The sequence below is a fragment of the Nyctibius grandis genome, chromosome 5 (genome assembly GCF_013368605.1).
Source record: "Nyctibius grandis isolate bNycGra1 chromosome 5, bNycGra1.pri, whole genome shotgun sequence".
Classification (NCBI taxonomy): Eukaryota; Metazoa; Chordata; class Aves; order Nyctibiiformes; family Nyctibiidae; genus Nyctibius; species Nyctibius grandis.
In genome coordinates this window covers 85477811-86607704 of record NC_090662.1, presented here as the reverse complement: position 1 = coordinate 86607704, position 1129894 = coordinate 85477811, and the positions used below count along the sequence as shown (strand labels likewise).

The following is a 1129894-nucleotide window of genomic DNA, read 5'->3' as shown; positions in this document are numbered from 1 at the left end:
ATATGAAGAACTTGTTTTCAGTGAGTACCACATCAACCCTTTTCCCATTCCTGTTCTTGCACTTACACAGGCCAGATGGTAGAAAAAAAGGTGAGAAGATCATTTAATATGGAGAGTCTCTCCCTTTAGCCCTCTGATCTGCTGCTTTCTCAGATAAGTGGTAGATTTTCTTTGTGTTAGTGCAATGCTCTCTTCCATGTCCCCAGGAAGTTCAAGATTAGAAAAGAAAGTTTGTTTCCTAGTTTTAAGCTTGTACACAGGACTTCAGGGGGCAGAGGATACCCTTCAGAAAAGAACACAAAATGGCTGTGATGATGGAGACAAAACCTACAGTGAAATATTACACATCAAGTATTTTTAGAGACTTTTTTTCCCAGTAATGACTGATGGAAGCATCCTTTATTAAAGATTCTCCCTGGACTAAGCTGTCTGTGGGAAGCTGTGAATTTGCAAGCTTTCAGCACTGTATTTCAAGGCTTACTGGAGGTTCCTTAAACAAGAAAGGAAATCTATATACATGTGGTATAAATGTAGTTGTCGTTAGGATAAAAATGCTCCCCCCCAAAAAAACCCCCGAAGAAACTTAAACACCTATCACTTTATTGCATCAGTTGAGAGTAATTTTACTCAAACCCAATACTGAGATGTGCTGCAAAATTAATATGCCACCTTCTTTTGTTTGCAAACCATTTTGATTGTTTAATGTGTTCAAGCAAAACCCCAGAGTCATCATGCAGTTCTTGTTCAGAGGGTGCTCACTGGCAGCCCTGGGGCTCTCACCTGAGCATGGGCCATGGGACCCAGTCTGGAACAAAGTGCTCTGGTCATGAACCACACAGCAAAGGCTGTCAGAGCAACTGGGTGAGTGTAACATGATTGGCCATTTAGAACTGTAAGACTAAATGCAGACCAAGAGGACTTGAAATAAAGTCGGTGAAAAATTGCAAAGCAGCTTATTGTGGATTTCTTCTTTTTAATTTTAATTAAATTTAAATTTAATCTAATTTTTCAATCATAACCAAATTGAACCCCCAAAATATAAACTAGCTGTTGAAGTCAGTAATTAGACTCTTGTTGTGCTTAGAAAAACTGAAGTATAGGCAGTTACGACAAGACCTTGTTTCTTTTTTTACATACAAGTTTCCTCACTCTCCTCTGAGGTTCTTGCACCAGGAAGAATTTCTTTTTTGTTGGCAGTAGCTGGTTCTTTACTGGTAGATCTTTCTGTATTTTTAATATCTGTCATCTCTTTGCCATCTGGTTTGAAGTGTTTCATTATTAAAATAGAGAGCACTATGTATAAGAGACAGCATCCTGCCCGTAGTCCTGCAATGAGGCCAAGATAGACATTTCTAGAAAAAAAAGGTGACAAAATACGTTTATATTAATAAAGAGTGCCATTTCTGAGCGGAACCAAGTAAGATATCAAATACACTCTGGCAAAACCATCTTCTCAGCCAGGTATTGCTCCACATTTTGAGAAATAGACAGAAAGCAAACAATCTCGTGATGTTTGGCCCCAGGCAGGTTCTAATCAGGTCCTATACTCCTAGCAGAGATGCCTCCTGTTTGAAGAGTGCTCCCATTCAGCAAATTATACTTTAGGTCTGGGACAGGAGGAGCTGCGCCAGCCAGGGCTCTGCCTGTTGTCCCAGCCTTCCCCCAGACTCTCACTGGCAGCACTCAGTGCTCCTGGTCATAGCTCTCCATGCACCACCAGTCATTTGGGTCCCATCTCCAAGTGGATTTTGTGAGGTGTCTTATACATTAAGAAGCACAGAAATGAGGGATGAGGAAGAGTGTCTTCAGTACTACACTTACTCCACTGTTGTTCAGTCTCCCACAAAGCCAAAGCATCGCAGAGTTATTCAGTGCACTAAGGGTTCAATAAAGGAACTAACCTTGGTGATGCAAGGGAGTGTACTGCAATGTCATATGTCAGACTGAATCAAAATTATTTGGCTTATTTGATCTATTAAGGCCTAGTCAAAATAAGGAGTTGTGGTGCTTTTAGTATCCTAATCAGTCTATTGACAGTTGTCATGGGCAAAGCATACCTTGGTCCTTGGTGCACAAAGCTGCCTCAGAAGCGAAATTCCCAACCCTGTACCGAAGATTTCAGCTTACCTGAATGCTTTCGTGTCATATACCCGGCAAGATCCAGATCCCCCGCAGTTTTTTGTCCCCCATTTCAAGCAGGTCTCATCTATCAAGGCACCAAAATAAATAGGGGCTGGGAGTCCTCCTGCAAAGAAAATTCGTATTACAAGATCTCAGACATGAAGATCTCCGAGTTTAACATCATAGTAAAGAAATGAGGAAATGAATCCCAGCATTTCTGAATGATGGTTGCATAAAATGGGACTAAATATCCAGCTCCAGCTTTGAGATTCCAAAATTTGTGAAAATATTTAAGTAACTAAAGGGAGTTGAAAGGATGGAAGGTTATAGCATTATTATATTCAATGAGGGAAATGTTAGTAATTCTACTTTAATGGCATTTTTGTTAGAATTATAACTTCTGTTGTTCAAAGAATTAATATAACCAACATGTCTTTTTCAGTCCCTGGTGTGGAATTACTTGCCATGACAAATTAATATTTATGTATACTGATGTATCTATTCAGGTATTACACAACAGTTTGCCATTAAAAATGGTTTGCTGAGTGCACAGGGCTGAAATTAAGCACTTGCTCAAAACCAACCAGGTAATAAGTGTATTACTTATGTAGTACTGAAATAATTCCTTTTAGACATAGTCATAATGCTTTAATAGAATCACTAAACTCTTTCAGGGATAATGTGCAGTTTTGTGAAGAAAACTATTTCATAAAAGCACAAGGCTGATTCTCTGCACCATCCAGCTAAAATATGGAGATTAGGAGAGAAATCCAAATCACTAGTTGGGTTCTCTGCATGGGGAAGATCTCAAAAATCAGCAAGCAAGTCAAGATAAGGTAAGCTTTGTTAGAGGCTGGGCAGACTACATGCCTGAAGACTGTAATGATTATTTATTGCAGATAAGAAAGAAAATAACAGGCAGAGTACATGGTAGCTCTAAATCAAAAATGTTCAGCAAAAGGGAGCATAGGTGTTCAGGACATCCAGACTGACCAAGCTCAATGTTCACAAATCAATAAAAACCCCAAAAGTACAATGCAATTTCCTTCCTTCGCCTGATTTCTTTTCTGCATAGAAAAAATTCTGAAGAGATAATCATAATATGTAATTACATACCAGGAAACATGTAGCAAGCTCCTCCAAACATTGTGAAATGCATAGTCTGCTTACAAAGAAATCTCTTGGAAAATTTCTTTTGTTCTTATCTGGAGCAAGGACATTGCACTGGCTAGCCTTGGTCCATCTCTTTGACTATCTATCTACTTGAATCCCACAAAGAAATGAAGTTTTACCTAGTACTCTACCAACTAAAGTTTCAATCCCAACAGCAAAGGATTTCAGGTCTGGTGAAACAGATCTAAAAAGGAAACAAAAGAAGTATATTGTTTTGGGAACAATAGAATAATGTAGTTATAGCTATTCTGTGAATACCTGCATGTGCCCCATTGCAAGAGTATTGTGGCTTAGCTAGCATAGCTCACTCAAATCCTAATTGAAAACATTCACCAAAGTTAAAGTTCAGATGTAGAGCCTCCTTCCATTGAGTTCAGTGGATGAACTCCCATTGAAAAAGGACAATCTACAGAAACTGATCTTGAAGCTGAGGAGAACAGATTGTAAAGACTCTTGGGGGAAGATGCATGGGAAAATAAAGTGAACCAACTAAACGTAGGCACTTTATATCTACAAGTTAAGCTCCAAGAAGCTGCTTTGTTTTATAAGAGGCTGTACTGTGCAGTGGTGAACAGAGGGAACAAGGGTGTGCAGTCCTTGCTAGCTATAGCTACATGCAGCTAAAACCCACCTCTGCCTCTAGCATTTTAGAGAGAGGCAGCAAATGTGAGTTACCTGGCTACAAAAGTACCTCAGTCCTACCAGTGGAGAAACAGCCCGTGTCCATCAGACGAACTGGAAGAATTCACAAAAAGCAGAGGGGAGTACTGGGCTGGCACAGGGGCAGGAGGGAGACTTGCTATGGCCAGCCTGTTTCCTGAACTGCGGTTTATAAACAGCATATTGTCTTTTCAGCATTAACATGAAAGGTTTCTCATTATATACATCAGTATTCTGAAAACTTTGCCCAGCAAAGTTAGCCTTCTCCATAATCCAGGCATGTGGTAAGAACAGCTGCACTTAGAAATAGTGCAGAAGAACCAGCAGCTTAACAAAGAGAGTTATCTAGTCATGCACACTGACTAGCGAGGATTGCAATTCACCCACGAGCATGAGTGGAAAGAAACTTCCACATGAAAGGCACAGAACATTGTCTTTTCTTCCAAGTATAAAACAGCAGTGCTGCTTTACAACTAAAGGAATAAAAATTAAAATATTATTGCCGCTGACATAGTTCTGTTTATACCAGCTTGACAAAAAATGGGAATATCAGATGTCTCACAACACATAAAACATTCCGAGGCAATAAGACTTACCAAAGGTGAATATTTTTCTCCTGAATAATGTGAATAGCATAATCACCTTGGATATGGCTTAGCACTGCATCTTATTTCAAGTTCACTGCTTTGTCAATAACATCCCTGTCATTGGAAGTGAAAACTAATGCTCAGGAACAGCATAAGGCCCAACCATTTCATCACCAAAGTATCTGCTCAGCCTTAAACTGGAATTAAATTGGTGGACAGGCATTTTGCTGTGCCTCTCAACAGAGATGGTTTTCAGAGTACAGGCAAAGACTCAGGGCCCCAATTTCATCAGCATGTCATTCCTCACAATAGGAATGAAATAGTAGATACGATATTCTGTTTCTCTTTCCCCAAGCTTTATAGTCAAGATAAGGTAAAGTATTTCACCTAAACATAATCATGTATGTAGGAGTGCCTCCTAAGGCTAAAATAAATGCACATGCAGTCTGTAATGCTAAAAAATAGGGAAATGCTTTGGTACAGCTTTCTCTTTGGCATTGTCCCAAAACTGCAGAGGAATTGCCAAGTCCATGCCCTTGTCCTTCCACACAGCTGCAATTGTGAAACACCTGAAAGAAGATGAGAAGAATTTATTTAATCAGAATTCAATATCACGAAACTATTTTAGTAGCTAGATTTTTCACTCCCCATAACAGGCAGGCTATTGTTTACCCTGAAAGAACCTCCCTAATCATCCTTGCAAACTCATGGCCAAGTTCATTGGTATGCTCCAGCCACTCTGAGCTGCTCCAGACACACAAAGTAACTGTGACTCTAGTTTCAGCCACACTGTCACTAGGACAGAAGGTGCTCTGTGTATACTTAAAATGGGTCAAAGCTATAAAATTCAGATGTGAACTGTTGTCCGGCCATTCTGCTCAGGAATCCTATGAAGTAGATGAGTAACAATAAAACATAGAAGTGGACCCAACAGTGCAATCGTGTGCATCTATCATTATGTATCTAAAACAGCATTTGGTGCTGGAATGAGAGTGGGCTGTCTCATAGCCTTTGAAGTTAGCAGGAGACATGCGTTTGAAAGCCAATTCCCCTGAAGTGAAGCAAGAGAATATTGCTGGGATGTATGGATGTAAGTCTGAAAAAGTTGCTTGTCTTTTTCAGTATTGTTACATGAAGACAATTCTGCTTCTGCCAGAAGACATGACCATTTGCACACACTTCTGCAAACCTACTATTTTTAATGGTCTTGCCCAGGCAGGATTGTTTGAAGTCCTGGAAATGGCTTTGCTGCTGATACACTGACAAAACGGCCAGATGTATATTTATGGGATCTCTTGGGTATACAATGTATATTTATGGGATCTCTTGGGTATACAATGTAGAGTTATGACTTGCTTTCCTGAGCTATGGCAGCTCAGGAAAGCCAGCAATTCCAGTATGATCTGTAACAGTTTGTGAAATCAGCACTCACAATTTTATACAGGTCTGCTGCACATGAGTTGACATCATGGGATTTTGCTAGTATAACAACCAGACTAGTAAAGGTCTTCTAAAGCAAACCCCTCTTAGCTGTGTTGTACCTATGCAGTAAGAGATCTAATGAGAAACTTAAAGCCAAGTTTATGGTCACCTTGTTGAGAAGAAAATAAATTACAAAAAAAAAAATCAAAATAAAAGCATGCAATAAATGTAAGTCAAGACTCTGAGGTTTTCATCTTTCCTGAATAGCTTGCTTACCTCACCACATCTGTTTCAAAAACCCTCCCTGCAACATTTCACTCGTTCAGTTTCTGCTACAAGGTTAAACCATACAGAACGGACATTTGTGTCTATAGGATTTCTTCATCAAAATGCCAGAAAATTAATAGATGGAGAATATAGATATATCTATAATCATCTATCCACCTATATATTTACCATATTCTTTCCCATCCCAGTTGATGATTTACATCCAGCAAAGCAGGCTGTCATGTAAGTGATCCCATTATCCCCACATACAGGGTCCCACTGATCCAGCTTGCAGCCACAGTCAGCATTGCAACTGGCCATGAAATTGTTTTTGGGGGAGGAGAGATGTTTTAATCTGGAGGAAAACAGAAAGAAATAAACGAAATTTATTTTAAAATTAAAATTAATTTTAAAATAGTCTAACAAAGTATCAGGGACTAGGCAGGAAAAATGTTGAGAAAGTGAAGCAATCAACATGGACAGGTATCTGCTACCATCCAACAGACTGTGAAGTTGTCATATGGAGACGAAGCTAATTTCAGCTAAACCAAAGCTCTCTTGAGATTTTTCATCAAGCATTAACTTTTTTATGGATTATTGCTGAAAAGACAGGGAACTCGCAAACTAGATATTCTTGGCTGGGAGACAATATTTGCTATTACTTTTTAATTTGAAAGCTCAACCCCAGAAAAAGAAAAACATGCCTAAAATCTCATTACCCGTAGAGTGGCCATGCTTTTCCTTAGCAGCTGATATCATACTATATGTGGGTGCTAGAAATGGTGATATAAAACTACATACAACTACAGCAGCAAGATGTCCTTGACATTTTTTTCACTGGATCAGAGCCAGTTAGTGGCAATGAAAGTTGCATAGGCCTGAGCAGGAAGTGCTGCTTCTGTCTTAACTCTGACAGTATTCAGCCCCATTTCTTATCAAATCTCATTTCTTATTGTATATTATCATGGACTTCCATAGCTTCCACCTTTACCAACATTCCTGTAAGAAACATCAAAGTCAGGCCCCAACGAGCTAAACTAAGCAGATGACAACTAGCATCGAGAATTTAAAGCGGCCAGCAGCTCTGAGGGCATGGTAGCAGGGCTCAATTTTCAGAAACTGGTAGGAGTCCACTGTCTACAAATCAGTCCTGCTTTGAAGTCACTCACAATATAAAGGAAAAAGTGTTCAAAATTTACTTTTTCTTCCTCCCTTCCCGTCAATCCAAAACACACCTCAAGGGGGCTACATTTCTCCTAAGTCCTTTAGAAGGGAAAATAACTGGGGCGTTTAGCCCTCACTAGGCTGTTGCTCATCTTCAAACTACATGTTGTTAAATGGGTAAAATAGTACATGACTCACTTAACCAGAACAATCCTAGCACAGGCTAAATTCTCCAGTCTCATTTCTCCTGGAGAAACTGTAACTGCTCTTTCAGTATTTGCTGTCTTGATGTTTCTGCTTATTTTTAATTCACTCTGCAGTATCAGAGATCGTGCTCAACGAGTTATCTCCACTGCACAAACCTCTGACATCCTTTATGTAACTAACCTCAAAGCTGAACTGGGTGTCAGGTTTGCCAAGACAACTTAGATATTTCCCTGAACATAGGCTCAGTTTCAGAAAACACAGGACTGAGTTTCTGTCTGAATTGAAAATCTGACAAACCCTGCTGGATTCAGTTTAATCCTTTAAAATCCCTTGAAATTTGTTGGACCAGACTGAGCTAAATTTAAACAGTAGGCAATTGTGGCATTCTGCTGGGGTCAGCAAAATGTTCTCAAGAAAGCATGACCATAGTCCTGGCAAGGGAAGGGGAATGTCTGTTTGGGCAGCACACACTCCTGACATGACCACTTTCTACCTCAGAGCTGAGAAAACGGACCCGGGCAGGTCAGCAGCTCCAGAAACCAAGGCAGGCTGGTAACTCCCCATGCAGGTTGATAACTACTGATCTAGAAGATTCTCCCTTCTAGAGGCAAAGCCATTGAGGGACTATGCAGAAGCCACTTCCAACACTCTTCTTACTTCCCATTCCCTACATCGTAGCAGGAGAACAGCTTTAAATTAAAGCTTTGAAATAGAGTATAAAAATATCAATTGCCTGTGATAAATTTTGTATTAATTATTGATTTTCCAGAATATAGAGGTATATTCTCAATATCCAGCAAGAAACAATTTAGAAAAAGAAATGTCCAGTTTAAACAAAATTTGAAAAATAAAATCGGAGTATTCTGCCCATCCCCAACACTAGGTATCATTTCAGCCTGACAGTCTATCCCAAAATCTAGGGTTTTCTTTTGTGTATCATCCCCAAGGGAGTGGTAAAATTAAATAATCACAGTAGCTCTGCTGTAGCTGAAACCACACTGATTGACACTAGCAGGTGACCTAATACAGATTCAACAAAAAATTATCATCTTTAAACAGACACATATAGACTTTTTTTTATGCGAAAGGATATAGCAATTTGCTACAGTAAATCAACAGAGAAGCCACACTTCAGAACTCATCCAAATTAAAATCAAAATGTTTCCTAGAGTAGAAGGTTTGTAGTCCAGAAGAGATAAAATCCAGATTAGATTCTGAGTAGAGGAATACAGGCACGTGCGCAATGTTCTGCATGGGGCAGGAAGCAACCATGACAAATGACACAAGCAACACAAACCCAAGGGATACAAACCCAGAGTAGGGTGCTGTCAAACCAGCCACCTGGAGCACCTCACAACTGCACGTAAAGTACAAGAGGTTTAACAAATACGCTACTATAAAGGTGATGCATGCGAACTTTGCCATTTCAGTTATGTGAAGTTTGAATTTCTTGATCAGAAAGCCTCCTAGAAACATTCCCAGGATTGTGATGGGTAAAAGTATCACACCTGCAAATAGAAGGTAACAAAAATGTTAACTGCTGTCACTTGCATTGATCTGTTTAGAATAAATATCTGGTGCAAGTAATTTCCAAAATGTCAGATACTGACTTTTTTTCAGACTGATCCTTTGAGGTTCTAAGAATTTTTATTACCTTTAAGTAATTTTGCTTACTTCCTCATTTTCTTTCAAGTCATGTTATGACTTTAAAAACTTAGTTCCTCGATATTCCCTACCTTTTTATTATACTGGTTTTTGCATGCATACTGGTGTAATAAAACCTATACAGGTTAGAAACTGGAGTAAATGAGATTAAATGTCTCGGCTCACGGATACTTCTTCATCTAAAGTAAAACACTAAACTTTCTGAAAGTTACAAAAAAAAATTCTCCAAGACAGAACGTGAAAGGAAGCAGCACCTGGTTTTGAATTGGATTCCATTTTGCTCTGAGAGTGAACCATGGAAAGATTTGCATTTAGATTTAATCCGTTCAGCATTTCACAAACTCCAATCCTAATAATCATGCTAGAGAGTTTTTACAAGGTTTTATTGTGAGGGGTTTGCCTTTCTCTGCGTGTGTGTTTGTTTGTGTGGGGTTTTTGGTCATGTTGTTTTTGTAAAACTTTCTCTGCATCCAAAAAAAAAGATAGGAAAAAGAAAGTTCTTTCCACATTTGTATCTAACCCACAGCAAAGCAGGCTGCCTTCAGATTAAAGTCATGGAATATCAGTTCTGCAATGTCTTCAAATACCCTGGTTTTCTTGCCAGGTTATGAGACCATATTCATCACTGTAAGATTAATACAATTTCAGCATTCTTTTTTTGTAAAACACTACAAAGAATTTATTTTTGAGGAAACTGGCAAATAGAAAAAAGAGCTTTGAGCTGAATGAAATTACTCAAGATTTTACATTTTGGTTTGTTATTGCTTATAAAATTTGTATTTGTTATCAAAACCAAAGAACATTTATACCTAGATGTTATTCTGAAAAGGAAAATCACACGTTATTAGAATTTTTCTAAATTAAATGTTTTTTTCTTTTAGTTGTTATTTAGTTGCAGTTTATGTGTGTTTTTTGTTCACCAAAACAGACATATTCATAACCCAAACCTCACTCTCTGAAAAAAACTTCAGCCAGAAAATATCCGCCCAGTTCTAATAATCCTCTGGCTCACTAAATTAGGAACACCAGGAAAATTAACACTAAAATTAACATCCATTTTCAAAATACAGTAGGAAAATTAATAAACCCCTACACACTTTTTTTTAACCAAATAAGTTCATAGAAGGTCCTCCTAAAAAGGAAGACAAAATAACAATGAAAATCTTCCTTTTTGACATTGGAATTTGAAACAAGGACAGGTACCTACCAATTAGAAAGATGGCTCTTGCCACTGATACATTAAATTGCTGCTCCATAAACTTTGTCTCATAGGTTATCATCCCAACAAGAGAATTGTACTGCAGAATAGTGAGGAAGATGTACACCAGGAAAACTGGATTTCCAAACAGCTTCTTCAGAGCTGGGAGGAAATCTGCAATGGAGAAGTATATGCTGTACCCCCTGGTAAACATAGAGAAAAGTTGTTTTGACATCCTTTAGATAATAAAACTAACTTTGATTTAATTGCTGGCTCTACTGCAGGCTACAACTCTTTGCCTATCAAAATATATGTTTGTCCAAGTGAGAGTTTTCCTCATTGCCAACACATGACTTACAGAAGCAGGAAGATTGAATGGAACAGTGGATGTTGGATTGGAAATCAGAAATCCTTTTATTATTTCTATGCGACACAGGACTATTCATCAAAGGCACTAAGGCTTGCAACACTGATCCTCAATGTCTGTACAGGAGAGAGCCCCTAGGGGAGCATTAAGACTCTCTATAATGTACCAAGTGGAAAGTTTGGTGCCTAAAACAGGAGGCTTCACAAACCACACAAGAGTACTGCATGAAGGTGATATTCAGAGAAAGGAAGCATCTGACCTAGCAAAAGGTTGGAACCTTTCCTGAGATGCTTGATTAGGGTATCTAAGTCCATTAAATTAAAGCGAAGAAAAAAACCCTGCATTTAGCCTCTAGTCTGGCTGTTAGCACACGTGCCTGAAAGATGAGAGTTCAAAACACTTCTCTGGGAAGTGCCCTAATCACTAAGGATAGCACATGCATACACACATATGAATAAAACCGTTGGGGGACTGAGTCCAGCAATGGGTAGTTGGGTCTGATATTGCCCATACAAGGTTAATTTAGCATTACTGAGCGCATACACAGGAGCCATGAATTCAGTGAAACCCCTGCAACAGCTCTTGTAGTACTTAGCCCCATGTTTCCCTCTCATATGTTGGTCTCAGTGAAACAGTAACCTGACAGCTGTGGAATGGTCATTAATGAGGGATGGGTTGTTTCCCCCCTTTTCCTTCATAATCATAAGATTATAGCTGTAACACATCATATGACAACTACCATGTTGAACTGAGAATTTCTGGTGCTCAAAGCAACAGTATGAGCTTTTTCCAGCTGTCTGACATAAAGAGAGGATTGAAACACACCCTTAGCATGTAATTATAATAATACAAATTAGAGCATTTTTGCCTATAATTTGCACTGCAGAAATGAGCATTTTGCTGAGAGTTATGCAAATCCATCCTCAGATCAGAGTGAACCCACGAGAGAGAATTCACAGGCAAACATTTGGGCAATAATCTTTCACCTTTTACTGCCTCTGAGAACTTCAACTGTGGCTGAACTGTGGGGTCTATTTTACAGTGATCTCCTTGAATATGGAAATTATTAATCTTCAGGTTTTTATTCTCTCCTTCTTTTGGTAAGGAGTAAGGCAGAAACCAGAAAGGCAATGAAGCAATGAAGTTGACTGCTCCACAGATGAGCAATCCAAGCCACCAGGCACCAACCCAACGGGTATCCTTAGGATTTATGCTGATGGCATCTATAAAATACAGAAAGACAGGGAAATAGATTAAGTATCATGCAGAACAATTAAACTATTTATTTTTAATTTAACTAAGGATATTATAGGTATCCTTATATATATTATTTAAACACCAGAACAGAGGTGATTTATGTTTCACATGAAGAACTGAAATGCAGCTTGTATCAGACCTGTCCCATGCAGCCAAAAATAGATGTCTCCATTTAGACCCATGGTGGCATTTCCTTGCCACAATCTTCCAACACTTTCTGTGGGAATGAGTGACAGCAAGAGAGCCCTTCACCACCAAAATAAAACTTCTCTTTCTCAATTTCCTGCTGCCCCCTCATTCTTCCATCCTCAAACTCAATAGTTTTTCCTTGAAGTTTGTCAAATACTGCCTGAGATTAGAGACCTGAAAGTGTTTTTAACAATGAAATGAGTTTTCACATGAATCTCTGCTGCATGCTTTTTAAGAGAATGTAATTTTTGCCAAGTGCTGAAAGTGTCCTTGAGCAAAGGCCTTTCACTGTTCCCTCAATGTGGGGATGGCCTTTCATTTACTCATTTCTTCTCAACTGCACAACAAGAGTGTAACAAGTGCAGGTAGAAGCATAAAAGGAGGTACAAAATGTTTCTGCAGCAGGGGTAGGGGTCTTGCATCAATGGCTACTCCAGTCACACTACAGTACTGCAGATAGTAAAATGTAAATAACATCAGCTTTTCAGTAGGAAAAACTCTCTAGAGAGCTCTTCTTTTTGGAATAGTAAGCTGGGAAGGTGCTTCTTAGCATGCAGGTTCCTGCTGACCTCTCGGTTAACGCACCACGCCACAGTCTCTTACCGATATCCACAACGCCGATATCAACCCAGAGGCTGGCACAGAAAGATCCAAGCAGGAAGCCCAGGGTGGGCCCAAACATTCCCGAGGATCTCACCAGGCCTGTAAGAGAAGGGAGGCAGCAGAGAAGAGTGAGGAAAACGCTGCGTGGATAAGCATGCCTGCTCCTCTGAGGGCAAAGAAAGGAGAGAGGAAGGAGGAGACAGAAGAGGGTCACAGGCTGTTGGGGGATATCTAGTGGGAAGCTTCTGAGCCACAAGAAAATAAGCCGTAAGCTGTCAAAGCCAATAGCTGCCATGTGGAAGCAGGGTCCTTCACATGTGCAGGGCTTTGCTGAAGTGAGCGCGGTCTCACATGGACCCTGTGTGCGTTTCATTGGCACGACTGGTGTCTTGGAGGGAATAGGAAGAAAGAGAATAACATTGCAATGATCTTTATCACTCCTCCTCCCTACTTCTTTCCTCAGATTTTTGTAGTTACATCGTTGAGCTTGCAGCGGTTAACTGATGAACATATAACCCTAGGCCCGTTGGAGGTATCATAAATTTACCTGCAACTTTATTTACCATTTGCATGATGTTCTGTGATTGTAGAAGTCAGGACTTTTCCCTGTACTATGTGTTCAGGTCCCTGGTTTAATTTTAAGTAGCAGTAGTTCATCTGATGATATGCATATAAGAAGGCACATCTTTGCAGTTTGGAGTCACATTAGGATGACAGGGACAATAAAAGTGCATGGACATGGAATTAGGTACAGGACCCTGAAAATATTTTCAGTAGGCAACAAGGAGATATAAGTGTGCCTGTGTGTGATCAAAGTTCATTAGACAGAATCTTTGTTGATTCATTCAGCACCAGAATGAGAAAATCAGCTAACTGTTGTGTTAATACGTACTTATGCAGCTGTAAAAAAAACCCTCAAGAAATCTAGTGATGAAGTAATGACCACTATAAAATCAGCTTCAGTTTTGCTACTGGCCTCACTGAGGCTTCCATTTCCTACTCTGTCTCTGCTTACACAGGAGATGAGATAACAAGGGATCAGAAGGTGGGATGCCCCTAGGAGCAAATTAATAAGTTGTGAATGCTAGCAGAAATCTAGGAAGGTAGGACTGCATTTTGCTGGCTGGGTATGTAAATACAGAGCAATATGATTTTGGTGATCACTGTTGGCAACCAACATAAAATAAATATATCCTCAAAATTATTCAAGCATAGGTCCTCCCTTTCCGTTGTCACTTGGGTTGATCTGTTGAAGTTTAGTTATACAGGGTAAAGGTTTCAAAAAAAGTTCTAAATTCTAGCACAGAACAGCCACTTGAGAGTTACTTGAAGTTGCAGAAGGTTTTATTAGAAAAAAAGTAATTTTTGATCAAGTGCCTGTCGGTTCTTGCCCGTGTTCAGCCCTTTGCTCTGTAAATCCTACTGTGTTGTTCTACTGCAGACATTTTTCTTCTGGTAGGCTTGTAAATTCTTTTCTGAATACAGCTCAGCTTATGATCAAGGACTTCTACAAAAAATTCTTAGAGCATAATTTAACCATATGATTTTTTGGTTTTGCTTCATTGCTCTGATTGCATATTGCTTTCATTTAGTTCTCTCATTTTTCTTCACAGGAAGATCTGGCCTTTTAGATCAAATTCTGATGCTTCCAAAGTGACTGACTTCTGCAGAGTCAGGATTTTGACACTAGAAGTCAGGAATTAGCTCTTTATGTTTATCAGTGAGTCTAAAGCAGAACTTACTACTCAGAACTATGCAAGATCATCTGCAAACTTCAAGTACTCAGTGGTAAATTTCTAAAATAGATAAAAACCAGCACACCCATACCAATGGCCTTGTGTATTGTATGCAGTATATCTCTTTAAGATACCACAGACTATTAGACAAACTAAGAAGCATATGTGCAATAATTTTGCATATGTGTAGTTTTTAAACTAAATTTCACACTTGCATACTCTTTAAATTCAAGAATAACTTCACTAAGATAATATGCTTGTATTGTGATAAAACAAAACCAAATAAGTTCACTGTGATATTTTCTTATCATATTTTCCTTTGTAATATATATTGTTTGTAATTAATAGACTAAACCGCAAACATTTAACTTATCAGTTAATCAGCTGCTGCATATCGACACAGCTCAGCCAACCCTTGTACTGACAGGTAATTTAGCATGTAACAGGTATTAAAATTTACAACATACATTGGCCTCAGATACATTTCTATTGAAGTCATGGTTTCAATAGTTGCAAGATTATATGCTAGGGCTCAACTCAGTGATGAAATTTCATTCATTCAAAGCCTTTAATAAAATTAGCTACTACAGCAAAGCTACCATCCTCTACTAAATTCTGTAAAATGGCTTAAAAAATCGGCTAATTTTTCCTTTCCTGTTCCTTCCTATGGCAACTCCGGTTTTATTGCTGTCAAAGGGATTTTAATGCTGTATTCCATTGACAACAAAAAGGTGTCTCTGCCTCAAACTAAGTTATGTTTTTACTCAAAAAATCATCTAAGAGCAGGAGAAAAAGGAGAGACAGGAAAGTGAAACTTCTTGCTCAGGGTCAAATAATGAGATCAGTGGTAAAAATTCAACAGCAAGGCTTGACGGAAGTTTTTTCATTACAGGACAATTTTTTTTGTATTTTACAAAAACACTGATCATAAATTGATACAGTCAATTGATAAAAAAATCAGATATAGAAAAGAATTAAAGTTGGTCAAGAAAAGGAATTTCAGCTCTATGGAGAAGACTGTATTTCATCATTCACTTTTTTTGCTAATTGGGTCAGTCCATCAAAGTATCAAAATATTTTGATGGAATAAGAGACTGAAAATTGCTATTCAGAATGTTAAAATGAAACATTTTAATATTCTGTAAACAAAATACTTTATTTCAGTTGCATGACCCAAAACGATTTTCATTTTGGTTGAATCCATACTATTCTCTCTGCCAGCTTTATATTTTTAATCTCACTTCCCCAGTAGCTCCCAACCTGTCACAATCTCTCCCAGATCAGATTCTGACAAGAAAAAAAATCAGCTGAACTTTTTAAAATACCTTTAATCAGAAGCTCAGAGGCGATTACAAATATTTTGGATAACTGCTAAGTGGAACTTTTGGTTTTGTCACCTCCCTTCACAACACTTCCATTTTCTTCAACCTGCAGATTTCCTCATCCCCAAATGAAGATATTTGCAATGGCCTTACCCGCTGAAACCGTGTCTTACTATCTCTACGACCAGGTCAACTTCATCAAGTTTACTTCAGGCAGCAGTTTTGAGCTCCCTCAACCACACAAACACTCCATGCTATTAAATCAGTTTGGCAATAGATGAATTAGCTTGGGTGTAAGTCTTTCTGTCTTGGGCAATAGGCTGTCTTCTACCAAAACAACAACAACAAAATTCTGATTAGAGGGGATTTGTTACAACACCCTGGCGAGGGTTTGGTTTTTCCTTTGGTAACTAGTGACTTTAAAAAGCTTTCATCAGGAAATGTGCTGCATGTAAAATTCCAAAAGTCAGGTAAAAGCTTCTGTAACATGTTTACACTACTGTGATTTAGGATAATTCTCTTATCTGTGGAACAGTGATTAGGAAGAATTTATTCTCTGAAGCTGTGGTACTGAAGATGATATGCCAGATAAGACAGATATGACTTCTCACTTTGGAGAAACAAATATTTGATTATGTTTCTCCTCACAGAGAAAACTGACCCATGTAGCAGAAGCCTCTTGGGGAAAGCAAAAGGATCATCCGGGAAATATCCTTTGAAAATAAATGTGAGATCTCCTTTGCATTGCTTTTTTGTTTCTGTACAGCTCAAAATTTTCCAGAGTAGAGTAGATAGATATTTTTGGTATTTGCTTGGCTACAGAAATGTTAAAGAAAAGAATGTTTAGCATAAAAATCACTCATTTGCATATTACCTATGTAAAATGCTGAGTTTTCTTCTTTAGAAAAATCATCAATATAGGAAACCCCCAGTGGCATAACTGGTGCTTCCCCAATTCCACGTAAAAGGTTCCCCATCAACACAAAGAGCCATAGATAGGAATCTGTTGTTTTCTCACATCCTGCAGGCCATAAACATTTACATTTCAGTGAACATAATTCTGACAATACTTTATTGCAACAGAAAAATAACATAAAATATGGGGGTTTTTAAATCATCACAGGGTGGTTTTGTATATATCATGGTTTCTAACAAGGGTTTTGCTGCTTTCCAGTAAAAGAGGATGTTTAAAATGGAGACAAGCAGAAGAAGGGAACCCAGCATCAGAGCTTTTGCTTACCAAAATTTTTCATTGCACTGGGTGTTTCTGTAGCATCCGTGAATGGACGGCCCACAGATGATGCTGGGGAGCAAGCTGATACACTTGTAGAGGAGTTGTCCACAGTAACAGTTATCCTTTCATAATTATAACTGGAAAACAACTATGTAAAATACAACTGACACGTGAAAGACTCTGCTTTGCAGGAAGTGTGTATGAGCCTTGTGTTCATACATGTTCATTTCTCTTACATGAAGGCAGAGCGGAGGGAAAACCCATTCGCAGTGCTTTCACTTAAAAAAAAGATAGGTATCTTCATACCTTTTTCAAAACGCTCTGACCATTCTAACCCCAATATTTTCTTGAGCTAAAGAGCAAAAAAAGCTGCTTCTAGGGCTTAAGAGATCATTCTTTAGACTGAAGGACAGAACCAAAGAATCATAGAATCATTTTGGTTGGAAAGGACCATTAAGATCATCGAGTCCAACCATTAACCTAACACTGCCAAGTCCACTGCTAAACCATATCCCTAAGCAGAGTCCATCCAGATCTGTCTACATACAACAATGCTGATGTTTTTCCATACTGGCAACAATTTCTTACCTATGTGACAGATGTGTAACACAGATATTTCTGTGTTAGTTTAAAATTAGCTAGCTGAGGATCTAGTAGTAACCTATCTGTGTCTATAAAGAGATTAATGCAGACTGCAAAACGTGCCAGTTTGTCTGTATTTAGGCAGCCAGCTACTACAGCAAATCTGCTAAGTAAATTGAAGCCAGCTTGAGTACATTTACGCTACATTGGGATAAACAGAGAGCAGATATTCCCTCTGAGTGTGCAATCAAGTGGTAACCTTCAATATTGCGATGGATGACAGTGAGGTACCCATGGCCACTGGGTTTTGATCAGTGTTGTGGAGAATGGGTAATCTTCAGAACTTGGCTGTGAGTTTGGGTTAAATCAGAAATTTCCATAGATCTGCTTCTGGCTTGTCCTGTCCCCTGCAGTGCAGGTTCCCTGCTATTTCACAAGCAGAGTAACGGCTGTGGCCACTTTCCATACTATGTTCCCCAGATATAATTCTTTCCATGCCCTTCTTATCACAAGTATTGGTCTTGGAAATAAAGAAGATGCACAAATAAATTTTAATTTTTGGGGGACAGGGGGTTTATTTTCAACTGCTGTTCAGTAAGGATGCTGAAGGATTGGAGAAGTATGAACTGCTTCTGACAGCCGTGTAAGCACTAAGGCTTAGATGTGAAGCGTTATTTAGATATTTAACTCTCCCTGAGTTCACTGGAGATAGATACACATGTTGATAATTTTAAAGAGCTTAGCATGAATAGCCACCATGGAGAAACAAACCTCTTCCATCAGGATCTCATTACAGTTCATTTAAGTCTAAAAAAAGGAGAACATCTTAAAAAATACGTATTTATATATTTCCACCCCAGGCGAAAAATTCAACCCACTTTATCCCTAATTATATATAAGTTCTGTAGATATCTTAGGTTTCTCTTTTACTTACCTGTAGAAAGAGGTAAGCTTTCAGAGAGGAAATCAGAAAGTCAGTACTAAAAATCCACCTATTGAAACCTTCCTGTTATCTGGAAGAAACTACTATTTTCAAGTTTTTGACCCAGATGTATGATTAAAAAACACTTCATATGGTCAAGTTCAATTAGTGCACAATGTGAAAACTCTCCATATTTACCGTCCCATTAGAAACTGAGGCATCACTGACAAAAATGCTCCCAAGGACATGATGAGACACCCAACAGCAATTACTTTTGGTCGATGAACTCTTGGTCCAAGGTAGCTCACCAACACCATTACCATTAAGTTACCTGCGTCAACAGGAGAGAGAACCAGTAAGATTACAAAAGATTTTTTTTAGCAGAAAAATGTATTAAGCAGCAGTATTTCTCCACTTTCAAAGAAAGTACACATACCTATCTCAAAGCTGCCATCAATAATGCCAACAATTGATGATGAGATTTCAAATCTCCTTTCAATTTGACTGGACATGCTCTTCATGTAGCTTCCAGAAAATCCTTTGGCAAAAAAGGAAAAAGCTAGAGCTCCAAGAAATATCTGAAGAGAGAAAATAATTGAGTTTGCAAAGAAACAATTTTTTCTTCATGGCTGGATGCCTGAACAATCTACTCAAGAAACACAAAAATCAAATGCTTTGCTTTCTAATTCTCTGTGAAGAGATGCTTCCTATTGTTTTCATTAAAAGAGAAGATTTTACTTTCTCTTTCAGGATGGCCTCCAAAGCCTCTTCTACTGCAAAGAGAAAGAAAGTTGACATTGGCTGTGTGTACCTTCTACCTTTCTACCACATACTGTTTTAGCTGTTTCCTTCCTTAGAGGAAGCTTGCAGCATAAATTTGTTCATTACTAGTACTATTATTACGGCTTGTCCTATTACTCTCACTTCTCCTGTAAAAAACACGGATAAAAAGATATAGCTGCAACTACCACCATGGCTATAGTACACCTCTAGATGATTTGTTAGTAAAATATGGCCTCACCTTTTAACTGCTGAACACATTTATTGACTTCTATGTGCTTGGAATCACAACCCAGAGCATTTTTTCCAACACATGTAGTGTCAAACTGTGTCATACAGAACTAACTGAATTTTGATACAACTTCAAATTGTCATTTTCAGTATTCCAGAGAAAATATGTGGTGAGGGCTCCTCTCCATACCTTTAGCTTTGAACAATTATGGCACACTGTCTTGGCAGGAACTGTGCTGCCATTGCTGTCCTGGAAGAATGGCTTGTCTTTAAATTGGCCAGCAGTGATTGAGCTGTCCATGGTTTTCCTCCTCCAAATCTGATATGCAGGCCTTCCTGTTTGGAAAATATCACTATGATTAACTGTTATTTGCATAAGAATAAAGGTTCCAATGTTTTTCAGACACACTAGATGGTGAGACACTACTTGAGATGTGTACACATTGACACCTTTTTCAGGAAGAATGTTAAAGAGTGTTCGAAGTGTCATTGTAATGAGTTAAGCACCCGCTTTGTGAAACCTGCGGTCTAAAAGACTTTGGGACCTTCTTGAATAGATGGAAAATTTAGAGACAACTTGCTGACAGTTTTCAGAAATCTTTGTAAAGATGGAAAGTCCCTAGAGAGCTGGAGGCTAGGAGAATATGTCAGAGAAACATATTCACCATGCTTGAACCAATTCTTATATTCTCTTGCAGATATCTGCTTTTGATCACTGTTCCAGGCTAAATGGACTTTTGGTACGATCCAGTAGGGTGCTGATATTATATTTATGAGGATCTTCTCTAACTGTGTAACCTATGAATTCGCAGTAATACTGAACACAACTCTGTACCATTCTTTCAACATTCCTATGAGTAACGTTATTTCGTAGATAAATGTTTGTACAATCAGACCACAAAAGATGACTGAGGAGAAAATAGGGTAAGAGGGATAGTAGGTAAAGATGTATCAGGGAAAAAGAGGGCACTGATTAAAAGAAACAAATAAAGATTATTTATAAGTCCACAAGTCTCCACAAGTTCCGGCACAGCAGATGATAAATGTAGTTATTTTAATGAGACTGCCAAAGTTTTCCATTTAAAAATCAGCTCTGATATAAGAAGTCACCTTAGTTACGTTGGTTGATGTAGGTTAAGCTGATCAGGAGAAACCAGAAAATACAGAGAAATCTGGAACGATAACAAGTCAAAAAGAGCTATTGCCAAGTTCCTCTGTTGGAAAACTGATGCAATAGTACAGAAATCAATTACTTAGCTCCAATAGACATTGACACATGTATTACAGAATCACAGAATGTTAGGGATGGGAAGGGACCTCGAAAGATCATCTAGTCCAATCCCCCTGCCGGTGCGGGATTACCTAGATCATACCACACAGGAACGCGTCCAGGCGGGTTTTGAATGTCTCCAGAGAAGGAGATTCCACAACCTCTCTGGGCAGCCTGTTCCAGTGTTCAGTCACCCTCACCGTAAAGAAGTTTTTCCTCATATTTATGTGGAACCTCCTGTGTTCCAGCTTGCACCCATTGCCCCTTGTCCTGTCAAGGGATGTCACTGAGAAGAGCCTGGCTCCATCCTCATGACACTTGCCCTTTACATATTTATAAACATTAATGAGGTCACCCCTCAGTCTCCTCTTCTCCAAGCTAAAGAGACCCAGCTCCCTCAGCCTCTCCTCATAAGGGAAATGTTCCACTCCCTTAATCATCTTCGTGGCTCTGCGCTGGACTCTCTCTGGCAGTTCTCTGTCCTTCTTGAACTGAGGGGTCCAGAACTGGACACAATACTCCAGATGCGGCCTCACCAGGACAGAGTAGAGGGGGAGGAGAATCTCTCTTGACCTGCTAACCACACCCCTTCTAATACACCCCAGGATGCCATTGGCCTTCTTGGCCACAAGGGCACACTGCTGGCTCATGGTCATCCTGCTGTCCACTAGGACCCCCAGGTCCCTTTCCCCTACACTGCTCTCCAACAGGTCTGTCCCCAACTTGTACTGGCACATGGGGTTGTTCTTGCCCAGATGCAGGACTCTACACTTGCCCTTGTTATATTTCATTACATTTCTCCCCGCCCAACTCTCCAGCCTGTCCAGGTCTCTCTGAATGGCTGCGCAGCCTTCCGGTGTGTCAGCCACTCCTCCCAGTTTTGTGTCATCAGCGAACTTGCTGACAGTGCACTCTATTCCCTCCTCCAAGTCATTAATGAATATATTGAATAGAACTGGTCCCAGTACCGACCCTTGAGGGACTCCGCTAGACACAGGCCTCCAACTGGACTCTGTCCCATTGACCACCACTCTCTGGCTTCTTTCCTTCAGCCAGTTCACAATCCACCTCACTATCCGATCATCCAGACCACACTTCCCCAGTTTAGCTGCGAGGATGCTGTGGGAGACCGTGTCAAACGCTTTACTGAAATCGAGATAGACCACATCCACAGCTTTACCATCATCTATCCACCGGGTTACGTCCTCATAAAAGGCTATCAAGTTGGTTAAGCATGACTTCCTCTTGGTGAAGCCATGCTGAGTGCCCCTAATGATCCCCCTATCCTTGATGTGCCTAGAGACAGCACCAAGGACAAGTTGTTCCATTACCTTTCCGGGGATGGAGGTGAGGCTGACCGGTCTATAGTTACCTGGGTCCTCCTTCTTGCCCTTTTTGAAGACTGGAGTGACATTCGCTTTCCTCCAGTCCTCAGGCACCTCCCCGTTGCCCACGACTTAGCAAAGATGATGGAGAGTGGCCTAGCAATGACTTCCGCCAGCTCCCTCAGCACCTGCGGGTGCATCCCATCAGGGCCCATGGATTTATGGATGTCCAGATTGCTTAATTGGTCCCTGACCCAGCCCTCATCAACCAAGACAGACTCCTCCTCTATCCTGACTTCTTCTGGGGCCTTAGGGGTCCAGGGCTCCTCAGGACAGCCTCCAGCAGTATAGACAGAGGCAAAGAAGGCATTCAGTAACTCTGGCTTCTTTTTATCCTCTGTCTCCAGGGCACCCACCTCATTCATCAGTGGGCCTACATTGCCTCTAGTGTTGGTTTTATCTGCAATGTATTTGAAGAAGCCCTTTCTGTTGACCTTGACCTCTCTTGCAAGGTTTAATTCCAAGGAGGCCTTAGCTTTCCTAGTTGCCTTCCTACATCCTAATACATGTATTAGAGAAATACAGAGGAACATAGGCCAAAAAATTGGCCTGTACATTTCCTCCCCAAGACACTGGGATCTTAGATATCCCACTCTGTTTAATTCCTCTGGGAACTTCTCAAAGTTCCCCTCCTGCAGGCCCCAGAGACCATCTGACCCATGACCGGAGGTCATTTAAGTGTCATGAGGAATTTTTGACACCAGGGGCAGTAGAGCTGTGGCAGTGTCCCAGGCTAACCCTCAAAGGTCGCTCTGTTCCTCTGGAGAGCTCAGTTCTCCCAAGCAAGATGCCCAGGAGCAACCCGGACTCCCTGAGAAATTTCCACCCATGTCCAGAAAGGACAACACTCTCTTAGGAACCCAACAACCCCCACAAAAGTTATTCCCAATGAATGCAAATAGGGACTAATGTCTAATAAAGGGATGTAAAGCCTCATAAGCACTCTAAATTAAATTTTGTAGTTTTTAGTTCCAAATCCTACTCCAGTAGGATCCACCAAAAATGACTATGAAAAGCAAATGTATATTTCAGAGTGATCCACATATGAAATTTCTAAAGGAACCTATTCTTCCTTAGACCATCTTTAGCAGCTCACAAATCAAAACACATTGAAAAAAAGTTATAGATAATTAAAGCATGGTGAATTAAGATTTACCCCAATCTTTACAGGATGGGAGTTGAAAGACAGAGTTCTCTAAAGCAAATACATTCTTTATTGATTTGTATTTTGCTGATGATTAACTTTGTGAAACATCTGACTCTGTTAAATAAATATTATTTAAAACACTGATGTGGTTTTCTTTTCACAATATTTAATGTTATGCTGACAGCCTAATATTCTACCTTAAACTTACAGAAAATGTTAAACTGCATAAACACTTCTCTTATGCCTAATGAAACAATAACAATAATCTGAACTTTGGCAAACCAGTGAATCATTGACACCAGTGGTATTTAAAATTAAATGAAGCAAGAAAAATAATACGAGAGTTAATTTATGACAATTTTTTAAAATGAATTACTGGTAATGAATATTTTTTGTACAGAAGGATAAAACATTCCACTGTCCACAGTGCTTATCCTTTTTAAAAAAAAAAAATCTAATTTGCAGAATTCTACCTTTGCACTTCACATAATCTCTTTCAAGTTCAGTGACAGAAATGTACAAAAAGCTTAGTCTGCCCTGCACTAGCACCTAACAATTAAACAAAAAAACAAACAAACAAATGGAAAGAAGCAGGAAGGGAGGGTGGGGAGAGGCAGCAAGAGGCAGAGAGAGAGAACTTACTCTGTGTCACTGCGATGTCAGGCTGTTTCTTTCCCGTGCCCTAGGACTTTCAGGCTTGAAGCCAACACAACGTCACAGCAAAAGCGCTGCCTACTCCAAGAAGTGGAGCACTCCACCACATTTTTTTAAACCTTGAATTTCCTTCTCGTGGTGATTGCAAAACTTTCCCGCAAACCCCGATACAAAAGCTTTGCAAAAGAAGTCAGGTTTCTTGTGTTGTCATTACTTTGGCAGCCTACCTGCCCAGCATGCTAGTGGTGCCAGCCTCTCCCAGGAAGAACAACTTGTTTTCTTCACTCTTTTTTTTTTTTTTTTTCTCCTAAAGTCTAAATGCTAAAGCTGCTTTAAGCACCTCTCCAAAGGGGACTCTCTACCATCCACACAACAGCCATGGAGTGGCTCATCTCAAGTACAAGAGCCCTGAGACAGCAGCCTCAGTATCTTGCTCTTCTTGGTGCCTTTGTTGAGGGTCAGCAAAGATAGTAAGGGATGACTTAGCTCCTCAAAGGGCATGAACTGCATATTGACATCTGCCAGTTTTTGGTATGGGCCCTCTGTGTCACGACCCCATTGCAGAGGTGCAAGAGGGCTACCCTCGTGGAGACCTAAAGAGAAGCGGATGCCCTCAGGAAATCACAGCCTCCATGAGACACCCTGCCTATTATAAGTTAGGATTATTTAACACAATCACAAGCAGTTCCCGCAGGTGCCAACAGGAAATATGGGATGACCCAGCTATCCCTCCAAGCTGACTACAGACTGTGTAAACAAAAAGAGAGAGTGTATAACCCACAGCTAGCCCAGCTCTCCCGTTCTAACCAACCACAAGTAGAAAATCACCTCTCATATCTAACAGGGCACATACAGAGTGCAAACCCACCTAATCTGTGTCTCATCTAGAGCAGAACTCTCCAGCACAATGAAAGATTCTGACCCAGAAGTCATTACAGGCATTATCAACAGAGTTTCAAGAAATGGTTTTTGGTCATCTGGTTGCATGTAACAGCACAGTGCTTGCTCTTGCAGAAACTTCAATTACAAAAGCGGATTCACATCTAATTAAAGGACTATTGTAGTGATTTCTAATTATAGAAAAAAGTGTTTTGTGACTCCAGTAACTTCAGGAACCCTGGAACGAAAAAGCATTCTCCTACCATCCCCTTTCTTTCCAGCAAAAGGTAAACTCCTGAAATACAAACTTTGACAAAGTTTATATGAAAAGCCTCGATTAGCTTTTTCTGTATAAAAATACATTAAGAGATTTGCTAAAGATTAAATTAACTCAATGAAATACAGGGAAATGTATTATTTAGTCGTGAAAGATGAAAGAAATAATAAACTTGCTAAGTCCACAAATATGCAAGTTCTCCCTTGCCCCTGAAGTTTGGTAGTCAACTGCAGACAATTATTTTATATGCCATATTCACACTTGCTATTGGATTTTGCTTGATAGAATTTTACAGATTTTACTGTGATGATTATATATTTATTGATTAATTGTGGGTCTTTATTTGAAGTTCCAATTTTTCTGTTTTGCCGGTGGGACTCTATGCTGTCACCAGATGATACTCAGTGAGCAAAACAAAACACAGCCAATTTCTACCATTTAGTAAGAATATATGCAAAACAGAAAAATGTTATTTTCTATAATGGTTTTAATTACAATGTTCTTGCATGTGTCTTTAAATGATAACTTCTTGTTTAATTAATTTAGTTTTAACACAAGGGAATAATGTACATATTGGACTTTCTGTCTCTTAAAAGAACTCAGAATACAGGAAATGCAATCAAACTTATTCTTCAGATAAACTGATCCGTTCTCATACTTTCATTTAGGTGAAGAAGAGTTATCTTTGCCTAGTTCTTAGTTATTATTAAGATTATTGTTTTTTAAAAAATCTTTCAAATGCTTAGATCCATTCACCAGAATATCACTAGAATAAATCAGAATTTGCTTCATCTGATAATTTCAAAATTACATATATTACAACCTGCATTTGGACTGCTTTTAACTATGATGGTATTGCAAAGTTTGAGGAAAAACATATATGAACATTAGCAATGGGTCCTCTATTTAGCATTGCTGTCAGCCTGCAACCAGTTGGAAGAACAGAATTCTGCTGGAAAGGTAACTGCAAGCCCATTGTCTATCAGGAGAGGAGGCACAGTTCTAAAAATGAGACACCCAGAAAAAATCCCATCAGCACTTCAATAAATGTATTTTAAAGTTGAATACAAAGAGGATTGTACTATCCCTCATCTATAGAGTGCATGACACTTCTTGTGATTGTCGCACACAGATGGTAGGATCCACTTACAAGGCAGCACTGCATAGATTCAGTGCAGACAATTCCAGATGAGCCACTCAATTAGTTTCTCTTTATAGTCAGAGGAAGAAAAAGAAATATTTCCAAAGGTGTGAGTTGTCTGGTCGATTTTGTATACTTACTATACATATGTGATGAAATGAACTCCAGATATGTCTGTGAACAAAGGCTAGGCAGCAAGATCAGCTTTTGACAACGGAAAGTCAGGAGAGATGAATCCCGCCATAAAAGACTTCAGCGCTCCCATAAAAATAGTCTTCCATAGCTTTTGCAAGCTGAGCTCTGGTGTCCGTGACAGCATTTGCCATTATACCTGTCCATGCAACTCCATTGTGATACGGCAGCTGCTAACAGATGAGGAAAAGGGCCCTTGTTATGGAAGGGCAGTCCTGGGGAGGCAAACCGAAGCTGCCAGATACCTCAGCCAGCCCACTAGCACGTGCTGGCAGAGAGCAGCATCAGCAGCACACATCAGTGCCTCTCCATGGTGTGGGCTGTTGTGTCAGCCACCAGTCTGACAACTGGCTGTAGGCTGGCCTTGCCCACTAGGAACCTGTTCTGCAAGGCCCATGGCAACATGGAAACTCAAAACCAGGAGAGCAGGTCACGGACAAGGAAATGTTTATTGCTGCTGCTGAAGTGTTGCTGCTTCCTGTGTGACCCATTGCTGTCCATCTGTGGCAGGCTGGTAGTGGCAGGAGCTCATAGGGGGTTGTAAGAGCCCCCTGCAAACAGTCCCGGGAATGACTCTAGCAGGGGGAGCTGCCTCCTGAACCTGGCTGGGTGCTCTGCTTTGTAGCACCACCAGTCATGTTCCAAAGCAGGACACAGTGTCCCTGATGTGATGCACCTGGCTGGCTGCACATCAACACCCTCAGTGTGTTATGAACCACATCAAATGGGTGCAAGATATTCCGCGGCTGAGGACAAGTAAGGACATTCAGAGGAAGCAGGTGTATGTTCCCGTGCTCAGCTGGCTATTTTCTCCAGGAGGTTATTTTGTGTGGTAGTCACTTAAGAAACTGCAGAAGTTTTAGGCTTGGTCTCCTGCCATGCAGAGGTAAAACAGATGGCAGCTCCTGCTCAGGAGGCTGCCCGTTTGGAGCTACATCTTGTTCAGCAGCAGAGGAAGCGTTGTGCAAGGGGAACCCATTTGTCATCATTTTAGTTGTTCTTGGTTGCACTGATTGAGCTTTACTGCTGGAGTCCCAGCCTGAAGCGGCACAATCCCAAGTGCCAAGTCAGCAGCGAAGAGATCACTTGGCAATGCCATGTCAAGGCTGACGTGGCTGCAAGACCAAAGCTCAGGGAGCTTGGTCTGCAAGTCACGTCATGGGTTTCCTCAGGAGTAAGTAGTAGCGGAAGGAGAAAGAACGTGAATCCTGATAGATTGTTCCCTACTACTGCTGAAACATGGAAGGACAAGATGTGAAAAAAGAGGAGAAAAAAAAAGTTAATCCTCTCCTTCAAAAAGAAAAAAGCTTTTAGAAGCACAATTTGTACATAAGGTGTTCAGTCTTTTTCTTGACACCATTTTTTCACCTCCAGAAAGGTGCAGAGAGGATTTGGGGTTGCTATGCTAAGCTATCATGTGAACTTATTTTAGTAAGTCCAGCTTCTTTAAGCCCCAAAGATAATTAATAAAACACAAAGATACAAGTGGTAAAATCATTTCAGAGTGCTCTTCTGTAAGAATTTTCTCCTTAAAACTTAATCTGGTAACTGTTCACAGGCCTCCTGCAAAATTGTTGCAATCCAACTCCGCAGTAAGTGAATTTTCTCCCCAGGTATGGTGTCCCACTGAGTACTTATATGTAAAACCTCAAATAATAATAGTAGTAGAGGCGGAGTGTTACTGACCTCTTCGAACTATAAGATATTGCATGTGTGCTCATATGAGAAACTACTATTAACCTTGGAGGAAGAGACATAAAAATTATTTCAAGTCATATCATTTCTTGGTAAGATGGGCTGCATGTGCCTTTGAATTTGGATATAATTTGTGCTTGAATTAATTAGTCTTCTGAAAAAGAAAAGTATCTCCAAAAAAATCAAGTTTTAGTCAGTGTTAATGCATGACTTCCAGCCTGAATCTCCAGCACATGCTGAATCAATGCTTTAACCTGAATAAAGGAATTGTTGTTTAGATGCACTCTACCCTTCCAAATAAAACATCAGAAGATTTGGATAGCCCGGACAAACGTACTGGGAACGCTTTCAAAGCTGCAAAGGAGAAGTCTACCACTGACAACCTTCGGAAGATGGGTGCCCATCTTCAATGTATGCCACTGGAAATCGTTTTTTACAGGTATCTTGCATGCAGGTTGTATTAAACATGAACATAATAAACTGATGGGGAAATTTACCTTCTAAAACTCACAGCCCTTTTTTTCTGCAGAAAGTTTGTATTAAAAGAAAGTAAACAAGCAACTCTACAGTGGAATGCAACGCAAAAGAAGTCATCTTCAAATATATTAGTACTGATGTATTTCTCAGGCCAAGATCTCTGCTGACCTCTCTAAGCTCCAGCTCAGAGTGGGAGCTACCCACTGCCTGTGCCAGCTCTGTGGGAGTGCAAAATGCACCCGAGCCAGAGGGCAAGGAGGACCGAGCCTCCACGCACCAGGGAGCAGGATCATGAAGTGCGGTTGTGCTTTCATAAACAGAGCCCAAGTGGACAGAAACCCTCCACTTGTAAATAGTTAACTCTGGGCACTTCCAGAAACACGCCTGCACAAGGAGTGCATTTTCAATCTCATCTCCCTGTGCACGATAACCTAAAAGCACAGGAGAAATTCTCTGCTGGCAAAACCAGTGCAAATTCCCCAGATTCCCGTAAATTTGATCAAAGTCATAGGGAGAACTCTTGTGAGCATTATGAGGGACCTGCACCTCTTTTACCTATCCAAGTGGCTGGTGTGTAAGTGCTAGCTAGCTCTTGCATTCAGAAGGACAATATTAACTTATGGTATTGCTAAGGATTTCTCAAATAGTTTTCACTCTGTCCTTGGTGGGAAACATATGAGGAACATCTCAATACCAATTTGTTTGTTCATTAGAATTTTATAAACTCACCTTCACTTTTTTAAAAATTGAAGAAACCTTAAAATACTTTTATATGCAAGACTGTTACCACTTATGCAACTTAGGGGTTTTTTTTAGTACCAAATGATGTTTTAAAAGTCATTAAAGAAAACTTACAAACTTTGTGCTTTCACTTAAAAAGTATTAGATGTGTGAAGCTTCAAGGAAAACGTTGCCTAATTTCTCCCCAGATCAGTATTTCTCCTTGCAGTTCCAAGGAAGGCTGCTTTTCTCACAGCTACTTTTTGAAACAATATTTTATGTAGAGTTTTGGTTTTTAATGAAATGATGCATTAAGGATTTTTTAAGCACTAGTTGCAGTAAGTGTTTTTGAGGGAGTTGGGGTTTTGCATGAGGAGTATCTAAAGCAAACTTATTGTGAACTATTGCTAAAACTATTGTGCAGCTTAATCTCAGGCAAACACCCAATGGGAATTTCTTTCTTCTGCTAAGGAATGTAACATATCTTCCTCTACAATCTGTAAGAAAAGTCATAGGCAGCATCGATGATATAATTGTAAACATTAAAAAGGCAATATACTCACTATTTTGGTGTTTCACTCCAGGCAGCAGCATGTTCACCCATGTTTCTTTTTTTTTGTTGTTGTTTTTGTTGGCTTTGAAAGTTCCCAAAAGCAAAAATAGGAGTCCCTGAAAGAAGTTTCTGACACTCAGTTACACAGGGCCAATGACAACACAGTTTACAAAAAATGGTTCTTTGCTTTTCATTTTGTAAATCACACAAATCATAGAAAAATCTCAAAGATAAAAAATTCACACGGTGTAAAAATGTAGGAAGACTTTGGTTAAAGCAATATTGGAAGACCTTTTTCAAGGAAATTCAGCAATATGCCAGTCAAGAACCAGTTTTCAGAACAAAAGGATGTTCATTAGATGAGCATCACACAAATTTTGATTTCATGCATACTTGGGACAAATCATAAGGTGCTCAGCACATAGGGAAGGTACAGGCTTACTTCAGGGAACTTGACACAAGTAAATATCTGAAGAATGTAAAAACATCAAAGAGAAAAAACGAATATTAAATTGAATGAGAAACACTTGTTAAAAGAAAAAAATGAACACAACAGGGTGTCTGTGACATACTGGGAAAAGTTCCAAGACAGTAAAATTAACAGAATATAAAACAATCTCCAGAGAAGTAATGGAAGCCATGCCATTTATATTTTAAAATTAGACTTGACAAACATTAATAAATATGTGCCAAGCAATAGTCTTTTATTGGTGGTAGAGAATGTAATTTATTTACTGTACTCAATTTATAAACTCGTAAGTGCTAAACCAACGTGATTAAGGCTAGAATTAGAGGCCTAAATTGTTCCCACGTGTTCATTACCATCATTGCCTACGTTCTCCAGCATGAGCACTTTATAAACAGGCAGTAGTTTAAATCCCCTTTGATAGCCCAGGGGTTCCCATTTGCAACTTGTGCAATTGTTACACCTGAACCAGATGCTCTTCCCCCGTCGCGGTGGCGATGCCAAGGACATCAGCTGCAGCACCCTCTACTTATTGCCCTCCCTTTGTAGTTACCACAAGCAACACTCTCTTATCTGCCAGCCCAAAATTCCGGGGAAGTAGTTTTTCTTCTCAAGCAAAGCCCAGGTCACACTGGAGCTGTGGAGGATCCCACTTGCGCTGCAAATCCAAGGGGACCGAGGCCAACTCATCTCGCTACAGGACACGCTGACATCTGGCAAAGCCTCTAGGGAGGGACAGAGGTACGTACTTGATTACAAAATCAAAAGCAAAAAGAAAAAGGTTGCCAAGCACATTATTGTAATTTACGTGATAGTCTAGGCTGATGCACCATTTCTTTCCGTAGAGTTGTCTGGATTACAAGATTATTCCAGCACACATTGCACTTGCTAAATGTCATGCGCAGGTATTAATCCTTGGCTGTGGCCTGGCCGCCTAAGGTCTGACTCCCACAGCAACTCCTATCTTCTGCCTGCCATCGTATAGTACAAAAACATTGAGTAAGGATCACTGTGCATCCTAGAGTCATCGGGATCCCTTTCCATGCAAACACAGGCTAAACAGACCCTCTTGGTACCTCTTCTCCTTCCTGTTTCATTCTTTAAACTAAAGGCACATGCAAACTCATCTTGGTGCTCTCTCTTCCTGTCACTTTATTTAAAAAAGATGTTTTTCAGTGAGTTTGTGATAACAAACATGCAAATGAGCGTTGATGGCTCAGCTGTCATTTTGGGGCATTTAGGCCTTTGAATTTTGCCGAGTAATTCCCTATTAGTCATCTCCGCATCAGGAAGACTGACTGCACTGCAGCCCGCTATAGGCTCCTCTTTACTTGGTATTACATACACTGTGAAAAGACACATATCAGAAAAGGGGCAGGGGGGAGGTACCAATCATACCGGCTACTCTGAACAATTGCAATAGCTCACCCTTAGTATTAAAGCCACCCAAATATATGACAGGAGGGTTTTCTGTGTGATACAGATTTCTTCAGGATTTATCAGCCCATAGTACTGAAGCAAAACAGCTCTCCCACACCTACCACACTCTGCGTATCTCCAGACATTTACTGAAGTCATAATTCTTTTTTAACAGTATCACTGTCATCTGCCATGGAAGAGTATAGCAGTGAGTTCACAATGTTCATACAGAAATAAGATTTGGGGAAATCTAAGCTCTTCTCTACAGACCACTGCCTTTGCTAATTAACACAGAAAAAAACTGAACTGGACCTAAAAGTTCTCTGATTGTGAGGAAAGTTCATAACTATATCCAGCCTCTATTGCTTGGGCCTTGTCTGACCTGAAAACATAGCAAAATAAATTAACAGAGAAAGTTGGAAACAATGAATGGGTTTGTGTTTAGTATATTTGAATCTAGAAATAACTTCTGTAGCACCCAGTACAGGATTTCAGAAGCCAGACTCCTATATAAAAAGAATTAAAATTAAAAGAGAAGTCCCTTAGTAGACTCTGTCTGTTAAATTGCAATGCCTGAAAAATAAATGAGTGCATAAACAATACAAGTTGTCTGTTTATGTGTCTGTGTGTGTGCATATATATACTTTTGATAGGAATATTCCTGCAAGCTCCTGGTCACAAGTGGAAATAAGTCATGAAGTAGCAGCAGCTGCTGCTGATTGCGAATCCTGGTATCCTGCTATTCCGATTCACTAGAAGGAACATTCGGAGTTAAAGTGCAGTATGAGGTCGAAAACTACGGGGAGGGGGGAAAGAAAAATAAAGCAGGGCTCATGCCCTCTTGGAAATTTTTTGAAATTCTGGAAATTTCTGTAGAAACTTAAGCTTGTTTTATATATGATTCTGTCTTTATACCAGAAAGATTTCTTGAGATTTGTTTACTACCTACAGAAGAAAGAAAAACCACTGTGTGCCAGACAGCGTGCAGTTGCCTGCACTCTGGCCTTCCAGAGTTCTGCCTTGAAACAATAGTAACAGCAAAGGTACAGCATGAACTGGACCGCTTTGTGTTCATTAACCTCAAATGAGGTTTGTTTTTTCAAAGCCTGTTTTGGAACCATTTAAATGATAACATTATAAAGCTAGGCAGCCTTTACACAAACACAAGGGCCCAAGGCTTTTTAAAAAGTAAAGCCTTTGTAATTAACTTTCTCTTTTACCCAAGCATTTCCTACCTGTAATGGTAGGTAAAGGTTCCTACCCTTTTTGGAGGGCTTTCTGCCCTCCAAAAGTGAGGAACTTCCTCAAGCACTGCCCAGTCTATAAGGATCCTCTGGCAAGGTGCCACCTATGGTCAAATGCATGTCTGCCCTGAAAAAACAGCGTTTGTATCCCCTAAGCACCTCTGTTGGAAATTAACAGGCATATATCACACTTCTGGCATGGAGCTACTGAATGGTCTCTTCTTGAAGGCACATCAGGCATTGTGATGCCCAAGATTTCACTTTCTAAAGGGATCTACTACTTTTTGTCCTGTGATTTAAGTCTCCTGTGATTTAAGACATCTATGCCCTTGACTCCCCAAACAAAGCAAGAGAGGGGCAATTACCTAGTAATTTTCCACATCCTCGGAGAAAGTCCTAAACAATGAAAGTTCAAAATCCCAACCAGCATAACTGGGAACACTTTATGCCTTATTAAGAATGGAAAAGACTAACAACAATTCTGTAAAAAAAGCAGCAGTAGCCAAGAACTTGTTGCTGGATATATCCAGTTTTTATCGCATGACCAAACTTGCATAAACTAAAAAGTGATTTGGCTTTTTTGCATGACAAATCCCATTCCAGGTATGCTCAGGGTGTTCTTCTCTCCACATCCACAGGTTGAACTAGCTCCTGGTACTATGAGGCTTGCTTGGATGAGAAGAGTCTGTAAGGAGGAGTTATCTGCCAAAACTCAACTTGAAATAGAAACAATATAGAACCAGCCTACTGTTTACTGTAACTGAAATGACTGAAAAAGAAAGTGAACTTGAACTGCCAATAACACTTGTCTAAGACTCTAATGCTTGTGTATCCAGAAGCTATACACATTAACACAGTATGTTTGTATCACAAACACAAAGTCAGCATTCATATCATAAATCAGACAGTCATGCCCTCAGCCAAATTATTATGTAATGATGCAGCTTTGGTCACCACACCTCCCTTATGACCACTAATTAAAATCAACTTGCCAAGTAACATTTTTTCATCCCAAATGAGTAATTTCCTCAAAAAAAAAATTATAGCTTGAACCATATGGATAATCAGAAATTTTTAATTGTGCATCAAGAATAGGTTTCAATCCTTAAAAGTTAGAAGCAGCAGGGAGACAATGAAGCTAATACAAGACACAATTTTTTAGGATATATATAAAACTGTTAATAATGACTTGTAAAATACTGAGAAACCTGGCAATAAAGTAGCTGATGAAATTAAAAGTTGATACAGAGAAAATAATGTGAATAGAAAAAAAAACATAGCCTGCACGTGCACAGAGATGTGCTTCTTACAAAGCATTGTCATTTTTCAGTAAGATACTGAAGACACTGTTGTTATTTCTTTGAAAATGGTAGCTCAGCACCTGATCATGGTAAAAAAAACCCCAATGGAACATCAAGGATCATTACAAAAGGTATTGAGGACAAAATCCTGTATAAATACATGTGTGCACAGTTTGTGTACCATGGCCTTTAAAATAACTCCAAGATGGTTGCACTGATCACATTGCCAGAAAAACATCAAGTGTGTGTTTCTCAGTGTCTGGCAGCATCTGTATCCAGGCACCAGTACTTAGCCTTCCAGCTGGTAGGTTTAAGGATCAAGATTCAAGTCATGGGCACCCTTTACTGAGTTGAAGCTTCAGTGACAAAGAAAAGTGGTTTATTGTACTGTGAAAGCCATCTGCTCAGCTCTCAGGCACTCAGAAAATAAACTTACCACCCATTGATTTGATATGGGACTTAACCAACTCAGATATTCATATGCTACTGCTTTATAAAAAACTTTACACCTACTGTTACTTCTGTTGGCATTATTCCCATTTGTGGCTTTGTGCTACCCACAGTGCTGATGCAAGTCTCGGTGCTTGAAACACCAGACCAAGACTTTCAAGCCCAGTGAATATCATCTGAGTACCTACTGTAACCCACAGCAAGTAGCCTCTGTTCAAATGAGTGTCACAACAGTGTCGGTTTGGGGCTCAGTCTTGAAATGTCCAACATCCCTACTTAAACAATAAACATCAATAAGGCCACTCATTTTGAAGTTAAGCACATGCTTAAATGCTTTGCGGAATCAAGGTCAGCATGCTCAAAACTTGGAAGGATCAAGTCTAAAGTTTGGCTTTACATTTGAAGGAATAGCTCCAAGAGAATTTTTCTAACCTCACAACCTAATCCTAGGCATGTCTGTTGTAACAGATATGGCATATCATACAGGTTTTATTACTTTGCAGTGACCTGCACTCTCCGTTTCCTGGTTTTGCTCTAGGGAATTAATGTTCCCACCATATGCTTGTGCCAAGAAGCCTCTCTACCATGCCATCACCCAGCCAGCTCCATCGAAGTTGATAAACAGTCTGAGTAGCAGGCTAATGACTTCAAAGCGTCTGGTGAAGGTGGCCTGTTCCACTGATACCTTCTCAAGCAGATGACTGGAACAATTAAAAAGAAAGTTAATGTATCTACTAAAATGCTAAATTTAAAACTTGGAAACTTTCCTATCTGCTTCCTTCCATCTCAAAACACAGTGAGTTAACTAGGCCTGACTCTCTGGCAGTGGTCCATTTAAATAGCACAGATTTGCCTATCTAACAAAGCCCTTTTGTTTCCTACAGCTGTGAAACTTGAGTGCACTGTAACTTTTCATGCTTCCCAGGTTACCTTGGCACCAAACTGTGCCTAAATGCCTGCAAAAGATTTTTAACTCTAACTTTGGAGGAATATAATATCCACAAGGAAGAATGATGGCTTTCAGTAAGTGCCTCATGGTAGCAAGAACAGTGCTGAAAATCCGCTGTGCTTCAAATGATCACAAAGCTTCTGGAAGACAGGTGGCTTAATAGAGAACTGCACTCTCTGCTCTGCTACAGGCTACTTCACATTTGTCTTTTCTTCTGTTCCCCTTCCTCATGTTATACCTGTTCAGCTCTATCATCCAATGCAAAGGGAGAAAGGGGCGGTGACACATCTTTTTGAAAGAATTAATTGTAAGGACTGCCTGTATTTGAAGGAACTTGAAATTCTGGAGCTGATTTCCTGCTCTGTGGGAAGAAATGGATCTTTTGTCATTGATTCCACAAGGGCAAGAAGCAATTCCAAGCACATATACATATGCTGTTAATAAGACACCTTAAAGTAGAACAAAATATAACTTTAATATAACTACTTTGGGGAAATATCCTTCCCATTTATCAGCAGCTGCAGGTCCCAGGTGGATAAAATGGGAGTAAGTCTGTGTCATATAGATTAAATGGGTAGGAAACACTTACAAGTGCTGGTCTATGATAGAGTTCCAGAAGCTTCCTCCACACCTTATGCAGTAGGGAATAATAATCAGGAAGATTTTTTTATTTCTAACAGCTGTAATAAAAGGGCTTCAGAAGTTATTGCATGGCCACCTGCAGACAGACTTAGGGGTCTTGTGCACTGGAGCCAAATATGAGACAGTTCCAATCTAGAACCTAAAAATGGACACATTATACTCAACCAAAGATATACCTCATGAGACATATACGCTGTCAGCAGGCTTTTCTGTATATTTTTTTCCCCGAGACATTCAGGGTCTTTTTCTGAGATATTTACAACACCCCAGGGCAACAGCTCACTGTCAGCAAACCCCAAATAGATACTACATTCATTGCAGCATCACATCTGAGAGAAATAAAAATTGGACAGAGACCAGGAAGAGCACATGGACAACTATGTTTATGTACCATTCAAAGAATAATTTGACAAGACATGAGAAGGTATAGGATTTAGCAGACAGCAATATGATGGGCAAAATACGCACAAGTATCATTCTATCATGTTTAATGTGTGAGTTTATTCCCTTCTAGAGTGAATGCAACTGAAGCAACAAATCCTGAGAATTTTTCTTTGTCCTTGCTCTATGCAAACCTTAAAACATCACAATAATACTGCATTTTTTCTTTTTTTTTTATTTGTTATTATTATCAAAGCACCCAGACCATGTCATAAACCAGGCTCCCAGTATACTGACCACCTACATTATGCAGAATAACAAACAGTCCCTGCCTGAAAGGACTAATAGTATAATTAAATAAATTTGTGGAAAACTCATGCGCAAAGAAGCTACAAATCCTGTCTGCAGTCATGAGAAAGGCAGTGGCAGAAGCCGTTGGAGAATTGCAGGACAAAATTTGGCATAACTGGAGTCAGTTGCAAAACTCTCACTATCTTCAGTGAAACCAGGACTGAAAACAGGTTCCTGCTTCATAGCCCTTTGCTCAGACAACTCAAACCTGACAATTCATAAGTTTTCTTATTTCTACTCCTTGTTCTTTTGCACCACATTCTTCCTGCAACTTCTCTTTATGAACTGGTATTTTTATAATATAATTAGGATACAACTATGTGTAATTCTATTAATGTCTGTCCAGGTGTTCACTAGTTAAAGTATGAAATCTTTCACAAGGATATATCTACAATTTACACTGCGAGGTTTTTTTCACAATATGTCCTGCTTTGAAATGCTATTTCAATGCTTCTTGTTCTTCATGCTGCATTTCTACTGGTGCATTTAATAAGACTAGGCTTTCAGATTTAATTTTCTTCTTTAAAATAAGGAGAATTAGTGCACTTGGGATATAGGACACTCCGCGTAATATTGCTGGCAGGCCAAGATAGAGCCACCTGAAATAAAAAGAATGAGTTTCGTTAAATATATGCATTAATGAAAAAATAGCAAAACTATCCAGCATACATTGTTTTGCAATCCTTTTGGATCTCACAGATTAATCAATATGAAAACAGAGAAGATGTCATTGTCAACAAAATGGCTATTTACATCACCCAACCTCAAGCAACTAATATAGCCAACAATGTTAGTCACCTGGTACCCTTATGGCTTTCTCTGTAGGGAAAAGAGAGAGCCCTGAAAAGGGCAGTTCAGACCACCTGAGTAAAATTTCTGGGTATTCATGAGCTAGCATTCTTCTTCCAAATCAACCTCAACACAGTATTAAAAGGCATCAGCCTGAGGCCATTAGTTCAACAAGACTTTTCTTCAAAATTCCCATAGTGCTCCTTGAAGGACTACAAAAGCATGAAGCGTAGTGTCCTGGGCCAATTTCCAACTTGGGTAACTATACCCTCTCTACAGATTTCTCCTCTATTTTAATTCAAGTACTATTTCAATCTTTTTCTGTTCAAAGAGATTGCATAGTCAGCCATTAAACATTTTTCCCAGAAGGGCTTACTGCTTTCAATTTTTTTTTAATCAAAATTCAGTGTTTTAAGGTCTGTTCTCATGAAAGGCTATTAGTGAATGTAATTATGGCACCAGAAGATTTCTGTTCAAAGGGTGTTCCAACGTCTGTGGCAAAGGTTGCACTTGACAAATAAAGCCAATGCCGAAGAAAAGTGTTGTGTCAAATCTCTAAAAGAGGAGCAGTTTGTCTACTAAGAAAATATAAAGAGTGTAAAATTATATCTCTATGCATGTAAAAATACAGTAAGAAGGAGAAATGAAAATAAAGTAGAAAATATACCTGTATGTGACAATGTCGTACATCCTACATGCTCCTTCTCCACCACAAGTCATAGTACCCCACTTCAAGCAAGTGGTATCTATCAAAGCTCCAAAATAAATGGGAGATGGAATTCCAGCTAAAAAGAATATTCACAATGTTTTTGTGAATAGTATATTTCTTCTGATTAGCAGATACACTATAGAACCTATGCTGTTTCTCACCTACTCCATCTGTCCTGTCCTCTTGCAGCATGAACCATGTTCTCTGTATTTATGTTCTCTCTTCTTCCTTATCCACCTACCCTCAACCAAAGATCTTCTTTCCTGTTGCCTGTTTAACAATATATACATGCTACAATATGTACTGTGATTCCTATTCAAAACTCAACATTTTCTCTCATCAGTGAGAGCGAGTGTTGTGTTCAATAAACATATAACAAGAGTGAAGGAATGTAAAATGGATTTCAGATGAGCAGCAGATGTAGTCAGCCTATTACCCAGTATAAATAAACTCAAACTGAAAGCTGTTCTAATTTGCCATGGTGCCTAGATCTGTAAAAAACCCCAAATTCTTCCTGATCAAGGGCACTCCACAGAAGTAGATTCTTTCGCCATGCCCATAGGCCTGATGTGATCCTTATCTAACTCTAGATCAAACCTAATTGTGCTTCTGAAGTGTGTTTGAGTTTTTCTTACCAAGTACTCTCGAAGCTAGTCCATGGATACCCACTCCAAATGACTTTTCTTCAGGCTTTAGAGACCTGTATGGTAATTACATTGTACACCAATTAGTAGAGGTGACATTAAAAAAAACAGAGGTTAACATTTCTTATTAATCAAACTCTTCATCACATTAGACCCAAACCATTCTAATTAGAGCACTGGTTGAAAGAGTTCATTATTCTTATTAGGTGACATTTACTGAAGTTCCTTAACTAGGACTGTCAAATCACAAAAGGAAAAACTATTGTCCTGGTATCATCCACTTGGACTGAGGCCAGAGCAAAGTGAAAGATAGTTGTGCCTTAATCAACATCATGTTGATGTGATCAATAAACATATGGGTATCACACACTTCTCAATATCTCAGTGCACTGACTCGGTGGTCCTACACTAATTCAGGATACAGCTGATAACCAGAAGCAACAAGAGGTTATAAAGCTGACCTGTCACTAAACCCTAACACAGCACAGAAATGACATAAGATCTTTCTATTCTTCCTTCCTCCATACAAAACTAACACACTTTCAATTCCTGGGGGTGTTTGACCTCAGAATAAAAAGTCCAGTAGGTTTCTTAAGATAAGGACATTTTACTGTACCTTATTAAGACCATGTACCCAGGCATGGCAGCTAAGGAAAAAATGAAGCTGCAGACTAATGACAATATTAAAAAATAATGAAGCATCTCGTCACAGTTTTCTTCTCCATCACACTGGCCCAGAATTGCAGACACATTTTGAGATGAAATCCCTGAGGCTGCAAGACAGGTGCAGTTTTCAAATACCTGTCAAAAGAGTATTTTAATCACACAGACCTGTAAAACTCACACACTGAGTGTGAAACTCACACAGTTGGCACCTAGCTCACTCTCTCCTGCATTTGAGTATGATACACATATGCAGAACTGCACTGCAACCTCTCTCCCAGTTTGCCAGGCACAGGTCCAGCCATCATGTGTCTATAGTGCATGGGGTTAGAGAGTGGGAAGGAGCTATGATCCTCTTATGCATCTGGGACTATGCTTCCTCAAGGAGGCCATGATCAAGACAGCCTTCTCATTTCCCAGCACAGCCTGGTTATGTGGTCCTTCAAGTTCCAATAGATCTGACCCTCTTCTTCATAACCTAGTGTGTGGTCTTTCATATGCTAGAGGAGAAGAAACCAGAGATGTTTGACTGAGGCTGGGTTGCAATATTCTCACTCAAACACTTGCTTCTACTGAAATCATTGAGACCATTGCCAGAATAAGTGTTCTCAAACGTCAGCTAAGGTGAGCAAGGGCATCAATGTCTGGCCCTTACTATAATCTAATACTTCTCTAAAATATTTGCAAAGTACAGAAGTTTTCTAAAATCTGTATGATTTGGGCTTTTACCGAACTCATTATTTTGTTTGTTTTCAGTCTAATTAGAATGTATCTTTTTTATGGAAAATGTATTATTAATTGTTCAAATCTACAGAGTAAAAGACATTATTAAGTCCTTGCTGTAGAATTTCATTTTGGCTGAAATGTTCTTGTACGCTCAGGTTTCCACTGGCAATACCTTGAGACTAATTTCTCACTCCATTTTGAGCATTTAAGATTCCTTCAATTACTAGAAGAAAAGGAGGTTTCTTCATTATATTCTTTTAAATTAAACTTAAACTAATTTTCATACTTAGTTTGGAATTTCTGTTGCCACTCAATGAATTTGTCCAACTCTATTTATCACCTTATATATCCAATTAAATGTACGTGTATGGGTATGTCTCACCTACTATATTTCATAGTTACAGCACAATAAAAGGTATGCTTTACCACACTTTTTCCAGCTCCTCTTGAGGCTTTACACCCAGCAAGACAAGGTGACACATATGTGATTCCATTGTTCCCACAAACAGGGTCCCATATTTTAAGTGGGCAATCACAATCCCTGTTGCAGCCAGCAAGTAGAGTATTTTCTGCATATGAAACTTGTTCTATTCTGAAACACATTTAGAAGATGAATAAATATTTCTGTATTGAAATACCTACAGTAACCCTTTGTAATGGTTAAGATTCTCTTCTAGCTCAAGTGTTGATCCAGGACACAATCCTACATGCTCATATCCTGAAGTCATGTTTTTCTATCTTTCTATAGGCTATTATATTATATTAGACTATATTATATTACATTACATTATATTAATATTATCAATTCATAGATAGGTATGCATACCCTTCAGCTTTTTTCTCATCTATGGCATGTCTGTTCTTGATTGTCTATAAGCGTTACTTATATCTACAGTGCATTTTACAGACACACAATCCCTCCCAATGATTAATGGCAGGCTTCAAATCAAGAAACTGCAGATAAAATATCTTCTGATAACTCAATAGCAATCAAATTCCAGTAAACCAGTGTAAGATAAAGAAAGGGTTTTGTCCCTTTGTAATTGTGAAATTGCATTCATGTATGCATAATTTGCTCAACAACAACTTATTTTTACCTGCAATTACATGACTTGAATGTATAATTGTATTAGTAAAAGAATTAATATAGACATGCAATTGCGTAAGTCTTGATGTGGGTATCTTTTAATACACTTTATTGCTTAAAATAGAGGTAACAGAAGATAGACCTATTGTCTTACGCAAGTAAAAAACCTTGAGAACTTAGATCATGAAACTAAAATCTTGCAAAACTATGGAGTCCATGGCTGATTCTTGACAAGAAAAATCATTCCAGTTTCTTAAGATTTAAGTCCTCTTGTGTCTGAAAGCACATACCCTTCATAGGAAACTGTTAGGCCAGCAACTGGTGAAGTATCACAGACAGTCCAATAGGCAGCGAAGTAGAGAAGGTATTCCAGTAAAGATACCCAAAACGCTACATTCGCAGCCTGATAGATATTAATCTTGAATTTCTTCATGAGTAAGCCTCCAAAAAAATACCCAACGCATATAACTGGTAAGTTGTAAACACCTATTTAAACAAGCAAAACGTCCATGTTAAAATAAAAAAGGAGACCATCAAAGCTACTCATAAGGGAAGACTATGTTTGGCAAAGACTCATATAGTGCCTGTGACCGAATAATTTAACTACAGTCAGAAATAGGTGTCTACTAGTTCCCTTGCACACCCAAAACATCTGCCAGAGTCAATAAGCAGTCAATGGCAGCTGGGAACTACTTGGAGAGCGAGCTAGAAGGTAAGACTGAAATGATTCATTGGAAAATTGCAACCTAGAGTTGCAATCTAGTTCCAACACACACAGACACAAAAAAAAAAAAAAAAGCAGGGTTTCAATACAGTCTCCCAAGCTGAGAGAGAAACTCAAGAGGAAGATAAGCTAGTGGAGCACATCTCAGTGCACACTGAGCATCCCAGAAAGGAGGAACAGACTTTCAGGTTTCATATGAGATTATTGAACGTACTCTTACACTTCTTTGTTGTTTGATATTTTAATGAAGCAAAGACCGACTGAAAGACATCTAGGAAGCAGCTGTCTGAAAAACAACTTAGCAGTGCAATGTCAACGCAACACAGACAAGATGTATGATAGTTACATGCCTTTGGACGCACTGCTTCAAAACACTGGTAACACAGGGCAACAGTAATACAAATAAGGCCTGGGACACTCTGTGTGGCAAGTTTTAAAGAAAATGGTGCAGCTACTGTGAAAGATAAGCACTGAGTTAAGGAATAGAAGTATGGCTAGATGTTTTTTATGATGTTTCTTGTATAATGATTAGATAAATTCTAATCTAATTAAGTCACTGCAGTTAAACAAGGGAACTGAGAATTTAAGATACAAAGTGGAACCACAGAAAGGCTCCTACAGTTTCAGAATATTTGCTCTGTGCTACAACTACTTGCCATGACTATTTCCCAATGCATGACACTTTCCTGTCCTCACTCATAAAAAAAGACAAGCTGATAAAGAAGAGACAAAACAAGACAGCTATTTGGTCAGTGCTTTCCTTCCATGGAGTTCTGCATATGAAAGATGATCTGAGGCTTTCAGAAGGCCCAAGATCAATGCCTGAGGAGTGGAGGTGACGGAAAGTGTTGAAGATCACTGGCAATTATATCTGTGCATAGGTTCAGCCTATTTATGTCTTAAGAGTTCTAGCGATGTCATTTTCATGAACATGAAATCTACCCTCTACTTTATAGCATACTTTTTAATCAAGATAATATAATCAAGAAAATTGGGCCCATGCCCTCTTGATGCAAATGAGCGTATCATCTTTAAGATCAGTGGTGCAAGTTTTACATCAGCTGAACTTTCTGGGCCAATTCAAAAGATGGGAAGTAGATTATTAAATTCTGCACAGAAAAATCAGGAAATGCTTAGCAGAAAATGCATGATTATTTAGAAGTGCTTTGTAGAGTGGAATCTCTCAGTTGACCATAGTATGTGTACGTATACATGTACACATGAATATATATATAAAAATAGAGAGAATTTGCATAGAGACATCACTACTTGGTAGAACACAGAAAAGCAAAATGCAAACGTACCAATTAAAAAGATGGCATCCGATGCAGATTTTCCAAACTGCTGTTCCAAATATTTGGGCATAAAGGATATCATGCCATTGAAAGCACTGAACTGTAACACAGTTATGCATATAAATAACATATAAACTGGGTTGCGAAACAGAGCCTTGAGGAATGGGATGAAATCTGGAATGAAATAATGTAACAAGTTAGTGTGATGCTTCATGAAATGCTCAGTGTGGCTGAGGGGGGAAGAGGGAAACAGAAATGGTCCTTAACTGGATCAGGCTAATTCTTGCCCTTCACCAGACACCACAGGCCAAAGACTTACTTGCTTAGCCCAGGCTATCCCAACATGTCTCTTCTACACAAAAATAACTGCACACACATACATGCACACTAATGCATGCTGCTGCTTATAAAAAAAATACAGTAATAATCTTATCATAAAAGTTTCCTGAAATTTTTTAGCTGTATAGTATAGTGACTGAACTTCTCACCTACAGATTTGCAGCAGCAGCTTCTCCCCCACCATTCCCACTCCTTTTTCCCTCATCCCATGCCCTCAGAGCATTCACTAAAATCCCCTTCCTGCACCTGGCATGCAAAGGGAGTACAAGGGAGAAGAGGGTGCAAACCCACTAGATAGATAGCTGTGACAACGTGCCTCCAGAGACCTGATCACTGATTTTGGTTATTGCTACTGTCAGTGATGGGACAGAAGAGGCCTGAAGAGGGAGGTGACCACAGTTATTCCCACTGTACTCTCAAAAGTCTGGATCCACCAGTCTTCAGCAAAGTAAGCATCTGAAAAAATAATTTATACAGGTCTTTTCTCTGTGTAATGCCTATTAAATCAGGATCTGAACCATTAAAAAAACCCAACAATTCCTCTTTGTCTAACATTCTTTATTAATTAATGTGCTGAGCTATTATCAAGAAACTCTGCAGAAAAACATAAGCATCTGTAAAACAATGACCATGCTTCATTAAAAGTGGGCACTACTTAGGAAAGATATATATCTGTCAGAGGTAGGCAAGTATCTTACTACAAGTCTTGCAAAAATGAGTCAAATATCCAAAACACTATAAATAGGCTGTATTATTTATATATACCATGAAGTCTATAATCAGAGCTTTCTGAGGAAGAAATTAATTTTAACTATAAATACTTTCATTTTCAACTTGAAATCCTTGGGGATATTAAAAAGCTGTCTGAACGCATCCTGGTCAGCTGGCTCTAAGTGGCCCTACTTGAGCAGGGGGTTGGACCAGGTGACCTCCAGAAGTACCTTCCAACCTCAACCATTTTGTGAAATGAAAAGATTCTTAATTCAGGATATTTAGGGACAGTAGACATTCACATAAACACAAGGAGGGAATGATGATGAAAACAAACTCTGAAGGGACTCTGAAGTACTAGGACCCACAGTCTCAGCTAGAAACCCTTCCTCACCAGAGCAGTACTTTATTCATGGATTCATTTAACGCTACATGACAGCAGAGAAAGATGCCGTGTTTATCAAAATGAAACTACAAGATCTGAGTACTCACTCTGAGTATGGTGAATTTGCAGGACTCAGCTTGAAACACTAAGGAGAGATAGCTGTCACTTGGCACTTACTTTCTGAAAATGAAGATCCTGTCAAGGGGCCCTGAGCTGGGTTATACAGAATCATGAGACTACTCTGAAGATCATAGCCTTTGACGTATTTTGTTCACTTACATTTCCAACTAGCACAAAAAATGGAAGGAAAAAAAATAGCTTCCCACAGATATATAGATCTGAAAGATCACAGATGTGAATGTTGCCAATGGTAACATGAATAAATGTAAGTCAAACAGATCCTTGTTGAACAGCCATTAAATGTTTATGAGACACTGAAGTACCTGTCAATTCCCTTTTATGGCTTTAAGTCGGACTCAAGAAATGCACAAGACTTGTGCCAGTTTTCTGCTTTTCTGCACAGTGAATGTGGGGCACAAGCAACTAATATCTGAAACTTGTCCACAGCTCATTTAGGTGTAATATTCTTAACCAGATTTCAGTGCATTAATCCTCTACAAGGAAGAAAAACTCTAGATCTACATACACCTGAAATGCAGGAGGGGGAAAGGTGTTAATTCAGATTCTGGATCTATGAAATCAGCTTTCTTCCTCTGCAAGAAGCCATTCTAAATCCCTGTCCAAATCCTTTGTACTACAGAGATATTAAAAACAGAGTATGCATTTCATACCTTGCACCCATCATTACTTACAAAAATACACAGACATAGTTCACACCGTAAGGACTAAATTAAGAAGGAAATAAAATATAATATAACTTGCCTTTAGCAATTTCATACATGGTCTGTTTAGCTTCACTTTTAACATTTTCTTGCAATTGTACTACACTTTTCCTACTCATCTCCTCAGGTTCATTGGTTTCTCCTTCCTTCACAAGTGACTTGGGCAAAAAACAGAAAGGTATTCCTGCGAGAAGATTCAGGGATGCACAAATCAAAATGCCCAGCCACCATGCTCCAACCCAGCAGGCATCAGTAGCTGTTATAGTTATGTCCTCTATAAAAAAAAAAAAAAAAACAAAAAAAAAACACAAAAAACCACCACACATCTTAACATTAGTTCAGAAACATTCTTTGCTGTGATTGTGTGTTTTCCTAGTCATCTCTGACATGTGATATATTAAAAGCATTTTAAAGATTCTTAAAATGAGGCCGATGAAGGAGAAGTGTCTCCAATTTTCTTTTCTAATGTTGCTAATTTTCTGGCAAATGTCAGTGTTTTGTATTGAATCAGTTCTAGCCCTTTCCTATGTTAAGCCAGATGACACAATTGTTCATCAAACAACTTATATGAAGATTCATTTGTGTATGTGTGAATTCAGAGCCTTTTGTTGAATTGAATATTACACACAGATTTTCCATTCTAAACAAAATATCAGCAAACTCAGACAAAATGGAGACACCTCATATTAACAAAGAAACATCTTTTAGTGTTTATAAATACACCATCATGCCTACCGATTCATATGTAAGATTTTATATACTCATCCACTACCTGCATCTACTGATCCCAGATCAACAAACAGTTCTGCACAGAATGATGCCAACAAGAAACCAAGGAAGGGGCCGATTATAGTTGCTGTATGTAGACATCCTAAAGTATGAAAAGGAAAAAACATACTAATTTAGAACCCGGACATAATTATTTTCTTGGAATTGTTATATATGTTTAGGACAGTTCTACTGAATAGACTTCTACACCTAAAAATGGCCTCATTTCAACAAGTTCATCTTTAGTTAAATTACAAGTCCTACAGTACTATTATTTTGATAAGGCAGTAATGTCTTTCTTCTCCCTTTATTGAACTGAAGGGAGTCATAACATCTCTCTCTTTTGCTTTTGTTTATGTGTGTATTTTTTGGGGGGAGGGGAGTTATCACAATAGGGTAGATTTACCCAGGTAGAAAGGTGAATTCTCTGCTTTGGCAAAATCCTCCAAATATGAAATGCCTAAAGGCATGATGGGAGTTTCACCCATTCCTCGTACTATGTTTCCAACCATCACAAATATCCACAGCAAGGACCCAGGCTCTTTTCCACATTCTGTGAATAAAATAAGCCAGAATTAATGTTTTAATTCCAACTACTAATTAAATTCTAGAGATGGAGACAAATAATTGACTAAGAGCTTAATCTTTGATGTGTAGGTCTGTCCTATAAAACAGGAAAATATGTAGTCACGATACTTGAAAGGCTCCAGAACGGGAAAGAGCTGTTGCACTTGCTGGAGTAGAGTTTAAATCCCATTCCTCTCCATGCCATACCTTGTCCAACCAACTAGCAGTCCAACCACTGCATAACCTAGGCCCTTCCCTTTGCTATTTCCCTCAGCAAAACTGCCATTTTCATGTCAGTGGAGAGAAGACAGTGCCTGAACATCAGCGATGAAGGGATGAACAATCATGCCTGACTAACCTGATCACATTCTACAACAAAGTAATACTTTCTGTTGACATGGTGAGGGCAACGGGCATTGTCTACCTGGACTTCAGCAAAGCATTTGCCACTGTTTCCCATAGCCTCCTCCTAGACAAACTGGCAAGCTACTGACTGGAGGGACAGTCTGTGAGATAGGTGGGAAATTGACCCATAGGCCACGTTGAGAGGGTGGTGACGAATGGCTTTTACTCAGGCTGTAGCCTGTCACAAGTGGGTTCCCCCAGGGACCAATACTGATCCCCCGTGCTGTTCAACATCTTCATAAATGATCTGGATGATGGGACTGAAAGCGCTCTCACCAGGTTTGCTGATGACACCAAACTGGGTGGTGATGTAGACACATCAGGAGGGAGAGCTATCTTACAGAGAGAACTGGACAGCCTGGAAGGGTGGGCTAGAAAGAACAGTACAACTATCTCTCTGAAATTCAGGAGTCTTTTGCAATGATTCAGGTAATTGTTGCGTAAAGCCCATACATGTCATTTGATTATGAGAATGTTGTCTGAAATAAAGCAGAAGACTTCCTGATTTCACAGTGAGGTGTCAGCATTTGCTTCCAAGAAAGCCATGCCAGTGCAGAAGACATGGCCTTCATAGAATGGTTTGGGTTGGAAGGGACCTTAAAGATCATCTAGTTCCAAGCCCCCTGCCATGGGCAGGGACACCTTTCCACTAGACCAGATTGCTCAGAGCCCCATCCAACCTGGCCTTGAACACTGCCAGGGAGGGGGCAGCCACAACTTCTCTGGGCAACCTGTTCCAGTGTCTCACTACCCTCACAGTAAAGAATTTCTTCCTAATATCTAATCTAAATCTACCCTCTTTCAGTTTAAAACTGTTACCCCTTGTCCTATCACTACATGCCCTTGTAAAAAGTCCCTCTCCAGCTTTCCTGTAGAACCCCTTCAGGTACTGGAAGGCTGCTATAAGGTCTACCCAGACCCTTCTCTTCTCCAGGCTGAACAGCCCCAACTCTTTCAGCCTGCCTTCATAGAAGAGGTGCTCCAGTGCTCTGATCATCTTTGTGACCCTCCTCTGGAGTCTTTCCAACAGCTCCATGTCCTTCTTATGTTGGGGGCCCCAGAGCTGGACACCGTACTCCAGGTTGGGTTTCCTGAGAGCAGAGTAGCGGAATAGGGAGAATCTTGATAGAATGTTGTTCTGCCTTTGCATGGAATGAGATTTCCGAGCTTTCCAGGTTCTTTGCCTTGATTCAGACTGCTAGCTTCTGATTTACTAATGTTCATAAGCCCCCAGAAAAGCATATGGAGACTAAATTCATCTGCATCTAAATCATTGGCTGTTTGCTTGTAACTTCAACCAGCACTCTGTACAACAGTCCTCACCACCTGGAAACCCCAGCTTAGACCCTTACCTCAAAGCTCTGTACTAGCACTATGGATTTTTGCCTTGCACATCAATGACCTCCCTATCTAGAAATTTCATCTGTCCTGATGCTATCTGTTCGGGTATTCAGTTTCAGATTTGGGACATCTTGAGGACAATGCAAATTCTGATTTGGCAAATAATATACAAATTCTACCATAATTGGCGCATGTCACCAAATGTTACAGAAAGCTTTTCTACCTCCATCATACCTCTGCAACTCAGAAGGTCAGTGTTTCCCTGAGCACGCACTCACTGGAACATATCCCGCAATCTGCCAGTCTGGGCACTGCCCTGAGGAAGTTTCTGACTTACTCCGACCTTTATACAATTCTCAATCAAAATCAAGATCCCTAACAATATATCTGACCAGCATGCTGAATCTGTCTGGGGATCTATCTCTCATTTATTCACATCCGTCCTCCTACATAACTTAACAGAAGAATACTGTGCTGCAGCACAATCCTGTTTGTCCCACATCAGGACAGTTATATCAGGAACTATTATGACCTTTAGTACTTTCTTTCTCTCCCTGACCTTGTATTTCTTCATCCCATACAGTCTGCTTCAGATTCCACTGTTCTCTGTGGCCCACTTTGTCGTGCTGAGACTTCTCAGTGCCAATTTGTTAACAAATAAAAACTGGCTTTGTTAGCAGCAGCTGATGACTTTCTAAATGAAAGCATTACTGTTCAGAGATCAAGCCTGGATCTCCTGTATCAATGTCAGATTGCTGTCAGCAAACATGGGTGAAACAATTCACACACAGATGTCATCAAATTCAAACCAGCTTTTGCATCACACAGGAGATGGACTCATATGTATGAACATCACAGTTTTGCTTGTCCATGAACTAATAGAGAAACAATCACCTTACCCAAGTATAGTCATAGGCTTGAGGACCTATTGGTTCTAGTGCGAATGTTGAATGGCTGTATAATTTAGAAGAAAATGCTTTACCTATGTATACCTTAATCTGTGCATTTATAAAATGAAGAAAAACAATATCTGAAATCTTAAAATGAAAGATTAATACCCAGTGCTATTAAGTATACACTTCTGTCAGCTTTTCATTGTGAAGATGGAAAAATTAATGCCTTAAGTAACATGCGGTCTTGGAAAGCTTGGAAGCCACAACCATTACTAAATGGAGACACAGAAAACTACAGTACAACACTATGGTTTGATGTCAGTCTGTACATACAATATTACAGCAGTGTGATTCAGCTTTAGCACATACTGATGGAACACGATCACAAAATCTAACAATTAACTGCAGGATTCATCTCACCTAACTTTTGCTATCCACCAATCATCTAAGTTTCCAACAATCAGTAGGTGTATCCAGGAGGTAACATGACCCATCCTAAAGTAAAGAGCAGGAATGTTCTTAGAGCAAGGGACACGCTCTGAAAGAGCTCTGCAGTCTCCTTTGACCACCTATCAAGGAAGCCTGAAGAGATGGTTCAGACTAAATGCTTCCCTTTGAGGTAGCTAAAGATTTGGGAGATTAATCCCATCCTCTGTGTGAGGATTTTGTGAGTGATCATTTAATAGTGGTCTCTGAGCCTTTCAACTTCATAGTAGTTACTTTATATGCATATTGCTAGTGCACATACATGTTTCAATCTTCCAGATAAATTTCAGCCTGGTTTAAGCTATTTTCTCTTTCCTCTAAAAGGAAGCAGGATCTACTTTTTTTCTCTCTCTCTATTTCTCATTCTTTTATTTCTTGTGTGGTACAATGAAAAAGCATCCTGTTGCCTTTTACCCATTGTCCAAATATGTTTCCCACCTCCTCAGAGTATCATAGTATTTCAAGTCAAAAAGAGGAACATTTGTGAGAACAACCTGGTGTTATATTTCCCCAAAGTGGACTGACAGGGATGTTAACCAAGCTCTTCGGATACTGTGAAAATGGCATGAAAAAAAGCTACAGCTCTGGAGTCACAGACTAAAGAAACTAGAAGGCTAGGAAATTTCCTGACCTCTAGTTTTTATGCCTGATCAAAAGCAGGACCCTGAAATAACTGCTAACAAAAATAAAATGCTATTTACGTAAACACTATAAAAAATGAGGAAAAAGTATTAGTAGACATAGTAAGAGTCATACCTATTGATGGTTCCTCTGTAGGTAACGAGAACAAGCTTTGATTAACAAGGCATAGAGGCATGATTGAAAAATTCTCCCATGGTGAAATACTGGTTTTAATATGATACCTGTTTGAATCAAAGGAAAGCATATATAGGTTAAGAAGAAATACATCGGAACCGCCTCATAAATCTGTACTTCAGTAGTGAAGCTACCTATTAGAAGAGTGTGTAGCTATAGGAAGAAGGAAACCCATGTCAAAACTTAACTGAGCCTCAGGAACAAATCAGGCTAGGAACAAAGGAATTGTAGCAGGGAATAAACCCAGTGTTTTATCCAGACTGTTATCTAGCCTCTAACGTAATCTTGTAACAGATGTTTCAGGAGAAGCTGATGAAACACCCTAATGAAATCCCTCATATCTTATTCTCTCGTGCTCTTCTTACTTTCTAATCTAGTTTACTCCCTAAGCAGAGGGTGCCACCAAGGCTCTCAGGACCATACCACATTGGACATAACAAGATTAGAGGATCTTCTTTTCTCAAAAGATACCTCACTCATTAAAATATAGACAAGCTTAAATGATTATTTTGTTAAGCCAAGCAAAAACAGTGAAAAAGGAGTTAAAGAATCATTATGGTCTGTAAAGGCTTTGTCAACATAGTGATCAGGTATGATCTGTCATCCAGGCTCCAGACCAAAGACATCTTCAAAAATCAACTTGTATTGCCCATCCAAGCAGATAAGCACTAGTAGTGTAATGTGACAGTATCACAGGCCACTGTTTCTTCAGAGATACCACACGAGAGGTAGCACAAGGAAGAAGGCAAGGCAAGGCAAGGGCAAGGGAAGGTGCCCAGCAGAGGGATGACTCTCCTCAGGAAGTGATGACTGACTTTTGAAGCCATCTCAGAAGCAAAACAAAACAAGCTGCTCTACAATTATCATGTCGTACCCATGCTCAGCAATGTCTCTCTCAATAGGCAATACAATTTCAGTGGGAGAGGTTACGAATTAAGGCAAGTAAGGATCACAGAAGCTGCTGTGAGCTAAGCAAAATACTCACCTTCCAAATAGGAAATGAGGAATTGATATCAAAAGACATCCACATGACAGAATTATGCAGCCCAAAGCAATTATTCTGGGTCTGTGAAGCTTTGCTCCAAAGTAACTCACAAATGCTATCAGCAGCAAGTTGCCTGCAAAAAGAACCTGGTCCTTATTTACAAACCAAGGCATCCTTATGTCTTTTAAAGCGCAACAGAAATTTGAGTATACCTTGTTAGCTCAACATCTGTTACCTCCTGTCTTGTAAAAACTGTAACTAGACAGGGAACTGCCTAAATGATGCAGTAATTGCCTCCTATCTGCGATCTTTTTCTGGGAGAGTTACAGCACATGAAAAGAACATGAGAATAGAAGGCAAAAAGGAAAAGAGATCATGGTGAAAGATTTTTGACTGCACGTATGTAAAGAAGAAGTTTCCCACAACTTTACACAGAGACCAGGCCCAGGGGCTGCAGAATAATAGCTGTTTTAGGAAGTTATTCTCCTAGGATACTCTATTTTGTAATGTGTGGGAAAATACAGAAGTATCTATCCAAGTGTTTTGGTACTGAAAATAATAAACATAAGATGACATACAGAGAAAAAATGAATAAATTAATATTAATTTCAGTAATATTTTGAGAGGAATTAAAAAATACAGATTTTTGTACCTAGTACCACTTAAAAATACAAATGGGCTAAAAATCTTCAATCTCTTCTCCACTTTCACTTCAGAATCAGTTGATTTTCTATACTTTTCATTTATGGTTATGCAACTAAGAAAAGAATCAAGCTTCATGTTATGAATCAGGTCCCATAAAAATAACAATTTAGTAATCCTACACCCAATAATTTTGTGATCTGTTTGTCAAAAGAACAAAACCGTGTCTCTGAGTGATGAGCATCATGCTCTGAAAGAAAATAACATCTTTTTAATGTATGATTGCTAGACAGACTGTATTGAACCAGTGGCTTGAATGACACTTCAAGATGTACACTTACACAGTCCTAATAATTTCCTTATGTCTGCCACATCCACTGGCTCTTAATCATTTCAAATATTAATATGACTATTCACAGTTATTTTACATCCTTGGAGATAAGAATGCCACAACTTTTTATAGAAAAGTGCATATGAGAGGATAATTTATTTAAAATAATAAGCCTTTTACATACTACTTCATTACTCTTGGCCATTTCATATTTATTAGAGTCTCCTCCTTATCAAAAGCAAGAATGTATTTTGGGTATTCCTCCTCTATTATAACTTTGAGCTGCCCCATTAGATCGCTTTGCAGGCAGCAGCACGGTGTTGACAACAGTTTCTTCTTCTTGCACATGTAGATACAGGAGACCAGGAAAAAGGGAGGGAAGGAGTCTTGTCTCCCCTCCCCACCAGTGTATATGAGCCTGTACAGACCATTTCCTCAGCTGAGCCAGGGATAATAAAGATCCACATTGTGACTTTAATGGTATAAAACACGTCCCCTGAGGATCTCTCTTTAGATGGGTTTGAAGAGATCAAGCCTTTTGTTTGGCTTTTGTGGCAACGGTGCAAGACATAAGCCTGTCACTGGGCAATAAAACTCACTGATAGACAAGGTAAGGGTCCCTAACAGTAGAACTGGAAACTTTCTTTGCAGCTGTACAGGTATGAAATCTTGAAATATTATTGAGTTTGAGTAAGGATACAATCCACTCCAAACAACTTTGAGGTCACTGATTAAAAGAACTGTAAAACACTAAATACAACCTTAAATTCAAACAAAGTTTATAAAATTTTTCTGGTTTGTTAGTTGATTCAATACAAAGTTTATACAGTAGTTCTGTTTTGTTAGTTGCTCTGTCATACCTTAAGATAGTGCAGAAATTAGCTGAACAAGATTTAATCCTAAACGTCCTCATTTAAGTTGTCCTGTTAGTTTCCAGGACTAAATATGTAAGTACCAGCTGAAACAGTAGGATAGATTTAGTCACTATTGTTACATACAGCAATCGTCAGATTGGTGTGGACATGAGAGTCACTAATACTTGCTTAGCCAACATATTATATTTTCAAAGAATAGGAAGTATTAAAATGAGTGATTACCAATTTCAAAGCTTCCATTAATGATCCCCACTAAAGAAGCCGGAATATTAAATTGTTTCTCTATCTGTGTGTACATGCTGTTCATGTAAGCACCAGACATCGTTTTACCAACAAATGCAAGTGATAGTGCCAGCAGAAATACCTAGGAAGGAAAGAGGAGAATGCATAAAGAATTCAAAGTTATATATTTAGGAATATTTAGGAATATTTTGTGGTTATTTTCCCCACCAAAGATATGCTTCCAGATAAAACAAATGAATAATCCTGATCCACCTATATGTGTGTAAATACAAGTTCAAATCCCATCATCTATCCTTGTCCACAGAGTTATGGCTTCACTAAACAAAAAAAATTAAGATTTTGTTCTTCACCTGCTCCCATTGACCAAGACTGTCTTCAGAAACCTTAAGCCCCTTTTCCCCAGCCAAGACAAGCGCAGCACAGCTTCTCCCACCGTGTGTCTGCTGCAAGATTGCCATCTGCAGGACTGCATAACATCTGCAGCCAGACCAGAGTGCAAAGATCTTCGCACCCTTTGCTCATCTGAATGATAAATTACTTTCAGAACTAAGATCGTTTTCTTTGATCTAATTACTTAATCGAGTATCTGCTCTCCCACCTCAGTAGAGGTCATAAGCCCAGAACAAGTCATTTCAAACAGAAGTAGCAAATGGTGTGTCCTTTTTACAAGAATATGGTAGCAACTGACAGTAAAAAAAAAAATATTAATATATGCAGTAGTATTAAAATCCTTTTAACTTTAGGGTTCTTAATAAACAGTATTTATGAAATAAAATCAACAGTATTTTTAAATACCTCTGCTGCAAATTTTAAAAAGCGTAAGTAGTATGTGTGGGCTTTGAATTAATATTAAAAACAAGCTATTTTACAACATTTTATAGAGCTTCTTGACAACTTGAATAGTCTAGGGTACATCAACTGTCAATTTTTACTGCCATGTCACAATCGGTAAGGCTCATTTCACAGGTTTAAGAAGGAAAGGTAAACATGTCAGACTAGGGGGATTACACAAATTCAGAGGTGGAGCTTCAAAGGAGCAATCAACCATACCTCCAACGCATCACAGAGTGTAAAGTTCAGGGAGATAAAAAGCAACACATGATTGCTTACAAACTTGCTTGACCTTGGTTAAGGCATTAAGGATAAGGAAAGAAACAGAACTTACTCATTCATTTAGTCTAGGTTGTAACTTCTACTAAACTACTATAAGTGCAAGCAATTACAGTTGTGTGTTCATAGAAAATTGCCAAAATATTTCTGTACCTTCAGCTTGGAAATGCAGCAGAATTTGTCCCTTGCACATGGCTTCTCAGCTTCTTTCATGTTGCCTTTTTCAGTTGATCCCAATATCTGTTTCTGAGTCTGTCCAATGATGCTATTATGGTGTCGAAAAAGACAAAAGAAAAAAAGAAAACATTTTTGTCCCATGTTTGCAAAAAATCAGATTCCTTCTAAGATATCTGGTATTTGAGCATCTTCCTTAAATAAATGCAAACATGATTCCAACAAAAGCTACAAGCCCATAAACTTTTTTCTAATCAAGAAAATTTGACATGTGAATGTCAGCAATGTAACACCTAGCCATTTCTCATCAAATACAGAATGCTGCCAGCAGCATAGGGCCAGTAAGAAAAAAAAACAAAGAAAAGAGGCTGAGGGCAAGCTGGTACCTCTGTAATACAGCTTTTCAGTCTTCTTCACAAGCATTTGGTACCGACCACTGTGGGAGACAGGACTATAAAGACCTATACATTTGACTGACGTATACCTGTCTTCGTGGTCTTTATTTACTATGCCTGTCCTTCCTAGCCATAAAAAGGACATTTATTTCTGCTCTGCATGCTCTGTTGAGCTCTCCCCTCTTCCACTGGCATCAATGTAAATTTGTTAATTTAATGAAAACTGTATTGGAGATGAGTATCTTGCCATTAAAATTAGAAGAAAAAACAAAACCAAAACCACCAGATCAACTTAAGTTCTAAATGGAAACAAACCAGACTCTGTTCTGCTTCCCCTCCCAAGATTTCCAAACAGATCCCTGTTTGTCTCCCTACTTTTAGTCATCTCCATCTCAATTTGATTGTTAGAGCTTCTAGTAGCACTAAGCCACCTGCTTGTTTACATTTTTTACGTATTTCCCAAAAAATTATTCAAAGAAGGAGCAATATATTCCGGGGACTTGGAAAGTTCTTACCCGTAAAAGCCCCTACACATCTGACAATCAGCACAATGAGTTAAACAGGAAGAACACCAGCTTAAAGAAGAATTCTCTCTAAGGATTGCCACAAAGGCTTCATTAAATCAAGTTATTCAATACAGTTCCCTCTGCCTGATGGGGCAAGCTGAAGAAAACCAGGGCAAGTCAGAGCCCTACCTTACAGTCGGGATGAATACAAATTAATTTCCTCTTCTTTGTCGTGGATACACTTTCCAATTGTGATCTTGTGGCACCTGCTCTTCTCTATGTCTTCCACTTCATGGAGCCATGGCTGGGAAGCAAGTTGTCCTTGACAAGCCCACCAATAGGACTAAATTGCCTTTAACATTCTTCACATACACCCACCCCCCCCCCCCCACAGTCAACCTCTTCAAACACTAATTTCTCCAACAATGTTAATCCTCTCAAATGTGTTTCTTAACTAACTTGATTCCTAGCAAATTCATGGGCATTAACTCCTTCTACAGCTACCTCCTAATTTTCAGTTTCTAAAAGTGTAATGCATTATTATAGCATTCTTGGAAATACTTTACAATTAAGTGTAGGTGATCAGCAACTCAGACAATTAACTATGATATATAAATAGTTTGCACTTCTATTTTGCTTAAAGATGCTGTCACAAACTGTGTTAAATCACGTACTAAACTGTGCTTATACAGCTTCACGCATTCCTTACAATTTGGCATAAAAGATTATATCCCAGGGAACTGTTTATGCCTTAATAGTGCTTTATTCAGACTGTAGCTCACCTGTGATGCCAAAAGGTGAGCAACAGAACAAAGACTGCAATGCCCTATGTCTGTCCTCTTCTGCTCTAGAAGTTGGCAATGGGATTCTGTCCCTTACTATACCAGTCCCTGCATTTCACTAACATACACAGGGGCCATCATCTGGCTAATTAAAGGTTTTCTCTTCTGGTACTAAAAGAAACCAACTAGCAACCTCTGCCCAAGTTTTTCTTGGGGCATCAGAAATGCTACACTGCCCCTCATAAAATTACAGCTGACAAAATGGCAATGTTTACCTTAATTACTTATTATTATCTTCCCTCAAAGCACAAATTATGGTAGAAATGCATTTCAATCCATTTTTTACTGGGAAGACTAAGATTATTAATTAAATAACAAAATAGACAGAATTATTATTTCTAGCTAGGTTTCTGAGGTTGCTTTCCCCAGCTTTAAAATATTTTTATGGTCACACTTGGTCAAATGGAACAGAAGCCAACACAGACTAACAGCCTAGATTGTCAGAGATGTAGGTGTGTAACTAAATCAGCTCAGGTGCATTTACACCACTCTTTAAATCCAGGTTAGAACTCAGACTGCCATTTCTGTGCCTAAAGGTGAACCAATAGTGTTCCCACTCCCTTCCCCCGTCTCCATGCTCTCCATTGTGCATTCCTGTTGCTTTACCTTTCTTCCACTCTCGGGCTCTCCAGGCTCTTCTGTAAACCTTTTTAACTCATTAAATGGGCAGATATTTAATGCAGCAAAAAGATTGCTTTCCAAGTAGTGAACTGATTTGGCCCACAGAATGGTTCAACAAGTGTCACACCCACATAAGCAAAAGAGCAGGAGAGTGGAGCCAAGAACAGAAGAAGAGAGGAGAAAGTGGGGGTGAAAGCAGAGTAGGAAAGGATGAGGAGTGAAACCTGCCCATCTGAGCACTGGTGATGTGATATGTCACCTCAAATATTTGTAGAACTGTGGTCTCAAGGCCTAATCTAAGCTGCCCAGGCCAGCCCTGAACACAGCTGGCCTAGGATCAGCACAGCTGTAAGGAAATTATCTCCCTCAATGAACATCAATCAGTATCTCTTTAGCCAACAGCAAGAGGAGAGGCAGCTTATGCTACTAAGATACTCACATTGTGACTAAGTTTTGTAACAAACCACTTGAGGAATTTGCACAGGCCAGGTGAGACGATATATTTATGCAAAAGTTTGCCCTCAGGTTCTGATTGACCTGCCAGCTATCATGTAAACACCTCCACTTGAATCCAACTCATAAGCTTCCAATGTCCACTGAAATTCCAGGGAAGAGGTCAATAAAATCCCTCCTTGCAGGATCTTACTCCTTCCACTTCTGCACTGAGTTTGGAATATATTTATCGCAGGCTAAGAAGTTAGTTAGCGGTAACATCACAACTTCCTCTTCCAGCCACCTCCACTACTGGATGAAATTGCCACAGACAACCAGAAAGGCAGGCAAGTAATGCAAAGACTTGTTTCTAGAAGACAACCACTTTACATAGTGCACAAAGAACTAAAGTGCACAGTGTGGACAGTTTTAGTACAGGCTACAGTACCGTACAAAGCAGATGCATGAAGTACTGCTGATGTAACTTGGGCTGAATGAGGTTGGCTTAAAAACAAAGCAGGTACATCCTGTGTGGATCAAAGTAGGCATATTCACTGTGGCTGACAAAAGCAGGCAGGCTAGCATTGAGAGACATGAGTTTGGACTCATGTCCTACACAAACCCATAAGTACCTTTTATAGTTTTAAACCACATTTCACCTTAGCTAACCAATAAAAAAAGAGAACAAAAGCACACAAATATCTGGATTTAAACAGCAGCAAGCAATATCCTGAAAGTTGGCCTGCCTGAGACCCAAGGGGACATCCTATTTTCTATGCAAAATGCATCTTCCATTTGGCTCAGCTTAGTCATATGGATAAACTGGTAAGCCCTTGTTTTGCTTACAAACAGGATTAACAAATCACATGCGGTAACCAAGCAGAGGGCAAATATAATGTCAGAATTTTTAACTAACTTATTTTTCCAGTTGCAAAAAGCATTTTGAAATCTTATTTTACTAGGCACAGTTCAAACTGTTATTCAAATACAATTACACTAATGTTAGACTGAGACAAAGGAAAATATTCTCATGGCAGAACAATTAGGTGCTCACAGTTTTAAAAGGTTTTCAGAAGAAATGACTGATATTGTATGCTTAAACTTTGGCCTTTACTCTAAATTGTTGAAAATTAACCCAACTATACTTACTGCAGAATTCATGTTTTTGCCAAATCGTTTCAGCTGTGCATTTTAGAGTACTCACTCAGATGTGAAAGACGTGGGCTGAGTTCTTAGTTCGAAAAAATTAAGCCATCTCTTTCTCTTCCCCACCAAAAAAGGTCAAGAGCTACACAGCAGTGCCAGATCCCTGAGGATGAAGTGCTGACACTCCTGTCCACTGAAGACATCTGGAGAGTGCTCACAAGCAAGAAAGGACTTCAAGGGTGTACATAACTGTGTAGATTTACAGGTTAGGTGGTGTCCTAGGAAAGGGTGACACAAGGTCAGACTGAAAAAGGGGAATGAATTTATGTTTCTCACATCTTGAGGGGGCATTTAAGCCCGGAGTTAGTGGATGGAAAGCAGCACAGGCATAATCACTGGCCTCCTCTTGCTGTCTTGAAATGATTTGGAAGTGTAGCCCTTCTCAGTTGGTATAAATCACTCAGAGGCTCAACTGTAGGGCACAACTGGGTCTGAACCAAAAGTGGAGAAAATTACCTCAGCCCCTGAAGCACAGAGGCATAATATCACTCTCCTCAGCACCCCCAGCTGCTGGTCTTGAGTGTTTCTTCTCAGCGTAACAGCCTTTCTGGATCTATTTTTGAAGTATCCAAGTTTAACTACCTACTATATAACTGGGTTGCTGTTAATTCTTCATGGAGAAAGGGTCTTAGAGACTTCTGATTACAAATGAACAAAGGCTAGTATCCATACATTTGGCTCCACAGCCTTGGAGGAAGTAAAAATGCCTTTTTATAGGGATAATGAAAGATATAATTCCTATGAAAACAGTGTTTTCCCAGAAAAAAAATATTAGACTGAAAAATATTTATTTTAATTTTTAGCTGCCTGAGAGTGCTGGAGAGCTTTTATATTTTTTCAGGCTTTTGGGGAGCTGAAGGATGTTGGGGGAACATTTTTAGGGTAAATGTGTGTTCTCAATCTTAAAGTAGGTAATCTTAAACTACTTCCGCACTCTGTGCATAATAAAGTGCCTGAAGGAATGCACCCATAAGGTCCATACCTGGGCACTTCAGTGAGTTCTGTGAATTTTCAGTGTTTGGATGTGCTTAGGTGCCACTGGGAAGCACTTACTGTGCAGATCTTGACCTTTATAACCTGCTTTTGTTTCAGCACACAGCCTTCAGCAGTGGCACTGGGGTACTGAATGAAGGTAAGGAGTCACTCCCAGCCATTTGCCAGTGATCAGCAACATGTACAAATTAAATACTTCTCTCCAAAAGAAGAGGAGTAGAGATATGAAATTAACATATGTTCACAAATGCACAGTTTAATATTCAGTAAATTTATGTAAAATTCAGTGTGTATGGAATTCAGTATTTTTCTCTATTGTGATTAATTCACAGATAATACAGCACTATAGAGTCTATGATGTCTAAGCATATTGACTTCCCATCTTCTTCATGGGATTTCTCCTAAAGGCCATATTTATACCAAGTTCACTGCTTCCTGCATTATCAGCCCACCACTTGAGAAACTGAGACTACAAGTATTTTTTTCTGTCTGGATAGATTTTTTTTGAGGGGCACTTGAATCAGTCTAATGCTCTGATATAAGAAAAATACCTTGAGAGAGTCAAGTATTTGTATAGAATGAGGTATACCCTATTCTTAGCAAGCAGATTTATTGAAGATCCTCATCTAGAGTCTCACAATAGGTATGAGAGAGAGTCAGATATTTCCAGAGAGTAATTCATCCCATCTTAAGACAGCTGCCTAAAATAAGTGGGAGAAAATGGTCTCTGGAGGTGCTTCTTTTTTCCCTTTGATTTGAAAGTCTAGAAAGCTACTTTAGTCTAGATAACTAACTTTTAGACAGATAAAAAGCAGGTCAGATGACACCTGTCCTGTTTATCCCTCTTTATGTCATTCTAGATCTACTCATCTTGGCCAAGGAACAAAAAAGCCTATCCTCCAGCAGCTCCCAGTCTAAGGTCAGGACCCCCTTACAATTGCTTGTGCAAGCTCACAGGAGATTCAAATGGATAAATTGTGTTCTTATGGAAATCAGTAGAAGTTCTCAGTAAAAAAATGCAGAGCTGAGGTACAATTATTCGTCCTAGTCTAAATGTTGTATGTCATGATGAGTTACCTACCAAAAATACAGAAGTCACTTCTGGCCTCTAAATACAATACATAATTTTGGAAACACTGAGGACTAAGTAGCTCTTTCCCAGCACTGCAGTTGTAAACAACCACAAATGTAACTAATTCAGGAAAAGCTGAAAATACGAACTATGCCTCTGCAGAACTGAGCACTACAGCAATCGTGGGTTGCACAACCCATAGGACATAGCAAGGCAACCCAGACAAGGATGTCATGACACAGATTAGGTTCACTGTCATTTCCCCCATCAGCTCAGAGCTAGACCATGATCCAAGCAATGTTTAAAACCATTTATTTTCTCAGCTGTATATCCTGAGATTTGCTTCTCTACTGCAGGCTTATCAGGAGACAAAATGGAGCTTAAAATTTTACACCTCACTAGTACTGACTGGGACAGTGGCTGCGCAGAACTCTGACAGTCGAATAGCCATGCAGCTCCCAGTCAAATGGAGGCTAATGGAGAGAATTTCTAACAAGGACAACACAGGATTTTCTTAGGGATATGCCCCAGTCTGGGTACACACTCCAAAAGCTTCACTGCAAAGTTAAACCTTTGAACAGACCAGCAAAACTGAGTCTGGACACTTCACCAAACAGGCTCTTTCACAACATTTTCTCTCCTTTCAGCTGCTCATAGAGGTCACAACACCTGCACTAAGTAAAAACCCTTCTCACGGTATTTTGGGAAGCTACTGTCTCAGAAAACAGAGAGGAAGGATGCAAAATAAAGAAAGATGCAATAATTTAACTGATACTCTTTTAATCAAAATTGTATTTATTCTGGCAGTGATTATTCTAGACTGAATTCTGGGGAGTCACAAGGTCTCATTGTACTGGCCAATGAAGAGACTAATAGGTAAGAGCTTGATCTACACAAGCCAAGTAGGGAAGCACACATCTGCATTTAACAAAGAAAGTGAGGTGGTGTTTATCCCTTTATGCAGAAACACCAAGAGGCACAAGACCTTCTACCCATTTTGAGCCTGAATTCAGATTTAGTTTGATTATCCAGTAACATTTCCTTTCCTCTCACCTCAACAGAGAGCTGTATGTCAGCTACAGACTAGATGAAGATTCAGATCTGTCTTTCATCCTCGACTCTGCCATCAACTGTGTGCATCCCCATTAATTCATTATTGTCTCAATTTTTTCCCCTGTAACACAAGAATAAATAGCAATTTGTAGTAAGCATTCAGATCCATATATTGGAGATAATATTGTCTACGTGCAAAACATTAATTGTTGTCTGTTTTCATAACTATTTATTTATTTAAACTCGTGAGACTGTCATAACAGTTTCCCTCTTAAGAAAGAAATTTAGGACATTGATTTCCACTTGTATGGGTTTGGGGGTTTTGCTTTTGTTTTGTCTTCCAAAAGCAAAGGAAGACATTCATGTCTTCCAGCCTTGTGGCAAACTTTATGAAGACATAAAATTCTTTATTTCTTGTAAAATTTGCCACAAGGCTGGAAGACATTCTGTTACACAAACTTCTATTTTAAATGTTATAAAACATAAACGTTCCAATTGTCAAAACACCTTTTCAGAATAAATTACCTATGTAAAAAATAAAGTTGAAAGCCTAATGATATATTTTTGGGCAGTACCTCCTTTTTAAAGTACAAAGGCATTTGTTGTGTGCTTGGGTCATCAGCTTTCCACTAACAAGGAATATTCTGTTGTCAACATATTTTAAGAAAAGTTAAAGAAATAAATGTACTGTAGGTTGACTGGCAGTTCAAAGGCTTCAAAGCCTCTCTGTAGTCTTTTCCTCTAAAAAAAATGATATTAACTATGATTCATCAATCAGTGATTTATGTAACCTGATAGCATTTCACTTTCTCTATCCATCAAGTCCCCAGGTATTTTGGTGTGTGATAATACTCTTTTTGTGCAGAGATTCTGTGATTCTAAGATATCATCAGGCTAGATACTGGATACTAGAAAATGCTTAAAGGTGATACTCCTGGCCTTTCTAGGTACACTTTACATAGGGACCTCTTCTAAGACAGCTCAATCCTAAAAGGTGTGAAACAGCTGAATGGAAACTCCAGGAACATGGGCGAACTTTTGGTAATCAAGCACACAGCTATGCATCCACCTGTGAGTATAGCTTTCTAACTACAAACACCTCATTTTTAAAACATGGGAAATCCCCCAAAACAGGCATTCTTGCTCAGAAAAGTTTAAGCTGCATGAAATATACATCCTCTTTTGACAACAGAAATTAAAGAACTGACTTAAAATAACAGCGTACATTTAAGACTTTCTAATAAAAAATACCTTACCTCTATGGTGACAATTTTTAAGGTGCTTTTAACAGTTGCTTATTCAACTGCTACAGACCATTATGAGTATTATAAAAGGCAACAGGATGATATATGACCTAGAGCAATGGGCTGTAATGATCCATAACACCATGGAGAAGACTGTGTTAACCATTCATTGACATGAAATTATATGAAATTATATATGGCATTGCAAACATTCTCAATTTTTTAACACAATACCAATAATTATGAACAGTGTAGCAATGTGATAGTTCTCTAAAATGAAACTCGCCATTTACAGCCCATGGGAATGCATCAGGAAGGGGTACGGGGCCTCTGTGAAGAGTAACAAAATCAAGCCTATAGTCACTAGAATCATAGTCACTAGCCAGAGGTCTACTCCTCCAGCTAGAAATGTGTAGAAATCCTCTAAATCGAGAAAAAAAAAAAAAAAAGACCACAATCTAGACCATAGTTTATGCAACAGAAAAGAATCTGAACCCTAAAGCAAAGCTTAAGATACCCATTCTTAATAAACACATAGTACATACTGCACACCCACGGTTTTTAAAGATGCTTGTCCTGAAATATGTGCTTTTCTTCTGCTCTGCACAAGGTTCTTTTCTGAATCAAATGGTATGATAAGATAATTTTTCAGCTTTGTCCCAATGAAGTGTACCATTCATTAGCAGAATGTGTTAATATGAAATTATTTTAACATGTTAATGACTGAAATTTTCCAGAGCCTCACATTTTTTTTTGTCTTGCAATATTACAGTGCCTTCAATTTTCCACTGGGTATTTCATTCAATAAGAGTTTGTTGTAAAAAACACCACCTTTTGAATCAGTCATGTCACTTGTACCTCCTAAAGTATTTGTGAGAGCTCACATTTAAATACTGACTTTTCCATACCATTCATGTTTTCTGTTATCAGGGACGATCTCAGCCAAAAGTGGACTGGTTGCTAAACAGATGGGAACAGCAATATTTGGTGTAAAAGACATTACCATAACAGAGCACAAATCCACTAAATCTTTCCAGATACATATGCTGAAGTCCTAATGAATTTTTAATTACTTCTTACAGTAGAGAGACAATTTCATGTACTGATTCACGTTCACTGTGCTCATCAAAATCTTATCTCATGTAGAATGAAAAGGTCAGGTCTTGCACTCACACATACAATAATCCAAGCAACAGTAAATGCAGTCCTGCTGCACTTCTCTTTGAAAAAGGGCTATCTTATTTTGCAGCCACATGTGCCAACATACCATCAATAAGTTAATTTCTTTCATGGTATTGTCAACATAAATCCTCCTACGTAAGCTAGTACACTGCATTTGCCTTTAGTGAAAAATTATTACTAAGATGACTGATTCTCAGTTCAGCACAACTCTCCTTTTTAAACAGCAGAGAAAATGCCACTATTAATAGCAGAGCTGTCAAGACAGCATCATCTAAAAGACTCAGAGTGTTTAAAGACAAAGCCAGATTGTCATTCTCTTGCTGCAATTTACAGAGGGGGAAAAAAAAAAGTCTGATTATTGAAAGTGAGATAGTTTAAAAGAAAACTTAGTTAAAACTTATGCACTGGATAAGGTAGGAAGGGCTGACATGATTCTGTGTAGATTTATTTTGAAAACCAGCAGTTTCTCTCACTGGTGAATGGTTCCATTTACTCTGTACTTACTAGAGATTCACCTCCCCTGAAAGAGGTCTGAGGAGCGTGAAGGGTGGTTCCTGGCCTCACTGTATATTCTACAGATGTCTGTGCTCTTTATAAGATGTTGAGATGGGGAAGAGGGGCTAGAGAGTTCTCACAGTTACACTTAGTAAATCAGAAACAGCACTTCTACACATGCCTAATTCCTTAATCTCTTTTTTTTTCCCTTACAGGAGCATTCAGGGAGACCTCAATCTGCATATTCAGTAGCAATATAGTCACTCTGGACTCTTCTGTAAGGACAGACCTAAGCAGTGAGCCACAATGCAAATTTATGATGCACTGACTCTGTAAGGAGGTACTCCAAGTAAGTGCCATAGGCTTACTTTTAGCAAAATTATTTGTTCTGCTTTGAAGGACACATATGACTCCGCATGTTATAGGACTCCATATACTATTGTAATAGTGGTATGTATACATTACAGCAATATATTTGAAAGCTGAATACCTTTTTATAGATTAATTCTTATAGACAGTGACTTTAGATAATTATAGCAGGAAGCATTGGATGACTTAGGTTACCAGAAAGGAAAAATAGTACTATTTCATATTACTTACTTACTGTTAGCACTCTCTAGAACCCTTGTAAATGACATTGATAACCAAAGGAGAGTTCTGCTTTTGGTCGCAGAAGCAGGCAGACTTCTGGAAGCAGGTTGCAGAAGAGACGGGAAAAGAAAATCAAGAATTTAAACTTTCTGTTGTATTCTGAGGTAAATTGTTGGATGCAAGACAGTAGAAGCCATGCAATTAAAACTCTATAAACTGTAAGTAGGAATGTTATTAAGAACTATAACTCATCAATCACTGTGCTGTCAATTCTGACTTTTCTGATCTAAACATGGGATTTATTTCTCTTGCTTGGGAGATTCCCTATAGGAACTGATTCAGCACAACCTCTGCCAAACTGATTCTCACAGCAATCATTAGCAATAGCACTTCGAGGCTACATCATTGTTCCATCAGTCATGTGAGCTGAGTAGCATAATACATCATAAAAGCTGGATTTATGATATCGTTAACTATCAAATTACTTTCCATTTGCTAGTCAATTCCATGGATGGCCACCTTTCATTTCTGAATCACCTGTTTGTTCCACTGGGGGAGAAATGATTGACTTTGCTCCTATTACTTCTGCTGCTCCTTTCACATTTCTTCCACAAGTTTAACATCAGTTTTGGGATCAACAAGATCAACAAGAAGAGCTTTTTGAGTTTTTATGAGTGCTGAAATGGCCCTCACCAAATAGGAGTAACAAAGAAAGTTGTGCTAGCAAAAGCATATTTGGTAAAACAATACTTGAACAAAGCAGATACACATAGCTTAAGTGCTAACAGTACAACTCCACACACCGGAAAGTACAAACATTGTAGTATTCATCAACATAGTACCAAGCAAGAAATACTGGGAAGAGAGTATTATAGCCAAATTTTTCAGACTTTTGCATCCAAATGTAAAAATTTAGGGAACAAATCCAGGTTCCTAATCATAGGTGTCTAGGGTAATTTTAGGCTCCCTCTGATGTTCGCCTAGTCTGCAGTTGCTACAACAGTGTCCTACTAGCCAGGTTCATGAATGTCAGTCCTGGATATCCTAGGACATCTAAAAAGATAGCAGAAAACTATGTTTAGGCACCTGATTTACTCCTCTAGTTTCAGATTTGGCCATTTGAACACAAGGCATTTAGAGACTTTTTCAGAGGTGCTGACATTATCAATTAAACCTTTTTTTTATACTTTTGTTTCAAAGCTTCATTCAGACTTATTTAAAAGGAATCAAAGGCTAATAAAATTGTTATAAAAATGAAACAATTTTGTCAGATCACATGAAACAGTGTGCTCAACTCGTAACAGCTACAAGCAGTGACACATGCACCATTCTGTTTCATTACTGGTAATATTTACACTGATGCATACTAATGCTGCTGTTGCTTATTGAAAAAATTGAAATAAGCTCATTTCAGCTTAATGCCTAAAGCTTTTCCTTTTCTGTTTTGATACAACAGGCAAACTAAACCATGAGTTATTCATACACTTCTAGTTACCGGTAACTGAGCAACAATGTAATTTACTGGAGACATCTACCTTACACAGCATCTGGTAAAGTGCATGCAACGGTTAATATGGCTTTTTGTCACTCTCACAAATAGGAAAGAGGCATCCATTACCAAAAGTCTTAATGTGTGTTATTAATGTCATTAAGCAAATGTGGAACTCAGAAAATGAAAAGCAGCCATTAAAAGTGGGAAACAGCTCTCCAGCAGGTGTCAAAAATAGCCTAAGGAAAAGGTAAACATGAGAAATGGAGGGAGACATCCTTAAATGTTAGGAACTGAGTACCTAAGAGACTTAAAGTACCCCTGATGGAATTAATTTCACATTCATTTAGACACCTGCAGTGTAAACATCTATATCTGAGTGAGTGACCCAAGGCTGGTTTTATAGTCAAAAAGGAGAAACAAGCACAAATCATCTGAGCTATTTTAGACTTCTACATTAGAAACAGGCCCTGGAATGGTCTCTCTATTCATCTTACATTTAGTCAGATAAATCGCACTCCCCAGTATATAAAAGCAGCAGACACTTGAGATGAGGCTGGTTCCCTGTTCCTCTGCTGCCAGTATATTGCAGTGCAGAGTATGTTCATCATGTTGCAACTCAAGACATTTACGTAGGTAGTTTCCTGAAGGGACCAGGGCATTGGCATACCATATCTCCTGGATTCTCTGTAAACCTCAGCTCCTCTGGTGTCCCCTAACCCTCACATAGGCACAATACTTTAGACAAATCTTTTCATGCAGACTTAAACACCAGCATAAATATGTAAAATTACCATGAAACTACTCAAGATAGAATTTGTCATGGGTTTCTTTACTGAGAATACTTGATTTTTTGCTTAGGCTGATAAAATTCGTTATGCACAGTAATAAAGTTTTTTTCTAAGAGCAAGGTTAAAGAACTTTGTCAGTGATAAAAATAACTAACCACTAAAAATAACTAACCACTTCATTGAATGGTACTAACTGCACTGTACTTAGTGCCAGGTTCTTGAAATTTGAGTTATGAATAGTTCTGCTGTCAAAGAGATTTCACAATTTCATATTCCACTCTTGTTTGTGTGGGAAAACAGGGCTCCTGATTAAGATAACTTGTAACAGAAACCATAATACCTTAATTTTGTTAACATTACACCTGACTAATAGCTGGATAGACTTCTTGCTGACTGCCAAAATGCTATGCGGCCCAGGAGGCAGGCAATGGTCTTGGGATATCAAGACCCCAGTTTCATTTCTACCATGCACTCAAGAATCAGGTTTTCTCTTCTTCCCTCAAAGCATTAGAGGCTCTGCAAGGCCACTTGCAGGACTTCTGGAATTAGGATTTGGGACCAATATTTCTTTGAAAAGCCTGTTTCACTCTTTTTATGTCAACCCATAGCTAGATTCAAGCTTCACACTACCACCATTCACTTAGATGCCTTAAAACACAACAGATTCTGAATATTCAGTCCAATCTTTTAAAAACTTAGATGCAAACTGCATCTGATCTATCCATTACTTTTCAGGAGTTGAAACAATATGAGCTTGCCTTTTCACAAGAATTGAGCATACACACCCAATACTGAGTGTCAGTGGGACCCAGATGTCTTTCCACCCTGGAAGAAGTACACCAAGGCATTTTGAAGTTCAATATTCAAGCAATGAATATTGGCTGGTGTCAATCACCAGCCAGATTATTTGCTTAATTGTTTTTTAGCACAATTCTCTCTCTGTAAAATGGGTCTAATCACGTCTTCTTTTCAGAAGAATGAAATTGCTACAGTGAAAATAACACCAGAATGTTTTTTCATTGTAGTCAAACACTACAGTGAAAATAACAACAGAAGACTCTCTGGAGAGATAAACTTGTTTCAGATGTTGCATAGAACATAGTGTCACGGTGAAGATAAAACAACATCATACTTACTTGTCTTACACTGGGACTGTCCATCCAGGGTAGGATGACAGGAACCCAGGGGAAAAAAGTACATGATCGTATAATTAAAAACAGAAAGAAAAATATCCTGAAGCAGCATCCCTTTCTTTTTGAAAAAAACAAACAAAACAAAAAAAACAAACATTTTGTCACTTGCTAGAATCTTGTTTGCAGAATAGCTGTTGTATCAGGTTAAGAGGCTACTACCCAGCTAAATATTCCTTCTGTATTCAACTCCAAGTAGTACAGATGCCTGAGGAGAGCAAACACTGGAATTTTAGCCATTTCAGTGAAAACCTGGTGTTACATACTAAACCGACAAAGAAGGAGGCTTCCAGTTAAGGCAGTGTACTGGCATTGAAGTAGTTATGATTTAATTCATGTTCTGTGGGGACATGGAAGATGCGTATGATAACTTCTTATCACAGTAAACTTTGCCTGAGCTTTTGTGGCAGCATCTTAACCTCCATAAATAATCGAAAGACCTGTTTTCCAAAGGCATTTAGGCACCTAAAGGCAACTAATGAGACAGAAAAAAAATTATGTAATTTGCCTAATTCCCACCGAAATTGGGAAAAATTGTTCTAATCTGTATCCTTGGAAATCTGCAATCAGGTAATTAATTTATTAACACTGGATTTAGTCTATTAAAAGATGTATATTTTTCCCTGAACCATACTCTGTGCACACTGGAGAAATAAATTTGCACAGGCAGCCTTTGTTCTGGCATTTCCTAGCTTTTTAATCCCTGTCTTTGTCTTCTTAAGAATATTAATTGACACAATTTTCATGCATGAAATAAAGAATCTACCAGTGTTAGTAAAACAGGAGATTTGCATTTATATTCATACTTTACTGAAAAACGTACATGATTTCTACCTTGTTACCCTGAAAGATCACCCTATCTTTCAATTTAAATAATTTTCACTCTTTTCTTATTCCTCATACAGCTTTTATCCCTTCAAACATTTTTTGTGTTTTGATCATTATATACTTCTACAACAAACCTCCACAACTTTAACTATTCTATCTTTTCTAAGATATCTATTTCCTTACATTTCAATTACTGGTGATCTGGTGTTTCACTTCGGCTTTCTTTATAACTTTTGTTACCTTATTTAGCCCTTGAAAACACACACAGGGAATATTACCTCAGCATCTTGTCAGAACTGTAAGATTGAGGCTACAGTTCTGATGTGCAATATGCTATTACAGTATCTTCACGAGGGCATCCTGCAAGTACCAGGTTAATATTCACTGATGTGCTAATGTAATACTGACCTATCTGCCTCTGCTCCTCTCTGGGGTACTTTCTATCTATACGGATGGGAATTAATGACAGTCTCTCTGTGCTGCCTGATGTCAGAGCTGAGAAAGGTGTGAAGGGTATATAAGAGCCATACTACTTGTCAGCAAGGAAGGGGGAAAAGGGATACTCCAGAGCTAGATGCAAGCAGGGAATTGTTGCATGCACTCTTCTTGCTACAACAGGCGTGCTTCTTCAGTTAGCTCCCTGACCACTAAAAGGTAAACAATTTCCCTTTTTTTCTTACTTATGACACAGTGCAACAGATGTGCTTTCAGGAAAGCACAATGTTTCTCATTATTAATCAAGAGCATTTTTGAGGAGAAGGCTAAGTTAACTTCAAGGTAAATTGTACCTGGGACCAGAATTTGAGACTGGGACATGTCAGCAAATGCAAACCAGAGATAAGGGAAATGATAGAATGTACTAGATGGAAAATGAACATTTACTGTTGAGAGCTATCTGTCTGAAACTGCATTGTGTCACTAAAGTTAGGGGGATCATTTTTTTATTCTAGCCTGTGAAAAGGACTAGCTGCTGTTGATTTAGGACAGAATGGGCATCAGTAATAGGATATGCTGAAGAGTATTTGGGTTTGCTTTCAGTTTTGAATCATTATTCTTTTCAGAAAGTTTGGAAGCAAAGATGTGCAACCTAAAGCTGTCAGTTTTCTTCATTGTACTTTCTGTCACTCTGAGCTGTTTGGAAGCTACACCTGTTGAGAAGTGAGTAATAAATATTGTATTTATTTCTTTTTAGGGGAAAAAGTGTTCAGATTATTGCATGAATTGTTTTTGCTTTCATATCTCAAATAATATGAGCAAAAATAGAGATATTCAATTTCATAGGGTATTTTATTGTTGTTTAAAGATTATTATCTGTGGCTGATGATCTATCTGATGGTACTTCCAAGAGACAAGGATGGACATTGACAGTAATATCACGGAATACACCATCAGGACTTAGTGAGGAAATGCCAGAACAACCAGCAGCAGAAATAAAAAGGTATTGATTTCTCTTGTTTCTTCTAGTCATATCAGTTAGGATTAAATTATGAAGTAAACTTCGTGCCAGTGATATTCTGTTACTTGAAACTCTTTGTGTCTGTTGTTTATTCTCAAAAAGAGTTTAAAATACCCTTCTACTTGTAAATAGAGCCATTCTGTAAGCATAAATATCAAAGCATGCAGGACAAAAGTTGCAGATCATTTAACCACTTTACAATTATAATGCTTTTATAAATGAAAAAGGCTACAAATACTTCATTACCTTAAGAAAGGTGTCTTTTGAAAGGGCTTTCTTGTTCAAGTTTGTCACATTTCCAAGCCTGAAGGGAAAAAAATAAGAAAATACACCCTTCTTAATAACACTAATGCTCTGCTAGAATGGAATTATTTTATAACATAACTATTTTCTGTAAGTAAGGAATATTTCATTACAGAGTTAAATATCAATGTAACCATGGGGAGAAGGAAAAGAAGCAATTTGCTCTGATAGAATTTAACCAGTCTGAAATGCATTCATGTTTATAAATCCATAAATCCAATTTCAGGTAACTTTTTTATGAATAAAATAGCATTTCAAAAAGTATTTTCAATTTGTACTAAAAGATAAACAGCACTGAATTATTCTAATTGTTCATCAAGCTTTTGAGTGAATTTCTTTCGATGACAATTCTGTTATGGATAGATTCAGTAAACACATGTGTCTGTATAGTTGCCTGTTCCTTTCTCTCTGAATTTTTTTTAAAAAAAGTCATTATTATATAACAATTTGGTTATCTTCAAAAATATTTTGATAATGGAGACTAAGTTCCCACTTTTTACAGCTATTACTTTAAAAAAATAATAATTGTAATACTCAAACACAAGTCATCACCTTTATGAGTGTGGTATGCCTTATCTGCTTTTCTAGGGCCTTGGTTTACAATCTCTTGCTGGGTGAACTGTCTCATTGAAGCACATATTCAATTAAAAGCTACAGATCAGAGAGCTAACAGGTATAATGGGTTCAGTCAGGCTAGACATCAGCTAGAAATCTAGTAGCTTCCTGTAAGGGCTGGAGTTTTAAACTTGGAGTGTCAGGGCCTGGTTTTGTACCTTTAACAAAAAAAGAATTCTGCCTCCACAAACAAATCGGGATTTCCATGAGAACCAGTTGCTGTTTGAACCTCATATGTTAAGGGCTTAATTAAACTCTTTTTAAATCAATAGAAATACCCATGGAAACCTAAGAGAAGCTATATCAAGACCTATCCAACCATTTCCTTTAAATACAATTACATATTTAAAATATTAATTGCTTAGAAATTGCCGCCTATTTGCCGATGAAGAACCAGTATAATACAGACGTTTATCTTGCAATTGCTATTCCATTTGGATTTTTATATTAATACAAATAACTCGAAAAGAATAGATGACATTTTAGAATACAGATTTAGTCAATCAATAGGAAAATGTACTCATTGGTAACTGCTCAGAGCTTGAAACTGGGCAATTGTCACTGTTCACAGTAATTTTTTGCTGCAAACTGCTGTCTACCTCATGCCACATCAACATGAAGAAACCCAAGAAAATTAACAGTAACTCAATAAACAATCTTAGCAAGCAAGTATTTCTGTCTGAAGGAACAACACAGTGGTCTAAGAAATAAGTTTGAAAACACAAGCTCTCAAGCTAGCCCTTGTAATTGTGATTAAAAAAATAAATAAATCTCATGCTGCATAAGTTCTACATGGAGTTCTGTACATGGTCTGTTGGTTCAGACCATAAAATGTTCTTTTTAGATATGGATTCCTCCATGGACACTTTAAAGTCTCATCCAGCAAATTATCTCCTACCACTAGAGGACTTTCAAGTTGCTGGTGTTTCAACAAATACTTGGCTGCTTTTCAGCAGTGGAGAAATCTCTGTTTGGACAGAGCAAAATCTTAAGTGGTACTGAAGTCAGCAGAAGTTGGCAACACCTGCCGCCTCTCATGATATGTGGCGCAGTTGGGAGAGAGTTTCTGAGCTCAGTCCACTTGATGTGGACAGGAAGATTAGTGTTCACTTCAGTGAGAGTAGGGTATGATTCTGTGGGAACAAGAGAACTAAATAAAAGTTAGTGATTGTCATTATGTTAGTAATCCTCACGATATCAGCAAGAGCTCTAAATAGATTTAGAAGTTCAACTTAAAGCTAAACATTTAGTCATTGTTTTCACTTACTGTCTTAATGATACTATCATTACAGGTTTTCTAGATGTCATAAACTGCAATGCAGAATATAAAGAAAAATGACATACGACTGCTAAGGTCTTTGCATTTAAATAATCCCCATCATTAAAACTGGTAATAGCATATAGCGCAAGATTTTTTTTCAGGCACAAAGTAGGTGGTAGGAAGATTGTAATGTTCCTGTATTTGTGCACATATTAAAAGAACTCCCACATTAGCACAGCTCAAATGCCTATTAGAAGTGGCACACTTCATTGCTCATCATTTGACTTAATCTTGGCTATTTTTGTTTTACCTTAGTAATCACCACCTGGAGAAACGGAAATGCAACACTGCCACATGTGTGACACAACGTTTGGCTGACTTTTTAGTTCGTTCCAGCAACAACATCGGAGCAATTTATTCACCTACAAACGTGGGGTCCAATACATACGGAAAGAGGGACACAGTTGGGCTTTTAAGCAGAGAACCCCAAAATAATGCACAGCTTTAGGGTGTTAAAATTACTACTGATAGAGTTTCCATTAGGAGCTCAGTTTTTAATGTATCAATAACCTCTTGGTCATTTATTACTTGTACAGTCTTAACAGTGCCTTGTTTCCTGTGTGTGCGTGTGGGTATGTGATTTATGTTCATCGTTTCACTATGCATGTACAATGACACGCATAGGCTATTGTTTCAACTCCATTAAGAACTCCAGAAAACTGCTTGTCAAATTCCTTTGTAAAAAAATAAATATATATATCACAATAATAAATGGAAAAGTAATAGCAACAAGGGTTTTTATTATTATTATTATTAAAATGATGAAAAAGATAACCATTACGTGTATGTCTTTACAGTCACAGTTTGGTAAGAGAAGGAAATCACCTTACTTAAGACCAACAAAAATCAGAATGCTACCAGAAGTTAGGTCCTAATGAAAGTAAACCAGAAGAATCTTCTGATTTTGAAACATCTACAGCATCTTGTTTTGCACAATTGAAGGAACAACTAGATGAGACAAGATGGCTGCATTGTGCATATGATTATACCAGTTAACTGACTGGTTTCCACCTTAATGTGCATTAAGCAAGTAGAAGTGGTCTTGCGGCACGGATTTCCATACAGACCAAGCATGGGATTTTAAGAATTTACAGTTCTTACTTCAAGATGGTACCAGTAAAATGTAAGCACAGTGAGCATAAGCGCTTTTAAATATGAATAAAAGAAAACTCAGTTAACAAGCTAGCAGAAACACCTGTCCTTGGGTATTCCTTTCCTTGAACTAGAGTAACAAAGGGAAGAGACAAAACCAATGAGCAATTCAAGCATCAAAACATATCATAGAAACAGGGTAAATTTGCCCACTGGCATATATACATTGCTACCAAAATTCGAAAAAAAACTAGTTTAGAGATGGAAGGACCTTAATGGAAATTTGACAGTGTTATTTTCTCCTACCTCAGCCCAGTATCACTGCAGGCTTAATAAACATGTTTATTCCTTTAAATTTAAAGCAAACTTTCATAGAGATCACATCCTATACCACAGCAATGGTTGTTTTGTCCATCATTTTCTCAGTGAAGAGTTATCACCTGAAAAACATTATTGTCCAATTATGAAAAACATTCAGCAGAAGCTTAATGCTGGAGAAGCAAATGAAATCTTAATAATTGCCTTTTGTTGTTTTGTTTCTGTTATAAAGTATGCCTCCAAATATAAACATTTTTGCTAAATTTAATGTTAAATGGCATATTCCCTTCATTTCACAAATAGTACATGGGAATAAAAATTACTGCACAGAATTTCTGCTGGAAAAGTGTTACTGATTACTGTTTGTCGAGCAAAGTTTCAATATTCATTAATGTTCTAATGGATATTTATTCTGAATTTTATTGAGAAAACCGTTCAGATGGTATTAAACTTGTCTAATATTTCTGCCAGCTTGAAATGCTTTCCATTCAAGTTACTTTTGAGATATATTATACACCTATTGTGTGTTTAATTTGTTTTTCAGCTAGAATATTTACTTTTCAGAAAAGAAATGAGAAAGTGACAGGATAACTCTGAAGCGTCACTGTGACAACGTTTATACAGAGGAGTAACGAAGCGGAATCTTCACTGTGGCTAGATGCTGATTTCTAAACTGATCCCAACCTGAAACATGTGCATTGCTTTATGCATCAGCTTTTGCTCTTCAAGCTACCATTTGACAAATCAAAACAAAGCACAGACTGTCTGTGCACAGGTTCAGTGGAACTGTATATATTATTTTCTGCCTTATGTACTCCTGAACCTGATGGATTTGATACTAACAAGTGTTTAACATGTTTGCCCTATTCGGCAAATACTGAAAAATGTTACTCATCTCACAAATCAGTGAAACAACAGAGAGGGATAAGAGATAAATCCGTAGCTCAGAGGGGGACCATCTCACCCATCTTCAGCTGCTTTTTCTCTAACCAGTTGTCAGTGTTCTCCTGCTATTTGGTGGAGAAAGACAGCTACTTCCAATTCGTCCCTGCCTAGGCATCTATTTTAGGATGGGATGAATCACACTCTTGAAGTGCCTCTATTTCTGCATTGACGATAGTGTCTAGACAATTAGCTGAAAATGGGCACTTAACTTTAAGATAACTAGAGTTAGGTGACATGAATCCCACCTGCAGTTTGTATGAACTGTTCAACCTAAAAAAAAAAAAATTTGGTACCAAAAAAAAACCCAAACAACAAAACAAAAACCCAAACAAAAAAAAAAACACCCACCACACCTCAGGCTCCAAACCAGCAAACTCTCATATCCTGAACTACATTAGTTAATTCATCAGTCAGAGCATCTTGATAAACTGCCTACACTGAGACATAGTTTCCTCATATACATCCTTGAGAACACAACTCTTCTACCCTACCTCTTGGTGTGTAGTTATCACCGACTGCACTTAGACCTCTTACAGAAGAAGGATCCAGTCACGGTAAGCCTGGATATAAGCACAATCCTGAGAGAGAGAGAGGGACAGGAAAAGACTGGATTTAAAAAGAAAAAGAAAAAAAAAAAGAAAAATAACAAAGGCGACTTTGAACATGAATTCATCAGAGCTCCGAACAGCATAACTTCAGACATTTCAGAATATGAAGACTGCTAGGTGAAGCCTAGTTAAATAAGAAAAATTAAGTGCCTCTATGCATTTTTTTAAATTCCAATTTGTATTTATCTGCATCTTTAGGGACATAAATATTTGTTGAGAATCAAGTCTTACATAGCTTTCGTTCTTTTTCAATTCATTCAGATGCCCTACATCTTTCAAAGAATGTGCAAGAAAACAAAAAATACAAAAGAGGAAAATCATGAATGTAGACAATGTGATAAACACGGCTTTATTCCCTTTAAAAATAAAAATACTAAATCTCTGCTTTTTTAGTGTCTTCTATTAAGTTGTCTTTAAAAGGAACAGAATAGGGACGTAATATTGAATTTCACTAAATGAGAGGAGGAAGAATAAAAGTCACCAAACATGCAAAAGGAATGTTAAAAAAAAGATTATATGAACATGAAGAATGTTTTAAATGGAGCAGTGGGCCCTAGGGTCTAATATTTGTCAGGAACTATGACAGCTCCATAAAAGACAGAATTTATATTTTTCCATGATAAATAGAGCTAAGAAATTGATTTCACTTCTAAAAGCTTGGGCTAAAACTAAGAAAGCACACAATATTCATGCAACACAAAATGTACTTGTGTTGAATAGTAAATTGTGAATGAATAGTTTCAATTTCTATTAAAATATAAATATTTTTCAAATAAATAAGATTCTTTGTGAGAGCTTCCATTCACTTTCAACAGGATAATGTTATTAGAAAGTCTGGATTTTACTGAATGGCTTTCTAAAACTATTTGAAAGTTAATACATTGATACTATGAATAAAATCAATTTCCTGCAATGCACTATTGAATATCTTCAGTAGCTGCCATCTTCACTTTCTAGAATTATGCTGGGTTTGAGTCAATTAGCTCACTTACAAATACAGTTTGACAGGTATGGTAGACTCTTTTTGTTCATAGTTACAAGGTTAAGTAATTTTGTTGTCTAGCTTCATTATCATATAGAAAAGGGACTGCTCTACATTGCTTTTGCAATGCAACTAGCAAAAAGCTGTGGTTAGGTATGACACATCTCCTTGCTTTATACAGAATATAAAAATAATGGTTGAAGTAACATGAAATAGAATCTTTCCATGGGATATGACAACTTCTGTTTCAATCATGTTACTGTTAATCTCTATTTTTTCACACTCAAAAAAAATCCTATACTGAAAAATAAAATATTTTTGTGAAGCAATGTAAGCTTCAATAACCAGACTCAAAACTCAGACCTGAAACCCATAATTTTTAAACTAAGCTTAAATTTAGGAACAAAGCCCCCCAAAATCTGGATTCTCTACTGATCAGTTTTTCTGAAAACTTTAGACAAAATGGTTTCCAGCTTCAATTGCTATGAAAACTATATACCCTTAATTAGATCCAGTTAAGATCTGTTTCTCCAACTAAAACCTATCTTCATATCAAAATGTTAAAAAAAAAAAATCTCAAGTCAGGAATCATACATGCCATCAAAAGTTGAAAGTCATGACATCAGAAGCTTGCTAAAGAATGAGACAATGGTGATAAGACAATAGTTAAAACTGCTGTTCATTATGCAACAAATTGTCTCCTTGAATGCTAAAGCATCTGAACAAAAAGAACACATTCATATGCATTTTAATCCTAATAATAGGGCTGATTTGAGTCACTATTTGAGTCACAAGTCACTATTTCCTAGAAATGCTTTTATAAATACAAAATCAATTAAATCATTCAAATTAAGAATCTTAGACCTGCCCCTCCTTCAATAACATTTTTGCTCTACATTAAAAGACTCTTTTTGATCCAGCATTAGAGATAGTGAAACTGTTTCTTATAGGCTATTTTATAATATCCTTAATATAAATTATTACTGCACAGGTAGCCTGAGACCTGGTACAGAACAACTGGTGACACCAAGGGTGTTCAAAACTGATTGAACTGAATTTCTTTAGTCCCAAGTTTTGATTAGGGCATCATCTGTGTGGTGGGTTGTTCTTTTTTGTTTGTTTTTCAAAAGGAATTAAAATACTGGGATATATTTAAATAATTGGAGTTGTATTAAATAGATCATTACATGTGTGAATGGAAATTGTTGGAATCATTTTGGAATGAAATGCTACCCAATATGATTTAAAAATTATTAAAACCAGAAGCTGCTTATTATTTACACTGTCAAGAGAGGGAGATCACTTTCTTCCAACAGAATCAGTCCTTATTCAATAAGCAGTCCCTTTGGAAGGGGTCAAAGTGGGACTTACCTCCACTAAGGGAATGGTGTAAAAATTTAATCAGCCTGTGATTGTCAGTCTAACACTGATGAAGCTGAGGTACCTAACTCTCAGAATATGGGTCATTTTTAAGCACCATTCTTAGACGAGCTCATTGTGTTGCATATGGAACTAGCCACATTACAAAGAATTATATTTTTTTAAGATTTTTTTTTTTACCAGAGGAAAGGAGAAAGGGGTCATAAAAACTGAAGGAGGAGACAAATAATGTCAAGGTTGCAAAATACTTCAATCCTTTTTCCAGGATCAGTAAGCAATTTATTTCTAAATTGTCTGCAGTGTTACTATACAGGAAGAAGAGAAAAAAGCTAGGGTCCTGGGACAGTATATACTTTCTTTCAGAGTAAATAGAGATTTGAAGCAGACTGAGAGAGTGGGAGGTGTTCGAGTAGATCTTAGGACGAAAGTCTGCCTCACTGCTTCAAGCACTGCTTCAGATTTCAGGATGACCACATAGCAGTATGAGAGAGATCAGAAGTTGCTACCTACACTGTAACAAAGATTTTCACATCCACAGCAAGTTAGCAGGACCAGCACTTTCTAGTCCTGTTCTGGATGTAGTGCCTTGAAAGATGCTGTTGGAGCAAGTGGCTGTCTGCTGTACTTCTTGGGAGCTGCTGACTCCTTAATCAATCTCAAAAATAAGGCTGACTCCTCAGCACTTGGTGCTTCAGGCATCTGCATACAGCATTTCCCCTCAGTCTGTTTTTGTTACACTGGCTTCAGACATCCTGCAAATTTCCAGGAGGAGGCATCGATGCTGCTTGCAACTGCAGGAGTAGGTGTTAAGTGTGTGCAACGGAGCTAGCGGAGCCCGTGGTCAGTGGAAGCCCCAGCACATGCCATCTGTACTTCTCCTAGCTCCTCCTTTGATTTTCTGAGGTTATCCCTGCATATCCTTCCTTTTTGAGGAAGACTTTCTAAAAATATTATTCTTGAATCCATATTTACTTGTTGTTAACTCACTTTTTTTTTTTTTAAGAAAACCCTTTCCCAAAACAAAAAGCAAATGTTGCCATTAATTTTTTCCTACAATTTTCTTCCTAGTATATTACAGTTGGACTTTCCCAAGACCCTTTGCACACACTCCATCTGCTAACACGCAGCTTACATACTAAGGACAAAGCCAAACCAGATATAAGCATATTTGGAAAAGACCTAATAAAAGCATCGTTAGATAAACCCACAGAATGTAAACAGTAAAGAAACCTAGCATGGTGCTACAATTTATTTCTGGAAGAGAGAAAGTTTGTGTCTTTCTCATTACTCATTCAGTATTTCTGCAGCTCAAATCCAGGCAAATAAAGCACAGCACTGACACCATCAATGCCTGTTCTGTAAGTATGAACACACTGATTGAGCCTAATGTAGCATCAACCTACTACTAGACCATGATACCTGGGAATTGAACGATTGCAGGAGATGTCTGCTTCACCCTAATATTCTTCCTGTTCATTCCACACCTTACCAATATAACTTCCTTGAATCACCATTCACAGCAGTGACAAAAGAAATTAAAACCCCAATTCTTTCCACATTTTTGATGTTAAACAGTTGGCACTAAAGATGAATGACTCTGGAAAATTATTTCCATCATCATCACTCTCAGTATTGCTTTCAGCTGGATCGGCCTTAATGTCTGAAAAGAAGCTGCCCACAAAACTAGCCATTGCCCAGTTCAAGAGGAATCTGGAGTTAAGACAGTGTTTTTCCCGAACAGTATGCTACAAAACTGATTCCATAAAATCAAGAGAGAAATCACTCTGTCCCTAGAAGGGTATATGCATGTTCAGGTCTCATTCCAGCAGACACAATAATTTTACTATATTTTTCCTGTCCCTTATGCGATGCTGAACTAAACGCAGGGGCCCAGCTTTTATCTTCTCTTGCTTCCCTAATTTCACCACTTTTTTGCACCCCAGAATCCTCTGCAAATATACTGCCCCACAGATCATCATAACTAGGGTTTGTGCTACAGAACTTCCCAACAGTTTTTCCAGCAAGATCACTCCCACCAGAAGGGAGGTTTCCCCTCTCACTCCAAAGCACAACACAGGAGAACCTGGACTGCAAATGTCTTCCTCCCTGCTGTTGGAGGTTACAGGCCAAGACTACAGGAACTGCTGCTTGGACTGGCAGTCCTATCACAGGCAAACCTCCTCCTTTTTTAGGCACTACTACTTTCCAGTTTGGCTTTTTTTTCTTTTCTTTTTTCCCCCCCTTCTTGTCTTGGGAAAGTTTGAAGGGGAGAATGAAGGGAAAAAAAAACAAGCCAAAACAAAACAAAAAACTAACCATTGCTTTGAAAACAGTACAGCACAGTCAGCATAATCAGCCAGAGGAAAAGATATCTGAATGTTTTTCGAAGCTGTAGACAGACACAGCTTCGAACAAACAATAGACTCTCAGTCACAAGGAGAGGCTGACTTGAATGTACAACCCAAGCAGAAACAATGTGGATTCATCTAATAACCACACAAGGCAACATGGGACAGGAGAAGAATTTTCCAACACCAAGATAAAAAACAAAATCTTGATACAAAATGGTGAATATGGTTTTGTTGCTTAAAAAAAAAAATTTTTTCCCAAAAGTCACAGAGACTTTCGGAGACCTGTATCAAAGTCTTCACCCTTAACAAATCCGTACACTCCTTCAAAAATATTCCACCACAGATTCAGGTAGCTATTTCATAATACATTTAGCAAACTGAGGGCACATCTCATTTCGGACGTGTTTTTTCAAAAAAGTAACATTTATGTTAAAATCACTATCAAGTCTGGCAGTACAAAATCTGGCTAGAGTAAGAAACACCAGCACAAGAACTTAACACTTTTGTCTGACTCTCAGGACTCAAAGGAGATCATAAGCTTTGGATAGGTCTTCTACACGGGAGCTAGTTTCATTCTAGGGGGAAAAATCTCAGTTTCTTCATTTAATCATCATATTAAGTAACAAGTTTGACTGAGTAAAGACTGCAGGATTTTGCCTACTGCTACTATGTGTCTATGGAAAGAATCAAAATTGTGAGTGTTTTTAAGAAATTCTTTTCTGTACCCTCTAGTCAGAAACGCAAGCAAGAGACTCCAGTGAGATCAATCAACGGTCATAAATTTTACTGCTCACTTATTACACTATATTTATTTATATATCCTGAAAGGGACTGGAGATTGGGTATGTGACTAATGCTAAGGTTATAAATTGCTCAGAGAGGAAATCTAAACATAACTGTGAACTTCCTCCTCATCCAAACACATCCATCACATTCTAATAATTTGAAGTGCAGTTCTAATCAAAAGTGATCTGAATATTTTTTTAATCCAGATATCTGCATCCAATGCATATTCACTGACAAAAGTAAGCTTCTTGATTTTGTTGGGTTGTATTACTATAGAATTAAAGAACTAGAGAACTAGCCCAAATCACTGTGTCACCAGCTTTTCTTGTGTTTTCCATATCCTATAGAATCTTTTTTCCCCCCTCAAAGTTTATATAATATCTTACAACTGAAATCAAAATATGCATCAAATGAGCTGACACAGACTGTGAACTTGTTCTCTTACATGCTGGGTGCTAATCTGTGCCTCAGAATCTCTCTCTGAAACATCTCTGAAAAACACGTGTTGTGTTGAACTGACAGATGAGCTGGAGACAAGATCTAAAGAAACTGTGTACCTGCCTCATTGTTTTCTATTGTGTTTCACTCTCAAACCTAACAAACACTGAATATAAATGCACACTGTTAACTATTTCACTGTGGCTGAAAGCAAGCAAGAACGTAAACATAAAAATCACAATGGTGATTTGCCAATCTGTTGATATAGCCATTTCTTGTGGGCAACCTGTTTTGCTATCACTAGCAGCTTGGATTGCCAGTGTACTGTGGAATTCTCCTTTGCAAAAGAGTAAGTTTGGTACTCAAATCCATGTGAGTCTTCAGAGATGCCAGCTGGCCAGATCAATTTTTCAAGGAAAAACTGATTAACAAATATGTACATCACACACCAGGTGAAGTTTAAATACAAAGTAAGTCCAAACAAAGCCCAAGCGCACAAGCATAAGACAAAGCACAAATATTTTTCCAAGGACATATCACTCATTACCACCCAGTACCATTTTCTGTTTAACCTTTGTTGTACCTACTTGTGTCAGTCACTGTTAAAGCCTGTGTACTTTTTCCCCACTTTCTATGTAATGCTTTTACTTTTCAATGCATTAAAGGGTATTGTTGCAGCCACAGAACACTCTTACTGCACTTATATTTTCCCAATATGCAAGAAATAGTATTAAGATACACAGCCAACTCTTCTAGAAATGTCAGCCTTCTGCCCACAGTTCTTCCCCTAAACTTTGCTTTCCACAAGACTTATCTCCACATCCCAAGTTTGCTGCAATCTGCCTTCCCCTGCTCAACTGCTTTTTTCCAGTGCTCTCACTCCTTTCTCTTCTTAGAAAGGACAACCTAGGAAGAGGTTAGTCTCAGCAGCATCCCTGCACATAGACAGGAGATCTTATACCATATAGTTGTGAATATAACTTGACACATCCTAGTACTAAAGGTACTAAAAGGAATAGAAAGAGAAGGACTTTTATGGGGGTTGAAGGAATAAGAGAAAGCAGCAGGTCTGCTCCCTCTGAGCTCCCCTTTTTTTTCCCCAAGTGTTACAGAGCAGAGGAAAGTAGTTCTCCATCAACAGTCAAGGTCCACTGTACATATTGTCTCCAGATCTGATTGCAATCAAAAAGGACATGGCTGTAAGTTGTAAGACAATGAAGGGGGCAGAAACTGAAAGGGGCAGCACAAATCCTAGCGCAGTGGAGGCTTCCTATCAAGAAGACACCAGCCAGTGGTGTCAGTGTGATGACTCACAGCAGAGAAGAGGAACTCAGTGAGGGAGAGGAAGAGGCAGGGGCAAATGAAATCCAGCCTGGTCACAGGACCTTTTCTTCAGATGCAAGATTCTGCCTTCAGCTCTGTTATGAAGACCCCTTCCCCATGCCCTTAGCCCCCCTCACCTCCTGCCTCTTACCGTAGCCATTACTCAGCCTGCCCAGATCTACACTGTACCAAATCCTTCCAAACCTTCGGTTCCCCAGTACTGCCATTGTCCCTGCTCTCCTGTTCCTCCCGCCTCTTGGTCCCGCCATGCTGTTCCAGAGGCTGATGACAGCTATCCTTCTATGCTGTATCTCAGCACAAATACGGTACTTGAAAAAAATAAATCAGTACCACCTGGAATAGGATTCTGCTGCAATCAGTTGCTGCTGCTCAAGGAATCAAAAGAAAACAGAAGTGGCCAAACTGGCTAGACACTTGAATACAATTATGCAGCTGAAGCCATACACAAATAAAACTGTTTTACCCCAAAGGGAAAAAAAATTACCAGTTTTCTAGCAAAGCACAGAACAGCATCAATTTCCACAAATGAGACTTAGTCATAATCGGACAGGGAATGGTTGCTCTGAGTCTATGCAATGACAAGAACGTGAAAATCACTTCTGATGACAAGGCAGAAGGGACCCAGTGCCCTCATCACATCCCCTCTATCAGAACTGATCCCTTCCTCCCTTCTACCTCCACATCATCAGCACACAGCCAGTTCCACTTTGGCAAGCCATGGGGTATTTATTGCCATCCACACTCACCCTTGCTCCAGGCTGCACCTGATAGATGAGCTAGAGCTGCCCATCTAAAAGCTGCAGCCCCGTAACAGTTAATGACAGCCCCAGCACTGCCCAGAGAATAATTCGCTCCACCCACACCCAAGTTCACTCTATCCAGCAGAGCACCAACCTCCAAGTTCAGTGTTCAAGCTGCTCTTCTCTCTTTCAAAGAAAACTTAGAGACAAAAGCAGCTGTGAGCCCAGGAAGACAGCCAAGTTTGTTTGCCCTTGAAAGGAGGTGGTCACACGCAGTGAAAAATAAAATGAGCAGAGAACTCCTAAGGAAATATATTCACCCTAGTATCTTCTCTAGGCATTAGTCAAAAACTCCACAAGTTGAGCAGTAAGATATCACTTTCACAATCCTGAGGTAAAATGCTTTTTCAACACAAATAAAGGAAACCCTGACATAAGGGCATACACATTGCCAAGGAGGAAACACCTTATTGATGAGCTGAAGTTCCCTCTCATTAACATAATGTGTAAAAGAGTCAAGTAGTTCCTTTGCTTAGTGCCAGAAATGCCCTCAGAATTAATATAGTGGCAACTTCTGTAAGGAACAGGGTCAACAAAGAAGGCAAACATCTGTGCTTAAAATAAGTTTCAGAGACAGATACTGAGATCACAAATGAGTTAATACATACATACACATTTGTATACATTTGGCCCAATTACAATAACACCCATAGGTGACTCTTGCAAGTCAGCAGAAGGGCATTTCTACACAATGAAACCTTTGGGAAATGGATAAGACAAGGGCAAAATACTTGGAGAGCAGGAAAAACTTTTTCTCCCTGAGGTCACTCCTAAAGTGGGGAAGATGGAGTCAGAGAAGCTGGTTACCCAGCACTTTCACTTGAAAATTTCAGCTGACAGCATTATTGTAGGCTACAAAGGGAGTGAAAGACAGGGACACCTTCACGCTGTGAACCCTCCGGCCAGAAAAAAATTCTAGGTAGATGACAAAGACAACAGTAAAGCACACTTTACTTCACAGCATGCATGCAGTTCATCCGCCAGGGTACAAGGATCCCTCCTTCCTTCTGCCAGAAGAGCCGTGTGGAACTGTCCTCACCACTTCCACAGACACAGGCCATGGGTGTTGGCAACAGGGAGAGGTTCACCCTCTCATTCTGAGTGATGAATCACTTCTCACAGGGTCACCAGTTTCAGTACAAGGCTGCCACATGTCATGCTCAGCACCTTTATAATGAAAAAGGGAAAGACAACCTCAAGGATCCTGGACCTTGAGCCATCCTGCCAGCACATCCATATCTTCACTACTACTACTGCATTCAAGGCTATGATTAAACAAATACAGATATATGTAAGGCATTTAGTGAACTCATAAATACACATGAGCCTATTCCTTTTTTATATTAGTCCCTGATCTTGCACTGAACTTCTATTTTCTCCATTATCCATTATCTCAACAACCAACCAACCGCTCAGACAATTCAGAAAGCTATGCAGCCAGTAGGGAGCTGCTAAGACGTTTGTGAATGCAAAGTTCTTCATTACCACTGTGGCTCTATTCTTCAAAGAGATACCCTTCCATCTTTGTTCAATTGAACTGAATCATTGAGTAAGGTTTTCTCACTGAACTAAGAACATAGTTAATAACAGATTTGCTACAGATTAACAAACTGGCTGCCTAGAGGAAATATCAGCAACAAGAATCAACATAACCGATTAATAAGAGTCAAGCTGTATTAAATACTGGGCAAACAATAACTCTACAGCTGTTCGTATCTGATGGCTACAGGTTTCAGAAGAACATGAACCAGCACAATTAGCAGAAAGGCTGAGCTGAGGGAGAGCAGGTAGGAAATAATATTGCTACTGTATTAGCCACTGGGTAATCTAACCATTGCAGTGACACTCCTTTGTTTTGTAAAATACATCAAAAAGTAGCAAAACACTACCAAAACAAAAATAAAAGTCTAAGTGAATGGAAAAGAACAGCGGAAAGGGCTGAAGAGTCCTGTAACTCAGTACTGTGGTGTGCATCATTTATAGGGGATGTGAGGAATGAAAATAACTGTTAATATTATTTATGTTCGTAGCTTACGTTAGACAAGAAAAAAAGGCAAAGAAGAAAAAAAGCACTAGGCAATGAAATGTTACCAGAAGTTACATATAGCTCTTAATAAAAGGAGAACAATCATATGAAAAGTAGGTGAGCCAGACAAAGGAGAAATTAATGTGGGAATAAAAGAAAATAAGCTGAAATTGAGAATTATAATCAATTGTAATCAAGAGCTGTACTCTTAGGATGCAGATGGAAGCAACAACCAGCGGCCATTTTCATCACAAATAAAAGTAAATTGTAGAAGTTAATAGTCAGTGATACTAAGACATTGTAATACCATTCTCTTTTTACTTCACACTGAGCAAAGGTATTTTTTGATATTACTACAACTAGCTCTTTCAAAAAGCAAAGGCCTCTCTGAAAATAGAACTAATTGCACTGGATGCATAATTTGTGAATTAACTTTTGAGATAATTTAAACTATGGCCAAGGAATAAACTTCCTCAAAGCTGATTATTTCAATGCTTAATGCATCTTAGTCTTTCCAGTTGCATATGAACTTCACACATTTATAGTACATGTTGAACTTCTGTTCTATTCTCTCTAAATGGAAAATGTTCTAAATCTTGCCATAGAACACAGTATGCCCATGGTCACTGTGACCGATAATTTAAAATTAAATTTCCCCTGCCCCAAAATATAGACACTGAGACTGTACTTTTAATTACTTGGCAGTAATATTAACTACCCACATTTGAAGTGTCAGCACTCATGACAGATTTATTGGGGCACTCAATGAAAAGGTGAGCAACGACAAAGCCTAATTGGCTTTGCTTCCTGCTAGAGGGACAAACTGGGCTGAAAAATTCTGGATACCACTGAAGTCAGAACCGAAAATCACAGGAGCTATGGATGCTTAGCGCCTCTCAAAAATGGGTCATTTGTTAAAGCTTGCATACCACGTTAGAAATAATGAATCCACCCGCTTTAAAACAGGACACAAGAATTAGTTGCAATTACCCATATAGCCAAATCAACATGTGCTTACATACTTTGCTGATGAGAAGCCTATATTTCTCCCCTATTCATTCTGCATTCAGTTGTGCCTCAGCTACAATTCTACCATCACTTATGTTCATTGTCCTTCCTCAACCCTAACATTGCTCCGTGTTGCACACCCTTGTTGAATTCTGCAGGTGATTCCGTCTTTCCCTTTTTAGCCAGGTAAGAGAGAAGGTGTAGAGAACAAGGGCTAATTTTTATCCTCCACATCCTTTCTAGACTGAAGCCTTTTTAGCGGGAGGTAGGAATAATGGCACAATCCTTCAGCATCGTGTTGAAATCCTCTAGGTTCTTCTCTACTCCTGGAGAGAAGAGAGTGGGGCAGTTTACAAATACTGAAGGGTTTCCTTTAGACCAGCCTAGAATTTATTAGTAGGCATGAATTTCCTTCCTGCTCACAGATTGGCTCCAACTTTGAACAAACTTTTGTGTGACCTGGTGGAAAAGAGAAGGCAAGAACTACTCATCTCATCAAGAATCTCACGAAGTGCTACTGAGACCAGAAATTACAACCGAACACTAGAAACACTTGTATGTCAGGTAAGATGATACATGATAGCTGGCAGTATAATTTTGATTATATGTTAACAACTTCTCTTTCTTTTTTTTAAACATAAAATACCTTTCATTCAAGCAACATAGGTTTGATACCTTTTTTCGATTCAGCTGAATATGAACATGCTTTCTCCGTACTCACATGTGTACAAACATATATAGACATGCAAAGATTGACCACACTTCTAAAGTTATTTCTATAGCTCATTAACTGACTGAATTTACTGGAAAATACAAGAAAATACTAGTCAGAACAAAGTTCTGTAACTGAACAGCTACGCAGTGAATGTTAATACAACCTCCAAACAAATCTAGCAATAATACCGTCAACATTATCTAGCCCTAAAACCAGCTCAACTAGCAAAACTGAGTCCCGAGTCACTGAAGGGAAAGACTCATTCCTCTCTGTTTGTACTTCCAATAGTTCAGGGGGTAAGCTGAATCTCTGAGCTTTCTTCCTATTTGTGTGGGTGTTGGTCTCTTCTCCCAAGTAACAAGCAATAGGACAAGAGCAAATGGCCTCAAGTTGTGCCAGGGGAGGTTTAGATTGGATATTACGAAAAACTTCTTCACTAAAAGGGTTGTCAAGCATTGCAACAGGCTGCTCAGGGAAGTGGTTGAGTCACCATCCTTGGAGGTATTTAAAAGACATGTAGATGTGGTGCTTAGGGACACAGTTTCATGGTGGACTTGGCAGTGCTAGGTTAACTGTTGGACTCGATGATCTTAAAGGTCCTTTCCAACCTAAGTGATTCTGTGATTCTATCATTCCTGGGGAACCCTTTCAATTGTCAGGTCTATACTCTCATTTATCCAGTTTTCTCCAATTATAAGTTGAGTAATCAACATCCGTAACATTCACATAAATACATTCCTGCCCTCTTATTAACCACACTTAAACATCAGCAGATCCAGCTGAATTTTGCCCCTGCTATGGATTTCTCTCTACATGATTGTTATTGGTATGAACTTCACAGGGCTTCTTTAAAAATTAGGACTGAGGGCTTCTTTGGTCCACAAGTACAGAACATGAAGAAAAGTTAAAAACAACAAAAATTAAGGACATTTTGCTTCGACCCTTTCTTTCAATCACAGTAAATTCTACTTTAGTATTTTTTTTCTCCTCTTTTTCTCCTGAAAAAAACTGAAAGAGCTACATGATGCACCAGCACTCCCGCTGTTGTTCTGACAGTCTAGTGTCACATATAGCTAGAAATACTCTTTTCTGCCTGAGATTTTGAGCAGGATTCATGCAGTCAAACAGGCAGCAGGACAGTAAGAAACAAATTTTCATCACTGAATTTTTTATACCTTTTTTTTGATCATCAGTTATCTTTGAGTAGCCTCTCTTTACCAGAGATACACCTGGAATTGTAACTCTCAAGTCCATACAGGCAGCAATAAACAATCATTGGATTTATATGATTTTTCCGATACTCTTCAGATGTTGAGAACTAATATCAATATCTTTCATTTATTCATTTATTAGCAGTATTATCTGGCTATATGGCTTATTTTCTAAGACAAACTATTTAAAAAATATTTCTATGAATGTGTGCTGTGGTAAATCACATTTCTAAATTCACCTAGATTTTGCATATTTGTATAAAGTGACACATCTTTTACAAAATGTCATTAATACCCCCTCAGAAAAAAGTGTTTGTTAGCAAGGGCTTTAGGGTGCCCAACAAAGTCATCAAGAGTCTTTCTCTTGATTTAAAGCATACAATTCTCTTATCATTCTCTACACCAAAAAGTACACTGCTTGCTGTGTCAACATAGCAAACATCCAACAGGAAATAGTGGAGTATATGAAATAGCATATATATTTGTAAAAATACCTTTAAGGAGAAAGGTTTGTTTATGGATGAGAAGAGTAAAGACTGTGCTGATTTTTGTCACCAGTAAATTCACCGGAATCTGTATTTACGTAAGAATATTTTCCAAAACTGTTAAAAACAAATGCAAAAAATGGCTGTAACTTGAAAGATCTTTTCCAAATGTGGATTTTCAAAGTTAATGTCCTTATTATTCATACTTACGTAAGGCCACATTTTATGATCCCAATAAGGCAATTGTTAAGGTCGTGGTTATTCTGTCAAACAAGGTTTTGATTTTAAAACTTGACTAACATATTTATAATGTTATGAATTCTACCCAGAAGATAGGGCCATGCTGACCTTTTCAGAGAAATTATATGACAAAGGAGAAATCAATTCTGATGGCATCTTGCTATTAGAAAAAAATTCATGTTCCAAAAACTTGCGATCAAGTTGAGCCTCTGATGCACCAGCAGAGTCAAATGACAGCATCTGTGTTAAAATGAATCATCAAAATGGACTGATGAAAAAAACATCGCAGAAGAGTTTCTCCCTCTGCAAATGATTCATAAATTTAATCTTAGGGAAGAAAGAAAATGGAAAAAAAAGAATAACGGTAGAAAGTTGTGCAGTTGGAAAGTAAGAGGGCAGAAGACAAGAAGTATGCTTTTCTTTGAGTACCACTGTTAGCTTTTTGATGGGTAGTTGTATACTGGCTATACCTGCTCAGAAAATGAAATATTGCTTACTATGGTGATTATTGCTGAGCTTTATGGTAAATTCATTTAACATGCACCAATTTTTCCTCCACTTCAATACTACTCACAGATCAGTCTAAGCAGAACTCATCTAAGATGCCAGACCTCTAAAATAGTCTTCCTACAAACAAACACTGAAGAGACATTCGCCATTTTCCTTTGTATCAGGCTGGCCAGAGACTTAAGACAAGCAATAGTCACTTCTCATCATGTCGGAATTACAATCACCATTCCACTGCCGTTATTCATATTGGAATTGGCAAGGCACTCCTACAATAACACAGTAAGTAGCAAGAACAAGGGAAGCAGAATACAGCCATTAAGGTCTAACTTTTAATGAATCTCAGAGTTTAAAGCAGGACTTGCAAACTACTAGAAAGAGGAAATATTTGACTTGCTGAGTGACATACACACTAGTGTCAGACAACTCTAGGGTACAAAATTCTAAAACTGCCTCATTTTAGTAAATAGATGAAACATGTTATTTCTAAAGATTTTTATAAAGTTGCTAAGTGTAATTATCCTTTCCGCCTCAGTCTTGTGTTGTTGTAATTATGATTTGTCAGACTTAATAATTTTTTTTTTTAAATAATAGCCTTAAAATGTTGTGGGGTTTTGTTGTTTGTTTACTTGTGTTTCACATTGTGTGTGAGAGCATACAATCTGTCTGTTGGGATCTCTATGTTAAAGACAAAGATGCCACAAGTAATTTACAGCCCATCCAAAACCATGTAAGCCACCAGTTATCTCTTATAACTGATAGTTAAACCACTAGATTTTCTAAGCCCACTGTTCTGAGGAAGTAATGGCTGTACCAGAATTTATCTCTAGCTGCAAATCTCTCTTGATCAGTATGTCTACTGAGTAATCTCTGGGTTTGCATGTGTAAAAAACCCCAGTAATAATACATCTTATTCAATCTATTTCCACAAGGGTTTACTTCTGGGGTTACTCTATTCTCCTGCAAGAATGAGATTTGAGCTGCACATGACACTTGCAGAAGTTTTGTATCCTATGTTAAAATATTTCTCCATTGCTCAGTACTTAGACTGTCATTGCTGTAGGAAATCATGGTCAGAGGAGAAAGATCAACCTTCACGTAGGAAGAACAAATGTCACTAAAGTTTTAGATATTAAAATATAGTCCTATGTATCTATTTAGGAGTATAACAGCACTTCTTTCTTCCTAGCAACATCCATTCCATCTGGTTTGAATTCCACATCAGCCAGTGCTGCTTTTTCAGGTGCAAGCTTTGTATTTATCCAGAGATACATGGTGGCAAACAGATATGTTTGATAAAAACATGCAGAGCTATCAGACCATGCAAAACTTGATAATATTCCGGTAATAATTTTGTTTTGTGGAGTTCAAGAGGTGACCCCATAAAGGAAAGAAGAATGTGGCCTGTAACGATCCTGTGAGAAAACAACAGTCACTACAGAATATTTCTGTCATCTCTGCAAACAGCCAGAAGCACATGGTAACAACTTCATGAAGACCTCAGTTAGAGTAAGTTGAGATAGGCTTACCACTTCTATACAGATGAAAAGAAAGCCACACACAAAAATAACAGGATATTGTCTTTGTTCCATTCCTTAGTCTAAATGATCAGGGATGATCAGGCTCCTTTTCCAGAACTACAAATCGTAGTTTGACTTCTTGCCATCACCTGCCTACCTGTGAAACATGTAAAGCATTTTGAGATCCTGAGATGAAAGTGGCCTCAGCACACCACAGAAATAACTGACACAGAACACTGTAAAAACCAGAAGAATAAATGGGTTAAATAAATTCATTTAAGGTAAATCTGGTTTATAGTCATGATGCTATTAAATAGCCTGGTTTAGACTGCAACCTCTTACTCTGGAAGTTTCTTAACCAAAGACTGTGAGAGCCTGCAAGAATATTCCAGAGGAACTCTAAGTTGATGTAACTGTCAGAGACTAGATGAGAGCCTTTGATCCAACCCTGTCTGACTGTTCTTATGCACACATGGAGGAAGTATACTGTATTTCATTTCTGTTGCACTGTATTTTTTAAACTTATGGAAAAACTACAGTCAGAGTTTTATAAGTATCCATATATAGAATTACCTATATATATATATATATATCCTACTTTGCCATACATTACAGATACCATCACAGAGCATGGTGTTCTGTGTTGTAGTAAGAAGTCATGTAATGTAACAAACTTAAGATTTTAGAGCTTTAAAATACTACATAGAAATCAAGCACTGAATGAAATTCTTAATGGCAAGGCATCTGTGACAGCAAAGCAGGAAATAAATCTAAGGTATAATATGCACTACAGTTGTTCATCATAACCCCCTGGAGAAATGACAGAAATATAAAGCAGTTCACAAAAGAAGTTTCTGTCTCAGTTCTGATATTTTTATTTATCAACAAACAAGTTTAGCTCCATGACAAGACTACATTAAGGGAACTATTAAGCTAAATGTGACCAAATGTTACTTGTTTTACCTATCAAAACTTATTATTGTCAGAACCACTGCCAACATCACAGCCTTGGAAAGAGAGACTCAAAAGCTAGTTGTTTTAAACTATTCTTTTAAAAACACAGTTAACACACAGCATGGATAGAAGTTTTTTCCCTTACTTTGTGTTACCATGACAAGCCAGGAAAGAGAACAAAACCTCAAAAAAATTAAAGATTAAATCTTTATCATAGATTAAAATCACCCTGGGGACAATTATATAAATTACATATAAATTTATAAATTATATAAATTACATAACTAAATCACCAGTGAACATCTTGTATATATCTGTGGATATGCTGAGCTGTCTGGCCACTTCAACATAGGGCCATTGCTATAAACATCTAGGGAGATATTGCTAGGATGGATAGCTAAAACTGATCTGCAGACATAAGATATTTGAAACGCCTGGTTCAGTATTATCCACAAAATTAACTTACATGTTGTTTATCATTTCTTCCAGATCACAGAGGGTAAAAATCTTGGCCCACAGGCAGAGAGACGAAGGGCATCTCTGACTGCATCTAAACTACCAGTTGCCTCCTGAGTTGATACTAGTGGACTTTGCAGGGAGAAGGCAGCAAAACCCTTTGGAGGGTGGCTCGTAACATTTTCTTGGCAGCAGTCCCTGCAGCAAACTACTCCCAGCATTGCACCTGGGCTTCACCTCAGCAGCAACTTGTTGCCTAACTCTAGGAGGCAGCCCAGAAACAAACTCACTTCTACACAATGAGGATGACCAGAGGACCAGGAGATGGATAAGAACATGCAGATAAAAACATTTGTGTCAGGCACTAACAGGCCTTAATTCCCCTGATTGGCATCACCTGGGAACCCCCACACCCTCTGCCTGGGAGCCCTACTGAAGCTCTGGCTGGGCTTTGGCGTACAGGTACCTCTCTCTGGATGGGCTTCAGGCCCCCCCTGTAATTGTATCTCCTGGTAGGATTCCCTGGATGGACCTGGCTCATCACATGCCACACCCAGGGCTGCTGATAAGCCCCTAGCCAGGACCTGTGAGGGGCACAGCCTGTGTGTGGGTCACCCCAACTCCAGGCTTGTCCCTCCACCAGGGCAGCTCTGTTCCCACAGCTCCCTCATGGGTCGCTCCAGCTGGTGGAGCTGAGTGGCTGGCCCTCAGGCTGCACAGGACCCAACCCAGAGCCCAAGGGCCATGGGCTTGGCTCCCAGGGACCCTGGGCTCCTTCATTAGCTTTCCTGTTCCACATACCCCTACAGGGCTCCTTGGGGGAGGCTCAGTTCCCTCCCCATGCCTGGCTTCAGGGACATTGGCCTGGCTCCATGGCTCTGCCCCTGCACACCCTGAGACCTGGGGAAGCTGTGGAGGGTGCCAGGAGACCTTAATGCCTTAATGTAGGTCCTGATGCCTCATTTCACCTCAGGCTGGGGCCTCCAGCCTTGCCCACGCCATGCTTTAGGTGTGCCTGCACCCAGCCTAATCTCTGTCCTGCCTCCTGGACACACTGCAGGCCTATGCCATCGTTCTGCCTCCTGCTGCTCCCCAGCAGCCTCCATGGATGGCCCCATCCCCTGCTCAGGGCTGCCCTGAGGGACCTGCTGCTGCCACCGGCCTGATGGGGTCTGCGCTGGGGCAGCTCCCTGCCCACCATGCCCTAGGCAGCCAGGCTTCCCCTGGCCATGGCTGTGGGGGTAAGGCATCCTTAGGCCTATGGCTCAGGATCCTAATTAGGAGGAAACATGGGTTGACATATCATAGAATAGAATCATAGAATGGTTTCGGTTGGAAGGGACCTTAAAGATCATCTAGTTCAAATCTCCCTGCCACAGGCAGGGCCCCCTTTCCACTAGCATCAAACCATCTTGCAGGACAAACTGGTTTTGACTCATCTGGCCCTTAAGGGCTTTTGAAATGTGAGCTCAGCCCAAACCCAGGGTCAGGCTTACTTAGGAAAATATAAGCTGCAGCTATTTCTGCTGTTAGTTTCATGGAAATCAACCCTGATTTCCACAACATTCAGTAAAACACCTCTTAAACAAAAATTTTGAAATGTTTGGAGGACAAAAAATCCCTCTGTTGGTAATTTAGCTTGAGTATCTTCACTGCACATCCTGCCACAGGGCCAAGTCCTGCCAAGCACCATGTGTCCTCCGCTGCCCCGCAAGCGAGACTGCTCTCCTCACAAGATCTCGTTCAATGCTTCGCCCCTGCTCCGCCAACAAAGTATTTTTACCGGCTTTTAAAGGTCTAGATTTTTTTTAAATAGTTCAGAGTAAGTATTGTTCTGACACCCATAAACAACCAAAGTGACGCTTGTCATCTAGATGATGCTAGAGAGCAGGGGAGGGAGGGACAAACACACATACAAAAATAAAGCTATGGGGAAAAATAAATTTTCTATCCTGAAAGCAAATCACTTCCCAAAGCTGAATTGCAAGCCAGACAATTTGCTGAGGCAGCTCCGTGCTTGACCTAGCCGGAGCCAGGCTTCAACTCATCGATGGCGCCCTGTCCAGGGGCAGTGCAGGTGACAAAGGGAAGCAGGCAGCTGGCTAGGGAGCAGTGTCACGGCCCCCGATACTGTAAATTTCCCTGGCAGAACTAATCCAGGCTGGAACAGGCAGGCACAATTAATGGGAAGTGACACAACCGTGATCTGGTAATGAGGTAACAGAACAGAACTGTCAGAGTGCTTCCCAGGGCAGTGACAAATGAGACCATCTCTATTTCAGAATGTTTCAGGTAGAAAGCAAGCTTTCACCACACAAATTATGGAATGAGAATGAACAGGTATTATACCCAAGAACAACAAAAAAAATTAGGTTACCATTATATTGCATATGTTCGGGTTTGCATTCTTGCTATGTATCACCTCATCATGCACACTGAAAATCTCTGTACTCTTTTCTCTGGGTGGGTAATGGCTGAGCCCACAGGCCTTGTTCAACATCTAGGTACATATCCATTGCAACTGTTATTTTGCTCTCCACATGGTTGATTCACAATGGGTGGGTTACAGGGTGGCTGGGAGCTACGAGACTCAGGTAGTCCTTAAGTGTTATTCATGGGATTCCCCGTTTCTGTGTTTTTCAAGTCTCTAGTACACACTTTGCTATCTGCTTTCTATTCCCCAGGCAAGGATGGCAATTTATATATCCATTTCATAGCTTAACAGATCAGTCCAGACTACCAGCAAGGCCTCTAGACCTCCAGCTCGTCCCCACTCTGCCAAGCCAAGAATGTTTCTGTTGTGCAGCTGGCTGGGCAGCCAAATGCATGAATTACTGGTGACAAATAAATGGTATGTGTTAGGCCCCACAATTGAAAGGTAAATCACAGGTCTAGCAGGGCTTGTGTCCTGTTAAAGAGTTACAGTTGCTCCTTGGGGCGAGGGTCCAAGGCACTGTAAACTAGACCAAGCACTGGTGAGGGTGCCTACCTATGGGCAGACACAGGTTCACACACCTCTTGTAACTCTTCTTGATCCTCATTAAGCAATGACAGAAATTAGCAGATGCCAGCCTCCGTTGTCAGAATTCACACACTGTCCAAGAGCTCATGAATTCCCTTGAATCAGACAACCCAGAAACTGTGGGGGACAAACATTTAACCATTGTGTCATATCACAAAAAAGGCAATAAGGGGGAAAGACGACAAATGATACAGCAGCAAGCCCAATATATTTTCATTATATGGGTTGCACATTTCCAGAATATTTGATAGACTATCAGAAAGTATATTGGCTTCCTTTAGCAGTCAGTAGGTCCAATTATACTGTTCATATGTCTTTTCTCACATGTCTATAAATTCTGAATTTGCTTAGGTATTTGCTGTTGTCCAGTTAATCCTAAAGAAATAGGAAGCTGCCAAGATTTCATTTTTAAAAGCTGGCACTTACACAAGCCAATGAAATAATAACCTGGTCACACATAGGGTGCTACATTAATATTTTATTTGGCAAATACATCAATCCCAGAACAAATCATACTATTAATGAGGTAAAATATTCCCCATGCAGATTACCATCTCCTTCACACCAGGAGGTTAAAAATAAGTACACTGTCCCCTTGCAAGAAAAAGCGTTGCAAAATGGTACAACAGCTTGCATGGTGTTTCTCCAAATTAGCTACTCACATACAAGTGCCTTACAAATAAACAATCCATTAAAAGGACTTCATACTGATACCAGACGATTTAGTAAAAGTAGGCCTCAAAGTAGGCCCTAAAAGACCTACTTTGTGTAACCTTTAGGCAGAACCAATTTTCCTTTCAGCTAAAATGACTGCACTTTCTGAAGCTAACTGCATGTTTTGCAGACAGTGTCTGCTTCTAGGACTGATAACACTTAAAGTTATAGTTATCACTGACTCTCGCTTGTGCTTATACTAACAGAGACCTTGGATTCTCTAAAACTCCTCACTAATTACAAAGAAGGGCCAAAGATAAACAAGACTGCAAACAACATCTTTGTAGTGTCTTAAATTACTTGATTCACAGCTGTGGCACCAGGAGTAGAGAGAAATCCTGTAAGAACCAGAACAGTATCCTCTCCTTGAAGCCACCTGCATGTGTCAACAGAAAGGCATCAACCACGCTTGCATAGAAGCAGAGTCATATAGCAGACAGCATAACTATGGGGGATTATGACCACCAAAGACCCCTTCCCCAATTTAGTACGCATGCACAAAGACAGTTACATAATATATTAGCATATGCATAAGGTTTCTTGGAATAGGCGGGCTTTCCTTGGGAATTGTATGAATATTCATTTTTCTCTAACGTATATAATGAATGTGCTTTTGTCCCTAGGTAGACATGTTAGGTGGAGTGATCCCCCACATCCCTTGGCCGAATAAAGTAATGCCCACTCATTAATGCTAAACCCAGCGTTAAGGAGTTTTATTCCAAATTTTGGTTACAATACAGCATGCATAGGAGCATACAGGGCATTACTAATTTCCCTTCTTTCTGAACCCCAGGGTGTTATGGCTAAATGAAGTATTTTCTGACTGTGAATTAACTAAAGAGACCATCAGGATCAGGTTCTCTCAGCCACATCAATACTCATGTAAAGTGAGAGACTTAGGCTCCTGCTCTCCCATTGCATGCCCCTCACTGCAGTGTCAATGCTTTGCAGTCACTACCATTTCCATGGCTTTCTTTGCCCCCCAGGCACTTGTGAGCGTAGCACAGCTGATCAACACACCTCCAACTCCCCACCTAGGTCTAGTTATGCTCTGAGCCAGGAGGAGTCAATGAAATAGTGCTGTAGTCAGAGCTCCTCCCGCAATACATAAACCAGGGCAGAGGAGTGCCTCTGCCATGTAGTTAACGAGCAGCTAGCCATTTACCCCTTGACTGGCTTCTGTCCCCAGCCTGTAGCTTGACAGAAGAATCCCACCCACCGGGTTTGATTTTATCCCTGCACACAGCGTGCGGAGCACAGGCAGCTGCACTCAGACACATGCCATGCTCGGTGCTTGCCCCTGAGGAGCTGTGCTCATTTCCCCACCACGCTGTAACCACTGCCAGTGACAGTGGGCCTGCCCCTGGTAGGGCATATTAGCCTGCACGGGACTATTCATGAATGCAGCGCTCTTTAGAGGCCCACATCTTTTCCGTTTTCATCCAACAAAGGAAAACAAAGATTAATGTTCCAGTAACAGCAATACCAAAATAAAGCCATACCAAAATAAACCTCAGAGAGATCCCTGGTAATAATGTTTACTCATACTCACAGCGATGAAAGCAAAACCCAGTCAACATGTTTTCACTGGCAAGTTCCAGAATGTTTTTGCTAATTGCTGTACTTTCAACTAACAAAAATATTATGACAACACAAAACATTCATTTACTGGTATTTAATTATCCGTTAATTTATTTTCAAGTCCAATGTGTCAAAATTATAATGCTTGGCACACAGATGTTTCTTGAGAGAAAATTCTAGTAGAAATCATTTCAGAAATAAGGAAAACACACAAATCTCTCAATATCTTGTTTCAGAACACATCAAAATCAGGTAAAACACGTACTGTGTTTGAACGCACTGAAATGACAATAGAATGCATAAGCATATTATAAAGGTATTTCCAAGCAGCCTAGCAACATTGACCTGAAGGCCACTGTACACAGAGGTGTCAGCAACCCACAGAGCCATTGTCCTGGCATGGCAGGCGCCGGCATGTGCTGCGGGCCACGTACAACCTGGCCTTCCTTCAGGCCGTGCTGTGCTGCACACATCCCTTGGCCAGAGGACGAACTTAGCCACCTAATTGCAATCAGGGAGCCTGTTGTCATCTCCCACTCAGTACTGGTGATTACACCACCTGCGTGGCCTTGCCTTTATCTCACAGTGCAGCAAAGAGTTCTCATGTGAACATCCTTTTTGTTTGACAGTAGAGATGATAAATAAAAATGTTTTCTTGTAGGAAAATCCTATAAGAGCTCAAAAGACCACAGTGTTGGGTGACCTTTCCACGGACAGAACTCGCACGGCATCCTGCGCCCTGAGGGGAGACCCATCCGATGCTGCACAGCCCGGGGTTCCCACTCTCTGGAGGGACGTAAGATTATCCGTGCTTATCCTCTTCTGCCTCACAGCCTCAGCTCTGATAGATGGCATTTTACGCGGCACTTCACGCAGCCCGAGTGCCTCTCTTACCGGGACCATAACGAAGCACCACGGGCCGCTCTGGAGCAGGTCGGGGGGACCGGGGGGATGCGGGTGCCCGGCTGCCCCCCCACGCCGCCGGGGTCCGGGGTTTTGACCCAGGGGCTGTGCGCAGGGCAGGGCCGCTCTGTCCCCGCGGGCACAGCTCCGGGCCCTTGGGGCTGGCGCGGTGAGGCGGCGCCCGGCAGAGCGCGGCCGGGACCGAGGGGACGCGGGGCGGCACTACCTGGCCTTCGCCGGCCCCGACCGGGAGCCGCATCCCCCCGCCTGGGAACCCGCCTTTCAAAGGGCGTCCACGCTGCTCCCAGCAGAGCGGTGGCTTCCCCGATGGGGCTGCCCGGGGAGGAGCGGTGCGGGGCGCTGCCATGGCCCTGGGGAGAGAAGGGCGGGCGCCGGCCGAAGCCGAAGGCTGCTGGCAGAGAGGCGCTGCGGGCGGGGACGGAGGCGAGCGCGCCCCCGGGGCTGGTGCAAAGGAGCCGCCGCCGGCCAGGGAGGGGCGGCGGGGCGCGGCTGCCCTTTAGGGCAGCTCTCCTTCGGGGGGTCCCTTTTAGCAGCCCCCAGTTTCCCCCAACACCGGGCCGCAATGGGAACAGGATGAGGGGACGGGCAGCCCCTCCCCGGGACAGCTGGTAAGGGGCTGGCATATAAGCAATGGGTTACGGCTTTTCTATGTCTCATCTGTTAGGGTACCTAGACCCTCATTGATGGAAATGCAACCCATTGCACCAAGAATAAGGTCATAAATATTAACATGTCGGGGGGCGGGAGGGAGCAGGGGGAGCAAACAAGTTGGATCAAGAAGTTTCTCGCAGCCAGAGATGCAGTACTGTGCAGAGTTGTCTTCATTTAGCCCACACCCAGGGGTAAGCAATAACCACTCTTCCACCACCCAGAACTTTCCCCAACTAAGAAAGGGAATTGAGAAAAAGAGGGAGACTCATGGGCTGAAATTTAAACAAAGTTAATAAAATAAGAAAATTAATATCAATACTAATACAAAAGACACAAAATTATACTTAGCTCATAGAGTGGTGGCAAGTCCCTCCAGGGACAGTAACCATCAAAAAGACATAAGAACCGAGCAAAAAGAGCCCCACCCCTCCCCAGCAGCTTTCCCTTTTATAGTGAACCATGTTAATGTTATAGAATACAGCTGTGGGCCAGCCTGGGTCAGCTGCCCTGGCTTTCACTGCTAATGGCCTTGATCGCCATACCACAGCTCGCCACAAACTGAAACAAAATGTAAGAGAAAATTGATTCTATAAATTTTATCCCTGCAAAACCAGGATAGGAATATGGGAGTGCCCCAGTCTATTGTGGGTGACAATCAAACAGGAAAGGCCTCCAACACCACAGGAGACAAAGGCCTAATTTAATGCCTAATGGGGAAAATACTCCTTCAGGGCCTTGCCCACCCAAGCCCAGGTGCTCGTAGTCAGAGGCCTGCAGGTTGCCGCAGTGTGCTAACCCTGCTCCTCAGCTCGGTGTGCACAGCTGCCAGGGCACTGGGCCCCTCCTGGACCACTGTGCAAGGTGTGAAGCAGGGCTGCTGGTGGGCACTTTCCCCTTGGCACAGCCCCACTGGGCCAGTGAGACACTGGCTGGAGCTGGTGTGTGAGAGAGCAAAGTCTGGGAGCGAACCTGCAGACACTACGAGGGCTGGCAGCTGAAGATCAGCTTTTAACAATCCTCCAGCAAGCACCCTGCTGGGCCATGCCCGGGCTGCAGGCAGGCAGCACCTGGTGCAGAGGAGTGTGCAACCCTCCATCTGATGGCTAATGCAGGCATGTGCTGCTGGGTCCTGAACTGCGTGTGACTGCTGCTTACCCCTAACAGATGTCCTTTTCACCGCTGTCCATTTCATCAATGTGCAATTAACATCTAATTAATCTATGTGCACTTTTGATAATGTTATGGCTCATGTGTTTTCATATTGCCCTGTAATTGTCTGGCAGGACCAGCCACCCCAAGGAGCTTACTCAGAAGTGTCAGAAAAGGAAGTCCCCTCGCTACACACACAGAGGCTGCCTTCTTTGACACCATCATTTCCCTGTGTGTTTTCGTACTGCTTTGCGATTTGCTGGTTGCCATTTTTGATGCTGTGATGCCCACATGATCTCAGAGTGCCCTGGGCCATATTGGCTATTTTATTTGGTCCATAGACAAAAATTAAATTTTTATTTTATGTATATAGTTAAAACATAATATAGGTATAGATATGGATATATATTGATCCATTTTATATATGCAGAGAAAGTATATATACAGGAATGTACAAATATGTATATTTTATTTATACCTAGATATACTTTATATGTATATATATTTATGTGTGTACATACAGTATATATATGAAAAGATACATAAATTCAATATATATATATCTATAAAAGTGCAGGTATAAAATGTATAAAGCATCCTGTAGTAATAGCTAATGAAATGAATAGTTGACATTTAAATGCCAATAGAAAGGAATTAAATAAAAGCAAAAAGCAGGTTTGAGGGTGTCAGAGTCCAATACTCTGACTAGATTCCTTTAGAAATTCCATGCATGGGCAGTGTCATGTTTAATATCAAATTTACTTTACTCTGCTCCTGGAGTTGAGTGAAGAGTCACAGCTCCTCAGAACAAGAGAAACATGGACATACTGGAGAGAGTCCAACAAAAGGCCATGAAGCTGATTAAGAGTCTGGAGTATTTCTTCTATAAGGAAAGGCTGAGAGAGCTGGGACTGTTTAGCTGCCTTAATGCATATAAATACCTGAAGGGAGGGTGCAAAGAGGACACAGCCAGGCTCTTTTCAGTGGTGCCCAGTGGTAGGGCAAGAGGCAATGGGAACACACTGAAACAGAGGAGGTTCCATCTGGACATCAGGAAACACTTTTTAGCTGTGCAGGTGACCAAGCACTGGCACAGGTTGCCCAGAGAGGCTGTGGAGTCTCCATCTTTGGAGATATTCAAAAGCCATCTGGACATGGTCCTGGGCAACCAGCTTTAGGTGGCCCTGCTTGAGGAGTGGGGTTGGACCAGATGACCTCTGGAGGTCCGTTCCAACCTCAACCATTCTGTGATTCTGTGAATATCCCTTTGGTCAGTTTGGGTCAGCTGTCCTGGCTCTGTCCCCTCCCACTCTCTTGCTCATCCCCAGCCTACTGGCCTTTTGGGGGGAAGAGGCTGAAGAGACAGCCTTGATGTTCTGCGAGCATGTCTCCATTTAGCCCGCAGCCAGGGCTAAACAATAACCAGTTGTTCTATCACCCAAGACCCCTCCCCAGCTGAGAAAGGGAATTGGGAAAAGGAGGGAGACTCGTGGGCTGAAATTTAAACAAAGTTAATAAAATAAGAAAACCAATATCAATACTAATACAAAAGACACAAAGTTATACTCAGCCCATAGAGTGACAGCAAGTCCCTCCAGGGATCACAACCACTGAGAAGAGAGGAGAAGGAGAAAAAGGGAGAAGAGAGCAGAGCAAAGAGCCCCCCATCCCTAGCAAGCTTTCCCATTTATGGTAAACCTGATGTTAATGTTACCAAATAAACCTGTGGGCCAGCCTGGGTCAGCTGCCCTGGATTTAACTGCTAATGGCTGACATGCAGAAAACAAATTTCACAACCGGTAGGGTTGTAAAGTAGGTATGTTTATTCTGCACTGGGCAGCACAGGGGGTAGTCCCACCAAAACCGTGCTTGCCTTCACGGTAATTCAGCTTGTATTTATGTAGCAAAGTGTTACATATTCATCATTTCAAGGACGCCTATACATATTCATGACTTTCCCCGAGAAGGTGGTCTTTATTATAATGAGTTCCGGGAGATCATTTCCATAGTCTCCGCCTTTAACTGGTTGCGCACGCGCAGTTCCTCTTGGTGGTCATGGGCCGGGGTCTCAGGGATGAAGGCCATATGTCTTCCTCGCTGTGCACTTATCAGCTTTCCTTCTTGCACAGGTATGGTAACATCTTGGCTCTTAGTCAAACCGCAAGACCAGTTCTAGCTGGGTTTTGCACAACCTTAATGTTCTGCAACTTGTTCTATTGAGATGTGCTTAGGCAGTTAATTTACGCATCAGGCTGATAAGATAAAGAATTTATCAACCCCTAGGACAGCTCACACCCAGATCAAATAGCAAGTAGAAAAAGGGGTTATGTTCCTTATCATGGCCTTGATCACCATGGCGGGCCACAAACTGAAACAAAATCTAAAAGAAACTTGATTCTATAAATTTTATCCCCATGAAACCAGGACAGGATTCCACATCTTATTCTATGTCATTTACATCAAGTCACTACTATTTTCCCCATCTCTTGACATATATATCCATATATACACACACATATTCTCTTTGGTCTATGGGCTATCTCTCTAAGAAGTCCATTGAATTAATTTAGTCCAAAACCATGGGTTCTATTTCTCATAATAGTCTCTCAGGGCAGCAAAAAATTGCTATGGCATTCACTCAGTCAATAGGTCGGGACGAGGCCTCAATACAGTGTGATGGACTGGTGAAGTTTGGCGCAGCAGGATGGTGTATTGCATCTGGATCTTGCAGCTGGTGCATCCCATGTTCACTGTCTGGGGTGATTCTTACTGTGATAAATGACACTTAGCATCATACAGTTCATGTTATTGGCTATTCTCACCCAAAATCAAATCTCCTTGGGGTACACATCTAACTTCCCCATCCTCCTGCATCATCCACCAGGTACACCCAGGTCCTTGAGCAAAAGCAATTCCACACATAGGTTTGCCTTTGCTCGAGGCAGGAGTAATCCAAACTGTTTTCCCCAACGTATTTCTTGCATGAACCACAGGGACTTTATCCCACTCTACAGTGCGCAACAGTTCAGATTGAGCAGGACCAGCCCAATTGGCAGATCCTCTGGCATTAACAACCAGGTGGCTCTTGCTAAGTGTTCATCCCAGTTTTTGAATCACCCATCACTTTCAGTGTAGTCGTCAACAGTCCATTACATCATTCCACTTTCCCAGCGGCTGGTGCATGGTCAGGAATGTGATATATCCATTCAATACCATGCTTTTTAGCCCAGGTGTCTATGAGGCTATTTTGGAAATGAGTCCCATTGTCTGAATCTATTCTTTCCAGAGTTTCCATTAATGCCTGGCTACGAGACTGGTGCTACAGGCAGGGCTTTGGGTTCTTTGATAATGGCTGGTTTTATAAGACACCAGGCGTGATGGTAATATATGGGAAAGGTTTATGTCTTAAGGGCAAAAGGGTTCTGGGACAGGAATTAGCAGGGCTCATTCGGAGAGCTTTAAACTAGATTCGAAGGGGGATGCGGTAGTAGCTGGGCTTGCACCACTGGGGCAACGCTCTAGTGTTGAGGTAGACCAGGAGGCCTCCCATCCCCCTGGGGTGAAATCGGTGTGCTCAGCTTGCTCCCTGAAATGCCTGTACACCAATGCACGCAGCATGGGGAATAAACAGGAGGAGTTAGAAATCCATGTTCGGTCGGGGGGCTATGATCTAGTGGCAATTACAGAGACTTGGTGGGACAACTCGCATCACTGGAATGTGGTCATGGATGGCTATGTCTTGTTCAGGAAAGACAGGCCAGTAAGGAGAGGGGGTGGATTTGCTCTTTATGTGAGTGAGCAGCTAGAATGTATTGAGTTCTGTCCAGGGGTGGATCAGGAGCGAGTTGAGAGTTTGTGGGTGCGAATTAAGGGGCAGGCTGGCAGGGGTGATACTGTTGTGGGTGTCTATTACAGGCCACCGGATCAGGATGAGGAGGGTGATGAGGCCTTCTACAGGCAGCTGAGAGCAGTCTCGCAATTACAGGCCCTGGTTGTCGTGGGGGATTTCAACTACCCTGATATTTGCTGGGAGGCCTACTCAGCCAGCCATCCCCAGTCCAGGAGGTTCCTCCAGTGCATTGATGATAACTTTCTGATGCAAATGGTGGATGAGCCAACTAGGAGAGGAGCGCTGCTGGATCTTATCCTCACTAACAAGGAGGGTCTGGTTGAAGAGGTGAAGGTTGAGGGCAGCCTTGGTTGTAGTGACCATGAGATGGTAGAGTTCAGGATCTCATGTGGCAGGAACAGAATAGCTAGCAGAATCGCAACCCTGGACTTCAGGAGGGCCAACTTTGGCCTTTTCAAGCAGTTGCTAGGGGAAATCCCATGGGATAGGGTACTAGAAGGTAAGGGGGCCCAAGATAGTTGGTTAGCATTCAAGGACTGCTTCTTCCGAGCTCAAGATCAGAGCATCCCAACAGGTAGGAAGTCAAGGAAGGGTACCAGGAGACCTGCATGGTTAAACAGGGAACTGCTGGGGAAACTCAAGTGGAAGAAGAGGGTGTACAGATCATGGAAGGAGGGGCTGGCCACTTGGGAGGAACATAAGTCTGTTGTCAGAGGATGTAGGGAGGCAACTAGGAAAGCTAAGGCCTCCTTGGAATTAAACCTTGCAAGAGAGGTCAAGGACAACAGAAAGGGCTTCTTCAAATACATTGCAGATAAAACCAACACTAGAGGCAATGTAGGCCCACTGATGAATGAGGTGGGGGTCCTGGAGACAGAGGATAAAAAGAAGGCAGAGTTACTGAATGCCTTCTTTGCCTCTGTCTATACTGTTGGAGGCTGTCCTGAGGAGCCCCGGACCCCTGAGGCCTCAGAAGAAGTCAGGACAGAAGAGGAGTCTGTCTTGGTAGATGAGGGCCAGGTCAGGGACCAACTAAGTAATCTGGACGTCCATAAATCCATGGGCCCTGATGGGATGCACCCGCGGGTGCTGAGGGAGCTAGCGGAAGTCATTGCTAGGCCACTCTCCATCATCTTTGCTAAGTCGTGGGCAACGGGAGAGGTGCCTGAGGACTGGAGGAAAGCGAATGTCACTCCAGTCTTCAAAAAGGGCAAGAAGGAGGACCCGGGTAACTATAGACCAGTCAGCCTCACCTCCATCCCCGGAAAGGTGATGGAACAACTTGTCCTTGGTGCTGTCTCTAGGCACATCAAGGACAGGGGGATCATTAGGGGCACTCAGCATGGCTTCACCAAGAGGAAGTCATGCTTAACCAACTTGATAGCCTTTTATGAGGACGTAACCCGGTGGATAGATGATGATAAAGCTGTGGATGTGGTCTATCTCGATTTCAGTAAAGCGTTTGACACGGTCTCCCACAGCATCCTCACAGCTAAACTGAGGAAGTGTGGTCTGGATGATCGGGTAGTGAGGTGGATTGTGAACTGGCTGAAGGAAAGAAGCCAGAGAGTGGTGGTCAATGGGACAGAGTCCAGTTGGAGGCCTGTGTCTAGCGGAGTCCCTCAAGGGTCGGTTCTGGGACCAGTTCTATTCAATATATTCATCAATGACTTGGATGAGGGAATAGAGTGCACTGTCAGCAAGTTCGCTGATGACACAAAACTGGGAGGAGTGGCTGACACAACGGAAGGCTGCACAGCCATTCAGAGGGACCTGGACAGGCTGGAGAGTTGGGCGGGGAGAAATGTAATGAAATATAACAAGGGCAAGTGTAGAGTCCTGCATCTGGGCAAGAACAACCCCATGTACCAGTACAAGTTGGGGACAGACCTGTTGGAGAGCAGCGTAGGGGAAAGGGACCTGGGGGTCCTAGTGGACAACAGGATGACCATGAGCCAGCAGTGTGCCCTTGTGGCCAAGAAGGCCAATGGCATCCTGGGCTGTATTAGAAGGGGTGTGGTTAGCGGGTCGAGAGAGGTTCTCCTCCCCCTCTACTCTGTCCTGGTGAGGCCGCATCTGGAATATTGTGTTCAGTTCTGGGCCCCTCAGTTCAAGAAGGACAGGGAACTGCTAGAGAGAGTCCAGCGCAGAGCCACGAAGATGATTAAGGGAGTGGAACATCTCCCTTATGAGGAGAGGCTGAGGGAGCTGGGTCTCTTTAGCTTAGAGAAGAGGAGACTGAGGGGTGACCTCATTAATGTTTATAAATATGTAAAGGGCAAGTGTCATGAGGATGGAGCCAGGCTCTTCTCAGTGACATCCCTTGGCAGGACAAGGGGCAATGGGTGCAAGCTGGAACACAGGAGGTTCCACATAAATATGAGGAAAAACTTCTTTACGGTGAGGGTGACTGAACACTGGAACAGGCTGCCCAGAGAGGTTGTGGAGTCTCCTTCTCTGGAGACATTCAAAACCCGCCTGGACGCATTCCTGTGTGATATGGTCTAGGCAATCCTGCTCCGGCAGGGGGATTGGACTAGATGATCTTCGAGGTCCCTTCCAATCCCTAACATTCTGTGATTCTGTGATTCTGTTGCCACAAAATTTGCTTTTCAAGGCAAACTCCTCCTCTATCCTGACTTCTTCTGGGGCCTCAGGGGTCCAGGGCTCCTCAGGACAGCCTCCAACAGTATAGACAGAGGCAAAGAAGGCATTCAGTAACTCTGCCTTCTTTTTATCCTCTGTCTCCAGGGCACCCACCTCATTCATCAGTGGGCCTACATTGCCTCTAGTGTTGGTTTTATCTGCAATGTATTTGAAGAAGCCCTTTCTGTTGTCCTTGACCTCTCTTGCAAGGTTTAATTCCAAGGAGGCCTTAGCTTTCCTAGTTGCCTCCCTACATCCTCTGACAACAGACTTATATTCCTCCCAAGTGGCCAGCCCCTCCTTCCATGATCTTTACACCCTCTTCTTCCACTTGAGTTTCCCCAGCAGTTCCCTGTTTAACCATGCAGGTCTCCTGGTACCCTTCCTTGACTTCCTACCTGTTGGGATGCTCTGATCTTGAGCTCAGAAGAAGCAGTCCTTGAATGCTAACCAACTATCTTGGGCCCCCTTACCTTCTAGTACCCTATCCCATGGGATTTCCCCTAGCAATTGCTTGAAAAGGCCAAAGTTGGCCCTCCTGAAGTCCAGGGTTGCGATTCTGCTAGCTATTCTGTTCCTGCCACATGAGATCCTGAACTCTACCATCTCATGGTCACTACAACCAAGGCTGCCCTCAACCTTCACCTCTTCAACCAGACCCTCCTTGTTAGTGAGAATAAGATCCAGCAACGCTCCTCTCCTAGTTGGCTCATCCACCATTTGCATCAGAAAGTTATCATCAATGCACTGGAGGAACCTCCTGGACTGGGGATGGCTGGCTGAGTAGGCCTCCCAGCAAATATCAGGGTAGTTGAAGACCCCCACGACAACCAGGGCCTGTAATTGTGAGACTGCTCTCAGCTGCCTGTAGAAGGCCTCATCACCCTCCTCATCCTGATCCGGTGGCCTGTAATAGACACCCACAACTGTAGCACCCATGCCAGCCTGCCCCTTAATTCATACCCACAAACTCTCAACTCACTCCTGATCCGCCCCTGGACAGAACTCAATACATTCTAGTTGCTCACTCACCCCCTCTCCTTACTGGCCTGTCTTTCCTGAACAGGACATAGCCATCCATGACCACATTCCAGTGATGCGAGTTGTCCCACCAAGTCTCTGTAATTGCCACTAGATCATAGCCCCCCGACCGAACATGGATTTCTAACTCCTCCTGTTTATTCCCCATGCTGCGTGCATTGGTGTACAGGCATTTCAGGGAGCAAGCTGAGCACACCGATTTCACCCCAGGGGGATGGGAGGCCTCCTGGTCTTCATCAAGACTGGAGTGTTGCCCCAGTGGTGTAAGCCCAGCTACAACCCCGTCCCCCTTCGAATCTAGTTTAAAGCTCTCCGAATGAGCCCTGCTAATTCTTGTCCCAGAACCCTTTTGCCCCTGCGAGATAAACCTTTCCCATATATTACTGTCAGGTCTGATGTCTTATAAAACCAGCCATTATTATAGAAGCCAAAGCCCTGCCTGTAGCACCAGTCTTGTAGCCAGGCATTTATGGAGTGAATCCTACTATTCCATCCCATGTCATCACCCGAAAATGGAAGGAGGGAGGAGAAAACCACTTGCGCCCCAGACTCTTTCACCAACTGTCCTAAGGCCTTGAAGTCTTTCTTCATCCCCCTCAGACGATGGGATGCAGCTTCCTCCCCACCTATCTGGAAGATCAGTAGCGGGTAGTAGTCTGTCGACTGCACCAGGTTGAGGAGTTTCCTGGTGATATCCCTGATTCAGGCTCCAGGCAGACTGCAGACGTCCCTGTGATGGGGGTCAGCTCTGCATATTGGGCCCTCAGTTCCCTTTAGAAGCGAGTCTCCAACAACTAGAACTCTTCTCTTCTTCCTTGTGGAAGAGGTTGCTATACGCCTGACAGGTTTTTCTGACTGTGGTGAGACCTCTAATGTAGGTTGCTTATCTACCACATCCCCATTGGACCGGCTGTATTCCACCAGGGGCTCATATCTATTTCTCAGAGGCAGCTGGGGAGGCGAGGTGGGCAAGGAGGGTGCTCGCCTTTTGCCACAGCCATAAACTTGCCTCCACTCACTCCTTTCATTTAGGTTTCTGTTTTCCACATGAGAGGGGCAGAGTACAGAGGCGCCTCGATCCTGGGAGCTATCTGGCAGGTGCTCCCATTTTGTTGCAGGGAGGGCAGAGCCTGGCTCCACCAGTCTATCTCCATTTCAGCCTCCCTAATGCTCCTAAGCCTTTCTACTTCAGCTTGAAGCCTTTCAACCTGGCCTTGCAGCTGTGCTGCTCGGCTGGCACATCTTCCACTAGTCCTTCTCTGTTCACAAACAACAGGTCAAGCAGGGCCCCTCCTCTAGTGGGCTCATTTACCACTTGCATGAGGAAGTTGTCCTCCACACATTCTAGGAACCTCCTAGATTGCTTCCTCTCTGCCATGTTGTATTTCCAGCAGACATCCGGCAAGTTGAAGTCGCCCACAAGTACAAGGGCCAGCGACTGGGCAGCTTCTGACAGCCGCTTGTAAAACGCCTCGTCCACCTGCTCATCCTGGTTGGGTGGTCTATAACAGACTCCCACCGTAATGTCCACCCTGCCGACCTTCCCCTTGATCTTTACCCATAAACATTCAACCTTGTCATCCTCATCATCTTCTTCAATTTCGACACAATCCAAGCACTCCCTAACATACAACGCTACCCCACCGCCTCTCCTGCTTCACCTGTCTGTCAAAGAGCTTATAGCCATCCATAGCAGCACTCCAGTCATGAGAGTCATCCCACCATGTTTCTGTGATGGCAACCACATCATAACCTTCCTGCTGTACAGTGGCTTCTAGCTCTTCCTGTTTGTTGCCCATACTGCATGCATTGGTGTAAATGCACTTCAGCTGGGCTAACGGTCTTGCCCCCAACACAGGCCTGTCACCCCTAGGTTCATTTCTAGCTGCCCTGATCTTATCCCCCTCCCCCATCAAACCTAGTTTAAAGACCTCTTGATCAGCCCTGCCAACTTCTGGGCCATAACCCTTTTCCCCTTCTGACTCAGCTGTTCCCCACCCAGCATAAGCAGGCCTGTGTCAGGTTCCGGATTAAGATCTGCTTTATTAGTAAACCTAGAAATAAAATGCAGTCAGTCCCGAGAGGGACCCGCCTGATTGGTAAAAAGTAAATCTAGAAATTAAATGCAGTCAGTCCTGAGAAGGACCCGCCTGATTAGTAACTCCAGTGCAGTCAGTCCACGTGGGACCCGCCTGGTTCAATGCAGTCAGACCACATGGGACCCGCCTGATTAATCACCCAGTATAAATCACCCGGTATGCTTTACCTGCCTGCAAGTAAAGCACCCCCAAAATCCTGACCAGAAATAAAATAGATTCGTGATCCTTGAGTTCGGACAAAGCACAACCGAGGCACGGTATCAATAAACTTAACTTTGACTTTATTAAGTCCAACAAGGAGGCAACTTAGTGAGCAACGAAGGGAGAGAGAGAGAGAAGTAACTAAAAGGAAGAGAGGAAAAGAGATGAGTTGAGAGGGGAAGGATAGTCACCACCCTGGATCCCACGGCGTCCCGTGGGTCCTTTGTTGATTCTCGGCAGTCGGGGGCAGGCGCGCGCGTGGTCGGGCGAAACCGCCTCTTTTATAGAGAATTTTTGCAGAGTCATGTGACACGGAGCTGCCAGTCACAGTTCGCACCACTCACAGGCCCGAGGTCGGCAGGTCCGGTTCCTGCGCCGTAGGATTGGCCCATTGCCAGGCCGTCGCCCGATGTCCCGGATGGGTCTCTCCGGAGGGGGTGGAGGGCTGCAGGGCGGAGACGTCACTCTAGTCGGCGCCTAACTTCTTGCCTCACAAAATGTCGTCAAGGTCAGGTAGTCCTGTACCCCAGAAGATGGCGTCTGAGCACGTGGGATAGGATGGTTTCTGAGACAATGCCGAAGAGAAAAAAAAAAAAGGGGGGGACAAGGAAGAGATCGCCACACCACCCCGTGGCTCAGAAATTGTCGATGTCAGTGGTTCGATTCCAGGGGGTGTAGAAAGGTAAGGACAGAAAAAGATAAGAGGTTAAAAGAAGGAAAAGGGAAGAGAAAAGCATACAAGGAAATAAAGATAAATCCAATGACTTGTGATTGATATCATTCTAATAAACAGGATGAGATCATTCTAATAAACAGAATGAGACACCTCCTCTTCTTTACAGAAGTCTAACAACAACAATATCATTAATAACGACAAACAACTTTTGATAAAATTATAGTGCAGTTATAACATGTCATAAACAAAATGAGAAAAGAATTATATAATGTAACCACATCTCCATTATAATCAATTTTCAATAAACAATTAGAGTCATTTAATTTTGCACAAACTCTTCCTTCTGCTAGCAGGTAATCGAGAACCAGCCAATGTTGATTGGTTCTCGAGCACCGCTGATTGGTTCATTGGTGTTCCAGGTTGCGGGTCCATAATACTCAATAATTTGTTGGGGATCATATAATTTGATTCCCAATTCTTAGCTGTCAATTTTCAGAAGTATGAAGAATGGTGGTCATATCATCCCAATATAACATACCCCAGGCCAATTTTTTTAGTAGTATTTTGTATGCATGGTGCTCGCAAATGCAATAATGACCTTTCAGGGCTCGCATCCCATTTGCAAAGGACTTGGCCATGATCTGTCAGGGCGGTAGTCCTTTGACTCAGATGGTTCCCAGGCCAAAGGGGTCCCCTGTCACACCACAGTTAATGCGATTCATTTAATTCCATCACCATTTATATTACCATGCTCCTGCCCATTGTTTCCAAACACAATTTGCACCTAATATTTCCCCAAAGTGAGTGTAATCAGTGGGGGACCAGAAAATCTTCTCCCACCAGGGACTGATTGTACCACCCTCCCTTTTGGGTGTAACTAATACAATAGCGACCAGGAGCAGGGTATTGTATGGGCCAAGATGAGGGTGATTCTTCTCACAATCCACTCGGGAGAAAGAGGAATGGAGATCCACAGCCAACTTTCCAGACCAAATGGTCCGCCACACACGCAGCGATTAATAAGATTAAAAGCTTGAGTGATCAGTTTTCCCAACAACAAGAACTCATTTTCCCATGTTAAACCTGAAAACAAGGAAGCGAGGTTCTCGCCGGGCATGCTTTGAACAGTACAGACGAGACAACATACAACTGCCCAAAACAATTTTGCCAATGGTGATAAAGGCATACTGCAAAGATTATTAAAGCTATACAATTTAAAACTATACACACAATCAAAACTTCCATTAAATGTTACTTTCTTCTTCTTCTCTGAACTTCTATCTTACAACCTGTAAATGAACAGAAAAAGAAACTTCTCGGTCCTATTAGTGAAAGGACCAGATGAGATTTTGGTTAGAATGATGGAACAATCCATCGTGTATTAATTTTATGCTCCTTTCCCAGGGCATCTTTTGCTTTCCAAGCATATTCATTAAACGGAGTAACAAGTACCAGTGGAACTTCTCCCACAGTAGGAAGTTTTACCAGTACTGGTTGTCCTGGATGATAAGATGAATTTATGGGATGATCTGGACCTTTGGGGGCAGGTATAATTGTCGGGGGCTCCAGATAAAAAGCTGTAATTTTTGGACTGCCAAATTTTCCCCACCGGTTGTTTACCAAAGTGAGAGCATCCCATAACCGGCTTGCCCATCCTGGGTGTCACGGTTTAAAGCTGGGCTAGCTATTAACCCGGTGGCAGACGCTCTCTGTTAACCTTCTCCCCCCCCCCACCCTAAGGGAAAGGGAAAAGGGAGAGAGACTTATGGGTTGAAAAGTTAAAACAGTTTTAATAAACTATAGTAATGAAAAAGAGTATAATAAGAATAATAGAAATAATCAAATATATACAAATATATACAAAACCAAGATCGAGAGCTTGGAAATCCTCCTCAGGCAGAGTTGCTCCCCCCAGCACGGGCAGAGGGGAAAATGCAGTAGCTCCCCCTGCCATCACAACTGCAGGCTTTTAACTGGAGAATTGGCAAAGCTGGTACTAATCAGTGGGAGACAGGAGGGCCCCTCCCTCCTGTGCCCCACCTCCAGGAGGTGGTGGGTTAGTGATAAATAGGAAAGTGAGAATGACATGTATGGGATGGAATACCTCGTTGGTCAATTCTGGGCCACCTGCCCCATCTGCTCCTCCCTGCAGGTGCGACCCCCCTTCGGCTCTTCACTCGTAAGCAGTGAGGAATTTAGCAGTGACCTTGGTTTCTCTAAGAATAATTGGTCTGGTTTGGGCCAAACCAGGACATTCCACCCCTTATTCCATACCATTCACGTCATACTCAGATCACCACTACCTTTTCATTTTCAAATATATATATACACATATCACTAGTTTATGATTCATCTTTATGCAAAAAATTCATCAAGTTCATTTAGTTCAGGATTGTGGGTTTCCATCTGGCTAGCAGTCTCTCAGGGCAGGAGACATGGTATGAGTTTTGTCACGGTTCATGCCCACGGGTTGCAGGTTCAAAATGTCAGTCTCGAGGAGGTTACTGGACGCCACTTGCAGCTAGCTCCAGTCTCATCACCATTGTCTTAACCTGAAAGACACTTATGACCACTGTTAGTATTATGCAGCAACAACATACAGTTCAGAATTAAGTATTCTCACCCAGGATCAGATCACCTTCAGGGACACATCGGACTTCACCATCTTGCAACATCACCCACCAAGTACATCCAGGTCCCTGAGCAAAAGCAATCCCACGAATGGGTTTACCTTTGCCCGTAGCAGGAAGAACCCAGATAGTTTTTCCCAATAGATTCCTTTCATGCACCACAGGGACTTTATCTCTTTCTACCGTATGTAGAAGGTCTGACTGAGCAGGGCCAGCTCGATTGATAGATCCCCTGGTGTTAACTAACCAGGTAGCTTGTGCCAGATGCTTATCCCAGTTTTTAAAGGTTCCACCCCCCATTGCTTTTAGGGTAGTTTTTAACAGCCCATTATACCGTTCAACTTTCCCAGATGCTGGTGCATGATAGGGGATGTGATATACCCATTCGATGCCATGCTCTTTGGCCCAGTTGTCTATGAGACTGTTTTTGAAATGAGTCCCATTGTCCGACTCAATTCTCTCTGGCGTGCCGTGTCGCCACAAGATTTGCTTTTCGAGGCCCAGAATAGTGTTCTGGGCAGTGGCATGGGGCACAGAGTATGTTTCCAACCATCCGGTGGTCGCCTCTACCATGGTAAGCACATAGCATTTACCCTGGCGGGTTTGAGGGAGTGTGATATAGTCAATTTGCCAGGCCTCCCCATATTTATATTTCAACCACCGCCCCCCATACCACAGAGGTTTTAACCGTTTGGCTTGCTTAATTGCGGTGCATGTTTCACAATCATGGATAACCTGTGCAATAGAGTCCATGGTTAAGTCCACCCCTCGGTCACGAGCCCATCTGTATGTTGCATCTCTTCCTTGATGACCTGAAGTGTCATGAGCCCACCGAGCTAAAAATAGTTCACCTTTATGTTCCCAGTCCAAATCTATTTGGAACACTTTAGCAGCTTGATCCGCTTGTTGGTTGTTTCGATGTTCCTCAGTTGCCCGACTTTTAGGTACGTGAGCATCTACATGTCGTACCTTCACGACTAGTTTCTCTAGCCGAGCAGCAATATCTTGCCACAATTCAGCAGCCCAAATAGGTTTACCTTTGCGCTGCCAGTTGCTTCGCTTCCACTGCTTTAACCACCCCCACAAGGCATTTGCTACCATCCATGAGTCAGTATAAAGATACAGTCTTGGCCACTTTTCTCGTTCAGCAATGTCTAAAGCCAGCTGGATGGCTTTTACCTCTGCAAATTGACTTGATTCACCTTGTCCTTCTGTGGCTTCTGTGACTCGTCGTATGGGACTCCATACAGCAGCTTTCCACTTCCGATGCTTTCCTACAAGACGGCAGGATCCATTGGTGAACAGGACATACTGCTTCTCATCCTCTGGTAGTTCATTATATGGTGGGGCTTCTTCAGCACGTGTCACCTCCTTTTCTGGTGGCATTCCGAAGTCTTTGCCTTCTGGCCAGTCCATGATCACTTCTAAGATTCCTGGGCGATTAGGGTTTCCTATTCGAGCCCTCTGTGTAATTAATGCAATCCATTTACTCCATGTAGCATCAGTCGCATGATGGGTAGTAGGAACCTTACCCTTGAACATCCAGCCTAGTACTGGTAATCGAGGTGCCAGGAGAAGTTGTGCTTCAGTACCAATTACCTCTGAAGCAGCTCTAACTCCTTCATATGCTGCCAGTATCTCTTTTTCAGTTGGGGTGTAATTGGCCTCAGAACGCTTGTATCCTCGACTCCAAAATCCTAGGGGTCGACCTCGAGTCTCCCCTGGCACTTTCTGCCAGAGGCTCCAGGTAGGACCATTGTCCCCAGCTGAGGTGTAGAGCACATTTTTAACATCTTGTCCTGTACAGACTGGTCCAAGAGCTACTGCATGCACAATCTCTTGTTTAATCTGTTCAAAAGCCTGTCGTTGTTCAGGGCCCCACTGAAAATCATTCTTCTTTCTGGTCACTTGATAAAGAGGGCGTACAATCTGGCTGTAATCTGGAATATGCATTCTCCAGAAACCCACAACACCTAAGAAGGCTTGTGTTTCCTTTTTGTTAGTTGGTGCGGACATAGCTGTTATTTTGTTGATCACCTCTATCGGGATCTGATGACGCCCTTCTTGCCATTTAATCCCTAAAAAACTGGATCTCCCGGGCAGGTCCCTTGACCTTGCCTCTTTTTGTGGCAAAACCAGCTTTCAGAAGAATTTGGATTATTTTCTCCCCTTTTTCAAAAACTTCTGCTGCTGTATCACCCCACACAATGATGTCATCAATGTATTGCAAATGTTCTGGAGCTCCACCCTTTTCTAGTGCAGTCTGGATCAGTCCATGGCAAATAGTAGGACTGTGTTTCCACCCCTGGGGCAGTCGATTCCAGGTATACTGGATACCTCTCCAGGTAAAAGCAAACTGTGGCCTGCACTTTGGTGCCAAAGGAATAGAGAAAAATGCATTAGCTATGTCTATGGTGGCGTACCACTTGGCTGCCTTTGACTCCAGTTCGTATTGAAGTTCTAGCATGTCTGGCACAGCAGCACTCAGCGGTGGCGTAACTTCATTTAGGCCACGATAGTCCACAGTTAATCTCCATTCTCCATCAGACTTTCACACTGGCCATATAGGACTATTAAAGGGTGAGCGAGTCTTGCCAATCACTCCTTGATTTTCTAATCAGTTTATGAATGGGGATCAGGGAGTCTCGACTGGTGCGATATTGTCGTTGGTGCACCGTGGCAGTAGCAATCGGCACCTGTTGTTCTTCAACCTTCAGCAACCCCACAACAGAAGGATCTTCTGAGAGGCCAGGCAAGGTAAACAGCTGTTTAATGTCCTCAGTCTCTACAGCTGCTATACCAAAGGCCCATCTATACCCTTTTGGGTCCTTAAAATACCCTCTCTTGAGGTAGTCTATGCCAAGGATGCACGGAGCATCTGGGCCAGTCACAATGGGGTGCTTTTTCCATTCATTTTTAGTTAGGCTCACTTCGGCCTCCAATACAGATAACACTTGAGATCCTCCTGTTACTCCTGAAATACTGATAGGTTCTGCCCCTTTATGATCCGATGGCATTAGGGTGCACTGTGCACCAGTGTCTACCAAGGCTCGACACTTTTGTGGTTTTGATGTGCCAGGCCATCGAACCCACACAGTCCAATAAACTCAGTTGTCCCTCTCCTCCACCTGGCTAGAGGCAGGGCCCCCCTAATTAAGAAATGGATTCGTGCTGCTCACAGGGACTGGACCTTCATTTCTCCTATTCACACTTGGGAAAAAGGGAATTGAGGCCCATCTACCCTGGCTGGGGTCCTGCTCACTGGTAACTAGAGCAGGACCAGTAATTTTCTCATCAGTCTGGACTTGTAAGGCAGCGGCTCGATACTTCCACACTTTTCCCTCGCATTTGGCTGAGGCATCAGTGAACCAGGCTTTCGGTAATTGCTTGGAAAATGGAGGCGCTACTCGTATGACGGGAGGTGGGAGGTTATTCTCATGATCTGGAGAGAATTCCTCCTGTATAGCTAGTTTTTTAGGTGCGCCTTCTGATACGTTAAAGATGCCACAATAATGTTCAATTTGTGCATACCATTTCTGCATGGATGCTCGTTGTGCCACCCCATCAGGGGGAGGGGTCCCTGCTAAAGTTGGTTTTATTACCTTAAAGGGGCCTCTGAGAATGATTGGTTGCTGACGAATGGTGCGCTTGGCCTCTCGTAGTGCTAAGCTTACCACAAACAATCCCTTTTCCCATACTGTGTAACGTTTTTCTGCGTCTTTAAAACTATGAGAATAGAAGCCAACAGGTCTCGGGGGTCCCTCTGGTCCCTTTTGCCAGAAGTGAAGTGACAGTCCAGATTCAGCAAATCCCCATTCAATTTGGATGGGACCAGTAGGATGAATTGGACCTAAGGCTTGGTGACTAGAAGCCTCAAGTATCAGTAGTTGTAGAGCTTCTTCATGGACACAGGTCCACTCCCAAGAGACACCTTTTCGTAACAAATTATACAACAGCCTAGCTATTATGGAAGTCAGGGATATGTTTTCACCAAAATACCAAGGTTCCTAGTGCTTGCTGCAATTCTTGTTTCGAGGTAGGTAATTTTACCTGGTCTAAAGCTAGCAGAGTATCATCTGGAATGCACATGGTTCCTCCTTTCCACCAGATTCAGAGAAATTTAACTTCTTTTGCAGGTAATTGAACCTTCTCAGGTGGGACTTGCAATCCCAACCCTTCCAGGTGCATGATAATTGTTCACTGCATCTTGCCCACAGGTTCAATTTGGTCTCCCCCTATTAGCACATCATCAATATATTGACAAGTTTTGACATTTTTTTCCAGAGGGATTTGTTGTAATTCCCTTGCCAGGGCGTGATCTGCCAGAGTTGGGGAGTGCTTAAACCCTTGGGGTAATCTTGTAAATGTATATTGCTGTCCTTCCCAAGTGAAGGCAAAGCGAGCCTGATCCTCTGGTTGGAGAGGAACCATGAAAAACATATCTTTAACATCAATAGTTGCCAAAATAGGGTGGGCTTGCTCCTGAATGGTACTAATGAGTTTGGCAATGTTAGGCACAGCAGCAGTTAGGCGTCCTGTGTTGGCATTCAATCGACGATAATCAATCGTCAGTCGCCATTTTCCATTTGGTTTTCGCACTGGCCATACCGGAGAGTTGTAGGGCGAGTGTGTGGGAACTATAATTCCTTGCTCCCGCAATTCTGTCAAAACAGGGGCTATGCCTTCTCTGGCTCACAGGGGTAGAGAACATGGTTTCACATTAGTCAATTTAGATGGGGGAAGTGGAGAGGCTGGAATCAGGAGTCTCAAATTTAATTTGGCAACTCCAGATATCCAGTTGCCTCCCTGATTGTCTGTCCACTTACGGCCCTTTAAGACATCCATTCCCAATAAATTTGATGGGAATTCTCCCATTACCATTTCTACAGTAATTGATGTGTCTTCCCCGGGGAGTCTGAGAGGTTCGCACTAACATCTGTACCTTAACATTCCCGAATGCATCCAACACCATCAGGGGTTTTTTTGAAGGTTTTATTCCACATCAACGGGCATCATTCTCCTGTATAGCAGAGATTTGAGCACCAGTGTCCACTACAAAAGGAATAGGTATTTGTTTAGGTCCCACCACACAAAATAAAATCAAATCACCTCGTGGGGTGAGGGTGAGCTGTCTAATGTGCATCCACCCTTCGCCCATCCACTCATGAGAGATAGGCGAAGGAACTAGTTTTCCTCCCTCCTGGGTGAAAATTTAGAAACTACCTCCTGGCTCCACCCAAGGTGGGGCAGAGGGAATTCCATACCTTCCCCCAGGGGCATTACATGATGGTTTCTTAGGTGGTTTCATTACCTATCCCTCATCAGTGGTAATTACTCTTGTGTCTTTCCTTGGCCACTCTAGTACCATTTTCTCCAACTGTTCTGTACAAAGCCCATTCATACACTTCAGGGGTATTCCCTTGTGTTTTCCTATTAACCACAATGCTCTCCTTTGAGATATATTATCTTTCTTTGAATTCACCGGGTTCGAGGGAGAGGGCCTCGCTGGAGGAAACTTCGCCTCCGCACGCCTCACATTTTTAGGTTCTGATTTCACTGGACCATATTTCCACCTGTATTTAATCAATTCTTGAGCTACTTCCCCCCACATCCACACTTTTTGTCCCGGGATATGGCAATCCAGGGTTAAAGCTCTGGTTAAAGCAGCTGTCACCCGTTCACTCTGAGGGGTATTTCTGATAGTGCCTTGTAATTGAATTCCTAAGGGTTTCAAAGAATCAGGCAAACCTCTGATCAAGGGAGTCATCCTCTCAGGATCTACCGGCATCATCATTGGGGATTCCTGCCTAAACTTCAATTCCCGATCATACATCATCTGCAAACAAGCCACCTTGTGCACATTCTCCACAAGCTGATCCACTGAGCCTGTAAGCACAAGGGGACCTCCCCTCTCCAAGGGATTTAAACCTCCAGCCCAATAAGCTGCTCACTGGGTGAGAGACCAAGGGGCCCTATGATCACCAGTAGTCAAAAACACTCCAGGTGGCCAATATCCCTCAGCTTCTCTTTCACTCAACATAATCTGATCTCCACCAGTTAAGGACACTCTCCACACATACTCTGTCTCAGACTCCTTCGCACTGCACGAATATTCTTTTTTCAACTTAGCCAATTCAGTTGCTGTATACGGTATCTCCTTAGTAACCATCTTAGGGTTATTGTCCTCACTATCCTCATAAGCATATTCTACCTTGACTAGCGGTCAAAGGGGTTGCGGAGGACCCTGCGGTAAATTATATCGCGTCCTCACTTCCTCTGGTTCTCCACTGGGGTACAAACCATCCCCTTTGTGATAATCACCATGGGACGGGGCTGCATCAGTTGCCTGTTGATGATTCTGTCGCCCCCTGCAGTCACAAGCAAGTAACTTTTCTACAAAAGCCTCCTGCAAACACCTTACATTCTCCTGTTCGTTCCCTACTTCATCTTGCAGAGTTTTAACCTGTTCCTCCAATTCACAGTTTCTTTCTTCTAAATCTGCCACCTGCTCTTGCAACAACTGCACCAAAAGCTTTAGTGCCTGTGGCGTCTGTGCCGGGTCTTCTAATTCCCGATTTTGGGTTTCAACAGATGCACTCAGAATTGCGCCCTTTCTCTCTAAGCTACTGATACCTTCCGAAACTCAAGGATCCTGTCCGTGATGCCAATTTAAAATGTCAGGTTCCAGATTAAGATCTGCTTTATTAGTAAATCTAGAAATAAAATGCAGTCAGTCCCGAGAGGGACCCGCCTGATTGGTAAAAATAAACCTAGAAATTAAATGCAGTCAGTCCTGAGAAGGACCCGCCTGATTAGTAACTCCGGTGCAGTCAGTCCACGTGGGACCCGCCTGGTTCAATGCAGTCAGACCACATGGGACCCACCTGATTAATCACCCAGTATAAATCACCCGGTATGCTTTACCTGCCTGCAAGTAAAGCACCCCCAAAATCCTGACCAGAAATAAAATAGATTCGTGATCCTTGAGTTCCTGTACCCCAGAAGATGGCGTCTGAGCACGTGGGATAGGATGGTTTCTGAGACAATGCCGAAGAGAAAAAAAAAAAGGGGGGGACAAGGAACAGATCCCCACAGCCTGGTGCCATGAAAGTCACCCAGTGGTCAAAGAACCCAAAATCCCACCTACTTCACCAGTCTCTTAGCCACGTATTAATCTGTTGTGTTTTCGTAGTCCTTTCCCTATTTTCTCCTAACACCAAAAAAAATTGAGGGGAATACAACCTGTGCACCTACCCCCTTCACCAAACACCCCAGGGCCCTGAAGTCCCTTTTGATAGCCCTGGGACTTCTCCCTTCAATCTCATCCCTACCCACCTGGAATACTAATAGTGGGTAGTAGTCAGAGGGCCTCACCAGTTCAGGAAGCCCCCTGGATACATCCCTTACCCAAGCCTCAGGGAGGCAGCAGACTTCCCTGTGAGTTGGGTCTGGCCTGCATATGGGGCCCTCCGTTTCCCTTAGCAGGGAGTCGCCTACAACAATTACTTTTCTCATTTTTGGAGCTGGTTGCAACCCTTCTAGTTGGTTGCTTCTGTTTAAGTAGTCCCTTAGAAGGTCCTTCACCTAGATTTGTGTCTTCCTGACGCTCAGATTCCAACACCTCATACCTATGCTGCAGGGGGATGTGGGGAGAGGAGGAAGGCCAGGATGGGATTCACCTACCACCCTGAGCAGGGACCTGCCTCCATTCCCCGCCAATCCCCTAGGTCTCCTCCTGCTCCTTGTGGAGGGGGAAGAGGATCCTCCACTTCCTGGGGAGCATTAGGCCAGTCCATTTTCCTCAGGGCAGGCAGAGAACAGCACTGCCCACCAATCTCTTCCTGGGATGCTCTTGTGCTCCTTAACTTTTCCACCTCCTCCTTGAGTTGTGCCAAGGAGATCAGGTCATTGACCTGTTCACACCTCACACAGGCAACGTCTCCATTACCCTCGAGTGCCAGTGCAAGGCTCTGGCACTCACTGCAGCCTGACGCCTAGACCTCCACATGCTTCCGCAGCAGGTCTGTTTGCGTTGCCATGTCCTTTCTGACACCCGTAGAGGACTTAGGGCCCCGCTGAGTGGAGACTATTCCTGGACTCTCCTCTTGCCCCAATGGGAGCTTAGAATCATACAGTTCAAGTTATTGGCTATTCTCACCCAAAATCAAATCTCCTTGGGGTACACATCTAACTTCCCCATCCTCCTGCATCATCCACCAGGTACACCCAGGTCCTTGAGCAAAAGGAACTCCACACATAGGTTTGCCTTTGCTCGAGGCAGGAGTAATCCAAACTGTTTTCCCCAACGTATTTCTTGCATGAACCACAGGGACTTTATCCCACTCTACAGTGCGCAACAGTTCAGATTGAGCAGGACCAGCCCAATTGACAGATCCTCTGGCATTAACAACCAGGTGGCTTTTGCTAAGTGTTCGTCCCAGTTTTTGAATGTCCCATCACCTGTCGCTTTCAGTGTTGTCTTCAACAGCCCATTACATCATTCAACTTTCCCAGCAGCTGGTGCATGGTCAGGGATGTGATATATCCATTCAATATCATGCTCTTTAGCCCAGGTGTCTATGAGGCTATTTTGGAAACGAGTCCCATTGTCTGACTCTATTCTTTCCAGAGTGCCACATTGCCACAAAATTTGCTTTTCAAGGCCCGTAATAGTGTTATGGGCAGTGGCGTGAAGCACGGAGTACGTTTCCAACCAGCCGGTACTTGCTTCCACCATTGTGGGCACATAGTGCTTTCCTTGGCAGGTTCATGGAAGTGAGATGTAATCAATTTGCCAGGCCTCTCCATGCTTATATTTCAGCCATCGTCCTCCATACCACAGGAGTTTTAGTCGTTTGGCTTGCTTAATTGCAGCACAAGTTTCACATTCATGAATGACCTGTGCAATAGTGTCCATAGTCAAATCCACCCCTGGGTCACAGGCCCATCTATATGTTGCATCTCTGCCTTGATGGCCTGATGTTTTATGGGCCCACCAAGTTAAAAATAATTCACCTTTATGCTGCCAGTCCAGGTCTACTTGAGACACTTTGATCTTAGCAGCTTGATCCACCTGCTGGTTGTTTTGTTGTTCCTCAGTGGCTCGACTCTTGGGTACATGGGCATCTACGTGATGTACCTTCACAAACAGCTTCTCTAATTGGGTAGCAATATCCTGCCATAATGCAGCTGCCCAGATGGATTTGCCTCTGTGCTGCCAGTTGTTTTTCTTCCATTGCTTCAGCCATCCCCACAGGGCATTTGCTACCATCCATGAGTCAGTATACAGGTAGAGTACTGGCCTCTTCAGCACGCATCACTTCCTCCTCTGGTGACATTCCAAAATCTTTGCCTTCCAGCGAGTCCATAATTACTTCCAAATTCCCAGGTGACTGAGGTTCCCTATTTGAGCCCACTGAGTAATCAATACAACCCACTTACTCCACATAGCATCAGTTGCATGACGTGTAGAGGGGGGTCTTACCTTTAAACACCCAGTTCAACACTGGCAATCTGGGTGCCAGGAGGAGCTGTGCCTCAGTGCCAATTACTTCTGAGGCAGCTCAAACTCCTTCATAGGCTGCCAGTATCTCTTTTTCTATTGGAGTATAACAGTTCTCTGATCCTCTGTATCCCTGGCTCCAAAACCCTAGGGGTCAACCTCAAGTCTCCCCCAGTGCCTTTTGCCAGAGGCTCCAGGTAGGACTGTCCTCCCTGGCTGCAGTATAGAGGACATTCTTTACTTCTGGTCCCATCTGGACTAGTCCAAGGGCCACTGCATGAACTATCTCTTGTTTAATTTGCTCAAAAGCGTGTTGTTGCTCAGGGCCCCATTTAAAGTCATTCTTCTTCCAGGTCACTTTTTAGAGAGGGCTCACAATCTGATTGTAAAGGGGAATGTGCATCCTCCAGAAGCCTACTACACCTAAGAAAGCTTGTGTCTCCTTTTTGTTAGTTGGCAGAGACATGGCTGTTATTTTGTTGATCACATCCATTGGGATCTGACAACAGCCATCTTACCACTTGATTCCTAAAAACTGTCTCTTTTGCAGGTCCCTTGACCTTACTGCATTTGATGGCAGTACCAGCTTCTAGGAAGATTTGAATTACTTTTTCCCCTTTTTCAGAAACTTCTCCTGCTCTATTACCCCATACAATGATGTCATCAATGTACTGCAGGTGTTCTGGAGCTCCGCCATTTTCCAGTGCAGTCTAGATCAGTCCATGGCAAACAGTGGGGCTATGTTTCCACCCCTGGGCCAATTGATTCCAGGTGTACTGGATGCCCCTCCAGGTGAAAGCAAACTGTCGCCTACACTCCATTACCAAACAAATAGAGAAAAACACATTTGCGATGTCAATCATGGCATACCACTTCACTGCCTTTGACTCCCGTTCATAATGGAGTTCTAACATGTCCAGTACAGCAGCACTCAGCAGTGGTGTGACTTCATTCGGGCCACAATAGTCCACAATTAGTCTCTACTCCCCATGAGACTTTCACACTGGCTGTGTGGGACTGTTGAAGGGTGAGCACATTTTGCTGATCACCCCTTGGTTCTCCAGTTGACCGGTCAGCTCATGGATGGGGATCAGTGAGTCTCTATTAGTACAATATTACCATCAGAGGACCACTGTAGTAGCAATGGGCACCTTTTGCTCCTCTACCCTCAGCAGCCCCACACTGGGCACCAAATAAACCGTCTTCATTTAGCCTGCACCCAAGGCTAAAAACAATAAGCAGTTGTTCTCTCACCCAATGTCCCTTCCCCAAATGAGGAAGGACATTGTGAAAAGGAGGGACACTCGTGGGTTAAACAGATTTCATAAAATAAAGAAACCAATATCAATGGTAATATAAAACACACAAAATTATGCTTAGTCCACAGAGTTGTGGCAAGTCACTCCAGAGACAGTAATCATTGAGAAGGAGAAAAAAATGGAGGGGAGAACAGAACAGAGCAAAAAGAGCCCCACCCCTCCCCAGCAGCTTTCCCTTTTATAGTGAACCTGACATTAATGATACAGAATATACCTGTGGGCCAACCTGGGTCAGCTGCCCTGGATTTAACTGCTAATGGCCTTGATCACCATGGCTGGCCACAAACTGAAACAAAATCTAACAAACTTGATTCTATAAATTTTATCCCTACAAAACCAGGACAAAATAATAATAATAGAATATACCAACAAGTGATGCACAGTGCAACTGCTCACCACCTGCTGATCAATGTCCAGCCCATTCCTGGCTACCAATCCCAGAGGAGAGAAAATCCTGAAACCACAATCCTGGAAGAAAAAGCTTCCCAGCCAACCCTCATCTCTATACTAAGCATGACATTGCATGATATGGAATATTTTACTGGCCAATTTGGATCCATTGCTCTGGCTATGCTCCCTCCCAGCTTCTTGTGCACCCACACACTAAAAGCATGGAAGTTGAAAAGTCCTTGATTTCTTAGCAACAACTAAAAACATCAGTGTGTTATCAACAGTCTTCTCATACCAAATCCCCTACTAAATCCAAAACATAGTGCTATTCTAGCTACTAAAAAGGAAATTAGCTCTGCCCCAGACGATACTAGGCCTGGTACAGGCCCCAGAATTAACTGCACAACCAGCCCTTTTATTAACTCCCTCCTGCCTGCTGTTCCTCTATGCCTGAAAACAATCATAGTCTTTCAGCTCTGCAACACCTCCATTGCTCTCACTGCTCTCCTGGCTCTTCTTGCAGTAGCTGTGATCTCTAAGAGCATGGGTCTGCAGGATGTGTCCAAAAGCCTGGGTCTTGCTGCTTCTGCAGTAATCATGGTCTAACAGGGCCCTCTTGATTGCATATTCTGCCTTCTGCCTCTTCTTTGCAGCATTGCTCTAACAACAAGGAAACACAATTAGCACAAGCCTGTACCCCATAATGGTCTTTGTCCTCATTTAGCCTGCACCCAGGGCTAAACAATAAACAGTTTTTCTATCACCCAATGTCCCTTCCCCAAATGAGGAAGGGAATTGGGAAAAGGAGGGAGACTTGTAGGTTGAAGTTAAACAGATTTAATGAAATAAAGAAATCAATATAAGTGACAACACAAAAGAGATAAAACTATACTTACCTACAGAGCACCAGCAAGTTGCTCTAGGAATCATAATCATGAGCAATAAGAGAGAGAGGGATAATGAGAAGACAGTAAAAGAAGCCCCACCTCTTCCCTCCAAGCCCTCTCTTTTATAGTGAACTTGATGTTAGTGATACAGAATACACCTGTGGGCCAGCCTGGGTCAGCTGCCTTGGATTTAACTGCTGAGGGCCTTGATCATCATGGCTGGCCACAAACTGAAACCAAATCCCAATGAAACCAGGACAGTCTTGCAAGCAGCTGTCAGACCCCCCAACAACCGTCAGCAAAAGGAGATCTCTACCACTCCCCACACTCTCTGTATGACACTTATCTCAGTTTCTGACCCACAGGCCCATTGCCTGGTTCTTCTGCTTCATGTGGTTTTATTGGGAAATGCCTGTGGGGCTATTCCTTTTTGACCCCCATCGCAGAGGTGTGTTTAGATAAAAGTGCGACTTTACAGAGTTTGATGGCAAGGTTCACTCTATTACTTACTACATGGAGAATACATACAGAGGGAAAATTGGGTTAGAATCGATTGAGAATGATTGACACAGAGACTGGAGGTGCAGAAAGGTAAGGGAGACCCTCCAGTTGAGTCACAACGTTCAGAACAAACCCCCTTGCTTTCTAAACTCCTTCTCAGAGAGAAGCCGTCATGCTTATTCCCACTTCACTTACCTTGTGTCTGGGCATTTGGTGTTAGTTTGCTCTGAAGTTCAACTCCGAGGTTTCCCAAAGCAGACTCTCAGGCATCGGATTTTGTAAAATAAATAATTTAATAGAGTGGTACAGCAGCATGGTCAGCTCATGTCTCTGGAGAAGGGCCAAAAGGGGGGAATAAAGAAATCTCTGTCAATTATACCCTTACAGACTGTTCACCTACCCCTCACGTGATGGTTTGGTCCTGTAGTAGTATTTGGGTCTGGGGTCTTCTTGTTCCCCATTGGATTCCTTCACTGTCTTCAGACAGGCTGTTACCTTGTCTAGTTGCAGCTGCTGTTGATGGTTTGTAGCCTTGAAGCCTTCATATCTTCTGATTTACGCTGGCTCTGGAGGCCCTGTTGTGACTAAGTAGGTACACGTTCAGTAAACCTAAGTGGAAATTACAGCTTGTGGCCTAAGGCTTCAGCAAATCCAGCTACTCATGCTAAGCAAGTAAAGCTAAGCAAACAGCATACTAAATCACACAACGTTATAACTCTAAGTGATTCATTCTATTGAAAACTTACTTATTTAAGCTAAACAACTAATATCTCTTAACATTGAGAGGGGTCCCTGCTACAGGGGAGAGTTGCCTGGCATTCAGTCCAGTTGCTGTCCAAGGAGATTTCAAACTGGGCTCTTCCAGTGATCTGTCATTGATAAAAGATCTCATTGCTTTGAGGAACAGCCTTGAGAGGTGTCCCAGCTCAAGGGGAGACCATCACCATGCAGCCATGCTGCCACACAGGGTGAAATCACAGAAGGCTCACTTAGGTTGTCATATTTATGGGATACAGTGGTTGGCTCGTAGTCAAATTGCACACAATGTGAAAGGTATGCACGAGACTCCTTGTACCCACAACTTATAAGTGTTCACTGTGTCACTCTGCTTCTCTGTGGGTTTCCTAGAGGAGTTCTTGGCCCAGCTACGGCCCAGGTCTTTACCTCCTTTGGAGCCTGCACCAAACTGCTGCTGGTTTCGTTGAGGGGGGTCCAGTGCATCAGTCACAGCCTCACTTGCACGTTCTTCTGAAGCTGGCATTCTGTTCTGGTTTTCCATTTTCACCAGCAGTGTTGCCTGTGTCTTGCAGCACTGTGCAAAACCCAAAGTTTGGCCCAGTTACACTGCATGGGCTGGGACTGTGTCAGGGGGCCTCTTGGTCCAGATCCCAGGACTGGTCCCTCCTTTGCACAGGACAGACCCACACAGGATGGGTCTGTAGCCTTCAGGCACATTCTGACTTGTTTGTGTCCCCCGACCTTGTGACTCTGCTTGCCGTCTTGATCTTTCCCCCTCCCCAGACATGCTAAAGCCTGTTCAGCAGCTTTGTGAAGTGGGGGCCCCCAAGCCCAATTTTTACTTTTATTTAATTCCTTTCTATTGGCATTTAAATGACAACTATTCATTTCATGAGCTCTTTTTAAAGGATGTTTTACACCAACACTTTTACTGATACATATAAAAAGTATGTTATATATCTTTATATATGTATATATATACATATTTATATGAATATACATATATAAAGTGTATCTAGGTATAAATAAACAATACAGACATGTTTTTACACTCCTTTATAGGTGTACTTTGCTCTCTCCGTGCGTATATGCATAAATATATGTAATGCCCTGGCCAGAGGTCCATCTGATGCTGGATCATCTCAGGGTCCCCAGCATCAGACAGAACATAAGATTTTATAACTTGCTATTACTTTTTCTGGGTTATTAATTCTTCCTGAGAGTGTTAGTGCCTTTCTTGTTGGGATCCAAAAAGAATCAGCATTCTCCTGGGGCAAAACAACCCAAATAATGTAACAAATAGAAGAACCAGTTTGTAGGGGGGAGATGATGAAAAAGCCTCTTTTGAACAGGCTAAACACATTGCTGTGTTAGGTCCTAGTCAATCCCACAAACCTTTGTAAGTCCTAGTATCAGGTGATGATATAGCACCTTGGAGTTTGTGGCAAAGAGGCAAGGGGAGGCTCTTGATGCTCTGTCTCCTGATACTCTATTTCCGACGAGGAGGCCCTTGCTATGTGAGTCCATGACAAGTCCAGAGACCTTAGTGTCCTCCTATCCTAGCATCTTCTGCTGGGACATCAGCACTACGAGGTACAGTCCGGGATGCTGACAGAGCCCAATGACCCCTCAAGAGTCAGGTGCAAACACCAGACTCTTCAAGGGAAACTCAGACGGGAACATGGACTAGGAGCCACATATTTAATCCTAAAGGAGTAAGCAGATACCCCTCATTGCATGTCTGAACTTAGGCTGTGTGTAAAAAAAAAAGTCTTTGTTTTATCTCACGCAGAACTGCTATGTGGAGCCTCACAGTATCACTTTTGATCTCTGCATGCTGTATGTCAGTGAACATGAAGTGCCGGACATCTCTGCCCTCCGCACCAAATCTCCTCTTCATCCTCTTCGTCTGCTACATCACATAACTGGACTGTTTGGCGGAATTTGTACCACAGTGTCTTAGGGTACATGGGACTAGGGGTGGAACTTGATGGCAGGACATCTCTGATGGTCCTAGCTCCAAGGTGACTGCTATCCTACAATATTCTCACAATCAATATTTGTTTTATTACTCTTGTATTACTAATTTTAGTAACTGTTTTTTGTAAAATAACCTTTCTAGTAGCCAAAAAAAAATTACTGGTATAATCTGCAACTTACAGTATCTGTGGGAAAGGTCAACTGCATGTGGATCAAGGGGTGGAAGTTAGTCATCTTGACCGGAAGATCATTGTATATCGAGGAGTTAGTGATCCACATAATAGTTGACCTGGGTTGGCCCAAGCCCATGCTGTGCTGTACAGTGCTGCACATAACAGCCTGGCCTTCAGGCCATGCTGTGCTGCACACATCCCTTGGCCAGAGGATGAACTTAGCCACCTAACTGCAACCAAGGATCCCATCATCAGCTCCCACTCAGTACTGGCGATTACACCACCTGCATGGCCTTGTCTTTATCTAACAGTGCAGCAATGACTTCTCATGTGAACATCCTTTTGTTTGACATTAAAATGATGAACAGAAATGTTTTCTTGTAAGAAAATCCTGTAAGAGCTCAAGAGACCACAGTGCTGGGTGGCCTTTTCACCAGCGGGATCTGTATGGTGTGCCCTCAGAGACCCATCCAGTATTGCACAGCTTGGAGCTCCCAGCATCTGGAGGAATGTGAGATTGTCTATACTATCCTCTTTTTTTTTACAGTGTTAGCTCCAATAAACATCATTTTAAGCAATATCTTACAGAGTGTGAGTGCTTTTCTTACTGGAATCATAATGAACCAGCACCTCCTGGTGCCAAAACATTCAAGTGTTTTCCCAGAAGCCAGTCTGTAGTTTTAAAAATCATTCAGATTAACCACAATGATAATATTAAATCTTCTGCCTTTATGCGAACCAAGTACTAACTGACAAAAAGTCTTCTTGGAATCTTTAATGTTACTCAGCCTATAAAATGTTTTGTGCTCTTTTAAGACTTTATCACTTCTCTGACCCCCTTCCAAAGGCCAATAAAATAGTATATAATTTTCAGTTCATCTTTATCATTCAGCCAGTGGACTGGGCATCCCTTGCTTCCCTCTGCTCTCACAGTCTGAACAATCTTTCCATCTGCTTCAAGAATGGAAGACGGTGGAAAAAAAAGATTTCTTTATAGCATGTATCTCTGTAAAGATGTTAGTCATATTCTGTACATTAATTCATTATTCATGAGTGATACGTTACTTACATTCCCAGAGAAAACTTACCATCTCAGCCCAAATCAACAAAGGCCTACAGACATCTGAGGTGCCCAAACACACTTGCAGAAAAGGAAGGGTGATGGAAATACCAAGTGCATCACCACGGGCAGGCAGTGTGGTTGGCTTTTCACTACAGAGCCATGATTTAGTGGGTCTTGCTCTGCGCCAAAGCACAGTGGCCATTCAGCAGAGGATGCAGGGTAGCAGAGATACAGTCCGCCTGTAACTGTACATGTCATTTTTTCCTTTGTAGAAAATAGGCATATAGAAAAAAAGTCTTTGCTTTACAGACAAGTGGATTTCTTCCATAATTTCAGCAAGGATTCCCCCAGATCAATACCTACTGCATCTGTGCACTGCAGCAAGGATTTGGCTACTGGAGTTTGGGGTGATTATGAGAGTCACATTTATATTTAGATTGTGAGTGACAGATAAGCAAAGTCATGTACTGAAGGTTATGCAAATATACGTTGATACGAGTGACATGGTCACCATGATGGGTGCACAGTGATTTTCAGAGTTCCTCAGAGAACATTAGGAGTTCTTGTTTAATAAAGAATAAAACCTACTTAATGACTGCCATCTGCTTTCATAGTCTCACATCCTCTGCTACTCCTTTCCAATGCATATGCACTAAGCTTGGTAAGAAGTATCAGGAATGAAATTGCAATAGGTTACTGATTCTAAAGCCAAGTTCATCACCTCAAATTAAATGTTATTAATCTGGAAAAGTTTTTACAGATCTGCACTTATCATCTCCTTGCTGTCAATTAGGAACTAAGAAGGTATACTGTAATTGTGAGCAACTATTTTCACAGTCTTAATTTGCCCCATTGTGTCCAAAATGGCTTTTTACATTTTTTGTGAATAGAGGCAGTAACAACTTTCCTTAGTTTGCACAAGCAAATGCTCTAAGTAAAATGAGAATTTCTCCCGTCATTTATCATATACCGCAGAATAAAATCCTTGAAAGGTATTCTTGTACTTGATGACACAAGTCTATCCAATTTCTTGCACTGTTTAGGTCAGGTCATTTACTCAGGTAATTTACAGTGGAATGGAATGTGTTCAGAGAACAGAATTTAGTTTATGACCAAAATGGCCAGCAATTGTCTGGACTGTGAAGTTACCTTCAATGCTAGGAAAAAGAGTTACTTCTTAAAAAAAAAAAAAAAGACAAAATTAAAGTATTTATAACTAACTGCCATCACGAAGCGACTGTTTTGAAGACTGTGATTGATGTCCTGATAGCTACAGGAATGTCTGAACAGGCATTGGCCATAAAATAGTGTCATCTGTGGTGCATGCAGTTAGTAGTTTTATCTTTTATAGCTTAGCCCTTCCTCCAAGAGGAGAAAAAGCGTTGAAGGTCAGTGTTAGAATGAAAATCACACTTATTAATATGCTAACAACTCTAAGGTAAACCAGACTGCAAAAGCTTCAACTCATTTTAATCAGCTCTTCTCAAACTATAGGCATTGCTGGACAGTTTATCACATGTGAATTTATTTCCTTACTTTGACACACTTCTCACGTTACACTACCACACCTCTTATCCCAGTCTCAAAAACAAAGAAGGAAAACAGCAAAGTTATTTGCTCTGATGACCGAAGAGAAAATGGAGGATTCTCCACCAGCGGACCCGGGCACTGCCGGCTGTGCCCTTTCTGAACAGCAAGAGACACCCCACGGGGAAGCGCCAGGTGCCTCCGTAGGGTTACACCTCGTGAAGGGAGGGTTGCAGGTAGGGAGAGGGGCGTCTCAGAAACATCAGCTCGATATTCGTCTTCACACCAGGGTCTAAATTATGCCCTCAGTATTGCGTCCGAGACTGACGGGAGGGGAGGCGGCCTGGGGAAAACACAGTCTCTCACAATTCCGTGTTTGTTTTTCCTGATTTCTGGTTAAGGACTGAAGGAAGGCCTGAAAGTAATTTTTTTTTTTTTAATTTTTATCATAACTATTTTCTCTGTGTTCTCTTTAGTCCCATGACAAAGGCCATCAAAATCCTCCAGCGTTCAGGCCTGAAGTCCTCGACCGGCGAGGGGAGAAAGTAAACTCCAAATTAAAAACAAACAAAACCCCCAAATCAGCGGGAACACCGGGCTCGGGGCGGGTGAGCGAGGGGTGACTCACGCACCCCCGCCCCGCCCGGGCCGTGCCTTGGCACCGCGGGAGCGGCGCGCCGCCAGCGGAGGAAGTTTGGGCGCTACCGCACGCCGTAGGCGGAGCGCCGCCTTCCGCGCCCTGGCGAGGCCGCGGCGGTGAGAAATCGACCCCGGAGGGAGCGGCCGTATTCCCCCCTGCGCCTTCTTCTTCCCTTCTTCCTTCGTCGCCGGCGCTCGGGAGCAGGCGGGGAAATGGCGGCTGCCCTCGGCGTTGCGCGGAGTCGGTTCGTGGTGGTGGGCGGAGGGATCGCAGGGGTTACCTGCGCGGAGAAGGTAAGGGCCGGCGCCTCTCTGCCCGCCTCCCGCATGCGCGCGCCCCCAGACCGCCGGTGGCGCCCTCCCCTTCCCCTCCGCCCCTGCTGCGCGGGGGGGCGCGAGACGCTGCTGAGCTCCCGGGGCGGGGGCAGCGGCCGCTATGTTGGCCCCGGGGGCGCTATATTGGCCCCGGGGGCGCCGTGTTGGCCCTCGGCGCTGGCCTCTCGGCTCCGGCGGGGGCGTGGGGATCATTTCAGTCGGTAAGGCCGGGACTTGGCCCTTGGGCGCCCCGAGGAGGCTCTCCGGCCCCATGGCGTTACTGTAACTGCAGCGGGTCAGGGCCCGTACGCAGGTGATGGGGCGTACGGGCCCTCTGTAGCTGCGTTGGGTTTGGCCCGCCGAGTGAAACACGGCTGCAGGGGCCGCTCGGGTATTTGTATTTACTCAACTTATTAACTTCTGTAGAAACAGTTCATTAGATTTTTATAGTAATTGCGTAAATATTATAATTTATACAGTAATGACATAAATATTCTGACCTAACACAGCCCCCCCCCCCAAGTTGTTGCGAATATTTTGCCCTTCTTAAAAAAAAAAAAGGGGTACAAATGAAACAAAACCAGCCCCAGGGAAGCAATGTTGAAATATAACAAATTTGTCTGCCTAGAAATATTTCTCTAGAGCTTAAAACTGTCCTGCAAATAACCTGATAAGGGCTTGCGACCACTTCATATAAAGAGGATTAAAACTTTGTAAGTCAAGAGGCCAGAAACTTGAAGGAGCACTGCTTGTGTTATTCCTGGTAGCCATAAAGGATTGTACCGCAACTAAGGTGAAGGCTGCTATGATGTGCTCCTTTTTATGAAAATATTGCTCTGTTTTTATTGGATCCATGTTTAGGGCTGTACACCTGTGGAGACTGTCCAATCTCTTCAGCTTTCCATGAGCTCAAGCTCTAAAAATTGGTTTCAAGGTTTTTGGTATTTTTAAAGTAACAGTAACTGCAGGTAATTTTATACCTATAATGCGGAAAAAAAATGATGTGCATATTATTTCAGTGCAGAATATTTTATCTGTTAAAACTACAAAGCAGTATAAAGACTGTGTTTCAGATATATCTGTTCTCTGGTGATGAAGTGATATAATTTCATTTCTGATGTATAAACCACATGAAGACTAAATTACAAAAAATATTTATATTGTTCTCTATCTTTATGGAATTGGTTTGTTTGTATGAATTATTAGTTTAAGGATTTTTTTTTTCCTTTTATTCATGGTTAATATGTGAGCTCTGGTACTACAGATACTTAAATGCTATATTGATATGAGTGATCCCTTAAAAGCTGATTAAACTATTCACATAATTAAGGCTCTTGTGTATCCTTGGGTGCTTGCAAGAATAAGATTTGGGTCAGTATTTAATATTCCCAGAGACTTCGTGTTTTCCTGGAAGTAACTTAGACTTGTGTCCAATTGCTGTGGTCCTGTTTCACAATCCAGTTATTTCCCATATATATTGGATGTCTGTAGTCTTTAAGATTGCTATAAAAGGGACTAAAATCTATTGTTTTCTTGAAAATGCTTTCAGCTGTGTTAGTGCCACAGAGTTTGGGCTTTGTTTTCTTCCAAAGCTTATAGAGAGTGCTGCTTATTGCTGTAATTCACACCTCTTTTCTTCTGCTCTTTCCTTTCCCTCACCATTTTTTTTCTTCCTGGAAAACCCAAATCAGATTGTTATGTGATGGCAGAGACTTGCTTCTTTTTCTCGTCTCTTTAGTACTGCAGGAAGCAGTTAGCAGTGAGTATTAGTGGTCTTCTAGCATGTTTGCATTCACCAAGTGCATTAAAAGCGGCACTGTGTGTTTTAGAAGGATTTCTGTGTTGTACATCCAGAGCTGGGGGCATGCTTTAAACAAAAGAGGAAGATTGAACACAGTTTTTCTCAGTCCTGGTTTTGAGCAAGTACAATTCTGTGGAACATAGTGGCAATGAACAATTTGTCCATCGTATTGCATTTTGGGTATGCGTTATAAGGTATCTTGTAGTTCAGACTTCTCAGGCAGCTGAGAACCATCATTGCATCAGGTCTATCTCAAAAAAATTCAAATCACGTTAGTTACTTTTTGAGTACATTTTGAAATATCCAGACAAAGCATCTTACAAGCTGAATTTTCCTTAAAAGCTTGAGTTAGATTTATTTTCTCTGTCACAAAATGTTTCCTGTCTTACATAGTTTCTGCCTTCCATGTTTATATTGCAACATTTCTTTCTGGATTGTGATGACTTACACATTTCCCTATGTATGGATAAACTTGATATTCTATCTGGCAGATTTCTAATTTTAGTACTTTAAAAGGTAAAGAAATGCAATAACCTTGATAATACTGAATGAAAGTTTCAACAGCCATTAAATCTTAATAAGAAGGGAGGGGTAAGCATTTAAGCATGTGTAAGTGATGCAAAGTACATCATGTCAGTCTTAAAATTTTGATTTGATGATTATTACATAGAATCACAGAATGGTTTGTGTTGGAAGGGACCTTTAAAGATTGTCTAGTTGCAACCCCCCTGCCGTGGGCAGGGACATCTTCCACTAGACCACATTGCTCAAAGTCCCATCCAACCTGACCTTGAACAATTCCAGTGATGGGGCATTCACAACTTCTCTGGGCAGCCTGTTCCAGTGTCTCACCACCTTCACAATAAAGAATTTCCTCCTGATATCTGATCTAAATCTACCCTCTTTCAGTTTAAAACTGTTACCCTTTGTCCTGTCACTACAGGGCCTGGTAAAAAGTCTCTCTCTGTCTTTCTTGTAAGCCCCCTTTATATATTGAAAGGCCACAATAAGGTCTTCCCAGAGCCTTCTCTTCTCCAGGCTGAACAACCCCAACTCTCTTGGCCTTTCTTCATAGGAGAGGTGCTCCAACCCTCAGACCATTGACCGTGGCCCTGCTCTGGACCTGCTCTAACAGATCCACATCTGTTTTGTGCTGGGGACCCCAGAGCTGGATGCAGTACTCCAGGTGGGGTCCCTCAACCTGCTGGTCACACTTCTTTTTACGCAGCCTAGGATAGGGTTGGTTTTCTGGGCTGCGAGCACACGTTGACAGCCTTTGGCTAATTTTTCATGAACCAGTATCCCCAGTTCTTCTCTGCAGGGCTGCTCTCAATCCATTCATCCCGAAGTCTGTACTGATACTGGTCATTGCCCCAGCCCAGGGGTGAGACTTTGCAGGGGGCTCTGTTGAACTTCATGAACTTCAAGCCTGTCAAGGTGTCTCTGGTTAGCATCCCTTCCCTCTAACTAATCGACTGCACCACTCAGCTTGGTATTATCTGTAAACTTGCTGAGGGTGCACTCAATCCCACTGTCTATCATTAATAAAGATACTAAACATAATCATGGGCTTTCCATAGCATTCTGTAGTTTTTCTGGGGCTTATTAGACACAGCTGGGAGCAACTGCAGCAGCACAGTGTGGTTCTTCCTATTGTCTGTCAATACAAAGCATACAGCTACAACATATGTGAAATGCACGTTAAGGATTCGTGCTGTAAAGTATGGATTACATGAAGTTTTACATAGCCTTGTTAAATTAATTTGTATTTGCCTATGGTATGACCATGTGAATCTCTCTTAAACCGGCAACAAGATTTCGCCACTTTCACCTTCAGGTTAGTATGTTAGATTGCTCCTATCTGAGGTGCAGGAATACATGCCAGTCCCTTTATAACTCAGTGACTCATGTACAACATGAACTGTGCTTCTTGGTGGCTTATACAGCTGTTCCGTTCATCTGTAGAGCGCTGGTGACAAGGAACCCTGGGGTTTGTCTGTACCTCAGAGATGAGGGGTTTGTACTTGACAGAACTGATGTATTTTCTGTGGCAGAGCAATGCACATTTAAGATGGGAATTTTTCACTTTGGCTTGGGGCCTGTAGAAGTTTTGTATGGCTTAGTAGCACTCTGAAGATGATAATCCATTTATCAGTTTACTAAGTAACATTTAAAATAGCCAATAGGAATCAGCATTTCCTCTGTCAAAATGAAATCTGTGAACAGTTAGTCACTGCTATGCAATAAAAAAATGTACGTCCAGCAAATGGGTGTCTCCTGAAATCACATGACTATAGTCTGTTCCTCCAGTTGGCCTTTAGAATACTGTGAGAATAGTATTTTGAGTAGTCATTGTACCATGGATGCAGTTCTTGAAGCTATATTTGTGTGTGAATTAATTAACATCTTGGGTCTCCAAATTCTGTTCATTTCAGTTGTTATCCTTCCATAATGTTGAAGTAGTGTTTATCCAATAGGGATTCTACAATACTGAAGTAATGTAGTAACACATACTACTTTTCACCAATTATTTTATTCTCTTAAAGTCAAAATCTATTGATGACTGTATTCACTCATCATGGTTTCTGTTTCTTTACAAGCTGGCCATGGAATTCCCATCAGAAGACATTTTTTTAATGACAGCGTCTCCAGTTATAAAAGCTATAATGAATTTCAAACAGGTAAGAGATACTTAATTTTTCTTATGGTAGGACGTCTTCAGAAGTTTGTAAATGTACAGATGATTTGGAACCTAATCCTGAAAATGCTTACGGTTTTGAACTTGTTTTCACATTAGTGTGACTGCAGGGGTAAGTGTTCGTAGGACTGATGAGATATTTTATAGGGTTTCATAGTCATTAGTAATTGGTGAATATATTCACAACATTCGAGCAAAGGTTAAACTGGGTACTTACGTGGTTGAAGTCTTTTCTAAGTTACTGAAGCTTTATTTCACTTATTTATTAATGGGTATGCTCCATTTTAAGCACTGAAAAGGTATCTTTGGAATAAATTACTTAAGAAACAGTCTTGCTAGTGGTTCTCATACTCATACAGTAATGTTTGTGAATTGCAGGCAGAAAGAGACTTCTGACAAGTAACAAAAAAAGGGATAGCCTTCTGTGAAATTGCCTTCAGCTTTATCTACATCTCCAGCAGCTGGTGATTCAATAACCTCTTCCCTGCTGGTTTGAAGAAGAAAACAAAATCCAGACACGAGTTCAGATTTCTGGCTAGTAGGTTCATTAAGCTAGTTTTGCAGAGGTACTCAGATCTTGGAGAGCACTGCTCTTTTTCTCACTCTGAGGGAACTTTAAACTCTACCATAGGGCATGGAAAGAGATGGGGACTGGATTGCACTGAACTGAGGATGCAAAGCTGCCAGCCAGTAGGAACTTAGGTTTTACCTCCCGGGAAAAGTTAAGACACCTAGAGCTGGGCTTCCACCTGGCGTTTATATTCATGACTCTCTTTCTGAAACATGGTATCTTAACAGGTGAGGCATATCTCATGACAAGTAAAGGAACCTGACAGACAAGTTTTAACATAATTCTTCTTGGTGTGTGAATGCCTGATTCAAATCACTATGGGAAGAAAATAAAGCCTAGAGAGATTCGAACAGCAGTTTTTGTGCATTTAGTGGCTGTAATTGGCTATTAGCATCTCTTCCTTTTCACACTGTGGTTTTTGTCCAGGGCTAATGGGATTCTCAGAACATAGCTGAGAGACTGAGAGCTCTATGTGAGACTGGTAGAGTAACACTCAACTAAAGAATATCTTCTGAGTTTGAGAGTGCTGACAGTGACAGGAAAGACATTTACACATTGCAGAGATGCAAAGTCTGTAATTCACATCATCCAAAGTTCCGGTACCTGAATAGTAAGGGAATAGCTAAACACTATTTGAAGGCAGCAGCATCTAACTTTTGGACATGAGCATCTTAATTTCTCTCTGAATTGCAAGCATGGTGTGGCTTCTGCTTCCTAGCTGTGTTCCAGACTTTTTGTATGTCCTATAAAGTAGAAGGCCTGGAGGTTCCCATGCAGCTGCTTCCTTCTGGAAGAAACCTAAAATCAATATAACTTACTCAAATGTTTTCCAAGTTCTGGTTTGCCTCTTTTTTTTTTTTTGTGGGGGGGGTTTTTTCCCCACCAGTCTCTGAAATATCAGTGACTAGGGATGAGTTGCTAACTGAGTAAATGCTTTGAGGTGATCTTGAATCTGTTTTGCCTAAACACTTGTCTTAGACGTCCTGCTTACAAGCTGAACAACAGTAAGCCCTTTTCCTGTAACAAGAGGTTTTTGAATCATTAGGTTTTTGAAGACAATGTCACCAGATGTTTTTTAAAAATAGAATAAAAATATTTATTCCAGACAGAAGTGTGCTTCCATAATTTTCTAAGTTATTTTGACCAAAAGTTTTTTTTTTTCCCTCAAGATACTGAGGAGAGGAAGATGCTTGCGTGGGGGAACATGATTGAGTTATTTTATCAAAATTATAACAAACAGAAAAACAGGGTGTTAACACTGCATCAGGTAAGTTAAAAAGCAGTGTTGCCAACTCTAATAATATAGTCTATATACGGAATAAAACATAGCAGTTAGAGCAGCCATCAGGGTTCACCATTTTTGCTTAATCTCTAGCTTTAGAATTAAAATTCTCTGTGCTACTATGACTCTTTATCAGGAATAGGCGTGAAGAGATTCTGTATATAAAAAGGAACTTTTAGCAGTAACATGAGAACGTGATTGGAGACACTATGGACTTTATGTTGTGATGTCTTTACTGGAAATGAACGTGTTTTGTTACAAGGTTTAAAAAGATAAATGATTCATATTTTTAAATACCTCTCTTCTTCTTACAGGTCTCCAAAACACTTGAGGAATTTGATGTAGAAGAGCAACCAAGCTCTCTTTTAGAAAAACGATACCCCAATATTAAAGTTATACAGTCTGGAGTAAAACAATTGAAAAGTGATGAACATGTAAGCTGATGTTTTCTCATTTACTTTTATGTGGCTTTTCAAATTCTTAAAAAAAAAAAAAATTAAGAAACAGTTGAATATTTTGGCTATGCAATTCTGTTGAAGAACATACTTGTTATTAAAGTGTTAAGTTATCAAAATTACAAGAAAATACTTCCTAACTTTAATTTCATTTATCACTTACACTGTTGTTCAAGTAGAAATACATACAGTGGACATAATTGTAGATAAAAAATACTTGTTCATTAAGAAACCGTATCTTTTATATTTAAATATTGGACACCTTGGAGATATTACATTGAATACCTGATCAGAATGGCAGGGGAACCAGTCAATGAAACCAATACTGTATATCAATATAGGTGTGAGAAAATTTCTGTAACCTTTGATTGGAGAACTCTGATTCCTGAATTACTGCTTGTTGCTACAGATACCAAAATACTAACAACTTTATGGTAAAAAAAATAATTCTTGAAAGAACCAATATTTCCATCTTTTCTTCTTTTTTAGCAGGAAATACGCTGCAAGTATGAGCAATATACAGCACATACAGATCCTTCTTAGTGTCTGTATCAACTTGACATATTATTTTTCACTTCAGCAATTATCAGAAACTCGCATTCAGATGCAAAACTGGTTTTGCTCATTTTAAGTGAGAGAGAGATGATTCCAGTTAGACTATAATTCTGCTAGTATTCGGAATCTAATTATATTCTTGTATCATTATTATAATGTTGTTTTAGTTTAGGTATGTTTCCATGAGCATGAATATTTCATGTATATGGATTTGGAGGATCTTTTGTCTGTTATCTGAAAACCTTTAAAAACTCTTTGTGCAAGACTGTTGTAAACTATTTAGCTTCTAGTTTGGAAAACAACAAATAAGGTCATAAAATGTTAAAATCTACATATTGCTTGTTGCAGAATGATGTACCTTGTTTAGTGCCTACTCTTTTTTGTTTAGCAAAGAACAGAGTTCGCAGTCTTTCTAAACTGTATTCTAGCCTGTGCCCAGTTAAGTTAATGCAGGTCTACCATCGTTGAAATGTTTTGAATGAGATTCTTAAATACTAATATATAGTAGTACGTAGTTCTACATCTGTTACTGGGGTGGGGGGACATTGTCACATAGAAAACCCGATTCCTTTAGCACAGATGGTGAGTACAGAGTGCCACCAAGTGGTAATCTTTGTATTTCATCTGAGCACACTGTGTACACTTTTCCATTTTATCTGTTATATAATCTCATATGCTTAGGCTTCTAAGTCTGTGGTGAGTGTAATGCAAATAAATGAGAGACAATCAATGAGAGCATGAAGGCTTGCTCTTTAAGAAGCCAGTTACAGCTTTTAATATCTGCAAAATACTATGACATTAAGGAAAAAAAAGATGCATGTTCTCTTAGATGTCTCCAATTGTTTTTTCTTTTCTCTTAATTTTTAACAGAAGATTTTCACTGAAGATGGGAAAGAATATATATATGAAAAACTTTGCCTCTGTGCTGGAGCAAAACCAAAGTTAATTTTTGAAGGAAACCCGTATGTATTAGGTATCCGGGATACTGACAGTGCACAGGTAAATGTGTTTTGGACTTATAAAGGTATAATATATTCCTGCCTCCGATGCAGAATACCACAGATGATTGCGGAGTGAAATGGAGAAACATAAGATGTTTGTTACTATATATCCTTAAATAGGAGCACTTTTAGTAGTGGAGAAATAGCCTTAAAATACCATTAAATAAATTAGTCACTAAATTTATTAAGTTTATAGATAGCTCATAGACAGTATTTCTAACATAGGAATCTAGAATAAAAGGTGTTCTTTTACCCTCCAGGCAGAAGCTGATCTGAAAATATAAACAGGAAGTAGGTACCAGTAGAAACTTCCCTGAGAAGGTGTATTTGGTACACAGTACGAAGGGCTGCTCCTTACAGTGAAAAGCTAATGACGGACCTCTTTTTTTTCTAGTTCTACTGTAGCCTCTCCTCATTGTACAGAAAAGAGCTAATTATAGTCACAGATGTGGAAAAGTTTTCACATGAGGAAAAAGTTAATAGACTAAAACTTCAGTTTGGAAGTAGAAAGTGAAGTTTCACTGCTATAGGTCTTTTAAGAATTAGAGGAGGCAGGGTGAAAGTGAACACTGCTTCTCTGTAACAGTAGAACTGTAATTCATCAAATGAAGTTTGATGTTGAGAATAAAAAAGGAGATACTTTTTCAAGTAAACTGAAGTGAAACTATGAAATTGTTATTATTTTGGATATTAAAACTTTACCTGAGTTGAAAAAAAAAAGAGAGAAGAGGGAAGAAAAAGCACGTGAAAAAAAGACAGCCCTTGGTAAATTTATCTTGTCTAAATTGAAGAGAAAGATGCTGCCTGAGTGGCATCAGTGGTGTCTGAAATCCGTGAGGGTGTTCCAGGATAGTGTTGTATGCTTGTCGGCTTCTGATGGTCTCCCCTGTCCATCCACTGTTGGCCACTGTGGGAGACAGTAGACTGGGCTATTATTTGTCAAAACTGATGCTGAACTTACAATGAGGCCGAAAACAGCTGTTTCTGTTTTTCTGGTGGTTTTTTTAATGGTTGTTGGTTGCATTCGCTAGTCCCCTCTGATACAACTTCAGTATCCTTCTCTGAAGGGATTAAAGGACTGCAGATTTGGTGATCTTTTACAGTTTAGGTTTTCTGACACAATTAGTCCGGTAAAGTGGAAGCATGGGTGAACAGATTTTTGTGTAGTTGCAATAGTTGGTCTGATAGTCGTGAGTCTTTGAAAGAAAATACTTGGTTATATTATGATCTAAAAAATACTGTCTGGGCTGTATTTTTTTTTTTTTTTTTTTTTAAATTTCTCTCACCACGAAGATGTGATTTGGAGACTTGTTTTTTTTCTGAAAGTTTTTTAGCAAATAAAATTGGTTCTCAGATTTGCTACAAATTATTTTTGAAATTCGTGATTTCTGATCAGGAATTTTTAAATTCCTAAATTTCTGTATCTTTGCCTTTTTAATATTATGCAAATTACTGTGAAAGTTATGCAAGTTGTGATAAAACTGGATTAATAGATATCACAACGCTAATGGTCTCTGGGACTGAGAAAAGTCTCCTGGATTCTATTAAGGGCTCTGTCGAATTGGCTTAAATGTAATTATTTAACTTCTCCTGTCTCAGTTTGAGACTTACAAAGCCTGTATCAGTAACTTCATCCCTTAATGCGATAGAACTTCACAGGTTTCACTAGCTTCTGTAACAGATCTTAGGTTGAGTAAATGCGTGTCAATATTCAGAGAAAATCAAAATAAAACGACTAACAGAGCAGGAGAATATTGAAAAGGATATAATTGATCAGTGTGAGGGAACATATGATCTAAGTTGTAATTGACTCTCTTTCTTAATGCAGGCTTTTCAGAAGAATTTGGCTCAAGCTGAGAGAATAGTAGTGGTAGGAAATGGTGGAATTGCACTTGAATTAGTGTAAGTAAATGACTAAGTTTTAAAGATACATATGCAAATAAAATCTTTAACAATGTGTCATGGTTTAAAGCTGGGCTTGCTATTAAACCTGTGGCAGATGCTCTCTGTTAACCCTCCCCCCGCCCCCGCACCTGAAGGGAAAGGGAAAAGGGAGAGAGACTTATGGGTTGGAAAGTTAAAACAGTTTTAATAAACTATAATAATGAAAAAGAGTATAATAATAATAATAATAGAAATAATCAAATATATACAAAACCAAGATCGAGAGCTTGGAAATCCTCCTCAGGCAGAGTTGCTCCCCCCAGCACAGGCAGAGGGGAAAATGCAGTAGCTTCCCCTGCCATTACACCTGCAGGCTTTTAACTGGAGAATTGGCAAAGCTGGTACCAATCAGTGGAAGACAGGAGGGCCCCTCCCTCCTGGGCCCCACCTCCAGGAGGCGGTGGGTTAGTGATAAATGGGAAAGTGAGAATGACGTGTATGGGATGGAATACCTCGTTGGTCAATCTTGGGTCACCTGCCCCATCTGCTCCTCCCTGCAGGTGTGACCCCCCTTCTGCTCTTCACTCGTAAGCAGTGAGGAATTTAGCAGTGACCTTGGTTTCTCTAAGACTAATTGGCCTGGTTTGGGCCAAACCAGGACACAATGCAATATTAAATCTAGTGTACATGACTTTGGGAGAAGGTTGACTTATAAAATTGTAGCTCTTAAAGCATTTAGTAGCAAAATTGATCAAAATAATTTTTTCACAGTATAGTGGTGCTTACTGTCACATAAAATTCAGCAAGCTTCAGAAGAAGCTTTGACATGTAGATGTCAAGAATATACAGTGTTTTTCTGACTTGGCACCAGCAGCGATTTCTGTGAAGACTATTAAGGGCAATATTTAAGTTACAAAACTTGTCTGACTTCTGGAGACAGAAGATGTAACAGGAATAAAGAGCAGCTTACCTTGCAGCCAGCGTAATTTAAGTTGCTAGAGCTTTTGAAGTGTCTGATGTGGTCTTTGTCACAGGTAGGATACTGATCATGTGGTCCTGCAGTCTACTAGATTAGAACCACCTGTGTTATGCAATTATATGGTCTTGTTTTGTGTTGCAGGGAATCAATTTTTCACTTTCACTAAATTATCCTCTGTGTGTCTCACCAGTTCATGTTCCAGGTAGTACAAACAAGATCCAAATGCCTGTTCTTAGCAGTGGGCAGTCTGGCAAAAATGCACATTTTTTTTATTGTGGGGAGCAGGAAATACTAAGTAATATTATTATTATAAATTTGATCTGACTCCCCTCACTGCCCACCACGGTTCAGTCGAGGTTGTGCTGGTAAGAAAGTATGACCTGTCAACTTGAAGAGATTTTTCTTTTTTTAATGAGCTCCTTGTGTAAATACTTAGAAGCAGTAGTGGATCTGATAGATGTAAAAGTCTTGGATCCCTTATTTCTAGCTTCTGGAATGAAGCCTGGCACACTTCTTGTTGTGTTGCTAAGAGTGGGATCCTTTTCAGGTAGTCTGTCACTTTGTCCCTCATTTACATGTCCACAGGTATGAAATTCAAGGCTGTGAAGTAATCTGGGCTATCAAAGACAAAGCCATTGGGAATACTTTTTTTGATGCAGGAGCAGCTGAATTTCTCATTCCAAAGCTAACTGCTGGAAAACAAGAGACTCCAATTGAATGTAAAAGAACCAAGTATACAACGGAAGGTATGGTGTTTTAGTCTCCTAACGCTGCAGCAACAGCATTTAATATTAAAGATAGTCCTAAGGTCAGTTATTTTAGCAGGCTGTAAATAAAATTTGCTGTTAATCAATGGCATTTCCTTCTTTAACAATAAAGCAAAAAAGCGATATAAAAACCTATTCAGAATTTATGTAGGCACATGACAGCATGTAGTAGTTACCTCCAAACTGTAAAAAAAAAAGTGCTTTATGTCTATGCCAAGTTTACATTTCATTTCCTGTATTCCATTTGCTGAAGAACTTGTTCTATTTTCTGTAATATTTTAATGTTTTTTTCTGAATTATGCCAGCATTATATAGCAAGGAGCTCTCCTGTAATAAGCTATTGGAGGACCAGATGCAACCTCACAGAACAGTACTACAGATGCAGTGAAACTGCAGTCTTAATAACAACAGTTAACTAGAACTGCATGAACAAACATTACACAAACATATTTATGACCAAAATAATAACAAAAAAAGCAGCGTGTTTCTAGACTTTAGGTCAGAAGAATAAATTGTAAAAGTCAGCCTAAACATCACAAAATGGCACCCAGTGTTCTTCGTACATACCATGGTATGTTAGCATCTGCACTTTTGTGCAATGGAGGGGACAGTGCATGTTTGCTAGCAGATGGACATAAATTTAAATATTAGCTGTGATATTAAGCAAGTAAGCTTAATATCTTAAGTCTACAGTGGGTCTCCAGAACCCTGGTGCTGTTGGGGTCGGTCTGGCTGTTCAGGGCCCATGCAGGCACCTAGCAGTGGCATTGTTTCAGAGATGAGTGAAGTAATGAAAGGCATAAAGTTGAAAGGTGTTACAAATACTGGCTTGGAGTCTGAGGTGTCTGCAAATTAATGGGTTTTGGGACACCACACACTTTATCCTCCCTTTTGGCAACTAGATCATATTTCTCTTAATTGAGAATCCTTGTTCTGAATTCTGCGGGCAATGAAGTATACAGGCTAAATCTGATATTATTCTTCTCTTTCCTTCAGGAAGTGAGGAAAAAGACAGACCTATAGCAGCATCTGACAAACTGGGCAGTGCCTTAGGCCCCGACTGGCATGAGGGCTTACATCTTAAAGGGACTAAAGAGGTACGGTCATAATCTTGCTTACACAGTTGTTTAAATGTTGCTTTAAGTGGGTCAGGATGACAGAATGTGAAATGCAACATTTGGGATTATTAGAAAAATAAAATGTGCTTGAAATGATTCTCCTGCTCTGTTAGAATTAAACAGGAAAATACGTTAACACAAATAACGTAATTTTCTGCTTCAGGAAAAAGGTGGCTAATCGGATCCACTGGCATGGTTTTAGCAATTTGCTCTTCAGATTGAAACATAAATGTTGGTTTGCATATTTGTGTAGGACTAGTGTCAATCCTAGCTTTAACCAGAAGCAGTGGTACCTCTATTGTCCTGATTTTAGCTGCCATATGTACATTTTCCTATGTGAAAAATAGGACAGTAGGATTTGTACAGAGGTACAGGCAACATCAGTCTCCTGTCACAGCAGATAATGAAATATGAAATCAGTAGTGGACGTGAGCATTGTGAAGCGTTTCATGTTTGAAATAAAGTAAAAATCCTCACATTTCATAGGTTTTTATCAGGTTTTTATTTATTAATTTCTTAGCTGTTAGGTGTTTGCATCTGTTACACGCATTTGGAAAAAGACCTTTCAAAGGTGATCAGTGAGATTCTACAGAAGTGGCTTTACAATACCAACTAAAGGATGTTTAGGACATTCAGCAGATTAGTTGATGTTTTGGCTGTTGAAGGCTGTGGAAATGTGTTTGTGTAGTGAAGAATAAAACTGTTCAAGGCCTGAATCTACAAAATAGTTTAGAGAAACGGGAAACTTTCCAACTTCTGTCTTGAGCTCAGAATAGGAGTAAGTGGTTGAAATATGGGTTGATGGAATAGGATATATTTTTCTTTTTCTTGCATTTAGAACATAAATTATGTGTTATTATCAGAATTTAATTCATGATAGAAAAATGAAGGATTTGAAATCCTGAAAGACAGAAAAGAGTTTACTTTTTTCCCCGCTCTGATATGTTCTGAATTCTCTTCCTGTAAACTCAGAGGAACTTGAATATGTTTTCTGGCATGCCAGAAAAATCTAAATTGTCATGACATTTCAAGGAACATCAGATATCTGCTGAAAAAGCAGGTAAATTGTCATTTGCTATGGTTAGATCTGTGCCAAAAAAGGAAAAAGTGTGGGAATTCAGCTAATGTGTTGTGCTTTAGGATGGGATATATGTTTGGGTTTTTTTCCAGTCTACTAACATCAATTCAGGTGAAGGTATACTTGCTATTAAAAATATTGTTATTGCTAATCATTATGTTTACAATTTTGTCAATCTTTCTTTAGTTTTCTCATAAAGTACATATTGAAATACTATGTGAAGTAAAGAAAATACACTTACAGCAAGAATTTATACAACTGCAACGGACTTCTTTGACTTTTCCTAAGGAAGAGAAAAATGTAGAACCAGATGAGGGTAGGTGTCAGTGCTGATTAGAAATAATGTCTTGAAGATAAGGCAGTGCTGGAGCATACTTGATCTTGTTTGCTGTTTTAGAGCAAATACAGATTTGGAAAATAAATCCTTTTTTCTATAAATTAAATGGAGCTCTAGCAATTGATAGTGGTTGAGAATTTGATTTATGGGCTACAATTGAATTACAAAATGTTATGGGTCAGACCCTTTTTCCACAAAGTCACCTAAATCCCATATGCAGAATATTCCCTCCTTGTGACAGTCTGATAAAATCATGTATTAATAGTGGAGTTAAAACAGAAGCAAAAAAACCCAAAACATTTCACATCAAAACTGAAGTAATCCTTCAAAGAAAGTAGAAGAAAATATCACTTGTTTCATGAATAATTCTATCTATAAATTCCACTGAATTAAAATTAATATTTAAAATACTATTTTAATAGCCAGTTACTTCCAGCATAAGATTTTAGGAAGTCAAACCTCTGATGTTCTTTTTGCTTTTGAGGCATTTCCTGTGCATCTGTAAACTTACATGTAAAACAATACTGGCAGTTGTGTACTTCAGAAAACATCCCACAGGTCTGAAGCAGTGGCACAACACAGTATTTTTCCCCCTACAAATGAGGGCTTTGATTTAGGAAAATTCCAGAGAAAGTCAATAGTAGGACTTGGAGCTCAGCTCCAAAATCTCTTCTAGTCCTAACTGAAGGTAAGAAATGTTATAGCTAATCTCTGATTTTTTTTTTATTTTTTTTATTTTTTTTCCCTACCTAATCAATTAGATATCCCAAAAGATCATTTTTCTTCTTTTTACTTCATGTCTTATTGTAAGACATAATCAATAAAATAACTTCTGTTGGTTACATTCTCAGGGCAAAATTTTCCCCTTTTTCAGTGCTGTGGCCTGTATATGTGGAATTGACTAATGGAAAAATTTATGGATGTGATTTCATTGTCAGTGCAACTGGAGTTGTGCCAAATGTTAAGCCATTTCTTGATGGCAATCATGTAAGTATACTGATTTCTTTTGAAGTTTAAGCTGTTTTTTTTAAGTAAGGTGAAATAAGTTTTTTCAGCTGGTTTATTCTTCTGCCATGAAACACTGATTGCTAAAGGTTTTGAACATCGTACAGCGTTTCAAAATTGTTGATACCTGAAATACCTAATATGATAAAAATTAATTTCATTAGTATTCTTGGCTTATTATATTGCTACTCATGATATGTACTGATACACAGTGTATATATATGATATACACTGTTAAGATTAAGCCTATGCAAAGAGGGAAAACCGGTTAATGTGGCAAAAATGTAGAATAATTTTTGTGTTAATTCTGCACCATATTGTTATCTTACAAATCTTTACTTCTTCCTTCCCAGGAGAAAATTTTATTTCCAATAATTTTCATCTAGGAAGCTGAGCTATAAAGGTGCTTGTATTCATTGAGGGAAATCACACTTTGAATCAGCATCCAAACGTGGATGATGATTACGGAGTTCATAGCTGCCATGTGAATTTTCAGGCCCTGAGGTCATTCTATCTCCATGCTAGGTGTCGTGGTTTAACCCTGGCCAGCAGCTCAGCCCCACACAGCAGCTTGCTTATTCCATGCAGTGGGATGGGGAAGAGTTGGGAGGGTTAAAAGTGAGAAAACTCATGGGTTGAGATAAAGACAGTTTAAGCAAAGCAAAACAAGGAATTGATTTGCTACTTGTCATTGGCAGGCAGGTGTTCAGCCATCTCCAGGAGAGCAGGGCTCCATCATGTATAACGGTTACTTGGGAAGACAAACGCCATAATTATGAACATGCCCCCCTTTTTCCTTCTTCCCCCCATCTTTTATTGCAGAGCACATTATATGGCTTTGGGTATCCCGTTGGTCCGTGGGGGTCAGCTGCCCCAGCTGGGTCCCCTCCCAGCTTCTTGCGCATTCCCAGCCTTACTGCTGACGGGGCAGCGTGAGAAACAAGAAAGGCCTTGAGGCTGTGTAAGCACTGCTCAGCCATAACTAAAACATCCCTATGCTATCATTGCAGATAGCCCATACAAGCCACTAGGAAGAAACTTAACTCTATCCCAGCCAAAACCAGTACGTTAGAGTATTTGGTATTTTGCAGTAAAATGGTATCCTCTGAATAAAGCAGAAGAAAATGAAAAAACGTGTCTGATGTTGAGCCATGAAGTATTTCAAGGCCTACGTTATAAAGTCAGATTAGGAATTAGGTTCTTGCAATGGTATCTTCTGGCCTTGGCAAAAACAGAAAATGAACTCTTAAGACCAGGTATTCCTGTAATGTACGTAGTGTGATTTGAAATTTGGCAAGCTTTGTCTGTTACTTCCCTGCCTAGGTATCAGTAATAATATTTTAAAAACCTGTGCTGTGTTCTAGAAATAATGCTTAATGTTTTTGTATCTTACCATGGCAGTCTTGCCACTGTAGATAGTCTCATGTTAAATAATTTTTTTCAGTATATAATGCTATTCTAAGCTTTTTTTTTTTTTTTTAATACATAGAGTTTGAGATATTTTAAAGGGTATGTGAAGGTGTGCTGGGTTGACCTTGGCTGGACACCAGCTGCCCACCAAAGCCACTCTCTCACTCCCCTCCTCAGCTGGACAAGGGAGAGAAAATATAACAAAAGGCCCATGGATTGAGATAAGAACAGGGAGAGATCACTCACCAATTACTGCCACAGGCAAAACAGACTCAACCTGGGGAAATTAATTTATTACCAATCTGATTTGATTTGAGAAGGGTAATGAGAAATAAAAACAAATCTTAAAACACCTTCCCCCCACCCCTTACTTCTTCCTGGGCTCAACTTCACTCCTGATTTTCTCTACCTCCTCCCCGCCGAGCAGTGCAGGGGGACGGGGAATGGGGGTTACAGTCAGTTCATCACGCTGTCTCTGCCGTTCCTTCCTCCTCAGGAGGACTCCTCACACTCTTCCCCAGCTCCACTGTGGGGTCGCTTCCACAGGAGACAGTTGTCCTGGTTTCACTGGGATTTGGTTTCAGTTTGTGGCCAGCCGTGGTGATCAAGGCCCTCAGCAGTTAAATCTGGGGCAGCTGACCCAGGCTGGCCCACAGGTGTGTTCTGTATCATTGACATAAAGCTCACTATAAAAGAGGTTTGCTGGGAAGAGGTGGGGTTTTCTCCTGGTCTCCTTGTCTCTCCTCCCTTCTCCCTGTCTGTTGTTGTGATTCCTGGAGCAACTTGCCAGTGATTTGTGGATGAGTCTATTTCTGTCTGTTTTGTGTTGTCATTTATATTGATTTTCTTAATTTCATTAAATCTGGTTAACTTCATCCCACAAGTCTCCCTCCTTTTCCCAATTCCCTTCCTCATTTGGGGAAGGGACATCGGGTGATAGAAAAACTGCTATTGTTTAGCCCCGGGTGTGGGCTAAACGAAGACAACAGTCCTCCACGAACTTCTCCTCCAATGTGCGTCCTCCGCATGGGCTGCAGTTCTTCACAAACCGCTCCAGCGTGGGTCCCTTCCACAGGGTGCAGTCCTTGAGGAATAGACTGCTCCAGCACAGGTCCCCCATGGGGTCACAAGTCCTGCCAGCAAACCTGCTGCAGCGTGGGCTCCTCTTTCCACAGGGCCACAGGTCCTGCCCGCAAACTTGCTCTGGTGCTGGCTTTCCATGGGGTCACATCCTCCTTTGGGCACATCCACCTGCTGCGGTGCGGGGACCTCCATGGGCTGCAGGTGGATATCTGCTCCACCATTAACCTCCATGAGCTGCAGGGAGACAGCCTGCCTCACCATGGTCTACACCATGGGCTGCAGGGGAACCTCTGCTCCGGTGTGTGGAGCACCTCCTCCCCCTTCTTCTTCAGTGCCCTTGGTGTCTGCAGGGCTGTTTCTCTCGCATATCCTCACTCCTCTCTGGCTGCAGTTGCACAGGTTTTTGTTTTCCCCTTCTTAAATATGTTATCCCTGAGGCACTACCACCATTGCTGATGGGCTCAGCCTTGGCCAGCGGCAGGTCTGTCTTGGAGCTGGCTGGCATTGCCTCTATTGGACATAGGGGAAGCTTCTAGCAGCTTCTCACAGAAGCCACCCCTGTAGGCCCCCTGCTACCAAAACCTTGCCACACAAACCCAATACAGAAGGTCACTTGTAAAATGCAACACTGATCTGTTCTTCAACTTGGTGAGAAAAAAAAGCATAGATTTCTAGGAAATTCTGCTTTTGTGGGCTAATTTTGTCTTTGCTTATTTGAAGGGTTCTAGGTTTGATAAATTTAGGTATTCAGGATAAATTGGGGGGGCAGGGTTGCGTTGTAGTATGGAGAATACTTGATATATACACAATCGTGAAAAATACTTCATTATGGCACTCTTCTGGGGATCTGTTTTCTTCCCTTGAAGATGAAGCAGTCTTGAGATTGGGAGGTTGGAACAACATGTTCCTCTTGTGGTTATCAGTCTTTTCTAATTGAGACAGATGAGATGGGAGAATGAATAGCCATAAATTGTTTACACTGCATGCCCTTTTTCTCTGTTGCTACATGGCATTCAGAAGAGCATCTTGCTGGATTCCCGTAGTATGTATTCATATAATTTTGTATCTTCAAATTTTTTTAAGCAGAATAGTGGACTCACTGAAATTTTTTTTAGAGGAGTCTGCTGTTAAAATGTAACAAATGAGATGACTGCTTAACATGGATGACGTTTAATTACCTGGTTTAAATGATTATTTTTCTTCAGTACTGATCTGTGCAAATACTTTAGTTTGCTGTAGGTGAAGATGGAGGTCTTAAAGTAGATAAACACATGCACACGTCCCTGCCAGATATATATGCAGCTGGGGATATCTGCACGGCGTCATGGGAACCTAGTCCAGTGTGGCATCAGGTAAATCAAATCGTACGATTGTGCGCTCAGCAGCAGTCTAATCTATGAAGTAAATTACACACTATTACACAGATGGGAGAAAAGACAGTTGAATTGAAGTGGAAACCAGTGAACAAGTAGATAATCCTGGCTGTGTTGATGACAGATAATTTTCTCTCTGTGGCTGAAAGCCAAGCTGTTCAGCCTTTCTGAGTATAATGAAAATACATAGTATGCATTGATGAGACAGCGAGCATCGGTCATTGCGCAGTGATGTGTGTCTGTTTTTTTAAATCTTTTTAATGGTTTTTCTTTTTTTTAGATGAGACTGTGGACTCAAGCTAGGCAGATGGGATGGTATGCAGCAAAATGCATGGCAGCAGATACTTTAGGGGAGTCGATTGATCTGGATTTCAGCTTTGAACTATTTGCTCATGTTACAAAATTTTTCAATTACAAGGTAAAGTAAATACAGTCTTAATAGTCTGAGTATCACACATCCTGCTTGCTTATATTCACTTGCCAACACGGAGCAGATGCTTTAATATTGACAAAACAGTATTCTCTATGTAATAATTAGTCTTACTTTAGATTTTCTCCATTCATACTAACTTTGAATGATGAAACTGAAGAGGGCAAAGATCTTTAAAGATATATTACAAATTTTAATCGGTGAGTGACAACTGATCTACTTTGTATCTCTATACATTCCACGTCATTAAGTTTCTATTCATGGGTACATTCAACACAGTTCAGCGTGGTAGCTGGTTCATTACTGGGTTTTGTGTATGATATTTCAAGGTGAAGATTTCTAATTCTGTTGTGGGTTTGAAAGCCAATGAAGGGAGGACGTTCCCTAGGGACAAATATTTCCCTGTTTACATCAGTCTTTTGATGCTTAGAGCTGTTAGCAGCAGAAATACTAAAAGCCACCGCAATGATCTTAAGAGTGATTTTTCTTTTTCCTTCTGTTAGGTGGTGGTTTTGGGAAAATACAATGCTCAAGGCTTGGGTTTAGACCATGAACTGATGCTGAGATGTACCAAGGGACAAGAGTATGTTAAAGTGGTGATGCAGAATGGCCGAATGATGGGAGCTGTGCTGATTGGTGAAACGGACTTGGAAGAAACCTTTGAAAACTTGATTTTAAACCAAATGGATCTTTCAGCCTATGGTGAAGATCTCCTGAATCCAGATGTTGATATAGAGGATTATTTTGATTGAACAAAACCCCATTTCCATTTTGTATAAAATTTTGACACTGAGTAATATGTCTAATAGAACTGTTTCCTCAGCATTACCAGAAATGAGGGATAAATGCAATTCCTTATGGAGATTTTATGTTGATCTTGTCAAAATACTGACCAGCAAATTAAATTAATCTTTATAGAAATGCAGCAACAAAAGCAAGTGGATTAGTGTTGGCAAAGAGTTTTTATCTAGATTAGATGAGTATATGAGAATAGGGCTATAACAGTCTTAAAAAGCGGGCTTCACTGTGCTGTTAAGATAGCACTGCATTCACTTGAATGCACTTTTAAAAAGTAAATAAACCGTGTTAAGTCCCCTGCCTGCCTCATAGTGCCCTTCTTCCCCAAACCATGCGTAATTCACCTGCTGTGGTTACTGGAGCCCAGTTTCCCATGGCTTACTGCTGTGCGTATTCCTTATCTCAACCAGTAAGCTTGTGAGCCAGGATGCCTTGATGTGATGGTGCTGCCTTACCCTGCCTAAAGCTGCCTCCGGACTAGGGTGGGAAAGCCCCTGCTTCCTAGAACCGCTTGCTCAGGTGGAAACTTACAAGGCAGTCTCACAGTGTATTTCCATCCCACTAGCACCCCTCCGCTGCTCAGACCTGTGAGTATTTGCCACAGGTTTCAAGACTCCTATTCCAGGTAATGGTACCATCTCTGAGCTGGCTCAGATGAACAGAGGACATCTTTAGGGCACAGGGTGCTCAGAGCTCTCACTACCTGGAATGTAGACCACACGATGGATGCTTTGTATTTTTTTTTCCCATGAGTTTATTTCTGAAATAAATGTATTTTCTACTCAGCTAAGTATAGAACACAAAAACGTTGCACAATAAAAGCCAGGAGAGCAGCTTTTTTCCTGCTTGTCACTTCAGCTGTTCAGGTGGTGTGGCAGAGCTGCAGTGGTGCAGCCCGTCTGATCTCCAGCAGGATCAGCGGGCCGTGCACTCCAAGGAAAGGCTAACACAACAGCGCCGGTGGGTGTCACCTGCAGCAGGCTTCCCTGTCAGGAGCCTGTGGAGCAGGCTGCTCTATCCAGGCTATGTGGTGGATGGTACTGGATGCTATTTTGAATGTGAGTCCTGTATCCCGATGGGATTCTTAATAGACAACTATTACAGTCACTTAATGAAAATGTTCTTTGGGACTGTGTGTCTTGGCCACTTTCTGCCCTCTCCTCATTTCCACTGTTGTGCATACTGGTTCCAGGAAGGAATTTTTGCAGGTACTAAACTCCCCCTTGACTTGTGGTAACTAGTGACAAAATATCTACTACTGAGTTTCAAGTGGATGTTTAAGCTGTTTGTTGTCAATCATAACGAGCTCCCTGGCTGTATGTTTAGTTAATGCAAGATGCACTTTAATAATAGGGATGTGTATGTACAGGCTTGCTTCCATCAAGTTCCTTCTGTAGTAGTTGCTAGGCATAATTTAGTGCCTGGGTAATAAAGCCCAACAACCTAAGCTATTCCTTAATGTCCTGTCTGTATTCCATAATGCCATCCATGGACACAGGTTGTTTCATACTTGCTTTTGGTTTTGTTCTGCAATTGCTACTTGGGAGTTGCTGTTTATTTAGGGTCAGACTGGGAACAGTTTCTTGTGCTCCACTAAATGTAAAGTTGACAATACATACTGGGACTTCTCCCAGAAAATCACTATTTTTTAAGAGAATGACTGTTTAATTAAATGAATTCCAGTTTTGGCAAAGGTTCCAGTTAAATGATGGGTGAAATACTAAGCTTTTGTCACTCATGAGATTCTACCAGAAAAATAAATAATTAAGAACACATTCTTCATCTTTTGGTTTGTCCTGGTTTGGCTCAAACCAGGCCAAATAGTCTTAGAGAACCCAAGGTCACTGCTTACGAGTAAAGAGCCGAAGGGGGTTGTACCTGCAGGGAGTAGTGGACGGGGCAGGTGACCCAGGATTGACCAGCAAGGTATTCCATCCCATACATGTCATTCTCACTTTCCTGTTTATCACTAACCCACTGCCTCCTGGAGGTGGGGCCCAGGAGGGAGGGGCCCTCCTGTCTCCCACTGATTGGTACCAGCTTTGCCAAATCTCCAGTTAAAAGCCTGCAGGTGTGATGGCAGTGGAGCTACTGCATTTTCCCCTCTGCCCGTGCTGGAGGGAGCTACTGCATTTTCCCCTCTGCCTGTGCTGGGGGGAGCTACTGCATTTTCCCCTCTGCCCGTGCTGGGGGGAGCAACTCTGCCTGAGGAGGATTTCCAAGCTCTCAGTCTTGGCTTTATATATATTTGTATATATTTGATTATTTCTATTATTATTGTTATTATACTCTTTTTCATTATTATAGTTTATTAAAACTGTTTTAACTTTCCAACCCATAAGTCTCTCTCCCTTTTCCCTTTCCCTTTCCCTTAGTGGGGGGGAGAGGGTTAACAGAGAGCATCTGCCACCTGATTAATAGCTGGCCCAGCTTTAAACCGTGACAGATTTAATTGGTGCCCAAGGTGGGGCTCGAGAGAAGCTCCAACAGGTTGCTCTGATAAGTTGAATCCTGGCTCTGGTGGGAGGAGACCCGGAGAGCTCAGCTGAGAGAATATCAGATTTCTTCCTTTGAGATTTACGAGGGGTTGGAAAGTTAAAACAGATAGTGAAGATGGTGATGTCATTTTTGAATGCTGTGTTATCTCATCTTTTTATGGAGTTTCTTTCACAATTGAGTATTGCAATGATGCCTTACCTGCCGTGGGCACTGTGTTACTGCTTGCTTCTTATGAATGTTTACATGCAGTTTAGCAGTGGGCGCTGGTCGAAATGTATTGTTTTGGTATGGGGTTTGATACTGATTTATGCTGTGATAAACTGGGCAGTTACTATTCCGATCTCTTATCTCTATGACACAATGACGGGCAGCTTTAATCGCGAATCAGTAGCAGCGACTTCATCTGCACGCTCCAGGCGTCCTTTAGCTGATTCTGTTAATGATTACACTTCCAGTTTTACTTTGGGAAATAGTACCTTCTCCTTTTCTGCCAAGCTGATTCCACTAGATTTTGCGAAATTAGGATGGTGCTGTCTAGGTGGCATGTTTTTATTTTTGGTTGTCCTGAATGTGTTTCTGATGTGGGATAAGATTAAATATCGGTGCAGGGACAGTTGTAGGTGTTATGCAGCCACCTCAGATCCTACAGTGTGTACTGCCGCTACAGCCACTAAATCCACTGAAACCTCAGCAGCCTCTACCACAGCTGCTGCACCCCCCAAGATGGCCACTGCAGCTACTCAGACTCTCAGCACTCCCACGACAGCCACTGCATCTACTCAGACCCCAGCATCTATTGAATCTGTACCAATTGCTCCTGTAACCAGGAAGAAATACCAAAAGAAATCAGCTCGTGAAGTGAAGGATGATGACTCGGAGCCTTCTAAGGCAGAGCCATCATATGACCCAGGTGAGGGCCCTTCTCAGGCAGAGATAGGGCCTGACACAGATGGGGGTTTCCTCGATCGTCCTTTTAAAGCAGACCCATCACAGAAGAAAGGTCCTTCTAAAGCAGAACTATCACAAGAGGAGGACTCGGATGTAGAGATAACCTACCACTCTTTATCCCTGAAGGACCTGAGAAATATAAGGAAAGACTTCAGCCGTTATGATGGTGAACCTATTATTACCTGGTTGCTCCGATGCTGGGATAATGGGGCAGACAGCATGCAATTGGACGGCAGAGAAGCCAGACAGTTGGGATCCCTGTCCAGAGATGGTGGTATTGATAAGGCGCTTGCAAGAAAGTCAAACACTATCAGTCTCTGGAGGCGACTCTTGTCAGCTGTAAAGAGCAGGTATCCCTATAAAGATGATGTTATGAGTCACCTAAGCAAATGGACCACTATAGAAAAAGGTATTAACTACCTTAGAGAACTGGCTGTGCAAGAGATTATTTATAGACACCCACGGGAAGTTGTAGATCCTGTAGATCCTGATGAAGTGGAATGCAACTGATCCATGTTCCGGAAGGTTGTGAAGAATGCTCCACCGACATATACCCATACATTGTCAATATTAGTATGGGGAGAAGATGATATGGCACGTTCTACTGTGGGTAAAATGGCTAACTGTATGCGACCATATGAAGATAGTATTTCTTCCCCACTGCAGGCACGCATCTCGGCTGTGGAAAAACTGACTAAGGAAAACAAGGACTCACTTAAACAACTGTCAGACAAACTGTCCATGATCGAGAATAAACTTGACTACCTACCTACACAGGCGCGCGTTGCAGCTGTTAGGAGAAAACGCTCTCCTACAGGACCAGCTCAAAGGAAACGGAACACGTCACGAGGTATCCTGTGGTTTGCCCTGCGTGGTTATGGGGAGGACATGAGCAGATGGCATGGACAACCTACCAGTACCCTACAGGCACGAGTACGTGAGTTGCAAGCTAAAAGAAATACCAGAGAGAATTTTTCTAGAAGGATGGCTGCTCCAGTTACCAGTGAGCAGGACCCCAGCGAGGGTAGATGGGCCTCAAATCACTTTTTCCCAAGTGTGAATAGGAGAAATGAAGGTCCAGTCCCTGTGAGCAGCACGAATCCATTTCTTAATTAGGGGGGCCCTGCCTCCAGCCAGGTGGAGGAGAGGGACAACCGGATTTATTGGACTGTGTGGATTCGATGGCCTGGCACATTAAAACCACAAAGGTATCGAGCCCTGGTAGACACTGGTGCACAGTGCACCCTAATGCCATCGGATCATAAAGGGGCAGAACCTATCAGTATTTCAGGAGTAACAGGAGGATCTCAAGTGTTATCTGTATTGGAGGCCGAAGTGAGCCTAACTAAAAATGAATGGAAAAAGCACCCCATTGTGACTGGCCCAGATGCTCCGTGTATCCTTGGCATAGACTACCTCAAGAGAGGGTATTTCAAGGACCCTAAAGGGTATAGATGGGCTTTTGGTATAGCAGCTGTAGAGACTGAGGACATTAAACAGCTGTCTACCTTGCCTGGCCTCTCAGAAGATCCTTCTGTTGTGGGGTTGCTGAAGGTTGAAGAACAACAGGTGCCAATTGCTACTGCCACGGTGCACTGACGACAATATCGCACCAGTCGAGACTCCCTGATCCCCATTCATAAACTGATTAGACAATTAGAAAATCAAGGAGTGATTGGCAAGACTCGCTCACCCTTTAATAGTCCTATATGGCCAGTGCGAAAGTCTGATGGAGAATGGAGATTAACTGTGGACTATCGTGGCCTAAATGAAGTTACGCCACCGCTGAGTGCTGCTGTGCCAGACATGCTAGAACTTCAATACGAACTGGAGTCAAAGGCAGCCAAGTGGTACGCCACCATAGACATAGCTAATGCATTTTTCTCTATTCCCTTGGCACCAAAGTGCAGGCCACAGTTTGCTTTTACCTGGAGAGGTATCCAGTATACCTGGAATCGACTGCCCCAGGGGTGGAAACACAGTCCTACTATTTGCCATGGACTGATCCAGACTGCACTAGAAAAGGGTGGAGCTCCAGAACATTTGCAATACATTGATGACATCATTGTGTGGGGTGATACAGCAGCAGAAGTTTTTGACAAAGGAGAGAAAATAATCCAAATTCTTCTGCAAGCTGGTTTTGCCATAAAAAGAAGCAAGGTCAAGGGACCTGCCCGGGAGATCCAGTTTTTAGGGATTAAATGGCAAGATGGGCGTCGCCAGATCCCGATAGAGGTGATCAACAAAATAACAGCTATGTCCCCACCAACTAACAAAAAGGAAACACAAGCCTTCTTAGGTGTTGTGGGTTTCTGGAGAATGCATATTCCAGATTACAGCCAGATTGTACGCCCTCTTTATCAGGTGACCAGAAAGAAGAATGATTTTCAGTGGGGCCCTGAACAACGACAGGCTTTTGAACAGATTAAACAAGAGATTGTGCATGCAGTAGCCCTTGGACCAGTCCGTACGGGACAAGATGTTAAAAATGTGCTCTACACCTCAGCTGGGGACAATGGTCCTACTTGGAGGCTCTGGCAGAAAGTGCCAGGGGAGACTCGAGGTCGACCCCTAGGATTTGGAGTCGAGGATACAAGGGCTCCGAGGCCAATTACACCCCAACTGGAAAAGAGATACTGGCAGCATATGAAGGAGTTAGAGCTGCTTCAGAGGTAATTGGTACTGAAGCACAACTTCTCCTGGCACCTCGATTACCAGTACTAGGCTGGATGTTCAAGGGTAAGGTTCCCACTACCCATCATGCAACTGATGCGACGTGGAGTAAATGGATTGCATTAATTACGCAGAGGGCTCGAATAGGAAACCCTAATCGCCCAGGAATCTTAGAAGTGATCATGGACTGGCCAGAAGGCAAAGACTTCGGAATGCCACCAGAAAAGGAGGTGACACGTGCTGAAGAAGCCCCACCATATAATGAATTACCAGAGGATGAGAAGCAGTATGCCCTGTTCACCGATGGATCCTGCCGTCTTGTAGGAAAGTATCGGAAGTGGAAAGCTGCTGTATGGAGTCCCATACGACGAGTCACAGAAGCCACAGAAGGACAAGGTGAATCAAGTCAATTTGCAGAGGTAAAAGCCATCCAGCTGGCTTTAGACATTGCTGAGCGAGAAAAGTGGCCAAGGCTGTATCTTTATACTGACTCATGGATGGTAGCAAATGCCTTGTGGGGGTGGTTAAAGCAGTGGAAGCAAAGCAACTGGCAGCGCAAAGGTAAACCTATTTGGGCTGCTAAATTGTGGCAAGATATTGCTGCTTGGCTAGAGAAACTAGTCGTGAAGGCACGTCATGTAGATGCTCACGTACCTAAAAGTCGGGCAACTGAGGAACATCGAAACAACCAACAAGCGGATCAAGCTGCTAAAGTGTTCCAAATAGATTTGGACTGGGAACATAAAGGTGAACTATTTTTAGCTCGGTGGGCTCATGACACTTCAGGTCATCAAGGAAGAGATGCAACATACAGATGGGCTCGTGACCGAGGGGTGGACTTAACCATGGACTCTATTGCACAGGTTATCCATGATTGTGAAACATGCGCCGCAATTAAGCAAGCCAAACGGTTAAAACCTTTGTGGTATGGGGGGCGGTGGTTGAAATATAAATATGGGGAGGCCTGGCAAATTGACTACATCACACTCCCTCAAACCCGCCAGGGTAAACGCTATGTGCTTACCATGGTAGAGGCGACCACCGGATGGTTGGAAACATACTCTGTGCCCCATGCCACTGCCCAGAACACTATTCTGGGCCTCGAAAAGCAAATCTTGTGGCGACACGGCACGCCAGAGAGAATTGAGTCGGACAATGGGACTCATTTCAAAAACAGTCTCATAGACAACTGGGCCAAAGAGCATGGCATCGAATGGGTATATCACATCCCCTATCATGCACCAGCCTCTGGGAAAATTGAACGGTATAATGGGCTGTTAAAAACTACCCTAAAAGCAATGGGGGGTGGAACCTTTAAAAACTGGGATAAACATCTGGCACAAGCTACCTGGTTAGTTAACACCAGGGGATCTATCAATCGAGCTGGCCCTGCTCAGTCAGACCTTCTACATACAGTAGAAGGAGATAAAGTCCCGGTGGTGCATGAAAGGAATCTATTGGGAAAAACTGTCTGGATTCTTCCTGTAACGGGCAAAGGTAAACCCATTTGTGGGATTGCTTTTGCTCAGGGACCTGGATGTACTTGGTGGGTGATGTTGCAAGATGGTGAAGTCCGATGTGTCCCTGAAGGTGATCTGATTCTGGGTGAGACTACTTAAGTCTGAACTGCATGTTGTTGCTGCATAAGTGTCTTTTAGGTTAAGACAGTGGTGATGAGACCGGAGCTAGCTTCATCAAGTGGTGTCCAGTAACCTCCTCGAGTCTGACATCTTTAACCTGCAACCCGTGGGCACGAACCATGACAAAAGAGAGACTGCTAGCCAGAGAGACTGCTGAGAGACTGCTAACCAGATGGAAACCCACAATCCTGGACCAAATGAACTTGATGGACTTTTTGCATAAAGATGAATCATAGACTAGTGATATGTATATATATATTTGAAAATGAAAAGGTAGTGGTGATCTGAGTATGACATGAATGGTATGGAATAAGGGGTGGAATGTCCTGGTTTGGCTCAAACCAGGCCAAATAGTCTTAGAGAACCCAAGGTCACTGCTTACGAGTAAAGAGCCGAAGGGGGTTGTACCTGCAGGGAGTAGTGGATGGGGCAGGTGACCCAGGATTGACCAGCAAGGTATTCCATCCCATACATGTCATTCTCACTTTCCTGTTTATCACTAACCCCCTGCCTTCTGGAGGTGGGGCCCAGGAGGGAGGGGCCCTCCTGTCTCCCACTGATTGGTACCAGCTTTGCCAAATCTCCAGTTAAAAGCCTGCAGGTGTGATGGCAGTGGAGCTATTGCATTTTGCCCTCTGCCCGTGCTGGGTGGAGCTATTGCATTTTCCCCTCTGCCTGTGCTGGAGGGAGCTACTGCATTTTCCCCTCTGCCCGTGCTGGGGGGAGCAACTCTGCCTGAGGAGGATTTCCAAGCTCTCAGTCTTGGCTTTGTATATATTTGTATATATTTGTATATATTTGATTATTTCTATTATTATTGTTATTATACTCTTTTTCATTATTATAGTTTATTAAAACTGTTTTAACTTTCCAACCCATAAGTCTCTCTCCCTTTTCCCTTTCCCTTTCCCTTAGTGGGGGGGAGAGGGTTAACAGAGAGCATCTGCCACCTGATTAATAGCTGGCCCAGCTTTAAACCGTGACATGGTTTTATATTTAAAGTTGGTGTACATCAATGGCAGGGGGGTGGGGGGGGGGGGGGAGAGGTGGGGATCCAAAATGAAACATAACAGCAAATTAAGTTTATAATGAGTTAAAACTGAAATTATTGCTCAGTGGCTGCTAAGATATTTTAAAAAGAAATTGGACTTTCACATTCAACCTCAACTGTGCCTCAGCAATGCTTGGCCAGCAGCAGCACTCTGGCAGCACAGTTCCCTCTTTCTGGAAACACTGATGTTCATCGAAGGAAATCAACAGGTATCTATTTCTACTCCACATACAGTTAAATATTCTCCCTACTGAAATGGGAGGCAGAAAAATTCTGTTGCTGAAGATTTCTTCAGTCTATAAAGAGATTGTGACCCCTACTGTTGAATGGCCACAGTTCAGCTAGGATGGTACAGCTAGCTGAATGTGGTGTCCTACATTACAGTCTGGGTCAGGTGCGGAAAGAAAAAGACTTCGTGGGACTTAACTGCACAATGCAGAAGGTAAGACTGAGCAAATAAAACAACGTTGATGCACTTTAAATAACCAACTTCAGAGGCTGTTGATTATATAACCGTAAGTAGTTGTTGACTGGGGAAAGCAAGAAGGGAAACAAAGCTTACATGTAAGCCCTTCATTGCAAAAGAACTGAAGCTTTTAACATGTGCTGACACTTGCCTGCACTGAAAAACATCACCTGTTCTGGACTCTCCAGGCACTCCTTCAGGTTTGTGTATTTCAACAGAAGAAAGTAAGTTGTTACAGCGAGAACAATCAATTATTGGTACAACCTCTGCAGGGCAGTGGTAGAGTCCCCGTCACTGGGGGTTTTTCAAGATATCACTGGACAGGGTGCTAAATAATCTTTTCTGCAAGAGGCTGGACCAGATGATCTTTCCAGGTCCCTTCCCACCTGGGCTGTTCTGTGATTCTGTATTGTCTGAATGTGGAACAGTGCTAAGCCACATGGTTTGCTCCTTGTTTAGAAAAGAGTATCCCTTTCCTCAACTCTACTTACTGTATGAAAAGGATTGTTCCATTATTATGAAGCTTTTCCTTTCATAGTGTTAGTCAAATGTAAATACTAAGATAGCAATAATGTTCTAGCAACTTCTTGAAGTACATGGGAGAGAAGGGAGGTCATATGGTTCTAGGTTGAGATTAGTGTCAATGGAGTTAAGGGTAATTTCCTGGTTACTGAATTAATCCCAAGAGCATTTTACAGTCCTGGAATCAGGGGCTCAATATACATGATCATCTAGTTTAGAAGAAATTAGAGGGGAAATACAGAACCCTGAGGGGCAAGGAAAGGACCCCTTGCTCTTATCTGTAACTTTCCTGTGGTTCAAAAATTCTTTTTAATAAATAGCACAACCACATCTTCATCTCTGAGATTAAGCACTGCTTAAAGGTTAAGTGTAAACAAAACCAAAGCCCAGCAGCTGTTGCTGCTCAGGAACTGGAAGTGTGGGCAGAGCTGCTCTTCAGGCTTTTTCCCCTCAACCCAGCTCCTCTTGCTCCCAACTCAAACAGAAGTGGAACTGAAAGCACCAAGTTCTCAGTAGCAGCAAAAGGCCCTACTGGTCACCAGACACAAGGACTGCAGTAGCAGCTCATATTTTCCCAAACCTCAAAATTCTACCATCATTTCCGATATATCAGATTCTTACTACTTGTAAAACAATTTTAAAACAACTTCTGTCTTCTGTTGTACTCTGACTTCATAATCCTCAGTGATTTTTATAATCTTTCTTCTCTCAACTATTATTATTTTGACTAAGCTTGCATTGAACCTGTGTATTATGGAGACACATGCTCAGTGTTCACCCAGACAGATATTTAATTGCTGTCAGCCACTCAGCTTTGTAGGATGAGGTAGTGTAAGAACATCTGCAGCAGTAAGCACTGGCTCTCTCTTACCTATGATCCTTTTCACATAATGTCTTGGTTCTGTCAAGGTGAATCAAAAGAGACAGGTTGCTTTTTTAAGCCCCAGGCAAGCAGTGATACTCTCCTAGAGTTGTCTTCTCTTTTCCATTTCCACAAACAACAGGAGCTTATAAGCAAACAGAAAGGTGGAGTAGCAAAGTTAAGAGTCTAGAATTCAGAAACCTCCCAAAGATTAAGTTTAATGTAGCCCATATTTAGGACTTAAAGTATGCAGCTCTAAATGCAGTCATGTTTAGTGCTTATAGAGCAGAAGTGTAGTTCTCAGGACAACCAGCTTCACTTCTAATCAGAATACAGATCTGTAGTTGGAATATAAGCCAATTCAAGAGGGGAAGGAAGGGGGAAAAAAAAGAGATGTATTTCTCAAGCCACATTTTTTCTGTATATCCCATATAAAGTGTAACTTTTACAAAGGGAACAGCTGAGATCAAGAAAAGTTGTCTTGTTTTTAAATACAAATTTAGGTACTTCTGAAAAGCACAGAAGTGGTAATTCTCTATTTGAATAGCAAGCTAGAGAAATCCAGTTCTAAGAGCAACAGACATATTTTAAAGGGGTAAATACATACAATATTTCACAAAAATCTCTACAAGTCAGAAGTAGTGCAATGTTGTAACAATGCCCTGTTGAAACTCTTCTGTAAAGTATACTCAAGTACTCAAATATGCTGTAGTAGGTGTAAGCATTGCAGAAAAGGGTCACATCTCTGCTCAAAACTGCAGTGATGGTGATGTCCACATGGGCTGGAACAACAGCCCCTGGCGCAGCAGAGGCTTTCACCCACACACGGCTCCAGAGGAAAGGTGCTGCAGCAGCCCAGCTCTCCGGCTGTCTGATGAGTTACATGCCAGTCCCAGAAAACTTATGGAGCAAATACTCCCAGAAGACATTTTCAGACATGTGGAGGTGACTGGGAACAGCCAGCTAGATCTACCAGAAGCAAAGCATACCTGAGCAACCAGACTGAGTTAACTGCCTGTGTGAATAAGGGGGTAGCAATGGATGTTGTATACCTTGACTTCAGCAAGGTTTTTGACACGATCTCCTATAACTTCCTTACAGCTAAAAATATCACTGAGATATAGACTGGATAAACATACACGGTAGGTAGAAAGTTGTCTGGACCACCTGGTTCAAAGAATTGGGATCTGTGGTACAAAGTCTAACTGGTGGCCATTTACTAGTGGCAATGCTCACAGATCGATACTGGAGCCAATACAATTTAGGGTCTTCAATAACAATCTGGATAAAGGGATGGAGTGTGCTCCAGCCAGTCTGCAGACGATACCAGGGTTAGGAGGACTGTTGAAACACTGGAGGGCAGGGCTGTTCTTCAGAGACACCCAGACAGGCTGGACACATGGGCTGGTGTCCTGATTTCATTGGGATTTTGTTTCAGTTTGTGGCCAGCCATGGTGATCAGGGCCATCAGCAGTTAAATCCAGGGCAGCTGACCCAGGCTGGCCCACAGGTGTGTTCTATATCATTAACAATCGAGTTCACTATAAAAAGGAAAGCTGCTGGGGAGAGGTGGGGCTGGTTTTGCCCTCCTCTCTTCTGGCCTCTTTTTTCCTCATTGCTGACAATTGCTATTTCTGGACAACTTGCTGCAACCTGTAGCTAAGTATACTTTTGTGTGTTTTGTGTTAGCATTTATATTAGTTTATTTTATTAAATCTGTTTAATTTTAACCCATGAGTCTCCCTCTTTTTCCCAATTCCTTCTTCAGTTGGGAAAGGGACATCGGGTGAGAGAAAAATTGTTATTGTTTAGCCCCAGGTGCGGGCTAAACGAAGACAGCTGGCATGGACCAATAAGTTAAAGGCAAAAGCAAAGCCCTGCGCCTTGGATGGAGAAACTAAAACACAAACTGAACTTACACACTGCATTGTCCATGGAGAAGCAAACATGATTAGATCATAAAGGTAGTCTGTGAAACTCAGTCAAGAACGACGACTGGTTGGTCATCTCCACCTGCCTGAAGCTTCAGCTTCTTTGCTTTTAGGTTAGAACCACAGTTAGGCCGTTTATGTTCCTGTGACTTCTTCACCACTGAATCTGGGACAGTCTTTGAAATAGTCCGAGCATTTTCTCTGCTCCCTGTCGAATTCGAAGACTGAGATGGTTTGTCCTGTAAGTTGTAAACAATTCCGTTAAAATTCTAACATTGTTTTCCTTCTTTTTCAGTGTTCCCACACAAGAGAGAAGATAATGAGGTCTATTTTAAATCCTGTTGATTGCATTACTTTGAAAAAATATATTGAGCAGATCCCAAATGTTTATAATAAACTATAATGGAAAAGATATCTATATAGCAAGTCAGTACAGATATAAATACCTTGGAAACACTTTTCTTGTTTGTTATCCCTTGTATAGTGATGATGTGTGCTTCATTTTTCAGCAGACCTGCTTTTGGGCCTATCTTCAGGTAGGATATTGTAGCAAATGCTGTGAAGCTGAAGTCTTCCCTGCATAAATTAGATCAGTATTATAAGAGAAGGTTGGAGACAAAGACAGGCTAGACCATGCAGGGTCATGGGAAAATGGGACACATTAACCCTTCTGATTGATGTTCATATAGCAGCTTGATTCTGCTTTATCTATTCAAGTGGATAGTCACTTAATTTAGAGCAACTCTGGCCAACACTTAACATAGTTCAGTTTGTGGAACTTTACACACACACGTCAATCTGTTGGAATACATGGAGGAAAATGAGGAAAGAAGATGTAATAAGTCATCTGCTCACCCTCTTAAGAGTATAAAAAGTCAGCTGTATGAACAGATGCCAAAAAAATTCAAGACAAAAATAAAGGGATTAAATATTTGATTTGTACATATTCTCGGAACTTTGAGAACTATATGAAAAGACAAAACACATACCACACAGACAGCCAGGTTACAAGAGCAGCACCGTTGCTATTTTCACTATGTTTTCTTGAAATTTCTGAGTGTCACTTTCCACATTAACCAGCCTGTCCTGACTTAAGACTTCATCTGGGCAACCCCTTTTGCTTTGTTAACCGTGGAATGTAAATGGACTCTATATAAACAGCAGATTGCTCCAAAATGAAGCCTGCTGCAGATTTAAAAGTTCAACCTGCATACAGAAGACCCCAGCTTTTTAAAACTGCAAGAGATGCAGCATTTCAAATGTTTCTCCAACCTGTTTTAATATTTTGAAGTAGACATACAGTAACCTTTTGAGGTTTTTTTTTAAATACATTAAATGCATCTGAAATATAAGCTAAAAATGAGACTACTGAACGTATCCATTAATACTATACAGAAGTAACATGAGTAAAGAACAGTGACTACTAGATGTTAAAAAAAAAAAAAAAAAAAAGAACTAGTCATCTTACATACTTCAGATACTGCTGCAGCAGTAAATGGGCAATAATTCTCTCCAGTTCCTCTCGAGGGTGCTTTGGTGGAGTAACTTCAGCTACCCTGAGTTTTGATACACCCTTCCCAGACCACGCATCAATTAATTTCAGTGGGGTGAGTTTCTCACTCATGTTTTCAGCTTGCTCAAGTATCTTGATTAGATCCCTGCAGTATCGTGTTATATCCATTTTCTCACATGCTACAAATAAAAATTAAGTAACATTTAAATAGCAAATTATTTATAGTTATTTCGACAGTATCCATATATATCTATATAAAACTGCATATATACATATATACATTAGGTATATACATATATCTATAAATATATATCTATGTGCCATATAATAGCAATGCTTTTTGTTTGTTTGTTTTTAAACTACAAACTTAACAAATAAACCTGTAACTTTCCCTCTATCAAATTAGGACATATTTGTACTCAAAATTACATTCATCTTTCTACTTCATTATTAAAACTCCAATCCTGCAAACATTTTTACATGTATTTAACGTTACAAACTACACAAATTATTTCAAAGAAGCATTTACAAAGCATAAAATTTGTAAGGTAGCTACTATGTTACTCTGCAGCTGGATTCCTTTTCCTCACCCGTAATATTTAACACAGAAAGATTAGAGAGCAAAAAAGGAACTGAAGAATATAAGCAAGACATTTCTTCTCTCAAGACATGGACAAAATGAGACAGGAAAAAGGTATTAATTTCATTATACAAATTAGCTTCATCATGAATAATTATTCCGAGCACTAACACACCCATATAGTACCTAATGATCATGCTTCTACTGCATGATCAGACCATGTCATAGAATTACCCCAACTGCCTCCTCCAATACTAAGGACTAAGTCCTGAAAAACTAGTGCTACTGCTAGGTTTCCTCAGACCTTGCTTATATATCAAAAGGCCCTGGGGCTAAACCAGCCGTAAACAGGATTTATTTCAACTATACTTCATCACATGGCTCCTCTAAGTCTTGAGCACAAGACAGCTCCATATTCTTCTCAACCTTTGATCCCAGTATAAATTTCAACTAAGCCCCATTTCCAACTAGAAGATAACAAGACATTGTTACTTGTATGATTTTGCAAAACAGTTTTATTATATAGATATAACTAACTGTATAAAGAAAAAAAAAGTTATATATCTTTGTCTGCTTTACCCCCAAAAATGTACAGGGAAATAAAGTCCAGTTATGAGAACAGTTCTGAATGCAGAGTCTGGGGCCCCTCACTACAAGAAAGACATTGAGGTGCTGGAGAGAGTCCAAAGAAGGGCAACGAAGCTGGTGAAGGGTCTAGAGCACAATTCTTATGAGAAGCAGCTGAGGGAACTGGGGTTGTTCAGTCTGGAGAAAAGGAGGCTCAGGGGAGACCTTATCGCTCTCTACAACTACCTGAAACGAAGTTGTAGCGAGGTGGGTGTCGGTCTCTTCTCCCAAGTAATAAAGCAATAGGACAAGAGGAAATGGCCTCAAGTTGTGCCAGGGGAGGTTTAGATTGGATATTAGGAAAAACTTCACCAAAAGGGTTGTCAAGCATTGGAACAGGCTGTCCAGGGAAGTGGTAGAGTCACCATCTCTGGAGGTATTTAAAAAATGTATAGATGTGGTGCTTAGGGACATGGTTTAGTGGACTTGGCAGTGCTAGGTTGGACTTGATGATCTTAAAGGTCCTTCCCAACCAAAATGATTCTATGATTCTACCACTGCCCAAGATGTTTGTGGGCAAAGCAGCAAAAGAACTTACGTCCCAGAACTGCGTTCTATTGAAACCATCCTCCTTTACCATGCAGCAGGTCTTGTTTCAGTTCATCTCCCAAGTTCCCTCTACATCTGACCCCAATGCCTTCCCTCTTACGATCCCAGCTTTCTTCCAAAGCAAGAGCACACACTAGACAGACATTGTGCTATTAGGGCTAACACACAGCAAAATCCTGAATTAAGTTGTTCTGCACAACTGTCATGCAGAGTCCTGACACAGGTATGTCTCATGAGCATGCAGCACTGAAATCCTTGGAGATTTTACCAGGCAAACTGTAAAAGGACATGCGCAAACTGTGCCTTCTCAGAGCCTAAGTGTGAACAGTTTGGCATGCAGAGAGCAAGAGGCTCCTTCTCAAAGTAAAGCTTTCACACCCCCAAAAAGTCCTGAAACAAAACCCAACACATACCAAAATCTTTTTAAAACAGGTAATCCAATCTCCCCCTTGCCCCAGCTTCACTTTTGGGAACAGGTGAACAGCTGAGCCTGAAAGATACCAAAGTGTTTGGCCTCAGGCAAAATGCCAAACCAGGAAGCAACCTGCTAAACACCCTGAATTTGGCAACAGTAAGCCACTGAAAACTGATGTTCATAGCAAAAGCTCAACCTTGGGAAGAGGCAGTATTACAAGCACACTTTACAGAAGCTGTTCACAGTTTGTCTAAACTAGATATTTCTTTAAGCCTACCTTCTCTATGTTCTCTGTCCTTGGTTAGAAAAACAATTTACTTACAGTTCTCTCTACAGCAGTTATCACACATTCTGTTGCAGTTTGCAGAATCCCATACTTCATCAAAATGGTGGGCTATGAGGACCCGGCGACACCTGGAAGAACAGAGAGCAAAGAGAGGCTATAGAACATAAATGTGTACACCCATGTCATAAATCATGAAAGTGGCAAAAAGAAGGTCCTCTGGGTCAGCTTGTATCTCAAAACAAGCATGAAGAACTACCTCAGGAAAAAAGCAGAAAACAAACACTGCAACATAGTATTCCCTGTCAGTTATGCTAATAGGAGTAACTAGTAGCTTTCAGCAACGCTAAGCACTGCCGTAGGAACAGTTTGGTTAAACCAGAAAAGTAATTATAATCTGCAATTCCAATAGAATGAAAACATAAGAATATGAACTAATTCTTAGACTGAGGCCAACAAAGGCTATACGGAATGCATGAGTTGCCCACAACACAGACAGAAGTGTTTTCCATGAAGTATCCAATACAGCTCAATGCAGCAGATGAAGCATTAAACACACGTGGGTTCCTGTATGGCCAGGAAACACTGGTACCTTAAAGTAAAAACCAAAGCATTGCGGTATTTGCTCTGAATGGGGTTTGAAATCCAAACACTGTTTGTTGACAGATGTTTTATCTCAACATAACTGCTTTAAGATATCCTGAAGCTGGCAAGAAACACACCAACATTCAGTTACATGCAAGAACACACATACTGAGCAGCCAAACCACAAACTCCAAACTCAAGACTCTGTTACAATGGTAGTGTTTCTATAGCGTGGTGGAGGTTTTTTTTGGTTTGTGTTTGTTTTTGTTTTTTTTTTTTGTTCAGTGCGGTTTTTTTTTTTAAATACCCTCTAAAAACCCAACAAAATTAGCATATTTAAACACTAAGCAACCAAGCCACCACAGTAACTTACGTGTTCATATTCTGGCAGTAAGACACCATATCATACAGCTTCTCTTGCCCTACATTTTCCATCACTACCATTGAGCTGATTCTGAATATATCTCCAAAACCATAATACAAAATGCAGTCAGCTTTTTGGTCATCTCTACCTGCAATGCATTAAAATAAACAAAAAATTTAGACTCTAAACTTTGGAAGATATTTACTTTAAGCATAGCATTTTCCAGTACAAATTCCACTCTTATCTGCAGGGGCTTCTGCAGCCCCTATAAAGAGTGCATGACTGTAGCAGAATATCAAGTATAACATATTAGCCAATAGAACATAGCATGATACAGACTAGAAATAAAATAGATTTAGAGCAGTCTTCTACAACGACAGAAACAAGCAAACTGAAGATACTACACAATGAAGCTTTTGACTCTTTAACAACTAAAATAAGATATTAACGTCATACAGAAATTCAGTGAAATCACCGTTTTCTCACCGTAACACCTCTTGGAAAATCCTAGCCAAGTACATCTTGAAGCCTAATTCTTATTTGATTAAAAGACATTATGAGCTTCAAATACCTTGTTAGGTATTAATGGTAATAAATAAAAAGAGAGAATTAGGTACGATTTAGCAAAATATTCAATTTAAAACCAACTGTGTCTTCTATAGCTGAACTTAGATCATCTCTTCCTTCTCACTGCCCACCCTTTCCAATGATGTGCTGATGGGTGCCCTCCTGCTGTTTACAAGATCCAGAGAGCAGAAAAGGTCTAAAAGACCTAAACTTTTTATAAAGTTTAACATATAACAGAAAGGAACTATTTCACTTGGATGGGCAGTCTAGGGGAAAAAAGGTTTCATAACTGAAGTAGCATGTTCAGGCAAATGAGTAGCAGTGCTTAATTAATCCCCCTCTCCAGAAGAACCTGATTTAAATTGAGTCATGAAAAAGAAACACAGAAAAACTTGCTCTAATCACCCCAAGCTGATAAACATTGTGAAACAACTGTTTTAGCACCTATACAGCCCTTGTCTGTCTAGTGTAAGCAGATACAAACTCCCAAAAACTTTGATGACTGTTGTATTTCTTAGGCCAGCATTAGGGCCAATTTCTATCATACAGGCAAGATTAAAATCTCAACCGATTGCCCCTCAGGGTCCTTAAAAGCTTTCCTCCACATAGATTCATATCTGTCTTTGAAAAAGTAATAATGCACAAGGTCAAATAAACCAAAGCAAAACAAAACACCACAAAACTTTTTTTTTAGCTGTAACAGCTATTTAGTGCTACTATACATTGGTCAATCCTTAAAATTCCCTGCTCCAGACTCCCCATCCTACTTGTATTTCTGTGGCCACTGAAATTCATACAGTGATTACACATCATCTAGAGACAATCTGAGCAAATCGTGCATCCCAGCTACTATGCAAAGAAAAAAAAAAAAAAAAAAAAAATCCTTTCTGTAACATACATCCAATCAGTCAATGTCATGTTATGAAGTTATTCTGGTAAGCCACAGATGTCACAAAAATCAAGTAATTACAAAAAATGCTGAGTAAAGGGCTAGATACTCAGTTATTCTTTCCTACACTGCAGCACAGAGGCCTGAGATCATTAATGTAATTTACATTTGCTTTAAAGCCTCTTTACAGAGGCAGAGTGGCACTATGCACTTTAGAACCTGTCTCAAAGACAAGACACTTTGCACAAATGGCTGAAATCAAAGTACAATTTTATTGGTTTAACAAATGTAAACAGATACTTTGCAAAAGCTATTTCCTACAATACCTGCACGTCCACTCTCTTGGTAGTAGTTCTCCATGGATTTGCTCATGGAATGATGAATTACAAACCTCACATCAGGTTTATCAATTCCCATGCCAAAAGCAACAGTTGCCACTACAACCTGAAACAAGATTAAGAAACCATCAAGGTACCAAAACACAATTTATTTAAATGACACATAAGTCATAAAAAGTATCTCCTTTACCTGGATTTGATTTGCTGCCCATCCTTTATGAACTTTGGTCTTATATTTAGCATCCATGTTTGCATGGTAAGTCCCTGCCTTGATTCCCAGCTTCTGCAAACTGACAGTAACTTGCTCAGAATCCTTCTGAGAAAAACAGTAAACGATTCCTGCACAAAAGTGGAAGATGCCTTACTGTAATGTCTAAATAAAAACAAACAATCCACCATACTTAAAAACAAGTTTGAAAGTTTAATTAACTTTAAAATAAATACATAAAAACCAGCAGAAAGTCTTTGTGCCTATTCAGTCTGCAGTATTTGTAGCCATGAAGGGAACTTCAATTATCAGCTTTGACTTGAAGGCTGGAGAGAAAATATGGGTGCCAATACACATAACCATGGAAGTATTCTATTAATGTTCAAGGAGGACAACGGTTATTAATGCTTATGTAAAAGGGTGCTGTTCCTTGTGACATCTATGACATCTCACCTGAAATCTCAGATAAAACTGCTTTTTGTCATTAGTCAGTCTGGGATAAGTCAAGGATTACACACAAACCCACACAATTTGTGGACATCTTAGCATGGTTTGTACTCAGGGAGCTGCTCAGCACAGCCACTGAGTTCCACAGTAGAGACAGGGACAGTCTGCTGCTCTGAAAAATTGAGTTCTCTTGCCTTTGTAATATGGGTCTCCTCTTTATCTGCAGTACATAATTATTGATTACACAAAGTCCAACTTCTACAGTTCTGCATTCATCACAAAAGCACAATTCACCCTATCACACACACATTCTGGGCAATGAATAACAAATGAATCTTATGATCAAATATGAAAAAGTAGCTTTAAGGACAGTAAGCATCCCTACAGATACTAAATGGCATACGCATGATTTAAGAACATAGAGGTAACCTTTTTTGAGCCTTGTTTGTACAATCTTAAAAATTGCTATAATTCTTATTTTTGTAAGCATTGTTCTATATACATCAGCATTGTATTTCAACACTTCAGAAGATATAAGTAAACTGTAAAGACATTCAAACACTAATGCCTGAAAAGACTAATTATTCAATGTATAGATCTTATTAAATTTCATTTCTTTTAATGCTGGATGCTTAATGTATGGTGAAAGTAGAATTTCTCTACACGTTTCAGGAGCACTTGAAAACATCCCTGTAATGCTGAGATTATAAAAAAATTTTTTTTTTTTTTTTTCCCCTCACTTTTTACCTGAAAGTCCTTTGTATCTTCCATTAATGATTTTAACTATGTCCTCAATGAAATCTTCATTATTTGAAGGCTTATGTCGAACCTCAAAAATATAATAAACACATGCCAGAGTTCTTCAAGTGGGCATACAATCTGTCAAACAATCCTATTATTCTACTTCTTCCAGTAGAATAAACACAACTATTCTGCCATTTAACCCAAATTACTAGATTCTATTTGTGTAGTCAGATTACATATCAGAAGTCCATAGAAAAAAAAAAAGCACACAAGTTTTTCCGTGAAGAACAATGAAAGAAGCTGTGGTCAAACTGAAAATACAGTACAATGCAATAATTCACAACCTGTTGCAATCATACAACATATTTTCCAACAATTTGGAAGCAGTCTGAGCCTGCTATCTAACTCACCCCTGTACAGAGTCCTATTGACTAAGCCTTGCTCACAAAGACAGAGCAACCCAAGTTCCTCTGCAGATGACAGCAAGTTCAGCAAGATGAAGTCACGAAAGAACATCATCATTCAGTTGAAAAGCTATTTATTATTAAAATGTGTAACTGAAAATCTATTCTAAAATGAATCAACTGTAACTTACAGAAGATAATATAACTACGATGCAATCAAACAAACAGGTAATAAGACATACAGAATCACAGAATCACAGAATGTTAGGGATTGGAAGGGACCTCGAAAGATCATCTAGTCCAATCCCCCTGCGGGAGCAGGATTACCTAGACCATATCACACAGGAACGCGTCCAGGCGGGTTTTGAATGTCTCCAGAGAAGGAGACTCCACAACCTCTCTGGGCAGCCTGTTCCAGTGTTCAGTCACCCTCACCGTAAAGAAGTTTTTCCTCATATTTATGTGGAACCTCCTGTGTTCCAGCTTGCACCCATTGCCCCTTGTCCTGCCAAGGGATGTCACTGAGAAGAGCCTGGCTCCATCCTCATGACACTTGCCCTTTACATATTTATAAACATTAATGAGGTCACCTCTCAGTCTCCTCTTCTCTAAGCTAAAGAGACCCAGCTCCCTCAGCCTCTCCTCATAAGGGAGATGTTCCACTCCCTTAATCATCTTCGTGGCTCTGCGCTGGACTCTCTCTAGCAGTTCCCTGTCCTTCTTGAACTGAGGGGCCCAGAACTGGACACAATATTCCAGATGCGGCCTCACCAGGGCAGAGTAGAGGGGGAGGAGAACCTCTCTTGACCTGCTAACCACACCCCTTCTAATACACCCCAGGATGCCATTGGCCTTCTTGGCCACAAGGGCACACTGCTGGCTCATGGTCATCCTGTTGTCCACTAGGACCCCCAGGTCCCTTTCCCCTACGCTGCTCTCCAACAGGTCTGCCCCCAACTTGTACTGGTACATGGGGTTGTTCTTGCCCAGATGCAGGACTCTACACTTGCCCTTGTTATATTTCATTAATATAATTACATACCTCGTAGTAAAGATTGGGCCGGTTGAAAGATGCAGTAAAGGTAATGCACTTCTGAACATGCAAAATTTTCTGAGCATCCTTTAAAACATGATTTGTAGCAGTTGCTGTCAATCCAATCAAGGGAGCACTGGGAAACTGTCTTTTCAAGATACCAAGAGACTTGTAGTCTAAGCAAGAAAACAAAAAGGGGAAAGAAAAAGATTTCTCATACCATAGATCCAAAGTTAAAAAAGATATTAATGTAGACAGCATTCAGTGGGGTAACACTGCAATAAATGTTATTACTGATCAATTTACTACAGAACTAATCTATACATCCAAATGAAGTAATAAAAAGGTTGCACTTATCAAAATAATCGGACCTCTTCTAATTGAACTTTATAAAAGCAGCCACAATTCAGAAACCTACTGAAATAGAAATTCTTAAACATAGTGAAATAGAAGTTCTTAAAAAGTTAGAAAAATATAAGTGGCATTGCATTAACCAACATTCAGGTTATTTTGCAGGTCTGTTTCTACAAACAGCTTTTCAGTAAACAGCTTTGCTAACAAACAAGCAATGTGGAATTTGGACACACTCTGTATCCAAGTTCATCCAGACTGCACTAAGGAAAGATTTTAGAGGCTCAGTGCTGACAATCACCTGCTGCCTTAGAACTGAAATAAAGCCAGGAATCTAAATTCCACGTTGCCTGTTTAACTGGCATGGCTCTTTGCTCAGACACTGCTCTTTAACAAAACTGCAAAGGTTGATTTTACAGTTACTATTGTTTCAAATCTGGTTTTCTTTCCAAAGCGAAGAAACAGTAAGCAGTAACAGTTTTCTACAATTAACAAGATAGGAAATAAACTGAAGCACACTTTCTTTCCCTGCAAGTCAAGGGCATTTGTTTCAACTTGCTTTAGACGCAATTAAAATCTCTCATGAATTTACAAAATGCTCCACCCCTGTCACACAGGGTGTTAGGGAGCGGTGTGCAGAATGACACTTTTTCACGTAGCAGTAGATTAAAGATGGATGCATTGTCCATATTAAAGATAACAGCCAAAAACTTTCATTTTATTAAGCTCAAATTAAAGTAAACTGATTCAGGAGTTTTTCACAATACTGACAGAAAAATCTACATTGAAATAGCCCCCATTTGTATGAACTTAGCTCCCGGACAAGGATATAGTAATTTGTGAATTAAATTTAAAGTCCTGAAGCTAACACAGGTACTTGGCATTCACTAAGTATTTACTTAGCACATGAAGAAAGCACCTGGCTTTATTTGAGGCCTAACTCATTATTTATTGATGCCTGAATAACACTGCAAACTGGATTTCTAATGAGCATACCAGGCCTGAAGTCATGGCCCCATTGACTACAGCAGTGGACCTCATCTACAGCAATGCGAGCAAGACACCCTGCTTGATAAGCTTTCTCTAGCTTCGACATGAACATTTTGCTTTTTGCAATCTTCTCCGGGGTCACATAAATGAGCTTCAGTTGCGAATTTCTGTCTAGCATTTCGGTATGAACCCACTTCACATGTTCCTGTCCAAAACAAAAGGAGAAATCAGGGACTAACAAACTAGGACAACACACTGAAGTTGCTTAGTGCTAAGATTCTTAAGAAGTTATAAGGGGTAATTAATTACCCAATTCATAAGGGGTAATTAGCAGAGACTGATAAACTGTTACATAGTATTTAACACTACTATAGGTTTTTGCAGAAGACTACATATAAAATGTTAATGTTAATATGTGGAAAATCTGTCACAGAACTTTGAAAAAGCAAACTATTGAATATTCCTCTTAGCTTCAACATGTAGTATCAGTATTTTCCCGATAAACTATGATGTACCAAACATGCCTGTGGTACTACCAGTGTAAAATAATCTCTTACACACAATTGTAATCTTTATTACTGAGTTTTCAAAACGTTCTACCTCAAAGCAGGCTCCAAGCGTGGCACATTGCATCAAGCCACTAACCTATCAAATCCAGTGTCACGTGCAAGTTAATGACCATGGCCTCCTGGTAATCAGGAAAACATATTTCACTGTAAAAAGCAATTGACCAATAACAGACTGGGAAATAAGCTGCTTCTTAGCCTCTGAATCAAACAGCTTACCATCCTAAAGTAAGATAAATAATTATATGTACAAGCCTGCACTGCTCAACATGTTACTAGCGGACAAAAACCACCCACTCCAATCTTTTAAGTCTAGAAACCGAGTAAAAATCTACAACACACATCAGCCAAAGGTACTTCACATCTTCTAAATAGCCCCATGAAATTTATTTATTCCATGAAAGGTGTTGGCTTACATGCGTTCTTGCCATTGAAACAAGAACGCAAGATACTTATTCATGTTACCCATATCACAGCACGTAGCTGGCAAGATACTGTTGATCGAATGGCATTAGCTGATAAAACTCTCATTCATTCTGTATTCATAAATAACATAGACAGAGGCAAGACATAGGCACATACCACAAAAACCACAAAGACTTGGCAGTTAAACATACCTTACTGCTTGAGGCATTTAATAAAGTTGCAGAAATACCAAGCTGTTCCAAAACCATGAGCTGATCTTCCATAAGTGATATCAAAGGACATATCACGAGCGTGAAACCTGTAAGAATCAATCATTGTGCAAACTGAACAGTTCAGATGTCACAAGTATCTCCTGTAATACTTTTTACTAACACGTCAGCCCAGTTCTGAAGGAAAGGAACTGCCAAACGTGAGCTTAAGCTTCATACACAGTAGCAGATTCCCCTCCTAGATAGCTGATAAGTGAGCACTAGGTCACACAAGGATACTTCTTATCAACTGCCTGTGACATGCACCTTCTCTTAGAATCTAGATCACAAACAACTGAGCTGCAACAGAGTATAAGAACTAATACACAAAACAAAGGAAGTTAGATTCACATCTGTGTCCTGAGGTGCTAATTTACCACACAACTAAGCAATGCTAGGTATTGGTAAATTTGGTTTTTGTTAATAAGTAAATTTCCATGCAACTGGATGGGTTATTTTTCAAAAAAAAAAAAAAAGCTTAAAAACTAAAACTGGATATTTATTTTTTTAAAATTAATATGCAAAGTCTCTTCCAAATAATCTCAGGCTAAAACTTTAGAGTGGAACAGACAAATAACAGATCACCATAGTTTAATAATTTACAGTCTGTATATTGAATTAAAAGGGAAAGAAAGAAAAAAAAATAGTGGCAAACTTCTAAAAAGTTCTTTCAGTGTTTAATAATATAACATATTGAAAGGAACCCAGATAAATTATTTAAATTAAATCACATCTAAAAGGCACATCTATTTTAAAGCTGCTATTGCATCTTCAGAGAAAATAGAGCACAGCAAATATTTCTGGTAAATCTTTCTCTCATATCTTTGCTCTTTTTTTTCTCCACACTGTGATATTAGACACCAATACAATGTTCATTCTCCAAATAACTATAAAAGGGAGAAAATATATCCCATTGTTTATCCCTTACATACCATCAGAACAGACAGCTGGCAACTGATAGCAAAGGCTCTTTCCACCACCTGTAGGCATGACAAGAAATATATCCTTTCCTGCCATTGCAGCATTTATTGTTTCAAGTTGCAAAGACCTAAATTTCTGGAGTTTAAACTTGCTCTGCAGTGCAGTTTTTATCTTCTCATACCATGGAAAATCTGTTAAGGGAAAAAAAACGAACACGTTTCATAATCAAGTTCGTTAAAATATAAGGAGGAAGGACAATTTACATATACAATAACTAAATCTGGAAGCAATACAATTTTAGATCTAGGAAAGTGTTCAAAGATTCAATAACGGCACACAAAAAGCTACACACAATCTGAGTCTGTATAAACTTATTTCTAAGGTGGACCTTCGAAAAACCCTACAAAATGTAAACACAATCCACCTCCAAACTAAAGCTCCTATTGCACATAAATGTGAGCTAATGCTAGAAACTCAAAAGCAGATGAAGAACTTCAATGTGCTAATGATCAAGTTGACTGATTAGTCCAAAATTAAAAGGAAATGAGAAGCCCAACCTGAAAATAAATAAAACCAGACACTGAGCCCTACAACAGTCTCACTACTAAGTTGCCCAAATGCTTCCTTCAAACACAGTGATTACAATAGTATAATGAAGGCAGGGCTACCATTTGTTCGATATATTCCAGAGATAATAAGCATGTATTAAAAAAAAAAAAAAGGTGGGGGTGGGAAGTTTAATCTTCCCCAAAATAATCACCCCAACATGCTTATAACAGTTTTTTCTTTTCTTCGATAGAGCTAAAGACTACACCATTTAAAGAGATAATACTGTAAAACCTTAAATTTCAGATGCATCAGGAAGCATACCAACCATTTTCATATTATTAAAATTAAAATGCAGAAAAACTGTGGGAACTCCAGGCTACGCCGCACGCAATGCAAGAATTAACTTTGGTACTTGAGGTGACATTGCTTCCTAACTTACAGAGATCACAGCCAACATCCAAGGCGCTCTGAAACCACGAAAAGCCTCCCACTGACTTCAGTAAGCTTTATACTGGGACCAAATTTAGCTGCTGCTCTTGTTCAACGTGTACACAGCATCTGATTGCAAAGATGTTAGTTTCCAAAGCACAGGAGCCACCCAAAACAAATTGATTTGTTCAATAGCATCAACGTGCCATTATAAAGTATCAGTGTTGTTACATATGCATAACACTTCTCAAACACAGACAGATATGGATTAGACTACAAAATTAATTTCATTTTAAAAAAAAAGCCAGAAAAGAGAATACATACAATAGATACAGGCAGAAACTAACAATGCATTTCCAAGTTGCAAGTGAAATAAAAGGGGAGGGGAAAAAAAAATAAAATAAAAAGATCTGAATTGAATTTGGCTAGGCATAACATGGTCAAGACCCACCAGCTAACCAGGACTTCAGTTAATGTTTGCCTTGAAAGACAGCGCTTCCAAAAGAACAGCAGCCCTCACACCACCATGGGGCACTTGCCGCTTGGACTAACTCTACCACGCTAATATATTCTACGTTACTTTTGGCAGTCAGCATCCAATTTGCATAACTGGGTAAGACAGTGAGGCTACATAAACCACGGCAGAAACAGCCAACGTCCTACTCACTCAAGCAAGAAGAAACACAAGGACAGTCAGAAGTAACTTTACGAGTGCAAGACTGTTACTATTAAATCCTGAAAAGATCCAGGGTAATTATTTTCAGAACATAAAGAAACAGGGAATATAAGTATTGCAATAAATCCAGATTTACTCTGGGATTCTTATAGCAAATCAAATCAAGTCTTGACTTTGCAACAAGAAAAGAATAAAACTAGTTATAACAGGCCATTCTTGTGATAACTCTGCTCAGAAGAGCTCAGATTAGTACTCAGGAATATCCAGGGAGTTAAGAACAAAGATTACCCTGTGTAACTAAGATAGCAGGTCACCCAGCTGAAGAAAATGAAATAGGACAATACCATTAAGCAAACAAAACTCTGTATGAACACATTTTTCCACTACTGAATTAGTTTACTTCTATGTTAGACTATTTGAATTTGACTCTGCAAACCTTTTTTATTCCATGTCTCAGCTGAGGTTTCGGTGTCTTTACTTCCACCTGCCTCCAGGTCTCCTGAGGACTGCTTTATCAGACTCTGTACCCTCATCTTCTTTTCAATGAGTTCCTGCTGTTTATCCACAAGCTCCTGAATCTGCATCTCCACTGCCTGCAGCTCATTTTCAATGGAAACCAGTACCTCCTCTAGCACTGAAGGGAAAAGCAAGGTGAAGGCAGAATAGAGACTACAGTAACATGCTCATGCTAGTTTTAAAGGATACTGTATTTCATACATGAAACACGAGAACAATCAAAATTAAACACAAACCAAAAGCATCTAGAGAAACAGTCAGCCTGACAGGTCCACTGATAGGATTATAGCAACTAATATTGTATATGCCATGTAAAAATACTTAGCAAAGCTTAACAACGTATTTCTTATATTAGTAGGTCTTATATACACAGGTATACTGTAAGTTGTCATCTCTAATACAGTGTATGAGAGATATGCAACACTATTATTGCCTGTGTTGATTAATATAGAAAAAAAAAAAAAATCACAATCCAGTTTCTCAAAAGCGGTGCCTTTCCAGAGAAACACTTGAAATTATTTTCTTTTCTGCAGATGCACATTGAGCAGTGAGAAGCATATTGCATCTGCCCTGATATTAAAGCTGCTGTGTTACAATGAAGATGAGTACTCCAGCCAATTCCAAGGTGAGCACAACATTCAAACATTTTTAATAGAAAGCATTTACATGTAAGAAGCAACATCAATCTCAGCAAGTAAAGGTCTTCTGAACACGGTAATAGGGACATCAGCAAAAACCTACATTTCATGCACCCAGATCTCCCTTCTATGCAGAACCAGAGGATCTGCTGAACATCAAGGCTTGAGCACAGAGGACAAAAGCTTTTGCAAACACAAACCATTCTTCAGATCTGAAAAAGCTGAAGCAAATACTCTACAAAAGCTTGGGTTACATAAGTGAATCTTTGGCAGGAATTTGCCTCTTTACATCCTTATATGCACCTGTGTGAATTACTGATTGTGTTCTACAATCCAATCTGCAGGGTTTAAAAGAAAAATTAACACATATCACAGCATGCCAAGTGTGTATCAATATTTCAGAGCCAGGTCAGAAAAGCATAAGAAGAAATGTCTTCTCCCCGCCACTGCCCCACAAAATAAGCGATTTTGGCCTAAGCATAGCAGATATGATAATCTGCTTACAAAAGCAAAAACATACAGTATGGAAAAAGACATCTTCATTGCAAATGGCACAAAATGGGGATATGTGTCTTCCTAAACGCCCACTGTTACTCAGCAGAAAAGAGTTGAAAGTATCTGAAAATATGAAGCATATTTTAAAAATATTGAAAACCAAGAAATTTCCTTGACAAACCTGCTTTTGCTTTAGTTTTTATCTAAGAAACAAAAAGTTATCCAGTAAAAGAACTTTTTCTTCAAATCTGAAGTATAATAACAGAGACTCTACAAACTCTTTTCTGCATACATTAAATTCATATAAATAACAATCAATAACATCAGGTGATTGTGCCTGTTAGCTAAAAGACAGCAAAATGAAGACACAGAATAATAATTTTGGATTACCTGCAACAGCTGCCATCTTTGGAGATTAGAAAACGTTACCCTTAGGAGATCTTACTTAACCAGGTAACTGTCACTAAGAATAAAATAAAATAAATAAATACATAAATAAAAGGAACATTATTTCATGAGTAATCCTAAACTTAGAACAAATTTACTGCAAGAGATTCTTCATTAGTATAGGAGGTGTTAATATAACAGTTTAAGTACTGGTTCATTTAACCTGCCTATATAAATATGTCCAACTAGATGACAACACACTTCTTCCCATCTACAAAAGGGACAGAACCAACTCACAACCCATTCCTAAGGCTACAGCTCGCCAGCCTTCTAAATGAAACCAAATGAATTTTGACCAAGTCATAATTTTCTGCGAGAGGTACGGTCTAATACAGACCAGCCATTCACCTACCTTTGACCTATCTTTTTTTTTTTTCCCATCTCTTCGAAGACTATTTTACAGAAAAGTCTGAACAAATTATATTGCGCCCCTTAGAAAAGCAGCCACAACACCTAGAGGATCTTGTAGGAGGAAGTAGAAAGGTAGTTTGGTTCAGAGAAGGTAGACTGGTTTTGACTAAATCATCGCTAAGATGAACTTAGAATTCTGTTTATTGGCTAATTTTTTGAACATTCTTTGTTGTATTACATGCTAATAATATGAAACTCGAGAAACTTGATATTCTCTCACCCTTACTGAATTCTGAACTATTTATTACATACATGGGAGCCAAATCTGAGGGAAGGTGAAAGGGAACAAATTCAGCGGACTCTCACTATAAGCTGATCCTAACATAACAAATACTTTACTGCATTCCTATAAATGGGGGGAAGATATATATAAAAAGAATGTGTGAATAAAACACTGACTTTGCCAGAAGAGGCTATAATTAGAAATAAGTTAAAGGCCCACACTTCAGAAAAAAGTTAATTATTGTATAAGATAACTCAGCAGTGTCCAGGTCGCCTACATAATTCGAGTGACACAGTTCTGTCTTTATACCACCTGCCACTTGCACAAAAGCATTTGGAAATATTAGTGTCCCCAAAGTACACAGCAACTAGGGACATCCAGAAAAATCAGTAGCTATGACACGGACACACTGTAAATGCAATACGCTACTTCTACACACCCCCCATAAACACAATCCTCACAAATATCACTAGGCTGATAAGCCATTTTCTTAGCCAAGGAATAGGAAGAGAATGAAGTCTTTAATTTAGCTCCTGTCTCTAAAAGAAGTAGGCCAGCACACCTTGTGATTATTCTATACCACCACTGCCAACAAAGACCCCCAATTACCATTTGATTCCTCAGAAGTGCAGCTCCTAACAAACTGAATAATGATGAACTCATATCTTATAAACCACTGTGGACAAAAGGCAAGTGGAAGCATCTTGCCCATTAGGCAGTTTCACCCCCCTGTAAAACCAGCTGAATTCCTGTGAATTTGTCACATCACAGCCCTTTCTAAATAGCCCACAAGTGAGGAAAAAGAGGCCTCTAAGCACGTACACACCGGCCGTGCCTAAAACAGACAAGTTAGTAACCAGCACCACGTTCCACCCTGCACAGATTTAATCAGCATCCCAGCACTGGGAGCTTTCTTACCCCACCGCCTATCCAGCCTCCGAATTAAAGCTCTTCAGTCCCAACTCGAAGAAGTGATGTTAACAGAGCATCATCAAACAAAAGAACCCTTTAAATTAGGGAATAAAACCAACAATAATGGCACAAGCACGGTGCATCGCATTAGCAGTAGTACAAACCCCCCATCCAGCCGCAAAACCCTGAAAAGCCGCCTTAAAAACAGCTCACTGAGAGAGGGGGGAAAAGCCCAACCGACAGCAGGGAGATGTATTTACACCGGCTGTTTCAGCGTCCGTCACCCGCACGCCAAACACCAGCCGCGGGCAGGAAATGCACCAAGCGGCCCGTGGCGGAGCCGTCACGAGAAGGCGGAGGAGCAGCGGGCCGGGGCTGCTGGGGCTACACAGGCGGAGGAGGCCGGGGTCGGCAAACCCGCGCCGCCAGCGGCCCCGGCCACCGCCGCGCCTCCTCCCCCGCTTCCTCCCCCACGACGATTACCGCCCTGGCGCGCGCCGCCCCGCCGCAACAGTCCGTCCCGGGGCGCGCGGCCCCGCTCCGCCTCCGCGCTCCCGCACGCCGGCACCGCCGCTGCTCCCCAGCCCCACCTCCACGGCCGGCTCTCAGGCCCCGCCCACTCCTTCCACCTCTTCCGCTGCCGGCTTCTCTCAGCCAATCACCAAGAGAGGACTAGCGCGAGGGTGACCACGTGCATCCCCTCTCCCCCAATCACCAGCGGGGGCCCCGCGCTGCTCCCGTCTGCTTTAACGAAAGCAGAGAGGGAGGCGGGCACCGAGACGGGCGGGGGCGCAGCCGCAACGCGCGAACAACGTGGCTGCTGATTGGCGTCGGCCCCTCCAATCGGCGGCCCCCTTTCACCCGGCGGCGAGGCGAAGGGGGCTGCGTGTTTCCGGAAGACGTGGCTGTTGGAGCCGCCGCCGCCGATTCTCTGCCCCGCGCCCGCCGCCCCCGGCCCCGCCGCCGCCACCATGATCTCCCTCTCGGACACCCAGAGTAAGCGCCGCCCCCCCGCCGCCGGCAGTCCGCGCTGGGAGGCGCGGAGTGGGTCACCTGCCGCGGGGCTGGAGGCGGCCGAGCTGCGGAGCGAGGAGGCGAGGGCTGGGGCCGGGGCTGAGGCTGAGGGCCCGGTGGCAGCCGAGCAACGCGGGGCGGGCCTGGCCCGCCGGTCCCCCACCCGCCTGGGCCCTCGCCCTTTGTTCGCGGCGGCAGTCGGTTGCCCGGGCCGCTGTGGCGGAGCGCCCCTGCGGAAGGCTCTCCTCCTTCCTCGGCCCGCGCCCGCTCGGGTCCCAGCGCTCGCCTGGCCGCGCCTGTCGGCACCGCCGCTCCGTGAGGGCTGTTAAAACCGCGCTGACCCCGGCCTCGGGTCCGGCGGCGGTACCGTGAGTTGCCAGGTGAAACGGGAGGTGAGATGGGACGTGGGGCTGGTTCCCTCCTCCTTAGCGGACGCTGTCACCGGTGCCGCCGCTGCAGCAGGCGTTGTCTTGGGCTGCGAGATCTTCCGTGTTGTCAGGGCTGCTGTGGCGTGGTGGCGGCGAGAATGAATGAAAGCTGAACGGTGAGCAGGAGTAACAGTTAGCTGAAGTCTTCTAGTGTGCCTCCGGGTGGACGTCAGTGGTTTGGGCTCACCTAGTTATATGTCAGAGGCTCTGCTGTGCTTCTCTTAACTTGCTGCTGTGGCACTGAGCGTTTGCGGGTGACGCTGAGGGGCTTTTAAGGTGAGGACCAGACGCTCAATCTGAAGTGAAAAAAGAAGTACTTGTATGTGACGGTAGTTTTGTTTTCACTGAATAGAAATATTTGGAAATAGAGACGCTGACAGGGAAAATAGAAAGAAATCAAATTAAAGGGGTTCGTAAGAGTTTAAACCGCAAGGTAAAGGAGGATGTTGGGTCTTTGATTTAAATTAACATCTCACGTATGATACATTTCTGGCGTGGTTGCCATGAAAGGAAACGAACCTGCTTGATAAGGACCTCAGTGTCAGTGGTAAAGTAAGTGTGAAAGATGTAGTGAAGAAGGTTAAAAGAACTAAGCTTAACTGGATAGCAGGTACTGGAGAGCCAGTCAAGGCCAAGGATGAAGACATGCAGAAAAGCAGGCTGGCAGCAGTCAAGGTGAATGATTTCTTGAGAAATTCAGGTGCCGTGCTCTGTTACTGGGATGGGTACCAACCCTTGGCGTTAATTTTTAGATTTGTGATTGATCAAACCCTTATGGGCTTTGCTTTTGCCCATTCCCCTATCCTTCTTTCCAGCCTATTCATTGGGAAAAAAAGAAAAATCTCTTCAGAAAGAGGAGATCTGTTCACTGTTTTTTCTTTTCTTAGTTCCTCATTTGGGACCTTCAGCTAACTCCAGTGCTGGCTCTGCTGGTTTTAACTTTCAGAGCCAAGAGCAGTGAGTAAAATACTGTGGAGTGCAGGGTTTTTCAGCTTTTTCACTGTTTTTCTGAAATTCTGAAGATCTTTCGTCAGATATTTTTAAATTCACTGCTGTCTGGAAAAATATGGAGTTCGCTGTAGAGACGGTAGTGGAGTAGAGTTATAGATACCTGGAGAGGACCACTGCATTAGTTGATGTTTGGAAAGTTAAATTTGCAGCTATAGTCTGGAACATTTTTTAAGTGATTCATTGAATGAAGTTATAAAACACCAGTAATCACAGAAGAACGCACTTAGTTTTTCCCAAACAAATTGATTTTTCAATAGTAAAAAATACTACTAGCAAAATAATAGTAATTAAAAATTCAACCTTTTCATCACCTATAAACCGCATTTTTGTCTTCTGAGAGCCTGTAGTGCATGATTCCATTCTTATTTTGTACACAAAAGATAGAGGATGTGTATTGTCTTCCCTGAATTTTCATAAGCAATGTATCTTAAGCTTAAGTCTTAATATTTACTAAGCTGTTTTGATACAATGCTGAAGTACTCTTGCAGAGCTTACAGGATTTCTGCAGAAACATTGAGAAAGCATTGCTCCCTCTTCTCAGTAAATCACAATAATTTAAAAAATCCAGAGTAAATGTCACATGGCTAGTATGTGTTTCTGCATTTCTAGGCATTGAAATGTTGTATTTGAGTAATATGGGAAGGCTATTCTGGTGCAGGAGAATCATAGAATCATAGAATTGTTTAGGTTGGAAAAGACCTTTGAGATCACCAAGTCCAACTGTTAACCTAGCACTGCCAAGTCCACCACTAAACCGCATCCCTAAGCTCCACATCTACATGTCTTTTAAAGACCTCCAGGGATGGTGACTCAATGATTTTGCTGTCTGGATTAGGCTACAAAAAGTACAAGGAAATCAGGAAACAACTCCCTCAGTGACCCTATTTGTCATGAGTTTCTGCATGGTTGTGACATCTGTTTGTTTGCCCTATACTTTCAGCTAGGCTTTGTCATGGCGGGGTTACCACTGAAGCACCAGCTAAGGAGTAACAGCAGCAGCCAAAGGTGAAGTTTGATACACCTAGGAAAGAGAAAGCAAGTACAACCATGTAGGAGGCTAGGTGAAAGACAAGTGAAAGCATTTAAAAAGAGTCCACACCCTCTATAAGCATTCCTAGTTCGTTGTTGCGAAGATTATGTACAAAATGACAGTGCGCTTTTTTTTTTTTCTTCCCTTAAGAATGATAGTCAAATATATTTCCAGATTCTGATATGAATCAAGTCAGTAATACCTTCTACTGAGATACGGGCAACAGAGAATGATCGTCCTAGGCTACTTATCTTCTTTCAGCAGTAATTTTGGGACTATGAGAAGGGTTTTCCTTTTTTTTTTTTCTTTTACCTCCACTAACCAGCGAATATGGTTGACTTCTAAAGTGAATCTGAATCTGTTGTAGCAGTAGGTGATTACAAACATGTTTCAAGTGAATACAGGAGAAGTGTCAGAGTAGTAATTGCAGCAGCTGTTGGGAGTTGGTCTCTGCCTTCTTGCTAGACCCCTACTTTGTGCTGTGTCTGTGGGAGGAATGAATACTCGCTTCCCACAACTCCATATTTATCTTACTGGCAGCTGGTAATTCCTTTGGAGTCCTGCCGCCAAGTGTTTTCCTTCCAGAATACAGATTGTTTCTGCTGTTCTAAATTAAAGAGTACTAGAGAAAAGGGCAGATTGCACTTGTTATATTGCCTTCAGTCAGCAGATTCATTGAAAATACAATTTGCAATTCCATTTTTCATTTTAACTAAGTATTGAGAATAGGCACTAAAACAGTTGTAGCAGGTTACTTGGTAGCTTTAATTCTGAGTGGTTAAAATGCTCATAGCAAAAGTTTAAAGTGGCAGCGGATATTATAGAACTACAGATTTAACACCATGTGATCTGCAACCTTGCTGAAAGATGAGCCTTTACAAAAGTTGGGGAAGTTGAATGTTGCTGTAACAAATCTCTTTACCCTGAGCTGTTTTGAACTTTTTTTTGCAATAACTAAATGGAAATTCTGAAATAGGCAGAATGATGCTATGTTACTCTTGAGCTCTTCAAGCAACAGTACACGATCGAGTGGATTACATTGCAGTCAAAAGTCCAGCTAAAATACATTTAGGTAGATCTGGCTAACAGTAGCAGTGAAGGCTCTGATAGCGTGGGTGGGGTTTTTTGTTTGTTTGTTTCAGGCTAGACTATGCAAAACTACTGGGATCTTCAAAATATGAACTCATATACACGCACAGACACACACTGGGCTGCCAGCTTGTCTATAGCATTGCAGCTGTTTTGCTAGCTGTTTCTATGTATCCTGTAGGTTTCTAAATTCTCTGGTCACAGGGATAGCAATAATGTGAGGGTGAGTGCATGGATAAATACAAAGATTTTTGCAGCTGTGTTGCTGCTATTCCTGTTATTTCTCTCTTATTCGGTCTGCATGAGAGTCAAAGGAAGGCCTTAGAGATTTAATTTGAAAAGTAGGATGTATTTCTAAGTATGGTCTTCAAGATACCTCAGAATCTATTGTCAGATGGTAGCTCTAATCATAGCTTGACATTTCTAGCCCAGTTTCTCAGACAAACAAAGCTTCCATCCTACACTTGCCTTCCCAGTATTTCTTGAGCAACCTTTACAGACAGGCAGAACACAAAGATATTTAGCGTCTACTACTTTTGTGAAAACTGACAACTGGCTGCAAATGCAAGCTAGTGTTTAATAGCTGTCAGTGCGTGTGTAACTTGGAAAGAGCCTACAGCATTAATCTGAGTTGTGTTCAGTCCAGAAGTTGAGGGACGTGGGACTGCTGTGCAAGGTTATGGGAGGTGGAATGTGAGGTCTCAGGAGGATGAAAAGGACCAGGGTACTTATATTACTGTGGTAAACATAATGGGATAAAAGTTGCAAATGGAAAACAAAGTTTCTTTATCTGTTCACAAAACAATCATTTTCTCCATGCTAGCAGTAAATCAAAAGGAATGTCTATGCCGTATGTGTATATGCATCATGCTTTTTCTGTTGCATTCAATTTCAGTATATAGTTCGAAATATGTATTTTCTTGAGAAGCAGCTTCCAAAGATCTCTCTGTCTGTTATTGAAGTAACAGTTTGTCTACAAGACTCACTATATTTGTACACTCAGGAATGTTTTTAGGTGGTCATAATATGAGTTTTTCTATAAATTTAAAATGACTGTAGATTGCACGTTGCAAGTTTTTCACAATTTGCATTCTAAGTTTTTCACAATTTCTGTGGCTGAGTTTTTCCTGGTACCATATTTTGTTACATGCCTAAATTTGTTTCTTTTTCAGAGATTGGAATGGGACTAACAGGCTTTGGAGTGTTTTTCCTTTTCTTTGGAATGATACTCTTCTTTGACAAAGCTCTTTTGGCTATTGGAAATGTAAGTGCTTGCTGTTTAATCTTAGGTTCTGCACTGCTTAGAATTAAGTATATGAGATATTAAAAATAAACTAAAAATAGAACAATATGCTATCAACTTGAAACTGGATCACAAAAAATACTGTGGCAATTTGATATAGAGGACGAGTTATGCTCAGTGATAGGAGTGAATTATTTATTCCAGTTAAAGTTAGAGCAGCTCACATCAATGTAAGTATCGTACCTCCAGGTCAGGCCTGCGGTATGTTAGACAGACAAGCAGCAGCTTGTTCAACAGTTGTTATGCTGCTGTAAATGAGATTTTTAGATTGGCGGTCATTACTAATGCTTTCTTTTTTGTGATCTTGTAAGACAACTGTCAAATTAATTGTCTGTTTGGATAAGAATAGTGAATTGTTCTGTACACACTAGCAAATGTGGCTGCTTTGTGCTTTATGAGGGAAGAAAGAAGTATGAATTAGTGGTAGTCTGGGTTTAGAAGAACCACTCACTTTTCATAGTAGAGACATTTAATGTCTTCAGTTTTTACCAGATCAAAGTTTTCACCTAAAGCAGGACAGAAAATAAATCCCAATTGTGGTACACAAAATTCCCAATTCAAAGCAAATATAAAATGACAGGGTGTTTTCTGAATGTGATAATAATCTGTGTCTGTGCTCTTCTCAGCTTCACCAGCCAGCCAAGAGCACAGCCTGGTAGAGGTTTGCATCCTCTTCTGCTGATGCCTTTAAGTCTGTGGTCAAAACTGATCAGTTTCATCTGTGGCGGCAGAGCCAAATACTGAGATTCACTGAAGGAAGATTTGAAAACGTATATTTGAATTTGGGTACATTAGTTGAAGCATTGTTCTGAACCATCAATGAAGTATATAGTGGAAAAATAAAATATAAAATAATGCTTATTTTTTCTTTTCCTAATGTAAGGTGGAAATACAAGGTCCTGTTTAGGGAAAATGATGAACACATAGGTAGAAAGAGACAATGACAGGCTATGTGGTAACTAAAGGTAATATAAGAAAAGGTACTGTATCCTTATGGAAAGTTTTAAAAAAAAAAAAGTGATATCAGAAAGGGGAAAAGGTGGCAAGAAAGTGGTTTATTAAACGACATGCAAAACTTTAAATTTAACCTATAATCTTGAGTAAAATCCCCTTTTCAGCAAAAATGATGCCCAGATGTATGCTTACAAGCTGAAATAATTGCAAGTCCTGTTGCTAAAGGACACTAAAAGGAGTTCTAACTAGTTGGGACTAGTGTGATAGTTTTCAGTCTATACTGGAACTAGTAGATGGTAGACAGACTAAACAGAGTTTAAAAAAAAAAAAAACCAACTAAGATAACTGATAATGCTTTTTACCTGTTTTCCTTTTTTGGCTTTGCACTGTTCAGCAGATCAGTGCAAGCTAATGAAGATGTCCATGGTACAGAACAGAGGTGCTGTTGTAACACATCTGTTCTCAGTTTTTAGGAACCTTTGCTGGCAGTGGTACTAAGCATCAGTACTGCTTGTGGATAATGATCATGCTTCTGTTACAGTACAGACAACAGTTGTCACCAGGTCTTTTGACATGATTGTGTTTGTCAGAGGCCACAAAGGTAGACTCTTTAAGCAGCTGAGAGAAGGGTTTTGGATGCTAGCTACAAATGCTTTAAGTTGGACTTTACAAAAGAAAATCACTAGTACATTCCTTCTCACCAGCTATCTTTTGGTATTAAAGAAGTTGTGCAAGAAATGCAATCTAATTTTGTAGAGTGTATGTTTACATCTTAAACTTAGGAATGTAATTAGCTATTTTCTTTCTTTGGTTGGTTTTTGTCTTTTCTAGGTTTTATTTGTGGCTGGCTTGTCTTTTGTTATCGGTTTAGAAAGAACATTTAGATTCTTCTTTCAAAAACACAAAATGAAAGCAACGGGCTTTTTCCTGGGTGGTGTGCTCATAGTTCTCATTGGTTGGCCTTTAATAGGAATGATCCTTGAGATTTATGGGTTCTTCCTATTATTCAGGTAAGACTTGTTTCAAAATACCTTCCTGTTTTGGTGTATCTAGGATTAAATGTATTCGTTTAGTGTTGCTGCATCACAGCTGACAAAGCGGCATCCTTTAAATGTTTATTTTTGATAGATTTTATATAAAGTTGTTGACTCACATTGCAAGAAGTAGAAAGTTGGTAAGTATTTTTCCAAGACTCAAATCTGCTAATGTTTGTGAGGCATATACCAAACTAACTTTAGTAATGTTTTTTATGTCTAACCAAAGAATTGGAAAGCTTCAAAATATCTGGGACCCCAAATTGTTAGCAGTGCAAAGTTTAAATATTTCCTCATAAAAAAGGCAACTTAGACCCTTAGTATTTTTTCAGTGAGGAGTTTGTTCTTTTCTTCAACAAATGGGACAAAATACTTGGCTGCAGACATCCTAGGTTTGTAACCTTACCATTTCATTACTACGGTAGCCCAGCAAAAAGATGTTTTCTGTCATGTTTCATTATACTTGTGCCCTAGAATAGTCAGAACTGATGGTTTTGGTTAGCATTATCTGGACTGAGTTAAGAAAAGGTGACAATTCTTCATGTTTGAACAGCAATCTTGATACATGTTATAGCTTTCACAATGTGCCATTTAACTTCTTCATAAATGCAATTGTAATGGTGAAAGGATTTGACTTGTTACAACCTGCATATCTATATCTTATCTTTATTTCCATGGTTAAAGTTCCATAGTTCAGTATGGAATTAAGTACAAAATATGCTAGTAAGGGAGGCTTTTAGTTGTTCTTGGACTTCTGTTTGGATGAAGACTGTTAACATTAATACTTATTAATCTAATAACAGAGCCCAAAAATATTTTCAAAGTGTTCAGCTGCTGGCTAAATAATACAGTTCCTGTTAATCAAAAGCAAACCACTGTTTTCATAGCGCTCTTTTTTTCAACTCAGTAAAATTGTATCTTAATCTCATATTTAGTTTAGGTAAAATATATAAATATTTTAGAAAAAAAAATCTTAACTTGGCTTTTAATATATACTACTTATTGTTCTACTCTGTACTACTCTGAACTCTTATCACTACAAGCGTTGTGAAAATCACAGTATTTTACTGAATACATTGTCACTTCTTGCATGTAGCTCTTGGGTTTAATCAGCTAGTACAAAGTAAGTAGAGAGTGTTTCCAACCAAACACTTCTTTTAAAAGATCTCAGAAGAATTAGAAATAACTATGTCTAAGCAGGTATGGTTATGGATTATCTATTGGTGCTAGCCAGGGGCTAGCAGGGTAAAATAACATTGAAGAGATTATAGAAGATCAGTAGTTATCCCTAGGTCACTAGGACTATCCCTTAGCTGGAAGAGTATCAACAAGGGATAGATAATTTCAGGTGTGAATGTGTATCTGATCTGGTTTAATTTAAAACATCTCTAGACCATCTTTTTTAGTGCTTAGTAGTTCTTAGAATCTAAATCCCTTGCTACAATGTTAGCTAGTTACTACTTCAAACAAAGCTTTTAGTTTTGCTTCAGTCTTGTTCATTTCAACCATTATCGTGATTTGGCAACTTGCTCCTTTTTGAATAAATTAAAAATGGAGCCTTTCCTCAAGCGTCATTTTGTATGATGCCTCGGGATCCTGCTGTTCAGTTGCATAACAGAAAACTTCCCTGGTTATCGTTGGTCTCTGAAGTACATAATTTTCTTAGGCCCAAGGAATATCAGATGAACTTGTACACCTTTGGATTTGTTAGGGCAGTATGTTGTGAGGATGGGCGTTTTTGTGTAATCCTGTGTGGATTACCAGGCTTTGCCATAGAAAAACCTCTGTATTTATCAAGTGCAGTTTAGCAGTTCTATAACTTTATTTCAACTTGGACTAAGATAGTACAAATGTAAACCACTGTATTGTATTTTTTTCAGCCTCTTCATTTTTAGGCCACTAAACCAGTTTCACTAGGTGTTCAGATCCCTCTAGAATCTTTACTCGTAGGTTGTTGTCTTGTGCATCTAGACTACTTTTACACAGTCACCTTTCATATGCCCGGTAGCAGTAATTGCAGAGCCCCTGTTGTCCACAAAGCAACAGTTAGGTACTGGTGACCAAGAACACTTAAACAAATGACAGGATTGCAAAGATTTTTTTTTAAAGATACATCTGACTGAAGTGAGAGAGACACAATTATTATTTTACTCCAGTTTAAATCTAGAATGTCTTTGCATTCTTGCCTGCATTTAACATGTTGCCACAAGTTTCCCATCAGTAGTTTAGTCTTTTGCCATACTTGCGCATTCTCAGATTGCATTCAATGGAGAAGGCTAGTATGGGACAGTATCTCTTGTTGTACTCTCAGCTGCTTTTGGAGCTGTGTTCACATTACAGGCATCCAAAGTTATGGCTGCCAGTATTATCCTGCCTATACTGACTAGTCCTCATTCTTAAAAATTAAAATGAATTGTTTTAATCTGTTACAAGTGGTTTGTGTGCCCTGCATCTCAATTTACTGGACCACTGAAATGATCTGGTCTTTAAAAAAAAATAAAATCTCCAGGAAAACCTTGCTGGTATTGATATTATCCAGCAAATAGTTCTTACCAGTGTAGTGAAGAGGAGGATGACTTGTGAAACGTTACTGTTTCACTGTGGCTTGAGGTCTGGTTACACGTTAATCCTTATTCTACGCAAGGAATGTTTAGCTCAAGAAGAGGTGGCTCAGAATGCCACCACCAGCTGAATTGCAGTTGATTGCAAACAGCTGAAATACTGCTGTAGAAAATTTGTTTTCCTGCTGCAGACTTGAAGTGGACAGAGCAGGGGGCTGCACCATAGCAGCTGTGCTAAGCAGCATCCCCCGGCTCATGATTCAAATCTATCACTTTACATAAATTTGTCAAATAAGTGAATACACAATTCTATCATGCTTTATTTTCTTTAGTTAATGTGAAGAGTACCATATACAGTTTCAAAGGAGATCATTCAGAATTAACTTCAGTTGTTTTTACATCGGGTATTGCAGGAATATATTTCCTATAATGTGAAAAGAAATTATCTCAAAATATGTATGGTAATTTTGAGAAATTAGTTGGGCACATCGTTTCTGTTGATTAAGTTGGGTATTCTTTCTTTAGTTATTTTTTGAAGAGCTGACTGAGGTTGCCAGCTATGAAGAAAATTCAATCAATTTAAAAATCAGGTGTTTATTTCCTGGTTTTCTCCTTTCTAGGCTGAATGTATGTTGATATAATTGGTAAAATTAATGTGCCGCTAACAAGCGACAAGATTTTATGTCATCTTTGTTTAAAAAATGTCTTCTATTTCTTTATTTTATAGCAATATGAGAATAGCTTAATTATAAAAACTAATACAATCTTCTGATATCTTACCTAAAGGGGGTTCTTTCCTGTGGTGGTGGGCTTTATTAGAAGAGTTCCAGTTCTTGGATATCTCTTGAATTTACCTGGTATAAGCTCGGTAAGTGTTCGGTACTTCATGCAAAATTTGAAGCTTGTACTGCTTTTATTCCATTGTTACAGCAGTAGTAGAAATTCATCAGAAATACAGCAAAAATGACTTTAGAGCAGCGACTCTGAGTGTATTCCTGTATAGTTCTTGCACCGTACAGATCACCTTCATTCCCAGTGAGACACTTCTAGATGTAAAAGGAATGAAAGGACACCTTTGCAGAAGCTGCCCCTGTGTACCTGTTGTGAAGTGGAAAGAGCCCTCGATTGTGACTCAGAACGCTAGGGTTCTACTTCCTGCTTCGCTCTTGGCCCTCGGTGACCAGATAGGTGAACCATGCCACTCTTCTGTGCCTCCTCTCCTGTCTGTACGATGAGGAGGACACTGTTCTTCTTTGTGTAGTATTTGGATATATTTATGAAAAGTGGCCTGTAAAAGCAAAGGGTTTAGTTCAATGTTAAGTTGCAGCTTGTGTGGTGAATCCAGAAACTCTCATGTTGTACAATCATTCGTCAGATGTATTTAGTAAGGTCCACTGCACCAGACTTCGTCTTGATATTTACTAAGATTTGGATTGTTTCAAATGCAGTTTTCCATTTTCTTAGCCAAATAGCCAGGGATTTGAAGACAATTAAGAGGTGCCAGAAAGATGGTAATCTAGGGTGTTTCAGTCAACTACTTTTACTGTGCTAATTTCTGTATGTATTTTAACCCAAGCATTTTTAACACTAGTTTTGAAAGCAACAGTTTTAATAGCTACTACTAAAAAATTAATAGGGGGTGTAACTTAGATGTATACAGTCTGGTTTTTAAAAATCGGTGTTCAAGATCATATGTTCCAATCTTAGGCCAAGTTCTGGCTCACAATTTGTGATCAGTTGAATGTTTGTCAATTGATCTTACTTAGTCACATTTAATTTGATCATATGGGGGTTAAATCTTGTTTTAAAAAGATAATTGTTAATGTTTTATTCAAAGCCTACGTAGGCTCAGAAGAGAATCCACAGTAATGGTCAGTTGAAATATCTTACTTGGTCTACTAATGCATGTGTGGCTGATACTGTATTGTTTTGTTTTAATCATTAAGCTAGCAGTGTTATCTGCATTCTTCTATTTCCTTTTTCATTCTGTTGCATCTTCATGTTGCACCGTTAATGTCTATATGAGAAAAACATGTCATGCAGAAGCACAATTGCAATGTTGTAAGATTTTTAATTTTCACAAACTTAAATTATGAGACCTTGGTGAGTACTATTTGACTCATTTTCAGTTGCATACTAACTGTGCAATTAGCGAGTAATATTTGAGAGTAGCTTCACTGTACATAAATGTCATGCAGCTTAAAACCTTTTTCTCTTCTTTTCTACAGCTTGTAGATAAAGTTGGAGAAAGCAACAACATGGTATAATGACAAGAGGGCAGAAGACTGATTCTAAACTTATCGTATTATTTATAAAATCCTTTTGAAGAGTACTCAGCACAAAGATTATGTTGTGTACAAAGGAAAAGCTTGTTACATTCTTTACATAACAGTTTAATTTAAAATGTATAGTCAACAATATACATTAGAAAAGAAGCTCAGCAAGTATGCTTTTAGGAAAGTAACTCCAGAGTTCAGGAAGTAAACTGAAGAGGTGAAAGTCGTGGAATAACCCATGTTACAACTGTTCAAGACTATTTTTGTTGGTTTTGGAAAACATGCCAGAGGTGATGAACCCTTGTGGAATTAACGGTGCCTGTACTTTACTTCCTTATTTTGAAGGTGCAGTAAAGCAAACGGGCCTACATTTTTAAGGGTGACCCAAACTTATCCAACCCTCTGCTTGCTATCCTCAGAGTGAAAGAAAAAAAAAACAGAAAACTTCTTGTGTAACAAGAGATGCGTCTTTGCATGAAGGTTAAGATGACTATTCATCTTCAAGCGTATTATGACAAAAAAAAAAAAAAAGGAAATCCTAATACGGTTCTGTCGTAAGCATTTTTGTAAATATGTGGCTGAAATAAAACATTGTTATCCTAATGTTTCAAAGCCAAATGTAAGTTGATTGTATCTGCCTTCTGTTTTGGAATATGCAAAAGGTCAATCTTTAATAACTTCAGTCTTAAGTGTTGGTTTTGAACATGTAGAGCTCAACAGGGAACTCTGGAAACTGACTTGCTCTCCTTCCAGTTTGTTCGCCTTGAGTCATGTTACACGTGCATCCAGATGAGAATGTAGCCCCTTGTCACTAACATGAAAACTTTGTGAAATATGTTTAGTTCACAGAAAAATGCATTTGGTTAAGGTGCTGACATGAACCGTGTGAAATAGATCTTGTCAAAATTTGAACCTTTGTTTTTAAATAGGTTGAAGCTAGGGTTTCTTTGTTTACTCTGGAACTACAAATTGACTTTTATTTTTTACAGTAATAAAATGAAAATTTGAAGTTCTGTGTATGTGAGTCTCTGGGGAGAAAATTGAGCTAATGGGGCTAACAAAAGATCAAGTGCCAATCTCTATATGTTTTGTAACTTGTTTCTTGGGTTACTTTCAAATAACTTAAAACTTCTATCAGTCACAGCAACTTTGCTATGAGATTCTTAGCTAACCTGGAATAAGTGTCCCCTACTAATGCAAGAGTCACATTTCTGCTTCTATTGGAATGTTACACATTGTGCACTTTCACATAGTGTCCTCACCTAACAAAACGTGGTCATAAAGTAAATTGTATTTGTGCAGGCTTGGGGGGTTCTGTTGTTTTTAACTTTCTTTCCCTTAAATGTAATCCTGAAAAATAGCCGAAATGCAATGTTAGTATTTCAGTAACTAGGTAGTCTTAAAGGTCTAGTGACTGTTTGGGGTTTTTTTCTTTATTATGCAGTTAAAATTGGTATTTTCCAAAACAACTTTTAATAAGAATCCTCATAGACCAACCCTTTTGGAAGTTGCTACGAAGTTTATTTATATAAGACATGGTTTATTTTCATAACAACTGTATAAATAGCCACAATCTGCTGTTCCCAAGGTTTAATTTGCTTCCTTCTCAAACAGGCACAAAATGATTCAGTGAAAAAATGCTATTATATTTACAATGAATAGCATCTGAAAAATCAGTGGGTTTATTTTATAAATGACAAAAATTGGCTATATTTGCCTGATGGCATGTGTGTTATAGTTTACAGACGGGACTAAATATGACTTGTGGCTTCTACCTCAAGAGATGAATCAATTTTAACTGCTCCTGTAGGTTTGTTGTGTGTTAAAGTGACTAGAGAATAACACTACAGCAGTTTAGCAAACTCATCTTGTTGGCTTTGGTAGAGCACTAGTCTGTACTGTGGGAATCAAGTACTGTTTAAAGCAGACAGTGTTCATCATTTACATGAGAAGTCAGCTACCTGAAGATTTTTGTTCCTGTCTTTTGAAAAGTAACATGATGGGAAAGGTGGATTACACCACATGACTATGGAGCTCTGACTGAAAGCAAATAGCTCAGTAAGCTGAAGTGCTTCATCAACAAGAAATCTGATGATATTTTTCAGAGGTGATGGATGTGTTGCTGTATATGATCTTTTAGCCCTCTGAAATGCCAGAGTATAGGCAGTTCATCTCACTTCTATTTAATTAATTGTTTTAAATCAAAAGTCATTTTTTGTTAGATGTGAACTGTTGTGAAAAGTGTCTGAGGGAACAAAACTGTATGTTGAATTTAGCATAGTCTTTATCCCTCAAGGTAATGTTGTCTTTGATACAGTTTTGCCAAGATAAATGTGGGTGGCAGCAAAGGTCAAAATGACTTAGCCTTAAAGTGTTTCTGTAGTCATAAAAATATCTTTAACAGAAACATGCTTAGAACGTTTCCCCTCTTAAATGTAATTTATAATTGCTGCTTTAAAAATCATGAGAATGGATCTTATTCTGAGCAAATGAATACTGTAAATATCCTTGTCATACCTTGAATAAATGGGTACCTTTTTCTATAATTTGTCTTTGTGTCTCTTTACATGCACATTTTAAGAAAGTGTTTTGACTAGTTTCCCAAAGGTTGGGGAGTGCATGCTGTTACTGCTTGGCTATCTTGCACTGTTGTGACTTTCATAGTAAATAGTGTCTTTGATTAATCTTAAATGGAAAGGTTTTGTCTTTTTCTTACAATAAACCTTTTAACATAAACATCTCCCTAGTTTTTCAAGTTCCAGTTTCAAACACCACAACAAAGTGTGGAAACTACAGTTACGTGGGAAATAGTTTCTTTGTTAAACTACCTCCTTTCTGAGGAAGTAACCGTGAAGCTTTAGGAGAAAAAGGGCACTCATCTAAACTTAGAGCAGGTTCTAGTCCCTGTGCTTTCAGCTTAGCTCAAGGATACGAGCATGAGTTCTCTGTATCCTAGAGAGTTGCCTGATAAGCAGGTTTACTATTCTGTGGTGATCTGCAGGCTTGCAGCCCAGTGTTAAGGATTTTCACAGGAGTAGAACAGCAAAGCAGGGATTTTAATTAGTTGTTGAGGTGTTGTGTTGGTGCTGGGTGCTAGTTAATGCCCTGAAAACTTACTTTGACTGAAGTTCCTGCCTCTCAGCTAACTTCTACCCAAGTTGGTTCTATCCTAAGAATTCCAAAGAATTAGGACTTCCTAATTTAAAAGGAAAAAATCTCAGCTGCATCTATACATCACAGTTATATTTGTTAAACTGTGAGAGGTATGTTAATCTGTATGTAGCTCATGGCCAGTTACTTTCAGTGATCAGTTGCCATTTATTAACCAGGAATACTTTGACTGTTATTGCTCACAATATGGCACCACTGTGCTTTAAAGTCTGTGTCAAAAACATTGTAAAGAAAGGTATCTTGTCTCTGCAGTAGATGTCAAAGGCAAGGTTTTATTGGATTACTTTAAAATTGTTTCCTTGCCAGATTTCAAGGTACAGACTGATCTAGTTGCCTTTCTGGTTTGCTTGATTATCAGGCTGGAAAGTAGAGTCCACATCCCTGAACCAAATGTAGTATGTGTATCTCCCTGCTGTCTCTTCAGATGTCACTGCCCACCCTTCAGCTCCTGTCTCTATTTCTCTGGCTGCCATGTTGTGGCTTGCTCTGGCTGTTACTTCTACCCTGCAGGTTGCCATTACCCTCTGTGACAGCACTAGCGTGCCATTACCAGGCTAACTTACCCAGCAGAATCTGGCCTTTGGGGCCCATTTGTTCTAAGCTTTACCTCTCTAGTATTGGTCTTGGCATATTAAAGCATCTTTCGGAAGACTTGTATCTCATGCCAACAAAGAGATTCTGCAGCTGCTGTAATCCCTCGCCAAGCTTAATTTCAGCACAATTATTGTATGCTAAAGCATCCTCCTCAAATATGTAACAATTTACAGGAAAATGACAGGAGTGATGTGAAGTAATTTGGTGTGGAATTCATTATCTCAAACTAAGTGTTATGATTGATCATTTGGGATATTGCTTAAAATCTATTTATAAAATGCATTTATGTGTTTACCACTCATTAATGTGTCCACTTTACCTGCTGAAGCAGTGCACGTCTGGAGGTATACTTGATGAAAGAATGTGTGTCCCTGTTTATTTTCTAGCAGATACCATTTTTCATTGAAGTAGTACCACTTTGCTGGGGAATGTAATGGATCTCCTAATAAAAATATATAGGTTTGAAGTATCTTATTGCATATGATGCTGAAAGCTCATGAAAGCATTGGGTTTCTAGCTGACCCACCACAGACAGGAATTTCTCCACTGAAAGAGCATCGGTGTTTACCCTGCTGTTTGGTACGGGGGTGTAGATGTCGTTAAGACCCAGGAGCCAAGATGTTTATAACCGAGAACTGCCCTCCTGCACTATCGAACTGACAGCGTCGCTGGCCACGGGCAAAACGCAGGTGACCCACAGCCTCTTTATTTTCCTTTTTTTCGGTGCCTGGCTCTGAACATCGGTTCAGGTCCGCACCCGGCCCTTCGCCGGTCGCGGTGCGGCGGCGGTCACCCCGCGGGCCGAGGCCGCCGGCGGGGCGCCACGGGGCCACCAGGGGGAGCCACGGGGCAGAGAAAGGCGGGGGCGGGGCGGCGGGGGCGTTCACCGGCTCCTGTGAGCACCGGCACGGCGCCGCTGCTGCCCGGGGTCCCTGAGGCAGCCAGCCGGGTTATACCTGCACAGCCGGGGACTGGAGATCAAGTGGTGACATCTCACGTGGTCAAGGGCAAAAGATACTTTTTATTGTCTTTTCAAATCAGCAACGCAACGAGCCGACAGTTCGGGGTCCGGTAAGTGGGACCCCCAAAAAAGGTCTTGAAAATTTCTGGCCAGTTTGTTGTGTGCTTCTGGAGTCTTTTTAACTTAGACTGGGGAACTGCAATGTGGCTTTAAAACACCAAGCAGATGTTGAGCTTTTTAAAGAGAAGCCGTTCGTGCTGCAACGCTGCGCGTCAGCCCCTCTCTCAGCTGGCGGGGCATGGAGCAGCTGAGTTGTAATGTGGAGATGGGGAAAGGAGGCTTTCCCCTTGCCACAGCCCACCTGCCTCGCTGCCTCCTTTTCTCCAGGCGCTCAAAAGCTCTGCCAGTAACATCAGAGAAATGAAGATTTCTCGTTGATTTCTACAATTTAATTCTACTGCTTTGAAATAAAAGGCATTTTTTGGCCCAAAATGTTTTACACCACCCCCCAAAAAAAAATCACATTAGGCCAGTTTTTAAACATATATTGATTTAGTTTTCCTGTTCAAACCGAGCAGTTGAGCAATGAGTCCTGCAGGTGGCCTGGCTGAGTGGCTTTTATCATTAGCCATCTAACTTCTGTGGAGAATTACCCTCAACTTGCCTCCCGCCTCCCCAAAAAGACCCCAAACAAAATGCCAACAGCCCCAAATATCAAGTGATTCCCCTCTCTTACTTTTCTGCCAGTTGTTAAGCAGGCCCTGAGCCAGGGAGAAAGAAGTGACTGAGCAGTTATGAAATCTTAGGAGTTACCTTGGATGGGGAAAATGGCCTGGAGAGGAATCATGGCGCTTCCCTCAAAAGGTGAAGGAGTTAATTGATTTTGGTGAGAACTCAGGATTCAGGCAGCCCGGGTGCTAAAGCCTCAGACGGAGCCAGCCGAGGGGGGCTCTGCTGCCAACTCTGATCTGCCGCTGCCACCGACGGCATCTCCCTGCACCCCTGTTCCCACCTCCGGTGCACCTAAACTCATTTTAAACACCTTCTGGAGGCTTTGCTTCAGAAGCGTGATTGACACTTGACTTTCTATGAGGCAAAGGAAGCAGGCCCTGGTCTGGCAGGGCTGTGGGGCGAGGTGACAGCAGAACCTTCTGGAAGAGGCCTGCGGGGAGGGGCCCGTGCTGCTGAGGAGGCTGTGAGGAGGCGGAGAGGAGAGATGAGTAGCTGGAATACAGAAGTCTGGAAGAAATGTTGGAAACAAACTCTGGTTTTGGTTAATTCCCAGAGCGTAATGTTTTTCTTGCCTCTCGGAGCAGAAATAAGTGACACATTCACAAAGTGCTTGTTTAGGAAGAATGTGTAAAATGCTGTTTCCCTGAGTGGGTGGGAATGAAAGAGCAGGAGTTGTGGCGTTTATTTGGTTCCAATTACCCTGACACACTTTTCCTTTCAGCCTTTTTTCTTAGTGTTTTCCTGGTTGTCAGGTATTGTGGGGGGGCTTTCCCCTTTATCATCTCTCACGACTCTCATTTTTTAATGTTTCATTCTGAGAGTGTAACTATGCAGTCTACTTCTTTGTGAGGATGCCAGCTTAGACGCTTCCTGTCCTTTAGCGTCTACAACAATTACTTCCTACTCCTATGCTTTTTATCCAGGTTTTTTAAACCCAGATCACTCTATTAATCCATTTTACAGCAGAGCCCACACACAGCGGAGTTGGCATGTCCAAGGAGATGGAAAAAATGGCATGAGGATGGAAATGAGAAAATGAGCACCAGGAGAAGGTGCTCCCACAAAAGATCTTGCTTCTCTGAAAATAACATCCACTGAAACCTTGCATCTCGCTCGAGCCCTTCTGCGAGGTGACGTGTGCCTGTGACTATGAGAGAGGCCACTATACCTTCATCTTGCTGTTTCTACAAAGAATGCTAACTTTCTTCTCCTTTTCCAAAATGAAGACTAGTAATCACTTTCTGTGTATAACACTTATTATTTCAGCTTCTCCCATCGTTCTGTTGTAGCCCAAAATGACAAGACTTTACATGACCTATGCTCTGAAATAAAAATAATTTATAAAATTATCTTACCCTAATATTTTGTACTTATATGAACACATATATACATATAATAATTACATAATATATTTTTCTTTTATTTTGTCTGTTAGGAAATTTCTACAACACCAACCTGATTCTCATTCAAAAGTTTTTCTTTCGCTCGCTTTAAAAACTTTCCACAACTGTATTCCCAGTTTCTGGAAGGCAGCGATATGGAAATCATGTCCTGTAATTGCCTTCTTAATTGTTCTGAAGGGTTTTAGTTTTGTGACTGAAGTCAGACACAGGTTTTCCCTGAAGAATATTTTTAGATGAAAGTTGATGTTCCCTTATTTTAAATATTTGTGCCAATGCACTTTCGTGCAGTTGCAGAAACGAAGCATGACTGAGTTTTAGTACAAAAGCTAAGTAGAAGCAAAGTATTTCAGAAAGATCAAAACATACCATTCTGATATTTTTGAAAAAGATACTTTTTTTTTTTTAATAGCTTTGGAACACATTTTAAAAGGGCTTATGTTACAAAAAGCTTTGAAAATTTTAAAAGATCAAAATCAAACTGAAACATAAATTTTGTCAAAATTATACCTTTTGATTGAATCAAAATTACTTTCCCCATGTTTTACTACAGGAAGTTTTCATTCCATTTCAGAAGGAAAAAAAATCTCAGAATCCCAGCTTTCTCTTAAATGGAAAACCTGGTTTCTACCCACCTTCACCCTGTCTTCTTTATGCAGATTGGGGTTATAAGAGGAAACCTTTGACAGTGTATCAAGCTATTGGCTTCTGCCCTTCATGCCTTGCAGAATTGTGGAATTACACAAGCTGCCTCTTTCAAAATTCCCCATTTGGCTTCATATCATAGAGCCTTTTCATTTTCTCTACGGTAGTTTTCATATTTCTGTGGCGAAAATGTGAGTTTATTCATTTCTGGTTTGGATAATGTGCATGACTGAAACCCTTTTGGTCTTCTGCAAAAATTCCACTCCCAAACCCAGAGCAAGCAGAAGGAATGCTGTGCTTTTCTGCACAGCTTCTGTGCAGAGCAGCAAAAGGAATGGAACATACTAATCACAGGTTTTTGTGGCCACTCTACAAACATAATCTGCCCCGAGGGCCCCAGGTATCACAGCTCCTATTCACCTTGTGAATCTCTAGAACTTGTGGAAACACTTTGGACTCGAAGCATATAAATTACCTAATTCTCTCATATCTGTGAAAAACTTACTCATTAAAACTTCTAAAGTTTAACAGTGCTGTCAAGCGTTCACAGAATGCTTTGCATTAATGGAAAATCTAGCGTAGAAATGAACAATGGCCTGTTTTATGAAAATGAAATGTTCAGAATGTAGAAAATTTATGTTATTATTGATGGATCAATACAACTGATTGACTCAGTAGAGATAAAGTCAATTTTCCTTGTATCTTCTGGAGTGTTACATAAGGAAGTGTAACGAGACAGAGGTAATGCAAGCCAACACTGCAAAAACATGTCTGTATGGCACATTAACTAACGGCAATTTCAGTTTTTGGGGCGTTGCAGCAAGATGCAAGTTTTGAGGTAAGTTCTGTAGCTTCTCTAAGTTTTTGTCTCCCTTTTCCTGATTTTTATTTGCAACTTTAGGGTCAGCTTGACTAATAATAAACAGATCTCTTTTTAATATATGTCCTAGATAACATGGTGTTTTGGCTTTGCACAATCCTCTCTAGTTCAGATAACATTTCTCCTTTCCTTTTCCTTTCCTTCTCCTATTTCTTAGTTATGCCCAGGCCATGGATTCTGCTCTGTACCTCAGTAGTTGGCAGTAGTTTGAGGTGAACTTGAAATGCATCTGTGTGGTGGAGCATGATGCACAGAACTTAGAAAGAAAAAGGGCTCACAGCACAATACTGTTCAGACTGGCAAACTGAGGTCTGGAAACAGTAAAACTGCAGTCAAACAGCTTTTGTTCTAGAGGGATTCAGGACACTGAAGTAAGGCTGGAGAAACTCTAGAACCTGCAATAAGGAATGCAAAAAGATATATGGATAAATATCACGTTGAGGGGCAGACTCAGCATGACTTTTCTGAAAGGAAATCCTGGCCTGCCTATCTAGAAACTTCTTTGAAGGACTCAATGAACACGCAGACAGTAGAGGTCCGATTGATAAAATCTACTTGGATTTCCAAAGGACTTGACAAGGTCTCTTACCAAAGGCTCATAGAAAATAAGCTCCCATAAGAAAGGTGCTAATATGGTTTTATTAATGCTTTTAACTATTAATTGGTTAAAAGATAAGAAACAGAAGAGAAAGTCTCGGCAATTGAGAAACTGGTAGGGAAAGAGAGGCAAATAGAGAAAGGACAGTTTGCTGATGAGATTAAAACCTTCAGGGTAATGATGTTAAACAATTCAGTCAAACTAGAGCTATCTGCAACGAGTTGCAGAAGGACCTTATGAAATTGAGTACACAGTTGTCAAAATAACATATAATAATATCTGCAAGTATAAAATGATGCACATGGCAAAAAAATTGCTAAATTTTTGTAAACAGTGATGGGTTATGAATGACCTGTTACCTTCCAGGAGAGAAATCTTGGAATTAGATAGTTTGTAAAAATATCAGTTCAGTGTAGTGCTCAGGAACAGTCAAATTAGGAAACAGAACACCAGGCATTATTAGGAAAAGAAACAGAGGAAAAAAGTCAAATTAAAAGTAATATGGGAACCTGCATTTTGAGAGTTTTGTGTAGTTCATGTCCCTGTCCTAAATCAAGTTTGATCAAGGGTATGGAACTGTTCTTATATTAGGACTAAAAAGATTAGGACTCTTCATCTGGAAAAAGGAGATGGCTGACAGAGGATTCAACAGTAATCAGTAACATCACAAATGACATAGAGGGGATGTATATTTTGGTCTTTGTTTGTGTTTACAATCTCACAATATCAGAAGAAGGGAGCCTGATGTGAAATTTTCCAGTGGCAAGTTCAAAATAAAACAAGATTATGTCTTTTTCCACAGAATGCAGCTAAAATGTGGAACTCATTAGCACAAGATCTTATAGATGCCAAATTTTACATGGGTTCAAGGAACAATTAAATTAATAGAACAAAAATCCGTGGAACCCATCTTTCAGGCAACTGCTGTGGTACAAACCCCTTGAGGCTAAAAAAGCATATCAGAAATGTGCCCCTACGTGGTTATTCTGCTCTTGTAACTCTTCCATGGGCATTGTTATTGTCGGCTGTCAGAGACAGGATATTGAATTAAATGGACCTGTGGCCTGACCCAGTGTGGTTGTTCCTATGTTGTGGTTGTTATCTGAAGATAATTCATCGTGAATGGATTGGATTGCTCTCCTGAGCACTGAGTAGCAGTTTGGTGATGATGAATTGTATCTGATGCTTCTTTGCTGCCTTCTCTGCCTCCTGTTTTTTGCTCCATCTTTCTTCTCGCCTAAACAGCCACTGAAACATCACTTTCATTTTGGGTAGCGTCGTTTAGCCGCATTTCTTTGGAATCCAAATTTTTGTAATTCCATTAAATAGCACTTTCTTGCCTGGCTGAAGAGTGGCAGGAACAGAGATTTCCTTATGTTTATGTAACCAATCTCTGGCGCTATACAAGAGAGAATAATTCATGTACATCATGCAAAGGAGAACCTGACACTTTTGACAGCAGCATTGAGATGAAACAGCTTTCTACAACTACTCTCAAGCAGATCAGAAGGGGAAAACACTTATGAAAATAGTAGTAAAGGAAGAAAAGGCTTAACCGTAAAAACAGTAAAGATGAAAGTAAGCACATTGTCAACATCACACTGTGGTTACACCAGAATTTTCTCTTAAAAATTCACCGTTTTGTTGTACTACTACTGTACAGTTTCACTGGCAACAGCACTGGCAGAAGTAACAGAGTAGACCGGCCTCTGATGTTTATTCTTCTGTCTTCAGGTGCTGGTCACCTGCCTGCCAGGTACCTACGCACAGAAATCAGAGACGCAGCAGTACACACCAGCTGGCTGTAAGATGGTCAGCTGAGGAGTGAAGAGCCGTGAAGGTGTAGCTGCATGGATGGGGCACTGGTTAGCAGGGGTAGGACCCATAGCCCCGTTGTGAAACGTCTGGTAATCCCAGCTAGCTCCGACTAAAATGGGTTGTGTGGGCCCCGCATGTGTTCCTGTCCAGTGAGGAGGATTTAGCATGAGTTGTGCATGTAGTGGTGGAAGGTGGCAGGCCTGGGGAAAGCCTGCCTTGCAGCCAGAGAGCTGAAGGGCTCGCTAGCGATGGGAGGGATAAGCTGCGAGGTGCTTGGTGTGTCAGCTTGGACGCGAGAAGAAGGAAATGACTCAGAGACTGAAAATGATGAGTTTCTTAATGCTTGTTAAGGGAGAGGGGTGAGAAGAACGTGTTGTCCTCAGTATAAATTACAGTAAAAGGATTTAATTATCTCTGCTTGGTGGGCGCAGCGCACGATGTGGGGCCATTTTAGGGACGAGCCACAGCTGACCCTGCAAGCCGACCTGCCCCTGCGGATAGGTGCGGGCGGTGGGTGAGCTCCCGCCGCCCTCATGCCCGGCTGGGGCGCTGCCGGTGCTTCTCCGTGGCGAGGGCGAAGCGGGCGGCGGTGGGGCGGCCCGCGGGGAGCTGTGCGTGCCCGCCCGCAGGAGCGAGGCGGGGCGGCCCGCAGCCCCTCGCCGCTTTCCCCGCCGGCGGCGGCGGCGGCGGCGGCGTGCGCGCCGCCCTCGCCCGCTGATGCAATCGGAGCCCGCAAGCGGCGGCAGCGGCCACGGCAGCGGCCACGGCAGCAGCAGCCCCGCCAGCAGCAGCCCCGGCGGCGCCCGCGGGCGGATCGGCCGGCCCCGAGCCCGCGCAGCGCGCCGCCGCCGCCGCTGTAGCCGCGCCCGGGGGCTCGGCGATCCGCGGGGCTCCAGCACCGGCGCTGCCCGAAACGAGCGGCGGCCCGCCGAGAGCCCGCTCCACCGCGGCAGGGAAGCACCCACCGTTTGCCAGCATGATCAAGGTAAGCGGAGCGGGTTTCCTGCCAAAATCCATTCGTCCATCCTTCGGGGGGTGCGGAGTAGCAGAGGGACTTTTCCTTGGCGAACAAGGAAAGCGGTAGTTTACGGATTTCTATTTACAGATTTTAATGCTCTTATTTGTTATTTATGCTTTGCGAAGGAGATTTCTGTCCCCAAGAGCTTTATTATTTGAGATTCAGAAGCAGGATGTGCGTGATTCTACCTCTTTCCATGCTATTTCATTGCAGACATCATGTGTGGAAAAGAAATAATGAGTCGGAGGGGAAAAGGCGGGGGAGGGAAGGTGTATAATTTCCTCTAGGGGGGATTTCTTACTGTTTGTTTGTAACACGGGACTCTTAATGATTAAGAGTAAAAAAAAAAATTGCAAAGGATATGGTCTCCTGACAGGCATCATGCCTTTTTATGCCTATGAGTTTATTACAGGTCTTATGTCTGCCATTGCACTAAAATAGACTATGGGTAAAACCCAGTAACATGTATTTAGAGGTTCTGAGTAATTTCAGAAATAACTTTAAATAAGGGAAGAGGAGTTGTTGGTAGTGAACACTGACATGAAAGATGAGCATCTATGGGAAGTATCCTTTTATAAATGTCGTGTTTATGTTCTTCTGCTTAGTGAGGCTGATCTGGGGATTAAAAAAGAAGTCTTCCTTCTCAAGACAAAGGGTATAGAGATAGCACAGGTGCTTTTCAATTTGATTGAGGGAACATCACAGCAACTTTATACCCTGTGGAACAGCTGCACTAATAATAATTATTGGGTTTTGAAGAAGGTCTGTGCTGGGCTGTGAACTTCACAGCTGCAGCCTGATGCCAAAGTTAACAGCTGAAGAAAAACAAGACTGAGTTATTTCCTCTCCTTGGGTAACTATAACAGATGGAATATTGTCACAATAGCTATGTGACTGGCAGGTGTCTTCCTAGCTCCTCTCTGCCTCCCGTGACCAGTGTTACTCTCATCCCATCCTAGGTCTCATCAACGTTGCTCTCTCTTGGGTGGGTCTTGCAGTGGTGCAGGTGCTACTGATGATGGCAGGGCTAGAATGGGTGAGTGCTCTGGAGGAGCCTCGGATTAGTCCTATTTGCACTTTCTGTAACCGGAGAGTGACAGAAGAATGATCTGAAACTGCTCAGGGAAAATACCTGAGCAGCTGCCCCTGGCCAGAATGCTTAGGGACAGAATGCAAGCGTGCCAAGGAGTGAGACAGACTGTCACGTTTTATGTCACTTTTGATGTACCTGTTGTGTGGCTAGGAAAGAGGGCATGACCCCAGTCTCCAGGGTGTTATCCAGCACCTGGATGTAATCACAGAATCACAGAATGTTAGGGATTGGAAGGGACCTCGAAAGATCTTCTAGTCCAATCCCCCTGCCGGAGCAGGATTGCCTAGACCATATCACACAGGAACGCGTCCAGGCGGGTTTTGAATGTCTCCAGAGAAGGAGACTCCACAACCTCTCTGGGCAGCCTGTTCCAGTGTTCGGTCACCCTCACCGTAAAGAAGTTTTTCCTCATATTTATGCAGAACCTCCTGTGTTCCAGCTTGCACCCATTGCCCCTTGTCCTGTCAAGGGATGTCACTGAGAAGAGCCTGGCTCCATCCTCATGACGCTTGCCCTTTACATATTTATAAACATTAATGAGGTCACCCCTCAGTCTCCTCTTCTCCAAGCTAAAGAGACCCGGCTCCCTCAGCCTCTCCTCATAAGGGAGATGTTCCACTCCCTTAATCATCTTCGTGGCTCTGCGCTGGACTCTCTCTGGCAGTTCCCTGTCCTTGAACTGAGGGGCCCAGAACTGAACACAATACTCCAGATGCGGCCTCACCAGGGCAGAGTAGAGGGGGAGGAGAACCTCTCTTGACCCGCTAACCACACCCCTTCTAATACACCCCAGGATGCCATTGGCCTTCTTGGCCACAAGGGCACACTGCTGGCTCATGGTCATCCTGTTGTCCACTAGGACCCCCAGGTCCCTTTCCCCTACGCTGCTCTCCAACAGGTCTGCCCCCAACTTGTACTGGTACATGGGGTTGTTCTTGCCCAGATGCAGGACTCTACACTTGCCCTTGTTATATTTCATTAAATTTCTCCCCGTCCAACTCTCCAGCCTGTCCAGGTCTCTCTGAATGGCTGCGCAGCCTTCTGGTGTGTCAGCCACTCCTCCCAGTTTTGTGTCATCAGCGAACTTGCTGACAGTGCACTCTATTCCCTCATCCAAGTCATTAATGAATATATTGAATAGAACTGGTCCCAGTACCGACCCTTGCGGGACTCCGCTAGACACAGGCCTCCAACTGGACTCTGTCCCATTGACCACCACTCTCTGGCTTCTTTCCTTCAGCCAGTTCACAATCCACCTCACTACCCGATCACGTAGCCGGTACTATGCCGATCATTTCGGCATGCCCATGCAAAAAATAAGTAGCAGGCAAGCCATAGACCTACCTGCCTGTCTGCTCAAAGCAGCGCTGACATCTCATTGGGTTCTTCTCACCTGCATGAAACCTAACTTTGCTTTGTATTTTTACTGTAGAAAAGACTGCATGAAGCAATAGCTACAGCAGTAAAAGTACACTCTTGTCACTTGCAAGTGGTGTAGCCTTGGGCAAGTCAGTTCTGTGTGAGCCCTTTACCCTTTATTTGCCTCATCTGTTCAGACTGTAAGCTCTTCAGGGTTATGGCTGTCACTGTGTATTTGTAGAGCATATATCAAAGGTGCAGAAAATTACCATTTGATTATCATGATACTTATGCAAAAAACAATACATTTATAAAGGTATCAGTAAGCAACAGCATTATTACAGCTCCTTATCCCTTCATCTTCCCTTTCACCATTTCCTGCTTTTAGTCTCAAGCCTCCCTTTCTCCTTGAACCGCTTCCAGCCCAACCTCAACCCTCTCTTTCTGGCCTGTTTAAAGGAATGTTATGTATAAGAAATGAATTATGCCTCTGGTTTCTGCAGTCCTGCCTTGTCAACTTATTGCACTGATTGTTACTGACAGGCCTAGCACTCCTGGCATTGTGTCATCCAGTGGATATTCTGATTTTTTTTCCATGGAAATTGGGTAATGAAATCTGCTGCAAAGTCATAGGTAAAAAAAGACGACTGCAAAATCATTAGGTAGCTTTAACACAGCTGATATCTTGCTAAACCAGTCCATAGGCCATATCCTTGGTTTAATTTGATAGATGAAAATGATTCGAACGGAATTCACTAGTGATTAATTTAACCCTGCGAGGGCAATGTTAGGAAAGGAGGTAAATCAGCTCATTAATTCTGTAAGTACTCAGTTACTCTGAATTTGTTCAGCCATTTTAAAACAATTTATTGGGTGTGGGCATGCTAAAGAATCAGAACAGACATTATTTTCATTACTGTCTTACGTTATGCCATTTTCTTAAATGAATAATCATAGCTGAATGTATAGAAAATGCAGATTATTAGTAGGTTTGAAGGCAGGACCTTCAGTGTTAGAATGAAGGAGCTAAGGGGTACATTCTGCTTTGAAAATTTACACCGTTAGCCTCCTTAGGCCACACATGTGAGGACTGGCATCTCCATGTCACTACAGTGACATATTATGTACTCCACAGTGCTAGATAAGCTCATCAGAGACTTCTATGAGCTCAAGCCACTCAATACTGATTGTGGCTTTTGATAATAAATTGTGGCTATCCAACTGCCACGGGGGCTGTAATGTAGAGATTAAACACACAACCTTCATCTTGAATGTCTGAATTTCGGTGATACTTGGGCATAAATCAAAGTAGTATGTGACCCTAATTTGTTATTCATAGTCACTTACATCCTTGCAATTTGATACCTCCAATTCTTACATAGGATGAAGTGAATGGGTGGTCCCATTTACCTTGGAAACAATTTCATTAGTTTATTACTTTATACCTTAAAGGGACAGGTAATATTACCTCATAAAATAGAGCACCTGTTGTAGAAGGGCAATTTAGCAAACATTACTGTATGCTATTGCAGATGAAAATCCAGTGTTACGCTTATGGAAAGGCCTAATGTTGCCCTTTGTGTATATCAAATGATCCAAAATAGTTAACATGAACTAAATAATTGAAACTCTCTTTAAAATGATCAAGAAGTTTTACCCATCTGTCTTCTGTGCATCTTGGCCCATAGTTTATTACTGTTTTTACAAACTAATGTCACAATACCCTTCCAGTAGTTACTCATTTACTTTATTCCCTTGAGGTCTGTAGTTTGTTCCAAGTATTGTTTTAGAGTATACCTGATGCATTAATGAAGTGAAGCATATGACTTCTCAGTAGGTACACAGCTATTGCTAATTCAGTTTGCCTATTAGAGCATTCCACACAATATTTAATAGAAAACACTCTTAGTAAACACAGAAAATATATTGGTTTTCCAGGTTTATGAATAGGATTTAATTCCACAAGGTTCTGATTGTATTAATTTCCACTAGCATTCAGAGAGATCAGTGCCACACAAGTCACATCTGCTTGTGTTATTTTATTTAAACTGTTGTCTTAGGGGTCATCACTTCTGTAATAAATGCTTGAATTTGCATTACCCTTACTGAGAATTAACTTTTTTTAGATTTTGACACTGAGAGGCTGAGGGAACGGGGTTTATTCAGTCTGGAGAAGAGAAGGCTTTGGGGTGATGTAACAGCAGGCTTCCAAAATCTATAGGAAAATCAAGGAGATGGGGCCAGGCTCAGCAATGATGTATGGTAGGAGGACAAGAGACAATAGCATAAATTGAAGCCAAAAAGGTTCAGACTGGATATAAGGAGAAAATTTTCCCCACAAGAACAGTCAGGCAGTGGAACGGGTTGCCAAGAGAGGCTGCGCTCTCGTCCTTGGGAGCTCTCAAGACCCAACTGGATAAAGCCTTGCAAAACCTGGTCTGAGCTCAGAGCTGACCCTGCTTTGAGCAGGAGGTTGGACTAGAGACCTCCTGAGGCCACTTCCAGCCAGGATTTTCCTATGGTCCTGGAAAAAAGCTTATGAACAAAGTTGTTTTTTTTTTTTTTGGTTAATCCAGTCTTAGTCTTTGACACAGTAGTGTGGATCAGTACATGTTTGTCCAGAGCTCTGCTTGCTTGGCTTTTAACACTACAAAGAACTCTGCAAAGATGGTCTTTAAAGTCACCAGTATAGGCAGATTTCTTTGCAGAAGGTAATTTCTTTAACATGTCAGTATAGTAGTAATATTTTGTTCTTCTCTATTATCTTGAGGAACTCAAGTGCTTAATAGAAGAGGTTAAACAGTAATGTTGGTGCAAGTCTCTTCACAAAAATGCTACTTTATTTGGACCCTTTGGAGTTTGTTTGTTGGTGATTTTTGGGAGGATTTTGGGTTTTTTTTTTTGGTTGGTTTTGTTTATTGGTTTTGGTTTGTTGTTTTGTTTTTTTTTTTTTCCCCCAGGAGCCTTGTTGCTTTAATTACCTCATTAGGATCCATGGTAAGGTTTATCAATACTTCATCAGTGTGCCTACTGCTGAGCCAGGAAAGAGGACTATACCTCCTTCCTACATTCTCAACACCTTCCTTCTAAGTTCTGTACTTTATTTCCCCATCTGCATAAGAGAGCCAAGCTAATACTTTTTCTCATGATCAGAATACCATGATCCTGGTTTTGCTAGACTTTTTTTTTCTTACCATGTATTTTAAGAATAATTCTTTAAACAAGGATTGTTTTACCAGTAGGCACTGGCCATGGGAAGGGAAGAGGTATGTCAAAACTCCTAGGGAAGTTACTAATGTCGAGGGAAAGTTAAGGGGATATCTCAGGGGTTCAAATATCTTTTTCTTAAGGTTGGGATTTTTATAATATTGCTGGCTTTTTTAAAAATAACAGCTTCTTGTTGGTTTTGAAATGAATTCACAAGGTCTTCTTTTTACTTCTTTTCGATGCAACTGACTGCAAGTAAAGTTCAATGCACTGTTAGAATTCTTACAACTTTTGAAAAGGTTCTGCCTAGTAGTTTTCACTTCTGTAATATTTGATGCTAAATTTTCTAAATTGTGTGATTTTTTCCTTTGATATGTGGAAAATAAAACACTGGCAAAACTATATGAAGTGCTGAAAAAAATGAGAGCTTTTTTGATTTTCTGGAATGTGAACTTTAAATTACTCTATCTTAAATATAATATATAAATATACCATACAAAATTGCATATTCTACTCTTACAACAAAATTATTAATTCACAAGGTTTTATACAACTGCATATCATCATGCACTTAATTAAAAATCACATAAAGTCCGCTTAAAATCAGCAGTAATAGTATAATTTCTGTCAATTCACGAAATTTCTCACCCTCCAATAAAATAAAGGAAATTCTTAATCAAAACAACATGGGCAAGAAAATGTTATAGCAAATTTTAATACTTGCAGTATCCTCAATATGTTTAACAGACTAGTTGTTGAGTAAATTTCTTACCAGATGCATGATTCAGGTTTTATTTCCATGATTTTAAAGTTTGAGGAAACAGATGGAGAGGTTAAGTTTTTGATCCCGGATGAATAAAAGCATAAGTAATTTTTTTTAAATAGGAACTGTAGTTTTAAAACGTTCAGAAGTGCCATAATAATTTTTGAGAACAGAACATCAAGATTTATTATGATCATCAAATTATCAAGGTCAGAGTCAGTGCCAGTGTTAAGAGTCAAAACTCTTAAGTCCTTCTGAATCCTGCCCTATACTGTGGCAGTGCCTACTAACAAACTCGAAAAAACCCTTCCTAATTGCTAGAAAGTGTTACCTGAAGTACAGGGGGTGAAAGCTATAAAAAATGAATAGTTGTGTACTAGTATAAAAGTGTAATGTGAGCCAAGTTTACTCCTCACACAACATGAAGTAGTTGTAGCATAGTGTATTACAGCATACAGGGGCTACACAGCTACACTTTTTGCCACAGCTGTATGGCTGCATATATACATGCACGCACATAGAAAAAAAAAATCATATTGTATTCATGTGCTTGTATATTTGAGTCATTTATCCATCATATCATTAGTTTTTTTAAGCAAGTGTGGTGGTGAGATATGCTGTAACCTATTTATATGTGCATGGGAACTAAATTGCAGACTCTGCCTTAAACTGGATTAACTGTCTTTAGAAACAGAAGTGCAGTTTGGGAGACAAATGAAACAAAGTTTCCCATGCCAGCAAGTGTTTTGTTTCTGTAACCATAAAGGAAGTGCATTGGGTTGTTTGACTGTATTTGGTTCAGTTCAGTTTTTCTTGTTTCTATATCCTTCTAACACAACCATGCTTTTTTCTAAATCTGATCCTGTGCTGTGGCCCAGTCCATGGCATAGGCTTCATCCTCAGTATTACACAGTGCTTTATAGAATACAAAGACAAGTTTTGTAGTTTGTGCTTTTTTCATATTGACAAGTGTCTGTACCATTAGAATAACTTCATTTTTTAATATTATCCTTTGCCTTTCAACACCTTTTCAGAGATGATTTTTGGCATTTGCAGATTGATTCTCTTCTTGACACCCAGAGATACAAGTTCAGTAACACCAGCATTCATTTCTGGCTCTCCATTGAGCTGAAAATGCTGCATTACAATTGTTTCCTTTTGGATCTTCTTTTAAGTGGTTTTGCAGTAGGCCGCAATGTTTTCATCATGTCAATTTGGCGAAATATTTATTGCGACATACATACAAAATTAATGTTCTGTCCTGTCATTTCCAAGTGAACTGGATTTCAACAGTGGACAAATCAGATCCAGTTCTAAACTGTTTTAAAATGCTTAAGATTAGCTTCATAAATTCAGAAATGACAGTGACATTCTAGTCAAGAGCATTGATATTCATGTGGGTTGAAGCTGGGCAAAGCCCTTGGTTCATGGGGGTGTTATAAGTCATTTGTCAGTTTAGATTTATTGAGCTGAGCAGGGCCGGTTGCTCATTGATACAGATGTTGAACTGTAAGAGGACAAGCCTACATTATTTGTCATAGGCCTGTTCATTATGTTCGTTACTAGTTCCATTTCTTACTGTTTCAAAGTTATCATTCTTCTAATAGACACTGTATCACTCTTGATTTGTGATGACCTTTTACCATGCTATAATTTTGGCAAAGGGCTTCTGCTTTGCGTCTTAATCTGTGCTTAATGCTGACACCTCTACAAATACCTCATCTATGAGCATACTTTTTCAAGGCCACTTTTATTGTGCTGAGTGCTATTTTGCTCTCAAATTCCCTGGGCAGAATCCAGTTTGCTCTGGGCACTGTCAACAAATGATACAGGACTTCAGATGAAGGGCTTGCTCACAGGGTATTTAGAAAGGACACACAGGGTAACTTTAATGCAACTCCAAAATTTTGGAGTGTTATAATGTATTATTTTTCCCTGTCTTAGAGTTGTTACGCAGTTTAACATATACTAAATAGGTGGAGTATCTGGCTTTGTCACTAGTTTCAAATAGTTTACCTCTTCTGAGCAGACATCATCAAGAAAAGCAGCTTCTTGTGGCTGTTATCTTGGTGTTTTCCCACATCCGAGGGAGTAGTGTGTGACACTGTACAGTGACACTGTAGTTGTGCTCTGCTTTTCTTGACTTGTTAGTAAGTTTCCATGGGATTATTTACATTTACTTGGTGTGGTGGATTATGCTTACTACCTTTCATTGCGCCCACCGAAACTCCTAAAGACTGTAAAGCAAGAGAAGTTCCTAGCATATTCTGAGCTGGACGTCTATCATGCAGATATGTTCCCTCTCTGTAGTTTGTTGTTAATTTGAAAAAGAACACGAAAATCATTTTAGGTGCTGTCTTCAAACAGGTTCCTGGGATTTTCCCTGCAGGTTAGCTCTGTTCCTAGCATCCTTTACATCAAGAGGAAAGCTTCAACTTCCTTTCTACTTTGTTGAATTGTGTCCAGTTAAATCAAATTAAAGTAGTGTTTGAACACACAGCAAAAGACGTCACAAGGATCTAACCTAGGCTTTGGTAAAAGCCAAGGAGAGATATCCCATTACTTCAAACCAATTATGCCAGGCTTAAAACCCACTGGAGCTAGTAGAGGCAGGTCTTCTGCAGCCATCACCTGCATGCTGTTATGCAAGAAGCTTGCATAGGGCATAGCTGTGAATAGAGTGCACAGCCAAAACCACATCAATCATTCACACTTGTTCTTCTTCCTTGAGAAGAACTGTAATGGATCTGATGGATATGTCTCTATAAGGAAGAGGAGCTATAGATTTAGTTGCTGGGGAGCTGTGCATGCCCTATTCTGGAACCTGTCCACCTCCCAGTGAATTCTCTGAAGCAACTGCCAACCAGTGTGAGCTATGCCGATGGGACAATCTATGCCTAAATTTCCTGTTTGTAGAAGAGACAGATATTTCTGCCTTCCTTCACTTAGGTGTTGTGACTGCAGAGCCAGTATTAATTTTTAAGGGTTCCAGGTATTACAGTGAGAAGATTCACTTAAAGCTTATAAATAATGAAGGTCTCTGTTCTTTATCTGGAACAAACAGTAAAATATCTGCAAGCATCATATAGGCCAGCCCACCACCAGAATTCAAGAGGAAGTACAATATTTGCAACACCTCTAGACAAAGCTTGCTGTCTTTGTTGTTTTTTTTTTTTTCCTACCCTGGCGTGAATCACCTGTTTAAAGAGACCTACTAGGTCACTCAATCCGCTGTAAGCTCTGAAAGCTTAAGTCTGGGTCCTTCTGCAGCATTGTGGTCAAATGTCCAGGCAGAACAGGCAGCAAAAAACAGGGACTATGCTCAGTCATTTGAAAAGATCAACATAGTAGAGAAGCATGTTTATAAGAAGTACTCCTCTGACTAGGCAGGCAGAGTGTACCTGCAGTACTGAGCCCATTCAGATCCCCAGGTTAGACAGCTGCTGCCATGCTTTATCAGCTTCATCTGTTGGACACTTAACAACTAAACAAACTGCTTGGGAAGCAGGGAACAGGCAATAACTGCACTAACAGCCTAACACAATGCAGAAAGTCATGCTCCTTGTGCTTTTGCACCGGTGGCATTTGATACTCAGTGATGAATTAAATAGGCCCTGCAAAGTTATCAGGGCTAGATGTGATATCAAGCCAGCATATGTCTGCCCTTTACAGACCAGCACCCACATGCACGGTTGCATAATGTTTTATTGTACTTAGTGTTATTTGAGAGCCAGCTGTGTAAGTTACTGTTCTATTATCTCTAGTGGGATTGTATACAGGACTTGCGGTAAAAAAAGTAATTCCTTTCTCCTCTAAAGGCTTTTTTTTCCCCCAGAGCTTTTGTTTTCAGTGTGTGATTCATCATTGCTCAGCGTCTTATATAAACCTTTATTCCAGTGCAAAATGGACTTAAATGGGGCACGGTCTAAGCACTCTGAGAATAGCTACAAATGACCCCTTACACAGGCCAGTGATTCGGGCCTGACCCTGTGTTTCTTCTGGTTCCGCTGTAGTTAGAAGGGAGCTTGCAAACAGAAGTATGTCCTTAAATACAGGTTTTTGTCTGCTAGCTCTTTTCTTTAAGCATGTCAGTTCTCAGTTTGGAATCCATCACTGTCTCTGCTGTGGTTTGGTTCCCCCCCTCGCCCCCCGCCTAGGAATCTACAATGATTTATTTGCAAACTGCAGAAGGTTTGGTCTTACACTAAACTGTCTGCTTCTAGTTCTAAACCCTTAGTAACTCTTCATACAATGATTTTATTTGTTTCTGCTGTGTATGCATTCATGTTATTCACATTATCGTTTGGTAATTGCATCAAGCCACTTTCCTTGGTCATCAGCTGTAGGATCTGTGTGTAGTTTCCACCACCAGGGAATTTCACAGATAAATTGTGAGCTATATTTTATGCATCTTTAAATCAGATCTGTACTTTACCTGTACAGCTATCTCAGGATGAAAAACACAGCCAGTATAACCAAATCCCTGAGGAAAATAAGCAGAATAGTTTTTATTGTGCTTAGGCTCATCTTTGCTGGTATAATAGTGCAGCTAAAAATGCATCCAATAATTCTGGTTAACTTTACTATAAAATCTTAAAATGATGATTTAGTACCTGGCATTATAGAATAAATGAGCAAAGAGAAATGTTAGAGAAAACGTAATGAACACAAGCTTCCTTGTGGTTAACAGCAAAGCCCTTTTACAGTGGTAGAGGAAAGTATGTAATAGCATTTATACTCTTGTTGCCAGTTTGATGTAGAAGATCTCATATCCATGAGAACTGGGCCTAAACACAATAAAACCATGGTGACTTTCAGAATTTTCATTTATTTTGTTCGAGCAATAACCATATCACATAGCCATGAGACACTATCTAGTTAGAAAACAGATGGATTAATTTATAGGTTAAATAAGATCCAGCTGGTTGCTTTACCGTGTTTTTCTTTATGCCATTCTAGCAAACAATGCACTTGTTAAAAACCTGATTAATGCTAGAGCGGACAAACAAACCAACAAAAGAGGCACTTAGAGGCACTGTTCATAGGAGTTAGAGATGGAAGAGCTCCATTAGGTCATCTGCCTATTCCCCTAATTTTACGAGGCTGTTTTCCTCAATCAGAAGGGAAAAGTCAGTGAACTGAGCAAGAGGGTAAAACCAGAGGAAATGGCACTGGGGAGTGACAGAGCAACAAGAGGGTCATAGGAAGGAAAACAAGAACAGTATGATCGGTGGGCTTAGAAATCAAGGTTAAAGCACACTGCGTTTGGAGGTCATTCATGAACAGGATTTCTTTAGAGTACTCGCCTACTTCTGTAAAGAAAATAGGCAGGAGGATTGTATGGTTGTGCAGAAAATGTATTAAGACAGAACTATTGAATAAGAAGACACCATGCAGAAACATACAGCTGCTTTATGTCCTCTGTTGGATGGAGCTGGTGGTAGGTTTTCAGTATTTTTCAATTCGGAAGGGTCGCACTTTAGACTCCATGTTATATGAGTGTTAATTTGCAGCTCATGTTGTAAATTTTCTGAAACACCTGGCAAAATAATTTTAGCCTGAAGCTGAACAGATCCCTGGTCAGGTTCTCCTTAGAGTTAGCTACAACAAATTTATCTATTTTCTATTTCTGGTGAACTCTTTTCTTCCCATTAGCCTTCTTGATAATCCAGTTTGTCAAGCAGACGTTCTTTTTGGATTTCAGAAGTAGTTATACTTTACCTTACCTAGCCTTGCTGCCTTTCGTGTGAACTGATACAAGCTTTCTTGTACAGCAGGTTAGGCGTTACTGAACTCATTCAAATATTAATTTAAGCACTGAGTCAAAAAATTGGCATTATTTCCTAGAGAGGTTTCTCACCTGAGTGCTGACTGCAATGACTTGAGTTTGGCAACATTGTCCTGCATTTCTTTAATCTCAAGAAACCAACTTGGTCTGCTTTTAGAGTTGTGATATAGCTATAAATGTTATTAAATACTAATCTTGAATCGACTAGCTGAATATTCCTTTTTCTTTATGTTCTCTGTTTTAAGGTTTTTCTAACCAATAAGTTGTGCTCATATGATCTGAATTGTCTTTTATTTAGACATAATAAAAAGTGATACTTGCTTTAAGTTTAAGCATATTTCAGTTTTATCCAAACCACTTAAATTGCTTTAAGTTAAACCAAACTGCTCAAGCCAGAAGATAAGTGCCTACACAGTCTTTTGGACTAATTTAATGATAATCTATTTAAATTCAACCTTCATGCAATGCAGCTTTCTTAGATAAAGAAACTCTTGTATATTCTGAGCCCTGATGCTTTCACTCTGATGCAAAATTATCATTAAATAATGTGGAAGCTTTCTTTTTCTGCTGTGCTAGTTGCCTTGTATTTTTCTTTGTTGTATACTGTTATTACACTGGCTCACTGTTTAACCAATGTCAGTGCCAGCTCAAGGTTGAACAAGCAGCCACAGTAAGGTGATAATGCCCAGCTGACAAGGCATCAAGGCAGATATACATTAGGTAAGAGCAGTTTTAAAGAAATATATTGGAAGTGCAGAAATCAACACAAATCAGAATTCTTGGTGAACTAAGTAAAAAGCTAAGCACTGAAACTGCATATGCCAAATTGTCCTTTTTTTTTCCTTTAGGGTTCGTGTTTTGTTTTTTTTTTGCCAGTGCTCATCTGTGCATACATTGAGGTGTATCATTTGAACTGCTCTGGGATTTGTGCTGTACATGTTCTTTGTATTCGTTATTGAAGACCATCAAGCCAATGCATGGAGAATGCTCCAACCCAAAAAAGAAAGATTTCTGTTTGGCTTGATAAGTGGTTAGAAATATAATTTAAGAATTAGTCTTCTCGCTCCTTCTGTCTTGATTTTGAAAAGAGTAGATTTAAAAGAAGTTGTGCAGATAAGGCATGCCATGCCATCATGTAAATGACCCAGCTCAATGAACGTACTTGGTGACACTTGCATGGTAACACATACATATGTGCATGTCAGCATCCACATACACACAATATAAAGACAGTATTAAAGTATTTTTATATCATGCAACTACTTCCATGACAGCTGAGGTAAATATGCTTGGCTGTTAGATTCCATAAATGAGCTTCCTGAGCTCTGGAAGTCTTTAATAAACGTCGTTAAGTAAATACCTTTTTAGCTGACATTAAAAATTTTAGCTGACATAAAATATGACTCGGCCCTACAGCAATATTCAGAATTTCTCAGTCTGACAGTGGGTGGATCTTTTTTTTTTAAAGCTATGAACATAGTTACAGTTTTTTCCTGCAAATTCATATTTTGTGTGGTGTGGCTGCCAAATTGTATTAACATTTCCTAGGGGCAGATGAAAACTGTTTTGAAGTCATGTGTTTTATATGACTGTACCAATACACAGAATATGTGGCATTTGTATACATTGAACTCTATTTTATACCTGGAACAGAAGGACAACCCTGATTTGTATGGCTTTGAATGCTGAAGTACCTGTCATCTCACACCTCATTTGGCTCGCCTGTAGGCAGTACCATAGTATAAGTCATGTATTGAATTTATTGATCTGCTAGATTCCTGGAATCTGATAAGTATTCTAATTTCATTATCCTTCCAATGTAAATTAGATCATGAAATATTTCTAAGACAGTAGCCAGAAGCAAGCGTGGGAAAAAGCAGTAGACACTATTTTAGCTTGAAGAAATGTCTCAGAACGGACTTTCTTCATTGAAAACTGTTTTTCATATGACTACTGACTGAGAGGAAACTCCCGCTACGTCTTTGCTAGGGCCTGATGACTGCTACAAGATAGTCTTGGTTTTAAGTTTCTCTGCATAGCAGGAGGTGGGGTTGCCACAGTTGAAGGAACTATATGCAACCATAGCTGTGTATCTTTGGCTTATTTGCTTCTTTAGGTTCTCGTCCTCCATGAATAGCCAATGCCCACCAACAAAGCACTATCTACAATTCTTTTGTGGGCATGAAACAGGATTTTCTAATGTTTCCTGTCACTGGTAGTACTCTAACCAGAGCACATGTGCTCTTGATGAAATTCTCACTTGGAGTGGAGATATCAGAGCTGACTTGGATAAGCATGCACTGGTGACACCAAAAAAATTACTAAGGATTTTGTGAAACTGCAGATCTTGAGTTTGAAAAGCAGCTAATATGCTTTCCTAGCTGAAAGTGTGAACTCTATAGAAATTATTTGCAATATATTTCTTTACTCCTGCCTTCCACCAGGGAAACTTTTCTGTTCCCCAGTGGTGAGAAGAGTTATCAAACAACAGGGAAAATTAAATGAGCACAGAACTGATTAAAGAATTAGATTTCTTTGAAAAAGGGTGACAAAGTACACGGCCTATAGAGGTAACTGCAAATATTTCTTTGAGAACTGGTGCCCTTTTTTTTATTAAGTAACGTCATACACTGTAGGTAAAGAAGTTCACTTTGCAGCTTAAGTTTACAGTGATGACGCTTCTGAAAATCTTCAGTTACTGCTTCATAACTGAGGATGAGCCTATGGGATAATGGGGTAGCTAAAGCCTATGAACAGCTGTTTGACAAAGGATCTGGTAGAATCGCAGTTTATAGAACAGGTAATCCCAAACAAGAACAAAGACATTGGTGCTAACACTGGGTCTCAAAAGCCACCAAGTTTGAGGGCACAGGAAAAAACTAAGGCAGACTCATGTAGACTAGGAATTCTAGGAAATGTAGGCAGGAGATAGGCCTATTTTTGTAGCAGAAAGTCCTTTCAGCTGAAGGACGAAGTGGTCTAACTGCATAGAAGAGGTAGATACTCTGTTTTGAAGAAGCTGTAAGATGCAGGAGGATACCCTAAAAGACGAGCATAACTAGAGGCATGGCAAAATGATAACAGTGAAGGTGACTGGGTGCTCTTGCAGGTCAATACTTTGGCTACAGTGTCTTATGCCTGTAACAGAATAGCGGTCAGAAGTGTACCAAAGACAGCAGGGAAAGCCAAGAGGCATTGATTGGAGCATCCTGATGCTAAAAGATGTTGAAAATACACATGTCTAATGCAGTCTGAGGACCAAATGCAGGAACTGAATGTTCAGGTTTGGGAAAGGTCTAGCAGAAGTGCAGGTGACAACTGTTAAGTATAAAATTTCCAAAAGTGCTGATGAGTGTTACACACACTTAGGTCCTTCACATGTTAGGAGGAGACTGACCTCCCTAAGGCTTACATCTTCTTTATATAAGAATCAGATTGGAATTAAGTACTAACATGAGGGAGCACTATTATAAAACTGAGTATATTGTGATTACTGTTATAAATGCTAAAGGATTTGCAATAATTATTATAGCATTGAGATCTATAAAAGAAAAGACAGATTTACTTATCACCGGGTCTTTGTTTTAGTAATGTTTCTCAGTGATACAATGACATATAAACCCCATTTTTCAACAAAATTTAATCATCTAGTGTAATGCTTTGCACTTTTTTTCCATTCAGGCTTTACAGTAATGATAAAATCAATGTGCAGTTTCAATATTTTTGAAGGAAAACTCTGAAATACTGTCCTATTTCCAATTTAGAAAAATCAGTTACGTGTACCATAAAGAAAATGTTGTTAGCCCACACCACAACATAGGAAACACTGTCATGCTTGTGTAATTGCATAGCAACTTGATACAGACTTGAGTGACTTTTGAGGAGACATTGACCCAGTGGCTCAAACGTATCTTTAGGATAACATCAGTGTTTTAACGGATGCAGTTTTTAATCTACCATGCTATTAAACACAAAGGGCAAATTTATGCTTGGCATATCTCCCTTGGCAATGTTGGCACTAAACCAGAGAGTAATTTTCCCTATTGCATTTAACAACATGTTTCAGATTTAAAAGCAGTGGAGCCATTAAAATAGACTCCATCAATTAGAAAGTAATTGTGGTATGTCTTTCTAGTGCTGAGGGATTAACTCAATTTAATCTCAATGTGGTTAACAAAGGCAGTTAGCTACTTGCTTTAAATATGAGTTAAATCTGTAAAACATAATGACTTCATGGAGAACAGGACTGGCCCCATGGCATACACCCAAGAAATGGGCTGTTGACTTCATTGAGTTCAGTGGGAACCCTGAACTGAAAGGCAACACGATTGAGCCCCTAAGGGCTGTTCCTGTAGGTGGTCCACACTTGAAATCCACATACAAGTTTTGTATCTTTTTAAAGATCATGAAAGAGAATATTAAACTATATCCAGCTTCCGTCCTCTCTGTGCTGATGCCAACACTTGCTTTAGGGCAACTTCATAAAGCAGAGATGGAAAGAAACTGAAGCATAACGGTTGTCTGTTTTTCAGTATTTGCTGTCACCAGTAATTATGATTAGAAAATTCAGCTTTGCATACTAGATATTAGACAAAAGCCAGCAATGGAGTTGAAGCTGCTTGAGAAATTCTTGCTCCACAGCTGGCATTTTCCATCCTATTAGCTGGTAACCAGCATACTCTCCATCCTAATTCACTGCAGCGCAAAGAAAAATCAGTTGGCTTAGTTCATCTGCAGAATACTTAACTATTATGAACTGATGGTGTCATGAGTCACCATCTCTGGATGTGTTTAAGAAAAGACTGGACATGGCACTTAGTGCCATGGTCTAGTTGACAGGGTGGTGTAGGGGCAGCGGTTGGACTCGATGATCCCTGAGGTCTGTTCCAACCTGGTTGATTCTGTGATTCTGTGATGAAGGCCTTCTGGGGTATTACCACCGAATTTGGAAGTATTTGAAGAATTACAGGGAAAGCAAGGACCTATTATACAGTGTTTAGTTCAGACTGTCCCTCAGTTTGTGTAACGCTTTAGTCCTGCTAGGGTCTGACACTGAATGCCATTGAACAGACTCTACCAAAAAGGCTTGTCTTTCTGGAGACAAAAAACCCTAAGCTTTAAGGCAAATAAAACACATTTTTAATAAGGTTTAAGGTAAAGTGTATTGTTACATTGTAAAGGGACTTGTGATTTCTCTCAGCAGATCCTCCTTTGGTTGATAGGAAGGAGCCTGTAGCTGTGATTGCATGTCTCACTGTAGAGGGTGAGAAAAAAAGCGGAACAGAAGGGTTAAAGCTGATGGTGAGAAAAGGCAGGAGGGATGTTAAAGGCCTCCCTGGGGCATTGGGGGGAGGGGAAAGGAAGTGAGATCTGCTGTGTCTGGGAGTTTGCTTTTTCTTTTGTTGGTAGCAAGCCTACTATTTGTTAGAGGCCCACTGAAGATACTGCTTTCCCCCCCTCCCCGCCATCTAACATATCCCCAAGATCTGCAAAAAGGGAAACAAATCATGCTATTTTTCTTCTGTGTGTAGTGCTTCACAGCCCATGAGCCATGCGGCCCCAGTCCTAGCCCCACAGGATGGTGGCTGCTGCAGGACTCTGGTGCTGGTGTCTCCCTGGCACTGCCATCCACCCTACACATGGTCCTCCTTGTAGGGTGAAGGCTGCTCCCTGGTTAAGAGCTTGGGACAGGGATCTCACAGGCTGACCATGAAGGGTTTCCTATGCACCTCTTTCCTTCAGGAGATTGTACCTTTGACCTGGGGTTTTCCCACCTGGGCTGGGACTTCCTGCTCAAGATGCAGTAAGGCTGAGGGGGGTGGCAGGGTGAGAGGCAGCCACCAAGTGGTGAGCAGCCAGTGCAGGCTCCTGCTAGGGCTTCTCCCTTGTAAGGTTGAAAGCCCCTTGCCTGCCGGGCCTGGCAAAAACATCCCTTAGTGCCTCTGTCTTTCCTTCACCCTCTCAGACAGCCCCTCTGACCAGCCTGTTTCCCCATGCCCACCCATCCCTGGCCTCATCTTAGCAGCTAGCCATCCCTCCTGCCATCCCGTCCATCTTGCCAGTTGTGCTTGCCTTAAGCCATCTTCCTAGCCATCCCCTTTGTGGCCCATCTCCCAGTCACTCTTGCTTCTGGCACCTTTTTCCCTCTCCCAAACCTGTGCCCCCACTTCACCTTTCCAGCTCTTTCTTAAAGGCTGCTCGGAAACAAGAAATGCTGTCAGGGCTGTATTTGTCTCCCTCGCTCCATGCTGTTGGATGCAATATTTATTTACTGGCCACTGGCAAGGAAGGTCTAGCTAGCGCAGGAGGGTCCACAAAGATGCTACCCTGATGCTGTGGAAACCAGGGGTCTTGCTTTTAAGTAGATGTTTTGCACCTGTCTGTGTTATCCTTCTGTTGATGAACAGAAGGATGCCTAGAACTATCACTCCTTTTCTTTCAGTTCCTTGCTAGCATGGTCAGTGGCAGAATCCTTAAGTTCAACATAGTAGGTAATTCAAAATACTTTGATTATGTATTTATATAGGTGGGCATTCCTTATCACTGTGTTCATTTAATGAAGGATTTAACAAAACAAATCTTTTCCTTTTCCTTCCATTCTGCCTGGTCAGGCTTCTCTGAGAAAAGGCAAAAGCAAATATTAGGTGGATGCTTTAGTAGAGAAACTTGGATTGATGGAATTGTGTAAAAGCACAATTTACTTATTCAGCTTTGAATGAGACTTGTGATGTTGTCCATACTCTTCTGCATTTCAGAGCAATAATCTAATCTAAGACATTGTCTCTCCTATAAAGTCATGAAATACAGTGGCACAAAATAATGCAAGTGAAGTAAAACTAAAAACCTTAAAGGTGGAAAGCTGTGCTAAGAAACTACCAAAAAGGTCTTCCTAATATATTTACTGATGATGAAGTCTGAGTGATCATTCAATACAATCTGTCCCTAAAAGAGTTTAATTGAATGTGTATCAACTTTTCTGCAATGTGCATGGAATTTGATTTCCTCTGTTTTTATTTCTTCTAGGGCTGTCAGAATGAGTGCACAGCTGGAGGATGTTCAGGAGAAACAGCAAAGCATGTGATCGAGTCTTTCAAGGTATGTTGTTTGTTGAAAAATGAGTGTCTGAAGCATTTCAGTAGGTGGTGCCAGACAGCATCCATAACATGGTAGTGATTGTTGTGCAGGCATTCATAGCTACTGATATGGTTAAACATCATAATTCTGTAAATAATTCTGTAAGTTGCATTTGCTGAAAATGTTTTCAATGTAGAAATCAAGAATGTTGCAAGAAGAACTTTAATTTATTACAGTTTCAGGTGCTAACTAAAAGGTTAGTTGTCATTAAGCAAAAATTAAAATGGTATAGGTGATTTTATTTTTAACTTTTACCTGCTTCAAAAGCAATAAAGATTGATCCCCTGTTAAGGCTTTTTCCAAACAAAATCTATGTAACACTCTATTATTTGTTAAACTTTGGCATTACGAATGATGTTCAAAAGTAGGTTTTTCCATCTGGTCTCAAAGTTGCAGAGCTAAGGATCTCAGAAGGGCTCCAAAGCACACCACAGCTCTGGCACATTATCAGCACTCAACAAGCAAACAGGGGTATCATAATAAGGAATGCTGAGCAGCTGCCAGGAACTGACATGAAATTGAATCCCTCTTTTTTTTTTTTTTTTTCTTTAATCTTATGCTTAGAACTGAGCTCAGTTAAGACATCACTCTTTTCTTCTGCCTTCTTCCTGAATGCAGTGCTAGTAACTAAGAGCTCATTTTAAACACTGTGTGGACACAGATGTCAACTTTTAATTTTCTGTTGGAAAAGTGAAGCCCATCAGCCTGTGCTCCTTTGAATTCTACCTTCTGTCCTCATTCCCTTTTTTCCTGCCTCTCTTTTATACTTCTTTTCCCTTTATTCCTTATGCCACACATCTGTAATTCTTTCTCCCCCTCTCTTTCCCTGCTTTATAATCTTTAAAAAGCCTCATCTATATTTTGCAGATGTTTAAAAACAGTACTCAAAAAAGGTGACATCACTTGTGCTTTTTCAGCAGTTCCCTTCCTGTTATTGCTGACTGTTGTCAGCAGTACATGAGATGAAATTATAATGATACACTTTATAACTGTCATGTTCTTCCTGATTTTTTGGGCAGTGTCACTGCTGTCCAGTCTTCTGAATTATGCTTAAGTAGTTATTTTTCTTTTAGTTGCCAGGCTTTAACTAGACATGAAAAATAAATGCTGCAGAAAATGTGTTGGACTCATTGATAAGATTTATTCTGATGCTAGTCTCCTTGAAAACAGCAAAGAACTATTGGGAGTCCATGACTACAGAATTTTGCCATGTAGCAACATGCCATTTGATTTCTTTTTCCCCATTCTCAGCCCTTCCAAGTTCTTCTCTTCATCATTTCTTTGCATTGTGTCTCTCTGGCAATTCTGCAGAAGAAGGAAGATTTAGGATGACTTCAGCCAGAAGGTCTGATTTGGAAAACGTTGACAAAAACAGGCATGCGACCAGTTTTGAAACCCCAAGAATTCACAAGTATGGAATGCAGAGTTGTTTTGTGAATTCACCTTTAATAAATAGACAAGATAGATCTCAGCAGATTCATTCAGTAGAGTGTGCTAGTGTATTTAAAAACAAAAATCACTTTACAGAGAGGACACTCTTGTGTAACCACACTGTGCTCTTTCCTTCTACTCATTGACCAGCCCAGAAGAAAGATAGACAGAGTGGCAGCAAACTTTAATAGTATTTGGGTCGTAGGTGAACTGGGCATAAATTAAAGCAGACTTAAGGTACATTTAATTATATTGGCAGTCAAGCAGATACCCTACCAAAGTTCCAAATATTGGGTGGCACAAAGTTGGATTTAACACAGTTTTCTTTCCATTGATACTTGTATGTCAGACAGAATGGCAAATCATTGTAGTGGAGAGTCTGTATAAAGGCAAAAATATACTAGCAGGTGGGACAGATGGTCGTAAAGAGAGTAATACTAGAAAAAACAGCTGGCTCAGGCTGAAGTCTAATTTGTAAGTCCATTCCTGCCTTATGGCTCTGTTTCTGAAGATTATCTGCATTAGCCAGAAAGGGATACAGTTTTTTTAGAGAATATTGCCCTGTGGGGGCTTTGCGTATGAAAGTTATGATGGGAATAGAGGTACTGATTGCAGTGTCATGCATTATAATAATTATTTGCAGTCTCTATAACTTCATTGTCAAATTAAAAAGAAAAACTTTATAAATGAAGGAAAAATTAACACCAGACAATGACAAATAAAATAGCCTGGATTCATTCTAGGGAACCTCACAAACACTTCTGTGGAAGACAGTTACAGTTGCAATTTCAGAAACTATAGCTGACAATATTTCAAAGGAATCAAGCTGACCCATGGGGCTGACTGTGCTGAAGAAAGCTGCAATTTTGTGCCAGTAACCTAAGTAATCGAAGATTGTGGGAATGTAGAAAACTAGGGTATGGTTTTGTTTTATGCTTACATAAAACACATTGTTTGAAGTGGATGATGCCGAATGTTTGAATGCCCAATTAACCCCCTGAAGGCATGTCTTTTTAGAATGCAGTGCTGTGCTTTTTAGGTGGGGTAAGCTACTTTGAATTTTGCTGCAATTTCTGCCTGACTTGGAAAGGTGGACTCAGAGAGTCCCTATACGCTGGGAGGGAAGGAGCAAATACTACCTACAGCTTCTAGCAAGCAGTGAGCCCCTCTGCTAGCTGCTTGCCATTTTCAATTCTCACGGGCTTCTTTTCAGTCAATAGGTCAGAATTGGCATTTTGTTCATTTCAACTGCTACTAAACTACCTTAATTTTACTCACTTCTGCAGTTAAAAATCTCATCCTGACAGCTCTGTGATTTACAAGATACTTAATGTATCACATTCAGAGTTGACACATAACCAGTGATCTTGGAACAGATAAGAAACTTAGAAGGAAATACTGATTATGCTGCTTTCCTGTATTGTAGAAAATGTTAGATCTCCAGGATTTGTCTACTCAGCTCCTTCCACTAGAGTGACATCTTCCCCCCTCCCCGGACTGTTGTTTGTACATATTTATTTAAATAGCTGGCTGTGGTTTGTGACCATAACCTAAGAAGTTGTACTTGTAGTTTTTGTGTATTGTCAGCACTAGATTTCTAGGAGGGGTGTATGAAATCAGTAATGGGAAGTGCAGTCATCCTCTGTACCACTGAATGTGGGTCAGAATGTTGAATCAAGAAATGCACATATCTGCTTTTGCTCTTATACGTGTTTTTTTTTTGCTTTCAGTAATACCATGAAATAACACGCAGTTATGTCTAAGGCACTTAATGTTTATGATTAAAAATCTGGTAATTTCTTTAATGCATTCATTCTGATTATTGTACTGTTACAAGACAGAGTGAATGTTGTTTGGATAATGTAGCAATCTATTACCATGTGTAACTCTAATTTGGTTTCTTTTAACGTGTGTATTAGCTCTGACTTTGAGTTCGTAATACTTGGTCTTAAGAAACTAAAGGCATCTATGATTGCATTTTCTTTCCCTCATGTTATCAATCCATATCCAGAAAGACGATTTTAGGTTTTATGTAAAGTTTTGTCATGGAATACATTTTCTTTTTGAGAGACAGATACATGGAACACTTTAAGAAGGTATTACCTATTCCTATTATGTTACTCTGTGTTTTAATGAACTGAAGCTATGTAGAATTAGTTGGGCATTTTAATGGTGCAAAGTTCCGTTCTTTTGTTTTAATTTGTAATGGCCTATTTACTGTACCAAATTGATGGCAGAGTTTCTAGGGAATACTGGCTAGTGTGCTATGCCAAAACAGAATAAAGTAGCTGTAGTTTACAAGTGGATCTGGATTGACTTGCTAATATGAAGATTTGTGGTAGTAGAATGAAAAATGTTTAAGTGGAGCTCCTGTATCTGAATAGTTCCTCACGTTACTCTAAATAACCGTAAGTGTTCCCACACAGTCTTCTGCAGACAGACCCAACCTTTTCAGGCTCCAAGCCAGTGGGATGTGAGCCCATGGCAGACTGGAAGCTATGTAGGCAGGTTAGTGCAGCGCTGGGCTCAAACTAATCCCTGTTGAGATCTTGGACTTGCTAGACTGAATACAGTGCTATGCTAATTAATATGTTAGCGTGGCTTCCAGTTTGAAGCTAGCTCATGTCTCACTGTGTGAGATGCTGTATATAGTGAATTTTCTGTAAAGATGTATATTTTAGTATTTGTTTCTTGCATTGCTATAATGTTTTAGAGCCCAAGCTGTGAACTAGCTGACATTGTGCTAGGTATTATACAAATTAGAACATAAAGATTATTTCTATGCTATAGGTATAACCTACAAATAAACAACCAAAATCTCAGACAGTTTTTCCACAGAATCTAAAGCTGTAGTGTATTTTACCTCTGGATGAAGTATGACAAAACTGAAAATTTATTTCCAATGCAGCCATTTGTGATTCAAATTGAGAGATTGCCAATGAAAGTTTTACAGATGTTGATCTTGTTCTTATAGGTCTCTTCAAAAAAATGTAGTTGTTCCTTGTAATAGGACCTTCAGTTGCATGTTTTAAAACGTGTAGTCTTTGCATGAAATGACTGTGAACTTGGTTGGCTCTATGCAAAACATACTGCGCTGATTCAGATTCTCTGCCTTGTATCATGTTCTTGACAAATACGGCAATAGCATTAAACATAAAGAACAGGTCTATATCTTACCCTGGGAACACTGAAATTATAAATAAGGTAATATTACAGGAGTAATCTATGCAGTTAAGATGTAGGTTAGATGTTATTGCAGTACGCAGCATTTTTTGTTATATAGTGTACATTAGAAAGAGTTGGAAAAAATAACATTTTTTTTCTGTAGAGAAAGATACACCTATTTTCAAAACAGTCTTTCAAAGGAAAACCTGACTAATTATTGCATTTTCTATGTTTACATTAATAAAACTACATTGCTATGATTCATTACCATGTTTATACTAGTGAAACTCAAGTGCATCTATAATTCCTGCCAAATACAGTGGGATATAGGATTCCTTACTCTGGGAACTGGGAGAGGGACCAATCCATTATGAGATATTAGACAGTTTTAAGCTTTATTTTGAAAAATATTTTGTATGTGAAAAGGTTGGTGACAGAGATAAAGAATAAACAATTCTCCAACCTTGTTTTTTTAAAGAAGAAAATAATTTCTTTGCCAAACTTTCTTCCTTCCCCTCCAGGGCAAAGATTAAAAACCTATAAAATACAGAATAGTCTAATTTTTTGAAACATCTTTTTAAAATCTGAACTAATTGACTGTATCACATTGGCACAACATTAGAGTTTACATGGTGAAAGTTCCACTCCTTGAAGAGATTAGGAAGTACATAGCACTCCTCTTGTGTTTTCATTTTCCATGAGCAGTCGGTAAAGTTTCTGACATACTCACAGCATACGGATCAAGGGAACGCTGAAATGTTTTTGGAATGAGGACATATATATATTGTAGTTACCCCATTATGTACAAGGCTAACAAATATAAAGCAGTTCACGTGGTTCATATGTTTTCACATCTCTTCCTCTCGACCTTGTTCTCAATTTGTCATTTTCTACTGACATCAATAAATTATTTACCTGCCAAAGCATGTGGGCACTCAGTGAGGCTTTTTGTTGTGTTGCAGCTGTCAATTCTTCTGTGGTTTTAGGGTTGAGGGATTGTTAGGAGAATGCCTTACATTTCCATTTTAAATTCTATATTAGACCTCATTTTACATTTTGATTGATCAGATAGAGCACTCCCTTTATGTTTATGTTAAGTTGTATGGGGAAAAATTTATTACAGAAATTTAGCAATACCTTGATTCTGTGATGAGCAATAGCTCCCCAAAATGTATATATAGGAAAGCTGCTTTTATATGAACTGTCTTGAAGCAGTAAAAGAAAGGCAACCAACTGGAGATATATATGTACGTGTGTGTGTATATGTATACCATTACATAATAAGGCATCTTCAGATATTTTGTGTTTTAGAACTGTAGGGCATCTAGTCCATCCTACCACTGAAAGCGGGACTCTCATCAGCACTAGACCAGGTCAGCTGTGGCTTTGTCTGTTGAGTGCAGTGCTCGGCTACTCTCTTTAAGAAAATGTTTCTGATGTCCAGTCTGAACCTCCTAAGCTAAAACTGTATCAGTTACCATTTGGTAGATCATTTCAGTATAGTTTCCACGGAAGTACATAGCTTTAGCCACTTACATCAGGAAGCCAAGCTAGAGGCCAGTTCTGTCATTGTTATAACAGTATTCAGCATTTGTAGTATGCTGCTTTAGAAAAGGTCATTCTTATTTTATCTTGATTTCAGCTGAATCTATTCACTTAGCTTTTCATCAATGGCAATAAAATGATTTGCCTTTTGTCATGTGTTGAATCAAAAAAAAATTGGGAAGTAATAATATTAAACTGCAGTGCCTTCATATCACTTGATTATACCTCCTAGCAGGTTATGCATGTGCCGCAGAGTTACTTCAGGTGATTTGCAAACAAAGACATTCCCTCATCTTCACCTGCCAAGAGGGAAACCAGCTGCAGGACAGAGAAGATTGAGTGCCAAGGGGTTTCAGTGGCATTCTGCATCCGCACAGGCATTGCACAAAGTCATTTGAATATTACTCGTGATAGCTGGGCAAGACTGACTTACATATCTGCTGCTTTCATTCCAGTTATTAGGAAAGTATGGGTGTAGGTCACAGTTATGATCAACACACAGTGTGCTTGCCGTTGAGTGCCCTGTTTTGATGAGAGAGAGAAGAAACAAAGCCCAATATGTATTAATGAATGCTTCAGTGGTTGTGGGTTGTTAGGAGAAAGTGGCTTTCCTGAAGGAGGCCATGCAAGTTGCATGCACGGGCGGAGGGTATACTAATGCAGCTTAGTATTGCTGATGGCTCTACTTGGCACATCAACGTTTCTAAATCAAGCTTGTTATCACAGGGTAGTAGCAGTAGTGTCACTGCTTCAGAATTGTAGTAGCCAAGGAATGCTACTGAGCAATGACAAGTTCTTAGTGCTGTGAAAGTAATTCACCATGATTCTTCCATGATACGCTAAGGGATGATTTCCCAACAGTCTGCAAGTAAGTTTCTCGTGCTATCAGGAACCCCTCTATACTGTGGCATTTGAGATCTGTGGCAGCTCTATTCAGTTTTAGCTTGGTGGCAAGTAGTTCTGTGTTACTCTTCAGGTGGGTAATGTCCTTCAACGAGTTGTAGGCTTTTAGCAAATAGATTTTTTTAAGCTGTAGTAGAGAAACTGATTGTCCCATTATCTGAAGCTGTAGAATTTGCAAATAAAGCTACTTGTCTTCAGCAAATAACAGGAGCTTTTAGCTAAGATAAAAGGAAGATGCTAAAAAACCAGCCAGGGGACAGTTTGTCTGAGTTGATTTATAGCACAAAGAAAGTGCTGCTTTATCTTCTTTTTAACTAGGAGCTTAAGATGTAGTTGGTATCTGTAAAAGCACAGAAATTATACTAGAATTTTGTAAATTGCATTTGGCTTGGTTTTTTTTTCTGGATTTATTTTTCTCAAGGTGAACAATTGCTTTTAAAATGTAGGGCTTTAGCACCAGCCAATGATTCCCAAAGGAAACTATGTGACTCCAAAACTTATAAAATCCGTGGTGTCCATACCCATTTCCAAAAATTCTTAAATTTTAATGTCATTGTGATATCAAGTCCCCAGATTTGATATTAAATGTTTTCTTAACTGAACAGACATGAATAGGAACTACAGTTTAGGAAGATAATTTAGTCTTTTTTTTTCCATAGGACTCTGTTGGCCTTTCTGCTTTGCTTTTGAAATTATGTCTGTATCCTAACTCTTGTGAACTAACAGCCTAGAGAGCTGGAATAGTTTTGTCTTAATCCCGTACTTAGTCCCCGTTTCTGTGAAAGTACTGAGTGGAATGAATTGGCAAAATGTGGCAGTTTCAGTGGCAGATCAAACATTGAAATTCATGACAATATGTAAGTTTACCTTCTGTCTACCAGTGTGAGAGGGAGATGGGATAAGAGCAAAAGGCAAGTGGGGTTAACTGCATGTTTGAAATTAGTCCTGTAACATCTACGTAAGAGACTGTACCATGAAAGCATTTTATATTCCCAAAAGTTTTTGAAATTCCATATGAAATGATAAATTCTGAATGCCTTCATTCCACGAATCCACTTCCCTGCATGTCTGCAAGCCTATTAAAATCAGGGTAAGAAGATTTAATTGCAACTGCTCAGGACTTGGATATGTGAGATTATGATTCTATTCTCGGCTATTCCACATAGCATGTCTGTGACTGGCCAGGCTACTTAGGTGAAATATTTCCAACTTGTTTGTCTGAAATTTAGGTTTGCAATTCATTTCTTCCTTCAATATGGCTACTTTTTTTAGAAAAGCTTAGATGTAAATATCTCATTTTTTGTTTAACTTTCTTGATGTGAAATAGAAATGATGTTTCCTGAACCAGTAGCCAGTAGGGTCTTAAATCTTTGTGGACCAAATTTGTAAGTTTTGTTTTCATACAGCATTATTTGAACATCTAAAGCACACTGTCGCTGTACAAAAATGTGTATTGGTGAAATGTCACAGATCTCTCTATTCCAGTTCTATGTCACAGGCCAATGTGAGCCCTCAGCTTGCGTTAGACTCAAACCTTCTCCGAGGCAGACTCTTTCTAAAAATGGAACATTGTGTTTATGCTACAATGCAGAAATACAGTGGTTGTGAGGCAAGGAGCAGCACAGCATCAGGAATTGCATTAACCAAGCTGTCAGATCTTTTGAGAAGAAGCAGTATATACTAATAGTGAATAATATGAATTAGTGTAATTAGTTAATGTGTTCCATTAGTGAAGAATGGTCCTAGTTTTGTATTTATGGAAATGTTTGAGTATGAGTCTATGAGAGGACTTTCTGTGCAAGGAATTGAGCTATTAAAGAATTGCAGCCTGTGATTTTTCCCTTATCATTCTATATGAAATTGCTTCTTCCTAATCAAAATCATGTCTACATTGCAGACATGAAGTGCAGTTGCATGGCCAAAGAGGATTTTTATATAGCTAACTTGACCAGCAGTAACAGTAAGCTACAGCGACATGTTTTTCAGTCCAGTGCAATGACTGCATTAAAGCTTGCTCATACTGCCTCCCTATTCACACTTTCTGATCACCCCACTTAGTTAACTGGAATAGCTGTTAGCAAACAGAAGTAGTTTATAGGACCAAAATGCAATAATGTGTCCAGTTTCTGATTGTGTTTAATAGTCTTACCAGCATCTTGGTGGTTTATATTTTAAAGAGGTAGTCATATTTGAAAGGTTTTGTATAATTTTTTGATAGATGAGATACTACATGACTTTTTCGTAGAACTGAAAATACTATTAGCTGGAGTAGAGGAAACGGACCCCATTTAAATCAAGTAGATGCTTTCTTTAAGATTTCTTTAATATCAGGTAGAAGGTTTCCTTAGGGTCTGTAGGAACCCCATTCCTTCATCTTTCTTAAATTTAAAAATATATATCTTCTGAAACTTGTGTCAGTGGAGAACAGAGTAATGAGTAAGGGACAAAAAAAAAAAACACCCAAAACCATGACTAGTCAATTTAATTTTCCTGAAGCAGTAGAAATGGGTGAGGCTATAAAGATTTAGGTAGTTTTGCCTCCCTTACAATCCAAATTCCTACAAAGCTGCGGGAAAGGGTCTTGATTAACTTGAATGGGCTTTGGATCAAATCAGTGTGAGCTGGAAGTGGGCAACATTTCAGCCACATACGGAAAAACTCTTCGAATTTAGTTAGTGCCATTGAAATTGATATTATTCATTATCCATGTGCTTGAGTGTTTTGTAGGGCAAGACTGGTTTCTTCAATGCTTTCTCTACAGCCTAGCTGGACTGTAGCTTTTCAACATCTTTTTTTCCCTTCTGGTGCATTTTGGGGACTGCATTTTCAGCTGTGCTGCTGCCCTAGCTACCCTTTTCATTCTCTAAGGCAAAAAGTTTATGTCAATTCCAACCACTTATCTGTTGTCTTCTCAGAGCAGGTTTACTTCCCTGCCTACTGCTCCAAATCAAACATTCCTGCATCAGAGTTGGAGCATCTATAACGTTAGGGGAAAGGTTAAAGAAGCCAACAATATGTTGTGCCTTTCTCCTTTTCTTCCTATTGCTTGCAGAGCGTAGCAGAAGCTCATTCTTTGGTTTGACAAATATTTGATAAATATCTGTTATGAATAGTTTAGGTGGATGCCTTGCAGAGGATGGTCTAGACAAAGTCCTTCCAGACATATTTTCTGTTACTTCCATGATTGACTCACAACTGATTCAGAGCTTTGACTCCTTTTTGCTTTGTCATTTGTTCTGTGGTTTATTAACCAGTGTACATCAACCTCATGCAATGATTCCAGGCCCCAGTCCAATTACATGTGCTAACATATTCTCAGATGAAATCTCAGGGAAGCTGTATGTTGAAAGATTTCTGGGTATTCTCCCTGGGGTTGCAGAAGATATTTTGTTATATGTTTATCTTTATTTTTTTATAGTAGGAAGATTAGGGCTTTCTTCCTGCTTGAATCTTATTATATCTTGGCACACTTTCCATTCTCAAGCCTCAGGCTCTGCTGTAAATTTAAAATAGTAATGATGGTAAAGGGATTATAGGATAAGCTTACATTAACATTACTTTTTATACTTACAAGCTAGTAATAGATTTCTAAGAATTTATTTAACTCTGTCTTATTCTGGTTTGAGTTGATAGAACTCTTGTTATTGTTTCTATTATAGACTTTATTATTGTGATCAGAGCCATATAGGGCTTAGCCCTATACAGAAAGCGATGGCCTCTGCCCCAGAAAACTATCAGTCTTTTCCAAAGAAGGTGGGGATGGGAAAAGAAACAAAACCACAGATCTTGGTATACCCAAGGCCTGTAGGACCTAAATCTCCTCTCTTTTATTCAAGTAGATGCTGCTGTGGTGTCAGCTAGTGATTGGTGGATAGAGCTGAGAGGTAGTAACTCAGACAAACTAGACAAAAATAACATCTGCTAGAAGGGGTTGCAGTTGGTTTCATCTACTGGAGCAGTATTCAGCATTTCTGTTTCTAAGACAGGATTTAGGAATAGGCAGAAGAGGTGATTGCTTATTTTGACCCAATGGAGAAGAAAAGTACCAGTTGCCCTAACACCACACACAGCCTCCATGACCTTCTCCTATTTTCTAGTTGCATAGCCTAGCACTGCTGCCACTGATAGAGGAGTTGGCATGTCATCCCTGATTCTTCTCACAATCTGGCAATAGCTTGGCACAAGCCTTTTTTTTTTTGTGTGCATAGTAGCTGCTAAGCATGATTCATGATGTCTGCCTACAGAAAGCAGGCCCGTGTGGTGAAGGCACTTCCTGGATCAGGTTGCAATTGCCTGTGGGCTGCTCATACATAGCAGCTACTCATACATAGTACCTGCTCTACAGGAGCAATTGTGTGCTACATACAGTAGCCTGAACCCTGCTGTATGAGGCTGCTGGGCTGGAGTATCTAATGGATGAGCTTCTCAAGCCAGCTAAGATCACTGCTTAGGTCAGCAAGAAAATGGAGGCAATCCTCTGCCACCTGCAGCTCGGCATCTGGAAGGCAATGGAGCTGTATGAGTTGCAGGAGAAAGGTGGTAGCTTGCTTAATGGCTGCAAGGCAAAAAAAGACTTGTTTAAGAGAAGAGGTTTCAGCTTCCAAAGGTGAATTAACAAGCCACTTTCTTCAGTCTAGTTAGTATCCTCAGCCTAGTTGCCCACCACTGCTTCTCCTTGGCAGTGCAAACCTCTTCTCCTCAGTTTGTCATAGAGGAGGAGCCTCAGGTTCAGGAGGCTGGACAGAAGGTGTTGTGAGGTGGAAGTAGCTGCTCCAGCAGAAATAATGGCTTCTTGGGATAGAGATGTGTGTGCTGGGGAGGGCCCAAAAGCAATGATGAGTATGCCACAGCCATAATGACTGAATGTCAGGAAAATGACCTCCTCATCCCTGGAGCTCTCCTCAAAACCATTCTGTCTAGTTCCAGCCTCATTCTCTCCAGCTCCCCCTGGCTACGCTTTGTTACCTTTCCTCTTTGTAGTAATTCCTCACGCTCTTTGTAATCAATTTCTCTCCTCATCAAAATTTGCTCTGCTACTGCAACCACATTTTGCTGTTCACAAGTGCAAGGGCAAAACAAGGTATTCAATTTTGCCTACGCTTCCATGTCTGTTATTGCATCAGAAGGCCCTGATCTTTCCTAGGATATGCTTACAAACTCAGCATAAGTAATAACAAATAATAATTGCAGTTGCTTTGTGATCTTGAATGAATCACCCTGACTAGAAGTCAGGGAGGTTACTTATTTCATCAGACTAGATCGCAGTCAGTCTCACTGAGTGGATATTAATGTTTTGAGGATCTCTGCTGAAACTTGCTGTTATGGTTAGGTAACTTGTAAACTATTTTACAGCTGAGGCTGCCAGTTCTGTTTTTACTCAAGTAAGTGATAGAAATGCTTGGCCCAGCACAGTGTTTAGAAAAGTTTGGATATGTCAAATGAATTACCTGTTACAGTTGCTCAGCCTACTACTTATGGTCTAGAAGTTTCAGTGCAGTGAAAATAACCACAGCCAAGGATTATTTTGGAAGGCATTGGCAAAACTTGATGGAAAGAGTAGGACAAAATACATACTAGCCATCTGCACCTACCCGAGACAGCTCTCTAGGGTAAGCAAGGTAGGAATGTAGTAATGAGAGTAACAGCTCTGGCCAGAGGCTGCTGTCAGCTCCAAATCCACTAAGGCTATTGCAAAGGCTGGGTAGAATAAGCACTAAACTGACATCTTGTCTAGGGGCACCAGAATGTCTTACTACAGCTTTGGTTAAAATTGACACAGACCAGCACGTCACTTTTAATTTGACCTAGCTCCTGATTGACAAGATCTGTTTTGATCAAATGATGAATTTTAGCTTCAGGAGGTCACAACAGATCTTTGCTTGGGCTGGGTAAAGCTCGCTCTGGAAGAAATTGCGTTGGAATCAGCAGGCACTTTTAGATGAGGAGCTATTCAAAAGTGTGTCTGGTCGAGACAGTGGCTGTTTGTAGGTGTAGTGTTGCTATATAAACCCTGAAAATCAACAGTATCCAGCTGTCTTCTTCACCACTCCCTTTTGCCTACCACAGGCAGGGCAATCTAGTTCTTCCTGTTTCTTACCAGAGTGCCATGGGCTGGGACCTAGGCACATACATCTTGTATGTACTGTACTGCTGCGACATGCAGAGTTAGAACTATCTATGTCTTTGTCATTTTACTTTAGGCGACAGGGGCCAAATAGTTGCACTCAATAGACTGTGTGCCATACCTGTTTCTTTATCTCCCTTATCCTTTTTGTCCTTGCATTTACCGGTTTTCCTTCCAGTTCAATGGTTTTATTAGGCAGCACCGTCAGAAGGTGCTTGAGAGCACGTTGATAAACAAAGCAAGCAAAACACAAACCTAGTTGAAAATTGCCCTTTGTATTGGCACTACAAACAGCGGAGATCTGGATGGGTGTTAATGCCAATCCCTAATGCATCCTTAATGCTGCTTTCAGGGCTGGGGGAATGTTGACAAAGGAAAGAAATAAATTGCTGTTTATAAAGGTCATAGGTGATAACATGTTAGCACTGTGATAATTTTTTAATGAGTGATATTAAAGTAGTAGACATTGATACTTAATCAGTACTCCTGATATTAGTCACCTGGCCTCGCTCTGCTCTCTTTGTGTGGTTTCTCCTGAGCTTCTGATTTCCCTCCTGATGGTGCTGCTTGAACAGCACCACAAAATACTGGGGCAGGACTTTGGGTCGAATTAAGCCAAAAGGATCTGTGGGCCAGGTGAAATCTTATGTAGGGGGTCTTATCACTCAGGGACCTAGAAGAGGATGAGGGTGCTGGCAATACTTCATGCTGCAGACCACACTGTGAGAGAGAGTGCTCCAAGGACGGCTTCTCCAACTCCCCTGCTTTCCATCTCCTTCCATGGAAAAAAAGATTGAATGTATTGCAGAGCTTGATGGTGTCTTGACATAAAAAGCATTGTGATTCTGAAAGATTCAGGTAGTTTTGCACACCGTTAACTTGCCCTACTCACTGCTTGGTAAAAAGAGGGAGAAAAAGAGAATGAATATGGGGGAAGAGCCTTAAGAAAGTAATGTCCAAAAAAAGGTTAAATGCATGTCCTAAGAGCTTAACAGGATTGTAAGGATCAGGAAAATTGTCTTTTTGCCTGTTTAATGATTGTTGCCCTACTGGTCTGTGCAGTTTAGCCTATATTTGAGGTCTTCTGCAGGGTGTTCCTACTGTTTGAAGGAAGCGTTGTGAGTCGGGTGTCGTACCTGATATTGTTGAGTCAGGTGTTTGCAAAATGGGTGAATGAAAGCTGGTTTCCCTAAATGCTGAAGGAGGTGAGAAACAGCACGCGGGCTCCTTGTTCAGAGTGCGCAGCTCCAGGAAGCTCTGTGGTCCAGAAACTATTTGCTTCCTTTCTGGATAAGCATCGTAGCTACCTACTTATCTAGGCTTTCTGCCTTCAAGTGACTCAATCTGAAATCCAGTCCAGTGATTTCTGTTTGTGACTGCAGAAAGTCCCCAGTCCTTGGGGCTGAGAGCTAAGCAGCGAGGGCTACTCCTCTGAGCCAGAGGCAATGCTGTGTGATCGCCCATCACACAGGAGTATCCATTTTATTGAACTTGCAGGAGCAAGTGCTTAGTCCACTTCTTATCTCTAACAAGCCAGCAGAGGAGTGACTCTGGATCTGTGACCCTCTTTGTATTAACCATTAGAGCATAACAGTGTGCTTGTATTTGATTGGCATAATTTTACTAAATTATCACTCACATGACAGAGACTCTGCTCAAGGCTCTCTTGAACCCCGCGTCTCCAAATCTGGAAGAATATCTTTGGTGGCAAAACTGGGTCAAAGAAAGCCCAAATGCTCCCAAGTAAGTGTTTCTTCGCTTGTGGCTGCAGCTTGCTGCTCCTTCTACATATGCTTGTGGGCCTGTTAGAAGAGCTAGCTTAAAATCCTACCCCATCCTTAAAGTAAAAGCTATTTGTTAACCCCAGTGAGCTTAGCAAACTGGTTTATAGTGCTGTTTTTCAACTAGGTGTGCTACCACAACTGAGGAAGTGGCAAGTGAGGCATAAAAGCAGAAATCAGCACACTGATGTGAGTTCTAAGGGATGAGACTCCGTATGATAACTCTGGTCCGCAGGCCAGCTTATTGTAAAGATAATTACCTTAATGAAAATGACCTGAGATGAGACAGAAGCCTTGACTGCAGGGAGAGCTGTTAATACTACTGCCAGTAGGAGTTCTTTAGAAGCTGTGATTCTGTCCAGAGATAAATCCAAGGATATAAGTGTGTTCTACATCCTTGCTTAAGCCCCATTGACATCCTGCTCCTGAATAAGTGTTTTCCTGAGCTGAGTCTTGCATTGTGGATAATTGCGAACACTCCTTTGTGGCTTTTATTTTGATCTATGCTCTTCTGTGATACCTTCTTTTCTAAAGTGCACGATAAGGGTTGTCAGGTAAAATTCATTTTTATTTTCAGGACATCTTTAAGTAGTGCTTTTCTCATTGGAGCATTCACATTCAGGTCAGCAGGATAAAGGTTACTCTAAAGAGTTAAGAAGAGTAATTGTTGTTTCATCAGATTATGTATTAGTTCGACCAGGCTAATGCACTGTAATATCTAGACCAGCCCTATAATTGGAGATAGTTTGAAACAAGCTTTTAGCTATTCATGTGCTCCAGCTCTAAGTTAATTTCACATCTAAGCCACTAAGCAAAGAAAAACCCAAAACATCCCAAACCCAAATCAACCAATCAATAAAAAATAGGCTGTTGTTCATTAAAGACATCTTGAAAATCAGGTTGTTTACAGAGACAGGGGTGTGTATGTTCTTTTTCAAAAGCTTGGGATTAATTTTTTCTCATTTTGCAAAATGTGCGATGAGTTTGAAAAGTCAGTGTCAGTGATATCTCTTGCAGAACTGCCTTTTTTAGTGCACATGCAAATCATTTGAACAATAGTCTGAAGTACCTGCATTACAGTCTATTCTATATGTACCCAACATAGAGGAACAAGATTTCACTTGGGGGTCTGTCATAACGGTCAATGCTTTCTGAGCCATGTTAGGAAGGAAAATGGAGCTTCAAGTACAATTCTTTGTTGAATTCTTCCCTGCCTCTCTGACCAGCACAGTTTAAATGCTCAGGTGACTAGAAAGAGAATGGAGACGGTGGATCAAGATTCTGCCCACTTCATAACCCTCTCTAGTTGTTTAGTCCCTATCTGTGTATGAAAGGGGAGTAACATGCCAGAGATCCTACTTTCCTTCTTCCCCTGCTTTTTTTTAGGTTGATTCACACCATACAAACTACTATAAAGAAAATTAACTCTATCTCAGACAAAACCTGTACAAAAATCTATACTGCGTTTCTGCAGCTAGTCATGGCTTGTAAGAGAAAGTCTCTACAGTTAATCATGTGGGGAAACATTTAGCCGCCCTTGCCAATGGAATCTTTCTAGGAAAACATGAATGTGAATGAACAAGCTAGTGTGACCCAGGTAATCTGCTGACTCTTGACTCTGATCTCTCACACTGGTTCTATGTATTAAAGGAAAATCAGCGTACCGTACCTACTTAGTTGTGAGGGGGATTAGTTTCTGATGAGCAGTGTATGTTCTGAGATACAGCAATTGGGTGTTTCTGGAACTTGTATAGGTGTGTTAATCTAAATGCCCAAGAGATTTTCATCTGCTAATTTTCTGGTTTTACACCTTGTGCAGCTTCCTCCACTTAACAGTGCTTCAAAATATGCTAATTACTTCTGGTGTAAGCAGCACTGTGTACATGTGCACATACACAGTATGAACACTTTGCCAGCTACTTAGAGGTAGCCACCTTTAACTGTTCTGTCATTAAACGTCCCGCAGATAAAATATTGCATTGTCCATGTTGACTGATGCAGAACCATTTTTAAATCAGTCTGACTTAATTATTTGTATACACTTTGTTTTTGTCTTCATGTTCCTTCAGGCTTCAGACTTGATTATCACCCCAGCTACGACTTTCAAGGAAAAACCAGACCCCAGTGGTTTGGTATTTGGAACTGTGTTCACTGATAATATGTTGACAATTGAATGGTCCTTGGCTTCAGGATGGGAGAAACCTTATATTAAGCCACTTGAGAACCTTTCATTGCATCCAGCCTCGTCATCTCTGCATTATTCTGTGGAAGTGAGTACTGAATTGATTTGGAAACTGCTATTTTGTTTCGTTAGCTCTTGAAGACATAGCTTTGTAATACAAGGACTATTACTGACTTAAGTTTATTGGTACTGAGTTACATTTTATCTTGTTAACTGATGTCCTTCCAGAATAATTTTGTTATTTACGACAGGGTTATGTTTATGTTTGTATAACTCAGAAGCAACTCTGGTCTGTGGATTCTAGCTCACTTAACTTTCTAACCTAGTGAAGGTAAGCCCTTTCTTGTGTGATGACAAATTCATTTGAGAAACCATTCTAGTTCACGGAGAGTGAATTTGTTCAATTACTGTCTCTGATGTAACTTAATGAACCACTGGACAAGACCATGTGAGATTCCAAGAGTAGCCTTAATTTGGGGACTGAACATGCACTTTGTGAAAGTTATTTTAAGCTGTTTTAAATGTTCATAGCTTGGATTGCAGGACAGACTAGACAGATGCTTGTTTGCAACTCCAAACAAGTCTGGAGAGCTCCGAACTAGATCTGACGCATTCAGCATATACAAGTGTATTTAAGCAGAGAATGTACAGCAAGGAACTTTGGAAAGTGAAATGTTAAGTCGGAAACCAGCGTGGTTAACAGTTTCCGTGCTTAGCTGCTTACTGTCTAAAGCTGCCTTTTGTGTCTCTGGAGCAGCTTTGGCTATACTCATATCTGTGTGAGAGCCTTGGTAGGGCGCATATGCTGAAATGTAAGCCTGCTTCTCCTCCCACTTCTGGGTAGGTGGGAGTGTCTCCACTGAAATTAGTGGAGTTGCTTGTGCTTCTTTTATTATTTTTTTTATTTTTATTTTTATTTTTTTTAACCACTAGTATAAGAGAAGGATCAAGCTTTTCCCTGCTTGTTGTCCCTGAGCATCTCCTGCCTTCACCATTTTTTGTTGCTGTTTTTTCCCCATCTAGTCACCAAGCCTCCAAAGGTCCTGTGCAAATTACAACGGGCCCCTATGACTATGGCTGCAGCTCTTGATCTGCCCGAGAAGTAAGAAACCACGCTGGAGTCCCAAATCTATATTTCACTCTTAGTAGCATATTGCTTTAATGCTCGGCCTCTGGCCCAGTCTGAAATCATTGCTAATATGAATATGCTCTTATTTTTTTTTCCATTTTTTTTTTTATTCTTTTACCCTTATTGCATCACGTTTCCTCTAGCCAAGAGGACAGACAGAGGAGAATCTGGTGCCAATGCTGTGGCTCAATGAATACACAGTGGGTATAATAAAAATGATGAATTTGGCATTCCCTCCCCTTTCTCCTTGCCCTCCATGATGCAGTGTGATAGTTTGGATCTGCTGCACTCCAGATCCAGCTCCTGTGATGTGCAGACGTCAGATAATATAGTTTGCACACCACTGTAGCAACCAACCATCAAGCAACCACAGCAGTTGCTTTTATTCAAGTTGAGCATTTCTGGAACACATCACTGTCTCCCTTTTTAATAAGCGAAAGGTTTTACCGAGCTCTGGAAGGTTAAAAGTACTTATTTTTGGAGAAAAAGATTTAACAGCTTGAGAAGGCTTTGTGTTTCAGTAATGGTGTGATTCTTACTTCTCTCAAACCATTGATCAAATCTTAGTAGTAACATTCCTTCCTCTTCCCTCTCATAAAAAGTTTTGTGAATGTGTTTGGGAGAAGGGTGGGGGGAAACAACTGTTCTGTGATAAGAAATTAGTATTACAGAAATGTGGTATTAGTTAGTAAATGGCCCAACAAAAATCATATCAAGGTATCAACTCTATGACCAGCTATGCCATCCTTTATTAAGGACAGATTTTTTTTCTTGTAGCTACAATGTCTATCCTAGGAACAGTTTCTTTTTCAAAACTGCATACAAAGCTTTTAATAAGGTTGGCATTGCCATAGGAATAAGTTAAATTTTGGAGGCAAAAAGTTCTGATTTCTAATTCCGGTTCTGCTACATAGTTGGCATGTAGCCTAAGGAAAATTGTCGGGATTCCTGCAACCCAGTTACAACCCAATTAAAATTTGTCATGTGGAAGGACCTAGCTCTGTCATGGGACTGCAAAAAAGCTTTCTAAACATTGCATCTCACTGATCTTTATGGGAAAATTGTATAGAATTTAATAATAATGAAACCTTGAGTATTCTAGTAAAATAACTTACGCACAAATACAGGATTCTTTTCTCCAAATAAAAAACCTGCATATGTAGACTTCCAACCACACAGAATGTATTTTCAGCCATGTTTTGTCGAACAGTCCAGAGAAGTCTGAGGAGACCGACAGCAGTGATGCAGTTAAATTCATAGAACTTATACTGAAATTTAATGTACAAATAAATGATTTAGGAAATAAATTCTAAAAATCTGAAGTCTTGTCTATAAGCATAAGTGATCCTTTAATATTTAATCTAAATAATACCTGTATCTATGTATATAGTAATGTGAGCTTATATAATACATGTGTTTTCTGTCTATAACTATAACTGGAAATTATCAATCTGTAACTGAAAATAGCTATGGATATTTTGTGGGCATATATTTTTTGCTGTGGTTAGGAGATGCTGTAGAGCAGTCTGCTGGGAGGGCACTGGTGGGATAGGGGTTTCTGGTAAATTGTCAGCACCAGTCGTTTGGATTCTGCAGTTTGGTGACATAATTATGACTAATTTAGGTTTCCTGTAAAATATAGATAAAACAATTTCATGCATTCTTCCTCTAGTGCAAGGCTGATGCATCTGTCTCTCATGGTAGCTAAACCCCCTTCCACAGCGCAGGGTTATATGGGGGAAATAAGTGACCAAGACAGCAAGACAACTACAAAGAAATAAGTTACAACTACAGCAAGAACTGCAACAGAGTTCCCTTAATTACCTTATTCTGTGCTTCCTACCAAAATATGTTTTGGACAGAACCCTAAAAATTATTAACATAGACAATTAAATTCTATAGATCTTTTCCATGAGGGAGAATACTGTTTTGGCTCAGCCTTAGGTATCGGTCAGGATGTGAGGGAATAGTTAAGTCAAACACATGCCACAAATTTTAATTGTTGTAACCAAATTATGAAAAAGATGGTTATCAGTAAGTCCCCTGACAGAGAAAGATATATCTGAAGCATAGGCAGGTTGTCTTTGTAACATAAACTTCATAGTTCTGCCTCACAGGAGTGTGTTTCAAGGATTAACTAGTTAGCATTTATGCTTCGAGTACTGTGAGCAGGAAAGTGAGGTTCTTTTATTTCCAAAGGGTGTGTTCTGCTTTTGCATAGATCATCAAGGGATAACATGTCTCAATTATTATTTGATTTTCTTTTCCCTCCTTTTTGGCTTGGTAGTTGTTTGAAGGAATGAAGGCTTACCGAGGAGTGGATGGCAAAATCCGCATGTTCCGGCCAACCCTCAACATGGACAGGATGGCGCGATCAGCAAGACGAGCAACTTTGCCAGTATGTAGACAAGGCCTCCTATTCTCAAGTCAGAGCGTATTTTCATTTTCAGAGTGCAAATCTCTGAATCTTTACATCAGTGTAACATTTATCAAACACTCTAACTCTTGAATAGTTCTGTTAAACTTTGTTAAGAAATCTTATTCAGTGAACTGTTTGAAATGCATTTTTCTTTTAAATCACAACAGTGTTTTGCTTTCTTTGGTGTCTACCTACTGCCTCTTCCTTTTCTTCTTTCCACTTCAGTTAAGTCCTTCAACCTCTAAGTGCCTTCATTTTTGGTCATCCTAGCAACTTAACGCTGCTTTTAGCAGTTGTACATTGGCCAGTGTATTTTCTCCCACACTTATTAGCTTTATTACTGTAAGAACTTTGCAACTTTGTAAAACTGGGAGATTTGGTGGGCCCCTTGGAGTTATGACCCAAAGCACTCTTCTGCAGAAGAGGTGGTGCTATGGCTTGCAGCATGCCAAAGCGAAGGTGTTGGCTGCACAGGGCATTCTCTCCACGTGCTTTGGAGGAAAGCAGGGTCAATGGCTCCTTTTTACTCGCTCAGGAGGATACCTTGTAGCAGCAGGAGGGCATTCAGGATGCTGTATAAAAAGGCACAGTGACAAAGACCGTGTGATCTTAAATTCTGTAGGAAATTAACTCAAGGAAGATGACGTAGTCCTATGAACCTCTTTGGACTGTCACTGTAACATATCCTAATGAACATACCCTTTGTATATGGATCTATAAAGACCACAGTGTTCAGGCTATATTTCTCCATTTGCTTTTCTCCCTTTGCTTTTCTTTTCCAGTGTTTTGATCAGAATGAGCTGTTAGAGTGCATCCGGAAGCTCGTGGAAGTGGAAAAGGAGTGGGTCCCATACTCAACCGCTGCCAGCCTATATATCCGTCCTACCTTAATTGGAACCGAGGTGTGAAACATTTTTTTCCCCTCTTAACTTTTTGTGTATTTAAGCATGGGGCAAAAGCCTCCATCCATAAAGGGAAATATGCAGCAGTCACTAGACAACAGTATTACAGTTCAGGGGCAAATTGTTTCTGTGTTTTTACTTCTGAGTTAGTCACCTGGAGCGCTACTTCACAACTTTATGTTGACCACACCACCACCTAGTGGACACTTTGATTCAGATCACAGAAAGTAAACTTCGATTAAGTGTTCTGAGTGGTAACGGCAAAATTTAGATTATCTTTGGCTTTGTACTAAAAGGATAGTTATTTTTGACATGGTAATGTATGTCTTTGAAATACTAATAATCCAGAGAAAATGTGAGGAAACAGAAATTTGCTGTGTAGATTTTGTGATTTCATCTCGCACCTCCATCCCGACCTTAGTGAGGCGATTTTGGCAGATTCTATCCAGTAAATTAAGATGGCTTTTCTGAGAGAGACTTTTAGCAGAACTAAGAACAAGTTCTTGTGTCAATTTATTCTTGAACTCAGGTAAACCTGACTTTATAAGAGGCTCCTTAGCAGCTAGCTATTAGTGTGTACTCTGTGAGTTTCATGTGGGTGTGAGTCAAGCCTATAGTATTTATAAAGAGAACTAGAAACAGGGAGCTTATTTTAATTAAAACTTTAAGGTGTTTTTTTTAGCAGTGGCAAGAGAGAAACCTATAGTGTAGAGCATAGGACAAGGAAGCTAAAGTATGTGCGGTTCCCAACTAGGCAAGTTACTCTTTTGCAATATCCACATCTGTGAGTAGTTACCATACATGAGCATTATACATTTCACACGTGTTCTAGGACTCCATTAATTTAATGCTTGTAAACTAGTTGCAGATTTTCAGATGGAAGGATCTCCACTCAGTGATTGTAAAGTATCAATATTAAAAATAAATTTTTTTTTCCCTGTTTTTTGGGGGTTTTTTTGAAATTCTTTTGCTGAAGAAATTTGGAAATTCTTTTGTTGAAACTTTGTTTCAGGTTAGCCAACATATCTGGCCTTTCCGTGATGTCATATTTTGTCTCCAGGTTGCATGTCCTGCTCATCTTTTATGAATTCACACAATTAGGAAACCCAGTCAGCATGATCTTTTGAATGATCATATAAGAATCAGGAAAAAATATCAAGATCTCAGTTAGTTAATCTTGCTCTTGTTAGAAGTTTTGCTGAAGGAGTAAGGTAGACAGAAATCAAAAAGAACACTCTCAGCACCTGAGGAAGGCTTATTTGAATTTTGCAGTCGTTCCATTATTACACTATTATTTTCCCTCCCACCTCCCAATTTAGCTTCATGTGCTTTGTGCACAGTGTTTTGCTTAGACCTTTGGTCCTAAAGATTTAAGTTCAAGAACTTTTTTTCAATGGAGACCTAATCTTAGAAACCAAGGATGAGCTTCTTTTTTCTATGACACTGGTTTCTCTGAGTGGAGAGAAGGTAGTAACCCATTGCACAGAAGATCCCAAGAATCATGAGCAAACAGCTGTACGTAGCCCTGCTTGAGCAGGCAGGTCGGACAAGGTGATCTCCAGAGGTGCCTTCTAACCTCAGTCATTCTGTGATTCTGTCAGTCCTGAGCTTTGCAAAGAATCATATAGTTAAGCAGTCTCCTACCACAGAATTCAGACTTTGACCAGTGCCAGACTTTTCACCTCCACCTTTAAGTATTGATGGTGATGACTTGAAGTGTGAGAAGCCATCTCTCAGAAAGGAGGGGGTGAAAAGAAGTTATACGTTCCAGATTATTCCACCCCTTATTCCATACCATTCACATCATACTCAGATCACCACTAACTTTTCATTTTAAAATATATACAGATAACATTAGTTTATGATTCATCTCTATACAAAAAAAAAGTTCATCAAGTTCATTAGTTCAGGATTGTGGGTTTCCATCTGGCTAGGAGTCTCTCAGGGCAGGAGACATGGTATGAGTTTTGTCACAGTTCGTGCCCACGGGTTGCAGGTTCAAAATGTCGGTCTCGAGAAGGTTACTGGACGCCACTTGCAGCTAGCTCCGGTCTCATCACGACTGTCTTAACCTGAAAGACACTTATGAACACTGTTAGTATTATGCAGCAATTAACATCATGCAGTTCAGAATTAAGTATTCTCACCCAGGATCAGATCACCTTCAGGGACACATCGGACTCCACCATCCTGCAGCATCACCCACCAAGTACATCCAGGTCCTTGAGCAAAAGCAATCCCATGAACGGGTTTACCTTTGCCAGTAGCAGGAAGAACCCAGACAGTTTTTCCCAATAGATTCCTTTCATGCACCACAGGGACTTTATCCCCTTCTACTGTATGTAAAAGGTCTGACTGAGCAGGGCCAGCTCGGTTGATAGATCCCCTGGTGTTAACTAACCAGGTAGCTTGTGCCAAATGCTTATCCCAGTTTTTAAAGGTTCCACCCCCCATTGCTTTTAGGGTAGTTTTTAACAGCCCATTATACCGTTCAACTTTCCCAGATGCTGGTGCATGATAGGGGATGTGATATACCCATTCGATGCCATGCTCTTTGGCCCAGTTATCTATGAGACTGTTTTTGAAATGAGTCCCATTGTCCGACTCAATTCTCTCTGGCGTGCCGTGTCGCCACAAGATTTGCTTTTCAAGGCCCAGAATAGTGTTCTGGGCAGTGGCATGGGGCACAGAGTATGTTTCCAGCCATCCGGTGGTTGCCTCCACCATGGTAAGCACATAACGTTTACCCTGGCGGGTTTGAGGGAGTGTGATATAGTCAATTTGCCAGGCCTCCCCATATTTATATTTCAACCACCGCCCCCCATACCACAAAGGTTTTAACCGTTTGGCTTGCTTAATTGCGGCGCATGTTTCACAATCATGGATAACCTGTGCAATAGAGTCCATGGTTAAGTCCACCCCTCGGTCACGAGCCCATCTGTATGTTGCATCTCTTCCTTGATGACCTGAAGTGTCATGAGCCCACCGAGCTAAAAATAGTTCACCTTTATGTTCCCTGTCCAAATCTATTTGGAACACTTTAGCAGCTTGATCCACTTGTTGGTTGTTTCGATGTTCCTCAGTTGCCCGACTTTTAGGTACGTGAGCATCTACATGTCGTACCTTCACGACTAGTTTCTCTAGCCGAGCAGCAATATCTTGCCACAATTCAGCAGCCCAAATAGGTTTACCTTTACGCTGCCAGTTGCTTCGCTTCCACTGCTTTAACCACCCCCACAAGGCATTTGCCACCATCCATGAGTCAGTATAAAGATACAGCCTTGGCCACTTTTCTCGTTCAGCAATGTCTAAAGCCAGCTGGATGGCTTTTACCTCTGCAAATTGACTTGATTCACCTTGTCCTTCTGTGGCTTCTGTGACTCGTCGTATGGGACTCCATACAGCAGCTTTCCACTTCCGATGCTTTCCTACAAGACGGCAGGATCCATCGGTGAACAGGACATACTGCTTCTCATCCTCTGGTAGTTCATTATGTGGTGCGGCTTCTTCAGCATGTATCACCTCCTTTTCTGGTGGCATTCCGAAGTCTTTGGCTTCTGGCCAGTCCATGATCACTTCTAAGATTCCTGGGCGATTAGGGTTTCCTATTCGAGCCCTCTGTGTAATTAATGCAATCCATTTACTCCATGTAGCATCAGTTGCATGATGGGTAGTGGGAACCTTACCCTTGAACATCCAGCCTAGTACTGGTAATCGAGGTGCCAGGAGAAGTTGTGCTTCAGTACCAATTACCTCTGAAGCAGCTCTAACTCCTTCATATGCTGCCAGTATCTCTTTTTCAGTTGGGGTGTAATTGGCCTCAGAACCCTTGTATCCTCGACTCCAAAATCCTAGGGGTCGACCTCGAGTCTCCCCTGGTACTTTCTGCCAGAGGCTCCAGGTAGGACCATTGTCCCCAGCTGAGGTGTAGAGCACATTTTTAACATCTTGTCCCGTACAGACTGGTCCAAGAGCTACTGCATGCACAATCTCTTGTTTAATCTGTTCAAAAGCCTGTCGTTGTTCAGGGCCCCACTGAAAATCATTCTTCTTTCTGGTCACTTGATAAAGAGGGCGTACAATCTGGCTGTAATCTGGAATATGCATTCTCCAGAAACCCACAACGCCTAAGAAGGCTTGTGTTTCCTTTTTGTTAGTTGGTGGGGACATAGCTGTTATTTTGTTGATCACCTCTATCAGGATCTGACGACGCCCATCTTGCCATTTAATCCCTAAAAACTGGATCTCCCGGGCAGGTCCCTTGACCTTGCCTCTTTTTGTGGCAAAACCAGCTTTCAGAAGAATTTGGATTATTTTCTCCCCTTTTTCAAAAACTTCTGCTGCTGTATCACCCCACACAATGATGTCATCAATGTATTGCAAATGTTCTGGAGCTCCACCCGTTTCTAGTGCAGTCTGGATCAGTCCATGGCAAATAGTAGGACTGTGTTTCCACCCCTGGGGCAGTCGATTCCAGGTATACTGGATACCTTTCCAGGTAAAAGCAAACTGTGGCCTGCACTTTGGTGCCAAAGGAATAGAGAAAAATGCATTAGCAATGTCTATGGTGGCGTACCACTTGGCTGCCTTTGACTCCAGTTCGTATTGAAGTTCTAGCATGTCTGGCACAGCAGCACTCAGTGGTGGCGTAACTTCATTTAGGCCACGATAGTCCACAGTTAATCTCCATTCTCCATCAGACTTTCGCACTGGCCATATAGGACTATTAAAGGGTGAGCGAGTCTTGCCAATCACTCCTTGATTTTCTAATCAGTTTATGAATGGGGATCAGGGAGTCTCGACTGGTGCGATATTGTCGTTGGTGCACCGTGGCAGTAGCAATTGGCACCTGTTGTTCTTCAACTTTCAGCAACCCCACAACAGAAGGATCCTCTGAGAGGCCAGGCAAGGTAGACAGCTGTTTAATGTCCTCAGTCTCTACAGCTGCTATACCAAAGGCCCATCTATAGCCTTTTGGGTCCTTAAAATACCCTCTCTTGAGGTAGTCTATGCCAAGGATGCACGGAGCATCTGGGCCAGTCACAATGGGGTGCTTTTTCCATTCATTTTTAGTTAGGCTCACTTCGGCCTCCAATACAGATAACACTTGAGATCCTCCTGTTACTCCTGAAATACTGATAGGTTCTGCCCCTTTATGATCCGATGGCATTAGGGTGCACTGTGCACCAGTGTCTACCAAAGCTCCATACCTTTGTGGTTTTGATGTGCCAGGCCATTGAATATACACAGTCCAATAAACTCAGTTGTCCCTCTCCTCCACCTGACTGGAGGCAGGGCCCCCCTAATTAAGAAATGGATTCGTGCTGCTCACAGGGACTGGACCTTCATTTCTCCTATTCACACTTGGGAAAAAGGAATTTGAGGCCCATCTACCCTGACTGGGGTCCTGCTCACTGGTAACTGGAGCAGCCATCCTCCTAGAAAAATTCTCTCTGGTATTTCTTTTAGCTTGCAACTCACGTACTCGTGCCTGTAGGGTACTGGTAGGTTGTCCATGCCATCTGCTCATGTCCTCCCCATAACCACGCAGGGCAAACCACAGGATACCTCGTGATGTGTTCCGTTTCCTTTGAGCTGGTCCTGTAGGAGAGCGTTTTCTCCTAACAGCTGCAACACGCGCCTGTGTAGGTAGAGAGTCAAGTTTATTCTCGATCCTGGACAGTTTGTCTGACAGTTGTTTAAATGCGTCCTTGTTTTCCTTAGTTAGTTTTTCCACAGCCGAGATGCGTGCCTGCAGTGGGGAAGAAATACTATCTTCATACGGTCGCATACAGTTAGCCATTTTACCCACAGTAGAACGTGCCATATCATCTTCTCCCCATACTAATATTGACAATGTGTGGGTATATGCCGGTGGAGCACTCTTCACAACCTTCCGGAACATGGATCGGTTGCATTCCACTTCATCAGGATCTACAGGATCTACAACTTCCCGTGGGTGTCTATAAATAATCTCTTGCACAGCCAGTTCTCTAAGGTAGTTAATACTTTTTTCTATAGTGGTCCATTTGCTTAGGTGACTCATAACATCATCTTTATAGGGATACCTGCTCTTTACAGCTGACAAGAGTCGCCTCCAGAGACTGATAGTGTTTGACTTTCTTGTGAGCCCCTTATCAATACCACCATCTCTGGACAGGGATCCCAACTGTCTGGCTTCTCTGCCATCTAATTGCATGCTATCTGCCCCATTATCCCAGCATCGGAGCAACCAGGTAATAATAGGTTCACCGTCATAACGGCTGAAGTCTTTCCTTATATTTCTCAGGTCCTTCAGGGATAAGGAGTGGTAGGTTATCTCTACATCCGAGTCCTCCTCTTGTGATAGTTCTGCTTTAGAAGGACCTTTCTTCTGTGATGGGTCTGCTTTAAAAGGACGATCGAGGAAACCCCCATCTGTGTCAGGCCCTAACTCTGCCTGAGAAGGGCCCTCACCTGGGTCATATGATGGCTCTGCCTTAGAAGGCTCTGAGTCATCATCCTCCTCTTCACAAGCTGATTTCTTTTGGTATTTCTTCCTGGTTACAGCAGCAATTGGTACAGATTCGTTAGATGCTGGGGTCTGAGTAGATGCAGTGGCTGTCGTGGGAGTGCTGAGACTCGTTAGAGTCTGAGTAGCTGCAGTGGCCATCTTGGGGGGTGTAGCAGCTGTGGTGCAGGCTGCCGAGGTTTCAGTGGATTTAGTGGCTGTAGCGGCAGCACACGCTGTAGGATCTGAGGTTGCTGCACAACACCTACACCTGTCCCTGCACCGATATTTAATCTTATCCCACATCAGAAACACATTCACGACAACCGAAAATAAAAACATGCCACCTAGACAGCACCATCCTAATTTCGCAAAATATAGTGGAATCAGCTTGGCAGAAAAGGAGAAGGTACTATTTCCTGAAGTAAAACTGGAAGTGTAATCATTAACAGAATCAGCTAAAGGACGCCTGGACCGTGCAGATGAAGTCGCTGCTACTGATTCGCGATTAAAGCTGCCCATCATTGTGTCATAGAGATAAGAGATCGGAATAGTAACTGCCCAGTTTATCACAGCATAAATCAGTATCAAACCCCATATCAAAACAATACATTTCGACCAGCGCCCACTGCTAAACTGCATGTAAACATTCATAAGAAGCAAGCAGTAACACAGTGCCCACAGCAGGTAAGGCATCATTGCAATACTCAACTGTGAAAGAAACTCCATAAAAAGACGAGATAACACAGCATTCAAAAATGACATCAGCATCTTCACTATCTGTTTTAATTTCCAACCCCTCGTAAATCTCAAAGGAAGAAATCTGATACTCTCTCAGCTGAGCTCTCCAGGTCTCCTCCCACCAGAGCCAGGATTCAACTTATCAGAGTAACCTGTTGGAGCTTCTCTCGAGCCCCACGTTGGGCTCCAATAAATCTGTCACGGTTTAAAGCTGGGCCGGCTATTAACCTGGTGGCAGACGCTTTCTGTTAACCCTCCCCACCCCAACCCAAAGGGAAAGGGAAAGGGAAAAGGGAGAGAGACTTACGGGTTGGAAAGTTAAAACAGTTTTAATAAACCTATACTAATGAAAAAGAGTATAATAATAATATTGGAATAATCAAATATATACAAATATATACAAATATATATACAAAGCCAAGATCGAGCTCCCCCGATGTTGGCAACGTCACCACCGGCACTGCAGGGCAGGCTCCGGGAAGGCCCAGGCTGGGCCTAGCGACGGTCGAGAGCTGGATTCAGGGATGCACGGATCGGAATCGGGGGCAGCAGGAAAACAGTCGGAGTCCTCCTTGGACACCGGCCATAGCAGAAAGAGAGCGAGACCCTCGTGATCCCCCCGCTTTATACTGAGAATGACGTGTATGGGATGCAATACCCTCGTTGGTCAATTTTGGGTCACCTGCCCTGTCTGCTCCCCCCTGCAGCTGCGACCCCCCTTCGGCTCTTCACTCATAAGCAGTGAGGAATTCAGCAGTGACCTTGGTTTCTCTCAAGAACAAGTACAGCAAGAGCCTTTCTGCACAAGATCCCTACCGGTGCCTCAGCGATAACTACAAACTTCGAGTGTTATCAGTCCTGGAAGCAGAGACTGTCTGCAAAACATGCAGTTAGTTTCAGAAAGTGCAGTTACTTAGAGGAGACTTAGCTGAAAGTAAAAATCACTGAAAGGAAAATCAGCCTGGTTTAGGCCAAACCAGGACACAGCTGTACGTAGCCCTGCTTGAGCAGGCAGGTCGGACAAGGTGATCTCCAGAGGTGCCTTCTAACCTCAGTCATTCTGTGATTCTGTCAGTCCTGAGCTTTGCAAAGAATCATATAGTTAAGCAGTCTCCTACCACAGAATTCAGACTTTGACCAGTGCCAGACTTTTCACCTCCACCTTTAAGTATTGATGGTGATGACTTGAAGTGTGAGAAGCCATCTCTCAGAAAGGAGGGGGCGAAAAGAAGTTATACGTTCCAGATTATTTCCTGTGCTGTTGTGTGAACCATTTCCAGCAGGCAAATCATTTTAGCTTGTCACGCAGTCATTCACAGAGCCAGCACTCAGCTCTAGCAATGCTAATTCTAAGTGGCATTGGCTAATTCTCATCACTAGTGCAGCTGACAGTGGTTCCTCCACTGTTGTTATTACTAGCAGTGGCCCTTGCCGCTCCTCCCCCCAGAAGGCTTTGCAGGCTTCTGCTGTGATTAATTCATATAGTTATATAGTATCTTGTTAAGCTAATTTCTGAATTCTCAAAAGCTTGAAACGATTTGAGAAGATTAGAATAATATATAGATAAATGAAACAGCTGTAAGTGAGCAGTAAGAGCATGTAAAATTAGGGTTGTTATGTTGCTTGGGTGGAGGGGAAGTTATATAAATATTTTCTCTTCATTGCAGCACTTTGCATTGTCCTGATAAAAGCATGCTCGTGCTGCAGGTCCTCTGAAAACAGTGTTTCTGAAGCTAATTGTGCCGCATCTGATGTTTGGAGTGAAGTATACCGGTAACTTTTGATCTGTTTACATTCCTTATTTTCAGCCTTCCCTTGGAGTGAAGAAGCCAACTAAAGCGCTACTGTATGTCATACTGAGCCCTGTGGGCCCTTACTTTGCAAGCGGAAGCTTTAATCCGATATCCTTATGGGCAGATCCAAAATACATAAGAGCCTGGAAAGGAGGAACGGGGGACTGCAAACTGGGAGGGTAAGAAAACATAGTTCTGCATCTTCTACATTTGGTTTTTAGTGAAGTATCTAATCCAGCAGAAGTAGAGATATTAAATGTAGCAGTTAAACAAACAATATACTATAACAAAGATTTCAAAATTGTACTTTGGAAATATTATTTATACAATTCAGTTGCATATCTTTGTTTGGATATTACAGCCAAGTGGACTATTTGCAGAGGCAATTCTGAAGCATCTCAAGCTGAGGAACTGGACCTGGAAGGTGTCCATGTAACGCTTTGGCTGTTCCCCTTGTAGAAGTTGACACCAAATATATCACTTCTGCGATGCAGCATTCAGTATAGCGGCCTGCTGCCAACTGGGCAGTGAGCAGCATTGATTGCTGACCTCCTTCCTTGGCAGACTGTCCTGACAAGCAATCTGTGGTTAGTTGGGGTGTTTAAGGGAAAGCATGAAACAATTATCAGCATTGACTTGACCATAGTCTGGCAGTTTTCTGCTGAAGTAGGCCAAAGCACCAGTTAGCTAGAAATATAATTCTTTATGTCCAAGTACTTGACTTGTAGAGTGAAGCTGCTTAGGACTTGACTGGAGCAAGCAACTTGGATGTGGCTAAATAAATGACTCGATTATACATCCTTGGTGTTTGGTTTAAACGAAGCTTATTGTCTCTATCTTGGAGTTTCTTTTCGAGGCAGGAAGTTAGTAGTTGTCTAGTGCTGCTCAACTGAGCTAGTAAGAATAATCAAAGGGCAAGAAAACAGCTTTTCTTCATTCAGTCTGATGTTCTGAGACCTTTACTCTTTGTTTGTGAGTTTTTACTTAGTTTTAGAAATATATTAATTGTTTCCTGTGCATCCTTCATGTGTCAGCATGAAAAAAGGAATAGCCTGGAGTCACTACTGACTTGATTTGTGCCTGGAGGTAAGAACTTAACTCCAGTGTGGTCAGCACTTTGGAGCTGCTGACTTTGGGTCTTGATGGTTGTTGAACATCAGAAGTGAAGGGGTTTTTTTCCCCCCCATCAAAGCAGCTGCAGAGTAAACACATACTATTCAGTCAGGTTCACTCTGTAGGCAGCATTTTAGGAAAACAGTTGCTCCTCAAGGATACGGAATTCATCAAGGCCCATCTGCAGCTCCTGAAGCTACTAACTCTGTGAATGTCTTTTACTAGGAAAGAAATAACTCGCCTCTGGTGGTTTTTGTGTTCCAAGAGGTTCATCTGACATATATGACTCATCTGTTAATCTGACATATATGAGATGAAGTAGATGGCTTTGTTTTGCCTTTTTTAAAACCATGAGCTGCATGGGAATTGTTGCTCTCTCTCCAGGATGCCAACTGCTAAATAAATATAAATGCTTTCCTAAGGTGTCTAATTGCAATGATTCAAATGTTGAGAAAATGGAATAAGAGGTATTTTTAGGACGTTTTCGATGGACACGTTTGAGCTGTTGATGCTGTTCAGCCCTTCAAAGTTTTTAGGTTGTAGATACTAATGATCTAATAAAATACTAGTAGAGTACTTCCAATGAAAATATTCCAGGGACAAGCAGTGACTGTGCAGAGCACTTCCTCGTAAGGTAGATGTGCACACAAACTTGCACAGAAATGAGAAAATATCCAACCAGATACTCATAACCATTTGCTCTTTCTTTTTGTTTCTGGAAGGAATTATGGTTCTTCTATTTATGCCCAGCAAGAAGCCCTGGAGTTAGGCTGCCAGCAGGTTTTGTGGCTCTATGGAGAAGATCACCAAATAACTGAAGTTGGAACAATGAATCTGTTTCTCTACTGGATAAATGAAGATGGAGGTATAGTAACACAAAACATGAAAACTTTAATAGAGTAGACAGTTGGGACTGTACTCCACAAAGTTATTATTAGAATGCAGACCATAAGCTTTTTAATGAAGATGATTTAACAAACGAAATGCCTATTCTCTTCTGAAAAGTGATAGGTGACTGTTAGTTGTACCATTGTGAAAGAGGAGATTCTGGAGCAGCTGTGAGTACTGCCTACTGATAACATACTAAACTGTTGGGCCAGTCCACGTGCTCAGTCTAGCAATACACAAGGTCACACTGCAGGTTTGCTGTCAGCTCTAGCAGCATGCTTGATCTTGAAGGAGCTGTTGGGTCAGAAACAATGCAGACAAAGACACCTTATGCCTGTGTAACTCTTCAAAATCTGTGGCTTTGTGCATGAGTGGTTCCCATCATCACTTTCTGGCAAGTCGAATGTTCCTGAAGCATAGCCAAAAGTATTTCAGCATCCAACTGATGAAGAACTTGGCTCTTTTCTTTGAAGAATTTGAAGTTGTATCCAGTGGAGGCAGAGAGAGAGAAACATGTCAGTCAACTTTCCACATCATTAATGCTCAAATGATGCTTTCAAGATATACCATCATTCTTGAAGCCATTTTTACCTCTTTGTACCCACAGTCATCTCTGAGCAAAGTACATGCTGATTAGAAAACTATCTAGTTAAGAACTAGCCAACTATTTAGGCATCTCAAAAACACCCATTGAGCATGCAAGTATTCAGTCCTTGAGAAGTGACAGCTGCACCCGAGAACTGGTTCGGAAGACTACATGACTCTAGATCCTTAAAGGACTGAGCCAAGGTATAGGCAAGTGAATAAAAGGACACCTCCTGACTTCCAAGAGTGCTGGCCCTCCATGAGAATTAAGTGTTGTTGAATTGTTTCATGGCAGCAGATCCAGAGTTTAAACTCTGATTTTGTCACAGTGCCATGAGTATCCTTGAAAATTGCCATTTTTCTGACAGTGCTCAGCTGCAGTACAGAGGCAGCATTCTGTGAGGACAGCAGTGTGCTTCGAATAGTGTAGGGTAATGGGAATCCAGCTACCTGACTCCCATCTCCAGTTTCATTACTTGTTCTGCAAAATCTTTACCACTTTTGTAAGAAGAGGGATGATACTCCCTCAGTGTTGAATGAGTCTGTGAAGTCCTGTGAATGGAACTATAAATATGAGAAATTTTGTTATTGTTGTTATAGCAGCAGTAGATTTGTCAGTGTAGCTAGATGGCCAAATTCACGCCTTGTGTAACTTTGCTGGAGAGATATGAAAATAGATTTTGGCTCATTCTGCCCAGGGAAAGGACACTGAAGGGGGAACACAATTAGAATTCAATGTTCTCATTGTACTTAAACCAGGAATATGCTGGAATTATCCAGCTGCAGCACAGTACTGTTCCAAAGATCTGCCAATCACTGTGTTACCAGTGCACTACTGAATAGTACTATTGTGAGGTGGCTGTAGCAAACAACTTGTAATTCATGCACCCAAGCTAACTGTATACAGACAAACCTGCCATTTCACATGACATGGTCATTAGCATCATTGGAGCACTTTGCTGTCTCCTGGTGTGTTGATTAATGCTTAATTTCTGATATCTTTGATTGAGAATCACTCTTGCTGCCAATGTGTGTCATCACATACCTGCCTATGGCTTTACATTGTGATTTTAAAAGTGTTTGCCATTGTGTTCTGTCACTTCACAAAGGATACTTACTTAGGCTGTGATTTTGTTTTGTTATGCAAATTCTGCAGCTGAGAGAGGGATCTAACATAAAAATAGTGAGGCAGAAATTGCAGATCATCATCAAAAGGAAAATGCCCTTCTTTGTGTGTTCAGGGGTAACTGCAGAGTAATCTGCTCTCCTTGGTGTATAACAACTCAAAGACCCAGCCCAGTAAAGCCTACACTAAAGAACATCTGTGCTTCCAATGACAGTAGGCTTTTCTTGCAAGCCTTTGCTATATATTTTCAGTTACAGTACTGTGACTAAAGACGGCACGTTGTCTTGGGCCGCAGGAGGAGCCTAGTAAAGTGTTTTGTTTGTAACGTCGAGGAGGGAGTAGAGGAGGAAACTACTCAATCTCTGGTAAAATAACATGACCTGCTCTGTGCTGCTATTTTATGCCCGCTGCTGCTCTGGCTGAGGCTTATGATGTGACCAAATCTGGATCCCTGCTGTCGCATAAATGCAGGAGTGGGATATTTCATTCATCAAATACTGTTTACGGTTTATGTTCACGAAGCGAAAATTTTGGTCACCCTACAGCCCCTTCCACCTGCCTCTTCAGAGCATGTAACAATCCCAAGAGGCTGTTAACATTGAAATTTGTTTCCTTTAATAATGTCTGTTCTTCTGCCTAGAACATAGGCTTGACTTTATGGAAAACCTTAAAATTTAAACATATGTCCAACCTGAAGGTTGCTAACTATGAAATCTGTGTGCACTTTCCAAAAATTCAGTTTCTCGAGAATGATTTGGAACCATCTGGGCTCTACTTCTAGCTTTAATGTTATTGACAATGCCTTAACATTCAAGCATTACTTAATATTTTTGTGCTGTTATTAAAATGGGGATTAATGGTACCCACTTCAAAACAGCTTATATAAATTAAAAATCAAGTATGTTAAAAGATTCTCTGGAACAGTCAGGTAAAATATCAGGTAAGTTTGCTTAGTGCTCTGTAGGTGGAGGATTATTTGTGCTGCAGAAATATCTTGTACAAGTAGACCACCAACAAAATAAGGATCGTACCTTCTGCTGTAATAGAAAGCCATAACAATAGCATGGAGGGGAGAGCAGCAGATGAATGAGATGGCAGACAAAGAAAAGGAAGGGAAAGTAATTGAGGAAAGTAAATTGACAGAGAGGTGAAGAGAGAGTGATTGCATGAGGGAAGAACAGAAGAAAAGCCTGAGGGAAATAAGGAGAAAGAAACAGAAAGGTCCAGAACAAACTGGAAGCGGAAGTCAGCTATTAATAATAGTGAAATCAGGGTTTCCTGCGTTCTCCTTGACACTGAAGTTCACTTGATATCTGTTATCATTTCTGTAAAATATATTTTGGTGAATTTCTCAGCATTGTTATAGTGTGACTAGTACTGAAGGCATCCCATGTTTGGAATCTTATCTGCTATATGTTCATAAATACAGGTGTGTAAAAATTCAAGCTGTGTAATATGCAAAATGTCATTTTAAAAATCCCTTTAGACACTCTGATGGAGTTCTATTTTTACAGTATGCCTATACCATACCTGGTGTAGTGGGGCACTGAACTGATAGTGCTACCACTATAATAATAACAGTAGTCAACTAAAGAGAAACATTTTCCTTCAAATGCCTTTTCCCCTATTTTTTGCTACTATACATTTTAAGGCTTCTAGCCCATCAAAACAATTCAGACAGCAAATGGAGTCTGTGAGCTCAGTCTGGTTTTTTTTTGGAGATGGACAAACTGATGTCATATGGAGCCTGGTTTGGCATGAATTCACAGAGACGATGAGCTTTTTGGCATGCAGTGTTGTATAGCATTATCATCTCTGCCGGATACCAGGGGAGCAGATGTTCCTTGGGTGGCCCCAGGCTGGTAGGCATCATATGTATACATGACAAAATTCTACAGAGCAGGCTGTCTGAAACGTTTTGAGACTCCCATGTCCTGTTTGCTCAGTGCTGTTTGGCAGCTGCTTTGGCCTGGCACCTTTTCAAACTAGCTCAAATCAATTAATACACGTTGTTGAGCTTAAACAGGTCCTCGCCAAGACCTGTGGCAAAATCACCGAATAGAGAACATTATCTGATGTGTAGTCACAATCTTTGGTATTAAGGTCCACATTATTTGAAATTTTCAGTTGGAGAAAGGGGAGCACTTGTATATGACAGGGCCACAAATGCAGAACATCGAATTTTCAGTGTTCAGGATCAGGTGAGCCCTGTGGCTCATGGAAAGTTTTTAAGTCCTCTTCTTTTGGTAGTTCTGCCAGAATTAGGACCAGACAGGCATCAAAATTAGGAGTGATGCTAGATAAACGGCAAAAAAGGAAAGCTATTTTTCTTGACTGTATGAGAAAGAAGAGACCACTGCTGTACTTAGGAGTCTGGGATAGGTTAGGGAATGGCACTATTGATTAGTCAAACCAGAGCATAATATATAGTCTGTTCTAGGGCAGCTTTTTTATACATTTTGTCATGGAAGTTTATATCTATTACTTATGTTTGTATGGATCCTTGTAAAAGGAACACAGAAGCATAGTTAGGAAAAACTTCTAGTCCAACTGAATAAATCCAGGGGTGGCTGCATTAAAAAGTAACAGAAATTTCCTGAGAGAAAGGACAGCGAGTAGCAGATTCAATGAACAATTCAGTTTATTTATCCTCTGTTTACCCCATCCCACCTCAGCTTCCAAAGCTCCCTCTTGCAGAGCGGGAGAGAGTCCATGCTGTAGTCTATCTGGAGCTGTGTATGCACTGGCTGGCAGGCACTGTTTGTGCACAGAATTATCTAGCTGACTGTTGAAAACAGAGTATTAAGCAACTGAGCTCAACCTGCTCTCTCAGTCCAAGGATGAATACAGTGTTTCTCTCTTCTACCCAGCTGCAATATTTCACAGGACCTACAGAAATGTTTTTAAGACAGCTTCTCCTTTAAGACTGGTTCGAACAGGCCTGGATTCAGTGATCTTTTGTGGGTGAGGAAAAGGGGACATAATAAAACATGAAGATACATATCTTGTTCTTTTATGTGACCTAGGTAAAAATGAATCAAAAACTTTAATCTTCTGTGGATTTAATGAGCAAGATAGTATCCTTATAAGATCAAGAAAGATAATGGATTCTCATTGGGAAGAGAAAATAGTTAGAAAAAAAATATGAAGGGTATTGCTGAAAGACTCTGGATGTCTTCACTTCTCAGTGCAAATTTGAGACTGTCTTAAAAGAGCCTGGCTGTCTGAAAGAGTAAATGCTCGGTATTCTGTGACAATAGAAGCCACTGAGTATGCTACGTGATGGTTTAAAATGCAAGTGATGGTTTAAAAAGAAAAAGATTAACTCTGATTTACTGAAAAGGTCAGATGGAAGAACAAAGACTACATACAGCACAAAGGTATTCCAGCCAGTAAGTCAGCTTCATCGGGGGCCCTGTATAAATGCCTGTATGCAAACGCACAGAGCACGGGGAATAAACAAGAGGAGCTAGAGATGTGCACATGCCTGCAGGGCTGTGATCTTAATGGCATCGTGAAGACATGGTGGGATGGCTCCTATGACTGGAGTGTTGGAATGGAAGGATACAGGCTCTTTAGGAAGGACAGGCAGGGGAGACAAGGGGAGGTGTTGCTCTCTATGTCAATGACCAGCTGGAGTGCGTGGAGCTCCACCTGGGGATGGAGGAGGAGCCGACCGAGAGTTTATGGGTCAGGATTAAAGGGAGGGCAGACACTGGTGACATTATAGTGGGGGTCTGCTACAGGCCACCCTACCAGGAAAACCCAGCAGATGCGGCCCTCTACAGACAGATAGGAGTAGCCTCACGTTCACAAGCACTGGTCCTCATGGGGGACTTCAACCACCCCAATATCTGTTGGAGGGACAACAGAGCAGGGCACAGGCAATCCAGGAGATTTCTGGAATGCATGGGTGACAACTTCCTTCTCCAAGTGCGAAGGAGCCAACGGGAGAGGTGCCATGCCGGATCTTGCTCTCACCAACAAGGAGGGGCTAGTGGGGGACGTGAAGCTCAAGGGCAGCCTTGGCTGCAGTGACCATGAAATGGTGGTTTAAGATCCTTAAGGCAGCAAGGAGGCTGCACAGCAAGCTCATTACCGTGGACTTCAGGAGAGCAGACTTTGGCCTCTTCAGGGATCTGCTTGGTAGAGTACCATGGGATAAAGCCCTGGAGGGAAGAGGACCCCAAGAAAGCTGGTTAAAATTCAAGGATCACCTCCTCCAAGCTCAGGAGCGATGCATCCCAACAAAGAGGAAATCAGGCAAAAATGCCAGGAGGCCTGCATGGATGAACAAGGAGCTCCTGGACAAACTCAGACACAAAAAGAAAGCCTGCAGAGGGTGGAAGCAAGGACACGTAGCCTGGCAGGAATACAGAGAAACTGAGCAGCTAGGGATCAGGTTAGGAAAGCTAAAGCCCTGATACAATTAAATCTGGCTGGGGAACTAAAGGGCAACAAGAAAAGCTTCTATAGGTACATCAGTGATAAAAGGAAGACTAGGGAAAATGTGGGCCCTCTCTGGAAGGAAACGTGAGACCTGGTTACCCAGCATATGGAAAAGGCTGAGGTACTCAATGACTTTTTTGCCTCAGTCTTCACCGGCAAGTGCTCTAGCTTCACCACCAAAGTTGCAGAAGGCAGAGGCAGGAACTGGGAGAATGAAGAACTGCCCACTGTAGGAGAAGATCGAATTCGAGACCATCTAAGGAACGTGAAGGTGCACAAGTCCGTGGGACCTGATAATGTGCATCCACAGGTCCTGAGGGAACTGGCGGATGAAGTTGCTCAGCCGCTATCGATCATTTTTGAGAAGTTGTGGCAGTCTGGTGAAGTCCCTGCTGACTGGAAAAGGGGAAACATAACCCCCATTTTTAAAAAGGAAAAAAAAGGAAGACCTGGGGAACTACAGGCCAGTCAGTCTCACCTCTGTGCCTGGCAAGATCATGGAGCAGATCCTCCTGGGAACTATGCTAAGGCACATGGAAAATGAGGACTTGATTGGTGACAGCCAGCATGGCTTCACTAAGGACAAATCGTGCCTGACAAATTTGGTGGCCTTCTGTGACGGGGTTACAGCGCTAGTGGATAGGGGAAGAGCTACTGACATAATCTACCTGGACTTGTGCAAAGCATTTGACACTGTCCTGCATGACATCCTTGTCTCTAAATTGGAGAGACATGGACTTAATGGATGGGCCACTCAGTGGATAAAAAATTGTCTGGATGGTCACACTCAAAGAATTGTGGTCAATGGCTCAATGTCCAAGTGGACACCAGTGACAAGTGGCGTTCCTCAGGGGTCGGTATTGGGACTGGCGCTGTTCAACATCTTTGTCAGTGACATGGACAGTGGGATTGAGTGCACCCTCAGCAAGTATGCTGATGACACCAAGCTGTGTGGTGCAGTCAACGTGCTGGAGGGAAGGGATGCCATCGAGAGGGACCTTGACAAGCTTGAGAGCTGGGCCTGTGCGAACCACGTGAAGTTCAACAAGGCCAAGTGCAAGGTCCTGCACGTGGGTCAGGGCAATCCCAAGCACAAATACAGGCTGGGTGGAGATTGAATTGAGAGCAGCCCTGAGGAGAAGGACTTGGGGGCATTGGTTGATGAGAAGCTCAACATGACCTGGCAGTGTGCGCTTGCAGCCCAGAAAGCCAACTATATCCTGGGCTGCACCAAAAGAAGCATGGCCAGCAGGTCGAGGGAGGTGTTTCTGCCTCTCTACTCTGGTGTCGTGAGACCCCACCTGGAGTACTGTGTTCAGCTCTGGGACCCCCAACATATGAAGGACATAGACCTGTTGGGGAGAGTCCAGAGGAGGGCCACGAAGATGATCAGAGCGCTGGAGCACCTCTTTTATGAAGACAGGCTGAGAGAGTTGGGGTTGTTCAGCCTGGGGAATAGAAGGCTCTGGGAAGACCTTCTAGCAGCCTTCCAGTACCTGAAGGGGGCCTACAGGAAAGCTGGAGAGGGACTTCTTACAAGGGCATGTAACGATAGGATGAGGGGGAACGGTTTTAAACTGAAAGAGGGTAGATTTAGATTAGATATTAGGAAGAAATTATTTACTGTGAGGGTGGTGAGACACTGGAACAGGTTGCCCAGAGAAGCTGTGGCTGCCCCCTCCCTGGCCGTGTTCAGGACCAGGCTGGATGGGGCTTTGAGCAGCCTGGTCTAGTGGAAGGAGTCCCTGCCCATGGCAGGGGGCTTGGAACTAGATGATCTTTAAGGTCCCTTCCAATCCAAATCATTCTATGATATGAATCTATGATACAAAATTCTGTGTTGTAATTTAAGTATGGATTACCATTTGTCTGCTTTTTCATTAGTTATGTTATATAAACATTTATCTAATGTTCTTTTTCAAAAGCAAACAAGAAAAACAAGCTAACAAACCAAACTAGCTGAACAATTTGAATTGTCGGTGCTTTTCGAATTTTATTATGACCGCTCTTTTTGTGTAGTGAAAATTAGGGGGGAAAAAAGCATGTCTAGACTAGGATAAAAGATCATTAGGAAAGTCTCCTCTCAAGATGCATTGGACAAGGTTTCCACTGCTTTGCTTGTTCAGTAAATGGGTCTCAAAATTTCTGGAGATGTTTCATATTAAAGCTAGGAAGGAGGTATACTGAACTGCATACTCCTAAATTAAGTAAAGCAGTTCAGGGATAGTCATGATCTGCCCTGGGATTATTAGGCATGGTTTTCCCTTGTGCCTCTCCATTCTGAATTTGAAGACTGAGCCATTCAATGGTTCCCAGTAGTTATACAGTGAATCCATAATACACTGAGAAATAAAACCTACTACTAGGCTTTAGCCATGTATTTATTAATGTATTAAATGTGTTTCTTCCCCACACACTGAAGTGTACTCAAAATGTTCCAAACACTCAACAACAACTTAATGGAATTGAATTTGTGTAACTTGTGTTCTTAGAGAGCTCTGAGAAATATTGCATCTTACTGGGTAGGGAATGTTTCTGATATAATTTGACTTCTTTTTAGTTTTCATGTTTGGTGTAATATTGGTAAACGTTTTTGTTTCTTTGTTTTTCAAGCAGTGTTTCTATTTCTTTTGTGTTTGACAGAAAATGAATTGGCAACCCCACCTTTAGATGGCATCATCCTTCCAGGAGTGACAAGACAAAGCATTTTGGATCTGGCACGTAACTGGGTGAGTGTTTTGACCTTGGCAGTAATGGTTTCAACTACATGTTATAACATCGACAAAAGTAAGCATTCCTGATGCTCGGTATCTTGAAGTTCAACTGATCTGGTCAAATGGCTTAACCTAAATGGGAACTAAGGGCATGCTAATTCCCCCTAGATTCCCAGCAACATCATCAGAATACCCACACCTGTCACACAGAACAATACCAACCTTGTTAAAGTAGCTACGTGTAGTATTTAACATGAAAATTCTCATTAAAACCACTGGTACCAGCAACTTAAAGCAAGGAAACAAAAAATTACCATGCATGACCACAGCTATATTTCAGTCATCAGCACCCTATTTCTCCACTTAGTTCTCATGGTTCCACACTTGTTTCTAATAACTGGCATGCAGCCTAAAATCCAGCCATAGTCTTGAAGTCATCTGTCTGCTTCCAAATTCCAGTCCTGTAATGTTGCCTTCCAAGTACTTATTTGGACACTTGGGACTACCTCATATCTTGAAATGCATCAAACTGTTCACTCTGGCTGTACTTGACGGGTTGCCACTAGGCTAATAGTTCTCTTAGAGATGTTTCAACATGGAAGACAAAAATACAAGCCATTTTTAAACTTTTTAAAATTTTTATGGTTGATTCTTCTTGTGCAGGGAGAATTTAAAGTGTCTGAGAGATACATCACCATGACTGACCTGATAGCTGCCTTGGAAGAGAACAGAGTAAAGGAGATGTTTGGTGCTGGAACAGCTTGTGTTGTATGTCCTATCTCTAAAATTTTGTATAAGGGCAAGGTAAGAAAATGTCTTTTTTTTTTCCCTTCTCCGTTTCTTCTTTCTTCAGAATTTTATCATAACTAATTGCAGCTGAAGCAAGAAACAAGTGAGAGAAAAGGAGTGTTGCCAGAGGCTCCTGAAAAGACGAAGTTTCAGTATGTTGTTTCCCAAGTGAGTTACTACTATGTTGTCAGAAGAGAACATTCCCTCTTGTCTTCTGGGTTTTTTTAACAGTTAAAATCATAAAATCTCAATTCCTGGGAAAAGGAAAAAAAAACAGTTCCCAGCCTGTTTGAAAATATAAAAAAAATACATTCTCCCATGTTTGTTTAATTGAACATATTTTTCCAAAGTTAAGGCACCTGGGAAAGGTGAGGAGAGGAAAAACTTTCGCAGGGAACCAACTTTCTGAGCCACTGCGTTCTTTTCTTCTGAAGTTCTTCTCTTATTCACCCCTCATTGCAGGGAACACAGCTCTGATAGAAGAGCTTGTTTCAGGAGGGTGCACAGCTGCTTTCACCTGCTGTACACCATATGGGAGGTGAAATTGCACAGGCATTCAGCCTGTTAACCTGACTTGATGCTATTTAGCCAGCACAAAGTTAGTTCAGAAGGTTGGGTTAGAGCAGCTGCATATGTGGATGTGCTTTGTTCCATTAAATATGACAAGCACAGTAAATGTCTGTTAGATGATACTTCTTGAATTAATAAGATGGAATAAATGGAATAGAATAGAATAAAATAGAATAGAATACACTATCTTAGTTGGAAATGACCTACAATGATCATCTAGTCCAACTGCCTAACCAATTCAGAGATGACCAAAAGTTAAATCATGTAATTAAGGTCATTGTCCAAATGTCTCTTAAAGACTGACAGGCTTAGGACATTAACCACCTCTCTAGGAAGTCTGTTCCAGTGTTTGACCACCCTCTCGGGAAAGAAATATTTCCTAATGTCCAGTCTAAACCTCCCCTGATGCAGCTTTGAACCAGTCCCACGTGCCCTATCACTGAATACCAGGGAGAAGAGCTCAGCACCTCCCTCTCCACTTACCCTCCTCAGGAAGCTGTAGAGAGCCATGAAGTCATCCCTCAGCCTTCTTTTCTCCAAATTACACAAGCCCAAATTCCTTAGTCCTTCCTCATAGGACATGCCTTCCAGCCCTTTCACCAGCTTTGTTGCCCTCCTCTGGATGCATTCAAGGACCTTCACAGCCTTCTTAAATTGTGGGGTGCAGAACTGCATGCAGTACTCAAGGTGAGGCCACACCAACACTGAATACAGTGGGATAAACACCTCTTTTGACCAGCTGGTTTTACTGTGTTTGATGCACCCCAGGATGTGGTTTGCCCTCTTGGCTGCCAGGGCAGCCAATATCAAATGTATTGATATTATCAGATGCTACGATAATATGGGAGACATCAAGGTGCTGAGTGTTGGTAAGTATTATAAATGTACCTGTTGTGTTTCTACATAATGTACTTTGAAATGAAATACTGTATATAGTGTTTCTAGTCTTGCCTGTACAATATATTCTCTGTTTTGGACAGATCTTTTGGAAGGCTTAGATTAGCCTTTTTTTAAAAAAAAGCATAACAATTCAACTAATCTAACTTTTTACCGGCTCAGCATGCCCTCCTATAAAAACATTACAACAATCCTTGCCTACTTGTAAGGAGAGTTAGAAAGCTTGATAAATATTTATTAAAGTTCTTGGTAACCCTAAGGTATTCATATATATATATATATATATAAAAAGCTATTATTATATGTCATTCTCTCTCTCCCCCCCCCCCCCCGCCCCCTCTTCTTTATTCGATGTCAGCATTTGCACATTCCAACTATGGAGAATGGACCTCAGTTAACAACCCGTTTCCTCAATAAGCTGAGTGATATCCAGGTAAGGTGTTTCCTCTTCTTTAACCAGATAAAATAATAAAAGGTGAAAATTAGAAAACATCAGAAAACAGTCTTTTTAATAGTGGTGCTGTGGACACCATTATATAGTAATATAGGCTCTTTTGTTTGGTGTGGTTATTCTTTTTTCCTTGAGAAAGTATGGTATGGATGGAGAGTGATATATTTTTTCCCTGTTCATCTTGGAAGCTGGATGAGAGTTGTAAGATACTACTGTTGTCAGTGAAATCCGGTACTGTTGTTATAGCTTCCTTTTTAAAGGAAATAAAATAGATGAAGCATCTTAATAACCATGGTCACAAATGAATACACGCTAATCAATGAAGAGATGGGTGAAGTAGTAAGCACTCACTGGGTGCAGCCAGCTGATCACCATTTCTGTTTCTCACTATTTTTCCAATCACATGGTCACTTCTTGTTCTGAAAAATCCTCTGTGATTTGCTAAATATCAAAGTCTATTTGAAATCTGTGCTTGATCTCGATGTCTGGGCATAGGAATCAGTACCATTTCACTTAAAGTCAATGAGCAGAACGTGATGGCCCTTCTTATTTTAGTTGCCTGTTTTCTTTTCCTTATTTAGCATATTCTATCGTGTGGGGGATTTGGGAATAAGAGTAGCTCTTGGCAATTTACAAGCCCCTTTATTTAAGAACTGATAGCAGCTGCTTGGTAGTATTGCCATAATTCCTTCAAATCAAGTCTGATGGTTACTGTTCTACATTCTTAGCTTTTGGCTCAAGAGGTTCTTAGATCTGCTACTAAGTTTTTTATCTTCCTGCCAGTAAGCCCTGAACTAAGAATCTTCTTGAAAGATTGTGAGATGTACTTACTGCACCATGTAGCAACTCTATGAAACCCATAAAATAATCAGAACTTTTTAAGAAAGACTCCTTAAATTAATTTTACTTTCTATTTTACAGGCCCTTTACTAGTGTGTAGAAATGATGTGACACAGGGTTATTCTGATGAGACCCCAAAAAAAACTACTCATGAATTGCAGTCTGCAGTCATATATTGACCCACCTAAAATCCCATGATAAGCAGGTTCATTTATGTAATGTTATTTATTCAGTGTTTTGCCATATAGTGCAGTCCAGGTTTAAATTCTTCAATATTTGTTTTGAGGTTTTTTTATTGCTTAATTCAAGTAGGGTGAAGCAGTCTTAGATAAGGGGAAGTCAGGCCATCTCATCATTTCAGTGATTCTTCTGTATTCTTGTTTCTCTATGTATTTTCATCTTTCACAGCTGCTGGTCTCCAGCATAACTACTTTTTTTTTTTTTTTTTCCTCTCTGTAAGTCTTGTAGCTCAAATGAAGCAGCGAGACCGCTTGACTGTTCTTCACTAGGAGGATAACACGGGATCAGCATCTCTTGTTCTTTAGAATAGTATCGGACATTTCTGGCTGGAACTCAGGGAGGAAAGAATTCCTGATATGCTGGTACCTTTGTGGTGCTGGCTGAGCCAACTTTCATGGGGGCAAAAAGAGACACTCTCCTGTCATGATTCTATTGTTTCAGCTGTGCCAACTGTAATGACTTGGGATCTGGGTCTTTCTCTTCAAACAGTAGGACTGATAGCTAGGAAGAGGTATAAGCACCTTTTGGTTCTAGATTTTATTATTTGTTTTGGGGAAGGAGAGGCTTAGTATTTCATGTTCCCATGTCAGTTACATATAACATTTTTATGATCTTATTATATGAGAATAAACAGAAGACTCCAGAATCCCACTACATATCGCAGTTTTATTTCATCTTTCTCATCCTAAGTGCCTGATACACCTATCTAAAATAACTGTTGGTGTCCATCACTTTATTTTTCTTGTTGTAGTATGTCCAGATTTATTTCAGGGACAGACTATAACCTGACTTTATTGATACAGTTGTCATTGTGATGCATACTGATCACTGTTTCCATAGTGCTCTGCTCTGTATTAAAGCCATCTTGTTAGTATGTCAAGTATCTATCTTTAATGTCTAAAAGCACTTGTGTAACTCCTGTGTTACCTTCTGATGTTTAAGTGATGCAATATATGTTAGGGCCTTGAATAATTTGTGGTCAGTTTGAGTCTTCACTGATCACTTTTAATTGCAGTCATGGATCAGCTCAGCATCAGAAAAAGTTGAGGCCAGTTCTAGCTCCTTGTTGAGTGTTACATGTGGGGATAGGTACTGCTGAGCAGTTTGTGTTGCAAGACAAGCAATTGCCTTCTCTGGAGGAATGGCTTGTGAAATCCAGAATTCTGTTTCAGAAGACAACACTGAAATATGTGGTTTTCTCTGCTCCCTGAGACTTCCTCCCGTGCCCTCCCCCATCACCCTGCTTTCTCCTCCTAACCAAGGCTTAGGAGGAGGCTGAAAAAGTGTGAATTGCTTCTAACCATTATCCTTCTTGGACATTTTCACTTTACAACTATGCATATAGACTGTTTCGCCTTACAGCTCTGTACACACCATGTGTTCATCACTCCTGGAAAGTGCTGAACTGTTATGTATATGCTTACGTCTGGGTTTTCTTTCTTCTTTAAAGAAGCCAGGAGAGTTAGAACACTTCATCGTCAGAAACATGGTTTTAAAGACAGTGATGGCTGCTTCCCCTTTAAGAGTCAATCAGTGGCTGCTGATTGTGTTTCTGCACTTTCCTATCTGTGAAGACATGAGCTCATATCCCAGTGGACCCCAGGTTGTCATACAGAAAATAATGCTGCAACAGAGAAAATAGAATATATAATATTCTTAAAATGTCAGGGGAGTTTTCAGGATCTTTCACAAAGATCTTTTAGATATTCTACCAGGAGGGGAAAAAAAAGATCTCTTTGCAGTATGATTAGACTGCTGTAGTATCACTTGGACGGTCTGAGGCTGTTATTTTGAAGAACGTTCAAGTTCTGAAGAATAAAATGCAATGGAAATGACAGCCAAACACATCTTTGGTCTCTATGCTGTACTATTTCCTGAACTGTGGCAAGGTATCCATTTCATGTTGGACAATGGACATTCGTAAAAAAGTAAAAATTCTCAGTACCAACATTGTCCTGCATTTCAACCTGTGACCAAGAGATGCAGGGCTCCATATCCAGTATCATTATATTCCCTTATGTACAATACATGCTTGTTTAACATTTTCAGATTATCATCGTTATTGTGTTTCCAAGTCTGTTTTCATGCTGCTCATTGTTCTTTTGCAAGTCTTCTGTGTTCAACAGGATTTCTTTGGATTTGAACAGCTGTTCAGTGGAACTGGAGCTAGAGTGACAAATTAGAAACTCATGGGCAGAACTGATTCCATTTCTTATGCCAATTGAGAGAGACAATACTAGCACTGTGATATACATTTCCCTTCCTATCACTGAGTGGAAATCGTGATTACTAAAGGCTGATAAAGATTTTTAGATTAAATCATTTACATTGTATACAGTAATGGTGTGCTTATGAATGAATTAGTCATAGTGCACTGTCTTCTATAACCACTTGAGTTAGCAGATTTAGAGATGAGATTCTTTTCTCTGGGAATACACTCACTGAAATACCACTGAAATGTTTTTGTGGTTTTGCATTCCATGCTTTGAGAATAAACAAGCTTTTGCTCTTTAAAGTGTAGATCAGGATGCAGCTTGGAAGGGATGGATAGAAGGTAAGATATATTGTTTGTACTACATGATATAAAATACATTTAAACACTGCAGTCAAGACAGTAGTGAACAGACATTTAGTCAAAAAACCCTATCTTTCTCAAAGTTGCATAATCTAAATGGGTAGGCCAGCAGAAAACAACCAGGGAAGGAGAATGGATGTGTTAATTTTTACAAAAGAAGGACCTATGGGCCGAAAAAGAGGGATGGGATTGACTAGCTAGAGGTCACAAAGTCTTTGACAGAATTAGAAAAGGAAGATAAATCTGCTTTTATTTCCAGAATTAAAACATCTTGATTGTGGTATAACATCTTCATTCTTCTTTTAATCCTGGAAGCATGTTCAAACCGTAGTCAAATGGCAACTCAGACCAGCCCTTGCAATTTCTGAAGTCAGCATCAGAGCATTAGATGATACTACTACCTAAAGCCAGCAAAACTTACAAATAATCCCCTGGCCTTTGCCTGCTTTCTGATTTGGAGGAGGTGAGGGTGCCATCTTTTCTATAAGAAGCAGTGATATGAAGGTCAAAGAAATCTCTTTTTTTCTCCCTTTGCCCCCATCCTCAATAAAATTACTTCACATTAGGGTAATCCAGTGCTTTGTGGTTAAACTAATGATACATCTGCTTTTCCTTGGTTAGAGTTCCCCAGGCAACCACACTGACATCTGGGAATGTAAGCTGGAAATCTTTTGAACAAGTAATTCATCCAAGGTCCTATGTAGCACCATACCAATATTTAGTCAACCACATTGCAGACTGCAGAACAGGAGCAGCAGAATTAGTAATGAAAAGAAAAGTAGATGTGATACATGTAGAGGTCATTTAGAGGCTTTATCTGATGGAGTAAACAGTAAAACACAAGCAAATGAACAATCATCCTTCGTGATCCAGAAGCGTGTTTTTTTCTGTCTCACCCTGATTTGGAGCTGTTGTCTTTTCTCTGCTTTAATGTCCCTTTATCTCCTTTCCTTCTGATGCAGAACCTGTATTGGAAGAACTTCCTTTTATCCTCTCTGGAAATGATCATCAAGTGATCTTTTCAGCCTACATAAAACCTTTAAACCCAGTCTTTATTCCTTGGTGAAAAGTGTTTTAAATCTCCCTGAACATGGTACTGTGAGGGAAAGGGCTCCCAATTTACATCTGCCGCTAGTCTGTCCCCCTCTACTTTACTTACGTACTTGAGCCCTATGTGCCTTTTTGGGGCTCTCTGAAGCATTGTTTATGTAACTGGTGACAAAGAGCTTTAGAACATGAAGCCAGTTTAACATCCAAAAGTGCTGCCTTGGGACTGTATCCTCCCCTGGAAGGGATACAGCTCCATGTAGTAGATTGCCTTCGTTTCTGCCTGGTGATCCTCTTGGTTTGCGTATGGAAAGACGACTTGTTTTATTTGGGTTACAATTCACTCTAATTGTACTCTGTGGTATTTGTTATGGGTTTTATTTCACATTCAATCAGAATGCTGTAATAAAAAGCCACCTTGAAAATAAAAAGAAATAAAACCAAATGTGTTTGTTTATTGGAGCTTGAGCAGGGGCATACTTATGAATGAATTAGTGAACTGACCTCAGGGAATAACTGTATTAAATTGATGGAAAAGCTCAAGTGAAGCAGGACTAGTCTGTGTCATCTCTAGTGAGTATCAGTATCACCTCTTCCTAGCCTACTTAGTGGAAGATGGATAAAGCTTCAAGCTGCCTTTAGGCTTTGCTCAAATCAAAGACAGAAGTAAAGGCATAAGAAATAATGTAAACTACTATCAGGGTGGTGGATATGAATCTTTCTGAGGATAGACCTAAGAAGTTACCGTAATTGTGCACTGTTACTTTAAACTTTTATTCTTAAACTCCATTTTTGCTTTGTTTCAGTATGGAAGAGAAGACAGTGACTGGGCAGTACTGGTGTCGTGAAAGTAGAAGAGTTCAGACCCTCCAGAAAGAACAGACATGAATAATGACAACTTCTGTAGCTGCCTGTGCGTCGCATAGTTTCTGTATCAATTTGCTCCCTAGGATGATTGTTTCCACAATCCGGCAAATGTGAACACAATCATTTTGATTTCTACTCTAATCCTGTTAGTAGAAGCCTGTCTTCTTGGTAGAGGTGCTAAATGTTAGCAATAGAACTTTCCTAATGGTTTTCTTAGTGCCTCCTTGTGTCTTATGTACAGTCTGAAAACTGGTAAAATGCTCTTCAACTGCTCTTCACTTTGTTTGGTTTGTTTTAACCACCATTACCAGCAGAGCATGTTGTCATATAACACAAAGACGTTGTCTGTTAGTTGGCCACAGGGTTCTATTGACATTATTCTGCCTTTTGCTCTGTCTTCAGGAAACAATTAAGTTTAGCCATACATTCTTTCCTTTCATACTCTGCTTGTGTGGAAGATTCCTGAGTTTGCGTAGCCCACTAGATTCCCTCATGCATACTCTGTCAAATAACAGCTCTGTCCTTTAGGCCAAAATTCACTTGAGTCAATCTAGCCTGCAATGTGCTCCCTGTTGGACTATTGCCTTTCCCTCCATGGGGATATGCAGTGGTTGCTTGGGCAGTGCATACCTCTCTAATAGTTCAATACACCCTTCCATACGTGATTTACGGGGCTGGGCCAGGCCCTGCTGAGACAAGAATCACCCTTTGTCTGGCCTAGCATAGAGCTGGGCACCGCTGACTCAGTGTTGCCTTCTGAGTGAATGTCTAGAAACTAGGATTAGACAACTGTGTCTGTGAAAGTTGAATCACTCTGCAGAGCAGCCCCACCTTTGTTTTGGGGTATTTCTTTCAACACCCTGTCGTGTAATTTAGATCAGCAAAATGTTTTTCTTGTCTCATTCACCACTCTCTGTGAAATGTATCCAGTCTCCATTGACACACATCTACCTTAATAGGGCCTTCCTATTAAGGAACAAGCTATATTGTCAACAGAAAATACCTAGCACAAGAAGGAAAGAGATTTCATTCACAGAATCACAGAATCAACCAGGTTGGAAGAGACCTCAGGGATCGTCGAGTCCAACCGCTGCCCCTACACCACCCTGTCAACTAGACCATGGCACTAAGTGCCATGTCCAGTCTTTCTTAAACACATCCAGAGATGGTGACTCTACCACCTCCCTGGGCAGCCAGTTCCAATGTCTAATAACCCTTTCTGTAAAGAAATTCTTCCTGATTCAATTCAGGTTTTGTTCTGATTAAGCACATACTTCTTCATATACCGCTACTCTCTCACATGCAGTCTTGATACTATTTGGAAGTAATATAGAGCATGTAGCCCATAGTTAGGGAAATAACTTCTGCAAATGTTCACTAACAATTATACTGTAATATTTATTAGCTTTCTATTTTTCCACACAGCTTTGTCGAACAGCTTTAAGATATCTCTTGCCAAAAAGGATCACCATATTCTGTATCAATGTTCCAAAGTGCTACTTCAGTGTAAAACTGTGGGAACTTTATTGACACTAATGGAGTCCTATAAGAAGTAAAAGTGAAACATTTATTGCTGTGGTTTGCAGTAGAGATGCACCAGTATTAAGGGAAATATTTAGCACTTTATTTTTTTTTAAGACCCAGGAGTGTATCTCTCATGCTTTCCAAGTCCTTTGTAGTTACTGGCATTTGTTAACATAGTTTAAAAAGACCATCCATGCCTTACGCAATTGCTAAAAAGGAGCCTTATGGCTTTCCTGTTCATTTCTGGTCGGATTTTAAAGACAACCCCTACTTAGCCATCACTTTCTTTTGCTCCATCAAATCATGACTTTTACTATCTTTCAGTGCAGTCCAATCTGATCTTTTAATGAAGAACAGTTGAAGGTTCTCTCTGACAATGTAACCATTGTTAAAATTTGTTGGATAGTTTTCTCTTTAGAATACAACTGCAAGCACAAAATGTTGCTTCACTTACGGTAGCAATAGTATTGTGTATCTGCTTTTCTGACCCTTTGAATCTGTATCATGTGCTGGTCTTTGTTCAGTATCTTATTATGTATTATAAGCTGCTTGTAGTCTTTTATTTAATTAGATGGGTGGAAAACATGGGGAATATGTCAAGATGCAACATGGGGTAGAGAGTTTCATCCAATGAGACAAATACTGTAACTAAAGAGTGCCTTTAACTAGAGTGTGGCGTGGAGCTGTCTAAAGATTATGTAATGAGCAACTACATGTGGCTTCCTGTTACTGAACTATCTAAACTGTCCCCTTTTGTTCATCTTAGATTTAGCAGCAAAAGGAAAAGTGGAAATATCTTAACTTCAGATACATGGCAAAGTGGTTGTATATCTTAACATCTCAGGATGTTGATAGAGTTGACAGCTGTCATACATCAAAAATCCCCATGAACGCATCAGTATACCACCAGTAATCTATTCACTTAGTCAGAATGAATAAGGACTAGTTAGAAGAATTATTTTACTGCAGTGTAACCTAAAGTTGTGTAAAAACTCTTCTTAAATTGGATGTCAAATAATTTAATGTGAGGAAATTAGGCATTTTCATTTATTGTGGTTTGCACTGATTCCTGCACTGAGCAGAGAGACACCTTTCCTTTTACTGCACATTTGAGCTGATGGAGACTTCAAAAACAATGAGAGCTGAAACTGCAATGACCCACAGAAATGCATAGACCTTTCTAGCAGAGAAGAATGAAAACGTAGTGTGTGTATGTTAACTGTTGTCTTTAAACATTTTGGTTAATTGCTTTACTCTGGCATATGTCAACTCAAAAGTTAGTGCTTGATTCCAAATGGGATCCAGGTGAAGAGGTTCTAGATTTAAACTTAAAAACATAAGGGAGCTGACGGGTATAATACTAGAAATTCTTCTGATGTTGCATGGTGTCCTTACCCGGCATTCTGCCACTGCTTTTTTATCCTGTTAACCAAAGGAAAGAAGTAATATATGTAAATAATAGTGAGTATTTGGTATTACATTCTCCCTATTTTTGTGTAAAATTTGAGGAGGGAACTGTGGTATTTTCCTGAGCTAATAATAGATTGTAAAGAACATCTGCACATCTCTTTTTCCATGTGCTCTATTTGTTTAATTGCAACAGATTTACATAGAAAGAGTTTGGTACATCATAACTAGGCAATTATCCATTCTTCATCACTTAGTTATGGTTCTGCTAATTGATCATTTAAGACATAAGATAGTCTAACATTAGGAGAATTTGAGACTGTTCAAAAAAGATCAACAAATTAATATTGTTGTGATATTTGCTAATTGGGCTGCATTATTTAATGTTTAATTGGTTGATCAATGAGATTCAGCCTTTCACATGCTTATGTTTTACTGGTACTTTAAAATTATAATAATGAACTCTAATTTTCCTATGTTCTTTCTTCTCCCCTTCATTCTTTTGATTATTATTTTCAGTATTTAACATGTCCTTAATTTTCGGTTTGGTGAGCCGATTCATGCATTGGAAAGAAGTCCTTCAATGAGAGAACTTTTCATGGAAACTGGCATTTCATACAAGCGTTCTGATGCCAAGAACTATGGCTTCAGCAACTGGCATTACTTAACTAGATTCTTATCTGCAATGAGGGCAACTTGCTGGGAAGTTACAGTGAGAGATTCTGGTGAGAATGCTATAAAGTTCCTGCTTAGGGTAGATGATCTGTTCATTCTGTAGCAGTGCAAAGCAAACATGATTTTTCTGGATGTAGAAGGGAATCTGATAAGACAAAGCAAGTTAGTGAGAGATCTCTCTGCCCAGCCGTTGTTTACACCTGTTCAACTATCTCAAGCCAAAAAGCAGTTGTCCTCTACTCCTCTTTCTAGATAACGCTTGTTTAGGGTTTACCTATTCAAGAGACAGATATCATTATCCTCTCCTGTATACTTATTTAATATTTATTTTTCCTCAGGCATAAAGAGTGATAATTTGGAAAAATGTGATATTTGAAAGAGTCATTTGGTGTGTAAGTTATTTGAAATTTCTATACATGTGCTTCCAAGGAGTGTAGACAAAAAACCATCTGGGACTGATCTCATAGCCACCTAATTAGAGGAGGAACCTGCTCAAATTCAATGGCCTCATCCAAAACAATCTGCATAATTTCAACAGGATGCTTAGTGTGAACTGTCCTGTTGATAGTGCCTTGCTATGAAATAGAATACAGAGATGGTAGCACAGCTGCCAGACTATGGCACATTGGCTCTCTCTGAATGGGATTCACCCTGCTGATGGTGAATTTTAATGTTCTAGTGGCAGGCTTGTACACTGAGAGGTGGGCAGGTGTAAATCATAGCTGAGCATGCCCTGAGGTAGGCTATTCCTTGCTGTCTTTCTTTCCTTCACACAGACTTGCAACCCCTTTACCTCAGCCTCCTATCATCATGCCACTTAGTCTTATATCTAAAAGTGACAGTTTTAAGCAAATTTTGCATTCTTTTTGCTTTTAGCAGTAGTGACAGTTTAAAAAAAAAAAAAGTGTTGTTTTCATCTTGCAGGTGTTCAGGGATCAGAATTGCACTTTACCACCTGCACATGTAATGCCTGAACACACTGCCACTGACTTTGTGACCCTGGCACAAGTATCTAACCTCTTTGTAAGTGCAGAGTAGTAGTACTACCACTTATACCACTTTTAACTCTAATCCAAACTTTTTCATAAAAGGGTGTTTTACTACAGATCAAATAGGCTTTCCAGAAAGCTTTTTAAGCAGCAAACATGTCATGTAAAGTCCCAGTACTTCAAAGGATTGCTTTAGTGAGAAAGTATCTTGATTATGCAGGAGAAAAATGTTATTTGAATGAGAAATATATTTACGTTTGCTGTATGACCCATCAACAAGTAAAATATAAAGTTCAGAATATAAAGTAGCATATAGAAGATCTTGAAAGGAGAATTCACTCTTCACCTCTCGAAACAGTGCTATATTATTTAAAAGTGACGCTTGAAGGAAGCATTGTACCTCTCAATGCAGAGTCATTAGATTACAACTATTCTAGAGGTACATTTTGTCATGTAGCACTGAGACGACCTCTATCCATCTTGACTACAAATTTTTTGAACTGCAAGTTTTAGCAATGTGAAGTGTCAAAGAGATGTGGTTTACTGTATTTTGTCACTATCCTCAAGATTGGAAAAACAATTCATAGGTCCTAAATAATTTAAGCTAAGTAACTTCTTAAGTTACTTAGTCATGATAGCAAAAGACAGTAACTGGTATTGCATTGGGCGAAAAATACTGTTGTAGCAATCATCCAGTCCATGCCTTGCTTTAAGCATGATGGTTATTAGTGGAATACCAAGATATTTTCCCTGACTATGCAAAATCTGAGTGCCATCTATAGCATAGTGGGCAAATATATCCCCAGCTCCATAAACAAACTAACTTCTCCATTACCTCGAGCTAGAACAGTCAAGTACATTAGGGCTCAGCACGGTGTGAAATAATACTGAATTAGAATAGTCCAAGCCTTAGATTGGAAGAAAATTCTGGAATTAGTAGTCTCAGGTAGAAATAAATCTCGTTGACCATACTAGCAAGGTTAACCACACCCCAAATTTACTAAAAGTAATGATGTCAAATTCACTAGTAATAGCCGCATGGCTAGATCTCGTACCCTCTCTCTGACCACTGAATTTATACTGTTGCTTGTCTTAATACCTTAATTTATTGTGTCTGATTTTTACCACAATCCTGAATTCTCATACCGTGCTTTAAAAAAAGATCCTAATTATTCATAGGAAGATCTTAAGGAAGATTTAAGACCTTGATAGCAGAATTTTTAAAGTCTTTAAAATATCTGCTGGATAAAGTTAAGGTAGGAAAGAGAAAGACAACTTTGTGAAAGTAATTAATACAGTGTTCATATGGTTTTGCAACATGGATAATTTTTGGCTTTTACTAAAGAGGTATGCAGGGAATAGTAGACAAAATAAGTTTAGTGTTTTTTTTCTAAGCAGAGTTGGGGAAGTTTCTAAGAGCTGGTTCTCTTAATAATGCTAGCTCTTTATAGGACTTGATTCTGTCAAGCTTAGAGCAGTCATTTAAGTGTGCAATGGAGGAGCTCAGAAGTTATGTCAGGCAGTACTAGTCTTGCAGGAACAATTTTCTTTCATTTTATGATCGAAGTGATCAAGATATGACATGAATCTTTTAAATTTTGCAACTTTTAATAAAAAATTTTTGCTTTTCATTTTAGCATTCTGATACAGTATCACTGTGCTGTTATCTTAAATTATCATGTCTCAGTAGGTGATGAGAAGAACGCAGACATTCTTATTTTTTATGTAATCACCTTCTTCCTGTATGCCAAATCCCTTCTTCATTATGATTTGGTCACCACTAGAATTGTGACCTCTTCAGGTGAATGACAGGTTTTTTGTCTACTTACCCTACTAGTGCACTGTAGGATTTTTAGTAAGTACTAAGTGGTTGCAGCAAATGCCAGAGCAAAAAGTAAAGTGAAAAGTCTTCTGTCCTCCAGAACAGGCATGCTAAGGAATGACGAGCAAAATTACCCATCAAGTCAGTCAAGACAGGAGGTCAGAAGAACGTCATTACCATTCTCAATTCAGTCCAAATAGAAACTACCCAGGTATACCAAATGTCTAGCAGGATGGTAGATTGCTATTGCTATTTAAGAATGCTCTTATTCAGTTGCTTAAATACTTACATCTGTGCCTACATTTTCATAACTTGGGCCTAGTATCTTAACTGAAACCTGAACACAATTTATATGTCATAAAACAGTAAAAATATTAGATCAAAACAAACAGGTAATGTTCCAGATCGTCTAACCGTGAGAAACTCTTTCTACAGGTCAGTGGCCTATTCTGTTCTCATAATTTATATTCATTTTCTAATGGCCCCATAGCTGACTAGAACTGCAAGTAGGAGACAAATACATCATTAACTCTATTCCATAGACAAGGATGTTGACAAAGAGTGAATCTATTCCCTCCATCTCCTGGGGAGATGGCTTGGACTCTAACTTGGCCACTATAGTAGAGAGTGACAGAATGTAAAAGGTTCTTTGCCATGATGGAGACAAGTAAGAGTTTTATCTGAAGCTATTTGCAAACAATTTCTGTTGAAGCAGTAAATTTGGAAAGACAGATGTCCCAATCTACCTGACCTTTGAAGCATTTAGAAGGTGCAGTGGTAGTTATTGCAATTATAGCATATAAGCAGTGGGAAGTTAGCAACTTAAAGAGGGAGGAAGTAAACACCTCTGAAGGGTCTCTGTTTTCTCACATGTTAAAGTTAACTGTTAACTGAGTATTTTACAAGGATCTGAGCATATAAAAGCAGTAAAGTACAGATGTGTGGAAAAAATACTGGATAAACTAAAGGAAACTCTACCTCATTCTTCTCTAAAGGTTTTGTAGAAGCACAATTAAGCACTCCTAATGGCATTGTTACGTACAGACCATCTGGCATGAAAGAAACACTTTATATTTGTATGTCTATAAATCCTGTAATAACTGTATTTTGCTGGCAGTAGAAGCAGTCTATGCTATTTGCAGTTTTCCTCATCAAATCTGTAATTATGCAATGTTTCTGTCTCCAATAAAGGAATTTAATGGGCACCTGTTTGTGGCATGTTATGAAATCATCATTGTTGAGAACAGCTAACTAAGCACAATTATCCCATAGAAGGGAGCTGTTATGAAATACATTCTTGAAGCCTGGATTAAAAAAAAAAAAGAACTACTGAATGAAGCATGTCATTTAAGAACAGCAGAGCAAGGTGCAAGTGGCAAGAGATAAGCTAACTGTATAGTCAAAATGCAAAGCCCTGGCATATTGAAGGCATATTCTGCCTTCCGGCTTCCACTGAAGTCTATGGATATGACACTCAGAGGGAAGAACAAGGCCTTAACAAAGACAGACATGCATCTACTCTGCCAAGCCTGGAGGCTGAGCCAGTTTTTTCACTCAAGGTAAAATGATGGACAAATCAAGTAACAAAACTACCTACCTGCTAACCATGTTGTCATGAAACAGCTTTTAACACACCAGGACGATGTAGCAGTGATTGAATTCAGACACCATTCTAAGGATTTTGGGGGGATGAACTCAAGGGAGAGTAGAAAGCCAGAAAACAACTTTATACTTTGAGCACTTACTTCACAGGGACATTTTGAATTGTCATCACTCTAAAGTATGTCAGCCCCTAGGAAGCTCTTTGAAGATGGAAACCACTGAAAAGTGAGTGTCATTAAAATCTTGACATTTGCCATGTGTAGTAGCTATATTTACCAAAATACATGACGTATTCCCCCTTTTCAGTGCAGAGAATACTGTGATTGAAGGTAGTACTGATCCATGCTGTGGTTAAGTACACATCAGGGTAACTTTTCCATCTGGTTTGGTTCTCAGTGTCTTCATAGAAAGTTGGCATGGATACAGGGCACTTTAAAGAAGCTGTAGACAGGTAAGTACTAGCAGTTGTTAATTATTGCTAGGAGAAGGAGCCCAACATGTCAGAATCAGACTTTACTCCTGTATTTTGGCCTCTCCACTTCCATCCTAAGGGAACCTTTCTTAACTGTAACTCTAGCCCAAGCTTCAGTAAGACAGCTTTCAAAACTTTTTTATCCCAAGTAGTAATAATTTGAGGACTGATCCTACAAAGTGCTGAGTGGGCTTCAGAGAAAGACAGACCTGTACCTTTTAGCAAAACTTAAAAGACCTCTTTTTTCCTCCCTTTTGAAACATCTCAGTAGCTGTCTATATTTCTATTCAATAAAGCACTGGTTGCAGTACCACCACCAGCACTGTGTTCTTGGGGATGGAGAGTATCAATTCTAAGGACTCTGATCTGGTAAAGATGATGTGACATTTTCTTTTTTAAATATTACAGAGGGAGGACAAAGCAGAAGGAAAAAACTACATTCTGTACATATAAACAGGGCAGGGAAAAAAGTTGGGGATTCCAATATAGGCAGTCCATATTAGAATTGGAAATGCCAGTTTTGAGGGTATATCAACAAAAGTGTTGAATTTCAGTTTTTCTTCTTCCTTTCCTTTTGCTCAGTGTTCTGATATTGTGGCATCACAGTGGTGATTTTAACAGAGCTGCTAAAGAATTACCCTGTTGCCAAGAAGAACAAAATTTTCTGTAATAGCACCTCTGTTGTTCTGGATGCTCCTCCAAAGAGGGAAGTGAAAAAGCAAAAATAAGAATGTGGAAGGTGTCTACTCTCCCTCCCGAGGGAACCATTTTTAATGCCAGGTAAGAAAATGTTTGTCCTGCTTCACCTGCAGGTGGTATTATATTGTATCTGTACAAATTTAGCATATTAAATTCTGAGAATTGCCAATGCCATGTTATATAAGACAAAATTGTTTATCTTAACTCATATAAGTTCTTGTGAGTCATTCAAAGAAGTTATGTTCTGAAGTTATTTCAGAACAACCTCTGTTTTATAACTTCTTTTTTTTCATCTTGCTCATGGAATAATTCTTTCAAATGTTCAACTTTGGTTAATTTATGCTCTTAGTGATATATAGGCATTTATCCTTTACTTTGATGGCAGTATAGGATAACATTTTTTTAGAACAAGGTAAAGAAAATTCATATACAAAGAAAATATCCTAACCAAACTCAGTGTTTGTGAGATAAATACCTGACTTTAATGGATAAGCAGGAAAAAAAATGTTTAAAATGGGTCAATTCTGACCACACACTGTGTAAAATACACCCACACTTTAATTTTAGACACTCTACATATTATCAAAGGGACTTAATAATGAAATATTTTAAATTGTCTTCTTATTGGGTGAGATAACACATGTCTAAGGCACATATTCATAGTCTACAAAAGATATGCCTTTCAAACAAAAGGCTGATCAAGTCAGTACTGATTTGATACGTGGTAATATCTGTGAAGAGGCGTTTTGTAAATGCTCGGCAAGCAGACCAGTCATCTTCAGTACACAGCATGTATTCAAGGACCCCTCTGGGTCTGCCCAAAGGCAGATGTAGGTAAAGCCCTGGTCTAGATGGAGCCTATGCAGCTGAAGCTGTGTTATGATACAGAAGTATATGCTTTGCAGACTTGTCTGTGCGAGGGAGGTGATTTCATACCCATCTTTTATAGATAAACAAATTAAATACATGCTGGGAGGCTGCCACTGCCAGAAACACTATCTCTTGTAAAACAGCTAGGACTGTTCTGACTCTCATTTTGACAGGGCTGAAATTCATCTAGTGTACCACACCTAAGCTGAAAACAAAGACTGCGACTCACCTGCCTTTTAGGTGAAGTTCACATAGATCATCATCAAGCAGAGCCAGTGGAAACACTAATTTCAGTGGAAATTTCTAATTCAACTAGTATTAATTCAGACCTTAACCTGAGGTGACTTTCACGCTCTAAGCATGATGAAGAGAATGGCACCACTCTTCTTATTTCCAGCTGCTCCATCCCTGACCTTCCCTTTGTGGCACTGCTGGCACTAGAGCAGCTGCAGAGTGACCAGATCACTACTTGACCACAGAAAGGGGTAAGCATATGCACAGACCCCATGTACAGGAAGGGCAGGACAGCTCTTCTAGCCATGGCAGAGATTTTAAGGAGCTGAAGCCAGTTAAGAAGTCACGCCCATATGAAATGTTAGGATTTTAATATCTCCCAGGTGCTAGCCACTTTTATTACGGCTCTTAAACTTTTATGCACCACACCTTGCTTAAGTCTTTGCTGAATTCTGGGTGCTTTTTTGTTTTTTCTTCCTTTAGCTCATACAAGCCTTGTGCCTGAGTAAAGACTGTAATATTTGCTTTACTATGAGGTCCCAGGTTGGAAAAGAAAGGAACTTCTGAAGATTTTGTATCTATCTACATCATAACGACATGGCTGAAAACTGATTAGAACAAAGATAGTGAAAAATACTCCCATCTTCTTAGGAAAGAAAAATGCCACAGATCAGACTACTGCCCTGATATCTTTTACCTCTAGGAATGAGGTTCTGACCATCCCATTGCTCTGGAGCCTACCACCTAAGACTCACATTGCTCCTAAATGCCTATAAACTTAACATCATTCCCTTCCTCCGCCACAGTCTGTTCTTACCTCTATCGTGCAATGTACAGAAAACCTGAGTGGTTTGTCAGCTGCTAATATTCCTGTCTCGAAAATGCACCCCCACAAATACCAACCTCTAAGCATAATTCGTAGTACAGGTTCCCTTTGCTAGTCCCTCCTTTTGCAGGCGTAATATTTTTATGGCTCTTGGGGCAAAACAGTCGAGTCTGAGCTAAACTCAAGGTTAGAAATCCTCCCTAATCCCTGCTGCCAATCAGTTTTCTACAGAGTGTTCTCCCTCTGAAGGGGTAGGGTCAGTAACTCACTGGTGGAGAGAGACCCCATCTGTCCTGTACTTGGTGTAATCAAAATGCCTACTTAGTTGTCAAGTGTCAGCAATCTTCACACTGTTACACAGGCTTGCAAAGTCATTATGAGGGTTGTGAAGGTGAGACAAGAGTAGGTTATCCATGATACATTGCCTTACTAAGAGACATTATATTTTCTCTTGCTCTGTTTTTTTTATCTTCATCTACCATTTGTGATAGTGTTAGGCTGGGAAGTGCTAATAGCTACTATCAAGTGAGTCATTAATCCAAAGATCTTCAGATTTGTCAATGGCTGTGCCAAGTACTTTTCAGACTGCAGTTTGTAGCCTCTGTGTATGTTAAGGTGGAGAGCAAAGAAAGGTAGTGTTGCTTATGCTTTTCTGAAGGAGCAAAGAAACACAGTTCTGGGAATGTAGGGTTTACTTGCATGGCACACTTGAGGATTCCTGAGTGAGGAAGCTACCTTTTGCTGTTTGGTCCCATCATATTCTTGAAATAAGAGCCCCCTTTTAACAAATAAATGAGATAAAGAAATATCACCTAAATTCATTGCCTGTGTTTTTGCTGTCATGGAAAGAATCTGGTGAGACCCCAAATGCTGCTGCACTTTCTCCCTCGTGCAGTATGACCTTTCAAAGAGGCAAAGCATTATTTTTTTAATTATTATTTCAGGGACACCAGTCTACAGTCTGCCAGCTTAGGCAGAGGTTTATTTAACAGTATGTGCTTTAAAGCCTTGTAACTGATACTGGCATTATGCGTATGAACCATAACCAATCAGCAGATATTTTAGGTCAGATGGCTGCTCTGTTTTTGAAAGATAAGTGTTATTGAGTTTCTACCTTGCAACTCCTTACCTCTGCTAAGGTGACTCTTAAGAGCTTGATTGTACCTCTTACAGATGTTTAAGAGTCCTTTGGAAGGATTCCCTTTGTTAGTCTATGTGCTGTTACATCCAAGAAGCACAAAGGAGAATTCCTTATTCCAGATTTCATTTCACATTCCAACAAAAAAGATATCAACATCTGTACTATTTCTCCATTTTTGCATAAGTGTAATATTGTCAAGATTTTCAGTACTCAAGAGAGATGTCAATAAGGCCAAAGTTCAGGCTGACAAAAGGGAAACTCCCCAAATTTTACAGGATAAGATCATATTTAAACACAAACTTTATTTTCTGAACATGTACGTATCTCTGCCAAACCTCACAGCCTCTTTGTGGCAACGTTTTCTTGGAAAGAGAATGTGCCGTGAACAAGGCTTTATTATCTGTTACTACGATTTAAGCAACATAAGGGAGAGCCAACAATGTTTGACCCAGTGAAACTCTCATCAAGTCATATATGAAGTTCAGGGGAAAATTCATCTGCTGTAGAGTTGTTCAACCTGCTTTAATATTTTTTTTTCTCTGATAAAATATATATTGTCAGGAAAAATGACTTTGTGTTTATGTAGAGCTGGTAGCCAGAAAAATGTATGGTTTTCATTTTAAAAAATTAAGACTAATTTTTCAGGGAAAAAAGAAAATTATGACCCACAGATCATCAGTAATCAACCAAGTATATTTTAACAATTACTGTTTCATTCAGTTATAAGATGATAAGTTTGAGATCTTTCACAGGAAAACTGAAAATCAAACAGCAATTACAGTAAATTGCTAAAGCCATGCTGGCTTGTAATGATTTATTTTCAAAAGACACTGCTTCTCTTGGTTTCCTCTGCAGTGCATAATATAAGTTTATCAGATAAGAAGTGATTTTCATTAGGGAAAAATTATAAGCAATCTGGAAAGGAAGAAAAGATTAGCAGTTACCCTTGATCAACTCCTTTCCGTGCCTTTGAGCAAGGCAGGTAACTCTCCTAGCTCCTATTTTCCAGCTGTAAAATAGGGGTAATAGCTCTCAGCAAACTGAGAGACTCCTATGAGGATAAATGCATGACAGGCTCTATGATCAATGAGCAATGGAGGGCCATATGGACCCGAAGACAGATTCCACTATGGCTGCCTTCTCCACATTAATTTGTAATAGCATGCTTACTCTTTCAATTAAACCTTACAATCACATTTCTGCCAAGCTCAGTGTTGCTTCCAGTTTCAGTGAAACTCCACAAGCTGGAACATTGCCTACAGCTGACAGTGACATTTAAATGCAAGAAAATCAAGCTTATGCATGGCCAAACCTTCTATAATCCAGGCCTTGTCAGTCTACAGCATTGATTCTGGTTTAAACAAATAAACACCCAGCTCATTTTCACCTAATCTTGGAAGAGTTTGCATTGCCTAAATATTCCACTCTGAATCCCAGGTGATATCTTCTGGGATTATGAGTGTTCAAAAGCAAATTAATTATACCAACAACAGCCATCTAGGCACAGCGCTATGCTTTTTCAGAAGAGTGCCTGGCCACCTGAAATTTAAGCCCTTCTCCTTTGTGCATGGGGACCAAACACAACTTGGACCTCAGAGGAGGGAGGCAAGTTGCAAGAGGAAGGACTCTGGAGACTGCACCAGAAAGTCAAGTTTCTGTGCCTACCTGTTTAGTGGCCATACTTTTTGCATACACAGTTTTTTTCATTGAGGACCAGCTGTTTTGCAAGTACAAAGTTCTTTTATGTTACTATCCAGCATAGAGTAAAAGAATCCACACAGGTGAGACTTGAAGCATTTACTGTGTTTATTTTTGTGATCTTGACCCAAGCCCACACAACTAGGAAACCCCACAGCCATCTGTGAAAAAATCAACACATTGATTATTGCTTAGGAGAGAAAAGATGGACTTGAGTTGCAGTTCAGTGACTTAACCAAGATCTTTCTGCTTCGAAACTGCCTGGCTGCCTGTGCACTTCATAGCTGCAAGAGCCCTTTGGTGCCTGCATGCGTTAGTGAAGAATTGAGCATTGTGGACTCTTGCCTGGCCAGGTCAGGGCAGGATGCGGTCAGGCTGGCTCTGCTCACTGTGCCTGCAGGAGAGTCCCCTCCACAAGGAGGTTATTCTGCAGCTGCCTTCTGGCTCCTTTGTGTAGCACCACATTTATTTAGCTGACCAGATAATCTTTGGTTATACAAGATGAGGTAAGGTGGCTGAGACAGACAGTAAGACCCATGTTTGTCCTCTTCATTCCTGCCCACGAGTGAACTATTTTTGCTGCTTAAAAGCACTCTGTAGTGCTGGTTTAAAAGAAAAAGAAAAAAAAATACCAAAAAGATTCTTCCATGACCTCCACGGCAGAAGTAAGACCTGACATCTGCCCTGGAGCCCCTGCAGTCAGTTTCTATTATGTTCATGTCTATATCTTAACCCTGCTTTGGCTTTTCCAGGTTAATGCGATTTTCGAATGCGTGAACTACAGGAACATTCATTCCCTGATAACACACAGAGCTCCCAACTTTTCTTCATTTAGCTTGCACCTAAAACCTGCCTTGTCTCCAGCAATCAGGTTGTGACCCCTCTGATTTCTACTGGCAGAATGACTCTAGGTTGTTTATCACAATTTTAACTTTCCAGGCAAATTATTCTTTTAACTTGAGATGCATGATTGGATCTTTCTTCCTACCTGAAGATGTCCATTGAGGGATACGTGCAGTTCTCCCCTTCCTTGGAAACTGTAGGGAATGCGAGAAATGTTTTTCATGCGTGAAAGGAAAAACAAAAAGCCTTGCATATTTTCAGGTTGCAATAGCTTCCTCTGAGTAAACACAAGACTGCAAAAGAGAACAATAAAGCCTCTGTGAGGTAGCAATGGATTTTTAGACCTGCTGTACATAATCAACCTCCAGCTCTGCTTAAAACCTGAGTGTGATATACTGTGCTCTTATGTCTATGCTTAGGTGCATTTTATCAGTGCAGATACTCTACCAGTGAAGTTGAATTTTTGTTTATATAGTAAGACCATACCTGGCCACAGTCTCACACAGGAAAAGCTATACCAGGAAAAGCACATTTTTGCTAGAACAACGGAGTCATCCAGGGCTTAGGTTGGCACAGCTCTGCTGGGGAAATCACAATTCACCATGCTCCTTGTTGGCATTGCTGTTAGCAGAAGTTTGGAACGGAGTCGTAGTCTCACAGGACTCTCATAGCTCAGGAAGAACAGATTGCCTTTAAACTCACTGATCCCAGGCGACTCAGGTCTTTGGTGTTTTCTTGACAGACCTGTGAGTTTGTGTGAGTTAGAACAGACTTTTGCAGAGGTTTTGTAATGTACCGTGATTTGTTTTAAACTAGAATATCCCTTCTTCACCCATAACTACTTCTACCACATTACTTAGAGGAGCACTGTCTTCACCAGAAGATAAATTGTAACCATTTTTACTTTAACCCATAACCACTTATTTACCTGATATGAGAAGTTTACCAATAGATTGGGAAATTGGACCTTGTTCTAGTTACCTTCCCAGCTTTAAATCTGGTGCAGAAAAAAAATAGGTCAACCCTCCAGACAAAATAACATCCTCCTTTTCCCCTGCCATCCAACACCCTGTCCTCAAAAAAAGAAAACAAAAACAAATATAGAGAAAAGAGGTAGAGAGTGTATTTCAACATGAAAGCTTCTATATCAGTCCTGCCAAGAAACGTAACAGTATTAATTTAAAAGCTTTAGTACTATATTTCTTCCAAACTAAACAAAAACTGAAATAAAATCCCTCTTATGCTGAAATAATGCACAAAGGGGAGCATTTGGAAGAGCCTTCTGTAGAATGGACCACAATAGTCATCATTATCCCATGACCACTACCTTACAAATTTAGTTTCTTACCTCACATTCTCTACTTTTCCATTAGTATGCCCCAGATCATTACCAGTAGTGTTCATATTCACAGTAAAGTAATTTTTAATTATTTGCTGTTTGAATTTCGGCCTGCCATTCACTTTTCAGTCTTTATGCCGGTCTGTTCAGTTACATTCTCCTAGTGGGAGGATGCCCTCGGCAGACACAGGACAGCATTACTGGTCCTGAACCTTCCATACTTGTCTCCCAGAGAGCTGATGGATTGGCCAAGTGGCTTTGTACTCTGGCTGTACCTACTGTGTACCAGAGCTGAGTGAGTGGGTAGGTGTCCTGTCAGGCACATGCTCCTCTGCTTCAATGTCTCCTCATCCCACTGGGGGCTCTGTCTAAGGACCACCACTGATTTGCTCAGTAGAAGTAGCAGTCACTAATAGATTTGGACAAACTTTCCCCTCCTGAGTGTCTGTCTTGCCTTCTCCTTCGTATTGCTCTAAATTAGAGCTGGCCATGGATGGGCCAGATCTGGTCTGTAATAAAGTTTTACTCTTCCCTTCTCTCCTCCTGGCAATGCTGGCAGGACAACCTGATTGCTACCACTGCTGACGTAAGGCTCTGGGGAGCAGGGAAAGGAGATGGGGATAAAATAGAGAGTCAAAGTCAAAGCTGTCAGGACTGGCGCAATGGCAGGGCCACGTGAACCAGGCTCCGTTCTCTAAATATGTGATGGGAAATGAAAGTGGTCTCCTAACTTCTGGGCAGTAGTGGGAAATTATCTGGGCTATTATATTAAATTAAGCTGAGGGAATGGCAGAGTCTCAAGGAGAACACACCTGAATTTGAGTTATTTAATTCTCCTTTTAATTCTTGTTCACCCTTCTGTGTCTTTGTGAGGAAAAAGTGTTTTTTTCATTTACAAAAAGCAAGAAGTCATTAGCATGCTGACTGCACAGTTTATGTTGATTTTTTAGGATTAGTAGTATAGCCTAACCCAAACTCGTGAGTCAGGTCTTACAACCCTTCAAGACAACCTTAAAAATCTTAAGCATCTTTTGCAAAATAAACCAAACATTTGGATCTCTCTCTTTCTGGGCTTTCCTGTTTTTAAACTGCATGATACACATATTCCACCTTTCCTCCCAATCATATGTGCTAAAAATAATGTTGAAAAAATAATTTTTTCCTGTCTACAGCATGTAGAGCTTTAAAAAAACATATTCTGTATTACAGAGCTTGCAATAAAACACAGGCAGCTGTTTACACTGTATCAGGTATTTTTTCTAACAGTTTTAAGATGTCCCTACTTTATGGCTGCAGACACTTTGAAGTGGTGTTGCTGATCTTTTTCGTCAACTTTTACCTCTCCTTTTCTCAGGAATCTTTGCAGCCATATCTGTTGGAGACATCACAGAGTTAGATAACATGCTTCTGGTCTTTGCAGGTCGTGTGTAGCAACACTTCGGTTTAATAAGTGTTTTCAAATGTCTACTCATCTATCCTACTAACTTTAATTGTCATCACCACAAACAGTCTTTACCTATTCATGAAAAAGATTGAAATATCAGTAGTTGCTTACAGTGAGGTGCAGAGATTAATAGCATTATAATCTGGCACTAACATGTCATTAACTAACACACATCACTTCAGATGTATTCAAATGCTACATATGGGGCTGTGAAAGGACCCAGCTTTTGCTCCTGTCAGGGAAATCAATACACCCTACTCTCTAGCCCTTGTCTCTTGACAGGATTTTTCAGGGGTTTTGTCTTATTAGGGATATACATTTGTAAATTATTTAATCTCATGCAGGTAAAGATCTTTGGCATGAATATAACCTTCAGCTTCATTAATGTCTCTTCAGAAACATAGTCATTTCCCACCAGCCACCAATGCTGACCACTTAGTCTCCTTCTCAGGTGCTTGGGGTGTTCCTCGGCTGCAGCTGAGCTCAAAGGGATGCCACTTACCATCGAGATTACTTGCTTCTTTCACTTAATTTGCTCACAGTAGGAAAGGGGGTACAGCCAGTGTTGCCAAGGGTTTGGGCCTACAAACTGTGAATAAAGCTTTATAGTTTGTAGTGGATGTACAGTTTAGAGGATTGTTACCAAAATACCAGTAGAGTGACAGGAAGAGAGAGAGATAAATGCCACAGTATTTCAGGACAAACTTTAATTAAGACATTTTAGAAATCATACAAGAAAGCTGGTTCTCACAATATTTCCAGCTTGAAGAAATTTGCTAGGGTCACACCACAGCCTTACAGATGTGTTTTCTACAAAACTGCAAGGCTTTAACCATCAGTTCAAAGTAGAAGAGTTTCTGGCGGCCGTGGGGATGCTTCTGCTGGATTGCAGGAATCCTACAGCCAAGGCTCCCATCGGGAGAGGGCCTTTCTCGCATTCTTGCCAAACCAGAGTTTTATTAGTTAGCAATAGATGGCGCTAAATTTCCACCTGGCCAACGTCGTCAGCCAGAAAATGTATTTGAAGTAATTAGGCCTGCAAGATAACACTTAAAAGGGTTACTGCTGAAGTTGATGAAAGTGTGTGGGCATAGAGAGGCAGGAGCGCCAAGATGCTTCACCAGCTGGAGAAGTCTTAGGTGAGATAGTCTGGCTGCCAGAACAGGCTGCCAAGATAGTCAAAGGGAAGGAGCCAGGAACTGGAGAACGATTTGCAAATTCTTGAGAAGAGCTACCGCGATCCTCTTGCTGGCTGGGTCAGGTAATGCCTGTCATAATCAGCGACTGAGGATCCCAGGCCAGACGTGTTAAAATCCCACTAGAGATTCTCAGTCTAGTTGGTGGTTTGTCACAAACTCCCCTCGTCCTGGGATTAACCCATTCCCCAGCACAGAGAACACATTTGAGCTGTGTCACTTGGAGTGAGGCTGTGCTGGCAGGACCAGAGAGAAGGGTTTCAGCAACTTTCCCACAGTCCTGCTGGCTCATCACACCATGGCTCTTGGCACTTACAGGTGTGGGGAGCAGACAGTCATTTCTCAAATGAAGCAGAAGGGAGAGGGAAGAGGCTTCCCCTACTGAATTTTGCGCTCGTTTTCAGGCAGCAGTAAGGGAGCACTTCCACAGTGTGGGGCTCAGTGCTTGCAATTTTCATTGCACTGGCTTTTTCTTTTGTGTGATAGCCCAGCATCCTGAAGGTGACAGCTATAGGTGAGGAAAAGTACAGGACAGCTTATTGCAATAGTGATTCACTCTCACGCATGTTATGGAAATCATATTCATAAGAGGAGAGGTTGTCCTGCTGGGAACCAGAGCACAGCTGGTGCCATATGGCCTTCTTTATACTGCTTGGTTAGCTATCCTCACCTGGCCATGCCAAGCAGCTGCCTGCAGCCCTCTCATGGATTTCTTAATGCTGTGCAGTCTGCCCTCACACAGGATCATGCCCGAAATACCTGCTTTTTAAGGTACAGACATGATGTTACTTAGAGAGGTGGGGGGTGGGGAGATGAGGCTATGTTTGCCATGGTTAGTTGGGAGGACTATGTATCACATGCTGCTAGGCAGTTGTGGGTACTGGTAGCCCTCAAAAAGTGAAACATGTCATGAAGATCACTCACAAACCTGTTTTCCTAAACAGTTTTCCCCTCACAGACACATCTAAACAGAACTTGCAGGGTGTTTTTTTCCATGATGGAAAAATCTCTTTCTGCATTTCTCAGAAGGCTTCTCCTCAGAGCAATGGCACAATGGAGTGAGCAAAGTTAAAGCGTCTTGTGGCTGATGGCTGTCTTGCATGCACACTTCACAGTACACTGGCTTCTTTATTAGGTAGGCAGGAGCTGGCACTGCTGGAGCCAACACAAGTAAGAGTGTGCAGAAAGAAAAGGAACAGCCCACAAAATAAAATCCTGACCAAGGATGTGAACAGGCAGTGGAAGAAACAGAAACATAGTGTCAAAGCAAAGAACACAGGCAAATTTTGCTCAGAGACACACCTGTATTAAGATTTGAAAATGAAAAGCAAAAATGGAAATCTTGTATTAACTTTGCAAAATTATCAACATTTGTCAGATATGACCCTAGATCCATTTGCCTGTCAGGAAGAACCAGACTGTGACTTCCCTTGTGTGAGGAAAGGCATCCAGGTTTGTGAATCTCACCTGGACTCTCAGTCCTGCATCCTCCAAGCCAGCTGAATGTTGCAGGACCTAATAATCCTCCTCCTGAATAATGCCTGGTACTTTAGAACATGACCGGTCACCAGTTTGGCACCATTAAAGCAAAGTATAGTGAATTTGATGCTTGCAATGTGTAACCTAGAGGTTTAAATGCGGAAGCTCCTCTGCTCCTCTCCTTGCCTCTTGTGCTTCAATAGCAGCTTTCACCAAGGACTTAAGTTCTCCCTCCCTGTTCCTCTAGTAGTACTCATCTCACAACAGCAGTGTGAAAATGATTGGTTGCATCTCTGTTCAAAGATCTAATTAGAGGTGGTATTATTATTATTATTATCATTATTATTATTACTACTATTATTATTACAACAATGGTATTTCCCTCCAGTACTTTGCAAGAGAAAATATTGCCATAGATTGAAGTTGAAGACAGTTAAAGGAGTCCCCCTGCCACCAACCCACTGTTTCCTGCCTGTGCTCACAAAGCTGTCTTGTAACAACAAGCAGAAAGGGTTGCCTGGCTTCTTTGGCAAAAACTTAAAAGCCCCAACGTCAAAGGCTGTTAAGGGCTCTTCAGTGGCTGAGGTTAGTTTGTGAAGACACTAGGAAGGCCGTGGCGCTTACGTTAGATTGTGAGACTTTCAGGTAGTCAGTTGATGTTAAATGTAGGCCGTTGTGCTTGGGTTGCTTGTCCGTGGCTTCAGGAGCTCTGCTGCAGGCAGTAGGGTTTGGAAACACTGGTCTTCACGCTGGTGGCTCCTGCTCTTCCGAGGGGAGAAGGGGCAGCTGCTGCCACTGAGCAGCAGGGTGCTCCTCTGCTTTTTTATATCATCAGACAAAGGATGTATAGAGCAGAGACTTAGACCCATAAATCTGGTGTAATTAAAATACTGAATGTTAACTGTTAAAAGTACTCTGAACAAAAAGACTCTGAAAGAGTTATTAAAAAACCACAGAGTTTTCAATTACTGCTAAATGAAGCAATAAATGCACATAAAGCTAGCGATGTATCCTAATTATTATTCTGAACTTCTGCCTTATTAGTAATGTAGGCTGGCTGGTGCGTGCAACGAGCTGCAAGAGGCAGAAACGATTCTCCGGCATCTCCCTTCTTCCAGAAGGTGTTGCTGTTCTACAGCTCTGTTAAAGAAGCAGAAAGTCATGTAGAAAGCAGGGTGGAATAAAATGTGGTAAGGCTGGATAAAAAAATGTAAACCATACTAAGTATATAGAATTCAGTCACAAGGATTTCTATTATGCAGAGAAAAGAGAGCCTTTAGTGTAGTATGTGTCCACAGTATAAATAGTTCGGCAAAATGTAAACACCAAATATTTCCACCAGAGATCTTTGCAACCTCACATACAGTAGCTCTACTTTTCTTTTTCATTAAGGACTTCTTTTAATAAAGGGGCTTTTGTGGACTGAATTGGGAAAAATAGCAGCCACCTGTAACTTTTTTTTAAACCTAACAGTACATACAGTACATCTATCAAAAGCAGAGGAATTTGAAACCTGCAGACTTTTTAAAGAAGCAAGTTCCACACATGATATAAAACAAATGCCATGTGTGCACCAAGCCAAGCAAATTAACAAAAGGGCAGGGGCATTTCCAATATTGCTTAAATAACTCAGGCTTAATAATGGGCTCTTTTCACACAAGCTCACAAAAGCTAAAATGTGTTTAAGAAGAAAAACATGCATTTTCATTGTATTGTGTGGCAAGAACCCTGATTTTTTTAAAAAAGCCATTAGCCTAAGCACGTGAATTCTCTATGGGGTTTTTTGGGGGTGAATGTAGCATCTTGATGTAGAGCTGTTCTCTGTGGATAAAGGGGAAAGATTGGTTTGCCTGGACCATTATGTATTGCTTGCCTGTCAGAAGTACTCTCTTGAGGTCCCTTCCCCACCAGACAGGCATCACAGAAGTCCCCTGGGTGTTGCTTTGTTTGCTCTCAGTATTCAGGGAAAAGCCAAGTGTTATGTGGGAACAGAGACTGTACAGTGCAGAGGCTGGTTTTCAGAGAGGCAGAACTTGTTCCGTTCCTGCTAGGGCTGTGTTGGTGTCTTTGGATGCTTAACAGTTCCGTGTGTAAAACCATGAAATATTCCCAAAGGTGGCACCTTTAAGTCAGGGCAAGTGTATTTAGTTAAATTATTCTTCAGAGCTAGAAACTCCCTTATTTTTCACAGCCCCAGATAACTTATAAACCCATTCCTTATCATGACCATTCAGCTTCAGCTCTTGGTGGTTGGCATGCTAGTGGTGAACCATGGTGGTGCTTTACAGGGGTCTAGGTTCATTAGGATTTCCTTAAAAGGGAAAAAATATTTTTAACATGATTGCGCTTATGTTTTTCAGGCCAGTGGAGAGTGACAAAGAGACAGGACAAAAAGATACCAAAAAAATGACTCATGCAGGAAATTTAAAATTATGCATTGGTTGATATAAACAGTCCTTTGTATAGAACTGTTGTTCCCAATCTTCATTGGCTTTGAACAAGCAATATAACATGTCACACTTTGCTTTTCCTGTTGGCCTCCATTTAAACTTCTCAATTTCCTGTGGCCACAGCAACACTAAAAGGTCTTGTGAATAAAACAGTTACCCTCCTTCCACAAAAAAAATGAAGGACCTCTACCACAGATCCACTAGAGATGAACTTGGACTCCTCTGTCCTTGCGATACAGAACTCTCTACAACTCCAACACTTAAAAATTACTGCCTTTTGTCTCCAGCCCTGTCTGATTGCGTTCAGCCTGAGTCTAAGGACTGAGATATCTCTGTGCCACTGTTATATTTGCCAGGTGTCTGGAGCTGTTGGTGGCTTGTTCTGTGTCTCAGGTGTTACAGAGGCCTCTGCACCAACTGCTCAAACACAGTTGGCATTTGAGATGTTCCAGAAATGCTCCAGAAACTCCCCAGGTGGCATTTTGTCAATGTCAGGGGCCAAAGCTGTGAACAAGAGCCACCTGCACCCACCAGAGACAGTAGGTGAACCTTGAGCAGTCAGCTAGGCTTATTATAGTTCCTTTGTGCTTCCAGAGTGTCAGCCAAGATTTTCCCTCTAGCTAAAAGTGCTTTGCAAACATTAACAAATAACTGTATGATAAAAGATTTTGTTCCCCTTGGGAAAAAACAGAAGTATGTCAGAGAAGCTAAGATGTCCAAGAATCACAAAGTCACACCAGGGATGTGAATAGAAATTCTAAGTTCCCAATTCTTCTTTTCCAGCCATGGGTTTTTTCTTGTAATTTATTCTCAGTGGTCTCCTATTGTCTTGCCATGAAAGTAGATACAACTTTTTGAGACAGGGACCTCACCTTTCTTTTTTGCCTGTTATAGGCCTCACAAGTTGTTACCTCTAGGGACATAGTGAGTGTCATGAGCATTACTGTTGGGTCAGACTTTCAGCTGCTTGGCTATGTGATTTCAGTGCACTTGAATTAGAGCCTGAACCTTGATTTGACTTTGAATGCAACAGTTCAGATGCACAACCAGGTCATCCTGGATCAACGAGCTGCTGTGCATCAGCTGAGCGATGGTAGCTTGGATGCTGTGGCCCTGATGCAATACACCAGTTCCTGTTTTGCTGCTCATTTCAAAAAGATGTGGCTCCATGTACAGGCTACTGTGGCATTTCCAGCCTGAAGAGCAGCTGTTACTGTTATTCTCTGCTATCATACTGAAAAGAGACTTCTTTTTGTTAAGTATTTTGGATATACAAATTGCATCATAATATATTGGCCTAGTGTGTGTGTGAAACAATTGCCTTCAGTAGATAGATTTAAAAATGTTTAACTTCATCTTGTGCTTGTGCATATGACTTGCTTACACTGCCCTGAAATAGCTGAGCATCTACAGCCAGTCTCTGTTAGACTTTGTCCTTAAAAAGTGAGAGCTATGCTCCATGCTACCAGTTGCTGTGGAGTAGTTGTTGAGCACCAGATGAACCTCCTGGATGGCTGTATATGTGTTACAGTGTTCATTAATATCGAACTAAATAGCTTGGTGCAATATATATGTTTGTACATAGAATCACAGAATCACAGAATGGTTGAGGTTGGAAGGGACCTCTGGCGATCATCTAGCCCAACTCCCTGCTAAAGCAGGTTCACCTAGAGCAGGTTGCACAGGGTCGTGTCCAGGCAAGTTTGGAATATCTCCAGAGAAGGAGCCTCCACAGCCTCCCCAGGCAGCCTGTTCTGTCACCTCAAAGTAAACAAGTTTTTCCTCATATTCAGATGGAACTTCTTGTATTTCAGTTTGTGCCCGTTGCTCCTTGTCCTGTCACTGGGCACCACTGAGAAGAGACTGGCTCCATCCTCTTGACACCCACCCTTAAGGTATTTGTCAAGGCAGACAACATCCACTGCTCTCCCCTCATCTACCCAGCCAGTCATGTCATCATAGAAGACCATCAGATTGGTCAAGAATGATTCCCCTTTAGTGAATCCATGTTGACTACTGCTGATAATCTTCTTTTCCTCCACATGCTTAGAGATGACATCCAGAATGAGCTGCAAAGTTACATAAACCAATGTAACTAAAAGGAACGAGCCATTACCTTTTTCCACCATCGAAAACTTCTTCACCTTTTCCCCTTTGAATAGTATTGGATTTTTTGGATCCAGATGTAGCAAAGAAGGTAGATTGTCACTATACTTCAAGAAACAAGATACTAGATTTTGGAAAGGCGCTTCTGTCAGCTTTGAAAGAGTGTACTAGTTTGCTATTATGCTGTTTCAATCCTGGCTGAAATTTGGCTGGCTTCCCACATTTATTTCTTTATCTTTTTTTAATCACTTCTTAAAACAAACAAAAAAAGAAAAAAGATATACTTGTCAATTTTAACTGACAAATAAGGGTCCCTCAGCCTCTTCCGACATTCTCCTTTTTCAATACAAAGATGAAAAAAAAGAAAATAAAAAAAAGAAAAGTGAAGAAATCGAACAGTCAACCAAACTCCTTTAAACTGAAAAACTGAAGAAACTTTAAAGAGGAGAACAGTTATTTGCAAAATACTCATGTTTTTAAATGAAAAAAGTAGTGAGTTTTTTAATACCAAAACAGCTTTTAGGACAAAACATTGCCATCAGCTTTGCTACACTGCTATCTATGTTGGTGCTGATTTCCCTGACCTGGCTCCGCATTATTTGCCTCCCATAATAAACTATAAAACTGTCTTTGGTGAATGCAGAGTCCTCTCACATGGCTGGCTGCATTCTTGACCTGGCGTTTGATCTGATTAAAGATGAGGCAGCTGAAAATAATGACTGTCACAAAGTGACAGTAACCCCTTTCTGATCTGATGCTGCCCCTCACCTCTCCTGGGCGGGCAAGTCCATCCTCAAAAACCAATAGGCTGAGTATTTCTAAGGCCTCTTCTGGGCAACTGTGTCAATGGATCAGTCAGATTTCAAAACAATCTCTGATGTACCCATAGCAATAGCAAGGACCCTCCTGAATAGCCCAGTAACAGAGCAATCCCTGATCCCTGTGTTTGACCAGCACAGGTCACTGTTGTCTATGTGCAGCCTGTATCTGGTAATACAGATAATAATCTTCTATGCCACCAGCTGTAGAAGCCAAAGGAAAACAATTGCATCATGCAGGGATTTTTGCTTCTTGTGAAGGAAAGAAGAGGCTCTGTGGTAGTAATCAAGCAGCAATCTATAAGGTTTTGTTTTGGTTTTCAGTGCTGAGCAATCTGGTCAGTCATCCGCACTTAGCAACTGAACTCGGTGTGTCCTAGTGCCGGCTGCTTGTGGCCTCTGTGTCTGTCTACTGATCAGTCATTCAAGACTATGTGCATTATCACTGTTCAGGAAATTTAGATTTTAACAAGTCTCCTTTGGGGCTCTTTCCCTGACAGTTTCAAACACACCCCTCACAGACTGTAGGTGTGAGCCATATCTCTCTTCCTCCTTTGCCCTACGCCCTTGTGGCACTTATAGCAGGGCACGGGCAGAAGCCAGCTCCTGCTGTTGCTCTCCCTAGTACCAGAGAGCATACTGGCTATGTGAGCCTTCCCTGTGGCAGGGAGGGAGGAAGGGAAAGTAGGAGGAAATCCATCTATGATTTTCAATAAACAGACAAATTTTGCTGGGGAAATGGCCCGTACATGGCTTGCTGGCTGGATTCAGCAGCAGGGGAGCCCACAGTTAATCAGCTCTGCCTTTGCCACTGCATTTCACAGCAGCTGGAGCCGTGTCCTGGAGGAGGCACAGCTGATTCAGCTGCTGGACAAACAAGGAATTAACACAATAATATTAAGCAAGAAATATCACCATGAGCTCCTACTTCTTTGCCCTCTCCCCTTCCTCCCTTTATGTAACGCTGTATTAAAGAAACAGGCTTTGGCTGGTGGTTTAGAGAGTAATGTTTGACGTGGTGAAATGGATAATGGAGGCTAGCATTGGGGCCACCTTTGGTCAGGGCACAGCTGGGAAGGAGTCAGCACAGCCTGCTCAGCTGTGCTGGGTGCTTGTGCATGCCCAGAAGCCCTGCCCACCTCCAGCATCTTGACATGCCTGGCAGGAGAGAGTTTACTGTGTGTAGCCATAGCAGTGTTTTGGGGGCAGGCTGGGGGCAACCCGAGGAGGAGTGTACATCTGCTCCTTGCTTGCTCTGAGAGCCGAAACGAACAGGTGGGGGCATGAGGGGCAGGTCAGGATGGTCAGGTGTGCCACAGCATCACCTCGTCCCAGTGGGGAGAAAGCCTTCCTGACCCTGGGGAAGAGCCCTGTAGGGAGCGGCTCCTTCCCTCCACCACCCCAACAGTCACCCCTTCACAAGCAATGGCTGAAATCTGCTCAAGGCTGAAACAGTGTTAGTGGGAAGCTGAAAAACTTACCAATGCTTTGTCCCTTTGCTGGTTTGCTCTTTGAATTGAGCTGACTCTGAAAAACTTCTTTGACTGGTAAATAAAATGGGGAATATATTGACCTATCTGCTTAGAATAAAGGCACAAGAAGGGCATCTGTCATTACTGCACTTTCCCGCTCAGTTCTCAGTCCTAACGAGTAAATGACTGATGAAGTACCCGAAGATTGTCTTCCTTTATGTGATCCAACATGCCACAGGATCTGCTTTTCACCTGAATAGTGAAATGGCCACCCGAGAGAGACAGATTTTATTGAGGGAGCAACCTAAGATGGGGATCCCACTGACACAGACCAGGGAGCCCCCTGGCATCAATCCCCTTACATTCAGGTCTGATGTGAAGAGCCTGTGCTGGGCTGAAGTCCTTCCTCATTCAGCTGATACTGACAAGTTTTAAAATATGTACATACCACCCCGGATCAGAGAAATGCACAGGATATTGTCACGGTTTAAAGCTGGGCCGGCTATTAAACCTATGGCAGACGCTCTCTGTTAAGCCTCCCCCCCCCACCGAAGGGAAAGGGAAAAGGGAGAGAGACCTATGGGTTGGAAAGTTAAAACAGTTTTAATAAACTATAATAATGAAAAAGAGTATAATAATAATAATAGAAATAATCAAATATATACAAATATATACATATATATATACAAAACCAAAATCGAGCTCCCTCGATGTCAGCCACGTCACCCCCGGCACTGCAGGGCAGGCTCCGGGAAGGCCCAGGCTGGGCCCAGCGACGGACGGGAACTGGATTCAGGGATGCACGGATCGGGATCGGGGGCAGCAGGAGAACAGACAGAGTCCTCTTCAGACGCCGGCCATAGCAGAAAGGGAGCAAGACCCTCATGATCCCCCCGCTTTATACTGAGAATGACGTGTGTGGGATGCAATGCCTTTGTTGGTCAATTTTGGGTCACCTGCCCTGTCCGCTCCTCCCTGCAGGTGCGACCCCCCTTCGGCTCTTCACTCGTAAGCAGTGAGGAATTCAGCAGTGACCTTGGTTTCTCTAAGACTAAGTACAGCAAGAGCCTTTCTGCATAACATCCCTACCGGTGCCTCAGCGATAACTACAAAATTCAAGCGTTATCAGTCCTGGAAGCAGAGACTGTCTGCAAAACATGCAGTTAGTTTCAGAAAGTGCAGTTACTTAGAGGAGACTTAGCTGAAAGTAAAAATCACTGAAAGGAAAATTGGCCTGGTTTAGGCCAAACCAGGACAGATATTCATACAGATAAACAGAAGACATAGAAAAATGGTCTCCAAAACAATCAAGCTATTCCTCCTACCAACCAAGGTGGTAAAAAGAGAAGAGGATTGCTGTTGTCATCCAATTAAAAATGCCTAGGCAGCACTCAGATGCAGTCCTATGCTGGATATGATCTGTATTTACACAGGTAAGTCCACCGTGTCAGTCAAGAGTGAGATGCTGGGCACTTGGGGGACATACATTGCCCTCATATTTGGAAGGAATTATTTGTGATCGCAGTTGTCCTTCACTATTGCTTAGTATTATTTAATGCTTCTGTTTCAATAATGCCCTGAAGCTTTGATTAAGAACTGGCAATGAACCAGGGTGCAGTCAAACTGCTGTTGCCATTACTGCAGTTGTACCCTGTCACTGGAGAAATCACCTTTCCCTCGAATACTCTCCTTCTGCAGGTCTTCCTCTGCTGTTCTTAGTCAGCATGCAGGCGTGTCGGCAGCTTGCCCTCTGAGCAGTGAGATGTGCTTACTGGACATTTATCCATCACCTCTTAGGTATCAGTCACAGTATTTAATTTTGATTTGCATGTGCTTTTGGAGATGCAAAATGCTGAGTGGTGGGTGGAGGCTCTTGCTGTTATAATTTGATTTCAGATGCAAGTTTGTGTCCCTGGTAGTTGTCTAGATGCGGTTGTGGTTCTGGCAGTCCTGGTATGTGACCCTTTGCAAGTCACTTTCCTATCTGCTTCTTCAGTCATATGCTAACTGATATGGGTGGCATAAAGTAGATGGGGAAAATAATTTTGTTCTTTATCTAGAACTTCACAAATATTAAAAACTGCAATATACTATTTATATTTTACTCTTGTTCTGTAATACCATTAACAAGATATGTATGTTATATATGTTGGAACTTAATACATTGCTCTGGTTAATTATCCTTGTCACATCCACTTTATTTATTATGTTTTACAGTTGTCATGTCTATTTGTTCTGCCCAGCCACTGGTCTTGAGGTGAAATGTCCCAAACCTTGAAGCTTACTGTTTACCCAGTAAGTGTCCTGGTAGAATGTGGGTAGCAATAATCCAAGTGACCTCATGCAATTTTCATAAGACAAAAGTTTGCTTAATCTAGTCAGTAAAAAAACACCTAACAAAACCCATACAATTAATCAGAAGGTATTTAAAAGAAGAAAAGCTTGGCACAGCTTACCTGAGCTTGACCACCCGAATGAGAGAGGGGATCTCTCTGAGTATCAGTCTTTTCCTCATGTAAAGTTATCAGGCAATTGCTCTACTTCAGATGGAAAGAAATTGAAAAACTATTCTTAGTCAATTGGTCATCTGGGCTTCAGGACTGGCAAAATTGGCAGTATAACTTGCCTGAGCCAAGAAATTAACATTGGTTCAGTTCCTCTCAGAGCACTCACTGGTTCATCTCTTAACTGAAGCTCTTGACTTGTCCTTTGTCCTCCTCACCCTACTGTTAAATTAAAGCAGGACGCAAGAAATACACCAATACCTGTGTCATATCAACTAGTGAATATTACTCTAGTGCAGCCCTCTGGTCTTCACACTTAGATACCCAAAAGGGTTGATCTTTCTACCACTAAAGATAAATATGTGATATTCAGTGTCACTAGGGAGGCACAAGTCATATGTAACAAGTGGCATTAAAAATCTGAAGAAAGCAATGCTGTTACAAAAGTATCTAGATTAAGGAAGGTAGGAAATATGATGAGAAGTACAGGGTAAAGGGTTTGAACTGGAAAACAAATAAGGAGATTGGGAGTATCAATGTAAAGTCTTCATTTATTCTAAGAAAGAATTAACTGGCAGGGGGAGGGGGTATTATTGTTCACTCCTACCAAAAATAACTCTTGTGCAGAAGCTTACCTGATTTGTAAAAATAGTTTGTTTAATTTACAAGGCATTTGTGAAGCGTATAGTCACTATGGAATTATAATGCTTACAAACATCACCTCTTGAGGAAACTAAGTGTTAATGTTTTCTAATTTCAAAGGGAGAAATGGAGAACGAGATTAGTCTCAGCCTGGAGATAGAAAACCAAGCATCTTTGCTTCCTGTGTCTTTTTCTGCAGGCATTAGCCCATGGAATGAAGCTGTCCTTTCCTCTACAGAAAATATAGGATGCAAAAAGAGTTCCAGAGAAGTTGTCGATGACAGCTCAAAGAAAAAATATACAGATGCTATAAGCAGTAAGTTGTTACGCATCCAGTATTTTCCATATTTTGCTTTGCTCATAAATATTGATCCAATCCCATGAAGGTATGTAATGTTTCAATACACTAGGATGTTTTTTTTTAGTTTCTTGACTCATGAGAAAAGTTTGGGATCTTTAAAACCCAGGTACTTGACAACCCAAGAACTCTTCTTCTTTGTTTTTCCTCTCATGTAATACGTTAAGGCTAACTAAACTGTTGAAAACATTTTCGCAACTCAAGAAATCAAATGGTTAATTGAATTATGCATGTTAAGGGTCTGCTTCCTCCTTACCTTGCATCTTAATTAGCAACTTACAACTGCTATGAATACATGAACAGCCCTGATCCAGTAATATTTAGATGCTGACATTGTTCTAAGTGATTGTTCAGTGTGCAGTGTGGTGAAAAATCTGGTCTTCCGTCTTCTCCCAGCATTGCTAGGATGGGTGCTGTGGTCCTCCTCTCTGATAGTAATTCAGCATCATATTTAGAATGACCAGTTTAGCTGAGTACATTCCAATCAAAGTTAGCATAAAAATAACTATCTCTTGAGTTAGATGTCCATGACACTTTTTTTTTTTAATGGTAAGTGTTGGAACAAATAGTATCCTGTACTGGTTCTGTAGTTAGGATATGCATATGTTGGCTCCAAAGATCCCTAATTACATCTGCTTTAAGGATGCTGTTAGAGAGATGATAATTGTAGGCAGTTGCTGCAGAGACAGTGTAGGAGCTTAATCTGAAGTATAAGGAAAGCTTAGAACAGTAGCTTTGGACCACCATTTATCTTGTGAATTCTTATCCACAGATATTACTGTAAGCATGCATTGTCCTACACATTTTATTAAAAAAAAAAAAAGATAGATAATTATGTTTTGGATGTAGCTTTTCAGCTATGGGCTTCCTCTTGATCAAATCAATGACAAACCTCCCATATATTTTAATGGTGCAGTTTCAAATCCCCCAGTAATAGATGCTTCTCCTGCTGAAAATGGCTTTCATTAAATAGTTTCTTTCATCCAAAGATTCCTGAAACATCGCAGACTTCGTGAGCCAAGTTCAGCACCATAAGCAATTCTTAAGGCTAAGTGTACAACTTTGTCAAAAAAGACAGGTGAGTGTGTCAGACGCATGGTAAAAGTCTCCCATAGAAATTCTTCCTTTGTGGTTGATAAGATAAGTCAGAACAAAAGGACTGAGAAGCACATAGTATGGAGATACAAAGGCATGATGCCATGGAGCTTCAAGCTGCAGTATATTAGAGGTTTACGGCAGACTGCAGAAAAAGAGCAGTGGTGAACTGGATTAGAGGCACCAAGACAAAATGGCCACAGCCTGCCAGTGACTAAAAGAGTAATTTTTAAATTATCTGTGGACGGATGCTGTCTGATGATGTAGGCAGAATTTGTAGTGATGCTTCCCGTCTGGGCACTGGCAACCTTGCAAACAGCAAGAGTTAAAAATTAGCAACCTGAAGACAAGTCAAAATACACTCCCTGTCTGCAAATCAAAAAGTACTGCTTCAAACTCAGCCAAATCTGGCTTCTCCCTTATCCCCCACAACCACCATCATAATTACAGCAGCTGATTTTCCTCACACCCACCTCAGAGATTTCTGGGGGTTTTGGCCAGGTTTGCATCCCCATATGATTCAGCCTACTTTTACTTATGTTTAGCGCATTGTGTAATAAGCAAAGCTTACATAAGCTAGGGACTGTGGCTCCAGCTTCAAAAACCTGCATCAAAAATAGGAGAGCAGAAGCAGGATAGCAACTCATGTAGTTTTTCTTTAGCATGGATACAGAATTAACCGCCTTTGGGCTAAATGCTCAGCTGTTTCAAATCTGTGTAGAATCATTAATTCATAGTCAACTAAGCTTATTTACACCTAGCTGGAGGTCTGGTTCTCATCAATAAGTGTCCCAGTGTTGAAACCTTGATAGTCACTAGTCAAAAAGAACTGGGATGAAATTTTGACACATTAAATTCAGGGGGAGTGTTCTCATTACCACCAGATAAGCCCTTACCTTACTCCAGAACAACCAGCTATTCAAAGTAAAAAACAGACTCCACTGTGTATCTCTGTTCCTGTCCTGAAACCGTTTCCACTAGAACAGCCAGCAGTCCCTGCTCCAACTCATTTTATCTGGAAAAGGTAAACAGAAACTGCCAGTTCCTCACAAGAAGATGTTTGGTTGTCTTATTGAACTGATACAAATTGGAATCGGTGAGCTACAGACGCATGGAACGTTTTCACATGGTCCAGACCATAACAAGATTAAGTGTATTACTCTAGCACCTTAACAGCCAAGGATGTGAGTCTCCTTGCCATACGTATTGCAAAAATATAGAGCAGGAAAGCTTATGGAGAAGTGAATATTATCTACATGATATCTACTAGCCTGAATGATGTGATATTTTCTAAAGGTTAAATTAATTCCACTGGCATCTTTTGGGGTGAAATTGCTTCTAAAGAAAATATTTTTTCAGTTGTTGGGTAAGTCTGTGATCACTGTTACATTGATGTAGATCCAGAATTGTGCTGCTGAAGTTAATAGAGCTATTGCAAAGTTATGCTGTAGTGGAAGTCAGTCTCTGGTCTTGTATCTTAAAACATCTGTGTTCTTATAAATCTAGTGTTTTCTACTTTATGCAAAATAAATTGACAAAAGTGTTGCTAGTAATGAAGGAGTTAAAAAATACAGCCCCAAAAAGGGCTGAGCTACAACCCAGGCAGTTTCTGTATTTAAGGATTTATTTTTTCAGTGTCTCTGCACCTTCAAGTTTTTTGTTGGGTATTTTTTTTTCGCTTTTACAATTTAATCTTTCAGATAATGGGACAGACACAAAGCCTTGGTTTGAAATCTCCCTCTAGCCTGTTGCAATATTTATAAAGCTGTGCTTTTTAAACATGCTGCAAGATGGGTTTAGTAAAACAAAAGGCATTATAATTTATTGTTCCAAGATTATTGATTCAATAAATTAACAATAATTTCCATGGAGGGTAGGAGCCCTGGCACTATAAAAGTTTATTTATCTGCACTTTAACTAGCATTGATTAGAGTATTCAAGTTGTCCCAGTGCTATGTAATTGCTCTTTATAGGTGGAATGCTCTCTGCTGTGCAGGAGACAGTAAAATAAACATTCAGCCAGAAGTGACAATGGCTCTTTTTTAAAAGCCAGGATTTTTTTTTTTTTTAAGAGGGAAGAAAGAGTTTGTGTAATGCTTTAAAAACACAGTCAGCTTTCGCCAAACTACCTTGTAACATTGCAAGGACAGACAAGCAAAAGGTTGCTATTGCTATTGTTCCGAGAGGCACAAGACATAAACGTGGTTATATCTTTATAATTGAGTATATCCAAATGAGAAAGCCTTTTTTTGTTGTTGTTTTAAAGAGCCATTCCATGTTGCACTGAAGTGCCAGGTGGAAATTGTTGTTGCACATGGTTTTCACTTTCTCCCTTTTGTTTCTAAAGTGCCCACTGAACCTGTTCAAGGTAACTATGAAGCTACTGTAGACATGTTAGTAATTCAAGCAGAACAAGCCATATTTCCAGATTTGCATTCACCACGCAGGGCTGCTCAGAAAAGAACATTTTGCCACCATGGAGAACAATAGCTGATTTAGTTCACAAGCAATTGTATTCCCCTTATGCAGAGTACTTAGGACAGTTAGTTACATTTTTTAGACATAGGGTTATGATAGGTGTATCTTCTGATACGTCTGATAACGCTGCTTTTATTTTACAACTCTGTTGACATGAAAGATTAACAGTACCTTTTCCCTCTTTTGGTTTTAACAAAATATCCAACTGCTAGAAATGTCACTTAGAACCATGAGTTTTCAATAATTAAAACAAATTATGCATCTTAGTAACCTAAGGTGGATGATTAATGCAGGCTTTAAATGATTGTTTGTGTTAAATTGTTTCTCCAAGTGCAATTCAGGAATTTAAAGTTGTCAGATTAACTGCTGTATTTACTGGTCTGTTTGATTAGGTGAGCATAGTTTTATATTCCCTCTTGGAGACCTAAATAGCAACCATTTCCTACCAAAACAGCACACAAAACAAAGGCCCCATTCAGAGGACTATTCAGAGTGGGCAATGCTCTATAGCCCTTTGTATCCTGAAACAACATGGTAACTGAAGTGCCTCTAAAAGGTACAACAAATTTTTAAAACAAAATAATAAATGGCCATTATAATAATAGTTGGAATATTATATTCTTGTCTAAAGGTAAATACATTCCATCACAAATTAATGGATTAATTTTGTTATTGAACTTAAAGACATCTCTCAGAGGCCTTTATGATTAATACTGTAAAATAGAGTTTAATGAATGCTGTTAAAAAGATGGCTAATATTAATTTGAAACCGTAATCCACACTGCCAGAGTTTGTCCACTGTGTACTCTTTTCATGAACATCCATGGAGTTGAATTTTAATAAGCATTCATAGGAAATGAATTCTAGGCTTGGACGTGTGAATTTTTAACCAAAGTGAATTTTAATTTCTTCTTCCTTGGGCCTTTTGCACCAGAAACTTGGTTATTGGTACCAATCAGGGAATGGAAATCTTGTCATATGTCTTCTTTCTCTTTATCCAGTCAACAAGTGCGTAATAAGTGTAGCTTGAACTTTGATCATCACAGTTCAAATATCAAGAAAAATGAAGTGTTTACGCTAGATTTTGATGAAAATTGTGTAGTGCCTTTCTATGTATAGTTTAGATACTAATCATTTTTCTCTTAGTTTGATGATAAGTTTTTTATATATGCACTTTTCAAGAGCAGCTAGCTAGCAACTTTGTTGGGACAGTGGAAAAACACTGAGGAATTATAAATATTATTAATAACTTCTTGACATTTCTGGGCAAAGCCAACCTGATTGCCACATCATTCCTGAGAGGGGAGGGAAACTGGAGGACACAACATCCTTCACCTTCTCTTGATGCAATTTCTTTCTTTCCTTTTGAAGGATGACTTATGGTAGAAATAACTACAAACAGCAGTGGAGATGGGAGGGCTCTGCCTTTCAGCATCTTGTGGTCAGTAGTGCAGATGGAGGAAAGCCAGCTGTGTATGGAAAGACTTTGGTAGGGGCACACTGAAATTTAGTCCCACTTGATTGCTTTAAGAACTGGAAGGGCCAGACTGTTAGGCTCAGTGCTGGCTTTGGGGTTTTGGAAGAGGGGACATAGTTTCACCAGAGCAGGAAGTTTCTGAGTAAGAAGTTGTTGGAAGCTGAGAGAGTATTTTTGAGAAATATCCCTTTCTTGCTCTATTTTTATACTCTTTCCCAGGCATACAGTTATAGCCACAGTTGGAGACAGGACAGTGAGCCAGACAGTGTCCCACTGCAGGCTTTTTTGCTCATTTTTTCTTGGGATTATCCTTTCTAGAGAAATGTGGTCCCTTTGTCATTCATGTGGACATAGGTAGAGCAAAGCAACATGCACAACATGGGATTTAGAGAGATCAGAAAATATCTACCTTCACAATTATTTCTTTTGCTGGTTTGAGGGAGTCAAACATCATGTGGGATAAATGCCAGTGACATTCAGAGAAGTTGTTATGGTTTTCCAGCTCAGAAAGCTATAAAGTCTTCAGCAGCGCTGAATCCAAAGCATCCTTGGTCAGAAGACTTGACTATTGCTTTTTCCTCATCCTCATGGAGAGATACATGATGCTCTTCTGGTTAGCAGGAAAAATGTACCTCTGGGAAGTTTTTGTGGCTCTGTGCTCTGGATTGCTAAAACTGTATTAAAGCAGCAGACTACTGGAAAAATCTAATGAATGTGTTCCCAGCTATGGGGATACATGCTTCTTCTCCATAGATATTTGAGCTATAGAGTTAGAGATCTTCAGGCAATGCCTCTGCAGTCTTCCTTCATGGATCTCAGGTGAACTATGATGGATGGCTGTCAAAAATGGGCATACTACTTCCCAACCTGCCTCCTGGCCATTATCAGTAAAGGGCACATAGCTGGGATGCTGGCTGCATCATTACCTCAGGAGTGACACAAGGATGGTACAACCAGGGGTAGCTGTAAGAGTTGGAAAACTGCTTGTTGGAGAACATCCACAGGGTTCTCAAAGATGCTCTATACACTGGAGGAAATGAGCCACTCAAAGAGAAACTCTTGCACTGAAATCAGTAATGTGATTTGACGTAGTGTTGCTCTAAGTCTCGAGGACTGGATGGCTAATTGCAAAGGTATAAGCAAAGGGAGGAGCCTTATTCATCAAGTAGGAATGATAGAGCAGTGGGGAAAAGAACAGGAAACCTATTCATTAAATTTATTAAATTTAAATTAGGAATTTACAGCTCATAAGTGTTCATACTCCTAATGCAGAGATGAGTATATTTCAGCCAGTGGTATATTTCTCCTCTTTTTCTGCAGTGCTCAAGGGAAGCCACTTGTACCAGCCACATACAGAATAGCAGCCTGAAAAGCTGGACTGTGGTTTTAGTTTGAAGGAAATACAGATCATAGGAAACTTCTCTGGTGATACCTTCTGCTATTTACACTTAGATTTCAAGTAAAGGACTCCAGCTCAGATGTGTTGCTAGAAGTGCTTCAAGCTGAGCAGCTGGACATCAATTTCCAGGAAAGCCTGGTTTGGTCCCTGGAGTTGGCCTATTGGGTGCTCTGGGAGTCAGGTGCTTGCCATACACTCACTCACTCTCTGGTTGGTCTTGCAAGGTCTGCCTGATCTTCTCTTTAACGATGACCCTCACCCACTTTTTTTTTTTAACTTAGCAGTTTACTGATCAGTACATTTATTTCCCCTTCCTTCCGATTGCCAGTGAAAATGACCTTTTTCTTGACTGATTATTATACGTAAAACACGGTCCCTGAATGGGGACCAGATCCTAACTCTCTTCTTTGTTAAGGAACTGCCCAATTGCAAAGCTTCAACTTACTGAGAATGCTTTTCTCTACCAAAGCAAAACAAACCCAGTCACACTGAAAGCACTCAAACAATTTCTGAAGGCTGTTCCAGAAGAGCAGCCACCTCAGAATAAAGCACTCAAATATAGTGTTCAAAGACTAGTGGAATGACTCCGCAAATATGAAGCAGAAGTTGCACAGCCAATGCGTATTATGCTGGTTTGATTGTGTTACCTGAATTTTATTTTATGTTGAAGTGTCCAAAGATGACATAATGGCTTCTGATTGAAAAAAACCTGGAGAGATATGTGATGTACATCACAGCTTTTCAGGTTTCCAGTGGACATTAGTTTCTTTCACAGTACCACATATCTCTGACAGGACTAAATGCCACAAACGATGTTAGTCTCTAGGTCACAGATGACATGTATCTTTTCACTATTAGAGCTTGAGCCTGAATGCTCATTGAGATCCACTGAAGTTGGGTGCTCAGCTTCTGCTACTGAGTGTCAACATATTTGGGAAGCTAATTTGCTTTGAAAATCCCAGCACAAAGGAACATCAAAGAGCAATGACTGAACACCACATTATTGTGAAATGAAAGAAGGAGGGAGTATATAGTGAAGGTTTTTTTTTTTTTCTGCAAGACTCCATTAGCAGTAGAAAATATAGGGAAAAGTGGAGACTACTAGAGGTAACCTCAAAATATTTGTGGCTAAAATACTCAAAACCTTTTTATTTCAACAAAGTTCAGATTCTTTTTAAGGAAAGAGCATGCTATTAAAAATGGTGGCTAGCAAAAAACCAGTCTTCTAACATACAAGTGTCAACAGAAATTATTCAGCTAGCCAAAGATGTACAATTGTATTGAGGCAGGGACAGGGGACTGAGTTGTTTCTACCATTAAAATAGAAGAGGTCATATCTTTCTCTGAAGATGTTATTTCTGCAGTCACCTAGAAGAAAAGATCCTACACCTGGCTATTGTGCCCCTTGCAAAAGATCATAAGTGAAGGGAGTTTATATGTCCTTTTCACTGTCTTGATGACAGGGCCTTGAGGGGCCCTGCCCAGACACTCCCCTCTGCCCACAGCCGAGGACCCCATTTGCACCCCCCGGGGCTATCAGTTGCTGCTCCAGCAATGCTGCAGCAGGGCCAGCTTCCAGCTCCCCACAGCCCTGCCCTGCCTGGCCATGGGTCCACACCACACTGGAAAACGCTATTTCTGGTAGCTACGTACAGCACAGAAGTAACTCAGCTATCAGTACAAGGCTGCTTTTTGCAGGGCTTATATTTTTAAAAAAAAAATCTATTATTGAGATTTATAGAAAGAAATATTTCCATTGTCTTTAGTCTGCTTTCACTGCCTGCAGTGAGAGATTTTTTTCCCCCTCAATTTTCATGGGATCAAAGGCAGGTCAGTATTGAGCATTTCAAGATCTTGTCCAGTATTGTTTTAAGTTGAAAGCATTTGATACAGAAATCTCTAAGGATCTGTTTTCACCGAAGTATTAACAAGAGTATTGCCCCTGACATGAATCTTACTGACACAAAAAACTCCTCAACTATTTATGAGTTGTCTGGCTTGTTGTGGAAAAGAGGGGGAATTTGCTGTAGTTCACACACCTCATCTGTTGCTAACCCCACAGCAACTCAAGTACTATTTTTCAGCGTCGCTGTTCTCACTTAAGCTTCCCTAGCTCTAGAGGTGAGTAGGCAAGTTGAGCTAATTCTGTAGCAAATGTATAGCATGAGATGGTTAACTTTGCTGTGTTATTTTACAGCACAACATGCTGAATTATAGCTCATGTTGCACAAACCCAGGTTTATACACATTTACTTAAAGTTCTAGAGTAAGAAGATCCCTCTGCACAGAACTGTATTAGTGTTTGCAAGGGGCATAGAATTACCTTGAATAAAGAAATGGTATCTGTAATCAGTGACCTTATGCTAAGAGGGACAGAGTTTGCATGGCTACTGGAATTTTTGTAGATAACTATAAGCAATGACTGTCGACTGGATTAACATGCTGCCTTGCCTTCTGCTGATCTGTTTACTCATGGCCAAAAATGGTTTGCAATTGTGGAGTGCTTGCACTATATACAGTCCTGGAGCTCAGAAGCATTAGATTCACTGGTAACAATTGAATCAGTTTATTAATGAGTCTGTGAGATCTGGCATTGGCATCTCTTAGTTCACAGCAGTCAGTAATATATAGACTCTGTGTGTATACATGCCGAAGCTTAATTTGCAATCCTATTTAGAGTGGAAGAAAATGCCACACTTGAAAAAAAAAAAAAAGTGCAAACAGGGTTCTTTTCACAGTGGACAGAGAATACTATTAAACAGAGGAAGCACAATATCCCTTTTCATAGCAGGAGATCAAATGTCTGCAGAAGAGTTTAATTTATACTTCTTCATGTGCCAGAGCTGTGTCTGAGACATTGCAGCATTTCAGTACTTTCAATCAGGTCATAGTTTCCAGCACAGATGACTTCATCCCTTTTAAAATAGAACAAATAGAATAAATGGAATTCCACATAATCATGGTAGGAGCTGGGATTATAGGAAATTAAAACACATATTTAAAAGCAGAGGTCTGTGTGGTAAATAATCGTGACACAGAGTTTGGAAAGTAGTGCTTGGTCTCTTCTCGGTAGTTAATCGGCAATGAGGGTCTTTGGCTCTGCAGCTTTCTGTAGCATGGGGGTGTGGGTGTATCCTAGAGGAGGATGACGAGAGCGACGGTGGATAATGTGCAGTGTCACATTTAATGAAGTTGCTGCCTTTCCAGCAGAAATATTAAAATAAGGCCACTTGACTCAAATGCAACCTAGACTTATGCTGGCTGATGTGAATCGGGCATAGACTTTATAGTCTGTGCACCACCACACCGTTTTCATTGCTTTCCCCAGTTAGAGCCTCTGTTCCCTAGCTGCTACAGAATATTTCACATCTCCCAGCCACGGCTCTGCGTTGGCAGTTGGAGAAAAGGTGTTGATGAATTCTGTCTCAAATTTCTGCATGTCTGAAGAAAGCCCTTATAAAATACCAGCATATATTATACTGATATCCCCCAAACAGAAAAGTAGCTCACTGCAACCTGGAATGCTTTGAACTAGTACTGTAAGACAAGTGTTTGCAGTATTTATTACAACAGGAGAAAATGAAACTCGAAACATGTTGTTCCTTAATTATAGTATTTGCCTAACACTGCCCTCATTGTGATCCATTTTTGGCAACAGAAAAAAGAACTATCCATAACTTATTTGTGACATGATGAAATTCCAACTCACATCAGAACTATTTCATTAGACAATGTACAAGCATGCAGTGAAGACAGCCCTTGCCCCCAAAGAACTGTTTCATCTACATAAGTGAATGAGAGACTAAGATATTACCTGTGTTACCTCACGTCACAGAAGAATTCAGTAGCAACGCTGGGAATTGAATTGTTTTCCTGAGTCACAATACTGTGTCATTAAAGATAAGCTCACTCAGGTAATGTGTGTTTTATATAAGTGTATATACGTGTCAATACAGTCACGTTTGTCTAGTTTGACATGCAGGCTGGACTGTGGGTCTGTAACTTGCATATTTGTATCCTTTTTTTTGCATCATGTCTAACTATGGTAAAGATTACGCTGACAGACTAATTCCGTTTGCAAAGGTTTCTGTTATAAAGCAAGTAAAACTCTGGAAGAGAAGGCAAATTTATCACTGGTGAGTTGGCTGAATCTGGTCACATGCTGTATAATATAACTTATCCTTAGGAATTCATGCCTCCATTGGTTCTGCCTACGAGATAAGCTACACTGAGATGAAAGTGAGTTGCATCAGATTCTGGTGTCCAGAGCACACAGTTCAGGCTCTGCTTCTCCTTTATTCAACTGGATGCTATATAAGAAACAGCATTCCCTCTCTCAGAAAAAGAAGTTAATCGAGGGGGAGATATACAGGTAAAAGTTTTATGCATGGCACTCTGCTAATATTTCCGAACATTTCAAAAGTGTACGTCAAAGTTACTTGCGTTGACTCGGCTTCTTTAAAAGTTTAACCTGGATTGCTTTAATCGCAGAAAACAGAACTCTCTTGCTTGATTTTTATAAATGCAGTCTCCTGCTGACATCAAAGATTACAGCAACTGCAAGGCACTAGTTTGTCTTTGTAGTTCCAAGTTGCTCAGAAAACTTCTAATGTATTCTTGTAGGTGTAACCATGTGTCATAAATATACCCGCCAACAAGAGATAAACCCTAACTTGAAAACAACTGTTAATCGATTACTGCAGAAAAACTGACAAACTCAAAATGAATAATGATAAAAGGTGTTAATTTGTGGATTTATGTAGGCTTTGAAAAGCAAAATTAAGTCTATATGGGATTTCGGATGTGTAACATAAACTGTGGGCCACGTACCTCACTTGTATAAATCATCATCTTTGCACTGAGAGCCAGGAGAGCTCTGCTGCACTCCAGCTAAGAAAGTGGCCCATGTGTCTGAACACATGGTGATCAACATTAGTTTTTGTTTGGTTTCATTTATTTGGAGAGGGAGGGAAAAGAATCTAATGGGGATTTGCTAGAGTGTTACTCAAGTCTGTAAATGTTTTTTGTTTTCTGCATGAATGTTGCTGCTACTGACTGGCACAAACTGAGTATGAACAATGTTTCATGCTTGCACCAAGCTCTAGACCCCCAAGCCTTGGGGACCCTGGCAATGATGCTAGGAGATTATATGATCCACAGTAAAACAATTCCCAGCAGGCAGCAGACAGTAGCCGACATTGGCAATCAAGAGGGGCAGTGCTGGCAGCTCTAAGCATTGTCCTAGCTTGCTAAATGGCCCCTCTTCTATGCAAAAATGCAGGCACACACAAAACCACTCCTCTTCAGAGCTAGGCAGAATTTTTGCAACAAAACTTCTTATCAGCTCTGTATATTTAGCTCCAGAAGAAACAAATTCACAAATCTGTCAAAAAAAAAGAAATTTTGAATTTCAAAAAGAAATGTTTTGACTTTTTTATTTGAAGTGCTTTGCTTTGTTATCTTAAATTTTACTTACATTCATAATTTAAAAAATAATTATCCCAACCAAATGAAGGAAGGGTTCATTCAGGTAGAATAAAACTAGAGGAAAAATGAAATGTAAAATTAGAGGCAAAAATTGCGTTTGGTTTGGTCAGCAAAGTAAAAGATCACTTTAGTCATAAACTTCACTGCTTGTTTTCCTTTGCTCCATCCTTCTCTGCATGATTTTGCAATGTGTACAGGAACATTTAATGAGGAACAAGTTCAGACGAAAGGCCACTAGAATATTTGTTGAGATGGATACCAGATGACTTCCGACTAGTGTACTGGCTGTCTCATGGGAATGTGGAAAGTCAGGTGAACCATTCATTTGCCTTTGTGGTAGAATTGATGTAGGGAAAGGCAAAGGAGGGAACAAATAAGGGAAAGTCAGAACCAAGTGGTATGTATGCATGTATGTATGTACACGTATGTGTATTTTTTTAATACTTCAAGCTAGAATTGGGAAATCTCCTCCAGCCTGCTTTTGTATTATACTTGCAAAGCTTTATGTATCTTTTTGCCTTGAGTTAGTAGAGAAGAAGAGAAGGTAGAGTTACCATCACGGATTGCAGTAGCCAGTGAAGTTAACGCTGGGTGTGCAATTTACCGTGCTATAAATGTCAACTAACCGAAACTTCCCGACTCACTTCTTGGTGCTGTGAAGTGATAATGAAACCAAACAAGGTTAAATATCCTTAACCCACCTTTTGCCCTACAGAATCATGAGTGAAACAAGCCTTCGCATCTCTGGGACTGCCATGCTCACGTGGACAGTGGGGTGAGGCTGATGGCAGGCTGTGCTGGAAAAGGGTGGCTTCACTGGCACTCGCTGGGCTTGGTCCTATGGGTTAGGGGCTGCTCAGCCTCACAGGACAGCTGGTGGCACTGTCCTGCCAGGGGGCTGTAGGCAACCTGGCACTGCCACTGCGGTTGGCTCACATTAAAGTGAGAGAGAGAGAAGCTGCCCCAGGCAGGGAGGAACTTGTTCAGCCTTGCTGACTTCCCACTGGCTCCATTTCATGGTGTGGGTTGGGACTTGGAGCTGACAGAGAAACGTTTTGAGAAATAATTGATGTATTTTGAAACTTGGTCAGGTTCTTCTGGGTGCAAATAGTTGTACTGCTTTAATTTTAGCTCTGGTAAGGGTTTAGGGTGGCTGGCATTTAGATTAGTGATGTAAAGAAAAGCAGAGGGCAGGCATGAAAAGCCTGTGCCTTGAGTACTTCCAGCACCATCTATGCTGCTTTATCCTGCTCTGTGTAGATGGAGGCATAACCTGGACCAGCATAAAGCACCTCCACACCAAAGCACTTGTGCCTTCTGTAAGGATTGTGGTCGTTTTGGGGGTCGGAGAAAACTACTTATTTTGCAGCTGAAATTACTCCACAGTTACACAAACTACTGAGGTAGCTATCATGGTATGCAGGCAGTGTCTGGCCCTTGTCTGATTAGTTGATTTCTCAAAACAACAAGAAATAAAGCAGCCCAGCCCCACTCATCCTGCACTTCTCATTTTGATATTATTTGTCTAGTTTTCAACATCACTGGCTATGGGCATTTTCTTCCCAGCAGGGCCTGAAGCTGTCATACGAGGGGAAAAAAAGCTCTTACTGCAACTGTTAGCTGATCTCAAGGTGCACTGCAAATTAAACCTCTGTAACCCAGGGTCTATTTGGGCCCATTGTACTGAATATCTCTTTGGCTATACTGACGTCAATGAGACTTTTTCCACCACCCTGCACGATGAGGACTCAGTGTTGCAAACAGTAAATTTACTTTTCACAAATTGATGTAAATTGACAAGGTATGCGCAATGTGGCTGAGTTAATTGTGCAGGAGAAACATGGGGCCAGATGCACAGCAATTATCGATTGAACTGAAGCCAGAGACTCAGCCCCTTAACTTTTCAGATTTTTGACTCCCTGATGTTGCCTCTCCCTTTATCGCACTGCATTAACTCACAGTGTAGCTGGAACATTCCACAGTTACTTACAAAAAAGGATCTGTGTGGGAAGGTGAAGGAGGATGGTGGGGGCGACAGGCAGTTTATGGGGAGGAAAAAAAAGGAGCTGGAAAAATCAAGAAATAGAAAGAACATAAGGGGGAATTGCATCTTTCCCTATATTTGAGTGGGACACTCTTGGCATTTCTGCCACTATGAAGTGCTGCGTGAAGTTATATATTGGCTCACCTCTTATTCAAATAATTTAAGATGGCATTTCAGAGAAGTCAAGCATTTCATTATCCTGTCCCTAATTATGCATTGCTCCATCAAAAAACAGTGATGAAATGAGTCCATTTAACTCCCTTGCAATGTTGTCTGAGAGTCCCGAAATATTCTGGAATGCGGATGGTGTAATTTTTTTTATACTCGGCATCTGAAAATGTGATCATTCAAAAGTCCCTTGGCCAATTTGCCTCAGACTTTGTTTTTTTCAATAGGGGTTCTAAAAACTGAAGGAAACTACATTTGAAGTTTCTCATTTTGGCCATTTTTAAAAAAAATGTCACTTGAAACTTACAGCAAAAGTGTTTTCCATCCAACTCTTGCAACATCAAATGTCTAAGCAGACTTTCTCTCAAACTTTCTATAATGTGAGTTATTGAGACCACACATGGAAAATTTCAGTGCAGAATTTATTTCATAAAACTCACAATAACAAGAGATTAGAGTGGAATCTCAGGGTATTTAACTAAAGTGCCTGCTCTTCTCCAAAGTTATGTTCCTCTGAAACACACACGCGCACACGTGCACGCGCACACACACACACACAGAACTATCACAGCAATGCAAAATCACCGTTTGCCAACAGACAGGGCAAGTTATTGCATTTATTTCCTGTTCAAAGCAATTGAGAGGAAACAGTGGTCTATCAGGCCCTACTGTGTGATAAATAATGGCTGGTGAACAGAGAACTAATTTTTAAAATTATGAGTGTATGGGCATGTACTCACAGAGGTGGTGTGCAGTTGCATTTGCAGCATGAATTTAGAAGCTGTTGGTGTGCACAGACAATATACCCATAGATACAGGAAGGCGGGTAGTTCCCAGAATGTGTGTGTTAGGGGGCAACGGCTTCAGAGAGAACCGCTTTGACATCCACTGTGGATTTGCATAATAGGTGGCCACTGAGAGTGGCAGTACATCAAGGACTGAGAATTCCTGGATTTTTCTTTATAACCTCCTGAGCAGCACACAGCAAACGATCTGCCTTAGCATGTATTCCTCCTCTGTCAAATGGCTGGTTTTCTTCCTCACCAGAAACCTGTGGGTCTTAACTGATGCCTGTAAAACATCACATGCTGGGATGGCATGTGCTGCAGAAATGCAAAAAATACAATTAGCATTGCTGTCCAGTGGTAGATCCAAAGCCCACCGACTTCCTTAGATCTTTGCTCAGGTGAAATAATTTGTAAGTACTACGATTGCACTGCAATACTACCATGCCTCTCCTGTGTTTTGATCCTCAGTTACACACGGGAGATAAGGAGCAGAGGGGAGAAGAAATGCTTCAGGTTTGCTGCTGAACATCTCACAGGAAAAATTGGTCTTTGGGTTGAGGCAGCCTGCTACTCAGATCTCCACTGAGACACTTCTGACTAGGATAAAAATCTAAGCTGTATCATAAGGAACCTGCGTCCCAAACCAGATTTGAACATAACTGTTTTGAAAGAGAGTCTTGCAAGTGAGGGAGCCAGTGTAGCACAACACATGGGACACGGTATTTTTTAAAGAAGTAACTCAACTGAGAGTATTTTCCTGAAGCAAAGAGACAAGGGGCTACGGCTGCATCAAACCTGCAGAAGCGCTGGCCGGCAGAGCCCAGGCCCTCCACTTTCTTCTAACATTTCCTGTCTTGTTCTCTACTTAACACGGGCTCTAACGCTCCGTGACAGCACTTGAGAACACGGGCCAGCCACGAGCCGCTCTGCCGAGCTCCTCGGAGCCGCTGGCAGCCCAGGCAGCCATCGCTCCAGCAGAGCTTGCCAACTGCAGGCAGCACCGGCTGGCTGCGGGGCGCCCGCGCCTGCCAGGGGCAACCTCTTTGAAGTGCAGCCACTCTCCCCGGCCCCCTTCCCTCCCTTCTGCTAGGTGTTAACACAAACATCTCCCCGTCCAAAAGAGTTTCATTATTTATTGGAGGCTGCTTTTCTGCCAGCTGAGTCCCAGACTTCAGTAGCTTCACAGGAGCCAAACAACTGGATATACGTCTCTAAAGATATCATAAAAACCTGGGTAAAATGGCTATTGACTGTGCATACGGAGCACCCTATGAAAGTAATCTCTTGTGAGTGTCAGAGCACTATGTGCCAAGAGAAACAGCAAGCGAGCCCTCTCTGGAAAGAGGTGCTGACAGTGACAGGTATTAGTGTGCTGATTACAATGGAAACATTTATTAATTGCAAACCACTCAGACTTACCCCCCTCCCTTGTTTGCCTTTTTATTTTCTTTTTTTTTAAAAAAAAAAAAAAATAAAAATAAAAAGTTGGCGGAGGGAGGTTTTTATTATTGCTGACCAGGGAGTATTACTTGCATCTCTCTCATGGCATATGTTCATACGCCTGTGGGCTCACACACACAGCGTTCTCATTTCAAAGCTGAACAGCTCTCTTAGCTATTTTTCTTTTCCCTTCTTCAGGACTTCAAGGAGTGAGTAGGATGTAATCTCAGAGCGAGGAGGCTTGGTTCTGTGCCAGGCACTACTGACTTACCACATTGTCCCTGAGTAAGTCACCTCAACTCTCTTCTCCTTCATCTTGCCACCTGTAAAAAAGGGAGTGTGATATTTTCCTTCCTTTGTTTAATTAACTAGCGGTGCTTTAAAAATTCATAGACTGAAAGCTTTCACGTCACTTTTTTTTTTTTTAATTAAAACCTAATTGACTTCAGGGCATTGTAGAAACCTCCAGAAACATGCAGTCTGAGTCTTATCTTACATGATTACTGTAACTTCGTTGCTTTAAATAACTTCCATCATTTTAAATGCTAGTCTGCTTATTGCAGCGGATGTAATAAGAAGGCAGTCCTGATCCAGCAAGGCTCATCAGTGCAACAATACTTATATAGGCCTCTGCTGAGCACTAGGGGGGAAATCCGGCTTCACTAAGGGCTATGGGGAAGAGATTTTGCCCTAAGTAACAAGACATGGGCATCTTCCCAAAGCAGGGATTGAATTTGTACCGTATTGTAAAAGAATCCAAGTTGCAGGGAATAGGTGAGGGGAAAACCATACCGCTGCCACCTGACCCAGCTTTCTGCTTGTTGCCTTCTTATGCTTTTTAATTTGTTTGTATTTATATAATTGAAGCTTAAAAATTAGAGGTGGAAAAGGACACCTGGGTCACTTAAATTGGTTTTGTGCACTGCAAAGTTGCCTCCTACAACATATCTCCTGTTTCGGCACGTAGAGCAGAAAGGAGCAGAGGGGTGATCAAAATAAGGGCAATTGCCCACGCCAGAGACCCCCATTCACACTTTTCCTGTAAGTCCTTCTTTCAGCTAGCAGCTGGGATCTGATTCTGTGATTCTTGCTAATTTGAATATAAGCCATTTTTGTATGCAAAGGATTGCTGACACCAGCAAGTTTCACTGTAATGATTACTATGGAAACGTTTATCTATAAATATAAAATTCTTTAAAGCTTAGCCTTTTATCTTTATAGAAAAAGGCCTGTTTATGTCACTTCTAAGCTTCCAGCTTTACTGTAGACATGAGCTGTTCTCATGCCAAACAAGATAACCTCAGTGTTAGAGCTGTGTGAGCTTTGAAACATGGGAATTTGAGCTAAAACTATTATTTTTTTAATACAATATTAATAACTGAATGGAAAATATTTTAAAATGCCTTTCTAAACCCAAAGCTCTAGTTCACTTGCAGTCGTCTTTTCTATAGGTTTTATTGTAATGTTCCTTGTATGGGATAGCTGCTTTCAGCTGTCAGTCAGTGCTTAAACTGTATGTGTGTGTGTGTGCACACATCTGCACATGTGTGTGTGCTTGTGTGTGTGCATGGTGGTGAGGTTTGTGGAAGCAGAGCAAAAATGGAGAAGTTACTTATTCATCCACCTTTTTCCTTTGGAATGTTTTTACACGTTGCTTTTCAAAGCCTATGTAAAAATATAGTCTCTAAGTTTAGGTCCCCAAAAGATGTTTTGGGTTTTTTTTTAGCTAAATGACAAAAAGAGAGATGATTTTAAGTTGAAAAGATTAAGGTTTTTGTTACTTAAAACCTACAGTGAAGAGGATGCATTAAGAAAGATGGGGACTAGTGTTTTTTATTTGCATTTCTATCTAAGAATTTATTAAAAATGTTTTTCCTTAACTTCAACATTTACACTTGAGAAATATCTATATTAATATAGATATTTTTTTCAAACATACACACTTATATCACAAACACCCACATTTGCAGATACTCTAAAGCTACTCCATTAAAGTTATTCTCAAATAAGATGGAATCATGGGGGTTAAGTAATATATATTTAGGGTCAAAACTTAGAGTATTCCAAAATGTTTGCAGGATCAGGTCCCCACTGACTTTGGGAACAGAATTCATGATATATGCAGAGTAAAATCATAGCTGATGATGATCAGAAGGTTAATTCGTTATTCATTGCCAGGGAGCAATTGATAGCAGCAACCTTGTCTACAAGGGCACAATTCTTATATATGGATTAAACTTTCTCTTTGTGTAGGTTTTGATTATTAATACTGATGATTTTTTCCTTCCGCTTTTGGGTGGAATGAGAAAATGGACAATTAGAAGTTTCATTTAAAATTCAGTGCGAGCCTGGTGAGCTAAGTTCAGTTCAAGGATAGAGGGGGCTTTAAGTTGCCTTTTGTTCTTCCAATTTTATAGAAGGAATAGAGAGATCCTTGGCATAACTTAGACACTGGGGAGAGTCAGTTTGTATGTTAAAATGACTTTCCTGGATTGTTCTAGGGACTGCAGTCCCATCCATAGTGCTTCCTGCGTGGGTGTTTGAGAGGGAATCCCGTGTTGCAGGACTGAAGAGGCTGCTGGTGGTGAGACATGGTCTCATCTTCCTGTTTGATTGTCCCTTTGTTCATTTCCCTTCCTCATTTTTTCTCGACAGTGGACTGTTATTAAAGTTCTCTGAAATGTTAAATTGAAGTGCAGCTGAAGTACAGACAAACCACCCCAGACTTCACTGGGCTGTACACACCTCTGCCTGCCCTCACTCTGCTCTTCCAAGTTCACTTATGGTTTCATGCTCTGAGAATAGAGGCAGTCAGAGGAGCCAATTGGACACTATTAGTAATTGAACAGATTGCCTGGAAATAAAAGATCTAAGAGCCAGCATTAAACCCTTAAATAGGACATGCAGTAAAATCACAACAATATACTGTGGCTCCCATAGGGCTGAGGGAAATTCAAATACTAAAGATCTCCTATTGGATTTAGAGTGATACTCCCAAATTTAGAAGATTGTTTGAATCCTATCCCAATAATTCAAACCTGTTAGATCTGTAAAATTAGTCTGTAAATCTCACAGGAAAGGTTGTGGGGTATTTCAGCACTTTCATTTGTGCTCCTGGCAGAAGCATGAGTATTAGTATAAAAACATAAAAATGACCATGAAAGTAACTTTTAAAGCAGTAGCAGCTTTTTATTCTCTTTCAAATCCTACAGAAAGGATTAGAGTTGTGGGAGAAGATTTAGCTTACTTTCTATTCAATCCTAATTGGCTTGTCTGGCCTTGATATATTAAACCATACTTTGTTAATGTCTTTATCACGTCTTTATTTCTTGTCCCATTTCAAGGTTCAGATCACGGTCATCAATCCTCACCAGAAAACAGTCTCCTTTCCTAGAGCGTTGCATTGTAATTGTAGCAGTGATTAAACTGGGAGGACTGAGGGTAGGAGGTTACCACGATAACTGGTACCTGGAAGGAGGGATCTGAATGAAGTTCCCTGAAGTAAAGACAGGAATGTCACTGAGAGGGACTTGCATCTATAGCATTCTGCACAGCATAACACTGTGGGATATTCCTCTATTCTCCTTCTCATGGGCTGTGCTCACTGTGGTGCTCCAGTAGCACAATAACCAGGACTAATGTGGCGGGGTCTTTGGTATGTGAAGTGTTTTCTGCTGGACGACTCTGTGGCATCTCACATGAGGGGGCAGAGCTCCAGCAGGCAGTGGGGAAATGCATGGGTGTGCAGCAGAACTGTAGCAGTAAAATCAGCATCTTCTTTCCTTTAGTAAACTGGAACCAGACTCTTCCCAGCTATGCACAGTGACAGGACAAGAGGCATTGGGTACAAAATACAACACAGCAAATTCCACTTAAACATAAGAAAGCACTTTTTTTACCGTGAGGGTGATTGAACACTAGAAGGGGTAGCTCAGAGAGGCTATTGAGTCTCCATCCTTGGAGATATTCAAAACCCAGCTAGACATGGTCCTGGGCAATGTGCTATAGGTGACGTTGCCTTCTCACCTCAGCCCTTCTATGAGTCTGTTACTGTGGTATGGCTGATTGTTGAATGTACGAGTGAGACACTGCATAGAAGTGACAGTTGTGTGGGGACTACACAGAGCAATTTGCATAGCTTTGCATGTAATAAAGCCTGCCAGACCTGATTTGAGATTGCAAGCATTCACTGTGACCTGCAGAAATACCCCTAATTTGTTTGGCCTGAGGACTGGCTAGCATTGTGGGAGGATATGACAGTAACCTCTACTACTTGCAGATACACTGGTGCAAGTGGGATACCTTGTCCCTCCTGCAGAAGATGAAGAGAAGCCTGTGTGACAGCAAAGTCCAACAGATTTTGCCTTCACTGGCAGAATATGTACTATTGCAAGGCAGTAGTATTGCAAGAGGTAAAATTGCAAGGCGGATCTGCCCTGTTCGGTCACACTGGCATATTCTGGCTTTGCATTCTGAGAAGGTTCATGTGTTTTCTGTGCACCCTGGAGATGTTCGCCCCATCTTTCCAGCACAACTGTAAATTTTATGCAGAACAAGGCACATATGTATTACATGTATATCTACATCTATATGAATATTAGGCCTGAAGGTTTGGTGGAGAAATAGGTCACAGCTCAGTCACTCAATTTAGTCAACACCTCCTTTGCTGGGAGATATTGCTGTTACATGATAAAAAGAGTCAACCTTTCTGATGTGTATGAACCTGGAGGGTTTTAGCCTTCTAAATCAAGTACACGATAGAATTGATGATTTATCTGAGGAACTAACCCATCAGGGCAGCCAGTTTTAATAGTCAAGAGTTAGAAAATGTGCTTTCCAAATTAAACACATTGTTGTGTTTCTTTGGGTTCTGTTTCCATATAGTTTGTGATGGAAGTACCTGTTTCCATTCACAAATGGATAAACATAAGTATACGTTTGCTCTTCCGACTCTGGGAAAAAGATTGCTGGCAGGCTGACGTGAAGGGGGCCCAATGTACCTGGAATAATATGAAACACCTTTTTTGTATGTATTAGTTTACATACTGTGTTCAGGAAACAGGGTACAGAAACTTCCTTAAAACTCCAGGAACAATAGCTATTGTTGGTTGTTGATATGGCATGAGCTCATATCCAGGATACTGAGAAAGGAACTCCTGACTACAGTAAATAATATACTTCTTAACTCCTGGTGTGAAAGAATGTATTTATTGTTTTTGCAAAGAGAGATGGAGAAATAGGGCTTTAAAAAGAGGGGGGTCTGCATGGCAGGACAAAGGCTCTAATTTTTTTTTTCTGTTTTGTTTTTTTTCTTAAAAATTCAATTAAGGAATTTCTTATGGAAGAAAAAAAGTTTTATAGTCGGGTTCCCAACAGTCTGTGTTGAAATCTATTTCGAACTTGACTGCATTATATGAAAATGATAAGATTAGTATGACAGGTCTATAAAGCTATTCTTTCTAAGTGTTTTTTTTCTTGCCTACATCTGCAGTGGGGGTGAGAAACTATTCATCACATAGCTCAAAGCTCTTGGTCAAAGTTATACAGGAATATGTTTCTCTGGATTTTTATAAAGTTGATGAGGGTAGAGGAGCTTCTTTAATGCTACAGTCTGTCAGTCCTTTAGGATCACAGCCTTAAGTTGTTTGAAAAAGAAATTTGCAGACCCTTAGCTGTTCTATCTCAAACTGACACTTACATGAGATTTAGTGGATACTCATGACTAAATTGTGCACTACAAAATGAAAGGCCTTGAAGGGAGACTAATCTTTAAATGGTATGCACCAGTTAAAACACAGGAGTGGGAGTTGGGGGGCTCTGCAGCATTTCTGATACTGTGGCACCAGTCACGTCACGTAGTAGAGGAAAAGGAAAAAGGCTCCTATCTGTCCTGTGGATCCTCCACCTCCTAGGAGGGTTACCTCTTTTCATCCCTTTAATGCTTCCCAAGAGAGACATCTGGAGTACTTTGGTGAAGCAAAACTTTGTCACATTCATCATTTTATTGAAACATTAGCCTCTGCAAAGATTTGCTGGGATGGCTTTTGGGTTCAGAGGGAGTGCTTGCTTGGCTTGCTGGAGGTCTGGACTGTGTAACACTGAAGCAAAATCTGCACTCCCTACTCAGTCACTTGCAGTGGATGCTCATACCTCTGTACTCCCAGTCTTTCCATAAGCACGCAGCTAATGCCTGTGAGGTAGACTCCCCTGGAAAATTGAGTTACCTTTCCTTGTTCCTAAGACAAAAGCAATGGGCACTCAAAACTATTATCATATTTTTTAATACTGTCTCCTGCCCCAAAGTCTAATTTTTAACTACCCAAATGGCTATTTCAGATGTTCTCTGTGTTAATGTTGCTATACTGGTCTCTTGTAAGGGCAAGTACTAAGCCTTGCAGTGACACTTCTTAAAAGAAATGGTAAATTTCTTAAAGATAAGCTCAATCAATATTAAAAACACAATAAATTCTAAATGCCAATGTCCAGCAGTGGTGTTTTTTTCATGCTTTATATGGTTTGAGGCACCAGTTTCCCGTAAAATTATGTATTATTGGCTATTGCACTATATAGGTGCCACAAAAATAAAAAGACAGCATTACAGGCTCCAGTCTAGAGGTGAAAAACGGAGAGTGACCTTTGATGGGTTATTTTTTCTTGATTTCTTTTAGTCACTTGCCCTTACTAAACTGAACAATTCTTGGAATATCAAAGTCTTTTGCTAACTTTTGCAGTAAATAATTCTTGGTTAGAAAGAACTCAGAATATTTTTTTTTAATATGTGCATTTTACATGTTCTTCGAAGGGAACATGGCATTCTTTTGGTTCCTTGGTTGCAAGGCTTTAAAAATAAACTTAGTGCAACATTGCAAATGAGATAAGATGCATACTTTGACATTTACTTTTGTTTCTCCAAATTTTAATGAGAAATTTAAATAACTTCCAGTGAAACATGCCTAGGAAGTGGTAAAGCTGTGCAGTGTGTGGCTTCAATGCAAAAAGAGTCCAGTTCAAGTTGGTCTCTACAAACAGGCCAATATTTGCTTAGCCTGGAGTTGCTTACACACTGAAGCCAAACTCTTCATTTTCCCAGGTAAAAAGCAAGGAGTTTTGGATAAGGCTTGTCCTGTGTTTTTAGACTTTCTCATTTTAAGTGCACATAGGAAAAGACTGAAAAGCAAACCTAAATCCCTGCAGGGTAAAGTTGTGAGACTGTTTCATAGCTGTTAGGTCCCAAAGCTGTGATCCTGAAGGGGTGTTGGGCAGGTGCTCTGTACCCATTCAAAGCCCTTTGCACACACAGAGCAGCCAAGCACCTCTCCGTCAGTAGCCAGGTCAAATCCCAGCCTTACAAGCCACATTTAAATGTGTTCCCAAACGAACCCCAGCCAGCATCCCCCCTGTAAAAATTAACCCATATATTGTTAAAACCATTTACCAGAGGAGCAACATCCCCTCCAAACCTCCCCAAATGTACTGGCAGAGATGCGCAAAACCTGTATCTATCTGAAATCGGGCCATGTTCTATTATCTGAAAGACAGGCACTTTTAAATTATCTTGGGTTTACAGTGAGTGCTACCATATTTAAAAAATAAGAATCGTTTTCTTCTATTGGCTAATCAATAGCCAATTCCCTATGGGATTTTCTTCTAGAAAATTAGGACCGGTTTGTCTTTCCACGGTTAAAAATCACACCACTTAGTGCTGAAATGATTAAGACTTTGTATCTAGTCTTATAAGACTTTGTATCTAGTCTTATAACATTATTGCTGATTCCTTGTATCAATGTTTATCAATGTTTGTAACACGTGTATAATGGTGAGAAAAGTTGTCCAGTTTGAAAAAAAAAAAGCATCTCACCTGACACAGAATTAAATTAAATAATCTTTAAGTATGCAGAGACTTTGCTTATATTTGAGAAACGTTTTCTGAACGCTGATATTCCAAGGCAGCCAAATGGACAGCTCAGCTAGTATAAATCTGAGCAAAGAGAGAAGCAAGTTTAGAACTAATTTTGTAGGACTATTTTTGTTACCTTAGAAAACTACAGGGATGCTAGTTTAGCAAGTTGCAGCTTTGACTAGAAGGTTATATAGTCTACACTTTCCACTGTATAATCCAGCTACAAAAGCTGTTACCTTGGAAAACTACAGGGATGTTAGTTTAGCAAGTTGCAGCTTTGACTAGGTGGCTTTATACTCTACACTTTCCACTGTATAATCCAGCTACAAAAGCTGCTACAAAGGCTGCCTTTTAAATGTCCAAGTGCAACCTTGCCAAATTAGAATGATAAAACATTCCTTCCTAATGGGATAAGCCTTGCTCTCATACCTTCTGAGGTGTCTGTATCTCCTGATTATTTTACAACAAAAAAAAACAGAAGTTGCTGCACTAGAAGTACTGAAAATACTTAATCCTCCCATGCCAGCTTTTTTTCTGTTGATCCTGCTGCCAGTTCTGTATCAATGTTTATAGACATTTTTCTTCTTCCCCCTCTCCTGCTTAGATTCCCATCAAAGAAGTGCAGGGAGTGTAGTTGTTCAAGTACTCAAAAGCTGGCTGTTGTGGAATGACACTGAGACAAATAGCTTACAGATTTCATTTTTTAAGCAAATAGATTAAGAGCTTCTGTTACTACAAATAGCATCACAGTAACTGGGACTAAAAGAGAAGGACTCCAGTCACTATGCTTCTTTGCATGACACTTGACATCTGGGGCTGTGACTCAGTCTCTTCAGTATTAGGATGAAGATGCTATGAAGTGCATAATGAGAAGCTGTTTTCTTCTTCTGACGTACCAAACGGTAACTTTGGTTACAAGCACGACACTAGTGATATATGGTACTTATCCATTCTATGTTTGTGATTCTTAAAATAATTCTTATACTCAAGATCTAGCAACTCTCACACCAGAGGGAAAAAATATTTTCCTTACCTTTACCCTCACCCTTTATCTATTTCTCTAAGTTTAAATGAGGAGGTTGAAAATTATTTTGCACTGATTCTGTAGTAGAAGCAGCAATCTAGACTCTGGTATAGTTTTGTGAAGTTCAGAGGTAAAAGAAAGATAGGAAAAACATATGTAAAAGGCTATGCAATGTTTTGTCTTCTGGGTTCTGGTCCAAAGATAGGGCTTAAGGAGTTCTCCCAAAAGAAATTAAAGCGGTCATGAAGGGTGCTGTGATATTAAAGCACACTTGTACAGGTTGTCCAGAGTTCCCAGTCCCCCTCCACCATGCCATCTACACTAGTGCTTGCAGAAAAATGGCCATAGAGCCCTTTATATTTGTTCTACTCTGTCTTGTATGATTAGGGGTCATATACCACAGTTGTCATGTGGAGAAGCTAGAACCAGTCCCTCTGATTCTAGTTAAAATAGCTGCCTTTTTAGGTATGTGCTTGGGATGTGTGTTAGAGAAACGCTTGGTTTTTTTTTTCAGAGGTCATTTTGAAAAGTATTCTAAGTGTTCTGGAGTAGTTAAAACATCCCACTCTACCCACAAGGGCACAAACCTTTTTTAATTCATTTTCGCTTTTGGTCAGCTGGTGTCTTTATTCTTGTGACTACCAAGATTCTTTTAGTAGACCTTGGATCTCTACTTGGATGAGCAATGTTTTATGCAAGCATAATTCAGCTTTTCAAACTATCTGAAGGCAAATTTATCTGTGGTACATTGCAGAATTCAGAGTAGGTTTTGTTTTATCTTTCTTTGCTTTTTTTTTTAAAAAAAATACAATAGTTCAGGTCAGGAAAAATTCCTCTGGTCAGCCTAGTATACTCCAGAGTAATTCAGTTGCTATGGTTATGAGCTTCACCCTATGTAAAGACAGAAAACATATAGTAAGAAGATAAGCATCAACATAAGATATCTCTGTTTTGTGGTTTACAAGAGAATCACCATTACAATGGCATAATCACGATGGAATTGCAGGACACCGCAGAAAGTATTCAAATAGCAGATAATAAGACAACATACAATCCAAAACTTCTTTGTCACAGTCAATATAGATAAGGAAATGGAAAATTGATACCAGAGGGGAGGTCTCTTCTACCTTATTCTGTTTCTTTTTAGTGTCTAACATTCAGAGTCATCACCGAAAGTAATTCAATGGCTTCGCTTTCGCCAAAGCATTGCAATTCCTCCACAAAGCTGATGTAGACAATCCATCAAGGGGAGGTTCACACACAGAGCTCCTTAAAGGACACTGAAACCAGATCCATTTGTGGCAGCTGCCCTTCTCAAAGCCGTCCCACAAAAAAAAAGGTGTGGTCTTGCTAGGACTGACCTATCCAGTTTCCTCCAGCACTTTTAGCTTTATAGTTGTGAGCAGCTTTGAAAAAAAATTGTATTTCTGACCTACAGAGAGAAGGCTTTATATTGCTGTGCCATGTGGCGCTTTTTTGCTTTTTTTTTAATGCCAAGCATTTGGAAGTTCTCCAGTATTTCCAATATTTGCACACTCTGCATCCCTCTCTACTGCTGCTATTTGGAGCTGCTGCATTTCAATCCATTAAATTAAAACCCCCTTTCTCAGAGAGTAACTGACTACATTTCAGCAATTAGGTGCACTTTGGACATGTGAGACCAAGTCTCCAGTGTTACAAATTACTTTTTAATTATGGAAAAAGAATGCAACAATTTCAAAAGGAAAACCAAGTATTCCTTTCCTCAGCTTTGCTCCCACCTGTAGTTCTGCATCCATATGCCATAACAGACATGACCACAGTCTATTAGGAGGTAGCTTTTTAAAATATCCCTCCAGAATGGGAGAGATCAAAATTCAAATGCCTGGATTTAATCATACAGAGGAAGGAGAAAAATCCAGAATTCTTCAAATCCCAGTTGACCACTCAAATTCAGAAGTTATTGGCTGTTTTGTATGGCTGAGTTTATTCCTGTTTTCAGAAGGAAGTCGAGATTGGGAATTAGTTGAAAACTTTCAAGTTTGTCTTGGTGAAGAGGCAGATTCTATATTCTCTGTGACTTTACTGTGAGATTTAGTGAGGAATCTGCTTCACTGCGCTTGGTGAGCCAATAAGCTCCAGCCTTCACTTCCATTTTATATGGTGGACACCTCTCACAAACAAGTGACTAGAGAAGACCAGGATGGGCAGTAAGATGTTAGTGAGGTGAGAGGGAGCTCCCTGATTTCTGATGGTAGTTTCTGTCGTGCCCAAATGGAGGAGGGTGACTGCTCTTCGTAACTGTACATCATGGGTTAGCTATATTGTTGACTACCCAGGAGGAAGCTGTGGCCAGTCCTTTTTTCATTAGCATTTGCCAACTCCCTTCTTATCTCAAATGCAACTTCCCCAAATGGAAGCAAAGACAGAGAAATAAAGAACTAAATAGCAGAAACCACTCTAAAACATCCCCTTTGCGGTGCTTTGCACTAGGAGCATGTCAGAGCAATGATCTCAAGTCTGGTGAATACTCATGTCCGTGAGAGTAGCTCTGTGTGTTGGGTGTAGGACAAAGCCAGAAAGATGTTTAAAAGGAGTGTAGAATAATGACTTAATGGGCAATATCTGGCTTTTTTGCATCCAGATGGTATTTTTATCCTTTAAGCTAAAAGTGGCTCAGGTGGGGCTGTTCCTTTTAGGGTGAACAGCTGAGTGTGGGAGGGGGGAAGAAGTTTCCAGCTCACAGTGATCAGGTGGAGGTAAGGTAAGTGAAAGGAGCAGGAGCTTGGGACTAATGCTCACAGGGCAAAGAGGTTGCTGCAGAGAGCAGGGTGTAAAACCCACAGCCAGGTCTCTGCTGATGGGAATGAGTGGTTCCTAGGCACCAGAGGGGATTGTAGTACCTGTGCAGTTTGCTGCAAAGCAGAGCCATTAATTTGTTTGAATCCATGCTTGGAAGCAATGACCTACTTGCAAGAATATAGCTAACAGGGGAAGACTTGGGTATAAACCTTTTTTATTTCTCTTCTGCTTTACCTACCCTCTTTTGAGTTTTCTCCATTTAGAACCAGATAATTAGTTTATAATCCAATTAAATTTGGGGTTTTTTTTGAGTTTGGTCATCTTTAGGGAGCTCTCTATAAGGAAAAGCTCTGCAAAGATGTAGTTCAAAGCTCTGACTGATGAGGAATCCCATCAGGCTTTCCCCTGCCTCATGTAGGGAAGACCCAACCTGCACAGCTTGCTGCCAGTTAACATTTGGGCAACAGTGCAGCCTCCTCCCTACCCCAATTAAGATAAGGGAAAGGAAGGAGCTGAGGGAGGGCAGAAGTTCCAAGCCTGCTAAGGCAAGCCATGCTCCTGTTTCTACCCCAAGCACGAATGGTGGTCCCTGCATTAAGGTGTGTAACTTAACTTTGGTTGTTCTCATGGGCGGAAGGTTTTTGAGGTAAAACTGAAGAATCATAGTCTTGCCTTTTCTGATATGTGGATGTTGCATGTAATGCCATTATAGAACTAACTATAACCTTCAGATGAACTGATAATTATGAAAGAATAACCAAATCATCTGCAATACAGCTGGGCATAGGAGCACCTGGCTGACATCTTAGAAAATGAAAAGGGGATTTTGGAGAAATGTTTCCTATTAATTTGTGCTGCCAGTTAGTCCTGAAATTCCTGTGGATATTACTGGGAGTCAGTCATCTAATTATGAAGGGCCTTTAGTGACCCGTTTGATTCTTTTACAGAGTCATGGTTACAGTCACAAGTTTCAAGAGCATTATTTTTTAGTTCTGCTTCCCTGAAAACTTACTGCTGTCCACCCACCTCTTAGAAGGGACCATTTTATGTTAAACGAAGACATTCATGCAGGTCTTAGTGTTGGGCTTGCTGTTATCTATTTTTTCTAAAGTAAACTCAAGGTTAGAACTGACTTCAGGCATTGAAGTGGTGATTTCTTACAATAAGTAGTATGCATGCAAAAATCTCATTTTCATCTGCTTTTGAAAAATCTTGGCCTTCAGATTTTATTGTGAAGTTCTTACTAGGTCATCCAATTAATAGATTGACCTATATTTATTTTATTTCTCTTGCCACAGGTTAATTTTGACCTCTGGAACTCAGCAGAGAAATAAAGCATAAAATAATGCTGCATCAGATAACAGAAACTATTGCAATGTAAGTTGAAAAGCCAAAACTGAAGGGCGAAGGTGGCAGGAAAGAAGGGACAGTACATAATTTCTAATGGCGATATTCATGGCATCTCACAGTAAGTGCATTCAAATCTGTTTCTAGCAACTAACAGTTGCTTCTTTTGGATTGGGGGGATTAGCAGTAACAGGAGGTAGGACTTTAAAGTGAAAACATATTAAAATAGTCAACTGAAACACAAGAGCATGGCTCCTATGATCTTGTTTTCAAGGCTTGCATCTTCATTGCGATGTACTGTGTTTGCATCAATATATCAATTTGTATTTGCAGCTTGTAGAAATTTAACTTAGCAACTGCTACCACCTTATTTAGAGGACTGTATGTTTTGTTGTTGGTTGGTTGTTTTTTGAAAAATTAGGTGCAGTTCTTCATCATATTTCCTGCCTAGTCTCCAGAAATAATACTCCAGGTCTTAGGCTAATACCTTACTGAGAGGAATCACCTGCCTTTGCTTAGTCCACAAACAGGACTAGTTAGGTATGTGGACTAGCTTGTGTTGGAGCTAATTTGGGCACCAGAGGATTTAGAGCTGTTGCCATTCAGAGAGCATTAGCATTTTGTAAGGTTTAACTAACAAAAGCACGCTTGTGGCTTGGGGAATACAGATGCTGAGAAAATCTTTAAATTCATGTAATGATTTGGATGTTCAGGACTGCTTGATTCACCCTTGCAACCTTGTCTCCAGACAGTGCCACAGGCTCAACTCACCTGCCAAGAAGTGTGAGCATTCCTTTGAGTCTCCGTAAAATGCACCTGTGTGCAACTTTGATAGCTTTTACAAGGCATAAAATTACTGTTCAGAGTAGCTCCCTTCAGCTACTTTTAAGTCAAGTGAAGTAAGAGTATATATTTCTCAGCAGGTTGGAATTCCAGATGCCACTTCTCTTTCTGTCTTTGGAGTCTCTTTATATTTTTGTATGCATATATTTCATGCAGATTCAAGCTGAGACATTTAGGGGTCAAGGAAAAAGAAGTCTGGAAAAATCACAGAACATTTTCGATAAATAATCACTGATATGGTAAATTCCATGGAAGTGTGTGGGTTTTTAAAAGAAATATGAATACATGAAGTGCTAAATCCGTATGTAGAACTTTTTGCGTGATGATAAAATGAGAAAAACTTACATTTACCTTGAGATTTTGTTGGTACTCTGAGTATATAAAACTTCAATTAAACATAGCCATTACTATTTTCCTATGTCGATGAATATGGGGTTTCCTGAAATTATATGCTGATGTGATGGGTATTGCACTAATGTGGAGCCTTGTTGCTAATGTGATGAGCAGTGGGGAAACTATGTGTGGTGAAATCAGCCTCGTAGGGATTCATGACTCTGGAGTAGAGCTCCTGTGTCATTGCTCAGTAGAAAGGGTTGGCTCGCGAAAGCATGCCAACGGGTAGTGGAGAGAGCTCCCGCTGTGCTGTGCTGCTCTGAATTTTCAAAAGGGAACCCTACAGAATACTATGAATGAATTCTTACCCTGACCAGGAGTAGATGCCACCTTGATCTAAATGGTGCATAGGTTTTGCCATGTTGGATGGGACTCTGTGCTATGCCAACTAGTGCTAGAGCCTCAATACCTCTGTGATGAGTACACACCTCAAGTACTTGGGTACGGCTATGTATGTCTGCTTTCGTAAAAACTTGGGTTTAAGCCTTCTCTACCTTCCGGGGCCAAGCTGTTTGATGTGTAAAATTTTACACCTTTTCTTGCTCCTTCTTTCTCATGGTAACAGGTTCCACACTTCTGACAAATAGTGGTTAGTTGTGGTTTTTCAACTTTTGTGGAAGAGATTTTAATAGTGGCTAGTGCCTTTTTATCTCAGTTCTGCACGTGTGCTGGTGCACTGGGGAGTGCTGCTGTGGTCTGGGTCAGCTCTGCTCCCACAATGAGTAAGCAGGACTTGCTCCTTCTCTGGTCCACTGGTGTTGGTTTACAGCCCTGAAAGACTATGATTAGCTCAAAGCATGATTCTTACTTTTTCAGTCCAAATCTACCTTTCAGTAAGGCAGATAGGATATTCTGCTCCAAGTCCATTAGACCATGAAACTAGTGGTTTATTTTCCCATTTTCAGTCTCAGGGCTGAATCCTTCTTCCAAGGGGCAGGATCAAAGAGTTTAGTCTGGGCTCTCCAGACTCTAAACAGGCTCTTTTATGGTGGCTGTGAGGATAGTGCAGGTAAGAAAACTCTTAGGACAACTTCAGATGGCTTAGGTTTCTTGCATGTCCCCAGCAAATGCCTTCTCATTTGGAATCCACGTTATCAAGGTCATGAATGATGAATTTGTTGTTCTTTGTTCAGAACGCATACTGGCTTTGCCTCTTTACCTCTGTCTTAAAAGGAATCTTCATTATCTCATTATGCGTGCTCTATTCTGGTTCTCATTTCAGATTCTGCTTACTTCCTTACAGTTCCTTAAGTTTTGTTTTCATTTTTTCTAAACTCATGTTATCACCTTGTGTTTACTGATTAACACAGAAAAGGGCTGGATGAATAATTCATTATGTATGATTTAATCAAAGAATTTACGTTTCCTTTTGTTCCATAAAATGTCTGCAAATATATCAAAGTTTTCTTTCAGCTATTTGTTTTTGCAAAGTTATTTTGCCAACTAATTGCAATAAACATTCCTTTGTGCTAAAAGTGGAGCATTCTTCGTGCAAGAATTTGACATGGGTATCCAACACCATTACAATACCAGTAGAGACAAAGGGGAAAGTTGTTACGGGTTGGTTTGGTTGGGTTTTTTGAGCTCCACTCCCATAATTTTTGCCCATACCTCACTTGAAGAACCAGAGGAGGATAGGTCTGCTTTGGAAGTAGGTAGGGAGCCAGATTGCTTCCTCTCTAATTCTGTGTCTGAAGATCTAGGTGGATGACCCTGTACTAATTACACTTCAATTTCTTCTTTAAAGTTAAAAGGACTAGAAATAAGATGTTGTACACATCTTCAATACTTACCTTCCTAAATTCTGATGCTCATCTGTCTGAGAGTCAGGTTATTAGGCATGCACCTAATAATGTGTATGGAGCAGCATAGACAGCTTGTCCCCAAGGAGATAGTACTGTTATCTGTTTTGTCCTATCACGGATCTCTTGCAGTTTGTCTAATAAAGTTAGAGAAGGAAATGGCATTTGTTATTTGCAAAGTTTCAATCATTCTTTGAAATCCACAGACAACTACTTCAGCTGGTAGAAGGTGATTTAAAATGGCAGAAGCTTATTTGGTGGAGGAAATATTTACTAGCTGTGCAGAAAAGGCCTGGAATCTGGGGGCAGTGGATGGGCTCTGAGGGCTTCTTTCTCTGTAAACGGCTAAACTGATAAGAAAGTACTGGTACCTGAAGGTGCCTGTTAGCTGGAGACCAGAGTGTCTTTACCAACAATTTCCCGCTGCAGATTTTGGGTCTTACAGGCAGTCTTTTTATTTTTTTTTTAAATAGATACATCTATATAAAATTATTCATTTTTCTTTTCTCTGTTCCACTCATATATTTTTTGTGTATGTGTGTGTGTGGTTTTTATTTTATTTTCCTAACCATTCCAAAGAAGACAGAGGGAAGATTTGCCCTCTTAAAATAATGGCAAAGATAGCAAATCAGATGGTAGTGGGGGGAGGAACAGCCTTGAGGAGACTGTTTATGAAGGCTTTCATTCCATCATGTACCTTGGACATAGCTCAAGTGAGGGGAGAATCTGCTATGCCAAATCTAAACTTGGCCCTGGTAGAGGCAGATAAGGACCTGTGCCTAGCGCAAGCCATGGGAAGAATCATATTGGGAGACAGGCACAGCTGATTGAATCAAAGATAGTGATAACCTGTGGATCAGACTATGCATCTTTTTGACAAGCATCAGCTGTTCGTTCCCAGCCTCTGGGTGACTCCTTTATACCAGATGCAGTATTTCAAAAAAACAATTGCTAGTGATGTGGATTAGCGGGGGAAAAAAAAAATGTAAATTGGAAGCAACCCAAGTTCCAGCTATGCACGGGTGTCCCATGGGTCAGATGAGAGAGACTGTTTCCCAGGAATCACAGGCCAGATGACATTTGCAGAAAATGTGGAAGCAAAGGCTATTAGAAATAGAATTGTCTGAATAGGGGGAGACCACATAAGAGGAATTAAAATTTGCTAATTCAGTAAGGTCACCGTTAGCAATAATTAGTATCCCCAGTGTGGGCAGCTACCCCTAAACCAATGCTAATATGCGTCTGGAGACATCAACAGATTAAAGAATACAGTGGGCAAAGGATCCGAATTTGGTGATCCATGGAAAATGACAAGTGTGGAGGACAAGTACATTTTTGACTGCAGGAGTTAAATAGGTGGCCACTGCTCGTCAGCTACTGCATACAGCAGGAGAAATCCATCTGTTTATCTGATCAAGGCTGCTGCATAGCTACATGCTGTTTCAAGCTGGACAAAGCAAAAGTAAAAGCAAATGGTATTACTTATTGTGAGGTGCAGTCAGTGGAAAAATCGGATGTCCAGAAAAGAGTTTCAAAACCTCTCATGAGAGAAAGACGACGTCAACAGCTTTGAGCAGGACTTGCAAGAAGCTTCTACTGATAACTGCTAACAGAAACACAAGCAGTTGCTTTTCCATTTTTTTCCAGCAACAAGGTCTTTGTAAGACTGTGCTCAAATAAGGGAGTGCTCAGACAGACAGCTTTCATGTCCTGTTCCTAAGGAATGGCAGGTACCAGGGAAAGCCCAGGTGTTTACCCTGATTCTCAGGTGGGTTTTACAACCTCAGATGTGCTCTGTGCTTCTGCATCCGTACTGCCAGCAACATCTGTTTAGCAAGTTCAGAGAAAGCCTGAGTATATTTCTGTGCTCCACAAAATGTTATTTACCGAAGTGCAGCAAGATTTGTTCTTTCTCCCACTCTCTCCCTCCTGCTCAAATTGATATTCATCTACCTTTGACTTTCCCTCTAAGATGAATTCTGAGAAGTGTCAATGCCAAGTGAGTTAGTGGAGGGGCAGTGGTAAGAGCCTCCTACAGCCAGCTATAGAGACATATGATGGAGCTGAGAATTAGATCTCAGACCCAAGGACTCCTTTCTAGAGGGGTGAGGGGAAAATTGTGACATGAAAAGGTGGGGAACAATACGTCATGCAAGAAGAACAGAAAGCATAGCAATGATCTGGAGAAAAAGATTTAGAATATTTGTTCCTTTCTTGTAGGACATCATAACTAGTTACCTAGAAGTGAGACCTCCTCACATCAGTGTTTCAAGAAGTGAGTAGAGCAAACACTGGGAATAGCTGAGAAGGGACCCCAGAGGTCTGCACACAAGGAACTGAACAGCTCCAGCATGATCCTCCAGCTCATAGCGTGACCCTAGCTGTAGCAAAGGAATTGCTAATAGGTCCTCAGGACAGGATAGTCTTTCATGAATTTACCAGTGCTAAAGCACACGAATACCCTCCTACTAATCTGGGGCCAAATTTGAATGGTGCCCTACGTACATAACTCACGCAGTCAGAGCACCAGAGAAACCTGTGGTGGACTGTGGTTACCTGGGTTTGGAGGGGCTGCACTAGCATCTGGACTTCTCATTGTTGCCATTTCACACTGAAATTTGTACTGTCTTCTTTTTTTTTTTTTTTGTCCCTGGGAAGGAGAGGAGGGAAAGAAGAAAATTAAGGCCCATTTTTGCCAGAACAGGACTGGTAAAACAATTCAAATCAACAGGACTTTTTTTTCCTGAAAAAAAGCTTTTTATGCTTTAATCTGCCCAAAAGTGTGCATGGTCGGATTTCACATTTGGCATTGTACTGTTTATTATAAACTTTTATGGAGAGCTTGATGTGAATCAAGCTCAACCTCAACCACAGCCAAGCACAACTCCTACAGTAAGAGTTGTGGCATAAGACCCCTGTTGCCAGACCCACTCAAGAGTCATAAATCCTTTCCCTCAGTATTCAGTTTGGAAGGACAGCAAGCAAGTTGCAAGATGACAAAGATTCAAAATGATACAGGAATATTAACAGATGACTTTCTTTTTCTCCCTAATATTCTGAGTAAATCTACTATATCGCAGCTCGCAGCTAAACTGAGGAAGTGTGGTCTGGATGATCGGGTAGTGAGGTGGATTGTGAACTGGCTGAAGGAAAGAAGCCAGAGAGTGGTGGTCAATGGGACAGAGTCCAATTGGAGGCCTGTGTCTAGCGGAGTCCCGCAAGGGTCGGTACTGGGACCAGTTCTATTCAATATATTCATTAATGACTTGGATGAGGGATTAGAGTGCACTGTCAGCAAGTTCGCTGATGACACAAAACTGGGAGGAGTGGCTGACGCGCCGGAAGGCTGCGCAGCCATTCAGAGAGACCTGGACAGGCTGGAGAGTTGGGCAGGGAGTAATTTAATGAAATATAACAAGGGCAAGTGTAGAGTCCTGCATCTGGGCAAGAACAACCCCATGTACCAGTACAAGTTGGGGGCAGACCTGTTGGAGAGCAGTGTAGGGGAAAGGGACCTGGGGGTCCTAGTGGACAGCAGGATGACCATGAGCCAGCAGTGTGCCCTTGTGGCCAAGAAGGCCAATGGCATCCTGGGGTGTATTAGAAGGGGTGTGGTTAGCAGGTCGAGAGAGGTTCTCCTCCCCCTCTACTCTGCCCTGGTGAGGCCGCATCTGGAATATTGTGTCCAGTTCTGGGCCCCTCAGTTCAAGAAGGACAGGGAATTGCTAGAGAGAGTCCAGCGCAGAGCCACGAAGATGATTAAGGGAGTGGAACATCTCCCTTATGAGGAGAGGCTGAGGGAGCTGGGTCTCTTTAGCTTAGAGAAGAGGAGACTGAGGGGTGACCTCATTAATGTTTATAAATATCTAAAGGGCAAGTGTCATGAGGATGGAGCCAGGCTCTTCTCAGTGACATCCCTTGACAGGACAAGGGGCAATGGGTGCAAGCTGGAGCACAGGAGGTTCCACATAAATACGAGGAAAAACTTCTTTACGGCGAGGGTGACTGAAAACTGGAACAGGCTGCCCAGAGAGGTTGTGGAGTCTCCTTCTCTGGAGACATTCAAAACCCGCCTGGACGTGTTCCTGTGTGATATGGTCTAGGTAATCCTGCTCCCGCAGGGGGATTGGACTAGATGATCTTTCGAGGTCCCTTCCAATCCCTAACATTCTATGATCTTTTTAAATATATTAAAAATGAGAAGAAGAAAGGCTAGTTTTAACATAACATGGCCAACTGATGGGAGTCATTGCTGTGGGATGAGTCTTGAATTTTAATGGATTTGAAAAGGAGAAGTGGGCATATTTAAAGGGATGGGAAGACTAAAAGATTCAAAACAGAACCATGGGGAGTTGCACTCAGCATTGTGAAGATGAAATCTAAGCACAAATCGATGGAAACAGGCAGATATTTCTTTTTTGGGTGAATCTTTCTGTAATTGTCCACAAGGATGTCCTTGCCCTTTCCTCTGAAGCTTTAAAGTATGACTGCTGTCAAAAACAGCAGAAGTAGTACTACTCTAAGCTCTGTTATGAAGCTAAAAACACAGCAGAATGGCTTAATGCTTGAAAATAGCAGCTTGTAATGCCAGCATCAGAAAACAAAAGTTCCCAGCCATGAAAGGTAAGTAGTGGTAGATGTTTAAAGAGTAAAGTAAACTGGTTTTATCCAAAGGGTCTACTTAAGGCTTCCATTAGAAGGATTAGGTCTCTTCTTCTTCATCAGAGCCTATTCTCAACTTGTACATCAGTCTGCCAGCAACATAAGACTAAAATTTTCAGCTGAGTCAACTGAATCCACTGTGGTGTGGGAGACGAAGGCTTGCTGTTCAGAGGAATAGTTTTCAAATTCTAGCACCTTGACCCAGAATACTTCAAAGTAATGAGAAGTGCACTACTGTTTAAGAGGAGGGATTAGCAAGAACCAGGTAAAGACACTTGCCAGAGTGTTGTTTCATATCAGAACTATGACAAGGCAAATTAATAAAGTTACAAACTTTGATCATATGAAGGTGGGTGTATGCATGTATATGTATAAGTGAACTGAACTGTAGATGAGTTCTGAAGATGCCAGGCCAAATAACATAATACAGATTCTTTTTCATTTTGTTTTCTTAGCATAGGAATAGCTGGTTTGAAACCCACAAGCAGTTTTATGTTCATAAGCGTATTAAGCGAGAAGTTTCAATATGAAATCATTATCTTCCCTCTTCTAAATCCAAATACTAATTGCAACCTTGCTGTGAGCTTACAATATTAAGGCTATCATAGCCATGGCAACCAAAAGCAACATTAAATGGAATACATATCCACTGCACAAGATTGTGGTGGTGGTGGTTTTTTTTTTTGTTTGGGTGGTAGGCATGCATTTCTTTTCGGCAGCCATGATATACAGGTCAAATGAACTTCCAGTTCTTCACACCTCTGAGCTATTTTGCCACGTATGCTCTGCTATCACTTAATATTTTATGTATCTGTGTAATTAATTTCAGTGCCGGATGGTTTGTTAATCCACAGACACAAATAAAAACACAAATTAAAATTTCAGCACCGATTTTACAATGGCCCATTTACATTTCAGGATTAAACCCATAATAAAAACTTCTGTGTAGTTATAATTGATCTCATTTTTCTTAAAACCAGGAGATAAACATCTATGTAAATAGCCTCAAAAAGATACTGTGTTTAAGAAAAGAGCACTTCAAATGATCTGCTTAAAGTCACCTTCTGTGCTTTGCGTGATAATTGTAATGCAAAACAATAAACAGCACAGGGTACCAAGCACAGCACTTCAAGTATGATATTGTGCCATTTATACAAAGATAACTAGGCATTTAAAAACAACCAATATCACTTTAAAACCTTCCAATTAAAATTAAAAAAAAAAAAAGAGGGAGGTGTGTGCACGACAAGATTGTTGAAATAAGTTTCCATTTGCTTGATTTTCCTGAGGGTATGTGTCCATAATGATCTGTGTGACTCCAAAGCATCTGAGTACACGGTGACATTAATTGCTGGGGACATTGCAGTGCACTGTAGTTCTGTAGGCCATGGGTGATGTTTCAGACATGGATACACTTTAACTCTTTGTGGGTATATATGAAGGTTAGTTTTACCTGGAAAAGATGCTGCTAGATTGCAGATGAAGATGAAGATAGAAAAGATGATGCTAGATTGTCATGTAGCATAGACGAAGACTTTTATTTTTAAAGAACTTCTTGCTTGGATTGCTTATTCCAGTTTTCAGAGAGAAAACGTGAGAGAGGAAGCTGTATCAACACAAGTGTCTTTATGTGGGTATAATTGTGTCCATGCTAACAAGATCTCTCTACCAGAAAAAGCTCTAAAACATTGCACCCTAATTCAACACTACTCTGTCAACAAAAATTTTTATTCTATAATGTAACATTTATGTATAAATGGTTAAGAAAGGGCTAATATAGTCAGGCATCATTAGCATGGGCAGAAACTACTGGGAGGTGTTAGAGATCAGCTGTTTATGCCCATGATTTACAGCAATTGTCCTGCTGGAACCAGTAATTATCTAGCAATTGATTATTAAAACACCCTCTAGCAGATTATTTATAATGATGTTTTTCATGTAAATTACACCAAAAGTTGTTCAGAGGAGAGATTTACATTGATAAATAAATATTTTAATACAGACTATTGAAAAAAAGAATTTTCAACAAGTCTTGAAGTGTTGTTTTAATGGTAGAAATGTGTTCAGGTAGTTTGTGTATGTAATAAGAACAATAGTGTGAGTCTGTTTCATCTGAAGGAATCTCTTGTGTCGCGCAGCTCCATGGCTGTAGTTGCAGAGGGCAGCAGCGGAGGAGGTGGCAGCTGGTTGTGACCGCTCAGCTCTGTACCTTGCACACAGTGCTGCGTGCTGAACCCAGCATCCTCCACATGCAAGTAGGTCTTGCCTGAGGGACTCCTGCAGAGCACCTGAAATCACAACCCTTTCCCCAGAACGGGAGAAGTCATGAATTGCTCTAGATTCTGTCCCACAGACAACTTGTGCGGTTGTTGGGTGTAAATCACAATGTCACTTCAGGCCTCCATTTCCCACTTGTAGAGGGAAGAAGTATTCCTCTGTGCCTCAGTGGACATTGTGGGGATGAAGGCACTGAGGATGCTCCTGCAGTGACATGGCGTGAGTTCCGGTGGCAATTTTTGAAAAGACTTTTCTGCTGGTGAGATAATCTAAACGAGAAATTTTGCAGTGCTCAGTGTACCCTTAGCCAGTAGCAAATAGCTTAGATGGAAGTGAAATAGTATCTCTGAGCTTTGCATGGGTTCTTGACTCTATGATTCTTTGCACAGGAGGGAATATTCATCTTTTCACCTCTGCATGGCCATTTTTTTGTGCAAGAATTCAAAGAGGGATTTTTGTGATGAGTCTGAACTGTGATGTACACTTAGCTGAACAAAAGCTTGTAGACTTGTAGTGGTATCACTGGATCTAAAAAGACGTATTATCTCATCCTGCAAACTGTACCTGCTCAGGTGCTTGGACTATCATGGCTACAACTACACCATAGTTAATACTTGGAGACCAGCTTGTTTAGGGAGAAGGGGTAGCATTTTAATTAACTGTACAAGGGCTCAGTGTAGTGCTCAACTAAGTTACTACAGGTATTTTGTTTACCCTGGGCATGCTCAAAACCTTAACATAAGTTTTGTGTAACTACTCATTACTCCTTTCATGCTGACTCAGTCATTTCTTTCCCCATGGTAATAGTGTAACACCTGACTTTGTGTCATTGTTGTAGGAGGAAGTGTAAAGGTAACCCTCATAAATTCAAATCTGCTTAAACCATTTTGACACAACTTGTAAAAATTAAAAAGCTGATTGCATTTTTAATAGCAATCTTGTCAGTAATATTCAAAGTGATGTCTATATTATTCTAAAGGCACAGATTACCCTAAAAGACTGAAAGAGAATTCAAAGAATCTATAATTAAAATCAGTAATACTTCCTGTACATTTTAAAACCCTGAACTCTATTTAAGGGATTAATTTCTTTATATAGTACCTAAGAACATATTCAGATATATTGATACCACTATTGTCTTATTTAATGACCGTTCCTGCTGAAGACTAGCCTCTGCGTCTGTAGGCTGAGTCCTGCATGTGCGACGATATGCCATTGTGCTGTCCCAGGAGGCATGAAGACAAAGAAACACGTCTCAGTCACAATACTGTCCCATTCTCCTCTCTCAATCCAGAGAAAACATAAAAAAGGTACAGTTTACTTCCCCCTGCCTGTCTATGGTTCCCCTGGCAAGCATGGTATGAGCAAATTCCTCTTAGTCTCCATTCATGCACAAAGGCACAAAAGGAGAGAACAATATCTGCATTTTCCACTGTAACCCATACAATACCTGGGTAGGCAGTGTGGCTAGACAGGGATTTGGGGAATTGTTCTCCTGCTTGGGACTGAATGACAAACTGTTCTTGCAAGAGCAGAGTCTGCTGGTGTCATTATACTGAACTATCACTGACACACCTGGAGCCGCCTGTGGATGAAAGGCACTTTATAACCAAAATTTGTGCCCTTCGGAAGGATTTACGAACCATTTGTACAAAAGTGTAAATTTAACAATGCTGCTAATAAGCTTTTGGTGATTTCACTGTTATATATGCAGAAGAACTGAGGATTAAGCTCTCCTTAAAGGTTTTGAAGTTTAGAAAATGGAAAGAGGCAAGGGGCTGTCCTTTTTCAACCATTTGGGACTCTCTTCTTTCTTCCCATCCTCCACAACCTCTCTAAGGTAGATGCTACTGTAGTTAAGATCCTTAGGTGTGTCAGAACAAACTTCACCCGGAGAACTGGTTTAAATACCTCTAACTTACCGAAATGTTCTTTAACTCTTTCTTCCCTACTCTGATCTTTACGCTTATTCTATTATTAATGTTAATTTTGTGGGCACATATTGTCATAACTAACATTTTTGTGTGAAGACAGGAGCAAGAAAAGACAAGAGAATGTGCCAGCCTTTCGTCATCCACTCTTTGTTGTCCTCCCTCATTAAATAATGGAATTATTCTTTTCTTTGCTTTCCCCTTATATTGCTGCACATAGTAGTAGTAGTGAGAAATACATTACCACCTTCTTTTTGGGGAAGTCGACTTGTTAAAAGTTGAATGATAGTGGTCATTGTGGAGGCAGGCTTTTGATTTTTTTCTTTTTTTTTTAATTTGAATAAAACTCATTTTCAGGCCTCATCAACATCTGTTCTCAGTGAGCTTTTAGAAGCCTCCCTTTAGTACGGCTTTGAATATGAAAGGTCTGAAAGAAAAATGGGTTATCTCTTAAACTGTTATCACTGGGTTGTTTGAAATACAGTTTAGACTAGAGACAAAATAGTGTTGTTGGCCCGCTAGCCATTTATTTAAAGAATGAATTCTTCCTTTCTCCAGAGTATTAAAGTCCAGAGCTGGAACCAGCAGGTCTGTTAGAAATAAGGAGTAAAGGTGAATCCTCTCCTTTTTTTCTTCCATTGTGAGCAACGGGAAGATAATTCCTTATTGCTAGAATTGTTAGCTGGAGGTAGAAGGGAATACTATGTAAAGAGAGTGGTATAAAAGAAGATTTGGATTTAAATATTCATGTTTTGGGGGCTATTCAATGATATTGGGAATAAATTACTAGCTAAGGACACACTTGATTGATTCTGTCTGAATTTGTTTTATAATATTTTCACATAATTTCATTTATTCTTTCCTTTAACATCCATTAGAGGTAAAGACAAAAAAATATACAGCATATGAAAAGAACACGGGGAAGTTTTTAATATCATGTTAATAATAGTTGATATTTAATTGAGATCATATCTTTAATCTTCTCTTCTTTTCCCCTGCCAGTGTTTCATCTCTATTCTTATTATCTTGTTTTCAGTACAGAATTATCACCCACTGGTTTTCAATTACAGCGATGCCCATATTGATTCTCCCCTTGATTTTAACTCGAAGCTGAAAAATTACTCACGTAAGCCAATAAAAGCAGATGATGTGGTTAGTTTTCGGTTCCTTTTTTAAAATAATAAACGAATAAAGAAGAAGAATGATAAGCTTGTAACGATTCTGAGTTACAACAAACTGGTATGGAAATGCATTTAAATCATTAGAACTCAGAACAGCGTTATAAATTTATATTTATCTCTTCACATTGAGGTAAATGGTCCCTAAGGACACAAAACCTATGTCTATAATTCTAAGCTGCATTTGTCTGCTGGTACTTGGGCACTGAGACCACCTGGCAGATAATGGATTCTGTCTATGCCTCTTTCAGCTTCAAAAAACAGGGTGTCTGTATGCAAAGTGCCTATTGGGAATGGTCCATGGTCCATGCTAGCTCCCAGACTTTGGCCAGGAATTGCCTGGGAGAGTGCCAGCTGGCATGGGCTGAAATCACCGCTCTTTTGGTTTAATAACAGAGATGATCACATTCCCGGGCTTGGGAAAATTCCCAGGTACTGCTAAATTTACTAACACAGATGGAGCCAGAGAACATTGTCCTATCTAGAAGAAGTTACATTGCTTCTCCAAACACTTCTGTGCATACTTATCTTCTTAACACATAAATGGTCTCATGATGCAATGATAACAAATTACAAGCTTAAAATCAAGATTTGGTGCAAGGTTTGACCTTATACAGAGGCAAATGTTGAGAGCTGTCATGGTATGGTTTTGGTGGCCATGTGCAACTAAGAATCAGTCTTTAATGATGCTTAGAAAGTATGATCCAAATGAATTTGGGAGCAGAAGCTGAACAGAAGCTTTCCTGAGTGGTACACTAAAGGATTTGATTCTGCCCCCATTGACATTAACAGAAAACCCTCCTGCTAGCTTCTATTAGAGCAGAATGAGATCTAGCTCTAGGGAAACATCACTTAAAGCCATCAATTTCACACACACAATCGAAAATATAGATAGCAAAGGGTCAAAGTTATCTAACTACAAAAATGAAGATCTTTCAGAACCTTTAACTTAAATATCATGACTAAGTAATCTCAAATACTTTTGATAGAATGAGTGGTTTGTAAGGGAATCCACACAGATGCACACATTAAAGTATTGATAGGTATGTGTGTAGGTGGGATTTCTCCACAGAAGGAGGAAGGAAAGGTATTATGTCTCAACTTCAGGAAGATGTTGAATATCTATAGAATAAAATTGTCTTAACTAATTGCAGCCATAGTGAACTGGGTTTGGTACTCCCAGCTGCATCCAGCACCTCCTATGTAGATATAGTATAGAACCAATACTTATTCTTCTGACCAGGAAACACTGAGAAGCCAAATCACGTACGGTTTTGCGCTGTTGCTTAGATTCCTAGATGTAATCTCTCCTTTTCTTTGAGTGTGTTCAGTATTCTTGCCCATGTTTTATTGTGAATCTAACTTTTAAACACAAGACTACTAATCTTCAATGATACAAATATTTGAGTCAAGATTTTCAGACATGTTCTTGTAGTTTTGGAAAGTCCAGAGGACTCCTCACCCAAGAGGCCTTTTTTGAAGAGCAGAGCCATCCTGAAACTTGTGGTGCCATCCAGCTACTAGACTTCTGTACTGCTTTAGTCTCTGGTTGTCCTCTCCTTGCTACAGACAGATAGACAGTCCTACTTTCTCGGGAGCCCAGGTGTATTTGCCCCATTTCAACATCCATCTCTCATGCTTAAAGTAAAATATTTGCTTTAACAAAGGTAAAGTTTTTCCTAGACTTGGCAATGCACAGGGTTCTTTTTACACGTCTAATTTCTCCACTTTTTATGCATTGTAGCAGCACTTCCCTCTTTGGAAATGTTCCAGAAAGCACCTGTACACACTTGCTCATTTATGAAATGCCAGTACAGTAGGTTGTAATTTGCCAGCCCATTTCTTCTCTGAGAGTAAATTAATTGAGTTGATAGCAGCAGAATTTATAGTTTTACAGAGGCTACATATACATGCTATGGTAATATTTTAGCATTAGGATGGAGTAAATGAGTCATAACTGATTATGTACCAATTCCTGTCTAGGTAGCGATAGGAAACGAAGGCTTCACTTTCCATTCTTTCTGGGATACCCGCCCTGCGAGTAAGGTACCTTAAACCGTTGCCTATCTCCCCTCCCTTTTCTTTTGGACTTAGTGTCACACAGTCTTAGGGCTGGGACCTTTAAAGGGTTTGTGAAACTGCAGAAGATGCAAATTTTCTGGGGTGGCTCACCTTTACGTGACATTGTTCTACTGCCTTTTGTATTTGGGGCAGACATGTTGATGAGGGCTTCAGACTTGCTGGGTACTCCTGCGCATCATACATATTCTAATTTTTATCCCTCATCTGCCAATTCTTTCCGTGGAATCTATTTTTCTTTCTTTAGGGTTAGGCCAGAAGGTCTGTGGCTCTTTCTGAACCTGCATAGAGGCTCTTCTACTGTAGCCGCTCCTCCTTCTCCCACCCCCATCATACTAAAACATTTATTTAGACTATAGTACCCTCTATACCATCAAAAACTTGTTGTCGTTTCCTGTGAAACACCTCAGGTGCCAAACACAACCCCAGTGCGGCCCGCGGAAATGGAGTCTCCCAAAGGGGATGCTGAGCGTGCATAAAAGTGGGCTCTGTTTTTCCAAGGCACCTGCAAGAACCTTGCTGACATTTTCAGCATAGGAAAATATTTGGCACTGGACAGCTGTTCAGAAACTTTTTCCCTTGTAGGTAGTAGAAAATGTTCCATTTTTTAAACATATTTATATAATTCTTTTTGGGCCTATATGTATGTGAAAGGCTTCATTTTTTCCCCCCACTGTGATCTTCAGGGAATTTACCTCCTCGGTTCTTCATATTTGCTCTATCATTCCTCACAGTGAACACATCCAGCTCTTCTTTTTAGTCTCTGTCTTTCCCAGCAACCTGAGCTGCAGGATGGTTAATTTATTTCACTCTGTCTTCTAACAAGTCACCTTAGAAGTCTGACTCTAGCAATTTATTTATTAGTTTTAGGTTCCTCTAATAAGTGCAACTTGTTTAATGCTTAATGTGTTTGTTTTTAACACCTCCTCCCCCAGTAATACTGCAAATTGTTTCTCTTCCAGCTTATTCACTCATAAAATCCATGGGGATAAGATTGTACTCGCAAGAACCAAGGTTTACCACTTTCTACTTTTCTGTCAGTTGGCTTTTCCAGATCGTGATGTGCAATTGGCTTGTGTTACTGTATTCAGTGTAAAATTACTGAGCATCCCATTTGCTTGTAGGCTGAAATTTTAGCAAAGGGTAAGATGATGTTTTAACTATTGCTTATGTAAAGAATTCATAAGAGCTAGGGGCCCTGTGTTTGTCACCATCGTGTCCTGCACAGTTCGTTGGCTTTGGCAAAGGGTCCAGTGCAGCTGCAGACGCCAGGCAGTGTCTTGACTTGTCATGGTAGCTCTGAAGTGTTTAGCTGTATGTTGCATTGTCCTCCACTCCTCACCATGCTTTCCTTTTTCTTTTAAATCCCAGCTAAGAGCTTTGGATGCCTTTCTACCCAGGTTTCCCCTCTTTCAGTATTTTGTATTTTCCATAAAATCTACTGAATAGATCACATAAATGTTGTCTGTGAGACTATGTTGATGGTGGCTAGATCTTTTTCTATAAACCTTGCTATTAACCTTGTTCCACATGCTGCAAAGTCTAATTGTTCTGTTATGTTTTTTTTTACTTCAAGGGTTTTTAATAGTCTCTCTGAAGTGAGTTGGAGTTTTATCTGTTTCGCAGCTTAGACGTGGTCACAATAGGCCGCCTTCTTTCCTTCTTGACATCACCCCATTGCATCTGGGAAAAAAAAAAAAGAGCAAACTCTAAACCTACTCTTCAGCCTTGGATCATTCACAGACTCATCTGTTACTTCTGTTTTATACCTTGTTCTAAGACATTTGTAGGTAGAAGTAGAATGCAATATGCAAATACCTCTAATGTACTGTTTTTCAGAACTAGAAATTGTCAGATTTAAGGTAGTCTTGGAAGTTAACTCTTTTATATCTCTTTTTCTTTTTAATGTGCTTGCTTGGTGAATACAACAGATACTGTGAAGAGAGAAACTCTGATACAGACCTTCATTGCCCTTCACTTTTCTGGACAGTTTCAACAAACAAGAGTTGTTCATCTTGTTATTAAGCAATTGGTCAGAGCCCAAGATTTGCTTTCTTTCACTGCTGAATTCTCATTGACTAGCATTGTGGAATCTGAGTCTTTGTACAGCACAAAAGACAGCCTATTTTAACAAATTCATGTTCTGATTTGCAAATGGGAAGGAGATACTAGTAAAGTCATGAACTGTGTTGTCAGGACATGTTCCTTTATTTTATTCTATAAAAAGATACAGATAGAATATAACTAGCTGCTTCTGAGGCAAAATACAGGCTGCATTCCAGAGAGAAGCATATGTAAAGTGTTAGACTATAGGTAAGCTAATATGCAATTATTTTAGTGCGTCATAATTGAAGAATAAAGTCAGTCGCACTGAGAAAGTTTCCTGAAATACCTCTCCAAAATAATTTAGGATAGTGTGTTCTTAAAATTGTGCATGGGAACAGTGCTGAATGAATAAATAAATACACAAACCACATGCTCCCAAAACTCTAAAGATTCTGTTGTCCATTCCCAAATACTGCGGACTGAAAGAACAGCAAAAAAGTAAGCTTCAGTCATAACTGTTTCTTCTACACTTATGTTCACTAATCTTGCAACCTGGCTTGCACTTTCTGTAGTCAGGAAATAACTGTCTCTCTAGTTTGATAAAACTGTACAAGATAATGTAAAATTGAACTGCACAGTTTCCCTACTGTTCATCAAAATTGGACTCGAAATGTCTGCAAGTGGTGAGCAGTGCAACGCACACCACCACTACCAGTTTCGACCTACTGTGCTTAGGAAAGGCACAAACAGCTAGATCGTGATAGATGGTTTTTTTAAGGGTTCAGGCATTTTGTCTAGAAAATTGGAAATCAAATCTGAAGTGAAACTGATACAGCCATCACACAACATGAAATTTCCTTTTAAAGAGGGAGCTGGAAAACGGACACACAAAGGGGTTATTTATAAATAAAGTTCCTCCCCATAGACTAGATTAGTGATAGGCTGTGTTTTAAATAAGTGAGATGAACTAGCTGTAAACATCAATCCCTTGCTCCTCAAAGTTTTAAGTTATTATCACTCTATTTTACAAACTGGCCTTTTCTGTTTGGGTGGGGAAAAAAACGGTATTCCTTTAAAATGGGGCAGGGCAGAGTGTGAGGGAGCAAGAATTACTGAATAAAGTTTTATTTTAATTTATTCACTAAAGATTCCTGGCAGGTAAAACTCATTTAAAGGAAACACATTTTTTTCATGATTTTCTAAATTCCCATCTGTACTCAGACAGTTGTATTTACACTGTTACATTCTTCAGGAGCAAAAATTCTCTGATGTGAAATGCTGAAGGAGTTGTGCATGATTGTTGCTGAAAAATGTCTATGTGCAGAGTATTTCTTGAAAATGACAGCGGTGCTCACCATGACAGCCTCATGTAATCAAACTCCCAGGGCACCATATGTACTGATCTAATAAGTTGTTACAGCCCTAGCTAAGGAGACGGGGCTCTTTTCATTAAGTTGTAACAGCCCTTGGTTTTAACTCAGAAGGTCCTCAGCTTCTTCCCTGATTTGTCAAGCTCATGGTAGCTAAGATAACTGTGCTAAAGATATTTTATGTCTGGGATACTTAAATGTAAGTATCCCAAAAATAAAGGAAGCAAGGAGGGGATCTGACAGCAAGAGAGATGCCCAGTAAGTGCAATCAATAGAAATTATTTGAAATTGCCTAAGTGGTTTAAAAAAACCCCAAAACAAACCAAAACCAAACCCTATCTCCCACCCTTCTATTTGCTGGCACTTTTATACTTAAAATGCCTCATAGATGTCTTGTCCAGATCCTGGGAAAGCTCGAACAATTTTGGATTTGCCAGGTTTAAACCTGTATTTACTGTTCATTCATTTCGGACCTAACATACATTTTCTGCCCACGATCTTTGTCATAGCCTGGATTTTGCAGCATATTTGGGCATTGACTTCAATGCTGCAGTAGAGTTTCTCTCTTCAAAGTCTCCATTTGCCTTCATAGGGCAGCAAACCTAGGTGGTATCCGAAGTCCAAAGGAACAAACTGTTTTGAAATATCAATAAAAGAGCGGTAAACTTTCATTATAATGCTAACAGAAGTAACATTACAACAAAGCAATCCACTTACAGCAGTTAATTTTGTGGTATTTCCCACAAGACACTAAAATTGTGCTGGAATAGAAAATCTATATGACGGTTTTCCAGTCATGGATTTTGACTTCTTGGATGGTACCGAATGCAAGTTGTCAAGACTTCAAAATCTGTGTATTGTCACTATCTTTGTGTTGCAATTTCTGAAATACCAGAAAGTAAGAAGTTGTCACTGTTTATAGTACCTGCAGAGCGTAAGACAGCGACTTCGCCATCCCTTGCTTGAAATTGTCAGCGTATGCTGAGACATGTTCTTCCAGGATCCTTAGTAGATTAACGAATTAGATTTTCTTTGTGGGAGATTTATACCAGTGTCGTGAATCCCTAGACTTCATATACATAAAATAGGGTATCTACAAATGAACGAAGGGTTAAAATATGTGCATGACAATATGGTAGTGGACAGTGGATAGCACAATGGTACTTTGTAGGAAGGACCAAAATACTTGAAGATATGAAGCCTGATGCATTTCAAAGCAAATGCAGGAACCGTACTGATGATGTTTATGCAAAGCTTTCTGTGTAGACATATAGAAGCAATGTAGTATAAGGGTTCACAATCACAAGCGCAGGAAATTTTTCCAATAAATTCCTAGCCAGGCAACAAAGGAGAGCCATGATACATAGACTGCCTTGCTGTCCTTGAGTCAAGTTAGGTATTTGCTTGTTTACAAGCACTGACAAGAAACCGTGTGGTGTCTGACTCCTGTTTGGGTGACTGGGAAACAGATCCCTCACATGCAACAGCAGTCACTCTCATTGAGAGCTCATTTGCCTGGCATGGAATTCTAGAGACTGTAATTACAGATAATGTAACTCAATTTTCCTGTCAGGAATCTGCTATTTGTAGTACCAGCAGAACGCGAGTGTGCCACATCCCTGCCACACTCCAGCCAAAGCAGAAGCAGCTGTCAGGTTTGCCAAGCACGCTGGGGTAAGAGGGATACAGAGGAAGTATTTTTGTATGTTATTTGGTGATCAGCAAGCCTGCAGGATCATCCTGTGCCACACCACATATTGATACTGTGGTGCACAAATGCTGCAACTCAGTTGAGGTAGAAAAGCACTTCATCTGCTGTGGTCTAATCTGTAAAATAAGGCTGTAAAAACAAAAACAAATAGCCCTCCTTGAGTGAAAAGCTCTGTTATGCTCCACATGGTATGTCCCATATAGCAGCAGAATAAGAGGACTTATTTGAATGAGGACGGATGTAATTTATAGTCAGTCAGGGCCTCTGAATCAAAGCTACACACAAACTCAAAACCAAGGCTGTTACATTTAAGGATGTTGTATTTGTTCTAAGTAATGCATTTAGCAAACTAGGCCTCTGGCTTTTTCCTCTGTTTGCAGTAAAATATTGCTTTCTTACCATTAGGGCCCACAAGACACAGTATGAAATTCTGGGGGAGGTACTGAACTTTCATTGCTTGGGACCAAACACTGAAGCTTAGAAGTAAAATGTCATCATTAAAGCAAGAACAGAAATGACAATAGGATTTCTGTTCTAAAAGATCTCATCAAGACACCTGCTGTTAGTGAATAACAGGTATCGAAGATTTTTTTCACCAAACAAAGGTCATCCTTTCTCTTCAGCTGACTCTTTGTATTTGTAAAAGTAAAATCGACTTGACTCCATCAAGACTGGCTTTTTCCCCTTCCTGCATAAAGGAATTTAACTTACATGAGAAAATGAAGGACATTTCCTCAAGTCCCAGAAATCCAATGGCTATTTGTAACTCCCTTTTAGTCTGCTTCAGGTTAGAACAACTGATCACTGAATCTACCTCTGACTACCCCTTGTGCTTATGTGCTTTGACTGTCCATCCTACAGTAATTTAAAGCAGAGACGTCTTCACCTGCAGTCACCTGGAAAGACAATCTCTACTCTTCTATTCCTGTCTTCTATCTTACCCGGTAATTTTATCCTGAACGAAGATTAAAGTCAGCTTAGAGGAACATGGGAGTTACATTTCAACGCACGCAGATGAAGTAGCTCTGAAATAGCTCTAATAGTGCTGTGACAAGTACCTTGTAATTTCTAGAGATGTCACAGTTCACTTAATGTCATTCATATGCCATGTACTAGTAAGACATAAAGAAGCCGTGCCTAGGATGTAGAAACTGTTGCATGCTGGTGGGCTGGAAACTGGGACAGATTTTCCTGGGGCAGATTAGAGTCAGAGAATCTTGAACAATTCAGGTCATAAGGACCTCGGGAGGTCATTTAGTCTAACCTCCTGCTCAATGCAAGGCCAGTTTGATCAGGATTTCAGAGCTGTATTTAAGTTTTGAAAATCTCCAAGGATGGACCTCCTTCAGCTCCTCTGTACTTTTTCCAGTTCTGCATCAGCCTCAGAAGGAAGATTTTTCTTTTTCATTTAGTCCAGTCAGAGTTTCCTTTGCTGTAACTTGTTATCCATTGCTTCTAGTTCTTTTTCTGTGCAACTCTGGGACAAGCCTGGCTCAATCTTCTTTGTAACCTCCCTGTAGGACCTGGCAGGCTGCTGTTAGGACCCCCAAAGCCATCTCTTCCCCAGGCTGAACCAGCCCAGCTCCCTCAGCCTCTCCTCACAGCGCAGGTGCTCCAGCCCCTGACCATCTCGGTGGCCCTCTGCTGATTCTCTCTGGTTTGTTGGTATCCAAAACTAGACACCACACTCTATCTCACAAATACCAAGCAGAAGGGAGTATCCACTTCCTTTGACCTGCTGGCTGCAGTATTGCTAATGCAGCTCATGGTGCAGTTAAACTGTGTTGTCAATGGATTCCTTTTGCCCTTCTACTGGGCTGTGAAGTACTTGAGGGCAATATGGATAGACACCAGGTTTATGGAGGCACGGAGATGAAAATAATTGTTCTTATAGCAAACTATGAGCAGCCTATATTTTCCAGCAAATTGACCATTATGCAAGACCTTGAGGATAAAAAAAGAAAGGGAAAGTTATATAAACAGAAAAAATAAGTGAGGACCAAAGAAAGAGAGCTCTTAGGGCAAACACACAAAAAGGCTTACAAACAACAGCCTCTTGTTCCCAAGTATATCCAGACAGGGATCTGAATGTTTCTAGAGATGCTTAAGAGGTGTGTATTGTGGGTTTGCAAAAATACCTGTGGATTCTGCTTGGGTTTGGTTTATTATTTTTTTTTTTTATTTCCTGCCTCAAACCAACATACGACTTGTCCATAATGATGGGTTTATATTATAATTGGTAAGTACAAACAATTCTTTTTCACAAACTATGCATCAAGGGTACAGTAGGTCAGTTGTGCTTTGGCCACTGGCCATACACATTAATTGTCTAGGATAACTAATTGCCCAGTAAACCCAGCAGCTCAGTGTGTAGAATACTGGCACATTGCTGCTCAAAACTTTAGCCTCCTCCTTAGATCAGGAGAACAGGGGTTGCAGCTTTTACTAGCAAGATAGATTAAAGCTAGTCCTCCAGCTATGAGAACACTCCAAATATATAGATGTGTTTTTAGATGCTGGTGTTTATCTCCTTTAAAAAGTTTTAATTTTTCCAAGAAGATGCCATAAGTAGAGTTATATAGAAAGGTTATACAGAAAAGGCGAGCTTGTTCACAGTGCCATCATACTATAAAACTTGAATATCACTGTATTATTTTTATTTTTTCCTCTTTAGCAATGTCTGTCTCTTTTTTGCAGTATTTATGTCATGGAATCAATGGCATAAGTAAAATAATTAGGTAATATGTTAGTAGACATACTTCATGCTTCAGTTTATGAGTATAAAAACTAGTAGGGCTTGTTAGGAAAATGTTCATATTTTCAGGTTTGTGTCCCTTGGAAGAAAGCACTGGCATAGAGTATAAACATGTTGAGAATACATAGCAGGACTGAGTTAAGTGTGAGGCCTTCTCAATGGAATAAAGTACAGAAAATTTTGCAATCTTTAGCCACATATGTTAATCTTTAAAAATTGAAAGTGCGAGTACATTGCAGTCACAATATATTTACTTTTAAAGACAGTCTTCCTGGAGTAGCTTACTTTGTATTGTGATGGTGCTTGGAGCCTTTGCCAGGGATAAAGACTTACTCCTCTAGATGCTGTGCAAATGTAATTGGACGACAGAAGTTTTCCCAGCACACCACATCTGAATTTATTAGCAGTTGTGCGCAGATGTACCTGTAAGATCTGACACTAGAAAATAAAAAGTGAGTGATCCTAGCTCTGCCTTTCAGACTGGGTGAATGAAACAAGAAATCTTGTCCACTGAAATGGTGGAGGCTGGTGTAAATACTGCTGGTCTGCAACAGGAGCGATGGCTTGACCATAACCCACAGTGATGCATGTGAGGGGAGGCTGGTGCCATGCAAAGCCCTGGTGAAGCAGCATCAGCATGGTGTTACACCAGCCTCTCCCCTTGGCTCTGGGAATCTGTGTACCACAGTCACTGGTCTCATGTGTGGATGTGCCCGGTGCGTTTCAAACAATGACTGCATCTGTTTTGCAACTTTTTAAAACAGGAGAATCATTGAACGTGAAATGCACTGTTTGCATCCAAGATTAACAGCCTGAATTAGCAGGGGAAGACAGGAAAAGTGGGAAGGATAGTTCTCTCTGTTTTGTCACAGCTTCTGTTTATGTGAGGAAAATGTTAGCGTTCTTTATCTCCTCGGGGTACCCGTCAGTGCCCCAGTTCCAGCATTTGCTATATTGTTCCTCAGGGAAACGCTTGAAGTGATATGGTTCACTTGCTGCTCCTGCATTTCTGTGTGTCTCAGGAGTTGGTTGTGGTAGTGGTCCCTATTCTTTCTGCTAATTCGCTCCATGTCTCATTTGCTTTTTATGCTTTTTCCAAATGAAAAAGTGGATGTTTCATTCTCTAGCTTTCCTCTGGCTCCACACTAGCAGCCTATAAATACACTTCTGCCAGCACGTGTTTTACTCCCATATTAGAGCAACCAAAGAGATACAACTTTTCTGTGTAGTGAAGGTATTTGAAAAATCAAGCTTATTCACCTTTTAGGTATAGTTGATCCTCTCTTAGGTAAGTTGATGGACAAGATTTTGCTTCCAGCATATTCATACATACCTCTCCAGGCCTTTTTCTCTGGGACTTTAACTCCACAGGGAGAGAATTATGTTGTTTTTACAAAGACCAAAACCAAAGAGGTTGCTTTACGAGTGTGCATGAATACATGTGTGCAGCATGACATAGCTGGCAAATAATTTCTGAAGAGACTGTTACAGGAAAGGCCTTTTAATGGTGTATACAGTTGTCCTCTTTTAGCCCACACCCAGGGCTAAACAATAACAGTTTTTCTCTCACCCAATATCCCTTTCCCAACTGAGGAAGGAAATTGGGAAAAAGAGGGAGACTCATGGGTTAAAATTAAATAGATTTAATAAAATAAAGAAACCAATATAAATGATAACACAGAACACACAAAAGTATACTTAACTACAGAGTTGCAGCAAGTTGTCCAGGAATACCAACTGTTGTCAATGAGAAAAAGGGATGCCAGAAGAGATGAGGGCAAAACCAGGTCCACCTCTCCCCAGCAAGCCCTCCCTTTTATAGTGAACTTGATTGTTAATGATACAGAATACACCTGTGGGCCAGCCTGGGTCAGCTGCTCTGCATTTAGCTACTAATGGCCCTGATCACCATGGCTGGCCACAAACTGAAACAAAATCCCAGTGAAATCAGGACGACAGTGAAAGATACTACACTATGATATATGAAAACACCATATAAGTGTTTTCACCAGGTAGGGATCCCCAGTGTGTTTGCAAGGTATGTGTTAGTCTCAAGTGACAAAGATTTAAAGGGTGCATAATGGCCAGCTAAATTTTATCCTGTTGTCAGAGCTTGCTGGGGCTCATGCTTAGACACAATGAATGAAGAAACTCCACTTACATGTCTGTGGATTACCAGTATATTTATTTTAAAATACATAAAATTTGGTACAAAAGTTGCATGTCATTTAGTCTCTGCAGGCACGGTCAGTGGAAAAATAACATGAAATGCATTATCATCAGCAACAATTTTCCACAGCTACATGTAGAAGAATGACATAAAAATGACACAGTAAGTACTATATGATGTGAAAGGTCAGTGTTGCATGCTAGAACTGTGGTTCTGTCCTCCAGGATGCAACTGCTTTTATTCAAAGCACTGTATGTTCAGCAGAACAGGAACTCATGGGATTATTGCAGGACAGAATATTGTCCAAAGTGTTTGTCAACAGCTCTCAAAACGGGAGCTTGCAAAAAGAGCTGGCAGAGTACTCATGGGAGTCTACTTCAGCCTGAACCAGTGAACCAGTTCACATTTTTTCCAAGCAATTCAGTCCATGACAAAAGCTTAAAAGAACCGTCTGAAGGCTAACAACTACACTGAACCTGAAGACTTAACACTTTTAGAGGCATTAAAAAGAATAAACTGATGCGTGTATCCAGAGATTTGACCATTTATCTCTCAAGGGGAAGGTATTTGTGACAGTACAGTGTCTTTGCAGCCAAGAATAGAATGATAATTCAGACTGCAAAAGAAAAAAAGAAGTGTTGCATTCATCTTCTGTAATGCATTATCTTGGACATTTACATCTGATATCTGCTTTTCTATTAATGTATTTTTCTCCAAGTTCAGACTTGTACTTTAAAATTTTACTGCTCATTAACAGTAAAACAACTTAACATTTAACATTTTTTTTCCAATTTAATTTTGCTTAAGTCATTTGGGAGAAAAAGAGGCAGAGGTAAACAGAGATTCTGCAAACAAGAACCGAGTAGTGCATCTGTTCTCAAACCTACTCAGCAGTAATTGCTATGCTAGGAGAGGTGATGGATACTAAGGCACCATATCCAGTATTTCAAGGACTTGGGCACATTATACAGCATATCTGAAAAATGACTGTGTCATTATTTACATTGTACAGAACAAAGGAGTGTTTCAGAAAATGTCATGGATGCTTAAAGTGAGAAAAAATGGATTCCATTCCCCATACTGCCACTAATTTTCTGTGTCCTCATACAAGTTTCATCTTGCAAGCTGTTAAGCACATGCTTTCTGGATGACCCAACTCACTTCAGTGTGAGTAGTCTAATACATGCAAGTATGACATAGTCAATACACACAAGTGTTTTCAGAAAGAAAGAAGGCCTTCAATTTTGCATGCCTCATTTCCCATATCCTTAACATCAGGAGGATATATTTATTAATTTTGTGGGACTGTGAGGACATATTATTGTTTGAGATGTCAAAGGGAAGGTTTTAGCAAGCAAGATGAAGATAGAGATAGCAAAAAATGCCAGTACACGTGGTACAAGTGCAGCTGAAATGAAAATCTACCCTTTTCAGGGATGTAATATATCCACTATCCTAGAATTTTATCTAACTGTTTCACCATGAAATGATTTTAAGCTCTGAAACAAAAAGAGTGCTTTAAATAAGGCTGCCTGCTATAAGGAACAGGACATCAGAAGAAAAATAGTTAACACAACTTGGGATTATAGGCTTTTAAGGTATTTAGTTCAGCATTTACCCAAAAGGTAGTCCATCCTTAAGCATATCTGTAGATAACAATGAATTATTTAGTGTGACACTTTGGTATCATTCAGAGTTCTTATTTGATTTGATTCTCAGTGTTTGTTAGGTGGATACACAACTGTGATGGTTATAGCTGACTCTTACAGAGACAGCCTTTGCCACATAAAATAGGTACAAGCTGAACGTAAAGCAAATAGCAGGTTCACTCCACCTTGTCCCTTAAAAAGAAATGTAGTCTTTTGAATGTTATGGTGTTTGGGATTTTTTCATTTTTAGTGGTTTATAATTTCTCTGAGGTATCAGCCTAACAATCCTCCACATAGTGTTCGTAGTATGGGTAACACGATGGAAGCAAAGGGAGTAGAAGTTTTAGTTGGAGATGGATGCTACTGTAAACTGTGTTTTGTTGGTTTAAAGGACTGGGATTTTGCTTGTTACTTTGCTTACTTTACCTTGTAGTTCCGTACATCAGAGAACAAAAAAACACCAAAACTCCCTCAAGACATTTTTAGATGCAATAACCTATGACAGTACATTTGTTGTTTTACTGCAAAAAGGAAAACAAAATTTTCAAGCACTGGAGTTAAAGTTTACACATAGACAGTCACTTTACTTTTCAGTATGTCCATAAACGTGAAAATGAATTTTCCTTCTATCTGTAGGTTTTCTTTTCTTTGTAGCAGCATTTGTGATATGTCTTGAGACCCAGAAGGAAATCTGTAAATTGTCCAGAAGAGAACTGTTGGGCAGGTACAATTTGGTCACTTGGGCCTACCCCTAACTTTTCATTGAAATTGGTGTAAGTTAATGCCTAAATGCTTTTAAGGATACAGGCCATATTATCTAGTCTAGATGACTAACATAAATGCAAGGAACTCCATATCTTGCTACTGCTTTAACTGTGGTGCTCTAAGAAAATGTTCTATTTAGACCAATTTAACTATGAAAAGAAATGTCCACCAATCCAAGCCTTTGATACTGTCTCCCATGGCATTCTCCTGGATAAGCTGGCAGCCCACAGCTTGGACAGGTGCACTCTTCGCTGGGTTAAGAACTGGCTGGATGGCTGGGCCCGGAGAGTGGTGGTGAACGGTACTGCATCCAGTTGGCGTCCAGTCTCTAGTGGCATCCCCCAGGGCTCAGTACTGGGCCCCGGTGGCCAAAAAGTCCAACAGAATCCCGGCTTGTATCAGGAATAGTGTGGCCAGCAGGACTAGGGAAGTAATTGTCCCCCTGTACTTGGCACTGGTGAGGCCACACCTTTAATACTGTGTTCATTTCTGGGCCCCTCACTTCAAGAAAGACATTGAAGTGCTGAGTGAGTCCAGAGGAGGGCAACAAAGCTGGTGAAGGGTCTAGAGGGTATGTCCTATGAGGAGCGGCCGGGGAAACTGGGATTGTTTAGCCTGGAGAAAAGGAGGCTGAGAAGGAGACCTTATCACTCTCTACAACTACCTGAAAGGAGGTTGTAGCGGGGTAGGGGTCAGCCTCTTCTCCCAGGCAACTAGCAACAGGACTAGAGGACATAGCCTCAAGCTGCACCAGAGGAGGTTCAGGTTAGACATTAGGAAAAATTTCTTCACAGAAAGGGTTATTAGGCATTGGAATGGGCTAGCCAGGGAGGTGGTGGAGTCACCATCCCTGGAGGCGTTTAAGAAAAGACTGGATGTGGCACTTAGTGTCATGGTCTAGTTGACACAGTGGTGTTAGGTCAAAGATTGGACTCGATGATCCCAGAGGTCTCTTCCAACCTAGGTGATTCTGTGATTCTGTGAATTACCTTGCAGTCAGACACGTACTGGCACACAGAAGGAACTTCCTGATGTCCCTCTCGGTTATTAAACTGCTGAAATATGCAGTGCCATCAGTATTTTGTGATTCCAAAAAACTTCAGAATAATTTTTGCTCTGAAATATTAGAATATTCTTATCAATCTGGGCCTTAATTCCAAGAAAACATGAGGAAGATACTAGTAGATACCTGCTGGAGGGCATTTTGTTCATCGCTAGGAGTCCTCTACTAGAAGCATCTCCTTTTCTGGCTGACAAGTTGTATTCATTTTAGGTCAGATTACACCAAACAGAAGCAGGAGAGAGGTGTACCAGTGTTGATTAGTCAATCAATAGGTCAGAGCCCTGCTGCATGTGCACCCTCCTCCCCCTGCATAAAGAAGAGACACCAGTCTCTGATGCCAATTCATGGCAGGAAAACAAAGGCTTGAGCAACCTCCTTTCTGTCCTCCCTGAGGCACTAAAACTTCTCCCTGAAGGTGTGATTTTCTTCCACTTGTTCCCTTTTATAATGAAGTAGAATGAGAAGAGTAAAAAAAACCCCTCCAATTTACATACTACTTACTATATTGTGGCAAAATTATTCCCTATGAATGGACCCTTCGAAGGTCTCTGAAATGACTGCTGCATTAGGGTGAACTCCATCCTCTACTTGAAGGCTTCGGGAAGTTTCTTCCTTCTTGGTCCCCCATGACAGTTTTCAAAATAATCTTGTTTGTGTAACCTTTAGCCATACTGTTAAAATGCACCTGAAAATCCTAGACCTTTTGAAAAAATTTGGCTTTATTTATAGGATTTATTTTCTTTAACTTATCAACCCCAAATGAGTACCTCATACATGCTTATTGCTCCTGGCCATGCATAAAATCTACAAGAATAAATGGAAAAAGGCAGAATCCCTACTATTTTTATGTACACAGACTTGGGGTCTGGCACTTGCTCATTTGCACAGTTACTTGTCTGAAGGCAGGCAGGTTTTTGGACAGGATAAAATGAATAACCTGGCACTTGTACTACTGTGTCACGCAGCAGGCACAGCAGCTCCAAATTCTGCTGTTTTGCTGGCTAGGACCTCCTTCTAGATAGGCTAATCAGTGCTGACTGCAGAGCTAGGGGTTAAGGGGTAAGTAGGTCAGTTCTGTGGAGGTGGACTCTGTTTTGGGGAAAAGGAGAAGTAGAATTAGTCACAGATACCTCTTCTTCAGCATGCAGTTCATAGAGATTAAATGTGCTGTGTTACAGCTATAGATAGGGTGGGATCCGAGGCATGTCACAGCATAGAGCCAGGAGCAGCTGCTGTCACTTTCTGTGGCAATTCCAGAGCAAAAGAAATTCTAAAACCTTTATTGTAAGAGAGTCTTTATGATTTTCATCCTTACGAAATTATGGGCGACATAGATAAGACAATGGGTGAGAGGAATGTATATGAACATGTATATGAAATGCATGAACTAAATAAAATATGTATCTTATAAATGTAATACATATAAATAATATAGATTATATAATTTTATATATAATGGAACGTATGAACAAAAATTGTGCTTTGCCTAAAGCATGTGGGGAATTGGTGGTAGAGCTAGAAACTGTACCACACCTCATGTGTTAGGCAGAAGATCATTCTTCTGTAACTGCAGCAAAAAGCTGAAGGAAGGTATATTCCTATATTAACTTTCATTTTTCAAGCAGCATTGCCCTTCTAAAGATATCCCTTCAAAAGATGGACCTTTTAAGAATGTCTGCAGGTCTGGACTCCCTCAGATTAACTGGGGGCACACGTTTCAAAGAGAAGCGGTGTTCATGGGGAATTCTCTGCCAGCCACCCAGATCTCAGCTGCAGAAGTAAAGGATAAGTAGTAAAGGAGTTTAATTTTCCTCAAGCTGCCTTCTGTTGTGCTTCAGCTTTGATCTGCCAGGATTACCTCAAGAGGTGGGAAAAGTAGATAATTTTCCACTTTTACTTGACACTTCCCCTTTCTCTAGGGGCTGCTGAGTTAGTGCCTGCTACCTACCAGGTGAGCTGGATGCAATAGCAGAACTTGCACTTTCTTGGCATTGACTGACTTCACAGGCTGCCACATAAGGGAAGGATTTGATGATTTTCATTGGTTTCAGTGTAGCTGTCAGCCAACTACAACCAGTGAGGTGGACTTTCTACTCTGGACAGCCCATGATGCCACCGTCTTTACCTTGTCTTTTCCTATGTTCCCCCTGTGGTCCCACAGAGCCTTAGTCAGCAGGGAACACACTTTAAATATCCTAATAATTATTTCTTTATCTTTCCATACCTCCAGCTTAAAACCATTCTTTGTGGTGATGGAGAGAGGGAAGCATATGAATCTACAAAAAGACTTGACTGTGCTTAGGTGACTTCTGCTATGCTTATAAAGTTAAATATGTTGTCTTATTGTGTTCTTTTACTCCCTCATCTTTCATCTTTGGAGTTATATTTAGGCTTTTTGTTTTATTATTCATTAGACACCATCCTTTTGTTCTGCTCTTGTAGCATGTCAAACAATGGATTCTCAGCCATGGCCAAGGCTCCTGACTTCTTCAGTAATACAAATATTTGGCAACAGAGTACAGTGTGTGTTTGTTTTTAAACAACCGTCACATGGAAGCTCTCATGTCCTTGCACTGTTGTCAGCTGTTGCAAAGGACAGAATAGCAGATGGTAAAATGGACTAGAAAAAATGACTAACCATGACTTGAGCTTTACTTCTGCACTAGAAGTAAGTGGGATCAGAAATAATGCTGCCCTCGCCTCCAGGCTCCATCTTTTTGCAAACTTTTTGCACTGGTATCCTGGTTGTGTCCATACGCGGTGCCAGATGAGGCTGGTCCTTGCACTGTGGCTGTCTAATCTGTCCTGGAAGGAGAGAAGTGGTGGTGGAGCATGATGGTCAGGGTGCATGTCACCTGGTGGCACCTCACTCTCAGAGATGCCTTACTCTAAGGTAGATTCCTTAACTGCAGTGTACTGTGACAGCCTTTCAGGTACCGTGTGCTAGTATCATGTACCATGTATCTATAGCCCATCATATAGCTCAGATGTATATTGCAGACTCTGCCCCACACAGAGAAAACAATAAAACCTGAGATATACTTTTTGTTTCCTCTGTGGCCAGAAGCAGAGGAGACGTCTGTCGTGTAAACACTCTGAGCCAAGCTACTCGGATGGTCACAACTATCCTTGAACTAATGTAGGTATTAGTGGTAACCTCCAGGACTTTGAATATGCCTTAGCTCTCATGGTAATACGCGTTTAGATCAGGGACAATTTTAAACTGGGTATGCAAAAAGCCAAATACAACTTCTTCACTGCCACCTCATTGTGTTATAAGGGATCAGCCAGGCCTGGTCCCCATGGTCTCTGCTTGGGGTAAGCCTCTTCTGGCCTTCTCAGCTCTGCTCCCAAGACACAAAAGGCAGATAAAATAGCAGCATGGCTATTTCTAACAACAAATGCAATGAGTCAGTTCCTCTAAATGATGAGACCCCTGTGAGTCAGATCATTAGCACTGATTTCCATTTCCATTGCTTTTGCTGGTTTGGTGGTTTTTTTTTTAATAAAGGGGGATATTTTCATTTTACAATTGTTTTTTATGCTTCTTTCCTAAGGAAATAGGTCTTACATGGTGATGATCTCTGTTTGCCCATCCTTCTTTTCCCTCTCAGGAACTTTTGTGCCCATCAACAAGAACTGGTAGAAAGACAGCAATTTCTAAGTTGCTAAGTCCATGCAATCTTCATGAAAATAGCTGGCTGGATAGATGAAAAAGACCCTGTTAGTGCTGTGGTGAAAGAGATGCCACAAAGACAACCCACACTATTAGTCACCAGAGAATCCACACCTCTAGATGGCAGGAAAAGCTTCAGAGTTTGCATGTTATTAGACCTCAGAGACACATCTATTAGAAACTAAAAATAATCTCTGGCTGCTCCAAGAAAAACTGATTTTTAATTGTATAAAATCCATCCTGTAAAAGAAGTGTCTGTATCTTGCTCTGTAGATTCATATGCTTCCCTCTCTCCATACGCATTAAGATTTAAGGCACTCATCAGTGGGAAATATGTATAATCTCCCACAGGACTGCAGTCTCTCCTTCAGTACTAACATATTAAAACTAGACTTCTTAAACATTCATATTAATTAGTCTATAAGGAACCATTATCAAAATATGGTGCGAATGCATAATTATGAGGGTATGTTGTCTGGCAGGAAAATAAGGGTCTGATCCTGCCTCCTCCAAAGTAAATGGCAGCTTCACCACTAATTTTCATATAAGCAATAGTGAGCCCTAAGGCAGCAGAAACAGGAGACAATTTCCCCCTTCCTGCCTCACTGGAAGCACTGTCCCACCCTTGCTGAGAAAGCACTTCACCCCTTCTGGGAGCAGAGATATAAAGAAGAGCGTTTGGTAGCTGTTATCAATATTCATGTACAGCTGCAAGTCACAGGCCTGATTCCCTGCTGAAATGTGCCATTAGCTTCAGCAGGGCTCGACCCGCAGAGAGCAGGACCCCTCTTAGCGGCAGTCAGGCATGCTCAGCCATACCACAGCCCGTCAGGCCCTAGGTGCACCTACTGTCCTGCTTCAGGAGAGGATGGCCTCATTCTTCTCCAGTGTCAGGGTTGTCTTTGTCACCTGGTCCTGGGGCTTGTGAGATGGAGCAGCAAACTGCCCTGCACGTGATAATGCTTCAGCATAGACTGGAGGCTTCAGACAGTTGCAGAAGTTCAAATTGTGCCGTCTCACTGGGCTTAGAACTAGGCAAAACCTTTGTTTGCCCCAGATAAATGCAGTGCCAGACCCTACAAGATACAGCAAGCTATGTGTTAATTTTCAAATATCAAGCCTGCAGTTCATCTCAGATTAGGATATCTTTTTTTTTTTTTTTTCCCTGCGTTTATTTGTTTTCCCTTAAATAAAAAATAGCATGGTCTAGGAAATGTAGAATGGGACTGGAAAACTGGATCTTAGATCTTGTTTTTCTGCCACTGATTTGTTTGCAGCCTTGGGAGAAGATGAGGATATTATTTCTCCAGCCCCAATTACTGTCTTGTTTATAATTTGGTGGAAGAGCTTTCCCTGCTGTTTCCTATCCCCAAGTTTCCCTTCTTCTTGGTTTAGCCATATGCAAGAGCAGTGGTTTTTTTGCTAGCACTAGAACATTTCCCCCCTCTTAGCCAGCATTTCTTTCTCTCCTGCAGTTCCTGTCTCTCCCATTCACTGCAGAAAAGTTGCACTGCATTGGGAAGAGCAAAGGCAGAATATAGACTTGTTCCCAGCTGCCACCTCGCTGCCCTTTACACCTGCGTGCTGTGAGGGGCAACTGTCCCAACAAAGAGTCCTCTACGTGTCCAAAGTCCTGGGTGTTCCACCACCCAACATAGCTGCCCTGCTGTTTTAGGGAATGGTGCTCTGGCAAGACATCTGCAAAGGGATTACATTTTACTTACGCTCTGTGCTGGTATAACTGGACAGGCGTGTTTAAAAACACCATCATGAGATTTTCAGTCTTGAGACTTTACTGATTCTTACTGCAAGATGGGCAGCCTTAGAGATGGAAATCTCCTAATTACACACACAACCTTGACAGTGGCAGTACGGACCTCTCCTTAGTGTCTTACTGTAATGAGTTCCCACCCCAGTCACCACCAATGACCCTGGTGGTGGCTGGACATTAAAGGCTGGATTGAAATCCCTACTTTATTTTTACCAAACAACCGTTGTATATCAGTAATGGTGAAGGTCAGTTATTGTTTTGAGAAAACTGGATGTATGACAGGGTTTTCAGAAGGGCAGGCATTCATTGGGGTTTTCTCCATGCGTGCAACTGAGAATTTCAGAAGTCCCTTCTAGATTCATAACTGTTATCTTTTTTTGCACCCAGTTACCTCTAAAAATCTGGTCTTTGTTCACCAGCACTTGAACTGAACTCTTGCTTGTGAGCAAGTGGAGAGGAAGAGAGAATGTATATCAAGTTAGCAGCCTATTAACACTCGAATATCACCATTTTTTATTAGAATTTCCCCCACTTGAACATTCTGTTGGCTTTTAGGAGAACGAGAAGTTGAAATACGTCAGGAGCTGAAAGAAAAGCTTATTCTCACCCTCCGTCTAAATGTTATATATCCTTGGGATTTCAGAAGTGTCCTGAGACTCCCAGTGCCAAAAGCTTGGGTTTGGTTGAGATATACTTAGCCAGAAACAAGTTCCCAAACCTTGGATATTTTCAGGAACTTTCACCTCTTTCTAAGCAATATTCTTTCTGTAAAATTAAAGAGCTAACAATCCCTGCAAAATGAACATTTGCTAACTGGGTCTAGTGAAGTCAGGACTGCATGTTGATGATGTGCTCAATAAAGTGCTTAAACGTGGGACCTTTAGCACAGAATTTGACTACGGCAGTGATTGTTTAACTAGAAAATGCCATCAAAACTGCAAGTAAAGCAGGCTGCTATACTGACTGTACCTAGCCACTAGAGAGAGACATTATCCCACGTAGTAAACTGAAATGTCTCACTTGCCGATGTCCAGGGACCTCTCCTCACAGCGAAGTATCTTGTTCATGCGGAGCAGATGACACAATTGACTCACCGACTGAACCTCGGAGAGCTGTGGCCACGAGCACGTCACACGCTGCGTGTACAAGGAGGCCATTCCAAAACGCTGTAACGATGACATGGGGAAAGTGTTAAATTTACGTTTATATATTTTTAATCAAATCAGTGCATCTGTGGTTAGACAAGGGAAGAAGCAAGTTAACTGTTGTTCTCCAATGGAGCAGGGCAGACGCTGATCAAGCCTGTGCAGCTACCTTCTTGCAGCGTGACGCTCGGGCACACACAGACTTATTGGGTTTTAGAAACAGACCGAGAGCCAGATCTTACAAAATGTGCGCTGACCTGTGCAAACCTATATATTTTTCTATACATTGTTGCAGAGCTTTCAGCACCAGATCTCCTACATGGTGTCTGCTGAAAATAAGTAATGTTGGCCTTGTTTTGTCCAGATATGTTATAATCCCTATTTGCCCTGAAGTGCTCCTTGCAGGTGTTACCTGCCCCCTTCCAGATGTCAGCGGGGTGGTTGGTGGCTGTCTGAGCGTAGTGCCTTTTGCATTTGCGGACCTGTTTTTCCTCAGTTTTTCAGTGCTGATACAAGCCTGGTGTGACTACCGGATTTGTAACGGGAACGTGAGAGTGCTGAGGTGCGCCGTGCTGTCGGTGGTGGTCTCGGAGGCTGCGCTGGTGTGTGAACGGTTAATGTGGGCTGCCCAGTCCTGAGACTAACAGGTGCTCATCCGATCAGAAAGGAGAACTGGGCAGACTAGAAACCTTCATGAACCAATAGCAGAAACGTCCATAAAACTAACACTACATTCAGGCTGATAAATGTGTGGTGAGGACTTGGATAATGCCCGGAGGTCAAAAGCTGCACTTCTATTTGTAAAGCCTGCCAAAACATTCAAGCTTCCAAGCACAGGAAAATCCAGTGAAAGTAACAGCGGTGGGAAACATAGGAAGTCTGATCATGCTAAAAATACAAAACCGGCTTGTCCTGTGAATAAGCAGGCCAGTACCTGATGTGTAAGTGGGGCTGGGTGTGTAAACTCAGTGATTTTCTGCAGTCAGGTGCCATCTTTGAGTCCCAGAAGGAATTCCTTGAGAGGGGAGTAAGCACTGCCTTGCTGTTTTGATCTTTCACAGAGTACTGAGCAGGGATCTGCTATTAGGATCAAGTGGTCATTTCCTACATGACTAGTTTTCTTTTAATGCAGGCAACGAGTGACACTAGATAGCATGAGTTCTTGGGTGTGCTGTTTAAGTTATTTAGGAAGTCATACAGTTATCCTTTTTGCTAACACATAAACACTAGATAACAAGCATTTGATTTATGACTTCTAATTAATTATTTTGTATTGGTTCTTTAACTTAAGAGTTAGAATTTATATTAGTATCTTTGTTTGCACCTGCACTTACTCTCAATTTCTCAAAATAGAGTAGAGACTTGCATGAGAAAATCCCACTGAATTTCACAGGCTGCTTTGAAAATCTCAGTAGTAGCACTTTAATGCTCTGAAGGTATAGATTCAGCTGTATGCAAACACGCAAGAGAAGTCTCAGCCATGGGTTTCCACTAGGACTTAACTAGGTACATGTTGAAAGTGAGCATTCATTTTTTGTCTTGCAAATTAGCAAGCACTCAACTGAGGGGAGTCCTCAATCATGCAAATAATAGATGGGTAAAATCCCCTTTTCTCTTCTTTTTATATAACAGCACACCCTTTAGCACATCCTCGGAATTAATCAGTTTTAAGGATTGATTACTGTAAGGCACCGCAATCTGCTGTAGCATTAAAACATTAAAATTAAACCTCTTAAAACCCCCTTTTTGAAAAGCTAACCAATCGTGGGTTGCAGGCAGGGGCATTTCCTGGCCAGCTGTGTTGATTCCGAGAAGCTTTTCTAGAATCTGGCATGACACTTTCTAGCATCTTACGACTGTTTCACACTTCTACTTTTACCACATTTTCTGAATACTGGAAAATTACCTGTAAACATGAACATGAAAAAATTGTTTAAATGAAAAAATTGTGTGTAGTACATACTCATGTATCACAGGATGCTGCAAACAGCACTTGAAAAGTCTTGTAAATCAATAAAGAGTTTTGAGGTTATACACTGAGTGAAGAATATAGAATTATGTACACACAACTACCATCTTGACGGCTGACATTAATCTTCTAAGATGAGAAAACGATTTTAAAAAAATGTAAAGGAAAATGCTTCCTTCAATTTTGAGGAGAAGAAAAACAAAGAAGTGCAAGAGAGATTCACAGAAAGGAGAATTGTTTTCTGTTTCTCCTCAGCTTTCAAAAAATGGACAGGGATAGGGCTTTCTGCTCCTCCCATCTAACCAGTTGTCCAGCTCCAGACCACCACGGCATATTGCCATTCCCATTTGCAATATGGATCCATCACCTCACCCTAAAATTCAATAAATGCATACTGCTGTACAGAGGGAATAGGAAGAGGTTCAGGAACTTTCTGGAGACTTGAGCTTGGCTGTGATGGGGCTTCACTTTTCTCCTTTTGAAAAAAACCTGCTGTGAAAAGTGTGCAGCACTCCCTGTCTACTAGGAAATCTACATCTACCATACAAATCTAACTTCATTAGCATTGTGCATAGGCACAACATGATTAACCTAACTTTGCACAGAATGGTTTATTAAAGCTTTTCTTTCACAATCCTCATTTTGCCTAATGAAAAAAAAAAGGTATTTTCATGCTCTCACCCAAAGCCTCTTTTGGGGGTTCAGAGACCCTTTTGTAGTGTGTCTAAAAAGTTATCGCCTGTTTTCATTTAGATATGGAGGTGACACAGTGTTGAAAGAGTGGCTGTCTTTGCAATACAAGAATTCCTGACCAGGACAAGGAGCACAAACTAAGATGCCATTGCTTGGTGTGCCCAAGCCAGTTTTCATCTGCACGCAAAAGTGGGGGCTCTGGGAACCCAGGTGGCCAGTGCTGTGTGCTTACACACTTGTGCTGTGTAGCTGTGTATATATACTTAATAACTTTCCTTTGGCACTGAGTATACACTTCACCTTTGAGGAACTCCGAGGGTAAGTATTTTGACTAGTTTGAAGATGGGGAAACTGAGATGGGAGAAAGCCAATAGCTTGTATAAGGACAGAAGTCCTGACTAGCTCAGGACTGTGAGGCTTATAGTTCTGTGTTCACACCGTGCAGCCACAGCACTGTGCACCAATAACATGTTTCAGTTCATTCCCATTTGTGGAGGAAAATGAGACCTTTCAAATAACTAAATAGGCCCCTTCCCTGGAACAGGAACGCATCCTATTAAAATTTGTGTCATAAGAAATAAAGGGAGGCTAAGTTTGTACCTGTTGTCTTTTTTTTTTTTTTCTTTTTCTCTGTTAATTGCGTTGTTTCAGAATCCACTTTCTAAAGGACTTTGTAACTGAAGTGGCTGTTTATTAAAAGGAAATTTCTTAGGGTGGCTCAGCTTAACTGTGCTCTCATTGGAGTGAAACAGGATGCTTGGCCCAATCCTTATTTCCTTCATTTCACTCTGCTCTATTACAAGCACTTTCCTGCATCCTGCAGTAAAATATCAGTGACACTGCATCTTCTCTAGTCCAGGGCATTTGAAAAGATGCGTGATCATGGGAATTTTCGTTTCTCAATCGCAGAGGCAATGGGGACGCCCGTGTCTCACCATGGGCAATTCTTTAGAGCCACTTCTCCACTCTTTTCACTTTTCCCACTAGAGGGGGTGACACGTTCTAGTTCAGAGCGCTAGAGCAGCCCAGGATAAGATGGAGCTGCCTCTTGTCCACCTATATTTTTAACTGATACAGTTAACTCATCAGTACATTAGTGAGCTGACAGTACTAGGACTTGAGGCCTTAATAACCATTACAAAAATCATTAATTATCAGGAAATTAGAGAGGTGTCTGTTAAGTGCTTAAATTTGCAACCTTCTGTCCACAAACAAGAAATCCAAACGTTTGCCTGAATCATAGCTAACTTCCCACACATTGATTATAAGCTATATCTCGTTTATTTCTGCACATATTACTCTCAGTAAATGATTAGAATTGTCACCCATGACCCAGTATGCTGTTCGCAATTATTTCTTGCATTAAATTAATCCCTACATATTTACTTCGAGAAATTATGTATTATCTATAACTGCACGCGTGTGCATAAGTGTGCGTGAGCACATGAACTTTCCTGATTGCCTTTACTCTTGTATGGCAAATTAGAAATAACGGCATTCAAGCCAGCGGAGTTGTGCCGACAAGGAAACTAGCACAGAGAGAGGGGGGAAATTCCTATACAAACTTCTCTTTCTTTCATATATTAAGTATTTCTACTTATTTACTGAATTCTAAGGACATGGACAGTCTAATCTGCATTAGCAGATACGTGAACACTTGTGGCTCTAAGTTTTAAGGCTGCTGGTGTGGACTGCACTCAGCCTCGCCTTTTCCACCTCGCACATCTTGTGGTTGCACCTGGGTGGGGTGATCTCTATACGTATGGACTCTCACCACATCTTTGGCACTTTGTGTAGCAGTAATACAACCCAGATAACTACTTTGCAGGATCAGCTCCTTTGTGAATTACTTTCTGGGTGAAAGTAATTCACATGGTTTGTGACTTTTTCCTGGGTAACGTAAAGCCTCTCCCTTTTATACAACGATAATTAACTTGTAGTAGCTCATTTTCTGGGAAAACTAAAGCTTATTGCTATATATAGAAACAGGATTTCCAACAATTTGGGTTCCTGTAATGCCTTATTTTTTTAAATAGAAAGTTTTCTTCCTCTGTTTAGTTTCCATTTAATCTTTTACACTTTTCATTCTCACGATTTCTGTTCTGTATTGTGTTTTATTTTTCATTGCAATGCTTTCTCTGTCTTCTCTGAACACAATTTCATCTCAGCAGAATTCACCCGCAACAAATTCCAGGTCTGAGCTGAATTTACAGATCCACTGTGTTTGAGTGGGTTCAAAATGAGATAGAAATATTCACTTTTGTTCTGTTATATTTCTAAGGTGCTAATTACTTTGCCTACTCTTATTTGTCACCCAGTTCAAACTGGCAACCCGAATACTATGAGAAAGTATTTTAATAATCTTTTAAGAAAATGGTATGGAGTAATTCTGCAAACAGTAACTTGCTTCAGGAAGGGGATCACTGGGATCCGGACAGTTGTGATAATGTGGGTTTCAAATCATAAACACTTCAGCTTGAAAAGAAACCAAAATTATACCTATTAAGAACCCAGGTTTAAACAACCTTGTAGGTTTCATTAGTTTTGTCTGTAAACATATAGTGTTCTTTATCCCCATACAAGGGGTGGACTGGAGCCTCCAGTACATATACATACAAAGCTCTTTCTTGACTTTTTGTGTGTCATTTTTTGTGTGTTTGGTGTCCCTGCCTGTGGCAGGGGGGTTGGAACTAGATGATCTTTAAGGTCCCTTCCAACCCAAACCATTCTATGATTCTATGACTTTTTGACTCTGTTCCTTGCTTAACTAATACTCATAATGAATTCAAGGACACTGGATTTTACATCACCTCAGTGGATGATCTTCTCAGTTACACCTTGCTGCAAAGTAGCAAGGCAGAGATGGGAGGGAACTGATATTGCTTTGAAAGAAATGCCCTCGTACCTTCACAGAGCATGTGCGTGAGCCCTTATTGACACACAAATGAACTGGTTTTTGAAGTATTACATTGTTTTGTCTTCTGGGCTGCCTGGAGTTCTTCCAAGCACGACTAACAAAGGCTTGAAGAAAGGATTCAAAACATAACACAGGGAAAAAAAATACCTTTGTTAAAGACTAGAATAGATTTTTGGTCTGTTGCCAGGTACCCAGCGGAGGGTGCACTGAGCTCATGCGGCAGCAGCGAGCCCCAGGCAGGTACCCAGCTGCCCGCACAGATGCCAGGCAGCCACCCCTTCTCAAACTATGGAGGGAGGATGAGCAGGGTGGGGCAGAGCAACAGGTCTGGGGAGGAGGAAGGGGGCATACCTTCTGGGATATGCTTTTGTGTGCACTAGCTCAGACCTTCTGTTAGGCTTTTTCTTGGTTGCCTGCTTGCCTCCCTCCCCTCTGCTCCCAAATAAAATATGCTTCATCACAAATGAAAGAAACATTGGTCCAGTTAGTTAGATGTTAGTAAACTGTATGTATTATAGACAGACAGAAAGATGTACTGAGTAGAAATTATTTTCTTTCTTTACATAAACAGAAGAACCTCTAGTAGTGAGCTGGCTTGCCTTCAGAGATAAAACCAACGGATGGTAGTAACAGAAGAACCCTGCTAGTCATAGAGCTGTACCCGGGTTTGCTATTCAATTCAAATATTCAGCTCAAATTCTGTAAGAGTTTCCTTTCTCTTTTGGACCTAATGGAGGCTGCTATGGGCAGTTTTGATAATAGGTTTCATTGTATGAATTGAAATATTCAGTGTCTGCTCACCCATAGAAACATATATTTTCATGGAAAATGACTTTAGCAGTACCTGAACATTAAAGCCCCTTAGCTGTTCGTATATAGACAATGTATTTTCAGCTGTTTTTGTAAAAAAGAGTATGTTAATTGCAAAGCAAAATATCACATGGCTGTGTGTATACTTACTTACTTTGTAACCCCGAAACTTATGAATCTTTCATTAAAAAAGAAATCCCAAACCAAATAGCTATACTTTGGCCCTCAGTCTGCATTACAAGGATTTGGCCTATGGGTTCAGTTTATCGTGGGTACACTTTATTTATGTACTGTGTCACTGGAACACACTGTCCATCCTGTCTAGAAGCCTCCCAGTTGCCCAAAGCATGTGGAACGAGTTAGTAGACACAGAAGTGTGTGGGAACTCCAGCTGTCACCCTGCCTGGTAGCCCCAATGCCAGCAGTGGAAATGCAGCTCTTAAAAATGCCCACGGCACCTTCCTATGGGAGCATATCTGAGTAACTCCCCTCCCCTTTTAGGATTAGATATACCAGTGGCTAGGAGCATACCTGAGGAAGGTCCAGTTAGTGCCTTTTAGCTGTTTCGCCTGTGCGAACACACATCCCATTGAGCACAGCTGCCAAGATGATAATCACTTTCAGCCAGTGACATTTTTCATGAATGCCACAGTTTGATGGGAGCATATTTTTTGATCTGCTCTCCTTCCCTCCTCTATCTGTCAGAAGTCGGTTATAATCAATTGGCACTCATACAACACGATTTCTAACCAGCCAGGGATCTTTAAAATAGCTTCACCTACTTCTGTTCTCGTTTTTCAGAGAAGGGATTTTGAAGCCAGATGAGCTGACATGCCTCACTCCAGGTCACACAGGAATCAGTGACAGAGATGCAGCTGGCACTGGGCATGAATCCTGTTGGTTACTTTCCTGTCCTGGGTTTTCCTCTGTGCTTACCTTAAGCATTTTTTCTCGTCCCGTTTCTGTCTGAGATTCTTTATTAGAAATTTGCTAATCTCAGGATTATGCAAGGAAGCATATTTTCAGTCATAGGATGCTCACATGCTTCACGGACCAGGGTGAACTTGAGCTCTCTACCGCGCACTTGCTGCCTGATACGCACGCACGCATACACGAACACCAGCTGGGCATAGATCATGACGGAATTGATTAGGCCAAGAGGAGTGAAGATGTGAGCTTGTGAATTAGAGTAACAAGCAGGATCGCGCTTACCACCTCTGTTGAATAAATCTGTCCAAAAACCGCCTTTCCTCTCACTACAAAAATAACATTCATCTCTGTGCATTCTTCTCTGATGAGCTGTGTCACCACACAAATGGTAATCCTGCCGCTTATCAGTAAGCTGCCTTTTAGGAAAACAGCAGGTGAGGAGGGTAAACAGGTTCCAGAGGAAGGTAACACGGGAGTAGGATGGTGATTAGTTTTCAATGCCATCCCAACTATTCAGCAACTAAATAGATTGTAACTGAACAAAGGAAGCTGAAATAGGAAAATATAGCTTTTCCAGCTCCTGAGTGCTTCAAGAGATGCTAACCCTTCCTGAGTAAAACAGCGTTACCTGCTATAAACTACACACTAATTATTTAATTATCCTGAAACTGGTGAGCCTTTCAAAGCCCCAAAAGGCCGGGAGTAGCTGAACTAATATAAGCAGCATGAAAGCTCTCTCCTTCGTGACTGATACTGTTTAGGGCTCCTGTGAGTCTTACTTGGTGCCTCTTGCTCTTGTCCCAGGCCTGATGTTGACCCTTTTTTCCTCCATTAAAATTCAGTCTCTGCTTCCTTATGGCTACTAGTTATCCCACAGTCACTTTTGTCTTTAAAAACCTCCCTACCCAAAAAGGAAATTTAATTAATCAATCAGCTGCATGAAGGCCTTTATTATTGAAGTATCAGTATGAATCTAAGAAACAGAAAATAATATTCCAGATATAAACAGCTGGTGTCAGGGTAAGAAGGACTTAAAGAATATTATAGTTGGAGAGTCCTTGCTGTGAACTCTTGTATTTGCTCTGCAAGCCTGGCTTCTAATCCCTGCTCTGGGTTTACAAATACCAGCCCTGCTTCTGGCTTGGAGAACTAATACAATAGAGTTTTATTGTAGATTTTTTTTTTTCTGCACAGAAGTCCATGCGAGAGGCCTTTTTTTTTTTACAAACTTTTTAGTGTGTTTCGAAGTCAGTTAAAAGACAAAAAACAAAAAAACTACGAAAAAGCAAACCAACTAATTCAGGGCCCCCTAACTGATCTGAGAAGAGTTCTGTATTAGTTTCTTTTATATGCTTAATATAGCCATTTCCACAGTTTCTAGAAAGCTGCTTGACTTTTTGTATACAAACCAGTAGCATAAGAGGTTTTTTGTGACTGTATGCACATACATTTTCTTCATGTTTTTTTTCTGGTGACTGAAACTGAGCTCCAGAGAAGCTATTTAAGGACACATGTAAGTGCCATTGACTTTCAGTCAGATAGCAGGTATGTAATTGCTTTTGAATAGTTGCATCAGTTCTGTGACAATTAGGATCAATGTATTTAACATGTGCACTAAAAGTTTTGCTCTTCTGCGGAGAGAGGGCTTTGGATATTTTGGATGCTGAAATCATCATGTCAAAATGTTTTAGGAATATCAGTGCCTTTGACTTGATTAGCTGCAATCTGATTCTCACTGAGGTTCAGCATATGAAACCTCTAAAAGATTTAGGCAGCTTTGTGTGTTTATATATATTTGCTACTTCATGTTGCTGATATCTGGCACTTCCTATAGCTAGGTGATATTTGCATACTGTATATAATTATTGTTTATGTAATATTAAGTTACATTTCTGACTTAAATGGAACATTATATAAAGCTGTAAAGTTCCACAAAATAGCTCTGCAGTGTAAAATACCATGATGTAAATTATGGCATACTATGTGTTTCTTATATTGTGGACTATTTTCTTGTACCACAGAAGCATATGAAAACAGTAAGTAAGTAATGTGTTTGGGTTTGTTGTGGGTTTTTTTCCCCCTTATGCTATTATTTATAATTTCTAATGCCATGTCTTACATACTGTTTCACAATAAGAGTCAGATACTCATGTTTAACTGTTAAGGAAGTCTGAACAACTTGATCACAAATGAGGACAGTTCCGATTAGATACATTAAGAAAATAAAAGACAAAACCCAGTCTCCTCTCCTGGATGCAACCTGACTGCCAGAGTAGTTCCCACAGTACTACAGATATAGCTAGGTTCTTTTTGGAGCACCCAGCTGTGAGGTGACACACTTAATGCACCAGTGATCTGATCCAGGACAGAAAATCTTTAGGGTCTGATTCTCCAGTGCCTCTCACCTTGTGCAGTCATTTGTAGTGAACAGCCTGAATGCCTATACACTGTAAAAGCAGAATATGAAATATTTTGAATTGCTTATCCTTCACTGCATACCTGTAGCCACATGAGCAGGTGTATGAGGTAAAACAGGCTTTACATTCCTAAGGGAATTCTATTTATATAGAATTGTAAGAATTTTGTTTTCTTTAAAGCTAAAATATAAAGATGTGTGAGCCTTCTAGACAGTGATCTTATAAGCATTACTATAGGATACTTCCAGAGCAACAGAACATGCACACATTTAAAAATGTGCGGGTATAATAGTCAAAATACAAACTAGGACAAGTGCTAAACCTGAGCCTTTCCTCAGAAATTCAGATGTCGCTAGTTGGTTTAAAGTGTTTTCCTAACCTAGCAATCATTTCAGAAAAGGAGTTCCAATGTCAATTTTAAATCAATGATTGTCCTGTTACAAATGCAAACAACACCTGATTGCATTGCAACCTCCTCTCCTCTTCTCTTTGTTTTTATGATAGTAATTTAGTGATATTAGGAGCCGTGTTACTCCACGAAAGAAGGCAGTGCAAGAAAACAGCTTCAGAGGAAAAATGTAGCAAGAATTGTATATGGTCTATGATTTTTCAAACAAAGGCCACAAAATAACAGAACAAACTTTTTTGCAAGAACAGTACCTTTGGCTGGGGATTTGGCCACTTCTTCACTTAATTTTTGTTTGGTTTTATTATGTTTGTTTGCTTTTCTTGAGGGTGGTATTTACTGCTTACACGCTGGATGATAAACCTACAGCAACTGTGCTAAATTTTAAACAGGGTCACGCCATTTTTTCAGATTTATTTTAATATTAATTACTGCACCTAAATATATAAAAAATACTGTATCTTCTGGCAAAAAAGTTGATTATATTCAAAATTAGAGGCTTTTGGCAATGACGGGAAATTGAGTCATTTTTTCTGTCCTTTTACAGATTTTTTTTCTTTTGTTTTCATTTAAGGAGCACTGCAGAGATACTAATCTTAATAAAACAGTATATACAAATCCCTGTTCCTGTGCTACTGATAAGACACTAAGTGCTCAGTCCTGCTAAAACTTACTCACAGGAACTGGCCTCTATTTTCAGGAGTCACAGATGATTTTGATTACCTCCCTTTTTCAGTAGATCACCAGTTTCAGAAAATGGGGCTAGATTTAAAAAATGAAAGACAACTGCTTTTGGAAAACTCTGCGCCACCTGAGGCACCACAATTTCTTCAACTCACAGAGCACCCAAAACTCCTAATTGCTTCGAAAACTTCACGTTGCAGTCCTCGCTTGAATTTAATGTGCACACTGTGCACAATGCTGCACCGTGCTGACGTACCTGGATTACTTGGGAGGCTGGAAGTACCATACTTGTGCTGCCCTAATGGTCTGCCCTGACTAATTAGTCCAAAGCAACCCCCACTGAGCCATGCAAGACACATTCCTAGTGGTCTCCATATGTAAGTAAGCATCACCACATGGTATCTCATCCTGCAAGTGCTTCCTCCACCTCCACTGGAGGCTTCATGGAAAACACAATTAATTATGCTGGTGGCTGGGTAAACAGCCAAGAAAGAAAGGGGACAGCCAGAACATATGCATGAGACTGCCAGCTGTGATTCTCAACTGGTTCTCTGGCTTTTGGTAGGCACATAAGTGAAGCTACGGTTTGGGGGTCTCTCTGCCTTCAGTTACAGTATTTCTCCCTCTGTGTCATGGCATAGAAACTGTGGTCTTGGGATGCTGTCGTTTGATCAGGTATTCTGGTATCAAGAAAGGTTATTGTCCTGGTTTTGCAGGGATAAAATTTATAGAATCACTTTTCTGTTACATTTTGTTTCAGTCTGGAGCCAGCCATGGTGATCAAGGCCATTAGCAGTGAAAGCCAGGGCAGCTGACCCAAGCTGGCCCACAGGTGTGTTCTATATCCTTAACGTCAGGTTCACTATAAAAGGGAAAGCTGCTGGGGAGGGGTGTGGTTGTTTGCTCTCTTCCCTCTACTTGCAACAGTTGTGATCCCTGGAGGGACTTGCCACTACTCTATGGGCTGAGTATAACTTTGTGTCTTTTGTATTACTATTGATATTGGTTTTCTTATTTTATTGAGTCTGTTTAAATTTAAACCCACAGGTCTCCCTCCTTTTCCCAATTCCCTTTCTTAGCTGGGGAGGGGTCTTTGGTGGTAGAACAACTGGTTGTTGTTTAGCCCTAGGTGTGGGCTAAACGGAGACAGTTATGTTCTTCTATTAGGGTATAGTTGAGGGAGGCATAAAATGTTTTCACAGCCTTTGTAGAACCATGGGGTTACGGATAGGCTGAAAAGTTGAATTTGGAAATGGAATATATGAGAATACACATATTTATTCATCTGTTGGAATTTATGGAAATTCTGAGATAATATCTGGTGTGGACTAAGGCTGAAATGTAAAAGAAATCTAGAACTTTGCAATTGGATTTGTACCTAGGAAAGAAGCAAACCTAAATGAAGTGTTTTGGGGTTTAAGTCATCCTTCCTTTTCTTGGGGAAGGGTTGAGGGGTGGGCTTCAGATGTGAGTTCGTTGTAAGAGAGAGATTAGGGAGGATCTGCCCTAAACTGGAGCTTTGTAATCCCTGCACTGGGCCCACTTAACTGCCTGACATGTGAAAATATTGTGGTAATGAAGTTCCAGCCTGCTGCTTAAATCCATCCTTGTGACTGCCTTTATTCATCTGTGTGTCCTGATAGATTATGCTTATTTTTATATATGTGAGTAATCTCATTGAAATCTAAGAGTTACTAACGGCAGCATGATGGATGAGTGTTGCCTGGGCCTTCAATTCATTATTGAAACTGAAAGCTGTCTACAGATTCTTGTAATATTTAATTTTTGCTCAGCAAAACAAACTAAAAGCAAGTATCTTAACTTTTTCAGCTGGCTTCCTTTTCTTTTTATTGTTCCCTATGCCTGCAATAGTTTAAATTACGGAACACTTAATCAACATTTAATTTAATCAACATTTCCTGTTTCTTTCAGATTTTGTACCCACCTTCTACTAAAAATAAATACGTTCCTTATTTAATTAATAGGACTTAAATGTGGGATCCAAACTGCATTTGAGACCATCAGTTACTCTGCTGAAACATGACTACCATTCAGTTTGAGGAACAAACAAGAAACTGGATAGGAAGCCCTATTCAGGGACACAACAGCAACATGCTTTGTGTTCCCTAGGAAGTTATTTGGATGTCTTTTTGAAATATCATAGCTGGGATTCTCTGTTGCCTCTGGGGAAAGGAGACAGGACCTGCATAGAAGCAGATTGCTTCAATTTAAGTAACAGACGCTTTTCCTGCTAACAGAAATCAGTGCAAGTATCACCCTGATTTTATTATGGAGAAGCAGATAAGCCATGCTGAATGTAAAAGACAAGAGCAGTACTTTGACTGATTAGGAGCACGTAAGGGTGTTCTTGTGCTGATGCACTCTGATACGAAAACAGATGTTTGTAAGTTCCTAAGTGGTTTCTTCATTTTGACATGGCTGTGAGGTTATCACAGTACCTCAATAATTGGATTACTTTGGCACAAAGATAATGTTGTTTTATAGGACTCGGGCTTTGTTCTTCAATGCTGCCAATTATACCTCTGAAGGTGGTAATAAACCATTTCCATATGAGAAAGGTAGCATTTTACACCAGCTCTTGTGAAAACGAGTGCGCCAAGACTCAATGTACTAGAAAACTGGAGCGCTCTGAATTTTCTAGGAGGATGAGGCAAGAAGGCGCACATAGTAGCTCGTGAAGAGTGGTAGCGAAGGGACAAAGTCAGGGAGAACTGAAGATGGATCAGCTCTGTGCAAGCAGAGAGATCTACCAGTATGTTTTTTCCTTATGCGGTCATGCCTAAAAATGTAATTGTTGAACTCACAGGAACAGGGGTGGGGAAAATTTAGTGGAAGTGGACCTGTGTATACAAGTATGCACAAATGGTTTTCTAGGTGCACGCTGCTCAATGTGAAGGTGAGTGATACCTCGTTTAAACACAGTCACATTCCATGAACTCGGCTAGAACAGAACCAGGCTCAAGCCATGCTTCCCTGGACTTGGTAAACTGAAAAGTAGCCAGAGCTTTGCAAATTTCAAATTTAAAATAGGTAGCAATCTGTGCACAGTAGCCTACCTTTCACTGGTTAAGTTGCACCGAAAATCTTCTGTGCTTTCTTTAGTTATTCAGGGTGGAAAAGTGGCTTGAAGCTGTGCTCGCAGCTGTGTCCAGCCCGTGTGTACTAACATTCAACATCCTGTGCTCTCAAATATGCACAGCTAAATAAGGAGATGTCTTTAGGTTCTACTGAAAAGCATTTGGTTGACTGAAAATTTTGAAATGAGTCAATGCAGAAATGGTAACATCCTTCCTTTAAATTAAAAAAAAAAAAAAGCAGAATGAATCCTCAGCAATACATAGTAAAAATTAAATTATTATTATTGGCATTCACAGTTATTGTTTTAAAAAGTGTTTGGAAATAGGATGGTAGAGTCCTTGAGGGATGAAATGTCCTCATTATTCAAGAAAAACTCAAATGCAGTTAGTACCAGTCCAATGGGGCTTTTTTTTTAATTCTCTTTTCCACTGAACACCTTAATCCTATTGTAGAAGTAGAAATTCAGCTCCTGTGGAGAGCATAATACAATCTCACACCATTGTGCTTTTGATCTTAAATAAAATGCACCCGCATTTGGCTTTTTCTCTTTGTTCCAGATTAGTTTTGGATCCAGCCACCCTAATTCCTTTCTTGTGTTGAACTGCAAAAAACTTCAGCATGATTGTAAGGAGTTGGCATAAAGCAAGAAGTGAAGGCAGGGGGGCACTGCTTATGAAAAAAAAATGGGTGGTGAATTGTATCAATAGAGAGGAGCTCTGAAGGATGTGGGGAGGACACAGATTCCCCTGCTGGCCTAACCCTAAGGAGTTTGGCTGTAGGTCCCTAGGCTTGAGATAACCTGAGGTAGAGCAGAGCTGCATGCCCAACATACTTCATCATCCATGCCAGTACCAAGGGTTGCCAGCCATCAGAAGTGGGGTTTGCATGAGCGGGTGGGGACTGAGGACTTGTGACTCTGACGACCAGTGTGAGAACTTGTGCAGAATTTGGTGGCTGGGGCAGTATAAGGTGAAACTTTGCCATTCAGCATGTGGGCACCTTTCTCAAATGTCTGAATTTGACCCAGACGAGGCAAGTTTGGGTGTTTTGGGGTTGTTGTTTTTTGGTTTGTTTTTTTTTTGATAAAATTGGGCCATGGGCCATAACCCATCTGGCCTGCTTGGCTCACTGCAGCCAGGCAGCAAACGGGTCCTGAAAGCCACGCTGGCTGCCTGGCACCCCAAGCCCACACTAGGTCAGAAATGCTGCTGCAGAGCTCAGGAGTCCCATTTCTCTCCCAGTCTGGCTTTTTCTCTGGTAATAGGAGTTACCGGGCTGGCTGGGAGGGCTGATGCTCACATCCAGGCAGTGCCGGCCAGCCTCGTGTCAGGCAGTGGTGTGTTAGATCTGCGCTGCTCCCATCCCACCCACAGGACTCCCGTGGGAGTTCCTGCTACAGAGGGAGGGAGGAAGCCAAGAAAGAAACATTCCTCCATATCTTTTTTTTTTCCCCTTTTCCCGTCAGGGTTACCACCCTCTCTCCCTACTCCTACGGAAAGGTCTGAAGTCTCACTGAATCAGCAGTTGTGAATATTATCTGTGCTGTTAATGGTTTGCATCTTTTTGCATCAAAGGGTAAAATCACTTAGGGACACACACACACACACACTGAAAAGATCATATACAATAATGCATCCAAGCGGAAAAAAAAAGGTTGTAATGCTCATGAATTCCAGATGATGACTTTTTAAAATCCCCGAGAAGGCAGTGAAATTGTTTGATTGTTCTTGTTAATTATTGGACTTGTCCCAGTATCAAATATTTGTAGAAGATAAGACTTCCCTCGTGGAGATGAATAATAACCGAACTCGCTCTTCTTTCAACAATTTGGCTCGGGGTGCGTAGTTCTGCGTTTCCCACTCTCAGGCTCAAAGCCCGTCCGCCCGGCTGTGCCGCTTCAGAAAGGCACGTGTACAAAACGCTCGATTAAAAATACAAGACCCGGTAAGTAAACAAGAGAGCCGGGTGAGGGGGAGCGAGAGAGAGACCTCTTACTTGCAGAGCGTGACTGTATTAGCAGCGGAGGCGGGCTCCATCCCACCGGCCCCGGGCTGCGGCCGCCGGTCGCGCGGCTTCTTCCCTCCGCGCCCGAGCACCGCGGGTGCGCACCGGGGCGCGTCGCAGCCCGCCGGCACACGAACTTGCTCCCAAACAGCTGGTTTAAGTACAGGCAGAAGGAAAACGGCTGCTGAGAGGAAAACACAACCCCCGCCCCGCACACGTACCCCCACCCACGCGCGAAGACCCGGGAGCGGCGGCCGGGTCCCCGCCGCCAGGCGCGGGTCCCTGCGGGCTGGCGGCGGCCGGGCCGCCTGGGGCCAGCCCGGGACACGGCTGCGCTCACCCGAGGAGCGTCGGGGGGTGCTGGCGGAGAGGAGGAGGTAACCGGGGGGCTCCGGGGCAGAGGCGGGCTGCGGAGCCAGGCGCAACGCCCGCTCCCCGCCTGCCTGGGGGAGCGGTGACACGGCGGTGCTCCCCGGGCCCCTCCGCCCCGGGGACGAGTTTCAGGCCGCCGGGCGGAGAGCGGAGAGCCGCAGCGGTACCGGCCCCGCGGCGGCGAGCCCAGGCGGGCGGTGAGCCCGCAGGGCGCCCGCCGCTGAGGTAACCCCGCCGCTGCGCGCCCCACTCGCGGGACCCCGCTGGCGGCGCGGGGATGACCGCGGTGATCTTCAAACCCGCCGCGGCTCTCTGAGGAGCGCGGGGCGGCGTCTCGTCGCCGGCCCCGGGGAAGGGCGCGGGGGGACCCCAAACTTCTGCTTCCCCCTCAGGGTTCCTGTGCACGCGTGGGGGCTGCGCCCGGCCGGGGGTCCTGGAAATTAGGAGCGGGAGGTGCGGAGAGGGGCTGCTGAAGGGGCTGCGGCGGGCGTCCCCGCGGGCGGCTGTGCGGGTGCGTGCGGTCGCACCGGTGTGACAGGGGCTGCCGGTGTAGGAGGTGCCAGCGGACACGCACACGCCCACGGACACGCAACTCCCGGGTGTTTACTCTTAGCAAAGAGCGGGAGGGGGAGTCCTCCTCGGGAAGAGACCCGGTAGCGACGTTCCCGGGACCCGCGAGAGCCCCGTTCGCTGAAGAAGTTCCCGGGCGGGGGGTGGGCGAAAGGCGGGAAGGGCTCGGTGGCCCCCGCCGCTTAGAACCGCTCGTTCAACCGGCGGACAGCCGCCCCCCCCCGGCCCCGAGGGACGGTGATGATGATGATGCTGGTGGCGGCGATGGCCGTTCGCGGGCTCCGCGGGGGCGGCGGGCGCGTCACTTACCGTTGGCCGCCCCGCCGCCGCGCAGGGCCGCCCCGGTGCGCGGCGGGGCGGGCAGTGGCAGCCGGCGGGGAGGAGGTCGGGGCTGGTCTGAGGCAGCCCCGGCGCGCCGAGGGGACTCACCCCGCAGCCCCCCTCCCCGCTGCCGCCACCTCGCCTTCCTCCTCCGCCTCCTCCTCCTCCTGCCTGCCGGGGTGCCGGCGGCGGCGGCCAGGCGCGGCGAGGCTCTCCTCCCCCATTGTTCCTGGTCTCCCTCTCCTGTTTTTTTTTTGTGCCTTTTGTTATTTGCACTCGCATTGTGTTGTTTGTCTCTGAAGCCGCCTCATGACCAGCAAAGGGATTTCACCTCGTCCTTGAGAGACAGAGAGAAGGGGGAAGAGGGGGGAAGAAGGGGGGAGAGAAAGGAAGAGATCACCAAACACCCGTCTCCCGGTCCCTCCCCGCACCTCTGCCTCTCCCCACCCCGCCAGTGTCTCACTTAGCACCCCGCGCCCGGAGGAGACATTGCAGACAGCGGGTAGGTGCGCGACCACCGCCGTTTTAACTTTCTTCCTCGCTGCGGCCGCCGGCGGCTGCTCCCCGGCGGGCGCTCAGCGCTCCGCGCCCCGGGGGCTCCCCGGGCGGCGGGGGCGGTGCGGGCCCCGGCGAGGGGCAGCGCGGGGGGTGGGCGCCGCTGGCGGGGCTGGGGAGGCGGCAAGGCCGGCTGTCAGCGCGGCCAGCTGCCTCCCGGGCTCTCGCACACCTCCCGAAGTTTGGCACAACTTGTCACGCCCCCCCCCTTCCTCCTCCTCCTCCTCCTGCTGCCGCCGCCGCTGCCGGGGCTGGGGGCGGGCCGGCCGCGGTGCCCGCGCGTGTGTGGCGGGGGAGCCGCCGCTCCGCGCCCCTGCCCGGGCATGGCTCAGCCCTCGGGATCCCGGCGGAGCCGGCGGACAGGAAGCTTTAAATTATTGTAATTGCCTCTCCGTGCGTGAGTGCAAAGCGGCGGCCGCCGCCGCGCCGCTGCCGGGAAGGCGCGCAGGGGCGAGCCGGGGCGCTGCGCTGCGGCCGCGGGGCGCGGGGGCACCGGCGGGCACCGGCACCGGGGTGGCGGGGGGCAGGGGCACGAGGCTGTGGACATATTTCTGCGAGGCACGTTCCTCGCTTCCGCCGGAGCAGGAGGGTGACTCCGTGGAAGGGGCTGAAGGCTCTCGGTTCACGCCTTTCGGCTGTTTTCCCCTCAAAAAGAAAACGGGTCAGGGGGGAATAATCATGTCCCGGGCAGGGTGCGGAGCGCGGCCGCGCTCGTCCCCGCCGCCCCCCAGCCGGGCTGGCCCAGGCGCTGGTGGTGGGAGCGAGCTCTGCCTGCTCAGAAAAGTTAAGGGACTTTATTCCAGCCCGACTGCGGTCCTAGAATAACCGGAGCCGCTTGCCGGGAGGAACGTGATCGGCTTTTCCCTGGGGATGGCGCGCTGCCTCAGCCCTGTACTTTGGTCAAGGGTAGAACCAATAGCAAGCTGTGGGATTTTGGGTAATAAGTGTGGGAATCTGCAAGAGGAGTAGGTCTAAGAGTGATTTGTTTTCTTACTGCTCATGAATAATGGCCTCTAGCATTTTTTTTTTTTAAAACCAGCAGGCCACTGAAATAGGCACGTGGGAGATTGTAGGCGTTCAACATCGCTATCATCAACAACAACAATACAGTAGGGGCGTCCAGGAGGACGGTGGCTGATGAGAAGTATTTTCTTTGCCAGGCTGGTATCGCACGCTGGTACAGGTAGCTTTTGTTAGCGTTGCTACTGCTTAACTCTTGTAAAAGGAAAGCCAGCCCTATCCTAAAACTAGAGAGGAAATGTTTTTTTTTTGTTTTGTTTTGGTTTGTGGTTTTTTTTTTTGTTTTTGTTTTTTTTTTTTTAGTAGAGCTGCATTTTGCTCCATCTGTGTCAAAGAATGGAATATTAACTTTGGTTCAAATTAAAAAAAGGAAGTTTGATTCCAGCTGTGCAACTGTAAGATAATGTGTCCTGGCTTTTCTCCTCCCAACTTAAGTACAGCTAGCTGTCTGCAGCTTTGCTGAAGCAAACCACTCCTATTAAAAAGCAACTTCTTATACATGAGGAGCTGGTACAAAGTTCTTCATCAAAATATTTTACCACCTGAAACTTACCTGAGAACAGTTATTTGTATCTGCTGCTATTTTTATATCCTCTTAACCCTTCACAGCGCTGGGAACTACATTACTGCCTCAGAAACTAATTCTTCATCCTGCAAAATACACTATTTGCAACTCTTAAACTGGGATTGCAAGGGGAGATTTTAATTTTTTTATTTAGCTATAATACCTGGCAAGGTTATAGCCAGCTTTGTTGTACGAGCTTTCTCCAGCTGAAGAGGAAGAGGCTGGCATCGATGTGTTGCATTTTGCAAATGGATAGCATGTCTATTCTGACATGATTTGAACACGAGAACCCAACAAACACATGGCCATTATGCATGGAAATCTCACAGCAGAGCTTTCTGCTTGAACTTAAACTGTTTTGGTTGAGAGTTACACTATAAGGAGCACAGGACTTGAAAGCTGCAAGTGTGTTATGTAAACAGATGGACATTTGAGACGTATTGACTGTTTCGAGTTAATTCAGTTAACATGTGGGTGCACCTGTATTTAATTTAGCCTAGTATAAGTTTTTGTAAGCGATGGAAGCTAATACATGCTTTTTAGAAAGAAAATAAAAGCCTGGTAATTTTGTCTATACATGTTGGAGCTCCAGCTGTAGAGGTTCCTAGGGACTTTGCTGTCCTGTTGTCGTGATCTTGTAGTACGAGGTGAGAGTTAACAGAGAGCTTACCGTTTTTCACTTAATTATGCAGGTAGCTTGCTAATGAATTTTGAAATGGTAAGGTATCCTTCTGAGGTCTCTGTGCTGAGAAAATATAAAAGGGCTTAAACATACATCTTGCTGCACCTTTATCTTACGTGCTGCTTGCCAAAACCAGTTAGGTTGAGCAATGTCATTAAACTGTCAGATGTATTGTTTACAATGGGATAGTTCCTCAGTGTTCGGGATGAAGAAACAGCAGTTTTCTGTTACTCATCGTAAAAACGTACCGCTGCGTTCCAAGAAGGTTTGTAAGTGGCGTAGATAACTATCGCTGCATAAAGCATGGGAGGAGATTGAGACTTGGCATCTCTTGACAGCGCTGCTGAAATGCAACGTGTGTACAGGAGCTTTGTTTCTGCCTGCAGTTCATACTTGCCCTGATATAAAACACTGTGATGTTGGCATATGGATACACCGAAAAATAGAGCGTTTGTTGAAAAATAAGAATTCCGGCATTTAGAAGAAAGTAAATGAACAGTCCTTCTAAAAATACAACAGTATGCTAAAATATTGCCAAAGCACTGCTGTGACGCTGTTGTAAGCTGTCATATTTTTTGACCATTATAAATAGATTAGTATTATTATAAGGATTTTTTTCCTATTAGCAAAGAAGTTGTTTTTCCCGTTTTCTACATAAGATCCTCGCGCAGTCCCCTCAACAATCAGAGCTGTGCTCCCACTGAAGGTGGTGGGAGTGTTGCTGGTGAGGAAGTGGGCCACTGGGCCCTTTACTTTCAGAATGGCCCTTGTAAAGCCTTAAAGTCTCCTGTACTGTAAACTCCTTTTTTTTTATAATCTGTTTTGCTTATATTCTCCATTTCTTCGAGACATTAGAGATACTCCAGTTCATCATTCATGATATATTATTATGTAGTCAAGTTCAGACCCAAATTTGTTTTAGACAGCGTACGAATTGAAGCCTGAAACAAGAATGAGCTCCTCTTCAGTGGCACTGAAGTGTTGGGGGCTTTGTGGAGTTTTCTTCCTTTTCCATGGTGTGCTCAGACCCAATTAGGAAAGTTTCCTTTCAGATTTGTCACCAAACTGTAGGACTAGGGCAATTGAAGCCAGATCTGTTTCCCTTTGTGAAATTTAGGAACAGATAAGAACATTCATGTCAAGACTGCAACATCCTACTGCTAGTTATGCTACAGTTACACCTTCTTTGGGCATTGTGTGCGGAGCGGAGGCTACAGGTAAAGAGGCTTTTCAATGACTTGTGTACAGTTTGTTAAAGCAGCTCAAGTCCATGTGCTGCTTACTCCGCCGATGGACATCCTAGATAAGCGTAAGGTGGTCACTCTTGCAGTACCTTTCCCCGTGTCTCCGGCCTCTTCAAATACATGGTGAATACAAAGGCACACACACATACACAGTACATTCTGTATACGTAAAGTGCATTATCTGAACAAGCTTTTGTTGCTTACAGAGCACACATCCTTTCTAGGTGTACACGTTTCTAGGTGAGGAGACCATATGCTTCATGACAGCTTGAAGGAAGGTCTCCTCTAATATTTCTTACAGCTGTATTTTCTGTCTTCTCCAGCCTCTCTCTTTTCCTTTGAGCTGCAAGCGTAGATTGAAACTCAGGTAATACCTAAGAGGATCTTTAATATTGGCTATTTTCAGAGGCAGAAAGGACAATTACTTTCTCTTCCTACTAACCTCCTGCTGGCTTACTAGCTGTTTGGGAGGCTGGTGATTTTAAGAATGCCACTTTACCCAGTGCATCAAATACGGAGCAAATCTTTGCTCACCAAGATGCCAGTTCCTACACCCCGTGGTAACACCAAAAATTGAACTTGAGTGGCCCAGAGCACCAGCTCCCACTGTGATGACTCATACAACCATCAGCACTTTTTAGAGTTAAATTTGATCCATTGGCCCTGAGCAATGCTGACAATTGCCAGCTAAAAGACCCTTCAGTGAATTGTCCTTTAACAGAAGTCTTCCCCCCCCCCCCATTTCCTGTTGTTCTTTTAAATAAAAAGAAAACTTGGTGACAAAGCTAAAGTGTATTCTGTGATTATTGTTTAAAGAAAGAGTATTTACCTGTATTTCAAGGAAATGAATTGCTTGAAAGTTGCAGGTCTTCTTCTGCAGGTAGTATTCTTCACTACTGCAAAACCTCCTCAAGGGAAAAACCTCACACTATTTAAATTACACATTTATGTATGAGTATTTGATCCTTTGAATGGTTATAATTAAAATACATTGGAAGGTCTGTACTGTATTAATACTGTACTAGTCTGATAAAGGACACTGAACACTTAAACCCATCGTCTTTGTTTGTGAGTGTGTCCTGAGAGAAACTGGGCAGGCTTAACTGGCCAGTGCAATTTGATGACGTTTTGTACCTTCTGCAAAGAGCACAGTTTTACAGAACACAATCAAAATAAAACCACATCCCGAAAAGAGTGATTTCCATTGTAGTGTCCTGGTCCCTGGCAGGGTGGTCTGGGTTTTACTTGAAATAAGTCTAAAAGGTCTAGGTAAAGCCAATGTCTTGTTCAGTAGGCTTAGATTTGCTACATAGAGTACTTGCCTTCGCTAGTCAAGGCCTAAGGAGATGCTTAAGGTATACCGGAGTATTGGTAAAATTATCTTTAAGGTCTTGCTCTTAGTGGCAGTGATTCTAATGGATTTAATTTAATTTAAAACCAGACAGCTCTGGCTCTTGGTCTAGGCAGGGTAGGTCTGGTTGGCCAGGACAGCAAAGAACTGATGGGACAAGGTGAAGGTGCCTGCTCGTAGCAGGGCCATAATGGCTCCTTCTGCTCTGGGAAGTTGCGTTCCCCACATTTTTGAGGAGAGGAGACAAAATTCAGTTCAGCTTGTTCTGCTCAGAAGCATTGAGCTGTCTCTGAAGCAGATGTAAATATGGTTTGCAGTATCTTCAGTTTCTGTAGGGGATGTGTGAATACAACAGGTTTAAATTTGACTGAGTGCCATGCTGTGTTTTGTAGCAGTCAGTGTAAAGACATGTTTAATTAAACTGGTTCAATTTCTAAACTAGGATTATGGAGTCTACCTTTTACACTGAAATCCTTGTGTATGAGTAAGCTTTCAGTGTAATGAAAAGAGCTGGGGGACACAGTTGTAATCCTCAGCTAACCAATTAAATATTTACTTAATAAGGATCTAAAAGTTAATTTTACAGTCTGTTTTAAAAGAAGAAAGCAAAATACTTGTTATATGGCTAAATCAATGCCTTTGGTCAGTGAATGGAAGAGTGGCTTTTTTTTTTAGCTGGGAACACCATTTTAATGTCACAACCGACCTTCTAGTGGGAGATTAGTCCTAAGGGACCAGGTTTATACCGAGAAAAATTCAGAAACTGTTAGGGAAGAGAAGAAAATTAGAAGATGAATGGTTTTCAAGTGATTTCAGAGCAGACTGAATTAAAAGCAGATACTGACTTCTGTATTAAAGAATTCTTTACAAACACAGAGAAAATACCTATTCTGTAACAGCGATTCATCCACAAAATCACACTCTGTGGAGTCTCTCCTCCTCCACTGACTCTAGAAGGGGCCTGGGGACATTGGGGTTCCCAGGGAAAGGCAGCCGTTGTGGCTCTTTGTGTGCTGTCCTTACGTGTGCATCCAGTAACATACAACTGTGTTTTCACTGGAATGAGATTGCTCCTTATGCCATGGTATTAAAGATCACGCTTCTCATGCCAGAATATAGGCAAATGCATAAATAATAACAAGAAATGCAATATATGTGTCAATTATGCTTCCATTTAATAATAAATTGAATGCATCTGCTACGAAGGGTATGCAAAATATATAAGAAGCGTATGTAGTCACAGAAAAGTAAATGTGCTAATGCAATATTCTGCTTTACGAATTCAAATCCTGGAGAAGAGTGTGTTTAGGAGGAGATACTGCGCTCTTTGCTGTGCTTCAGATTGATTTTGTATTTGTAATTGTATGCAGGCGGCCGCCAGAAGCAGGGCAGTCTGATTCTGAGAAAACGAAATGTTTTGTTCTGATTTCCTGGGAATGCGAGTTTGTTTAGCAGCACCATGGTGCATTAAGTGTGTTGTGGTTGAGATTAACAGATGTAGGACAATGAATTAGTTCAGGTTTCCAAGTCATGCATAGATACTCGGTCAGTACCTGCGCACGTAGGGTGAGCTTTTTAGTTCTCGCTGAAACTTGTTGCTGAGATCGGTTTCATGCCTCCTGCCGATAGTCAGAAAAGACAGAGTTGGAATAGAAATACTGAAGTACTTGTCACTTCTGTAAAACAGTTTCCATTTGAAACCTGAAATTATATATAATGAGGCATTCCTATAAACAGGGTTGCCGTAGGTAAGTAGCAGTTTGCATGGGATGATGGAAGTTTTGCGACTGTAGAGGAATAATATTAATTCTCATGAGAGATTACAAATGAGTAAATGGTGATGAATATGTACAAATATGTATGTGTGAATTTAGTGCTTCTGAAAGGCAATTGACAGTTCTGGAAACTGAAGGCCTCTCTCTGCCAGGAAAGTGCCGTAGAGGAAAGCAGCACACTAAAAACGTGTGTATGTGGTGCATCCCCAGTGTGTTCTGTGGGGTGAAGAGGGGAGTCAGGTCTGCACGCATTCGGGACCCGCTCAGTAAAACACTTGCGGATGTGATTCTGTAAGCACGTGCGTAGTAGATTACTAGCACATTTAAAATGGGTGCTTGGGAACTTTACATGGATGCTTGCCTCTTTCCCCAGTCGCAAAATGCCATTAGACCAATATCTTGCATTACATAAGGCATTATCTTTAAATGATCGCAATATGTGTGTTTTTATGAGGAGTGATGGGTGGGGAGGGAAGTAAGACAGTCTTGCGCCTTGTACTACATGTCCTGCTGTTCTTTTAATAACTAATGCATTGTGTTGGTACAGAAGGTGGCTCCTAGTGAGAAGTAACAAGCTGAAATGGGGTAGAAAATGGAGAAACCAAGAGATTCTAATCCTTAAAGGTACATTGGAGGTAAAGGTGTGGGTACAGCAGCATGAATAGCAGTAGTAGTTCTATACCCAAGCACTTCTGCAATGCACACAAATACAGCATGAAGAAGTAGCAGTAAGAGGCTACATGGAAGAAAAATACTGTTGCACAATAGTGTAATGTTTTAAGAATGCAAGATTTTTCTTCTTGCTTTGCTTAATTTTTAATTCTGTGTTTTTATGTGTGAGAAGAAGGAAAATATTTACTTGTATAACCATACAGCTTTATATAATTATTTTTGTCTCAGCACTGTAAGTTTTGCTCCTTCTAAGCCTAAGATGCTTACAAATGTTCCTGTGTCTTCACTGTCCATTTGTAATGAACTCAGAATATGGCATGAGTTGTAGTGGTGTGTTTTACGGCCCTGATTAAGAACAATATTTGAGTATAGGCTTAAGTTAAGAATGTGGCTTAGATGGTTTAAATTCAGCAAAACGTAAGTGTTTGCATCAGTGCAGTGTTCAGTTAGAAATGTGAGATTTCAATGCAGCCGAAGTCCTGTTTTTGAAGGTAGCGGAGACAGTGCCCTGTTGACCTTCAGGGTGATTTAGGTGCCTAAGTCACTAGTGAAGGGAAAACAGAAAAAAGAAGTTGTTTTCTTAAGTTATCTGTGTTGTTAAACATGACTTGTCTGTTTTGAAACCCTGCAGGGACTGTGACAAGTGTGTGTGAGAGGTGTCTTCCAGGAGCTCCAGAGGCTGCAGAATTTATGTGGATGGAGTTCTAAGGAATTGTATTGAAGGCATTTAAAATACTTAATAGTAGGAGAGGCTGGCTTCTCTACATCCTTGTACAATTTTGACCAACAGGGATGTTGGTCAGATTGGACCTCGAGGTGGTAATCTGGTACAACCACCTGCATGGAGCAGGACCGGTGCCAGAAGCAGATCCAGTCAGCTGTGATTTTGTTTAGTTGAGGCTTTAAAACCTTCATGTATGGAGGTGCCACAACCTCTCTGAGCAGCTTTTGGTTTGTTTTGGCATGTTGTCTTTCACTGATTATATTTTAGTTTGTATTATGTTGCTGTTAAGTACATCTCTGTTCATTTCGTGATACTTTCTGGTCTTTTTTTTCTGGTTTGATATATTAGATCAATAATGTGAATATATATAGGATCTTTGTTTACAGTTTACATACAAAGGGTCACTTTAACCTAGTGAAGCTGATCCTTCATGGTTCCCTCTGTGAATAGAGAGGGGAGGCTCCTGCAGAAAGTATTGCAGAGAAAGAACTTCCATCTCACCATTGACTATAATAGGGGTGACTTATCTGATGAGTCCAGTTGCCCGTGTGAGAGCAGAGCTTCAGGCACGGGAGGTAGGCAGTATGGACCTGGTTTTGTACCTGCTACTGTCAGGGCAGGCTTTGCTATTTGTTTTCGTCTGTTGATGCTAAAACCCTGAGGTGGAGAGCCTTTGGAAGCTATAGCCACTTGAGCATGCATCCACGTGGGATTTCCGAAATCGTGGAAAGAAGTTTAGCAGCGAATGTTTGCTGGTGTTTGATGGGCTTGGGAACACAGCTGTTTCAAAAACACAGCTATTTGAAAAAAGAAAACCCTTTCAAAAAATCTGAGTGAAACACTGGGAGTTTTGCTATTAATTTCCTTTATTTATTGGGAAAAGATTTTGCCCTCTTTTTGCTCTTCAGAAAGTGTGGAGTCTTTTCAGTGTCTGAATAGGTTTTGGTTCAGCCCCTTGTACAGTTTCCCGTGTAGAGCTTTTGTTTGTTTGTTACAGCTCCGGCTTTGGAGAGCAACGAGTGGGATGTTTCTGTGGAGCTGTGAACTTCTTTTTATTGACTCAAACACACAATTTAAAGAAAATAGGGATGGAGGTGGGGGGCAAATGAAAGTATATTGTTTTTTATAAAGTGTCATCTGCAACACACTTTTAAATAAACCCCTATATAACCATGTGTTTTGTTTATTTTTCACTTGAAAGACACTATCTCCTTCTTCTAAACATTTGCACAGCAAAGTAATGCCTTATTGCATTTTCATAAATAATTGAAAAGCAACTTAAAAGAAAGTAGGCCAACAGAAAAAAAAAAGAAAGTGTCAGTTTCAAATTTGAGAGAAGAAAAATATGTTTCCTTCTTGATAGCAAGTCAGTTAAATGTTATTAAATCCCATTCTCCCACCCTGGCATGACCAAAGACAAATCTGACAATTGACAGTTTCATTTAAAAGAGAGAGAAAAGAGGGGAAAGGTTTTTGAATGCCGAGTCTGGTTTGGTTTGTTTCTTCTTGGTTTTTTTTGGTTTTTTTTTTTTTTTAATTTTTTCCCCTTGGTAAGAAAGGAATTGTGACCGCTTATCAGTTTGCAAGGGACTGAGGAGCAAATCTCTGGAGGTCTGCGTGTTGGCTTTTCAGCACCGTTCTCCGTGCTGGGCTGTAATAATGCAAGCTATTTTAGAACTGTGCATACGTTAGTGTTCTGGCGCGGCATGATACAATAACGTGTGAAAAAGCATAAGATCACACCTTGGTGAAACTTGCAGATTTCCTGCATAATCCGACAGTGAGCTCTTGTCAGGTTTTGACTATATGTAAAGTGAGAATAAAGTTTCTAGAAGCAAAGCACAAGCCTTGGATGCATTTTGAATGGCTGTGCAGAGATTTTGGCCCTGACGTGGTTATGAATGTGCCTGACTTCAAGCACTTTAGTCCCACCGTAGCCAGTAGGCCTCCTTCAGTGCTCAAAGTTTGGCAAATGCTGTAAGCACGTTGCCGAATTGGAGTTTTATTTTTACTAGTGCTGAGAAAGATCAAAGAGGCAGTGTAAATAATTTCTTAAAAAACAATCAGTAACATGAACAGTTTTTATGTAACATGAAGTGCGATGTATCTGGTGACAGAACCAGGTGTCATGTGTGGCAGTGGTTTCTGGCCACGGGTCTCTTCACCAGGCTGCTGGCACGTCAGTCCTGAGCTGGTGCAGCCGAGAGAAGAGGGGCAGCCTGGAAGCGAAAACGTATTTGGTTACAAACACTCTCAACGCAAGATGAGGACCAGGGCTTTCATTCCCACAGGGGCTGTGCGTGGGCTCTGGCCATCAATTTGTGCTACGCCAGAAGTCACAGCCACGTTGTGGGAATTGCTGGGTGAGGTTCTTGCGTCGGGCAGGAGGCCTGACTGGCAGGTCCTAACAGTCCTTTCTGACCTGGAGATCAAGAGGTCAGTGATTGCTGGTATTAAGTGTTGCTTAATGTGCTTTAAGATCAGAGCTACTCAAAGAGTAGACCCCAGTGAGGGGAAGCTTCATGCAACTGATCTGTCCTCCAGAGGAAGAAATGTCATCATGTGCATTCTCTCCTGCTTTCCTTCCAGATTTACTCCATCTCCTTTTATTTTTTGTAACTGGTGCATCTGTATTTTAAGTCACTGCCCACATTTCCAAAATGTGTGATATATTTGTTGAGGATTTGGAATTTGGGATACTTTGATATAACTTCGTGTAGGTTTTATAGAAACACCTGATGTGTATGTTTAGTTCCTAAACACCTTCTGTGCTTGATTTATCCTCACAGGTTGTCAGGGTATTCAGATGACCTGAAACTGAGGAAGTGAGAGGGAGCTCAGCTGGCAAAAGTCTGACGTCGAGTCTGACTGCGGCTCAAATTTGTTTTGCAGAGTTGAGCCCAAGCTGTGTAGGCGGTGAAGAAAGCTGCCTTCACCTTCACCATTGTATCCAAAAAGCTCTGAGCAGCATCATTTTCTGCAGGTGATGAATAACCTAGTTAGCTCACATTGTTTCAATCCCGTGACAGTTCTCCTCTGACAAGGCAGGTGGTAATTTATAATAGCTTACTCATGTTCAGGCTCAGTGGTGGAGATGCTCTGGTAGTTCTTTGGTAGGTTTTCTCAGCCAGGGAAACCATGCTGTCAGCCACCTACTATGGGCCACCATGCGCTAGTTGCTTCATTACATTAGGCACCACTCTTTAATACGGCAGGTTGGCTTCTAGTGAAGCAGTCTCACAAGTTTTAACCTAGCTGGATATGTTTGAAGTCCTGTGGCAACTGTGATCACCAGAGGCACACAGATCTTGAGGTTAAATACATGGAGGATGCTCATAAAGCAGTGTAATTTTCTGTTGTCACAGAATTTCCTTTCCCTTTGGCTGTCCTGACCGGTGTCTCTTAGGGTATAAGGCCAGGCCTGTCTGTCTTGGGCGGTTTCTTGTATAGTTTGAAGAAGGGCTTTCTGGGCAGAAGACAGAGTCATTTTGTTGACACAGAACAGTGTGCATCATTGTTTGTGTTATTACAGTTTTACATTTTTTTGTATTTGTAAGAACAGCATGTTGATGACTGCATGTTAAAACTCTGTCTTTTAGTGGCTCGTTTTCTTTCCAAAAAAGGAAGAAAGCTACATTCTTTCAATGAAAACCCCAGAATTATATTAGAATAAGTACTAATGCTGTGTTCATACATGATCAAATTCAGGAAGATTAGGGCACTGTATAAATTGCCTTCGTGTTCATTGGATTAGCAGCTGTCAAATAAGTGATTATAGACGTTGGCAAAGCTTTTCTTCCCATAATCGCTGTGAAACAGGGATGGAAATGTAACAGATGTCATTTAGGATGGACCAGCACCTAGGTTCTGTTTCTGGGTCTGGCTCTTTATTGCCTCGTGGCCAAAGTTTCTTAGCATCTTGTTTGCTTTAATTCCTTACTACTTATAATTGGAGATAATAGCACTCTCTCACTTCACAGGAGAGTTCTGAGGCTGTTAAATCGTTTGAGATCCTTTGATGAAAGATATGAAATATATGCAATAGCATTAATGATAAGATTAAATAGAATAGTTCTGTTGAGATTGAGGAAAATTATTGCTTCTAGGTGAGCTTTGCTTTGCTGGGCAGCGTTAACCTTCTGCAGGAAATAATTTGGTCCGAGCGTGTTTTGGGGTTTCATTTCCTGGGATTTTTTAATTTGTTATCTGACAAGGCTTTTTGATACCAGGCACTACACTTGAAGTCCTGTTGAAGAGCAAATGAAGCGTTGTGATGCTATTTTTTGCAGCATAGGAGTCTATGGTGACTCATTTAGTTTTCGTAATGCCTGTGACAGCTTAAAAAAAATCAAATCAGTTACTCCCAGTGAGACGGATACACTCAGCCAGACCCTATTTGAGAATTATTTGCTGCACTGTTAAGACCAAAGTACACATCTTCCCCCTCCCCGCTGAAAGACTCCAGCTTATCATGAAATGTTTATCAGAGCCATATAAACATTTCTCGACTGCTGAATTTTGAAGGGAAATTCTTTCAGTCTAACATATGTATTGCAAGCAAAACTCGTCACAGATTGAAAAAAAAAAATATAATTAGCTTGGTTGCAGCCCTACTTGTTACCAAGCATGCCAGCATCTGGCAAGGGGTACGACAATCTGGGAATTCACTGCTTGAAGCCACGGAACAAAGTGTTCTGATCCGACCCCAGGCAGCGAGTCCAGGACTTGAACTGGAATCTTCAGGAGCAGAGAAGTCTTAAGTGTCTGGAAAATTGGCCTGTTGAGTCACCACGCAGGCACTAAAACAAAACTAATTTTAAGCAGGTCAGAGTTCAGTGATTCCCTCTGGAATCTATTTTTTTTTTCCCTTAAAAAAAAAAAAGTCTCATGTTTTAAGTGAAAAGGGTCAAAGTTGATGCACTGCTACAATTTTTGAATGCTTTCCCTTAAGAACAGCCACCCAGGCTAGGATTAGCATGAAGGGCTGCTAGGCTGGCACTTCAGTGTCTGGGTTAAAAATATTTTAAAGCAGTAAATGCAGTCAGAACGGAGAGTGAGATCCCTGGGAGCCTTCCTATTCAAAAATGTGCGAGCTCAGGGCAGCAACTGCAATGTAATTTAGGGCAGTATGTGCTTCATAGCTTTGGAGAATATTGCCTCTTGTTAATGTTACATTGGAGGACAGTGGGATAGTAGTAATTTTAGAAAGGTGGTATTCCTGTTTGTTTTACATTGGAAACTTCAGAATAAATAAAAAGAAGCATCAGCTGAGGAAGAAATATAACTGCCAAAACCCAGCAATGAATCCACCTCTGCGCAGACTATAGAAACGACAGGGGAAAGTGGGTATAGAAACATTTTCATGGGAATGCAGCTGCAAAAGGAACTTAACAGACGAAGGCAAAATCAGGTATGTACTTTAAAAGGCATGTGGGCAAACTTTTGTCTGAGAGCCCAGTGAGGAGCCTGCTCACATTAAATTACAAAATGTTTGGGGGGATCAAATGACAAAAAGCTTGTATTGCTTTTCCATTGCTGAAGAAGTGGGGCTGTCTATAAGCAGGGATGATTCAAATAGCTGTTTTTTAAAAAAAAATGCTTGCGAGAGTGAGGGAGATTTTTCGTTCTCACTCCTTTATTAAGACTATGTCCTTCTTTTTCCCTTCAGATCTTGCAGAGCTTCTTTTACATTTGCAAGTGAAAAGGACGGCGTCTAGGCTACCTAGGGAAGCTTGAATCTGAACTCTGTTTGTGTCAGGCATTGTGAGCTTGGTGATCTCTGTTTATCTCTTAGGAAATAGTCATGCTTGCACAACAGGGCAAATGCAATGCGCAGATGTCAGAACAGCTAAAACAAAGAGGACTGTCTAGGAAAAGCCATGCCAAACCTAATGGCTGGAGTGGAGAAGTAGCAGCTAGGACTTCTGGCTTCACTTCTTCCCTGTGCCTCTGCACAGCTGTAGGCAAATCTCTAGGCCAAACGGAAAGCTCCTTATTCTTGGTAGTGAGTTGTAGCTCAAGTGAACTGTACTGTTGACAAGAGGCTGTTCGTGGGAATGGTTGCCCACATATGGGTGCAAAGGTTTGTGCTCTGGTCATCGGTGCAGTAGTCAGCCCGGTCTGCAAAATAATACCTGTTCCACAGGAATTCCCCTTGATGTGTAGTGATTGCTAAGTATGTGGCTTTTTGAGTGAAGGAGCTATAAAGCTTAAAATTTATTAGCAGAACCTCAGTCTGCCTTGCTAGTACACAAAGTTATTGGAATGCTTCTCCTTTGTATTCCCACAGGTATACAATGCATGGGGATTTGAATGGGAGGACGTGTGAGGCTCTGAGATCCAATTTGTCCTCCACGTTATGGCAAGGCTCCGTTTTTCGCAGGCTTAACAAGTAGTGACCATAGTTTACTAAGATATTTATTTAAATATAGGGAAAAATTACTGACATGCAATTGCTTTTGCATTTAAGATCACAGTTTACAGCCCTTTGAAGTCTGCATGTTTGAAGGAAAAAGAAGTACTTAGGATAAGCTGAACTTGAATTAAATTGTGTGGGCAGATAACAGATTGAATTTGCGGTATGGCTCGTTTTGCTGAGGAAGTAAGTCAAGCAATGAATAATGCTGGGCCAACTTGTATCACAACAGGAGGTTGTGTAGCTTTAGAGCAAGGTAGTATGGGTCACTGGATCTGAATTATGGACCAGTTCTTCTAACTTCAGGGATCATGATGGTTCTGAAGAAACAGAGTTAATTTATGATTTGTGTAACTTTATGATTCACAATCATACAGGTGGAATAAATTACGCAGATTTCCAGCCCTGATACTGTCATTTGCAGTGATTTGAAACTTGAAAACTAAAAATTGTTTAAAAGTTTTGGTGTTTTTTTTTTCCTTTTTGAACGATGTATTTCTTTTTACTAATATGTGGCCCAGTGGAAACTTTGCAATAGTGGAGAATTTTAGGGAGCTAAGAGGCAGAATGTGTTTTGGGTAGTTCCCAAATATAGTACTCATTTTTTTGTTTGACCTCTGTATTAGTAATTCCACAGTTGTCCTTGTATCCAGCCCCTATTAAATCTTCTGTTAGCGCAAGAGGGTTGTAGCATGTGCATGCTGTGCTGATCCTTTTTGTTTAACTAGCGATGCTTTTGCACTCAAACTAGCTATCAGAAGATGATGGGTCAACAGGATCGTTCTCTTTATCATGAAGCATACCTGAAATATCTGCTTAGGTAGCACCTGTGATTTCTTAGCAAATACTCAACCCAGTGGGGAGCTGCAGGACTCACCTCCATCTCCCAAGGGTTAACAGTAACCTGTAATAATAATCTTGTGGCACAAAAATGCTTCTTTTTATGCATTACCTATTTCCAGAGGCCTAATTTAGGTTTTGTATCAAAATGGATATCACAAACGCTTGAGCTTCCTGCTGAGAAGGAAAGTGCTACCGAGAGACTTCATTCTCTGTTATTCTCAGGGTGTCCGGGAAGGGTGAGGAGGCAAGGAAGCAATTGCTGATAGCTTAGCAGTAAGTACAAATAGTAGCAGGATGGGTTGCAAAAGTAAAATAGTTTGACAGTATTGTTCCTGTGAACGCCTGGTCCTTGCTCTTGGTTAGAATAGATGTATACGTGTGTGTGTAGAGATACGTGTCTTTGTATACAGGGCAAATTTACACATCGACAAGAAAAAAAAAAGTTAGTTATATTTTGTAATGGCACAAAAATTTCACCTGTCATTAAAAGAAAAGATTATTGTCATGGCGTAAAAAGAGATTGTGTATTCTTCCCTAAATACAGATACAGCCACGCTCAAAGATCGGCACGCATGTGTCCCTGCTCTTTCTGTGTACGTTTCATGCCAGATTCTGCTGTAGATCCAGTTGAACTGTTTTCGTCAGTTGCTTTCCTGGATGATCTGTTTGTTGAATGTTTTCACAAACAAAAAATCATGTTTGGATATTTTGTTGTTGTTGTTATAAGAAGTAGAAACAAGGAAAACAGAAGCTGGATTTTAAAAAGGATTTTTTTTTTTTTTGAGATCAGAAATGATTACTGAATACTCAGATAGTTTCTTCCTCCCTGATATTGATTTTCCATTGGAAGTGCACGTGGGAGGAGAAGGAAGATTTTAACAAAACCTAAAAAATACTCGTGTTTCTGAATTACCTGGAAGTTGCTATTTTTTCCTGCTCTTTTGTACAAAACTTGCTTATATTGAATTTGTCCCATACCTGTCCTCCTCCTTCTGCCTGTGCAGATGCCCTCAGGGACGGAGGAGCTCTTGTCTGGCAGCCTGCCTCCTGCCCAGCCTGCAGGCACATGCCCCCTTCTCCTCTCCCCGACCCCTGCTTTGGGTGGGAGGGCAGTTCCTGTCGAGGAAGCTGTTATTATCTCTGGAAATAAGGGGTTCCCAGGGCTCCCCATTGCTTTAGTCTGGCAGATCCAGGTACTGAAATGCAGATGGGGTGAGAAGTGCTCACCTGGCCTGCCAGCTCCAGTGGGTATAGGCACAGTGTTTTACATGTGAGGTCTAACTGGGCACAGCAGTGGGATCCAGTGGGGAGAGAACAAGAGTCCTGCCCAGTCCCTGATGCAGGTCTGCCTTGGCATGCTGGCCAGCAGTAGTAGGCCATCCATGTTGGACATGCGGTGAGTGTGCTTGGCGGGGGGCGTGTGTGTGTACGGACTTACATGCTGTGGGAATAGAGAGGGCAGAGCCAGGTCAGGCCTGGTGGGATTTATTCAGTTGGTTTCAGCCCTGCACGTGTAGGGTTGCATTGGCTTTGGGCCGCGGTCGCCTGATTGAGCATAAAAGGGGTCTTTAAGCAGACTGGCATTCGCCATGCCGAGTGTAGTGGACGAGTGCATGGCGGAGAGCATGGAGAGCACGAGCTGCGGCCCTGCTCTGCCGCTGAAGTGCTCTGGCATGCTGGGTAAGGCTCTTGGCCTTCTGTTCCTCAGTTTTCTTGTGTTTAAGGACCTACAGACTTAACCATCCCACATGGGTGTTGCAAGAATTAATTAATTACTATTTGTAGGGTTTTGGAGACTTATAACCCTAAATAAACAAGAACCTAATCAGTTATTTTTCTTCATATTTATACTATAGGAAAAATCTACTAATTTATTTCTAAGTGCATGACACACAAAAACTATCTTCACACTTCTAAGTGGAGCTGGGGCTTGATGCCAACACTTTTTTTCCTAGTGAATATGGTATACTTGTACACTCAGATAGAATGGTACAACCTTACAGTTTCACTTAGGAGGTGGAAATTTTTTTCTTACTGTGTTTTTATACTTACAAGCTGTAAATACCAGGCACTTCTCTTTGGTCAGATTCTTTGTCCTCATAACTGCGCTCATTGCCAATGTCCTTTAGCATGTGAACTTACTCCTTTGGAGTAGCTCTGACTAATTAGTAAACTATAAATTTTTTTTTTTCATATATGTTCACTATTCTCCTTATCCATTAATTATTGCACTTAAAGAATCTGGGAATTAGGGAAGGAGGTTGGAAACAAAATATAATAGAGATGGTTGTCACCACTTGTCCTTGTTCCTCTGTGTGTGGAGAAGCCCCTTAGTATACTGCTTTGTGAAGGAGGAGTAACTCGTGTCCCACACCTGATGCAACACTACAGAAATGCCATACAGTGCCCTGGTTTAACGTAGAACATCTGGGCACAACGGGGTGAAAGAAGTCAGACTTCATGACTGTCTCTGCAGTTGCCATCATATGGGAGTTAAATCAGAGCTAAGGGTTTTTTCTTTTGTGTTTTAATTTCCTTTGTTTTAAGAAAGTATTTTTTTAAATGAAGTCAGGGAGGAGGGTAATAAGCCACTGACATGCTTTGGGATCTGAGGCTCCTGTGGACCCCATAGGATGTCAATGGACTCATTAAGATTTAGCCAAGTTTTATGCATTATTCATGATATACATTCACAGCATGCACCCTAAAGACTGTCTCCTGTGAATGCTTAGTCAGAATCATTTGCATTCTGTATTATGGATCCATAATATAGAGTACATTTAGCTACATTTTGTGTATTATCCTTTACGCATATTTCTTGCCTTTACTGTTCTGGCATATGCAGCAAATGTGTTTAAACAATAGCATGCACTTGTGTTTTGTCGCTCCATAAAAACTAATGCATAATAAGGACCCTGATGAAAATTAATTATTGCATAAGAGCAATGGACAGGCTTATTCCTCTTTTTAGCTTCAGTGACATTTGAAATTTACTTTTCTAACATATTTAAGAAGTGTTTTAAATTCCGGGCTGATATTTTGTAAATTTTTTGTTTCAAATAATGCACACAAAAATCTTTTTTGATGTGGAAGGTTGGCAGATGATGAAACATCAAATTGAAGCTGAGATGCTTAATAATCATTAAAGTAATTTGCTGTGAGTTTACTCTAATCCTGTGAACATTATTTCTTCTGTACATGACAAGACGAAAGAGTCAACAAAACACTGCATCAGAAAATTCATTCTCTTCCTGTCATCTGAAGCATTGAAGCTCCTCTGGTTTCTCTTTTTCTCAACTGCCATTACATCATGGTGACTGGTCTGATCTCAGTTTTGCCACTGATCCACAGAGTGGCCCAGGCATGTTCCTTAGCACACCTCTGACTTAGTTTCCCCCATCTATTAAACAGAAATAGCAGAAGTGGTGCTCCTTGGAATCCTCTGTAGTAGCTGTATACCTAGATTTACTCCTTCAGTCCCCTGTCACTGCTGATAGAGAAATTTCCTGTGGGAAATACTGCTCTTGAGAGAAAACGGGATTTCTTTAGGAGCCGAATTGCAGTAAAGTCAGGGTGGTATAAGGATTATCATTTTCCTTGTGCAGAATCTGTTCAGGGATCATTTTTATTAAGTGTCTTCCAATTTGGGGACTGTAAAAATATTTCTAGTTGCCGGTCCCTGCGCATGAAAACACCAGAGAGGCAAAATCCAGGATCTTGTGGCATCTTTTGCAGAATCAGTTCCTTTGGGGAGCAACCCCTGTATAACTTCAGGAAGACGTGGGGAATGTCAGCCTTTCATCCCTTTCCTTGATCAGGGGAGTGCTACAGGTTACAAAAAAGCTGTTAGTATGGTGATGTCCCTGTCTCAGGAGCCTGGCTGACAGTGGGCAACAGCGGTTCCTTGAGCCCGAATGTGCACGATATACATGAAGGATATCAAGTGACTTAACTATGTCAAATTTTTTTCAAATGTTGTAATACTTGATGAAAAGCCAATGCTTATCAAAACACTTAAAATAAAAAAAAAGTCTTGATATCACGTAAGATTGAAATGTTTTTTCCCATCATAGGCTTAACACAGGAGAACATTTTGGCAATGTACAGTCAGGAGGTGAATAGTTGGTATAAAATGAGTTCAAAATCCTAAGGATTATTTTTATTTACTTCTTTCCACTAGTTCTTCAAGTTTACATTTAGACAGCATTCGTACATACAAGCCTTGAAGATAGAACAGAGAGTTAGGAAGGATTTTGCTGTGGCCCAGGCAAAGTGGAAACATGGTATCCTTTGCTCCAAAACTGAGTGTGGTGCTCTCTGTAGGGTAACATCTAAAATATTAACATTTTATTGCCTTTCTGCTCAAAAGAGGTGACTAGTTTTTCATGAGAATTGTTAACAAGTGAACTGAGAATTGTAAATTTGTTTATAAATACATGTATCTTGCAGCATGCCATTGCTGTTACTTTGTTTCTTTTGCTTATGTACCAATTGACAGTTCGTGATGTTTCAGTCTGATGCATAGAAGCAAAATATTTCTTTTTTCTTTTATATAAGGTGTAGTGCAGTGGAGTCCTCATCTATGTGTAGTGTAGTAATAGTCTCTGTAGAGTGTAGTAATGTAAAGTAAGAGTAATCATTGTAGAGAGAGTATTGGCTTTGAGAGCAAACATCATTGGCTGCGTTGCATGGTGGCTTTATGTCCAGCGGATCAAAGCTACCTTTCTGTCTTAGTTGCTTGAGTTACTGTTGCATATATGGGACAGGGGACAGGAAAGAAAGACAGCGGGTATGAGGCTGAGATCCAGGCTTCCCCTCAGCTTTGTACTGTAGTTTTTTCTTATTATCTCCCTTGAATCTTGAGCTTTCCTTCCTTGTTCTCTTGTATTCCCTCTCCTCCCTAGCTCTTGCTGCAGCCCTGGCACTTCTCTGCTGCACCCTTTCCTCCTTGCTGTGCCCTGAAATCTCCAGCGTAAAACCCAAACTAATACATGCATCAAAGATTTTTAGTGTGGTCTCTGCCACACGCTTATTGCATTTACACTGTTGGTCCATCTCACTAGGTGGACATCAGCATCTGAGACCAGTGAGAAGATATTTTTTCCCATTGCAAAGCAAAGGAACAGGAACATAACGCTCAAAAACCCAAGATGTCAAAATACCCCTTTCAGATTCATGAATATGCTATATATAAGCCTATCTTCCGAGATCTTCTTTTATCCTCATGAATACCATTTACATTTAAGCAAATGCAAATTCATTTCCACTTTTGGTACTCCAGAAGCTGCTCTGGAAAGCGAGTAGAATGTGCCCTTTAGTCCATCCCAGTTCAGGCCCCAGCACTGCGTGTACGACACCTGGATCTCCAGAGCATTTGGGAATTCTGCTCCGTCTGTTTTTCTTTTCAGCAATCTGAAATAATTATACTATAATAATTATACTATAGAGGCACTGGTTTGTATTACTAGATATTAAAGGGTTTCGCTGGGTTGCCTACTGTATTGTTATTCCATTTTACAGATGGAAAGGTTGTGGGTTTTTACTTCTGACACAGTTCATCAGAGGAAAGCCAGACTTTCCAGTTAGCTGATACTGTTGTACACTTTGTTCTCTTGGCATTATCTCTGTCCTTTGTCCGAAATCACCTGTATAGTATTTCTGTCCATCCATAGTGTTAAAAAGTCTACTGTCAGAACCCTCACATGTCATGGGGTTTTAAAAGTAATAGATTCTGATTTCCTTTTTATTAGCCCTGGTTCTCAGCCTTTATAGTTCAGGGTCTTTAACTTTGCAACAGTAAAATTCAGTGCTTTAAAAAAAGAACCTGAGATTTTCATATGATCACAAGCATCAAGGCTTTAAGGAAAGCACCAGGTATTCCAAGACAATAGAAAAAGTTCGTGGGTATTTTTCAACCCTGGAACTTCCTAGAATACACGATTAAAAGGGGCCACAAAGACTCTCAGGTTATGTGTTCCTCCCACAGGACTCTTCACCTCCCAGAGTGTACAAAGCATTGTCTATATTCTGGGTTTTGTTACCTATCTAAAATAGTTGGATCTCTGATATGACTCTGTTCAGAAATAGTTTTCTCTGCTGTTTTTCTGTAACATTTTCTGTGCGCATACAAGTTTCTCCTAGGAATAACACCGAAATTCCCCCCACCCCTTTTCTGGTGATTGCTAGTAAAGCTCGAAGTCATGTTGGGGCTTGCTGTTCTTGCCCTCACCTCTGTAACGTCTCATCATTAGCCCAATTAGCAAGTACATAGCCTGCCTGTTATTTGTTCCCGAGTTCAAATGCCTAAACTTGCTTTTCACCATTTTCTCACTTTTGCCAGTTTTGCAACAGTGGCACTGTCTCTGATCTTACTGATTTGTCTTAGCACTGAAAACATTTTGTAGTGACAGATGAAAAAGCAAAGACGAGTTTAGAGCTACATTCATTCATCTCTGTGTTATTTTAATGCTAAATCTCAATGATAAATATTAGTGTTATATTACTGCTGATTAAAATGTACAAGAAAAAGAGTCCTGTTTTGAAGATCAGCCTATTTTACTGAGTAGAGGGGATGAGAGTAGAGCCCTGTTGAAGAGGGTAAAAGATGAGGAGCCTGGTAGGTATGTCCATTTTAAATGTGTGCCATGTGTGCTGAGGGTGACTTGGTTCACACAGAATATTTGCAGTGAAGTCAAAAATAGAACTCATAACTTGCATGCTTGTGCTTCCTCAGTCCAGTCCCTTCAGAAACAAATCTCCACATTACTTTAAAAGAACAGAACTGAAACATGACCGCTGGAGTTTGCATCCATTGCCTGGTGACCTAGAGTGAGAGTCAGGAGGAAGGCAAGGGACAAAAATTGGGACAGTATGTTGGGAGGCTTATGCAGATGTTATGAGCGCTGTACTAGCCCTGCTGTGTAGTACTTTGGTCTTCGTGGGTGTCAGTCCAGCATCTCCTTTAAGTACTAGATTAATACAAATATTTCAAAACTAGTGGCAGTACAGTGATGATGTATTACTCTAGTTCACCAGGACTAGGGATTATATGTAGTAAATAAACTGCAGACAATTGCAGTCTTCATTGCAGCTGGCTTGTTTCCTAAATATTAATACTAATACTACACTGAAAAAGTAAAACAATGTAAAAGAACTGGTTGGAAAATCTGTACAGGTGTAAAAGTTAAGCATATGGCAGAGCAGAGATTGCCAAGGAAAATGACAGGTGATTAACATTCATTAAAACTTTCAATTAACACCTTGAAAAATTCCATAAAATAATATTGCATGTAAATAATGTGTGATCTCTCCAAGCATTCTTCTACCTGTTTTTAAGGGAAGGAAAGAGAGAGAGAGAAGAGTGGAAATGTATTCCAAAAGTACTTACTAGAAAGATTTTTTTAGCCCTTGGTTTGTTGTGGAGTTCAATGGTCTAGTGATGAATAAATCAAGTTTGAGCTGTCAGTATGGGAAAAGATTTGGCCTGGATAAAAGCTAGTCCCTTATGTTCCCAAAGATGAGCAAAGATTTTCTTATCCATATTTTTGTTGTGAGCATGAGAGAGAACCCGTGAGAAACTGCAGGGTAATGTGAAAGATGCTCTGATCAGTTAGCTAATTACAGAGATCAGTACATGACAGTAGTTGCAGTCCTGCCTGTGTCATTCCACATTGTGCTCAGCTTCAGCGGGATCTCTTCATGTTATGGAGAATTCTAGGTCCGTGCCTTTTCTTGTTGCTGCATACACATGAACTAAGGAAGAAAGATTTGTGTCATCTAAGTAAGCTTTGTGATAGTAAATTAAAAAGTCAACATTAAGACCTGACTTAGATGTCAGTTCTTAATGTCAGCTGTTAATTATACTGAAAAAAGCTTTCAAAATGAGGCATGCCCTGGCTGCTTTGACCCAAACAATTGTATTTCTGGAGGGAAAGAAGGATCTTGGTCTTCTAAAAGAAGTGTGATTTAAACAATGCAAGTAAATTCATGTGAATGTTAACTCTGGATTCTTTGACCTGTGGAATTTCACTTGTTTATTTCAGAAAGCGTCCATTGACACTGGCACTTGCAATCTTTTTTCTCTTTTTCATTACTAAGCACTTCTGTGGTCCTGGCTAGACTCAAGTGCCACAGAACTCTGGGGTTATGGGGATCCAGACTTCAGGCTTAATTTCCTCTATTCCACTCCTGTTTGAAGTTCTTGCATTTGTTCCTTCATCATCTTTATCTCGTCTTCATAATTGGATCCAATCAAGTCACGAGTGTGGCATTTTAAAATGTAAACCCCCTTTTCCTTCCTTCTTAAAATGGTATTTTGCAGGTTTAGAGTGTGTGTCTGTATGTTGTCATGTTTTCACACTGTTAGTGTCTTAGAGCTACCATTTGTTTGAGGTAGCTGAGGACTCGGATGTGATGGCTAGTAAAAAATACTACGAAATAGCTTCATTTGTAAAGGTATCTGCCTTTGGGGTTGTGGGAGGAATGGAGGGATAAATAAGAAGGCCTCTATCTAAAATACCAATTAAAATGCACTGTACCTACTTGGGCCACTATTTTATACATGTGATTAAGAACTATTTTTTCCTGTTTTGAACTTGGCTGTCACTGTGTTCCTCTTACCACCACCTGTAATTATTGACTAGACTTTGCCATATCAAGACTGCAGCTCCTTCCCCACCCAACTGCATCTGCATTTCAGTGTGGGCTGTACCAGTCAGAGAGCCCTGGCCCTGACACCAGCTTATGTGCTTAGGTCCATTACGCTTAGGGCTAACGCCCTCTGTATTGAACTAGCCACGTCCATATTGCAAAGCTGTGGGCCTGTATTTTTTCTTGGGCACTTGTGGTGTCCCTGGGATGGTTTTGTGGCATGTTTTGAATTCCAGCAATTCAAAATGCCAGAAATACTGAGCAGATAGCATGGCAGAGTGGTGGTGGGGAGCAATTTTTCTGTAAGATACCATTGGGTTGTGGGTTTCGTGTTCTGGGTTGTTGGTTTGTGGATGTTAGAGGAGAAGAGGTCTGCCAGAAAAGTTGAAGGAGCCAAATTTGGCGTTACACATAGACATACTCTTTGTGTAGCATGCATACTGAGATGAACTCTTGTGTCAACTGTTTCCCTTTGGAGGGTCCTCACAGTTTGTTGCAGAAGGGAGCCAGGGAGAAAGCTAGTTTTTTTTCAGTGTGGACAATTGGGGCACCTCAGTACAAGTGTAAAATGGGAAGTGAACTAAATAAACCATGTGCACACACCCACCCTTCCAGTTGAAGGCTAAATGAGAAAGCTGGGTTAGAGAAACAGCATGAATTTAAGCATACTTGCAAAGGGCCTTGACCTCTCTATTCAGTCCTGGGGACCCCCTCCCTGAAATAACATGCAGATGATGGGGTACAGTTAAATAAAACTGTAATGAGAAGCAACAGGAGGGAAAAAAAAAAAATCTGTCAGTCTGCTATCTTCTTGCGTTTGACTGCTCTTGGATTGCTGTTTTCAAAAGTGATCCGCAGTGGCATCTCTTGGCTTCCAGGAAGGCAATGGGAATTTTATAGCTGACGTCAATGGAAGCAGAATGAGACTGATGTTAAGTGCTTTTTTATAACCCTGTCCCTAGTGTACAGTCAGTTTCATTGTTTTCCCTGATATTTTTGTGGGTGTTACACAGATCAAGAAGGAGAAAATAGTACTTAGGAAAGACAAGTTGTGATTGTGAAACCACAAAACTGTCAGAGAGGCTCTGGGGGGCAGCTGTGAGGCTTGGGACTGCTGTTAATTAATGTTACAGATTTGACTAGATTTTAGTATGACACTATTGCTTTGAGCACCTTTCCTTCCCAGAGGACATCATCAGTAAAGTCCACCCTCTCTGACACAAGAAAATCCATAGCAGTTCTACCAATGAGCTCATGATTTGCTGCAAATGAGAAGAGTTTGACCCTTTGGATTCCAGTTTGTGTTGTCCACCTGAAGCCTGACACCACTCCTAAGTTCACGCGTTTGGCATGGAATGTAGAAAGAACACATATTTTCCTACAGCATTTTGACAGGCTGATCTGTGGTGAGACACTGATGTCTACTCTCCCTTGATCCGTGTCTGACATTCACTAACACGAATGGCCAACCCGTATGTGTGGAAGGGCTATTTAAACCTAAGACTTGCTTATCCTAGCACTGAAGCTAATCTCTTTCACTCTGCTAAGGTCAAGTTTGAAAGATGACTCCAAAGAGCAAAGAAAGGGAAGACAGGTTTGAAAACGGATACAGGGAGAACACACAAAATATGCTGCTATAAATGCTGATTTGTAATTTCTGCTTTCCTCTCTTGCCATCCTTTTTTTCTTTCCCCGTCGCAGGTTATTCATTAAGTATTTATTGAAATACATGGTAAAAAGAATTTATCTAACAGTTGAGGTGCTGATTTTGGATTAGGCAGTAGGTGGTTGATTTAAATTTGGAGAATTCATATTCAGACAAATGCCTGAGGGTGGGGTCAGAAGTTACCTCTGCAAATTTTGTCCGCCTGACAGTACGTATTCTCACATATTACAATAGAGTGATGTTCTCATGGTATGTGGGGAAAAAATTGTGGTATGTGGGACAAAAAAAATGATTAGGCTGATCAGTCTTTGCCCCATCTCCAGGGGATTGCTTTTTCAATCAGGAGAAATCTGTGTGGAATGCAATGGCATTTGTTGAGCAATCAAAAACTTACCCTTGAGCCTACAAAACTGCTCTTCTGGTATTTAAGAGGACAACAACAACAACAACAACAAGATAACCTGTGTTGCTTTTTTTCCCTCTCTTTAAGCAAGGAATAATAGATGTTTAACACCAGCAGGAGTCTGTCATTTTGTAGTTATGCTACTGTTTTTAATTGAGTGGTTTAAAAAAATCATGTGAGGGATAGTCTTCGTACAGATAAGTTAGAGGATGCAGTAAGCCTATTTTTCAGTAGTCATGTGCTATCACACGTATTACAGTATTTTTTGAAATTATAAATGCAGTGTAACATATGGGAAGAAGCCAAGCCTTGCACTGAAAGCATGGGTTTAATTGATCTATGTTCTGTATATTTCTTTGGGTTTTATTCTTTTAACCATACTAGCCAAAACAAATTATCTCTTTGCCTTAGTTTCTTCTTCCAGTAGAAAGAAATAACAAGGTTTCTGTGTGTAGGTTTATCACCTTTATATCTACTCTGAAAACCTTACATGAAAAGAGCACTGAAATTATGATTAAGTGCAGTAGATTTGTAAAAGTGGACTCTTTAAGGTAGCATTTAAGTGTGTAAGATGAGATAACTTCCTGCTCCAGAGCTCATTTAATCATACATACAAACTCCTGACATAAGAAGAGTGGCAGAAGTCTGACTGCTGTACTGCGAAGACGGCAGTCATTTCAAACCTCTGCAGCCCCTCAGGTGAGTGTTTCTGTCTACATGTGGTGGGTTTTTCTTCAAAGTGAAATACGTGTTCGTTAAAGCCCCAGTCATACAAACTGTTTTGCGAGAGGAGGACCTTTGCTGGTACTCTCATAGCAGTAGGGATGTCGATGAGGCTTTGCATGCAGCGGTCTACACATATGTCTGGCAGGACTTTGGCGTAAGTTCTCTGGCTTGTGATCTGAGAAGAAAGAGTTCACCCTTCGATTGTGAAGAGGCTGTTTTTTCTGCTCTTGTATACATAAAGCCTGAGATTGTCTTTGTTTGAAAATAATTTTGGTATTTCTTTTGCTCGGAGCGTACCATGTCATAGCATCATCTGAGTTTAGCCCAGCATTTGCTTTCAATGGTGGAAAGCCAAAGCTCTTGTAAAGATTTTAAATTATCTGTTAATATTTAATCTGTTCATAGACTATGTGTGCTTGAATAGTAAGCACTCCTGAAGAGCTTGCACCTTTAAAAAAAGAAGTGAAGTACACTGATAATATTGCAGAGTGTAGAGAGGTTTAAAATTATTGGAGCACTTAATTTTTTCTATAATTGCTTCAAATTGAAGGGAACTAGGCAAAATACCAAGCTGAAAATGAGTTACATTAATCGAAAAATTCATCAGTCAGAAAGCAGGATTTAAACCAAAACGCCCAATTAAAACAAAAAAAATACACTAAAAATGTTGGAGCTAAAGCCTTAAAGTGATGGGGCTCATATTCCTCTGTGTTGGCTGTTGACTTTGGAGGATATTAGAATAGCTTCACACATTCATTTCACTGAAAACAGCAGAGGAGCTAAGGTGGAGTCTGAGGTGTGTTGCTTAGAAAAGAAAGCAGTGCACAGGGAAACCCTGGATCCTTGCGATGCACCACAGTGGATAACAAACAAATGTGAGGCTAGATCAGCTAAAGGTTAAAATCTTTTTATAGTAAGCTGACAATAAGATAAAATATTTAACACCACTGTGGATACCTTATGGTGGGCAAAGAGCTTTTTCGTACTATGTAAATATATTTCATAATGATTTAATGAGCCTTATTTGAAAAAAAAGTTGTATTACTTGAAAAGTACCACACAAACCAAAGCAAAAATGAGGCACGTTGCTGCAGTTCAAGGCTCTTTATAAATTTTCCAGACAATAAGTTTACCATTATAAGTAAAATTTGGCTAATAGATAGTCTGTTTTTCTGGTCTGACTTAAATTTAGCATAAGCACTGATTGTTACTAACCAAGGGAGAGATAAAAAAAATTATTTTCAAAAGAGGATGAAATAATAAGTGTGCATATTGTACGTCACTGGAACCCAGTAGGTCCTAACGAGTATTGATCACATATGGCTCCATTACACTGCATGTTAGATTTTCATATACCAGGTTTCACTGGGTTGTTGGCACTGATACAGTCAAGCAGAAATAGACACCCAGCTTTCAGTATGTAAGTAGTCATCGTTGAATCTGTAGGACAGCTCATGGACTGGAAGTTCGTTATGGACTTACATATCTTTCTGAACCTTGTTCACCGTTTCTTTGCCATCATGCAGAATATTTCATGATACTGTACTTTGGTAGAATGTGAACAACTGCTGTAATTTCCTATTTTACCTTTTACTTTGTACCACGTAGGTGGTTGGGATATGCAGAGGCATAGCAAGTGAATAGTGGCAAATGTCTGGGGGAAGACACTTGGTGCACCCTCTGTTCTATGTGGATCCTGAGAGCGTTTGGTGTGCTGGACACCACTGGGTTGCTGTGAAGGCAACAGCGCTTGCATTTTTTTTGAGATCTCCACGGTGGCAGCTGGCTTCACAATAACGCTGACAACAACAATTTCCTTGTCTCGGATCGCCACCTGCGTAGCTGCAGGATTGCGTGCTGGTTGTTTGTAAACCACACGTAAAGAAAGGTCACGGGGGAGGTCTGCTGCTGTTGATCTTTTTGTCATCTCTCACACAAAAATGTGTTTGGCCCAGAATGCGTCACCAGTGGGTAAGTGGTGTTCAAATTCATTTTTTAGTAAATCATGAGTGGAGAAAAACAATGCACTTCCTTTTCATTTAAAGTCTAATAATTTAATGACTACTTTCAAAGGATCATACTCCTTTTGTTCATACAGGAAAATGCTGTGTTTTGTGTGTGACCCTGTTGGCAGGACTCGGCTGGACCTACAGCCCTTTCCAAAATGGCAAAAAGGTTTGAGGGAAGGAAACCTGCATCCAAGTCCTCGTGTTTCTTAGCTGGGGAACAATAATCTGGCCGGCAGTAAAAGTACCGTTACTTGGCTTGAATGCAAAGTGATGTCTGCCTCAGAATTTAATATCAGGAAAAAATATTTGTAGCCATGGCCTCCACATTTGTCTCACTGGGAGGTGCCAGGGGATGCCCAATGTTGGCTGTGGTGGAAGCAAGAGCAGCGGGGCTGGAAGCAAGCAGCATGTGTGGGACTCATGTCAGAGCAGCAAATGAAGGGGACATCTCTTGGTTGATGAAACCAAGAGGCTTGCAAGAGTTGTAGCCTTCTCACAGCTTCTTTGCTCCTCATGCTTGTAGCAGTGGGAGGACTTGAGCTGTGTGCCTCATGCAGAGCTCAGTGGAGCTGGAGTAAGGTGAGTAGGTTGGAGGTGGGCAAGGATGGAGCCCGTGGGGAAGAAGAGTGCTCAATTTTTGGCCAGTTTTTACTTTTGCTCTTCCAAAAGCATGTGTTGCTGTACAATTGATAGCACTATATTCAGATAAGTTCAATATGGGCTCTCAGACCAAGGGCCCAATTTGTGAGGCAAATTAAAGGAAAACACTTGTAGCTGTGAAAACTGTGTGGTCAGGCCTATTATTATTTTCTAAATATCCTGCCTTATTTACTTAGAGATGATGACAGATAATTAAAATTTTGTAGCATTTCTTCAAAGAAAGGAATGAAGGATCAGATTTTTGAAGGAACTTGGGCGTTACTCTGGTCAGGGCTAGAAAAACTTCCTGGACCACCATTGACTTTATGTGTGAGTTTCTGTCGCACCCATTTTGATGTAACCAGCCCACACCTCATTGTCTCTTCTTCTGTGGTGTCCCCTTCTTGTGCCACATGTACCTCAAGTTTTCCTCATTCTGATCTTTCAGCTGAGGTCTAGCCTGCTCAGATAGTATGCAACTAGTGATCTGAGCTAATACTCTGAGAAATTATTTTTCCTATGTTTATGTGCTTTGTCCCCCAGAAATGTGCACAATAAATATTAATAATTTCAAATTCTAAAGTACTTGATTACCACTTCAGCTGACCCAGTTACATGACAGATTTTTACTTCTGATACTCTGCTTCCATTCTCCCCCCACCCCACACCTCTTGCTGGTGGTAACATAAATCATCCTCAGGAGCACGGATATTCTGCAGGTTGCTGTGCTGGAAGTTAATACTTTAAATAGTCACAGCTTTGGTTTTTTTTTCCCTTTCTCACCTGCACTTAATCCTGTCTTCAGTGCAGAATGAAAAGAAGTGAGAGGAACAGCAGTGATGGTTAGCTGTATTGCAATCCCACTGCATTTTGATTAGCCTTAGGCTCAGTTTGCTTGGGTTTGTAATCCACTCATCAAGGTGGATACGAACTCAGAGAAATGAAACCACAGCTATGTTTTTTGAAGGGATTTTGCTCTTCTCTTTTTCTATTGGAAAGCAAATTCATACCATTAAGCAGTGGTGATGGGAGAGGGGAGAAGAGAGCCTGCTCCCTTTTGAAACTGTGTGCATATTTTTAGATTAATTTTTATTCTTTCACTGCTCTTTGTCTGGTAGTATTGAAAAGAATTGTTGTCCAATATGCTTATTTAAGCAATAAAGGTTATTTTTTACTTCTCAGTGAATGCTGCGTTCTTTTAAGAGCTCCAAAGCTGGCTTAGGTGATCTCTTATCATCCCTCCTGTGTTATGTCTCTGTAACATATCTGTAAATACCTGTGAACATTTCCTAAGGTTATACCTCTTCTGGAAATAAGTATTTTGGTGGAAATACAATAGCAGGTCACAAGCATTTCAATCATTAATCCTCTGTTACCCTGCTTTGACATGTACAGTGCATTCTGTTTCTTGTTTTTAATAATCCTTTTTTTGTTGTCTGCTTAATGCTCATAGAATCACAGAATATTTTAGGGACTTGTGGGGGGTGTGTGGCTCAACCCCACACTAAAAACAAGGCCAGCTTTGAAGTTAGATCCTATTTTATAGTTAAATCAGGTTGCTCAGGTCACGAATCATGCCAAGCACTGCTGAGAATTAGGCACCAAACAGATAAAATATGGTTGTACGGATTTTCTCCACACAGCCTGGCCGTGTGAGCGCCAGCACGCACACCTCAGATGGGCACCCTGAAGGAGAGCTCCCTAGAGCCAGAGACGTGCTGGCACGCTCTCTCTCTGCTCCCTGCGAGGGCTGTGTGTAAGGACCAAGGGCTTCCTGCATCTGGTCTCACAAGCGCTCTGCAGCTTATGGCGAGCGGTACCAGGCTCTTCAGTAGTAGCTTTGTGGAGCAGAGACTCCACAGCTGAAATGTGCGGTCTAACTTACTTGTAGGAGGAGACTTTATTTTGAATGCAGATATGAATGTTTTCATCCACACATGCATTAATCTTTTTGAGTCCCGCCAAGCTCTTTTAGCTAGTTTCTCAAGTTAATTATATGTTACAGTGTCTGGATCTTTTTATATTTCTTGAAAAAGTGTTTTAATTTTAATTATATTTTATGCAATTTAACTGTGTTTCTCGTACTAAGGAAAGAGGTACATACGAGCAAATGATCTCTGCACCATTTACCATTTCACATTAATGCCCTCTATGAACCGCGGAGTATTTTTTTCAGGATGTCATGTAAATGTATCCCATGCTTCTGAGTATGGCAGTAAGAGCAAAGAGATTCTTTCAATTTGTCCATTTTAAGACAGAATAATCAGAACTAGCAAACATTGTTTTAAAATAGGGGGCTCAGTCCACAGAGGATTTGATGGGAAGTTCTGCCAGTTCTTTTATTTCAGCAAGGTACAATCTTGTTACAGGAGCCCTTTTCCAGCCTTTTTGAACAATGCTGAATGATTGTGGACTACTTCAAAGTGCCTGTGAGTGGTAGCTGGGAAAAGCAAGTGGTTCTTAATAGGCTTGAATTTGTTGTCCGGAGGCCTGAGTTTTTGCTGGGAAGCTGTAAGTTTTCTACAAAGTAATGAAGGTCATAACATATTTTGCTAACTACTAATCTGTCTTAGAATCAATGGACTAAAAGTGAAAGACTCAAACTGTACCTGTGTAACCATCTTAAAGTGGCACTGGCATGGGATGTCACAGTATAGGGCGGTCAGACATCCTTTCTAGTGCTTGGCAGTTGTGTGGGGGAGCCAGAGCAAGGGACTGATCTAGCTGCAAACTAATGTTTAGTTTGGTTTTATATTACATACCCTCTCACATAAGCATCAGCAACTGCACTAATGATGTAGCAGGAACGTAGGGCTGAGGGGCAAGGGGAGAAAACTCTCTTAGCATTGGCTCCTGGCTGACCCTACTTTGATCACAGCTGACCCTGCTTTGAGCGTTAGGTTAGCCCAGAGGCCTGCTGAGGTCCCTCTGAACCTGAATTTTTCTATGATCTTATGGAAGTGATGGTGGAACTGCAGCATCTTTTTTAAATACCTCAGTTGAGTGGTTTTTTTTTTCCAGCTGCAATGTTGAAAGTAGCTGGAGGAGGGAATTTTCTGTTTGGCAGTCAGCTGGATAAAAACATGGATTCTGCTCGTAGAATTTGCTTCTTGGAGAAGGAGGCCATCCTGCATATGTGAACTGGCTGCATGTGTGCTACATCACTGCCCTCACTGCAGCTTAGTGGTATATGGCGAATATACCAAGACCGTAGCTACTAGTGGTGTTTGAAGCTGCCAAGCAGGAGCCATGAATACCTGCTTTGCATTGACATACAAGGCAAAGACATTGGGGAAACCCCATTGTGGGGGTTTATTCTGTCTCTAATGGCACAGGTGTAAGTGGATCCACTTTGGGGCCAAGTATGGACTGGTATTTTTTAATACAACTGTGAAACTCTTTGCCACAGGAGGTTGTGGATGGTATAACTAAAGTATAACTGTGTTAGAAAGCAATCAGACAAGTGGATGGCAGAAAACGCCATCAGGGCTGTTGAATACAAAGATGTAGATACAGCCTGGAGGCTCTATCTTGGGGTACTTTGGAAGTCTGTGAGCTATAGGTTGCAAGGAGTTGGGAAGACGTATCGGAGGAATAATTACTCTATATCTGACTCTCTTCTGTAGTCTCTCCCAGGGTATATGTTCCTGATTATTGCCAGAGAAGGGTATGGATAGGCCTTTTTTCTGACTGTGTGTGACTCTTCGTACAACCCTTTGAAGTCCTTTTGAAATATGGTTGTGTGAATTGGGGGGTGTAGCTGAACTGCTGATACTCTTCATGGTGAAAATTTGCTACTTGGAGTTGAAATAGCTTTAAACTACTTGATGACTTGTAAAGCCACTTAAAAAAACCCAGTATGCTAAATATAATTGTTATCTTTTATTATTAGGCTTCTGCTTGCAGAACCAGCTGTCATTGTAAAGCAAATTGAGATCTTGACTGCTTAAGTTAGAGCCCATTAAAATGGGCTAAAAACTGAATACCCTACATCAGGCTGCTTATTGTATGCTCTGGTGTGAGTACTGTTCCTCTGAGACCTTAAGAAAAAACTAGACTTTATGAGACTTTCCTACTGTGTAAAACTGATCCACAAAACTGACTGTGCAGCATGGAGATACTGATAAGAGATTAATGATTATGTGTTTAGATGCCATTTGTAAACAACAGGAGAAAAAAGCTAAACTAATATTTCTATAAATTCTCCTTTGTGATCCCCATTTTAAAATAGTTCGTACAGTATTTCTTAGGAATTAAGGGTCCAAATCTTGCTGTTAGGACCCTGTGCTTTTGCAGGACTAAAATCAGCAGGGCTCCACAGCAGCATGGAGGTTTGTGCACTAGGATCCAGCTGCAAGCCTGGAAGCAGACTTTGTTTGTGTGTTGGTTTTAGTTGCTCTGGACTGGAGCCAGAGTTTCGCCTCTGCTTAAGGGCAAAATTGTACTCCGACAGGCTTTCTACGGGTGCAAAGAGCTGCTGGGCTGTATGCTGATCCAGTATGTTTTAAACATATAGTGCAAATTAAATTAGTATCCTTAACTTACTGTCAGTGCTTTGACTTTTCCTCCTGAAGCCCGGTCATACTCACATTAAAGTTCATACTCACGTTGAAGTTAGTGACAAAGCCCTTCTTCACTGTGAGCAAGGTTTTAAGAGGCATCGTTAGGATCACATGTGCCTGTGTGCTTCTTTATAGGCTGTAGGATTTGCATAGCCTCGTTTGTTTAATTTTGTAGACTAGTTATGGGCTTACATTCTTTATCAATGTCTCTCTGGTTTGTTTTCTCGAAGTGATGGGCAGGCCTTTCCCAAACAACTCTGATCCTCTAATTGATCTGGTTTTGGAGCTCCATTGAATTCAACAGATGTTCTGAGCATGGTACAATTACAGGATCAGGACAATGTCTATTTAAGTTCAGTCAAGTTGTATAAAAGTGTCTTTTTTCCCTTCCTTCCAGCAGGAAATTAATTTCATGCTTTTCAATCTCTCAGCATATTTATTTAACTGTTATTTATTCATCTAGTTACTTTATTATTTAACGTTATACCAAAATGTGGCATTTGTCTCTAGAAGGAAAAGTGGGAAACATTTCCATACTGTTTTTTCTCAAAAAGTACTTATGTTCATGCCTCTTCTTTTGAGGTACAATGCTACTGTGCACCTTGGAACAACAGCAGCTAACAGCTCTTAACAATAGGAGCGGGAATAATGGCAGGGGTAGCAAAGACATGAAGGATTTTGAAAAGCAATATTCTTCAATGTCTGGAAAGTAATAAAAGGTCAGAATGAAGCTCAATAGAGAAGCCATTATGAAGGGAGTGGGCAGAATTCTGGTTTTATGTTGCTGACAAGGCTTTGGATTTGTTTTCTTTCCATTCTGACAAATTTTATTTAGTTTAATTCAGATTATTATTATTATTTGCTTTAACTCATGCAGTTTTACTAGGTGTGGTTTTAACGGTGCACAACTGTAAATGGCTATGTTTTAGAGACTTCTCTCTCTTTCCCTTTTTATTTGGAACCTTCTGTATAATGAATTCTTAACCAAGAATTACTGTTTAGCATTAACTACTCACAGCTAGGCTGTGCTACCGAAATACAGACTGAGTAACACCATACTTTGCTGTTTAGCTCCACTAACTTCTGTAGGACTACTTATGAAGGAGGGTGGGTGCTATTGGATGTATTTCATGTACTGTTCAAAAGTCCTCGTCATTAATTGAATTCCGCCGTGTCTGCAGTCAGTGTTGAAATCTCCATTGACTTCCATGCCAGCAAAATTAAATCGGCTGTGCCTGCTTTTGATAACATCGTCCTAGAATTTACTTTCTTACCTCTAATTAATTAAAAAAAAAGTCTGCCCCCATTAGTTATGGCAAAAGTATGTTTTGAAAATAGGATAGATAAAATATGTACGGTTTAAAGATATACATAATGGGTATCATCGATGCTGGAATCCATCCTCATTTCCTTTTGGTTTTGATCTAAGAAAACAATTCTGTGTTATGGGGTGCTCATGTAAAGCACAGTCCTCTTCCCTTTTCCCTTTCCTATATGTAAGAGCAGCAAAGTTGGCCAATACAATTTAAAATCAGCATCCTTCAGGTGAACTTTTCTTCCAGATATCTCATTGGTTGTTCAGCAGATGCTCAATCAGTATGTCCAGAGAGCCAGTAATTTGGTCTATTTCAAACCTAAATAATGTGTAGTGACTACATGTGAGGAGAGCCTGCATAACTCACATGTATTTCCTCTCTATTGCATTTCATATTTTTTCATCATTTTCATTCCTCCCAGCAATGCCTGATAATAAGATCCTACTGTAGATAGTGCGGGAAGTCCGGAAGGTCTATAGAAATGTCCTCCCAGAGCTGTTAGAGACAGATTAGACACACATTTCAGCAAAGAAATAGTTCGAACCCTGAACCAGACATCTTTTTTCTGCAATTTTTTTTGAGCAGAGGCTGTTTCTGGTCTTGTTTTGTAGTAGGGGGTCATGATTTAAAAGCGCTCATGATTTCTCTCTGCTGCTGTGGAATTAAATCCTAAAGCTCTCGTTTACCTCAGGGGCAGATGAACTGTGCCGCAGGCTGAATGCCTGGAAATCCCCAGCCTAAAAGTCTAATGATGAGCCCCATATGCAATCCGCCACTGCCACAGTAGAGGTTAGTCTCAAATATAAGCAGTGAGTACAACAGCTGCCAGATTGCTGCTCAAAAGATGCAGGTCCCCAAATAAACAACTTATTTCTTCACCATTTCCTCTTCCATTATGCACAGGGAGGAGTTTTCTGTTTTCTTTTATGTGTCTTCATTTGTTTTTGCCAAGTGCACTTAACAGATGAGAGAATACCCTTCCTTGCCTTCGCTGGATATCAGCGTTCTGAAAAATGAACACAAAATGCATTCGGACTCTCTTTCAGGTCCAGAGGTTGGAATTTAAAATAATTGTAATTGAAACTCTGGCTTACATTTTGAGTTAAGTTTACCTTTTTCCTCTTGCCATTTTTTTATTTAAAATTGTTAGACTAACGTGTTTCTTGAAAATTGTTTTGTTACTGGGAAAAGGAAATGTTTTCAATATATAAATCTAATTGAAGACTGGCTTATCCTTTTTCTTTCCTTTTTTAACCTCTCCAAACATGTACTTTTCAGATTCCTTCTTAGCTGTCTAAGTTTCCCCTATGCCCTTTCTGGTTGACTTTGTTAGTGTGGTACATTCCTTTTATGGAGTTCTACATTTTTCATTTTTTGTCCTTCAACGGATTCTTCAGATGGGAGTCTTGGCTGCCTACATCTATCTCATTCTGGGTACCAGTGTGTACTATCATCTTTTTCATGGGAAACTGGGCTTGCGTCCTTCTTCCCTTGGGAAGTGAACATGGAGAATCAAGGTACAAAGTTGTCCCTTGCCTTAACCAGGACTGCTGATAAAAGCATGCTAGAGGAAGCTTCTTTACATGTTGTGGTACTTGGGAGTGCTGAGCACTTGTCCAAATTTCTCAGCTGAGTGGGTAGAATCCCAGGTTACTGGGATTCTACACTTATCACATGCTTCAGGCTCTTGAAAGCTTTGTCTGCAGTGGTGCTTCTGTATGCACATCTTAACCTTTAAGGAAAGTGAAAGTATCCAAATTATCAGGTTTATCAACACTTGCTTTAAGTTTTGGGTGAGCTTAACAGGAAGAACATGTCCTTTTAATCTACTGGAGCAAAGGGTAATGCTCTTGATTACAAAACTGGAAACCAAGCTACCAGCAAAAAGGGTGGAACAATAAAGTACACCTCTAGATTGTATTCACAGCCTCCTCTTTTGTTGTAATAGTGCCCAAGCTGACGTGAGGACTGACAGCTTAACCCCTCACCTGTACCATTAGCCCTGAAAAATTCTCTTGTACTACATCTTTGCTCTGCCTTCAGATCAGACGGGATTGCCTTTCACCCGTCTTTCTGCAGAGGGCTCTGTGTGGATCATACTGCTGTTCAGTGCAGACAAAGTGAGTGGGATCTCCGCTTTCCCCGTCCTGCACGCTGCTTTTAGTTTATGGTCCCTCTGTGATCTTTAACCAGCACACTGATCCCAGCTGGAAGAGTTTATTTGCTGTTTACAGCATGTTCCGGAAAAAGTATTCTTTGCACATACACGTTAGATCTTCATAGGGATCGTGTATTTCCTAATAGCATACAAATGATAGACTTGATACTCATAGTGTTTTGCCTCTCTGTCTTCAACCCATCCTCCTTCCGCGTGTCTTTTTTCCTTTAATTTCATTGCTATCATGTGTCAACTGCATACTGTAGTCATTGCTGTCTATAATGCATTGTTTCAAAGCAATTAACTTGTTATGGAGTGTAGGATAAAAAGCAATAAATAAATTTCAAGCATGTGGCCACTTGCTTGGTCAGGTTTGAATGCAGTCCTACCAATATCGTGAAAGGGCAGGTCCCACAAAATAACACAAAAGAAGAGTCTACTTTGCCACAGGGAAACCTTTGCAATCAAAGCCAATCTATGTGAAATATTCTCGATAGCTGTTTCTGTGTTTTAGATTAAATTAATAGGCCAAGGTTGGAAACCTAATTCCACATTGCAAACATTTTTCGTTGCAATGTCAATTGTGTATTGTGCTTTCTAATCCAGTCATGACCATTTTTCGTATTTCAATATAGCATGATTCACTACAGTGTACATAGAAGCCAAAACCATAGATGAAATCGTAGAGCCATCACTGAAAGTTGAGGTTACTTCTTTAATTTACGGGTTTGTTTTTTTTTTTCCCATGAGATTATTGTATTTTCTGTCTTTCTTTCTGTCTCGCTCTCTTACAGGTTTACTTTTACATTTAAGTAAATTGTTATTCTGCTTTGCCTACTTCAAGCATTACAGGAAAACTTAGCTTGGATTTTTAATACATTGAAATGACTGATTCTTAATCTAATTGGAATTTGTTTAACTTTATGTCCAGTTTAGAGCTTTGAACTTCTTGTAAAACACCGTATAAAGTACTGGGTGTTCTTGTACTTCCTAATTCTGTCTGGCATTTACAACAATTCTTTCACTATCTGTGAGGGTACGGCTCCTAGCTCTGCCAAGACGGGCTTAGAGGCTGATCCACTCCATTGCTATGAATAGGAGTCTGTCCATGGACTTCAGTGGGAGTTGATTCAGACTCTTTATTGCTTCACCTTTAAAAACTGAATTCCAGGCTATTCTCCATGGTAAAAATCTTGGCAGTATTGAAGTGAATGGGATATTTGCTGTGGAATTCAAAGGAGCCAGGATTTCAGCTAGAATATTTAATATCTCACAATGCAAAATAACCTATTTTCAGCTCTTGGATTTGACTTGGACATTCTGCTTTGAAAGAGACACGGGAGATTAAGGTGAAATAAAATTTCCTTGCTGAAGGTTGATTAAGGTCAGAGTTACTAATAGATACTTGGTGTTAACTACAGCTGTGTAGGAGAGAATTTACTGAAGTCTGTAATTTGCCCATTAAAGGAAATCCTGCGACATGTCTGAGTCAAGGGGATACCACCCAAGTGGTAACTCTGACTTTAAATCTCGTTGTATGTCAATACTTGCTTTTGACTAATAAAAGTGTATACACTCATTGCAAAAAGGAAACAAACAGTGTGTGTGTGGGTAAATCTAATAGTAGGTTTATTTATTTATATGTATTTTATGGGGCAATATTTCATACATTTGTGAGCCAACCAATGAACCCTGAAAAGTCTGACAATGACTGCTCTTGTAGAGGCTTCACAGGGGCCCCGGGAGATTTTCCATCTGTGAGCTGAGTATTTCTCTTGTAACTAATACTTGCCACCAAATGCAAAATCAGCAGAGGAATCACAACTATATAGGACTAGGACTATATGGTATCCTGCTTAAATCTCCCACTCCTAACCTTAGCACCTTTTTTTTTAAGTGTATGGCTAATATTTAATATAGTTGGATTTCCCATGGCCTTCCAAGAGGACATACTAGGTAGCCAGGTAACTAGTTTGCTCTTGGATCCTTACATTAAGGAAAATAAATATTAAATTTGGTTTGAACCTTAATCAGGAACCATAGTCTTATCTGTATTGTTACTATATTTTTCTTTACAAATCTTTCCAACCAACTGAAAAAGAAAAAAGGCATCCAGGAAACTCTTTAGTGTAGTTCATGAATCTAATATGGAAATTCACCCATAAGATCTGTGTATAAAAATATACATTAGAATATGTGCCTGTGCATATTTTTATCTGTTACGTTAGTCTACACATATGAAAGTCTCCACTTAGAATTTTAGAAAGGCCAAGGTTGCTCTATATTTCATAATGTTTTAATTTTTAAAAATCCTTTTAACAATTACCAAGTAACTAAAGTCTTAAACTGTTTCTGTCTGCCCCAAGGGTTTTTTCTCTTCCTCTATGTGTTGAAGGGAAATCTGAGCCTAAGAACACTAAAGAGGAAAAACATGTCTCATCTACTTGTCACGGCATCTATACTTTGCCATTTTTTTGCCACCCAAATGTGACAGGGCAGCACATAAATGTGTGAAGTCTGTCACAAATGGCAGCCAGAGCTGGGAATTCAGGAAAATGAGCTTTGCCTTTTTGAGACTTTTGCATTTAAATCCTGCAAAGTGCTGAGTGCCTTCTGAAAGGTTATGCTAAGCCTGCTCAGCGTTAGTTCACAGGAGGTGTTCACCTTGCGGGATTCAGCCTGGAAATGGCATATCTTCTACATGGAGCCCTGTGGGGGATGCGTGGCGTAGGAGAACATGATATGTTGCCTGTACTCTCATATGTCTCATGTATGTGATGTATCGTACATCAGACATCACAGGTGTGGCTCAGAAGCGTGGGAATGACGGCTGTGGAGACACAAAGTCTCTCTTCACCCGTGGAAGAGCGGCAGCAGCAGCAGAAGCAGCAGTGGTGCAGCCTCACCCAGTGCACCAGGATTGTCTCCTGGGAAGTGAAAAGGTGTTTACAGTTCCACGATGCGTATATCATAGTTCTTTCTTCTAAAGTGCTGTTTAGTGTCTTTTTGTGTCCCACATCTGCAGGAGCTCACAATATGGTCAGACTAAAGAGACTTGAGGATAATGTGACAACAGTGAGCAGGAGGACGGGGCCACCATGTTGATCTTAACACTAACACTTAAGAGAGAGCATCTGTGCACTAGTAAAGATGGTCTGTGTTTTAAATTATCGTGTGAGGCTCCAGGTGTTTGCCAGTCTGCAACCATTCAGAGCCTTGAACTTCATATTCAAATCCATCTGTATATCTGTCTGCCTCTCTGTGCGTCTATCATACACGCATGTATTTTTTTATTTCATCGGCAGCACCTTAGCAACACTGATCGTCCCCCTCTTACAGCCAGGCCTATCTGAGAGAAGCAGCTAGATGTGACCCCAAGAGACTCTGTTTAGACAGGAAAAGAGCATCGTAGGTTTTTGAAACAAGAACTGACCATGTCACCATGTCTACCTTCTACAGCACATGGCAGCATGTGCTCCTTTTCTTCTGGGAGGTGAGGGTAGGTCTGATAGCTTCCCCTCCCTTTTCTCTTTCTCACAAATGCATTACCTTTCACTTGGTTGGTTGCAGTTTGGGAACCAGGCACACCAGCAAGCTGCTTGTCTTGGGTGTCTGGCAGGATGGGCAGAGCAAGGGATGAGCAGCACAAGGTGTGGAGCGGGCATATTAACTTCGCACTCCGTGCTGTCTTCTGTGGTGAGGTATTTCATGTGAAAGGGAGGAGGGTTAGAAGGAGAAGGGAGGGAGAGAGAGTGAAATGCAAACATCACCACTATCCTCAGTAAGAAATTTAGATCTCTGTGTTGGCATAAAAAGGTCATTTTGGGCCTGAGGGTTTTGACATTGTTCCTTTAAGTTAGACCCACAACATAAACTATTTTCAACACTTGCCATGAAGAACAAATGACCTTTAGTAACTTGCCCAGAAGACAAATGGTACGTTAACACAATAAATATACTTTGCTAGTATTGTGCTTCTTGCTTTAATTTTCAATTAAAATGTTACCTTTCCCTCTCCCTTTTACACAAAGGACTGCACTTTCATGCTTTGATTTTGTAACAGAGATTTCTTTGCCCTCTGTGGGATTGGTAATATTCACTGATAATTACTGGCTATACAGTAAATTTCCTTCTGTTCAGGGACAGCATTTTGTACTCATCTGCTCAAAGTGGGCTGGATGGAGGGTATCTGTGAGGGAAGGAAGGGATAGTTAACGAGCATCACCAGACAGGTCTGCTGCGAGAGCAGAGGAAAGGGAGTCAAAGCGACAAACAGTTAAGAGCTGGTGCTGGTAAGTAAACCTTTTGTTTGACTGAGCTTTGGCAGCATGTAAAGTGAGAAATTAGACTGGAAATTAAAGGTGAAATTATTTCAATTTACCTCAGTAAAGGTAGGAGATATGGACGTTGGCATGTTGACTTCTGTTCAGGGATATGCAGGGCCGGCACTCTGCTTATTTTTATTTCAGTTAAGGTTTCCAGGCTGGGTTGTTATGAAGCTGGCTGCCAAAGCACAAACTCATGGAAGGACCTGAAAGTGCATCACCGGTTGTATGAGGGTGGGAACACCAGGTTTTCTGCTGGGGATGCTCAGGCTGTGGCTCGGCCAGCTGCCGATCTCAGCCCCATGCTCAGGCAATGCGATGGAAGAAAAGGAAGTCTACAGTGTGCTGGTGTGGGAGGGGAGGACACTTGAGGGAGAAGAGGAGAGAAGTGATGAGAAGGGGTGCACCAGCTCTCCTCCACGCAGTGCTGTGGTTTCCCTGAAAGGGTGGAGAAAGGAGGTGGGCATTAGGAGATGCTTCCAGAGAGCTGGGTAAAGTTTTGTCAAGGCGATGACAGAAAAGGTGTCACTGTCACACAAGTAATAAATGCCTGGAAGAAGGCAGAGGGTGTTGGTGATGGGAAGATAGTAGATCAAGGGATGGCAGAGCAGCAAGGAAATATTTAGAAAAAATAGAGTTATTTGTCATCCATTGGAGTCACAGATACTGAACACTGGAACAGGCTGCCCAGAGAGGTTGTGGAGTCTCCTTCTCTGGAGACATTCAAAACCCGCCTGGACACGTTCCTGTGTGACATAATCTAGGTAATCCTGCTCCGGCAGGGGGATTGGACTAGATGATCTTTTGAGGTCCCTTCCAATCCCTAACATTCTGTGATTCTGTGTTATAGTTCCTTTAACATTAACAGCGTTTGGAAGGTAGGAAGATCTAATGTGCAATGCAGAGGCTCATTTGGCATTCCTTAAATGTTGGTTAGTTATTTCTAGGGCTGATACAGTGCTCTTCATCCCAAAGGGATCCAGAACACTTTACGCAAAAATAGATTTTTCAATTTGCTGATTGGTTTGAGGATTACAGTTATTTCACATCAAATAAAAACATTTTGGAGAAGGGTTTTTTTTTTGGGTGGGGTGAAGATCTTTTGTTTCAGCTGAACAGAAGTTATTTTACAGAACCAAAAATGAAAGCTTTCTTTTGTGTTTAGGATCATAAATCCTTCAGAACCTTACTAAGGGTGTGTTTAAGTAAAGAATTTCTAAGCAAAGCCTCTGGAAATGAAAAATTGAAATACTTTCAGTTGAAATGGCCCCTTTACATCTCCAGAAATGTTTGTTTCTTCTTTTGCATCAGATTGACAACTTAGTCTGACCTTGTTTTATACATAGTCATCCAGTTTTTTTCTTTATCAGCTATAATAGTCTCATTTTTTTTCCCCAGCTATATGTTTATGCCCTTTTATGATCGTTGAAGTGGGACTTAAATAGAGCTGGAGAAGTGTGCTGCTTTGAGGCAGTTTTATTAGGGAAAAGCTGAGCTGGGGAGAAGGAGCTTGAAGTGGAAGGAAGCAAGGGATGAATGAACTGAAAATGAGGGAAAACTGAAAAGAGTTGGACAATGTGAGTAATGGTGACAGTTACTCCCCAGAGTAAAAATAGGAGTGAGGAAATGAGGATTAGGGATGCGAAGATGAAAAGGGGAGTTGAGAGGGAAAAAAAAAGCTGACTAAAAAGGCAAAAATAGGACACTCCACCTTTATTTTAGTGAATGCTTTAATTCTCCATTTTCCTGAGAAATGCCATATATTTCTAAATTTGGAAAGAATGATAGGATGGCTATTTTTAGGAATTACTAATGTTTCTGGCTGCTTGTGATTCTGTAGTTAACCAGAGAAAAAAGAAAAATACAGCAATGTAGAAGTTAGTGGAACTTAAGAAAGTACTTTTGAAAAACAGGACCTTAGCAATACCTAGACTTTCAGGTCATTGTACTTCTAAAAGGACAACATGAGGCCTATATTACTTAAATTTCATGTGAATGTTACAGGCGTAACTTACAGGTCATCGTCAATTTTTTTTCTTTTCACGGAAACTGACACTCCTATGCAATCAGGTGTCTCCAGAAACTACGGACTTGAGAAAAAGACTCAATCTTGCTAGACTTGTGATAAGAAATCACAAAAGTTGGGTGTGCTTTTTTATGCTGGTCTTTAGCCCCAGGAGGGAGTTCACCCTTAAAAGTTTTTTTTGAGTTATTTTTTTCTTCAGACATTGCAACTGTGTGTGCCTGATTCCCAGCTTAGGGAGCCCAGCTTGCGTTTATTTAGTAGACGAGACTACTGGAAACTGAAAATTTTCTTTTTTGTTTTTAATTTTACTCAAAACTAATCAGTTAAAACAGGGTACTTGTCTTACTGGCCCTCCCAGAACCCATGAGGCGGGTTTTGCTGATCTCTCTCTTTCGATTGTTCGTCCTTTTATAGAACAACACTGGGAGCCTTGAGGACATGTTTGACTAGCAGCCACAGTCAAACACTCACGGTATGAGAAGGGGGAAGGAAAAAAAAAAAAAGACCTGGGTCAGCAGTACAAACGGGGAAATGACACCAGCATGGTGGTGAGGCTGAGGATTTCTGCTTCGCTGGTAATTTCTAACTTTCTTTTTAAATGGGTTTTAGATGTGGATTTTCAAATGAGCTCTTTGAAGTAGAGACAAGGCTATGCAAATTTTTTTATACAAGAAAGAAATACGAGGGAAAATTTAAATGGTCCTTACTCTCACTCCCCTCCACTCTCCCTCCCTCTTTCCCCGCCATGGCATATACAGAGCGGGACATGGTTATTGATTAGTATGTCCACGGTCCAACTGCAGCCAAGCTACAGGGAAGGTATACTGCAGTTACCTGGGCAGAGGACACCATTTCAATGCTCTTACTATCACTCCACTACCACATTAGGTCAGTGCTTCTATGTTGGTCTGTTGTTTTTTAATGACGTACTGGGTCACGATCCTCATCTCACGTCGGTAATGTCAACAGGTATTTTGTTACTTAGTGAAATTGGGATTGGTGTCAGATATTTAATGGGTTATTCTATGGTTCTATTCTTGCTTGGACAACACAAGGCACATAAACGGTTGTGAGCCTGCTCATAGTCTCTGAGTCATGAGTTCTTGTTATTAGGAATCGTTTTTTATACAGCACACATTATTTTTGCATTTGAATGTCTTCATTAAATTCAGCTTTCCATCTCTGTAATTTTACTTCAAAATCTGAAATTCCTGCTGTTCTTATAGGTAACTATTGAGTTATTTTAAACCCTCAATTTCAGATGGTATTGCTGGGTAGCGATAACTTAGGTAAAAACAGTATTAATTTTGTTTTATGAAAAGTTTATGGAAGTTTTAAGTAGAGCTAAAGTCTTGCATATTAAAATTAATTTTCCTTCCTGAGTAAGAAATTAAGAAACCTTGGGTGCAAGTATAATAGAAACATTTAGAAATTTGATTTATAGATGAAAATTCAGAAAAAAAATGTCTGCTTTAGTTCATCAGCTTGGGGAGCGGGTATCTCTTTAAAGTACTGTAGGAAATGGCAGGTTGGCAGCTCCACCTCTGAACCAGCCTAGAGCAGCAGGATCCACTGAAGTCAAAACTCAAGAAAGCTGACACAAGACAGAGCATTGCCAGTGGAAGAACAGGTTTTCCTCAGAAATATCTGAGTGGCTGTAAAGCCAAGCAGAGATAGCAAGACTAGGGAAAAAGAAAAACCATGTGAGGATGGGCAGTGTCTCTGAATCGGACAAAAACCCGATGAGACAGCCTCAAGAGTGGAGTCTTATGAGTTGTCCGAGCTCTAATGATGCAGCGAGCACATGCGAAGCTGAAAGAGAGGGCAGGAGGGAGATACGACCTGAATGAGAAGTCTACTTTGCTGGGGAAAACAGATCACCCGCTCGTGCTAGTGGCCAAGGAGCAGATAGTGAAACTTTATAAACGGGCTCCTGGGGAGGCCTGATTCTCCATTGCTTCTGCCCATTGCAGTCATTCAGAGCGGTGCAAAATGTATATGCAACAACAGCTTTAAATTTACTGGAGTCCCAACACCTGTTAGCACGTGCGCATGGGGGTAGATGTGCCCTCACTCTTGGCTGTCTGGCAGCAGTCTCCCCCTCGTGCCTCTCACCACCAGAAGCCATATGACTGCCCTGGTGTGGCACAGTGAGGCTTCAGCGGGTTTCTTGATGATGGCAAGAGGCTGAAAGCTGATGATGCTTGTTTAGTGGAAATACTGGAAGTGGGTTAAAATTTTGAGTTTAAGGGAGGGGAAGTCAGTGGCAGGAAAGCATATCCAGTACAAACACTTAGGAGAAGTTGGAGCTCTGTTCTCCAGCATGAGTTGATTTTCTGAGGAAAATGGGGCAAATCTAGTCCCCACAGCCCCAATTCGGTTGTGCCAGCAGAGAAGAATGAAACAGAATGAGGGTAGAAAATGGGACTGCCACCTTGACTATAAAGGTTCGAAAGCGAGACTGCTCTTCTGAGAGGAAGTCAATCAAAATGTTAATTGGTCTAATATGTTTCCCAAGTTCTGTATTTTTGCATAGCTTCAATAGAAAATATTTTTTTTAAGTGGCAAAATTTGAAATAAATAACACGACAGTAATATTACTTAGTCTCATTGCCTGAAGTGTAAGTGTGGTGTCAAATCATAAAGGTAGTCAGCAATAGCACAGATGTAAGCAGTGAGGACCACAAAAAGACAGAAGTGTATGACTGCAGAACCATCAAAGTGACCTTTGAGTGTAGGAGAGTGTGGTCTTGGGGAGTGTGTGTCAGTTTCAGTAGAGTCACATTAGGAAATCCATACTGTCAAAATTAACTGTTGCTTTACCGTAGAATTTTATTACATTTTGTTTTTAAGTAGTCATTGCCCAAATGGGATTAAGATACTAGTTCAGTAAACATTTCAAATTCCTCTGAAATGGAAACAACTTCCTTTTTTTACAGATTTGTTTGCAAAATCCTTCTCCCGTCCATCTGATTCTTCTTAGTACGTTAATTATTAAGTTATGTGGTCTGTTTTTGTTGATGGCTTCTTTAGCTTTAATTCTTTCCTTTTGCTTGATTTTCTACATGGAGAAGTTGGCTGGTGTGGCTTTTCAGCCCTGCTAGGCAAAAAGCCGTCATTGTCAATATTGCTGGAAGATTAAACACACACAGAAACTGGGCTGCTCTTCTCCAGGTAAAGAGAAGTCTTAAACAGGAGTTGGTGCCATGAGCTAACAGCTGCTTTGCCTGCAAAAACATCTTCCCCCACTAAAACTTTATTAACAGTTGTGTAGCTTCATCAGTGGGAATAATGGTAGGAGGAGGCCTAATGTAAACAATGCACAGGTGGCTGTGTGGGGATTTTATCACAAGGGCACCTGGACCTGTTCTGAACAAAGCGAGAAACAGAGTGATATATATATAGATAGATATATGTAAAAGCAATCCCATCATTTCTACCCCTGGGGGAACAGAACTGGTTTTAATAATGGTGGGAAATGATAGGGAAATGGAGTTAGTGTTATGTGAGGGAGTGGTGGCTTCTCATCCTCTCCCTATATCTCTGTAGACCTCTCTTGGCCTTGGTGTCCCAGCTGGTGAGATCAGGATATTCCTTACAGAGGTACAGGATGAGGCTCACAGGTAGTTAATGTTTTTGAACTTGAAACGTGCAAAAATGATGAAAGTAGTAGGGATTGTTACTATTCCTCATTTAGAACAAAGTTGAAATACTGAGAGGCTAAAGCTCGCTCAACCAGCCAGCCTTAAGCCCCAGTTTGACTGCAGAGGAAATCTATTACTCATTTCCTGCCTTTACTTAAAATAAAGAACACCCTGCTGCCCAGTACCGTGTCTAAGAAGACACATCATCACTAATTTTTTGCCAGAATAATAAAAGTGAGAGAAGGGGATTCCCCTGAATGTTTGATGCTTTTCTGCTGCGCGGCTCTGGCAGTCCCAGAATAGCCATGCAGAATCTGCACCGAAACGGGAAGTCAAAGGGTACGAGCTGGGCTCACACGTGCCTCTTCTCTGCTTTGGCCTTACTGGAAACGCATGTCCTTGTTTCAAGAAGTAACTGAAGGGGCATGGTGGGAGAAGACTGATGGACTTAAATCCAGACAAAGGTGTCGGTAAGGAACAGAAGAGAAACCATCTCTTTTCAAAGAACTTGAGGGGAAGGCACTGAAGTGGCCTGGGTACAAATTCACTCTGACTCCTTACCCGTAACACAACATTATTCTATGACGTGCTGAAGGCATCTGTCCTTTTTGTCTTGTATCATCATAGGTCTGGTTAAGGATGTGACATCTCACTGGTGGGGTTATGTAACACAAGTCCTAAGGAAAGTGTCGTCGTAGTGAACTCAGGGCATGTGTAGCTGTGGCGCTATGGAGGGTTGTACATATAGAGCTTGCAGAAATGGTATGTGGGTTTGAAGACAGTTGTGCGAGTAGAGCCATGTCTTATACTTGGAATAGGTGAGTGGGCATACTGGAATGAATCTGTGTAGCTTTAACTATATTGATACAGAGAAATCAGTACAATTTTTATGTGCTGATGAGATACTAACTTTGTCAGCACGTGCTAACAGCATTATGAATTGAAGGCGTTCAGCTCTCCTTGGCTGATGGTTCTTAGGTTTGGCCTCTTTGGAATGAATCTGGCATCTGCAGTGAAGCTAGTTTGAAAACCAGGTTTTCAAATGTGGAGATTTCAGCCTCCCAAGTAGGTAGGCTGATGTGCACAATGGGAGCTCTTAAGCGTAGAGAGGACTTGAAGATCTGTGCCATGTTTAAGTACCTGTGCAGACCCCTCCAAGAACCCTGTTGATGATATGGATGTTGAGCACCAAAAACTCTGGGCCCAATGTCAATTTTTGCAGTTATCTAAACTTCGGTTTTGAGTTACTAGAACTTTGCAATGGGGATTACATGTCAGAGAAAAGCGGTGCTGAGGCTGGAGATCCGGAACATGCCTTCTAATAGGTCTCCATTGAACATGGGGCCCTCCTAAGCAGCTGCCTACAGAGAAATAAATATACTGATTATGTGGGGTAAGTGGAAAGCCTTTAAAATTCATTCAAAACTTGCAGTATGCTCCAAAAGGGTGTTATTTCTACATCCTCATGCTAATTTACAGACAACAGGCCATCACTTAGTCAATTCTAAGAAGCAGAGTATATTAGCATTACTGGTATCATCATGCTGGCAACTCGAACATAATTTTCTAATAAATTAAAAAAGCCAGACCCATAGCCAGCATAAATCATATTAATTCCACAAACTGCAGTGAAGTTCCAGTGCCATTCAGTAACTGCACGTCATGTGCCCTATGGTGATCTATGGTTTGTGTTCGAAGACAAGTAACGTGGTGATCCTAGACTTACACAGCATCTACAAGCCAGTGCAGTATTTAGTAGTACCTGTGAGCATCTAGTGCCATATTCTCCAAATATCTCGATTTAACAGTATTGGAAAGAATCCCAAAGTGTCCCGCTGCAGCATCACCACTCCATACAGGAGAAAGGTGGCTTTGCAGGGGAGCAGTTGTCACATAAGGTCACTGGGCAGACACATACCATATGCCTCTTCCTGCATTCTCCAGCGCTGAGCCAAGGGGGTACCCACAGAGCAAAGCCCCAGCTGCAGAGTTTTGTGTCAGTGAAGATGGGGCTTTGCTAGGGGACCCCCTTTCTGGCTGCAGTGCAGAGCTGTGGCCTCCTGCCTGTTTCTTCTCTTCCAGGTTCACAGGCAGGGCTGTAGGTGGCTTCCTGGAGAGGGAGAGACCGTGGCCCAGTGCTTCACAGGTGGGAGATACAAGCTAGTGATGGGGGAGCATAAGGAGGGAGCCAGTTGTGTGTCCTGTCTTTACCACATAAAGCTTAACATTCCTGTCTCCTGTGGGCTAAAATACCCTCACACGAGGGTACCACAACATCTGTTTTCTGTACCTGATTTGCCCTGCAGTTTTTGTTTGACCTTGGGTGAGTCATAAGAGGTTACCATCCCGTTTGGCTTAACTATAAAAGTAATAAATACCTAAATACAGTGAGAAAGAGAAGCCAGAAGAAAGATCCTTAGCTCTTCAGTAGTATTTTTAATGAGAAGAGGAAAAAGCTGCTCTTTTTACAAACCACACATTTTAATATTGCCTACAATAAATGGTGCTTGAAAGTGTAAAGGGTCTGAGGTAGCTGGTGAGTGTCAGTAATTCCAGAGCTGAGACTGACTATATCTGCAATACAGCCTCTCCCACTCAGAAAAATACACTCATGCATACATATATATATGTATTCATATATAAGGCACAGCACTACGTACAATACTTTGTATGACCTGCATGAGCCTAGCGCCTTCCTTTTGATGTTCTCTCTTGCAGAAGCACCACTAAAATGAGTAAAATGTGAGTTTTGCACTTTTTGTTGGGGAATCTCTCTCTTTCTGGGGAGGAAAACTTTCTTGGGTGGTTTCAAGACTCGCTGAGTTTTCAAAAGAGCTGACTTCATCTCTCCGATAATGAGCAGTACATAAGGTTGAATTCTGCTCTCAGCTGTACAGACACAGCTGCCATTGACTTCAGTGGCAGCTGCATGTACACACTCAAGGGCAGAACGTGGACCAGAATTTTTAGGTGCATGTAAATGCTGTTGGAGGCTAAACCGAGGTCATGTAGAGTTGCTGGCGTAGAGCCACGTATGATAAAGTAGACTATGTTTTATCTTCCTCTGGATGCTTACTTTTAAAGCCTCTTGTGTTTTTTAGAGATGAGGACATAGAGTCTCTTCAGTTAGTTGATGAAAATTTTTTTAATTATATCTAATGTGTTAATTTCTTGGTGTGAACTGTGCTGTAAGAGTGTTGTGTGCTGTTGATCAGCTCCTGAGTTCCTCTCTGGAAGTGGCTGCATTTTCAGTGATGAGACACTATGAAAATTCTGCAACCTGGAAGATGAATATATAATTCTAATCAATATTTTTGTTAGATTAAAGTATTTAATCTTTTTTAATATGAGGATGGGATGAGATCAGGAGAAAGAGGAGTATGTACAGTTTCACTGTTTTATATTAGAAATGTTTCCATGTGACCAGAAGTGTATTAAGGAAACAATGCTTATGTGGCATGCCACCAAAAGGTATGCGCCTTTTTTATTGCTTCATGTATGCTGAAAGTATGGAAACTACATTAAGGTCCGCACTGATGAGTGACTTTACCTGCTGAAAGTCCTCCTACGTTACATGCTCAGGTTCTTTTGAAAGAGGGAGTTTGAGACCTATAGAAGGATCTTGCCTGAGACCTTTGAGATTGTGCTGAAGGACTTTAAGAATGAATTTTCAATTTACTTATATAAGTGCTGTTCAGGTGAGCTTTAGATCACTGTGATTAAACCTATTTTAGTAAATCTTTAAAATGCAAATCATCTTCTGAAGTTTGTGAACACCTCATGGAACAATGTGCAAGAAACCTGTGTGTAAATAGTATATACATGTATGTGAGTGCATATATATATATGTATATACACTGATGGAGACATTTATTGTTTTGATATTTGTAATATTACTGAAGTTATTCTGTGTGAGGCAGAGATCCTGCAAGTCTGTGAAAGCTAATTCTGTTGCATGATGGTGTGGTCTAAGTATATGAATCTTCTTACATGTTCATGTTTAAGTTTTTTTAATCCATATGAAGAATATCTGAAGTGCCAAAATGTTAAGGCATTCTAATCCAAATGATATGAGTAAGAGGGATAAGTATTCTTAATTTAAGAAAAGATTATATAGTTGCAATGAACAAAAAAACCAAAGCTAAATCTGTTACTCTTCACAAAAAATAATTTTGCATCTCTTGAAGCCACCTGTGATACTTGCCCTGCCACCTAGAAGAGGCCCCAAAGATGTATTCCTGACAGAAAGCATTTCCTTGACTATGCTCTTTGATTTCTTTTTTTTTGTGTCTGTTTTCCTTCAGAAAAGAATGGCTTACAGGGGAAATTCTGTTTTCAGGTTCTTTTTTCTTCACTTGGCTGAGCGATGAGAGTAAAAATTCCACACTGGATTGGCCTTTCTAGGAGCTGCATCTCCAGAAAAGCAGGAGGCCAATCAGGATATATAGTTGAGTAATTCAAACTGCTGGAGAGAACTGTAAAGTAGAAAGGACGCTGTGAGCAAAAGGGGCTGTAGTGGTGCTTTTTTTAGCAAACTCGATGGAGAGGAACTACTGGAGGGGAATCTAGTTAGTGTCTTACTAGAAATTCTGAACACTAAGGGCTAGTGATTAAACTTATTTTAAAGTATGGAGTTTGGGCTTGAGTCAGCGATAAACTTTCTGAATCTGGCTGTCAGGAATGGCATGTGTTCTCCCTTTTCTTTACGTACTACATGTGAGCTTATGATTGAGGTTTTGATAGAACACTGCTCCCCAGGGTAAGATAGCATCTTGATCTGCAAAGGGGTTCACTGAAGATTTGCTTTTGAATTGTTCCTTCCTAAAAAAAGCCTGCTCACTAAGCAGTAGTTGTGAGCTGAAATACAACAGTAAAATTCTCTTCCATAACTTGCTTATCTGAATGTCTTCATTTGCAAATGAAATCTGCTGCTTCTGTTGCTGATCTTGTCACTGTTGTTAAAAAAGAGTTTACAGAGTACACTTGAAGCTCACTGCTTCTCTTCTTTTGTCCTGTGCCAAAAGCTCATGTTCAGTGGAAAATACAGCCTGAGTGGTGTATCTGAAGAAAACATATTTATGATAGCAAATACCACCAGTACAATAATGTAAACTCCCACTAATGCAAGTGGCAATGCAGTCCTGCAGTATTTGTATTAGTTAGAAGATAATCAGATCTATGGAAAGGTCCCCTTCGGCTGGATCCATATGTGATACCACAGTGTGGTGCTTACGTAGTTCGACGATGATGACTTGGCTTTTTTTTTTTTTTTGATCTGGGCAGAGTTATACTCTGCTGTAAAGCTGTAACTAGCGATAGTGCATGGCTTGGCTTTATGCCATACTATTACTCAGGTATTTTCTCTTGATGAATTCAGAACATAGGATATGCAAGCTGGATAGATGGGAGGTATTCGTCCTTTACTTGTCTCTCTGCACTAACAATTTACATATTATAGATCATCATGGCTCAATAAGTATCCAGCTATAGTTCTGATATGAAAATAGGTTTTCCTCATGACAGAAATCCATGCACTAATTTAGTTTTATTCCACTTTTTGAAACTGTACTATGATTGATGTGTCACCCAGATGGATTTATTCAAGCACAGTATGAAATGGCCATTACAGAAATAGGCACAGTCTCTCCAGTCACGATGTAAAACCTGACAGAGATAACCCTGTAGTGTAACGTAACTTCATAAAATCACATTTACTGTTCTACATTCAATAAAGTCCTCTTATTTAGGTATTGGAATGAAAACATGATTTACGACTTTTGGGTTTGGATGAAAACTAAACCCAAAGTTTTTTCCAATGGAAAACATCAGATATGAAAGATTCAATGACATTCTATAGGACTTCCAAATGCCAGCATACAATATTTCTGCAAAATTCTAAACTTCTGTTATACCTTTTTTTTTTTTTTTTTTTTTTTAAGTAACCATAGAGTGTTTCTGCTGCTATGGGAAGAATTCTTTGAAAAGCTTTTGGATACAAAAAACCCCACCACATTGAGGTATACATTATTGTTTATTGATTGCCTCTAGTTTGTTTTACTTTTGTCCTACTTATGATTATATTCCCAGTTATTGCCATACTTTTTAGTAAGGTAAAATATGTATTTGATTTTAACAAGAATCCCTAACACAGAATTACAATAAAGTGTACTACTTACTTACTTGAGATTTCAATTCCAAATTCTTCAAATGAAAATACTTTTGTGTTTTTTTCCAATTTTTTTAATGCCTAGATTTGACACACTTTTTTTCAGAACTTAATTTTGAGGAATTGGCTTGTTATGAGGAGTTATTTATATGTTTCCTTTGGAAGAAGTATGATGGTTAACAAGGGGAGTTGGATCTTTGGAAGCAAATTGTTTATGTCATTTGTTGTGCTGTGTAAAATTGCTGCTGAAAGCCTTATTACCAATGCAGCTGATACTAGTAGTAGTTAGAATTTAATATAAGATTTTAACGCAGAGTTGTCCTTTAAAAATTCTAGAAGAGAGAAGAGTTGGGACACACACACAGAGGAGAGAAGGTGCAAGGTTGTGTGCTTATTTTGTGTTCATTTCATGGATTATGTTTGCTAAAATTGCCCTTTTAAGTAAGATGAAATACTGTTTCATTTTGCAGAGCTAAAACTTGATGGATTTTTTTTTTTTGCCTAATGTGACTTAGACAGGAGGAACTAAAGTCAAATTGAAAAGTTCATAGGTTCTAGATTCAAAAGTCAAATAGCTACTTTGAAAATTAAGAGCTGTGGTTGTAATTTTAGCTGTTTGAAACAATTTTCATACAGACCAGAAGCAAGCCAAAGTATTGTTTCCTTGTGTGGGTAATCTTTTGGTACAAAAATTGTGACAGATTTTATCAAGAGCATCACTGAAGTAATTACTGCCTTTAACATTTAGTCTATAACCTGTTGATACATAAATATGGCCTGAATTTGAAAGTATCACTTTGGCTGTAGAGAGCTGATAAACCAGCTGCATGTATATATCACTCATTGCTCTCCAATATGGTTACTGACGTGATGCTAGTGTTAGGATAATGCTAGTATCCAGCTTGTGTTCTGACTTACTTTCCTTTTTGTGTGTTATTTCCTACAGTGTAATTCTTGTAGGCATATTTTGGCAACCTTGGTTTGTGCTTCTTGGAAAGCTGCTGCATCTTTCTGCCTGTCCTTTTTCAGGCAACACCACCGTTGCTGTTTTATGACTCTATGGGGTTTTAATGTTTGAAAACCAACAACATGGCTTCGTCTAAATCGAATTAGCCCAGCTGTAGTCTGTTCTGGCTGCTGATCTGAAAGCTGAAGTCATTCAGTCTGAGATTCCCAGCCAGCAGCACAATACATTGTACTATTTCAGTAGTAATGAAATTCCCCTACTATATACTGATGCTTGTTTTTGATAGGGAATATGTCTGATGTTCAGAGTTATATTAACAAAATATTTGAAGGCCAGGGAGATTGCTCTTGTGATGAAATTCTTCTCTGATGTTGTTATCATTAAAGCTGACTGAAAATGTGCTGTTCAAAACTGGTTTTGGAAAGCTGAGTTCTGAGAAATTTATGTAGGATAATTTTTACTTTGCAGTTTCAGCTGAAGACAGAAAAGTCTTTGTGTGTGAATGCTGCTGTGGTGCCTCATGGGAATTTTAGGTCAACTGCACCCTGCAGATCTGTGTGTTCAGCGCCCTGGCTTTCCTGTGCATCCCTGAGTGCCCATAGTCACTTACTCCTGTAGTCCAAGCAAGAAGAGGGACTGTGAACGTTTGAAGAGATGCAATCTGTGCTGTCAGCTCTGTGCCACTTTCCTCACTGTAGTATCTAAATTTCATGCAGCAGCTTATTCATTAATGTGGCTAATGCCTGGTAAAATCTTCCTTCTCTCTGTTTCATCTGGGAGAAAACTGTATGTCCGTCCAGTGCAAGTCCTCAGATCCTTTTCAAGTGAAGCTTCTTTTGTTGTTTTCAATATGCAAACTGTGGTGCGTAGCTTTAGGAAAAGCAGATTGAAGAAGTTCATCCATCAGATGCAATGTGAAATTACAAAGTTTCTTCACAGACCCTTATTCCAGTGAGAGCTGCTGCCACATTTTTGACCAGCTTCTGCAAAAACTCTGCCTCCTGCTGTACCATTAGCAGGATGGCATAAAAGCCTGCAGTGCCCAAGTGGAGCAATTCACTGTGATTTTGGAACTTTACATGATATTTTGAATATGCTGAAAACATGCAGTCTGTGCAGTGTCCTGAAATTAAGGACCTTGTCTCTGAAGTACTGTGGAAGCTTGTGTCAGAACATGAAGTTACACATGGGTATTAGTGATGCTGAGGAAGGATGCTGCAAGTTGCTCTACCGGAGGAGTGTGTGTGTTCTTATTGAGAGGAGTGTGGGGATGTTGCACACTTGAAGTGCAGGGAAGCATTTCTGAATGGTGATACTCTTTGTTTGCAGCCCAAAACAGCTAGGTTGTTTTTTTTGGGGGGGGGAGGAGGGAGGGAGCTATGAAATTCATTGCTGGGGAAAAAGGCAAGGGACCTTTTTCACACAACAAGAATAATAATGTTTTTGCTTCATTGCTTTACTCTGCAATGTTACATGTTTTAATGCACTTAAAAAGCAACTTCAAAGCTATGTTTGAAAAGCAATAAATAGAATTTGTCGAACAGAAGTAACCAATGTTGATGCAAAAAATGAAAAACCAAAAACCGTTGTCTTCACTGCAACTCCAGGCTGCATTTCAGGCTCACTGAAATTAGCTGGAAAACTGGATTGTGTCCCAGCACTTTCCCTCCACATTACTTGCCAAGACTTCTCAGGGACCTGAATGGTCTTTCTGTATATCCTAGAAGCTGGCAAACTGAGCAGCACAGCGCTGCCTAGCCCCTCTTCTGGTGCCAGGGTTAAGTGCAGGCACAGAGATCAGAGTGCCTTTTCCTTGTTTCTTCCTTTTCTACAACATTTTATTTTATTGTCAGATTCTGTATAGAGATGCTAACCAAGCTTGTTGTGTGATCTGAAGATTTCACAAAACTGGATGCCACTGGTGCATACTTGGCCCTGCAGAAGATGAAAGTCCTTGTGGGCAGATGCTCAGATGATGGGGAGACTGGAGAAAATAGGGATCTAAAATACATTTTCCTGCTGGAAGGAACTGTGGCCATGCCTTTCCCCTTTGGAAACCATTCCTCCTCTTGCTTTGCTGTCTCCCTGCTGTCAATCCAGAGAGTGTCTCAAACTTCATTTGCGCTCATTTCACACAGAGTTTGCTTATCAGTCTGAAAGGCGACTGTCTGATCTTTCCTTTTGCATGCTTTCACTTTTAAGATCTTCCCTTTCTTATGTAAAAAAGGCAATTAGAGTCGTATCTGTTTATTTTAAACAAAATGGCTGTTAATTAGCGTGATCAAAAACCCTGCCATTGTAGACTATGGGTTTCACTTTGTAGTTGCACTAAATTGCGTACAGTTTGGTGCCAGCTGACATGATAGCAACATAAAGTCTAGCTTTTTTTAACTTAATGAACAAACAGATTTATGAGGCTTTGTTATCTTCTGGTTTAGATCTATAGGTTCTGAATGCATTATTTAGAGTTCTTGTTTCTTAATGACTAATGTCATGTTGTTACTTATTAAGAGTGCTTTAACTTGCTGAAGAAGTTTCCCTCTCTTTTGTATCCCCTTTTTTCCATTTTCCTTCTTTTTGTTTTTGATGGCTTAATTAAACAGTACGTCTGTGGTACACAAACAGTCGAGATGCACTTCTCTAGTCAAGTTCAGATGTTTCAGCACTAACTCTCTAATGCTGTTGTCCTCGTGAGGAGACTGGGTATTCTCTCATCCCTTCACATGAGAATAAGGGCAGTTCGTTAATTTTTTCCCTGCCTCCATCACTGCCTGCTATTCATTCATAATGTCTGGAAAAAAGATTCCCACAACAATCCATCAGCACAGTCTTGCTTTATTTTGGAAAGAAAAAGATTAAGAATGTTGGTGGTAAGCTGTGATAGCTTGACTCCCATCCATCTCAGCTCACACGTGTAGACCTGATATCTTAATGTGAATGACAGCTTCTCCTTGTAAATGAAAAAACATTTTAAAAATAGAGGCATTTTAACTAATAAGTAAGAATTCTGAGTGTCTTCTTTTTTATTACTGCGACTGTTACTTTCGGAAGGAAGGTGCTCATTTAAGACTTTTTAAAGGTCTGTTTTTTGTATTTGGTGTAGTGACTTCTAATTGCCATTGAAACGGCGACTAGAACCAGTGAAACTGTGGAGTTCTACATTACTCAGAAGATCATCTACTCTTGCCACCACTGCAGAGCTGGGAACTGCAGTGTAGTTTCCAGAATTTACTTTCCTTTGAATGCACGTATCCCCATCACTGAAGCTTCCACTGTGTCCTTAGCTAGCCATTTTGATGTTAACTTCTTCTGTTTGCTGATAAAAGGCCTAATTGACCCTATATTTCTAAAAGTAGCTGATTATTCAGGTATGTCATTATTTCTCTGCCTTTTTATCTGTTGGTCATTATTGAAGGATTCAAGTGAAATCCTTATTTGCATAGAGAAAATCAAAATTGAAGTCAAGTCATAAGCAAAGTCAGTGAGCTGGCATAAATTTGATTAAAAGAAGGTGTGATCAGACCATTTTACGAGTTTTGCTTTCATTTAAAACTTTGTACTGAGTGTAACTCTTGGTTATAATTCTCCAAGTACGTGTTTAATTTGAATATGTAAGACAATTAGTACTTTTTCACATTGTTATATTTGAGTATTAAACCATATACAATTTCATATAAAATATTGAAGAAAATGTACTTGCTATTATGGAAGACTAAGGTAATAATATTCTGTTTGTTCCAGAGAGGAAACAGTCTGTGTAGACTCACAGCAAGGAAAATAAAAAAAAAAGACCAGAGAAGGTGAATATGAAAATAAATTGAAAGTACTACAAGTTTTAGTGATACTCTGGTAGATTCGCATCTTTGTAGCTGTTGCACTTGTAATTTCCAAATTAAAGGGAAATAAAAGGAATTTGAAATTTCCAGTGGAGAAACATTTTTAGAAAGTTTTTTGGTTTGATCTGTCACAACATTATATTGAAATAAAATAAATGTTTCCTTTTCTCTTTTAACACCATATAATAAAAAAAAAGCATGAGGTAAAAGAAATTTTCAGATAATAATTTGTCTGTACATATCAAATAGAGCTTGTTAGAGCTAACAATTAAAATGGAAAATTTTCAAACTTATCGAGAGGTCTTCTCTAGGTTTTTCAAAATGAAATATCCTAAAAACTGGTGTATTTATTGAGTAGATCTGTGTTTTTAATAGAGAACAAAAGAATAAGAAACAGTATACAGCTAAACAAAATAAATAATTCTGGAGAGAATGGAAGTCAAGCACTGTGCTCCGTTTAATCCTTAATTCAAGAACAAGGTATTGGTCAACGAAAATAGCAAGGAGGAAATTTTGATAAAATAAGCTTATTAGGCACTAACTGCAAATGACTTGTGAATCTTATTAATAAAACTAAATTGATTTTCATAAAATGAAAGTTAACAAATCAAGCTTTTACATGAATGATTGAAGTCTGAAGATAAATAAGATGTGCTTTCTGTCTCTTTATTTTCTCCTTTATGCCTCAGAACATTAACTACTTAGTCAAGAGATGGTTTATGAAGGGAAGTCTCTTATAGCAGGTTATTTCATAATTGTTCAGTTCCAGGAATTTTTCACCTTTTGATGAAATGGCTGATATTAGCAGTTGTTCTTCATATTGTCTAACTGGAATATTCTATTATTACAAATTGTATAAGGGTATCAAAATTTATGCAAGTGCTATTTTTCTTGTGCTAGTTAATTTACATATATTTTACATTTAATTAACGTATATAATATTTTTTCTGTAGATGTAATAGAAATGGGGCTTTGATCCATCCGAGTCCTTCAGCAGATGCTTAACCTTAAGCACATAAATAATCCCATTGTTTTCAGTGTCTTTAATCTGTGCCCTTAAGTGCTTTGTTGGATTGTGGCCTAGTATAATTATATGTTTGCAATAACAGTTGCTTATTAAAAGCAGTTGTTAGATCTCAAAAATAATATAAAAGAAATAACATGAAAAAATATGTATCAAACAGTATTGCAAAAATACATAAAAATTGTTTCAGAATCCTTATTTGCTTGTCATTGCCCATCACATTGCAGATTCTGCCTTTTGAAATGCTCCTTTGATTTGTGAGGTCAAAACCAAGGCATATTAAGTAAGATCTCACAGATATTTTTGTAAAAATTCAGGAATTTTTTGTCAAATTTTATTAGTTATTAATACTGAATTCTATAATGAAGAATTTTATTAAATGTTTTTCTTACGTATCATTCTAAAGCCGTTAGAAGGACCATCAGTAGCTGTTAGTTCCTACAGGACTTTGGTTCTCTCTTTAATAAGAGCAACTGAGTAGAAGTAGTGTTCCTATGTTAGACATACTGGTCTCTGTTTCCAGTGTTTCATCTCATTATGTAGTTAGTGGCTTTCACACTTCCTCACTCTTTTTTTGTTCCTGGGTCTGTTCTGTAATGCTCCATGCTGTGTCAAACCTGCTTTATTTCTTTTAACCCAAAGCAAAGATTAAAGACCTAAGGGTTAAAGATTGTATTCTGCTGTGATAAAGTATTCTGATGGGATGTGAGTGATGTTGTTCACCTGACTGCCACCCCAGCTGCATTTCACAGACACTTGCTATGAGAGTGTCTAGATTTCTACATTGTAAATCCTCTGAAATTTAGAGTTGATATTAACAGAGGTACATGAGGTTTCCACTAATCACTTGCATGGGAAAAACACTGGTCTTACCATGCAGTGCTTGTGCCTGCAGCTCTGTGCTTCTATCTCCCCTCTCCATAAATTAATTTACTACTTCCTTGATCTACCTGGTCCTCTGAAATATTTTTTCAGTTTATTTTTCCATGGAAGCTCAAGAAAGACCACAACAGTGGTCATTTAAAGGCAATTTTCCTTGGCCTTTTGTGTTTCTGAGTGAGAGCTTAACGTATATTTTACAATGAATTGTCCCTTCAACTCTTCCAGCACAAGCGTCTTGCCTGAACTGCCAGCCAAATTTTTTGAGTGCGTTTTCAGCTAATGGGAGTGTGAGTGAGTGAGTGAGCACAAGCATACAGCGGCATTTAAGGGGTAAAAGAAATGTGAAATGATCTGTAAATATCACTGTTGTGTGTGATAAAAAGGAGGGCATGGCTATCCTAAGTTAGAATGTCCAGCAGTATTTAGTGAATATAATACCTGAATAAATTCAAAGTAAATTTATTTCCTTACATATAAAGGAGGTTCTCCTGTGGGTGCGATGGGGCATATACATACTCTGAGTTGTTCCTTTGCAGAGGAGGATATAGCCTGGTGTGCTGCTTTGTGATTTCATGTACGTAACGTAGGATGCGTCGCACAGAGCTCCCAACTAGATGGTCTTGTCTGAAGATGCTATGTGTAGCTGTGTGAAGTACTGCCGTTTGGAAAAGGTGTAAATACAGCAGAAGATTGCAAGAAAACCAGAATCCCTTCTGGTTGAAGTGGCAGAGTAGTCTCCTCCCCTCACCCACTTGGGAAGTAACAATTTCCCCCCAGAAATTAGTTCATTAGTGTGTATTGCTATTCATGCAGGAAGGTGTGTGATGTCCTGCGGCTGTATGTATTTGAGTAGAAAATGTCACCTCATATCAGATTTGCAATACTCCCGGCCCGTGCTGGCCCAGGGCATATAATCTCTTGAGATCTTCCGTAATGCACAGTGACTGCATCACTACAGCTGAATCAAAACTTCACTGCGTTCAAGGAGAGGATAATGGTTGCCACCTTATGCAGCTCAGATAAATGACAAGTTTGGGGAAGGTCACAGCTCAGTATGTAAAGTCTTCCACATCTCATAAGAAAAAGAAAAATCCAACGTTCTGCTTGGTGTCTCCCCCGCCCCCGCCTTTGCTTACATGGGTGGAAATGTTGAGGTGAAATAGGCGGTCAGCAGAGTGAGCGTTGAGTGTGTAGCTGTTATATTTTGATGTGGTTCTTAAATTGCCCTTCATTGTCAGAAGCTGTTAGGCTGAGGAGTGAAATATGCTCCATGAGTAGCAGTAGGAATTGGTAATTATCTTTAATTCTCTACAGGGGCATGCGGAGCTGGGGCGTTTGCCTGTGTATCGGTCAGAGCTGACACAGGGGAATAGGGGTGAGGGCCGCCTGTGATGCTGGAGTACGTAGGGGGCAAAATGGGTTGATGTCGTCTCCTTTCTCGACAGCCCCTGTGCATGGGGAGTGCTGTGCATAGGCTGCGGGGGCAGCTGGGTGGGAGCTTTTTGCCGGGGCTCCCACCCTGTTTCAGCCCCATTGCAAGGCGAGCCTTGGGGTCGTGCAGAGGAAGGGCTGCACACGCAGAGGTGGGAGCATCCCTGAATTTTTAGCAGGTCTGATCAGCCCTTTGCCATCCCAAGCCCTCTAAGAAAGCAGCCTTCTCGCCCCAGGAAAAGGCAGAAGGGTGAGGGAGGTACGTGCTGAAGGTGGGTGGGATGATGGGAGCCGTGGGCAATCCGAACTAGGAATTGCTCTCAGCCACAGTTAAGTGCATTTGCAATGATAAAAGGAAGTTTTTGCAGTCACCAGCCCTCCAGTTGAAGCAAGACTGAAAAATGTAACACACCGTGCCCTAATCCACTTAATATGGTCTCTGTCCATAGCTACCCACTTGCTGTCTTACAGTAAAGCTGTTCGGTTTCTCCATGTCCAAGCAGAAAAGAAAGATTAAGTATGCCGCTGCGCCGCATAGTTTCTGGCAGAACTTTTTTCCTGCTACACGGACTGTAAGATGCGTTTTGTTTTATTTGCTCCCTTTCTTTTAAAAGGTACAAAGTACAGTGACAGGAACTATCATATTCAATTGGACATGCTTTCTACAGATTTGTTAAGGATTTACTCTACACATTTGTAGCATTTAGTTGCCATGGCAATGACCTCGGTGCGAGAGGGAACAGCCTTTAGGTTGGACCTCAGATTTCCCTTTCATTTCCATTTAATTTGATTTGACTGCGAAATGTCACTTCCATTGCATTGATTAAGCTTCATTGCGGCCACCAGCTCTGTTAGAAAGGTTAAAGGGCAGGCCAGTGGCTGTCATTTTTCTTCCCCCGCCCTTTTCTGATATCAATACAGATGGTTTTTTTCAGAGGAAGAACAAGGTTTTACCCCATGGTGTTCCACAGTAAAAGCAAAACTAATGCAGCAACAGTCTGAAGCTGTGCTAACCTGCAGCTTCCTCATACGATTTTGTAGCGCTTTAAAAAATAGGGACTTGTTTCTCTTTGTCTTCCTGACATATGTTCCCCCCAGATAAAGGAAAGTGAATGTACCCTCCAACACTAGCAACCGTACGTGAAGGAGGACGGCCGTCTCTTTTTCAAAATCCTCAGGGTGTGTAACAACTGCCTGCCAGCTTCCATGGGGCTGGTAATTACTGTGGGCTGGGTGCAGAGAGTTCCCCTTTGGACAGACTCTTTCTAGTTCATTTGGTATTTGCTGATTATGCAACAAGTGTAAAACAGAGAATAGCAATGCATTGCGATAGGAGGCTCCAAAGATGACCCAGGCAAAGGCAAGGATCGTGTAAGCAGTTTTATTAATGGCAAACAAAATAAAAACACAACCGTGGTATTCTTCAGTAACAGTCAAAAGCATTCTACCTTTGAAAGTGATACTGCCCACCACAGAATACAAAGGTACAAAAATTGTGCTGTATTTATAAAGTCTTCCCCCTCTTGGTGCCCTGAGACATCTGCTTTGTACTGTGTGAGCTGTCAAGGACTGAGATAAATTAGGTCTTTTCATTTAGGTATTGCAGAACCTAGGATACCTCTTGCGTCTACATCTCTGTACTAGCAGGCACACAAGCCTTACCAGCAAGCTGGCTTTTTGCTGTAAGCCAGGTTTTCTGCCACATGCTTCAACATCAGCTAAAATATCATCTTGAAATTTGCATATCGCATGATAACTGAAGTTAAGATTTCTCCTGCATAGTTTGGTCAAAAATTAAGGTAAGAGTCTTACAGTTACATTTTGTGGGTTTTTTTAAATAGATCAGATGTTCATTTTGAAAACATCGAGAAACTTTGTTTTTATCTTACTAGTGCTGAAAATAATTCTGTCATTGGATTTTTAAGTTTGTTTAGTCGGATGGAAATTAAAAAATGAATAAATCAGAAATATTAAAACAGCTTGGTATGAAAGGACGAATATAACGAAGGCTCATTAAAGCAGGCATGTAAGTACGAGCAAGTGGGTTGGTGAGGCAGAGGCCTGGAAAGGCCAAGGGAGACAAAATGTTGGTCCAGCCACAGGGTAAACAATGCAAGGAAAAAGTGGAAGCCTAAAGTACTACATACGGCTTGAAAGGCTTTGCAGTTGAAACACTGTTCTTCTTTCCTGACTGAACTGAGCTTCAGATTAAGCCTCTTTCTTTTTGGAAAGGAGGACTGAACTAGTGTGAAGACAACTCCAGTTCTGGAGCCAGTATATTGGCTGGCGTGGAGAAATAACTCACACATATGTGAGAAAGGAGGAATTGATTTAATTTCTTTTTCTTATTTCTGCTCTCTTCTCTATGACACGCAGCATGTAATATCAGGGCCACCCTCTCACAGAGGCATATTCCCATCGCTGGTGGTCAGGGCCAGGCGTGGAAGGGTGCAAATGCCTGGGGTTGCACATCTTTACTTCCACAGGGCGGTTCACAGGTGGAGAGGGCTTGAACTGGAGAAAGGGCTTCAGAGGAAAAATACTTTCTTATGTGCCCTGTGTATGATGGAGGAGGGGTATGACTTGACCTGGTAGCCTTGAAGCTCAGAGCTTCCTTGGCGGTTCAGACGAAGGAGCCAGCCACCTGGCTGCGAGCTGTAGCTCTGTTATCTGCGTTTTACACTGCCAGTGGGCTGACCGCCGGAGCGGGGACACAGCCCGCACAGTGGGTGCATCATCCACTCGCCCTTCCTGCGAACACTGGCTATGCTGGCTCCCTTTTCTGTTTGCCTCCAAAAAGTTAAATGAATACCTGGGGGGGGTAGGGGGGGTGGGGGAGGGAGAGAAGGAAAGGAGGGAGAGAAGGAAGCAACTTCCTGTGTCAAAGAGTAAGATGAAAAAAAAATAACTAAAATCTACAATAGCTCGCAGTGGTCCAGCTGGTGGCCTGTGGGATGATGCTGTCTGACCTGCTTGCTTTTCTGCTGTGGCCTTGCCTTGGGACTGGGGGTGAAGGGGAGAAGTTGGACTTGAAATCCAGCAGCTGTTGAATACTTCTGCTTAGCCATGCAAATCACCACGGTGCCCACGGAGGCGGAGGAGGAGTTTGGCATTGCTTGAGCCTGGACACCGGCCTGTGGAGGTATCTCAAAAATCAGGATCCTGCTCATGGCTTTGGAAGTACTGTATTGTCTTGGCCTGAGTTTGTAAGAAAAAAATGTCAATACTTGATTGTGTATGCGTGTTTGTTTCTAACAAGATACTACAATCACTTTTTTGGCTTTCCGTTGTTTGGAAAGGACACCAATTTTAAAGGAAGGTGATCAATGCTCCTTTTGAACAGAATAATGTTAATATTCTCAGAGTATAAATGTAGATGCTGTGGACTTCCACAGAAGGTAAGTTCTTCTGCAGTAATGTTTCAAAAGCTCCAAAACTCAAAATTACTTAAATTCTGAATCAGTATTTGGAGATAAAGAAAGTGTGGGACCGTGGATAAAACATCAGATTAAGAGAAAAGACTTGACTTCTCCTCTGTGCTCTTTACATTTTAGTTCTTTAATATGGATCATGGTGTTTGTTTCCGATGCAAAAGCAATTTGAGGCTTTTAGAGGTTTGTAAATGGTCAGTGTTGGTATTGCTAAATTTTGTTGTGATTTATGAAGTGTTTTTTGAGGAGCATAGTGTTTAAGACTGAATAGTGAACTTAGTGCTTGCTCTTCTTGGCAGTTCTGCCATGTGGTAGGAATGCCAGCTTTCTGAACTCTCAGCCACACTCTGTGACAGAGACGGGAGAGCAACAAATAGCTTCCTTCACATCTCTCCTGTGTCATCCTCTCAGTTATAAACAGTGTATAAAAAAACTGAAGCAGGTGCAGAAAGTTAAAAGCCAAATTCTAAAAATCTAGTTTTATATAGTATCCCAAATCTTTGCTCAAAAATGAGACAAAAGGGATTTATGTGGATAATTTCTTAAGGATTTTATTTTTCTTTTGGGGGTGCAAAACCAATTGCCTTTTCTGTCACCAAATGCTTGTCTGTGACTGAAGGTCTGAGCAATCGAGGTGCTCCTCCATGGAGGAGTGGGTGCACCTCCGTGCCTCCCCGAGACAGGTGTGGAGGGGCTCACCACCTAGCACAGAGCAATTCCCATCTCCCGTGGATGCTGCCAGTGGCAGCAGTGGAGTTGAATTGACACATCCTTTTCTACCTCAAACCCATGTCATTTTATTTTGAGTATTTATGTTACACTACCAGTGAAAGACACTATCCCACCCAGGTAAACCAAATTCGCCCTATTTAGTCAGTGAAGGGAGATGCTGTTTAATTCCATTGCACAAAGTGAGCAGGATTCAGCAGCTCCAGCTCCGACACGTTTTTTTTTTTCTCTTCTCAGCAGGAGCTGAGTATTGGCGTTTCTCCCACAGCATCATTCCCTGTTGTTTTCTCTCAAGCAAAAACAACGAAAAAGGAAGATTAAAAGGAAGAAGTAGACAGATTTGAAAGAGAATCGTTAGCTCCAAGGTCTGATGGGACCTCCTTGAAGGTGTTCACAACCCTGTGTCACCCGTGCCAAAGTCATACTGCAGTTTTCAGAACCTTTTATCATTCCCAACATATAAACAGTCTTTGTCTTTTCCTTCTTCTGTTTGCTGTTTAACAGAAATGGTTCGTATTAGATTTTGTCTGTTTACCTTTTCTTTCTAGAATTTAATAATTACTTTGTGATATTCGTGTGTTCGTGTCATGGTACTCTGTTAATATCTTTGGTTTGTATTAGCCTTCTCAAAGCGTTTGTATGGAGGCACAAAAAGAGAGGAGTCTCCCCTAGTTTTAAGTTGAATCACCAATTTGAATGTCAGGCCAGGTTCACAAAAATTTCCAAAATAGGTGAGAGTTATAAATAAAAGTGAATGTGTTACTGTTTTGGGGGAAAGCTGTGGAACTCATTTTTTTCTTCCAGCTCAGCCCCAGAATAGATACATGCTGTTAGTTTTTCACTTTGAGCTTTTAGATTCCAGCAGACCTAAAACTTAGCAAAAAGATAAGAAGAATTTTATGAACTGAAGAGTGAGTTTCATGCTGATATGAATCAGCACTGATATCTTGGCTATGGTCATCATGTGAGTATGCTGTCATTGCAGCATTTATGATAAATTGGGAATCTTAAACTGAGCACACTTGTCCACAGGCAAAGCGGGGAAAATTTTTCAAATGCCAGAAATAGTATTTTTAGAGAAAAAAATATTCTACCTGCAGTCTCTTAATTCGGTCTGTAAACTCCATTCAGATTTTGAGATGCAGGAGGACTTACTGGCGTTTTTGGGCACCAAGCCAACATAAATATTAAAAATAAAAGGAAATCATAAAGCTGTTTTCTTATTGTTAATAGCATAATGCATCTTTTGTTGTGTTTCCTCTCTGCAGGACTCTCCCTGCTGCAGTAGGGCTGTTTACCTCTGTCTTCTCTTATAAACATAATTCCAATGGCCCTGTTCTGCAGAGCTGCTTCCACAAACTGTACTGAGGGCTGCAAATTCTTGCAGAGAACTGCACAGATGTGAGTGACCAAGTAAACTTAATTCCCAATGAGAACAGGAAAATTAAATCAAACATTTAGAGAGACGAGATTTGGGGGAGTTTATAGTGTTAGTCTATAATATGAGTCTTTAATGTCTGAAGGCTTCGACTCTATGTTTATAAAGAACCCCTTTCACTTTGCCCCCATTTTGAAGCACTTCTTTTCCTCTCTGCTTGCAAAGATCTTAAAAAGATCTCAAGTCTTTGTATTTGAGGTTGCTTTTGTTCAGAGTTGTCCAGTGTTTTCTCCCCTTTCATGTTTTTTGCACTGTTTGCTGTGCTGTGTGTGAACATGCAGCCTGGGCTGTGTGCACATTGTGGGTTTTAATCTAAAATTCTGGTGAGTGAAATTGTGCGCATCTCCTCCTGTTGTGCCCTTTCTTTTCACTACGTGAAGGAGCCAGCAAAAGGGAAAATGCTGTTACTAAACATATAAATAAATCATAGAATGGTAGTTTCATAATCAGTTTAGCAGTTTTTATTCTAGTTGATATATAATATTGCATGTTTGTATGTGAAAACGAAGAGAAAGTAAAGACAAAATTATATTTATCATCAATTTTGTTAATTACGAGAAACTAGTTCACAAGTACACAGGAGTACTATCTTCAGCAAATCCTTTGTCTGCTTGTTTGTTTAATAAATTAGATGGATGTACCAAATAGCATGCTGCTGGGGCAACATTAATTTTATTATAGAATAAAAAGTAGAACTATTAGTCTCTGTTTCTGGCATGTTTGTAAGCTATATCTGACCTATTTTCTTCTCCCGCCCCCTTCACAGTGCTTACCAAATTCCCCTCTCCTATGCCTAACGTAAAACTGTCTTACAATTAAACCAGCTGATAGTCAGCCCTGGAGACATTACCCAGTATCCTGGCAAATAGAGATGTATTGTTTTATATATTTGTGCAACAGGGAGAGACAGCTTCATCACTTTAAGCAAGGGAATAATCTGTTTACACTAGAGAATAGGCTCGCTTCGTTTTCTTCTCTTCAGCTGTGGAGATATTTTCAGGGGGCAGTATTTACCTCATTTTTGCCAATAGAAATATCTGGATGGTTTGTCTTAAATTTATTACATTTTAAGAGAAGAGTCAGCTAGGAGATTACAGTTCCTAGAATCCTCAAGAAGTATATAATGCCTAATAAGGACTTTTAAAATTGAAGCACTGTGTACACGATTAGTTTTTTACTACTGCTTGTCTTCAGGAGTTGGAAGTATCTAGACTGTTTTTAAATGATGTTCCTTGCAAAAAAAACCAAACCAACTGGAAAAGATCTACCACTTCGTATTGTGTTGTCACTGAAGATGAAAAGCAAGCCTTTAAGATCAAAAAAAATGTTTAATTAAAAGTGTAGTCATTCCTGGTCTTCAAAAATCATGACTCTGACGTAAAAAAAATCTGTCTTGACTCAAAAATCTTAGACACATTGAAAGTCATGAGTCTTCTTTCCTCCGAACAGCTGTCTTCCCTGCTTTTTGTTTTGGGCAGTTGGTGATGACTTTCAGGTTTTGGTACATTGAAAGAGGTATACCTTATTTAAGGTGTTATCTGTGAAAACAAAAACTACCAATTAATAGAGCACTTAATATAACAAAAATTGAAATTTCTGGTATGACCTTGACCTGTTATTTTTTCATAAGGGGCATGTCTGCAGGGAAGGGCATGGTCAGACTAGTTTGGAAGTCAAGAAACTAAGTTAATGTACCCCAGCACTGCAGGTGGACAAAGTATCATGCTAAGGTGGACATATGGACAAGAATGGATTCCAGTCAGACAGGTCAGAGTGCAAGTAAATGTCTCTGCCCTCACCTTGAACTGCACGGGCATTTGTATAGTCTTCAGCTTGGCCCAACGGACTGCATACTTGGCCCAAGGAAAATAAGTGTCTCAGTAGCCAAGTTAGAAATGCAGCCCCACATGGCGTGATATCCTATTCAATGCCTTAACCAGTAGACTGTGCTGTTTACTCATTTCAGTCATCATCAATCCTTATTTCTGGTCAGGACAAAATCTCTATTTTGTCCAGAGTTTTGAGCCTTTTGTCACACATTAGCAAGTCCACTGTGAAATATTTGGATACTGAAGAATGCAAGCTCTCAGGGATGATTATATTTTATTATTGGACACAGTTATAATAATATTTTTCCATGTCCTCTACAATTTTCCCATTGAAAGCACATTATAAACTTCATCTTACTAATAGTCAATAATGCATGTATAGTGGATTTTTAATGGTAGTGGAGGGAACTGCCATTTGAGAAATCTCACAATGTGTTGGGATCCTAAAATACAACATTGTCTCCTTCTCCACCATCCCTTTGGTTCATACGTTCTTTCAAGATGTGCCAAAACAAGTCTTAATCTCTGTCTTCAAGAACATGTATTGTAGTGTGTGTTTCAGCCTAGCTAAGCTATCTGGGATGAATTTTTATTACAGTGCAAGGTACTATTATTGTTCCTGTACAATAATAGTAAAAGTACTGATTTTTCATTTGTATTCTTTGAGCTTTGTATATACCCCAGAGGTAGATAAAGAGTTTATGAAGAAAGGTTATATTTAAGAGAAGTGGGTATCAGTGCTATGAGATTACACCCATGACAGATGGTTGTAACTAAAGCTTCATCTTGGTGCTGAAAAGCTGAATGAAACAGTATTCAGATTTTGAAGTAATGTTGGCTTCATTTCAATGGGACTTTTGCCTGAGTAAGAACAGACTAAAAACTCACTAATGACTCTAATTTTTTGTGTCAGCTTTGAGTAGATTTAAAAAATTGAATTTTCTTTTTTCTTATTTTGGATTGATAAAATTCCAACAGAAAACATGGAGGGGTGGTTTGTTTGTTTGTTTGTTTAAGGAAATGTGTGCAACTTTATGCCTTTGTTTGCTGGTATGACAAGATATAAAACAACATTGTTTTATTCACACTGAAAAGCAAAACATCTTACTGGGAATCATGAAAGGGTTGTTAAATTAATTTCTTTCCCTCTTAGTTTCAGAGTTGGTTGTGAACCTCAAAATTTCTTGAGGTTCAGTGTGAATAGTTATGTAAAAGTTCAGACACTAACCTTAAGCAAATCCAAATACCTTGAGGCTGGAAATGTCTACAAGAACATATTTCCCCTTGACTTGTCTAATACAATGAGTTCAGTGAGGCTACACCCTGGGGAGTTTTGGCCCACCATGTAGTGTGTATGCTTTAAGTGCTTACACTCAGCCATGAGGGTATTTTTAATCTCATCTCGAGAAACTAAACTGAGGGACTTCACAAATGAAACCATCAGGAAGACAAGGTTAATTCTGGCCGCTGTTTGTGGGAGTATGGTGCCTTCAAATACCAACACATTTTTTTTTCAGTGGTGGCATTTGGAAGAATAAATGAAGTGTGACTCCCGGCATCTCTTTAGTTGCCCTGAAAATGGAATGTCAAACAGCATATAATCATCTTCCTTGTTTAAAGAAAGAGGAGCAAGTGAGAGACCTAGTTTTCTATTTGTGTCAGTTTTTGGATGTCTTAATATTCTATCTTGTCTAATTTTCCAGAGAGTGATAATAGAGTTCCTGTCAAATTAGAGGTTACAGACTTTTTAACCTATGTCACAAAAAAACCCCTACATTACTTGTTATTACCATGAATATAATCCAAATAAAAATTTAGTTTTTAATGCTGTTATGCTGAAGGTTGCATTCCAAGCATATAATTTTATTCATTATAAATATTAAAAATATTCAGCCTGCCATTAGCTTGCTTGCTCTCCCATCGCTTCAAAAAAAAAGGCTGAATTTGTTGCGGAGCAAATGTGCTGCCGCTTGCTCCGGGGAGCCGAAGTTCGGCCTCAGCCCCCTGCACCGTCAGGACAGAGCAGGCATTGCTGCTGCACTGCCAAGTGCTGTTCTTGTGTTTAATTGGTGTATCAGAGAGGCTATTTTCAGATGGGCCAGCCTGACGTAACCATCTTCTGGGAGGGAGCGGGGATGAGGCAGGAGGGTAAATAAAAAGAATCATATGTGCCCTGCGTTGGGGCTTTGCTATGAGAGGAGCCCGATGTGGCAACGCTAGATTTATAACTAGCATCGTGCTAAGGTGGCTCTTTCCTTTTAGCGCTGAAGGAGCTGCCATTGAAGCATGCTGAATTGCAGAGAGTGGTGCAAGGCTAAAGTTACTTTAGAATTAAAAAGCCCCAGCCCTCTCCAGTGTAAGTAGAGCTGTGGCAAGTATGACCTCCTGTTGAGTCAAGTTTTATTCTCATTTACATGAATTCCAACAAATTTAGACCTGCTGTAAAATAGTCCTACTTTCAAGCTTGTAATGAATGAGGAATGAATAAAAGTATCTCTCTATTACTTATTTTTGGTTCAAAATCCGAATTCCCCGGGACTTCTGCACTGAAGTCTGTAGTGCCCAGTGTTCACAAAAATGCAAATCCAAGACCGTGTTGTTTGGTTTTGTTTTAAATCAGGTGAGTGTCACATGCTTTGGTTTTGTAATGAGAGTTTTTATACTGTCCTAATTAATACAGTGTGCCTGTTCTGGACCTTTGAAGTAAGTGGGAGTTCTGCCACCAGTTTAAATGGGAGAAGGATTTGAGCCAATTTGAACAGAAGTTTTCACTTATCTTAGTGCCTAATCTTCTTTTTAAAGGGATGTGGGAGTATCAGCACCTCCTACGTAACGCTTAGCAGCGTGCAGAAGTAGACTAGTCTGGTCACTTATGGAGGCCCATTTAAAACCAGTAGGATTACTCAGGTGAGTGACAAGGCTTTCAGAACAGATTTTAGGGAAGTTAATTCAGAGTGCAAAATGACATTTAACCCATCTGTGTGAATATTACCATTTGAAGCAGGCCACAAAATCATTTAGAAATTGTAAGATAAAAAAAAAGCAACAAACAAAACCCTCTCTATATTTTTCTTGGTTTTGAGTTGTCAGGGTTCACGCTTTCAAGGGTGAGTTTTTTTAAGCGTCAGAACTAGTAATTCCATTTCTTTGTTAGATTGGAGCTGATATTCTCCAATAAGCAGAGCAGATCTTTAAGAGAAATGCCTGTTATGAATCTCACAATAAAGTCACAACATTTGACAACACTAGGCCTTTGTAAATATGTTTGTATCTTTGCAGTGCTTTGTCCCTGGAGAAACATGGTTGTCTAGACCTCTTCTACTGTCTCCCTGAATTGCAATGTATAGCTCCAGAGTGGCTGACCAAGTATGGCTGATTTATCAGGAAACTGGCAGGCTCTGAGTGTTGTCTTAGGAGGGTATTGCAAAAACTAAGGCAAATTTGCTGTAAGGTTTCTGCACTTCACTGGAATACTTCAAGTATCTGTAAATTGAAGAAGGTGGAAAACTGATGTTCCCTTCATACCCTGCCTCTTTTTCTTCACTGAATGCAGAAGGTGCCCATAAATACTGACCTCCTCTTGTCTGCCCCATGGTCTTTTTAGATTAACCCTGATTTTTCCCAAACTACCAGTAAAATGATGTGTTGGAGTTTGCATACTACATGCATGTCTCTTCAGTCTCCATACAACAGTCACCTAACTAAAGCCTTGCAGTGAGACTGTACCTTGAATACTGTGTTCAGTTTTGGGCCCCTTACTGCAAGAAAGACATTGAGGTGCTGGAGTGTGTCCAAAGAAGGGCAACGAAGCTGGTGAAGGGTCTAGAGCACAATTCTTACGAGGAGTGGCTGAGGGAACTGGGGTTGTTTAGTCAAGAGAAAAGGAGGCTCAGGGGAGACCTTAGCACTCTCTACCACTACCTGAAAGGAGGTTGTAGCGAGGAGGGTGTTAGTCTCATCTCCCAGGTAACAAGCATTAGGATGAGAGGAAATGGCCTCAAGTTGCACCAGGGGAGGTTTAGATTGGATATTAGGAAAAACTTCTTCATGGAAAGGGTTATCAAGCAGTGGAACAGGCTGCCCAGGGAAGTGGTGGAGTCACCATCCCTGCAGGTAGTTAAAGGACGAGTAGATGTGGTGCTTAGGGGTATGGTTTAGTGGTGGACTTGGTAGTGTTAGGTTAATGGTTGGACTCGATGATCTTAAAGGTCCTTTCCAACCAAATTGATTCTATGATTCTATTAAAAGCTTGGCATATTGTGTTAGATTTATGGAAAGACTTTTTTTCCTTCCATTCCAAATGGCATGTTACATCACGTAATTGACAAAGTTTTATTCATTTTTAATATAAAAGGGAGTCTGTTTCCCTTAGATGTACGTTTTCAGACTGGTAAGAATAAAGTAGCCACAACTGTAGGTACTTCTTTGAGGACAGAACTGGGAAAAAACCCCATTTCCTCTGGTGCGTCTCTGGCTGCCACTTAAAATGGGTCTACATTTTTAAAAAATGACAGAATAACTTTATTTGTATGGTTTTCAATAAAATTTAATTTTATTGAAATTTAAAATAATATTTTATACATTCTTTGAAGCAAGTACATTGAGATTTTTTTGCCTGAAGTTTTTGTTTTGCCCTGTTGCATAGAGGCCAGCTGGTTTGCTATCTCGAGTGACCTCACATTCCTTAAACGTACTCATAAATCAAGCCAAGGTCATGCACTAAAATCTCAGCTCTGACATTATTCAAAGGAGGGAAGGTTTGATACATTGTGGGAGAAGTACATAGCTGGACACCTAAGGCCAGATTTTTCAGTTCTTACCCACGTTTAGCAAACCAATATCATGCTGAGAGTTTCACAGAAGACATGGAAGTTAACTGGAGCCTGTAGTACTTAAGGTGAATACAGGTTGAAAAAGCATGCCCTGAAGAACCAATAACTATTTTAAGTAGTGCAAACAAGCTGATTTAAAAAAAATATGATAGTGAGATGATTATTTAATACTTAATTACTTGAAAGTGTCATTCTTGTGAATGTCTCTAATAAAGGAAGTTTGGCAACGTGTTCAATGAGATTGTCACAGTGGAACATTTCAGTGTGATTTAGTGAAAAGGATGTAAAGCATCAGGTTTGCATTAATAGGTTAGCATGTCATTATATTTTTGGAAAGTAGTGAAGTTTCTGAGTCACACAAGGATTTTGGTATCTGCAAATATTTCAGTTGAGAACCCACAAAATGATGAGAAAACTGGTTTGATTTTAGAAGCAGAAAGACAATGATTATTAGAAACATGAAAGTAAAAGACTAGTTTTTTAAACTCCTCTGCTTTTTAAGACTTCTTAGGTCCGTAGGAGATTAATAGTCATTAATCTATTATCCACTTTAAATATGGTAATTTATTCTTATTTACAAAAAGAACTTGATACAAAAACCAAAACCAACTGAAAAATAGTATTTCCAAGACTTAAAGGCATTGTATTGCTGTCTGCTTATCACTATGCTTGCTGAGTGATCCCTGTTAGCACAGAGCCACTCATCTCTTGACTTGGTGTAAATGAAGGCAGACTCAGGCTTAGCACCACCATGGCTGCAAAGACTCTGCGGTGGGTTGTGTGTGACTTGTGTTAGGGAGCACAAAATAAGAACATGCAGAGACAGCTCTGGACCAGAAGCATCTCTTCATCAATTAGGATGGTGTAGATAGATTTGGTCTAACTTGGGAGAGAGGGAAAGACTGCATGAATTCTTGATGTTCTTTCTGGCCACAGTAGCTAGGATTTGGTGATAGGTGAATGTGTTTTGGTACATGGCCTCATCAGCTTATACATGATGCAGTACAGTCATTGCTGAATGCTCCCTGTGAGGCTCCCTGTCCCATTTGCACTGTGCAGTATCCAGCTATATCTTGAATTTTTGCACAGTTTTTTACTCACACCATGAGTACCTCTAAGATTTTACTGTTGTTTATATACACCTTCAAAGTATAAGGTATTAGAACATTATTTAACCATAAACTTGTTATGTGGTTGCCTATCCACAGGGACTAACTACAAGGTAATAACAGTAAAGTATCACTGAAATCTGGTTGCAGTAACTTCAGGTCAATTCTGAATGATCTTAAGTTTAAAGGGTGTATAAGAGGACCTTAACTGAATATCAGTAGCAAGAGTCCAGAAGAATATCGATAAAATAAATCATATTATTCTGTGGGCTGATCCAAATCAATACCTCTCAAAGCTGAAATACTTTCTACTTTAAAGATTTACTGAAACATTTTTAATGGCGAGTCCAAATGAAATGTTAAAATTTGGGAATATTTCAGTGGATTTGGCTGGCAAAATTGAAGCACTCGCAGTTCAAAATGAAACAATGTCTTTTAAACCCTCTGATTAAAGAAATAAAGTATATGGGAATGCTGTTCACAAACAGGGGTTATTCAGAAAGGCTAAGTTAAGGCTAGCTTTCATCAGTTCCTCTCTCAGTGGGGAAGGATGTGGATAGAAGGTGGTTCAGAGACAATGTTTAGTTTAGGTGCTCTCAATTATTCCTTGAATAAGCTTTTATCTCTTTACTAGTTACGAGTAACCAAAGAAGATTAGCTTCCTGGTGCTTGAAGTAACCTTGTTGAGTATACTCCTCATTATTTTTGATTCCTGATTTCTCCAGAATAGAAGTCTCCACCTCTTGCAGTTAAAAACACAGGAACAACAAAATGGAAGTCTTCCTACTTAAAATATTGTTTGGCCTGTATCAAGATCCTTCTTCCATACTTACTGAACACTCTCAACACTGTCCTTATCAAATGTCTTTTATATAGTCACTCTTCAAATAATTGTTTCATATTCAAAATAGAAGATAGCTAAGTGTACTCTAAACAGTTATATGTTATCTGTTCCTTCAACAGATAGCATAAATTGTGCAACAGAGTTTGTATCGGTAGGTAAAATGTCCTTTCAGATGGATAATAAGTTGGAAGATAAAAATGTACCAGCAAAAAATAAGACAAATTATTAACACTAATATTTAAATACATTATTGTTGAGAAAATTAAGTTTATAGTACAGATGCTGAGCCAAATAATTCTTCAACATAGTGTCACTGTATGAATAAAGATACTGTGGTAGGAACCATATCATGGAGTAAGACCTGACTGCGTTAAGTACAATCCCAAAAGTTTACTGTCTTAGACCAGTCCACACTACAGTGGGGAAACTGGTTTAAAATGTCTAGCACCAGATATTTCTTTCTGCCTTTGCATCTCAATTATTTGCGCTTTAACTTATCCCGTTGCAGCTGCTTGTGAGCCCATGTAAACTGCAGCCAGGAGCAGTCTTCATATGGTGGCTTCACCACCACAACCTTACATGGTGTAAAACTTTAACATATCTTGAAGATTTAAAAAAAAAAACAGGATGTGGATAACGAGGTAGAGGGAACGCATAAAGTGAAATTATAGTAGTCAGCACTGGTTACACCTGTCTTAGCATTTTGGTTTGGAGCACTAGTGTGGTTTTGAAGCAAATCTCCCTGGTCGTTTTTACTTAGCATATGTCAGCTTGGTTTGAAGAATGATTTTAGTTTGTGCTGAGCTAGATTCCTTTGGAGGAAAATAAAGCAGAAGCTCCTTTCCAGAAACACACCACAGGTGCTCTGAGCACTGATGGAAATACAAGGATCTAAACCAATGGTTGGTCCCTTGAAACAAATGTGAACTACATGCAAGGTTCAGTACAGAGGATGAGGATGTATCTAGGCGGTAGTAAACCTGAGCCCCAGATAACATAGATGTAGGTGCCCCAGTATCAATTTCTACGATCTACTGCTCTGTCTCTATTGCACTAAATTGCTTGCTAATGTAGACATTCTTATAACAGGCAGATATCCTAATACACCTGCTGCCCAGCAGTCAAGATATCCTTTGTAGACATCAAGGCAAGGAAGGAGCCTTGACAGAAGAGGACAGTGAGGTAGCCTTAATTAATATAATTTAGTTAATTCGTCTTCATAGCACACTTGAGAGGAAAATACTATCACCCCATTAAACATGAAGGGAACTGGTCTAAGAGATGTTATGGATTAACCATTTTGACATAGGCAGTCTGGAATTAGAGCTAGGAGTTCTGAGTGCCCAGCTCTCTACTTATTCTTCATTTTCTTACCACCTTTCCTAAATGCTGGGCATAGACTTTCTCTATTTATTTGCAACTGAATTCTTAAATGGATTTTAAAGTAACTGTAAATAGATTAGCCATGTCCATATAAGGCATCACTTCTCCCACTTCTTTTAGCTGCATTCTTCAGAGTTTTTGTTTCTGCCTATGCCCCAATTTTTCACACCTTGTTTAGACTTGTGTTTACTGTAACTCTACTGTTTCAAGTTTCCTACCTCCTTAAGACCACAAAGCGCTTCAAGAAAGGATTTCCATGTATTATATTTTGTTCTGAAAGCCTTATCTCATACAGACATATTTGCCATTTTCTTTTTTTTCTATATATATAAAAAAATTATGTTTCTAAACCATTATATATGCAGCATTCTGCTTCCATAGCTTGGGTTAAGATCTCTTTGTGAAACTATAGACAATAAAGCATTTTCCCTAAGAAAAGTTAACAATGTGTTAAATACTGATGCAGTGTTTCAACACACTTAATTATGTCTTTTTTCATTGTTTATCATAATTTTGTCAACTTTCCATATCATTCCCCACAATGCTTTGTGCTAGATTTTCTTTGAAAATTCCTTTCCTCTGAACTTACCATGAACTTGTCTGTAAAATACAGCCATAAAACGCCACCGACAAAACAAAACCTCTATTCACTAATAAAAGAACACCCCATCTCCCTCTCATCCCTCACAAAAAAAAAAAAAAAAGAAAAGAAAATACAAGACAGAATTTGTATAGTAAAATAATTTTCGATTGCAGGTATGAAACAGAACATGAAGGCTGAGTAGAAAACTGAAATAATCAGCCGTGAGGATGTGGTTTAAGCCATGTGCAGAGTTTGTGCTTCATTCCATTTGTTCTCACTGTACTGATGGCTATTTAGTGGATAATGTCAGAAGTGTTGGGATTAGACTTGGTGTGGCTGAGGGGGAGGAGGAGGATTGTGTTTCTTGAGATGCTCTGTGGGAGGAGAAGGATTATGCATGTGCCTTATGTAATGAGGAAGAGGCTGAAGAACTTGCATGTCTACAAGAAGGAGTTTGGAGTATTTGCTTTTGATGTAAAGGCGAGGGAACGGCCCTGGTTCTGATCCCTAGAGAAAGAAATCAGGAATGTGTTACCCATTTTGTATATTAGACGAGGGATTTTTGTTTGGATTTTTTTCCGAGGTGAACAACAGCTGGTTTATGGGAGAGGCATGAAGGCAGAGGCTGCTGTGGGGAGGCTGGATTATGCCGGTGCGTTAGGTGAAGGTTTACAACAGAGACCTGGGAGAGGGCTGAAGTTGTGACTTCAGCTACCAGGAATACTAATCTCTAAGGATGGGATGTCCTCATGGTCCTCCAGAGGACCAGGGAATGGGTAGGGAAGTCCCTAAGTCTCGGTTTAAGTGAGGTTTGGCTCCCATAGCAATGCCCTCTGATGCGGGGTGGCCAGCCGGTGGTGTGGGGAGTAGAGGTTTCTCCAGGAGCCTCTTCACACCCTGCCCCTTCCCAGGCCCTGCACGTAAGGCTGCAGGGCTCAGTACATGCAATTCGCTGCCTGTGAGGGGAAGATAGAGAGGGGGACCAAGGCACCGAGGGATTGAGCCATGGGGATTCAGGAAGGAAGGCTCATAGGGGTGATACCCTCCACACCCCCCATGATCTGAGACAAGATCCCAGGCCCCTGCGCGCTGCTGTCCATGCTTTCACCTTGTTGGAACAAGGCATGGTGGCATGGTTTTGGCTCAGGCCAAACAGCCTTTACACCAACAGGGCTCAGAGACGGTTTAGGAGTTACCACAGGCCAGGCACGATTCCTGGTCGGCAATTTGGATGTTCAGTATGGGCACAAACAGTGTTGTGCCATTTGGTTTTAAGGCCTGTTTTGTTAAATAACGTGGATGTAGCCCCAGTGGCTGGGCCTGTACTTATAAAGGAGGCAGGACGAGGGCAGGAGTTGGCACCAACAGCCTGTGGTTTGTGGTGGTGTCTGGTGTGCACTCTGGCGTGGCTGTGGCCTGTGGCAGTGGCCACTGTCCCAACTAGTATCTGGGGCTCATTTGGGGGACAGCAGCAACCGGAGACATCTCGTGAGGCATTGTGGGTGAGTCTGTCCTAGGGGGAGGAAGGAGCATCGAGTCATAGGGCTGCAAGCCATGTTGTGCCGAAGAACAGGCCCTGGCCCACATTTGCCAGTCAAAGTGTAGCTGGTGATGTGGCACTCAGGCTGCAAATGTCTTCTCCAGCTTTCCTCTGACAGCCTGTCCCTGTGGGCTTTCCTCTTCCCCTCTTGGGGCTCCTGCTGGTTGGAATTGCTTTTGGGGGAGCACGAGGGGGCCCCTTGTACAGCTCTGCAGCCTTTGAGCAGGCCCCAAATCCTCTATGCGGTGACAGTGAATGTCCTTCCCCCTCCTGATGGCTGCTTCCTTTTCTGACCCCAGGAAATCCAGTCTCAAGCAAACGTGAGAAGAGTTATGGGAAGCAGCATGGGGAAACTGGGTAGGATTTTTGTTTTTAACTCTGCCCCTGCTTCACCAACCAACAAAAAGTCTGTTGTTTTGAAGTACAGGTAAGGGCTGAAGCACATCCATCCCAGCAGACGAATTACGAATTAAGACTCCACAGTCAGTGAGGATTCTGGCTTTGAAAACTTGGGCAGGAGCTACTTTTTTGAAGTGATTGAGATACTACAGTTTAAAAGATTTTCAGAGGCAGTTGCAGCAGCCTGAGAGCATCCGCACAGAAAGTTATGGCTCAGCTGACATGTGTTAACCCATTATGCTGTGGTAAGTTTCTCTCACCATCATGTCTGCAAATGCTTCATAGATGCATTTATCCTGAACATAGTAACATTCATTCTCTGTAACGTTGAGTTTACACTTTGTATAGCTGAGTGAAGAAGGCAAAGAGTCGGAAAGACTACCCCCAGAAACTAAGCAACAATAAATCAGAGCCTGGATGCTTTTATATTCTCTTTATTTTTGCCAAACGCAACTTAGACTATTGTAAGACCTAATTATGAAATTCAGCTGTTTCGTAGTGCTTTTTACTCACAGATTTCAAAATACTTTATCAAAGAGGTAAGTTGCTATTATTCCTATTTATTGGTAGAGAAATGACAACGGAAGTGGTAAAGATGTCCCACCCAAACAAGGATCAGACTGGAATAGTACATGTGTGTTTTTACTCTGGATCCAGTATGTTACCCATTGAATCCTGATTGTGTTTTCATAAACGTGAAATTTTGAAGAGTTCCGAGGAAAGGACTGGGTTCAGGAGTTGCTGATTGTTCGGGGGATCAGAGCTGAACCTAAAGATCTCCAAGAGTCAGTGTTGACTTGCAGATTCACAGGGGAGGAGATTATTAATAGGCCTATCACCTTGTCAAGTCTGCTTTGTCATCTCCCCTGCATCTGTAAACATGCCTGTGGGACCATATGCGATGTGTGGTTGAACAGTTTTTCCTTTTCTCTTGTACTTGGTCCTGCTTTTGACATGAGAGATGGAGAAAATGAATCTCAAGTTAGGCTCACTCCCACTTCCTGACTTTTATTTTCTGCATAAAACCAGAAATACTTATGGTTGACAAGTTGTGGAAGATACCTGTTTAGAGACTAGGAGAATTTACCCCATCAACTTTGTGGAGCAGCAATGATATTTTCTTTAAAGAGATGGAATTATTTCTGGAGAGCTATCAAAAATAAATCAGACTTTATTGCATCATTTATGTAACTCAGAGAAAGTGTCGTAAGTAGTCGGGTCCAAGGTGAGGTCTGTGCTGGAACAAAGAGATGGCAAAGCCCACCACACACTTTTTCATGCCTGTGGATTTACAGTAGCTTTTGTTTTCCTGTGCCTTTGTTTTTTTTTCCCAGCATGATCATTTCTCTTTCTTCACCCACTATTGAAAAAAATCACAAAAATTACAAAAGGTTTCAATATACAGTAGTTAATTACTATATTACAAGCTCTAATTAAATTCTTGGAGACTCTGCACAGTATGATGTCCATGCCAAGAGGGACATACCCCATTCTTAAGTGAATACATGTTCTTGTCAAGTTAACTTATCCGCATTTTACTCACAAGAAATATTCCTCGTCTCTTGCTTCTTGACACGCGTGACTGATAAATGTTATAAAGGCACATTTAACATTGATATTTTTGTCATATGAAATGACAATGGTTTCAATAATTCCCAGATTTTATTTTATAGAAAGTGACACATTATGTGATGGCAGACTCCCCAGACCATAATGTAAGTCATACACTGGTAGGAATATATATTGCATCAAAACTTGGTCTTTGTGTGATTCAAACCTAGACTTCTAATGTTTCAGCCACATGTGGGTAGTTAAACCTAAAGAGTGTTACTATTACGACGTCTTAGAAATAGCATGGACATTCAGCACAGTCAGAGCTCAGATTCCTCTATCAGCTATTCAGTTTTCTTTGAGACATTTAATGAAGAGGGATTTTTTCGTACTTTTTTGTAATCAGGTCATCTGAGAAGGGAGATACAATAGAAAGATAGCCAGATTTTTATCAAGTCATTTGCAGATCTAAATGAAGTGTTTAATAGGATTTTATTAATTCTTCTATACTTTTTCTCACACATGTCAGGGTCATAGGTAAATTTTTTGTTCAGATTTTTAGATAAACATTTAAGTCCTGGTTGTATGTGTGGACAAGTCTGTCTCAAACAGCTTTACTCGAGAGAACTTTTGTATTCACAAACCAATAATTTTGTTTTCACATTGACATAGATGGGAACGATCATTCTGCTTGACCTTCAAGTTCCATTAGATGGGATGTCTCCAGGAATTATGTGTGTGTGTGTGTGTGTGTGTGTAGCTTAACGACAGTGAAACTCAGCTGAATGAGTTTTGTGTTGGCCCATTATTCATTCAGTAGTAAGCCTTTATATTATATCATGTCATCACTTATTCTGACTTTGGCCCTGATTCAGCTTAGTACTTAAACACCTGGCTAACTTTAAGGACTTTAGTAAGCACTTATTCAAATGCTTAAGCCTAGGCACTTGCTGAATATGGGTCTGTTTATGTCACAATTAAATACTAATGCAATATTTAACAAGTATGTTATATTGGCTGCAAGCAGATGGACTCACATGTATGGTAGCTTACATCTGTATCATAATATGCATCTTCATTTGGAAACACTACAAAGTACTGCAGAGCAGACAGATATCAAGTCTTGATGATGGCCATGATAAGTGGGGAGAAAAAGTTCATGCGGTTAGAATAGTGTATCCCAGGCTTGGTTAAAAACGTAGTCATGTGCTTTGATGCTTCAATTTGACTTTTTACATGAATTGTAAGTAAGCTTTGGGCTTAAATTGCTGTTCAAAGCTGCCAGAAATTGATTTGTTCAGTTTATGATAGTGTATAGTGCTGACCAAAGCATCAGCGAGAACTGTGTACAATGGTTTGAGGGTTTATTTATTTATTTTACGAAGTCTGTCTGTCTTTTCATGGTTTTTTTTTGTTTATTTTATATTTTCCTATATGGGTCAGTTCGAAAGAGACCCCATATATTTTCCTATATGGGTCAGTTCTACCTCTGAAGTTAATATTGATGAGAATGTCAATATATAAAATACATTGCCTTCTAAGCTGATGACACGAGGCCACATAGGCTTACCTTACTACTGTGAGTAAACAAGCGGCAATTATGTCATGAGCGAGTGAAGCAGAGTTTGGCCTTTTTTTATTTATGCAGTATTTATGCAGTGAAATGTCCTCGTAGATGAGGAAAAGCTATCACAAACATCTCTCTGGATCTAGTGAATATTTAGCTAAGGACATGAGACCTGAGTCTATAGCTTTGCATGGACAAATGTTTTAAAGAATTGGATGTGAGTTTTGGTTTTTTTTTTGGCTTTTGCCTTTTTCTTATCTTAGGCAAGAATTTTGGAGAAATTAATTGCTCTGTTTTGCTGGTCAGCTTCACTTCTTTGTTACCATCAAACATAAAAAGCCTACATCATTTCCCATCTCTTTCAGTTGGGTCAAGCTGAAAGTGAGTCAAGTCAAGAGGGTTACACTGATTTAAATGCCGCTGTGTTGATTTGTGAAAGTTGAAGTGCTGGCCCATTGTACTTTTCAATAATCTTTCAAAAAAACCTCTGTTCGTGTCTTTTTCTGAATCAGAATGAAAAAGGAAGCTTTCATGAATTTTCAGTTAAAAAAAAAACAAAAGCCCACCCTCCCACAAGTCAAATCTAACCTTGAGAGAAAGACACCACTTCAGAGTAGTTCATAGCCCAGAGGTTAATGTACTCCCACAAGACATGTGGAGTTGTAGTTCAGGGCTGTCATCTGAAGCAGGGGTTTGAACTCGCAGCTTGGGTGAGCGTCCGTCCTGCTGGCCTGTGGGGTGGTTTTGAGGTGGTTTTTTTTTTCTGTTTTCTTCAACTCGGTTATTCTGGGCTTGAGAATTTTGCTATTGAAACTAGCCAGTTTCCATTAAAAAACATTTTCAGTTAAAATGCTTTTAATTGAAAAAGTCAGAGTAAGTAGTACTGCTGGGTAAATTCTGGTTAGTGTACCCAATAGAGCACTGAGATGGGAGATAGAAAAGTTGCAGCAACTGAACAAGTAAATCGTTTTAGCCTGTGAGGAATGGACTCTTACTCCCATTGGGAATCTCTTGAACTCCAGTAGAAGGGGAAAGGATCTGTACTAGCAAACTGCCTTGCAGGGCTGTCATCTGCAAATTGAATTTTTGCTGTAGGGAAGAATCAGCACTAGGAACATATGTAACTGGCGACCTTTGATTTTATTATTTCTTGTTACACTTCCATAGATCTTTTTGTTACTGATTTTATTTGGAAGAAAGTCCTTTCCCAGGTTTTCCACTTCAAATTATATGTAACTTCACTGCAAATGTAGTATTGTTTCCTAGTCATGTAATTAATAGCTTTTTCCTTCATTAAAACGGAAGTTATTTGCCCTGGCAGAATGAAATGCTGCTGTCAGAACTGGAGATCCACAGTCTGAATTTTGTTGTACCAAAGCACGAAAGAGAACAGTTCCCTTTGCTCAGAGTCATCTGTGTTGAAGAACTGTCCCACAGAGCCAGTTGAGGTGGCTCGGAGGTTTCAGTGCAAGAGAACTGCTTATTTTTTCAGGAGCAATCTGCAGCTTTGCTTCTTCCATGAGTCAAAACACACTGAAAGAGGGAAAAGATTTCCACTGACTTGCATACTGCTTGTATCAAATGCTTCGTCCCGTGCTGCTGCCCTTTACAGGTGATGGTAATCCTGACTTACAGCTGTATGTTGTGAATTGTCTGGGGGTGGTAAAAGTGTTTCTTTACTGTTTGTTTGTGCAGAGGCTCACATGGTGAGGCCTGGTTTTGGTTGAGGACTCTTAAGAAGTTATGAAATACAAATGATGTCCAGGAGTAGCAATTTACCCTCCTGTTATAATACCTGTGAAATTGCTGGGCCAAACTGGGAGCTTTGGCATAGCTGCCTTAAGTTATGACAGACGAAATCAGAAGCTTTTCCTTTCCTTTTTCATTTATCCTGTCCTTCTTCCTTTCCCCCTTCACTTTCAATATTTCTTTGTTGAAATAAATTATTGCCACACTCAACCTTTTTTAGTGTTGATTTTCAAACCCATTGTTTCTTGTTTCAAGAGGAGCATTTCACATGATGTCCCTATTCAAAGTGAATATATATGATAAGACAAATGGTTTCAACACTTGCTTGTAAGGCAAATAAAAAAGATGCTGTAGTGCAAATTACCCTTGCAAATGCTCTCTAAAAAGCTAATAACATTTTTCCCCCCAAAGGATAGTTCCCAGGCATAAGGAGAGTTTCTCTTTCATGTTCATTTGCCACACAGATTTATAAAATGATCCCAAATCCTTGCATAGGCTGTGAGGGATTGCGGCTTTGAACTGCTGAATTGGAAAAGCTATTAATGGAAGAGGAAAAGTTTTCAATTTCAGTCAGATTGGGTCAGAATGGTATGAACACAGCCGTCCAAATTTTGGTGTAAGATGGAACGCTGTTTCTTCTTTGTTGATAATTTTCATAGTAAGATTCACAAGGTTTTCTGTTTAAAGGCATGAAATGAGATGATAAGAATGTAGGGAGAAATCATTAGCATGTACACTACTTTATTTTATTTTTTTTCATTTAAAAACAGTCATTTTAATTTGCTTTCTGTGGAATATGGTATAATTGGAAACTTTTCAAAACCAGGACTGTTAGGCAAGTGGTCAAAATCTTCAGAGAAAAGGTCCAACCATTCTGCACTAGAGCTTGTCCTCTGTGCAGCCCTGGGGGCAATGCCAGGGATGGCCGTTTCCCCATCAGCTTTGTGTGCTGGCACGTGGTATTTTCCCCTTCTGTAAAATCCAGGGCAGCATGAAGAGGCAGCCCCGCAGCTCTCACTTGTGTTTAGCGCTGTAGTGATTGGGGGTGGGAGGTGGGCTGCCTAACCCCCAAGATCAGCAAACTGCATTCCCAACCCTGCAAAAACCCTGGAATTCTTCCACCCAGGGATGGTTTCCAGCTATGCACACTTCTCCTTTTTAATCAGACCTGTGGTGGCTCGGTGATTGTAAAGGACTTCAAAAATCGGAACTTGGCCAAATTGCTTCTCCTTCATGCCATTATGACAGAAGGCTTTCACAAAAATTAAACAGTAAATAGCTCCTGTGAAATTGCATCTTGTATTTACTGCTTTTAGTGACGGTGGGATAAGTGATCAACTGAAAGCCAAGCAAACTGAGTTTGTGTGTTTATGCAAAGAACGGCTTCCACCAACTTTTCCCGAAGTGATCCTCTACACTCCCCGGGTAGATTGGGAGGGGGAGTCTGTCCATAAATAGAGTGGCTGTTTGCAGTCCTTTTCTTCCCAGCCTCTGTAAGTGACTGTGAAACGCACTGGCTGCTAAGCACGGGGCTTGGAGCACTGACTGATTTTGTATGGGCTCCTGCCAGATACCCGGTGGTACCAACTCTCAGTTGTTTCCAGCCTCTCTTGGATTTGAAAGAGTGGTACAGAAGATTTGCCTGAAAAAGGCTCCCTAGCCTTACCTTTCATACGCTGAGATAAATGGGACTGGTGAAATAGTAGCTGCTGTTTCCACTCTCTTAACTGTTCATGACATCCTTTTGAAGCAGAACATGTGTGGTGCTGTGTTCTTCTGATGGAGCCAGCCCTATCTCCTTCCCCTGTTTCCTTTCTGCTATTAATCTGGTAACTGACCACTTATCGCATTTATTATCTTCGTAATTGAAACTGAGAAAGCCTGTGGCAGGTAAGGCCTGTGCCTCTGTGCGCTTGCTCTGATTTCTCCTCCTGCAGCCCTAAAACCACAACCCTTCCCCCTCTCCCCATTAACATCAAGCCCTAAACACAAATAACTCTCAGAAGCCTGATGCTACTATATATTTGATTATGTTTGCAAGCTTGTCTTATGACCAGCTCTCAGCGTGGGAAGAAGCAGGGAGTGGGGAGATGGAGAGAGAGAGTTGTTGCAACATATTTTAACATATGTGCTTTAGGCCTCTTGGTGGACTCCCTCTTGGGAAGAGGGGAGGGAGCGTGCCCCTAAGCAGTTGGTTGGTTTTGCTTGTTTCTATAGCAGCCTCAATGAGGAAAATCATGTTTTAACAGTAATATATTCAACCAAAAAACCCTAACAATTACAGGAAGAGTCTTTTTTATTATTATTAAAGAAATTGCATTAAAGATGAATGAGCATATATTGGAATAATTATGTTGTAAGGTGTGTAACATTAAAAGGTACTGAATGGAATATCAACTGTTTTGTAGGAACAGTAATAATGAGATTTCTGTCACCTAATCTTACAATAATTGGGTTATTACTATGCAAATTAAGGTATTACTTAAAAAAAAGAGGAGGTAAGACACATCCTTGAGGCAGCCGTTTATCTATCCTTAAAGCTATGTTGTCGATTCTCTTTAGGCTGAAGATCCTTTTTTAAACAATTTGGAGATGCTAGTTTCATTATTTTTTCACCTATGTTTCCTACTACAATGTTTTTTATACTCCCCAGGTAGCAGATCAGGAGTGGTGGTTTCTATATATTTTCTAGTCTCTTATGGATTCCTTTAGGAATAATTAGATCAAATAACTATGATTATTACCTTTTCCCCCCCTCTTTCTTTTAAATAAAATAATGATTTGTGTATTTTGCCTGAGATTTTTACAGCAGGATCACAGAGAATATACATAAATTAATTTTATCCTTCTTTCCCTTTAGCAAAGAATTATTGAGCAGCTTGTTATAGTTTTCTTGATTTCCCTTAGTTATTAAAGTTTACTTACTGGCCAGTTATTGGCCTTGAAGAGGAATCAAGGAGCGCTCAACATTTGCATTTTTGAGTTTGAGACTTTGATAGCTTTTACTGGATCCACCAGAGGCCTGATGGCATTTGTTCTGTCCCTGGTTGTTAGAGGTAATATTTAAGACTGGGCTGCTGATTTCCTTGTTCAATGTACTAGTTCCTTTGTAATGTGTAATATTTGTAGAAATTTTGTTTGTAGTAGAAAAGGTGCTTGTAAAGGCTTTCTGAAGCCTCAGTCTCTGCACTGTGAATGCCGTTGTTACCTGAGGTAGTTCAATTCAAACTGACATGGTTGTGCCCAGACACGCTGCGGTCACACTTGTGATTGCAGAATACATATCCCCTAAGAGCTGCCGAGCACTTGTAACTCCCACTGACTCCAGCATTTCCAGTTTTCTGTTTGTGTCAAGTGTACAGGTGTGTTGCTGCACTAATCCAGAATTTGACTTCCTCTGTCAGCTATTTACTCTGGAAAGCAACGCAAGATTTAGCAGTTGGATTTCAAGAAATTACAGTGTGTTACTCCATCTCAAACCCTCTTGTAGTGCCTGCCTTGGTCTTTTTTCTAGTGAGTTCATGGTGACTCTTGCTTTCTCCCTTTTTGGTTCACTGCTCTCCCACGCTTTACTGAAGCCTGGTTTTGATTACACTTAGTTTTAACACTTTCAGATCTATCTTTTTATTTAATGCATGATTCCCAAGAGAAGTGTGGAGTATCATCAACCAGAATGGTCACAGAATTACCACTTCAGGTCTTATCCCATCACAGGCAGCAGCAGCTGCCTCTGTGGCTTTCTGCAAGCAGCTTAATCTCTCCTCATTTTCCGTCTTTAGTACAAGTGGGATGTAAGTATATCTAAAATTCATCTACTCTATGGGTAGTTAAAGGAAGTGATATTACCTCACTATTTACCTACTTATACTATGAGGTTAATAACAGCATACTGAGAACATATTTATTGCTTAAAACCCATAAATTAATCAGGGCTTTTAAGGTGATTTGTTTCATGAATTAATAACAAGTTTGTTAATGATGCTGAGTAATTTTACAAAAATATACTTTGATAACACTCTAGATTTTGCAACACACTGAAGTATTTTGTATTACTTGTGGCAGCAGTTGTGAGGTGCTGCCTGTGAAAGGGGAGGGTGTTTATGTGATACGAGTCACTGCCAGTCCATACCTCATGCCACCACAACTCCCCTCAAGCGTATGCTGCTGGTATCATTTGTAAAGGAGAAAGCCTGGTGAAAGCTGTGAACTTCCACAATGTCCTTAAACATAAAAACAACTAACTACACATTAACAGTGATGTGGGGTAACAGTTACATGTTTCATGGTACCTGCCGTCCATCCAAGAGAAAGCTGTTAAGCTATTAGGGATTCACAAAGACATGAAGTCCTTTTATTGACTCTTACCTGACAATGTCTTCTATGCTCAGTGTATTAATTCTTGCTTGATTAACAGCTCTGGAACAAACAGAGCCATTGACCTTGTGGACCCCAGGTTGTTTGACTTAATAATCAGGAAGAGTCTGTTTAGCTGGGTGTGCCTGAAAAAGTGAGTTGTGATCTTGATTTAGATCTGAACCACAGCAACATACAGTGAAAGAAAATTCACCATAATAGAAATAACAAAATGTCCAGAAAAAAAGACCTGTGCAATTTCTTCCTAGAAGGCCCACGTAAAACACCCACTGGGTAATCCCTAAGCCTTTGCTGCACCATTGTTCCTAAGGTGGGCCATGGCTGAACTAGCTGCAGTGAAATAAAAAGTACTAAACCATTTTCCAGAATTCAGTTTTTTTAAAAAAAAATATGTTTGAAGCTCAAAAAGATGATTTTGTTTAAGATTTCAGTTTAACACATATGCATCCTGCCCTGGTGATTGCTGGTGGTTGCCAGCAAGTTCTCCAAGAAATGTGCAAAATGTCTAGGCTGTGTAACAGACGGGAGAGTTGGAAAAATTGCGTGAAAGTCCAGAGAGTTTTGGATTTCTTTCTCTCTTTTTTCCAGAAGGAGTTTTGGGCCGTTTAGACAAGATGTGTGAATCTTAAATTCTCTCTTTATACCCATTTGAACAAAACCTTCGAGCCTTTATTGAGTCTGTTCTTCCCTGGCAGTTACAGGTTGAGAACAGGGTGAACTCCTAAGCAAGCTGTGCATGGCAGAATTGATGAGTGAACAAACTAAGCCTTCCTTAGGGAGGAACTGAAATTTGAGCAGCTACTTTAGCATGTTTTGGTTAGTACTGCTGCTATATTCCACATTGTGGAAGACTTCTGGGATAACTAGCTACGTAGTAACATCTCCTGACTCTGCCGTGGCGTGTGTGACACATCCTTGGAGCACTGGCACACCTAATGGAGTGATGGGGATCCCACAGTGGCACTAATTAACTGATGAAATAAAAACTACTACACCAAGATCACATTTCCTCTTTACTGAGTGACCATTACTCCTCTGACTGGGGCCACGATTTCTCATGCTAAGAACAGATCAGAGCAATACGGGAAAGGAGACCCAGTTCGATTTTATATCTGCCCCGTGTTCCCCCAGCTTCACATGCCTCAACAACGGGCTGCGCCTTCACCACTTTTAACTCCACCTTTTCTAAGGGTCCTTTGACAAAACACCACCCTCCTCTGTGTGGCCGCAGGCTACTTCTGCAAGTCTGGGGAAAATCAGGACAGCACGGACTCCAGTTACAAATTACTGATTTAGCTCAATGCCAACACCTGAGCTGAGGGGGTCAATAAAAGCTGGCTTTGTAGCAGGTGAGCTCTTTCAGTGGGTGTGTGCACTGGGGCATGGAGGGGAATGCAGGTAGCAGCAGAGGAGGGGGCTCCAGGACCTATGCAGGTACTTAACTTTATTGCTGTTTTTCTTGGTTTAATTTACTGTTGGTCTATTAAAGCTGTTATATGCCATTTGATAATCATTACTAGGTAGGATGTGTAAATTTGGTGTTGGTCTATAATAGATTGAACTTGTTGGTAGGTAGTTTTACTAGCCAGATGGAAGGAGTGGTGTTCCATTGTGTTTTTATTTTCCTCTTGAAACATGTAATGGTTTTTCTAAATCACTTGTTGAGGAGTTTACATACTGAGCGTAGAAGCGCTCTATGATCTTTTCAAATGCTGTTGACTTTAACTGTAGATATTCAGTAATTCCATTAGATATTTTATAGTCTGTCCCTTTATAAAAAGGCAAGTGGAGAGGGGAAAAAAGAAAAGAAAAAAAAATGCTGTTCCATCAGCATGTCTGAAGTCACTGCTGTTGATTCTTCAGTAACAGACGGAAAAAGGTTTTAACAGTTTTAAGATGAAGCAAAACTGGCTGAAATGTGTGTTTAGATAGAACAAGATTGGTTGGGAATGAGATGTGGGAGTCATCAGCACAGAGGTGGTGAACTGAAGCCATCATTCCTCAATGATGTGAAAATATAGAACTATAATGCATATAATTGCTTGGATACTACAGGGACATTAAAAATACAGTGTTTCATGTAATACAACAATTTATAAGAATGCAGTAGCAGTTAGTGTGAGGGTAGTGGGGAAACCCTCTAATTATTTGGGATATGATGTTAATAGATCCAATAGTAAGTTGAGATGCAGCTCTAAGTAATTAATTTTTGTTTTACTGTTTGCTGGCTTTCCTCTTTTCTCTCCTTTTATATTTCTAATTTTAAACTCTGTCATCTCTTTCCTTTCTCACTTACTGGTAGGTGATTTCACCCTCCTATATGATGGCAGGCAGATGGCTCTCTCTGCAAATAGTATTTAATGCTGTTCTGTTACTTGGCCACTGAGCAATGTTGTAGCAGTAGGGTGGTTGAACTTGCTGTGTAAAAAGTCTTAATGCACTTGGCCTCTTCTGGTGTAAGGTTTGTGATTCCAGGCTTGCTCATGAATGTGCTTTTTTCCAGGGGACTGTGCAAAACACTTGCTGAGGCACCAGGTCAGCTGTTAAAAGCTAATTCTCAAATTGGGTTCAGCTCTCAGTCCATATGTGGATAACCTGTGAATGGGAGTAATTTAGACATTTAACCGGACAAAAATCCATGCCACAAATCAGATGAAGATGTTGTTATAGATTCATGATGCATTGTTTTTGTGTGTAGTCAAGGATGATGACACTGGGTACATCTCAAAAGAAAGAGAGATGTGAAGGTATAAGTGATTATAGGTTTAAACCTGAATAAACCAGGATATTGTTTAGTGGTTGACTTGGTAGTCTTAGGTTAATGGTTGGACTCGACAATCTTAAAGGTCCTTTCCAACCAAAACGATTCTGTGATTTCGTGAAATAAAATGCTGTTATTTTAATCTTAGCACCTGACTGAAAATATTAATGGATGATATGGGGCAATGTCCTTCCAACTAAAAATCTGGAAGGCTTCATGAATGAAAAGTAATTTCTCTTGACCTCAAATTTCTGAGTCAGGTGAAGTATGAGGAATGACTCCTCAGCGACAGCAAAAGTGAAGATTAGAATTAGCATTATATGTATGGTGAATTTTAAGCCCCAGGTCTGTTTGTTGGTCGGGGCTTTTGCCCTTCTCCCCACTTAATGAAATTGTCTCCTTCTTTTAAGTGTTCATGCAAAACTAACTTCTGTTTCGTGTTGCATGGTTTCATGTCCCTTCAGTTTCCCTTAGAGTTCAGGCTTTGAATAAAACCCAAACCCCAGAACGAAACTCAGCTGAAACCACCACATTTTGCATAGTTTCCACCAAAACCCATAAATTGGCCCAAGTTCACTCTATATTTGGCCTGGATACACCAAAAAGTTACTCAAGCCTTACCGAAATTTTCTGTAAAACTGGATTCCTTAAATTTCATTATACCCTGATACTCTTTCAGCCTTGATTGTAGTCACAAAAGTTTGGAACTGATCTTTAGGATCTCTGATGACTTTTGGGAGCATAGGGGTTTGGTTTTGACCTACAAAATTGCTTAAGCTGGCCTGAAACATCTATCTGAAGTGCCTCTTTCTTTCTTGCATGGTTTGCTAGAAATACAATAAGCAGAAAAACACACCTTGCCATGTTCCTGTGACAGGAAGGGTGCGAAGGGCAGGCTCTTCTCAAATGTCCCTCTGAATCACCCAGGTTTGGGCATAGGTATGCTAGTTTTTGTGGGTTTTTTCTCTTTTTAATGTGAGGTACCTATTAAAGGGGTTAATAACATTTACAGTAGCATAATCTCCGGGAAGTTCATTTTTACATTAACAGTACTATAATCATCTCAGAATTAGTTTTCATAATTTCATGAGTGAGGATCCCTTTTGTGGTATATGATTTTTTGACACCTCTTCCGTTACATCATCTCCCCTAAAAACATCAGTTGTAACCAGACTGCTGGTATTTTTGGATAACCATTCCATGAGAAGTGTTGAACAAAGATGCGCTCTTTGTGTGTATAGGCAGTTGCTGCTTTATTTCTCACAAGCTATGTGAAATGCTTTGAATCCGTAAAGAGACGGACCTTTACCTTTAAAGAGCTTCCAGAGTTTTCCCCTGTTGACCCTGCTTCTGGGCCCAGGAGTCACACTGCTGTTTGTGAGCCCAGCTTCTCTGATTTAATTTTGGTTAGGCTTGTGACCCCAATTGTCGAGGCCTCCACCTCTGAATTGGGAGCCCACTGGCTCAGGCAATTTGTGTTGTGTTTTGGCAAATTGCCATTTGGGTAATTACATACTGTTTACTTTTGATATCTTCTTTGACTTCAAATCTGGGAGCAATTCCACTTCATTTCTTGTTGTGAAGCGGTGCCGTTGCTTGGTTGTTACGGTCTATTTTAGAAGAGGGCTGCCTTTTGAGTAGCTGTCGGGAAGGGGGAAGCGATGCCTGTTCATAATCTGTAAATGATTGCTGGGTGCTTTGAATTGCAGGGAAGTTGGTGTCTGTGGATGCATATGTTCATGTATATATGTTTATATATAGCTGTTGGACTTGGTCAGGCAACAGTTGTAATGAAGCTGATAACATCAGGGCGTAACAGCTATGATCTTTGTTTAAGATCAGTGAAATCAGATGGTGAGCTTGTCCTTCTGCATCTCCATGTATGACAGTGGGATGCTCTGTAGGGACACAAGATCTCTAGTTGGATTGTAATGGGAAATTTCATTCATGGGGCATGTTTCAGGTTGCTTTTATCCATTTGTTTTCTTTCAGAAAAATATTAGTTTATATCTTTACAGCAGCTTCCTGAGCAATGGGGGTACCATGCGTTCCCAGGTGTCTTTTTCTCTTTGCTTTGGGGAAAATTGGCTTTACAAATGTTGTTGGGGGATTTCTTTGGCCGCAATTCAGTAGATGACAATATAACAGTCCAAACTCAAATCTTTAATCCCAGACTGTACCTAGTATAAGGAATTAATACCATTTTGATTTGAACTTTCTTAAAAGAGTTTGTTCCAAGATTTTCTTCAAGCCAGAGAAACAACTTATAATTCCAATTGGATTTGCAGTTTGAAAAGGTGAATATCATATTTATTCTTGCAAGACATCAGTATCCAAACCTGGACCAATATTTGGATAGAAACAACAGCCTAAATCAGTACTGAAATCTTCCTCCTGACCCGTTTGCCACTACTATATTAATAACTGTCATTTATGTAACATCTTTCATCACGCTAAATATCCAAGCAATTTACAAACACGTGCCTTGATTCCTTGGAGAAATCTGCAGTTAGTCAGGTTTAAATTTGTCTGAGGTCACGGAGGTTAATAACTCTATTCCTTCAAAAGGTGCTGCAGTTTTAATGACCACAGCCCTTAGGACCTCTGAGACTCTCATGCCGAACCCAACACCTCTGTCTGCAGGGCGCCCGCAGCAGCATGCTGGCACGCTGACCGACTCGTGCAGCCCAGTGGCGGGGGCGCTACCTCTTGAATTAGCTTTTTTGCATTTGTGTTAGTTCCTCCCCTCTTTAGAGACCATCCACCTCCGTACTTGCCTGTCCTGAGATATGGGTCTTTCGGAGGTGCAGGTGGGTCAGATATCAGGGTAATAGGATATGTTTGTGATTTTTATTTATTTATTTTTTAATTAAAAAAATTGTGGGGAGAGGGGAAAATATGGAATCATAATACTTCCAAAACTGAATTTTGGGGGGTAACTGACCTGTTGGGCTTTATCCTAATACTTCAAAGGAGTGATGATTTTAAATTAGCAGAAAGCTGGGGGTGTTTGAGGCGTGGTGATTCTGAAAATAGATATTTATGCAGATAAGCATGATGTGTGTGTGCTGAAATTCACCACTGTCTAACTCCAGATGTCAAGCACTTCACTGTTGCCAGTGCGTAGGTCTCAAATATGTTTGTGCATAACATAAACTTTGTTTTACAACTGCTCACATTTAGACTGATTTTAGGAGCTGAGCTACATCTGTGTACTTCTTGCATGACTTATTTTTCAGCAAAGTATCAAAAAAGATTACTAAAAGGCGTATTTCATTCATTGCTTCTGAGGTTTAAGAGGTTAGTCTTTAAAGAAATGGGTCTCATTATAACATGTAGTACTTCTTTGTTTCATTATGACAGATGTATATTTTATATGGATGTATTAAGACCCTTATGTATTTAAAAAACATTCAAGGATCTTCTTGAATTGGGCCTTAAATTTTAAGCAGATACACAGAGTATTGGAGTCAGGTAAGTGTACTCTCCAAGACAGCAAATGGGAAAAAGTGCTAGTAATTAAACTGTGTGTACAATAATTACATCCAAGATATCATGTTTAATGTTTACATGTTCCTGTTTAACTTACTATTATCTGCATTCATAAGCCTTTCATAGACAGCTGCATATTTATCCAGATAACTGGTAAAGTAAACATGCAATTGATGAGATTTTGACTCTGTTGAAATCATTACAATGAAGCTGGGATTTTATCCTATATATGCAAGTAGAGAGTGTTACTGTAAGTGCTCTTACAGAATATTCTCCTATGAACTATGCTGTAAAATGTCACAGTAAAATGTAGCTGCAAGGCTATTTGAAATTAGCCATTTAGGTAATATAAATATTATTTTATGAGGCTTATCCATTTATCAGTACTTCCCTATTCTTTTGTATCCTAGAGAAATGCCTTAGTGGCAGATAGAGATAAATGTATATGTACAATTCAGTCTCTTTGCGGGAGGTGGGGGGGGAGTTATGATTTCAGCTGCTCCAGAGCAGAGTTACTTTGGTGGTTGTCTTCTGTCAGTATGACTGTAGTTTGTATAGCTACTGATATTTTTAATAGATATGCTTTTTCTTTTGGCAATTTAGTACAAAATAGAGATCAAAGGGAGAAATTGGTACAGTACTTGTCACTGTGATTATAAGAAAACTTGTCACCTGTGCTTGTGCTGTTATCTTAAAAAAACAAAGAATCTCTTGTTAAAAAAATGCTATTACCCTCAATATTGCAGTTTATAATAGTATTACTTTACAGCATCTGGGGCTGTTACTAACACTTTTGCCAAGAATATTCTGTGCCTTGTTTCTAATTCTGTCTCAGGCTAAGCAATTCAAGCCCTGTGGTGGGAGCTGGTACTGCTGAGCTCTTTGAAGCATCAGGCCCTTCAGTGTAAGGCAGTAAGTGACACAGCACTTGATGCTGGCACAAGTGGAGCTTAATTTGAAAGTGCATGTCATGAAACAGCGTTAGGCCTTTCTATAAATAGAAGCTTTGCAGTAAGTCAAGCCAAAGGAAGACCAGTTAATAATACCCTTCTCTGGTTTTGGGACACTGGACATGCTTGAACATTCACTACCTCTCCTGTAACAGCCATTCACCTTGGAAAACTGTTTCAGATTGTTCCCTGAGAGGAAAGACTGTGCTTGGTCTAGTGCAGTGGTAATGCTGTGGCCAAGGCATTGACAAAGTAGGTTTCAGGATAGCTGTAGGCGAGCAGCCCTGTTGCACAGTGTTTGAAGCCTTGGGCTGCAGTGCTCTAGACAGGCGTAGACTGTCTGCATGCATCAGGAACAGATGAACACTTACAGCAGTGTTAGCCGTTGCTTTCTATTACCTAGACTGTGCGTTTATTTTAACATATTATTTACTATCAATAGTTTCTGCAAAAAAAAAAAGTAATTCTCCATGAACAGGAGTTCATAAAATGCTTGGGGTTAACTCAAGGTTAGCAGGACTTTCACAGGCATGAGGAATTAGGTGCCAAACTATGGTTAATGAAGCTGTGTTCTTGCCTGCATTAAGCGTGGAGAATATCTTTGACCCTTGCTAAGTATCGTTTTGTTTCTCTTCTCTGCGAAGTGGTGGGAGCCTGAAGGGTTAATTTTCATTTTCCTTAAAGTTCACTAATTGGAAAAAAATCAGCAAATATCATCTTGCTGACCCTTGAAATCTGCCTGACTGTTTGGGGCCTTGGTTTCTCATGGGAGCAGAGGAGAGGGACAGAGAGTGAGCAGTTGTTGTGGCGGAACCAGCAAGGGTTAATCAGCCTTGCCAGCCTGAACAATGGAGACCGGGGCAGCTTTAAACGAAATGAGCTGAATATTTCATTCGGCCACTCAGCTGCCTGCTCCAATTGCCTTCTTTGCAAAAACGAGAGCTTAATCTAAAGTGACAACAACATCAGTTTCTGTGTGCTCCAGTCACACAGAACATGACTTCCTTAACATAAACACTATTTACATGGACCGTCTGGATATAGCAGGGAATCGAGAGCGTGCCCAGCTAAGACAGAGGCTACAATGAAGGACGAATAACAGGCAGCTGAGAATTAACTTCAGCAAATGAAAGCCTGACCCTCAGAGGGCATGTCCCTGTTACATTTTAAAGCTAGAAAGCCTTGCACCAGTAACCTTACTTCCAGTAAAGACTATATAATTTAAAAGAAAATAGTACCTTTTCAGCTTAGATACTTAACCAAATGCATTATGTCTGACCCATTTTCTTACTCTGTATGACACGATATAAAGGACCCCCAGCTGCAATTACCAGTCGTTCAAACAGCTGTAACTGATAAGCCTCCCCCTTCCTTGTGCTCTCATCTCAAAGCAGCTCATGCTTTTTGGCACAAAAGGGGGGAAGCTGCTGTGCAGAGGCAGGGGTCCCAGCCCAGCGCACACCCTGTGGTCACAGCCCCTGTGCTGTGTGTTGCCATCTGAAGAAGCCGTTGCTGAACCTCAGAGTTGCTGTGCTGCTTCTGGAAGAGCAGATCGTGCTCCGGCTTGCCTTGACAAGGCGCAAACAAGGGGTATCCACAGCCCAGCTTCTTCCCCCAGGCTCTGTGTGGACAGGCTCTCTGCAGGAGTAAGTGCTTGTGGCTCAGTGCTCGACTGGGTAGCTCTGCCCAGAGGAGGGGTCTGTGGAGCATGAGGTTGGCCTCTTCCTCCTCTCCGTCTCCTGTAACTATAAGGCAACTTTGTTTATTCCAGCAATATCCCAGACTTGCAATCTTTCTTTTTTTTTTTTTTTTTTTTTTGCTTTTTGCAAGAAGGAGGGTTTGTCTTTGGTTTTGGTTTTGTGTTTTTTTTTTTTTTTTGGCTAGGCCACAGGTTTCTAGGCTGCTGGAGGATTTAGGTATTCATACTACTGTGTGTGTTGACAAATCTTTGAAAAGAGATTCATTCACTGAGGGGGAAGACAGAGAGGGAGGGAGTTTGGGGTAGTGTGATGCTTACCACGGGTAAGCCTGGGAGACGTTAATGCAACTTCTTTGTGCCCTGATGTGGGTGCCATGAGGGCCTGACTTTGCTCCAAGAGGTAATTCAGCTTCTCCCATCTTCCTTGCAACGGATGCTGGGGCTGCCCAGCATGGGCATGGCCATGAGCACCTTCTCCCCTGGCCATTCTGGCAGCCCTGTTATTCCCTCCTTTCCTCATTCCCTCCCCTCTTTCCCCAGGCTTGCTGTTTGTGCAGAGTCACTTGTTTGGCTGGACAGGCAGAGCACTGTGCAACAGCCAGGTCTAGGTATCAATTCCCCTTTGGGTAGTGTTGGGAAATTCACTTTTCTTGACAGCTGTGTTAAGCTGACAGTTGTTCAAGCAGGCATTACTCACTAGTTATTTTATAGGATTTTTTTTTTTGCTGGTTTTGCCATCCTCAAATTAGAAGTTTGACTTAAAAAATAAAAAAGGAAGTGTGGGATAACTCAGTGGTGTGTTGAGCTGAGCAGCATGACAGTAGGTACCCTAGTAGGGTACCTAGATCTTAATCAGACGCTGCAGTTAGCCTTGAGAAGCAGAGCAGGATTGTGTATTTCTGTGCAATTTTGTTCTCCATGATGTAGACAAATACATGCCCTCCTTTCACATAAAGGCAGGGCAATAGTTCTGTCCTGCTGAAGAAGAAACAGTTTCTTTCCCATCATTGGGCCAGCAGCAGAATTTACAAAAAAATTACCGGTCCTGAAAGAATTTTTCTTAATCTTATTGGAACATTTGCTATTCTGAAAATTCAGAGCATGCTAGTACTTGTAGCATCGTTTAATATTTGCCATCTTTTATTACTGGATGTTAACTATTAAAACCTAGGAAGTTTTTGAAGTGGAGAAAATGAATATCTGCGTCAAAATATGAGAGGTCCAGTGAATATAATTGCATACCTGAAATCCTGAGCAGCCCCCTTTTCATATTAAAGAGTAATTGCTGTTGCCAAGTTAAGTGGACTTTTGTGACACTTTTTTTTATTAAACATACTGTAGCTAACTTTGAGCTGCTGTAGCTTCACTTTGAAGAAGGAACACAGATCACTTATGGTGTCAATACAAGACTTAAAATAGTAGCCAAAATCTGTGCTTTTTGATTCTGTCTGACTACCATCTTTCCTTTTTCCTCACTTTCAGTTCCAGGAGGGAGTGTAAGCAGTCACAGATTTACAGAATTACAGATGTATTCCTTACACCATCAGAAAACAAGGTCTTCTATTCTTGAGATGCAATGCACTGGCATTGGTTCAAGAACTAACACCTCTTCAAAGAGAGCAGTCACTAAAATCAGCTCATCATTGAAGTGCAAGGGAAAAAGACAAGACAGAAATGGGGCTATAGGGATTTTTAAGGGTCATCCAAAACACCATCTCACAAGTCACCTTTGTTAGGTAATGATGCTGACCATCAGCTGGGAGTGATAGATTTCTAGAGGTGCAGAACATAAGTTTATACTCTTACTGTTTCATGAAATAGCCCTTACAGCTTCAACTGAGGGATTGGTGATCATTTATTAAGCTTTTTTCTGAAAAAGGCCACTTGGTGCTATTTATGCTATAAATAGCTCCCATAGTTCCAGTTCTAGAGACAGGCATCATGCCTGTCTGCCTTTGGCTGGTGCCTAACTGGAATTAGGTACCTGATGAATTACATGATATGCCTGTCTCCTCGCAGCCTTTTGTTTGAAGGAGGTACCAAAAGAATGTATGAGAAAAAGAATAGCAAGGAGTGCATCTCTGTACAGCTGGATATGTGTTTAGCTGTATTCCAAGGAACTGGGAGCCCCAGTGAGTTCTTTGTTTTTAGATATTTATCTTTTTGGATCTGTTTATCCCTTCTCAACAGAGTCCTCTGTCTTAAAAACAAGACTGCTGTTTGGCCTTGTCACACATTTGATGTTAGGAAAGGCTGGACTCCTTTCTGGAGAGGTGTGTCTCAGGTGCTTCAAGAGAGTATAAGACTTGTAGGTAGGTAAACTTCTTCAGGCTCCCCTGTCCTCATCCTGGGACCCAAAAGAGTGTGGATCTGGGAGTGTTAACCCCTTCTTGGCCTGCATTTCTGTAGGCAGGGAAGATGTAACATACCGGCCTTTGTGTTGGAGAGTAGCTCTTGGATGCTAATACAAGTGATTATTAAAAACCCCTCCATTTCTGAGGATTACTAATCTGTCTATTAAATGTATGCTTATTACATAGTTATTAAACCTAATGAATGTATTTTTTAACGTGCAATAATTATCTAATTAAATATAAAGCATTAGATTAAGTAGGCTAGCTCTCATACTAAAATGCTGTCTATTACAAGTAGATTTATTGAGGATTAACAACTACATAATAGAACTGTATCTATTTCATGATTGTTAATCCTCAATGAATGTTTTTAATAATTAATTGGCACTTAACTAAAGGATTATGTTCATTGTGGTGGAGTTTATGAAGCAATAGAACATTTTTTGTGGATGATTAAGTGCCAAAGGGAATATTCCTATGACATGGTTCAATAATGGGGGGAGGCATGACACCAAAAAAAAAACCAAACCAAAACCAAACCACAAAAAACAAGAAAGTGGGGGTGTGTGTGGGGTGGGAAATGAGCAAATCACATGTAGCAAAATGTTTATTTCTGTTGTTACCTGATAAGAATTTGAAAGTTCTGTTTGGTTTTGTATATATTATGTAGGAGAAGTAGCTGGCTACTTAGGCAGCAAGCTATTTAATGCTGGAAAATAGTTAAATGGGAGTGTTGTGGTTAAAGATGGTGAAATATTTCAGTGTGGCTGATGAAGATCCTTCAGTATTTAAGTTTCATTCTTGAAATCTTTATTACACGTGTGAATTAGTGAACTAGAACACAAATGCAATACACATTTACACTAAATGAGTTCCAGGAATGTGTCCCTGTGCCAGCTGTTGGATACAGAAGAAAGTTACATGTTTTACTTGATCATAAAGAAGCACTGTGAATTTTTCATAAAGTCAATTATGGAAGCAAACAGGAGAAAACACATACTCTGTTGGTTTAGCTGACCCCAAGAGAAGACACTGGTCCTGGCATCCAGTTAAGGTTTCAGCTGTTAACAGCTAGAAAGGCTGAGTCAGTGGGCTTAATCATCAGCTGTTATTCTGAACACGTTAAGACTTTTTTGTGGTTGGAAAAATTCTAATGCAACCATGAAGCTTTCTACTGAATATTTGGTGAATTTCTGTAGTTAGGTATGTACACAGATCCATTCACAGATATACACAGTGGGTTGCTTCAGAAAGAAGTTGTGCTATATGTTGCATATTTTCAAGTGGAAGCTGATAAATGGAAATAAATGGCAAATACTTTGTCTAATAATGAAGGGTATTGATAAGTAATTGTTCTGTTGACATTAACAAACTTAACCAGCTTTACTGTTTGAAGACCTTTAAGAAAAATTGTTAGACTTTGTGAAAAAATACACCACCTTTTCAGGTGAATTCAATGGGGGAAAAGGGAGAGCAAGTTTATGTCTGTGCATGTGAACATATATGCAGATATATTTTTCTATTTGCACAGCATAAATTAAATTTTCCTTCTATTTAAGTGAAGTTGTACTTATTAAAATTTGCTGTAGTTTTTTGAGGGAGGTTTGCTGGGATGCTTTGTGATCCAGACTGCTTACAACAAATGATTTGCTGTGATTTGTGTTGAGTGCTGTTGAAATTTGATCTTTCTGGATTGGAATGTGTTTGAATCAGGTCATTTTTCTGATAGGTTTTGGAAGTGAAGGTAATGATGCTGTCTGTTCTTGGCAGTGTTGGAAGTGCCAGTATGATATAGGGCTCAAAACAGTTTGGGGGTGGGGAGAAAGCAAGGTATGTTAGATATTCAAAAATCACTCTCTGTTTTTTTAAAATCATGATTTGTAGTCACTTTAAGAGAGAAACTTCAGGAGTAATGAGGAAAGTGGAGTGTAGAGTCAGATCTCGGTCTGAGGAGATGTCCTGGTGTCCTCTTCAAGCTGAAGGTCTCTGAACTCAGACTTTAATTGGAGACCCTGACAGCTGGGAAGGATCTGAAGGTGCAAGTTCTACAGATTCCTGGGACTTCAGAGTGTGCCATGCAGGTGACCAACACCTTCATACACAGCTATGCAGGCTTTTTAAAAATAAAAATTAAAAACAAAACCAAAAAATCTTGTTATCAGGTTAATTGCATTTTCCAAAGGGTGGCAACCCTGACTGCCTACAGGATTTGGCAAACTACAAGACAAAGCCAGGCTTTCCCCCTAAAGCTTAACAGCAGTTGTGTTGCAGCAGCAGCTGCTGCAGAAGGTGAATGTAGTGACGATATTGATGAGATTACTAATTTGTTTAGTAGACAGGGAATGAGGATTTGTCTGTTGGCTGTCATCATCCATCAGGCGTATGTTGCCCCAGGCAGTGGGTATATGCTGTTAGCCTGTTACTAATTTTACTTTGTTTTTTTCTCAGCTTAGTTCTTTTCTTTGGTTCATTTCATTCATTTGTTGTGACTGAAAACTAAACAAGAAGAAGGAAAAAAAGCCCATTGCTACCTCTCTTTGTTTGCAAGAGCAGGTACCCTACAGCTCCTGCCTGCAGCCTCTTCTGTTTGATTTGGCTGAAAGCTGTCGGTGAGAGATGCGGTGGCCTATAAGGGAAATGCCTTTCAGGGATAAGAAGTTTTCTCTAGAGAGTGGGGTCTTAGCCATACTTACCTTTCAAAATGAGTAGGTGAGAGCTACTTCATCAGTACATAGTATTGCACAAGCCTGCAAGTTGATGATGCCTTGACGTTGCTGTACCTGTGTTGATATATTGCATTGTTGCATGTGCCATGACTTTTCTTTTTTCATTTCTGAGATGTTTTAAATTCTGCTAATGGAACTTTCAGTTCTGCAAGGGGCAGGAAGTTTGTGGAAAGGAATTTTGGGGTCAACACTATTAATTGGAAGCTCACAGAGGGTTTTATCTCATTATAATTTCCCATTAGGCCAGTTCTAAAGGGGGATGTCTAATTTGTAGCTGCAGATTATTTGACTTGGATTAAGCTTTCCAAATTGAGCATCCCTGTCAGAAATTATGTTTAATATTGTACCTAAGGAATCAGTTCCCACTATTGTAATTAAATCTGTACCATAATGTTGTCACACTCTTCTCATTCAAAACGTGCTTAGTATTGTGTTTGTGAATATCCGGGATCTTTTCCACGTGGAGTTGAGAGAGGCGTAAAGGGCTGTGAGGCAGTCTGAATTTCCAGGCTTCATTGCAATGTCTCATTTTTTTTTCATACTAATAATTCTGGTACTGATTTTTAGTGGCACTGACCACAGCTTTAGGTATTTGCTGAGTTTTGCATCAACTTTTGAAAGTACTAAGGAGCCATCCACAGGAAAGTGAAGTTGGTGGTACTATTGTGGAAGACATCGTGGGTTAATTTGAAAAAATATAGTTAAAAACTCAAAAGGAGGTAGTTGTTGGTAGGGAGTGGGGAAAATGTATTGTTTTCTGGCTATATTATTTTTTTCTCTTTATCATTTCTCCTATTTCCTCTCCCAGCAAAAAGTAATTTATGGCCCACCTGCTTAAGTCTTCACTCATTCAGAGTGAGCACATTTTGATGATGACTGTAGTGTTAAAGAGGATTGGTCATGTGGTCAGCATGGAGTACACATCTTCCTACCTAAATGGATGGTGGTGGTGGTAAGTCTGTAGGAACCTACTGACGGTGGCTTTACTGGACCCTATTGAGCTTCTAGGTCTGAGGTCGGTCTCTTTTCTGCTCCCTTCCCAGCCTTGCTTCCTCAAGCACTGGAGGGATTCACTAGCCCACTGCAGGGCCTTGAGCAACAGCTTCCCAGACCCACTTCCTGGCTTCCTGCCTGTTGCTGTGCCCCAGGAGAGGTGAGGTGTCCCTCAGACCAGGTCTTGTGAGAGTTTGCAAATGAGATGTTGGGTATGGGTGGCTTTCAGTAGTGCCTCCTGGGTATGGTGACTGGCTGATGAGGAGTCTCTTAAGTATAAGTGCAGACATGTCTTTTCCTTACAACTACTGCCCTCCTCTGAAAATGTCTGAAGTTATTTACAGACATCACACAGAGCAAGTGCTCAGTATGATCTTGTGATAGCAACTTCTTTGTGAAGTTACAGGTTGTATAGGCAGAGTAGGAGTAGGATTTTGGGGAATAGACAAGTGAATCTTGATGAGATAATGCACTTTTTTTAAAGATTTGATAATCTGCCTGCAAAACAAAGTAATTCTACTAACATTATCACAGAAGTGCAATTTTCTAACCAGATCTTTGTATCAGGCTGCCGACTTGGCAAGCCGTGAGTTGAGTAGAGGAATGACTTTGGGCAGACTTGAGAATCCCGAGATCCCAACTTTGAAAGCTTGTTAGTTTAATCAGCTCCCCCTGTGTAAACAATTTCAGCATGCTTTCTGGGTGGCTTTTACAATTTATTTTTAATTTTTAAGTACAATTGTTGATGCATATCGAGCATAGTTTTATTTTGCTATTTTTAATCACTTTCTTTTGCTTGCGTGAGCATCGCTTGATGCTTTATTCCAAGTTATATTGAACCCCAGACAGGGGAAAAATAGCTGCAGAAAATGTTTCAGGTAGCAATGAAGTAGCAAATCCTCTCAAGGATCAGTGGGGCACAGAGGAGCATAGAGGGAGAGCAGAGGATGGCCAGAAGAACGAGGTTGCAGCTCATAGGTTAGCATTGGTGGTCACGGAAATGTCCCTCCCTGTTGAAGCTGTTAGTAGCAAGTTAGTGGGATGAGAGGTGCAACATGGTCCTCCTTGAGCAAAGAACTTCCCTTGGCCCTATATCTGGGAGAGTTGCATGCAGTTTTCAAGCTGAGTGTAACCATTGCAATGCCTTGATATATGTATTTTTTTAAATGGATAGCAGGAGGAGGGTTACACATTTGCATGTTAGATGTACCTATGTTTATACCATTGAAATTAGAGAGGGAGAAGCACTCTTCAACATGCCACAAAGATAAACAGCATTCTTGGACTCTGTGGGGGAAGTTGGCTATTGGATTTGCCCTTATCTTTTTATAGTCATGAAAGTGTCCAGGTGCATTGTGATTTTCTTGTCTAAAGCTTCAAATAGGAGCTTATTTGGCTGAATGTGCGGTGATGATTATGATACCTTTGTGGTATCTCATCAATTTCTGAGGTGAAAAGAGGTTTTGCTGTCTAGGAGCTCATCATGATAGTTTGTTTTTGACTAGGCAGGAGTAAAGTTGGTGTGTTTTCCTTCTTTCTGTGGGGGAAAAAAACTATCATCCACTATTACGAATGCAAACTAGAGCACAGGAAGTTCAACCTCAACATGAGGAAAAACTTCTTTACCGTAAGGGTGACAGAGCACTGGAACAAGCTCCCCAGAGAGGTTGTGGAGTCTCCTTCTCTGGAGACTTTCAAGACCCGTCTGGATGCATTCCTGTGTAACCTGCCCTAGATTGGTCCTGCTCTGGCAGGGGGGTTGGACTCGATGATCTCCAGAGGTCCCTTCCAACCCCAACATTCTATGATTCTATAAGAAATGATGAGAAATGTGAGAAACCTTTCTGTAAAATACTACTGTTAAAAGACGGCAATATTTTGAGTACTTCCAGCTAGTTACAAGTCTTTGATAAAAGTGTTGTTTTTGCAAATTGTTTCTGTGCTCTGCATGTGTGTCTGTGTACTTAAACAGAACAAATTATAACAGCGAGGGAAGAAAGGCATCCTTCAGTAGGTAGCAGCCCAGCGCTGGCTGTGTGTACACACTGGGGACTGCGGGGTCACATCCTGGGCCACTCGGGGAGGCAAGGGGGAAGGCAGGCAAGGGGACAAATCAGTAGAAGGAGGAAAAAATAAAAACAAAGGAAGGGAAGCAATGGGTGTGGGGGGGTTGCTTCTGTTAGTGATGCTTCTAACAGCAGTGCTTGTACCCAGAGGATCCTGAGTAGGGACAGTGTCTCTTTAAAAGCAGGAGGGGGTTGGAGCAGGGCAAGGAGGGGGGGAGTGCTCACAGCAGTAAGTATAACACAGCTGTGCTCTGTTTATGCTTAGGCTACAATAAAAAAGCTATAAAATGTGAGATGTCATAGCTCCACTTTGCTTTATTTATACTATTTCCTCTGAGCTCTGTCACACTGCACATTCATCTGCTAAGTTGCAGCAAGAATGGAGATTAAAATATCACAGCTCAAAATAGGAGTCAAGCGGAAGGAGATTCATCATAGCCCTATTAAAAAATATGTAAATATGGGAATGAAGTCATTTTAAAGCTGTATGGCTCTCTTCCTCAGTGGGCTGGGGAAAGCTGTGAGTGATGCGCTATGGGAGTGACAGATTTATGGGACTTGTTCTTCTTTCTATTTTTCACTCCATTCCACCAAAATACTTTTAAGATTAAAAATATCAATTTGAATTGCAAATTTTCTCTATGCTATATATATATATTTTAAAAAGGTTTTCTTCTAACCATTGCCTAAACTAATAACAGAAAGAAATATTATTCCTGATTAAAAGGGGTCGGAAGCACAGTCTGACGTTGAACTTGCAGTAGACGAGATTTGCCCTTCTAGAGCACTTTTCATCTAGGGTCCTCAGCACTCTGCAGGCGTTATGTCAAGCCTTTTGTGCCCTCAGAGACAGAGGCCTGCCTTACCCTATGTACACAAAAGTACACTGAATACTTGTGGCTGCTGTTCTCAGGAATGCCCTGTGACCCCCAAGCCACAGTATTTTTAATGGAGGTTTGTTCCTTTTCTCCCCTGCAGCTATTTTGAAGATGGAGCTGGGGTAAGAACTCTGAAGTCCAAATTTCCAATCGCTTTCCATAAGCGCTGTGCAAAGAGAGCTGCCTCCGCTAGCAGGAGCAGTGCTCTTTTGAACTTTGCAGCGAGTCTGTGGTCTTTGATGTGGTCAAATTTGGGTATGAGTTTTCCCCTGGAAGAACTAAGCACAGATGTTACAAGATATTTGAGAAATGAGGGATTTTAATTAATACCCTGAAAATGCAAGAAAGCCACCAAGATATTTCACCCACATTTGGTTCTGAAGCCTGGTTTTGGATAAAGGAGGTGAAATGTACTACTACTACATGGAGCTGTGTTTTGTAGGTCAGTGTGGGTAAAGTACAAGGAGAGGAGAGCCAAAGGGGAGCCAAGGGAGAGGGAAAGCTGCCCTGCCAGCACTGTCTCCTGAAACGGCAGTGTGAGCTGAAGGGTTGTAAGAAAAGCTGGAAAGTCCTTGATGCAAAGTGACCAAAGCAAAGCAGTGATTGTGTCTGGATGACCTTTGCAGCCATTCAGTTGGCCTGCCCTAGAAGAAGAATTTTATATGGCTGTCCATCCAAGTAGGATCACTGTTCAGCTTTTGATCAGCAACTGAACAGTATGGAGAAATTTCATCCAAAGGAGGCATTAAAATTTATCATTAAAGGTTTTTGAGAAATGCTAGCTTTCTTCTTTCTTTTTTTCTTAAATGATGGTATAAAGCCACCAGAAGTTAACCAAAACTGAATTGACTGACATCCTTAGAAGCTGGTGCTTTGTGGATAAACAAAGATTCATCTGGGCAAGACCAGGTCACTTGTCTGTCCTCTAACTGTGTCAAGTGCAACACTGAGAACTGAAGGAGTCAGATCCCAATTTAGTCTCCAATTATCTTATTCCTGGGATTGCGAACATGCCTCATAGCTTGTGCGAACTGAAGTGCTAGTGCGAGTGGAATGTTGTCCACTAAGAACGGGACTAAACCAACCTACTTCTCATGGTACTTAGATTATTTCCTGGAGTGATGGCTTTCCTGATGATGGCTTTCACCCTGTCTTCTATGTCAGTGTGTTGGCAGGGGTAAAGAGGAGTGCCCTTGTGTTTGGGTATATGGTTTTTGGTTTTGTTTTCCCTTTTTTCCTTTGATGCTATAAAATTCAGGAAAAGTCAGTGAATTTTACTACTCCAGTATGTGATTCTGGAGTAGTCCTGGGATATATTGATTTATTCATTAAGCTCTTATTGCCAGTAGAAAAGACAGATTTTCTTGACAGGCTATGTTTGTGCCATGCATGTTTGGGCATTGCTGCTTCTGGCTGAGGGCAGTGCTCTCAGTACTTTTGAGTTGTTTAACCTGAGAAGAGCTGTGGATATAGGATGCTAATGCCCTTCAAGCAGAAGAATAATTTCTTGTCTCTTTAAGAAGGTGCTGTACTCAATCACAGCTTATGGTATGAGTATCCAGGAAATGTTTTGCGTTTACGAACATGCAGCCTTCTCTGTACTGGGCACATTGGTACCCTGCTATGTTCATCAATGGCATTTATCCCAGAGCACCTTGCTTAGTGTGGGATGAGAGTAACACAGACTGGTGCAGGGTTTTGTTTGTTTGTGTGCTGTTTTGGCATGCCAGTATAAGCCTATTGACCCGATACTTTAACATGTATACATGTATTTTCTTAATGCAGCTATAGTCCTGTAAGCTAAAGAAAGCTATAAAAATGTAATTGAGCTTGACATATTCACAACTCTTTGAAGCACCTGTAGGTTGTAGTGTACTCAACAAAGAGTGATCTTCCTTCTCCCAGTTCACTTGTCCTTTCTTTTTCTTCTGTTTGGTTTTGCTTCAATCAAATGATGAATTATTTGGTGGAGGACCTAAGAACGACATTTTTCAAGACCCAATATGATTTATAAGCTGAAATCCCATTTCAAAAATGACTTGGGAATAATTTAGGAACCTAAGGCTTGTTGGAAAACAATGGATTTGGACAAAAAAATGCTTTGTAATATCTTTTTTTTTGTAAAATTTATTGCCTAAGCTACAAATTTTCAGGATGTATGTGTTATTTAGTTTAGCTAATGTTTTACTTGATCTATGTTTCTTGAAAGAAAGGTATTGATATATCATGAGAAAAGGTAGTAATTTCAATATTGTGGTATCTGTTCAGCAATGGATCTTCTTGTGGGGACCTAGTAAGTCCCGTTGTATTTTAAGGTCCAGACAGATGTGGAAAAGCTTCTGTCCTTTCATTAAGATGATGGTGGGGAGAAAACTCATGAACTGAAATTGTGTTTCAGGGGGATTCTTAGCACACTCTGAAAACCAGACTCAACTCATACTTTCTCAAGTCAATCAAATTCTTGGTTCTTTCATAAATCTTATCCCTTGCATTTCTAAAGTAAATGTCTGTGAATAACCTGAATCATTGTATTTGTTCTGTACACAGTGAAGTGTAATGTTTAAAAACTGTAACTTTTTCCTGTAATCAGTTAATTTCGTTTACATACATGATGGATTTTTAAGAAGAAAATACTGGTTTTACATTAACATAGCTAATAATAAATTTTATTGCAAAATTCGAAGAATAAAAGTCTTAGTCTTAACAAGTTGTGATTATAAATACATATTATAAATGTCAGTGGGCTCTGACTTCTAGATTTAAGTCATATACTTCTATATACATATATAGCTTCGTAGGGCTGTCTTATTGACTGATTGGATTTACGTATGAAATTGTCAAAGTATTATGCAAAGTTTAAGAAGTGCAGCTATGATACATTTGGTTAAAATTGGAAATTAACTTTGGAATTAGTTCCTAAATTTGAACTTCTTAGCCCAGGCAAGAATGTGATTTAATTATTTGAGAGTCTTTTAAGAGAGTCTTGGAACTGTGAACTCAGTTGATTATGAGAACCTAATTTGAGACTAAGCTATATTGACGGTTTTTGTGATATAACAGAGTTCTTGGTTGCCCACACTAATCTGTCCAGTTGATATGACCTGCAGCTGTTTTTCCTTTTTGTTTGAATCCAAGCAAGGAAATATTAGGTAAAAAGTCAGCATTGCTGCTTGTCTCTTCCTTGCTAGCAATGTCAGTTTTCAGCCAAATGCAGTACAGATGGGCTATGCTGAATAATAAAATACAGGTAATCCAGTGAATCACTAAGGGATTAATATTTACAAAACATAAGGCTCTCCCAGGCATACTATATCAGTTTGGCTAAATATGGAAGACTATTAAAGCTTGACAATACAACAGGGTAAGCCATTTGCTATCAGTTACATTTTAACAAGATTGTTTCCTAATGCCAGTTACTTGACACTGATGCTTCACAGCCTTTATATCGTTATTCAATATATTTAGCAACAATCTTAATACTTACTATACTGAATATCAAAATTGTGACTAATGCTGCCCTGATTTTTTTTAAAAAGCAAACAAGAATACTTTTGTAGATATTTTTACAGTAAATTTTAAATAGTTTTCCAGAGCAGCATATTCATACAGTCCTGTTGATGCTGTGAATGTTTTTAATGTACAAATTACAGTTTTTACCTGTTTCAGTGGTTTCTGTCTTTGAAGGAGTAAGCCTTTAAAACTATCTAAACCATTATTAGGTTAATTATTTTCAAAATGGCTGCACTGTTAAAATGTGTATACAAGTTAAAAATACAAAAATAAAAATATAACACTTTCACTGTTTATAGACCTTTTTTGAGACAATTGCTAGATCTGATTTTTTCATATAAATGCAATTGTATCGAAGGGTATAGAAGAAATTAATGAAATAAGTTTTATGATTATTTTGAAATAGGTACATTAGCAATTAAAAAGGTCAAAATTTGGGTTTGACTTTCCCAAAATAAGGCCCAATCAATTATGCCTGTAACGCTGCTGTGTTTTGATAGCACCAGAAAACTGTATTTCCTCCTCTGTTCTGTTTTGAAGGCTGTGAGATTTCTTATTATTGTCTCGTTAAGACGCATGACTCTTTCTCTGAACCAGTTGTGTAAAGCATAAGGCTGTTATGACTGTGGATATACATTTTGCTGAGAAGAACTAGAATACCCATGTTAACTAGTTAGTGTTTTATTCTTGTTGCTGAATTAAGTGTAAAGTTGAAACCATCTGTTTTCTTTTGATTCACAAGCACTTGTGACTCCTTGGAGGGGAGGAAGGAGAGGGTGGTCTTTTGTCATCTTATTCTCCTCCTCTAGGAATACAGGTGCTTTTGTTTTGATAGAGTGTGTATTTAGGTGGTCATGAGGTGAAGACCATTCTCTATCCTCAGTTAATCTGCATCTCTTGTATCACACGTTGCAGGTCAGCAGGTCTTTGTTCCTTCCTGAAGTCTTCTGTGATTTCAAAAGTGGCCTTCTGTTCTTAGTCATTAGCTCAGTCTTTCACAGAGTGACAGTTTCTTGCGACCTGCCTTTGGTTGTATTGATTAGTAGCATACACCTGTCTTCATGTTTGCTTAGTTGCACTGGGATCTCTTCCCTCTTCCATTCTGCCAACCTGCGTAGAAATGAGCAGTGCTTAATACACAACTTGTTTCCTCCCGGCCCTCTTTTGTGTGACTTAGATGTGGACAGGTCAGATAGGGGACTGTAGCTCCTTCCCAAGTCATTAGACATGATCCAGCCCTGTATATTTCTGTGTCTTATGTTCTAATGCCATAATTACTTCCATATTATATATATTAATGTGAGTCTCCACTGGGTACCCACAAAAATTAATTGAATAAGAGCAAGCAAAGAAGCTAAACTGGAAGCTTCAAGCTTAATGTGGGGTTGACATGCAAGTCAATAAAAGGGTCAATTTTCTTTTTTTTTTTTTTTTTTTTATGTATTTGCAGATCCCATAAGCAGGAAGGAACATGCATCCCTCGTTAGCTTTTGAGGTGGGCTTGCTAGCCATAATTGAGCAACTGCAGGTGGTGGTGGGGCAACTGGTAATAAAAGTGCATGGAATAAATTCCCCTGGTGCCTGAAGCTGCCTGGATGCTGTCCCACCACTGCCCAGGAGCACCGTTGTTTAAATTACGAGATCCTGTAGTGGCCACACATCACTTTGTGGACCACACAGATGTGGGTTCCTTGAATGCAGCAAGTGATCTTTCTGGCCAAATCAGAAGGTTTACAGAGCAGATCCAAACACTTAGCAGTTAGTGAGGATGATTTGGGGGGAGGAGAATCTTTTAAAAATACAGTTCTACAAATTCGGTAGAGAAAATGGAGTAAATGACATTACACACTACTCACCTGCAACCCCTGCAGAGACAATAAGTTTACACTTAAATTTACAGCTCCCAAGGATAATGAGGAGCAGTAACTACATGACTGTGCCCTGGAGAAAGAAAGAAAACCAAAGATAATGTACTACTTACTAGCTAGCCTAATGATGGCTATGAGACAGCACACTATTAGTCCTACCATGTGCAACAGTTTATTGAGAGAGAGGCTCTCTGCCTTTCTTCCTCTTGCTCTCAATGGAGTCACAGTTACATTTTCTCATTAACTAAAACAGGACAGATGAGAAGATAGATCCTTCCTTTGGATATGGTGTGGGTTTTTTTTTTTTGTCCAGCAAACATCACAGTTATGTTTCAAGGAATAAATAGAGTGAGAGTAAATCTCAACTCAGTTTTCTTAGCTGGAGAAGTTTTCACTAGCAACATGGGAATGCAATGTCAGACTGTAAAAATAAGCAAATAAATAAAAACAAAGCTTCTGTTCTAGTTCAGCAATCATTAAAAAAAGAGGTGACTGTTTAGACTTTAAATATTTTATTGACTACTTTCCTACTGCAATTTTTCTGGTATAAAAAGGTGAATATGAAAATATTATGTAAATAGCTGGGAAAACTTTCTAGTGTTGCAAAAGATTATTGACAGAATATCATGATGCCAGACTACCATGTTACTCTATTTCTTAGATTACACTTGTTATTTGGTTTTAATACCTTTATTCAAAGAATCCTTAATGCACTAGTTGTATTATTATTATTAGGAGTAGTAACAACAATGATAAAATATTTATTTGAATTGCAGTAATTGCTTGAAGTCATTGTCTCATTAATTAAAGTCCAAAGACTTTTAACGTCAATGAGAACCTTTTCACTGACTTCAGGAATTTGAACCCTGCCCTATGAGAATATTCAGATATATTCTTAATGCTGTTGGTTATGCTACTGTTCACTCTGATAATCATCATAATTTATAGATTCATCACACTTGCCTATAATTAAACTTTATTTTCAGAGGTATGATGATAATTGGATTTCTCAGTCAAGACAGCTGCTGACATCAGTGCAAGAATAACAGCACAGAGTGAGGATCCTGGAAGTCAGATAACGTAGAAGTATAAGTTAGGAGCTAAATTTCAAAAAGGTCTGAAATGAGGCAAGCGCTGTGGTACCCAGAACCCTGTGGAAAGCGTGGAGGGAGTGGATTGCCTTGGAAGAGGAGCTTCAAGAGAGACCTGCTGAGCAGGGAGCAGTCTGCAGCAAATCAATGCAGAGAGTGTGGGGTGTTTCTGCTCCTTGGTTGGGTGCTGTTCTCTTTTATAGGAGGCAAAAGCCATGATTCACTGTGACAGAAAGAAAAATAGAAGCAGTACTAGGGTTTAATGGAAATAGTGATATTTCAAGGAGGGTGTACTACATAGTGTTTTTCTTCTCCAAATTACAGGTTAAGCACTCAAGGGATAACAACTAAGCGTATTGGGTGCTGGGGATCACTACCTCTTGCAGAAACCAGATGCAGTCCATCAGCTGCTTAGTGGTGCTTTTTGTGTGGCAGTGGCTTGCACCGAGTCGTGGCTCCCAGCGGGAGGGAGCCCGGTGTCCCTGCTCAGGAGACCTGTCTCCTGGCTCTGGGCTGGGCCTCCGGACAATGATTCAAAGGGATTCAAATAGGTTTGCTAAAGGATGCTGGTACTTTGCCTGGAGTGAACATTTTGCAAATATTTTTCATTCACTGGAGAAAGCAGTTCAGGATTTGGATGTTGTATTGCACTTGCTCTGGTCCTGTGTTCTTTTTCATTAACCATCCAGATTGCTTGCACGAGTGGACTGCAGGCAGAATTGTGGCCTCTATACTGATGTTTTTGCTTTTGTGAGGAAACAGGTGGCACCAAATCTTCCTTTTCCTACTGGAACCGTCAAATATAGGGGACAGTAAATTGCATTCACTCACAACTGCAGTAAACATATTCCTCGGCAAGGAGTGCAAAAGCAGGGAAGAACTCAAAATATGTGAGTCAGGATTCTCCCTTCTTAGGTTTGCTGCGGTGAGGTGGCTTTGTGTCACCCATAAAGACTAAAAATTCAGTGTAAAGGCATTGCTAAATGAGGAGGTACTCTCTGGAAAAAGATTGGAAGGACTGAATGAAGTTGTTTTACATTAAGGGAAATATACTGAAACTAATGCTGTAACTGCTTCACAAATACTTTTTTAAATGGAGATTTCATTACAGAGGGGCAAAATCGTTGTCACCTTTTCTGTACTTTATATATGAAGAAATCTGTGTCCTGTACCAGTTTTATCACTGGCACAATAAGCACCTCAGGCTGTATTATATTTGTGATGTTGCCACATCATCCAAAGTATAGTTGAACATTTGGCACACTTCTTACTCTGTAGTAATAAGCAAGACTTTTCCCTGCCCTTTTTGATAGATGTATAGATATAAAATACCTTAATAAAATAAGGTTCATGTAGAAAATACTGCATTTCTAGGGGCAGACCAGATTTAGAGGATTAAACGTTCACATATATCATGTTAGATACAGATTTATCATGTGTGTTTCATGGTGTGTGCCAGCCACTAGTTGCCTACAGTCAGGAAGAAGTTTCCTGTGTGATAGGCTGTGACATGACTGCAGTACACCTGATAACTTACACTTCTGAGCTGTTGGGTTCTGGCTGCTATTAGGATACTGGACTGGGAGCTACTTGGTCTAGTGAGCATAGCACACCTTTACTTTTTCTTTTCATTTCCTGAGTAACAATATTTTTTCATGAGTTCACATAGAAATATTTATTAGCATTAGATACCAAAAATATAACAGTATTATCACTAGCAGATCTTTTTATCCTGTTTTTCTTTTTTTTGTCTCTGCATCCGTTTGCAATCAATCTCATACTAAAATACAAACAATGATAGTGTCAAGTCTGTTCGCACTTGCCTCTATGGATGTGCCAAATACGTACTGAGGAGCAGTGCTTATGCACGTCCTTTTCTTTTATTGTCTCATTAGGTAGTATCTGGGATGGCATGAACTTTTCTTCAGTCTCCAGATGCTAATCATTTGCTTTTAAAGAAGGACAAATATTACAGACTAGGAAAGTAAAAGCTGTCCTAAGAGACACAGTGGCATCTAGGCTTGTTAAGTCTGACTTGTAAGCATCTAATCTGAGCTCCTAATTCTCTCCATCTCTTTTTGAAAATTGTACCACTAAGTCTTTATAAAATACAAAGCCTACAAATGGTAGGTGTGTAACAGCAGTGGTTATTCAACTTCCAGATAGTAGTCTGCTGCAGTTTGCAAGCAGTCCTCAGGATGTCCTGGCCTTCTGATTATGTCCGCTGTTAAGTGTATAGAGGTACCAGCTAGGCTGCATTTTTGGCTATCCCGTGGGCAGGCTAAGTCACTAGCGTGCATTAATGACAAGTGATGTGGTAGCGATGGGAAGTGATAGAGAAATATCTTCACTAAGAATGCTAAGGGGTCAGTTCTACATATTTGGGTGCAGTCACCAGAGAAGTGGTAGCCTGACCCCAGCTTGTATTTCCCAGCTCCTGGTCCTTACCGCTTGAGATACTTCTCAAAACTTGACTCTTCTGCACTGCCATTCACACCATTCCTGAACAGGAGCACAAACATCATCTGATAAATGTTTGGTCTTAGATGATGCACGTGTTATCGTTGCAACACTTTGCCTTCACTGATACTGTACGTATTTCTCTGCTACAGAGAAGTACGGTGTAAAACCAGACGTGGGTAAACTTGTTTGGTTAAACCAGCATCTTGAATCTTTATGATGTGATCAAAATACAGATGATGTTAAAAACAAAACTCAGAACCTTTCACTTAAACATATACTGCTCCATTTGGAGCTATTCAGGAACAGAAGAAAAGATGTCAGTGTGAAAACTGATTAATATGTTCACTAATACAACCCAGGAGCAGGTGTATGTTGTAAGTCCCACCCTCTGCTGATCAGGGAAGATACGAGCCATTACAGCCTCCAAGGAAGGGAGTCTCTGTGCTTTTCTTCAAACTGTAGCTGCTTTCAGTTTGAGATCCCTGGTCCAGTCCCCAGTGTGCTGGCCAAGAGAGCAGCTGTCATGCTAACACGAGGCAAGAACAGCCTCTATTGCAATGTTTCTGGCCTGGAAACAGAGAGAGAATATTGAAGATCTCAGGGGGGAGAGAGCTTGTTGTGATAAGCTCTCCTCTGTTAAGAAGATGTGATTGTCAAGCGAGCCATGGGAACAGACAGGCAGCTTTGTGCAGGAAGTCTTGGAACAGAAAGCATCCATGCCCAGCAGTGAGTTTGGGTTTCTAACCAAAGTAGTGCTCACATAAGATCTGAATTGCTCAGAACAGAACCAGACCCTTAAAAAACATACTAAGATTGTCTAATGAGAAAATATCAGGAAACAGCGATAGTGGAGACAAATATCTTTCTGACTACAGCTGCTAGTAATCAGGAGGTATGCTGCCACTAAATGCCAAAAGCATTTTGTCCTGGCCAGTGTTCCTGCCAGACCATTGCTTCTCTGGGAGCAATCCCCCAGGAGGACCAGCTTTCCCAAGCAGTGACCTGGTCCTGACAATTATATTGGTGCCATTGCAGGCTGAGTTCAAATAACTTCTGTTTGGACCAAATGCTACAGTTTTTAAATTTTTTTAAAACATGCTTTACGTTATGGCTGTGTATTTGCTAAAGCTGCAATGAGTTGGTGGCTTTTGGATGTCTCATTGGGGAAGAGAAGTGGAGGCAGCTAATCTGTACACATTTGGTGAAAGTAGAAGCTGGTTGTGCATAACAGCATCCAGGTACTCCAGGCAGTGTGGAGACAAATCTGCGTGTTTCAGTATGCAGGCATCTGGCTGTACTCGTTTTGTGAGACATTTTTCCCAGAATTCTTAATCCAGGGTGACAGATAAGGACGAGTGCATATTCTTTACCACTGACCTACCTTTCCTGTCAGTAGAGCAAAAGACAGGCAAGAAGTTGTATGCAGTGGGATTCTCCCTAGCATGGGATATTTTCCCCACTATTAGTTCTTCTGTAATTAATAAAGAAGCGGGATGTTAAAAATGGTAACATTTCTGGATAGGTGCCACACTTTCAGGTAAACTTAAGAATATCTTTTCATTATGAGGAAAGATTAAATTTCTTAGAGATTTGCTGCTGTCACCAGTACCCAACATCAGTAAATAGCTGAATTCAGAGGAGTCTTCTCTTGTGACTGCCTTTCCTTTAAAAGTATGTTAAGTTCAGCACACAAAATATTGTGGGAAAGTTGGCTTTCATCCGTGGACGCTGTTTAGTGTTCAGGATTTATGATAGCTTTTTGTGTGTAAACACAATAGACGTTTTATAAATTGGATTGTTCGTAGAGTAATAGGAGACGTAAATGATATTGTTCCTACTGGTTACAGTATATAAAATATATAACCAGCTGCTGAATTTGTAGCACAGTGGCCTGTCATGCCATCTTTCTTTTATGTGCTGTGGGCTAGGTGCATCACTTATGTAACTTCATTTACTCCCAACAGCTTACTTTTGGAAATATTATTTCATATAGTGGCTATGAAAAGGAGTACCTACATTTTGCAGTACCAAAGGCTGTAATGGCAATTTTCCAGGAGCCTTGAGATCTGCATGATTTGCATAAAATATAGCATGTTTGCATGTTTTTTCATCTCAGATAAATGTATGCTATATGCTAATAAGATATGAATTAACTAGATGGATGTATACTAATATTATTTGTTTCATCAATAATCATTCTGTGACTTGTGTTTTCTATCCAGTGTGCCAACATTTGTAACCATCATGTAATGTTTAATTCAGAATTTTTTTGGGGGGGAGGAGGGGATGGTGGTGTTACGTTTTTTCTCAGATATTTAAAAAAATAAATAGCAAATACATATTTGACCAAGAAAAATCTGATCTGCAGCATTCCACTGTGTGTGAGGAGCACTCTAGTAAAAAGATGATGAGGATGTAGCTGACACCAGTATCTGTGAAAGAATCTCTTTCCTGTAGTGTACAAACCAGAAATGGCATTATTTGGCCTTTCTAAAGGGCATTTTAGCCCTATCCCTGTGTTTCAAGTCCTGACTTGAAGAGCGGATCAGCAAACAGTAATCAACAGACATGGATTCCAGGGAATGGGCAAGGTGTCTAATGACTAAATGCAATGATTAGTGAAGGTAGGATCAAGACAGGACTGTAATCCCCAGAACAACCAATATAACTTTTTTCTTTCCAAAGCTAGTTAATACCTTGCCCTTTTAATTATCCTAGCATCAGAGGGAAGAGCCATCTTCTACCTGGTTCTCATTACTCCATCAGACACATTAAATACTTCTGAGCATATAAAACAGACTTCTGAGCAAGAGGGTTTATTTTCTTTGTACACATTTTTATACCTCTCTGTGGTTTTATATATTTTATAACCAGTTCTAAAGTCTGCAGCTCAGTTCAGCTATGCAGCATGCAGACCTGGGGTCTGCTCAGGATGTCCAGGGTGGATTTGGCAGCTCTTGTGACACTGGAGCTAACAGCCCTGCCCCAGGTAGCAGATCCCTAGAGGCACTGACCTGCAAGTGGATCCCCATCGTCATCTGCTGCGATCTCTGAGGGTCTGGAGGAGAAAAATCAGTGGCTTCACCTGGGAGAAGGTTTGCTTCTTCCCTCCATCCAAAACTTTTTCATGTGAAGGAAATAGCAAGGAGCTGACTGATTCTACCTTATTTTTTCCAATCCTCACCAGCAATATGAGCAGCCTTGGGATAAAAAGAATTGGAAGGAAAAGAGGGGTAGAGAAGCAGCAGGGGTAAGCTGGGGAAAGAGGGAGTACAAGCACTTGAGAGAAGTCCTAGAGAATAAGTGAAAGAAATATATATGCTTCTTAAGCTCCTGCAGCTTCAGGACTTCATCGTCTTAAGACTCATCTTACCTTTGAGCACTAATTTTTTTTTTTTTTTTTTAAACCCCCCCCCAACTGTGTGAGTTTTGTCCTCCCAGGTTTTTTTGGGGTGGTGGTAGTTCTGATTCATACTGTGAATTGTTGGTGTTTGCTGCATAAAGTAATGTTGATTTCAACAGGGATTGTAAAGCCCTGTTTCATTTCACTTACCATTTTGATTTTTGAAAATTCATTTGGCATTGATAATGAGCTGAACATTTTTGCAGGAGTGCGAGTACTGACCTTTTTACATTACTGGCTGTGAGGAATGGTTTTTACTGAATATAATATTTGATTTGTCAAAATGACTTGTCTTTGTGAAAAGTTTACTCATAGATCTTCATAATCAAATCTTAAATGAACAGTTGTGGTTTTAGTTATTTGTGATGACCTGTCTTTTGTTCTTATTGATGCAAAGGTAAAACCAGAAAAGAAAAGGAAATGGAGCTCTTCTAAAAGCCATGAACAATACAAACAGAACAGCATATTGAGGCTCAAGATTTTGATGCCTCATGGAAGATGTAGTCTTATCTAGGGATCCCAGCCCTTAAAGGAAATGGAAGGCATGAGGCACACAAGTGACAGTTTTGCTAAGACACTATGGAAGTGTTTTCAAGTTCAATTTTGTTTGACTTTCTGCCACTTGGGGGATGGGAAGGGCAATAATTTGTGTTTCTGAGGCTTTTCCTTTGTAAAGAACCCTTTATTTCTAGTGTGTAGGGAAATACCTGACTAGTTTTTTCTCATAAACATCCTTCCATATATAGTAGTTTTAAGTAGGAGCTTCATTTGCAAACGATGGGTGCTGGTATGCTAGTGGAGGAGGACCACCACTTCATGCTTATCGTGACTGATGGAAGACAGCTGTTAACCACATCATGTTTCAGGTTAAAAGGAAGGCATTGGTGTAAAGCTGACCTTTGTATGGAATAAAAACCTGTTGCTTTTTAATAAATACCCTTTTTGATAAGTTTTCCTTTTTTCAGACTGGTTATATTTTAAGTAGTTAGTTAGCTTCAATCCCTCCATAAGTGAAGACAGCCAGTAAACAGTCTTACACATTCTACATGTGCCTTTTTTTGTTGTCCTCTACATACTGGTACAGAGGTAGTCTGAAAAGACTTCCTTGACCACAAGATCAAATGGGGAGAAGTCAATTTCAGGCTTTTTCCAAGCATGCACTGTAAAGGTGGTGTGTTTAAGGGGACAACTGCACAAGAGCTTTTGATGTGCAATGCCTTTCTGGTGGCACTGAATCATGGTGATAGGTGACCTTGTGGAAAATCACTTATTATGGTAAGGTGTAATCCCTCTCCCATTCATGACACTGCCCTGAGCCGTAGTCTACCGTCCTGATGGAAGGAGCTCCCTGCTACTTTCCACCTTCTTACGCTCACCTTTATTTTACATTTCTGCATTGCCTTTGAAACACAGTGATAGCAATTGTTCACCCTTGAGCTCAGGTTCATTAATTTACAGGTGACTGAAGAGCTGCTGTATCTGATTTGTTTGCTTCTGAAGATACTTTCCTAAAATAGGAATGTGAAAAGCATGTATTTTTGCCTTTGTGGTTTACCCAATGTCTGGTATTTTTCTCCAGTTTCATATTTTTCTCTATTTACTGCTCAATATTTACTTGCATTTCCACTTAAGATAATCAAAAGTTGATATCTAGCGTGTAAATTGAATTTGAACAATGGAGGACTTGGTGTTACTTTTGAAGCCGTGTGAGCACCTCACACTGACTTCTGAAGTTTTCATACCGATGGACATGACACTTGAGAAACCTTGAGCAAAAGCTCATGTCAGGCTAAAACCTAAAGTCAGCAGGTTTTATGGTGTCCTGCAGAAGCATGTAAGAATTTAATTTTTTTTTTTTTAAATACTTCTTTCTACAAGGAGATGGAAGAATCCTGGTAACCATGATCAGATGCAGTACCTGCTACAAAGATAACAACTTGCAATTTAACATGCTGACAGCTGACTGTATTTCTGGGAAAGCAACATCCTTGCATGTGCAAACACAAACAGAAGTTTTCACACAAACTTTGGAGAGGAGCTCCTGCCCTACTAAGAAAAATGTTTTAATATCCATAGAGATCAGGAAAGTTATGCACAAGTCCTACACGGGACTCTCCTTGCAGTATATGTACAGGCTTTGCTTTGTATATGGTGAAGGACCTACTGTCCTGGAAGTCTGGATGAAGTTTGAAGGTGGCAGTGAGGCATGCAACCTTTTGCAGAACAGTATCGCTAGCTTAAGGCTTAACCTGCATCCCCAGCAGATACGCTGTCGTTATTGCTTCACACCCCAAAACTTATCAATGGTTGCTATTTATTTTTGGATGGGTCTCAAGCTTTACAGTACTGTTTCCAAACCTGCCTGGTGGACCTCTCCTGGTAGCAGAAAAGCCGCACTTGTTATGAGGAGAGGAGCATGAGTTACGTGCAGAGGAATGGCAAGCTGCAGGTTTAGTGGTGGACTTGGCAGTGTTAGGTTAATGGTTGGACTTGATGATCTTTAAAGGTCTTTTCCAACCAAAACAATTCTATAATTCTGTGATTCTATTCTATGACACCCCTGTGAGTGCTGCCTTACCCACAATGCAAATGCACTGCTTGGATAAGGTAGATACAGTTCTTTAAAAGTTCAGGCTTTTCTATTCTAGATGCTAGTTCAGATGACTGATAACTATGCATTTGCAACTTCCAGCTTAGGCAAGAGTCTGCTGTTTCAAACAAGTACTGTCCTGTGGTATACAGGTTCTAAACCAGGTTTAGTGATAGTATCAGGCTTGCTTTCTAGAAGTAGGGTGCAAAGAGCAACCCTTGGCAGACAGCGATGAGCTAGTTCAGGAGAATAAAATAATAATAGTTTCCTACTATTTCACAATAAGAAAGAAAGAAAAAATATGCTGAGGAAAATTAATAGTGGTAGCTGTTCCTACAAAAACTGTGGAAGGAAATGAAACTTTTTTACTGACATTTCAGTGGTGGGGTTTTTCCATTTCCTATGTATTTTTTTTGTTTAATTTGATTGTTAATATAATATATTTCTTTTCAGTTGTGGGTTATCTTAATTTTTTACTTTTTCTTTACTGGGAAAGAGTAAGAGGAGCGCATTTGATAAATAAGGAAGAGTAAAATGGCTATTCAGAAAAAAAATATTCAGTACTATGTGATAAATTGAAAAACTTAACTAAATGTAGAAATCTTTCATACAATCTGAAAAGCTACACTTGTAAAAGCAACCTTATTTTATCCTTTTTTCACCCCTTACTCTTCTTGATTATTTTTTTTTAATCTAGTTATAAGGTAGAGACAGGAATGCAAGACATTGATAAAAGAAGAGAGTCCACACTAAGAACTGTGGGATGGCAATGTGTGTGTCTGTGAAATGTCAGAGAAAATTTCAGGGAGTAGTAGGTAGCCGAACTGAAAATTCACCAATATGCAATAACCAGTAGCTGATAGTCTTGAAAAACATCACGGGATTTGCACTGATCTCACGTGGGTGGGGTCTCTTTTTCTCTGGCAGCGTGAAATAATGATGGAGGGAAAAGATTGGTGCCCTCTGACAGTGTGCTGGGAGCTCTTTGATTTCCAATGCTAAAAACAAAGTCAACCTTACGTATTTTTAGGAAGTTCTGTGTGTATTGTTGGTAAAGAGTTAACAGTAGTTTTTGGTTGACTGCCTCTTTTATACACTTGTGTGGAGGAAGTAGTAAGGAACTTGTGTTTCCTGTTGCTTTATTGATATTTTCTTTCATTTTCATTCATGAAATTCAAAACCTCTCAGTTAAATAACAGCACATAACAGGGCTGCTGCTTTTATTAATATGTCTTTGGAGGATAATGACAGGAATGGGTGTAACCAGTTGAAATACTGCTCTTGGACGGTCGATATTGGAAGGCAGTAGCAAAGCCCTTACTGTCTCTACATGAGCAAATGGATTACTTCTCCACTCAAGCTCTGCTAGCTTTTTAGGGTGATTGAATTTCTATTAAGCAGCAGCAAAGATTCAAACTTTTACAAACAGAAAAAAATAATGTTTAGAGGGAGAGTGAAATCTCAACATCACTTACATAGACTTTTCCTTGTGGACATTTTTGTTGTTTTTTTTCATCTACTTCCAATTAAATCTACGTGTCAGTGGAATTACACAGTTACTTCAAAGACTGTTTCTTTGGGTCATGATTAGAGATATCTGAAATAATGAGAAAGGGGAAGGTGAGGAAGAGAGTAAACTTCTGCAAGGATTTATAACTTTGGAGTGTAAAGAGGGGTCTTTGTTTCAAGGATCCAGTATGTGCCATCTACTTCTGGTACATCTCCATCTGCTAGTTGAAACCTGAGCTAAGCTTTGGCCAGAGGGAAAAAGTGACAGTATATTCCAGGCTATTGATATATTTCTGTTTGTTATATTCATAACTTTTCAAGAGAGAATGTAATGAATCTGGGATTTCAGTGCCCTGTTTGTCACAACTCCTCAGACATTTTGGGATGGTGAAGATGGTAAGGTTGGTCCATGCTGCAATGGATATTGGCTGTCAGGCATCCCTGAGAGGCTACTGCCACAGTGCTGTGCTGCTCTACATAGATCTCGGGAGCTACTGAAATTACATAAAGAAAGCTTGTCTCCATTGCAGCCTTACATTAGCACAGCAGACAACGTATGAAACTCTTATGTTTATCTAATTGGTGTGGAAGACGGTCATAAATGGCAAAGAAGTACAATTATTTAGTTTCTTACCAAGCTTTTGTTTCTTTCTGGTTGTATGGATCAGACAAACGTTTCAGACATGGGACATATTTATGAGCTTCTGTAATACTTTTTTTTTTCCCCCTTTTCCCTGCATTTTTCCCATAGGCTTGTTTACAGCAACACCCACTGGAGGTAATGAGCAGTGACAGTATCACTGCAGCTTTCCCCCAGGGAGCTGAACAACATTGGCTCCTGAAAGCCGACGCTGTAAGCAGTGGTTTTTTATATAAAGGGTGGGATGCCTCTAGTCTCCAGCAGCATGTTTTCTGTCAACCAGAAGAAAATGCTTAAATAACAAAAGTAATAAACCTGGTCAAAGCGAAGCTGCATTTCAGTTTACTCAGCTGCTGTAATGGGTTATGAGAATGACATAAAGTTTAATGCAGTCTAGTTTGTTTTATTCCCGAAGTAGTTTTGTCGTGATCCAAGCAAGAAGTGGAGCTGTCATGATAATGTGTGTTCAGTAGAAGCAGTGTGAGATTCTGTTTTTAACAGAAACTCAAGCCTAGGTGTATGAAAATGTGGTATTAAGAGTATAAATATAAGAAGCTCCTGCTAAAGACATGGAAATGGCCCTTGCGTGGCCTTCTGATCGGAAGACAGATCAAGTGAATGTACAAGACCCGAGAGTTGTGTTGCTGTGAGAGCTGGGCTATAATTTAGTGAGCTGACAGGAGGAGTGAAGTATCTCCTCAATATCTATGTTTGGCAGAGGAGATGAATGCATACATCAGGAAACAATGTTTAAGTGTTTTATTTCCTTATTTCAGCCTGTCAAACTGTCAGTGTAGTTAATGGCCACCAAGAGAGAGTGAGGGGAAGAGAGGGAGGGGAGGAGGAGGATAAATGGAAGGAAACAAAGGTGCTGTAGAGTCTGGAAGAAAGGAAAACTGCGAAAGATTAGCAGGGTGCTGAGGCATAATGCTCCCCTGGACACAAATGTCCAAACTCCCTCCGTTGACTAGAATCTCCTCTCCCCTCCAGCCCTCCAAGGAAATGTGTAGAGACAATGAATGTCCTGGTATGCTGCACACGCTAACTTTATTTTACTGTATTAATTTTGCAGCAGTAGTACTTAGGTCCACAGTCAGCAAGGCACTTCAGCAGGACTTCATATCAAATTTAAGTAGGGTATTTTGCTGAAGTGGGATCCAAACTGAACAAGATTGAATTGGCTTGTCTGGACTTTGAGATCTTGAGATTCAGGCAATTTTTTTGTGTTGTTTTTGCAAACTGTAGCTGGACTTTTTCTTTTAAACAAACAAGGTTTGAATTGTTACTTTAAGTATACAGTGAGATACAAGTGTCTCGGGACTTAATTCTTCTTTCTGACACACCCATACACCTTCCACTCAAGTCAGTACAAATGGAATGCTTTTCATAAGAGAAGTATTTTTAAGGCGAACCCAACATTATGTATTATTTTCATTGCATGGAAACAGAACGAGAGTAAAAAACTTTTTTTTTTTAATACATCAAAGGCTGGTTGGTTCAGTAACCGTGGAGAGGAGGATAATGCAAACTATTTCTGTGCTTTAGTCAAAGATGACACTTTCTTTTCGCTGCCTTGTTAATCATGGGGGTTGGCAGCAAAAGGATTTAAGGCTCTGCCGTGGGAGGCGGAGTTACCTTGCACCCACCAAGATGAAGCACCTTCTGAATTGCGTTTCTCAAACTGGATAAATCATGAAACTGAAGCTTTCCAGGCTCTGTGGGGAACATGTGGCTCAGTTGTGGCTTGACTCAAGCACCAAAAAGCCCTCCCCTTGTGCATCAAGGCAGAGAGCAGAGCCTGTATAGGGACGGGGGAGTGGCTGCTGGGATTAAACCTTAGGATATGTAGTTTTGATTCAGAGGAAAGCTTTGGGAATTGCCTGTTCGTGTCAGCAGAGTTATGGGGCCACAGCCCTTTTCATGGGAAGCCACTATCATATCATGCAGCATCATAAGGTATGAATTTGAACTGGGCATGGTAAAAATGGGTTTTCCTTTGGTGTAGTGTTGTAATAGTGTTGCGTTCGCTCTCCCAAATATACAGTTCTTATTAATTATTCCAGTGAAGACCACTTGAATCCTGTAGTTCTTGCTTTTGCCTATCTATTGCTGCTTTAAAAATTTCCTTAAGTCGAACAAACAAATGGGTAAAATAAGGAAAAAGTGATACAGGGTATTCATCATGGCTTAGTGTTTTTATTATATTAACAGTCAAAAAGCTGTCAATTTTTCTGTAGTCATTTCAGTGGAGGAGACTTAAGAGGAGTTTTGAAAGAGAATAAAGTAGTAGCTTTGTGAAGTCTTAACAGGATGCTTTTGGTTATGAGGGGAGCTATGGGGAATACCTGCTATACATTTTTGAAAATATGATTAATAGTTGTTTGAGGGTGGTGCTGCTGGCTGCCTTGAGTGATGATTCAGCCTGGCTGTGCAGAATTGAAGAGAATAAAATGGTGTTAGAAGTGCTCTGGTTTAGCACCCTTAGAAAGACACGTTACTTATTTCTGTCATCGTACGGGTAACTGAAAGGATAAAGCCTGACCCCAATCCACAAACTTCAGAAACGTTATGCCACTAGAATGCAGTAATGCTTTTTTAGATACAAATTTAATCAAACCTGTGGACCCTACTTGGCATATGTTCAATCATGTCCCCAGGCTCTGTGGTCTCAGGAGATGCAGCAGGTTGGGATAGCAGTATCTGCCCAAAACCTGACTGAGGGATTTCCAGTGACTCAGGGCAGGCAGAGCTGGTGATTGAGTGATATGTGAACTGAATGGGTCAGCCATTGCTGTACTGGGGAGAACTGAGCCGCCAGTGAGCCTTTGTTTCCGGTAAGATGTGAAATCTGTGGTTCATTGAAAAAGCGTATGCTTCATTTCAGACCTGTAGCAGCATTACTAATGTCCGTTTGAATACGGAGACAAGTAACTGTATCTGAATATTTAAATTTTACATGTGATCCTGATACAGATTTGAGTTACCTTGCTATGCTAAGCTATCCTAGGAGATCAATATTAAAATATAACTGTGTTTCACCCCTGAATTGAGGTTCTTTGCTAGAGCGGACAAATGAGCCCAATGTGCAGGCTTGCGTGGCTGGAAGGAAGAAGAGCTGAAGCAGAACTCGAAAAGGAAGTGACTTTGCTAGTCAGCCAGTTTTTCAAAAGGAAAAAAGAGTTTACGTGAATCACTGGAAACTACTTCACATTGTTCTCATTCAGGAATATATATAGGAGACGCTTTTTGCCAATAAAAGCATTAATTCATGGGTAATGAGGAGTCCTTGCCATTCCCATGTGAAAGCTCTGCCAGATTGGGTCAGATGACTCCACCTACTAAAACTATGTATGCTTATGACATGCACTGCTTTTAGCCATAAATAAATCTGTGGCATTGTGCCTGTAATAATCTTTCTGCAGAGCTGTACAGCCTACTACCCATTAGCTGATGTATTTATCATACTTACTGTTATTTTCCATTATTTCTGTACTATGAGTATGATAGTATCTGGTAAAGTAATTTTAAAAGTATTGTTAAAAGTACAAAAATACAGATCATATGAAGTACCCCTGAAGGTAATCGAGCTCTGTGTGGGCACAGAAGTAATTACTGTGGATCAGCTTGTTGCTCATATAACTGAAGTTCTTCATCCGTGTACACACACTGTGTGTGTATATATATATGCACAAATACATTTATTTGTGATATGTTTAAACTCTCATTCTTGTGCATACTTTACTATTACAAAAGCAAAGTGAATACAAATATATAAGATTAAGATTCTACATGTGGAGGTGTTCATAGGGAGATGCTATTTTAGTATGGAGGAGGGGGTGATCATGTAATTAAAGACTTAAAATTTTCAGAAAGGGGCAGATATAATCTTTATCGCTACATAATGTTAGGCACTCAGAAGTAAGGAAATGCCAACTGTGCAAGGCTGATGTTCCGTTGTTCTTAATTATTTGCTTTTATAGAAGTAAAAGAAGAATACTGCAATAAAAACATTTTGTAATTAATTATGTTTAATATTAAAGTCCTATTGTTTACCAGTTACACACTTTAAAAAAAAAAAAAGCTTCCTCGTTAAGCACAAGGGGCTTATTGGCGACAGGTTTTCGCATATGCCCCAGAGCTCCTTGGTCTTATCCATGCTGGACCCCACAACCAGACTAAAGCAAAAATTTTAAAAAGCGTGTGTGTGATATTTATAGGCAACATTTGTGTGTGTGTGTGTATATATAAGTTAGTAATTACAAGCATGTTTTGATCAGGTCTTTACTGTAACTTACTTGAATTAGAGTGATTGGCTCAGTGTTTTTAGTGTTGAAAGACGCAGAATGGAAGTGTCAGAGAATATATCATGAAATTCATCACAGGAGGATGGTAACAAATTTTCAGGGTAATTTGGGAATTAAAATTATTCTTTCATGTGTGTTTTTATCTGTAAGAGATTGATCTCATCAGGTGATACTTTCTGTGGGATCCCAAGTATGAAAAAAATAACATTCAAATTAAAGGCTAGCTTCTACCAAAAGCGATGAAAGTGATCCACTGGACTTAAGGAAGGACTATATGCTTTACATTATAGTGGCTATCCTGCAGATAGAGTCATAGAATTATTTAGGCTGGAAAAGACCCTTGAGATCATAGAGTCCAACTGTAAACCTAACACTGCCAAGTCCACCCCTAAACCATGTCCCTAAATGCCACATCAGAGTAAGAAATGGCTATCTGTAAGATTTGTTAGAGGCAAAGGGAACACCAATGCAAGAGTCTAAAAGACTCTTTCAAACAAACCTAACCATTATTTGTCTATTTGGAATTTCAGTTTTTGTTTGTTGCCTTAGGAATTAAGTTTGCCAGTTGTGCTTCAAACAGTGGTTTATATCCAAAAAGAGAAGTATATCACATGCAGAAAAATGAACACCCTCTTTTATTGTTGCACTCACTAAAACGTGTCCTATTTCTTGGGAACTTTTGTATTTGTTGTCTGTCATTCTGAGACCTTAACTCCATATTACCTTTGCAGTTGACCATATTATTTTATTGATCAAATTGGGAGGGGGAGGGAAGTGTAAGAGTATATTCAGAAAACAGTAATTCTTACCATTACCATCCTTTCTGGAAAGACTGTGATGCTACATTTCAGCTGTGCCCACTGTGTTTTAGCCTGTTCTGCACTCTTCCTCTTCTCTCGCAGATATTGCTGAACAAATAAGCAGCAGCTACAAGAGCTTTTTCAGACAAGCAGAAGTCTAGGAGTCCAGATTCCTTGTTTCTAGTGATGATTCTGCTCTATTGTCACCATGTTATTTATTTGTCCGTTGATTTACCTATCTGTAAAATGGTAATGGTGATATTTATCTTGAAATTTGCTGGAGACTTACAAGCCTGATCCAAACTCTACTCAAGGCAATGGGAGCTTTCCACCTCCGTGTACATTTCTGAACCAGACCTTTAGTTCACTGGTGTTTGCCGAGTCATGTGAGATCCTTAAATGAAACTAGCTATGAAATGTGTAAAATTACTTCTGTTTACACAGTGTTAGGGTGATAAGATAAATGCAAATGAAATGTCCTTGACCCTGGCTGTGAACAGTCTAAATTAGATGTAGCAGCAAGAATATGGGTTTATTTTTAAGTATGGATGGGGAATCATAAAATATATGCATTGTTTCTTATGTCTTCTGAAAGTGCAGCAATAGGGCGCTTCTCAGTCTCTACCTTGTTCATAGTTTTACAGCATTCTGTTCATTTCTGAGACTGCAAAAAAATCCAAAGATCAAAAGATCTCTTGATAGCTTTGTCTGGTGCTCTGGTTTGTTGGAATGACTGTGAGCACTGATTGGATTTCTGCACCAGAGGCTGGGTACTGTGACCCTGCTGTGGTATTTGTCCAGTAAAAATCTGTCAGTAGCACAGGGCTCCCACTCACTAGCTTTGGATTTGGCCTCAAATACAGCATTTTTTTTTTTAAAAAAAAAGGAGGGGGGTGGGGGGAAGGCAAAAAAAAGAAAAGAAAAAAGAACTGCCAGGAGGAGCTTCCTTTTTGATCATTAAGACAACAACAACAAATTATCCCTGTTTAGTATACATTTTGAAATTGTTTTGGTGCCAGGAGTTCTGCCACCTGTTCCCAGCAGGACAATGTGGGGATAAGAAGAAAACTGGTAATCTTTGAGAAATAAAATATACGTGTGCACTTACAAAGTGAACTTTGATAATATTTTTGGTGAAGGAGATAAACCTTTTCAGCATTACAAAACACTCCAAGGATGAGCTGCTTTAGTGTGCAGCCCAGTCTGCGAGGGACTACTTGTTTTCATTTATTTAAAGGAACCTCAGCAGGCAGTTTCAAACAGGAAGTCTTGAGTTTTTGTTTCGGTTTTAAAAAAAAGCAAACAAACAAAAAATTTCTACAATGTAAAAGGTCTGTATAATATTCTCTCCTTTCTTATGTGTTTTTTCATATTCTGCTTTTCCTAATGCTTGCAAATGAGATAGTGAAATTCATTCTAAACCAGAAGCGATGCTGCTTGGTGCTACTCTAACCAAGAAGTTAGAGTAGAAGTCACACAGGTTGTGTGCTTGTGCAGATCAGCATAACTCCATGCACCTCAGTGGCCTCGAAGATCTGACATGTTAGGTGGTTTGGAGGCAGAACCAAATATTTTTAACCATTAATAAATTAGGAAGCACCCTAAGCAAAACAGAATACAAGAAAAAATACCTTTCTAGTCTGGGGTTGGGCTGGGTCCTCAGCAGGAAGGCCTACTTTCCCAAAGGCATTTTCCCATCCTTGCTTCCCCCAGCAGCTGTTCTGACAGACCATCTCTCCAGCAAAAGAAGGGACAAGAGGAAGGCAGGGAATTAACCCTTTGTTTGCAAGAGACTAGGTTCTGTCTTGTAGTTTGCAAATAACAATCAGAAGATACTACAAAAAAAAAAAATCTGCATTTGCTGTAATCAGAAGGGTCAGAGGTAACAGATAAGAACATCCTTCTGTTCAAAATAGATATTTTGCAATATCCCACTAGATGGATGCTCTGTTAAAACAGTGACAGTGGGGTCTTTGCATTCTGGTAGTAATGAAGGGGTTAAATCCTTTTTGGCAGCCCGTTGATCATGTAAAACCATAAAACAGTTCCAGTAGACAGAGATGTGTAGAGGTAGAAAATATCGGATGGAGTGCATGCTCTCTGGATAATAAAAATTACCCACTTTCTCACAGATGTCGAATCTGGCAGTTTTCCACTAAAAATTTGGATTGCATATCAACTATCCAAATTATTTTAGTGTCTGTTGAAGAGTGTGTTTGGCAGGGTTTCCAGTAGGAAAATAGGAAGTCAATTTGAAAACATTAATACTATTTGAATACAACTGCTTAAGCTGATTGTTCCTTAGATGAACTTCAGTGGAAACACATTCTGCCCTCCAAGTCCCCAGCAAGTCTCCAGGTATAGAAAGTGGAGATGTGAAATCAGTGCTTAAGAGAGGGCAGGGAGAGGTCTACCTCCAGGACATGGGGGTTTTACCTTCCTCCTTTTTTTTCTTTTCTTCTTTTTTTTTCTCCCCTTGCTTTTTTCTGTATATAGCCTGGAAATAAGAGGGGGATATAGTAGTTGGACAAGCATTTGAGAGGAGCAAGACCAGAAAGGAGGGTATGATCATTGAAGAAAGCAAATATGTAAAGTACCTATATGTTTTTGGGGGTCCTGAATGAACTTCAGAACTTATTTGGGAAAGGGAGGTGAAATCATTGAGGCCTCAGCTAAGATGTACGTGCAATGGGCAGATGCCATCAAAGAAGTAACTGAGGGATTAGATGCACCAACACTGGGAAAAGAGGACAGCACAGAAAGCAGTCAGAGGTATGTCCTTACTTAAAACAGTGCATATGACACTAGTCTGCCCCTGCCAGAATAACACAGGATTTTTGGGGTTACGATTGGACCTTGTAAGAGGATGGACAAACAAGCAGAGGGCTTCATGCATCTTTCCCTAAAGCAGATACGGGATAATAAATCAGAGGAGTGGCAATACTGCTATTCTTAGGCTATAATTGAGACATAGTAGGATGAAGTTGAGAGTAAAATATCAGAAGAATAAACTGAAATTTTCCTGATGCTGTGTTTGGCTAGAAATGAACTTATAACTATAGGTCATGGATATCATAAAATACTTGAAAACTAAATAACAGGACACTGATGCAGTTCTGAAAGGAAGTGATGGAAGTGACGTTCTGGCAGGCACTTCCACTGGCTTTGACAGAGTATTTTAATGCCAGCAGAAGTTAGTATTTCTAACTGGGGATATAATCAGAATAATGTTTTACTGAGTTTTTCACAGAACAAAAATTAATAGGAAAAAAATGCATTCTAGTTTTCCTGGTGTTCTAGACACCTTCTGTCAGATCTTGAAAATGTTTTGTTCCACTGAGCATCATGAAAGATGCAGGCTTGATGACTTGGACCCGGAGAAGTGCTAGATAGCATAGAGATATTGCACTACTGTGACTTTTATTTGTTTATTAAAGTTGCATCAATTTAAAGCCAGTGCAGTGCTAATAGGGCTGCAGACAGAGTAGCAGAGTATTTCGCTTGGTAATCCTGTGGCTCTCCTGTTTTCCGTTCCTGTCTTTGTCCTTTTACTAGACTTCAATATGCTTTGGCAGAAAAGCTCAGTCCTGCCTCCCTATTTACTGTTGTTACTATCCTGTCAGGAAGATTGGCGTATTGCTGTAGTATGAAGTGTGCATGTGAGAGAGGGAGTTTCTGCTCCAGAGAGCTCGTGCTCTGTGGAGGTCAGAGTCGAGTGCTTCTCCTGTCTCTGATCTGTCAGTACACTGATACACTTCTAAAAACACTCCTCATAAAAATTCTCAGGCTTTACCATATTTAATCTTTTGATCTGGTGCTTGGAGAATTATTGTCAAGCCCTACTGGGTATCTGAAGGATGACAATGGAAACTGGGTGTTTTTTTGGTCTGGTGAAATTCTTGACATAGTGAAATTGTTAGAAATCTATTACTTGGATTTTGGAGAGGAAATCAGAATTTCATCTTTTGGAGGACTTTGAGGACTCTTCCAATAGGTGGTCTGGTCCCGTGTTCCCATTTGCCTCAGGTCGAATCACATTCCCAGAGGTTGTATCTGACCGATGCGTCATCTCCCAGGCAGTGTTACACGCTGTGGCAGAACAGGTCTGGGGGCAGAAAACACAGCAGGATCCTTGCACTGGAGTGGAGCATAGAGTAAGTTGTAAAGGGTAGTTAATACACTTGGACTGTTATTCTGGAGCAGTCAAGAGGAGGAGAAAAAAGAAACAGGGAGAGATGTTTGAAGACATTACTTGTTTTTGTTTGAAGGGAAAAGTGTACCTATCAGGTCATGATTATATTTCTTTTCTTTAATATCTTTTGTTTATACTTCATCTCTTGAGTAAGGAAATGTATTCCCAGATACTTAAATGGCCTACTGAAAGTGCTGAATTGATCTGTGGAGTATTTGAAAGATTTTGACATGTCGTGTAAAAAGATGACCACTGTACCTTTGTGAATAGAATCATAGAATAGTTTGTGTTGGAAGGGACCTTTGCAGGTAATCTAGTCCAGCCCCCCTGCAGTGAGCAGGGACATCTTCAACTAGATCACGTTGCTCAGAGAGCCCTGTCCAACCTGACCTTTAATGTTTCCAGGGATGGGGCATCTACCTTTCTGGGCAACCTGTTGCAGTGTTTCACCATGCTCATTGTAAAAAACTTCTTCCTTAAATAGGTACAGTTTCTTGTATATATGTGTTAGAGCGTTGACTATCTTCAGCCATTGTAGTGGCACACAAGATACTGATTGTGGGATCCTTGCATGCACAACTGTGGCAAGAGGCGTTCAGTTTTTCGTGCACTGTCCCTGGTAGAGAATGCCACCAGCCAAAGTGGTAGGTTCCGATAGAGGAGATTTTCCTCTTCTTTTTGCCAGGGCATAACACACAGAGAATAGATGAGATAATTCAGTTATGTGTACGTGAGACTTGTCAACTTGCTGTAACACTATCTTATCAGTTTTGATACTTTAATAAGATTAAGAAATTTGTGTCAAACCCAAAGCAAAGCTATACTTGACCATCGAACCATCGAATAGGAAAGGATTTATTTTTATTATTGAGGAGGACATCTGACAAAATTGCTTTTGGGTCTCTTAATCTGTGTCTATGGTCTCAAACCCTCAACAAATCTCAGTTCTGCCTTATGTAATAAAGCTCGTTCATGCATAAATTCAGACTGTTTGGTATGTATCCTATGTTGTTTGTCCATCCTGAAAGGATGGGTGAGCCAATTTGAATAAAAAAGTCTGTCTCTCATCCTAACCTTTAGTGTCAAATTAGCATGTCAACTCTGCAGTAGGCCTTTTTGTCTAGGTGTTTTGCTTGGATCTGCCTGTGTGATTGGGCTTATCAGTTAACAGCCTGCATTATTTATTTATTTATTTTTAAGTTTGAGAGAAGGCTTTCAGTATTTCACTGCTTTAAGTTTTCTACAACTGGGAACTGAAAAAGTAAAAAAGTGAGTCAAATCCTGATGCTGTGATGGAGTCTAGGTCCCAATCTAATCTTTGTGGCTTCAGCCGAGGTTTCCCCCGAAGATTATACGGGAAGCTGCTTTTGTCATTCCCGTCACACGAAAACAGGAAGTTCTAGGAGTTTCATGAGAGTCAGTTTTTGTAATATTTCAACCCCAATTACAGGAATTGTTTTTGATAGTTTACTTAACAATCACAGTCGTCTTATAATCTTTATTTTTCCCAGTGATTCAACAGAACCAAGTTTAGTGTTTTGCTCACACTGCCAACTCTCCGGTGCTCAAATTTACAGTCCTTTAACTTTTGGGCATACTTTAATATGTAAAATAGGATGATTTGATTACAGAGGCTTCCCTGAAGCCAGCCAGGGGCACTTTCTCTTCCTGCTCTTTGGTCACATATATTTCCTCTGCTATGATAGATATAAATGTCCTTGATCTTCACAAACATACAGCTGGTGGGTGTTATAAGTCTCAGCTTGCTGGGAGAAGTCTGTAAAACTAAGAGTGTTTTCCAATGTGGATAATAAAATACTTTCCTGCTCCTTTATATGGTTTTAACAGATGTTCAGGTTTCCAGTTCCTCTTAACCTGCTTTCCAGATTTCTTTGGAAATCAAACGTAAAATTTGCGAGAGCACAACTGACTTAAAGGGATCCAGATTCTGCAGGTTGTAAGTGAGCAAAGCTGGTCAGGACTTGCGGTTGTTCACAGAGTTAAAGTATATGGAAGCCTATTATTTGAGATACTTTTGCCATCAAAGCTTGGATTCATCTCTCTAGGACTAGTAATAGAAATTTCATGAAATCTTCCATTTTGATCTTGCTCTGTGAGATCTGTGGCTTGGCCAGAGATCCCGTTGTCAGGATTTTCAGTTTGTTTCATTTTTCATTTTAAAATGGGTTGGTGTGGGTTTTTTTGTTAACCCCCAGTTGAAAACCTTAGCATGTTCTGACAGATGAAGTTATCACTGGTCAGTCCTAACATGACCTTAAGTGTGAAGCATTGACAAGTGAATAAAGACAATATGTAATTTCCTGATTCTTCTCCTCTCACTCACCATCCTTTATCCAGCTTTAGGTGGGTGATAATAAGACATGGACTTACCTGAAACTAAGGCTTTCTGTCTTGTTAGGTCTTCCTGTAGTTATTGGATTTAATTTTTCTGTATTTGGTTAGACTGTAGTCTCAGCTAGCACGTTTGTCTTGATGACTATCTGATATTTTAGCAAGAATTTCTGCTTGCTTTTGTCACTTAGGCATTATTCAGAATACTTTTGTGGATCAGTGTTTTTCAGGCTTTTCCTAGTTTTTGTAGCTTGGAGGATTTTAAAAATTTCTACCACACAGTTCTACCTTAAATGGTGACTTGTAGGACCACAAGGTACCAGACGTATTCTTAGTGACTGAGATGAAGCCTACCACATTATTCATTAGGTATGTCTCTGGCCACTTCTTCATTTGCAACTTGGAATTTGAAAAGCTCACATATCCAACCATTCTGCATTTGAAAATTAATTAACAAGTATAATGTTGGTGAATCACTCAATTTGGTACCCTCAACACAGGAAAGGGGCTTTGCAGGAGTCAAAAGAATAAAATGCAGGAAAAGACTTGTGGTCACCAAGTCTGAAAACCGTCACTTGCAGGTTCACGCTGAACCCCAGAGTGCCAGTGTGGAGGGATGGGTGCAGGAGTGAGCATCATCCAGGTATGGGTAGGCTTGTAGCCTGGGCTCAGTCAGGCAATCACCTGATGGAGATGTATGGGTGGATGGATGCCTCTATATCAAGTAATAGTGAAGCGAATACAAAGCTGCTTCAACTCTCAGACTTTTTTATGCAGTTAAGTGGTGAAACCAGGTCTGTATCAGTCCGGTGAGCAGCCAGTTGGGTCCATGGAGCTTTCTGGAGCCTGTTGGTTGACTTACTGTGTGTCGTTTTTACACATGTACTTTTAAAAACTATACTTATTTTTAAAAAAACATCCCACTAAAGTGTAATCAACATAAGAATGATGTCTGCAACTCTCCAGCTACCTTTGAAAGGAAATGTTTGTTGATTGTTCCTTGTAACTGGAAAGTATAACTAATTTTTCATTTATGACTTTTCCTTTCTTTGCAGGTAATTTTTAGAAGTTTATTTAAATACCTGTTGGAAAAGGAGCTTTATCCTTTTAGCCCTTTCTTAGGCAAGGCAGTCCCTACTGGCTTTTGAACAAGAATTGTCCAAGAAAATTAATCAACTTATCAAAAGAAAACAAATAAAGCGGCACATTTAAATGACCTGCATTCTAAAGGAAAATGTTTTTTTACCCACACCACCCACATATATGTTAACATACAGAATTAGTCCTAACCTGCCAAAAGAAGAAAATACACAACACCTTTCAAAGATGCAAATTGACAATTAACAAAACAATAGAGTTCTAGGCTTCCTTTGCTGAGGTGCAAATTGATAATCAGATTGTAATGAAAAACTGGTGGCTTCTATTTATGATTTAGTTTGAGATGAAGGCTCCCTACAGAAGAAGGGGAGAGAAAGGGACAAAGTAGTGCAACCAGTTCTACACTGGGAAAAACCTGCATAAGGAGCAACCCCTGAGCTGCTGCAGGTAACTACTGGTTTGTTTTATCCCGACTTGCCTCGGATATCTTTTATCCTTTCCAAATCTGAAGTTTTACATAATAATTTCTACTTGAGTTTAAGAGCAAATAAATAATGAGAACCACCATTGGCTTTTCTAATAGTAAGTTTTAGTGCCCAGTGCTTGCAAGATGGCAAAGCAGGCTGTTGTGCTGTGGGAAATTTCCATCTTATGAATTAGAGAGGACATGAGGAATTGGAGATCTGTTTGGAAGCTGTAATTTGGATGCAAATTTTAAAGAAATTGTCGTAAACTTTGTTTTGTATTTTCCTACCATCTGACTTGTGTTTGTTCTGTGCTTTTGGCCAACTCCAACAAAATTTGTGCCTTAAGTCATGTCTGTTTGCGGCCTGTACTATACCTGCTGCTATGTACTTATAAGTGTTGCTGGGTTTTAATGGGATTTTTGCTTATTTTGATTTCAGTTTACCGATGACGGGTTCCCAACGCTATTTGCTTTTTAACATCTAATTTCTCTTTAAAGATCTGCATTGTAGCATGTGTATGTTCATTTTAATTTTGTTCTTCTGAATTCTTTTTGCTTGAAGTTTTGTTACTATGGGAGCTGAATTTTAAAAGTAGAAGAGTAATTTAAGGATAAGACCTTTTTAATAATCTGAATAATTTGTGGCATTTGACAAATATATAGATGTATAGTCTGGGATTTTTAAGACTGGTTGGAGTATTTCAGACTTTGTTAATTTGAATCCAAGTCTTATGATTAAATGTACTAGATATCTTGGAAAGTTTCAGCCATAATTATACAATTTTAATGAATTTTTTGCTCTTGAAAATGTTGAGTTGACAGCTGCTTAGGATAAAGTCCTGGATAGTTGCAGCACATGATAGGTAGGGGATTGCAGAGCTCTGAGCGTGCTGCGCATTACTCAGCGCGCTCTCAAAATGAAGATCACTCTGTAAATGAGTGGCTGAGCCTTCCCTTCCCGTCAACAGAAAAACTAGATTTTTATTTTGTGAACAGCAGGCTAGTAGCAAATACTTGACATCTTCCTCTTATTTGTGGTTGGTGTGTGTCAGTGCATGTCAGTCTACCAGGGTGGTTGTCACAGCCCTTGTCATGTGAGGAGGAATGGAGAAATTTTGGACGCTGACACCGGCAGTGACAATACTCTTGAACCTGTATTCAGGGAACATATTAATCCCTCTTTCAGGTGTCAAGATTTAGAACCTCTTCTGTATTTTGATTAGCACTGAATAGGAGATTTTTATCCTTAGTGATGTAGTGGCTTGTTGCATTTAGATACCATTTATTATGAACTAGATCCTGACATTGACTATTATCTGACTTCTCTGAAAGCCAACCCCTCTTGAGTGAATGTGGTGTTTGACAAGTAAATAATAGTGTATGGTGCCCTATGAATGTGTTTTAACCTGCTCGGCATAAGTTTTCTTAGGCTTGATGCATGTATTTAAAGAGTGTAGTATGCAAGACATGAGGATAGGAAAGTTTGTTTATGTGTTCAGTGATTTCTTCTTGGGCAAGATTCATGTTGATATCACTTTGCACAGCATTTTATTATCCTGCCTCTGGTACAAAGGGGTATGTAATCTGAAGTTTGGGGGTGGGCTTATTTTTTCAAATAAAAGCCACTAAGGCCAGCACTTTTGTCCCCTTTCATGTTTTGTGAAGCCTGTGTGATTTCTAACCCTTTATTTCTTTTTTCCAGGCTATTCATGTTTGCTGTCGAGCAGGGCAAATAAATCTTTTCTAAGTACTCTTTAATCATAAATCTAGATATATTAAGCTTGCTATTACCTAGCCAGTGGTAGTCAGAAACAGAAAAAGGCAGGGGCGAATACCTAGTCAGTATGGCTGAACTGTGGTTGGGATCACAGGGCTTCTTGCTCTGTGCACCTTGACTCTTGGCTTCAGTGATGCTTTTGGTTTTGTTGGTGAGCTGCTTTTTTTAAAAAATTTTATTTTATTTTTTAATAGAGGCTACTTTAGTATTCTGTCTAATTAATTTGCTTTGCAATGTCTGTTTTATGTTGTCTGAATGTTCATTTCCCTTAGCTTACATTTCCCCTCTGGTTTTCAATAAATCTTGGTGCACCTTTGTATCCTGCCGTCTTTTCTGCTCTTTTTCCCTAGAGTGTTAATTCCCACCCCTTGAATATCTGTAAAATCAGCATTTTATTTTTTCCCTCCTGAGCAGCTATTGCCATCAGCTGTTATAAAATAATGGCTTTAGATGTGTCCCTTACAGTACATTGACCCCTCTGTATGATTTATCATTAATTTCCAGAGGTTTGTTCCAGGCTTGAACTAATTCCTTCCCCCCCGAGTCTTGAGTTAAAAACCACACTGAAGCCCACTTCCTTGTTCTTTTGTACCTGGGATATTAATCATATTGCAACCAGCATCCCTGGCACATGGAGGCATCCCACTACGGTTAACGATATTCTGAGTGTCTTCCATTGGCTTCTGTTACAACATTCAAGCTTCTTAAACTTATTTCTGAGCTTTTATCATATCTTGCTACTGGTTATATCTTGCATTTCCCCCCCACCCCTGCCAACACCCACACTCTTACTTAGTGAAAAGTAGTATTTGTCTCCCCCAGGTTCTTGCCCGATTAAGTCTTTCTACTTCTGCTTCGTGGAGTTAAAAGGGGGTGTGCTGATAGTCTGGGCAGAAGCTATGGCCATTTGCAGTGGAACTTGGGCTCTACTTAACAGTGTAGGAATATTTGTAGGTTATGTTTTGGTGAGGCTTGTAAGGGTTTCTATGCATAATTAAGAATATTGAGAGAGGATAATCTTATGAGTGCTGCGACATGGTCAGTCAGCAGAAAGTATCATATCTGGGTTGTAAGTTTTCTTCATTTGAATGCATTGGTCTTAGAGTGGGATGCGTTTGGAACTAGCAGGAAGAAGAGAGTCCCTGGCAAGGCAGTATACAATATCTGCTTGGCCTGTCTGAGCACAGGACAGATGTTGGTGTCTTCACTGCAGGATTGTTGGGAATGGAAGTAAAGGAATGTTAAGACTTGTGACCCATCACAGTGACATCTTCTCCGAAGTTACCTTTTCTAGGCACTGTGAAAGCTGTGTTGCCTCTTGAAACTTAAAATCATAAGTATCAACTAGTCCTTTGGAGATAATTCCTGTGCCAGAGCATATTTATTAACATCCTACTTCTTAAAATTCCCATCAGCTCTTTCTAGGAAAATGACTGAAAAGGTTGCTGTGCAGGAACCTGTTCCTTCATAGCTAAGGCTTATCGATACCCTCAATTATTTTCCTGTTGCTGCAGTGCAGCCTGGCAAGCAGTTACAAACTGCTGCTTAGGATACGATTGCAAATGTGGTGTACCCATGTATCTCCCTCTCAAGACAATAGGAGCTGTCAGTGCTTGCCACTTCTGAAAATTAATGCCCTAGAAAACTAAATCCACCCTTACTCATTTTGAATTTTAACCTGACTCATTTTGAATTTAGAAAAAAGTTATTTTGAGAATGTGAAAATCTTGATACTGAATTGCTTGATTCATAATTGCTTTGTACAGCTACTGGAGTAGCTTTGGTCATATAAATAAAGTCTGTGAACATCTATGTCTATGAAGTAAAGAATAATGAAATATGTGCTTGGTGTTGCGTCTTGTTTGCAAACCCGATGCTAACTAAATTCAATTGTGATCTACGAGGATCCAAAGGCTCATTAGCCAGCAGAGCTAATATGTAACAACAATACAGACAAATAAACGTTTTGAAAGGAAAGCATCAAGTCCTTGCTCATCACAATGCTTATTGAATTAGAGACTTCAAACACTGGAGCTGTAGCGTAGTGTACAGCTTGCTCCCTGCCACCTGCCTGGTGTCAGAAGGACATGCTGCTTCTGATGCTGGGAGTAAATTTGCCCAAGACCGAAGTATATCTTGGAAGTTTTGTTTCTTTCAGGGATCTATGTATAAAGACTCCATTTGTGAGGCTGAAGAAGCTACAAATAGTGTATTGTAGTCTGGTTAACAAATGATATCGAGAGCCATGGAAAACTCGTACTGCCACATTTTCAGGTCTGCTTGCCAGATTGGGGGCATTTGTGGGGGTAAGACATTACTAGTCATCCCTTTGCACTTATGCCTGGTATCCATGGTTGTTTATCTCTGAAGTCTCAAATACCTGGAGACATTTTCTAGTAATAATAGGTCAGAATTTTTTTTTTTTTAAAAGTGCCTAGCCTAAAAAAAAAAAAATCTAAGATTGATTTTATAAAAGTTAGGATGAAAAAAAAAAATACATCCTGATGTTTTTGTTTTATGTCAGGCCTTAAGTCAGAAGTAGTGCTTATACCAGCTTTCCCCAGAAACAGGAGGGATAGAGTTCTAATAAGAATGTAATGCAAGCTGGATTCTCATGTATTCACAGATGTCTGTGAGATGGAGCTTTAAGAGAAGTGCAGATGAAATGGCTTGTGTGCTAACAACAGTCTTGTGGTATGTACAGCGTTACCAACTATTGGTGTGTGATAAAGCTGCCAAAGTGACGGCAGCCACTTAGCCATACACTAGCTGCCCTTAAGTGTCACTAATAGCCTGTCTGTCCCTACTTGGGCTAATTTGCCCTGTGTTGCTGAGCTCCATGTTGTGGAGCATCTATTGGCTACAGGGCAGATGGACCTGTTTTGGTGTTTGTGCACTTTTTGAGAGTTTTTGTTTGTTTGTTTGTTTTTTAAACATATCTGGCAGTTTCTTGTGCCGCTTATGACGACGGACTCCTGCCTTTGGTGGCTCGTGGCTGACTGTGCCAAGCAAGTGGCATGCCATGGGCAGCATCATGCACCGTTGTCTCTGTGGACCAGGAGGGTCACTGCTGGTGGTGAAGTGGGGTTGCTGTGGGTGATCTCAGGTTTCACTGATGACATCTTGCCTTCAGCTCCCTGGCTGGGGATCACTGCATTGAAGCCATGACAGGGTGTGTGATCGTAGTACGGAAACCAGATGCTGTGGTGCCTCTGTTTCTGACAAGAACCAGTATTTCAGCTCTCCTTTATGGGTCAACTTTCAGTTGCTGCTAGCAGGATAGGTGTGATGGGCAGCAGCCATATAGTGATGGAACAGCACGCGCAATATCTCTACTACAGGAAAATATCCCAAGATGCTCTATGTCTACCAAATCTTTCAGACAAAAAGGTCATTTGAGGTTTTGGAGTTAGCTGTTTCCTCTCGTTCTCTTCTCTGTGCGTTAACTGCTTCCCATTTGATGTGAGCTTGTGGGAGCACCCATGGGCAGGCATTGGAGTGTCTGGGTTCTCTCCTTCCTCATCACGGTTGCCTGTTTCCTCTACTGGAAACTTCATCCATCACATTTCTGCTTTGAAACGGTTATCTCCTGGGCAGATGAAGGAGTGCAGTGCTGCTGGCTTGCTTGTTCCCCCTCCTGCCCATCCATGCTGTTGCAGACACCTTTCAGAGCGTGGGGAGAAGTGTGGGTGGCAAGGTGCTGAGCCGGGCCAGCTCTGAGTCCACGTGCCTGAAGCAGGACCAGGCTGCATTCGGCAGAATGGCCCAGGGCAGGCTATGGGAACAGTATTTCGGACCCCACAGTGTCACTGACACCTAATGATTTTGGCATTATTTGGGACCACGTACATTTATAATCGGAGTCTTACTGCAGGGTCTGCACTGCAAAGAGAGGGATTTACAGATAACTTGAGGGGGGGGGAGGGGGGAAGTCTACTGGAAAGCTGCAGCTTCTGCCTATTTTGGTTAACTGATTCAGCCTTTTGAGGTCGTTTAGGGTGGATTGATATGTTCTCATTCTCCGTATGTGCGGCAGTGCAAGGATCCTGCAGATTGCAACAAACGGGAAAAGGGAAGGAGCAGATTGTCCTACCGGAAAGTAAAAGACTCTTTCAGGATTGTGTAGGTTGTGTAATTTGAAGATCAACATTGCTTATGGTGAACAGATGGAGATGATGATTAGAAGCTACAAGTGCCCTCCTGTGCTATAGGCCCAATGTCAGATAAACTACCTCTACAGAAAATTATCACTTTCTGAAATTCTAGGACAACTGTAGGTTGCATTCTATGAAATTGAGAGAGAAAACTGGTGTGAGGAGGAGGAAAGTATCTAGACTGTTAACTGTGTGAGACTGCAAACTGCCTCTCAGGAAGCTCAGATTCAAGGTGGTTTTAGTATCTGTGAGTGCTCAGCGTTGTTTTTATGAAACTGTACACAGGGAAATTCCCATTATTTTAGTCCTGGAGTTCGCTGTGGCTATCATTAGTACAAACTAGGGTGATTTTTCCCTCAGCGAGGGCACGTTCACCAGCTTCATAAGGTCTAACGTTGCCGTATTTATTGTATGCCAGAGCACACATGCTAAAACTTGACCAAGTAATGCATTTTGTCACATATGGCTGTAGCGAAAGCATGTCTGAGAGCCTCTAGTTGAGAGCTGTAGACCAGTGCATGTATATTGCAACATAGTGTGTACTTAGTATTTAAGCTTGGCTGTGTGAAAATTTCTATTTTGTTTTGAAAGAGGTATTTGACGTAGTAGAGAATGACAATGTTGTAGAGCAATGGACAGTGATTGGGGAGTAAATGGGGGGTATGCACTGAGTTGACACATCGTCTTCTGGCTGGGAATGACTTATCTTCCTCTGGGCCTAGCTGGCAAAACTACCTGTGTGTCACAAGGATCCCAGTCAGAATCGATACTGGGAGGGCATGCAATGGCAGGCTGGAAAATCCCATAACTGGGTGAGTACCTGCTAGTATCTGACCCGAGCTTGGCAGGCAAAACAGTGTCAGAGCAAGAAAACACAGCAAAGTGTCTTAATGGAGCTCTTTCTGCCAGTTGTTTAAAGGCTGGGATGAAAGTTCTGCTCAGTGAGTAGAAAAAATAGTGAAATGAGAAGAGGGGGAGAAAAAGGTGTATTTTCCCAAGGATAAACCAAACTGAACTACAACATGTGAAAAGAAAGAATTTGGTCATACTCATGGTTATGTCAATGAGAGTTATGCCAGTGAGTTAGGAGGGAAGATGGTCAAGCAGTTCATCCACCCGTCTGGCACCAATGGAGAGTCTTGGTACCATGTGTGGAGAGCAGTCCTTTCTCCAGCTCTAGAAGCCCAAGTCTTCTCGAGCACCCACAGCAGGCTGAAGAACTGTGTGTGCCACAGGGCCAAAAGCAACGTCTGCTCTAGTCCTGCCTTCTTAAAACACCAAGGAGGCGTTTTAACGGGAGAGCCTCTGTTCAGGGCCAAGGTGAGAGCTCCACATATTTGTGCACGTGTGCTCTGATCCGCAAGTGACTCATACATAGTAGATGCTATTTAAAAATGTCTTTTAGCAGCGGGTAAGAAGATGGAAGTCTTGACACATATTCTGTGTTCTTAAAAGGTAAAAGAACTGCTGGCACCCCTGAGAAGCTTATTCTTGATGGTGGTAAATATAATGGTGAGCGTATACTGCACAAGGGGAAAAAGGGCAATGGCCAGAATATTGACAACGTATTGTTTTGCTTTTGCAGGATGTGTATGTTATGTGTGTAATCATACCTTACAGAACCAGAATATGCAGCAATAGAGATGTTATCGACACGTGTATATAATATTTGGTATTACATACAGAAACTGTTAAATGAACGCTAAGACTGTGAAGTCAGGCACTCAAAGCATAGGAAATGCCAGAATTAGATTTGCCTGCACAACCTTAATTCAGCCCCTTTGTGCATATGCATTATGATACAGTCTTTAATTACATGATCACATATCAGACCACTGAAATGATGGTGCTGACAGAAGGAGAAGATATTCAATATTATTTTTTTTAATTCTTATTGTTCGTGTGGCCCTGTGGCAGGCATATGCTGCACACATTTAAACCCCATCTTAAAAACAGCAATTCCATAATACTATTGGTATAATAAATACATGTGAAAATGAACAACTTCCTATGGACTTCTCTGTGATGTTTATCACTGTGTTATCTGTATATTGTAAAGATGTTAATTATTGATTATCACAACATCCATTTTGATGGTAGTGTATCCATTTTACAGATAGGGGGAATAAGTTTTTGAAGGGGAAGAAAACAGCCCAATTCACTCAAATCCTATGTATGGAGCTACAGTTGACCAAAATCCTGGCAGCAGTCCAGTTCATTTAAATCTACCTAACTCTGTGTATTTATTTGTCTGGGGCGGGGCGAGGGGGGTCCTGGACTACCTGAAAGTGTATGAACCTACATACCCCAGAGAAGTGTCCTTGCCATCTGGCTTAGGAGAACCCTGAGGAAAAGCATTTTCTACCCTTTTTCCAAAGCAAAGCTACTGTGCATCCAGGAGGTAAGAGCCACGTGGCAAGCCGGGCACCAAGCTGGCCTGGCCACAGGCTAGCTTGAGGGACTGGGCTTTCAGTGGAGTGGTTGATCCCAGGTAGTTTCCTATGATGTTCTGTTAGTTTCCTATGATGATAACTGAAGAGAAGGTATCTAGCTTAAGCAGAAATGATCTTCTCTGAAGGCTTCTGTTCAGTCAGCAAGAGAGGGAAATGCAGAGTTTTGTTGGACTAGGCTTCTTGCTGCAAGTCTTCAGAGGTACCCTTCTGTCTCCATTTGATGTGTAGGAAAGCTAACTGCTCTGATAAGCTTCTAAATGCATCTGGGTCAGATCTGACTTTTCAAAGTGTTATCTTCACTTTATTATAATTGTTTGTATCTTTAAAATATAGCATCAGTTGACTGCAAAATATGGCATCGACAAGTATATGTTCAGGTGTATCAGGTCAGAAAGTGGGGCATGTACGACTACGAGCTTCCTGCAAAGATTTTGGATTCCTGCAAAACTGTCTTCCTTTTGGCTCGTAAGTCTCTACCGCCTTCAATTCTCATGTTCCACTGCCTAAAACGAATGAGTTAATGGTCCAGCAGGCAACTTTGTCTTTAAGTATGCAACTCATGTTCATTCCCAGAGCTGGCTCTTCTTGGGTGATATCCTTCTAGAAAAAATTGGAATGTGATCATGTAATTAGAGAGTATCGCAATGTGTATGCACAAAGACTGGATCTTAACTCATGCTTTCAGTGGCTCAATTAGGAATGACTGTACAATCTTAAGTATAGTATTTTGTAATTAACTATAGTATTTTGTTGAATGCTCACTTTTATTCAGCCTTTTTTAACCAGAGAATTTTTGTAATGTAAAACTGAAAAATAAGAATAACCTGTGGATCTCCACTGCCCTTTCCCTCTCACTTAAGTCATCAGAGGGCTGTTACTTATGGATACTCAATACAGAGCACTGCCACCTGAGCTGGTGGAGTAATTGCTGGTAGTAAGCTATCACTGCTGCATGCACTGGCGACTAAGAGGTGTTTCTACTAGTAGTTGTGGACAGCAGAAGATGGGTTGAGTTGGTCGAAAGTGCAGCAGTTACTCCAGATGGTGGGGGGAGTGCCCTCTGGCAGTGCTGATGCATTCTGCTGGGCACTCTAACTTATTTTTGTCTTTCTCATCTTCACCTGTGCTTCTTGCTCCTCTGCTCCTGCCAGACCCTGTTGCTCCTTTTTTCTCAGTGCTGCTTTTCTGTGCTTTAGGTCTTTTTATTGTGTCAGGTTGCTTTGTTTGTCTTTACAATTTGGAAGCAAGCAGAGGGGCGTGAGGTTTCACTGTCTTGCTAGTGCTTTCCAGTGCTAACATCTGGGAGCTTTCCGATGACTCAGAAGAGCTGATGGAGGAGATGCTTGTGAATCCTTTGGGGTGAAGCAGGTTGGCATGATCGGGGTGGCATGCAGAGCTGTGTAGGGATGGAGCATGCCCAATGTACCAGGCTGTTCAGTCCGTTATGATGATTTTCAGCAGGTCTTTTCTGCATATGTGCAAACTGAGAGCCCCCCTTATCCCCAGACTTGGACAACATTCAGGTGGGTGGTAGCAAAGGGCAGGTCACAAGGGTCACATTCCCCCAGTCACATTTCAAGGTCATCCAAGAATGGTTTAAGCTAAGTCCCTTCACAGCCAGGGTGACATAAGACAAGACATGCGGCTCAGGTAGAGAATGGTAAGGCATTTAGCCACAGTAGTTCAGTTTTTCAAATTTTATACTCATTATTGTGGTGGCATTGGCTGCTGCATTTATTTTCTTAATATAAAACATAGGTTAGGCCAACCACAATTAGGAGTGTGGCATTTCTGATGAAGTGGTGGTAAAGGTTTGACCAGCAGTGGTGCACTTCCTGCTGATGCGTACAGCAGGTACTTGGGGAGAAATGCAAACTACGTAACAGATGCTTTGCAGCATAGATGGGAGAGAATTCTGTCCTCTGAAGAGAACTAGGGCAGAGGCTTAGTGAATTACTCTAAAACTTACTTTGCCTTTTACTATCGGGCTGCTTGCACTGACTGGTTGCACGTACTGCAATTGCTAAAGTAGGAAATACTGCTTTGCATTCAAGGAAGCAGATTTTCATGGTTGCATCTGAAAAAAATGTTATAGCTGAAATAAGCAACATTATCAGCAATATCAATTTAAAAAAAAAAAATCTGTATTAAACTATTATAATTCAAGTTTGGAGTATATAAGGTGCAGCCATATTTGGAGGTTCTAGTCTGCCTGTTGTATTGGTGATTATATACGGCGAGAAGGGATGAGGATCTGCTGCTTTGCCAGTTTTAATAGAGGCGAGGTAACTAATTTGATTCTGGATACTCTCATCATGAGTTGCTTGAAGGTGTTCAAATTTGCTTATGAAATAGTCCCTTCTGAGCTAAGGAGATGGAAATGAGACACTAAAAGGCTTTCTTGAAGTGCTTCCATGTTTCTCAGCTCAGAACATCACATTTGATATTAATATTAGGTACTGAGGCAAAGTCATCAGGTAGAAAAGAGAGGAAATGTAGAAATAGTCATTTTCTTGTGTGTTTCCTCAGGATGCTATTTTGAGGCTTTAAAAAAAATTCATGCTTTGCTGATGAGGCTGCTGTAAACCAGGGAAGTGGCAGATGTAATTTAAGTCCCAGGGCCCTGCCCTAGAAGAGGTCCAATACTGGCAGCGTACATATTGCTTATATGAAAGCAAACAGATGGATACATTTGGTCAGTTCTGCCGAGTTCATATGGAAACCTTCAGAATTTTTCTTACTGTTTTGAGTGGAATACTTAAATCTGTTATCTGCTGAGAGTCTGTACTTGCCTGGGATGGGTGCTTTTGTAGCTTTGAGCAGGGAGCGTTGCCTTACTGTGGATGTCTTCAGATCGGATATGTTTGTTTGATGGAAGTCTCCCCCCATCCCCGCTCCATACTCCAGGACCAATTCAGCTACTGGAGGAGTGAGCTGGATTTTTTTTCAGCTTCTGTGGCATGAGAACTGTCAGCTGAGTCTTAATCATGGAGTTATTACTGGTAGTGAAAATGCAGGAAAGACAAGAAATCCAGCTTGCTTTTCAGATGCTAGATTGATTGCAGAGGCACGTTTTGGTTATTGTTGGGGTGGGGAGGGGAGAGGAAGGAGGAGATGGGGAGAACAAAAACATCGTATTTTCTTTAATTAAGAAAAACACTAATTTTCTGATACTAATTCATGCTGAATTCTTGCTGACAGTTTTTGATGTTTCCCAATTGAAAACAACTGAAAGCAATCAAGTGAAGGGAGAAGAATGGACAATCAAAGAGGAGGGGTGTAGCTGTACTAGAAGAACACAGCTTGAAGTGTTAATACTTAGTCTGGGGCAGGGGAGGAAGGTGGGTTTAATCTGTAATGCCTGAAATTAGTCTGTTTTGAGTGTCCTCATAGGTTAGTGTGTGTCTGTGCATGTGTGTAATGATCTAATGACATATATTATATGTACCATCAAGGAAAGAATCGGAGTATGACTAAATCATTCTAAAAGCCTGTCATACAGATGTGCCAGCATCTGTATTGTCATCTAGCTATCTTTTTCAAGTGTATAGCGTATAAAAATATATACATCAAGTATTTAGACACTGTCAATGGCAGCTCTGTTCAGTATTAAAGAAACTCATTCTTGCATTTGGAATCATGTAAGAAATAGGATACTTTTGTCAGAAAGTGTTAGCTTTAAAGCTTTCCAGGAAAGCTGTAAACAAAGCAGAAAGAAAAATGAAATCTCTGATATTAAAAGCATGCTTCTATGAAGATTACAGTTGTGAGAGTGCTCATTTCTTTTTTTTTCTTTTTTTAAAGAAAAAAAAATTTCTTTGAACCATTAGCGACAATAACTTTCATTCAAAATGGGGGTTAGAAAAGAAGAGTAGAAGCCAAGCTTATTGGAAGAGAGAAAGAGGGCTTGAATTTGACAAAATAATTTCTTCTTTATTCCTGTTTCATCCTCTTGAGCTGTATACTTCTCACAAAACCAGTCCACTCACTGTTGTAGAAAATGGCCATCTCCTGATATCTTCCTTGGAGGTTTTGTTTTGATAGTGCTAGTGCTAGTTTTGGGGATTAACGTGAATAACCCTATCAAATTTTGTTAAGACATGGTACCAATGCAGAAAGATCCATGTATACTATTTTAAATACGCTTGTTAACAGAGACTTAACAGTCATTTCATTCTCCACTGTTCATCACATTCACACATGTGGGATGGGCATTAACAGATTGAGCTACATCTTTTCATTTCAATTCTGCAGCAGTGTCTCTTTGCAGGAATATTTTATGTAGTAATAATTTTCTTCCTATTACAGACTTTCTAACTATGTTAATGGCAGTAGACTGGCCACAGAGACGTTCGTGAGAACTACCTTTGCAGTGACATTTAAACAATTTATTTGATCTTGCTTTAGCATACCTGCTCATGCTTTTTTTTTTACTCTGTCGACCTTAGGAGAACTTTGTGTATAATCACAGGTCTTTCAATCACATTTAACTTAACAAAATGGTATGCAAATTTCTGTGATATGTCACTTCTGAGCTCTTTGGGATTTGCAGTGTGTATGCTGTCAGGTGGATACCATTTGACTGCATGGGCTTGTTTGACTAGCAGCTGCCCAGCAGCACCAAGGCCAGTTGCAGAAGGCAGCATCTCTTAGCTGAGAATGCTCTCTCCTATGTATATGCAATTGTTGGGTGTGCCTTGACTTACCCAAAGCAGGAGTTGCTACCCATGTCCTTTTTTGTGTGTATAATAATGGAAAAAATAGAGCAGAGAAAGGTTGATGGCAAGGGGGGAGGAGTTCTATATATCTCACGTTTACCATGTTGTATTCATCATCTCATCATCAATTAGAGAAATTGAAAGTTGTGGATTTGTGGTTGAAATGTGTTACTGGTGTGGGAGTGCTCTTGGCCAAAAGCCTTAAATGAGGACTTTCACTTTGTGAGGGCATATCTTGTCCTGTGCTTGATGTAGCTTCTCCCATATTGAGCCATATGTAAGAGTGCTCTTAGTATGAGAATGGTTAAAACCAATTACCACTGGCACTACAGTTGTTAACACTTGTATCAGTTTCTATCAGAATCAAAAGTCCCAGTGTAAAGTGGCGTTATAAAAGCGTCCAAGCCAAAACCAGGGAAATTGAAAGGCAAGAAATTAACTGAATTAATTGGCAAAAAAAAGATCTTTATCAGCTTGTTGATTTTTAGTTTAATTCATGGAAATGAATTCTGTGAAATTTTCATTCTGTGACAGCTGATTGGGTGGCAAAAACATAGGATCGCTGCTGAATGTTTACATTGATAGGAACATTCCCATTCATTAAAAACCTCGGACACTAACATCATAGAAATGTGCGTATGTGGGTTACCTGCTGTATTGTGTCCCCTATCTGAGAAACACTTGGAGCACACGATTAATCTCTTCAATTTCAGTTGAAACAATAATTTTTTTTAAACCAAAAGATAAGCCCACATGTTTTAAGTTTGGCTTTTTCATAAACCTTTATAGAATGAGGTGGAGCTTACTCTGCTGGCTGTATTTCATGCCTTTCTATTTTCCAGTCCTGGTCATGAAAACAGAATTACTGCCTCAGAAAGTTATGAGAAAAGAAAGCTGGTTGCTTGGATGGGTCATACGGCTGGCCTTAGCATGTGTTTGTGTACAATGTGCTGTTACTGCATTACTGAACTGGATTCTTTGTCCACAGGTAATAGCATGCCTACAAACGATAATAATCACGGTACATGTGTCACACTTGGTTCTCTATAGCACTGAAGCTCTTCTGTTGAAAGGGAAAATTTAAAGCAATCATCAGTTCTCCTCAAATTGTCAGTTTTGGTTTCCATGTTCATGCCAATTTAGTGTCCGGGTCTGATTTTTTTCATTATTCTGCATCTTGTATACAACTATGGTTTGCTGTCAGAAATGAGTAGTCCAAGGATAAGACAAGGGAAGATCAGGCTTTCTGTCCCTGGGGTGAAAGAAATTATATGTAGTTCAACTTTCTCAAGTGACAACATTCATTAGGCTGTTACTACAGATATCTGTATGTAGGCACAGATAAGTTGGTATTTTCTGGGCACTTCCAGTAATAAAATCCCAAATCAATGCTTACAGAAGATGTTTTAAGCTTTTTTTCAGTGATTCCTTCACATGTAGCTTTTCTTTCAAAATCTTTGATGGACGTGTGCAATCCCAGCAAGCTAAACCAAGGGTCCACTATGAATGTCCTCAGACACCTTTCTTCTTTTGCTTCCTTCCTTTGGTGTGGGTCCTGCTTAACGTGTATTCAACCCACGTGTACGTTCTGGGTGCTCCTGTCTGGGGTCTGCATTAGTACCAGCTCCACTGTTGCCATGTGAAGAGCACCTTAGCCATCTCTCTACCAAAAAGAAATAAAACCCAGAGTTGAAGATATGAGTTTGGGGAGGGAAGAGAGTCCTTTCAATTTATTTATTTACTTCCTTGCATGATTTTTATTTTGCTCTTTTGGTTTAGTTTTATTTGTTTGTGCAAGTTTCTTGCCATTTACCTTTGCATTTACATTTCCTATTGATTGGCAATTTTTAAACTGTTTATTGTGCTCTTTTGTTTAGCTGTTTAAGAGCTAAAACAAAAGCCACCAGGCCCTGTGAGGGACACATTTGCATGCGGTGAGCGTTGCCCAAGGAAAAAGTAATTGCTAATGCATATTTATGTGGCACAAATTTGCCATTTGTTTATGCATAAAATTATCAATAGTGCAGGGCGGCCCAGCCGTAGAAAATGGTGACCTTTTTAGCTTAATAAATAGAAATCAGCTGTTATTGTGAAGAGATCAGCCATTTATTCTGTGTTGAGGGACACTGTCGGGAAAATGTAGATTGGTGCGGCAATATCATTAAATGGAAGGCCAGTGACCCTTTCGGTATAGTCTATTATACTTTATCTAATAGGGGATAAATGACTCTAGCAAATAGATTTTAAAAAAAAAAAAAAAAAAGAAGAGAAAAAAGGGGAAAAAAACCCAAACATCCCTTCAGACTTCTCTCTTATTCCTCAGCCACATGAATAGGTAGATACTGAGAAGGTAATCTTACACAAGCTGACTGGTATTTTTCTAGCAGAAAAGTGACTTTAAAAACAACAACAAAAAAAACCCCGACCCTAAATGAACCCCCAAGCCCACTCTGTTTAGACTAGTTTTGACTGTTTTGGAATGGGCAGAACAACAACCAGAGCTGGTCTGTGGTCATGCCATCAAAAGCAATGTTCTGGAAGGCCCATACATGGATTGGATTTTGGCTTGTGAAATGAGAACCAATAGTTTGAAAGTAGGAGGTGGCATCTTTGCTGAAGACAACAGGTTTTCAAAAACAATTATGCTTTCTGTGGGTAAGAATTTGCTAGATTATATCTCAAACTGAAGACCCTCATCTGCAGAAAATGTAGCAAGACAGTTTTCTTTATGTTGCACCACTAATTCACCTCAGCCTTAATGGACAGACGTAAGACTTGAAGAGTTAAAGACTAACAGCTGTAAGTCTCAGGAAGTTCTTGTGAAAATGAAAGTATGCACAGAAAACCTCATGTTTCTGTGTTTCATTCTGTTCTCTATAGTGCACTGCACTGTGCATAACTGGAAGCAGCTTTAACCACCCCACAGGTGAAATGTGGAGAGTTGTGAGTCACAGCGACTGTAAATGGTTGCGTTTTCTGTGCGCACTGTGTGGTGGGCTGGGAGTTTGATTTTTTTTGTTTGTTTGGGTTTTTTTTGTTTTTTGTTTTTTAAAAATCCATGAGAAAGATCCAGCAGCTGTTTGCCATGGCAGTATTTTACTTTGCAAAGGCTATGTTAGATTATCAGACAGCTTTATCTGCATACCCAGCCTGGTTAGGTGAGATGAGATCTCATCCACCACCACTGAGGGACTGCCCACCTTCAGAAGATGGTGGCTGGGGAAGGGCTGATCAGAGTCATTTTGGGGCTTTGCTCTGTTTGCTTCCTAAAAAACCTATCACAAGCTAATGTTGTCATCATTACAGAAAAGCCACAAGGTTTGTCACTGAGTGACGTCTTCCTGGTGGCCTCAGTAAAGAGGCAAAGGGTCAAACAGGATAAAGGAACTTGCAGATTGCATCAGTGGAAGCCTCTTTGAGGCAGGGTTGTCTGGGGATATGATAGTGTGGATGTTGTGGTTAGAGGCAGGAATTCTGTATTGAAGGCTGTTGATCTGTTTTTACCACTATTAAAATTCAGGGAAAGTTTAAAAAAAAATTTTATAATATAAAAAAAAATAATACAATACATAAAACTTAGTATAGGATATATTATAAAGTATATGATGTATTACTCTCTATAATAATGTTGTAGAAGTCTTTGTAAGAATGTGTGCTACGGTTCAAGACTTCTTCGTATCTAAATTTTCTCTCATATTGGGACAGTTTTTGTAAAGGGTTTCCTCAGTCTCCAGTTTGTGCTTTTCCATGCGTTTAACTCCTGTGCACAGAGCTCTTGTCTGCTTCTGGAATGCTGCCCTCGCAGTCCTCCCAAATAATGGTCCACAAACCATGTTGCTGTAGAAACAAAAACATTGTAGGACATGTTATGGAAATAGAGAGAAAGTCCAAGAAATAGCTAAAGAGTATAAATTTTCTTAGGTACATCCTATGGAAACCATAGTTAAGATGAAAGTGAATTTAATTGCAGAGTAGAATCTAGGTTTCTTCACATGGCAATGGTCCTTTTTTTTTGCTGGTTCTGTCACGCCACTCAAGACCGTGGCCAAGAACAACAATTTCTGAAGTCTCTAATGTTCGGGCATGTCCTCATCTTCTTGTTAATAAACAGTTGTAATTAGGTTGTATTTTACCTTTACAAACACATTTTTATTTTTACTTCAAGAAATTAATGAAGCTTTGCTTATTCCAAGTAGATCTGATTTTTCCAAAGGGTCTTTTCCCATACAGATATCTCCAGCTCTGCTCCTGAAAAAAAAAATCCTCCTCTACATGTCAAAGCTCACAGCCAGTCCTTAGCCTTAATTAAACGTAAAAAAACCCTTTTGAAGTTTGTTGTTTGACACCAACTAGAAAGTTTTATGTACATAGAATTAACAAGTAGAAAATGGTTAAGTCTGTTGTGTGGGAATAAACTGGGGACCACATTGTTGTAAACTAACCTGGATCCAGCTGAGATTCTAGCTCAGGAGGATGATGATTTTTTTTTTTAGTACTATTACTACAGCTACTGTTGTTATTACTACATATCTTTTGGCCTGCTTGTGGAAGATGCTATGCTAAGTAAAGAGAAACAGAAAGCAAGGGTCCTTCAAAAATCTAGAAATGTCTAGATTTATGGAAAGTCACCGAAGTTTTGTGAAGAGGAGTTAGGTCAGAGACAAGACAAGGATGAGAAAGTATCACTGGTCAAAGTTTGTAGCAGAAAACACAAGAATAAGCAAAATGAGTACTACTCTTTCCTTGTGTTCTGCTTATATGAAGAGGACAGGGAGTAGCACCGTGCCTTGGTTCCAGGCTGCTGGGAAAGACAAAAACATGAAGGGGAATATTTGTTTACTGTAAATGAGCGCTACAGGTCTGATCATCCTGTGACCTGTCTTCATGGTCCCAGGAGCTCATCCTAAGTAGGAGTGAATTGAGTGGGGCTTGTTCTTTCCTCGGCTCCTGTTGCATGTCTGCTGTATTAATAACGTGTTGGTTAGAGAAGGAAGAGAAAGGACAAATTTTATATTATGCTAATTAGTTGGTGAATGTTTAATAAGATAACCAAGTAATAATAGTCAAGCAATTTATATTTTCTGTTTTTTTGAGGTGCTGGTAACCAGGTAGTTTAATAGGTCCTGCAGATCTTGACCTTTCTTTCTAAAAGGAAATTTTGATGACTTATCCTCACTGAAGAGTGACCTTTTTCCCCCTTCTTCAACAGAGATTTGTTTGAAAAGCCCATAGAGTTACTCATCTTTCTAAGAGCAGAAATTCATAATAGAGGAAATTTCTATAGAGAACACATTTCTGTTTGCTCATCTGATTGCTCAAAAATAATATAGGAAATTGAGGTTTGTGTTCACAAAGTTTGCCTTCATTCAGAGCTCAGTATGAACCAGGGATGGTTGTCTTTTGAAACCTCATGCACCAGCCTGGTCTTGGTGGTAGTCTTATGTGTTGCTGCTTTTCACAGAGTGCTCTCAGAGCTGTAAGGCTGGCAAAGTGATTCCATCAAGTTAAACCACTAGAGAAAGTACTTGGTTTTATATATTGAGGTTACAGATTTCAGAATTTGGTTGGGTGTGTGTGTTGCAGTTTAAAATAAATTCCTATTTATTTTTCATTCATACGTATGTTTCATAATACAAATTACTTGTTTTGGTTAGACTAGACTGATATTAGTAGATTGTAACACAGCTTAGGGATGCAAAACCTGACTGAAAGGACAGCCGCTTCACACCTGAGATGGTGCAGGCTTTGGCTTGTATGACATGACACACCAAGTTCACAAGTATAGTCTCAGACTTGCTTATGCAACTGTGTTCATGTGATCCAGCTAAACAACAGTAGTACTAGAACTTTTTTTGTTTTCAAATCACCGCCTTGATGTGCACTTGAGTTACATAAAACTTATTTTCCCAGTTTTGCAACCAGGTGAAATGAGGCACAAAGCTAGTAATGGGGAGTGTATGGCTAGGCAGGGCCACCTGGGTCAAGCAGCCCAGTTGTGCTCTTCCATGCAACAGTGTCACAGGCCTCTGCAGAAGGGTCCCAGCTCCTACCTCATGCGTCCCACACATGTACACCTCCTGCCACAAAACACTGCTCCTCTCCCTGCTGAAGCCTTGGGGATAAAACAGCAGTAGCCGTAACTGTAGTAGGTGCCCAGGGAGGTCTGGCGTGCATCGTGCTTCTGAACTGTGGAGGACGAGGTGGGGTTTGGCAAGTCATGTTGTCTCATGTTAGTCATTGAAGTTCTGGGCTTTGTCATACCTGGAGGAGATGCCACTCTGTCACCTGTGCAGGAAACTCAGGTGCAGCTCAGAGAACCTCGAGGCAGGAGTCTTAAGTCATGGAGTAAATTATGAGCAACCCTCCTACTCACAGTGTGACGGCTGAGAGCAGAGGCAAATGCAAAGGACTTCTTGCTCCCAGTGCCGTACTCGCACCGCTAACCATGCTAAACGGGCTAATCATGCAAGCATGTTAGGCTGGGGCATACAAAAACAGAATTGGTGAGTGTAGGTTAGCTGTTCAAACACTCAAGAGAAATAGGAATATATAGTCATACCTTGCTCCTAGTTCAATCTTTGTATTGATTTATCATGATAAGAGGTGCCACTTTAGTTCTAATAATGTCTACTTTTCTTTTCTTTATTTTTTTTTTTTTTGCTCTTACATATTTCTATGGCAGCTTTTCCATGTGATATATTTTGGGTCACACATTAATTTACACCAGCCTCTGTTCTGCAAAAAAGAGTTCACGAACTAAAGGAAAAGGAATGGGGAGGGGGATGTCTAGCAGAGCCCAGGCTTTTGTTTCATGTTTTGGATGTATTTTCTTTTCAAAATAAAATTGTTGATATGCATTTGCTTTTATTTTTCTAGCCTTCCTCTTGCTGATGACCAGGTTCCTGTTTGATCCTGTTTACAAGCTTCTGAAGATTGAAAATAACCCCAACTCCTCTGCACTGGGTAGGAAAACAAAACCATATAAAGACACAGCAATTACTGTGGAGGGCTAGCAATATGGAAGAGTGTGGTATGAAGGAAGAGCTTGTGGAGAAAAAGGAGAAGGTTACTAGGTTACCACAAAAGACATTGGTGTACGCGATTTTTCTCACACTTTTGGACTGGGGAGGAGCGGGCATATCAGCAAGGAAATAAGGTTATTCTCCAGCATGTGTATTCCCAGTGTAAATGTTTTAAGTTTAGCTGTACTTTCTGTTACTCATTCAAGCTGTTTTACAGTTCTATTTCATTCTATTCAAAACCCCCAAAAAGATAACTCTCAAAGATATTTGGGTTTGGGTTTTTTTCCTTTAAAATTTACTGTCAAGATAAAGAATTTTCCCTAAATTACTATAAACTTGTGTGTATATATATATGCAATATTTTAGTGGTATTGTTGTGTAAGTATATATATATATCCCAAGTACTAAATTTTTACAAATACTTTGTAAAATGACATTTCTTGGAGTTAGGGAGAGTGGATGGGAAACAGTCCAGTTAAATGTTGTTGTTGGCCTGACAGGAGACTCAGATACAGGTAATCCCACAGTTAATGTGTCTGATCTTGTAGTAGTCTTTGTGCTTAACCTGCTGCCATGAATAGTAAATGTTTGCAGAATTAAGGTTTTAAAGACAAGCACCTCCTTTTGGAGGTAACATGTTTTTTATCTTGTTACTGTGGACTTTAGGAACTAGAGTTGAATATGTCAAATGCTGTTGAGAGTGACGAGTTTGTCCTAGGGTTAGGCTTCACTTAGCTTGACCAGGTTGCTATCACAGTCATGTATTCTGGTATAATTAATGCCTTTGCAAGGAGAGTGGCAATTGCTACCACATCAGTATTAGAAATGCACCCACAGTGACAGGTAGCGCTTATGTCCAGTTTTCATGGGTGGAGCTGAGGAAAAGGTGTGGAAGGCAGTAGAGAGACAGAGCTGGTGTAACTGCGGATATGGGGCCAACTCTCAGATGAAACCCTTGGACGGCCTTCTCTATTTCAGTATGATTTTGTCCACGTGCAGAGGGCTATTCCACTGTTCTTGTTGGGACAAAATTTCTAATTAAGTTTGAATGCAGGATTATGTGATTGACTGATAATATTCTGGTGTAAATCAGTGCTTTTCTGCTTCATAGTGAAGCCTGAGACACACATATGAGATGACAGTCTAAGTCATGGTATTTTAAAGGGATTGATTCAGATATGAAAAAGTTTTATGATTCACTTTTCTCTTTCGAACTGCCAGAAGTCACTTGTCACATTCTTGTATTTTTTTCCCTCTTCTAAATAAGCTTATCAAAGAAGGAATCACTAATTTACCAGTCAGTGCTTAGTAATCAAGGAAGTGAAACTTCTACTTTAGAGAAAAAAAGAAATCCTTTGAGTGCTGAATGATTTTTAAATAATAAAAGCTTACCATGTACTGGGCGACTGATTTCTTTTTTATTATTATTTTTTTAAGACTTTCATTCTGAAAGGGGCCACTAGCCTTTGAGAATTGAGCCACTTTGTTGACAAATCTGTCCTCTAAATTAAACAGCATTAATTAGAACTTTATGCTGTAGCTTCTTACTTTTTCATGTGGGTAGTGGTATCAACAAAAATGTCTAATGAATTTGATTGAAGATGATTTTAAAAGGTCTGCCACCTGTAGATAAAAATGTGCATTACTACACATGGTAATTATCAAGACTGAAGGCCGTGACATGATCCATTGACCTTTTGAAATCAAAACACTTACTGTAAAGAAAAAAAAGGCACCAATTTTTCCAGTTATGTTATTATAGGACATGTCTGTATATTCAACTATATCAACACACTGCAGTATATCTAGGGAGAAAAAAGATACTTTGGGTTATGTTAGACCCAAGTTTCCTGTCCTCTACAGGCTTGTAAAGCTCTTGCTATTTTTGTATGTGTTGAAGGATTTTTTTTTTTTGATCTAATGAAATTGATTGCTAAAAATATTCAGGTGTCTGAGACAGCAGCAAAACATCTCTGAGCTACCCTACAAAAATAAACTGGTTTAGTGTGTGCAGGATGAAAAAGGAAGTGTACAGGAACAGATTTCAGCTTCAGGCTTTGTATAGGGGCATTTGCAATAAGGGAGGGGAGCAATAACCCAGCAACTATCATTGTAAAAATTACGAAAAGCACTTTGATGGTCCTTTTTAAAGTCAGTTCACTAAACAGGGGCCAAAGCAAAAGCCTGAAAGGCAACTCGTAGTTTGCCATTAACAACCTTAGCCCCTTGCTGCTATTTGCAGTTGAGAACGAGTGCTTCTGCATACAGTAATGGTGAGAAAAACTAAAGAGAAATAAAGGATGTGAATGAAAGATTTTCTGTTTTCATGTGAGTACTTGGAACACCAAGCAAGCGAAGAAGCAGCAATTTTAGCTAAGCTAATGTAATAGAAGACCATTGCACCCAAACTGTCTCAGCAGAACTTCCTGCATAATTAGATTGTAAATCTTCTCAACTGAGGAAGTTTTGCCCAGGGTCAGATTGTCTAAGTAATAATCCATTCTACATAAATTAGAAGATTTGAACTGCTGGGATACATTATTACATTAGTTTTGTTTTTTTATTCCTAATATAACTAAGGAGAACAAATGCAACAATTCTTTTTCTTTTCTTCTTTTTAATTATATTATGTCTCTTCAGCTTTTGATTACCTCAGAAGGCCTTTCCTATAGTTTTTGGATTTTTCCTGAGTGATGATGATGAACTTGCCATCTAGGCAAATTAATACATTTTTAATATACTTCAGAAAGTGATACCACAGAATCCTTTGGCCACCGGATTCTGTGATATCACTTCCTCACCGAAGCATTTAGTCAGAGATGCTGCTGCTCTTTTTGTGCTGCAGTTTTTCTGATCCTGAAGTTTTACATCCCACTATGACCCCCTTGTTCTGCAAAGAACAGAATTGCCATCTTCAGGGTAAGAATTAATGGAGGAAATTTACTAATAACTAGTTTACAGCAAGCAGGCTTATAAGTTGAATTCAGTTATTTTCTTTCAGAAAAAGAAAATTGTGGGTGCTTGACATGCATATACAGTTGTATGTAAAAGTGACAGGGGTAAATGCTGAGGTCGTTATTTGGGCAAAACCTGAAACGTCAGTATTTGATCTGCTCTAAGGAAGCAAAGTTTGCAATGTAGCACAGACTAATTTGTATGGACTTGTTGTCAGGAGAGCTTTTTGGACTTACAGCATTTGGACTGGACTATCAGGGTGATTGTGTATAATGCACCGATGCTAAAAACCAGAGAGAGGAGATGTGGAGGGGCTTGTGGAAGTGCTCACGGTGCTGCGGGCTCCTAGTTCCTGGGGCTACTTTGGGCATGCGCCAACTTCACAGTCTCCATTAGATGCACGTTTTAGAGATCTAGACCTGCACAGTGATAGTAACTGGTGGCAGGATTGCAAAACCAATGTGATCTAGCTCCATGATAGATTGACTTTTGGTGGTTGTTGTATGTGCAAGTGTTGAGAAAAATGTAATATGAGGAAAAGGTTGGCGTCTGTCGTTAATGATGTTTTTAAATACCTCTGTTCTTACTAAAAATTCATACATAATATTATGATAATTTCCTTCTCTTTCAAAAAAAAATTATCTGGGGTGGGGGAGGTACTGAGCTCCCTATTTCCCCTCTACATTCTGTTATCAAGGGTAGAAAAATTCAAAAATGGAATAGATAATTTTATATTTTCAAACACAGGAGTGTTTTGATTACTTGATGCCAGTTCTGTGAGTTCAGCTGCCTGGTGGGTCTGTGGTCAGCCTACTCTGCAGAGCACTACCAACTGAAGGCAAAGTGTAAGTTTTGGTGGAAACGGCAAGTGCTCTCAAAGGTCCTGGAAATGGGGGTACTCCCGAACACAAGGATGTGTAGTCACTCTTCTCTCAACTGTTGCACAAGGAGCAGAATTTAATCTACTTTTTTTTTTTCTCTGTTGCTGCGAGACACCAATAGATGTGAAAAAGGAATAACGCTTTAGAAGACATGAGAAAAAAAAAAAAAATTAAGAACTGTGAAAGCCCTTTGAAACTGGTATTTTGGGGAAACACCAAAGCATTCAGGTTGCTCTTCGAAACATACCAGAGCAGTGGAAGTCAGGAGATAAAACATTATTTTTTACTTCCACTTAAAATCTAAACTTGCTCTCATTACTGCCATTATAATCCTTATAAAATTACTTTTACATATTTAAAATTTTCATTACTATTATTATTTATTATTTAACAGCAAGTAGCTGTGTCTTTTCTCAGGAACATCAGATATAAAGAAAATCAGAAATCAGACCTCAAGACTACTTTTGAGGCAGAAATAATCCAACCATTATTTCTGGTGTAAAAGGTTTGTAAATAGCATCATTTGCCTAGAAGCTGTTTTCCAACCTAATAACTCCCGGAATAATGACCTAAAACTGTTTCCAAAAGGATTAAGGCCCATATAACTATTAGGAAGTATAAGTTTTTGAAAAAGCTTCTTTTCTGATTGGCGGAGAGGTGAGTTCTGATTTAGGTTAAAGCTGCTTGCTTAGGAGAATCAGTTTCTCTGAAGTTAAAAGTGTTGAAGTAATCCTCTGGAGAAGGGTTGTCTGAGGGGTTTTTTTTTTACTTTCTCTATATAGATAATATATATGTGTGTATATATAGATATTACTTATTGCTATAATGACCTCAAAGATGGTCACTTAACTGAGTTTTTAATCCATTTGGGAGGAATTTTTTAATCTTTTGCTTTAGTTTGCCTTGGGCAAAAAACATTCAAAATGGGCTGAGATTGCAGCTGAACACTTAGCTTGTTGGTTAATCATCACTTGAACACTCTTCGCTGGAGAGACTGCAGAACAGAGAGTTTATTATCTGTAATGATATTGGTGTGTTTTTAAGGTTGTCCACACGTTGTATGAGCTTTACTCTTGATAATTGCTTTTTTAGCTAGTGTGACATGTAAAGGGGAGGGAGGAGAAAACGTGGGCTCAGGATGACTCGGGAATATCCGCTGTACAGGGGTCAGGCATTAAGGGTTAGAGGAATGCATGGATTTGCAGCTGAATCCATTTGATAGAGCTGCTCGCTGAGTTGCACTTTTAAATTGGCAAAACTTCCCAACTGTTCATCAAAATATTGGTGACAGAAGTTCACTGCAGAAAGCACGTGAATTCACACTGAAATGTCTGTTAACCATCTATTGTTCTTCACCTTCTTGAAGTAACTGGAGCTAATGCCATAGCTTCTGGCTGAATCCCAGAAATGTCTCAGCAGATCACACCAAAGACCTGAAATCATCAGTGAGTTCAGCTAGCTTTATCCTAGGGTGCCTTCACTGACAGCATTCAGGATTGGTTTACATCTGTCCCAAGAGATACTCATGTAAGAAGGTGAAATAAACATCTGGCATTAGCAAATTAAAATAGAATTATTTATTTTATTTACCTGATGAACTAGTGTCACTGTCATTCAGGAATTTGTAATAATATGTGTATACTGTATTAAATCTGGCCTTTAGGTAAGTCTGGCTTTGTGTGTAATTTAAAGGTGGTTTAGGAGACCTTCTCACTAATAAGGTAACAGTAAGATTTGTCTGTCAACTGAGTTGTTACAAAAGACAGGGCCAGTTTTGTGGGACACTAAAATCCATCTTTAAAAAAATGCAAAAGGGATTTAATCAGTGATGGTACTTAAGATGCAGCTGAACTGGGCCCTGTTTTGAAAAAAATCACTCTAATTTTTGCATTGTTTGACTATAGCCACAATAGAGAAAGGCAAAGAAGTGTTTGCTGATCAGATCTGTGGCCAAATTCTTATTTCTGATGCAGGACATACAGTGCCAAAAATCTGATGCATATGCTTAAGAAAGATTTTTCTGGTTCTATATGTACTATAAATACATTCCACATGGCTTTATACAAAGCTCTCTGTTATTTCAGTAAATCACAAGCTACTAAGCCAGATCCAAAGAAGGTGAAGCTCTGAATAAAATTCTTCAACATTTTATGACTTTGAAACAATGTTTTAGAGTATATTTCCTTCATTAATTTGTGGCTTTGGTGGTCTCAGTTGGGTAAGCATTGAAAAGATAGGCAAAATTTAACGGAAAAAAAAAACTTTTCACGAAGTTATCTTGTTGCAGTTAAGCTAGCAGGCAGAAGAAAGTTCCTTTTAATTTTCAGTGTTATAGGTTTAGATTTTAAACCAGAATATATAGTTTAATTTAAAATCAATTGTTTAAGGAATACTGTCGCTGCAGTTGTTATTGGATGTGACCAGATTCGGCAAAACTGCTTGCCTAATGTGAATATGAGCCTTTTCTGGGATTTTAGAATCTGTGTTCCCTCTACTCCCAGCTGTGGGACTGAGAGTATGATTGTGCAGTATTGTCTTTCCAAGCCCCCAGACAGGTCTGTCTGGTGGCCCGGGAGCTCCTTGGAGTGTCCCTAAGCAGCAGTAAAATGAAGTCTGGCTGTTGCCTAGTTGGTTTCCCTTTTTCATATAAGAACTTTGAATTTCAGCATTATAATTAAAAAGATGAGAAGAGAGAGTGGATTAGCTGCAGAGGTAAACCAAAGAGTTTGGTAAACTCAAGCAGTAAACTAAGAGTAGCACTGCAGAGATATTTTCCCTGTTGCAGCAACAGGTTGCTCTAGTTCCTACCCATGTTTTTTTAAAACCCCATCATTATATAGTCAGGCACCAGAGTAAAATCATAGAATCATAGAATGGTTTGGGTTGGAAGGGACCTTAAAGATCATCTAGCTCCAACCCCCCTGCCATGGGCAGGGACATCTTCCACTAGACCGGGTTGCTCAAAGCCCCATCCAGTGAAGGTAACAGAGCGAACCTCTACCGCCGCCTCCCAGCAGCAGCTTGGTGTTTCCAATGGAAAGTGCAGTTTTGTTCTCAAGACTGGTGATACAAATACAGTATTGTCCCACTGAGTTCCTTTGTCCCTTGCTCATAGACTCAGAATTACGCCTTCTTACTGTACCTTTTCAACATACGTGAGCTTTTATGCTATCTAGCATTGCAAATCTGGGAGAGTCCTACTCCCTGCCTTGCATCGTCTGCACAGCGGCCAAGTAAATACCAAATGTAAGGCAGATTTTGGTCATCACTTGTAATTGTGTGACAGCAATGGAGATTACTGGGTTTGGGAACTGACAATTACGGGACAGCTGTAGTGTGTAGTATGGTCAGGGAAGCGTATTGGGGGGGGGGGGGGGGGGGGGGGGGGGCGTGTCTCATGGAGGACTAGCATGGATGCAGTGATAGTGAAGCTGGTCTTTGGGGTCTTGCATTGGATTCTTGGCAGCTGCAGTCAGAGCAAGTGCTCTGCATCCATTTCTTTGGGTAAGGAGGGGAACGTGAGTGTCAAAGAACACTTACATCCCGCAGCTGCTTTTTGGTGAACCTCTGTAAACTTAGATGAAAGAGGTAAAATGTGAATATGATAATTTTATAAACAGTCTGGTGTTTTGTGCCTTCCTCTTCAGAGAAGATAATGTCTTGACTGACAAGCTGGGGAGTGCTGAGTCCCCACCCTTGGAAAATTAGGCTTCCTTGCAGCATCTCAAGTGGGGTGCCCCAAGCTGAAGCACCTGAAGCCTCCGACTGTTCCTGAGTCATTGGATAAGAGCCCTCATAAGGAAAAGGGAAAGGGTGGTCCAGTAACTGGACATTGTGAGATGGGAGAGCCAATGGCTTGAGATTTCTGCACCTTTGAAAGGGTTAATGCCGAGGTGCTCTATTGTATTAATGATGGTTGTCTCTTCGCAGAGCCCGTTGGGCTCTTTCAGGGGCCTCTCAAAACAATGAGCGCAGTGAGGCTGTTCTGTCTAATTACTCCAAGACAGGGATGCTAAAGAGGAATTAATGACAGTTGACAAGTGCAATTAATAATTATAGCAAAGCTGGGAGTCATGCAGCAGGCAGATGACAATAACAGGGTAACTGTACATGACAGCTTTCATCCGTTCCTCCCCCCTCCCGCTTCTTCTTTCTTTTACCCTTTAATGTGAGCTGCTGCATGCAGCCAGGCCTCACCGTGTGCAGACAAGGAATAAGAAGGTGCTGAGATCTAGTGGCTTAGGTTTGTCCAATTTCTAACCAGTCCCCCCTGCCCTGGTCTCTCCCTCCTAAAAAAAGTAATATAAAAAAAATTTTTAAAAAATTACCAATAGCACCAACTTAGCAGCACAGGCTCCTATTAGCTTTCATGGTCAGGTGTTGACAAGACTACTTAAAATTCATGTTGGGCGATTGGAAGGAGAAGGGGACAGGGAAAGGCAGCAGCAAGCTGGAGTTGAAGTGGGATTTCCATATCAAAGGCCAGGCCTTTGGCTCTGAATGGTAATTAAAGTACCCAGATTTCATCTCCTTGGTCAGCTCATGAAAAGGAAAAAAAAATTGAGAGAGGATTTTTTCACTCCCTTTAGACTACAATACAGCAAGCAGTAAATTAAATGAAAGTTGAGCTAAAAGGTGCCTAACGCTTCAATCTTTTGCATCTAATAGAATCTATGATGTTTTTAAAGCATTTATTCAGTTCACATCTTCATCTTGCTGTGATTATAAAGGATATCATGTCTGCTTACATTTATTGGGCACACATCTTGGCCTTCCCAGGGTTGTAAAAGGATTTCACTTTGCATTATGTTGCTGTTGTGTTACGGCCTTTTGGGTTAAAAAAAAAAAAAAAAGGAGGGGGGAGAGTGTGAAAAGGAAGAAAAAAGGCACATTTCTGTGTAATTTCTAGCTGGCTATTGTAGGAAGCACTAACAGTGAGAACCAAATAAATGCAAAATTTAATGAGGCATGGGGAACTACTAATGAGATACAACAGCCCCTCACCTTGAGGTTGCTGGTTCAAATCTAGACCATAGCGTTATTGAAAGTGGCCACAAACCAGCAGTCACATGGCAGTAAATGTGCAATGTTTAGTCACCTTGGTCCAGTTCCTACTGGGTACATAGTGATGAAACGAAAGCCCTGCCTGCATTTGCTCGTAGTCCCTCTTCAGGGACAAGCACTGTGTACTCTCTGGTTTTCTTTCCCTTGGGGTGGGTCATGTTCAAGTCAGAGTTACACTGTAATGTGCAGCGGCTTGCCCAGAGTTCCTTCTTGGCTGTCCTGGTTCCAGCTCTCCTGTAGACGTGCAGAGATCTCCAGTCTGTGGAGCTATCGGTGTGGCCTTTCACCAGCGGTGGGTGAACACCCACAGCCTGAGTTTCACCAATGCCATTGATGTCCTGATGTGCCCTTCAGTTTCTCTTTATCTTGGCTGGCCAAGCAGTTTCCCAACACCTTGGGCTCCTGCCTCTGGGTTTGCACCTCAGTAAATCCATCGTTGCACCCTCTTGGGCTGAATGTCCTGAGGGAAAAAGCAGTTTAGCTCTTTTCAGTTCTGCTTGGTAGCTAGAAAAGATTGAAACCTTAAGTCTCAGAGCAGCATATGCATAACTAAAGGTGACCAGGCTGGGTCTTATTTACCTTGGGGCTGAGTTGGAACCTGCTACAGGTCACATATTCTCTCTCCTGACCCCACTGGATGCTGGATCACTTCCTTGAGCTGAAATCCTGAAGTCTAGAAGTTTTGGTACTTTTTCCTATAGTTACATGTCCCCTATAGCAAATGTATGCCTTTTGACGTAACTGTTTTGGTATGAGATATTATAGATGTGAGCAGTGCTGGTGGTGTCCTGTTTGTATGAGTACAGCTGCTGTGATGGAAGGGGTAAGAAGAGATCCTTGAAACAAAACATGGAATAGTGAGGATAAAAATTTTAAAAGAGAGGGAGTGGGGGGGGGGAAAGGCAAATTACTGTTGCTGTAACATATTACAAGAACTTAGAAATGAGCCAAACTAAATGCTCGCAAAACCAGCCCGAACTTCAGAGGTTTTCAAATCTAGATTTGTATTCTAAATGCTGAGGTTATTTTTCTTCCTCCCCTTCTCTTTCTTTCTCACTCTCTTCTTTTTCTCTTCCTCTCTAAGGCGCTCTCTCCTTCCCCTCCCTCAGCTCAAGAGCATCATTTTCTGCTATTGTGTTTAAAAAACTCTGCTGCAGGGGATCTGAAATGAATAAAAATGTAATCCTCAATGTGCCCATTGTGCACTCTCATTTGTTTTTGCTGTATCGATTTATCAGCGGAGGGAAATTACTCGCTGGAAGAGAGGATGCCAGTCAGAATGACATTTATTTCATAGTACAAGGAGGCTCTCCAGCGTGTTTCCGTGTAACCTAGATATTGGAGCTGTAAAAGGGCTTGTAACAAGGTTTAGTGTTATGATTAGATCATGTGGAGCACCTTGCTTTCATAACAACAGGCACTTGGCTGGAGCCAAAGCCTCAGGTTATGGTCAACTTTTTTTTTTTAATTCCTTTTTCCTTAATGCAGAGTATTTGGCTTGCACTCCAAACTATTCCTCTGTTCAAAACTCAACCATGCACACTCATGAAATCTCATTTGGTACCTATAAGGGTCTTGAGCTTTCATGTCACTGAGTTAAAAAGAGAAAAAAGATAAAATATTTACTTGTTAATGTTTTTAGCTTTGTGCTTCCTTGCATTTCTAGTGAAATAACCCCATGATTTTAATTCACCAAAGCAAATCTTTTCCTCCAGTGATGGTGAGCTACACTTGCTGAAGGCTAACAATTACCTCTAAAAGTGTATTCTGTACCCAAAACCTGTAATAGGTATATATGCGTTGCAAATAAAGATGGGATTCAGGAGGCTGAATCCTGGCCCTGGGGTTTGTTTTTGGCTGCTGTTGCTGGATAGTTTGTGCTGAGGGCTTCGCTGTGCTGACTGGTGTCCGATGTCTGTCGAGCTCAGCAGCCCCTTTTCAACAGCATCCAAGGTCAGGTGGTTCAAAGGAAGATCTCCAAACCGCAGAATCAGTCTTCCTTCATGGGACTTCTCTTTAGCAGATGGATGTTGGCTTATTGTCCACAGCATTTTATGTACCTTTGGAAATGTCCTGCTAGGACTTATTCTTAAAACTCTTGATATATTTATGGCTATTTAAGAACCTGCGTCTGGAAATAACCTTCTGGATTGTCAAGCTCTTCCTCCTAGCATGGATATTGATAGCATATAACCTTCCTTAATTTCCTGTGATTTTACTTATTATCATAATTATTAAGTTGCTGCTAATTTCTGTATGTACAATCTATAGTTATTACTATGTGACTTACCTGGTTGTGAGCTTCAGTGTCGTCATATAGCAGGGAGCTTTGGGGGTGAAACCTGCCCCATAAGCTGGGGTCTTCTGCCCTGTGCAGGAGCACAAGTGCTAGTAGGGAGCCCACTGCTCCTGACCGTTGCAGGAACGTGGGGAAATAAGCAGTAGGAGGTATGGGAAGTTATGTCTATGTTGAAGATTGCTTGAGGCTTTCCATCCTAAAACTCTTTTCAGCTGTTTATATCTTTGCCAAATGATTTCAGCTTTGGCTGATATTTTCCATTTTGGGTGTTTGCCTCAGACATGTAAAAAAAAAAAATTAAAAGAATTTTTCAGCCAGAATGGCTCAGCTGTCCCCAAGCTGAGAGGAAAAAATAAATTGTTTTGCTTTTATTAAAAATATTCTTCCCACTGTCTTGATGTAAAGCTCAGCTCCCAAGTTACAAGCCTCTGAAATGCTAAATTTCTTGTATCCAGTAGTAACTTTCTTGACTGATAAAATTAACCAAGTTTAACTAACCTGTGGAGTTCTTTGCCAGACTGTGAACCCACTGGCTCCCATGTTTCTTGCTGCCTTTCTCTTTGGGGTGGTACCTGGGGATTAATGGTTAGGGTGAACTTAACTGGAACTAGTTGGTCCATCTGCCTATATCACTCTTTCTGTTTTAAACAGAGGATAATGCTGTTGCTGCAACTGTATCCAGCTGAGCTATAGCTCAGGCTGCATTTGAGCCCCAGTTAGCAGTGGCTAGCTAAGCTTGACCTAAACCGAACTGTTCCTTTCTAGTCTATATGAGATGTGTTATTTTCCTCCTGAAGTTCAGGTCAGAAATATGGAGAGAGCAAAAGGGAAAGACTAGTACTGAACTGTGGAAGAGAAATAAAATTGAATAAGTGCCTGCCAGAATCAGAGGACAACACTACTGCTTTTGGTAAAGTTGGGAGCATGCATACAAATCGGTATGATGGAACTTGTCGTAGCAGCGGGACTGTGGCGCTTCCCTGTGGTGACGGGCACCTGTTATTTGCTCCAGACATCCCCTTCTGTGGGCAGGCATTGAACCTTTCAGGAGAGAATAAATTGCAGATTTCCTTTTTCTGCCTTACTGAAGTAGCAAATGGCCAGTGCGAGGAAATAGGAATGCTTGTTTGGAGAGTAAGAAATGGAGACTCTGAATATGTGGACCTGAGGAAAGGAGGTCTCAGCAAACCAAAGACTATGAGGAAGATATGAGGTGGGTTGAAGTAGCCAGAAAATCATCTAGGCAGCTATGCAGGCCTGCATTCTTGAAGTCTGATATTGCTTAAGTATTATCTGTTCTGTCAATACATTGGCCGATGGGAAGATTGATTTTTCTTTTTCTTTGTTGTCTGCATACGCAACCAGCTATATTTGGAATGAAATATAGATTCTGATAACAAGATGATAAATGGAAAAAAAAAAAGTTTAAATGGTGTTGTTATCTTAAAATAAATGCTTCAGTAACATACAGTCTAAAGCTATTTAAACATATGGAAATGTATGTAAAATCAATATACTACTATGTCATTTTTTGCGTCAGAATCAGCGTGTGCCTGTGCTGACAAAATGGCATGCATTACCTTTCCCCATCTGTTCAAAGCACATTTAGTAGTGCCTTGAAAAGCTTTTGCAAGTCATGTCATAAATACACAACTGGATGGTGTGGTATAGACAGAGCAGCAATCTAGTGAAACCTTCTTTAAAGGAAAATTATTTTAATCCTGTTCAGGCAAGAAATTAATTTTCAACAACAAAAAAAATTGGTTTAGTATAAAAGTGTAGTAGCATTTACCAGTCATATCAACGTTAAACGTTTCTCACCACCACTATATCAGAAAATAGCTTCCAATGTGGATAAAATCCAAAACCAATTAGTTCAGTTTAAGTTATTTCAAATTTCATTGTTAGTTTTTAAAGAACATCTTCCAGATTGTCTCTAAACTTTGCAAGAAAATTAGTTAAAAGTTTCTTCCCACTTGCATATTCCAGCCTAGAGGAGCTGAAGATTTGCAGAGATCACCAGTAAAAATAGGGCCATTAATTCCCACACAGTAGTACCTGAGTAGTTCTTCAAATGTCACATTAATTATTGACTTTTTATTGGCTTCTTAGCAAAGCTTCTTGTACTATGGTATGTAGTAAAACCACACCGCTTCCCCTTACCTGATGAATGTCAGGTGTCCATCCATTACTTTTTTTTATGATTTTTACATTTATATAAAAATATTCTTTTGAGATGTCTTTTGCTCATAGATATGCAGAAGGCTGAGAGGTAGCTCATTGTTTACGTGCTGTCCTAAAATACAGGACTCTCTTTACATGCCCCAGGTGATTGCCATTTCTAGGGCGGAGTAGCCTCAATCTTTTAGGCAGCCTGCAGGACCACACAATTTTGAGCTTTTTATCTAGGGTTTCGTCATCTCTCTAACCTGAGTATAATTCCTTCCATCAACTCAGTTTTCTTCTGGCAAAACTCTTGGTAAATCTCAATGTACAACAGCTGGTGGTATGTGCTTGTCATGTCCATTTCTATAATCAGGAGGAACTGTAGATAGGCAGATGTGAATGCCTGAAATGAGAGCTGGTCAAAGAGTTTAAAATGGCCATTCGTTTGTGGTGGGGTTGGTTGTTCAATAGACTGCAAGGCTGTAGAGGTTTTGTGGAGCAAAAACCTCAGGTCCTAGATAGATAAATGCTTGTGGAGTAACTGTTCGTGTTTCTGTGGCACCTGTTGAAGGACTAGGAGAAAATGACGGATGCGTGAAGAAGTAAATTATTTTTGAAGGTTTCTCCTTAAAATCACAATGTAGTTTGAGAACCTCCAAACGATTAAGAGTTGGGGCCAAAGGGAATCAGAGGAGTGTGTGTCTAATCCAGTTCCTCCTGCAGCCTTCGAATAGACCTCACTAATTTTCTGCATCAAAACTAATGAAATGAAAAGTTTTATACAGGTGCAAATTGGTAGTAGCTATTATTGTGACTTTTATCTTCTTAGTCTTTGCTTATCATAATGTTATATTTGGAAAGTATTTGGAACAAGAGCCAAAAGCAAGGGAAAGACCTTCCTTTTGAAGCAAAATTGGAACCATTAGTTGGAAAATCTCGCACTGTGATGTTTGTTCATCGCTTCACCATCGCTGAATTTTACATTCACTTGCAAGTGTGAACCAGCAGATGAGACACTTCCAAGGGCTCATTCAGTGTGAGGTTTTGCAGGTGATTTCAGTTTAATGCAACCAGATAATTGTAGCCCTGGGGCTTGGCTAGGTTATAAAGCTGCTAATCCAGACAATATTATCTGATCACATGTTGTGCTTATATGAGAGACCTCTGCCTTTAATAGCCTCTCCCCGTGCTTTAAGTGTGTTGGTGGGTTTTTTTGGGTTGGTGTTTGGTTTTTGGTTGTGGTTGTTTTGTTTTGTTTTTTTTTTAGTTTCAGCAGCCCTATAAAAATAAGACACAGGCTAAGGTTAAGCTCCTGAACCAGTCACTAGAGTTATGCAGCACTCTATTATGTGTACCCCATACATGTACTGCACATACAGCATGTATCAGGTGGTTCATGATGCTAATGTGTATGTTTGGCTCTGCATTTCAGAGAGGGCAAGGTGGTGGGCACTGACAACTCTGAAAACTGAAGTCTCTATTTAGCTCTAGGCCCACATGTAGCTGAAGCAAATGTATGGCAATGCTTTATGAGCAGAATTGTCAATTAGTGTGGTCAGGAAAGAAACATTTTTGTTAAAAAGTGTGTTTGTCAAAACAAACTTTTCATGGAAATACACTGGTTTGAAAGAAGCTTTTTGGGGGACAGAAAGGAGGGTGAAATTGCATGTCAGCCTGAAATCTGGACCTCTCTCACTTGGCGATGTTTGTTCACCTCTAGTGAAATTTCCATTATTTTGTTTCTTGTAAGTTTGTTGTACAGCTCTTTGAAACCCAAAAGGTTGATATGTGTCATATGAAAACTTAGATAAAAGCTCTGACCTATCTCTGTCTGTGCTATGGGAAAATGCAGCACGCTGTCCTGGTATTGGTACCTTCATAGCATTGCTTTGGTTCAAGATGTAAAGTGGAAGGAGGGGCTGTCTTCTGAACCAGCCAGCAAAACATGCTCCTTGGGTTTGGGTGAACTGCTGTGGCAGGAATAAGAAATAGTTTGGAAACTGAGAGCAGCATTGGGACAACTAGCATTTTGGCCATTTGGCCTGTTACCAATGGAAAGAGATCTCTATACTGTTAATTTTATAAAGTGCAATTGCTTCTGATTACTTCTTTGCTGCTCATTTCTCTGTATGTTGCTCGAGTGAAAGTGTAGCCTGTCTGCAGGTCTGTATGCTGAGGAATAAGGCAGAGTCCTCAGCTTCTTGGAGATTGTCACTGGGCTGAGGATCATGCCTGTAAGAATAGGAGTGCTGGGCTTTTCCCTGGAAAAGTTGGTCGCATCAGTTTTCTCTTGTTTTGTATTACCGTTACTAGATATTACATGCCTATATAGCTAATTTCAACTCTTTATCAACAAGTGTTTGTAAGAGGCAAACTCTCAGAGTAAAAGAAATTGATCAGGATGAATCCATTTACATTTGTCCTGCTTGGGGGGAAAAAAAAGTAACTGTCAACTGGAGCTGTGCCTTTCGGTTGAGCCTCCTCTGATGCTTGTTTGACCATACTCTGAGCATGCTCAACTTGCTGAACTTCAGCCATTGACCTAGCACTGTGTGTTGTTCTCCTTCCTCCTGCTTCCAGAATAAACCAGAGCAGAGAGTGCCTGTTTCAAAATGCACTGTATCAGGATGTTGTTGTCTCAAGAAATCAATATGGCAGCAGAGAGTTACTGGGGTGTAGGAGAAGTCAAGGCACTCCACTTTTTTGGAGTACTTCTAGGCTTGAACTAACTTCAAGGAAGGAAGAGATATATAAAACTAGTGGGATTGTACAGTACTATGGTCTTTGGATATCTGCTTTGATAATATTTCAGAGAAGAGAGATCCAGCTACTTCCCCATAAAATTTCTGTTAAATGTATTTTTTAAAAAATGAATTTAATTTCAGGCAGTTGTGACAAGGTCTATAGTGTTCACTCTGATACAGTTTGGCTCTGATTTTGAAAAGGCTTAGCAAGTTCACGTGTTGGTTTATGCATCTGAATAGTCCCTCTAACTTGAGCAAGACTTTTGACATGTGCAGAGTTACAGGCTTGCTGAAGTCTCTGTAAAATGCGAGCCTAACAAATAACACAGATTTTACACTGGGGAACACTAATGTCAAATGTGTAATTAAAAATCTTCAGGACAGGCAAATCTCTGAGCATGTGCAGTATCCTTTTTGTGAACCTCAGGATCTCAGCTGGTTTTGGTGAAAAACACAGAAAGCAATTAACTTGCATCTTAGAGGCTAATAATAACTGAACCTTTTGGCAGATTTTGTGATGGGGTGATTTCCTCACAGTGATATAAGCCAAATGAATTAATAAAACAGATTTTTAAAAATCACTTATTCTAACACAGTCATTTTGCTGTCAGAGGTGCATAAAAGCAAAGAATTTGAAACCTGGACTCTGCTACTTTGCAGTTCAGACCTTTTTGTAAGGGTCAATCTCATGTGTTTGTGCCATGTTAAAGCAATTTTTCCTCTGAAGCTACAATCTTGTGTGTTCTGCTTGAGATTTGAACAAATTTCATAAACTGAGCCCCCTTTATTCTCTCTCTCTTTATAAAATTTGAAGAGATTTCTTCCATTTCAAAAGTAAATGTCCAAACAGATCTGCCTGGATAAACAAGATGAGCGAGATTTGGTTCTAAACTGGGCAGCGGGGGGTGGTGGTGCTTGCTCTTGAAATCAATGATGTCTGTTTTCGCCAAAAAGACAATGGTTGTAAGCAGATTTACTGCCGACTGCCTCCTTAATGTGCTTCAGCCCTGACCCAGAGTGACCTCCTTGCTGCTGTGCCAACTCGTTCAATCCCTACTATCGCTCGGTATTTGTGGTCTCTCTGAGCATCACCAGAGATTCAATAGTGCAATGAGAATGGAGAAAATGGTGTCTGCATACACACAAATGTCACAGTCACCTGTGTGGATGAGTCCAGTACCTTTAACCAAGGGAAACACCAGTTGCTGAAATGTAGGCACGGGAACCCTGTTTGTGAAGAGGAATATGGACACCCCAGTAATACTAATCTGGAGCTGAGCCTTGGTTCCCAGCTCTGCCACGAGCTTTTCCAGCTGACCAAAGGCAAGACAGATCATGAGTGTGTCTGACTGCCAAACGTGAATAGCAGCATTTCTTAAAAGGAGGGCAGCAAGGATGGGTGTGCTAGGTGGTGGTGATGCAGCACTTGAGTGCTGCAGTCATGTGGGCCCCGTTGGGCCTGAGACACAAATGATATGGTCATCCCTGGGGTGCCAGGTGGGTATCAAGACCTCATTGGTAGAGGACAATGTAGTCACACACAGAAGTTGAGGGCAGTGCTTTCCAAATAGTGAGGAGCAGTGCTTGGGGGAAGAAGCAAAAGCTGCTGGAAGAGAGAAGAGTGAAAGAGCCAGGAGACGTACTCCTAGATATTTTAGTTGCATTTAGTTAGGACTGAGTGATATGTAGGCAACACTAGAGAATGGTCCCCATTACATGAAAACTCAGCTATCAGGCACTGGAATAAGATACTTCTGGAAAAGACAGTAGCACTTTCCCCTTTGAAAGTGTAGCTGGCTTTATAACACATCCAGACAGGATATAAAGTTCCCCAAACCTCTATTTACCTTATGTCTGTTTTCCATCTCTGAAGTTAGCTAGTGTAGGACAGTGCTGAGACATCAGTAATGGTATAAAAGGAGATTCCCTCACTGTCCCCTGCCCTTGTCCTATGGTGAGTCAAGCTTGGTGCCCTGGACCAAATGTGTCAGGGAAGTTTTCTGTGCTTTTCTCTTGCATAGCCAAACATGCCTGATGTGCAGTGGGCTTTTTAACTGTTGTTTCGGTCTTGTTAACTGTAAGCCTAGAAGGCTTTGTCTCTTTCGCTGAACTGTGAAACACATGCTGATTCTTCTGAACAGGTAGCCTAGAAACCAAATGTTTATGCATCTTAGTTTTAAAACATGTATAATAGTATTGTTTGATCTTACCTTTGAAAAAGACCGTCATCCCCACCACCATTCTTCTGAGCAACCAGAAAATACTCTAAATGCTTCATCCTCACCTGGGGCTCACATCCAGCCTTAGGACTCCTTGGCCTCTGTTACTATTCCCTATCAAAAGCAGTGATGTGCAAAATACAGACTGAGACCGTTGCTGCCTAAGGCCACTGTCTAGGCTGAGAATAAACCTGGTCAGCTGCAGACCCGTATTTTTCAGTGGAGCCTCTGTTTCTTCTGTTCCTTTTCCAAGGGAGACAAAAGCCAAGCAAACATTCATGGAGCACCTACCAGGAGAATTACTCTGTTCCCTTCAGCTTCTCATGCTGCACCCATCGCCATGCTTTCTGAGGTCTGGTGGTTTTGTAGGTGGAGCTGCAGAGTCTTGATGCAGGGCTCTCCTCGAACAGTGTGACTTCTCTGTGCCTTTTCCTCTAGGCTTGCAATGGAAATGCAATGCTGCTTTGCGTCTTGGGGTTTAGACTTCATGAAAGTAGCCATCTGACAAAGCGTTTTTTAGATGAAAGGTAAGATGAAGCAAGTTATCATTTGATGCTCAAGTCAGCCTCTCAAATGTAGGCTTACAATGACAGCTTAGGTGTTTTAGATTATCCCATCTTGCATCCGCTTGCCTTTCCAGTAAGGTCCCAGTCTAGTACCATACCCTTGTGTCCAAGGGGTAGGCACAGTTTAGCCATAGCTGGATTTTCAGCTCAGTGATGTTGGTCAGTATTTATTGGTGGAACCGCTGAAGAAGGTGGCTACTAGGGCTGTCGTGGCAGTACGGTGCTGTGCCTGGCCCAATTAGCCTTGCTGCGAGGCCAGAGTGCTTTGGAAATACAGTGAAGTGCAGCTGGGTATCTCTGCAGAGCGATGTGTTTGGCTGTGGGCCTCCACCCTGAGATCTCCTCCCTTGATCTGAGGGCACTGGAGGAAGCCCGTTAAACCTGACCCTTCATTTTCTAATGAGCTATTGGTGCAGTGCTTGCTGTCACCACACCTGGGTGTCCCTGTCCTAGTGCCATCCTTTTTCATTTTAGTACCCCGTGCAAGTCTTGCCCACAGTGATCTACACTACTTGGAGTTCTTTTAAAGAAGAATAATAGCCTGCATGGAAGTGAGGTCATAGAAGTTAGGCAAAAGATTATGCTTATCTCTCTTCTTTGCCTGTCTCTTGCAAGCAGCTGCGAAGAGGGAAGATCTCCTCTCCTCCTTCCCCACTGCCCCTCTGCCCCAGCTCCTTCTCCTTCCTGCCTTGGAGTAAACAGTAGATGCTACATGTATTAACACCACACTCTTAACACAATGCTCCTGGGCGTGCTCTATGTGCAAGTCCCTGGCAGCCGTAAATTAATTAAAAGTAGACAGAAACCCTAGGAATAAAGCAAGTTCCCTTCCCCCTTCCCCCCCCACCCCTCTTTTCCTTTCTCTCTCTGTGGGTAAATAGCTAATTCCTTTGTTCCTTGCTGCACTATTTCATTTCTGCCATCATTGTCCTCATTGTTCTCTGAAACAGGAGGGGTCTGGGCCAGGAGCAACCAAGGTCTTGGCTAATGACGGGAAGTCTTTAAAGTTTGCGCTGCATTTCATCTTCTCTGTGGGAGTTTTAGGACGCATCCAGTGTTTGATCCCCACCGTGCAACTTTGCTTCTAGTTAATTAACAGATCCCCATTACACTCTCTCATCTGCAAGCACATGGGAGGCCTATCAGGAGGTAATTCAAGGCCAATCTGAGTGATGGCAGAAATTAGAGAAAACGGTTGTTTTAGGGTTCTAACGTTCAGGAATAAAGCTTTCCCTTTGCAGAGGTGCCCTGTAAATTTGGGCTTGTTTCGCTGTATCATTTTTAAGTTTTTAAGTGATCTCCTTTGCAATCAGGTCTCTTTTGGAGGTTCATTTTTTTAGGAACTGTAGCTGGGAAGGCAGTTTATTTGTTTTGATGCTGCTTTGCTGTGCTGGCAGCCTGCATGGTGTATGGTTTTGAGGGCCAGTTGAAACGAAACTGCAGTGTTATTAGCAAGATGTTTTCACCTTCCTTTCATTCCCAGCCTCCCTGTTCCCACCAAGCCTATTATACAGGTTACAAGTGTCTTATGGCAACTTTTTTAATGTCGAGTAAAACCACCACAGGCCTCCCAGCTGCAGAGCTTTGTCAGGCTTTCAGCTAAATACTGCATCTCTCAGGAGTGCAACCTTCTGTCGACTTTGAATGTTTAGAGTTGTCTGATATTCCCCCCCACCCTTTCCTCTTTCCCTCCTTCTTCCCCACCCTATGAGCAATGACCCCCTTTAACTAATGAATTAGGAACTGCTCCTGCAGTTGCAATTCTCAGTTCAGCACTCGGCAATGAGAATCAAACCAGAGCTATTTAGTGCAGCTTAAATGGCCCACCACATTAGCCCCCTGGCATGCTAAGCTATTAGATTGTTTTACTGTTGTTAAAGTTACATTTGTTAGGTGGAGTTGCTGCTCCAACAGAAACTTGGTAATGTGGGAAGAGGCAGACAGCCCGGTGTCTTGTGGATGTATTGTGCGGCTACAAGAGACCAAAGTTTCCCCCTCTCTCCATGAGTCTATTACAGAGGAAAGTTTTTAGCTTTGTTGCTATCGAGTGGTCTTGATTGACCATTACGCTGTGGCAGGGAGTAATCAAATCATTAGTTGTTGCTTACCTGTTCCTCGGTCAGCGCTCAACTGGGCCGTGACAATGTGGCGTACCCTGGCAGGGAGCCTCCAGCACTTTGGGAGCTCCAGGTAGTATCAAACTTTGCAGGCCATGTCCTCAGTGTCAAGGGCTACTGCTGGTACACGCACCTGGTTCTCTGGGCTCCTCACTGCATCTCAAGGGAAGAGCAGTGTGTGGTCTCATTCTCTGTTTGCAGATGTTGGGCTGACATGAGGACCTGTGAACAACTGTGGCTGCACGGCATCCCCCCACAGGCTCCTCTAGCCTGTACCCTGCAGCACAACACAGCCCAAGAAATGGGGCTTTCTCAAAAATACTCCAAAACTCCCTTGAAACAGGCTGTCAGAGAAGGGGGATTCACCATTTTCTGCTACAAGTGAAAAAAGGGTATTATTTTGATCTTGCCATCAGGACTGTCTTGAAGATCCTGGGCACGGTTCCTGTAGCTGCAGAGGATGCTTGTCTCACTGGGAGGTGGGATTCACCCCTGGCCGTGAACTTAATGTACAAGCATAGAAAATGAACTAGAAGGTATATGCACCTTTGGTTCAGTACAGCGTGCTTGACTTTCCAATGATCATTCTCGGTCTTTGTTGAAAAATAGTATTACTTTGCTTATTTAAGGAGCTTGATGTCTTTTACTTTGAATGAATATCTAACTAAAGTCTTTAAAATTATATATATATAAAAATAAATAACAAATGTGCTATGGGTTAGAGCGACATGCAGTAGGGGAAAAACAAATCCAACAAAAAGAACAGGAAGGCAGCAAAGGGAATGATTTAGTATTTGAGCATCAAATACCAGTTTGAATCCTGACAGGGTCAGCAAAGACTTCTGTGTTCCTGATTTCCCTCCAGCTCACTGAAGATTTTATGGACAAGAGGCAGAGGAGTGACATCCTTTTGCTCCAGTTAGGCATCTGTGTTCTGTGGAGCTAACTGTAGGCGCAGGAGTTTGCTCAGCTTGCCTGAGTGATGTATCTTTTTTTGTTCTTACTCATGTTGCAGAGATTTGCATCCTCTCCGCAGCAGCAATACTTCTCCATTGCTGGATACAAAGATATTATAAAGCACTGACTGATTCTTTGGGGCGGGAGGGGACCTGATGCACCGATGCGAAGTGTCATCATTTTATTTGATTTAAGCATAATGAAATGGGCAGCGCATTCACAGTCAAGGCACCATGTTGCTGATGTGACTGGGGTAGACAGGGTCCTCAGCTGCTAAGCAGGGATGCTTGGATGTGCCACAGGGTTTCAGAGAGAATCCCCCTGCAAAAGGAAGCGTGTGCCAGTATTGTATAGTGCTTGTGCCAGCCAGCTTGCAGGGTTGATTTGGCATTTGGTGTATTGGTAGCGGCTGCCAGTGTGTGTGGTGGAAGAGAAGGAAATAGACAAGAAAAACAGATAGGGGTTTAAAATAAAAATGTTAAATTATTTGCTTTGTGCCATATGGACTCCAATATTTTGACAAAAGTAAGGCCAAAATTAATCATGCCAGGTTAGAGTTTTAGTTCAAAAACATATGTATAACTGTGCCCCAGAGTGTGTATTTGAGTTACCCTTTTCATACAGAAAAACCTTCACCTTTTCAGTTTCTTGTTCTCTGCTCCACCCAGATGAACTTCTCCTATTGTGTGAAAGTTTAAAATAGTTTTTGCTTTTTTTTGGTAATTTCTTAGTTAAATGTCAAAGATAACTGTTGATTTTGTTTGGAGGACTTTATTTTCTTTTTCTTTTTGTAGAACTAAATGGATTTTAACAAAACTTGTGTCCAGGCTGGACTGTTTGGTCCAAAAGAAAGGGGAAAGGGATGAGAGGATGAGGGAGAAGGAATAACCAGGACCACTAGTAATGGTTGCAGAGATATTATATGAAAAGTGGAAGTCCATCATGCCAATCCTGCTTGTCCTGACTAAGATGCTGTCCCCACTGCACCTGTAGCATAGGGACTTTCAAGTCTGGGATTTAAGTTTAGAAATACTGAATGTGGCCAATCTGTGGATTTTAATGTATAAAGGAACTGTTCTGAATATCTACAGTAATGTGACCTTTTGCACAATGTAAACCATCAAATTTTTCACTATAATTTTTTCATCAAGTACTCAGCAGCTTGTTCTACCCGAGCATATTATTCAGGCTTACCCTGTATTAGGTCATTATTGAACAAGCTTAGCTATGCATTGAAGCACAGTACTGTTCTGCAGTAGTTCCTGTTGTGGCCACTTTGCTTCACCACTAAAAATGCCATATGGTGTCTAGCTTAATCCACTTCAAAAGCAAAGCTAAACCATACAAAGACACTTCTGAAAAGGAATAACGATGAGTGTGGAGTGGAGCTGTTCTGCATTAGTTTTCAGGGCTGGTTCGTTATGTACACAAGTCCACAGGATGACATCAAATCTTGAAAGATCCAGTTTTTATAGAGTTCAGGTGTGATTGAACTGGGTATTTCTGTTCATCCCGCTATAGAGATATGAGAAGGATATGAAATTCAAATATAGATCTCTTTTTAAAGTTTGGAAATGTTCAGAGGCAGGATTTAGGCAATCTTTAATTCATGTGAATGTAAGCAATACTATGACTATCTGAGGGCAGTAAATATATCTCTATCTGTGATTAATCTCAAGATCAGCCTATCTATTATCATAAAGCCACTCCTTTGAGAGCGGGAGGAGGTGGGTGGAAATTTGAAAGACCAAATTTAAGCAACTGGTTTCCTTTCACTTTTAAAACCAAATAGAGAGGCATAAAAGAGCCCCAGTTTGGATGATAACAAAACATTGCTTTGAAGTTCTAACTAAACTGCATTTCTTGTTCGCTGCTGTCACCTGTAAGACTCAAAAAAAAATTGGACAAGCAATGATTAGTATATAATAATGTATGTTCAAATAGCTTATGGTATTATGAAAACAAAAATTCAAAAGGCCAATATACTGACAGTTAAAATCTGTCTAAAGGGCAATAAGGGGGAACCTTCACAAAAACGATATGCTGATTGCATGCAGCTACCCTGCCGAGTCAAATCTTCAATAAATTATACATACATAGCTGTACTGGAGCTGAGAAATGAAGCAGTTTAAAATGTTCCTGATTTTGTGCTTTAGGCAAAGCCTATATCCACTCTGTGTCCTTAATGCATCAGACATTTGGTCTGTTGGTTTGGGTACCCTGCCACAGTAACTGGGCAGTACTGGGTGCTTCAAAGGCCAGTGGAAAAATCCAACTTTGTGCTGTATCGGATATAGGGAGAAGTGTGGATGATAAACAATCTCTTCTTTGATAAGAAGTCCCTTTCTCTCAACTGCATCCCACCCCCCCCATTCCCCTCCACCCACTTGTAAGAAATCCTGATGAAATACTGGAATGTTGCATATTTGGGTAGAGGTTTTTTCCCACAGAAACAAATTTATGCACCCAAAAATTCAGTTTCTAAGCAGCTGCAGTTCTTCTGAAATTTGGGTCAAATCTGGTAAGTAATTTCATCCAAAATAAAGGTGACAATAAAATTCTGAACATCAAAATGATTCATTTCAATACATATGAAACAAAGCATTTTGATTTCTTGGGATTTCCAAGAAGACTTAGTAACTACACAGCCTAGTGACGAGGACTGCTCACAGGCACATAGGAGAGCCATGTTCTTATCCTCTTTCTTCATAAATTGAAGAAAGGTCTTGAATGTAGTTTTTCCTCTTCTCATATTCTATTCTTAGTCTATATATATGTACACTCATGCATACATGTTCATGGAGGGAGAAATAGAATAATTCTGTAGGTTTGTGAGCAGGCTGATCCCTGTGAAAACAGGTGACTGGGGTCCACTCCCTATGCCAAGGAATATGTAAGTGCTTATGCAGAGCTTCAACTGGAAAGACTGCTAAGTAGATCCTGACGTACCACTGGTTAGGGCAGATATTAGGATATGGTGCACACATTGATCCTTGCTCCAAACCATGTTTAATTTACATTCAGATCCTCCTGATCTTGGTGAATACTTTAATCACTAAGACAAATTGATAAGCAGAGTTTGGCTGCAGCATCTTGTTTGCAGGATCTACTTTTAAAGTGCTGGCAGCACCTTCTTTTGCCTAGCAGAAGTATCCTTAAGCCGTAGTTAATTGTACAACTCCACTTTCAACAGTGGAAGCTAAGGTTTGGATCTAAGCTGGCAGAAATAACTCAAACATTTAATGAACATTAACAGACTTTGCTCAGGTTTTGTGAGTTTCTTGGGATCAAATCACATTTCCTAAACATCAACCATCCAAAACCCACATTAAACAAATGAACAAAGAAAATTTTATATACTACTCAGGAGATAATGCAATTTTGATCTTTGGCTAACAGAATCAATCAAATCACTAATTGTAAACCTAGCACAAGAGGACGTGAGCAAAGCACGCTCCTGCTCTAAGTGTTCTGTCATGAAACTCTTGCTGTTCTACCAAAATCCCCTTCCAAAGTTTCAGAGTTAAATCACAGTGAATAAGAGCAAAACTTGGCCCTCACTTTTGACATAATATTGATTGCTTGCTATCTTTTTATTGGTTTTATTTGCTAGAAGAGGTACTATTTGAACTTATTTTTTAAAGTATATTTCAACGTTGCTTAGACACAAACAGAGGCTACTGTGTCTAGCTTTTGGATAGCTTATTACCATTCGAATACTCTGTCGATAAATTACATTAAAAGAAAAAAAAAACACCCTTGTTTCAGCTTCTGACTCATTCTAAATGGAGACTTAGCTCTAAGTAATCAAAATTGCTTTGGTTGTGCATAGCAGCATTAAAAGCCTTGTCCACTAATTGAGTGAAGCGGCTCCAGTGAAGCAGCCTTGCCCCCTCATTATGTGATCTTGCAAGTGCTGTTTGTCATCGTCGCTTGCCGGTCTCAATCTAACTGTACTGCTGGTGCAAATTAACAGTAATTCGTTATGACATTCTGTGTCCTTCCAGTGAAACAACAATATGGATCTTGTACCACCCCCGCCCTTCTCTCCTTTCCTCCCGACACCTCCCAGATCCTTTTCCCACCTCAAGATATCACCCCTGACTTAGCCTTCCAACTCCTTCTGACTAACTGGTGTGTCAGAGTGTATTGTGGCTTGACTGATGGATAGCACCCTGTGCTCTTCTGCTGACATGTTATAGAGAGATGTGTGTGAAACAACAGGCAGCACTTTCTGATGGCTCAGGCAGTCTCAGTGCTGATGGAGGACTTGTACTTCAGGGGAAAGCTGTCTGTGCACAAGGGTATGATCATCCACCACCTTCTGCGACTGAAGAACCCTACCAACAGCATGCTTCAGCAAGCAGGAAAGACCAGTGGGTAATGAAAATCAAAGCTAGCTAATATATGTGGAGTTTTGATGGGTGACTACTGTACTGAAACACTATTGGTTATTATTAATTTATTAAATTTTTACTTCCATCCTGACTGCAAGAAATGGCCTTAGGAAAGGAAGCATTATTTGGGGGCTCAGAACTCAAGAAATCCATGCCTTGCTTTTCCCCAGATTTCTTTGTCGCTTTGTGACAGATGCTTATGCTGCCTTTAATAATAATCTCTACTTCTCATCTTTTGGTTATGCTGTCCTTTTAAATTACAAACTGTATTGTGAAGGCTGTCTCTTGCTTTGTGTGTATAAAGAGATTCCTACAAGGGAGCCCTGATTTCAACTGGGGCTTCTGTCCCAGATTCTCAGCTGGTGGAATTTGGCTGAGCACCACTGAAGTCATTAAGTGTATGTGAAAGGTCTATGGCATATCATCGTCGTTGTTATTTGCATTGCTGGAGAGAGGGATCTTCAGCTCATGTGATCTTAGCCCACATCTTTGAGAATTAGCATCCAGTTCTCAAAGATATGCAGTCTTTTCTCATGTCAGTTATCTTCATTTAAAATGAAAATTAACAGTTTTTACTTGAAAATTGAACATTTTGTTTTGAAACATATTTATACTTCTGGTAGAGGAAATTATTGAAGTTATTTGCTGAAGTTAATGTTTTTCAGTAGATTTTTCACATAAAAATCAACCCCGTGTAATTTCTCAATTTAAAAAAATATTTTGGGGAGGAAGCAAGAAAAGGAGAGAAGTTCAGATCAAACCTTAGACTTTTTTCAAAGAAAACTTCAGAAGAATCCAGAACTGATTAAAATCAAGGTTGTGTCTCTAGGTTCATCCTAACTAACATCAGGCACTTTTCTGAGGTCACTAGATTTTGAATATTGTCATCTGAGCCTTTCTTTGTAGTCAGCACAGAGAGATGCTTTTCAGCAAAAATGTTTCAGCCCCCATTAGGCCTTTACAACCCATAGGACAGTCTGTCCATCTCTGCCAGAGGGATCCTGAGCTGCCTGTGTTCTTGACTTGTGCAGTTGAATTTAAGTTGGGTTAGTCATCACTTGCCAACAGGTCACTGACTCTGGAATGAATTTTTTTTTTTTTTTATTGATACTAAAAGGTCCACAAGATGATCTATTATCGTTGAAATATAATGTAGTCCCATCTACAAGGCTATTCATCAGTAACGAGGTTAATGCTGTTACCCCCGTTCCATAGATGAGAAACCTGAAGCAAGGGAAATGACTTGGCAGAGGTAGGCCAGAAAAGACGTGTTTTCACCCACATCCCCCCTCTCCAATCTTGTGGTATTTATTAGGAGAGATCAAAAGCAAGGTTTTCTCTAACCTTAAGTCCTGGAGTCGTGTTTTCGTATGTTAGACTTTCAGCTAAATTAGTTCTTTCCACAGTGGATTCAAAGCTTGAAGATGTGGTTTCTAACAATTCGAAGCCAAGTGAATAATCTCCTCAAGAGTTTGTGTATAAAATGTCACTGTACCTTATCTCTGATCATGTGATTTTGGGGTTTTGAAGTATGCCTGACAACAGCACTTCCAGAATCTACTGCATCTCAAAGTACTTCTCATGGTTGCATGGACTATTTCATGTGCAAGACTAAGGGTAAACATTTTGGAGGCTGTGTCCCTGTGGATATATCATAGAAGAGGAGGAGGTCGGGACTTCTGACCGCAGAGAGGAAGGGTCAGTTGCCTTCTTCATGTTCCACACTGCGCCCAGTTGGCAGAACCAACACCACGTTAACTGGTTTAGTGTAAGCTCAAGGATCTCTATGCTACGTTGAAATAATTTCTCAGACATACAGCATATATATAAATGGTGATACAGCCAAAATGACTGTTATAGATGCTTCAGGATCAATACTAGAGGTAAGGATGAATACTCTATCAAATGATTTTGGGAAACAAAATCTTAATTTTACTGCTTCAGAAGGGTAGAACTGTTGCGATACTTAACACTTTGTCAGTCATCTTATCACCTCTCTTGCAACAGCAAAAGTCCTAACTGATTTCAGTACTGCAGGATCAAGCTCCAGGTGTTGCAGGGTACTTGCATACTCAATGCAAAGAACTTTGGGTTTTTTGAACTGGGGAAGAACATCTGTAATTTAGATTATATATAATCATTTTTTATTAGAGCTTTAACTTGGTTAAGTATAATCAGGTAACTATTGTATAATTTAAATGGCCAGTGATTGTTATTTGATAATAACAACTTACATTTATATAGTGCTGTATATCCCAAAGGGATCCCAGAGGACTTTAAAGACTCAACAGTAAAATACACAACAATGTAAACATTAATTACAATTACACCATTACTAGAAAATATGAGGATATTAAAAATCTGGCAGTCTGTGGCTTGCTTCTGCTCTCATTTGAATTCATTAGCCGAGCTCACCCAGAGTGCAAATGGATTATTAGTGGTTCTCCCATATCTGATTTAAGAAATATTCTATACAAGTATTGCAGTGAGAGCAGAGGGTAGAAAGGGGTGTCAGTACCCTTCTGAGGTTGCCTACAAAGTCAGCTCTGCTCATGCAAGTCACTTAAGTGGGGTGTTATTTTTTGAACTCTGAGCCACTTGAATTCATCCCTTTCTTATTTGGGCTGTTGTACTCTGTTAGTCTCTGTGAAGCTGGTTCCCTGTTAGATGGGAGGAGGCTAAACAGGTTATCTTTCAAATGCCGTATGCCTGCAACATCAGAGTGGGAAGTCATACAGTGCTTTGTACAGCCTGTTCTTTTTTTCATATATAAGCCTTGAAATAGTTTAAACTTCAACCCTGTTATTGTCATTCTTGGGTTATCAGTGTTAACACCTCACTGAGGTGAACAGAGCAGTTTATTGCTCTCGAGCTGCTCTTCCAGTCTGTTGTAGGTTCAAGTTCAAATTTCTTCACTGAAAGGGTTGTCAAGCATTGGAACAGGCTGCCCAGGGAAGTGGTTGAGTCACTGTCCCTGTGGTATTTAAAAGACCTGTAGACGTGGCGATTAGGGTTAGTGTCCGTAAGTGTTAGAGTCCAACCGTTAACCTTAAGGGTCTTTTCCAACCTAAACGATTCTAAGTGTCCAGCTTTGCACTTTCTTTCCTTAAGTGCATATTGTCAATGCTGAAGAAAAAGAGGAAAGCTTGAGGGTTGTTAATGTGTTCTACTGTAGCATCTCGGATAACAGTACCATGAAACTGCAGGTGGGAACTGGAAAACCCACTGCAGCAGGCAATTCATGGACAAGTTGCATGAAGAGAGTCCCTGACTTTGAGAGGTTGCTATCTAGGACTTGAAAAACAGAAAAATGAGAATTCCAGAATTGTTTGGGAGGGGAATCGCTGAAGTGATGGGACTACTTTCGGAATAAAGTCTTGCTGACCACAAAAATAGAGCCAGGAAACCAGATGCTATTTTTGTGGAAGGTTAATACAGGTGACTTATTTTGTGCTGGTTTTTTTTTTGTTGTTTTTTTTTTTCTAAGGTAGAATAAATTCTAGCCTAATGCTGAAAGATTTCAAGAACTCCCTGAAATAGTCTTGAATTATGAAGTTTTTTCAACTGTTGAGACAAGTTGGTTGTTTGCACCTGAAGATAAAGATATACTGCTATTAAACATAAGTTTGGGGATGTCCGAGAGGCTATGTAAATTTTACTGGTTTGCAAGAGTTCTTGCCCATCGAGATGGTTTTCAGTTTCTGAAAACATTCATTTTCCCTGGCTTTTGGCCACAACATATGAGAACACTCCATTTCAAATAATTTCTTCTTAAAATCATAGTTCTTTCTCAGTCTCAGAGCTTTTCCTTAGTTTCTGTTTTAACACTCTTAATCATTGTGTGAAAGCTGTTTGCTGATAGACTGTCTTGTTTTTCAGATTTGTAATGAAGCATGAGGGATTTTTACATTTTGTGGTGAAAGTTTTGCATGGGTCTTACTGTAAACCTTTCACAATGTCTTTAATTTGTTTATTTTGGGGAGATGGGAGAAAGGGAAATGGTAACTTACAGAAAAGTTTTCTGCTCCATTTCCTCTACGCAGCAAATGAGAACCCTCAAGTACAAATACTGTTATGCCCAAGACACTGAGCTGTAATTTTTGATCATAGGTACATGCTCTGATGGCCTATTTACTAAGCTGTAATAAATTTGTTATAATATAGTTAAGAGCTTAATCTCTGAGTAAACTTGAGCAAACACGCTTAAATAAATATCCAGGTGGAGCCTTCTGAAGTTGCCTCCCACAGTGTTTTGGATTGTACCTTCCTGATCTCGCTGCGGCCAAGCGCTGGGAATCAAAACACATGTAACTCCTAGGGAAATGCTATAAAAATGTTATTTCTTTCTGAAACGGTGGATAAGAATAGGTTGATGTATAATAATAATGCACTTGTGATCATTAGACCTTGGAATAGGACCCATGTCTTTTCACTCATCAGTGATGTACAAACTAATAGAAGAATGCTAAGTTATTGTGTTTTGTGTCATGTTACGTTTGACACAGCACTGTTATAGATGCGCATATATGAAACACAAACTTACTTTCCATATGGGAAGGTGTAGCTTTCTGCTTACTGCTCCACGGCATTGTAGGAAATGTTCCCTCTTGTTCTGGTTAAAGTTGCCTTACGTTTTGAAAAGTCTGGATAGATCCTATGAGAAAGTAATCTAGCCAAGGACATCATCTTCTCTGAAGGGAAATAATTATCCTCTGTTAAAAGGCCTTTGTAAAATTATTTTATCTTTTATAAACTTACTTAAAAAAATTTAAAGCTGTGTTTTTCTTTAAATGGTCTGATTACTAGTTGGAATATAGGGACTGAACTTGCAATTATTAATCAAAGTCTACCTGTGGGAGCAGGAACTAGATAGAACCTCTTGTTTCACTTAAACATAAATCTCTGCAATTTGAGATTAAATAGATTTCCTGGGTTACTAGTAGTAGCCTTCTTTGTGCCTGTAGGCCAGGTACTCAAAAGTGAAAAATTGCATGCATATGTGGGTGACAGAGATGTCACAAACTGTGACTAGCTCTTTTGCAGATATCATTAGAAATGGGTGGATCTTGTGGACTAAACATGGAAATAAAAGGGAGACTAGATGGAATAATTTTGTTATTTGTAATAAAACCTGATAATGTTCAAGTCATTTGAAATCCCAGTGGTAAGGACTTAGGTACAATGTGATAATTGCAGTGATTTTAGAAGGAAATAAGAAGTAAATAAAAGGTAAGAAAGATTAGCTCGAGTCTGAGCTTTAATTTTTATTAAGGTTTGTGTTTTTAGAACAGAGGCAGTGTGTACATGACATAAGGAATGGCAATGCGTTAGTGAAAGTAGGTGTCAGAAAGAAACTAGTCTGTGTTTGTGGGGGCATGAAACTGTTGAAAAGGAACTGCTACTTTCATACTGTCGTATACAAAACTCACAGTGAGCCTAGCAATAAAGTGCAGAGAAAGTGTCAGTTCTTCATCCAAGAAGAGTAGTGCATGTCTACTAGTATAAATGACTTGGGTTTAGTTTTTGTAGCATTCAGTATCACTCTGTAAGACTCAAAGACGGAAAGATGATCTGAATAAGAACATGAAAGTCCTGGGATTTTGTTATGAAAACTTTTCTCAAAATACTTTTACAAAACACCTTTAAAATGTTGATGAAATATGTTAAAATGAATCTCAAGAGTGGGAAATAATTGGGACTTATTATTACTGCAAATTCTATAAAGCATCATCTTTGTATGTTTATAATGTGCAGGAAAATATAAATAATAACTGATTAGTAGTCTTGACTTAGAGCTCTCTGTTTCCTCCACATATTGGATAAATCTCCTACTGATGGATCAATCGTTTAATCAATCTACTAATGTGGCCTTCAGCACTATAGTATCTGAGTGCCTCCCAGTGTTGGAACGCTCAATAATGCTTGTTTTTTCTCCAGTTACTCTGTACTCCTAATTTGATTTTGTTCTTAGTTACACTGGTGTAAATCTAAAAGTACTCCATTGATTTTGATGGAGCAAGCCAGCACTTATGAGCCACAAAAGCCAAATCTAGCCCTCCTCTTGCAGTTCTCCAGCTATTCTTAAGTTGTGTTAATAATATTTCTTGGAGTTATTAATCTGCTCTCTCATTTATTCTCCCTGTTCCTGCTGCATCTTTTTTTTCTTCTGCTGCTTTGGGGGTGATCCAAAGTCTGCTGAAGTTGCTGTCAGTCTTTCTGTTGATTTCAGCTGACTGTGGCTCAGTTTCCCACTTGCCCCTGTCTCTCCTTTTCTTTCCCTCTGCAGACCCTGAAGATTTCTGTGTGAGTTTGTGTCCATCTGAGTAGAGGCTTCTAATTAATCAGTTACATGTATTCCTACAGGTCTGTGTATAAGAACCTTGCAGTACTGGGATCCTAATCCCCATCTTTTCCTTAATAACCATGCTTCCCTCAGTTTAGTTTTCCTTTAGTGAGAACCCCTCTCCTCCTCATGCTGCAGGTTTTACTCTCAGGTTCAGCATCTCATATTTTAGGGAGAGCTTTGCTAAGGGCCTGACCTGAGTTCTGTGGAAAAACAAATGGAGAACCCCCACTTATTTCCTTGAGATTTTTGCTCAGGATAAAAGGTTGTAGTGAATATGAAAAAGGTTTTGAATTAGATAGTTGTGGCTCTTCCTTTGATATATTTTTTTTTCTTTTCTTTCTCTTCCCTGCCTTCAGTGTTGGAAGCAGAAGAAAATAAAAAGAAGAGGAGTTGAGAATTTGAGCTGGGAGACTTGGCAGGTAAGAGGTGTGTTTTCTTACTTGCTGGCAAGGCATTTCTGGAAGTGCTGGTGTGAATTGGCAGCGGGTTGGCACAGCTCTGGGAGATGAGGCTGGCCCAGGACTGGCACAACCAGGTTGCGTTCCCTGTTCCTTCGCAGCCTTTCTGTGTAACCATGGGTAAGTATTTATCTTTGCTGGTTCCTCACCTGCAATGAGGCAGAACTGCTTCTGTGCTGCAGGAGGGCAGTGTGAGAAGAAATGGAATAAAGCCTGGGAAATAAATAAGGAGACATTATAATAGATGGCAGCATGTGTGAGCTACTTGGACAAAGTTGCTTGGTTTAAGGGTGACAACTGTGTTGCGTGGACAGCTGGGCTGGTGTTTGCATTATTTCAAGAAATGTTTTACTAAGGTCCTTGTGTGACATCTGTAACTTCACTGTGTTTTTTTTCTTTGAAGACTCATTTGATTACTTTAGTCTCATTTCCTGTTCTACATGGTTTTTAAATGGGGTGGAGGTAAAACACAGTATAATCAAGATGCAACACTTGCTTTCATATAAAAACTGTACTGAAAGCACAATAGCACTTTGGAAAGCCATGTACTCGTCATTAGGAACTGTCTTTGCAAACTGCAGTTCTCTAAGGGGTTATTTGAGGCACATCTGAGTGCAAAAGGCTTTTCTCAGGGACAAAAACCACAGCCAGGCTGCCAGATTTCAAACTTTCCTCCGAAGCTTAAAGCGCTGGAGTTTTTTTCAGAGGAAGAGCTTGAAGAATGTTAAGCGTAATATTCCTTGACCTTGTTCTTGGAAAAAAGTTGTACTGTTTCCAAAATGCTCAGCCTGCGGCAGTCGCGCATTGTAGATAAATCGGATGAAATAGCAAAATATTGTTGGGATATGAACAACTGCAGGTAGTTGTTTAATCGCTTGTGTCAAGTACTCTTAATAACAGGTGTAGCTACTGATCCAGTCAATTATATAAATTGTCCTGCAGTCTTTCCTGGGTTCTTACTGAAGCTAAGCTATTGAGAGATAAGATGTGCCTGAGTGAGACTGCAGTACTTGGCCCTGTGACTCTGTCTTAAAAGACAGAGCTTACCCAAACAGGGAGTGATTGAGGTATTTCTGCTTTTCTGTCATCTCTTCACAGCACCCTGTAACAAGAATCCCTGATTTTCTTCCCCCTCCTACAAATTTGTGAGAATATATTTAAATTTTAATATTCAGAGATCCAGAAGATGTAAATGACACCAAAATGAGTATTGCCCCGTTTGAAATTCCCTGCTGAGTCCACCTGTCGTGCTTTGTCTGACATAGGGATAATGAGCTCTGTGGGGCAGCGAGTGCCTCCTTTACTCATCTGCACAACCCTCAGTGTAGTGGCACTGTGCTGCTTTTTGGAGAGGGCTTCTATCAGTACATAACTCCAGTGACTGAAAGTTTGCAAGCACATAGAGCAAGTTTGGCTCAAACTCGGAGGTCAAAAGAAGTTTGTGGCTGATAAAACAATAAATCATTTTCTTATCTGAAATAATTTGGTCCCTAGCACTTACGAGAACAAGCTAAATGGCAGCATTGTAAAAATAGATTTTTGGTTGCAAAATTTTTCTGAGAATCAAGTATTTGTGTTTTCACTATGTATGTCGCTAATAGACCTCTAACAAGCTGTATATGAAGATGATTAGGAATGTGTTGTTGTTTGGTTTGGAAGAATTTATCTTCTGGGTTTGGATGTTTGTGTTTTTGTTTTTTTTTTTAATTTGTAAGCGCTTTCTTGGTTTCTTGAAATTTTCAAAACCATATAATGGCATCTGGTTTTTGCTATGAAGTTACCTCATCTCTGAGCAAACCAGTAAAATGCATCAGGCTGTCTCCCTATATGTGCTGGGTCATATGTTTAGTATTAAAGCTCAGTTTCTGTGCTTTTTCATAACAGTTTAGTTGTCTGCTAGGAACTGGTAGTTAAAGTATGGCAGACTTCAGTTAATTCTTCAGGCTCAGCCTCCATTTCCACTGCCTTTGATCAGGATACAGTCAACTTTCAAATATTTATAAGTATTTTTTCACGTGCTCCTTTTGGTTTTCATAGATGTACCCTTTCACACAATAGGAATAGTGAGTGATTTCTTATTATAGTTCCTTAGCATATAAACATTATGTTAGTATAAACTGATCAAATTTGGACTCAAAGTGCAAGTAAGAATAGAAAGACATGCTTCCTATATAAAGAGTTTGCAGCTAAAGTGACATGGAAAAGGTGGAGAAGACAACTGTCAAATACAGCATGTTCATGTATATACAAATATATATAGATGTATATACCCTTGTTTATCCCTGCAGTTTAATTTAACATCATATTAAAAAAACAATGATAGTAGAAAGATTAATCTATAAAAAATTTGAACCATGTGGCAGAACTTGTCTTACTGATGAAAATGAAAAGCAGTCAGAGATTGAAAGAGGGGGGATGTTGTTATTTTTTCTGGATAGGTTGTCTTAAAGTCATTAAAAACAAATTATTCAACCTTTTCCCAAATAAAGTTTAAATTTTTATGACTTTTCCCTCTATATGATTTTGATGAGAAAGAGTGGGTACTGGCGCAGTTGCGGGAACTTCCTCCATGCAGATGTGGTATAGCACATTAAATCTGTAGTCTGCAGTTCAGACACCCCGTGAAGGCTGGAGAGCGTAACTCTATGAAACAATGAAAAGGAGTTTATCTGAGGTTGTACGCTCGCCTCAGATTTTGCTTCTACTTTGGTAAATAATATAAATGTTCTCAGGCACATTCTTATAATCCCATTTTCTGTTGCAGATATGGTTTTGGTCAACCTGAGAACTTGAGTCTGTGTGGCAATGGTGGGAAGTGTGTTGGGAAGAATTGCTGTTACTGTATTACTTCCCCTCCAAAAAGGTCTAAGAATGAAACCAACTGCTAAATTGGTAATCTGCAAGCTCACAATATTTGCATGCATTTCTGAGTGTGGCTGTGAGAGAGAGGAAGCCCCCCTTCTTGCACACCATTTATTTTTTGTGTCATCCTGAACTTTGAGATCTGAATCTTTTATTTGCATGGATGACTCTAGTTTTTTTAAAAATCCATGACTGAGGCTTGTTTGCAAGAGTGGCTTATGAGAGGGTACCTCTGTGTGATTGATCAGTAGACCCACCAGGTCTAAAGAATATCATATTTATGTCAAAAGAACAAGTCCAAATAGTATTGTGATGTTTTATTGGAGTGTTCATATGTGAGGGTGCTTACTGTTATGTGTTTGTGGATTTCAACTGCAAGAACTGTTGCCTAAAAAGGAATTAGGATGATTTTATAGCACTGAAGAGACTTAGGATAAAGTTCTCGTCTCTTCATTTTACATCCAGCAGTTGCTCGGGTAGCTGAGAATCAGTGGATGACCATTCCTAGTTAAAATCATGCACATCCTCCACTGATACATCCATGAGAATGGGACCAAATGGAAAACAATAACTAAAGCAGCTGAGTGCACCAGAAAACATGCGTGAAATGGCCTTTCATGTGTCCTGTTCTGACAAGCAGAAGCTACTGGTTTGTCTCTCTTTTCTTAAAAAAAGTTTTAATGCAATCAAGACCAGATTTTTTTTTAAGTAATCTTGATGTGTTTGGGCATCATATTAGGTAGGATGGGTGGCGATCTCTTGCCTAAATATTACTAGCAATGAAAATCATGTGGCTCTAAAAAACAGCAGAGTAAATGACCGATCAAATGTGATGTCTTCCTGAAAGCAGTGTTGCTAGGGCAGCTGAGATGAGATTGGAGTGAGAAGGTGGCACTAGAGTCGTGGAGAAATGTCATAAACCATAAATGCCTTGGATTGACCTGCTGGGGATCTGAAATGGTAATCCGGTGGATTATATGCTTGTTTCTGATTACCTCTTACAAGTGAGCAAATTTTATATGTGCATGGCTGGATTCTTTTTACCTCTTTAATTTAGGTCAGAGTGCTGCTGGTCATTTTTCTGCTAATTATTTTGCTTGCTCTTTAGAAACACAAAATTTCCACGATTAAAAAGCATTGCAAAGTTGCCCCCGAAGATAAGTGATTCCTCTGCCTTCCTCCTGTGAACAAGTTTGTTTTTTATATGTGTCCTGTGCATGGGTACAGTTTGTGATAGGTGCATGATTTTCTTTCTGAAAACTGGGTGATGGGAATAAATGAATTGGTAGTTAAAAGCTCAAGTCTTTCATTCACACTTCCCTGTGGGAAGTCCCATCGCTGAATCCAGTCCTGATCTGCGGGATCTAACCAGCCCTGGTGTAGCTGGGTGAGCTGAGGGGCAGGGTTTCTGAAAAGGTTTGTTGTTCTTTGGCTTTGAGGCTTATGTGTGTGGGTGTTAACTTCTTGTTCATTTTTTTTCTGAAAGGGGAAATGCTCTTTATTTAGGAAAAAAAAAGAGTCAAGAGCTTTATCGGGCTTTCCTGCTTGCTATGTGTGTTTAGTAATGTTGCTTTCTACTGGGAGATGTTAGTCCAGCTTACTTGGAAGCAGTGTGCATCTGAGCTGTTTTTCAGAAGTGATGAGTAAGTCTTCTGAAGCCGATGTGGTATGTGGGCACCTCAGAACCTGTGAAAATCATCTAGTGAACATTTTTCATGGTTTTCCTTAAGCATCACTTAAAAGTTAGCTGAAATTCCAGGAAATGTCAGCTCTGTGGAGCTGTTAAGCTTCACTGAACACAGGGTCAATGCTGTGGACAAATCCTGCTTTCTCTCTTTGGCCAACATAGTGGTCCTTTACAAAACTCCAAGAAGTTTTTGTCTCCTTTCTGCTTCCAGTCAAATATCTGTTCAATGAAGAAAAGAGACCACCTCACTCACCAAATTCAGTTCTGAGTTGTAAGTAGCATCTGTGGCGTTTGCTCATGTGAAAAATCACAGGTTTTGATTTCTAAAGTTTTAATCACTTTAAAGAAAAAGATGTTAAACAGATTACTTTAACTGTGTGAATAAGTAATAACATATAACTGTAGAATGATTTAATCAAGCAAATTAACTTACTCAATGTAAGGATGTGAGAATGTAGATGAGCACACTTTTCATGTGAAAGGCTTGGTGGTGATGGAAAGGAGTGGCCAAACTGAGCTGGACTCCTGTTCTGGCAAGGCAGGTAAGACCCACACCCAGGGCTTGTAGCTGCAGCCACGGGTGCAGGTATGTGTTTGCTCCATGGTTTCTCCAGAAGGAGGACTTCAGGTTTCAGTGCCTATGCTTCATGGATGAAAGCACACTTTGACTGTGGCTTCCTCTGAGAGGAAACAAGATATACCAGAAAGTTATCTGGATGATTTGTGTTGGTTATCTGCCACATAAACTCACCACAGAGTAGCTCACAGTTGTTATACAGTTTCCTGATACGGCATAGGGAACATCCAAGGTTGAGCGTGAGAGAAAGAGAAGGGAGAAATACTGGGCAAGAGCTTACAAAATAATTTCTAGTCAGGAGACTCGATGTCAAGTGAAACGTCAGTAAAAGGGATTTCAGAATTATTGTTTGTTGTTGCTGTAAACACAATTATAAGCTTTCCAGTTTGTCTGACCCATCATCCTGAAATGCTGTCGCCAGTATCATTAGTGAGCCAAGTGTTGCTAACGTACTCAAATGCACAGTAGAGTTCTGGCTCTTCAGTGTCTGGACCAACTCCCAATATTAGGAACAGGAGTCAAATGGCCATCTTTTCTCCTGTCCTAACACACACCCTGCCATTAGCAGTCTGAAGGCAATTTTAATAAAATACATAGCCCTGCTGAGCTGGTCTCAGAAGATAAATAAGTGATGTAGAAAACCAGTTTTTGTTTAAAAGTAATTATTTAAACTATGCATTACAGGTAATTTTCCTTTACCAGTAAAGCAAATGCTATCAGAATTTCAATAATAGCTTTGTCTTACTTATCTAGATAACATGATATTGTCATTTCCATGAGCTTACAATGCTGTTTTATTTTCATTTGTGTCAAATATAAGGGTAAATGAGACCTGAATATATCAAAATATATTTAAAAACCCCATGGATTTTGTATAATTTTCTGAAAGCAGTATTTTGTTTTTCAACCTTTTATAGTAATATAACAATCTAATGATAGTTTCATAAAGCGTGGACTTAAAACAGTAGGGTGAGGAGCATCTTCTTATTTTCTGTTTGCGTAAACGTGCTGCATTTCACGTTTGACAGAAAAAGCTGCTCTTTGTAGAGGTTTGTCAATAATAAGTGTAATAGCATGGTAACTTTATAACATGCATGCAGACATAGCCAAACACTTAAGTGCTTCAACCCATCTGTAGCTCAGAAAAAGCAGAGGTGTCATTTTTTGCCCAAGAGATTTTTCACTTTCAAAGATTAAATTAAAAACTTAGCCTCTGTGTTTCTTCTTCTAGTATTATTTCTACAGTGTAAACCTCTCTAAGGATTGCAAAATAGTCTATTATAAAGGAAGACTAAGCAACTAAGGGAGGATAGCAACTTCTGTTTTTTCCTTGAAGAAGTAACTTCTCTGTATTGGGTCTTTAACTGAGAGGACGGGCACTTTGTTATAATGAAAACTTTATTATTATTATTCCTATTATGGATATTTGTGTATTTTCGATTTCACTTATGGATGAAGGAAGCGTTGCTGCTTTGAGAGCTGACAACATGAAGCCCTGATTGCTCAGCTGAGCCCATGTGGGGTTGTCCCCTGTGATGCTCGGCTGCAGCCACGGCTTCTAGCTGAGAGCCCCGGGGTGTGCGTTGGCTGCAAGGAAGTACAGCACGAAAGGTAACCGAGTGCATTACAGGCAGTTTTCAACCCAAATTTATGCCTAAATTCTACCTAATCCCTAACGTAGTGTTTTCTTACTGGGTGTCTGTAGGCCTTTAGAAATGCCTAGCCAGTTGAAAGCGGAGGCCCAGGGATTAGGTGGATTTTTAGATCATCTACATCTGGCTGTAGTCTGTCTGCGCCAGAGTTTCCAATTACCCAAAATGGAGAAACTGGCATTTCCCTACTTCAGAGAAGATTTGTGAGGATCAATGTGTTTGAGATTGTGACAGTAGGATATATCTGTAACTTACATAGGTAATAGATCAACTTAAATACTTTTATTAAAAGTGGGCACAATAATTCATTGCTCTGTCACAGGAGTATTGTGACGCTTAGTGTTTGTGATCTATGTGAAAGAGGTTGAGATCTTTTGATTAAAAAGTGATATTGATATAACTGTGTGAATTATGAGTGCGCCTGCTTCCACGCTGAATTTACTTTTTGACCTAGCTAGGCTGGAGTTCTAATCTGCGGCAAGCAAAAATTGTTGTCTGCCCTCCGCAAAGTTTCACCCCTTTCAAACCGTGCTGACCCTCACTCAGCTTTCTCCCATTTCTGCTGTTTGGGGAGAAGGTCCCTTTCCGCCCCGTGGAGGGCAGAGCAGGCGGCCGATGCCAGGCCGGGGTCTTGCCGCAGAAGAGCCCGGCCCGTAGCAAAGTAGCACTGCAACTTGGAGCTGGCAGGCAGAACTCAAAATGCCGCCCCTTGGCTGCAGAAAGAGCTAAAGATTTGTCTCCAGCAAGTGACAGGCGCCAAGGTACTGTTTTCTAATTTTAGTGGGAAGGCTGGCAGGGATCTTACCTAGACAGACAAGCGTTGTTTCTGCCCGGGGCCTATCTGCTGCTGCGGGTCCTGTTCCAAGTCGCTCGGCTCGGTGCCTCCCTGGCTTTCGGGAGGTGGTATGCCGGCAGGAGGGAAAGGGGAAACCCCTACCCTTTTCTCAGAAGGCTTGTGGAACTTCTGAGAATGTTTCAAGACAGTAAAACTCATACATTTTACTAGCTGTCTGAAAAGAGGTGTTTGTAGGAATGTTATTAGTAACACGGCAATTGATTTACGAAGCTCATTTGAAGTACCTGTGATAGTATGTGTGGTTGCATGCGTATGTGAAGATCCTGCATGTCCTCTTGCCTGGTGACTTGGGTGCGGTTCCAGTACAGAAGCAGAAGTGGTTAGAGGAGAGCACTGAAGGGGAAGGAGAGTGGGTCTTCCCCCCTCCAAAGTGGCTGGGGCTTGTGTGATCATTACACAGCATTTTCTGTCAAATTGCTCTGGTTTTTACTTTTGATTTTTGGAAATAAGTGTCTACGGAGATGGATAAAGGACCCTGAAATAGTTTTCTATCTCCTTCTTTCCTTGATTCACAAGTCATCTTTGCTGCTTAGAGGTTGTGCTCTGTGATGCATCCACCTAGGCATCCCTCCACCTCACTGCCTCTTGCAGAGTGGCGTGATATTCAAGGTGTTACTAGAAATGTCTACAGTAGGGAGCTGGTCAGCCGATTCCAGGACGGACTTTATTGGCACTTTAACTAGTTGCTTCAATGGTCTCATAGCACTTTAGAAAGGTAAGCGTGGTTCAGTATACCTATTTTGCCCTTGGAGAAATCAAGGCACAAGGGAAAGACTGCAGAAGGTTTCAGCAGCAGGGCCAGAGGTCACTCAAAGTCCCCTTCTGGTGTGTGGTTTGGTGATGGACTTACCCGCACCTACTGCTGGAGGCTGCTGGAAGAAAGGGGCAGCCCTGCTCTGCTGCCCTTCTGCCCCGGCCGTGCACTCCCAGAGCTCCCCTTCACCCAGCACTAGGCTCTTCTGCCCCATCACAAGCCCAACCAGAAAGTTAAGCTGGCAGTAAACTGACTTTGGGAAACAGTGAAGCATTTTCTGTTGGTTTAGCTCACTGAACTGGTTCCTTGTGAGCTCAGACAAATGCTAACAAGGCATTGCTTTTGTACAGTCTTAAACAGCAAACACAAAGTGATCTGTCGCGTTTTGAAAATGTCTGTAAGGACACCACAGCTAATAGTGTAGCTGTACTTTTCTTCAAATAGCCCATATTCAGATATAATCTTAAATTGAAGAGAGCCTATTGGCATATATTATTACTGTACTATTAACACTAGCTTTTATTAATGTTTTTCATTCCTGTAATAATGACATGTCCAATACTTAGCTATAATGGGCATTATATAAATAATGATTGGGAGTATCCTTTTGTCAAACATGACTGGAGATCGACAATACGGAGAAGTTGATGTTTATCACATATTTCAAAGGTTATTTTCACCATCTCCACTAAAAGCCCTACTTGCTCCAAGCACATCTTGCTTGATGGAGGATAAGTTCTGCCATTTTGAGAGGGGTAGTTTTTATTTATAATTGTGAATGTGTTTAGCCACATGAGGCTGTCAATCAGTTCGAAATCCCAGTAGGATTATTTCTGTAAGTGGCCAATTTCCCCCACCCTTTCCCTCCAAATCAAGGACACATGAAAGGTCATGATTAAAACAGTGTTTTTTTTCCTAAATCGTAAGTAACAGTTTGCAACTGTTTTTTACCAAGATGTCAAAACTGTATTGTATCTTGGGGAAAGAGGGGAGGAAGAAAATTATAAGTTCTCAAAAATGTTGGCAATTTTCCAAATGGTTGTGTTGAAATTTATTTTCATTATTGTACTTGTATCAGTTCCTAGCAGGGGTAAAAGGGGGGAAAATAATTCAGTACAGTATTATGCAGCTATGGATTAAACAATTAATGGTGAACTTCTGTATCCTATTAGTATATTTGAATTCATTATTTCAACAAATTGTTTTATGAGCCAGTGACTAGTGGATTTAACTATTTGTTTCGTAGACAAAGCAGAAGAATAATTGTCTTGCTGAAGCACATTGTTATGTGTATGAATCTATCCAAGGAATTCACCTGAGATAGTCAAATAATGCAGAATGTCATTAGGAAGTTATTTTGTCCCAAGAGTTTGGGGTTTTTTTATGTGCGGTTAAGGAACTCGCTGTCTAGGAGGGTTTTGGCAGCTGTCTGCTGATCATTGCAACAGCTACCATGCCTAAAAGTGTTGAGGACTTTGGCACAATCAGCATTTCCCTGGAAAATATCTCAGTTGGCATTGTATGTGGTATTCTTCTCTTGAATATGTGCTAACCACTTATGAGTCAGAAATAACATTTCTTGACTGATCATGGCATGTAGATAATCACCAAAGTAAATACTTCTGTGGGCTCAATTTTGTAGGTAAGATCTGTTAACAATGACCAAATAAAAAGACATTCTCAAGAAGAACCACAGGGCAAATTATCTAAACCCATGAGGACATCACTGGTGTTTCTATTTGCAGTTCACATTAGGAGTATGCTAAGACCCTCATGATACCCTCATGAAATTTGGGCCAGATGTATCTTCATAAATATTATTTGTGTTAAATATTTTCTTGTCAAATTAGGCATGAAACCAAGATGCTGTCTTTCTGTGTCATTAGGTAACACATTTATCTTGATAAAGAAGGTAAAATGGGTAATATTCTAATCTCAATAGCTTCTAGTTTTCTATTTAGTGTTTTTTCTGTGATGGTATGATTTCCTTTTTGCGTTGAAGAATCCTGTGGCTTTGTAGTGGGTGATAAAATGTGTGTCATCTTCCACCACCACAAGGGATGTGTAATTGGATACTTACTCTATCACTGATGATGTGAGTGGTGGAAGTAATACTGGGTGACTTCAGCCATCTTTGCACTGCTACACAGTTAATCCACAAATCTGATAATGCACAGGGCCCATGAATCAGGTAGAGATGACTGTTTAAAGGATGAACAGTGAAGTGAGTCATTTCTGGTGTATGCCAAAGTCCTCTCAAAGAAAGGTCCTGTGTTTGATATGTATGTAGTTTTTATGACCATTTTTTGCCATTTCCTTTCATTCTCCTGTGAGATATTGTGAGTTTTAAATTTAAGTGAAGAGCTTCCTTTTTTTTTTTTTTTTTTTTTTTATGTAAGCAGATGAGCAGAAGATGATGGTGTCACCCTCCTTACAGACTTCTAAGTTGGCTGAGGAAATTGACTATTGCTTTTGGTTGTGGTTTGTTTTTTTGTTGTTGTTTGTTTGTTTTTTAAAGTATGCAAGTACTTCTTTAGTTGTCAGTTTAAATTATAGGCAGGATGCTGAAGCAATGTCCTAAGTGTCCATGGTGGTCGGTGGAACTGACAGAGTATTCTGCTACGTACTGTTCTCCTACTTTCCGCTTCTGGGTGAGTCAAATAAATACCTAGTGCCAAGCTGTAGGACTGAGTGTAGTGTGAGATAACCATTCTCAGGACTTCTCCAAAACACTGAGAGTGTTGATGTTGCATAGATGTGTTGCTGTGAGCTGTTTATCATTGGATGCATTGCTGGGGAGGAGGGGCAGAAGCAGAGGTGTTGCACAGGCTGGTTATGAAGAAGGGTGCTCTGTCCTCCTACTTTGGTAGCCTGGATACACTAAAAATAAGGCATTTCTTGGCTTGGCTTTTGAAACTTCATGTACTTGTTGGCCTGTTTTCAAATGGCAAAATGAAATTAGGGGGATGTGGAAAGGGAGAAGGTTTGGGTGCCAACTAAGAATATTTCAGGGGTCTTGATTTTCCATTGTACACAGATAGTGCAAGCTAAAGGTCAGCAAGACAATTGATGTGAAGAAAAACATGTGAATATGGTGTTGGGACCACTTGCAGAGCGTGTCCGTATAAAAATATAAACAGTCGGCCATTTAAAGGGATGAAAAGAAGTGGGGAAAAAAAGTAAATTTTTACATGCACAACCCTTTCCTTCCCTTTCACTACAGGAGCAGGGAAAAGGGAAAAAAAAAAAGGATGATTTGTTTCAGAACCTCTTCTGGAACTCTGTGAAATGATTTATAGATGAGGTGTGCTGTATACAAGAGCTTTTACTGGCTGCCTTGCCAATGAATTAGGGCCCTATTCTACAAAAAAAAAAAAGTTAGCACTTTCTTTGCAGCCATCCTAGGCTTCCGTGGTGCGGAAGTCAAATGTAAATTCTGGCTGAATTGGACCCTTATGGAGGCAGTGTTCAAACAGCCTGTGAGGAGAAGAGAAACCATTCAGGTTGTGGGCCTCTGCGTGCTTCAGAGTCCTTCGATCATTGCTATAATTCTCTGAAAGCAAACTAATAAAACTTCCTATTGACTTGCACTTGTATGTGCTTTGAGCAGTTATTTACAGTCTACCATCAGCAGATTAAAAATCAATTAAAATCCATAGAAACTGTGAAAGTTACATACTCCTCTTTGCTGGTAAAGATTTTTAAAAAATGTTTTGCATTGATACTTGCTGCTTGGTATTATTGAAGACAATGAATCAGATTCAGGCAAAGTCTGAGTCTTTAACTTTACAGAAGCCCTGCTAAGAATCTCTTATCCTCTGTGGCTCTCACCCTCCATAGAAATAGGAGAATTTATGCAATTCATTTAACTGAAATGGAGATGTTGAAAGCTCTCCAGTACTATCATGATGGATGCTATTGCAAATGTGTAGGGAAAACAATAATCTTAATGATAAAATGATAAGTTTAATACCAGTACATTAGAATGGAAAGTGAATTTTAGTACCGCTAATACATTAAAATAAAGGAGACTTTGATTTCTATTCCTGATTATCCACGGAAGCCCCGCAGATTAATTTGGTTCCATCCTGCGATTTAGGGGGAGGCTGCGTGGTCTCACGGAGACGGTGCTGCGCTGGGACTGCAGAGACCTGGTTCTGCCAGCGACCTGCTCTGGGGGATTTCTGCATGTGCGGGCATTTTTTCTTGAGTTTCCTCTCCATCTGTTTGCCTCTCGTTCTTTGCGCGTCTAATCTGTTTATACCATTAAACTCTCAAAGATAGTGCTGCTTTTTCCTTTCTTTATAGGTATGTGCTCCAAAGACTTTTGCCATTGAATAGTCATGATACTTGTTCTAAGAGGTTATTCATGTGTAGATTGGGAGGATATAATCTACATTTCTAATTACTGTTTTTATTCGTCCTTTCTGTTTCATATCTTAATGCAACTTTTATCTTAAAACAAAATTTACAGTAACTAAAGAAGCCATGACTTCAGTGTGTTGCAGTGATGTTAGATATCAACCACAAAAGGCACTGCTCATTACACTGGCAAGACAGAAAGCCAAGCACTGAGAAATTGAGGGGGGAGGCAGAATTAAGGTAACTTGTGCAACCTTAATTTAGTCCTCTTGTTGGGGGGTGCATGTTGGTAGACTGCTGTATTTGATATAGCATAATGATTCTGTTGATGGAAGACTTCAGAAAAGGCAAAAATGAGTTTCTTTATCAGAGAGGAGTCTGAATAACATAGAGTAAATAAGACTTTTACAACAAATGCTGAAAATAAACAAAATATGAAATGACTGTGAAGCAAGCAGAATCTATCCTGCGGATGACATTTTACGCAAAAAAGACTGGCATGATATATTTATAGACTACTGTGATACATATGCACAAGACAAGTGACTTAAGATTGCACAGTCAAATCCCACAGTTCTCTCAGTTCTCTACTTTGCAACCTGAATAGTGTTTATATATGTGTGTGGGGAAAAAAAAACAGAAATGCCACCCTGTCCATCATACTGACTCCTCCTTGTTGTCCTTGTGAGAATCTCACATCCAGCTGCACTGATTTCTGCCCCTCTCTGCCTACAGAAGTATAGCTATAGGTTGCTGCCCTCTCATCGCCCTGGAGAGAGGGAAAATTGTCAGGGTGCTGGGGAGGGAGGGCAATTTTTTTTTTCCTAAGCTGTTTTCCCTGTTTACCCATTTCCACCAGTCAATTCATGGCTTGTCGACACTGTTAATGGTCTTCTTGCCTTAGTGCCTTTTTTCCCACTAAATTGGTTCTGGTCTCCAGTTCTCAGTGGATGCTGGCACTCTCTGCTTGTTTTCATCTCGCTCTTTCAGACTACCAGTTAAAGTTTTTCATATTCCCCATTTGTTCTGCAACAGCCCTCAGTTACCTGCTCACATTATTCATCTCCCCTGGCTCCAGATGTCAGAAATCCTCCTCTCCTGGTTCTGCAGCCTTCTCACTTTCCTGATGGTATACCCCAGCACCTCATTCCACTGTTGTTTTTTGCAGTCTATTAACTCTCTTCTTTCTCTCACCCACCACATTTAGCGTCTCAGAAAACTACATTCCCACTCCACCTCAGTGTGGGCACTGACTGCAAAGGCAAGCCCACCTCCCCGTGGGTGCCCGGGGCTCAGGGGGGTGCTCAGGGCTCTGTGCAAGCACAGCCTGGTCAGACTTGGGCATCGGGAATGGCAGGCATCCGCACACTGAAGGTGGGATCTTAAAATTACTTGGTTTTTTTTCAGCTGAGAATATTTATTGAGTCTTGTCTGTATTTGTAAAGATTCAGACATTTTCTGATACATTTGCCTAACTCCCTCTCCAGATTTGTATTGTTAGCACTAAGAAATTAATTTACTAAAGTTATTATATTAAGATACTGAAGTTCTGCTTTCCTTTTCGTTACTATATATGCCTCCTAAAATCTGTCAAAAAATATGTCTTTTGAAGCTATGCAAAAATACCATTGCTTTCAATAGTGCTACCATTTAATTCTCGGAACATCATATCACTTTACTGCTTTCAGGATTGATTCGGCTACCTTTTTTTCTATGCTGAGCCCTGACTCATAACAATTAGCATTACATATGTGCTAAACTGATTTCTCAAACTGAGATGCTTTTCTGAGAGGGATTTTACTTCCGAAGCGTTCTCGCCAACTGAGGCTGCTCCTGTGCTGGGGTATTAGATAGCAGAGGGTCAGAGTCTGTCCTCCAATCCAATCCCATTCATAAAGAAACAAAACCAAACTGATGGTTTTCACTATTTTAGTTGAATCCAAAGAGTTGTATTTCCAGGTGAAGTTAAGGTTCCTACATTTCTGAGTTATTGTAACATAAAGTATTAACTGCCCTCCTAGAGCTATACACTCTTTCAGTACTTTCTCATCATATCATTTCTCTTTTTACATATCTGACCTTTCTGTAATTCTTCTAATCTATGGAATAGTGTAATTTATCTTTTCTTTTACACATCATCTTACTTAGGGTGGCTGAGTGGAGGGATGGAGGGCATGCATATATCTTGTTACTTTTTTCTGACTCAGTGTTTAGTCATTATTTTCAGTATCATTTAATCTGTGGAAAGTTTCCCCATATGTCAGGCATATATTAAACGTGCAGCTGAGATCTATACTACAGTAAGCCCTTTTCAGATATGATGCTTAGCAAAGGGCAGAGTTCAATCCTACAGCATTATGGAAGTGAAGCTTTTTCAAATGCTGTTATTTAAACGAATACTAAAACTGTATTCTTGTTTTGTTAAACATGTAAATCAGGTTTCCCTATATACCTTATTTCCCTTAGAAGTCCATTTCTTTTTGTTGTCTACAGAAACAGAAGTATTAGGTGAGCAAGGTTTTCTCAAACTGTGGTACCCTTTGTTACAAGATATTGTAAGTATTAAAAGTTCTTGCGAGAATCCATTAAGTACTATTAAGCACAAAGATGCAACTTGTGGCTGAGGAAGTTCCTGTGTCAGGTATCCATCCCTCTGTGCTTGTAGATGGTATATTGAGCATTACGGTATGTTTGTCCTCTCTGAGCATCTGCTACCCAACGCTGTTCAAGGCAGGCTGCTGGACTAGGTAGGTCTTTGAGCTGACCCAGTAGGCTTGTTATGAAATCAATGCAGTTAGGTAGGTCTACAGTTATCAGGTGGTTTGTAAATTGATACTGTGGTTTCATACCCACCTCGTGTTCTTCTGATGTATTTGTAATAATACTTCCTGTAGGATCTATCGTCCAGATTCCATATTTGTATGTGTATGCATACGTACAAGAATATGTGAGTGTTTCTATGAATGTCTAATACATTAGAAGCCTGTGAGGTCCTGATTGAGTGTGAACACAATTCATAGTAGTCTTCTCCTAGATTTCAGTGCATATTGAATCTCTAATTAAGAATAATTTTAAAGATGTGGCCTCAATGTCAAAAAATTTACAGGAGGAGCGTAAAAAAATACAGCAAGCAACTGTCAGAATACTCTCAAAATCATACTACAGAAGCTCTGATTATTACCTTTGTTTTCTGCGGAAGTTTGCTATTAGTTTATTGAGAATGTTGGACCTAAAAGTAGTTAGTTTTCTTTAGCAAACATTTTTGGATGTTTAATTGAATGTAGTGGGTTTTGTATGGTAATGGATGAAGAGCATGGGAGAATAGGTATTCCTTAACTTTCCTCTTTGCTGTAATTACTGAATAATGCTATTTATGGTAAGGTGGTGTATGTGTGCATGTCTTGGGAGAAGGATGGGGGATTACTTTTTAATACAGAAATGGAATTCCTTTTCACAGGGGATTAGAATTGTGACTCTAGACTTGCTAATTTAAATAAATTTCTGGTTAACTTTATATATAATATAACTTTTATAAAGCATTAAATGCTATTATGTTTTGTGAATGTTAAACACATTTTCTGAAAATATTAATTTCCTATTGGTTTTCTTGCCTCCTTCTTGTTGCTTTTATTTGAGACTGGGTGATAATCCATCCTCCACACACCAGAGGTCAGTGATTTCTGAGACTGCTCTGGTCCCTGATTTTAGCAGTACAGTTGCCCTCTCCTATGGCTTTTATCTCTGTTCTTGTGAAGTAATGTTCACCATGTGGACTGATTCAGGATGAGGGAGCCAACTGGTAATGAGTTTGCAGCAACCTGGTATCCTTGGTGATAATGTAACCTTGAGTGTGGAACCCTAGCAGCTGTGGGCCTAGGTCTTCTTAATTTCAAAAAACCTGGTAGCTAGCTCTTTCTAAAGCCCAAAGACCAGTGCAGAAAGATGTTGAAAGAACAACAGATAATCTTGTTTTTTTAGGGAAAATTGGTAATAAATGTTCAGCTCCAGAAACTGATGCACATCAGTCTGTCTGACTTGTATTTTGTAGACTAGTTGCCCAAAGAAGGGGTTGACCTTTTTTTGAGTGTTTTTTTTGTGGGTGAGAGGACAAAGGGGTTAGAATAAGTTGAAATTCCCTTTATATAGGTACATCTCCAACACCTACAAGCTTGAAAAGTTTGTTATGATCAGAACTGTGCTAGTGTGTGGGGAGGTTTTATGACTGCTATTTTTCACAGAACAGCCCAGGTTGGAAGGGACCTCAAAAGATCATCTGGTGCAGAGTTTCTCATTAGAGAATTTTAAGCTGAGACATTTCTTGGGCAAACCACCATGGCAAGCAGTTGTGTGTATGAAGAAAAATAAGCTTTAAAATTGAACATTATGGCTAGTGCTTATCCTCAAGTCTAACAGTACTGTAGGCTGTGCTCCATCTCCACAGGTTTTAGAAAGTTTGAATGAAATATGAGCGTAATCTTGAACATTGGTTATATAGCTCCTATTAACTCGTATTGGCTACTGATTATGCAATTTCTGTGCTGGTCACTTTGATTAGCCTTGATCGTTTGAAAAAAAAAAAAATCAATTCACTCTCCTGGTTTTAATTTTGATAATTCAAATTCACGGTGTTCCTCATCTGCTTTGTTTGATGCTATACATAAATCACAGTTATAGACTAAACCAATTCGTGAATGAAAAGTTTCAATTTTCTTTTCTTTTTGGCTACAACTACGCAAAGAAATCATCATTTGGGCAACTAATATGCCTAAGTATCCTTCAAAAGGAACTGTGATATATTAGAGCTGTTCAAATGTCCTCACAAATCATTTTGCCTTACAGCTTTGATCCTGAAATATGTGAAATGATGTCTGATTTATGTCACTGATCCTTCTTTTAGATAGTTAAGTGTTCTTGCTTAATGTTATTAAATAAGTTCAAAGCAGCAAATAGGCCATCCTGGGCTGAGGACATTTGAAAAATAGTGTTCTCAGCAGGCTGCATATACAATATATGTTCTTTAGTTATTTCCTTTGCTTTTTTGTGGACAGCAAGCTACTGGAACTTTCTTCTGATCACATCTTTGGTTACAATGGTTTTGGATTTGGCTTTTTTGGGTTCTTTTCCTCTTGATAGGTTTTTCCTGGACTTTGTTTTCATTGGAGTATTTTTTGGCGGGGGGGGGAGGTGGGCAGAAACAACCTCAGGACAATATGGGAAAATGGGAAAGATATCACAGTCTCCCCTAACTGGGAGGCTGGTAACATGTGCTAGCAATGGTATAAAAGAAGTTGTGTGACCCAGCCAAAGCAGTACAAGAAAAAAACCTCTGAGGGTGTAAATAGGTGGGTCAAATTCACATTCTAAGGAGCAGGGTAAGTTTGACTACTTTGAATGAAAAACTATCAATATGTTGTGATTTCTGTTTTAACAGGCAAAAGGAAAGAGAGAGATGAGAAAACTCTTGATTCTAAAATATTTATCAGTAGAAATATTCCAAACTTGCATCAGAATACCAAAGTGCAAATCTCTCCAGGCATAAGGGTTGCACAGGAATCACATCAGCTCTAAATTTAGTAAACCTTTTAATGGAAATGTCACACAGTTCAGACATAAGATTTAGAGATTTCAATATATGAGCTTTATAACCAATATTATTCTTGTGAAATTTCAGTAGGAAATATTAAATCAGCATTTCCAGTCTTGTTGAATCCTTGTTGAAGCATTGAGAGCCATCTCAGTTACCTGCTGCTGGAGAAGAGCTATTAGCTAGAGAGAACTTCCCAACGCTACGCATTCAGCAATGCCGGCCCCTAAACATCAGGCTTTCAGATATAAGACTGAAAGCAAAGATTAAATTCGAACATGGGCCAACATCCAAATACCTCTCTTGTTGCGTTGACTTTCATGTGTAGATTTGGGAGTTGAAAGTTGACAACATGATCTTGTCCTCGCTTACATACTCCTGAAGTACAAATGTAAATGCATGCAATGGCTTTTCTGGAGTCAGCCCTCTTTGATAGATAACGATGGGTTTTGTTGTTCACAACTCATTGTACATGGATAGTGTTAAATGATATAAGAGACTGTTTCTGGAGCTGACTGCACTGGACGCATCATGGTTATTTCCCCCGTGACCTTAGCAGACTAGCTGACTGTTCCCATCCTAAATTGCTTTCTAGAGATTCCTGGTAGGTTTTTATAAAATATTATTCTGGATCCTGGTTACACATACATTTATTTAAGCTTGGGTTTCCTGTTACCCTACAAGCTTTTCACAGAGACCACTGATGGCAAGCCAGCAATACAAATGAGACAGTTTTGACCTCATGAAATTTGCCATCAGTTTTAGATAACTGCTACTGCTGGTGGCATAGATAAAAATACACATATGCTTCTTGGTAAGGAGGTTAGCCACTGCTGCGTTCTGCTACTCCAGTTGGTCTGTTTACGTGTAGTTTGGCCGTTTACGTATAACGCTACTATGCACTTCAGTAAAGCATTAACTTGCACAATCCCTTGTTGCTTGGTGTTAGCTGCTGGGTCCTTCTACTTTTTCTTGGGAAACTGGGACCATCCAAAAGTTGACGTCAATATCCGTTTTGAGGTTTTACTTTGTTTGTTTTATAAGGTTACACTGCTAGCCCTTTTCTTTGACAAGACAGCTGTGAAAAACACAGTTACAGCAATCTCTAGGAATGCTTTTTTTTCCTGTGCTTTTCTGAGGTCCAGTCCTCAAAAGTATGGCCATCAGATTGTCTTGGAGAGAAGGCCAGATGGCTTGCTGCTAGGTGAGGTGTTAAAGCCACTGTTTCTTAATGCTGACCTTGTTGAAGCATTGAGAGCCATCAAAGCTGACCTAAACCAAGATTAATCTGCTACCCAAATGCGATAACATTGCACTAGTGAATGATAACCAGAAGCTTTCGTGTAAGCCAGAGAGAAACTGGCTGAAGTCTATCAGTGTAATATTTTAAATTCCCAACTTTTCTTTGTTTAGCTTTTCTGTCACGAGCGCTGCTTATAAAGTTCTCGGTCTTCAAATTATTTGTCTAGTAAACCTCCATGAAAAAAATGAGTGAGACAATGGAAACAAAAGTAATAATACAAATATTTAATGTTATGAGTACAAAAATATTTTTAATGAATAAATATGTATATTTCTACTTGCTCTTCCCATATTTTTATATAGCATCCTGAAGAAATCTGTATGACCAGGGTAGCAGGCAGAGGCTCATCAGTTGGTTGTTTTGGTGGCTGTATCTGCTGTTCTTCATGCCAGCCATTTAATTTTCCTTTCACCTGCTTCAAAGAAGTTATTAGCCTGGGATATAGGATGTCTGGATTGATAGTCACTCTCTGCTGCGAAAAAGTGTAATCATTGTTAAATCATTTGATGTGTTTGTTACTTGGGGTCATGGGGGGGCACATGCTAAAAATCACTTCTTGTGCTGTTGTACCCCTGTTAAAGGGTAGGAGGGGTTCAGCTACTGCTGTAACTTTTAAGAGAAGTTGAAGATAGAGGTACTTTAGAGGGATTAAAACGAGTGCTCCTGTCTCTGACTTTTTGCAAAATACTACAGTATTCTGGTTATGTTCCCAAAGGGTGCAATTTGCAATCATGTTTTCATGGGGTTTTAGACCATTATGTTCATGGAGAGATGGGTTGTATTGTTTTTCATGTTTGCTTTTATATTTCTTTTAAAGGAATAAATTCTTAAATAATACATGAAAACACAAAAGACAGCGAGAAGTGTTTTTTGTGGTGGGGATTGGGGATTTTGATGTTGTTGGGAAGCTGCATTTCTGACACCTAAATGACTCTGAGCATTGGACTTTTGCTGTATATGGACAGACAGATCTAATCATTAGTGAATGCCAGAAAGCAGGAGAGCCGGGGAGAGAGCGAGTTTGCGAGAGAGAGCTTAGTTTATTTCTGCGGTGTCACATCAATCTACCCGCTTAAGTGATTGAAGGGGAGAAACGCAGGCTGCAAAAGAAACTGGGCCCTGATTTGTTCAGGGTCACCAGCAGTGGTTTGAAACCATCTTGTTTGCAGATACCTCTTTCATGTTATTAGGCTGTCAGTTGAGTGACTTTGTAAGATTTATGGCTCGAAGCTGGAGCGCGTGCGTGTGTGCGGCGATGGCAGTGATGGGCAGCGGGCGGGGGGGAACAGAGATGTTATTGAGAAGACAGTGATCCATGCATGCCTTGATTGAGCTTTGCAGCCTTTTGTCTAGTCCTAGTTAACCTCCTTATGCGTTTTGTTTCACATGCCGCGTAAGTAGCTCAAGCAGAAGTTGAAGCAACAAGTGATGAAAGGTTGCTCATAACAACATAGCACCGCAATGGACTCGGTGCAGACTTACAGACTGTGTAATGATGGAATAAAGCTGTTTACTGGGCGAGTCCCAGGTTTAACTTACTAATGTCTTTCAAATAGTTTAGTTTACTGTAATGTTGTCAAAGCTATTGGCTGAGTGTTCCCTTGTCACTGGTAACCTTGTAGGGAAATGTTGTCTTTGAAAGAAAATTTAGAGACAACACTGGCTTATACTGAAAGCAATTTTTTTTTTTTTAAGAAAAAAAAGAGGGGGGATGACTTGATGCAGAGCAACACTTAATTTAACTTAATTTTATCTGTTTATTAGTAGTAATACGAGATTTTATTTTACATAAATTTGAAACTTTTAAAATACTGAGTTTTGAGAACCTAGAATTTTTTTTTTTCGTAGAAGTTGGTTATAATTCAGAAAATAATGCTTTCTTTTCATTTGTTTACACAGTTCCTAGTTGTGCCAAGATCAAGGCAGGTATTTTAAAATATGAGTAAGAAAATTTTCAGGAACTAGACTCAGTTTCAACTGTGGTGATTTAATGTCATCAAAATAGAGTCCAACAGTATGAGAGCTGGAGATCCTTTTTGAAACAAATTGTCACAGGCTTCTCCCATTCGGAGTTTTATAAGAGAAAGAATTTATTTGTCATTTTTTATCCATAGGTTAAAGGAGGAAATAGAAATTGTTGTTCTATTGACATTCACTTAGAAAGCAAGCTATATTACTGATCTGGCACAATCTGTGTGTTGGCTTTCTGTTTTCAGCCTAGTCAAGTTAATGAACTTAGGAAAATACACTCGGTCATAAATGCTTTGTAAGGATCTGCTAACGCCCTGGGGATCATGGTAGGTTTCATGTACTTGACCACGAAATGCAAGTGCTGCTTCATGAAGATGTTCTACCACACTGTTGTTTGCTAATTGATATAGCTGTGTGAAAGCTTACAGTAGTTCTGCAGAATTGAAAAGGGAGCTAATAGTTGTCTACAAGATTGTTTCCTCCCTCCCAAGTTTGAAAATGAGCCACTTAGTAGCACAGCCTTCCTAGGCAGTTGTTGTTCCCATGTTAAAATGGTCCAGCAGGAATAAGGCAGCATGAGTCTTGCAGGGAAAAAAGTATAGCTGCCTGCTTTCCCTCCTCCATATTACAGCAAGAATTGCTTGCTGCATCACTTTTATAGCCTTTCAAAATTTTGTATTACATAGTGTATAATTTTCAGTTTATATTTTAAAATTTCTCAGAAATTGTTGGTTTTTTTAGAAAAAACGACCCCCAAAATCCTTACCTAGTTCCCTTTTTTATTAAGTCACCAAGAAAACACCTGTTCTTTTCATCTGTAATAACCATGCACGTTTTGACCCTATAGTAATCTGATACGTTTCAGTATAAACAGGATCTTGGTTGTACAGACACAGAGATGCCATTCTTCCTCTATTTATGGAAGGATATTGATGAGAATCTGAGGTTCTTAAGCTGAATAAAATACTGCTTGCAGTAGAAAAGTCTATAACAAAGTCCTGCCATAATCCCTGGAGAAAAGATGATACTATCTTTAAGTCACAGAACAGGGACTTGGCAAACCATCACCTTGCCCCTTGCCTGGCATGGCTACAGACATGTGTGACCTTGCTCCAGACCTGTGCTCCCATCTGCTGTCTGTACTCCTGCTGCAAGATACATGATGCGTTGGCTGGAAAATGCCCGAGATCCTTGAATGGAAAACAACCTGTAGTATAACTGCACTATGAATTACACTGCAAAGTTAGTAGTTAATTTGATAGAATATTTTGCAAATGAAAATTCAGATTTATTTTTTTTTTCCCCCCATCTTCATTTTTGGTCAAAAGGTAAACGAGATTTTGGGGAGTTCTTGACAAAAATGTTAACATTTATCATGAAGAGAATTTCATTAAATTCTGAATTCTACCAAAAAGGTCACTTTAACTACTTTTAAAAGTATGAAATTCTGATCAACTGTAGTTAAACGTAATTTTAGGAGTTACAAAGGAGGAGTTTAATAGGCATTGCCTGGGCACACAGGGATAGTGTCAGGAAAGACAAAGCTCAGCCAGAGTCAAGACTTGCAAGGAGCGCCAAGGACTGCAAGGGCAGCCTCATGGGCAGCAAGCTGGGCATGAGCCATCAGTGCCCTGGCAGCAGAGACTGCCAGCGGCCTCCTGAGCTGTATCGACAAGGGCACAGTCATAGGGAGCAAGGGATCATCTCCTCTACTCAGCACTTGTTAGATCATACCCAGAAGGTCGTGTACAATTTTGGCCCCCCAGTACAAGAAAGTCATTGATAAACCAGCATGAGTTTAGTGGAGGGTCACCATGGTGGTCGGGTGCTGGAACGCCTACCCTGAGAGGAGAAGCTGAGGGAGCTGGGCTGGTTCAGCCTGGAGAGGAGATGGCTTTGGGGATCTTAACAGCAGCCTGCCTGGTCCTATGGGTAGGGGATTGAGAATACAGAGCCAGAATCTTCAGTGTGGTGCATGGCAGCAGAAAAAAAGGCAATGGACACAGATTTAAAACAGAGGGGTTCCAACTGGACATGAGGAAAAAGGTCGCCATACAGTACAGTCAGGGGGTGGGGCAGGTTGCCGAGAGAGGCTGCACAGTCTCCATCCTTGGGGGCTTTCATGACCCAACAGGATAAAGCTCTGAGTAGCCTGGTCTGAGCTTGACCCTGCTTTGTGCAGGAGGCTGGACTAGAGACCACCCGAGGTCCCTTTCAGCCCAAATTATTCAGAGAGGGATTCTGTGATCTCTTCAGAGGAATTGGTACAGATTTGTTATTCTGCATCTTGCAACTGTAATCTTAAGAAATTCTTCAGAGAAACTTACTGATGTAGTTGTTTGTTGTGCTGCTAGCAAATATGATTCCTGGAATAAATAACATTCTGTCTGTTAAGAAACATTAAATGTAGAGTCTGGTAGAGTTTGAGAATATTCTGTATGTTTCTTAAACAGTGAAAACTATTTTAAAGGCAAAGTGTTTCGAAAAGAGAAAAGGAACTGTATACCATGTGATTATTTTGGGCATTCTTGTTTTGCTTTTTCACTTGATTCAGTCAACTCTTGAAAGCTGTCCTGTCTTCTTTAAATCCGTGGTGGCAGCTATGGTATTGCTTCGTTCCTCATTTTAAATGCTTTCTGCCTCTACTTTTTAGCCGCTTGCACTTAGGTGAAATTAAGAAGTCTAACTGTTGGGTATTACCTTTTAGACCTGCTGAAATAGCTCTTCCTGCTTGCATCGTTATGGTCTCATTAAGACGATGCTCACAGCATGCTTGACGCTAGTGAATATTTGCAGACCTCATTTGCCTACATTAGAGACAAAAAGCTTTAAAAAAATCCTTCTTGAGCAGTAAACGGTTGAGTTTGTCAGTATCCATGATCACAGAGCTGCTGTCTCCCAAGGCAAGGGCTGAATACTGTCTTTGTAGTTGAGTAACTGTTGAAATTCTTCATCCAAGCCCTTTCTGCTGTGTGATAATACACTTGGTCCATGGCTTTGAGTAGTGGTTTTAAAGTGTGAGGGCTGCTAAAATCAGTGAGAAGTGAAGGTATGGGCCACTGTTATAGCAAGCCCTGTATGTCAAGGACTTATGCAGGAAATATTATCATTCCCATTCCTACTTTTTTTTATACCAGTTAGAGAGTTTAGGAATTTTGAAATTATTTTATTTTAATGAGTTCCCTTTTTTTTGAGTCAAGTTATGGTAGCTCATCGTAAAGCAAGATCTAAGGTCTTTGGAGCAAAACCGAGATTCCAACAACTGTGAGTCATCTTTGTGGTTTACCTTTACAATTGTGACTCAACTGTTTTGTTTTCTCTGTGTGCAGTCTTTCAGGCTGAGACTTTGGTTCTCTGGGGATTTAAAAAATCCTTGACCTGTTCTGTAAGTTTGAGGTCATGCTTTAATGCCAGCCAAAATTTCCATTATCTCTCTACTTCATTTATGCGTTGTGTTGTGCTTCAGCTGTTCACCTGCCCACTGCAGGTGGCTCATTTCATTGTTGAGTTGATAATGATATATGATGGATATATTTTTTTAAAGCATGTTAGAATCACTTTGCAATGAAAGATGTCATATAAATCTGAAGTAATACTGGTGTTAACATTTTTATTCAACAAAATGGAACTAGAACTAATTGTGAAAGTATTAATCACAGGTGATGTAACTGTCATGTTAATGAGAAGTGCTTGAAGATTACTAAGCTCTACTATAAATAGATAGTAATCTCATGGATTTCCAACCCTTATTTACTCTATTTAAATCTTATGGTCCTGAAGAACTGTGCCAGAAAACTTAGGATGTGACTTTTTCTATTAGAGCTATTCAATTTTAATGACAAAACAGTTTTTAGAGAGCTCTCTCAGTTTACATATGTATACCTTGAAAATAACCTTTTTCATTATATTTGAATCACTTTGCTACTCTTGTTACTCTTGTGAATGTAGAAATGAGAAGCCTTTAAAAAATGGCAGTCTTCATTAGAGGGATAGTTTTCTTGTTGAAATGTCAAAATAGAATCATGAAATTTTTAGAGGAAAATTTGGATTAGCTTTTTTGATGGAATCACTAATGGAGGTGAAGAAAAGAAGGTAAAAAGGATTTTCGTCATCTAAAGATGGGTAAAGTGCCTCTGTTTTTTTTTTTCAGCTGTTCATGTTATAAAGCTCTGAATTGTAGGAATCCAAATAATTTATAAATTTGTGCAAAAACTGTTTCTTCTCTACCTCAATTTTGTTGGGTTTTTTTTCTTTTCTTTTGAAAAGTTCATCCCAGACATCGTGGAGAGGAGGGCTACAGAAAAATAATTTGTCTGTGTTCAATTTTGTAAAGTTTTTGTTTCTTTGGATAATTGTCATCTTTACCTTTTGAAGCAGTAACCTGAAATGTAATAGTTGTGGGTCTTTGAATGGATACATGGCGTCTATGTCAGGAATGTTCCTTCTTCTGTTCTTAGGAGCATATAATTCATTTTTAATCCATATTTAATCAGCCTATGAAAATAAATTTGCAAACGTTCATTAGAGTTTTCCAGATTTTTTCAGTCAACCTCCAGTGCATCCACTCTTACAGAGCTTGCTTAAGCCTTGCACAGGGCACAGCAGTGACATTTTATCTCATCAGCCTCCCAGGTCGTAAGCCATTTCACTTTTAGTTCGAGTAGGTAACCAAACCTCAGACATGTCATTCCCAGGCAGTAGTAGTTAAAAATACTCAAATTGTTTACAGTTTCCACTTGTTCCTGGACTAGATATGCACTGTCCATACAGCATGAAATGCAGTTGCACAGAGAATAGAAGTTGAGTTTTTGAGAGGTTGACTTTGCCATTCTTAGCATTGTCTTTTCTGTTGCTATCTTCAGTTTTAGTGTTTAGTTTTTATGTGCAACAGATGTCACTGAAGCAATTCTCTGCAGCCTTCTAATCACTTTTGTTTATTTCCATTAGCTGGAAAAGTTATTGAAGATAACTGGATGGTGATGAACTTCTCTGAGTTATCCTTTTAGTAGATATTGAACTATTATATGGTCTGTGTAACAAACCTATTCCACTTTTGATCAGAGTGCCTTGTTCAAAGAACACCGGGATCTGGCATTGTTTGGCTCATGAGAGGACCAAATGAGGAGGGAAAGCACTGGCCGAGATTTTTGTGTTTTCTTGTTGCTTGAATTACCCGTAGAGCCATAAGCACTGGCATCATTCAGATTAGGATAGGAGCAATAAATGTTTATACTACATACAGGTGTTGCAAAAGAAATCAGAGAAAGTTTTTACCTCAAACTTCCCCCCTAACAGTGTGTGCGGCCATTTCCCAAACTATTGACTTATGATAGAAGAGCTGTTATTAGATGCATCGGTCCTGAAGACATCAGTGAGCATTGCAAAACACAGTTTTCCTATGTCTGTAGCAGGGCTAACCAATGTATAGTCTGTGTGGCACATGCAGCCTACCAGGACGATTCATCTGACCCATGGTCCTCTTTGGAGGATGCTGAGCCCATTTGAGAGATGGGCTGCAGGCTGGATGACTTACTGTGGTGGTGATAGGTGTCATGCAGCAGAAGAGATGTCTGGCATGTGGCCCCACTACCTTTATTAGAAAAGGCTCAGTCGCTTATACAGCTGCAAGATTGGGCTGTGCCGTTTTAGAAGATAGATTTTTGCACAGATTTCCTAGCTGGCCATTGTCACGAGATTCTCTTTTTGTGTGACCTCTGGTCTCCCATCAGATGATTTTTTTATTTTTCATATGAACTGAGGCATTTAACCAAAGAGAGTGCTTTATCTTAGGTTTCCTGTTTCTAGTCTATGATCATGAATTTGAATAATACTTCTGGAATTCGCTATGTACACTCACTGAAAATTCCAGTTCATCTCTTCCCCACCTTCATTTCAGCTAGCTATTAGCAAGTCACGAAAGACTGCTTGCATACTCCCTAACAATTTTCACTTCCACTTTATTCTGTGTATCGGTGCAGATGCAAACATGCAGTGTCCATATCTACCACAGTTTAAGGATAAAGTTTAGAGCCAGTCACAATTTTTTTCATCTATAAAACTTACTTTCCTCTGGAATTTTTCTAATGAAACCATACGTTTCTGTTGGAATATGTCAAGTTCAATAGCTTGAAATTGCACAGTTTTTCTCAAGGATGGGAAAACTATTCCATGCTCAGCTAAATTTGAGAATTTTGAGAAAAATTGTGTGCAGGCCTCTTATGTACTGTAATAATACATAGACCTGCTAAACAAGAAATGTGGTTTTTCATTTGTTGCCAGCATAAACAGGTGTTTTGCCTGTGGAGGATTGTGATAAGAGAGCTGACTCCTATAAAGCTTTCAGGTTTTGCTGGTTTATATGCAATCAGTAGTGGTCTTGTCTTTTCTCTTAGGATTTTTGGTAACAGTAGTAGTGGGCAAGTCATCTAAAGGTCTCCAGTTGTGTCCCAAGCATTGAGAATTCAGAAATGTTACAAATCTTGAAGTATTTTTTTTGGATGCGATGTTAGTGTTGTTATAATAATATCAAGCCTTTATATATGGTACCTTTCATTCTATAGCACCCCAAAGCACTGTATAGAATTACTAGAGAGTAAAAGCCTCCTTCCTCCTCCCTTCCTGAACACACCCTGTGCCCCCAAAAAAGGGGGGGAACACCAAACCGATGGTAAGTGATTGTTTCCTTCAGTGAATTTATTCTGTTTGCTTCTGCCATGTTCCCCTCTGTCAGACTGCCTGGAAGGGAGCAAGGAGGAGGAAGGGCTCGAAGTCCCATGAAGGAAGCAGAATTAATATAGAGAACTCCCATGTGCTCTCAAGTTTCCAGACACCTTCCTATCCCTATCCTGTTTGTATAAAGCTTTGTGCATTTGCAGGGACTGTGAAGGGAAAAGCCTGAAGCACTCACTCCAGCAAATACTCTTCTCAAAACCATCCATACATCTAAACAGGATTTAACGCTTGTAAAAAGCAGAATTCTCTCCTATGATGTTTAAGGGCTTTCAGAAAAGGAAGCATGTTAGAAGAGGGTGGAGGGGGATGCTTTGCTGAGCTGCTACTTTTTAGGCACAGACTCCCAAAGAAAGATTTCTGGTAAATAACCTGCATGGCCAGTGCATGGATGAAAAGCAAGCACCAGTGAATTAGTTTGAAGTGCTGGGATGGTATACAGGATTGTTAGCCCATTTTGAACAGGGTATTTGGTGTACAGCACCAGTATAGGGCATGTAGCATCTGAGTAAATAATCAGATGATCTAACCTGTAGTAGAAATAGAAGTAAAAATACGCAAAGTAAATCACTCAGTGTTGGAGCTATAAGGAATTGTGCAAAGAACCCAAAACAATTCAATTAAGTATAGAATATTTCCATGATATCTTTAAGTGGCAGGAGACCAATCTGATTCACATTCCATGCAATTATAGAATAACTTAGGTTGAAAGGGACCTCTGGAGATTGTCTCATCCAGCCTCCTACAGCAGGTTGTTCAGGGCTGTGTCCAGTTGGGTTTTGAATGTCTGCAAAGATGGAGACTCCACAACCTCTCTGGTTACCTGTGTCAGCACCTGACCACCCTCCTGGTAAAAAAAACAAACAAAAAAAACCCACAACTTTCTTGTACCTGACTGGCATTTCTGTTGCCTTCTGTCCTATTGCTGTGTGGCTCTGAGAAAACTCTGACTGTGCCTTCTCTCTACCCTCACACTGCGTAGTTTTAAGCAGCAATTCTGCCTCCAGGCTTCCCTTTGCTTTCTCTTAATGCTGAATAGATCCTGTTCCCTGAGCCTCTCCTTACATGCTGTTTGCTCAAGTGCCCAACCATCTTGGCAGCACTTCACTGGACTTGCTCCAGTGTATCAGTGTCTTGTGCTGGGAAGCCTGAAGCTGGACATGGTGCTCCAGGTAGGGTCCCACAAGTGCTGGCTGGGGATGTTCCTGTTTGCACAGCCCAGGAGGCTGTTGGCTGGCTTTACTGCCAGGGCCATGCTGGCTTATGCTCAGCTTGCCATCTACCTCCCCCAGTTGCCCTGACCCTTCAGAGATGACACAACAGAACCTTGCTGTAATATCAGCCAGCTCCCTTAGATGGAGCTTGTCTGGTCCTACTGTATGTGTCCCATTGGCTTAAGTGATCCCAAACTTGACTTTCTTCTGCTGTGGGCACTGCTTTACACTCACAGACTGCAAGTAGGCTTGGAGACCTGGGAGGTCTGAGGGCAAACCTTACCAGTGAAAATGAGGCAAAAAAATGGGTTGAATACCTCAATCTTTTCCATGTCCTGTGTCACTAGCTCCTCTACGCCTCTAAGCAGTGGAACCATACTTTCCTTATCCTTCCTTTTGCTGCTAAGGTACTTACAGAAGCTTTTCTTACTGCTTTTCACATGTTTTGCTAGTTCCACCTCCAGCTGAACTCTTTGAGCTCTTACATTTCTAACTCCCTCCGTGCATGCTCAGGCAATGTCTCTATTTTTCATGTATACCTTCTTCCATTATCTATAGACTTATTGTTATTTGAGCTAGGTGAGGAGTTCTATGTTCACCCATGCTGGCTTTCTGCTACCCTTGCTTGACCTTCTGCACAGAGGAATAGAGTATTTGTGTATTGAGGAGGTTGTGGTTTGGAAATCAAGCAGCTCTCCTTGAGCCCCTTTGCCTTCCAGGGCAGTCTCCCAGGGGTTCTGACAAGCAGATCCCTGAATAAGCTGAAATCTGCTCTCCTGAGGTCCAAGGCAGTGGTTCTGCTGTGTCTTTCTCATTCCTCTGTGAAGCTTAAAATCCTGAATGTTGTGGTCACTGTGGCCAAGGTTCCCTTTGACTTTCACATCACTGACCATTTCTTGCTTGTTCTTGAGTAACAGGCTCAGCAAATCATCTTCCTTAGTTGGCTTGTCCATTTCTTAATTAGTTCTTTGGATTTTTGCAGAAAGTTTCGAAGTATGTCCCTAATGGTATATATACGTTCCTGAGAGAATCAAGGACTTTAGTTCTGTTTAAATGATTTGATATTTGTATTGTGTTAGTTGTAAAGTGAATCAATAAAATAATGCACAACCTCCATGCATGGCAGTGTTAGTGACCTACAGATTAATTAAGTTTAGCAGAACAGTGTGTAAGGTTTTGGTTATTGGAATGGGATGGAGAGTTTTGCTTGTTTTGTTTTTCTCTTGCTGGGAAAAAAAGTGACCTTGGTAGGCAGATCCTTATTGTCTTTCTTTGACAAGTGTTCTCACTTGAGTTTTCAAACCTCTCTGTTTAAGCATATAAAAGTAAAATAATACCAAATATATATTATGTACACATAGGTGTAAATGCAAAAAGCATCCTTTATCATGTGGGAGTCAGCACTGTGGTATTCTACAAAAGCTGATACACAATAGCCACATGTTTACACCCTCTGCTAGTAACACTGCTATTGCAAATTATCTTCTCCAGAGCACAGCTGCTTTTCATGGAGTGTCTTTGCACTTGTGCTGTATTGGTCAACCACGTTATCTGTGTGGCATGTGGGAGCCATAACATTATTGAATATGCCAAGGGTTTCGATCGCTGATATTGTACTAATATTTGCTTTGTTTTTTTCTGCATAATCTTTTTTTGCATCCGCTGCCCACTGATCTGATAACACCGGTGTGCGAATAGAATTAGAGTTAGCAATTAGCAAAGGCGTCTTTGTTTTACACCCTCTTCTGTCTTTGTGCTTTACTAAAGAGGATTTTACTGTAGATGCTGTGACTTTTTTCCTCTGCTTCCTCCCACGCCATAACAGAATTTCAACCTGTGAAGTCTTGTTTTGTTATTACATGAATGTGGACAAGGGCATTCCTCCCCTAGACATTAAATGAAAAAATAAACATCTAAGGACTCATCTTTCTCCCAGAGTTTTAGCTAAGAGTATGCCTTTCAAGGAGACTAACTCAGGCTGTGCAAATAGTTAAAGGTTCTAAATTCAGGTATAGTTCAAGGAAGCAATCAAGATTTTTTTTATCCAGCTCTTTAGAGTTTGAAGTATGCTGATAGAAATCTTATTCCAACATTTTCTATCACAGGAAATTTCTTGTTCCAGTTTCTGGAAACTGAGATGGAAAAATCCTTTAAGCAAACATTTCAGGGTTTAAAAACTATTACTGACTGTAAAAAGTTATTAATTTATTTTGCTAATCTAAACCAATTAATGCATTTTCACTCTCAATGTTGTTGAGCAAAAGTAATGCTTAACTCCACCCTTACAAAGCCAAAACTCCAAATTATGCTAGTAACTTTTACTTCTTTCTAGCTTGCTGGGCAAAAGCTCATTCTTGTTATGTATTTCTAGTGATTTTGTCTCAGTGTGCTAATGAGGAGTTAAACTAGCAGCAAATTTTCCATCATCTGGCCATCCCTGTTGTTAAAGGGATGTAAACTGTATTGTGAAGTAAACCTGTCTGCAATTGGCACGCAGCAAGAGAACAGCACTGCTCATAAGACCAAGTGTTGGTACACCACATTTGAACAGGAACTCAGAAGAAATAGTGAAGTTTTAGATATTTTAACATTTTGACCTTTTTCAGAAAATGAACATATTCTCCAAAGCACAGAATATGTTGAATCAGCAGCAGGCGATGTGAAACCAGATTGTGATGTAATCTTCAAGAAAACCATATTTGTAATAAGGTTAATTAAATTTGCTGCAAGCTTGTGACAAGCATGCTGTAAGTTTGCCAGTAAATCTGGTCTTGCTTTATCAAACTGAAGGGCAAGCATTGGAAAAAAAAAAAAAAAAAGACAGAAAAAAGGGGGAAAAAAGAAAAAGCTTCCCTCCTCCAGAACAAGTAGTGTGTTGCCAGAGGACGTGCAGACTGGCAACAATAACTAATACGTTATGAGAGGTTGAACAAGTTTAAATGGGATTTGTCTCTGAACTGAAAGGCATATTGTAAGAAATTCCTTTGTCTCCTTGTGATGCTGTTAAATTGAAAGCGCGATGGGAGGCTTCAGTAGAGGCAACAAAGGTTGAAATGATAGCCTGCTGTTTGCAGCAAGCATCATGGTTCCACTGATGGTCCAGACATCTGGTAACAACAGCCACTCCTTGTCAGGTTTTGCCCCACACTGGGCGCCTGAGCACTTTGCACTGTTTAACTCATCAGACTCTTCTAGCTCAGTATGCTCTGCATCAAGAATGTTTATGTAATAAAACAGAGCTAATTAAACATTTCAAAGGGAAACATTACTTTAACTCTAATTAGATATGATTACGGTTTCCTTATGCCTGCACAGGATTGGTACTGAAGCTCTCTTGTTTTGCATCCTTACCGAATTCTGAAGCATTGTTGTTTCAAAATAATTTTTGGTATCTGATTAAATAGGCTTTGTATTCCCTGTGCCTGGAAACAAACTCAAAATCTTTGATCCAAGAGCCCTGTATTTAAAGTAACAGCATATAACCCTGAGACACATGAGGTAAGTTGATACCCCAGGCAGTCAGGGAAATAGGAAAAGCCCCCTCCCTTGAAATGGTTGAGGATATTCCAGCCAGCCACGAATGCTGGCAGGTGGGTGCAGGCAACGTACACAATGTCTGCTTTCCAGCTATCTGTGCTGTGATTCAAACTTTTTATAATTATTAAATCTAGCATGAGTGTAGACAGTCAGGTACCGCAGAGCTGTTATCGCATGCACAGATGGATGCAGATTCTGTGACCTTCCTGGAAGTCCATCGTTAAACACAGCACTTGTCACGGGCAAATATAAAGCATATCCTTCTGTATGTATTTAATCTAGAAAGATAGCATCTGACAAAGCTTTGGAGACACATCATGTCAGGATACTAAACATCCAAAATGCTGAGAAACAAATACATAGGGAAATCAAAAAGAACAGGCTAATGGCAGTAATAATCAGTGAATATTTTGTCAGTTAAGCAAATGCTGTATAACTTGTTTAGTGTTTTCTAGCTTTTATGACAGAGCCAGTCTGCAGATCATATGGGAGAAGCAGACTGAATATAAGAACCCATCCTTTCTTTGTCATCCCTAAATCCAAGTTTTTATGAGGAATTTCTTCAGCTAAAGGACCTTCAAATGCAAGTTTACTTCAGCTTTTCACTTGGTTTTTCCCCCTACCCAAGAATTTTTTAAACTCTAGCTTGGGTTTCAAAAAGAAAAAAAAGGGGGGGGGAAGGGAAAAAAAAAAAAAGGCAGGCTTTCATTCAAACTCGTTCTCTGCAGTCCTAATTAAAATAGACTTCAATGAGAAGTTTTCTTTTCCTCTTCCAACTGAAGCTTAAGGGCATAGTTCTAGCTGGAGAGTATATTGTGTTCATTTTACTGTTTGAGTGGTTTGGTAGAGAAGCTGTCTTTCAAACACAGAGTGACTACTACGATGCCTCAGGACTCAGCTGTCACATCAAGGCTGTTTTCCACATATGTGTATTATATAATGTGCGTATATCATCACTGTCAGGTAGCTGAAGTTTGTACGTCTCACATGGAAGCAACTTTTTCTTACCTTTAAGAAGTTCTCTCTACAACGGGATTAGAGGTAAACGTACCATATATTTTAAAGGGAATAATGACATGGGTTGTCCCTTTAAAAAGAAAAGAAGACTGATGCAAATCAAAAGACATAGGTACAAATCTCTCTCTACATAAATTGAGCTGCAGTACTGGTGCAGTATTCTTTCCTTTGTGCTAGGAAAACCGAAGGGGGGAATTATTTCCTTTAAATGTTACAGTCGACTTAAGTGACTGCAAGAGTTAGTAGACTGAGAGCAGCACTAGAAAAAGAAACCTCCCATTTAGCCACAGAGGAAATCTTCCATTTAGCCATTTAATTAAATAGGAAATGGCAGTACATAGCCCAGTCATTGTCTCAGCCCTCGTGGAGAGGATGAGAAGAAGGTCAGGAGCTTGTTCATTTTCTGTGCCCATGGCCTCTATCCTGAGACCACCAGCAAGGACGGCCAATTAATACCAAGTGCTTTAGGGGGTTTTGGGTTGTGGGGTGTTTTTTCTTTTGTCCACTAGGATCTAGATTGAGGTTGCAAAATCATTTCAGAGAAGCTGCTACACAGTCGGTGACAAGGATTTCAATCACTGCATCTCTGAGTAAGAATGAGATTAGTCAATGAAAAGTGAAAAATCGGTGCCTCAGTTTTTTTGTAACTAGCAACGCCACACCACCAAGAGACACTTTCTCGAAAGCTCCTGCGAAGTTTTGGTTTCAGAATTCAGTCTCCTGCCCAACTCACTGAAGATACAGACAATGTCAAAATGCAACACAGAAAACCCCCAAATTTTCTCAACTTCAAAGAGCTATTTTTAAATTTTATTGTCACACTTATTTTCTGAATCACCTGTACCTCTAACTGAGGAGTCTGTACAAAGCTATCGCTTCTTGCTGGTGAACTTTTTAAACCTTACTGAAACAGCATTACTGCTGCTGGGCTGTCCTTTGCTCTATCCCATTATCTCTGATTATTAAAGACTCAAATCGGTGCAGTGAAATTTTGGCGAACTTGAGCACTAGGAGCATATAAGAGCCAGGCAACTCACCGTAACCGAAAGTGTGAGCATTGTCTGTAGCAGTCTACTTGAGATAGTAGTATTTATGGTGATATCTCCTGGAAATTAGACTGACAACCCCAATTTGTGTTGCATGCTGTAAATCACCCAGCAGGTCTCAGAACACAATATTTTTTTTGCATACAGTTGACCTCTGCTGGATTCACTCTCTCTGAGAAGTGAAAGTCTGAGTGATATTACTGGAGAAGGATGCCTGCGTTTTGCTGGCTGCTGGCCTCTTCTTGCCTAATCCAGGCGTCAGTGCTGGTGCCTATCTGCTGTGGCCGTGGCAGCCAGGTCTGATGCCGCGATCCAGGGCTGGCTCGTCCCCGAGTGAGTCGCACAGACTTGAATGCTGTGGACTGGAAATTTGGAAATCAGTGAAGTATCAGGCAGATAATTGAGAATTTAGGAACCCATCCAACTCCCACAGTAGCCACTGAGGGTCTTCTGTTGACTTCAGTGGGAGATGGGTTTTCAGTGCTGTTTTCAAAACGTTGTATAGTTTCAGTTGGTAAGTGCGTGGCTATCTGTAGCTGTATGTTTTGCTGTGTGTAAAGATCTGGGTACTACTTACCTCATAAACCTATTTGGAACAAATACATGATTGTAGAGATAATACTGACTTCTGTATGTATTGTCTATCCTGGCAGGAAAGAAAATATTGTGAAGACTTGTAATACACACAGGCTTTTTGAGGAGCTGGATTGCTTTCCACCCTGCGATCTGATTCATTGGCGGAGTGCGGCTGTGCACATACACGTACACACACACTATGCATACATATATTCCCAGTTTTGGTGGTGGTGAGCAGAGGTTTGGAGATAACTGGAGGTTTTTTGAAAAAGTAATTAAGGTTTCAGAGAACCATCTGACTGTACGTGTAAGAAAGGCAGAGACAGTGTGTGGTAGTTTAATCTCAGCAGAGCATAAGGTTAGCTGTTATCTTTCATTGCCCATATTTAAAATCTAGTTCCAGGAGCCCATCTTTACAGCTAACCTTTATATTACATTTAAATTCCCTGTTGGGAAACTCAACTTCACTTATGAATGTATCTGAATGATAAATCATTAGAAATATAAAAAAGGAGGGAGCATCGGGGGATACCCCGCTCGCTTGCCAACTCAAAGGCAGTCTTGGCTGAGGGAGCAAGTCCGTAGGTTGGTTTTGTGCAGGTCCAGCCTGCAGTGGGGTCCAGGGTCAATGGGTGGGCTTACACTGGAATTGTCTTGGTGAGATGAAAGGAGATGGTGAGCCATGGCTTGCTGCTTCACTCATCCTCAGGTGTCCACCCTACCCATGTGTTTTATTTCAACATCCACTGGCATCAGCCGAGAGTGTTTTGCGGCTGTGCAGTTCAGCTCTGGGGAGCAGCACAGCCATGCCCAGGCCCTTTACAGCTCCCTGTGGCAGGGTCTGGAGCACCGTGCCGCCAGCCAGTGGGAGCCGGGGGGAAAGGACATCAGGACAGGCTTTCTCATGTCTGTGCACTCGCAGAATGGAAATGCAGCCTGACAAGTCTGAAGCCATATATAGAAAGAGATAGATAAACTCTGTTAACCACAGAAGCAGGTTTTAAATACATTAAAATATTTTATCCCATTATTTGTTTTGACCAATTGACCACAATATTAAAAATTCAATCATGGAGCAGCTGACAAGTGCAGTTGCCTAATTTTATTTAAGGGTTCTTCCCCCCTCCCCCCCTTCCATTTTTCCATCCTGTTAACGCTGCTGCCTGTGCCCAGACAGTAATGGGCTTCTTGTATGCCCACGACTGTTATGATCATGTAAATTTATTGGTGCTTAGAAGAAGCGAGCTATTAAAACATTACAACAACCATTACAGCCAGGCTCGTGTTGGCTTTCGCTCCCAATGAACATATGCTTCCGAGTGAATGCCTAAACTCTTATTTATGGATTTAATTTAATATGCGGAAAGAATTCAAAATTAAATTTTGTGTCTGCCTCCAGAGAGTGTCAGTGTATAATAACATGGTAATTTTTACACATCTTTATGAGAAATGGGAAAATTAATTCTTTCTGACAAGTTGTAATTATTCGACTTGGAACAGTTGCAGCTGAGCAGTTTGCATGCCTGTTGTCTGTTGTTGCACAGTGTAAGGGGAAAATGTGGGGATGGAGATATATTGTGTGTCTGAGAGTTTCTAATAGCTTCTGACATTTTAGCCCTGCATATTATCAGGGTGCTCTTTAAAGGAGTGGGGAGTGTAATTGGCTGCCTAGCCGGGGATACACATGCAGCGGTGGACCCAGCGTTGGGAGATGGGGTGGGAATTATTTTGGTCTGTCAGAGGCCGAGGAAGGGGCTTTCTCCATTACTTTGCAAATGGTTAAAGCTGAAAGTGAGGTCACATTATTGGTGCTCTTCAGCCTCACTTATTTTTCCCCTTTAATGAAGATACAAGTGGAGGAAAAGTGTTTATTTCAGCTGCGTGTGAGCAGAGCTATCCTTTTTAAGAGTGTTCTCTTTCTCACCAAAACAAATGCCAGTTGAAGGCACTTAGCACCTCTCAACCACTAGGGACTGACTCCCCCAAAAGTTGGTGGTCTTTTACAACGAGAATATTTAAAAATAAAACACACCTCTTGTTGAAACGTGAGCTTTCATGACAAATATTTTCATGAGGGTGACTTTGTTCTTAGGTAACTTAACTTCTGTTTCAGCGTTTCTGCTGAAAGGTAGGACATGTTCATCAAGCACAAGCCTGAAGCATTACTGGATGTATTAGATAAAAAGGAAATTTATTCAAGTGAATGAAGTGTGTATTCATGGCTTTGAAGGCAAACCTGGCAGTAGTGGGTGCTGCATTTTTTTGTCCTCGTGGAATGGTCCCTTTGGGATAAACACATACTAAAGGCAATGCTTAGAAAACATTTTATCAGACCCACTTTAAAGGAAAGAGAAGTGCCACAAATAAAACAGCACTGGTGCTTACTTTTATTCCAAGTGACTTATTATGGCTGCACTAGCTTGAAGGGTGCTAATGGTTTAGAAGGTGCTACTCTTTCCTGTAAGACACTGAAGAGGTTTTGTTGATGCGGATGCTTGGCGTATGAAGATACCACAGTTTTGGAATATTTATTTCTCCAGAATGTAGTGTGCTAGCGCTGATATATGTCCTGGTTACAATCTGAGTTATTGCTGAAGCTAGCTAAGTAGTGCAAAACCCTGTGAGTTCACGACTGCTTGGGTTTTGTAGGTGTTTACCTTGAACCAAAGAATAACTAGTCTTCCAAGGTCTCAGGAGGAGTCCCTTTGTGTCTAGTGGACACCTTGGTCTGGTAAGACCCCAGCAGCTCTGTGGGAAGATGCTAACAGCCACTGCAACTCAGTGGGGCTCAGCTGGGACCTGGAAGGTGCTGGGAGAGGATGGAAAATGCTTCTGGTTTCATTCCAGCAAATGTCTTTAGGGAGTCTAGGGCTTTGAGGTATTGTATGGATGAGTGAGTCCAAGGAGTTCTTGTACAAAGTAATATACTTGTAAGAGGACTGGTGTAAATCAGATTTCATTGGGAATGTTTCATGTCCAGAGATCCCAAACTCTTTGGGTATCGCTTATTTCATTTAGACCTGCACAGTGGGCTCATCAACAAACCCTGAAGTTAGGGGTGGTAGTGAAGCAAATGCTTTCCAGCTGGCGCAGTGAGAGCATGGGGTGCTTCCCCAGTGAGCCACCCCGCCCCCTGCCAGGCTCACCCATGAGCCTGGGAGAACAGCCTTGGCAGGGCACCTCAGCCTCACCTGCTCTGGACTTGTGGTGCCTTTTTTTCAGGCGCAACAGTGTGAACCTCTGCTCCGAGATGGTTGTTGGGACTCCCTGTTAATCAATGAGGAGAACAGGCAAGTTTGCAAGTTCGTCTTACCAATGTTAAATGCTAGAAGAGCCCAGGTGAATTGTATCCAAAATGTCTTATTTCTCTACCTTTTAACTCCCCAGGGAGTTACAGAAATTAAGAAGTCTGATGGATCCTGTCTTGAGGGACCAGAGGGAACAGAAAAACTTGAATCTTTCATGTGAAGATGTCCCCTCCTTTTTTTATTCTTTTTTTTTCTCCAAACCAGTGAAGGTTTTATTTCCAGTTGCAGTGAGTCAAGCATTGCATGAAGAGAGAGTGTCTCTTTCACTAGCATAATAAATAACCTCCAAAAAATCTAACTTGTTATGAGAATTACTCCTTGGCAAGAACACATGCAACTCTTGGGTTATGCCTTCAGGTCTTCATTTTTCTTTACTTCCAGGAAAGGCTGCAGTTTGTTCCTGCTCTGGAGAAACTTCTCCTAACTGCTGTCATCTGGCACTCTGAGCCCTTTTATTCACTCTTTGCTTCTTTTAAGGAAATGCTGCTCAGACCTCTTTCTTCCTGAGAACATGATCTTCTCATGCTGTACTGAGCCGCTGCATTCAGGAAGACGAGTAAAGAGAGATTGTCAGTTTTCTTCCAGCTCATTTTTAACCACAATGGGAGACAAATTTAATGGTAAGGTGAAGTCTGGGCTTATTTAGCAAGACTTAAGAGCAGTCTTGTAATTACAAATTGGAAACAGGAAATCATAAAAAAAAAAAAGGCAAGTAAATGTTGCAGTTCTATCTTAATAGCTGGATATATTTATATATTGGCTAGGTAGAATATATACAGCATATATGTGCATATATTTCCGTAGCTGGTTAACTTCTTACCTTACCTAGAATCACCTAGAGAGGTCCTAAGTTGATGAGAACTCAAGCTTCAGTAATATCCCATGACCTGTGAATGTTTCCTTCAGTTTTGACTGCCCTCATCTTTTATTTTCTCCTTCCCTTCTTATTCCTCTTTGGAATTAAATATTTGCTACCACTTGTGGGGCTTGTGTTGTTTAACAGCCCTAAGTATTGAACACAGATTTCCCCTGTTTCACACGGACTAGCCAAGGATATCTGTGAGCTATGTGATTGCAAAATCACTTCAACCACATTTAACTTGGAGCTGCGTAACTGCTTTCTACCTGCTCTTACCTATTCCCCTTACAGGTCTATAAATGCATTCACGTGTTAAGGATGTACATAACAAAACACCCTGGTGACCACACTTCACAGTTTTTATCAATGAGATGAAACTGCTGGTTAGTGAGCCCTCCAGCTGGTCATGTCTGAATAGGTGTGCAGTCGCACTGCACCGCTGTGGTAGCTCAGCCCTGTTTCTAGTAGTCTTTCCACATTTTTGCTGTGAATGAGGGGTCTGGGGTCAAGGTCTGTGAATTCCCTTTGCCTGATGATTGTGCTGGCAGTGCTGCCCAAGGTGCCGAAGGAGGATGGTTGGGCTGTGGCCCCGTTTGCTGGGAGGTGTTGGGAGCCCAGGGAGCGTTTGCTGTGCTGTCCTGTTGGCTAGCATGCATAGGTGATGCTAGTCATGTCCTAGGCATGGTACAGCAGGAATGATTTTTAGGAAGAATTGATGAAAGAGGGGTCTGTCTCATGGGCATCCAATTCAGGAGGGTACATTTTGTACTGGTTTTGGTCTTGCAGGGCACATGAGTTATATCTAAAAGTATATGGAGAAACCTACCTTGGAGCATTGTGATTTTTGTCAAATGGCTTCACCTAATAAAAACTTGGTCAGCTTAGACTACGTCTTATTACCACTACTCTCACAAGGCTTGTGCTGGATAATACTTCTTTTCAAGCTCCCACCCCATCCCCCAAAAAACTAAAAAACCCACCAAAAAAAAAAACCAAACAACCTAATCCAGAAAAAAAACAAAACAAAACAAAACATCCTTCAGCACTGAACTCCTGTTAGGTGGCAGCTTGAATGACAGCCTTGTTTCATTAAGACAAATGCAGCTTCTGGAGAGATCACTGCTCATTAAATACCATATATTTTTCTTAAAATAGGGGAGCTTGCCCTTCCCATCTGAGCATGGGTGAAGAGGAACATTTTGAGAGGTCTTCAGGCTGTTCTGCAAAGCTCATTCTAGAAAATACTCCCACATTTGTAATCCCCAGCCCGGGTATAAATGAGAGAGAAATAAACAAAGGCAAATCACCAAATGTGCTTAATTTTATTTGTTTATTTAATTCCCAACTATCATCAAGCCCGTTTTGAAATGTATTTTCATGCGTGTTGCCCAATATACCCATTTTCTACTTATGAAAAAGAAAAAACTAGTTTGTGTTGTTTCTTAAGGGAAAGAGGGGAGAAGAGGAGGGACTTTTTCTGTTATTTCTATAGTTTCCCAAACTATCAGCCATACAGGGCGTTTATGCTGTTTCTGATATTAACATGATTCTGTTCAGTGCCTTATGTCCAGAGAGTTTTCAAATGTTATCCAGAACCCCATATCTCACAAGAGCAAGTTTTGCAAAATAATCCTGGTTGCGGCATTTCTTCTTTTAATTTGTTTAAATGATTTGGGGAACAGGCGGTGTTTTAGAACAAGGTATGGGGGGCTTCATAACTTTCCATAGTTCATGAAACATAGAAATTGCTATTTAAACATAAGTGAGCTTTTATCTGTAATAATGCCTCCCTTCTGTGGGGCATTTTCCACAAACCCAGTTTCTCCGCACCACTTCTCTTTTACAGATGGCAAAATGAGAGTCAGAGAGCTTAATTACACCAGGACTCACAGAAAGATAGCAGCAGATTAAGGAATAAATCATGTTTCTTAAATTGCAGTCCAGTGTTTGAAAATAACAGCATCTTTCTTTACTGTGCTAGATCAAGCTTGGTGAAGAGTGAATAAAATAATCACCAATACAATAAAGGGATCTGGTTCAAATATACATTCAGAAATTGAGATTTATATTTTTTTGGAAGTTGCCAGACTTATCTGAGAGTCTTATGTTGCCAAACGCATGCTTGTGCTCTTCGTGAGTGATTCCCTTCAGAGACTTTCCTGTACTAATGACATCCAATAAAATATTATTCATATTGCAAGATCTGGCCGTATTCTGGTGGTTTTGCTGACTGAGCAGCAAACTTGCTGAAGAAGTTGGCTAGATGGGTGATCATTGCTACTGATTGTTCTGTGGCTTATGGCTGCTAAATTAATCTCTCTACTGGTTTTCCTTCTGTGAAACAGAAATAACACCTACTCCTTTGGTGTGTGAGGTTTAATGAGTTGTATTGTGTTTGAGGTAAAGCACTGTGAAAGTTTTATCACGGCACGTCTGCTTCCAGTTCTGGCATGGTTCAGGCATGCTACAGAGGAGCTTCGCTGTGCGATAGCAGTTACAGGAAGGGATCGAGAAACTTTTGAGCACGCTGCTAAAATTCGGTCTGGGTTGGAAGCAACAGGTCTGTATATCCTCACCTATTTATACAAGGAACCAAGCACTGTCCTGGCTCCTTCCTAGTCTGAAGCTTGTAACTTGACCTGAATTTTTATCCAGTCACAAACCTTGAAATTCGGGCCCAGTTAGGATTTTGGTGCACCAAACCCGCCCCTCTCCTCCTTGGCGATAGGTAGCATTTCCACCAGCCTCCCGGCGCTGCCTGGATCGCATTTCCCTTCTCTGTCTTTTTTGGTTCTGCATATCAGAACGTGATTAAAATCATTATATCCCTATCTAAATCTTGCTGTCTGTTTTCCTTTTAATTAGGTTGTAAAACAATTAGTTACCACCGTGTCTCTCTCTTCCCCCTCTCTGTCTTTTTTTTTTTTTGTGACTCCCCCAGTGTGCCCAGAGCTGTTTGTTCTCCCCAGGCGGGGAGGAGGGGGCCCTACCGTCTTGCTTTATTTACAGCAGGGTGAAGGTCAGATATAAACAGTTTTTGTTCTTGTGCTGTTGCTTTCTTTTGTGACCTATCCTGCATTGTTTGGCTTTTTTTTCCTCCCCCGTGCTTTGAAGTGCCGCACACCAGGTGTTCCTGTTCTGAATTACACATGAAAGGACCACATCCCTGGACTAATTAACTAGTAAACTGCACCCGCCTCCCCTGGGTTTAATTGATGCTGCTCTTAAAAGGGGAAGCCAGTTTCTTATTCCTCCTGATTTCACACCGTAGTCATCTCCTCTTTATCTCCCTAAATACGGGAGATACTCTTGAATTTCTCACTCCTGGGCCACACAGTGCTTAATATGTCTTCTCATTTCACAATTAATAAAACAATTATCCGGTACGAAATTTTTGAAAGAAATCCTCCACGTTGTTGTGGTGTGGTTTTTTTTTTTTTTTTCCTTGGCTCCTAATTTCTTTGTGCCTGATGGTTGCAGCCTCTCTGGGGAGCGCAATGTGCAGAACTGAACCACTTCCTGAGAGCAGGAAGATCCAGTGTCTTGCTGCTAATTATTTTACTTGATTGTCTTGACCCAACAAAAGCATTGGTGTATACCGACATCTTCCATGGCTCACAGTTTCTTTCCTGGGGCAACATTTCTTGCAGTGTAATGAGCTAGAGCTTTCGTGATCTCTTTGTTAGGCCCAGTGGTAGCACACTGATACGCATCTAGCTTGTCTCTGTGGCGAGGTGGGCCTTGTTGGTAGCAGAAAACTGCACAAAGTCATCAAAACCGCTTTAAAATCATCAAACCTAAATCAAATACAGCTCCTTTCTGTGGGCCCTCCAAAACTGCTCAGTGCTGTTTTATCTTAAGTTGATAAAGACCTGTCTTTGGCTAAACCAGGGGAAAAGCACCTGGGGAAGTGGAGAAGGATGTCATGTGGCAATCACTGTGACGTTTATCTGAATTGGTGTGTATATCTATATTATACTTCCCGCACTCCAGCTGAAGGACATTTTGGGCTGGGGCACAGCAGATAATGTGGGGCACACACGTTACCTCGTGTGTTCAGCGGGTGCTCTCTGCATGCCCAGACCTTTGGTCAACTTCCCCATGCTGGGCAGACATGCAGCAGGATCTCTGGTGGTCCCTGGGGCAGCAGCCCAGCCAGTAACTTGGTGTGTCGCAAATGATACGCTGTATTGCAGAGCTGGGCAAAAAAAAGCGTTGTATTCAGGCTTGAGGACCTTGAGTGCTGTTGGGGCTGCACTGGTGCTGGGGTGTGGGGAGCTCCCAGCCTGGCGGTGCTGGCAGTCAGAGAACTACCACACATTGAACATTTGTATAATGGTTTGTTAATTTTAGACTTTCTTGCCTTTGAATGCAGTGTTTGTGTCTTGCCGGTGCTTTGACGTTTTGAGGTGTTGGGGATGATTTCATTCCCTTATTTTCTTTACCCCAAATAGGTAGTTTCTTCAAAGGGTACTGGTTTAGATTTATAGTCAGGTTGTGCTTGTCTGTCTGTCTTATGTACTTATTCACCCCCCATGAACGTCCTGTATCCTCTTTTAACTGAAGTCCTTAAGTCCAGTGAAGTCTTTCCATTGACTTCAGTGGGAGCCAGTCCCTGTTCATTTGGTTCGAGTTGTTTTCAACTTGAAATGGAATTTCGAACTTAACAATCTTATGAAATAGAGAGAAAGGATTCAGGATATTACCAGAAAGTGAGTGCAATGCAGCAACATTTTTACTTCCTTAAAAGACATTTTCCTCTCTGGGTGGATGCTACAGTGTAGGTATTAGTGTATCACATACCTGCCTCTTTCTTGGATACCTGTCAGAGGGAAAACCAAAATACTTTGCTGTATGTGAGCATTTGTTTTCAGAGGTGGGACCTGAATATTGGTCAGATGTGTATTTCTTCAAGGCAAAAGATACTTCTCGAAGATGACATTTACAGAATAATAGCTTGCAGCCAGATTCAGGATGGCCAAGAGAAATGGGAGCTTTGCTGTTAATACCACAGAGTTTTGTATTAGGGATTTCGTGTTGTTGAAGTACAACGTAGAAGGGAGAACATGCTGCTTTCCTCAGAAATTAGGGCTGTTCAGCGCTGATGTGAATCAGGGCTGCAGTGTGCCTGCCATCAGTTTTCATTGTTGAAGATGTGGCAAAACACAGTCTCTAGTCCTGCTTCCTCGTTCTTCCTCCCCACCATGCTGAATTTCCCTATTCTTGAAAATTTTTTTTTTCTTTTTGCTGGCAAGAGACAGCTAAATCATAATTCTGCTCTCCCTGAGGAGGGTAAATTTTGCACTTTTGTAGGGTGCAAAGTGACTTTTGTGGATAGTGCCATTTTATGGAGTATGATGGGACCTTAGGCTTTGGAGTAAGTCAGCTAACTGATGCTGGAGAACAGACCTCAGTGCAATTGATTGTAAACGGACTGATGCTTATATGTCAAAGACAGACTGAACTTTGATTAACATATAGCTTAAGATGGACATTTTTATACTTTGAAGCAGCTATTTTAAAACAAAGGAAAAAAAAAGCAGTGAACTCACTGAGTTTTAGCAGAAGGTGAAGGTAGAACTTTAGCCTTTGTAAGCTTCATAGCTCTATTGCAATCCATGCCATGTTATCTTGATTTAAATAGCTTAAAATCTAGTGCCTCTTTTGCATTATATTTGATTGTTTAGATTTAGTATTTCCTGAATTGTTAAATTTATTTTAATCAATTTTTGCTAACATTTGCAATAAATTCCTTTTTAGGGAAATTTTCCTTTAAAAATACCTTCAACCTGTTTTTTCTTATTTCCTATCTTATTTTCTAGCAAAGATGTTTTCAGCTTAGGGCAGATACAAATGAAAACTCAAAAAAAGACATTTTATTGCCAAAAAGCACTGGTATAATTCAAAAGCACCTCTTGCTAAATCATTTGTGAGTGTCTCATCAAAAGCATACGATATGGTTTGTTACCGCAGATCAGGTCTTTGAGAGTGGTTGTCATGCACTTTCTTAATCTTAGTCATTTTAACCCTTTTACAATTCTTTCTACCTTTCCCTCTGAGCTCTGATGTTCTGTAATTTTTTGCTGCCTTCCCCTTCAAAGGCAAGTTTGCTAGTGTTTTTGTGATTAACTTTTATATGTCTGAGTTTTTCAAAACACTATCAGGTTATAACATACTGTTTAAAAGCACATACTCATCTTTTTTGTTAATTGTACCTTTCTTTATAAAAACTGAAAGTCTTGTCATATCCTGTTTACATTTCAGGTTTTATTTTATTTCATCCTTCAGAAAAAGGTACTGGGGCAGAATCTGAAATTTAAGAGAAAAATTTGCAGTGGCCCCGGTTGTTCTTGCAATCTGGGAACTAGCTCGGTTACCCCAGTTCATTTCAAAGAAATAGCAGTCATGGCTAACTTATTTTTCTAACTGTTTTACATTTCCTTATCTCTCAATTATAATATCTAGAGATATGACACAGTGGCATTAAAAACTTAAAGGAAAAGAATATATGGATTTTTTTTCCTTGTTTTTTAAAGAAGATGCTGGCAATGTTTCTGCTCATAAAACATGTATAACGTTTTATTTTTAAAACTTCCCTTGTTCCATAGGTTTAGATGTTGGGCTTGAAAATGTTTGGCATTACCATTTTTATGACAGTTGCAGCACAGGAAAAGGCTAGTATAACTTAATGTGCAGAAAAGCAAGGCATAGTTACTGTTGTGCTGCTAGATTTACATGAATAACAGTTAATATTTTATATATAATAGTATTTCAGCACTTTACTCTTTCCAGCTGGCGCTTCTCCCTGAATGTGTCCTGCCTCCTCATCTTTGCTCTCTCCCAGTGCTTGCCCTCCGAATCTCCAGGCCGTGGAATATCATAAGGACAATGCACTGAGCTCTCACTTGCCCTCAAATGAAAGAACTGATTTGTTAATTCAATCTCTTTTTAAAAATAAGACCTAAATTAAGTATTATCTTAATCAGCAATAAAATACATTCTTTCAATTACTTGTTTCTCTGACTTATTAAGAGAACTCTAAATAGTTTCAGTGAGTATTGTTGTAATTGTTTCCTCCTTTGATTTTCATTTCCTTAGTTGTCATCATCTCCTGGCAGCGGCAGCAGCTGTAAAGCAGATCTTTCAACAGCCTTGTTAATTGTGTAGAAATTAATCTGATTTTAAAAACCTTATTGATATACGGATTCGTGTGCCTTAATGTGCATGTGCATATGCCTGCTCACCACTTTTACCCAATGTATTCTTGTGCATTTCATGCTGACGTAATGCGCAGGTTCGGTCATTATCTCTGCTTGCCTGTGAGGACTCGCACGTTCCTGTGGGGTCAGATTTAATTTTGGTGTTCCTATCAAGTGCACTGGATACCTCCATGGAAATACAGAAGCTTACATGAAATACACTCAACATCTGTAAGAAACGTTTTTCAGCTTATCTTCCTTTTATTTAATTACATTCTGTGTGTGTAAGAGGAGATAATGTAAGTTATATATGTACACCTTCAAAGTGTGTTGCTATTGTCTTGTTCAGTTACCTATTGCCATAAATCAGGAGATATATTGGAAGGAGCTAGGAGCCCCACACCTCCATTCCATGAAATACTGACCAGCTGGTGGCCAAAGGATGTTACCAAAATAGACGTGAGGTTTCATTCGTGAGAGGCTTTCAGATGAACTGAAAGTACATAATGCCCAATAGTCATGTCATGCAGGCAGCCATCTGTGTTTTCCTAAAAGGAAAGATAAGGCTCCTTTATGGAATAAAAATTATAAAAATAAAAAAAAAATATTATGATAGCTTTCCACAACTCCACAAAGAATACTGAAGAAAAAGTTCTTCTGTCATTTGTACTTGCTGGCTTATGCTGCTAAGCAAATGAGAAGGTTATTGTTAAATAATATAAGTATTTATAAGTTGTATACAATTGAACAGTAGATTCTCTTCGTGATCCTACTTGTGGTCATTACAGCTTTTGTGGTACCACTTATTAATTTCAGCATTCTATCTTAATTTCCAGACTGTGATCTGTATGCCTTAATTGTGCTGTCTACAATAAAAGGTTACCTCTTTCTTCCTGTCTTTTGTATATCGGCGCTCTGGTAAAGAGCAGCATCCTCTCAGCGTGTTGGTGAAATGATAACTTATACATCATTATGTAAAGTGCTGCAAAGTGCTTTGCATTTCTTTAGGATAAGCAGTGACAAAGAAAGATAAAATTTTATCATTTTAAAGATGGTAAAACAACAGGTTCTCTGCCAATACAAGTGGCGGAGGCAGGCGTAGCTTTTTCAACTTCAGCGAGATTTGGGTCAAGTTCTTAAAAGAAATTCAAATTGAAGCTGTCCTTTCTACACATGTATCTGTCAGTAAAATGAGCAGCAATTCTGTTGTGTAGAAGAACTTTAGGTGTGGAGCCCCTGCACTTGCTGGCTGATGACTAGAGCTAGATTAGTGTTTTTGTGCTTTAGAGCTGCTATTCAGTAGCTGTTAGCCCAATGGGAGATGAAGGCTGTTTTCTTCCTCTCACGCTGTCACGTAAAGTCAGGAATCTGGGAAAGAAACTTCACATGCAGTTCAGGCTTGTCAATACCTAAAAAGAAGTTCTAACAATGATTTTGTTTGTAGAGTTGCTCTTTATCTTACTGCTTGCAATGCCAAATAACAACATAAGAAAAACATTACGAAAAATGTAGTGCAAATGCTATTTGGGAGTTGTAAATAAACTCTCTATGAAAATCCTAGACTCAAATCCCAGCAGAATAGGTTTAGCCTTTCATCCCTATGAGACAGATAAATTGAGTATCACGCAGCTTACAACTAGCATTTCTTCTGGATGAGAGTTATAAAATCAGCATCCCATTTTTCATGCATTGACATCAGACTGCTTGATATTTTATTTTAACAATGGTGATTTTTATTTGGGAGAGTAACAGTTCTTCTTCCTTATACTAGCTGAGAGTTTTATTTCAGTGATTGTATATGTGCTGTATATATTTACAAAAGACTTTGCATTTGTTCAGATGAAAAGATATGCCATAGTATTTATATATATAAAACATGAGACCAATTGAAAATTCATTCCTATTGTGAAATGCAGTCTTTTGCCAGTGACTACTCATTTAAGCTCTGCACATCTAACTTGAACAGGAACACAAAAATGGAGAACAGCCTTGTGCTAAGGCATGTCTTCAGTCACTCTGCGGAAGTAGCGTACGTATTTGAGCAAGCCTTGAATTTATTCATTCAGTGCTGGTAGTGATGTAGGTGGGGCTGCAGTCTGATGCATACAGAGGCAACTTTATTTTAGAAGTGAGAAAAGAATAAAGGGCAAGGCTGGAGCATTAAACTTGCAGCCACGGGTGAGACTACATATGTACACATGTATGCACACGCTGGCTTAAGGTTGCCTTCTAAGAGTAGATGACTTGGGCTGCAGGAATTTTTTCCATAAAGTGTTTGAGGTGGATGAAAATGCTACAAGGCAGTCTTGCTGAGAATGATGCACCTCTTTTCCTCAGCTTCCAGGGACTTTGAATTCTGTCCTGTATGAACAGAAAATATTATTGGTCTTGTGTTTATGGTGCTGTAAGGTGACAGAAATGAGGAGATGTTTCAGGGTGCTACCTACATGTCAGTTGTCATTTGTCAAGTGGGATTCATCTCTCATTGATCCAGCAACTTCTCTTTTAGGTGCTTGAGCTAAGCTAATCATTTAAACTTGTTTTATTGTGAATAGATACAGATGTGTATGTGAAGTGAACAGTTTTTCCTGTCTATCTTAGATGCTGGTTTTCTTGAAGGCTCTCTTTCTCTGTTTGTTGAAGGGGTAATTTATTGAAACTAGGCACTAACTTTCAGATTGTCGGTTAGATAGGACCAGAAAAGTCCTTCACATTCTTAATCTTGAGTCTTCATCTCTGTATTTATACTACCTCATAGCTGCCACTTACGTATTACACAGAGTCTGAAACAGGTTTTAAAATAATTTTGTTTTTCAGATAGGAAAATGTGTATTTTATTTTGGCCACTGTTTTGTTAACTGTATCTCAAAACCGGAGTTGGACAACCACACATAGCAAGTCCACTCAGCAGCATTCTTGTGGAAAGACAAGGTGCTATTCTGAGGCTAACCCACAGTCTTGTAGGGTTTGGGAAAGACCAGGAGTCAAAATCCTTGGATACTTTGAAGCTCCTTCAACACATGAATAGTTTGAAACTCTTTTATAAGGTGGTTTATCCACAATGGACTATGTTAATACATTGCCTCTTCCTTGCAAATGCCTGCTTAGTGTCTCTGCGGAACACTTGGAAAATACAAAATATCTTTGAAGGGATCATGAGGGCTGCCAGATGATATCAGATGAGTCAGAGGTCTGTTACTTAAAAGGAATCCTGCAGGACTCTTGTTTCACTGGTTTCCATTCTCCTCTGGTCTCCACTGGAGACTAATGGACTAATTGGGCTAAAATATTACTCAAATGAAGCTGCTGCCCTTTCCTAAACTAAAAGGGGTTACTGAGCCACTGTTGTAATTTAGTTATTCAACACAGAAGAAATGAAGAATAAATTAGTTATAAATATGCGTGGGATGGCTTTTTAATATACAGTCTGCTCAGTGTTATTTTGTAGTAGGTGCTCTGTTGAAAACAGGAACTTTGTAAAATAGAGCTGGTGCAAAGTACCGATCTGGAATCTGCCTGACAAAACCTGCAGGGTTTTAAGCTTTTCTGACCAGTGCCGGTATCTTGTTATACAGCGTGCTTAGAATCATAGAATGTCCTGAGTTGGAAGTGACCCACAAGGATCATCGAGTCCAACTCTGTCCTAGCATAGGACAGCGCCAGAATTCACACCATGTGTCTGAGGGCATTGTCCAAATGCTTTGAATGCTGTCAGGCTTGGTGCCATGACTGCTTCCTTGGGGAGCCAGTTCCAGTGCTCCACCACCCTCTGTGTGAAGAACCTTTTCCTAATATCCAACCTAAACCTCCCCTGGCATATCTTCCTGCCATTCCCTCAAGTTCTGTCACTGGTCACCAGGGTGAAGAGGTCAGTGCCTACTCCTCCACTTCCCCTTGTGAGGAAGTTGTAGACCACAATGAGGTCTCCTCTCAGTCTTCCTTCTCCAAGCTGAACAGACCTAGTGACTTCAGCCGATCCTCGTACAGCTTCCCACACAGAATCACAGAATCAACCAGGTTGGAAGAGACCTCTGGGATCATCGAGTCCAACCATTGCCCTGACACCACCATGTCAACTAGACCATGGCACTAACTGCCATGTCCAGTCTTTTTTTTAAACACATCCAGAGATGGTGACTCCACCACCTCCCTGGGCAGCCCATTCCAATGTCTAATAAGCCTTTCTGAGAAGAAATTCTTCCTAATGTCCAACCTGAACCTCCCCTGGCGAAGCTTGAGGCTGTGTCCTCTTGTCCTATCGCTAGTTGCCTGGGAGAAGAGGCTGACTCCCACTTCACTACAACCTCCCTTCAGGTAGTTGTACCCCCTCTAAACCCGTCATCATCTTTGTGGCTCTCTTCTGGACACTCTCTAGTGTCTTCATATCCTTTTTATACTGTGGCGCCCAAAACTACACGCAGTACTCAAGGTGAGGCTGCACCAGTGCAGAGTAGAGCAGGACAATCACTTTCCTTGACCAGATAGCAATACTGTGCTTGGCTTGTGCAAAAGACAGGAGTAATTTTCAGATTTGAATTTTATGTCTGGGCTTAGATTTTGAGCACCGAGATTTGATTTTCTCTGTATTGGAGAGGGTCTTGTCTGTTTATCTAAGTGTGTGTGGGATGCACCAGATGAGTCTATACAGGATGATCATATGAACACAAATCTTCTTGTGCTGCTGACAGAAAATACTCTGGATGTTGTCTGCCAGAACCCTTCTTTACTGGGAAAATGAGGGGTGGGAGATGTGTCGTGGGATCTGACTTATCTTCCAGTGTCAGTAGGAAAGACAGAATAAATCAACACAATGTGGAGTATCAAATTGCCAGGACCAGACAGTATTCATCCACGAGCTCTAAAGGAATTCAAATGGGAAATAGACACCGTAACAGATCGTTTGGAGGAAACAATGGTGAAGAATAGCGTTAGTAAACACAAAGATAAATATGTTATATTGCAGAAGAGTTAATGTGGTCTCTGTTAACAGAAGTGGTGTTTCACAGATTACTGCAGTTCTGCAGAGGAGTCAAGGAGAGATCCTGGTGTTATCTACTTTGATTTGAAAAGGCATTCAACAGGTCCCTCACCAAAGGCTCCTGGAAAAACTTAGCTGTCATGAGATAAGGAGTAAGAGTCTCTATGGATAAATAATTGGCTAAAGGGTAGGAAACAAAGGGCAGGAATAAACAGACAGTTTTGACAGTGTAAGGAAGCCAGTGGTGTAGTCTCATAAGATGTCTGTGCTGCTAGGATATCTGTTGTTCAACATATTGTAAATGATCTGAGAAAGGAAAACTGAAAAAAGGGTTGCAGCTGCTAGTAGGTTATTCAAGGAGATGAAACCAAAACAGATTGCAGAGAAGGATCTCATGTTAGTGACTGGTTGGTAGCATTAATGGCACGTAAAAATCCATGTGTATAAATTGTGAAGTGATGCATATGGGGAAAAAATAATTCTAATTTTGCGTACAAAGTGATGAACTATAAACTAGCATACCACTCAAGAGAGTCAGCTCAATGCTTAGTACCAATGACTAAAACAACTAGTATGCTAAGAGTTATTAGGAAAGGAGCAGAGAACAGTATTATGCCACTGTATTTATATTATTATTGTGTCATTAGTATTGTATCCATGGTTCAGCCACATATGGAAAACTCTGTTCCTTTCTGGTTTTTCTCTCTCCTCCCCATCTTGAAAGTAGAAAAGATGTAAAAATGATGGCAATTAAAATCAACAGTATAAAGTGACTTCCATGTGAGGAAGAGTAGATTGAGATCTTTAAGCCTGCAGGAAAGAAATTATATCAGTCTCTAAAATTGTGAGTGGCTCCAGAGAAAGTGAATAGGAAATGCTTGTTCACGCTTTCTTCTAGTACAGAACTAGGTGACAGCAAAAGGATCCAACACATCACAGAGCTGGAACTGCTTTTACTTGCAACGTGTAGTTAAACTGTTGATCTCGTTGCTGTGAGATGTCATGGGCACCAAGCACTGGCATGGGTCAAAAAAGGGTTAGACAAATTCATGGAAGAAAAATCCATCAAGGACACCAACATAACCACCAGCAAGTTTCTGAGGGGTAGGAGAATATACTGAGGAAATGCTGCCCTGTGATGGCCCTGTTTTTGTATTCTCCCCTTACCATCCTCTTGTGGCACTGCGTAAGGCAGAAGACAGCTGAACTAAGCAGATCTGTGGTCTGGTCTGGTACAGTAGTTCCTGTGTTATAATTTTATGTAAGGTGTCAGCAGTTTAAAGTGCATGTGTGTATTCAAAGTCTTTTTAATTCACCAGTTTGTAGACAGGAAAGTATTAATGATTTGCAGTTTTGGGGGCTTGACAGGAAAGGAACTGTAAAAGTACAGGAATGTGTGAGTAGGTATGAGACTTCATTGGTGTCTTCCTGATAACAGAGCTCTTTCATGATCATCCTGTAGCTGCCTGCTCAGTTGTGTTAAGCAGTATTTGTGTGGAGATCAAACTGTCCAAAGCTGTGGTATAAACTTTTCTTTTTTCCATCAACTTCACAGGTCATACTGACCCAACAGCTGGATGGCCACAGGGGCAGGGGATTATGTTATAAAGAGAATTAACCCTACTGATATATTATGCCAGAGCTACTGAGAGAGAGTCACTGGATTTCCATTTACCATGCTCTAGATAATTTCTCAGTGGAAATACTAGACTACTAGTTGTGCTAAAAACCATGACCTTTTTGCAGTTGATGTCAATGGAGCTAGATTCTCTCTCTCTCTCTCTTTTGTTCCTTCTTTTAGCTTGAGTATGATCTAATTTGTTCAAATAGAATTTGTGTTGTATATTTTCCCTACACTTTCTCCTTTCTTCTATAAGTCATGGCAGGGAGTCTTGAAGGAACCTAAAGCATAAGAGTGATCTGTTTCAGTGGGACTGTGAGTGTAACTCCATTGAGATTCTTTGCGAAGTGCTTGCCAATGGATTGCGATTATCAGATCGCTTAGCTTAGTGTTATTAATGGACCTACATGTGCGTAGTCAGAAAAGCACCAATAGTTTATAGCTAGTGCAACCCTTTAGATAAAAATAAATGTTAGACTATATTATATTTCAACTTCTGATGCACCTTTATTTGTTTGGAAGGTTAGATGTTTCAAACGTAATGTGATACATGCGGACTAAAAGTTAAATGATTTATTTTGGTGGCTAGATGTGTTATAATAGCCACAGCCAAGAAATGTGAACTAATCAAGGATGAGATCCAAGAGTTTGTTAGAGCACCAGAGATAAATGACCGGGAGATCTAAGAGAGATCTAAGCTGAGGAAGGCCAGGTACAAGTTAAAATACCTCATTAAAAACATCTATGTTAATAGGACATTTCATTGCCTAACTGAAAATGTCTCTTATATTTTATGTAGTCATTAACTCAATTGTTCATGATTCTGCTCCTGGTGTAACAGGGGCTTTTAACAGGTTCTTTTTTGAAGGGAATATCATTTGTGCTTTGTTCACATAATAATATAGGATAATATACATCACCATAATCTTGTTAATGTATTTTTGTATTTAAAAGGCAAGATGTTGAAAATGTGTATGAAAATACAAAAATGGAAGGATCTTTGCAGGTTGGCATACAGTGAATCTTTTTTCCTTGAGTCCCCAGACTCTAAATGGTGAGGGCTCCAGAGACTTTTGGGTACATACATGCAGCGTAGTTGATTCTGATACAGACAAGTCTCAAGCTGAGAGAAGAAATGATGTTCAGAAATAGTTTTCAAGAAGTAAAATAGCTAGACATTTTTAATTCTCAGGTAAAATATATGATGGGGTCTCAACTGCAGGACTGTATGTTAATTTGAAAAATATATTAGGCATTTTTTTACTTAGTTGCACTGATATTATATTATTTTGGTCTGGTATCATTTGTGTGTTGTTATTTTAGTACTGCAGTTTGAAGAAGATGGAAACAATCACACAAATAATTACCGAAACCAGAAGGGGAAGGAAAAAAAAAACCCACCTACATCTCTCTGGACAAAACTCTTGTCAGTGCTGATAATGCAAGAAGTATTTCAAGAGGAAGTAGAAAAAGCAGGGAGTGCAGCTGTCTGTAATTAATTGAAGGAATAATATAATAACTATTATTAGAACAAACCAAACAATGGTTTTGGCAAATATTTTTGTAGCGACTTAAATCTGTGATGAAGATGATAAGCAACCGTTGCAACCACAGCAGAAACCTGCCGAAACCCCTCCTCGCTCTCGCCTCCCCTCATCCTCATCCTCCCCTCTTCCGATGTGACGTTTCTGGTCTTTCATCCTGGGAAGGCTCCCCGCGCCGTTTGCCAGCCAAAGCGATGCGGGGTGTGTAACGCGTGCCCGTACAGACACACTCAACACTTTGCACCAGCTGAGAAGTCCTCCCGGGTCTCGGAGCAGCTGCCGAAGGGCCTTGCCTACCTTTTGCTGGACCTGTACCTGCTCTGCTCTTGGATGATCCCACTCTGCGGCGAGCAGGCAGCCAGTTCCAGCTGCGTGGCATTTAAATGTTACCATAGTGATGAGTAGTGGACACTGCCACCTTTCTCTTTTTAATTAAAGAACAGATGCAGGGAAAGCTGATCTCTTGGTGACCCTCTTTAAGCTGACATCAACACGCTAATTGTTTTCAATTCTTTTCTTCCCTCAGCAGTCGCAACTCTGTCCTTCGTTCCTATCAAGGTCTTGCCTCCGGTTAAGTTAAAGAAGCAGGAACTCTTTTCAGAGGCTCCCTTCGGGGACTGTTTCAAGCAGTGACTGCTTCAAAGCAACTAAGCTCTCTCCTCTCCTGTCCATTAGCGAGGCGGGTACAGAGGAACAAATGCTCCTGCCTGTGATGGGAAACTTCTGACTTCCCTCTGCTAAAAACAATCCTAGCAACAGTGCTAAGCGGGGCTTTGCTCGGGGTATCCAGACAAGTATATGATTACGAAACGTAGGCATGCATCCTTCTAACCTCTCCCAGCCTTGCACCGTTTCAGTACAACACAACCTTGTTAAACAGAAAGGGAATTGTGGCCGGGATTGATTTGACTGGGGAAGAAGACTCCTGCCTTTTAATCCCACTTCAGCCCTCGACTTGCAAAGCAGCCTCGGCTTTCTGCCTTAGTTTCCTCTTTTATAAAATAGCAGTAGAATTGCTATTCACCTGTTGTGGAAAATAATTGTGTTTTGTCCAGGTGTTTTAGTGCATAAAATATTTTATGAAGAACTGCTGCTAGAGCAGTCAGTCTTCATCAGCAATTGCTGTATGCCAGTGCTGGAGATAGTTATGGCTTTTCTTTAGGAATTGAAATTGCACATGGTATTCATGCTAATGATAGGCAAAAAATACATTATTTAATGGCTTCTGCTGTATTATCTGCCCTTTTTACTTAGCTTCAGGCTAGAGTCAATAGGCAATTTAGCTTGAGAAAAACAGTCACCAAACAAGAAAAGGGATATTATTCATCCCATGCAGGTGTAAGTAAAACAAAAATAGTCTCAGATATCAAATTCAGACTTGCAGAAAGTGCTTGCATCACGTAAGTTAACTGGTGATTGCCACTGGATGTCCTCATTGCTGAAGTGTAGAGTTCGGCTACAAGATCCTAAAGATCATCAGTGACAAGAACCCTTGAAATAGGAGGCTATTCAAACTGTTTATACAGGGAGACGGAAGGGCTGATATTCTTTGTTGTTGTTTTCTCCTTTATCTCTGGGCTTGCTGGAGTTGGAGCAAGATCTCATTTTCATGATAACCTTACAAGGCAGGAGGTAATTTATACATATGAAATACATCATTCTAACACATTCACAACACTCAAAAAAATAATTACTTTAACTGTAGAGCCACGCTATCTGATGAAGCAAGATTTACATTTGGGGTCATGAATGGCTTCTTTCCTTAGCATTTTGTCTATTGAAATGTAAAACAGAAACACAGAATTTGTCAGTTGGTCCATGAAGCTCACATCACTTTGTCCATCATGTAAATACTCTTTATCTGGCAGTTCTTGGTGTTTGTTGTCTAAGAGGAAGACAAAACCACCTAAAATACTGCTAAATATTTTGTTGTTCCTGGAAGGAAAGACAGAAATTTTCTTTCTGCTATCGTCAACCTCAGCTGAGAATTGAGGTTGAAGAATAAAAGACCAACTGACCCTATCATAATCCACCTAGCCACTGTTCTGTTACCTACAAATGTATGCGGTCATTTTTAAAGTACACCAGCAGTGTGGCCTCAATAAGTGTTTAAAACAAATGCTCCTCTACGCACAGATTTCCTTCATATGAAATAGGCAGAAGTTACATAGCAGTGTTGAGCTGCACAGTACAAGCCCTAGTGAGCTTCCCCAGAGTTTGCTGAGTTTTAGGACGTAGGACTGTACATTGCTGCATCGTGAGGATAAAGCGAAGGTGTGAAGTTCATATCTGAATGTCAACATCCCACAAGTAATCTTTTAATGCATTATGCTCCCACTTTAATTTGTCTGTAGGCATTTGAATTTTCTGTATAGAGTCAGGGAAAACTGATACACGCAGCCAAAAATGCATGTTGGCCTTCTATTCAAGTGAGACAGTGTGGGGTTTCCTTTCCCAGCAGAATCTGGAGCCTCGTTTATTTGACAGTAGCTGAAAAATGGCAGACTATTCATTTAAACCAATATGCTAATAATAATACTGATGCAGAAAGACCTTTAGTAATTTTAAACAATGGTGATTTGTGACTTCATTTATGCCAAGAACACGACCACAGAGAGAAGTGCTGTGTGCTGTAATAAGCTGCAGAACATAAGACCCAGCTTAAGCTAGGACTAAATGCTCAGGTCAGTACATTCTGTCTTAGTTCGAGCTCATACACACTAAGCCTTTTTTTTGCAGGATGTGTAACTGAAAGGGCAAGGCTTCTCACACCTCTTCTAGGGAGAGCATCTGCATGCTTCTGGGGTTTTATTGGAAGTTATTTGATGCTAGATGTCTTGCTCCATTATGACAGTGATTTTAACAATATTTTGGAATGAAAATGTTTTGAGCAGGTTAGTAATTGGACCACCCATTTCCTCAACATCAGGAGGCCAATTTCCTGTTGAGAATTGTCAACTGCGAAGCCACAATGCTTGGAAATTTATCCTAAGTTACATCTTTGGTTGTATTTACTTCCTTTGCCTCCAAATACTGGTTTGATATTTCCTTTGTTGTTGACAATGTGCCAAGAAAGTAGAGCCACAGCTTATATGAAAGCCCCAAGTTTTCTTACATTTTCTTTAAGGTCATTCCCATTAAGCATCTGATTTTTGTCATGTGCAAAGGTCCTGAAGTCAGATTCTTTACTATAATACACTCCCATATTCAAAGACCACAAATAATCTGTTTGGCACCTTAGCAATGATGCAAGGGTTCTTACTGGCTGATTTCAGAAGGTTGTTTGCCACTCTGTAGTTAATATAGAACTGACTGTGTATTGAAGCAGAAAGTTCTTGTGAACACAATGCACGTTTTAAACACATGAATTTGTTTTTATATAACTCTTGCCCCATATAATATGAATTTCTAATGAAAGCACATAGAGCTAAAACTCTACATCCAGCTTTTGTCATGAGCTGAGCCTCAGGTCTGTTAATCAGCTCCTGCCTCGTGCTCACCCACAGCTGCAGTTCTGTTTTGAGATGATTTGCTGTATATCAGTATGGTCAGCAGACCATAGAGGGCCAACAGACCATCTGCATCCAGTGTTTTGACTCCTGGAACACATGGTCCTGCCCCATCTTACCACTGATGTAGCCAGCTTTGTTTCCTGGCGCACCTTCCATGCACGCGATGCACGTCCATCATGGTACCCTGATGCTCTAGAGGTCCTCCATATTGTGTGTGGGGTCTTGTTCAGAGGGAGGAAGGAAACTTGGGGGATGTGCTTTTGCTTTTCCCAACTGAGGATTTTTTTTTTTTTAATTGCTGGAGAAGTAGGTCCTCAAATCCATATGCAGCTGTTCAGATTGGTGCTCTGACTTCCTGGGAAGTTGTTGGACACTTTGGAGTTTTGAGAATTATGTTGGAGCATGGGACTGAGAACCTGACTTTAGATCATACCTTTGAAAATACTGCACTACGATAGTCAGCCCAGCTCACTTCTGTGGTCTAAAAGGGAGTGCACAAAGTGGAGCACGAGGAACACACTCTCCTTGTCTGTCATAAAGTGTTTTCCTATTCCTTGTCAGTATGGAAGCAGTACTATACAGATCATCTGCCAAAAATAGGATAGGTTGGCATGACAGAAGGATGCTGTTCAGAATAACTACTGGAGATTGCGTAAGGTTGATTTGCTGTGGGATATATAGAGGGATTTACTGCCATCCATAGCTATTGGAAATAGGAATCCCAGCTAGGAAGCAGGCATTACACAAGTATGTGGTGAAAAGACAGAAACTCATAAAGCTGCAAGGATCCTTTTGTAAAATGCATGTGAGTAGCCAAGTGGGACAATAGTAACACTGCTAATTCATTTAATTAATATGTAATTTACTTGGAGTAGTGTTCATTCTAGTCTGCCTTTCTTCAGAAAGATGTTTTCTGCTGTGGTGAAGCTGTGATTCATTTCCATTTCACTACTTTCATTTTCATGGTCTCTTTGTTAATTGTCAAGGCCTGTTTGATGATTACAGTGGCTAGTAAACGCATTGCTAAATTATGGTCATAAACAACAATGGAAAAAAAGACCCATTCATTTAGGTTTTTTTCTTTTTTTCTTTGGTCCCAAGCAAAAGGCTGTGTTCTGGACTCTAGCAAAAACAAACAGTATTTCTCCTACCCTGTTTGCTTTGCAGCTTCTTTGTTGTTTTCACTTTCATATGCTTTTCCATGGGGTTACGTGTATTTGCTGTATGACAACCTGGAATGTGCAATATGAACTAGAGCAGGAGTTTGAGTACATTGAAACTGTAAGGATAAAAGGGGCTTACAGGTATCTTGGTGCCCCTTAGAAGGAATTGCAAATCTCTGAAGCATCCCATCACTCCTGGTGCGTGCTTCTAAGAGGAGGTCCCCCTGAGGAGGGTTTCTAGCTAGGCTTGAAAGACACTAACTAGCAAATTAGATAATTTTGAGCTCATGACTGCTCTGTAGCAGAAAGGAAGGATGTCACTCACTGGGCCAGAAGTTAGCGCACAAAAATGTGGGGGAAATGTAAGCACCATCCTTGTTGGGTTTGGGCTCTGTGTGTGTGTAGTTGTATTAAGTTAAACTGTGCAGAAGGAAATACAGCTTGAGACTTTTGCCAGGTTGGTGTCAAACTAGGCATTACCACAGGCACTTTAGTAAAAACTCCCCACAGAGGATGATATTTGTATGCAAGCCTTTAAATTTTTTTCCTTGGTTTTGCTTTTGATGTTTGCTCCTGCTCAACAACAGCAAGCATGAAAATAACTCCCTTCAGTCTGGCTCTGATTTCAGTCCTCCTCCTTTTTCTGCAGAATTGTGGCATTTTGAGCTTAAAACCATTTTCACTTCAGAAAATATGAGAACTTTTTGCCCAGCCAGATTATTTTTGGCACACAGTCAAAATATAGCTTGATCCTGTCTAACCCATGAGACTAGTTCGATCAGTTTAACTGTTAGTACATAGCTTGCCCAACGCCATGGTTTCAGTGTAATGGAATATTTATTTTGCCTGTTTTAGAAATGTTGTATTTTGAGAATATATGTCTTTGTAGCAGGGCTTATATAATTTATTCTTTAAAGCAGCACTGTGTTGGATAAATTTTAGCTGCTACAGTTAGGGAGTTGGGTTTGTAAATAAAATCTTTTGTTCTTTCTATTAAATGCAGTTCAGATTGACTCAACCAAAGTGACTAGTGCCCAACCTGTGTTATCCAGATGTTTGTCAGATACTTTATTTCATTTCATTTTATACATCTTGAACTACCAAGGCAACCTTGTCATTGCAATTTTCACACTCTTTCTTTTTCTTTGTTCTATATGTCAGTGAAATCTTATCTCTGCAGTCTTCTGTCATAGGTTAATAGTCTGGAACAAACTTCATTTAAGACTCTTACATAGGAAAAACAGGGAGAGATTATAGAGAAGAAAGTTGGTGGCCACAACCACAGTTAGATGGTATCACAGATACCCTGATAGTTTGCAATACCAACCTAAAGTGTGGGAGGGGCAGAGAAAAGCTGACCTCAAAAGATTGACTCACTTGGTTCAGGTGCCTGGCTGAGCCCCTGGGACCTCCTTTCACATCACAAAGTTCAAGTTTTGTACAAGCAAAACTGGAAGTTGTTCAGGTCTTGCATGGCTTTGCTTTTAAGGATGGGACAAAACCACAAAAGTCAGGCCTGGATTTATATTTGTTCAGTTGTTGTTATTGTGCATAAAAATCTACAGAAGTATGCGTAGACTCCTGGAAAATCTGTGAGATAAAGTTTCCTTATTTCAGTCTTACAGAAAGTTCTGCACTTGTTTTTCTTTAGTACATCCTTCAATGACAGGTCCAGGTACCTCTTTTAAACAAGGAACGGTCTTGTTTACATGTTCCTCTATTTCTCCCATTTCCAACTGCAGTTTCTGTTTAAAGTGGCTCAGAACAGCTTCTTAAAAGCAAAGCATTATTTTTGCACAGAAAGGTAAACTGCAAGCAGACAAAAACGTTAAAACAAAAAGGGAAGGTCTGGGATAAACCTCGGTTGACCTAGAATCCTTGCTTTTTGCCTAAGAGAAGCAGAGAGCCCCTGAGTAGCATTTTCCTCTCTCCCCTTCCAATATCTGCTTGACTGCCCTCTCTGTTAAGGCTGTGGACTTTTACTACCCGCTTTGATCCTGTGCTCAGTCCTGGAAAGAATAAACTTTGCCAGCCTAGATTCAGACAGTGAGGAGGCATTTTCCAATTAATAACTCTTCTCCTGTTTCCTCCAGGACATCATTATTGTTTTTAACAAATAATCTGTACTCTTGCTTTATTTCGTGTTTGTCTCCCTGTCTGTTACCTTTGGTTTAATTGTTTGCGGTTAGCCAGCATAATGACACTGTGATCGACATCAGATTAAAAAAATGCAACATGATTTTTTTTTTTTCCTTTTTCATAAGATGCATCACAGAGTACAGACTCAAAACTCTTGGAGTCCCTGGAGACCTTCATTCAGATCCTGGTAGAATAGCCTAACATTTTGCCTCCTCTAGAAGATTCAACAGAAATTGCTATTGAAACTTTGCTTAGATAAGACCTTATAAAACAGAGCCTCTCAGCTGCTCACATGGGTGGGTGTTTACAGATGCGATTTGATAAGGAAGTCAGTAGTGTTATGCTGGTGACAGTACTGGCTTCCTGAAATGAGGGCCAACATTTCCCAATGCACAGAGAAGCACTCGGGAACTTCTGGTAGATGTGAAGCCTAGACTTTTGAGCTGACCTTCACCTGCTGATACTTGTAATTGTACTCTAATCTGAACCTACAGCAGTCCTTGGCTGGGCAGCCAGCTGTGGTGTGAGAGGGGAAGACCTGTGGCCACAGGTAGGACATCCGCACCCTGACTGCCCAAAGCCTGTGGAAAGCAAAACCCCAGGACTTTATAGCAGCAGGCTCCCTGGGTGAGACCTAGGGAAAAAAGCATAGATTTGCTTTTCCGTGGGATATTTCTCACCTTTTCTTTATAAGGTTGGCCACAGTCTTCATAAAGCACCGAGTCACCAGTGAAAAAGATGCTGGGAGATTCGCTTGTCTTTCCCACGTCTGCTCTTTGCCCTTCTTAGCCTCTTCTCTCTCTCCAAATTCTAACCTGAATCCCTTTTGAAGACACAGAACAGCATGGGGCTGCTGGCCAGCGCGGTATCGAACACCGGCGTGCTGCCGCTGTGACACATCTCGCAAAGGTCAGGCGCTTTATGTGAGCAGCTGTGGAAGAGCAGCCACCAGGGAATGAGTCCACAATGCTGCTGAGACTTTAGGTGCTTTATTTTTCTTCTGACTACTCTGGTTTTATTTTATATATAGGTTCTCTTCCCCCATCCCCAACGTCCCTCCTTTTTGCTCCAGTTGCCCCCCGTTTCTTCTATCTATGATTTATTGTAAGGAGGATTCAGTAGTTCATAGTGAATGTTGAAAAATATGTTACTTTGCTGGGCAGGCCAGCGTCAGTCAGAAATCACTCTAGGCTAACGAAGAACCTGCGGCCTTTGGGAACACCTAACAGCGATAGTAGCTCAGGTTCGCAATTATAACACTTTACCAATGTTGGGTGAGTTTCCATCTTCAACATAAGAACACATAATACAAAACCACAAGGAGGCCTTTTTCTTTGACAAACAGGCATTTTTCTTTAAAACCAGGTCTGCCTGAATTGTATGGGAGTAGAAAGATGAAGGGGAAGATTGTTTATCTTGCCAAGGGCGAATATAAGTTTTGATGAAAAGTAAACTTACCAGCATCTTTTGCACAAGCAGAAGAAACGACAGTCTGGAAGGATGGGTGATGTACCAGAAGCATTACTGCATACTCCTTGAGGAACTGTTTTCTCCTATTATATGTTATTATCTGGTCTCAGCAATTACAGTCTCTCCAGTGGAATTTTGTGAATGTAACTAAGATTTATAGGGTGCTACAGAAGAAAAATATTTTTGAAGTTGTCAAACACTTCCTCTTTTAAGACTGTAAAGTGTTGAGTATCTGCCTCAGGCAGATTTATTGATGTATTTAAATTTGCTGTTCCCTAGACATCTGCTTTGGTCACTCTTGTAGAGAAGATGCTGGGCAAGATGGACCTTCGGTCTGACCTCACACTCTCATTCTTGTTTGTTTACTGTTCTTATATTGAATGATATGAGAGAAAATATTTGGTTCACTCATTTAAAAAAAAAAAAAAAAAAAAAAAAAAGAAACTGGTAGGCTTTTATTCAACTAGTCATAATATTCCACAGCAATGAAGCAAAGACAGAATTTCCTAAGTGGTCATCTCTGAGTCAGGGATGTACCTTTACCATGCCCTTGAGTATGTGCCCATATAAGTCTACTTTATGTGCTTTTGAGATATGCTGAGGTAGAGGGGTGGAAGTAAAGGGAAAGATTTGGTCTTGGACAGTGAAGATTGTGAGTTAATACAGATAGACAAGAAGACTAGGACTGAACTGAAAGACAAAGTAGGGAGAGTTGAGGGAAGAGGGTAGAACAAGTACCCTTTATCAGGAACTTGGAATGGATCCCCTTCTTTTGCTACCATCAAATATCTCTGAAGCTTCAGTGGAAGATTCACTGTGTAAGAGCTACACAGGTATGAGTATTTTTACACTTGGTTACCGCCATTAGCAGAAGAGCGGAGGTGCAGGAGGTGGAGCTGGAGGTCCTGAGCTAGATGATGAGTATGTCATTGGCGGCGTAATAAATACGGTGAAACCACTGTTTTCTCTGTTTACTTGTTTTGAGAAACGTAGGAAATTACGCGCACAAAATAAGTGTTTAAAAAAACATTGCTTGCAAAGTCAAGCACTCTAATTACAGTGCTCAGCACTGTTGTACGTGTCATTTCATTTCAGGATTCTTCTATCTGTACATATGATACAGTCTACAATTACATGCTCATGTACAATTTTTCTTCTACACAGAGCCTCATTAACCATGCAGAATGAAGATGGTCAATTAATGAGCAACTGTTCAATGTTGCATTATTCCTTACTGTACAGTGTGGAGCACTATCCCTACCATTCAATCACATATCCTTCTTGCTCTGAAGACAGAATTATATATTTTCTTGTAGTTCTTTGTATGGCACTGTTCAAGAGAATATCTGAGTATATCACAAACTTTTAATTTATCTTCACAATAGGTGTGTTGGGAAGCTGAGGAAGGGGAGAATCTCCATTTTACAGAAGGGGAAACTAGGAAGCAGAAATTTTGCTAATGTGGTGCATCCAAGACAATTTAAGATACTAAAAACCATCTGGTTTTATGTATTCCTTTTCAATAGTAAACTTTATCTAGCACTTCTTATGTTCAGAGTAATGCATCAAATGACTCGGGTTGCAGCTGTGAGTGCTCAGTAGTTCTGCATATTGGTTTCAAGTCCAACACCCAGAAAACGAGGAAGACAGAGTTAGGAATGCCTGGGAAATTAAGTTACACAGGTGACCTCATGTAGGCTGTGGCAAGGAGGGGATCCAGCCCTCCTGAGCAGGATCCACCTGTCTGTCTGCTAACGTGAGCTTTTGTTTCCTTCCTTCCATCCCTTGCCTCATTCACAACACACCTTCACAATCTGCAACAAACGAATCAAACCCCCAAAACCCCATCCTCCCTGACAACTCTTGCTTGATTCGTTCTGCAAGAAGATTTGTTCTGTGCAATAGTGCAGGGATCTTGCAGAAAAATCATCTGTGATTGTGCAATTATTGTATTGCAATTTATCTACATGATGGAGCCAAATAAAGTTTGTATAGGCAGTTATAATTCTGCATGTCCTAACTTTTGAGGACCAGATTTTGAAGCCTTTTAATGTTATTCGTGTATATTATTTTTGTCTTTTCACACTAGGCATGATGTGTAAAAACAAAACTTTCTTCTCCCTTTCATCTTTCACTTACCTTCTCTTGCCTCCCCCACCAGTATCAGGTGTATTTTTTTTCACTTTGTTATTTGCTACTTTTTACAGCTCTAGTACAGATATTTCAATGTCCTGTAATTTATTCTCTCTCTAAATGTCAATTTCCTTGCTGCTGCTGATTTGCTTTCAGATATAATGCCTAAAGCAAACTGTCAGCCATTCTGAAAGTATATGATTCTTCTCTTTCAATATCACACAAGCAGAGTCTGTCTGGAAGGACTGGGAAAACTAAATTGTTATCATAAAAAAGAAAACATAGCACTAATATATCTTTATACTTATGTTCAGGTGTCCCCTTTGTGTTATTAAGGGTACTCATGATCTTGTGTGTTTTCTCTACAGGGGATCACATTAATTTATATTTATAAGGTCTCCCGTAATAGATGCTTTCCAGAAACATAAAAGTGAGTCCAAAAGTTCTTTGGATGCTATCAAACCAGAAATGAGCACTGCATTGTATTATCCAGCAGCAAAAAAAAAAAAGAGCTCCTCAGGATTCAAAAACATGAGCTGATGAAGTTGTATATATTAACTAAAGGCTGATCCTGCCACCCTTGTGGAGCTCTGATGATTTCAGTGCAAGGGCGCATTGAAATCAAGCATCTTTGTGAAAACTTGGTTCCTCCTGAGATAGAGAGGCTCTAAAACATCAGGTATGTGGATATATTTGTGTATACGCAAATATTTAAGTCCTCAGATACAAATGATTTGCTGCAACTCAACAGGTGACCAGTCTGAGTCACTGCCTAGTGAAGGTTATTGTTGGTCCCTGTGTGGGTGTGGTAGCCTGTCCTAACTGCAAGGTAATGAAACTTCGTGGACTAAAAGCAGTTTAAACTAAGTTTTGTTACCTTCTAATTGCAGAGGGTTACAAGTCATGTTTTTCTAGCTTGGCTGGTGAACTTAGATATCCAGAAGCCCATCTAAGTTTCTACTTTAACAATCATAAATATCTTTTCACTTCAGAAAACATGATAATTTTTAAAATTTAGAATATACCTTTCTTCATCTATCACTCTGTATTGTGCGTGTGTGATTTTAGAGGTGTCTCAGTGTTCCTTACTATACTAATGTCGTGGGTGTAGACAGTTTGAAAAAAACCTATCAATCATTTTGTCTGCCTATTTACCTTTTTTGGTGGTGCTTGACATCCTCTTAGATTTTGCTGATCGTGTTTTAGGCAAAACAGTTATTTTGCCTTTTTTTTTTTTTAATCTCCATAAAGGGTGTCAGAAAGATAGGTACCTGAATCCCATAACAATAAAGGCATAACTCTTGAGTCTAATCCAAGTTTAAAAGAGCAATAAACATTGACTCCATTTCAGTGGTTTCCAAGGTGTCTCTAAATAGATTATTATAAACAACTTAAAGAAAAATATAGTTCAGTCCCTGTTATCCTCCGATACATGTTCCTACCTCTGAAACAGGCAACATTTTTCAAGCGTTATTGGCTGTTCTTCTTTTGAGGCTCCTCTTCTCACCTATGGGCATCATGCTTTTGCTTTCCTAAAAGTGATCCCTACTGCGAACCCAACAGCTGGCCTACAGTGGTTTTGTCAAGCAACCTTGAAATACTAAATAGCACTCATGCCAGTGCTGTTATAGATTAGCCAGGTGCCTATAGGTTTCACTTGGTAGAAGAGCATCAGAGTTCACCCACTTCTGTTGGTGGCCACTGAAAAGTCTGTGACACTCCCACGTTGGCCCTGTCTGCTGGGACACGAGTTGTCACTGCTGTGATGAGGGAGCAGCCGTGTTGTCACACAGCCTTCTTATTGCAGCTCCCAGCCTTGCTTGGCATCCATCCTCTCATGGGACTGTGACTCAGCTGGAGTTTGGGGGTGGACTCTACTTTAGTGAGCTTCCGAGAAGGCTAGAAAAAGCTTTTAAACTCTACATCCAGGTTTTACTTAACGAAACAAAGACCTTTTTTTGTGTGTATATATATATATGTATATATGTGTATATATATAATTTTATATATATATATGTATATGGGGGAAATAAAAGAGAACACTCAGAAGGAGGTTAAATGGTATAGAAAACTTGACTTGTGAATATCTTTCCCCTGGTCCTTGTGGTTCACTCTCTCCCCTTCAGTCTTGCTTTAAGCCTAGCAATGCTGTGACTTCTTCTCATGTAGCAAACTGTCCACAGTCCAGTCTGAGACACCAAGAAAAGTCTCTTTCCATCACCAGAGGGATTTGGCTGAGCATCATCTCCTTGCTCAACCAGGGTGCTTCTGATGGAGACTCCTTGGGAGATGCACAGGCGTACTTGGTCCAGGCTCTTCTCTCTTGCCCCCTCTGCCTGCCCCCCTCAGCATGCCCCTAAAGAGGGGGTGCTTTTTCCCTCTGGAATATGGCAAGAGGGACAGAAGAGCAGCTGTCGCCCAGCCATTTCAAAGAAACATAACTCTGCAAGCCCCCAGCCCGCAATTCTTCAGTTACCTGTAGGATATGAGCTGTAAAGGATGGAGGGATTTTTCCAGCAATGCTTTAATTAGCCTGCATATGTGCAGCTACAGAAAGGCATGAAAAATTTTGGCCTAAAGATCATCAGTGCCCTGTGTCCTTGCATCAGACGTTTGTTCGAGCAGCCAGTTGTGTTGCTAAGTTAATGATGTGCACTTCAGGTGGTGAGAAAATTGAGGATAAAGGGCGATCTCCTACCAGAAGGCAAAGCTGGACTTCTCACCCTGCCTCCTCCCATTTGTTAAGTACTGTTGTATAATGGAAAGAAGAGTTGGGTCTGAAACAAGAGAATTTAAATCTGAGATCTAAAAACAGTTACAGTCTTGATGAGGGGCTGTATACTTTATTTAGTTCACTTGAAATTGGTTTTAATTTGTTGCGTCTTTTTTTAAAACACGTGTGATTTGAATATGAATGTGGTTCACGTTAGCTTTTGATTATAAAAATAAATAATATCAGATTCAGTAGATTCAGCAGTTTCTTCGAGAGTGGTACTTCCTCAGCCCACCCAACAGTGGCTTTTTCCAGAATGAAGCATCTCAGCTTGTCAAGCCATAACTAGGAGGCCATCACCTGGAGGGCTGCAGTCATCTTCAGGGCTGAGTATGCACAGCACCAGCAACAGCTGAGAAAATAAAGCATCTCTTCTCTGAGGTGTCAGTTTCTCTTCTACTTGATCAGCGCTAGTAACAAGCAGGGGTAGATTGAGCTGTGATCCAGGGCTCAGTGTAAAAGGACTGGTTGCATATTTTTAGTAAATATTTTCAGGTTCCTCCTGTGATATTTTAGATCAGCATCTGAAAAAAAATACCCATTTATAGGGGGCTTAGAGTTGTGCTCTGTCTGTTTCTGCATTTTTCTTCCTTTGTGCCTGTGTTTTTTGATTGCTAGATGGAGCATTAGCTGCAAAAGTTTCTTCTACGACCCACATTAACCTACTGGAGTTGAACAGATCTTTTTGCATAAGTATGTTAGATTTAGTAAAATCATAGATCAATAAGAGCAGAGCTAAGTAATTATGGTTTTGCCATGTGTTTTGGGGGTTCAGGAGAGATTTCAAAGCCAACTTACTCACTAGGTAGAGAACAGAAGCCCTTAATGTGGCTTAAAAGAAGACCTAATATAGAAGATCCAGAAATGATGCTTCCAAAGAGTATATGGTCCATCTGTTGAAGGTATCATCTTATTTTTTAGTATGAAAAGTGAGTAATCACAAGTAAAACTCATTAAGAAAACACCGAAGCATATATTTACCTAGCTGAGCAATTTTAAAGGCAGGTTCAATACAGTGCATGCATGTTAAGGCCTGTGTTATCACATGCTTTTGAAGTAGATTTTTTATTCTTGTGTCCTTTCATTGGAGAGTCTGTTTAAATGCGCTTCCTTAATTTTTTTCTTTTTTTTAGAACACAGGAAGAAATACTATTGACCATCAAACTTTCAAGAAGTCCTTTTTCTGGCCTCTTAATTTGTTTCTGCAGTTTGACATAGGCTGCCATTGAAAGCAGAAACTCTTGGCTATCAGCCTATAGATGATGCTCACATGTATGATCAGATAGTTACGTTTTACTCTGTCAAATAAGAATGCGCTAATGGTACTGACTCACTCATTTCTGGGTCTGCGTACCATCAAAATGTGGGGAGCAAATTTGGAAGTAACTTAGTGTTATTAAAAAATTGGCAGTCTTTTCCACATGTCTGGAAGCTGTGAGTCAGTACTCCAACACATACATTTTGCTGTTTAAATAGAATATGCGATAGTTATTTTTTTATATTAACAATATGGTTTATCATTCTGTAGAACTTTTCATCCATAGGTCTCACGTAGGTTTACCAAATAAGTGAGGAACTCATTCCTGATGGATACCGAGTTTCTCCGAGATACTAATAAGCCATTGGTTTTAGCCTGAATTAGATGTTTAGCCTCTGATTTCGATGAACATTCATACTGGGGAAGGTTCTTAAAATTAAGTCCATACTTACAGGATTTCCTAAAATGGGTTGGGATTAAGTACTTGTTTGTTTTCCTTGTGAGTGAAAGCAGAATTTGGTCCCTAACCTCATGCTAGTTCCTTGAGATAACTGTTCCAGGGAGGTTTAGGATCGTAATTCAGTTAAAGTGTATTTGATCCTGGTGGAAAAAAACACCCAGCCATCTAGTTGAAGCCCTTGTTCTGTAATTCTTCACTGTCCCGAGTGATCGTATATTGTAGGTATGGCTTACCGTGCCCTTTACACACTGGACCTTTTGAGAACAGGTAGAATGCAGCTTTCAGGTTTGCTCGCCACGACTGTGTCCCTTCCAGAGGTGTGAGGGGCGAGGAGGGGGAAGCGAAGTGCTTTCTGGTGCAGGAGCAGCTCCTAACACTAGTGGTATTTGTCTCATGAGGCTGAGGGTCAGGTTTTTGGGAAGGGAAGGCAGGAGCCTGCAGCAACTTAATGCCATGAAAACAGCATGGTGCAAAATGGAGGGAAAAATTTGCCATAAAGGTCAGAAGTAGAAGTGAAGAAAAAATGTCGTCTTGTTATAGGGTGAATGCTCTGAAATTATTCTCTAACGATGAGTTTAATGGCATTTGACTGTCTGCAGGTTAGGTTGCTGTGCTCCCTGTTGTCAGGCGGGAGGGTGGGGAGGTCACGATTTCTGATTAACTAAAAAAAGATGTGTGTGTTTTGGAGGTGCATGGGCAAGGCGGTGCAAATGTCAAGTTCAGTACTAGTTATAAACAGTCTTTTTAAACAGCAGCACGTTTTCATTCAGATCTTTTTAGGTTGTGAAGAATACTGTATCTCTAGCTCATATTTAAAATAAAAATCTTTCTGGCAGCAAGATCGTCATATCTAGTGCAACATTCTCACTCTGTCTCTCTCATCCTCATCTGTTGAAGGAGTAAAACTTCTGAGGTACATCTTCAGAAATAGCAGCGGTAGCCAGTGCAAATGTGCAGTAATTGATTTGCTGCTGCTGTTGTTTGCAGTTGAAGCAGTTAAAGCTTTCCAAGCAAAACCAAATCGCGCATACGAGCTTCTGCATTGTTGTTCAAACAGTGAGTTTTCTAACACGGCTAATGGCAAATGATACGATGAAAAAGAATAGCTTCTGTCTTATCCTTCGTTTCCATTTTGCACTGAACTGCATACTCAGCCACGCATATGCAGGCTATAATGTAGCATATTTAATCTTCCGCTTCGTCTCTGCAGCTTCTCCCTATATACGAAAATAGCAAGGACTGGAGTAGCTACTCTCTCAAACAGCACTTACTGTTCTTAGACAGGCTTTTTGTTGTTTTTAGAGTTTTCTTTTTTTAATCTGAGCTAAGTTTGAACAACTGTAATGGTGGGAAAATCTATCCAGGGTTCGTTCTTTTTTACCGCGGAATTGGCAAACCAGGAAGAATAGACTTTGTCATGTGCAAATATGGTGACCATAAATGGTGCTGGAGGCTTTCTCCATTGTCCTGTGACTTTGCCACGAGAGAAAGCGCGCGCAAGAAAGAAAGACACGTTTGATAGAGTTGTGAAGAACGCCTGAATGGCTATTGGGTGTTGGGCATTGTCTGGCGGTGACCTCAATTCGGTACAGTAGAGACCCTTGAAAGCACTGTCTGAAGTCACAATACCACTATTCTCCTCCGCTCCCCGAAAGGGATTAGTTAAAAGGGTGACGTTCCGTGCAGAGAGTTCCAAGTATTCCCTGAAACAAAGGGCCCTGAAATGTTTTTGAAGTTATTTTTAATTGAGTTGAACTAATTTAATAAAGGTCCTAAGAAGGAGGGAGGGAGAAAAAAAAAATATAAAGGAATGTGATTGTTTTATGATTCCTCGCAGATGGAATGGACATTTATAGCATACTTCTTCTTTAGTCTTCCAGAGAACAGTAGCCCCATTTACAGCTACAGTTAGCAATTTAAAACTGCTCCAAAATGAAGTCTTTCAAGAAGTTGACAGCTTATAAATAAATCTGTCTGATAAAATTGAACATAAACTGCATCTGTGGTTAGTTTGCCAAAATTAATTTTACATTTAATTAGAGATAGCAGTCAAACATTTAATAAAAAACAGTCTTAGAGAGTAAATCAAATGAAGTCAGATTTTAGCAGACGCTTTGCTGTTTTCCCCTTTTTATTTTTTTTTCTTTTTTCCTCCCAAGGAGTGATGAAATGACCTCACCTCTATGATCCTCAGATATTTAGAAGAGGAGGCTGAGGGGAGGACTGGGCAACCCAATGAGATTATGTGGGAGAAGCCATGAATGTCTTGGTTCAGGCAGAGGGGGACAATTACTGTGCTGTAATTTTTTATTGATTCTATAGTTAGGATTTTCAGCAACACTGCTGTGTTTGCTGTAAATGTTAAAATGAATTAATATGCTAATTATTAACAAAATAGCAAAATTTGGGTTCAGTCTGGACTTAAACCCTCTGCAGCCTCAAAGTTCAGGTGCGTTGGCACAGGTAGACTGGAAGTTAGGCTGCCCTGTAATTGTTAATTACCGGCATTGTGAATCAAGTTTTGTTGTTACATCTTCAAATCAAGGAACCAGGCCCCTGCATGCAAAATTTATTTTCACTACTTCGCATTCTTTTTCATGTGCAGCTCATTCATGTATCTTCAAAAATATTATTAGATAGACTCCTTAGCCAGTGTAAATAGGTACAGCTCCCACTGCGTAAAGGGAGTCTGACTCTTGGCAGCAATTTAAAAAATACAAGACAATAAAATAATTTGTTGTGCCTGTTCACCACATAAAGTCAGACGAGCTGTATCAAAAACATTTGATCCACTATATTTTAAAATCAAGTGGGATGTTTTTCTTTTATAATCCTCCCTCTCAAAGCAGCTGTATCCCTACCACCAAAACCAAACCAAACTATTTAAAGCTCAGACCTTGTATAGAAGATTTAAGCCCTTGCTGTAAAGACATTCAAAACTTAAGGCTACTAGAGAAATCCTGTCTGCTTGGCTTTTTTTTTTATTCTGTAGAAAACGACATGATTTGCAGGCATAAGGTTGAGTGCATGAGCTGATAATAGACTATCCTTTCAGGAGTTTAGATTGCTTTTGTATATTTTGCATCCCAAAATAAATATTGTAGGAACTCACCGTTTCCCACGTGGAAGGTATTGATTAACCGTAACTACAGCATTCTTCCTTCTCCTCCTAATTCTTTTTTTTTTCTTTTTTTTTAATCTAGTCATTATTTTCAGAACATTTTTAAGTTTGTAGAAATAAAAAAAAAAAAAAAAGGAACACATACAGGAAACTCTCATAGGTAGTGTGGTTTAGACATCCCTGGAGGTCATGACTAAAACCTTATTTAGTTAACCTTGTTAAAGTTCTACTGTTACCAAAACCCCAAATGACCCAACTATACATGGGAGCCCCTAACTGAGAAATGTGGAACATTTTTGGTACGCTTTTTTGTTACGTGCTATTGTGGCAACACGGTAGCTTGCGAACTGAAATAAATGTTTGTTTCTGCTTTGAACTTCAACAGAAAAGGATCTCTTTGCTTTTGTTTTCACCCTTAAATTATGAATGGTAATGTTGTTCATCAGGGACTGTTTTTTAATGCAGTTTATGAGAACATCATGCATGTACATCTCGTTTAAGGGAGGCTGCAACTTTCAAGTCTAACAAATCACAGTGCGCCTGGTGCCTTAAAATAAACTGTAGCAGTGTTGACTGTAACTTTCTAGGAATTGTGGCTGAAATTTCCAGTCACCTAGGGAATTTGAAGTCACTGGCCTTTTTAAAATTACATGGGAATTTAGATATAAAATTCCACAGGCAACTCTGAAATACTCAGCTCTTCATATTGAAGCAATGAAGAACTATTTTCTTATTTCCAAAATACTTCGTACTAGCTAGGTCCTCAATCCTTACAGCTAGCATGTTAAAACTTATATTGATTAAAAAAAAATGGATTTGACCCTACTGACATCTGTTTATGACATATATCTAGTTATTTTTGAGAGCACTCCTTGAGTGAGACAGTTGACTTGAGTGGGACTTCATATGGTTTATTGTGCTGAAACAAAAGCTCTTTGCTGAATCAGAGGCTTTAAAGGTACTATTTTGTGAGCATTATCCTTATAGAAGTTTTAGGAATTATATATATGCATATGCTCAGTACCTGCAACACATGTTCATACGAATATGGGTCTTTTTAAGAACTGTTTGTCCAAGATCTAATGTGTTTCTCTGAATATGGCCTAGTGATGATATATATCATTCTTCTCTTTAGCCTTCATAATTACTTATTCAAATATTTCCTACTTACCCACATTTTAAAGTTTTCAAAGGCTTATCTTTTTAATGTGATGTTCAAAAGTGCTATGTGAAGGTCATTAAGACTTAAAATTGCCATTTTGAAGCCAAGCTAGAGATTTTGCTCTTCACTTAACACACAGTTAGTTTGAATTTGGAAGAAAAAAGTATCGCTTACATAAAGATGTCTTTAAAAGTAGAGCACCTCCTTACAGAAATTATCTCTTTCTTTTAATTGCATATCAGTGCTTGAATCTGGTGTGGATTTCTGAAGTAACAGGAGGCTTTGATGTTTTATTAAATATTTTTTTAAAAGGTGGGACTTTATGAGAATTAAACATGCATATTGTATTTTGTGTTCCAGGAACATGACAATTTCTTTCCTGTTACCACTACTCAAGGAATCTAACTGGGGACTGTTTTTCCAATTTTTATAATTTAGTTTTAACACTTGATGTGTAATAGCTGTCTTTCAAAGGGATTAATTTAGTGTAAGTAAAAGGTAAGGAGATCCTTTATGTAAAAGAAAGCAAGGACATTGTCTTTTCTCCCTCCAAAGTGACAAAGTCCATCCTACAGTGAAGAACACTTTCTACATAGGTTGCAGTTTTAGGCAGAGTGGAAAATCTGTAAGTTTTGGTCACTCCCCTACAAAGGAGTACACGGCAGAATCTCTCAACATCTCAACGTGTTCTGATCCTCTGTTGTCAGAATATGACTGAAAATTTTGGCAGTGAGTTTGTTTTGTTGTGTGGTTTTGGGTTTTTTTTAAAGAATTTGGTACTTGTTGATTGCATCCAGTATGAAAATAATATAGATCACTTAGGCTTTCCATGGCGAGAAGAGGGCTGAGGATCATGAACAGCCACATTCCCACCCCTGTGCTCCTCTTGCAACACCTTTGGCGGATGTGCCCTGTTACTCCATCTCCTTCATCTGCTTCATTCTCTGTTTTTATGCAGTGGAAATAACTGGTGGGTATCTGAAAGTCAAGATATTTACTGCTGTTTTCCTTTTTTGCTGTGGTTGGAAAAAAAGGGGGAGGTTGTTCATTATGTCATGGTGGGTATGGGTTGGAGTAGTAATAAGAACTTGTCCAAAGACTGGGATTCAAATTTCGGACGAACCTTCGGGTTAAGCATAACTGCGTCTCTCAAATACATGGGTGGAAGAGACTATTACACTGGGAGATTAAACTGAATTGGAAGTGTGTGAGGCTGCCCATAAAATCATTCCCCATGTAGAGATTACTGTGATGAAGGCAAAGTGGGATGATGGGTTATTCTGCAAGAGGCAAACAAAATGTGAATGAAAGCAGGGGGTATTATCATTCTGTCTAGAGCCGGGTTAGGATATTTTTATAATAGTCTGAGTGGAGTTGGTAAAATGGTTTTAGGGGCAGATGATGCTGAGCTGGAAAACAAGGGTCTAATCCGCCAAGCTTTTCAGTAAGCTGTACTTCAAGAAAATGTGCCTGTAGGTGCAACAGAACTTGAACCTGATTGCTGTGTTATTCTCTCCAGAAAACTGGCTTCGAGTATTTTCCCTGTCTTATTAGCTTTCCTTTCTGATTGACTTAATTTTAAAAAGTTGCCAGAAGGGTAATAGGAGGTTTTGGGGGAAAAGAAGTAGTAGAACATGCTCTTATGCTGTTTTAGCCACCCCACCAACCTTTATCACACTGTAAGCACTTAAGAAAAAAAAAAAAAAGCAAGGGTGGAGTGGTTTGTGTGAAGATGCTCAAGGAGCATCAGCAAACACATTGAGTCAGATGAGTGTTTCTCCTACCAGAAGATAAGGGTTTTCATGAACAGAGAGGAATTACAGGAGGCGGCAGAGTAATACATGTAAGATCTGTGCATGTGTTGTTTATGCTAGTTTTTTATCCTTTACCCTGTACTTTGCAGAAAAAGAAATGCTTTGAGTGGAGGATGATATTCTTTTACTCTTTCTAACTAACTGGCTGGTCAGAGCTCCTCAGGCTGAGAAAACCTGCAGGTATCAAAATGAAGTGGTCCTGCCATATGAACATGGCCGGGGAACCGCAGGGTAATGCTCAGAGACTCGATACGGTATTCAGTGAGATGTGATTTGCACCACCCCGAGAATCAGGAAGGCCAGTCTGCATCCCACCGAATCTGTGCAGGTGTGATTACAGAGGCAGAAAGCATAGTTTGTTACTGAGGAACTGGAGACCATCTCTAATGGAGAGATTTCTTTTTTCCCCTTCTCTCTGTGTCGTCTCTGAGACTATAAAAGATGATTCAAAAGCAAAAGGGAAAAAGAAAGTCTTGAAAGCTTTATAGCTTTTGCACAAAATTTCCCATTGCATTTAGAATTGCTGGAACATTTCAGTTCCTGTATGTGAGACATGAAAAACCAAGCAAAAACATTCCTCTGTAGCCCTGTTTGAGGGAGTATGGTATTCACCACCTCTGGTGGTTGCTGCCTAGCTTGGATGAAAGGAGAGACAAAAAAGCAGTGGCTGCAGAGTTCTGCATGCTCTATCTTATTGTCATTATAGACAGGTCACTAGTGGCAAGTATTCACAGGGTATTATTGCCTATCGTCTCTAAATCAAACAAGGCTGTGTCACAGAAATGAGAAAAGAGGACTAGTTCAAGTCCGTGTAAAGCTGGAGGTTTGGTTTAGATAAGAGGCTGATACTGCCCCAACTGTAGAACTGATTTCGAGCTGAAAAAAGCAGAATTTTTGACTTGAACTGACTGGAGGTTTTTAGGACTAACAATTTTAATTAAATTTCTGCTGTTTCAGGAAGAGCTTTAATGAGAGGAACATTTTTTTTTTTTTTCATCTGTACCAGTGCTGTAAAATGAACCCATTCTGGTCTCTGATATAGTCCACATTTGGTAGGCTAATAAGGAGTTCATATCTTGGGATCTTAGTGTAAACCCTCAAATTAATCCATTCAGCCACTGAATACCTTTTTGGGCTAATACCCCAAGAAAAAAAAAGTTTACATTATCATGGAAAATTTCCCTGTGGTATTTCCAATTTGCCCACAATGGAGAATACCAAAGAAGGTTTTTTTTCTTTAAAAAAAAAAAAAGGCACTCCATCCCTGAAGAAGCCTGTTTCTGAGCGATCCTCAGGTCTGAATCTTTCGAAGATTCAAAAGATTTACACAGTTTGACTAAAGTTCGTCTAAAGAACCCACAGTTTGGGCTTTCTTCTTTGAACTCACGAGAGCCTTCTGAAGATTGCTCATCGCACGTGGAAACCAGACAAATTTCCCTCCTCTGCGCTGGAAACTCCTATACTTTTGGCTTCTCTCCCATTCTGCATTTAATCATTTTGAATTCCAGCATGCCAAGCCAAGTTTAACTGCTACTTTCCTGCAAGTCCGCTTTATTCTCCGGCTCTCGTGCTGCCTGTCCTGTTGTGGTCTGCAACTGAGCAGCGGCAGCATGACAGGGAAGAAGGTTTGTTAAATTAAGACCCTCTTAATCCCAAAGGAAAAGGGTTACTCACTCTTCCATAGATGAAAAATGACCTCTTCCTCTCCCTTTGCCCCTGAGGGATATTTTCCTGATATAACAACATGAAAACTTGGCAGGCTCCATGTGTTAGATGACACTGTATGTTGATGAAGAACATTTCTGCGATATCTCAGCAGGGGCAGACAAGATGGTATTTGGAGAGCAAGAAGAAAAGAAATCGGGTGGGGGGGTAGAAGTGGGTTTGCACAGGTCACGCAGGCGGCTGGTTATAACTCGTAACCTGCCAAGACCCACATGCGTGACACAGGCCTTTAAAAATGTGTGACAAATACCTCAAATGAGGGACAGGACACCAAAGCGCAGGGGAGGCAAAAAGCTTAGAATGAATGTGGAATTTGCCCCCTTAGTGTATATATATATGAATTGCAACCTTGGCCTGAAAAATTTGTTATTTCTGATGTTCTTAACCTTACAGGATTAAAAAGTGAGGGTGCCAATACAAGGGGAATGGAGGTAAATTGTTATTCAGAATTATTTATTTGTTAGGAAATGATGCTGGGGTACAATCAAGGATCAGATCCATTTGTGTGGAGAAATATACATTCACAGGCAGAGGAAAAAAAAATGCAGCGGTCGCCGCTGCAGAGACATGGTAATCAAAACGCAGCTAAACAGAATTGGATATAAAGTTAGGGGTATACTTCATAGTGACGGAGTGGAGAGCTGTGTGGCTCTCTTACTAGTAGAGAATAATGCTGCTGACAGCAAATACTATTGAGATAATGGAATTTCTTTCTTCTTTCTTTGTGGAGGGATGAGTGAGAGATTGAAAGAGATATTCAGATTTTAATATATTTAACCAGCTAGATTCATTCCTGGCACAGGCACATTTACGCCAGATTTCACCTAGCAATTTTTTCCTTTTTTTCTTTTTTTTAACCCAGGTTTATATCTCTACAGATCTTTTTGTCAGTCAGGTCTGATATACTGCATCAGTCTGCTAATAAAAAGTGTGATTATGTATGTGGGGAGAAAACATTAATTGCCCAAGATGTGGCGTACAGGTGGTTAGTTAGTCACCTAACTGTGACTTTGGGTTACGCATCGCTTTTAACTCTCTTCCATTGTATTTTTAAAGGAAATCTTCAAAGCAAGCGGCAACAAAATTAGCTGAAGGCTCTGGTTTCAGCATGGCACTGTGAATATTAGTTTGCTGTGCAGCACGCTGGTGCGGGCTGGACTGGGGAAGTGCTGCCCTCCGACCTACGGTGCCGGCACTGAGCTCCGCTTGTCCCCTGGCACAGGCTGAGTGGCAGCTGGAGGTGGCACAGCAGAAAGGTGGGGTTGTGTTAATGCTCATTTTATTTACGAACATACCTCTCTCCGGTTGTTGTACGGCAATCACAACAAAACGCTGCCAATGCAGCTCCGGGCTCCAGGACCCCTCTTGCTTGTCGTTGTGCAGGGGTATGTCTCTGGCAAGAGCAGCTCAAGGTGGCGGCCTGAGGAATCTCATCACTGAAGGAAGAGGGGTGGAAAAAATCACAGATGCAGTTCATGTGAATTTCACAAGTTGAGGAAACCACTTTTTGCTAATAGTTGTTTTAACAGATGTTGACAAAGGATTTTGTCCTGTGAGGCCCCTTCTTACCTGGGTAAGCAATTGGAAGTTGAGGTTTCCACATTAGGATTTCCCCCAAATTCCTGACGTTTATCAAGTGCTTTTGACATGATAATGGCAAATTGAGTTTTATTTCAAGTGTGGTTGAAAAGCAGTTGAACTCTTGCTATCCAACTGCATCTGTTGTTTGCTCCTTCCAGAATATATATTGTAGTTCCTGATGCCGAAACACCTGGAAATCTTGCATTCCTTTTCCTTGAGATGAAGTGTGTCCTGTGGGTTTACCTGATGACACTTCTTATGTACTATTTAAGATGGCTAGCTGTGAAAAAAGAGATACTCAGTGCAAGACTTCTAATGCTAGTATTTGCCAGCATGGACATCTGGAGTAATGTGCCTTGATCGCTTTTACCTAAATGTCTCTAGGCGGGTTCAATTTTTGGAGGTGGTATTTCCAATGCCAGTGGCTTTCAACAGGAGACAAATGAGAGCTCTCCAACCAAACCAGCTTATCCTGACATGAAGTAACACAATGGGGAGCTTGATCTAGGTGCCACTTCAGAATAAGTAACTGAAATAATTTGCAGCTGAGGAAGAGTAAAATCTGCAGTACATTTCAACCCCAAACCTACAAAATTTTTGTTTTGATAATGTCATTTGAGGTGATTTGGTGTTTTTCCCCCTCTAACATGACAAACACTGGTATAACTTGCTGTCGCAAATAATATAATGTGTTCATTCCAGCTGTGCAGTGGGGGGACAGAGGTGGAGTGGCATAAACATTTAACCAGTACACAGCAGTGAAGAAAGGCATCTTTTGTCTGCCCGGTTCCAGCAGAAGTTCTTGCTTGTGCTGCTGAAGATAGCCTGAGAAGATTAGAAGAGGCTCAGCTGGGGCAAGACAAAGGGAGACTGTGTAAAGCAGGATCAAGCCTGTTTGCTTAGCAGAGCTCTCTGTCTTCTTGTTGACAGATGTAGCTGGTGCAGTATCAGACCTTGCAGGCTCCTCCTCTGGATTGTCAAGTGACAATGGTTGCGGTAGTAAATGACAGTGTAAAGTACTCCATGAATCCTTTATTTGTTTGGCAGTTGTAGCCTGGGATGGGGATTTAATATTGAATGGACTCCAGATTGTCTAAATTGCAATTGCAGTGTTTGTTTAAGCAGTCTGTGGGGACTGCTAAGGAGTGTTAACTTTTGCTTCCATCCTTTTCGTGTTGCAAAGTGTTGAGGTAGGAAAAAAAGAATGAAGGGGATTGGAAAGGAAAAATAGCACTGTAAAACCATGAGGATGGTGGCAGTTCTCCTTAGCTGCTAAGGAGTCATCGAGAGTTTCAGGTCACCCAATTAACATGTAATATGATGGACAAAAGCCTGCTCTGTTACCTAAATAAGAGCTTTTCCTTTTGCCCGTGCACTAATCTGTCACAGAGTATATGCCACTATCTCAGCTCAGTTAAGTTGCTTTCAATGCCAGATCACAGCTTGTAATGTCAGCAAATAGCATGTACAGTAATTTGTACTTTGATAGCATTGTGGCACCTAAAAAAAAACCAGACCAAGTCCATAAAGCAAAGCAAGGGACTATGTACTGAAGTCATCAAAAGTCACCAAAAATAAGCAGCTTTCATTGATTCCTATTTCAAAATATAAAGGAAAACTGGATCCCCTTTAGGAGCCAAAAGTACCCTGAATGTAGCCTTGCAACTAAGTGAGCTAGAGAGGTTAGGAAAAAAACAGCCAGATGTAATGAATCCTAACTATAGAAAAAAGTGTTATTACAAATTCTGGGACAGAGAAGGGTTTTCTTTAGCAGAAAGGGCCCTTTATTTCATATCGTGGCTCAAGACACACGATCACGTTGGAAGTGCTAACAAACACATTCAGTAACAGGTCGCCGCTTGTTCAGTCAATAAAGACCCTTTCTTGCTCCGTGTTTCACAGGATCCTAAGCCTCAGGTATCTTTGACAGAGCTGTAAACAACTATATGCGGCTATGTGTTTGCACAGTCTGATAAAGAGGACTTTAATAACCTTGCTGCCACATCTGGAGCACCATCCATCTTTACTGCATCGGGATCCTCTGCAGCTCCTCTCTCCTCTTACTGTCCAGTTCAGCTGCTTTTCCCCAATTACACACTGATCTGCAGCTTCTGTCTCCAAAAAAAGCCCCTCCAATTCACTACACTGAGCACAGTTCCTTATCTGACCCACCTGGGGCAGGACGAAGGTGTGAAAAATAACTTATTTTCCTGTGTAATATGTAGTTGTTGAGACTTCAGCCCTGGCAAAGAGGGCGTGCGTGCAGGTTGTCTGAAGATAGTTGTCTGAGCCCTCCCCAGTGAGCTGGGGTTTTTGCAGGAGCATCCTCTTGCTTGCAGAGGTATGGGTGTACAACGCTGGTCTGTATTCACCGCCAGCAAGGAGAGAACGCTCTCATTTTTGGGAGAGTGTCTTTCTCCGAGCACTTTGTTTTCCCTTAAAGCAATCATCCTTTTCAAAGCTAATGGAGTTTTTCAGTGGGGAAGAGGTTAGTAGTAATGACTTGATGTCTCAAGTGGGATAGGACCTTAATGTTTACCAAGGAAATCTTGGCTGTCCAAGTTTTGCTGATCCTATGCACTTCATGTGAAAAATATAGAAGCACTCCGAGATGATTTTATGTAGAGTTCTCTTTTATTTAAAACCAAGGAATGTTTTGACTCAGTTTCAGAATGAGTATTTTTTTTTTCATTTATTTTGCACAGATTTAAAGTGTCTGTTACTGTACTTCTCTGTGTATGTAAATATATAATCAAAAAACTGGCCAGGTGACAATTTTTTTTAAAGGTTTGGTATTCATAAATCACCAGTCACATCATCCAGACTTGTACCGGAAGCCCAGTTTTCAGTAGGTTATGGTAGCATTAGCTCTGAGAAACTGAGACCCCGGTTCAGAGAAATACCCCTTTGAGTACACATCTAAGTACTTTCCTAGATACAGGTACATTTAAGCGTGTCCTGAAGTGCCCTCCCCGTTCAGGGACTAAGAGAAGGTAATCAGTCTTAGTAGGTGGACGTAAAATCTTGAAATATAACACAGGCTCTGCTTGAAGTTTGGTGGCTGATGTTATTGCAACACCATCAGTAACATTAATTCCCGAGTTGCCATCTTTTACTCTTCACACCTTGGAATAGCTCAGTTTAATGACAGACCACAGCTTTTGTTTATAATCACATTGTACATGCCTTCAGAGTTACATGTATCCAGTACTTAAGTAAGGATTAAGTCAACTCTAATGTCTGATTATTTGTTTTTATAATTACTGTTGCCGTAGTATATATGGAAAGCTGACAACCAGTATGAAGTATTTTTGAGGTCTGCATCCTCCCTGCTCTGACATCCAAATTAGTCCTTCCTTCTTTTTTTTTCTTTTCCTTTTTTTTTTCCCCTCCTATGATGTCTCTTTCTCAAATGAACAGGAAGAACAAATCCTCCTGTCTCTAGCACAGATCTGCTCTTCTTTATCCTCGGACACATGGTGTTCAAGGATGCAAACAGTAAGCCCCCCCCTATTCATTCCTTCAGTTCCACAGCAACACTTGTGAGCAGGAAAGAAATGTGCCTACCAACCCCAGCAGTAATTTTTCATCCTCAAAATCAACTGATGTAAATGTATTTCTAAGAGGTTACTGAACATGATGGGAAAAGGTTGCCTCTGTGTGCTCTTGTCACTAACTCTGTGCTGTGTTTGCACTCAGATAGCAGCTCTCTGCTTCCAAGTCCTTCCTGGTTGCTGCAGGACCTCAAGCCATCCCTCACCCAGCAGCTGGGCCTCAGCGATGACAAAGCCATCAAAAACAGCAGCGGTGTATGGGACAGCAACTCTGCTTAGTCCTCTTCCCCAGCCCACCCAAGGGCAATGCAGGTGATGGGACTTAGGGTGGCTCTATCAGACCTGGCAGTCCAGCTGAAGTCTGAATTTTGGTAACTGCTTGACGAACACCTCGGTTCTTCTCGAGAGCCCAGTTGTGAGCGGTTGGGTCATGCTGGCTGGACAGGCTGCCCTTCAGTACGCGCTTATCTATGTTTTGCTAGCAGCTGTTTGTACAAATATGAGAAAAAAAAACGCTTTTAAGGTGTGTATATAACAAATTATGTGGAGTTCTCTCTGAAAAAGGAATGACATTGGAATATATGAAAGTGCATCTTACTCAGTATGTGGGGATGATGTTACTCCATTATTGGCAATAGTGGGATACATAGTATGGTATCAATTTTAGATTAAGAATGTACCTAGTGTGTTCAGCAGCAGAGCAATTTTGGGTAATGTTCGGTGCAAGATCCTGACTCAGCAAAAGACATAAGCCCTGTCTTCACTTGCACTGGAGTCAGGCTAAGCATGTATTTATGTGCTTTACTGGTCACAAGTAACTAAATTACTCTTGACTTTTTTGTGGCTTTGGTGTGTTCCTTTTATTTTTTCTTTTAAAGTGATATTTTCTGAGTATTGTGCCAAAGAGAGTGTAGTGCCAGCTATGACTTTTTAATGTACAGATGATTGACTCAGTAGACCACAAACACTTCTTTGGAGCTGTTACAATCCAGTGCATTAAAGCCTGCTCAGGGATGGAGGGATGCTATATTTCCCACATTACTGATACAGTGGCTCTATTGTGTTGGAGTGGCTGTTGCGCATGTGTATCGTTTCCATCTGTCTGCTGAGACTCCTTAGGAAACTTGTGATGAGAACTAGTTACTGGGCTTGTGCAGCAGCCGGATCTGAAATACTTGCTTCAGAAAACCGCGGAAGAGTGTGAATCACAAGACTGAAAAAGAGCTTCTCTCATACACAAGTCAGCCCTGACCTCCCCTATCCCATCACTTTGTACACACACACGTACTATTTTATTGAAATATCAATAAAAATATATCTGATTAATTTTTAAAGTAACCCAACATTCAGAACATTTTAAATAATGATTGCAGGGTTTCAAATATTGTTTGTTTAATCTATTTTGGATAATGCATTTGTTATAAGCAGTGAATATGAGGAGCTGTAGAGATCAGTGCAGAGCCAGAAAGAACCATCATCTGGGCTGCACATTCTTCCTGCCTGATCTCTTCCTTATGACAGGCCATAAAATTTCAAATTATAATTTTATCATCAAACCTAGAACTGTTCTGTCAGTTCCAATACATATATGAGAAGTGCATTACATAGGAAAGAGTTTGTTTTATAGCACTATGAAAAGCATTGGCATAGTTGATCATGAACAGTATCTTGCATGTTATTTAGAGAGAAAATAGTGTATGTTTTAAAACTGTGAACTCTAGTAAGAGCTGACCTTTGGCAAAGCCTATTGCCTGATTGGGAACTGCAATTTTCAGTGTTTTTTTTTTCTCTCTCCCTTGCAGTGTCAGCTTTGAAAATGTTCAATCAATATAAACCTATCACAGGGGTTAAAAGGAATAAACAACCTACCAGTCTGTCAGCAGCGAGAGGGTTGCGTCATGACAGTTATGGAATTAATGACGCAAAATTTTGTATGGTTGGCTTCTGTTTTAAAAAAAAAGAAAAAAAAAGTAAACAAAATCATGATTGACACCATGATTTTCATCATTCATATACCTAAATAAAAGAGAAAAAGTGGTCCAATAGAGAAAGAACTTTTAATTGCGCTTACAGTTGTGTTTTAAACAGAAACCAATCATACAAATTTGAGAGGCACTATCATTTTAGGGGAGGATCAGAATGCCATAATGAAAAATTAGATGACTTTGAGGAACAAGGGATTGTCAGTCAGAGAAAACTTTACAGCATAAACACCAAGGTCATTTGGTTAAGGACTAATGACAAGAATGTTTGCTATACCTTGTCATCTCCTTCTTTCCTTAGAGTGTGGAGGAAAGACCTGGACATTTGGGTGATCATAGGATTACTCTGAAACATTAAATGTGACAATGTGAAAAAGGCAATATGAGTGCAGGGTGTATCAGGTTTGGTATTTCCAGCAAAAGAGGGAAGAAAGATATTGTGCAAAGCACAGAATATTGTGTATAGCTCTGTTTGTGTCTTTAAAAGAGGTTAATTTAAACTGGAATGAGTTGAAGAATAGCTGCAAAAATTATCTGGGGAACAGAGTGTCTGTTTAATGAACAAGAATAAAGGGTTTGATTTGTTTAACCTCGCAAGATCAAGTAGTTACATGACTTCTCTGGTATTAATACACCAAGAAAGAGAAGAACAATTTAAGGGATAAGAAAAAAGATGTTCATACATACAGCAGTCATTAAATTTAGGGTGGAAATTAGAAACGCTCTACAGGTAGACCACATCTCTCTTTGAGAGAAGTGCCCCAAAATAATTCCCTACAGAGGCCTTACCAGTGATTAATAGAATGAAAGATTTTCTTCGTGTACCTTCATGTATCATATGATGATATGTGACCCAGTGTGATGCTGGCCTTTTTCACAATATCATAATGTTGTTGACTTGCAGTTGACTGTAACACCCAGATCCTTTCCCAAAGGGCTGATCTCTAATCAGTTGCTCCCAATCCTGCATTTATGCAGTTAACTGTTCTACCTAATTATAGTTACATCTTCTTGTCCCAATGGCATCCTTTTCAGGCTGCTCCTCCAATTTGCAAGATCATTTTGAATGCCGATTCTGTCTTCCTGCTCACAGTCTCTGTCAGTTTGATGCTATCTGCAGATTTCATAAGAACACTCTTCATTCCATTGTGCAAGTTGTTAGTGAAAATGTTGGGTAGCACCAGATTTAGGGCAGATCCTTGCAGAACGCCGCTCTATGTGTTCTTCCATTTTAGTAATGAACCATTAATAATACATTCTTTGTAATAGTGTATTGTTTTCCTGTCTGCCCTATGATAGCTGCAGCAAGATCATGTGCCTTGAATATCTTATAGTTCACTTATGTGAAGGTAGTGTCAGGCAGTTTCAAAAACTGAACCACAATCCAAGTGTGGCAACTACTGCTTCTGTACACTGCACAGAACTATAATTAGAAAGAAATGAGATTCGTTTAATAAGATATTTTCTTGACTGATCAATACTGATATGTATTATTTATCTTCTTGATACTGCCCACGTGCTTACAAAAAGTTTTTCTCAGGTTTTCTGGGAATTGAAGGTAAACTTGAAGTGTATAATTCTCCCAATTTTAATTTCTTTAAAGGCAGGTATTATTTTGTTCTTTTCTACCTGTACTATCCCCACCCTTCATAAGTTTTATGCTAACTGCTCTAGAATTGCTTCAGTTGCTTGCAAAAATGCCTTAGAAGAAATGCCATCAGGTACAGCCATTTGCAGGTAGCTTAAATGTACTGAAATGATTCAAATTGCATTGACCTTGCCCCAAAATATTTAATTTCATTGGAGTATTTTGGCACAATTAAAATTTACTTGTAGAAATTTTGACTTAGTGAAGACTATTTTTTTTGTCAAAAAAGCATAAAAGTTCCTGAACATCCCTAAGAAACATGGAGCTTATGGTAATTTCAGCTTCTGAGCAATATTTTAGATCAATAAAAATTATTTCTGATATTAATGCAAGTATTAAACTCTCCTAGTAAAGCATATTTAGTAAATAAATGCTGAAATATTAAGCTATGTACTGTTCAGCATCAGGATCTTTTCACTGCATCTTCCAAACAGACAAAGGTACTGCCTAGCTAGTGCTGCCACAAACCTGATCTGGTGAAACACCTTCTAGGACTAAGTCCGTTTACCACATTTGGTTTCTGAGCTGAGACTTTCAGACTTAGGGTCAGCTAATATTAATCATAAAGGTGATTTTTGCATTGCTAGTTCAGTTCCTAGTGTTTTTGTGCTAGGATTATGAGCTCCTATCCCATTATTCAGTCTGTTCTGATCTTCAGTATGTTCGAACAGCTGGCCAGAGTAATACACATCCTATAATCAATCCTTGTAGACATCCATCCTCAATCTTTTCATGTCAAAAACAAATTCAGAGTTGAGATTTAAAAATAAGTAGATAAAAGAATGGCTTCCTCTAGAAAGGTTTTGAGGGCTTTTTATTGTTGCTGCTGTTCTTATCGGACCATGAATTCCCAGCAAAGGAAGCTATAACTGGTCCTTGAAAGTTTAAAGCTGAGATGATCGACATTTTGGATTGGAGAGCTCAGGGAGGCTGACTATCGTCCTGGCTGGCAGTTGCGAGGTGATAGTATTGATTTCTGTTCAAGGTACACATGGATGTCTACAGATGTATTCTGTGTCCATTAGGTTCTGAATGCAGAGCTTTTAAGTCTTGGTAAGTAGCAGCACGGTGCGTAGGCAGGCTTTGCCCTGGTTTGTTTGTTTTAAGCATAAGTAGAAATAATTCTCTGTGTGTCCATTTAAAATGAATTGATCTTTTGTTAGAGTGAGGGTTGTGCACTGCTTGTTATGGAGTGACTCCATTTGTCCATGCAAATAGGTGCAAAATGAGGATTTGCTACTGCAAAACTGAGAGGTAGGTCAGATTTAATGGAAACATCAGTCATTAACCCTTTCACAGCAGCTGCCTAAGGAGATCCTTGTGGATGAAAATTGCGTTACGTTATCTTACCTAGCTCTGCTGAGCTGTGAAAAAATGGTGAGCCTAATGCACGTACTCAGTCTAGCAGAGTTTACTTAAGAGCTCTGCAAGGAGACAAACATAGACTTTTTGTTTTCACAGAATATGAATCAATTAAGGCTGCTAAATTCCAGGCTTTTACTGTTACTCATGGTCCTGCTGCTTTTCCACTGCTGTGCCAAGACAGTGGGGATTGGGTATGGGGTGGGCAGAGGCACAGAATGGGAATCACAGTGCTAAAGTGTGTAGCCTTTTCTGAATATAAAAGTGAACAGTTTCTTGAACTTGCAATTACGACAGAAAAGGGACTACATTTTTTGCAAACTGTTGGGATTTCCATGCTTCCATGTGATTTGCACAACAGCAATAATAAATCTGGGTCATTACGAGGACATAAATAAGATTAATTTAAAAAGCAAAATGATTGTTCATTCAAAATGATAGTTGCTCTTAAAAGCAGATAGTTGCAAATAAATAATAGCTAGAGTGAATATTATTTTAAAATGTTATCTGCATGATGGTTTTTCTACAGCACAGAAGCAGGCACGATCTCTGCCCCAAAAAGCCTGCATATTTTACACGACAGAGCTAAACATTTTCTTAGGGTTAGGTCAGAGCTGAGGACTGGACCGGGAACAGTCTAAATCGGGTACTATCTTGAATAAGATGCTAAAATTAGAAGCCTGAACTACCTCCTTTGTTGAGTGGGAAAGCATGTCCTGTTTAGTCCCCAAATTTTGATGCAAAGTTGGTTTCTTGATTCTTTGTTCTGCTGTGCTTGTCGTGTTAAGTGGCAACATTACAATACATGGAAACTAAAAGCATTGATTGTAAGTTGTAGGAAAATAGAGGTTTTTTGTAAGCACTCCCACCCATCTGGAACTTGCTGCTCCATTATAATCAGTCACAGATTGTTAAATAAAGTAGACTTTACTTCACCCCGAACTCTTGCTTTATTCTTCTGTGAGTAGTCCAAAATAAGTATTGGATCCCTGAATTAGAACTGAATAACCAATTGGCTTGCATTACCTGCTGGCCTTCAGAGGTCTGTAGCCACTTTTCTATTTCCTTCTGATCGTACTGTATTTAATGAAGGGGTTTGCTGGCCAGCTTCCACATAGGGTGCTTGCATTCTTGGTGACTGCAGTCAGTGTTTTTATTTATAATTTGTGCAGTGCTGCTTTAAATATTTTATTATCCAAAATGCAAATGATCTCCTTTAGCTTCCCTTTGTGGACGAACCTGTTTGCTTGACTTTCTGTATGTGTGTCATCTTTCCAACTGACATGTAGCAGTGTGGTATCTCACATTTGGATACTTCTCACTTGGCGCCGTGCTCATCCTTCCACTTACATTTTGAAGAGTAATTTCATATTTTCTTCTCTATCATTTTGTTTGCCAGCATGGATGAGAGCCATTCCTGGAAGGGGGTGTGCATCAGAGCTGGCACTGAGCGAACCACTGGCATAGGGAAGAGAAGCTGTTCCTGTGTCAAGAAGGCTTGGGCATGTCTAGGTTGTGCCGCCTATTCCACTCTCAGCTAGTTGCCAAAATTCTCTGTGCTCCCTTATGCCAAGACCTATTGAGAGAGAGACTGTCTGTGAGTGTGTGAATTTATAGTTATTTAATAATCGAGCAGATAATTTCCATAGTAATTGCCTTACCTAGGGTGAGGGAAGAAAGGGAAGGTATGCATGCATGTTGCATACTTTACCCTCGACTATAACCGCGGGTTGGTTTCCAACCTAAGCATGACAGGTGAGGGATTTTTTTTTTTTTACTGTTTGTGCTCTGGTTTTTTGTTTGGGGGGAAATTTGTGAGGAGTTGTTTGCTTTGCTTAATTGATGCAGTACAGGGTTCTTCCAAACCAGCCCCCTCATCAGAAATCTTTGTTATGAGAAGCCTACTGTAATAAGGATTTATTGCGCTTAGCTCTGTTAATGTAACATGTTGGTGAGAGTGTGCCATAGATACTCCTCTACGTTTGAGCTGAACATGAATCTTTCAGTCCTAGCTGGTGAGCCACGACTGCTTAGTTTGAGCTAAAGCATCTTATGTTTTTAGCCATAGTTCTTTGTTAGTCATTACGAATGTTAGTCATTACAGTGGCTAAAACTAGACTATTTTTTGGCCCTGCTGTGAGAAGGTGGCCCTCCTAAGGAGACTGAGACATAGGATCTAGGAGGGGAGCTTAAGAGGTGTCATGTAACTGAGTCCTGAGCACGTTCCACACAAAGTTAACTTAGCATCTGGATCACTTGAGGAGCAGCGATCTACTGACTGCTTTTTCTGCTGTCCTCGGTTGTCCTTTCACCGTTAAGAAGTTGCTGGTTTTTCTTGTGGGACTTTTAGGTAAACTTCAAAATAGTTATGCAGTTTTGATGTCATCATTATCCTTTGGGTTATTTAGGCATTTGTCACCTGGAAGACTCAATCTCCATCTTGTCACAACAATTTTTGCCACTTTAGCAGCCCTAAAGTCCGGGGAGATGAGCAGAGACTCCTCCCTCATTCTTGGTACAAAGCTGCCGTAACTCTGTTGGAGACTTCTGTGCAAGATTTAGCTGTTGTGCTAACACCATGTCAGCTGCCTGTAATTACTGGTGAGGCAGCATATGACTGTTGTTCCATCAGCCCAGAGCTCACCAGAGCTACAAGAATGAGGCAGAGAGGCAAGCGTGGCCATTTTATTGAGTACTGTGTGCATGTTCAGCTGTGTGTTTGCCTGTCAGACTGGGGGCACTGGGCAAAGCATGGGAAAGAAGGACTCCCAAAAAACCCACCTAGACCTCAAGGCCAAGTGAACAAACATCAGATAAGAGGTGGACTGTGAAACAACTGCCTTTTGCAGAACTTCAAAGTGATTTTGAACAGTTGTAGTCTAGTCACTGACTCATCCCCTCCTCCCCCTTTTCACTTTTCCTGCCACTCCATGAACAGCATGTGAAAGCACTGAAAGAAAATAAGAATCTTAAACTCATAAACATACCTGCCTCCCATCTGGCACTCATCCCAGCAGCCTGGTGATCTCCTTAGTTGTCCAGCAGATAGTTGAAAAACAAGAGTCCTGTGAAGATTAGCATGTCACCATATCCCTGCCAGATGGCGGTTAGTAAAACATGGGCAAATTGCATTGGCTCTGCTTCCATCATGACAATCACAACAGAAACACTCCAGTGTTGCAACATCGCTATTTTTTAAGCTAGGAAAATGAAAGGACAGTAAAGTAGGGCAATCGTGGAATGCTAAACACCACTTAAACCTAATTGCGATGAAGTAAGTAGACTCTGAAGGGTACAAAGCACCACTGAAGGCGACTCACAGGTTTTAGCCTCTTGCTCTAGGAGTTATGGGAGTGAGCTTCAGGAAGACAACACTGGGCATATTTGCCTCACCACTCTGTTGAAAAGCTCTTGCTAACTTTAATTCCATTTTTAATCCATTTTTTGCTAAACGGCCATTCTTATTTTGATAAGCTTTTGAGTCTTCAGACCTCAGCAAACAGGGAACAGAACTGGACCATAAGGCTTAATCATGTGTTTTTAAGCCAGGATGCTGAGAGACTCCGTATTTCATAAGGATAATTAATTTGGGGTAATAATGGCATAGAAAAGAGAGAAACTTCAGCATGCAGTAGGAAGTCAGGCTGCTGCTAGTGTCGTGTGCTGCAATAAAACAATGCCTCGACACCTCAGCTAGAAATTTGCACCCCAAAATGCAAAGGGCAATCTCTGCTCTACCCACCTTGTCATGTAGTGGTACAATTCAATGCATTCACAATTCAATGTGATAACCTGCTACTGCTGAAAGGGGAGGCCCTGCTCCTTCCTGCTCGCAGCTGCTTGGTCCCATGCTCTTCCTTGTACCACTTATGACATTTTTCAAACCCTTGTCTGAGCTGTGACCAAGTAAATGAGACATTTGAATCGGTGTGTGCACAATCCTTTAGTTTCTGGGACGAGGAGCAAGAACAATCTCCCCAGACACCACCTTCCAGCTGGTACAGGAAATCCATTTTCCCTTAGGTGAGAGGAAACTGGCTGGCTGTGTATGGGAGCCTGATGTGATGCTCGGGAAGCAGAGGTCTGGGATGTTGCTCAGGATCTCGTCTGTGCAGATCAGAACATCACGGGGCAGAACACTGGCTTTCTGTACCACACAGAGCAAGCCAGCGCTTCGTGCAGGGATGCGGTACTGGCCCAGTAATGTGCCTTAGTGTTTGAGGTAGCAAAAGGCTACCATGAGGGAGCGTGGACAGCTTTTTGCTATTGGCTTGCAGTGCTGTTAATGCCCATTCGGGTTGTTTGAAGAGCCATCCTTCCTTTCTCCTCTCGGGCCCCTGGCCCCATCCTGAACAATTTGTATTGGCTGGTATCAGTAGAATGTCAAAAAAGCATCAGAACTTGCAGAGTTATCCAAAGGCATTTGAGCCTCCGTAGTCTTGCTGGTTAGTAGCTAATTTGCAACTGCAGGCTTTCAGCAGGCATTTGAGTTCCTTCTGAACCATCACAGGCAAAAATGCTGTGGGGGATGACTTTGGCAGAAGTGTCTTAGAAAACAAAATTTGAGATCAGCCTAAGATAAAGGATTCCATCTGGAAAAGGTACCTATTCTAGTGTTTGGGTGTGTTTTAGGCAAAAGTGCCTATTACCCCTGTGCTTATTTGAAGCTGTGAACAACTTCAGTCCAATTTCAAGGATAAAAGCAAGTAAGTGGGCAGGCTGAAGCTGCATTCCCCACTCAGTAAATGTGCTGCAGGCTGGGATGCTGGCAAGGTATGTGCCTCTGCTGGCTGGAGAATTAGCTTTGTTTGTTGCTTTTTATTAATTTTAGGTCAGGTGTATGGGGAGAGATGGGGGTTTTTTTAGCCCTTTGATGAGTCAAAAAGCAGTTTGGCAGCTGCAAGGCTGTTGTGCTCTCAGGTAGCTTGAGTGCCATGGATTTCAGCAGAGCTGCAACGCCCAGCGCAGACCCTGCCCCACCTATGCACTTAGTGACACCAGGCAAAGATTTACAAAGCCTTCTATGAGCGCCAGAGGAACTCAAATGTAATTCATTTAAAAACTGATGTTTGGTTTACACCATTTATACATTCGTTTGCGTTCAGCTTGCTTTCCTCTTAGCCACAGACGTATTTCACGTTTTTTGCGCTGCTTGTTCTGCTGAGCGACCAGAGAAAGACTAAAAATCTTCAGCAACATTTTTGAAATTCTGGTATCAGTTTTGACAACAGTTTTTTCTCCTTTTATGTTCTAAATTACTTGCCAATGTCCTGCTTCAATTGATAACATTAGTGTTATTAGCTTTGCTTGAATCAGTATCCAAGAGTTATTCTGTAGCAGCAGTTCAGCTTATTGCTGGCTGGAGGAATACACAGGATCTCCTCCAAACCAAACTTTTTACATCACATCTTTATTTCTTTCCATTGCTCCCCCTCCCCTCTGCCTTTCATTCTCTTTTCTTGCCCTCAAGCCTTATCCCCTTCTCTCACCGTTGCTCTTAAATATGCCTGTTCCTCTCAGGCTTTGACCTTGCACAGGCAGTAAGCGCACAGCCATGTTATTTGGAGTGAAGTAACACCAGTAGTCAGGAAGGAACAATGTAGTTCAGGCCAGACAAAATAAATCTCGCATTTCCTGTCAAGAAACTGGGCCAAAAGCAATGATGAGAGACAGAGGGGGCAAACCACACGGCTCAAAACTAGAGACATATGGGTTAGAAACAACCGCAACCCTCGCTTGAAAACAGAAAACAACAAGCAAAGGCATTGGATGAAAGAGAAATAATACCAGCTCCTCAGCAATGAAAACCGCACGACGTGGGATCTAGCCAGCTTCCAAACGCATCGCATGTGTGGCACAAGCGGGGTCTGAATTTCCTGCTACTGTACAAGATACTAATTGTCCTTTGATTAATTTATTTAATTGATGCTTTCTGTTGTAAATTAGAGAGCTGATCTTACTCTGACTGGCTTGTTTCTTCACCAGACTCCCTTCCAGACCCGAGGAGACGTGCTGATTAGAAGTTTTTGCTACTTTTGTTGTGTTTGAGTAACTCTCCAGCTGGTTTGCATAGCAGTGAAAGTTTCAAAATCATGTAGGTTTGGTACTGCGACTCCCTTATGCCAACAGTCAGCTGTTCATCCAGCGCTGCTGGTGCAAGTGATTATTAATGAGTTTATGGGAAAAGGGTTCAGGATCGGTCCCCAAACCAGTGAGATTTTTGAGCGTGTGTTTTATATCTAGAAAAAGGTCTGTAGTACCCAGCCAAACTACAGAGATAGGACTTGGAGGGTTTTTAATTTTCTTTCTGGGAAGGATATTGAAGTGTGTGTGGAGAATGATGTCATCTGAGGAGCATCCCAACAAGGAAGAAAGTGAGAGTGGTGGCTGGGGCTCTTTGGGATGATTCCCGTGGGGGCCAGTGTTGGATCCTGATCAGTTTGGGAGACTGAACCAAAAGCAACGCATCAGGTGGTGTAAGAATGTTTAAACAGAAATAGCACTTTTCATCTTTGAAGTACTGTGCAAAGATTAACTAATTAGATTGGTTTTCCTCCTTCTTAAGAGTTTGTAAAATAGTGGTCAGGGAACAACTGGGGATATGATTTATTTAAGTGCTGAAATGCTTTGTATAAAGTCCCTCCCAGGAGGCCATTAGGAAAGTGCAGTTACTTTAGGATGTGAAGAAAAGTCCTTTGCGGTGAAGAGGCAGGAAGCAAAGAGCAGTCAGTTTTATTATGAACAAAGATAATATTTGAGCACCTCAGTTATAAGTGCTGAGAGTTCAAAATGGGTCTTGACAACATACTGGAGAGGCAAAATTTTCTATCACGAAACATGTTTGGATAAATTCAGTATTGAGGGAGGAGATTTGTGAAGCACTCTGGGAGAATTTGTCCATTTTCAGGAGTAAAGTCGAATGGGTGCAGAGGAGACTGGCACAATGGAGCTCCTTCTCCTGTCCTCCTAGAACGAGGTTAGGCATTGGCTTGAGGAGGGCATATTACACACCTGTCTTCTGATTTAAAACAAAAAAAAATAAAAAATTAAAGCCCCCAGAAGGTGGCATGAAAGAACACAAAAGGAAGGGGCTGTTTGGAGTAGGAGTGACTTAGGATAGATATAAGGAAAGGCAGTGCGTGAACGTTTAGCAGACGAGTCTCTGTGCTCCGTTCTCCCCTGTGGAGGCGGTGAGCATGCCCCATGGGGTGCAGGGTGCTCCCAGGGGTGCTGATGGAGCTGCTCCTTGCCTGGGCAGCCCAGGAAGGGGGAACACAGCAGGGCTTGTGCGCAGTACAGTCCCACCGCAGCCTATCGTGTGGGCTTGCCTGGGCAGACAAGCCCAGGGTTTGATCATCACCGAAGTGAACATCCTGATGGAAAGCTTTAACTGATCTGACACAAAACTCCAGCCACAGAGTTGTCTAGCAGGATATCAAATAGCAATATATTCAACCAGTGAACCTCTGTGTTAGAACAACACATCTTCAAAACAAACTGAGCACGCCCTGCAGGTATCCTTGTTTCTAGGTATTTCTGAAAGCTCTTCTCATTCTCTTAACCCTTTCAGGTGCTGTACATCCAGCACAGATGGAGAACTTGCACTGAGGCATGCTCCTTGCCTGGTTGAACATGATAACTGTATTGTGCTGGCAGGATTTTCTTTGCAGCTTTAACAGGATGTAGTTGCCTGCTCGTTTCCCACCACTGTGTTGTGAGCTGGGGTGGGGAGTAGGAAGGGAGGTAACGCTTTAATGGGGAGTGATATGCAAATACCAGGCGTGGTATTTGTACTTCTGTAAAGTTCTATGCCACTTATGAAGTATGATGTAATGATGACTGAACACTCAAAAATGGGGATGTTAACATTACTGTATCATAGGAATAAAACAAATAAGGAACCTTTGGACAAAGGGTGTATAGCTTCTTTTAGGAAAAGAATAATCCAGATTTCCAGCCGAAGCTATAGGTAGGTCAGAGAAATTTGCATCTAGAATAGGATCTTTGATTCTTAGAACTTGAGGACGTCTAGATCTGCACTTTTGTAGGCCCATTTTTAGCTAAAACCTGAATTTAACTCAGACCTCACTCATTTGGGATTGAGTTAGCTTGTGGCTCACTAGCATGTATATATGTGTGCTACAGTAGGGCTTGAGGATGAAATTATCACACCATATAACCTTATCTAAACTAGATGCCTAAATTAGGAGCTAAAGTCACCTGTACAGTCAATAGAGACAGGCAGGCTCATCCAAAGGGGCCTTCAGGAACCTCCGTTGACTCTATGAGCAGTTGGATGCCTGAAGTTAGGTGGTATGAATACCCCCTTGGGTGCCTGGTAAGTGAGTTCTGTCTTTTGGGTTAATTTTTTAAAGGACCAAAACAACATGAGAAACTCTAGGCTTGCACTGGAACCAGGAATTGAAGAATTTGAAGCACAAGGTTTCTTCTGATTTAATCAAAGATGATAGATCTTGGATAATGATTTTGAATTTTGGTGTTCCCTATAGCAGAGCTCTATATGCATTCCTGATCAAATTTAGGATTAAATTCTCATTTTGAATGTTCACATCTGTTAAAATATTAACTCGTTATGTATCAGAACTTTTCAGATTTCCTGGCAAGCCAAGCTCAGGATGAAGTCTTTCCAATTGTGTGTGTTCAAGGACATGTTTATACACATGGGTATATACAAACACATGCTCTAGACAGCGTGTAGGTGACAATGCTCTTACAAAGAGTCTTCCGAATTATTTATTGCAAGAGGCAGTAGCAGTCCCCTGCATTTAGATTGCCTCAGTGAATTTCAAAAGATCCTGTTAGACTGATAAGCGTTAATGTTTGCTCTGTCTTTGGCATTCTTTAAAATTTATCAGTGAAAAAAATCGCAGGTTTTAGAAGCACAATTTTGTCATGCCATGAGGCTCTGTTCAAACTTGGTGGTGGTACAAACCTATGAAAGTCACCATTTCACTCTCGCTGTCATTGTCTAGGAAGCGTGTCACAGTGCCACAACATCAGCCAAAGAGGGGTGTTACAAGGAGCCGAGCTCAGCTGGTATCAAACCACCTCTGCTCCTGCAGCTCATAGCGAACTAGGCACCCTTGGACCTGCCAGAGCAGCTGTAGCAGGATGGGGAGCACGTGCTCTCCCAGCCTCCTTCCTGGACATCTGATTTCCCCCCCTTCCTCTCCCTCCCTAGGCTGGCATTGGCTGGCGTTTCCCCAGCGATGTAGCTGGGAAATGGGAAAAAGTGGTGAGGTCTCCTGGCTACAGACCAGACCATACCTTATTTTCTGCAGACTCCAGTTCGTACCCTGAAGCTCAAATGGTGGACTTCTGTGAAGAGGGGCAGAGGCTAAACCTTCCTAGGGAGGTGTGATTTGGAAAGCTTTGGTGGTTGTATGTAATATATTTAGTTTTTATCTTTTTTTTTCCTTTAGAAAAGGAGGAAAGTTCATGCAAAAACAATGTTTAAAGCAAATTGCAAAGCCAAACATTGGCAATTAAGGCCAAATTCAGGTTGTCCCTCCAATCACACTTCTGCCCTCTTGTGTGAATGCCCTGTGATACACTTTTGAACTGCAAGAACCTGGGCTAATTTTCCCTCATCAGAGCAGAGGATGGACACACAACAGGACAGAATTAATGGGCAAGTTGAATACCAGTATTTCCTAACTTTAAAATACTTGACTTTAACGTTTTTTCCCCAATGTTTTTTGAATCTACACTCTGTTGTTATTGATTTCAGAATAAACACTTCACTAGATCTGAAGAGAGATATTTCTGCCTCATGCAGCTTCTCTGAAGTTACTGGTTTCATCAGGGCTGAATTTGGCCCCTTACATCTAATGAATTGTATATTCCAAAATCAATATTAATAAAGCCGGATGCTCTTTTAAAATAGATTGTAGACATTCATATAGTCTGTGTAAAGTTCATATGAAATTATACTTGCCTATTCTTTATTCATCCTTTTGGTTAATAAATAATCCTTTAGCTTTTCAGTAGTTGGTTTCTGGGATCCTGTTGGACATCTGTATTTATCATTTAGGAAGCCATCACCAGTAAATCTTTCTTCAGATTTTTGACAGAAAGCCTGGGGTTTTCAGGATTATTGGCTACTTCTCATTGTGCTTGGGGTTTGTTGTTTTTTTTTAAAAAATATATTTATAACCTATTCTATTGGTGAGTTGCAGTTCACTGACTGAGAAGTTGTTTAGCAAAATGTATGGCATCAGTGAGGCACTGAGAAGGAAAATCAACCATCCACTTGCTGAATCTCTGCATTTGCTGCGAGGCACCATTTCATCTGGGGATATGAGTGACTCACAAAGGTTGGAGGGACTCATAATTTCCATACTCCAGCACCGTTTGCAAGGATTTTCTGACTTTTGTATTTATCATTAGAGGCAACGTTACACAATGTCAAAGAAAAAAAAATCTAGCCTTCATAATGTGCTTTCCTGATTGTAAATGGGGCTGGATATCCTGTACTGAAATGTCAGGTTAGATCCTTTGTAAACTCTGAAGCCTGCTCTCAGAATAGAACACTTCTGGAGTGTATTAAATTGGTGTTAATTGAGAAACACATATGCCAATGACATTTTAAGCTACGCTAAATAAAACCAAACCTTTAGCAGGTCCCTATCACAGAGAGATCCTGAGATTTCACTGAACCTGCTGCTGCCGTCATCTTTTTTCCATCTATGCATATGTTGCTTGCAATGATATATGGTAGCTCCTGATGCAAATACCACTCATGCTGTTACAGCTTAAAAGGCCCAGAAATAGAATGCAAACACAATGTCTGTTTTTTTCTGCTCCACGTTATAAAAACCTATGACCAACAGCCGAAAGTTTGATTCCTTTTCCCTGCAGTTTTCACACCAGCTGACTTCAAAACATACGTTCTGCGCTGCAAGTCATAAAAAATTCATCAGCTCTTTCTTTTTTTAGGGGGGACTAATTCTGCAAGTGTCTCCGGGTTCTCTAGCTCCTGTTGCAGCTGAGCCACAGGTCAGCATCTCAGGAGGGGCCCCATCCTCAGGCGACCCAGTGCCCAGTATATTCACTGACTCCACTTCCCTGACATGGCTGGCCCCCGGATCAGGCCCTAAGCGTATTGGTAAAGTACATGCGCTTTATCTTAAGATAAATAAAGCCATTGGAAAAATGCAAAGCAAAATTGGGGTTGAAGTCCCAATTGTGTCAATATACTCATGGGATGTGGCAATATTTTCTTACGCATTTGATTTGTTTCAGAAAAAAAGGGGCAGCCTGGAAGTTACCTAGGGCTGGGTCTCGGCAGCACTGGCCACACGGCAGCTCAGCAGAGCGGAGGTGCAATCCTGCTCTAATGCAACCACACGAACTCTCCCAAGCTGGCTTTGCAGGACTGCTCTTGTTAGAGCAGCTGTCTTCTGCTGCGAGTTAGGGCAAGAGGTCAAGAGCTGTTTATGAAGGGTCTGGTACTATTAAGCTGGCATGATATAGCTACGAGTGAAACTCACTGGCAGCTCATTGATTTCCAAGTGATGAAGCCCACTACTGCTTTGCCACTCAGTAACTTTTTGCCTTTGAACCAAAAAAAAAAAAACCCATATTTTTTCCTCAAATAGCTCATGCAGCTTTTTTTTTTCTTTTTGATATTTGTGGCCATCTCCTGACTATGTCCTGAAGGTGCTCAGGTTTATTTCTGACTCATCACCTTTATGAGCATAACTAAATAGACACTAAATCCTTGAAAGGAATTTGATGTCTATAAAACCCAGACTTGTAGGTGCCTGACTCCTAAGTGGAGGGGAACAGGGGTCTCTTCCCCAATTGCTGCCCCCAGGTGTAGTGATAGGGCATACCTGTGCCTGATGCACAGCTTGAAGGAGCAGTGAGGGGGATGCTTCTCTCAGGGTGGGTGCACAAACTGCTGAGCTGCTGCAAAGTCCGCCTTACCCTCCTGTGGCCCCCAGTAAATCTTGATTTCTTTACTGTACAGTTTCAGAAGTTCATAGTGCATGCTGCCAATCTTCTTCCCAACTTACACTTATTTCTGGTGTTTCAGATAGGGCCTCAGTTTTTCGGAAGTCTGGTGGAACTGCATCAGTGGGAATGTGTCATCACATGGGACATGGTCAACTGGTAGATGTGCTCCAGGTCCCAGTAAGCTGGATGCTGGCCTGTGGTGTCTCTCAGGAACGAGGACTGGGGTTTATATCTCTAGTTATCTGATAAATGGAAATGAATGAAGTAATTTATTTTCTGAAGAAATATCTCCCAAGCCTTCTCTTGTGTGAGAAGTATTAGACTTTGTGTTCGGTAGTTTCTAAATCAGGATATGTATTTTTCAGGTCAGTCAGGTTTTCCTGCTCTTCTTTGTTACATACAGTACAACACGTGGTTTTAAAGTGAATATGTGCCTACAACATCCTACAAAGATGGTAGCATCTTTACTTGTGTTTTGCAGATGAGAAAACGCAGAATGATTGAGTGCTTTGCTAAGGCCAGACAGGAAAACGGTGGGAGGAGGAGGGAGGATTCCCTGACCACCCATTGTGGACATTGTCTGTCCTTCCTCCTCGTGGCGTGGCGTCCCACCACCGTATGTTGGAGCAGCTCTGGAGCGCGGGAGACTCGCACGCTGTAGTGACTAGCCAGCTGTTTGCCACGCAGTCTTTCACAGGGTAGCTGCGTGCAAAATTTGATTATAACTCGCTTAATTGTCCACTTCCTTGTAACTGTTCTTGCTGCCGCCTCTCCCGTTAACGGTGCCCTCATGTTGGCAGGACCAGGAGGGCGATGCTGTGCTATCCCAGAGGATCCCTCTTTTCTCCTTTCGCGTGTCTCTCGGACACGATAGCTGCCTTGCAGGCAGTGTGCGACCAAAGCGTTACACGATCAAACACACTCTTATTAACCCTGGACTGCCAACTCCCTCGGTGATAATGCCGTAGATGCAGTACTCAGGCTGTGCAGATTTTTAACATAAAATATTATGATCTGTCTGTCTGCTTGCGCATCTGTCTATCTGTCCATCTATCTAATGGACCTACACGCATGCTGGAATAGCTTGGGGAAGGTCAGAGGGAGTTCAGGATCACAGAAAAAAAGGTCAATTTTTGTGTGTGTGCCTGTGTTGCTCCAGCTAACTGATGAGGCATCTTGGCAGGGCATTTCGACTTAAAGAGACAGCCCCATCCATTCAGAGGATGCGAGTGCCCTTCTTGTGAAACACGGTTGAGAGTTATTTGCCAGAGGTGACTTTTATATGGCTTTCCTGATGATAAAGTTTCCTCGCAAATATCTCTGTTGGAAACGTGCAAGTATCTCCAGCGACTCTGCTGGACTTGTCGGAGATAAGCATGGTATGTATGGCGGGGCCCGAGATTTGGTTTGTGTTTAATTGGGACATCTGTGTGTTTACACACGTTGTAAAATAGAGAAGCTGCGCGTGTGCAACGGGGCTAAGGGGGCTTGAGCGTCTCGGGACGGGTACACACGTGCGGTGGGGTCTGTTAGACGTACAGCATGACAAAACAGTTTGGAGATGTTTCACTTGGTGACATTTTGGTGCCCTTTTTCGATTTCCAGCACTTTTTTGTAGGTGAGCAGGAGATTAATTCTTCTCCCCAGTCCACTAAGTTGAGGATTCGATAGCCGGCGTGACATTGGGGTCCTGCGCTTCCAAGCCGCTGGTGGGAATGGAGCAGCGGGGTTTCCAGCAGCAGCCCTGGTTCACAGAGCGACCATTAGGCAGGCAGAAGCCCCTGGCAGGGTTACAGACCAGACAGTCTATATGAAGGCAGGTCAAAGGGTGAGCTTACTGTTTACTGAGTCGGTAAATAGCTAATTATTCAGCCCGGCAACACGGTGAAACCCCACATGGGATGTAAATCCTCAGCAATTCAGTGTTATCTGGCGGGGAACGGATCTGAGATCCGAGGATCCCTTGCAGTAGCAAAGGGGAGCTCTCTGCACTTTAAAACCTTTTAGGGTCATTGTACAATACCGCGGAGCCATAAAGGAGCCCTCACGTGCCAGAAGCAGTTTAACAGGCCCGGTGTTGGGCACTTAATTGTGTCAATAATTATTCACGCATTAGCACCAGCTCCTCCTTAAAGTGTGTACTGCGGTGACTCATTAAGTTATTACTGGTATTCATTACCAGTAAAATTAGCCTTTTTTTTCAAAGTGTAAAATTTATGTTTTATAGAAAAATATTGCTAGGAGCGCAACAGCTTTACTCTGCTCCCTGCTTGGTGCAGAGGAAAACAAGACTATGTGGAGATGAAGCAATATTTTTTTTGTCCAAAAAGAGGGCCTCAAATTAGAAAGAGCCTTGTGCTTTTTTTTTTCTTTAATTTTTTTTTTTGGTGGGTTTTATGTACTTAAAATTGGGGTAGGGGGGAAGCTACGTTCCTGCCCAGCTTTGGCTGTCGGTCCTGTGTGCGTAAGTGCTGGTATCACAAGTGAGAAATATAGCCAGTGTCTTTTGATTAATAAAGTGTTAATGTATATGCAGCTGTCTTTATGTTAAATACTTCATGGTGCACTTTGTTTCTTTAAATACTGATCATTTACAGTGAGCGTGTACAGTATATATGCCTGGAGGGAGAGCAATTGTTATACAACTCTTTAATCCAAACCATGATTAAAACCCCTTTTGTTCCTCCCTCCCTGCATTACTCCAGCCTATCATGTTCTCTGAGAAATCATTTGGCAAGTAGATACATGTGTATTTTACGAGAATAACTCCTTTTAAAGAATCAGTTTTGCTTTTGTTCTGCTTTTAGAACTTAGTTTTTTGCATTTTAATATACAGCGCTGTTCAAAAGGCATAGGAGGGTCATAGCCATTTTTTGCGTGAATAAGGTATAATTGAAATATGATGTATGCAGATATCATCACTTCTACAGCAATTATCTGGATTGTTTGTTTAGTGGGAACATACTTTCAAGCAGGGTTTGGTCAGTGGCAATCACGTTGTGTGACACAGCTGAGAGAAACGACAAAGAATATGTAAAGTCTCACACTGTGAAATTTTACGTTGCGCCGAGAGTGTCTGCTAGGGGGAATCGTTAGGAATTTCGAAGGTGAAGGCCACGGCGGTTTCAGAGAGAAATGTAAAGGCGGACGGGGAGGCTGGTGCTTAGATCTTGGGGAGAGGCTGGGGTTTGGCATTCTGTTTCATGTGGAGATCAGCAGTTAATGTGGTCCTTGTTGAAACTTGAAACAGCTCTATTAGTAGCTTGATTGGGGAGAGGAGAAGAGACCAAGAGTAAACAAAAATGTGCGGTCTGGAGATGGGCTTAATTGTGCACAATACATCTTGCCTCTGTGCGGCTTATTCTAATCACTCCAAATGGCAACACGCACGCTCGCGCACACACACACAAATTTGATCTGCTCAAGCAGATAAAACTGCTATGTGTATAATATTGCCAGGCTAGAAGGAAAAAAAAAATGGACATCTGTTTAACAAGTCTCTATTGTAGACAGGATCATAGAAACACTGTTGCCTGCCTGTCGTGTTCAATCAAAATGAATAAAATGCTTATTTAAAAAAAAAAAGAAAAAAAACAGGCGGAAGAGCGCCTTAAAGTATTTGCTTACACTTTTTTTGTTTTAATTTCAGCAGCATGATGAGGAGGGGGAATCCCAGGGGCAGGAGGAGGTTTCGGGAACAGTGAAGGGAAAATTTTGTTTTGTTTTGTGTTGATTTTTTTTATCCTCTGTACAGCCGAGAGAGGCGAACAGCAGTCGCAACTAATTGTAGCTCACTCAGGAAAGTCTTCATTAGCACTTGCCACACATGGTTACCAGATGTGCCGAAGAAGGGGTGGAAGGAGGGGGGAAGGAGTATGTGGAGAATGGGCTACATACTTAAACCTAATAATCTGTCTTTTGTTTTCAGGTCTATTGTGTTGGGTAGGGGAAGAATGGGGAGAGGGAGAAACCCTGGCTGCTTTTTGATGCAGCCAGTCCCTATTAGCTGAATGGCATTCCTTGTCTTGCAGCCTCCTCCAAGGAAGGAAAAAACCCTCAATCATGGCCAAGTAAAGAGGGATTTATTTATCTATTTATTTATTTTTAAGGCTATCAGTGAACTATTATTCCACTGAACCCAGCTGAAAGTATTTGGATTATCATACTGGTAAACCACTATCTTTCTGGCTAGCTCATGAATTTGAGCTGGGGGGGTTTTGTGAGCTTGTGGGCTCCCAGAATACTGGTGGGGCTGTTGAACTGTCAGTTTAATAGCAGCAGCATCTCCTTAGTTCACGTGTACTTTGCCAGTGTGTGTGAGATGCAATCAGCGAAGCCAAGTCCAGCAGGAAGGTAAGAAGAGCTCTGTGGTCCTGTCAGTCAGCCCTGAGGTTGTCATCTTGGTCAGATGTTTACCCTTCTGCCTTTTGCTATTAAAAAAAAATATTAAATAGATCTTCCATATACAGTGGCTGTTGGTGCTGCAGACCAAATTGTGGTCCTGCTGCTCACATAGATGATTTTCACAGGAACCAGTGCTAATTTTACTGCACACATTACCACAAATGTCGCTCCTTAGGAAAAAAGAGCCCCCCCTTACTTTTCCTTTGGATTGGTCCTCTCCAGGGGTATCCTACGCAGCCATCCCTGCCATCTCCCCCCTCTGCAGCAGCACTGCAGCTCCTTTCCCCTCTTGGTCCCTGAAATCTTCCCACAAGGTAGTGTGTTTTTCATACTGGCATCGTCTGTGCTTGGACATCCTCTTTCTTCATCCCCTCTTCATTCCAGTGGTAAGAGAACATCACTGTGTCTGGATGACAAGGCTTAGATGACTCTCCAAACTCTGAATAATCAGGGATGAAGGTTTAATTATGGCACTACACATGATATCCACAAGATTTGGCACTCTGGTCATGTGAGAGAACAGCACTAGATGAACTTTTACTAATTAAGCACTCTGTTTCACTTCCTTCTGGAAACTGCAAGGAGGTATAAACGTGGGAAATCACTTATGTTAAAGAAAAATAGAGACATTTTTGGAATCTTAAATTATCTGAGTTGAACCTAAATCTTGTGGCTCCAGCCTTGTTTTATCCAGCTCAGTTAGCCAGTCTGTAATCTCATCCTGCTTTGGAGCCTGGAAATGTTCTTGCTCACAATCTCAAAGCAGAGCAGATGTTGCATAAATAGAAAATAGGTTGTGTGCACAGCCTAATCTAAGCACAGAAGGGCACGGAAGAAGGTTTGGATGAATGTAAGCTAATCAGGACACAGATCTGCTGTATTTTGGGACTTAGGACCACATTTTTTTTCAGATACATTCTGCCTACCAGATTCCAAATATGCTGTACACTTTTTCCCCACTGCATGGCAACTCCCACTTGGAGTTTTTTTTTAATTTTTTGAGAATAGGGTAATGCATGTCAGCTCAAGCTCACCAAAGCAAATGGCTGGTAAGAATTAATCTATTCCATTCTTTCTTCCATGTTTGACTGACTTCTCCATCCAATCATCTTGTTATTCCAGGTCCAAATTAATCAAAGTCCAGGAATTCTTCTTTCAGATTCCCTCAAAGGAAATAATAAAGCTAAATCACTTAGCTGAGTTAGTTGTAGATGCCTTTCCTACTGTAGGATTGTAGAGTCTCCTTCGACCCTGTTGAAATTGGTTGGATCAACACAACTAGCATAGCCAGAGTTACTGAGCGTGTGGCTTCCGTAAAGTGTCTTTATTAACTGTCAGAAAGGCCCAAGGAAAAGTTTGATAAAAATTAACCTATTTACCACCCCAGTTTTGCTGTAGCTGCTATTGTATCAGTTGGTTTCTTTAATAAAATTAAGTGCTGTATTTGTAATTTGTATAATGCTATCCCACGTTATTTACACATGAATGAACTGTGGTTGTGCCAACATGCAGAATGTAGAGACAATATCTCTGTTTATAATAATTCATTACTAGAAAAACCAACACTGCAAATTTGATGTTTTTATCAAGTTTTCTTTCTTCTGGAGGCACACATATGTGGGTTTTTGTCCGCACCTGTTACCCACAGAATGGGTTTCACATGTAAGTGTTGTTGTCTTCGTGGTGAAATCACAGCCATACACAGCAGATATCATCTTAGCTGATTTTTATTGTCTCATATTCCACAGAGATATGAAGTCAGATTTGAAATGGCTATTGATGGCTCAGGTGCTTGGGCTCTCCTGCTCTCCACTCGATAGGTTTTCAGTTACTTGGGGCTTCAACAGAACTTAGATAGAGGTGCTTTCAGAAATTTGACACACTAACTTTAAGATATTCTTCATATTATTAACTTTGTCTTTAATTATTATAAGTCAATTATTTAAACATTTTTTACCTTGGAGACGGAAAGCATAAAAATCAGATCTATTTCCTGCTTTTTGTGCCTTTCCACACTGAAGTGGAGGTTTCAGGCAACAAGGCAAATATTTTTATGCAGATGTAAAACCAGTCAGCCAAACATGAAAATACTCCTATGGGGTTTCCTGGAGGCCTTGCTGGGGATACTGCAATGCAAATAATATGTAATGCAAATAATATAGCATGAGTAATATAAGGCAGTAGGATTCAGTTAGGGACCAAACATAGTGGGTAATCCACGTGAACTGGTAGTACCATCCTTTTAAAGATGCTCAAAATAGCATGTCTTTGCTGCCTGGATATCCTATCATGCTTTTTTAAACCCTCACAATGTTCTTCTATAATGCACTCCATCAAAATGCATGTTTCCTCACAGATGATGTCATTTAAGCGGAAAAGAATTGTAAATCCTTCTTTGGCCTCCTGTAGTTTTTCCTGGGTAGCCAGCTGAGTTTGAACTACTTCTTTTTCCAGTGTGATATACAGGTAATCAATATGATTTTTTTATATGCATATCAACAGTACTGTATGTAATTAGAAAGTGTCCAGCACTATTCTAATGCTACGCAGTAATTACACATGGCAGCATTTTTGCTCCCTGTGATTTGCATTTTTTCCAATACAAAACATGTGACTAAAATGACAGGCAGGAAAGTTGCATTGTAATGTTAGGAAAATTGAGAAGAGCAAGTTTACTGGGGAGAGTACAAATAGCTTTTCTCTTTTCCAGGGTAATGACTTGAAGATAGATAGGCAGTGCAGCAACGTGAGGTCCATCTTTTTGTCACCTCAAAATGAGGTTCCGGCAGTGTGCTGTCCGGGAGGCACCTGCGGGCTGCTCAGGCACAGACGCTGGCGCAGGAGATGGCGGCCTGGTTTGTTTGCAGGATCGTGCGATGGGAGCAGAGCAGCCTGTTGCTCCCAGCCTGCACTGACTTCCAATAAGTTTCTGATAACTTACAGTGGATTTGCATATGTTGGTTCTAACCTGTACAGTTTCCAGAAAGGCTGGGGACCCAGTTATCTTCTCTTATTGGAAATGCTGCTAAAGCTGAGACCAGAGCAAGGCTAGGCCGAAACTTAGGTACAAGGGAAGGTGCTGATAAGGTATAAAGCATCTTGGCATAAATACCCTCTCCCCCTCTTTTTTTTTTTTTTTTCCTTCTCCCTCCCCAAATCTGCTAGAAAGATATGGGGTGAGGTTTCTATATTTAAGAGTGATCCTTATCTTTTAATTTTTTATGATTAGGCATTTACAGCTTCATCATACACACTGGAAGAAACATAACTATGAAATGAGAAGCATTCCTGACTATTTTTATTTTGTTTTACTTGATTCTGTTTCAGTGACAAAACAGATTAGTTTCCCAACACCATGCCTGCAATTTTATTATAAAACTTGCAATAAGTAATGTGCCTTGTAAAGCCCCGTTCTGAGATTATATGAATGTGTGAGAATCTTTACCTCCACTTTTGTAAAAGTAAATTTTTACTCCAATGAATTGCAGTGAAAAAACTTGAAAATACGACATGGGGCCACCCTAAAGAAGTAAGAGACAGATAAAAACAAAAGGATCTCAAATGCATTGGAAGGCATTTGTGTATATTTTAGGGGTTTTTTTGTTTCTAAGCATCGCTAGTTGTGGCAAATCTTACGACTTTAAGTACTGGTCTGATGACTTTTGGGTGGTTGGGAGGGGCAGTACCTAAAATATCCTTCAGACTATCGGTTGTCTCCTCAAGTTGTTTAGTTTCTCCTATCCCACAGATGGGTGCCTCATCCTGCATGGTCTTTCTCTTTCCCAATGCTCTTAAGTCCTGGGTCCTGGCAGTGCTCCCTTACCATGGCTGCGGAGGTGCTGGCTTCTCTCTGGTCCCGGTAAAGCCAGGGTGGCTGGGAGAGTAGAGCACTTCTAGTCTTGCCTTCCCCTCTGCCCTGGGCTCAGCCGCCATCGTTTGCCCATGTGTCAAGTGTCTTCATTTAGATTTGGCCTCAGGAACAGTGAGTTGTGCTGAAGAGCCAGCCGTCTTTTGCATTAAATTTTAAGGAGAACAGAAAGCAAATGACATAGAGTATAAAATAAGTACTTAAGTAAACGTTTTAATCTCACTTGGGGCAGTTTGACAAAATAATGAAAACATACCACATGCGTATGTGTCTGCACATAATCATTGTCATCGTCGTTTGCTTTTGTTGTCAGCAAAATTAAGCGGTGGAGCATTTTAGGGAAGGTTGTGCTTGCGATTCAGTGGCAAGCCTCGGCTCGTGGCAGGGGCGCCCAGCCTTTGCTAAGGCAGCCTGCAGCGTATGGGCTGAGCCGTGTTGCTCTGCAGAGCCCATTTGTTTTAAGAACAGCCTCTGCATGTGAGCAAGTACCTGCTTTTACACAACACGAGGATCAAGGTCTCAAATGCTAATTCTTCAGTGTCACCTGAAGGTATGGCTTGCCAAATTTAAGCCTGTTTCTGATCTGTGATGGAGCAATGAAAGCAATAGTGCTTTCTAGAGGTAAGGTCATACTGTAATCCAAACCAGAAAAATAAATTGTGTCCCAGCTTGGCTTGTATTCATTTCAAATTCTGTGCAAAAGTTTGAGTAGATTTTTTTTTTTTCCACCAGATAGTGCAACTACGATCTTTTGTCATCAAAAGGAAAGACGCAGCAGCAACAATAATTCACATCAGTGCATTATCAGTTCTTTTTACCATTAGTGAATTTGAAACAAAATTAAAAATGCTAAAAAAAGATAACTATTTGACTATAGGGACAGCAATTTCTAGGTCATTTCTTGACTTCTGTGAGCAAATTTCTTCCAGTTTAGGAAATTCAGGATTATTTTCAGTTTGATAAGAATGGAACATCCATTCAACAGACAATAAAAGCTGTTTAAACCAGTTAAATACTATGAAATAGATGTGTACAGCTAATTAAGGTATGTGTTGAATAGTAATTATGTCATCCTGAGGGATTTACAAATAGAGTCTAGTTAAAATTTGATTCAATCTTCTATCATTCACAGAAGGTGCAAATTATTATTCATTTAGTGTGCTCTGATTTCAGTTCTAAAGGTAATCCAGAAAAAAGGGAGAGGGATTTCTGTTTTATCAGTGTTGTTTAAGAACTAAGATCCCTTAATTATCGCACTGTACCAATAGTCTGCTACCCAACTTACTGAAGCAGTCATTCAGCTTTGAAACTAACAATTTACCCTCCAAGCAAGGAAAGATATAAGAAAAAAAGTATTTAGTCAGCAAGCAAACATACCAAATTGTATGTTTTGGCTTTTGTTGGTGCTTATGTTTCTGAGCTTCACAAACGTGAGTCACTTACACAATACCTTTCAATCAAAGGCATCAAAGCAAAGGAGACATTTCACAAGGAAAAGGAAAAAAAAAAAGGCAAAGGTGAAATAAGGCTCTGTGAGATCCAGTTCTGTGAAGCTTCTGGAACCTCTTTCCAGGGTCTTTCTTTTCAGGTAACGTTGGTAGACTCTTGGCCTTACTCTTTTGTGTAATTTCTCATCATAGTAATGAAGAATTAGGTAACATTCCTGATCACCTTGTGAAAGTATTATAGATTCTTTTACAAGGAAGTTACTTTTAATGGCCTCGAAAGAAAAACTTTACTGTGTTTCTGGGTTTATAACAGTAATTGGCAATCCCTGTAATTACCATTAAATCTGGCCTAAAATGAAAAAAAAATTGTTTCATGAAATATTTTTATGTCTTAGAATGAAAACTGTATCTTTCAAGGAAATTGTGAAATTCCTAAGCAGCCAGAAGACTCCAGGAGCTACAGCTGTAGTGGTGGTGTGGTAGAAACAGGTTAAGTTTCTGTTCTGCCTTATTCGGAGATCCAGCCTCTCCAGCTGCTGGGACTTCTCTTCTGCATGTCTGAGCTGTCATGGAAATTTTTTCAGAACTCAGATATTTTCTTAACAATTTGTTTGTTGCATTTTAATTTTTTTAAGTAGGAAAAACTTTTCCCACAAAATTTTCTCACTAAACCTATTTCTTCCATTAAAAAAAAATCAGACAATAGTCATATTACCAAAGACACAAGACATTACTCCAGTTTTTCTATAAACTAAGAATGTGTAATCCATGAGGTTATGTTGGCAGTTATTTTTTGGTCTTCTTGGAAAGTAACTTCTAGTAGTGTGCTTAGACTGGTTGTATTTGTTGTGTGGTTTTATTGAAGAAAGGTAAATGTTCTCCTGCACTACTTTTTTTACAGTACATGTTTTCCTATTGATATCAGTGGGACTAATTATGTATGTTGAACAGCTTTATGGGAATAAGGATTGTGTATCCTGCCCTGCTTAATGCCAGACAGTACTGAGGGCAGCCACCTCTGAGAGGGAGCGCAGCAGCTGCCCAGCAGCGCTCAGAAATGGTGTTCAATTATTTTAAGTTGAGTTTAAGCAAAGGTGCTGGGCTTCTTTGGAAAAATTATGCAGAAGTAAAACCTAATTTGCTCTGTTCTGATTTTATCTTTTTAACTGAAGTGGCATTTTGATAAGGTGAATAGAAGAACCCACGTTATCTTTGGTTGGTTGGGTTGGGTTTTTTGGAGAGCAACAAATGGGTTTGACATAACTGGTTTTCTCTGCACATCCCATCATATTTAATCTTTTGACACAGCTGCTTGCTTACAGTACCGTTTGGAGTACTACCCACTGAAAAACTGTAGTCCTAGTTGTTGCTTGAAATTTGGCAGAAAACTGCCATATTTATGCATACTCTTTTTTCGTGTAGGCTCTTAGACTGCTTTATAGGGGTAGGTAATAGGAGTGGAAAGTGTTCCCAGTTCCTAGCAAGATAAGAAAATGTTGTTTCTTATCTGTGATTTGAAGAGATGAAGGATCAGTGAGGTAGAGATAAATGAAAGCTATTGCGCACTTGGTAGGAGCTGCAGAGGAGGAATATTTCTCACCGGCGGCTTGTTTGAGTGGAAGGGAAGAGAAAGAGGCAGCTTCTAAGTGAAGGGAGAGGATTGGAGAAAATGTCAAGTAAAATCAGAGACATTTGTTAGTTTGTTTGCTTAAAGAAACAGGTACACAGCTTTGAGATGGTTACTGAAAAGGAGAGAGCAAGTCAAGTTGAAGGCAGCTTTAAATGTTTGCCTGCTGTTGATGCTTTGGGATTTATAAAAGTTCATAGGCCCCTTCGGTCTTTGGAGATAGCTGAGAGAAGCAAGGAGAACAGGACAGGCTCTAAGCCACCTTCGATTTTGAGGGATTGCGTGGAAATACAGGGCAGTCTGCTGGTCCCCAGGTGTAACTTAGCTGAGGCTTGCCTTGTCTTCTCACCTGCCTCAGCGTAGCTGCATCAGAGAAGGAGGCAGTTGTGCTGGAAGTGGTATGGGGAAGGTTTTAGGCTACGCCTGTCCCCAGCCAAGAGTTAGGTTCTTGGAAGTTGTTTTTCTCAGCAGCATATGCAGGAGCTATGAAGATGGGCAAAGTTTGATTTCAAGATGCAGAACACATGTGCCAAACTTGGCGGTAGGGGCCGGTTGGGTCTGCAGCCACTTCAATAAGTTCTTTTTCTCGCCATCCTCAGCAGATTTGTAGCTGATTCTCATCTGATGTAAGCTACAGGAGCTGCTGGCTACCTGGCCTGTGCTAGCATTTGGGTTGGGAGTGGAGCAGATGCCCCAATACCTACCTGTCCCTGTCTCCTTCTATAGAAAGCAGAAGAGAGACATCCTAGGTGCCTTTTTTGTATTACAATAGCAGTGGATGTATTTGATCACCACAGTGACCAAATACTGAGCTATTTTTTCTTGACACGTAAGTTTTTGTCTTGCGTTTATTTGCACACCATTCTCCTATCAGCAAGAGCTGCATGTCCTATATTGAGAGGAGTAACGATGTCTCATGCGCCTGGGGAGCAGGGCTATGAAATTAGGCCCTAAAATTCCTGAGTGTGTGCTTACTGTTGGAGAAAATATCTTATTTGTTCTTGAGTAATTAGAATACATTGGAAATGTGTGGCCAGTCATTCCCCTGTTAGACTGAAGACTACAAGCTTAACTAGCTTTAAACATCAAAGCTGAAATTCTTCTATCTATATTCAGCTGATGCAAGAAGTTGAAGCTTCATGTTAAAATAGTATTGCAGGATGCTGGTGTGCAGCCTGAGGGGAGTCCATTTGGATTTTATGGAAGTGAGCCCTTTGCTTGCCTTCAAGAAATAACTTGAATGATTACCAACACTGGACAGTCATTTTCCAAAAAGGTGCTGCAGAGTGTGTCTCAGTGAAGATTTCTGCAACGGAGTCAAGAACTGTAAAGTCTTTGACTGTACTCAAAGGCTACTGTCATTTTTCTATATGCAATGAACTATTTTTTCATATCACAGAATAATAATAACTTCAGGTTCAGAATTTATTATAAAGCAGGAGGATTTTTCCAAGACAGTGGTGTCTCTTTGGGTCAAGGAGATGAAGAACTGTTCCACAGCACTTGTAGTAGGAATAATGGAAAAGGACAAGCTTGTCCTTCCATTTCTTCCTGCTGGGATGTGTGCACAGGTTGCCTTCTTTTACAGACTAGTAAGTGGGCTAAAGTTTTGGAGCTGCACATTTAAAGCATGGATCTTACTTTTGCACTGAAGAGTGGAAATAGCTAAATAACTGGTAATGCACATAAAATCATTTGTTGCTGAGCTTCTAATAGTAACAGATTTCAAAAATTACGCTTACGTTTTGGAGCTGATGGCATGTGAAAGATTTACTTCTAATAGAATTTGCATTCCATGTAATTTGGACTTAATGACTTGGTGTAACACAGGCAAAAGGGTTTCTGAGTATGTGACTCTGCTTTTCCATGGCACAGTAGGTATTTCATCTTAATATTTGGTTGCATGCTAAGAAATCAACAAGTAAAGCCAAAGTGAACAGATACTTAAAAGAAAAGCATCAGAGAAGTTGAATAGTCATTTACTGGGTTAGTATTTAAAGCTGGCATATATTTCTGAGTGGGAAAGGGCTTCAGAAGGGGGCAATTTACAAACGACTTCTTCCCCTTCATCAACAGCTGTTTCGGAGACAGCAGGTGTGTAAGCAGCCCCTTGGAAAGAGGACCAAGTGTAGTTTGTGACAGAATTGAGTAGAGATGATCCCAAGCTGAAAGTCGGAACAGGATCTTCTTTTAAGTTCACCGAGTGACCTGCAATTTTATTCCAGCGCCTAACACAGGTAAGAAGCTTCTACAGAATCTGCATTTGCATTTCCCAAGGTGTTTTAATATGTGAATCCTAATACTTATTCATTGGTGCATTCAGGTTTTGAAATACTGATGCAGTGCCAGGTACCAGTACCAGGTTTTTGGTAGTTTTATTGGGCTTTAAGGTATCTCTTTTGGCAAAATCAAGTCAGAGAGCCATGGTGCATTTGTCAGCAATCCTACAGTAATGAATGCATACGCAGAATATGTCTGGTACCAGAATTTGAGAGTAAAAGAGGACTGTTTCTTAAATCTTTGTATCTTATTTCCATGCAAATCAGGAAGAATTCGTTTGAGTTAAGCAAGGAGGTCTACATCAAGGTGGGAAGTGTTGTTGGCTCTTGGCCCCTAGCTGGAGCTGATTCCTGGAGAAAGTAAATTTGGTCCTGAACTGTGTTGCTGTTACAGAATATATACAAAAAAAAAACCAAACAAACCCAAACTGAGAAGTTTCAGCATGCCTTTTGAAATGTTGCGTATAAACACTAGGGATCTGGCTGAGAGACTACCTGCACCATCCAGGCTGGGCCAGCTGCAGGCAGCTGTGTGGCAAACTGATGTTACTGGGTTGATGGGCAGAGCCCTTCAGGAAGGCAATGAGGGCAGGAATGAATTCCATGTTGCAGTTCCCCACCCTGACACTTCTTCCTTGCTCCTTTTCAGTTTCTATAGGCTTTTATACTTGCTCTTGGGCATGAGATGACAGGTTCCTAGGCAGATCTGGGCTTTCCTTTTTTCTTTATATAGGGTGAACTGTGCGGTCCATATAAAACGCCCTGCTGTGGAAGTTACTTGAGAAGTCATGTTCGGTGGGAGCGGGGGGCACACTCTGTGTCTGCTCACTAGAGGGACAGTGTATTTTAGATTATGAAAACTGAGGGCTGCTTTGCTCCATCATCATTTCATTGGGGGTGAACAGCAAGAAAATATGTGATTCTGTTCTCTGTGGCTTAATTTCGGTCAGAGATAGGTCTTCGGGGCAGTAATATCCTTCTTCCTCAGCTAACGTACCCACAAGACCTCTGTATTAAGATGTAGGCAGTGCATTGGATGTGTGCAACGCATCCTATTCTACCCGCCCCCCCCCAACCCCCAAGTACTGTTCGTTGTGACAGCATGATGCCGAAGCACAGCAGTACGTGGCTTCTGCTGTTGGAGAAGACCCCCCTCAAAATGAGGAGCTGCCTCTGCAGCTGCACGGGCAGCAAGAGCCAGGGTGCTTCCACAAGGCAGCAGCCACAAAAGCCCCTTTCTGACAGATACTGTCCTTATTCTTTAATCATTAGCCCTAATGAAGGGGTTTTGTCATGTTTAAAAAAAAAAAAATAAAAAAAAGGAAAAGAAAAAAGAAACTGAGAAAGAAAAGAAAAAGAGAAAAGAAACAGCCAAGAAGGAGAAAAGATGGGGAATAGTTGGGATTATCTCTGTGCCGCCTCTCAGGTCCAGTGACAACACGACTACAATGGGTAGCTTTCAGGACTGCATATGGTCTTCCTTCCGAGGGAGTTGATTAAGCGACTCCGGATGAAATTGAAATCCTGTGATTTGACCTTTGTCTGGCCTGGGAGGGCTGCAATTCGCATAACAATTTCCTTTTGTTCTTTGTTTGGAGTTATTAATCCAACATGAGCCTCGAATTAATCAGGGGTAGTGCGTTGTTACATTTCTAATTCACAGCTCCACTGCTTGTGTCTTTTTTAATTAAGGCCGAATGATAGCAGGCCTTAGCCCCTGATTGCAACACTTACTAACCACACATTGAGGGATGAAGAGGCTAAACAGGCAGAATGAGATTACTTCAAGGTTTCACTTAATTGTTTTCTTCCTTTAAGTAAAGAGCACTGAATGAACATTGTTAATGCCAGCCTGGGAGTATTTCTTTTATATGTGTTATGTGCATGTGTGTATGTGTGCGTGCTGGGGTGGGGGAGGTTATGATGGGTGCACCGAGGACTCAGAGCTCTAATGGCTCAAGGGTTTGTAAAATTGAAGCCTTTGGTTATTGATTTAAACCATTCCTCCCACCTCCCCTGGGGGGCAGGGGCAAGGGTAGAGGAAGGAGTAAAAGAGTTGAAGAACATTAAACTTAAGTTAGCTGCATGGATCTTCTTATCCTGCATGAACCCATTTGTTTATGTAATTTTTCTTGCTGTTTGCTAGTGGTTCAAAGTTAGAAAATGCAGGAAGATTGAAGGCTATCAGAGATGCTAAAGAAATGTGTTGAGAGGCACAGCTCTCCAAAGCCTGGGAGTGGTAATAATGATAATAAAATAAAGGTGAGACATTTGGGTCACACACCAGATTTTGCTCGTTCTGAAGGATGTTTGAGTCATGTTTCAAAAGCTGACAAAATTTTTATTGTCAGAGCAGTTCAGGGCCACAAAGGCACAGGTGCTGTTCCAGGGGAACGGTGTAGATGATCTCAGATTCATGCTGGATAACTCAGCCTGTGCCAGCCACTCGGGATGCTGGAAAAGAAAATGCACTGAGCGCCCAGCCTTGCAACATTTATTTGCACAAATAGTTCCATTAGCTTAAAAAAAAAAAAAAAAGAATTATGGGATTCATATTGCAGGATCAGGCCCAGTGTTTTGGCCTCCTATGGCGCAGTACATTGGATAAGATTGTTATGGAGAAAGGTTAATATTTAAGGTCCGAAACCTTCAGTTGCTGAATATACAGAAATCCCATTGAATTCAATTTGCGTTGTGCACCTGCAATATCAGATAGAGCTCTGTAATTGTGGGAAACTAACTCTTCCTGAGTTATTTCATCCATAAAAGGACCTGGATGGATGGGGGAAGTGCTAGCTTCTTAATATTTCTGTGTAAAACCGCAAGCCAGTGTTAATCATACCAGGCTGCACAGATACAGAGCTGCCATTCTGACTCTGGCATGGGATATACAGGGCAGCAACACTGTTCCTGCTTTTCTGAATTGTTCATGTGCAGTGGCTGTTCCATGCAAGATTATCTAAGAATGCAATGATAAAACCTCTAGATAGATTAAGCAAAAGTAGGATATAAGCTCCAAAGGAGAAAAATGCTCCACGTAAAAGCTTATTTCTGTGTTTAGAAACCTATATCATGAACTGAGTCTGCTTTTTTAGACAAGCCTGAAAAGAACAGGATATATATTCAGTCTTCCATAGAATGTATATAGTATCACAGAATCACAGAATGTTAGGGATTGGAAGGGGCCTCGAAAGATCATCTAGTCCAATCCCCCTGCCGGAGCAGGATTACCTAGATCATATCACAGTATTCCATAGTATCTGGAAACAAAAACAAACTAACACACAAATCTTTAGGTCTGGTCTTCAGTTGGTGCAAAGAAGCACCAGTGACTCCATTTCTTTTCATGCTCAGTCATGTCAACTCAGGATTTACACTGAACTGGTCTCATAGGTTCAAAGCTGTTTTCTTGACTTTCCTGCTCTTTTTTTAGGTGCTGCCTGATCCTGCATGTCAGGATACTTTAAATACTGGTAGATTGCCAGCTCCCGTTCAGGCAGAAGTCAAGAGAAGTCAATGGGATAAGAAGATGCTCAGCATCTGTTGGAGTAGGGCTGCCTTACTGGCAGTTCGAGTACCTTACACGTAATTTTGTTTTTCAGAACCAGTTTTGATGCTCTTACACTGAATAATACCTTATTCTGCAAGTGCTGCTATTGAAACAGACTTTGCATGGAGACAATAGTATTAAGTATGAGTAAGCACATCAGAATCTGACCATCAATCACTTATTGTTGTTTATTTCCATTTAAAGACTGAATGCTTCACATTTGTCCACGTTGTTCTCTTTTTCCTAGAAATCTCTGCAGACTAGGGTATGTTTGTTTCTAGCACAGACAATTCCAGAATCGAAACCTACTTTCAGTGCTGTTCTGTGTCTTAAATCTGCATGCTGCTTTTTTAAATTATTGTTTGAAGGTTCATTGTCGTTGATTTAAATGTGTCACATTACACTTCCAAAGGGTCTCAGGATGAGTGAGTACCCTCATGTGTTTCTTGTGTGAGTGTTTTGAATACATCTTAAAACCCAAAGTCCAGTCTGTTCTGTCTCCTGTTTAAAAGTCTCATGGCAGTGGTTATTAGAATGGGTACATTTGGGGAACTTTTAAAATCTGCTGCTTTTCCTTATTCTTGTATAGCATAATGTTCATCATTAATGTATTCGGTAGCTCTCCTCAGCAAACTTATAATACCATTTAAGTGCTTTGAGATCCTTAAAGATGAAAGACGTTGTATAAACAGATGGCAGCAGTATTATAATGCTTCTTTGGATGGTTAACCCTCAATGTAAGCTGTCTTGCAGGACCTTGCTGTACAGCTAGAGCCAGGTACCCTGTCAGTAGCTTTTAGCAGTTGGTTTGCTCTCTCTATAATATGACATTTCTGATTCCTTTCAATTACCCTGTGAAGGAAGTTAGGCTTCTTGCCATACTCAGGAACCAAAAGCCCAGGTCACGGTGCGTGATAATGCTTTCTTGTCCTTGCCCAAAGTGGCTGTAGTTGCATTTATTTAAGGGGCAATCCATTGATCAGTAGTTCTTGAATGTTTGCAGCTGCAACAGTCAACGGTGATGAGTCCACAAATAAATAGGGAATGGCTTTTGCTGTTGCTGCTGCTGTTATTCCTGACAGTTTTAGATAATCTGTTGCTATTTATGAAATATTTCTGTTGAGATCAAATCTGCCCTGAACTCTCCTGCTCTCTCCTCTCCCTCTCCTCTCCGTCCAGCTCCAGCAGGGACGTGCTCCTCACGTCTTCAATGACAAGTTGCCCTTGTGCAACAAAATGCCAAATTTAAGCAGCAGCGCATCGGCCGTGCTGCTCCTGAACCGCGCGTGGAGGTGCTGACACTCCTTCTCCTTGAAATCAGTGGCAGGTCAGCCCTGGCCCCTTATGTTTCTCTGCTCTCCCCTTTCGGACATAAGGTAGAGATTACGATTAATGGTCCTTTGAGTTGCTCGGCGCTCCTCCCTCTGTGCTGTCTCCCGGCGATCCCCCTTCCCGCGCCCTCCCTCTCCACCCCCCCGTCAATGGGAGCCTTTGATGTCTCACAAGAGAAGACTGTTGGCTAACAGTCTGGAGGCTGCTTCGTTTGAGCTAACCACCACATGAAAACAAATGCGATCCATCATATTTCATTAACTAGCTGCCCCCTGTTCGGGTGCCCTTTTTTGATGTCAGAGCGCATCCTGACAGAAATCAGAAAGATATGTGTGATTAAGACCAGTAATAATAGTTAGTGCATTGTGTTGTAAATTACCTTTCTGGGCCCCAGTACTTTATCAGCCCCACTGGCCTTGGCTTGGGTACATTTTTGACTACTCTGTATATACAGTGTATTAGCGCAATGGAGATCATTATGTGGCCTGTATTTGAGTCATTTTTATTTAAGATGCCAAACAATAAGCTGTTGATTGGGGGAACAAGAGGCGAACAATAATGTTCTGTGTCACATAATACACCACCATTTTCCAGCTTTGCTTTAGAAGGGCCCTCTTTATTGTTTTTGTATAAAAATGGTTCTTAGGAGGAGGAATATTTTGCTGAGGTATGTCATTATTTTGCAAATTTCTATTATCTCATCATGTTGTCTTCATTGTAAATTGCAGCTAATTAGGAACCTAGTTAGAGCCCCAGCTTTGAGGCTGGCTTTTTTGTGAAAAGAGCCCACCGATTACCGCACTACAAGAGAGGAAGGGAGAGAAAAAGGAGATTAATCTGGTTACCTAGGCGACACTCGCTTCCATCTGCGAGGAACAATACATTTTTGTTTCCTTGGCTCAGTTCAGATCTGTTTTGTTTAGGGGGGGGGAAAGAGAGAGAGCAAGAGGGAAGAGGGAGAGAGCGAGAGAAGGGGAGAGACGGAGAGGGAGAGGAGGCAGCCCCACAACAATGCTGGACTCTGTCTGGCCCCGGCTTACCCGCTTCCATCCCTCCGCAAGTTCGGGGTCTCAGGGGAGTGGGAAGATGAAAGAGATAAGCTCCAAAGTTGTCAAAGGTCATAACCTTGCCACACAAAGCCAGCAGTTTTACTTCTAAATCCCCTTCTCCCGAAAAGCACTTAATGAAATAATATACTGTGCTTCTCAACACCCCGTAGTCTTTATTAAGCAGCAAGGCCCCCGAGATGGTGAATTTAAGGAGTCGGTTGAAACTTCTGACTAAACAGTCACTGACTTGGAGCGTCTACAGTAGATGTGCTGGGGTTTTTCTGAGCGAGAGAGACAACTTTTCTTCCACTGTCTCTTGTTAGCAGTATTGTGGCTTCCCTGACACATGTTTTATAGCTGCCTTCACACAAAAGGCAGAGGTCTGTGAAGGCAGAGCAGTCTGACTTTTTTTTTAAAAAATTTCTTTTCAGTTACCTTCACAAGGTCATGGTTTAACAGATGACAGCGACCTGTTTCTTTCCTGTTGTGCATCAAACTATTAAACCCTTGCACGGCTTTTGCATAGGGTAGACAATGTAGCCGCGTTATTTGCTTCTTATTTTGGAGCAGCTTGCCAGAAAAAGGACGGAGGTAATAACCAGAGCTGATAGAGCCTGGCCAAGAGCTCAGAAATGCTCATGCGCTCTTGAACTGAATTGACTAAACCCACAGCCTTTTGATAAGCATAATGCTTTCTCCAGGTGTTATGTCATCATGTATAATGTTTTGCTATCTGGTAGCATTATGGATGATGACATAAAGTCACAAAAATATCGAAGTTACCAATTTTAGCTTATCTGAGCTTTCCAAACCTGGACTGTGCTGATAAAATCAGAACAAATATCAGGTTAACAACCCTAAACCTCCTATTCTGCATTGCTCTGAAGTACTGTTCTGATATTTTCTTCCTCTAAAGAAGCTTCTAAGAGCTGCTTCAGTGACAGTGTGTTGCTCCCTCCAACTGGAAATGACAGTCGTCATGTTAAAAAATTACAAATATTCAGGAGGAAAGAATGAATGAAGGTACAACAGCTTTTTCGTGTGGGGTGTGTGAGGAGTCTTGGAATTGAAATAATTTGAATTTCCAGTTCTGCCACATGCTTTCTGTGGTATCTCGGCCCATTCATTTGGCCTATTTCTGTTTCAGACCTTGATCTATAAAGTAGGCAAAGCTATATTTCTCCACCATGGAGGATAACTTGAGTCTTAATTAATTAAGGACTTAAAAAGGTTTGAGGTGCTTGGATGCAGGGCTCTGTATAAATGCAGAACATTTAATCCTTACCTATTCTGTTTCAATAAATGCCTTGTTGGGTACACCTGAACCAGTTATTTTGAGAACTCTCAAGTGAAAATTAAATCAATCATACTTGACTTTGTTAATTGAAGAGACTTGCTGAGATGTTTTGCAGACATTTGGATGGAGCGGTTGTCACCTCACAGACAATTAGCCCAGTGTTAGTTGTCGTTTTACAAGCTCTGAGGAGAATGTCCTCAGAAATTCTGCAACATGTTAAGATGAGGCAGGGGAGGAAAGATGGTCATGTTATCGGTGTGCAAAAAAAGAAAAAGGACAGTACTCTTCAGTACACAGTTGGTACTGTTTGAGAGAAAGATTTGGGGAGTGAAGTAGTGAGTAGAGTCTGTTAGCAGTATAAAGAAAGGAAGAGGAATATTTTACAAGTTTGTTTAAATAACATTTTTGTATTTGAGTAGCAATGTTCATTCTGAAGGAATCATTTTGAACCCTCCAAAGTTGTGTGTGTTGGGGAATCTTCACCCATTATTAGAGAGAACCAGCATGACTCCACATAATCAGTTAGAGAAAGATGTTACTTTGAACTACGTTATAATTTGGAGAAACTCTAGGGTTACCCTTTCTGTTCTTAGAGATGGGTGGGGAGGGGGCATGTAAGAACTTTTGTTGGCCTACACTGTTCTTACATCTTGTGGAAAAAGTTGACAGTGATGGAGTGTGGACAGAGCCCATTAGTTGTTATACAGACATCATAATGTTAAAAAACGAAGTCATATTACTCCTACTGGGATGTGCTGCGTATGCATTTAGTCACCAAAAAGCATTATCTCCAACTAGGAATTATCAAGGAAAGAGAAAAATAAAGAAAATGCAATGTCACTTTAAGTGACTGCTAGGGAGAAACAAGCGTATGTTTCAGTCTGAGAAGGTTTCACTTGGGCTCAGAAGATTGGGAATCAAGAATCAAAAAAGAAGCTTTTTAGAAAAAATTTCCAGGGTGTCCCAAGCATGAAGAGCTTTGTGAAGTCCTGGGGCTACAGAAATGGAAGGATCCTCGTGGAGAATTCTTGAAGTTTCAGGAAAGATCAATGTCTGCTTCAGTCCCAGTATAAAAGCTGGAGCATTTATTGGCAAGTCTGTGACACTGTTATCATTAACAAGGAATTCTGTTTCTATGTATGTGCTTCTAAGTACGTGCTTACATCCGTTTCATTTTCTTGCAATGGAGATCTGCTATTCCAAGGAAGGGAACTGCAAAAGATCCTGTTTTCCTCTCATGTCCTGGCACTGTTTCTAAGGTCTGCAACACTATATACTTGTCTACATAGACCCGGTTTACAGTTGAGAGTTCTTACTGCCCCAACCAGCTTGTGGTTTTGGGATGGTGAAGGTGAGATACTCTGCACTGCAGCCTGCAGTCTCACAAGCTGTGGCACCAGTGGACTGCTGGCCACCTAACGCCAGCCTGGAGCATGGGAGGGGATGGATTTCCAGAGAGGAGTGCCAGGACCTTACTCCTGGAGACTGATGCTTCCCTGGAAGGTCTTTCTGTCTTTATTGCTAATTGGTGTAAAGTCTGCTTGGGTCTGTCAAATCTGACAAAATAAAACCCAGAGGGGAACATTGCTGCAGCCTCACATTACAACTATTGTGTTGAATTTTAGAACAACACAGTGTCATCTTGAGCTGTTAGTCTGAAAGTTCTTCAAAGGGTTTCTGTTCAGGCCAGTCCCTTATCAGAGCCAGTTTACGAAATTTAGCTCTTAAATTCCATTTCTTTTGAAACTCTTTTTTTTCTGTGTTGTGTAATGATTTCCCTGCATTTCCAGTCTATTACTGTCAGTTCTTTTGGGGAATGTCAGGTTGCATAAAAGTTGATATAAACATTCAGCAGAGCTTGAAGCAGCCCCTGAATGAATTCTGTCTTGGCAAACCTACTTCTTTACCAAACAATTTTTGAATAATCATTGCAAGGACCAAGATCTGTGTTATTTCTGTGTTGTTCTATACTAAAGAATTGGTAATTATTTTTCATATCGGAGTTTGAGGAGATGTGAAGAACTCGGAGGGACAAGATTTGGTCTAGCACTTCTTTAGATAATTTTACCTTCTCTTTCAACTTAATGAGAAATTTCCGTGGGTGAATAGGATGTGTTGCAAATGCGTGACCAGTCTGCCACATAAGCGACCCCACAACTAGCCACTAGCAGTGGACAGTTTGTTTAAACTGTAGTTAGACTCAGAATTTAGGTTGGAAAAAACCTCTGAAAGTCATGTCGTCCAACCCTTTACTCAAAGGAGGGCCAACTCAGAAATTAGTTCTGGTTGTTTAGGGTCTTATTCAGTTCCTGGGCATTTGGTCTAATGCTGTACCACCCTCGCTGTCAATAATTTTTTTCTATATATCTAATTGTTATTTCCCTTGTTATTATTGTTCTCCTTAACAATATGGACAATGTTAAATCTTGTATCTGTTTGGTAGAGGGAATTTACATGGTACAGGATTGAATGTTAGTGCAATTATTGGCAAACATGGAGGATGCACAGCGTGGCTGGATCCCCTGAAATGACAAAATTATTGGTGCACGTTGGCTATTGGAGAACGTGGTGCTAATGAGTAACCATCTCTTTCTCTCTCTCACTAATACAGCTATCTCTTTTCTGACAAAAGAAAAGAAAGGAGGGGAGGAAAAGAGAGCGAGAAAATAAGTCTTCTGTTATTTAAGTAGCAAATAGTGTGTAAGAGACCAGTGTGCTATATACACATGAGCTGTAGATAGTCATTTGGTTTATCCCTTTCTAGGCCACACCACATCGGTGGCTTAACTGGGGGCAATTGAAAAGGAGTTAGAAGAAACAGCCGCTGATCACTTTTACTTCTTCCTTACTTTATTTTTATCCATGGTTACCCAGGGCCAAAATGAGAGGACTTCTTCTTTTGTGTGTCACTTTTGTTTTCTCTGTGAACAGGGAGCTATGTTTAGATTCTCGTGACTGAATAAATTTCCTACAGATAAGAGTGTTCTTTAAGACAGGCCCTATCATGTGGGCACTCTATGAGACTGTTTCTCTGTTCTACTTCAATCCCTTTCTGCTCCTTCAAAAGTGAAAACGATCAGTAGAAACAGATTTTGAGGAAATATCCTTGGTATAAAGGGTTTCCCAGGTTAATATGGAATCAGCAGAATAACTGTGCTTTCCTCTGCAAATGAAATTGTTCTCTGTTAGCTCTTCAGAGAAGCTGGCAGATACACCCTTTATTTCTTCATGAAACATTTGTTAGAGATCTTTGAAGAGGATTTAATACAGTGCACAGAGATTTTATTGGCTGTTTCATTAATATGCTTTGGTTCAACAGTCCATAGAATAAAATAGAAATGTTGCCAGCAAAGACTATTCAAAAATCATAAATTAAGTCCCAAAATGCAAACTTGGCATAATAGTCCTGGTATTATAAACTAATATATCCCTTTTTCTTTGCCTTTGTGTTTCTAAACTTCTTAAGCGCATTCAGCTGATGCATTCTGGGCATTAAAACTAAATCTCAAATTTTAAGAAGTGAAGCCCAGTGTGATCTACTGTGATCCCTTGATTCGAGGAGTTGCAGCTTTGAGAGAAGCACAGACACTGGAAGATTTGTGAATAATGAAGGGTGAATCTCAGAAGACGCAGGAAGTCAGTTCAGTTTGGATCAACTCCTGAAATCTTGAGTGGCTGGCTGTACAATTCAGGCAGTTAAAGGGGTTTTCCTATGAGCTTGCTAGGATTTTGTCTCCTGCTCATTGTTTACCAACATGCACATACTTCCTGTGACAGATGATGACAGGAGAAAGGGTTCGTTTTCATAGAAGTACTATGAAATAAAAAAAAAATGATTGGTAACAGAAAAGTAGCAGTCAATTGAGGTGGGGTTTTTTTGCAGTAGATATTTCATAGTGTTAAGTCCCCTCCTGCAGTGGTGGTTCCTGAGCAGGTTTACAGAGCCATCCTCCAGTTGAAAATATTTTTTTTTTCTGTCTGCGAACGTTGCACCTGCTATAATTCACGTACAATGAATAACTGCGTTAGCAGGGGGAAAAAAAAGTTTTTCTGTTTGTTGCTATCTGTTTGTTGCGCACACTTTTGAGAGATTTTATTCTCCTCCTGATCCTGCTAATATTTAGTTGTGTGCATGGCTGTGTGTAGGTCAATAGTTTGCAGGTCTGGGGTACCAGTTAACGTCATTCTTACTGAAAAGACCCTTCTAGACAACAAAAGGGGAGTGCAAAAGTAACAAAAAAGAATGGAAAACATAGGTGTTTAAAGTATATACAACATTTACCAGGCACTCAATTTGAAACATTTTATATATGTATTTATTTTAATTGAGCCATTTAAAAATGTCAAGTTGATTGGCTTCCTTTCAGAAGACTGTTTGGTGGTATTTTCTTTACTAGTGCCCCCTGTGGACCTGCGTACATTGATTACACTTTCTTCAAGCTTTCAGTCTGGAACTTTTAATCACATTGATGATCAGTAATTAAAAAAAAAAAAAAAAAACCAAATGAAGGGAAATGGAGGGATTGATGGTCTTCCACACTTCGAAAACTGACATTGGAAGTCAGATTTAAACGGAAAAAGACAAGGAAATTAAGATTTCTCAAGACTCTCTCTTTCTCAGCTGTGCTTGTATATGGTGTTACAAAATTCCCCAAACTAGGCTGATTGCATACATTAGATTGACTGAAGGCTTTGATAATTTAGCATAAAAATGAAGTACACTATGCACTATTCTTCATACTCTCTCAACTCTTTCTGCCATCTCATGTATATTCTGGCCTTTAAGGACAGTCTTTCTATAGACAGTGCTTTGTAGTATGTAAATGTTTCAGCAGCTAGATGAAGTCTTTGGCCAGCAAGTCAATAAAACTTGCTGTGAATCTGCACATTTTCTATTGCATTCAACTTTTATGCTTCCAGAGTGAAGATGATTAAGTTTTAAAAAGTTTGGAGAACTTGACTTTAAACATTGTTGACAGTTTCAGGAATCATTGGGCAGCCTGACATAATGTTATTCATGATGAGAGAGCTGTCAGCACAGATCAGGAGTGGTACCAGAGAGAAATGTAAGGCGATATTTTTGCTATAGTATGTGGGGATTTAGCTGTGTGACTTTTAATAATGGGAGTTTTGCAGTTAAATCCCCAAGCATCATCCTGAAAAAAAAATACTGAAAACGTGCCCTGTAGTGAAGCTTGAATTAAATTTTTTGTTGGCTGTTGTTTGGACATTGAAGATCATCGTGTCTGAGCAGTGGCTCTGGTTCCAGCTTCCTTCAGGTGCTGCTGAAGAGTGGGGGACTGCAATAGTGGATGGATAGAGACAAACCGCATGACCAATTTATGATCTCTGTCTCTTTGTGCATTTAAGCATCAGCAGACACATCTGTCTTCCAACAAACGTGCCATCTTTGAGCAGATTTGATCTATCAGTATTTATATACATATGGCCCATCAGGATTCTGTTTTGCGCATTGTAGTTGCACGGCAATGCCTATAGTCACGTTTGTCAGATTTCCTTAGTGAGTTTCTGTTTGGACCTTTCTTTTCCTGGGTTATATTCTTGCTGAGTTCCAGCATACTGAATAGTACCTTGCTCCAGATGATGCAAATGAAATTAATAACTGGCCTGGAAAAGTCAACATGAGCAAAGGGATGAGATCATCTGCTCTGTAATCATTTTCTCTCTCACTGACCAAGTTTATGCAAGGCTTGGGACATCAGGCAAAGGAGAGGGCAGTCTGTATGAGGAGTACCTCAGCTTGTGAAGGTAGCTTGTTCTGTTATTTATGGTTCTGCCCTTGCATTCAGGGAGGGAGTGGAAGGCTGCCGGGAATGACCAGCAAGCCTCAGTAATGAGGGCAATCCATAGACTAAAATGTCTGAAGGTGCTTTTAAATTTGTTTATTTCTATTCCTATGTAGGGTCTATAGCAGTGCTTTTGGGACTTTGGGAGCTTTCCTCTCTTGCAACAGCATGGCAGAAAAAAGGAAAGCAAACCAGTTCAAAAATATTTTGTAACTGGCATTGCATATCTGAGTTAATATATTTCGATGACAGAAACCACCATGCCATAAAACTGTGGCTGCGTACCATTAGAAAGCTCACTTGTTTGGCTGCACAGCTGGCCAATGAATAAAGCCATAAGTGTTGACTAGAAACTCAGCCCAAAAACTTGCATCTTGCAAGGAGGTACAGGTCCTCATTCTCATTGTCTTTAGAAAGTAATTTTTTTTTTTAGGACACAGACTATATCTCTGTGTTTGTAAAGTCTGTATTGTCTTTTGAGTGCTAATGTAATGTAAGTAGTAATAATGACAACTTCAGGATTTTTTATGGCCACTAAATCTTTGTTGTCTAAATGATTCCATAGCTATTTTTCCTTTTCCTTACATTTTCTTGTTCATTAAATTTTGATGCAACTCTATGGGAGGAAAAAAAAAGAAGATGAAACATAAGGTATTAATCCATCAAAAGCTGTGCTGAAAATGGTTGCATGCTTCTACTGAAAGGTCTCCCACCTCAATTTTAAGCCACAGCCTCAATCCACTCTTGTTTCTGTTTACCTTTAAAGTATTTTCAGTCATTGTATACTTATAAAATAATTAGCATACTTCAAAAAACACTGTTTTTGTAAAGCCAAGGTTTCTATGGTATGAATTCTTCCCAGCTGTGATAAAACGCTCTTGAAATTAACAGTAGCTTGATGAGATCTATATGGGACTTGGTAAAGAGGAGCAACCTTTGTGCCACTGTAGCTGAAGTTACCTCAACACTTCCGACTGCAACCTGATTTTTCATGTGTTTGTTTCAGCTGTCCACACATCCTCTGCAATGACGTTTATTGTACAAAATTTCATGTTTTGAGCACACGTCTCTCAGATTTAAATATAAAACATTTGACTGTTTCTTTTCTAATTATTCCCCCTTAGAAGCTGATTTTTCTCTTTATATTATTATGAAAATTTCATTTCTTTTAAAGTAATTTTTTAGACTCCCTGGTTATTCCTGATGTCAGTTACCTTTGTTTTTGTATGCATGTCTCTTAAATATTTCATGGAGGCTTGATCTTGTAAGGTCCAGAGTACTTACATGATTAAATATGAGTAAGTGCTTTGTAGGGTGTTCAGCAAGAGTGCTGGGGCAGAAGCAAGCCCTACAGCAGAGCCAGGGTGAGCTTTTGGCTGAGGAATGGCATTCATTACTCCTGACAGTATGGGACCCAGGGATTCACTTACTGTTGGGGTTTTACCTCACTTTACTCCACTATAGAGTGGCTATGGGAATATTTGTGTCCATTTCCAATATTTTATTTGGTTAATCAACCAATGCTTGAAAAATTCTTTGAGTTCTTACAGAGAAGTACACAGTGTGCATATTTGTACTTTGTGTATGTGTGTTTATAAGCATGCAAAATATGTATTTATTCCAATTTGATGTAGTGATAGTCCCAGCTTGAAAGTAGTCTCCTGCAGATGTACTGCAAAATGAGAAAAAAAATCCTTTTTAATGCATCAGACAATCTAATGTGCCATGTCGTACTCTCTAAGCTTTTAGGATGCTAAAACTTGGAATGGCTGCAGAATGCCAGGTAAAAATCATCTTTGTCCTTGTATAAGGGTTTAAGGCAGTTATGCATGTTTATGCTGATTACGAACAGTTCTAGTCTCTATGGCAAGTGTTTTAATTTAAAACCTTTTGTGACAGACTTAATGTTTTAGAATGCAGGTACAAAGAAACTTGGTGTCCCCCAAATGCTATACTGCTCAGCAGAATAAGGCTGGGTAACCACTAATTCTTGAAAAATTGAAGTGTGGCTTCCAAGCCTGAACTGTGTCATGAGATCAGCCACAAGTGCATGCTATCACAAGGTCTGAAAGCAATCTAAATCTGGCATTGCCAGGTGTCTTCGGGATTATAACACATGCTCAACCCTGTACTGACATGGGGTAGAGCACTGGGATGGATACCTGAGGGAACTTTGCCATCTCCTGTCCGTGAGTTTCTCCTCTCTTTGGCTCTCAAGCTATGTGATATGAGCACTGAGGATCCTGGACAGAGAAAGATTTTGTCGTATGGTTCTTGGGGGTGAGGTACCAGCCGCCCCAGCAATAATGCGTGTCACAAGCAGAGTAACTCGCTTTGAATTTCCCTTTTATTTTCAAGGAGAGCTGGGATTCTGACTCTTTAAAGACTAGAGCAGCAGATGTATTTCTTTTGAGTACTTTGTTGTGGACCGTTTAGCTGATCTCAGTTTTTTGGGGTGTATGAGAAAACAACAGGATGATAGAGATATTCTGATTGCATGGAGGCCCTGGGCTACGGTGTTCACCTTGTTACATTGCTTCTCGCGTCATGGTTTCACTCCTGTGTGATGAACAGACTGCCAAGACAGCCTTAGGTGTCAGGAGACATTCTCAAATTTCACGTACCTTGTTGTAATCCTATTAGTCAGCAGTGTACTAAAATTCCTGACTTTATTTTGGTTAGTGTCCAGGGGAACAAGGAGGGTGATTCTTCCATCTGCATTACACTGGGCTACCTGGCAAGGTTTGTGTTCTGTAGGTTTTTCTTCCCTCCAGCAAAACTCTGCTTTTGTATATGAGTTAATTCTTTGGCTTGGATGGGTTATTTGGGTCTGGGCAGTGATGTGATGTTTGCAGGCAATTCTGCATGGTTAGTCCACTTGCAATTATTTCACTCAGAGTGGATGCATCTTCCTTTGTCGAAGGAGATACAATAACTCTTTTCTATTTTCCCCAGGAGCAAATGACCATCTGAAAAAAACAGATTATATTAATTCCAGATGAACATATGAGGGTCTTTCTAATAGCTAGAAGTTAAAATGCATTAAGCAACAAGGGGTTTCTGTTGTTGATTATCCCTTGTTCAGCTTTGATTCCTTTCTGCTGCCATCCCGATTACCAAATTTATTCAGATATTGACTGGCATTTGTCCAGGTAGACCGAGCACTGAGGTGAGAAGGCTTATTTTGTGGAGTGACTTGCTTAGTGTCTCAGTCACTGGGGACTTGGTGATATAGATTCTTTGTACCATATATATTCATTTCCTTCATGCCCTGCTTTTAGCCCAACTTGTATCCAGCTAATAATTTGATAGACATTAATTGTTATAATCTGGCTAAGAAAAGCACACGCACAAGGCGAGTTTTTAGTATTCAGTTCATATTGGTGTACATGAAAGATAACCCCATAGGGGCTCTGTCTACAAGCACTAGGGACTTCTCAGAGGAAAACGTACTGACAGATCTCAGGTCAATACCATAATCATCCCTCACAGAGATTGATTCTGGACATACCGTGGGTAATGGATATATTTTTGTTCTGTTGGGATTTATGTCACTTTGTGGTCCAATTGTTCTAGACATCTTGTCCATCAAAGTAGGAGCATCTACACAGTGCAATAAAATAACAGCTTGTCTCCTTGGATCTAACAAACAAAAAACCAAAAATGCTTTTTGATTATTCAGGCTTTTCCATACCTGTAGCACTTTAAAAATTTATTGCAGTAGCTTTTATTGGCAAGAGTTGGCTGCTAGGGGCTTTCTTGACTAGGAATGAATGCAGTTACCTAGCATTGTATCTCTAAATGTGCATCTGGAAAAAGGTAGCAGTTTTACCTGACTCCTTTCTGGCGTATCACCCTCCTTCCTCCATACCACATAGGGCCTGTAGTGGCCAGCGTGTTACTACAGAGTGACTGCAGGAATCTAATAGTGTGACAAAAAAGGCAAACCGTGCCAGGCCCAGTATGAAAGGAAACTGTTCAAAGAGGGTTAGGTCTGCAGCAAAATAAGATCTTGGGTGGCCTCAGTGCCTATGGAAGTAGTGTAGGGGATCTCTTTGGGAAGAGTCAATCCTGCCAGGCAGCAGAATGGCAGAGCGAGCTGCATGTATTTATGAGTCTGAATAAAAGAGGAGACTGATTGAAAACTTGAGGACTTTGGGTATAAACTCAGTCACTCGCAGCCCAAATACTTGTCCTGTCCTCCCTTGCTATCTGCACATCCTGTGGTGGTCTTTAACCTCGTTCTTTCTGCATTTCCATTTTGCCTTCTTCCAGCATCCCCCTCTGCATGTCCATTCTTCTTCCTCTTTCACTGGTTCTTTCAGTCTTCCTTCTTTTCTCTAAGAAATGACTTTTTTTGTCATTATTCTTATCCAGCCAGCAGGAAGAGCTGCTTCTAGCACTGAAAGTTACTCTGGCTCTGGGGTCATTGAATGTGGCCCATAGAGGTATCTAGGAGAAACACTTGGTATGTTGACAGACTAAGATGAAGTTGTCATGATGGCTGTTTAGAACACTGTCTGATTTGACAGTATTTACTTTCTCTGCAGTTTCGGTTGAAAAGAAAAACAGTGCATCTAGGGAGAAAAGCTGCAACTTGTAGCCCGGACCTGGTGCTCTTAAGAAAAGCCTTATTTCATAAATGGATAGTGAAATGGTTAGCCATCATAGAAGATAACATGTTATTGATCCGTGATAATTTTCCAAGGCTATTAAACTTCCAGGCATCATGAAAACAGTCTTCACTTGCTAACCCAGAACTCTTCAGGTGAGGGTAATGTATTTTTAATTGTAAATGTTGCCTGTTAATAGCCAGATATCTCCAACTAAAATATATGAATGTAGTATGTTCTATTATATTGTACATGTACATGGAGCCAATAATACTTGTGAAATAGTCCCATTCTTCCTCTGTTTCAAAGAAATAATGTTAATGCTTGTGCAGGTTAATGAATTGAGCTCTAGGGACTGAACAGAGGTTCATTCACAGAGCTGCTATACCACAGTCAGCAGCAAAGTTCAGCCACGTTGTATTACAGAAATGCCCTGTTTTTACAATGGATTTCTACTATGGTCAAATAGGTAGTTCTCCATACGATTCATTCCTTGGTCCGTTTACTTCCTTGGACAAAATCAGGATTATCATTCCCAATCCTGACTATAATTTGCTGAATGTTGCAAACAGGCAACAGTCCTCTTGAAATCACTACTTGGAATTAGTAACTAGAGAGTGATATATTGCTTTAGCACATTTCCCTGGTCTAGGAGTATTCTTAGCTGGGCTTTCTCCCAATCCTGTCATTTGTGCTAGGTAGTGTCAAGAAAAGAGCAAAAGCTGCAGCTGAAGGCTGGGTCACATCTTAATTTTCAGTACAAGTCGTGTTTCTTTTCTCTGTCCTGAAAAAAGATTTGAACCATTTGAACAGGAGGAATGTCTGATTAATGTAATATCAGTAGATAGTACTAATCCTTAAACGGTGCCAACTGCAAATTCCTACCTCTTGATGCGTTACTTAGGAATAATTTCATTTCAGATGGAAAAAAAAAAAAAAGAGAGGGTCAAATTGTGCCCTTACAGGCAAATCCAAAGAAAACATTTACATCTAAATATACAATTAGGTCATAACAAATCACTTGATTAGGCAGTGAGCTGCCTGATCTTTTCTGCCTGGCAATCAAAGGGCAGATTCTGGTACACTTTTGGTAAGCAGCCAAATTGGTTCCATCTACATGAACAGGTTCACAAGACCTTTAACTTGAAGAAACTTCTTAACTCCCATTTCATACATGCATGAAAGCCTGTAGCTCCCTTATAACATGAGATCTCAGATCTGACTGTTGAAACAGTGCTCGAGTCCTGGCAGCCCAGAGTTTCATGTGGATATAAAAAGTAGCTGGGACTGTAGCCCTGAGCAGTAACACCTTACATCATTAAAAAAGATGTAAAAAAATTATCCCTCAAATTCCCACGGTTAGCTTGAACAGCTCTATGAGTGGTGCCAATTCCAGCTGCACTTCCAGAGGTTTTCCAGAGCTCTGTTGATTCTTCTGTCAGTCGCTAACTCTCCAGCTGTTGACAGCGACTTTCTCCTCTAGTAGCTGTTCAAACCAGAGCCTAATAATATATTTTAAAAACTTTATACTTGCTCTTTCATGCTACTCTGACATCGAAATCCACAAAGGGCAATCAGAAAACTGGTGACTTGTCCTCCTAAACCCCCAGGAGTGCCTGCTACTAGTCTGCTATGTGTTGTTTTAAAGTTTACTATGTTTTATAATCTGTTCAGCTGTATGGTCTCCTGTGATCTGCAAACATGAAATATTTACGTTAAAAATCTAATGCTTATCACAGGAAAAGGAAAGAAAAGCATTTTAAGCCTTCTCAGAACTAATTACATGAAGTAGTTAGGAAACCTCAGAGAGTGTAATAACCACGGAGACTTTCTTCCTGCCTTTTCACTGAGACCAAGTGGATCGGCCAGATTAGTAGAGTGCTGCGCATGTCAAGTAGGTACAAAATATTAGCTATGTAAAAAGTTACCTGCTGTGTAGATGGGCTTACCCTGTGCTATTAGGGTGTACGTGAATTTAGATTGAAAGCTAGATAGCTTGCCTGTACTCTTTGAGGCCATTGGGACTGCTTTTCATGAGTAACGCTGTCCTTTTTTTTCAATTGAAAGGGTCAACATCTGGAGCATAATATTTATTCAAATAAGCAAATATTGCTTCAAAGCAAGTGCTCTAAAGAGTAGCAAAAATATACCCCGTCCTCAATTTCCTACCTTTTCTTTCCCAGTGCAATCCATTATATAATATTGCACACTTCAGCTGGGTGAGCACATTGGCTAGTATTTCCACCTTTCAATAGTATTAACCATTTCTCTGGTTGAGATCAGCTTCATATAATGCTTTTGGAATGTGATGCTCTTAATTTGCTACGTTTTATATCTAAACTATTGTGCATTGGCCACTGACCTGCCATCAATCAACTCAAATGCCTCAGTGCCCTTTCCATCCATTTGTGTTTTCTCTGTGTGTGCTGAGAATTAGATTTAAAGCAATGTGCCAGTGATTAAACAATTACTCTGTCCTCTATCTTACATAGCAATAATTTGAAAGAGAAAAAAGCCAGCTATTCTTTTGTGTGTTTGACTGTGGCCTCTAGCTTTGAATCTAGTATATGATGACAAAGTGGTGTCTGCTTAAAAAAAAATAATAATTGTAACACATGTGGCCTTTTCAATTCCATTTGGGGACCTCTAACCATCATAAAACAAAGAGAGCAATTTAATGCAGGCTTTGATAATGTCATTTTCAGTCACCTTTTAATTAATAAACATGAAAAGCCTGAAATTGGATAGATCTTCTGAACTACAATGGCAGCAATGTGAACTCATTTTCAAAGACAATTTTAAGGGTATTTGAAGGTGGGCATTACTATTTAGGAAAAGGGCTGGGATGACAAGCTACCAATTAACAGCCACTAAGATGTATTTGGGCTGAGACTGCAGGACACTGGTATACTGCTCTTCATGTGAGCAACTATTTTATGCTGCGTAACAACTAAACGGTAGGAGAAATTTATTACTGTGAACTGAAGGAAGGCACAGGGTAGCTGACTTCCCTACCAAGTTGGAAGAAAGATTGGCTCTGAGCCTGAGACATGTCTAATGCATGTCTTCTCTTTGTCTCCACAGACCTTACTGAAGGGTACTGCTTCTCCATATGCTCACTGTGGAGGCAAAGACATAAGCCCTGCTACTGTAGCCCGTGTCAGTATATACACTAGCCTTTTGGATGCTATTAAAATAATCATTCTAAGTGGATAAAAGCCCATGGAGACTGCATGTTGTTTATTAGACCCTAGGGGTTCCTGTTTTGTTTCCTGGTATTTCTGGACTCCATAGCAGCACTGCTTCTTGAGGAGGCCTGTTCCCAGACTTCCCCTTTCCAGGAGCTCATAAAACAGGGGAGGGAAGACACAAGGAGAGGCAGAATGGCTGTGATACTGGGAATGGCTCTGCTTCCCAACTTCCCATTGCTTTTCCATTTCTCTCGCACACACACATGTGATTACACATGCAACGTGTAACCTGCAGCCAGAGATTAACACCTGGTATTTTGACAAATACAGGTTTAGTCCAGATTCCTACTTTGAGCTAAAATACACAAATGAGCAGCAATGCGATTAGGAAAAGTAAAAGTACTGTTTCAGTTTACGTACTCCTGAAAAAATGATGTTCAGTAATGTTAACTGGAACATCAAATGCTGATTATGATTATCAGGGGAAATTGTCTCTCAACAATGGCAGTATTCTAACAAGACGACTTGTTCTTTTCCTGAAGAATCAATCTATTACTGGTCATCAGTAGCAAAATGATGGCATTTTAAGTTGTGCGTATCTTGCAATAATGGGCAAAACTGTATTTTTAGGTTGTTTTTAAATGCTTCAAAATTCTATGTTCATAAAATTGAATTCCTCAAATTACACAACAGAAAACCCATCACAGTCTATCTAACTGGACAGATAGTAACCTAAAGGGTGATCTCTGTATCACAGTGCTCCTTTTTATCTGAAATGGGAACAACTGGTGCCCTTTGTTATCGTGACTTGAAGGGGAACAATTCCATGCGCTGATGTAAGCTATTAGGGGAAGCAGATGAAGGGGTCCCGAATACACATCCGGGAAGATACCTGTTGTCAGTTTTCCACCTTTCCAAGCCAAATATGTTGAATTTGAATCCATCCGTTGACCACAACTGTGAGGTTTGCACATGGGGAAGGTGTCTGCCTGCCACGTGTCAAGCTGTTCACTGTAAGCATATAGATGATGTTGCTGCGCCATCAGTGATTCACCAGCCCTGGGTAAAAAGTAGGATATGTGAGGCCTTGTTTGTAAAGTAAGCAGGAATATTCTCTGGTGACTGTATTTGCCAGATGGTTTCAAAGTATAATACCTTTAGAATTTATTATATTAGACTAATTCCCAAATCCTTAAAGAGATTTAAATTCCTAAATTCCATAGATTTTGGTGGAAGTTAACACCTAACACAGTATGAGCATAGGTTTCTAAGTGACTACAGTGTTGATATTTATAGTACAGGTTTCATTTGAAATGAAAGGTTGTACTCTGCCTGGGAAGAATGAAAAATAAATACCACTGAGGAAACTCAAAGGATGTGCTCCTGTAAGAGCATCATCAGTTCCCACTAAAATAAGGATGTTCTGTATCTCACAGCCTTGAGTTGAAAATGCTTCACAGATATTTGGGAGTGGGATTTGGCTCAGACACTAATGAAAGACAGAAGTGAAGACATCACTGAACTGAATGGAAAGGCCATTGAACTGAAGGAAACGCAGAATGAACTGAAGGAAAAGGCCATATCAATTTCAAGTAACAGGCACAATTTAAAATCTACAGCTATGTAGATTTTTCCCAGCAGTGTTCTCTCCTGATACTACCTGCACTCACACTGGTGAATTTGCAAGAACACATCCCAGAGTAATCCATTTGCAAGCATCTTTTCTGAACAAAAAAAAAAAAAAGAGGAGTTAATACATATGCAGAAAGGAAATATTCTTATCTCATTAACAGACTTTCTTTAAGCTTGCTAAGATTAGAATACTTAGTTTTTTCACATTGGTAAAGCATGCATTCATTATAAACATGATTATAATGATAACTTTGTAGATAATAATCAATTATTTAAATATGAATTATTTCCCTACATTAGAGTCATGTTTTCAGCTATAATCACCTCGGGTGCTCAATTCCTCCCTCCTTTACAGCACCTCTGGCTGTGTGTGGAGCATTAACCATTTGCTTCCAGAGACAGACTGGGAGAGTGCCAAGTCCAGAAACAAAATTTACTGTGTTGTCCCTGGCTAACATCTTAAACATGTGTCTCCTTTAGACTTTCTTCGGTGGGAAAAAGGGAAAAAAATAATCCATGCCAATGGCCATCTTAACCCTCAATTTTTTTCGCTTTCATTTTTATAAAAAGCTTGCAACAATGCACCTGGAGCAATGCTCATGGGCTTAGTAAATCAAAAACTGATGCCCTGGCTGTTTGGAAACACATGCAATCATCCATTTTTAATAAGAATTCTGAGAAGATTAGCACCCTGCAACAAGAGCTTCATTTACACTGTTGCAAGGCTTAGCGGCACAATAAACTCTCCTAGCTTGCATACGCTCCGTAACTCTAGATGACAATTTAACCAAGTTCTTTGCTTCTCCTCATGGCGTGGAGAAAATCCACCTTGAAATATTAGATCTCTTGAGCATGTGCAACATGCTAAACATTTGTAAGATAGACTATTCACAACATTTATGTGCAGCGAGTGGAATTTAATCTCTTTTATTCCTTGCTCCAACTCTTGTCAGTTGTTTTCCCTGTTCTTTAGTAGTCTCTTTAATATGGTTTGCACATATTTAATATATTCCCTCTGAGGTTCTCAACTCACTTTCAAGAGCTAGTTTTGCCTTGCTATGACTCTGCAGCGTATCTAGAATGTATTAGCACTATAATATACCTGTTTTTATAGATACGTAAACTGAAACATTGAGAGGTTAAATGATTTGCTGATGGTTATGTTTGGAGTCAATGACAGAAGGGAAGGAATTCATAAAACTGGACTATCAGCATCCTGTTTTAATCTCCAGACACAGCGGTGCAATCCGTCTCGCCTAACTTCAGAAGTCTTCAAAGCAGATACGGTGCTGAAGTTAGTTATCTGTTCTTTCTTTCTGGTCAGAGCAGAGATAGAGGCACTTCTGAGATTCAACTCACCAAATCCTTTAGTAGTTATTTAGAATGGGTCAAATGAATTCTGTCCTGCGAGACACTGCTTCTCTCTGCTAACTGTGAATGGAGCCTAGCTCAGATATTAACGGCTATGCTGAAGATATCTAATGTTAGGTGAGACAAATCCTATCCGAGCTTTCTTTCCCACAAATTTTAATTCTTGAGTGCTAAGTGGCTCTTTATCAAGGTTTCAAGAAGAATACTTTGGCAATAAGATTAATTAAATACTTAAGGGGAAAACTTGGCTGCTACCAGATTTAACCCAGGAAGTAAGGTCTTATTATTGTCACAGAGCACTGAGCTGTGTATAGGAAGAGGAGGAAGCTTTGAGCAAATTTTTAGCATGATGGGTCAGTGCCTAAGACACTTAGGCACTGGGAAGTTCATCAAAGTGTCAGCTAGGATTTTAAAAGGTGCTTAAGTACTACTTCTCTAAGCAGTTTTGAATACTACAGAGTGATCTTCTAGTTATATTTTAAGGCTTTTTTGAGAATCTGGCCCTAGGTACTTGAGAAAAAAAAAATCTATGGCTATCATAAGGGAGGCTGAGAAGAGAAATTCATGTTTCAGAGGGGGAGTAAAATATACTAGAGAAACTGTACCGCATTTGGGCACGGTGATTTATATGCTTGTAGGGATTAATAACTTCTTTACTTCATAACTGCTTCATAGCACAGCTATGTCTTTCAGTCTGTACTCTCAGTTTTCAAAGTAGCAGTGACAGCCCTGGGTGGAAGTCCATTACAGCAGAAGGTGAAATGGTACAGCTGAGCCATTTCTAAGCAATAAACCACAAAACAATGGTAGTCTGCAAAGCTTGACAGTGGAGTGTATGAAGTTGTTGAAACTGTGGCTGGACTGATAGTTTGTCTTAATGTCTAAAAGAGCTTGATAGGTCTCTGTGAGACCACTGCATCTCAAGCAAATGTATTTCATTGCTTCCATACCGCTCCAGTCTAACTGTTGCCTCTTGTTTTGTGACTTGCAGAATGCCTGGGGCAGGAACTATGATTTTCTCTGTGTTTATGTAGCAACTACCATCCACTGGTGGCTGAGGTTCCTAGGTACTACCATTATCATAGCTCTGTTCTGATAATTGTGTAGGCATAGAGGCACATGCTGAAAATGTTGTCGATTCCTAGATGGCTCACTGATATAGAGGAACATAGAGGCAAAGAAAAGAGGGAAAAAAAGCAAAAAGTGAAGAGTGGTTTTGTATAATGTGTCATTTTTTGAACAATGTCAATCCCTAAAAATATGCACTCATGTTTAGAAGCTTTGGACTTGTGCAGAGTACGTAAAGATCCTACGCTGATGTCTGAAAATGTTTCTAATGGAATTTGGCTTGCTTCAACAGAATACAATGATGGGTGTGTTTTATGTTGGGCTGGGAAAAGAAGGTAAAAATTTCATTATGAATATCTTTGTAAATAGACCATTAATCATCATGATGGATATAAAATCGAAAACATGGCATAGCTGGCAAGCGCATTCCTTAAGTGAATCTAACCTGAACTTAATAAAGAAATGCCAAACTAACTGCAAAACACTATTCTGCCAAGATTCAGACTCTAGTCAATCATCCTGCCAGGTGCCAGTGTGTTTAATGCTAGGACAATATATCACTAACAATCTCAGCTGCTACAACTCAGCAGAATTAGACTCTACTGAACAAAAGCCAGTGACGTACTGCCAGTGGCACAGAAGTTAGAGCCACTGCTATCCTTAGAGGAAGGTTGTGAACTACAGCCCATATGGAAGAGGAAGTAGGAAGATGGGAAGTAACCAACACTGATCTTAAATGCCCCAAAGAGGACATGGTGGCAGCTCTATCAATTGCAGCATGGCTAAGTTTGGCTGCAGAGTGTAGAATTGAGGAGAGCATGGTTCCACGCTCATACTCCTTCACTGTGGCTGACACAGTGCCGCTGGTTATGCGCACAATTTGTATGCCTTCAAAACACTGAAAGCTACTCACGCAAAAGCTGAAAGAGGTGGGAAGACTTTTGTCCCCTTTTGCAGTTTTTGAAAGAAAAAGTAGAGATGGTAGTCTTCACGCCTCAGTTAAGCTCAGAGAACTGTCTCGCCAAAAAACTCAGAAAACTACTGTTTTTCTCAAGTATTTTTCGTTTTAAAATGTGCAGAGTTGCTTGCAGTTACCTATTCTACGCTAACCAGTCTGTTGCATTTTTGTGTATTTACTCTCTGACTAATTGAGAATGTTTGTCAAGTCCTGAAAGTGAAAGAGGTATGTGGATTTGAAGCAAGTGCAAGTGCAAATGTAATTATTTTAAGTGATTTTTTTTCTCTAAAGTGTGTGTTTGGGCACTGGAATTGCCCACATGCCCTGGGCAGGAACTCAGAGTTACAAATAAACTTGCATGACTGAGGAAGTTTGTATTATTTCCCTTGACTTCACAAGCTTCAGGGAGTGTTAAATGCTATTTTCTTTTGGTCTTTTGCCTCTGTGATAGAATCAGTGCCCAAGCTGGGATATGGCTTTGAATTCTGGACAGATTTTTAGGGTAGAAGCTAGGAGCTGACCACTTATGGCATCAATACCATAGGGCAGATTTAGAATAGCCCACAGGAAGGCCAGTGCAGGAAGTATCTCTGAGAGGCACTGGTTCCTACTGAGATCCTAATTCCCTGGGAGCCCGGAGCCCCTGCCTCACACAGAAGCAAGATACTGCCAATCAGCTGATTGGCAGCATGTTGCCTCTTTGAGAGGCAGCGTCTGTTGGCTCCTGCAAAGTTCCTGCCAGCATTCTTAAACTCTAATTTGGGAAAGAAAATTACAATCTGGCACATCACCGTTGGAAGGTTGCCGACCCCTGCGCCACACTGTATGAGCGGCAGCTTCAGAGAACAGTGGTATGAAACTTCCTTGTTTTGTGCATCAGGAGCAGGCATCTGAATGCGGCTCCTCCACAAGGCTGTACAGCCCCACTGAAGGCAGCGAAGGCAATGGAGTTGTCCATATGTTGACAGTGAACAAATTGTCCATTCCTATTGTTGCTGGATGAGCCACTAGGTAACCAGATTGATTTTGTGATGCCTTACTGAGTGTTCAGGACTGGTGCTTGAAAAAGACATCTTTTATCTGTCAGCCAGTAAATCTCACATTGAGTTGCAAACATACTGGAGAGCTAGAATTCAGCAAGACCGTTTTTATGAATAGAAGCGTTTTCAGAATAGACACTCTCCTGAACACACAGTTGTTTTACAGGAATTAAAGAAGTCCTTATGGTGGATGGATAAGCCAACTCAGGATAAAATAAGAACCAGACTATACTTTGAACTGCTGTTTGAACAGAACCTTTTTGAAGAACTTAAGTTTTGAGTTTTGTTGGTCTTTTTGCTTTCTTCCCTGCTTTTTCTCTTTTCAGGCTTAATTGGAAGCAAATACTATACAATATGAGATAAGAGGCCCTTTTGCAGCATTGTTGACATGAAATATATCAGATTTGTAACAGAGGTTTTTCTGGTTTATCAACATTGCTCAAGATCTTCGGTATTTGACATGCGTATAGAGCAAAATCCAAATACCACACCAAACAGCCTATTGGCTACAGTGGCCACCACTGTTAGCCTCATCATTCCGAACAGCCATAAATCTAAAAGAATGCAAACATAGAGTTTTCCTCAAATGAATGTTCACGACACTTCCAGGTCATCCAGTAAGTAGTATTCCATCCTTTGCACTATCTCTGCCTTTTTAGTAACAGATGGTTGATGAGAGGACTCAGAGGAAGCTGCAGAATATAGCCCCACTGAGATCCACCTCTATTCTGAACTTGTGTCTTGGTTTCCACAAATCTTGGCCATCTATTAGAGAAGTTAATAACATACTAGCAGTAATTCAAAAATACTCAATGAGAGAAATCGTGGCTGTTGAGACAAATGTTTCACCAAAGGAAAATTCCAGATCCAGTGTCAGTTCTTTTAGCAATTCCATGCACTTATGCAGTACTCTATATTTTGAAAGTGCTGTAAAAAAAAAAAAACATTAACTAGCTGATTCTCTTGGAAGCCCCACAAAATACATACTAACTTTGTTTAGAGGTAGGATACTTAGTGCAAGAGTTGACAAGACCTTAAAGATCTGAAAGAAGCTGGACCATCACTGGCATTATAAACTGGGGAATCCTTACCCTACAGTCGCCTGTTTAAACTATTAGGCAGCTCATCTTTACCTTAATTACGTTTTCTGTATCTAGAGGTTACACAATATGTGTTTTTTTGGTGATGCATGTTGATATCAAAAAAGGGTTAATTTTATAGTTGAAATTGTTCAGAAATTACTAAGTGTCTTGAGAGTGTTCAATTGAGAGAGCGTCCTGATGATATAATAGTACTTCGCTCATACCATAGTGCTGCTATCTTATGTTGTCTTGGCTGAGTGCATTGTTTAACTGTACTGAAAGAACTATGTGATGAGTTCTGCATATATCCTAGTGCAGTTTGACAGTAATACTTAACAAAAATTAACTGTTGCCACTCCTTGAACACTTCGATGGCTTTGAGCAGATATTAAAGTTCTAACAAATGTATTTTTAGGAAACAAAGATACTAATTCCAAGGGATTGCTAAATACCAGGTTCACACTCTTTGAATTTACATGTATTTCCAGCCTGTTTCCTGTCTGGGAGTTTTATTCCAACCACATCAATTTTCTTTACATAGGGAATATCTTGTTCTCTTTAATTGGAGCTGCACTTAGGCTGAGATCTGCAAGTGTTTAAAGTGAACAGTGACAAAGCCTAAGTGTCTAAATGAAATCTTGTGATCCCAAGAACCTCTTCTTAGCTTCTGTCTACCCTGATTGTGCTGGAACTTTCTAATTGCATGAGATCCTTAACTTAAAGTGGACTCAGAAGTGCTGCTGTCTTGGTAGAAATGAACAGTGTAGCACTCACCTTCCCCAGAGATCTCTCCGGATCCACAAGTTAAATGCTGCTCTGTGGGGGTTAGTCTCTCCTCTTGCCGAAGGGGGGTCAGATGTGCGTTTCCCACTTTTGAGGAGAGTGGCCCAGCCACCAGAACGTAGGAGAGTCTAGGACTGGCTGAGATCTGTAATGCTTTTAATGAAATTGTTCAAACTGGACAGAAAGAATAAAAGACTAATTCAGCTGCAGAAGGAGATTTATCTCCTGGCTTAATGAATTAGGCAATGAAACAATTTTAATACTTCATCCATGGCCATTTAATGTAAAATGAAGGAAGATGCCATAGAAGAGAGTCTGGAAGCTGGAGGACCATCTTCTTGTTTGCGTACCTTACCTGCTGTGCTAGCAGGTCGTCATCATGCTACTTAACTTTCCCATCAAAGCGAGTTTTCTGCATCTTGTAGCAGTTTCTAGAGAGTTACTGCATTTGACTGGTTGGTAGTTGCAGCTTTAATGCCTGGCAGTTGGAGTAAGTCTTTAGCCACAGCAAGGGGTGAGTTTGTAGCCTTCAGGCAGAGGAGGGCTGGCCCCAGCTTCTCCGTTTCGCAGGTGAAGTCAGTCATTCTTAATCACTGAACTGTTGGGGGGGTGTGTGTGTCTTCCTCCTCTGGCAGTGTTCAGAGGAACTAGGTAGTCCCTTCTCTCCTGAAAGCAATGGCCTGTGAAGATCCAAAGGTAGAGGATACGGTTGAATTGTGGGGCCCAAGGGGAAGGAGTGGTGAATTCAAACACCAGTGGGGGGTATTATTTAAATGCTGTCCCCACTACTTCGTTATTGACTGCCACAGATCAGTGTCTAGTGTTTAAGGCACCTAATTCTGTACAGTATATAGACAACTTATATGTGTAACTGGGAGCAGCGTGTTCATGTATGAAGGGCGTGTTCCCCCTCTCGTCTCCGTAGGGAAGATGCTTGCAATGTTGATTTTTATTTGGTTTAGGTATTGGAGGTTATTGGTTTTGTTACTGGCATTCGGTTATTGGTTGTGTTACGGGTGGGTGATGACGTAGGGCTGATCGTCAGGGTGCCAACAGGGGCCAACGGCTCCCTGGGGCCGGGAGCTATGGTGTCCCCTCAGGCTGGCAGGGCAGGGCCTGGCAGCCAGGGCCTGTCCCACCGCCCCAGGCAGTAGTAGGGCAGCTGAGGCGCACCGGGGCAGCCCCAGGCATCGGGCACCTCCATAGGGCCAGGCCGAGGCCAGGGCAGGATGTGGGCCCGTGGGTGGGCCCAGCTCGACAGGCCCATGGCTGGGCAGGGGTGTGAGGAGCTGGAGACCAGCCCTGCTGTGGCACCACTGGGGCAAGGGCTGATGGCCTCAGGGGACTGACATGGAGTCCTGAGCCATGGATAGGGTGGGGGGAGTCCTGGCCCCCCAGGGCTGGCGGTGCCCCCGGGCCCTGGCACCTATCACTAGTCAGTAAGTTAGACCTGCTGTGTAGCCGCTCCACCAGATGAAAATGGTTCATTTCTTCCTGCTTTACATTTTCTGAATAGTCTAACGATAGGTTTGCTTTCACATCCTTTGAGATTAGTCTTTATTTCAGACAATGCTTTCAACACTAAAAGGGTCATAAAAATAGACAGTTCCTGAGAGCTTAGAAAGAAAAACTGCTAGTCTCCCATCCTTCTCCCTCCCCCAAATTATTTGGTAATGGAATGGGAAGCTTTCCCATAATCTTTTGCTTGGTTTTTGCTAATATGAACCTGTCAAAGATCATGGCATTTCCCTACTGTGTGATGTGGAGCCAGCTGGAACCAAACAATCCACCCACGTTTTCCATCATCTTTTTATTCTGATAGGAGGTTCTGCTTAGCAGAAATAAGAAAATACCTGTTATTCCTTCCTTGCTGTCATGGTGGCCACTCTCAGGCAGTTTCCTACTTGGGTAAAGTCTGGCTAGATCTGAATAAATGTGACCAGACCAAAAATAATGGGTTTTCTGCCTGGAACCCGCACCCTACTCTTATGGCAATTCAAGAGGAAAGTAATTTAAGAAATGACACTTTCCTTTCCACTCACTGCCCCAAAGAAATACTTTCAAGGATGAATTAGGAACATTCCTCCTTTGGCTTGAAGATGCAGAGATTTGGGTCTATAAAAATACCTAAAAATACCTTCCTTCATCCTCAACCTTACTTCTACAGAAAGGAGAAATACTGCTTTTATGTGAGTATGTGGACCTGCTTACCAGAGAACATGAGTAACTTGTTATAATTTGAATTGTACTCTTCCTAACGAAAGTATCTACAAGAATGGGCAGCCAGTGCAAAATACAGCCCCTCAGCCCTTTGGTTTCGAGGCCTGATGGCTCTGCAGCTGGAGGAAAGAATCCCTCCCACTTCACTTTCCCATTTCCAGACTCTCTTTTGGTCTGTATTGCATCTGTTTTAAGCATTAATGTTTAGCATGTAACATCTCTCAAAGTCTAATCCATTGCTATGGACCCACCTAGTGACGGCTTTACAGATTCCTTATATCCATAAAGGCACTTCACGCTTATCTTTTAATGATTTTTGTTAGGTTTGTATTTTTTTTATGTTTGAAATGGATCACAGTACGCAAACTGAATGCTTTCTGTGAATACTTCCTTCATTCAGCTCTGTGTATTTAAACACTGAGAAAACAATTACATTTGCGTGGTTACCTGTGAATACAGGCACAATTATAAGGAGTATGGGCACACTGTTAGGGAGATGACCTCAAATACTATAGATGTATTTTAGATCACCAGAGGTAAGAATTGTCCGTAGCCTAAATTTGAGGAAACTTTTACTCACTGGTATGGGAATGGGAATGGAAATGGTCAGTGTCAGCTTCCAGTTTAGAATGATGTCACAAGACCTGCATGCGTTGCTTACAGGGATCCTCTTTTGAATCCTAACTGACTCAGTGAACGTTGCAAGTCTGAAAGCTTCTCTAGACACGCAAACTGTAAAGAATTGGGCAATGTGCTATGGCTTTCAGCGATAATCTACTGCCTTGTTGCTTTGTGCAGTGTTCTATGAGATTTTTGGATGACCAGAAACAGCTCAGCAACATCTGAATCTTCAGCAACCGGTGCTGAATATCTGAAAATCCTAGACACGTGCTCCTGGTTTATGCAAAGAGTGACTATGTGCAGTCAGGCTAATGCAACAAAGATGCATGGGATTCACTGTCCACATGATGTGGAATCCATATGTAATGGATCTGTTGCCTTTTTACTGCCCATGTAGGTGAGGATGAGGTTCCTTTCTGTTATTCCTGGTGTTTGTTAACTTGTGACTCTGAATAGTCCAACAGATTGTTTCTAAGAGGTTTTCTCACTGTAGTCCTCCTCAAGTAGTACACTCACTGTGTGAAATTAATACCTGAATATTCACACGTGGACAACCGTTGTGGTACACAGATTTTATGTAACAACCTTTAAAAATATGGTACTAAGAATTTGTCATTGAATATACTGTATTTTAGGGATAGGTCACGTTACAGGTCTTGTATGGATATCAGAGAGAGTGGCAGGGAGTCTGTGTATATTTACCAATAATAAAAGCAGTGTTCGCAGCTAAAACTCTAATGCAAGGAAATATTTTGTAAGGTTTATAAGAAATATGTATTTTTTTAAAAAAAACAAACAATAACCTGTCAGGTTTTGGTTAGTGTTGAAACTTTTCCATCCTGGTTTCACATGCTTTCTCTCCCACCTACGAAAGTAGTGCAGGCTTTGCAGAGTAGTCACACAAAACTCTGCAATCTGATTTGTAAATGGAGGTCATTGGATCATTACTAAAAATACTGTATTTCTCCTTATATGGGCTAGTCCAACCATGTGCAGAGACTATCCAAACTTTTACATGGTGGCTTAATCTTGCAAAATCCCTGGCCCAATTGCCTGATGCAGGAGGCTGTAGTTCCCTCAGCTTTAGAGAGCTGATGCAATTTCATACCTCCTTGACAAAGGCAGGCTCTGATTTTATAGGCTCCCTCGGTAAATCAATGTATGGTGAAAGTTTATCAACCCCTGAGAGCTTACCAAGTCTAGGGGATTGACTTGGTTCCAAGTTGTTTTAAGACTTGGTTTGCACCACCCAGTATACAGTATTAGGAAAGGAAGTGTGCTATTGGAATAAGTGTGGCTTAAAACTGGAGGATGTAATGATTATTGCTAGCTAGAAATGCAGAAGAACCCCATCCAAAACAAGCATAGTCTCTTGGTGATGGGATGGTCTGCTGAAATTACAAGTAGTAAATTCAGATATTTTCTAAAAGGCTATCCACATCAAGTTTCTAAATCATTTTTCCCTCAGTACAGAATAATAGTTAAGGATTTTTTTCCTTAGTATTGTAACACAGAATAATAGGTAAGGAGGATAACGGGTTTGCTGAAAAAAAAACAAATTATTTCCTTGTCATATTCTATCCCGGAAGACTGAAGAGGGAAATCTAACCTGTAGCCATTCTTTTGCAATATTAAGGATTAGCTACTGTCAAATAAAAAAGTAAAGTAGGTGCTAAACTGATCAAATGAAGAGCAACAGAGTAGCAGGTAAAGTTAGACATATCAAAATGTGCTACTGGAAATTGATGGTGAGCTCAAATAGGGCTGCTAAATTAATATGTAGTCTTTCCTTTAATATTGGCTTCTAACCTGTAAGGCTGGAGAGAGCAATTTTTCTGCTTCTTTTTAATTGAACAGTAGAATCGATGCTGAGAATTAGTCTAATGAATTTTCTTTCCTTACTTGATAAATTGGTTGAAATAGTAATAAAAGATAAAATTAGGAGATGTATAGATGAGTATTGTGATACTATAGCTATCTATCAGCTTAGCCTTTGTAAAGAAAAATGATGTCTAATGATAATTCCTTGAGCTTGTCAACAAATAGTAAAAGACAATCATTAGATTTCTTTTTCCCTTTAAATAAAGTTTTTTGAAAAAGACCTTAGCAAGGGGCTATTAGAAAAGTGGTTGTAGGTTAGGAGTACTTTCAACAATTAGATAGTCCTCTGAGGGACAGAAGACAAAACTAAAAGTATATTAGCAGTGTTTGCTGTAGGAAAACTACAACAGGAGTATCCAAAGTCCGAGTGCAGTAGGTGTTTTTTTCACATATATGTATTAATGAATTGAAAATGACCGTGACCGGTGGTACAGGAACATTTGCGCCTCAGGCAGAATCGTTCAAGTCAGGGCTGGAGAAGATAGTAGAGGACTCCATGCAGGAAGACAGGCAGGCTGGCTACATAAATGTGGTGCTGACAAATGCGGAGTGTTGCACATCAGGCAGAAAAATGGATGTAGTGATACTCACTGCTCTGTTCTAGTGTAACTACGACCACTTGGGAGTGGAAGGGAAGCCGGCCTATGTTTCCTTGTGGAATACTTAACCAAATAGGTGGAGTGATCCAAAGATAAGATTCAGTTGTTGAAAATGGAATAAGAAATAATGCTGAAAACAGAGGAGTAGCATGTGTCAGTAGTAAGCCCTTTCCCGCAATACTGAGCTCTTTATGGGTAGGCTACCTGAAGAATGTACGTAGCAGAAACAGAAGAAATTCAAAGAGAAGCAGGGCAAATTTTAATCTTGAATAGACTGACTTCTATATGAGGGAAAAGCAAAGAGACTGTTTAGAGAAAAGATAAATAATAAAACCAGAAGTTTATTAAATAAAAGAAAGGAAGATCAGTTACTTCTTTTTACTTTTTCAGTTATTCCAAGAACAACAAGTCATTCAGTCAAATGCAAACTAACAAATACAAAATAGGAAACAGTCTTTTATGCAGCTTGTAATTCACTTTCAGTCCAGATTCCCAGAGTATTTCCATATCAGAGAAATAAAATAAGAGACTCGCATGTTTATCTCTGCATTATGTGTCCAAATACTAGATTTTAGAGTTAGCCATGAAAAAAGTTGCTCTTACCCTGACTTTGCAGCCCACACCTCTAACAGGTGAGGTTCTGTAACATTTGCAAGGCTCTGTCTATGCAACTCGGCCTGTGTAGCAATGAGCTCCAACTGGTGGTGCTGTGGTCCTCAGAAGGATGTTGCGTGGTCATGGTGCATCTTGGTTGGTATTTCATGGTATCAAACTTGGTAGTGTGTTTATTTCTGTATTGTTTTTTTTCTGTCTTATAAAATTTGGTTTATTTTGTATTTGAAGCCACTTTACACTTAGGCCAACATTGCATGACATAATGTATATGCCAGAGTTACAGCAATCAGCAGGAGATGAGGGACAGGAATAAACTTCCCTCTCGCATTATAGAATGCTTGTCCAGTCTGAGCCCACCTTGCTTTGAAACACCTAGGACAAATATAGTGGAGAACTCTCGTTTTGAAGCAAGCTGTAGCTTCTGTGTTTCTCAAGGCAGAGTTCTCTCTTAAATTCTGTGGTGATTTTTTGAAATATCATAAAATTTTCTTTTATTAAACGACGTACATCTTTTTCATGCAATTAGACAGAAATCCCTGGTAACATCATGGGCATTTTTTAGTGGCCTATGTGTCATGGCCAACAAATCACTCCAAAAACTGTGATCTTTTTAGAGATTGCAGTCACAAAGCTCTGTATATTTGCTTTTGCGCCAAAGGCCTGTCCTGGCTACGTACGGCAGGTTTTAACTTTGACTGCAGTACTGGGACCTCTTGGAGAAATTTATGGCAAGTTGCAAACAAACAAAAAAAAAAAGGCCAGTTAAAAAAAAAAAAAAAAAGGTAGATGTCTCTGTCTCTTATTTTCCACTCCATTTCCACTTCTGGAGACACCTGCTGCCATTCTATTGCTAGCTCAGAATTCATTAGAAAACAAGTTTCACCTGTGACATTCTCACATGTGAAATCTTTGCTCAGATTTTGAACCACATTGCTCTCAAGAAAGGGCAGTGGCTACATGCAAATACCAGGAGCGATGGTTGACAGGATTGATCATGTGGGGTCAAATGCTAAAAAGGGAGGTACGCATGTGATTGTGTTTCTTGAAAAAGTGGCAAAAGAGTATCTCTGATATCTGATGTGGTGACATTCACTGCTTCCGCATTTTGACGTTTTTCTGCGTATGCCTCAGGCTGTTAACATGCCAAAGTTATCTAATTTATTTTATTTTATTTATTGGACAAGGGTCAGGCACTTTGTAAATTACAGACTGCATTCTCAGTGAATCAAAATATTTAGGCTGCTTGTGAGGTTCAGTCCTTGGCATCATGTCACTAATTACTTTTACACAACTCTGAAATAATGACAAAAGGAAAATGCATCAACAAAGAAAGAGAAATTAAACTTTGTAAAACAAAACAAAAGCCACATCAAAAATAGAAAGTGTTATTTAGGGGAAAAGCGGGTGACCAAATGTGCAGTCTGGATTCAGTACAATGTTACATGGCAAGAGAAGACACACTCAGCTTTGGATCTTCTCCAGGCAGAGGAAAATTTATGACATAAATTTTCTTCGATAAACATTCCTGAGAAACTTCTTTGTGTTTTAATCTTAATGACTGTTTGTCTCACTCCAGTGCTCTCTCCTCTTTTTTTTTTTTGTGGTTTTTTTTTTTTTTTTTTTTGGTTGGCTGTGTTTTTTTATATCTCCTTTCTGAATTTTTTATATTCTGAATATCACCTCTGTGGCAACTGTTGAAGATCTGTCTTGCTTTCAAGCTAATTGGTAGTAGAAGGTAGTCAACCCTGCACCTGAACTGCATTAGGGCTTTTGAAGAGTGTCCCCAGATATTCTGATTTTTCCCATACTTATGCTTCAGAGTACTGTTGCAGTATTTTCTCAGTTTTTCCCAATACAAGGTGCAGGAGCATTCCCAGGGGCCTTCAGCATGCTACCCCAGCAATGTTTCTAGCCTCTATCTGTCCTGTGTAATAGGAGATGAGAAGCAAGAGTTAAGCCTCCATAGAAATAGCAGTAACAACAAGCCATTGGTCTGTTTTATGCCATACTTACATATTTATTTCTCTGTAGTAGTGGCTGAGTTGGAGTCTGTGTGTTGGAAGTAGGAGTTCAGCTTTTTGCTTTGATGGAACCAAATGGCATTAGTTTTGCTTTTACGCAAAAGTGGAAAATCACTCATAAAACTGCATCAGAGCACTGTTAAAATAAATGAATGGGTATGGTATGCTTTTGTAACTTTATAAATGAAACATAACTCTACACACTCATTGATTGCTGTTTCAGTGTGCAAGGTGTAAGATAGCAACGTTTTAAAACTCCTTCCCTTACCGAGATGCATTTAACGTCATTAGAATCATTGCTTAATTTACAGTTTGATCTTCCCAGTGACATGTATAACAAGTTAAATATCAGTAGAGTGCATTTAATAAACACTAATTTGTATTAATCTTATCATAGACTGTATATGTCATGTAGGGAACTTGTGTGTGGTGCAGTAGAAAGGGAATATATTTACAAATTTGTTTGGAATTTACAAACCGTATATTTCAGGATCCATATTTTTTGAAACATTTACTAGATAGCAGTTACATGAATTCTTGTGATTATACAGACTAAAAGGAATAAAATAGATAAGCAATTTACAGAATGTAAGAATGCTACCTTTTTGTATTCTTTGTCTAATTACAATTGCAGTCTGTAAACTGATTTAGATAGAGAATATTTCTTACAAAAGACCTAATTCTTCATTGCTCTTCCAGTAAGAAGTGACTAGAGAATGGTAATATTATTTGGAAGTATTTTATATTCTCACTTTTCTTTTAATCCAATGGAGTATATAAAATGGAGGACTACCACGAATTGAGCTGTATGTTTGTCGCATGCTCACCACAAAAGAGCTCAAGCCGGTTAGCTGAAGGTGGCCGCTGGCCCTATGCTAAAAGTGTAATAAACGATCGTAATGGCACTAAAAGACAACCGCTTCTAGTGAAGAGAAGCAGACAGTAGCTGTACCTGCAGGTGTGGAGAATTTTGATTGCAAACACCAGAGCAAACTTCATGACCACAAGAGGAAAGCTGGAAGGCCTTCACAAAACACATCGGACTAGGTGGTGTGGATTATTCCAAAACACCCTTGTGCTTTTAATTGCATGCTGCTTGTTTTACATCAGACAATCAATGGAAGCAACTCTGTTTGAAACCCAGCGTCCTTGGTGCACAGGTTAGTAAGAGCAGGCTATAGCGGAAAAAGCAGTCAGATTAGAAATACAAAGATAAAATGTGATTACTCTAACCCTGTTCAGTGGACGAGTTAAAAAAAAGAGAAGACAGAATTGTTATTGGGGAAGTGACAAGAATGTGATGATAACACCTGCAAGAATTATATTGAGAGCCACGCAGAAAGGCCCACTGGGCTAAGCAGAAAGATCTCAATTTCAGGGCACTTGGAATCACACTGAACAATTATTAACTACTTTCACAAATAGATCAAAGTTGTGTTATTCGGATACTTGGGCTCAGAAGCTTATGTTTGGCTATAAAACTTAGGTTGCCTGTTCAAAAGAGACTCGATTTCTACCAACCACTCCTATGCGTGCACACCGGGGGAAAAGGGAGTCCTTTCCATTTGATGGGAGTTGGTTATCTGTATGAAACGGGTTAGGGTCATTGTCAGGTATATTGTGGCAGGCATTTACATGTTCATAACAGTCATTGGAAATGACACTGAGGAGGAACATTCCTGCTGGCACTGTCATCTAAGAGGCTGAAGATCGGGTGGACACTGACAGTAAACAGGCGTGTCACTCAGAAAGTAATCATCCCGCTCAGGATGGAGGCAGAGTACGGGGACTGCAGGCAAGGTGAGGCTGTGGGCTTCGGTCAGGACGGTACGTTCTGTGCCGAATAACTGCGCTGAAAAAAGAACATAATAAAAAAAGGACTTAGAGCAACAGGTTCCTATTTTAGTAACATTTTGTGTTCAGAACCATAATGAGAAACTGTAAATTTGAAGTCCAGTTAGCTTCTTAAATCATTTCAAGCACAGTTCCTATCCATGGATATGCTCTCTATTTTTGTGACTTTTTTTTTTTTTTAACTGTCCTGGTTTTATTTAATATTTTTTTCAAGCTGCTTCTGTGCAGACCAAGGCTACTAAAACAGACAGGAAAGGGACCCTGTAGCTAACTGACGGTATAGAGAAATAATAAAACAAGCTGAACCCAAAATAAAGAAACTGGGGGGGGGTGGAGTTTGATGACACAAAATCAGGAATGTGTCCTCTCTCTAATCTTTCTTGTTTTCACAATTAGAAGGTATTTTTTGCCAAAATATTAATGTAATTTAATTTTAAATGTGTTTACATATACTATTTTTATTTCTAAAAACCCCATTTATATTATAGTTTACATCTGTATTAATTTTGAAGTTCCTTTGCCCTGGCTGATACAGAGTGGACAGGATCAAAGAGTGCCGACCTCCTTTTAAAAAATGATTAGGAACTTTATTGTAATATTTAGTGACCCTGAGGGAAGTTTGAATTCAAATATTAGATGAAGGTTCAGATTTCTTCTTAAGGGTAGTGTCAGTTCTCTTTTACAGGGAGGGCTGCAGATGGTAGGCCCCTGCTGAAATTGCAAGTAAATAGCTGATAAATGAGGGCTTCCCACTTGCAAATGAGATGGTTTTACTTTTCCTTGAAGAAATTCAGTAAATTGAAAAACTCTAAATAGCACAGAAATTTCAGTCCTCCAGACCGCCTTCTCTTTCTCAGATTTTGCGATACTATATTCAGCACTCAGTTTTGCCAACACCGAACATGCCTGATGTGGCATTTAGATTCTTTAAAAAAAGCATAGATTAGTTATGTTTCTAAGAGTTAACTTCTCCTCTTGACACATGTACTTAATTCCCATTAATGGAAATGGCAGCTAGGCATGCACACCGAAAGGAAAAATCTGTTCCTAAGCATATGATCCAAACAGCATTGTAGCTAAACATTTCCATACTCTGAAGTAAGCGCTCATTATTTGCGAGATACTCTTCATAGTAAATGCATCAAGCCCACTCTGTTCTCCCTCCACTCTCTCGTAACCTGTTCCAAAACATCCTTTCTTAGAAATCTTACAGATTTGTTCTTAATGCTGCAGTTGTTTTGGATGTGTGCCTAAAAAAGAAAATCCATTTAGGATCTTCAGAGTTTTGCATATTTTCTGTGAGAATTTTCCAGTAACTCATTCTGTGGAACATCTTACATTTCCTTGGACTTTGTTGGTCTCTATTATTAAAACCTACAGTGGAAACAACAAAACCCGAAAAGCTCTTTCTGTTTTTCCCCAGCACTTCCTTTACTTACTGTATTGCAGCATCTGCCAAAGGCACTAGGCTCAAGTGCTATCATTTGATGATTTTTTAAAAAAAAATTAATGTTTCATTTAAGGTTTTCCTTCTGCCGATATGCTTGTATAAAGACCTGTGGATTCTATCTGTGCAATATTCCAGAGTTACGGTATTTCTAACTTGAACTGGATGGATAATTGATTTTTTTGGTTTGCCTCTTGAACTGGAGAACCACAATAGCAACAAAAATTCAATTAAGCACAAAAATTTAGATAGGAGTTTATGATTTGTTTCCCTCACCTATATGAAAATCAGAGCTTTTTTGTTTAGTTCAACCCAAATTGTCCTGTTTGACTTGTTTGTTTGGGGCAGCCCTTAAAGGAAGCAAAGCAAGAGAAATGCAGATTCACTGAATTGCTGGGGGAGAGGTGGGAGGAGGTTTCATTTTTCTCATTAGCTGAAGATATTTGAGCTTAAATCCTGATCTCTCAGTTTGAGAAGAGAACTGAGAGAACTGAACATGGATCTCCCAGGTGGCAAGTGGGTTTTGTAACTATGACCTGCTAGATAAAAAGGGGTATCGGGGCTTGCTATTACTAGTCAAAACTTTCAGGACAAGATAAAACTGCATATGTTAAAAATTGGACAGTTGCATATTAGATAGTTTCTTCTTTCTCAGTCAGTGGTTATTTATCCCAATTCCTCAGTTTTCCCCTTTCTGATATGATAGCAGCCTTTGTGATATGTCCTGGCAATTTCTAAAAAGCAAGCCTTAAATTTAATACGAAATGATTTGTAGAAAGGTTTCAGAGATTCCCTCAAACCATTTGTTTAACTTGCTTTTTCTCCCTCTTGTGATTGTAGCTGAATTTACTATGAGAATATAATTTTATCGATAAGTCTGTACAATAAACCGTTAATAATCTAATAATAACAATACAAGGATACAGTAATACGATATAATACAATAGTAACGGTAATTTTTTTTTTCTCCTTTTTGGACCCAAGTGTGTTGCCACCTACTTAGCTGGGAGAGGGAGCTCAGTAGTTGCAGAAAACGTAAGATGAAGGAAACTAGAAGGGGTAGGTACCTAACCACAAAATGTAAAGGGGTAAGAGTAAATGTAAATTACGGTAAGGGAGGAGAAAGGTTCATGTCAGAAGCATTCAGGGGAATGATCTCTGCTTCCTTCTGTTCTCCCATTTCTTCTCCCCTTCTCTGTTCTCCCTCTTGCTCAGTTATCTTGTTTCTATCTAGTTTTCTCCCCTGAACATTTCTTCGCTTTTCTCCCCCCCTTTTATTATGGTTCTTGGTACTTCTTCCTAGTAAAGCCAATGTCCTGTTCCATAATTTGTGATGTTGATGGTGATTGCTCGGGTTTATAGTCATATTATCTGAGAGCCAGCAACCCAAGGAGCCCCATTGTGCTAGGCATAATACCAGCTTGGAGGAGTATGTGATCATTGCCCTAAAGAAGCTCAAATAGGAAATGATGTAGGAAAGGGTAAATACATGTGAACAGACAAGGGAAGGACGTGGTAGAAGGGCAGTTGTGGAGTGGAGCTGGGTTTAAAAAAAGATATGAGGTTAGAGAGCTGAGTGGAGCTAACATGCAGTCAAAATATGATAGTCTGTTTTGCCAAAACTGTTGAAAATGTTTTGCATAAAAGGTCTTCCTAATTTTCCTCTAGCTGGTGCTTCTAAGTAGTTTCTCTCTGCAAATTTCTCCCAAGGCCAAGTGTCAGGAAAGAGGGGAAGCAAAACAAGAAGTGGCAGAGAAGGAACAGCACTTACGGACGGGCAATGCTGCATGAAGGGAAAATTAAAGACTAAGAAAAGGGGCCTGACAAATGTGAATACAGCAACGAAGTATGTTTTAACCAAATAAGTAGATGTAAAAGTAATGCATTTGTGGGGAAAAAAGCTAAAATATACAGCATGTTTCAGCAGCATAGGGACTGTTGTTGACTGTGAGGCACATGGGATCTTTGTTTCTCATCCTTTTGCTGGAGTTGGCTAACTGTGTCAACATGGGCAAGCTACTAAGCCTGTCTGCATCTCAGTTTCCTTATTTGAGGCCAAATTCTCCTACAAAGTAGCCTCCTGCTCCACACAGAGATTTGCTGATTTGAATGGAGCCCCTGTGGAGTGAGATACTTTTCAATACAAATAAAGTTTTGGAATCGGCCCTAATTATATTTATTACCTGCAGAGGAGTAATGTGAGACTTAACGTGGTTTGAGACCCTCAGATGAAAGAGAAAGTATTTGGAATTGTTCTTTTTAATCATCTGCTGCCTTTTCAATGTCTACTTCATAGCTGTCCTAAAAGGGCTAACTACTAAATAACAAATGAAAAATCCTTGTACATATTAACTAGGTTTGTCAGACTCCTATGAATGGACCTCTGTGGAAAATATTACTTGCTAGGGGCTACTGAAGGAAGGCAGTTTACCCTGCCCCACAGTGAGGAGCCATTAGATCTACCTCATGCCAGAAGTTGACAGATTGTACACGACTCCACTCCGAGCGCTGCGGTGGTGTAAGGCAGGCTCGAGGCAGCCTTCGCAGATCCTCCTTTATGAACGGCAGTGAAGGCGCCTTTGCAAACGTGGCTTTGGCGTTTTATTTCGTCAGTGGTCTAATGCTCTTTGGGGATGATGTGAAGAAGTTACAAGTGGGTTTGCTACTTGGGACTTAAATGATCATCCCAGGCTTCTAGGTGATGATGCCTTTATGCCAACACTGGAGTGAAGGGCCCCTGTGAGAGCCTGCTGGTTTATAACATATGCATTGGGGGAAAAAGGAGCGAATTAAACAGTGTAGCTGTTGGATATTAATAAAAATAATAAGCTTTTCTATTTGGAATTTTTTTAAGCCAGTGGGCATGAAAATGTTGAACATTTTATGGCCGCTCTTTGCGAATATGTGTATATATTTCAAAAAGTAAATGTGCTTTCTCTGTGTCACTGGGAGGTAGGGCTAAGAGGGGAAGAGAGGGGGCAGTGGACCGAATCAAACTGTTGTGGGGTCAAAACCTCATGGTTTTTAAAGGCCCTTAATGTTGTCCAGCTGCAAATTAAAGGAGAAAAAAAAAGAGAGAGAAAGGAATTAGGGCTGGGGAACTGGAAAGAACGGAGTATAGATATGTGGTTGTGTGTGGGTGTGTGTGCATGTGTGCTCTAAAGAACAGGGAAACCGGGTTTTTTTCCTTTTATTTTTTTCCTCCCCCCCGCGCCCCTTACTCCGAGCTCCGTGCCAGGCTGGACACGGGCCGTGCAGACTATCGAGGCATTGTGCCCTCCGCTCCCAGAGTAGCCCCCGGCTAATCCCGGGGGCTCGGACGGGAATTTCTCCGCGGCGTTCTCCTGGCCGCTGCCCCCCCCCCCCCTGCTCTCACCGCCGGGGCGGGCTCGGGCGGTGCAGCCCTCCCCGCCGGAGCGGAGTGGAGCGGGCGGCGGGTGTCCCCGGGATGCGGGGCTGGGGCTGGGGCTGCGGGGCCGGCCCCGCGGCCGCTGCCCGCGCCTCCGTCCCCGCGTGTCAAAGGCCCGTTACCTGACCGCCTTCCGCGCCTGCAGGGCTTCCATCGAGATCATGGGAAGGGCCGGGGAGGCTGCGCTCCGCCAGCCAGCCCAGGGGCTCCGCAGCCGCGCTTCGTCCCCTGTGTTATCAGGGGCTGTCTGGGCAGGGGAAATGAGAGGGATCCACAGCGGAGGGACTCCTCTTGCTCACCAGAGCGGGGGGGGAAATGGGGCGTAAAAAGAAAAAAAGAAAAGCCGTAGCAGAGGAACGGAAAGTTTATTTTTGTTGTTGTTTGTGCGTGTGTGTGCGCGCCCGCTGTTTTGGCATGTGGCTACCTTTTCCCTTGCACACAACAGGGTTGTTTGATGGAGTTTGGAGCTGAGGAAACTTTGGGTTTGTTGCCAGGACGGTTCGCAGCACTTTGTGGAAAGCAAGAGCTAACAGTGAGACCCGGCAGAGTGAGTGACAAGTTGTTTACAGGTTTCCTTGAAGGGGCCTCTGCTATATTTCAATCTGTCAAAGTTGCTTTTCTTCCCTCAGAACAATGCCTGATTGTTGTGCAGGGTGGTTGGTTTTTTTTTTTTCCCCTCTCCCCTCCCCAAAGAGAGAGAAAGAGGGAGAGAGAAAGCGATAGAGCGGAGAAGGAGGGGGGAGAGAAAGGAATGAAAATTCTTCGGAGCTCAAATGCCTTTGGTAACATTTTTATGCGTGTAATCTTTTCTCCCCTATTTCAACTCCGAGAGAGTTGATAACTGTTTCAATTTAATCGGTCTGCTCTTGTTTTATCTTCTTTCTCCACTGATCTTCCTCAGCGCAGGGGATTTGCTCCTGGTTTGCCGGTTTAGGTAGATTGTCGGGCTTTCCGCCCCCCCCCTCATTTATCTCTCCCCCCCCCCCCCTCCCCCCCCCCGGTTTTTAGGACAGTGAACGAGTTGACTTTTCCCGTTTCGCGGCGGCGGGCGAGCAGAACGAGAAGGAGCGGCCAGGCGCCCGGAGGTTGCCCGGTGCCTCGCAGCCGCGGCGGGGGAGCTGCGCCAGCAGCCTGCTGCGAGGCGCGCTGCCCCTTTAAGAGACTGGTCAAGGAGTCCTAGCTCAGAGCGAGCGAGCCGGGAGGGAGGGAGAGAGGGAGAGGGAGGGGAGGGAGGGGGAGAGAGAGGAAAATCAATCGGTTTAGAAGGTTCGGACTCACTTGACAGGTTCAGTTGGAGGCGACCATAGGTGGCTGCTGTGACAAAGGGAAATTGTGCTTTTCCAGCATGCTAACTGACCCTGATTTACCTCAGGAGTTTGAAAGGTGAGTCGAGTTGTTGGGGCGGGGGGGGGCCGCTGCCTTTTGCCTTGCGGGGAGGGGGGGCCGTCTTTCCCCCCCCTCCTTTTTTTTTTTGTTTATTTTCCGGTTTGTTTGTTGTTGTATTTTTTTTTTTTTTTTTAATTTATATGAGCGCGCGTGTGCGCGGATGGGCTGCCCGCGGTGCAGGCTCCCACCGGCACACGGGCTGGGGCGCGCAACTCCGGCGCTTGGCGGCAGGCCGGGGAGATGCTCCCCCCCCCCCCCCCCCCCAGCGCGTTACCTTGGCTGTTCCAGCAGCGTGTCAGTTAGCCGGGCGGGGTGGGCGAGCCCCGCGCCCGCGGCGGTGGCCACCGAGCCCCTCGCCCGGCCGCCCCGGCGGTGCGCCCGCGGCTTGCAGCTTTGTTCCGCTGCCTCGGAAGCTGCCGTGCCCTCTCCTCCAGCCCAGCCTCCCCTGCCCGACCCGGCCCGCCGAGGCAGGCACACCGAGCGAGGTGCCTTCCTCGGCAGCGCCTCCCCGCCCCTGCCCGGGGACTCCCCGGGCGACAGAGGATGCCCGGTGGCGGGCGAGGCGGGGGTTCAACTTCCAACCTCGCCCTCCCGTCAGACTTGGGCAGGCGCTCCGCCGAGCACATGACCTTTTGTTGATCTAGTGGGAGCGATTATTTTTAGGTAAGTTAACATCCCGGCCTTCGGTCAGGAGAACATCCTTCTGCCTGAGGAGGAAAAAAAAAAAGAAAGAAAAAAGTGAAACTCTCGCCTCCCAAGTTTTGGCCGTCACCTCTCTCGCGGAGTGTCAGGAGCGGGGTTTGGGTATGACGTAGACGTGCCCATCTCCCCCTGCCCGAAGCAGGAGCTTTCGCTGCCTGTGATTGAGTTTTTGCTGTCACTGGCGACGGCTTGTGACCTCCGAGAGTTTAGCCCTTATTTCATGTGATCTGGCTCTCCTAAGAGCTTTTGAGGCGTTTTCTCAGGCGCTTGTGCACGCGTCCATTGATGGTCCGGCATCCCTTCCGTCCGGCTTCATTTTTAAAGGTTCTTAATAGTCCCTTGTGCGGCCGCAGTAAACAATCCAAACTTTCATTTCGAAGCAATAAATAAAAGGACGCCAGGATGCGCGTTACTTAGGTTTTTCTCATCTTCATGAAAGCTACCTCCTTGTATAAACATTTGGTTGTATCTGACTATGCAATACAAGCTAGGTGCTAGACCAGCTGGTTAAAAATATGCTAAGTCAAGCTGTTCATCGTTCAAACCTACTGAATTTGGTAGTAAAGGCATAGAAAGGAAGGCAAGATAAAAACATTTTAAGTGGGCTGAGGAACACGCATGCAGAGAAAGGACAGGAAAGAACGTGTGAATTAAAAGATCGGGGAAAAAGAAAATTGGGAAATGCAGAAAAGAACTCATTTAACGCTTTCAATCCTCGTTCTGCAACTAGAACACTTCCTTACTAGAAAGTGGAACTGGCATGGTTGCACTGCTCCAAGGTTGTCTTTAATACAATTAATTTTCCGGACTTACTTGGAATACTTGGCGCTTTTCTTTGGTTTGTTGTCATTACAATAATAGAACAAAATTGGTTTTGTTCACGTGCATTTTATTAACTCTGTTCAACTACCTGAGGAAACCGTTACTGTTTCTGGTGTCAAGTCTGATCTAGTATCACGATCATGCATTTGTCCTGTTCATACAATTAATAGATTCAAGTATTTCGTATGCTTCACTAAGATTATTACATATAAACTTATAAGCAAGTGATTTTGATTATTCTTTGAACTTTGTGATGAACTGAATACTTGTAAACACTGTGAAGCAGAATGAAGCTCTTTCATTTTCCTGTTGGGGGACTTTTTTTAAAATCAGAAGTCTCTCTGCATTATAAATATGTATTTATATAAATTTTATACTTAAATAATTTTGGACAAAACATCTTCCTTAGAAATAGCATGAGCTTCTCTTTTTTTTTTTTTTACTCCCAGGCATACGTTTCATTTTCAGAGATCCCAGCTTTGCTCTTGTAAACATTCTAGTTAAATAATCAATACGCTGCTTTCCTTTTGCTATGCAGATAATAGCAAGCAGTAGAAATGGGAAGCAATAAAAACGAACCTCGGGATATATCTTTTTTTTTTTTTTTTACCATTTTCCATCTGTAGTTGAAATTGGTAATACAAACCAATATCTCTGTTAATCATTACCATTTGTTTACATTGTGTGTGTTTGACTATAGTTGCACACACATACACAGAGTAGATACTGTCCGTGTAATATGTGTGTTTATCAGAAAACAGCCATGAGGACACACTTTCTCTTAACACAGAGATGCACAGACCCTCAGACAAACAAATGCTCACAGAGTTCACGTGTGTATATAGGCATGATGCACAGATGATTGTTTTTTAGACATTTATGGCAGGTTATTTTCTCAGATTCTCAGTAAATACAGTTCTTGGAGCAAATTTGTGCAGTCGCTGGGGTCCAGCATGTCGTATCTGCACGGCTGACTCCAGATTTGTTATTACTACCCATCTCCCGCTATTCCCTTTTAAACTTGAATAGCAAATTACAAGGACGTAAAGATTTATCAAGTGAAGTTTTTTGCAGTTCAGATCTCAGAGTGTCTGTATGTATCTCTGGAGGTTATTCTTCTCTCCCTGTCGTCTTTCCCGTGATGTTTCAGTGTATCCCGGTAAACTGCAAACGGTTCAGAAACTTTCAGTCACCCCAACTGAAGGGATCTGAATCAAGGGGACTTCTCTTGTGTGCCTGTGGCCATTATCAGGGGGCATTTGCGATACGCACTTGGAATGAAAACGATCCTCAGTGTCAGACGAATAAACATTCATTAACTCATTCAGCATCACTAGTAAATTGCAGTAGGTTTTGTGAATTAGCATGTATAATTAATCACCATACCAAAAATGTGAGGGTTTTCGTCCCTTCCTGAGAAGTTACTTGCACGTCTTTATTTCTGTTTGTGGCGGTTAGCTGCTTGGTTGAGAGTAGCATCAGAATGCGTACGCTGAGGGGAATGATGTTTGCAGAAACATTGTAGGAAGAAATTATAACTGGAATCTGCTCCGTTTGTCGCACAGGGAAAGGATAACTTCTGTCATGTACCTGTGGCACTCTGAATTGGCTTTAAAGGTCTTGAAAAGAATAACTCTTGTTGTTTGTTTGTTTGTTTGTTTATTTTTTAAAAGATGGGTCATTATACTTAAATACAAGTAGTATGGCCACAATAGAAAGAAAGTTTACTTCGTTGAGTAAAAACGTGGAGATAATGCGGCCAGAACCATCGCGGGCAGCTGTGAAATTTACAGAATGAGAACATCTCAGAAATGCCCAACATAAAGTTTTAATGTCTTAATAAAGTCTGATAAATGAAAAATACATAAAGTGACTGCTTAACAATGTCCCTAGAGTATGGAATGTTCTTAAACCCAAATTAATTACTGCATATTTACATTTCTCTGTAGACTGTGAGACAGGCTACACTAGGCATCCGGACAGAGTATCATCCTTTCTCTTTCTCTTTTTCGTTCTTTTCTTTTTTTCTTTTTTTTTTTTAATTTTATTTTTAACATGCCAATTCAAGGTAAAAAGGTATGCCGTGTTTGTGGAAGAAGGAAGGATGGGTTAGTGCTTCCATAGGAGAAAAGGGAAGAGCTAGAAAAGACAAAAGGCGTGGATGGGATCATGGGGATGCGGACAGTGTAACAAGTTTAACATTTACATTCGCCAGTTCTGTGCACTGGAAATGTTCTCTATGCTAGTGACTAGCTCGTAGAAAGGAAAGGCTCAAGGATGTAAAGCAAGTCTCTGCTGGGAGGAAAAAAATATACTTAGCTGCTTCACTGCTGCACTGCACGAGTCATTTCAGCCTCCCACTGAATTTATTTTGGGGTTGTACCAACACTGTCAAATGGAGAAATCATTTTCCTAAAAGGAAACTTTGCGTATTCCTAAGTGCTTTTCTTAGCTAAAGTTACCCTAAAAGCTTTCTTCTGCTGCTGCGTTTGCCGAGAATTTTGGAGAAGGAATAATACCTTTCTATTAACCGGCTTGCTCAGAATGACGTCCCACTCTCCTAAAATCTACCTGTAGAAGTAAGAGTGATTTTTCCTTCATTTAAAAGAAAACAATGAGGTTTCTTTAATATTGAGCTGAATAGCTTTTGCCTTCCACTGAGGTGTTTTGAGAAAAGGACTTTATTTTGCTTATGTTTGTGGGTCTAGGGGTCTGAGATCTGAAGAATAAATATAGCGCCAGTTAAAAGTTTCAGGTAGTGTTTTTTTGCAGTGACGAAAATTAACATGATTTTATTTCTCTGAGCTAAGGCTGAAGGAATAAATGCGTTTGCAGACTAATCATTAATGTCCTGCGTGCGCTAATTTCAGTTGTTATGCTTAGCGAGGAGGAAGTTGACTGTTACAGATTATGGATTTTAATGAACATCTCAATAATTTACCAGTTGCTGAAACTGTGAACTAGACTTGGAAGGCAAAAGCCCAAATGAGAGAGCTGATGAGTGACACACCAGCCCGCACAATTCGACTGTTGTATTCATTGCATTTGAATCGAATCGGGAGTTTGGCATTACTAATTCTGGGTGGCTGGCTCATCATATGCATTCAAGGAGTTAATTAAAACACACACAAACACATAGACACACTCTCCCACCAAGCATCTTGCGATGTTTATGTGCATAGTGTGTTTGATTGGTACCTTTAGATAGGAGAGGAATTGTTTTTCCTTCTCTTGCTGTCCAGAGATCTTAAATATATAACTAGTTTACAAAATATTTACAACTTCTCAGGGAGCTTTTAACGAGCATTTATGGCTTTATCATTTAGGAGGTATACAGTATCTGATTGAGTTACTTAAATGTGAAGCTCCCTGATAGGATAGGCATACCTGTCTGTGTAATGTGATATATCTGTAGCTGTATAAAATACACTTTTACAATATTTATACAGGAAAAAGAGTATCTTCTCCCAAGGTAGACTTATAGTTTCTTCGCATGCTTTTCATACTAGACTTAAAAAAAGTCTCTTAATGTTGAGTAGGATACCTGCATGTTTGCGTGTCAGATACCTCTGCCTTCACAACTCTTGCAGAAGTCAGTCTGACATCCTCTTGGCTTTCTGTTTTTTTTTTTTTATGAATTTCTTGCTCAGGCCTTGTTCTAGCATAACTAACTCGTAAGTGGAGGGGGAAAAACATGTTTTCAGGTTGTACCTGTACACACTGGAAATATTCAATGCCTGTGAAATCTGCTACTGTAGTCAAGCGCTCACAACAATTAATCAATAGGTGTAGTACTTCTCTGCTGATGGCAAGGAGTTTGTTTAACAAGTAGCATCCTTACAAGCAAAGCGCTTTTCCCTTTTAAAGTGTCCGTGGATTTTTATCTGACTTGGAAAATGTGTGATGTCTCCTGTACTTTCTACGAAAGGTAAAATTATATTGTATTTGAGTATGTTAAAAGTTGTGCTGCAAATTAAGCAAATTCTCATTGCATTATTGTATTACCTAAACCAGAACTTACTTCTCAAACTTTTGAGACGGGTTGCATATCTCTTTTGAGCTTCTGGCTTTGGGCAGCGGGCGAGGGCGAGCAATTGCGCGCGCTGTACCTGACGGGGATTTATGGCGTTTGTACCTTTCACATCTCCTCCCGGAGACCCCCTGGCGAAACCCCGCCGCCGTCAGCAGCCATAAAGTTTTCACCCACGCCTTTGCTGAGGGTTACGATGCTAGCCTGCGGTCTGTCACGCGTCCCACCTCTCCCACACCCTACCGAGGGGCTGACTTGGTCCAAGCGGCTTGTGCCTTGCCCAGGGCTGGGGCCGAGCTCGGCCAGCGGCTGCCAGGGGTGTAGCGGGGAGCCCTGCATGCTGCAGCCTTCACTCGAGAGACGCCGCTTGTCACCTCCACGCCAGACCCAGCCTTTGCCAGCCTGAGAAGCCAGGAGTCTCTAAAAGTTGTTCCTGAGCCCACATGTCCTTGTGACAGTGTGAAGTTCTGCGTGCGGTAGTTGTTGGGAGAGAGTGAACTTAGACAAGATTTGGGAAGAATTTTGGTGAGCGCTGCTTGCAGGGGCCGTGGTACTTGAAAAGAATGTAAGGAGTGAGTGGAAATTGTGAGATGTACAGTGGTAATTCAGAGGAGCTATCTTTTTTTAGGATGGGTGCAATTTTTGTTTTTTTTTAAACAGAAAAAGAGGGAAAAGAAAGACACGGGTTGCTAGGGTCATCAGATGTTAATATGAAGTTCAGGAGTGTCAGAGGTGCTGCCCATGGTATTGGGGGGGGGTTGTTTGTTTGTTTTGAAAGAAATTTGTGAATGTTTTCCTAGTCCTAGCCCCTGTTTTTGATCTGGCATGGTACTTCTCTTCAACTTATCCTTTTGTCACCTTATTTAAGGAAAAAAAAAACCCAACATGACGAAATGACTTTTTACTTGTAGAACTCTGAGAGATGAAGTGAAAATGAGGAAAAGCTTGGGGCTAGTTTTGGAAGTTTGAAATGACTTTGACCTTGTTTCTCTTAAAAGTATTGTGGGATTAATCAGGTAAAATTTCTCAATTCTCAAATTGTAATTATACTTGCAATTTTTAAAATTTATGTTTGGTATTCCAGATTTCCTTTTTATATTTTTTTTTTGAGAGAGACCAAGTATGGATACTCATATCGGCAACTGATCTTCGAGATGTATAATAATTTTATTTTATTTTGTTTTACTGTGTATTCCTGCTTTTGTGTTTTCTCGAGTTCGTGTAGACTGTCTTCACTGTGTTTTAGTTTCTTCCTAGAATGTGGGTGTCTGCGTGCTATTTGATCTAAATATATCATAAAATGTTACCTTAGTGCTAATTTCTCTGTCTCGTTGTATTATAGTCTTATTATTTTATTTGTGTTATTTGTTTCAGTCTTACTAATCTTAACTTAATTCTGTTACTTTTGGGGGCAAAAATATAAGCAGAGTGAATAGCAATTAAATTTTCTTATCTGAATAATCAAAGTTCTTAGTAGTGAGGAACTCTGTTGTGTGAGTATGCGTTGTTATTGCATGGTTAAGACCATTGTCTACATCTAATGTTCTTCATGAACCTCTGTAGCTCTAGAGAAAAAAGGCCTAGGAATGTAGTTTATGTAGACAGAAACCCATGCAGTTTGTCTTTTCGTTTCTTTGGTGCTGAGATTGTAGTTTTCTTGATTTTTTAAAGAATGTGGGAGTGAAGAAATGCCCCATGTTTCATTCATTCATCTCACAGGTTGGACAAGGTCAAAGATAATGTATCTGACAGCGAGCTGGAGTTACTTGCCATTGCCAACTCAATAGATAGCATAAGACCAAGAGTAAGAAAATATTAGTGGTTCCGAACAATTTTTAATTTAGTTATTCCTTTTTTACCACAGTTATGTGAAAAGATTTCACCAAACTTTTTTGGCTAATTTAAACTGTGAGCCTAAAAAAAATCTCAAGAATATGTGTAACCATACGTACAGATGCATTCATGTTTGTTCTCTGTAGTTTGGTGTGTCTGTTTACTGGGGGTTGCATTAAGTTGCATTATCTTCAGTTTGCTGGAAATGTTAGAGAGACTGTGCTTTAATAGTGTGATGTGAAATTCATCGCAGTCAGAAAGACCAAAGTGCAGCTCTGCATACAGTTTTTATGATGTTGAGGTATTCCTTGTTTCAAGAGAGAGACTGTTTAATGAAGGGCATGAAGCGTGCGGTGTCCGCTCACCTTTTGGGGTGGCCTGAGTTAGGCTTGAGGCACTTCGGTGGAGCTTTGTGCTGGGAGGGACTGTGGGCTTGCTGTAGTGCTGCCTGGGCTGTATTCAACTGTAGAGAAGTCTTCTGTTTTCAGAGAAATTCCCTTAGCGACCTCATTACATTCACTTTATAAAATAAGACTGAAAACGTTTTCTCCAAAAGTTTAGTCAAGTTTCTATTCATAGGGTTTTCTCCCTAAATTTTGATGCTGTGGTCTCACTGGGGCAGAGGCTTTTTTGGATGGAAATGAGATGTGTGGGAAGGTGATGGTTGGTAAGGGTGGAGGGAAGGATGTTCTTACTCGTTTGGCATGTCTGTTAACAAACTGGGTCATTTTGTTGTGTTGTGTTTACATGACTTGTTCCTGTGCTGGTGTGAAATGTGAATCACCAAAACATGATGATTATTTAAAAAAAAAAAAATAGGCTAAACGAAACAAAACTGAAATAGAACTGAAAGGCTAAACGAAATCAAATGAAAACAGAACATGCCACGGTATTCTTTTGGTACAGTTTCCTTCTGCAGTTGCTGAGTAAAGCCAAATAAGTTTCTTTTCTACATCTGTTAAAAATATCCAGGCTTTTGAGTTTGAAAATCACAGGGACATAGAAAACACAGCTCGCTTCTCAGGTTCAGCCTTTGGTTTGTCTTTTGCTCATGAGTTTTGGAGATTTAAGTAGATACTTTATGGGCAGTGTGTTGTAAAGGCGGCTATTGATTCTCATCTTTGAAACCGTACAAACATCAAGTTGATCCTGGTTTTGAAACTGAGATTGGAGTTTGGCAGAATTTCTCTGTGGAAGGCTCTCATCCTTTGCTTATGTTTTGTAAGTTCTGCTCACTTGTGCTGTTCTTGCCTAAACTCTGACGCTAACTGTGTGACCCAGGAAACCATACTAAGCTGTGGTGTTTTCATGAGATACCATGCAAAGTATGGGAAAAATACTGTACCACTCTCAAGTATGTCATGCATCTCTTTTTATAGATAATCTGCGTGTGTATTAGTGTCATTGATTTAGTGTGTTTTTGTAGAGTGCAAGCATCCTGAATCAGGACCCCATTATGCTCGTCACTGTACAAACACAAAAAAAAGAAGGTTTCTTTCCATTCCACAGAGCAGCCTTTGTGCTTAGAGCTTAGAGTAATATCAATGTGTCTTTGTATGGGGAAAATTCAGAAACGGAGAGTAGGTAAGAGATCCCTAGCATGGTTCATGAATGAGATTTCAGTCCTGAAGCCATGCTTTAGAATTTATAAATTGAGCAATATATGTGCATGTGTATTCTCTCTCTGTATATTTTCTACACATACATGTGTAGAAGTTGCTTTACTGTTAGAAGTAGTGATAATATTAATAATAGATTCATACTTCCTATAAAGTCTTTTGATTAGGAATTCAGAGCATTTGGAAAACATTAATATACAAATCATGAAAATTTCTGTGCTCTTTAGATTGCGAAGCAAGATTAGCCTCAGTCTATAGATGAGAAAACTGAGGGACAGTGTCACAAAATCATTTGCATGAGTGGGTATAAAAAGTAGCGATACTGACTGCTAGTCCTGTTTTTTAACCTCAAGACTCACTTTCTCCTGCTTGAGATCCTAAGAACTGCAAATTACAGACTTCTGTCTGTCCAATTATAATTTCTAAAGGTCTCGTTCCAGCAAGATGAAATATAATATTCGGATTACTTAGATATGTAAAATAGAGACTTAGGAGTATAATTAATAATATAAAGTACAGAAATATTTACAGCCCCAGCCACGTCAGTTAGGGCTGGGAGGGAATACTGTCTGTGGCCCCTCCAATTATCTTTCCATGCTTCTAAACTAACTCCCTACCTGGAGGCAAGTTTGGAGAACTGGGGGTAGGTAGCAGCACCCACAAAGTTTAAGCAGTAAACTGAGAGACAGTGTGTGCTACTAACGGTCAGGTAAAGGTTTCATCCTGGAGAACAATTAACATCTTCAGCCATATATACAAGAGCTGTCATATATTTTATAACCTAAGGACCAGGCACTAGGGGAGTCCAGGAAAAAATTTTTCACATGGAGAGTATTAATGTGAGGAACAGACTCTACTGAAAGCAGCGATGTAGGCAGCCACAGTGAGCAAACCAGCTAGCTTAAAAGCAAAAACCACGTTGCAGGACACAAAATGCATTGTGATTCTTACCCGCATATTTCACATCTGTTTTTTAAATGTGTGACAGAGATCCAAAATGAAGGAAATGATACAGGCTTATTAAAAGGGAGGAATTATTTTCTTATTCATGTTAAAAGTTCTTCTAATCTGTTTTAGTATTTTTTTCTCGTTTCCAACTGTATGCTCAGTAAGAGTAGAGCTGAATCACTGGTGTCTGCAGGTAGATTTAGATCTAGTCTCGATGTCTTGCATCTCTTACTACACACTATTGAGAAAATGGCTATAAACTAAGGAGTCCTGGGTGGGTTTGATCTCTGTAGCCTATGAATATTATGACTGAGCTATTAAGACATTTTCTTTGATAAGCTTTTTAAGAGGGAGACTACTTTCAAGATAATGGATTATAGTCAGGCACACTCCATAGTATTTCAGTAGTAGTTATTCAGCAGTGTGTTCGCAAAGACCTATTTTGTGATAGGGCCAGTCAAGGCATCATTTAAAAAAGTGCCTGTTCATTCTGAGTATTTGGACTCGGTGGCACTGAAGTTCCGTGTCAGGTCCTAAAAATGGAGGCCTAATTAAGTAATGTTCTGTTCAACTCTATGAAAAAGGCTGATGTTTTTCACCCTAGTAAACCAGGATGGCATGAAATGGTGGCTCACGAGGAGATCACTGAGCAGAAGCCTGTCTTTCCTTAATCTGCAGCAAACTTCCATCCGTTGCAGTACCACCAGGATTCCTAAAGCGTTGGGAGAGATTTCTGCAGGCGTCTGCAGATCTGTAGATTTCAGAAGTTCTGTGTTGGTGTTAAGACACATTAACTATCTGTTCCTCCTAAACAACTGGTATCCCTGGCAGATTAGAATGATCAGAATGGTGGTGATGAAAATGTACCTGAATTCTGCCAGGGCTAACATCTGGGCCTTAGTGGACTTGGCACTGTACACAAAATCAATCTTTGTTTTGAAACTGTGTGTTTCCTAAGGTAGTAATTCCCAGTTGTGGCCACCAAGGTTTCTAAGCGAGACCGCATTCTTCCAAATATACATTTGTTTGATAACCTCAGTTGTCAAAAGTGTGACCTCTGTTAATTTGTCACCAGGCAAATCATTGTCACCAGTTTCCAGATTCCATGAGAACCCCAGGCAGACAGCAGAGCCCCATGCTGGTAAGCATTTCTGGTTTTGCTGTTTGTGGTAATAAACAACCTGCTTACAAACGAGTTGACTGAGGTACCTGCAACTGAGGTGACTTGCCATGGGTTGTCTGGTGCAATGGCAGCAGATTCATCAGCGGATTCTTGGAGGGCTCACTGCCCTCGTCTGGAGCCGATTCCTCTGGAGCAGCATAGACTGTCTTATATTTTCGCATTAAATAAACTAAATGGTTAGTAAATAAGAAAGAGACTTATTATTAAAATGAATTATAGAATTTCCTCCTTGGTGTTTATTAGAAAGATGAAAACAAGATGAATGAAGTCGCTGCTGTTATAGTTGGGTAGAGTCTGACATGGAAGCCTGTATTTTTATAAGCAGCTATAAAAAATCAGAGCGCAGTAGAAGTTAGAACATTATTTAAAAAAGAAGATAAATAAAATAGCTTTTTACATACACGTGCAGTCTATTGAAAGGCCATCCAAAGCACTGATACCAATTTAAGAAGATGATCTTTTGCCTTAATTATACATCTGGGAGATATTAGCTGAACGTTTTGTGGAGAACTGCGAATACCTTAGTTGCCAGTTGTCTAAAATGCTGCTAATGATTGCTTCAGTGCCAGTGTTTTGATGGCTAGAACCTAGGCCTGAATATGAATACAAAGAACTCAATCTAAAAAGCCCGCGTGTGCGCACACACTTTTCATACAAAACAGATTTCAGCCATCTGCTTGGCACTTAGCTTTGCAAGTATAGGCTCTGATATGAAAGGGAGCACTGTCCAGGTTATGAATGGTATCACTTTTATTGGTACCTTAGAAAAATCATAGTGTTTTTAGAAAGCTTGTGTAGCCAATAGTTTTCTTCAGCAGAATAATGAAAACAACTGCCTTAGCCAAAATTTTGTGCCTTCTGTTGTTCTTCCGACGGCAGTGTCTCCTTACCCTTGCAAAAGGCATTCTGTAGTGAAGAAAAGTTTGTGTTCTGCACCTCAGCATTTCCAAGTGTATCAGAGGAGTTTAGATGAGTGGCCCTTGGAATTGACACCCCAGATGGTTTATGACACAAAGCACTGTTTGCTTAGGAATATGTTGTATAGCAGAGTCTGTTGCCCAAGCACTGCAGAGCGTGTCAAATCAGCATGGAAGTTAATGGACCAAAAGCCCTTCTGAATTTAACACTTTCCCATTTGATCTGAATTTAGAGCTTTAAATCGAGTCCGCAGTTTTCCTGTAGTGGTGCAGTGGTGGAAAGTAAAGTTGATAGCATAAATTACAGGCATATAATACAATCATTTTGACCCAATTCATGTGTTTAAAGGTTTAGAATGAATGAGACTGACTAAAATCTTTGGTAAAAGACTATTCATGAAATATATAAAAAAAAATTTGAAAGTTAGGAGAAGATTTGAGTATGTATTAATTTGATACTCTGACCACTCCATGTTTTACTCTTAATAGGTTAAGCAGAAGAAAATGCACCGTACAAAAAATCAAAAATCTTTGGAGCTTTCACTCTTTGTTAGCCATTTAGTTATTATTTCTTTGCCTTTGCTAGAGTTATCCTTAAAATATGCAGGACAAAATATGTTTCTTCTTTTCTTTTCTTCTTTGAGAGGGTTTGATAGTATTTTCCCTTAGGTGCACGTTTGAAAAAAGATGATGAAAATGCAACGTCCTGCATGTAACAAAGCCTCTGTGTTTGGCCATCCATTTAGTGCCGTGTCACATTAGTACTGCATTGTTAACACCTTTGGACAGGGCTAAAGGTTCCTTGCTGCTGCGTCCAGGGAGCTGCTTATGTCGGATCATAATGTTGCTGGATGCTTTTCTCGATAAATATAATTTTCATTTAAAAGTAGGGCTGGATTGTTTGCTTCTGACATGTCAGGAGGGTGAATAAAAGGACTAATTGTTATTTACGCTCTCATTTCATAAAGATTCCCTTTTCTTTATGTTATAGTCTTGAGAAAGTGCTGCTTTTAACTATTACATTTCATTTGCATGAGTCTTTTTCTGGAGAACATCCGAGATGATGAAAGAAAGATGAAGTTGGATCTCTGTGGATAAAATAATGATAATATTGGAAACTTAAAAGCTTCTGCATAGTTTTAGATGAATCATAATGTACGGACAGCAAAAATCTGACTTTTTTTAACAAGGCGTGTGAAATAAGCCTGAACAGTATTAACGTTATAGCCCTAACAAGCTAACAGGCTTGCAGCCCTCTGCATTATTCCCATCCTGTCTCTTCCTCAGCTCTTTTCCTTTCACCTTCTCCTCACAAGCAGTCGGGCATGCTTTCTATGTTTTTATGGTGAGCACTGTTTATTCTCACAGGTAGAGTAAACTTAAGAAAATTTTGAGGCCCTTTAAGCATTGATCCTAACGGAAAGCAAGAAATGCAGTTCTCCAGCCACTGTCACTGTGCCTTCCCATAGCAACTCTACTGAAGTTATTTAACTCTCTTATTAGTGAAGCAGTTCTTCATGTTGCATGCCGTAAAATGGGTTTCTTCAGGAGTGGGAAATAGCAGCCGATCTGCTGTTCAGTGTTAATGTTTGCACAAGAATAAGCTCCTGTATTCAGGGATGGGCGAGAACTTCTGTAAGAAACACTATGTGCAGATTCATAATGAAACCTTTGCTACTCGGCCCTCATGTTCTTGGAAATTTTAGAGGAGAACGTCTCCTTGACCAATGTCAACAATTTGGTCATTTTCTTTGCTTCCCCTTCTCCTCCCTTCAGGTAATATAGTCATATTTATTGTCAATTTATTTTCTGTAGATGCCTCCAATCCACTGTGGTTGGAAGGGAGTTCCGGAGTGAGTGCACGGCAAGGTAAATTTGAGATGGCAGTGTGTGGTGTGGGAAGGAGGGCTGGGAGAAGGAGGAGGCAGGCGGTATGAGAGTGCAGCTACAGTTTTAAACAACCTGCCAATTGTCCCCCTGTTTTTATTAAAATGGTAGCTTTCAAGCCAGGTCTCTGAACTGTTTAATTTGATTTACACTGTTAAGGCTGAGTTCCATCATGCTGTTAATAAGGACTGAACAAATACCTTGCTCTCTCCCTCCCCCCTCCTTTTTCACTGCTAAAATTATAGTTGTGTCTCTAGCTGTTGGTTTTAAACTTCTGCATTGTGTCGCGCTTCCTGTTAAGTTTAGACATCCGATTTATGAAAAGCTTGAGATGGGGAGAGGGCAGTTCGCAGAGGAGGATGCACTTGGTAGATCTGGTGTGGCTCCTCCTGATTTTGGGCCAGTTCAGTGTTGCCATCAGGTTACAGCTGCATTTGCATTAAAGCTGGGTGTGAATGGCTGGGTGTGAATGACTGGGTTCAAAGGTTGGACTTCAACTCTCTTTGTGACCTGCATTGTTATAATCCAAAATAAAATGAGGTTACCAATATGCAGGTGCCAAATGGCTGCAGAATATCAGCCTGCCAGTTTGACTGTCTAGCTCCAGTGCATGAGGCAAAGTGAGGTCAGGCTCATGTGAGTACAGGACTTTGGAAATCCCTTGAAGCATTTTGTGCTACTTGTGCCTTCCAGGAAGCCCTGGGTACAGATTTGAAAGTCTCCAGAATGAAGTTGGCTCCTGCATTTCAAAGGCTGTATAACATCTGCATTTTCAAAGATTCTGATGTTATATTTAACACTGAAAGCAGGAGGAAAGGATGAACGCATGTGTAGGAAGAGTGCATGATTTTCATAAAGAAATAAAAGATCATGTGTGAAAGAATTGCATGTGAGTCAGCTCGTGCAAAAAAAACTTGTGTGTCCTTTTAGAATTTTGGGGCAATTAACTGTTTTTAATAGTTTGGCTCATGCATCTAATCTGTTTGAAAATATACCACTTCCAGGGGTGTTTGGGGAGAAAATCAGAGCTTGTTTTTCTCTCTCCTTATTTTTATCTGTATGAAACATCAAAGTGAGTGTGTGAAATAAATTGATCTACATTTTTAGACCCATTTATCAGGTAGAATTCAATAAAGCAGCACACATGCATGGTAATTGTGAACTATTGTGCAGACAACTTTTTTTTTCTTTGAGATGAAAATAACCCTGTTGAATGGAAGGGTATAGGTAGCACCAAGGGTGGGTCTTGTATTGTGTTTTTACATTTTTAAAAACACTTCAGGAGACTATTGGGTAAAAGTTGCTTCTCACGAAGCACCTTGTGTCAGTCCAGTTTTCGGCAAATGAGTTTGATGCTCTTATTGGTAGTTTTAGAAAAGAAGACAAGGACTGCATAAGTCCAGAGAGCACTGTTTGCCCTCACCTCCAAAGCTTTTCTAGCTTTTCTTACTAGCTCCTCTGCAGCTCTGGGTAGTAGGAACATCACGGGGAAGTTTCTTCTTCCTCTGCCTTTGCAGTATCGTTGTGTGAATAAACAGAGGCTATGCTTGTCATTCGGCCTCTTGCACAAGCCCCGCATTGATGTATGATCGTAAGGCTCTGTCCAGCTCCTACTGAAAACAATTTTAAGACTCTCATTGACTTAACTTGGGTGTTGGATTTGGCCCATTAAACAGGAAGAACATAAAGTGGAAACGTTGTTAGTGATTCGTATTGATGCTTTTCCTGGCACAAAGTACTGCAGATAATTGTTTTAAGATGAAATACAGTTGCATCTAAGTATTACATTTATTAGCTTTTTAAAGGAGGAATAACCAAACTGGACATATGGGGTGTTTGAAGTGTGATTGTGTGAGACTAAGATAATTTCAGGAGAATAGCTTAAGTAGCAGGGTATGTGTGATGCCCTTTGTATACAAGATGTGGGATTGTGGAATTTATTTTGCATGCACTGGTTTTCACTGAGAAGGAATATGGAATGCAAATATATAGTCATATTTAGAATATGTTAAGAGTGCAGCCTTGCTGCTGTAGACTTCAAGACCCGTTAATCAGGCCTGATAGTGATGTGATCTCTGAAAAGAACTTCAGTTAAGTAGGTTTAATCCTTATTAACAGTAAGTTGCTTGAAACCATTTTGAGTAAAGTCTGAGAAGGAATATGGTAGATTGAACATGCAAATAAAGGCCAGCCCTGTTAGGCTCTCAGTGGCTTTGACTCCTTTGGAGTTCTGTAGGTTTTGACTTGCTGCAGGAATTTCCACCTTACCTTCGTATTTTTCTGTTGTAACTGACAATGTCATTTCCACGCTGCAATGGGGTACTAGTCGTGGTTTTGGTATAATTTAGGTGTTACCCCAGCCCTCCCCGTGACTTGGTTAGAACATGTGGTGTAGGCAGATATTAAACAGTCCGTTTTTCTTAAGCCTTGCTCTGGAGTGTCAGGTTAAATGAGACTTATGTAATTTCTCCACGTTTTGGAATGTTTCCTGTTGACTCGAGTGTGATTTAGCTGTGGATGTCTGTGATCCAGAGCCTCTTAAGAACAAGGAGATAGGAGAGGGCACTGCTTGTTTCACTGCTTTCTTCTCATTCATCAAGAGGGTGGAGGGAAGGAATGAAGTGGCAGAGCTTTTGTTGCTACTGTTTTTTGGGAAATGTGTTCAAAGAACTGTTTTGGAAGATGATGGTGAAGTTGTTCCTACTATTTGCACTGCATTGCCAAAACATTGTGCTCTTGTATGAGGTAATAGCTGCGGTTTGTGGCGACATTATAAAAACATTGGTTTGTTATGATGATCGCAGAAAAAATCCCAGATACATGGTAACGTATTTGTAATATTTTATTCAAGTGAAACATGGAAAATACAGCATAGCTTGGAGTCCCCTTGGACTGATTTCATGTTTCGGGAATGAAGAAGCAGTTGTGCAAAACTGAAATGGGTGTACATGACATCAATTAAATAATAGATTTGGGGCCATTTTAGTAGTTTAGTCTCTGGGGGTTTTTTTTAGTATCGCTATTACGTGTTACTATTACCAACTATTTGGTTGGTAGTAGGATGTATTTTGCATTGCTAATAATCCAAATTAGAATGTATATTTTCTTTTTGTCCTGTGAAATAGAGGCAATATTGACTAAAAGATAACATTGCTGCTGGACACTCTTGTAGAATTAGGAGTGGGACATAGGTAATACGTTACAGGTTATATAGTATAGTCATTGAAGGCTATGTAAGTATCTAGATAGGCGAGAAGACCGCAGACTCTTTCCTCTCAACATCTAACCTTGAGGTAAGGCACTCAGCATAATAAACAGAAAGAGATACATGCCGTCCCTTTACACACTTCAGCTGGACAGGCTGAGCTCCTGGGTTTCCCAGCTGTGCTGACTGAGAGGTTTGAAATTAATTTTTGAACTCTTGATTGCCACTTTGTTTACACAGCCTATTTTTGTCTCTTCTTGAATTCCTTTTTTGTTAATGGGCATTGCTAAGTCTGAAAGCTTGGATCATGGCTTTTAAATTTATTTTTTTTTTAGTTTATTAAGGGAATAGAATTAAAGCAACACATTATGGCCATGATGTGTATAAAACTGCTTGTTATCCTATTTTGACAGTTTTGTATGCCTGCTAGGTATGTGAGTCCTTCAGTTCAAAAACTCTGCTTCCATCTGCATTTGGTGTCTTCCATGTGTTCAGATAATCAAGCCAGAACCTCTAAATGTTTGGTAGGAGTCAGTTGCAAGAAAGCACCGGTGATAAATGTTATCAGATTGTGTGAGAAACAAGTCCCAAAAGAGGTGTATTAGAACAGTATGTCACTATACCAGCAAACCAGCACTGTTGTTTGCTTCATCCTCTTTTTTCCTGTGACTGTTTTCATCTCCTTTTTATCAGACATTGCAAAAGACTACTCTAACGTATTTATCTTTTAGAAAGTTGAAAGTTCTGCAGTATTTTCTTAATGCCTGTTGTTATGACATGTTTCCTGTAAAGCAGAGCAGGATCTACAGCAGAGATGTAATGAATGACCACAGGCAATTACTGAGATGAACAATTAATTTCTGGTTTTTGAAAGTGTACACTTAATAATTATTCATTTGACTGAACTATCCTATTCCTCTTTATGTGAGTTGTGTACAGAAAGATAGAGGTATGATACATGTATTACTCATATAGCTGTGTCAATAATGATGTAAGCTATATAGATGTGACAAATGGACTAGAATAAATAATGGCAAACAACTGAACAAAAATATTTTGCTTTCGGTAAATACTGTCTCTTTTTGGTGTGTTAAAAAAGCTAGACTACAAGAAAAATACAATCTCAGAACAATTATATCAAAAACATCTCTAAAGATGTTTTAGTCAGGTCGGGTGCTTTTTCTGGGTGTCTCTTTTTCTGGTTTATGCGATGATGCATCCAAATATGCAGCATTACATTTATTCTGTGCAAGAGATATTTAGGGTCATATTCTGTTTGTACAGGAATGTCCTTTTGTGATGCAATAGGTAGTACTAGTCTAACAAAGCAGAACACAAGGTATGGGTTTATAGAAAATCACCACAAATGAATTTAAAAGGAGAGCATAGTCATTTATTATCCTGATATTGTAAAGCTCAAAATGGAGCTCCCAAAGTTTCTGTTGGAATCGGTGGCAGCTGAAAATGCTGAGAACTTTGCAGGGTTAGGCATCCTCCTCACACGCTTCAGAAAGTGCTAAAGTCAAAAGGAGCTTTTAACTCTTTGAGGTGATACAGCCTTACTGTGAAACACTTGTCTGCAGAACATCCACGGTCTTGTGGTTGGATGAAAAGGGGAATGGGAGAACGAACGGCAGGGGCGGGGGGAACTACTCACATAAGTAAATTTGTATAAGAGATACACCTAGCTGCCTTCTGTCCTACTTTTTGCATTGTAAACGGATGACGGCATGAAATTGAGCACTCTGTTCTTGTTCTTGGATTTTTTTTTTATTCTTTTTTTTTTTAAGGTAGTGGCAGTGGGTCATTTGGAATTGCTTCATTTTGTTCTCTAACCAGGGTGAACAGGAAGATTTAGTTGGCAATTTATGGGTTGGGGAGGGTGCAGCTGGAAATGTACAGGAGTGACAAAAAGGAAGAAAAAAAGGGAAACAAAGGTTGTTTTAGTCTTTTCTAAGGTGCATGGCTATACAGGTCTTGGGATTCATCATCCAGTGGAAAAAAGTGAGCGATGGACCGAGGGAAGTTATCCTGTTTGTTTGACCAGGCCTTCCCTTGACTCAGTATGCTATAAACACCTTTATACTGGTTGTCTTTCAAAGTATAATTAGCCTGGAAGTGAATGTGGGTGGTGGGTGGTATGGAGAAGTATTTCTTCAGAAAAAAATGAATAAGAAAGAAATTGTCTGCTGAAGAAAAAGTCCTGTGTAGCTTTCCAGTTTTTTGGTTTGGACAGTGTATATGTAACTCCAGAAGCCAAAGACGTCCTGAGTCGAAGTCCAGAGAGAGTTCACTAGAAACAGTCTAATTGGAACATGCCCCAATTTATTACAGTGATGATAACACTTCATACTTCTCTTGTGCCCTCTGTGCTAAGATCTCAAGGTGCTTTACAAATATTAAGGGATTAACTTGCACAATGCCTCTGACAAATAAGTGTTATTACCGTCCCCTTTTACCCGCCTGGGGAATTGAAGTACCAAGGAGTACAACAGCTTAGTTGTGCAACGCTTTTGCCTGGAGAGAAGAGCTTACATTAAGTCACCCCACTGGAGCCAGAGGTTTGAATATAGCAGGAGGAAAACTTAGTACCTGTGTCCTCCTGAGTGTTTGCAGCTCTCCACTTAGCTACATTCAGGTTTGTTTTGGTAGACAAACTTGCAGCCTTAGAGGGACAGGAGGCAAAGTTGTAATTAGTTCCTCCTTAATTGGCATAGCAATAAGTAATTCTGCTTAATCCATTCCTTGCTGTGAGGATGAAGTAAGGCTAAACATTTGAATTGTGGAGAGGACGAGGGGAAGAGGGGGAGTAGGCAGTGAAAGACGGACAGAGACAGACATTTCATGGGCTGTTGTAGGCACACGTTAAGAAATAACTACATAAATAAGACACCTTTCTTATTTTTCCCTCAGGTTGCCTCTTGACTTAATTAGGTGAAATGTGAAGAAATGGACGATTCAGTTTAGAAATATTCACTAAATTTTCCCTACCCTTCTTGTCTTTCATTCAGTCCGTAAGAGTCTCTGGAGTGTGAAATGTGAAGACACCAAATTGGAATTAATTTTGCTTTTTCATTTAACAGATTGTGTTACATTAACGCCACACTATTGCCAAGCAGCAAACCTTTCCTTTCCTCAGATGTTAGCTACTAATACAGACTAAAGACTGCCGAAAGAATGGTTATACTGAAATGCTTTATTTAAGTTTATCCTCCCTTGTGGCTCAAGCAGGCCCTGATTCTGCTAAGATGTATTCACAGGAGCAGTCTCACTGAGTTCGCTTTTATTGCTTCCTGGCAAGTAAGCTGGATTCTATTTCATATAACATCGCCCAAGTTGGAATTTCAAAGCTCACTCAGTCCTCAGAGAGACCTTTGCAAGGCGCTCTTCTCCTGTATCTACACAGGCACTAAACACACTGAGGACACAATTGAATTAATCAGCCACTACTCATGTACAGAAAATCAACCAAGATTCTATTTAAGAGATGACAACTTTGATATCGTATTGTTCATTACCAGCCAAGGAATTGTTACTGCTTATGTAACCGGATTATTAAATTGTTTACTGATGACAAGTCTTGCTTCCAATATTAAGCATGCATTGAGCATCTTAGTATAGTTCTACTGGAAAGAATTAGCTATAAATGACATCACAGGATTTATTTTCTCTCCCTTCATGGTGTTTTGTTTGTACTTTTCAGTGTGTTTTTTAATTTTTAGTTGTGCAAGTTTAGCCCAGGATCTCAGAGTCAAGGCTGAGTTCTCTCATGCTCTTGGATGATGACCAACAGTCAAATTCTGTAGGTTAAATTCTTCTCCTGAAGATACCTGCCTTTCTGAAAGATGTTTATTTTTTGTGCCTCTTACGGTCAGGATAGATCCTGGAAGTAAGTTGTGCAGATCCCAGGGGGGCTAAATCTGATTCTGCAGTTAGTACATTATTTTATGGTATGTGACTGGAATGAAATGCTGTTCAGTGGCCTGGGGAGTAAGTGCTTCTGCAGGACTTAGGAAAGTAGTAGTAGTAAAGGACCTCAAATGAGAAAATGAAACACACACAAAAAAATAGATGTACATGATTCTTAGTGCATCCAGGACTGTTCAGTGAGGAGGTGTCATTTGACATTACCCCTGTCTAGAACAGAATTGCACCTTAGCACTTGGGATGCCTTTGTTTTCTTTGCTGAAGATGGCAGTATTTAAAGCTCAAGCTCCTTCAGGAGCAGTGGCCTGTTCATTGGCACCATCTCACTGAAGAAAATACAAGTCTATTCCCTTCGATTTTAGCAGAATTGTGTCTCCTCTCTCTGTAAGAGACTGTTCCATTTCAGGCTTCTTGCCCTTTGAACTAGAATTTTCATATACATTGTTTAAAAGATCCTGTGCTACAATTGTAAGCTTAAATTATGTGAATTTGAGAGAACCTAAGCAAAACTGTCTTTGAGGGATGGTTCTTCTTTCAGCTGTGGTGCTGTTGCCTTTTTCCATCTTGATGACTGTAATCCTGTTGCATTTGGAATCAGCAGGACTCAGTGTGGAGCTGCTGCCGATGGACCTGGGTCACGCACCCGATGAGCTGTCAGACCTCTTTAATGCGAACAAAACTCTTTTACTCTGTGTGTGTGTGTATGTTAAAGAGGACGTGTTTGCACATATGTAGAATTATCCTGCATTTCATCTATTACAAAAATAGAAAAATATATTACAGTGCTGCTGGGATGGCCGTTCTCAAACATAAAAGGCTTCAGCTGCTACTGTGTTATATGGACAACCCATGGTGGTGGGCGCTTCACCTGTTTATTTTTTTCTTTTTTACCAATAGGCCATTTTTAAAGAAAAATACAGTCAAGTGCTTCATAATCTGTGGCCTTTTCCAAGGATACTACATTTCTAAAATTTTCATTACCTGCCTGTGTGTTCCCTCTAATGTTACTTCTTTGTTTCCTTAAACTATGGTGTGCATGACAATACACAATTAAATAGTCGCCAGGCTTGCAGTTCATTGCGGTCATGGTTGGGTTTCCTGGTTGGTGAAATAGTGTTCTAAAATATGATTTGTCAGGTGTGTTTGATCCCTCTGAAGATGCAAGGTGTGTGACATCCAGGGCTGCTCCAGTAAAGTTAACTGGCAACTATCCATTAAGTTCAATGGAGTTAAAGTAGGAACTGTGCGAATGTCAGATGTCATACATTGGTCATAGTATTGCCCAAAATTCTGTAATGTACCATGCTCAGCAATTCTGAAAAACATTGGTCAGAATTTTTATGTCAAGGTTCAACTGCATTTTGATGAGCAGTCTCTTGTACAAAAAGGGCCCCCGCTGTTCCTGTGCGACGAGGACCTGAGGGTAGCTAACACTAGTCTGCGTACCCGCGGCTCTCTCTTCCTGAGTTCTTTTTCACAAACGAAGCATAGAAAGATCTTTTTAGATTTTTACTGTTAGATTGTAAGCGTTCACTTCTAGTAGAAGAAAATCAGAAAACTGCAAAAGGGAAAATGAAGTTTCTGTACATCAGCTTGAGTTTGGCAGTACAAAATGACGTGTGCTTTATTAAGCGCAGTTGAATGGGTCTAAATTAATTGTAACTGTTGCTATACATGGGAAGGTATAGAATGTAAAATATAGCATTAACAACAAATGCTTTCCTGTCGGTAGATAGCTAATTTTTAAACTGCCTGGAAAATGGATTTGCTGGACAGGATTCACTCAGCAAGGCTGCTGCCTGCCATGTCACTTTGCTGGTTTTAATAATGGCTGATTACACAGGTGGCAATAACAACAATGGTACATTTTCTGAGAAATGCATTATTTTCACAGTGCTGCTGATGGAAGAAATGCTTACTAGCAGCTGATAATTAATGATCAATTTGGAGATTATCACAAACAATTTACAAAGGTTGACTTTTCCTTTAGAAGTCCCTTTGGATAAACTAGATGGTAAATTACCTGCCTAAGGCTTTTACTTTACTTGTGCTAATAAGATGAAAATGAATGTGTTTGAAGAGCTCTGAACTGAACTTTTCAGACTGTCTGATAATCCATACAACTCTTCTTTAAACATCTTAAGTGAGTGAGCAAATAGAGACTACAATAAAATTGAAAACCATCATACGGGCACATGTTACCACCCGGTCTAAGTAATGGGGCATGACAAATAAGAGGCACTGCTGTAGAGTTCATATTTTCATTTTATGGCATGCATTAAATATTTGATCATCAGCCAGCAGATAGAAACAATTGGGCTAAGAGTATCATTTGCAAATAGCAGGGTAAGATTTAGACTGTCATAGTCTGAGGATGGGATGGAGAACTTCTGTATCTTAATCCATGCTTCAATATCATCTCTTTACGTTGTGTGCAGACCACTTAAAATCCTCTTCTGTATTCCTCAGTCTGTAAAAAGGAGTTAGTAATCTCTGTTACTTCAGAGGGGATAATAATCCTTATTTACTTCACAGGAGGGATATGTGAAGAGTAATTAGTATTGTAAGTACTTTTAAGGATTAAAAGAGTAGTGCAAGCATAGAAAGCTCTCTAGTAACTTGTATAAAGGAAAGGAGAGAAGTAGGATGAGGTTTGTAGAGGTATGTAGGTGTTTAGAGATGTAGATGGGCTCCTAGTGAGATTTTCAGAAGTGTATAGGTATCTTAATATTGGAAGCATATTTGAATATCTCTTACAGCAAGGCAAACACCATGTTTTTGGTACTTTAATATCTTTATAAATCTGGCCTGTGCTTTATATCCATGACATGGGGTGGCGGGGGAAGTAGAGGGGAAGGGGGTAGGGGTATAAAGGCCTGGTAGCAGCTGTACTTTCTGGTCTTCCCCCTCTAAAGCAAGGATGGAGATGGGGGTGAGAAGAGAGTAGGAGAGAAAGGAAAAAACCTTTGTACATCTGATGAGCTCTTTTACGAGGGGGGCTTTTGCAGACTCTCAAAAATGCCAGCCTGGAATCCCAGCGTACAGCTTGTGTGCTTGTTGTGAGTAGATTAGTGGAACCAGAAGTATGCTGTTGGTTAAAAGTGTTCCCCTAGCATTAGTTTCATATTTTTGAGACTTTTATTTTATGTTTGGCAATTTTAAAGCTTAAAATCTGATACACCTGTGTGAGCAATTTAAAAGAAAGAAAAACTAAACAGAAGGTTCTTTACTTTGTGAATGAAGGGACAGGTGGCTAGATACAAGTTATAGTAATACAGAAAGTACCCTTTCTAGGGACTTTTGTCTTTTTAATGGGCCTTTATAATTAGTTATCCAGGGCAGAGGTTGGAAAGGGGGATGGTTTTAGCTTTCCATCATAATCTTGATAGTGCACTTCATGAATGCAGTATGCCTCATTTTCATTGTACCGAGGAATTACCATCAGAGCTGCTGCATAATAGAGGAAACTGGGAATCAGAGCTTGCAGCTTGCTGTCCGAATTTGGCCCTGATGTGCTGCAAGAGGGTGGGTTAGAGCTCCAGCTTTCACTTGGGTGCCAGTACTGAGCAGTTCTGTGGGTAAATAAGAACCAAACTGGCATCTGTAATGGTTCATGTGTGGAATGGGTGTTGCCATTAGTATTTCATGATGAATGTATGTGAGATTCCTTTAGAATAGTTTTTCTGAGTAAAAAGCGCTCAGTAATAGTAAATTACCATGGCATTACCTGGCAAGAGGTGAGTTTTCTTCTTGTATGAAGGACAGAGAAGGGGATCCAGTGAAACTGGACAGTGTAGTGAAAAGGATTCAGTGATATACTCCTGCTAAATGCTGGTTTTTTGGTTCAGGGTTTTTTGCTTGTGTTTTGATTTTGGGTTTGTTTGGGGTTTTTTTGCATTATCACTGCCCAGAAAAGATGAATAGATTTTTAAATAAATATAGTCAATAGGTTTAAAAAAAAATTCTTAGGATCTGTTGACAGGACTATATAAAGAAACTTAGTTTTGCAGTATTAAAAATACAGTAGCTGAATAGACTACTTAATTTTTGCCCTTACTTCTGTGTCAGTATGCACAAAACCGTCAGGTAAATTAATGATACAAGCAAGTAATACAAATAACGATCACCAATAAAATGTTTTCTTTAAAAAAAGAAAATCAGAGCTTGCAGAGCTCTTTATAAAGGCAGTTAAACATTCTTATCTCTTATGTAGAAATAGAAAAACTGGGAGCCAGAAAGATTCAATAAATTATGTGGGGTCACACGGGAAGTTGCCGTCTTCTGAATTCTTAATGTTGTGTCCTGGTTTCGTATCCCGTACTGAGGCAGAGAGGGTATTCAGCAGTAAGCTGTCTGGTCATAGTTTCAATGTTTGTGCTTCTTCGGCAATGACCAATGCTAAAGGATGTTGCTATACTACAGAATTAAATTTCTGTGATGTGTTTCAATCAGCCAACCAATCCTCTATCCTAGGTGTCATTCCAACAACTGTAGAGCTTACTGGATGACTACTTACCCGAATCAAAAGCTATTGAAATTACGAATGGGACAGTGGACCTTTCTTGCTGCGTTTTGTATCCAGTTCAGTCTGGTAACCTTGAAAACATAGCTGATCATCAGCCTGCGATGTGGAGGTGTTTGTTAATGTCCGATACAAATGAATCCATTATTTTTCTCAACATCCTAGTTTAACGTGACTGTAATTATTTGTAATCAATTACTTTGGTTGCAGTAGGTAGTCCATGGAGTGACTGGGCATCCTTTCCCAATTGAGAAGTGTTCTTTCCAGTATCATCTTCAGATACATCAAAAGGCTTTCTGGGAGATCTACTTTCTGTTGCCCGTGCACTATCGTTTAATAGGTATTCATGCTTGAGTTGTTCTCGGTGCCAAATCCATGTAGTTAGAAAAACAAAAAAGCAGTGTATGTGTGGGGAGTGTACAACAAAAAAAGAAGTGGGAAGTAAGGAAGTTTGGTTGTTCATTTTTGTTTAACAGATAAGTTTCTAAGATGCTCAGCACCTACACCTCTTACACCTGAAGGTCCTCACTCCCTTCAGAGCTCAGGCCAGTGGTGCCCTTTGGATGCCTTGTTCTCCAAGCAGTGGTCATTTTCCTCGTAATACTCATGACATACATTTTAGATCTGAACATCTGGATTCAGATTCACTTACACCTAATTATATTATATCCCCAGCGGGGATGTTTTTGATGGAAGGAGTCTTTTCAAGAAAGCTATTATACAGCTTGTTATGGCAATAGCAGCCAGGGTTACTTTGCTGTAATGTAGATTTATTTTTTTCAGAAGACTATAGCTCTCATCTGAAGTTGGACCTCCATGGCAATATGTGCCTTAGACTGCTAAATTGTTTTAATACATCTCAGTAAAAACAGTTCTAGGCAAGCACATTTTAATGGTGATTTTTTTTTAAGTGTGTTTGAAGGCAGTGTGTGGACAGTGTGATGTAGGGGAAGAGCCAAATGTTTATTTTAAGATGTGTTTGAATGAATCTGCCTACATAAACTTGCCAGTGTTAAGAAATGGGGGCTCTGCCCCTTTTAGATCACAAAGGCCTCTCAGTGGGGGATGGTTTTGGTAATGGAAAAAACAAAAAAGGTTCCAGTATGTGGTGGAGGAGGTAAAATAAACAAACAGCAATGGATGATTACTTCTCTCCATCAAGGCTTCTTTATCCTTGCAAGCTCAGTCAGTGGTCAGCATGTCAGACACCCCTCCCTGTTTTATCCGTCCCTTAACTGTGTTCTTTGACAGCATTGGTTTATACAGCTGGGTCTTTGTGGAGCTGGATGGGAATCGCTGTTGAACAACAGACGTGAAGGTAGACAAAGTACCTATGGGAGGGTGAATGGCAGACGTCCTCTGAGTTTCCCTGGAGGGAAAGATACTGGTTTCAGGGTTTTTCTCCTCTTTTCCATCCCACCCGCCAACTCCCAAAGATTTTTTAAAGTGGACATCTTTTTGCAGCGGCATTTCAGTGCCTGCCACTGCAGCCTTTCTAAAGTAAAATTTTGAGACTTCTTATGGTCCTAAAGGTATGTTGTCTGTTTAGAAATGTCTCTCATTTTCATATTTGTGGATTTGTTTTTACTTAGCATACCAATACGCATTTGTTTGTGCAAGGGTATATGTGTGTTATATAATTAATAGCTATATTTTTCTTAGCTAAATGCTCCAGCAGTATCTAGGGTTAACATTTGTTAAGAGGGTAATTATCAGCTGTTTATAATTGTTCTTTCTCTTGAAATTTGACAGACATTTCTTGAATTAGACAAAGCAAAAAATCGGCTTTTAGACAGTGGTGAGCTTAAGACAGTCCACTTACCTGTGTGTGCCATTACAGCGGTGAGGAAGCATGTTAGTATGTGCAAGCAACAGTTTTGAGAAGCGTTCAGTAGTGCTTTAAACTGAACACGAACATTCAGAAATCCGAAAATTACAGAATTGAAAGTGGCTTGAACAATACTCTACTGCAAGTGAAAGGACATGTGCCATGATGGGTGATTACACCATACATTAGTTAATGTAGATTTTTAATTCTTACAGTTTTATGAATAAAACTGGGAAAAAAGTGCAACATCTGTCAGCCTTTCACAGGACAACTGAAGAACACTTCACAGTACCATATGCACAGTGAGTGAAGCAGGAGCCCTCACATCATAACATAAACTTTTTCTGTTTTATCCATCATGCGATCATCTGTTGGAGCAGAGATGGCATGACTCTGTGGATAATCTGAAGTAGGAGATACGAGTGCAAAACCACCTGAACACTTGAAAAAAGTTCATCTTCTCTTTTGGAATATCAGAATGTCTGAGTAAAATTATTTTTATTTACACAATTTTTGTTTTACTCTATTTGTATTTCAGAGTAATTTTCAGAGGCAGTAATTTTCACTGGTTCTTGAAAGGCAACATCTGGGCTTTGCAACAATCTCTTTTCAGCTTTGAAAATCTACCTCAAATTGCTTAGACATTATAGATGTTCAAAATTTTTGTGTTTTTGTGTTTTTAACATAATAGAAAGGCAATAATGTATTTATTCCCTATCATTTTATCTTCGAGTTCAGTTTGATTTTTCTTTCTTGGGCTCTCCAGGATTATTTATTCCTGGGCCAAGAATGCACCTGTCATGTATAAACCCTCCAAAAAAGGGGGGAGCACACACATGCATGTGATCAAAAAAATAATAAAAATTCTAGGCAGCTGGAATTAACCTGTTGGAAAGAAAATGTTTACATCCATTAGAGACATTAGTCTGCCTAAGTATATTTTTTCATACACAGTTTCACTGTGCCTGTAATTCTTAAAGGTACACCCGGGTTCTCTGAGGCCCCAATTCTGCTCCCACTGAAGTTATTTAGAGACTCAATATTACAGCGATGGAAGTTCAAGCTATTGAATGGATATGCATACGTACTTTACTAGCATGATCAGTTTTAGCAGAAAACATATACTATATGTATGTGTGTATGTGCTTGTGTGTTCCCGTGATTAATTGCATTTTTTTATAAAGTGATAGACATGGTGCAAATATATATGCACGTGATGGCTGGAGCAAGAGTTTATATAATAATGGCACAACGATACTGTAAGTTCAGATGTGTAAACATCAGTGGGTATATCGAAATTTGCTTCATAAGTGCAATTATATCTACATTTATTAGAAGCAATCAAATGCAATATAAAGTTATTATTCTGAAGTTACTAGTAGGGAAATTCAGAGTGAAATGGGAAAAAAAAAAGAGAATTTTTTTGGTTCTTGTTTCTGGTTTGTTTGTGATTAAACTCAAACTCTGGTGAGGGAATGTTGCTGTTTTTAAAAAAAAATTAAAATTCCATTAGTTGAGTTTGAAATGTAAGTAAAGAAAGAGAGGGGGCTTGAAGCTCGATAGCTGTTTCTTTGGCACTCCTGTTACTGAGCAATGGCGTGATGGAAGAGTGGGAAAAGTTGTGTCATAATTTACCAAGATCTCAGTCAAAAGAATGGCTTCTTGTATTGAAATCTGGACGTCTTTTGGGAGAGAATTCTTATTATTAATGTTGATTCTACTGAAAGTAATTCATCATTTAATAATACTTGAAGAAAATTTTATGTCAGCTTGATTAGACAAAGACTACGAATGACCAAGAATAAGCGCCCTAAGTTGCAAAAGTTTTAATATTAGCGAACTTTTCAGAATGAGCCCGTGCTTCCTCAGATTTCATTGTAATAAGTAAGTCATTCATAATTGTCGTAATTTTAAAGCTTTTTCAACTCCTTGCCTTCATTTCACTCAATGTCAAAGGAAATCAGGTATGCACGTCTGTGTGTGGTGTATGGATTCCTTGTAGCATGCAGCACAGCTCTCCCACTCAGTGTCTGGAGACTGACTGACTTCTTTTCTGTCATTTTCAAGTATTAGTTTGTACGGTGAAATTTCAAGGACTGAAATCTCTAATTATTTGACTAGATTCCTCTTTGTAGTTCAGTAGGCAGAAGAATGATGATTACCTAATGCCATAGTGATTGCGATAGTACTTTCAGCAATGAGCAGTTCCTAAAACTTAACACGAAAATAAAACCAAAACTCTGCAATTTCTACTGTGACATGAGGACAAATGTAAAATAATAACCACAAGTAAAAAAGCAAGATGTATGAGAAGCTAAGAGTGGGGGAAGGTACATTTCTAAAAGGTTGGTGGTGGAGGGGAAGGAAGCCAGAGTTAATTTGAGGATGCACTGGAAAATAAATGAGCTTGTGGATTTAATTCAAAATCATCCAAGCAGAGTCTTTTGCATGAAAGAAGCCAGTGATCAGGCTCAGTTTACTTGAAACATCAACAGTGACTGCATCCTGCTGTTTCAGAGTTTGTGCTGATAGATGCTCATCGTCTTTGACACTGCACCATTACGGTTGTATGTTGCCTGTACCATGACCACATTTTCTCTACGTGCCTCTTCTGGTTTTGAGAAGTTCTCAAAAAACCCAGGTTTTGAAGTCTGATCTTTTAGCAACATACTTTTCAGCAGAAGTAAAATCTGATCCTGTAGTTTATGGTTTATAAACATACTATTAGATTTTTGACTCTTTTAATTGGCATACAGACTAATGAAAAACAAAAGGCTTATGAACTTGACAGCTACCAAACAAAAATAGGATACAGGTTCTCATGCTAAAGCTGATTTTGAATGTGTGTCTCTGGGTAGATCACTAAACCTTCCCGCTTAATACCTGCTAGTTATTGTACTAAACAGGGACAATAATGCAGAGTCCTGTATGAGGTCTACAAAAGAATTGGGTAGTATTTTTTGCAGTAATATAACATAGTATCTTGATAGGAGTTCCTTCATCACCTTACAAATTCGATTTTGGTTGAAGGTTGGTTTGTTTCAGGCTAGAGTATTTCACTGAACAACTTGATCATGCACAAAGAGTCTTTCCCAGTTACCTGCTTCAAAAGGTCAATGAAAATCTTTGCATAACGCACATTGGGAACATTCAACGTGAACTTTTTTTCTCAACGTATTTTTCCTAGACTTGATTTTACAGTGTTTTTTTCATGCATAGATTGCTTGCAAATGCATGCAAGAAAATTGAGATGATAAATTTTTAGTTGAGCATAGAGTTTATAGAAAGTATTATGTATTTCTCATTTTTCTAATTAAAAAAGAATTTTACAAGATTTTTGTTAACGTTTTATTGAAAGACACTTGTAACAAGTTTCTTATTTGAGGGTTTCAAAACTTGTCAAAATGAAAGCATTTACCGCTGGAATTTTGAACAGTACCTTTTCTCAAAAACAAGTTTCCACAATATGTGGAATATGAGGTTTATCAGCCAAGCTGCTGATATTTTACTATACTGTATACTATACTATATAATACATAGGGGATAGCATATTCCCTGTCCATTTAATATTCAGAATCTTCTAAACTGGTGGACTAAAAAGAATTGTTAAAGTTACCCCATACAGGGAGAAAGTCTGGAAAGCAAAAGGGAGAAAGTTAGTTGGGTGAAATGGAAATGATTAGGTGGCCATAACCATAGGATTACTTGTGGTAGCTATAATAATAGACAACTGCACAGAAATATTACACAGGTTATGCCGTAGCGATCTTGATTTGTATTAACAAGTGACTTGTTCACCAAAACCTGTTTCAAATAACACAACTTCTTTGTAGCATATGTGCATTTTAAAAGATGGCTAATATGATCTTAGAAAGTAATAATTAACAGATTATTCCATCTCAGTGTGACAGATGAGAGCACATTTCATGCACATTTTTTATTGATTAGCAAATTAGAGATGTTTGCTTCTTTTTTCTTTTTTCTTTTTGTTTAATTGTAAAATTACTTTAGTAAAGAATTCCAAACCAGGCTGTAAATGACTCAAAAGATATTGCCAAGTGAAGTCTGTTTTTAGTGGTATGTGTAGAAACAAGTCGGGCTTGCAGTTCCCAGTGGGACAGAGTGTGGGAGTCTGCCACCCTTACTCATGTTGAGTAATACCTTATTACACAAGTAATCCTGTCAAAATGAACAGAGTTGTTTTTTTAAAGGTACTAGTTATTTAGTGTACATAAATAATGAATGAATTTGGGGCCAAAAGCGGAATGGAGACAGTCATTAGTATTAACTAGCACCTTTTGCTTGGACTGTCTGTAGAGAGATCATAGCTTCAAAAAACCTGGGAATACGAACCATTTTTTTAGTACTGAACGTGCTCAGAGATGTGGCAGATGTATTGCTGACGTTTTGGATAAGCTTGTGTTTGGGCATCTATATGTGTGTGTGTTTGCTTACACATTAGATATACATATACGTAATATTGCTGCTGCCTGTAATCATAAGTATTTCCTGTGGAAAAGCAGAGTCTGCACACTTGCAACATGTACTTTAATTAGAGGGAAATATCCCTGCAGATCAGGAAGAGAGTCAGACTGAATTCCGTTGAAGTTCCTGGGACTGGAGTTTAACGTATGGCATTTGGTTTGGAATCGGGCTGTGTTAGCAAGTAAATTCCTGATGCTGTTGGTAGCTGGAATGACCCTCCCCGCTGCTGCTGGAGGATCAGATCTGCTCATCTTGTCCTTGCGCATCTCTTCAGAATGCAGCTCTGTGCCTGTGTGATGTACAAGGCAGAGTGATTTGAACTCTACCCGTGAGAAAGACTTAGTTTATAGCTGCCAGAGAAACTCAAGAGGTGAACACTTTCATGCCGATTCAGAAACTGGCTATGCGACTCCAGTCAGGCGCTGTCACGCCTAGTTATGGTGAGAAAACAACAATGCCTCTCTTGATAAGGGGAAAAAAGAAAGACTTGCATGGTCAAAATTTTGACATACAGTTTAAATCATCTCTCTACATCCTGTGGACTTGGAGCTGTCAAAAAGGCAAAGCCTGTGTTTGAATGGAAAAGCTTTTTATTTCTTTAAAAAGTGTACCAACTATAATTATCCATAACTATGCAGGCCTGTTTTAATGCTGTTTTATAATTACAGGTCTTAATGCTAGATTATACGAAGTCATTTATAAATAGTCAGAACAGAGGGACTTTGGGAGTTTTTAACCTGTAGATTGCTGTGGGTTGTGGCAGCTGACGGGATTTTGCCTGTATATGTATGGGGTGAGCTGTGTAATGATTGATGAATCCCTTAATTAACTCCCAACAAGTTAAGATTTATGGCCTCATATCTTTCTCTCCTGACACATCTGTGTTTGTCACTTTTGAAGACATGGATAAGCCATTTCTCCAAAAGCTTTTGTGGGTATCTGAAATGTTTCTGAGGTATTTTGCTTAATGTAACAAGATTAGAGTTTTATGACATAAAATTTATGAAATTTTATGGCATGAGCAATCAAATTGGGATGGATGCTAGTTGTGTGCTAGAGGGCACTATCTCCTTGAATATTGGATACCATTTTAGATTTATTTTGGGTATACAATCATGTATGAAATGAACCAAAACCAGTGAACAAATGGAAATGTAGTGGGGACACTTAAACGAGGTTCTGTTAAAAATAATAATAATAAAAAAATAGAGCTGTGGGAAGACCACTTTTGTGAGGCACTGAAGTCAAGGGGGAAAAAAAACCCAAATAAACAAAATAATGTTATTTGGTAGCCTGAAATTACTTGGTTGGAACCAATACTGGTAGATGGCATGAGGAAACAATTCATGTGGTCGCAGTGTAGCTCTTACTCTCTCCAGTGGGAAAACCCAGCCATGCTGAAGTCAGTCCAAAACCAGTGAGATCAATAGACACAGGGTATCAGTTTAAGCCTACAAAGAGTCTGTTGTAAATTGAAGGGGAGTAAAGAAATACGTGGAGAAGCTATTGTAAGATGAATTGCATCAAATATTTGTGTTAGAAGAGTGAGTTTTTACTTCCCTGAAAAAAACACTCTTGCTACCAGAAAAAGCATTTATTTAATGAAAATTTAACAAAAGGTATGTTTTTTACTGCAATTTCTGCATATTAAGTAGCCTTTCTGAAAACAGAAAAAGAGTCCCTTTACAAGAAATAGTCTTATTTGAATTCATCACCAGAAGTAAATCTTCAGTTCCATCCTAACCACTGACAAAAATCAAGTATGGGGATATGTTTCATAACTCCAACATCTCTCTGCAGTGGGCTGAGTACTGCCTGTGTCCCACTGCATCTGAACTTTGCACGTTTAGGTTTTCTAAAATACGTATTTAGTAGAAATGATGAATGACAGTTTAAAATGCAGCTCTTCTTGCAGCTCTTCTTGCAAGTCTTAAGTTGCAACAGATTTCATCTGCAGAGGCACCCTTTTAGATTCAGAATCTGGTCCACCGTATTGCTACTTTTCTGAGAGTTATATGTTGGGGTTTTGTTGTTTGTTTTTTTTTAATCCTGTCCATAGGTTGATTTTTGAGGAAACTGATGTTTCCTCTCTCATTGTAGATGTCCTTTCAGAGGGGTGTAATTGAAAACCCTTCTGAATTTAAACTAGTTTGAGAAAAAGATCTTCAAGTTGTGCAACTTGTAAACTGTCGTGTTATCACTGAGGGTAGATCCAAGATGTTTGCAGTTCTTTGTTAAGATGGGATAATTCCAGTCCGTCATTAGACCTAGATCTGTTGAAAAGAGCTCAGTTTCAGATAACGTTGTTACTCAGAATTTAGCTGTTTCCCTTTGCTTATTGTTCATAATGGTAACTCCTACTTGTATCTCAGATATGGAATCTGTTAAGACCTAGTATTAGCTCAGTAGGAAAATGAAGATGTATGAAAAGAAGAGAATTCAAGGATATGGGGTGTGGGAGCATTTGAAATTCAGAAAAGGGACCAATAAAGCTATAGAAATAATGAAAGACCATCTGTGAATGAATTTACCTTCTATCATGTTGTTTTCTGGTCGTGAACCTATCAGTGATTTGATCCTTTGCTGCTTACAGGCTTTGATAGTTACTGTCCTTTTGGAAGACATTTCCAAAAATAGGTAGGAATTTATTTCTCTTTTGAAATCTTGCATTTTCTTGTGGAAATTTCCCAGAAGTTCATAGGTAGTAAGTAATTTCTGTGAAGCTGTGATGTTTGTGTTAGATGTTAAAGGGGATGATGAGATTTCTGAAAGGCCAGATTATACCTAACTCATGTTGGCTGCGGACAGACCTACCTGAAGACAAATTGCAGTCGTTCTCTGAGCTGTGTGACCCTTACCTAGGGTTGGGCAACCATTTCTTTGAGTGTCATAGTCACTTGGAAGACTAATGCAGATCAGATTTGTAGCGTCGCCACATTACTTGTTTTAGCAATTTCTTAGTCTTCTAGCATTATGATGAGCACTCGGCTTGTAATTTAAACTGGATATTATAAGAGCTGCATGAGGAAGGAAAGAGTTTCTTCTTTGCTCTCTAGTATCACTGTGGGTTAGCCTACAGTCCAACCCATAGGTTTTTGTTTTAGATCAAAAACATAACAATCTCTGTTATTGTGAGTGTATGGAGATGGTCACCTCTATTGTCTTCCTTGCCTGTTTTTATAAATTCCCTGCAGAAAATGATATCATCCCTGTTGGGAACAGTGACAAGCAGAAGGCGATGATGATCTGCAGCACGCTAACTGAATACAGTAGAGGAAACCATGTATTCCCTGATAAAGTTAGCAGAAGAACTTTACTTCAACATGATAGTCAAACTGTCCTCGTGAAGCAATGTGACAGAATCTGGGTTATTCTGGGTTAACAGCAGTAGGAGTTTTTAACACAGCTTGGGTGTATAATACGTAATACAAATCTTCAATACAAAGGAAAGCATCCTCTCTCTATATTGTATTGTCAAAGTGAATTGCTGTGGAGAGTTTTGTAGATGGTTTACAATACTTTAAGCCATCAAATATAAACGTCCTAAAATATAGAACATTACTGTGGAATAATTGACTAATGATTTTGTGTCCCTCCCTTTTTGTTTGCCAAAATTGAGACAACTGCTTAGTGCTGATTTTCAGAAAGAGAGATTTTGTAAAAACCCAAGCTTCTATTAAGGCAGCGTTGAAATGGGTAACCAAAATGTTACAGCTGGAATCAATAGCAAATATGTATCTTGGTGCGGTGCAATGCAGAATATGAATAATTCACATTAACTTCAGGAGGGAGTTGCATGGTTTCTGCAGAAGAAAAGCTTGAGATCTGTCACATCAAACGTAGCTGTAAAATGCTGAATTCAGTGGGCTAGTACAAAACTGCCAGTAAGAGTCTATCTGGTGATCTCTGTCTTTATACATATGCTTCTCTGCAGACACGTAGGTGGGAAAGCCTAGAAGACAGAATTCAGGTAGGATGTATGAAGTGTTAGTCTGTTGGACTAAGTCAAACATTAATAGAAAATACAGATTGCTTCTCTATGTACAAGCAATAGGTGGTGTTCAGAACAGTCGATGTGCAGCTGAGTATAGGTTCTGGTAGGGATTTTTTTGTCTGAGATTTTTTTTGTTGTGTGGGGTTTTTTTAATCTAACTTGGCTCAGGAGGCAAAGCTCAAAATGAGATCATTAGAAACAAAATAAGTCCTAACAAAGGGCTGTTTAAAGTCACTGTTTGTTTTCAGACCCAGTTGACTGCTGCTAAGAACCATTTCGTGCTCAATATGCCAAATCGTATGGACATGCTCCACCTCACAGCAGCCCCACACATGGTTCAAGAGGCTGCTGGGCTTTTGAAATGCAGTCCTTTAACTGTGAAGTGGAAAATCAAAATGGGGTAATTAGAATCATAAATACTAGATTTTTGAGGAGGAGCAGTATTACTTCAGCCTGTCTTTTCAACTTTTACATACAATAGTCTTCAGTTTCCGTGTTCATAACTTCCTATTTTCCATGAAAAATTTCTCTTTTTTTTCTTTATTTTCTTCTTTGACTATGCCTATAGGATTTCTTACTTCTCATTCCACTCCTTATTACAGATGCCCCTGCTTAGCACAGTGGCCCATTAAGCCATCCATGCACATACCCTGATTTTCACGAACAATGTTGCTGTAATTAATCCCAGAAGTCGTCTGCATTTTAATACTTCAGTGGACCCCTCTATTTTGAAGACCCAGCTGGAAGTGTTCTGGGTTCAGATTGTCCTGTAAGATTTTCAGTAGTGCCTGCTTTGGATGAAAACTGGATTTTCCAATGAGATAAGGATTCTTTCAGTCTTTCTAAAAGTTGAAGATAGACACATGTTATCAGACAGTCTCAAAAAATTCAGAATATCGGCCTGAATTTTAAGTCAAGATTTGTGTGTGATTTTTCCAATGTGTGCTCTATGTATCTTCCTTCTGTATCCTTTTTCATATAGATATAGATGTAAATTATATTTGCATCTATTTTTTGCTGATCTGGCTATAGGTAGGAAATATAGGGTATCTTGGCAGCAAATCTTCATTCACTTAGTGCAACCCTGAATTTATGTTGTCAAAAAGCTTAGATTTTTAACATCCAAATGTTTAATTGCTTAACTGTCCCAGATCTGCGAACCTGGAAAGGTTCTTGCAACATGACTATAACGCTCTGTTGTTCACATGGGTGAAGTTTTATAAACATAGACGTTTTGGCTTGCTAGCCAGTTATTTTATTTTACTTTTATTTTTTTATTGGTTATGTTTAAATACATGTGGATGATTATTCCTTAAAAGCTAAGTTGACAATAGCTTGTATCAGGGAGACATTCTGTCTTCTTACGGTGTCTTGCAAATGCAAAACCAGATGGGTATTTTTTAAAGGAATTGCATTTCATTATACAGTCGTCTTAGGTGAATTTTCATGTTTAAGAAGCCAGAATACAAGGGAGTGCTATATTAGTGTATTATTCTCACAACAAACAAGCCACTGTTCTGTTGCTACCTGCTTGGCCATTGTTCCCAATTGTGTATGCTTTGCAGTGGTATTTGGATGGTTTCCTGCTCTCTGCCAGCACAAAAAAGGCATTTCTGTTACAATGGCCCCTAACCACACAATGACGGCATTAAGGATTTATTTGGAGGTTTCATTATTTTCTCCTCTTTTGTTCCTTCCAGGATGTCTTCCAAGCGACCAGCCTCTCCGTATGGGGAAGCAGATGGAGAGGTAGCCATGGTGACAAGCAGACAGAAAGTGGGAGAAGAGGAGAGTGACGGGCTCCCAGCCTTTCACCTTCCCTTGCATGTGAGTTTTCCCAACAAGCCTCACTCTGAGGAATTTCAGCCAGTTTCTCTGCTGACGCAAGAGAACTGTGGCCATAGGACTCCCACTTCTCAGCACAACACAATGGTAGGTTTGCTAATGGTCTATTGTGCTTACATCCATTCTTTGAATTCTGCCTCTACAGTAGTTTGGCATCCAGATCTGTACTTTATGGAGTATACAATGCACAGTTACACGTACAGAACATGCTACAATAATGTGAAAGCTTTGACCTAGCTGGACTGCCTTTACCCTCCGCTACAAACGCTAAATCACTTGCAGTGCAAACTCCACTTTTCCTCACCTTTGCCTGCTGGCTTTAGGGTGCTGAAATTTTTTAGCTACAGTGATGTGAATTTGAAGTGTATGTGTTCAGCAAACAGTAAATGGTTTTGGAACACTGTAAGTGAAAGTCATGTTTGGCATGGTGTCTGAAATATCACCCCGATGCCAAGTTTATGCAATAGTAAGGCACAGAAGTCTGTATAAAGGGTAAAAAAAGCAACTTTGGATTTTGCCGGTTTTAAAAATTCACATCTGATGTGTATTTCACATACCACAGATACCTACAAGAAAATTTGCTGAGCTTATGGAATTAAATCAGCCTACCACTTTTTCGCTTGTGAATTCCCACCTTTTTGTGCACTTTACAAATGACACTGTGCACTTAATTCATTGCATTTAGCAGCCCACTGGAAGTCCAGAACTGGCTTTATCTAAAAGCAGACAAGCAAAAAGAATAAAAAGCAATGCCATTTTCCTTACACGTGTTTGGGCCCTTCACACAGAGTACTGTGATACATTTTTATAAAGGTTGAAAGGTGCAGGGAAAGGCATTGAAACCCCAGGACTTAGGCACGTCGACAAAGCTGTCTATTGTGAACACACTTACGCAGCTCTTGCCTGTTTACAAATTGACTGTAACTTTTCTGTTAGTCTCCCATTTTGACAAGGGCACTGACAATTTCACGTTAAGTGAAGATAACGAGTGGACCTGCGTATTTGAAGGCTTTTAAAAAGGCATTGCAAAATAGGTGATAGTGTATTCTCATAAAAGCCTGAAACAGCTCCATAGTGGTATTTAAGCCCTTACAGCTCATTACACATATGTAACAAGCCCTAAGTAAAAAGCCTTAGGGATTATTATTTCTCATAGGACCAAGTCACTGGATATTCACTGAAGCTGCTCTCTTAGACAAAATAACTCACTGATCCCGATCCATTTTTTTTCCTTTTTAGCCTAATGCGTAAGGTCAAACAGTGCTTTGGAATAATTAATTTTACTTTGTGTTATTGCAACTTTAAATGAAGAAAGAACCTCATTGGAAAAATTACTCATGGGCAGACACACCATTATCTTTTTCTAGCTTGTTTACTTCTCATCCTTTATCATATGGTTTATGGAGATGTAATTCATTAATATACAGTTCCAACCAATGGGATGTTAGGGTATGTAACTGATGTATGAGCTTTGCTGTATTTTGACCTATTTTAAAAGAGTGTGTTGAAGATAAGGGATTGTTCATGACAACATTTAAGTCAGTAGATAAACTTGTGATGACACCAGTAGTGTAGAATCAGACCCTAATGAAATAAAAACTCGTCGTCTTCTAAGGAGCCCAGCAGGAGTATTTTAACTACACCTCACTGAAATGCTTAACTGCTCTTTAACTGATTTTAACTAACTTCTTTGTTCATTTATAGTTTTTAAGGCCAAGAAGTTTAGCTGATCACCTAGTGTGACTTCCTGTTATGAAGGCTATATTTAATGTGATGTCAAAACAGTGTGTTCTGTCTCTATAATACAAGATACTGAATTACTACGTGTTTTAGACAGTTTTGCTGTAGTAGTGAGATGATGTAGGCTTATCTGAAGCAGTCTGGGGGGTTTGTAGGGACTGATTTTGTCCTCATACATATTTAAGAAAATCGCCAGTTTATATGAACGTGAAATTTTGGTAATATCTCTCTTTTAGTGAGGAGTGTCTTATAAAAATCATCACCCAGGTAGGTCAGAAAGGATGTAGCCTATGTGTCTCCAGAAAGAAGGAAGTGATCAGTGTAAATGAGTAAAATACACATAATCACTCGCTCTGCTGTTGTGGTGTGTAGTTATAAGAAGGAAGTAACTGAACCTAGTGCTTGGATAACTTCTAGATGACTTCAGTTTGAGTGATTAGCAGTTACAAAAGTCATTCCCAAAGGGTATTCACTTTGGTAGCATTACAGAGGCCATTTTTATACTGTTTGAATTGACATTCTGTGCTATTTTATAGTCTCTGGGAAGCAAATCCAGGTGTATGCACATGTGCACACACCACCGCACAGTGCAGTCCAATACAGTTTTATTGATAAAGCTCCAGCAGTGTGCTTCACGCTTCTTAATAGCTTGTCAGCTGTGCTACTACACCTACTGACTGAGTCTGCAAGTGACTATGGAGTTCTCGTTTCGCAGCCACATGCTGTCCTTAGCAGGGTACACCTTTACAGATCTCTCCAATGTCCGATAAGACAGTAACAGACATACAGCCAGTCTGAAATCATGTAGTGCATCACTCTGCTGCACCCTGCTAAACATGTTGCTTTGTGTGTGATTTGCTGGCTAAGACTCTTCTCCGAAGGGATTCTTATCTGGACATGGTATAGATCCAGAGAGATCTTTCTGTGTTAGCTACATGCACAACACCTGTTTGGCTTAAGGAACAATCTCAGCAGAATAAAGGCACAGAGAAGGGATCTGGAAAAGGTATGCCATTACACAGCTTTATCTCATCAGTAGGCTGCGTAGCTGAGTTCCTCTTGTTGCCACAGCCGTCCCTGCCTCCTCATATTCTGCCTCGCAGCACTGGGTCATGAAGGGACAGTTAGGAAAACAATTTCAACCTTGAGAATCAATTTCTTGGCCTCACTTTTCTAGCTGCTAATTGACCCTCTGTTTCATAGGTTACTTCCAGCTGTGTTTCCTTTTACAAGTCCTGCTAGCTGGGTCATCCTAGGATCTTTAAGGCAAAGGGCTGATTGTACCAGAATGGTAACTCAACATTTTACCGAACTTGGACTTTTGAAAATTTACCCTGTTGCACTTTACCAAGTTGTAACAACTGCCAACTTAGAGACACAGCTCAGAATGCTGGGTAAATTTTTATAAAAGGAGGGTAAAATCTCTAGAAAGAAATCTTCAAACCTAACCAAAATTAGGAAAAAAGCTGCAAAACCAATCTTCCCATCAAAATGAACAGGGTATTTCTGAGGATGCTGGAACTGCAACCAGAGAAAGGTTAGTGCAGTGGGCACAAACTGAAACACAGGAGGCTCCATCTGAACGTCAGGAAATGTTTTTTACTGTGAGTGTGACTGAGCAGTGGAACAGGTCGCCCAGGGATGTTGTGGAGTCTCCCTCCCTGGAGATACTCAAAAGCCATCTGGACACGGTCCTGGGCAACTGACTGTAGGTGGCCCTGCTTGAGCAGGGGGTTTGGACCAGATGACCTCGAGAGGTCCCTTCCAAGCTCAACCATTCTGTGGTTCTGTGAAAGGCGGGGGCAACTGTATCCCAAACTCCCTTCCTTTTTGGTAGGAGAAACTAGATACTTATAATAAGTAGGAAATCTCTTCCACTGATAAGAAAAGAAACAATAATTTATCAGACTTCAATCAAAGGCTCAGTAGAAAATACAAGACAAATCATTTGACCTAGAATATATCCGAGAGTCCCCTTAGGACGTTCAAAGCAGGCCATAAGCTTAGCAGGGAAACACTTGAGGATTACAGTATCAGCCAGTACCTCTTTTGAAGAAACCTATTAAGGCTGCAGTATTTGGATAGCACAGATAGTTGTTAGCTCATCTAAATTATGAGGGTTTATTTTACTTATTTCTATTTGTCTGCCTTACCATGTTGCTTTTGCCACCTCTCAAAAGACTACTGATCTTACCAGCAGTGTCTGTGCAAATTCCTGAAAATAAGAGATGTCCAGGCTAAAAGCACTGATTAAAGTATACCATGGGCATGGTACACCGTGGTCAAATTTGACCATTCTTGGTAACTGTAGACTATCAATCAAATGCTGGATGAGATTAAAAAAAAAGGAAGTTCTGGCCAAAAGAGAAAACTGCTAAGGTGTAATTTTGCCACTGTCCAGTTGTTCCAAACTGCGTGACTGCACTGCTAGCCCATTTGTCCTGCGCTTTCGGTGGGATTTAGAATTCGTTTTCAGAAGTGCTTTAAATTGATAGGAAATATTGCAGTGCTACTGTTAAGTAGTACTATTGCCTCACACTAAAAAATGTTGCATTTCTGTGGTGAATGAAGTTATTCCTCCGTAATTTGGGAATAATATCAAGAAATTTTGGTCATATTAAGAATAACGGTACTACTGGTCAAAGAGCTTATGAACACGTTGCTTCATGCTTTTCCTCCATTTGTCAAAAACAAAAGGTTGTTTAGTGCTGCATTTGAATTCTCTTATCACATACATCCTGGCCTGCACTTCACCTGTTGGTCTGGGGTCGTCAGCATGTGAATAGCATTGGATCAGAACAACATGCAGCTAGAGCACTTAGCTGCTATTCAGAAGTTGCAAAGAGAATGGAAATCTGAACGCATATAGCTTTTTAAAAAGTCAAATAGGACTCTAATTATACTGAGCTAAAGAATGCCTATTGGAAAAAAAAAAAAACCCACAGTGGTTTTAGAGAAATTTTAATTTCCAGTGTACCTTTGTGCATCAGGCTTAGGATAAGTTATTGTGATGGTACAATGCACAGTGTTGTGAACACCAGTGCCGTTATTGTGCCAGCTCTAATAATGAGAATTTCATTGTTTGGGGAGAGCAGTCTCCTACACTTTAGACAAAAGTGTAATTACTTTTGAACGATGTGGAATGTGCTCAGTTTAATAGCACGGAGAATAGATTCACAAAGATTCAGATAAAGCTAGCTTGGAAGCCATATGTGCAATGTGGCAGTATGAAATTGTTAGCAGGCACCATAATCACAACACACACACGCACACACACGATTTCACAGTTTAAACTATAAACTGTTGGTTTGTAAGAGATAGACAGGCTTATCTGAACAAGACTAGTTCAATTAAAACAAAGCAGAAATGGTGGTAAGTTTGCATTTGGTTTTTTTTTGGTGTTCTTTCCTTCCTCTCTTAATGGTAAATTGATATTTATAAGATGATGAAATTGCATTGTTACAAACATTGCATTATAAATGTCATCACAAAAGTAGCACATGAAAGCAGTTTCCACAGATATAATTTCAGGCTTGTATCAGAGTTTTGATCTTTCCAGTTTTTACACTTGCACTGTTTCAGAGAATGACGCTGTGGTCTATTAGGAAAGGGAGCAAATAAAGAAGAATCAGACAGGACCCATCAAACAGCTGTAGAAGTTGTCTACTACATCATTTAGTCCAGACTCTAGAAAACTCTCTGCAGTCCTTGAGAACTTAAGAACATCAGTTGTGATGGAGCCAGAAAATGCTTTGATGCCTCTCGTATCTGCCTGACAAAATATCTTCCATTTAAGTTGTTATGACCTGCCTGTCCTCCTAGTCATGATCTGTATTCTCCTGGCTCTCCAGTCCTGTCCCATCTATGTATGTAAGTAATGCTTACAGTATTTAGCAATTACTTGCAAACTACTTGTTGCGCAGGTCCTATATAGGGCAGGTAAAACAAAAAAATGTTTTCATTCTTCAGGTGAGGCAGGGATGAAAGCCATAGTGCAATTCAGGAGCGGTATGCTAGTTTATGGAAGTTTCCTTGGTTTGTTCTACCACTCTCTTAATACAGTGAGTTTTGTTTACTTGTGGCCGTGGAGATCCGGAGTGGATACATCGTTCCAGCTGAAGTCAATGGGCAGAAAGACTGGCTGAAGTTTAAGATGAGCCGTTGGTGTTTTGATCAGACTCTGAAAGGTCCATAGGTTGGTTAGGGGACAATAAATAAGTAATAAAGTAGGAAAACATTTTTTTTCTCCCGAGCAGGAGGGTTAGAACTACATTTAAAACAATAAATTAACAAATCAAGACCAGACTTATAATCTATAAATTGCCTGAAATACAGAGTGCAGATGACTGTAGTTTTTAAAGGCCATGAAGAGAAGTGGAAACAGCAGTTGTTTGTTTTTGCTGAAGATCATCTTACTGTGAAGCAGTCACGTTTTTAATGGATTCATTCGAATGCAGTTAAGCAGAAAATAATCAACAGAAAAGTAAACACCTTTGTTTTATAGAAGTGCTGGCAACTGTATGTATCTATTGTTTGCAAGTGATTATATGCCTAGGAATCAATTCATTGACTTCATACTGGAAAATATCTTCATTTAAGCTTCTTGCATAAATACTAGTAAAATCTAATTGAAGTGAATAGCTAAAAAATTCCACAGGAAAAAAGATAGGTAAAACCATAAAACCCACAGTCAGTAGGAATATTTGAACCAGATGGTCTCTCATACGATGGAGAGAAAAGAACCATTAAGTGCACTACTGAGAAAGTATGTAAGTCTTAAAAGAAAAAATTTGGTCGTCTTTCTAAGCAATCTGCCCTAGGACTTCCACAGTGGACACAGTGGTTTCATTCCAAATTAGTATCTCAATCCAGACTGCGTTTAGTAAGTAGCTCAGTTTGGGATTACAGACACTTACTGAGAACTGCTAGGTAATTTCAGTGAGGTTTGTACATTTTTACTGGAAATAGTGCATTGGCGTCAGCTCTGCCAGGTCAGCCTAGTGGTATGTGCAGCTTTCATGGCTTGGAAGTGCAGGAGCATGCCCGCAGCTAGTACAGGGAAGATTGGGACAGTGATGTCTTCCAGAGGGAGGCAGGAGATACCACAGATTAGAAACAAAATTTTGAAGCTACCAATTTGAGGAGCACTGATGAAGATGAAGACTAGGGTACAGAGAAAGCCCCAGCAGGACTGCGAGATTAGTTTATAGCAACAATGTAAAGAGACTATGTTTAAGCATTCCTACTTCTTGATACAGCTTTTGCTTTCAACAGTCAATCCCTAGGTGTGACATAACATAGGTAGGATCTATGGTATCTCCATCCTACTGGACCTCACAGTAGCTGTGGACATCATACAGTTTCTCCAGTCCAGGCCCATCACCTGTGTCACTCTGCCCAAATTTATTCTGAAATGCTGCATTTTCTTTGGTGATAGTGAATCTTTATGGTATTGTAGTGAGGCAGAAACTCTGCTGCGAATTAAACACCCAGTTCTCCATGGTTCTGGAAGGAGAAGGCAACAGAAATGTAATTAAGTTTTCATGCTTTTCCTTTCAAACAATGAGGTTAACTCCTTTGACCAAGCTTCTGCACTGTTAGGAAGTTTGTGGCCCTGGGCTGGCAGTGGTAACTAGTATCCGAACAGAGCGCAGCGTAACAGACTTTCATACTCTGACACGTGCCTCAAGGCAAGGCATGTGGGAATCTAAGTTGATTATATTTTGCCCCCTACATAGTGCAAACTTCTACTTTTGCGCATCATCTTGACTCATTTTGCTTCAGTAGTTGCCCGTTCGTTTTAGAACTTCCAGGAACAGTGTCCCCTTTTGCTTTCTGTCTGCTCCGTACGCTTCTCATATCCGCCTTACTTCCTCCGAGCAGCTGGTGTGGCTTTCTCCCTTTCTTTTCACTGCAGGTGAGAAAACCTTTTTCTCTATTTCCAGTTTTATAAGAACAATATTACACTGTCACTTTCTGTCTGCTTGCAGTTGTCGTCTGAAAACCTTTTTTTGCCTTGCCCATTTTCTTCCTCTGCTTGTAGTCATATTTAACTTAGTCATTTTTATTATTTATTCTAAAGCCTTTTAGTAAATAGCTCATATGAAAACATTGCACAGTAAAAGACAGTATTGCGCTATTTGCTTGAACAGAATGTCAATAAACTAGAGGATGGTTGTTTTTTGATATGCAGCTCTCCTTTCCGTAGAGATATTCCAAAACTGAAGTGCATTGTGAAGTATTGGTCATGGTTTCTTGAATTTCAGCGTTGCAAGGAATCTCTGTGATTATCAGCTCTGGCTCCCAGCAGTGCCAGAACCTTCTGCTACACTCAGTACTCACAGACATGTTTTACAGTCTCTTCTCTCACTGTCAAATGTTTGTGTCCGCAGTTAGGATGTTACCCATTGCAGTGACACTCAGAAGTGGTTCTTTCTTTTCTGTCCTTTTAATGGCTGAGTGAAATGCTCCATCATGTTTTTTGCTTTGCCTCTTTAAGTATGTTTTCTCAGGTTATACAAATTCAAGTTGGATCAGGCTGTGCCAAGGCCAGCTTGCTTTCTCTAATTTTTCTTGCCACTGCTAATGCTTCTGCAGATTCACCAAAAGTAATGATGGTTGGAGTGGTAATGAAAATGTGGCTTCAGGCAGTTGCTAGCATTTAAAGTGTCATGTCACCCAGTCATGTTTTTTTTTCTTTTGTGGAGCTAGCTACTTCCTCTGTCTTGAGTATATCAGTGAAATATCACCACCTTCTCTACTGTAATGAAGGGGTTTATTAATTTTCTCTAGAGATTAATGGCTGGAGAAGGACCTGTGGTAAAACAGACTACAGATTTCAATATGTGTTTGCTAAAGTACAGGCATCTAACGTAGGCGAGTTAACTCCAAAGGCATGTGCAGAAACCTCCCTACTGGAGAAGATTGACAAGCTACAATGTTTCTGAACCAGCAAATGTTCCCAAGTGTTTCAAGACAATTAAATGGAGGAAACAAACTTTCTTAAGTAAAAGAGTCCTTTATGTCTGGGGTAGCAAGCTTGTCTGAATAGCTTGGCCAGCCTCATTTCCAAACACTCTTCAACACTGTTAAGTTCTTTGTTTCTTTTTCCAGTTTAGGTACAGTTGTGTGACCAGATAAGGCATTTCCGCTCTTTGCAAAGGAGAAGTAGACTCGATGAATCCTGTGAGTTTAGCATCACTAGATAAACTAATGGACATAACTGGGTGAAGTTTGCGCCCAGTTTAACTAAGGACAATTTTTGCCAGAGGAGCGTAAACAAGATTGTCATTATGCATGGGAATAGTCTGCTTCAGCATCCTTTTTTTTTTTGCTTTTAAAACTCTATCCACCCTAAGCAAAAAAAGGGCTGTAAAGATTAACTTTTTGTAAAGATTAACTTTTTGTAGTTTGTACAGGCAACAGGCAAATTATATAGAATGTCCAAAACATAGACCAATAAAATCTAGCATCAGACTGTTATTATCTTTATTTATATTGCACCCAGAGCATGATTTATTTTTATAGAGACAAAAAAAAGAAACATTTCTGCCCCAGAATGCTTAGCTTATGACCCTGTTCCTGCAAAATAATCTGGTTGATTGGAACCTAATGCTGATGGTAGCAAGAGGGAGGGACGGAGAGGTCACTGACTATGACTCCTTCTGCGCATAGCTTTTTGTAGGATTGGAGTTTGATGACACAAAATAAGAAATACCAGAGCAAAAGGTAAAATCCTTCTGACATCTGGAATCTGAATTACCTCTGTAGATTGTATGTGTATCTATACACTAAGTTGTGTCAGAAGTGGAAGCTTGCATTGCTGATTAATATTGTTAGCCAGAAATAATACCAAATATCCATGCTTCAGACCCTCCTCTATGTTGATTTTTAGATTGAATTTAAAGTGTGTGTTTCACCTCTGAAACTGTAAGTGAAACTTCCCTCATTCTTTTCATTTTAAACTGCTGCAGTTGTAATCAGGAGAGGTGCTCAGGTTTTGATCCATCTGTGTTCAAAGGCAGTAGCGTTTGCTGAGATTAGCATCTAGCTGCCTAGGATCTGTGGGTCTCCAGAAAACCACCATATACAAATGCAGAGCTTAGTGGATTTAGGACTCTGTAGGAGAGTGTTAGTTTCTTGTCTAATTTTCAGTTAAATCTGTGGTGTTTTTTATGGTGTATGACAGCAGTCTCAATAGTAAATTTCTGTTGATTATAGGTCTCTTGGTGCAGTAAGAGAATATTTTGATTTTCATATAGGAAGGAAGTTAGCAAAAACATGATCACTAACACATAAAGCAACATCATGTCAATCACAGTGTCACTTTTGGGGTGAGGACTCAAGGGTGAGGACTGGTCAGACTAAATGTTTACAAAGTGTAAGTCCAGAGGTAAGATAGTAACTTTAGGTTTAACTTTATGGGTAATGGAAGTAAATAAGGAATAGCAGAGCATGTTTCATTTTGTCCTAACATAGCTTCTAAGTAGGTCAGAGAAATCACACCCTAGAAGTGCGTATTTTTCTCCATAGGTTACAACTGGAGCTTAGGGTGATAAGCTCAGCTGGTGATCCCTATAGTTTAGAAATCTCTAGTTACGTAACTTCAACCAAAAAAGCCTTGAGTGAGAGGTAATTGCCTGGCCAGAGAAGTTGCTTTTTTGTAAGTATTTGCTATATAGCGCTTAGCTCTGTTGGGAACGTAAAGCATTCTGCATCTCAGAGCTCAAAACACTCAACTCACTTGAGTTGGTGTCCTGCGTCTGGCTGATGTTAGAGTGTGAGTCCATGGTATGTTCTTTACTTTTATAAATATAAAATCTGCAAATATCCGTTTTTTTGTTATTATTCTTGAATTTATATTGTCTTGACACAGACAGTAATACGTGTAGAATGTGAGGGAGAGCAGATTGATCATTCATGATAGTTACATGTATAACACTTGTTTAAATTCTTTTTAAACCAATTTGATAAATTCTACTGGAAAACAATTTTCAGCATTTTATATATCTGCAAGCAGAATTGAAAATAGTGTGATTCAGTTCTGCAAAGAATACATGTGTGGTAGGTGATGTACTTCTCCTGTTTGCTTGTGGCCAGTGTAAACTTAGCTTTTGGGCAGAGACCATAGCTTCAGTTTTGAAGCTGTCAACATGAGTATTGGGTAATATATTGACACAGGGCCACAGTGAATTCCCTAGTTTTCCGTGTGGATAAACTGATTTGACTGAAATTTTACTTTTATATTTAGGGCCTGTATCTTTATTTTGCTCTGTAAAATACCACAAACAGTTGTTGGACTCCATACTTGTAATTTCATAAATATTAACAAAAATGGCAAGTTTTCAGTTTACTGGATGAAATTAGACTCTGTTCCCAGCTTCCCGGTTGTTGATTTATCATTGGCAATTCACTTCTCTTGTCTGTGCCTGAATTTATATGCTAGTACAATGGAAATTATACTTGTCCTTCATCCATGATGGTCTCTGGTCTATTAGTGTTTCCAAACTTCTGGAGATTCTTGAATGCCATACCATGAGATTGGGGTTCAGTTCACCAATTCAGTTCAGAGTTTAGGTGCATAAATTTAGGTGTCTGGGGTCTCTTCACAGTTTATGAAAAAGATAACCATCCTCCTAGAACAACCTTCCAAATCTTAAAATAAGCATCTAAGACAGGAAAGATGAATTACCCTCTGAAAGTGCTTGTCTATTGACTGTAGAGGGAGCCTTGATGACTAGTTTAGACTAGATGTCTAATTTGGGGCTAAAATTAGGTGAGAGTAATCCCATTCACAGTACACGGTGGAGTTAAAGAAATAACACACGTTACTGTATAAATATTCTTTCTCATTTTTGTAGAAGTAATCATGTTCAAGCTTGTCTCTTTTTTGGAGGGTATGTGTGAATATTCTAGCAAACTTCTTTTTTAACCAGCACTAATGGTGTTCAGTGGGGTTTTAAGAATTGGGTATTCCCTAAAAGGAAACCTTTTGTTGTACATCCAGCCAGCAATGTTAAGTTCAAATAATAAATTTTACACTTACATGTACAGTTTGAGATGTGTTGGTTAGCAACATGAATCGGCTAACAGAAGCAATCTAATATGCCTTTAAAAGGCTATTTTGATAAGATTCGGTATTGAAAAATGGCATTGGTTCCAGTGGTTTTCCCCATTTTAAATTTAGGGAATTACTTCTCAATTGCTATTAGAAACGTTTGTGCTTAAAGCATTCATCATTCTTACTATCAGCTGCAATGGCTGTCAAATTTTATTACTAAATTTAATTAATTAAAGAGAACACAGTGTAAGTAACCTGTTGCATGTGAAAGATTTGATTTAGCCTTTCTCAGTCATTTTTATAGCAGTACTAGCAAGTCCAATGGCATGCATAGGCTTAGTAGATAGACCTGGCAATGTATTAATTAAGAAACTGTAGTTAAGTTCCAGTCTTATTCTGCAGAAACCTGTCTACTGTGCTTGTTTTAATTCTATTTATGTCCTCATCTATGTTTAATCCAGAAAGTGGGTATATATGCATGTGTGCAGTTTCACATTTTGGCGCCGTATTTGGTGTATTGTGTGCTGTGACTGGTATCATGCCTGCAGGCCATAGGAAAATGACACAAATTAAACGTGAAATAGAGAGGAGACATAATTTAAAACTTGCATGTTCTGGAGATGCAGTATGGCATATGAGAGTTGCAACATATTGCAAAAAATTCACCCTATTTCCCCAACAAGACGACCATGTTTTCAGCTCTGCAGACTGCTGGAGACACAGACAGCTTTCTTAGCTGTTTGCTTGAAATAGCTGTCACTGTATTTTATTTGAGGCAGTATCATGACCACTGCTACACATGCTCTGTCTTCTTTTCGTTCCTGTCTAACTACACAGGTCAGTGTTCTCCTCTGCCCTCTTCTGTGATTTTGTAATTATATTTATTTTACATAGACATGTGAGTTCCCTTTTCCCTTTTACATATGTTGTTTTGCTTCATGCTGAGAAAACTCTACAGCCTGACAGGGCGCTTTTTTTTCTTTTTTTTTTTTTAAGCACTCCAAATTCTATCCAGCTTTAAACTCTTATGTTTATAACCCTGAATATCTCTAAAATGTCTTTACCTAAAACACTTTATGGTTTTATTACCAGGTTTATGCCCGTAATAATATTCACATCAGCTTTCTTAGGGATAATCTTTAAGCAGAACCTAGCAAGAAAGGCTTTGAAAACTATCATTCCCAGGAACGCAAATCTCGGAACATGAAACATCGGTTTAATCGCCCTCTCTGACAACTTAACACGACAGATTGAAAAATACAAGCCGATATGGAAGTAGGATCAATGGATTATCAAAGTCCTAAACATCTTCTCTTGCGGGGGTGGGGGGGGAGCTTTGGGGTCCATTGGCATGCATAAGACACGAAGTTTGCATAGCTTACCGCAGATCCGCTGCTGTCTGACTGGCAGGGAAGTTGAGAGGGAGAGAGAGAGATTTACATGAGGGAACTCAGGGGGCTTTGTCACGGCAATTGTATAAAGTGATATACAGTGCAAATCGACTCGAGCATGTCCCTGGATAGCAGGCGGTTTACAGCCTCTTCGAGCAGAGATTACTGCTTTATCTTGTCATACTAAATTAACGTGGCAGCACACTGTTAAACAGTGGTGACCTCTTCATCTGTGGAAATTGCTGCCTAGAGGAGAGATGGTATTTAAGTCTCTCTTTTTCTCCCCTCCCCGCTTTCTCTCCCTCTCCCCCTCCCTCCCTCCCTCTCTCTATCTTGTCTTTTTTTTTTTTTTTTCCCTGTAGGGCCCTGAGGCATTTTTGGGTTAGGTTGTAACATTAAAGACAAAAAGAAAGAAAGAAGGGGGGAAGGGAGAGGCTTTTAACATCAAGGTGACAACAGCTATGTGTTAATTGGGCCTTTGTTGTTTGATTAATAGCCACTTTGGTGTAGAATATTAAGACAGTTGTTTGGACAACTTTCTAAAAATGACATGTCCTTTCAGTAAACTGGGATTAAGCAATGTTTTCTGGTCTGCACGTTTTAACTCCTTATTGTTATGGCATTTAGTCCTAGGCTTACTGTTATTTAGCAGTGAGTATGCCATCGGTCCAGCTCTTCTGGCACGGTCCTCAGCTGGCATACATTGACACAGCTCTCTCCAGTGGCACTCCACTGCTCTCATGCTGGTATTACTGAGGGTCAAGGTGATGAAGATACCTCTGAAATGTAGCTGGGCTCTTGTGTTAGACTGTACCAGAGGATTTTGAGAATTAAATAATGCTTCTAGAAATACAGTTAAGCAGGAAAAGAGCCATAGCCATTTCATTGGGCCAGCAGCGTGATACAGAAGAACAGGAAAAATAAATCTCACGTTCCTATCATCTTCAGTGAACTGAGGCAATGAAGGAGAGAATGACGTCTCTTCCTTAGACCAGGTTTTCTGTTCCTGATTTTTCTGTTTACCATGTAGCGATCCATTGTGGGGCCAATCCAAAGCTCTTTGAAGTCAATATAAAGACTGCTTTGTATTTAACAGGCTTTGAATCAAGGCCCACATGACCTTAGGCAAATTATTGCAAATCAGTGTTACGAAGTGCTTTGAAATTTGCAAGCATGCATGTCCAAAGTACTAATTTTTGCTATAATTTTTATAAGCAGTTGGGAGGCCAGGTGAAGTCAGGTTGGACAGCCTAGTGTTGGAGATAGCCATGTGTGCTGAAAATAGTAACATTATGGCTGCCTGTTTGGGTGGAGGATTCCTTCCCTATTTTTTCCTTTGCATGGTTTAGTGTTCAGCAGATTCTGTTCCTATGTTGTTGAGGTTACCAGTTGACAAGAGCAAATACTTTTACTTCAAACACTCAACACAGACTCTGGGATGCCATAGGACTTTCACTACATCAGTCATATGAAGAAGGTTATGGAAATGTAATGATCTGAGATGGAAGAGGACTTTAAGATCATCTAGCTTGGATTTTTCCTTGCTGTAGACAGTTGTTCCTTACTGTGAATTTCTTGAGCTGCCACCTACACAGATTCATGCAAAATTCTGTGCGTTTTGTATTGTACATTTTGTATGTAACGTTTTCAGAGGCAAGCTTTTATTCACTTCTCTGAGATGCCAGCAAAGCTTATTTTTGCAGCAGAATATTTGCCATTTGAGATGCAATGTATCTGTGAACACTGTTGTTGTCATTGTTTTCTTTGGATGAATTTTGAAGGCCATTGAGCTAAGCATTTATACTAGAGATACGGAAAGGACTGAGTTCCTGATTTATTATTTTTAGAAATCAATGCATTTGATAATTTATGTACATCTTACAGAGGCCACGTGAGTGGTTCATGAATCGATCAGCAGCCAGCAAAAAATGAAAGCTAATGAGCTGATTCCAATAGCAAGTTGCTCATTAGCAGGTAGGCTCACTGATCTTTCAGGTTTTCCAGTTCAAAGTCACATGGTCTTTCTGTGTTCTTGGGAGAAGTAGTTTCCTTGAAAAGAACAAAACAGAAAAAGAGAGCGTGGCAAAGTTTTGAACATTTTCTCATTGCTTTGACATATGCATTTACAGTAAATGCTTGATATTGGGCTAGAGGGGCAGCCACCTAATGGTCTGCAGGGCTAAGTCTGTGCCCATCACTGTAGTGCCAACAACTTTCAGCAGCTGAAATTTAATTTACTAGTGAATTTACAAGATGTACGGGAAGAGGAGTATGGAGGCTTCTTCTCTGCTTCTGCATGGAAATCGATACATTCTCAGCACAGCATTTTCAGCCCAGGTTTTCTCCAGCTCAGCAGTCAGATGTGGGGCACTAGAAATGGCATTACTGTGCAGAGCTAGGCAGTGTGTGCTTCGCCACCGTTCATAGTCCACACCATGGCCCATCCTGGTTACATAACACCAGGCCTATGTCCTCCCCTGTCCTAGTAATAATTATTTGATGCCTTGTTTGAAATGCTTTGGTGAGTCCAGTAGGATTTTTGTAGGGCGTACACAAAAGCTACCTAGTTTGGCCCAGTTGTTATCCCTCTTGGTAGAGATATCAAGAGCTGAAGAAACATGGGAATTGACCTTCCCCTAGGAAGTACTCTAAGGGGCAGTACTAAGTATTGTAGATCTTAGGTGCTAGGACTTAAACCTGCCTGAGAGCAGGGAACTGTTTTTAACTTTGTGCATTAATAGAGTACATTGGTGTCCAGCGCTACTATTGATTTTTTTAATTAATCTTTTTTGAAAAGCAAACACACTGCTTAAATTACGAAACCTTCGATTGAAAATTATTGAATCCTTACGTTATTTGTATATGTAAGTATGTATGTAAAAATATGTAGACACAAACACACATACTTTAACTGTCTCCTATAGACATGAGAAATAGCCTGCTCCTAATCAGACTGGAAGAAAACCAGATTCTTGACAGAGTTGCCTGAGGCCCCTGCAAAAGAGGGAGTCTTGAAACCTATTTTAAAAATAATTTTTAAAAAGGCAGATTTTCCAAATCTCAGGAATAGATTTTCAACTGCCTGATTTGGCTTGAAATGAGTTGGCTGAATCAGTTTCTTTTTCTTTTAAGTAAGTGTATAAAGCTTTGATGAATCTGGCTCATTGTTTAGCACTTATCTCATGAGTAAAGCTTGAGACGTTTGGCTTGAAACTTACCAAATCACATCTTTGGAAAATGGCCCAAGCCTATTGATTTATTTGAAAAAAACATAAAATTAAAAAAAAAAAAAATCCAAAGCAAAACACAACCAAAAAACCCTGATCCAGCTTAGTGAGTAAGTCCCTTACAGATCTATAGAGCCCCTGCTGAATGAGCCCGCCTATTTCTCAGTGTATGTGAGCCCTGCACTTGATGGAATTGTAGGGCTGAGAGGGATTGCGAGAGGTCATCCAGTCCTAGCTTCAATCCAGGGATCAGCAGTACCAGTGTCATTTCTTATCAGATAATAGTCTAACTTCTTGAAGTTACTAAGTGCAGGAGACTTAAAACTACCAGTCTATCTGTCCCAGGGTACTGCTGTCTTTACCATTAGAAAGTTATTCCTAATGTGTAACTCTAATCTTTTCTGCTTCAGTTTTAGCTCATTAATTCTTGTCCTAGCCACTGCAGCAAGAAGAAATGCACTCCTCTCTTTAGCAAATGTTTTTGTATTTGAAGACTGATAACACATCCCCTCTTCTCAGCTTTTCTTTTGGTATGTGGAGTTCTTGTCTGTCATATTTTTCTAAGAATTTTTTACTCTTTTGTTGCTTCTCTGAAACTACTAGTAGTGGAAACATTCACATTTTAACAGCTATGTTTCCTGCTTAACAAGAGATGATTTTCCATTAATGACGATGTCTGCAGCAGGTGCATCTGAGATGCTACTGAAAAACTCTAATTCCAAGTAAAAGCAGACTCAGGGTGGATCAGTCACCATTTAATAAATGGTGCTGAGCAGTTTTGTTCAATTAACTTGCAGTTAAATCCTCTCTGGTACTAGTCTTTCAAATCATCTGTGGTTAAATTTTCTAATGGAAGGAAGGCTTTGTGTGCCACTGTCTTTTGCTTAATTCACTGGCAGAAGATAAGTTTTGGGGCTGCTTAGCTTTGCAGAGCTCTGACTGCATAGCTGTGGAATAGTAAAATGGATTATAGTGCTTCTTGCATATCAAAAGGATTGCCCGTGAAGTCTGACTACAGGAACTTTTCTTATAGGGAGGAGGAAGAAGAAATGTTGAGTCTCAGGTCCTAGAGTGAGTTTCCAAGACAAGGAGTTGGCAGGGAGGAAATCTTTTAAATTTAAGATAATTGATCTGGAAGTCAGTGGGAAAAAAAAACACATCAGAATGATATCAATTATCTGAGTCACGATTTAAAAGTACTCAGTCTTCTGAACATAATTATTTTCATATGTACAAGGTAAAGTGTGCAACAGATTTAAAATCAAAATCCATTTCCTTTTATGATCTTTAAGAAATCCACTGTTTGTACAAGCTGAAATAAGGTAACCGATATAATGAGAGTTGTGCTTTTCTGTATTTTATGGATTTAATAAATCCACTGTTAAAACGAGTTATCAAGTCAATCTTTCCACTGTATTAGAAGACATTTAGTAGAAATTGACCTTTGTGTCAGTCAGCAGTTCTTTTTACTGTGTTTTGGGCTACTTGGTAAGAGAAAAGCCATGTTCCCCTTAAAGCGATTCTTTCTCCCTTGTCTCTCTATTTTTACATTTTGAGATTTTGTCTTGTGACCACCGGAAAGAAGGTATACGTGTGAGCCATCTGGAAATCATAGCTGTTTCTGCTCATGGAACTTGATGCATTTTTACAAAGCAGAGAAATAAGTACTGATCTTAAAGGGAGAGTGAAGACTAGGAAGATAGTTAATTTGCTGCACGCCACTGCTTTTTTTTGGAGCTCTGCTGTGGTAACTATAACTCCAGTGGTGAATACTTAGTGATTTCTTCCCATCTGTGCATCTGAGAGAGGCTGGAGATACAGCCTAGGGTACAGTGGAATAGCGTGTGCTTTACTGCCAAAGGAAAACCAGTATGCAAGACAAGATGGCGATGATGGATGAAATTTCCAGTTGATCATGAGTGAATCTTCATGTGGTGAAGCCCTTTTCTTTCCACTCTCCCTCCTGAGACTTTTTGGTGGAAGATTTTAAGCAAACTCTCCCTTCTTTGGAAGTGCAGAGTGCTACTGCAGTCAAAAAGTCCAAGTAATTGATGGCAGATGACAGCTGCTGTTGAACAGCTCAACCTCATGCTTCAGTGAGGAATTCGTGTAGAATTTCACGACATAAGGATATTATAGAAAGCTTACAGAATTAACAAAATTTGAAGACCACATGATTATAAACCACAACAGGTCCTGTAAGAAAACAAATAAAGCGTATATGGTGGTAGGAAGATGATGGTCATCTCACCAAATAGGAATGTTGTGAACAGGCGTGGTCCTTGTGCTGAAACTAAAAGCACAAAATAGTAGATATGACCAAACGTGTCAGAACTCGTCTGAATTTTCTGTGTGTGTTTTTGAGGAAAGTGTTTGAAGATGCCTATAAATACAGGATATTAGCATATATTATTTCCAAGGAAGAAGATGGAAATAAAAAAAAGGGCAAAAACGCTCTTGAGATTTTGTCAAAACCAATGTGAATTAAGGGACAGTCCTTTAAAATGAATGGCTGTGTTAGAAAACTCCTGGAGGACTTGCCCCAGGAATTGTAGTAGGAAATAACTCTTCATCCCTGGCAGAGGATCAGTTTGTTCTGGTAGAGTTCTGTTTTTCACTTTCAGATTTATCAGTTCTCTGTCGGGTACTCTTTTGAACTGTTTTGATAAATAATTGTACTTGTGAAGGTTAATGGAGTGTCAGTCCCTTGTTTACTCTCAAGTCAAATGTGGTGCATGCTAGTCAGAAGTGTAGCTCATGCTTCATGACCAGCTGACCTTAACGCTCTAAAGTGTGGTTATAGTCAGATAAATGACTGTAAAAATGACATTCAAGGGTCCCACATTTTCTGTCTTGCTGTGGCTTTAGAGGTCAAACTTAGTTGCATAAAAATATGGTATTTTTATTAATTGCCTATAATGCTAACTTAACCTGGGATTTGAAAATAAAGCTGTGTCCTTTTTGCCTCACGTCATCCCTAGTAATAACCATTTTGCAAATGGTTCTTAACTGACTATTTTGTTGATGATATGTCTGCTAAGCAGAGTCCAGTTCCTTCTTTTGTAGCCGTATTGACTCTTTAGTGCTAATGGCAGTTAAAAAAAATTTAGTCAATAAAGCAAGCAGCTAGACATGACTCAGAAAATACATGGGGAGCGAATATGTTGAATAAAGATGACATTTTATAGTCACTGTTCTGCTTATCGCCATACATTGTTGGAGGTTCACCTGTTAGAGAAGCAGAACACAAATGCTTCCACGCAAAGTTCTGCTACTCTGTGCCAATCTCAAATTAATGCAACCCTTGCAGTCACAAGAATGGCTAGCAATTTCCAAAGATGTTTGTTGCTGTCTGTTTTCTGGCTTATTTTCATTAGTATCTTCACTGGATATTTTGAGAGAGTGTTTCTTTTCATCAGTGCTTAAGCAAAAGAGTAAAACCTAAGACAAACTACTGGTTCTTTTTGAGAAATTTTCACAGCTAGTTCTGGTTGTATTTTATTAAGTGTACACTGTGCATAAGCTGACCTCTCTGGTACTAAGACTCATTCTGTTACTTCCAAGGAAGAAAGTTCTACTTTTTACTTAAGTGAATAACAGCTGCAATGAAAATTGATAAACTTGTACACAGTGGCTTAAAATAAAATGTGTTCTGGAAGTGAGATTTCCAGAACAGTTTAGTCTTCTGAACAAGTGATCCCTTTTTCACTGAAAATAACCTCTGGAGGTAAATGCAATTTGCTGATGGAGATCTTCTGAAACTCTTGCTAATCGTTCACTATTCTGGCCACCTTCTTTAGAGAATAAATATGTGCTGAAATCAGGAGAAGCGGGCTGATAATTAGTATCTTAATGGAAAAATGTTTACAAAAGGATGTTGTTTAGACAGTCCTCAGAAGTTCACCATTTAGTCACTGCAAATATAATTGTGCATCCCTGTTTTGTTCTATGGGCCTTCCTAATCCCAGGTTTTCTCTTTTGAAGATGATGTTTTGGCTGATTTTGGTACCTGTGATTTATATATCATCTAATTTTTTCACATTACCAACTCTTTATGTGGTAACGGTATCTTGATTTGTATAGGCTTGAAGTGAATTTGAACCTACAATGTAAAGACCCTCCCTATTTTATGAATCTGATTCCTAAATAACCAGGGAAAACTGATGTCATGATAAAGTTGTGTAAAACCGGCTTGAAAGAAAGGGCAGCTGGCAGAGTATGTATGTGCTCCTTCCAAATTTTTTAATTTTTCTTTAACGTACAAGGCCTGGATGGAAGGAAGAAAGTACCTTACATTTCTATGAATGATACAAACATGCTTCCCAATAAATACGTGATACTGATGAAAGAAACAAAATGGTCATGTTATAACTATTGCTAATGTTAATAGCCATGAACATGACTATGATGTACTACATTAACTACTCAAGAAAGCAGTCACTGGTCAGGTATATCGGACGTTGCAGCATAGTGTCATTGCAACATCTTCTTTCGGCACTGTGTTTTTAAAGGTTTCTTTGAACCTTAAGTTATGAGACACTATGTAATGTTTGAATAAGAGAAGTGTAATACCAAAATGTATTGAGAAGAGCTTTATATAAATGTGTAAGTGCAACTTCCAGTACTGTCAAAGATACTGTAAGGAAGATTGGATGCCTTTCAGATGGACTGGTCTTACATGTCAGAAACTAGCTTGTACAGTAGAAATAAGCTCTCAGCATAGTTCCTGTTAGTAATGTCATTTGCATGTCATTTTCACTCTTGCTTCACATAATTGAATTTATTCAGGCAATTTATTTTTCAAATATGTAGTCTCTGCATACATGTACCTCTGAAGATTAAAAAACTTAAATCAAGAAATTTTATGTATCTCTTTTGAGTATGTTTAAATACATATACTGTGAGTCTAGGCACTCATAGACCAGAACAGGAAGGAGGAAGAAAATAAGAAAACCCTCCAAAATGTACTCTTAATTTCTTTCAATTTGTATGAATATATATATATATATATATATATATATATATAAAAAGATGGTGTGACTCTTAAAACCAAATACCTTGTCTTTGTGTTCACCTCCTGTCTGTGCTCAAGGTCTCTAGGTGCTCAATAGGAGCTTTTTAATTATTTTTCCCTGTTTGATGTTGCTGAGTATAAATGAATGGATTGCAGAGACCTTTTTGTTAGAAACCTTCTGTACATCAGCGCAGTGCTGGTAGGCACAGTGATACCTGGCTGGATCACATCCTGAGACTCGCTCTTGATAAATTTAAGGTCAGAAAAAGACAGATTTTGTAAAACCATGCTCTATTAGTCAACCAATACTTCCTCATCACAAAGAAGGCTTACATTCTTTCCAGCCAAAGTGGAGAAAATTGTGTCTGTCTTTTTTGGGTTGGGCATTTCTGTGGGTTTTTCAGCATCACTTCATGATGACTGAAAACTACAGGGAATACTCAGAGATCAGTGATTCAAAGAGGAGCTTGGAGAAGAAAAACTATTTCCAGCAAAAGTTATTCATCCTCTGCTGATGGTGGGTAGTTGTCTATGACTGTAGAAGAATAGGTGTTCTTTGGGGTTTTTTGTTTGTGAACATGACATCAACAGTGCACAAAATTAATTGTTAAGGAAAATATATAGTGGACTTAATCAGCTACAGGAATATGATTTCTTTTAAAAAATGGTGTAAGAGAATGAGAACGAACTGCCTTAAAGCTAATAAAGATCATCTGTATTTTTCAGAATAATTTAGGTAAGTGATGAGAAAAGGGAGGAAAATTAGCATTTCTGTATGGTTTGCTTACTGCGTAATTCTTAATCAGGAGTGTCACAACATCCCTTGATATCATCTTATCACAAAGGTCTCTTCATAATAGACGATGTATGCTACTGACTGCAGTTTAAAGGAACAGAAGAAAGAATAACTGATCTGCAGAGTGAGAACAACTGTGAATCTGCCATAAATTAGAATTTATTGGTTTTTTTTCGTCACTCGACCACAGTCTAAATGGCTCTTTTGTGCAGGGTCTATGTACATTTTAAATCTTGTTTAAGCTCTGCTTGAATGAGCTTTAGAATGGGACTTAAATGGTAAAATGACATCATGCTGCTCACCTGAGCAGAACATAATGTTACCATTTGAGGTGTACAAGACCCAGAAGAGTGAACAGAGAATTTGTTCTTGGGAACCTTCGGATGCTGTATGTGCTCTGCCATTACCTTGCTTTGGAACCTGGCAAGTTAGTTCATGTCATTTCCTTGTTTGCCCTGTATGCAACATCACAAAGGGATTTTGTGGGGATTAATTAACAAATTTTTGAGTAGTTCTAATGCATATTTCACTTATGTATCAGTGTTATGTAGATTGACTTTTGTCATATTAATTTTTATTAATTATTCTGATATATTTGGCATTCTCTGATCAAACACCATCCTCTGAAGTGCATAAGATCCAAATAAGATTGATTCCTACTCTGTAAATATCTTCTGTGGAACTGACTTTCTGTGAATGTATTTATTCTGTGTTGATAAACACAGAATATATATATTTCTTTTTTATTATTATTATTTCCTGTGCAGTCTTTCCTCTCAAGTTGAGAAAACTGCTCTGATTTATACCAAAATTCCAAATTCTATTTCACTAAAATTGTGGAACAGCCGTTGATAGAAGGAAAATCAAGTTATAAAAGACATAATGAGAAGAGCAAGTGAAATAAATTTTGGAAGGAAAATAGGTCTTTTAATAACTGTTAAAGAGGATGAAAACAGTTACTGCTTGGAAAAATCTTAAAAATTATTGTTTCTTTAGCCATTTCTTAAGAAGCGTAAGAGAGTAAGTAGTAGACTAAGTAAGTGGTAAAGTGTATAAAAAGCAGGTGAAAGAATAGAGAACTTACATAAAAGCAGATTCATGAGTCCTACATGCTAGATGATACGCATTTCAAAAATAAATTAATGAGACAAACATACTTCTGAACTAAGAGAATTCATTTTGAAAAATTCATATTCTAATGTATCTTATGCTACAGTTAACTCCAGTGGAGACAATGGGGCTATTTCTCAAGTAGCTATTCTATTTTAATAAAGTAATGTTTTCTGGCCCTTCTAGAAAATGAGAACTTCCAGAAGATTGCTTTCAGAAAAAGAAATAAAGTGATACTAATCTCTAAGGAGGCAAAGATATTTTGGCAGTTATCATCCTGTAAGTCTAGTTGTAATGTTTTGAAAAGCAAGAGAGCAAATACATGGTAAAAATAAATAAATAGATGTGAAATGAGAAGGCTTATGAACAATATACAACATATATAAAGCAGAACATGCTTATTTTAAAAGTGGAGTGGATTTAGCCACACACCTACCCTTCATGTAGAATGTGTGCAAGATTCCTGATACTAAATATGTGGGCTAGGATCTTCAAAATTATGAAGAACAAATAATTCCGAAAGAGTTGATTATTGGAAGTTGCATGGAATTCAGTCCGTACGTATGCATGCATTGCAAGGTGCTTCCTTCATACGGTGTTTAATGCATCTCATTTGAATGTTCCAGGTAAAGCAACTATAAAAAAAGAAAAAGAACAATGCATTAAGTTGTTGAGAGGAGGGTAGAATGATGTTGTACAATGTGATTTTATTCAACTAGTAAAAAGAGGCAGATATACTGAATGGGAGAAAGAAGATGGGTACCTTCTTTGAAAAGCCACAATGGCAGAGATTGTCAGAGGGATTCCTTCAGTAGGAAAGAGGAAGAAATTCCTAGAACAATATGTTCTGCACGGGTGTCCTTTATTATAGTACCTTTTTGCTTACCCTGGCCTGTCAGAGCCTCTGAGTTATGTAGCAACATCTCTCTCTCGCGTTATTCTGAGGTGGCTGGAAAAAAACATGGACTGAAAGGTTATGGTAGTCCTTTGCCTGCAGTAAACTGTCTAGTTCTTGGTACAGGATTCATAGGACAGCGCGTATAGCAACATTTTAGAAATATGGAGAAATAAATACATTGTTATAGAAGTTTGAACAAGTGCATTACAATACACTCATTAAAGTTTCTACTGGTGCACCAGGGAGAATAGAACTGTAATATCAAAGGAATCAAGGGGAGACTGCATGGCAGGAAATAATAAAATGTAAAATTGTAAACTGATACAGGTGGATAAAGTAATCCAAAACACAGTTAATCAATGGGAGTAAGGCACTTGGAAAACAGTAATGCTGAAAAAGATTTAGGTGTGTTAAAACAAATTAGCTATGAGCTTGTCGTGTAGGCAGGCAGGAAAAAAGGTGGTAACAAGGAGGTAATTGTCCCTCTCCTCATAACTCTGCTAAGATTACATGTGAAATAATGTGTTCAGATCTGGCCATGTTAGAGAAGAGAGCAAATTGGAGGGATTTCAGATGCAAGCAACAAATGATTAAAGAGTTGTAGGAGCTGATTCGTGAGGGAAGATGGAAAGAGGAAAGGCTAAATATGGGCCAGTAATAACAAAGTAAATATATGCTAACTGTCCAAGAAGATGTGGATGGTACAAGCTCTAACATGGAAAAGGAATAGTCCAGAGCACTGGAAGAAGCAGCTGTATAAGAAGAGTTTTGGGCGGAAAGGAAGCAAATATGAGGCAATGTTTGAGCAATGAGGGTTTTTTTAACCATGTAGAATATTCATAGCGGGAATGGGAAACCTCACTGTCTGTTCGAGACATTTTACTAGCCCAAATGAAACAACTTGGACCACACCACAGGGCTGAGTGTGCCGTTTTGTTACATACCTGCTTTAGGTAGTTGGCAGAGTCACACTGCCTTAGTATGAACATGAGCACAGGCCCTGATGGGTGTGGGATATTTTCTTCTCTTCTGTTCCCCAGTTTGCAGGGTTGTTCTCTCCAGGCAAGACATCCTCCAAATTGTCCTCAACACAGAGGACGCAGTTTTGACCGAATCATATGTGGCTCATCTTTACTCTCCTCTCAGCCACCCAGACCAAGGAATGAGGTGAAGTTTGTCTGTCTGGTATGATTTTCTGTAGCCTACCAGAGAACAGATGAGGTGATCTTACATCCCTTTCTCATCTGAAAACTGTGGTGAATCGTAATATGAAAGCTGGGTAGCTGGGAACAGCCCTGGAGCCATTGCTAGCCTTTGGCATTTCTTTTATTATACCACTAAATTCTGTTCAGACGGTCCTTTCTTGTTCTCTCAAGGAGTTAGCACACAAAATGGGTTTGTTTCATAGTAAGAAAGCTGGTGATGAAACTGTTTTTGACACTTAACATAGGTTTTATAACACAATACCAGAGCTGTTGTATGTGGTTAGTAAGCTTGTATTTTTACAAAGATAATCATTTTATACCGCATGATTTTCAAAGTATTAGAAGGATTTAATGTATGCTGAAGACTCTACCAAGCTGTTTTGATAAGTAGTCTTATTTTTTGTTTAGCAAGGTCTTAAGGGTGATCTTTAGTCCCCCAGGGAAGAGATCATAAAAGTCTTAAAAGTGCTTTTGCAGAGTTTTATTTATTATTTTTAAGCATGAAGATTACTAGCATGAAGATAACAAGGCTGTTATAGTACAACATGTTCTTTGTTTTTGCAGGTTATAGCTAACATATTAGGAGTTCTCAAAATGCCAGATTTTTTTGTTAAGTATTTTGAGAGCAAATAGATGTAATCTTATGTTACATTCTTAAAATGAGTTTTGCTGGGGAAGGAAGCGGTAGGAGAGATCTGGTCTGAGGATGGGTGTCAGGAATTATGTCACTAACCCCACGTACCCATATAAAGTAGTTGTTACTATTTTACTATATTTAATATCTATATTATGTAGAAAGATTTGCAATTTACTTTTCTATATGGGTGAACACTTCATTGCAAGAAATGGGACAAGGAGGTGGGCTGAAAATAAACCCAAAATCTGTAGCACAAAAGAAAATAATTTTTAAAAAACCCTGCTAGACATCCAATATAAAAAAAGGTTCTAAAATTTCACTCACAGCATTTTCTCATATATTTTTTACTACAAACAAACAGATCCACAGTTTACATATAATTCTTTGATTTGTAATAAATCAAGTAGAAATGGGGAGATAAGCTGTAAGAAATACTAAACTTGTGCTGTGTGTTTGGGGATGGGCTGGAATGCAGAACAGCCAGAGGAGAAGAAATGTTTGTCTTAAAGCATTGGTTATCAGATTTTGCTCTGTACTGTAGATAGTCTGATAATGGTCTGTTGAAGAAGTGCAGAGAGTCAGCCACTTGCACTGTGCTGGTTCTAACTCTTTATTTTCAGGGATTTATAATGAAATCAGTGGGAATTAAATGAATATATATTATTGTGCATTTTCAAAAATTCCTTCTTATATCTTTAGATACTTCAAATCCTTGAAAAATCTGCTCCTATGTTCTGTAAATCACAGAGGATAAAGTTAGAAATCAGTGCAAAATGAATTATAAGTTATTCCTTTTGTGTGAACGCAACTGAACAGTTTCTTACAACTCATCTCCAAACCTTGGAAACGCTTGAAATTTTCTCTTGCTCGTGCAGTTATGGCAGCAGTCTGAATATCACGGTATTTGGAAAAAATCAAAGTACATTTTAGTGTTACTGTCAGATATTGTGGGGTGACGCTTGATATATGGGAGAGTTCCCAATTTCCGGTTTCAGATGATTGGGCTGTAGTGCACCACAGAGTAATGTAAGAGCTGAGTATTTATTGCATCAATAAAAAATGAAAATACAACTGCTATGAGGCTTTTGTCCAATAATCTGTAGGCTTTTTACATCAATTATATAAAAAGCCCTAAGCTGCAGGAAATAATTATTATTGTCTCAGTTTCACAGATGGAGGAGAAAGATAGAAGAAAGGAAGGTGTCTGATGTAGCAGAGTTCATAGAGCATATGGTCTTCTTTTTGAGCTTCAAATCATTTTCAACCAGGTTCACAGATGTCAAACACTGGAAATACCTGTTAGTCTTCCCATTGAAACCTCTGCCAATATATCTTCTGCTTTGTCAAAAAGAGGTCGTTAATTAGATAGCAGCACTTGACGTCAGATAAATACAACCTGAAGAACAAGAGATGGTAATGATTGCCAAGAAAAAAATAAAATTCCAGTACCAAGCAAAGTATTAAGATTTTAGAGGGAGAGTTAGATGTAGTCAGGATTCTGTAAGTCTAATAATTGGTAATACTTCCAAAATGTGAATCATGGAGTCCCAAATATATCATCTCAGCAAAGCCAAAACAATACTTGCCTTGAATGTATTTCGCTTGACTGTAGCACGATCATAGTGAAAAGAAAAAAAAAAAGTGCATCTCTATTTACTGTGTTTAGTTCACCTAATTCAGGTAAAATTCTTGCTTCTATGCCATGATGACCTCTTCAGCTGACTCCTCAGATCCATTCATCAACTTCTTCACTCTCCATTACATTTCAGTTCCTTGTCATCATTAACACCACAGTCCTAGGAAAAGAAAATCTGTATAAGGTTTGCATGGGTCTCATTGCAGAACCATAGCCTGTGGATGTACGTCTTTCTAGGTGTGTTTACCTGAAACCCTTTGATGTCACTTTTATCCCTTTGGATTCCGTGTTCTCGTCAGTTCTTACTTCCTAATAGTGTATTTATCCTCTTCCACTTTTTTCCCCCTCTATGGCCTTTTACCCAGTCTCCCTTTTTCTCACTGTATCCTCCACATTTTCTTTTAAATCTCCTTGGGATCATTTCTTTCCACCACTGATGAACAACTTTGCTCCATAAAGGAAACCTATAAACAAAAGGCCTATTGAAATGTAAGATATAAGCAAAGAAATTCTAATATGTAAAAAGAACAGTATTCACTGGGAAGCCTTACGGAATACATATTTCATCTTCCTGAAGGTGCCAGGTTGAGAGCCACCGTAAACCATACAGGTTTATGGTAATATCTGCCCTATGGCCGCTATGGCATAGAATGTGGGAGGAGAGAATTTTCCAAATCACTTAGATGATCTGAAGATATGATTCCCATCGAAAGCTGATGGCAGTTATGCCCCTAAAGTAAGTTAGTGACATAAATTAAGGCAAAGATTGTAAATGGAAGGTTAAGGGGGGAAAAAAAGATCCTTCGTGCTTTGTGAACTTCTTGTGTGTGTTTTGTTTCTTTTAAACCTTAAAAAATATTGGAAGTGTCAAGCTTAGTTTTTCTCATAATTGCTGCTGGACCTCCTGTGGGCATTGAGAGTGTTTTTATAGCTTTCAGATTTTCACTTGAAGTAGCTATGCTGTTGAGCCTTAATTCATTTCCTAAAAGTTTATTAGGTAAAATAAATAAAAATAATAGCAAGCAGTACTAAACTGCTTAAGAATCATTTGTCTTCAGAAGTGTGAAGTATTCTGTTTTCTGATTATCTCTTATGTCATACTGTTAGCAGCTTCCTGGTCACTATGGAGACTATAAAATAGATAGGCCTACATGTCTAATGTAGAAAGCAGAGCAAAAAATTTGCTTTCATGTCTTCTTTACACATTCGAAAAGAGCAAAGTATGGGCAAAATTCCAGCTTTAAAAAAAGAACCTGTTAGGTTCCTTTTAGGATCACAGGCTTCTCAAAATCAGACAATATCAGTGCTTGTTTTAAAGGCACAAGTATTTTATTCCAGGTGTTTTTGGCTGCAAAGCTAGAAACTCGATTCTTGTAATATTTTTTTTTGCTGCAGATGCAGCCTCCTTGCATACCATATGGTGGTAATTCACAGTTTCGGACTTAGTTCTGAGTTTTCTTCTGCTTTAATTATTGGTTGGTTTGGGACAAAGTTTTAATGTCACCAAAACAGAGTTTTCTGTCTGAGTTTAATTGCACATAGGAATAATGTGCATCTCTAGATGAGGAAGGAGATGATGAGATCTGTTTAGAGCACTATTTTGGAAATCCCACTAAGTACAACCTGTTTCTTTTCATTAAGCGTTTCACTGTCCCTCTGTAGAACTGGAATAGGCCTTGGCTGGACCATGCAAATGGAGACAATTTGAAAGATACAGTTGGAATGAATATTTTCTTTCAACAGCAAAATGTTTGCAGTTTTTATGAGAGCAAGGGTAACATTGTGTAATCTTTAAAAAAGATATTGCTCAGTGAGGATAAGTCCATTGTCCAGTGACATGACTTTTCCTGTCAATCACAAAGGTGACAAGGGGGCTAGATTAAGTAAAGCTTGCCCAAGATTAACAAAGGAAGATTATTGACCTCATCCTGAAAGGGCAGAAGCCTGTTTTATCATTAAACCTTGGAAGAGGTATTTCCTCCATAGGCAGAATGCTGTTTGGCAATATAGAGGCAACTTTCTTGTAAATGAACAAGTCTTCCTGTGGATTGTAGCTTGGAACAGAAGCAGAAGACACGAAACGTGGGCCAGTCTTTTTTTTTTTTGTTGATGTTGTTGGGGGGGGAAAGAAGGGCCTAGGGTGTTTGATTCAGCAGGATCTGTGTAGGTCCTCATCTGCCTTTGCAAAGTGAGAAAAGCAAGAAGCCACAGCATCAGGTGTTGGTGAGTACAATCCCAGCTCAGAGTTCCACGAAATGTTGTGCCAGCACACGTTAGCAGAGCAATTCGCAATGCAAATGAACAATAGAGCCCCATCCATGAAGCAGCTGCTAACTGCATAAAACTGTTACCAGGATTAACAGTGCCAGAGGCTGGAATGTAATCAAACTTGAACAGGTGAAATTGTTACACAGCTGAGAGGGACTGTTCTCTGGGAAAAGTGTGTCTGTTTTTCCACTGTTTTGGTGACTGGCTTGTGTGTGGCTTGATGTACTTCATTTTTAAATGTCGATAGTAGATATTTAGGTTCTTTAGTACCACTCTTTACAATGTTGTTGCTTTTCTCTCAGCTAACTGAAAAAAGTCATGTGAATTTGTCCTTTCAAAAAAGGAACCTGCTAAATCTCCCTTGTTGGGAGGGAACTTCCTTCTCAGGGGATTAATTTTAAACTGTTGCTGACATCTTTCTTGCCATTAAGGATTTCTCTGAGTGTTTTCAGGGGGATAGTTAAACTCTCACATGTAATATCCAAGGATTTTGCTTGCCAGAAGTTTTTTAGCTTTATACAACCATTGACATGAGTAGATTTTACGTGAAAATATCTTTTCCTTTTATGTGATAAAAGTCCAGCACCCTTGAAAGTTCTTTTTCACTTTCCCCAGTAATGCCGTAAGAAAGAGCAAAAGAAAACAGAGGGACATAAAGCAAAAGCAAAGATAACAGTTGAGCATTTCAGATTGTTGTCCTGAATGACAGAATAAAAAGATCATGGACAAGTGGGGAAGACAGATTCTCGAGCTGATGTGCTGGAGGATACGTGTTGAACTGTCATCAACAGCAGTAGCTGATGTGTGCGCTCATCCGCTGGTATGGAAAGGAGAGGATTCCTCTTGGATTGCAAATCACGCAATGAACGTGTGATTGCTACAGATCTTTTTGAATGAATAATTCACTGGTATACTGTAATTTAGCCCACTGAGATGTGATTGCAGCTGTTCCCCTACTGTATGTGTGTTTTGATTAAGTGGAGTGTATCTTAAACCCCACAAGTGTATAAATAGCCCCTGTATGGGATATGCAAACACTGCATACATGCACACCTAACAAGAGCAGTCTAAAGAAACATTTTGTTTTGGGGATGATTACTGGGATGTATATTTTCATATACAATTTATCTTTTTAAAAATCTGTGTAGAACACTCCCCTTTCCTTTTTTGTCCATCTATGAAATCTTCTTAACTATGGTGCTATATAAATGCTTTTAGCCAACATTGTAGGAGCAGGGCGTCTCTGTTAATGAGTTTATCATTCCAAGACCTTTACAATATAAGAAATTACTTCTTTTATGCCTGTTTTACAGGAAGGAAACTGAAATGCAGAAACAAAAGTTACTTTTTCCATGGTTATACAGAACATTTGAAAGAACTAAGAATTGAGTATCCAGAGTCCTTTCATGATGCTTTACCCACAAACTATTCTCTTGTCCTCTGCTCCTCACAATTCCTTTTCCCCAGAGAGGCAGGGAAATTTTAGTAGTTTTGAAAATGCTTGTGGGTTCCATTTGAATGGCAAGCAATTTGTGATTTTGAAAATCACCTTGTATTACTTTACATGTCATTCAATCCTTGTGTTCTTATGCTTCTTCTCTTATAACAAACTTGTTTTATACTCAGAATATATTTGTCCATATAAAAACATTTGCATGAACTCAAAATGTACATGGAAACAGCAATGATGATTCTTGAGGTTTAGGCAGCTGTTGCAAGCACTTTGTGTCTGTAACCAATGTGTGACATACACAGAAACATAAGTGAGTGTCTTTGGGGACCACTTAGGAATAAAATCAAGAAACTAGTTCTTGTTAAAATTAGGAATAATACTGTTCCTGTACATAATGGATGGTATGGGTGGATTTAAGAACTGTAACTGAGGATGGTATTGGGCTTATCTGTCTTCAAAGTGTGAATAAGAAAGCAGCTTTCAAGGTATTTCCTCTTTTGGCCTTGTCTGTAGGAAAAAATTTCCACTTGGTGGTAATGGGTTTGAATGTCAGATAAAATCTGAACTCATGCTGAAGTTAACTATTTTGCTTATCTGAATCAGTTTATTCACGTCTATATATGTGAAAAAAAATTACATTTTACTCCAACTAATTTCTTAAGTCCACTGTTAGCAACTAGTAATTTTCCAAGTGCAGACCAAAAATGGAGGGAGTTGCAAGAAAAAAAAAGAGGACCACTTCTGTTGACTAGAGTCAGAAAATTTTTTAGGGCTTGGTCAAAAGCTCATTGACGTCAGTAGAAAGTCTCTCATTAACATCACTGTGCTTGGCTTTTGGGGCGTATGATGGCCCAGATTGTAATCTCAGTTAAATCCGATTCTGTTAGGGAATTTATTCACTAGTATAACACATTCAAGCTGCTCAAAACTGTTTGCACTAAAAGTTTTCTTAACTAAAGGTAATCTTTTTGCCAAAACGAAGTAGTCTGTGAAAAACAAATAACATTCTTTACTTCATAACTTATGTGTTGCTTTATTCAAATATTGTTGAGATCATTTTTAGCAATTTATGTTCTATTTATGAAAAGACACATTTTTTTTTCTGAAATGTTGGGGTTTATTAAACCAGAGACACCAAAAATTACTCAGGAAAAAAAAATCATAAAATTGTAATGCTAATCACTAAAACCAGTATATGTGTCACTTTCATACCCTATAAAATGAAACCAATTTAAAAATTATTAAAACCAAGTCTGTAACTCAGATCACAGGATGGTCCAGTGACTTTTTAGAAATAATATTCATTAAACACCTGGAATACAAAAACGTAAGGAAATAGGATGATGGAAAAAGAAAAAAAACCTCTGGAGAATCTGATCAAAATAAAAACTGTTCATGTTTGCAGCATTATGGTATGCAGTCTACGTACTCTGCAGCAAGCTTTGTTCAGAGACATTGACCTAGGTTTTGAAAGGTATAGATGGCATATGTTAGCAGAGGAAAAAAAAGAGTTTCAGTGATGTGTATAGAAGGGTAGGGTATAAAAGAGACATAAAAAGGGAAAGGAAAATATGCAGAGAACATTGCTTTTTGTTGGAGGAGGCGTGGAGGAGAAGGCTCTCACATTAATGAAGGCAGGTCTGAAGATGCTAAAACCAGTTTTGGTTTCTATTAAAATTAATGAGTAGACCTCTGTGGACTCTCACATGAGGAGGATTGTGTGTATGTTCCAGGAAGTCACAGAGTTTTGCCATTGTGCCGCCAATGAAAGTCATTAGGGCCACCTTTGTGAAAAACATCTCTACAAGAAATGAAGGTATGAGATGGAAGAGGAGAATATAGAAGGAGAAAGAGAAAACAAAACAATTGCTTCATCCTTTATAGATGGGAGAACTACTTGAACTGCGAGTTAAAATAAGTCATATGGTGAAGGGCATTTAATATTTACTATTCAATTTCTTACAACAACTAGCCATCAAGGCTTTAAGTACTTTATAAAGTCAGGAAATTAATGGTCCGTGTAAAAATTGGAGATTTTTTTTTTGAAAGAAAGCTGTAAAAGAACAAACAATTAAAGGTAATCAATACCATTGTTATTAGGAAACCTATGAGTACAACACTTCTCAATTAGGGAAAAACTGTATTTTATGTTTCTCTCTTGCAAGCTGATCTTTGTTCACTTCAGCCTGTAATCTTGGTTTGTGCTTTATGGATAGGCTTTGTTCTGGGTGTTTTTGAAGCTTTGCATGCCTTTTTAAAGGTTTCAACAGAAGAACAAACAGCAATGAACTCAAAGAACAAAGGATTATTCTTTCTTCCCCTCTTTATTTTTTTCTTCTTTAAGAAAAGAAAGAAATGTTTCATCTCAGTTTTCTCCCCTTTCAGGAAGTTGATGGCAATAAAGTGATGTCTTCATTTGCCCCGCACAACTCATCTACCTCACCCTTGAAGGCAGAAGAAGGTGGGCGCCAGAGTGGAGAATCATTGTCCAGCACAGCCCTGGGAACCCCTGAAAGGCGCAAAGGGAGCCTAGCGGATGTTGTAGACACCCTTAAGCAAAGAAAAATGGAAGAGCTCATCAAAAATGAGCCAGAAGGTAAGGCCTGGGAAACTGGCCAAAGTTTTCTGTTTTGTTTTCTTTTCTCCAGTTTCTTTGGATGTGTATACTTCTTAATCTTCCCATTTTCTGCTCCATTTTCTTTTTCTTGCTAGCAAAACTGAAGTAAGGAACTCATAGTTTTTGTCTGCATTAGAGATGGACTTCAGCAGTACCCCATCATAGCTAACATTTTTAGCTTTTCCCAAATGAGAGCCTTTGTCTGACATAACGGTCTTTTTGTCACAGTTGCAATAGACACAGCAACCTTCTCAACATGGGTACAATGAGCACTGTAATTTTAACAGCCTGGGGGTCATTTACACCACTACTCTCCCCCCCCCCCCACCATTTCTACAGCAAAAAGCAGTGTTATCAGCGTTGTCAATGTTTTTGTGAAATTATCTAGTAGGTATGTCATTATTTGAAAGGTAAGAAGTTAAATTTGGAATTAATGAAAGTTTTTGTCTGGAGCATGTCCTATCATGTCATCTTGTATTTATCTGTAGTGCAGGTACTATACAAACAGACACAGTACAGGCTTTAACTGCATTGTGTCTGGCCAGCAAGTTTCAACCTTGGCATATAGGTTTTATCTCTGGAGAATCAGGTTCTTTTTGAGAATGTATGTCCAGTCGATGACGATGCCACTTGTGCTATGTGGGCTGAGACTAAGACCGAACATCTTACCTCTCAGAAGCCACAGAACAGCTTTCCCTTAAGTAAGATTTTCAGTTCCTGCCTATATGGGGCAGAGTCAAACCCCTGACTGGAAGATGAAGTTCTCGCTACATTCTCCATAGGTATCCAGCATGCAAATTTACAGCCAGATTTCCAGGGGACTGTGAACCAGTTGATATTGTGTAAACATACTGAGCTTTATTCCCTAATGCACAGTAATAAGACTTCATTTTCATTTACACCTGCCTATCTTGTTGGAGAAACCTATTTCAAATATTTAAAAGCATGCCCCTCAGAGTCTATCTCAGTGTTGAAGCATGAATTGACAACGCCTACGACAACCTACATACTGGAATGAAAATACGGATGCAAACATAGCCACACTGTCACATACATGAGCATGACAGGATTGTAAATTAGTCTTCTCTTTTTGAGTGGAGCACACAGTAATGGTCTTCTGGGAAACAAATTATTTGTCTAAGCATTTTTTGGAATATTACATATAATCATAGCATTTTATTTTGCGTTTGCGTTGACTTAATGGTCAGTGCCATGACCTGCCTTGTGCCTTTGAATGGAAAAGATCTTTCCTGTGTATGGTATGGGGTAGGGGGGAAGGAGACCAGACTTTTCTGTAAGAGAGAGGAAAGAACGGGGGATTCTGGGCAATGTATAAATACTTCGTTGGGTATGAGGTTGTACAAGCTACACAGACTCCATTAAGGAAAGGCCACAGACAGACATGAGAATGGTTACAGAGCCTGCGTATTATCTCAGCTCTACTAAAATGAAAATATACAGTACAAACAAAAGATCTACAGCTTTGTGAAGAGATGGGGAGAGAAAGGAGGGGGAGCGACTGAATGTTGGGCTTTGCAAATGCATGCAACAGAAAATCTTTTCTTCCCTCTAGCCATTGTTCTATTGTCTTTCAAAGGCCATTAAAATGAACAGCAGGTTGTGATGAAAATTTCATTAAGCCCTAGTTAAATCATTATGAGGGTGCCATATTCATGTCTTTGCTTACTCCCCATCCAGGAAAAAATGAATAGGAAGGGGTTGGTTTTTTTTTTCCCTTTCTCCTTAAAAGCGAACTAACAAAAGTTCAGAAGTTAGAAGAGAATGGGAAATGGGACATGAAACAAAAGGAGGCCAGAGAGGTGAGCTGGCTAGGAAGAAAATTAGACTTGCATAAGAGCATTGAAAGGTGGTGAGGGACAAATACATCATTTTGACAAGTCTCCCTCCCCCTTCCCTTCAGCAAACATGATTGTTTTTAGAGTGGCTAATTAAAAAATATATATTTCTGGGTGCAGATGGCAAGACTGTTCTTAGAGATCCTCCACAAATGAGTCTCTTTCCCTAAAAGAAGTATGTATTACTGCAAGTACAATGTCTTCTCTGTTTGAACTCCAGCAGAAAATCTACTTATTGTCATGTCTTCTTCATGTAGTGCTAAAGTTGTCAGTCATCACTGGTTGATAGTCAGGTAATTAGCATATTAGTGAATTTCTCCATGAATAAGATAAGTTACAAGTGGGAATCTTTGGTAGTACATGTAGGTAACAATTCAAGAATGCATGATCACTGTGTATTTCAGTAATAATTTTTAGTCTTGCTAGTTTCTGGAGCTTTGTAGGAGAAGACTAAGCATCTTGGTTAAGCTTTGCTGCATCATGTCAACAACAATAATATAATGCTTTATTTCTCTTTGGGAAGAAAGGGAAACATTTGCACCAGTAGCTGAGGTTTAATTAAATCAATTTCCTGTGAATCTTTCGAAGACCAGATATGAGCCAGAGTCCCATTTCTCTGTGTACTCAAAAGTTTATATATTATTTAACTTGTTCAATGGGCTATATTTGCTCTGTTTTTATTGTTTGAAATTGTCTTCTGAATTACTGTGGGAAATGTGCTTTTGAAGCATTATTTCAAATGGCCTGTTTCTCCGAAACTGGAAAAAAGAGAAGGGCTGGACAGACAACTTCAGGTCTCGATCCAAACCTCGTATCAGTCAGGAAAAGGACCTCTTTCTTAAATGGGTTTGAGGAGAAGTGAGATATTCTAAAAAGGTCTGACTGTTTTTAAGAAACTTTATTGATATAAGGTAAATGGTTTTCTTATGTTTGTTAGCAAGTAAGAGTTAATAGTAAATTTGTCAGTAAAGAACAAGGATGTTTAGAGTGTTGTGAAACATACTGCTGAGAGTACGTGATTGCACACATGTATGTATGCATACATGTAAGCCCATACATATTCCCACACATGAGCTGACAAGGGAAGCATCACTGTTCATATAAATGGTTCCCGTGTTGATTGGTTGTATATATGCCCCTGGTTAATATCCCCTGCAGGAAGCCATGCTACCTACTCATTCCTAAGAACTTTTCAAAAGGTTGTCACTTCTTTTTCCTGCTTGCATATGTGTATAGTTTTGGTTGTTGTAGGGATTTATACTTAGTTCTAAAGCCCCATGCTCTTTTTTTTTTTCACGTTAAACTTGCCATTTCACTCTTGCTGTATGAAAGTATGTGACTGACAATGAGTCATGCTGACACAGAGACATGGAGTGTTTCAGTGAATCTAAAACTTGTGGAATTTTACTCATTGCTAATACAGTGCTCATTTTTCTTCTTTCAAATTCTGCAGAAAATCCTTATATGCAGCTTTAGTATTAGGCCCCCAAAGGCATAAACCTATTACTGAAGTCACACAATGTTATTTTACATGAAACATTCTGTCCTTTCTAACTTGAACTTCAGAAGAGGAGTCAGTCCCCTTTTATTCCTGGTATACAATAATGAAGATAATAGAGTGGGTTTGGAAAAGCCTTATATACTGTGACAGACCTCAAGCCCTTGCCCTGAGGGTTGTCTGCCGACCATGGGATTCCTTTTGCAGCTAAAATCATTAGGCGAATAAGATACAGGCATGTTTTTCTTCTGTTTTCTTCAGGCATCAGAGGATGGCAGAGACTCTCTGTCTGTCTGTTCTCTTCATTTGTAGGAATGAAATGGAAATCTCTTTGAAGTCACTGAGCTTGACACAAGTTCATGAAAGCAAAGACCAAAGCAGCCACTTAGCTTTTTCTTGCACTATTAATGAGATTGGATTGCTGTATTTTAATTTGTGGCCTGTGCTTGTGGAAATTTAAATCTCTGAAATCTGTGTAGCCTTTCCTCTAAATGTATGACTTGGCTTCTGGAAAAAAAAAATAGGCAAACAAGTAAATTTTCTCCTATTTTTAGAATAAGCCAGAGTACTCACCGGCTCTGGACATCTCCTCACTTTTAATTAAGAATCAGTCTTCTTTTTCCGTTTTGGCAGTACATGTTTGTAACAGGTTATGTATCTATGTGTTTATCTTTAAAACTTATTCTGAGGCCAGATCTATGTTACCGTGCAGAATTTGTATGAATTCTTGATAAAAGGGATCATATGGACATCTACCTGACCACAGAGACTGCACATATGAGCGTGTGCGTGTGTGGGCACACTCATTCATCTGCATGGCTCATTCTTCTATAATAAGGACCTCTGAAACACAATGCAGTTTGGCTGTTTAAATGAATACTCTTAAGTTTATATAAATACGTGTACACGGATACACGCATATATATAGTGCATGTATTAGATATATATATTTAGACATAAATATATACAAACACACACACACGAGAAGTGTGTATATATAGTGTTTAAGGTTGTTCCTACCCCAAAATTTCAGTCTACTAGTCCTTAGGACATCTGAGCAGGAACAATTAATCTCAAGTGTTTAGTAAGCAGGTAATATATATGTTTGCAGGGCTTTAAGAGGCAACGTGAATGCTAGAGCCTCATGTATTATAGTATGCTGCAATACTATAAGTAATTACTTTGTCGGAAGGAAAGGGATGACAAAAGCCTCTCGGGCATGATTTTTGTCTTCTGAACATCCCCCAAAGGCTATTTGTGTTTGATGTTTAAGTTTACATTATAAATCAGAACACCTGTTCTAGTAGTAATTTAAATGGCTGTTGTTTAGGCAGTTCTGTAGTCTATAAAAGTGAACCATATTGAATTCAGGTTCTCTAGTTGAAATAAGATCCCAGAATATCTCCTAATATTATCAAACTTTTAATCAACATATCTTGTAAAGAAATCAAGAGGTCTTCCTCTTCTTAAGCCATAAATTCCAAAGCAGACCATTAATGGGCACAAGAAGGGAGGCCTCTGAAATGCAGACTTTTGTTTTTAAATCACATCACAGAATCAACCAGGTTGGAAGAGACCTCAGGGATCATCAAGTCCAACCGTTGCCCTGACACCACCCTGTCAACTAGACCATGGCACTAAGTGCCATGTCCAGTCTTTTCTTAAACACATCCAGAGATGGTGACTCCACCACCTCCCTGGGCAGCCCATTCCAATGTCTAATAACCCTTTCTGTAAAGGAGTTCTTCCTAATGTCCAACCTGAACCTCCCCTGGCGAAGCTTGAGGCTGCGTCCTCTTGTCCTATCGCTAGTTGCCCAGGAGAAGAGGCCAACTCCCACTTCACTACAACCTCCCTTCAGGTAGTTGTAGACTGCACATCTGATGATATGGGAAGAAATAAAGTGAACAGATTTGGGAAAAGCCTAAGGATACTCTGATTGGTTGAATTTCTTTTATTGGGTTTTTCATTGTCCCTTTGACAAAGTACGTGTTGAAGAGGCTTTGTAAAGCTGCTCTACTGAAGGACAAACAAGGATACTTTGCAGTTGAGTACTTTTAAGTTTTGTTCGTGCACTCCTGCTGCTGTGGAAGGATGCTTCAAGTGCATTGTGGTTCCATGTTCATCTATGCAGTCTGTCACCAGAAAATGTGTCTTTTCTTGTGGAGCAACTCAGCATCAAACTGCCATGCACTTCTTTCAAAGACCCTGCCATATGGAAATGTGCATTCATATACTACTGATAAAAATAATTTAAAAAAAGGTAAAAGATGAAGTTCATTAAATAGGCCTATGGGAAGAGAAGGCACTTTTAAATGCTGTGGTGACTTAAACCTTTATTAGCAAGTGCTTTAACTCTATAACAGAGGTAGCCTGTTTTGAAGCCCTGCCAGCTCTTACTTGCTCAAAGTGAAGTTTATTCGTCACCTTCAGTTTTTAAGTATTTTTCCTTCCTAATAGTTTAGCCCGATAGTCACAGTTTATTTCAATGGATGTTTTCAAAATTTGCTTAGATTCCCTTCCAAGTCTCTCTTGCTTACATCCTCAAAGGTTTGTAGCTTTTGGATTTTTCTTTTCTCTTTTGATAAAGGCATCTGAGGTGCTGATACAGCATCTTGAATATAGAAGAAAGCATTATAGTCAAGTGAGATTCAGGAGACTTGTGCTTTTGGAGAGAAGATGCAGTCCCTCTCCCCCTCCCTGTTTTAGAATGAAAGTCTTCTCTGATGGATCTCCATAATTAAAATTTCCTTCCAATGTACATTCATTCCATAATATTGGACAAGCAGCAGCCAAAGCAAAACGCTTGATCTCTCACTTCCCATCTTTTACAGTGCAGCATATGTGGTTCATCAAGACCACAATAATTATTTGGGCACCTGTCTGCCCCTAATTCCCCAGGTAACCAGACTCTTCAATAGCCATGATTAATTTCAATACAGGTTTTCAAAACTTGCTGCCACTCTTAACCCCAGATCATTTTGATGTGCCTATTGCCCCCAACGTATTCCAGCTAGATGAGTCTGCAGTCTGCCTTCATTTTTTTCTTTTTTTAAAAAAAATTTTTTTTTTTTTTTTTTTATTTCCCCCTCCCCCAGAAAACCCATTAGCTTTCTGAGCTTCATTTCAGTCCTTGGATCACTGCTGGAGAAACCTCTGACCCAGAGTGGTAATATACAAAAATACACGAGGGAGCATGCCAGCTCTTTCTGTATGCTTATGTGCCACAGCTTTTGGGGATGTCATTTATTCAAGAGTGAAGAGCGAGCCACCTGTTTCTCAGGCCTCTTGTCCCTCATATTAAAGGTTCAAGCCCTTGCTGAATAGTAACATCTTAATCTGGGCAACATACACAACATTGAGCTGAAACCTATTTGTTGAGCTAGCGGAGTTCGTGGGATTTTTTTTTTCCCTCTCTCTTACCCCCTAGGCACTTGTCATGACCGTGCATATTAAAATTAATCAGACCTCCCAGGCTTGTGTGACTGTGTGGTTTAACGTGAAGAAGTGGATATCAAGCATTTGCCCTAATTAAATAGGCCTGCTTGGGTTTGTTCTAGTGGATACTTGGTCTTTTTTTTAATAAGAGCTGCTTATGGAGGAGGCACGGCCGGCTCTAGACTTAGTGGAGAGCTCACTTCAAAGTTTTCCCCACCACCTGCGCCCAGGGTGCTGAGACCTGAAGGGCTCCCCGTGTTCGTTCTTAACAGCACAATTTGCAGGAAGTAAGTGCAGGGGGAAGGGGAAAATACGGCCAAATGAGTGAGAAGCGCGATCAGGGAAGGAGAGGCGAGGAGCTGGGACGAGCATGTGGATTGGCTTTTTGAAGTTGATTAAGATGACCTATCATCCTGTCTGATTAGCTTTGGATCTCAGTCTGTGCCATGAGCTATTCACAAGGCTGTCTTGTGTCTTCTGTTTACCAGAAGCAAGGGAAAGCCTCTAGTACGGCAAGGAGCAACATTTGCAGCAGCTCCCACTTGCTTGTTTAGCTAATGAAGTAGCCTTGTAAAAACACTCTAAGTTTGAAGCTGTTGCTTTTATTAGTTACCTGTTTGTTTAACGATGATATTTTTAAAGTGGTTTGAATATTGCCGGTTTTACACAACTGTATACATCTCCTGAACTGTAAATAAGATATATTGGGAAGACAGGGATCCTTTCATCATCTTTTCTTCTCATACAGTTTAATTGTATTGTGGTTTCTGCATTGCCTCGGGAGAAAGCATACTGTATGTGTGTGATTTCTGTACTATAATGTATAAATTCAAAAAGCGCTCAAAACAGAGTAAAGGAGAGTTGGGGGGGGTGGACCCTAAAACCTGTGAAATAGTAATTAAGGAATGATACCATTTAGCAATTCAACAAGTAAATTTTAGCCAAAAATAGTAGAAAATTTGGAACGGTCAACATTTTTAGACAAAATGTTTCATTGGAAATGATATTTTTTGTTTTTAGATGTTTAAGATGATTAATCTGAAAGAGAAATGAAAACATTTCAATTAGGATTAAATAAAACATTTTGGGTCAGGTGGAAACAGCTTTTCCCCTGACTTGGTTTGGCAGCTGAAATGAAAAAATTCAAACTAGTCAAATGAGATGAGTTTCAAAACCTGGAGAGGTTTTGGGAGTGTTTTTATATCTAATGACCTGAGGAGGACAAATGAGCAGTTGTTATAAAGACACTTAAATGTATCTGAATATTACATGCCGTTGTTTTGAGGGTAAGCTGTAATATTTTAGTCAGAAAAGCTTTCAAAATTTGATTCCCTCCAAATGTGCAAATCTCTATGTCTTCTGAAGCCTCAGTCAGAAAAAGTTTTGCAGCACCTAGAGCATTTTATTTTGAAACAGATTTGGAAGTTTATCATACTTCATATGTTAGACATGCTTGGTATGTCTTTGTAGCAGAAACCTGTGAGTCTATTCTAGAGGGCCTAGAAATCTGCAGTCGTTACACCCCCAGAATTTGATTTGGCTTTCTATTAAAATTACTGCAATCCAGTAAGCAGGCAGAAAGCAGAGCTTTATTTATCTGTTTCCATAACAGTTCAAATTGCTGAAGTAAGACCCAGCAGGTAGGATGATACTCCATTGATTTAAAAATTTATTGCACGTCCATGCGCTAACTCGTTGCCATCTCTCTCTCTCTCTCTCTCAGTATTTTTATTATTCCTATTTTATTTTTCATTTCAAACCTTGGCACAGCCCAAATGTAACCATATTGACACTGCCAAGCATCTGTCTGGTGCTTGACAGCATCATAGAAACCCTTCCACTGTTTCATCTGGGTTGCTATTGGTTATTTAACAACACAATGCAAACGGTGCAGTGTGGGTGTATATGAAATGGAAAGAAAGGTTGAGGTGGGGGGAAGGAGCCCTGTACAAGTAAATACGTCTTTCATCATATCTTTTGTTTGGTCTGTTTGCTGTGTGCTATTCAGTAGTAAATAGAAGTTGTTTGATGGTTCTGCAAAAGGGTAAGAAACCTTTTCTTAAACTTTTGTTCTCCTTCGTTTGTCTCAGTCCAGAAAGTTTTCTGCTTTGTTCTTCTTGCCTTGCTTTGTTGTCACCTGTCTGTTGAAGAGTTTTTGTCCTTGCTGTTTAGCTGATGTGATGTAAGCTGTTACTTATGAAACGCTCCTTACTGAGCAGTGATCTTGTACAGGTGAAGTGGACATTTAGAGAGCTTATGAAAGGTTTACTGTGTCAGTCTTTAGGGCAACAGAGTTCTTTCAAGTTTGTGTTTTAATTTATTTATTCAGCCAGGGAATGAAAGTGAAAAGTGAAGGAAGAGAAAAATCAGTCTGTGCTTTCTGCTGAAGAATACCCTGTTAGCACTTGTGCAACTCGGTAAGGCTTTCTGAGATGTTTAGCCTTGATTTAATTCGTATTTAAGATCTCTCCTCCCAGCACATTAATATAATGTCAATGTAGAATGCATTGCATGGTGTAATTACTGAAGAGAGCAGTAGTTGGGAAAACAGACGGTAATTGAACACATGGCTGTTTATTACAACAGGACAGTGCTCCTACGCTGGTATTTAGGGCATTAATAGGGAAGAATTGATTTGTTGTTTTAAGATGAATTCAATCACTGTTGCTTAGGCCTTTGTTCAGGCCGAGTTATGCTTTGTTTGTGTTATGTGCCCAAGAGGTTTACACACCACAGCGTGGCATTAGTCATGCAGAGGGCTTGGGAGCAGAGAGCCATTTAAATGAACAAAGGACATTTTTCTTTTTGGCTCTGTTTATCTTCCTCTCTAGTTTTGTTACCCTCTAATCTATCTCCATCTCTCTCTCCCTCTTTCTCCCCCCTCTTTCCGCCCCAAACATTTTTGATCAATGCAGAGGTCCTCCCGCTTTCTTCCTTCCCCTTCTTCTTTATTCACCCTCCTGAAGACAAATGGAGCTCTGATTGACAGGTGGCAACACGGGGTTGTGGCACAGTGTTAAATAGGAGCGATTGCTCCCAAGTTCGTGCAAAGAAGAATTGGGATGGGGGGAACGTTCAACCTGGAGGAAAATGATTAATTTCAAAGCGAACAGAGAGGGAATGAGGTGTACCACTTCACGTCTCAACTCCGGTGTTTTTGAAAGAGGGAACGGGTGCACCTTTTGTGGCTCCTGCTGGTTTGCACTCTGGTTGGGCCCTGTGCAGCCACATCCTGGGGTTTAATGAGCCTTCTGCCGCCTTCTCCTTTTTACTGACACGAGTCAGAGGGAGGAAGGGAAAACCATGAGTGAAGCTGGATTCCTGGTCTCCCCGTTGTGAGCAGTATGGTTTATATTTTAGGCTCATTGTGCTTGAGAGGAATCTCGTCTTGATTTATTTCTGAGCGTGGGAGAGTTAATAGACACTTCAGAACGATGTGGGCCAAATTCTGCTCTTGGGTGTAAGTTCACAACTCCCGCTGAATACGCAAGAGCTTTAAGAAGGCAACATTTGACCCAATACAGGATTTGTAAAGAACCCAACATGAATTGGTTTTTTATCCCTATACAGACAGAGATTAGGCCTGTTCCCAGAAAGAGCATTATTGTAGAGAACTGAAAGGTAACAACAACAACAAGGTCTGTGCAGTCATTAATTGCCAGAAACTTATATTTCCTAGATGGTGAGATACTTGTATCTAAGTAATGTAGTGCATGATGAATTAGCACCCAGACTTGCCTTTTGGAGGTGTAGAAAGTACCAGCTGATACAGCACAAGGAAGGAGAGCCACAGATGTGTGACACGGAGAGCCAGATTCTTCCTATTAGGGAAAAATAGCAATTTAGGACACACATTCATACACTGCAATGTGCAGGGAAGGATATGAAACCTCAGTTGTTCATCTGAGCCTTTTAGCCATGATTAATTACATTATTGAGTCTCTGAATAAATAATAAAAGCACAGGAGATGACAGCTGGAAGAGGATCTGAAGTCCAACAGTGTCTTCATCCATGCCCACAATCATAGGCAATTGGTTGTGTATGGGACATGCTACTTGGCCATTACTCATAGATCTTTTCTAAATACCTAGAAAGTGTAGTTGCAAAGGCCCAGCGCATATGCCTAAGGGGAAATTTCCTTCCCAGTTCAAAAAAACTGCAAAACCAGTTATTGTATTGCTCTGCCAATAAGCAAGAATGATCATGGCTAAAGATTTATAGAGCCCTGAAGTTACAACTGGTGTCCAAGTGCTTTATCAGGAAGGAAAGCGTCTCTCCCGACTTGGAAGTAGTTATCCAAGTGTCCTGTTTTTCCAGTACAGTTTGGAATGTTCCATTAGTTTTGTACTGTAGATTAGCCCACACAATCTCAAGGTAAATAGTCTAGAGACAAAGATCGCATGGAAGAAGAAAGCCTCTCAGTTTTGTATGCATCCTTGATCTTTTTTTTGCTAAACCTTTTTTTTTTTTTCTTTTCAGTTTTGCCCACAACACATATTCCATTTCAGTAACTGAGTGTCTTATCTCCCACAGAGTCAGGCACCAGGGGGAAAAAAAAGGCAAAAAAAGTCAACAACTAAGCAGAAAAATGGTTTCAACTGTAGTCATTAGTGTGTATTCATTCAGATCCTGTAAGATCACTGTCTTGTTGCAAAGTCTTGTTGCACATTGATGTATTTTTGCTGGGATGTCTATACGCTAGACTTAAAGAAACATGTTTCCAAATGGTTCCTTTTCCTTGTATGTGAAATAAATATATGAAGATGAAACTAGAGGACAGCAGGCTTTCGCTAATGATTTTCAGCTGAAACAATTCTAGATTCCACACTGAGCTCATGTACAGCCTTGATCAGCAATACTGTTTAACTAAATATGGAGACATCTCACTGAAGATTATTTTATTTTAAGTCTTTTTTATGCATTTCCTCTTGCTGTGTCATCTAATTGATTCACAGCTCCTGTGAAGCTTTGGGGTATGGGACACAAATCCAGGCAAAATGCATTCTTCCTTTACAAGTTTGGCCAAGCCAATCCTATCTGAGTTCAGAGGAATTACGAAACTGTCATTAGGAATCATTCTGTAACTGATCATAAAATTATTAGATGAATAATATAGATGACGTAGGGGTTTAGGCTGTAAGCTGTTCTTTCTACTGAAAAAAAAAATGCAGTCCTTTTGAGACAATCATGTTATTACATTACCATTTTTACCAGTATTTTATTGCTAGACCAGTTACTGAATGGGGGGACACTGTACCCAGGGGATGTTACATGGTATTCATGACTCAATATTTTGAAGTAGCAGGGCCCACAGAAGGCAAAAAGACAATGTAATTAGAGGTGCTTTCTTCCATTGCCAGACTGCAAAATTTTCCCAGTTCTTCTAATGTAAACTCTTTTTGTTGGTTGTTGGTTTTGTCCTGGCCTTAGGCCTTAAATATAGTGTGGAGCAAACTGCCATTAAAGCTCTAGAGAGAGTTCAGCTGACAGTTCCATTTCATCCTTGATTTCTCACATGTTGTTGCTAACAATTGATCTGCTTATATTGGACATTGTAAATGCTGACCAGAAATCAGACTAAATCTACCAACCACCACACTCCTAAATATTTTCAGGAGCAAACGAGATGCAGTGTATGCCATGTTTTAACTCATCTGCTTCAGGTCTTTTAGTAGACAGGTCCGTGACATAAAGGCAGGTGAAAAAGCATCAAGAGAAGAAGAATGAAGATGCCCTCTGCATTTGCATGAACAGAGGCACCATTGTGGGAAAATGAAACGGGGAGATAATTTTTGTAAGCTTTTCTGTGTAACTCTTTAAGGGAGGTTAAAAGATGTGCTGTGGTATTCTTCAGACTTTCTTCCTTAGGATGCACCCTTGCAATCTGATTAATCTTGGGATAGTGAAAATACTAGTGGGGATTTGTTTGTTTGATTGATTTATTTTTTTTGCAAAATCTTGTTCCTACTAGAAGAGGGCATTGGGATTGTTGAGGCAATCCCAGGTAGCTTTCCTCCCAGACTGAATGCATTCCATAAAGCTGTCTAGCTTAATACTGGGTCTTAGTGTATTAATTCAAGGCTTTCAGTGATCTAGGACACGACATGTGCCAGGAGTAGGAACTAAAATTAGAGGCAGACTTTTGGCTGTGAGAGCTGCTCGAGGCTACTTGGGGTGAAAGAAGAGGGAAGAGGCCTGACGTCAGTCACAGCCCAAGGACTGCAAGATGTCCAAAGTGTCCCCTCAGATAAAAGTTTTTCTGCAACACACGCTGCAGTGAGTGACCCTTCCTTTTTTGTCTCATCCTACTCACTGATACAGCACTTGGTGGTTTGTTTCACACACCAACTCCTTGTCGAAAGTTCTCATAGTTCACTTGTTACAGCAAAGACCAGTTCTTGGGATACTGGGATTGTGGTTTTTTTTTTCCCGACTCTTAAGAGAGGAGTGAAAACTTTAATAGTAGCTAATCTTTGATAACATGCACCTAAAAAAAGTGAAAAGTTTGTCAAACAAAGTGGAATCCTTATGAAGGGCTCTTAAGTTTCTATTCATAGAAAACAGCTCTTGATGATGTAACCTAATAGTAAAAAAAAAGAGTAGGGGAAATAGGGCTGAGCGACAGGAAAATTGCTTCTTCCTCCTTCACTTCAGTGAATGTGTTTTTATTATGTAAGATTTTATGCTCTTGGCTGTATGCAAGAATGATTTCCCTGTAACTTTTTTTTATATATCATAATTCTGTTAAGGACTATGAATGAGGAATAATTAGGCATTATTGTTTGGTTATGTAGATTCTCTTGTGGTTCCTTCTTGTTTACTTAATTTAAACTGTCGATACTGTTCTTGCCATGTAGAAATAATGACTGTCTTACTTCATGAATATGAGATTACAGGGACTTTGTTTTAAATTGCTGTAACACTTGTTCCTCCTCTGTGATCATTTCAGGCTATCTGAAACATATTCTTTCTTTGTGAAAAGACAAAGAAACACAAGTTCACAGACATTTAGTCTTTACTAAAAGATCTTCAGTCTTTACCTTATCCTGGCTTGTCACTTTCTAATAAAGTCATAAGGCTGCACTTTGGCACTGGAGTGGGATTCGCATACACATAAGAGGCGGGGTCCTGGTTTAAATAAGATACGTAGAGGTCATTCTGCAATATGAGAATTTTGCCTTATATTCAAATATAGAAAGATTTGTAAGTTTTTATTGTTAGGGAAAAAACCTTCTCCTCTGAAATCTGTACTGTGAATCTAAACTCTGATATTTTGCTCCTATTCATGTACAGAACTTTCTTTGATGACTGTTGGAGTTCTGATCTCACAGGGAGAGGAGAATATTGGAGTTGAGATTTCTTGAACAGAGCTTAGGGGATAATATTGTGTTTAGTTTGTTTCACTAGATGCAAGCTAATCAGAGAATAATTAACAGTCAAAATGCCAAGGTCCTTATTCATGTAAAGGATCTGGTATTGAAGTCCTCAATAAAGTAACACTCACATTGAATTCAATGAGACTTTAAACTGAACAAATGTTTCAGGATTTGTCCCCAGCTATTTTCTCCTGTCAGTTTTTAATGAGCATCCCATAAAAGTGTTTAACAATTGTACTGACTTTGATTTTTTCAAGGTTTTGGAGAAAACTGCCTTCTCAGGTTGTGAAAAAAATGTTGAAACAAAAAAAGCACATTTTTCCATCCTGATGTCTAACATACTGTAAGCAGATTCAAAGACTGTCTCATCTCATGCTTGCTGATAGGCTGTATGTTGAGGACTTTATAATGAGTATTGTATAGAAATTGCTAGGAGGAAGAATTACAGGTGATAAAGGTATTTTAGGCCTCATCTTAAGTTCTAGAAGTTGAGATAAAATTTAGATAGAGAGGTAGCTATAGGTGCCAGTACTTTGTTTGTTTGTTTTATAAATGAAAGGAAAAGAAAAAAATGCCACTGCTAAGATCACCATACAGAGCCTGGTGTTTAAATGCCATGATTTTGTGTCAGAAGAAGCAGCTAGTGTATCTGGATTCATCCTTTCCCGTGCTCTCCTCAGTTGTCACTGAGAGCTCCCAGGCTGAGACAGATGGCTTCTGGTTTAGTTGTGTGCGTGGGAGACAGGAACTTCCACATGTGATTTTTTACCATTTGGTAGTAATTAGTTTGTTGTATAAATTAACATTAACTGAACCATTCTTCAGGCATTGTTTGTAATTATCTTCTTTGAGCCTCTGAGTTGTGTAAAGAAATAAAAAGCGGGGAAGAAACTGCTTCTTATTTTGTACAGGGAAAGGACTCTATCATTAAGCAGAACAGAGCAGCAATTACCATCTCATGCCCAGTAGACTGAAAACTTTGAAAAAACCCTGTAAAAAGCAAGATTTTTTTTCTGTAAATATTAATGGAAGTTAATGATTTAGAAGTGCAGATAGATTTTATCACATTTGTAAGAATGAAGTACGAATATAAACAATGGTGATCATGCCTCCCTGACATCATCGTCATTATTACTGCTACTACAACTACCACTGCTGCTGCTTCATTTAGTGTGTGTTTGTGAGGAGTAGAGGGTTTCTTTATTTCTTAAAATATGTGTTCTCTCAATTTTATTCCACTTTTTTTCCTCATCTTTGAAATATTTCCTTTTTTTTTTTTTTGTGGCAGAGAGTAAGGATCTTGTGTCTGCGTATCGGGCAGTGAGCTGTCGTTAGTGCTGGTCTTCTCTGGGGACTTCTGTCACTTCCAGCGACCAGCCAAATTGGAATTGTCAGGAGAGCAGCCTCTCGCATGTTCCTTGGCACTTCTGTTTCCAGACTTGGCCAGAATCCAGACATGCAGAGGTGGATGTGAAAAATAACAGGGAAAATGCCCTCTGGTATTAGCCCAATATTTTAGTAACATATTGGGATCTCTAGGTTTGTCTGCTGGAAAAGTTCAATGCCTCAGCGCGTAAGAAAAGTTTATATTTCTTTAGACTGAAGTTCTTCCCTTTCCTACCCAGGAATAGGTGAGAACTGGTGTCAGTGTCCATCTTTCAGTATAGCTCTCCTGCCCTGGATACAAAGCTGGCAAGATGGGCAACGCAGTTCTGTGCAGTAAATCCTCTCGCGCATAGGCTAGGTTGCAGTAATAAAACTCGGGTGCAGTCCATCACAAGGCACTCCACAGCTTCATTAAAATTAATTTAGTATCCAAAGTGTACCCTCTAGAGAAACGTGCATGTGACTTGAGTTTTAAAGTGTCTTGGCATTTTCTTGTGGAACAAAATGAAGACAAGTTTAGACGCAAACTTGAACTTGCTAAGTAGATCGGTGCTGATTGTGGTTTTACTTAAATTCATTGCATACAGGGTCAACTCTTGAGAGGTGTGTTTGGGTCTTCTTTGTTCCTGTCAGAATTGCCATTAATATTTACATTTGTCCAGGTAAATAGTTTTACCTGGACAATAAATGCTAAAAGAGGACTTGAGATTCTGAAGTGAGTAAATATAGATGCAACTTAGTTAAGAATTGTTCTGTTTTTCTTGGCACGGTGAATTAGCCTATATGAAGTTCGTGCTGTTTGGGGAAGAGGAAGGTGGGAGGGAGCATGTGGGAGCTTTAGTGGCTGGAAATGCAAAGAGAATATGAGCTGAATACGCTGAAACTTGCGGCGAAGAGAAAGCTAACATGGATGGTTTTCTTTCTCTTTTTCTTTTTGGCAAGGGTTAATGCTGTAAACGCGAATATCTGTGATTATCTGACTTTTGATATCAATGAATCAAACATTTTCTGAACCATTCTATTGAACACTTTTTTTTCTTTTTTTCAACTATGAAAACTGAAGGTGCCAACCATGCTTTGATATTGATGTGGCAGCGCGGTAGATAGGCTTGCATTTAGCTGAAGTGAGCACGCGAGCTTTTCAGTTCACCTTCGTCCTGCTGAAGGGCTGTGGAACAAGAAGGAAGAGCTGAACGCAGCCTTTTGTTGTATGAAGTATACAGCTGTAACATCATCCTACCAACTGTAGGGCTATATTTTTCATCCCTGGAGGAATACAAGGAGGAAAGATTGGTCCTGTGACTAAAAGCACAGAGCAGAGTCAGAAATACAATTTCTTCTGGTTTTTGTTTTGTGGGGTTTTTTTCCCCAGATTTTCCACATGAACTTCATTCTGTGTGTGCAAGTTTTGCTTTTGTAAAGCATGGTTGATAACGGTAACTGTACTTCTTCACAGTGGTGAAATTTAATTACTGCTTGGGAGATGCAGTCTGACAGTGGTCCTACTTACAAGAAAGTACTAGACATAGGTCTGAGGAAACAAGCTAGCTGGAAGTATGTGTCTGTTACAAGTCAGCCCGATTTGTCTGCCTAACCAGAAAGGAGACTGCAGGTTGAGTTTGGAAGCCTTTGGCCTGAATTCAGTAGCTTCCTCACAGGCAGAACTCGCTTTTGCCTCTATGGGATTTCTGCAAGTGGAGCAGCTGCAGAGTTGGGCCCGTAGGGTTGTTGTGCAACATGAAGTTGGCACTGTAGCTTTGTGCGGTAGTTATACTACTAGGAAAAGATTTGGTTTCCATACCTCCTCCTAGATTCTCCTTTCCTGGACCAGACAATTCCCCTTGTTGAATCTCTTTGTGCTCTTACCTGGAGTGAGGGCTGTGCCGGGACATCAAGCTGTGGTCCTCCAGGCTTGCAGTCCTCATGGCACAGGACGCCACGCACACCTCAAACATGCCGGAGTAGAGGATCATAACCGTAGAGGCAAACATAAAATCATCCCCTCATTGCCCACCATGTAAAAAATTTCTTGCTGTTTCACACCCTTTTACTCACATGCCTTGTAGAATTTATTTATTTATTTATTTTATGGACATGCAAGTTACAAGCTTTGGCATGGCAAGAAGGTGAGGAATTTTTTGTTTTGTTTTTAGTGTGGGGAAGAGGCGGGTGGGAGGGAACGTGTGGGAGCTTGAGTGACTCGGAGCTCAAAGAGAATGCATTAATTAACCCAGGAGGATCGCTGGGATGCGGGAGTGAGAAACTGCAGCTTTAAAATCCGGTGATCTTTATCCATTGTTGCATTTGGGTCAAAGACCTTGGATAAGAGAAGGGGGAAGAAGGGTGAGCAGGAGGGTGGGCACAATGGGAACCAGATGTTTCAAGCTGATGGGGGTTGGCCTCTCTGTTATTGTGTGACAAGCCACCGATCTCCCCCGCACGCCCAGCCTTCAAAAGTATGTCATTCTTTTCTGAAGTCCTTCTGTCCTCCGCAGAGGGAGGGGGAGAGAAAAGGAGGGGGAGGCACACACGTGCACGCACATACGTACGTGCATACATACATGCACGCACACATGCACACACAGACAGCCCTGGCTCTGCTTTTTTCCTCTGGCCTACCTTGTCGAATGGCCCTGGAAGACTAAACAGGTGTTATCTACTTTTGATTTCAGTGCATTTAAATTAATCCTGTCAGCTCAGCTGTTAAAACAACTGTCATCTCCAGCTGTTAGTAATTTTCGACTGGGCACTTTTACAGGTTGCCAAGTTCTGAGCCTGCATTGTGAATCTCTCGCTCCCTTTCTCTCAAAGCGCTATAGTAACAATTTGTATTTTTTTTAAAGGGGACTTGCATTGCACTGTTTTTATATCGAACCCTGTTTATTATATATTGAAATAATAATATCACAAAACCCGACATCATCATGCCAGACTTTGGAATAAAGAGCTAAACCATGTGTGGAGTGCAGTGCATATCAATCTTCTGTGGGTTTGTTGCAGCCTCTCTGTGCATTTTAAATTTGAATGAGATGAATCAACCTGAGGAGGGGGGAAGAGGGGGGCTCTAAATTTTTATTGCCAAAAATAAAGCCTCCTTTTTAGAAGCACTGGTCTCTTTTTTTTTTTCCCTTTTGCCTCAATGTGCATTTAGTTTTCATAGCTAGTATTAACAGGAGGTACCTTGTAATGAAAATATTTAAAATACCTTTCAATTGTTAGATTAATGACGTACACATGGTAGCCTTACGAATTGTAGGGGAAAAGAATAAATTGGATACATGTTATTGATTTCAGTAGACACTCTCTAATGTGACTTATTCCTGTGTGGTCAGGATCTATAGTCCATTACCGGTGCTTCAGAGTCAGAGAGCACTTGTGGATTACACAGATCTGAATCCTGTCAAGGAAGGCTTTCTGTGCCTTTAAGGTTTCCACTCATTGCAGTTGTCTGGCCAGATTTTCAGCTGGTATAGAACTGAGGCTGCTCCCTTGACTTACGATGCAAGCCATCCTTAAAACACTGGAAAGGATTATTCAAGCATTCTTTTGCAAGTTCCTAGGAAAAGGTTGTACTTAAAAAGTGGCTATAGGTAATCTTTTTCTTAGCAGACCACAGATGATTTCAAGTGTCAAGTAGCCAAATAAAAGGGATCCTTTAAAAAATAATGCTTTGTATTGTCTCTCTCCTACATAAATAAGGGCACCGTTTCTATAGCTTATAGTAAAATAAAGACTTTGAATTTCAAACCTCATTTCTTAAGATCTTCATTATCTTTTAGTTTTGAATTTCTTCAAGAAAATTCTCTTAAAATAGGAAATACTTCCCACATAATACCAGTATAATTCTTTTCCTTTCACTCTTCATTCTTATGCTTAGATGAAGAATTTTATTATTTAACAAAAGAAAAGAAGCCAAAAACTTTAGTAATTATATGAAAGATAAAAAGGAAATGTCAGATGCTGAAGTACCATCTATTTCAGCAGGGCAGGTGCTGATCTCATTTTCACCTTTAAAATGTATCACTGCTTTTTTGGCATGTTCAGCCTGTAATTCAGAATTGCAGCTATCTGAGCAGCATCCTAAATTCCAGTACAGTTGTGGCTGTTTTTGAAGGCCCCCACATTAATGTCTTCCTAGAGAAGTTTTGAATTCTTTATGAAATAACTGCATTCATATGCATCAGTCTTTGGGTGAGCCATCATTATTATCTTTCTTCTCAAACAGTACTGCCATTTAAGTAGGAGATGAACAACTTCCTCAAATTTCCCATCCCTTACTAAACAACTGTAGTATTTTTCAGTTAAATGTGAAATGATTACTGAAGGTCCCATTTAGTATTAAAGTCTGGAATACCAGTTATGAAGTATGCATCTGTGCACAGGAGGCTGTGGATATGTAAGACCAAATTACATACATACATACACACAACTATTGCTACTAGCATTAGCAGGAGCTGTGGTGCTTGTCTTGAATTCTGCTGTCTCTCTCATACTGCATGGATAAATACTAGAGCTACAGTGGTATACCGGACACATTTTAGTAGAGAGTTTAACATAATTTCCTTAATGTAAGAATTTAATCAACAGTATATTAATCTAAAATTCTGATTTCACAGAAGCTGCTACTGAGCAGGAATGTCGTTAGATCAAAGCAGGTACTTCCTATAAAATACTGCTTTTTTTTGAAGAACAAACTAAAGTGATTGAAAATTCAAATAAAGAAGAGAGACGCTATGGTGGAAACCTTTTTCTACCCAAAATCCAAGCATTTTGTTTTAGGGAGGTTAAAGAGTTCAGACTCCGATGCAGTTTCATTTGGTCATTTATAGTGTATGTGATACTTCATTGTTTAAAACTGCATCAAGCCCTGCTGGAAGATTCATTGTCAAATGTTCCTGCTTACAAGGATTTATCAATATAGGTTTAGTTTCTGCTTTGTAAGATGCCCCTAGTTGTTTGAAAAACAACTGAACTTTGAAGGCAGACGTGGTTATGGTTCCTGAGGTGGACTGCTGCTTCCTTACTCCTTCCATCTCCACATCTCGTCCCCACCACCTTTCACGCCAGAACTGATGTTTGGCTGATGGCTTCTGCAACAAGCTGTCACCATCTCATTGGTGCCGAATACTGTTAAAGGTACGGCATTTCTTAAAATTAGATGGTGGTTAACTTAATGCTGCAAAGGCTAATTTACGTATATTTTTCTTGTTATCTTTTCTCTTTTGCAAGTTCCTTTCCTTGCAGACACATAACTTGAATCTCCTCTGGCATGACACCAATGTAAAAGACAAGTAATTCCAGTGACATCAGTGAAATTATCTATGTGTAAAATTGAAGTGAGTGAGACTGAATCAGAGCCCAATATCCTCAACATACAAAATGTGCGTCTACTTTGCTTACTCAAATTAAAAGGTAGTTCCAAACCTTTGAGGGTTTTGTGCAACTTGAAAGGTTCCATTAATCTTATCTATATGTAGTAAAACCTTGTCAATTCACACTAATGATTCTGGGAGTTAACAGGTAAGCACATTTTTTAGCTGGCTTCCACTTGGGTGAGGGACTGAACCTAAACTCTTGACCTTACACATCTAACTTTAGGGGTATTCAAAATCTGAATTTTGCAACTTGAGTCAATATTTAAATTTCTTTGACTTTGTATTTAGTAGTTTTGGCCAGCTAATTTATGTTTGACAATCCAAAGGTGTAAGAGATATCTACATACGCTATTATCTCTCAGAAGATAGACAGAGCACACATATGAAGGGTGGGGGCTGTGGAATGCTCTAGCCTGGCTAAGGAGGAGTCTGCAGGCACACAAATATTCGTGCTGCTGAATTCATAAAACCTCTTCCCATCCTCAAGGACCAAGGAGGCCCTTTAGTGGCCCAGAACTCAAGGGACCTGTGATACTTATAAAAGCGTTTGTCCATCTGTTTTTGTTTCTTGTGTGACTGGAGTAAGTAGAGGAAGATTTACCTGAAATCTGGTGTTTGAGAGGGGAGGAAAGATTGCTCCATTGCTTTTTTTCACCATTGACAGAAAAAATGTATAACATGGGGAAAAACGGGCTCTGGTTATTTATTCAGCTTTTCTTTCAGTTTTCGTCTTTCAGTTTCATATCTTATTTTCCCTTCTTCTTACCTTCCTTTTCGATCTTTCCCCTTTTATTCTTGAAAGAGCTCATTAACATCCATTAACTAGATTTGACGAGCATGAACAAGCATCTCCAAGGGAAGCAAGAAAAGCGACAGTAATAGCAAAAATAATAGTGAAAATTTGATATCACAGGACATGGCTATGTAAAGTGCACTGCAATGTCAATATAGTGTAGAATATTGCTAGACTCTTAATTAAGCAGCGATTTCTGTTAGATGAGATATTAAATGCAGTTCTTGACTGTTCTTATGGATCTCTTAACCCCAATACATAGTAAGCTATGCTTCTGAAGTTCCTATATTCATAAAACCAAAAGTGCAAATTTGGTTGCTCTAATTTTGGTGGAAGAGTGACAGTTTCAGTTTAGTTTGTTGTCTAGGAAGGACTATAAGCTAAGCTGAAAAAATACTCATTTGCATTCAAGGCTGTAATGGTAAATGTATTGCTTAAATCGATAAAACTTCCCCAAGTAAACAAGCGAAAAATTCTGTGTCCTGCTAACTATTGCCAACTGTCTTTGACAGATATACCTCAAAAGTAAGCGCATTCAAATAGCTGCACCTGTTCTCAGTGGTACCAATGTGATTTGCTTCCAACATGAGAAAAGAGGTGTTTTTTTGCTTTCAATAATAAAGTAGTTGTTTTGGTACCTTTGAACAAAACTTCCTTTAACCACTGTAGATGGGTGTCCTGGATGATACAGTTAAGTATTTCTGTCCTCTACAGGTGGACTTCTTGTCAGTGGTCATGTGTCTAGATTTTTCTGATTCCATATAGGTCATGGGAGATGTAATTTTTCAGGGCTTTCAGAAAAACACAGGAGATAAGCACATTTATGTGGCATTGGTGGGCTGTCATGAACAAAGTCAACAGAGCTAAGATTAGGACTGTATGTTTCTCTGTGTGTGTACACATGTGCATGTGTTTATGTTCCTGTGAGAAGCTAATGTAAACTGATGCCTATTTCTGCATTTCTGTGGAGGACAGGAAAGACAAAGCCCAACATTTACACTATTTTTTTAAAACTTGATATGTTATAAACTCATTGAGGCAGAGACCATGCTTACTTTGTGTTTTCTTTACCAGTAACTATAATGTTAGTATTATAAAAAAATAGCTGACTTCTCATAATGCACACCAGTAAAGGTAATATTTCTTTGTGATTTCCTTCAAGATTTTGCTTTAGAATTTCCAGAATCTTAATGTTTTCTGACCAGTTGATGGGACAAAGAAATGGATTTTTACCTTGGATATTGTCTTTTTAAGTGGATTTTATTTTCAAGTTGTGAAGAAACCCCAGAAATATGTAATTGTAAGTGACTTTTCTCCCACCTCCTTTCTGTCCACCTTTTTCCACAGTGAAGAACTCTGGACTTATCCATAGGATATTTTTCAATAAGAGAAATGCCTTTAAGTACTTCAAGTTGAAACAATTAGAGCAGACACTTTTGTGCTAAGCTACAAGAGTAAGTGCAGCTTTTCCCCTGTTGAGCAAAACCACTTTTAAAAAAAGTTTAATGTATAATTATTGCATTTTTCTGCAGTTTCAGAGTACGGTCATGAGCAAGTTATCATGAGGTAAACTAAAGATAAGAATTTGCAACTTGTCAATTACTTCTAGTTATTTCCTGCATGATTTGTCTTTACCTGTTGTAAACTGATGTAGCGTTGTCTTCTTTCATCGATCGCAAGTTTGCCTGTATACTGTGGAATAAGAGCAGGTGTACAAGCAGTTACCGATGAGTGGCCAGTGTTCTGTAATGTCATATTGCAATCTGTCCTACAAGAAGATGTTCAGATGTTTTTAATTTGGACAAGGTCCGTGGCTACTTTAGGAGTATTTCCTTTTGAGGTTGCTGTGTCATACTAATACAAGCTGTAATCCTAGTAAGTCAACCATATGAACCTTTTAGAATTAATGCTAGTCTTCTTTAATGCACACTATTCAGTTCATTTTTTTTCCTGCTGCAGAACCAGTCAATTAGTTATTGTGTGTAAATTATTTCCTTTCATTCGTACTTTTTACAGCTGTCACATCTTTGTTTTTAAAAGTGTATGTTGAACATTCTGAGAATATTTTGATGTTCTTAACAACTATACGGAGTGTGGCTAGAACATAGTTTTAGGAGGCTTAGTTAATTGTCCTGGTTAGAGATCTCCGCCAGTGCTCTTGAGGAGTGAGAGTGGAAGGAAAACTCATGCGAACAAGAAGGTTCATGTGCAACTGTGAAATACAGGAAATATAAACAGTAAAATGGAGGAATTTTACTTTGATCATATTCCCGGAACTGTATAACAGTTTGCAAACTATCTAGTCAGAACCCCCTCCCTGCTTTTTTGGACTTAGCTGAAGGTTTAATGGTAAATAAGAGAAGTTAATTGCAAGCCTTTTTCTAGACCTAAGTTCCTTCATGTAAGAACTGCCCCTGCCCTGTACCTTCTCACTTTTTCCCCACTTCCATTATATTGAATCATAGTATTGATAATGACTTCTGTGGTTCAGGAGAAGCCATTTAACCCCTTCCCTGAAGCATAAAAATCTGTATTACAAGATGAAGATACTTGATGGAAAAATTCTGACTTAGTATTTCTCTTCCATATTTTAAGAAGGATATTTATACTGCTGGGTATCTAACTTAGGTGAGCTAATTCAAGCTCTGACTACACCTGCCCCACTTCATCAGCTCCGTGGGAAACTTAACCGTTAACCACCCAGCCGGAAATACCTTGAAACCAGCTTAGACGCATGGAGTATAAAGTAAATAGCCTAAACATGCTTCTCCGCATCCAGCCAACCATTATGTATCATAACTGTAATTCTAAACTTTAAATTTCCCCTACATATGCATGGCAAATATAGATTGTGTCAGGGAGACTAGATAATCTTAGCCAAGAAAAAATGAAAGATATTGAAGCATTTTCAGAGTCAGTGTAATGCATTGTGCCATGACATTTCATTGTGATATGATGAGACAATATTATGATGCAGGCAGTTTGCCTTTTAAGTTTTGCCTGCAGGGCAAACGCAACATGGTACAACTTCTCCTCCTGCATATCTAACGGTAGTTGCAGGACACAGTCACCCGAACTCCTTAAAGCCAAAGGCTATGCTGGCAGTGCTCCAGAAACCAGAGCACTTCAGCGAATGCTCGTATCTCCAGCCTGCACTGTGAATGCTAGAGCATCTGACTTCTGGGTTGGATTCCTAGGCTTTCTTCTTTCCTAACCCTGCCTGCCTTTCCATGGAGACTGTGATGTGAAGTTAATATTTGAGAGACACGTTGAAAATGCTTGATAGAAAATAATAGCTGAGAATCCAAAAATTTTCTTTCTTTTCAGTACGTGTGTGAACATGAACAATACTGTCTTTTATCTTTTGTGACAGATGATTTCAGCTAAGTTGTTGAGTATTCAGAGGGTTAGAAGAACCACAGAAGATTAAATAGACCTGTCCTTGAGTTACCAGAGGGCATAGGAAGTTGGTTGCATTGACTTTCTGTGGATCCTTTCCTTTTTTAGGAGAACAGTGGGTACTTTGCGGGGGGAGGGGTGTGTGGGTTTGTTTTGGTTTGGGTTTTTTTGGGGTTTTTTTATAGAGCCATTGGTGACAAAGAAACGGATGAGCCATAGACTGACTGTGTGGCCCATGGCACTAAAAGAAGTAACCATATTAAATAAAACCTTAACAGTCCAGCCTATTTGGCACACTTGTTGGCAAACTCAGCAGAAAAGGGGAAGAAGAAAATGAGGTAGGGATACTGTGTTTTGTCCCCCCCTTAGCTGTTGTGCTTCAAAGATGCTCGCTGCCTGAAATTACACTGGTGTTAGGTTGGTTCTTCTGGGTGAATAAAATGGAGAATTTAATTCTTTAACACTTTCAACAATTCAGCAAAACCCAATTTATTAACTGTGATCTTATTTAGTGATTGTCTAAGCCTACTGAAGCCAATGGAAGTCAGTGAACTTTGGATCAGAAGCCCAGAATATCTCCTGCTGAAACTCTTGTGTTTCATGAAGGGCTCCAATATCATTTAAACTGTTTAAGCTTTTTCCCCTCTTTGGAAGTGTCTTCTCTGTGCCAGGGGTAGAGCCTTCAGCCAGTGCATAGCTCACAGAGTGATTGTATTATACCTGTGTGAAGTCTGCTGTGGGGAAGCTCTTGTTTGGTGAAGTGGACAGACTTAAGGGGTGATGCTAAGACATGATACTCAATAGTAAAAATAATACTGTGCGTAAATTTTCAAACCTGCCCAGTTCCAGCCAGTAGAGTTCTGAGGCAATTTCTGGACAACTGCACTTTGAAAAAATACGTAAAGGCAAATAATATACTAGGCAAGACCTTGAGCAAGAAAGCTTTGAATGGAATGGTAGCGTGTAATTTTAGTTGTAAACAATATGGGCTAATTTTACCTTGACAGCATGCAGCCAAAATGAGTTGTAGTTAAAAGGATTTGGTGTGTCGTTCGGTACAGATAGCTAACAGTTTGGTGGTTTGCAAGGTTTCCTTTAATGTGATTGTGCTCAGACTGTATATCAGACAGCTTCAGACTATTAAATTACACTCTTCTCTCTAGCACTCACTTCTCAGCTTCTAGAATATTTCACTTTCTGTTTGTGTATTAGTTAAACACTGTCTCAGCAATTCAAATGCCAAAGTGAACCTTTCTCCAGGATTATTTCAGGAGAAGGAAACTTTAATCCAGTGATATATCACAAGGAGTTCAATGTTTCATTTTGATTTTTCTTGAGAATTTTTGTTCTGTTTGGTCTCTGCCTATTCGTGCAGTGCAGAAAGTCCCAGTGGTGTGTATGTTAAGGCTCATACTTTCTATGCTCAGTATCTGCCTGTAGTGAAACTTCCAGGTCTGATCCACTTTATCCTGCCCGTACTGGGAGCAACGGAGCCCACCGGTTGAATGGCCACCTTCTCTTTTCAAGCAGTTCTGGGAAAGAAAATTGGACAGTGCCGGTAAGTCATCAGGACAGTTTATAAAGCCCTACATTGCGCTGGCGCCATTGTGCAGACACATGCATGTTGTGGGACTGTGTTAACACACAGTGCTGCTGCATACAGTCACAAAAAGACTCATTATCAGTCTGCAGCAAAGTAACATTTCCACCTGGAAGTACAAAGAATATAATGGAAGTAGCTTGTTTTCACCCTCAGAGAAAAGAAAAAAAGGAAAAAACACCCACAAAAAAAACACCTAGAACCTCTCAGATAAGAAAAAAACCTAAGGTGATCATTAAGTTTTTTGGAAGGAGTTAATGATTTAAAAGGCTGTGTCCTGTTTTCAGATGAGGTTGATGGACATAATGAAGCAATTTCAACTTTCAGTGCAACTCAGAACCAGAAGTATCTACTTTACCTTGAAATTGGACTTGGTCTCCCATGTGATTTAAATGTTTGAGTGTTACATTCTAATAGTTTTTTAGTATTTTTTCAAGACAAGTGCAACCCTGTGTGTCTTTCACTTACATTAGAAGAATAAATAAAACTAATATTGTTAAGTGTCTGTTTTAATAAAAAAAGTTTTAAAATAAGCACTATTCTAGAAAAGTGGTCCTGTCACTTTAATAATTAGCCAGTAATAGCATATATTCTTGACTACTTCAGTGTTTCAGGTCTACAGTATTCCTTCTCATGGAAGAGACAACTGTCACCTAAGCCCAGTATTGTCAGTATTTTTATTTAATGCCAGGTGCAGTGACCCTGTGAGGTGCAAACTCAGTCTGGGATCCTGTGTACTAAGTTTTCTATCAGCAAACTGTAAAAGTATTTATTGCCTCAGAGACCACAGACTAAAAGTAGTCTGACAGCAAATGTGAGCCGGGGGACAGAACAGAGTGGGAACCTGAATTTGGGATCACCTCAGCCTCACTCCCATGTTCTAGCCGACACAGCGCATTTCCAGATACAGATTTGAACCTCGCAGCTTGGGCCCACACCTAATTAAGTTTGAATGTGGCAGAGTGAAGTAGTGTGTGGGTGTATATTGTCACGTGTGTACCAAGGGCATCGCTCCGTGCTACGCTAATTAACCAAGTTTTTCCGAGAGGTGACAAAAAACAACTCTCGTATTTCTGTCTTTGGTGCGGTTGGAATCCATATGAGGATGATTAAGGGACTGGAACACCTGCCTTATGAGGAAAGGTTGAGAGGCCTGGGGCTTTTTAGTCTGGAGAAGAGAAGACTGAGAGGGGATCTGATTAATGTGTATAAATATATGAGGGCTGGGTGTCAAGAGGAAAGGTGCAACCTCTTTTCACTTGTGCCCTGTGATAGGACAAGGGGCAATGGATGCAAGCTAGAGCACAGGAAGTTCAACCTCAACATGAGGAAGAACTTCTTTACCGTAAGGGTGACAGAGCACTGGAACAAGCTCCCCAGACAGGTTGTGGAGTCTCCTTCTCTGGAGACTTTCAAGACCCGTCTGGATGCATTCCTGTGTAACCTGCCCTAGATTGGTCCTGCTCTGGCACGGGGGTTGGACTCGATGATCTCCAGAGGTCCCTTCCAACCCCTAACATTCTATGATTCTATGATTCTAAGTGCGAAGAGTAAGAGTATAATGCGTATTGAATAATTTAATACCAGACTTACTTTGAGTTGTGGATCACATTTTTCTTATAAAATCCTTTGTCTGTGGTATTTGGTTAATGAAACAAGAGTTGAACTGTGGCATTATGGCTGTAAATAGCACATATCAATTCTGCTCTTGTTTATTCCAGTAGTCCCATTTAGAGTGAACAGAAGGGAATATTTAATAAAAAAAAAAACAGAATTTGCCCCACTTCCTAATATGATAGACTGGAAATCCCGTTTGTATCATTTCTCTCTCTTTTTCATATTTTTTTATTTCTGTAAATTAAGATTTAGCTTTTTTGAAGAGAGTTTATTTAAATTCCCCAAACCCTTCTTCACAAATATACAACACTTTTAGAAGAGGCGCTTCTTCAAGTACTAGAATGGTGCTTTTCACACCACTTTTATAATAACCAGATTTGAGCAATGTTTTTGTTTTAAAACACTTTTTATGACAGTTTTAGCTTAACATAAAATTCACTTAAACTGAAGGCACTTAGGCCATTCTTTATAAAGGTGGATTTAACCAAATATTTTAAATTAAGTGCATACTAAAATGACTTTCTGAATTAGGGCTACGTATACTCAGCAATAAGAAGAGAGGTGGTAGCTATTTTCATATGGTGTAGATAATGCTCAAGAATTAAAAACTGAGCTGTTTAACTTTGAAATACACAATATCCTTATTTCAGCTGCTACATTAAAAGGAGGACTTTGTTGGATGTATTTTGAAAACAATAGGTTTGCCATATTCAAATTGGTTCTTTTACATGTTGTCTTTTGCCTCTGGTAATATCTAATAAGTGGAGATGAACAGGGAGATCTTCAAAAGAAGAAATATGGAGGAGAAAAGAAGATCATGAAATAAATGCTTAATGCACCTGCATAGACATGTATGCACCGTTTTGTGTTAGTGGGAGGAAATCCAACTTGTTCTTTGAAAGGAATCACTTTATGTCTAAAACATACGACTTGATCACTTCTAGCTTAGCACACATACCCCCAAATATTATTCTTGGACATAAAAGTTCCTAGATCCTTTGGACAGCCTCACAGCTGCAGTGTTTTACTTTGTAATATCTTGTCAGTAGAAACAAGGTTGTAGTGCCCAGCAACTTGGACAAGGAAGTGAAAAGCTGAAGTTGAAATCCATACGCAAAATTAAAAGCTGCACCCAAGATGCGTGCTCTCTGTACAGATTTTGCCATTTGTGTTTATAAAACAGATTAAGGCCCCTGTGTCAAGTTTAAATTTGCAAACTTCTGGTGTTTTTTTGTGTAAACACCAAAGTAACATTAGCATTGCTTTAAACATGGTTTTGTTTGCTTTAATATCTTATAAATTTTACTCTGTCATTAAATGTGTCGTTGAATGTGATGAAGCTGGAGGGTGATATCTCACTCAAGTGCAATTTTTTTCATCGTTCAAAACTATGGTAATGCATTTGATGATTCTTATCTGTTCTTCAATGTATGTGGTTATCTTTCTTATTTTCATTCTCTTACATATCTATAGCACTGTCTAGATCTGGAAGATTTCATTTGCTGTGTATGTTGAAAGAATAGAGAAACCGATCCTCTGTTTTTATTATATTTTTCTGCAATCTTGTAGACCTTGAAATTGAAGCTGGCACATTTGTAAATATGATTTTCTTTCTTGGATCTTTTGAAAGTTGATTTTCTCCATAGGTAAATTAACCTGTGGTTCTAACAGTGACTTTGGCAAAATCAACACAGTAGGGTATGGATACAAGGATTCTTCAGAGTTGTGTGTTAATAATGCCACCCTGTTCCTGTACACGAATCTATCACTCAGCTAATTGTATTTAATGGCACTGACAAAGAGCAAGCTTTGCTTGCTAGCAGAAATTCTGACAGAGGATTCAGTGTTTGGGTGGGAACTGAATGAATACTGAACCCATTCCTGATATGTGAGTTTAACTGATCATGTGCCTGTCTATCTGTAGGAGTTTTTTACTCCATTACAAAGTCAGGTAGAATAATTCTGCGAAGTCACAAAATAATGTTTTCAGTAATAATTTTTTTTTCTAAAATGCTTCCATGTTCAAAACAATGTGCTCTATTTGCCCTGCTTGAATTTTGAAGTCGTTGTCAGAATAGAAAATTTTTTCCATATGCATACACATATACATAGTTAGTCATGTCCTTTAAATTCTCAGTGTATGAAAAAATAGAAAATAAGATGTTTCTTTTACAAACAAAACCCCATTTTTTCCTCTTGCACACATGGGATGATTATTAATGCACTGCAAGGGTTGTGTGTGTCATATTTATTAAACTCTTCATGTTGGAACAGAAGTACAGGTTAGCGTTATTTATCATACTTATACTTTCCTTATTCTTGGTAGTAAATATTAATAATCTGTTGGAAGTGTGTATGCAAATTTTGGACAGAAGAACAGCACAAATCCTTTTGAAGATGAATAAACTTAGGAGTGAATGGTAAAAAGCTGCTGCATTAGACTATACATTGATTTTGGTGCTGCTTGTATCTTAACAGGATAGCCACATGTTAGAATAAAGCTAGAGGTAGTAACATTTTCTATGTGAAAATTTATTTCTGTCCCTCAGGTATTTTCACATGCATATTGTTAGAGTTGAGCCATGCTATGCAATCGCAGGATGGTCATCAGGCATTTGGTCTAATTAAATTCAAAGTTTGAGGTACACATATCCTGTCAGGTTAGTTCAAGGCTTAAGGTAACACTTGAGCCAAACTCCCTAGTTGTCTGTATTAACTGATTGCTGTTTTTCCCTGCCATTCTACTATGGAGCAAGCTGACTTCCTCCCCAAACGTGTCAAGGATAGGGCAGGCTCACTCTTAATACTGTTTCTGTTGACAGTTTACATACAGCTGGGTCTATGAGACCTGAGCCTAGTTTTGAGCACTAAAGAAAAGAAAGAAGCAGCCTCAGATACCATAATATTTACGGGGCATATTTCTGCTTGGTTGCAGTGGAATTATATAAAAATGCTACAGAAATAGGGACTTTTTGTAAAAATCCAGTGACCACCTTTCTTACTTCCTCAGTTCACTGCACCGTAGTTTTGCTTGTCCTTCATCCTTACATGCAGAGCATTTTACTAGTTGTCCCACCTCCCCCCAACAAATTCCTAGTACCTGTCTGTTCCCCAGTAATGGCTTAGGCCTGACAGCCCTGTATGTTTCTTCTGTAGCTTATACCTTGTGTTTTAGGATTTGGAATGCATCTTCATTTGTTTTGGGAAAGCATCTGACCTTTTCTTTGTGTCACCACAGTTAAAAATACTAGGTAAAAACAAACGCTCAACATTTCTGCCCATACCTCATTAGACAGCTATGCACCGGACCCAAAATTCTCCAAACAGGACAGAGACTGGAAACTAACCTTGTACTGTGGTAACATGAATAATAGTTATTGGTAGTGGTTTCTATTTTGATTTGGTTTTAATTGGAATACACAGTTCATGAAAGTACATTTTGTAGTTTAGTAGACAAATGGAGTGGAGGACGTTTTCTGAAATATTTTATTACCTAGCTGAGTCTTCCCTTTATTAATAACTTTCAATTCCTACATGAGCTTTTTTCCAAATGTTTCCTGTGTAAGGGATAATGACATGTTTGGTGAGCTTAGTTTCAGGAAACATCGTTTGTTGGCCACAGGACATGTGCACTGAAGCAAATATAGGACAAATTCTGCCTGTGGACTCAACTGTTGATCATCTAGTAAGCCAGATTCATCCTTGGAGTAACTTGGAAGTTAAGAAATGCTATCCCAAATTATGCCTGTTTTGAGGAGTCATAGGCAAACATCAGTTTTTATTGGACATGGCAGTGCCCCTAAAACAAGAAAGACTGGCCATGAATAAAAGTAATCTGGAAATTAGAAGGTTTTTAATTATTAGAACAGTGGGGTTCTGGAGCAGTGTGTTGGACCAAAAAAAAAGCCCCAAACTATTTTTACAGAAGAGCTCTATAAGCTAATGAAAAGTAGCACATGACATGCTGACGGTAGTGTTGGAGGGACAAACCTGAAGACCTAGAAGGCCCCGTGCAGTCCTGTAGTGCTATGTAATATTTGTATGCAGTTAAGAATAGAAAAATCAACAAGCCATAAGATTTACTATGTGTTCTTCCAAAGGGCTGTTACAAGACCCAGGGATTAATAAGAATATAGAACATTAAAATATGTATTATAAATATTAAAGTGTCACAGCTGTCTGCATTCTTCTAACTTTCTCTGAAGACAATACTGAAAGAGGTCTGTACTTATGTACTGTTCACTTGACAAGATTTTGCATTCTCGTGCAATATAGCTGTCATTTACAAAACATTTGAAGGAAGTTAGACACTAAAATCCAATGCAAATTTTGCTTAGAAATGGCAGCTTAAGCTGTCAGATAGCAAGAAAGTAATATTGCCCTTGTTACTGCTCTGTTTTCATCTTTTCCCTAGCTCGGAGGCTAAGCATTTTAATGTGGACAGTCGAAGTTTGCAAAGTTAAAAGCAATGGAAAACAGGACAGAAGGGGAATTTTAGGCAGTCCAATTAGTATGAATTATTTTCAGCATCTTGTGTAGCATAAATTATGTTTTTGTTTTATTTTGTTGGCACTTGCAAAAAAATAACAGCTATTGATTAGGCCTGTCAAGCCCTCATGGCCTGACAAGATATCTTTACTGTAGTCATGTGGGCACAAGCTAGAAACGATGCTGAGAGCGCGAGATCCTCTACAATCATCTCCTCTCATTGTTATTTTTAGTGGGCTTTTTTTTAGATGTACTGTATACAGTAGAACCTTATTAAAGCCTCGCTTAAGATCCTCAGATAATCACCCTCACCAGGCTGCTTCTGAGAGGTTTTCAGCAAAGCATTTTTAAACACAGCAATATATTGATTTCTGAGGGGGGCAAGTGGGAGGTTGCTAATCTGGGCACTTGGGTCAAAGCTAGTGTTCGTGTCCCCGATTCCTTATTTTAGTGGGAGTGGGCAGCAAGTGTAGGCACATCTCTGTCACTGATTAGAACTTGGTTGTTAGTTTTTGGTGCTGGCAGTCTGAAAAACTGTGAATGTTGTCTCTTAAATGTAGAACAGATGTAGACTTTTACTCTGATGAAATGAAATGAGGGACCAAAGCTGACAGTGGTACGAAGAAGAATTTCAAAGGTGGCAGTGAGAGGATGTAGTTGTTTGTTTTCATTTTCTGAGCTGAGGAATAAATATTGTAATGCTTGCAAAGATCCTGTATTTTGGGGCTGAGTGTAAGCATATTAGGGCGAGATGGGCAAGTCTTTAGAATTCATGTCAGGTGAAACAGGTGGGAGGCCAGGGACAACTTGGTTTCCTGAGATTTTCTTGTCCCTCTTAGTTTAGTATCAAGGTGTGGAAGGAGAAGGAATGCTCCTTGCCTTGCTTTTTGAAAATCTTTTTTCCAGCGTAGTCCATGTTTAGATCTAGCAGCAGCCTTTGATACTTGAGCAGCAGACATTGTTAAATCACCTGTGATCCCTTCCCGAGGTGGATGGTATCACTCTTGGGTGCTTCTCTGTTTTCTTTTCTAAATAATCCCAGACAGTTGTAGTCACTTGTTCATTTGGCAAGAGAGGCCATGAATTTCCTCATTGTTATCTATTCAAAATTCCTGGGAAACCATTTGGAGATAGGTAGTGTGTGATAAAACCCACAATATGCAGGCAGAGGTCATGAACATATTGGTGGATGGGAGAATTCATATTTTTCCTGCTTTTCGTCACTGGAGTTCATAATACTGTCAGGAACAATGACTTGAGTCAGAGAGAATTTGAGTTCCACTGAAAGGACAGCTAGCTCTGGCTGCTGGGACATCTTTGTCTTTGGTTAAGTAGCGTATGGAGTTAAGAACAAATCCCCCAAAACCAGTTCAGATGAGAGAGTAGTGTCAGACAGTAGGAAAGGATTTAGGTATGATGAAGGGTGATTCCAGTCCTCTTCCCTCAATCACCATGGTCTTTTTCTCTCCTTTGCCCGGAAGTTCATGCATGGGTCTGTCTCTGATCTGTCATCTATTCCTGGATTTTCAAGTGGCTTAATAGCTAAAAATTCCCTTTGCTTGTTTGTGCTTGGCTGGAAGATTGCAGCCTCGCCTTTCCTATCTGGACCCTACCACTGTAATCCTTGTCACTGTGATTTGTAATTTAGATTATTACAACACATTGTGCAGAGGGCTGATATTTAGACACTACAAAGAAGATAATCACTCCTGCAGAATGCCTTTCTGATTTCTTATGGATGACATTAGCCACATGGGACACACTGGACCTGCTTTTTGACACCTTCATTGGCTTCTCATTCATTTCCAGGTGCAGCTCAACCAGGTGCTAGAGAATGAGAGAAAGCCCTGATTATTTTGCCACCTGGTTCAGCTTTAGAACAGAAGACCTTGGCTCTGCTACTGGGCCTTCTTGGGTGACCTTGGGCAAGCCATTTCTTTTTCTGCCTTATTTTCTCCACTTGGGAATAATGATGTCTTTCCAACTAAAGCTGGAAAATTACACAGCCGTTAGGACGTACAAAGTCGTCTTCAGATTTGACGTGGGCAAGCAAACATTGTCAGTATCAGCTGATCTAATGAAGTTCTCTGCTTTTCCCCACACATCTTACTTCAGCCATATAGCCATAGACTAGGCAGCTACAACACTACTACTGTGATGATAATGACCTCTTTTGTAAAGCACTGAGATCTAATGATGAAAAGCACTACACTAAACTGACTGATCACTTCTAATTGGGACCCTTAGATTAACAGTCCTCAAAGTGATTGTGTCGGACCTGACAGGAGGAGATTTTGACATGTGCTGGTTTACATCTCCCAGCTTCCCTAAGTCTGAATTTGCTAATTATTGAAGGTATGGTGCAAGGCTTAATTGTTAAGTTTTCATATCAGGAAAGTGATTGGAGTGTATTGGTTTGCTTTATAGGTTTTTAGAGCTATAATAAGATACTGAGCTGGAATCCTAGGAGTTATATAGTACAACAGTTAAAATACATTTATCACTAACACTGTTGGTTTAATTGCTGTTGCTATTCCATATAAGACTTGTATCCTTTCTGTCCTTACAACCACTTCCTTAAAATACTGTATCCATAACTCTCCTGCTGAGATTTTTTGGTATGCCTCCTTTATTCCTCTGCCCTGTTGATTTTCAAACTCTTTCAAGGACTAGATTTAAATCAAAGGGCCTGTCTTTGACTTTAATAAGCTTTTAATAAAATCTGAAAAAAAAATGCCATCAACACCCCTACAAGAGCAGTTTTTATGAGGGTTTGCCTCCCTGCTCTAGCCCCACAAGACCCCGTATTCTGTGAGTACTGCTTCCCTACACACCTGGCCATAATTAAGTAGTCTTTGTTTTTCTTTCAGTCTTAACCTTGTTTTACCAAACATGGTGTAATGTAGTATTGGGGGGAGCTTATAAGAGAATTAACTTCAAGTAAAGTAAAGCCCGACTGCCTGGTAAACATGCCACCCAGCAAGAGACTTATTTATTTCAAGGCAGGTTTTAAAATGTTGACTGTTTTGAAGCCTTGGATATCTCCCTTTACAGTAGGATCATTAATTTTCTTTTCCTTTTTTATTTTCTGTCATGTTCCCCATCCTGATTTTTTTGTTTGTTTAATAGAAAGTTACAAGTAGGTGAGGATTTTCTGAGAGTCCTAGAAACCTGGTCATGTCAAGATGAACAGCAGATAAACTGGTTAATAAGAGCAGATCCCCCAAATTAAAGCACTTCAATGGGGTTTGCATTGAAAAGGAAAACATGAAAGAGAAAATGAAGGGAATGCAGTATGGACATCACACATGATCTTGCTCTCCTTTCAGGTAGGAGCTAGCGCAGCAGTTTTTAACAATCAGCCCTTGTGTGTGTGTGTGTTTTCCTACCCTCCATGTTGTTTCACAGTTATCTGTTAGTAAAAGCAGTGTTATTACACACAGATTAAAAGACAGGCAGCTTTTAGGCTCCCTGACAGTTGGCCAGAGCAGAGATTAGAGATAAAAGTTAATCCCATGAGGTAATAGCAAAAAAAGAGTACAAAGACATGAGATGAGCTGATAATGGTTTGTTTAGGTAAGAAGGCTTCCCTTGCCTTGGTGATTGGCTCTTGCTCAGTGGTGCTCTGAGTGATAGCTTCCCAAATCCTTTCTAAGATTTGTAAGAATGAGCAGTGGGCTGGGGAGAGAGCTAGGGGAAAAATATGGCAGCCAGCAGTGGTAAGACATAATGAAATCATTCTAACCATAAATGGAAGGTGCTGGACCAAGGGGGAGTTGAGAGATGTTTTCTTCCACAGCTGCAGAGCTATTAGTCAGTTAACACTTGGACGGAGGGAGGTTAAAACAGTCTCTAAGTCGGGGTTTAAAATATCAAAGAAACTTATGTTTATGTTTCTTGTAAAGGGAAAATAACTTGAAAATGTAACAACATGAATATGACTGAGGGTGGTTAACATGTTAATAGTCTGATAGATTTTAAGTTACTTTCTATTAAGTTTCACTGTTCCTGGCGTTTCAGTATACCTATGGCATGTTCAGAGAGCAAAAGTTTTCAAAGATTTTCTTGTATTTCATATATTTAGGAATGCTCGTAAATCTGCATGACATCACAAATTAAATTCAAATCAATCCATCTCTTTATAGTCAAGTTATGAAGGGATATTCATCAGAAGATTAGGAACATGAAACAAGTGAATCTTCACTTCTGTACAGCCCTATCATTTTGCAGCTAACACAGATAAGTGTGTGTTTGAAATAGAAGCTATCTACCAACCACTGGCAATTCAGCACTTCGCTGCATTCTCAAAATTGAAGAGGTGGAAATTTATATCTTTGTTTTTTAAACAAAGATTGATGAAAGCAGTAACATTCAGATTCCTGAGTATAATAATAATAATATGATTCTGAAATAACCAATTAGCAAGCTAGAATTACTGGACCTGCCTTAAAACCGGCAATGGCTAACACGAGGCTAAGAAGTGAACTGTAATAGAAATAAAAGCATGCTGTATTAAGGCATCTAGACATCAGAATTGATGGAAGAAAAAAATTGCCTTCACATTTGCTTCTTTGTACTTCTTTTTTGATGAGGGCAGGGAAGTAGCATGAATACCAAAAGGCACAATTATAAATAGAACTCCAGAGTGACCATAAGAATGAGCTCCATAAGATACAATTTGTTCTAATCTCTGAATTTCTTTAGTTCCCCTAAGAATCTATTTCAAGGAGTCAGTAAATCAAATTCTGATTTATTCTTCTTTTCTGTCAAGGATTGAATAGATAGATATTAATTAATATCTCACTTGGAATATTAATGAGTATTATTTGGGTGGTCACAATAAGGAGATCTTGGAAGGAAAAGTGATGAGAAGGTTGGAAACTAACCAGTCAAATTTTCTCGCTAAACTTAGAAGGAAGTAAAACTATTATTTTTAAGAATTTTTTTTTTAATATCATTACAAAGTACTTCAATCACTCACTAGAGTGTTCGCCACACTTTCAGGATCTGTGGACTGTGGGACAGACTGGGCTAGTAACATTTGTAGATTAGTGTTCAAATTCATGAAACCTGAATTGTTCATGTTCATCATTCGAGAGAGCTCTGTTGAAGTTTGAGACAAAAATAATAGCTAGCAATCAGTAAGTATTGTACTATGTCCTCTTTCGCAGTTATACGCAACTGAAGTGTTTGCAAGAAGCCATCTAGCAGTGGAATGAAAACACCGCTCCACAAATCAGTAATATGACGGTTTTACTTGAAAGGCCCGCTGTCTTTCAGGAAATACCCGCTTCCTCCACATACAGAAGCACAGACTGCTGTAGGTACATTACCAAGCCGTAGACTATCATTTTCAGATGCATGAGATTCTAACATTGCTAAAGTAACACTAAGATGTCACGGAGGTAGTGTATCCTCCTCCAGAACAGTGTGTCTGGGAGTGTCATGTGTGGTGACAAGAGCTGCAGACACTTGCAAGATTCTAATTTGTTAATAAAAAGGGGTGATAGGTGGGAATTCTCACTTTCAGAATTTCCTGACAGAAAAAAGATTTTTATAGCAATATTTTCAAGTTAAGCCTTTCTTTGTTGCAAGTGTTTGTCCAAATATGATGCATTTTTGCATCCTTCTCTGTCTGAAAGCCTGTAAACTTGCCAAGGTGTGTCATGTCCTGTTTTGTTGTTTTGGTTTTAGCCATAGAAATTCCAGCCTCATTTTTCTCCTTTTTATGCTTGAATGAGCAGGAAAAAGAAGTCAGGCTTCAGAGAATGTCCTTTTCCGAAGGGGCTCAGCTGAGCTGCTCTTCCTTAAAAAACTCTGAAGCTCCTTGCTTCAGGCTTAGTTGGATTAGTACACAGTCAGGTTATGAAGTTGTAAGAAATTGTGGTAACAAAATTTAGCCTCAATTTTTTTCTTAAGAACAATTAGACAAGAGAAGGCAACAGAAGGAAAAATACCAGCCTCTCCACTTGCCAAAAGAATTGTCCCATTCCTCTCTTCTGTTCAGAAGTAATTCACGTTTTTGGATAACAACGTGCCATAGCTTTCATAAACAGTGCTAATATAATTTGTTTCAAATAGAATTTCACGGTGCACATAGCTTCCAGATAATTGGTTTAGGAATAAATTGAGGGGAGGGTTTTTCTCCAGTCTCTCTTTTTATCATTTGCTGTTGCTGTGTGTCATTCAGACTCCAACTCAATCAAGAGTCTATTACTGATAGCTGAACAATGTCGTGCCTACAGATCTTTTATGATGCAAAAGTGGGCAGTTGCATTGTGCACGTTTCAAAAGGCACGACATAAAAAAAGAACGAAAGAAAGAACTTTACATACAGGCTTTTAGATAGGAAAGTGATTCACTGGAAATAGGTTTTGGCTATAATTTTATTGTTTAGAATCCTAAATTGAGTAACAGAGCTTCTTGACATTTTTCATTTTTTATTGAAAGTCAAAGAAAAGATGTGAAGTTGGGGTGTCTCCCCATTTAGTATGTCAGGGCTGCTGTGCTCCTCTAACAGTACACCTCAATGCTTCATATATCCCTAACTTTTCCCAAACTAAGGAATGAGGAAATATGATCATTTAAGCTCCTTCCAGCACAGTTTGGTACCATTGCATGCAATGGTCTGTGTAAGTACCAGGGGTTGCTGGTAGAAGCCTTAGCACTCATCCGAAGGGAAATAGATTATCCAAAACCTGTGTGAAGGTTTTTTTAAAAAGCAAACCGAAACATTTTTTGAAAGTCTTACCCTAATGAATGACTTTCTCTTAACTGAATGGGTTTGTTCCCTTTAGGACTAGTGTACAATTTACATGAATACTATATTTCATGTTCTTTTGAAGTGGAGCATATTGGGAAAAATCTTCCATTTTCCTTTGTTGCAGTCAGACTTAACGTAATGATGTTGAGTTGATATAACCCTCAGTTTAGATGATATTCAATTATTAGTGCACTTTTTCTTGACTGTGATAATCTATAAATAAACAAGTAGATACCACAAAAATAGTATTTTTAAAAACATTTCATCTGTGTCCATTGACTCGCATGGTCAGACCTGACAGAGAAATAGGTGTGCTTTTGTTGTGCCTTAGTAAATTGGCTGGACTAAAAAGATGAAGTCTTAAGCCCCAGGAAAGTGAGGGAGAATAAAAAATATCCTCAAGTTTTTTACTTTACTGCACTGCCCTATTCCTAACTGTAAAAAGCCACAAAGTTAAATGAAAATCAGCTTTTGTGATCAGGAATCAAACTGTAATTTGTAAAATAAAGGTAGCTTCACTGTGGTACCATTGGACATTCCCTGTCATACTGCTCAACTCAGAAGTTGTACCTTTCTCCCAGTGATACTGTGTAGGCAGACAGCAGTGATTCATGTTGCCATTGTATGGCCCTTCACAAGCATGTGTGCCTGGAGGTACAGTCTGACCACTGATAAAATACCTTCACTCTGAACCAAACAGCTTTCGTATGCTGTAGGGTATGAAGTCAAAAGGTAAAATTTTGTCTTTGGTTTCTCATACCATTTTGTGTTAATAGGGCAGTAGGAAACAGAAAAAAAAGGAACAGGAATCCCTTTATCTCAAAAAGTGAACCTGTAGAAGATTTCGAGTCATTTTCTTTCCTTGCTGTTTTCAGAAACAAACTTCTATACAGGGATTATCAATTTGATCAGAGAAAAGAGTCTTTTACAAAAAAAAACCCAAACAACTTTAAGCAATATCTCCATCAGTCATTCACAGGAAGATGCAGAGGATTTTGGTTCTATTTTTTTTTTCCAGTCTTTTCCAGACTCCTACGTGTCTGGGTTATAGGTGGAGTCAAGTTGGGAAGCGTTAAGAATCAGAGAAGAACAATTTTTTGTATGTTTAACTTTTATCCGCAAGTAAGAAAAGCCATTCAAAAGACTTTTTTAGTGAGTGAACTTTCCTGATAGTTTAAGAGACCCAGGTGATTCAGGGAGTCTCAACAATGTCTACAATTTTAAGTAATTACCTGAACTTTCAGAGTTTTAAAGGTTATTCCCGTCACTAGCGGTACAATACGTTCACCGTGACTGGCAACTTCAGGGAGCGTGCGGTTTTTACTCTATTGACTCTCGGCTACCATTTTCTTCATGCACTGCTCTGTATTCTTGACAGCAAATTGATTTAACTTGCAGCAGGGAAGAGTGTGTGTGTGTGTGTGTGTGAGCGCGCGAGCGAGCGCTCAGGAGAGGGGGAGAGAAAGAAATGCGCTTATATGAAATGTACCGGGGGGAGCAAGGCGAGGATACTGAATGGCAACATTTAGGCATTGACTGTGACATTGTATTAACCTTTTTAATGGATGTATGTAATAAAAGTGACATGTAAATGGAGCACAAGGGGAGATATGACACTATATCTGGAAAAGGATAAAACAGTCAGTGAATACTGGGCTATTATAGCAGTTTGCAAACCTTGGATAAACTCAGTCAGCGGTTGTATAATTGGTTATTCAATCCCGACCCTTGTTCACAGCTCAAAGCCAGGAACACTGAGACCTGTTGCCAATTTGAGTGAATGCAGTGACTGTGCTCGGCCGGGGCCTAACACTGGAGCCAGGCCTTTTCCTGTGGGCTGGTTTCCACCATGTCTGGGACTGGCGCGGTGACAGTAGCCCTTTTGTTGTGAAAGGCTGGCTGGTACTCCCCTCCTTTGCAAAATGTCTAACAGCTACACAAATATAAGAAAATAGGAAAAGGGACTTACTGTAGCTTTTCTCTTACTGAGTTAAACGTAGGGGCTTTTGAAAAGGAGGCAAAGTCCAAGCAATAAGGAAAACTGAAGCATGTTGTGAAAAGTTACGGCCGGATAAAGAAAGCGCCATGTTCTTCCAATGTATGATGCGAACTGTGGGGAAAACTAGATTCTCTTAAATCATGTGAGACACAAACTGTACATCTGGAGCAATGCTCTCCTGCTCCCTTTCAAAATACTTGCCCCCTGCATGTGCGGCTGTCTCCCAGCCCGTGCTGAGCAGCCTGGGAAGCATGCTCCGGAGAAATGATTCCCGTGGGCCTGTCGCGGTGGCCGCTTGCGCGAGCACAGGAGCTCCTGCGTGGACCCACTCCATAAAAAGTTCAGAAATGTTGACGTTGTCGTCATGGGTTTGTTTGAGAACCGCTGGTATGGAGGTTGTCTCTTGCATTATGGAGGCAGCATTGTATAAGCCAGCTGGAGATGAACAGAGAGTGTGTTACAAGTACCCCAGTTCCCTCCACCCTCATCCCAACACACACAACTTTCCAGTAAAAGCAGGGAGATATTTATGGAATGTCCTGACTCAGAGGCCAGCTGTTTCTCTTCTAGTAAAATGGTAGTTAGAAATAAATCAGAAGAAGATTTGATTTTGGTTGATGAAATAATGAATATTCAGTAATATATATAGAAGATGAGCCTAGATGAGCTAATGGTCCCTGCTGGTTTCCAACTTTTTCTGAATGAATCTGCAGTGCTATGAATCTACAGTTTCTCTTTTCCCTTTTCCCTCCCTTTTCTCTCCACTTTTCTGTAGCTTTCAGTAGTGGCATCTTGCTCCTTTACAACCATTATAGTTTCTACATGTACCTAGGTTACACAGTATTATTTTTGTCATGTCATCAAACTGTGCCAGTTCAGAGAGAAGGGAATTATTGACACAATAGATTATGCACAATCTTTTTAAGTTACAAAATAAAATTGAGGTAATGGTTAAAAATTATATGCCTCTAGATCACAAAGAGATGGGCTTGGGGGCTAATCTCTTTGCTATTCTGATTTACTCTAGTTCAGAGAAAATAATACAGAGTGCCTGATTTAATGAAAGGCTGCAATTCAATCAAGAGGTTCTGCTGAGGTCATATAATATAAATGGTTACAGCACCTCTTGACTGAGTTACAGCCTTGATAATTCAGTACTTTGTTGTTATTTATGAGGGTAACTTTTCAATGCAATCTGCATATCTCCCGCTAAAACCTGCTTTGAAAATTTTATACCATGATGTCATTGAAAAAGAATTTTTTTTTCTTTTGGTAAGAAAAGAAAAAAAAACCACACCAACAAAATGAGAGTGGAAAGGAATGCATTGTTTTAGAATAGAAAATTAATCACTTGGAAATGGACTGGTTATTGTGAAGCAAATGCAGAAAGAGTATTGAACTTGTGATACATGAGAAAAACTACAGAAACTCCTGCAGAGGCTTTTAATGGAAAATACAGCACACCATCTCATTATAAACAGAGCTTTGGGAGTGAAGAGTTCTAGCAGTGGAGAAAAAGTGGCATTACGGAAATATATATATTTTTTTTTATAATCATAGTTAATGTAGCTCTGCCTTACTTGAAAGATTGTATAGAACAGCAGGAACACATTGTAGTAGGGACTTTTGGAATTTAGGTGTCTGGGGTGTTTATATGAAAAAAGGACATAGTACTGCATGCTGGTGAAACCAGAATGGTTTAGTGGTTGGGAGAACTGCACTGAGTCCATTGAAGCCTATCACTATTGATGTTGAGAAATCCACTCAACATACACCTCATCTTCTTAATCCCCCAAATATTATCTGTGTTTTACATTACAATGCAATGTTGTCTGCAAGGATAATGCACTGGTGTCTCCCTTAGGTCAATGTTTCCAATTTAGTGAATTGTAGGTGTCTGACTGGAGAGTCTACACTCTTCTGTAGAAGAGTGAGTGCTTGAGATGCCTCATTAATTTCATGTAGCTAAGAGACTAGTGGGCTTAAAGGATTTTGTAGTAGCCCCTCAGAGAACTACCCAAATGTAATTTAAATAGGGTGGAGGAAAATTTTTATTCCTTTATTTTCTCCGAATTAGAAATGTTCAAAGTGGTAATAGCTGCTTTAATGTGGTTTAAATTTACAAAAAGTATCTGAAATATATATGGAAACAAGTGTTTCAGTTAAACTCAGATCAAGGCTTTGCAGAAGCCTAGCTTTTCTGAAGCGTGCTCTAGCAATGCACACCTATGGTGCTCCTTTTTTTTCTCTAGCAAAAGGTAAATGGGAGAGGGAAGAAGGATAAAATGTCCGACACACTGCCTACCAAGTAAACCACAAATCATAGCTGAGCTACACTTCTTCAACTCTGAATTCTTGGAAAGCAAAATAGTTTTCCTCGATCAATTGTTTTAGAATTGAATATCATTCACAAGATTCTCTTGGGAATTGCCAAATTTCTGTTGCCAAATTTAGAATCCACTAATAGATTCCATCCTAGATATAGTAGGAATTTGCAAATTTAGAGGCCAAGTTTCGTAAAGATCTGGAAAAAGTTTGATTTTGGGATGGCTGCATTACATTTATCCCTTTCACTTCTATGCCCGAGTTAGAATGAGATCAAGATTTTTTTTTTTTCAAATAAGAATCTATTATTTCATTGAAGAAATATTGTAGTTGATTGAGAAATGCATATTTCTGTCTTTTCTATGAAAACCAGTCATTTTGTATTTTCCTTAATCCCCTAACCATATAATAAATAATACCCTGGCTCCTCTGTTATATAGAAAGCAAAAGCTGGTGATGCTGGTTTTAGCATTGTTCCATTTTCCACTGCCTTCCCTGCCATCCTTGTAAGGATAGGCATAACGTATTCTATATTATGCCTTAGAGTGTGACCTTTACTTTTTTAGTTAGACTGCCTCTTCTGTGTTCCTGATTCAGCTTGTGTTGAAATAACTGGAAAGATGCTCTCTTTGATGTACCAGGAATTAGATGAGACCCTCCAGCTCCATCATCTGCTATAACAGGGCTCAAGAAATACATGAGCAAATGGGAAAGTTTCCCAAAGACATATGATGCTCAGTGAGAGACTTGGAAGGTTAGCCTCCATTTTACACCAAGTGTCTATTAAGGCACTTCCATTTCTTTAGCAAGGGAGCGGGAAGCTGTGTAAATTGGTGGTGTAGTGCTTAATGGCTGTGTTCATATAGCCAGGAGGCTCTGAGCTTAGTTCAGTAGTTAGAACATAGGAGAGAAGGGAAGCCAGCACAGAATAGTTCTTTCTCTTCTGTTCTTCCCTGTAGCCATTGTCTTTTATGTGACATTTGACCATGTCTGTTTGTCATTCATGTGGCTTATTCCCCCTTGTGCCCCCCAAGTACATTGGAAAATGCCATTGCAGAGGGAAAGGGGGACATGGGAGGGCATGAATGTGTGGGTTTTGCCAATTGCAACTCTTGAGACTTTGCTGAAAGCTGCAGTCGTCAGTGTAGTTATGTGATACAGAAATTTATTCCATCGGCTTTCAAGGTATAGACTGCTTTCATTTACGCCATAGCATCCCCCTAGGATTAAGTCATTTGTTGCTCTGGCATTCTCTTAAAGCCTGGTCACAAAAGAGAACTTTCTGAACAATGGGCCTGTTATCCCATTCAGCCTTTTCTGATCTATTAAATTCCCTGTTACACCATTCTGCGATTACTCCACACCCCACCTTCCCAGACCCCTTGTTCTAAAGCAATCTGGGAATTTTCCCTTGTCATTTGCCTCACTCCACAGGAGCCCCACATCCCTGCTTCCCCACCCCACTTTTGATATTGGCTCTGAGTCCTCTTCTGTGCTTGGCATACTTGCTCATATTTGGTATGACTCTCCTTCATACCTGCATACCAGAGAAACATTTAATATATGTTTATTCAAAGACTTCTCTGTCTTATTCAGAGAGAGGTAGGTTTAAAGAGAAGTTTCCAGTTCCAGTTTTATGTTAAGGTTAAAAAAGAAAAGCTGAATTGCGTGTGGTTCTTTTTCCAAACATCTCTTCCTAGATAAGAAATAAATGTGTGTAAACTGCATGCTGTTGAGCGCTGTGTCTGCAAAGAGAGGTAGGTACCGTACATGAGAGGTCAATGTTAGTCACAAAATTAAATTGCAAAAGATATGATTCCATATAACAGTTTGATAATGTTATTATTCAGACAGTTCATTAACATATTTTAGATGTGTCGGTGTTAAAATTGAGGTACAGTTTATAATGGACTTGGATTGATTTCTTTTTTCACAGCAGCACCAACAGTTCTCTGACTGAAGTGATTTCAGTGCAAACATTAAAATTTAGCTGAGTTTCTTCGGGAATTGGAGATAGTTTGAATCAAAGTTCAGAGTTACCCCACAAAGGTAAAGACACAAGAAGACAGAACCGAGAATCCCAGCAGTAAAACTGCACCAATCTGTTCTTTGGGTTCTTTCAGAGATTTGTTCTTTGGTCCAATAGGCTCTTCATTTAGAGATTTGGTCTTTATTTGAAGGAGCTATCACTCCCAAAAAGCACCCACTTTTACTGTTAGGAGGATCATTTTTAGGTCTTGCAAGATTGCATTCCTGAGTATAGGTCCAGCTCCTCATAAGGATTTATCTCGCTAATTCTCAGATCATGCATTATGATCCGTGTGGCCTATTCCTTTACTCAGTTATAATCCAGTCAATGTTTGAGATCATAGTCATAGAGGGAAGTTTGGGTTTGTTTTTTCTTTCAATAGGTAGATGTGGTCCCATTGAGGGTTTTGAATATGAGGCCAAGTCTTAGGAGAGACAGGGCAGTGATTAGAACTTCAGATTGATAAAGACCTGTGTTGTTGACCTAGATGAGTTGCTGCTTTCTGTACCAGTCAGAGCTTTTCAGAAGGTGCCTTGTTCCTTTTGTAACCATGGAAGGTAGAAATAATCAAGTTGAGAACCCAAATATGAAGATCACTGGTACCAGATTTATGTGTGATAAAACAAAGTGCAGCTTCTGCTCATTTACAGCAGAAGCCAGATGTCTTTTACCACCACACCTAAGAAGCAAAGAATGAATAGGATCCTGAACTGCAGATGTTGCAGAGAAGGTGGTCCCTTCCAAGTAGTTTTCTTCATCTGAACTTCTTTGTCCTGCTTGAGTTCACTGATCTTGTGGGACTATGCAGGCAAATGCTTTGGAATTGCAAAAATCAATTGGTTTTGTTTATGAGAAACACCTTATTTGTGTCATCCCCAAGCACTAGAGGCAGGCTGCCTCGAGCAGGTAGCCTGAGAAATCCGGAAGGATGAGTACGCCTACTCCTCCCTTGTTTTTTGATGGAACAAATTAGCTCCCAGAGTGACAAGGACATTCACCTTGCTGGTCCTTGGTGATTCATTAAGCCATGCTGAATGCAGATGATCTTTCTGGTGAAACTGGACAACTATTTGCAGAGGAAGTTATATCATCTTGAGGTGAATGGAGGAAGTCTTAAGTTTTCTAAAATAGTCTGAAAAAGTTCTACTGCAGGGTATGAGTAAGATTCCTCTCTGATAAAAAAGAAATAAGATTTTGTCCCTTTAGAGTGCTGGCAATGATTTGAAGGCATAGTTTATGCTTGAATCTAAATCCTGTTGCCTTTTCTGATAGCAGAAGTTCATGTTACAGCTCTTTACCTCCTCTCTTTCATGTTTGCCCAGGCTTCTGCAGTTATCTATTGGATGGCTGGGGAGTAGGGGAGCTTGGTGGTGTTTGTGACCATTTTCAATGGTCAGGGAGTGGCTGCAGAGTTGCCCTGAAGCTCCTACTCCTTCAGTGCATTGTGTAGTATAAGTACGTTTTGGATTTTGACAAATGAGTCCCCTTCCTTGTTCTTTCCTTGTTCTCAGTATTGTTTTCTTTGCCTCTCTTTTCTTTTCCCCTTTTTGACTTTTCTGCTTTTACTTTCTGACTTTCCTTTCCCCTTGTCTAGAACTATTATGTTAAAGAGCTATGCATAGTAGACTTCCTCTGATTTCTCTTTGCTTATTTGGGGATTACCTGTCACAACTGTTACATGGCTGAACCACCCGTGTATCTCGATGTTATTCCCTAACTCAGAAAGAAAAATGCTCGATCAAAAGGAAACCCAGTGTATTTCCTCTCCCTATTACACCGAAAATAACAGAGTCCAAAAAATCCATGAATGGAGACAAGTGAGAACAAACAGAACAAGTTGTCAAGGCAGATGGAATGCTGTACTTCAGTGGAGAAGACTGTGTGCAAATCTTGGAAGATTATTTTAAGCAAGTCCAAAGACGACATTAGCTTTAATAATTTCTACTTAGTTTGATATAATGATTTCATGCAAATATAATTTACATCACAACTAGCAGTCTGATTTACTGTGAAACTACCTGCACTTCAGAAGCTTTGATTTATAGTGTACATCTTTTTTTTTTATTATTATTGTTCATATCTTTCTGGCATCTGACAATCGATGATTGAGATTTTGTTTTCACATATGTTGTGCAAGAGGAGTTCAGGATGTGTAGTTGTTTAGCATCAGGCGTGTGTGCTTTAATTCTCACTTCCAGTGGTAAAACAGTCTGTCATATTTTTAAAGAGGATAGAAATCTGAGCCTACTATGTGTTTTCTTGGTTGTTTCAGGGGGATATCCTTTTCAGTTCCCTATTTCCAATTTTTAAAATCCTTTTAATGGTTTTATTAACATCCCAAATGAGTATTTTATGGTTCTTTCAATGTTATCATTAGGTTCAAATTATAATAGTACACATTTACTCTAGGAAGTAAGCAGGCAATCTGATGACTGTAGCCCTTTCACTACACAATTATGTCAACTTATAATTTAAATAAAGAGGTCCAGATAATCAAAAGATGTAAATGCTCTTACCTCAATTTGATAACATATGACTCTAAACCAACCAGTTCCATGATATGTCAATATTTTTATGGATTTTAGCATTATCTTTTCAACTTTCAAGTGTATTTGCGCTTCCATGTGACTTACTTGCTGGTTTACTGATTTTTTTTGGACATGGAATTTCCTGATTTGCCTTCATATTTACCTGGTTTGCCAGGACAGTGGCAATAGAGGGTTTGCATTTGATGGAGCTTCTCTCTTATATACTGTTTATTAATTTGAGTAACCTCAACTAGTAAATATATGTGTACAAATGCGTGTATTCATTATTAGGATCAGAAAACATTTTGGCACATTTTTTTCTGCTAACAGGTCTGAGTGCATCGTTTAAATGGGTGCAGTCACTTTCATCTAAGCGAAAATTAACTTTTCTTCCATCTGCCATTGTTCTCTGAAGAGGATTATAATACTGTCAGTGAAATGCTAAGAAGGGTAAAGAAAAACTATGTTAACCTCAAAAGAGGGAATGTCTTATTTATTGCCTAACCTTGTAATTATCCTGCAAAAACAAATACTGGGGTGCGGGGGGACACCTCTTCTTTCTGTCCAACTTCCACCTCCTCTTACTCTCGCTGTCACTCCTGGCAGTGTAACTAATGGTCATATCTGGATCCAGCCCTCCCCACCTCTGCTCCGCTGACATCATAAATTATCCAGATCTAAATGGACAACATTCATTAGCTGTGCACTTTACAGAAAGAGCCAGCTCAGGAGCTAAGCGCTCACCCATTTTTATTAAAAGTTAAAAAGCTCCTTGTTGTCACGGAAGGGGGAGGCTGGAGGAGGTACAATGGAGGACAGTGCCGCAGAGCTAATAAATAAAAATAATAACTATTACCATTGGTTGAGTGACCCGGGGAGAAGAGCACTACCGAGCCATTTGTTGTTCCCTTTCACTTGTCAACAGCAGTGGCTTAAAAGCCTTCGCCATTGTTCAGGGCCTAATAGCACCTGTTGAGAAGATAGGAAGACAGCTGTCAAAAAAAAAAAAAAAAAAAAGGAAAAAAGAAAAAAAGAGGGTGGGGGAGGAGGGTGGAAACGGATGATTAGTTCACTAACATACCCTTTGGTGCAGCTGCAGTCGTGGCTTCCATTGGGAAGTGGGGCTCTTCCCTCCCCAGGCCCGGCCCGCCAGCTCTGCTCCCCAGTGCTCACCAGCAGAGTCCAGAGCACACAGGGGTGCTGGGCGAGGGGAACGGAGCTGTGCGTGCCCATTTCTGAGAGCAGTCCTAGTTAACCAAAAAAAACCCCCAAATCATGCCTCAACAGCGGAAGTTGCGGCTTTGTGACAAGAGTGCTTGTTTCCCTTTCTTTTTTTCTTTTTTTTTTTTTAATTGCTCTCTTGTGTTGGCAAATAAGGCTCCTCTTCCCCCTTTGTCAAGGTAAAGGTGACACGTAAGGAAGGCCAAGAGGTAAGGAGCCCCAGGTATCGACAGCTCCCCTTGCAGCTGATCATCTGAAGGCCAGAGCTGCGTATTCTTTGGTGGTGGGAAATAACGGCTGTGGCAAGGGCTGAAAGATAGGCTATTTAGAAAATCGTCTCCTCAGCTTCATCCCATATAGTTCTGGCTTTTGTCATTTTGAGGAAAATTATGAGCACTTCAGGACTCATTTTTTTCTCCATTTTTAAAAAGTTGCTTTGAGATTTTCAGGTAAAAATGCTATAGTAACTGTATGTGAAGGGTTACATTTTTGCTGTTGAATTTAGCATTTGAGAAGTGGAGCGGTTGAGCTTCAGAAGCATTACATAGAAATTCTAGCCGAACACTGTAGTTCTGAATTTATGTTTTACAGTTATTTAGATTATATACTTTTTGGCTCTCTTGGGGTTTTGTTTGAGGGTTTTTTCGAGAAAGCATTTAATTACTTAAAAAGAGACAGTCAGCACAAAAGAGCTTTTATATCAAAGGATAAACTGTGGAATGTCCCTAGAACATCTTTAATGATGTGTCAATACCCATAAAAAGTTAGTGTATAGTCATCTCATTGAATGCTTTTTTTAAGCCCCCTTGCTTATTAAGGATATGCTGAAGATGTAAAAAATTAGCAGACCAAAACCACTGTCCTCTGTTAATATTAACAAGATATTATGGCCCTTTAATTAGAAATTGTCTTTGTTGGTAGCACTAATACAAAAATGTATTTCAGGGGAATATGTATTTCAGCGGAGTATCTCTGTCCAACTGAGACAGAAAAATAAAACTGAAGTGAAATTTAATGGTATTTAATTCCAGATGTCTCTGTTTTTATGTTGTTACTCTTGAAATAGTCTCTGGAAATATTAAAACATCTTTGTGGTTTCAGCATTTCAGTGAAGCTCAGGCTTGGTATAGTGCCGCCTCCTGTCAACTGACACAGGTTTTTTTGCTGGGTGGACCACTCCTGAGAAAATCAATTCCTTCTTTCATTTAGAGATGCCTGGAATTAAAGAGGCATTAGAAAGTTGAAGAGCACGGATTAAGACAAAATTCTCTTTTTTCATGCGTAAGAGAATTTTTTTTAGTTTACTGTTGCCCTTCTTTTCATAAGGATGCCTACTGGTGTAATTGTAACATCAATGACAAATGAAAAGGTTGCTGTTCAGGTGTTTGAAAGTGAGTTACTCTGTTTCATTTATGATTTTTGTATTTCAGGAAGGTGCGGGGAATGTTTTTAAAACTTAGCTTCTTTTTTAAGTTTCGTAAGGTTAAATAACTTGCTTCCTTCTTGACTGTGTATTTAATTAGGGTTGAAGAAGACAGTGGTAGCGGGGAGTTGGGATTATTCTAAAGATTGTGTATGCTGAAAAAGATGTTCCAGCAACAGTTGTGCCAGCGAAATGCCGCATTTGGCAGAATGTGTTCATGGTCGGCTCTCTCGGCCAGCTCACTGGCCTGGATATCCAAAGGCAGTCAGGAGCCTAATTCCTTTCCAGAATGAGATTTATGCTCCTGAATGCCTTTGGGAATCCAGAGCACTGAGTCCCAACAAATTTCCGTGACAAAAGATATATTGTCCTGCACATGGCATCCAGTGCCGTTCACAGTGCTTCTGTGTGCCCTTCTCTGGGGGACACAGTCGCTCTGCTGCAGAATGGGAAAGGCAGAGATTGAATCAATTCTCCACTGTAAGGACCAGCCACATCCTACTATGTATTTGCAAGGACAAGGATTTAGATGGAGGGTAACTCAGCAGTGACTACAAACTACGCTGTTCAGTGTTTCTTCAGAATAATTAAGCTGTAGTGGTTTTGTTGGTATCCTGCAAGTGACGCAGCCCCATCTCCATGCAAATCTGAGGCAACCAGTGGTGGCTCCAGGCTTGATGTGGAAGGCCAGATTCATGGAGGTGTGAGTGGAGCACGCCACTGTCCAGCTGCCCTGGCACACAAATATGAATGCCACCCCCACCACTGTGGAACAGGTGGCAATTATCATATAGCAGCTTGCAACCCTAGATTATTATTGTTTAGAGGGTAATCAGCGTACACTTTGTAGCCTTGATGGGGTCTGTTGTCACTAAGGTATGTCAGGCAATGAAGTATGTACTCTACAAGTTAGCATGCTGGAAATAACAGAGATTGAGCTGGAATTCCCTGTTGTTCTGAGGTAAGAGTGAGGATGCCGTCTTGTTCCCTGACTCCACGCTGTGTTCGTGAAAGAGGTGGTTTTGTCAGGTATGAAGGCCTCAGAAGGGCTTCGTGGACATTTTATTGACGTAGACATTGTCAGTCCAGAAGAGTGTATGACAGACTCTTAGAAATACCTGATTTTTTCACATTCTGAAAGCAGACTCTGTCCTGAAGCTGTATACCAAGCTTCGGGGCGGGAGCCGAGAAAATCTTGACTGTTGCCTGTGTAACCCCAAAATTAACATAGACTCTGCTGCTGGGAGATTGAAGGACTGGCAGAAGGTATTACATGACAGGCTTGATTTCTTTGCATTGTACGTGTCATACCTGGAGTGTGACACGGCTCCTGGAGTAGGTGACCGTTTGTTGAAACAGGACAGCCTGAAAAGTGCACAGCTAACGGTGCGACTGCCAGTGCATTCAGGTGATGGAAACTATAAAAATTGCAGACAATAGCCTGACTGTTCCTGAGGGTGTAGTTGAATGAGATGCTGGTTTTGGCTGCAAACCTAGCTTAAGAAGTCCCCGTGCCCTCCCCCTGTCCTGGTTAGCCATGTGTTGCTGCCTTGTGCTGTGGTTTGCTAGCTCCTCGCTTACATCTTAAAGGATAATTAGTTCAACAACTGGTAGTATAGTGTATCTGAAGACTACTCTAACCTTTTCTTCCTAATAAATGTCCTTGTGTTTGTAGCTAACTTTCTTGTAAGACTGGCAGTATGCATTGCTGAGCAGTTGTAAAAATAATAGCTTGTATATTTGTAGATAGAGTAGAATCATGTTTTTAGTGGCATTCACAGATTACTGATTTTGATTTAAAAATCTTGAATAATTTATTTATTGTGCTATGGAACCTTTTCTGGCTATGTGAATTTTTTTTTTTTAGCACAAGAAGCAGTACTCTTGTGCCAGAAATCACAATAAAAATGTCCTATCATTCATGTAGTATATACTTCATTAATGCAGCATGATGGATATTGCAAAAGAGAGCCAGCAACTTGAAAACAACTGTTGTATTATTAAGCATGCACAAAATTATGCAAGCACGTGCAACAAGAGTACTATGGTAACCTGAGGTCATTGTGCACCACAGGTAACTACAGTCATCTGTGGATACAGAAGTCAATTGTGTCCTCTGAAATAAAATGCTATGGGAGCTAACATGTGGCTGGGGTGGGACTGGAGATTCCAGGAGCAGGAAGGCTGGTTATCCCTGCCAGAGAAGGGAGCTTTTTAGTAGGTTTGGAAGCCACTCATGGACATATGTAGCCCAGCTGTTTTCTGCACAGTGGTTGTGATGCAGTGGTGTAGTGAGACTCATACCATGATTCGCTGGCCAGAGCACCATAGCTTCCTAATATTTCATTGAAACGTGAATATTTCGTTCGGCTCTATGAGTTGGTGCCCAAAGACCAAAAACTATTTTGTGTATTAAAAAAAAAAAACAAACCCAATAATATGCTACTTTCTGTCCAGTCAGAGAAGCCCTAGGTAGTATTGTACTTAGTACCCAGGTTTTGCTTATCTTACCTGAGCAACTATGTCCTACATTTGGACAATACTTACATTTATAGAGGTGTTTCCTAGGGTCTCCTCCAAAAGTTTAAAATGCTTTTAGACTGGTGAAAAATTGCAGTACTTCCTGGAAGGCAAGAGAAAAATGTATGTTGTGTGGTCTTTGATTTCCAAATTTAAATACATTCTGTGTTGTGCCTGCTCATGATTCATAGTGTCTTGCCTAGCTGCAAGTAGTTCCCTAAAAGCATGATTCTGTTGATGGAGAGCCATATGTGTATGCAGATGCTGTATGTCTATGTAACCTGCTGATACCAACCATTGCTTCATAATACTTGCTTTATTTGCTATGAAAATTGTTTCTGATTTTGTATAGGTAAGACCTTCGTAATAAAAAACGGGTGCATAAAAAGAGAAAATTCTTGTGTCTGTGTATGTGCTTGCCTGCTCTTTTAAAGGAAGAGTGGAAATCTGCCCTTAATCTTGTTTCCTGATTTAAACCAGAAAGGGTTTGTTGTGGTGCATGAACGCAGAACAGCGTGCCAGTGGGGTGGTGCATCGATACATGAGGGCTGTAGAAACGGTGAGTGGAACTGTGGCCAACAGGTGTAATGTATTTATGACCGTAGCAGAAGAAAAGAGTGAATAATGGATGGAGGGCATTTGCCAGCTCTTTCATAATATAAAGGAAGGTGCTTGCCAGAAGTGGAAGGTATATCAGCCAATGCTGAAGTTTATACATGATCATTTGTGCCGGCCAAATACTCCTTCCTCTAGGAATGACATGTGTTGGCAAGAAATGTCTGGTGGTCTGGCTGGGTATTGAGCAACTCCTGGCTTCTCTCCACTCTGCTACACTTCATGTCATCATCCTTGCTGAGGCCAAACATCTTTCTTTTACTTTGCTGTAAGGAGTCTTTCTATTTCATCCCAGGACAAGAGCTGTTCACAGTAGTTGGGGAGGAGGGAGCACTTCGGGCATCTCCTTGAGAGAGCACCCATGCTTAGACACCCAGACACCATCCAGGTTGGAAGCTCCAGGACTCATATTGTTCCTCTAACTTGTGGTTGAGTTACGTCAGCCTCCTTCCCTTTTATCATAGTTGTCTCTTCTTTAGAACATCAGAGCTTTGCTCTCCCCTTTCCTCTTCAAATATGGCTCTTCTGGAAGTGCCTCATGAGAGAGCCCCCATCCTGCACCTTGTTACAGCATGATGGAACTACATTCCTTTCTCTGGAAGCAGGCAGCTGCATGAGACTGACGTTTGCTTTTAGTAAATAATCAGCAAGAGCAGAAAGAGGTAATAGGAAGAGATTTGGCAGTGAAGACCATTCTAGGCTTTTGTAAATGGATTTCCAGGACTGTGACCCTGGAGCATGGATTGAAAAGAGGTACCGGAGAGGTTAGGCCTGAAGGGAATGCTGCGCCATGGGACTGTGTTTTTGGAAGGCTGCCAAGGCAGGTTCAGGTACATGTGCATCTGTGCTGCCACCGAATTGAGACCAGGATTAGGTCACTCCCAAGGGAGAGTTACAGTGCCTGAAAAAAAATAACGTAACTTCTGGAAGTAGACTAAATCAAATAGAAGTCTACCAGACAGTGCTAAAAATGGTGCCTCTTTCGACGGCTTTGTAGCCTCAGCCGCTTCCTGGAAACAAACCACTCCTTTCTCAGTGTGAAAACTTTAAGTCTTTTAAGCAAATAAGTCAATGAAGCTGTGTTTAAACATCAAATACAGAAGTAGAGGGACAATGGCATGCTTCTTAGCATACAAGAAATTAGATTAAAAAGCAATTTTATGTTAATTTACTTAGACGCTTTGGTTTCCAGTACTGTCAGAGCATATCTATAGGTGTGCCCAGCACATACCAATGCACACGTACATACAAATCAGAGCAGTTGATATGGGACGATTACACCACTGAGAAAGGGGTTTAATTCCGTGTGCCGAAGGCCTGTGTGAGAACTACTGGCTGCTGGAATCAGTCTCCAGGTCTCATTGTTGCAGATGAGGGACTCAGCCTCGATGGTGCTTGGCACCGGAGGCAGGGAGGGAGGGGAGGAGGGAGAGCGGCAGGGCCGGGGGCTATGGAGGAGCCAACGTGCTGCTGCCACAATGGCTGGCACAGTCGGAGGGCCATTCACCAGTGGGTATTGCCATACGCAGTGATGCGAAGAAGCATATGCAAGCAACAGAGGCAAAGGTGAAACAAGAAAAACAAAATGTGCCATAAATATCTCTTAGAAAGAGCTAATGACTGATAAATGTGCTGAATAGAGACAGCAGAAATCATTTTTGTGGATTAATTTGTATCTGTATTAATTCAGTCACTCTCCGCCAACATTTACTTAATGATTCCTGTTATTCTTTCCATCTCAGTCTTTCTTTTTGGTGCCCTACTCGTACGTAATCCTTTTCTATAACAACACTTAACACTTTTCATACTGTTTCTGGAACAAAAATGTTTCCCAAACATTAATGAATTACTGTTCACAAACAACCCGTGAACAACTCACTCTTTTGTAGATGTATTCATACTGTGCTGTGGATAGACTTGGAATTGTTTTACTGTGTGCTGTAGGCCCTACACAGCAAATAGGTGATGGGGGGTCTTCTCAGCTCAAGTGGGGCTCAGAAGCAATGGGGCTAATCCCGGGTTCCTCTCGAATACGGAATTAGGACACGTTCTGAAGAGTCATGATACTCAGAACGGCAGAGTGCACAGTGTATAGCTTTTTGGAAATGCTAATATAGATTATCATGATACACAGTTGTCCTGATGCAGATCCAAAATCTGTCACAATATAGTTCAGATTTTGGATGTAGCAATGTTGTTCTGGTGAATCCAAGAGGAGATTAAGTGTTGGAATAGGGATTAGGAACAGCAGTTCCTATGTGCAGGCCACCTTTCCCAGTATCAAGATGCACATTGTATGTGTGAGCATTAAAAGTTTTACTGACTTTCTAATAAATCCACAGAACGAGTAGTTGGCAAACAAGATACAGTGTTTATTTCTTTGCTTAATTTGAGAGCATCATCTTCCCAGTGAAGTCTAAAAAAAAAACTGAACAAAAGATGACTTTTTTTCTGTATAATTCATGAAACCTCTACAGTTGTAACCTTTTAAACAGTTATTTTTATTTAAGATGTGTAAATTTCAAATCTTTTTTAATGGGGTCCATAAATGACATAATAAATGTTTGTTTCCAAGATATGGCACATAATGTATTTCACAAGCAGTTACTGAAATGTGATGGGTTGAGGTATATGAATAGCATATTTTATGTACGTACAATATGCTAACACGGTATATAACAGAATTAAACTAGCTGTAATTTAATATAGCTCTTTAGCTCTATAAAGCCATAGGGGTGGAGAAGCTATTGTCTTTCAGAATTAAAGTTCTTTTTAAGTATTAGCAGAAAAACAATTATTTGCTGATTCTGTATCAAAATTCTGTTTAAGTGCCTTATGTAAAAATTGCAGTTCAAGTCAAGAGAGGTTTGAAACTAAGTTAGTACATCAATTAAATATGATTACATGGGTTTTTTTAAAGGAAAAAATCTATATAATATTATTTTAAATAGTTAACATACAGTATTTCAACAGGGGAAACACTGATTAGATCACCACAATCTATTTTATGCCATCAGGACCGCTGAGGGGCTTATAATTGTGTTAAATTTTCATATTACTCATATTCACACATTAATGAACAGATGCATTGTTACTGTTGGGATTTTGCCATTTGGCCTCTCACATCTCTAATCACGATTTCCTACCGAGAGCTCTGCCATTCCCGCAGAAACGCAGTCACTGATAACGCGGCCATCCACCGCCTTCATTCTGCTCCGCTGGTTTGTCGCGGCTCTCCCGGACTCACCGGCGGGGTCAGGCTGCAGGGACACTCGTTTCTAACACCAGCCTTTCCCCTGGGGGACTCTACCGCAAAGTCAACACGGATTTTTACTGACGAAGCCGCACCCCCAAGTAAAGTCACACCGGGCCCGTCCCGGCGCCGCTCCCCGAGAGGCTGCAGCGGTGGGGGGGAGCAGGCGGGCAGGGAAGGAGGCAGGGAAGCAGGGAGGGAGGCAGGGAAGCAGGGAGGGAGCTCGCCGGGCGGCCCCGGCGGCTTTACCGCGGCCCGGGCAGCGAACCCCGCCGCCAGCCCCGGGTGAGCGGCTGCTGTTGCTTTAACGCAGCAAGTTAGACAGAAGACTTGTGTTTCTTGACGAGCGCGCCACGGCGAATATTCTGTCTAGCTGCAGGGGAAAAGCTTTGTCGTGGACTTTGCTGACAATAGAGTTAAAAAGTAAGTCGGGGCTGCTTTTGGTGCCTGGAGGCTCTGGAGCCCATTGTCAGCTCACAATGGATTTCTATTGCCGCATTCCTGCTTTGCAAAGGTTTGTTAGCTTTTAATGACTAACAGCCCTCCACTGCAAATACCGCATTTGCTCTGGCCTGTTTACACGCTACTCGAGATTTTTTTTAAAAGAGCAGGGGAAAAAGCAAAAAAAAAAAAAAAAGCGGCGGCTTTGCCGTTTATTTGACCTATTCAGATATTCGTTTGGAAAAATTGTTTCCTTCGTGGGTGCTTCCAGGGGACGTGCAAACTTCAGAAGTAGCTGTTGCAAGTGCCTAGAGCGTGGCGGCATCTCCGTATCGTCAGCCCCGGCACGGAAACGTTTGGTGCAGTGCAGCTTCTCCCATCTTATTTCGTTAGGGTTTAATGGCAGTTTTAGGGTTCTAACAGAAAACTTGCATTCAGGCGATCCTGGGTGACCGAGTCCGTGGTTAGGGAAAGGAGGGACCCTTCCTGCCAAAGCCTACCGCTCAACGAGCAAGCAGCACACGCTTATAGAGGAGGAAATTGGGAGTGTATAAAAACGTTCGGGGAAAAAAAAAATAATCTCTTGTGCTGTAAGGGGGATCCGGCTGGCTGCAGCGCCCGGCGAGATCCAGGCGTGGGGCTGTGTGTGTGCGGGGGCTCTGCCTGCGCCTGCCCCTGTGCGGGGCGGGGCGGTGGGTTAAAGCAGGAGGGCATCATTGTGCCCATGTCCCTCTAGTTGTGTATGCATTAATATGACACTGCGTGTCGTTGGTTTAAGGGGAGTTTGGGCTCGTTCGGTTCCTCGGTGTGACAAGAGAGGGGAAGAGGCCGGGCGGGCAGCGCCCGGAGCCCCGCCGGGGGAGGGCAGCGCCGCTTCCTCGGAGCTTGCGGTTGGGGCTTCGAGAAGGGAGGCAGAATTAGCCAAACGAGATAATGAAGGTTGCTCGTAATGGTTTTTACTGTGGGGAGAATTAACCAGTTGCTAATAATTGTATGGTCTCTAGGCCAGACGGTCCCTTTGATAAGTTAACGTGTACTCCCTTTATGCTCCTGGTAGGGGGTAAACAAATGCCTGAACAAATACAAATACACATAAACACAAATGTGGAGAATAGCAGTATATGTCTTAGATCCAGATAATAAGTGTGGGTATTGTTATTTAGATGGCGCATACTGGGACACTTATCTTTTAGTACACTCCATTTTCTAACTGAATGCAGTGCTAATCGTGGGATTGAAAGCTATTGTAATTGTGTACCCATCTAAATGCTGACAAGAATATACAATTACATTGTTTGGAATTGAGTTTAATGTTCTCTGAATTTTATTAGCATTTATATTTACTTATGCATTAAAATGCTACACAAAAAGAGGTCAGAATACAAGAGTTATAGACATAAATATCAGACCCATCCACACCCTCACTGCATTTTTTCCTGAAAATACTGAACAAATATATTTTATTTTATTTTATTTTTAGAGGAAGCGATAGAATCTGAAATGAGCAAATAATGGGTTTCCATTCTAAGCAATGCCTTTTCTCCCTCTGGATTTTGCAATCTTTTAAAGCTTTTTTCATACCCAACTTTTTATTATTATTTATAATGTGCGTGTTACCGGAAAATCTTTCCACAGTATGCTTACCACGACACGATGTTTAAACACACATTATAAAGTGGATGTAATTGTAAACACTCAGAGGGATGTAATTACACGTAGCAGATTTAGGAGCTAATTCTTTGCTTCTCTCTCTCTCTTTCACTCTCTCTCTTTACTCTGCATTTTATCAACATAATTATTTTTTTGAGTGCAGACTAACACCCAGAAATTGACAGGCATCCATTATAGGCAGCAACTTGTTCACCAAATTGAAAAACAATGAACTGCAGGTTTATATGTGCCCATTGTCATACAGAATTACCGGGGCTTTGTTCCACAAGAGGAAAAAGCTAATGGTTTTGAAACAGCAGGTGACAAAGCATATTCTTTTTTTTTTTTTCTTTTTTTTTTCCCCTCCCCTCTTATCAGTTTGTTGATGAAGTCATTACCAACTGGGGCCCAGAGTAGGGCTGGCCTTATTTTTAGCAGATAGACTTTTAATGAGTTCTATTGTGGAGACAGTCATGTTGCTTTGCTTACATTTTTTTTCCCCCCCTTCACTCAGAAACTCCCAGTATTGAAAAACTACTATCAAAGGACTGGAAAGACAAGCTTCTTGCCATGGGATCAGGGAACTTTGGAGAAATAAAAGGTAACTCTGTTTCTGTGCTAAAGCAAATTCAGAATGAATATACAGATATCACTGCCTTTATGGAACTTTGTTTGTTTGCTCCTCTTCCCCTACCCTTGAAACATTGTAATTTGGGGCTTAAATGAAATGTATGCTCTCTGTCTTTGATAATATAAGTAAATGAAATGGTGTATTGCCCTAAGTGAATGAACCTACGAAAAGCTGTTGTTGCGTGTAGCGGTCTGTGTTATAAGAGGACACATCCTGTTGCTGGATTGGAAAAAAAAGTCAATTCACATATCAACCACAGGCTTTTGTGGTATCAGAGTATAGCAGAGCTCAGCTTCTGAAAGCTGAGGGTGATCAGAAGGCCTTGTTAATTTTTGGACAGATTTTGATGATGTAGATTTTTTTGACTTTTCTGCATGTAGGAAAAAAAGAAAAAAGAGCAAAGTTTGTGTAATGATACCTCTAGGTACCGAAATTAGCCAGTGCAGACTTTAAAAGACAGCGTACAACATCTGTGCACTAAAGCATGTTCTTTTAAAGCCATGCTCCAGAAGGAAAATGACAAAATTTGACCACTCTCCAGCAGCAGTAGCTTCTGCTTTGCCAGGATATTTCCCCATTTTATATATGTGAGGTCATTTTAGGGAACCTGTAGTTGTTTGTTTTCAAGTAATGTAATATTTTTACAATTCTTCCTCAATGATTGTGATGAGCAGCTGACTCACAATACATGTGCGTCAAAAATTTTAGTTTCTAGAGCAGCCATTATCACTCTGAAAAGAAACAGGGACTTCAACTCTTCTCCCATTTATATCTGTGTACATCTGGAGTAGCAAAATCAAAACCAATGTCGTTTTGGAAATGTGAAAGTAGAATGAGATTAAAATTAAAGCCTTCTTTTATGTTTATAAACTAGATTTCATTTCTCCCCGTTATTTGTTTGTTTACTTACTAATGTTGTCCCTGATACAGAGATTCAGGCAGGCTCAAAAACCTAGTGCCTGACAGGTTTAAGGGCCTTCTGCACAAGAAGCGGGCAGTGTTCAGTAAAGTATACAACATGACGTGCTCTGAGAGGTTAATGTATTGGTACGTATGCAAAAATAGTGTTATTTTGATTATATGTGCCTTCCAGCTTGTCACTGGTAAGCCAGTGGCATTAGTTTGCGCTAGTCCACTGACTTACACAAGTAGGAAAGTATGCCACTTGCTTCCCCTAGCTTCTCCCTAAGAGGCTGTAATTCAAAAATATATATTCATTACATATGTAGAATAACTTTAAAACAGAATGTAGTGCTTCGGCCCCAAATAGGCTGAGATATTATTATTATTATTATAACAGAGGGCCAAACCCTGGGTTCTTTATTCCCACTGAGAGCATTTTCTCTATGTGCGTAAAGCAACAGTTCATAAAGAGGTAGGGTAGCCGCTGGGCTTATCTGTGAGTTCTGGTTTTTAAAAGCATATTGTTTTAAAATAACATCATCGTCTGCCGTGAACTGATGAATCTTTAAGATGTTTCAGGCCCAAAGTACACAGGCAGCTTTCGTATCCACTTTTGGGTGTGTATTTCAGCAGTTCTTGCATGTCTGAAGCCTCTTTAACTCTTGATATGCTGGAGCCTTTAGGAGGACTCCCAGCCATTCTTCTCTGCCTTTGCACTCAGTAAAGCTGCTCTGAAAAGTGCTGCGCACTGAGAAGGCGGTCTGTTCCCAGTCCTTATGATCTTGTTCTGTTGGAGGGCAATCTTTTTTTCTCCCTTCTTCTCTTTCCCTTTCACAAGTTAAACTTGAAAGCAGCAGCAGCAGCTATATGCTAGCACGAAAGAAATTCAACAGTCCTTTCAGTCTTGCCTGGGGGGGAGGATGGGGAGCAACAGCACAGCCTCAAAGAAGAGTTTGCTTTGCTTTAATTTTTGTTTTTTAGTTCCATATTTTGAACAGAAGCCGAGTTATTGTTCTGTAGCTCTCTTCAAAAGCCTCACATCTGAGGCTTTTTAGTGCAACTGTGGTTCTATGGTTGGGGGCACGGTTATTAGGTGTTTGGATCAGGTTTGGCAGTAAGCTGTGAAAACAGGCACTGGTTTATTTTTCCTACTGACTGCCGTGACAGTTGCAATTATTGTCCATTGTTCCTAGGTGGCTAGAAAGGAGGGAGGATACAATAGAGCATTGCCCTCTGGGGGTAAATGAATTTGACTTACAGGTTCTTGGGGGGTCAGGCAGGCTGATTATTTAGTGCCCAGGAATGCGGTTTTCATGGCACCGCCAGCCATGAGTGGCCAAAAAACAATGGCTCAGCTGTATTGCAGCTGTATTTAGTGAGGCAACATGAAAGGTGTGCAAGTTGAGCTGTTTTATACTCACGTATGCGTGTACAAACACACACATGTTATGCTAGAAAATGTTTTTTGTCCTTCTATAGGAACGTAGAGTTATTAAGTTTTCCAGTTGTGATTTTTTAATTAACTTCTCTCTATATTTGGCTTGGCAGCTGCATTTTTTTTTCCTCATTTCTCTAGAAGTGATATTTGGAAACCCCGCACAAGTAGTGTCCTATTATTAATACACCCTGGAATGTGGACAGCACTAGAAGCTGTACTGCCCAACTGTCTTGTACACTGAATAGTTTTTTCCATTTAACTGTTCAAAATTTCATTGTGTTTTTCATTAGATCTGGGGGAGTTTTAGTACGTCATGTGCTAAAGGCTCAGCACTAGGCTACATATTGTTAATGCCCAAGTCTGTGTTATTACCATTGAGTTTTATTCTCTGGGAGAGAGTAAAAGAAAGGGAGATGAAGCGGAAGACTTTATTTTCTATTAGTGTTATTTCTTTTAAGTTAGAAAGCAGTAATATTTTATTAAAGATAGGGGAGTTGGTGAATGGCTGGAAGTCACCAGACTCCCACGTTTTGTATTCAGTTGTTCCTCTTAGTTGCTTTGTTACTTTTGGCAGCTACCTTAAGCCCCCCTTTCTTCCTCTGTATGCCTGTAAAATGGGAGAACCATCACTGAGTATCTGCAGAGGTCTAGCTGTAAACTTCAAGATCACGGTTAGAAGTATATATCCAGTTATTAATGGAAAAAGAAAAGTAATATTTCATTCTAGGGCTTGACTGAAAAGTACTGCAAGGCAATACTCTTACGCTTAAAATGGGGCAAAACCTTTCACATCTGTAGAAATTTTAACTCAAACGCCTCTGTTTGTTTAGAGAGGTAGTCTGGGGCTAAATAAATAATACAAGTTTGGCACTGGAGATTTCTTAAGAAATTTTATTTTTAAATCCTTAGAATTTTTACTCTAGTCAAAACAAGTCAGTCTATAGTAAAACCCACAGAACATGCCGTTAAAATGAAATATTTTAAAATAAAGCTGTAAAACTATATTGAACGGGTTAAAGCCTGTTCAAACGTACTTATATCCATCATATTCAAAAACAGGGCTCAAAAGTCCTCTGGATTATTCATGGATAATGCAGTTTATTGGATTCAGTGGAGCAGAGAAAACTTCAAGTCTCAAAACGATCATCTACAGGAAGGAAAATTATGCCCCCTTTCTGCTTTCAGCGTAGCCGCCTGATACCTGTGCATTGCAGGGTGAAAGTGGTTGCTTTCCTCCAAAGCAACGTTACCAACTGCAGCAGATGCAGCATGTAGGGTGGACTGTTGATGGGAAAAAGTGTAAGTAGTTTATTTCCACGCTCTTCAATGTCAGTGACCATCTCCATACTTAGAAAACGAACATGAAACTTCTGTTTCACTAGTGTTGTGCCTCCTCTGAGAAGACTTGAGGGAATGGGGCCAGCGCCCCAGGTGGCCAGGTGCATCATGAGGTTGCACAGTCTTGCTAACGCTGATGTGAGTGAGGCAGGTTTCACCATGATGAGAACTCTTTTTAAAACTTCCCCGGTGTACACAAAGCCTTTCTGCTAATCTTGTCCATCTCTCGCTTATCAAGAGTTGTCAAGAAATAATAATACATATTTTATATGTTCCCCACTTAGCTAATTTTGAATAGGCATGTGGAACAAAAAGCTAAACTGACTTTTGTTTCTAATCTTTCTGAGTTGTTTTTTTATTGAAGTGAAGGCATTGTTAACAGTGATTGTGCCTGAACCTCTCAAGAAAGACCGGGCAAGCCTGAACCTGATATCTTTTTGTTGTTTGAAAATCCTTCTCTCTATTGTACAGGTTAGTTCCTAAACAACTCAGGTGAAGTGTTTTCTGCACTCACCATGAAAAGGATCTTCACTGGGGTAAAATCAGCTCTTCATTGTAGCCGCTTAAATCTAGATGACTCCAAAGACTGTTCTAGATTAACCACAGATTTGTGAGTGTCATTGAAAGCAAGATTAGCCTACCAATCCTAATCTTTAATGCATAATAACACAGACATTTGTTTTGTGCCAGAAACTGGGTTCCAAGTTACGTGAAGTATCAGTGCAGGTATTACATCAAGCTGTGTTTGATGTGTGATAGAGCTGTGTTTGCTGAAGACTTTAATCTTGCTTATGCGTTCAGAAGATGGGGCATGAGAGAGTACGCAGTGAACGGTCTTATGACTGCCAATAATGGATAAAGAGAAATAATCCATTCAGTGATACTATAGCTCATCAGACCCCATGAATTAAAGACATATGTTATGTAGATTCAATGTATGGATTAAAACGGATAATCTGGTAGGTGACACACAGAATCTTGAGATAAGTGGGCTGTGCAGATTTGGTATATGGATTGTGATGGATAATTCCATTTAAGTAATGCTGGACAAGTTGAAGACAAGTAAGCTTTGCGTAGTGCTCAGGTTATGTGCAGTAATCCAATGAGTGACACTTTGGATCGCATAATCTGTAAACTGAAGACAAGGAAGCTGGGGATTCTGCATTTACATGTGGACAGGAGGAAGGAGGGGGAAGAGGAGAGAGATTATTCATGGGGAATACACTGGGTTTAAATGTTTGACTAATAAAGCGCAGATCCCCAGGAGATATATGAAAGCTGCACACTTCCTTAGGAGCTGTGTGAATTTACCACTTGCAAATTAATGGTTGAAAAATGTTTGCATACTTGTGTCAGATATGGACATTCTGCATTATTTTTTGTGGATAGTATTGTATTTGGAGTGGGGAGAGAAGGAGGGTGAGAGAGTCATAAGTGAAGGAGGTAAGATATGTCTGGTTGTCGGCTTTTAACTGTGATAAATTCGATATTTATTGCAACCTACTTCATATCTTCTTTTCTGTGTTTATTTTTGGGGGGTGTTTAATAGTAGCAAATTGCTGAGCGTGAGCTTTAGTCCTTTGTTAATATTTCAAAAGCGCTGGGAGGGGGGAACCTGCCCAGTGGCACACAGGGGAACCTAAGTTTTGAGAGGAAATTTGGCAGCTGCCGAAATAGTGGAGGTTGATCACGATGCAATATGATACTCTCAGGCTACAGAGAAGTAGACAGTGCCAACTGAGCCGCACCAACGCGGAACTTCTTTCAGGCCAAATGAAAGCCTGAAATGGAGATGGTGACTGGATGGAGCTGCTCCTATTTGACCCTAGAGTGGGAGGTTAGTTGAGGGTAGTATCTGTGGAAGGAGGGTTGGATGAATCTTTTTTTAAAGCTTCTAAAATGCAGAAAATGTGACTTTGTGACAAAGCAGCAAATTCGGGCTGTTCCGGATTTATTTTTTTTTACGTAAAGATACTTAATTCAATCAGAAAAAATCAGGTTCTATTTAAATCAAATACAACTTTCCTTTTAAGAAGTAATTATCAATAGAGAAAATAGAATAAAATTGAACTGATTAAAGCAGCAAATGCCAATGGCTTTATTTTGTTTGAACATATGGAGGCCAAACCACTATCTTTAAAAAACGTCCGGAGGGTTGGATGACAAAAGGGACCTAAACCAGTTCTTCTTTGTACTAAAATTACATGAAAGATGTGCTGATAGAGATGAATGTTGCTGAGCTACAATTACCAGTTTGTCAAAACAAAGCAAATATACATACACATACATATTTTTTACTGTTTTTCCTGCTGCTGCATAAAATTGCAGCAACTCTAGCCTAGTTCTAGCTTGTTGTCTAGGCAGTAAAACAATGAATAACCTCTGAGAAGCAGGCTCAATACAAATGTTGTCTGTTCCTTTTGTAACCTTGACAATAAGTTACTAACCTGGTTGAATACCAAGCTTTGTTTGTTGTCTACTGTACCAAAACTTTTTCTGACAGCAAATAAAGAATACTCACTGACAACTTCTTTCCAGCGTTGCGAAATAGTAATGTGCTGGTCTGTTATAGAGCAGACAGCTAAGTTTTTGTCCCCACAGAATATTAATTCTTGAGGGTAGTAATGGCAAAAGATGGTAATTGTTCATAATTTGTTTTTATTCGTTCTGCAAAGTCTTCCACTGAAACCTAAAAGATTAAGACTGTCCGTCTGCTGAAATAAATAACTTCTTCGTGTTCTAACAAAGACTTTTATTTGTCAAACAGAGAAGATTCATTGCATAATTCTGTAGGTACAGACAAATCAGTTTGAATTCTGGGCTTTTTCTTTCCTTGTTTCTTTTTCTGGTGGCTGTGGCTTGCTGAGTAAAAGCAGTCAGAAAGTTTTCTTTTATTATACTGGCTTCCCATATCAATCAGATGAAGTCATTTAGTAAGGTAGGTAGTTGTGATGGCAGTCATTGTGTAGTAAAGTTGGCTTAAATGCTTAATGAAAAATGCCAGTTTTTAGATGTATATGTCCTGGCAGCTCCAAGATTTACTCGCCTGAAAAGCTACGTGCACGTCCGTATTAAAACACTCTCTGAAGTATTGATTAGGGAAGTATCAAGGGAATTTGCACACATGCACAAACACATACCCACGTCCACCCACAAATACATACCAGCAAGTACATAATTTAAAGTATATGCTCATTGCTTGGACATAAATATTTGACATTTCTGTTCAAAGACAGAGGAAAGAAGAGTTTAAATTCTGAACTTACCTCAGCCGGTTAGATCTGTTTATCAGACTATGTTTCCTGAAGGCACGTAACACCAGCTCCCCATAGCCTCACATATACAACTTCGGGTGACGTCACCAGCGGGGCCATGGGTGCAGCAAGGGGAGAATACTCTTCTTTAAAATGATTATCAGGTTTTAAATACATTTTTTTAGGGGGAGCGTGACAAAGATTAGTTTGCTTTTAAGTAGAAGACGACTAGGTGGCCTGTGTGTTTTACTTTCCAGATTTTCTTACTGAACAGAGTAATACTGGGTTTGGATTTCTAATGTGGCAGAGCAAAGTTAAAACCAGGGTGGGGAGTGGGGAAAGAAAAATAGTTGACAGTAGGATGAGAATGAAACTCTCAAGAAAATATAATGGAATAAAACCCTCAAGAAAAGATACTTATTTGAGGACTGCTGGTACTTTATTTATTCTTTGGATATAATAATGTTATTGCTAGTAGGAATTTAATTCTTCTGAGGACAGCTTAGTTAATAGGCTGTTCAGTTTGAAAAACCTCTTTCTTGGCTCTTTTTCATTTTTATATTGAAACTGTTATGTCCGTAGCTTAACAATGGCACTGAAAAAACTCATCGCAGGAAATGCTTGGAGATCACTCAGTTTTTAGCTGGTGTATGGGTTGTAGTTATCTCCTCATTACCCTATTGTTACATCAGAGCAAAGTTAGGTAGAAACTATGCTGTAGCATGGTTCTCCTGCTTCGTTTGTGGGATGGCATCAATAATTGCTTCATTCATAGGGTCCCTTTGGCTAGAACCCTACCTGCTATCAAACCAGGTCAAGCAAAGATTTAATTATTTATATAGCATGTATCCCTGTTAAGGTCAGTGGGGAAATTCTTGGCCTTCCTGATACAGTTCTGCTGGTGACTTTAGCAAGGCCAGCAATAAAAGGGCTTACAGCGCATAAAGTTAAGAATGACTTTAGGCAAGTTTCTAAAAACTTTACGCCTCAGTTTTCTCATATATAAATAAGTAATGCGTACCACTGCTTTTCTACCTGCTCACAGTCTTTAAGAAGATCAATTAGCTAATGCTTTGAAATTAAAAAATGCTCTATACTGCATGCTCTAATTATTATGATAAGTCTTAACGTTATTTGAATACAGAGTATTTCAAAATATTCTTATTTCCATTTAATGTTCTTTTTTTCCCTACAAAGCTTTGTAGATACAGGAGGATTTTTTTTTCTTTTGTAACCATAGTTGATGATATGAACGTAATACAAGATTATTGTGTCTTCCAGGCTTTGTACTCACACATTGTTTTCTTTGATTTTTCTTTGAAAGACAGATGCTGACAGTTCAAAAGCTATTTACGTAATTACTTTGATAGTAAACTGACTCGGGGGATAAATTTCACTGTCTGTATGGGTGTGTGTGGGTGTGCACGTGAGCACCCCGATTGATAACATTCCTAGCAGTTTAATTGAGACATGTCAGAAGCATTGAGGAGAGCCTTGCCGCGTCTCTGCCCCTTGCAGAATACGCTGGGTGCTGCGTGGCTGCGAGCAGATCCGGAGGCTGGCTGCAAGCAAACATTCTCATCGCTTGAGTGTTCACAGCAAAAGCTTAAAATGCCTGTTAAAGGAAATATTGGCTTTCCTAATTTCTCATTTACATTCTCATTCTGTCTAATAAATTATAATAAAGTATTTACTGTTTTGATCGCAAAAGCAGTTTCTGTGCCTTTTTTTTTGCTTTGGTTCTGTTTTGGATGGATATGCCAAGGTTTCTCCTGTTCGTTTTCTCACTTTAAGTGTGTCATTTGGTCATATTGGTGTCTTCATTCTAATGTTTATTAAAATGTTACTGTCACTGCCAGTCTGAGACTGTGAATCAGAACTAAGAATGTGTAATAGTTTATTTCACATTTGAGTAAATTTCTTTTACTACTTAAACACTATTATGGATAGTGTTGATCTGAGATGAAGTTTAGGTTTGGCGATACAGAATGCCACTAATTTGAGTCTTCTTTTATTGCCATCTGCTGTGGGTGTTGCATCAACAACATGTTTTTTTTTCTTTCCCAATCTCTTTTTGTGGTGATAGAGGATAAGCTGACGCATCTGGAAAGCATCTTTTCATCGTCCATTCACTGTATCAACCTGTAGAGTACGCTTTGATGCTCTCTTGCCTGAATTGTTTTGATAAGTTGTGAAAAATTCACATTTTGCCATTGCAGTGGTAGAGTACAGAGAGAACAGTATGAGCACCTACGGCAATCTCCTGAAAGGCAGGTGGTCTGGTGGTTAAAAGCTTTGTTAAGCATAAAATGTGCAATATCTATTTGTTGTGGATCTGATGGTAATTAAGAGTAATTTTTGAGGTAGTCATTGATGTAAGCCTCTCTCCTTTTACTCCTCACTCAATACCTGCGTGAAGTGGGTCTAGCTTACTGTCAAGTTGTACACTGCAATAATGGGCACTTGTTTTTTCTCCCAGCCACGCTGCATGGCTAGAGTGAAAGCATTGCAACTGTAAGGGTACTGCGTGTAGAGCACAGGCCAGCTCCAGAACCATTCCCAACTCTGTACTACTTGGAGCAGCTCTAAGTGAGTTTAATAATGAAGGAACTGAAGGTAGCTGCTGGGACTGGTGGCTTATCCTCACTGAGGTTTGCACCGCCTCCCAGGTTCTAGCTGTGTTAGCAGCCACAGGGATACTTCATTAATTCCCAAGTAGCAGGATTTAAGCAACTGTCTTTATGCAGTTGGTGATGTAGTTACTTAAAATACTAACATGTTTTGCCCTGTAAGCTACAGAATTCTTAAAATGGAAATCACATAGCTGCCAAGACACTTCACATGATGATAAAGGTTTAGATCTCATGCGGGTTAACAGAGAGAAAATAGTGGTGGTTGGACAGCAGTCCACCATCCTTGCCTACCCACAATCTTACAGCATCTAGAAAGGGATACAAAAATGGCAACTGGTGGTCCAACTCTGCAGTGCATTTTAATACACCAGAAAAAATTTCCTATCACTGAATGTACACTGTAATGTGACCAAGCTGTTGCCCTCAGCTCACTATTATATAAATAACATCAAGTATCGTTTGGCCTCCATTTGTTATGCAAACTAAGTAATTTATGAATAGCAGCTGTGGAATGGCAGTTTGGTTGGCCATTTCCACAAAAGAAATTATAGTAAAAGTGTGCTAGGTAATAAGGGTAACAAAAAATACCAAACTTAAACGAAATGCAAACACTTTACATAATGACCAAGACAGTCTGATTCCAAGTACCTTTCTTCTTTTCAGTTTTCACACTTTTATAAGCCACCAGTTGTCTCCAAGAAACCTCAAAACTGTCTGTGATTCATCATCAGTGGGGCTTACATGGATATGTGGGTAAGGCAAGGGGTAATCTACCCCAAAAATCACTGTCTCCCGGTAGACCCACACATCTGCTCTCTCTTGCCTCTAGTTTTGTGTGTCACTTGAGAGTATGGCTAGCCGAGTACTTACTTTGCAAGGAATGATGCATTAAAGAATTGAAATGATAATTAAGTATTATTGAAGTTACTGGAAGGATGGGCTAATCACATGAAAATAAAGTGCCTACTAAGCCATGTTTTCCAGAAAGTACTTTCCAACAAAAGATTTTTTTTTTTAAAGTTGACAGTGATAAATTCTCCCCTTTGGTTTATTAGCAAACTGAAATCGCTCAAGAAAGACAGTGCAAGAAGGCTGCCTTTTGTCAGACTACTTCCACTCCAGTTTATAAACCAAAGGAATTATATATTGTACTAAGTTAGTACGTAAAGCACCCTCTTTGGGCATCTCAAAGTTTCTTTAAAGACTGAGTAATAACGAAGAGATTGAGTTTGGTGGATTTGTCCCCAGCTACACGGCTGCGGTGTGCCTGCAACGCCGGCGTCTGCACCCGCACTTCGTTGCCCTGACCGCTTACTCTTAGTTCATCCAGACTTGCCTCTTGTTCCTGCAGTTTGAATGAAGCTGTTGTTTTCCTGATGAAGCAGCTTTTTGCTCCTCTCTAGGTAAATCAGCTTAAAGAAGAAACCTCAGTAGGTGGATGGCCCCGCAGTTGTGCAGTGGTTTTGTGTCGCGGTCAGGGCGGCAGGCACGTGGAGCGCTCTGCTCGCCCTCGGGAAGCGCAGCCTGAGCTTTGCAGCACAGGGCTGGACATCAACATTGCTTTTTCTGCCGCTGTCAGTAACTAATTCTGTGACTAACTCTGTGAATCCTCTGTCAGTTTACACATATGGAAACATTTTTTCCACCTTTCAAAGGTGTGGTGGCGATTAATTTAACTTTACAAAGTGCTTTTTGATTCCCAACTGAAAACTACTGTAGGAGCTTAAAATACACTGATGAACCAGTACTGGCTGAAGATCTTTGATGTGTGGCAGTGTATTTGTCAAACAGTTTATGTGACAGTGATTTCTTTTTGCTAACCCTGACTTTAGGACTAAGCCAATCCTGTGTATTCATTCTCTCTCTAGGTCTTTCTCTTTCTTTCTCTTGCATGCACCAAACAAGTTTGGAATAAAATACCTGCTGAATAAATAATTAAAATACTTAGTTTTCAGATGTTTCAGTGTGCTCAGTGTGTTATACTGGCAGTATCAGTATACTGACAGTCTTCATTAGATGAGCGTTACAGTAAACAGACATGCTAGCTGTGGATAGGACAAGGAAGCGGCTGCTTTCTGGAATAATTCTTCTGTGCCACTTGGAAACACTGCACCATTTTTCCTAGGGAAAAACAGATGAAGGATGGAAGAGTGGCAATAGACATTTCTGCTTAATTGTATGACCAGGTGGCAAATGCATTACTTGTAGCAGTTCTCTGTCTCCAATGTTTGAAATAAAAATCATAAGTTAAAAGTGTTTTCTTCAGCAGCATTGGTGTTTTAGCACTGGCTTTCATTCTTTCTCACAGCTTTTAACAGAACAGGTTTAAAGTCCTATGGTTTCTGTTTCAGTGTGTTTCTCAAGTTTCCAACTTGCACCTCAGGTTTTTTGGAGACTATATCTGAAAATATTCTGCTGTAGTTCTTTGTTATATGATGAGAATATTTTCACATAAATCTCTCACATCTTAATAAAAAGTTAATTGAGTCACATTTCGTTTATATGAATATGTTGATTCTTTGTGTTTTCCCACGTGTGTATAGCTGTCTACGAATGTATTTTAAGTGCTTGGAGTTGGCTAGCGTAGCAAATGGGATGTTGCTTGGGAGTGCAAGGTTGAAATTAAGTGCATGTAAATTAAACTAACTATCAAGCAAAGAGCCCTAACAGTGCCACCTCTAAGGCTGTGGTACAATCTTCCAAAGAAAGCAGTCGATGATTCACCATTTCAGACATTTCAATCCAATCTAGAAAGCTGTAGTAAATATATTGTAGGGAACATTCCTGCACTGGCAGGGGGGTAGACTAAATGAGCTATTACCAGTAGCTCTTTTCCATGTCTGACTGATAGTTGGCTAGGAACACGTTTAGTATAGTCGCCAATTTTTCTTCTCTTTTTTTTTTCACTTGGAGAGCACTGGTGACATTGACAGAACGCTTCCTGTGTTTGAGAAAGGTTTGTGTGGCAGGGTTGTCCCAAAAGCAGGCTATTTTCAGAGGGGGCATAGACACTGATAGCCTTAATCCTTTCCTAAACCTTTTTTGAGAGAGTTTCATAGGATCTGACTCATGTGAGAGGGTGTGGTGGTATTGGAGATATCTGTGGATTAACTGCTACACATATTTTCTAGTCTTTTAAATTCAAAGTCAAATGGTTCTGGATATACTAATAGTGCCATTTTTTGTTTTAGTGTATGATTCATAGCTTTGGATTTTTCTTGGAATGTTTTCTTCCCTTCCCTTATAACCACTGTCCTTCTGGGTAGAAGGAGAATTTTTACAGAATGGTTATGAAAGCGAGGTAGTCAGTTCCTCTGTCTGTGTCTGCTGAACTCTCCTATAAAAAAAATCTAATGACAGTACAAATGAGAGAGGTGGTGAGTTGCATTTAACTGAGTTTTTCTGATATGTTTATGCAAGACTTCTCCCTTTAAAAATACTCATGAGTGGCAGCAACAGCGATAGTAGTTATTGGCAATTTAAATATTAGATAATTTCATCCTAATCGGGGCAGCTGTAAATGATACAACAGGTAGCATCCTGACAGCTATTGTGTGCTGAGCTAGGAACAGTGAGAAAAGCTGGGCGTGGGGAGCTGGAGAGGTATCCAGCACCCAGGAGACTTCTCTGCTTCCCCATGATTATAGAGGGATGTTAATACACACCTTACAGTTTCTGTAACTGTCAAAGCACTGATGTGTCTTTGTCCTAAGTTTCTGACAAAAATGTAATTGTCTTTCAAAACTGGAAGTGTCGATTTTGGTCCCCACAAAATGCAAATGATGTTTAAAATTTGAAACTTTCAAAACAGGCAGAATTCTTTCCCCTATTAATCTGATAAAAAGGCAATGGAAAATAGGTAAAAGGGCAAGAAAACGTTGAAGGGGGACACCGGATCAAAGCCTGTGTATAGAATTATCTTTTATGACTTATTTTCCTGTGGAGGAACAGGTCTTAATGTGCAGTATATTGCAATACGCTGCTGCTCTTTGGTTCTACTAAAACTTTGTTTACAGTGAAGCTGCAAAATAAAAACCTGGCTAGCTCTAAATTTCCTCTCTTCTCTTTACTTTTTTTTTTTCCACCATATGATGCCCAGGGACTCCAGAAAGCCTTGCTGAGAAAGAAAGGCAGCTCATGGGTATGATCAATCAGCTGACCAGTTTGCGAGAACAGCTGCTAGCAGCTCATGATGAACAGAAGAAACTGGCTGCATCACAGATCGAGAAACAACGCCAACAAATGGAGCTGGCGAAGCAGCAACAAGAACAGGTGAGTGATTATTATAGTGGCTTTCAGCTTAAATAATTTTCTAGGAGGACTTTCCAGGAGCTTGTCTTTTAGGGTTGATAATTCCCAAATTTGTTCTCCACCCAGACTTTTTTTCCATTTGTTTTGTTACGTAAAGAAGTTTGAACTAAAACATACTGGAACAATGCTTTAATTTGCAATAAATAAAAATAGTGCTCTTTGTCTTTTAAAGATACACCTTCCAGTTTCGTGGTATTATCTTCTAATAGTGTTTTTTTTTAAAAAAAAAAAAGTAAATAAATGTATAAATTCAGCCCTTCTGAATAATCTTCCAATGCATCTTGAATTCAGTGATGCTGAATATGTATAAAAGGAACAAAATGCAGCGTTTGGATTGTAATATAATGAAAAGGTTGGGTTTACCAACTGTGCAAAAAAGTGGGAGAGAAGAATATAAAGTCAGTGAACAAGTGTGACTTTTTTTCTTCTATGGGAAGCTTAATTTTGAGCTCTTGCAAATATGCTCTCCGCTGAAAATGCAGACACTTTTTCACACATGAACAGTTCCAATGTGCACACATGGACACATGATATTTTATGCAAGAACACGCCTTTCCTAACATATTTGCACCGTGCAAGAAATGAATGTCCATTTTTGTACCTGAACATGAGCAGAGAATACTTAGACATCTAGTTTAAAATTTTGTTAGGAGTCCATTCTGATACGTCTTATGTAAAAGCGTTCTGGTCTGCCTGACCATTTATTTCAGCTTGTAATGACATTTGAGTTTATGTCATAGAATTGCAGCTATATGAATTTTATGAAACTCACAAAATTCTTTGAAATCTGTTCATAGTTGTCATACTTCAATGTTTTTATTATACCAAACAAGTCTTAAGATTCTAAACCACTGCTGACATCTTCAGACATTTTAGCCTTGTTTTTTCCTATTTTGGATTATTTAAAAAACCTTATCTTAAATACTGTGTATTTTGGCCTCACACCTGAAATCCCACATAGGGAGAACAGAAATGACTTATCTGTTAAACTGAAGAATTTGTGTCACACTGTTGTTTACATGGAGAAGGTAGATGAAGGTGTGGGGGTGGAATTGGCAAGATTCTTCCACGAGGAGACATCCTGCAGGAGCTATTTCCTTTGCCCTACCTTTTAAAGTAACTACTTCTGCAGGATAGCTGAATGATCTGAAAGTGAAAAAGAAAATGAAGAGAATGGAAAAAGGCAGTAAGAAATCCTGCAGGTTTATTATTAGGATAACAAGGTTTTATTTTAATTTAAGAAATTGTGTATAATTCTGTGTATATATAGAAACTGAAATAACCAAACTTTCAAAAAAAATGTATTGATAAAAATTATTCTGGTTGCTTAAAGAGAGGCTCTAGAAGGAGAACATTTAATCTTAGATGTGGAGTTAACTATGAGTGAGTGTTTCTTATGCTAATAGTTTAATAATAGAAATGAAAGAAAATACCTAAGGGGAAGAATGCACAAAATTCCTCCTAGTAAGAATGTGTAAGTTCCCATCTGACCCTGAAATGTGTACACATACCACAGGGGAAGAGCAATACTCCTAATGTTTGTACTGCTGTGCTAGCTATTCATGAGAGCAGAGCTTTTGTGATGACTCGAATTGAAGTTTTTCAAGTTTGCTTTTGAAGTTTGAGGTATGGAATGGTTTATCTCCACCAGTCCTCTGAGAACTCTAATTTGGTTCCGTTACTGTCTGCTTTTTCCTTCACTGTATGTAAAATGTGTCTACAGTAAGGTTCCCCATCATTTAGTCATTGGAGAGGGAGGATGGAAGTCCTTATGGAAAATGCGCATGACACTGAGAGGAGACTTAAGACAGCTCCATCAGCTTGTATAAATGAGTTTCAATGTTGAGCTGTGTAGCCTTGCACTGCCCCCTTAGTTCCTTTCAGCCAGTATGCACATTGAAGAGTTAGTGATTTTCCCAAACCCATTTCCAGTCTCTTTGTGTCTGTTTCTGCATCAAGGAAATAGGCACAGTAATACCTTCCTCCTGGGTGTCAGATTTCCTTTTTTTTTGGAATTTTTGAATAGGTGGTGGCAAACATAAAAAGAATATTACTGTCCATTCTACTTTTTTGCCTTTCCTGCCTCTCCTGCTATTTTCCGCTTTCTCTGCCAGTATTGTTCTTCCTCCAGCAAGTTGGAGCAAATGAGTGCTCACTTTTGGGGGATTTTAGCAGTGTCATTTCAAATAGTGAGAGAGATTTTTGCATCAGTGCTTCTCTTGATATCCAGCACAACATTTTCTGTAAGATTCCCTTTCATGCAAGTATTAGCTATGAATTGCTTCTGAACATGAGCCCCTTGCTTCAGCGTCAGTCCAGGCTGCTGCCACCTCACACTTGAAGATTTCTTAGCTTAATAGAGCAGTTTAAAAAAACAAGCAGGCTGGAAGTTTCCTATGTACTGACTCCAGGAATGGTGATACATATATCATGTTTCTTCTGTGCAATTTCTCCACAGATTGCAAGACAACAGCAGCAGCTCCTGCAGCAGCAACACAAAATTAACCTTCTTCAGCAACAGATCCAGGTCAGAGACTGCGTCTCCACCCGTGCCCCTGTTATCTGTCTTTCCGTTTCCCCACACTTGCCCTCAGCAGTTATTGTCATAGTTTCTTTAAGAATCTCTGCAGATGGCTTACATCTTATTTATGGAAACGCATGAGGATGTTACCTGTCATTAAGCAAAAAAGGTCAGTTTCTGGAATGCTTTGTGTGATTAACACAGCTCCTATAGGACCAGGAAGCAGATGTGAGAGGAGCTGGTCATGTGAGCAAGGGTTTGCAGGACAAAATCCTCTTTCAGCTCTAGGTCAGGAGTGGCAAAAGTGTTGCCAGAAAGAGCTGGGTTGGAATGGGTCTTCTACAACTCTGTTTTTGAGGTTTTGCAGAAGCAGTTCTCCTCAGTGATTGGTAATCAAGTGTCCCTCCTTCCCTCTGCCCCAGGTGTTGAAAGTCTGGAAATTTTCGACACTTCAGGTGAAGTATTGTCTGAATGAGAATTTGGTCAAAAGGTTGGTTAGATTCAGGAGAGCAACTGCATAGGTCCTAGGTATCTACAGGTTTACTCCTAGTAGTAGAAAAAAGGTGTTAACCCAGCATAACCAGTAAACTTTATTTAACCTCTTTTTTCCTTAAAGTATTCAGAAGTTTCTTTTCATGCCATTGACTTTATTTCATTACTTTGCCTCTATTTGTATATATGCATGCCCCTGTTTTTGGAATTATGCAAATCAGTTTGCCCATGAAGGTTTTCACAGAATAACAAAGGAGAGGTTTGACATTTTACAGATATCTAGAATCATGGTAAAATCTCTGGCTGTTTAAGTATGCAATTATGTATGGAGCATTGCAAGTCACTGTGGAAGGGGATGCTATGTTCTGTTTGTTCAGTAACAATGGGATTTTCCTTCCAAAGCTTCTCTTTAATGTTTCAGAATTAGTTGCCTAAAATTATGGGCCATATCCATAACTCATCTAAGAAAACTTAATTCCAGCAAAATCAGGGGAGTTGTATGGCTTCACACTAGAAGAAAAATTGGCTCTATCATTTGAGGGGATGTTCTGTCAGTACCGGGACTTGTGTAACTATGAAAAACTTCTGGGGAAGGTCCACCCCTCTGTTATAAGGCAACTTGTATACAAGATGTGCTTTGCTGAAAATAATTTTGAGATTTGTAAGGCCTAGCTTGGCCTTGACCTCTGTGGGTTTTTTTCTTCTTTAAATTTGTGTGTGGGAAGGATTTTTCTTTATTGCTGTATCTTTATTAAGACTTTAAAAGAAAAACAGTAGTAGAAGCTCTACAAGGAAAGTATTTACATTTTTAGCATTTAGCTATGGCAGTGAGAGAGGAAGTTGTTTTATAAGCAGTGATTAAAAATAAATTGAAGTAACATAATTTGACCCCGGTCCTTTTAAGTTTTAAGGCCTTGTAGATAAGAATGAAGTATGTCGTTTTTAGGGTAGTGGAGAACACTGGTTATTGATAATGAGATATAGAGCCTTTCATCTCTTGATCCCTGGTCCAAGCTTGACCTAAGTCAGTAGTAAATGAAAGTCAGCTAGCTACCATCTGATACAAGCTGCAAGCCTAAGAAATGATTTGGAGGTCTGTCTCAAGGGATTTTGGATGAAATATTGACACTGCCGAGGTCAGAATTTCACCTCCAGGGTCTACTTCGTACGAAACCCATCAGATTTGGGGCACCCTCCTTTTGGATGGTTGCGTGATAAAGGTCAAGAATTGAACAGGCAGAGAGACAATACTGTCCTCTCATTCCCACAGAGATGATCTGTTTGTAGTGAAATTTTGATTATACTGCCTGCCTCTTGACAGTTCCATGGTCTGTATGGTCTTGTAGTCTCATGAACCCTGGTTGCAGTCCAGTTACTGTGAAGTCACTGATAGGGAAAAACATTTACAAATTTGAAAAAAAACCCTTATTGACAGTGAATACAAAGCAAAACATTTCTGCTCAGTTGCGTGCTTAGTTGACTGTTGTCAGAGAGAAGAAACAACTCCTGAAGAAATCTGCCTTTGTATATAAATGGAGACAATGAAGTCACCTTGACATGCCCATGTTTAAAACGGTCCGTGAGTTTACAGTCAGGTTATGGTAGGTGGAACAAACCTGTGACATGAATGTAGCTGTGAGTTCAGCTTTTCTGACCTTGCCCTAATTAATCTAACAGGCTTCTGTCACATCGGCCTGGAGTTTTTAAATAGCATTAGATTTATTGACAGGAAAATATTCCTACAAAGTCTGGTTAACTGTTTGACTTATGTGCAATTGAATGATTAGGCTGCAGTTATGAACACAACCTATTTATGCCAAAGGATTCGTTTTACTTGAGCCAATTTTTTCTACGCTTGTAAGAGTTGCCATAATTCCAGATAAATTATTACACAGAAAAAAGCTATTGAGATATTGTATTGAAAACATAATACCCTAAGGTTAAAAAAAGCACAACCTGACTGACCCCATGATTTATGACTCCTTTCTCTAAGTGCTCTAACTTGGAAACAGTTCCCTTTCTCCTCACCACAGCATACAGTCACTGATACACACACAATACGTAAGCAGGGAGACACTGCAACGTGTGTCTCCTCCTTAGAGGACTGCAAATGCTGAGTATAACTACAGCTCAATTAAACTAGCCGCTTCTGTGATGATGAAGAAAGATGTGTTAGCTACTTGAGCTTAGAAAAATGTGCCTGGCATATGAGTCTCTAATTGACATTATGTCTTTTTCAAGTCCATCTCTTCTGAATTAACTGGAAGGAGGTGTCACTAACACAGAAGACAAACAGCTTGTCTTCATATAGAGAGTTAAGTAAAGAGATAATGCTAAACTGGAGAAAAGTTGCAGATTAGATTATATTTAAGAATCTATATGATCTCAAAATGCTAAAATATGATCTAGACCAGATTTTGTGTTTTGGCAAATATTTATAATATTTTTTTCTGCTTTTCAGGATGTTATAGACCTAATTTGCGAAGAGGTTTGAGTTTCTCTGAATAATTAACTAAACCTCCCCCCATCTTCTTTTATGCTACTTTGGAATGCATCCTCCCATGCACACTGCTTTCTGTTCTATTTAATCTTCGTGTGTTTGTGTATTAAAAAAGTTTTCGTTTTAACAGTTTCTGCCTGCTGAGTATTTGCGGTCTTCTCTCCTGCACACCTCAGTCTTGCCATTTTACCAGAAATGAAACTGGAATGCGTGTTCTGTCAACTCTTGTGCATCACAGCCCTGAAAGATCTCAGGCTGCGATTCAGAACAGCTCTGTAGCGATCTGCAGCTTTAGAACAGGCTGAGGAAAGAGCATGCAGACACCACGCACGGCTCAGCAAGTGCTTGGACTAAATCTAGTTTTGTCCTTCAGGGTCTCGGGAACTCTCACAGCGGCCTCCTCATCTTCTTTTGTGAGGCCACAATCTACTTCCGGGTGTCCTTGCTCTAAAACATGTCAAAGTCTGGGGCTCTGTAGCTGTCCCATCAGGTGGTCAGAGAGTGGAAGAAACTTGAAGGCTAGATGGTCCTTTTCATGATGCTGAACTAGTCCCCAGGACAGGCAGTGAGCACACGTAGTGTTCTGCCTTGAGGGATATCTCTGAGGAGCAAAGTTTTGTGGAGTGGTGCAGTTTACACTTTCCACTTGCTCAGAGAAGAAGTCTAGCCCAGGTTGACGACGGAATAGTTTGCTTTGAAGCTCAGTGACAAATGTCACTTTAATCGATCTATATTTAAAATGAAATATGATTGTTAAAATTCATAAAGCAATTCATATTCAGTAGGGCATTGTTGATAATATAGGTCAACTTTGCAGCCTAAACTGTGATAAAACCAGTGCTGCTTATCTCACAATTTTGTATAAAGCCTGACAATGTTTTATGTTTTTCCCTCAAGCCCCAGCTCTTGGAGTCATGTGATGACAAAAATGCCAGCTTTCATTTCTTCAAAATGTAAACTTCCAGCTCTCATATTTTCAGGCAAAATCTGAAACCATGAGCACTATAAGTTCCAAAATTAGAAGATGGTCCAGGCACCTCTGGAGCCTGGTGGCTCCTGGCAGGCATGTCAGGAGGCCCTGCTCCCAGGCGAAAAGCTTACCGTGTCCTCGTGGCCTCAAGCTTTGCAGAACCTTAGCAGCTTGTCTGGCAGGGAGTGTAGGCACCATGGCCCTCCAGACTCCGTGCTGCTTTGGGGTTGCAGGCTTACTGGCTTTCCTGGATCCCTCAGCTGCCCTGGGTGTTCTCTCGGCTCCAAATAAGGCTTTCCCTTGTGAGTCTGGATCCAGATTTCCATCCTCCCCACCCGCTGTCAGCTGGCTGTGGCCCTTTCCCCATGAGTTGTGTTGGTAGATGGAGAGGCCTGGCTGCACTAGCATGTTCCCAAATCAGAATATTCCCATTCTCATTAAGTTCTGAGGTTTAAGGTGTTGTTCCAATTTGGAATGTAATAAAATCTTGAACATTTGGAATTTCCTGCAGAATGGTTAGTAGCTTTTGTAGCCAGATCTATTTTTCAAATTCGAGCTATATTTTTGGGGAGGAAAGGATTTGGTTTCTGAGTTACACAGAAGTTCAGAAAAATATTTCTTAAGCTTAACATGCGAAGTTTTGAAATGACACAATTTGTTGTTGTCAAAACTTTCCAAGCACCAAGAGGCTCTGGGTTGATTCCAGCCTTCCAAAACACTGGTAAAGAGACCTACTTCCAGAGTGCTTTAAATATCATAATTTACCGACACAGTTATCTATGGTGATAATTTTTGTTGTTACTGTTTAGATTGTTGTTGCTTTTGAACCCCTCAGGTGAGCAATCGTCTGTTACTCAGAAATGGCTGAATGATGTTTGGGCCTGTTCATGTTCTCTTTGTTTGAGAAAACATTGAGATTTTGATTGAGCTATTTCAGATGAAGTTTAGTTGTAAAAAGTACCAGTTTGTCTTTCTTGTTGTGAAAAGACACTGACTATTTGACTGTACGGAAAGAAATGTGATGATTTGTTCCCTGCCCCAACAAGTTTGCACTCTAAATTATACTTTCAACACACCTCACCCTTTCATTTTCTGTCTCCTGCTGGAAAGCAAATGCCAGCAGGCCACTATGTGAGCTAAATACTTGGAGTACTTTGTGCCTATAATAAGGAGGGTAGAGATCCTTACCCTTAATCCTTGCCCTCTTGGTATCTCCTCAGTGCGACCATAAGGACTTCTGAAATTTCTTTCCTGGTCCCCAGCTTCTTGCATGCCTGTAACCCAGAGTTCTCTAGGAGGCTTTAAAGGGCTGTAGATGATGAATCCTTCACTTGAGATACAAAAATGAACAACCACTACACAAGGGCTTGGCTACAGATTTAGTAATGTCTGTTGCTTCTGTATTACCATTTTCCCTGGGAATTCTGATTTTCTAAGAAGTCAGTGACAGCAGAGCAGTGCTACCACCCCTTTGCAAGCCATTGCACAGCAGAACAGTATTAGTTCTTCCATAATTAGAGTTCTCTTTGCATATCAGAGAGGGGTGAGGACAAAAGGTTTCCTTGGTAGACAATAAAGCTGTTGAAGTGAGGGCCTGATCCAACTCCCACTGAACATAGTGAAAAGGCTCTTGCTCGTATTAGTGGGAGTTTAATGAGACCTTTCTTCAGTAGGAAACTGTGAGAAAGTATCTTCCTTCTCACTCTGCAAAATGTTTTCAGAACAGGCTCCGTCCACTGAGACAGTTTGTTTTTTGTTTTGTTTTTTGCCAGTGTGGATATGACAAGCTGTGACTGCACAGTCAAACCGAACATGCTCGTAGATTGGGGACATTTTGTCCAAATTCATCATGTGTGAGGAGCAGCTGTTTTCCTGCAACTTATAAACATGGGCATACTGGATTCAGTGAGACAGGCCCAAGAAGGATTCACACTTCAGCCTTTCCCATGACTTTGCAACCTCTTCCCAAACAACTGAGGTTGCCGGCAAAGAGGCTAAACAATTGTTTCTCACAAAAGCTCTGCAGCTGATGTCCTATCAGTTATCAGAATAACTCGCCTGTCCCTTGAGCAGGAAAAAGCCCCTGGGAAATTAATTATTCAAAAAACAACTCAAAAAGCCACACAAAAAAAAAAAAAAAAAAAAGAAAAGACAAGGTTGGGGGAGGAAATAGGGAAAGGGAGGAGTGAAAAGAAAAATCTAGGCTAGCAGTCAGAATGAGCTAATTGCTTGCTCAAGTTCAGCAAATAATGTGTGTGTTTGGCTGAAGGATATGATGCATGTACTTTAGAGTAACCTGTGGATCTTCACTTCCTTCCATTACGGTAAAAGTTAAGTTACATAAAAAATCGCAGAGGTGTTTATCTATGCTTATTTCTGTGCAGAGCAATATTTTGCACCAATGTACCACGTTTTTACTTCCAAAGATTACCTGTAGAGCAAGCATCTACAGATAATCCGGTCTCAGGCCTTCCCTACACTCTCATACAACCCATACTTGCTGACTGATGTAGTTGCATCAATGCAGACAAGGAGAATCTGCTTGGGATGTGTACAACTTGAATTTATTGAGATTGCAAGGGCACGTTTTCATCAGATAAATCAGCTTTTTTGCCTATGCTGAGCTATGTGATTGCAACAGCATTTGCTGATAATGACACTTTCTCCAGTGTTACCAGTCCAAATGCTTAAAATTATGAGATTATGTTGAACTTCCTGACTTTTTTCTTGCAATTTTAGCATCCTTTCTTAATTTTCTTTTTGTTACTGAGCTTTCAGTGTTCCCATTCTCCAGTTCTCTCACACAGTCACAAGGGAGAGCTGGAAACTTATTAAAAAAAAAGAAAACTGAGCACTGAAACACCCAAAATAATCCGGCAGCTAGGACTGTAAGAAAAACACCAGCAGTCAAATACAGTCATCGCAGCTGGCAACATTGTACTCCAAGGCCTCATCTTGGTCTCTCTCTCCTCAGCAAGCGTTCTCTCAGAGACCTCTCTTTCCAGGACCCTGTCTTTCTTTTTTTTTTATTTTCAGATCCCCTGTCCAATTTCAGCATCTCTCTGAGGCACCCCACAACTTTTACCACTTATTTCTACTTCCAGCTCCCTGACATTGCAGTACTGAGCAATCTTCCTTACGCAGCCGCCCACCCTTTCGCTCATCAACTCCTCTTTTCTGCCAGCCCTCCCTTTTCTTTTCCCTCCTTGTCACTATTTCCAGTCTTTTTAATGGTTTTGGTCGACGTTTTATTGGCTATAGAGCATGCATATGTCATTTTGTGAATGTATGTGTTCAGAATGCGTGGGGTGGTGTACTTGTGTGCATATGAGCTACGTTCATGTTTGCATGCAGGTATTTACACAGCAGGCAGCAGAGGTGGAGGAGCAGAAAGTATCACACTAGTTTGTGTAAGTGGCTTGGGAAGATGAGCATGAACTCTTTATGACTGTGATCTTATCCATACGGAGTACGTGTAGTCATGAGCACTGTTGTTGTGCAGCCAAAAAAGGCTGCTACTGCTGCCTCTGCAGTAAGGTAAAGCAGGAGATAACAATAAATTTTTTACTGCTGGCTGGCAGAGGTGTTTAGGATGTGTTTTCTTTATATCTTCATCCGCCCCTAATTGAAGATGCTTTAAAATTGAATGACTAGCAGTCAAAACGTGTTTGCTTCAAGCTGAGAAGAAAAATGCTGGTGTCTCTGCTTCCAAACTGATTGCGCTTTGTACACAACTGACAGCCACAGTCACTTTGAGTGACTGATAAGTGGGAAGCATTGCCACTTATCAAGGAATGCACGCTGAAAAGAAAGGACTGGAGCTGTTCAGATGCTTTGGCATGTTCAAAATAACATCTCACATCAGTCAGACTCAGAGGCACTAGGAGACATTTCAAAATAAACTTTATATCTATCTATCTATCTAGAGGCAAAGATTCAATTTAACAGACAAATCACTGTGTGGCATCACATTGGCTCTGAAAATGAGATCATCATTATAAGGGTCACCAGTTGCAAAATGACTCATAAAGCTGCATAATTTGAGAGCATTTATTGTAGGGTCTCACCCCCCCAGAACAAACCTAAATTTGAAAATTCACAACTGCATATCATTCTGGTGATTTCTCTAAATTGACGGGTTTCACCCCTGTTGGCCAAGCAATATTTAGTTTATATAGCACATGACATCCTGAAACATCCCAAAGAGAACGAAACTCTAAGCCAAATTATGATCACATTTATTTCCTCTTGGATATTATGGAATATGTTTGGGATTGCCCGGCGTTAACTAAAATCACAAATTGGTTATTAAGGTTATTTAGGAGTTGCTGTGCTTTTCAGTGATACACAGCATGAATAAAAGAGGGAATTTTTTTTAGTACGTGATTGTTAGTGATGCTATTTGTTAATACTTATGAGATTTTGACCTGCAGGAGCTGAGGTATGAGGGTACGTTTTCTGGTACTGACTCTGTAATGACAGCAGTAACAGCCAATGTAGGGTTTGGTTGGTCCTCTGGAGGTGGTAATGTTTCAACCTGCCTTAGCAAGCATCGTAGGAGTTAATCTGTTAAAGCCATCCCTGCAAATATTGAGTGGAAATACAAGCACGTGTCATACTCAGAGTTGAGATGGGATGTGGGTCTTCATGTAAAATGGGAGAACAAGGAGATAGAAGCAAGTAGTGTGTCGTTACCCAAACTGGAATTTGGACAGGAGATACATAGTGTTGACCTGTGTCCACTAGTAGTACTTAAAAAACGTTCTCATGACTGCTGCCAGGTTTGCACCTCTTGTCCTAGCAACATTGGGAGTGTTGATGTATAAGGACCATTATCTTTTGTTATGATTCTAAGCACTGCATTTGTAATTCTGCCTAGCTTGTTCTGTCTGAAATGGTTGCTTTTCTAACCAAAGCGACTATATTTGAGAGACAGGTTATGTTTGGCGTTCCAAAGTTGCTACCAGCAACTTAATAATACCTGTATTATTAAGAGGGAGAAATTTGAGGATCATTTAGTTTCTACAGTCAATGACTTGCTTTTCTGATTCATCTCTTGCCATGTTAAGTGGTCACGACTTCGTTTTGATGCCTCATTTGAAATAGAGTACTTCAAACTCTCTGCTGGAATAATGGCTTAAAATGATTCAGAGGGAAAAGTGTGGTTCCACCTACTGAATCAACACCACTGTCTTCACCACCTTGGATTTTCCTCAGACATCTAACATCCAAAAGCTGATGATGCCTTACCCTGCATAGTTTAGGAGACAAGAGGAGCTCACCATCGGTGGTAATAACGTGCAGGAGGCTAGAGGAAATGGTTTTATTTTTGTTGTCCACTTTCTATCAGTTATCTGCTGCTGAATTGTATTGTAGAAATTAAAGCGGAGGCAAATACTTATGCTTGGTATTTGTAAGAGAGTAAATGAAACAGTTTAATCACTTGAAGGATAGTGATTGAAAGGGCAGCGTGAGCGAAGCCTTACTTAGAAGTTTGGAGAAAGAGAGGGAAAGGTACAGTTGTCTTGTGGAAGTCTCTGTTGAGCAAAGATCAACTAGAGGGTTACAGATCTCATGTCAGCTGTCTGTATTTCGTGCATTGTATTTAGTATCTGTTTAAGTTCAGCTTCCACATAAGAAAGTTGGGTAAAATGTGTATTGGGTAAATAATTGTAAGGAACTGTAAGATTTTGTTTCAAATTGGTTTGAAATATGCTTTGGAGAGGCTAAGAAGTATATGTCATAGTTTCTTGTATTTAGAAGTTAAATAAAAGAATTGAAGTTCCAAGATACACATAATAAAGTTATAAAAACTATAATGAAGGCTCATATGAAAGGTAATAATCATAATTAAATGGGACAAATTTAATTCATGGTACTTGGAGTTTATAAATATTTGACACAATGAGGAAAATAATTTAAAATTGTATGTATTACAAAATAGTTCTTATCAGGTTTGATTTCTTTGAAAGACGATAGTGATAGTGTTCAGCAAATTATTCTGAAGTTGAAACTTGAATAGTTTCAGCAAAATTCTTCATAGATAGCAATTTAAAATGGATTTGGACAAGAATGATAAAGATTTGATTTCTCTACTTTTGTATTTTGTGAAAATTGTATAAAAAGAAATATGCTAGGTGATTAAGTAAGGCATTTGAAAGTTACAAGTGCCAGAATTAGGTTAAATAGGTATCTTTATTTTCTTCCCATGTATCTCTGTCATACATATTGAATAAAAAATAGTATCCTGGGGGAGTAGAATTATCTGATAATATAATTGTAGACTGTACTCGCAAGGGGGAAAATTAAAATTATGTTGACAACCTTAATTCTGGCATTTCATAATGTTTGAGTCCTTGACTTTTCATCCAAAGTAACATTATTTTAACTGTGTTTCTGTGTGGTTTTAATGGCCGCAAAAGCACATAATACTGATACACCAACTACCTATAATGTATTGTCAGCACAGCTTGAGCCCTGAAATATCAGCATGGGAGAAGGGCCATATGTCTCTTGAGTTACAGGGGAAATGCTGTGCTCTCCTGGGCTAGCAGGAGAAAACAGTTCTTTGACTGTGGTGGATAGGAGCCCGTACTATGAAGCCGCTCTCTTTCTGTATCTTCTTTCCTTTCTTTCTCCTTTTTTAAATTTTGATCTCCATCAAAATGGAGATGACTTTTTTTTTTTTTTCTATTGCTGTCCTCATCGGAAAGGGAGATAGATTGCTTGAGTGCCTTTGTTGAATTTGGGCTGGCTATGTTGAAAACGGAGTTTGACTCTTTCTTTTCAACGCCCTCCATTTGCCCCTCCTTTTCTCCCTCACTGGGGTTGGGACCAGATCGGTTGTAATCACACGTTGCCACTAATAAATTGTTCCCTCCTAATTTACCACACTCTTTATGCTTTAGTAAGAAAACTGAGGCTGAAGGTACAAAATTCACAGATCTTTTAGTTAAGGAGTCTCTCGCTTTGAGTATTTGATGGAAGCCTGTTTAAGGATTTGTCCCTTTAAAGGCTCTGTGTGGTGAGGATATGTTTTCTTATCTTTCCTACTGCGTGTAGAATCTTGTCTGCACTTTAAGCATTACTGAGCTGCAGCGTGTCAGCGAGAGGGGCTTTTTTATATACTATGTGTAATGAGTTTTAAGTTCTTAACATCCTTAAGAATCATGTATGTCTAAATTAAGCATCATTTCCAGTTTCTTTGACCTGGAGTCCAAATTTGTAGTCCAGGAACAAGTAGATGTACATTAGCTGATTGATTATGTTCTCACCTTACACACAGAAGTAAACTGTCTTATACACGCATAGGCACACATTTTCATGCATGTGTTTGGAATGCCCCAATTCAGATATCTATTAAAAACATGTTTACTTTTCTGGACATCGATTTTTAATGTCTCTAAAGGATTTAAGGAGGAAGGAATAGGGATGTTTTCCATGTAAGGGCCATGAGTTATTAATACCTACCAAATTATAGCTGATCTTAGATGTGAATTGTTCAAGGCTTTATGAATGCTTCCGCCCTGCTGACAGTTGTTCTTCAGCTGAAATCATTGCAAATGGAGAACAACCCTTAGTTTGAATTAAGATGCTGATGATCGCAGTATTTCCCAGTGATGCAGACAGATTGATGCATGCACCGGGAGATACAAAGCAAGCAGAAATGGACTCAAATTATTTGAAATTAGAAAACTTTCAGGAGATAAAACTTTCAAGCTTCCTTCTTTTCACCTTCTGTGATTCCTTGGGTGCCTCTATAGCTATAGACACCTCTGTAAAGGTTGCCTCTGTTCCTCCACAGAACTTGGTTCTGGCAGCTGGTTTCCCTGGGTAGGATAGCTCCCCAGAAGCATAATAGATCCAGCAGTTTCTTTCCCATTGTGTTAGGAAGTAAAGTTTTGGAGAGCTGATATATTCTAGTGACTGGAATTAGAATTATGCTCTATTTCTTGTATTTCTTCTTGACTTGAGACAAAAAAGCAGATTTGAAATGTTATTTTTCGAGAATTTTAGCTTTATGTGTCATGAGTTTCAGGGTTTTATTTAAGTTGACTTCCCTTGTCTTATTTCTTATTACACAGTTAAGAATTCCTGTTTTTTTTTGTACAATCAGAATACAGGAATTCAAACTGTAATCAGTTCACTGACATAGAATTCTGTATTCTATGTTAATAATATTCACACTTCTTATTTGAAAAGAAACACATTCGTTTTGTATGTTCTTCACATCCCCTCTGTGTATTGAGGTGGATTTGTTGAAAACACAAGTTTGCTTTCTGCGTCTTTTGTGAGGGTTGTTTGAGCTCAGTATCCTCTTAGCAGAAACTCTTGCAAAGGCCCCGTGGGAGGAAAATTGTCCATTGTGTTCTTTTGAAAGCCGGCTATCTTTTTTCCTGGAGCTGGGCTCAAGCAAGTTTATTCTTCCACTGAGGGATATCTTAGGAGGTTCCTGTGCTTTCTGGTGCCTAGGAAGCAGAGCTCAGATACGTATATTGTATTTGTTGCCATCATATAATCTGTGCAACTTCCCTGCAAATATAAAGAATTATGCTTTCCCCCAGCTGTTCATTTGATAGGATTCTAGCCCTTCATTTAGAGAAAACAGTGCTTCTCCGATTCACATTGTCTGAACCACGGCCCCCTTCTATACCTATTGTTTGTTCTGTCTTTTTTTGTTGTGCGTAACAGGTGTTTCTTTCAGACAGCCGCGGCAGCAAGGCAAGGGCTTCCTTTATGGCAGATCTCTTGAGACTTTGATTAAATTCTTCTTTGTGATAAAAATGCCACTGCCTTCAAATGAATTGCGCATGTAATCTGTATTTGCACAAATGCCCTCCATCCCTCCGTCCTCATTTCTGAAGTCTGTCTCTCTTTTGGTATGTGCGTTTGCCTTTTCTCCTGTCTTTCACCACAGAACTGATTCCTTTTTACCTTCCTGATGCTGCACTCCCCTCAGAGCCTGGATACAGCCATGGGAATGGTTTAAAGAGAGCAAAGTGTTTCTGCAAAAAGAGCTCCCTTTTTTCCGGTGTTTCCTGTTGCTGCCTCCACAAATACCGTCGTCAGATGGCTGGGCGAGCCTTCCTCAGAGTTTCTCAAGGGTGAACCAAGGGTTAGAAACTAGGCGCTTTTTCTGCATCTATGGGAGCAGGTCTCAGTCCAGTGAGTTATATAGGTAGCACAGATATTTTCCTGCCCATCTTACTTTTTTCTTTAACACAATCTCACCTGCTGTTGAAGAGGGCCCACTGCTAAGAAGTTAGGTTTCGTGGTTTAAGCATGGGAATACTAGTCAGTTGTGGCAAGAGCTTAGGTGTGTTGTAGGCAGCAGGTATGTGTACATCAGTACCCCATCCTGCCAACTGTGTAACTTACATTTAATATTCTTTCTAGCTTTTGTTTAGAATAGGACTTCCATACTCTCCAGTATGATCCTCTTGACTCTCTAGATGTTAAGACAGCCAGAGAAGCAATGCAAATCAAAGAGAGGCAAGAGGCTGGTACCATGTTTTTTAGTAGCTCAGTTGGCCCACACTGTTCAGGCATTCTGATGGAGTATTGCTCACCTAAAATGCATTATTTTAATGCCCTTCTCTTTATGCCAGGACATTTATTGGTTAGAAGCCCCAGGAGTGAAGAGACAAAAATATGCGTTAGTCAGAAGAAATGTAATGGATGTCCTGGGAGCTGTGCCAAACAATTAAGAATATAGGTGTAATGATTTACAGGGTAAGCAAAACCTCCAGAGAATGCTACATCTCTACAGGCTGCCCTGTGAATCTGCAAGAGTTGAATAACTTGCATCATTTCAATCTACCAGAGATAATGCATATCTAGGGAAGGAATATGGATGGACTCTTGCTTTCAGCCTGAGACGTACCATCTGCCGATGACTTTCTGTTGCTTTGATCTGTTGTTAGAACTTCCCAAATGTCATCTACAGTGCCTCTGAGATCCTCTCTATATAAAATGTGTTTTTCCTCCTGGTGCAGACCGACCGGCAGTTGCAGTGGCAGGGGTATCAGCACAGCCTAGACGTGACATTAGCATTGTATCTATTTTAGTGCCTAACTTTGTGGCAGTGGCAGCATCTGTGGAAAATATGAAGATAACTGTCAGAAAGCGTGTTTGAAGGGCGTTTAATTTAGAAACATTAAACCCCCCCAAGCTGACATTTGCTTTAGCATGCAGTAGTTGACAGTGGAAGATGGGACTTTAATAAAGCTATATAATATGTTTTCTTAAATAGGTTCTTTCTCTTAGCTTGTATTCTCTGGTTTTGTTAGTGTTTAATTACTTAGTGCAATAAACATAGTTCATTACATTATTTGACTCAAAACCCATGAAGTTTTATTTTATTTTTTCTTGACACATAGGTGGCAGGGGCCTGAAATTCCCTCTTCCTGTACAAGTGTAAAACATCATAAAATGAGAACATGAGCATTTAGAGACACTTTGTGCTGGAATAAATGACCAAGATGCAGAAGAGACTAACACGATGTAACAATTTTATCAAGTTTCACACAGCTCCTTCTCTGTATTAATTTTCTTTATGTTCGAGGAACCTGAGCCACCATTTTAATACATAAATACAAAAAAAAAAATTAGACTTTTAAAAAAACCAAACTCTTCTGAAAGCAACCATTTCTTACGTTCAGGCATGCAAACTTTGCTCACAGGCAGCTCTTGCTAGAGTATGGAGGCATTTTCTAAAAGCCTCACACCCATTTTTCTTTCAGACGTCATCTCCCCATTCCTTCAGGAGGTGCCCTTTTGTAGGAGGTTAAGCCTTCTTTCCACCAAGAGGGGACTTGAGGAGGCTTCCTTGGAAGCCTGTCATTGCTGTTCCTGGATTTCACAAGACAGCGATGCTTCCTGAGACATGTGTGAAGCTCACCTGCCCAGAAAGATTGCTACTCAAGAGTCTGCTTTAAGACGGCTTTGCATGCAAAAGACTGATTTTCTTCGTTTTGGGACTATCGCTCAATGGAAATGTCAGAAATATGGAAGGATAAATACCGAGTTACATTAAAAAGAGAAAAAAAAGCACTCTGAAATTATCTCCTGGCTCCATGTTTTCTGAGGTTTTGCATTAGCAGGGACGAAGTCACAGTGTGTTGACACAGTCTAATGTGCAATGACATAATACCTGGAATATGGAGACAGTGAAAGGCACAAAATCAAACTTATCTGAGTTTTCACAGGAAAAGAAGGGATTAAACTTTGCTGGTTAAAGTATGGATTTTTATTTTTTTTTTTAATAAAAACTATCCTAGTTCGATTGAGATAAACCTACTCAGATCTAATTCTATCCAGTCCCTGGGAAAAGTGGGCCTTAAGATGTTGAGCCTATTTGCCCAATCCCTTTTTTTAGAAATAAAGATTAGGGTAGGAAGTTTGGTCCTTATCTCTAAGGTTCTTACTGCTTCAGAAGGAAACTGAAATACTTACATGAAGGACACTTTCTTGAACTCTTGATTTGTCTTCACTCAGATTATTTCAGAAAGCTTTGGCAATGTAGATTTCCCACCATGCTTGGCTATTTTTGTTTTACATATCTTAGAGGAACTATGATAAATTGTTGTTACTGCCTATTAAATAGTAGAAAGAGATGTCAAAATACTCTAGTGACTTAAAATTCGAATGTTACTGCATGTGCATGGAAACTTTGATCTGGAAGCATTATCCTCTGTTTCATAACTGCCAGGTGTGATTCTTCTCTGCCTTTTCATCCCTTGTGGTTACTGATGGCTCTACAAAATAACATTCCATCACTAAGTTTTACTTGCGTTTCACAGCCTGTTTGCACGGATATTAGTATTAGTGTATGATTCAGATTTTACATAGCACCGTCATCACTGGATCTTAGAATATTATTTTTTCTTTCTTTTTCTTTCTTCCTTTTTTTTTTTTTTTAAAGCATCCTGTTTTTCAGACCAGGGGAATTGAGGACAGAGGGGAAGCAGCTTGCACATTGTTAGGCTGTAGCTCATTGCCAGAACCAGGAACAGAACCCAGATTGTCAGTCGTCTCCCATTGGGCCACAATACAAAATGTGAACTGAAGTGCAGAGTTATCAGAGATTCAGGCCTCCTAGCTTTTTATCTTCTGTCTCCATTTTGACTGTTTTTGTATAGAATTTCCCATTTCAGTGATAGACATTAAATACAGACTGCAGTGGTTGTGGGGTGAGAAAGAGGCAGGGAAGCACGCAGAAAACAATCCCTGTTAGTTTCAGAGTCAGATTTGTGTTGGTGCCGTTCCACTGAATCACATTAGCAGAGTTTAATGTGGAAAATCTGATCTGATCCATCAGTAAAATGTCAGTGAATAAATGGTAAAAAGTTTGTGAGGGTCAATTTCTGTCCCCTTCAGGGTGAGAAAACAATTTTCCTTGCATTTTGAACATTTTCAGTGTTCAGATTTTTCTAGATCCATTCATTGTAACAAAGCCAAGACTTCATCAGCACATTTCTTTTTCAAGCATCCCTTGATTCCATGAAAACTGCCTAAACAAATCAGAGTGTAAGGCACTTACCAGTCATTATGCATGAACACTCTCCTCACCTTGACCACTGTTAGGTTTCTGTTAGGTTTTTGTTCTGTTCTGGCTGTGCTAAGCTGCGTTAAATGTCAGTGGGATGCCTGCCCATGTTTTTTTTCTCCTAGATTGGTCTGCTCCAACTCAGAGTGGTCCATTGACTGATTGACTTTCTTTTCAGTTTCTGGATACTTAACCTGCTTTCATGCCAGTCTCAGGGCTCTGGTTACCTAAGACCAGCTTCTTGTGTTTAACAGGCACAAATGGCTGTGCCTCAGGCCTGCTTTTCCCTTCTCTCTCCCTTCTTCTCCTGTTTTTCGTTTAATGACTTGCTAATAATGAAACCACAAAGGCAACAGTAGGGGTGGCATAAACACATGCTCACCTACGGGAGAGTTGCTGATGTTTTAGAATTAAAAAACAAAACAGGATTATTATGATAATAAAAGCCAAGACAGGTGCTGGGTACTTTGTTTATTTGCTGATTAAAACAGTCACAGTGTGACATCATTTCATATAATAAACTAAAGAGGGAGGTGGATTATTGCATTGCCAAGGCTTTGAGTATACCTTAATGGAAAATATTTGAGGACCATTTGATTTTAAGGGTCACCGCGTATCACTGCATGCCGGGAATATACCTGTTCTGCAGGGTGGTGGGCAGGATGTCAGATATTCAGAATAATTGGTCAACGGCCAGAGCATTCATTTCCTTCTAATTTGGCCTAGTCCCTTGTTAAATCCCCAAGAAACAAGAGGGGTGACTGTCTAAATCTGTGCCTCTGCCATTGAATAGGATGTCGAATAGTGGAGGCAAGACATATGTGGCCCTCCGTGTTTCTCCCATCTTCATAGTAAGATGCCTAGCTTCTGTTAGGTGATTGTGAGCCCTTATCCTTTCTTAAACCAATATTAACGGTGTTTTGGCTTGAGTTTTAAAACTTCTTAATCCTGTTCATCCTCCTCTGAACATATTGTGCTTGTATTTTTATAAAAATGCTTTCCTAGATTTGTCTTTCCTGTTTTTTTTTAATAAATCGGTTGCTTCATATCTGATGGAATTTTATTTTGTGGAAACAGGTTTTAGCCATAAGTGCCCCCATTTTCTGTCCTATAGTCTCTTTACACTTGCATAAAGTTCTTGGCATAGCAGAAACTTTGCTATGTTGGGAGTTCCATCTTCACACTTTTATGTGTGTGTGTCATATGACTTCTTTGCATTGTGCAATTAACAGTTTCTTCTCGTGCCTGATGCTCTAAATCTGCAAATGCAGTACGTAGGTACTTCTTTTCTTTGTCAGGCTGCTTCAGGCTAAACATTTGGAGTGCCACTGTGAGTTAATTAAACACCTATTTGAAGTTAAGTTGTCGAATGGCAAATAAAATAAAGTAGTTGTTCCAGCCCTGTGGAATGGTTATTGAGGTTGACACAATACTTTCTACTTTGTCCCTTTCTACTTTTCAGTCTCTCTGCCTGCTCCATAAGCTGCTTTTCTAGATAGGAACCCAATATTTGACAGACAAGAAATTACCTTTAGCAAAGGGCACTAGCTGAAGTTTCAGGAAGAATGTGTGCAGAAATAATGCTGATAGTCCATGTCAAAGTTATAAATTTTGCAAGTGAAAGAAACATATCCTTCTGTAGAAGAACTGCCTAATTTTGTCTCTACAACTACAACTAAAAATATTGATTAGAAAAGGCAGTCATAGATCCAGGTAAAAATGTTGAGTGTAACTGTTAAGCCTCTGGAATGAAAGAATATAGTGGGCTCTGCCTTTTTTCCCAGTTTGTTTCCAGTTTCCACAGTTTTTCTAATCTCCTGCTGCCATGGGAAATAGGTGTTCATAGGGTAGACAGCCCTTTTCACAGGACAGTTATGCCTGTCTTGCTACTTGTAGAAGTATCAGGTTTTCTTAGGTAAAAATGCATTTCACTGAATTTGTGCAGGAAACTGAGGGATTCAATATTTGTTTTAAAATGAGGTGATAAACAGGCTAAGGCATACAAACTTGTATTGATAAAATTTTTCATTTAAACTTTTTTTTTCTTTTAGTTTTTTACCCATAAGCATCTTAAGCATGAAGTCTTAGCAGGGAATTGTTATGGCACTCATTAAAAACAGTAATAAAATCCTTTGTCCTTATCAGGCGTTGTTTTGGGAGAATAAATTTTGATAAGACAAGTGGTCAAGACAGAAACCTCTGCAAGTCTGATAAAGTTTAGTACTTTCTTTAACCTCCTTTGCATGCTCTTTGCCTTCTCCTCAATATAAACATACTCACAAACGTACTTCTGCATTTCTGGAGTTCACTTATACTACTTTACAACAGATGCTGACTTTACTTAGCAACCTCATATACTATGAGAGGGATGAAAGTGCTCTTGGGCTTCAGAGGAAAAACAGGATAAGAATTAATTTCTTGTTCAATTGGTGTCAGAAGCAGCTAGACATATGAAAGAAATTTGGATCTTCTTAGACTGCCTGTTTGATTTTAAAGGAGGCTTAGATGTTTACTGAAATTTCCAGCCTTTCGAGATTCACTCGCGAGTGCTGCCACAGAGGAAAAGTATGTGTCACCAACATAATGCAGTTTTTTTCCGCTGGGCTAACGCCTCTATACTAAACGTTTTTTGTGTGTGCACATGTAAGTCAGCATTGACAATTCAGCAAACCACTAGGACAGAAGTGGTTTTAATTGTAGTAATTTTCAGAGTGTATCAAGTGTGGTTTGCTAAGTTTTTCCTCAGATTGTAGCATAAAAAAACTACGGTGGGTTTTGTTCACTTCTTTCTTGGATATGATAGTGCTGCTGAATGCCTTCTTGCAGTGTTTATTTCCACCGCAGAGGACTGAAAGAGGTGCGAATGATCTGAAGAAGGCAAAACCAGTGGAGGGACCAATGTTTGTAACTTCTTTATCCACTGCATCCTGCAGGGAAAGTGTCTTCTTTTTGTGCTACTGCTACTATATGATCCAGTTCGGCTGATTATTTGTACTTCTGCAGACAAGGTTTCAGCCAGGTCTCCCAAGCGGTTCTGCTTAGAAATGCTGTGGAGCAGACTAAGTTAATGAGTAAAAACTTGGATGTGAGCTTTGGGTAAGTGCTCGCATGTACACCTCCAAAGCCAGTAAACCTCAGGAGAATGAGTTTCATAGGGTACTGGGCAAGAGAACCCTATTGTCTTCAAGTGTGTGTGTGCATATGCACACAATTCTGCAAAGGCAAAACTATATTTAACTTCCCAGGGTATCATTGAGTATAAGCATTATTCTCATTATATATATGGGGAAGTGAAGTTTGGAGGAGTTAGTCATCTTAAGTTAAAACATAGAAACCTGATTCTTACAGCTAAGCAAGACAAGACTGTGTCTTTCCTCAGTCATTATGAACTGGAAGATCTAAGCGATCTCTGAAGGAGCTATTTTACTTCAAGATTGTCATTCTTTTTGTCAAGCAATGTGATCATACCATGATGAGATGGGGTAAGGGTTAGAAAGCATAAGGCAGCAAAATGTAAGAAAAATCCTTCTCTTCTATTAGCTACATCACTGCTTTTTAGTGACATTGTAAAGAATTGATATGTCTTCCCTTTCTTCCTTGAAATGCATAGGATGGTTCAAATGTTCTTTAATATTACTGTAATCCTATCCATGCCCAAGATACTGTTCACAGCACATTATATCTTCTGTAGAATCTCAGACCTTCTGAATTCTTAATTACTCAATGAGATTTAGATTTAAACCAATAGGATGGTGTACTGGATAAGATACCAGTTTAGTCCTGTCCTCACTCTATAATCAAAGTTCATGTGGTACAGAGTTTATCTGGATGTTGACCTTTGTCCTTTATCAAATTTAGATGGTCTATAGGCAGTTAGCTGTCAAGCTTCAATATAGGGCCCCAGTCTGGAATACCAGGTGTTTCTCCATGGCCAGCAAGTAAGAAAGGTGATAAATCAGTTGTGATTCAAGTGCCTTAATCTCTAGCTAGAGGGAACATAAATCTTGGACAGAGATACTAACCTCAAATGAACTCATTAGCTGTTTACCCAAAGCTGCTCTGCTTCCTCTATTCTTTATTATTGGTAGCAACATCATTTTCCTCCCTATCAAGCAGATTCATATTCCAGGAAACTGTTTTGACTCCTTCTTCCACTGTCTTCTGTCCCAAATCTTCTTGATTATTTTGGTGTGGCATTTCTAAAATCCAACTTTTTATTTTCTTCTGCCTAAAACTTTCAACCGTATCTTTGTTAATCTTACAACTTGATTGCTGAGTCTTCTGTTGTCATTACACTTCCATTGTCTCCTTGCTTCCCTGGCAGGACATTCCCCAAACACCATCATCCCTTCACCTCTGTCGATATTATTGGACCCAACTCCTTCCTTCAGCCTAGGCGTTAGCTCCTTGTTTTCCATAACATGAAATTAAAGTTTGGTGTTGTTTCTCCAAGGTTTTCACAGATCTGTCGCTCATTTTTTTTCTTTTATAGTTCATTCTGATCCTGATCGGTTCTGCTGGTGATTCTCACCTCATTGTTTTGTTTGTTCACTTTTCCTGTCCTGTCTTATGCTTTATTCCAAAGTGCCCCAAATCTGTAGCGCAACTTTTCCAGAATGGTCCAAGCCTCCATATTGCCCAGATTATTCCTCAAATTTTAATTCTGCTGTTACCTACAGGGTATTAGCAAACGCATGAAATCTAGACTGGAGCCAAGAACATCACCCTAAATTATCTTGGTAGGCATTTACTCCTTTCTGCCTTATCATGTTTCACATGGATGATATCTTGTCTTAAAAAAAGATATAAGGTGATGCAGGACTGTCTTTGATCATGCACAGTAAGATGTTGGACCTGTGGAGTCCTTTGAACTTTCTCACAATATAACTAATAAATGATGACAGTAACACAAAGATTCACTTAACTTCACTTACTTCCCTCTTTGAATTCATCTGGATTCTGAGAGTTAGTGTTTTTGTGTGACAGAGCCTTGGCTGATATGGGGGCATCAATGTGATCATGATAGTCACCTCCTGCCAATTACGTACTACTTTATTGCACAAATCTCTAAAGTTCTTCCTTCTGGTTAGATAATTATCCAAATGAACTCTGTCTACCTACTCATGGATCAATCTGTCCGTGTACATTCAAGGCGACATTATTTAGGTTGAGGATTGCTGGGAAATATGTACCCAAATTTGGTTTCACAGTATCAGTTTCTCTCTGCTTCCTGTCTGCTCATTAGACTTTAAGTTGCTACTAATGCCTGGACTCAGGGATGCTGAGGAGCGAAGGAAGCTTCCTTTATCAGAAAAGATGTGAGTAAATTTAAACTTATTTTTCCTATTCCCATCCAGTATGAGCCTCATTGAAAGTGCACGTTGAATTGTAGTCTATATCACACTAAGCATTCATTCCCCTTATGCCATAGAAAGCAAATAGTGGCAAAAGGCAAGCTGTAATAAAAGCAAAAAGCACCTGATGTTATCTGTTCCCTCTTGGGAACTCCTGCAGCTTTCCGTACGTTTATGTGCAGCTGAGTAAAAGAAAGGTAGCAATGGGATTATTAGTGAAGAGAGCAGCTTAGGAGAGACATGAAAAGGGGACCAGTTCTTATTCTGATTCCCTTTTTTCCTCATGCAGTTAAAAAGAGAGACTCATTTAAACATGTGCTTCTGTCAAACTCCTTTCACTGGTCTCTTTTTCTCAGCAAAGTTGCCAGTGGTTTCATTCATAAGATGATCTTTAAGGTTGTTTCACTGTCACTGGGATATAGTTAAAGTATTTTGTAAAGGGTACCACTCAAGTGTAAAGATGCCTGGTAGGAAAAACAAGGCCCTTGCAGAAAAAGAGCAGCAGCCCATCAGATCTTGCTTTTTTCAAACCAGGCAGGTTCCCCCATGGAAAGATTAATTACAGTCAGGTTTGGAAGACAGCCTTGCTGTGTTTTTTTTCTCCTAACATTAGAAAAGATAAAGGGGGTGATTAGTGTGCACAAAGCCTCTGATCAAACCAGCACTGAGGTTTGTGACAGGAGGTTCAAACACTTTATGGATCACTGGTGCTGACAGGTAGATCACACAAGCCTTAAACAGATGTTTAGTGAGAAGATGAATGTGTGAGATCTCAAACATGCGGGACTCCTTTGCCTGGCCATAATAGCCTGTGAAGCATTAAAAACCTTCTGGGGTTTTTTGTTGTTTTTTTTTTTTTTTTTTTTAAGCTGCCCCACTAAAAAGGGAAAACGGAAAGTACTAACAAGCTTGCATTAAATTTTGGATTTTTTTTTTTTTTAATTGAAATTAAATATGGCCAGGTTCTTAAAGTTGTTAAACTTTTTCTTTAGGAAATGAAGGCTTTTCTTTTGGGATGTATGACCACAATTTGCCCTCTTTATAAAACTGTTGCTGTGAGCCAAAGAGTGTGCATGCTCTAACGAGGTGCATATGAGATGCTCAATTGGAATAGAGATATGTTCAAATTAAATTACAAAGGTATTTGTACCAGAAAGCTTCAGAGACAGGGTGCTTTCTATGGGATAGGCGTACTCTGTAGGATACACTACATCAGCATGATGACTTGAAAATACAGTAATTATGTAAGGCTTGTTGAGCGAACTGTATTTACTAGACCTCTTCGAAACATTTTGAGTTGTTGATATGAAGGGAGGAAAATATTGTATCGGTACCATTTATTATGAAAATTCAGAAGTTCTGGGCATGATTTTTAGTACCTTCTCAAGAGAAATTATCTTTAGCCTTGCACTTTGTAGTCACAGAATCCTCTCATTTGGAGGTGAAAATGTCCTTTGTTGGGGACAAGTGGAGACCCTCCTTATCTAGCAATATATTAAGACCTTGGCAGAATGTCTGATGAATGTCAGACACCTGGAGGGATCTATTCAATTTAGAAATGGGCTCAAGCCAAAAAATTCAGGACCTAGTCTCAGATTTGAACATGCTGGAGTTCAATGATTTTTTGGATAAAGGGTTTAAACTGCTCCATGTAAATAATCAAATTACAGAATTTGGTCTGGACATGGTTTACAAGCACCCCTAAAATCAAAGACTATTCTTTAGGGTTTGATTTAGCTGGTCTGGAAAGCCGTGATCCAGGGTTTGAAATCTTTGCCATCAACCTTGAAAGCAGTTGGTTCATAAGTGTTTTTTTCTTTTTTTTTCCCATTTACTGGTTTTTATTTCTTTTTAAAGAAATGCAGAAGAAAAGGTGTTTGTAAGCAACTTCCCAAATTATTTTTTGCCATCCACGAGTGTAGGGCTGCCTGTTTGAATGTTTCCAAGGAAGTATTGTTCTTATGTGACAACAGGTCAGAAAGACTCTGCATTAATTACACTAACATATGGTTATTAACAGATTCTAGCTCAGGGAGCAATACTTTACAATGTTATCTTCCACATAGTCAGATGTTAGCCATATTGTCAGTGCTGGCAGCTATTGTTTCACTCATTTACTTCACAGAGCTAATTACTCCCTAATAATAACTTTACCTTGGAGTTTTTCACTTGCTTGTGCCAGCAAACCTGTTCACACTACATATGCTAATTATTGGCACTTATTCATTATGTTAAGATAGCTTTAAGTTCAAGCTGTGCAGCCTGGCTTTCGGTATGGAGCCAGCTGGCTGCAAAGTTCCACCTTTTTTTTTCCCCCTTTTTTTTTTTAACTAAAGTCATTAAAAGTTTTAATATGGGTCTATCTTGTTCTCTTTACAAGATTCAGTCTTTCAGGAATTCAGGCACATAGTTGATTACTTATGGACAGTTGCAAGTTTATAACAAGTTCCTGGTTTTCTTAAAATATTTCTCAGAGCTTGCAGTGAGGTCTTTTCTGTTAAGTGGATTGTAAATTCATTTGTAATTTGAACTACGAGGCCATTTACCAAAATGGATATTAATTTTCCTCCTTCCCCCACCCAGTTCTAGCTCCTTGCCTATTTTGCCACTCCTCATACTTTTCCGCTGGAAGTCCCAAGGCCGTTTTAGTGCCTGGTGAGGACGCTCGCTGTTGATTTTGTTCGTATGCTTTTAAAGTCTAAGGGCCTAAACCTTCAATGAGCTTTGTATGGATGGATTCACTGATTTGTCCTGGGTTCAACATAAATACAGCAAATCAGATCACTCAGATTTGCATTGCAAACCAGACAAATCTCATGGCATTTGGTCTATTACATCTTTCCAGAGTTCTCAGTGATCCTTTTTCACACTCTAGAGTAGTGCATATTCTCTTAAAACCCAGAGAAATGTGGTGTCTTCTAAAGATAAAATACTGTCCTTGATTTGCATGAAGAATTGTATGGATGCCAACTGAACATCTACATGGGAATCAGAGACAATTGATGGCTAATCCTGGGTAATGTTGTATATACAGTATGGGATGTTACAGAATTGACTGTTTCAGCTGTGACTTTTAAAGAGTCCTGTATCAGATCATCGACTAATATAAATCAGCATAAGTGCTTTGCCACTATCTGGTGAACTGGTCTGATATCTTGTGAAGTTCTTAAAGAAATGATTTTTATCCAAGACAAGGTGAACTTATGTGAAATCCCATACATTTTTATCAATAGAAAGAGAAGACTGAAATCTTCCATGTGTAAGAATTCAGTCCATATTAAAAAAAAAAAATAGCTATTTCTGCCTTCCCATGAGCTAAAAGCTTTGAATTCTGTAAACTTTCGAGCTACCCTGACATTACAAAGAAAAGGTTTATTTTAAGCTGTGGTCTAGCTAACTTTATTAGAAAAAATGCATGTGGAAAACTGCCATTTGGCCATCTTCTTGGTATGCACATTACATACATTAGGATTTCTTTCCATGCTAGTTGTAGTCTCGAAGAAAACATGGATGAATTAAGTAATATTATTTCATAATCAGGAAAGGCTAAACTCTCCTCTCCTGTAGACATGTGTACTTCCTTCCAGTGTCAGTATGAGCTGGTTTTGTATACCGCAGTGCAGAATTTGGCCATAAAATAGGGGAGAAAAAGCAGAAAGAAAAGATTTACTTGAAATAAAAATATTGTTTCCTGCAACATCCCGTTTTACAGTCTCCTGACTTACTGCAGTTCTGCTTCAGTACAATTCCTGTGATATCAATAAACAGTTTGAATACAATTCTTAGTAAAACTGAAGTAAGTAGACTTCTAGTCGAGCTATAATAGATGATCTTTACAAACTTTTTTACTTCTGGTATTTCTTGGGCTAAAAAATCAGAGCATTGTTTAGTAAAAATACTGTAATTGTGACTGTATATTATAATGTCCAGTCCACATTATACAAAGATCAGGGCTTGGGGAGGGGGGGAGCAGTTTATCCTGTCCTGAAGTGATTTGGAGCTATGGAGACAAGTGATACACAAAAGGTGGGAGAAGAACAACTCCAAATTCTGCTCCTGGCACACAGCTCATGTAGTCAGTGGCTGCATTATACGAGTAAAGCACATAGAATAAATCTGGCAGTGGTTCACTAGGTCAGAGGCTGGTTTTCAGTTGGAAAGAAACTACAGGTGTTTTCTAAAAGCTTGTTCTCAGCAGCAAACCTGGAGCTGGCTGGTGTACTGTCCGGTGAAATTTCAGCTCACTTGAAACAGGGGGAGTCTGGGGTGTTGTATCTACTAAATAGATCATACTGAAATGAAAGAAACTGACCTGATGTTTAGAGAAGGTTTGAACCGACATCTTCAAACTATGGTACAACTTTATTGGGAGTTGACCTTCACCTGTTTTTATGAAAAGGTGAGCCTAAATGCCAGATCTGAATTCATTGTGGGGATTTGGATTGAGACTTGAACTTTGTGGTTTAGACCTGTATTAAGAGAGCCTGGTATCACTGCTCAGACACCACTCAGTTTCTACATCGGTGGCCTTCTGCTTTCTTGATAGACCTAAAACATTACCAAAATGGCCGTACCACCTAGCAACAAAATACTAATATTTTATGCAAGGAGCTGAAGTAAGACATGGCTGAAGAACCTGTACTGGGACGCTCCTGTAGCATTACAGGGCTGTGGCTGGGAACCCTGGTTTTAAGAGCAGTGGAAAGGGGAACCCGGAGAGCCTGTGTGGGCAGTTTGATCTTCAAGTTAGTTTTCCAGGATTAAGCATCGTATTTCAGGCCAGATAAATGAACATAGAGGAAAGCCAATCATTCTGTCTTTGCCTTCGTAACTGCTCCTTCTATGTGCCTAAATTGAAATTTATATTTCCACACCCTTCCCATAACTAGGAAGTTTGACAAGTAGTCATTGAATGCGCTGGAGGTGAGAGTAAATGGGAATTTCTGGAGGTAATGTTAGTATCAGTGTTCATCCGACCAGTGAGTGTGAGAAAAAAGAGGAAGGTTGCAGGTTATTTTATCAGATGCTTTTATGTCTGATGAAATAGGGACGATCTGCCAGAGGTGATTAGGACAGACAAGGAAAAAAAGTTAATAGCAATTAAGAAAAGACATCCAGCAAAAACGCTGTGACAAAACTCTTAGGGACTTGTTTATATTTTTAAGGCTGTTTCCTCAAGAAAAACTGTGAGAGAACACTTTTTTTTTTTTTAAATAAAAGCTTAGTTCCTCCTCAGATACTTGGCACTCCTTAAAATCTGCTGATGCCTGACTGACTATTCTGATGTTCTTAATGCACCTGAGAGTTACTTCCCAAACATGCCTTTCCTTATGCTAGATCTTGCCAAGATCTTTTGGATAAACCTCATTTGAAGTTTCTAGGACACAGCAATGTGGCATGAGGGAGCCCTAGAAGAATTTTCAAAATATGATTAGCACCTATTTCTAAATCCCGTATCACAGAAAGATCTTGGCCAAATCACCTGTAATTCAGCTGAAAGTATGTTCTTTGACAGCCAACCACCTGTAAAGACTTTGGAGGATAAATGACCTCTCATGAGATGGGGGGAACTAGTCAAAAAGTATCTAATCTAGGTATTTATCTGTGCTTTGAACCGTGTACTTTGAATTCTTGTGTTTACAACAAAAAGCCAATCTTCGTCTTAACTATGGACAGCCTATCTGTATTCTCGTGCATAATGCATCTGGGAGAGCAGTAAATCCACACTGGACTGATGCAGTAGGGAGGGTTCATTGACGTGTTTAGGAGAGGCGTGCTACTTGCCACTTGTGCATTATGCTTGACATCTTCAACTAATAGCAATAAAACCTTCATGCTACCTTATACTGTCACGTATTGTATGAAAGCAGCATATTTTAAAAAATCCATTTAAATATGGTTTAGACCATTTTAGAAGAATCATTGGTATACATTTTTGAGGCCCTCTACCTGTAAAACTGCTTCAAACCATAGGTCAAATAAACTTACAAAACTCACGTGAAATAGCTTTTCCATAAATAAGGTTATGATTGGAGTCTAATGTCTTGAGTTGTTTCAAGGCTACACGCAGGTGTTGTGGGCCACATTAGGAAACTGTGAATCCTCCACTTCTGTTAATTAGAAAACTTTCATTTTAGCCCTCATGGGTTACAAAATAGAGAAGCTCAGAAGTCTCTCTGGCCTAGGACTGAGTATGGGTAATACAGCAGCTCACTAATGTTATGTGAAAAGCTGGGAAGGAAAAGGCATGTGTCTGTCAATTGACTGCAGAGAAAATACACTTCTGAGAGATCTGGGGTTATACGATTCTGTCCCCGTTCAGACAGGAGAGTGTATGCTGTGTAAGTGAAACTGTCAGAGGTGTGTGGTAAATACTGTTTACATTCCGTTTGAAATTTTCCCTTGGGTATCGCCATCTCTTGTATGGTGCATGCCTATATGTTTGCATATGCATGTGGACTCCTGTGTGTGGGGCATCTGTTTCGTGGGTTCTGTGTGTATATATATATATGTGTAAAAATCAGTACATGTGCACGTACACACACATTTACATTTTAAAGTAAATACCAGAAGTGAGATTTGTAGGTCGCTTTCCTCATTTGGTTGTGTGGTGTGTGAGACGTGTGCACACACATCTACTGGAAAATTGTGTGTGTTTATAGTTCTGTACGAGCACAGATGATGCGTGTGTATGTATACAGATGCAGACAAACATACGCTCACATTCTAATACATTAGGTACACTTAGATCTGTAGGACTCACTATTGACTTTAATTAGAATGTCAGCATAGACTTCTTGTAAAAATCATTAACTTACAGTTATTCTTGCATTTTTCTGAATATATATTTAACTTATTTCTTGTCTGAAGTGAGATGTAATGGAGACTTATTCCACTGGTTGAGCCTGAGGAAAGTTAAGTCCCTGGAAAAATCAAGGTAGGGAGCTAGACCAGCCTTTGGGTGTGCTCTGCTGGTCCTTCCCTAACACTCAGTTGTTTTAGGCCATGACAGACACTGTCAGATCATTCTCTTGAAGATACTCTGTTCCAGGAGAGAACCAAACCACTGCAGCTGTTGAAAAAGGCTTCTAAGCAAAACATAGGCATTGGAGCACTTCTGATGTTAAAATAAAGGTATCGAAACCGTTTGATTAACTGAAGATGCTTCTTCATGATTACTTAATGACATGGTGGGAGTTTGAAGCTTGTCATTAATATTATCATTTGCCTAAAAAAATATCTTCTAAGTGCTGCTTGGCACTGAGGTGACTAAGCACCACATTGTCACCTGAGCCTTGGTCTGTCTCGATGTATTGTTAAATTTGTTGTGTCAGGACATTCTGCCATGCAGCCCTAGAGGACCCCACGAAAGGCATTTGCAGGCAGGAACTTGAAATAAGCACAGCCTCAGTGTAATTGTAGCCAAACAGTTCCACAGAAGGAGTGTCTGTGTGTGGAGTCTGAGTGTCCAGCTGTTCAGAGGAGGATTACGAGGGCTTTAATGGAGAGCACAGATGGAATCAGTGCTATTGTCCGGAGTGTTCTGGGGCAGAGACTAAAGTGTGAAGGATGATCAGTGGAGAGCTGATTGGGGCGGGGGGGGGGGGAGGGGAAAGAAGAGGGAAAAAAAACCCCCTTGTTCTCTAAAAAGCAGAGGGATTGATGCTGTCCAGTGGTGAGGGTGCAGAAGAAGTAGTTCCCAAAGCTTGCTTTCATGGTTAGCAGGCATTGTAAAGATGGCACAGGTCATGTGTTGTGTGCAGCTGTTTAGGGGTTCTTACAGAACTGTTAGAGACTTAGCAAGGCCCATTATTCAAGGCACTAAGGCAGTTTTACTGGATATGGACTACTGCAATTGTATAAGCTCTCCATTGTGTGAGTACTAATTTAGAGCACTACCATAAGCCAGCCATACAATCCATGCTTCCCGTGAATGAATGAGTCATCTTGATGAAAAGGCTCAGAGCACACAGCCCTGACTTTTAGTCTTAAAGGGAACTGATGTGTTCAGAAGGAATCACATTTTAATGAACAAACTCACTGGCAAAATATTTTGGCTTTGAACTGCTAAAATAATCCTTTTCTTTTTGGAGAAATGTATCATACCCAAAGACTAGTTAGGTTTTCATTTGCCTTACCACATGTTAGACATATCTGTAGTTACTGATTTGTTATGGGATATTAAAGTGTTACTAATGTGCTTGTATAAACACAACAGGTTTCAAGGCCACTCGGTAAGCCAGCAATTTATGTCCTAAATCATTCCTTTAGGTGCCAAGGAGCCCCATGATTGCTTTATTCAAAACCATTTGGCTTCAGGAATGCAGCTGTTTTTCATTAATGATGTCTGTGCACATACAAAAGCACCGTGTTGTTGTATAGCACTGCTGTCTTTTTATTTCCTTGCCTGCGAAGAATATGAGAACAGTACTAGGACCTCTAAGGTAATTTCAACATTGTTTGGTAAAGTAGTTTTCTTACCTGGATGACTTAGGGCCACATCAAAAAAAGAGGGTTTACTCTCTGATAACAGGACTTAAATAGCCTTTGGGAACATCTCAATTGAAGGAACCAAGAGCGCTTCCTGAGTTCATATGCGCGTCCTGTCCAACCATCGTTTAGACAAACCCTCTAAGAGTCTTACTTTGAATATCAGAGCTGAAGCTTTAGGGGCATCTAAGCATACATAGCACCTGCTGATGTGAGCCGAGAGTTTTCTCTATTTCTCCTTCTGCGCATGCCCTGAAACTGCTCCGGTCTAAACACCTAAACGCTTGGCTCCTCCCTAAGGGTCGTCGCAATCCAGAAACAAGGCAGAGCAGCATTGGCATCACGTGAAAGGCTCAACCAACAGGCACGGTGCCTGAAGCACAGTGACAGGACTGGAAAATGTAGCTGCTTCCTTTCTAACATACAGCAGCTAAAGAAGGGATAGTCCTTCCTTTTTTTTTTTTTGTGCGTGAGCCTGGTGAAAGCTTAGCAGTTGCCTAAGAAATGGAAAAAAACTGAATTGGGGCTTCTGTTTCCTTAATGCAATTCACATTGTGTCTCCCACATCTCAGGAGAGACAAGACCTTTCTCCACATCTGCTGAAACTGGGCTTCCAGCAAAAAGAGACATACTGTTCATGTCATAAATGGAGCAAAAAAAGAAGTGTCATAGCTCAGTGTCCTGCTGATGATGACATTTGAGCCTGTGTTCTGCTCCAGAGATGCCTTGTGGTTTTTTTTTTAATTAATTTCTTTTTTTTTAATTATTTCTGCAGAGTACCATTGGGGTCAATTTGTATTGACTTCAGCAGAGCAAGGACTCAACGCAAAGTTCCTGCAGGTCAAATTTTGCCCTTAAGAAAATGATTATTACAAAGTCCCTTTTCTGAGCTGAATACTACTTAAAAGCTAAAGGCATTTAAAAAATCAAATACTACTTTTCATCATGTTTACTGCTGGTTTTCTTTATGATCTCTCTTACTATCAAACTGAGCTTATTGAGTCAGCTTTATTTAATTAGTTTAATTTTACTTGTTCAGCAGCATTGGCAGAGTTGTACTTTTCAGATTCACAGCTCTGAATGAAAATATTCCCTGGGACTGGCAAGGGAAAACAAAAACAAAAGTGGAAAAGGAATTATTAGAATGTTTATATTTGCTTAGGTAAAATGCTTCCATAACTGAAACTTGGAGCAGAAAGTATGTAAGGATCCCGATACTTAGTTAACTAACTTAAATCTATTCTTAATGAAGTGTCAGAACTTTAATTCACCTTATTATGATCAGCTTTACCACACAAAGCATGTTAAGTGTTAGTGCCTAAATTTTTTTTTAAAAAAACGCACCCACTTCTAGTAAAGATCTGCAAAATTTTATCCTGCAAAAAAATTGGAGGTTTCAAATAAATCTACACATCCTCAGTCATGCCAGTGAGTGAGCGAAGACTACTTAAGGGCTCTTCCCGCTCTCCCTTCAGCCAAACTCAGTGGCATCAAGTGCTGTCATGTTGTGTGACATGATGAGAGCCGTGAGGTTCATCAGTTCCCACCATTACTTTGGGGCCGCGGCTGTCCCATATTAGCATAAACTAAAATTGCTGGTTTGCATTAGTGAACCTTAGTAAGTCCCTGATTTTCAATTGCACCAAGCATCCAGCCCCAGAGACCGTGTTCTGAATTAAAACTGTGTTCTCTGTCTCAAATGGTGCTTAAAGAGATCTCAGGAGTACTTTACAGCCAGTAGTGTTTCAGTATAAGCAGTACTAGGAATAAATCAGTTGGTCAGAAAATTCCTTTTATTGCTAAAGAGAAATGGGGTGGCTGAAGAGCAGAACTTAAAAATGAATCCTGAATGGCTATGGTTTATGCTTAGAGTAGAGTAGATGGATAACATCACTGTAGTATTTTCAGAGCTTTTTACAGTGCTCTGGTATATTCCTCTCTCCCAGACACATCACATCTACCTTCCTCTTTAGTATGCAAATGCACAATTAAAAGCATTCAACAGATAGAGATGAATAAGCTGATACAGTGTGCTGCTAGTAATTTATTTTCATTAACTGGGAATATGTGGAAGTACCCCAAAGAGCAAAGAGATTCTGGAAAGTTGTAATAGATAAGAATCTACTGACTGCCTTTATGTGAGACGATAGATCTTGTGAATATTCTACTTGCTCTCCAGGCAGTGAGCTAGTATGGTTAACCAAAATTGTTGAGTAATTGTTCTGTGGTCGAGAACAAAATGCTGAATTAAACTGTTCCCAGCACAATAATTGTGTGATTACAGCATTTATGTTGCTGGCCAAAAGAACAGTCATTAGGTTTGGAAGACTTACCAAAACCACAGGCACAGAAAAAAAAATGCAAATCACATGTAAATTGTCCTCTAATACCTATAGCGGCTTAAAAATTGAACTAGGAGTATGGTATGTGTATATTTAAAGGCAGTCAAGCCAGAAAAAATGATTGTACATTCAAGAACTACTTCAGACTAGGAAGAAAATACCCAAAGATTATTCGTTTTCATTATGTTGTACTTTTCCCCACTCTTGTGAGATCCTGCACTTCATCTATTATGCGTGTATTCTGCTTTGTGAATGCTGTTATATTTTTCCCCACTGCATACCAATCAGATATTCTCTGGGAGTTGTAAGGTAGGTAGGACTCCCACACCTAACTAAATCTTGGGCCAAGCCGATTCAAAGAGCAATATAGAGGGGAGGGAGGCAACAAATGTTTATCTGATTGCTGTAATCCACCAGTAAAATTAAAAACTGATTTATGATCATATGTGCTCTTGTGAGGTAGACAATTTTCTTCTCTATTGCATGTTCCATGTCGAGAAGTGCCAAAGAAACAATTACATTTAGTCTTTTTTTTTTCTTTTGTTGTTTTTCCTCATATTTCTAATAATAAAGGAGGAAGAGGAAGACAAGGAAGAACTGAAGGAGACAGCAAAGAAAAAAAAGACAATGTTCAGCGCAATCAAAATTTTTGTGTCTGCATTTCAGTGCAGTAACAAGCTGCAGGATTTGGTTAGCTGACTACCTGGCTGTACACAGAAATCAGATGATGAGATGTCTAAACTTCATCACTGTATCTACAGTTAATTGTGCTTTTACTGTATTGCTGTCACCAAAATGTAGGCACAAAATGAGAGACTGTCTTCAGTCCTATTCAAAAAATGTTCCCAAACAAAACTTGAGAAAAACATTTTCGTATGAGGGTTTTGGTAACAAGGGAAAAAAAGCATTAAGACATGAATGGAGGAGTGGCTACGTATCCGTTTAAATAGTCTTTCTTCTGAGACTTGAATCCATTTCACTTTTAAAATCGAACTTTTGATGGTAAAACTGAACTCCATTGAGGAACAATTCCACTGGCAAAAGGGACAGTCAGAAACAAGTCTGAACAGCTGATAGATTGAAAGAGGTCTTTATTGTACCTTTCCCTGGGCAGTAATTAGAGGCTATCCAATACCAGAAATGTGTTTTCCACAGAGGTTTCTACTAACACTTGGTCTTAGTTTTCCTGACCATTTGTCCATCATGTTTAAGTGCAGGGGTTTTTAAGATAATGTAGAAAGCAATGAAACTCAATCTAAAAAAAAAAAAATTGTCTTCAGGAAAGAATTACATTGAGTTGTAGCAACTAGTGCTCTGAAACTGATGTCACTGGAGACCAGACATATACTGAAACATGTATCTGATTTAATAATAATAAAATTGGGAAAAAGAGGGAGCATTCAAAGGGCTTAATAGTGGATTTAAGTCTAAAATTTTCTGAGCAGACCCAGTTCTGCCAAAGTCTACACTGATCACGCCGTGAAGAATGTTTCTTTCCCTGTACTGTATTAGAATGTATACGGTTTTATTAGCTATGTCCCTCAACCTTTCAATTTAAAGAAAGCAGGAGAAGGTACAGATTTTTAGTGTGAAATGTGTTTTCTGAATCCTTTATGTCTATTTTTTCTCTCTGTTCCTAGATGGTATGATTTTAAGTGGATGACTTTGATAAGACTTTCATGTTTGTTTATACCATTGCACTATTCAGCAGCCAAATGGGTTTTGAATTTCTGCCCACTACATGGTATTAAATAACCTCTGTTTCTTGCCCACCACCTACACGTTAAAATTGTTGTGGTTGTTTTAATTAATGATATTCCACTTGTCAAGGAGATACTGGGTGAAAAACACATCTTGAAACCTTAGGGGTTTGTTTGAAAGAATACTCCTTCCTCATATATAGCAATATTACCTTAAATCATATTAAGGAAATTGGCACAAAAAAACCCAAAACAATAAACAGTTATTATAAGGCAGAATTCTGATTATCTCCTTGTCTTCTGTGTCAACTAACTTGAGTAAGCAAGTTTTCTGCATCAAGGGTTATGAAAGTAGCATTGTTTCATATTAGTTGATGAGAAATATTTTACTGTAATTATGTATAGAATCATTACAAGCAATGTGTCGTGGGTGACTCATAATGAGTGACAGCGGAAGAGTTGAAATAGGAGGCCAGATTGTGGCGATACTGCAGTGCAAGAGCTTTAGAGGGGGAGGTATCCCTTCAGGAACAGAGGAAAGCTTTAGGGAGCTATCACTTCCTATTACTGGTACCTACCATTCCTACTGTGATGGGGATGAAGGAAGACCAGGATGAGACATGGGCTTGCCTTGCAAACCTTTTACTTTCCAGTGAAGTACCACAGCATACACACTTCCTTCGTATGTCATCCTTTCTTACTTTATGGTCCCTCATTTCATCAAGTAGTGTTTGAACAATGGGCTGAGTCTTACTCTTGATTCACAGCTTTTCCCCAGGAGTACCTCAGGGTCATTAATAAAATAACAAGTCCCTTAAAGAAAGGCAGTCCACTGTTAGTGGTTTAGGCCTTAGATATTGATCTATTCATGAATCTGGACTTTACCATTGTGTCAAAAATGAGGTCATGGCACTTGCCTTCATCTATGCACCATGTTAAATACAGTGGTTTTCATATTAGAACTGTCCTCCCTGTTTCAGAGGTTAAAAAATTCTTTTTTTTAACAGTAGACAGGAAAAATATTATTGCAATTTATACATCAAAATTATTAGTTACTGGTGTTTGAATATGTTATGGCAAAATCAACAGTGGGTAAAGGGGGAAGTGTAGCAGCTGACCTTAACACAGATGCCTCTGAATAACTTTGTATGACAAAAAATACTAGTCAGCCTTGTGTAAGTATAATGGCCTCAGCCTTGCTCTTGCCACCCATTTCTTGATCTTTTGGGGAAAAGCATTGAAGAAATCTTTAGTGAGTAGTTCACACCCCAAAAGCTGCATCACTTCAGTCTACATAGGAGTAAGAATCACAATTAGAATAAATATGTTTCTTTACCTAAACTGCATTCTCAACCTGAAAACCATTTTGGGCGGGTTTATAGCCAAGCATTTTATCATCCTGTTTGCATCCTTTGCATGAAATCATTCACAACAATACTTTGAGGTGCCCAAAGGCACCTCAGAAGGACTGAAGAGACAGCAAGGTGGGGCATTTCTCCTAGCTCACAGAATTTATCTGTCAAAAAGGAGGCAGACTTGCTGCCTGTGATGGCATGTAATACTACAATTTATTTCATTACCTGAATGTGTTGACTTCCATCATTCACAGAAGTTACTGAAAAGTCAGTTTTGGATGATTCTTCTTCCTCTTCTCCCCTGCCTCTACATCCCACCCCAGTGCTGAGCCTTACTTCCCATTCCTTCTTGTTCTTATATTGATTAATAATGTTAAGATTTGCAGAGTCAACCTTGTATATGTTTAAAAAACCCTGTGCTCTTACAGGAAAAATCCTCTAGACTCTGAACACGTCTTATGACTGTCATACCTGTCACTCTATTTCTAACAGCCTCAAATAGAAACAGCCCCCATTTAACACAGAGCTGACACAAACTGTCCTATTTGCTCTTCCCTGCTGCCTCTGCAGCAGTAGTTAATACCGGACCTTCTTTCCAGCGCTCTTTTGACAGCAGTCCATGATACTGTTGCACAAAAACTTTTGATCTGGTAAAATGTGAACATTGGGTATACCAAAGAAGTGACTTTGAAAAGAAGGAGAGCTGGGTTAGCACACACACACAAAACCCAGCCACTTCAGTCTCTTTAAACAGAATGTGGAAAATCAGAAGGAAAAAGTATACAGGTGACTTCTGGAAAGCTGATATGAACAATGACAAGGGAAGTATACTTGTTTTTATCTCTAATTCTTTATGGCATGTACAAAAAAACCCATAGTTCATTCTAATTTGAATAACTGAACCAATATATAACAGATCAGGTAACTGTAGAAAACAGTACGCCTGTGCATCTCAAGAAATTATCCTACATGCTGTCTTTTAAAACACATCAGGAAATCTCACACCTGTTTTCTTCTCACTGACAAATGTTTCGCTGAATAGCTTACTGCTAGAGCCATCAGCACTGGTCCAGATCTCATTGGGAAAAGCATTAACCAAGCATCTGGGAACTGTGTGCTCCATCATTTGCTGTGAGGTAGCATCAGTCATTAATGTGAGTTCATAGATTTTCCAGTTTGAAGGGAGTGACTTTGCAGATTAGCTCTTGCTACATGACAGTTATATTTAGGAGCAAGTTGCTATTAGCCAGCAAAAGTGCAAAGAGGACAATATACCATATAAATCAGCAGTTTTGACAGCCGCAAGTTTGTAGCAGGTTTCCATTATAGTCCTGGCTTATTCCTCTAGTATGGGTACTAACATTTAAACAAGGCACCCAAGTGCTTGGAAGCTATGGCATGAGAAACATAGTATTTGTGTGCATATTAAGTCAGGTGAAGTAGGTCAGTTTGGCCCAAACACTAGTCATCATATCTGAAAGGCCAATTTTGTGTCCTCTGCTAACTTTAACCTCTTCATGAAACAAATAGCTCAATCAACCAAACTATGGATATTTTTCTTCTATGAAAAGGAAAGAGCAAATTATTTTGAGTTTTACTCTTGAGCTTGGATTAGAAAGGGCTCTTTTGAGAGTGCACTCCAGTCTTCCAGTGTAGCTGTTACCTGAATTAAGTAGCTTGTTCTGAAGTCCTGTTTTTGTCAGAGGACCCCACACACTGGGGTGTTGTACAGTCTGGAGCAGCCATTGCTGTCTGAACTCTCAGGCTTTTGACTTAAAACAGCCACATATTGGAATGAATTCCAGTTTATGTTCTTTTTATTTCAGATAGTCTCTTCCTTTTCAGTTAGGCTACTTGTTCATATGCCTTTGTGGCAGAATTGCCCTGTAGATAACTTACATGCTAAGTGACACAAGCATGAATACTTCTTGTTACACATCATCCCAAATGGGAAAAAGTCATCTTATTGCTTTTCCCTCCTCTGTATGTTTTTTCTATACCAAATCAAATAGAAGTGTTCTGAAGTTCTTTATTTTAGTTGCATAAATGAGTAAGTAATACTCCTTTTTCCTTTAGAAGTATCCAAGAGATGTTCCTTAATGCAAAAGGTCCTTTTGGCTTATGTCCTTCAAAGTGCTGATGGAGGTGTTTGTCTCTCATCCCAGTGCATTTTATTCTGTAGCATGAAGTGGAGGAGGGAAGCAAGTTATCGACATGGAAACAGCTACTGTCTGTATTATTTGGCAGTTTAAGGCACTTCTCTGCACTTTAACTAAAAAGGCTAAGCATGTGTTCATTTAGTAGTACTTATAGACTTTATGATGAGATGAATTTGAGATGGATGCTGGTAGTGACACCTGGATTCTCTTGCAGGACTGAGCAAAGACAGAAAGTTTCAAGCCTGAAAAGCCTTGCTTTTTTAAAATGAAAAATATTTACGTAATTCTCTGAGATATGTTGCAGTTTTCCTGAAAGTTTGTTTGTTGTGTTTTCCATGAGCCAAGTTGCATACATACCAACCATTACCTGTAAGGATTGTCTCCATATTCCATCAAACTAATATTTTTTTCCACACTATCACTCCAAATAGAGCTCTTCTGTGCTAGTGGAGTTGCAATGGAGGAGTGGGGGGTGAAGTTGTCACCCTAAATAGCCTTTTTTATTCTTCTTAAAAGATTGCCACTATGAGAGCGTGTTTTTCTACAATCAGTGTCACTGTTTGCAAGCAATTGTGAACAGTGAAGTGCTACTGTTGAGTGAACTGTGTTCAGACAGGATGAATTTTGATAAGTACTGGTGTGAATTGTGTAAGCCTCTTATGCAGCAAAGGGACAAATAGTATTTAGGGCCCAAATCATCTACTGCAGGAGAATTTTCAGGTAGAGATTAGGAAGAAAAAACCTTCACAAAATCCTTTGGCAGGATCCCCTATACCAGTATGTCTGGCGGAGGAATGAGCTGCTCCTCAGTAGGAAAAGCAAAGTGTTAGGTCAGAGAATGGGGTGGAATGGGTGTGCTGTCTGTCTCATCAGTGTCTTCCTCTCTGCATCTCTGCTTCTTGGCATCCACCTTCTGTTTTGCATCTTAAGCACTCACTAAGCACCCCATAAAAGGCCACCTCAAACTCAGTAGGAGAGTGATCATTGCATTACCAGGATGGGAAGGCTCCCTGCCATATAGATTTAGGACACACTTATATCAATTTAGGGAACTGATGTAGGGAAGAGAACGAGGAGAACAACATTTTCTTTTCTTATTTTAAACGTCACTGTAAGGGAAAATAGCAGATTGTAGTTATATGAGGACATATATTTTTATTTCCCTTAAGATAAACGTGGAGGGGTGTGAGGGAGAGAGAAAGAGATGGCCAACACATATGCTAATTAAAGAATCTGGTCCTTCAGCATACAGTGCACCACCATGAGCCAAGTCTTTCTGGAGGAAGGGGGACCGATGCAATTAAACATGTCATTTTTGAAGGACAGATTTATGTTATTGCATGTTAAATGTACATTACATTCTTTCATAAACAGTAGAAGAGATGCTTAACTTATAAACAAGTTGCAGGCAAGAAGATATTCGTACAACATTTTGAAGTTAAAGAATCATTCATGCACATTCACTGTTCCAGGAATGTAAAATCTGAACTTCTTTGAGGCAGCTGAGAATAACACAAATGAAAATAAAATTAGCCACATTTCTACATGAAGAAGCCATGTCAGAGATCATTTCAGCAAAGATGCTTGTACAGCGTTTGAAGGGCATCCTCTAAACAGCTCAAGAGTAAAGTGTGCTCAGAGTTTTGTCAGTTGGTAGAGAAGAGGGTCTTGCTTTTAGCAGCCGTTCTTATTCACACTAAGTATTTTGTTACTCCGTCACCAGTCTCACTGAAATGTATAGAATTGCTTCTGAAGAACTAGAGGTGGGTGGAAGTGGAAAGTGTTCTATATGGATGCCGGGAAAAGTATTGAAATATTTACCTTAGAGAGAGGGAAACTTAGGTAAAAGTTTATGCTGATAAACATGTAATGAGCAACTGTGGAAATTAAAATGGTGGAAGTGTATAAAGATAAATAAAACTATTAGCAGCTGCTATGTTAGAGGCTTAGATTGGTTGAAAGTATGGGTTTATGTTACTTGAGAAATCTTACAAGCCTGCTAGATTAAGTAAGAGTCACGTGAGGGGGAAAATTGTGAACTTTTTAATTAAAGACTGTGTCAGGATGCATGGACATAAAGGACCAAAATAAGGTCAGGCATGCTATCCTGACTCTGGCATTTCCTAAGCCTTGAATGCCTAACTTTGCAACCTTAATGTTTCCTTAAACTATTTTGTCTTTGTAGCTATTTATATAGTGACCCAAAGCGCACGTGACATTTTACAGAAAATAGGGTAGAACTGTAGCTGTCAAGTGTTTGTAATCTAAATTTATATAAGTCACAGCAGGAGCTATTAACAAACAGTAGGGGTAACTGTTAAAAACATACTGCTTAGTGCTTAGGTAGCTCTGGTAACCATATTATGTTCCTAAAGTACGTAGGAGACCAAAATTTAGGCGGAAATACTACAATTATAATGAAGCTGGGAATGCTGGGAATCTGGCTATGGCTACCCTGAATGCACGTCTTTGTGTGGCTGGATTTGTTCTGGTCAAGTCATAAAGGACATGCACAGATTTGTGAAGATGCTGGCCCAGCCTTCAGCAACTTGAATCAGTTTCAAGTTTACTAACAAATTTCTTTTGATTTGATGAAAAGTCATTTAAGGGCAGATTTTTCAAAGTCACTGAAAGAAATAAAGATACAGTGAGGCACCTCCCAAAAGCAGAAATCTCTACAGGCAGCTCTGAATGCCTCAGTTTCCCACTTGGACAGTAAATATACTATTAGTTGCTTGTCATGTGCTCATACTAGTTTTTTCATTGATAAATTCTTTAGGCCTAGTCTCCTTTTTGGATTTTCAGTGGCAAATATGAAGGGTCCCTGATTTTGGTTTGGGCTCTAGGTGAAACTTGGTTGCAATTTCTTCTGCTCCTAAAATGCTTTGCCATTACAGAAGATGACTTGCTGTCCTCATTATGTACTGAAGAACATTTACTTTCTTGACTTCTTTGAACTCTTGTGTATCTGCTTCCTTAAGGGGAATATTTCTCATAAATTAAATGTCAAGTGGTATGGTATTACTTCCTTCATTGCATCACACGCTTCCTCCTTGCCCCAAATTATTTGTCAGAGATATGTGAAAGTATGAATTCCTTGACTAGTGAGTTGATTGTATAGGATATTATGGCTCTCGTGACATTTGATTTCTTTGTTATTTTATATAAGTCATATGCCTTTTCTGTGCATACCACACCTCTACAGTTTGTCATGCAGTACAAGAGTACTTCTGGTTAATCTGATATGTGGTGACAGCATTCAAATTAAAAGATAGGTCAGGGAACTGTGTGATCAGTTGACATCGTGGCAATAGTATGCGTAGTGAAAAAACAGACCATTAGAAAATCATATTGATATAATCCAGCCTAATATCCTAAAGTAGATGAGGCGTTACAAGGTGAAATTGTAGCCCATTAAATCCATTGGGAATTTTGTGAGGATTTAAACTACAATCTTTACCTTCAGGTAATTACGACTAAGAAGAAGTAATCACATAGAGAGGTTGGCAAGTGGAGAATCTTGACAGCAATTTGCATTTTTAGATTGTTAAAGATGTGTTTCTTTTTATGGACATATATATGTCCATTAGCAGAATAAATTGAAAGGCCTGAAAAATAGCTCTGATTTGCAGGCCATTACGTTCAAAGTAGAAGTGGGGTATCAGGAAGTTACCATTGAGAAAACATTGGAATCTATGTAAACTTTATAACAAAAAACATTTGAGGGTAACGTAACTGACATAGTAATCGCCTTTTTTTTAAAAAAAAAAAAGGAAAGAGGAAATACCCTTCATGAAAAACTCAGGAGGGCCTGTATTCTGTGCCACTTGAAACAGTTGTATCCTAGCAATTCTAGATAATAATAATAAACATAAGTTAAGATGTAGTAGTTAAATGAACCATAAAAATGAAGAGTCCGTAATTTGTATTGCATTGCGTCAGGTAATCAGATGAAAATAAACTAATGTTTGCACTTATTTGTACTTGGGAGAAAATGAAGTGTCACTGTTTGAAGTGGTGCTACATACGTTCCATCCTGGAATGAAAATCACATTGTTTTGACTGCGTTATTTCTGTATCCATGCAAACCATCCTCATCACTCTATAGTTTTTACCTCCTTAAAGCAACCAGGGTTGTGTCATTTGAAATTAGTGAGTATAAGGCCGCTTGGAGAGATAAAGAGGAGCAGCGATTTGAAAAAATGAAATGCAGCAGTCAGATTTAAGAAGAAAGGGCATTTTCCTGGTAAATGTTTTCCTAAATGGGAATTTTTCAGTGTGGTGTTTTGCTCGTGTATTTGGCAGTCACTTGGAATCAAGTGCAGACTTGTGCTACATTGTGGGCTTGGCAATGACAATTTGTGTGTGTGTGGTGCTTTAGTTATATTAGCCCTGGAGGCAGAGTTAACACTTGCAGTGGGACAAGAGTATTTGCAGTCATCAGAGAACTTTGCAGTCAGCTTCAATAACATCACTCCATTTTTTTCGCTTTTTTTTTTAACATTTTTTTTGGCAGCAAAGCTCTTAGTAGAACCATCTGTCTTTCTATTAGTGTTTTTGAGTCCTGTTTTGAAGCTTCTTTGCTTGGCAAAGTCACTTTCATCCTTGGAAACCATTTAAAAAAAAGTTCTGTGGCTTTTTGCCGAAGAAGAGTACTATGCAAAAATTCCACACGGCTGTTCATTTTTGTTCTAAAAGAATAGTTACTTTGTCTTTGTTTTTTTAAAAAAAAAAACCAACACAGAACCCCAAACAAAAACAAACAAAAAATAAACACATGAAGAAAAGGCAGACATTGGGCAGTTCTACGGTGACTGAGTGGGGATAGAGAAGAAATCACATTTTATATGTTTTTTTTCTCCAACGATCCAGTTAAAAGTATGTATGTCTTCTAGTTAACAGGATCAGAATAGAAGGGAGAATACTGAAGTAACAAAAAATGGATCGAGTTAATTCAGTGAGTGGAGATACATCTGCTCTAGCTTCAGTCCCAACCTTAATCTCCCAGTGCAAGAATTTCCATCAACAGCACTCCTGAACTCCATCCTCACGAATTGTTTCAGACTATAAAGATGCAGTCAGCACACACAAAGGTGTTGGCAGGTCCTGGCGTAAATGAAGAGGTTACATTCCCAAATTTCATATCACTCTTCTGTCTTGCAACAGTGTTGGGTCAACTGAGACATCTCCTGGATCTTCAGGAGATTAAATTAAAATAAAATTAAGTCAAGATGCTATAGTCTGAACTGTGGCAACCGAGGAACTGGCACAGGTTCTCTTTTGCCAGTTCTGCTATGCAGGCAATAATGAAGGGAGTAACACCTTCTTACGCCTCTGCCCCAAAAGAGGTTGTCTGTCAGCACCCTAATTCTCCTTGTTTCTTAAGACCACAAACTAAATTTTAGTCTTTGATAATTTATCTGTACCTTTGATGCCTTAGCTTTACAGTGCCATTAAAAATCTACATTATCTCAGTCTCCCTTTACTGACTGATCTGGTCAGTACAGTGGAGTGTTTTAGTTAAAACCAGCCATTTAACATTTTAATCTAGCAAACTTTTTGTTTCTCATCTGTGCAAAATACAAAGGTGATGTCCATTTCTAGCAATTAAAAACGCTGACGGAACTGGGTAAAAGCAATAGTATTAGATGTTGTGCCATGGCCGACTTCCAGTTTTGATGACTAATTTCTGCATGTCTTAAGTCCCCTGCAGTATCCACTTACAATATAATATTTTCCATTTCCTGACTTGCATGGTTGTGTACAGTTGCTGTGCAAAGTTGAACAGCTAACGCTTCAGACATAGCGGTGTTTTATTTGTGAATAAAGTGCCTCAGCCTTTTTTCTTATCATCTCAGAGACTATATCTTTTCACATGTACAAATAAGTGCGTGTATATGAGCAGAAAAATAGTGTTGACTGTGCTGTACGCTACTTATGCACATATTTGTACTTCTGTGTGCATGGATCTTTGTGTTTGGGCTCAGTCAGGGTGAAAGCTACTGTCTGAGACAGAGTTATCGTTACACATTGCAATAAAAGAGAATAAAAACCTACCCCGCAGTCAAAGAGAAATGAGGCATTATGGACTGTGGGGGGAATAATTAATTGGGATATAGGTATGTGTTAGTGGAATCTTTCGATTTATTTTGGATTAATGTAATTCATATGAAGTGCTTTGGTAATTAAGATGAGGCTGAATAGTTGATTCTACTGGAACGCCCCATTACGGAGGAGCATATTCAAACCTGACCTCTCAGATCAGAAGTAAGAGAAAGCATGTAAGCAGATGATTTCCCCAGAAAAAATTCCACGTTTGATTTTCCCTCTTCTGTTCAGCAGGTCCAGGGTCAGCTGCCTCCATTAATGATTCCCGTATTCCCTCCAGACCAGCGAACCCTAGCAGCAGCTGCGCAGCAAGGATTCCTTCTTCCTCCTGGTTTCAGCTACAAAGCGGGATGCAGTAAGTCCTGTAGACTTTTTTTAGCTGGAAGTGGGTGTAGGGCACAGTTCCATGCCAATCTGTATAAAGTATCACCTCTCTCACCAAATGGACAAAGCCATTAACTTGCACAGATGAGTGTAAAATAGAGAATTATCCAGTATCGTATGAGAAAAGATTGTCAGAGATGGAGTATGAGTTTCAACGCAACAGCACAACTTTTCACACAAGTAGATTTGTGCACCTTCTTTTTGATAGATCTTTTTGACAACTGAACGTGCTCATGAGCACACATACGTACATACAGCTGAAGAGAAGCTATTTGAAACTTCCCAATAAATTTCAGAACTGTTCTAAGAAAATGTGTTTTTTTCCTGAAGCAGCCTGCTTACTATTTGTGAACTGAGGGCCTGTTCTAGTGTCTTTCTTCACACAGAACTCACATTAATCTCAACGGGGGTTCTGCACAGAGATCAAAGATAGCATATGCCTTTCAGTTTGATGGACGAACACGAACTATGAGTATATTTACGAGAGCCTAACACTAAAAAATATAGCATCTACATTTTTAATCTTTGCAAGATTTGTATTGTTGCCTATACTCCCCGGATTTTTTTTTTAATTTTATTTAAGCCTTCTATAGGATTTCATGTTCTTATCAACAGGATAATAGCAAACACCAGTTAGAGAATAATTGAGGAACTCCATTTCCATGAACAGACTTAGCTAGAGCATGAATTTCATAGATTTGTTTTCATGCATTTGTGCTTGTATGACTCTTCTGACATCAGCTTCCTACAGAGTTATCTAGGACTTGCTTGTTCTACCGTTCTCTGTCTCTAGCATGGGTGTTTAGCTTTATTATATCCATGTCAGTGTATCCATCTGTATCATTACCTAACTCATGAATTCATCAGTTGTTTTGAGTTACTAAGGGCTTGCCACTCAGCACTTTCATAAAATCAGAATATAAGAAGATTCCTTTAGTTAAACTGGCTTAGCCCACAATTTCAGATTTCTTTCGGTTTCTGTAACATTGTAGATACCAGTACTTGAATGCGAACTTGAGTTTCTTTGGCCGCTAATCCCTTTTCCTAATATTTTACGGACTGGGACCACTGCTGAAAATTACTGTTCAAAACACTTCACATCCCTCAGCAGCTGCAGTGCCAAAGCATTGGCTCATTCAGTTCTTCCAGTGATTTCTCACTCAGTCTCTCTCAAATGGGAGAAGTAGTGATTCATGTTATAGAATGTTTAACTGAAAGCCACTCTGAATGTGAATGCTACCATAACTGGAGGCCTGGAAAAGATCAGGAAAGCACCCCGTTAGATATGTCTGGCAGATTAAATTAGTTCCATGTTAACGAAGTCTGGTTTGGATAGAAGGAGTTGAGACTGGTTTTTTTCCTTGTTTTTACTGCATGTACATTAACTGTAAGATGGTCCCATAGTTCCTCACATCCATGAAGTACATATGACGTTGCATGTTTTTGTAACTTTGAAAATGAAAAATTAAAAAGAGCAAAGTTGCTGCTGCTCCTGGCAGTAAGGCTTGGAATGAACAGCATGCCAAGGTCTAGGACTGAGCAGAAGCCAGTGGAAAAAGACAGCTCTGTGTTTGGTGATTCCCTGGCATGTTTGAGTGAGTTTGACTGAGAAGCTGAGGAAAAATGATAAGTAGTCCAAAGGATTTTTTCTTTTTACTCACAGTTTAGTGTAAACAAAAAAAAAGCATATATGGATTTAGCTACACCTAGAAAGCTTGTAGCAATGAAAAACATAGCTGCCTTAAAACTATAACATGTCCACATCAAGTAATTTTTTTGACAGGCCATTAAAACCTATTTCTTCCACTTTCCTGCTTGCCCTTCTGTGTATCAGTCCTCTTGGCAAAGATGTGGTAGATTGTAAACCAAAGAGCTTTGGTTAAAATTTTCTAAAGCACCTGAGTGATGTAGGAGACTAAATCTTCATTTGAAGAGTGAGAAAGGCACTAGGATCTAAGTTTCAGGGATATTTAGCAAATGTTTGTACTGTAAACTTTAGTATGGTCACCTATACTAGCTTGAACTGACCTAAGGTGGATACCAGTGTAACACTGCAACAGAGAATGTACAGCAGGTTAATTTGCTCAGCTTCTCAGCACATTAAATGCTTAACTTTCACTGAGTTTGCTTTTGGATGCAAGGCCTTCCTATGAACTTCTGAAGATCCCACTACCAGCATCTTTACCTGACTGGCATTGTATGTTTTAAATTTGGCTTACATACCTTACGAAGGTGGAACTTCACTTCTATATCTTCCCAATCCTTTTGGAAAGCCTGCCCTTTTTTTCTGGACCGATAGATTTTCAGAATTATTTTGTATATTTGTAGGAATTCTCTAGTGATGATTCCATTATTTACTAGCATTAACAAACTGCACATAAGAACAACAAAAATTTCCATGGCACAATTCAATTTCAGTCACAAATAGCAAAGAACTATGAAAATTTTCATACACTGTTTCTCAATAGAAGGGAGATGTGAAAATTTGGGGGAGAAGGAAGAGGGAATTGTGGTGACAACCAATATTTTCATAACTAACCAATGATGCTGAGTACCTTGATTTGATTATGGTTATCTAGTTGGGGACACCTTCAAAGGGACATTTATACTGGTATGTGCCCTGCCCCTTTGAAAAATCAGATCCCCAAAAGAGTATCTCAGATTCAGCAGCATGTCATCTAAGGCACTGGAGATCACTAGTCAGTTGTGCTGTTGGTCACACCTCATGGCTGGGTTACTTGCCGCCTTCTGTCTTCAGGCCAAGTAGCTGAAGAGATAACTGCCTCCCATTGCTCGTCACTGTGCCTCTAACTTCTGACAAACTGGCTAAGTTTCTTGGTTAAGCACTCCCTAACTTGCTTCTATCCAGGCTGGGGTAGCAAGGACTTTCTGTTAAAATTGGCTTAAACTGAGCTGGCTCATTTTAATGGGAATATGTTGGGAAGTGATTAAACAAGCAGCATGGTGTCGTGGTTTAACCCCAGCTGTCAACTAAGCACCGGCACAGCCGCTCCCTCACTCCCCCCGTGGCAGGATGGGGGAGAGAATCAGAAGAGTAAAAGTGAGAAAACTCGTGGGTTGAAATAAAGACAGTTAATAGGTAAAGTAAAAGCCACGCACACAAGCACAGCAAAACAAGGAATTAATTCGCTACTTCCCATTGTCAAGCAGGTGTTCAGCCATCCCAGGAGAGCAGGGCTCCATCACGCTTAACAATTACTTGGGAAGACAAATGCCACCATTCTAAATGTCCCCCCCTTCCTTCTTCTTCCCCTAGCCTTATATACTGAGCACGACATCATATGGGATGGAATATCCCTTTGGTCAGTTGGGGTCAGCTGTCCTGACTGTGTCCTCTCCCAGCTTCCTGTGCATCCCCAGCCTGCTCACTGTGGGGTGGTGTGAGAAGCAGAAAAGGCCTTGACTGTGTCAGCACTGCTCAGCAATGATGAAAACATCTCTGTATTATCAACACTGTTTTCAGCACAAATCCAAAACATAGCCCCACACCAGCTACTACGAAGAAAATTAACTCTTTCCCAGCCAAAACCAGCACACTTGGTCGTGGTGGTAACCTTTGGCAGGGGGCTGTGATTGGAGATAGTTGCCTCTTCAGCCAGCACAGCTGCAGCTGGAAGAGAATGTGTGATCAAGCCTTGAGGTCAGTGAAAGAGAAAAAATAATGAATACCTAGTTATACTGCTATTTTTCTTTCATTCAGCTTAAATAATGAAACCAAACTAACTTGTTCAATACTTTCTGATTCACCTGTCCATGTTAGAGCAATGGGGGGTCAAATGTATGTCTCCCAGGGGTTTCAGAGAGTGTATGTGGTAGGATTCCTCAGCCAGTGCTTCCCAATGGACTAATGACTTATCTGGAGAGAGACTGTGGAAAGGAAGAGTACTGATTTCTCTACACATACTTCCTTTTCTGAGGATTTGACTGAAGATAACACAAAAATAGTCATAACAGTTCATAGCAGGGCTCCATTTAGATTCCTCTTATGGCAGATACCTAAAGAAGAGTATAAGAACAGGCCAAGAGTATACCAGTACTTTATCCCCCTTTACTTTGGCAGGTTCCAGTGAATGGGGACTCAGGGACCTTCTGACCCAGTGGTGGCATAGCTGTATGAGGGCTATTCTGTCTGTTATTGAAAACAGTTTATCTGCTTGAGTTCCTACCTGGTTGGAAACATTCTAGAAGTCTGAAATGCTCAAAAGAATAGAACAATATCAATCTCTAATATGTGCAGAGCAAATTATTCACTTATACTTCTCCAAATATTTTGCAAAATTGGGTAAATACAGGGAGGAGAGGTGTAAATATTTTCTCCGTGGTGGCATGGCAGGTCATGGTCTTTGGCTTCCGATTTGATATAGTAAATTTCCTTTTCTTCTTTTTCTCCATAGCAGATAATGCTTGGGAGTGGCTTGGTTTTTCATTTTGTTTTGTTTTTTAAACAGATGGTTTGCATTACATAAGGGACAATTTACACAAGTTGACACTTCCCCTTTTTTCTCTATGGCATATTGTGTGGTGGTAAAGTTGGCAGAAAAAAAGGGAGGAACTTCTATTAGGATTGCATTTCTATTTGAGAAAAAGATTCATAATCTATGGTTCCAGTTGATTTTTAACTCCATACCTACATATAATTGCATGGTGTGTAAACTATTTAATATTATTTATATTGAAAGCATTTTTTTCATATGAGAAAAGTAAGTTGGCAGTATGTGATGGACTATATTGTCCACAATTTACAAGAAAAATACTGGTTACCTACTTATTTGCTTATCCATGGTTATCCATTCACTGTGCAATTTGGAATTTAAGTATTTCGATTTTTATGCGAACCTCTTTATTTTATTGTATACATAGTATGTCATGTTTGTATAGATGTGTAATGCAAATCTCTTTATGAAGAGTTGATGTTTCAAAGTGGGATGTTAAGTAAGTGACCTGTGGCATGAGCAGATGGTCGGAGTTAACCCCAGTACCCTATTTTTATTAATTGGTTTTAGCAGCAGGTGAGCTTCTTCCATTTCAGCTGATGCTGAAACCAAGCAGAGCCCGATTACTGCATTTCCCAAACTGTGGCAAAGCTTCTCCCACATTTAGGCTATGCAGATTGGCTCAGGTCATTTAACCCTTCTCCTTTTATTGTCAGCAAGCATTCCTTAACCCTGTCATTTTTTATTACTGCTGTTACTACTTCAGCTTCACTTGTGATACTTGCTAGATAATATACATGGCTCCCAGCATTTTAGCAATGGCGAGTGAAATATCAGCTCTGCTGAGGTCTGAGGAGCTGTTGCTGTTGACTTCACTGAAGTCAGATTTCACACCAGATGATACAGATCTGCTAGGGCCACTCTTAGAAATAATTAGAATTTATTTAGAGATAATTAATATTTGTGAAGTGCGTTGAAAGTATAAAAACAGCGTAAGTGATAGAAGATAGGATTTGTATTGTGCCCTTTGAAAACTGCATAGTTCTACTTCAGAGGAGGCTGCTCTTTAGTCGTAGGTAGTGTGATCCTTTTATTAATGCACATATGTATAGATTTGTATGTGGAATATTCAGGCATGATTGTCTCTTCTGTATAAGAGAGAATAAAGGCAATGAAATAAGGATTTGGGAAGGCTTCTGAGGAGCTATTTACAGAAAAGGCAGAAGGAGTTAGGCTGAGAACAGTGGTAGACTGGGTATTCTTCAACAACTAACTGTAAGGAGCAGAATGCACCAGGACAGCATGCTTCCCCATGCTTCCTCTGTGGTTCTACATTTGCAGCACTGTTTGCAATTAGCTTTCCACTAAAAGACACAGAGTAGCCCAAACTTTGTAAAGAAGATGGGCCTTCCCCAATTAATGGTGTTAAGTAAGATTCATTTTGGAAACTGCACTCCGTCACTTCTTTAAGCGTTTGATGATCGTGATAAAAAGGAAATGAAATTTTGACTAGCCACTTAGGGCAGTGTGGTATGTTGTATTGGTCCTGAGGTTTTTCAATATGATTGAAGCTGTTGGATTCCAGATAGTTTCTTCTCTGGAGGATGAAGAACAACATATTTAATTTTCTAAACTGAGGTGTGCAAGAATTCTAATTATATAGAGATTTTTAGGATTTTTTTTCTTTTCTCAGGAAACAATAGTTACTAAGTCTGTATTTCTGGAAGTGGGATTTACCCCAAGTATATTTTCCACATTATTCGCAAATTCTCAGGAAAGCTTTTAGGTGGCCTTTTATTTGCTGATACCTATGTTATTTTTATGGAAATATGCCAAATTTTGGAAACAAGAATTGCTTTTCTTTGCCCATTCCTCCTCTCCCCTGTGGATAATTTGTTGTAACAAATCGTATTGTGTTCCCAGTCAGATGTCATCAACATGAGGTTTTCTGAAAGTGCTTTAATCACTATTTCAACCATATCCAATTAGGGGGGAAAAATCTGAATATACAATAGGTACATTGTATGTGTCTTACATATCAGCTCGTTGCTGCTGGAAGTGTTCTAAATAAAATAACGCGCACAAAGTTATTGATGAAATATCTAATTACCTTTTAAAATCAGCAAAAATGTGTGAGATGAACAAGCCAAGCCTAATAAAATTAAAATATGCTGAATTTACTGTTCATCTATATTCTGAACAATAATTCCGGTGTCTGATAAAAATGAAACTCTCAGTTAATTGGTTCCTCATACAGTACAATAAAATTAATGTTTATGAGTTAAATACCATAAACTTCCTCAGGGAAATTTGCTGATGTATCTCTGGTTTTTAGTCAGTCACATGTTTCATTGTTTAATGGAGTATCATGTGGACTGTCTTATAATTTTTCTTGTGCTCAGTGTCCATGTGTCTGGCTTCTAAAGAGACTGAGCACTAATTTCTGATTTAACTGTGTCAGCTGTATCAGCTGACATACAGGTCATTGACAATCACCAAATCACAAGAAAAAAATTTTGACATTGCTATGCTTTTATCAGAATGACAAAAATAGGAACCATGTGTTGTGAGGACCACATACTGTAGCTTCTTTATAAAGATGCTAGTCATCTTTCAGGGCTACTGTTTATGCCTTGGAAAAGAATGAGCATATGACTAAACCCTCATGTTCCCCCCAGGATAAGAAAAGAGTAAAAGCATTGTGGATAGAAACAGCAAGAAGGAGGAATTTTTGGTAACAACTTTGCCTTTTAGCATACGTGAGAATGTGTCACTTCTGTAATGCTGCAAATGTAACGGAAGGCATAAAGAATGCAAAAAATAAGAGCACAACTAAAGACTATTTCTAACTGAAAGAATCCCGTAGCCCCCAATCTGTGTGTAGCTTCTCACAATAATGCTGATAAAAACAAAATAGACAGGCAAAATAATGGGGTCCTGTGAAAACAGACTGATAGTTTCAGTTCAGTTTCTAGGCCATAAAAGATGTCTGGTGCTATGGCACTATTATCTATAGTTGGGCAACCAATTAAAAGTTCTGATTTTTAAATTCATGAGCATGTATAAACCTCTGTGGAAATACACTGGCTTTCCTTGGTACTCAGAGCTTTTGCATAACTGTCATTTATTCAAGAGGTATATTAAAAAAAAAAAGGGCACCCTGGAAATCGTAGGGTTATTCTGGTTGGAAGGGATCTCCGAAGGTATGTACTCCAACCTCATCCTCCAAGCAGGGTCATCTAGGAGATAAGACCAGGTTACTCAGGGCTTTATTCAGTCAGGACTTCAAAACCTCCAAGGACAGAGACTGCACAACCCTGTTTTGACAGCCTGTTTCAGCGTCTGGCTGTCTTCATGTGGAAAATCTGATCCTCTCTTGATTCACTTTATGTCCGTTGGCCTTTGTACTCTAACCAAACACTGCCGTGAGGAGCCTGGCCCTGTCTTGTTGGTCACCTTCTCATAGGAATTGGAAGGCTGCTTTTAGGTCCCTCCAAAGCCATCCCTTCTGTAGACTAAATTATTTCTCTAAAATACAAAATAGGCTAATCCCTTGTAGGTAGCAGTTGGTCAATGTTGTCCAGAACTATCCTCAAAGAAAATCAGGGAACCAGTTTGGATTTCTTTTTGGAATCCACTGGTGGTAGGTTCTTCATACTTTTTTTCTTCTTTATCTAAATCCCTAATGCCTAGAGCCAGAAGTCAGGGAACACTGCTTATGTCTTTCACAGCATCTGATTAACTCTTACTCCATGTCCACCATCACACCAAAAAAAAAACCAAAAGGAAAATGGTGGTGAGGATGAGAATGAATGAGTGTGAGAAGAGATGCAGTGGCTTACCTGTCAGTTAGCCATCAGCTGTGGTTATTCATTATAAATATACTTAAGTGATAAATTGAGTGTAAAATTATTGCAGCTTTTTCTAGAGATTGTCAAAAATGGGGGGAAGATAGTGTAGAATTCCTTTTCATTCAACAGCATCTACTATAAAGAAATGTTTATTCTGATATTTTTCATGGAATCTGTTTAGCATTCTGATTTTGGAAATTATAATTTAAGAATTTGTTTTTGTTTGCTACTCTTTATATTCTTTACATTGTTTTCTTTTTTAGTTCTCCTTCCATGACCTCCAACTTTTTTCACTTGCTCTCCCTGAAAGACAGGTAGGACGAAAACAATAAGTTTAAAAAAATCATAGGAAATAAAACCCCTACTTCTCCTCTTCTGGTATAATTTTTTTTTTAAAGAAGACAGTTTCAGGAAAAAAAAAAAAGTTCTATTGTTTCATACAATCAGGTTCAACTTAAAAATCCTGTCAAAACATTATAATTTAACATTAGCATGTAACTTGATTTATATAGCAAGTAAGACAATTGTGCCTGCTCTGAAGAGCTTGCAGCCTGTCAGGAGACAAGACAAGACACTAGGGGGGATTACACTATGAAGGAGAATAAATGAGATGAGTGACAGAAAAAGGAATACAAAAAACATCTTAGGAGTTTAGGTGAATGGTGCAACACACATAATGTTAGCTCCTATGCTTTCTTTTCTCTTTAAAAAAAAAGTCTTACTGTTTTTTAACTTACTAAACTCCTTTGATAAAATTTCGCAAAACGTATCAATGGTTTAAGAGCCACTGTTGTATTTCCACAAGACTACAGTCATTTAATATCCATGAGCTTGGTAGCCAGTCAGTTGAAAATCAAGTTCCTAAACACACAGGGTTGTTATTTTGTGTTTTGGGACAGGATGTCCACTTGGCTCTGTACCACAACTTACTTTCGCAGAAAAGTGTTTTCAGTGGAGGATGATAGGGAAGGTTTGTAGAAAGAGTGGTTTAAATGTGAATGTACTTCATGAAAAATCCTCTTGTAAGCGAGATCTTGGAAGATTATTTTGGGCAAGGATGAAGGTGTGATTTGAAATTGAAAGAAGTTGCAGTGCATAAATTATCAGGAAAGAGGTTCTGGGTATGTTTGTGGAAGACGGACCAAGAGAAGTATAGAGAAATAAAGAATTGGCACGGAGTTAAGGGTTCAGCCTTGCCTGCTTTCTTCCCTGAGCCACTGGCATTCTCCTGGGCTCACAGTGTGCACCAACCCCTCTAATATACCCCATCAGCTCCTCCAGGCTGACATATCCCATTCACTTCTTTAAGTGTTGTATCACCAGTACGTACGTCCTTCTGTGCTCTTTTCATGTAGTCAGTCTTGAATAATTCTGTTCTTCAGCGTGATGTCACCGAGTAGCTGGGAAGTAACTGTATATTAGAGAAGAATATGTCAGCTAATGACATAATTTTTACCTCGTTCTTACAATAAAAATCCAAGGCTTTGACTTGCTCCAGATTTTACCATAAGCATACTAAAGAAAAGCAACAACAAAAAACAACAACAAAAATTCTCTCCGGTGCTTTGTATATAAGAAAAGTCCACTGATAATGAGAGACAGTTTGGAACATGAAAGGAATGCACAAAATGTATCATTTGGTAGCTGAAAGATGCAGGGAGGTACACTCCTGCCTGCACGCATTAGTAGATTAATAGTGAATTTTGTGAATTGAATAGTATAGTAGTTTGAGAATTTATTGGTGTTTTCAGTGATACAAACTTGTGAATGACTTGGGAAATATCTGTTTCTAATAACTGTATATCTTGCCTCACATTCCTGAAATGTTCCCAGAGCTTGGAAAAAATGTAGCGACTTTTTACGTCTAAAAATAAGATATTTACTGAAGAAGTAATGAAATGGTTAAGACTTGCATTTCCCAGACTTCAGAATTAACTGAAACTGCTCAGGCAAAACGTTCAGTCTGATATGGGAATAAATTTAAGGACAGTAGAAAGAGATATCGTATTCTAGAGTAACAGCAAAGAGTGAGCAGGTCCATATTTATCAGAGAAGACTTGAGGCCTTTGTGAGTACTCTGAGGAGTGGCAGCTGCTCCTGCACTATGTGATGTGACTATATAAGTGCTTGGCCTCCTCATTGATAATAGGGCTTGGATCCTTCCCTGGAAAGGACACTGTCTGAAGAGTTATCTGAGGGTTTTAATCTTGGCTCTGCCACTGGCCTGTTGTGTGATCCAGGGCATGGCACGGCATTTGAGCATATTCCTCACTCTTTTGTATTTTGTGGACAGTAAGCTCCTCCAGACAGGCAATCTTTTGTTAGACATTTGTACCAGGACAAACACAGGGATGGCTAACCCCGATGGTGTCTCTGCTCATTATTGTACCTTCCTCCAACTTTGTCACTGCTACCATGTCTGTACTGTGGGAGAAGTAATGTGGATGTACTGTGTATGAGTAGCACTTGTGAAAGAATTGCAGCACAGTCAGGATGTACTTTCTTAATAAACAGAATTCCTAAACCCCTAAGGTAAACGCAAGATAGCAGAGTGTATCACCAAACCATAATGATGCAAAGATTCATAATAGGTTGCAGAAGCCTTGCAGATTTGTTTGTTGGCTTTGTTTCTTAAAAATATTTTGGAGCACTGGAAAAATGTAAAACCCTTTAAAGAGTGAACTAACAAAAAACCAGCCTGGTAAACAGGAGAGCCTAGGTCTGCACAGCTATAGTTTGTTTTTAGGATGAATTTGTAGTTTTTCTTTAGAATTCTGAAAACCAGTGTTAGCATGTATTGGTGTAGTAGTTGCTTTCTAGCATGGTCTCCTAAAGAGTCCCAGAGGCATTACCTACACCACCAAAACCAGTGGTTGTGACCACGCACATGGCCATGGGGTAAGCATATGGCCATGGGGACTTCAGCGTGTTCTCCTCTCAGAAGGAACTCCTGGATATATCTACCAAATGAACCATAAAAGATAGGAATCGCCACAACAGATGTGGGTATGAGAATCTGCCTGGCTGTTTAGGGAGGTGAGAATAGTGGGATTTATGAATTAGCTTGAGGTTGTGAGAAAATGGGCTGAGGCTTATACATACGTGTGGAGAGAAGAGGAATGTGGGACAGTGCATGGAAGTTAATCTTTTAATATGTATGTTTTAATAAAAATCGTTTGTGACTAAAAATTGAAATGGGCTGTAAAATCAACATTCTTAGTGAGAAACTTCCCCCTCGTTCTTTTCTTTGCAGTTGAGAAATTAATAATTTTATATTATTTCATAGCTGGTTCTTGAACAAAATGTCCTCTCTAGAGAGGAGTCTTTTGCAACGGAACTGGGATTAGCCTTTGAGCTACTAGTGGTGTAGAAGCAGCTAAATAGCATTGACTTTGAGTCTTTGACCACTGTTTCTTTCTTCTCCGTGTCTTCACAAGTTTAAGGCCCATTGTGTGGGTCACAGGATAACTCCCCAGAACATTTCAAGTCAAAGAAATATTTTGTTCAATCCATGTTATAAAATGGAATGTGGATGCCTCAGTTAAAGCAAAGGAAAATGGGAAATCCTCTGGGGAAAAAAAAAAAATCCCAGCAAGTCAAGAAATCTGTTGCCCATTGACAATAAAATAAATAAATAGAGAAGTTGTGGTCTGGTGCTGGTGCAAAGACATTTGAGAATGGGGATGCCTAAGTGGACCTTTGGATTCCCATTGCTTGGCTGGCTGGCCTTGAAAGACTGTGAGGCTTCAGTCAGCAAAGCAATATTTAAGAAGTTCCTAAATATAAGCAAGCACACTTATTGAAGTTAAATATCTGTTAAGATGCTTTGCCTGCCCATTTTTTTTCTAGCCCTCCATTTCTAGAACTTATGGTATTTAATTCTTAACAGGAGATCAAAATGCTTGAATGAAAAGATCTCTGTAAAGAAGGTTGCATTATAAAAGGGAAAAATAAACATCAGCAGTTTTCCTGAACATGTATACACCAACACAGCGTATTTCTAACATTTCAAAAACATGAGATGATTTTCTTTCCCTTTGTTTTCTGTTTCCTGTAACTTAGGCTTGTTACCATTATAAACTTCAATTCAATAATAACTAATAATGATTGTATAGAACAGGCTGCATTGCCTTCTTAATTTGTCTTTTTTTTCCCCAGTTCACTCAAAAAAGCACAGTAAAGGAGGAAAACTTTTAATCTACCTCTCTAATGAAATGTACAGGAACATTTGGGTAGATTTTCCTGATAAATCTCCTGATAAATTTCCACTGCCTTTTCCATAGCATGGAAGTATCTGTTTTAATGCTACAGAAATTAAGCACGCTACCAGAATATAGGGACACACAGAAATGCTCTGGTGATCCTAATTTGAGTGGAAAGTGCTTAAACATTTTATCATTTGGAGAAGCGTTATAATGTATGTAACATTTTTTATTATTTTTTTACCATTTTTCTTAATAGTTTTGTGGATGGGCTAGTATGAAGTTTATTTTAACAAATCAGATACGTAAGGAGTGACCAAACGTGAGCACTCCATAACATTAAAACATGCCTGTCTCCATCTTGATTTTTGCCATCTCAGGTAATTTTCTCTTATAAACATCTGCAACTTTTTCTTAGACCTTTACGGAGTCCCTTTATCTCATTCAGCACAGTGCAGTTCTTACTAAAACTGAAGTAGTTTTCCCTCAGAAGCAAAATTGAATCACAAGTCATGAAGTGGTTTTGGCGCAGGGCTTTTGGAGGCTTGTATCTGATTTACTTAACTTCACGTGCTTGTTCCTGTTGTAGGATCAAACCCTGAAACTAAAGCAAGATTTTTGTTCTTACTTAAAAGAAAACACAGTAGTCAAGGGAGTGCCATTTTTAATCCGTGCGAGGCTCAGTTTACCAACAGTGAGCAGAGTTTGGTTAACTTCATATAGTGGACAAGCTTGTAAATTTGTCCCCTTCTAATGCTGTGATCTTATCAAGGTTGTACTGTTTTCCTTTTCTTCTTCTCCACCCCCATCTTCTTTCTTTCTTTTTTTTTCTTTTTTTTTTTTTGAAGTGCAGCCTTCTGATCAATGTGCACTTTTTTTTTTCCATTTCCCTAAATACATCATGAAAAAGGATGAGGTTTCCGCCTTAATTGCTTGTGCCTTTTATTCGCATTCCTCTCTCAGCCAGAATTGTGAAAAGAGTGTTAGTAAAAGGCTGCACAATAGAGCTTTTCATTAGGCCTCAACAAGGCACACAAAAGAAGGCTTTTGGAAAGAGTGAATGCAGGACTTTAATTTGCAGGTGGAGAGTAGATAAAAGGTGCTGACGCCTCTATTATTCTCTTACTTAGGTGACCCTTACCCCGTTCAGCTGATCCCAACTACCATGGCAGCTGCTGCCGCAGCACCAGGCTTAGGCCCACTCCAACTGCAGGTAAGTCCGAAAACAATGCAGAAGAGGCAAAGGTTAAGTAAATACAAAAAACAGTTTTCTCTTCCATTTGAACACAATGCAATTACCAGGGGTTTTTGGTCTGTTCTCGTCACATCAAATTTGCGTCTGAAGCAAAATAATTGTCAAATCATATACATTTTCCTTTTACCTTGGGGGAAATTTTTGTTATGTTTTTTGTGTCTTTATTGTCAATTTAAGTACTTTTAGGTTTGTACTTCAAATTTCCACAGAGCGCTATGTTTGCTTGTCTTTTCCATTAGATAGTTCTGATGCAGACTGTAAAGGCTGGCAGGGTGTAAACCAGCAAAAGGAAACGAATTGCTGGGCAGAAAAACTCTGTCCTGACAAGCACTTTTAAACTGCTTAAAAGTCGTTTAACGTGATTATGTCCTTTTAGGCTGTAAGCTCTTCAGAGCAATGACTGGCCCCTCCTACAGTGTTTTATGGTACCCAGCACATTTTAGGCACTGCTGTAGTGCAGATAATTAGCAATTATACTAATTCAACACGGGCAATTAGAAAACAGGTGGAAAGACACTACAGAATTTTTTTTTGAGCTACATTAAAGAGTTGGCCTGGTAGCCAGATGTATCCGATTCAAAACTTCCAATATCATTCTAAGTTTTGAAGGAGGTGTCCATAGGTCTTAATGATAGTGGTGCTGATGTTCCTCAGGTATTCCTGATCAGCCCCATGACTCTTGTCAAGTCATTGGAATTAAGAAAATGTGATGTCTCATCTCCACAATTTGGATTTTGTTACCTGCCGTGTATGCTTTGCTGGTAGGATGAAGCTGGGTAAAATTTGAGACTAAAATGAAATCAAGCTCCAAATCATCTATAGTTCTGCAAAATCCAGATTGACACTCTTTTGTAGAAACAAAAAAAAAAATCCCATACTCTCCATTGCTAATTCGTCTCCCAGCTCATTATTATTTGCCAAGTCACATGGAACGTCAGAGTTTTATACCTGCTTGGAAAAGCTCAGCATTTATAAACAGTACATGTAAAATACGTTCTCAAACTCAGTTTGACCAGCATCAATATGAAGTAGACTCTCTGCAACATCAGATAGTTCGGTTGTTTGGCCAGCATACGAGAGCGTGGGACATAGTTCTGGGGAAGATTTTTTTTTTTTATTTTAACACAGCCAGCGGAAGTTAGCTGAGTTTCACAGAAATAGCTGCCAGTGTGTAAGCTGACACATTCCATGCACCACAGAGGTTAATACATTCATTCCTATTGTGCCTTTGTATGAAAAGCTACGCTGTCTGTGTGTTAGTTTCTGATCCTGTGAGTTACAAATACCGTAGGCAGCTTAAGAATCATGGGAGCCATAAAAGTCATCCCTCTGAAATAAATTTTGAGGAGTAACGTCAGTATCGATAAAGTGCTTATAATAGCCAAACACACATGAACACATATATGGAAGAAAGAGAGGAAAAAAAGGAAAAACAAAAATGGAGCTAGCTAGCAATGAGAAAATAGAGGTCTGAGTCTAATTGTCCTCATTTTTGCAGTCATTCATGCTAGTCCTAAAATAATGTATCAGTGCTCCAGTAAGTTGAGAGGATGGTATACTTTTATTTCAGGACCAGCTTTGGGCTGTATCTCTGCATGTAGTGGGCTGAAGTATTCTGATTAAAATAGGCTTTAGGACAATGACAGTTGCCTTATAAAGAGATGGGCTTTGTGCAAATGTGACTGACTTCATAAACATCTTAAGATGAGTTTAGGTTGTGGAAAATTTGAAAACCTCAAAGGCCTCTTGTTTCTGTGCAAAGGAGAACGTTAAAAAGAAAGTATTGACCGAATTCACCTGTGTTGTTTTGCTACGTGTTATTTAGTCTGGAATTAGAGGGAGAGTTTGGCAGACAGTCAGTGGGAGAGGTTCAAATTACTAACTCTGTAGACTCCTTCAGCTCTTTCAGACTTGATCTCTAAGGGTATGTATATGCTAGAAAAAATTTACAGTTGTCTGTCTTCATGTCTTAACAGTGATTTTTAGCTATCTGCACTACCTGTCTAATAGAAACTGGACATGCCTCTAGTTTCTGGTGGCATTTGAAAGAGTCAAGATAGGCTAGATGTGCTTTAAGAAAGGTTTTATGATACAGTACTCAGAATGGACTCTAACTAACATGAGTGGAGCTGAATCTAGCATAGCTGCTAGTCTAGAAGGATTGTGCCTTCCAAACTCTCTTCAAATCTAGTTTAGCTCAGTGATGACTGTTTCTTCAGTCATGAAGAAACATTCATGACGTTTGTCAAGAATAACTGATCCAAAACTATCTTTAAATAGCATGAGTGAATGTGCAGCCATTACAGTCTCTTTCAAGGAGAAACTCTTCTTACTTCAGACATTCCCCTACATTACATATAACCATAGTGTTCCCTACAAACCCTCTGTCATCTGGTCATCAGACAGTTGAAGGTCAGAAAAGTACAATGTTCCTTCTTTTTCTGTCCTACCTATCACTCATCTTTCAAGCTTTGTATACTAAAAGCAGTAGTTTTCAAGGGAGATCAAAGAACCTGACACAATACTTAGTCTGTTGCTCCCAGCAGAATTTAGTACACAACGTTATCTTAGTGAAGACAAAGCCAAGGAATTTTTCTTGTTTGTTTGTAGAGCGATAAATGTGTCTTTGTTATTTTGTTAGAGAATTTTAAGTCCAGGCATGGCTTTAGTAGTGTACTGTGAGATCAACAGGAAGTACCTTTTTTATCCTTGGTTGTCAAAATCGAATTTCTTTTTGTAAATGAAATGCACACCATATTTATAGAAGAACAGCTAACACCTGATTGTTTTCCTGTGGCAAAGATACCCTTTGTCAGTGAAAACGTAATCTCTCATTTTGAAATGCCCTGTTGATTCTCACTGATGGGTTCGTAATCTGAAGCCCTCCATTTCTCTGCCGGCCTTTGAGTCCCCACTGGCATTTACAGATTCTGTCATATGATATCCACCACAATTAGCCATACATGATTGCCTTTATGTCCAGTATCCACAGAGAGACTAATGCCTCAATAAGAGTGGAAACTAAAAACTTATATTGTTAGATGTTGAGGAAGGAGTAGAGGGATGGGGCCATGTTGGAGAAGCTGGAATTAACACGAGGCATGCTTGAACCTGTCCTCTGGTAAAGAGCTATCTTACCAGCCCTGCATAGTCACTCATACCCACATTTAATGACACAAGTGGCATTTGAAAAAAAGTTTTTAGCTTTCCTCTGTTAATGAGAAAATTCAGTCCCAAACATTGCGTGAAGTGTCACTTTAAAATACACCCACATTGCAGTAAAATCCCTCTTGGTTTACATGTGAGTTTCTTATGTTGTTTTTTATTTCCCTGTAAATTTCATGTGGTCTTGTTTTTCAAGAGTGATGCAGCGTGGTGATTATGTTTCAAATGAACGAGAACAAAACTGAACATAGCCTTGCCACTATGTTTTACTGAATAAGGCTAATGAATCGAAAGTACTGCTATATGCCGCATATGAACATGATGTTTTCCTATATGGTTCAGCAGATGAGGGAATTAAATTCCTCCATCTTGAAGATCAACATTCGAAGCTGTAAGCATAGATATCATGTAACAAGTTTTACACAAAGTAATCTGAAGTGATTTTTCTAATACTTGGGCATACCTGGTATGATTTCATCTTGGGCATACCTGGTATGAAACAGATGTTTCCAGAAGTCTGAGAAAATTCAGTGTAGAATGATACCTGGTGGTTTCTTTTCTGAGAAAAAATAATTCCTGAGTGCTTTCTGAGCATTAAGAAACAAGGGACCTGATTGCCTGATCTGAAAATTGAGAGTAATTTGTACCATTGGGAGTGCGAATGGTTCAGATTTCCCAGATTGTTTGTTTGATAACCAAATAATCACAACAACTGATTAACTGGCAGTAATACAAATGCTGTATATACCCATAACTATATTGAAAGATAATGCTGGATGTATAATGACAGCTGCCCATGTGGTGTTTATATGGACATTTTGTGTCCTGTCAAAACAATATAGCAGTCTGATGTAATAGAGACTTCCTGCAAACATCTGCTTTGGAAAAACACCTCAAAAAGTTTTGAGTGCCCATGTTCAAACTTTCTTCCCTCTTCATCTTAGCATGAAACAGGATATCATGATTGTTGGTGGTTGTGTTCAAGATTGTGACCAAACCTGTCACTGTATGGATCAAGAGAACCTCATGTCAGCGTACGAGTGTGAAAGCATTTTAGCTGGGTCTCAGTTTGAAGACCAGCCACTTGAAGAATCCTGATGGATTCTCTTTGGCTATTTGTGTAAAGATGATGAGCAGATTTAGACCTCAGACATACCTGCAAAAATAATTTGGACAAGTTTTTTAGTCTGCACTATCTTTGTTAAGTACTTGGGTCATATTTTTTTTCTTACCACAGACCTATTATTTTCAGTGGTGTGCGAAGATGCATACCAAGGACTGAATTTCAATGGAATTTAGCATACATAGTCTGGACCACATTTTTAGAAGAATTTGGGCCACATGTAGGCACTGACATAAGGGGCCAGATTTTGAGAAAAGTTAAACCCATTCAGAGTTTGAGTGCTTCTCAAAGTTGTTCATCTTTCTGGTTTTTAGGTGTCTGACTCATTACAAATTTTCCTTTGGAAAACCTTTCTTCTAGATAACATAAGGGTCACATAATCATCTATGGTCTCTGTGTTTGTTTTACTTGAAGGAAACAAAAAGGATAGAGCTATTTAACAAGTATACAGTGGCTGGTCAGAAGATAGACTGTTCCAGTGGTTATACGAGTATTACATAAAACATCCGTTGCCTATGAAACAAAGTAAAGCATGAGGACTGCCTGCTCAGTCAGATACCATTTTTTTTCTTACACACTAACTCCCTTTTGGCTTCTGCACCATTACAGGGATGAGCTACATCTCTCCACTTGCCAGGTCAGGTTATTTCTCTGAAGTATCTCCTTAAGTTTCATTTGAATTGTTGCTGATGATAGAACATCCCCTCTCACTTAAAGAGATGGCACTATATTTTCATGCATTAATTGCCAAGCACATTTAATTTATTTTTTTTTGCATATCGCTTTCTGATTTCTTACTATAACCTGTAGACATAAGCAGTTTTGACCAGATTAAGCAGTTGGCCTTCCAGTGTTACAATACCGCAAATCTGTGAAAGACAACCCTCTGTATGAACACTGTAGTGATACATCTGAATACTGAAAGCTTGTTTCTTTCCTTATATTGGGGAGCCAACTTGCAAGAGCTGCAAAGACATATAAATTATTTCTGATTGAGAAGAAAAGTCCAATGCCCCGTTATTGTCTCTACAGAATGTAGCCAAGAGATGGCAATACTTTATCCATTATTCATTTACTTTGTAATCTACATTCATGACCTCTTTGGGATATTACTATAACCAATTCTTTGCCTACAAGAAGGTAAACCATTTCTTAGCAGTGCAAGGTTATTGCTTGTATCTGCTGGCTAGTGTCTACCTTTAAATACCATCTAAGCTGGCTTTTCAACAGTGGGAGTCAGTATCCTTTCCCTGTTTGCTTTTCTACTTTACCTGTTCTTATTAATAGGACTCTGATTTAATTTATAAGGAATGAATCATTAGTGCACAGCTTAATTACAATAGTATAGAACTCATGCAATCCACTTAAGCATAAAAAAGTAGAATTAGTTTTTCACTGTTAGCACACACATCTGGGGAAAAAGCTAAGTACATGAAAAGCGACATTTCTCATTAGCATAACCAAAAGATGGCAGTTTTCCATCTGCCATCAGCTCAGTGTATTGCTATGCTGTTTCTGATGGCCATCACAAATAATGATGATAGTAGGAGTAATAAAACAACATAGTCTGTATACATTTTTGTTGGATGCCTTTTTAAGTAGTTTTTAAAATTGCTACATTCATGCAGATTCTATGTTTCCTACTTCTGTCCACCACTTGTTTCTGGATCTGTAAGTGGATGTGTTGGCCACTAGATATTTGCCACTTGTTCTGCAATTGAGTAGCCAAGATGGCCATTTTAAAAGATCACCGAAGACCAAGGTCCAGTTCTTCAGCTGGACAAATGGGGCATAGAACTCTTCATGTAAGTGAAGCCAAAACCGTCCAAACTGGGTCAAGGTCTCTATGTGGGTGTGGAGGAAGTTGTCTCCAAAAATTTGAACTATCCAATATTTGTTTCTTATTACAAAGTCTTAGTAAGGTTTTTAAAATATTCATTAAACTGTGTAAGTAAAGTTTGGGGTGAGGGACTATTGATTGCCAGGAGGATTTTTTTAAACAGCTTGTTTTTAAATAGAAAAAGTTCCTCCCAGTTAACTCAAAAGCAAGCCTCACAACACCAGGATGCAACTAGTCCTTACTTTCAGGGTACCTGCTGAGGGCTAGAGATTGTGATAGATTGTGTAAAAGCATGAACCACGGAACATATCAGCTCAAATAAATCTTGTTCATGGTGGGTAAATGTGCTTTGTAGTGGGCATCTAAATAGCCCATACTCTCCTTTGATATAATCGTATACAATTTTATGGGTAAACTCAATATATTCTATCAAAATAGATTTGAATGAAAAGCATGATCACATCATTTTATTGGAATCCAATCAATTGACAGAAGACAATCATTATGACAGACTATATATAAATGCTTTGTATTTTATTGAGCACTGTGAGTGTCTGAACGTATACACAGGGGACATTTACAGGCAGTAAATACACATGGTAAAATGACATCATGGCTACTCTGTCCCCCCCAGCGCTCCAGGGGAAAGAATTAGCAGTGGTAACATATTCATTTTATCTAGATTAACAGTCCTTACTGCATAACTTTCAGATTCTGTCCATATCTGTGAAAAATGAAAAAGACTGAAAAATGACCAGCCTGTCTTCCTTCCCGTTGTAACTCAGGCCTGCTGTTTGCTAGCAGACCTCTGTCTGCATGAGTGAGTTTTCTTGTAGGTTAAAGAGACTGAATTCCCTCTTCCCCCTCCCTCCAACCCTGAGCCTGCAGGGCAGACAGGCAGAAGCACACATATGATTAATACAGCACAGCTGCAGTAGTGACTCATTTGCATATGTATTAATAGAGGCAAAAACAACAATTCAATTACACACAGAGACATTCTGCATACTAAAGAACATATGCAAATAGTCTGGAAAAAGTGCAGCCAACGTTTTCACCGACTTTCCTGAGCCCATATGGGCTAGCGTCAGAGCCTCGCAGTTTTGAAGAAATCCCCTTTAGGAAGAACCTGTTACAAGATGCTTATACAGCTATTACTCCTCCTCCCTGCACCCCCCGGGTTCCCAGAAGGCGTTTGACATTTGGACAATGGAAATAGCACAAGCAGTGTCTTTTCCATGTTATTTCATATTTGCCAGCCTTCAGCTTCATGTTGTTGTCTCTTTACATATAAGCCCCAGCAGGAAGAAACCCAGTCCTTCGCCTCATCTTCCTTATGCACACGTTTATTCTATTTTTCTTTCTCCTCATCTCTTGTTTTCCATTTTCCTTTGTCTTTCTCTGTCTCAAGCTTTCTTTTATCTTCTTGACTTCTGTGAATTAGCAAAAGATGACCATTTCTATGCCTTTTTCTTGTGGTGACCTTAAATATCTCATAATAGAATAATTGAGTGATTTTCTGCTAGGGGGCCATTAAATACTTTTAATGGGTCTGAAAGGTGACTCAGAAAAGTTAACTTGTTGTAGATAGGCTTTTATATCATGATACATTGGTCCTTGTCTCTACTAAGAAGGTTGTGGAGTTCTCAAAACAAAAAGGTTGAAAATCACAGGTATTAAATAGTTCATATTACAGGTGATGGAGATCTTCGTAACCGGTACAGAAACAAATTCTAGTAGTAGAAACAGATGTTCCCTAAATCTCACGGGAATTTAATAGGCAATAGTTTTGAGCATCTTTCAAAAGCAGGTTGAAAGTATTCCAGCATTGGAACTTAGGCTATAGGAAGGCTTACTTAAGCTATAAATACTTTCTTTAGCTATAAGTTATTCCTTATGTCAGTTTGTGTTATAACTAAAACACCAGTATACCAGATGTATGCACTCTGTATACTTCACAGGGGCTGTTCACTGTGTGATACGCAACAAAATATTAGGCCATGATCCATACCCAGTACACTAATTTCTGGAAAAGCATGACATTTGACATTGTCCTTTGTGGACTAGATAAATAGAGCTCTATTTCAACTTGAAAAGAGATAACAAGTCACTAAAAACTTTTGGAAACCTGACAAAGCCATTAAGATGCCCAACTGTCTTGTTTGGGTGGCAACCCTCTGTGTTTCAAGCAGTCTAAATTACTGGCCATTTGTTTGAAACGTCTCTGTGGTGTGAGCAGGGAAAAATAGGTCATGCAAGAAAGAGTGCGTAGCTGTCTGGCAAGCATACTTGCGAGGTCAGGTCATCCTTAATTTCTTTTCTCTCGCAAAAATGTTACACTTATTTCTTTTTGGGGTTAGCCTGACAGACGGAAGCAGATTACTCCTTGATTATTTATAAAGCATTAATTTTAGATGAATATTGCTGAAGTAACTGACATCGTAAGTAGTTTTAGCAGCCAGCAGAAGAGCCTGTTTGCAGATTGGAATATGACAGTATTCTCTTACACAACGTCCTGTCTAGGACAAAGTCTGAAATGTATGAAAGAAGAGAAAACTTGAGGAGTGGAGGCATATATATCAGCTAAGACTTTGTTTATTCTTCTGTGCAATATAACTGGGACTTTGGATGGCTGGAATGATGCTGTCCATGTTATGAGTTCAACTGGCTGCAAGACAAAACCAGTGTCAAAATAACAGCAATGGCAACACCTGTCTGCCAGAGTTCAAAACTGGGAGGGGGAAAAAAAAACCTGAGAAGTATCTTACACTGCCCCAAAGTACCTTCTGTAGAAAGAAGATAGCCACCTTTGTACATACACCTTGAGATAACCAAAACAATACCTCCCTTCCCTCCGTTGGCAACAGAACAAACCCGTGAAGTGTTTGTGTTTCACAGAACATGGTGTTTCATGGCTTACATTCCTTTGGAATTAATTTTCCCTGGAAAGGTCTGTATGAAAAATCTGGTGACAACACCAAAAAAAAATTTTTGTTATTTTTTTTTTCCTACTTTGTGCCCTTTGCACATTCCGGACACTGGGTTTTGAAATAGTTGGCTTACACTACTGGTTTTCCTATTATGTTGTTTGCTCTTTTCAGAGGGATGTTGCTGAAAAGCAGATTATATAATCATGCAAATAAGATTGTATAATCCTGAGCAAATGGTCTGTGGGGGGGACGGGAAACCACACCGAGGGGGGCTTGGCTGGCTGCAGGGGCACTCACTCTGAAACCATAAACTGGGGGGGTTATGAGCCTCCTGTAAAACATGAAAGCTGCAGTCAGACTAGTGAATTTTTCTGGATATTTTTGGAATTCATTGTCTTCATGCTGAGCTCTGCCAATAGTGTGTATTTACAGTGCCTCAGCAGAACATCGTGACAGACAAACACACAGGAAAACTGCAAATCACTGACATGCACACCCTTCAGAGCTTGCGGAACAATGCTACAAATAACAAGTAACAACAGTGAGGGAAGCTGACTTACACAGAACTAACTACTTACTGACACTCACTTAATCCTTTAGGTCCACAAATCAAATTTCTACATGTTGTGCATCCCAAAAATTAACACAAGAAAATCTCCCTTGAAATCTTGCTAGCTTTGTTGTACCTAGGCCATATGACATGGTTTGTTGTTAGATGCAGATTGGTATAATATATGAACATGTAAGAATTTCGATTTATGTCTTATTTCTTACTACAGTATTGTTTATGACAATTCTTTTCTTTCCAAAGTTTTAGGTCATTTCCAGTTGACAAGGCAGAATGGGATAGAAATAAACAAACAGCACAGTAAATGTGTACAAGGGGAGAGTATCACTGCCCAGTGGTATAAATTGCATACAACAAGAAGATTGCAAGCTATTAGAAGTTTTTGTGCTCTTATTCTCATCTTATCTTTCTTATGTCTGATTCCTTGCCAGGGTTAACTGTTACCAGCCAGGATATTTTAGCATGTTTTATGAATGGAGGCTAATATTAGGCACAGTTTGAAACTGTGAAATACCTGGTTACTGTAGACTATAGATCTGAGCATTAGACAACAAACCACTGAGGTCAGGATGCTTGTTCTGTTTGTTTTCTTTCCAAAGTCATCAGCTGAACTTACCTGAAGAGAAGATACCATAGTATCTGGAGATGTAACTTTCAGAGTGTCAATTATTCTCTTGTGCATGGATAGCATAAGCCTGTTCCTGAAGTTAGGTCAGTGTGCAGTTCTCCCCAATACCTAGGCTCAGTTTCCTGAAATTCCTTTTCTCCTTTCAGAGATTCTTAATGTTTTCCACTCCAGTGGATTTTGTAAGATCGGTCTGAACAAGAGAATTTGGAGGCAACGGTACCTGTAGCTCTTAGTGGTCCTCAAGACTAGCTTTTATGTTTGTAACCCACATGAGCTCTGCTGGCTTCTTGAGTTTGAGTCTAATTCCAAGACAGCTTCTAAGCATCCCTTTCACTTTGCAGAACTGAATTATTTGTTTGCTGTTTTTACCAATGGTCTGTTTCTGTTCCTGCCCATTCATTAGATAGCTAAGGAGAAAAGTATTGCAGACTACTGGATTTACATTCCTTAACCAGTTAGCCATAGAGACCAATCACTTCACAGATGACTTACCCAACCAGGAACATACAGCACGTTTTTTGAGTCATCTATCTCAGAGACTGACAGACTCTAGAATTACAGAGAGCAGGGCTGTCAGCAAGCTACTGCTTCAGTCATCTTTCCCCAATGGGCAAACGTATAAATCAAACTAAAAAGCAAAATAAAAAAGCATGTATACAAGAAAGAAAAACATTTTTAGAAGTCAGTGTGTTTTTAAGATGGGAGTAGCTTTGAAATCAGTATCCTATGATTATCAATACAACAGGAAAGCAATAAGAATGTTTCAAAGGCACTCACATTAATAGAAACTGAGATTTTAAAAAGCATTTTCCAGCTATATCTGCACCTCTACATCTTGCTGTTTGCAGCAATTGCTCTCTCTATTGAAAATTTGCACGATAACAGAATCCTCTAGCCGTATTGCAGGCTGTAGTTTGGTTTAGTAACCACAGCTGTGCCACATACTGCACCAGTGGCGGCTGACAGGGGCAATCTGCTTGTGGCATATTGAGGGAGTCACATTGTCTTTGGGGACAGCAGCAGAGTGGCTTTTTTCAGCTCCTTCCTATAGGTACAGTATCCATTTCTCCCAAAGGGGCATGGGACTGCCAGTTTGTGTGCAAGATAGTGAGGTTAAGCCCACAGAGACGTGGGGTGCCACGAGAGTTGGTACCCATCCCTCTGCCTAATGCATTCCAGGGCCAGAAGAGCAGCGTCCCCATGTTCCCCCCCATGGGTGCTGTGCAGGGGAAGGCCAGCTGTCCCACAGCACACCTGGGCAGCAAGGCCAGCGGCTCTCTGCCCTTCTGAAGGTGAAGTGTCCACTCTGCAGGTTACACTTCTCTCCACACTGGAGTGTGAAAATAGCGTCTGGCAGCAAAGCCTTTTCTTTTCCTTTTCCTAATTTGTCTTCTCTCTTTCATGGCTCAAAACACTCTTCACAAATTATAACAGTGTGTTCTCTGTTAATGCACCAAAACATTACAGCTTGTGATAGTGTTATTAAAGTGTTTTGGGCCATTACCATAGAATACAGCAGCATATTTATTTCATTAAGGGAACCAAATGGATCTAGCTGAATTTGGCAAAAGAACATGGCTGAAGTCCTATTTTATCTCTTTTACCGTTAAACTCTGAACTTCTGAAAATTAGAAAATTCACTATAGAAACACTAATAGGTGCGCTACGTTTTGTAGCATGTTAAACCGTCCTTAAATATCTGTTACATTCTCCACAGTAGTTCTGCGTTGGTATTCTGATATTTACTTTACAGTCTTGTTGATGTTTAGGGTAAACAGTATGTCATTTATGTATAGCTTACATTTAACCCACTGTCCTGCTGTGTCACCGATAGCTGCCTTGGAATATAGTTCCTTGTAGGCCAATCAACCCTACTCATCCCATTCCCGTTATCATGGCAACCTTGCTTCTTGCTATACGCTGGTCTGATATACTGGTGATGAAAGTAATTCGGATGGTATATATCAATGTACATCTGGGTAAGATTTTTAAAGAGGCCTGAAGAGATTTGGGTGCCCAGCAATAATTAATTTCTTACGGTGGCTTTGAAAATAGGATGTGCAACATTCACACTTAATCCTTACTCCTTTCCACAGCTGTTTTATTTTTCCCATGATTTGTTTTGTGGAAAGGACACAGTCATCAAAATTATATCAGAATGTTTGACGGTAAGGTGGCTTTCATTTGGTAACAGTTTTCGCTGGATACAGGGAAAGACGTGTACTCAGCATTTCCTACGCCTAGCCCAAGCTGGCCAAGCTCACATTTGTGAGCTTGTGTTTCAGTGCGTAGTGCTTGCTTACACTTTAAGTGGAACAAAGAGAGAATGAGCATAATTTCCCAGCATTTTGTGTTGTGTACTAGCATGTCATAGCCCATATACTTGTGCATTAGACTTCCATTATTGCACAGGTGTGGGACTCTAACCAAATTGAATGCTGCCCCAAGAACAGTGTTGCATACCCTGATTTTTATTATACTGTGTGGGCTTGGGTAGATGAACTTGTATACATGACCTGAGCTCAGACAGAAGAAGTTAGAGAAGAAGAGATTCTAAAATAAGCCATGGCCTACACAGTTAAAACTTAAAGTATTATGCTTACATATAAGCATTTTCTTAAGTCTGATTCGATTTGGTGTTTTTTTGCATCAGTTCATTCAGATAACTTCATTGCATTTCACATTAATTGCTGCTCTGAATCAGGTCCTTAGGGGATGTAGGATAGGTAGGTGCTTACACATCAAATGTTTCTTTCATATCACACTGGGTGGCATTACGGGTTTGAGTTCACTAAAAGGTATTGTTCACCATCAAGTGTAGAAAGAAATGAATACTAAAAAAACCAAGGAAATGTTAGATTAAAAAAAAAGCTGATTTGTCATTTTGCTCATTGACTATGAACTGAATAGACTTCTAACCCTTAAAATACTTTCTCCCCCCTTTTCCTTTTTATTGCCTGGAATCTTAAGAGCTTTATCATTTGCAGTCATAAAATGAAAATATACACCAAACCCTCAAAGGGCAAGTATGAAATTAAATTATATTTGGGCAGCTGTAACCTTTTAAAACGATCAGATTCCAGTTAATGTATTTCTTCCTGTTCCGAGTGCTGCCATGGTGTTTGATGGTGGGAAGCAGTCCAAAGGGCATTGGGAGATAATAAATTCACTGGAAATTTCACCCTGAGGCGAGCCTCGATACACCAAGGCTCCCATTTAGCGGGACTGACCTAAAAATCTTGTCACATCCAAAGGTCACTTAGGTTGGGGTTGGTGTGTCCCATCTATCTTTCCCTGGTGCAAAGAATGACAGCTGAGCTCATAAACAGCCATCGGAATATGGAAGACAAGCAAGGGGGAGAGAGAGGAAGGATAATACCGCTGACAGCTTCTTAGATTTCCTTTAGGCCAATGAGAACAGATACCATCTTTGGGGTTGCTTGCTTCTGCTACTGCAGAAATGGCAATTCAGTTTGAAGAGGTTACGGTTAACTGTGGAAGTCTAAAACAAGTGATTCCCCCCATGTCTGCAAATGCCATGTAATCCTGCTGGTACACATTAAGCTGTCCCTGAACATTTCATACTTGTTACCAGTCTTGTTAGTCAAAACAATTTACAGCTTATACAATGCTTTACTTTCAAGGAGGATCGAAAGTCTAAAAAGCTGTCAGTGATGACACTGATAGGTGTCATCTATAAGAACAATGAGTCTAAGGGAAACAATTTGGACAATGACGCTAATTATAAACAGTACTGGAAGGTAAGATATTTTCAGTCTTACGAGAAAATTTGTGATGTACGTCCTCTAAGACGTTACTTATCCTAAGCTCATTAAAATCAGGATAATCCTCCTACACAGTAAATTGAAGCAAAAGGCCTTTCAGGATGACTGTTGTCTCCCAGTCATAGTTCTTACTTCTGCAATGGGAAGCTCCAGTGGATCCTTCCTATGCTTGCAGTATGTTAAATATTGGAGACAGGGCTCAGAGTTGCTTAATAGAAGTATATTTGAAGGACAAAGATCTATCTTATCATAATTGGCCTTACTTAATTGGGGATGAGCCATGCAGCATATGGCCGTTGTATCCTAATGGTGTGAATCTCCTTCTCAAAATTCCTTAAGAGGAGGATGAGAGAGGCTGTCTGCCAGTCACTGCTGGGATGCAGGCGGCAAAGATTTCCTCTTCTACATCCTATCTTGGTTGGAAAAAGAAATTGTAGTTGGGTGGTCAGTGTCCTTCTGAAATGTGGTAACACTCCAGTGTTGGAAGAAAGATACCACAAATGGTATAAGCATTGATCTGATACTTTTTGGAATATTAAATTGAAGATAAAATTTGAAAAGAAATCATTATATAAAAACAGTGTAACCTTGGACATATGAGAAAAAAAATCAGAATGAAACACCCATGTTCCAAGATTTGCACAATATTGAATAACTTGGATATCTAACTCCTCCTGCGAATTTGCTGATGCCTCTCCATGAATTTTAGTAAATCAGATCCTTTTGAAGAGCATTGTAAATAGTGTGTTCCTTTGCTTGTTAAAACTAAATGGAGTATAACTTATTTTCAGAAGTGTTTCACACATTCTTACAAACATACTATATTTGAGGCAAACAGTAAAGAAGGGCAAGATTGGCCAGCTGTCAGTGTTTGTCTTCATTTTCCTTGGGTTCACACTCTACTTGATGTTAACATATATGTTCTCTACACAAATCCGAAGTAATTTGCAGGCAACTTTGGGGGAGTTATATGCCCTTTCCCACATGTTCTGTTCTGAAAATGTAGCTGTATGCCTTACCAATTGTACAGCTTTAAGGAAGACAAAGTCACTTTCCACCTTACTTGTGTAACGAGAAAAAAGGAAACGTGTACTTCTCATGAACTTCAGAGAGGACAGGTAGATTTCACTTTAAAAAATTCAGCTGCTAACACAAAATTTAAAAAATAACATGGACATGCTGAGCACAGACTAGCTAGGTTTTTTCCTGGTTTGTACTCAGAATGGTGAAATGAGAATCATCTTTAGCCATGGATGCCTAACATGTATAATTCATCTGGCCTAAAGTTGCAGGTTCCACTTTAGTTTTTGTAAAGAGAGCTGAGGGTGATTAGCTCAGACCTAGTCAGGTGGATTCCCCGCTTATGCCCACTTCGTGGCTTTTCTACTGTGGTTCAGTTTCCTTTTTCATTTGCCCAGGCAATTCCAGTTAGTAAGCAAGTAACAGTGGACAGTAAAGTCAGAATATTTCTGTGATTGCTGATGCGACGTGGAGCCTCAACGCCAACTGATTTCATATATCTCTAGTGGTAGGGATTTGTGAAAGACACTGAGTTGGAGTCAGTGCAGACAACTTTTTAACCACCAAATATGTGTAGCTTCCCTGTGTCAGTGGAGTTTTCCGTCCTTGGGAAGAAGACATCATCGCATTGTGCTGGTCAGTGCATTGCTTCCCTATGTTTTCATAGCCATATTCATTCTATTTCATGCCAGATGACTTTGGACAATCAACAGAGGTCCTGAAGTATGTCAATCTTGTTAAATACATGGATGGAAAAAATAGATGGTGAGAATAAGGATTGTATTTAATGCTTGCAATATTGGGAAGTGCTTTTATGTTACATCAGATGCTCCTTTTATTGTAGAGAATATGATCACTTTGACCAAAAGCCTGTGTTATGCCATGATATTAACTGGAGAAGTTGAGAGATACTTTACAGTTGCTGACTTTGGCAAAAACAAGATGTGTTCCTGCGTAATGGAGGACTGTACTGTTTCTTTCGTTATTCATGCTTCCCACGCTGGAGTCACAAACACTGGGTAATGTTAATACTTGTCATGGAAATATTTAATTGGCAGAAATGTTTAATATATTAGCGATAGATGGGAGGGCCCACAAGAGACCTGCCCTGTTCTGCATTGAAATGTGACACGTAATTAGCGATAAAGGAAGGCACTGTATGGAGTGGATCGTTGCTATACAGAGAGAAGTGAGGAGGAACCCTGCTTGACATTCCCAGTTTTTCCTGAAATGGAGATATATTTACCAGTTGCTGACTGAAGAAGCAATGAGTACTGTTCACACTCCCACTGTAATGAACATCCAGTTTTGGAGCAGCATAAAAAGGGTCAATCAAATAGGTCATACATCATATGAGGAGGCAGATGTTAGAACATATTGTAATAGATTGCTGTGCAGGATGTGAAGATGGCTTGTGAAGTACAGGGTTGGGGGGAGAGAAGCTATCAGCAATGTTTTCTGTCATGGTCACTGTAAATATCCAAATTTTTGAGGAAAACTTCTGAACACAGGAGTTTCAGAAGGAAATCAAACAGGAAATCAAAGCATTAGCATCCCTGCTATGTTAGACTTGTGGGTAGAATGATGGAGAGAGAAGAGGAATAGAAGCATGAGTCCCTCTCTAATATTCTGTGTAATATAAATATGTCTAGGTATTATCTGTGCTCTGCCAAAGTCAGTGTTAGCCTTGGAACGTGCAAGTATTTTACCTGAAAAAAATTACAGAGCTTCAGACTATATTAAACACAGAACTGTTAAAATAGCTTCTATTTTAGCAGCGCCCCTAATTCACACCCACTCAAACACCTCCTCGCTCATTAACTCCATCATCAGACCCAAGTAACTCAAGTGAAATGAGATGGCATTAGGAATGAGGTAATGAACAAAGATTTCTGGATAATGTTACTACTTCATGATAGCAGCTCTCGTTAGTGTGACTACAGTTAAGAGCTTCTCGGTATTTCCATTGCAAACTCTTTGGTACTCCCACCCCTTCTCCTTTACAGACAACTACTCAGCCAGAAGCAATTTAAAATCTGATTTTACATCAATTTTGGCTGTTGTTTTGAACTGAAAAGAGTTTAGTGTTTTGGTATTGCTCTAAAACATAAAAATTGCTGTTTTTTCCCTCCTAATCCAAATTTCCAGATGAACAATTTAAAATATGGATTAGCTCTTTTTATAACCCAGCCACATTATTAACAATTGAAAAATGTCTCCTAAGCATGCACAGTAATCTCAGTATTTAATGCTTTTGGACACTCAGAACCACCTTCATGTTATAAAAATTCCATACTAAAAATTTGCATGAAGGGGACAATTTTCGAAAAGCACCATTTTCACTCAGGAGTCTACAGTTTTTGTGTCTTTTTTTAAAAAAAATTACTCAGTGTCTCAAATTGTGAAAATCAACTTTAATAAGTAGTCATGGATGGATCAGATGTGTTAATGGATTATAGAGCTTGTTACTAGTTAAGTAGGGTTAATATAGTGCACGCCACTGGTTGTAAAATACGTGGCTATGTAGGATCCTTTAAGAGATGAGTTAGAGGTTGCAGCCCTGTTACCAATGAATGGCATCCTTTTTGCCTGAAAAACAGGAGTTTGGAGATAGGTATTGCTGCATTCACCACCTCTGGATTTAAGAGCAAAGTGCTATTTGAGTTAAAGGAGAGACAGGATGCTTGCATAGGGTAACCCAGGTAAGCTGGAAGAGTCTGGGACTTAACAGCTTTCATCAGGATGGAAGGGTGGAAGTGGAGAAATACAAAGAAGCTTGTATTTCCCTTGGTCAGTTTGATCCTGAGAAGTAGAAAGCTCACACTTAATGCAGTAACATAAGGCTCGAGCAGCTCTTTGTTATCCATATGGATTGGTGAAACTAGAAGCAGCCATCGTATTCCTTTTAGCTGAATGTAAAGTTCCAAAGTTCATCATATAAGCTCTTGTGCTTGGGTGATGCATAGCATGTGAGGAACATAAAAGTTAAAGATATAATTCCCTTTGAACTTCAATCATGTTATTGTGCCTACAGCTTCTTAAACCTTGAGCATGTCCCAAAAGAGGCATATTGGCGTGAGTAAGGCTTTTTATGCGTGGGCTGAAGTCTGACCATGCAGTGTCATTGGACCTTAGTGTTTGCGGTTTCATTGTAGTGAGAGTCAGAAACTGAATCCTGAGGGATTTCAGATGTTTTCAGAGACCACTTTTGAGGGAACAAAGTCTCTAAGAATTAAGAATTAAACTTCTGTACATGTCCTAATGGAGTATCCAAAGCGTCACTCTTCCCATTACATCAGTGTAAGCATGGAAATAATGAGATGAACCAGAAAACAGCTTCTTATGTTATTTCCTGAGAAGTTTGCCAAAGCTTCACAGAGGTTTCAGGCTCTCTGGAGTTTTATGGGCTCTGTTGGAGGGGGAGTTTTACAGACCACACCCATTTTTATTGTAAAATCAGAGTAAAAAGATTGAACAGCTCTTGAGTTGTTTTTACTACTTCATTTTATTAAAGGGGGCTTTTATATAATGTAGCAACCTCCAAAATAATTAAATACATTGAGTGTTTTTCTGCTCTCTCAGCATTCAGTTAACAAATAATGGCTTTCTTCTCCACACACTCTTTGTGTCCTGTCATCTCCGAACCTCAAGCATCCCAGTTCAACAAACATGCATTTGTTTTTCTAAGGATCTAAGTTACAGCTTACAGCGATGTGGCTAGTTTGTGAGTTTAAAGTGGGTAGGACTCACTGTTGAGAACATTAGGAGAAATCTGACCAGACCAAAACTCAGCTGGTTTCTGGTTTGAAACAAATCAGATTTACTCGGATTCAGTGAGGCTCAAAATGTTCTTGGTCAAAGTTAGGCCCATTTCTATGTGCTTGGTTGGAATTAGTTTCCCTACAGATCTAGTAAGTTTGATTGACCTTTTCTGCAAGCTTTGTCTTTAGCAATACCTAGAACACAAATAATCTATTTTAGAAGCAGAAGGGAGTCCATGTGGGTTAAAGCCAAAGGAAAAGTACATGCAAGGTGGAGCTTTCCACAGTTCTTGTCATATATTGTGCTCTTACGGAAAGGGATCACAATGTGCTACTGGGAAGGTGAACTGGTACTCTGTATTGATACCGTGACTTCTCAATGGCACCCTATAGGACAAGACAGGACTTGTTAGCTTTCTAGGGGACTTTGGTAATGAGCATGTAAGGCAATGAATATGAAAAAAAGTTACATTAAAGGTAAACGGATTCCTGTTGGACTCTAATAGGACTTATTTGAAAGTTTTCTGCAGTACAGAAACCCTTCAACTGGAAAGGTAGCACTGCAGGACTGACGTTCTTCTCCCCCAAAATAATAACCTTACTCTACTTTCTCCACCTCCAATATTAAAATAAAATAACTGCTGCAGCTGAATGTTGCATCCTATTAGTGTTCCCTGCTAAGGAAAAAGGGAAGGGGAAAAAATGTCTTCAAAACTATTTTAGGAATTAATTTGTTTTAGTTTAGTTCTTGGAATAAGTACGTTTTCTTCTACAGCTCAGATGGTCTATCCATCACCAGTCCCTCCCTTTCAATATTCTTCTTCTACCCGTACTTCCTCCTTTATATGTTCTTTTCAGGGAGGCTTGGCACAAGAGAAGCAGCTCAAATGCAGTCCTTAATTCCCCTTTAGGGCACAAACGTCACATTCTTTCATCTCTACTCAAACTGGAAGAGAGTCGCTGTGGCTTTCTGCGCCTGTGAAAGTGAGCTCTGTAGAAAGTTGCTTACAACGGACTACGAGTTTGTCACACTCTGTCTCCTGTGCCTTTATCCAGACCCTTTGACCACTTAATAGAACTCAGTTCAAAGAGCAAATTAAGCTTTTGAATGAGCTGAGTAGATGTCACTGAGCTCCTGTACACGTCAGATAACCGAGGAACAATGTAATTTCTGCTTCCAAGGACAACAGATACAATTGCGTGGTACTCCAGGTTCAGAAATATTCTTAATGTCAAGAGGGTAAGAATAGGTTTCTCATTTCACTGTTTGATATCATAATTAACAAATGAAGATATAACCATAGGGGAGCTTTAGGAAATATACCAGGAAAAATATCCAAGTGAAATTTTTTCACCTTATTTTGATGTTTAATTTCTTTCTTGTCCCCTCCCACACACTATAATTTGGTAATACAACACTGTTTCTTCTGGTAGGTGTTTATATCCTTCTGCTACCTTTAAGGAGGGACTTTTGTATTTTATGACTCTGTTCTTATCACAACTTGTCACAAAAGAGCAGGCTGAGTGCTGTGGTCCACATGTACTGTAAAATACCTATTTCACTACTTTATTCCTGAAGAAGAGGAGGAACAAGTCACCAAGGAATCTTACAATCATCAAGATATAAGAACCTGATACCATATCAGCATTCAAGTGAGCAAATCCATGTGTTCTCATAATAAGAAATGCAGTTGACCTTAATCTTTCTACCATGAGCTCTGCACTTAACTTCAGGAGAAACAGAGTATTCAGATTTGCAGTAATTAATTCGGTATCAGTCCTAAAGCAGACACAGAGTTTTCCTGACTTAATTCCCTGTTGAATACAACAACTTAAAATGCAAACAGAAAAATCTATAAATAAAAACTGGAGAAAGAATTGCTTAAGGAGATGTGTATAAAATAGTGAAATGCCTTAATTATGGCTCAGTAATCTGAAATATATAGAACCTTATTTACAGTAATTCTGTTGGCAGTGTTTGCTTATTAACTACTCTAGTCACTTAATGGATAACAATGAATGATTATATACAGTACCAGTCAAGTAAAGCAATGTAATATGAAATAAGTATTTTGTCAAATGGCCACTCATAGAATTCTGTTCTCTCAAATGGGAAATTACACTTACTGGAGTCAGGTGCTCTGAGCTAGTTGCCAAAAATCTGGATATATCAAAAAATAAGCTCTTGGGAAGCATACTTGTGGTAAACAAATAGGCAGTAGTGAGTTTTTTTACTACAAGAGTATAATGTCTGCGCCACTTCACTGACTTCAAGCTTCTAATTTGGAAAGTTGTACTGGGACAGAAGTCTCCATGTGGAACCTTCATACAAACACTTCATCTTCATTACGGAATAGTCAGCTCTATTCTTCATTACAGAATAGTCAGTGATAAAGGGAACGCAGTTTACAAAACAAATTCCCCTTCTTAAGTTACACATACCTGTTGTTTGTTGGTCTTCTACATTACCACAGCCCATCTTACTGTATACTCCTTAAGGAGTATGCCGTCAAAAGTATGTCCTTACTTTAAAGAAATTATTTTCTCTTTTTTTCTAACAAAAGAAGTTCTGTTGCCATAAAAATAAACAATAGTAATGTCAGCAAGAATACATTATATTCTGGTGCTGCACAACAACCTGTAGGGATAAATCGGTGCCAGATTAATTTTTTTTAAAAAAAATATGTACAATATTGATTACTTTACTTGAAGGGGACACTTCATCTGCAACATTTCATCCAACAAGCTTTTTCCAGAGGACATTATCAAGTTTCCTCTCCCATATGCATTCCATATAGTCACTCTATTTCAATTACTGTCATACAGTGTGAACATGGTATGTATGAATATGTAGACCACTTGGGCAGTTTTCCAGTTAAAAACTCTTCATTTGTAAAGAGAAGACAATCTTAAACACACAGTTTACAATGATATTTTATCACAGAAACTAACAGATCTTATTAGCCTCTGATAGGAAGTGTCTATTGATAAGTTCCTACAGTTACATCCTGTAGAAGGATTGTCTTCTTGTTAAGGCATGGGACAAAGGAGCCATGAGGTCTAGCCTCTAATCAGGAGTTTCCTACAGTCTTCCTGTGTCACCAGGAATGGTCTGTTGATGTCATGGGTGCTGATTCTCACCTTACTAATATTTGAATAGAATTTATCCATCACCAGAATTAAAGACTGCTTTTCAAGGAGAGCTGAATTTCTTTAACATTTGCAGAGTCTTATGGCAAGTGTCTTTCCCATAGAAGCTACTATAAATACAAATATAGTTGTACTTTAGATAAATGATTGTCCTATCCATTGAAATTACATTAGTTTCTAACAAAACTCAGAACTACCATAAATTGTACCTACATTTTTTACTTTATCCACTCTTTTACAAGCAAAGCAGGCATTGTTTTGAGTGTTCTGCAGTGATGATAGAAGTCTTTTATTACTTCAAATACAGACTTAAAGCTTATTCAGTTTTTTAGTGACCTGGACTCCAGCCTTGTTTCTGGATGTCAAGGATCCCCAGCTGGTCATACCATGGAAGTTCCAAATGAGAAAAGAACTAGTGCATTCAGCCTGGCACAGGCAAAGCGGTCCTGTTGACTACAGTGAGATTATTCTCAGGAATAAGGGCTGTGGGCCTGGAACACTAGAGATCAGCTACCAGAATCATGTTTTATGGAAACTTGTGGTTACTGATTCTAAAAGTGATGTTTTTCTAATATGAAAGAGGTGGTGGTTACAAGGCTGTTCTTGTAACTCACATGCAAGAAATGTATAAATGGAGCCTTGTTCTGTTTGTGAATGCTTTACAGTTTTTCTAATGAGAACTTGTTTTTCTTAATGTTTCTTTCTAAGTCTCAGGTTTTTTTAAGGCTAGAGAGACTATTAGATTGTCTAGTCTGACAAAACAAGATGTAAAATATTATTGGGCATAGTAAACTCTCTGTTTAAAGTTTATCTTCCAGAAACACATCTGATCTTGACTGAAACATCAAGAGTCAAAAATCCACCATTTCTCTAGGCAGTTCCTCCAAGTGTTACCAATGCTCTCTGATTAAAAGCAGCATATTACTTATATATTAATTTGCCTGGTCTTAACCTTCAAGTATTTATTCTTGTTCCTTAATTCATGATTTACTTACCCATCTTCCTCCCTTAGGCTAAATACAGAGCAAAGCTAGGATGGGAGTTTTCAAAGGAAGTTAGCTGGCTTCTGTGGCCATGGGAGAGAACAGTGTAGCTTTTCAACATTGAGTCTATCTTCTCTAGTCTCTGTGTGGTCCACAGTTTTGCGATGAATTCATCCAGCTTGCTATTTTTTACTTGGTGAATAAAGGAAACACTAGTTCAGGCAAGGTCCCCTGCCAGAAAGAGTCTCTGTGAGACACATGTGTACCTCAGCACTGGGAGCCGGGGCAATTTCTTTTAGGAAATTGGTGTGATAAAGACGTACGGTAGGTAGAACAGTAATAATTATCCAACTGTGTTCAGTTCAGAATTCTAAAGAAAAAAATAAAACCAAAATAAACCAAAATACTCTAAGTGCATCTCAGGATCTCGAGCTATATTGTTCTTATCTGAAAAAAAAAAAAAGTGAAAGCTAGCAAACTCAAGACTGAAACAAAATAAAATTCACCTTGCAATGGGTTCTTTGGGCAAGGTTTTGAAGGATCTTATTGAATTTTTGTTCACATATTATCTTTGTTTTCTGAAAATCTCCCAGTTGGTGCAAACAAATGGCACTTTAAAGCCTTTGCTGAAGTTTTGAATGTACGAATTAGTGTGTCCCTTTGAAATGTTTGACTAACAAGCTTTGAAGGAAACTCAGACACAGAAGAGATGTAAATCTGGTATTTGTACCTTTCAGACATGTAATGAAGAGCTAAATGAAGAACTTTTTTCATAGAAGGCCTAGAAAGCATTGCTACCAATCACTAATGAGTGCAGCTTTAATTCTAATTTCTATAGTTAACTTTTTATCTATGTTGCCACTACCTTTAAAAACCTCTCTTACAATAGGATGTATGTCAAATATTTAAGTGAATTCCTTTTTCTTTCTAATTCCTTGTGTCCTTTTTTTTAAATAAAAAAACCCACCCACCTGAACAGACCCAAAATTAATTCTTTCTGCCATAATCAGACACTTTGCATGCCTTAAGTAAACATAAGATTTGAGGTAACGAAAATGAAATTCATGTATTCTGAATGAGAGAATGTCAATTTATACCATTTTTTCCCCCTAGATTATGCAAAACTCAAACAGGGCCATTCATGTGTATATTTTTAATGACGGGTCTCAGCATAACAAAGAAATGGAAGTGTTGGATCAGTCAACAGTTTGAACATTTAAGCACAGTGGTTTGTAAATTCATCGCTGTGGTAACTCTGCTGAAAAACTATTTTATATCAGAAACAAATTTATTGCAGTAACTGAGTCGGTTTCCAGTACCACCTGTCTCTGTCTCTCTGTGTTTTTTTTAATAACAGCTCTTAATCTCTACTGTTCACTAATAAAAATATTTTAATAAGAGATAATACTGTAATCCAAATGCCTATAGGTGCTTGAATCAACTATCTCTGCCTATGTAATTGCTAACACTTTGTTCAACCCTTTTTAAAATTGCTATTAAATCTCATTCTCATTTTCTGTATTAATAGAACAAGAATTCATTTTTAGTGTACCCTCAAAGCAGTAATGAGCATTGTTAACATGTAGCAACAATGCCCAAGGGGAAAGTTTTCAAAGCTGGTCTAACCTTAAGGCTTTGCTGTTGATGTACTACAGAGTCATCAAGCCAAGAGCTGTTAGAGCTAGTCCATTTGGAGAGTTCAGCTGAATACTTCTGCTTAATATTAAATTGGAAGAATTATAAATTGTTCAGGTGGTGACCTAGGGAGAAGGGGGAATTTTTGTTTAATAGCTTAAGAACAGAGGAGCAACATTAAAAAAAATAGCTATACCTCCTGCTCATTTTAAAGTGTATCACATTGTGCTTTTGTTCTGATGATTTTGCTTCCATACAGGTTTTCATAAGAGGTTAATAAGAAGACGTTAATGAGGAATGCAATATTGCACATGGGCAGGGAAGCTGAAACATAGTTATTTAGTTATAAACAAACAATAGATGTTACTTTTTAATTGCTTTTTCAGAAGCCCGATTCTGCCTTCTTGAAGGAGTGTTATCTATCTTATTAAATTGAGAATATTATCCTTATTTTATTTATTATGTATAGCAAAAATAAACTTCTCTAAAACAGTAGTGCTTCACTGATTTCAACTCAGTGCCTTGGTCACAATAAACCGGTCAAGACCCTATAGATTGAAAGTCCTGTATGAGTTGTAGTGCAGCAAAATTACCTCCTTGAGTGCTAGAATTTGAGACTGAGCCTTTAGGTTAGCTGAAGGTAGTGGAAGTGGCTTCAGGAGTCTCTGTTTGGGGTACAAATTAAGAGGCTTAAGAACAGTGTATTACAGCAGTGAAAGAGAATAACATCATTTTCATTGCATTTTTTGAGGTCTTGGTTTCATTACTGTGGAAAGTGTAAGGGTGCATTTTAGATGATAGTTGAATGTTTCAACAGAGACTGATTCAAACAGTTCCAAAATCTGAAACTATTGGGGAGGCAGGGGTAGAAATGTTTGTTTGCTGGAGTTCAGTTTATCTGTGAAATGAATGCATAAATTCTTGTCATTTAGCCATCTTGATTCACAGCACTTGGTCACACCATTGCCCTTTCCTTGGATATAAGCTAAAGGTCATCATGTCCTAAAACAACTAAATACGAACAGGCAAGTTCAGTAATGTCAAAGCTCAAAAATATTGACAGTCTAAGAAATGTGCTGCATATTGTATATTTCTGTCCATTTTTTTAAATGGGGGAAGGAATATAGGAGCAATCTTACTGGTTAAATAGGATTCAGATCCTTGCAATTTCATAAGCTACATGTTTTTCGCTTTAGAGCTGGGCCTGATGTTGGTTTTCAGTAGAATAGTTGGTTTGTGTTTCAGGAAGGGACTGTTTAAGAGGGTGCTTTTAACAAGGGACCTCTTAGATTTTATTTAATGTTTGTTTTTAGTTCTCAAAATGAATTAAATAGAGGTGAGATGTTGAATCTGATAACAGGAGGACAGAAGTTTGTGCAAAGCATGAATGAAGGCTTTATAGGTTTTCTTCCACCCCTGCTTCCAGATTACTCCACACTATACTGTGTGCTTCACTCTCTTGAGGAATGTCTGTCCTTGAAGTGAGAATAAGGCATGCATTTGAAATTCCATATATTCCATTTATCACCTAAAAATATGGCTTTCTCCTGGGCTGTTGCATAGGGAAATTCATTTCCTATGCTTATTCGGTCATTGTCTGCTTTGCATGCATTGTCAGAAAGGTGGTTGATAACAATACTGTAAGGAGGAACCATGGCTTCCAACACATTTCTCTGTGACCACTGAACAGGTGTGAGATGTTACAGATTCTTGGACACTGTGTTATGCATGTATTTCATATAGTTTGGTTCTTGTGATTCACTCTTTGGACCTCAGCAGAACATTGAGAGCTATGTTTGAGGAAGAGATTTCCCTCTTTTTTCAAGGTAAGGATGCTGTTTGAAAACTCTTCCCCAAAGGCACAGAAATTTCACAGAAATTTCTGGGAGACTCAGTCCTCACCAGGCCAGTCCCTGTATGGCCTGTCAATGATCTCCGGTTGGTTCAAGACTGATAAGTGTCCAAACTGACTATTACCTTTATTTGTGGACTAGACATACTCTCTGATGTCTAATCTATAGATTATGAGCAAGCTTGAACATTTCCTGCTCAATGGCTGTTTGACTTTCTTTTGTCTTTTTCCCATAGTTGCCTCAATTTGTTTTGTCCTTTTTTTTTTCAATAGGGAGCAAAAGAAAAGGAAAAGCTTTCCCCAGTTCTGCTTTGTCATCACCAGAGTCCGATTATGTTTGAGCTGTTTCCTAGTCATGTATCCTATTTCTTAAACAACTGTTGCCCTTCTGATATATTAATTCATACATAAAGCTGTCTTGGTTTTCCTTGAACTGCCTGCTGTAGTTCTTTGGTTCACAGAGATCCTTGTTCCTGTCTCCCTGCTGGATTTAGTCTTCTTTTGAAAGAATGAAGGAATTTGAACTTCAGCTGATAAATACATGCATTTGAATCTGTGACTGATTTGTGGCTAGATTGTTTTTGATGACTTTTATCTGTAGTTGATTTGCATCTATTTGGCTCAGACTCGCTGGGGGTAACACATCGAATAAATGAATAAATAAATTTGAGGAAGAGGCAAGGAGAGAATGGATGAATGAATGGGTGATAGGGAAAGAGAGACTAGACAGAAAAGAATGGGTAAGTGGTGATGAAGTAGTACAGAAAAATAAGGAACAAGCAGTGATCAAAGTAGAGAAAAGAAATAAAAATGATTTGAAACTGAAAAGTAGAGAAAGTCTGAAAAGAATAGAAAGAGTGAAAAAGAAATAAGAACTTGGTGCCTGATTACACCTAAAAGAGCAGAAATGGGTTACTTTTAATTGTGTGAAAGGGCTAGGATTGTGCACCAGTGAAGGAATGAGTTTGTACAGGGAACCACGGGACAGTGTCCAGGGTTGTCCGAGACTCAGAGCAGTAAATCTTGCCCATTTCATCAAGTTAAGTGTTTGCTACAGGGCTCATGTACTCTGAACTCACATCAGCAGTGTCTCTCTACCTTTTGCACAGCTCCATGTGGAATATTCCTGTAATGAATCCTCATTTTCCTCTTTCAAACTTGCTGGTTTGGGTTAGTGTTTCTTTGTGCCCTCCAGTCTGACCTTTGTTCTTTTATCAGCATATACAGTTAACTAAAAACAACAGCAAAACAACTAAGCACCACTAACAAGACTTCTTAGACTAGTCATACTGAAGCCCGCTTGTTTTTTAACATCCACTTCCATGTTCCTGTGTGTTATCTCTTGTCACATTGCATCTCAGAAGCTCTGTTAGCACCTGCAGGCAGAAAGCACCATCGTTCAGTGTTGCACGTCACACACGTACTGCACAGAACAAATAATACATAGCATGAGTGTTTGAAACCGATACTGTGACCGAGGATGGAAAGCCTTTGTTACTACACTACCTGCTCTCTCGGGCATCTGACTTCTTTTTGGTTTCACCTGAATTCCTCTCTATTCACAAAGCAGCAACAATTGCTGCTTCTCCTGCCCACCACGTTTATTTTCTCCACTTTTTATTTGGAAGTCAGGGGAGCTTCCAGGCACTGCCAGTTTGCCTGTTTTCTCTCTGCTTTTGACCTCTGTCCATTAAACTCTTATTGTAGTGCTTAACTTTAAACCGATGACTGTGATTATAAGTATTCAAATGCTAGTAATCAGATATGTGTTTAAAGTGCCTTACTGGTTTAGTTTTGAAGGGAAAAACATTCCCACTGTGTATCTGCTTTGCATCTATCACAGAAAACGTTCTTAGTCTTAACTGGAGCTTCTAGTTGCTGAGGGACAGTACATTACCATCGATACGTATATATTTATATTGACTGTAGTGGTTCCCCAGAACCCAACTGGGAGTGGACTCTCACAGTAAGTGCTAAACAAAATTTTGACATTCCCTGTGCAAAACAAGGCAAACGTAGCAAGTAAGATAAAGGAAAGTAAAATGGTAGCACAGAGAGTATCATATCAAACATGTGAATTTCACAGGGGTCAGTGCGTATTACTGGTGGAGATGCTGTTAAGCCTAAGTTGTCTCAGGAAAGGTAAGATTGCACAGTGGCTCAGGCAGACCATGAAGATTAGCTTTTGTTCCTTGTTTTGAATCCCTGGACACGCAAAGAAGGTGGGACGTTTCTCATGGTGATGTCTGTCATTCTTCCCCTGAGGAATGAGTCACAAAAGTTAAGGTGACATTTCTTGTCTTGAAATATATCAGTGAGCTAAATAAAAAATACCCATCGGAAGGAAAATATGTTATCTGCAGTAGGAGAAGTTTTGGGAAAATTGCTTACTTATTGATAATGTCTCTCCTTTCTCTCTCTCCCCCCACACACCCCATTTTTTGTTTGTTTTTACAGCAGTTGTATGCTGCCCAACTTGCTGCGATGCAAGTGTCTCCGGGAGGCAAGATACCTGGCATACCCCAGGGTAACCTTGGTGCTGCCGTATCCCCTACCAGCATACACACCGACAAGAGCACAAACAGCCCTCCACCCAAAAGCAAGGTACTGTACCAGGCCCTACAGCATTGTGTTTCTGACAATGTGGGTACTTGCATGTGTTTTTTTTCTGAAGGGTATCTGTGTGCATCTCAGTTGCAAGCAACTTTGTTCTCAGGATGGCTTCCTGAAATAGGAGGTTATTCATAGTGCCATTTTTCCAGCGAGAAGACCCCAGCACAATAATACCAAACAACCATTCATACACGGTGTCAGTAACAGGCACCACCACCTCAGCTGAGATCCTGTGGGTTCCCTTGCAGTGTCCTACCTATCACACTGCTGTTTCTTCCACCGTCAGTAACAGGCAGCAGGCTGAGGTGACCAGCTCGTATTTTAGCATGCAACTGTCATTTCCTTTCAGAATGCTAAACCAGAGTCAGGTTAGCAATGTGTCAACAAGAGATGGAAAGCGGTGGGGCATCTCATCTGTGGCCAGATCCTGTCCTGGGGTTTAGTCGGTGTTTGTGGAGGAACAAGTCTCCAAAGCAGTGTCTGTTGTGTCATAGAACAGAGCTGGAATCTGTCCATCTGATGAGTAATCTTGGTCATAGCGGGGCAATTAGGCCCATACTCATTTAAGAGGTCAAGCTAGCAGCTTGTAGTCACATCTGTATAACGCTGCCAGCATGAGACTAGTTGTACCTAGAAAAAAGGCACAGAATATGTCCAGTGGAGGAAAATGAACTCAGCGTATGCCACAGCTGAGCAAAAGTAAGGGGTCAGAATTGAATGGCACATCTTAGGTGTTGCAAAACAACTGGGACGAATTTAACTAAGGAATGCAGGGAAAAAGCAGTCCCATTTAGGTGACAGCAAGAGCTTGATAAAAATGTGTCCTTTCTTTTTGGTAGTGTCCTCTAGCATGCTGTCCATGTCCTTTATCATGTCAGAAAAGATTCCTTGAATTGACAGTAGTGTCTTAGTTTTACCTTAACAGTAAAACAGCATAGATTAAAAATAAACAGACAAATAAATAATACCATCGTCAGCTCAGTGAGATACATGTTCAAAGAATAAAAAAGATGGTGTGGAACCAGTAGCTGTTGTGTTAATGAATCAAGCCCTGGGTCTATGTTTTCTTTCTTCTCTCCTTAGTGTAGACTTTGTGACTTCCCAAAGGTTATCCTTGGCTTAGCCTCTCCCTTTGTGTACTGTAGAGCAAGGAATCACAAAGCCATGCAGTGCTTGATGATAGTTCTGGGCTTTTCTTCCAAAAAGTTGTGTCTGTGGTTGACAAGAGATTTTTGTGCATTTTACAAGGGTTTTTTTTGTGTCTGGCTAGCAGCTTGTGAGATCCACTACACTTAAAATCCTGGTGTTGTTTTTGGATCTCTTGTGCACAAGCAGAATGGCTGATGAGATCTAAGGGAACACAGTATTTATTTTGTGGCAACTGTGGAATTAGAAGGCCTGTCGTATCTACCGGTAACATCAAGCATAACCGTCTTCCTGGCAGCTGTCAAGATCAGCTCTGTTCTCCCTTGTGTTTTGCTGCTTTTTCATATTTGTAGATGTTCCAGTGCCTTTGGCTTGCAGTTCTGTAGGACACAAACAAAACTTATTTGCAAATTGAAATTTTTTAAAAAAAAGTGGGCCAAAAGGAAAGGAAGGGGGCTCCAAAAGGCTGTAAAATTGTGCAGCGTGAGCCCTGTGATGCATGCTGTTTTCAATCTGCTGTGTGCCAGTTGGAGGCTCAGAGAGCGAGCGAGAGAAAGAGAAAGGATAATGCTGAGAAATGATAGAGTGGCTGTGACCTCCAAGCTCAGCCTGGAAATCCAAGACATTGATTTCACTTAGCATTCCTGCTGAGAAATCCGGCGGAGTTCAGTTGTAATAAAAGAACAAGATTCTGTTCTAATGGTAATGGCGTATGACAGACGTATCACTTTGTCTGTCCTCAGCACCAGAGAGAGGAGAATTGGAGAAAGGTCACCTGACCTGCCTGTGCTGTTGTGCGGATGCTATACTGAGCTTTGAACTCCAGCCTGGAAGCACAATTATTTATAATGCTAAATGATAAAGAAACCTTTATAGAGCCTACAGTAATTAGAATAAAGCTTATACAATAGTGCAGTTGCCTGGCTGAGAAAACACACTGGCAAATCCATCACAGTGGCAGAAACTGAAGCTTATGTGTTGAAATGAAACACCTTCATTTGTGTCTGTGTGAACCTTCCTTTGCTTTTTCAAAGCTTGTTTGTGTTCAACAGCTCCAAAAGTTTATTCTGTTTGCTGATTTTTTTTTTAAATTTATTTTTTTTGGCTGTTGTCAGGGAGTATCTGTCTGGGTTTCACAGCCATTTTTTAATATTTTTTTTTAATCCCCAGCAGCAACTTGGTTCATGAAGTTAGTTCGTGGTGGTCTTTCTCACTGTGTCAAACTGTACGTCAGACGTCCACAGATGGACAGTTAATGCCTTAGACAAGCTTTCAAGAGATGCTGTTTGCTGAATCTCTATTTTCAGCCCACAGTTTACACTGGCACAGCTTTGGTAATACGCTCAAGTGTTTGGAGACAAGGAGACAGCCTTACCTGAGAGCGTGTCAAGCTACAGGCAAACATCTAGGTCACTTCTGAAAAGCTGCGTTTTTTTCCCTCTTGTATAGTGTTAAAGTTAGTTCGCTGCTCTTTGCAAGGATTCTTCAAAGTCGGCCTCAGCAGCAGATGGAACAACTGTTGGCTCTAGAAATGCTGAGAAGCATCAGGGGGAGTTTGCCAAGGATCATCCTTTAAATCTAGTAAGACTTGAACACATCCCTGCAACTCCTGTTTTGGCAAACCTTTTATCAGTGGCCCTCACCAGTGTTTGAACATTGTGCTGGGCAGACTACCCTGGCATCTTCTGTTGTCTCGCTTGCCTTTCAACAGATGTGACCTGGAATAGTCAAATTCACTTCCTAGGTTTCTGTACTGTAACTTTTAGGAAGCCATGAAGTAGAGATGCCATTATGCTGTGCTGCACACATTCTGTCAAGTTTTGGTTAAGAAACTGAGCTGGTGTCGTACATTCTTCCAAGAAGAAATCTGTGCCAGAAAAATTGTTTTAAGAAACAGAACTAGTGGAGCCTGTCCAAAAGAAAATGCGTGTGTCTTGCGGAAATGGATTTTAACACAGCTTCTTCTTGAGCAGTTTTAAAAACAGCCGGTATGCTAATCATACCATTCAAATTTACCAAGGCCTCCTCCACAACCCGTTTGAAAGGCAACTATCTTTGAAGTTTGCCAAATTGTGCTGGATTTCTAAGGTCTGCCTTAAGCACATTTTGCCTGCGATCATGTAAATGCTTGCATGCTGCTCTGTTGGGTGTTCAAGGTGTTACACGGTCCCAAGTAAGTAGGAGAGAACAGGCATAGGTGCAGATAAGGACTAGGCAGAATAACCCACCAGTCCATCTCGTGATTAACGTCAAGCCTCTTGCTTGTACAGGGCCATGCAGGAGATTAAAAAAAGCAATGTTATAGAGAATATGTTTATCTGAACAGTGACCTTTACCATGGTACCAGGATTCTCACCTGATAGCTACAGTCTTCACTGACTTCAGATGAGTTGCGTTATGCTCTTGAATAAGGACAGCAACATCACCCTCACTAGTAAACAGATGGGGCCCTGTTCATTCCTGCCTTTGTTCCTTGCTTTTCATGTTGCACGTATAAATGTAGCATCTAGTACCTGTGTATTCTAGCCCTTTCCATGTAACCTTTCAAGTACAGTAATTCTAGGGTGAATTTTCAATGTAGCTTGTAAATGTAGCTAAATGATTCCGTGTATTTAATGGAGCACAGTGCATTGTCTGTAGCATCTACTGAAAAACAGGAGCAATTCAATGTGAAATGTGACAGGAGAGAATTCCTGGGCACTTTTCTTTTAACCTTGTTATGACCTCAGCCCTAACCCTACTCACAGTTGTGTCTCCATCAATGGCAACAGCACACAGATTGTCCAAATCAATTTTTTTGTTCTTTTCAAATACTTCTGGCAGTGATGTTACTATTTGCTCAGCAGTAGCACCTGGGAGTTGTGACAAGGAAAGGAAATGTGTTTCAGACAAGCCAGAAACAGCTCTAAGCAGTTCGATATACACTATCAGATTCTCCTCAACTGCAATATCCAGACAAATATCAGTATGAATCCTTAACCGAAGATTGTACTTTATTTTCACATCATCTGATCCTCTGATCACCAAAGTAAACACTGGATTGAAAATTTTTCATGTTGCCTATAGTCAGCAATAAAATCGCCTTGGAAAGACTTAGAGCTTACTTCTCTACCACACCACAGATTGGCCTTAAAATGGCCAGAGACTCTCCAGGGAAACTTCTTTCATTTTTGAGGAATATCTGATGATGACGCTACAGTTGCTGCCATTTGCACCAGCTGTGTCTTGTGTCTTGTTTTCAGTATACAAAGGATAGAAAGGGACCAACAGTGTGCTTGCTCCATTCTCACCCAGGCAAGGTAAGCCTGGATACGAAACTGTAGCTGAGTCACTGTTGACTTTCTTACCAAGTACATCTGATACCAAGGACAAAATAAAGAATAGGAGTCTTTGGAAATGGGCGTTTTAATTCAGACACACCACAGGCTATGTCATTAGGAAAAATAAGTAGCTATTTACTATGGGGAGCTGGTTGGGGATTTTCCTGTCCTAGTCAAAACTGATGATGAGACTACACTCCCCAGTTTCAGTAGGAAAGCTTTCTTGACTCAGAATAAAAATATGATAAAAAAAAAAAAAAGAAAAATGTTTGAAGGGAAGGAGAAAGGAAAAGACCCTAAAATGGCCTGGTAACAAGACGACTCATCTAGATGATATTTCTGATTCTACTTTGGGCAAGTTGTTGACTTGAACTTCATTTTAGGTGACTACCCTAAGCAGCCCTGTTAACTTGGGTATATTTGTCTCCCTTTCCCTCGTTTCTCTCTTTTGTATGATAGTGCAGAATGTGAAAATTTATCCTGGGGAGATATTGGGGAAAACATTAAGCTGCGTTATGTACATAGCTGCATCAGTTTGCTTGTCACATCAAGCTATGACGATTACAGAAGCCTAGCTGATAAGTAGATGTACAGATTCCTCATACCCTCAGAGCTGCCATTTTTGAACACATTAAAGGAAAGTATCTTATTTCAGCTCTACAGATGATAGATGCATTGCTCTTCAAATGCAGAAGGATATTGGTGTTTCCTCTTCATAACACTTCTTTTTATATAGTTTTTATATTTAATCAAATGTTTTTGGAAACGAGATAATTGTTCTGCACAACACTGTGAAGTACTTCAGCTATAAAGAGGACAGTTGTGTGATAAAGAAGACTGATAGTGGCTGTGTACAGGTGATCAGAGGGTATGACTGCTTGTGTTAGATGGGACCAAACTGTTTTCCCTGAAGAGAAGAGGAACCGATCTGAAACTAACCCATAGCACAAGTTATACAGGGCTTCTATACTAATGGCAATTACTGTCCTCTTTATTGGTTGAAGAGCTCAGCAGCTGCTGATGCTTATCCAAGCAGCAGGAAATTGAGGCACCCTTATATTCATTAAAGAGAATACTGAGGCATTTTAAAATTAAGAACAGGAGTTCTCATTAAAGTGATCTTAAGATGCACCATCCCTGCTAGAACATCAAGGCTATGTTTACAGGAGGTTTATCTCCAAGATTTGCAAGGCCCTTTTGTTTTTGAGAATTTCCAGGCTGGACACAATTCTTTATATGCCACTAAGGAAGAAAATCCTTGAAAATTAATCTGTTAAGCTTTTCAGCACCAGAACAACAGTTAGCACTAGAATATTGTAATTCAGTAAATTCAAAACATTTTTCAGTGCTTGCATTTCCCAGTCCCCTTGTCAGTACATCAGTCAGGTTAGAAATAACTGTAAGATGATTAAGGAGAAGTTTATAGTATGGATGCAGTGATGTATAGGGAGCTGTAAACTGAGAGCTCATCTGCCTTATCTGTGCTATGCTCCTTGGTGCTTTGCTACTTCTTTAGTATCCCTGTCCATTCTTAATGGAGACCTTGTAGCTAATTACCTCTTTATCTGGAAGCCTTTTCCTTTGCTGCCCATGCTTTTAATTCCAAATAGCAAAATGTGGAGCTGGTGACAGAATCTTTGAGACTATTTTTCTCTTCCTTGCTCTTCTTCCTATACATGACATCCAGGCATATAAACAATTACTTTTTAAACCATTTGCTAGAACACAATAAAGTGGTGTGTATTAATGGAACTTCTTAAGATGCTTTTCTAAAATAGAGAATGGGTTCCAAACAATAAAAACATTGTTAATAGCAGTATCTAAAAAGCAGCAGCAGTAGGGACCTGCATGGTATTGTTCCTGCCTTCCACCCCTCCCTACTTTCCTAAAAATAAATTAAATACATGGAGGGGCTCCTAGGATGCTTTTTCAGATTAAGTCTCCACAGCTCTATTTCCTGATACGATGTCTCTCTGGCAGGAGCCTGTCTCTCAAGCACTGTTGCCAGCCAGTCAGCCCTTGTCAGGCTCAGTTGGCACTTTTTATAATGAAAACTCGGAAGAAAACATAACAGAAAGAAAAGGGGGGGGGAAAAAACCCTCTGAAATCTGTGATCACAAAACAAAAGTGAGACACGTGGATTTAAGCAAGACCACTGCATTTCTGAGACATCTTAAAAAATCAGACAGGGAACAACAGAGATGTAAAGCAAAGTGGTAATGACAAACATACAATGTGGGCTTCTTACTAGTTCACTACTGTTCCTTGCTGCCAGTGCCTTCCTTACCTGGTATGAATAAATAAAACACCCACTTTTCCTAAGTGGGAAAGTTGAGAGGGTGGAAGGTTGGGCAGCAGGTAGTGGTTTTCCTTCTTTTTTTTGATTAAATGATCCACAGCATTGGCTTCATACTGCAGACCAAGATATTACACCAAGCTCTGTTACCTTCAGGAGGCAGCTGCTAAAGCTGGGTTCAGTTACAGAATCCCTCAGTGCTCAGGAGTGCCGAGACCTGACATTTTCTTTCTGCTCTGCGTCTTACTCTGTTACTTAGAAATACCTAAGCATCGTCTTCTGCAGAAGCTTTGTGACAGAACTGCCCATCTAGTGTCACTTGGAACAAAGAGCTTGAACGAGAGACAGGAGCATTTTGCAAGAAGAGACTGGAGGAGCCCCAAACAAGAAAACAGTGTCACAAAGTCAAGGTTTTTTTTAATGCCACTAAGATAGCTGTTGAGCTGATACTGCCAGCTGGCCATGTAGTCCTGCGAATAGCAGTAAAAGGACTTTAGGAGAGCGTGGAATCAGGAGCTGCATAATGAAAAATAAGATTTTTCTGTTTGCAGTGTTTTTTGTTGATCATCCTCATGTTTGGGTGGGCTTGTTCTGTGGGGAGAGTTGGAAAATACTTAGGAGAGGTTCTTTCTGTTGTGGAAGGGGAACCAACCACGAGGAAAAATATGTGAAGTTCAGCTTGGGATATAGAATTCTTCACTGGGGGCTGCAGAGTATCACAGCACTCCAAACATGAAGGACCAACATTAGCTCTAGGTTAAATATAGATAAAAAACCAGCCAGTTATGCCAATACAACATTAATTTCTAGTTTCCTTCATAATATGAAATTCCTATAAAGATCATCCTTTATTCCAGAGACTTTTTTAGACTCTGAGCTGTTAGACTCTTTAAATCAAGGAATGTATTTATTCCAGGAGCACAGGCTTGTGCAAACTAACAGTACTGTAGCAACGTACTGATTTCATGGATTAGGAGACAGCTTGAAATGGAGCACAGGACTCTCACTCTAACAGATCCTTCTAGAAGGGAGCCAGGTACTTCAGGAATTAAATCTGCCCTTTTTCAGCTTCGGCTTTAAGTGTTTGGGTATTCTGTGGTATGTGTTAATAATCAAAAGTAAAGTGCATAGGCTGCCTTGTCAGGGCTGTCTACTGGACAGCAGTGTAGCCATCTTTTACCAAGTGTACAACTTATTTTCAACAGAGAAAGTATATTTCTGAGGTGATTGAATCACATTCCAATGTGATCAATCTGGCAGCTTCCAGAAGCTGCGTGCTTTGTCTGCAGAAGGGTGGTTTGCTTCCACATTACATGCTAGATTTGAAATTAGCTCCTCTTGACACATTCAGGCAGAATGCAATTCAAACTAAGCATCAAAGAAATATATTTTGCAGTAAGTATTCCTGTACCCACTGCTGAATGATTATCATTTAACAAGGGAGCTCTAAAATTTTTTTAATCAGAAACATTTTAATCTGTAATCCCTGATAACTGTGGATAGCTGAAGAGAGGCAACATTTAGGAGCAGAATGGAGAAGAAATCTATTTTATTTTCAAATTCAAAGAGACAGTTTCTTATAGGTTACTATTAACTCTAGAGTTATAAAAAGTGCTTGGCAAATATTTCACTGAAGTTTCTCAGAACTACACATTTGTTGTACAGAATGCAGTTTGAATTGTTTAGTGTAAAATGAAATGGTGCAAAAGAGGTTTTCAGAGAAAATATGTGGAAATCATCACTTTTGAGTGCATACATTCTTCAAAGCAGTGTGGCTACATCTTGTGATTTTATAACGGATAGCTTCCTTGAAGTCCCAGGTCCTGGAGTCATGTGAATATGTAAGAATCTCATTTAAACAAAAAGCTTCCGGCTATCATGGCTGAAACTTATAGATTGGTATAAATGTATCCCAAAGGCTAAGAAAGCAGCTAACAAATAAAATGAATCTATGTGTTACTATTTTAATGAAGTGGGATTAATTTTCAGTCTCAAATCATAGAAGACTTCATGTTGGCAATAAGGCATAAAATATTTCTCAGCAGAATTAGGCTTTTTACCATAGTATCTTGCAATAAAAGTGCTTCAGTAGTATCCAGAGAGAACATTTGAGAGCATCCGAAGAACATCAGAGGCAGGCAGACTGAAGCAACAAGCCATTTTGGGTTTTGATGTAATTTGACAGGATTTAATATATGAAACCAGTTTAAAATGTTGATCTTGATCATGTGCCTTTATCCACTAATGCTGCAAGACTATGAATTCAAGTGTGTACTTTTAGTACTAATGAATGAGTTTAGTTTCTGTTTGTTTCATTTCAGTTGCTACATTTTTCCCTGCTGCTTTTAAAGGAAAGATAAGCTAATGCCATGATTGGTATCTCTGAAAAAAAATTATTAAGAAAAACATCTTTCATAAAAGATTGCTAAGTATCTTGACACGCAGAGTGCATGGAGGCAAAGACCTTCTCTTGTATGGGAACACTGGAGAGAAGGCTTTTCAATTTCTAATCATGATGTTACAGAAAGAATGTAACTTTGAGTATTTCATGAGTTCTTAGTGTTTCTTAAACTTTTTTGAGTGGATGTGTCAGCACCTGCTAGTAGATGTAAAATAAGGAGCCATTTCTAGGAGCTGTGTGTGTATGGAGATGAAGCACATGGGTTCATACAGGCTTTCAGCTGACATACCAGGCAGTGACATGTCACGTCATGGATCAGCCACATCGTGTTACATGATTTCAAGCTAACAGAACACAACGGAAGTTCCATAGTGACAAACACAACCCAACATGACATATCCATGGCAAAATTGTCATAAAAAGCTTCTTAAAGTTGAATTTCAGGGGTACATTTATTCATCTCCAAAATGCTCCAGAGAAAACTGTGAAGCAGTGTACCGGAAAAGGGACTAATGTAGTGACAGAATTACTAAAGCAGCTTTAATTCAGTGTACAATTAGGAAGAAAACATATGTATATAACAATTCTGGAGAGTATTTTTGTTTTGTTGGTTTCTTGTGAATTTCTTTCTTTCCAAAGGTAGCACTCTCAGGGCTATGGTCATTCCAGGTCAGTGATTGTTTTTATCTTTAGCCATGCTAAGAGCTGTATAGACTTCAGGTTACAGCTGTAAGTTAATGTATTTTGAATTTAGCTGTTAGTTGCCTCAGTAAATCTTGAGTCCTTCTAGTACAAACTCTGTTGTTTTTTCTGCTTTACTTGTGGATCAGAATGACCCCCTTTTTGCCTGTTTCCAATATTCTTAGTCTTATCTGAAATTATCTTCTTCCCCTTTCTGGGTACTCCTATCCTAGTTTCTGATGTCCACTGAAAATAGAGTTCGCAGTTAAAACTCTGGAATGAATTAATTCATCTCTGTTTGCTTATTACTCGTAATAAATGTGCAGATAGCCTGTGCTTTCAACTTTCTGTATAAAAGGCACAGACGTAACTTGGGGTCAGGCAAATTCAACACATACATTTGGCTAGGAAATGCATGTCAAGTTGCATTTTGTTCATGATATCAGAAGTTAAAATAGTGTCACATGACTGTTTGCCCACTATGTTTCATGTCTGGATTTACAGTTCTTAATTTCACAGCCTTAGAAATATGAATTTCGCTACACAAAATGAGTTCTTCTGGTGAACTGCAGCTCATAGGCAGAATGATGTGGTGGTGTAACACCCAGGAGCCTCACTACTTTACCAAACAACTAAAGTTCATTGGGGCTAGCAGGTGAGGAAGACAACAGCCGCATCACTTTGGCTAGCCTAAGCGAGAAAATAGCACATATATTCAGAGACCTGCAGAGCAGAACAAACTGAGTAGATACTTTCTCTTCTGCCTTCATTTTAAAATGAGCAAGATGCTCCCGGAGTCAGGAGTGGTGACGCCTAATTTCATCTGTTTTGTCTCACAATGTTTATACTCTGGCTGGAGATGTAGAATACCTGTCTCCAGGAGATCCCCTGGTGTCTGTTAAAGTGTGAGTAAGCATTGGAGTCTTCTCCTGAGGGGAGATGCTTAGAGCATCCCCCTACCCTACCCCACTGTCCCTCTACACAAATGATGTGGAATCTTTGAGGACTTCATCAAACCTGATGGAGATTGGCCAGTGCACCCAAAATGTCTATAGAGATGAAGATTGCCAAACATGCATACATGCACACAGACCTCACGTGCCCGACTCACACACATGTGCGCACACAGACTAATTTTGAGGCTAAAAATAATCTCACATTTGGACAGCTCTCAGGGGTTTTACCAGCAATGACTTCTTAAATTTCAAGTGGATGCAGTATGTCTTGCTATTGCTTTTCCTATACTGTTCTTCACCCCCAAATGATTACAGTTCGGTACTGGGTGGAAGGATTCCCATGATAGAATCATTTGGGACTCACTTTGTAAATTGCTCTGGGCTCAAAGGGAGGAAAATAATGCTATATAAATACATGTTATTACTGGTGAAGCGATAAAATTATCTTATGCTTACCAAGTATCCTAGTGTCTTGTCTTGATCGTAATTAACTGGTGACATACACGTTGAGTCAGTGCTCTACGATTTGTGCCCAGGATAAGTCACAAAAATATAGCAGCTTTAGTATGGGAAAAAAAAGATGAAGGGGGCTTTTTTTTTCCCCTCCCTTTTTTTCTTCTGGATAAGATATAAAAACTGCCCAGAGCTGGCCCTGTTCAGAAATAGTGAATCAGCCTCTTGGAATTTTTTTTTAAGATGTCAACTCCCCTCTCATATGCTTCTGTGAAGACAAAGAATGTCTTAACATCTGTATTGAAGTCATCATTAAAATAAAAGGAGATCTGTAGACATCAGATATAAATCATCAAGAAATAGCTTGTGGGTAACCTTTGACACAATTGAAGCTACCTGAAATGAGCTAGGGCTGGATTCATTGCCTTTAGTGAAGCCAGTAGGTAGACTAAAGGTCTCCTCTCTCTCTCCCTCTCTCTTTCCATCTCTTACAGTGTTAGCTTCTGGGAGGTGAATGTGTTCTGGCTGAGTGATGGAAATGCATTTGGATGTGTTCTTAAATAGACATTTGTTTTATGTCTGAAAAGAATAGGCCAGTCTTAACAGTGTGATGCTGGGGCTATTTGAAAGGTATTTTTTAAGGCAGTTGTCTTCTTTCAGCTTTACAAAAACTATTTTAACCAATTGTTCAGGCTTGAGGAACAGCATGGAATATCTATTGTGTAATGCATGTTCCCCAGAATTAACAGGAAAATAGTAGATAAAAATCTGCCTAATTTTACATAATAGATTTTTGGCATTCTTGTGATCTGACTTCAAATTCACGCTGAGTTTCTGCAGTATAACAGAAATACTAGTTTGCAGTTGTTAATTTTAATTTCTAAGATGCTAGGTTTTAAAAGGAGCTGAAAGTGTTCAGCATCTCATGGGGACAAACTATGAGTCTTACTAATGAATCCAGCAATTAGTGGTTCATTGTGCCTGCCAGCAATTTGGCCCCGGTACTGGTCCTGATGGTGATTTCATTTTTGCTGGTGTGAATCAGGAATAGGATCTGAAGTCTATTCACCAAGGGGGGCTGAATACTTCTTCAACACTGTTCTGCTTGTAATCTGCATTCAGTACTGACAGCAGCAAATAAAAGAAAGGAACTATAATATATTTCAATTTTAATTATTATTATTACTGTTGGTTAATATGTTCATTAGGTTAATTATATAATATCAATAATACTTATTAAACTTAAAGGATTGTAAATGGTGGTGTCCCCATGCAGTTAGCTAAACATATGTGTGATATATGCTCACTTTGCATATAAGAAACCCTTTTCATAGATTAAAGTATATATTTTCTCCAATTTTGTAAGTAGAGAATTGAGACGAAAAAAGGTGGCCCTTTACTCTCTGTAGCCATTTGCACTTGTGCTAAACACTAAAATTTATATTTGGTAATATTTTATCATAACTTTGCAAAGATATCAGTGACTGTGCAGAAGAAGACTAGATAGTGAGTGACTCATTCAAGTTCACAGAGAAAGTTTGTTGGAAAGTCAGGAACTGAACCAGAATCTCCTTGGCATGACCCAAGGAATCAGCTATAAATAAAGGCATGACCGTGGCATTGGAAAAAGAACGACCCTTCCCAACAGGTGTACTCTCAAGTAGTTAACCCCATGTATGTAATTATGAGTGGGGTATAAATATTAAGCAAATTCTTTTTCTATGCATGCAGTACTCAATGATGGAGCATGTGTTTGCTTTGAACATTCCCTACAGTACGTTAAATTCCCTCCAGTTTCTGGAACTGCTGATTAGATTTCATCTTACTGCTAAAAGGAGGTGAAATGAAAAAATACCCAGCAAGACAGAGTGGTAAAATCATTTTGATTTTAGTGATCTGTGATGTTGTTAATAGCACGCAAGCATTAAAGACGGACGAGTTTTGTGTTGATAGTTTCCCTTTGAAAAGCTATTAGTTGGAAAAACAAATTGTCAAGCAGGTCATATCTACAGTTGCAAAACATATATTGACATTTTTCTTACAGTTGTATGTATCTATAAATAAAAACAGTGCATGTTATCTTGCACTACTTATTTGTAGTGCTGCATACATTGCTGCTTCTCTTTGTGTAAAATATACCTAGACTACAGAGAGGTATCCAAGTCAGAGAAAGCACAGGTGGTATTTGAAAAGGAATTTCTTAGCCCACTTCCAGTTGTCCAAGCTGTTTGAAATCTCTTTTCTTTCAAGCTCTTTTGACTTCTTTCTTCTAGAGTTTTCAACAGCTGGGTTTTTTTGGTTTTGTTTTGTCTTTTTTCCCCCCTGAATCTTAGAATCCATGCAGCATCTTTGCTTCTCCTGCCTGACCACAGCAGGCGGAGGGGTCTGTTGCTAATTTGTTTTGATACGGTACGCTTTGGTCTGTATTCTTTTTGAAATTAATTCCTTTTGCAGGTGTGGGGTTAGAGGTTGTGGTGTGCTCCCAGCGAAGGTGTCATCCACCACAGAGAGGAGGTGGGAGGCTTTGATCAGTGTGGCTTCTGTTTTCTTGTTGTTCATTTAAAATGTACCAGTTTGTAATGCTGTTTGGCTTTGCAGGTCCTTGTTTTATTTCCTTCCAAGTCCTTCCCCATCCTTTCAGGTTTTGTTGTTTTCATTGCTGTTCTTTCTGCTTAACATTTACTGGGGATTATTCGTTGGAAGGTGGTGACTCCAAGTTCTATTTAGGCAGCAAACAAAATCCAGTCTAATGTCTGTTTCTGTTTTTTAAACAGCCTTGTTATGGGTGGGAGAGTGCATTATTGAAGACGTGACATCACATGTTTAGACTTCTGGGTTTTATTGGCACAGAATTATGTAGCAGGGATTTAAAAATAAAGATCTAACCAAGACCCAAGCTACAAGGCGTCATGCTTCAGGGCACAACCACTCCAGTTTCTACCCAGCACTAGTTCAGGAATACATGCCACAGATCAAACTGACAACTATCTACTTTTTCTTGCAACTTCTTTTGAGGCAGATGGACATTTTGGGAGGTTCAGTACAGTATCAAAAAAACTCCAAAACATTGGTCTGAATAAGGGTGGCAATTGCTCTGCTCTTCCTTATGACTTGGCTGTTTAATCACTGTGTGAGATGAGGCAAATCATTAGGCCACTTTGTGCCTTATTCTTCCCATTTGTAAAATAAGGCAAAAGCTGTCAGAGTAATTATGAGCTTTAATTAATTAATATTCCTATGGTACCCTGGAGAAGTTGTTGTTTTCCCTCTTGCACTTTACTACTTGCCATGTATTTCAGTGGGGGCAGTTTGGAAGAAGCATTCTTTCGAGGAAGAATTCTTTCTCCTCCTGTCCCCCACAATTTTGTGATCCTCTCTAATGATTTTTACCTCTTGTAATGTGATTTGCATGGTTAAAAGCATGAAAAATCAGCTGTTGTCTTTCCCTGAAGATCTGCAGTATCTGCGTCAATCCCTGCTGACCTGTGCCTAAGTCACTCTTCCTGCTTAGCAGCTGACTTGAGCCTTCTTAGAGAAGTGCTTCATTAATATCATTATACCAAATAAATAGGTACAGCAGTGATGTGAGAAATACAGCTGAACAATAATTATTAGAAGCAAAAAGCTAACAACAAGAGCTGAGTTTAGCATAGAGTATGGACTAGCAGAATCCCAAGTGGACAGTCTCTCTGCACTGGCTCATGTTGTATCTTGACTCGACACGAACCCTTCTCATTTCAGGCCAAACCTGGCAGGATTTGCTCAGAACAAGCTTTGCTGAAGGTTTTTTTGTAAATGAGGCTACTGGGTTAAATTTTCACTCACTCAGAGATGCAGAGTGAGAAGGAGCTTTTTCATTATGAGGTGCAAGCAAATGCTAAAAGCTCTTTGTTCCTGCAATTTGGTTTCATGCTGTACTGAAAATCCACATACTGGGTCCTAAGCAGTGTGATGAGCAACTCTCACTTCTGCTTGTTTCAGTCTAACAGAAGAGCAAATGCCCAAACAGCAAAGTAACAGCAATAGCAGTAAGTCAGTTACTTTTGTATGGATGAAAATCAATGTTTGAAGTTCGGATCTGAGGTGGGATAAGCATCCATAAGTCATCAGGTTTCTCTAGAGGTTGATGTGACTGAAAACTCATAATCAAGCAAAAATAGCCTAGAAATCTCATACCAGCCACTTTCCCCAAACACATTGTGCTATTTGTGGACATTAACAGGAGACTTCACAAGGATGGTGAGTGTTTTGGCAGTCCAAATCCAGCCAGGAGCTGCAAGTATGGTTTGGAGGATGCTTCTCTGAGGATTTGAGAAACTAAATTAATGAATTTTGGGTAAACATGTACCAGTCTGCTCATTTTGCTAAGCTGCATGTCCTGGTGTATTCCATTGGCCCAACAGCCTGCCTTGAGCTCCATGAGACCCCAAAGTGCCAGGTCCCAGTGCAGCACTTGTCTTTCCTGAAGAGTTTTAAAGAGTTGCTTTTAGCATTCTGTGTGCAGAGTTCTGACCAGTTGCTACACAAAATTAAGGCCTTTGCCCCAGGTTGTCATTGGATGTAGACTTCGAAGATGTAGCTCTCTCCACAGACACTGCTTTTAGGCTGCCCTGCAGCTGAAACAGCACACACTCTCCCATGTCTGAGGTATCCGGAGGACTAAAATGATCCTACGCTTGTTTGGCATTTGGTCCTCTGTTACTTCATCATCTGTATTCTGTGGCTCATAGAATAGAGCGATAGTACAGAGTAAGCACTGTGCATCGGATAAAAAGGTTGTAGGGAGGAGGGGAAGGCATCCAACTCCTAGGGCCTTCGGTGTATATAGACAGGTTGTTTTGCATGCTTCTCTTTTGTTCTTCCTATATCTGTTTGTGAATCCTGCATACAACTGCAGGAAACAACAGTGCTAAATACAAAGGGAAAACCACCCAGCAGCTCTCTTGTTTTAATGTGGCATGTGGACTGGACAAAATCAAAGCTCGGGGTTTCCAGGACAGCAAATTAGTCTTCGTAATTGCTGACTTCTTTCCTGGCAGCTAGGCTTCCTGTAAAGAAAAATGAAAGGGGAAGAAATTAGGGATATTTCTGAGAGGACAAAGTCCCCACAGAATATCTTCACTGAGAGCCCGTAACATTGTAAAAAAAGGACTTGGAAAAAATCCTGTCTGTCACTGGTACTACAAAACAGATTAAGTTGGTGTGTTCCTGCACCACTTTTCCCCATGAACAGGAATGGAGACTGTGCAAGAATACTCCAAGTGTATAAATCAGCATCTGGGGGTAATTTATTCCTTGAGCAGTCCCCCAAAAGAAGCAGATGAGAGAACAAAAAGAATTTGTCACAAATGTAAGGCAGCTCAGTTTCCCCCTTTGTTTTGAGTCCCATGAATAAGAGTATTCCAGCACTATCAGTAAAGACAGGAAGTACTAACTTTGGTTGGGTAACATGTGCTGAGCCCAGAAAGTGTCTACGTTGTGAGAGCAACACATTCAGGACAAGATACTCAGCAAAGCAACAGCATAAAAAAATCTGCTCTGGGTATAGAGGGAAATGCAGGCTGAGACATTTCTGCAACTATCTGTCACAGAAGGAAAAGTCTCTGCACTTTGCAGGATCAGAAAGAAAGAAGACAGTTCTTCCTAGTATTTGCCCTCTGCCTTGTCTTTGGTGCCTTTTCTTTTCCTTTCTGACAAGAGTCCAGTTGTGCCTTCTGCTTTTGGCACTGAAACTCATGGACAAGAGTAGGATAAACTGACTTCTCTGAACCTGAAGAATAATTCTGTTGTGTTTATTATCGTATTATAGCCAAGATGCCTGTTTATAAGTCTCCATCTCTTTTTCTATGTAGTTAGAGAAATTTCCACCTTTGCAGGAAGGGGCACATTATTCTTAATCAAAACTTGAGAATGTGGCAGGAGGAGGTACAGCTGCAGATGAGCATTATCTAATTCACCCATCCTGTCATGTGAGCATCCCTGCTTAATTTAATACAATTATTTCATCAGTGAGGATAATATCAGCAGCATGATTCATTTATACAACATGTTTCACAACTGCCTTTACCTCTCAGCTTCTTATTATCACTACTGATAATTTCACCATGAGTGGCTTCAGAGGAAGGGGAGGGGATGTGAAGGAAGCTGCCGGTGTCTTTATGTGAGTGTGTGGACACCTGTAGGCTTGAGGGACAGTGATGCTGAAGGATTTTCTTTACATATATGCTGTTGCACCTCTGTTTCTAATGCATTTTGGTTAGACATTATTGGATGAGCAAGAGACTGAATGGATAAGCCACTGACTGGCTGTATTGTTCAGTGGGCAACAATAGCGTCATTGTCTTCTGCCCCAGACATGCCAGTAAGTGCTCCATATTTTGCATTTCTGTTGCAATGAAGATCTCCACGAAACAGAACCAGGGTGGGGGAATGAGGCTTTGTTTCTGGTGAGGTGGTAAAGGCATTCTTTTAGAAACCCCCTCTCCGGCTTCTTATTTCTAACTCATTTGGCTGTAATTTGTACTGTCAAGGTCATTTAAATAGGCAGCAAGATGTGGCGAATATGTTCCCAGAGGTCATGAAAAGCCTCTTTAGTAGAGCATGCTAGGCTGTGCTTATGCCAGGTCATTTAAGCACATTTGTGTTGCCAGTCAGATGATACAGAGTAGTTCATGATTTTGTAATAAACCGTGCAGCCTGGACCTTCAGCGTGTGCCACAGTGGGATACAGCACTTGGATTTAAACGAAGTACAGTATTTCAGTAACTGTATTTTAATAGTATAGTAATCTTTAAAATACGTGAAAAGAAGTGAGATTATGAAATCCAAATGAATCGTCTGGGTTCTTCCACACTACCACCCTTTTTTTCTTTCTCTGAGACTGGTTCATTCATCTGGGCTATCAGTCTTTTATTCAGCTCTTGGTGTTGAAATAGTGCCATTTTTAATAAATGGTTTAGAGAGATTCTCAAAATCAGATTTTATTCCCTTCTTTTTCCATATCCATTCTCCATAGAGATAAATTAACCTTTTATGTTAGGAGGATGTAAATAGAGACAGCATGATTGAAAGATGAGAAAAGACAGCATTTCAGCCAACTACTTGCAACATTGGTGACTGTGAGTCAGAATTCCTGGGTCTGTCTGAAACTCTGCCCGCTACGTTACTGTATGGCTGTGACCAGATCCTTTCCTTTTCTCTCTTTCATTTTTTCCTTCCATATTAATAAGCACTTTGTGTTTACCTAGCATTTTACCTTTTCAAAGGGCCGTACAAACCTTATGAAAGCAGTGTGATGCACACTGAACTTATCAGCGGTATTTCTGTTTAAATGTTGCTTGTCAGGCACTTCTATTTGGACATTTCCAATGTCCGATGCTTAAATACAAAAGCTCGAAGTTATACGAATCCAGGTTGAGTGAAGCTACAAAATACAGCTCTTGAGTACCTTGTTTACCCCCCAAATTCTGGTGTAGGTGAAAGGTTGTTCTTTCTTCCCTCATATGTCTAGGGATCAACGAGGAAAGAAATCTAGAGCAAATCAAGGATTTAAAGTTCCCCGAGCTCCAAAGTTTTGGTTAATGACAGTCTTCCAATCCTGGGAAGCAAACCACCAGCTCTCCCTAAAATAGCAACTATTCTGACACTGCTGTGATACAGGGGATGGGAATCTACCAATGCTTTGCTTTTGCTGTGGGTACTTCATTTTATTAGCTCTCCGTTGTGTGTTTTTGCTTATGCTTTATTCTCTACATTTACTTTTTTTGTGTGTGTTTTATTTTGTTAGACAAATGAGCTACTTTAAAGGAAGCATTTCATAACCTTTAATCAAGATCATATTTTACTTTAATCATACCCGTGTTTATATTATTATAAGCCTTTTGGGTCTTAACGTCCTCTGGTCTAAGCATTAATCGTTTTGGCTGATATATAAATAAATGTTTGACTGTTTAATTCTTTGAAAAACATAGGCTTGAAAAAAAAACCTTATCAATGGCATCTTAGAATAACTGCATGTCAAAAAAAGGCAAGGACCAATCAATACTGAGCTTTCTTTAATAAAAACAAAGTGCAGGGTGTAGTTCTAGATTCTGTGATCCCACTGTATCAAATCGAATCTTCTGGCCGTTGAAAGATACCATCTACCTGGAGTGAACATGCTACATCTATTTTGTTCTTTTTATTACTCTTATTTGCCCTAGCTGTCATGCTGCACTTATACACAGTCTTGATATAACTGAAAGTGAAGCCTGCTAATCTATAATGTGACAGAATGTTAGCTGGGAGATTTTATAGTTAAAAATAAAGGTAGGCCAACACCTAATTTTTCTTGTGGTTACGCAGGTGCAAATCAATAATGAAGACAGTACAGTTCTTGATTTAAACTGGAAGAGTAGAGAATTTTGAATTTATGTCTGCAGATAGGAATAAGAGTAAAATAGCTCACTGAGTATACGAGTGAAGATCCTAACAGTCCTCTTCACACTTAACACAACTGTATATTATTACCTGTCTCCCAGATGTTTTTTAGACTCCCATGGAATAAATCAGTGTAGTTCCACTGTGGTAAGGGAAGTTGCTTAAAGTATTATCAACTCATGATCCAACATAGGATTTCTAAACTCTCTGATAGAATTTTTAATGTATTTGACTTCCAGTGAAGATTTGAGGATGCTCTTTGAAATGACAGAAGTAAAAATGTTACGAAGACCAAACAGTGAAGTAATATCATTTTGTAAATACATAAAATAGCTGAAAATTGTTTACTTATCCTCCTTTATGAGAACCAAGCTTCTGTGACCTCTGATTAATTTACCATTAGCCTGAACACACAATGAAAGTGAATGAAGGGGCAATTTGGAATGACATTTATCAGCTCTGGAACTGTCGACTTCTATTATTTCCACAAGGCCTTATACTTCTTGGCTTCAGAGAAGGCTGTGCTGACTTGAATGAAGAAGAGCATTCTTACTACGAAGAATAGTTACAGTGCAGACAGCTTCATTGCTGGATGCCTACAATGGAAAAAAACACCTCCCACATTTCTAACTTGCCTTAAATGAGACCAAAGCCACTGTTCTGTAGTGGACTTGCACAAGACCTTGCCTTCACACCAGGCTAAAAAAAGGCAAAAGAAGAACTGAGAAAAGGGAGAAGGAGCGAGAGAAGGGAAGGAAATAAAATTTATAGGGACAGGATAGCCGAGGGATTGAGTTAAAAGGACAAGACTGAAAAAAAACCTTTCAGCACAAGGATGTGCAGGTTGGAATCCAAGCTGACTTTGCAGCGAGTGAGAGCCATTCCCATCAGGGACAGGTTGCTGCTCTGTATGAACTGAAGTGCTGCTCTCAGTCAGATGTCCAGTGGCCAGAGAGCACACTGCAGCTTTTACTACCATATCTGATACTAATCAGCCCCTTTTGTTGAGACTTACAACAGAGGTCAATAATTGAATATACATGGAAACTAATACCTCTTAGATTGAACCAAAACAAGTCTGTGGGCAGGTTTGCATTGCTTCTGATACTGGCTTCCAAATAGATGACTTTGCTCTTCAGGGATCCTTGTCTGGCACAGGGTCACTGTGTTTGCTTGGTTCGTTGGCTAGTTTGTACTTGCACTTTTATGCAACTATCTCAATATTGATTTTACAGCATTATAGTTGCACTGTTGTGGGATTTTTTTTTTTATTTGAAATTGTTGGAACAGCAGAGAAAGTCCCCTTCCATTTGGCTAATATGTTAATCTGTTTTATTTGAATGCAGATGGATTTGTATTTCTGTAAAAGTAACAAATACCTCCTTTTTGACATAAAATGTCAAATTCTGGTTGAACTGGGTGATGTTTATAACCCAGAGGCTTAAGTCTCCTAGAAGGTCAACAGAACTCTGCCTTCTAAGTGCCTAAGTCATTTCTGAGAATACAGAATATGGGCTCTTAAGCCCATTCTATGCACTGATTTTTTTCCCCTTTATTTTATGCACAAGTTACATCTAGGACAGCTTAAATACGGCTTTAAGGATGACAGCTTTGTCCACACTGTCCCTGATACCTTTGTTTGCTAAGCTGTGATTTATTTTTAACCATGACTATTACAAAAGTGTAGAAATAATCTAATATAACACAAGTGCTTCGCTCAGAGCTTGCTTCTTTAAGGCAATGGAAAAGTTATATGACAGTGCATTGCAGAATTGTCCTGTGTTTGGAGACGTACATCTACATCATACTTCCACAAGCGATAGGCACCTATAAAACTCCTTCTTTACTGCAGCACACCACCCTCTGTGGAAAAGAATCAGTATTATATGATAGTAGTTATAGATACCTTAGTGGTAACAGTAAAGCACTCAAACATTATGAGTCTAATTCCAGTCAGCTTTGCATTGCTGTAAGTCAGGAATAATTCTATAAAAGTGAATTTACTTACAACTTCGGGAGATCAGAATCAGCCTCTTCAGTGCCTAGAGCTGAAACCCAGTTGTGTGATGTAACACTTCCAGTAGCTAAAGAATGGCTTTCCTAAGTCACAGTATCAGAGGAAAGCTAGGCTTATATGTGATGGTTGGATCTAATACCATATCCATTAGTTCTGGTTATTTAAATGTCAGTTAAAATGACTTCTAAAATATCCCCCTTGCTGAAAAGCTTTTTCTCCCTTCCCTGTTTTTTTTTCCTTATTGTACTTTATTTTGGTCAAACAAAAATAAATGACTTAGAATTTTAATGTGTTTTATAGTGCTGTCTGTTACTCTGTGTAATCAAGCCAGGTTTAGGAATAATTCCAGTTACCCTGCAAAAAATGTAACCCAATTTTTCTATTTTTGCATAATAATAATTACTGAAATCTTGAAGTCCAGCTCTGCAGAAGATGAAAAAATCTAGGGGTTTATGGGGAATTATCCAGGTTATTGTTTCAAATTTTGTGGAAAGAAAGGGCAGGTTCCTCCTGCTCTCTTGTTGTGGTGGAAGAGAAGTATTTATTTCCTATGATATTTTTGTGCTTGGAATTCTAAGCCTGGGAAGTTAAGAGAAAGCACAAATCAAAAAAAAAAAAAAAAAGAAAAACCACAAAAAAGGAAACAAAAACCCCAAAATACCAACAAAAAACCCCAACTGAAGACCCATTCACTCAAAAATGTTTGCCCAGTTCAGGTGGTGGTGGTTGAATTTTAAGTGAAAATGCTCTTCAGTTCTTACTTAATTCATCCATATCAAGTTTAAAATAAAATTAAAAAAATATAACTGTAAAAATGCTCTTCATTTTCAACATAGAAGCATGTATCTTGTTGATGTGAATAATTTCTTTAGAGACAATTCCTACATATAAAGTGCAAATGGAGGATGTTCTCTGATCATGTCATGCTAATTTTCCAGTTTATCAGTCATCTCAGTTCCACACTGGAATGACAAGATGGTATCACATTTGATCTTAATATATATCATACAACCTTTCGGGTTTAGAAGTTCGTATGAGCTGAAAACAACTGTCTTTACTTGGATAGTGTTGTGCCAACAGCAGTTTTTTTAATAACGTTCTTTTGTCTTCTTCTCGTTGTAGGATGAAGTGGCTCAGCCTCTGAACCTTTCATCCAAACCCAAGACATCTGATGGCAAGTCTCCCACATCACCCACTTCTCCTCATATGCCAACTCTGAGAATAAATAGTGGGGCCAGTTCAATAAAATCCTCCGTGCCAGCAACATTAGCTAGTCCTTCAGCCAGAGCTAACACAATAGGTAAGCTCAGTTTCGTTTGTCCCTCCTTATAACGATTAATAGATGTTATTGGAAAGTGGGCATTTATTAGCCAGTGCCAGTCAGTGGTGTTGTATGAGCTGTCACGGGTTGACCATAATACTACATTTGTTGATGTCAGTACAGAAACTCCCACAGACTTACCATTTCAGGAGGAGTATCTTAACTTTTACAGACTCAGAAGACAAAGACCTGTGCTATTTCAGATACTGATTTATCAATAAATGTTAATAAATGTTGTTTGCTTAATGGCATACATTAAAGACAGCGACCTGTCTAATGGAGGGTATTAAAGACCCATGATACTGTACTATGTCATCTAAATGTGATGGATAAACTTTAGAGAAATTCCGTTTAAGTTAAAAGTCTACATATGCAAATACATCTTTGCAAAATTACAGGTTTAATCCTTAGTCTGCTGAAAAGCTGCATGAAGCATTATTTTACCTTGGTTTAATAAGCAAACAATCACCAGGTTCATTCAAAAAAACAACTTTAATGTTATATCTTGCAAAAAGTCTTGACTGGTTGTTTTTAACATTGTTCCACAAAATAATGTTAATTCTTCCTCCTGTCAAAATTACCTCTTTGCCTAAAGACCATCTAAATAATAACAGTTCTAGTGGTGATTTTACAAGTCTGATGTGTTAAAGGGACTGTTCTTTGTGTGTGTAAGTAAAATGTGTACACACCCCATTCTTCACCCTTCTAACTGAAACATTTTATTCCATGAAGTGACTAAATACAACCAGAATTAAGATTTCAGGATGTAAATCAAGCTCTGTTTCGGGAATTAAGTAGATTGTTGTACCTTTGCTACCATGTGTCTTGTTGCTCCTAAAACATCTCCTGCTGGCCACTTGCAGAGATGGCACAAAGAACAAAAGAAGCCATAGGTCAAACCTATCAGAAGCTGTTCCAGTGATATCTCAGTGCTACGTAGTAAAAATTTTTTGTGTCTCTATGGGTCTCTCCCAAGCATATTCCACCAGGAAGACCTAGAGTTATGTCCAATGTTCAAAACAGATCTAGCTCCCACTATATTACTCTTCCACTGTGTGTACGTGATTATTGGTAGTGTTGATGGTTGCATATATCAGACAGAGAATATGCTTCTATGCCCTTTAGAAAAGAAAAAAACTTTATTTTGTATGACATGTTACAATTATAAAAATATTTAAGTATCACGTTGTTAATTGTTAATGCATGTATTATTATTAGCCCTACACTCTCTAACTGTGGTAGGTAATAATGTATTTCATCTTTAATTTGCTTGGCCCTACTGCTCTCCATGTACAATGCATCAAGTTTCAATTTTTTCACATTAATTTTTTTGTTCCTAATAGAGTGAGCATCACATTTAGATGTGGAGTTAAGCATCTGACCTGCATCTGAATGGCAGGACATCTCTTGTTCTCTTCTTGCCAATCTTCTTTCCCTACACACCTGATATTTTTGATAGGTTTGAGACCCCCCCAGTTTACTTCTTTTAACAAAATGCAGATTTTTGAAACACTGTACCTGTAATGAGTGATAATGTAATTGGATAAAAGCTGTGAGGATGAATGGAGCTTTAAAGGTCATTCTTGTAAGAAGAATTAATGTGTTATACTATTAATAAACCATGGAAAACTGTGGAGCAAAAGATAACATACTTAAGTTATTGTTAATGACATAGAGTTCACTGCTGTATATCTCTCAGCTACAAATATAGAAAGTGACTTTTTGAGGTTGCTGAGCAGTATCGCTGTGCATACTGTGTATATGTAAGATAAGCAGTCTTTAAGTGTGGTGCAGGAGCTGGACAGACACAGCCTACTTCTAACAAAGGCCTGTCCTTTAATGGAGAACTAAAAGAATGAAAGGCTTGTGAACACTCTACAGAGTCTTTTCCTGCTAACTGCTAGGCCAGATCCAACCAAAGTTACAGCAAATAAAACTCATTACCATGTTAAAACCGTTTGGTGATCTTAAAAAAGTGTGCATGCATTTTGAAGTCACCCTCCAGTAGGAGCTACGCCACAAAAATATGTTGATAGCATTTTTAGCAAAGGGACTAAGGTCCCTAAAAATGCTAGAGAAACTGGATCACTTCTTTTTTTCTTGAGAGATGGGTCCTTCCAGGAAAGGTCAGTGGGAAACATACAGTCATTTGCCAGGCAGTTACTTCCACCATTTGAATGATTAGGGCTGTCACTACAAGACACAAGTTGTCTGTCCTAGGTGTGCACAGCCCACCTTGCTGGGATGCAGTTGAGCTGTCATTTTTCACTGCCACTAACTTCAAATTAAAACCATTCTCCGAAAGCAGTTCTTCAGGCTGCTGAGTTCCTGTGGCATGGAGAAATGCTCATGTATTGTTCAGTTGTCTTTGGAGGACATAAACTTAGAGCCTTCTGTGATTAACAGTATAGCTGCATTCAGGCATACAGATGCGTAGTCCTTTTCTAGAGCTATCCTTATAGCTTATAAATTATGCTACAGACTGAGCAGTCACAAATGTCGTGGCTTCATATATGACTTTAAATCCAAGCATTTCTTTTTGGGAACAGGCATATGTCCGTGTACTAAAAACAGAAACAACTTCTCTCTGCCCTTTGCCATTATCTTCAACATCTCTATGCTAGTTTGGCAATCCTTGTAACTAAGTGCATTTTATGTAATGCAGTTTCCCTCTCTGTCAATAATTCACCACCTACCCTAAACAACAATAATTTACATTCAACTCGCTTCTATATTAATCATTTCCCTGCACACCAGCATCTTGGCAGCTACTGAAAAACATAAGGAGTGCTTGCTTTTATTCACTGTCATGTGCCAAACTGTCTCAAAGATAGCAGTATTCAGGAAAAGCCAAATAGTCTGGAGAAGTGCATGAATTCCAGTTCCTAGGCAAATTCAGCTGTATTGCAGATTGAAAGTATTATACCTAGCCTAATCAAGAGCACAACCAGCAGTAATACTACTGTTTTGTTTGTTTATTTGTTTGCTTCCTTTTTAATTTATTCTGACTACATGCAAGCTTGATCAGTAATAGATGCAAAGTGGGGAAGAAACCAAGCAAGTTGATAAGATGGAGGTAAAAAAAAAAAATTCAGCTGGTAGCACTGTGCTGGTGCAGGTTATATCCTTTCCTATGCTGGGAAAGCTGGAATTACTGGAATTCCATTGGCTGGGAATTACTGAACTGGGTCATTTGATAAAAGCAGTGTGGATCAAGTTATTTTATATAAAACTCTCAGGGTTCCTGGGTATTTAGCCAAAAGCTAACTGTTAGTACAAGTAACAGCTCACAAACTGCACAGAAACTTTTCTTTCTAGTTCTTGCGCGCCAAGGAAGATGGGGCTACCAGTCACATTCTGTCTGCAGTCTAAAAAAACCAACAATAAAAACCCAAACCAAACTAAAATCATGACAGCAGCACAGCACTGAACTAATCTGACATCAGCTTCTTCCCCTGAAATGTTTTAAGCAGCAAGACAATGTCCTACGTTTTTTGGCAATCAGCGGATCAGATAGAAGAGTCTAGCAATACAACAAGGATGTGTAATCTGACATGATTAGACAAGGCTCTTTAGGAACAGAACATTCATAATTGAGACAAAGAAAGAGTATTAATAACACTTTCCTAACACGGCAGTTAGCCATTTTATATTTCCTTTCTTTAATCTTAGTGTTTTTCAACAAATCATGGGATTTAATAGCGTGTTTTGGCAGATTAGAGGATTTATGGCCCAGATGTTTTTTGTTCTAAAAATGGATTAGGATGTAAAGTTTGCTGGAATCCATGGAACATGTTGAGGCAAGCCGGTCATTTTGTGTGTGATTAGTGCCTGCCTTCTGTCTCACAGTCCCTCCATCTGTCACAATTCACCAATGGATCTGGTTAGATTTAGCCTCATGTCACAAACAGAAGTCCCTTTTCTGGGCAATTTCATATTACAGATTCATTTTATGCCGTTTTTATGCCCTAGTTAAAAGACAGAAAGAAGTGTGTGCGTGTGTGTGGGGATGTGGAGAGGGGGAGGGAAATTGATAGATATTAGCCTCTCCTTTAATGTTTGAAAAATAGACTGGGACGTGGAGTCTCCCATCAGTATTCTATCCTGCAAATCACATGCAGATCATAATAAGTATAATCTACAGTACGCTAAAGGAAAAAAATGGCAAAGTGTCACATTTAAAATTAAATAGTATTAGCTGTGCCGGTGATGCTTGTAACATTTTAAAAGGAAATAATTCAGTGACTACTAAGGCTAAGCCCTAGGCTGTGAATTTGCAGCAAAACAGTGGACATTTGACCTACTATTAGCAACATGAATAGGAGTGGGAATGTAGGTCCGTGTAGCTGTGGTTTCTTATACATTTCTGAATGACAGGTGGTGGTGGGGAGAGTTCAGTGGATGAGGTTTCTCTTCCCAGCCATTATGCGTTTCATATCTATAGCAAACCACCGCCACCTGTGGTTTATTTTAATGTATTCACAAGTTTTAAGAAGGGGAAGAATGAATTGGTCTATTTTTAAGAGTTTGGGATTGCTGGCATGATCAAAGCTTCCCCTAACTCTTCTCTGGTTACATCCTGCTGCATACAAACCACAGGGCTAACCTCTGCAGCGTCAGGGAAATACTGAAACTAATGGAATCAAATATCAGGACGATGACTTTGGCACTGAGGTTTCTCTTGCTTTTTATCCAGGTGGCTCTATCATAACAAGAACAGAATTAAAAAGCACGGGCGGGTTTCTGGGCATTACCTTTTAACTCCTTCTCATTAATAATGATAAACTATTGGTGCATTTCATCGATGAAAGCTAAAGTGTTTTCTTGTAACTTTCTTTTTTTAAGATGTCCTTTCTTCTATCATATCGTCAGGTTATTTAAATGACCATGATGCTGTTACCAAGGCAATCCAAGAGGCCCGACAGATGAAGGAGCAACTTCGGAGGGAACAACAGGTGCTGGATGGAAAGGTGGCGGTTGTGAATAGCCTGGGTCTCAATAACTGCAGGACAGAAAAGGTGAGTTTCCGAGACTCCCTTTGCAAAGGGTCAGAGATTGCATTTGGCTATCCCTACAGATACATAGGTTCTTTCTCTTTTTTTTCACCCCCTTTTTCTTGCTCTATTTAGTTCTTCCCCATTTTTAAACAGAATAGTTGCTTCTTTCAAAAAAAAGTGAAAAGTAAAATGAAAACCACAACCAAAAGATGACATGAGAGAGGGACCTGGAGACCCTTGGGGGAGAGTGGGGAGAAGGCAGAGATAGTTAAAGCCCTCACAAGAACTTTGAAGGCCACTAATTCTCTGTTCCAGCCTGTCAACGTGTATTATGAGAAGGTGATCTTGGAAATCTCTGGGTCTAAGTGGAAATCTTGCTTTATGGAAATGCTTACATGTGTTTGTGAGATGAGCTGGATTTGAAAATATTCAAGCTTCTTTAGGAACATAAGCTTTGCTGATACTCAGGCTCAGCTTCTGGGTATTTAGCCTTGTGAGGTTGTCATATATGATATTTTGTGACCATTGCAATGTAGCACTGTCATGTCACGTTAGATGACTTAAAAAAATTGAAAAAATGGAGAATTGACAACACAAACTGCACCAAATATTTGCAGTGAAACTTAGAGGCAGCAGTACGTATGGGCCTTACCACCTTCCGCTTTTGAACTGGCCTGTGAAGCTGTGCTGTAACAAAATATCGACAAAGCGAATATTCTCTAGTAAAATTTGTATGTACTGTAACCATCGTGTATGTCAAAGAGGTTGTGATTTGCTGCTTTTCTCTGAAAATACCTGATGTCTTTCTATGCACTGCCCTGGCTTATGGAGGATAAATAGATCTGCCAGTCCTTGCTGCCGTATTTATAGTGGCTGTCCTTATAATATTGCTGCCTAAGATATACATCCAAACTCTTGTGTGCCTGTTAATGTCACATGCTTAGCAAGATTTTTTCCTGAATTCCTCTCCTTCCCTGCAATATTTTCTGAGGTGATACAGCCTTCATCGTGAAGTACAACAAAGATGATGGTTGTTGCATTTGGTGTAAACGGAGTTTTATTGAAACCACTTCTAGTGGCTTTTCACTGTAAGGCCTTGTGTGAATCACTGAGATAGGCAGAGAAATAGAATGAACAAAAATGATCAGCTATTTCGCAGAAACTTGAAAGTCAGTCATCCTAGGAAGCTTGTGAGTCAAACAATATTGTCCAGAATGAGCAGATTGCTAATTTGGATAGCTTTCCATTTTCCCTGTTTCTAGATGGAGTTTGATCAATAAGCTGTGAGAAGCCAGCAGTCTGGGTAATGAATGCTAAATGTACATGTGAGTCTCTCTCTACTGTACTTTTTTCATCAGCCTGTCCTGGGTGTAAGTGATGTAGGAATTACTCCCAATTTCATGCACTTTCTTGAGAGGAAGAGGAAGGAGAAAAGAGGTCGGTGTAATAGGTATCTGGCAGTACATACAATCTGTCTTAGAAGAGTAAGAGCGCTGGTATGGGGAGAGAGAAAGAGAGGGATGGAGCATGTTTACAGCATTTCACATAGAAGAGTACCAGAAGGGAAAAGGGAAAAGCAGAGTGTCAGATATAAGAAGAAGTGATCACAAGCACAAAGGAATTTATATTCAAATATTTAAGCATTCTTGAAAGGATGCTTGGAGCAGAAATTTCTTTTCTCTGCTCCCCATGTAGAAATGACTTTAACACTCAGCCAGATGCTAATGCAAAGTGACTCAAGCTATTCCTTGCAAGCATAGCTAAATTGCCGTTATTTGTTAAGCGCATTGAATTCAGCTGTGGATACAGCAGTTGGTTGCATTCAGAAAGCATCTGTACCCTTTTTTTCCTTTTTTTTTTTTTTTTAATCCTCCAAAGCAGAGACAACTCTACCTATCTCCCCCCTCTCCTCCCTTGTGCTGGCTGGGAATTGTCAAGTGACAACCGACCAAATCCTTTTGGACAGGAAGCCTTCATCCTGAGTTCTATATATTTGCAAAGCAGGCCTTGTGGTTAGATCAGGAAGCCCATTAAAAGCACTTTGATGGTATGGAAATTCATCTTCATGAAGCACCCAGGCCCCTAAGCAGCATGCTGTTTAGCTGTGGTTACAGATCAGTCATTCACATCGGAGGGCAGTAATTGTGCTGACGGCTTGTTCGGCAATGGAAGTACATAAAATAATCCCAGGCCCTCCACCATGGCATTGCGAGTTAATCTTCTTTAATACAGATCAGCTGTTGTTCTAACACATGACTTTATGCTGGCTCTGGTGACTCTGCACAGCCTTTTGATTAAGTAACAGGAGTGGAACCATCTGCATTCACTTTATTCTGTTCCTTTCCTATTGTTGGGATTCTCCTTACCCCTTCTGTTTTCACTTCTCACCCTCAACCCCAGTTGAAGTTTATTTTCCTCTCTAATTCATGCCTCCTGGTGAGCTCTTGGAGGGCAGAGAGGAGTTCTTTTACAAGGTAGCAGGAAGAAAAAATTGTTTGCTCAATTGAAAATTTTTCTAAAGCAACTGTAGGGTTTGGGGTTTTTGATACAATAAAGGCCAAAAGTTTATTGAGGCGCACTGATTTATTTTATTTTATTCTATTTTATTTTATTCTATTTTCATTTTATTTTAGTGGAGACAGGAAAGGACAGAACTGGTTAAGTCTTAGCTCCCCGAGACTGTAATGGCTTTTGAGTTGCTGGGGTGACCACTTTTTAACTTATAGGGTCTCCTGAGCTGTCTCTTGCATTTGACCCAACAGAGGAAAAGACATAGGCTGTAAAGTTTCAGTACTTGTTCTCCTTTCCCGTATATGCTCTAAGCTGTCCACTGACTAGCCAGCTGTGATGTTCAGATCCAGACAAACACACCAGCTTCTCTTAAAGTTTGTCTCTGTTTGATCTAGAACTTTGAAGTTTTCTCTCTTATTAAGAGCAAGATTTGAGAGGAAGGCAAGTGTTGCCATTTTGAATTAAATTTCAGTCTGGTTTTCCCTGTTTTCAAGGGAAAGAAAAAGAGATACTGGGGAAGGTAGGTAAGGAGAAAGAGAGTGCTGCAGTGTTACCACTGAGGGTTTCCCTTCAGAAGCTCAGGGTCCCACCGGGGGACTTAGAGGCAGCCCCCTGAACTTCTGGGACGTTATGTTTGCTCGCTGATTGCTTCCTGACAGGGAGATTTTGAGGTGGGGGTTGGAATTGAAAGAGGGTTAGCCTCAAGTAGCTGTGTGTCCATGGGCATATTCATGCTTAGAAATGTACATTATGTCCCTAGTTGCGCACAGAAGAAAGACTCTCCTTCCTGTAGAGTGATCACAGTCTTTATGGGCAACCAACACTCATCTGGGGCTATCCCAAATTTTCCTCCCTTCTTCGCTCCAGTGGCTAGTGTAGTTACGGAGACCTACGATTCTCTGAGACCTGTTGAGTTTTTTTGTTGCGTGAGTTACTGCTTCAGCCTGCCAGTGAAGGTGGGCTCTCGGCACTTCTGAACACGTACGTTAGACTCTTGGAGGGATTTATCTGCCAGGGGTAGCTGGGCAGGCTCGGGGCTTGAAATCACCTTTGTGAATCTCTGTTGAAGCTCTTGGGGCTTTTCTCCACAAATGTACATGACCTGTTATCTGGCTTGTGTTCCCAGATGGGTTGATCCCTGTGGACAGCCAGACCTGCCAGCTGTAAGGCAGTAGTCAGACAGGAATTTTGTGGAATTGGAGAGAAACTGTGTAAAAGGAGTCATAAATAAGAAAAGATTTCAAAAAATGGCTAGGATGATTTGGGTGAGTCATTTTATGGGCATCCAACTTGGACCATCTTGAGGGATTTGATTTTCAGAGGATTACAGTAAAAACTATGAGCATCATGATGAACATGGATTTTACTAAAACCTATTTTAATTGCAAATGCAATAAAACATATTTTTACATTACTTTTCTTGGAAACATTTCCATGTATAAATGAGAAGTGTATGTATGTTTTTCTGTTTTCTTGGAAACCCAGGAGCATAGTTTTATTTGTAATTGTCATCTACAGTTAATTATAGCTTGATATGTACTATACATAAACAATGCTACCTTTTGTACATGTAACTTAGAGTGCAGATTGTCATCTAGTGCAAACACCACGATGGGCAACATCAGCAAGTGGACTCTGGTCTGTTTGTTCGGCCCCAAAACTGCCTGTTCCTCTGCAAAGGAGATGTACACAAACACAAAGAGCCAGCATGTGTGTGCATGCATGCAGGCCTACAGTGCACTCTGAAAGACATACACAGCACAAACATGCACGGAGCTAGCCAGTGATTTTCTGACTGTAGCCAGATTCAAACGTTTGTGTATGTACTGTGTGCAGTTCTGGGCTTCCCAGTTCAAGAAAGATAAGGAGCTACTGGAGAGAGTCCAGCAGAGGGCTACAAAGATGATCAGAGGCCTGGAGCATCTCTCCTGTGAGAGGAGGCTGAGGGAGCTGGGCCTGTTTAGCCTGGAGAAGAGAAGACAGAGGGATCTCATCAATGCTTACAAATACCTTAGGGGCAGGTGCTGAGAGGATGGGGCCAGACTGTTCTCAGTGGTGCCCAGTGACAGGACAAGGGGCAACGGGCACAAACTGAAACATGGGAAATTCCATCTGAATATGAGGAAAAACTTCTTTACTTTGAGGGTGACAGAGCACTGGAACAGGCTGCCCAGGGAGGTTGTGGAGTCTCCTTCTCTGGAGATATTCAAAACGCGCCTGGACACGACCCTGTGCAACCTGCTCTAGGTGAACCTGCTTTGGCAGGGGGTTGTGCTAGATGATCTCCAGAGGTCTCTTCCAATCCAACCATTCTGCGATTCTGTGATTCTGTACCCTGGTAACTGTAAAAAAGGAGGAAGGGGGCACACAAGCAGGTCTTTGAGCATGTGTCTGCATACACTGGTACAAACGCAGGTACTGGTTTCCACCTGCTGCTCAAGGTGCTGGCGGCTGGGTCAGTTGTGTAAGTGTATGCAGTCACACAAGCATTTCAGACATGTACAGATGCCTTCACGCTCGTAGCACGCTCTGGGGTGAGTGCATCTGAATACGTCTGCCTCCTGTGTTGAAGTGTTTCGTAACCTGTGATACAAGTTCTCCCTATTATCGCTTGGAGTGTGTCCTTTTAAAAGACTCTGACATGTACTTGTCTGCTGAGCTGTAACTAAAGAGCTATTTGTAACAATATTTATTCCAGCATTGTAAGCAGGAGCCTTATTTATTACTCACGCTTATGGCACACTGGGTTCAGGATGCCTTTCCTCCCATTCCCACCCACCCCTCCTCCCACCATCCTCCCCACTCCCACCCCCACCTCTCCCTCTTCCCCTTAAGAGAGTGCCAAACATGAAATGACAGTGACCAATGTTGACTTAATGTGGATGTTTAATAATGAAAAAAGTGTGTCAGTTCCTGTGTTAGTTACAAATGGCAGTAAGTATATCGGGTGGCAGCCCTGTAATAATTTTACATCCATCATTCCTTCCTGATGCCTCGCTGGCTGCCTGATGGATGGGGATAGCAGTGTTAACTCTTAAGAAACTGCTGTGATCTGCTGAGCTGAAATGAATTCTGTCCCTGCTCTCCCCTCAGGCAGGAGTGGGATATTAAGAATCTCAACACCACAGATCCTGCTGTCTTTGAGAAATAAAACACTGGGGCTCACTTTACTAAAGGCATAAGGAGGAGCTGATTTAACACATGGGATTTAAATTTTTCTTGCAGTAGAGAATTTACTTCAATAACATTTTTTTTCTTCCCCTAATGGTTAAATTTGAACCAGAAAGTCGAGAAAAAAAAAGGAGAAGAGCAGGGAGAAGAGGAGGGTTGGTAAAACAGAATCTAACCCCATGCTTGCTACAGACACTGGCAGTCTGTGGGTCAGACGAGAGTGAATAAGTTGTGATGACTGAAACGGGGAAGAACAGGACCTGGAGCAAGCCAGGCTTCCCAAACAGGAGAAATCCACTGGAAATAAGTCCAGAGGTGCAGTACTAACATCATAAACCAAATCACTTTGTAAGAGTTAAAACCTGCCCATTTTCGTAATCTCCATAGTATTTTACTGGAAAAATACTTTAGTGTTCCCAGTGACTAGCCCAGAGGCTATGTTACCCACAGACATTACATACACATACGCTTATCCTTGCAAGTTCAGCAGACTGCTAATGTATATGTCCTGTAATTTGTAGCCCACTGTATTCCTCACTGGCCTGTAAAACACTACGAAAGATGATTGGTGTAATATTTTTGTTCTCTTCTCGCAGTGTGAGCAAACATCCTTCTGTTTGGAATAATTATTATACAATGTGGGGACCAGGGAGTATCTTGCAGCCAATGAACTGTTACAGTCCCACAACACAGAAGTTAACTTATTATCCTAACAACTGTATGTCCCCTTTTCACTACCCTCTTCCTCATTTTGTCTTACTGAGGTTCTTTGCCAGCAGAAATTCTTGTATGCGGGTTGCAGTTCTCTTTGTTAATGCTATCAACACAGAGCAGACAGTTTTCAAAAAGCGTGACAAGAAGGCGAGCAGGTATTACGTCATCACCCATCCATCACCCTGTATGTCAGCCTTTCAGTAAGTCCCATCAGCAGGCTCAACGGGTTCACTCATGTTCCAGGAGTCCTCTATTCAACAGGGCTACTGTATCCATTGTAATTTCTCCTGAAACTTCTCTCAAATTTAATTAAAAACACATGTCAAATTTGCACACTGCAAAGATCAAAATTGTTTTTGCCCAGCGCTGGTAACTAAGCATTAAACGTTTTGATTTGCTTCAGCTGAAAGTTTATTCCTTTTTCCTTTTCTTCCCCTCCCCCTTCATTTTTTTTGCCATTTGCTTTGTGGAGCTTGTGTATATTTATATTTACAGCCTCTGCATTTAATGGCCACATGCCTTATTTTCACAGATGGCCAGTGGAGGACTTCCCCTCCCCCCTTTCTTTGGGTAAAGCCTGCCTTTGGTTTTGGTACTTTTGTCACAGTGCCACTACTCTCAGTTAGCAAGTGCCTATGCATGGGAGGGATACTGCAATGAGGATTTCTTTATTCCCCCCAAGGACTTTAGCTCTTTATTTTAAAATGCTTTTTTTATTCCCAGATTGACCATCATCTTTTAAATGCCTGGATACATCTTCCAGAGAAAAATTAAGTGTGTATATGTGTGTGTATTTAGTACATCATTACGACAGGGATGCATGGGCAGCATTAGCTAATAAAAAATGAAGCATACAGAGGGAGGGACAAATTCTGCCCACGGATGTGTGCATGAAGCTCCCATTGAAGTCAAGGAGAAGAGCAGGCATAGAGGCAAGGGAAGAACCCTGGATCCTTGCAGGTGCTGAAGTCTGCATGGGAATTGAAGTCTTCCTTCACTCCAAAGGGCAGAGATTGGAAAAATTCACAGACTAGAGTGGATCAGGGAGAACTGCAGCTGTTTATACCTCAGTGGAAATTTTATTAAGCCCAATAAAGATGGATCAACTTCCTCCTGAAAAAAAACATACAATTGATTTGGAGTTCTTTTCATGTCTTTTGAGCTTTTTAAGTCTTTGGGTTTAAGTTCTAAGCTGTGCCCTACAGCCACGAGAGCTAATTACTTCCTGAGATTTTATTATTATTTTACATAATCACGTGCCTCCAATAGCTAGGGCTTTCAGCACATTCATGGGCACCAGTGTCAGTGCAATACCTCTCTTCAGTGTAATAGAGGCTCAGCCTGATTCTTCTGTGAATTGTGTCCCCTTAGTCTCCTGGGGGATCAGCCTGTCCTGTTCTGCCCATCCTAGTATGCAGGTGTTCACTTAGCTGTGTGGCAAACAACCACTAGTATGTTTTGGGGGTGCAGAACTTTACTTTTAATTATATTTATGCTGATGCTGGGGACTAGACAAGCTAAGCCTTACTGCATGACTGGGAAAATGTTGTGGTTTCTTTCTTAGGAGATAGCCTAGATAGCATGTCAACTTCTTCGTTAGGGCTGGAAGAAATGTAAGCAAAGGTACAGCAGCCTTCATAATTTTAATACCTTCTAGGGAAAACCAGAAAAGACTAGTCAATATCTGTAATGCTGCTGCTGTGCAGTTGAGTCACACATTAATAAACAATTGCCAGGAAAGCAGAGACTCTGTTCTTGCTTTCTCTTTACATGTGTGTAGACCCTCTTTCCCAGGATATCCTGCGTGGGTTGTGATTTTCATCTTGTTTCATTTTTGGTGTGCCACCTCTCTTCCTCAATTAACCCTTCCTTGCCTTGTTGATCAGTTGTAGCAGCTCTTTCTGACTTGCTGTAAAATCCTTCTTTAAAATTTACACAGCAGATTTCATCCAGAGATCTCAAAACTCTTCACAATGGTGGGAAAATGTCACAATCTCCATCCTGATTAGTTGGGGAAACTAAGGTGCAGTGTCTGAACAATTCACGCAAAGATACAGAGCGTGTCAGCCAGAAAGCAGTCTAGATGAGAAACTGGGTCATGTAACTCTTAACCTATTTGCAGTCAGTGGATTACAGCTGATCTGGTTGAGGTCAGTACCTATGCCCGCACTGTACAAACTTTTGTAGGAAGCAAGCAGTGTCTCATCATTCTGCTTTGCTTTTGCTTTCCTTTTTATTTCTTCTTTAAAGTAATGGGCTGGGCCAGGCCTACCTGCGTTTTCATTTAAAAATCCTGACTTACACTGTCTCTCAGAGCTCATAACCAACCAAAGAAAAGGAGGACCTCAGTGTACTCATTTCCTGTAGAATTGCTACTTCCCATCAGTTTGTTTCCAAGTCAAATAATATATTTTACTGAGGAAGTCATTCTTTCTCTAATAAAGAATTAAAATATCTTAGGGACCTGACCCCTGCCAAATTATTGAGGATTTTCCTCTTTTTATTTCTGTGGACTCTGTCTTGTCTTCTGTGCTTTGAAAGGTACTGACATGAGAGCCCTTAGAAACCAAAGACCTATGTCCACAACGTACGGCAAATAAAATGACTGTACAAATTTCAGAAAATTCCCCCTGTGACTGGGTGTCTGTTCCTGAGAGGAGAGTAGTTAGATGTCTGGGCCTACTTGATCCACCTGATTTTTTCCCTGTGACACCTCACAGGGCACCTCTCTACTGAGTCCGTAATAGCACTTCCAATAGATTACAAATCAGATGCAATGATTTCCAGGCAGTATTGAACCAATCTGGATTTGAATGTATACCATAAGCCAAAAGATGTAGTTCCTTTACCAAGAGATGTAGCCTTGATTAAGACTGAATGTAATACTTCTGAAAGAAGTACCATAAAACCAGGAAGAGCCACAAATAAAGAATGTTGTTTTATTTTCTTGTGTCTAATGCTGCTTTTAGGTTCTGTGGGTGGATTATTCCATGAAAAAGAGAGATCTCAGATAAGCAAGACTGAAAGAGCTGAGGGGGTGGTGAATGCATTGTTTCTTCATACTCAACTTTGATGCAACAACAACAAAAAAAATCTCCCAAATGATAAATTGCTGTGACATTATAAATAATCTTTCATCTTCTTTGGTGGTCCACAGAGTTTATATAATTGGACGGCTAAAACCCTTCTTTGTTGTTTCTTCCCTTTTCATTAGTACAGTAGAAGACTATAAAATTGTGCAGCCAGAAGGGTTTTAACAATTACTGAGTCAACATTTGAAAGTCTCACTCTATTTTATCATTTCGTGCATGTGCTTTTTATGAGTTTTACAGCGCTGCAAGCGTTACTTAAGCCAGGTCCATTGTAATGGCAGGTCTGTAACTGCTCTTATTTCTATTTTATTTTGCTTTCCCTGGTAACATGTGCCATCAGCAAGAGTCACAATTCCACGTTCACAAAGAAATTCCAAGCTTGAGATTATAACTTTTAGATAAGATTCAGGAGTGCTAGTTTCAGTTTCTGAAACTACAAGTCTTACTAAGGAACCTTTGGCAGGTCACTTAATATGTGACTCAGTTTCCCATCTGATAAACAGAGTTAATAATACTGCCTTTCTTTGTGAAATTTTGTGGCTAAATTCACTGAAGAGTGCAAAACACTTGGGCAATGTGATCTCTTACACAGAAAAAAACCTAGATCTAAATAGAAGATCCTTCGGAAAAGAGCCAGAAATTCTTTTACAGCAGTTATAGGTGTAACATGATCTGGACTGTAACATGGTTTGGACTGAGATGTAGACCGTGTGCGCAGTACCTATTTTGAAGTACCATGGCATTAATATGCAGGAGTAGAGCCTAGACTACAAACAATTCATCATGTGCAAAGCTCTGGGTACACCTCTCACTACTGCCAGTGGTTTCTCTAAGTTCTTCCAGCTCTCTGTCATCCATAATGCCTACCTACCTCATGCTTTCCACATTTTGAAAGACTGTGGATGAAGATCTTATAACACAAGCTATTCTGATGTTTATTATGGTAAGAGGCAGAGGAATTGCACAGAAAGATTACTTTTACAAAATCTTCACTCATGTCAGATATAGGATAAGACTCTTTACCATTTTGGAGAGCTAAGGAAAAATATCATAATGTTGAATGGATAACACCTGGCACCACCAGTGCGTCTGATAATTAAAGATGTTTTTCTGTCATAAACAGAAGTGAACTTTTGTTGCGGGATAATAGTCTAGCAGCTAATCTGTCTCGTACTTCAAGATTTGGTGCATATTGACCAAGGTATGTGTCTGAACAGTTGATATTTGCTGGGGCTTGCTGAGAGAAGACTTCTGCCTCAGCAACACAAACCACATTAGATGGTATCACAGGCCCTACTCAACAATCTAAGATAAAGATGAGCTTATCAAAACTCAATCTGTGTGAAAATACCACCTTTAGAGTTTAGATGAGGGAATTTTTCCCACAGAGCAGGATGGTAAATAGCTGGACGAATTGCACTTGGAGAGGAAGAGGGGAAATGGGACACTAAAAAGGACAATTACAGACAACCGTCTGTTTCTTTTTACGTATTGACACTGAAGGGAACAAAGGTAGCCGGCACTCTGTCCATCAGTGTACTTGTAATTCTTAGGTGTAATTCTTAGAAACTGACGAGCGAGTTTCTCCTTGCAGTCCATATGTAACCGTGTTTTGCTCTCTCCAGCTACTCTACAAACGCATTTTTTTCACCTGGCCTTTCAGTTCATTTGGAATAAGAAAAGCAGGAATGTGAAAAGATGTGCCTGAACACTCCTCCTCTGGTGTTCTACACTGGCTGTATCTCTGCAGGCATAAAACTGAGAGGAAAAACACTCATATCAGGGGAAACGGGGGTAGGGTTAGGGGAGTAGAAGAGTGAAGAGTGGACTGCTTCAGTAAAACTGCTAACCTTGAATTATGCAATCGGAAAAACAGCTCTTGCCAAAATACAATTCTAACGGAGTTCAGAGTACTGACAGCATTTGCCAAATACCCCAGCCAAAAGGATGTCTCAAAGAGGGGGAGGAGGGATCCGTTGCCATATGCCCAGCATTCACAGTATTCTGGGAGAAATGTGGAGTCCTTCAGGCGTGGAGGCGTGCGCATGGTCTCAGGTGCACCCTGAGCATTGGTACCACGATCCAGCACAAGATAGGAGCAGCGAGGTCAGAAGCGAGTAGGCAAACATATCAGAATGTCTTTATTTCTCAAACCTTCCAAGGTTTTGTTTCATGTTTGTATAGTAGTGGGAGGAGCTCTGGCAAACATTATCAGGCTGTTCTACATATGTTTTGACTCTTCTTGTTTTATGTTTCTTCTATGAAAGAGACTGCAACCAAGTTCTTGTCATTTTTAGATCAATGTTTTGTTAAACTATGACAGCTATCCATGACAGAAAGCCAAGTAACTTTTGCAGCTGACCACAAAACTGAGTCTGACTTGCGGTGCTTAGTCATTTTTTGTGTAGTTTTTTTTCTACATGACACATTCCATGTGGGTATGTGTTTTTCATTGTTCTTTTAAATATAATTAGAACATTGCTAGGAGCTGTGGTACAAATCAGTCTTCTCCAGCAGATTACTTTCTTTGATTAATAAAGTTTTAGAAACTTCTCATCACATTGTGGCTATTGATGAAACCTCTCTGGTTATTCTTTGAACAATTGGGCTATTGTGGGATTGATTTTTGCCCATTACAATTTTAAATGACCCAGATAACAGAGCTCTCACTGCCCCTACAGAGAGTCTCTTCTGCAATCCAATAGAAATGACCATTAGGATAGTTTTTCCCAACCTCTGCTGAAGGTCTTCATAGAGGAAAAAGATGTTTACAAGATGTCTTTCAGCCTTCTGGGGCCTGATGCAAAATTCAGAAATTTAGAAGAAAAGGAATCACTTCATCTTTAGCCAGTGATCCCTATGCTTCTTCTCCTGCAAGAGCAGAAGTGTAAGTTCCTTACCATTTGTTTCTCTGCTTTATGCAGTCTGATTTTTAGCAGATCTCACAAGCAAGACTTTGCAGCACTTCCTTGGGTCTGGACCAGCCTTGCCTGGTCTTCCAGCCGTATTGATTGTAGGCCACAATTGATGCCACTCATGCATTGCTCATAGGATGAATAGCATTTTATACCTTTGGGGTATGGGGCAAATCTGAAATGAAGGGCTTATCACTCTGCTTATTTTCTTGTAGCTCTAAAAACCTGAAAGCGTGTACAATTTCATCAGCTGAACTCTCTCCCCCATTTCTTTCTCTACCCAGAAAGACAATTGGATATAGAGCTTGATATAATGATAAAATAAGTTTAAGGCATAGTCCAGTGTAGCGTGCAGGAATGTGCCACTGCCTCCTGAATTGTGGTGCTGTATCACAACTACTTTATTAAAGTGTGCTGCTGAAGCCAACATGCATGATCACTGGATGGTACCACAGCTTGCTACTGTTTACACAGCTAATCCAACACAGCGGAGGGGTGGCAGTTTTAAAAAATGTGTAATTTGCTGTTTAATTAAGATAATGATGATAAATAGATCCTCCTTTTGTATAAACGTGAAACCATTGTGGATCTCTTGTCTGGAGTTCTTAAATAAGTTCTGAGAGGAGGCTGGGCTAGCAATGTCAGCAGGGTGCCAGTTTATTTGGGGTCAGGGAAAAAAAGGGTTTTTTTCCTTTGTTTCTTTGGAGCTTCCGTAAATACTTTCTCCATCAACTGAAAGACTCTGTAGGAAAGGTAAAGAGATGCCTTCATCAAACGAAAACCAGTAAGTCATCAACTGAATGCTTTCAAGCAAAACAACACGGGAATGCTGCTTAGCCCCTTTCGAGTATTTTGTAATTGTAAAAGCATTTCTGTACATCAGGATTGGCGAAAATCAGCTGCCGTGTGTTTAATGGGAAGAGCATAGGACAGGAAATCAGAACGCTACTTACATACATATAGTCAGGCTTTTGCATCCTGCCAGGGTGTCGCTGGTCACTTTCTGCTCTCCTGATGCCATTGCAGAGGCTTAGGAAAGAGCAGGCCTTAGACTTATGCTTGCCTGAGTACTTTTTAAACTTAAACATTTCTAAACATTAACACAGAAAAGTACAGCTGGCTGTTTTGACGTCCTCTGTTTCAAGTCAACATAGTGCAGAAGTTCTTTTTAACTGCCACCTTATCGTTGCTCATTGAATTATATTGTCATTCTCTATGTTTAAGTAGCAGGGAGTAGATTGTCACCATGTTGAAAAGGTGGTCTCCACGCTGACCCGTGCTTTTTGGCTGTCCAGAGAGCCACCTCCAAGCGCTGGGGTTGAGCACCGTAGCCTGGCAGCTCACCACTCACCTGGCATCCCTTCGCAGCCCCTCTTCGATCATGCCTGCGCTCTCTCACATCATCTAATGTGACTGTACCTGAAAATGCAAAACTTTGCCCAAGATGGATAGCGGCAGAGCATCTGTAGTCTTGTTAAGTCAGACTCTGATAAACGAGCTTTACCTGGTGTGTACGTTGCAGACAGCATGCTGGAGTATTCGCTGACCTTAAGACTCAATCAGATCAGTTCGGCAGAGTGTGGTTCTGAACGTAACTGCCTCTGACTTCAACAGCTGCATTTACTGCATAAAGAAAAAGCTGTTAAGCCCGTGCCCTTTGCGCTCTCAGCTCTGTTTCTCTAAGAGGTTTATACATGATTCAAGAAAAGACTGCAACAGAATAACTCCCCTCCCCCATAATATACCCAACAAGAGGAGATGTTCTTTTATATTTTAGGTTGGTGGCAGCATTTTCAAATGATTTCTGACATACAAATTTTTGAAATCTATCATTATGAAGTTGACGGTAAATAGATTTTTTTTGAGAGAAAACTGTTGACGTGCATTATATAGCTGATATCCATTTGGAAGAAATACAAAGTCAACTTATTCCTGACTTTCTGTCTGCTGACAGGCTGCTTTGGAAATGAGAGCTGAGTTAAAACTGGTAGATCAAAGAGTTTGGTAAAGCTAAATGCCTGAATAGTTCAGGTGCTTATTCGAAGCTTCTCCAAGCTTTCTGGATCTGCTGTGCCTGGAAATGTTACAGAAACCCTTTTGCTTGTGATAGGCTGACTCCGGTGTATGAGCTTCTCCTGCAAAAACTGAGTGGATAACTCATCCTTCACACTTTTGGTGGTGATGTGTGTGCTTATAGACAGAGCACCAGGAGTGCGGAAGGGCTCCACGATGAAAATGAGCGTGAGGAGAAAGCAAGTTAACCTCATGTTCCCTAAACTCTGCGAGCATATGAAGTTGAGCAGATTAGCCTCCTTTCTAACTCTCTCAAGAAAATCTTTGTGAAATGACTTACATGAATTTGAACTGTTCTTTGAATTGCAGATGCAGGGACATCACATTGCAGGAAGCGTTTCTGTATTTGTGTTGTTCTCTTTTCTGTTTTCTTCTATAATACAACCCAGTGACATTATTAGGCTACACAGAATAGTTATAAAGTCTCTGGTTGCCATGTGAAATCTGCAAGTTTTTTTTAGTTTGTTGATCTTTACAGTCATCAAGAGTGGAATAGAGCCACAAAACAGCAATCTTTCATTCAGGAAGAAGCTCAAAAGAATTTTTTCAACTGGAGCCACTTTATTATCATTCCGTATCATGTCATTTTCTTAGCTTTGCAAAAGGCACAGTGCCTAACATTTTGAAACGTTAGTATGGCTTTCCTGAAAGATTTATTTTTAAACATACGATTGTCAGGAAGATAGAATGTTTATGAGTAAAATTCATTGGGAAAACAGAAACAGTTGGAAAATGGAACACCTTTGTATTTGTAAAGTCAAACAATCCAGGGGGAAGCGAGGTGTTTTGAAGAGAACGTTGGAATTAATGGCCCTGGCATGTTGTTCTGGCAATGTCTTTGGACACCGCTGCAGCCTGACAGATTAATTGGCAGCACGCACTAGCCTGTTGCAATCCAGGGTTCACAGATAGTTCTGACTAGATGAATGACGGATGGGGTGTTAGTAGGGTTGGGCAAAAAAGTCTGGACAAGAACACAAACTGCTGCCCAAGTATCATGCTTAAATCAGGCTGACCCTTTCCCAAGGTCTGAATAAGTTTGTACTACAGGGGTGTTTTCCCCCTCTGTGGGCTGCTTCCTAAAATATTGCCTTTTAAAAAAAGAAAAAGGGCAAAGTCACCCATGTGTCTGCACTTTGTTTGCAGGCTGGAAATAGAGTAAAACAATAAATACATTGCAAAAGAGCGTGTATCATCTAAACTTCCAGTCTAGCTTTGCAATCCCGGGGACATAGAGAGTTGAAGTATTCTTCAGATGTGCAGCCAATTTTATCATGCCTAACTAAACCAATCTTTTCAACACTATGAAGTTTGCTCATCGCTAGCTAACAAGCATGTTTTAAAAAGGACTTGGTAGAGTCTGCAACCATATCCCTTCCAGAAAAAATATTATTATGTACTCTTAAATACCTGGCTCAGTCAACTGTTGTGAATGAATTGTTATTCAGCTTCCTTATCAACCTTCTAAATTACCTATGAGCTTTGCAGTTACAATGTTTAATTATTTTCCTGATCCAAATCCCATCATCTTGCCCATATAGGACAAAACAACACTGGAGACCCTGACTCAACAACTGGCAGTAAAACAGAGTGAAGACGGGAAGTTTAGCCACGCAATGATGGATTTCAACATGAGTGGAGATTCTGACGGTCAGTACAAATGGCTTATCCTTATTTCCAGGTTTGTGTGTACATATCAATGGGATCTGGAGGAAAATCCAAGTGCTTTGGAGGCCTGTGAGGAGTAAGAGCGGTTAGCAATAAGTCACTATAAAACAAGGCAGGAAAAAATGATTCATCGTGTGGTGCTTTAAGTCTGGAGGTGATTTTTAGCCTTCTCTTTTGTACACTGCATTTCTCAAGACTGGACCAAGAATGTTTTTCTGATGGTAAAAGGGAATAAAGGAGGCAAATAGATGTGGGATAAATGAGATCACACAGTGAGTCCATGAATTATAGACCTGATCATCCATAGATGATGCATGCTCTGCATTTGTAGGGACTTTCTTGGTTTGATGAAGCAAGCGTAATGTTCATTTCTTTCTCTGCTGTTGCTTATGTTCTTATGGAGAGGTAAGCACAAAACCAGGCATATGTGTAAATGTTCATTTGCTGGTGAGAGACTTGCTTAAGAAGAAACGCCTGATGTTGCCATATATCACCCCCTTTCCATCACAAAAAAGGTAGAAGGTAGGTAACATAATACGACCAGAATTCTGTAAGCAAGAAAGCAACAAAGTAAAAAGAACATCTGCATTGATAAGTGTTGGGTTTACGTTATTAAGTAGTAAAAGATGTTTTAGAAAAGCTGTTTAATGCTATGTGTTGAAAAAAACAGTTGAAACTTCATCAAGTCTATACTAAGTTGATAGTGAATCAATAGAATAACTGAAAACTAGACAATATACAATACATGGTATTTCCTACTGCTTCAAGTAAAGAGAATAAATACCATTAACGTGTTGTGAACACTGCCTCACTGAATGTGCAGCACCTGACATAGGTTACTGATAGCAGAGGAAGCTGCATAATGTAACACAAGCTGGGAATGTTTTTCCTTCCTTTTTAGGAAGTGCAGGAGTTTCAGAGTCTAGAATTTATCGGGAATCCAGAGGACGGGGTAGTAATGAGCCCCATATCAAGCGCCCAATGAATGCATTCATGGTGTGGGCTAAAGATGAACGGAGGAAGATCCTTCAAGCCTTCCCTGACATGCACAACTCCAATATCAGCAAGATACTAGGTAAGAATGATAGAGCGCTGTTCTTTCAGTAGCAAAACTCAAAAAACTTTTGACTGAATAGAGCTGAGTACTTGTCACAACAGAATTACCATCTCTAGGTCATCTATTTTGCTACTTAATGACGGCACCAAGGACAACAGCAGTAAGAGCTTCCACCGTGCTGCTCAGCAGTATGCATTAACCATAACTTGATATGTTCTTGTGTCTTGGTAATTACTGAGATTGTGGTAGTGGTTTTGATGTGAAAACATGAACTGAATAGACAAAACCAGTCCATTTCATTGGACTGTTGAAGAAGCACAAAATGACTGCTGTAATTTATTTGCCCACGTATTTCATATAACTAGGTTCTATGGGGTAGCGCACCACAGTATTTGATTTGTGCCATAGCACTTTCTGTTCAAACCAGTGGCCATAGGGGAAAGATCCTAAAATACATTCTTGTATTTTATACACTGTCAGTTTTAAAGGATTTTTATTATGTTCCCGTTATATTAAATTTCCCTTTAGTAAATGATCCCTATCACAAGCTGCTTTTACTCTAAATATTCTGAAAAAAATCCTAAAATCAAAAAAAGAAACATCAGAACTATTTTCCATATCCTCTACTCTTCACATCCCAAGCAATATTTGTCATGAGCATCATCTACTGAATTTCATGCCATAGTCTTCCAACTTTTCACTACTTGCTCAAATTCCCAGGACCACATTCTGTCCTAAGTTATTCCTCTGTGACACACTGAATGATGCAGAAGGTGAATAATGAGGATCTCTGAGGCCAATTAATTACTCTTCTGCAGAAAAGAAAAACAACACCAAAACTGTGACCAAATCAGAGATGTTGCCTTTTTACTGATAGAGACTGTGTTACAGGACCTAAACGTCCCTCAGGCCAGTGGGTAAAAGCTTAAGCAAGGAATGTGTTTACCTCGGCTGCCAGTATCCGTGGTTTTGCAGACAACTCGAGAGATGTGGTACAATTGTAAGGGCAGCATTAACCAGATGCAGGGCTGGTAAATATGCTGAGTTTAGACTGGTCAGAGGTTTTAAGTTTAGCTTGATTAGAGTGGTATGATGAAAAGTTAGCAGGGGGCAAGGGGAAATGAGATACAATTGGTTGGAGAGGCAGAATGTATTGGCTGTGGATGGCAGATGTGACAATATTAACCCGTGATTAAAAGGGTGGTACAAGATGATTAGATTAGTTATGGGAACAGGATTAGAAGGCTAAATTGGTTATGTTGATGGTAAAATACCCTTATACTGGTTAAAAGGGATTATACTGGTCAGAGGTGTATGATGTGATTAGACTGAGGACAGGGCAGTAATAGTTTTGGTCTGTTTCTAAATTGAGAGTAGACCTGGTTAAAGCTGTTTTTAAATAATCAGCTTCAGAAATATACAAGATCATTCTGAATGGCCCTTTTCATATAGAAAGTACAAAGAGAGCTTGATGTTTTCCCTCTTAACTGATTGTTTTGGATAACAACCTCCAACAGCACGCTGCTAATTCATTCTGCTTAAAACAGGCGCTTGAGCTGGGCTGACATTTTACGCAGTCTCTGGGGATCCTGGTTGACATTTTAAAGGGCTTCTAAGCATTTTATAATACCCTAAAATCTGGTTTTAATAAGCCATTCTGCTGAAATTGTTAACATAAGGAATCACCTTTTACTATTTGGCGCTAGATCAGGGAGATATGGGGACATCTTTTTCTGATTAGATATACAGTAGTTGGAGTAAAATGTGCAAATTCATTACAGATCCTGTTGAGGTGACAGACAGTATAGCTGACTCCAAACTCTTTCTGTTTTGCTGCCAGATATGGGGAAAAGCAAGGTCTGAAACAGTGAGAGATTATGTTTCTATTTCTTTCCAGCATCACATTTAATTCTTTTATTCCACCTATGCAATGGAGAGGGATGTCCTGACATCTTCTTTCTTGACAGAAACGCTGCAAAGGTCTTCCCTCAATTGCAAAAGGCCAGTCTTTTGAAGTCAGCGGGGAGCTCTCTGTTAACTGGCGTAGGGTGAGCAACTAGAAGCTTACAGTTCAGCCAGGTATTAGGGTCTCTTTATTAGAAAGCCACAATGTTTCCGTACCGTTTTTTTTTAGCAGCACTGCTATACATTGAGGTCAGAGAGCTCGTTGTCACGGGGAGTAGCTTAAATGGAGTTGTCACCAATCGAGGGTCATTTTTATAGTAAAATGAGAGGAGGTGCCTTTCCCAGCACTAGAATTCTCTAGGGATTGCGTTTGACACTGTGGTACTATGTTTTGAGCATAAAAATTAGATACATGGATTTGTCACTAAATTCATCTGTGCATACGTTTGTCATCCATCTGTTCATTGCAACTTAAACTTGTGGATAATGATTTTTTTTTTAGTAAATGTTAAAAAAGTGCTAAAATGGGTCTGCTGGACCCTATTAATTTAATAATGCATTGTTTAGATATTTTTGTAAATATTTTAATTAATTTCACTGAGAAATCTGCATAAAGAGATTAGGAAAAGATGAAGTTAGTATCTAACTTCAGAAATTCTCTTGTGGATGTGTAAGTGTGTGAATACAACCCTATACCCATACCTATACATTACACAAGTGTTTCTGTATGTGAGGGCATTTTTTAAACATAAAATTATCCTGATTCAGATACTCTGATTGAAAAATATCAGTGTAATGGACTAAAAATTAGGCAATATTACGAACAGATGAAAATTCTTGTCAGAGAAACTTGGCTTAAAATCAGCGGTAAGAATATTTGCACGCGCATGTGTGCCCGAGCACGAGTACCGGGGCACTTGTTGGGGCATCTCTTTTCTGCCCTGGACTCAAATAGACGACCTCTACAGCCGTGTTCACAGTCATTGTGTGGGCACAGCTCTAACTGCCCTAGCTCACTTTGGGGGCAGGAGCCATGTTTGGTGCTGCAAAGTCTTATAATTCTCTCACTTATTTTCGAAATACTTCAACCACCAGATGAGGGAGAGTTGTGCGAGAATCCTGCTTGTCGTTAGGTATGCATCCAGGGAGGGGAATGGGTTCTTGTTTTCATAGTCAAGGAGAAAAGCCTTGCATATTTGACCCACTCAAAGCTTTCTAACACAGATGGCGAGCAGAAAGCTCACACAACAGTGTAAATCTTCCCCTAAAAAGAAAGATTTTTCAAGATTCTTCAATCACACCTTGTTTGGGCTTGGGCTTGACGCTGTGCATAGGTACCTGTGCCTGCTTGTGTGTGTTTATAGACACGTAAAACAATGGCAGATAAAGCTATTACAAATATATTTTGTCCAAACACAAGGTATTTTTAACCAGTTTTAGTATGTTGATTGATCATACTTATTCATAGCTTAGCTTGCCTGTGGGTGCAGATTCAAAGATCAGAGCTCTATATTCTTCAAACTTTGAAAATTTCAGATTAAAACCAATCAGAGAGCTGGTTGGATTTTGTATATTACTAAGAAAATAAGTGAAAATGATAAAATGTAAAAAACAAAGGTTTATCATCAGAAAATGTGCCCTTTTTCAAAATTTATCTTGACAGCATTGTTTGTTTATTTATGATACTTCAAAACATACTAGTAAATTATATTTAGTATATTTTGTAAAAATGGTAAAGTCATAGTAAGAGGAGGTATCACTGCAGAAGGCAGCTATTAAAAATTTGCTAGGAAGAGAGGTGAGACTGCCAGGATTTTTGTTGTATTGAGTTTGCAGCTTAGGAAGGAAAAACATAACGAATTACATTTATGTATAAATATTGTATGTGTAACTGTATGCATCAAAATTTCAGTTTTTATGGCCCTGATCCTGCAAAGACTTATGTGTTTGCCTAATTTCACCCACTATTTACAGATCTTTTCACATGAGGGGGTAGGAATCTGCCTGCCCAGATCTGACTGTGGGATTGCAGCAAGTGAGCTAGCAAAGGAGGAATCGTGCTGGGATAGAACATTTTCATGGCAATTTGAAACAACTGATTTTAATCTCTACCTTTCTGTCTGTCCATCTGTCTCAAAATATATCTGCGTTCCTGCATTGCAGGTCCCCTCACAGCATGTAAAATGAATATCAAGATTTGTTTAAAGACTGAGGTTTTCAACTTTATTATTCATAAATATAAACTGATTCATGAGCAGGAAATGGGGCTGGGGCTGTTTTTCTAAGCCACTGGAACTACAGCAGATCTGTCATTAGAGGACTCTAGATTTAGACTAACTTTTAAGATTTTCTTCATATGCTAGAACGCCAGTGTACCAATGTCTACGAGGTAGAATTTGAAGGTAGACCTACATCTGGGCATCTTCCAGTAGAGCTCATACTCTTTACCCTGAATTCTTAACATCGTTCAACACAGGCCCTATCTATGTTTCCATCTTACGCAGCATTAGTAGGTGTTAAATGTTTTGGCAGTCTCCACATGTTTATCACTGTGTCATTTAGCCCAAAATCTAGGAGGTACTATGTGTGGAAAGTTGGCGTCACTTTTTCTAGCCACACTCTTTGCCAGAAAAAGCTTGGAATAATTTCTCTGCAGGAGATAAAGCTGCTGACCAGGATTCTGGCTGCAGAGGTTTTCTACCCTGTGTAACACAGAGCCCTGCCTCAGATCCCCATGCACAGACGCTACCTCTGTGTGACATACAAAATGCCATGCAGGAGTTTGAGCGTCCAAATCCTAGAAACCATCTAGTCACGCTGATATGGTTCTGCGCCTAAGCTAATAACAATGTAATTAAACTGTTTCCCATTCCAGAACTAGCTCAAGGATCTCTGCATGTTACGTGTTGTAAACATCATGAAAAATGATGGGTTTGACTCGAAAGTAATGTTTGCTAGGAAAGGGACATCCATTGCTCCTCTTCAGAACAGAGACATCATTATTTACGAATCGATTATCTCTAAGTGAGAGGTCAGGCTGTACCAGCCTGTTAGCCCTTCACTCCAGAAGTCCAAACTGCAGCTTGGAATAAAGATTCAAAGAGCAATGGGGAAAACAGTGTCAATCATCAGAAGGGTCCTTTCTAGAGGGAACCAAACTGTTTTCTTTCCTGGGAAGGGATAACTGCGCTCTCTGTATTGCGAGTCTTAGGGGCACAGTGAGCTAAGACCAGCCTGAGTAACAGCATGAGCTAAGTACAGTATGAGTAACCATAAGAAATCAAGAACAAGTGGAAGTCAAATATGACATTATGAACCCATTAAATTGAGAAACTATTCGAACTTTTTTTCCAATGGGAAAATTGACTATTTTCCAATAAAGTTTTCCTTCTAGGACACATGTTTCACAGCTTGGACCATTCCTGTTATTTGAAATGTATCTTACCCTGAAGCATTTCTGTAGTTCATGGAAAAATAAAATAGGGTAACTGATTCAATAAATTTTACTTTCTGCTCCCATATTATGTCCTTTAAGAAATACTAGTTTATAAATTTCAGAAGGTATTTGAAAACAATTGTAAAGTCTTCATTATTTCCCTAGCTCAAATATCCATACTAACATAGGCAGAGCGTCAGAAACAAGGCTGCCAGCAATTAAGCCATTAGTGCAGCTCCATGGAGAGGTGTGCCAGTATCCCAGTGCTCTTCCCTTCATGACACATACTAAATTCTTTAAGTTGGAGCCGGCAGTGTTCACCAGGGCTTAGTCTTGGCCTTAAAACCCCACTGAGACATATGGGATAATTTATAGCTTTTAGAGGCACTGCTTCAGGGTCTTTGCAGGCTCCTGTATCCAACAGCATAGCATTTACGATCAGTTCATATTCTGCTTCTCACAAACCTGGAAGCTAGAAAGATACAGTATTTGTCCTGAAAGACTAAGCTGTAGACATGTGCATATCCAGAGTTTATACCTTGATCCAGCCGTGGTGGAGCACAGCAACTAAATCGCAGCACATGGGAGTGGTGCCTCCTCTAGAACAGGAGGTGAAGACAGGCCTACAGCCAAAGGAAAGTGGGGGGAACATAGCAGAGCAGACTCTTGTTTATCTAAGGGGGTTTTGGCCATTCCACTAAAATACACTGCCTTCTTTTCTAAAACAAAGTGTCAGGGATTGCTTATTATCAGGATGATGGTTCTACTCCACCTGAAAGACATAATAACTCAGTAAAATATTGAGTCAAAACTTCCAGTATCCTCTCTCTCTGCCTCTTGGCCATACCCAAGATCTTTACCAGTCAAATACAAACAAGACCTGACCCCTGTCTAGAAGCTCTGACAGATTTCCAGCCCAAAGCGATATGACTGTAGGTATCTTGTTCTGGGTGACCTACTTGTTTCTCTGCCTTTCAGTGTTTGTGGATGAGTAGAATCTCATTTCTCGTTCTTTTTTTTTTTTTTTTGTGACAGGATCTCGCTGGAAAGCTATGACAAACCTAGAGAAGCAGCCATACTATGAGGAGCAGGCCCGGCTCAGCAAACAGCACCTGGAGAAATATCCAGACTACAAATACAAGCCAAGGCCGAAGCGTACCTGCCTTGTAGATGGCAAAAAATTACGTATTGGCGAGTACAAGGCTATCATGCGCAACAGACGCCAGGAGATGAGGCAGTATTTTAATGTTGGGTATGGGACCTTTAGAAACTGCCACTCATTTCAGCAAAAAAAGATTTCAGGGAGAATTCTTAATTCAGTGTGGTAAATGTTATATTTTATTAGCAAGAACATTATATATATTGCTAACAGAATATGAAGCTTATACTTCAAAACAGTGTGTTCCAGGAGGAAGTTAGGCAGTTAGGGATTTTTTTTGTTGGCTCTGCTATATACTCATCTTACAGCTTCGGCCAACTGTCTCATTTCCACTCTGATCATGCAAAAGAAAAAAAAAAGCTTGAGATTTTCCAATGAAACATAAGCCTTCTAATAAAGCCTTGTAAGAAGGCTTTTTCTTACTTTATTACGAGGCCTTAGAGAGTATATCTGAATTAATCTATGGTAGTGCCTCTTGATCCAAAAGCCAAAAATACAAGTTTGCATTCAGTATGATCTGTGACAAGTGGTCTGCAAAAGGGCTGCTGAGCATACTGAACTTGAGCTGGAATATGGACTTGACTCTGTTAATTCATGTCAGGCATGAAGTTGTCTGCATTGTTCATCGTGACAGCATTCGTCATGCTAGGGAGTGTCTTCAGGTGCAGTAAGCTAAATGCTTTGTGTTGAGCATAAATTTCAAGAAGAGTGGTTCTGATAAACAGCTAATAGATCAGCTTGATACAATTAGATTAAAAACTGCCTAGAAAACTAGCATGTATTTTCCTTCTGGAAGGACTCCTTAGTTTTGGTTACAGCAGATCAAAAGAATCGGAAGTAGTCAAATATTCTGCAATATTTCTGTATTCACTCCAGAAAATTAAAAGCTACACGGTGGTCTTAAAAAAAGCAAAACCAGCAACGACCCTCAGAAATAATGGAATTTGTGTTCTGTTTCATCTGAATTTGGAATAATTTTTATATTAACTGAGTTGCACACCTCTCTAGTTAACAGCTAGAAGTAGCAATAAAGGAGAGAATATCTGTCCAGCAACTGTTAAGTGTCATCAGACTGTCTTTTAAACAGCTACAGTGTGCATTGTTATTATAAGCCGCTCAGCAGAGAAATTTGAGCTGCTTAACCCTGTGGCGCTGGCAGGTCCAGTGATCCCAATGGTAAGCACTGAAACAAACACAGGGAAGTCAGCCAACATTTGGCATCAAGAGATTAAAAAAAAGAGGAGGGGGGCCTTCTGGAAAAAGAATAGGTGGCAACAGAGCCCCCAAAACACTGCTTATCTGGTTAACATTCGTGCTTCATCATGGGAAAAAAAATTAACCTTGTAACATTCTGCATATTATTTAGCTTTCCAAACAAGGCTGACATTGGAATCAAGACATTTCTGGAGATAATTTGCACTGGGGCATTAGAGCACAGAACCTGGGGTGAAATCTTTATAGAAGTTACTGACAAAGTGGCCAATGACTGCCGTGGGGTCAGTGTTTGATGCTGACAGTCACAGCACTACAGTTGCCTTCCTGCTTTTAGTTCCCCATCTGCTGCATCGCCCAGTATGGGTCATTTAGGGCTAAACTTCTAAACACCAGTCCAGCTCCTGCCTGGGCACCAAAATAAGTCATTGGATTTCCAAGAGCTGTGGCTATGCCAGCTGCTGGGACATGCTGAAAGCCTGTCTGAAGGCATCACAGTGGGAAGGACTGGGCATTTTTTGCAACGCTTGGACTTAGTGCTTCCCTGTCTCATGTCCTCATCTTTAATGGTAGTGTGGCAAGCTCACCTCACTGGACTGCTGAGAGCCCTGATACATTAGTATATGAGGACTGCTTTGAGATCCTCTGAAGTGGACATCCTATAGAAGTGGAAAAATACTGTTCTTAAATTATTTAATATTTGAAAAGCACTCTGAAAAGCACCATTTAAGTGCAAAGTGTTCCTATTGTTAAATATTAAAAGCAATTTAAGTGTGCTGAATCTTGTTAAAGAAATGCTGACTCCAGAAAACAAAAGCCTTCCTATTGAATTAAGAATAAAATGCAAATTAGATCCACTCCCTACTTTAAGAGCTGTGTCTTCAGCTGAGACAACTTCTACTTGTTTCAGAAACGCAGAAACAAGGACTGTGCGGAGGGAGGCCTCGCTCAAACAGCAGGCAGGAAGTATCTGAAAATGCAGCAAGGCATTCCAAACAAATGTAAAGCTGTTTGGCGGAGGAAAGTCTTTCAGGATCACTGTACTGTGCAAGGCTTACTGTACAGCCAGGGCACAGGCAGGCAGGGGAACAGGGGAGGGTTTCATTCTTAATTAAGAATGTTCATCTCAAGAGACTCTGCCCTGTCTCCTGTGGCAAGGCTTTTCAGTGCAGATGGACACACCGCTGATGACATTACAATGTGCAGCATGTACTGAAGAGTATTACTGCAATGGAATTACTTCATGCAGCAAGGAAACAAAAGGAGCATGAATTTTAAACCTCTAGGCTTGTTGGGACCCTGAAGCTTCTCAGGGAAACAAACGCTGGTATAACACAGCCAGTGTTCCTGATGCAAAGGGAATTTCTATGGCCTGGAATAATTCTTCTTTCATTGCTGCAGACAGGTTTCCAAGGCTTAGCCGCTGTATAAAGGCATCCTGTAGAGGATTTTCTCAAATGCTCGTGTTGCTTGCTTGCTTTTTATTTATCTTTAAATAATGCATGCTTCCGTTTTAAGTCTGCCTTTTCCCAATTTTATCCACCTTCCTTCAAAGGTTCTGCTTTTCACGAGTGCTACTCGCTGTGGAAACTATCACCTTCCAGTGGGAGGCCCTTAGCGATCATCCTATAAACCCATGTTGGCCCCAGAAAGCTCACTGTTCCTCTCCCTAATAACGGCCAGGTCTCTGAGTGAATGTGGAGTAAGCATTGCCTCTTTGGAGAGCCCTGCCTTGCTTTCTTCTCATCCACTGATACTTTGCTACAGCTTTCCTACTTTCCCCATTCCTTTTCAAACTACTTAGCCCTCGTCGCATCTCTCCTGTTGGCAATGTGTTACTTTTATGTCTTGTCCTGCCATCAGCTTGGGTTATTGAAAAGGAAGATTTTCAAAATACACGGTTTTTAAGTTGGACCACAATTGAAAGGATGTTTATTTTTGGCTAGCAGCTCATGGGGCACCCAGTTTACCCAGTAAAGAAGTTTGCATCACAAACAGGCAAGCTGAAGCTGTGTAGTTCAGGTACAGCTAGAGATGTTTACAGAGATTGGGTTTTCTTATCAATGAAGTTGTTTTGGGCTTGATGTTCATTTCAAGAGCATCAGTTGTCAAGTCTGGAATATTGATATAAGGGTTGTCTTGCATGGGTCATCCAGGAGCTTCCTCTGCATGCCCGAGAGCATATGCTATGGACTTGCAAAGTGCTGTTATACTTACCCTCCCTTTACTCTTCCCAGTATTCAGACGTCCTTTTACTTTTTCTCCACGGCAGGCAACAAGCACAGATTCCCATTGCCACCGCAGGTGTAGTTTACCCAGGAGCCATTGCCATGGCAGGAATGCCTTCCCCACATCTGCCCTCCGAGCACTCGAGCGTGTCCAGCAGCCCGGAGCCCGGGATGCCCGTCATCCAGAGCACTTACGGTATCAAAGGCGAGGAGCCTCATATCAAGGAAGAGATGCAGACCGATGACGTCAATGGAGAAATCTACGATGAATACGATGAGGAAGAGGATGACCCTGATGCGGACTATGGCAGTGACAGTGAAAATCACATTGCAGGGCAAGCCAACTGATCAGGGTCCAAATATCTCGTGACCTACAGGACTTCAAGGAGAAAAGAAAAAATAAATAAAGCCCCATCTGGTTTATCCTTGCCAGTGGCCAAGCACATTAACTTTCTCATACACTGACTGTTACTTTAACTGTTAGTCTTAACTAGTTGGGACATCAGCTGACTAATAGACATCAGCCTGCATCAGAAGAAAAAAGGCTCAGAAGAAAGGAAACAAAGACAACGACGACAACAACAACAGAATGATATAAGCTATGGGTAAAATAATGCCAGTAATTCAGCTGCTATACCCAAGCACTGAAGTCTTACCCGTCGACCTTTTATTATTATTTTTTTTTTTTCAAATAAACTTTATGGCTGTTTGTTCTACAATGTTCTAGAAATTCTCACTCAGGTACACAGTGCCAACAAGTGGCTTGTGAATGTGTTTTGTTGTTTTGTGCTACAGTTTAAAGAGAAATAATTTTTTTTTGGTAATGCACCTGACAGGAAAGAAAAAAGATAAAATTCCTTTTACCCCACCTTGTCTCCTCTTCCTCCTCCTCCTCCCTGGCAAATCTGGGTCAGAAGAGTGTGTGTGTGTGTGTGCGTGCGTGCCTGTGCGTGTGGCTGGCAAGGAAGGAAGTGGGGAGTCTGTTTCTGTTAACCCCAACAAGCAATTATTTCCTTTCAAGAGAGGACTTCTCTTCATCAGTTGCACACCATACTGAGTCTTTGAGCAAGTGCCAAATTTGTACTAAAGCGCTGAACTAGTCCAATTTGCTTTTTTTTTTTGGTTGGTCTCTTCTTCTTGTTTTGTTTTTCTTTTCCTTTTCTTTTGCTTCCTGCTCTGTCTTAAGTTAGGACAGTGTTGTATCTTAGACAATCCCTTGAAGAACCTGATATACCAGCAGCTGGTGAGATTAGACATATATTTTTGGTTTTGGTTTTGCTATTTTAAAGGAAACTGTAGGTGCCGTTCTCAGGTGAAAAAAAAGAGAGAGAGAGAGACATAAGAAATTTAGAGAAAAAATATTTTATGGTCTTGGGTTTTCATGTGTGCGTGTTTATGGTACTAATAAGAATAATATTGGACTATTGTGAGCAAAAAGCATGTTCCAGAATGAAGTCCAGCACCCTCCAAATGACTTGGTCTGTAAGGAGCCTTTGCTTTTAATTTACACTTCAAGTGGCAGCATATACAACATAAAAAAGGCTTGTCCAAAATGTGATTTGTTCTGCACAGGACAGGGCAACTGGAAATGTGCCCTCCTCGCTGAGTGTAATTAGGTTATGATGATGTCCAGTTTTGATCAGCTTGTACCTTCAGGGTGGCTGAGTACTGATCTCTGATTCAAAAGGTGATTTTTTTTAAACAGACATTTTTTCTCCTTTGCACTTGCAGAAATCCATTTTTATCAGTGGGATGTTAGTGTAAGAAGGAAGACTAATAGCTATGAAGAGATTTCCATATTGAAAGTGGGCATGTAAGAACCCGAACCTTTGCAGTGCCGAGTTTCCCTAGCTGCTGCCTCTCACAAGTGAAAAATTGTTCTCCTGGGCTGAAATATTTTCAGTGCTTTTCTAGAGCCCTTACGTATGTTGCTTGAGCAGTTTTGCCTTCCTTGGGCAACCGCAAGCAGGTGAGGAAGGTAGATTTATGCAAGGGTAATCCTGAGCAGAAGTTAGCCTCTGTATTTCCAATAAGGTAACTGAATGTGACACTTTATTTCAGAAAGAAAGAATGTAAATACAAGTGAATCAAAGAGTCTCTTTTCATCTCCTCACTCTGATCTTCCTGTAGAAGGAGAGGACCCAGGTTCGTGTAGCAAGACTGAAGCATTACATCTAAACCAACCAACCAACCAACCAGCAAGGCTACCCCTAATTTCAAACAGCAGCTATATCCAGGAGCTCCTCTCTGGCCTGGAAAGGAAAGTCTTAGAATCTTACTGAAGCAAAAGCCTTCTTCTGAGTCAGTTTCCTAATTGAGGATGCCACCTTTTTATTCATGTTGCTCCCTGGTAAATTTCTCCTTCTAGAGAAAGACTCATTGCCATCATTATCACATTTAACTTGTAAAATAGCCCCGTGCATCTTAGTGCTGGTGAGATCCCAGCCCAAGCATTCACCAGAACCATGGTCTTCAGTACTTGGCAACACTGATTTTGCAAACGGTCCCTTAATCAGGCAAATTTAGCCCTTGGTGCAATCAGCCATTAGTCTAGGTGCAGGATGAAAGGGACAGGTAGGAGGAGAGACTGGGAAGGAGGATGTGGGGGTCTTTCTTTGCCTCTTGAAATCCCACTTGAAGTGTAACTTGACCTCTGCAGACCTTGTGCAAAGCAAACAAGCAAATGCCATTGAAGACTTAGGACAATACTCCGATGAGCAGTTTGGACGTGTGATAGTTTTACCCTGCAACATCTGTTTTATTTTTCTCCTGTTTTCCCTTTGTTGATTCCCACCTCTGCCTCAAAAAATTCTTTTCTATTTTCTCTCTCTCAGAAGATTTGCTCTGAAGTTATGCTTGGAGTAGCTGATCATATCCTCCATGTCAGAGAGGGTTGGTTTTGTTTGTATTTTGTGACTGTGTTGGGGTTTTTTTCAGTTGAACTGCCTCTTCTTGCTAGTGTTGTAATGGTAATTATAATAATAATAATAATAATAATAATGGTCAGCTGTTCCCAGATTAGTAAATTATGTATAATTTATTTTAACCCCCCCCTTCTTTTTTTAACTTTATTTTATTCTGTTCTAATTTGGCAGTGCAGCAAATGAAGCTGTTAGGCTATTTAAAATTAATACCCCTCCCCACCTTGCCTTTTTATATATATATAAATATATATATATATACATATGAAAACAAATTGCTTCTTCTTCTGCTCACACCATTCCTCTTTCTTTTATTTTAATTTTGGCCCCAGCCATGTCAACTTCTGATGTTTATTATGATGAAGTGAATTAATGGGAGTGTTGATTTCAATCTTAATTAACTTCTGCTCTCTCATCACTCATTTTAGTTATTTAATTTCACCAGTCATCTAGAGCCAATTTTTTTTAAGCACTCTGTTTGGATAAGAAAGAAAAAAAAATAGACAATTGTTTTTATATCATTATTATGTACAATGTGAAAACAGATATTTGCTCCTTTTTTTTTTAAAACTTTTAAATTTGTTCCCTGTCTTTGTGAACAAATTACTTCTGACTCTTGTGGGTTCACCTCACATTTGCTGGATGCTTGATTTCCACCATGTTATTGAGACTCTCTGGTTTAATTGTGTCACTTCGGGCTACCAGAATACTTTGTTTTAGCTCCAGGTAGGTGCCACTGCGGCAGGTGTGTTTGGAGCAAGTCTTAGATGTGTGGACTGGAAAGCTGGCCTCGGGGAAGTCAGTGGGAAAAAGGCCCTTTGACTTCAGCGGGACCGAATTTTAGCCCCGAACTATGGGCTGCACTGCAGGAGACGCTCCTGGAGGTAGCCCCGTCTCCATGGGCAGGGTTGGTCCCGCACCGGAGGAGTGTTTGTGCTGGGGCTGAGGGATCGAGCTCTGCTCTCGGCCACGGATGGTGCGACAGAGCCCTTCTCCAGGAGTGCTCTGCTTTGCTCACTGCCTTGGCCTGGACTAGGGCTCAGATGAACGCTCATTTTGTTACCATACACATTTCTGTCTGAGAGACTACGCTAGAGCCTGGGGTTCGGTCAGGCTTTTCGAATGGGTAGCTTTAGCAGACTATCCACGTCCTTCATTTGGATGTTGAAACCGATGCAGCAATGTTAAAAAGAAAAAAAGGAAAAAAAAAAAAAAGGAAAAAAAAAAAAAAGGCTCTGGGGTCCCAAACCATCAAAATACTTAACGCCTGTGCTGATGTTTTGTTGGGTCCAAGGATGAGCGCCCATGTGTCTGTCCTTCAGCAGTAGAAGAACAGATTTGAAAATGAGGCCCTGTTGGTCCCTCTTTAATTTCTTAGAAAAAACAAAATGAAGCAAAACATACATTTATTAAAAAGATCTTCTTGTCTTGTTTCTTTTTTTTCCTGGGTTCTGTGCCCTGGAGCACATAGAAGAACCTGGATAGAAGAGATTAGGATCGTATTAACCTAAAAGCACATCAAGGCCCTAATGCCGAGGCGGGCTTCGTTCCCCTCTTCTCTGGGAACCTGGTGAGCGAGGATGGTCTTGGGGAGCTGCCGGGGGGGCGAGCAGGCCATCTCCTCCTAAATCAGGGGAGCTGCTTATGCCGCACGTCTCGTGAGCTTGCAAAAGAGCACCACCAGCAGTGGGGAAAAGGGGAAAAGAAAGAAGAAAAAAAACTGAGGCACTTGCTTCTAAGCTCAATTAAATAACACAGAGTATATCCTTTTTCAATTTATTCATGCCTTATATTAGTAAAATAGGATTTTTAAGTGCATTTAACATCTTTATTTAACCGTTCCGCTATATTAATCAGGCCCCCAGAAAAGAACACTAGCTATTATTATAGCATTTAATTAGTTTTGTAACCAAATCCTCTTATTACGAATGCATATGGAAGAAATTCTTTCTTCGAAGACATTATTTTGAAGATTTGGTTACTGCAGTAGACTCTCTCTTTAATTAAATCATTTTTTAGAAAGTAAATTGTCTTTAACCTTTTTACAGCACATTTTCAGAGCTTTTTCTTTTTAATCCAAAGAGATGAGCTGTTACTGTCCCCGAAGAAGCCTCTGACATCACGTTCATAACATCAAAAATAATTATACTCCATGGAAACGTAGACCTTAACTTAGCAAGAATTCATCTGCTAGAATGAATGGCAACTGTATGATATCTCGTACGTTTAAGGGCATGATGTATCAGATAGGAAGTGTTTTTGTCTGCCCACTTCTCAATGGAATCATACCTTCAATTTTGCAAAGAACTGTGTGTAATTCACTAAGATGTGGATTCAAGTGTATCCTCAATTCACAGGGCATGGGCTGGCTGTTTAGCTTGGTTTATATTTACATTTTTTCAACTTTATCTTAACTTGTCAGTTTCCCAGATTGAAGAACATGTCAAGTTCATTTTTTCTACTGACTGATTTCTCTACTCCCCAGTGTTTTTGTCACTGGTTTGCTGAAACAGTATTTATATAGCTCCATTGGCTCTAAAGCTCTTACTCCTTCTAACATTTTGGATTTTACAAGTGAAATGAAAATAGAAAAGAAATAGAGACAATCAAATGCCTGGAGCTTAAAACAAAGTATGTGCAACCTACCATCTCACTTGAAATTTAATAAAAGAAATAATTATGTAAATATAACATAGAGTTATAGATTTATATTTTGTTCATAACACATAGTGTAATATAAGTTGTATATTTTCATGTTTTGGTTTTATGTTATCATTCATGCCACAATAAATAAAAAAAAACAGGAGTTGATGTACTCTTTAAAAAAAATACAATGTGGGTTGCCACCATCCTGGGTTTTTGTTTTTCGTTTTTGTTTTTTTGTTTCTTTTGCATTCCCCTTTTTCAGTATTACTGCCCTGCAAGGCACCAATAAAACAGCAAATGTGTTCTTTACCTATACTGTGGTCTGTTTCCCGCTTATTATAGCAAAGGGTGTGCTAGTTAATTTTGTTGTCAGGACAACAAAACACCTGGGCTCAAAGAACAAATACTGAAGATTTATATTCAGCTTACTACTTTGCTCCAGAATTCAAGGTTTTCATCAAATCATCATGGGAAAAAATTTCACCCCATCTTTAAGATATCAGTATTAAACCAGAAGAACAGGTTGGTTCCTGAACAATGTAGGACAGTGCGATTTCCAGTTCAGAGCCAAGGCACCTCATAAACGGGAATGGTTGAATCCAGAGGTTTGGCCTGTGCCCACCTTCCCAGGTTACATTCACTTTCTACAGGCTTATGTGTTCAGAAACCAAAGCAAATTCAGGGAAATACCCAATTATAAACACCGATGACACAAAGCTATGAAAAAAATAACTCTGCTCATAGTTAGTCAAAATGTCCCAACATGCTGCCTAAACAGTTCATGAAGTTTTGACAGCAGCATATGGCACAAAGTGGGATGAAATGGATTTGTACCTGGTTTTGACAGTAAGTTATTCTGATGGGTGCTTACTCTCAAGTGCCTACAGCTTGACAGATGCCATTCTATGGTTCCAGATTTCCTACAGGGAAAAGGCAATATTTGGGAAAGCAGGAGGTAGCTGGTGGAGGTCCTATGAAACTGCCCACACTTCTCTTGCTTGCCAGGTTGTCCTCTGTGCTCTTCCTGTGAGCAGGGTGACATCTGAAACATCCCATCAGCAAATCAAAGGTCTGTTTTGGCAGTTTTGTGATGGAGCCTGTGCCATATATCGCCTGTCCAGTGGAAGTGGAAATGATCCTCAGCAGAGCCATATAATGCAACACTGAGGCCAATAAATGTCAGCATCCTTTAACCCCTTAAAGTCCCTTTATCCATTACTGTCATCAACATGTGACGAAAGGAGCACCTGCCTACCTGAAAAGCCAGAGGAACAGATTTGACCGCGCTGGGCAGTGTGGCTGTCAAATTGTGGTGTAGTTTGTATTCAGTGTGCCTGAAACCTTACCTGCAACTTGATCCAAGGCAAACGTTTTGCTTTGCTCTTTTAACAAATATGACCCTATAACAAGGAATACTGTTGCCAAAGCCCTGCTATCTTACGCCTTTGCTGGCGTGGCACACGCTGCCTGCCTGAAGCATCACTGAACATGTAGGCCTTCTCACCACCCTACACTGAGATGGAGGGACATACAATTTATTCTTTATTTTTTTATATGGCTGGGCTGATACAAACAAGGGCAACAATGTTCCCTAAATCAGTGGTAAAAATGTCTAGGAGAACATGAGAAAAGCTAAGCTGAAGACATACCCAAATTGTAATATGAGTGGACAAAGCTGAACTTTGCAAAAACGGGAATGAAGACCAGTTAAACTCTAAAGGTGCAGCTGAAGTAAAAAAAGTTTCTAGAGTGCTTAAGTGATATTATGGCCTAGACTTGGGAGTGGTAACAATTCTTTCCCCAGACATGTTGTGGGTTTTTTTTTTTCCTTTTTTTTCTTTTTTTTTTTTCTTTTTTCAAAAAATGCTAAGGCATTCCAGCAATTGCCTGTAGCAGGAAGGAAGAAAATGAGGATAATTATGACATTAATCTATTTAAAAAAGAAAGACGTGTGACAATTAGCTCATTCCTACCAAGAAAGTAACATACAGAGCTATATGTGTGTAGGAAAGTGAAAAGACCCCCCCACAGAAGCCATTAAAGGTTAAGGAAAGAGTACGTGCCTCACGAGGAAGCACAGCACTGTGACTTCAGCAGCAGCGAGAAAGAGTGCACGGGAGCTTGTCAATAAGCTTTCAGTTAATAAATATTCAGCAATCCTGTGGAAAAGCAATGTGGGAGAAGAACAGGCAGTGGCTGTTGGGCCAACCAGCGGAAAGCGCGTACTGAAAAGGTACAGAAAATCTTGTGAACGTATTCATCGAAATAATCTAGTGCCTGAGACTGGTGGGCTTGAGATAGAGCAGCTAATTTCAGTCACCGGGATGCTTATGCTCATGTCTGTTGGTATTACAGTAGCGCAGATGGCCATGCACTGAAATCAGAGGTTGCTTGCAAGCTAACGACAAGGAGAGGAAAAAGAAAATTGCACCGCAGCATCGTTGGCCTAATTCAGAGAGGCTGGCAGTGTCGGCAGCGCTGGGAGTGTCAGCTATACCCCAGCTGCAAAACCTTCCTGCTAAGGAGGCTACGCAAGGCAAAGGGTGGCAGCTCATTCCCAGCTGGATTTGCAAGGCTGGCAGTGTCGGCAAACACTGGGGGATTTTGGTGAGGGTTTTTCTCCCGTAAGTAAATTTGGTCTGAAAGCTAATGCAAAAGAGATCCTACAGATTCCCCGGTATCATTTGTAACAGTTGCTCTCCAGCCTCTAGTCGCATGAACTTTGCAGACACTATTACGCTCTTAGTCTTACAGAGCGGTTCAGCCAAGGCACAGGTTCCCACTCCCCGCACACCGTGTGCCGTGCACGTGCACACACACCCACCTACCCACCCTGGCTCGCTCTATGCCATTCCTGGCATGGCTGCTTAAAAATCATATCATTAAAACTGGCCATCTGTGTCTGCCACTTTGAGGGATTAGCCAGCACTTATTGGTTTGGGGTTTTTTGGGGGGGATTTGTTTTGGTTTCCTGCTGGCAGAGCTGCCTTGAGGGACAGAGCAGACGCCTGGGGCCGGGGGAGCGGGGAGAGCACCCAGCGCTCAGCTGGAGTCCTCCTCCGTCTCAGACCAAATTCAGCTCAGAGCACTGTACATCCAGTGAACTCAGCTGTTGTCAATACACCAGCACTGTACGCCTGAAGGGCCGTACAGTACCAAGGGCCTTGGTACCAAGAAATGCTCACTGCTGACCCATTAACATAATCAAAGCAAACTGCTAGGCATGAGAGTACGAATTTATTGAGTACAGGTTGGTTCTTTGCAGGCTTACACCTATTTACCCTTTTGTATGCTTCTAAAATTGCTGCCAGAGCCAGCAAGGAAAGTTATTTTGGCCAAAATCAGGCTTGGCCCTGCCCCCGCCCCTGTGGAGGCCAAGTCAATTAGGAAGAGGTTAAAGTCACAGCAAGGTATGACCCTCCACAAAATCCAAAATGCTTCAGTCAGGGAGCCTTTCTGTGCAGCTGGATCTTAAAGGCACTGGAATGGTACATACATAATTGAAAACATAATTAAAGCACGAATTTAAGTTTTAGGTAAAACTCTGCCAGCCCTTTGTGTCAATTCAAGGTGCAGTTTGAGCTGCTTTTTGAGCTAAGTTAAGTTAGACTTGGTTTAAGTCCTAACTATACATTTAATCTTAGTTAACAACATCAGGAGGGAGGAAGGAGAGCTGGTCTATCGCAAATAATTTAAACTGCTCGCATAGGTACAGTTCTGGCTGTATAAAGCACCATGTACAGTACAGATCATTGCCCATAGAAAACAGCATTGGTAATTTCAGGCAGCTGCGCTGCTGATCGGCGACTAGGGTGTCAGCTGCACTGATGTAGCTGTACAGAACTGAGTGTGTGTGTATGTGAAGACAGGGGCTCAAACTAAGTCCTAAAAAGCCCCTCCTATCCCCCCACAAGAGCATCCCCACACAGAGATTTGTGTCGGTTTAGCTTCACGTTATCAGCACAACTTTCACAGGCAGTGAATGCCGAACCCACCAAGGATAATTCAATGCCTCCCCTTGTATTTAACAGAGATATGGCTTAAATACAGTTAGTAAATCAAAGTAATTATTTAAAATTAAAATTATTTAAGAGACTTAGTCTGGGAGAATGGCATGGTGGTTAGAGAAGCGGCTGAGACGCGGGACTTCGGCAGGCTATTCCTGACTGTCAGAGACTTGCTCTACAACTTCAGGAAAATTACTCAACCCATCTCTAAGACTGCTATAATAATACCTACTTCAAAGGGGTGTTATGAGGCTTAATTCATTAATGCCTGCAAAGCACTTTGAGATCTTTGGATTAAAGGCACTACAGCAGTGCAAAGTATTATTAGCTACAGGAAAAAGCTCTCAGGCAAGTGTGGCATTAAATGTCTGCAGTTTAAAAAAATAGGAAGGGGGTGAAAAAAAAAACCCGAAGATGGGCAAATTGTAGGTGCTTTAGGTTTTTTTCTGTGTCCAGGTTTCCATTAGTCAGATCTGTTCTTTGCTATACCAAGGCCAGGGGTGGTACAGCTCAAGGTCCAATTTTGCTCTCACTCCTAGAGCTCCCAGATTGCATACATAGCTGTTTCAATTTTAGGCTTCTTTTCATCAAAAATCCTGACTTTGTGGCTCAAAAGCATGTACAATTTCCCTCTAAGGACATAACCTCTGAATTAAACAAGACGACGATGACAATAACTTTACCTTGTATTGACTATATACATTTTTTAAATTCAGTTTAAGTATTTTCTCTCCCAATGAAAAGTCTATTCCATTTGATTTACAAGGGTTAAGATTTTCATCGCTGGTAATTATTTTGAATCCAGGAGGATTCAAAACACACAAAACAGGGCCTTTTTCATTACCCCCCACTAGAGCTGCTCCACCTACTGTGAGCACAATTCCAAATGGACACCTTGCAATGGACAATCGCAAATGGACTAAATGGAAGAAATTTTTTAAGGAGTGCCTTGGTCCCAAGTATTCATTTCTTTCTGATGGTAAGTTTTAAAAGTAAACAACTAAAGGTAGCAGGTTTTTCTGTTGGTCCAAATTTAAATCTTGTCTGATCTTATCATTCATTTGGTGCCTGTGGCAGTGCCTGTGCACTAACTTGGGATGCATCTGAGTCCCACAGGGCAGGGTTGAGCAGGACTTCTCCCATCAAAACCAGGCAACAAAGGTGAGGACACAAGCAAGGTTCCCAAAACAATCACCTGAAGAGCAATCTTAAAGCTGTCAACGTTTACTTTGTTAACCAAATTAATCCAGATTTTAAGGTTTTTATATGCTTTAAATCTTTGAAACTTTTCAAGTACAACTTACTGACTTAAAAATAAACATAACCAACATCCCCCCCCTCACACACCTTTAATGAAAAGAAAGAATGTAACATAACAGCTTGGAAGTTTATTTTTGGGGGTTTTTTTAAAGTGTTTCTGACTTTGGTGAGGAAAATCTTTTAACTTCACTTTGTTTCCAGTTCCCATTGAAAGAGAACACAGGGGAAGTGAAGTATAAGTGATTCTGGCTCCTGGAAATGCTTTGTTTCTCTTCTGATAGAATATGAAACTTCATGTAGGTGGTGGGTAGAGCCATAGTAACCTGCTTTCTTCTAACTGAATGAGGGAGGTCAATATATTATCGTATCAAGGAAGAAGAAATTACATAGGCGATTCCCCCACAGACAATAAAGACAATTCTGACAGCATGATGAAAACAACTGTATAACTTTTCTTTTCTTTTCTTACAGACACACCAGTGTTTAAATGACAGCTGAAAGAGGATGATGGACTAAACACATTATTCTCTGTTCCATCTACTTTTTTTTAATAGAAATATATCTTGAAGACTATATTCAAGTTGATCAAATAATAAGTCAATTTGTCAATAAAACAGATTAGGCAACCTGTCTGCTGAGATGATATCTGTCAAACAAAATATTTTGTTAATACAGTCTGGAAGCAAATGCCTTCATGAAAGACAATATAAAAAAGCCCCACAATTCAAGTCTATTGAAACAGAGCGCTGACATTTCATTTATAGATGTTTAGACTTTTTTTACTTTAAGTTCTAGTTGCTAGTTAACAAACCACAATTTGGAAAAGACTAGAAACACGTGTTAATGGCCTGGTGGGCACTGTCTGCTGCTAAGATGTGGATGTATTTCCAAGCTGCTTGGCAATGCCCACACTGGGGGGGCACAAGTCATCCTTATTGGGATGGTGAAGGAGTATCTCCATTTCTCCATACACTATTTTTTCTTCACACCCCACCTCACCCCCCACAATGTTTGTTACCCCTGTTACCCACTGCTGGCAAGACATCTACAGCATTGACTGATCTGCCTTGTCACATCACGAGCCCTGTCACTGCGCTCACTGGATTAAGGCATGATCCTTTGACATATTGTGTATGCTGATGTAAATAATCCCTTGGAGATGTTGGGCCGTGGACTGATCTCAACCGCACAGGGAGATCTCTCAGTTCACCCTGCGTAACAAAAAAAGGAGGAAGCACTAAAGCGCACGAAGGCACAGAGTGATCAAATACGAATAATGCGGAACTAAACAGCATAAAGCTGGAGACCCATTGCTGAAAATATGGATTCATAACTCGGAGCTTGAGTAGTCCGATACAAGGTAAATCAGTGGCTGGAAAAGGCTAGAAAACTTCCCTTCTGAACACTGGAAACTTAGATTAACCAGTCTCAGACATTAGCAGGCTTGCCAGGTGAAGTTTGAGCCAGCTGTTTTAGTTTGTGTGGTGTTGTCCCACTCCCTCCCTGTGCTAATGCCATGTAATCCTCAGGGAAGTGACTGGTTCAGAAACTCAGATTCTTCTTTCTCTATTCGAAAGAAACACATGATATGTGCTAATAGGCTGGAAATTCAAGTAGAATCGTCTTGGTTTTGATTTACTTTTTTTTAAACAGAACTTGGGAAGCATTTTGTTGCTGAACTGTCTGATGCAAAATGTACAGGCTGAGGAAAACTGAAGCTACTCAAAAGTGTGACCAAGTGCTCTAACAGGAAAATCAACCATGGTGGCTGGAAACCAAGCAAACAAAAAAAGGAGCTTAAACAGATTTAAGTTGACACAGATTTAAGGACTTTCCCACCCAAGCTTGTCTCTGCAGACTCAGACTGCTGTTAAGAATTAATGAGCTAATTTACTATTACTCTCAATAATGCATCAACACCTTGTAGGACAGAAGAGCTTTCATTCAGAAAAATCTTTGCAAAAACTACAAGTGTGGAAACTATATTCTGAAAGCTATAGATTGTTGAAAAATAATAAATCTCTGTGGCAAAGTAGGTGAATAGATTTAAAGGCTGCACTGAAAAGAGATGGATATTAGGCAAAAAAAAAAATCCAAAAAGCCCTGTTAAAAAAATGATGTCAAAACATTAACTTTTGTGGTGAAATTTCAATAATAGTCAAAGATATTCCCATAAAGTCTACTGTGGAGTTCATTCAACTTCTTGTAGTGGAAATCCCCATTTACAGAACTGGACAGCACACCCAGTAGGAACCTGAACTTCCACATTAATTTCTCCAACCCTCTGAGTTTATGTGACCACACAGTGATGTCAGGAATGCTTAATTATCCACCCAGCCCTACAAACCTTGAAGCACGAGATAGCCAGCAATCCACTCTCATTCAGAATAGTTTGGCATGTCTCCACGTTGTAACTAACCAGTGTTACCCCTAGCAATTGCTCTTTAAAGCAAAAACATGTGCAAAATGTCTTCATTCAGCCTAGTAGTATCGTATGTCAATCAGATTAAGGATGCAGAACTGGCCAGCAATTTCCTAAAAAAAAAAAAAAAATCATCTTTCTTGTTTGAATCACTTTGAATTAACTTGACTCTGTCATGTTACTGGCAAGAATATTCTCTCTTGAGCATCTGATTTCTAATTTTTTTTCTTTTTCTCTTTTTTTTTTTTTTTTTTTTTTTGGACTTTGGATTTGTCTGCAAGTTCCAAGGATCTGGTTTAAGCTTTACAAGGCCAACTTAGCCTGGGGCTTTGACAGGCAATTTAACATTGTCTACAGTGCACTGAAGTTTATTAACACCTTTCAAAACCTCTGCAAGTTTGTAAATCAAGCAGTGGTTCATTCTCCAGAAATAATAAGGGTCTGGTTTTGTTAATGTATACTAACACAAATGATGTATATTTATGATAATGTGTGTATGTATGACATGTATATGCTTATATTTAAGTGACACTAGGTATTTGGTGTATGTCATAATGATGGCATTGAGACTTATCGAATTAAAGATACAGAAAGACAGCATCTATCAGACTCTAGAAGTCTATCAGGTCCTCAGACTTTATTTTTTTTTAAAAAAGCAGACTTTTTTTTTTTTGTTTTGATCTTATCATCCAGGCCCTAATTCTTCTCTGCGCTGAAAGGGAATGGCACTGCTGACACCTGACGCTAACATGTGGCAAATCCCAAATGTCTGCAGCACACCATTGGTGTTGTTTACATCTAAGTCCCTGAAGAATTACTCTGCTCCCAAAACCACTTTTCCTCCCCTCCCCACCCATTTTTTTGGTTGTTGTCCTAGGTGACTTTATTAGGATTCACAGATACACAAAGGATAACACCCATTTTATGGTGTTTCTTCCAGATCTAGATGAAAAGATATTGCTTTACAGTGAGGTCCCACTAAGTACCCTCCCAGCTGAGCCAGCTTAACCCACAGAGGAAAATGAATGCTGCTGTAGTTTACAATAAATCAATCAATGGTTCTTTTATTAGTATGCCTTCAGTCACCATGATACTTTCATAATCCTCAACATAAAATGTTTGTGCGGACCACTCACAGACCCCGGACCAAGGTATAAGCAGGATGTCACACAAGGTGGCTTATATTGTCATCATACTATCTTGTGTCAGGAGTCATCTCCTGTGCAACCACCACGTAAATGGAAGATAAAGTACAACTGTAGCACATGCAGAGTAGTACTGCATACACATAGATCAAGCCATTGTAAAATAAAATATCACTGTGTTGTATGCATGTTAGGTGCATATAGTGTCCCTAACCATGCCACTGTGAGGATAGTCATACACTGACAGAAGCAAAGCTTCAAAAATTGGACTATCTGTGCAAGATTATGTAGACCTCCTCAGGCCTATGCATCATGCTCTAGTCTCCAACTACATGATTATTTGCCTTTTTTTCTTCCTGAGGCCTTGGCTTAGAGCAGAGCACGAGATATACTGACTTCGATGTAGACCCAAAGCCAGTGTTTCCCTTGAAGCTCACTGTTCCGACTGTGTCTCCCGGCCTCTGCCATGGCCCACCGTGTGAGCCCTGCCACGAAGGCAGATGTATTAGCTCCATTTGGCATGCACCGCTACATTATTTGCATTCTTCTCAACTGTTTGCTGCCTTCATCAGATCTCTGGAAGGTCAGAGAGCAGGATAAGCATCGTTTTGTTCATGAACAGTGAAGGCATGGTGAATTTGAGGTCAAATAACTTGACTAATTTTAAGCATGCGAGTGGGTGAGCCTGTTGGTTAGAACAATTGAGGAGTGCCAGCTGGTTTCTTTGGCCTTCAGTTGCTGCCCTGAGCACCGAGCCTTTCCACCAGGCAGATTAAACCCCAGATTCAGAAAATGGGAGCTATACAACCAGGGGCAAATTGTGACTCTTTTGTCAAGAATAGCCCAGGTAAGTAGAGAATTCAGACATCTATTTCTTTATTCTTTTGCCCATTGAAAGTCTTTGCTTCTTATACACCACCGTGACCGTGCTCTGCAATACGGGGGGCAGCGGTCTCACTGAAAGGCAACTCCTTCACTGCATGGCTCCTGCTCAGCTGGAGCAGCCCCTGAGCAAGGCCAGGCTACTGCAGTGAAACGAGAGGTCATCCCGCCCGCGCTCAACAGAGGTTGTGGATGAAATGTTACACTGAACCTTTATCGATAAAGCTTGGCATTTCCTGACTGCAGAAGGCTTGGTTTTGCAAGCTTCATAGTGCTGCTTAACATCGCTACATTATCTGTCGTCTCATACACACCCACAAATACCTATACATGCTCCTCACGCTGTCTGGACATTTTCTAAACTACATTTCACACTAGTTTTCTTCTTTTCTCTCAAAATGTCTCCCTTATGCCTGGAGTTGCTGAAAGTGGCAGGCAGTTGCTGTCCCGCAGAAAAATCTCCCGGCCCAGCACAGTGCCATCTGATGTCAGTGTCGGCAGAAATCCTTCCTTTGACCTCAGCTGGCAATAGATCAACCCACTGGCTTTTTGTGGCATTTCTGGGGTGAGGGAAGATTATTTATTTTTAAAAGGCAAAAGTTACTGAATTTGCTGTACCTGGATGCTGCACAACTCTTTGTAATTGTTACCAAGAGATGATGTCACTGAAACTTATTTTTATGTCATTATCCTCACCCAAGGTAAATACAGAAAGCTGTCATGCCATTACGTGATGTAAATATGTCATCATAATTTGTCTTTACACATCATAAATATTTTATTATATGACATTATTACACCTCCAGATATCTTTTTCCATATGAATAGTAATTACTCCAAGTATTTACTGTAATTATGTCACTTGATGAAATTACAGTAATTACATCGAAAAATGATAGCCCATGACTAACGAATTAAAATAGCATGGAAATTCGCATAAAAATGACATTAAAAATGTTAAGGATCTGAGGCAAACTCACAAAAGCAAGGAAGTTCATAATTACGAATTTAATCTCTAATAACGTTGCAGGGTGCCACACTTCTAGATTATATCACAGAAGGAAAAAAAAAGTAAAGAGGTATTACCTGAACAGGAATAAAGTGCAGAAGTGAACTGCTGCAACACATAACCTGGCATTTTGTATACATGTGTACAGCAATATAGGCAAGTGCTGTATAATAGCATTCAACAATGTTTCATCAGGAACAAAGGCAATGGGCCAAAGTCAGAGCTGAGGTAAGGAGTTGTCACTTGGGTGGAAGTTTCTATCTAAGAGCCATCAGGGAACATGATTTTGTGACAGGTGAGGATAAAATCACTGAAGGACAGCAGTGCCAAACTTAGGAGCAAGATGGCTGGCAGATCCCAGGAGCACATGTGGGTCTTACGGCAGACATGAGGGTTTGATACCTAATCTGTGCTCACAGATTTTGTAACACCACTTACCTCACATCAGCAAGCAAACATGTATTTTCATAAACCTATCTATCCCAATCAACCACACCAGGTACTGCTCTGGCACATGCACTGTGTTCTTGCTGCCACTTGCATCCCAGGGAGGCACAAGGCCCTCTGTTGGTGGGAAAATCTTTTGTATTTGGACCTTCATGACAACAAGATGATTTATTATTATAGTAATTTTTAGTCCTATACTCATTTTCTTCATGAAAATAAATCATTCTGTGGCCACTGTAAAAAAAAAAAAAAACAAAAAACTAAACACTGGTGGTGCCTGAGAAGCAAAGAGGAACCACTGATACCATATTTGCTCATTTGCGTCCTGGCTTAGGAGCATGTCATGAGCCCATACCTGTGAGAAACTCAAGGTTATTCATCTCCTTCTTTCACAGCTGGCTCTCTTGTTGGTCCCAGTGAGGTACGGTACTTCCATGGACTTCACTCCTTCTTGAAGTTGCCCCCAAGCTACTTTCACACTGAGGTGCCCGAATTATATGGTACAACAGAACAGGAAATCCTACCGAGCTTAAACAGCTCCCCACCAAGCATAAGGAGAAATCTGGGGTTTTAGCTGAATTAAGAAAGAGACAGAGAGACAGATGGACAGACTCGAGGGGGGAGAGGGGTGTGGAGAGAGAAAGAGAAAGGGGAAGGAAAGAAGGAAAGAAGGGAAGAGAGAAAGAGAAATTATTTCCAGTTAGAATATCCAGTAATAATTTAATATATGGTGCCATTTTAGAAAATGTGCTATTCATATTTATGAAAGACTTAATAGATGCAGCTGCATCCTTTAACAAATTATTATAAGGCATAGTATGAAATGCATTAGTAAGAAATGCTTAACAGATGATGCTGTGACAAGCTGTTACAACGCGTGTTATAAGACGTCAATATTATTAAATCTATGGGCTTGGTTAGCACATGAATATAAATAATTTTTATGCATGCTACAAATTGCCATGCTTTATTAATAATGAAGTGTTTATAAATGGAACCTTACTGTAAAGCATTATTAAATGCAGCTACTCAGAAGACCTTAGGGTAATACTGTAGTAACATTATCATGCTGAGAAGCAGACTAGAAAGGCTGCTTTATTTTACTGTCTGAGTCGACATGGGTTCGAAAACACTGGGCTTTGATTCCTGAAAACCGATGTGGTAGGGGCCACCAGTAGGCACTGGTTGAAAGCTGCTGTTGTCACATTCTTTGTTACTCTGAAATCACTCTGGCCTCACTTACATGGGATTTACACCAACGTAAAAGTACTGCTGTCAGTGGAGTAACTCCTGGTTAACCCTGCTGTAAGTGATACATGCTGCAGGCCACATTATTTTCCTTCCCAAGGGAAAGCTGGCTAAAAGGTAACTGTGCATTGCAAGAAAAAAAAAATTCTTCTAAAAAAAAAAAAAAAGAAAAAAAAAGAAGAAAGAAAAAAAGAAAGAAAAAATATGTAGGTTTGAAATGTGCCATTCCCTGTGCTCAGATTCTGCCCTTCCAACAGATCTCTTCCAAAAGGTTACTTCTGCGTTAAAAAGAAACCTCTTGCTACAGTTTTTCAATGCAAAAATATCATGTTGCTCCAGAAGTTACCAAGACTCATTAACACGCAGGAGTGGCCCAGTTTGTCTTGCCTGAGCATCGTGTGGGAAAGCATTGTTTGCTTTTATTCTTTTAACCATTTCATGCCTTCATGACTGATATTGTCTAAGTTTCCAATATCACGCTGAATTGAACCGATATACTTAACTGACAGAGAGCTACCACATAATACACTTCTTGGCCTGCAGAGACTGAAGCTAATTAATAAAAAGCCATAGTAAGTCTAGGACCACATAGGCAAGAAATGCTTAACATGATGGTAAAAAAGACCCTTTTCAATTCTCAGTTACATTTTTTTTCCAAATTTTTAACATTTTAGTTAACTCAACTCTTAAATGGGGTTCCCTTTCCAGCCATCTGCCTATTCTACCTTTTAATGCTAACTTTTTTTTTTAAAAAAAATTTTTCACAGCTCCCCGGTTATTCAGATGATCACTTCATCCAAGCTTATTATTTTTACTAATGATTTCTAAAAAGAGCAGAGTTCATATTACTGAACTGAGATGATGGCATAGGAGGATACACCTTTCCCATACCCAGTCAGCACAGCCCCTTCCCCTGATCCAGCCTGTGACTTTGCGTTAGCAGCCAGTACGCACAGGTTTCAACTCAAGGTTGTGCAGCTCTTTGCAGGGGAAAACTTGCACTCATTGGGAATCACCACCATGAGGAACTGCAGGAGTAGGTGAAAAATGCTGATCTTTTGGATAAGCTTACACAGTGTTACCAGTATCATCATCTGAATGTACTTTGAGAGGGAGACTTCATTCTGGTATAGCAAAGTACTTTCATGACTGCTGGTACCGCATTATCTCAGCACTTCAGCACAGGACAGAAGAGCTTTAACTCAGTTTTCCAGGGGGGGCATGAAACGTAGCGAGAGGGACACCAACGACCCGACGTGGAGTGGTGTGTAGGTGTCCACAACGGGTGGAGTTTCAGTGGAGGTAAACACACTCAGCTGACCTGGTATCGCATGCCATCTGGGGAAAAAAGGATGTGACCCTGCATCCCTCAAGCCCTGCCACAGCAGCTGGGCAATCCCTCTTCTCTTCCAACTCTGCTCCATTTAATGCCAACAGCCAGAGCAACCCTTTTCACAAGTGATGTAGACCACTTCATTTATCAAGTCTATTATCACCCAGGAATTGAAAAACAAAACAAAAATATTACCTAACTGCACAAAGCTCATAAATGTTGCAGATGGGTTCATTCTAAGTTCTGGGCAAATGTTCAAATAGGGTTGTTTTTTTTTTTTTTAAACAGATATATACTTATACTGACCAAAACTTTAGTCTTGACTGTTCCATTTCATTTTTTTTTTTTGGTCCAGTGTTTCATGGCACACACAGAATAATGTCAAACAAGCATGCTGAAGGACTCATATTTATCTATTAGCCTTGATGTGATTGCAATCTTCTGTATCTTCATGCATTAGTTTCTGGTCTAGTTTACAGTTCCTCCAGTTATAATTCATCTCATATCGCTTCTTTTCTTTGTTTTCCCATTCTTCATCATTAATTTCTGAGCCAACTTTTTACTTATTTGATGACTCCTGCACCCGAAACATTATTATTAACCTTGGATGTGGAACTTGGTCAAAAATCCTCTCTGAAGTGTAAACAGCTCTGGCATTTCATTACAAAATTCACCATTGTGTTCCAAAACACTCCTTACTATAAACTTCAAGGTCACTCATGTCTTCCCCCTGTAACCATTTCAGCTCCAGGTGGAGCCTCCTCCATCGCCCCAGAGCCAGGAAAGGGAGATGTCGAAACTGTCAGCGCTTCAGAAATCACACCCAGCTTTACAGTTTGGCAACGGGGCTTCATTCAAGGAAATCTGGAGCGGGATTTCCACATCGCGCTGCTGAATAGGAACAAAAAAGGGCAAACACCGCTTTTGGGTCAGATGGCCCTCCCTCGTCCTTCAAGTCTTTCCAAGAGCTGTATGGGGGTCCTGCATGAGTGTGAGGGACAAGCAGAGACAGAAAAGAGGCACGAGTCCCGCTAAATGCCTGGGTTGGAGCTGACTTGATCCAAACCTGAGGTCCAAGGCCAAGGGCAGGACACCGCGTGGTGGGGTAAAGCCCTCCCTGCCAGCTTCGCACGCTCTTTGCTTTCGACGTGGTGGGAAGCCAGCTCCTACCTGCTCTCTCTCCCCAGGCATCAGCAAAAAGCAAAACAGTCTTAGGTACTTTTTGAAGCACCCCTTGAGCTCTTCCATGCATCGGTTGATTGATAGCCTTACTACGTCTTTGTATCTGTAGTAACTGTAGCAATCAGCAAAACAGCAGACAACTGTATTAACTATGACTGGAGAAAAGTGAAAATAACACCTGGCATTTAGCACAGATCGTCAACGGATCTCAAAATGCTCAGCAAACTTTAATAAAGACACATGACGCCCAGTGAGTCTGGAAATATTGTGACAGCCATATTAAACCCAGCCAAACCGATAAATCAAGGCATGCTGGAGTGGCACAGGCTCAGCAGTGAGGCTGTCGCGTCGGGGTAGCGCACTGCCAGGGTATCACCTCCGTGCATCCCTGCCACGGCCGCCCTCCGCCCAGCGCTGCCCTCCAAAATGTCTGGGTGCTGGGCAGGCTCCGGCGCTTGGCTGCTCACAGTCCTGCCTGCATCCCGCAGGCATTTACCCAGGAGCATCGGGATACCAACGCACTTTTATCTTGCTGTCCCCTCTCCCTTCCTTTCTGTGGCGTGGCGGATAGACCATCAGGAAAGCAGGACTACCGATGGGCCTGTTTAGCCTTTATTTGCACACTCAGTTCATTCTGCATTTCTATTTTATATGTTTCTTATTTAGATGATGTGTGAATTCCATGTACACTTTTTTTTTTCCTCAGAGTCATGCAGCGAGTGTTTGTTTGTGCATCTGTATTGTGCTCTACTTTTCCTCATGTTCACAGATTTTTATTAAAATATTTCCATAAAACAGGTTGTTACCAAAAATAAATGAACACATACAAATTAATACATAAAAACAGATGAGTTATATAGAATATTTACAAACAATGGGATGGAATTCAAAACTTCTCATAAACACAGCATATAAATAAGCATATACATACCCCATGTTTACTACCATTTATTTTAAGAGTTACTTAGTAGATCTGAGGTAGGCTAAGGCTGACAGACAAGATTTTTCTTCCCATTGCAGATTGTGGGTGCATCAAAAAGATCTCATTTAACAGCCAAATGAAAAAGATCTTGTTTTACGCCCAGCTTGTGTTTCCTCAGCCTTCAGAAATAAACACACGAGGTGTAAAAATTGTGTTCAAGAGCAGTACTCACATGGCCAAGCCCCAATCTTTATGTGTGGTAAATGAAGCACCGAGCTTTTAAGCAACCTGGCCAAAGGTAGGCAGCAGGTAAGTGGCAGCATCGAGGGTCCGGTCTGCTGACTGCTGGGCTTTCAGCTCATCTGTTTCCTACCTAAAACATTTGGAAGAGAGAAATATCATTGTGAATAAGAAATACCCACAGCAGCAGCGCACTGAGCATTCAGACAGAGTGAGTATGTCATCAGGCTATGCAAAGGCAGAAAAAATCACAAAAGTCAATGACTGTCCCAACTTTCAGTCCAAAATAAAAATTAAAAAATAATAATAATAATGAGTGCTCTACAGTGCCTATTTGCTTTTATTGAATCAGATCCACCAAAGGCAGTGGGACTAACTGGTCAATTCAAGTTCACAGACTATTTATGCGAGCCCGTGCTTTGCCCTGCAGCTGGGTGCCAGGGCACAGCTGTGGTGCTGAGGGCTGGGAGGCAGTGAGGGGCTGCAGCCTGGCCCGAGGCGGGCGAGCTCAGGCAAAGCAGTGCTGGCAGCGACATGGCTCCGGGCACCGCTCAGCGCTTACCCTGGGGCAGACCTGAGGCTGGCAGGAGCTGGCAGAGACACCGTGTCCCAAAGCCAAGGGCTGGAGCCCTACAACCAGCAATGGTTGCACTGGTGCTGATCAGGTCCCTGCAGCATTAGGATTAGGTGCAGAGGTTGGGTGTTCCTGTGCACCAACACCTCACCGGAGGGCAGAAAAGTGGGCTGGGACACACGTTTGTCCTTGTTTGAGAGAGCTGTTTCACGATGGGCAAGATCCAAGTTACGTGCTCAGCCACTCCTTCAGCATCGCTGGGCTTCTCAGGTGTAAGGTGTGCAGCATTATACTGGTGTACAAGCTAACACGACCTTCTACACAAACTGATATGAGCAAATATTTGCACTTTATATCCTCAAGTCGCAGAGGCAAAACTGCGTAGATCTTCATGATGGTCTCCTGTCTCTGCAGCGGAAGATCACTTTCTGCACCCTTTGACAAACAGGAGGTTTCTTAAAAGCGAGGAAAGGCAGGGCTGACTTTTTTCCTTTTCTAAGATGAGCCTGTTTTGTCAACGTTTTGCCAGAGTCTAGGAGTGTGAAATTGGCTGTTCATGTGCAGCCTGCACAAGTACTGTAGTTTGAAAGTGAAGGCAATTAATTTTAGTTGTTGACTTAAACTGCTGTTGAGAGGTACTTCATTTCCCGATTCTTCCTCCTATAAATAGATTAAGGGTTACATGAAAGTCAAGTTGTGCTCGTTTGTCCTCCCTCTAGATAGATTTCCCATGACTGCTTATCTATCAGCTCCCCCCCCTTAACACAATTTGTTCCTCAAATTAGTTTAGCTCACTCGTTGTCATTGGTCCACAGCCAAAAAAAAATTGTCTTCTGTTCCTTTATTTTTCATAAAAAAAAACCACAACAAAATAAAACACTTCAGAACTAATATTTTCTGGAAGGGAGATTGAGCAATGTATATCTTGAACTTATGATTGAGAGAGCTAAAGAATATGTATCTTTTGGAGGGATAAACATTTGTGTTAGCAGTCTGGAAGGACTACCAGCACTGGAGAGTGGCGGCTCTGCACACAACACTGCAATGGCTCCATGCATGTGTTTCTCATTGATACTCATGGAAGCTGCATATGCCCAGCAGTTGCAGTATAAATCCGTCTGCTTATTAATCAGCTATTATTTGGCAAATTTTCTCATTATTATTTATTCCTGTGTTGGCTGCAGTTTTTTCCTTGATTTCTGATATGACCCATGAAGACAACCCTTACAAAAGTAAAGGACAATTTTGATTCCTAATTAAGCTTGTTTGCAAGAAGGAACACTACCAATGCTGAGGATATTTAAAGTGTCCAACTTGAACACACACACGTTCACACTAGAGAAACAAAGTTGATTGATGCACACTGATATGCCTGGAGAAGTTCAGCATCCATCCTGTTGTTTAATGCGAATTAATCAGAGTGCTTGCCCATGGGCTACCTTGTCTCTCCGCTCCACAACAGTTCCAGTCCCAGGTCTCAGGCCATAAAACACACAGACTGAATAGCTAGTGCAAGGGTTTGAAGGACAGTCGTATTTTCTGATGCAGATAAGGACATCTGGATAAGTATGAATCACCGTTCTGAGGGCAACGTTTGTATTTTTCATAGAGCACATATTTAAAGAAAAAGAATTCCTTGATCTAAAGATTCTGTGTTTGTCTTACTGCCGCTCATCTGATCTCTGATCTGGAGCTGCAAAATTAATTTACTCTTCACCATATAATACAGAGCTGAACAGAATTAGAAAAGGTCTGTGTTTTATCACTGGCAATGCCAAATCCTTATCTGCTAACACTGCGCTGCAGAGCTCTTGCCAAAAGGGGAGGAGAAAATGAAGTAATTTAAAAACAATAGTGGATATTAGGAGATATTTAAAGATACTTGCTTTTCTAATAATAGTATTCTGGGGTGTAGGGATTTGTGCTTATTCAAGGTGCCTAAAGTGTTTTGATAGCCCAAAATATGGACCCGTGGATTTTAATTTGCGAAAAGACTGTACCATACAGTTCAGACCTATCACAGAGATGGGCTTCCTGGTTCCTGGTTCAAATATTTGTGATGTTAGAATTGGAGGGTTTCATACAGCTGTCCATCAACTTGGCCAGAAGTGTTGATCCTGCTGCACTGCTGGCTATCCAGAGGTCCCAGGTGTGTGAGGCCACCCTACTACACCTCTCCAGCAAGCCAGGCACTTCCAAGAAGTATCAGACTTAGTGTTGCTACCATGTGGTGTGGTAAGCCTGACACCCTGCAGACTCACTAAAATTAATGTGCCTGTGCAGATAACTTGGTGGTACATGAGTAGTAAGCCTGACATCCCCCAGAAATATTGGACTCACTGTACATAGGGACTTCCATCCAGGAAACTCAACAAAAACATGTTTTTCCCATTTCATGTATGGTCGCCTTCTGCAGACATCTAGAGTAGGGAAGCTTGTACGTCTTTCAAGCATGACGGTGTTCTGGGACCATATAAAGAAGTAATAAAAAAGTAGTGGAGTTCGCCTGTGAGCTGAAATAAGATACACATGTTGGTTAAATACTCTTGAAGACAATGTATAGAAGGTGTAAAAGGTGTCATGACTTTGTGCTATTCCTTTTCTTGAAATATTTAGATAGAATAATAGGAGAATACTAAGCAGATGAGAAGTTAGTCAATGAACTATGCACCCAGATATGTATTGGTAATCTTGTGTTCCAGATGTAAGATTAAACATTTGGTGGGAAGCCTCCCAGTAAAACTATCTATGAACTAAATTGGTGTTGTTACAGCAAAGTATTACCATTAGAACAACAGGGTAAAACCAATGCTCATTTTACATACTGAGCTATGTCAAACATGTCAGGCAGCCACTACACAGCTGAAGATCCAGGTCAAAGCATGGATCCAAGTGGATGCTGAGTGTCACAACTGCTATGTGCAGAAAGAAGGTGGAAAGACTGTTTTTCCAGTAAAGACTCTTCAAGATAATAAACAAACAAAATTACCATTTAGCTGTCACGTTGCATCATTTTATACCTCACCCGATGCTCCTGTAACTGTTGCTAGTGATTCCACGCATGAATTGCACAGTGGAGCACATAGAATTATTAAGGTAATAGGTCAGGTTACATCATTGCCACCATAGGTTTTCAGGAGCTCTCAAACCCTGTTCAGAAGTATGCATTTAAATTAGACTCGTGCTGAATTTCAGAAAAGCCTACTTAACTATTGCTTGCTCAAAATCCACATGCAGAGACTGTATTAGAGTCAAAATTCAACAGGGGTTATAAAATAGATTTAGGTCATCTCCATACTCTGGGGTTTTGGTGTGCAAAGTTTCCCTCTGCCCATTGCTAATGTAAGCTGGACATTGATTTATTCTGAGGAAACAATCATGATTTTGCTGCATTTGATTTTAGGAAATTTTTTTTCTTAATTTTTACTTCAGAAAGATGAGAAAACACAAGCGGCTTGTTCCTTCTTTCTTTTTAAATTATCCTTGCAGTGATAAATTGAGATTCCCCATAGAGGTGGCATTTTGGAGTCCACCTCTGGCCCTCACGAGCTTCTTTGCTCTATGCAGAAGCATGCAGTGGCACCCAGCTTTCACCTCTTCCTCCTGGCCCATTGCTGCTTCTCCAGCACTTGACTTTAAAATGATGATGTTACAAGGTTACTGCCTTCCTATTAAGCTTAGTCTGAACTCATTTCTTGCCCTAGGTTCAATCTGTCCTGGCTGAGCTTCAATGCAAAGATAATTGTTGCAGTGTTAAAGTTTTATCTGATGGGTTGAAGACTATGCTAAAGACTGTTTGAGATAATTTTAGACCTGGCCTAGCTCTTTATTCCTTCAATTTACTTCTTTCTGATTGCAGCACCCTAAGTGCAGCTGCAGCTTGCGGTCAAATTTTTGACAGATGTATCTGCTGAGAAATTTTCAAATGAACCTTGTTGTCCTGCTCTCCTTTTCATCAAAGGAAGAATAATTCTTCTTATTGGATGTTAGGGAGTCATTGCAAACTCTCAGTATCTCTTTGTTATTGCCCCAAATCTGAGGACAAGCTGAACAGAGCTGTGGGACGTTGCTGTGCTCAAAGCACTGCAGCTCACAGAAGTATATCTCTTCTAAATTTAAATTAGTTCTTTTGGGGAATAACACAGGACTTGCAAAAGCACCCTGTCCAGAATGGGGAAGATGTCTATGTATTTATCCAGCCCTTCTAGAGAGTTTTTCAGCCTGTGCTGAGCACGTGGCTTCTAGCAGTTATGCTGCTGGCAGTACCCAGGCTGGCAAGATTAAATGATACTTGGACACAGACACACAGTGTGTGTATATATGTGTGTATATATATGTGTGTGCATATACACATATATGATATATACACAGATATTGTACATCTATATATACATCTACATACACATTATATATATAATTGTATCTATATGTACGTGTTTATCTAAAAAGGACAAACGCCACCTTTGCTCCCACATTTTCACTGTTGTGTCAGGTACAGCTCAGGTTGAGGGGTAGTTTTTGCTCCCAGGAGCTACATGAAAGTGTATTTGGGACCTTCCAAACAGGTAGCAAATGCCTCTCTTACATGGCATGCTGAGTCCAAATTAATGTAATGCAATAACAAGCAAAGCAAATAAACCTATCCAATATGTTTTTCGTGGTTTTGGATCTCCAAAGGTTTTTACGGCTTTGGTAAGTTTACTGTATTAGCAAAGTCAAGAAATGTTCTTCTTCTGGGTTGCACAGCAAGTGCTGCAGTGAAGTATAGCATCAATTAATATAGCATTTATATAGCATAACGCAATACCCATTAGCACAATGCAAAGTAATATTATGTGATTTTATTAGCTTGTATTAGTAAACACAGATTGCATTAAAAGCTGTTTCAGTTTTATTTTTTTAAATGTTTATATATGAAAGAATAGCCCAAACTACAGAAGCTGATGATTTTCTGACACTACAAGAATTAGCTGTCTGCAGATCAGCTTAATTTAAAGGCTTTCTGTCTTCTTTGAAAAGGTTAATAAAACTGTGGCTAAAGAAGACCCCGTGAACCTACTTATTAGGATTTCAAAAGCTTTTTGACAAGTTCTCATAAGATGAGAGTATGAAATAAAATAATTACAAATCAGATGATAGACAAAGCTCATAAAGAAATTAAACCCCACTTTAAAGTCTGACAGTTTCACTTTGTTTTAATCATTTTCTGCCACAGTCACATGTGGAGGCATTAAAAAAAGAAAGTGACTACTGTACAACATTTCTCCATCTGAGCTTCATGCTACTGTATTGAAAAGTTCATTTAAAAACTTTCTAGTCCATGTTAGAAAAAGAAATAAAAGGACACCAACTTACTAATGGTAAAGTTTTTAGGGGGAAAAAACAACAAAACAAACAAATGTAATTTCGAATTTAAGTTTAAACTAGTAATTTAAAGTTTGTGTCATGCAAGACACAAATACCAGGCACTATACTAAATCAGTCAGACGGCTGCACTTGCAAACTCTGCAGAATTTGCCAGCTCAGGAGTTGGGCCAATAGATGAAATATTGCCCCATACCTATGCCGAGATACCTGAGAGATACTGCCGAGATACCTGAGAGATACAGAGAGAACTGGAAAGAGTGCCTCAGTAAAAGATGTTACGTGTTTGTTGTCAATATGTTGAATGAACATTTGCCCTCTGAACTATGTATATTTCAAAAGATAATTGTGTTTTCCAAGCATGTCTGTTTGCCATCAGTATTGTACATGGGAAGTTTTTATTTTGCTGATGATGATGATAGTGCCTCAGACTGTGTTGCATTTTACAGGAGCAAAATGTCTGCAGCATAATGAAGACCATTTTGGCTCAGCAAATGGACAGGTACAGCTTTCACACAGCACAGTAATTTATTAAAATATGAAGCAGATACTAATTCTGCTGTTAAAAGCAGGCAAAGCACATTTTGTTGTATTCACTGTGGGCTTTTTAATTAATTTTATCTGGAAACAATGTAAAGGTACACAAACACGCACACACGCAATTACTCCCAACGTAATCACAGTTTCACTGCAGGGACAATGGCCTTGGTATGGAAATCACCTTGACTAAAGCAGATAAATGGTTTTATACCTTGGAAAGGCTTCCATGCTTAGAGAAAATAAAAAGAAGTAACACCAGCTTTCTGTTTATGAAATAGAATGAATGCATTATAAAACCCTATAAATCTTTTCAAAATAAAATTATTCGAGCTTTTCTTTAACCCATGGATGCAGATATCTCTGAACCACGATAATACTTCACATGTATTATAAAATAATAAAAATGGAGTAAGCTCACCATGCATCCACTAAACTTACATTCCCCAGGTTCCTCCATTTACACTTGGTATGTCACAAGGGATTCCAGCTTTGTCAGAAATATCAGGACATAGTCACATAGTATTAATCTTAATCCCCTTCTTACACACAGTGTTTTGCGCACCTATTGCAGAGCGGAACTAGGTGTACATTGCGTACATTGCATGGACAGGTACGCCTAGACAGCTGGGAGAAGAGATGCCATCCCACAGAGTACATACCAGCAGAGACCCTTAGTTCACAAAGAGTTTCACTAGTATAACCCTGTCTGTGCTGGCAATTTTTTCTACTGTTGAGGTATACCAATAAAAGTTGAAATTCATCGAATAAGAAGAATAAGCACAGTTATATGTGCATTAACTCCATCTAAACTAGCAAATTTTCAATGATCACAATAAATATACTGTTAAAGTGCTCCCAAATTAGCAAAATACTTTCTTTCAAGCACTGGGAAATGTATATATTTAAAAGCAGAAATTTAATCAGTATTGGTCTAGCTGGATGGATAGGGGCCTTGTTGATCTGAGCGGTCTGCACCATACAGCAGTGGCTTTTGTCCAGTCAGGCAGAGAAGAGAAGCGCACTGGAGTCTGCAGCCCCCAGCCTTGCCGGGACCCACCTGCCCCAGCTTGCCTCACTCCCCCATGGATGCGCACAGGAACCAGTAAGACTCTCCAGCTGCACGCCCTCTCTCAACCAGTTTTCATTTTGCTACTAATTTCCTGTTCCCTATCCAGGGACATGAGAGCAGTGTTACAGCAGATGCCCTTGCCGGCACCTGTATTTCAGTAATTCAGGCAGCAGAGGAATTATGGCAGCGAGCGCCTGAAGCTATACTCAGCAGAGTAGTCTGGAGGTTGGTGAGGCCACACTCTTCATCCAGAGGACGAAGAATTCCAGTTTCTCATCTGGACCTTCTTCCTTGGCTAACCAAAAATTAAGAAACCTATAAATACCTGACAAAGAACCATTTTGTGATCCTTCGACAAGAAGTGGAAGCCAGCTTGTGTTACTAGAGCACTCCGGAGCCTGAATACAACTTTTAATAATTGGTGTAAAATCCCACAGAATCCTGCTGAGATGTAACATAATGAAATGCCGTACAATGTCACTGTGAGTCTATAGTGGAAAATATAGGCAAAATAATGTCAGTGGATGTCTGCGTAGACAATGTTATGATTTGAGGAAAGGCAAAATGCTGTCAATGGGAGTCTATATGCTGTAGATGGCATTACCACAGTATGCGAATAAAGGCAAAATGATGTCAGGGCAATACACAATATGCTCAAGACAGAATATATTTAGTCTGAATAGAAAATGTCATATAAAATAGCTGCATTGATTCTCATCTTCCACAGTGATGTGTTGTCATTTTTTACACTGACTGTCTTTTTTATTTAGATTTACCCTATAGTCTAATCTGGGTTTTTTTTCTGCATTAACACTTCCTTTACTTGCCGTAGGTGAACCCACTACCATTGACTTTTTTACATTTGACTTATTTTATTTAAAAGAAAAACAAATTTGAACCAAAATCCCCACTAAAAAACCACCAGCTCTATCCACACTAGAATTAGCAGGTCCAAGATTTGAATGTCTATCCTCTCGCTGAACTTCACAGACAAAAATAAAATAAAGTTGCCTATAAAATACATGGATATATGTATGTACACATATGTGTCCAGGCAGAATTCTAATCACCTCTGATCAGGGGAAGTAATGTTATTGAGAGGCAAGTAGATTAGTATTTTTTTCATAATTGTATGGCATTTCTGCCTAAAAACGCTCCATTGGTGACCTCACATGATTTACACTTCTGTAAAATGTGGCCTCATGTTCAAATTAATTTAATTTGTATACTTTTCATTATTTTCCTTAAGTATAAGATTATTAGACTCTGGGTCCAGGTAATTTCTGGTTTTCTCTCCTCCTAATGCCAATTAAATCTTCATATCCTAAATTGTCAGGTAATTTCTGTTAGGGCAGTGATATTTCAGCTGCCAGTGGAACTGAAATGTTTCCTGTGTGTTTTGGGCCCAGCCTGCCCTCTTCACTAAATCACAGCTCACTTCAACTTCCAGCAGCCCCAGCGCTGTAAAGGTTAAATTTCCCCACAAACTCTACTTTGCAAAGGAAAATATCCATGCTTATTGATGAAAAGCTCTAAAATATAACATGCAATTATCTAAATTATAATCAGTCAAGGAGATCACTGAACTCTCTGCCTTCTTCAGTCCAGTTATCGCTGACATTATTGCACTCAGTGTTCTCAAGATTGTTTTGACTCTGACCACTGGCAAGTCTACCTGCTTCTACATTAGCAGGTAATTTGGTGTAATCGGGGCAGATCAGCGGACTGAAGCAACCAATGGTGAGGTCCATGCACCTATGCTATATGTGGTGGGTGTTTTTCCTTTGGACATGGTTTAATCTTCTCCTCTTGGACAAATGGCTCTCTCATGTAGGTGGTTCATAGCCTTTCCACTGCCCACTCATTTGTGTGGATCTATGGGATTTTGACTACTTAGAAATCACAATTTTGACACTGACATTTATCACACACACCTGGGAAGGGTAATCTGGGTTAACTGCCTCCCCATGGGATCCCACATGGACATTTGGCAGCACTGTGAACCAAGCCAATGGGCAGGACATCCAGGAAAATGGGAAATTTGCTCCGAGTGTCGGTGCTACTGCTCTGACTCAACACACAGAAGGAGATGCAGCATCTGTTTGAAAGATTTTATTTTCTAAAAAGCTCGTTTAATTCTGACTCCAAACTAAGATTTTGAAATTGTGGAGAAAAACAGTCACAAAGTTCAGACTTACCTGGTGTGCTCAGGTTGCACACCTAGACTTTGAAACTTGGGCATTCTTGTGGGGACATCATTGTAGAGGCACCTCCGGAGCACAAGCTCTCCAAAGCAGCAGAAAGGCAAATTTCTGGGGAGCTGTAGACTGGCTCCTTCTCCTCCCACCTGAAATGCTGCAGAGTTAGAGTTTTGAAAGCTTGGTCGGTATGGGAGCTGAGGTCTACTGAGTCATTGAGGTGCAAAACTGAGAGCATCTCAGAAATAACTGGCAGGGGGGGTTGATACGGTCTTGGGAACTAGGTCATTCAAGTGGGCTGCTTAAGCGGTGGGAAGACAAATTATCAAGGAAGAAGGCCAATTTTAGACAGAGCCTTGACTGTATTCCATCTTTCCTGCAAAACATTTTTATTTTGATAATCAGCATTCTTTGGAAAAGATAAATTCTGTAGGAATATATCTGGTGCTCCACCTATATCTTTGCAAGTGTGCTCCAGCATGTTAAAAAAAACACAAATTCAGATCCAGTCACAATAGTCCTTAAGTTGTGTAGAGAGTCTTAGCCCAAATTTTTCTTGCTTTTGCTGCTTTGCATTTCAACCTTTATGTTACATTAGCATAGTGTTCCCATGCTTAATTTGCCTCTCATCTGGATAATGATAATGAGCTGTTATTGACTAGCATTTCCAGTTCAGTGCAGTGAACATTGGGTAGTATTCATAAAATGTTCTTCTTATGCCAGCTGAAATTGGTAGTGGTTTTGAGGCAAAAGGCCAGATTCGTCAAAAGGATAATGGGCAGATATATTTTTTGTTTGTTTTTTTTTTTAATTTTAATGACTGAATTGCATTGCTATTCTTTGTTTCTCTATTTTTGAATTCTATCAGATAGTTTTAGAGATAACCACCCAATTTCTGTATTTATAGGAAACTGGCACAAATTGAGAAAACAGAACAATTCCATGTTTATGAAGCATGAATTCTCACAGTAAATGACAATATATTGTGCGTTAATACACAAGATTTCTACAGTAAAGCACATATATATTAAATATGTGTTTCTTCTGCACAGAGCCTCCAGCTTGACTATTTTGTATGGCAGTGGTTCATGCCAGAATCCTCCTGGGCAGTGTAAGACCCAGCTGTACCCACTGCTGCTGATCTGTGAGAGGACACCTCCCCACCCCATCCTGTAGCACTTACCCCTCTGCAAACCCTGCTGATGGAGGGCCCAGGGCAGTGGCTAGCCCTGCACTCCCTAGATGCTGCCATGGGGGTTTGGGCCCTGCAGGACCCTGCTAGGGTGGTAAGAGGGCGCAAAGAGAAGAGGACTGGTGACAAGTGAGGTGTCCACCTCTCACAGCACTGTGGGAGTATCCAGAAAGGAGGATGCTCTATCCATTTCAGGAAGTAGGAAGGAGATTTGTCTGAGCTGGCTTTGCAGGGAAGACTGATTGGGTTTAAAATACATCATGCACATGTATATTTTTAAGGTAACTGTGGTCCATATGTGGTGTGTTTGCCAGAACATTATGGAAAATAAGAAATGGATGTCATTTTGGCAGTTTGAAAACCACACTTGTGGTAAGTATGTCTTCTGCCAGTGCCCACTTGCATGTCATGCTCAAATTTAGCATGGAATCTCCTCTCCTGGTGAATGCCTTGGAAATATGAGAAAACATGGGGTTTTTTCCACACTAAATTTGGTTGGGAAACAGACCACAGAGCATCCTGGATTAGGCAGCAAGAGGAATGTGTCTGCTCAGGTGCAGCACCAGTGGGGAGAGGCATTTGCCTAACCGTGGCCACATACAGGACCAGCCTGTCCTTTGGAGGCTGCAGAGACATAGAGAAAGGTCTAGAAGGCAGAGGCATAGAGAAAGACATAGGAAAAGAAAAGGCAGACACGCAAAAACCCCGACACAAATCATCTTTCTACCAGCATACTAGCAAGAAAATCAGGAAACAAACCCCAAACCTTGTATGAATCACAGCAGGCAGCAGGACTGGATAGGGAGGGAAGGCAGACATGAAGGCGCTGAAGAGCTGCACCCAGGGCTTGGTCCAGGCTCACCCCATGGGGCCAGTGTGGGGCTGGGCAGACAGAGGAGAGCAGGGGTGGGCCCAGCTAATGTTTGTTGATGTAAAATTATTCAAAAGCATCTTCAGTACTCATTTTCAAAATAATCCTTCATTTTCAGACAAAAGGAAATCCTCTGATGAACCACGTCACCAGGGAGTGCTTGTCACAACACCTCTGCCCAAAGTTACTGTCCTGTAACAGCTGCCGGCAGAGCTGGTGAAGTGAGCGCTCCTTAGGTGTCTCAGTTAAGGCTATTAAGATTGGCCAAGCCCTACTTTTTATAGCGTTTAAGTTAACATGGCTTACTCAGACTGAAACCGAGTTAGAAGCACTAAGAGGCTACCCTGCCAGCCAACCTGAAGGGCAGGGGAAAGTAAAAAGCAGCTTGGGGCTGCCTGAGAACTAGCACAGTAGTTTGCAGAGTGCACACATGAGAGCAGGTCGTTCTCACACTTTCACTCTCCAGGAATGTGCAATTCATTCCTTCCCTATGAACCTCTCATCTATAAGTGAGATACGGTCAATGGTTTAGCTACAAAATTTTCTTATCCAAAATGCTATGGTGTTTTGAAAACCTAATCTCCCACTTCATACACAAGGCTGCATTTTGGTACACAACTAATCAGGCTTTGCTGAAGACAAGACACTGGTTTGTATTTATGGAGTGTGGCTTGGAGGACCATGGTGATACCAAGCAGCAAAGTATGACACAAAATCACAAATATGAAGGTGTGTCTCATTGGCAAAGCTTAGGGAAAACGTGGCAGCTCACAGGTGGATTGGGCTCTAGGAGAACATGTGCAAAAAGGAAAATGTACGAACAACCCTCGGCCGGGACCCTTGTTTCATGGCACAGAGGATGCCATCTTCAGCAGCACAGCATCTCCCACCATTGTTTTATGATGTCTTTTATCATCATCATACTGACAATATTCACTGTATTAAGGAAATCAACAATTTTTACAGCATTTGCATTTTAGCTCTGAAGCATGGCAGTCCAATCAACCTTTCTACGGGCACGTAAGAGATGCCTTCACAGATGAGGAGGGAAGGCACTCATGTTTAAGGCACTGTCTGGGGTCAGTGGATAGGTCCTACAGAAACTTCACATCCTTTGATCTCCAGGTCCCATGAGAGGGGTCAACATGAAAATATGGATGCTTGCAAAGGTGGGTTTTAAGATGGTCATTCAACTCCATACAATAGTGTACTGGTTCAGGACTTGGGGTTCTGCAAATGACCTAGACCTTGAGTTATTCATATTTTTGCCCTGACTCATTAAAGTCAAAATTCTCACAGCTTAAGCAAGGCAAGCCCTTAATGACCTGTTTCTTCTGCTTCATGGAAATGTGGCCTCTCCAGACTCTTCTGCGCTCCAGACAAGGTGACAGAAATGATGCCTGGATCACAGAAATCTCCCAGAGAATGTCTACCCAGGCAAAAGCCTGGCACTTTTGGCTCACAGCACAAATGTGGCTTCTACTGTCTTGAAATCTGTTGAAATGTAGACTGTGTCAGGCAGAAAAAATATTCCACCCGTTAGGTAAAGCAATGGCTGTGTGTAAGCCACTCAGACGAAGAGTCATGAGCTATGTCACATTCTCTTCTCCTCCCTGATATGCATGCGACGCTCCACGAAACACAGCAGCCTCCACGGCTCTCCCCTAGACACTAACCTATTGGTGACAACAAACACAATGTGACAGACAGAAGGGTCCAGGGGAAGAGTTATGCGAACTTTGGCCCATGTGCGATACGAAGCATATTTTTTGAAAACATCATCTGAGATAATCCACTGTGAAACAATCTTTTGGATTAACTGCTGTGACCTTGGGTCCTCCTGCACAAACAGACGTTTGTCATAGCTGGAATTAGGATACTGCGCTTCTGCATCATCTTTGGGGAGGAAGAGTACAGGAACAAAATCCATGCTTGACAAGAGTATCGGTTTACGTTGATCAAAGAACAGACACAAGTTGCGGTATGTAATCATATACCAGTCAGTCTGTTCCCAAAAGACAGAAGTCTTGGAGATGATGACAAAAATGACTCACTGCATGACTCTGCACAAGTCTTTTGATTTGCTTGTACCTCAGTCTTGTCACCTGTAAAGCATGGTGAATAGATTTTCTACTTCCCGTCCCCTGCTTATGGGGATAATTAGCAAAAATTCCAGGAATTTCAGCAGAGTTGATCAAAAATTCTCAATAACTGCAAAATGCTGTGTGGGTAACCAATTTGGTCGTTGGTGGGGAATTAGCTGAACATAAGAGCTGGGAGTCTTTCAGAAATGCCTCCTCACAGCTATATCCATCAAAGCTCACTGAAGTTGCAGGCATATGGCAATTCAGAACAAGGGTGGGTGAACATGTTTAACCTAGTTAGAAACTCAGTGGAAGACTGCAGAGTCTAAGGCATTGCTCAGCCTATACTGAGCTCTCAGACTGCTTAGCAGAGATTCTGGAAAACAAGCGTAAAAGACAAGAAAAAAAAGGCTGGTCAAGAAAAGATCATATTAAGCACAGCAAGAATAATTTCTTTACAAAGACCCATGCCTCTCAAAATGTCTAGCATTTATAAGGGATAGTAGTTCCACAGCAGAGACGTGCAGCTCTGAGTTAATTTGATGATGGAATTTCAGGGGATTCTTTTAGAATTTTTTTGTAATTAAACCTTGAAAATAAATACAGGGAAAACATTTATGAAATAAATTCAAAGGTTCCTAAAACTTCTGCCTTTGTGAACGAGACTTACCTTTTCTTAATTCAAAAAGTGAGCTTTTCTGCCTTCCTGCATACAGAAATGTGACTGTGAAGGGTATATCAATCCACACGTCTTCCTAAAACGAGGAGCTGACTTCAGTGCAATGAGAGTCTGACCCATATAGAAGCTTTTTGTGCTACTTTTCTATAAAAGAAAAGAAAATACTTCAAGATAAAAGGCTTTGACTGTGTTTTAAGAAACATAAATCCTTTATTCAGGATTTGAATAATAATTGTGGGAAACAGTCTAGCTGTTTGGTTAATTATCCTTTTTGCTCTCAGCTCTTAATGTGATGATGTCGGGTTCACTTCTAGGGAAGTGCTAACTGGATATGACTAATAAATTGTGTTATAAAGAGAACAGTTTCAGAAATAAACCCTTCTGAGCTATTTTAACCTCTGTCATGTATACACAGTAGTTTTTGGCAACTAATTGGTATCTACGGAGATATAGCTCTTGCTCTGACAAAACATTACTAGCTGTTGTTTTCTTTAACTGTATATGCAGCACGTCCAGGCCCTCATGGAAAACTTTGAAAAACTTTGTAGTTTGATAAAACTCTGCCACAGTGCCAAGCATCTTCCTTATTTGTTTTCCCAAGTGTTTCATTGAAATGAACATTTTTGTATCCACAGAAGTTTCCCATTTACACAAAAAGGCTCCATCCCACTGTCCTTGCAATACCGTTTGCACCCCACCTCAGCATCCCTTTGCACTGCCAGAGCTGGATTTACACAGAGAGTGAGACTTTCATTTCAATCTTTGTGACAACCTGATACCTTCCTCCCCCTCTCCTTAAATCTGTATGAAAATGCTGAAGTTATCTGTTGTTTCTGATGATCTGCTTTCCGAACACCAGCTGTGACAGTTTGTCTTAAACAAGGTCCAGATCCTGAAAATAATTGTTTTTGTGGATATATTGGATGTGTGATCTGCCCCACTAGTGAAACTGTTGTTCAGAAGTGCAGCTTTTTACCTGATTTACCTTGACAGGGATTAGAGAGATGGGATCCCGATCTAAGTTGCTGTGGAGGCTTAACAGTGTAATACACATTTGTTGTAGTTGAAAAGAAGACGAAAAGCTATAGACCACAACACGCAAAACCTAGATACTAAGTCTCTGCAGTTTTAATTCAGATCTCTTTCAAGTGTATACTTTCATATTGCCCTTATATATATGACCAGATTCCAGTTTTTCTAAAATCCCTAGTTCATTCACCGAACAGTGGGGATGGAATATTTTCCATGGAGCTACCCAGCTAAATACTTCTTAAAATCTTCCCTCTTTTGGCAGCGACAGAGGTAACATCCAAATCTCTAGGAAGCATTCAACTACGCAAAGTACAAGCGATTTTTCCTTTTTCTCAATTCCCATGCCTGCTCCCCTTCAGTGGTTGCCTTTCAGATTCGTCAAACAAACGAGCCCTTCTTCACCACGGGCTGCACAGGCCCATCCTGTGCCCTGCAGGAGGCCAGGTCCAGTGCGGAAAAAAAAAATCTGTATGTGGTCATGTAATTAAATATAGTATGCTAAGGCTTACACACAAGGTGGGGGTCTAATTAAGGCTATCAAAGCAACCTTAAGTCTGGAATTTCCTAACTTTTTCCATTCCAGCCCCTACTGCGTTAGAGAATTTAGCTGCCAAAGTCTCACAATTTTCCATTAAGCATGAGTTTAAGTGAGTTTTTGGGGGAGGGCCACAGGCTGACAGTTTTCTGGGGGTGCAGACAGAGGTAAACCTCAGGTAAAAAGCAAGGGATTAACTGAATCCTTGAAATCTCGACACCAAAACAGGGAGCTGCTAGTGCTTTTGAACCAAGTGCCTGTAAGAATCCTTTCAAACGGCTAGACCATGGCATTTTTCCTTAATTGCATTTTCAGAACTGTCTAAACCAGTCTAGCTGAAACTTTCCACAAAAATTTTGCTTGACACACCTGGCATGGAAAAATTCAGTCCAAGTAATTTAAAGCTGCAAAATTATAAGCAACTAAAAACAAAATCTTGTAATGGGAAATGTCAGGCAATTTTAGCTACTGATGATACTACCAGCTCTGTCTGTTATAACGCGAAAAATAAAGAGAGACAAGAAAGAAAGACAGACAGAATTATAAATGATAAAAGGAGAAAGCTTGCTTACTGGAAGAGGTGGGCTTTGAGAGAATTTTGGATGTGAATAAAAGGACGTTTGACAGATGAGGTCATGGAGACTGTTTAATGTGTTAGGAAGCAGCATGAGTGAAGGCATAAAGCTAAGAGTGAGTAACGGGAGGAAAAGAGAAAGGTAAGGCTATTGGACTGTGTTCTGAGAAGGCAGATGGAAGAAGAAATGTAAAATAGTACAAAAAAAAGATAGTATAAGAGTTCCACTGTTATGTTCGTTAAGTTAAAATAATACACAGAACATCATCTGGCCACACTTGGGATGCTTTGGTACTTTCTTGATGCCTCCACAAGAGACATCCTATTTAAATGTATGCATTCGTAAAGTAAAAAAAAAAAAAAAAAAGTAAAAAAAAAAAGGTAAAAAAAAGGGGGAGGGACAGCCTAAATCCACTTCTCATAACTGATAGCTGCAGCTCATGTCTAAATAAAATTTTTCCCAAGGTCTTTGTTCCTACTAGTACTGCTGACTTCAGTGGAATTCAGCAAGAAGCAGAAAACATCTCAAAGGCAGAATGTGACTTCCAGATAATTTTTTAGATCAGAATGCCCAATCCCGAATTCCTTGACTTTTTTGGGGACTTTTGAAGATATATGCACCGCAGAGCCAGTGCCAGCTATCATTTAAAATCTTTCTTCACTTGGCAGGGTCCAGTCCTTCAACTCTTGAGAAGTGGTATTTAATCATTTGAGAAGTCCTTTTGACTGAGGTCGGTCATGTTTCGTTTTGTGACAAAAGGTCTCAAGAACTAGCCTTTATTCTCCTTTGTTTTGCAAATGTATGGGCTTTAGTCTTAATTGAATATTGAATACCCTACAAGTTGTTATGGTGCAATATTGGCTCTTAACTCTTCTACCTGCACCCTATCTCAGGGCCCAGGTAGTTAGAACTACATGTCACTTATGAAAAGCATTTTTCTCCATTTACATGCTAGGATCATATTTATTTGGGAACTGCTTGAAAATCTGTCATTATGGTGTTTGTGACAGCTTGACAAGGCCTGTTGCCATGGAAAAGCTTTGTGATGTTGTATAAATATATTCCTGGGTCAGAAGTTCTATGTATTTTTTGGACACAGATGCTAAAGGGAAAAAAGAATGACTAAACATTAAAAAAGCAGAATAATAAAAAATAACAACAATAACTAACATTTGATATGATATTTCTGCCCAATAACCAAACAAACTATTTCTCAAAGCATTTAATTTATGCTCTAACAATCCTGCTAGCAATGAAAGTTCATTTATTTCCAAGATTCACCCCATCCTTAAAATATTCTTATTACCAGTCATTTTGCAATATTGATGGTTCCTCTATTAATAGACTAGCAGACAAGGGAGCTATTATTCTCTCCCTCTATCTGTTATTCCATTAGGTAAGGCTGACAGTCTCCGACTGCTCGCAGCTCTATAACCTACCATGTGCTCAAGCCACTAACTAAAACTCATCCTCACATGTTGTTTTTGGTGAAAATTATGACTAGACAGGAAAAGAGACAACAAAAACATGTAGAAAAGTATGAGAGAAAGCTCAATATAGGTTTGCATCCAAAATAGCAATATTTTTTTGACTCAGACAGAAATGAGGAAGTGTCGGCACAATGATGTGGAAAGTCATCTGAGACTGTCTCTGCAGTTTGACCCTGCTGATGACTGATGTCCTGTGTTTTAGTTCCAACTGTGCCTTCACGCCGACACAGAAACAGTCTTTCCAGCCCTTTTTTGCTGTCTGTAACACAACATCATTTACGTATATTGTAAGGGGATTCTTAAGCATGGGCAAATTCAGGCTATCCTGAGCTTATGTGACCCATGGGCATGAGCTTGCTTTCTTGAGTGCCACCAGTAGGCTCCAGAAAAACAATTTGTCACTCAGTTTCCTTTCTCCCTCTCTCTCCTATGTGTATGAATACAGAAGTTTTACAAGGATGATAAAATGCTTCTCTGAAACAGCATTTGAAGTGAAGGAGTGAGGATAGGTTATAACCCTACCCTTGGAAAAGGTTGATGCATAAGTACAGGTTACAACCCTGACTGGGGATCCTGGCTGCTGGTCAGGATCTGTGAAGACCTGTGGGCCAGAGCTGCTGTCTCTCAGGGAGGTAAGACAACACTGATAATCAGACTGGCTTGATTTTACACTTGTGAAAGATGATGTCTCCCAAGACAACCAGCTTGACAGGGCTTGCAGGAAACCAGTGTAAGCAGCTGACAGTGTGTACCTGGCCTCCTTGCATGCCAGTGACTCCTGCTGGTTTTCTCCTGTTACCCTAGGCACAGCCATTTCTGAAAGAAAGAAGGTACATGCTGAAGTTCAAGACATAAATGTCTACCACTGTATTTCATGCCTGACTCAGGGGCGTGTAGTAAACTAGGAAAAGGTTTGACCAGGTTTTATCACCCACTGCTCTTGGCTGCTGCCTTCCCACTGACTGTCCAGCTGCGAAAGGAGCCAGGGAAATGTGCTGTCCTTTGGAGCGTTAGACAAACACAGATGTCCCATAACTCATTGGGCTTCCTTAGTCATCTCTCAGGACATAAATGGTTTGCAAAATTAGAATTATAGCCTTAAAAAAAAATCACGAAGAATCACGAATCCTCCAAATTTGCTCCTATCTCTAGACTTTGTTGGTTAGCCAGCTCTTTTTCCACCATAGGGCCTCTCCCTGCTATATTATTTCTTCCACAAAACTTCAAGGCTTCTGTTTTTCTATTTGCTTAAATATCTCACATCAAACTATGAGGTACTGTTTATGAGATCCTTATTCATCAAAATACCATGTATTTTTATTTAAAGTTCCCTGTCATTTGATCCTCATTTTAAAATGCTAACTTAAAAGAAGGGGGAAATGTCTGGAAGTAGAGAAAGGAGAACTGATCTATAGTTTGAATGCAAGCCACAAATATGCCATGAGAATATAGACACATGCACATAGTGCCATCAAGAAAAATATCCCAACCCTCCCACACTTTTTACACATTACAACATATTAAAAAATATTTCTGGTCATAGTGAAATATGTTAAAATAAAAAAACTACAAAGTTGACAGTACCTCCAGAATTTTCTACAGAGAGAGGCACAGTTCTTGCTCAGAAAAACTTTCATGACAGTTCATTAGCCTAATCTTGATTTTTGGAAGTTGTAGTCTACCAAAAAGAAAGCGAATAAAAGAGAATGAATTAATTTGTTACTAGTCTAACTACTGCCTGCTCTGATAGGAAGAATAGCACTTCTATAATAAGATTTAATATACCATTGGGCAAACCAAGTCCGCCTCAGGTGCCTGTGTGCTGTGGAGCACTAAAAGATTGTCATTTGACTGCACATTTCACATGCCCAGTGTAGCATCAGCGGTGCTGGTCACCAATTCAGGAAAGCATCCTTAAGTGCTGTTTTAGACAAGGATGAATGGGAGCCTTGCCTGAATAGCATCAGTGACCATGAATATGGGATGTTCCATTCACACATAGGCACACGTGTATCAAAAACTTGAAACAGAAGTGTTATTAAATCTGTCCAAATACTCTGGGAAACTGAGGCAAAGGATGACGTGCTGCAGCCAATGCAGGATATCACTAGTGGAGCTGTGACTGTGAGGACATGACTCACAGTCCTGTGGCCCATGGTGCAAGGCAAAGTTTTTGGTCCTCTTTGGAGAAGTGTTGTTATATACAACACTGCTCAGCAAAGACACTGGAAACCTCCCCCAGTAATTTATCTTTCAGCTTGGTATCTGTGAAAGCTTTTAAGGAGAAGATTCTAAATAAGGAACCAAAAAATGTTGCTGTTTCTCACCATAATTGTAAACTGAAAATAAGCACTTATACAACCTAGCCCAAATATTTAGTTAAAGAACAGGTTTATAACTAAGGATATCTTAAAACGTGTTTGAATTATTATATACACTACTTAAACAGTTAAACTGTCAGCTTAGAGTTTTGTATATCTACCTCATTAGCCTGCCTCCAGGGCCTGTGGTAGGTGAATCTGCATTTTAAAATTTTGTATTTTTCCATGCTTTATGCATCCTGTAAAATGCCTTGAGAACTTTATGAGGGATGTTGCATTAAAATGTGTGATTATAAATATGATTTAAATATCTGAAACATTACAGAGTGATTATTATTCAATAAGGTAGCGTGCATAAAAAGGTTATCTGCATGCTGTGCTTAGGTTTCAACAATATAATGTAATGAATTGTTCAATATAGTTTGTATGTTATTTGTCTCTGTTTCTTCTCACACTCCAGAGATGCCTGATATGCAGTACTCTAACAAGGCTATCATAAATTGTTGAACAATAAACAGCCCTTGAGATTTTTAGATAGTATGTGGTTAGTATGTAATCCATCTTGAGGAACTTGATTTAGTGCCACAAAGGAACATCCTTGACAATGCTCAACATTGTTTTAAACTGCTGCTAAATCAATTACTGCATTTGGGAAATGGCACGCTTCTTCCGCTCCCTGCTCCATGCCGGTGGGCTGACTGCTCAAGGAGACGTTTAGGGAGCCACGCTACAGAGGCATACGGGTTCCCTGGAAACCGCTGAAGTAACCCAGCTTGAAACAGTGATAAATAAGGCCTCCTAAAATCTGCACTAAACTGCACAACTCAAATACCACTTGGCTGGACTGTCTTAGCTGTGTCTAGCAATAAGTGAATTACAAAACAAACAAAAATACTTCCTTTCGGATCAGCACTGTGTCATGGAGTGACAATATCCACACACACTAATAATCTTTGGTGTTTACACCAAGATTTCTGTGTTCGGAGTATGCTGTGTACATTGATTAATTTTCCCTTGCAACATCCCAGTGAGCTGGAGAAGTGTTACCACCCCCTTTCCACAGATGACTTGATACACCAATTTCTCAGGCAGTGCAAGGCTGTGGAAGTGCCTCATGGACCAAAGATGAATGCTCTTTTGAACATAATGATGTTACAAAGAGTGACCCAAAAAGTGAAACAAGGCCAAGGCCATTTGTATTTCTTTAATGTTTTCTTCTGCTCCTCTGTTGAGGCAATTGCTGGGACACTGAAGGCAAAAGGAGAAGGGCACTTCATGTATCTAAGCTGTAACCTTGCCCTTCTGCTTTAGAGCCATAAATAAGGATTCCTAGGCAGTATTTTCTATATCCCAGGAGACTGCACAGGAGGAATATTGAGAATCAGTTATTACAACAATAATGTTCTGATATGTTTCAGGGGCTACGACAGTCTCAGAAATATCACTCTTTTAATGTGAGAAAATAAGACTAGAGGGAGGGAGAAAGGATTCTGAGATCAAGGTAGAAGGAGGCAAATTGTACAGGATTCATTACTAAGAGCCTAGTTTCTGAAGGATTAACATACTTTCACGATCTATACATTACAGATATCACATCATCTGCCAGGGGGAATCCTACAAGCCTGCCTTCAAATTAATCATCTCCTCCAGGTTTTGGAATTTTGCTCATCTGTCTCTAACTTCCATCCTTAGAGGGTAGCAGAGTGGCAGTCACCTCTTATTCTCATAAACAGCCTTATGTCCCACTGACTCCATACCTCTCACAAAGTGGATTTGATCAGGTATTGATCTTTAATCTACAGCATTGCTGAAAATGGCAGCCAGCTGTAGCTGTGAAGAACAACAACTGGCAGACACTCTGGTTAGTGTTGGCACTGGCCTCCTCTTACGAGATCCAAATTCCTGAGAACCAAATGTTCCTGTGATTCTGGCTTTCTGCTGCCAATAAAGCTTATGATACAAAGCTAATTGGCTTGTAACTTTTCTTGGAAATCTGAAAGGGAAATGGATAGGTTGCCTTTATTTATATACCGATATGCTGAGAATCTGCAGTAAGATAAAGGAGAAAATGCGTGCAACAGTAGCCATAAAAAAAACAATGTTTACCCATCTTCACTATGAAGTGCTTTCAGCGACATATAAGTAGCTTTTGTTTCATATAAGCTTAACAAGACTATAAGAATTCTTTCAGCCTCTGTTATTGCTGTGAAGAATAACGGCAGACAGAGTTTATTGCAGAAGGGCATTTGTATAGGCTCCTTCAGGGAGGGAGTTCATTTGGGATTTGTGTCCACTGTGCATCAAAACTGCGGCCAGTCATCACCCAGGAAATGAGAGCTAAAACTTGCTGTGACAAGGATGTTTGTGGGAGCTTCCCTTTGCTCAGCGACCGATGATTCCTATCTCCATTGACATGTATGTAAAGGATGAGTTTATGACTGACGAATACCTTATTCATCTTTGCTTGCTTCCTCTTAGCCAGTCTACTCCTATCATTTGACAGCTGTCAGAAACAGCAGTAAAATTTGCATCTTCCAGGGATTAGAGAGGAATTCTCCCAGCCATAGAAAAGTTGCTTTAGATTTGGCTATCATGTTAGGATTCGCTTATGCTAAAAAAATCATGAGGACCATTTAACTTTGAATGTTTTTAAAAGCATTTAAAGAAGCGTAGTCATGAAAATATAGCTCCCAGTCAAGCGGTAAAAAAAATAAAATCCATGTGGGACAGAAGGAATTAAGATTAAAATTGGCTTGGAACATTTGTGCCAAAATCCAAACAAGCTACTACTGAAAGTTTGTGGGTGGAAAAGCACTTTTTCCTGTGAAATGGCTCCTCCTGTTATGGGCCAGATTCTGTTTTCACCTGTGTAACTGAGAGCGGTGACTTGATCCAGTTCAGCAGACATTTTTTTTTTATGGGGCTTCCTGGAACTAGAAAAAAAGTACTTGAATTATGGAAGAACAGATCTTTTTTTATCTGTCCTCCTGAAACGGTTTCACAAGGCCAGCTGACCAGATTGAGAGGACCAGAGGAGTTATAGCTGGAGCAGGGCTGGGAGGACATGCCTCAGTATAAATAATAGAGGGTCACAAAAGGAGGTAGGATCCAACTTCAGATGTTTCCAGCTCCTCCCTCTGTTCACAACGTACTACTGTTCTCATGCTATTACTAATTTGCCTCGTTCAAAAGCAACAGCAGCTCTTCTAAACAATGTGGGACTGAAGGGGTTAAAGTCACACTATTCTATCATTCTTGGTGGGTCTTTTTGTTTTCTTCTAGTTCATCTTTCCCTCAAAAGAATACACACATTATTTTTACCTTAGGTGTATCTGCTTCACTTGTTTTACTTTTCAGACAGTTACCTGGCTGTAAGCCAGCACTGCAAAATCAAATCCTGCCATTTATTTTAGGAGTTGCTTTTATTATTCTTGCCTGAATTTCGTATTTTTTTCATTTCTTATTACTTTATGTTATGCCTTCTTTTATTTTTTTTCTTTTCTTTCTTAGCTTTGTTTGCTTCCTGTCACTCACTGTTTGGTAGCTCAACTATCAGAGCAGAATGAAAAAGCTACACGCTAACTCAGATTATATATATTACTGTCACTTTCCTACCACTGAAAAATGCAAGCATCAACCAGAAAGCAAGCAGATCTGAGGCAGGTCAGCAACTTAGACTGCAGTTCCTTGAGCTACGTCAAGTCGCAAGGAATCTTGAATTGCAGATACAAGAGGCGTTGGGTTTTTAAAATAATATTCTGTTTATCAAAGATGAAAGCAATGCAATAACAATGAAAATAAGCATGAACATGATGAAAAGCAAATAAGAATCAGCCCAAGTCTCAGCCCAAGTGTAATATACACATAGATTCTTTTTATTCCTAAAAAGAGCAAAAAAGTATTTGTAACATCTGGTCTCAACCCAAAAGTTTGTTGGGATCACTGAATCATGCCCTCATACTGTTTAGGACTATACATAGTTGTCACTGAAATGATCCTGGAAAAATCCCCATCTACTGACGAAAGGCTTTTTTCTTCTTGGTGCTAAACATATTTTGTTGCTAAAGATGTACAGAGAAATGAAAAACTGGTGGAGAAACAAAGGCCAAATTTCTAAAAATGGCCACTTAAAATTCGTTTCTTACACTTTTAAGCAGCAGCCTGATTTTTCACAAGAGCTGGGCATCTGCCAGCTTCCAGGGCACTCTGGGGGAAAAGCAGGGAGATATAGACCCATTGAAAACCTGCTGAGTGCCTACCTGCTGCCTCGGAAAGCTGTACTCTCGCTGCCTGTGCTGGTCTGAGGATTAATGGTAAATCCAACTTAAAGCTTCCACTTTGAAATTTTTTGCCCCAGCTTTTCCTATGGTCCAGCAGCCTGCATGAGATCTGTCCCCCTTTGTAACACTGGCCTGTGCCTGGCAGATGAGACAGACTCTCAGCTAGAGCACCAACCCAGGATGAGTGCAGGGTGTTGCATCAGTTTCCCTCAGGAAATGGGGCACATTTTCTGGGAGTGTTTTAGTAGCCGGATTATTTCTGATATCCCCATATTTTCCCTTAATTTTCCTTGATTTCCCATTATTCTTCCTGTCATTCTAAGGTGCTTTCTTCTCTCTAGTTGTTGGAAATCTCTGCAATTGTATAGCAGATACAGTGTCTGGCTTTCAGATCCCCTTCCTAACCATATAATATCCCACTTGCATAGAGGTAATGAAATCTATGAGTGGTATGCCTTTGTTGTTTGGGCCTTCCAAAATCTAATCTCTTTCTCTGGAATGTTTTGCCCTTCCTCTGAATGCAAAGAAATCCACTAACCTCAACCTTGTGCACTGCAGCTTTCTCTACGCCTTGAGAGAAAGAAAAAGGTTTTGAGTGATTGAAACAAAAGGGTGGGAGGTAAAGAGTAAGGGTATTCTAGCCATTGAGTAGCTTTGCAGTCAGCCTGGTGGAAATTTGCTGTGGCCCAGGAAGAGATGAGCACCCTTCATTGGGGCAGTGCACCTAGAGGGATGCTACCTCCACTCCTCTACCAGAAACTGCTACCACCACGGGACATGGCCCATCTGGCATTTGGTGTGGCATTTGCTAGCCTGAGCGTACTCCCATGAGGGAAGCCCCTCACAAACAGGTTATTTATTCCAAGCATCCCACACAATGACACCGTGCTGTCGTGGCATCCCAGGTGGTCTTCTGGTGATGAGTAGCTGTCTCCCATCCACCCTGGTAAAGAGGCACTTGTAAAATTTACCAACCAGTATAACACTTGTGCTCTTCCACTCCCTGGCTTTCTTTGGGTTATGAACTCATAACTCTTAATCAGTGAAATCTGCCTCTGGTCAGTTTTGTAAGCAGACAAGGATGGTGCTTTCTGTCCTGCACTTGCTGACCTTATGTGCCAGTGTAATATGCAGAAGTATGTCAAATGCCATTTAATCTTCATAATCCAAGCAGATTATGTTCATAACTTCATCTCTATCTGCTCACAGCATTATCTCCTTTCAAAAATGTCACAGTGCTTTTTTTTTTAGACAAGATTCAACCTTTACAAGATGGGTTTATTTTTAGCAGCCAGGTCTCATGTCCTACCGGCACCAGTGCAGGCCAATTCACCATATGGGGCTTTATGTTCCTGGTGTACTATTCTCAAAGTGCAATACGGCAATAGTATTTGCAGTTCTGAACTTGCATTTCTGAAATCTGTGGTAGTTGAAAGTAGCAGTGTGAAATAGTAATTAGTCTACTGATTATTGTTTTTACAAAGTAGACTATTTGCATTATTATTTAGAGAGGTTACAGCCTAGCTCCAGGCCCTGGCTGCTCATTCCTACTGCGACAAGATGAGGCCACAACAATAGACTGCAGCTATGCAAACAGATGATTTGTGTTTGGCATAACTGAGAGTGTGAAAACCTTGTCAGGGAGGAAGAGGTCAGAAAATGGGTGGCTGATGGGGAGGGAGGGTGATGCATGCCGCCTGCAAATGCAGGAGGAGATCCTTGCTTGGCAGAAGAGCCACTCTTGCAGGTCCTCACCCAACCCTGGCCTCTAGCCACATGCCCCCGCCCTTCCTCCAGACCTTCTGCCTCCTCCATTGGGCCCAATGTCAAATCAGCTGTCTGTGTGGCTTGTTTTAATTGAGGAGGCAAATAACTCCAGCAGAGGGGACAGAAAAGCAGCAGGAGGAGGAAGGGTAATAGGTTAGGGGGGTTTCCCCCTTCAGTGTTTTTGAGTTTTTTCCAAATGATTGCTAGCCATGCTTCCACGACAAAATTAACTGTCCTGTTTAAGAATGTTTCTGGGGTGAAATCTTGAAAAGTTTTGTCATTCAGTTCAACTGGAGCAGGTCCAAGCTCTGAAAGCTCTCAAATCCTCTTCCTTTTGCTTTTCTCATGTACTTAATCCTTGCTGTGAAGTGAATGAGACAATGATCTTACAGAAAATAATGTACTATCACATAGTTGCAGATTGCATTATATGGTATATTCATTATGGGGGCTAAACTGAGGTTACACAGACATCCTTAATTCTGACATCTCCTAGCTTTTTAATGTTTGACTTCACATCCTTTATGACGGCCTTTGAATGAAGTTAGCAGTTGTAACTAAGGACTAAGTTTGATATAATTATTACAACTTTTCTTTCCATTGGTATGGAGAATTTCACAATTGTGTCCTTCGTAAACAACGAGGCTAGGAATTTGCTTGTCCACATGTTTAAGTTGCTGAGTTTTCTTCAACATATTTTTAAAGAGCTTTGATGACTTTGGACACCCCTGTCACTGCAATTCTTTCACTGTGATTCAGTAACAAGCAGCATCGTTCAAAATAGAAACTGGGTAACTGATTTTGGTGGACCAAATTTGGCATATGCCCTTCATGAACTTTATATATGTTTTTTACAGATACTTATATCTGTCTACTGCATCCTTTTATCTCTTTCTGCTGTCACCGTTATTTGGTGTTTTCTTGCACCAAATCTAGCGTTGAAGTGCTGAGAGCTGAATCAGTCTAAAACTGGCTCTGTTGTTATGAATAGTTAAGTTTTTAACAAAAAGCTCATGTCACATTTTCAAAAGACAAAAAGTGACGGGGATTTCAAGTTCAGTATGTTCAGAATGTCTTGGGGTTTGGATCTATACGTAAGTGTGGGCATAAAGGTCATCCTACTGACTTTGAGGTTTCTGAAAGGAAGTAAAGTTACTCTAGATGTAATATTTGTAGGATTGGAACCTTAATTTGAATCAAAGGACCCTAATTTGAGATCATATCATATCGTATACACTTCTTGACCCTGTGGTAAAAAGGTACAATATAGACCGTAAATACTCTACTATGTAGAATAATGAGGTGCATATGTAAGATGCGTGAAGCAAAGTATCTCAGCTATGTTGCTATTAAATTCAACTCTGTGCTCCTTATTCTATTGTCCCTGACTCTCACAATTATTAAAAGAAAGAAAATCAGAGCATCAGGAGAGAGCATTAATGTTCATGTCATATTAAGTTACAACTTTGCTATTTGTAGTTTATAGTAGATAACATTACAGAAGACAATAATCTCACCACCTGCTGGAGAAAGTAATTAGAGGAGAGTAGTATTCAATAGCTGTTTTTCTTTGAAACACATTTTTCATTGATGATACATTAGACTGCATGGCAGTATACTTTGAAAGAAATACAAAATAAAACCCAGAAAGTTCCAGTTCCCTTGGTTCCAGGCACAACAAAATTTGAAGAAATTCCAAGTAGATATTCTTTACAGTATTCAAAGGATTGTCTAGCAGAAACATAAAAAGTCTTGAATTGGACTAAATATGACTTTAAAATCTTAGTTTCTGTATTATTTGAATAGTTCTACTAGGATTAAACTATCTTTAGAATAATTTTGCCTGCAGACCATCCCCAGTGACAAACTTTTGGTTTTGTCAGTGTTTCCATTATTACTTTTGAGCCAAACTTCCCGTGGTTTTAAAATTCATTAATAACAGTGTTACTACAGGTTAGAAATGAATGTAAGACATCCCTTTCCTGCACTCCTTCCTCAGACATTTTTACCATTGAATTCGGCAGTATTGCCACTGAATTCCCTTGGTCGAACCTCTGTATGGCTCAGGATCTGAGTCATAATATAGCAGAAATCTTTTACTTCCATCTTAATTTTTATAAGCGATCATGGTCGCTGCTCCAGATAAGTCAGGAACGTACTAAAAGGAGCAAACCATCTTTTTATCACTAGGTTGGCTGTTCAAATCTAGCAAACTTTGCAGTGACTAGAAGTAAATCATAAATCTTGGAAAATTTAAAAATAAGGATTTGGATTCTCCTCTAGAATGTGAAAGTGGTTTTTCACTGTCCTGCTCCATGTCAGCAAATATTTTCATTGTTTGTTCCAGTCGAAATCACCTGGAATATGCTTAGCGGTCTGTGATATGGACGTTGAGGAACTGTGGAGTGCGGGGTAATGTTAGTGAAGGTACTGCTGGCCTTTGAATGAACATGGACAAAACCACAGCCAGGCCTTTCTTGAGCTGGAAGTGCCCACACCAGACTTCTGAAGCACGGCACAGCCACCTGGTTCTGGGCACTGCCCAAGACTCCCGTCACCCAAAACTGGCAAGAGGGATATGAATCATGGAAGATTTTTATAGTGAGGGAGTATGTGTTGAAACCAAACCACTTATGTTTTGACAAAACGTACAAGGAGAAGTTTTCCTTGGTCCAAGATACAGGAAAAGAAGAGGATAGGCAGAGGGAAGGGAAAAAAACCCCATACCCTTCTTGACAGCAGCCGCTGTGCTAGCTATTACAGTATTATCCAGGACATCAAAGTTTAAGCTCTGAATCCAACCCTTGGATGCATTGCTAATAGGAGCTATGGCAGCCTTTTGCAAATACAGATATATTTTAAATTCAAAGTATCTTCATTTTATTTTGATGCATGTTGAACACATATTTTGAAACCACTCAATTTTTCAAGAAATTGATTTACTTTTGATTTAAACTTTTCTGAGACTACTGCTTACGCATCGTACTCCTCTCCCCTTAGTATTGCTCTGTCTTCAAAATAGCAACATTGCTTTTTTCCTGAAATAGGAATATCGATGTCTTTTAATTACTCTGTACTTGCAATTGCCTTTAAGAAATGTCTCTTAAATAAGCCTATGAACTAAGCTGGGAGTCCTGTTGTTGCCACGTTGCTGTTGCCATGTAAGGTGGCAAATTCTAATAATAGTTTTTGAAGGTATCTATATGCATTTACTTTTATTTAAATATGATAATCTTCTGTGACTGGTAGCTTAGTATTTGCAATTTTGTTCTTAATGACTGTCCAGCTATTATGTACGTATTTATAATTCATTTTGCATGGTAAGACTTCACCTATTTATTATTTGGGAACATTTCCAATAAAAATGTGGAAAAAAATGTCAAGAAGAAAGAGAAGAGTTTTTACCCTCAATTAGGAATATTAGCTGTACTGTAAGGGGCACTCAAGACAGTAGATGTATACTCCTAAAAACACTGATCTCATTCAAATTTTCATTAAAAAAAATTTGTAGAGCTCTTCTTCAATGTTCTTTGGTACCGGTTTGCTAAGTACACAGCCCAAGCACTTGGGGTCATTTGCACCATTTATGCATGCTTTGGTGTGGCATGGACAGGGTGGACTTCGGCCACAACAACCCCATGCAGCTCTACAAGCTGGGGGAAGAGTGGTTAGAAAGCGGCCCGGTGGAAAGGGACCTGGGGGGTGCTGATCGACAGCCGGCTAAACATGAGCCAGCAGTGTGCCCAGGTGGCCAAGAAGGCCAATGGCATCCTGGCCTCTATTAGGAATAGTGTAGCCAGCTGGTCTAGGGAAGTGATCGTCCCTCTCTACTCGGCACTGGTGAGGCCGCATCTTGAGTACTGTGTTCAGTTCTGGGCCCCGCACTTCAAGAAAGATGTTGAGGTGTTGGAGCGAGTCCAGAGGAGGGCGACCAAGCTGGTGAAGGGTCTGGAGGGTCTGACCTATGAGGAACGGCTGAGGGAGCTGGGGTTGTTTAGCCTGGAGAAGAGGAGGCTCCGAGGTGACCTTATTGCAGTCTACAACTACCTGAAGGGAGGTTGTAGTGAAGTGGGAGTTGGCCTCTTCTCCCGGGCAACTAGTGATAGGACAAGAGGGCACAGCCTCAAGCTTCGCCAGGGGAGGTTCAGGTTGGACATCAGGAAGAATTTCTTTACAGAAAGGGTTATTAGACATTGGAATGGGCTGCCCAGGGAGGTGGAGTCACCATCTCTGGATGTGTTTAAGAAAAGACTGGACATGGCACTTAGTGCCATGGTCTAGTTGACAGGGTGGTGTAGGGGCAGCGGTTGGACTCGATGATCCCTGAGGTCTCTTCCAACCTGGTTGATTCTGTGATTCTGTGATTCTGTGACTTCCATCCCCTAGACTTCAGGACAGCTTCAGATGGTTCAGATTCCCTTTGGCATCAGTTGTCAGGCCAGTGATGCAGAGCTCAACACAAGGGGGTTAACAAACAAGAGATTATCTTCAAAGTCCTGCTCGAGAGTATGCACACAGTGCCTTTTGGAAAAGAAAGTCTATATGTTGGGAAGCTGGCTGGAAACTGCCTAACCCCAACTGGCACTGAAATGTTGGTAACAAGATTTACCGATATTGCTTGTTGTATGTTTAGGGACAGACAGATAGCACATGAGTTTTTTAATTGCAGAAAGAAATCTTTTTCTCCTGTGGTTGTGCAAGCTCAGAGAAGATTTGCTAATAACTATACTGTCTTTGCAGGTGATTTAAGGCTCCCAGCCTTCCCCTGTCGCTAAAACTACTAAAAGCATGGAAAAGGCGCGCAAACTCTATGCACATTTTTTTGCATACTTGTTTCAGTGTTGTATTGTGTTTTACTGAGCGAAATGGAACTTGTTTACACCTGTGGTCCAACCTGCTCGTATATCAGACAAGATAAAGCTATCTGTGGAAGTGGGAGTACAAAGACATTTGTCTTCAGAAATGATGTCTTATTTGTCCTCACCAGTTGAAACACAGAGTACATATGGAGTAAAGATCTCATGGGAAACAGAGAAAATTTGTTGTGCAGGTTATCTCCACCATCCTTTTCCCACCATTCCTTAGCAAAGAATTCAATAGGGCTTTACTACCGATGCCCTACCCAAATATTTTCTCCTGTTGGAAGCTGTGCCCAGCTTTATATCCTTAAAATTAATTCTTGCACTGGATTCTTTCCTGTTTCTCTCAGACCTTTTTTGGTATCTCCCAGGATATAACGAAAAGCGCATCCATTCTGTAGCTTTGTGCACTGCCAGGGAGGGCTAATCATGGGACACATTCTGCAAATGTCATATTAACCATTAATTTCACAGAAATGCAGACAGATGGCCTGAGGATGGCTTCAGCAGGGTCCACATTTTCTTTTTTTCTCTGTACCTAAAGTTGCTGTGCTTGTTTTTTCATTGTTTTTCCATATTGCCAGATCTCAGGCAACAGGATCTACGTGGGCATGACAGTACTTCTCTGATCTCTAATTTTCTGCTCTGAGCAACAGTCAAGTTTCAGGATGAATTCCTGTCTTCTCAGAAGATGTGTGCCTCTCCTGAGATCTTAGTAATACCTTTCTTATTGTTGATGTCTGAAACATTCAAAATTTCTGTTTGGACAACTGGCCATAACATTTCTTTGAAGACAAGTCATTATTAATACAGCCTCTTCTTAAAATCAGTGTATGCTTGCTTCTCTATGTGCTTTCAGTTGCTATCCATAGGCTATCATCTCCACCATTTTGCAAGCTAGCTGACCAGCTGACAAATAGACAAAACCTGTCCAGTTAACACTCTCTGTGCATATCCAACTATCCTCAAGAAAAGCAAGTACGCATTCAACATCTGCTCAGTCTCAGTGAATCCTAGGTATCTAAGCGTGCCCAGGTGGCCAAGAAGGCCAATGGCATCCTGGCCTCTATTAGGAATAGTGTAGTCAGCCGGTCTAGGGAAGTGATCGTCCCTCTCTACTCGGCACTGGTGAGGCCGCATCTTGAGTACTGTGTTCAGTTCTGGGCCCCGCACTTCAAGAAAGGTGTTGAGGTGTTGGAGCGAGTCCAGAGGAGGGCGACCAAGATGGTGAAGGGTCTGGAGGGTCTGACCTACGAGGAACGGCTGAGGGAGCTGGGGTTGTTCAGCCTGGAGAAGAGGAGGCTCCGAGGTGACCTTATTGCAGTCTACAACTACCTGAAGGGAGGTTGTAGTGAAGTGGGAGTTGGCCTCTTCTCCCGGGCAACTAGCGCTAGGACAAGAGGGCACAGCCTCAAGCTTCGCTAGGGGGAAGAATTTCTTCTCAGAAAGGGTTATTAGACATTGGAATGGGCTGCCCAGGGAGGTGGTGGAGTCACCATCTCTGGATGTGTTTAAGAAAAGACTGGACACTTAGTGCCATGGTCTAGTTGACAGGGTGGTGTAAGGGCAACGGTTGGACTCGATGATCCCTGAGGTCTCTTCCAACCTGGTTGATTCTGTGATGCTGTGATTCTGTAAGAATGTGCTTGAGCTGAATTGCAATTATAAAGTGGTGTTATGTCTCTCTGTTGTGGTACCTACTGAGTGCCCTTGACTTGATAGTAAATCCCTTTACATCTTTGAACCTGAGTATCTTTATTTATTGTCTCCTAAATGATCTAATATTCTGTTGGTCTTTTTTTCCCAAGGAATGTTAGGAAATCAGTCTAAACTAAAATTCTCCACATTTACAATAGAGGTGGATGAATGAATAGCAAATAATCAGTTGACTCATTTGTACATGGTAGATTGCAAGCATATGTAAAACTCCATGTGTATAAACAGCATTTCAAAGCAGCGTTAGAGTGTTCAAAGGTTCTTTTAGTGCGTGAGCAAGGAAGCATCCAAACCACGCTCTTCAAGCACCGTAAGCCTTTGTCCTTCACCTGACACTACTGCTTCTCAGAGCAATGGTAATTGTTCTCTGTTGCTCTTCAAAGCATTACCGAGGGGCTTTTCTTGCTGTTACCTAGCGAATAGAGGCTGAGAAGCAGTGATGTATGTTCTCTGTGTACTGTCTCCTCAAGTCTATCAGCATGATCACAAGCCAGTACACCATACACATGGCAGACTATGTATGGTGACAGTACCAGCTCTTCTTCTGAGGCTGATCCTAGCTTATAGATAAAAAGGGCTGTATCAGCCTCTTTAGTTTGAAATCTGCCACATCAGAGTCAAATAAGCTCCACATCGCCTCTTAAAGACTGAACAATAAATAACAGCAAAATGTACTTTGGTGGATGGATTTCTTTCAGCAGGTGACTGCATAAACTAAATCTTGGCAGTAGAACTTCAAGAGAGTGAAGTATTATGGTTGATGGGCTTAAATCTTTTTTTCTGCTAATGTTGTGCAGGAAAGACTGACTGAAATAAGTATAATTAGTGAACCGTGATTGAATTCTCTGCATCAAGAAGACAACAACTCTTTCACAGTTTCTACTTTGATGTCATCTCTCATCTGTAAAACTGTTCTACTCAGAACCACTTGAAGGTATTTTTCTTTTGAATTGGCTGCTTTAGACTGTCTTTAGTGCTAGATTATCTGTGTCAGGTTTATCACAAGCTGTCTGGATACAGGATTATTTTTCCTTTCATGGTAAAACATAGCACTCTTCTAAACTCTGCTTCCAGTTTATGATGACGGTGCTTCTTGGTTGAGTCTTCTGTTGCTGGTTTCCAAATACCCAGAATCTGGATCAACAATCTTACAATCTTCTGCGTCGCTATTTCTGTTTTATTTACACTTCACAGTAACAACTTGGGTGATAATGACTTGCTATAGTCACTGTCTCTCTGCTGACAAGAGCAAAGATCTGTCATCATCTTACATCTAGTAGCATTTTGCACTTTTGAATCTGCATGTAGTGTATTACCAGCACTTCACAAGTCCTTAGTCTCAAGCACTTGTTATATTTTGGTTTTGCTTTTTTATTCCTAAAAAAGATACTATTCACCTCATATGTTGTTCCTCCACTTGGAGCTTTTCTTGGTGACTTCCTAGGAGTGTCTTCTGAATCAGGAAGCTGCTGGTTTGTTCTTTTCATGTGATAATATGCAAAAGATTTTCCTTATAACTATGCTGCAGAATTGCTGATAACATATGTGGTATTTCACCAGCATGTAAGTTTCTGCATAACCACACCTTGATTATTGAGGAAAACTATTCCATGATTTTATGCCTTAAAATGATATTAGATTGGCACTTGGGTCTTACTAACTTACATTGTGCATGTGCATGCTTGGAAAGGTGCTGACTGGTACCTTTTTATTTTCCAGTTCTCTCTACCTTTACTTCAGAACTATTATGAAAACTGCATGAATTTGTGCATTACAAACAAAAATTCAGCAGTATTATGGAAGTAGAAGCACTAGTAGCAGACATACAGAATGATTGTTATTGTCGTTTCAGCAATCATCCTAGGAAAGCTACTCAGGGAGAAAAGTAAAAGTATAGTAAACCATACAAATACACATCCCTGACTCAAACTTGGACCCCCACTTAATGCAACCCAGCCTAACTCATGGGTGAAATGACTAGATTCCAAGTGGATGTATGGATTGGAGGTACATAGTTAATATGATACACTTCCTGTTTGTCTCTGTATCTGAGAAAAATCACTCACTGATTTTCTGCTAAGCATTTTTAAAATAAAGCTTTGACATCTAATTAGTTATTTTCTTTTTAAATATAATCTTTTGTCTTTGGAGTATTCCATTGTCCCTGTGAAGGCAGGAAGTCTTGCAGATCTAGGAGCTGTGTGAATGAGGGAAATAATTAAATGGGGTCACCACGTTGATGTTTTGTAGCACGACATGAAACTAACACCCACTTCTTGTTTTTTAAGTAGTAAAAAATCCTTAATCTAATTAGTTTCTTTAATCTGGCAAGCAAAGATACCTCCTCTTGATTCTATCGCTTTCTTGCAAATGTGACACCTTGAAGATCAGAAATGTTCAGTGAGGGATTGTACTAGGCTAGCTAATTGAAATAAGTCAAGAGAACCTGGAATCAGTCTGCCTCTCCACTGCAAGCAGTGGTTTGTACTTCAGCCTTCTGGTACTGGTGGAAAGGCAGCCCAGGTGAAAATTTCCAAGCACCTCTCTATCATTTGCTTACATGTAAAACAAAATTAAGTTGTGCACTGGAATCAATTGACAGTGAGTTTGGATAAACTAATAAGTCTTCTGTGTTATTTAGTAAAATATAAGTAGCTAAGCATTGAAATGAGGAGGAAAGAGCTGCCTGTGCGAGGCCACAGAAAAGCCTGAAGGCAAATCTGTGTGGAGTTTGCACATAATTCTGTCAAATCAGCATTAGACATTGCACACTCACATGAAATGAAGTCTCTGTTTTAATTTTAAGTCTCCACTCTTCAGGAGGGATTGCCACCAGGCAGGAAATAAAATGCCTGTTTCCTTGCCAGGTGCAGCTCCCTGCACCCTCCTCGCTGAGCTCAGGCTGCTCCTATAACCTCTCCCCTTCCCCCTTCTCCCACCTTTTTTACTCGAGTTTTTGTCCTTTTCCTGCTGCTTCTTGTTTTCATGGGACAATTTTGAGGCAGAGGCTGGGGGAAGATGAAGTGATGGCTTTCCCTCTCAGCCTGGGGATACGGGTGTCCTCTCCTCCTCAGTGGACTGGCAGCAGGAGAGCAAAGGGATCCGTCTAACCAAGGAGATAAGAGGAGCAGGCAGGGTGGAAGGGTTAATCCTGGTGTCCCAGGGAACTCTGTTGTGAGGCTGAGGATTAGGCAAATCAAATGAAACAAATGGTAAGACCTTCTTCCCCTGCACTGTATGCGCTTGTGAGACTGGGCCGGTACCTTGGAACAACTCTGTACCATTGTGATGAGCATTTACCAGCTCTAGATTTTAGCCATGACTGGAATCTGGATGGCTAAGAATATTTCTTTTTTTTTTTTTTTCTTTTTTTTTTTTCTTGGCTTGGAGAATTTAACATCTAATCTAAAATTCCGCTGCAAGCACCCAAATTTAATATGAGTTTCCTTTATTAAGTATAACTTTTAGCTTTTCCTCTCTCACAGAATGAAATTCACCTCTCCACCAAAAACCTACCAAATCCCAAATTTGCTCAAACATTTGATGCCAAGAAAATACAGATTGCTGTTAAGAGGCTACAATGAAGCTTGCAATCAAATCACAGAGCTGAGTGACCTTTAAGATCATCGAGTCCAACCATTAACCTAACACTGCCAAGTCCACCGCTAAGCAGAGTGTCTCTCCTTGAGATGAGGCTCATGATACAGACGTATTTTTAACACAAGCACTTCAAATATACACATCCGCAAAATTCAAAATCTGCAGCTGACCTTTGCTCACACCAAGTCCATCCTTCGAACTGATCTGTACAGTTGTACCATTGTAAAGGTCATGGGACAGGCACAGGGACAAAGCCAATCTCTTTGACCTCCGAAGCCAAAAGGTAGGGGAAGTAGCAACACAGAGTAAAATAAAAAATAAAAAAAATAAACAAAATTAATGAAAGCAAATGTTTCTCACCTCCAAGCACCCACCTGTCCCATGCCTGACACTGCCTCAGTAGCTGGGGCAGAATACTCTTGGCGGAGCCACAGAGGAGGCAGCTCTGAGGCGCAGCTGCAGAAAGACGCAAGCTCCCTGGGAACCACTGCTATGCAGGCGCCTACCCCACTGCACGCAGGGAGCTGCAAAACTATTGCGACATGGAAGGATGGGTATGAAATAACAGATTCCTCCTGCTGCTCTGGTGGCTGTCACATTTCACACCATACCTCTCTCCTTTTCACAGGCACTCTGGCTGTATTAAATGGATTAAGAACTGGTTGATAAATATGAATGGAGTTGCAAGTTGATGTGGAAAAAGGCTTTCACTGTTTCTTTCTCTATGAATGAATCATGAACAGAAATTTCTTCAAGTGCATTAGAAATTAATTCCTAGAGACTCCTTTTCTCCTCAGGCTGAAAAACTGAAGAGCCAAATTTTGCAAGAAAAAAAAAAAAGGCATTTTAATTTATCTGAGAATCTCTTGCTTCACATGTTAAATTCTAAGCACAATATTCGCTATGTAGATTATTCCCATGAAACAACATAACATTACAATCCATTTCAACTACAAGGATCTACTTAACAGTAGAAAACTTCAGACTTGATAGCATGTTTTTGATGTATCAAATGACCACATCTGATCAAGTCTCCCCAGCATTGTGCTGCATGCTTTAGGTGGTCTAAGTCTGAGATGAATTGATGCTGAGGAATTTGGCTGCAGACTTTTTTTTTTTTTTTTTTTTGCAATACCAGGCTGCTGTCCCAAAGTCTGGAAATGCTGTTTTATGCTATTCATAAATTGACAGTAGATCTTGCACATATAGATATGTATATATACACACACACATATATGTATAAAATTCAGATCTAATTTTAGATTTAAAGCACCTTGAAAATTCATATTTGTTTGGGTCTGACAGCATGTTTAGGCTGGCCACTCACTGTAAATACATTTTGATGTGAAATTTTTCTGTTTGCCTTACATGGATAGCGTATGTCAATCTGTGGCTAGAAATAAAAATACCATGGATGTAAACACAAACTCCTGAAATTGGCTAGCATGTAAGAAGAAACTCACATGGCATGAATGAAATCTTGGGAACTTTTGTCTGATTTTCTAAGAAAAAGGGGCTTATCACTTTGTCCCACGTGTGAATCTATTCGTCCGTCACTATGCCCACACCTTTCCCCAATAAATTTTGAACATGTTTCCTACTGTCAGCCTAATCTATCAAAAGTCTTAAAGCTCAGGAAATAGTGAAAAGTCAGCAGTGTAGTAAAGGAGCCATCGCTGACTGCCAGATACAGAGAAAACTTCTCTTTTCCATGCCTTTTGGCCACCAAGAGGCAATGGCTAGCAAGATGAAAGGTAATACATATACAGGGAAAGCAAGCTTCAAACTTGAACACTGACAATCCTTTGAGTGGGAGGAAAAAAACAGACCTGGAGGTAACTGGCAGCATGCACGCCTGTGTATGAAAAGGAAAATGTGTATGGAGTACAGGAGAGCAATGAGATCCTTGTGGCACAGAGGCTTGCAGGACATTGGGAGGTTCTTGGATAATATGAGGCAGGAGATGAAGAAAGATCCTGGGTTTTGTGGGGAGAAACACAGGAGAGTGGACACAGATCTTTAGAAAACTGGGTTTTGCTATTCCTTGGCTCACAATATTTGAAAGGTGGTAAGGCGAGAGGCTTCCCCCCTTTTAAAACCTCTGAACTCTCTGGTCATAGAAGTTTCAGTGGCAGCACAGTCTACTCCTGAATAGTTTAGTCCTGGCTAGAAACCAGTACTTGTGTCAGTCTCACAAGAAATTGATACAGCAGACACGAGAAGCTGAGACAATTCAGTAATAACCACAAATAACCTGACCTGTATAGATGAGCTGGATTCACCTTTGGTATGTCCTTCTACTCCCTCCTCAGAAAAGGGGTGGAATAAGGTGGTTTCAGCAGCACAGACCACTCACACAGCCAAACACCAACTGCTGGAGGAAGAGGAGTGCCAGCATATATCCCAGCACTGGGAGCCTGAGCTTCCACAGCTGCACTTGCAGTGGAGAAAGTCCTGAGCTTGATGGGTACATGCCTCCTACCAAACCTGCTGGTAATTACCACTTCCCCTCATCAACACAGCCAGAAATGAGGGCAGCTGTGCAGCCTGGAGTAGTGTCAGTCAATATATGGTATCCAGGCTGAATTACCTAACCAGGTGTCTTCTAAGATTTTCTCAAAATGGTTTTGGCATTAATGTTATACCCAGGATCAAACCACAGTAAGGACCACAGGCATTAGTGGTGAACACGGCCCTCGTGCGGTTACATGCTGATAAAATGAAAATACCAGGCAGTAAATGCATACAGAATCGCATCTTGACAAGGGATGCTGTATAGATGTCTCTCTTCCATATGCTGCCACACAGGAGGGAATTCAAAGTGCACAGAGCATGTAAGCTATTTGAAGATTTGGAGTATGATGCATCACACACATCAGCACTTCAGTGAAGATGCCAGCAAAGGAAGAGCGAGTCAGGATGTGGATTTGTAGTATATTAGACAGTCTGCAATAAGTCCAGCTTGGACACTCAGTGCTCTCTCACATTACTGCAAGAAAGGAGAGCTCACCAAGGCAATTCAAGCGTAGCAGCTAATGCCATAGGAGAGCAGTAAAACCTCATCCTCGCTCTCTTCCCAGTAACAAGTCTGTGCAGTTATATCCTTAATGTGCTTTAGATAGAGTAAGCCACAATGCAATTAGGATGTCCATATGGAGAGTCAGTGCAGCATAGCTAGTACACTGTAAATTCACATCCTCGCTTACTGAGAATTAATTATCTTGTAGACAAGCCATGTGTCAGTGAAATCCATTTATTACTTTATAGGATATGTGGTCTTCTAGGAAGGCTGGCCCGAAAGAAATGGGGGACTGAAACTGATTGGCAAAGTAAATATATTGGTAGGAAATGCAGTTTTATGCCAAGTCAGTTGATTTAAAACAATCTGGCTTGGTTTTCAAACCCACCCCACCCCTCCAATACTCTAATTTGGGTCAAACAAAGCCAAACTGATATGTTTTGGTTTGTTTTTCTATAGGAAAAAATAGATTTCCAAAATGTGAATTGAAATTTTCATATTGAAATTTTTCAGTGTATGTTTCTTTTGTAGAAATTGCTTCTTATATCAAAATAACATTTCTATAGAAATTTTTCATTGGTTTCACTGAAAAAACTTACTTGTCCAAACTTGTATCTGCTATACATTCATGGAAGTCAACAAAGTTGAACCAGAATGAATAATCCTCTTACACAACATGCTTTGCAGGAATGACAGCCTTTTTTTCCTCCCTGTAACCAAAATACCACTGGAAGTAAATCTGCATTGCCATTGCACCTATATAACCAAGACTGTCTTAAGAATTCTTGTGATTTGAAAACTAGGTCAGTTAATTGTCCAAAAAATAATAATAAAAAAGGAATGGAGAATAACTGTTGGAAACAAATTCATATTTCAAATTTCTGTGAGACTACTCTTGATGTAGTCAGGCTTGGTTACAGTTAATAAACCTTTGAGATGGAGATTGGGTTGTGTGTCTCGTAACTTCATTCTGTGTGATTTTAGAAAAACATATGCATGTGTCAGGGCACCTCGTTGTTCCTCTGATGATTTATCATATCTTTGTGGGATGGTTTTATTTCCCACTATGAAATGCAAATTTAGCTTGCAGTGCTCCTGCTGTCTGTATAAAGGTTAAAAAGATATATAGATATACATTTAATGCTATTCTTGCTACTTTTAGAACTGGCTTTGAATTATGATTCTAGCACAATAAAGATTTTTCACTGCCTACGTTTTCTGATTTTAGTTGGGTTTTTTTTTAATTACCTTTTTTGAACCTTTGCAGTTCAGGTTATATAAGCACAGCCCAGCTGCTGAGAGACCAACTCACAGCGTATGATCGGTGCCAAGAAACTGTGGTTTACTGTCACAAACATTCAGGCATTGCTCTATGGTGTCTTGAAAGGAAGACTGCAAATACACTACCCCCAGAAATAATAATATCCCCATATGTATTCAGGGTTGTGGGCACTGTTGACATCAAAAGGTTTATAATCCTCGTATGAGTAATCAGCTGAACTGTTGAAAGTACCTCAAGTGTTTGGTGCCTCACCAAAACTCACATATGATGGGACAGGTGGCTTTGTTACCCTTTGAGCCTCTCCCACTGCTGGAGCTTCACCCATGCAGGTCACTGAAATAAAGCACCATCCCCAGAGTCTCTGTAGAGCTATGATTGCGCATCTACTTAAGGTTCAGCTCAGCTCTTAAGCAGCTGGACATTAAATACATATATGACTTTAAGCTTCTAGGCCTAAACTTCTTCACTGGTGGTGTTTCCCAAATGACAACTATTTGCTTCACTGAACTGAAGCCCAATTCGTAATAAAAGGTACATCTCTCCCTGGTGTTGATTCTATTTTCTCATGCAAAGATGGAACAAGTAATAGTGCTGACATTTCTATCATCAGTGCTAAGATCTCACTGACATCAGAGGGACACACCATAATTTTCTTGGCTGTTTCAAAAAGTGAAAGTGAAATTCTGAGTATTGAAAACCTAGGTAAAAAAAGAGATTTCTATATATCATATAACCATCCTGTGGACCAACCTGAGCACAGATTCTTTGTGTATTTGCTGGTCATACACATTCAATTTGTTTCCATTCTTTTCCTTACAGGCTCCTTGCCAATGAATGGGAATTTTTTTTATTGGTTTCCATTGCTCCAGAGTGGGTTTCACACCAGTCTTGCTCTTTGCTTCTCAACAGATAAAGGCAAAAACTGCTTACCACTTTCTTTCTCATACAAGATGTCTACTGGTAGCTAGCATTAATTATGAGTCTGTTCTTCTAGGTCTTTTTTTCCCTCTGACTCATTTTAACACTTATCATCAGCTTTAAGTTCTGGTTCTCCCAAAAACCTTGAGAATGCAGATAAAATTTCTAGGAATTTCTAGGAAAATTTCTAAGCTAGGAGGGAAAGTACGTTTTCTGAGAGTGGTTTGGCTCCCTGTTATTTGGGTCTGGCAGAGTGCTGAACTCGAATACAGAATCTTGTCCTAGCTTGCTATTATGGCTGTGACAGTCACTTTAGCTAATGGTTTAAAAATCAGAGGCCTAAAATTATGCATCTACTGGCATAACTAATATCAAAGGAAATCCAGCCCCAAACCTCATTTTCAGCAGTTCTTAAGACTTTCACCTATCACCTACATGTTTGACCCAGCCCTAAGTGAAGGTCTCAGCCCACCTGCATTAGGATGCAACTAAGATGCAATTGGGTTTGCGTTCAGATGCAATCAAGCAAACTTCTTATCTGAGAAGAAGCAGATAGGATGCAAGATGACTTTAAAACTACCTACTGGCTGATCCCGACAGCTGGAGCCACGTTCCTCTGACTAGAGTTTACACTATGCTGTTTGACTTTGTGCTGGAGCAGAGGGGAGGAGGGGAAATGTTCATGCAGTCAGGCATCATTCTCAGCTGGGGAGCAGAAAGAGACAGCCAAGTGCAATATATTGGTCGCTAGAGTTTCCCCGCGATGCTGCTGGTGCTCTCCCAGGAAGGCCGGGCCACCTCCCAGATGGTTTGCAAGCAGAGAGAGTCCCTTGGGAGGCAATCAGCGCAGTTTGGGTGGTCAGAAAATTAATGTTCTCATTTGGACAGAAGCATGGTCCTAGTTAACAGTGTGAACATACACCGAGTTAAGTTTTCAGCATTGTTCTGTTTGATGAAGGACTTCAGCCTCTAACTTCTTCCTAAACTTCCCATTTCACTTGAAATCAGGGCTTCCTTAGTGAAAATGTGTGTACTGAGGCTACTTTTTAGCTCATGTGCCAAGGTGTGGCAAAGACATGCTACAGAAATGAAATCTGGATTCCACATGAACTGAAAAAAAAAACCCATCTTTTAAAATGATCATGTAGCCATTCTTAAAGTTTAAGCTCAGATAAGACAAATATATCCATTTAATTTGCATGCCAGGAGAATTTTGACTCCAGTGAAACCAGGACAGGGGGAAGAGCTTAAACAGAAGGGAGTTTGCATGTCTGGTGCAAAGAACCATGTTTGTTGCTTTTTCTCATGGCACCGTAAATATTTTTTCAGAGAATAAAATTATGTATTTGTTAGCACCATGGCCCCTTCCACATGGGGTGCTTCTTGGAAAAGTGCCAAGCGAGCACGACTATTAATTCAGATCAATATGTGACTCTGACAGAGAACGTGAAGCATACCTAACCCAGCTAATTATGCCCCTGACAAATGTCGTGAGAGCAGTGTGTCACCCGTGCCTTGCCTTTCTTTATTTCCATTATCCATCAGGACAGGACATGAGGGAATGCCTGGGAACTGTGTCGTTCTCTGCAATAAGCCACAATGCTAATGAGGCATAACAAATTGAGGAAGTATCATGTATAATCCTGATCCCTCATTGACACTATTACCAGTATAGATTTCAATTCACCATTTGTTACATGCTTAATACAGACAAAGTGGGAGGGTGTAGAAGAATTACTCCTTCAGTCACTGCATTTTTTAAACAGTTGTCATCCTCCAAGACAAAACTCTCTGGTAATACCCTCTGTTTTTGCTACCGCTGTTTCTCAGCAGGATTTGCTGCTTGTTCTTGTAGGGGGTCAGCCAGACTTTGTCTTTCTCACAGTTTCAGTTTCCTACTGGGATTAAGGGTCTAGCATATTTCTGCAACAAATCAACCGAACCCAAAATAAACAAACCTACTGAACAACATGGCTCTGGTACGTGCCTGCATTTTAGGAGTCAGCTGCAAAGTTTGTTTTTCGTAAGGTGTTCCAGAGGGAAACAGAGGCAAACGTATGGTTTTAGTGAGTTCTCATCAAAACGATGACATATTTTGTAGTTTGCTGGGTTTTTTTTTTAGGATATGAACTATTTCTTGATACGTGTTGCTTGTAGTCAAGCAGTCTGTGATTATTCCCAGAAATGGTATTTTGCATTACTTCGAAGAATCCCAAGGTGCCTTGCAGACAATGAATAACACTTCACTGCACACATATGACAGAAAAAGGTAAAGATTTATCTACAGATTGAAAAACCCAGATATTGGACCACACTCTTGGTTTTCATGCCTCCCTCTTCTTACTCTAGCAGCTCAGTGACAGGTTCTTCTGGCCTATGGAGAGACTCCCCACAGGTTGCTCTTCCTTTACAACCTTGCTTGCAGGTCCTATTGACAGTAGACATCAGGAACGTAGGTGCTCCATCCCCCTGGTCATAACCAAAGGGATGGGGACAAGAACCAGGTTTTCTCACAGGTGGTGAGCAGATGCTCAGCCTGCCCACTGCGAGGGAGCTGCCCTCCCTGGCCAGCATGTCCCTGGGTGGCCCTGCCTCCCCTGCCCCCACAGGGCCATTGTCCCCCCAGTCTTTCTCAGCCCCTCGCTTTTCCCATGGACTCCTGTTTCCTCCTTTTTGGGGCTCTTTTGCCTCTTATAGCACAGGCAGAGGGAAATAGAGAGGCAGGCTGATGGCTCACCTGAGCAAATGACACCCCTTGATCAGTGTTACTCAAGTCTGGGGGACCCTGGCTGCCAGGAAATCTACTTCTGCCCCATGAATACTATATAGTAACCGAACCCAAGTGCAACGATGTACACTACTCTCAGAGAAAGTGATACTTCATTAACAGTAGAAGAACCTGCAAACCGACGCCCCCAACCAAAAGATTAAACTCTGTTTTAGACTTTCATTAAAAGGCATTCACACCAGTGCAACACTGATATAAATCTAGATCAGCATTTGGCACCTATACACATTTTAAGCGATACATTTTAACTGCTGCTTAATCAATAAATAAAGAACTTTTCAAAGTAGAATTTTTTCCATAGCAGTGAAGGCATTTTAAATGGGGAAGAGGGTGAGACTTTCACGGAGATATGACAAAATAGAAGACTGATAACAGAAATAAGGTATTTGACAATGAAGTATAAAGTTATTATTACCACTTGATTAGGAAGATTTTTATTAGTCACCTCTGATTGCTTCTTATAAATAGTGAGACCATCTAATACCTCTATAACGATGGCCACTACGCATGAGTATTTGTGCTATGTAAGAGAAAGAGCACTTGACTCTCTTTGTAAAACCAGACCTGATTAGGAATTGTACTCCAGATGTGCTTGTGTTAAACTGTGTATAACTTTCAGGCCATATATTCGTTGTGCTGAGCACTTGCGGCTTTGGAGTGAAGAATTAGTTCCTGTTCCATTCAGTATTTTATTTTCTGGACAAATGCACTGGTTTGAGAGAAAAGGTATTAACTTTGGCTCAGATATGACTATTTCCATAAAAATGTACTGCATTTGAAAGGTATTTGATTTAAGTTCTTGACATGCTTTCAAATGATCAAGTGTCACAAAAAGTGGTAACTTTTGATCTCATTAATGAGCTAACTGAACGATAGTTTAAATGTAGCATAGCATTTTCATGATTTAAATTTTTATCAGGCTGTTTTAAATTGAAAGCCTGATTAATTTTAATAGGATTTCTATCATAAATGGGAAAACTGTCCAAATTTTGTAACCAATACATTTTTCACTTGAAACGCTCAAAGTAAAAAGCTACTTAATCGGGTGACTCAAGCCAATATAGGGCAGGTCTACACTATTAGCTGTTGTCTCATTCATAGGTTTCCCTTAAATTCATTTCCAAGTGTTTATGGACAGCCAGAGATGTTCAACATAAAAATGGCAGCTCTTTGCATGAATACGTATCAGCTATAAACTACAGCTAATTTGAAGTCCTGTTTGAAAAACTCTGTTACAAAAGCTGTCAGACATTATTAAAAAAAAAAAGGAGAAAAGACCCTCGTAGACTGATAATACTGAATTTAAACAAAAATGTCTGCTGATGCAGAGACAGAAAGACAACTGCTCGTTTGACCCAAATTTATGACTCAGCTGACAGCTTTGGACAGCTGACTGTAAAGACCTGAAGAATTTGCAGAGTTTTTGGACCTGATTTCTCACGTACAAAAAGATGGGTTTCTAGCATCCTGACTGTGTGAGGGTGTCCTCAAGTAAGTATAATTCTGACCCAAGAAGTTTAAAAGATTGAAGTAAAAGTGCAGATCTAGATGCTGAATCTGTAGCACAAATGATTCTTTGGAAGACAATGAAATATCACATTGTTTTCCACTTGTTTTTATTTACTTATTAGTGATTCTTGCTTCTTTCCTTGCTTCTCTCCCCTGACTCTCCTTTTCCTTATTTCAGTGTTCTCTTTTATTCTGAAAAATAACTGTCACAGTTTAAAGCTGGGCCAGCTATTAACCAGGTGGCAGATGCTCTCTGTTAACCCTCTCCCCCCCACCTAAGGGAAAGGGAAAGGGAAAAGGGAGAGAGACTTATGGGTTGGAAAGTTAAAACAGTTTTAATAAACTATAATAATGAAAAAGAATATAATAACAATAATAATAGAAATAACCAAATATATACAAATATGTACAAAACCAAGATCAAGAGCTTGGAAATCCTCCTCAGGCAGAATTGCTCCCCCCAGTACAGGCAGAGGGGAAAAGGCAGTAGCTCCCCCCAGCACGGGCAGAGGGCAAAATGCAAAAGCTCCACTGCCATCACACCTGCAGGCTTTTAACTGGAGATTTGGCAAAGCTGGTACCAATCAGTGGGAGACAGGAGGGCCCCTCCCTCCTGGGCCCCACCTCCAGGAGGCAGTGGGTTAGTGATAAACAGGAAAGTGAGAATGACATGTATGGGATGGAATACCTTGCTGGTCAATCCTGGGTCACCTGCCCCGTCCACTACTCCCTGCAGGTACAACCCCCTTCGGCTCTTTACTCGTAAGCAGTGACCTTGGGTTCTCTAAGACTATTTGGCCTGGTTTGAGCCAAACCAGGACATTCCACCCCTTATTCCATACCATTCATGTCATACTCAGATCACCACTACCTTTTCATTTTCAAATATATATATACATATCACTAGTCTATGATTCATCTTTATGCAAAAAGTCCATCAAGTTCATTTGGTTCAGGATTGTGGGTTTGCATCTGGTTAGCAGTCTCTCAGCAGTCTTTCTGGCTAGCAGTCTCTCTTTTGTCATGGTTCGTGCCCACGGGTTGCAGGTTAAAGATGTCAGACTCGAGGAGGTTACTGGACGCCACTTGATGAAGCTAGCTCCGGTCGCATCACCACTGTCTTAACCTAAAAGACACTTATGCAGCAACAACATACAGTTCAAAATTAAGTAGTCTCACCCAGAATCAGATCACCTTCAGGGACACATCGGACTTCACCATCTTGCAACATCACCCACCAAGTACATCCAGGTCCCTGAGCAAAAGCAATCCCACGAATGGGTTTACCTTTGCCCGTTACAGGAAGAATCCAGACAGTTTTTCCCAATAGATTCCTTTCATGCACCACCGGGACTTTATCTCCTTCTACTGTATGTAGAAGGTCTGACTGAGCAGGGCCAGCTCGATTGATAGATCCCCTGGTGTTAACTAACCAGGTAGCTTGTGCCAGATGTTTATCCCAGTTTTTAAAGGTTCCACCCCCCATTGCTTTCAGGGTAGTTTTTAACAGCCCATTATACCGTTCAATTTTCCCAGAGGCTGGTGCATGATAGGGGATGTGATATACCCATTCAATGCCATGCTCTTTGGCCCAGTTGTCTGTGAGACTGTTTTTGAAATGAGTCCCATTGTCCGACTCAATTCTCTCTGGCGTGCCATGTCGCCACAAGATTTGCTTTTCGAGGCCCAGAATAGTGTTCCGGGCAGTGGCATGGGGCACAGAGTATGTTTCCAACCATCCGGTGGTCGCCTCCACCATGGTAAGCACATAGCGTTTACCCTGGCGGGTTTGAGGGAGTGTGATATAGTCAATTTGCCAGGCCTCCCCATATTTATATTTCAACCACCGCCCCCCATACCACAAAGGTTTTAACCGTTTGGCTTGCTTAATTGCGGCGCATGTTTCACAATCATGGATAACCTGTGCAATAGAGTCCATGGTTAAGTCCACCCCTCGGTCACGAGCCCATCTGTATGTTGCATCTCTCCCTTGATGACCTGAAGTGTCATGAGCCCACCGAGCTAAAAATAGTTCACCTTTGTGTTCCCAGTCCAAATCTATTTGGAACACTTTAGCAGCTTGATCCGCTTGTTGGTTGTTTCGATGTTCCTCAGTTGCCCGACTTTTAGGTACGTGAGCATCTACATGACGTGCCTTCACGACTAGTTTCTCTAGCCGAGCAGCAATATCTTGCCACAATTTAGCAGCCCAAATAGGTTTCCCTTTGCGCTGCCAGTTGCTTTGCTTCCACTGCTTTAACCACCCCCACAAGGCATTTGCCACCATCCATGAGTCAGTATAAAGATACAGCCTTGGCCACTTTTCTCGTTTAGCAATGTCTAAAGCCAGCTGGATGGCTTTTACTTCTGCAAATTGACTTGATTCACCTTGTCCTTCTGTGGCTTCTGTGACTCGTCGTATAGGACTCCATACAGCAGCTTTCCACTTCCGATGCTTTCCTACAAGACGGCAGGATCCATCGGTGAACAGCGCATACTGCTTCTCATCCTCTGGTAGTTCATTATATGGTGGGGCTTCTTCAGCACGTGTCACCTCCTTTTCTGGTGGCATTCCGAAGTCTTTGCCTTCTGGCCAGTCCATGATTACTTCTAAGATTCCTGGGCGATTAGGGTTTCCTATTCGAGCCCTCTGCGTAATTAATGCAATCCATTTACTCCACGTCGCATCAGTTGCATGATGGGTAGTGGGAACCTTACCCTTGAACATCCAGCCTAGTACTGGTAGTCGAGGTGCTAGGAGAAGTTGTGCTTCAGTACCAATTACCTCTGAAGCAGCTCTAACTCCTTCATATGCTGCCAGTATCTCTTTTTCAGTTGGAGTGTAATTGGCCTCGGAGCCCTTGTATCCTCGACTCCAAAATCCTAGGGGTCGACCTCGAGTCTCCCCTGGCACTTTCTGCCAGAGGCTCCAGGTAGGACCATTGTCCCCAGCTGCGGTGTAGAGCACATTTTTAACATCTTGTCCCGTACGGACTGGTCCAAGGGCTACTGCATGCACAATCTCTTGTTTAATCTGTTCAAAAGCCTGTCGTTGTTCAGGGCCCCACTGAAAATCATTCTTCTTTCTGGTCACTTGATAAAGAGGGCGTACAATCTGGCTGTAATCTGGAATATGCATTCTCCAGAAACCCACAACACCTAAGAAGGCTTGTGTTTCCTTTTTGTTAGTTGGTGCGGACATTGCTGTTATTTTGTTGATCACCTCTATCGGGATCTGGCGACGCCCATCTTGCCATTTAATCCCTAAAAACTGGATCTCCCGGGCAGGTCCCTTGACCTTGCCCCTTTTTATGGCAAAACCAGCTTTCAGAAGAATTTGGATTATTTTCTCCCCTTTGTCAAAAACTTCTGCTGCTGTATCACCCCACACAATGATGTCATCAATGTATTGCAAATGTTCTGGAGCTCCACCCTTTTCTAGTGCAGTCTGGATCAGTCCATGGCAAATAGTAGGACTGTGTTTCCACCCCTGGGGCAGTCGATTCCAGGTGTACTGGATACCTCTCCAGGTAAAAGCAAACTGTGGCCTGCACTTTGGTGCCAAGGGAATAGAGAAAAAGGCATTAGCAATGTCTATGGTGGCGTACCACTTGGCTGCCTTTGACTCCAGTTCGTATTGAAGTTCTAGCATGTCTGGCACAGCAGCACTCAGCGGTGGCGTAACTTCATTTAGGCCACGATAGTCCACAGTTAATCTCCATTCTCCATCAGACTTTCGCACTGGCCATATAGGACTATTAAAGGGTGAGCGAGTCTTGGTAATCACTCCTTGATTTTCTAATTGTCTAATCAGTTTATGAATGGGGATCAGGGAGTCTCGATTGGTGCGATATTGTCGTCGGTGCACCGTGGTAGTAGCAATTGGCACCTGTTGTTCTTCAACCTTCAGCAACCCCACAACAGAAGGATCTTCTGAGAGGCCAGGCAAGGTAGACAGCTGTTTAATGTCCTCAGTCTCTACAGCTGCTATACCAAAGGCCCATCTGTACCCTTTTGGGTCCTTAAAATACCCTCTCTTGAGGTAGTCTATGCCAAGGATGCACGGAGCATCTGGGCCAGTCACAATGGGGTGCTTTTTCCATTCATTTTTAGTTAGGCTCACTTCGGCCTCCAATACAGATAACACTTGAGATCCTCCTGTTACTCCTGAAATGCTGATAGATTCTGCCCCTTTATGATCCGATGGCATTAGGGTGCACTGTGCACCAGTGTCTACCAGGGCTCGATACCTTTGTGGTTTTAATGTGCCAGGCCATCGAATCCACACAGTCCAATAAATCCGGTTGTCCCTCTCCTCCACCTGGCTGGAGGCAGGGCCCCCCCTAATTAAGAAATGGATTCATGCTGCTCACAGGGACTGGACCTTCATTTCTCCTATTCACACTTGGGAAAAAGTGATTTGAGGCCCATCTCCCCTGACTGGGGTCCTGCTCACTGGTAACTGGAGCAGCCATCCTCCTAGAAAAATTCTCTCTGGTATTTCTTTTAGCTTGCAACTCACGTACTCGTGCCTGTAGGGTACTGGTAGGTTGTCCATGCCATCTGCTCATGTCCTCCCCATAACCACGCAGGGCAAACCACAGGATACCTCGTGATGTGTTCTGTTTCCTTTGAGCTGGTCCTGTAGGAGAGCGTTTTCTCCTAACAGCTGCAACGCGCGCCTGTGTAGGTAGAGAGTCAAGTTTATTCTCGATCTTGGACAGTTTGTCTGACAGTTGTTTAAATGAGTCCTTGTTCTCCTTAGTCAGTTTTTCCACAGCCGAGATGCGTGTCTGCAGTGGGGAAGAAATACTATCTTCATACTGTCGCATACAGTTAGCCATTTCACCCACACTAGATCGTGCCATATCATCTTCTCCCCATACTAATATTGACAATGTATGGGTATATGTCGGTGGAGCATTCTTCACAACCTTCCGGAACATGGATCGGTTGCATTCCACTTCATCAGGATCTACAGGATCTACAATGTTCCGTGGGTGTCTATAAATGATCTCTTGCACAGCCAGTTCTCTAAGGTAGTTAATACCTTTTTCTATAGTGGTCCATTTGCTTAGGTGACTCATAACATCATCTTTATAGGGATACCTGCTCTTTACAGCTGACAAGAGTCGCCTCCAGAGACTGACAGTGTTTGACTTTCTTGCGAGCGCCTTATCAATACCACCATCTCTGGACAGGGATCCCAACTGTCTGGCTTCTCTGCCATCTAATTGCATGCTGTCTGCCCCATTATCCCAGCATCGGAGCAGCCAGGTAATAATAGGTTCACTGTCATAACGGCTGAAGTCTTTCCTTATATTTCTCAGGTCCTTCAGGGATAAGGAGTGGTAGGTTACCTCTACGTCCGAGTCCTCTTGTGATAGTTCTGCTTTAGAAGGACCTTTCTTCTGTGATGGGTCTGCTTTAAAAGGACAATCAAGGGAACCCCCATCTGTGTCGGGCCCTAACTCTGCCTGAGAAGGGCCCTCACCTGGGTCATATGATGGCTCTGTCTTAGAAGGCTCTGAGTCATCATCCTTCTCTTCACGAGCTGATTTCTTTTGGTATTTCTTCCTGGTTACAGGAGCAATTGGTACAGATTCGATAGATGCTGGGGTCTGAGTAGATGCAGTGGCTGTCGTGGGGGGTGTAGCAGCTGTGGTACAGGCTGCCAAGGTTTCTGTGGGTTTAGTGGCTGTAGCGGCAGTACACACTGTAGGATCTGAGGCTGTAGCGGCAGTACACACTGTAGGATCTGAGGTGGCTGCATAACACCTACAACTGTCCCTGCACCGATATTTAATCTTATCCCACATCAGAAACACATTCAGGACAACCAAAAATAAAAACATGCCACCTAGACAGCACCATCCTAATTTCGCAAAATCTAGTGGAATCAGCTTGGCAGAAAAGGAGAAGGTACTATTTCCCAAAGTAAAACTGGAAGTGTAATCATTAACAGAATCAGCTAAAGGGCGCCTGGAGCGTGCAGATGAAGTTGCTGCTACTGATTCGCGATTAAAGCTGCCCATCATTGTGTCATAGAGATAAGAGATCGGAATATTAACTGCCCAGTTTATCACAGCATAAATCAGTATCAAACCCCATACCAAAACAATACATTTCGACCAGCACCCACTGCTAAACTGCATGTAAACATTCATAAGAAGCAAGCAATAACACAGTGCCCACGGCAGGTAAGGCATCATTGCAATACTCAATTGTGAAAGAAACTCCATAAAAAGATGAGATAACACAGCATTCAAAAATGACATCACCATCTTCACTATCTGTTTTAACTTTCCAACCCCTCGTAAATCTCAAAGGAAGAAATCTGATATTCTCTCAGCTGAGCTCTCTGGGTCTCCTCCCACCAGAGCCAGGATTCAACTTATCAGAGCAACCTGTTGGAGCTTCTCTCGAGCCCCACGTTGGGCGCCAATAAATCTGTCACGGTTTAAAGCTGGGCCAGCTATTAACCAGGTGGCAGATGCTCTCTGTTAACCCTCTCCCCCCCACCTAAGGGAAAGGGAAAGGGAAAAGGGAGAGAGACTTATGGGTTGGAAAGTTAAAACAGTTTTAATAAACTATAATAATGAAAAAGAATATAATAACAATAATAATAGAAATAACCAAATATATACAAATATGTACAAAACCAAGATCAAGAGCTTGGAAATCCTCCTCAGGCAGAATTGCTCCCCCCAGTACAGGCAGAGGGGAAAAGGCAGTAGCTCCCCCCAGCACGGGCAGAGGGGAAAATGCAAAAGCTCCACTGCCATCACACCTGCAGGCTTTTAACTGGAGATTTGGCAAAGCTGGTACCAATCAGTGGGAGACAGGAGGGCCCCTCCCTCCTGGGCCCCACCTCCAGGAGGCAGTGGGTTAGTGATAAACAGGAAAGTGAGAATGACATGTATGGGATGGAATACCTTGCTGGTCAATCCTGGGTCACCTGCCCCGTCCACTACTCCCTGCAGGTACAACCCCCTTCGGCTCTTTACTCGTAAGCAGTGACCTTGGGTTCTCTAAGACTATTTGGCCTGGTTTGAGCCAAACCAGGACAATAACTGAAAATTGACTCTGTTTAGTATCATTCAATAATCATATACCTATTTGAAACACAAGGACATTTTCTAAATAGAAAAAAATGGTTTGTGTGTTATGTTGTGTCCTGCATTCAGATAACAATAGAAAATTAATTTAAAAAAAAAAAAAAACAAAACCACGAAAGGAAGGTAATAGATAGCTAATATGTTTGGGTTTGTAAGAGTATGAAGACGATTAGTTTTTCAAAATTATTTCTATTAGACATCCTGTAGCAATAAATGATCAAATCTATTATATATAATTAACTATCATTTATTATTATATCCACTGTTTGTAATTCAACAGATAATTTCCTATTCATTATACACTGCTAGACATTCAGCAAGCCCTACATCTGCATAGTAGTGCCTGTATGTAAATACAGTTACACCATGTAGATTAGCTAAGTAGACTGGAAAACAAAAAATCCTAAGATTCTTCAATTTGTGGTTGAGTTTGCATTACACTCAAGATCAAGCTATATAAATTGTGTGCCTCAGTTTCCTCACCTGTGTTCTGGCAGTAACAAAGCCTGCATTTCTGAAGTGTTTTGATAGTCTTAGATGAAAGGGTCTAAGTACAAAGTATTATCTGTTATAGCTTTGGCTTTGCTAAATCTTTGCTAGTTAATAATGCAGTGTGAGTTGCTGAAAATTGAGAAAATTTGCTTGCAAATAACAAAGGATGTCTGCTTCAGCAGCCTTACCTCTCCTCATCTCCTTTTTTAGTCACTGTAATGGCAGCTATGAATAAGCGTCTTTGTTGCATTAGAGCAAGCGGCAGTTATTTGCCCCTTTCTTAAAAAGCAACAGATTATACTTCCAAGTTAACTGAAGATGGCATTTTTTTTTTCCTTTATGTTTTTCTTTTTTACAATTAGTTTGGGAAAACTGTGAGATTGAACGTAAACTCACAAGGTCTGTGGACATGAAATTCAATGGGGGAGCAATACAAACAAAACCACAGAAGCCAGAAGATCTCTGCCAGAAACTGGAGATTCACATGGATGTTCCAGCATTTTAACTATTTTAAATATGGATTTCTACAGCAAAGTCAAAGCAAAAGATAATCAAAATGGTAAATAGTAAAGAGAAGACCAAATCACTAAAGCCTACTCTATATACAGAGATATGCTAGTTGAAAACTAGTACAACGTCAAAAATAATTCCTTAGCAGTGCTGTGACACACACAGAATCACAGAATGGTTGAGGGTGGAATGGACCTCCGGAAATCATTTGGTCCAACCCTCCCTGCTCAAGCTGGGCCACCAAAAGCCAGTTGCCCAGGACTCTGTCCAGATGACTTTTGAATATGTCTAAGGATGGAGACTCCATGACCTCTCTGGACAAACTGTTCCTGTGCTCAGTCACCCACACAGTAAAAAGGAGTTTCCTGATGTTCAGATGGAACCTCCTGTGCATCTCAAAATTCATAGGTTTGTTAAAACCAAACAGTTTCCAATTGAATGCTAACACACCATTACTGGATTTTCCCTCTCCCCTAATTTTATTTAAATGTAAAGATCCTCTGTGAAAACAGGTATCTAAGTTCTTTACATCTACTAGCAACTTGAGTACTGATTTGGTTACATAAGGGGCAAATAGATCACTGATTATTTAACCAGAAATAGTTTCCATATTGCAGCATCTTCATTTAGGTAAAGCTTCCAATAGCGATGCAGCTGGCAGCATTCACTTACCCCTCAGACTGTACCCAGCTAAAATCTTTTTCCTGGTTTTCAAGAGAAAGGAGGGTCCTGCCTACTTATATATTTTTTCTTGCCCGGGAGAAGAACAATGAAATATTCTTTAAAAATATTTTTGCAGTTTTGTAGATGGGTAGAGAGTTAAGCTGGCACATGACCCTTAGCAGCCATCTGCTATAAATGAGGCAGGTGCTGGGTGACTCAGGACAGCTGGTCGTAGACAGGCGAAAGACTTTTTGGGTTATTTCTCCATGCAAACCAACAAAAACCATCCTTCAAATATTCAGAAGATGTGGTTTCCCCCTTGGCCTGTCAACTCCCCGTTGTGGTTTTCATGGTGCCCCCCACTCCAGTACTTAGCACTTCAGAGAAAGAAACCATAACGTCGCAGCCTAAATGTGCAATAACTTAGGGGAAAAAGTCTCATCTCCAGGCCATAAGGCAATTTTCTTCTACTCTGAAACATGAAGCATGATTACCCTTGATGTGCTTCAGTGCTCTAAATTTGGCAAGAGTCCTATAAAAGTGAGGCATCCTTTATCTTTTCTAGAGTCTTAAAAGCAGATTTACACAGTGCTGTGTGAAGAGTTAGCTGCACAACTGGCATTAACATTAATGAGAGATTTGGGTGTAACTTCAGTGAAGCAGGTAGAAAATGTTTCTCTAAGTGACTTGTTTCAATTATTTACTTAAAGTGTAAAAAGAAAACCAGGTGTATATATACAACCTTAGCTACCACTTTGGGATGGTACCTGCCTTTTCCTGAGACTTCAAAAGTGAAACAAATTAGTAAAGAAGGCTCCTGAAAGGGGATGGCTAATAACAACAGCAGACGAGAATTTGTATAATCAAGACTTTGGTGGCTTCAGTTCAGACTTTGATCTTACTATTGGAGTGGTTTTGGCATGTTTTGATTTTGCTTCATGTCCTTAAATGTGCAGGGGGAAGTGTGGCAGGGACGGGCTCCCAAGGTGCAGTAAAACAAATGGTAGGCATTTAGGAGATCAGAGACCCAATAGCTTGAGTAAAGGACTGATGAAATTTTGCCAGTTTGATTTTAATACCTGGCACATCTGTGGCATCACCAAACAGCGTATGATTTAGCTAGAACACCATAAAGATATTCAGTGTCATAAAAGTAACATTTCATTTAACCTTTCTGTAACAACTTTAAGAACAGTAATCTGTTAGACTAGGCTGCATGTCTGGCACATGATAGTGGACAAGAATGAGTAATCAAATCTTAAATATGTATTTGTAGCAATATTGCCTCAAAGTTTTTGCAATTATTACTAAAAAGTGTGTGAAGGGAAGAAATAAAAAGAGCTAGAGCAAGCAAAATAAAATTTCATTATCCTTAACTGTGAGTTTAAAGAATAGAGTTTCCCAGTACATCAACAGGTTTTTTATTTGTTGATTCATGTCACTGTATGCCGATCCCACGATGGCTTCCCCCGCCTCCCCTGCCACAAGCAATGGAGACAAACATTATATCTCCACAGAGAAAAACTTTCTGAGCTGGTTCCTGAACTCTTTTAATTTTCTTCCTGCATGACTCCAATTATGGACCTTGGTCTGGCATCTGGCATACTTTGTGCCTGAGAAAGCACCCAGGCGAAGGCGCATGGCTCATCTTGATGCTTTAAAAGGGCAGGCTGTGGCATCAGAGCTTGGGAGTCTCACCACCAGCCGTTCCCACCCGAGCTGCCTCAGAAAGGGAAGAGGCATTTCGCAAGCCTTGCCAGGCCTCGCTGGGATATGTGCCATGTCCCACTTGCTCGGCTTTAGACCAGCTCATCTGGAGAGTTTTGTGCTAATGGTATGGGGGCAAATGCAAGCGAAGACAAAGGTCTAGCACCTCAAATCTAAAGAAAATCTGATTCCACAATAATTAGCACATATAACGTTTAAATAGGCATCTTATTGTATTTTAATCTATTTTAATTTATTTTTCCTGATTGGGGTTTTCTATGTCGTTCATGTGTATTTAATATCTTTATCTGCAAAGTAAGAAGGAGCAAATGATATCTATGCCACACTTCTGTAAGTACAGAAGCACTGAGAAAATAAAGAACCTCAGGAGAGGACTGTTTATCCCACTGAAATCCACACCGCTCTCTGGGATCTCTACATTACTGGCGGCTTTCCCAAATTTCCTCCTGGGCTCTGTATTGCCCGGATATTGCTCAGTGCTGTTTACTGCAGTTAACTCAAACATCCCCTCCCCAGCCTCATCCCTACATGTCTCCCAAATCAGCGTTTCTCCATGAATCCTCAAGAATAAACCTCCTGGCGCCTACATGGGTACACACCAATATACCCTGACCTAGATATACCTTCCATGGGTGAAAGTCTCTGTGCTGGGCATGCAATGGTCAGCCAGTGCTTGACATGCTGGTAGCTAGAGTGGCTGCTGAAGTTACATTCACCAATTTGCAGTTCCTTTATATGTTAAAGGAAGGGAGTACAAGGCAAAGAATAGCAAAATATGTGTATGAAGTAGCGTTGTGCTTTGATAGAACTCATAATGAGAACTGTGTGACTTCTGAGGTAATTTTTTTGTTGTTGCCTTAACCATAATGTTCCTGTTCTTGTTTTTATTTATTTCCAAATAGAAGGAGACAAAGTCCTCAGTTTGTTACTGACAGAGGCGCCTGTCACATGGACCTCTAATTCTTGCAGCCACTGGGCACGCTGCACAGGGAGCTGTGCAGTGAATGCCAAGTAGATGTACACAAAGATACATGTAAGAAACACTTATTTGTGTTTTAAACCTCTTTCTGAAAGTGCCGTATCTTTGCTCATGTACGGCAGAAGTGAGCAGAGGCGCTATGCCTCCATAGGTCCAGTTCCATGCTAATACCACTGTGCACACAACATACACTGCTGCTTAGCACAGCCTGCTCCTCCCTGAAGCAGCCATCCAGACCCATCTGTGTTTAAAATGATAATCGGTGTGTCATTCAGGCAAGGGCTGGCAGTTCAGGAGAGAAAATCATCAATTTCTGTACCTCTCAGTTTCTCTCACAAGTAACTTTTGTTAACCAGGTCATAGCACAGGCATCAACTGCCCTCCTTCTTCCTTCTCTTGTGCTCACCTTTCCAAGCATATTTTGGTCTGTGTTGTCTTAAAGAAATATAAAATGATCATTTGAAATCCTACCAGAGTCTGTTACTGCGCTGAACATCAGCAATCACATAAAAGAGTATGTTGGTGTTTACTGTCTCTTAACAAAGCAGTTGGTCTCACCACATAATCCCATCCCAACTTGTAAGAAAATCAGCAGGTTGGGACTGATAACATGTGCAAGGGGATGGACAGTGAATATGGTCACTGGATGTGTCAGGGGAGGGGTTTCCAGGAGAGACAGAGAATTATCATTGCCATCATAGAAGGCACTGGCGAGGCTCCATCAGGAATACAGAACACATCATTCGGCCATCAAAGTCTGCAAAGATTAACTGAAGTACAAGCAAAGAAAGACTGCCAGGAAGATGATGGAAATGAAGAGCACATCATATGAACAAAGACTAAGATCTTAATTCTTTTTGCATTGCAAAATTATTCTGTGAGGGTGATGACTCCTTTCTGCCTACATCTGAGGCAGGAGAAACTAGGAGGGAGAAGAGCTCATTAGGTAAATGATAAAACTGGTAGAGTAAGAAGTTGCTAGCCTGAATAATTTTTGGCTGACAATGAGAAAAGATTATTAACTCTCAGAGCAGTAAGACTCTGGGTGCGTTTTTGAAACAGTTCATGGAAAGTGATTGCCTGCTCTTCCAGAGAAGCCAGTTCACTGAATCTGTGGATCCTTAGCCTTTGTCCCTTTGCTACTTACATACTTTATAATAATGGTGAGAGAACCAAAACGCAAAAAAATTAAGTAAAGGCAAAAGTGCTGCATTTTTATGTGTAAATATGCCCCAGTCTCCATTCTCAGATTCGTAAAGCAAAGGCAAAATCACTTCATGATTTTGAAGGGGACAAGGAGCAATAAAATCACCTGTCTTTACCAAGTTTTCATCTGATTACTCTTGTATGGTGCTCAATAACATGTGTTTGGCTAAAGCATGTTATCTGCTTGTTATCTGGGGTGAAGTCAGGGGACCAGCTCTTACATCATCTCACACTGATTGGCTCACATGAGGTTGTTCTTATCTTGCCCAGTCATTTTCAGCACTTTTGGATTAGGTCTCTAAAGGTCTAACAATCACTGATTGAAATGATATACAAATGTAACCCAGTCTTCAAGGTGTTGTCTGTATTTCTCAATGACATAAAAACATACATAACCTGAAACATGATGTTTTGCATGTGCTTGAAGTAAGAGCCAAGTTGTTTATGGCTGTACAAGACTGGCCTATATGACTGTCTCTGCTGAGGAGCTAATAAAGTCCACTGATGAAGAAAATGTGTTGGTGGTTACAGCAAGGGCTGATATTCTGTTTTCTTTCCTAGGTTCTGCACAGACTCAGTATGGTGCCATCCAACATGCAAAGTTACTGTCTAGGTACATTCATCTTCATGTCTGTAAAACAGATTTGTATTTATCAACCTCACATTCTGTTTCAATACAAAGCCATTAATACCTGTGAAGGAATTTGCACTACAGCAGTGCAATGTAATACTGCACTTACACAAAAAGAGATACATACACTTGTGATAACAGGGAAGAAACCTTATAATGGGCTAGGTTTTTATTTTAATTAGAAGAAATTCAAAAGAACATTAGTGAACCAAGCCACTTTTTAAATTTACTATTAACTTATTAATTTAACTAAGACTAGAATTTGCCCCAGTGTCAGAATTTAGAATATTAATAAATAATGACATAAATAGCAACCACAGAATTAAGTAATTAATGAGTTCTTTTTACCACATGAAATGCCCTGATACAGACCCTTTAGCTCTTGCTAATGAGAAAACCAGACAGTTTCTCCCACAGGCAGTCTGTCAGCTTTCTTCAGGCATTTCATGAATTTTGGTCAGAGCACCCATGATACACAGTAGGTGCACAGGATGGAGTATACTCCCATCAGTGCAGATGGATGCCTAGAGCCAGACTGAGGTTGACCAGCAGTCCAGAATTTTGCTTCATGGTTTATCAAACTTAGGTAAAAAGGGCAATTTTGCAGTGTGTTTAGAAACATAATTGTTTGGTCCTTTTATTTATTTTATATGATCTTCTTTTTCATTTCCAGATAAATCCACTTTATGAGAACAGACGTGAGCAGAAGAAAGCTAATTATTTGACAATTTAAAATGGGGGGGGGGGGGGGAGTTAAAACAGTCGCTAAACAATAATGAAACTAATGTTGAATGGCATTCAATTAATATTTATAATGTGCAGCAATATTAACAGCAGGGTTAACTTATTTTTGTATGTCTGACAGCTCTCTGGTTGATTAAGAATTACATGGTGATATTTTGCATATTTTCCATGCAAATACATTATTATTTGCAGTATTATTTTTATCCTTAATTGAAGTTTTGTTTTGAAATCACTGTTTTCTGCTGTACTAAAGCTCTGTAAGTGATCTTATTAGGGATTTTATTTTTTTTCTGTCACTTCATCTTACAAACCTACATTTTATATGCTATATATTGTCAGGGTCCTCTGAGGCATAGCATGAACTGCAAAAATATAGGAACTCTTGCTCAGAGATTGTAGTAGTAGATGATAGTAGATGAGGGCAGGGCTGTGGATGTAGTCTATCTAGACTTCTGTAAGGCATTTGACACAATCTCCCACAGCATCCTGCTAGACAAACTGGCTGCCCAGGGCTTGGATGGGTGGACTCTTAAATGGGTTAAAAACTGGCTGTATGGCCGAGCCCAGACAGTAGTGGTGAATGGGGCAAAGTCCAGCTGGTGGCCGGTCACTAGCGGTGTTCCCCAGGACTCAGTTCTGGGGCCGGAGCTGTTCAATATCTTTATAGATGTTCTAGACGTAGGGATTGAGTGCACCCTCAGCAGTTTTACAGATGACACCAAGCTGGGTGGGAGTGCTGATCTGCTGGAGGGTAGGAAGGCCCTTCAGAGGGATTTGGACAGGTTAGATAGATGGGCCGAGACCAATGGCATGAGGTTCAACAAGAACAAGTGCCGGGTCTTACACTTCGGCCACAACAACCCCATGCAGCGTTACAGGCTGGGGGAAGAGTGGCTAGAAAGCGGCCCGGTGGAAAGAGACCTGGGGGTGCTGATCGACAGCCAGCTAAACATGAGCCAGCAGTGTGCCCAGGTGGCCAAGAAGGCCAATGGCATCCTGGCCTCTATTAGGAATAGTGTAGCCAGCTGGTCTAGGGAAGTGATCGTCCCTCTCTACTCGGCACTGGTGAGGCTGCACCTTGAGTACTGTGTCCAGTTCTGGGCCCCGCACTTCAAGAAAGATGATGAGGTGTTGGAGCAAGTCCAGAGGAGGGCGACCAAGATGGTGAAGGGTCTGGAGGGCCTCCACCTATGAGGAATGGCTGAGGGAGCTGGGTTTGTTTAGCCTGGAGAAGAGGAGGCTCAGAGATGACCTTATTGCAGTCTACAACTACCTGAAGGGAGGTTGTAGTGAAGTGGGAGTCGGCCTCTTTTCCCAGGCAACTAGCGATAGGACAAGAGGACATAGCCTCAAGCTTCACCAGGGGAGGTTCAGGTTGGACATCAGGAAGAATTTCTTCTCAGAAAGGGTTATTAGACATTGGAATGGGCTGCCCAGGGAGGTGGTGGAGTCACCATCTCTGGATGTGTTTAAGAAAAGACTGGACATGGCACTTAGTGCCATGGTCTAGTTGACGTGGTGGTGTCAGGGCAATGGTTGGACTCAATGATCCCAGAAGTCTCTTCCAACCTGATTGATTCTGTGATTCTGTGATTGGTGGGAAGACTTCCTGTAGCAGTAGCAACAGTAATCACATAACAGTGCTTCTGATCTCCATCAAAGCTAGAAATTTCATTTGCATGACACTTCAGAAACATAGAAGAAAGGTCATCCTTGCCTCATAAAATTGGACCACAGATCCTTCTCCTTTTACAATATTAATCTAGGGAATAGTTTTGGTGAAACCGATCAAGACCCCTTGACTACATGAGGGGAATTATTCAGTTAATAGTATTTTGTAACAATACTTTGATATTTACCAATGTGCCTGATTGTCTATTTTTACCTGACAGTAGCTAACATTTTCAGAAGTATCTATCTGACTCCCATTGCTGTCAAATCTCACAAGTTATTTAGATGAAAATTAACATATCATGTATGCCTAAAAGTGCAAATAACTGTCTAGTCAGATTTATGGAAAGAAGCAGGCCAGGAGATGCCTAACTTCCACTGAAAATGATGGGAACTGGTGTTTAGCCTAATTTCCATTAGACATCTATTACATCTTTACACAGCAGTGTAGAACTCTTCCAAACCTGGATTTAAGCAGCTTTGTAAATGGATGAAGGAAAGGAAAACAAAATGAGGGCTTGGAGCACTCACCTTAGCTCCTCACAATTTATGTGGTGTGTTGTGAGCATCCCACAATGCACTAGGTTCTCCAGTAAAATATGTGCAAAACCTGTAACTTGCCATACACAATATGATGAACATTCAGCAATACACCTTAATGCTGTATGGATGGGGTGCCCCAGTACAAACAGCCTTTTTGCACCACTGTCTGTCAGTGCAATTTTGCACATTTCACTTCCTACAGGGAATAATTGTCATCAGTTTTTGGACAGGCTTACTTGACCTACTTTTGGTTTCAGTTTTAAAACCATGTAGGGATTTGACTGAGTTGTTGGGTTAGGACAACGGTGGCCCAAGCCTAAATGAAATATGGCTGTAATGGCAAGAACAACTAAGAAAAATAATTTAGTCCATCCAAAATATAATGCCAGAGGAGGGGTGGAAGCCCGCATTACATGAGTAATTTCAAATTTCCCTGGCAAAGGCACTAGGCAAAAGACAGGTTCAATCAGTACTGATTCAGTATGATAATATAATAAACTTTTCTTTCTTCCACACTAGTGATTCTGTGCTAAAGGTCTGCGCTGGGACATGTTTCTCTGGACTGCTCTAAGAGAGAAGATAAGATAAAAATGGAAGGAAACAGAGTGAATATAGAAGGAAGGGTTTTGCTGGTGATTTTAACTCTCTTCTACTCTCATCATTTTTTTCACTTACAGTCCTGCCCTGCTTTCAACAAGAAGGAAACAAAGGATGAATGTGGCAGCAAGAATTTATCCCCTTCTCTAATTCCTTCCATTCCTCTTTGGATGACATTAAGATGCCAGGCTGTGAAAATAAGCATCTTCCAGTTACCATTTTTTCATGTACTCCAGCGACAGCCAGGATGAAAAATTTTGGATCTTCGTGCCCTTTTGCCATTCCTTTTCTTTCAAGTCATTTACATTATTTTAAATACTGTAGAAACAATACCTATCAAGTTATTCAGAATACTCTGTTAAGGAATAATAATCAGATTTTCTACAAATCATGGAAAAAAAGCTGTAAGAAGGAAAAAAGAAAATTGCTCAGCTCACCCTGTCCATGTCCATCCATGCAGGCCTCATGGCATTTTTGCCTGACTTTCTCTTCGTTGGGATGCATCGCTCCTGAGCTTGGAGGAGGAGGTCCTTGAATATTAACCAGTTTTCTTGGGCCCCTCCAGGGCTTTATCCCATGGTACTCTACCAAGCAGGTCTCTGAAGAGGCCAAAGTCTGCTCTCCTGAGGCCCAGGGTAGTGAGCTTGCTATGCACCCTCCTTGCTGCCCTAAGGATCTTGAATCACCATTTCATGGTTACTGCAGCCAAGGCTGCCCTTGAGCTTCACATTCCCCACCAGCCCCTCCTTGTTGGTGAGAACGAGGTCCAGCAGGGAAGCTCTCCTCGTTGGCTCCTCTGTCACTTGGAGAAGGAAGTTATTATCCACGCATTCCAGGAACTTCCTGGATTGTTTATGCCCTGCTGTGTCATCCCTCTAACAGATATCAGAGTGGTTGAAGTCCCCCATGACGACAGGGGCTTGTGAACATGAGGCTACTCCTATCTGTCTATAGGGGGTCTCATCCACTCTGTCTTCCTGGTCAGGTGGCCTGTAGCAGAGCCCCACTATAATGTCACCAGTCTCTACCCTCCCTTTAATCCTGACCCATAAGCTCTCGGTCAGCTCTTCCTCCATCCCCAGGCGGAGCTTCATGCACTCCAGCTGGTCATTAACACAGAGCGCAACACCTCCTCCTTGTCTCCCCTGCCTGTCCTTCTTAAAGAGCCTGTATCCTTCTATTCCAACACTCCAGTCACAAGAGCCATCCATCACATCTCTGTGATGCCAATAAGATCATAGTCCTTCAGGCATGCACATGGCTCTAGCTCCTCTTATTTATTACCCATGCTACATGCATTTGCATAGAGGCATTTAAGTTAGGCCCCCGATGAAGCTGACTTGCTGGCTGGAATTCCTTTGCACTGCTCTTCAGGCATTCTTCTGCTGACCTGCAATCCTTCTGCAGGCTCTGGGCATCTATTGCTGACCCTGGCATCAAACTGGCTGGATTGGGATGGATTGAGGTTCCCTTCCCCCAGTAACTTTTGTTTAAAGTCCCCTTCACCAGCTTGGCAAGCTATGACCAAAGATGGTCTTCCCCTTCTCTGACAGATGGACCCCATCAGCCCCCAGCAGACCAGGTTTTTCAAAGCAAGTCCCATGGTCTAAGTAGCTGAACCCCTGGCTGTGGCACCAGTTCTGTAACCATTTGTTGATTTGGCTGATTTGACTGGCCCTTTAAAACCTCTTCCCTTTGACCGGGAGGATTGATGAAAAAACTACCTGCGCTCCCGAGTCCCTTACTGCCACTCCCAGGGCTCTGTAGTCCTTCCTGATACATCTCACACTGCTCCAGGCTGTATCACTGGTGCCCAAGTGAAACAACAGCAGTGGGTAATAATCAGTGGACTGTACGAGGCTTGGTAGTCTCTTGGTGACATCCCTGATATGAGCCCCCAGTAAGCAGCACATCTCTCTAGAGAGTGCATCAGGTCAGCAGATGGGTGCCTCCATGCCTCTCAGAAGACAGTCACCTACTGCTATCACCCATTGCTTTTTCTTAGTTGCGCTGTGTAGTGCAATGTATAGTACGATAGTTGGAGGCATTCTCTGTTTTCCAGTTATTTTTATTTTTATTATTCCCTGAATAGCTTTAAACTGCCCACAAACGTGCCCCTGATAATAAGTCAGGATCTCTCCTCAGAAGTGAGAGCCGTGGGCTCAAATCCCTTAAGAATGTGAGCAAAAATGAAAATAAGTTTCCCACACCATGACCAAGTGCTCTAGCTCCTGACTAGGAGGAAAGGGGAAGGCATCTTCTTTACAGGCATTTGATGAGAGAAAAGACCCTATGGCTGTGTTCTGCACCCAACTTGCCTCTCCGGCCGCTTGCTGGGAACACCTGCCTGTGCACACCTCCAGCTTGTGCTCTGAACTCAATTTAGGAATGAGCTAGATAATAAGTGGGTCAGCCCAGTCCAACCTCAGGAGCCCCTGGTCCTGAGCAGAAGTTGAATTTGGAGACCCAAAGGTCAGAGGTGAAAAGGGAGGTATCTCCAGGTCTGTGTCTGAGGTTAGTGTCAGCTAAGCAAGGGTTTAGAAGACATTAAAATCATACTAAGGGGATCTAAATCCCAGGGCAGTTCCTGTGAATAGACGTGTCAATGAGATGCACCCGTACCCCATGCTGTAACAAGGCTTGCTGGTTCCTGGAGAAGGAATCACTTGGTGCTTGCCCCTTTCTCTTGTCCCTCACCCAGGTGGGCACACGGGTGCAGAGTTTTGGTGCCCACAGGGTAAGGTAAGACCATCTGCCAGCTCCCTAGAACAAGCCCTCCTCCAGGGCTTCAGGTACTGGTGACAGGCAGGATTTTACACTGGTGCTGCTGGGGCTGCACTTCATCCTCCTGGTAGGAGACTTGCAGGTCTCTCCTGCTTGAACAGCCCTTTGCCCTGCAGAGAGGGCTGAGAGACAGGTGCTGGCTGCTGTCAAAGGTTGGCTCACTCCTGAGCAATGTCTGCCAGCTGCATCCCCAAAACCTCTTTTTTTGGTTTCCTCTACGAGGGAGGAGTCAGGCTAGGCAGATGTCTCTGGAGGTGGCAGGTGATGGAGCCTGTGACTTACCTACCTGCCTGCAGGGCAATGCCATCCTGGCACTGCGGTCATGACAGCCTTAACATACACCCACATTAAGTGGTTTGCCTACCACTTAAGGAATCCTATTGATTTAGATCCTAAATTTATTCAGGTTGAATACAGTTGTGGTGTGTTTAATAGGTGGGAATGGCTTGCATGAGGCATTAACATCCGTAACACTGAGGTTACAAAACGTATCATCAAATCAGAGCAAAAAATCCCACAGGATTGTTAGTTTTCCTTCCTCCCGCAGGGAGAGGCTTGTTGCTGGGCGAGAGCGGCAGCTCTGGGGAGGGCTGCCCTTTGGGCCTTAACAGAAAGTCCTGCGAAAGTGAAGACATTCCCAGCTCCCTTTCCTGACGACCAGGCCCGCAGGACCGCATCACACTAGAGCACACAGGCTGCAGGCTGTTCCTTTGAAGTGACCCAAATTCAAACTTTCGAGGTTCCCCCACTCTGCTGCATCTTGAGGGCAGCACAGACTTCTTCCTTCTTCCAAGAGGAGACGCAGGATGGGATGTGGTGGCCAGGGAGCAATAACAAGTATGAGAGAAACGTTAGCTTCAAGTAATTGAAGAAAGCAGTTAGATCCCTTTTTGGTCATGTTTTGAAAGCAAAATGAAAGGGGCAACCTTCTGATTTAAATTGTTTAAGAAAAAAGAAATATAATAAGAAAAGCGCCCTGTGTATACAAAAAAAAAAAAATCTCTAAAATTTGCCTGAGCGTAAGTATGCTAACGAGCACAGAGTTCTCCAAATATGGACTCGAGGCGAGTTGGAGGGGCATGACCCAGGTCTCATGAGTAAACAAAATAAAAATACCAGAGGGAATGTTTTAATAGCTTCTTTTAATTCCCAGTTCAAATAGATTCCTTGCTTAATTTGTGCAAGTGAAGCTGTGTCGATTTGGTAGTTGTTACCGGTTTGTTTTACTGAATGCGCTGGGGCCCAGTCCCAGGCTGTGTTACGGTGAGTGTACACCGGCGAAACTCCCCCTGGCGCCAGGAGGGTTACTGCTGACCCACACACCAGCAGCAGCAAGCCGAAGAACCAGAACCATTATTTCCAACAGTCTGCTTTGCAAATAAACCTTTTAACCACTGGAAAATCACTGCTCCTCCGACTACTACGAAAGCACGAGATTTAAAGCTTTGCTGAGACCATGCAAATCTCGTATGCTGAACTTTCCCAGAAAAGCATATTAATCTGTCAGCTAAAGGAGTTTCGAAAATAAATGCTGACAGTGTATTGAGCTGAGATTTGGGAAGCCCACGTTCAGCTCCTGGCCTGGTTCTGTTGCTGGACCGCAGCAATTTTAGACCTGACTTTTCCCTGCACAGTGCCTCAGTTTCTGCACTTGGACACTTAGAGAGGATGAAACTGTGTAAAGTAGCTAGAGGTCTACTAATAGCAGCAAACTTCACCAACAGTTGTGAAGCCTAGGATTCTAGTTATTCTAGATATTCTAGAAATATCTCTGCTGTTGGATCATCAGATACCTGTGTGCAAGTCACTGAACTTCGCTGTTCCTCAGTGTAATTGCGTGCCAGTTGGACGCAATGAGTTTTACCCACTATGAAGAGGACTAGTAATAACAAATTACATTTGTAAAGTCCCTTGAAAGCATTAATTACTAAATGTGATCATTTGAATCAGCATAACGTGTCAGAAAGTTGGCCAGGTGCAACTAAAACTCAAGGTACATATTCTCATTCAAATTACTGCCCTTTTTCTTAACTTAAATGAATTTCGCTGGCCAAAGCCTGACTGAAAATCTTACTTGTGAATGGTAACACCACCTACGGTTTTTAAACCTGATACCTTTCTTTTATCCTCAGACTGGTTGAACTAACTTTCATTTTCAGTTAAATGACTACAGACAGCTATTATTTCTATCTGGCTCTATGTCTACTGTCCAGTTGTACAGAGACATTTAGTTAGTAAACTCAGTGCCATTTCTTTGAGGATTCTGGAGAAGGATATGTAGAAAAGAAGAAAATTGGCCCAGTGCCATGAACTACTGCTCAAAACTCATAAATAATATCTTTTGCTGGACCTATAATTTAAGGAGGGATATTAGCTATAGCAATATGAATTATATTTTTGTCTCCACCCCACTCTCATATCCTTTGCTCCTCAGACACATTTTTACCAGGTAGACAGGGAGGTTTTTAATGAGAGCAGGACTCTGGCTGAGATCTGGGTTTTACCTCTAGAGCTGGATGAATGTGATCAATTTATCCCTTTCCTGCACTGATTTGTCTGCTGGCAAATCACCAAGCAATTCCCAGCTAAGAAAATGTCACTGTAAGATGATATATAGGGTGAAATGGAGAGCAGTTCCTTCCTCAATATAGCTTCAGATGATGTAGTCAATGATAGCCATTTTAGGTAGAGAATAAAATTCAGCCATCTAGAAGGCAGGCTTCCATCTTGTTTATACATTCTGAAAAAGCTGTTACACTGGAAACATTTTATTTGCATGGCCAATGAAAGCTATTTTAGATGTAAAGTTCAGTTTTGTGGAAGGCAGAACTTCATTTTTTAATGCATCCTGAAAGAGCTCTTACACTGAAAACATTTTACTTGCGTATTCATAGTCAAGGGGCTCTTGTGTTATAAAGACAACAAATGGGATTTAGGTTCACCATTAGTCTCTCCAGCCCCAGGGCGATTCAGCACCTCAATGGCAGTGGTGGGGAGAGCAAGGTGCCTGTCAACGAGATTTGCTGAGCAAGCAGCAAATCGAAATCAGCCAGTAGAAAATGTGGGTCTTAAGCCTCTGTCATCTATATGCATGACTCCAGGTGTTGGGGGAAAAGTATTGGTGCATATTCCAGTATTAAATGGGGATTTTGAGGGTCTCAGTTGTGGCCCTCGGATGGTAGCTGGGTTCAACCTTGTCTTCAACCTCCTCCTGGCTGAAGTCCTTTGAGAAAAACTCCTAAGTTTGCTGTGGGTACAGATGAACAACTAGATCTGACTTTCTGGGAAGATTGTTTAGTTTAGGACTGCTGAACTCAGCCATAAGGTTAAGAATGGGCACAAGGTGGGTAAGGTCAGGCAGATAACGCTTTCTGTCTTTCTTTGGGGAAGCTCAGAAGCCAATCCTTTCCTTGGTAGGGACTGCTGTTTCATTTTCAAGTGGTTGTGGCTTTGCACATTTCTTTATTACAGAACAAATCTAATCCAGCAAGAACCACTGGATCTGAAGGGGAGACTGGAAGAAAGGTGAGGGAACGATTTGACCTTGGACCAGGAAAAGAAAGAGTACTCAGCACATTTTTGGCAGGAATGGCAAGGAAAAGAAGATCCCAACAATCTGAAACTGCTTTTTGCAGGGATCACTAGTTATGTTTTCTCTCTGCATTTTCTTTCCCCAATGTCTGGACAAGTGGGCTTCCCCCCACAGTCTGCCTGAAGATACGATCATAGCAAACCCACTGAAGTAGCGTGCCTTATCCCAGATGTCAGAAGCTGCTGAACAAACACAAAAGAAAGCTAGGATGGAAGAGTCATGAGGACATGAGTCATGAATTTCTTTCAATCCTCATTTCAATTACTTCCTGCCCTTTAACAGGAAAATAGCTACCACAGAGTAAGTGCAGGAACATCCATAGGCACAGAGAAAGCTTGGAACACCATAGATATTATTTAAGAAGTAGCTGCTGATTTAAAGAAATGACATATTATTTCTTCTATATTTGCTTATAAAACATCACAAAGGAAAACTCTATGTCAGCTTGCTAATTCAACTCAACGCAATCGGTTCAGTTACCGAGATTTGCACAATGTCCCAGTAAATCCTGTACTGCGTTCCTTTTTCCAGACCCACCCCATTGTTGCTGACAGGGGAAGAACTGGTTCTTTGCTGTCCGTACCATGAGGAATTCCTCACAGAGCTGAGGATTAAATGTGGCCGTTTTAAACAGATTGCCTTTTCTTTAAAATGATGTTAGTTAAACAAAGCTATCGTTTCCTATCACAATATTTATGCTTGCTACTAGCTCTTCTGTCTCCAAGTTACTTGCTAGTGCAAGGTGGTGATCGGAAAGGAGGAAAGTCTATGTTTTGGGCCTTTTTTATTTATGAAACACTGGAAGAAAGATTAAGTAGCATTAATTCATCTTACAATGTTTTCACAGCAGAAAAAAAGTTGGCAAAAAGTATATTATACAAGCTCAGTCAGCCGGCTCCCAGGGTTCTACTGCTATTTGCCCTGGGCCAATTATATTTTACATGATCAACACACCCAATAATTAAATAATGAATTGGTTTCTTTTGGAAACTCTATAAAATGTCATGGACCAGAGAATATTTATCTTGCCTCTGTGATTCCTGCTGAAGAAACATCTGGTTCTTTTTTCTTCAATCAACATGAAGCCTGAAGGGGCCCAAATTCAAAAGCAATTATATTTTATGTCATTCATGTGCATTACAGGCTGACAAATTTAACTTATTGGAATATGTGATCCCACCCTCCCTATCCAATTTATGTTGATCGCATTTTCAGACAGCCATGGAAAGAGCTGTTGCAGCTTGATAAAAATTGTTTATCTATCAACTCCTATAACTTCATCACCAGAGTTTACAATAACGAGGTACTTGTTCTAACATAAAAGCTGCCATTAGACTGTGCTTCCCTTCTGCAGGGATCATTGTCTGGGAAAAACCCAGAAAAACTCTCTTTGCATACAGCTTGTAGTAGGTCCTTCAAGCACTTTCAGCCTTCATCTGATTTTGAAAGGGAAGCACGATTTTTTACTTTAAAAGCAACTTTTACTTTGAAAACAATAGAAGACTTCAACGAAAAAAGACCACAGATGCAAATTCTGGATGGTATAACTTTCCACTTCTCACAGAAGGCTTATTTTGATACTGAAGCTTTGCTGTTTCAGACAGTGTGTCACAGAGCAGTGGTACCTATAATGTTTGCTCATAAGCAATAAGGCAGGTGTATTTGAGAACATTAACCCCCATATGCTGCTACCCTAGCAGAGCTCAAAAGCTAAGCTAGTGAGGAGACCTTGGTGTCACAGTGAGGGGTGCTGGCGATTTAGTAAATGGTAACGTTTCTTGCAAGATTTATTGGAATCAAAATCCCTTGGGCTGTGCTAGGAAGCTTAAATAACACCATGACAATACTCTCAGTTACGTCTAATGTGGGTGGATTAAATGTCAGGTTGCTAGAAGCACGGCCTTTGAGAAGAATAGAAAAACAAATGCACTTACGTCTTCTATAAGTATTGTCATGTATTCAAAAAAGACAAGCTTAGCCTCCTCCAATTTAGACAGCTGATCTCAAAACTCATAAGATTTAACAAAAAAAAAAAAAAGAATAATACATGCTGGGTGAGCTATTGGGTTTACTCCATCATCACTTTGAGCTTTTCTCCCAGCTTATCAGAAACTGACTTAAAAATTTTAACTGCCTTCGACAATGTACTGGGATGTGAAACAATGCAGCCAGAGCTTGCCATCTTGTAAAAGGGATGTCACGGCTGCTCTGGTGAGAATTGGAAAAACCACCTTATGAGTCACTCTATGAGTCTTATGAGTCAGTTCCAGCATGGGTAATTACATTTGCCAATGTAATACCCGTTTTCAGCTTCTGCTCGGTCTTTTTTTTCCTTTTACTATCTTCTACTGTTTTACTATAGAGGGGATGAAGTGTTGGGGAAGATATGGAGGTAGATAGTTCTATTCAGGTAGATGCATGAGTCAGTTTCTTAGCTTTGGAAAGTATTTTAGGATTTCTTTTCTACCTTTCTTCTCCATGTATATATTCAGATCACTTATGTTTACTGAGAAATCCCCATGATTTTGCTACAGCTAATCTTTCGCAATGCAAATTACATGCAGATGAGCGATCTGTAGCTAGGCCTTACTTGGAAAAAACTACATGGCTTGCTTGCTCCAGCCCTCTGCCCTTCCTCATATGCTCTGAAGATGCCACTGCTACTGCCTCTTCCCTCCTCCCCAGGATTGCTCATCGCCTCCTTTCCACTTCTGCCAGATCTGTGGTCTGCTCCAACAGCTCCTGAGCTGAGCAAGACCGAATGCGTCCACCCAGACCACGGTGACACCTTCCAGAGCTGGTTGGGCGAGCTGGCATCCTGGTCCTCCTCTGGGAGCTGTGGGCGAGACCCAGGCTCATCCCAGCAGTGAAGCCCTGCCCTGCGCCCCCACAGCAGTGGGCTTACGCTTCCCTGGTGAGCTGCCTTACTGCTTGGAAGCTGCTCTGCTGGTGATTAACTGGAGATGAGACTTGCCCAAGGATCTTGGCCATCTCCGCCTACTTGCAGCTGCATGGCTATACATCAGCTCACAGCATCATATAGCTAGACCGCAGTTCTCCTTTCCAGCTTCTAAACTGTATTAAAAGGCAGCTAAAAATACCTTAAATACTTTCCTAATGTTCCTTTTCCATGTAAACAACTGCTGTGGGAGGAAGTGGCTTGTACATTTTTGTCTGGTAGGGGTGGTTCACACTAAGAAAACATTTAAGAACGCCTATACGAGATGATACTATTTGATGAACTAACCAATTGCCAAATTTGTGTTAAAAAGCAAAGAACAAAAATAGGCCTTGTATAGCTGCTCAAGTTCAGAAAGGTTCTTGAACAGCTTAAGTAACTTTTAGGCCATTCTATTACTGCAAAACTGATGAACTGTTGTTTTCATAAATATTCCCTCACAGGCGTACATGAAATAGGCTGTGTTGACGAGTGGGAACTTCTACTTGAGCCAAAACTTTGTCAAAACTTTTCTTCTAGAAGCCAGGGCGACAACACTTCTCCAGCCCTGAAAGAAGAGGCAAAACATTCACCGGTCCAGTCTACCACTCCTGACATATTTCTAATGTCACAAAAATGTCATAGGTGCAGTGTCAGGAGGTCACCAGGGGAAATAAATGTCCCACAGCCGCCATTCCAGCTACAGTGTCTGCCCTGGCGCCTTTGCCCGACAAAGCTGGTACTCCACATCTTGTGGTTAAGCTGCATTCCCAATGGGTGTTGCACTACTTGTGATTTTCTGCAAAAACTTTTCAAGCATGGTAACGCATATTTCTTGTTGACAGTTTGAAGCAAGAGAGAACTGTCTGCCAGGCTGGCATATAGAGCCTCAAGCGCTGACTGATGCCATAATGCCTGAGTCAGTACTGAGCCACTGCCCTAGCATAATGCTAGGAAGGCTGGATATGCCTTCATTTGGAACAGGCACAAGATTATGAGTGCTTCATCCTGTCACCCTCCTCCCAACAATGGTAATTACAAGTCCTGTGGTATTTTTTCACAAGGAAAGGGCTGTTAGCTTAAGCTATCCTGGTCAAAATTCCACTTCAGGTCATTTCCTTTGCCTTCCCATACTCACTGCCTCTCTAATTTAAATCATATATTCGTTCTCCTAAGCTATGTAGTGTTACTTTTCTCTGATCTAATTAGACGGTTACGCCATTGCAATGGATAATTAAGATATCTGTTTCCAGACCTAGAACCAAAGTAGTTTCATCTTCCTTGTGTGTTCAGAACACTTTGGAGACTAAAGCAAAATAGAAATTGGGCCTGATTTTATTAAGTAATTCTTTAATTTGTCAGTTTGTTGCAAAATTCTCAGAAGTTAAAATGGATTTGCAATATTGTAGTTTCAGGAGAGGTACGTGCAGAGGTAAGATCTCAAGCAACAATTATTCCTTGAGGGTCTCAGCACCCACTGCTCATATGCGATAGCGGGGACTGATGGGGTCTCAGCACCTTTCTAAATCAGGCCTAAAGTATCTCAAGTTGGTCCTTCAAAAGCAGAAATAATTTCTGATTTTTTTTACTTAAACAAACACAAGTTTCCACAGGAAGCTACTGTAAGCAGAACACGAAAGAGGCAGTCCTTTGTGTAGAGAAGTTGCAGCGATGGTAACAGAGGCAGCTTTTCTAGGCAACTCGTTAAGCTAGCACTCATATCACCTTTGGAGTTTTTCTTATCTCACCCTTGTGCCGTATGTTACAGCTGGTCCCAGTTAAGATTGCAAGACTATAAAATAATCACAGCAAATGCTTAAAATAATGCAGGACTCTGTTTTACAGTCAGTAACATTTCCTGTAACCATTCTGTATCAGCCAGAATTTTTGCTGATGCTACTTCATAATATAGGCAAAACACCAGATACTTCATTGAAATCAATGGCCACATGCTGCTTGATTTTAATGAGATGATGTGTCTATTCAAAGTAAATTCAGAGAGAGAGATTTTTTTCATTTAAGACCTTGACTTTACAGGGTTATTGAGACTACTCATCTATTCTGCTATATTTAGCTCTTCAGGTAGAGTCATTATTCTGGAAGCCAGGCCTATTTCAGCACAGCACGTTTGCAGGAGAAGCTCTTCCAGAGCAGCTCCGCCAGGCAACTTCTCCACATCTGCTGGTAGTAGTTCAAAGTGACTGAAAATCTCAGTCATTTGGTGGTTCTTGGAAGCCCAACAGAAACAAGGAGCTCCCTTGTTCCTGGTCTTACTAGACATTTGTCCGCAGCTCACCTGGCAGTAAGCAGGCACCCTTGTAGAAGCAGCAGTATAGTCAACTATTTTTAACATCTCAAGAGAGATTCCTAGACTAAACCTTTGAACCACAATGGCAATTTAAGTGGGGAAAGCTTGTCCTACAGATGCATGTGTTGCATCTGGAGGACACAAGCTTCCACAAAATACAAAGCTATTCCCAATAAAAAATGTCCCTTCCACAGCAGCTTGAACTATATTATTATTCATTTTTGTCCCAAACACTGGTCTCTGTTATTGCTATAAGAGTCACAGTGAATTTATTTTAACACCCATCAAAAGTGAAAGAAATCAGAAGGACCTATTACCCTGTTCTGCAAAAGAATAACTTATGGTAAGGCTCTAGACAGACAGTGTCTTCCTGATTCAGAAGCGTTGTAACACCATACCTCAGGTGCTCTCAAACACACCAAACCCAAAAGTTACTACTGGGTGACTGGTTGTTCACACCTCCTATGGCATTTCTCAGTCACAGTATC

General features: G+C 40.3%; 8 protein-coding genes across 22 annotated transcripts; 5 read left to right on the top strand and 3 right to left on the bottom strand.

Moving 5' to 3' along the window:
* Positions 1 to 1129: 1129 nt before the first annotated feature.
* LOC137663431 (solute carrier organic anion transporter family member 1C1-like) lies at positions 1130 to 19988 on the bottom strand. The gene is made up of 14 exons (XM_068400641.1): positions 19878 to 19988; positions 19113 to 19254; positions 18875 to 19007; positions 17179 to 17309; positions 16813 to 16959; positions 12881 to 12979; positions 11818 to 12054; positions 10474 to 10638; positions 8914 to 9109; positions 6420 to 6585; positions 4929 to 5110; positions 3414 to 3478; positions 2128 to 2245; positions 1130 to 1352 (listed from the first exon to the last, which is right to left on the bottom strand). Exons 1-14 carry the CDS (start codon positions 19986 to 19988, stop codon positions 1130 to 1132), a joined length of 2115 nt encoding a protein of 704 aa, XP_068256742.1.
* A 17731-nt stretch (positions 19989 to 37719) lies between these two features.
* LOC137663404 (solute carrier organic anion transporter family member 1A2-like) lies at positions 37720 to 55902 on the bottom strand. The gene is made up of 14 exons (XM_068400605.1): positions 55810 to 55902; positions 54526 to 54667; positions 52456 to 52588; positions 51411 to 51517; positions 47369 to 47515; positions 46967 to 47065; positions 46235 to 46468; positions 43927 to 44091; positions 42189 to 42384; positions 41238 to 41403; positions 40039 to 40223; positions 39414 to 39478; positions 38737 to 38854; positions 37720 to 37879 (listed from the first exon to the last, which is right to left on the bottom strand). The coding sequence occupies exons 1-14, from the start codon at positions 55867 to 55869 to the stop codon at positions 37720 to 37722; spliced, it is 1977 nt and encodes a 658-aa protein (XP_068256706.1). The 5' UTR covers positions 55870 to 55902.
* Positions 55903 to 71838: 15936 nt separating this feature from the next.
* On the top strand, positions 71839 to 74903 carry IAPP (islet amyloid polypeptide). Its single transcript, XM_068401805.1, has 2 exons — positions 71839 to 71918; positions 74711 to 74903. Exons 1-2 carry the CDS (start codon positions 71839 to 71841, stop codon positions 74901 to 74903), a joined length of 273 nt encoding a protein of 90 aa, XP_068257906.1.
* Positions 74904 to 134611: 59708 nt separating this feature from the next.
* On the top strand, positions 134612 to 157239 carry PYROXD1 (pyridine nucleotide-disulphide oxidoreductase domain 1). Of its 4 annotated transcripts, none has more exons than XM_068402509.1 (12): positions 134612 to 134818; positions 139241 to 139321; positions 141506 to 141625; positions 143075 to 143200; positions 145031 to 145104; positions 146651 to 146811; positions 147829 to 147929; positions 149215 to 149344; positions 150240 to 150352; positions 154093 to 154215; positions 154517 to 154654; positions 155170 to 157239. In XM_068402509.1, the coding sequence occupies exons 1-12, from the start codon at positions 134738 to 134740 to the stop codon at positions 155416 to 155418; spliced, it is 1497 nt and encodes a 498-aa protein (XP_068258610.1). In that variant the 5' UTR covers positions 134612 to 134737; the 3' UTR covers positions 155419 to 157239. The 4 variants fall into 4 exon arrangements, with proteins under 4 accessions (XP_068258610.1, XP_068258609.1, XP_068258611.1 ...); XM_068402508.1 differs by having other exon boundaries at positions 134613 to 134818; positions 143072 to 143200; XM_068402510.1 differs by lacking the exon at positions 134612 to 134818 and adding an exon at positions 134945 to 135060 and having other exon boundaries at positions 143072 to 143200.
* RECQL (RecQ like helicase) lies at positions 148954 to 186963 on the bottom strand. 6 transcript variants are annotated; one of them, XR_011048318.1, is made up of 16 exons: positions 184798 to 186928; positions 183195 to 183392; positions 181116 to 181295; positions 180127 to 180233; positions 178950 to 179148; positions 177612 to 177778; positions 176169 to 176250; positions 174957 to 175105; positions 174755 to 174872; positions 172982 to 173120; positions 172063 to 172154; positions 169529 to 169748; positions 168503 to 168632; positions 168045 to 168295; positions 166135 to 166270; positions 148954 to 149311 (listed from the first exon to the last, which is right to left on the bottom strand). XR_011048318.1 is itself a non-coding variant. In XM_068402506.1 (15 exons), exons 2-15 carry the CDS (start codon positions 184811 to 184813, stop codon positions 168104 to 168106), a joined length of 1989 nt encoding a protein of 662 aa, XP_068258607.1. In that variant the 5' UTR covers positions 184814 to 184870; positions 186884 to 186963; the 3' UTR covers positions 166288 to 168103. The 6 variants fall into 6 exon arrangements, 2 of the variants coding, with proteins under 2 accessions (XP_068258607.1, XP_068258608.1); XR_011048316.1 differs by lacking the exon at positions 148954 to 149311 and adding an exon at positions 152028 to 153987; XR_011048317.1 differs by lacking the exon at positions 148954 to 149311 and adding an exon at positions 152030 to 153792.
* Positions 186964 to 187267: 304 nt separating this feature from the next.
* On the top strand, positions 187268 to 201623 carry GOLT1B (golgi transport 1B). Of its 2 annotated transcripts, none has more exons than XM_068401332.1 (5): positions 187268 to 187396; positions 192145 to 192236; positions 194061 to 194239; positions 197611 to 197692; positions 199053 to 201623. In XM_068401332.1, exons 1-5 carry the CDS (start codon positions 187372 to 187374, stop codon positions 199089 to 199091), a joined length of 417 nt encoding a protein of 138 aa, XP_068257433.1. In that variant the 5' UTR covers positions 187268 to 187371; the 3' UTR covers positions 199092 to 201623. The 2 variants fall into 2 exon arrangements, with proteins under 2 accessions (XP_068257433.1, XP_068257434.1); XM_068401333.1 differs by lacking the exon at positions 187268 to 187396 and adding an exon at positions 187706 to 187958.
* Positions 201624 to 230199: 28576 nt separating this feature from the next.
* Positions 230200 to 280113, top strand: BCAT1 (branched chain amino acid transaminase 1). 2 transcript variants are annotated; one of them, XM_068401088.1, is made up of 11 exons: positions 230200 to 230222; positions 247280 to 247480; positions 248665 to 248721; positions 250809 to 250919; positions 251723 to 251842; positions 260882 to 261045; positions 262702 to 262844; positions 271671 to 271756; positions 272405 to 272545; positions 274356 to 274430; positions 279957 to 280113. In XM_068401088.1, exons 2-11 carry the CDS (start codon positions 247370 to 247372, stop codon positions 279996 to 279998), a joined length of 1050 nt encoding a protein of 349 aa, XP_068257189.1. In that variant the 5' UTR covers positions 230200 to 230222; positions 247280 to 247369; the 3' UTR covers positions 279999 to 280113. The 2 variants fall into 2 exon arrangements, with proteins under 2 accessions (XP_068257189.1, XP_068257188.1); XM_068401087.1 differs by lacking the exons at positions 230200 to 230222; positions 248665 to 248721 and having other exon boundaries at positions 247370 to 247480.
* Positions 280114 to 550371: 270258 nt separating this feature from the next.
* SOX5 (SRY-box transcription factor 5) lies at positions 550372 to 1038826 on the top strand. 5 transcript variants are annotated; one of them, XM_068401092.1, is made up of 17 exons: positions 550372 to 550436; positions 583563 to 583625; positions 779794 to 780025; positions 813759 to 813969; positions 874099 to 874185; positions 887881 to 888053; positions 890551 to 890619; positions 893567 to 893593; positions 934865 to 934985; positions 948652 to 948734; positions 977674 to 977820; positions 1000640 to 1000817; positions 1005711 to 1005856; positions 1021853 to 1021961; positions 1022881 to 1023054; positions 1029413 to 1029629; positions 1033021 to 1038826. In XM_068401092.1, exons 3-17 carry the CDS (start codon positions 779795 to 779797, stop codon positions 1033322 to 1033324), a joined length of 2277 nt encoding a protein of 758 aa, XP_068257193.1. In that variant the 5' UTR covers positions 550372 to 550436; positions 583563 to 583625; position 779794; the 3' UTR covers positions 1033325 to 1038826. The 5 variants fall into 5 exon arrangements, with proteins under 5 accessions (XP_068257193.1, XP_068257194.1, XP_068257190.1 ...); XM_068401093.1 differs by lacking the exons at positions 550372 to 550436; positions 583563 to 583625 and adding an exon at positions 742072 to 742188 and having other exon boundaries at positions 779794 to 779920; XM_068401089.1 differs by lacking the exons at positions 550372 to 550436; positions 583563 to 583625 and adding an exon at positions 742072 to 742188.
* The last annotated feature ends 91068 nt before the right edge of the window (positions 1038827 to 1129894 follow it).

Coding starts and splice junctions, on each gene's coding strand:
- LOC137663404 (XM_068400605.1), bottom strand. CDS start 55,869: ATGAAAGAAGCTGAGAAGCCATGTGCAAGGGACAAATTCTGCTGCATT. Junction 39,479..40,038: donor GGGTACATGGTCTTAATAAG/GTACAGTAAAAT, acceptor ATTACCATACAG/GTCTCTAAAGCCTGAAGAAA. Junction 38,855..39,413: donor ACTAGCTTCGAGAGTACTTG/GTAAGAAAAACT, acceptor TATTCTTTTTAG/CTGGAATTCCATCTCCCATT.
- IAPP (XM_068401805.1), top strand. CDS start 71,839: ATGTGCAACCTAAAGCTGTCAGTTTTCTTCATTGTACTTTCTGTCACT. Junction 71,919..74,710: donor GAAGCTACACCTGTTGAGAA/GTGAGTAATAAA, acceptor GTTTTACCTTAG/TAATCACCACCTGGAGAAAC.
- SOX5 (XM_068401089.1), top strand. CDS start 742,151: ATGCTAACTGACCCTGATTTACCTCAGGAGTTTGAAAG. Junction 813,970..874,098: donor CATCAAAAATGAGCCAGAAG/GTAAGGCCTGGG, acceptor CCCTTCACTCAG/AAACTCCCAGTATTGAAAAA. Junction 934,986..948,651: donor CAGCTACAAAGCGGGATGCA/GTAAGTCCTGTA, acceptor TCTCTTACTTAG/GTGACCCTTACCCCGTTCAG.
- PYROXD1 (XM_068402508.1), top strand. CDS start 134,738: ATGGCGGCTGCCCTCGGCGTTGCGCGGAGTCGGTTCGTGGTGGTGGGC. Junction 141,626..143,071: donor AATTGAAAAGTGATGAACAT/GTAAGCTGATGT, acceptor AATTTTTAACAG/AAGATTTTCACTGAAGATGG. Junction 145,105..146,650: donor GGAATTGCACTTGAATTAGT/GTAAGTAAATGA, acceptor ACATGTCCACAG/GTATGAAATTCAAGGCTGTG.
- GOLT1B (XM_068401332.1), top strand. CDS start 187,372: ATGATCTCCCTCTCGGACACCCAGA. Junction 187,397..192,144: donor CTCCCTCTCGGACACCCAGA/GTAAGCGCCGCC, acceptor TTTCTTTTTCAG/AGATTGGAATGGGACTAACA. Junction 194,240..197,610: donor GGGTTCTTCCTATTATTCAG/GTAAGACTTGTT, acceptor TCTTACCTAAAG/GGGGTTCTTTCCTGTGGTGG.
- BCAT1 (XM_068401088.1), top strand. CDS start 247,370: ATGTTGACAATTGAATGGTCCTTGGCTTCAGGATGGGAGAAACCTTAT. Junction 250,920..251,722: donor CAAGACGAGCAACTTTGCCA/GTATGTAGACAA, acceptor TTTCTTTTCCAG/TGTTTTGATCAGAATGAGCT. Junction 262,845..271,670: donor CTGGATAAATGAAGATGGAG/GTATAGTAACAC, acceptor TGTGTTTGACAG/AAAATGAATTGGCAACCCCA.
- RECQL (XM_068402506.1), bottom strand. Junction 181,296..183,194: donor TGAGACATGGAATAAAAAAG/GTTTGCAGAGTC, acceptor TTCCCTTAACAG/ATTTTCCATGGTATGAGAAG. Junction 173,121..174,754: donor CCAAGAGAGTGGACGTGCAG/GTATTGTAGGAA, acceptor AATGCATTGCAG/GTAGAGATGACCAAAAAGCT.
- LOC137663431 (XM_068400641.1), bottom strand. CDS start 19,988: ATGGACAGCTCAATCACTGCTGGCCAATTTAAAGACAAGCCATTCTTC. Junction 17,310..18,874: donor CCTCAGTTTCTAATGGGACG/GTAAATATGGAG, acceptor GTTGTTTTCCAG/TTATAATTATGAAAGGATAA. Junction 9,110..10,473: donor AAGAGCCATCTTTCTAATTG/GTAGGTACCTGT, acceptor TTCTATTTGCAG/GTGTGATACTTTTACCCATC.